Source organism: Pholcus phalangioides, unplaced genomic scaffold (assembly GCF_987345545.1).
Source record: "Pholcus phalangioides strain wild (caught in Gottingen) unplaced genomic scaffold, Ppha-v1.0 ptg000009l_1, whole genome shotgun sequence".
Taxonomy (NCBI): domain Eukaryota; kingdom Metazoa; phylum Arthropoda; class Arachnida; order Araneae; family Pholcidae; genus Pholcus; species Pholcus phalangioides.
The window spans coordinates 3,859,218-5,012,650 of record NW_028301602.1 but is presented as its reverse complement, the minus strand read 5'-3'; the positions used below and the strand labels follow the sequence as shown (position 1 = coordinate 5,012,650).

At 36.2% G+C, this 1,153,433-nt stretch overlaps 10 protein-coding genes, 4 long non-coding RNA genes, 1 other non-coding gene and 1 pseudogene across 23 annotated transcripts; 8 read left to right on the top strand and 8 right to left on the bottom strand.

Annotated features, from left to right (window-relative positions):
• The first annotated feature begins 72,781 nt into the window (after positions 1-72,781).
• On the top strand, positions 72,782-80,954 carry LOC149081656 (uncharacterized). Its single transcript, XR_016193283.1, has 2 exons — positions 72,782-73,702; positions 80,513-80,954. It is a non-coding gene; the product is annotated as an uncharacterized LOC149081656 (long non-coding RNA).
• A 9,662-nt stretch (positions 80,955-90,616) lies between these two features.
• LOC149081655 (uncharacterized) lies at positions 90,617-111,096 on the top strand. The gene is made up of 6 exons (XR_016193282.1): positions 90,617-90,991; positions 95,617-95,809; positions 96,051-96,210; positions 98,720-98,842; positions 98,996-99,093; positions 110,716-111,096. It is a non-coding gene; the product is annotated as an uncharacterized LOC149081655 (long non-coding RNA).
• Positions 111,097-121,178: 10,082 nt separating this feature from the next.
• LOC149081654 (dynein axonemal light chain 1-like) lies at positions 121,179-121,733 on the bottom strand. The gene has a single exon (XM_089236965.1). It carries the CDS (start codon positions 121,731-121,733, stop codon positions 121,179-121,181), a length of 555 nt encoding a protein of 184 aa, XP_089093091.1.
• A 5,208-nt stretch (positions 121,734-126,941) lies between these two features.
• LOC149081653 (uncharacterized) lies at positions 126,942-140,029 on the bottom strand. The gene is made up of 3 exons (XM_089236837.1): positions 139,894-140,029; positions 131,223-131,519; positions 126,942-129,043 (listed from the first exon to the last, which is right to left on the bottom strand). The coding sequence occupies exons 2-3, from the start codon at positions 131,504-131,506 to the stop codon at positions 128,971-128,973; spliced, it is 357 nt and encodes a 118-aa protein (XP_089092963.1). The 5' UTR covers positions 131,507-131,519; positions 139,894-140,029; the 3' UTR covers positions 126,942-128,970.
• Positions 140,030-246,244: 106,215 nt separating this feature from the next.
• LOC149081649 (uncharacterized) lies at positions 246,245-804,299 on the top strand. 4 transcript variants are annotated; one of them, XM_089237063.1, is made up of 26 exons: positions 246,249-246,718; positions 465,361-465,573; positions 714,803-715,056; positions 731,028-731,561; positions 734,534-734,933; positions 735,083-735,540; positions 746,659-746,907; positions 751,964-752,245; positions 753,260-753,505; positions 755,604-755,883; positions 756,989-757,211; positions 761,810-762,055; positions 762,188-762,776; positions 769,153-769,291; positions 772,022-772,401; positions 772,500-772,968; positions 773,266-773,382; positions 779,204-779,401; positions 781,946-782,041; positions 782,223-782,333; positions 794,806-795,002; positions 795,110-795,255; positions 795,345-795,387; positions 796,290-796,476; positions 800,095-800,230; positions 802,842-804,299. In XM_089237063.1, the coding sequence occupies exons 2-26, from the start codon at positions 465,498-465,500 to the stop codon at positions 802,891-802,893; spliced, it is 6,108 nt and encodes a 2,035-aa protein (XP_089093189.1). In that variant the 5' UTR covers positions 246,249-246,718; positions 465,361-465,497; the 3' UTR covers positions 802,894-804,299. The 4 variants fall into 4 exon arrangements, with proteins under 4 accessions (XP_089093193.1, XP_089093189.1, XP_089093188.1 ...); XM_089237062.1 differs by having other exon boundaries at positions 779,174-779,401; XM_089237066.1 differs by lacking the exons at positions 246,249-246,718; positions 465,361-465,573 and adding an exon at positions 612,477-612,913 and having other exon boundaries at positions 779,174-779,401.
• Positions 274,611-275,975, top strand: LOC149081652 (cAMP and cAMP-inhibited cGMP 3',5'-cyclic phosphodiesterase 10A-like). The gene has a single exon (XM_089236964.1). It carries the CDS (start codon positions 274,611-274,613, stop codon positions 275,973-275,975), a length of 1,365 nt encoding a protein of 454 aa, XP_089093090.1.
• Positions 303,083-568,193, bottom strand: LOC149081650 (uncharacterized). Of its 2 annotated transcripts, none has more exons than XR_016193325.1 (3): positions 567,974-568,193; positions 310,974-311,028; positions 303,083-303,581 (listed from the first exon to the last, which is right to left on the bottom strand). It is a non-coding gene; the product is annotated as an uncharacterized LOC149081650 (long non-coding RNA). The 2 variants fall into 2 exon arrangements; XR_016193324.1 differs by lacking the exon at positions 567,974-568,193 and adding an exon at positions 395,815-396,010.
• On the bottom strand, positions 542,262-542,333 carry TRNAG-GCC (transfer RNA glycine (anticodon GCC)). Its single transcript has one exon. It is a non-coding gene; the product is annotated as a tRNA-Gly (tRNA).
• A 983-nt stretch (positions 804,300-805,282) lies between the features above and the next one.
• LOC149081648 (uncharacterized) lies at positions 805,283-826,317 on the bottom strand. The gene is made up of 12 exons (XM_089237061.1): positions 825,956-826,317; positions 822,392-822,602; positions 816,789-816,857; positions 816,529-816,605; positions 815,562-815,612; positions 814,928-814,995; positions 814,507-814,626; positions 812,212-812,289; positions 810,001-810,139; positions 807,706-807,788; positions 807,426-807,519; positions 805,283-805,863 (listed from the first exon to the last, which is right to left on the bottom strand). Exons 1-12 carry the CDS (start codon positions 826,007-826,009, stop codon positions 805,681-805,683), a joined length of 1,227 nt encoding a protein of 408 aa, XP_089093187.1. The 5' UTR covers positions 826,010-826,317; the 3' UTR covers positions 805,283-805,680.
• A 12,705-nt stretch (positions 826,318-839,022) lies between these two features.
• LOC149081647 (mitochondrial nicotinamide adenine dinucleotide transporter SLC25A51) lies at positions 839,023-849,160 on the top strand. The gene is made up of 2 exons (XM_089237060.1): positions 839,023-839,234; positions 843,775-849,160. Exon 2 carries the CDS (start codon positions 843,823-843,825, stop codon positions 844,717-844,719), a length of 897 nt encoding a protein of 298 aa, XP_089093186.1. The 5' UTR covers positions 839,023-839,234; positions 843,775-843,822; the 3' UTR covers positions 844,720-849,160.
• Positions 849,161-889,630: 40,470 nt separating this feature from the next.
• Positions 889,631-891,946, bottom strand: LOC149081646 (cullin-1 pseudogene; annotated as a pseudogene).
• Positions 891,947-909,851: 17,905 nt separating this feature from the next.
• On the bottom strand, positions 909,852-912,238 carry LOC149081645 (sulfotransferase 1C4-like). The gene is made up of 2 exons (XM_089236963.1): positions 911,901-912,238; positions 909,852-909,961 (listed from the first exon to the last, which is right to left on the bottom strand). The coding sequence occupies exons 1-2, from the start codon at positions 912,169-912,171 to the stop codon at positions 909,852-909,854; spliced, it is 381 nt and encodes a 126-aa protein (XP_089093089.1). The 5' UTR covers positions 912,172-912,238.
• Positions 912,239-926,929: 14,691 nt separating this feature from the next.
• Positions 926,930-927,970, top strand: LOC149081644 (uncharacterized). Its single transcript, XM_089236962.1, has one exon. The coding sequence runs from the start codon at positions 926,930-926,932 to the stop codon at positions 927,968-927,970; it is 1,041 nt and encodes a 346-aa protein (XP_089093088.1).
• A 5,852-nt stretch (positions 927,971-933,822) lies between these two features.
• Positions 933,823-981,413, top strand: LOC149081643 (uncharacterized). Of its 3 annotated transcripts, XR_016193322.1 has the most exons (5): positions 933,823-934,193; positions 950,831-950,900; positions 951,050-951,143; positions 962,175-962,267; positions 978,675-981,413. It is a non-coding gene; the product is annotated as an uncharacterized LOC149081643 (long non-coding RNA). The 3 variants fall into 3 exon arrangements; XR_016193321.1 differs by lacking the exon at positions 962,175-962,267; XR_016193323.1 differs by lacking the exons at positions 950,831-950,900; positions 951,050-951,143; positions 962,175-962,267; positions 978,675-981,413 and adding an exon at positions 935,935-936,105.
• Positions 981,414-1,110,965: 129,552 nt separating this feature from the next.
• Positions 1,110,966-1,137,871, bottom strand: LOC149081642 (co-chaperone protein HGH1 homolog). Of its 3 annotated transcripts, none has more exons than XM_089237058.1 (6): positions 1,137,788-1,137,871; positions 1,130,828-1,130,938; positions 1,118,551-1,118,980; positions 1,115,835-1,115,956; positions 1,111,957-1,112,144; positions 1,110,966-1,111,701 (listed from the first exon to the last, which is right to left on the bottom strand). In XM_089237058.1, exons 2-6 carry the CDS (start codon positions 1,130,916-1,130,918, stop codon positions 1,111,447-1,111,449), a joined length of 1,086 nt encoding a protein of 361 aa, XP_089093184.1. In that variant the 5' UTR covers positions 1,130,919-1,130,938; positions 1,137,788-1,137,871; the 3' UTR covers positions 1,110,966-1,111,446. The 3 variants fall into 3 exon arrangements, with proteins under 3 accessions (XP_089093184.1, XP_089093185.1, XP_089093183.1); XM_089237059.1 differs by having other exon boundaries at positions 1,137,764-1,137,858; XM_089237057.1 differs by lacking the exon at positions 1,137,788-1,137,871 and adding an exon at positions 1,131,684-1,132,236.
• Positions 1,137,872-1,137,930: 59 nt separating this feature from the next.
• LOC149081641 (deubiquitinase DESI2-like) lies at positions 1,137,931-1,152,176 on the top strand. The gene is made up of 5 exons (XM_089237056.1): positions 1,137,931-1,138,218; positions 1,140,653-1,140,719; positions 1,144,557-1,144,629; positions 1,147,097-1,147,332; positions 1,150,689-1,152,176. Exons 2-5 carry the CDS (start codon positions 1,140,681-1,140,683, stop codon positions 1,150,860-1,150,862), a joined length of 522 nt encoding a protein of 173 aa, XP_089093182.1. The 5' UTR covers positions 1,137,931-1,138,218; positions 1,140,653-1,140,680; the 3' UTR covers positions 1,150,863-1,152,176.
• The last annotated feature ends 1,257 nt before the right edge of the window (positions 1,152,177-1,153,433 follow it).

Here is a 1,153,433-nt window from a genome sequence, read left to right as displayed (position 1 = left end):
AGGTATCTACATTTACCTCTACATCGAGTTCATTGTATTTGTCCATGGTCCGATTCCTGCAACTGATTCATACTTGTTACATTTTTGATCACCAAAGAAAAAAATCCACACAATTTAAAACGATTGACAATCGTTTGCATTACGAATGCCACACCCGTGGATTTTAACTACTACTAAACCGAACATACGCTCGTTCACATTCCTCTGAGAAATTTCTAACGAATCAGTACATGTCGGAAAGTGTTGTGTGCGTATATGCATGGCCCTAACATGTGTATGTTGTCTGGCTTTTGCTTGTTTCGTGTACTTACTAGGGCTGCCATCTGTGTTCTATATTTTGAAGTGAAAGTAGTAAATGCTTGAATTTTCATGTTATGTCAGTATCGTGTTGTAAGACTGACTGCTGTCTGCGGAGAGACTTTTCTTAAATGGGGGATTCTCCCTTTTTTCTGAAAACTTCGACTTAAAGGAAAAAAACTTTAAAATTTTAACACTTAAATACGAAAAAAGTTCTGGGGCTGAGTAGAAATTTCGAATTGTACAGATATTCGACTTGTCGGAGTTCGCGATATCGCGAATTGACCGTACTTACTAATTCACTAACTTACCAGCTTTATGAAAATCAAAAATGACCATAATAAGTTTCAGGTTTACAATTTATCCATAATTTTTGATATATTTCCAATCCATTTTTATTGACAATTTTCGTTTATAACCATTATTCCTTTAGTTTTCACACAAATTTATACATGAAATTAACATTTTGATAAATTAAAGGTTTAATAAAATTTTCATAGTAACCTACTTTGTAAAATTTATGTACAAAAAAATTGTTTTTTCTATGCTTTTATAAAAATGAAATTTCATTCCGATTTCCGATCTGGAATTTTTTTTTTCATGATTATGAACAGAATATTTTATTTTAAAAAAAATAGGAAAAACAAATTTTTTACAATTTAGAGTACCATGTTGAAATTTATTGGAATGAGAACCATGAGACTTTATGGAAAACTTTATTAATTAGAAAGGAAAACGCATTAAATTAAAGCTCAGTTTCCTGCAACTTTTCAAATATGTTTTTAATTTTAAAATACACACACACACACAGTAATTTTACGTACGAAAATTGTGAAATTTGGTGAAAAATTAGAGGAGCTGTCCAATAAGTTTTAAATAGAGCTGGGAATCGATTAAAATTTTTAACTGGTTAATCAAAAACTTTTAATCGATTTATCGGATTAATCGAGTTTAATTCAAAATCTAATCATACATAGCAAACGTAGTATTGAAGCCATTTAATATGCTGAACAATCAAGAAGCGTATGAGCAACCTTTCGATAAGTATAAAAACAAGCCTGCAGTTCGGAATCGGCAATAAATTGTAGGTCCCGGTCTAATTAGCCCTCGTGTGTAGAAAATGACCGTGGTGCGACAAAAATGATCAATGATGATTTTTCTCTCTTGAAACTGCTCTGGAATAATACTAGTGGAGAAGGAGAACCCATATTTCCTAACAAAAGAATAGTACTATTCACAGTGGAGACAGTAAACTTTGGCCATGTCTTCTAAAACTTCCATGAAACTCGATTTTGAAACTGAAATCATCACTAGTTTTTCATTGAATTGACTTGTATTTGACCGCATGTAAAAAATTTGATCAAGACATTGATTCAAATATTTTGACATACGTATGTCAATTATCTGAAATGTCATGTTGTGAACACAAATAAGTTTTGAACATAATCGGATTCGGGAAACTGATATTTTCTGGATTTTATGTCAAGCTGAACTCGAAGAGAAAAGTCATCTGGTTTCCACCGGGACTTGAAAACAGGCCCTCTTGCATTCCGGGCAAGAAAGCTATCATCCACATCACTGGAGACACAAGCATGCCTTCCTTATTTCACGCACTGTGTGTGAGGCGCTGAAAACAAGGTCGTGTCTCCAGTGGTGTAGATGGTAGCATGCTTACCCGGAATGCAAAAGGTCCTGGGTTCGAGTTCCGGCGGAGACCTTATGACTTTTTGTTCAGAGTTCAACTTGGCATGAAACCAAGAAAACAGATGTTTTCTTGGTTTCATGCCAAGTTTCATCCGGGACCTTTTGCATATTGGGGTGAGAAAAAAGCCGTCTATCTTTATAATCGGATTAGTAAAATAAATCAAGTTAAATTCTGTGCTCAGATGCCAAAATGTTATTAGACATTTTTTTCAAAATACTTGAGTTTTTTCGTATTCTGGAGTCTCGCTCGTCAATTTTTCGTTGGTGGCAAAATGTTATGCCTCTTTCAGTTTATGAGAAAACAACGGAGGCAAATTTTAATAAGTCGAAAAGCAATAGAATCGCATGTCGGCAAATGCCATCTTGAAATTTTTTAAAAAGTGACTATATATATATATATATATATATATAACATTTTGCCATCAGAGCCCAGAATTATTAATTTATAATAGAAATTTTAATCGAATTGATAGAGGCGATTAACTCGACTAAAAGATTTAACTGCCGACAACAACTGATCGATTAACCGATCCGATTAATAGATTAATAGATTAATCGGAACAGCCTTAGTTTTAAACAGACTTTATTAATTGTACCAGTTTTCAGGGAACCTTTTAATTTAAATTTTTGTTACTAATAATTCAATTAACAAGACCAAACGACCAAAAATACACTTTAACGACAGAAACCAAAATTAAACTGAAACGCTGTTAATTCTGAAATTTCTAGCCATTAATGTTCATGACATGGAAAATAATTAGCTATTTGACTTACATACTTATTTTAGAGAAGAGAAAAAACATATAAATCCGTGCTCTTAAATAAATGGTCGTAATCAATGTAATGGAGCTATACATAGTTTCAGTCGGAATGTCCAAATAAAAAGAAAGTAAAAATTATAAAATTGAAGAAAAATTAATTATGTTGTCAGCACAAAAAAGAGAAACGAATTCAGCTGTCATAGCGGCACATCCGGGGAATGAAAATTGGGAGAAATTAAAATTAAAATTTTTATATGACCCCGAGATAATAAATAAAAAAAAGGTTTAGTTAGTGATTTCATTAATCTTCTGTAATACTTAAAGACGTTTTTTTTCCTTAGTATTTTCCCGAATATAAATTCGCCAAGATATCGATGATAGAAGTTATCGATTTTTGCCATTTAAAATTCTTGATATATATATTTGCCATTTGAAATTATTGATTATTGCATTTGAAATGATTGATATTATCGCATTTGAAATGATTGATATTATCGCATTTAAAATGATTGATATTATTGCATTTGAAATGATTGATATTATTGCATTTGAAATGATTGAATACTGCATTTGAAATTATTGATTACTGCCAACTGAAGTTATTGATTACTGCCAATTGAAGTTATTGAATTGAAGTTATTGATTACTGCCAATTGAAGTTATTGAATTGAAGTTATTGATTACTGCCAACTGAAGTTATTGATTATTGCCATTTGAAATTATGGATTCTTGCCATTGAAAACTATGGATTCTTGCCATTGAAAACTATGGATTCTTGCCATTGGAAATTATGGATTCTTGCCATTGAAAACTATGGATTCTTGCCATTGGGAATTATGGGTTCTTGCCATTGGGAATTATGGGTTCTTGCCATTGGGAATTATGGGTTCTTGCCATTTGTAATTCTTGCCAATGGAAATTATTGATTCGTTCCATTTGAACTTCTTGGTATTTGCCATTGGAATTTATTGATACTTGTAATTAGAAATTATTGATACTTGTAATTAGAAATTATTGATTCTTGCCATTAGAAAATATGGATTCTTGCCATTAGAAAGTATGGATTCTTGCCATTGAAAGTTATTGATTCTTGCCATTGGAAACTATTGATTCTTGCCATTAGAAATTATGGATTCTTGCCATTGGAAATTATTGATTCTTGCCGTTTCAAATTCTTGATTTTTACAGTTTAATAGTCTTCATTTTTGCCATTTGAAACTCTTGACATTCAATGAATTTTAATTCAAATATTAAAGATTAAACTTTTGTAGTACGATATAGACAAACAACAATAGGAAATGACATCATCTGTTATATTTCGGGGCCGTATAAAAACTTAATTTATATAGTTTCCTCCAATTGTTGCTTAACGAAAGTGTCAATATTACAACTACATGCATTTGTTTTTTCTTATTTTATTTTTCATATATTATTTCAATCTAAAAATCAACGTAGAATTTTTATTCCTTTCGTAAACTCTTCCACAATTAGGTATTTAGATAATTTGTGTGGAAAAATTCTCAAGAAAACCTTCTTTCAATTAATTTACTAATACTTACATACTGAAGAAATGAGATAAATTAAATTTATTATATACTGTATTTATTGGAATTCACTCTTCAAATTAGTAGCAAAATTTTATTACAACACAGAGTTACATGGGCTCCTGTTAAGATCACATGGCCTCTCACGCAACCAAAAAATACAGTTTCAAGTAACCCAGACTTACTAGAGTGAAATGTCCAGGCAAATATATTCGAGCTCACACTTATTTGTTAGAAATCGTTTCTCCATAGACACATAAGATTAAATTGTGTTTCACGTCTATCTAATCACCGAACCACCAAATTAAATATGGTGATTATGAGTGCATCGCCCCCCCCATAATCTCTCGCATTTGTTTTATATACACGTTATGGTAAATGTGAAAATCGGTTGTTATACGTGACAACCGGTTATTATGCAGACTCACCAATCGTCTTGATAAGTTCGATAAATTTATCACTTTTTTACCGGCGGATATGCATAATGTACAGGTGTAGTTGGAAAGTTTGATAAATACTAAAAAAATTATTTCTTTTACCGGTTATTTTATGCAACCAAGTATCGTTGGTAAACTTGATAGATACTTGAAGTATATCGTTTTCATGTGTGATTATGCATAATACCCAAGTAAAATTGGTGAATTTGATAAATATGAAAAAAATTCCAAATGTGTGTAGTATGAGTGATGAATATAGTCGGATATATATATAGGCTATATGATAACAAATTTTTTTACGATCGTACTCAGGTATAATGATACAATACGTATATATAAGTTATCAGGCATTACAGCATTCGAAATCATTGGTGGTCCGCTTTTTCGAGACCACTGATTAAACAATCGGACCACCGAGAAAAAAATTGTGGTGGTCCGTGGGACCAGAAGCGAGAAACTTTGCGGCCCCCTTTCCCCCTCCCTGTGGTGACACATTGATCGCGGAAGAATCTCCTACGGTAGAATAACCGATCCGCAGTGGATTTTTTATGGCTCTTTGCACCCCCTTGGTGGTATCTCTGAAGGCACTGCTGCACATCAGATTAAGAACGAATATTTCAATTACAGTAAAAGTCCGTAATAACGAGAGTTCGCAATTACGGGGAAACTGTCGTTATAACAGACTTCTCGTTATAAGTGAGCTTCATTGTTTTGGTCGGTCAGGTAATAAATTGAAGATAATTTTTATTTAATTTAGATTATAATCGTCTCTACCAGATTGTTTCCTTCTAATATCAGCGAATGAACTGGGTCCCAGCAGTGAAATATGATACACTATATACACACACACATGGTATAATAACTATATGGTATACTATGCATAATAATTCATTAATGCATTGCATCATTATATCGGAATATGATTATAAAACCTATTATCTTTATATATTGGGGTCCGACTACATTCATAACATATACTAGACTCATTTGGAATTTTTTTCATATTTATCAAATTTTCCAATTACACTTCCGTATTATGTATAACCACAGATAAAGGCATTAAATTTCAAGTATTTATCAAATTTACCAACAATGCTTGGACACGCATAATCGCTGGCAAAGGTGATAAATTTAGGGAAATTTACCAAAATTACCAAAATGCTTGGTAAGTGTATAATAACCGCATTTATCTCACATTTTCGACTTAACATATACACCATTTCTTTTCACATTATGGAACTCTAAGGCATCGAAATTCCCACTGAAGTACTTACAGGCTACATTGAAGGAAAAAATTAAGGATAATTATTAATAAAAATTACATCAATATAGTTTTATTTCATTCATTCTATTCAACATGACCCCAGAAATAAAATTAATGTTTGTTTTAACTTACTTTGTCTGGATGTAGAGATAAACTTCTTGAGATTAGACATTGAAAAAAAATATTTAAAAACTTTTAAATTAAAGTTGTGAAATTTATTTTCAAAATTCATTTGAAGGTATGAATAGTGATTATATATAACAAATAAAAATTTCGAAAAATATAAAAACAGTGATTTAGGAATATCATTATATAAATTATCACATCAAATTAAGAGAACATCCAGTTTAAAAAATTCAATCATCCAAGCAAGTACCGCCAATGATGAGTTTCTAATACAGTCGAATCCCATTATAATGAACTCCAAGAGACCGGATAAACCATTTCGTTGTAACGAAATTCCAGGTTTCTACTTTTGTTACTATGTAAACTTATCTGGGGGATTAGAAAAGTGTTCGTTAAAACGAGATTTTCGCTGTAACACTATTTGTTAAAATGGGATTCAACTATTAAATTTATGTAATGCCAATTAAGAGTCGCAATGGAATTAGATCTGTTAGTCTTCTAATTTATTTCTGAATATATTTTGTTATTAACGTTAATAAGATGGTAATTAGGAAATTTATATTCATAATTTATCAATTTGGGCGAACTGATGTTTGTTTGGAAGAAGATCGAGACAGAATTTTTATTTATGATGAATAGAAGTTTTGTCATAATTTTGATTCATTAAATTTTCTTTGAATCACGTTCAAGAAATTTCTATTACGATTTCAGTTGATACAGTATATTTATTTGCATCATCAGAAAAAAAGCAGAACTATAACAAAAGTTCCTTCTTTATCTTCATATTTTTCTTGGTTGCTACAAAATTAACGTAATGTCGAAATTCTCGGAATGATTCTCCTATAAAAGCTTTCCCAAATTGTTTGGATATCTTTGCAACCGTTGACATTAGAAGCATACTTTCAATTACAATACTTTTGAATAACTTAAAATGTCATTTTTCGGAGGAGTTTTATATCTTTTATGAAAAACTAAACAATATATACATATATATATAGCAGTTTAAAAAAATATATATGAAACTGCATCTCATAAAATTCAGTGCGATTCTAGAAAGCAACGAAAAACAGTTATTGTGTCCATAAGGTAGGTATGATCTTGGTTTGAATTTAGTGAGAGGATTTCAATTAAAATGGTAAATTGATATATTTCATGTTTATTTTTTAACTTGAGTAAAATCAGAAGCAATAACTGAAAGAAAAGAGAAATGAGATAATGGGAAAAATATCAGGTCATATTTTTGAATATTAAGGCCATATTTTTTGTTTTTCAGTCCATAAATGCTTGTGTATTTTCAAGATTTTTAGGTCATAAAAATCCGAGCTCTAGTGATAAGGGATCATTCAAGTATTACGTCAGTATCTGGGGGAGGGGTTTTGGATTTGCTAACTTTTGATGACAAGGGGGGGGGGGAGAAGGGTTTCAAGGTTGCTTACGTCATCAACGACCACTTTTTGAAGATATGAAATATTATAAGCTGCTGACGAAATTTGATGAGAGAGGGGGGGGATGGGGTGTCAGTGTTTTGCTGACTTTTGCTGACAAGGGGGAGGGGGTCAAAAATGGCTGAAAATCTGCTTACGTAATACTTGAATGGCCCCTAAGTATATCGGTTACTTTCTTCAACAATGTAGCAAAATTTTTATTTTCTTGCAACTAAGCGTGGATAACACAAATTTTTTCTGATGATTGTTTACTAAGAAATTAGTTGAAACAAAATCAAAAAAAAAATCACTAATTTTTATTTATTATTTAATTTTTTGGCGTCTCATATAAGCAAGTAAGTAAAACTCACCCTCTGCCATAATTACTATAAAAATAGAAAAAATAGACAAATTAAACAAAAGATTACAACACAAATTTCTATATAGATAAAACAATATGAAATTTATTATAACTGAAATTATTCAATCGAATTACTGCATATAGAATGGAGAAAAATAATTTATAACTATTAGGGTTATGGAACAACGAACATTTCTATCACTGTTGTTTTATTTTCCACAGATAGCAGCAAAGGACGGTAATCCTAGAAAAAATGCTACTACGGGACTTGAATATTATTAGAAAATATTGAATGTTTCCAATAATGTTAAAATTGAATTTTTTTCTTTTAAATGCGCGTGTTCGGAGTCTACGATAGAAATACTAATTCATTAAAACAGTCGAAAGTATGAAAAAAAGTCCCTTAGGCCGGGATTACAGTGTAAAAGTTTCATAAAAAAATGTTAGTTGATAAAACTTGAAAAATGCAACCTATAAGCGTAACGGTTATAATAGGCTTATTTGTTGTTTTTTTCCCAAGTTTATTAAAAGACCTTTTATCAAACTTTTATTGTGTAATCCCGGCCTTAGAATTACAATCAAATTGGCCTCAAACTGATAGGCAATGAATTTACATTATTTATCGTTTCTATCACATTATTAATATTTATCAAAATATAATTTACAGTAAATGTGATAAATTGTTTATCATTAATAGTGCAACCGGTTCTTATGTATAATCGTCAATCGATTTGTGAGTTTGATAGAATTTAGCACTTTTTACCGGCGATTATGCATAATATCCAAGGGTCGTCGAATTTGATAAGTGCTAGATAAATCACCACTTTTACGGGTGAGCATACAAAATACCCAAGTGTCGTTGATTACACATAATAGTTGTTAAGTGAGAGTTCATTATACCGGGGTATAATAGTAAAAATTTTATAGGAGCCAGTTATATCGGGGACCGACTGTAGAATTCATAAATTGGAGTTTGTTATATTGGGGTCTGATTTCATACGCAAAAAAACTTTCATATGCAGAAAAAATCAGATAAATCAAAGAATTTGTTAACTGAAAATTCGTTATATCGGAGCACGATCTTAAATAAGTTAAATATTGTTAAATTAGAGACCATTATATCGAGGTGCGATTGTAAAATTTTTCAAATTGAAATTATCGGGGAATGATGGTAAAACTTTTTTAATGGGAGTTCGTAATATCGAGGTCCCAATTTCAGAATACGTCAAATGCAGCAGTTATTTCGGGGGTGTTCAGAAAAATTCGTAAAATCAGAGTTCATTACATCCGATTCAGACTCCGGATCACAAATAAGATTTTAAAAATAATAAATCTTATCACAGCAATGAGACCGATTTATCATATTTACCAATACGAAATGGCGATTATGCATAATAACAGGCAAATGTGGTAAATTTAGTGCGATTCATCATGCTTGCCAACGACGCTTGGATATTATTCATAATCACCCAACTTGACACCCACATTTCCTTGACAATTTTTTTAGCTTATAACAAGCTATTTTATTTCCCCTTGACTATTTTTTTTGCTATAATTAACACCTTTGCTTCTCTTTCACAATTTCTTTTTCTATAGTTAGCAACTTCATTTCGCCTTGATAATTTTTTTTCGATAATAATTGTCAAAACTAAATAAAGTTTGCCAATTATAGTCAAAAATTCCTTTTTAAAAGTAAGTAAATTTTCTATTGACAATTTTTTTTCTTTTGGCAATACAGTAATTGACATGACCCGTTTGGATCCCTCTCTATATTTCCCTTATTTTTCAAGAAAGAAATATCATCAGCCTTTTACTACAGAATTTTTTTTACCGAAACACCTTTTGTGTGTGGGGACAGGTGAAACCCCTTTGCGGACCGCATTTGGGCCGCGGGCCGGAGGTTGAGCACTTCTGATTTTTGAGCATCAAATACGGAAGTTATTTTTCCATCAAAAATAGTTTGAACAAATATTTGTAAATACTTTTGTTCATCGAAAGAACATATACTTACCTTGTATGCTGATTGACATCAAAATGGCGAAACAAACAACTTTGTTGAAAATATTTTGCATATTTTTAAATTTCGGAATCGATGTACCGAGAGGATAAACGACGATGTTTAACTCCTTCAACGAATCTCGTAAATAAGTGCTTTTAAATTTTTGCCGAAACTTAGATTGCCAAAACAAAGTTTCTTGCGTCGTAATGAGCAAACATCAATATGTTTACTCAGCTGATTCTTGGTTTTCCGTGAACCAATCGCAAACATGATTAGAATGTATATCCATTAAAAAACAAAAGACAACAACACAACTCTTATACGATTTAATTAAGCCATACACCCTCTACTTTCTTGCAAAATTTGTAATTAGAGCTAGTGCAATTAATCGATTTATCGGGTCGGTTTATCCATCAATTGTTAATCGCAGTAAAAAGTTTTAGTTCATTTAACCAACTCGACCAATCCTATTGAAATTCGATTAAAATTCTTTTTGAAAGTTTATAATTTAATTTGAATTATTTTATGAAACCGACTAGATGTCTCCATAAATAATATTGTTCAGATGTGCTACAATATTTAAAAAATATGTATTTGAATCAACATTTTGATCGGATTTTTTGACATGGGAAAATTCTAGCTCATTCAACGAAAATTAGTGATTTCAGTTTCAAATCGAGTTTCATGGAAGTTATCGAAGACAAGAAAAAATTTATCGTCCTCCACTGGGAAGAGCACTTTTCTTATTCGGGAATCATAACCTCCCCTACCAGTATCATTTGAAAGCAGTTTCAAAGGAAAAATAACAGTATGAAGATCGGAAGTAGTTCCGAAATCAGTGACTAACCCAAAAATAACAGATTTTATAGAAAACAAAACGACAAGATCTTAGGGAAAAAAATTTAGGGGATTAGAACAAAAATGTTCAGCAATAATTTAAGCATGCAGCCTTAATATCTTAATCTATTCCAATATTTGCTTTCATCTAACGAGTAGGGGATAGAAATTAATAAAGTGTATTTTTGTAGCATTAATTAATTTAAAAAAAGTTGACACACAAAAATAAGTTTGCCACAAAGTGTAGGATTTGAGAATATTCGATTAAAATTCGATTCATCGATTGAAAGTTTTTGATTGATCGATTAAAATTTTTTGATTCACCGATTGAAATTTTTTGATTGATCAGTTCAAAATTTTAATCGATTCCCAGTCCTATTTATAATTAATGTTCCATCAATTAACGACTAGTACAATATACTTTGTCAACGAATAAAGGGAATATCTGAAATGTTATCAAAAAACAAATATTTATTCAAACTTGATTGATATACAATATGATACTTGGAAGTATACTAGGAATACAAATTGGAGATCAAACATTTTGAAATGCCGCTGATGATGTGAAATGAAAAAAAAATGAAGAAATGAATCTTTATATATAGCATATAAATGAGATCAGCCATGATGGTGGTGGTCATGCCCTTCATGATGATGAACGGGCACGGGAATATGTATCGGGTGATGATGATGAGGACAGTGATGATGTCCATGTTCGCCTAACAGCTTTGCCAGAAGCCCAGCTGCCAATAAGTTCCCCAAGTGATGTCCGTGGTGCTTGTGTTGGGCGGTGGTGTCTGGAATGACGGTCGATACGACGATGAGAACCACGATGATTATGGAATTTAGTACTCGCATGATTATTGCTACAGCGCCGATTTCTGGAGGGAATTTAAAAGAAAAAAAATCAAATATCGATTCTCGTGTGAAATTAAATTCAAACCTCAAAATGCATCAATCTTAGAACATTTGAAAATAACATGACGATGTTTAGCATATTAGTTTTACATACATAGTGAAAATTACATTCTAGGGATAGTCATTCTATTCATTTTACATTGACGGTGTTCATAAAGCATAACTGAAGAGAATAAAACCACAAAAAAAAGAAGAAAATGCACTTCATGTGATCGAAGATACAGTAGGACCTCCCAAATCCGGATTCGAGCAACGACTACAAAAAAAAAAGTTAATTTTTAATGTTAATGGGTAACTAGTAATGGTATGTGAATTTAGAAATTATTGGTTTTTAATTAAATTATCTGTTACGATGCGCATATATATATATATATTGTGCATCGTTTCTTTTAAAAGTGGAAAATATGAATCAAAGTGTTCAAAGAGTTGTATTTAGTTATTTATTTATACATATCTCAATATGCAAGCATTGCATAGTTATAAAGACGGAGCAGAGAAGAGGAAGACAATAAAATACAAGTACATAATTTCACAATACTACTTTAAATATCAAAACTTTGGAAATATGCAAAAGTTGATCCATAATCCGAAAGATGATCCCCAATCCGGAATCACCTTGGTCCCAAGGAGTTCGGACTTTAGAGGTCTTACTGTATTACGCTATATATATTCACATTTATTTATTTTTTTAAATTCCATATGATAGAACTATAGCGAAATGATTTTTATTTTAAATTAAAAAAATATTAAGAAGTGCAAAAATTTCCGAAAATATCTTAATGCTTTTTATGTTTTGTTTCTTCCTTTATTTTTAGTTTTCAATTGTTGATTTGAGAAGGGGGTAAAAACAAAATTTTTACAATTACATTACGTGTTTTAACATTTACGTGTGTCTATTTCTTATAGAGATAAAAAGAAATAATTCATTTACTGCATTTAATTTGAAAATCTTTTTATTACTTCGTTAACTAGAAAAACAAATTCAATTGAAAAAAAAAATTGCTTCATTTAATTTGTTTTTAAAGGGAAAAAATCACCATTTATTTATTTTTTTTAAAGTGAATTAGGTAAACTTGTGTCTAACGATAGTTTTGAATTTTAAAAATATTCGTGTTGCAGCTCATAACATTATTCTGCATAGCAATTTACATGAAAACTTGATTAAAAGTAGAGTTTCAGCATATGAGATCGGATTATGATATACACATAAAATTCATCTATGGATTTTGAATCAATATTTGACATTTTATATTCATATCAGATAATTATAACGTAATTTTGAATAAAATTTTGGTACTGTACATACAATGTTATAAATTTAATTGAATAATATAAATTTTAGTACTGTTACAAAAATTATACAATATTCATATCATGGCTCCCCACATGCTGGAGCAGGGCCCCTTGGATGGGATCTTTTGCGGGGGCCCCCAGATCAGACTTTCAGGGGGCCCCCTTATGATGAATTTATAGCGTGAACAAACAAAAAATGAGGAGAATCGTCCCGGGTCCCAGGACTGGAGCCCTGTCAGACCTACCCTTGAGGGAGGACCATGATTCATATAATTAATATATTATATTCAATTCTGTTTTTCATTTTTTTTTATAAGAAAAGCATGTTGAATTTTTTTTATTCATCAAAATTTTATTTTAATATTTGATAAACAAAACTATTTCTTTTAGTTTAAATATTCGGAGGTATTGAGAAATTTATTTTCTTTTCGAAGAGTTTCCTGCAAAAATATTAATAAATTCGAGTAAAAGTGAAACCGACTTCTCGAAAAAAAATATTTTTTCCTGTGACAAATAATTTTTTTCCCGTGAATTTCAGAAAATTAATGACTTTACAGAAAAGTTTGAGATGGATTTTGTTTTTCATCGTAAATATTTCTTCAGAAATAAATATTTTTTAGAAAATTTTCTAACATAAATAAGAAAAAAAAAATTTAAATACTTTCATTTTTTTAGTATTAGAATTGCATGAATCTGAGTTTTACGTTGAGCATATAACAAAAACATTTCCATTCCTAAAATATTATTAAATTTTAATAAATCCATATTTAAGTACTTACATATGTCTCCAAACGAAAATTCCAAAAACTCGACAAGACGCGGTATATCTTGAAATGACGACTTAACAAAACTGAACATTTCTCAAGATATCTTTCCACATTTAAATAGGATTTCAGTCGACAGACAAGAAAACGCCTACCAACCCCTTAATTTCACTTTTCTCTCTCGCTTTCGTCTGGGGGAAAAAACTATATAATAAGAAAGTGTCTGAAAAGACAAGAAATAGATGAGCCTTGTTTTCAAGAGATTTCAGGGCATTCAAAGTTAATACTTCCTCTTGAAGATTCCACGGCGAAAAACCCTTAAATTATTTGTTCCTCGAATCCCTCCTCTTTTTGCTAAGAAACATCAAACCCTTAAAACGAGGCAAAAAAGGAAAACCCTCTAGACTCATTTAAAGAATCGCTTACTTTCTTAACTCATCTATTTCTTTTTTTAATGTTTAACTTCAAGGCGTGATGCTTAATGGAGCGTCATCATAAGGGAAGTTTGAAGCAGTTTCGTTTTCGACCGATTAGGGCGTAACTTGTTCTTTCCATGCCACTATGATTTTTAGCAGTATTCTTAGCGTCCTTACAATATTTTTAAGACACGAATCTATGTCGAATGTATGAAGTTATAAAAAAAAAAGACATTAATATATTATGCATTTTCTTAATGTCCAAGAAAAGAATTAATTAAAAGTTCAATTATAGAGAGTTTTACTAAAATATCGTCGTCATTAATTTTTTTTTTTTTTGGATCTTCTCTTTTTAGTATTTTTGTGTCCTGGAATGATTAGATTGATTGAATTGACGCTTCTTTTTCCAGTCCCATGAGAATGTAATCGTCCGAATAATTTTTTTTTTTTGAGAATAACAAATTGAGTGGAACAGCGAATACACCACTTGGTGAAGATTACGGTAATGAGTTTTATGCCCTGATATAATATATATACACGAGTACTTTATACATATAATATAGGTAATATATATATATATATATATATATGTGTGTATTAGTATTGCTCGAATATTTTCTCAAATTAGCTGTTAGATGGTAGTTATTTTGTCTTTATTCTTGACTGTCGGTCATTGGTCTGTATTTCTAGCGTGATGATGTTAAATTTCTTGATTTTTTTCGAATCTTGTGTTCGAAAAACTAATTTAGAGAAGTTTTACCATTCGGAAGGTAGTTCAGATATAATTCGTATATTTTCAGAAATTTTAATAAAAATCAGATTTTTATTGAAATTGTTTTATTTTATATTATATATCTCAGAGGGGCATAGAGTTGATTGAAGGGGGTGCAGAGAAGAGCCACATGCTTTCTTGTGGGGGTGGGGGGGGGGGGTTATGATTGAAGTGTTTAAAATGTTCAACGGGATGGATAGGATGGATCATTAATTATTACAGTCAATAGCTCTCTTTTGCGGACACCGGTTGGACCAAAAAAAATTAGTTCATAAAAGAGGGTTGACATTAATCAGAGATTTGAAAACCATACTTTTATTATACACGGGGGAATTCTTATTTATCCGTAAAAGAGGGGCTTTACTGTAATACACCTTTCTTATGGGCAGCGTATTATATATTATTATTAATTATTAGTATTTTATTAGTTTTATATTTGGTGTGTATTAGTTTTTTCGTGATAATTTTCAGTGTTAAATATGGATATATTTTTTTGTTCTGTATGTATATGCATGAATATATTTAAAGCTTTATGCATTGGTTAAAAAATAATACATATGTAATATATTGTTAACACTAATAAGCTAGACCGTTAACGTACACACAACTTGTTATTAAACAGCTCTGTTACTTTATATTTGGAAAATTGGAAAAAGATGTTAAGTAAAATCAATTCCATAACCCTAACCATTAATTAACTATTTTTTAAAAGATTTATGACTGTTGTCATTTGACTAACATAAATTAGGTAATTTTTTGTATACCTACTGTAAGGACAACCTAGTCCCTTGGGGTCACAGAGTGAATGTTCCTAATTCATGTATTTTTTTGTTTCCGTTTTTGTCTCTTTTGTAAAAGCTTGTACTATGGAACAGTAGATCAACTTTTCCCAAAAATATTCAGAAATCACCAACGAATAAGGCAGATATACGAAGGGTAATATTGTACACCCACGCTGAGTTGGCCTCTGGTTACGTCATGAAACGTTACGAGGGGCAATTTCATTCATCTTCTTTCGGTAAAAAGGTCGCAGGCAAAAGGAGCAGGTCGGTATTTTCCATTGACGTCTTTTGCGGTATTTTAGCTAGTTTCTTTTCCTTGAGCAATTTGCTTGTTGTCACATTTGTATTTGCATATTCTTATGCAGTAAACCTCTCTTTTGTAGTCAGCGGCGAGATAAAAAAATTCGTTCGTAATGGAGGGGTTTGAAATGCATAATTCTCTAGTTTACAAGGGAAAAATATTGTTTGGCCGTAAAAAAGGGGGTGACCGCGTCTGAGGGTTGTCCGTTGAGATTGTTATTGTGTTTTACTATACCTTTATTAATGCAAAATAAGTGATGTTTTGAATGAAGAAAGCATTTTTACCCTAAGCGTTATCTTACTAATGAATTTTTCCCCGATTATATACAATTGTATGATAGTGATCGGCATATCACATCACAAAACTTTTGCCTGGGATGACAGAGCTTTATGTGATTTATCAAAAATCAACTAATGAATCTGGAATTATACCTGTGTTATCCAGTTCTAATGTGCGTTTGGTTAAGTAAAAATTAGAATAAATGGAATTTTTTCCAATTATATAATTTTCAATGAAATTGATTCTTTGTAAGTTTTAAAAAGGAATTTTTTATTGAATTAACCCTTTCAGGGCACTGACGAGATATCTCGACTCCTTAAAAGCCTTTTATTTTAACAACGACAAGATCAGATATTTAGTAAAGTTGATTTCTCAGAGTTGCTGCAAAATCGAGCTGGATATCCTCTTGAAAAAAATCTCGTCAAAGAGAGTTACAGATCGACAGCATTTAAATTACATTCATAAATATTATCACTCAATGCTAGTTTCTCTATTTCGATTTGAGACATAGATGGCAGCACCAGAACATGCCTTTTGATAGCCATCTGTGGGGTTATCAGACGTCCTTTTTTTACGCCATTTCAAGCGTCTTACGTTTTAGAAAGTTCTCCCTTTTGTTCCCCTTTTCAGGTTTCCGAAATTGTTTTTCCTTTTTTCTTTCACTCTTAAACATATATTTCTTGTTTTTTTCCCCCCTTACACAATTTTTTTGCACACTTTGATCAATCGCCGCCGAAATTTCAAGAATACGAGAAATCAAGATGCCTTTAAGCGTGGCAGTTGCTATAACCATGACCCGCTTGCTCCAGTGTAATATAAATGTACTCGAGTGGCGCTGGTAGATGGCGAGAGCGAGTGGTAAGATGCTCGTTTTCCACTATGAAGGTTACAGTTAAGATCCATGGGTTCGAATCCGGCCCAAAGAACATTAAAATCAAGTTCTTTACCGACCCCGATCGTGGGGCGACCACCGATCGATGAAGCCTTCATTTCCCGCTCAACTCCATTGGTTGGAAATTGCCATGAGCAGAGTTGGTGTGCGGTAAAGTAGTGCAATATGAAAAAGACAACTCTGGAAGAACGAAACCGCAACATTAATTTTAAGAATACCATTATCTGCTCGCCAACATCTAATGTTGTGTACTGAAGTAGAGAGAAAGGGACGGGTGTGTTACATCCTTCACATTCAGAAGTAAATAAGATGCAAAACACTCTTTCAATGCTGATTCTTATGGCGAAATTGCCTCAGGCAAAAAAAAAAGGTGTGACAAAAGACAAGGTTCCTGGGCAAAGAAAACTTCACCATGCTCTAGACCAGTGATTCCCAACGTGGGCGTTAACGCGTTGCTAGAAAGTTCCAGGGGGGCGATAGAAGCTACGGGTATAACATAGGATCCTATGGGTTAGATTGCGTTGTGGGCGATGGAGGAAAAACATTTCTCAAGAAGGGGACGATGGGATAAAAATTGTTGAGAATCGCTGCTCTAGACAAAGGATGCAGAGCCAGAAAACTGAGCAGATGGTGGGAAAAGTGAAAGGCGACTGATCGTTATTTGTCTTTTTTCCTGTTTTTAATTTTTTAGCGGTTCTGTTTTATTGGGAAAAATATTATTGTGGTGGCCGGTTTTTTTGTCAGTATAGTATTGTCTGTTTTAAAAATTAGAAAATTCAGTATACCAAAGGTGTGCGTGCAAATCGTCTTCTTTTCTCTGTTTTCGAATCTGGTAACCCTAGCTATCTGCAAAGAATATTTTTGAATCAACTCAAATGGTGTCAGGATGTTCCGCCGTGAGAGAGATTTCATCACATATGATTCCCGCTGATATTTGTAGCACGAACGTTTCTATTAGGGAAGAAATTAAGCTTTGAACTGAACCAGATTAAAAAAAGTGTGAACCTTTATTTACACATACATGTCACATTTTTTTGCTTCTAATCAGATCACCTTTCGTGATGATGGTGATGTCCAGAAGGTACAGGAATGAATATAGGTATGGGATGTTGATGGTGCTGTTGTTTGCCATGCCCTCCATGGTCTTGAAGTAAACTAGCCAAGATACCAGCTACTAAGAGTGTTTCGATGCCGTTGTTGTTTTGGTGCCGCCTTCGGGCTTCACCCAGATCTGACGTCAGAAGCGCCACGCACACGAAAAGCCAGAAACATTGTCTCATCAACGATCTTGTCGGCAACATCTTGTTGGATCAGTTTGCTGTGTACTGAAATGATTCAGAAAGTTGAGTATGATATTAAATACATATATAATACATACTCATTTATTTCATCATAAAATGGTGAAATTAAATTATTTACATGTCTTTCTATATAATTAACTTTCAGAGTGCTCCCATCATCCCAGTATGATCAGCGTGTTAGGCCGCTACTACTACCACTAAACCACACATGCACCTCGTCCATATTCCTCTGCGTAACTTCTAACGAATTGGTACATGCTGGAATGTGTGTGTGAGTGTAGTGAACCTTCCGTGAAGTTCTTTCTGTGTAATGCTTGTTATAGTGCTGCCATCTATTTGTCGAACTGTGAGTGAAGTGTAATGATTGAATATTTGTGTCGTTCTAATTTATTAATATTTGTATCGCTCTGTCTGGCGAGACTTTTTAACGGAGAGGTCGGCTCTATTTTCAGCTTACCAAGCCTTTTGTAAGCCGCTGTAATCGCCCTGAGGGCATGCACAAAATTCCTCGCATTCCGCGGTCGGCTCGCGCATTCGAATCTCGAAGTTGAGGACCAGCACATATAGTAGACTGCTCAATCATCCTGTGATGATCTGAATTTTTCTTAATTTTTAACACGAAGTTATTAAAATGACGAATAGATGGCATGCGCCTGTATATTCCAGTTCATTATTAAAAACGGATTTGCTTGTACTATATAGGATGAATATATATTGTTGAGTAGCGGTAGAGTACTTGCCCCAATCGATATTTTGTCGGTGGGTTGAAACCCAGATTCTCTGTTTGTATCTCACCTTTTTTTCGAATATATTATTCAGTAAAACTGTGGTGGTAACGCTGTGGTGGTCGAGTGGTTATAGTGCCGGACTCGTGATGCGAGGATCCGGGTTCGAACCCCACAGTGGTGGTCGGCTGAAGTTGGTTTTCTGTGGTTCCCAACTTCAAGGCGCAAATGCGAGCCGATCTCCCCGTTAAAAAGTCTCGCCACAGAGAGCAACAGTCCTACAACGGTAAATCATTCAACCATAACACTTCACTCATAGTTAGTAAAACTGGGGGCAGATGACAGCACTACACATAACAAGCATTACACAGAAACAAACTTTAAGTCAGGTTGCACTACACGTACACGCACATTCCCGCACGTACCGATTCGTTGGGGGGTTCCGCGGGGGGGGGGTTGCATGTGTGGTGTAGCAGTAGTAGGTAGGGGCTCGGGGATCAGCCACCTCGTTGGGCAATTTGCCTGTTGTGGCGTTGTATTTGTATTTGTATTTGTAAAACCTGTACCAAACAGAACGTCAAGAGATGGAAATAATATTCCATTTTAGGTTGGGCACACACTGGTTAGACACGACAAGGCAGCTTTAGACAACCTTAGTCATTTTCGTTCACATTGATTAGTATGATGCAACGTTCCTATTTGTCTGACTAACCGGTATGTATTGCGTACAAATCAACGTGAACAGCAATGACTAAGCTAGGCTAAAGCTGCGTTGTTTAGTCTTGTCCAACAGCTGTACGCCAAAGCTCAATGCTGAAATAGAGTATACTGACGTGATTTCCCGTCACGTCAGAGATGTTGGGAATTCTGGTTCGTGGAAACTCTGTGTCGCAGGAATTATGACGTGGAATTCCCACGTCACAGAATTTCCACGAATCAGAATTCACAACGTCTCTGACATGATGCGAAATCACATCACTTCAGTGTAGTGTGTTTTCAACCTTTAAACAGCTTTCCATTTTATAAAAGGTGCACATGAAAGCTTTTGAAAGAAAAAAAAAAAACCCTTGGGTCTCAGGTGAACCTACGTCTTCACCCACCTTATTAGAATCTAACTATCATTGCAAAGCGCACTACTGCACAGAAATTGGCAGAGTCAGGATGAAGGGGCTTTGATGGATTATAACTATCCATTGGAACCCCGTTCCACCAATTACGGTTTTCGGTTTCGGTTGTTATAATAAAACTATTAATTTGTGTTATTTTAATCTAATAATATTCTTATAGAACTAAACAATTCTATTATTGGTTCAATTAAATACCTAATATTTTCAAAATTCATACGTTCAAACAGAGAGTAGAACAGATTTTACTATCATATCCTAATATAAGGGGCCAGTCAAGTATTACGTAAGCAGATTTTCAGCCATTTTTGACCCTCCTCCCCTTGTCAGTTAAACACTGACCCCCCCCTCCTTCCCCGTCAGCAAAATTTCGTCGGCAGCTTAGAATATTTCATATCTTCAAAAAGGGGTGGTTGATGACGTAAGCAACCTTAAAACCCCCTTCCCCCCATTGTCATCAAAAGTAAGCTAATCCGAAACCCCCTCCCCCTCCCCCGATGCTGACGTAATACTTGAATGACCCCTAATTTTCCGTAATTTGACAAGTTTTACGTTCTTACTACGCGATATAGTGAACTTTTACAGAGAGTAGAATTTAACAAATTCTACGGTTTTATGAATTCTTACAAGTTTCTGCGCGTATGCAATCAGACTTCCTATGCAACAAACCCTTGAATTCTACAATTTGACTCTCATATACTCATTTGGAATTTTTTTTCATATTGTTCCGGATAATTTTTCAGAAGACTTCGAGATTGCAAAACAAGAAGCGCTTCGACGTACAAACACAGATTTATTTACAGAACAGCAATTTACACGTATTTACAACCTAACCAGAGAGCTAACAACTTTCCCGCAAAGTTAAATCACAACTGACTTTTTTTATCCAGTCTGTCTCTATTCGAGCCTCGCATCTTGTGTGAGCGCCACACTATTTATAACCCTGGTAGTAACTTCGAGAGAAATAGAATGTTCTACAAAATTCTATTTTACAGTTTTCAAGTTGGCGGCACCCCCGTATGGAGGTGTGGGACCTTCTGGAATGTTCTCACCAATCGCATCTTTCTCCGATAAACCGAAACCGGTATCAACTCTCGTTGCCAACGGAAGATTGCGATAAAGAATTGCGTCATCTATCGTTTATAGTTCGTAACAATATTTATTCAACTCACCAGTTACACTATAGCCCCGTTTACATGTGCAATATTGCAGTAGCATTTGGAGTTCTAGCACCCGCTTGACGACTTTTTTCCCTTCGTAAGGAAAGAAATGGAGAGCGGTCATTGGCGAAGATTCTTGAAGCGGGTTTTAAACCCGCTTTTTCTATATCCCATGTAAACGGGGCTTACGGGGTTAAACAAATTAACTTGGTACGCTCGGGAATTATGTATATAATCACCGGTAAAAGAATCAGTGCTAACTTTTAAACATTTATCAAATTCACTAACGACGCTTGGGAATTATGAATAATCACCTGTTAAAAGGGATGAATTTACCCAATTTTATAGAGGCCATTGGTGATTATGCATAATAACCGGTTATTATATGCATAGTAACATATTTATCACGTTTACCGTAACATACACATTTTATTGACATTCCACCCCGCTTAATGTGATCACATCAAGACTCGGGGTTTTCGATAACAAATAGCCAAATGATAATTATATCCGAAAAAATTCCATTTGCAAGTACGTTAACCGTACATCGCCTTTAGTCGAAGAGGCGCGTATGGTAAACTGATATTGGTATTACTGGACAACCTTTTTTTTTTCTTTTCTGCACTATTTGTTGCGAAATGTTCAACCCATGTTAAAACCCTGAATTATTTAAATTCACAGCGATTTTAAGGCGTTAGCATACAACTTTCCCTAATTCACATCATGACATTACGATACTTTTTTTAAATGTGAATACGTTTCATAGATGCCATGAGGAAAAGCCTCTCGGGAAAAGACATTTAAATCTGGTCCCAACAGAAAGAAACTTATTAAGAACCGAAGGAAAAGGTTTTATATTCATCATATACAGTCAAACCTCGTTAATGAGTCACTCTTGGGAGAGGAAAAATATGACTCGTTAAACGGAGTAAGCCATAGCTGTGCCAATTCCTGCCTGTGGAAAATTGGGATTTCCAAAAAGAGATCCGGTAAGTAGAGTGAGTGTTAACCGGGTGACGCACTAACGAGGTTTGACTGTATATGTATATAAATTTGCCTTCACTATAGGAAGGCCATTGCAAAAGCAGCTCCACATGTACATGGACCACTGCGAATACTACGGACCAATTGCGAAGTTTTAAGCATGGAAAAGTTTGTCAATAAAGGAGGGAGGAGAGAACGCCTTCTAGCCTTCTACAGATGGACTTGTAGGCTGATAACGATAACTTACAAGGGAGAATAAGTTTGATAAGTTTGATATGTAATATATAATAAAGTTTAAATAAGGTAAACCTTAGTTTCAGGATGCGCAGAAACAACTTTCGACGGAAGAAAAATGATAAAATTATCCAAAGTCTCAATAGCTATAAACAAATTTCTTTCCCGTGTTAAGATATCGGTCCATTCCGTTCTTTATAAAAGTGAATGATAATATTATCAGTGATTTTAATAAGCGGCGTCGACTTTGACATGAAACTGCCCATGTACACTTACTTGTGTGTGAATAAAAAATAAAATTAAGAAACATTTTTTCTTTTTTATATTCTTTGAAAATGAGAAAAACACATAAAAACCAAAAACATGTTTACCCCCAGTTCCATAAACATTTAATTATAAAGATATAATCGACATTTCTTTTTAAAGAAAGAAAGATAACAAGATAAAAATGCACGAAAAATAAACACAAATGTAACTTTTTGACCTTTACGGGACTTCTCGTCTTTTTCCAGAAAGTTAATAGTTTATAATAAAAAATTTCTATGTCTCTGTTAAAGCAACCAACGTTAACATTCTATTTACATATACAGTGTACATTTACACCCGTATGCACACGCAGTGAAATTTATAATGTCACAAAAAATATATTATTAAAAATTACGAATTAAACCATTTATATACTCATCATAGTATGATCTCTACAAGCTTTGATAATTAATAATGATACAAATTATGGAAAATATACATGTTTTTGAAAATATATTCACATCCTTGAAGAGAGAGAGAGATTATAAATGTGCATTGTGTGTAAAATGAAAAAAGTTTCTTTTCAATGCAAATATTTTTATTGTATTAGTGTTTCGGGAACAATACTCTTTGCAAAACAAAAACATGTTATAGTTTAATCTCACATTAGTATATGATAAGTAGCTTGTTAAGATTCATTATTTTTGAAGCAGTGTAATTAAAACTTTTTTTGAATAGTTTATTTGATTTTATGACATGAATGTCGCTCTCCACTTGTTAATACAAGATATACAGAAGACTGGATGTTGTGAAGATACTTATTATTTGAGATGTTAATTTTTTTTAAGGGAGGAAAAAACTCATCTCTGCCTCTATCGGGGGTCAAACCCGGGTCCCTCGATTGCCGGACGAGTGCTCTGACCACTAAGCTACAGAGGAGAGAGAGATTTCCCTTCGCTAGAGCGTATATATGTGCCGAACAAGTGGAGAGCGACATTAATGTCATATATATAGCCATCTGGTGGCTCGTCGTCCATGAGCTATTAGCTGATCGGTTCACCGTCCATTGCACGGTTCCGTTCGGCACATATATATGCTCTAGCGAAGGGAAATCTCTATCTCCTCTGTAGTTTAGTGGTCAAAGCGCTCGTCCGGTAATCGAGGGACCCGGGTTTGACTCCCGGTAGAGGCAGAGATGAGCCTTTTTCCTTCCTTAAAAAAAAAAAAATTAACATTTCAAATAATAAATATCTTCACAACATCCAGTTCCTGTATATCTTGTATTTAATTTTAAATAACGTTTTTAGTAGTTTTATTTTTTGGCACTTGATATACAATTCTTACTATGGTTGATCTGTTTTGATTCTTTATCAACCACTAGCTATAACACACCGGAGCTGTCCGAATTTTCCCTATGTACTGGCAGCATTACAGAAGTAACAAACCATTGTAAAAGAAAAGTTTTTTAATGACAAAAACGCATTGTTAGGGAACCCACGATAAACAAATTAAGCATTTTAAAAGTCATGGTTGAGGCCGAGAAACCATTGTTGCCCGTCAGATTTTTTGCCCATTTCGGCCATTTGCCCAGCTCTGACGAACTTTTGAAGTAGCCTTCAATCCGGGTCCTGTTTCGTATATATGCAAAATTTGGCCACGATCGGTCTAAAATTGTAGACTAGTATAGAGAACATACACAAACGCAGACAGAAAATCAATTTTATATACAAGTAATACTTCGGTTTTCGTTAACTTCGGTTATCGTCGGTTTCGGTTTCGTTGAATTTTCCGCGAAAACTTTGTCTCGGATTTCGTCGATGTGCCCCATAGAGTAATAATAGTATATATATCTTTCGTTTATGATGTGCCCACGTGACCTCGCTGCTAATTTTCGTTATCCTGCTCAGTGTGGCGTTGTTTCTCGTTGTGTGTGAGCATCACCTTGCACATCTAGCCAAACAATTCCATGGAACCAAAGAAAATTTCCAGAGCAAGCAGCTATTCGAAGAAGGTCAAGAACACGATCGAGTTGAAGAAAGAAATCATTGAAAAATACGAGTGGCATTAGGATTGCTGTAATTGGAAGCATGTGGGAGATGTCGCCGTCCACGATAGGTTCCATTATGGCGAAAAAAGAAGCAATAAAGGCTAATGTAGAGAAAGGTTTGAATGTGCTAACGAAATAGATATCACAAGCAATTAAAGATGTCGAACAGTTATTGCTAACTTAGATCAATCAAAAACAGTTAGATGGCAATTCTGTTTCGGAAGCCATCATATGTGAAAAAGGCTAAACTGTTGTATGCCGATCTCATTAAAAAAAATGCCTCGTACGAGTGCTAGTGTACTTATTTATTTTAAGGCCAGCAGAGGCTGGTCCGAAAAATTCGGAAGGTGCACTGGCATGTATATAGATACACACATTCTTCATTTGCTATTACAAATTTTATTATTCTGTATGCATAGTTTTGTCTTATGGAGAACGCGTGGCAATCGGTTCTGTTTAGGTTAGATGGATTATTTTCTATTAGGAATCTGATTTCATGGTATACATTATCTAATTTATTTATGCTATTATCATCGTTTATTAATAATCATCATCGATCGGGACGATTAATAAAAAAATGCATGAAAAATTATTCAAGATTTGTTCGGATGCGTGAAAGACATGGATTTTAAAGTTGTTATCTTCATCGAAAATTGGTGGTGTGTAACCAAGTAAAAGGAAGTTCCCAGAACATGTTCATCTCGCCTCCAAACAACCGATCATTTGTCATGGTTACTAAGCATGACCACCTTGAAGGAGGACATCCACGTGAATCTCATAACATTTGGCCATAAAATAATGTGTAATGTTTCAATTTTTCAAGCATAATTTTTTTAAGTGCCTCTTTTATTTTAACGAATCTCCACACTATACTTATTTGTCAATAAAAATTTCTCGAAATTAAATTGCTTCTTATTTATGAGAATGATAAAAAATCAGAACGAAAACAGTGTATCCCAATTTATTTTATTTTTAAGGATTTCTTTTAGACCATAACGAAAGGACTCTCCTTAAGTGAAAATTTCCCTTTTCTTTTTAAAATTGCTCCTTATTTAAGCAAACTTTCTACAAACTTTTGATTGAATTTTAATTAACGTTAGTGTAAATAATTTCATAAACAGAAAATATTTAACCTCACCTAATTACCTGTAATTAAAAAGTAATTAAAAACAATGATAAGTAACTCAAAAAATTGTTAATCGTAATGCAAATGGTGTACAACCTTTCCGGTATTATTCTCAAATGAATTCCTTAAATTATTTAAGAATTTTAAGCTCTTTTTTCATTAAACGTGAATTTTTGGCGAAAATAACTTTTTTTTCAGAAATTATTTTTTCACCAAATATGAATTTTCAATAATTCTGAGATTATTTTCTCATCAAATATGAATTTTATTCAATCCCGAAATCAGGTTTTATTGAATATTAATTTCCATAGGTTCTGAAAATATGTTTTCTTCAAATATATACGAATCTTAATTCTCGGAATACAGCACTTCTTTCAATAATTCTAGACATATTTTCACTAATGCTGAAATTCTTCCAGTAATTATAAAATAGTTTCTATCATTAACTCTTAAAATCAAGATTCAAGAAATGATTTTGAGAATCAAGATCTTCAATTACTCTAAAATTATTTATTTCAATCATTCTAAAATTATTTTTTATTAATTCTGAAATTATTTCTTATTAATTCTGAAATTATTTCTTATTAATTCTGAAATTATTTCTTATTAATTCTGAAATTATTTCTTATTAATTCTGAAATTATTTTGCATCAATTCTGAAATTATTTCTCTTTAGTTTTAAAATTATTTTCCTCATTTGTTATGAAATAAGTTCTAAAAGTAAATCTGAAATTACTTCTTCAATCATTTCTGGGATGTATTTTTTCATTCAGATTTGTTTTCGGCAATTCTATAATTATGTAAGCCTTATTCGTTGGCAGGCCTGTGCAAGAACATTCGAGGGCCACATACGTCCCAAGAGCACATGCGTTGAAAATCCCTGTCGCAATGGAATGAACATTTTCCGCAATCAGTTATTGGCGCGTAAAAGTGCAGTTTGATATAACATCATTAATAATGTATATGATATTGTAAATGTGATAAATGCGGTTATTATACACAATAACCGTTTATAATGCATACTTACCAAGCATTTTGGTAAATTTTATATATTTCCCTAAATTTATCACTTTTATCGTCAATTATCCATAGTACCCAAGCGTCGCATCAGTGGTAAACATGCTAAATCATACTATACGATACACATGATAATTCACACATGTGTTGTACTATAATATCGGGGTACGATCGCAAAATTTGTTATCATTATATTGGGGTCCGACTATATTTATCCCAAATGCTAGGCTCATTTTTAATTTTTTTCACATTTATTATTCACCAATTACACTTGGGCATTATGCATAATCACAGATAAAGGTGAAAAATTTCAAGTATTTATCAAATTTACCAACGGCAATCGGTTATTATGCATAATCACCGATAAACATGATAACGTTTACAGTATCTATCAAATTCTAGAGTTCCGCGAGTTTTTTTTTTTTTGGGGGGGGGGAGGGGTTCTATGCACCAACGTCTCAATATTATGGGTTCTCGAGCAAAGTGGTTTTCTGGAAGTAACAGCTTACATATACACATACAGGCCCTATGGAAATGAGGCCACGGACCATGCTCTAATGGACTCACGAGTTAAGACGGCCCTGGTTATAAGGACAGCTCTGCCGGGTACTGAAAGTAGTCATAATTTTTCATATTTAATTTGAAAGCTCTATCTCGTCGCAGCTCTCTGTGGTCCCCTTATAACAGGGCCACGGGGGGCATATTGCCCGAGGTTGAAAACCACTGCCATAACGCAATGCATCACACTCGGTTAGGAGAGAGAGAGAACGACTATATTTCTCAAAATTAATTCTCTCCTTCATAAATAAATTTCCAAAAAATAACTTGATATCCCTATTACGTGGTGCCCATTTCTATTCAAAAGTTACTGAGAGCAAAACTTCGAATCCGTTCATGGAATGTTTAAAAAAAAAAACTAATTCAGCCGAATCGAAATTATTTATAAAATTTCTAAAGGATTTTTGTAAATATTTTAAGAGCAAGTGCGGAAATAAAAGTGTCTAGAGTACTTGAAGCAACGAAATTCCACTTACGTTCTCTGAGAAGTTTGTTGCAAGATGTACTCCAGGCAACGATTTAAGACAGAAACTATAACCACCAAATCGGGAAAAGAAATTGAAAGTGTTAAGAACGCTCTTTTCAAGAAATATATATCGATTTTGCTAAGAGATGAGTTTATATAGTAGAAAAACCTCGAAATATCGCTGTCGATGTACGCTGTGGGAAGTTTCTCGAAAAATTAACAGCACGCAATTTCAAAAATTGGCGTTTTAGAAAATTAGTTCTCTAAATATTTTTTTCTTTACTCGCTCATTGAATGTGTGGAAAGAAATAGATGAACGCTAAAAAAAAAAAAAAAAGACAGCGGAAAATGTGTTTCATGTCATGGGAAAAACACGCAATTTTCACGGAAACCTTCAAAACCTAACGAAATAAATAATGTTGTCTCAAGATAAGTTCAGTATTTTGTCTATATATAGAAAAAAAATGTCATAAAAAATAGATCCGTTTAACTGATAAAAGAATTGAAATAATTTTGAGATTGTGTATTGCTTATAATTATGCCTCCAAAAATGGCATTTCTGATTCGCATGGTGATTTTCCAAATAACACTGCATTTTCTAATTGTATGATTATCATCGAGAAAGTGTAGTTATAACTCTGCTAATACTGCACAATTAATTATTCTAAGGACAAGAATTTCTATATGAATCTGCATATTATTTTATGCATTTTACATACTTCGCTTTTGCTTTTTTTTACGCGATAAAGCATTTTTTTCATGTTTTTCGGTGATTTTAAGACATTTTCCATGACACTTAGAATTTAAGGCATATTTTCATATTTCGGAGCATTATTTCGAAGGTTTTAACGTAACAATGCGAGTGATTTTTTTCCCTCAAGCTCTCTCTTCCCTAGCTTAGTTTCCCGCAATTAGCGATTTCAGCGATTGCCACTTTTATTTACCTTTAACACCGTTTATGGCAATGGTTGGCAATTTCCCGTATTTTTCTCGAAAAAATATGGTCTGCCTATTTATAAAAGCATATTTTTAAGTTTTTACGGCATATTTTTAGTAGTTTTAGGGCATAAATTATTTTTTTTATGGAGCACTATCTGCCGGTTTTAGGTCATAAAAATCCTAGCTCTAGCAATTAGAATTATTAAATAATTTCATTTTTTAATTTCTTTTAATTATTAATCATTAACTAATTATTAATCATTAACTAATTATTTTTAATTAGGTTAATTTTAATTCAACTAATTTTTTAATTTTTAAAACTAGGAAACTTAATTTTATAAGAAAAAAGTGTCCTTAAAAACTAGAGTAAAATTACTAATCATTAAAAATTAGGTAAAAATGAATATTTTTACGAAAAAAATAAAGGTAAAAGTTTAAGAAAATACCGTGACGAAAAATTGATGCAAAAATATATTTTTCCATGTCAAACTCACGTGTTTCCGTATTATTTAATTAAAGTAAAAACGTTAGAAATTGAAATTTCAGAGCTGGAAGTGATGAAAATTTTAAATAGAAATAAAGTACAGATACATATAAATTAATAGAAATATCGATCAAATTGTGTTTGAATTCGTGTTTATAATTATAACTTTTATTAGACCAGACACGTTTATGCCAATTCCATACCAAAATAGCATAATATCATATTCATACCTTTGGTTAAAATGCTAATTTAAGAAGAAAATGTATTGTGAAGTGCGTGTTATAATTATCTTTCTAAGTTGAATTCAAAAAGCTGGTGTTTGTATTGGTTTGAAAATGCCACTACAAATTCCTGAGACGTATTTTAGTGGGACCTCATTTATACGTCTCCCAGTTATATGACTTTCATACTTATATGATGCTTGGCTTAGGTTCCTGTACATTTTAAAATAATTCATACGTAATAAGCAAGTTAAAAATAATTCATTTATTCAACGAGAAACCCCTTAATTATTCGACGTTTTCACTTCGATTCGAACTTCATACTTTTTTCAAAAAACGTCATTTATACCCATCAAATGCGCAATTACTGTTGACAGTGAAAACGCGTTACTGCATATTGCTCTTGCATATGACCATTTAGAGTGAACAATTTGGAACTTTATTTATTTATTGTATATATATATATATATTTTGAACAAACAGCACAATGGACAAAACAGACAAAAAAAAATTAAACAAGCACTTTTCGACCCAAAGGGTCGAAACCTTCCATGGGTCGTATTGATACATTACATAAAGAATTTCTGGCAACATACATAGATATATTTTACTACAATTGCTGCAGGCACGTCACACCAAATATATTACTTTAAAATGTTAAACTATGGTCTGATATGTCGAAATACAGATATATTTTCTTACACAACAAAGATATAAACAAATTTTACTCCTTATATCATTTGCAAATTCACTAACTATCGAACGAAGCGAACCGCTCTATATCTGCTATTTAGAGTATACGATGTTTTATAGCCTTTTTAAACATATAAAATGATTGCTGTTGTCTAATAATATCATCAAATTCTCTACATATTCTTGGAGCAAGAAAACATATTGATTTTTTGAAAATTGTTTTTTTAGGTAATGGTATTTGATATAAATATTGTGATCTCATAGTGCTTCTTTGTATATTCACTCTGGGATACCAATCAGGATTCTTATAGATGAATACTAAAACTTAATACAAATAAAGTTGCCGTATATTAAATTGGATTAATGATACTTTATTTTGTGAAGAACTGTTAGTTTGTATAATGTCACGTCGCAAACAGTCATAAGGATTATCTATAGTATGGATTGAATTTTTATATGTCCCCCACCCGAAACCTGTAGTCCATATAAAATATGTGGGAACACCCATGCAAAAAACACTTCTTTCAAACTTTGTTGTGAGATGATAGCCTTTAATTTATGACAGCCTTATCCCGCAGAGGGTGGGAAAGTCCATTGTAAGCATTTTGAGGGTACAGGTCTGCTAATGAGAGACACACAAACAGCATCAGTATTTTCGATCATTATTTATAGCTTTGGAATTGCATTTTTAATTGGGTTGCTGTATTTCAGAAATATTTGATATAAATATTTGTTATGGTCACCTTTTTCTCAGTCAACCCGTTTGGCATTTTGCCTGTTGTGGCCTTGTATTTATATATTGTCACTTCAAAAGCCATACGTTTTACTGGGATTTCGTCGAAAAAAAGCTTTCGACGGAAAATAAAATTGATAATATTATCGGAAGTCCTGATAATTATAAACAGTTTCCCCCATATTATGATACTGGCTTGTTCTGTTTTTACAAAAATGATAACAATACCTGAATCATAACATTGTCAGTGATTATAATACGCGGCGACGACAGTGTGGTAAATGATAATGTTTCGCAAAAGCAAAGGTAATGTTTTGCGAATTTGATTTCTCTGAGCGATTTGAAATTCCATTTAAATATTCAATTTTTTTGTTTGCCAAGTATGATTGAAATGATTTTTTTATAACAGAATTGAGGATGTAATTAAAAATCTTGACTTTAATAGTATTTTATAGTATTTTTTGTGGTATTTTGTATGTCTTTTGGGGGGTCATTTTATTAACCTCTTTACGATCACAGACGCAGTAGTACATCCAAACACCAGTCACCAGTGAAATAAATTTAAACAAGTTCTCTGTGTTTTATTTCCTCTCATTTCATCATCACGAAGCTTTATAGTAACCTTTGCTTTTTATTTCCTTCCTTTCTAATTTTTTTCCACACGTACAATGCATCTTTCTACTAGAAAAAGAACACGTAGGGTGAGAGTGAAAAGAGCACTCTTAAAAAACTCTCTTATCGACCTTATCTATTATAATTTTTTTTTGTATTCTTTTCTTCCCCCCTTTCTTTTTTCTAACGTGCGGTTAAGTAAGGACAAGGTTACTATATTCATCACCGATTCAACAAGTAGAGATAATCAAAATTTCTTGCTAAAACCTTGTACGTGAAGTGGTTAAATAAGTCTCCGTTGTGCGAGTTTCACATTCATACGTTTCGAACCGGCCTCTTGAACGTGGTATAAGCGAAGTTGCATTCCAAGGGCCGGAAAGAGCTGGTTGAGCAAAATTTTTCTATTGTTTCAATCGTACTTAATCGGTAAAAGTTTAAAATTTGAGGCAATTTAATTTTAAAACTATTTTAGTGTGAAAAACTATGTTTATATTTTCAAAAGGAAAATAACTTTCTCCAGAATTTTTCCATAGAGAATTCCAAGAAATTTGAAGATCCAACTGACAAAGAAATTGAAGAAAAGTGAATATTAATTTTATGTGAATTAAATACTAACTTGATATATTAAAAATATTTGGAGATAAGAATTTGAATACTCAAAAACATATGCCTATCAGTATTTACAAATTCCCCCTCCCCCTCTATTTTTCCAAATCCTTAATCATGGTGTTTTTTTAAAATAATATATAATCTCAATAACATAATGGAAATTATAAATCGTATATAGAAAAAAAAAAAAGGAATCTTCAAACGCAGATATAGGATCCTTGCAGGAGAATGAGACCTTAATTCGTTTTAGAAATCTTGAACATATATATTTCCATAGTCTTCTCTAACACCTAAACAATAGTCCTTGTCTAAGTGTCTGTCTGAAAAAGGATTTGACTTGTCTAGACAGGTTCTTAAGGTAAGTTACTTTGGGATATTGACTCGCCCTTCGTCTTCTTAAGCACTGTCGTGAGTACTCTTGTTTATACGCACTACTTCCTTGAAGTTCAAGTTCCTTAGAATTAACACGAATATAGTTAAAGTTTTTTTTCGGTGAGCACTTAATTCGATTTCTAATAGGATTTTTTTGCTTTCGCTCTGAATAAGATAGAAATGGAATTAGTTTTGTATAATTATTCGATTAAAATTAACCCATATCTCTTTTTGGTGGACATGGGACACACGAGAAGTATGATAGCTCAAATCACGAAGAATATACAGAGTGATTGTAATTAACTTTTCGATCTAAAAATAGTGTTGGAATAAGAACACTGCTCAACACTGATTTTGTTCTCGAAGGTATTTCAGTGATTTTAGGATGATTTTTTTGGGGTGGGGGGGGGGGTGCGGATTTCGAATCTGGCACTGATTTTGTCAGATTGTCTCTAGTTTCTGAGATATAGTGAAGATTAAATTTCAGTTGTAATACCATAAGTAGCGTATGACAAATCACATTGAAACCGGGCATTAGAAATAAATACAGTGAACCATTGGAAAAGATATTTTAATGATTTTAGAGTAATTTTGGGGCGCTGATTCTGAATCTGGCATTGGCTTTGCTGAATTGGCTCTAGTTTTTGAGATAAAGAGTATACTCTAGATAATATGATTTGTGTGCTGCATATGTATTACCATTGGAATTTAATTTTTAATTTGTAATTGTAATTCCAAAAAAAAAAAAAAAGTGTAGGCAGTCTACTCAGGCCTAGAGGAGTTTGCAGGTATAATTTTGCAAAGATTGCACTTTCCGTTTTAATTTTGTGGGTGTGCTCAAAGAGGGAACACCTTGAATTCATTATTCAATTTTAGGCAAGCCTTGAATGTAAAAAGTTTAAAACTTATACAGAATAAAGGGATTAGTGTACATCCAACAAAATAACGTATATTTTTTTATGGAAATTCTTTTTATACTCCCGTAAAAAAGAAAGAAAATTCTTTGAAATTTTAATCAATTTCTCTTTGGAAAATAAGGGTTTTTAAAAAATAAACACACTGGGCAAAAGTATGGATCAGCTTGTGTGGTGTTATCTAGTGTTGATAAAGATAGTTCAAAGTAACCCATTAAACACATTTTAATTTCATTTATCGTTTATATTTAGTTTTTGAAAAAGGAATTTTTGGATGTGCTGGGCACACCACTGAAACGGAAAGGGATTACGGTCACCCCGTTTCAAGGCCATATAAAACATTTCCCTGTAAAAAGCCCATTTAACCTAATGTATTTCCAACCCATGTTTTACGGTCACCATTTTCATCATTTGTTCCATTGGACTAAAATCCCTACACAGACACCGATAATTTCAATTCAGGTTCGAAATATGCTCACTAGATGGCAGCAAAAGTGTTAGTATTTGATAGGCGTTATATTTGGGTACTTTTGAATGAAATTTTGGCTTGTTTGTTAATATTTAGTTTTATGGGTAAGCGTATCGCAACAAGAGAAATACGTGACATTGCCATCCTAAATACGGGACATAATTGTAGTAAAAAAACTGCATTCTACCACGAATTTGCTATAATTACTGCTCAAATCCCTGAACGACGGAAGAGTAAAGAGCTGCTGCAAATCGCAGTAAAAAGAAAAATTCATTTTAATAGATATGTTTCAATCATGGGCGGAGATACGGGCGGGGGGGGGGGGGGGGGCACGGGCCTCCCATCGTCAAAGGTGGAGTCGACTGATCTAATGTATATATGTATAGATGAATTGACATCATCATCATCGTGCTCCCCAGCAATAATGACCGTGCCCCCCAGACTTCCACGTCTATCCCGCCTATGGAACCTATATGGTTTCAATAGAATTTATTTCATCATGACTTGGGCGACCATATATCATTCAGATAAATACGAAAAATTGGGAGCTTAAATATGGTAGGTGGTAGGATACGGAATATCTGAAAGTTTGACCAAAAACGTGGTCGTAAGACGGAATATCACCAGTTATTGATCACAAATTATCAATTGATTGGCAATGAAGAATTTACTGGAAATCGTAATGTCATTCACGGGGGAAAAAACTCAGAACATGACAAATATGTTTAGATGAATATATTTATATTCATACGTAATTATCATAATACAATTTATGTGATGAAAATATTATCTACATACTCAGCTACCTCGTTGGGCATTTCACATGTTGTGGTGTTATACTTGTATTCACACATACATAATTTCAGTAGAGGGATTGTAAATTTAAATATACCTCGTTGAAAAAAAAACGGGAAAAGTGCATAAAAAAGTGAGAACGACCAAAAATATAAGAATTTCACTCAGAATTGTACATTACTGTACAATAATACATACAGTACATCCATACATACAAATACGTACATTACTCCTGAATTTAAATAGCCTGTAAAAGGTTGTGAAACGCTGCTGCAGTATTTCCAGTAGCTCCATCCTTGACTACTTGCTACGTCAATCACTCGCCTTTCTTTTCCGTGTGAAACCCCGGACTGTTTTATCTCAATTGACAGTAATCCCCTATCGATATGGGGAAGGAGAAAGAAGAGATCGGATGAAAGGAACTATTTTGACATAAGGACGATGTACCGTACCTAGCCCACGGTCTTGGTTTCCTATGCTGTCCTATGGGGGGGGGGGAATCTCCTTCGATTAAGGAACACTAAAAAAAAAAATTCTATTCATTTTAGACACTAAATTTTTTTTCTTAAATATTTTTGTATATACAATTTAACAAGAACATTTAGGGTTTTATTCGTTGGTTATTTTTTCCCGAATTTTGACTTCAACAACGTGCAACTTTTCCAAAAATCCCCAAATTTACCTCTAGTTTTTGTGCCATAAAATTAAAAAAAAAATCATTTTGATAAAAAAATCCTCTCATTAAAGTATGTAACAGTGTCGATAGACACACAAAGTTTCAAGGCATATGAATAAGTGGTGTCCGAAGAAAGTGTTTTTTATCTGACAAAAAAACTCAGTTCTGAGGAAAAGAGCATTTTAGTGGAAAACATTAGTATACAGTATATGCCTGCAGCCGATCTCTCCGTTAAAAAGTCTCGCCACAGAGAGCAACACGCCTACTACGGTATAAATCAGTTTCCCAACCTTTTCTGTCCCATCGCCCCCTTGTTCAGGAATTTTTTTCTCCCAGAGCCCCCAACGGGATCTAACCCATAGAATCCTATGCTATACCCGTAGCTTCTACCGTCCCCCCGGAACATTCCATCGCCCCCAAGGGGGCGTTAACGCGTTAACGCCCACGTTAGGAATCACTGGTATAAATCTTCAATAATTACACTTCACACATAGTCTGAAAAATTGATGGCAGATGGCCGCACTACACATAACTATATAGCATTGCACTCAGTAACAAACTTCACGTTAGGATCACAACACGTACACGCACATTCCAGCGTATGCGAATTCGTTAGAAATTCCGTAGAGGAATGTAGACGAGGTGTATGTGTGGTTTAGTAGTAGTAGTTAACCAGCCGTTTACACTAAAATATTTTAAAAATATTTCCAGTACAGGTAGAACAAAAACTTGGACACAGACGCAGAGGAATTTCGTAGTATTTGAAAATCAAAAATTTCGAAAATTGTGGGTTTTTAGAAAATTTGCATACACCAACCCCCCCTTCAATGATTTTTCCGACTCTCGAAACGAGACAAAAACGACTCAAAACCGACTATGAAAAAAAATTATCAGCTTCAAAAAAAAAAAAATCATGCATTTAAGGGTTAATTCCTGCTTTTACACTAACTGTTATAAAAGTTGGAATTAGTTAGAAAAGTTGGAAAAGTTGGAATAAAAGTTGAACTCATTATTTTTTGGACTTCATTAGAAAATAATGTGATTAATGGCCTATAGAATTTTTCGCACAAAACCTATGACCCTCTTACGGCACATCGGTTGGAAAACTGATTGGTCATTACGTTTAGGTCATATCCGTTTGGTCATTCGTTCTTTGTATGAACAGCGGAGAGTGTGACATGTCGTTTTTCTCTGTTGAGAGAGAGAGAGAGAGAGAAAGAGATTTTATTATTATCTTCATACACATAAATACGATACAAGAACATGACACAAAAGCCACACAACACAAAAACTATGCACAACTGAGTACAGGTGTTTGATCTCCCAAAGGGACACACGTGACCGTCCAGGGCCGATCCATGAAAATCGCACTTGTAGTTTTTCGTGACGACACGTGGATTTATATATATGTATAGTAACACACACATATATATACATATAAATATATGTACATATATATATATATATATACATACATATGTGTTACGATTAATGTGGTTATTATGCATGATCTTCGAGCATTTTGGTAAGTTTGATAAATTTTCTTAAATTAATCACTTTTATCGGCGATTATGCATAATACCCAAGCGTCGCGTCTTTGGTAAACATGATATATTGGTTACTTATATGATATACCATACAATGATAATTCATAATGTATGGTATTATTATATCGGGGTACGATAGTAAACTTTGTTATCATTATATCGGGGGTTTGACCATGTTCATCACACATACTAAACTAATTTGGAATTTTTTCATATTTATCAAATTCCCCAATTACCCTAGGGTATTTATGTAAAATCACAGATTAAAGCAATAAATTTCAAGTATTTATCAAATTTACCAACGAAACTTCGCTATTATGCATAATCACCCGTGCTTAATCAAAAGTGCTAATATTTTCAGTATATATCAACTTCACCAACGACGCTTGGGTATTATGAATATTCACCGGCAAAAGTGATAAATTTACCAAACTTACCAAAACGATTGGTAAGAATGAATAATTACAGGGTTATTATGTTATACTAACCGATCGATCACATTTACCGTAACATATTCATGTATGTATGTACACATAATGCATGCTTCATGTGATATCCCCCGATGATTTCGGCTGGTTTTGAAGAAACGTCCAGTCGATACTCATACTCACGATGGCTTCTTAGTACGAGGAACTCTTATCCATTCGTAACCTCGTAATAATTTGTTTTTCTATAATATGAACATACGATAAAATAAATCCTTTTGTACTATTTTCTAAAATCGTCGATATTTTAATTGAGAATTCAATTTAAAATAGAAAACCACGTGTCTTTTCTCTGAATTTCTCCTTATTTTATTTAGTGTATATTTTATTATAATTTAATATTGATCTTTGGTGACGATCGTTCCTAATAAACATCATTAACGCATATTTTTTGATAATTTAATGCTGTCAAAAAAAAGTAAGCATAGTGTTAAGTTATAAAGGCAGTTTTTTTTTAAAAACTCAAATCAGTATTTCTATTCAATTCTGAAATAATACTAATAATGGCTTGTTTTTCAATCACGGTGTTTTTTTTTTTCGTTCTCTGACTTTCCAATTCACCTACGCAAATTATCACGATGCAAACATGAAAACATTGATGAAATAGTCACAATCCCACGTTTTCGTAAAGCAAACATAAGTCATGAATGTGATTCATCCGGATGAGCATTTAGTTGATATATAAATATGTTTATTTTTATCGTTTAACCGAAAACATAGTCGGTTTTTTATTAGTTAATTTTTTATGGGAATTATTTGGTTTAATTTTTGAAAATAAGATAAAACATATTATTTATTGGACATATTTAAAAATTTTTCTGCCCCGATATTTCAAACAAAACCCGTGAACAGGGAGATTAGTCAACTTTTTTACAGTGATTTTGTCTCGTGTCCCTCTAAAATGATCAAATTTAGAAAGATGAAATTCTGTTTTGAGGGGTTATCTCTATTCTATATCCAAAAATAAACGCTTGGTTAAAAGTTTGAAGTGAAAATTAAATATTTGTCTTTTCTTCATTTTCAACCACAACCATTGCAAAGGAGTAAACGGACATTCACGTCGTGTCCCTGAACCCATATTCTTTTCAATTTTTATTCGGAAAACTCGATCGGGAAATTGATGAGATTGTTATCAAACTCGCAGATGACGTTGAATTAATGGATGTACTCGGGAGTCAAAGTGGTAGTGGAATTGCTCTAGGTCAGTATTTCTCAACCACCGGGTCCTGACATCAGCCAAGCAGGACCGTGAGTCGGTCGTCGTTTCATTTTTACCCATTTACATTAGTCGTGTACATAACCGGGCCTCTCACTCTCAAAAACGAAATCAACCGTTCCGTGGGCTTTCAAAATTTGAGAACCACTGGTCTAGGCGAACCTAAATAGGACTGTAGAATGACACTTTTAGCGTTGACAAGTGTATGGTCACTCATTTTGGATCAATCAACCCGCGTTTCACTTACGAGTTAAATGGTAAAACTATGTATTTTCCGAATGCAACGGGTTATCGATTTGGGAATTCTCATTGACGAGCGGCTTAGGTTTTCTAAACACTGTTCCGCGATGGTGAAAAAAGCAAATGTAATGCCATATATTATAATATAGCCGTCCTGATCTGATGCGCCACGCTAGGAAAACACAACGTGTAGCGTGATTACGTAACACGTTTCTGCCGGCGCAAAATGGTCTAATTTGGTTCACGCGGCGCAAAAAAACCTATTCCTGGGAAAGCCCGGCTTTAGGGATAATTCTTGGTTGTTGTGTCGAAGGGAGTTTTTTACCAACAGGGTTGTAAATGCACGGAATAGCTTAGCTTCTGATGTCGTGAATTCCTTAATGATAGGCACCTTCAAGAGGAAATATGATAAGATGGGTGAGAGTAATCGAGAAGCTATCCGCATTCAAATGAATGACAAACATATTTCTATGGGCATGTTATTTAGTTTAGCTACTTTTTTCTGGCTTATTATTATTGTGTAGTTGTATTTAAGCTATGACAACCATGTTTTTAAGAGCGTTTTTCTTATTTAAAAAAAAAAAAAATTCCAGCCACCTTGTTGGGCAATTTAGGTTTTTGTTTGTCATTTATTGTTTGAACTGGTTGTTCATTTTGTACTTGTATAAAAAATTGTCAAAATAGCAAGTGTGTAGTATTAAACTCTTACGGCATTGTAAAAAACCTACACCGTTCAATTTCATATTTATTGATGTAAAAATAAGAAAAATGGATAGCATTTAAAATGTTATTGGAAAATGGAGAAAAAAATGTGCAAAAAAAAAAAAAAAAAAAAGAAAAATAAGGGGAAGATCAACAAAACTATGCAAAAGAAAAATATTTAAATGAATGAACAATAAGAAAGTTCATTTCCATTTCATTTATTTATGCACATTATACAAATGAATACAAGAAAAACGGAATACAAAATAGATTTTTCACATGGAATTATTTATATTATGGTGCCCAAATATTGTTTATATCATGGGTGTGCACATCTTCCTGATCGCGGGCTAATTACCTAATCATGCGAGTTGTATAACAGCAAAATTACTTCTACGTGGTTTTAATAAGAATGAAAAACACCGATGGAAATAATCACGCTGATACCCGTTTAACTGACGCTGAGGTCTTTTGTGTGAATATTTATTATCAATTCATACATCACATATAACTACACGTTCTACATCATATTTTAGAGCAATATAATGTTTTTAAAATTGATTCGTGGGCTGGGTAAATATCTCGGAAGGGTCAAATTATCCCACAGGCTAGAGTTTTTTTGCAAATACGGTTTACATAGACTAGGATATTCAACCTTTGAGACATGTCAGGCCAAATTAATATTTTCCATGAAGCCTACGGGTTACAAAGTCATACTGTGGCATTTAAAATTAGTGGAAAAAACGATTCCAGAATTATAAGAAGAAACGATTCCAGAATTAGAAGAAGAAACGATTCCAGAATTAGAAGAAGAAACGATTCCAGAATTAGAAGAAGAAACGATTCCAGAATTAGAAGAAGAAACGATTCCAGAATTAGAAGAAGAAACGATTCCAGAATTAGAAGAAGAAACGATTCCAGAATTAGAAGAAGAAACGATTCCAGAATTAGAAGAAGAAACGATTCCAGAATTAGAAGAAGAAACGATTCCAGAATTAGAAGAAGAAACAATTAGAGAATTAGTGGGAAAAACAATTCCAGAATTAGTGGAAGAAATAATTCCGGAATATCATAAGTGGAAGATATAATTCCAGAATCAAGTGGAAAAAATAATTCCAGAATCAAGTGGAAAAAATAATTCCAGAATTAGTGGAAGAAACAATTCCTGAATAAGTGGAAGAAATAATTCCTGAATAAGTGGAAGAAACAATTATAGAATTGGTGAAAGGAAGAAAAAATTCCAGAATATTATCATACGTGGAAGAAAAAATTCCAGAATATTATCATACGTGGAAGAAAAAATTCCAGAATATTATCATACGTGGAAGAAACAATTATAGAATTGGTGAAAGGAAGAAATAATTCCAGAATATTATCATACGTGGAAGAAATAATTCCAGAATATTATCATACGTGGAAGAAATAATTCCAGAATATTATCAAACGTGGAAGAAACAATTCCAGAATTAGTGAAAGGAACAAATAATTACAGAATTAGTGGAAGAAATAATTACAGAATATATCATAAGCGGAAGAAACAATTGCAGAATTAGTGGAAGAAATAATTACAGAATATATCATAAGCGGAAGAAACAATTGCAGAATTAGTGGAAGAAATAATTACAGAATATATCATAAGCGGAAGAAACAATTGCAGAATTAGTGGAAGAAATAAGTACAGAATATATCATAAGCGGAAGAAACAATTGCAGAATTAGTGGAAGAAATAATTACAGAATATATCATAAGTGGAAGAAACAATTGCAGAATTAAAGAAAGGAAAAAAATAATTCCAGAATTAGTGAAGGAAACAAATCCAGAATGTCATAAGTGGAAGAAATAATTCCAGAATCAAGTGGAAGAAATGATTCCGGAATCAAGTGGAAGAAATAATTCCAGAATCAAGTGGAAGAAATAATTCCAGAATCAAGTGGAAGAAATAATTTAAGAATCAAGTGGAAGAAATAATTCCAGAACCAAGTGGCAGAAATAATTTCAGAATTAGTCAAAGAAAGAAATAATTCTAGAATTAGGGTTAAAGCGCCCGAGTGGCACAGTGGTAAGACGCTCGTCTTCAACTATGAAGAATACCGAAGTCAACGGGTTTGAATCCGGGTGTAGAACGTTAGAAACAAGTTCTTTACCTAATGAGTCTGGGACGACAGATACATGAAACCTTCATTTCCCACCCTACTGGCTGGAGATCGCAGTATGGCGATATATGACCGGAGTTGGTGGGCGGTAAAGTAGAATTAGTTACAGGAAGGAATAATTCCAAAATTAGGGCAAGAAATAATTCCAGAATTGATGAAAATGTTCAGAATTATTATAAGAAATAATTTTTAGAACTCGTGAAATCCTTCAATGATTTGGGGTGGGTACGGAGCCGTTTGGTTCGGGGCTCTGGGTTCCACTGGCCCACAACTAGAAACAAAAATGCTTCAAGTCAACCGGGGCAAATATTTTTTTTGGCCCCATTAATGGAGTAAGTTTCCCCCCCATTATTAATTTAAAACAATTTTCATAATTGAAGCTCAGACGCCTCGGTTAATTTATTTGTGTGTTTTTTTCTCCACTTCTATTGAAATGAGTGGGTCCCAGAGAGATCGCGGAAAGGTGTGACCGCACCTCTTGCACCTCCCCCACCCCAAGGGCGGCTCTGTTGGTCTCATTCCTACCAGCTGAAGACTAACACACTAACCACTCTACTAACAGGCGGTTAAGGTGCATTAAATTAATGTATTCAATAGCATGAAGCGTAATCTAATACGCTACGTATTGAATCAGAAACTGATATATTTTAGATGGAAAAAATATCTAGATGAATAACATTCTATTATAAATAGGAAAAAAAGTACAGGTTCTTTTGACTTAAAAACGGTGATGCAGACAAGATTATCTCATTGCATTCAGTATTATCAACACACTATATATTTTTTGCAAATAATGTTCGAACAAGATAACATCGTGGTTCTAATAGACGATGAGTATATAAATCTGTGTGTGTGTGTGTCACTAAAATGTTCAACCGTGATGATGAGGAAACGGTATGTGTATGGGATGGTGCTGATGACCACAATGGTGCTCATGGTGCTCTCCAAGAATTTTGGCCAGTAGCCCAGCTACAAGCATTGCTCCGAGGCCATCATCATGGTGCTTGTGATGCGACAGGCAGATGAGGAAAGCATTCTGGAGGATCAGTACGGCGAAGTACCACGCTGAAGACGATGAAATATTCATTTTTGGATAACCCGGTTTAGGTTGACGATGGGTATTTTCCTGTTTGAAAAAGAGAAAAAAAAATCACTAAAATTTCATAGATTGAAATGGATCTTATAATTAGAGTCCGGATTGTACTGAAAAAGTGATGAAACATGATCTAAAAATTATGCAAACATGCTCTTAAAACTGCCAAATTATGCACTTTGTCGAAATATGAACTTTGTCAAAATATTCACTTAACACTGTCAAAATATGCACTTAACACCGTCAAAATATGCACTTAAAACTGCCAAAATATGCACTTAAAACTGCCAAAATATGCACTTAAAACTCGACATATGCTATTGAAAATGCCAGAATATGCAATGAAAACCACAAAAGTATGCGGCAAAATAGTCATAAAAAATGTATCTGAAAAAAGGTAAAAAAATCCGGGATATGAATAAAAATTGAGAAAATATGCATTAAAAAATCACCATGCAAAAAAAAGGGGGGATAGGTTTTAAAAATACGTATTTATATTTCTTAGTGCATATTCATTTACTAAAATATATACCCACATATACTGCATATGCAAATATAACTCTACATATTCTTTATTTACACCTTTTTTAATTTCTTCTTTGCTGTAGCTGCTCAGTAACGAAATACCAGTGACAAAACAATTTCGAACTATTACAGAAAAACATTGAACACTTTTGACATATTTCTATCCTATATCTTTAGGCCGGGATTACGCTAAAAAAGTTTGATAAAAGTACTTTTATAAAACTTCAAAAATGGAACCAATAAGCGGTAAAATCATTATCGGTTATATTCGGCCGAATGTAACCATTGTTATTGGATGACTTATTGGTTGTTTTTTTTTCACATTTCATAAAACTTTGTTCATATTTGGAAAATACAATTTTTACAAACATCTCTATAAATTAACTAAACCCTACCTTCGGAAAAAATAACAATGTCATGAAAATATTCTGAGAAATATTTATTTGAAAAATTACATAAAAAAGTGATCGAGCTTAAATAAACCTTCAAAAACATGCACTTATTCTGAAAATACTTTCATTTTATGCATTTATAATTACCATCCATAAATGATAAAAAAAGGCCAAAATATGTAAAATCATATGCACATATATGTATTGATTGTATGCATTTGCATATAATCTGGGCTCTACTTATTGTACTTCTCTTTAATCATTTCAAACTACTGTCGATGTTCATTATAAGTATCCCCCCCTATAGTTACACTGAGAACACAATACATTGTGAGGTCGTTATATCAAAATTTTGAAGGGAAACTAGCATATTTGAAGGGAAACTAGCATATTTGAAGGAAAGAGCATATTGGACGGAATGATAAATTATACTGGATGGGCAGAAAGTCCTGGACAAATGTTAATTTGAAAAAAACATCAACTAATTGAGAGACGTGGTGTACACAAAGTACTTATATTACGGCGTCGAATTTTTTTATTATAAATAATGGAAAATTTCAAAATTTCACTCAGATGGCACTGTATCCAGAAAAGCTCGACGCAGCATGAAATGAATGCAATACAAACAGTTCATAATAAACTTGTGTGTGTGTATGTTCTCTATACAAATCAGCAATTTTTGACCGATTATTGTCGAATTTCGCATGCATACGAAACAGTACCCGTATTGAACGATAGGCTACTTTAGAAGTTCGTCAGAGCAAGGCAAATGTGCCCGAAATGAGCAAAAAAAAACAACACCGCGTTTATTGCGTTGATAAAACTACCACGTTTCAATATGAGTGTCCTTTTTAGCTTCAGCTACATCTAAGAGTGAGCTCGAAAAAACAAAGACTGCTCTGAAAAACTACACATATTATGTGTATATATTGTTTATAATGTTTCTAATTACATTTTTAATTGGGTTGCTTTATTTTTGAAATATATGACAACCATATTTGTTATGGGCATCTTTTTCTCAGCCACCTCGCTGGGCATTTTGCCTGTTGTGGTGTTGTATTTGTATTTTATATGTGGTAGTTTTATGCAACGCAAATAGTAATAAACATTAATTAAGCGCTGTTTGTGTCACATTTTATGCGTTATATCGTGGTTTTTTGTGATACATCGCTGTCTGTAAGTGAAATTTTTAACTATTTTTATAACTTTTTTATTGAGAATGAATCTAGACCAGTGTTTCCCAAAGTAGGCAATATCGCCCACTGGTGGGCGATGGAGTGGTCCAAGGGGGCGATAGAACCTACTGATTTAACATAGGATCCTATGGGTTTACTTGAGTCGGGGGGGGGGCGATGAGAGGAAAAAATTTCTGATGAAGAGGGCGATGGAACAAAAAGTTTTAGAGACTATGATCTAGACCGTGATAAGTATTATAGTACAAAAACTGCACCTTTTTTTTTGTCAATTGCCTGATTTTTTATTAACTTTTAAAATGTGTCCAGAACTTCTCGTTCCCCCTATATTATTCATTTTGTAAACTGTAAGGCACCTGCAATGACAGTGCATCAAGTTATAAAATAGTAATAAAATTGTAAAACTTAATTATTTAATACACTCACTAATAAACGAAATTCTCCAATATCAAATGACAAGGACAGTTATCGCGTTACGAAAAACGCAGATTTCGCTCATATCTTTGCGAAAAAGAGTCAGGGCTAAACTGAATGCGGTTGTTGCATCGGATTGAATAGTCTTTGTATTGGATGAAAAATGACATGGGATGGATATGAAAACATTTGAGACACATATTGCTATGATCTAATTGCAATTGAGCACAGTCGTTATAACGAGCGTCAACTGTATGTTAAATAACTGTGGCGGCTATCTATTAATTACAATAACTTAACCCTGTTGTGGCCTTTGCATTTGTATTCCGGGGTTGTGAGCGGTTCTATCTATCTATCTATGTCGACTATGGGGAAAAGAAAACGTCAATATATAAATATGTAACAGTTAAATTTTTCACCACCTGTTGGACTAGGGGACTTGCTTCTTTTTATCGCACTATTCTTTTTCATCATAGTTCATATAACCAACATACCATGTGCTAAAGGAAATAAGCCCACCAGACAGGTGCTACATAGACCTGAGTAGTGTTAGTTTAATTATAATCACGCTGTATGTATTGCATTTACACACACGCGCACAATATGTAAAATTCGGGCACATTTGGTTGAGATGTTTTTAGGCCTTAGGTATTTTAGAGCATAGTTTCCCAACCTTTTTTGTCCCATCGTCCCCTTCTCCAGAAATTTTTTCTCCCAACGCCCCCCTGGAGGGGGGCGGTAGAAGCTACGGGTATAACATAGGATGTTATATTGCGTTGGGACAAAAAAGGTTAAGAAACCATGCTCTAAACTCTGCGAAGACAAAAAATTAGGACCAAAGCGTATCAATAATACGCTTTGATTAGGACCTTCCTCCTCTATCAACAAGGCAGATATGGATTCCAAGAGACACGACTGGGTTGGAGGGATGATTCTTTGCTCCATTACCATTGGGCTCTTAAGAAGCACTTGCGTTTATATGATGTCATTGTTCTACTTAATAAGTTAAGTTTATAACATATTATTTTACCTTATTTTTATGTGAATGACGAATAGGTTTCATGAAAACTGCATTTTATTTTTACAATTTATGTGAATCAACTGCCATAAGGATCTTGTGCATGTGCATACTTAGAGCATGCTCGCATTCAGGGCCAAGATATCGTTCAATGCTTTAGTTACACAGAAAAGAAAACAGATGGCGATACCATCTGTTTCATATGTCGCAGTTTATTTCCCAACGATTTAATGCAATATTGGCTCTTACACCAGTTTCCCAACTTTTTTTTTTCCCATATCGCTCACCTTCTTCAGAAATTTTTTCTCCCAGCGCCCCCCAACGCAATCTAACCCATAGAATCCTATGCTATACCCGTAGCTTCTACCGCCCCCCCCGGAACATTCCGTCGCCCACGTTGGGAATCACTGGCCTACACTGTTTATTAAGCCGGGGATGCACACTGCACAACCTCCGGCTCGCTGGCCAAATGCGGGGGAGGAGGGGGAGAGAACGGGATCCATACGGGATATAGCCAATCACCGTAAAAAGATGTCAAATGCAAGTAAAGTTGTCAATTATAAGCCAAAAAAATTATCATCGGCAAAATTACGAATTAAGCCAAAGAAAATAAATTACGAGTCCATTCTGAATAATAGTGAAAGAAATTGTCAAAGATAAGTGAAGTTGTGAATTACAGCTAAAGAAATTGTCAAATGCAAGTAAAGTAAAATCAAGTTAGACGGTGGGGGAGGACCAAGCCCTCACCATGTTCAACATTGTTTGTCATAGACTACAGACTACAGTAGAACCTCTCTATAACGGACACCCATGGGACCAAAACGTTTGTCCGCAAACGGAGGCGTGTCCGCTATTGGGGAAGTAGAGATACAGTAGAACCTCGTTTATACTACTTTCATATTTATTATTACAACTTTGAATTCGGACGCAATTGGTTTCTATATATTACTGCGTGTGAAAGTGATACAGCGGTGATTATGCATAATCATCAATCGTCTCGATAAAGAAAGTTTGAGTAAATTTCACTGCATCTATATCACTTTTACCGGTAATTATGCATAATTCCCAAAAATAAACTTGGAAAGAAAAATACAGAATAATTTATAACCTTCCTTCTCTTCGTCAAACCAATTAATCATTTTCACCCTTACATTGTATGTGCATTACAAACATGTTGCAATAAAAATTTAATTAAATTAAGACAAGTGTGAAAAAAATAAGAACATTCATAACAAAATTATGTCTTGTAATGTCGGCTTTCTTCATACGTATCAACATGTGTAAACAAAACCCCCATTACCATTCGGAATCAGCATCCTGGGTAATAAGTTATGTTCAGTTAATCAAGTAATTAATTGATGGATTGCCATATTTACCAATACGAGCGTGGGATTATACATATAATCACCTTTGAATATGATAAATTCTCGATTTATGAACAAAAATTCACAAATTACAGTTTGGAAAAAAAATTTTGCTTCATTTTACTGTCCACTACCGAGAATGTCCGCTAACGGGGAGTTTGGGGAGTTTGATATACATTAAAACCCTATTCCACGGGACCGACCCGGGGATCAGAAAGATGACCGATATTGGGAGGTTCCACTGTATAATAAAATAAGACACTGTATAATAAAGAATAAAGGCACACGCAGTCGAATCCCTTTATAATGAAATTTCGTTATAACGAAATTATTTCTCAGGTCTCTTGGAGATCGTTATAACGGGATTCAACTGTGTGTGTATATATATATGTATACATACACCGCCAGATAAAATATTATAATGATGAATGTTCACAACGTGATGCACTATGTAGTATTATGTTAATAGGGTGGAATTGTGAATAATATGGAATGACCTATCAAATATGTCTTGGTGTACAGGGAATTTTACAGAAAATTTGTCTAAGAGGGGCTAGTGAAGTCGCCATCTATCGCTAAAATTGCTGAAAAAGCACCAACAGCGGGTAATAAAAAGCTGCTGCAAGTTGTCATGGATAAACATAAAATTCACTAAAAAACCGTATTATATATTTATATGGGCCGTGATCAATTAAGATTATGGCTCGAATTTTTTGTTATGTCATATTTTTTTTATGACAACTCATATTTTGGGCACTTTCGAGTGACGGGTCATGTATTAGGAATTTTCAAACAACAGAGAGATGATCTTTTTCGTGTTTTTATGATATATAGCATATGCCACCGAAAATTTTCCTCAGAGATATACAGTCGACACTCATTATAACGCCCCTCATCGTTCCACGGGGAACGGACGTTATATTGGGAGGTCGTTATATCGGAATTAATACATACAGCTCAGTTAGTATATGAAGACATCAGCGACTTTTTCTACCGGTCGTTGCGATGTAATGGTCTCTATAACGGGGTTGTTATAACCAGCCGCGTCGACGTAGTATGAATTCTTATTTTTTTCCTCTTTTTTTTTCGGAGAACTTTTTCAAAAATTTTTCACGATAATTTTTGCCATAAAACTAACACTCTTAAGGACTTCTCAAAACATTCGACATTGCCAATTGCGTATTGCATTAGCTATTATCGCTAAAGCTAGCAGCAAATATCTTACAGAACTATGAATTTGGCTTCGAGGATATTGTGGCTAGATTGATTGTGTTGCGGGTAGAGATTTTGAGAAATTTGATATTGTAGATCAATGTTTCTGAACGCCTGGCCGAGGCCCGATATCACCCCCCCCCCCCCCAGCATCAGTCAAACCGGGCCGTAATGATTCATCATTTCATTTTTGCCCATTTATTTCCCATTAGTCATGTATTTATGACCCGGCTTTCCACTCAAAAAAGAATTCTATCGGCCCGCGGACTGTCAAAGGTTGAGAACCACTGTTGTTATAGATGGTATTAATGAAATCAGTCATGGGACTTAGCATTGTTTTCTTTTCATCTCTTCCATACCGTGGTTATTTTTTCCGCAAAGAAAGCCAGTAAGTTATTGTTATTATTATTTTTTGATTTCTCCATTGGTTTCACTTTATGACATGAGCTGCTGCAAAAATTTACACTTGAACTTGAGCTACCAGACACGTTAAACTTGAGCTACTGACCCACGTTAATATTCCTTACGGAACCTCTAACGTAAAGGGTATCTGTTGGAAAAGTAGCAACACCCTCCCCAGCCCATCAAATCCATCCACCTCACCTGATCAAACATAAGAACACTTTTTCATAGTATATGGAGGTAAAAAAAAAATTAAAGTATATAGTAACCACAAAATAATGCAAAAATTAAACATTTGTGGAAGCATAATGCACATCACAGTCCAAGAAAGAAAAAAAAAGAAAAAAGAAAATTGGGGGGGGGGCAGCACAGAAATGCAAAGATTAAGCATCGATGGTAAGTACAATGCACGTCACAGTCCAGGTAAATATGTAGGAAAAGGGAGGGGGGAAACATCAGTTATATATTATATATCAGGAAAACACAGAACAATGAAAAATAAACATCTGTGGTAAGCACAATGTAGGTGACAGTCCGAGAAAAAAAATGGGAACAACAGAAATGCAAATAACAGAATGCAACAGAAATGCAAAAACACAAAAAAATTACACTAAAAATCTTCGGGAAACTAACAGATTAATTCACTTTACATCGAGTCTTATGAAAAAAATTGTTTCGGTTTAAGAACAATTCACGCGAATTACGAACGGACTTCAGGGACGAATTAAGTTTGTGAACCGAGGGTTGACTGTATGCTGATTTCATGTATACGTCATAACCTAGTCGTAAGGGTGCTCTTTTTTTGATGATGGGTACAGGCAGAAAAAGTCCGAAAACCTCTAGTTTATGCCAATAATTTTTGCATTATCTTTTGAAGTAAAAATAATTTTTTCACTTCCTAAAACTTCAACTCCCTCAAATTCCGTAGTTGCCCATCCTTTTCGCCCTTAACGCAATTCTTCGCTGCATAAAGTACATAGTAAAAATTTACCGAATTTTTTCCAAAAATTGAGGGAGAATGAGATAGAGGACTTTTTCCTCAGTCCAAGATATCAAGTTAACAGATATTTTCTGGATATTATGTGAGGTGAACTCTGAAAGAAAAGTTACCTTTTCTCCGCGGGGACTCGAACCCAGGCCCTCTTTCATACGGGCCAAACGCATGTTACCATCGACACCACTGGAGACACGACCCTGCCTTCCTTATTTCACGCACTGTGGCGTGAGGAGCTAAAGTAGAGGCAATAGTAGCCTCTCTTAACTTCAGGAAATAGCCCCCCAAGTGAGACGCTTATAATATCCAGAGAATATCTGTTTCCTTCATATCTTGGGCTGAGAAAAAAGCCGCCTATCTCTCTCTACCGTCCTACCGGGGGCCCATTTCCTGAAGTTAAGAGAGGCTACTAATGCCTCTACTTCAGCGCCTCAAGCCTCAGTGCGGGAAATGCAGGATCGTTTGACCAGAAAGGGTGCAAACATGGTGATGTCGCGGTACCATCTACACCATCCAGTGGTGTAGATGGTAACATGCTTGCCCGGCATGTAAGATGTCTTGGGACCGAGTCTCGGCGGAGATAAGATGGCTTTTCTTTCCGAGCTCACCTCACACAGCGTAATATCTAGAAAATATCTGTTTTCCTTTGGGGAGAAAATTTTCACACGCTGTATGGTCACGTGAAGGATTCGCATCAAGAGGACTTGGGTTTGAATCCCACTGGTGATACCAGGTGGTTGGCTGAAGTTGGGGTTTTTTGTCGTTTTCCAGCTTCAGGAGCAAATTTGAGTGTATCTCATTGTGCATTTCATCTCGCAACTAATCCTACAACTAGGGTCTCAACCAAAACAAAACTTGACACTGTCACCTGGGGAATTTTTAACCTTCTTCTCGTAATTTTGAGCGACTGAAAACCAATGTTTGCACCATTCCCCTGGTACAGAACCACCTCTACCTTCCCCCCAACTTTACAGATATTCAAGCATTACACTTCACTCATAATTAGAAGTAAATATAACAGTTTAAGGCGGGCAGGTTTTCATTTGAGTTTGGTGAGCTAATTTTAATTTTTTCACGATTTCCTGATTAAAAGTTCGTGAAATCGAAGAATTTGTTACATGGTAGTTTGTTATATCGGGGTGCAATCGTAAAAATTGTTAAATGGGAGTTCTTTATATCGAGGTCCGATTTCAGAACTCGTCAAACGAGAGATATTTCAGAAATGTTCGGAAAAATTCGGTAAATCAGAGTTCATTATATCCGGTTCAGACTCTGGCTCACAAGTACGGATACGGTAATCTAAATGATAAATCTTATTATGAGAGTGAAAAAAACCGATTTATTCATATTTATCAATGCGAAATGGTAATTATGCATAATAAATGGCAAATATGATAGATTTAATACGATTTTATCGTTTACTAATGACGCTTGGGTATTATGAATAATCACCGGTAAGAGTGATAAATTTAAGGGAAATTTATCAAACTTACAAAATTTCAAAATGGTCGTCGTTGATTATGCATAAAACCGGATTTATCACACTTGTAACAGTTGCGAGCAAGGCTGATCAACATTATTCTCTACGGGAATCAGTCTGGGCCACCAATTATTGACGTTATAGTCAAGTTGTCGTCACAACCGAGGTCGTTACAAACGAGTTTAGCTGTATTTGATAAATATCGCAATATTTTTGAAAAGTATTACTAATTCTCTGAAGCCATTCATTTTTAGAAGAGTATCCATCACCATTTATCCTTCCCTCTCCACACATGGAAAAACAGATTCTTCTATAAAACTCACCTATTCAGATTCAAAGCAAGTTTTCTACTTCATTGCTAGACACAACAAAAAAAATCAAATACACAGCGATCATAATCACCAATATTACAATTCTCAGTATTGATATGAAACGTTTGACTACGGGCAAGATATTGAGAACGATTCTCACCAACAACTGAAATCGATCGACGTTTGGTTCGCTTTTTAAACGCGTGAAACTCCAATAAAAATTACATCCGAAAGCAAAAAAATCACTCTTCACACGTAGGAAAAGAAAAATCAATGTATAAAAAAACATCGTGTAAAAAAAAAAGAGGTAAAAAATAAATATACACATTATTTTTCACTTTATTGATTTCTCTAAGCTGTTTTTTTTTGGATGCAAATGTGTGTTTTTTAGAAAGTAATTGACAGGCAAGACAGTTACAAGAAAACAAAGATGGGGTAAAAAAAATAGAGTTTACGTAGAAATGAGGAAAAAAAATGAAGAAAATCAATTTACATACTTGATCGCAGATGACTAAAGTTGTTTTTTTTTATCAGCATTAAATGTTCTTCTTCACTAAATCGGTGCATTCTTCATTAAGAAAAACTTTCAATGGAGCTTGAAATGTTTATTATTATTTTTTTTTATAATGTCGTTTTCTTTCTTAAAGACGAGGATAATCTCTTAAACGAAACATTAAAATAACATCGGTTCTAATTATAGGATCATATTAATGATGATCCGATCGGTTTAATTGTCTATAATAATTATAATAACGACAGCAATGTAAATTTCAATGAAAATCAAAATACAAGTTCGAACCATGACATGATTTTTGAGGATGATCTCAAATTGGATGTCAAAGAACTCTGCATTAGGCCGGGATTACACTATAGAAGTTTGATGAAAGATCTTTTATACAAAACTTGAGAAAGCAATCAACAAGCCTATTATTGGTTACATTCACTCGAATGTAATCGGTACGCTTAATTAGTTGCATTTTTCAAGTTTTGTAAAAGAACTTTTCTAAAACTTTTATAAAACATGGGAAATTTAACCAATAAGCTTATTGGTTGCATTTGCTAAATCCCGACCTTACTGACATTAAATATTCCTGAAATTTTCCCGACATTTTTTGGCTCCCTGTAATGTTGTAAGAACTTTTTCGAAAGGGAAAATATTTAGTATGAAAATCATGGGTGAAGAATATTTTCGGTTTGCAGGCCACATTTCGTTTAGGAATACTTTTGGGGCGCGATAAGAGATAAATAACTTATTTGTGAGACAAATATTAGAGCCAGTATTGCACAACAAAAGTTTTATAAAAGTTATAAATTCTGTTATAAAACTTGGAAAATACAATCACTAGTCTTATCCTTTCGAACAAATATAACCTAAAAGACATCTACAATCGATAAAACTCTTACAGTGTAATACTGGCTTTACCCGGAATTACAGTATAAAAGTTTGATAAAAAGTTCCTTTATAAAACTTTAAAACAATCTATAAGACTATGCGTTTCATTTACTCGAATGTAACCGATATGCTATTAGTTGCATTTTTCAAGTTTTTTAAAACATCTTTTATAAGTTATTTATATGGTAATCTCGTCTTATATAGGTCAAGTTCTATAAGAACTAGATCTAGAATTTTTGTTCCCAATACAGCAAAAGTCCGATCTATAATCCGATACGGCTTATAATGAGTGATTTGCAAGTGATTATCAAATAGCTAATGCTGGAGAAACTGGAGAAACCACGAGACACCCAGGCTCTGTCACAAGAAGCAACGTAAGCTCTTCGGCCCCCCCCAGAAGGGGGGAAGTCCAGGGCATCTCCGGCAAAACCATTATTTATTGATACGTCAAAGATTACATATAGTGAAAGGAAATTAAAAATTATGTAAAAAGAAGAATCAAATTAATCAAGTTAAAGTCAAAGTGCAACGGGCACGGATAATAAATAATCATGGAAAGATGTATAAAATCATATCGCAAAGGCGCAATCAGAAATTTGATTAAGTTGAAATAAAATAAATAAATAAATTGAAATTAAATAAATAAATAAATTGAAATTAAATAAATAAATAAATTGAAATTAAATAAATAAATAAATTGAAATTAATTAAATAAATAAATTGAAATTAATTAAATAAATAAATAAATTTGATTGATCGAGGATTGTTTGACAGAAATGCAGAGCACCCCATTGCGCTCGGGCAGTTCAGTACACTCTGTCCAATTCACTTTTGATCACAGTTGAAGGTCTTTAAAATATCTCCGAGACACTTGATTATAGATTTGAGATTCATCCTGCTCCCAGCCTTCAAACAATGCCACCAGCGCACTGTCAGGGTGAAGACGCGGCGATACGCGGCTGAAGATATAAAAAATATTCGGTAATAGCGAGTTGGAAATTAGGAAGCATTCGCTATAACGTCAAAATAATTCTAAAAAATGCTAGTTTTTCCTTCCCTGGCTTCAAGAATTGATCATGATGACTCTTAAGATTGCACATGCTACTCATAAAAATTATTTTGGGGGTACTACTAACGCAGAATAGGGCACCGGAAAGTAAAATTTTTTAGCTCACTCTTCTTATTTTTGAGCTTCCATAGCACGGAATATGTGATTAATATACAACGAAACCTCGCTACAACGATACTCGATATAACGATAAATAATTACTCTAAATGGTATTGCCAGATTCATCCCGCCTCATATGTTTTGAAAGATATTGAAGCGTTAACCCCTCTTTACGATCACGGACGTAATATTGCGTCCAAACGCCAATGAAATAAATTCAAACAGGTTCTTTGTGTTTTCTGTCCTCTCTCTTCACCATCGCGAAGCTTTATTGTAACCCTGTATAAATTATTTTCCTCCTTTTTTTTTCTATACTCCTGATAGGGATTTTATTTTACCCACATATTATGTATCTTTCTACTATATACATGTGCAAGAGCGAAAGGGAAGAGAACAAGTAGGGTGAGGGTGAAAATAGACAAAAAAAAACCTCTTATCTACCTTATTTATTATACGTTTTCTTTATTATATATATTTTTTCCTTTCTCTTCTCTTTTTCTAACGTGTGGTTAGGTTAGGACGAGGTTACCAGATTCATCGCCAATTCGTCAAATGAAGATAATCAAAATTTCTCGAAAAACGCTTGTATGTGAAGTGGTTAAATCCCTCTACAACGATATTTTTTTTCAAATCATGTTCGGAATTGGCTTTAATCTAACGTTAGCTCGACGGCCGTCTATTTCGCCAACTGATTCGGCGACCATTCGGCAAGACTGGACATCGCGACAGCATCCCTGACCAATACCAGTTAGAAACGGGAGGACTGGACATTCAGCCTTCCTTCTAAATGTTTGGGTCAATAAATTTTCGATTCTGAAAGTGACGGAAGCTGTTGGTTGACAATACAGGCTGTTTCAAATCGTTTTTCCATAAGACTGTATCTGCAACTCTGTGACTATATACCTTTATTTTGGAAGTATATACTTCCAATTCCGTAATTTTTCAAATGACACGCAGTTTTTTCAAATGTCATGATTTTTCTGAAGAGTCGTATACATAAAAGAATAGAGAAATTAACATTTTATACAATCCCGTGTGCTAAAACTAGCAGATAGTAGTGGAATATAGAACCTGCCCCTAATAAATCATTTGCAAAAAAACATTTCGTATTTTTTAATGCAACGAGGTTTGACAAATCGAGAAAATATCTAAGAGCTAACCAAATATTTTATGAGTCAAGCGCATATTTCTTTTGCCCGAAAGCTAGTAATCACACCTAGAGAAAATTTTCACTAGCAAATTTCTATTCGCCATGGCGACCTGGCGCTTGTGATTTGTTAAGCCTTGATTTACGAGGATATTGGACTTTGTGACGTTTTCATAATTTATTGCCAATGATTGAGGGGTATTGCTCAGAAATGAGGGAAAAATGTAGTTCAATGTGGTTGCCAATTGTGTAATTAACAAACAAAAAAACTTAAATTGAATTGAAAGTGTAAAAATTCTTTAACAAATGGCGTTTGCCATTGTGACTAAAAAAACGAAAAAAAAAACGTGGTTTCTCTCATGATTTATTAGTATCAACCCCCAGGCTACGGTAATTTTTAGTCGGAGAAAACAGCTGTTCTCAAAACCGCTGCGTAAAATACCCCTTTTTCCAGTTGTATTTTGTGAAAGATAGATGGCAATCAAACTCATACATTCACACTCAAGTACAGTAAACATGCAGGCACTCTACCACTACTCAACAATGTACATGTATAGTACATGCAAATATGTTAGAAAATAAGGAAATGATAAAATGTGAATAAAAAAATAGAATACATATACTATCGCCATCTATACATCATTTTAAGAACTTTTTATGATCCCTTTATGATGGGCGCACGCTGAGGGTTAATAAAGCGTGAAAGTTTTTAATTCCTTTTTAAAGCGTTTCCAGTCCAGTTGCTTCATAAGGTTATCATAATTTCGTTTCTAGTTTGACTTTTTCACCGCTCACCAACTGTAGTCAAATCGCCTTACGGCAAATTACTACCGATCGAGTTGTGGGTTGGAAATCTTTCTCTCTATAGAGTAAAAAAGCAAGTCATACTCCTGTCATCGCCTTAGACGGAGGGGACATTCAGCAAGGACATTTTCGGGGACCATCTATCGGTCGTCGCATCAGGTCCGGTAGGAAAAGAATATTTCGTTGCCGTTTGTCTGAGATCGAACCCGTAGAAAAGCATCTTAGCACAGCTCCACTCACGTCCCATTTTCTTGTAACCTTGGTTTGTTGTTGGAACCATCTCTATACTGTGCAGTTTGTGGAATATTCACATGCTTTTGTTGTTTCACCCTTTGAAGGGCGGTGGTTTCGTTACGAAGCCACGTGTTCAAACAAAATTTCCTCAGCCGGGCGGTGGTTTAGGGGTATTCGATTAGGAAAAATAAGTTTTATAACACATTCATATCAACAAAGCTATTAGATGGCACCACAAAATAGTTAATATTTTGAAATTGACATCTATACGTATAAAATAACATGTCCTGACTGATTGATTCCCCCATCAACGAGCCGAAACTATATTTATGAGATTTGGTCAGCAATTTCATTTCATGACGTAAAGACTCACTAAGAAGGTTTTTTTTTTAAAATTTGACCCCCAAGTAGGAGACATAAAGGGGTTCAAAGGTTGTATGGAGCAGTCATCGCTGAGCCCAAATCGCTCAAGTTATAAATATGAAACTTGGTCTGTGTTATATTTTACAATGTAGAGGGGGGTCATGTGGCGTTCAAATGTTATATGGGGGAATCATCGGAAAGTAATTTTTTCAAATTACCAGAATCACGTGAGTGAAGCAGCAGGTAATAACTACACTGCTCAAAACAATTAGGGGAGCAAGCAAAAAAGTGAAGAAAACCGTGCGAGACAGCCACGTATTGGCATACAATGGATAGTACACGCGTATCAATGCGTAATACAGAAAAAAGACGTAAAACATGAAAAGATGATTTAGGGAAACAATTTGGTTATAAGTAAACGATAAAAAAAAGTACTGTTTAGACATGATGCATGAGTTTTAATAGGGCGTGTGGTCTCCTCGAACAGCTAAGACTGCTGCACACCTGTTTGCCATGGATGCGATGAGGTTATCGATCAGACTTTGGGGAATACTGTTCCACTTCTCAAGAAGTGCAATCTGCAAGTCTCGGACAGTAACAGGCGGCCTTGGTCGCGCAGCAATGCGTCGTCCGCGATTGGATTCAGGTCAGGAGAGCACGCTGGCCATTCCATACGCTGTATTGTTTCAGCTTGAAGCATGTTCTCCACCAGACGAGCTCTATGCGGTCGGGCATTATCATCCTGGAAAACAAAGGAATCTCCAATGGCTCCAGCGTAAGGGAGGACATGAGGTCGCAGTATCTCGTCTGCATACCTTCGGGCCGTCAAAGTGTCATTCCGAATGATATGCAGGTCCGTACGTCCGCCTATGCTGATCCCCCCCATGACCTTTCACGAACGAATGCGGGGTTATTTCGAGTGCCCCTGTCCCTCCATACCAGAACACGTCGGGTGTCACACTCCAGACTGAATCGGGACTCGTCTGTAAACAGCACTTGGCTCCAATCATGTTGCTCCCAATCTCGATGTTCAGCAGCCCATCTTCTTCGGGCCGCACGGTGGCGTGGGGTCAACGGAATGCAGACCATTGGCCTACGTGCATAGAGCCCTTCCTCATGAAGCCGATTACGTACTGTTTGGCTGGACACCCTTCGTCCTGTTGCCAAGAGCAACCGTCTTTGCAGCTGCGTAGCATTCTCTGTTCTGTTTCGACGGGCTGTTAACCGTATATACCGGTCATCAGTTGCTGTAGTGGCGCGTATCCGACCTTGCCCTGGTCGACGTCTAACATTTCCTGTTTCTCGGAATCGATTCCTTGCAACAACACTTCTGGCGACTCCAACAGCGTCCGCGACACTACGTTGTATTTGCCCGGATTCCAGTCTGCCTATAACACGCCATGCCATGGATTCCGGTAAATCACGTTGTTGAGACATCCTCAAGTCACCTTGTCTAAAAAAAAAATACTGCGCAATCGAATTTCACAGTTACGGCAGTAAAACAGACGTTTCTGCAACATCCCGATTTCTGCCCTTATCTCCTTTTTCTGGTTTTTGACGTCATGAACTTTGATTTGCATATGAAGTTTTCTTCTTCCGTTTCCTGCTAGGCTTTAAATTATGGATGATTCATTTTATGTTACTTATCGGTATACATCTTTGCGTAATTTTGTTAAAACCATGTGCTCCCCTAATTGTTTTGAGCAGTGTAGTAACATATGAACTATTACCGCTAGCAAGTATGTGAACAGAACATACTTAAGCAACAGGAAGATGAAAAATTTTGATTTTTCTCATTTCATCTGATAAAAATGTGATCAATAACCTGGGCAAAACTAAAAAAATTTTCAGCTACATATTCTCTTGTTTTCTAAAATCATAAAACCAAGAAAAATTACTTGGCAATTTCTATATTTTTTCTCTAAATTTTTAGGTGGTTTTATGGATAAACCATCGCCCATTTAGCGCTAAAAAAGTGGGGCATTTTCTTGTTGCTAGGGTGTAAAATGATATTATCACAAGTGGGAGATTGAATTATGTGTTTTTTGGGCACGTTGGTGTCCTTGCCATTTTCTGAAGGAAAAGGACAAATCGTAACACTTGTAGCAGTAAAATGTATATCATAGAGATGTGCCTTTTGAAGAGCCAAAGAGTAGTCCCACGGAACGCCTGGCAGTCGAGTTGTTAAGGAACTAGACTCTCACAGTGCAGATCTGCTTTCGAATTCTGGTTCGGGCATGGATGCCTGCTAACACTAAGAAATTTCCTGGACGGATCAAAACAAAATTGTTGTTTTGAGAGAGAGGAAATATGAAATTAACTCAAATTCGGGAATTTTAAAGTTGTGACGTCATTCTTGCGGGTATGCGATATATAAAATTGATTTTCCGTCTGTCTCTGTGAATTTTCTCTACACAAACCTACAATTTTAGACCTATCGTCGCCAACTTTTGCGTTTATACTAAACAGGACACGGTTGAACGATAGGCTACTTTAAAAGTTCGTCAGAGCTGGGCATATACCCGAAATGGGCAAAAAAAAAAGAAAAGAAAAAAGAAAGAAACTGTCGAGCAACAATGGTTTCTCGGCCCTCAACATTGACTTTTAGAATGTTACCGTGGTTATCCAGCAATGCGTTTTAGATATGTATGTACCTTTGTAATGGTTTATTACTTCTTTAATGCTGCCAGAAAATGGGTAAAACCCGGCAGCGGCGGGTTTTACAGGTAGTGATAAATACTACTTATTTGTGATAGTTATATTTAGTTTAGATGTAAAACTAACATCGGTTAATCCTCACTAAATCATCACCCCTCTCTTCTCCTCTCAGGGATGCAAAAAAAAGTTTCTCACCATATTTCACATTCATAAGTCCCCCAGACATTACATTTATCAAGTAATAAATATATCATTAAATACTGTGGTAAATAAAAAAAATCATCCCTCAAAAGAGATAAGTGTACTGAGACTAGACAAACGGTACCACTTCTACTTCCTTAAATAAATGAAGCGAAGCACGAAGTGCATTATCATCATCACTCATGCAAGAATCAAACGAGGAATATGAAATCACTGCTATAGACTCTTGATTCATACCATGAAGAATACGAGTTCTAAAGCACCGCCAGAACTAGGATATCAGCGAACAGCGATGCAAAACCCAGAGACAGGTATAGCCGTTAATAACCCAAGAGAAGATTTCGAGTCGCAAACGATTTCGTACCGATGTTTAAGTTTCCCCGGAGTTCAAAACATTTCATTTCCAGATGTCCAAAAGGATGTTTAATCAGATTTGAATTAACTCGCGATCTCACTACACTCGTCACGGGATAAATATTCCTGGTATTAGGACGGGTTTCAATATATTTTCGAATATTCTCTGGAAATGTGTAAATTTCTTTCAAGCACCCACTTGGGCGAGAATCTTCCACGCCGTATCTTAAACTCGAGTGCTGGTTGGGCAGATCACACGCAAACGTCTAAAATAAATATTTTGTTGTTTATCTCAAGTCTTGTCAAATTAAACGATTACAAAATAGTCGAATGTACGTAAATAATATACAGTGTGATTCCATAATTCCCTTTGCCGCATTTCACTGGCGAACCGTTGATCCTAGACGCCTAATTGTAATTATAAAAGTATCCAAATAACGTTTAGAGCTCAGATACACCATTCGTATTTGGGGTTATATAGTTATTAAAATAAAAATGTTAACGTTTTATACGGACATTCAGTGCTCAAAAAATCCAATTAGAAAGTTGTTTCCTTGTCTCTCCTGACGCCTAAAAAACAACTTCTACGTTTCTAAGGGTGGTATTCACCAACATGGTTTAACCATTAGTCACACAATTTTCTGATGAGAGATCGACACGGATTGGTTAAATTCAGGTTTTCAACCAATCTACACTGCTCAAAACAATTAGGGGAGCACATGGTTTTAACAAAATTACGCAAAGATGTATACCGATAAGTAACATAAAATGAATCATCCATAATTTAAAGCCTAGCAGGAAACGGAAGAAGAAAACTTCATATGCAAATCAAAGTTCACGTCAAAAACCAGAAAAAGGAGATAAGGGCAGAAATCGGGATGTTGCAGAAACGTCTGTTTTACTGCCGTAACTGTGAAATTCGATTGCGCAGTATTTTTTTTTGAGACAAGGTGACTTGAGGATGTCTCAACAACGTGATTTACCGGAATCCATGGCATGGCGTGTTATAGGCAGACTGGAATCCGGGCAAACACAACGTAGTGTCGCGGACGCTGTTGGAGTCGCCAGAAGTGTTGTTGCAAGGAATCGATTCCGAGAAACAGGAAATGTTAGCCGTCGACCAGGGCAAGGTCGGATACGCGCCTCTACAGCAACTGATGACCGGTATATACGGTTAACAGCCACCGCGAAACAGAACAGAGAATGCTACGCAGCTGCAAAGACGGTTGCTCTTGGCAACAGGACGAAGAGTGTCCAGCCAAACAGTACGTAATCAGCTTCATGAGGGAGGGCTCTATGCACGTAGGCCAATGGTCTGCATTCCGTTGACCCCACGCCACCGTGAGGCCCGAAGAAGATGGGCTGCTGAGCATCGAGATTGGGAGCAACATGATTGGAGCCAAGTGCCGTTTACAGACGAGTCCCGATTCAGTCTGGAGTGTGACACCCGACGTGTTCTGGTATGGAGGGACAGGGGCACTCGAAATAACCCCGCATTCGTTCGTGAAAGGTCACAATACAGACGAGCTGGTTGGATGGTATGGGGGGGGGGAATCAGCATAGGCGGACGTACGGACCTGCATATCATTCGGAATTTCACTTTGACGGCCCGAAGGTATGCAGACGAGATACTGCGACCTCATGTCATCCCTTACGCTGGAGCCATTGGAGATTCCTTTGTTTTAAAGGATGATAATGCCCGACCGCATAGAGCTCGTCTGATGGAGAACATGCTTCAAGCTGAAACAATACAGCGTATGGAATGGACAGCGTGCTCTCCTAACCTGAATCTTGGACGACGCATTGCTGCGCGACCAAGGCCGCCTGTTACTGTCCGAGACTTGCAGATTGCACTTCTTGAGGAGTGGAACAGTATTCCCCAAAGTCGGATCGATAACCTCATCGCATCCATGGCAAACAGGTGTGCAGCAGTCTTAGCTGTTCGAGGAGACCACACGCCCTATTAAAACTCATGCATCATGTCTAAACAGTACATTTTTTTATCGTTTACATGTAACCAAATTGTTGCCCTAAATCATCTTTTCATGTTTAATCCATATTTTCAGAGAATTAAAGCTTAATTCCAAATTTTTTTACGTCTTTTTTCTGTATTGCGCATTGATACGCGTGTACTATCCATTGTATGCCAATACGTGGCTGTCTCGCACGGTTTTCTTCACTTTTTTGCTTGCGCCCCTAATAGTTTTGAGCAGTGCACATTGTTCTCTTATCCAAAAATTGTGTGACTACAGTTTAAACCATGTCGGTGAATACGGCCCTAAGTGAAATATTCGCTGAGATATTCGAATTCAAAAATCGCTGAAACTAAGGGGAAAGATCCACATAAACTAATGGACAACGCTTCTTTCCTTCGTTTATGCTGTTCGTTATGCTTTCCTGGCACCGTTTATTTCTGAACTTTTGAATTCAAATATGTAAGCCAGCGAATATTGTACTTAGAAACGTGGAATTTTTTTGTTCACCTCAGGAGAGACGGAGGCAACAACTTTTTGATTGGATTTTTGAGGACAGGGTCTCCGTATAAAAAGTTCATTTTTTATGTTTTCAAAACTGTTTAACTCCTTGTAACATGAATGACGTATATCGACGCGTTATTTTGATATAAACTAAACTTTTCTAACTGGCAGTTCACCTCTAGGATGAACAGTAAAGTGCGGCAAGAGTATTCATGGAATCACCCTGCACACAGGGTGAATTTCACCTAATGTGAAAAAAAAAATGGCGAGCGATAGCCGAGCACACGTGGAGCATAAAACACCATAGCAACTCTGTCCTATTTTATCCGTTTTCGAGTTATTGTGGGAAGTGCGTAAACTCTAAAAAACACACGTTTGTGAATTTTCTAAATGACCTACACACAAACTAAGCGTAGGTCTTAGTATAAACATAGGTCCCTGTATAAAGTAAATACGCACGGGGGGGGGGGGGGGAGGCAAAAAGTCCGTGGAAACTTTAAAAATTCATAAAAAGTGGAAAAATAACCGAAATAAAAAACGGTTTGCAGGGTTAGCATCGCTAAAAGGTCACAGGAATTGTTTTGACAGGGGGAAAACTAAAAAAACAGCCGATAGGTGGCACTGACGTACACAAGTCAAAGAAAAGATAGGCAAATAACGAACAGAATGCCTCCAAATCGTTTATTACAGCAGTATGTGTCCATCCGCAAGGAATAATACATTTTCACTAGGGATACGTAAATTTCGTATTTACGAAATAACCGCGATAAATGCGAAATTTACGAAATGAATGCGAAATTTGCCAACTTTGACGAATAACTGCTGAAATTGATGTTTTTACTACTTTTTCGCGAAATTTTGGTAATTCACACTTAGTGTAATTTTTCTCAGTACTTGTGAGCGTGCTTGAAAGGGAAACCACAAGCATCACTTTTTCCCCCCTTTGGCGTTGTGTTAATGTAAATATAGTCGAGTTCGGTTACAACATAGCCCTAGGTGATTCGAGAAGTGTATGTAATAACCGACGTGTATGTTATAAGGGAGGTGTTGAAATTAGATTACGTAGCAATGATATATATGCATTATTCAGATTGGCGTGGAGAAAATAAGCTTATGCCTCACATAATTGAAATATAATACAGCATGAATATAGTTTTTGATTGGTACCTGGAAATTTTGGAAATTTATTTAGAACCGAGATAAAATATATATATACACACACACAACATGCAGATATTTTTTGAAATGCTAATATGAGAGAGAGAGAGAGAGAGAGAGAGATTTGTTTGAGTCTATGCTAATAGTTTTTCCCTTTCAAGTTGACAGTATTGTACATTTAAAAAACTCAGAGAAAATAATCCCGCTGATGTTCATGAATTCACCAATTAATAATACGCTTGAATTAGCCACCAATCTCAACTTGAGTCATTACCCTTCACCCACTTCACTTCTGAAATATAGATGGCAGCACTGGAGAATCAGACACAACACTAAATACGCACTTAGACTGTTAGGTACACACACTTACAGTTCCGGCACAACTAACTTGGTAGTAAATTGCCCATAGATGGCGATAGACCTGAGTTCTGCTGGGTTTGAAAGAAAAAAATATCTTTGTGGTCTTCTAACCATTTCTTATGGCTTCCTTTTCACTTCATTATCATCCGTGGTTCCTCTCCACCCTCCCCAGAATACCCCAGTACCACAAGAGTACTACGGTCTCCGGTTGAGAACCACTGCTCTACGGAACTGAAGATACAGTATACGACGAAAGCTCTACCACCGAATGCAATTTTAGCCATTGACTAAATTTTAGGCCCTAAAACTTCAACACAGACGCTAATTTTTGACTACAGTAACTTAGTTAATATATTCTAAGTCTCCCAAATACTTTTAGTCGTGGACCCCCACCCTCTAGAAACTATGGTATCTGCCATGGACACCCCATTCATAGCAGCAAAAACTAGGGCCATCCACAACATCGAGGAAATAAATATATTATGTAAATATATGTGAATTAATTCAAATGTGAATGCCCAGCACTGTGAATAGCATCTCTGTTTGATTATTCCCGTCGCAGTGGAGGCTCTGTATGTTTTCATCTGTGTGTGTGCATATTGCATATTCCGTAAAAGCAAAGGGAAACAAAACTGCCCAGCACTGTGGATGGAGGTTTAGTTTCTTCGTTTCCCGTCACAATGGAGGCGTTGTATATAAATTTTGAATGCGTTGTGTATTTAGACCATTCTCAAATATCTCCCACTTCAACATGTCAGCTGCTTCTTCTTCTTTCTTGTCAACAAGTCTTTTCCCACACTTCTTGAAATCGCAGGCTGTGATCTCCGGCCCTTATGTGCCACTGCGCGCACGTGCAAATTTTCTCTCTATCTAGCCATTGAGTAGAGCTATCAATTTTAGTCAAATGGCTTGTATGTTGTATCGAGTTGATGGCTGTCTTCATGGGGAGAACGACGCGAGTGATTCGATACTTGCGAGCACGGGGCAATGCGAGCCATGACTATAAATCTTTGCTTACTTTTGCGATACAACTCTGCCTCTTTTGAGGCAATGGAAGCAAGGTGTTTTGCATCAGTCCGGGGGGTTGTGAGTGGTTCTATCAATACTATCTATCAGCAGCGAGAAACTTATCGAAAATTGGAGAACATTTTATGGGCCACTGTTTAAGTGATTAATCTTTTTACAGAGTTCATACGAATCAAAATGTTCGATATAAACACAGTTTATCGCAACAAACTACTCTCCCTATTCAAAACGTCACACAGAATAAACGTTGTGGAAATTAAAACTAAACTTCATAAAGTCGACGCAGCGAACTAGCCACAGAAAGAGAGTTATGAGATAGATTAAAATGTTGTACAGAATACACGAGAAAAATCCCGACTATTATAGCCGAACTCTTTGCCACGCAACCCGTTTTATAGATAAAGTGCAACCGCTCAAACATCATAAAACAGCGGAAGTATACTTTAAGGGCCATACCCCAGAATGGGTCCGAGCCATTTCCACGGATTAAAAGCACCAAAAAAAAAAAAAGCGAATCAAGTTCATTCATACGTCACAGCACTAAACTCACTGATATTATTTCCCTTCTCGCTGCCAGAATCGCAAAATTTATTCGATTCGCTTCCTTCCCGCAGCAAACGATTTCCAACGTTAATGCTCACTTCGGAGAGTCATATTGAGGAAAGGCTCCGTCCACGGCCAGAGAGAAAAGGATCCTCCAACTTTTATTTTCGTTTCACAATCAAAGCCCCCGTGGCACTGAACTTTGGTGATTACACGCCTCGGTAAATTCCACCCGTAATACCCTGTGCCAGTCAGTCAGTTAGTCTCGGGCTTTTCTTCCTGAGGGAAATGCGACGACGAGAAGAACAGCAGCCTGTATTTAAAGAGGTAAATGAATAAATATGTGTATTACTGGAGCTCTCTGTACGTGTAATGTCTTTCTTCAATAAAACCCTTGCGTGCCCTGTTATTTAGCTCCACGCCTAAACTAACATCAGATATAAGGAAATGTCCCGAGATATCGTTGGCTAATATTAGTTCGACGCCGGGTCGATTGCAGTCTGCCTGTGTGTACAACTGAATGGGGGCTCAGACGAGTTAATGACTGGGTTTTGGTTCTTGTTTCGCTTCAATTCGTTATAGAGGCTTTGACGTCATCAGGTTTGAGTTGGAAATTGTATCGATATCAGTTGAGCTAGCTTCCAATCAGGGAAAATGTTGATGTTAAAAAAATATTGGTGTGGGAGAATGAAAAACAAAATTCATTCTATACATGAAGTTGTCTGCAAGTCTTTTTTTTTCTATAGGATGACAAGAGAATAAACGTGAAATAATAAAGTCAATACAGTTGACGCTCGTTATAACAACATAAGTAATTTCGATCGTTCCATTATAGCGACCGGTAAGTCTCTTGAGTGTTTTACTATTCATCCCTTGTTATTATCCATCTTTCTGAATAATAGGGTAGGATGGATTGATCATATAGATCGGGGGGTGCATAACATTTTTAGTTCGCGGGCCAGATATGCGGTATTGTCGCTTACCTGGGAGGTCATGTGCTGAAGTTGAAGGGTGTTCACGATCTTGTTGCGTGATTTTCAGGATGGGTCTAAGGTAACTAGCACTGAATATTCCGCTGAACGAACCATCGATAGTTAAAGGACAATTCAAGATGAAATTAACAAACTGAATTTTTTTATTGAAACATGAGAGGGAAAACGGTACATGAGCTACGTTGTTGTCGGTTTGATCAACGAGATGAAACTGAATTGCGCGGGCAGCCATCGAAGGCAACGGCCGCTCGCTAACGGTATACTGCGGCCATCTAGTGGCCTCAAGAAAGGGGGAGGGGCTATGGTACCTTTACTTCAGTGCGTCACGATACAGAGCATAAATAAGGAAGGAATGGCCATGTCTCTCTTGCTTTATATACGGCACGCTTGCCCGGATTGCAAGAAGACTGGGTTTGATTCCCAGACGAGACTAGTAGACTTTTCTTTCCGAGTTCACCTCTGCACAATAGCCAGAAAAAATCAAAAATCATCTCAAAGCAATGGCAGTTTGTAAAATTTATATATAATACATATATATAGCCGACTTCGTATATATGCAATTTTTATTCAATGTATATATAGGCTATGTTACTGCCAATTGGCCACTTCGCGAACTGGCCAGCCCAGCTGACCCAGTCGATGTCCGAAATTCGAGCTTTTGCAGGGCTTTGGCCGGCCCCTATATGCCAATCCCTATACATAACCGTTTATGTATCACTAAAATATCGATATTCGAATAACTTTGATCGTTAGGTTGCCGTAGCAAACCATAATTATTATGGGTCGCTATGGCTAATTGCACATGGCCATAATTATCACAAAAAGTACGGACACAACGCGGTGATGACCCCGAATCATAGTGATCGATATAGGGATGTATAGGGATCGATATATATAGAGGCCGGCGAAAGCCCAAATTTTGGACATTGGCCGACATCGGCCGAGTCAAGTGGGCTAGTCACTTCGCGTATCGGCCAACTTCGGGTTTTGGCAGTAACATATATCACTTTTCAGTAACACATCGGGGTTGGGTTAGGTTTTCGAAGCAAAAGTCGAAGACGACGCTCGTTATATCCATCACGCGTTATTACAACCGCTCCGTTACAACCTCACAAATCAACAAGGAAAGATCCTTTCTAAAGATTAATGCTGAGACGAAATTCGGGAAAAAAAAGTTTTTAGTCTCCACCGAAAATTCAATTTCGGTCTTCTTGCTATCCGCGTGGGCGCACTCACCAATATACCATGCATGACGCACTGAGTAAAAAACTTTACTTTACTACCAGATGCGCTCCGCTCCCCTTGCGACACAACAGGCATCAGAGCGTTCCCGAAGGTTGGACATGGAGATCCAGCTGCGGAGTAAAAACTGTAGACCATTTTTTTTTTACTTCAGGGATTGGTCCCCTGGTGGCGGCGGTAGAAACAGACAGGTATTTTTTCCTATGCCCACAAAAAATGCTAGGATGTAGTAACGACACTAAAGGAAAGTCGTGTCTCTATGGTAAATTGGTCAGTTCTCATGCTCGGATTCAACAAGAGAGGGGATTCAATTACCGACAGAGAGTAACAATTTTCTTTCGGGGGGTAGTCTCGTATCCAAAAAACTTCTTTTGTTGATATCACAGTTAAAAATTTCGCCTCTTTCCCTCTCTATTTTTTTCGCACTGTATTGTTCAAATATAGTGCAATTTTTATTGAAATCTTGAATCAGTCTTGTGTAACTGAAATCCTGCAGTTTTCCAGTCCGTCAGGGTAAACAGAAGCAATGCTTATAACAAACAAAGCTCTCAGAAGTGATTATATTTCTCATCAAGAATCAGCGACAAGCATGCGCAGTGACATTTTTCCCTCGTCGAAATGTAACTAATTAGTGTGTGTTTTAAAGCCATCATTTTCACGCAATATCTAAAAAAAATATTTCTCGTAATCTATCGAAAGTCAGTCTAACACGTGGAAAAGCCGGGCTGGTAAAATGATTATTGAACGAAATAATCAGAAACAGATTTACCAACTGGGGAACGATGTGAATGATGTTAGGTATCCCGAAATCATACGGTAAAACAGAGTTCAAAAAGGATTTAGGGAATAAATCGGAAAATGGGAATTTCCGTCGTTTATAAGGAAAGTTTTCAGTGATTGAACTACCGACTAACGGAAATCGAATCCGCGTTGTTTAATTCGATTAGGAAATGGATTATACAATTGGGAATTTCCTTTTGCAATTCTATTCTCGTTGAAACATTAAAATTTATTGAGGAAGTTAAGCACCGGCGTGTATCCGGCGCTGCTTTATATAAAAATCATTCCAAACCTTTCATTTACTTTCTTTTAACGATTTCGTTCTAAGTGATCAAATTCTCTTTTTTTTTGCCTATTTGCATTTCGTTCATCTAGTCAAAAAAAAAGGTGTAATTTTCTTTGTGGAAAATATATTTAAAGAACATATTTAGGAAAACAAAAAAAATGATAGTTTTTTCAGCAGACCCTGAACCAATTGACATTTCGGAAGATATTTGGATAATCTTACTTCTAGGATCTTTAGAAAATAGACATAAAAATGGATTATGATGGTATATCCCTGAAGGTGAGTTACATTGAATTTCGACAATATTGGTGTGAATAGTTCGGTGAATTCCTTTCCTGAAGAGATTTATATCCAATATATTTAAAAAAGTCTGGGCAGTAGACTAAAACTAAGCGTTTCTTTTTCAATGAAGATTTCAGATAAGCGTCCAACGCACCTGAATATGAAATATTCGTCCGTGATAATCTTTGTCTGAACTTTTTTAATTAGATAAGATAAATGCATGGACACACCCCTGTCCTCACTCCTAAGGGATATTCAGGTAGCTTTCGTAAATCAGACGCTGCAGTCCTGCCCAGTAAGATATTTGGCAGGGCGAAACGGAAATAAATCCAGAGTCGAGTACCAATGAGGTCTCATTCGAAGGGTGGTGCCCTCTTAATGTCCGTCGTGGGGTTTATGCTAAAGATAGACAAGTTAGTTTTACCCTACTGTTGGGTATTTTGCCTTTGGTTTTCAGCTTGGTGCTGCAATTATGGTCATGCGAGTACTAAGCCCTGAGGTAGAAGGATATGGCTCTGTTGCTTTAGCAAAAACCACACGACGAACATTAAGAAGGTTGCCACCACCCCTCAAACCTGGCTCTGCTGGCTCCTAACTCGGGATTTATTTCTGTTTCGCCGAGTCAGATCTGTACTGAGTTGGATGGCGGCGTCCGGTTTACTAATTTACCTGCATATCCCAAAAGGGATGGGCCGGGGGTGAATCTAGAGATAATGCTAAAGATAAAAATCGATAGCCTTTAAGTCTCACCCTCAACAGTAGGGTAAAACTAACCTGTCTCACGAAGGTCAATTAGATAAGGTAATCTTTTGATACACCCCTGTCCCATCCTATGAGGTATGCAAGTAACTTTCGTAAATCGGACGCCGCCATACTACTCAGTACAGATCTGACTGGGCGAGACGGAAATGATTGCCGAATCGAGAGCCAGCGGAGCCAGGTGCAACGTGCACCAAGCTGAAGTCTCACCCCACTGTATCGATCTGGAAAGCCCAGCCTGTCAGTAGTAGGGTGAAACTAACCTGTCTCACGATGGTCAAGGTAAAATAGGGTAAAATAATTTTATTAATTTACTCAAAATACAGATACAAAATATTTCGGGGATAAGCTGGTTTAAGCCCAGAAAAAAAAAATAATAATCGTTATATGTATGCCAAAGAGAAAACAGTAAGAAAGAATGTAATACAAAGAAACAAGTGGCAACAGCAATAGAGTTGATGAATTAAAAAAACAATTAAGCATTTAGCAAGGAATGCAAGATGAAAGAAATATATTATGATCAATTTTATGAGTAATAACGATTTCAATTACAATATGAAAGAGTTAAGAACCATGATTTTACATTTATAAAAAAAGATGTGCACGAAGATTATTCAATTCTACATTATGGAAATAAATTAATTATTTTAGGAGCTAAATACTGGAAAAGAGAGTTTTTGCGAAATGTGTGGTGTTAATCTATTTCTAGTTAGAGGCCTTGTTGTTTATTATCAGGCAATATTCACTGAGATATTTGATATAAAAAAACTGGGAAGAGTTGGGAAAGAACAGCACAATGAGTTTGTCTGTTAGTTTATACTGTTATTTCCCACATTTGCACTGATTTTTGAATCCAAATATCTCAGCGAATATTGCACTTGAAAACTTGGAATTTTTCCGATTGACGTCAGAAGTAACAAGGCAACAACTTTTTTTTTTGGGTTTTTCTTTGGACAGGGTGATGAAATAAGTAGTTAATGTTTTCATTTTCTATGTAAAAAAATCCCGCAGATGAATTACAAGATGACAAGGACAAGATTTTAATAAACCCGATATCACTTGAAAACATTTTGCTTCAAAAGTGTACCTCTAAAGTCAGCTTTTTCAGAGATAATCCTAAGGACAAACAATTTGAAACAGCCTGTACGTATATAGATTGATATCATACTCATTAAGAAATATTCAAGAATAGGATCGTTAAAAAAAAATTATTTCATGATTCTTCAAGTAAAAGACTTATCGATAATTGGATATTATAGGTTCGCATGTAAATAAATACCAATATGGCTAAAGAATTTAATTATAAAAAAAAAGTATTTTTTTCTCGAACAAACGTTATACGGTAAAAGTCTGTTATAACGACAGTTCATAATCAGAAGGGAAATTGCCGTTATAACGGACTTCTCGTTATAAAAGAGAACTTTAGCTATTTCTCACTGTAGAAATAAATACATGGGGAAAATAACAAAGGTATAACTAAGTAAATTTGCCTTTCTTTTTACTTTTATTTTGAAATACTTTTGCTGAAATGTGTCATCTACAGTTGACTGTTCATGTGAACACAATGTTTGATTGTATAACGAAATTTTGCATTTTGTGGAATGCAGCAAGTTCTGCAACTATAGTATTCGTTGCACTAGAAAAATATCTAATAACGTTTAACGCAGCAAAAATGATTAAGACCTGTTTACCCTGTGTTCAGTTTTGGAGGATTTTTCCAATGAAGGACAGATAGAGAAGGGCAGGATTTTTTTCAAGGGAAATAAAGATGATGCCATAATCAGAGGTCGTGCCCCACCTGCCCAACCAAAATACGTACAGATAAATGATGTGTTTTTGAATTTTTAAACAGATAGCAAGAAAATAAAATACAACATGTGGTCCTCTTATCTATGCTGAGGTACTGACATGCTCCGTTTATAAACACGTATGAAATGAATGGAAAGATTTTAAGAATTTCATTCTTTACAGTCCATTTTATGTATAATTCTTAGAAAAAAAGAAAGCAAAATATGATTTTCGCGAATTTCCTTTGTCGTTATAATGCGAATGTATTCTGATTTTCATTCATAAATAACTCGCTATAAATGGATATATTTTTGTATCTTTAACATTAGCTCTTTAAAAATCACTTGTAATAGCGAGATTCTCGTTATAAGCCGTACTGGTTATAACGGACTTTTACTGTAGTTTGCTAAATTTTCAGTAAAAAAAAAGAAAAGAAAACAATTTGGAACCTTGTGTTTTAACTTTCATTAAAGCTGCAAAACTACAGAAACAGCTGGAGTTCATTTGCCTAAATTATGTAACGATTCATAAAATTCATGCGAAAATATATAATATCAGAGGGTAAAAAAAAATATTTACGAAATCGAATAGTCATCAAGTGACAGGCCAATGAACGAACGATAAAGGTAAAATGCTGAACTTATTGGCCATGAATATAGCTTATACAGGAAAGTTTTATTGAACAACAATATCGGCAAAAAAGTAAATAAAAATCGATAAAAAAAAAAGTTTCGATTTCATTGTTTTGTTGGGAATTTCATTCTAAATATAGAAAATGGATATCAATACCCAACTGTAAGAATTAAGTAAGGAAAAAACATGGAAAAATAGGTAAAGAAGAAATTGATATGCTTCGATTGTTTTGCTTCACTTTCACTGACGGATTTACTGCTTTTTTCCCACCAAATAGCTTTTTATAGGAAAAAAACAAGGAAACTCTATACCGTAAATGTCTGCTATTTCTTTTTTTATTGCATTGATAGGTAAAAGGATTATTTTTCTACATCTAAAACCGAATCCAATTACGATGAAAAAAAAAAAAGAGATTAAATAAAAAAATACGAAAATGAAACATGGCCGGTATTATAATCTCACATGGTAATGAAGGTTGGGTTGGACACTTTTATAGTTCGCATTTGGTAAAAAACTTGCCATTTTATTACTTGACGTTGACGTGAATGAGTTCCTGATTTCGGAGAAGTAGTCTCTCTTTAAATAAATCGTCTATTTTTTTCACTTATTTTTAGAAAGAACCAAGTTTTTTTGAAACGTAAGTGACTTTTTGTGTTTTTATATAAAAATATTCACTATAAAATAAGTTTACTTTATCAATCTAATACATACTTTTGTAGCTGATATACTCTAAAATTATTAGATGTTACTGTTGGGTCAGTGAAAATAAGTTTCTTGATTTCGTTTATAAATGGAGAAATATACTAGTCTCTGTGTAACGAGCTTCTATATTAGAAATAATATTTTTATTGGAAATTTTCTCGTTTGTCTATTCCAAATTATAAATTATTTCTCTATAAATTTTTTTTATGCAATGAATTTTTTTAGGTTGACTCGATTTTATTTCATTTCAAATATACACTACCATTGCAGATTGATTAATTATTTTAGCGGTTTGAGTTTTAATTACGGGTATATTTAGTTAAGTTGGACACACGTGACATGTTGTACTAAGGGGAGGTGATACCATTACCATGGTGAAAAACTATGCTGTAATTGAAATATTATTAAGAATATTATTTAACCATTGATTTATTTCAAGTTTTTTACACATATTTTATGTGCTATATTACGCTGGTAAAAAGTTTTATGTATTATAGATACTTAAAATTTTGTAAATTAAAAAAAAAATTCATTAAAAACAGCTTTGACACGATAAAATACCATAACATCAATGTAATTGAATAAAATTTGATTCAAAATAAAGTAAACTTCAGTTCATGAAATAAAGCAAAAATTAAGATTTCACTGATTCAATCTTATTTAAAATTAGGTTTTGAATTTAAAATTTAAATTTTTAAACTTCATTTTGAATGAGATTGAGTCAATGAAATCTCATCCCTTTGTTTCATTTCATGAATTTGAATCAATATTTATTCAATTACATTGATGTCATGCTATTTTATCATCTGCGCAGGCTGCTTTTATTGCATTTTTTGGAAAATTTATAAATAAATCAAGTATATATATATTTAAGATACGTAAAACTTTTTACCAGCATAAGATAGCACATGAAATCAAGAACATGGGTAAAAACATTGAAATAAATCAGTTAAATAGTATTTTTAATGATAATTTCTTTTAGAGCATAATTTTCTCCATGTTGAAGGAGAGAAAGAGCTCTCCTCTTAAATTCATAAATATTCCTATTTATTTAAATATTTCTGTTTTTGAAAAATATGAAATTTTAGATAAACTCAAAACACAGAATCTTAGATATTGTGATGTTCATTAAACATTGATTTTTTTCTTGTCAATATTTCTTAAAAGAAAACAAATTTTAGTTTGGGAATTAGTTTTCTCTAATATGGTATAAAATAATTAGAACGAGAATTTAACTAGCTGCATATCTCAAAGGAAATCAATTAGCTTTTAACAATCCTGTGTTTTGATGTGGGAAATTTATTTATTGATTTTTTTTTTACAAAAATTTTACGGGTGTAAACCATTTTACGAGTACTCGAATTTTTTGAATAGATTAACAACGACGCAGAAATGAAAACTTTCAGAAGAATTTCAGAATTTTCCTTGATATAATGGTAACAATTATTATCAGTTAAAAACACCTCAATTTTAATAAACCTTTTTTTTATTTCTTCATTAAAGAAATTAGTTGCTCAGCAGGTATGCGCACAGACTCTGACCTAAACCCAAATTTGTTTTCATATCTCACGTTAAGTGAAAGAGTTTTTCAAATAGAGCTATTTTAATATATTTTGCGTATATTTAACTAAACTATATATTAAATATTAGATATAATTAGAGAAAAATATTGAAAATGTCTTGAATTGACATCAAAGAAACTGAAAAATATCTTATAATAATACGGATGCTGCTAAAGAGTCCAGTGTTGCTCAATCTAGCATTCAATTTTTGATAATTCTGGACGTTTTGGTGTAATTTGGATGGTCTCGACGGATGGTATCATTTGAGATCATATTTGTGTCGATAGAAAGTACACATAACCGTTCATATCCCACTAAAATAATGATATATACAGCCAAAGTCATTTATTAGAATCGCATGTAATGTTATCATTTGGGTATTGTTACCACTTTCGCGAAACAGAACGGATATATCATAGCATGGAAAAAAATTCGTTTACAGTTATCGGCATTCCAAATAATGTTATCAAATATTTTATTTTTTCCGCGGGTTTTTTTTTTTTGCGCATTCTGAAGCTAAGGTTCAACCAAAGTTATTTTTGTATCTTAAAGTTATCATTATCAGGCTGCAAGACTATATGGGAGGCTGAGATGGCTTTCTCCCTCTTTTTCTCTCCCTCCCCCCCCCGTTCAAAAACACTTCTTTACGTAATATTGCAATCAGTACGTGTGGGGGAGGAGCTGCTTTTTCAATTGGCTTCCTATATTGGCTTTTTTCTTCAATTCTTGATAAATTTATTAGATAAATAAATTGATAAATAAATTGATAAATTTATTTCATTTGGGAACTTCCTCAAGGGATATATGAAACGTAAAGTATTGTATATTGAACAAAAATATCGTAATTCATGATATGCATTATTTAGACCAGCATTTCCCAACCTTTCTATACCCAAGGACCAGTAAAATGTATGAAACAATTCGCCGGACCACTTGTGTTCCGTATTACGGAACATTCCAGTGTATTTATTTATTCCGAATTGTTCTATGCATTTTTCTAGTATGTCTTTCTAATGTTTACTAAAATCGTGACTAAACGTCGTTTTTTCATGTACACTATGGAAACTTGGCTGTAAATACAAATATTTATCTTACGTGTTTGTCAGGTTCAACTTTTTTTTCCTCAATTTTTCAGCGATTTTAACGACTTGTAGCTACGTTTTTGATGACAATAAATTAGCGACGCCCCATATTTTTACAGTGCTTAAAAGATCCCAGTTCCCCTTATTATCCTGAATGAAATATGGTCATCTATTCATTTGGATATTTTTTTTTCTCGTCAAATGCATTTTTTGTTTACTCTGATTTGCAGCAGCCCTTCATTTCCCCACATCTCATTCATTTTTGCAATAATTAGCAGATTTGTCATAAAATACATCTTTCGGCTACAATCAGTAATATCCCGTATTTAGGATCGTAATTTTCCTCAATTTAATTGATCAGGTATGATGAACCCAAGTATGAAGGTATATATGGATATTAATGACATAAATTATAACAATTGAATATTTTTTCATTCAGTTGGAATCGAATTATCAAGCATGCATGCAGACCACCTATGTCATCTTACCGGCCGAACTCTGGCCGGTGAACACTAGGTGGAAAAACGCTGCGTTAGACAGTTCCAGTCTAACGACTTACAATGACTGAATAACAAAAATGCGGGATTTTAGCTCAAAGGGAAAAAAAAAATCTTGTTTCAGAATAGAATGTGTAAAAAAAAATGCGAAACGATATATATTGAACATTTTGCAATCAATTGGGGAAAGAAAAACAGTTCAACCAGACGGGACGCATGGTCACAGTACATGCAAACGGGAATTTTTTTGGATATAGTAATGATTCGGTCCCGATGTGATCACATTATGTGGCGCGAACGGCATTATCATCATTTCTCTATTTTTAGAGTCTATGGTGGTGTTTTTTGTTCAATTCCATATCTATCTGTGCATATAATTTTTCTTTTCAATGTGATCACCACGTTCTCAAGGGATCAGCATTATCCGTCCAGGGAATTTGTTAGTGTTAGTACACATCCATGCCCGGACCGGGATTCGAACCCAGATCTGCACAGTGAGAAGCTAGTTCCCTAACTACTCCACTGACAGGCGGAGAGATTGATTTGAATATTATGATTGAATATTAATCTATATATGTATATAATTTATTTTCTGTCTGTGTGTGTGTGTGTGTTCTTTATAAAAATCTAAAATTTTAGATCGATCATCACCAAATTTTGCATATATACCAAACGGGACCAAATTTGAACGATGGGATACTTTAAAAGTTCGTCGGAGCTGGATAAATGCCCGAAATGAGTAAAAAAATGTCGGGCAGCAATGGTTTCTGGGCTTCAACAATCACATTCGGAATGTTTACTTTGGGTACCGTAGTTCCCTAGCAATTATAGTTTATTCCTTTATAATGGTTTGCCACTTTTTCAATCTTCCCAGTAATTGAAGAAAACCCGAGCAGTGCCGGGTATTATAGATAGTTAGGGACCATTCAAGTATTACGTAAGCAGATTTTCAGCCATTTTTGACCCCTCCCCCCTTGTAGCCGAAACACTGACCCTCCTTCCCCCCCCCCCCCGTCAGCAAAATTTCGTCAGCAAATATTTCATATCTTCAAAAAGGGGTGGTTGATGACGTCAGCAACCTTCAAACCCCCCTTCCCCCTTGTCATCAAAAGTCAGCAAATCCGAAACCCCCTACTCCCCCCTCCATGATGACGTAATACTTGAATGACCCCTTATGAATAATTTTATACTCTCTACAAGAGTTTGCCTTTAGGATTTTCCTCCCATTCCACTTCGTCATTTGTCAATAACTCACGAAGTTATCACATATATATCGTTATCCACATAAGAGCTATCTGGCTCTTTGGCAATTTTTGTTTCTCTCTGCATTTGTGTATTCTCATCAAATAACTAATAAATTGCTATATCACTATTATGATTACTATTAAAATATCGTAGTTGAAAATAGTTTTAATCGATCACTAATGCCCACTCTACTAGAGATAGGCCTGCATCTTATGAATCGACATTTTTGAAGGACCATTGAATTTGGAAAACTTCATAAATTTGAAAACTTCATAAATTTTGTCATTTTTTTGACATGAACATTAATATATAAAAAAAAGGAAATATATACAGCGTGATTCTTTAATTCTCTTGGCCGCAAATTAATGGCGAGCTGTTGATCCTAGAGGCACACTTCACGATAACGTGTTTACTTCAGATACGTCATTAATATTACAAGTGGTTGTTTAGTTACTATAAATTTTTTATTTGGTTTCTTGTCCTAAAAAACCCCGATAAGGAAGGTTTTTGCCCTGTTTCTTGAGGGATATTGAAAAAAAAAGTAATGCTTCTAAATGCCATACACTTGAAATGTGAATGAAGTATCTGGAGTCCACACGTCATTTATATAATTTTTTCAATTGGAACTGTGTCTTTAGGATCAACGATTTGCCAGTAATTTTCTGCAAAGGGACTTAAACGTTCACCCTGTATATAGATAACATAAAATATATTTTGAAAGTCTTCTCCTTTTATCAAATCGTGTTCATAATTTTAATTTACATGTTAAATATTTCTTTCCAATAATTCCTGATACAGAGAAATCAAATAAGAACATCAAATTTGAGTTGTTTGTGTTCAAGTTCCCTTACAAATTAATTTTAAACTTATTTTCGATTTCACGTTTAAAGAAAAATTTCCCTCTGAAAAAAATCTTGCTTCATTACATTCCTTTCTATTTGATGGACACGACGAGAAATTTCTATTTGGTATGCAAATGTGTATTTAAAACAAAATCATCATAAGCCAATTCAAATAAACGGAAAATACACAAAAAAAGAAAACGAAATTCCATCGTCAGAAAAATCGTTATATAAATCTAATTAATTTCAGTTTCTCGTAAAAATTCGTGCTCGAGATCAATAGCTGTATTTACTCGGATCTCGTTGAATTAAGCTTAATATTGCCCCCTGGCTTTTTCGATGAGTCCCTGGAGCAAAGTCGACAAATCAAATGAAAATTTGTTTTATATTTTTTTGGTTTTATGAAATCATTCCTGATTTCTCACTTTCAGTTCGCGAAGTAGATGGCAGCACATTCTGGAGAAATATCGCATGCAATAATTGACTTACAAGCATTGACATGTTTACCCCAACAAAATACAGGGTGTCACATAAATTGGCATATTGATTAAAAAATTCATAAAAATTGAAGAAATTGGTACAATGCGGTTTGCAAAAAATATCATTCTCGGGAAGACGGATTTTTTTGGGGGGGGGGGGGGAATTAGTTCAAATTTTTTCGTTGATGGAAAAAGTACTGCACGAAAGCAAATCACTGGAAATACAGTCGAATTCCGTTTTAACGAATACCGTTATAGCGAAATTCTCGTTTTAACGAACACTTTTCTAATCCTTCAAATAAGTATACATAGGAACAATGTGCAAACAACCTGAAATTCCTTTATAACGAAATTTCGTCATAACGAAGTGATTTCTCCGGTCTCTAGAAGTTCGTTATAACGGGATTCGACTGCATAGAAATCACATGCTATAGAATGCATGGTGTACTATTGACAGCTAATTTTTGAATTTTCCTCTTATTGGCGCTTATAAAAGGTTCTTATTCTGAGGCTGACTGTGGATAAAGCACTATTGGTGAAGATGTTTTACCTAAACAATGAATCGTCGGCTGGGACTTTACGAACGTTTCAGACACAGAAAATATAGAAGAGAGATGCTGGGCCAATCACTTCCACTGGACTGACTGAAACTAATTTTTTTCTTTCACCTAAAAAATGTCCTCTCCGTGAGAATAACTTTTTCGCAAAATACATTCGAATTTACCAATTCCTTCAATTTTCATGAATTTTTAATCTATTTATGAATTTATGGGACACCTTATTTATGGGAAATTTATTTTTTTCATTTGCTTGGATGAAAAATAAATTTACTTTTTTTTATATTGCTATGTACGTATTGCTTTAGAGTTCGTAGCCCCTTCATCTCATTGACATAGAACATCCATGAAACACAAAAAATTGAGAACCCCTGGTCTAGGACTTTTAAATCTGTGTTATGCAATGCTATTTTTTCCCCCATCACAAAAGTGAATAATTATCCATGTAAATATTATATATTAATTTTTGAATTTTCTTTAGATCACATCAAAGATGGAGAGATCAGGATTCACGTTACTCATGACTATCGTTTCGACGTTGGTGGCGCTCATGTTTTTGGTGCAGACGGCTTCGGCCGGTCCGAAAGGTGATAAAGAGGTCATGGAATTATTGACCGCTGGCCTAGTCGCACTTCTTTTACAAGGAAATAACGAGCACTGACGCAGCGGTGATTGCCCGAGGCCTTCGGCCAAATAACAGCCAGTCGTTTTTTGTTTTTCCCGAACCGTAAAAGAAGCATCGGCGTGGTGTTATGCTCGTGTGTGGGAGATTTAGATACATGTATTCAGTATTTATTTTTTGTGTAAATGTTTCTGTTTAGAGAATATCGGATTTTTTATACGTACATATTTTCTATTATTTTACGCTATTGTGATATCGGAGCTCAAGAAGGAGAAAAAAAAACCCAGATGTTTTCGTATGATCTTTTCGTATGCGTCATTTCTCTGTCTTTTGTATGTACATCCCATACCCTCTGAGTGATATCCCATAAAAAAATTGAAATTTAAAAAAGTATTCACTGTCTGATTGATTTTATTTATTTACCAGCTATAATACCCGGCGCTGCCCGGGTTTTCTTCAATAAGGCTGTTAGAAACACGTGATATCTCCCTCTTTCTTTGAGGGACATGCAAACCGTGTCTAAGTTAACCAATATGGCGACTTCCTGTGCGACTCATGAAATAAACAAATCTAGATTTAAAGAAACATAGAAATGTATTTCTATCCACCCCCCCCCCCCACAAACTTCAAGTTAATTATCTGCCTGTTTCAGCTTTCAAAAATGCTTAATTAAAGCTGTGGAATTTTTTCGATGTACTTTTTATGGGCCCATAATTAATTTTAAAACAACCTAAACTGTATGAATTGATGCAGTTGAATATCAGAAGATAATATGGAGACATTAATTTTTCATGCTTGAGAAGATATAAATAAAAAGTTGAAATCAATGTTACTACATGAATACCCAACTCAAAAGTAGGTCCGGCTAATTACTTCATATTCAATCTCCTGGGCTTAGTATACCTAAGCAAACACAATATTTCAGAAATCGGGAATTCTATACAATTTTTAAAATTATTGATGTGGCGGAAAACCCCACCAAATTTCAGCATTTCTACAGTAAAATCGGCAATTTTAACAGTGATTTCTATGGGTCTCACCCTTTTCCTGATCCTCAAAGCGATGCTGATGATGATTTTTCATGCCTTCTGGGGTTATTGTAAATAAAATTATGACGTCTATTCAAAAAGCCTCACTACTGAGAGTATTGAAATGTAATTGTATTGAATAGTAGTATGTGTAGTATTGAAAGTATTGGCAAACCATTATAAAGGCATAAACTATTATACATATACGTATACTAACAGGACTAAAGAAGTGACAAACCATTGTAAAGGCAAACACGTCTGAAACGCATTGCTGGGGTACCACGGTAACCAAAGTAAACGTTCGGAAAGTGATTGTTGAGGTCCGAAAACCATTGTTGCCCTACAGGTTTTTGCCCATTTGGGGCATTTACCCTGCTCTGACAAAAATTTAAAGTAGCCTATCGTTTAAGTCGGGTTCCATTTGGTATATATGCAAAATTTGGCGACGATCCATCTAAAATTGTAGATTTGTATAGAGAACATACATACACACACACACAGACACAGACAGAAAATCAATTTTATAGAAGGCAAGAAATGCACTTACACGTGCATTTCTTGCCTTCGATATAAAAAGTAATAATAATAAATAAAAATACATAATATATGAAAAGTTATAATAAATAATGATAAAAATATAAATAGTCAGAAATGAAAGCCCTTGACATACGGAATCGGGTCGAAATCTTCAATAGCGGAAATAAATCTTGCGTATGTGGCGCATACAAGTTCTGATGGCAGACTGTTCCATACTATCACAACACGGCATCTCTGCATGGAAAAAGCAATCTCTTCTGGCCGTTGGTATTCGTATTTGGAAGTGAGGCCTCCATACGTTAGCTCATCTCTCCATGTTCTTGAAAAAATGAATCGAATCATAATAGATGGATCTAATGGCGAGCTACGAGCGCTGAAAGATTGGCAAAGTTCAAAAACGAATTGTCGCCTATATTTTTCATCGTCAATTACGCAGACACCGTTCTAGCTACAATCGGTCAAATTTACCAAAAACTATTCCATTGTACTACTTTTCGAAAGAACCTACCTTCGAAAGAACCATATCGGTTTTCTGTGGTTCAGGAGAAATTTACTTTTCTATATAATACATAACTGAAATCTACATTCGTCTAGGTATCTGTATTTGTAATTTGAATGGGTTTTTGTCGAAAATTGGATTTTCCACTTCACCAATCTCTCAGTTCTTGAAGCTCGCCATTATACAGATATCTTGCAGATAGAGACAATGACACCTTATAGGATAATCATAACGCAAGCTAATTTGCAAAATCAAATTGTCACCAAAATCTGTATCCGCCAATTCTGAATTTTCTTCTAATATCTACTTCGACGAACGCTGATTATAGTGACGTATTGCGAAAAAAAAGCTGAATTTCTCCCGAACCAGATCATCGATATAGTTTATTGTAATCTCGTTTTTTCGAAAGCTGGTACAAGGGACAAGTTTTTGGTGAATTTGACCGATTGTAGCTACATGGGTGTTTATGGAATTTGGCGACAATTAGATTTTCAACTTCGCCAAGGTTTCAGCGCTTGTAGCTTACCATTAAATCCAGATATTGTGACTAAAATGTTGTCAGCTTATAGGTTTGTTTCCGTTCTTTTCAAGTATGTGCATAGTTTGCGTACAGCTCTTTCAGAAACTTCTCAAATTTGGATTTTTTCAGACTACGTATTTTTTTTTCCATAATCGATTATACACCATAACTCGGAAACGCTTAAGGATAAGACATTGTTGGCAGAATGTTTCATGTTCCACTTGGGCTCGTCTATCACCCCCTTTCGTTCGGCAGAACATGTCAGATTCATCGTGTACAGCTAATTACTCGTAATCAAAAACATTTAAGATGTGAACTCAGGAAACAAAATACAGTATTCTCTTAAAATTCAAGATTTTCTTTCAATTATATAAGAATCGGTCATCGATTTTTCCGTTAACAACAGGCGAACAAATAATTTGGTGGATTTTACCCATCAGCTAAATTTTTTGAATAAATAGAAAGAATTGTTTTCAATAAAGCATTTAAAATTACTCTCGAAGTGCCCCATCAAAATTGAAGTCAGATCTACGTAAGGATGGATTCTTCAAAAATTCCGTAAACGTTAACAAAAGATAAATTTCCGAAAAGATGGAAAACGTTCGAAGATATAAATTTACTAACATTTCGATGGTTCCAATCGTATAACACTTCAACAACTCAAGGACTGCATTTTGCTAAATGTAAAAGTTATGAGACTTCGGAATCCGAAACAATTTGATTTATGAAGGACTGACTGATTGAGATGTATCTCATTTTTTCTCCATGATTTAGGAGATTGAATTCTAATTAATAAATAGGTAAAGGACGATTCCTTTTTATGGCTTTACTTATTCAAACTTATTTTGACCTTCTACCCACAAATTAATAATATTATTTGGCATTATGATACTTATGAAAACTAGGTTTTTCGAGCCTACGAACGACCGTTATTTTCTCACGACAAAAGGCAACAACTTCATAATTGCACCACCGAGCACAGTCGAATTATATTATTGTACTAGAATTACACGGTCTGGACCAGTTTCGAACAAAAAAAAAGCTGTTAAAGATAGAGACAAACGACCTAAGGAATTTTAAAAAGGTTTCAAAGTTTTTTGTTTACTTAGGTACTATAAAATTGATACATGATTTGGTTACAGTTCATTAATTGCATAATTATTAATTTAATTAATTATTAATTTTCGTCGATTCTGGAACAGTTTTCTTTCATTAATTCTGAATTTTCATTGAATTCTAGTATTTTTCTTTCTTCAATTTTGAATTTTCATCAATTATATGGAACTATTTTTTTCGTTAGTTTTAAATTTTCATTGGTGCTTGAGAATTATTTCTTTAATCTTCCCTGATCGAGAAATGTTTGGAACTCATCTGGCCCAGAGTCTGCTAAGGGCAGCCTTTTGCTATACCCCTTATGCCCTCACCTGCATACCCCCTATGAATATGCACATTCACATGCCTCAACACGGCCATGATCACTAGTATGTACAGAAATGGAATGATAGTTACAAAATCATATTCCCATATAATCAGTCTAAAGCATCGCGTTTGGCCAATGTCAAAAAATATTGATTCAGCTCTTTTAAAGTAAATATAAAAGCGAAAATCTTGATAAAAAATGTAAAACTCTAAAAGCTGTATCTCATAAAGTCAAAAAAGAGGTTGCAACGATCTTATAAAAATTACATTTTTCTTTCAAAATACGATTAAAGATAGAAAAAAATAATCTGATTCCTATACGTATAAACTAATTTGATTCAAGGCAAGGTAGAAGAAATAATCCGAGAACAAAACACATTATTTTTTTCAAAGAAGAAAATGGAATCCAACATGAAACAAGTTTGAGATCATGAATAATTCACGAAATAAAAATTCACTTTTTTTTGTTCGGAAATTTCATTATATAAACAAAATCCCTTAACTTTTGTCAAGATCAGCGATGGTCCCGACATCTGTCGTGCAGAATAGAAACCAAATTGTTTGGGGCATATGTGCGTTTTTAGGGTATCGTTGTAGTGAGATTTCAGGGCTGTCTTCAGTAGTGGCGGGGCGCGGTGTGAAAATAATAGTGGGGTTCCAGGGTCATCTAAACAATTTCGGGCACCAAAAAATGTTTAGGAGCCCTCTTCCTTTTGCCCGGATTTTGTGGGGAGGGGAATCGTCATCCATTATTTCAAAATACACAGGGGTGGGGGGAATGCTGAGAAATATATATACAAAAAATTTTAAACACACAATTAAATATAAATTAACATGGAAATCGACGAAAATTCAGAATTTAAGGTAATTTTAAACTGATGAGACAAACAATTTCCGAAGCCAACGAAACTTCCTCAATTGATGAATTAAAAATAATCGAAAGAAATAATTCCAACAACGATAAAAATTCAGAATCAACAGAAATTTTTTTTTTTTGTAGAATTAATGAAAATTCAGAAACAAAGAAATAATTACCGAACTGACGGAAATTCAGAATTAACAAGAAAATATTTCCAGAATTTGGGAGAATTCGCAATCAAGGAGAAAAGAATTCCAGAATTGATGGAAATTCAGAACCAATGGGAAAATAATTCCATTACTGATGAAAATTCAGAATTAACGTGACGAAAAATCCCGGAATTCATGAAAGAAATACTTTCATAATCTATCAAAATTATGAGTTAGTGAAACTAATATTCCGGCAATTGATGAAAATTCAGAATTGGCGATATAAAAAATTCCAGAACTGATAAAAATTCAGAACTAATGCAAGAAATAATTCAAGAATTTGTAAAATCTTCCAATAATTTACGGTGAGTGCTGGGCCTCACAATCCCCAGCGCGACCCAACCCGCAAGGGTAAAAGGCTTATATCCCTGGAGGGACAGAGCCTGGGCCGTGACTGGTTTGTCGGGCTTCACAATCCGGTGCAGTGATCCGGTGCGATCGAACTTGTCGCACACCCCCTAAGGGCGGATCCGCGAGGTTCCACTGTAATAATGCAGGGCTGCACCTACCAGACGCGGGGCCCAGTGCGAAAATAATAGTGGGGTCAAAGACATTTTAACAATTTCGGGATCCCTTAGTCCCGATTTTATATCTGTGGGAGAAGAGGAATCGGCATCAGAAATTAATACATTATTATAAAAAATACATATACAGGAATGCTGAAAAATATCGATATAAAAAAAATATAAAGACAATAAATTGACAAAAAATAAAAATTTGGAATTGATGAAAGAAAAATTATTCCAAAACCAATTAAAATTATTTGCCACCTGACAGTCGAGTGGTTAGGGGACTTGCTTCTCACTGTGCAGGTCTGGGTTCGAGTATGGATGTCTACTAACCCTAACAAATTCCCTGGACAGATCGTAAAGATCTCTTGGGAATATGTGATGATCACATTATTAAAAAAAAATTACTACCTGATGAAAGAAATTCTCAGAACATTCAAGAGCGTAATTGAAATGAGAAAAAAAAAATTGACAGAGATGAGTCTTCTCAGCACCAGGATAATTAAGAATGAAAGAAAGAAATACTAACAGAATTGATGAAAATTCAGAATTTGTTTAAGAAACAATCCTAGAATCAGTGGAAATTCAGAATTTATGAAAAATTAATAATTCCAGAACTACTTCTTTTTACGGATGCAGAAAATTATTGCAAAATTTCTTTTTTTCTAGATGAAAATATGGATTTACAGAATTGATGAAATTTTTGTGTCCAGAATTCATGAAAAAAAAAATCAAGAGTTCAAGAAAATGCAAATTTTTTTCCAGAATGGATGAATATTTAGAATTTATGAAAAAAACCCTCAAAAATTGCACCGTCACCTTGTAAGTTGTCATAGATATCCACAGATAATGAGGTGTCGGCAGCGTCGTCGCTACAGCACATTGGTATCGTACTTTGAGCGACACGTGCTCTGTGTGACAAAGATAAATCTAGTCGTGCTCTGAGCAACCAAATTTCTTTATTATTTACTCGGAAAAAACTTTTCTTGGGATACTTCTACAATAACAGAGAAAGAAATACTGTCATGATGTTTGTGCATGAGAGACTAGAGATTTTCTTAATTTATTTGTACAGTATTTACTCCTCCCCCTCCTTGTATCAGCAGCTGAATTTTTAAAGTTCAACTCTTCGTTTAATTTTGAATACCAAATGAATGGGTCCCATATAATTTATAATATATCTAAATGATTTATATAACTTCCAATTAATGGAAAACTGATAACCTTTGCAGATAATAAAGTGCTTTATGTAGAAGATACTAGTACAGCAAATTTAATTAAAAAAGTCGAAGATGATATATAAAAATATGAACATCTGGTTAATTAAACATAAATTAAAACTTAACACTCAAAAAACAAAATTTGTCTATACGAAGGCAAGAAACACAGATTATATCGCAAATATACATCTTAGAACACTTAGACACAGTCAATGAAATTTATTGCCAAGAAATATATATTGTAAGTGAGTACAATTATTTGGATACGACAATGCAGAATGATCTTAAATGGAACTCGCACTGTGTGATATTTTAATAAAAAAGATTAGAAAATAATTATGCAGCGATCATTTACAAAATTAAAACTTGATCGATGGACATTTTTTAAAATATTTATTTTACGCATAAATGTATTAAATGATTAATTATGCAATCAATGCCTGGGAAGGCACTGCATATTACGAGAATATATATTCGGAAATTAGATAATATATATATATATATAACAGGATAAGATCTAAAATATTGATAGATACAGTAGTTCCAAAATACAATGCCATACATCTTTGAGACAAAACCAATGTTGTGCAGACATCAAATTTTCACAATTAAATGAAAAATACTTAAAGAAAAATCAAAATAGAACTGAAAATAGATATAATCGAGTATATCAAGTGTGTGGCAATTCTCTTTCCAGTTCACATAATTAATTTGTTTTCAGTTTTTTATATAAAAAAATGGAACTTTAACAATGTTTTTTCACTACACTGCATATTACAGCTGCCTATGGCACTGGTATTGGTGATTTTCGACAAAAATTGAATTTTCATGAAGTACATTTTTCTATATATAATATAAACTAATCTCGTGGCATCCTGAGGTGGCACGGCCCATTATTTGGAAATCCCTGCGCTAGATGTTTATCAGGTCTAATTATCTGGATGTCCCCGTTTTCATCTCAATGAACTGTAGTCAGTCTTTTAAACGACGTATCAATAATTTGACTTGCTGAAATTAAGTTGTTGCCGAAGTAAAGATTAGAAAAGGGTTTGGTTGCTCAAAAAAAGAGCAGGATGATATTTATATGGTCATACAGAGTATGTTTTTTTCGGGATCCGGAAATTTCACCTCCGACATTTCGTCCCCGACTTTTCGCCCCTGGAACGTTTCGTTCCCGTCACATTTCACCCACGGAAATTTCGCCCCTGATATTTTGCCCCGGTACATTTGGCCCCTGGGACGTTTCGCCCCCCGAAATTTTCGCACCTGATATTTCACTTGCCAGAACGCATGAGTGACTGACTATGTGAATGACCATATAAGTGGATGAGTGACCATGTGAGTGACCACATAAGTGGATGAGTGACCATGTGAGTGACCACATAAGTGGATGAGTGACCATGTGAGTGACCAAGTGAGTGTGAAATAGGCTTTGCGAGTGAGTTATTGGCCGTAAAAATGACCAAGTGAGTGACAGAATAACTGACCACGTGAGCGACAGTATCTATAAGTGAGTGGGTTCGAATCCGGGCATAGAACATCAGAAGCAAGTTCTTTACCTACCGAGCCTAGGGCTACCACCGATGGATGGAGCCTTCATTTCCCACCCAACTCCACTGGTTGGAAATTGCTGTATGACGATATATGACCGGAGTTGGTGTGCGGTGAAGTAGTAGTATCTATGAGTGTGGAATTGACTGTATGAGTAAGTGACCGTATGTGTGTCCAAGTGAGTGATTAAGTGTTTGACCATATGAGTAACCGAGTAGTGGACCGTACGAGTGACCGAGTGATTCACCATATGAATGATTGTATGAGTGACAAGGAGAGTAGCTGTATGAGTATCCAAGCGGGTGATTGAGTGGTTGACCGAACGAATATCCAAGGGAGTTACTGAGTGATTTACTGTATGAGTGACCAAGTCCTAGGTAGCGCAGAGCACGCTCACACGGAACACGTAACCGTTACCGGATACGCTTATTTCGGAATAATTTCAGTCACCGAGAAAATAATTTTTGGATATTTTCAGAATTAATGAGAAAACTAATTTCAGAGTGGATGAGAAATTATTTCAGAACTATAAAAATACAAAATATGAATTTGAAACTCAGAATTAACGGAAATTTAGTGTTAGTAAAAAAATAAATTTTGAATTATTGAAATCCAAGAATATCCACGGATGATGATCATCACTTCCTATCCATACGAATATTTCCAACAGCTGGCTGATGCGAAGATGAATTCAGGACAGAAAGAAAATTCAACTGGCCTCGCGGGATATCGAACCCACGTCCTCTCGCTTGCCAGTTGAGCACCCTAGATCACTACTTAACCACACATGCTCCTCGCAACCGAATGTTTGTTTTGAGTGTATGTGCATTCCTACGTTGTTGAGTTGCACTCGTTTCGTGTTCTCGTGTTGTGACCTGTCCTCCATTTCTTTAGTAAAGATGGAAATGCTTGAATTTTAATGTTATGTCGGTATCGTGTTGTGGGTCTGCCTGTTCTCTACGGAAATACTTTTTCAAGTGGAAGACCGGCTCACATTCGCGCCTCGTTGCTAGAAAAGCAGAAAACCATCTTCAGCCGATCACCACTGTGTCGCCAACGGGGCTCGAACCTGCATCCCAGCACGAGAGTCCAGCACGATGCCCACACGATCGGACAGTGGCAGACCACTAGACTTCCAAGGCAACGAATCCTCTTTCCTTAGAGGTCATGTGCGCTGAACGGAGCCATACACGGACAGCAAGACCTAACTCAGGCCAGAGCTCACAACACCGACACTGTCACCAAAATGGCGGCTTACATCCAAGAAAGATGTCACTCTCCACTATCACAGTTAGTTTTTTTTAAAAACTTCGAGTTCACATATTATTATTGTTTTCATATATTATCACTCGCAGCCGCTCATCATCGATAAGGGCGCGGGGTGACAATGCTAATTCAGATAAGAAGCATCTCTTTGTTAAGGTGCAATCCAGAGAGAGAGGGTTATAATCTGATAAGACGTGGAAAAAAGTGGAGTAGAATTTGACAGCACCTACATGTGTGCATATATATATATATATATATATATATATATATATATATGCATAGGAAAAATCATTTTTTTTACCTCAAAGACTCTCTATTAAAGCAAGAGCGCTTTAAACAGAGAGTCAATGTCAGTTTGTCGTCAATGAAACAAAGACCCAGGACCTCATTGGATAATGCATGTCGTAAAGTAATAGCTATCGAAGTCAACTGAAACTAAATATTATCGAAGCCACATGATCGATAGTAATCAGTATTGCAAATTGAAACTAAACAATATTGCAACATTGCAAGATCTCACTGGCTGATGCGACGACATCATTTTTTGTCATAGATATTATATTAACTCTGAACTTGCACTCAATCAGTTTCTTATACAGGAATTTGCTGTACCGGGATTCATTCGGTTACGATGCTAAGTGCATTACTCATGGCCCCCTAACGTGAAATCCACACTTTTGTGCCTTGATATACTGTACTTGATACATGCTGGTGAGTGACGGTAGGTCAAGTTTAATTTAATTATTTATTTTTTAAACGTAGCCTTTCTAATCGTTTTATTAAGACTCCACCCCCCCCCTATTTCGTAGTTTTTTGATTGCAGTGAAGGCTGTAGACAGCTCGAAATAGAGGAACTTCATTTACAGACGCCCTTCATTAGTACCTCGAGTAGATAATTTTAATCGAGTGCATTCTACTCATATTCATTTATTATATTTGTAATAAATTAATTATACATATATATATATATATATATATGTTCTTTTGATACGCATTTACTCGTTACTCAAATAGGCCTATTTATATATGAAAATTCCCTATATAAATCATCATCAAACATTCCCTATTGTATATGGAATGTTTTCTACCAATTGTAGTTTGGTCGCTGATAAAATTCGGCTTCAAAGATGGTTCGCTGATGATTCAATTCAAAGATGCCTCCTTCTTTGATTCAGCAAAAGATTCCTTGCAACAGTTATGAGGCGAGAGGAGGGTTAAATCTCCTCATGTCATGCCAACTAAGCTCCAAGATGGATTTCGAAGCTCTTAGATAGTTCTTTCAGCTCTGAGATAATTTGTTTAGATATGAGAAGGTTCGTTGTTGATCCAGCTCCAAAATGGTTCGTTGTAGATTTGGCTGCTCAAAGACGATTCGTTGTTGATTCAGCTGCTCCAAGTCAATTCGATGTTGATTCAGCTGCTCCAAGTCAATTCGATGTTGATTCAGCTGCTCCAAGTCAATTCGATGTTGATTCAGCTGCTCCAAGTCAATTCGATGTTGATTCAGCTGCTCCAAGTCAATTCGATGTTGATTCAGCTGCTTCAAGATTGTTCGTTGTTAATTATAAGATGGTTCGTTGTTGATTCAGCTAAAGATGTGAGGCGGGGTATATCTAGTCATGTCATGTCAATTCAGCTCTTAGATGGTTCTTTCATGGTTCTAGGATGAATGGTGCGTAAACTTTTTCAAGCGCGACCCTCCCTTTTGACCAAAAATTTTATCGGCGACCTCTGCACAGGCTGACCCCATGTCCCAGAAAACTGGGATATTAAGATTTTTGCCAGTGAATGTGATGTCCCGAAAGCACTTTTCAGAACGCTTGTCTCGATTTTAATAAGCCGATATTGACTTCCGAAGATATTCAATTTTTTTAATATCATATAAATATTTACTTTATCTTTTGACGTACTGTTGGAAATGTAGTGAGGTGTATGGTCCTTGATTTTCGTGTACAGGGTAATAAAAAAAGAATCATTCGATTTCAAAATGATTCTACACTTGAAATCGACCATTAACAAAAATTGTTCATAAAACATTGATACATTTCCCCCGTATATTCACATATTACTTGTCATTCTATTCTGTGTTTTCAATCTAGAAATATACAATTTTGAAATCGGGTGATTATCTCCAAATCACCCTGTAAAAGTACTAACTTGATATCGTCCGCCACATTCCAGAAGCACGAATATACAAATTTCCCCCCCTTTTTTTATCAGCTGTTTGGATGCCTTGTTTAACTATGTAAGTTGTGCAAGGTACGTTGTTGATCCATCTTTAAAGTAATTCGTTGTTAATCCAGCGCTAAATTTGTTCGTGGTTGATCCAGCTCTAAATTTTTCATTGCTGATCAAGCTCTAAAATGATTCTTGTTGATTTAGCAGTTCTAAGATGGCTTGTTGGTAATTCAGCTGCCCTAGGATGATTCGTTGTTGATTCAGATGCTCCGAGACAACATTTGGAGTGACACAATGCTTTTCCATTGGAATTTCTTTTTCATTTCGAGGTGTTTCCTTAACCTTTTTACGATCACGGGCGTAATATTATGTCCAAACACCAGTGGAATAAATTCAAACGAGATCTCTGCGTTTTCTTTCCTCTCTCTTCACCATCGCGAGGATTTATAGCAACCCTATCTCTCTATAGAAAAGTTGCTGTTTCTTTCCCTCCTTTCTTTCTGAACGAAAGAGAACACGTAGGGTGATAGTGAGTAGTGGCACTGTAGCGCGCGACGGTTCAGACGGCAAATTACACTAATTTGTATAACTTTGCGTTCAGATGGAAACGATCCACCAGTTTTGTCGGAACATTAGGAGATACTGACTTACTCGTATTCGTAAGTATTCTATGTGGGCACTTATTATTATATTATGTTTGTTTCTTAAGTCGGGATTGCACTATAAAGTGTTGCAAAAGATCTTTTACAAAACTTGAAAAGAACAACCAATGAACGAGTTGGTTACATTTACTCGAATGGAACCGATACGCTTATTGGTTAAATTTTTCGTTTCATAAAAGAACTTTTCTGAAACTTTTATAGTGTAATCCCAGTTCTATATCTATACAGTGCAAGTTGATTTATGGGTGCGCACGCTCCCTACATATGAGACACTTGTTCGAGACAGCCTCTTACATTCTGCGCGTTTTCGGGTACACCGTTTTTGTAGTTGTAGTGTATGTATGAGTTACCTCCCACGAGTCATATTTTATTTTCACTTTTGGTACTTCGGCAGATATTATTACCATTGTCTATTGCATTAATTCGCATTTACTTTATTACACGGTGGAAAACCAAACAATTACATTCCGATTTTTCATTAATTCTGAAATTTTCTTTCATAAAAAAAACAAAAAACATTCAATCTTAAAAACAACTTCCTCCTAATAATTTTGGATTTTCCTTTTTTATGAGCTTTGAGCCTTTCTTTCATTTGATTTGGTATTTTTTTTATTTGTCTATTTTTTAATAATTAAATATTTATTTTTCTTACAAACACTATATTTCTATTAATTTTGAGTTTCAAATCCATATTTTGTGTTCTTAGAACTGTATAACGGTCAGGACCGACCACGCCCGTAAATGTAGGTGGACCCCGAAATCAGCTCTCAAAAAGAGTGCGTTCGAGAGTGCATCCAGGGCAAAAGAAGCGATCACACATGGCATCCAGGCCGTGTTGTTGAGTTGTAGGCGCTGTTTCTTCTATGTTGCAATTCGTAGTTTGTGTGTAAATGAATTGCTCTTCCAAACAGCGTGTGTCAACAGTTGCGACATTATTTTTAATAAATTCTGAAATTAATTTTATAATCCACTCTGAAATTCTCTCATTGATACTGAAATTATTCCGAAACTATTTCTCTAATTAGTTCTGGATTTTTTTAGTTCCGAAACTATTTCTTTCAGTTATGCTGAATTTTTATTTGTTATAAAGTTTAATTTTTTTCATCAACTCCAAATTTTTACTAGATCTGAAATCAATTTTTTTATTAGTTCTGAAATTAATTTTTATCTTAGCTCTGGAATTACTATATTTCCGAAGTTATTTTTTTTTTCATTAACCTATTTTTATTGGTTACTAGCTATAATACCAGGCGTTGCCCGGGTTTTCTTCAATGAGGCTTTTTTTGGATCACGTGATATCACCCTCTTTCTTTGAGGGAATTGCAAACCGTGTCTAAGTTATTTCATGAAATAAACAAATCTAGATTTAAAGAAACGTAGAAACGAATATATATTTTTTTTCTTTTTTAAGGGGTGCTAGGTATTTCGATCCCCCCCGAACTTCAAGTTATCCATCTGCCTGTTTAAGCTTTCAAAAATGCTTAATTGCAGCTGTGGAATTTCTTCGATGCACTTTTCACGGGCTCATAACTAATTTTAAAATATCCTAACCCACATGAATTTATGCAAATAAATATCAAAAGAGACAATATGGAGACATTAATTTTCATACTTGAGAAGATATAAATGAAATCAATGATATTGCTCGAATATCCAACTCAAAAGTATAGGTTTGTCTAATTACTTCATATTTAATCTCCTGGGCTTCGTATATCTCTAAGCGAACTGAATATTTCAAAAATCGAGAATTCAATACAATTTTTAAAATTATTGATGGGGCGGAAAATCCCACTAATTTCCGCATTTCTACAGTGAAATCGACAATTTTAGCACTGATTTCTATGAGGATCACCCTTTTCCTGACTCTCAAAGCGATGCTGATGATGATTATGACGTCTATTCAAAAAGCCTCATTACTGAGAGTATATTGAAAATGTGGCAAACCATTATAAAGGCATAAACTATTATACATATACTAACAGGATTAAAGAAGTGACAAACCGTTGTAACGGCATATACACTTCTGAAACGCATTGCTAGGGAACCATGGTAACCAAAGTAAACGTTCGGAAAGTGATTGTTGAGGCCCAAAAACCATTGTTGCCTGACAGTTTTTTGCCCGTTTCGGGCATTTGCCCTGGGCTGGCGAAATTTTAAAGTAGCCTATCGTTCAAGTCGGGTCCCATTTGGTATATGTGCAAAATTTGGCGACGATCGATCTAAAATTGTAGATTTGTATAGAGAACACACACACACACACACACACACACACACACACACACACACACACACACACACACACACACACACACACACACACACACAAACAGACAGACACACAGACAGACACACACACAGAAAATCAATTTTATATATATAGATGAACTCATTTTTCCATTAATTCTGAAATTATTATATTTTATTAATTCTGAATTCTGAAAATATTTTGCTAAATAGTTCTGAATTTTTATTGGTTATGAATTTTTCTAATTGTATTTCTTTTCAGATATAACAGAAAGAAGAATAAAAAAAATGCCAAAAAGAACATCAAACCTACTTCGTTTCATCCTGAAAGCCCTAAATAAAAGATGTTATCCAAATTTTCAAAGTGGCTAGACAAAGATGAAAAAAAATTCCAACATGATCGTATTAGTCGTAAACATAGAAATTGGCAGAATTGTCATGAGAAACTTTACGATGTGAGTAATTATCATTTCTCTAACCAAGTTCACCAATTTTCCCATCAAAAATAATGGCTTCTATTACTTTTTTTCATTCAACCCCTTTATTATTTTCTTTTAAGTTGAATCGCTTTGCATTCGAATATCTTCAGGAATCATAAAAACTTCATAAAAAAACTAATTTAAAACAAGATATAAGTTTCTATTTTGTTATAAATTTAGTTAATTTGTCATTTTTTCTTAATTGTTTCTGTGCTAGGACTATTCTAGGAGTATTCTTGTCAAAGATTTAAATCTAACTATCCACGTCAAAGATTTTTATCTGCCTTGAGACATCTTTTACGGAAAAGGGCATCCGACAGTACTTGTTCAATCTGGAAGTTACACAGTTTACCAGATAAAAGAAGAGTTTTTCGATGGTAATACAATTTATTTCATAAAAAATCTTTACGTACACTAGACGGTATTCTGCTTGTGTACGTACGGGGACGTCTTAACGAGTTAGAAGGTCCGAATATACACTGCTGGCCAACGTAAATGCAACACCCTGAAGGAAGCATGCAAATAATATGAAATTTACAACATGCATTAGCGGAGGTGAGATATGCAAATGATTAGAATTTCAGCGCAGACACACATCACGCGCGCCTGTGGCGCCACTTCAAAGCGCTATTTAAGGCTTGGAGATTTCGACGATTTGAAGTACGGCAATTGTGTTTTTCTTGTGGTTTTTTCAAAAAAACGATCAATTGTGCCTCGTAGAAAACAGCGATCATCTTTTGATCAAGTATCCGAGTTCCACAGAGGAAGGATAGTGGCCTACCGAGATTGTGGATTATCTTTCAGGGAAATCGGTAGTCGTGTTGGACGAAACCAAACAACTGTAATGCGGATATGTGATCGTTGGATGCAGGAGGGTACGACGGACCGACGTGTTCGATCGCATCCACCTCAGTGCACCACTTCACGTGATGACAGGCGTATTGTGCGTATGGCAGTGACGGATCGCTCAGCCACATCACGAACCATAGCACAGCACATTCAGTCTGTACTGCATCATCCAGTGTCTGCGCGTACCATTCGACGGCGTTTACAGCAGAGTGGTCTGTCCGCAAGACGTCCATTGCTTCGTCTACCCTTGACGCAGAACCACAGACGTCTCCGCCGCCAATGGTGCGATGAAAGAAGGATGTGGACGGCACAATGGAATGAAATTGTCTTTACTGACGAGTCACGCTTCTGTCTGCAACACCACGATGGTCGGATTCGAGTCTGGAGACACCGTGGAGAGAGAATGCTGAACAGCTGCGTTATGCACCGCCACACTGGTCCTGCACCGGGTATTATGGTATGGGACGGTATTGGATATCACTCTCGCACTCCTCTAGTACGCATTGCCGGTGCTTTAAAAAGCCAGCGCTACATCTCCGAGGTGTTGGAGCCAGTTGTCCTTCCTTACCTTCAGGGCTTGCCCACAGCCATATTTCAACAGGATAATGCGCGACCACACGTGGCACGCATTGTCCAAAGGTTCTTCGTCAATCGCCAGATTGAATTGCTTCACTGGCCAGCTCGCTCTCCGGATCTTTCGCCGATAGAAAACATGTGGTCCATGGTTGCTCAACGATTGACCCAGATTACATCCCCAGCTGCCACACCAGATCAACTTTGGCAACGCGTGGAAGCTGCTTGGTCTGCTGTACCCCAAGAACACATCCAAAGTCTCTTTGAATCAATGTGGCAGCGGTGATCTCCAACAATGGCGGCTACTCTGGCTACTGATTTTGGCAGGAACCACACTTCACAGAAGTCTATAAATTTAATCATTTGATGATTGGTCAACATGTTATCTACAAAATAAATATTGTTGCGATATCTCTTGTCTTTGTTGGTGTTGCAATTTGGGTGGCCAGCAGTGTATATACAGTCGAATCTTGTTTTAACCAACACTTTTCTAACCCCCCAGATAAGTTTACATAAGAACAATCCAAAAACCTGGAATTCCTTTATAACGGAATTTCGTTATAACTAATAAATTTCTCCGGTCTCTTAGAGTTCGTAATAACGGGATTCCATTGCATATACGAAATTCAGAATTAATGAATAAATATTTTCAGAGATAATGCAATGTATTATATTTGAAAATTAAAGAAGTGAAGCAAGAATAAGTTAAGAATTAAAGCAAGAATTAATTTCAAAACTGATGACGATTAAAGCTAGAGTTAGTTTCAGAATGAAAGAAAATTAAACCAAGAAATAATTTTAGAAATAAAGAAATAATTTATTTCAGAATTGAAGAAGCTGAAAGCGCGGGAATTAATTTCAGAATTTAAGCAAGAATTAGTTTTAAAACTAATTTCAGAAGTAAAAAAAAAAGCAATAATTAATTTCAGGATAAAAACAAGAATTAATTTCAGGATAAAAACAAGAATTAATTTCAGGATAAAAACAAGAATTAATTTCAGGATAAAAACAAGAATTAATTTCAGGATAAAAACAAGAATTAATTTCAGGATAAAAACAAGAATTAATTTCAGGATAAAAACAAGAATTAATTTCAGGATAAAAACAAGAATTAATTTCAGGATAAAAACAAGAATTAATTTCAGGATAAAAACAAGAATTAATTTCAGGATTAAGAACTAATGAAACCAACAATTTCAGAATTCAAGGGAAAATTAATTTCAGAATCGAGATAAATTTGAAATTAATGCAAGAAATTATTTCAGAATTAAAGCGAGAAATAATTTAACAATTTATAAAATTCTTCAGTTATTTAGGGCTTTTTCGACTCGGAACCCCTGAGCTCAGGCCCAGTAAACTCACACGTTAAGACGCCACACGCGAAGACTTTCGCATCTGTCGTCTTTTCAGTAATACATACTTTCATTGTATGCTAAATGCGGGGTTATTCTTTTATATTTTCAGAATATAATGAAGAGACTCAGTCAGCAGATGTTGAATATGTACCTCCAGCAGAATTATCGGATTTTTCATCCGCAGAAATTTCAAGCGTTGCCGTGGGTGGATGTTCGTACACATTCTCAGACTGTAAGTAATTTTTTTATTTTTTTCATTAATTCTTGATATTTATTGACTCTGAAATTATTTTTAACTTATTTATAATATTCTGATTTTATGTGTTTGAATGTTTTGAGGGACAAAAAACGCTCACATATCCTATTATAAATACCCGTTTTCCAGCTTTGGAAAATTGCAGTCAACATTCGTTGCTTCCTAATGTTGGTTCCTACACCTCACAAGAAGTTTTATATCATAAATTTCCCGATAATATATTTATGGTAAGTATAAATTTTCATTTCAGTCTACTTTTGTTCTTATATTTATAGCAGTCAAATTCCAAGTTATCAGTCAATCAAGTTGAACAAGCTGATATTTTGAAAAACAAGCCTCACCATTATTAAATATTCGGAATACATATTAAGTAAGTTTAAGTAATCATGTGTTTATTGAGCGGTTGATAGTATCTACCCTGTATAAGGACCCAAGTAAAATAAACGACATATCTAAAATGGGTACATTATTTAGATAATTTTCCTAATTGAAAATATATTTATATAATCAACAGTTCAAAAGCGGTCAATATCTAAGTACTTGTGACTTTGAACCTTGCATATAACAAATATTAAGATGCCGAAAAAAAAATATGTTCAAAAATATCTTTAACAATTTATTGAAGCTTCTACCCATATTTTTCATATATTCAGAATTAAAAAGTCCAATATTTAGCATTAGTGTAGTGAATACATGTATCACAATACATGTGCAGTGTATATTTCACAAAAGTATCAGTTATACATACTTACGTTTAATTGATATAAAAGTTATATAACTTTCCACCAATTTCAAAATCTCATCGGATACTTTCTTTACACATTCGTAACATGGACAGAAATGTGCCTGTATAACTATACCAAATGTTCTGAAATTTTAATTCAAATTAAATACAGCGTGTCTGAAAAGTCTTTTTTTTTATCCAGATTTTTCCTTCTTCTCAACCATCAGTCGTAGACAAGAATGTTCAACTACAAAAATGTTTTCTCGTAGACAAGTTAGTTTTTAACAAAAATAAAAATAACAAATAAATATATATATACATACATGTATAGGCCTATATACATACACATTGACCTTTCTCTATAGTTGTACCAAGAAAAAGTTTGTCCTTGTGAAAGAAAACAAGTTCATTGACATACGACAATTATCGGCCGAGATATTTGTTTTGATTTGATATTTGTTTGTTTTACAAAATTTTAAATTTTGAGAAAGAATTCAGGGATGGTTCACAAAATGAGCCGCAAAATTTGTTGACTCTCGAGAAAAAAAAACAAAAACCAAATTTTAAATTTTAACATCTCGGTCAATTTTTGTCGTACGCTCGTGAAACCTATTTTGTTTGTCATATTTACTGGAAAGGAAAACTTTTTCTAGCCATGGCTATATATGGCCCTGAAGAAATAAATAAAACGACCATTTACTTTCAGACTCTAGGCTGCGGGAATAGTAAAAGAAAAGCTGTTTTCAAAATGGCTGCGTAAAAAAAAATTTTTTTTGCAGTTGTCTTTTCTGAAAGATAGATGACACTCAAATTCATGCGTTGCAAATACATGTGTTTGCATCATTGCAGTGATATACCGGGGATGACGAAGATAATTCGTTCCGGAATCATGTTCGTTAGCCGAAAACTTCGTAAGCGGAGGTGTTCGTTAACTTAGGTTTCACTGCACAGTAAAATTTTGCACTGTGGCCTCGTTTACATGGGAAATGAAAAATATGGTTCACTTCAGTTCGCAATAAAGAAAAATCGCAAAGGATTATGGAAAAAGAAGTATGCACCGCGATAATCCCAATAGAAGAGGGTGTTTACGTTCTTTACTCCTTTTATCCCTACGAGGGGAAAAAGTCATCAAGCGGGTGCTAGAACTTCCAATGCTACCACAATATTGCACATGTAAATGGGCTTGTATGAGACGGAAACATATTTTCGACTGAATCAAAAAAACAGTCCCTTCATTTATTAATGGTTTTATAGCCGCGTTCACATGTGCAAATAATACTTTTATTTTATATGTAAGTCATATTCGGTAGCATTTGGAGTTCTAGCACTCGCTTGACGACTTTTTTCCTTCGTAAGGAAAGAAATGAAGAGCAGGCATTGGTGAAAATTCTTGAACTCTCATCTTTTAAATCCGCTTTTTCTATTTCCCATGTGAACGGGGCTTGTATGTGTGTTCATCTTTATAAAATGATAACTTGTCCAAAATGTAACATTATTTCAGGGGCTTGACGATTCGTACAGGTTTAATTTTTTTTTGATCGAAAAAAGGTGTGATAGAAACAGATAATCTGGGATCGAACCCACAATCACCAACAAAAGTGATTTAGTGTGGGCAGGCATTCCATAACACTACTCAAAAATCACCCCACGAGCAAATCTGTTAGAGAATATAGAAATAATAAAAAAGAACTACATATACATACGCCATTTTAAGAACTTCATGATAAAAAATGTCTTTGAGAAGAAATTCAGATCATCTCAGGATGATGTCTGCTACGTTCACCAATCCTGGATGATGTGATCACTAGTGTGGGTCGAAAAAAATGAAATTTTTATTTTCAAATCGCTATAGTGCGGAAAAGTTGCCCCCTTTTAATAAGAAGAAAAACAAAGTAAAAAATTTCAAAATCGGTTGATATCTTCCGGTCGCGCATTGAACTTGAAATTTCTGGAAATTGACGAAATCGAACATTTTTGTTAAATTTTTTAATATTAGATAAAAATCTATGATTGACACGCAAAAGTTTGTTACGCTTATTTTATGGTTCAATAAGGTAAAATAAATTAAAGCATCATTAATATTTCAATGTTTATTGGTTGCGCAGCGTGTTCGAAAAACAGGAATTTACCAAATTTTTGCAAGTTTCATTGTGCAGCTTTTCGCCCGTTTTGTTACAACAAAACGACCCAGAATTCATCACAAGGAGGTGGCTGCACGTCGAGTTCCACTCACACGCAACCCAATCAACCATCCAAAATAGGCGTGTGCGTATAATTTACATTATATATCTCAAAACTAGTCATCGAAATTAACACGTTCAAAATATGACTTTTTGGAGAAATCAGTCATAACTGATCTTGATAATAGCGTAGATCTCATGTACATTTAAGCTTCTCATGTCTATATACTTTAGTTCGGGCTTCGGTAACAAGGATAAACCTTTCGATGCGTCTGATGTGGTTAGTGTCGGAATTGATGAATGATATAATATCATCACATATTTCCCGTAGCATTGGGGGAAGGATACAAGAGGCAAGTATTCCGGTTAATAATTCCAGTGTATTCGGAAGCTTTAAAGTTTTTCTTACGTAGCACGAAGTGTCTAATGGTATTCCTTTAGAGGCGGATTGTCTCGCTTTTACCCTTTATATCCGACATTGAGAAAAATAGAATAAAATACAAATACAACGCCACAACAGGCAAAATGCCCAACGAGGTGGCGGACAAAAAGATGCCCATAAAAATATGGATATCATATATTTCAAAAATACAGCAACCCAATTAAAAATTCAATTAACAAAAATTATAAACAATATATATATACATGATAAAATACTATACAATGCCCATAAAGAATACTTATGGTTGTCTTATTCTAAGTATGGATTGTGTTACAATTACTACCTCCGCGGGTAAGCTATTCCATTTATTAACAACCCTATTACAGAAAAATTCCCTGCGACACCATAACCTTGCATATCTCCTCGACCCCTGCGTTCATCCAATGTAAACATATTCAAAAAATGAAATCTCTCTTCATAACTCAAGCCCTGTGTGCCAATAAGGACACGCGTAGCTCTTCTCTGCACCCCTTCAACCAAGTCTATGTCCCTCTGTAGGTATGGTCTCCAAAACCTTACAGCATACTCCAGTCCAAGACGAACTAAACCTCGAAAAAGCGGTAGAATGACTTTAGGAGAACGCGAAGAGACCTTTTTTGAAAATGAGACCAAGCATTCTATTCGCTTTTTTGACCACCGCTGAACAATGTTCAGAAAATCTGAGTCGCTCGTCAATGAGAATTCCCAAATCGGTGACCCTAGTTGCATCCGGGATAGTGACACCATTCAACTCGTAAGAGAACCGTGGGTTGTTCGAACCAAAATGAACGACCATGCACTTATCAACGATAAACGTCATGCTCCATTCCTGTTTAAGTTGGTCTGGAGCAACTCCCTATCGCTTTGCTTCCCGATTACCCCCATTAGCTTCACATCATCTGCGAACTTGCTAGTAATCCCATCGATACCCTGATCGAGTTTATCGATAAAAAGTGAAAAAAGTATGGGGCCAAGTACACTTCCTTGAGGAACTCCACTTGTGACGTCTGTCCAACCAGAGAATTCCCCGTTCACCATAACTCGTTGCGACCTATCTCTTAACCACGATTCTATCCAATTCAGCAAGTTGCCCCCTATTCCAATCTCGTGTAAACGCTTCAAGAGTTTGCCATGTTGGACCCGATCGAATGCCTTCTGGAAATCAAGGTAAACAACGTCGACATTTTTGCTCTTACCCAAAGCCTTAGTCACGTGATCATAGAAGCAAAGGAGGTTAGTTACACATGGCTTCCCCTTCCTGAACGCATGCTGATTATCCGACAATACATTATTCTCGTCTATCCACTTCACAAACTGCCTTTTGATGATAATTTCCAAAATTTTCGAGAGGGAGCTCGTCAAACTCACTGGACGATAATTGGACACAGCTTCTCTACTACCCGTCTTAAATATCGGAACAACATTAGCAAGCTTCCATCCCTTGGGACGATACCCTCAGCAACACTACTCCTGTATATCTGTGCGACTGGACCCAACAATTCATTAGCACATTCCCTGAGGACCCTGGGATAGATATCATCTGGTCCTGGTGCTTTGCTTGCACATACATTTCTTAGAAGACTTAGGACCTCCACGTCTTCTACTTGAATATCGTTGAGGGTTTTATTACCCTATGCAACACCCGTATATCGAATATCATTATCTCCATTGAAAACCGACGCGAAAAAGTCATTGAAAGCATTACACATGCCTACATTGCTCTCTAACCTAGAGCCTCCTATCGAGAAAAGGAAAATTATAATATATTAAAATAAAAGCATAAATGTGATGGCAATAACAAATAGTCATCATGTAAATTATTTGGTAGGTCATTTTAGTTCTAATTAAAGAGAAACTAAAAAAATATATAAACAATGTTTTTGTAACAATTAGTATATTCGAAACAAATTTATTTACCCTGGTACTTTAAAGTACCGTCTGGGTATAAAAAGGGATAAAGTTCTTCTATATCCAAGTTCTCTCGAATGTCATCAACAATCATAGTCAACAGCAAATTTTCAGGGTGTCCAAAGAACGCATTGGGTTCAACTACTGGATCAACAACTTTAAGTAAGTCTCTCTCATCAAATAAATACCACAATTTTTGAACTGCTGGAAAAACATGTTTAGCTCATTGAGGCGGACACTGTTTACCGCAAAACGAAGAACATCTTTGGTTTTGGTTTGACTTTGAGACTGGAACTAAAACTAAACTCTCCTCCCCCCCAACTCCTGACGAAGATCTTTCATATATACTGTATCACTCGCTGACTCACACAGAGAAGCATGTTCACGTTCAGTTTGTCTGATTCTTAGTTGTCTTATATTTGTGTCTTGGTAATTTGTGCTAAAATGTTTAATAAATTTGTGTTATGTGTACGCCTCGGCTTCAGTGGTGACTCTCAAATGAACAGAACCTTCTGAATAAACTTTTTGGTCGTATTTCCAAGCTCTGGATTATTTTCCCTCTGTTTCCATTGGCATGATGGGATCTTCTCACGGTGAGCTACTGTTTTCGCTAATCTTCCGGCCTTTATATATTTTTTTTTCCTGTAAAATTCTAATATTGTTCGCATAAAATAATTTTATAGTTGGAATTTTATCCTCGTTTTCCCCCATCTATTTCGTTATTGTTATTACGAGATGGATGACGGTACGGATCCCACGGTGGTCGCAAGGGTATCTTGTAAATTACCTCCAATGTGGATAAATAATATTGCTTTATGGTTCGTGCAAGTGGAAGCTAATTTCGCAGTAGCACAAATAACTTCCGATATAACGAAATATAACACTGTTTTAGCAGCTGTAGATGCCGACTCGCTTCATTCGGTTTCAGACTTGGTGCTTAATCCACCAGCCGAAAACAAATACGAAGCACTTAAAAAAAGGCTTATCGCTGAATTTACAGATTCTAAATCGATACAAATCCGCAAACTGTTGTCTGAATTGACTCTTGGGGATAAGAAACCATCCTCTCTACTAAGACAAATGAAAGAGCTGGCACGAAATTCAGTAACTGAAGATTTTCTAAAAACTATTTGGATGGAAAGGTTACCTTTGAACTCTCAGGCCATTTTATCAGTGTCAACTGCAGATTTAACTGAGTTGGCCACACTAGCCGATAAAATTTCCGAAATACGACCAATACCGAGTATTTCTGCGCTTTCTTCACAGTCAGGCCCTTCATCAGATTCTGTGAAATCTGATATTGCACAATTGCGTAGTGAAATATCGCAATTAAAAATTCAAATTGCAGATTTGTCAACGAAAATTAAAAATGAAAATTATTCAAGAGGGCGTACTCATTCTCGCTACCGAAGCAACAGCCGTAATTTTAGAAATCGTAACTTCAATACTACACAAACACTATGTTTCTATCATAATAAATTTGGTGAGAAAGCAACAAAGTGTTACCAGCCGTGCACATACAAATCAAAAAACTAAAGCACGCTGCTGCATCGTTACAGCATACTTTTTCCGGTGCAGCAGCAGGTCCTACTAAATGTAGACTTTACGTATATGATAAAGCGACAAATTGTAATTTTTTAATCGATTCGGGTAGTGACATCTCTTGCATTCCTGTGTCACCCAATGTGAAGGACAGTTCTTCACATTTTCTCTATGCAGCCAACAACACGAAAATTCCAACATACGGAAAAAAACATTTAGAGCTAAATTTAGGGCTTCGTCGAAATTTTCGTTGGACTTTCCTCATTGCAAAAGTCAATACTGCTATTATTGGTGCTGATTTTTTAACACATTTCGGACTCGTGTTGGATTTAAAGAATAGAGCATTAATTGACTCTATCACTAACATGCAAACAAAAGGTGTACTGTCCAATGCTGCAGTACCCACAGTGAAATTGATTGTTGGTGAATCACCATATCATAAAATTTTTGAACAATTTCCAATTTTGGCAAATCCAATACCGCAGTTTTCCCGTCCTCCAAAACATAACACTCAGCATTTTATTGAAACAAACGGAAGTCCAATTTTCTGTAAACCAAGAAGGCTGCATCCAAAAATATTACAAGCAGTTAAACAAGAATTTGAATATTTGATTGATAATGGAATTTGTCGCCCATCAAAGTCACCTTGGGCTTCTCCAATTCATGTAGTTCCGAAATCAAATGGAACGTACCGAATTTGTGGTGATTATCGTCGCTTGAATGCTATAACTGTCCCAGATAGGTACCCATTACCTCATATACATGACATAACTAATGTTCTGCACGGAAAGAAAATATTTTCCAAAATTGATATAGTAAGGGCATACTATCATATTCCGATAAATGAATCCGATGTACCAAAAACTGCCGTTACTACTCCCATTGGTAGTTTTGAATTTTTATATCTCCCATTTGGTCTGAAATGTGCACCAATGACATTTCAAAGATTTATGAATGAGGTACTGAAAGGTCTCGATTTTACTGTCAGTTATTTAGACGATGTCTTAATTTTTTCTGAAAACGAAAATGATCACATTAAGCACGTAGAACTTGTTTTGGAAAGGTTTAGTAGGTACGGACTAAACATAAATGCTTCCAAATGTGTTTTTGGTCAACAACAAATTTCCTTTCTGGGTCACGAAATATCAGCAGGTGGTGTTCGACCTTTGGACGACAAGGTAAAAGCTATAATGAACTATCCACGTCCGGAAAATCTGGTGCAACTCAGAAAATACTTGGGGTTACTAAATTTCTATAGGAAATTCATTTCACATGCTGCTGAAGTACTAGCACCATTAACTGACCTATTAAAAGGGTCTAAAAAGAAAAATGATCAATCTCGCATTACATGGTCTAAAAATTTGTTAGATTCATTCGAAAAATCAAAAGAAGCTTTGCTAAACGCTACTTCGCTAGTGTTTCCAGAAAATGAAGATAAGTTAATACTTCATTGTGATGCTAGCGAAATTTCAATTGGAGCTACCTTAAGTGTAATGCAGAATTTAGAATATAAACCCCTGGGATTCTTTTCAAGACGTCTTACACCTACACAAATGAAATATTCAAGTTTTGACCGTGAACTATTAGCTATATACGAGTCTGTTAAATTTTTTAAACACATGCTAGAGGCTAGAAACTGTAAAATTGTTACAGATCATCGCCCATTAACATACGTTTTTCGTAAGGCAACGGACACTTACTCGAATAAGCAAACACGGTGGATTTCTTACATATCAGAATTCACTACTGATATCGAGTATCTAAAAGGTGAGCGAAATGAAGCTGCCGATGCACTATCGCGCATAAGTGAGGTTATTGTCCCCCAGCCACTTAATTATGATGAACTCAGTAATGATCAAAAATCAAACGAACAACTGAAACAACTCATTTCAGACACTAATACTGGGTTGCAATTGAAATTAATTCAATTGCCCAATTCAAATTCTCAAATATATTGCGATCTTTCAACTGGAAAAGTAAGACCTTATGTCACTGCTAAATTTCGCAAACAAGTTTTCCTAAACTTACATTGCCTTTCTCATCCAGGTATTAGAAGTACTGTTGACCTTATACGTAACCGTTTCGTTTGGCAGTCTATGAATAAAGATGTTCGTGAGTGGGCACGCCAATGCATTGATTGCCAACGTTCTAAAATTCACAAACACACGAAATCAGAATTAGGAAAATTTTCACTGCCAACTGCACGATTCCAACATATTCATTGCGATCTTGTGGGACCCTTGCCGGAATCAAACGGGAAAACTTATTGTTTAACTTTAATTGACCGCGTAACACGTTGGCCGGAAGCATATGCGATTTCAGATATTACCGCTGAAACAGTCGCAAAGACAATCTACTCTGAGTGGATTGCCCGATTCGGCACACCAGACCGCATAACAACTGATCAAGGCAGACAGTTCGAGTCAAGACTAATGTCTCAGCTTGCTGCTCTTCTAGGTGTGGAAAAGTGGCGAACATCACCGTACAACCCAAAAGCAAATGGGCTGATCGAAAATTTTCACCGTCCATTAAAAGCTGCAATTATGGCTCACCACACCACCAAGTGGACAGAAGTCCTCCCAACCATTCTTCTCGGTTTTCGTTCAGCACTGAAAGAAGATATAGGTGCAACACCAGCTGAGCTTGTCTACGGTGCTTCCTTGCGTCTTCCTGGCGATTTTTAAGATTCGAGTGACAAAATTCAAGATCCGTCCATGTTCATCGAAAACCTCAGGCAACACATGAGAGCATTAAAACCGAAGCCAACAAGCTCTCATAACAAAAATAATGTGTTCGTACATAAAGCATTAAACATCTGTTCTCATGTATTTATCCGACATGACAGGTTGAGAACATCGCTTCAAGCACCCTACTCCGGACCGTTTCCGGTGATCAGCAGAAAAGAAAAGAACTTTAAAGTTCTGATAGATGGAAAACCAACAAATGTATGTATCGATCGAATCAAACCTGCATTCACAGTGAATGAGGATGCTACAACTACAATTTCGAATACAGTGTGTCCCAAAATTAATGTGCTTCCGAAACCACCAGACCGCTTCACGCGTTCCGGAAGACAGGTTCGCTATCCTGTCAGATTTAACAATGTTGTCAGACTGTGTCGTTAGTCACTGGAAGGGGGGTACTGAGGCGGACACTGTTTACCGCAAAACGAAGAACATCTTTGGTTTTGGTTTGACTTTGAGACTGGAACTAAAACTAAACTCTCCTCCCCCCAACTCCTGACGAAGATCTTTCATATATACTGTATCACTCGCTGACTCACACAGAGAAGCATGTTCACGTTCAGTTTGTCTGATTCTTAGTTGTCTTATATTTGTGTCTTGGTAATTTGTGCTAAAATGTTTAATAAATTTGTGTTATGTGTACGCCTCGGCTTCACTCATCATTGAAATACTTGTTCTTTTTCATGTGGAACCACAGAGGCACGTACGATTTCAAGATGAAGAGAACTTCTGGTTCTCAAAAGGATTTGGCTAACTCAAGTATTCGTATAACCTTAGCACTCTATTGGCCGTATTTAGCCATCCAGAATGTGACAGACGACCAGGATCTCGAATTGACAAATCCCCTGGAAAATTTCGGCTTTATTGTTTTGGATATGCCTAATAAATACAGTACTACTCGTCTTTTCTCAGCATCTTTCTGTCTACTTCTAGAAACCAACAATCTACAGATTCATACTCCAACACAGAGAGCTTTCACATTCAGTAAGCTGTTATCAAATGAGCCTAGAAAAAGATTTTGGCCCTGTAGATGCACCATCTATATCTGTGGTTCCCGACTTCGAGGCGCGAATGCGAGCCGATTCCCCTGTTAAAAAATCTTGCCATAGAGAGCAACAGGCCTACAACGGTACAAATATTCAACCATTTCACTTCACTCATAATTTCAAATTTAGATGACAGAACTAAACATTCCCGCACAACAATAAATACGGCTCAGATTGTCAGGTGCACATATTTTGTTCCAGACTCCGTAACGAAGCTGGGCTGGAAGAGATCTCGGCAGCAGGATAAGACCGATGGCAGAGTCCTGACGTTCATTGATTCATCGCACCATCTGTATGCGGAAAAAATATGACGGAGAGGAATTTCGTTGAAATGGAGTAGATCCACGATTCACTGTAGTGGTCTTTCCACGTGCAGTTCACACGCGATCCAGTCAGACTCAGACAGTTCAGGGATATGCCTAACTTGTTACCGAGGCCTCAACTAAAGGATGTGGCATGGAGATAGCGATAGTTACATCACACAGATCTACGCTATTATCAAAATCAGTCATGCTTGAATTCTTCCAAAGGTCAGACCACCGAATTCTAGTCAGTTGTAATAACTATTTTTCAAATATAGTGTGAATTGCACACGCCTAGTTTGAATGGTTGATTGGGTTGCGTGTAGGTGGAACTTGACGTGCAGCCACCTCCAAGTGATGAATTCTGGGTCGTTTTATTCTGACAAAACGGACGAAAAGCTGCACAATGAAACTTGCAAAAATTTGGTAAATTCCTGTTTTTAGAACACGTTGCGCGACCAATAAACATTGAAATATTAATGATGCTTTAATTTATTTTACTTTATTTAACCAAAAAGCAAGCGTAACAAACTTTTGCGTGTCGATCATAGAATTTTATCTAATATTGAAAAATTTAAGAAAAATGCACGATTTCTTCAATGTCCATAAACTTCAAGTTCGATGCGCGACCGGAAGATATCAACCGATTTTAAAATTTTTTACGTCGTTTTTCTTCTTATTAAAGGAGGCAACTTTTCCGTACTATAGCGATTTGAAAATAAAAATTTCGTTTTTTTCGACCCACCCTAGTGAGCACCCTGAGGGCTAAATAATACATTTTTGCAATTCGAAGTTTTTGTCCCCGAACAACGGTTGAGGAGAAAAATATCAGTATACGCTGCATGTAAACACACTACACATCTGACTTGCAAACTTGGTTTGCAAGTCATTTAACGCCGGCCATGAAAGCCTCAGACAATATTTACACTACACATCTATTAAATAAGAAACTCATACAGTATATACCTTTGTCTTATCTTAGGACAGGATTCAATCTAACCACTCTGAGATAGACGAAAACAGAACGGTCGACAAAAAAAATTCAGCAAGTTCTGTGGACAGTGAATGTTATGATATGATTAGGTTTTTGAAAGAAACCGAATTGTTTCTGATTAATGTGCATTCTAATGAAGAGAATCAGGTAAGCTTGGAAGAAACATCTTAAATGCCTTTAGAGAACTTTGTGATTGACATAATGAGGATGGAGTACTCTCGAAAACATTAAGAGACATTGTAATTGCTGGGTGATATGTTAATTGAAATCCTACGTTTTATGTGTAAATTACCTTTGTATAACGTAGCTCAAGGCTCTCAATAAAGCAGGAGTGCAACTCGCTTTAATGTGTCATCGACACTAGTTTTGTATTTTTCGTTCTTTTTCTCTGTCTCTACACGCACGCACGCACGCACGCACGCACGCACGCACGCACGCACGCACACACACACACACACACACACACACACAATTTCAAACAAACATGTTGGCTCGCTCGGAATATGTAAATCGAATAATGTATACGCAGTTGCAGGTTAATCAGACAATGTATGAAAAATGAATGTAATGAATACAATTTCCCATTCTCCAAAAAGTTATTATAAATTATAACTGATTTTTTTCCCAAAGAAAACTCACCGTACTTTGAGCACAGCTAAACAATCTTGAAACTTCGTTTTGAGGAACCCTGTCTTCCAACATGGAAATTATCGGATTTTTTTGCAAATATCAGAAAGATATCTTCGGGAAGCCATCTCTTGGTTACGAACGTTATAATATTTAAGGGATGTCCTATCTTTCAACATATCAAAAACCTTTCTAGTGTAGAAAAATTATTAAAAATATTATTCATATCCAATGAATTATTTCAAATTTTTATCACTTATATTTGATCGAGCATCAGATCTTATCCTATGCCAGTACGAAATTTTATATATATTTCCAATACTTAATTTTTTTGAAAATTAAAAAAAAAAACCATTAAAACAGTTTTCATGCATGATAAAATTGTATGTTATCAATGTAACTGAATAAAAAAATGATTCAAAATAAAGAAAAATGTTTAGTTGACAAAATGATGAAAAAAATTGAGATTTATTTTATCGACTCAAAATATTATTCAAAATCAAATTTAAACTTTAAAAATTTAACATTTAAAAAAAAAACGCATTATTTTTGTATAATCCTAGTACTTATGAATGGATCTCAAATCTTTTTCGTCATTTTATGAACTGAACAGTTTCTTTTATTTCGAATCTGTTTTTATTCGAATTCATTGATGCCGTGTTATTTTATCATGTGCGCAAGCTGTTTTTGATGTGGTTTTTGTTTTGAAAATTAGCAAAAAATTAAGTATTAGAGATATGTGAAATTTTGCACGGGCATGGGGTAATACGTGCTAAAAATTTGAAATAAATCAACTGATAAATAATATCTTTAATAATACTTCTACATAAGAAAGTTTTATCTTTTTTTAAAAGGTAGAAGACCCCTAAATACCCCCATTACATTCATGCTTTTACATTGCGTGGGTACCCTGCAAATGCGCAAAAATTTTTTGTTCTACATATTTTGAGCCAATTTTTTTAAACAGTGATCGAACACTTATTTCCCACAATCGTGCTCATCGAATAATTTTTTTCCCGGATGTTGCCAGTTGCTGTTGTGGTGGTCGGCTGAAGTTCGTTTACTAATACTCTCCACAGAGAGCGACAGGCCTGCAACAATGCAATTATTCAATCATTACATATCGCTAGTAGTTATAAAAATTGACGGCAGATGGCAGCACAACACATCACAAGCATTACAAAGAAACAAAGTTCACGGTAGGTTCACATCACATACATGCACAGCTTCCTGCATGGTCTGGGTCTTTTTCTACCACCCGCTAAAATCTCTTCATTGAGACAGAGCAGCGGGCCATGATTAGGAGTTACGTGTTGCCAAAAAGTTAATAAACTCATTTTTGAGGTCAAATACGAATAAAAATTCATGATTTCTTTTTCCATTTATTCCGTATTTATAATAATGATCGTTTTCACTAAAACTTTTCACTGAGAGAATTCTTTTTGTTTTTTGCGCTTTAACTCTTCCGATAAATAATGAAATAATTAACATGCAATTTTTTTTGTAGGTAATTTCAGCTCTAATTTAAGGCCTGAAAACAAAAAAAATAATAATTTTTTCAAAAAAATATTTAGCACACACTTATTAAATTAACCGAATTATTTCAGCTTCATCAATTCTGGAATTAATTCCTCCATAAATTCTGCAATTACCATTTTGCAGGGGCACCTAATACCCCGCATGCACCAAAAAGGCCTAGCTGTGCCCATGATATATAAATATTAGACATTAAGACGGCCGTGCGTGAAAGACGTTTCTGGAAAAAAAAAGTATCAATCCACAGAACGCGATGGCCATAACAGTGCACCAGTTTGAGGCTCGCGAACGATAGCCAACTCGCATATCCGGCCACACCACACTGGATATAATGTACATCCTTACCCTCTCGCCCACGCTTTAGCTATTGATACGATATAATTGCCATGTCGTACAGATCACGATAGCCACCGATTGCTATGTCATACATATTTTCAAGGTACTGATTATATTTTTCATTGTAACTTCACACAGACTTCAGAAAAATATAAATTTTTTCCTCATGAAAGTGACTATTTTGTTTTCGGGGGGGGGGGGGAGAGTCGACTTATACACATGTTTTAGATTTTTTGCAGTTTGGTGGAGGAGAGAAGAGATCTGCTTATACACGAACGGGCTTACGCACGAGTTTCTGCAGTTAGTACAATTAGATGGTTCTAATCGCAGACAACTCTCTAAGCACGAACACGTAAAGTGATACGACTAGGTTGTCCAAAGTTAAACAGTCAAGTATTATGTAGGCTAAGGAGTTTAGACAGGTAGGCGGAATCCTCGTTTTTCTTCTTCTCTTCGACAGGGCCGTTATTTCAACTTTTTCCAGGGGAGGGGGGCAAAGAACATGTACTCAATGTATGCATATATATATATATATATATATATACCATTTTTAGTGTATTTTCAAAAAGCCAGTCGCCCCCTCCCCGGCCCCCCAAATGACGTCTACTCGTTGAAAACAAAGCAGGATAAAGAACAGCGATTTGCTTTAGCGATAACATTGATGCCACACTTTGCTCAAAGATGTTGGATAAGTCAGCCTGAGATTTTCAGGGAGTCTTAGTTAAAGTAAGTCACAGATAAACGATTATTGATGATTCTTAATGGGATTAAAATTTGATGCTGGTGAGTTTTCGATACTTCAAATTTACAAATTTGATTCGACAAAGCTATACTTGCGTGATAAGATGCAATACTAATCATACTTGATAAATTATAATGATGAATATTCAAGGCATCCACACGAGACTGATAAAAATCCTCATAGCTTCATCACTAAAAGTAAGAGGATTAATTCCGCGAATTAATCCGCTGCTACCGTAAGCTATTTCAGCGAATACGAAATAGTATTTTCCATGACGCTAATAAGCAGAGATACAGCGGTATATCTCTCTTTCTAATTAAATTTTATAAACTATATAAGCGTGGCGTTGTTCTGAAATTGTAATGCAACGGGTCGTCAACGTGTGTTGTGGGTAATACCACATAAAAGTTATAACTGGAGTGAATTTACAAAAACAATGTCTTTGGCACTTTATTATTAATATTTTCTCACATATGAACACCGCTATTGAAACCTCTTGCGAGCCGGTCTCCCACTTGAAAAAGCATGTCCCCAGAGAGCACATGGACTTTTAACCCTACAGTGTTTAATTTTATCAATTTGCAAAATATCATTTTCTCAGTAAATATTCCGTTGCCAATAGGTAACTCACATTTATGAGACATTCATTATTCCCATTTTTTTTTCATTTCCGTTCGAAAACCGTTCATAGATGGCAGTAAAACTCTTCAATTAAAAAAAGAAATTCAGATCTTCTGTAACATGTGAAAAATAAAAAAATCATCATTCATTGTTGAGAGGAAATGTTCGTTTGCATTTTTTTTACTTCGAAGCTTGCAACCCAATTTTTTTTCTTACAATAGTTTGAATCACAAAGAAGGTGATTATAAAGTGTGTTGCCTTAAAGTGGGATGATATGAAGAGGGCATGAAGAGGAACAAAAATCACCACAGAACATGGTATACCGCAAACCACGTTTAGTCGGTGAAAATCGCAAAAATACTAAAATACATACTTATGAAGGGGGGTAGACTTCGCCTGCACGACCGGTATCTTTCAGCGCGTCCGACAATCGTTAATCCGTCGCTGCTGTCGGCTATGCAGACCTTCACGACCGCAACTCTGAACAACTGTGTAATCATTTCTCTTCGTCTACTTGACATTGAACTGCTCCCCACAAGCTGTATTGTAATCATTCTGTCAAGTAAATGGTTTTTTTACTTATTATTGACCTTTTTGTCCCACTCCCTTCATAAGCATTTTTGCGAACTTTTGTTCCTCTTGATGCCTAATATCAAGACCCTTGTTGCCACTTCCAGGCGACAGTCTAGTATATACACTATGTGGAAGGTGATATCGTTTCAATACATTTACATATGCACTTCCACCCTTCTGCAACAGCGATAATCCACCGCACTTGCCGATACACTTCTCATTGCATATTACAACAGGATTAGATTGCCGATCAACACTAAACTATCACAATGCAGATTATCCACGATTATCAGCTATTGTAAAAGATCTGCAGAACCAAGTACTGGTTGGAACTATCTCAGCTGCGGATGCTTTGCCAGCTCTATTTCTGCGGTCTCGTGAACATGTTCCTCGTCAAATGAGATTTAGAAAAAAAGATAAGGTTTTACGAATGCTAAACAATAGGAAATTGCATGCTTGGCGTCAATATAGATCAATACCTAGTCAAACCACTAAAGAACAATACAAGGTCATGGCTGGGAACTATGCAAATTACGTCAAAGAGAAAGAGAGTTTACATCTCCTCAACCTCTGTAAAAATCGTGATCGGAACTTTTTCCACCGAGACGTCCGCAGTAGACTTCGTGTATCCCGGGACATACCAACGCTAACTGTAAATGGCACCGCGATAACGGAAGATTATGAGAAAGCAAACGTTTTTGCGGACATATTTTCTGGTTCATATAATTTCAGTTGTTCCGGTTACGACTATCGTTATCAAGGCCTTATGAATGATCATCCCTTCTTTCGTGACATGTTCAGCACTCAGACGATAAAAGCCATTATTGCTTCTCTTCCTGGTCAATCATCTCCGGGTCCTGACGGAATACCCAGTTGTTTCTACAAACGTCTTTCAGACCCGATATCTTCTCTGCTTAGCTCTATCTTCACATCCTTCTATGACTACGGGTCTATCCCATGCTCTTGGAAATCTGCAGTTATTAGTCCAATTTATAAGAATAAAAGCTCCAGGGCAGATCCGAATAATTATCGCCCGATATCGTTAACCGATATATCCTGCAAAATTTTCGAGAGATGCATCGTCAATCAGTTACTTCCATTTGCCGACGATATGGGCTTAATCCCCTCAGTTCAGTTTGGCTTCATTCCTGGCCGCTCCTTACCAGTGCAGCAGCTGATTTGTCATGATATATGGGAGAGTGCTATAGACTCTGGACAAGAGATCGATGCAATTTACGTCGATTTCCAAAAGGCATTTGATAAAGTAGACAGATTGCTACTACTGAGGAAGCTAGATTGCATGGGGGTTCCGGATAAAGTTGTGAGGATAATTCAAGAACTGCTGTCAGACAGAGTTCATCAGGTTCGCGTAGCCAGCGTGATGTCTAGAGAATGTCAGGTGCCAAGCGGAGTTGTCCAGGGATCGGTGTTAAGCCCGATCTGATTTACTTTGTACACTTACGATATTACTCAGGCTGTGTCACCCATCTCTCTATTGCAATTCGCTGATGACGTGAAGTTATTCTCTCCAGTGGAAAACACTAGGGGCTTAAGAATTGCATGCCAACAACTTTTCCAGTGGAGTTGTCAGTATAAGCTACCTATTTCATCATCAAAAAGTGGATCAATGCATTTAGGTAGACGCACCGATCCTGAATATTACCAACTAGGTAATGAAACGTTACAGTAATTGGATACATGCGTGGATTTAGGTATTGCAATGAGCCGCATTCTGGATTTCACTGATCATTATCATGGCATGGTCTGCAAAGCTAATAGAATTTGATATATGTTACGTACGGCATACCGTAAGTGTGATGCGCATACGTTGTCATATGCTTTCTGTGTGTACGTTCGCCCGACTCTGGAGTTCTGTTCACAAGTATGGAACCCTTACAAAATCAAGGACATACAGCTACTCGAAAAGCCACAGAGGTCGTTTACTAAACGAATACCTGGCATGAGCGGTCTATCTTATTGCCAGAGACTTCAATTTCTGGGTTTACACTCACTGGAATGGCGTAGAATCGCTGCAGATCTGAAGATGTGCTACAAACTAGTCCACCAAATTGTTTATCTACCATCGAGAGAGCCTTTCTTTGAGATCATAGACAGGCGAGTTAACCTACGTAGGCATCGCTTCCAAATAAGAATACCAATGGCTAGAAGGGATTGTTTTTTCCAAGGATATAGATGCCGTGTGGCAAGAATATGGAACAGTCTTCCATCAGAACTTGTATGTGCCTCCTACGCAAAATTTGCTTCCACTATTGGGGATTTCGACCTGGCTCCGTATGCGAAGTGCTTCCCGTACTGACTATTATTTTTTTTTTTTCTTCCAGTATAAGTGCATTTCATGCCTTCTGGGGTTATTGTAAATAAATAAATAAATAAATAAATTTATTTTCATATGCGATTTGTGAGGCTCTTCACGTCCTCTTTGAGGCCAGAAGCAGTAAAATTCGAAAAAAGATTTCTCAAAACGATTTTTCGGCTAAGTAATTATGAATATCGGCATGGAAAAAAAAAACATGCACTGTAGGCTCAACACGATATTTACATAACATGAAAATTCAAGCATTTACCATCCCCACTTCAAATATGGAAGCCAGATGGCAGCACCAGCAAGAAAACTCTAACGAATAAAAACTCTAGTGACATAATTACGTAGGAGCTAAGTTTCATGTACGGTTAAGTAGTAGTAATATCGAAATGCGAATTGATGCCATTAACTTGTTTCCCATACTCGAATAAGTACTTTCTGAACACAATGAAATGAAAAAATTCTCATTATTGACTACTCATTACTTGACTACTTAACTGTACCTGCAACACTCAAAAATTCCTCTGTGGAAGGGCTGTGACGCTGAGGACGCAGCCTGACATTGTTGAACAGCTCAGATCGGAATTGAACCAGTTTTAATTGAGTAAATACAGCTCTAATGTCCTACAACACTATACATGCACCTCGTCCATATTCCTCTGTGGAACTTTTAACGAATTGATACATGTTGGAATGTGTGTGTGTATGTGTGCAGCGAACCTGACGTGAAGTTTGTTTCTGTGTAATGTTTGGTTTGTTGTGTGTGTGTATGTGTGCAGCGAACCTGACGTGAAGTTTTTTTTCTGTGTAATGTTTGGTTTGTTGTGTTTGTTATTAGTGCTTTCATCTGCCATCAATTTTTCTAACTATGAGTAAAGTGTAATGATTGAATAATTGTATCGTTGTGTGTAGGCCTGTTGCTCTCTGTGGCGAGATTTTTTTAACGGGGAGATCGGCTCACATTCACACCTCGAAGTTGAGAACTACAATAAATGAATTGAGTTGGGAACCACAGAAAATCAACTTCAGCCGACTTCAGTGAGGGTTCGAACACGAGTCCGAAGCTGTAAATGCCCATGAAATGCTTGGAATTGTTAGTTAGACAACTCCGAACCATGAGCATTTCGAGCAATACACATCAAAATATGAAGGAGAGATGGTAGCACCACCATGACGTAGGAACATGCACAATTTCGACAACATAAATGTGTCAAGGGCCACACAATACTCAGAATATATTTCCCAGCATGTATTAATTGACGCTGTTTACGAAATACATGCACATACCCCTTGAATCTACTGAATTTGAGGCAAACTGTATTCATCTTGAAATTGGTTAATATTACAACACGCGTTAAGAAGCACTATGAAATTATCATAGCTTATCATATTAACTATCATTCCGATCATTGAATGAGTGGCGGGCAGTAGCGCAACAATTCTCGTCGGAAACAATAGCGAAGTCAAACTGATCTTTTTAGACATAAAGAAATGAGTAAGACGGAGTCCATAACTGCGCTGGTATTTGAAGGAATATCAGAGTTTTGGACTGCATCCAGATCTTCTCGAGCAATGACGTCAAAAAATGAAACGGCAATATAAATTCTCATCTCGTTCTTTCTGCCCCCCAGATGTGGAGAGAATATTTGTACAGGGACGCTGGAAGTTCTTCAAAAAGGCAAATGGATAAAAAATCGTAAAAAGTTGAACCGGACATAAATTCATTAAATGGAAAGGTGAGAAGTATAAATTCAGAATGGATCAAAAGAGGGCAGGAAATACAGCGAAATGCGAAAAGCGGATGAAGAATGACAGAAGTTCGAGAAAACCTAGGAAGAGCGCAAAAATTCAGGAAAGAACACGGGGGCAAAAAATTTAGAGAATAAGGGATTAACAGAAATCGTATCAAGTGAAAGAGATTGGAATTCGTGAATTGGCAAATTGGGGGGGGGGGGGGGAAAGGATGTCCGAAAAGGACAAGAGGCGAGAATCTAAGAAAGAACAAATAAAGCGGCAGAAATCCAAGAAAAGGCAAAGAAAGCGACAGAAATTTAAGGTGGGAGTAGGGAAAGGGTCGGAAATTCAAAAAGGTCAGGACTATTTGAAATAAGTGCAAGGGGCTAGAAATTTTGGAAGAGACGCGGAGGAAGTTGTAATTGAGGACAGTACATGGGGGTGCCGAACCTTTAGAAAATGGTAATAACCGAAAAGAAGTTCAACATGTTATCATGTTTTTATCGTCTACATGCTTAAAATACGGAAGATTAATGACACACAAATAATTCTCTAAAGATTTCGTGGACTTATTGGGTAGATGACAAAAAATAAGAACCGAAACCGTGCAGAGCATTTGTCCCAACTTAGGAAAAAGCAGGGAGTGATGATGTCTGACCCGTGTCCTAATAGGCTATTTGAGAGGTGTCGTAGCCGATGGTAGCATCACCAGACCGTGAAACACGCATAACTCTGACAACATAGAAAGGTTAGGATCACACATATACTCGGAACATATGTTCCGGCATCCACCAGTTAGTTAAACGAACGGTAACGTACTAATTTACTGTGCGTTTCAACGCACGGTAGATTAGTACAGTCCACGCTCCTTAATGCGATCGCATCGGCCCGTGAGTTTTTGATAATAATAATCGAATGATAATTGTATCCAAAAAAGTTCCGTTCGCAAGTACAGCGACCATACGTACCATTTGGCTGAACGGGACGGATGATAAACATGGCATTGGCGAAACGGGACAACGTTTTCTCTTTCCTCCATTTTTGATTGAAAAATGTTCAAACGTTCCCCTTTTTTTTAATTATTGTTTTATTCTGAAACGGGACTTCCATTATTTTTCCTTCAGGCTAAAATCCTGCATTTTTTTTATTCAGCCATTGTTAGGCGTTAGAATACTAGTCTTATGTATATCGTGGATTGCTTTTTTTATCCGTTTATATGTATAATCCGTTTCATAGATACTTTGAGAAAAGTCTCTCGGGAAAATAATCTGACCAACTGAAAGAAACTGATCAAGAATTGAAGGAAAGCAATTTTTGTTTTCGTAATACGTTTGCCTTCACTATAGGAAGGTCATTACAAAAGCAGCTCCACCACTGATCACAGAGAATACTATGGCCCGATAACGACATTAAATACGGAAAAAATCGTCAACAAGGAAGGAGAGAGAGAACACTTTCTAGCCACCTAGAAAGTTTTGCAGCCTGATGATAACTTACAGGAAAAAAATAAGTTTGGTTAAACCTTAGCTTAAAAAAAAAACCCTTGGCAGGGGAAAAAATTGATAACATTATTCGACGTCCCGATAAGAATAAAACGAAAATTTTTCCAATGTTATTATATTGGTTCGTTCCGTTCTTTGCGAAATTGATAACAATACACAAATGATATCATTATCCGTGATTATAATAAGCGGTGTCGTTTGTATTAGTTGCCTGGGAGCAATAATTTCATCGAAGCACGGCTCCTCTGCTTGATTAACACCAGGATTACATTTCACTACTTAAAAGAAGAAAAAGTAGTTATTTCATCACAATCAAAACTTTTAAATTCAAATTTGAATAAAATTAGAAAATAACTCTAGTGAAAATCCGACATTTTTTTTTTAATGACAAGGACATTCAATGGCCATGAGAACGGATAAACATTCTTCAAAGATATCTCTCACATGTTGAAAACACTCACTCTTCGGCCCCGAGGAAGTCACCGTCCAGTTTCTTCAGCTGGGGCAGCATTTTGCCGACCTCCGGCCTGTAGCTGTCGCCCAGAGCAACAGCGAAAGGACACCCGATCATGACCAGATCGTTGAGGAGCGGCAGGTCGACGAGATTATTCAGCTCCTTGACATCTTTGACGTTGTTGTTGCTGATGTAGAAGATCTCGAGTTTCTTGAGGCTAGCGACTTGGGTCAACTTGTCGATGTTGTTGTAGGAGGCCCACAGCTGGACGAGGCTGTTGGCCAAGAATTCGACCCCGGCGAGGCTCTTCAGGAGATTCCGACCGACGGACAGGATCTTCAGATTCGACAAGGCCTGCAGGTTACTCAGCTTGTCGATGAGGTTCGTCGACAGCGATAGCTTCTCGCAAACGGTGAACGTGGCCAGAGTCACGTCCAGCTTGTTGATCGGGGGCTGGAAGCCGCAAAGATCGATCTCGGTCTGTTCGGCGAGTTTTACGCCTCTTTCCGCTTCTCGTCTCTTGACCGCTTCTCGCAGTGGTATCGGTGCAGCACTCATGGCTACCTGATTGAAAAAAAGAAGAGCTTGGAAAAATCATAAACACATATCGATGCTTCTAATCAGATCATGGCCAGCTGCCCTGTCCCAAAGAAAATATTTTAGAAGACCTGGGCCAACACAACACCATCTATAGCAGAAGGCATCCTCGCGAAGCTCGTGACGTAACTGAAAATGGATATCTCACCTATAGCCACTGGATATACAGTCAAACCTCGTTAATGAGACACTATTGGGAGATCAAAAATATGACTTAGTAAGCGGAGTGACTCGTTAAACAGAGTAAGCCATAGCTGTGCCAATTCCTGTCTGAGGACAATTGGGACTTCCGAAAAGTGACCCGTTAAGCGGAGTGACGTGTTAACCGGGTGGCGCACTAACGAGGTTTGACTGTATATATAGCAGGCCGACCCTTTTCTGTAGTGCAGTGGAACTTCGGTTAACGAACTTAATTCGTTCTGCCAACGTGCTGGGATATATATATAGGCCTATAGCAGGCCGACGCATGCGCCCTCTTTACCTTTTTTTGTAGTACAGTGGAGCTTCGGTTAACGAGCTTAATTCGTTCTGCCAACGTGCTCGTTATACGAATCGTTCGTTTTTCGAATCAAACTTCCTGTTTGCTTTCCAAAATTAGTGAAACCAGTGACGGAATAAGTGCATTTATGAAAGACTGTAAATGAATTCGTACGAATCACCTCAGAATCCCGTGTGAATCAAGTTTTTGTCGTGATCAATGGCTCAAGAGCCCCCTTTCCCCCACTATATGTTAGTAATTTGAACGACCCCCGAAAGACGCTGCGACCCAAGTTTGGGTTGTGACACGTGGGTAAAGAACCTCTGATAGAAAAGGTCAATGTCAAATACAATTTGTGCAAACAAACAAAACAAAACGAGAATTTTGTTCATTTCTTTGTGAAAAGAAAAAACGGAGCAGAGCTGACATCGGACGTTGTACTGAATTGAATGATCTTTGTAGGTTGTTATACTGGATTAAAAATAACATGGCATGAATATGGGAAAATTTGGGACTTTTCGATCTCCCGTCGTTATGATGGAACGGTCACAATTATGAATAGTTGTTATAACGAACGTCGACTGTATCTCGAATTTAATTCGCATTCGTCGATTTTTGTGGCTTTTATGAGGCTCGTATATTAGCAAGTTATTTTATGACCACCCTGTATTTTAAGTTTGTTTATCATGAGAGGTTGGAAGCCACTGGACTATACGACAAATCAAATGGAATACAGGCCTACTTATCGTCTTCCATCTTCGCGCAGCAAAACCAGTTTTTTGTTCAAAGTGACGTCTAATCGTTGAAAAAGGAAAAAGAAAACAACATAGGGAACAGTGATTGGTTGTAGCGATAATACTGATGTGACACTTTGTACAAAGATTTCGGATAAGTCAGCCTGGATTTCCAGGAGCCCTAGGCCATGTGAACTCTGGTTCCAATACGACAATTTGCGGTTCATGAATGAGGATTAATATACAGTAGATTCTGATCTATCTGACAGACTACAGTAATGTGCGAAATCGAAGGACAAGTGACACAAAATCTGGTATATCCACCGACCTTAATTAAAAATGTTATTACAGATTTCGTTCTTGAGTTTGTATTACAGTCAAATTCCAATACAGCAAACTCGATTCATCACTAAATAAATGCTGGGCCCCCGTCCTATAGGATTTTGTTTTATTAGATCGGATATAGCAAATCAAATTTCCGGTTCCATCAAGTCATTACATCGGCGTTGGAGAATGTATTTAATTCACTTTTCTGGTAGAGTTATTTGTAGCCAAACCCCCAGATATAAAACTTCAAGGCAGCAAAAAATTGGTTTCCCTTCTATCTCGAAGACCACTATATCCTATCTTTAAGAACAGATAATACGATGGGATATGTTTGTGGGAACAATATATTTCCCCCGCACGTTATATTTAAATAAGGGCTGCACAAGCTTCGGTCCGCGCAAAGTGTTCCGTGAAAAGGTATCGATACTTATCCAACGGATCGATACATATCACGATAAATACCTCGCTGACCATATTTCCTTCACAAAAATACAGGTAATCGGTATACGTACGTACGACATCGCAACTTATCGCCAAAGACATTGTTAAAAGCATGTAAAATGTCATTTACAGCAAAATAAAATAAAAAAATCATTAACATTGCTGAAAAAATCGATCGTCAATAACGGGAAATAGAGGGCTACTTCAAATCACTACGAATTAAAATATAATTCCCCTTTAGAGCCGCAACTAGTAGCTTGGTTAGCAGGGGCAAGTATGAATTTTGGCGCCCCCTTGTAATGTTAAAAGGGAGGTAAAAGTGTGAAACTTGCGCCCCTTCTGGTCCAGCCCCCGGGGCAGTAGACCCGCCTGCTCCCCTCTAGTTACGACCCTGTTCACCTTGAAAACATGTTTGACAAATATGTGACCAAATATTCTTACATGACAAGAATTAATTACAATAGATTCGAAAAACAGAATTGGCTGAATATGAAGAGATATCGGGGGTTACAGAGAAGAAAAATTCATCTCTGTCCTCACGGGATCCCGAACCCCGGTCTATCGTTTGCCGGACGAGTGCTCCGAAGCTGCTGAGACCAATCAGAAGTTGCTGTATTAACAAGGGTGACTGACGTCTTTCTACATATATGTCCCCATCTGATGGCCCTGAATTCGACCCTGACGCCGTTTGCGAGCTATTAGCAGAATGTTGCCGCCGTCCATTGCACGTTTGTCCATACAAGTTTCTGGCAGTGCCGTCTTTACGCATGGGCCCACCCGGGCACGACCCGGGGCCTCAACAGAAGAGGGGCCTCACAAAAGTGAGATCTGTTTGAAATTTTCTATAATTCGTCGGGTAGGGCCTCAGAAAAATCACTTGGCCCGGGGGCCCATGATGCTCTTAAGACGGCCCTGTTTTCTGGTCCACGAGAGGGAAAAATACGCATATCAATCCTTTTTTTTACTGAAAAGGTTTATTCAGTGGGAATATGCTATTTCAGAAATTCTTAAAAAATAATGCTAAAAATGATAACAAACGGCTCGAATTACCTTTTATCTTCCAAAATGTTTCGGAGAGTCTCAAACCTTCGCTTTGATCTACACTTAGTTCGTAAACAAAGGCAGACGAAACTTCGAGAAATTTGCTATTCTTAAGATTTCACGCTAAAATTATCGCGGAATGAGACGGCTGTGACTGATTTTTGATGAAAAAAAAGACTAAAGTTATTATTTTTTTCTTCAAATTTTTCTGAATAATTATTTTAATGACCCTGTAGGGTGACCAGACGTCCCGGTTTAAAAAAGACAATCTTGCTTCTATGATCTGTCCTGTGTTACGGCCGATTTCTGAGTTATCGTAGAGAGAAACAGCATAATTCTGATATTCTTCCGAGAAAATTCAGGGGAACATGCTCAACTACCATTAGCTTCCCGTGTTTTCCGCATATGCTAGGAGCATTAAGGGATAACCAAAGCGATAAGGATGGCCTTGGTGATTCCCCGTATTTAGGAGCTCTATTCTGCGTATATTTTTTGTCGAGAAAATGAAATCCGCGTGATTCTAATCGATTTTTGATAGCGATGACTCTGGTGATGCTTAATGAAGAGAAAAATAAAATGAAATTTCGATCAAAGTTTCGTTTATCAAACTGTCTCTTTCCTGTATAATACATTTCTCTTTTCAATTGTCGGGAGTACTTATGATGTATGTGTAACGGTAAATGTGATAAGTATCGGTAATTATTCATAATAACTTGTATTGTGTATGTGTGTGTGTGCATACTTACCAATTCTTGGAAAGTTTGATAAATTTATCACTTTTACCGGTGAATATGCGTAATACCCTAGTGTAATTGGTGAATTTGATAAATATGAAAAAAAAACCCCATCCAAATGAGTCTAGTATGTGTGATAAATATAGTAGGACCCCGATACAATGATAATGATAACAAATTTTACGACCGTGCCCCGATATAATGATACAATGCATGTATGAATTATCATAATATATTATATCATATAGTACGGTTTCTCATGCTTACCAACGACTCGACGCTTGGGTATTATCTGTAATAGCCGGTAAAAGTGATTAATTTTATCAAATTTACCAATTATTAACCATTTATCAAATTACCGGGTATTATGTACTATAAGCGGATTTATAGCATTTACCGTAACATATGCATGATATCATGTGCAAAAAAAAAAGATATTTATACATGAGTAGGCTGACCATATCTCTTCGAGAAAAATACATATATTGGGATTTTAAATAGGGATATCACCAATTATTGCTAAAAGTGATGCCAAAGTGAGCGAAATTGGCAGCTATTGGTGAAAATCACTAAAATATCGCCAGTGGCGGGAACTGGAGCACCCACTGCAAATTGCAGTGTATTAAAATGAATTGCACGAAATGAAACGTTTAAAACGACAAATATGTGAGGTGAATATTCTTATTTTTCGTTGCAATTATCATTATGTAGTTTATGAATTGAAAATTAATTTTAATCCTAGAATTCAATAAACAATTAAAAATTCGTTCAGGCTCCGTTGAAAATACGCAGAGGGAGGGGAAATTTTTACAGAAGAGTCTGGATGGTCGAAATTACGTGAAAATACGGGAATGTCCCAATCCCGGTTCGGGCATGGATGTCTACTAACGCTAACAAATTCCCTGGACGGATCATGCTGATCCCTTGGGAAACGTGAAGATCACGTTATTAAAAAAAAAAAATACAAGACGCCATAATATGTATGGTATGCATAAGTGGAAATTAATACAACGCATTGCTAAATTCAAACGATATTTTATTTTTCCTTAATAAATGCATGCCCGGCTAGCAGGCTAATGTTTTACAAAATTTTTCTCACCAAACATACCTAGTGAAATAAAACATTAAATACAGGTATCCAGACACAAAATGTATTGCATAATATCTTCAAATTAATTTAAAATTGAAAATTAGCGACTTTTGAAAGTCAATCTCAAAATTAGTGTCACAGACACTGAACATTGAACATTGAAGGACCGGACGCACCCCGCTTCCCATCTCAAGGAGATATCGAAGCATTTCCGAAAGCTGGGTTCATCCGGAATTTCATTAAATGATGATACATATATATATATATATATATATATATATATATATATATATATATATATATAACAGAATAACAAGTCCATCTACAGGGGTATACAACGAAATAATTATGATGAATCATGGTCTAATAATCGAAGTCTAAATGTGACAGATACTAATAACATTGTAATTACCTATGTTCTGCCAAAGCCAACAATTTCGTTATATATTGACCTAAAGTGGCCAGTGATCACTGGCCAAAGTCCGATAACAAAAGACATGATTCGGGATCATCGTCAAGTCGGCGTATTTTTTCGTGATAATTATGTCCACGTTAGTTATGGCAACCCATCAAACCGTAGTCACAATCCTGTGATCATTTTTTTCCCCACAATTTGGAAGAAATACTATATATGTTTATGTAATTACTTTTATAGTTTTTTTCTCTCAAATTATTATATATTATTGCCCTTTTTTTCTCTCGTCACATTGAGCTAATCCAATGCAGCTGCTATACATGGGCATGCATCACACGTTGGCGATTAAAAAAATGGATTTGGCTTCTACAGGGCATTCTTGCCTCAGCTCATCGAAATTTTGCCGGGGATTTCCTGCTACTTCGCGAAATAGCCGGCCAAAGTACGAATAATTTCTCGAATTCGGACTTTGGTAAAAACTCTTGGCGAATTCGCGAAATGGCCGGTCCCGTCGTGAATTGGCCGCACTTCGGGCTTTGGCAGTAACACCTATAATATATAATTTTCGATACAGTAAAGTGTGTCGACTTAGTGACAGGCGGGGTGACTTGGGTACTCTAATTTTTCATTTCACATGACGCCGTAACCACTGTAAATGAAATAGGGACCTGATTCAAGGTCTAACCGCAAGAGTGAGTCTCCACGTTCAAAAACTGTGTGCTCAAATTTCTCATAATTATCCCGTCTTACTTAAACCTGTCCTACTTAACCTGTGTTTTAAATTTTCATGAAACCATTGAGAAACTTTGTTTACAGAGCTTTATGGTTACAACTTACAGTCTTGATAGAAGTTTACTTCTGTAGGTATACTTATTGTTTCAACTGCGGATGATAAATAATCTAATTAAACCAATTAGTTAATTAATTGTTTCATGGATAGTGAAATATTCAATATTAGCGGGTTGACTTGAGGGCAGTATTTCGTATTCATTACAGGCACACGCAGTTGTACAGATGCCACGAACATATAAGAAAATTTTAGGCTCCAAGCCCTATATAAATTACACAGAATATCATATTGACTTTTTAATTAATTTAAGCGGCTAACACCACATTTGAAGATTAACACCACAGAACAGGCATCTTGGACTTTGCTTGGGCAAACAGACATATTGATTTACATTGTAGACATAAAATAATAATTTGTAAAAAAACCCCCAAAATTTACGTACTTATACTTTTATATTTGTCTTTAATTATTTCCAGTGGGATCAGCTGAAATCATACGCTTCGAAAGGCGAAATATCAAGACAATATAATATAATCACCCCACCTGAATGGATGACTTGAGCATGACTTTAATCCATTGTTTTTCCATTATAATAATTTTCGAAAACAATTATCCTTGGATAAAAAGCCGCCTTTACAGATCGAGTAGTTAGGGAGCTAGCCTCTGAGTGCGAAGGTCTGGGATCGAATCCCGGTTCGGGCATGGATGTCTATTAACGCTAATCAATTCCCTGGACAGATCACACTGATCTCTCTTAGGAATACGGGAGGATGACATTATTAAATAAGTAATAAAAACAGAAAGGAAAAACTTCTTTTTTTCTCTCTCGGGTGCAACTTTTAGTAAAGAATTTTAATTCATAAGGGAGAAAAAATACACAAAAAATGTCTAAAATCTGTACCCAAGTCAACCCACTTTACGGTAGAAGTTTCAGAAGAATATCGATTATTAATGAGATCAAAAAATTTGCTATATAAATATATGATTAGTGGATCTACACATCCCTGAGAAAATCCGATCAGGTAACTAGCATTTAAAAACGGAGAAATATTGCATTTCATTCATAAGCATGATTACATGGATGTTTGTCATTGTAAATGTCTTCTTCATGATGATACTTTGCTTGTACCTTACGATTAGTAGAATCACTATAAAAAGATGGAATCACCGCAGGAATACATTCCACAGCCGTTGAGGAAAACCGGTCCGCTCTTTAGAGACCTGTCATTAGAGACAAAAACGAAATCAATTTGAAATGTGTTTCAAAAATTTAAGAACATTTTACAAGTACAGTGTGTCCCATAAATTCGTAAATAGTTTAAAAATTCATAAAAATGTAAGAGAATTTGGCCGCTCAATCGTAGCATACTTACTCTGTCCTTTATACTGTCACTCACCCACTCACTTAGTCATTCACAAGCTCATTCATCCATTCACTTGGCTACTCATAAGGTCAGTCACCTACTCCCGTGGTCATTCATACGGTCACTCACCTACTCCCTTCATCATTTTTTCATTAGCCATTCACTCACTCACTCACTCCCTCACTCACTCACTCACTCACTCACTCACTCACTCACTCGCTCATACGGTTATTCACTCAATCACCCACTCAGTCGGTCGAGGTGAAACGTGCAAGGCTTAAAGGCCAACACCGTCTATAGTAAAAGGCCCCCCCCGCACGAAGTTCGTGACGTCAGTGAAGAAGCAATCTCACTTGTAGTCATTGGATGTAGCAGGTCGACACATGCGCCATCTTTACCTTTTAGGGAGTATATCCAATGGCTTTGGTGAGATAACCATCTTCAGTGACGTCACAAGCTTCGCGCGGAGGCTTTCTGCTATAGATGGTATTGGAAAGGTCGGAGACGAATTTTGTGGATTCCGGTTGAGAGACGGGGATACAAGAAAAAGGTATGTCCGGGTGGGGATTATGGTTTCCCTTCGCTTCAAGGTAGTATAGGAATATGCGTACAGTACAAATACGTTGTTTTATCATTATTATTATTATTCTCGGTGTTGCGGGAGCGGGGGGGATAGGTATCAATCAATCATATATATTGCTGTCCCGCCCCTAGAGGGAGAGGGGTAGTTATCACTTGCACAGAATCAGAAAAAGTATTCTTCTTAACAAAATGTGTGGTATTTTGAGATGGTTTTAGTGATTTCCAACTGTGGGACGACTTATAATGAGGATCTGAGAGAGGAGTTTCCAAAAATACTAAAACAGTTGAATTCTTGACGATCCCATATCACGAGAAAATCAAAATTCATTCAAAACCAGTCTTTCTTTCCTAATTTGAGATTGATTTTCGGCTAGCATTGGATCCACGACAGCTCAACGCGAGACAATTCTGTTAAAAAAAAATTCAACTCAAATAACGACACGAATTTTTTCATACTAAAGTAACATATCTATTTATTTCAAATCCTTAAGCTCAAAGCCTTATCAATCGACATACACGTATCGGTCTGAAATTACATGAAAACCAACAAATTCAGCACCGACAATTCAGCGCAGACAATTCAACGCAGACATTTTAGCGCCGCGACAATTCAGCGCAGTGATTTGTGTTTCGTAAATAAAAATTCCCTTCCCACGTTTTCCAGACTGGCATACTTTCAAAATGCTTTTAAATTATTTTGAAAATAAGGTGTAGTTATTTTTTTTTGACACAAATATCTCGTTGTCGTGAGAGATGTAGAAATATATTATCATGTCATAAAAAAGTAATTACACTTGCGAAAGATGTACTGCTCTAGTTTAACTTCTGTTAATCTTCGTATCTTCGGTTACACTTTTCTAACACTTTTCTAATCCCCCAGATAACTTCACATAGGAACAATGCAAAACGTTGAATTTCTCTATAATGAAATTTCGTTACAACGAAGTGATTTCTCCGGTCTCTTGGAATTCGTTATAACGGGATTCAACTGTAGTTCCAAATTACGAGAATCGAACATCAGATAAATTTCCACGAGGAATAGTACATAATTTTCAGGTGCAAGAGTAACTACTTTTTATGACATGATAATACATTTCTGATGGCGCGCACGCACACACACACACACACACACACACACACACACACACACACACACACCTTATTTTCAAAATCATTTCAAAGCATTTGAGTATGCCAGTCTAGGGAAAGTGGGAAGGGAATTTTTATTTACAAAACACAATCACTGCGCTGAAGTGTCGTGGCACCCTAGCATTCATAGCTATCCTTTAACGCATGCTCAGGTTGGACAGCAGCCTGTTCTACTTAAATGTCTCAATTGATCAACACGAATAGGCTTTCTAGTGGCTCCATCTGTTGAATCGTTTTTTTACTGAGACGTATTCGCACCACGCAACGCTCTACTTATTGTTGAGTATATTCTGTGATTCACTTACCCGAACGATGACGCTTGGATAAGTAGCTTGTCTTCTTCTGGGAAGAACCTTTGATGTAAGAACTTTTTTACAGTTTTGGTGCTGACTGGTATCGGTACGAAGACGGGGACCAGAACGTACTTGGTGTTGTGCACGTATCTGTTCAGTAGAAGGTACATGAGAAGACGTTTGTGGTACGATTCGGAAGGCGGCAGAACCAGCAATAGGAAGAGTACGGACGCGACGATTTTCAAATTCCACATGGCCGTTAGACGGATGAGCTGCATGAAGGACTGGCTTGTCATGAAGCTTGTCACGCTACGGAAACAGATATATTATGCTTAAGATATATGCGTATATGCTGTGGTTGTACGAGAAAGCTAGGATAAGCCCCATCTGATTTTCATTCAAGAACTAGAAAAGAGAACTTCGAAATTAAATGCCAAGTGTTTACCTGACTGATCCAATTTTCTCTTTGAGAATTTTCTAATACAACTTGACATTAGAAGTTACGTTTGAGTGAAAAACAATTTTTTTAACTGCACCAAAATGAAATAAATCAAAAGAATTCTTATAAGAATTAATTAGAATTCCTTAAATGTCAAAATGCCAGCAAAAAGTTATTGGATGGGTCGTAAACAAAAATAAATGCATACATCGTGTAGCCTAAAATATTTGAAGTATACGGTGAAGAAAGAGATGTTCGCGAAAAAAAGAAATGAAAAAAAAATGATCGAGTCACACAAAACCTGCGTCAATTAATTACCGTATTTACCTCCATATAATCTGCGGATGAAAAACATCCGAATATTCTCCCTTTTCCTATAAAAACGTGACAAACAACCCCTAAAATTCCCCTTTTTTTATCATTAACAATTCATGGGATTCCATTATTAACGAATGAAATTTGTACATGCGTATTGTCCGCACAGTACGATAGTATTTTTTTTTCTCACAGTGGCGAAATTTACATTAGCGCATTATCTGCCACCGCGTACTATAAGGAGGAAAATACGGTATTGTAAAGCGATCACTTTTGTCGCACCACGGCCGTATTCCGCAGACGAGGGCTAATTAGGCAAAGCGAATGATAAATTGGAAAACAACGTCAATGACCAATTTGGTGATTAAATTGTGCAGAATTTTTCTAATGAACCATCAAACAGGTACATGTGCACCAATTGTACGAGAAAATTTGGTAACATGGTAACAGGAATTGAAAAGAAAAAAAAAATAGAAAATTAAGGGGACACATGACGTTTAAATGAAAATTTCGTATTACTCTATATTTCTTGCTGAAAATGCTTTAATGACATTTCAGTATCAATATAATAACAATTTCAGGTCTTTTAGTTTAAAAAATATGTGCTTCAACAAGCTTGGCGCCTTATTTATACACTAAAACGCGCCAAATTGGAACGGTCACTTTTTAGTCATTTTTTTGTCCCCTGTGTCGCGAATTTCATTGAAAATCAACAATTTTTTTTTATTTTGCTCTGTAGGCATATATCAATGAATTGTAGCATGAAATTTTTATTATGAGAAACCATTAATGAATAAAAAAATATATACCTGTTTTTATACGGCGCAAATTTGCAAATTTTTTCATCATTTTCAACTTTTCTTTTGCCAAATTTATCATGAAAATAAAATCACACAGTGAAATGTATACCACAATTCATTGACATATGCCTACAAAGCACAATTAAAAGAAAATTTATGCTTTTGAATGAAATTTGAGACCCAGGGGACAAAAAATGACCGTTCCAATTTGGCGCCTTTTGGTGATAGATAAATATATAGAATCGCTCACTGTGTGATGCAAAGCACCTTACTTCCATTACCTCGAAAGAGGTAGAGTTGTGTCGGAAAAAGTTAGCAAAGTTATATAGTGGTGGCTCCCCTTGCCCTGTGCCCGCAACTATCGAATCACTCGCATCGTTCTCCCCATGAAGACAGCCAACAACTTTGCCTTTCAGGTGCATAATAAGGCGCTTTTTGGTGCACAAATAAGGCTTGTTGAAACACAAATTTTCCAACTGAGAGACCCGAAATTGTTATTATATTGATAATGATATGCCATAAAAGGATTTTTTTGGCAAGAAATCTAGAGTAATAAGAAATTTTCATTTGAACGTCATGCGCCTCCTTAAATGAGCCATTCACACCTAAACTTGAAAATTCACGTTATTTTAAATTCGTATGATATTGAAAAACATCTTTTCTTACTTGAGTCTTAATTCGATTTGCGTAATGTATGATAAACAAGCCACGCTAAGAAAAATGGCAGAAATAAGACAATTTTTTTCGTACGAAGCCGCTCGGATAAAAGCCCCCCCCCCCCAACAATTTTCATTCAAGAACCAAAAAAGAAACACATCGAAATTGAATTTAATGCTGCGCTTTTACCTGAATCTCAAATTTTTCTTTGAGAATTTTATAATATAACGTGACATGAGACATTATTCTTGAGGCAAAATTTAATTTTTTTAGCGGGATTAAAACGAAACAAAACCAATCTCATAAGAATTAATAAGTCAGAACGCAACAAAAAATCCATTCGATAGGACGTAGGTTTGAATAAGCAACAACAGCTAAAAATTAATTTTTGTATCTTAATTAAAATATTTAATAACTTCAAATGATTACAATTAATTATAGTTTCAAATGTCGACTTTGTTATTAATCTTAAAAGTCGTAAAAATGGTAACATAAACATTTCGGGATGAAAATACGTATTTATTTATGGCCGTAGGGTGTGAGAAAACTGAATACTTGGCGAATTTTTTGCTCTATTTTTAAGAGACGCATTATTCTATCTTTCTCTGCAAAAATATTACCACAGTAGCATCTCAAGCGTGCATTTTCGTGCGAATTTCTTTTTATGTTCTTTGTTTTGTTATTAGGCGTCCTTAAAACGATTCTACCGTTAAATCAGACGCGAAGACAAGAACATTCGTGCTATTGAAGTTGTTTTTCTGGATACGGCTTCAGAAATCTCGGTTCTTCTTTTCATCCTATAAGAGACTCTCTTTTTTGTCTTTATGTCTAACTGGTGTACTGTACCTACCTATTTCTGTATTCCATCGACATACTTCCGAATATATACGTGCATATATAGTTCTACGATTTTGATTCAACACACAGACGGTGGCTGCACGAATTACGCTTCATTGCCAAAAAAAAAAAAAATAAAATAAATAAATAAAATAAATAAAAACCACTACGGAAAAGAAAACAACTCTTCTAGAACATCGAAATATGTATTCTTCTCCTTTCTTGTTTTAGCCGCACACGTTCTTCGGTACTCAATCATAACTAATAGTAAAAAAACATAGAACCGTGTACCTTATGTTCAAAGGAATCAAAAAGAAGGTATATACGTATTTTGTGCATTTATCCTTTGATCATTGGAGCTTACATTTTCCTTTTTTTTTTGTTTTATTCTGCATATCGAATGCTGCCTCGAGGAATAGTTTGCCCCTTTGTTTAAGAGTTCAGAAAAACAACGGCATCCCAATCTGTTGCGTATTCATCAATTTCGGTTCGATACCCGAGGATTTATAACAAATTCTCCTCGTCGGAACAAGGGTCTTTGTGTGTGTGTGTGTAGGAGATGTGTTTTTATTTATTTACTTATTTATAGAAATAAAAGACAGCAGTGGATGTTCGTGTATGTATACGCGATATCCTCTGGGCGAAACACGAGGAAAAAAGTTGTTTTTTTTCAAAAAATATCTGAATGATAAATTGCGGGGATCTTGAAGACTTGATAAATAAAAAATGTTGTGTGAAAGGTTAAAAAATATCCAGTGACGAAAACGGTTTTGTTATATTTTGGTGCAATGGAGAGGTCTTCTGTTACCTAGGCTTCATGTCGTATAATATAAAAGACAGATAGACGGAGAAAGAAGAAAAAAAAAAGAGTTAAATATATAACATATATACAATGATTGATATAAAGACGAAGAGACTTGTTCTAAATAAATATACAGGCAATCATCGTGTTTCGTGTGGACAACCATGATCACATTGGGTTTCGAGTGCACAATCCATGATCTCATTGGGTTTCGAGTGCACAATCCATGATCTTATGGTGGTTCCCAGAGGATAGTCATTATTTTCATCGCGTTCCGAACGGACAGTCATGGTTTCATCGTGTTCCTATCGGATTCACTTTGTTTATGTAGCTGCTCTTGAATGATTGAATTTGAATGTTTATGCTTACCTGAATAAGACGAACACAAATGGGTATTCTTCAACAAATCTTGAATATTGCCGATCGATTAAAAATCATGTTTGTCAGTTTTGGTGAATACAAACTATTACGAACCCTTCCCTCGCTACTGTATATGAATATATAAAAACAAATATGCGAACACATATATGTAAATTAAAGCTTTATTGGACCCACCCTGATAGGACATGCGAGAATTGCGTGTGTATACATGGTCTCAAAACTCAACAGCCAAAATAAAAGGGGTGATAGTACACGTCAGGACAATATGGCAACCTTACTGGCATCATGAGAAGTAACTGCAGAATCTTTTCTCTCCAGCCACAGGGGGCAAAAATATCGTCTTTTTTTTTTAACTTGAACGGTATTACATGTGAGTGTGTGTGGTGGCCACTGTGCATCTTTTGCGGATATCTCGATGGACTTTTTTCCCATCATTATGTGAATCAATCACCATTGAGTGAAGTTCAAAGAAAAAATATCTTCTCCAATACGCCCAGGGTTACTTTAAGACACCTTTTTTTCTCTTCTATTATCTAGTTATCATATACTGGGAATAAATGTCATTTGCGACCCTTCATTACAAAAATTGTCCAACTTGACGTGTACCATTACTCCTCCCATTTTGGCGGTAGGGTTCTGGGACACACTAGTTAATGAATACAGGGTGAACGAGAAATCCCGAACACATTTTAATAATTAATAACAAATCAATCAATTTACGAAAAAAATGGTGAGGTTAGCACTGAACTACTCATCGTGGCCTAGAGCTTTTCTCTGATAAATTGGGGAAAATGTTCACATTTCACTCACGGGCAGTGCTCAAAACGAAAAGCTCGACATAACACATAAAACGCAACACAAACAGTGCATAATTAATGTTTATGACACAAATACGTAACATAATTACATATAACTACCATATTTCAAAATGAGCACCCTTCCACGCATTTAGATATAGCCCGAGCTATTAAGGGCAAATATTGAAATGTGGTAGATTTATGTAACGCAAATTGTCATAAACATTAATTATACAGAGCGTTAAAAAATCGCAAAAACGAAAGAGCAATTTAGGCTTGCGATAACAATCAAAATCACATGGGAACGTAGGTGCGCAAACGACACCTGGAAGCAGCAAATATCATATAAAATAATACGTAGTATACAAAGACGACAAAGAAGAATCTTTCTACAATAATTTATTTAGGAACATTACTACTACAGTCGATGCTCAAGGTTTTTGTCAAACGCATCATCACACAGTAGCTGCATCGATTGCCGCACCTTCTCAAAAATTCCAGTGATGCAACAACTCCCTGTAACGGCTCCGGAGGGTTGTTTTTTTGCGCAGCTATGCTCCAGTGTTCACTTATGTGATTTTGGATTGTTATCGTATGCCTGAATTTGCCCTTTTATTTTGGCGATATTTTTTTTCACGCACCCTGTATACTGTTTTGCATTGATATGTTTAGCAAGTCGTTTATACGTTTTACAGCACCACCTATGTGCGAAATATGAATTTTTTCAATTAAAAAAAAAAAAAAACTCTAGGCCATGATAAATACTTTAATGCAAATCACACCTTTTTATGTCATTTAGTTAATTTTTAATAATGATTATTAATTTTTAATATGTGTCCAGGACTTCCCGTCCACCCTGCATTTTAAATTAATGAAAATAAATGATGAAAATGCTTTTGTCACTCTAAAATGAAAAGTGCATACTTGTCAATTGCCAAATCACCTTGCAAAATAAGTGCTCATATGTTGATCTGTAAGTCGCCAGACAGCCTGGAAGAGCTAGGCAACGACGGAAACGTTCATTTCTAGTGTGGTCCGGTGGTGCATTGATGAGGGGTGCGAGATGCATTGATGTCATTTTTCATTCTTTGTGATAATTTTTAAATTCAAATACCCGTCTCCTGAATAGATCACCACAAAAACAACATTTGGGCTAGAAGTATAGAAAAGAACTAACTGAACACCACCAGGTTCTATCGCCGAAGCGATGTAAGGACAGTGGTCCGAAGTACGTGTTCGTACTCAGAGACAAAAATAAACTAGAAAGAAGCGGGGTACATTGAAGAAGGCCACATTAATTTCATCAAAATAGCGCGGAAAATATCCTGGAAATGTTTGTGTAGTGACAAAATTGGAAGTACAGCACCTACATTCTAACTATAGGGATAAGAATCACCAAGGTGAGTGTACACTGTGAAAATGCGTTACGTTCACGCCCATATTAAACACGTCCGGTCACCAAAGAAAACACAGTCAAAATTAGAAACTTCCGGAGGAAGATTACTAAAGAAAAAATTCAAATTCGCGTAAGAGATACGGGTGTGTAAGAGTCCTTAGACCGAGAGGTAGTCTTAAGAGAGTTATGTTAAACTGAAGTAAATAAGAGGAGTTTGAGAGGCTAACGTCAAAGAGAGGGCATTATATAATAAGAGAAGAAAAACACAGAGGGTGGAAAAAAATGAAAGAAAAAAATATTGTAAAATAGGATGAAAAAATTGCGAAAGAGTAAAATAAAGGATTAAAAAAAATAATACCTTAGTAAATAAAGATGTAAAAGGAAAACAAGAAATTAAAAATTGGTTATGAAAACTCAAGAGGTTTTGCATCATTTTGAGTTAGCTAGATGTAGATTATGGTGATTTTGAAATACTTAAAAAGAAAAAAGTTATATGGACACAAATACGAAGAAACCGCTAAATAAATTAATTCATTTTCTTGAAATAAGACTGCCTTGCTCATTTTTAAGTAGGTGAGAATGAGATGAAGCGGAAACATACACTGAAAATTTATAAAAATTAATTTTTTTCCCATTCTGGAACACGCCGTGTCGTTTCAAACAGTAAAATTAAAGTGAAGTAAAGAAACACAATCTGTTTAAAGTGCATGTAACATGATCAAACATTTCTGTAGCATACAACAGTATATTCACCGATTCCTCGGTATGGAATTCGTTTCTAAATGATATTCGTCAGCCGAAACGCGATTTTCCATAGTTTCCACAGAAAAGTTTTTAATTCGTTCCAGGTACGGCTGAATGAACACCAGAACTCTGCCGCCGGACTTATCCCGTTGCCGAGATCTCAGATTCGTGGCAGGTCCACTGCAAAAAAGACAAAAAAAAGAAAAAAAAACTTGAAGCCTTAATTGAACAGCTCCGGTATTAGATGAAGGAGAATTTAGAGGAATTTAAAGATGAGATACTGAAGAACTTTTTGTTTTACACCATGTTTAAAACCCAGTCGGATTCAAAGGTATCCTCTGACGTGGTCAAAATTTAGCTCAAAACGCTGCTGTGTTATGTGAGTGGGCACATCCATGTCAACTGAAATGTTCGTGAGCCAAATCTTTATTCGTTAGTCGGGGTAGAGAAATATCCAGAGGAAAAAAAATTCCGTTTGCCCAGGTAATCACTGAATAGATACCTGGGCAATACCCAAATTTTAGCATGCATTGAAAAGCATCGTAAAATTTGAACTGATCTTCATCGTGATGAAACGCAAAAGGTGACACCTTCAGAATAACCCAATCACTGCAACTGTAGAACTGCTTGTAGTCTTTCTCATAGATGGTCCAAAATTTCCGCACTTGTTTGAAGATAATGCTATTATATCCATTACTCTAGAAATAAGAAATATGACTCCCCGATTCTTAGGGCTGCACCATCTGAAAAAGCCCGTACTTTATACATAGTGGCCTTGGGACTATATCATGCTTTCTCCTAAGGAAACACAGTAACGACTGCTCAAATTGAATGCATCGCATCTATCAAGTACACGTGTACGCAATTTTCAGAACGCATCGATACGTAATCTCGATCACAGAAATAAAAAATACCTATATCAAGAGAATACCAAATACATTACATATAAATGGATTAACCCTTTATTTGGCAATGTTGCTCTCAAGCAGCATGAGTTTCTTCTATTGTTCAAGTAAAATTATTTTATATTGTGGGCTCGTTTTGGAATCGATGCGTCTAAGAAACTCATAAACGTTCAATTTTCACTAGTGAGCTGCTCATGAAGTTTCTATAATTACCAACAGAATGGCTCAAAGGTACACGAGTGTCTTATTTCTTGAGAAGCCAAGCAAGAACTATTTGAGGAAAAAGCAAGAACTTTTTCTAATTTTGTAAATCATACAGGGAATACAGTATATTCCCAAGTACAACATCTCTTTTTTTTTCAAATATTGATACAACGTTTGTTTTGGCACGAAATGTAATTCAGGGTACCTTATTTGCTTTTAAATATAACCACTGAAACATTTTATCCTTTGGATATCTGAATGTATACCAGTTAAAAGAATGTCTATAAACCACATGAGCAAACCTGCCACAAAGAAACCATTCATATATTGTTCTTACTCTTCAGTAATCTTCATATAAAAATACTTCAGAACTCTGCCGATTAACTAATATAAATAAAAAACTTACCGTAACTCCTCGAGCTATTAGACATAATTGTAGAAATTATGAGATTAGAGTCAGAGAACACAATGTTGAAGATCGTGTATCTTTGTTAATCCGGGCTAAAACCACACAATGACGGCTCAGAAGTACGTGGTGCAGAACCCACAGCCAATCTAGTTGGAAAAAAATGAAAGAGAAACATAAATGTGTGTAGCAAAAAAAAAAAAAAAATAATTGAAATTTTTAGGCCTTGGCCCCCTTTTTGTTACGCCTCGAGCCATTCCCGGTAAATAACATATAATTTTGTTTTTGTTTCTCGTGGCTTTCTTTGTTGTATCATCTTTGCGTGAGATCTTGACACTTGTAAGTCATGTTGAAAACGAAGAGCGGAGATAACGAATGACAATGTCTTCACGCTCTAATGCTTTAAAAAATGATAAAATAACAAATTTTTCTCTTAAAAAAAACATAATTTTCTTCTAGGGTCTGGAAAGATACAAGATTTACAATATCGACGATGTTACATAAAAGTGAGATTTTCGAAATAACTTTTTCGCACCAGTGCATTATGTATGATGAAAGCATGGATAACATTGGTGTTATCACTCCAGTGAATATAAACTGAATCTAATGTGGGGAGAAAGGAATCTAGACAATGGCTAGTGATGGTCCGGCTGGATGAATAAATAACGAGTTCATTTTTGTTCTTTTTAAGGATCTCAATAATTTGTGGTATCAGTGAATGGTATCAAAGCAAATTTCAATAATTTTCACTTTTCAAATACGAACATATGCATGTTACGGTGAAAGTCTGAAATTCCTAAGATGTTGTGCATGTGTCAATGTCGGCCGTAAAATAATATTTTTTTTCTCGTCCAACATGTTTGCGCATCAGAAATGAGTGAGTACACGTGGCTTACGAGTAGATATATGTAAATAAATAAAAATTTTCAAGTTAAAAATTTTGCATTCACACACACACATCCGCAAAAATATTTTTATTTTAAATCTCAATTTAAATCTTTATCTCTTTTGATAATAAGACATAAAACTATCATACATAATACTGACATCATTAAAGGAATGGCAAATCATTATAAAGGCATATACATGTCTGAAACGCATTGCTAGTGAACCACGGTAACCAATGTAAACATTTCGGAAGTGATTTTTGAGGCTCAGAAGCCATTGTTGTTCGACAGTTTTTCGCCTATTTCGGGAATTTGCACAGGTCTGACAAACTTTTAAAGTAGTCTATCGTACAAGTCGGGTCCCGTTTGGTATATATGCAAAATTTGGCGACGATCGATCTAAACTTGTAGATTTGTATAGGGAACATACACACACACATGACATAGATTTACTTATTGAATTTAATTATTTCACATTGATTCAATGGAGATTTCTGAACACATTTTGAGCATTTTTTTTTTTCAAATTAAAACCCATACGTCTACGACGAACAGTTGATGAGATATACCGAAATAGGACTTAAGGATTTTGAATGCCATTATGGATATTGCTCGAGAGCATTTGAAGTACGTTTTTCATATATAATTGGTCTTTCTTCCAAAGACTAGCATTTAAGGACTCAGCTATTGGATACCAATAAGAGTAGGCACCCAGTCTATAGTGTCCTGAAAATCTTGATTCGGCCTTTATCTCATCAACCGTTCGTCGTATAGGTATGGGTTTTGATTTAAGAAATGTTCAAAATGTGTTCAGAAATAACTGTGTATCAGTTCCGAAAGTTAAAATACAGTGTGTCATGAAACATAATCTAAACGTTATGCGTTCCTTTTGTCATTTTGTTGCCTGCTATCTCTTGTTGTTGCACTGCCTCTCTTGAGGCCAACAAAAAAGTTCCATGTTTCTGTTACGGTAAATGTGAAAAATCGGGTATTATGCGTAATGAACGGTTATTACACATACTTACCAATCGTCTAGGTAAATTTGATAAATTTATCACATTTACCGGTGATTATGCATAATAATTAAGTGTCGTTGGTAAATTTGATAAATACATTTGAAATTTGTCACTTTATCTGTGATTATGCATAAAAACCTTAATGGAATTGGTGAATTTGATAAATATGAAAAAAATTCCAAATGAGTCTGGTATGTGTGATGAATATGGTCGGACCTCCGACAACAAATTTTACGATAGTGCCCCGATATAATGATGGAGTACATGTATCAATTTTCATATATAGTATGTCATAAAGTATGATTTATCATATTTACCCACGACACGACACTTGGGGATTGTGCATAATCACCGGTAAAAGTGATAAATTTAGGGAAATTTATCAAACTTACCGAAATTTTTGGCGATTATGCATAATAACCAGTTATTATGTATAACAACCGGATTTATCAGATTTAGCGCAAAATGTCCACGTGCAATATTCGCTGAAATATTTGAACTCAAACCCCTGGGAAAAGTTAGGAAAAAACAGCATAAATGAGGGAAAGGAACATTGTCCGTTAATTTACGCTGATCTTTTTCAACTTTCCTCCGGTTTTTGAATTGAAATATATCATATTATAATATTACACTTATAAACATGGAATATTTTTTGTAGTTCTCAGGCCACAGACAGGTAAACAATTTTCCAAGTATAAGTTAGAGAACGGGGGGGGGGGGACCTATAAAAATGTAGAATTTTTATTTTATGACACACTGTATTTTCACTTCTGAAACTGGTACAGAGTGATTTCTGAACACGCACATATATATACTTTTTCAAGTTAAAACCCACACGTCTACGACAAACGGTTGATGAGATAAAGACCGAAATAGAACTTTCAGGACACCCTGTATGTAGTTTTCGCAGACTTAGATGCAAACACATAAAATTTACAACGTATATAATTTCTACACCACTTTTACTATAATGCATGTTTTCCTTGTATATATAGATACTAAGTTTTTTTTGCTATTGGAAGCAATTACTTGCAAAAAAAATGAAAATGAACGCGAGAGATGCCATTTTCTCTTAAATGAACGGCTATTTAATTGCCATCCGGGGCTTTTAGTTATAATTATGTATGGGTTTTTTTTGCTGTTCGTGTCGTGTATTGGAAGAAGGCAATTCAAACCGCCCATAAAAAGTTTCACCCACGGTATTATTTTTGTACATCAATATCGATTCGAAGAGAACAACCGTTGCCTCTGTGATATTTTATGGTGCGCATCTCGCATCTATTCCGCTGACACTCTGAAATGGCTCCTATTAATTAAAGGACGGAGGGAACTGTTATTGGCTTATTTCAGAAACAGTCGGCGACGGTGCATTTGATGTACTGGAAATTGCTTGGCGTTATTCCTGAAAGAAAGTTTTATATTTTTGTTTTGTAACTTCGTGGATGACAGCATTAGTTACTTTTATGCTTTACATTCATCAGTTGAATGAGATCCGACATAAATTTTCTTGACGCTAATGATATCATACAGTTGTGAAATATATTTGTATTATACAAAAAAAAATGAGACTAAATTTTGAAATTTCATTACACAGGGTGATTGTGATTAAAGTTCCCGTACTCTGTGTGTGTGTGTGTGAATAGTTTTTCTCAAAAACTACTCATCCGAACACAGCCAAAATTTCAGGATATCTTAATGAGACCACGGGGAAAAAATTATGCAAAATAAAGAAATAGTTCAATATTTGGCCACCGGGTGAAAAAGTGGTGCTCTTTATTGCATTTTTTTCCCATGGCCTATAAAGCTGCTTTACCGCGCACCAAGTCCGGTCATATATTGTCATACAGCCATTCCCAAATAGTGGAATTGTGTGGGAAACAAAGATGCCATTACACAATCGGTGGTCACCACAGGCCGGTGAAGAACTCGATTCGAATGTTCTTTGGCTGGAGTCGAACCCTTGGACGTTGACCTTCACAGTGGAAGACGAGCACCTTACCACTGCGTCACTCGGATGCATGATCCATAAATTGTATATACCAGGTTTCAATGGAATGTGTCCACCAGAACGGACACAACAGAGGTCTGAGCAGTTTCAGTATACTGGCACTGATAAGACTAATGTAGTGCCCGTCGGTATACTGACACTACTCAGACCATACTAGCGCCCCTTCTGGTGAACGTATTTCTTTGAAACTTGGTATTTACGCTATATGGACCATAGAAAAGAAGGAAAACGTAATAAAAAGAAAGCTCCACTTTTTCACCTGGGTTTTTATTGCATAAATCTCTCTCTCATAGTCTCATTCAGATATCCTGAAAATTTGTCTCTGTTCGGATCAGTAGTTTCTAAGCAAAACTATTCAGAGTACGGGAACTTTAATTATAATCGCACGTTTTGTAATGTGGAAAAAATCTCATTATTAAGAACTTCAAGGGACTGAAAATTTGATTTGTTATATCCGATTTGATGAGAGAACATTATACCTACTGTATGGCAAGGGACAAATAATTCATTGGGTATTGGTCCACATCTCGAGGTTCGCCATAAGCTGATTTCGCTGTAGTGGGGGTTTGATTGTAATGAATAAAATTATTGAAACTTTTGTTGCAAGATAGGTTCAAATGTTTATTGTCATAAAGTGTTGTTACGTTACATTATACAGGGTGTCCTGTTAAGTCCAAGCTCGATCTTTATCTCATCAACATTTCGCCGTAGATGTACGGTTCTAATTTAAAAAAAAAGTGATAGAAATGTGTTAAGGAATCACTCTGTACTACTTTCGAGAATGAAAATACAGTGTGTCATGAAAATGAAAACCTAAATTTTTATACGGTTTCTCCTTTTTCAAAACCCAACCAAAAAGTCGTTGTCCTGTTAAAATAATGAGAAAATGAGAAAAAAAACCAACTTATTTCTTAGTGCAATATTCGTTGAGATATTTGAATTAAAAAATCGGAGAACAGTTTGGGAGAGAACAGCATAAACTAATGGAAAATGGAAAATGCTTCTTTCATTCATTTATGCTGTTCTTTCTCACAGTTTTTTCAGTTTTTTTTACTGAAATATCTCAGCGAATAGAAAAACAAAATTCCACTAAGAAACGCGAAATTTTTTTTGTTGGTCGCAGAAGAGACAGGGCAATGAGTTCCTAATTTGGTTTTTTAGGACAGGGTATCTATATAAAAAAATTTAGATTTTTATTTTGTAGCACACTGTATTTTCACTCTCAAAACAGACACAGGGTGATTTTTGAACACCCTTTGAGCATTTTTTAAATTGCAACCTTATCTCTCTACGGCGAACGGGGGATGAGATAAAGGTCGAATATGGACTTTCAGGACACCCAGTGTAATTAGAGGATTATTATAGGATGATTTTTCTTAAAATGATTTCTTCATAGTACCCTTTACTTTTTTTTATAAAAGGATATGGAGGCCGAAGGGAACGAAACAAATGTAATCAAAGCTTCTAATCAAAGACAAAGACAAAATCAAATTATAATTAAAGGCATTGGAAATTTCCTTTTTGCTACGCTGTTCTAGCAATTTGGCTAAAACGTTCAGCTTGGGAGTTTAGAACCGTGCAGATTGATGTTGTGGAATAGAAAGAAAACCAGAAAACAATAATTATCGTCCTGATTTATTCGTATAGTGTTTGTTACTCTAATTTTATTTGTTTCCCTACAAATTATCCGTAAAAATTTGTATTTGATTGTCAGATATCAATACAATACGGCGGTGTACAGAGAAAGGAAGCAAACACGAGCCTCCACTATATGCTACGCGATAAATATCATGGTATGGATTCCGGTAACATCAAGGAGATCCGGAAAAAGGGTTCTAGAATAACACACTCATCGGCGATGTCTATATATAGGTCCTTTATATCAATCATGAAGAAGTATCGAAACAAGTAGCAACGAAAAAAGACATTGTGAGCAACGGAGTAAGAGATACGATATCACCGGAACTTCTCCTCTTTTTATTCGAGACTTTGATGGTGATCCCGGGCACCTGCAATGAGACGCGGCGAGAGAATTAGGACAAATGGTTGGAATTCGAGTAATCTTTTTTCTTCGAGGATGGCATTATTCTACATCGAAGGGAACCCCCCCCCCCCCACACACACAGAACGACACGTGATAATTCGCTTCTCTGCAAATGGGAGTCAGGAAAGTGATCTTGGCAAAACCCAGGAGCGATACTCAACGAGTACTTCCAGGAAAAAGACTATTACTATTTAATGGTATTTGAAATAGAAGTTCAAAAATTTCTTCTACCTTGGTCAATCTATCACAGTAAACGATGACATTAAAGTCAATACCACTGGTTTGGATAAATCCTTTTTCCGTAGTTTGGATTTAAGTAGTGAATAAATAGGGTGGATACTATCGACCGCCCAATAATTGCACAAATGATTTCTAGTGAAAAACGAATATGCAAAAGTGTTTTCACAGGTTTTTGATTTTATCAATAAAAAGGACTTATAACGTGTTAAAAACTGATTACGTCACTTCAAATCCTGCCAAATTCACCCAAAGTACCCCAAAAGTATAACTTGGTGTTTTTGAAGCTGATAGCAATGCTATATTGTTAAGAGTGATCAAGAAACTTAAAGCTGGGCAAGGCTTCTTTTTCTTCCCTCACGAAATTTGACTTAACAGTGAAGGAAAGAAAATAACTGTGGATTTTGACAAAAAAGTGTTGATTTTGGAAAGAGATTTTTTCTAATAGATCTCGTTTGGGCAACACTTTACAAATCTGGTGATAAATTTGCCAATATAGTGAGCGAAGGGAACCAGTACTTCCTAGAGATAGAAGGCCTACGGGTTGTCATAAACGTCATTCAGACTACCTAGCAAGTTCGCCACATTTTTAAACACAGCATCCTATTTCGTTTCTTTTTATTTTGGCGTAGAATCTTCATAATTGGCTCACAAATACCGCACAGTGATTGGATGTGGGACATAGAAATCGTCAATTCTGACCCCGATCATTTCTTTTCCGCACAGCGATGATACTGGCACGAGCATGGAGTTTTTTCTTTGAATATTCTGAGGGAAAATGGACTACTTACTGACGTACCAAGCAGCTTGCGGAGGCCTTAGCTAACACGATTATAACATCGCTCTACGGAAAGGAAAAAAAAAGTGCCAAGAGTTGAAGAAGACCGAACTTGGCTTCTAACATGATTGAATATTTCAGTTAAGAAACTTCAGATTTTCAAAAAGCTGAAACCCGCAAGGGAACAATGTTTTTTCGTCTGGTGTTTGGCACGTAACTGACCGGATCGATGTCATTGACGCGTCACAAAACTTCAAACGTTCCAACTCCCGAAATATTCGTCCGATCCTAAAACAAGAAACACTTTTCCAACATTGGTTTTTGACAATGTATCACGTAGAGTTGTTTTTGGGCGGTCGATAGTATCCGCCACACTTTGTATTTTATTTATATAGTTTCAGATAAATGAAAATTTTAAAGAAAATCAAATTTGAATGCGCATTCAAATGTTCCTTTAATATTTAAGAGTATATCCTATTTTTCCAAATCTAATCTCGTTATTTTAAGTGGATCTATCGGATTCAGTCCGAATGTTTCGATCGATAACGCGAGTCAAATAAACTTGTATCCATTTGAAATTCATGAATGACATTTATATATTTTCTTAATCGGGAAAACGTTTATATTCATGTGTATCCAACATACTTTTATTTGGAAACGTGGACATTCTATATTCGTGTGTTGAATCGTAATCGGTAGCTTTTAAATATTCCGATTAAATAAAAATGCGTGAATTCGAACGAAAATCGCTCATGAATAATTCATGGGAATCGCATTAAAAATTATTCATCTTATTTAGGTTTACGGAGTCAGTAATTTTTTTTTACCTTTCGAATATTACTAATTTTCTGTATATTATTACATGGAAAGTTGGAATCGTACTCTTTACAGTACTACCGATTTCGAATTTAATGAACTTTCATTGTACTTTTAGTTTAATTGGGCTAATTAAACATTTTCTCATTCAAAAACTTACCGTTTTTAATGTTAACGAAAATTTTTTGTACAAAGTAATTTTTTTCATGCATCTCATTTGCATTACTTGTAAAAATTAAATAATTGAGAAAAAATGAGTTGATAATTATCTTAACTGATAGCGTGGTATCTTATGCAAATACATCTTTGAAATTGACTTTTTGATGGCAAATATTCAAAAACAGTTTATTTTTCTCTCGGATTTTTTTAGCACCATAGTCTTTTGCTCCTTATAGTTTTTCTTTTTCCATTTCATCTTAATTGGTTTTTAATATTGCTGTTAAATTGAAATGATAAAAGAGATATGACTTTTCAATCGGGAGGTTATGTACATGAGTATATATATTTACTATATTTACTCAGAAACGTTCTCGTTCGGAGTTTATTAAATTCAGCATGTTTTTTTTCGTCCACGTATAAAGGAAAAATATTATCCATGATTTTGAATAAATGATTTTAATAAATTTTCTTCTTGTCAAAAACAGACACTAAGTGCAAGAGCACTCCGATGATACTTCCCTTAAACTTTCTTTTTATGTCTATATTTTTATTTTTGAATGAATTCATTTTAAAATTTACTACAATGTTTCCTCTCTCTACATTTTGAATCGTTATTTTCTCTTGCAATATCCATAACGCGTAGAGTGCAACGCGTATATGCGTATTTATGTGCGGCATACATTTCGGCCTACCATCTGGGTCATAGACTTGACCGCTTCAGATGCTTTCCTTCCCTTTCTTGACTACTTTAAGGGCAATAATGAAATGTTTCCGGGGGTAGTGAATTCTAGCACAATTGACACGTTTAAAAAGGAAGACGATGAACATCTGGGAAAAATCGAGAAGCTTACCATACTTAGGTAGGACAACCATATATAAATATATTTTATATGGGCAGTGTATCATATTTTAGTATGTATATATATATATAGTTTTTACGGAAATAGAAATACAAGGTCACAACAGTCAAAATGCCCAACGAGGTGACTGAGAAAAGGTGTCCATAACAAATATGGATGTCATATACTTCTAAAATACAGCAACCAAATTAGAAATGCAACTATAAAAAACTGCAAACTATATGTCCATGGTAAAAATATTATACAATTCTTGTAAAAATTGTTTATGGTTGTCTTAAAATATTGAAAACAATAATTGTGGACTCTCAATTGGTTTGTTGCATTTTAGAAATACATGACATCCATATTTTTTTTGGGTATCTTTTTCTCAGCCACCTTGTTAGACATTTTGCCTGTTGTGCCCTTGTATTTTTTTTTAGTATTTGTATCTCAGATGTTTGTAAATATATGTAGTGCGTTCAAAAAGTTCGGTTAATGGTCCGATATTTCAATTATGGCATGGCCCACGTACATAGTCATCCAGAGGCAAGTTGAGAGGCGACAGCTATCTTGAAGAACATGTGACCGTCAGGGTGAATCCGGCACGGGCATCAAATGAGGCCAGCATCAAAAGTAATTTCACAGTGCAATGGAGCAATAAGTCAACATCAAGTTCTGCTATAAATTGGGGAAAATGTTGACGGAGATGCATGAGAAATGTTGATGCACGCGTATGGGACACAAGCCGAAGTTTGGGTTGTGTCCCATTGATTAAGAACCCGCCGCTGTGGTGGTCAAGTGGTCATAGTGACGGACTCGCATCGCTGGGATCCGGGTTCGAACACCCCCCCCCCCCCCCCCATCGCCACAGTGGGTGGTCGGCTGAAGCACGGCCGACTAGACATTCAGTCTTAATTGTTTAGTGGGCTATGGCTGAAGTTGGTTTTCTGCGGTTCCCAACTTCGAGGAGCAAATGCGAGCCGAGATCTTCCCGTTAAAAAGTCTCGCCACAGAGAGCAATACACCTACAAACAGTACCAATACTCAGTCACTACACTCACTTCATTTCTGAGAGATGGCAGCACTGGAAAATCATACTCAACACTAGATACGCGCTCAGACTGTTAGCTACACACAGTTACACTTCCTGCACAACTCACTAGGTGGTAAATGGCCTATAGCGATAGATCTGAGTTGTGCTCGTTGGAAGAGCTCTCCTGTCTTTGGAAGAACCCCACATCGCGAATCATTGACATAACTGTTTTCTCCTTTGTTGATGTATTTGCTTGAGGTGATATTACAAATATGACGATATTTGCAAAAACATTTAAAAAACTATTCATTATTAAAATTCTTGAACTATAATTCCGACTATGAATTGCATTTGGATATAATTTCATCTAGAGAAAAAAATCATCACTGTATTAATTTTTTTTATTTTATATTATGTAATAACATTTATATACTGTATACTGTATATACATATGTATTATCGCCTAAAGATATCGTTTCCATTTTCATTTTGAAAAGAAATAGGTACCTAAAGCTAGAAAATTTCAATATGAAGCAGAAAATATCGAAGCGAATGATCATTTGTGTATTATTCATTTAAGTGAAATAAAAATGATTATTTCATGGATTGCTTCTCTTCCAAATAAAGAACTCTACAGAAAGGAAGAAAAAAAGTGTTTATTCCGCAAAGTATAAGAAAACATCTCCCCTGAGTTTACAGACAAATAATTATAAATACGGCAAAAAATACTTTTGAATTTTTTGTGGCATTAGTAATTTTTTCGGAAACTAACTTTGTACATAAAAAAAAAACAACATATTATGCTTTTGGTTGAATAATTGACGAGAGAGAGAGAGAGAGAGAAGATGGTGGAATTAACAACTCGAAACGGAAATATCTACTATCGAGTGCTTTCGTTCACCGAATAATGCCGTAAATATTCATTTAATTGGAAATTAAAATAATTCTTCCATAATCATGCATTTTTTTTGGAATAAAAGAAAACTTGAATATCGAAATATTATAAAGTATTATAATTGGAAACTCAAATCTATTAATTCCTTAATGTTACACTTTAGTACGGAAAAACACAACATCATTTTTCTATAAATGCATAATATTTCAATAATATTAATCTTTCAGTATCGTAATATTGATATACAGATTTTGTTTTACTTTGTACTAACGTTATTTAACTTTTTTTAAATATTAATTGTTAAAATTTTAGAGCAAATTAGATAATTTAACTAATATTATTAATTATAAAATACAGTATATCAAAAAGTATGTGATATGTTTCTTTTTCAAACGCATTAATCAAAAACCAGTATCAATTTTAATGAAAGAATTGTTACAGTTTTATTAGATAGATGACAGCAGAAGTTCTAGTTCTAAGATATTTCTCCCATAGTCATTGTGTCGTGATGGTTCTGAAACGTTTTTAGCCCATTTCCCTCTTTGGAACATATTTTTTCTCGTGTCCCTCTATCTATACCCAAGGCCCTACCCCAAGAAAGGATTTTCTTTTTGTTGCTTAGAAAAGTATATTAACTAATATCGTGCCTTTTTTTTCATGCGGCACATTAATGAAAAACGGGTCGCTAATTTCAAAGAATTGTAAGTTTTATTTGATAGATGGCGGAAGGGATATCAGTTTATTTATGTATCTCATGTAATACAGGGTGATTCTAAATCCATGGGAAAAACTTTTAGGGGTGATATAAGACACCTAAACAAGAATTTTTGACCGCAGAATGTGCAGTCGAATAGCAAAGGCGGTAGAGCGTATTTTAAGAGAGCGAACAACTGCTTTTCCCCAAAAGAAAATATCGTATTTTTTCCGACGGATTTGCTGTGCTATCAACCGTTCGAGGGTGCATATGCCCCTCGGATTGGATTGGAGTTTGTTTTTTGATTGGTGCGAGGACCATAAAGGTTATGCTGTGCGAAACAGTGATCAAGCGGTACAATGACTGGTGGTAGATTACCTAAGTTGCATCACGAGAGACGTACAACATTACAATACCCTGCACCCTGGTCACGAGCATTGGCGTACGCAAGGTCTAGCTTTAGAGGGGACACATTGGGTTTGTGGAGCACAGAGTAATCTCTCCCAGAGAAAGTTTGACCTACTAATCTGCAAAAAAGATTTTAAATTAACAAAAATTGATCTAGATAAGATACGTATAAAGGTATATTTTCTTTCGATATTTAATTTTTTTATTGAAATATTTTTAATTTTTAATCGTCTTGGGAAGACACGGGCCCCTTGTGTTCTCTTCTGCGTACTACGCCTCTGGTCCCAAACGTATGAACTCAGGGCTGTTACTTCGCTAGAAATTTTCGCAGCAATATATAAATAGTTATTGTACATATAAAATACATTACATTTGCACGCATTTTTCTTAAATCTTCGCAGATAGTCGTATCTTAAGGCAGAAAAATATTATTCGGCACTGGCGGTAGGATTTCTAGGACCAGCCCTGCTTGTTGAGTTCGGGATTGCTTTAAAAGTGTCGCCACAAATCCCTGTAGCTGATGGCGTTTGCGAACCTATATTCCTGTGATTTTGGACAGTTATCGTATTTCCGTTTTATTTTGGAGATTTTTTTCTGAATCACCTTGCATACGTAGGTCGTAGCACACATCGACATGAACAGCGTTTGCAATGGCCCCCATGTTTTCCATAATTCCAAGTAAAAGTTATAAACTTTTTTTCTCGAAATTGTCTTACAACACCAGTGAAGAAAATGAGACATTATCAATTTTGAATGACTAAGAAAAGGTGAGGCCACGTCCATCTAAGGGCAATTGAGACATAATGCCTCCTTGTTGTGGCCCTCGGTAAGGATCCTATAAAAGATAGCTGACTCATCATCTCCCATCTTTGGACAAAAAACTAGTCTACGGCTCCAATGGACATCTAATCGTTGAAAAAAAAAAGCAGGGTAGGGAGTAGCGATTTTTTAGCTATAGCGTCAATACTGACGTCACACCTTCGCTCAAAATGTGGCGGATGGTTTATTCCATGGGCGGAGATACGGGGGTGGGGGGGGGTGTGGGGAGCATTGCCCCCCCCCTCCCAGCGCCAAAGGTGGAGTCGACTGATCTAATGTATAAATGTATATATGAATTGACATCATCATCATCATCGTGCCCCCAGCAATAATGACCGTGCCTGCCCCCCCCCCCCAGATTTCCAAGTCTATCTCCACCTATGGTCTATTCCTAGGGTTTCAGGGAGCTCTGGCCCCTCTGGGAATCGAGTTGGTAAACCAATCTGGGAATATGACTCTTGATCTGCAATATAATAAGCTCAAGGTGAAATTCCCATCTAATGACCTCATGTTTTCCACAGAAATCTATATCTGCTTCCGAAATTTCTGAAACGAATAAGCTCGATGTGCGGGCTAATCAGCTTTGGGCTTTGTAGTCTGAGGCACCTTTCTCGATGACCATTATCCGGATTGCAGCGTTGAGCGTAGGGGGGGGGGGGGGGCTACTTCTGTTCCAAGCTATTTCGAGTGTATGGTATGATCAAGGATTTATGAATTCCACAATTTCATTTACAGAAGAAGTGAATTTCATTCGCAATTGTATCTGCTAAAAATCTCGTCTAAGAACATCACTGCGCAGCTTACACTATTTGGTATAAATTTAACAAATAGCGCAAATGAAGGTATGCGTCATCCTCTCGTAGATCCATATTGCAGTTTTCACCTTGTTCGCTGCAACAATTCTCATAGCGAGAACATCTACGGAGGAATGTGTGTGTCTCTTTGGATGCGCCATTCATAACTGTTGTGTCTGCAGAAGAAAAAGTCCAATCGATTAAGAGCTTCCCGGTACAGACACCATTTTTGTGGCCGAGTGTTGCCGTGGTAAGATGATTGTCTTCCACCGTCAGGGTTCACATGTTCGATCCGGAGAAGAACATAGAAAACAAGTTCTTTATTTTGGTTTCCCCTGGGGGCTATATAGTGTATATTTATATGCCTTTTTTATTTTTCCTTGTGAATTTCTTTTTGTTTAATATCGTCCAGTATTTGTGTAATGTGTATGTGTGGGAATTTTTTGCAATAAAAAAAAAACTATATATTTTTTCAATTTTTCGTCATCTTGTAGAAGGGGGGGGGGCTTCTATGCCTCCTCTCCACTTACACCTTTGGTTCTATTGCGTCTTGAAGCCACCTTTCTCACCCATTGTTCTCGCTGAAAGATTTTACTATCAACCTGAACTTTATTGACCATAAAAAAACAGTAATTTGTTTTGTTATGTATAGGAATAATCTTCCAAGAAAGATTTAAAACTCTGTATCGTAGCCACCACACGTAAATATTCATTTTCACTCCGATACAAAGCATCTGGTAAAGATGTCGAGATGGTTTATTTCGAAGAAGACATTGAGAAATGTACGAGAAATTTTACGCGAGCATTCACCGCTTGATAAGTTCGTTTTAAAGAAAAGAAAAATTGCCTCTCCGTTGATTCGATTAACGGCGTGTCCGGCGAACACGATATATCATCGATGTTAGTAGCTCCTCGGAACTAGCGAAGAAATTACTCGGAACACATTGTTTCAGCCCAAGATAATGTGATGGAAGATTTTTTTTTTTGCGTGTTATCAATCAAACGTTTTTTCCCCTTCATGTAACGTATTGTATTTTGTGTCTACAAGACCGAAATGTTTCTTGAACCATATACTTCTTACATGTGGTCTACTGTTTCGATACGGATATATACTCAGAATGTTGCTAAACATTTGACATATCAATTATTATTCGGCGTACCGTTATGAGTTCTGAAATCTAAGAGATGCAGTAAATAGCACGAGGAGTTATCATTTCACAAGAACCGAGAAAACGTTCCTCTTTCTATTCCTTGCGTGTAGATAGACAGGGTGTAAATACTTAAGGGGGATCGATGTACGAACTTGGGCTTCCCATGTTTTCCTTATAGCAGTGGTTCTCAGCCTTTTTTGAAGTGCGACTCCCATTTTGACAACATGGAGTGACCACATGTCCCGGTATTTTGAGACAATCCCGACTTTTGCTTTCTGCTGTTCTGAAACTGCTTTAATAACTGGTGTCATTAACAAAGTTGCAAGTTAAGATGGAATGTTTATCTTGCTCCGCATCGGAACGGTACAGAGTGGATAGCTTGATACCCTAACTCAGGGTGGGTCATCTTAAGAGGACAATGCACCTCCCCCCCGTGTCAAGTGATTTTCCAGGGACCTGCCTGGCAAACTTACATGCTTATCTCTGAAAAATTTTCATATCTCATTTTTATGAGGCCCCTCTTCTTTTGGGCCGTACCGTGTAGTCCTATGCATATCGTTGGATATCTTAACAATGTATAGCTCCTCTCCACAATATTTTTGAGTGTTAATAGTTCCCATAATCTAAACATAGACATTCCCTCTTTGTATTAACATATGATTTTATCATTCTGTAATTCAAATTTTTTAATTCTATAATTTTGAAATCGGATGATTCTTTCTGAATCACCCTGTATGAGTATTGAGTTGATATACGATATTGATAAATACAGGGTGATATATTGATAAAATAACAAATACAAATACAAATACAACGCCACAACAGGCAAATTGCCCAACGAGGTGGCTGACTTAAGAACATCATGGATCCCTGAGCCATTTTTTGGAGGCCCTACCTACTACTGCTACACCCCAAATGCACCCCCCCAATGAACCCCCCCAACGAATCAGTACATGCGGGAATGTGCGTGTACGTGTAGTGCAACCTGACGTAAAGTTTGTTTCTGTGTAATGTTTGTTATGTTTAGTGCTGCCATCTGCCACCAGTTTTTTTTCTAACTATGAGTGAAGTGTTATGATTGAATGATTTATCGTTGTAGGACTGTTGCTCTCTGTGGCGAGACTTTTTAACAGGGAGATCGGCTCGCATTTGCGCCTTGAAGTTGGGAACCACAGAAAACCAACTTCAGCCGACCACTTTAGAGAGTTTTAGTTTTCCAAATATTTTTACTCAAGTAGCGAAAAATAAAAATGAATTTACAATCTTTGCAAAGAGTTCATATTTTTGAAACCTCTCGCGACCCCGTAGTTAATTAACGTGGAGAGGGATATTGTGACTCACAGTTTGGGAACCACTGTTTTATACGAAAAATCCCATATCTTTAACCTTCTCACCGGCATTGACGAGATATCTCGCCTTCTGTTTAGCGATGATAAGCCCGGATACTTTCTAATTCTGATTTCTTTACTTTTTTCGTCTGCTGAAAATCGGAAGAAAGTTTACTTCGTAAAAAAATATATGGTATTTTGCAGTGGGTAGAGTGATTTGTGCTATGCTTGTTAAAGGGTAAAGTAAAAGGCGTTTTAACAGAAAACCTCAGCGTAACTAATGTATGTCAGCAGCATATATTAAAGTATGTAGAAATACTTTTGGTGCCGGCAGAGCAAAAAATTTGAACGCGGTTGAACGCAGAAAATTTCAAAATACTGTGTCTGGAAATTCAAAAATTGAAAGATTCGTAGTTTGGTGAAATTTTGTGTACTGACCCTCTAAAATTTCCCCCCATCCTAATCTGTCAAAATCTGTAACTAGTCATCAGCAAATTATGGAAATTCAGGAAAATTAAAGATACAGGGGAAATTTTTTCGAGCCCCCCCCCCCTCCTCCTTCTTCACGAAAACTATGCATAGGTTTTCGTTCTATGGCTTTTACCGGAATTCTGTGAGCAGAATGCGATCCGCCACAGTTTCATCTGGCCCATGAAAAGTATCAATATATATATACATGATAAGTATGTAAGCTGACTATATTTTCTTCTATCGGAATCCATACGGGTTATACCACCAATTATCGCCAAAAGATTGTCAAGCACAAGTAAAGTTGCCAATTACAGCCAAAAATCAATTCTCAAATGTCGCTAAAATTGCTGAAAATTACCAATGATGGGAAATAGAGGGTTACTGCTTACCACAACGGGTAAAAATTCAATTCCCAAAAAAAAAAATAGTTTACAAATATTTGAGATGATTATATATATGAAAGCTATTGATCGTGATATAGTCATAAATTATTATAATATATTTTATTAGTCATAAAAATAATCTTAATTCTTGATTTCTTAGTAGAGAATAAAAATTCAAGTAAGCCTCGTTGAATATAAAAGGAAAAAAAAAGGACATTTTTATAAAAAAACGTTGTGGTGGCCAAATTACGAGAATGTCCCAAAAAAGAGGATATATGGACATTCCATATATACAAATTTCTCGCCCTCGAATGGCAGAAATACCGCAAATCAGCTGGATGGACTGAAAATTTCTGTGCACCCCCGGCTTTTAACATGTTCGTAAAAGAGAATCACCAACAAATATAAACTCAATCTCATACTCTTTAGTGAAGAAATAGGAGTGAAAATATGGTTCCACTGGAGATGTTTAGACACCCTGCCATGAAACTTGAGCAACTTGGTCACACGTTTACGGAAAATTAAAAATGCGCACTGAAATTCCCATAGAAAACGCGTTTTGTAATTAAAAACATCAGACTTGATCTTTCTGCTCTTAATTTCTTTCGCACCCTTTTATTGAACGATTCCGAATATTTCTCAGTTTCACGATGAATAGTTATAGCTGTAGACAGCTCAGAACTGGGGAACTTTAATTATGTACACCCTGTAGTCACCACGTTACGGAGTACTGAATACTATCAATGCAAAAGGAAAATTCTGTGGGCATTTCCTACATATATAGATATTCACTAGACTAAGCCTTAAGCCAGTTTGGTCTAACTAGATCATTTCATCAGTCCAGAAAAAAAAAAAATCGGATTAATGTCAATACTTTTCTTTATACACGAAATCCGTTTTGGGACTCGTTCCTCCGGGGAATTTGCGGGTATTATATCAGGACTCAAAGATTTCAGTTTACCTCTTTTACGGGAATTCTTTCTGCTTTGTATTGGAAGCCGATCTTTATTCTAATGCTTATTGTCCATATTAGCATAATGAGTGTTCAACATTGCATTGATGTAATAATATCTAATCCTCAAATTAATTCAATTCCAGGATGATATCGTTGAATTCTGACTCCTTATTGAAAAAAGAAAACTCTTATTTATTTACGATGTATGGTTCGTATATTGTTATCACTGAAATTTATTTCTATTTATTTATTTAAGCAGAGAGAGAGAGAGAGAGAGAGAGAGAGGAATATATTTGAGACAACATTTCATTTTTTCAAAGTAAAAGTATGAGTTTTGAATTTTTTTCTTATTTTTTCGATGAAAAAGGAAGACATCATTAAATTGAAATGTTTCCAGTTAGTTTCCTTTGCAAGTGATTTTTAACTAAAACTTCCGATTTCTTTGAATTCAGAAGAAAAAAAACACATCCCTTTTCCTTTGAAAGATTTCACAAGTATCCAAATAACAAGCGCTATGTATACATGCATGCATGTGTACAGCATATATGCGCTGATTGTGTCACCGTACATGAAATATATTCGAAAGATTTCGAATGTTTTTGATTATTTCAGATATGTGTGTGTTCTGGAATGATTTATACATGCGACTCGCGTATATATATATATATTATGCAGTTTTGAAGATAGTGCCAGTTCTTTCTATGATATTATATTTCATTCAAAATATACTTCAATAATAATTTAAATTATTTTTTATGTATCATATACGAGTTGATGAAGTACAAGACAGTTATTTTTCCGGTTTTAATGAATTTTTTCCCGAATATATCGTCCCCCTCATGGTTGTGATCATGAATGTGATCGTCCCAATCATGAATGTGAAAATTTCCAAAACGTGGGAAATGTTTGAATGTTTACTCTACCCATGTTAACCTATGAGTGTCCTTTCTCTAAAATGTTTTGTAACATGCGTTTCAACAGGGGTTAAACATTCGTGTTTCTGGCAAAACTTACAAGGAAAAGATCTCAAGGTGTCATCCTCAAAAAATTAAGAAAAAATTTAAGAACATTCATCTCTTCCAGAAACAAATAAAAACCAAAAAAAAAATCACTGGTGGAGTTCAATTATTAAAGCCAAATAAATTATTAAAAATTATAACAGTCGGCTACTCGTTGCCTCTCGCGCTTCTTGGCGATATTTATACAAAAAAACTCCTTTCACTTTCTTTCCTCTAGTTTTCTTTCCCAGCTTTCGTTCTAGAAACTAGTAATTTCATTTTCACTTTCTATTTTTTTTTTGTCTGTGCAGTACTTGATCATGTGTTGTTTGAATGACGTCACTCTAACATTTTACGGGTGTGGGATTTTTAGACTCATTCTTTGCCACTATTAGCGTTCAAAATTTTAATAATTACTTTTTTTTTGAGTGGCGGAATAATTCCACCAGAGTTTTAAGTATTTTTTTGCATATTTAAATGAGTAGGATTAGTGGTAATTTTTTAAAACATTTTGGGGACGCCACCTTGGGACCCTTCCCTAGTTAGATAGCAGAATTAGGGATCCATCCAGTGGATAAGTCCAAAAAGTGAAAATTTGCACATTCATGCTTCTGGCATGACAAGGGTAAAAGATATATTATACAAAATATATTAGTACAGTCGTCAAATTGGGTTATAGCGACATAGAAAGTTCTACGTTGTGGGATTTTTAAACTCATTAATTAAAAATTATAAACGTAATAAGCTTAATTTTGCCGTTATAACCGAGGTTGACGTTTCCAAGAATTTTTTTGGCGAAAAATACAGGTGGACAGAAACTAGTTTGCTAATTCCGTAACTGAATAATTGGTGAAATTTCATTTCTAAGGTAACAGTTTAGTTGCAGGAGAATTTTTAAATTTTTGACAAATGATTTTCGGTGAGAGGAGAATTTTAATTTTAGCGACAGAGTAGATAAGTATAATGTCAGGATTTGTGGATCAGCAAATTCTCATACTGCCTGGGCCAGGGGATTCAACCGTCAACACAGTGTGGGACTGACCGTATTTGACATTTTTATGAGGCTCGCAGGCCACTTAGCTATACTACACATGTTTACAAGTTAGGTATGAATAGAACGGCAGACACAAACATAACGTCAATGTAATAAGCTAATCAAATAAAGTAAATTCGAAGAATTTCTTGGGAAAAAAGCTATAAAACGCAAAAAAATGAAGTAAAATAAATCAAACCCGACGAGAGGATATCATTATGAGGTCGTTACGCTTTCATAGACGTTATGAGCATGATTCGAAAATATCGTTCCGGATAACGTTTCTCATAAGCACTCGAGATGTTAAAGCATGAAGCAATTTCAAGGACAACACAGGTATATTTTACGCAACAGCTAAGCGTATTCACAGGCAGCTTGATTCAACAAACTGTTTATAGTTCCGTTTTGGCTGCGCTGTTGTATAGACAAAAGAAAGGTTCTGGATATATCGCTCACCACTGGAGTTGACTCCCATATTCTCGCGATATTCATTCCTTTTGCTTGGCGTCATGACATCGCCAAATCATCGGAGCTGTCACTAAATTTGCCAAGTTTGTTGTCAGTTTGGCGAGATTTACAGGGAAATGCGTCAATGACTGTTTATACAAATACAAATACAACGCCACAACGGGCAAATTGCCCAACGAGGTGGCTGACTTAAGAACATCATGGATCCCCGAGCCCCTACCTACTACTGCTACACCCACACATGCACCCCCCCCCCACGGAACCCCCCAACGAATCGGTACATGCGGGAATGTGCGTGTACGTGTAGTGCAACCTGACGTAAAGTTTGTTTCTGTGTAATGCTTGTTATGTATAGTGCTGTCATCTGCCCCCAGTTTTTACTAACTATGAGTGAAGTGTTATGGATGAATGATTTACCGTTGTAGGACTGTTGCTCTCTGTGGCGAGACTTTTTAACGGGGAGATCGGCTCGCATTTGTGCCTTGAAGTTGGGAACCACAGAAAACCAACTTCAGCCGACCACCACTGTGGGGTTCGAACCCGGATCCTCGCATCACGAGTCCGGCACTATAACCACTCGACCACCACAGCGGCTTTTACAGGTAAAAGATGACGTAATAAATTATAAATAATGATTACATGAATAACTTTCGCAGCAATATTATTCTTTACGAGAATCAGCCCAGACCACACATTAAAAAACTTAAATGCGAGTAAAAAAGGGGGAAATTAGGAATCCCGTGGTTGCTCGCAATGCGTGACGAAGCAGTGCCTCCGAAAGATATATCTCTATCTCTAGGAAGTGCTGGACGAAGGCAGTAGAATAATGAAGACCACGTCACCATCGATGGTGTCTTTGGCGAAGTTTCAGACAAGGTTCGAGAGTCTTCTTCAAATGGGAATCAAGAATATATATATTACAGTAAATGTGATAAATTGAAATTGATTATAATGCATAATACTTATATACCCTGGTTACAAAAATATAATACCGGCTATTACGCACACTTGTTATGGTGAATGTGATAAATCGGTTATTATATATATTCATACTTATCAATCTTCGGTTATTATATATATTCATACTTACCAATTTTCAGTTATTATATATATTCATACTTAGAAGAGTTGATCCACTTTGCCCAAGAATATTTAGAAGACACCAACGAATGGCCTTATTCGTTGGTGTCTTCTAAATATTCATACTTACCAATCTTCTTGGTAAGCTTGATAAATTTATCACTTTCACCGGCGAATATGCACACTACCCAATAGTCGTTGGTAAATTTGGTAAATATTGAAAACATTATCACTTTTACCGGCGATTATTCATAATAACCAAGTGTCGTTGGTAAATTGGATGAATATTTAAAATTAACCGTCTTTATCTATGATTATGCATAATATCCCCCAGTGGTGAATTTGATAAATATGAGAATAATTTGTATTGAATTGTATTGAATTCTCGATTTTTGAAATATTGAGTTCGCTTAGAGTTATACGAAGCCCAGGAGAGTAAATATGAAGTAATTAGCCGGACGTACTTTCGAGTTGGATATCCATGCAATAACATTGATTTCAACTTTTTATTTATATCTTCTCAAGTATGAAAATTAATGTCTCCTTATTGTCTAACTGCATAAATTCATATAGTTTAGATTGTTTTAAAATTAATTATGGGCTCATAAATTACATCGAAAAAATTCGACAGCTTTAATATTTTTTGATGCAGATGAATAACTAGAACTTCAGGGGGGGGGGGGGGGATCGAAAGACTTGGCACCCGTTGAAAAAGAAAAAAATATATATTCATGTCTACGTTTCTTTAAATCTAGATTTGTTTATTTCATGAGTCGCGCAGTAAGTCCCTATATTGGTTCAACTTGGACACTGTTTGTATGTCCCTTGAAGAAAGACGGAGATATCACGCGTGATCCAATAAGCCTCATTGAAGAAAACCCGGGCAACGCCGGGTATTAAAGCTAGTTGCTGATAAATCCAAGGTGTCGTTACCACAGAAGTCATCACAGCCAAGTTTAACTGTACGTGATCCTTTACTTGCGATAATTTCATATTTAAAATGATTTTAAATAAAAAATACGTGCATGTGTGAAGTTTTCACATTGAAAAATGCACATGTAAATGCTTCAAAATACCTCTATATATGTATTTACGCTATCTCTATGGAAATATTGAACAGTTTCGGTGGCATCCATGGGTTTTCTATGTATGCAAAATACTTCTCCAATATGTTTCTATTGGATATAGGCACTCTTCTTTGGAGAGCCTTATTTCTCGAGGAAAAATTTCTCTCCTGTGCCTTCGGATGTATATTCTCGCATGTATAAACTGTATATATCAATTCTTGCATAAGCAAACATTATTACTATTATTATTCTACCGCGAATTTCAATATTTGTTGCATATCAGCTATCATACACACGGTTGAGAATAAATATTTTCTACTTCGTATGAGATGATAGTAAATATTTTTCAACGAGATTTGTTCGTATCTTCTACCACAAAAAACAACTTCAGTAAAATGGTTTTTTTTATCCAAATAGTGGTTTTGAGAAAAATTGGACATTATATTACGATATTTTTTCCGATCGAATATCTGCATTATTTGAAATTTGGAACAATGATTATGGTAATAAAAACCAAACATGATTTGCATGCAGTATTTGTGCTTCAAAGGGATCAAACCACATACAGCATTGAAGTCTTAAATTGAGGGGAATTCACAGAAAACATTTCACTTAAAGTACGAGAAGTGTTAAGGTTAAAATATGGACTGATTAAATTTTTAGATACAATTATGAGAAATAAATTAAAATTAGCTCAATTTTATCTCTCATTCTTAACCTGATACGCTCAGTGATAAAAATTAAGAAAAGTATTGACACATATTATATACAAGGGTGTTCCGTTAATGGACCGACAAACTTAGAGGGTTGTTAGTAGGCATGAAAAGGAACAAAAATTGCTATGGATCATGGTGTCGCAAACCACGTTGAGAGGGTGAAAATCGCGAATAACGCATGTAGGTTCTGAGTCCAGAGGAGACGAAAAGTGGATGTCAGTTGATCGCTGAGTGGGTTCGCTCACCATATCTGACGTAAGCAGCGTCGCGAAACGCAATGCGCTAGGTAGGATCACGCATTGCGGACGGCGTAAATTAGCACGAACGCCTGAATGGAGCAACGCACCTTGTTTTTCTGCAACACACCCTCCCGGAATTGCTGCAAAGTGTGCCGGCCGCAGTGCAGCGAGGCATGCAACGATTCCAAGATAACGGAAATGTCAGTAGACGTTACAGTACAGGTCGCCCCCGAGTTACAACGCCGAATGAAGACCGGTATTTAGCAGTAACTGCCAAAAGAAGCAGACGGAGCACAGCATCCGACCTGTCTCGTCAGCTATCTGCAGCCACGGGTACCTCAGTTTCAAGGCAGACCGTGCACAGTCGTTTGGAAGATATTGGTCTATATGCTCACAGGCCTTTCAGATGTGTTCCGCTCACGGCAACTCACTGTCGGCAGCGATGTGGACATCGTCACAGTGGGCTTGTGTGATGTTTTCCGACGAATCCAGGTTTAGCTTGCAGTCTGATTCACGTCGGACTTTCATATGGAGAACGCCAGGTACCCGTTACCACCAAGACAACATCATTGAACGACACCGTTTCGGTGGTGCAGCATTGCTCGTTTGGGGTGGAATTATACTGGGTTCCAGAACAGATCTGCATGTTCAAATCGGAACCATGAAAGCCCAAATTTATCGGGACATTATTCTGGAACAACATGTACGTTTGTTTAGGGGTACCATGGGCGCAGAATTTGTGTTTATGGATGACAACGCCCATCCTCACCGAGCAAACATCGTAAACGAATGTCTTGAATCTGAGGATATAACCCGTATGGAATGGCCAGCATTCTCACCTGACTTGAATCCGATAGAGCATGTGTGGGATGTAGATACATGCTTGGCCGACGAGTTGCAGCCCGCCAACCACCTCCTACATGTGTACCGGAACTTCGGGGAGCATTGCTTGCTGAGTGGAGTGATCTTCCGCAAGATCAGATCGATAATTTGATACTCAGCATGCCTAGGCGTTGTACGGACTGCATTTCATCGCATGGGAGACATACAATGTATTAACCATCATACCAACCATGTAAAAGTAAGTTTTTGTAAAGGAGATATTTTTTACAATTGCTCCAGGGAGCAAAAATCGTAGTTTTTATGAATGGTACCATACATACACCATCGTTTTTGCTCTTTATCTTTTGTTTAATAAATGGGCCTTATGAATAAGTAACGTTTGTTTTGTTTCTGAACCTTTATTTGCCGGAGCTGGCATTATCCTTAATTTATGGGCATGAGTGTATAAAGTAGACGATGAATTTCAGAGGATTTTACGCTGCCTGTTACTGAGAATTCCATGACCCGAAGGTGTTTCTACGCTGGAGTATACTGGGCAGATGCCATCCATACGGCACTGGGGAAACAGCTGGGATTCGCATTCGTTACTATATGGTATGAAAGACGTACAACTTAGAATAGTTATTTAGTAACTTTAAGTAACTGAAATAATTTATTCTGAGAGAATTTCATTCCTGGCCTTCAACTTATTCCCTTATGCTGTATATGTTACGGTAAATGCGATAAATCATCGGTTATTATACATAACAGAAAATTTTTATGCATACTTACCAATCGTCTTGGTAAGATTGATAAATTTCTCACTTTTACTGGCGATTATGCACAATAGCCAAGTGACGTTAGTAAATTTGATAAATATTTGAAATTTATCGCTTTTATCTGTAATTATGCATAATACGCTAGTGCAATTGGTGAATATGATAAATATGAAAAAAAAAATGCAAATGAGTCTAGTATATGTGATTAACATGTGTTCGGACCCCGATATAATGATAACTTATTTTTACGATTGTTCCCCGATATTATGATATTATACATGTATGAATTATCATGTTTGCTAACAACGCGATGCTTGGGTGCTATGCATAATCACCGGTACAATGATTAATTTAGTGAAATTTATGAAATTGCCAACGACGCTTGTGCACTGTGCACAATCGCCGGTAAAAGTGGTTACTATAGATTCTGCATCTATATATAGACTATAACAATAATTAAGTTTAATAAGTGTTACTTTATATTATAGAGCAACTTATTAAACTCACGAAAATGCTCTGCAATTACGTATAATAACCGCATTTACCACGTTTACCGTAACATAGATAATTGAAAATAATCTGCTGCATTACCTATAATATTATCAAAATAATCAATTTAGTTTTTTGTGAATCAAACACATACTAAAATGTTTCAGCATTTTGAAAATACATTTACTACTCCCATTCAAATAAAATATGAAATAAATATCGCAAAAATAATTTCTTCTCAATAACATTTTTATTTTCAGAGCTTAAACACTGTAAACATTTAAGAATATTGTAAACGGTGTTTTCTTAAATTCCCTTCTTTGGCAATCAAATTATCCCGATCAACGGGAGAGAGAAACATAAATGGGAACACAGTTATGAGATACGTATATTCATTTTTTCTTTACTTGTAGTGAAAGTTCCCGGAATTTCTGGAACATTCTCAACTACGGCGGAGTCCTTAATATTAAGACTTGAATGAAGAGCTCTAGCCTTGAGAGCCCTACATTCAAAACGACGAAGAAATAATGATCTCCTCGTTTAAAATGCACTTATTTTTTCGTGATTTTTCATCTTAACAACTGGATAAAAGTCCTAAGATAGATTTAACCAATCATTATTATCATCGTAGCAGCCTCCACCTGAACATCCCTGATGCAATGGCATGAAGTTATGATGAACTTTCTTTTGCGGAGATGCTGGCAACCTGTGGAGAAAAAAAAAACTTGGATTCAAGCCGGGGAATAAATATATATCAATATATTCTAGATTTAAAAATTTTCTTATATATTTTAGAATAGATGGAATCTTATTAATTTACTAAATTGAACAAAAATTTCTAGAATGAATTTATTAAGACGGATAAAAAGGTTAATCCACTTTGTAAACAAAGCAGTCTATTGGGAATAGAAGAAGCCTTTTTTCCAAAAGAGGCTTTTTCCCCTCAAAAATTTAGAAAGTAGTTTATATACAGGGTTTACATAATTTAAGCTCCACTGTTAATTATAGAAATTTACGAGACTTTGAGAATATCTCAACCATTAAATAAACTTCTCAGATGTTGATCAAAGTGTCACGCTTAGTCGTTTTTTGATGTTTTGAATTACAACAATATCACTGCTCTCAAGAGATGAAATTTTTAAAATGACGTATAGATGACGTGTAAATTATGTGTTAGTTTTTTGTTTCTTTTATCATTTCTTTTTTCCTCTGACGTGTTTGTTTGCAGTATATCTCTCTCCAATTTGTTTTTCATTTTAGTGGATCAATGCAATGTCAGAATGTGAGTGCCATTGAAAGCTGGTTAAAGAGTTATTCTTTAACCCGGAGTTGAACACGGAGGGGACCATATACGAATTTAGATATTTTACTTTGTGACACACGGTATTTTCACTCTCAAAACTGGAACGGGTTATTTTTTGAACGCCTGTTGACCGTTTTTTTAAATTGGAATCATATCTCTAAGACGGACGGTTGATGAAATAAAGGCCGTGTCAGCAATTACAGGACACCCTGAATATACGCACTCAGTGTTTGCTAGGTACACACACTCACACTTCCGGCACAACACGCTCGGTAGTAAATTGCTCAGTGCAATGGACTGGAGTGGTGCTCTGTTTGAAAGAACTTGGAAAAATAAAACTACGCTGCAACACATCCAATAGTCACCATCATTTACCATCATGTAAACTTTATAAATTAAAAAAAAAAATCCAAAGGGATACGATTTATCGCAAAAAAAATAAACTATTAAGGAACATTTGTTCTTGTCTAAGGCCGGGATTATACTACAAAAGTTTGATAAAAGTTCTTTTATACAACTTGAAAAAAAACAACCAATAAAAGCACTAATTAGTTACATTCGCCCGATTTAACCAATACGCTTACTGGTTGCATTATTCACGTTTTATAAAAGATCTTTTACCAAACTTTTATAGTGCAATTCCGGCCTAATGTGTAATTGGATAGACGGTATCCATCTTCTCCTTACGTGTGCGAATGCCTGAAATCGTTGAAATCAAAATAAGAACATTTTGTGTGTGTTGATTCCTAATAAATTACTTCGTGTAGTTTTGTTAAGCCACCGTAAATATATCCATTTATAAGTTTCAATAAAACTACTCGAACGTGTTGCATTTGATCGACCTAAAAGCCGGGATTACACTATAAGAGATACTATAAAAGTTTTAGAAATGTTTTTTTTAAGGAAATTTACATTTTGCAAACTTAAAAAATGCAACCATTACATTCGCTCGCGAATATAACCGATGTGCCTGCCCATTGGTTGCACTTTTCAAGTTTATAAAATAATTTTTACAAAACTTTTATAATGCAATATCGGCCTAACATGGGTTAGCTAAGTATCTTGACGAATCTCTACTCACGCAATTATTGTGTTTCCTCCAGCTTTGACAGGTATCGGGATAGGTATAGGCACTGGTAGATACGTCCGGCCATTTAGGTGATGCGCAAGCATGGCTGCCGTTAATGCCTTGTGCCAGAAAAAACCAGCTGATAGCTGTAACAAAGAGCAGGAGACCGCGGCGAAAAGAAATATCCTCGTGATCGTTGTTAAATTTGATGATTTCATCGTTACGGCGTTGCACGAGGACGAAGTTGACTAATCTATATGAGAAAGAGATAAAAGGCATTAGTGAATTTGTGTACAGGGTGCGTCACGAAGCGTGTCTGAAGGAAATAACAATTTTACCATTGGTAGTAATATATAAATACCCAATGTCCCATAAATTCGTATAAATAGAGTTCAAAAAATCCATAAAAATCAAAGGGATTTGTATATATTCGGATGCGGTTTGTGAAAAATTTATTCTCACGAACCAGGATTTCTGTTTCCAAATAAAGAAGAATGAATTCAAATTTCTGTCGATATAACTCACAGTACGAAGTCTTTTGTTTTTTTAAATTTAAACCGAGCACAACTCAGGTCTATAGCCATGGGCAATTTAGTACCTAGTCAGTTGTGCCGGAATTGTAAGTGTGTGCACCTAACAGTCTGAGTGCGTATTTAGTGTTGTGTCTGATTTTTCTGTACTGTCATCTGTATTTCCGAGGTGAAGTGTAATGACTGGATACTTGTACCGTTTGAAGACCTGTTGCTCTCTGTGGAGAGACTTTTTGAAGGGTGATCGGCTAGCATTCGCGATTTGAAGTTAGGAACCACAGGCAGTACGAAGGCTACTACTACTAATACTAAACCACACATGCACCTCGTTCATATTCCTCTGCGGAATATGATGCATATAAAATTCAGTGTGTACGATTTACAGCTGATTTCTGAATTTACTGTTACTGGCACTTACATGAATTTTTTATGGTGGATAACGTACTACTGGTGCTTGTTGATTTACCTCAGCCTCGACTCGCCGACTGAAGCATTACGGACGTTTCTGACACAGGATAGACTGAAGAAAGGTTCTATGAAGAAATTTTGTGTTTTGTTTCAGGCAGTGTCCTCTATCGATAATAATTTGAGCTCAATTTTTTTCCCTGTACCAAAAAATTACCCCTTCGTGAAAATTACTGTTTCGCAAATCGAAGAAACAGATTCCTTCATTTTTATGAATTTTTGAAATATTGACTTACATATTCAAGAAAATTCAATAATGATAGTGGCACGTAAATATGGGAAAACCATACATTGAAATTCGCACACGACCCTCAGTAAAAATGTGAATTAGTGAAACTTTACATGTCTTATCGCAAAGGGCAATACAAATTCTTGTCACTGCATTGACAAATACATGGAGTTATTTAAAATTAAACACCGTGTCCGAGAAAAAAAGGTATTTGTAAAAATATTATACGTGGCGGGGGTAATATGAAATAGCAGGATGATATGGATTAGAGCGGTGTTCTCTCATCAACCTTTTAATACTATTTTACTGCACACAATATCGGTAATATATTGCTATACAGCAATTTCCAACCTGTGGAGTTCGGTGGGAAATGAAGACGCCATCTACCGGTGGTCACCTCAGGATCGGTAAGTAAAGAAGTTTAAATTAACCTTTTTATACTCGTAGATCGGTGAAATGCAATGACAATTTTTGTGGACTGTCATTAATGAGAGAAATAATTTGTGAACCCACAAAAAAAAGTAATAGGAGGAAAATTTCCCAACTTTCTGACTTATTATACTTCCTATTTATACAGTATTCTGAGACAGGGGTTATGTTAATAATTCCGCTCGGGAAAGGTCAAACGAAAACAAACCATTAGCACTCCCCAGATATCTGAGGGAAATGATAAGAGAAAAAGAATAGGGCTAGAAGAAGGTGGCAAAGAACCAGAGATGCTACGCATAGGCTCAGATATACAACATTACGAAACAATACACGTCGAGAAATCAGGGAATTTACAAGTGAACGATTTCTAAGGTTCCTAGAAGATGCTAATTGTGAGGATTGGTCATTCTATAAAATTTATAGAGCACAAAAACCCCGTAGAGCCAAACACTTACATCTATACATGGCCCGCATGGACTGGTATATACAGATGAAGATAAGGTAGAAGTATTTGCAGATACCTTTGAACTGCAATTCTCACCAAACACTAATACTTCAAATGTTCAGGTCGAGAGAGTGCTTAGAACTATTAATGAATATTTTGATAATCCTCCACCTGAAACACAAACAGCTCTCACTCCAACAGATATCAATGAATTAATAACAATAATAAAACATTTGAAAATTCGGAAAGCATCTGGGCATGACCTAATTTCAAATATGGCTCTGAAGAATTTGCCCAATAATATCTTAGAATATACTGTCAAAATTCTTAACAGATTGCTAGAGCTCAAATATTTCCCATCTAACTGGAAAACAGCAATTGTTAAAATTATACCAAAAGCTGGCCAAGATTTTCACTTTCCAAGCAATTGGAGACCCATTTCATTGCTTAGTAATTTTGGCAAGTTATTCGAGAGAGTTGTAGTAACGCGTATCAACACTTATGAAAAATCTTATCCAACAATTGAGTCTGAACAACATGGATTTAGAGATGGTTATTCTACAACCACACAATTATCAAGAGTTATAGAAATACTCCAAGAAGCTAGAATTTATCCCGATACAGCTGCAGTTACACTGTTGGATTTAAGTAAGTTATTTGAAAAAGAGTGTATGTAAAAATGAATGACACAATATCTTCAACTAGACGAATTAGATCATCTATAGTGCAAGGCAGTGTTATAGGACCTTGCCTCCACAATTATCACATGAATGATTTTCCAGTGGCCATTAAGGATATTTACTGCGCTGAACGCAGACGATTCTATGATAATTTGTGCAGATAGGAAACCACACAAGGCATTAAGTAATTTACAAGAATTAATTGATCAAGTCGAAACATGGTGCGAAAACAGCCGAGTTAACTTAAACTTAATGCAGATAAGACAGTATTTATGTGGATCACAGGAAAATTAGATCTACCCCCAGATGCCGGAATAGTGGTTGAGGGAAAATTCATTAAACCCGCTATATAAGTGCTAAATAATTGGGAATAATAATTGACAAACGACTGACATTTGTGCAACAACGCAATTATGTAATACAAAGAGCAGACGTAGCAAAACACACTTTAAAACGCATACTTGCAAGCAGATCAACATTGAACATCAAGAACAAATTAAATGTATACAAAATGGCTACCAGATCTATACTTTTATATGCTGCACCAGTGTGGCTCTACTCGAGCAATCAACACATGGTTAAATTAGAACAATATCAAAACAAAACAATAAGAGCTATGCTGGGAGCCAATTGGTTCATCAGGAATAGAAGTTTAAGAAACGATACAGGAATGCCCACCATACACGCCTTTGCTCAAAAGCTGGCTAATAATCTCTTCCAAAACCTTGAAGAGTCAGAATACCAACATCTTAGGGAAATATCTACTTACCCAAACGATCAGATATCAGCTTTTTCCAGACCCAAAAAATTTTTTGGTTGTGAAAACACCGGAGATACCGGGATTTAAAAAAAAATTATATAAGCAACTACCTTTATATATAGTGTAAATAATTAGACCAACTGCAAAATATCAAATTTTGCAGATAATATATATTTAATCAAATAATCATGATTAACTGCATTTAATAACATAAAAATCTCATTTATTAATATGATATATAGTTGACACTAAGTATAAAAACAAGAGTAGGTAATATATGCATTATGATGAATGATTAATGTTAAAAGAGAGAGAATTAATTAAAACTTAATGATGTCCTAACAGTCTGATGAAGTGACATTCTATCACTGCCTTGTTGAGTGACTTTTAAAAAATAATAAAATATACAACCATTGCGAAAATCGCACTTCTAGTCCAGGATGGCTAAGAAATGACTCAGGGGTATGCAATGTTTGCCAATTTCAGTCGGAACCCACAGGCCACTATGTCATATTTAGGATTTAGGATTCTAGAAGCTTCCGCCGACTGCGGTCCGTATGACTATGTTGTATTCTTTCGAGAGAAAAAAAATTGAAGTTGAACCCCTTTGTGGGTATCAGGTATTCACCCACATTATTGTATATTAAACGTTTTTGCAAAGCGCACTACTGCAGGAATCGGCAGAGTTTTGATGAAAGGGGTTTGATGGGTTATGGCTACCCATCTGAACCCCGTATCACTAATTATGGTTTTCCTTCTTGGGGCTTCGGGACGGACATTTAATTGGGGCTCCCCTTGAACGGGTTATGTTCAGAAAATAATATGCTGGGTCATGACAATAAACAACACAAAATTCATAGTCTATTTTTTACGATTGTGGTGTTGTCATAGTTTATTTACAGAAGTCACCGATACAATTTTCTTCATTTGGACCGGAACAGTCAAGGTTTGGCCCACAGAAAACTGGACACACATTATTTGCAGACTATAAAAGTTTTGGAACGTGACTTCACGGAGAGCGTATTTCTGGACATCGGCCACTTGGACATCATAAATTATTATAATATAACAGCATTCACATAAATAATTCCTCAAAAAAAACGCCAAGTGGGTGCCAAAAATTTATCTTCGAACGGGTCCCGAAATCGTGAGGGAAAACGGTCCCGATGAACAAATGAACGTACCAATTCCATTGAATGGTAAAAAAAAAAATATTTATTTCCAGGTTGTACTTTGAAGTCTTTCTTTTTTGTACGAAAACGGACACGAGCAAAGAATACCCATTGATTTATGAACGGATCACAAAAATCTTGAAAAATGGCCAATAAAGTTTGTGGATGTCTTTTATTTCCTGTCGTTGCGAAGTTGTCTTTTTAGATCATTCGATCGATTATTCGCACAGTTCCCATTGCTTACTCGAGCATTTTTCGGTCGCATTATTATTACTCTCCCACCAACAACTCGAGCGCGACAAAAGAAACCTTATTTCACATCGCCATCGTTACGTGCAAGACAGAAAAATAAAATACAAATATAATAATACAAATCTAGATCGAAACCTAGAACTTGATATATTTTGGACCGCGTAATTAGATCAGTAGGTTGTGTATGTAAAGGATAGATTATTGTTATTATTTTTCGGGCGGTGGGGGGGGGGTTTCTTCTCGAAATGACAAGAAGAATCATAAATCCATGATAAAATGTAGGTACGATGGATCAGACTAATTGGATTGGAAGACAGAGATGTTGTGCAATGACATGACAAATATCTCTATCTCATGTTCTCATGATTCTTTCTGAGAAGTTTCTAAGATTAAAAGAAATGCATTTTTTGTTTATTCATCATTCTTATTGCGTGTTATCCATATTTATATGCGAATAAAAGTCACGTTGATGAATGAGTATATTCTTAAAATGTAATTTCTGTAGAAAATGTTTACTCGAATAATTGCCTTGAATAATTAATCTATCCGTGGTTATCAGAGAGAACTATTTTTACTTCGATTATTGAATGTCGTGCTCGACTTGGTTCATTCTGTAGCATCGTGGTCAATTTATGTTTAGGGGCTAATCAGACTGGGGCTCCCAGTTTCAAGCTGATTCTGAGAGAAAGGCAATTTTTTTCATTTTTCTCCTCGGAATTCATATCAAGCCCTAATGAGTCAGATGTTGGTGCGCTTTAACACCTCGACTATTTTCCCAGAATAAGTAAATATTTATATATTTTTTTCCATGTAACGGATGGAGTAAAAATTGTAAATTACTTGTATTTCGAATTTCCCATTTGATAAATTTGACGATAATTATTCCGTAACAAAAATAAAATAAAATGAAAAAATGAAAAATCACTCCAGAGTGACGTGCAACTAAAAAAGATTTAAATAAAGGCTGGATGGTGAGTTCCCTTGTTTGTACGCTTCACACAAGATGTTGCTTTTTACGCTCACCTAATGCCACTAGTACAATTTTCTGATGATGTTAAACTATTCTTTTCCCACGTCTGAACACACAGAGCTGAACCTCGCCTGAAAACGTCTCTAACTGTGGAACTGTATAAAAAAAAAAAAGTCACAATCGTCTTCCAATATCAATTAATAAAAGTGGCATCACGCACATAGGGGACACCAAACGAATTTAAGTTAATCGATGGGTGGCGAAGAGCTACAAAAGTTCACCCACCTACACGAATTTGGGAATCACCGATTGCAATACCGGAAGAGTCTCGACCGTTTTACATTATTCGAATATAGCATGTAAAGCGAGACGAGCTTTTTATGTCCTACGCAATAACTATCAGAAATGTGACAGTGGTACACTCATGCGCACGTTTACTGTATTTATACGACCAACCCTAGAATATTATTTTTCAATGTGGTGTCCTCGAAAGCCATAAAATTCATCGGGAAGATCCAGAGGTCATTGACCAAGCATCTCTGTCTGGGGGTCGACTCATTAGAATGGCGTCGCCGACTTAAAGCAGTGCTTCGAATTTGTACAAAACTTAGTCTGTACAGGTCAGTCACATTCATTTTTTTGTTGCCAGAACCATTGCCAGACCATCTCGAGGGAGACATTTCCACTGCAAATTGGAATTTCAACTGTCAGCTGTAATTTTATAGCTGTATATTTTATAGCTTTCGATGCAGAGTTGGAAGAGCTTCGAACCGATTGCCGCGCGGAGATCTCGTGTGTTTTTGTCATTCCCTCAGCGTTTTTGATCATTTATCATTCCTAACATGCTATGGATTTTAATTCATCATATTGAGTTTTATATGTGCATAGATGCTTTTTTTCAATCTTATGCTGTGCTCGGTGGGGGGGGGGGGGGTGTTTTAAACCCATTAATAGGCGTCACCTTTTTATGTCTTTATCCTTTGTGTTTCTTGTGTGCAACCCATTTTAGTACTCTTACTGATATTGTGCTGCTTTTTTTCGCCAGTTCTATTGATTATTTTAATTTGAAATGTGATGCAATGTTTTTTTAATTTTTTTTTTAACTTACCATATTTATAGGATTTTTAGTTGTGTATACATGTTTATTTTTGTGTTTGTTATGTGTTCGGAGATTTTTTTTTCTTTTTAACCTAGTCGTTAGTGTCATCTTGTATGCATTTTCCCCTTTACCTATGTTCGTGTGAGTAATTAATTTACTATTCTTACTGATACCCCTGCGTTTTCTTTCCAATTTCATTGATTGTTTGTATTGTGTGCCTAGTGAAGTTAGAACTAACTGGTCTTTCACAAGTTTGTATGATAAATAAATAAATAAAATTCAGAAACTTTTTGGTTGAAGGAAATAAATAATTTGTAATGGATACGAGGAAGAGAATTCTCTCGTCTTTTTGTAGAGTGTAGGAGATTCAAGAGATTTAATAATCGGTCACGGGTGCTTACATTGCTAGATACCCGGCCACTAGCCACTGAAGCTGCCAGATGACTGGGCACAGACCACTCAAGTTGCTAGATAACCGGGCACTAGCCACAATGAAATACTACTACTACTAAACCAGACATGCACCTCGTCCATGTTCCTCTGCTGAACTTCTAACGAACTGGTACATGTTGGGATGTGTGTATGCATAGCGAACCTTCCGTGAAGTTTGTTTTTGTGCAGTGCTTGTCATGTGTAGTGCTGCCATCTGCAATCAGTTTTTTTAAACTACGAGTTTTTTCTCAACTCATAGTGAAGTGTAATGAATGAATAATTATAACGTCGTGGGCCTGTTGCTCTCTGCGGTGAGACATTTTAACGAGGAGATCGGCTCTCATTCCCTCCTCGAAGTTGGGAACCACAGAAAACCAACTTCAGCCGACCACCACTGCGGCGACGGGGGTGGGGGGTTGAACTCGGATCCTCGCGATGCGATTCCATCGACCGTATGACCATTCGACTACCACAGCGGATACAATGAAATATTGCAAAACCTCTGTGTAGGACCTCCTCATTTTGAATGAATTTATTTTCTGCCCTTTTAGAGAGGTTTCACAATACTAACATTATTTTGAGCTATATATTTCTCATAGCTTAGTGAAGCATTTAAACAACAATCAGGATCATAATTTATCTAGGATTAAAGATTTAAATTTCAATTATTTTACTGAAATCGAAATAATCGCATTGATCACTATATTCTATGAATGTTCACTAAATACAGTATCACCTTTAATAAAAATTTTTATACCCAAGGGCAATAATTTTTTATGCTATTACTTATTGCAAGCGGCTGCGATAGTTTGGCAATATCTGTTAGATATTCAATGATATTAGATGCAAATTTAGTGCTGTCTGTTTTGATGTGAAAATACTAAAAGATGTGCAGATATATATCGATTCCAATGTTTGAAATTACTATAAATATTTTTAAATGATCTAAATATATTTCTATGCGTTCAACTTAAATTAATTGGTTCATTTGTGTGAGAAATATTTGATGTTTGGGTCATTGCAGGACACTAAAAAGAAGTACTTTTATAAGTACGTAAATATATCTGATACAATCTTGAAAATTTAAGTATTTTGTATTTCAGAAAGTACTATTATTCAAATGAATACCGATATTCGTTGGGGAGCTTCATGAAAATTGGTGATCATTAATTTTAATGGCTATAATATTTGTCCCTTTTTCCCCAGTTGGAAACATAAATGAAAACAGTATAAGATAGTTTGAAAATTTTTAATTGGTGCTGAGGTACTTTCAACATGGTTATCAACTCACTAAAAAACCAATTATGCAATGTTTTATAGAATTTTATTTCGTGTACATGTTACGGTAAATGAGATAAATCCGATTTTTTTATTATGCATAATCACCGAGAATTATGTTTCATAAATTTCCCTAAATTAATCACTTTTACCGGCAATTGTCCATAGTTCCCAAGGATTATTAGTAAATTTGATAAACTTTCCTAAATGAATCACTAACTCCACACTGAGTGAAATAAGGAAGGCAGAGAGGGTCGTCTCTCCGGTGGTGCAGATGGTATCATGCTTGCCCGGTATGCAAGAGGGTAATTTTCTCTCCGAGTTCACCTCGGCATAAAATCCAGAAAATGTCTGTCATAAATCATATTATATACATAAATCATATTTACCGGTGATTATGCATAGCACTCAAGCGTCGTTGGTTAATTTAATAAGCACTAAAAATTACCACCTTTTCCGGTTATTATGCACAATACCCAAGCTTCGCGTCGTTGGTAAAGATGATAAGTCGCACTATGTGATAACACTATGCACGATAATTCATACATGCACTGTATCATTACATCGGGGTAAAATTGTAAATTTTTTTAATTATTATATCGGGTTCAGACTATATTCTCACACACAGTAGACTCATTTCGAATTTTTTTCACATTTATCAAGTTCACCAATTTCACTTGGTTGTTATACATAATCACAGATATAAGCAATAAATTTTAAGTATTCATCAAATTTACCAATGGGTTAATGCTTGGGTATTATGCATAATCTCCAGTAAAAGTGATGATTTTTTTAGTATTTATCAAATTTTCCAACGACGCTTGCGTATTATTCATATTTGCCGGTAAAAGTGATAAATTTATAAAACTTGCCAAGACAATTGGTAAGTATGAATTATAGCTTGTTATTATGCATAGTTGATTTATCACATTTACTGTAACATATTCAATAAATTTAATCACGTCTTAAAGTGTGTTTTAAAATTATGGCAACTTTTTCGAAGTTGCATTTCGGGAGAAATGAAATTTTCAGAAGTGTTAAATTTCCCGGAGGATAGAGTTTTAAATAATCTCAGTCTTGGGAGAAATTGTAGACCTTGACAACTTTGCTCATGATAAAATTTGGCCAAACAGAAAAATGTAAAAATTAAATCACAATGAACGCATGAGTTCCCCGAATCATTTATGGCAACAAGACGAAGTCCCGGGACATACTTTACAAAATAATATGCAGCGCATGATAATGAAGTAGAAAGAATAAGTTCATCATTTTCCTCATACAATCTCACAGACCCCCCCCCTGAAACCTCTCGAAGGACCCCGAAGGGATCCGTCAACCCCTGGTTAAAAACTACTGGTTTAATCCGTGCATTGCACATTTAAAAGACAGATTTTACTGAAAGACGTATGGATTTCATGATGCGGATTGAATAACACACACACTGATTATTTCATCTGATTTTTTTAAGAAGTTGGAATAATAATAAATATATTTAAAAAATATTTTTAGAACATAATCTATATTCTTAAATCGAATCTAATATATATTTTTTGAAGGATTTATAGATTACTATAGTTGCATGTAGAAAAATAGTTTTTTTTTACGAGACCAAAAGCCCTATCGATTCCTTAAATTTCATTATTGGTGTATGAAATTCACTTGGCTTGCGAAATTCATATTTGTGGATTATACGGAGGGAATTACAGTATCATAATGTAAAATTAAATTAAATATCCAGTATAAATTCTAATTTTGGCAATTTTATAAAAACAAAAACAGGAAAATATTCACTCACTTGAACACGTTGGGTAAAAAGACATTAAGGCATTTCAAGGGAGATGAGAAATTTCAATGGGAGAAAAATGTCAAAGCAACCTCAGATAAAAGAAATATGCCTAAGACCAGGATTACGCTATAACAGTTTTGTAAAAGCTTTTATGAATCTTGAAGAATACAACCAATAAACTGATCGGTTGCATTTGCTCGAATTTAACCGATCAGCTCATGGGTTGTATTTTTCATGTTTTACGAAACGTTTATAGTGTAATCCAAGCCTAAAAATAACAACAATAAGAAATTTTTCTCAGGCCGAGATTACACTATCAAAATTTGATAAAAAAACTTTTACAAAACTTGAAAAAAGCAACTAATAAGTCTATTGATTATATTCGCTCGAATGTAATCGATATGTTTATTGGTTGCTTTTTTTCACGTTTTATCAAAGAGCTTTTACAAAACTTTTATAGTGTAATGCCGGCCTGAGACACAACACACCTCAAAATTTCAGTACCATTGAAGGAAATTCGTATATGCAGATGAAATGACAATGCCATTCATAACGAAAGCAATGACATTTTCCTGAATACGGCGAAATTCACATTTGCGTAATATAGGGAGGAAATTACAGAATCAATGCAACATTTAATTAAATATTTTGTATAAATTCACAATATTATGTAAATAACAACAGGAAAATGTTCACTCACCTGAAGACGTTTGGTAAAAACAGACGTTAAGGCATTTCAAGGGTAATCACGAAATTCAATGGGAGAAGATGGAGGATTCTTAGGAGCCGAATTCTCTCAAACGAGTTCAAATAAACTGATTACTCGGAACAAAAGAAGTTACAATAATAATGATGGTAGTGATCTTCGGCGAGGCAAGCAAAATCTTACGCGTCTCTTTCTTACATGAACCAGCGCAATGGCTATATATCCATCTCACTTCCCTTCGGGCAGAAGTTAACTGGAGGCAGACATTAAATGGGCGATACCTCATCGCTCACCGTTTGCCCAACCAAGCGAAATCAGATCCCAACGAACCGTAACACTTTACGGGGCAAAAGCCGTCTTCCAATCAGCGTTTCTCGGACGTGTTACCACACACACAGCGAAAACACAGATAATCAAAACATCTTTTCAAAAATATTTATCATCATATTCATTCGTTTCATAGCCTCGAGAATTTCTCCAATAGCAATCCTGTCAAATTCATAATCTGAAAATTGTTTCGTTATCTATTTTGCAATTAATACGGGTGAAAGGATTCAGAGCTTTATACGTAACTACAATGTATGTTACTGGGAATGGGATAAAAAAAAAATGCGGTTGTTACACATAATAACAGGTTATTATGAATACTTACCAATCGGCTTGGTAAGTTTGATGAATTTATCACTTTTCCGGTGATTATGCATAATAACCAAATGCCGTTGGTAAATTTGATAAATACAGTAAAACCTCGATAAGTCGTCACCTCAAGTTATCGAAAAATTACGACGGCTTAAGCGGAGTGCCGTCAGTTTCAATGTGCAACGTTGCGAAAATCGTATAAATTTAAAGCAATATGAAATTTATTAAAGTATGAATCAAAATAACAATATTAATAAAATTTATAGATCGCGGAAGAGTAAATAATAGCAATTTTTTTACCTTTTTATCTCTTATTACTTAAATTATTGTGGTAAAATGTACTGTACACTTTGATTTATACTAGTAATTTTTAATTTAGACTAACAGAGCAACTATTGGTCTAAAGCTATAAGTAGCTTTTCTTCATAATAGAACTCTCTATTGCACATTAATTTTACATAGACATAAAATTTAATTTTAGTATTTCAATTCTTTTCACCAGTAGTTCATGATGCAACTACAAAGTAATCTCGAACACTTTTGACTTGGTGGAGGAACCCTGGGCAGGGAAAAGTAAACAGAAGACCTCGACTTGGGAAATTATGTCTACTTTTTTTTCAACAAAGATATTTTGTTTAAATTTCAAGCCCTAAATTAGTAGAGTCCATGCTTTCTATGATTATTTATTATCCGTACCCGCGCGTTGCACTTTGACTTTTTTTTTTTTAATTATTATTCATTATTCATACATCATATACATTTCAGAAAACAAATAAAATCACCAAGGGATCCATACTGGTGATCACAGGTAAAAATGTACGATTCATTTCGTGTATTATCATCACAAGTATATGAATATAATTCACCATGTATGAATGAAACTATTTCTAATAATACTGTTATAATTCATTAGATTTATGATGGCAATTTTTGAAGAGGAAAAAAAAACACAAATGAAAATAAATGAGTATAGTATAGAATGTTAGTATATCATTGTGGCAAACAGGAGTGTCAGTTTTAATAAAATACTATATCAGTCGTTATAGTGTTATCTCGGAATTAGAGTGAAAAATAGATGACAAATAGGCACAAGACGTCAGATACGATATTTTAAAAATATTGTTCAATATCAGTAATGGAAAGTACAAATTTTTGAAGCAATTTTTTGAACGAGTGTTCATTTTTTTCATTTTGGATATCGATAGGTAGTCTATTGTATTGTTTTGGAGCTAAGTAAATGAAGTTTTTACATAGAATATTTTTATTCGGTTTAGGAATTACTAAATTTGATTTGGTCTTCTGGGATTGATAACATGACGTCTGTTGCACTGAATTCGATTTCTGTGAACGACAATGCAAATTTTATAGAAATACAAATGTCTGATGGATAAGATATTAAGGTTAGTGGAGTTAATCAAAGTTATACTTCCATTAAAATTTGATAATATTTTGATAAATTTATTTTGCATTCGTAAAACTTCGTTAATGTTAGTGATAGTCTCCTCCCCATGCTATGAGGCCATAACTAATTTGAGATTGAATCCAGGCATTATACAGTGTGTGTAAAAAATAATTATTTACTTTGAATTTTAGATTAAAAAAATTGCTTATATAGAAAGAATCTTAATTTATTTGAAAAAAGTTTTTATATGGGTTTTCCATTTTAGGTTAGAGTCAATGTAAATTCCAAGGTATTTAATAGATGAGACTTCCTCTAAGTGTTGGCAGTTACAATTTGTTAGTACATTACAGGAATTATCGTGATATGTTAGAGAGAATATGTCCGGAGTTATAATATTGTCAGTCTCTTTTAATTTGAAACGCATATATTTAGTTTTGTTAACATTACTATTCATGTCGTTTGCCAGAAAACAGTTACGTATTTTTAATAAGTCATCATTTATATTAGTATGTATAGTATTTAAATTCTTTGATGAATATAAAAGCACGGTATCATCGGCGAAACTAATTAATTCCCCTTTTATGTCAAGATTACACAGATCATTTATATAGATAAGGAAAAGTATGGGGCCCAAACTAGAGCCTTGAAATACACCACCTTTAATGGGTAAACTCTTGCTTATTATATATGATTTAAACAAGTCAAAAATATTACCTCTTATTCCAATTGAATGCAATTTCGTTAGTAGAATTTCATGATTAACGGTGTCAAAAGTTTTTGAGATATCTAAGAAAATGGCTATTGTCTCATTATTGTTATCAATACTGTTATAAGTAAATTTGGCGAATGATATTAAGGCATTTTCAGTATTAGAGTTGGGCAAACCATACTGGTTTTCAGAGAAGAAATTAATTTTATTTAAATAAGTTAGTAGGCGGTTTTTTAAAATATTTTCAAAGATTTTTGAAAGTAAAGGTAGAACAGATATAGGTCTATAATTATTCAATTCATTTATATTTCCGTTCTTGTAAATAGGAGTAACGATAGAAATTTTGAGACAGTTAGGAAAAGTACCTTCATTTATAAGTTCATTAAAGAGACATGTCAATACAGGAGTGTGCGTTTTTGCAAGACTTTTTATCAATTTTGCATCAATTCTATCCATGCCAAAACTTTTTTTATCGTTTAGTGCGGGAATAGTATCATATACTTCACGAGATTCGAATTCCGTGCAATAAAAGGAATGTACATTCGTTCCAATATACACTGCTCAAAACAATTAGGGGAGCAAGCAAAAAAGTGAAGAAAACCGTGCGAGACAGCCACGTATTGGCATACAATGGATAGTACACGCGTATCAATGCGCAATACAGAAAAAAGACGTAAAAAAATTTGGAATTAAGCTTTAATTCTTTGAAAATATGGAAAAAACATGAAAAGATGATTTAGGGCAACAATTTGGTTACATGTAAACGATAAAAAAAAAGTACTGTTTAGACATGATGCATGAGTTTTAATAGGGCGTGTGGTCTCCTCGAACAGCTAAGACTGCTGCACACCTGTTTGCCATGGATGCGATGAGGTTATCGATCAGACTTTGGGGAATACTGTTCCACTCCTCAAGAAGTGCAATCTGCAAGTCTCGGACAGTAACAGGCGGCCTTGGTCGCGCAGCAATGTGTCGTCCGAGCATGTCCCAAACAAGCTCGATTGGATTCAGGTCAGGAGAGCACGCTGGCCATTCCATACGCTGTATTGTTTCAGCTTCAAGCATGTTCTCCACCAGACGAGCTCTATGCGGTCGGGCATTATCATCCTGGAAAACAAAGGAATCTCCAATGGCTCCAGCGTAAGGGATGACATGAGGTCGCAGTATCTCGTCTGCATACCTTCGGGCCGTCAAAGTGTCATTCCGAATGATATGCAGGTCCGTACGTCCGCCTATGCTGATTCCACCCCCCCCCCATACCATCCAACCAGCTCGTCTGTATTGTGACCTTTCACGAACGAATGCGGGGTTATTTCGAGTGCCCCTGTCCCTCCATACCAGAACATGTCGGGTGTCACACTCCAGACTGAATTGGGACTCGTCTGTAAACAGAACTTGGCTCCAATCATGTTGCTCCCAATCTAGACGTTCAGCAGCCCATCTTTTTCGGGCCGCACGGTGGCGTGGGGTCAACGGAATGCAGACCATTGGCCTACGTGCATAGAGCCCTCCCTCATTAAGCCGATTACGTACTGTTTGGTTGGACACCCTTCGTCCTGTTGCCAAGAGCAACCGTCTTTGCAGCTGCGTAGCATTCTATGTTCTGTTTCGACGGGCTGTTAACCGTACATACCGGTCATCAGTTGCTGTAGTAGCGCGTGGCCGACCTTGCCCTGGTCGACGTCTAACATTTCCTGTTTCTTGGAATCGATTCCACAGCCTTGCAACAACACTTCTGGCGACTCCAACAGCGTCCGCGACACTACGTTGTGTTTGCCCGGATTCCAGTCTGCCTATAACACGCCATGCCATGGATTCCGGTAAATCGCGTTGTTGAGACATCCTCAAGTAACCTTGTCTCAAAAAAAAATACTGCGCAATCGAATTTCACAGTTACGGCAGTAAAACAGACGTTTCTGCAACATCCCGATTTCTGCCCTTATCTCCTTTTTCTGGTTTTTGACGTCATGAACTTTGATTTGCATATGAAATTTTCTTCTTCCGTTTCCTGCTAGGCTTTAAATTATGGATGATTCATTTTATATTACTTATTAGTATACATCTTTGCGTAATTTTGTTAAAACCATGTGCTCCCCAAATTGTTTTGAGCAGTGTATCATTACTTCACCAGATCTATTATAGTTTCGGCAACAATAAAATGAGTTGAAATTATTGATTTGATACAGTTCAGTTTCATCCTCGTTTATCCATATTTCAGTTAGTACTAGAACATCTATTTTGTCATACATATCAAGTAATAATATATTTAGCTCGTTAAAATTTGATCGCATACTTTGTATGTTGAAATGTAACACATTAAATACTATTGATTTATCATTCGGGCAGAGAAATAATTTTAAATCTTCCAGAGTGCTCAAGGTTACGTAATTCGATAAATAATCCTGGTAATCAGATTCGTAGGTGGGAAATTGAGACATTGCTCAAATCAAATTCATTTCTTATCCTGAACACCCTAGAATTTTCATTTTGACGCAAAAACAATTTGCCATTCTTGACCCAACAAAATTTGAATTTTTTTTCATTTTTAACTGATTAAACATTAAACATTAATCATTTAACTTGATTAATTTGATTCTTCGATTTACATAATTTGTGATTTCCTTGCACTATATGTAATCTTTGACGTATCAATAAATTTTGGTTTTGCCGGAGATGCCTTGGGGGAGCCAAAGTGCCTACGTTGCTTCTTGCGACAGAGCATGGGTGTCTCGCGGTTTCTCCAGTAGAGGCCCATGCAGAAATGATATCTAGCTTGAACAGTCCCCAACGTTTCAAAAACCTTAGTCGGCAAATGAACTTCCCCAGGGTAACTTTCGTTACTTAAACTGTTCCGTTTGGGTATATAGGATTTTATGCTGACTTTTAAGCATATGGCAATGCTGTTAACAAGCTCTTTTTTTAATGGGAGCCATAAAAATAGTCTGTTCCACTTTCTCAAATTTTTTCATAGTGACGAGTTAACCGAAATTAGCGACGAGTAAACCAGGGTATAATAACATTGTTGTCTATGAGAGGTGGAAGGGCCTGAAGAAAAATGACGACTCAACCGGAGTGACAACTTAACGAGGTTTTACTGTACTTGAAATTTATCGCCTTTATCTATGACTAGCTATAATACACGGTGTTGCCCGGGTTTTCTTCAATAAGGCTTTTTGGATCACGTGATATCTCCCTATTTCTTTCTTTGAGGGACATATAGACTGTGTTCAAGTGTTAACCAATATGGCGACTACATACGGGACTCACGAAAGAAACAAATCTGGATTAAAGAAACATAGAACTGAATAATTTTTTTGTTTTTGTTTTTTAAGGGGCGCTAAGTATTTCGATTCCCTCCCCCACTTGAACTTCAAGTCACTCATCTGCCTGTTCCAGCTTCCAAAACTGCTTAGTTAAAGTTGTGGAACTTCTTCAATGTACGTTATGGGCCCATAATTAATTTTGAAACAACCTAAACCATATTGATTTACGCTGTTGAATATTAAAAGACAATACAGACACAATTTCATTTTCGAGCTTGAGAAGATGCAAATAAAAAAGTTGAAATCAATGTTATTCCATGGATATCCAACTCAAAAGTAGGTGCAGCTAATTATTTCATATTTAATTTTCTGGTCTTCGTATCTCTAAGCGAACTCAATATTTTGCAAATCGAGAATTCAATACAATCTTTAAAATTATTGATGTAGCGGGAAACCCTCACTAAATTTCCGCATTTCTACGGCAAAATCGGCAATTTTAACACTAATTTCTATGAAGATCATCCTTTGCCTTACTCTCAAAGTGATGCGGATGATGGTGTCTATTTAAAAAGCTCTCATTAATGGGAGGATTGAAAAAGTGGCAAACCATTATAAAGGCATATATTGTAAATATATACTGGTAGCATTAAAGAAGTGAGAAACAATTGTAAAAGCATACACACGTCTGAAACGCATTGCTAGGGAACCACGGTAACCAAAGTAAACGTTCCGAAAGTGATTGTCGATTCCCAAAAACCATTGTTACCCGACAATTTTCTGCCCATTTGGGGCATTTTCCGTGCTCTGACGAAATTTTAAAGTAGCCTATCGTTCAAGTCGGGTCCCATTTGGCACATATGTGCACACACACACACACACACACACACAGAAAATCAATTCGTTAAATCGGAGTTCATTATATCCGGTTTAGACTCTGGCTGTACGGTGATGTAGGCCTAAATGATAAATCTTATCATGGCAATGGTACTGATTTATCATATTTAACAATACGAAAGTACGATTATGCATAATATGCGGCAAATGTGGTGATTCAGACAATTTATGATGTTCATCAACGGCACTTGGGTATAATGTATAATCACCGGTAAATGTTTAGTATTTATTAAATTCACCAACGACTCTAGGGTATTGTAATTAACCGCGAGTAAGAACTCACGAAAATTTATCAAACTTACCGAGCTGACCATAACGGGTATACAGGGTGGATGAGAAAGCCATGACACATTTTAAAAATAAATTAGAAACCAGCTAATTGTTTAGGAAAATATGGGTTGCACTAAAACACCTACTTGTGGCTAGAACACTCTCTCTATCTCTCTCTTTCTTTCTTTCTTCTTCTTCTTCTTTTTTTTTTAAATAAAAAATAGTTCAAAATGTCACTCACAGATGGCGCTGCACTATGCAAAACTTGACTAATTAATTTTCATTACGATTCGCAGCTCTTAAAACTATCACATTTCGGTAAAAACACTTCTTGTAGTTAGCTATGCATAAAACCGGTACCCAATTTTAATCCAAGTTATCTGCTAATATCGATTGCATAAGAGTACCGATCACTTCCGTGATTCTCGGCTTCGTCTGATCATTTTTGTCGCACCACGGTCATTTTCTGCCTGCGAGGGCTAATTAGACCGGGATCTACAATTTATTGCCGATTCCGAACGGCAGCCTTTTTTTATACTCATCGACACGTTGGTGCGCTAACCTCTCGATGGGTGACTCCCTGCGGTAGAAATTTTTTCTGTGGTCATGTCACCGTTTCTGTTGTACCCCAGTGTCAGGAAAGTTTTCTGACAAGAACGTACCGGGTATCGAACTCGGGACACCTCTAAACATACTTTGGTACTGTAGGCGAGTATCTTATCGACCTGGTACTCCTGGTACTCTAGTACTGCGCCCCTTCTCGTCTTCAGTTCCTAGATGTTGATCACACGTGTGACATGAACTTTACCTTTGACACATCTCCACAAAATGAAATCAGAAGGATGTTGCGGTGCTAAATTTGGTGATCGAGGTTGCCTTAAGAAGCATCCATCCAACAATATTGATAGCAGAAGACCTCTGCACGAATCTCGTGACGACAGTGAAGGTGGTCATCTCACCTATAGCTATTGGATATACTATAAAAAAGGGTAAAGTTGGCACATTCGTCGGCCTGCTGTAACCAATGGCTATAGGTGAGGTGACCTTCTTCAGTGACGTCACGAGCTTCACGCGAAGGCCTTCTGCTATAAATGGAAGCGGTCCACCTCAGCCAATACATAGAACAGCGAATTTCTGGCACTAATCACGTCGCTTTTAATGTGTAAGGTGATACAGTGTCATATGTGAGTGAATTTTATCACTATTGTTTAATTTATCAATGAATGAAAATAACCCAACTCCACAACCCATTTTATAGAACGCTATTTGGGAGGTTTTCAGTCCACTAGCCTTTCGATTTGGTCCACCAGTAAAGTGGAAGAATGATCACTCATGGGCTATGAACTTCCCAGCGTGTAATCCTAATAGAGAATTATACGTTAAAAAAAAACCAAGATTTCTTAGTGGGATTATATAGAGCTGCATATTATCTACAGCTTTTTCCCATTAGAGACGACGAATAAAAATTAATATAATTAGCAAAAATAATTTATACAAAAAACTATTTTTCAAAAATAAAGATGTATAGATGAAATGGGTAAGAAGTGGAAATAAATCGAAATTTCCACCACATTTCTAAAGTTTTTTGCCATCTGATGGTGTGAAATAACACTTAAATTGTCATTATCCCTATTCTCTTATACCAACGATGGTTTTATGCATGTAAAGCGATGATGGAGGGGGGGGGGGCGGTAGGTATGAGCTGTTAAAGTCTTATTTACGGCATCCCGATATAGGAGTGAAGGGTCAAATCAAAACTTTTCTGCAAAAACCTCACCGACAACCCTTTTGTCCCCCGTTCAGATTCTAGTATTAGGGAAACTGAATCGTGCTCAATGTTTTCTGATGAATTGTTTCTATAGAGATAATATAATTGTTTCATTTGTTGAATAAATATAAGATGCTCTCCGACACGACCCAGCCGGCCAGTACGTGAAGAGAGGAAGTTGTCTTGCACAACAGCTCTGGACGTGAGAGGTCATCAATCAATCAATCTATTATTAGAGAATGCAATTTGCGTATCAAAATTTCGTACACAGGAAAATAAAGAAGTAGAGTCGGTTTTTTTTGTTTTTCTTTTCTTTTGGAATTTCAAGATGAAGCTTCGAGTCTTTTCAGATAATAGACTAACTTGAAAGTAGATTTATGCATATACTCTCATCTTCAATGTTTATTTGAATGCTCTGCAAAAATCTTCCTAACTGATTAACAGAATTTTGAATGCGATGATGTTCGTTTATTAAGACAAGTCTTTATATATTCACGTTCTTCTCAAATAATAATATCTGTTGAGATACATATAATATCTGAGGATACGATACTCATACAAATACTGAAACTGAAACTTTAATGATTTTCACAATCGTGCCTATCGATACACCAATGGATGTCAAGTACAAATTTTTGTAATTAAATTATTAGAGATACACACACGCAAAACAGAAACAACTGTCTAAAGTTTAAACACAAAGAATATACATGCACAATATACAGTCTCGACGAATCCAAATAAATAGATTGATGGATAAATACAAAGATAGAAACGTAATGTTACCTGGGCGGCGTGGGCAGAGATCGGGAGCAAACGAAAACAGAAAGGGAAGGGGGGGGGGGGCGTGAAAACTGCTGTTGCAAGAAAAATACAATTTTTGATGCCCTCGATAAATCAGAAGAAATGCATACACATAGAAGGAGAGTGGTTGCTAAAAACTAGATAAAAGTTTGATCGGGAATAGGTATGGCGAATGTATTTAGAAATATGAGCATGCCTTTGAAGGACAAAGAAGGTACATTCCTTAAGCAGGCGATAAAGATCATTTGCGGCTATTTAGTTGATTGCAAAACTGACAAGGTTCGTCAGGGTTAAATTTGTGCAATATGCCTTTGTTAGTGTAAAGTATAAAAGGATAAAGGCGAAGTCTGGCCATATTCCTACGAACCGCCAGGAGGAGATTGAAGAGATATTCATACAAATATGTACATGTGGTTAAATTACGCAATGATTCTGTATTCAGTACTAAAATTAAATAAATAAATAACGGAATAAAATAATTAATCGATTTATTTTATTATTGATAAAGAAAGTTTTATTTTTTTATTATTTTATTCTTTTTAATTTTATTTTATTTAATCTTTATTTTAGTTCATTTTTTAATTATTTTTATTTTTGCTTATTTTTTTTATTTATTTAAAAAACTGCGAGATAAAAAATGTTCTAGACCAACGGTTCTCAACCGGTGCTCCGCGTGCACTTCCGAGGGGCTCCGCTGCCACTCGAGAATAATAAAATAAATCAATAAATTTGATAAACAAACAAAAAAGAAGAGGGCTCAAAGGGTAACGCCGTATAAATAATGTACTAAAAAGGGCTCCTCGAGTAAACAGGGCTCCACCATAGAAATTATTCACTCAAAAGGGCTCCGGGAGTCAGAAAAGGTTGAGAACCGCTGTTAAAGACAGTTCAAATCGAGAGAATTCCATTTCTCTTTAATTAAAACCAGCCAGTATAAACAAAAACAAACTGACTGGAAATAAGGAAATACGAACACATGACATATATGATGATAGGCTTAATGGCTTAGCTATAATATACTCAGTCGTTTTTCTCGTCATTCTCTCAGTTAATGATGATAATAATAATAACGAAAATAAGCACAATAGTCACTGCTAATAGTCCCTACCCATAACCTCCACCTACAACCTGTTGTTACTGATGGTGAAGATGATGGTCATAGAATGGTCAAGAAATGCTATTTTTTTTTATTTTCCGCTTCATGTTCGCACCGACATGCTGCTACGTTCTCTTGAATACATGGCTGTGCCGTATTTCCAGGTTCTATTTCGAATTTTCTAAACGGGGTGTATAGTTACTTCCTATATCTTTTGAAACGGTGATTATTGAGACATACGCACTTTCGATTAGAAAAAGTATTCAAATAACTCACCCATTTTATGTATTTCATTTATTTTGCTAGAAGCTGTATGTATACCAAGATGCGAAATTTAATTTTTTATACGGTTCCTCCGAATTATAACTTCCAATTACAAAGCTGTCTCTAATAAGAAAAAAAATATTCCATGTTTTTAATTTAATAAAATTTTTGCCGAGATATTTGAATTTAAATCTTTTGGAAACATCGATGGGAAAACATGTTTCCTATCTCCCCTTACTCTGCATCTAACTACTTTACTGCACACCAACTCCGGTCATATATCGCCATAAGGTAACTTTCAACCAGTGGAGTTGGGTGGGAAATGAAGGCGCCATATATCGGTGGTCGCCCAGGATCGGTAGCTAAAGAACTTGTTTCTTATGTTCTATGCCCGGATTTGAAACCGTGGACCTTGATGGAAACCTTCCACAATAGAAGACGATCATCTTACTACTGCGTCACTCGGGCCACTTTGCACTTACTGGAAATCGGAGAAGGCCTAGTTTATTTATAAAAAAATATGGCATTTTATGGAGGGAATAGTGATAATTATTTTAGTTTATTTTCTTATTTATTTTTCAAACACAATAAATAGTGGGGGATGCAGAGAGACATTGAACAGGGTGGCACGTCGGCGGCTGGTCTGCAGGGAGCGAGGGACACGGCTAGACTTTCCCAGCATGGCCCAGATCTTTGACCACCTGCTTATATATATGTTCATTGAGACAGAACAGCGGGCATGTTCTGATTAGGAGGAGGTTTGGTGATTCAACAAACAAAACAATTTTTATTTTTGGGCTCCGTAGAAACAGGGCTACAGCGCTTCTTTATTGAATGTTAGGGAGCAGAAATGCACCGTATGAAAATAATTTTCAGCTCCGTGCATACATGACCTCTTTAAGAAATGGCATATCTAAAATATACACGTTATTTCTTAATGTTTCTGTAATCAACGGTTCAAAACATAATAGGTGTATAAGGACTTGACTTTATACCTTGTGTAGTCAGTAGAACGGGTGATAATAAAAGTTTACATATATACGCAGACATAACTGTTTAAATCTATCACCCAAAATACATCATCAGAAACTTTCCTGACGCGGGAGGGTACAACAGAAACCGTGAACACAGAAAAAGATTGCTACTGCAGGGAGTCCCTCACCGAGTCATTAGTGCACCAACCTCTCGGTGAGTATCAAAAGGCTGCTGTTAGGAATCGCCAATAAATTTCAAGGTCCGGTCTGATTAGCCCTAGTGTGCAGAAAATGATCGTGTTGCAAAAAAATTATAAAATGATTAAAATGCAACGTTTATTTGATCACTTTTTAACTTTTTGAATAATTTCTCTGCGTGAAAACCAGACTAATTAACACTAATATATTCTATTTCATATCACATTTGCTAATGAACTCCTGTGTAATTCACCCTTAATTAAAAAAGAAAAAATTTTAAGAGAGAGAGAGAGAGAGAAGTTCTCGAAGTTTTAAAATTCGAATCACGAAACCTTCAAAGCACTGATTGATTTTTCTACCGGAAAACGTTGAATTTTCTCGGAGGTATTAATTATTAAGATGTAAAGGCCGATGATTAATGGTTCGATAAACAGAAATTCCCGAAACGTAAAGAGATTCTCCCCGAGATCCATTTGCGATCTAGTAAATTCAACATACTAAACACATACGCGTACGAACATAATATGGGGAGGTAGAGAAGTTTTCTGGAGTTTTCCTGAGAGGAGATTAAAAGGAACCAATCACTACTACAGGAGAAATACAGAAATAGAGAGAGTTGATAAAACCTGAAGAGAGTGAGAGCGAGAGATAAGTAATGATCACGGTTCCGATTTCGACGTGTGACTGACTGTACTTGGTAGTGATTTTTGGTGGTGTTGTGGATTTAGCCAAGGACGGTGATGGTAATCACCATCATCCTCCGACCATTTTACCATCTTTAACATTTCTTTATTTCGAAGTTATCGCCTGGAAACGTATCCTAGAGAAGTTGTTCCTTGAGGATATAAAAGCAAAAGGTCTATCCTAAAGATAAAAATAAAATAAAAAACAACCAAAAAAAAAAACAATCGGATGCAAATCTAAAGGAATAACGAATGGTTCTCCGTACCACGTAATCTCTAGTTTCCGGTGAATCCTGACAAGAAGCATTTATTACTGAAGTTGTTCCTCCATACTCATTTTACCCACTTACAACCCTCCGTAGTACCTACTGCATATTTTTCGTTGATTGTATCTCTGGAATAGGTGGAGCTTAACTTATTTTTGGTGTGTATATTGCGTTTTTTGTTATCATTTATCGATTTTTTTCAAAGAAAAAAAAGTGTGGGAAATGCGAGAAATGTGACCTTTTATACAAATAGGGATACAAAGGCCACAACAGGCGAACTGCCCAACGAGGTTGCTGAAAAGACATGCCCATAAAAAAATATGGATGTCAAATGTAACTAAAATACAGCAACTCATTCTAAAAGCATATATCACGAAAGAAAAATAAATTAATGCTATATACTGCGCTGTCCATGAAAAAAGATTATGGTTGTCTTATTTTTAAGAATTAATAGCTTTTCGACTTATCCCACTATGTTCATCTGTTCATCGTACTGATTTTTATACGTGTCAATTGTGTTAGAAAATTCACGCCATTTATTAACAACCCTGTTAGAGGGAAAACTCCGCGTGACACCTGGAAATTTCAAACACCTCAATCATATCTCCCCGACTCCTGGTTTCCTCCAATATAAACATATTCAAGAAATCAAATCTTTCTTCATAGCTGAAGCCTTGAGTGCCAATAGGAGCACGCGTAGCTCTTTTCTCCACCCTCTCAACCAAGTCCATGTCCCTCTGTAGGTATGGTCTCCAAAACCTTACGGCATTCTCCAGTCTAAGACGAACCAACCCTCGAAAAGCGGAAGAATTACTTTAGGAGAACGCGAAGAGAATTTTTTAGGAATGAAACCGAGCATTCTTTTGCTTCTTTGACAAACAATGTTCAGAAAACAAAGCTCGTCAATAAGAATCCCCAAATCGGTTGACATATAAGTTTCATCTTTTTGGTATATGTGATGCGTGCGCCTCGTTGCTTTCAGTTTTGTTTCACATCCGTCCGCCCCCTTCCCCAATTCACCAGAGTCCATGTCTTTACCGATTTCAAGACGTTTATCGATTCGGACTTTGATTTTTCTTTTCTTATTTTACGGAAAGATTATTTGATGTTTCTTTTGTTGATCGGAGATTAAAAGAAACCAATCATTACTTCAGGAGAAATACAGAAACAGATTTAGTTGATAAAACTGGTAGTTAGTGAGAGAGAGCGATAAATAATGACTCACGGTTCCGATATCGACATGGGACTTGACTGTACTCGAAAGTGATTTCGTGTGGTACTGGATTTAAGTAAATACGACGACGACGATGATGATGATCACCATCATCCTCTGGACATTCCACCATCCAACACGGAATCTTCTGGAAATGTATCCTTGAGAAGTTGTTTTCTTCTCTTAAGGATAAAAGCAAAAAACAAACAAAAACAAAAAACAATCGGATGCAAATCTGAAGGAATAATGAATGGTTCTCCGTACCACGTAATCTCTAGGTTCCCGTGAATCTTGACAGGAAACATTTATTACTCAAGTGGTTCCTCCATACGCATTTTACCTCCCTTACCACCTTTTTGTGGTACCTGCTGCATATTTTTCGTTGAATGTATCTCCGTATAAGGTAGAGCTTAGCTTTTTGCTGTGTGTGTGTGTTGCCTGTTATCATCTATCGATTCTTTCAAAGGAAAAAAGTGGGGAAATTCGAGAGATGTGGCCTTTGGTATGTAATGTGCCTCCTTGCTTTCAGTTTGTTCCACATCCGCCACTCATTCACCAGAGCCTTATGTGCTTGTGTGTGTGTGTGTGTGTAGCGATTTCCAGACGTTACCCGCCGTTTATCGATTCCGGTTTCGATTTTTCGCTTCTGATTTTTACCGAAGAATTATTTGATGCTCACTGGTGCAGGTGGTTTGAGGCGTCCGTCGTGAGAGCACCTTCGTATTTATTTGTTTTTTTGCTCCCATTTCCTTGATATCTCTTCAGGTTTCCTCCACGAAATCGTACATGGGTATTCTTTTTTTTGTATTATGGGCCTTTTATGTTTATAGATATGGCAACAGAAAAGTTTTTAAAACCTTCATGTTTGAACGAATCGTTGAAAAAGACACGTTTTCTTTGATGAGGAGAATATGACTTATCCCTACGGAATTCATTACGATCACTGAGATCTTATAGAGTGACATATGAACACCAATAGCATATTGACATGTTGTGATCTGAGGTCATGTTTTGACTTAATTGAATATAGCTGTTGTGTTGTGTTTTACATCATTTGCCATTCAACGATTAAACCCTTAACGTACAGAATGTTGACGACAAATTTGGATGATCTTTATTTGAAGTATCGGTGTTAATACCCAAAAACTGGTTTCCTTTTTTGCATATTGGAAATAGTAGTAAGAAAAAGATTAGTGTGTGTAGTCGATTAGTCAGTTCTTACCTTCTCTCTTATTCATCCCTTTCCCTATTCATTCTTTTTCAATTTCTTTCTTATATAGTAGAAAGGTTCATTGTATGTGTAGGGATAAAAACCATTGAACAGAAGTATAGAAAGAACGGGGAGGGTAAAAACTTTGTACTCACAGGACAACAACGAAGCTTTACGACGATGAGAAAAGAGGATAAAGAAAGAACTGGGAGAGCTGGAATGAATTACTTCCATTTGTGTTTGGACGAGATATCTCGTCCTTGGTCGGTCGTTAAAGGAATTAAATCGCTTCATTCAATAAGGCATAAATCTATTCCCTGCGAAATTAATTTTTTTGACGTTTTAAAATTCAGTAGCATAAGCTTTTACGTGTTTTATGCTTAAAAAAACATTATTCTACAATGTTTGTCTTGTTAAAAGTACAGATAGAAAAAGTTTCAAAATTGCAGGAAAGGCACAGGAAGGAAAAGAACAAAACTATAATTAATTACTGCAAAAGATACACCCGGTGCAGTCTCGGTTTTCTTTACGCTTTAAGCATTAAGGAAGTAAATAACCTTAAAGGAAAATAACTCAGCTTTAATATCAGGAACGAGAATAAAAAAATTAATGAATTTTCGGAAAAAATCACTGTTGTCGGGCATTGTTTTAACAATTTTTAGCATTATTCTAGTTCCATCAGGTTCTAAAGTAGTATATGTTTTAAGTTTTATAGATTCTATACTGTTTTATTCTAGAACTAGACGGACCAACGTTTCGTTCTCCCTAAAAGGGCCGATGGCGGTCAAAACGACCGGAGCTTAATTTTCACAACATTTTCTCGATTTTTGTGAATTTCATTATATTTAAAATGTACAATGACAGAGTGTAAGCCATAAAATATGAAAAATAGGATTTTTTCGAATAAAATTTCAAAATTTATTACATATCTATGTATATAAAATTGATTTTCTGTCTGTGTGTGAGCGCGCTCTGTATACAAATCTACAATTTTAGACCGATCTCCGCCAAATTTTGTATATATACAAAACAGTACTCGGAGTGAACGATAGACTGCCTTTAAAAATTCGTCGGAGCTGGGCAAATGCTTGAAACGGGAGAAAAAAATTGTCGGGTAATTGTCGGTTTCGGGCCTTAACAATGACTTTCGGAATATGTACGTTTGTTACTGTGGTTTATAAACAAAGAGTTTCTCGACACGTTAAATCCTTTACAATAGTTGTCACTTCTTTAATGCTCCCAGTACATGGAAAAATTAGGTATTACAGCTAGTATTTAATATCTATACAAAAATTCTTCTATTTATGACTGATAAAAATATTGCATCATTATGCTAGTTGCATTTGCACATCACGCTTTTTACACTTTTTTATATCCTTGTTGAATTATAAATGCATTTTTACATCCAGATATTTACCCATCGAAAATGTGTCGCTTGTTTAGTTACTGCATAGCAAAATCTGACATCACCGTTTTTTTCCTAATACGGTAGCGCTTGTAACTGTTGTCAGCTAGATTCTGATTTTTGACAAAAAATAAGGATCTCGAAGCTTTTTATATAGATAATTTCAACAAGGGGAATAAACGCTCAGTATTTTTTCTACAAATTTACCTAGCATTTATTGTGCGATACGTAGAATGTTGTAGAAAATATGCATTGACAAATGACACGCACTCGGAGTACTTTCAATCCACTAACACCATACTTTGTGTCTCAAAATTCAACGGTTTTAGAAATTTTGTTTTCACTTTGAGAATATATGTCCCAACATTTCAATGCATTGAACTTAATAGAAGAATATTTTTCCTTTTTTTTTACCCTGGAAAAACACTCAATGAACAAACACCTTTATGTTTTGTCAAACGCTTTTCATATGAAGGGGTTTCTTGTTTTGAATTTCAAGTGAAATTACTTTTTGACACTATATTATTATACCTACCAAGGTAGTGATATTCTGCTTCAGTTTTTCTCCAAATATTGAGGGAATAAAATACTTGAATGCAATCATCCAGTGATCACATTTCTATTAGCTTTCAGGTAAGATCTATTTAGTGATTCGCATTGCATTTCTGAGGCCAAACTAGCATTTCTATTTTTATCATTAATCGCTAAGTAAGAATGCTTTCAATTAGCACAAGAGAGTGCACTTAAAAGAAATTCGATGCCATGATTCTCACGGAAGTATTTGTTGTGCATGCAATGGAGGTGTATACAACGTTATCGGTCAGATTGATCAGGCATGGTCCCTTTATGTAAAAACTAAAAAAATATCTGGACCGATTATTTTAATACTGATGTTACTGGTGTTTCTAATACTGATGATTTGATAGATGGCCAGCGTTTTGTTTCAGTATTTTTTTAAGAAAGTCTCGCCGCAGAGACCAACAGACCTACAAACAGTACAAATTTAAGAATCCTTATCGGCTGGAGGTGCGAATGCGAGCCAATCTCCCCTTTAGAAAGTCTCGCAACAGATAAAAACAGGCCTACAATAGTACAACCATTCAATCATTGCACTTCACTCATAGTTAGAAAAATCGATGGCAGATGACAGCACTACACATATCAAGCATTACACAGTCAGAAACTTCACGTTAGATTCACAATACGTACACGCACATTCCAACATGCACGAATTGGTTAGAAATTCCGCGGAGGAATGTGGACGAGGTGCGTGTATGGTTTAGTAGTAGTAATGGTAGTATTTTAAGAACAGTCATTAAATTTCTGAGCAATCGAAAATTTCTTACAATCTGATTCACTATGAAAATGGACGAGTAGATCGAAAACGGTCAATATGGTCGGCTTGTTCTTAATAGTGCTAGATACAGAACCCTTAAATATTATAACTCTAAAATATTGCAGAACCCTTAAATATTGTAACCCTTAAATATTGTACCCTTAAATATTGTAACTCTTAAATATTGCAACCCTTAAATATTATAATCACTTAAATATCGCAGAGAAAATCGCTTACATGAAGTATGTGGTGTATGTCTAATAACAAGCATTCTGTAATGATATGGAAAAATAAATGCGCATGCTGGAATTTTCCCATTAACAATGAAATAGTAAGAAATAGTTATTTTCCAATAATCTGGAGCGTATTCTTATCAGTAGGGTTATGATTTTTATGACCTAAAACTTGATAGAAAATGCGATATGAAAAATGCATTTATGCCCTATAAGAACTGAAAATATGTCCTCACAAACCAAAAATATGCTCTATAAAGCCAAAAATCCTACAATGCTCTTTTTATATTTCCGGTAACATTAGCTTTAGCAAAATAAGCTTAGAATGACAAGTATTTATATGTATTTAATACTATTGTCGCGATACTATTACCTAGCAACCAACAACCAGCAGATGGCGTTAGCCATCCACGATTGCCGCTGAATGCTGGGAATATATATTTGTACATGTATACGTGTATCACTGGCGAGCAGAGCTTGTCGAGACTGCTAAATGTTCCATTAATATAGTGTAAGGATTACATTGTAAATGTTGGCTTTAAGATTTTATTATATATATTTAACAATATTAAAATTACTATTAATTAAACTTAACTATTTACATCGCAGTCGAGAAAGAACACATTCGAACGTTCAGAAGTCTCGACTCTCTATGTTCGTCAGTGATACACACATATATATACAGTCGAATCCCGTTTTAATGAATACCGTTATAGTGAAAATCTCATTTTAACGAACACTTCCCTGATCCCCCAGATAAGTTTACATAGAAACAATGCAAAATCTTGGAATTCCTTTATAACGAAATGATTTCTCCGGTTTCTTGGAGTTCGTTATAACGGGATTCGATATTATATTCCCAACATTCAGCGCAATCGTGGATGGCTAACGCCATCTGCTGGTTGTTGGTTACTATGTAATAATATCACTACACTATTTAAAAATAAAATTATTAGTTTCTTTCTTTTTGGACTGAAACTGTTCAATTTACTAACTACACATGCATACACACAAATAATCAGTAACAGGTGGTCTCAGTACGGGGGTGCCTGTGAATCCCAATTCCCTCCGGCTATGATCTTGTCCGAAAACAGCGAAGGATGAGAAAGTATCGAGGTCTTGTTATCTATGTGACCTGTACAGAATCGATTGGTTGACGAATCAATTTACAGCCACACTATTATGTATTCAGGAGGAAGAGGACAGTGGGAGGGGGGCGGGAGACTTGAGGTACCACCAGGCAATCTTGAGTATAAGACTAGCTTGCACCACAAGCCTGTTCCTTAACATTTTATTTTCAGCTTGAAGGATGGGGGGGGGGCTGGATTGGTAATGTCGATACGAGGAATGTCTGAACACTAAGGTCCACCCCTCCTTTTAATCTCAATCAGGTATAAGTACATGCATACTGTGCTTCAAACTTGTACACAACTTAGTATATACGGGTCAGTCAACTCCATTTTTTGAAATCAATCCCAGACCATCACTGAGAAGACATTCATTACAAATAAAAATTCCAACTGCCAGGAACAATGCTAAATTTTATAACTTCCGATGCCGAGTTGGAAGAGTATGGAACAAATTACCACCAGATCTCGTGTGTTCATCTACATATCACAGATTCTGTCACTCTCTCAACGCTTCTGATCTTTCAACATTTTTAATGTGCTATGCATACTGTGAATGCATACTAGCGGACTGCTATGCGAACCTGAAGTAATCAGCTTTTAGCACGACTGTTTCAATAATTTTTTTTCGTTTTGGGGCAAAGTAACACCCCATGGCCAAAGTAGCCCGTGTGTACGGTACATAATTCAAATTTCAACTAATTGATTTCCATTTTTACTTTTCCGAATTGTCGTCTAAGCATCTGTAGTAAATAGCGTCACGTTTTAGGACTAAATTATAAGATTTTCATGCATAAACTTTTAGTCACCCGGCACATATCAATGCTATAATCTTTTTTGCCAAAAATGCTGGAACATATCCCTATAGACAATCACCACAGCCGAGGTGATCCTGTGAATCATGGGTGACCACAGAATTTTAGTTCATGTCGGGTTTTATTGGTGCATATATGCTTGTTTTATTTATATAACTTTTTTTTTCCATCAGTTCTATTGATTATTTCAATTTGGAATTACATGTGATGATTTTTTATTTGTTTGTTTATTTTTTTTTTGTGTTTTTTTAAATATATATATATATATACATGTATTTTATTCTGATTTATATATTTAATTTTATTGTGTAAACATGTTTATTTTATTGTTGTTTTGTGTTCGGGGATTTTTTTTTTTTTTTTTTTTTTTTGGCGTCATCTTTTATGCATTTTTCTCTTTGCATATATTCGTGTGTATGAATGTGTACTGATGTTCCCTGCCGTCTCTCTTTCCAATTTTATTGATTGTTTGAATAGTGCACCTGTGGAGTTAGAGCCTACTGGCCTTGCACAGGTTTGTATATAATAAATAAATAAATAAAATAAATAAATAAATCATATATACTCGTAGAAATGTTCCAGCTAGAAATTGAGATGACTAGGAAAGCAAAATCATTTCCATTCAAAATTATGAATAGGCAAAAAAAAAATTGTCTGAAATAGCAAAAATACGCTTTAAAATAATTGCAAATCCTGAAAAAAAATGCCTTTAAATGACTTGGAATCATGAAAAATGTTCTATCGCGTAAAAACAGCGAAATATGTAAAATTATAAAAAAAAAATACGCGCAAAGTCAAAGAAATCCTAGTCATACTTATCAGCAAATGCCAAAGCTTCCATGATTCAGTTCAGTCGAACTCGCAAAATGTAGAGGAGATTGATATGCCCATATAAAATATAATCTAGTCTTACACAATGAATAGACTAGATTTCTTAATGCCTGACTATGTATCCAACGTCAAGGCATATTTTAATACATGCTCGCAAACGTATGCTAGTGACATGGATCACCATCTTCGACAGGGCAATGTCTTTGCGGAGCTTTCCATTAGTGTGGAGGCTATTCCTTCTGTGGTCACCCATGATTCACAGGATCACCTCGGCTGTGGTGATTGTCTATAGGGATATGTTCCAGCATTTTTGGCAAAAAAGATTATAGCATTGATATGTGCCGGGTGACTAAAAGTTTATGCATGAAAATCTTATAATTTAGTCCTAAAACGTGACGCTATTTACTACAGATGCTTAGACGACAATTCGGAAAAGTAAAAATGGAAATCAATTAGTTGAAATTTGAATTATGTACCGTACACACGGGCTACTTTGGCCATGGGGTGTTACTTTGCCCCAAAACGAAAAAAAATTATTGAAACAGTCGTGCTAAAAGCTGATTACTTCAGGTTCGCATAGCAGTCCGCTATTCCGCCATGCCACAGTCCTAGTTAGGCAAGACTGCCATCAATAAAGTTCTAATATCCGTCGCTAAGTTGCAGCAGTGCTGTTCTCATACCCATGTTAAACCCGTAATACATTATAATTAAAATATTTGTTATTTTCTACCATAAGAATAAACGAAAAGTTTTATATAAGCGGGCCAAAATAAAACGGTACTCAACGCACGTGTTTTGCTGTAAAACTTCACACGCGCGCTTGTGCAAAGAATTCAGCACATGTTTTAGTTTAGACAAGTACTAAAAAAAATTTTAAAGTCAATATCGTCGTGGTTAAAAAATATAAAATGCTTTTGTTGAATTACCAGGGTTTTCGCTAAAATTCACAGGTTAACAAATAGTACTGAACTTCAAAAAAAAGGGTTACTTTGTCTCAGAAAATAAGGCAACAAAGTAGCGAAAAAAACTTCAGCCAACACCGGGCACTGGTAGTTGTAAAACCAACAACAGGTCTGTGGAGCCATTGGAGCCAAATCCGCCAAAAAGATGTGGAAGCCCAATCTCTAAACGATACTTAGACAGATAAAAATATTGTAGTATTTGCTTGAAAAGAAAAATACTTCCCATGGACTGGTTATGAGTGCAGCAGGAACTGGCACTATTGTGGATTGCATGGAGCCAACAAAAATGGCTTGGAAGTGGCCAACAGAAAAAAAGATACGTTTTTCTACAAATGGCTTAAGGCACTAGTGATCGAGCCTTAATTATTAAAAAGACGACGTAATTGAAAGTTGTTTTTTGAACTTATAAAGGTCCTTCATAAAGATTATACTTAGGTATCCCTACCTCTGTAAGAATTCTAATAAGATCGCGATGCTGTTTAGTCATTTTTCTTTATTACTTTGGGAAAATTTCTTTTTTTTTTATGAAGAACCACCAGTGTAAACTAAGAATAAATAAACTGTATATTTGTATTGATACGTGAGAGTATTTTTTTCTTCAAAACTAGTAGGGTTCATTGATCCAAGCATATTTTGCAGTGCTTTAAAATATGAATATTCGATGTGGGACAAAGTTACACTTACTTATGGGCTACTTTGGCCCAAAATAAAATTAAAAATTATTGAAATATTATAGAAAGTGGATTTGTTATATCAGCCTTTTGGAAAAGAATTGGAACTATCTAAAAATCACCTTAAACGTCAGAATTTATTATTTGTTATTTTCTAGCATAACAATAAACGAAAAGTATTATAAAAGCGGGCCAAAGTAAAACGGTACTCAATTTCCTAAATCAATTTCTTGGACATCATGTTTTTTAAAACAGAAACGTAGGCACCGCAAAAATGTGAGCACCACACAAAACCAAAATTATATTTTCATAAATTGATGGATAGGTCAAGAAATACGGAAGATATAAATAATTCAACTATTACTAATAAGTGGAGTATTGAAAGGATGTTTCACACAGCTTAATAAAGTAACCAAATTAAACATGACCATGAAGTTTCCTCAAATTTACAAGAAGCTATAGTGTCCTTATAACGTTCATGCCGTAATGGCAGGAACGCCAGCATGAATGTACACAATGTCAGAATTCGCAAACTTCCATGGATGTAGACAGAATCTATTGGATTATCTCTCAGCGACGCGAGAGATTAAGAAATTCCTGACGTAAGAGCAAAAATGGACGAAGAAATAGAAGAGATTCTTGTGCGGGGAGTCGGTGATCAAATAATCATGAGGCAGGAGACGAACCGATTACCTAATGATGTTAATCTACCAAACGAATGGGATAAAGAGTTTTCAACCTTAGGGCATCGTAAAACGTTCTCAGAGTACATATAATCCGATTTCGTCGTCAGTTTCAGGACTGCCATACATGATGGATACACGCAAAATCATCAAATCTGTACGTGGGAGAGTTACGATCTTTGACGTGGTTTGATCTGTTCTCTTCTTTTACGATCCTCGTAATAAAAAGGAAAAGAAAAATCGTAAACTTAGTAGATTTTTTAGTAGAAGTGAAAGTACTCTTTTATGTGCTCAGTGCTTGTTAGTTTCCTAGTTTGGGAAACTTTAGTTTTCAATCGGCGGGTGAGTTTAGTTCATTTATTTTCACTTAAATTAAATTTGTATTCCATTCATTCAATAGCAATTAGAATAAAAGCATGGAAAAAATTAGTTAAACTCACAATGAATGTGTTTCATCTGACATATATCGTCTTTGAACTGCAATCAAAAATTTATGTCGTATAAAGCGAGTGAAATGGAATTCTTGCGAGAGGATTGAGGCGGATGAAAAAGTGTATCTGACGCTGTCGCTGAATTAAATACAATACAAAGTATAAGGAAGGCAGAATGCATTAAATTTGTTAAAGGATGTCATTATAGTCATTCAGACACGCACCAAATTTCTTAAGAAGGCAAATATCGATAATTTCGTGCATAAAAATCTGCAGATTTCATGTGAAAAAAAAACAAAGAAAAAAACAGAGCTTAGTGCGGATTTGAACTGCTGCGTATTATCCGCAGTTTTTTACCGGAGACGTTGAAAAAACATAAACATTAAAAAGAATTTTTACAGAAGGAGGACCGAAACTTGTATTTGCCGCCCCGGCAAACGTGATTTTTTCGCCCCCCACCCCCTCACAAATTCAAAATTCGATATACAATGGTGTTCTCTGTTCCCACTTACAGATGCCGCCCCAAACTTTTGCCGCAAGGGGCAGTTGCTTTCCGCCTTTAGTTCCGGCCATGACAGAAGTTATAGAAGACGTATGAGAAAATAAATCTATTGTGGGAAGAAATACGCTAGTCTCTCGGATGACTGTGAGCGTCCCTAGATCAATGTTCTTCAACTTTTTTCAGCCCATGGCTCCCTTTGCACCATATTTTCTTTTTGTGGCTTCCCTGTCTTCATGGTTCCCATATCGTTCAGCAAACCTCCCTCCCGCTGGGATCTGACACGGACCCTCTAAAGTGAATTTATAGAGTGAAGAAATGCTAAGAATCGTCTCGACCATCCCTGGGCTAGAGCGCTGTCAACTTTATCTATGTCGCAGCCAGCCTGCCTTATTTACAGTCCCCCTACCCACATCCAAGAGCAAGACTCTTTCCACTTACTGAATTAAATTTAATTGAAACTAAATTAATAATTAATAAAAAAATTTATAACTAGAATCGGTCTCTAGAACCCTGGGCCAGTTACGTATCTAGAAGGGGAGGATAGGGATCGTGCCGGGCCCCATGGATATGGGACCTGGGTCATGCGGGTTGAGATGGATCTAGTTCTATGGACAGCACCGCTGGATTCTGAAAGTAGTTACATTTTTTCCACCATATTTTACTGGAAAGCTTTATTTTTTCACAGCTCTCAGTGACCCTCTTTACCATTTGTCGTGACTCCCCATTCATCAGATTTTCACCTGCGGGCCCCTTAGAACATCCCAGGACCGCAACGGGAAAGGCTATGGCCCCAGATTGACAACCACTGCTCTAGACCCTTCTTTTCAACCATAGGTATGGGATAATACATTATCCGTTAACACACTAGACATATGACTGCCGGTCCGTGAAACATTTCGCCCAATTCATATAGCAGCTAAATAATTTTAGATTTAATAAATATTACACCACCACTACTACTAGAAACCAGACATGCACCTGGTCCATATTCCTCTGCGGAACTTCTAACGAATTGGTACATGTTGGATGTGCGTGTCCTTGTTGTGAACCTTACGCAAAGCTCGTTTCTCTGTAATTCTTGCTATTCGTAGTGATGCCATCTGCCATCGACTTTTCTAACCATGAATGAAGTGTAATGATTGAAGGTTTTATCGTTGTACGCCTATATTGCTCTCTGTAGCAAGACTTTTTAACGGAGAGATCGGCTCACATTAGCGTCTCGAAGTTGGGAACAACATAGAAAAATTATAAATAAATATTTCACTGTCTCTCTTTATATCGGTATTAATTGCTATCTTAGCCAGTCACAGAAGGTCTGAATTATTTCTCGAATTTATTAATTTTTTTTTGCTGGCCCGTAAATTATTTAAAATCACTTTTTCCTGATCCTCATAGAATTTCCCTATTCACGGGATTTAATTTTTACCGGTCTTATGCAAATTATTTTTGATATTTGGAGTATTTATTTTTTGCCAGTCCGTAAAAACAGTTCCATTTACTTTTTTTTTTTGCCGGCCCTCAAATCATCTCTAACATTTAATTTAGTTTTTCTGCTGGTCCTCAAACTATTTCTCCCATTTACTCTTTTCCACAGTCAGCAAATTATTTCTCTCATTTTTTTCCGGCCCTCAAATTATTTATAACATTTATTTCTTGCCAGTCCGCAAATTATTTTCCCTATTTTTTTTTTCCCCGTGTGTTTTTTTTTGTGTGTCCTCATATTATTTCTTCGATTTATTCATTTTTGGCCAGTCTTTCAAGTTTATTCTCTCATTTTCGCCGATCCGCAGTTGTGAAAAGGTTGAACACTGCTCTACACGTCACATGCTACTCGGCTGACGATGAGCGTCCTCTAGAAGTGACGTTGGTTGACGACGATAAAGATGGTCGATTGCTTTCTGCGAAACGAATACTTCATTTCATTTGATGTATAGTGCAATGTTTTGTCTATATAATCCTGTTTATTTGAACACATGTTATTTATTACACATGACTTGATGGTGTCTTCCCAATATACACACAATTACGAAGCCAAAACTTTCACCATTATGTATTTCGAATAAACCGTATTATGATATGAATAAAAAGAAACAAATCTTACAACGATATCGGTTGGAAAACATGAATAATTCCAGCGTGCCGTAACATAATCAAACCAGTGAATAGTGTGGATCATAGTGATTGAAGCGATTCCGTTTTGCAACGTGGCGATTGCATTAATTTATCAATGAGATTGGAATATGGTATTTCTCAATAATCGAGAAGTTCAGCAACACAATATTCATCTGCAAATGAAGAAAGCGTTCCTGTGAACAAAAGAGTGATAACGAACATAGTATTCAATTAGAAATAATATTGTTCGCAAACTTCGGTTCGAGAGGAAATCGGTTACGACGGAAGTGATGGCCTCCTCTCTTCGGAACTGAACATATTTTTGAAACGAGGTTAACACCGAAAAAGTAATTAGCCAAAGGTTCCTGGATCCTATCCGCCGACATTTCGTTTGTACGTAATGAGCTTAACTACACGCCGAACTTTTAATTCTGGCAATTAATTTAATCACCAATGCTCGCTTCAAAACATGCCGAGATATTTCGTTAGCCACGCGTATTTCAATTCGTTAATACGTATTTTTCAATGCCGTTAAAATTGTGGGCGAAACATTCCAGAATTAATATATGTATATATTCGACGGATTCTAATCTGTTTGAAAAATTTTTCCTTTAGCAAATACGAAAAACTTTTTTTCCGCAAAAAATATTTCATTGCGAACACAAATAGCCATAAGTGAGCAATAACAACGTCAAGTAAATATTGGATTTTCTGTGTTTCATTAGTTTTAGGAATCGGTAGTTTTATTATTAGAAATATTGTTTTGTGTTTGTTAAAATTGTCCAAAATAAAAAAGAAGGATGAAAACATTGAGCAAACAATCGAAAGGAGATTTAACCGTATTTAGTATTAATCATTGCTTTTAACCCTGAAGCTTAGCAACTTTTCTTCAGGTGCTAGAAAAATGTTTACTGGAAAAATATCCTCTTTCATTTTTTGTTCTGTTTTTCTCTTTTATGATATTTAGTTGGTTTATGTAGTTTGTATTCACATTGTTACAGAAGTTTATTTGGTACAAGTCACAACTTCCATATATTGCAGATACCACAAGTCTATATGTGTCTCATAACGAGTGTTCAGGTGTCTCATAAATTCTTAAATAGTTAAAAAATTGAAGGAATATGTGTATTTGAACACGGTATGCGAAAAAGTAATTCTCACACGAAATAGTATATTTTTAGTACAGGAAAATTAGTTCGAATTTTTGTCGATAGAGAGCGCTGAACAAAAGAAATGACGAAATTCTTTATTTCTGTGTCCGAAAAGTTCGTAAATCTTCAGCTGGCGAAACGACTTCACTAGTAGTACTTTATCCATCAATGTGGACTTTACAATGAAAACTTTATGTAAGTGCCAGTGAGAGGAAAATTCAGAAACGAGCTTTCAATCGCACATCCTGCAATACTCTGATTTGCATATTTCTCAGTGATTTGATTTTGTGCATCGCCCTCTAGTCTTAACTTGAAAAACCATTAAAACTATTAAAAACTGTTAAAAAGGTAGGTGCACATATATGTACCTCTTTAGCGAAGATGCCAAGACATTATCATTAAAAATTTTCATATCATTATTTCCATAACCTATTTTTATCATTTTTCTTATATTTTGTATCAAGTATATCTGTCTCTTAGGTGTCGTCTCGCGCACGCTATATATATACTATATACGTCAAAGAACAAAAAGTACGTCAATCTTCCGATTTAAAGACGTATTGAAATGCCACTCACATTGAAATTTGTGAAAAAAACGTATCAATACCAGGCTGGCTGTGCAGTACGGTCACAAAATAAGACACGTTCTGCGTTCAATACCTCAAAAAGACTTATAGGCTGATGCTGAAGTCAAATCTCAAGGAATGTCACGACCCGTGAAGTCGAATTATCAAAAAATATTTCATTCAATTGCAAATAAAAAATTTCGTATCAGTCGGTTAATTTGTTCATTCAAAATAAAAGAAAGCAGTAAAGAATTATAGTGTGAATGTATACAAGAAAAAACACTTTGAAAACGTTGTTTTCTCAGAGATCGCAGATTTTAAATTCATCCGTAGGATTGAGAGAAAAAACTACTACACTGTAAATTCTGAAATTTTTGCAGAAAAATGCTTATTCAACATGTGTTAGTAAAATGGACCTCGAATTTGGATATCTGACCATTCGTTAGAATTTTATGAATTCTCAGTTTCGAAAATATATAAATCTTAAAAATCTAAATATTCAACATTTTCTTAATACTTCCCATTAGTCAATTGCTAAAGCTGAGGTCCATTTTTTACTGAAATATTTTGAATAAACATTTCTGAAAAATTTCAGAATTTTTGGTGAAGTAATTTTTGTGCTTAATCCTACTAATTAATTTAAGAACTGCGATCTGATGATAAAAACACGCGTTCAGAGTGTTTTTTCTTATATACATTTACGTTATAATTCGTTATTGTTTCCTTTTATTTTGAATGAACAAATTCGAGCCGGATTGACGCGAAATATTTAGTATTTTATTCGCAATTGAATGAAATATTTTTTTTTGAAGTCATTTATGAAAATTCGGCTTCAAAAGTCCTCACACCCATTAACGAGAAGTCAACGATTGATTGCTCATTGATGTCAATGAAGATTTCATTTCGTGTACAAGAACAAGTGTACGGCTTCGATACTAAGCTCGCTTTCCTGTACCTTCTCTCTGGGCGGTCAGCGGTCATGTCTGTCTGTCCTCATCCTTGAGGAGATGCAAAAGATGTATTCGAACACAAACTTGAGGCCGTATACATGACGCAGCCTTATCCCACTTCTTATCTTTTGAATGTTTTTGTTCTTATTATCCTTTCACAACCCTTTCAGAGGTAATCGAGTTATGCCGGAAACGTGTGTGCGTGTGTATGTGCGATCAACAGTTTGCTTGCGTATGTAGGGTTGCGTGTGTAGTGCTATCATCTGTACTTCGAATCTTCAATGAAGTGTGATAATCGAATTTTTTTTTTGTACCGTTTTAAGGTCCGTGACAGACTTTTTAACGGAATGGTCGGCTTGGATTCGCAACTTAGAGGAAGAATATGTTACCTTTATTCGTCTTCTAAGATTCATTCCTCACCCTTTTTAGTGATTAAACAACTACAATTTTCCAATTTTTTGAAAAAATTGTACCACAATATATAATATCAAAAACAGTCAGATTTCAATGTTTGTCGTCAAGAGGCCGAAGCATGTGCAGAGCGACCAATTGAAAAGAAAGACAAAAATATAGAAATTAGTACAAAAATTATAATATAAAAAAAAAATAATGATTTTGTATAACTTTTTCTTAACAATTATATTGAAATACATTTTACATAGCAGTGGTATTTGCGAAAAAAAAACCAAAAAAAGATACGAGGCAACCAGATATTGATTATAAGGTAATTTTTAAAAAGAACATTGCACCTGACAGAAATTCCTTTTCTGACCAGTACCTGTATTTCGTATGGGTAAACGGGGCATGTGCTCAGCTCCCACCAATTTTTAACGAGCTCCGAAATTTTAAAATTTAAGAGAGTTTATTCTGCATATTTACTTTGTCATTTTCTTATGTTTGGACAGGGCCCGAACTCAGGAGGAACGTTGGGGGTGGGGAGCTTTCTTTGACACTGCCACATTCAATGCCGTCTATTTCATAAAAAGCCCACTTCCACCCAAAAAAGAAAAAAAAAACATAATTGAAAATTTTACATTTTTGTTTTAATTTACAGGGTCCACTGTAATTAAAGATAATTGAAGTTCCACTTTGAAATGGGCCATAAAAGAAAAACTACTGCACAGAATGCTATAAAATTTGATAATAGTTTACAGGATTATATGGGATTGAGTTTTCCGCAAAAAAAAGTTCCAAAACTTATCACCAGCGGGGGAATGGTGCTGTATGCAATATTGTTAAATGAAACTTATTTTTTGTGATAAGAAACTTATTTTGTTTAACAATATTTTAAACCGATGTCTTCTCACACGAAGACGTCGGTTTAAAATGTTTTAATCGTTTCTAAAACATGTTACAAAACATGTTCAATAAGGCGTCCACCATTTTCTGAAAGCAAGTTAAACCGCATTACTGCGTTCCAACAGTAGTTCTTAGCGTATCAGAAGGAAAGTTACGGACATGTTGGTGTATCGCATTTTTCAATTCTACCAAATTGTTTGTTATCACCATAAATAGTGACTTTGAGGTAACCCATAGCCAGAAGTCACAGGGGTTGAGGTCTGGTGACCGGGATGGTCAAGAAAATTTGTATTCCTCCTGCCGCAAGCCAAGTAGTCATTGAGATTTTGCATAACCCCACAAACCAGTTTCATTTCAACGATTTTCAAACGATTAAAAACATTTTAAACCGATGCCTTCATGTTTTATTTCGTTTAAAAATATTGCATATTTGCATACTGCATTTGGCAACTTTTTGAACTTTTCTTGTTTTTTTGCTTAAAATTGAATCCTATGACCTCCTGTAAACTATTACTAAGATTTGATAACATTTTGTCCAGTAGATTTTCTTTTTATGGCGATTTCAAAGTGAAACTTTAATTATAAAGTCCCTGTATATAAAAAGTCAGAAGTTTGTATAAAAGTAAAAATATTGATAGTTAATTTTGTGATGAATTAAGAACATTGGCCATAGAAATGGCTATTGCACATACAAGAGAAAGGGAAGAAAAATGTCAATGTACATAAAATATGACCGTAAAGCGAGAACTCACTCGGATGGCAGTAAAGAAATAACCATTACTGTAGACCGACATAAAAACGGATATAGAAATATGAATATACTCCCATAAAACAATTTCGGTAAAAAATGACGTCATTTGAAACATCAGTTTCGTGACATTACAAAGAAAAACACAACAACTACAGAAACCGTTGCACTTGAAGCACAACGAAATTGATTCAATTTAAAATTTTTATATGGGCCATAAAGATTTTGTTTTTCAAGAAGCAAATGTTCTGTACACAGCTGTTTGTACATTGAAATATGTACAAATATATGTATACTGTAAGTATATTTTGTTTCTTTCTACTAGAATAAGTGTTATTTGAATTAATCTACATACTGTTAAAAAGGGCCCGAGATGGCATTTTTATTACTATTCATGATGAATTTATGTAAGTTTATGATACAGTAGTGACTGTGTATTATCAATTTTATATTGAAATCAAAATATTTCTCACAAAACTTTTCCTCTATAGTGTCTGTCATATTTCGTCCATTCTATTTCCAACTCAGCCCTTAGGGGGAAACGAAAACTTCTATTATTCAGTGTTTATAAGAAGAAAAAGAAAATGGAATGGCAAGAAACTGTCAGTTTCAGGTGACTTTTTTTTTTCTTGAGTCCTATTTTGCATTCTTTTCATATCAAATGGAAGTCTGTCGTATCTTCCATGTTACGTGTTATGACACTATGCATGTAAAAAAAAATATTGTTGATTAACATGTTAGATACCTTTGGTACGTTCTAGATATTATTATGAATCAAGAGTTTAGAACAGATTTGATATTTAAATGTTTGAAAAAAACGTTACTTCATTATTTTAACGGGCCCCTCACGATAGGATCCGAACATTTCACCTCTGACATTTCACTACGGACATTTCGCCTGCCCTGAATGCATGAGTGACAGAGGGAGTGACCAAGTAAGTGACTGACTGCAAATGACCAAGTGGTTGAGTAAGTGAGTGTATGAGTGAGCGTGCAAAACCGTATGAATGAAAAAATCGAGTGCCCGTTTGAGTAAGTGTGAGTAAATGTATGGTTAAGTGAATGATCATATGAATAATATAAGTGACTGACCGTTTTCATGATTAAGTTAGTGACCGTATAAGTTACCATGGGAGTGACTGTATGAGTGACCACCACTCCTACTGTCTCCTACGGTCAACCAATCACTTGTTCACTTATACGGTGACGCACTCACTCATCTGGTGACTCACCCACTCACTTGTCCACTCATGCGGTCACTCACCTCTTCAATTGGTCACTTTCACTCATGCATTCATTTAGTCACTTTCACTCATGCATTCATTTGGTCACTTTCACTCATGCATTCATTTGGTCACTCATGCTTTCACTCATGTATTAATTTGGTCACTCATATGATCACCCCACTATTCACTTGGTCATTCATATGGTAACCCCGCCATTCACTTGGTCATTCATATGATAACCCCGCCATTTCCTTGGTCACTCGTCCACACTCACAGTCACTTACTTGATAATTCACCCACTCACGCGGTCACAGGCGAAAAGGCCGATGACAAAATTTCCGGGGGCGAAATGTTAGCGCTCGAGTGACGTGGTGGTAAGATGCGCGTCTACAACCATGGAGGTTGCCGTCACGGTTCCAGGTTCAAACCCGGGGAAAAATATGAATGGGGAATTTTCCCTAATGAGCTTGAGGAGACCACCGATAGATGGCGCCTTCATTTCCAACCCAACTCATCAGTGCCAGTAAATTGCAATACAGCGACATGGCCAGAGTTGGTGTTTGGTGGAGTAGGGGGCAAAATGTCGTTGGCGAAATTTCCGTAAACCACTTACGATAACAGGAAAGCCCCTAGATGTTAGCTTTTGCTATTTTTGGACACCTTATTAAGTGCAATAACTTATAATGGCTTATCAAGGGCTAAAGTTAACGTCTAGTGGCCTTTCTGCAATCGTGATTCCAGGGGGTCGCAAGAAAGTACGAACATGTTCCAATGAAATACGGAGAAAACCCCTTGACCGCAAACGGTTAAACTTATTCCTTGAGTAAATTTTCAAGTCATTTGATCTGCATTCAAAAGATCCATTCAGATTGATTATAGAAAAAATTGTAGTGGGCTACACCATGGACACGGTCGCTATATGTCAGGGTAGCGGGTCTATTTCTTAAACGTGGAGACATGCTCAAATCAATAGAGACCGGCGTATGTAGTGTTTTCAGCAAGATATATCCGTATACACAGTATATTTCTGTTTGCCTCGAATACTTTCTAAGAGATATGTTTATGCTATTCTATACACAAACCTGAAGATGTATTCACTTGAAGATACTAAGTTAGTGTTCTTCAGCCGCTGGTCCGATGAAGGTCCGGGAAGCATTTCTGCAAATTCATACAAGCGCTATATGATTTATTTTGAATATTATACCGTTTCAGTATTGGTTTTTATTTAAGTGTCAGCCGTCAGTAGGTCTGCGTATTATTTCTGCAATTCATTTTTTTCCGGTTCGCTAATTATTTATCCCATTTCCGCCGGTTGGCGAAATCGATTTGCTTTCACCAGCAAGCGGCAGTAAAAAGGCAGAATAACACCATTAAGGTATCTGTGGTTTTGTCTAATCATGTGTATGTGTCATCTTCCCGACTTTTGTGAAAAAAAAAAAATGTTTAAAACGTCATTTTTCATTATGGTAATACGCAGCTGGCTCAGTGTTCAAATTTAAAGATATATCTGCTTATCCAGGATAAAATCATTTTATATCAGTCGAGACAATTTCTATCTATCGCAGTATACTTTTTGAGATACGGCCGTTTAAAGTGCGACCCATATCCGTCAACTTTCAGGGCATGCAGCCAGCTCAGAAGGGTAGCCGAATTTGAGAACGGAAATAACAATATATATAACCACGTCTTAATTTTTTTTCCACTTTAGGCGTTCGGCTATATCGGCGTCGATTTTGAGTGCCATATCTACCGGACGTCTGACAACCCTAGACCCTTTCTTCTCCCCCCCCCCCTAATATCAGCAGCTAGGAGGATTGCGTACTTTCTTCTGAAAATGCGTAGGAGGCATGCGTGTCCCTAAATATGTATGGGGGCATTGCTAATACCCAAGAAACTGTCAGCAACAGGCCTACAACGGTGCAATTATTCAATCAAAACATTTCACACACAGTTAAAAAAAATTGATGGCAGTACTACACATAACAAGTATTACACAGACGCAAACTTCACGTTTGGTTCACTACACGTACACGCACATCCTTACATGTATCAATTCGTTAGAAGTTCCACAGAGGAATATGAACGAGGTGCATGTATTTGATTCAGTAGTAGTAGTAGTCAACTCCTAGACATGCGTATAACGCTTGCGTATCACAAGCAATGCATAATAGGCTTACTTACCCTCCCGTACGCTGTGCATGATTAATGTTTTGCACGCTTTTATTACTTTACTCACGTTGCCCGCATGACAAAGTAAAACACTTCTTTTTTTGTGGCCTATGTTTTCATTTTGGCTACATACCTCGAGGTTTGCAGAATTCAAAGAAGTCCTAAAACAAACACTTTAATGAAAGAATTTTATAATTATTGAAAAATAATAATTTCATTATTTAAGAAAAATATACAAAATTTATTTAAAAATAGTCACAGAATTATTGCGAGTAATTTCAGAATTGTTGAAAATAATAATTCATGAAAAAAAAATTGAATGTTTTAAAGAAAAAATTTCATAATTAATGAAAATTTATAATGAATGAAAAAATTATTTCAGATTTGTAGAGTGAATTTCAGCACACGAGGCTTGCTTAGACTCTCGTACGCTGTGCATAATTAATGTTTTGTACGTTTTTATTACTTTATTCGTGTTGTCCACATTGCTGATTATTTTTCGGGTACCCGTAAAAGGTCTGTCACGTCCTACCGGGGGGTCGAGTACAACAGGTCGGGAACCATTGGACTGGAATGATTATTTCTCAACGGAATGACATTGTGTTTTACCTTACCCATTGCAAAAAATTATTGATTCGAAATCAACTACCATAACTGAATCGATAATTTCTATACTAGCTTCATGCGTGAGCAATCAAAATAATTGGCAGTTTTTGAAAACAAAATCAATCAATATCAATATCATTGGCAGTATCATCTAAAAAACCTAAAAATGTGTAATTAAAGTGGAGTTTTCCCTTTTTGTTTTCGGTGGTGCATTTTTCCGTATCTATTATTCTGATTGAATTCAGGTAAATCCGACAGCACAAAAAAATTGTAAAAAGAAAAAAAATTACTCGAAAATCTCGAATAATTTTTTCGACTGAAAAAGAAGAATATATTTGCCAAAAAGAAAAAGGTAAAAAAGAAGACCGTAGCCTTATACGCGATTTATTCGCCTCCTTTCAAAATCAGGGAATAAAAGACTATGCAAATATACGCGCATCTTCTCCATCCAAGTAATTTGCATAAACGGCCTCCTTTTATCAGTGAACGAGAAAAACGCTTATCTTTTCTACCATTTGTGCCGCAATCGCATCCGCGTATATATATATATGTACAATGTGTTGCACCTTAAAAACTCTTTTCTGCCTTTTTTTTTTTGTGAATGCTCTTCCCATAGTAGGATTCATTTAACTTTTGTTTCATTGTTCCCTTTTGTTATAGTGACAAGACCCCGACTTCTATTGTATGTTATCTAATGGAAGCTCCATTCGTGGGTAAGCGACGGGAATCGCGTGCATTTATGCCTCGAAATAAAAATTATACTTTACTTTTTTGATGAGAATGCCGCTATGCCAATCGATTGCAACGTTCGATTTTCCTGCAAAGGCTTATTGTCAGGTAAGTGCTTAGTTAGACCAGGGGGGTATCCAACCTTTTTCAGGAGTCGCGGCCCAAATTAAGCGGCCCACGAAGGCCGCGGGCCATTAAGTGGTTATTAAACCGGGTTCTTCAAATTTACTGAACACACTCTTACTTACTCTGAATTTATTTCTTTCATTATATAAATTTGTATTTTTATCTATTTTCAACTAATTTTCTTTCATTAATTAGTTAATTATTGTCAATTAATTAATTAGTTATTTTAATTGATTATTTATTTTATTAAGTCTGAAATTCCCTCTAAAAATCTGAAATAATTTTTTTATTCATTACAAATTTTCATTAATTATGAAATTTTTTCTTTAAAACATTCAATTTTTTTTTCATGAATTATTATTTTCAACAATTCTGAAATTACTCGCAATAATTCTGTGCCTATTTTTAAAATTAATTTTCTACATTTTTCGTAAATTATGAAATTATTATTTTTCAATAATTATAAAATTATTTCTTTCATTAAAGTGTTTGTTTTAGGACTTCTTTGAATTCTGCAACCCTCGAGATATGTAGCCAAAATGAAAACATAGGCCACAAAAAAAGAAGTGTTTTACTTTGTCATGCGGGCAACGTGAGTAAAGTAATAAAAGCGTGCAAAACATTAATCATGCACAGCGTACGGGAGGGTAAGTAAGCCTATTATGCATTGCTTGTGATACGCAAGCGTTATACGCATGTCTAGGAGTTGACTACTACTACTACTGAATCAAATACATGCACCTCGTTCATATTCCTCTGTGTAACTTCTAACGAATTGATACATGTAGGAATGTGCGTGTACGTGTAGTGGTACTAACATGAACTTTGCTTGTGTGTAGTACTTGTTATGTGTGATGTGCCATCTGCCATAAATTTTTTACTGTTACCATTACAATTTTTTAAACAGTGTGTGAAGTGTTATGTTTGAATAACTGTTGTAGCCCTGTTGCTCTGTATGGAAAGGCTTTTTAACGGGGAGATCGGGTCGCATTGGCACCTCGAATCTAGGAGTTGACTAGTCTCATATATTTCTAGTGTAATCAAGCTTTTCATGGAATTTCTTGGTATGCATGTGTTGAGGAATAAGCAATCCTTCTCTACATATTCAGGAACACTCAAGCCTTCTGCACAGTTAAAGGTTATGCCGCCTACGCATTTTTATGAGAAAGTATGCAAGCCGCCTTGGTGCTGATATTAGGGGACGCAAAGGGAAGGACCAAGGGTTGCTAGACGTCCGGTAGATATGAGACTCAAAATCGTGCACCTATATAGCTGAGCGTCTAAAGTGGAAAAAAAATTAAGATGTGATTATTGTTATTTCCGTTTTCACAATCGACCATCTTACTGAGCTGGCTGCATGCGCTAAAAGTTGACACTTGTAAAGTCCTTATCCTCCAAATCCTTTACGACGGCCCTGAAATGTATCAATGTATGAAATGCGTTGCCTTACTATTGAATCTGGAAACTATCTCACAGTTCTAAGTAAAGCAGTTTTGATTTTCAGTGTCCACACACACACACACAGAGCTCGATTATTTATTTATTTATTTTTCTGGAATTTATCCACTTTTCTATGTAAGCTATTTTCTAAAACTGGTCAGCGAGCCACGCAAAAAGCTCGGGGGCCACGGGTTGCAGATCACTGGGTTAGATAAGGTGGGGGGGGGGTTGATCTAGAACGCGCAGCGGTTCCCAAATACGTCTAGTTGTGGACCCCACGGAAATCTTGATGTCTACAATGTAGCTTCCCCCCATTTATGGCAGCAGAAACCAGAGCTATCGGTCAGCGAGAATGTTTTCGGACAATGGAAGACATTCTATGGAGTACTAGTAAATACGATGCGATAAACAAAAAAAAAATCATCTACTGGTATAGCAAAAAGAACTTAAACAACATGTTTCATACTCCTATCGAGAGATGTCACTACACACACACACACAAGTTTTTTTTCTTTGAAATTGTAACAATATTGCTACTGCAGTCTACCAACGTGCAGTGCTTTTTGCGCAAATTTAATTAAAACTTTTCTTAACTATTTTTTTTACATTTATCTTATTTTTATCTTAGCATTAATTTTTTTCACAATTCTATACAATTGCGATGTGGGCCCCTGAGAAGGGGGGAGGACGGAAATTTGTAACCACCAAGATATTCTTTGGTTTTTCACACATGCTAATTTCTGCTCAGCTGGGGAGTTGGTATACTGACTGAATTAATTTTTATAAAATATTGGAAAAGGCATATAAACCACAGTTTAATTTTGTGTAATATAATTGTCAAACGTTCAGCATTATTCGTACGTGAAGAGGGTTTCATATAAAAAACATTCACGGATTTTTGGTTTTAAGCTACCATTTTGCCATAGACCGATCAATATCTCCACCTAGGAACAGAAACCAAGACGAAGAGGACAAGAGCTGAATGTTCGGTACTTCGCACCAACTCTCAATGGCAACAGTTGGCGTGTGAAGCATAATATTCAATTAACAGGGGGAAAAATGTCACTGAAAAATGTCATATTTAGGGGGACGACGACTTTAACATTGTCTCTATGGCGGGAATTTCGTTGCCGGAGAATTTTATCCGTTTAAAGGGGACGAATGCATAGAGGGATATGCACTTCGGGGCACCTGCTGAACGCTGGGCCGCGATAAAATGGATGCCAAAAGACTGAAACTAATCAAACGGCTAGTAAATCTCATTACGGAGCGACAACCGGGAAAAGGTCAAGCTAATGGGGAGCCCAAATGATGACGAAAAAAGGGTGGGCTTGGACACCACAGTGACCTCCCGGAGATCAGCTGACAACAAGACGCGTTTACACAGAGATCCAGTCGGACGCAGAAGGATAAGACCTGGATAGGTATTTCCGTTTGCAGCTCCGTAAATGCTGCTTTTTTCAGCATTACTGAAGTGCCTCACCTGGGACCTGGAACTCACGACCTGGCCAATAACGGCACGAGTTAGGTCTTCCCCTTTGGGATCTACTATAGGGAATCCCGATTTTTCTTTACGTAATTTTGAATTTACACATTATGAATTATATTTTTTGTATCAGCATGTATCAGAAGCCACTAGGGGTACTGCTATTTTGGATTTAGTTCTTACTAGTTCTGAGGATCTAGTTGAACATGTTTCGGTGGGGGAAGAGTTTTCTTCCAGTGATCATCGTATCGTCAGATTTCTCTGTAACTTTTCCTCGGGTAAGGTTGATAACAAAAGACTGGTTCCTTGTTTTCGGAGAACTAACTTTGATGTTTTGCGAAGAAGGTTAGCGGAAGTTTTCAAAGACCGGTTGGAATCAGTAGGGGTGGTAAGTCAATGGGAAGAATTTAGTACGAAGCTGTCCTCTGTTTTGCACGACGTCATACCCTTTGTTCGAAAAAAGCGTGTTTGTACATCACACCCTCTATGGTTCACGGATAGCGTGCGGAACCTTTATCTTGAAAAGAAAAGAGCATTCAGAGAGTATAAAAGTGGACGAGGTGACCTATCATTGTTTACTGATAAAAGAAGACTGTTGAAGAAAGCGATAAGGGATAGTAAAAAGCAAGTTGAATCTAGGTTGGCAGATAACATTGGCTCTGACCCAAAATCATTTTTTCGATACGTCAATAATGGATGTAAGGGGACAGTTGGCCCCCTCTCGATAGGAGGCTCAAAACTAGAGAGCAATGTAGGCATGTGTAGTGCTTTCAATGACTTTTTCTCGTCGGTTTTTAATGGAGATAATGATATTCGATATACGGGTGTTGCATGAGGTAATAAAACGCTCAACGATATTCAAGTGGAAGACGTGGAGGTCCTAAATCTTCTAAGAAATGTATGTGCAAGCAAAGCACCAGGACCAGATGATATCTATCCCAGGGTTCTCAGGGAAGGTGCTAATGAATTGTTGGGGCCAGTCGCACAGATATACAGGAGTAGTGTTGCTGAGGGTATCGTCCCGAGAGATTGGAAACTGGCTAACGTTGTTCCGATATTTAAGAAGGGTAGTAGAGAAGTGGTGTCTAATTATCGTCCAGTGAGTTTGACGAGCTCCCTCTCGAAAATTTTGGAAATTATCATCAAAAGGCAGTTTATGAAGTGGATAGACGAGAATAATGTATTGTCGGATAATCAGCATGGGTTCAGGAAGGGGAAGTCATGTGTAACTAACCTCCTTTGCTTCTATGATTACGTGACTAAGGCTTTGGGTAAGAGCAAAAATGTCGACGTTGTTTACCTTGATTTCCAGAAGGCATTCGATCGGGTCCAACATGGCAAACTCTTGAAGCGTTTACACGACATTGGAATAGGGGCAACTTGCTGAATTGGATAGAATCGTGGTTAAGAGATAGGTCGCAACGAGTTATGGTGAACGGGGAATTCTCTGGTTGGACAGACGTCACAAGTGGAGTTCCTCAATGAAGTGTCCTTGGCCCCATACTTTTTTCACTTTTTATCGATAAACTCGATCAGGGTATCGATGGAATTACTAGCAAATTCGCAGATGATGTGAAGCTAATGGGGGTAATCGGGAATGAAAGCGATAGGGAGTTGCTCCAGACCAACTTAAACAAGATTGCAGCATGGGCAAATGAATGGAGCATGACGTTTAGCGTAGATAAGTGCATGGTCGCTCATTTTGGTTCGAACAACCCACGGTTCTCTTACGAGTTGAATGGTGTCACTATCCCGGATGCAACTAGAGTCACCGATTTGGGAATTCTCATTGACGAGCGACTTAAGTTTTCTGAACATTGTTCAGCGGTTGTCAAAAAATCGAATAGAATGCTTGGTCTCATTTTCAAAAAGGTCTCTTCGCGTTCTCCTAAAGTCATTCTTCCGCTTTTTCGAGGCTTAGTTCGTCCTGGACTGGAGTATGCTGTAAGGTTTTGGAGACCATACCTACAGAGGGACATAGACTTGGTTGAAGGGGTGCAGAGAAGAGCTACGCGTGTCCTTATTGGCACACAGGGCTTGAGTTATGAAGAAAGACTTCATTTTTTGAATATGTTTACATTGGATGAACGCAGGTGTCGAGGAGATGTGATCGAAGTGTTCAAAATTTTCAATGGGATGGATAGGATGGACCATGAACTTTTAGTACACCGCCAATCGACTGCTTTTACAAGGGGACACCAGTATCGATTGGTGAGGGACAATGCAAGGTTATGGTGTCGCAGGGAATTTTTCTCCAATAGGGTTGTTAATAAATGGAATAGCTTACCCCCGGAGGTAGTAAATTGTAACACAATTGACACGTTTAAAAAGAAATACGATAAACATGTTGGGGTAAATCGAGAAGCTATCCATTCTTAGAATAAGACAACCATAAGTATTCTTTATGGGCATTGTATAATATTTTATCATGTGTATATATTGTTTGTAATTTGTGTTAATTGCATTTTTAATTGGGTTGCTGTATTTTTGAAACATATGACAACCATATTTTTATGGGCATCTTTTTATCAGCCACCTCGTTGGGCATTTTGCCTGTTGTGGCGTTGTATTTGTATTTGTATTTGTATATTTTGAATCTCGAATGTATGTATATAGTAGCAGCGATTGTATGTATAACGAATTATACGACGTATAACGATTTACGAATGCATATTGGACCCTACAAAGTGGGACTTCCAATCTTCAATGTTTTCTGATCGATTATTTCCATAGAATGTATATTGTTACGAACTTTCAATGATAGGTGGCTCTCAAAATGTCGAAATCAGTCGATACCGGTTTCGGCCTAAGCGCAGCGACATGCGATTGGCAGAGAACTGGCGGGGCGTGTAGAGAAAAATCTAGAAAGTCCCGCCCCTCCATACGGTAGCGCCGCCGACTAGGAAACTGTGAAATAGAATTTTGTGGAATGTTCTTTTTCTCGAAGTTTCTATCCGGGTTATAAATACCGTAATAAGATGGCAGACTGAGAGAGGCTAGACAGGCTCAAGGAGATTCAGTCAGTTGTGTTTAAACGTTGAGAGAAAGTTGTTAGCTCTCTGATTAGCCTGTAAGTACGTGTAAATTGCTGTTCTGTAAATAAATCTGTGTTTGTCCGTCGAACCGCTTCTTGTTTTGCAACATCGAAGTCTTGTGGAAAATTATCCCCAACAATATGTTCATAGCTAATTTGTGTAAATTAGCGTGTGCTTAATCTTTTTTTGGTACATTTATATTACTATTATTTAATTTTCCCTTATGTTAATCCTGATTGTATCGTGTTCAATGTTTTCTGATGGGTTGTTTCCATAGAATGTATACAATTATTTCGTTTGTTGAATAAATAGAAGATGCTCCCCGACACGACCCAGTCTCCTAGGAGGTGAAGAGAGGAAGTTGTCTTGCACAACAGTTCTGGGCGTGAGCGGTCATCAATCAATCAATCTGTATATGAGGGATACCTCTAAAAGCGATTTGCCCCTGGGGGCTCGCAACTTCTCAAGACGGCCCTGGTAATGTATGAAACGCTCGGCGTAACCTACAAATTTTTAAAGCTTCTTACACACTTTAAAACACCTCATAATGGTGTTATTTATTATTATTTTCTAGTAAATCGTCTTTCGTTGTTTTCAAAACGGTGGGGCGGGTTACGGCAAAAAGCTGCGAAAGACACATGTGGCTAGTGGGACATGCGTTGAATACCAATGCTATGGGCAAAGATTAATGAGATAGACATCTCTAGCAATAAAATGGAAAAAGTTTACAAAAATCATGACGTATAAAAAACAAACACAAAAACATAACATATCGAATTAAAATTTGTAGATAATATATATTTAATCAAATAATCATAACTAACCTCTATTATATAACATAATCGCATTTACTAATACAGTTGACGCTAGATTTAAAAATGAGGATGAGTAATATATGCAATATGATGAATAATTAATGTTAAAAAACCCCATTAATTATAACTGAATGACAACTTAACAGGCTGATGAAGTGACGTTCTGTCACAGCCCTGTTAAGTAACTTTCTGTTTTATTTTGTTTGTTTTTTTAATTAACTTCCTGCCTGCTTAATCTTTATTTTCCCCCCTAGATTAATAACCCAATCTGGGTAATAGTAAACTCTAAGTAGTTTAAAAAATAATAAAATATACAACCATGGCGAAAATCGCACTTCTAGTCCAGGATGGCTAAGAAATGACTCAGGGGTATGCACTGTTTGCCAATTTCAGTCGGAACCCACACGCCACTATGACATATTTAGGATTTAGGATCAAAGTTGAGAACCTCACTTATACCTGAATAATTCCAACGTGTAAATGATGATGATTTAGCGAGGGAAAAATCATTGTACCACGTAATAAAAACGGACGTAACCATTATTCGCTTTTGTTTCAATTTTTTTCCTTTCTTGTAAATAACCATAATAAATATTCTTTAATAAAAAATAAATAATAATAAAATAATAAATATTCTTTTATAATGAGGAACGACATAAATGACTTTCCTTCCCTCTTGTTCTTTGAAATTAATTTTCCGCTTTAGTAAATATTCTTAGATGTATTCTGAGAAAATTCTCCCGTTTTCTTATTGTTGTTGAAACGAAGAAATAAATGCCTTTGTCTTCTCTGGCGATATCGAAGGAAAATAAAAGAAAAATTCAAATAAAATTGCCATAGAGGAATTACTGGGGCATGAATTATTCCGATTCTTAAAATAGGAGAAAAATGTATTTCACGGTTAAACAGACCGTCTCTATTCGACCCGTAATCGACTAAGAATCCTTGAACTTCATTTTGATTACGTGAATCTTGCATCTATCTATTATAAGATTTATCAAGATATTTGCATATAGCATGATTTAACTTATACCGAACATACTTATTTTTATAGTTAACTTGGAATACGTAATGATTACAAATGGTTGTATTGAGCCACTAAAGAGATCTGTACTTTCACTTATCATGGTTATGAGAAAATTATTCGACAGCATATCTCTTGAGTGCGTTTATATTTTCCAACATGAACAGTTGCAAGGACTCTATTACTAAAGAAATATGTAAATTTTTAAAAACGAATAAATATGCTACATGATGCTATATAATCAGTGATTCCCCAATACTTTCGGTCGTGTTCCCCCCCTATATATTTTGGTGTCTGCAACGGATCCCTACTTTTAGTCGTGGACCCCCCCATCCCCGGGAATCTTAATATCTGGCGTGGAGTACTATTTAAAGCCGCAGAAACTACAGAATACAGAATGAACCCAGCACGTCCAGGCTCTATCACTATTGCAATTTAAGCACAGTGGTCATAAGACCGCGGACGTACCGGGAAAACCTACTGGTGTATCAGCCAAGCGAAGCCAACCCAACCCTTCAGGGCGCCCCTCACCAACTCTCTCGTCACCCTGCCTCCTTCACATTCCCAACCCAGCAATAGCCCTGCATTTCCGCCCGGCACCACCAGGACGTTCGCGCCCCCAGCCCCAACTAAACATCCTCAGCCAAGTCCCACAACAGCCACCACCCGACCACTCAAAAACCCACATCACTCCCCACGACCGAATTCTAACGCCCCCAGAACCATCCCGCCCCTTCCGGAACTTCATTGTAAGTCAAAACAATAAATAGTTACACACAAAACATATTTGCAGACATCTGGATGCTTCACGGCACTGGCCTTTACGGCGCATCCGTTTCGTTGTAATGTCAATTCTCAACAGTTCCTCAGATATTCATTGCATTGCGTGTAGGGCCCAGAACTACAGCTATATATCAACGAGAATATCCTCGAACAAAGCTGATCATTCTATACAGTACTTAATGTGATAGCAATGCCTGAACGGAAACAACGATTCATATTCCTAACTAGAGATGGGGTATCACGTGTAAAATTTTTGTGAAATTATAGCAATATTACTACTTCAGTCCACCAACGTTGCAGTGGTGCTTTTGCGCGTTGATTCAATTAAAACTTTTCTATTTAAAAGTAATTTATTTATATTATTTATTTTCAACTGGCATTATTTTCTTTTATAATTTTACAATAGCACCGTGGATCCCTCGTAAAAAATCCATGGACCCCTGGGGTCCAGGCATCCCAAACTGGAAACCACTGCTATACATCAATGCTACCCAAATGAAGTAAAGTCGAGCCCGCTTATAACGGAATTGGATGTGATGAAGTACCGGTTATAAGGAATTTTTTTTCATCCCAGTCAATCGGCAATACCAAAATAATGTTAAAAATATCGCTTTCAACGAATCACCATATTTATGAATATCGGATATACCAAGGAATACTATATGAATAGGCTAGGGAAAGTTGCACATAGGGAGCATATCCTAGACCACTCAAAACCCCGGACTGATGCAAAAAGCAAGTTACTTCCGTTACCCTCAAATGAGGCAGGGCTGTGTCGGAAAAAAAAAGTTAGAGAAGATTTGCAGCAGTCGCCTCCTTGCCTCGTGCTCGCAAGTATCAAATCACTCGCGTCGTTCTCGCCATGAAGACATCTCTGAAGTCAGTGTAAAGTATAAACCTGCGTAAAAAGTAGAAAGATGTTCTATGCCCGGGTAGGTCAAAGTTAGAGGAAACTCTCGTGGAGGACCGCAATGATTCTGACGTGCAAATCCACTGACCATAGGTTGAAGCGCTGCTTTAACTCATTATACGTCATTTTTCAGTAGAGTGAACCTCAAAGATGAATCTGACCATTCGTTATAAAATTACGAATTTTAATGAATTGCAGAGAAAATTATGAAGTTTGAAAAAAGAGAAAAATTAAAAAAAAAAGAAAATTCTATATTTAAACAAAAATACTTCCCATAGATCAACTGCTTCAATAGGACGTTCATTTTACCAACAAATGGTGAATAGACATTTCTACAAAATTTCATAATTTTTCGGGCAGTATTTTTTTAATCTTACGGATGGGCTGCAAAAACGTCAGAAATTTGATATGAGAAAAACACATTCAAAGTTTATTTCTTTAATATTTTTAACTATCATTCATTAATTCTTTCTTTTATTTTGAAATAAATAACTAATCGATTGAGACGAGATTTTTTTTTTTTTGCATTTGATTTTTACTTCCCGCATCTCGTTTTGAAAATTTCCATAAAAATTTTCCCAAAGAAATTAATCAGAACTCAGCTTCTATAACGACCTTTAAGAAAATCTTTAAAAAATTCCTCTTTAATATCACTGACATAGAACAATTCCATTAGAATATCCATCTCATCATCCCCTTCATTTGATTATTTTTTTCTGTTTGTCCGAAATTTACAGGTCCTGCTTGTCAAGTTCATTCTAATCACCTTCATAACAAATTCCTTTCTTATTATTCCTGTTATTATTATTCCTTTCTTATTATTATTATTCCTTTCCTATTATAATTATTCCTTTCTTATTATCATTATTCCTTTCTTATTATTATTATTCCTTTCTTATTATTATCAATTTCTAATTATTATTAAATTTTTCTCATTCTTGTAAAAATGTATATTAAAAATTAATGTAATCCATTGATATTGTTCCCACCACAACTGCCACCGTCAACAATTTGTACGGTATTTTGTGCTCTCATCCTCTCCCCTTTCATTTATTTTATATACTCATTATTATTATTTGTTATAATTATGCTGAATTTTCTGTAAATATCTACTCTATAAGGTTGTGATTGCCAGTATGATCCAAATCTGCTTATAGGAAATTTTTTCCCCGTTTTTTTGTATAACATTGTCTTAAAAAATAAAATAAATTCATTTTTTGAAAATCGACAGTTTGAAGCCTCAGAGAGGTCGTGACACCTTCTAATATAAGATGCCCTTCAAACTAGAATAGATTCAATTTCTTTTCGTTAATGTTGTTTATCAAATTACACACGCAAATATTTTGGGTGCACTCAAATTCTCGTGGGAAAACATAAATTTTCTTTTCTTTTTAGATGCATATTTTGAAATTTTTCGGAGACAGCATTTCTCAGGGCTCACAAAGAAAAACTATACAATACAAATTCGTAAAAATTCAGGAAAAAAAATTGTAATGTCATTTCCTTTTTTGCAATCTTTCCACTAAACTGTTTTTGAAGGTGGAATTCTACAGGGAACAGAAGCGTAGACACGACACGTGAGAGGAAAAAAATGGAATTTTCCCGATCCAGTCTCGATCATTCCTTATCCCGAAGCGAAGAGAAAAAGAAAATGGAATATATGTATATACATATATAGTTTTTTTTTTCACACTGATCATATTTCACAAAGAAGAAGAATGAAAAGTTCGCACAATTCGCTTTTTCGGCTTTTTCTTTTGAATTTTTGGGGAACGGAAACGACGACACCAAGGAAAGAAATGCATAAGTTCTCCCAAAAGCCCTCCCCACATGCATTTCTTTCATAAATTCCGTTCGTCTTCAATCGGTGCTGTCAGCTTTCTCCGCAATTTGGAATTTTCTTAGGGGTAAGAATAGACTTTTTTTCCCCTTGAAGACGGAAAAAAATTCCTTCTGTCGGTAACAAAAAATTTTGAACATATTTAGATGAATTCCGAATTTGATATTAACTATCCTATGAGAATACCTGCTGTGGAATATCGTTGGAATGATTATGCATGTATAGGTTGTTGACTTGAAGTGGCGACAGACTCGGAGGGGGTGATATTAGGCATCAAGAGGGGAACAAAAATTTCCATAGAATGTCGGCTGGCTGTCCAATGGTTAGGGAGCTAGCTTCTGACTGTGCAGGTCTGGTTTCGAATCCTGGTTCGGGCATGGATGTCTACTAACACACTAACAAATTTCCTGGACAGATCGTAAAGATCTCGAAAATACGCGATGAACACATTATTAAAAAAATATATATGGTATCACAAACCACGGTTAGCCCGTTAAAATCGCAAAAATACTTATGAAAGGTATGACGTCGAGTGGGACAAAAAGGCCAATAATAAGTAGAAAAAACATTTATTTGACAGCATGATTACAACACAACCTGTGGTGTATAAAATAAAGTACAATAATAAGTACAAAAAGTAAAATAAGTACAATGTCAGAAAGTAGACGAAAAGAAATAAATGATTGCAAGAGGAATTGACATCACAGGCTGTGTTGTAATCATGCTGTCAAATAAATGTTTTTGCTACTTATTATTGGCCTTTTTGTCCCACTCGATGTCGCATCCCTCATAAGTACTTTCTCCATTTTCCCCGACTAAATGTAGTTTGTGGTTACCATATTATATGGCATTTTTTTTCCTCTTGATGCCTATACTAGAGGTGATATTACACCTCTGCGTTTGTCGCCTCTTAAAGGAAACAGAGGGATTCAGAAAAGACGGGAAAAACTTTGAGAGGTGATAGTACAAACCGATACAAACAATTGTCATCAAAGAATGCATGGTCTAACATGAAACGCAAATGCGCTAGCGCGTTTCGAAGCGTTAAAACGGCATTCCTGTTGAAGTTAATCGAGGAAAAAAGAACACCATGCATGCAAATGTAACCTGGGGAAGAAGAAGGAACCGTATGGAAATCTGCGTCACGGTGAATAAAAGGCGTGGATGCCAGCCCTGTGAAGTTATTCCAGCGTGTAACCGTTCTAACAGTTGTAACGTATGGGATGGCGTCCGTGCCTTTTATTTAATGTGACGCAGATTTGCATACGGTTTAGTCTTCTTCCCCAGGTTAGATTTGCATGCATGACGTTCTTTTTCTCCCGATAAATTCCAACAGGAATGCCGTTTTAACGTTTGCCTAGCGGAACGCACTAGCGCGTTTGCGCTTCATGTTACACCATGCATTCTTTGATGACAATTGTTTGGATCGGTATTGGTGTGTACTAACAACTCTTTAACTTTTCCCATCTTTTCTGAATCACCCTGTATATATATTGCACTGATTGCTTTGATGTACTACAAAGTAATTCAAAATAAATGAATATCGAACATTTACGAACATCCGAATAGTGATTATATCATGCTATGCTTGGTGTTATATGAAGAGCGTCCAAAAGAAATAAAAATTTAATTAATGCTTAGACTCCTTTGAGTGGTTTTAAAATTTCCCAGATCCGAATTTTTACTTCCTGCAATGAAAATCACTTTCAAACTCTGTAAAATGTCTCACATTCTTTCAAGAACGATATTTTTTCCGACTTCGTGTAGGTGATACTCCTTCCCGTAACTCCGAGAGCATTAAACAGAGGAAGAGAAATACCTTCATCTTTTCTTCATCTATGCCACCGTAAAGGTTAAGTATAATACAGTAAAATCTCCCAACAACGGCCACTAACGGGACTGTGAAAATGTGGCCGTTATTGGGAGAGGTAGTTTTATTTCTGGAAAAAAAAACTAAAATTTGCGATGCACATACATAGTATGTGAAATGACAATCCATTCTGTAACTAATTAAGATAGTTATATAATTGATTATATTAAAATATATGATTATATTTTGATAATGTTATAATAATTGATTAACCCATCTACACAGCACTAATATGACATTCTAAAATTCAGGCTTGCAGTGCTCAGGCAGAACACAACAAGCGAGAAAAACTGATGTGGGCAAAGACGGTGTGCCAGCTACCCAAATAGTTCTTTCCTTACATTGGACTTTCAACTAGACCAGTGTTTCCCAAAGTCGGTAATATCGCCCCCTGAGGGTGATGGAATGATCCAAGGGGCAGTAGAAACTATGGGTTTAGTATGCGATCCTATGGGTTGGCTTGAGTTGGCGGGCGATAAGAACAAGAAAAATGTTGAAGAAGGAGCACGATGGAACAAAAAGTTTGAGAAACTGAACTGGACGTTCCAGGACGTTCCTGAGTCCAATCCAATAGCTGAAGACATAGGCGCTGACATGCATTCTTGTTGAAAAAAAAAAGCTTGACGCATCCCTCTCAAAAAATTAATACCCTTACATTTCTATTAGTATTTGCGAGCACCATTTCTTTTAGATAGAACCATCCCTTGGAGTAGGGAGTGCCGCGAACTTGCATATCACTCTAGTCATTAAGGGTGCTGACAACAGGTCTCTTCTGTTGTCCCCTATATCATCTCTTCAACACTTTTTCCTCTCCACTGCCTTCAATATACCCACCTTCCATCATTTGTTCCCAAGAAAAGAGAGCACACATAATATATTTTCCCCATAAAGTTCAAGAGCGGGAAAACTCCCTTTAAAATCAGTTTGAAAATTATTTTTCTCATAGCGATATGCCTTTCCCCCCCCCCTCTCCCCGATTCCATGTCCAAAGTGGACGTTATTCGGAAATCGTTGCTTGGAGGTTTCGTGTAATGTTAAGTCCATGGGATACATTTCGTTTTAACAAAATGTGGCCGTTGTTCGGAGGTGGCCGTTGGCGGGGTTTTACTGTATACGATATAAAAAAAAGCGGGGAAAAAATCAGCTGTTGTATAGGCACATTGTGTTAAAGTAAAAGTCATTGAAAAGTTAAAAAATAAATTTTTTTGCTTTGAATTTTTATACATAAAAATATTTATTTATTTATAGTTGCTTATATATCATTTAATTTTTTTTACGGCCAAAAACATTAGTAAAATTTCTCTATTCCGGAACTCACCTCATTTCGATGAAAATTCATCGTGACATTGCTGATTGAAATTCTCGATTTCACGCGGATTTTTACGTACCAAGTCTCGAAAGAAATATGAAAATAGTCGCAAATAGCGACAAAAATCAAAAGTTTCAACGACGAACGAAGTTTCAAAGTTTATCTAGACGAATTTCCGTTCAAATAACTCGGAGTAAATTTTCTTCGGTGCAGTTATAGCAACGAGAACTTTACTTGAATTGATTGATTTTCTTTTTTTTTTATTAAGAGTTGTTGTCAAATATCATTTTACTGGAATCGAACTATTACAGCTAAATGTTATTTTTTTCCCTTCTTTCTATATTCACTTTCATTTCGGCATTATTTTTATGCCATAATTAAGTTTAATTATCATAATTAAGTACATAATTAAGTTTAATTAATATTTTTATACATAAAAGTTTTATATCACCATAAAAATTGTGTTCCTTCCTGACTCTCTTCCAGAAAAATCATTTAAGCACAGTCACAATTACTCTACTTAACCAAACACCAACTCCGGCCATATCGCTAGATTGTAATTTACTGCCATTAACGAATTGGGTTCAATATGAAGACGCATATTTATCGGTGGTAGCCTCAAGTTCGTTAAGAGAGAAAACATCTTAATACCTATGTGTTTCCCTCAGTTCGAATCTGGACAATGGTGGACAGCGATGGTAACCTCTTCCAGCAAAATTTCGCTCAAAAATTTCCCTTTTGACTAAATTTTTCCCCCAAGCATTAATAAAAATGTGCTGCCATCTAGCGGAGAATATACGTAATCAAGAATTTTACAATAGAAATGTATTGCACTACATTAGTTTTCTTATTTTTGCAAAAATTCTTTTGTCTGATATGAACTCTCAAAATTTCCCACAAATGCAAAAAAATTCCCACTTGGGTGAATTTTGCCCAATTTTTCCCACGAATATGGGAAATTTCCCACGAGTTACCATTGGACGAACATCTTGCCACCATGCCACTTGCGCGTCAGTCACATTTACGGTGGAACCTCCCATAATGAACAAATCCATTAGCTTCGATGTACTTCACTACCTATTCACGGACGCTACTTATTGGCAGACAAAATTCCCGGTCACATGGGTATTCGTTACCTTCACTTATACTGTGAAATTTGGATGTGAGTGAGCATGCAATCAATCTAACACAATACTGAAAGAAAATTTGAAACTCATGCATTAGTGAGATAATGGGATTATAACCGATTTTACCATATTTAAATATTCTTCTATTACTGTGATATACTACTTTTTTTTATCGATATGCATGTTGCGATACTTTACAAGGATCAAGCTAATGTAAGAATTTATTGTTCATTTTTATACAGTTTGACCAGATGCATATGCGTTATCGGTTGCGCAGGGAGACATTCGTTTTATTAGAGATAAACTGAGTTTTTACGCACTACCTGGAACAATATTGACGTAGAAATGGACGCTGTTTACGACATCACCTTGTCTAGACCAGACAGTGTTTTTCTTCTTACGGACCGATGAGATCAGGTGAACAATTTCGTGGACCGGCTCAATTCTCAGCGTGCTCCATCATCCTGAGATGATCTGGATTTTTTTTCAAATAAATTGTTCACATCTACGTATAGATGGCGAATACACAGTTTTTTTTTGTTTTTTTTAAAATTATGATTTCTGTATTTTCTAACAGATTTTCTTGTACTATGCTAGACGATTTTACATTGTTGAACAGTTGTAAAGGGCTTGCCTTCACTCACTATTTTGTTGGTGGCCGTGTGGGTTCGAACCCAGATTCTTTGCATCACACAGATTTCTCGATTGCATTGTACAATGAAACTGATTTCGATTGTTTTGTACGAAACGGAAAACGGGACTGAAATAATATTCCATTTTAGAAAGGTTTCCATTTTATAAAGGTGCGCGCGCGCAAAAGCATAATCAACGTAGTGACTACTTTTTGATTACGTTGGAGACAGGTTTCCGTCTCCTACAGTGCCCGTTTTAGATGGGTTTCACTGCACACATTGATATCTCGGCTAACAAACACCTCGGCTTACGAAATGTTCGGCTAACGAACGTGATTCCGGAGTGAATTATCGATTATCTTCGTTAGCTGAAGTATCACTGTATTTGCAACATGAGTTTGAGTGTCATCTATCTTTTACAAAAGCAACTGAATTTTTATTTTTTTACGTAACCATTTTGAGAAAAAAATTTTTTCGACTATTCCCGCAGCTCTCTTAGGGGTTCCAGAATGAGAATAATTCGCAAATCGGAGGAAAAAATAACAAAAAAGAAAATTTCCTAACTTATTAAATTTTATCACGGGAGCAACATCATAGATACCATACAAAGTTTATTTCAGGATGCACACTGGTGTGAATTTTACGAGTCGTGATACCGGTTACTATGGTTTTTATGCAAGCATTTTTGACTCGGAGTGTAAAACCTATTGCTCTGGGACTCCACCTACCGAATACAAACAAATTGTTAGTATTCTTATAATTGTATCTCTTAGAGCTGTGTGCAGCATGAAAATAAATTGCACATGGTATGATATACCGTCGAATCCCGTTATAACGAACTTTAAGAGACCGGAGAAAGTATATCGTTTTTACGAAATTTCGTTATAAAGGAATTCCACGTTATTGCATTGCTCCTATAGGAACTTATCTGAAGGCTTAGAAAAGTGTTCGTTAAAATGAGATTTTCGCTATAACGGGGGATTCGTTAATCCACTGTAATATATTTTTTTAATTTTCATAGTACATATTGGTGTAAATTTTACGTGCTATAATAACTGTTGGTATGTTTTTATGCTTACCAGAAACTGATTTTACTGCACAAACACAAAAATGTACTAACCTATAATAACAAATAATGCTAACAAGAAGAACCAAATTCACTAGAGCACCAATCTACCTGGGCAGAGAAGCTATAAGACCTGTGATGGAAGTGATATATTTGGGATGTATTCTAAACCAATCATTATCCTTCGTTCCTCAAATAAATCACGTAATAACTAAGGCTACACAAACCATGGGAATGATGTCACGCATTACATTCCCAAGTGCAAGACTAACTCTTAAAAACAAAGTCATATTATTTAAATCAATCATTAGATTTATCATGACCTACGCCACCCCAGTATGTGCTCATGTCTCAAAAACCAACATGCAGCGTCTGCAAAGTCAACAGAATAATAAAATACTGAGAACCCTTGTGCGCGACCCAAAGTACATCAGAGGGGCTGACATTAGAAAAGACCTGAAGATTCCAACCATCCTCAGCTACATCCAACAAATCTCAGATAATCACTTTGAAAGGATGAGGAACTCAGAATACGAGCATCTGAGAAAGCTGGTCGATTACAACCCACGTGAAAGACTAAAATTTCTTAGGCCTCAAAACGTGCTGCACGTGCCATGGTCGGTGCGTTAGGGTCTGAATTACTGAGCTGTATAATCTTTGTCTATCTATCAAAATATTTTTGTACTTTTAATTTGCTATCGAAATTATCGATCAACTCTATTGTATAGAGTAACATTGTGGTTTAATGTACACGACTGATCTTGCACTGCACCAATTTGTATAATTTCGGCTAACACACACTTGTTTTTCTATTACTTCTTTTGTATGTTAGATTTATTGTTTACTATTATTTTCTCATTAGTGCATTATGTAGCATTTTGGTGAATTGTACATAAGTGATTTCATTTTTGTGTCCATTATAATACTTGTATATATTTATCGCATAATTTTTTTTTACTACTATTGGTTTTGCTGATCAACTCTATAGCATAGAGTAACATTTTGATGAAGTTTGGCTGATCTTTGTGTATTTTACTATTCTGATGGTAGCATTTATCGGACAGAACAAGACGCAAGACAAGTACTGCAAGATGTTTGTGTTTTTTTTCTCTCTATCAACTTACAAGCACTTCACACATCTACACAAACTTGTCTATAACCCCCTTCATAGCTAGCAAGAGCAGTCTTTTTATTTTAAGCCGAGCACAACTCAGGTCTATCGCCATGGGCAATTTACTACCTAGTGAGTTGTGCCGGAAGTGTAAGTGTGTGCACCTAACAGTCTGAGTGCGTATCTAGTGTTGTGTTAATAATAAAGTTAATTAAAATAATATAGTTAATAATAAATTACATGCTATCAAGCCCAAACTTGGCCATTGGTGTTCGAGCTGCAGGACTAACCGAAAGGAGGAAGTTCTGCTTGCCCGGTTGCGCATAGGACACAGTCGCCTTACACAATCGTATTTGTTATTACGAGAGAGTCAACCAGAGTGTCCTCATTGTCAAAGTCCATTGACCATTGCTCATGCTTTTACTTGTTCACATCATCGTCATCATTTTACGACCGCTTTTGGTCATAGTCATCTTTCACTTCATGACATTTTAAATGACCATAGCGATGCATCTCGCATTTTTAAGTTCATCAAAGCCATTGGATTTTATAACAAATTATAGCTTTTTACAATTCATGTCAGTGTTTTACGTTTCCCATCGCTTTTTATCATGAGCAGTCTTATTTTTCGATATGAAAAAGGGACAATTTTTCTTGTTTTTATATAGTCATTTTTTGGCGCAGTTTGACCAAACTGGTCCTTACGCCAGCAAATTCAAAATCCAATACAATCCGACTGTTGCTCTCTTTGGCGAGACTTTTTGAAGGAGAGATTGGCTCGCATTCGCGCCTTGAAGTTGGGAACCACAGAAACCAACTTCAGCCGACCACCACTGTGGTGACGGTGGGGTTCGAACCCGGGATCTCGTGACGCGAGTGCGTCACTATGACCACTCGACCACCACAGCGGCCGCAAGAGCCGTCTGTAAGTCGCCAGGCAACCCCTTCGTGCTAGGCGATGGCGAGAGAGATTGAATTCTGTCTGTCTGTAAATGTACTAACCGGTATTGGCGCATAAGATTTGCATCGGCAAGCATAATAAAAAGCTATAAACAATATTTATTATATCATACAACATATTGCTAATTTTCATGTTACACACTGGTAAGAAAACTCAAGAGCCAATTTTATTTGAAGAATGTATAACAAACAGGTGTGTTTTTTTACTTGATAGATGGCAGCAGGGGGTTCAAGCGCAATGTTTCTCTATTTCAAGCAACATTTATGCTCATTTCTATTATATAAAAAAATTAGAACGGGGTTCCTTATTGAAAAAAAAAACTGCTCAAATTTTACCTATTTACCATGAACAGCATCGAAGGCCATGCATATGCACAATTTTTGCGCTGTAGGTAAAATATAATTACGATAATTGATACATTTATATTGCTGTGGTGGTTACGTGCACCTGATGAAATGTTACTATTGTTATTATTATTTGTTACTGTTTTTCCTTTTTCTGCTAATCACGATTACACATCAATTTCATTGCACACACCAGATTCACCGATAAATATCAATATCTGTGAAAATCATGACTTATAAACCTATTTGTTTGCATTCATTATTCTGTTCTTTTGTCCCTCCCCTTTTTTTGGTTTCTGTGTTTACAATTTTTTTTTTTAGCTCGTTAGCTTTTCATTTTCATCGATGTATTATACACATGAATTATATACTTGATTCAAATATTGAAAATGACTATCCTTATAAAATTTGTGTGTCCACCAGTATGGATCCTATGGGATCCACTGATGAATGTTTTTTGTTTGATTTATGTTTTTTAATAATAAATAATAATAATAATAATAATTTAAAATTGAAATTGATTCCTGATCATGCATGTAGTTCAAGTAATTGACGAAAATCTTGAAAACGGAAATTCCCACGGGCCGCACCTGATGACCATGGACGGACCAGCGTTTGAAGGAAACTGTTCCAAACGTCTTGTTTACATAGCTGCTTTCTTCAGAAGTGAATATCGGAGTCAATTATCGCAACGATTTGTAGTTTTGATGCGGTTAAACCAAAACATTTGAGCCAGAGCCAAGATATATTCATCTTGATTACAATCCTCAGTATATAAATTTCCCGCATTTGATTACTTTTGCGCACTACATTAATTACCCGGCCTCACCTGATAGAATCATATCAAGACATCCTAAGTAAGAAATCCTTACCAGAAGTAGTGATCATTGAAAAAATCTTAATTGCAAAATCAATAACTTAATTAATCGATTATCTACGAAGATACCCGGAGACGTTTTTCCCCCCCTTCTCTCTCTCTCTCTCTCTCTCTCTCGCTGTCCTGATCCATCTCCGATGAAGCTCTAGTATTAATGATAAAATCCCGAATCACTGTGATAATGTCGGGAGCATTAGCTGAATAATGCCCCGGATTTGTTTGTTTTGATGTTTCTCGGGTTTTGTAAGAAAAATATACGAGGTATGTGTTCCTTAGGGATCCTCACAAAGCAATGAATATGCAAATTCGATTTCATTCAAATAATGATTGGAGAAATCCCGTGATGAAAGAAGATCATTTTGCAGTCTCTTGCATTAAGCTTGAATAGAAGTGGTTCAAAATAAAGGTTGTTCCGAAACAAGATAAGCAAAACTACAAAATACACTTAGACAAGCATTGTTTGTCAGAGAATGAATGCGTTGTCGAATCTGAGGATGGTGGAAGGTACTTTCTCCGATGAGCATATAACAGGTCGAAGGATGCACATACCTCAGTATTCGGTAACTTAGCTGACAAAAAAAAAGCTATCATTGATTTCATGAACGAAGTTGTTAATGGCAATGCCACGGTTAGTGTATAAGAAGCATTCGGAAAGCATTTTCAAGTACAGTCCAGAAAATCGATTGGCATACTGTACCACTCGACAGCACTGAATCATTGATTATACGGTGAACGGCCGCTCTTTATTGCAATTTTTGTAAACATCCCTTGCTAACGTCAACATCAGGACAATGCTCCTGCGCAGAAAAGGAGTTGGTTTGAGACCAATTCAGGTGAAACCTCTCGAATGGTCATTGAGAAGGCCTTTTCTAAATCCTGTAGAGCACTTGCGTTGCCTTTTGCCTCGTGAAAGGTATATTCACGTAAAATGACACGCTGTGCGAAAACAATCATAAGCGTATTACAGTCATAAAGCAAGCTTGGAAAACTGTTACACAACTAATTATTTATGGCTTATATTCATCAATGACATCCCGAATGGTAAAGATTATGAAGAAAAATGTGTCTTTCGTGAATAAAACAAACTTCTTGCACATAATTCAATTGTGCCCTTGTACTTTGTCCCAGGTTATGACCCTTACAATAATTTAACACTAGAACGGTCAGATCAGTCAGTTTAACTGTTTTTGATTTTTAAACTGCTATTATCTCTACAGTATTTGACGTACACACAAAATTTTTGGTGACTTTCCCTTTAAGCCCGCGCGCTCACTCGAACGATCGTGTGGGTGAAATGCTTAATAAACATTCATGTTTTAAAAATTTTCCCGGTATTAAAGGGTTATTTCTGTACTTCTCACTGTGTCTGCAAAAATTTGATGATATTGAAAGTTTTGTTGGAAGATATCGACGTTTATGCCTAGAATTGTCAAAATTTATAATATATATATGTTAATTGTTATGTTTTCTTGATGGGGCTGGCTTTGTGGGTTTTTGAGTTTAGGTATATTCCCTATCATTTGCTGATGCCACACACAATATAGTGCATATTCACCACTAACATACAGACAAGAAAATTAAAATAAAATAATGATATTTGGTGCATTACATCACTCGGCCAGCTATTCACGGGGACAGCAGAAGTTCACAATCAAAACACCATTTTTTATTAAGGTCAGGATTACATTCTAAAATTTTTAGAAAAATAGTTTTATAAACTTGAAAAATACAACCAATTAGCGTATCGGTTACATTTTCCTTTCCGTTCAGTTTTTGTGTTTCAGACTTTAGATAACTCTCTTCATGCTAACTCTTCATGTTTTGAAAACTTCCTAAGAAGCAAAGGTTTCTTCACTGAGTGAAGAAATGCCTTTTAGAAGACGGAAGTGTTTGAACTATAAAGATATTTTATCAGTACTTAATGATATTTCGTGTAATGAATCTGAGGCTGAGGAGACTTACAATGCAAACTCTGGCAATGAAAATCACTGATTTCGAAAGAGACTGGTCTGAATCACAGATAATACTGATGAAAAAGAAAGACAAAGATTTATTTTTTTTTAATTTATAATTATGAGTGAATTTATAGCAACATAACACTATGTGCTATCCATAGCGTGCGTGAAGAGTTAAATACTAAATAGTCTGAATAGAAAAGACAGTGATACGCACATATAAAAAGAACACATCGTCACAATGGAGCAATGTACGATGTGATGTAAGAGCATGCTTATACAACTTTTTTTCATGGTAAATCTTGTCAAGAGTTGCCCTGTACATTTTCATGTTTAAAACTGGAGCCATTTTATGCATACTTAAGAAAAGGTAAATTTCTTTAAAGTTAAAGATTGAACACACCACGCACCCTTTCCGAAGATCGTAATTATGGAATCCAGTTCGATCTAATTGGAATATTTGAAAACCATTTGAGACAATGCTTGTTACTTTTTATTGTAAAAATTAAGTGCGATTGTATAGTCTGGCACTTCTAGTTCTAGCACTTTTTGTTAAACAATTTGTTTCTGAAGCAGTGAAGCACTCATCAGAATTATTTTCACTGGAAAATGTTTAGTTTCACTAGTAATTATCGCTCTGAAATTTTCATAAGTTTATATCTTCACACAAGTTTTCGAGATATGACACCTTTTTTCGTTTATCTTTAACTTCCCCCCACCACATTATAGTGTGTACACCATCTTCATACATAAAATACCTCTTTATTGGAACATTCTAGGAACATTTCAAAAAGGTTAAGGGAGTTGTTATCTTTGAACATTGTTTTTTACTGAAATACAACTTGCAGGCATCTCGATCTTCCATTAAACCTGGAATCTATTCGTGTTTTGCATGTAACTAGACTGTATCTACCCAATGTACTAGAAACAGCATTTCGAGATGCACTTTTTGGCTTTAGATGCGTCTAGGAGCAAGTGCATCACCTTGAGGCAAAACCAGTGACAACGACACCGACTCTACTCAATATCAATTACACGAGAAATGCATTCCGGAAAAAAAAGAAAAGAAAATATAACGCATACAGGATTGATGCAACGATAAATATTTGTTCGGCAAATGGATTCTTCTTCTTACTTTCGTTTCTTTAAGCATCGAGCCGAAGGAAAAATGATTCCGCTTGCTTCTATGAGACATGAAATATCGATATATATGTCTCGTCTTTCTTCATTCTTATTAACGGAATCAGTTTAAGATTCCTGAAAATAATCTAGAAGCGCATCGGGAAATGAAAATAGTTCATGCTGTAATGGTACTTTTCATCTTCAAGAGAACTGCCCCGAGGTTCAAAATATTTGATGAAGTAATATAATTGATTAAAAAGTGAATGAGATATACATTAAAATATAATGAATGAATAAAATTTATAAATGCGGTTAACTAAAATTATAAAAATCAAAGATATCCTATAAATAACAACATGTAAAACAATGTTTCCATCAGCTGGTGTAAAGCAGGGGTGCAGAACGTCCGGATCGCGGGCCAGATGCGGTCCGTCAACGGGGCTCCATCAGGCCCGCAAAAAGTGTTCTGGTAGAAAAGTATTAAAAAACATAAATCCAATCAAAATACCAATGTGCTTACTATACCCAATGTTCATAAAAATACCGGAAATCGGAGTTCATTGGGATATCGCCAATCATGGTAAAAAAAAATTGTCAGATGCAAGTAAAGTTGCCAATTAGAGCTAAACATTTTCAAATGCAAGTGAAATTTCCAGTTATAGCCAAAAATTGTCAAATGCAAGTGAAGTTGTCCATTAGAGCTGAAAAAATTTCAAACTCACAAGTAAAGTTGTCAATTACAGCCAAAATATTGTCTAAAGAAAAATAGTTATTCATTCAGAAAATCATATGTCAGATATGTTATAGATATATTCATATATATGATATAACTAATTATGATAGAGCCATATACATTTACGTCATAATATAATGTAAGTCATGAAAATAATGTTAATTCTTAATTTCAAAAATTCAAATAAGCTTCATTAAAAATAAAGGACAAAAACGGTTCATTTTAATCGATAATTATCATTATGTGATAATTATCGTGAAAATTCATGGTATAATTCATGCGAAAAAAAATGTCTCTTGTAACATTTAGGATGTATGCAGACCTCCGGGGGGGGGGGGGTCGTGAATTCTAACACAATTGACACTTTTAAAAAGAAATACGATAAACATATTAAGATAAAACGAGAAGCTATCCATATTTAGACAACCATATTTTTACGGACATCCTTTTTTTTTTCAGCCACCTCGGTGGGCATTTTGTCTGTTGCGACCTTTGTATACGTCGAGGCTTACATAATCCGGGTACTGCTGCATTGCAGAGTCTTCCGTACTTAAGGGACCAATGTCCTCCACCTCGTATGGTTTTATTTGCTAGATCCATGTGTCGCAAATACATTTATACATAGAGAAAGAGTCCTCCCTACTTGCTATAAGATTTGCGGAAGACTAGTTATGTCTGGAAATGATAGTGATTTAGGAAAGAAAATTCATTATTGCCTCCACAGGGACTCGAACCCCGGTGGGCTCTCGTATGCCAGAGAAGTGCTCTACATAGGCGGAGATAGACTTGGAAGTCTGGGGGGGACTGGGATTATTGCTGGGGGGGGGGCAAGATGATGATGATGCCAATTCATATATACATTAGATCAGTTGACTCCCCCTTTTGACGCTGGGGGAACAATGTCCCCCCCCCCCGTATCTCCGCCCATATGGTGCCCTACCTATAAGGTATGGAAATAGGTAGAGTACTTTTTCCTCGGAGCGAGTATATGCCGAATGGCTCCGTGCAATGGGCAGCGGCAGCAATCAACTGATAGCTCGTAAATGACATCAAGGCCACCAGATGGCGACATACATGTAGAGAAAGATACTATGTTTACATAGTCGAAATCCGCTGCATGAAAAATTTCAGTATGTCCAAATATAGTGACAGCCAGTGAATTGATAATTTTCGATAACAGCGATTCGACATCAATTTTTCTGGTTGACTTTCCGGATCGTTTGCTGTCCATCAACGATCCCGAGTTGAATTTTTCGTTTACTGTCGTCTTGCAAAGTCGGTGCATTTGGCATGTTTCGCCGATCGAATATATTCGAGGCAATTCTCAAACGAGTATCGATGAAACTTACTCAGCATTTAGATGTAATGCAAATCACTATGAGAAATGGGTGAAATAAAAATTGCAGAGGAAAAATAAATGATCAGAATAAAAGTAAACATTTATTACGAACAGAATAGAAGAAATTTCAATGAACAATGAATTAAAAGTAAATATTCATACACGCATGCACACACACTCACACACAAATAAACTGAATAAAAGTAAATTCAATGAACATCGTAAAAATAAATTCAGTGAGCAGCATAAAAATGAAGTCAACGAATAGCATAAAAGTAAATTCAATGAACAGAATCAAATGTAAATTCAATGAACAGAATCATATGTAAATTCAATGACAGAATCAAATGTAAATTCAATGAACAGAATCATATGTAAATTCAATGAACAGAATCAAATGTAAATTCAATGAACAGAATCAATGTAAATTCAATGTACATTATAAAAGTGAATTCAATGTACATTATAAAAGTGAATTCAATGAACATCATGACAGTAAATTCAATGAACAGAATAAATTTATATTCAATGAACAGAATAAATTTATATTCAATGAACAGAATAAGTTTATATTCAATGAACAGAATAAGTTTATATTCAATGAACAGAATAAATTTATATTCAATGAACAGAATAAATTTATATTCAATGAACAGAATAAATTTATATTCAATGAACAGAATAAATTTATATTCAATGAACAGAATAAATTTATATTCAATGAACAGAATAAATTTACATTCAATCAGCAGCATAAAAGTGTATTCAGTGAATAACATAAAAAAATGAATGAAATGGAGGTAATGAGAAGTGAATGAAAGGATCAGCAAATAAAATTGAATAAACTGGATGTACAAAATAAAAAAAATTATAAGAATGTCGAAGGAGTAAATAATTAAGTATAAACAAATTAAATGAAGTTGAATAAACAGACACAAAAAAATTGATAAAACAGATAAAAAAAAGTAGAATTAACAAATTAAAACCAGATTGATAAAAAGTTAAATAAACAACGGATAAAAAATAATTGAATGAAATGGAATCAGAATAAAGAAGTGATTAAAAAGGGAAGAAAAGTAATTTAATAAAAACCATTTACATAGAAAACAATAAAAAAGAATACAACACAATTACAAGTAAGTAAACAGAATGAAAAAAGTGAATGAAATGTTCAGAGTAAAAGAAGCGGATGCTTAATTATACAGTTTTGTTGCGTTTGAAACTCTCGAAGTAAAAAAAAAATGCTACGAATGCTTGGTAAGAAAAATTTTCTTGCATTCCGCAATACAGTTACAGCCAAAGCAGTATTAAAGAGCTTCTTAATACAGCTTTGGTTACAGCTTTCTTATTAATCTATAGTTATAGTCCACGCCGCTTGTTGCTGTGGTGGTCGAGTGGTCAGAGTGACGGACTCGCGTGGCGAGGTCCCGAAGTCCACGCCGCTTAATGTGATCACATCGGAACTCGGGGTTTCTGATAACAATAAGGGATTGGTAAATATATTCGAAAAAGACCCGGTCGTAAAAAAGAGTACGGTGTCCATGCGTCGCGTGTGGTAGAACGGGAAGTATGGAAACGGGACAACTTGATTTTTCTTTCCCACATTGCAGGTTTCAAAAAATGTTATATATATAAATAGTGCATTTTTTTTTTCAATTGCTCTAAAACATAGCCCTCCCCATCCTAAAATCCTTTTTTTAATACTAGGTTTACCGACATTTCTTACATACCTATATCTTATCATATCGAAATGTGTCAAAATGACCCGCCCGATGAACCTAGTGTTAATCAATAATTATGTAGAATTTGAATGAAACTGTCTGATGTGTAATGCGAATTCTGACGCACGCTCCCTAGTGTCAATGAACCGAAATAAAATTTCAAATTGAAATTATAAGTATCGTATTTTATTATGTTTTCGGAGTTTTCAAAATCTTTGGCGATTTCTCCTGTTTGTTGCCTAATCACGGAGACGTTGATCAATGCATTTTTGTCTTTTTAGCATAATAAAACCATCGCCAAAATAGTCGACATCGTCGAAATTAGATTTTCTCTTTCGTTTTCTGATCAAGCTTCCGTTCTTTCGCAAATCGTCATCCACATTTTTTGCAATGCTTAATATCCGAGCTTGAAAAATTCCATGCTCTTTGGCAATTTCGGTTTTAGTTGGTTTTTTTTTATATATTACTGTTGTTACATTGAATAAGTTTGAATCTTTTATTATTGTAATTATTATTACTGCAATCAATGACTTTCAATCTGTTTCGCAAACAGAGGTTCTTTCTTTTTGTGTATTTTTTTTTTACTTATTTGAAGACATTGCACGAAGCGTTTGCGTTTACGAAGAATTTTTACGACGTTTTATTTTATTTGGAAAGTTAGCGCCCTCTATGAGCTAAACAATGAACAAAAATAATTGAATGTACTGAGGATCTGTTAAAGTATTGTCGGCGGTTTTTAGCCATTTTTGACCCCCCCTCCCTCCCGTCAACAAAATGTTGTCAGCTCTGTCCCCTACCTCCAAACTCATATTGGAATCAGAGACGTACGCAAAAACTTTTTGTTAATGCAAAAAATATTTAAAAAAAATAAAATTTCGGAAAAATGCCTTTATTATGTTACACTATCTACCAATAAGTATTTGGACACCTGTGATAGAAAAGAAAAACTAACTTTATTCAAAATCAATAGTTGGTAGAGCCTCCACGAGAGGCAATTACAGCGTGAACCCTCAGGGGCATACTTTCCACAAGTCCTTGTGTGTGGTATTTTCTTCCACTCAGCTTGGAGAAGACATGTCAGTTCCTTCACCGATTTTGGACGGGTAAGGCACCCCTTAATTCGGCGATCCAACTCGTCCCAGAGGTTCTCGATAGGGTTCAGGTCTGGGCTCTGGGCAGGCCAGTCCATTCGATGAACCCCATTGGCACCATACCAAGCCTTGGTTAACATCGCAGTATGACAGCTGGGCATCGGCGTTGAGCTTACCATGAATGGGGACCAAGGGTCCCAGTCCATACCAGGAGAAACACCCCCAGACCATAATTCCACCTCCGCCGAACTTGACTGTTGGCACAATGCATTCTGGCAGGAGACGTTCTCCAGGCAGACGCCAGACCCAGACCCTGCCATTCGAACGGTAGAAGGTGAACCTTGATTCGTCGCTCCAAAGAACCCGTTTCCACTGATCTACGGTCCAATTTCGATGTGCTTTGCACCACATTAACCGAGCAACGCGGTTGGACTTTGTGATCAAAGGCTTATGGGCAGCAGCACGGCCATGGAAACCAATCAGATGTGCTTCCTTACGGATGGTATTCATTGAAACAATACTCCCGGATGCCTGTTGAAACTCCTCGTGGATGAGGGCCATCGGTTGGGTGCGGTTCTTCCGAATTTCTCTGGACAGCACCCGTCGGTCTCTATCTCCCAGTTTCGTTGGTCTGCCGACTCGGGGCAAATTCCGACAATCACAGCTCACCTTCCACTTCTTAATCACATAGGCCACTGTCGATTTTGGGTACTTCAGCTCGCTAGATATGTCCCTTAAGGATCGGTCATTTTTGTGATACCCGATAATTATACCTTTCTCGAAATCAGAGAGCTCCGAACTGCGCGACATCTTGCATGCGACTAATGCCGATGTTGTTTCTTACACGATATATACCGGCGGAGGGCGTGACGTATCTCAGGACCGCAGATGTCGTCATTTGCATAGGTGTCCAAATACTTATTGGTAGATAGTGTATTATAATCCTGTTAATTTCAATATTATTTGAAGGCTAAGAAAAAATTTCTCTTAGAGAAATTCATTGCGACACACCCTCCAAGCCATATGTACCAAACTTATGTCCCGCAGTCCCAAATGAGGCTCTCTCGGGCTTGTCTGATGTGGTTCGCTACCTCTAACATGATTTTGTAAAGATGAACTAGGCGGCACATTTAAAGATCGCTTAAGTGACCCGTGACACATTCACTCAAGTAGGTCCGTGACACATTCAGATTCCCTCAAGTAGGTCCGTGACACATTCAGATTCCCTCAAGTAGGTCCGTGACACATTCAGATTCCCTCAAGTAGGTCCGTGACACATTCAGATCACTCAAGTAGGTCCGTCGTACAATCAAATCTTAGTTGAGTGACCCACGCCACAGTTACAGAACACTTAAGAGGTTCGGACACATTTCCAAAACACTTGAAAGAAACACGGAACATTCAGAGACCACATTGGCTCTATAGAGGACTTATCAATAGGTGAAATGTTAGTTCAGGTACCCACAAAGTAGGCAAATTTTTCCTGCTTTTAGCACACCAAGTAAGATGCCATTAAGTATATTTCATATCTTTATAAAAGGTGGTTGATGTCACGTAAGCATCATTCAAACCTTTATCGATGCTGACGTAATACTTTAATGACCCATGAAGATAACTTTGAGAGGCACCAATTCTGGATATTTCAAAAATATTTGACTGCTCCCATATTTCACATAATTTCGAAAAATGCTGCATTCAATAAAAATATTACGTACATAGTGGTTGATATATATATATTTACAGTTGTCGTATGAATTCCAATATTCGATTAAAGCGGACAAAAGTTTTAGAAATTATGAAATTAAGCGGGAGACTGCTACTCGATTAAGTGGAGTTCTACCTGATTTGACTGTATTTAAATATTGTTTTACTGCTGTGATATATTTTACTCGTTGGGCCATTTCCACGTTTGTAAAACAGCCCATTTCGTAGAAATACGTGTTTTTAGTTCTACTGTAAATTTAGTAAAAGTGGAAATATCCCTTTTGAAAGTAACTGGTCTATATAGCATTACATTGTACCGCTTATTAAAACCAATTTTCTCTTGTCACCGAAATGTTTTCTTCTCGTAATCACGTTCATGATCCTCGAAGGAATCACCGAAATTCCACCTTGTATCCGATGAAAGAGAAGAAAAAAACCGAAATGGAGGTAATATTATGTTTGTGGGGGTCACTTATCCAAGAACCATCTATTTAATCCTAAGAGAGAGAGAGATAGACTTGTGTTTCTTATTTTTTTGCTGCCTTTCACTCAAAGGAGATTTCCTTTCTTCCGAACCGTCTGTAAGTCTCAAACGGACTTTCTCCTATCCTTTTTCCATCTTATTCTTTCTTTTCCTTGCGAGATCCGGATTTTGGACTTCGATCGGATCGATTCCGGGAGCAGCAAGATCACCACCAGATGTCGCTTTCCAAAGCACGTGCATCAATGTGGTAGAACACAGACACACACTGCAAAAGAGACATGGATGATGTTGGAGGTTGCTGATATCAGCAGCATTGTGCTAAGGAATGGCAAGTTAGTTGATGCTTTTACCAGAAAAGATTCAAGAAGAGTTTTTCCCCTTAACATTCCTTTTTGTGTTTTTTATGTTCTTTTGGTTCTTTTGTTTCTTATTTTTCTAGTTTTATTTCCCCGTTTCCACCTCTGAAAAAAAAGAAATCCGTAGAAAAGAGAAGCAAAAAAAAAAATAAACTATATAACAAAGATCTAAAGACTGAAATTCTCAATCACAAATAATATCTCAATATTATTATTTATAATTATAATAAGTGAGTAAGTGCATCTCTACTTGATGGATGTGTGCTCTTTGTGTTGTGTGTGCAGTCGATTAAAAGATTATCTGAGGATAAATGCAGATTAGGATAACCGAAGACGGGCGTAGTGAAGGTAAGAATGCATCAATCTTGATATAGAAATGTATATTTTCCACTGACAATAATTAATGCACTTGATTTCTACGCGTGTTTGGTAAAATATTAACTATTTATTGTCACATTGGCAATTTTGAAATTATCTGACACATTTTTATCAAGGTCGAAAATAATGTTCATCACTAATACTACGATGTCCAAGAATTTGTTTGAAACAAACGATATAAGTGGGACTTGGGAATTTGAAATTGAATATTTATAACCGATATACCGAAATAAACGCATGAAGAGACTTATCTAGTTACTTATGAGTGATACAAATATTTTTAAATACTTTTTCAGCAATTAGTACTTTATGTATTTGGAAAGTCTTATATAGAATACACAAAAAAAGGAAAAAATTAATGGTACGGTAAATATGATAAATCCAGGGATTGTACATAATCACCGACCATTTTGGTAAGATTGATAAATTTTGCGAATTTATAACAACTACCAGTGATTGTGTTTTATATCCAGTTCAATGAATTGAATTTACATCCTCTCCCTTACCAGATGATGGCCCGCCACTCTGTCTCAAGGAATTAAAATTTACCGAACATTATGCTCAAAGTTTAGTTTAGTATGATAAAGTTCATCTGATTTGTTCGCACATGTTGATACATGAGAAGAATGTCAACAATATATGAGACAATGTTTTATGTTTCTAAATATTTTACACTTATTTTAATTTAATTTTTATGGAAAAATATGTGTATTTCAACCATCGCCAACGGGACACGCTCATAAATGATTTAATTTAAGCGATATTTCTGCACGATTGTTTTCGATATTTATCATACTTCATTCGGGAGTTATGTATAACAAAAATGATAAATATAGGAGGATTTATCAAACTTACCGTGACGATTGGTGGTTATGTATAATAACTGGCGTTTATGGTTAATCACCAATTTATCAAAATTACTGTAACATATGTTATACATTACATCATTAAGAGCAGATGTGTTCAAAAGCATTCGAAAAATATTTCCACTGAAGAATTCAGATGTATAAAGCGCATGTAAATCAATGGACTCAAATCTTTTTAGGCACATAAGTACGCAAGTATTTCATGTGTAAATAAAGTTTTTCTTGTATGAGTAATAAAATTATCTTAATGATTTCAGCATGAATAAACGGTAGCATGCATGCATTTTTAAAATTACCTAATCTTTACAAAATCTTTGGAAATTCCAATATGAGACATACTTTATTTTAAAATATGTTATTTATAAATTAAAAAGTGAATTATATTGAACATAAATATAAAGCAGCAGAACAGACGATAAATATTTTATTAGTTACTATTTTTCAGTCGATTATCTATTCAAAGTACTTTTACTGTTAACCTTTCAAGTTATTGTATTAGTGACGATTTCAATTTATTTACTTTTAACCAAGTGAAATGAATTTTTTTTTCGAAATTTGTCGAAAACGAATACACTAGAAATTTCAGAAAACATAATTTGAATTTAATATTCACAGCATTATTAGAAATTTATTCTCGTAACCGGAAAATCATGGAAGGTTATTTACATCCCTTTGGGTCGAAAATTGTTCTTTTATAATTTATTGTTTGTTTTGCCTATTGTGCTGTTTGTTGCATAAAAAAATCGCATTGATGAGAAAACGGGACAATATTCCCAATTGGGAACATCGGTTTTATTAATCAAAAAATATTTTTCTTACATGAAAGCACTGGATGTTTTTTCTTCAACATGTGAAATTCCAAACTTAGGGAATCCGACTACGTTCGAGAACACTTTTCTATAAAATGGTACTGGAGAAAACTTTAATAACATTTTTTTGATAAAAAGTGTCTCGAAATGGTAAAAAAAGTAACAAATTATGGTCTACCTATTATTTTCTATGAAAAGTCATTTTTATATAGAAAATTTTAGGCACGTAATATTCGAAACACGATTGTAAAAAAAAAATTATCAATGGAATGCTTTTCGATTTTCACAGTACATTTAGCTAGTGATGTTGCAAGTTATGAACCAAAATTGAAAGGATTTCATGATATGCTCATAAGTTACACTCAAATACGTTAATGTACGAGTGAATTTCTTGAAATTTCATCCTACATTTCGTCTATAAAACACATAAATTCAAAAAAAATATATGTGATAGACTTTGGATTTCGGTTCGTAACCTCTCAACAATTATTATATTAAAATTTCGTAATCATAAACTGAATAGTTATAGAAATAATGTCACAAATTCAAGTAACGTCAAAAATATCATTCTTCATATAAAACAAAACACCTTTAGAGTTTTTTTTCACGGTTTACTTGTATGTACAAACGCCACACTGAAGTGGACGTAATTCCGATCCTAAGCGTCACATAAGTATAACAAGACCTGTTTTGGAATTACAATACAAATACAAATACAAATACAACGCCACAACAGGCAAATTGCCCAACGTGGTGGCTGACTTAAGAACATCATGGATCCCCGAGCCCCTACCTACTACTGCTACACCACACATTCACCCCCCCCCCCCCGCGGAACCCCCCAAAAATCGGTACATGCGGGAATGTGCGTGTACGTGTGGTGCAACCTGACGTAAAGTTTGTTTCTGTGTAATTCTTGTTATGTGTAGTGCTGTCATCTGCCCCCAGTTTTACTAACTATGAGTGAAGTGTTATGGTTGAATGATTTAAAGTTGTAGGACTGTTGCTCTCTGTGCTACAACGAATAGGGTTTCATAAAAAATTAAAATTTATATTTTCTTCAAAAATAACGTTTTCAAAACGTAGTCGGATACCTTAATTCCCATAACAGAAATTTCAACATATATGCTATCAATTTAAAATTTTTCTGAATCACCTATTTCTAAGGAAAAATAAAATATAAACTTCAATGTTGTTTCTATGGACGTGGAGAAATCCAAAAAACATATAAGGAAATTTTTTTTCATGAATTTTTCGATCGATATGTCTAAACTGAAGGATCAGAATGGGAAATAAAAGGAAAAAAATTATATATACATAAATCAATCTAAAATTTTGAATTCGATCGGTAAAAGGTTAATGGTGAGCGTGTACTTATTGCCCGAGTGGCGCAGTGGTAAAGATGCTCGTCTTCCACTATGAAAATTACCGTCAAGGTCCATGGGTTAGAATCCGGGCATAGAACATTAGAAGCAAGTTCTTTACCTACCGAGCCTAGGGCGACCACCGATGGATATAGCCTTCATTTCCCACCCAACTCCACTGGTTGGAAATTGCCGTATGGCGATATATGACCGGAGTTGGTGTAGTAGTGTACTTATTGTAGCAAGAACAGCTATTTACATTATTCAATATTATAATGAATTAATATCTTAATTTATATAAATAACTTTCGGTGAGATATTGGATGAAAATTAGTAGATTTTTTATATTTAAAACTTTTTAATGATAATTTATACACTTTTGGTTAACGGGAATGGGCTTTTGCATATTTTCATAAACACAAAATATAAACAAAGGATGATTTTCAGAACTTTGTCTAAAAAGCTCAATAAACATTCTCCTAAATTTCCATGTTTGGAAATTTTCATACAAAATCAATTTCAGATACATACGGTTTAATAATTTAAGTCATATTTCATATATAGGTAGAATTTACTCCTTTAATTCAGTATTACCTAAAAATATCTATTTATCACTCCTTTGTCTTTTCGAACTGATCACGAAAACTGAACTAAAACGCTGCAATAAAAATAAAATATGAAAGCCCAACACTCTCGTGATCAATGAAACGCGGATCATGAATTATTGATAATCCGAAAGAGAAGATGGGAATTATTTTACTCAGCGTTTAAAAATCAGTCCAGCAACTAATCTTTATATATATATATTTAGCCTCCACCCCCGGTCTTGACAGAGAGAAATAAAAGGACTTTTTTTGTATTTTCCAACGATTTCCGCGTAACTTGCCTCAAAATTCTATTTCAGAAAAAGAAAAATTCAAAGAAAGTCCGATGACCAATCTAGAAGAAGGAATGGACACTTCTTGGGTGGTCGTGTCTCCAATGATGACTATTTCAGGAATTCGGTGTATCGTGTTTTGTATATTGTTTTAGAAGTACAGTCGGCCCCGCTGAATCGTGTAGCGGATAACCCGATTATACGCTTATACTGATAAAATCCTATGGAACAACAATTTCTCCCAAAGAGACAATGTTAAAGTTCCCCGCTTAATATGATGATTTCTAAAACTTTTCCCCTCATAATTCGAATGCTGGTATTCACACTACAATGTAAATCATATCCTCCACTATGTACATAATACAGTCGACGCTCTTTATAACGACTCCACGTTATAGCAACCATTACATTACAAAACGATCGGTGAGATAAGTTCGAAATGTTTTCACGCATAGAACGACAAGCATATGTTTTAATTTCGATGTAACGGCCCTCCCAATATAATGTCCATTTGCGACGGTTCGAAGAAGTCGTTATATCGAGCGTCGACTGTATTTCTATTGAAGAAACATTCAAAAAATAAATTTAAAATTTATGAAAAATCCAGAATTTCGGTGTCCTGTAAGGTCAAAATTACCTTCAGTAAGTTTATTAATTAATTTTATTTTGTGTTTGTTATTTGTATAGCCCATAGAGGGCGCTAACTTTTCTAAAAAAAGGAAATCTTAAAAAATCTGCTCAAACGCTATGACTTCATGCAAAGTCTTAAAATTAGATTTAAAAATGCGAAAGGAAAGAATTTCTGTTTGTGAAACAGATTGAAAGTTTTGAATGCAGCAGCAATAATAATGGAAAAAAAACTCAAACTAGAATTGCCAAAAAGAATGGAATTCCTCGAGCTCGGGTATCAAGCGTTACGAAATATGGATGAAATTGAAGAATATTTGCCAAACAACGGAAGCTTGATCAGAAAAAGGAATAGAAAATCTAATTTTGTCGGTGTCGACTAATTTCCTATTGCAATGGCCTCATGCTGAAAAGACAAAAATGCAACAATCAACCACCTCGCCGTGATTACGCAAAAAAAAGAGAAGAAATCGACAAAGATTTTGAAAACTCCGAAAACATAAAAACGTATAATAATTATAATTTCAACTTGGGATTTCATTTCTCCTGATTTTATTTCTCAGCATTGGACTAATTTACTTTTGAATTCATTTCGTCCTATATACAGGGTGATTCAGAAAAGATGGGGGAAAAAACTTTAAGAGGTGATAGAACACACCAATACAAATAATTGTCATCAAATAATGCGTGGTCTAACACGAAACGCAAACGTGCTAGCGCGTTTTGAAACGGCCACTCTGCAAACGTTAAAACGGCATTCCTGGTGAAATTTATGGGGAGAAAAAGAACACTGTGTGCATGCAAATGTAGCCTTGGGAGGAAGATGAAACCGTATGCAAAACTGCGTCACAGTGAATGAAAGGCGCGGACACCAGCCCAGTGTAGTTATTCCAGCGTGCAACCGTTCTAACAGTTGTAACGTACGGGATAATGGCGCACTTTAGTCATACTTTCTTTCTTTCAAACCGAACACAACTCAGATCTATCACCATCTATGTGTGGTTTACTACCTAGTCAGTTGTGCCGGAAGTGTGATTGTGTGTGTACATAACAGTCCGAGGGCGTATGTAGTGTTGTGTTTGCTTTTTCAGCGCTACCATCTATATTTCAAAAGTGAAGTGAGTGATGTGTTATGATTTAATTGCATTTGTACTGGTTGTACAAATGCAAGTACCCAGAGGTCTGTTGCTCTCTGGGGCGAGACTTTTTAAAAGGGAAACTTGAAGTTGGGAACCCAGAAAACCAACTTCATCTGACCACTACTGTGGCGACGATGGGGTTCGAACGCGGGACCTTCGACGCGAGCCCGTTACAATGGCCACTCAACTACCACAGCGACTGAAAAAAAAAGAATAATTTTTAGTAATACTGAAAAAGCAGACATGCATTTCATTTACGGAGCTGCAAATTGCAGTACCACAGAGGTAGCACGAATGTACGCTGAGCGTTTTTCCAGTGTATATCCAGCGTGCTGCGATGCAAGCGCGCAAATATTTTCGGATTGGGCAACCACCTGTGCGTAAAAAATTGGGTTCCATTCTCAAATTCTTCTTTGCGTTCTCCCAAAGTTATCCTTCCATTTTCCCGCTTAGTTCGTCCTGGACTGGAGTATGCAGTTAGGTTTTGGAGACCACACTCACAGGAGGACATTGGCTTGAGTCGAGGGGGTGCAGAAAATAGCCATGCGTGTGCTATTGATGGCACACGGGGCTTAAGCTACGAAGAAAGACTTCATCTTTTGAATATGCTTACATACGAAGAGAGCAAGTGTTGGGGGAGATATGTTCGAAGTGTTAAAATTTTCAACAGTAACAATAAAATGGACCATGAGTTCGTCAAACAACTGCTTCGGCAAGGGGGCACCAGTATCGATTGGTAAGGGTCAATTCCAGTCGTGGTGTCGCAGGGAGTTTTTCTTTAATACGGTTGTGAAAACAAATGGAATAGCTCCTACATACTACCTCAATGGAATAGCTCCTGGGGTATTCTAACACAATTGACACGTTTAAAAAGAAATACGATAACATATCTTGATGAATCGAGAGGCTGTCTTATATAAATAAGATAAGACAGTGTTAATTTTTATGGGAAGAATATTTATATTTTATCATAATTATTGTTTTTTTTAATTGTTCTTACTGGGTTTCTGTATTTTCGATATGGCTCAAATACACGATATCCACATTTTTCATGGGCCTCTTTTTGAGACACCACGTTGGGAAATTTGTCTGTTGTGGTATTTGTACAAATACAAATAAAATGCCACAACAGGCAAATTGCCCAACGAGGTGGCTGACTTAAGAACATCATGGATCCCCGAGCCATTTTTTGGAGGCGCTACCTAGTACTGCTACACCACACATGCACCCCGCGGAACCCCCAACGAACCGGTACATGCGGGAATGTGCTTGTAGTGAAACCTGACGTGAAGTTTTTTGTTTCTCTGTAATGCTTGTTATGTGTAGTGCTGCCATCTGCCACCAGTTTTTCTAACTATGAGTGAAGTGTTATGGTTGAATGATTTATCGTTGTAGGACTGTTGCTCTCTGTGGCGAGACTTTTTAACGGGGAGATCGGCTCGCATTTGCGGCTTGAAGTTGGGAACCACAGTAAACCAACTTCAGCCGACCACCACTGTGGGGTTCGAACCCGGATCCTCGCATCGCGAGTCCGTCACTATAACCACTCGACCACCACAGCGGCCAAATTGTATTTGTATTATCGTTGTATCGGGAGGCAGACCTAATCATAGTGCACCACAAGATTTACACTGTTCTTGATATATTTTTTAAATATATCAGTACCACCATTGGTATTTATTTGCGAGAAAAAATATTAAAATTAATTGATTAATTAATAAAATTCAATTCAATGTTTCACCCCTGTAAAAGTATTTCCTGCATTACACTTCTGTATACTACACCCCCCCCCCCCAAGTATCTCCTTACAAATGTAATACACCACATTATAGTTTTCTTCTTGGCGAAGTGAATAAATATTTTTATTCAACATATTTGTTTTTGCATTTTATATTTCTATTATAAGCGTAGTGTGCTGACGGTACTTTAGTTTATCACGTCAATTAGATCGCTGTGTACTCGCTAATTTTTAGAAGAAGAAAAAATTATCTCTAGGGCTTAGTTATAACTAAACCGACCAATCAAAAAATTCACATGGCAATTATTTCATTTTTTTCATAATGTGGTACTGAAAGGGTTAACTATCTTATACTTTACAATAATTAACATTAGATTTATCCATAGCCTCGAAATAATGCAACCGACGCGTGTGAAAGCCAGAAAAGGGGCAATGAAATCGTAAATGATTATAGAAAAGCGCTTTCTCAACTTGCTGATGTGACGATTCGGATCCCGACGATAAATTAATCCTCGTTGCAGATGATTATTAGCTGTTCGTTTCCTAAACAAAAAAGAAAAATTACCATCATTATTATTATTGTTATTACACGGAGCTGGGACGAGAGATAATTAATCTCCATTCCAAGAGTCGAGTAATAAATATCTAACGGTAGGGTAGTTTTTAATCCTCCGAAGGGATTGATCATATACTTCGGTAATCTACCAAAACGCCGAGAAGTTTAATTTTTTAAAACCATAAAACCAGAGGCGTTCTTTGATACATCAATTATTTTTTAGGATTTATGAAATTTAATTTGTTTACGAGTGATGCAAATACTTTTAAATACTTTTTCCAGCATTTAGTACTTTGCGTATTTGGAAAGGTAAGTCCTGTACAGAATATAAAAAAAGTGAATGATACGGTAAATATTATAAATTCAATGATTTTGCATAATCAACAGCTATTATGCATAATCACCAGTTACTATAAATAATCACCGAATATTTTGGTAAGATTGATAAATTTTACGAATGAATAACAATTACCACTGATATACTGTGTTTTTATTCCCAGTTCAATGAATTGAATTGGCCTCCTCTCCCTTACCAGATCATGGCTCGCCACTCTGTTCAAGGAACTTAAATTTACCAAATATTATACTCAAAGTTGTGTTTAGTATGGTAAATTCAATCTCATTCGTTCGCATATGTTCATACATGAAAAGAATGTCAACAGTACACTGGTGTAAGAAATTAAGAGAATTTGCAGACTTGGTCGATTATCTCTAAAACTACTATACCGATTTTAATGAAATTTGATATGTACATACATTGATACAATACAAAACAAATAACCATTCAATAATTGTAATACACACACGCATGATCGTGCGTAACACTCGTTGGAGTCGGAAGGTGTGAAACAGCGGTTGCAGAATAAACAAAAAAATGGGTTAATAGATGGGTTAATGGGGGGGGGTATGGTCCCCTCTTACAGATATACAGGTCTCGCAGTGTGATTTCGTACTTGAAATAAGGCAGTTTATCATTTCCTGTGGCAATTGGTCCCACTCGTTCAGCAACGCTGTTTTCATTCCCTGGATGGTTCCCGGAGGGGGGTTGCGAGCTGCAATTGCCCTCCTCAGAGTGTCCCAGACATGCTCTATAGGGTTAAGGTCTGGAGATCTGGCTGGCCAATCCATCCGGCGAACATCCTCACTCTCTAGAAAATTGTCGAGCAGAAGAGCTCTATGTGGCCTCGCGTTATCGTTTATTAAAATGAACTCAGGCACCCCTGAAAAGGCAAACATAGGGCTCCAAGAGCTCATCCCTATACCTCACACCAGTCACAGTGTCTCTTTCAAAGACATGGAGAGGTGTGCGGCCATCCAACATGATGCCTGCCCAGACCATTAAACCTCCTCCGCCATAATGGTCGATTTCGCGGACATTGGGGGGTAGGTAGCGGGTCCCTGGTTCTCTCCATATGAACGTACGGCGAGAATCGGTGCTTAGGCTGAACCGAGACTCATCAGTGAAGAGAGCGGTAGCCAATTGATCCATACTCCAATCTCTATGCTCTCTGCACCATGATAAACGGATTCTTCTGTCCTTAGAAGTGAGCGGGACGCAAACAGCAGGTCTTCTTGCAAACAACCCTCTCTCATGAAGTCTTTTGGAAACAGTCACCCTTGATACACGGGTTCCTGTGGGCTGCATACAAGTCACGAGAGAGCTGAGAAGCTGTAGCACTCCTGTTACGCCTCGCTATAATCGACAAATGGCGATCTTCTCTGGCCGTCGTGGCTCTTGGACGACCTCGCCCAGGCTTTCTCTCGATGGATCCGGTATCCTGGAACTGTTTCCATAAGTTACACACGACGCTGGGCGTTAAATTGAACTCTCTACAAATCTGGACTTGAGATTGGCCTGCTTCTAGCCTCCCCACAATTCACCACCTCATTCCATCATCTAAACGTTGGTGGTTACCAAGGTGCGCTAGCGAACGAAATACGTCTTAACTTACGCGCGCGTATAAAGCCTGTTTCTTTACTGGCTCCGCCTACACACACGTGTACGCTTACGTATTTGACGTACAAGATTTGCATTTTTGTCTAGAAGCAGTGGTTTTACATTCAGTTCAGTTCTTTTCATGAAATTCGATAAAATATGCAAATTCTCTTAATTTATTTCACCATTGAATATTTTTTTGACAATTTTTTTATGTGTGTTTCTAAATTCTTTACTTATTTTAATTAAATTTTATGGAAAAATATGTGTATTGCAACCATCACCTACGGGACAAGCTCATAAATGATTCAATTTAAGCGATATTTCTGCGCGATTTTTTCGATATTTATCATACTTCATTTAAGAATTATGCATAATCACCGGTAAAAGCGATAAATGTATGAGGATTTATCAAACTTACCGATCATGGATCTGAATCGCAATTTGCCATGTGGACACTATTTGCCCTCGGGAATTTAATGTTTCAACGGCCCGTGGCATAAATGTCTGATAAATCAAGTTTATTCAAATCTAACGATACCCGATTGTTGTGAGTACTTCAATTTTGAGTACCAATCTGGCCATCCTGAGCAGTAAAAAGGTGCAAAATACTTATTCCTGTTCAAATTTGAGACCACCTCGGTGACAAAGCTATATTAAATGTTTTTTTGAAACGTTATCGGTTTTTATGACCTAAAAACCGACAAAATTATGACGTAATAATACGTGGCGCTCCTTATGACGTAAAAACCTAAAAGTACGCCATTATAAAAATGGGCTGACCATGTTTCCTCGAGGGCAATTACGGAAAATCACCAATTATTTTCAAAATTTATGTCAAAGGTACTCAAATAAAATTACCAATTGTTGCTAATGTCACCAAAACATCACCAATTGTTACTAAGGTCACCAGAAAATCGCCAATCATTTCTAAAAATGAAGTCAAATGTAAGTGAAATTGTCAAGTATTGCTGATATCGCCAAAAAATAACCATTCGTGGGAAATGAAGTGAAAGAAAAGAGAGAGAAAGCTTTTGGAAAAAAATCCTTCATTGCTCTGCTGAAATATGAAAAATATTGCTCTAAAATATTAAAATACGCCTAATATTCTGAAAATCATGAAAATATCCTTTATATTCTGGAAATATGCGTTAAATTCTCAAAATTGTAGAGAATTATTAAAAAAGAACCTTAAAATTACTGAAAATCCTGGAAAAAAGCTTTATTATTACTGGAAATCACGAAAAAATCCTCATTGCGTGAAAATAGCGAAATATGAAAGTCATAGAAATCCTATAACCCTAGTAATCAGATATAGAACTACACTGCTCAAAACAATTAGGGGAAGCACATGGTTTTAACAAAATTACGCAAAGATGTATACCGATAAGTAACATAAAATGAATCATCCATAATTTAAAGCCTAGCAGGAAACGGAAGAAGAAAACTTCATATGCAAATCAAAGTTCATGACGTCAAAAACCAGAAAAAGGAGATAAGGGCAGAAATCGGGATGTTGCAGAGACGTCTGTTTTACTGCCGTAACTGTGAAATTCGATTGCGCAGTATTTTTTTTCGAGACGAGGTGACTTGAGGATGTCTCAACAATGTGATTTACCGGAATCCATTGCATGGCGTGTTATAGGCAGACTGGAATCCGGGCAAACACAACGTAGTGTCGCGGACGCTGTTGGAGTCGCCAGAAGTGTTGTTGCAAGGCTGTGGAATCGATTCCAAGAAACAGGAAATGTTAGACGTCGACCAGGGCAAGGTCGGCCACGCGCCACTACAGCAACTGATGACCGGTATATACGGTTAACAGCCCGTCGAAACAGAACAGAGAATGCTACGCAGCTGCAAAGACGGACGGTTGCTCTTGGCAACAGGACGAAGGGTGTCCAGCCAAACAGTACGTAATCGGCTTCATGAGGGAGGGCTCTATGCACGTAGGCCAATGGTCTGCATTCCGTTCACCCCACGCCACCGTGAAAAAGATGGGCTGCTGAACATCGAGATTGGGAGCAACATGATTGGAGCCAAGTTCTGTTTACAGACGAGTCCCGATTCAGTCTGGAGTGTGACACCCGACGTGTTCTGGTATGGAGGGACAGGGGCACTCGAAATAACCCCGCATTCGTTCGTGAAAGGTCACAATACAGACGAGCTGGTTGGATGGTATGGGGTGGAATCAGCATAGGCGGAAGTACGGACCTGCATATCATTCGGAATGGCACTTTGACGGCCCGAAGGTATGCAGACGAGATACTGGGACATCATGTCATCCCTTACGCTGGAGCCATTGGAGATTCCTTTGTTTTCCAGGATGATAATGCCCGACCGCATAGAGCTCGTCTGGTGGAGAACATGCTTGAAGCTGAAACAATACAGCGTATGGAATGGCCAGCGTGCTCTCCTGACCTGAAATGGGACATGTTCGGACGACGCATTGCTGCGCGACCAAGGCCGCCTGTTACTGTCCGAGACTTGCAGATTGCACTTCTTGAGGAGTGGAACAGTACTCCCTAAAGTCTGATCGATAACCTCATCGCATCCATGGCAAACAGGTGTGCAGCAGTCTTAGCTGTTCGAGGAGACCACACGCCGTATTAAAACTCATGCATCATGTCTAAACAGTACTTTTTTTAATCGTTTACATGTAACCAAATTATTGCCCTAAATCATCTTTTCATGTTTTTTCCATATTTTCAAAGAATTAAAGCTTAATTCCAAATTTTTTTACGTCTTTTTTCTGTATTGCGCATTGATACGCGTGTACTATCCATTGTATGCCAATACGTGGCTGTCTCGCACGGTTTTCTTCACTTTTTTGCTTGCTTCCCCTAATTGTTTTGAGAAGTGTAGAAATGATTGGCTAGTAACCGATCTTATCGGAGAGTCAAGCCAAATTATTATATTCCGACATTTTCACTTTCCGGCAGAGCAATCTTATCTTCATAGAACAATATCTACTACCAATAACACAAGAGCACTGGAACACCATATTCTGTAGTAATGATATTCTAATATATTCGCGAAAACTTTGCAGATGCAAATTGTACGTGTCAAAACAATACTGATTGGACTTGACAAGTGCTACGAACGATTTACAACATGATTAAAAAAAAAAAAAACTGACTGGAAACGACACACGTTTCACATAAAATACATCTATTCGACATCCACGCTTCTAAATATCCAGGACATACCAAGAAAATCTGATAAAGGGTATCGGAAAACTCTCAGCTCATAGTATAGGGTAGGAAAGAATTTTCGTTCAACAACAACAACCTTATTCTAGAAATATTCATGTTCAGATACATATTTCTAGATTTAATTCAAAGTTGAGAATAAATTTCTTCCTTGGAGATTTCTGCAAAAAATTCCACTATACCCATTCCTTCTTATACGGAAAGTTATACTCGAAGAGCAGAGAAAAAAAATAAGTTATGACTTCACATAAAGGTAGAAAAAGGGCAATAAAAGTAGAAGAGGCAGCAATATTGCGTCAGTTGCAGAGCATTATCATACGCTGGAAGTTTTTCCGTGAGAAGTAACTTCTTGGAGAAAAGAAAAATCATCCTTGAAATATTTCCATCTTGGCTTAGGAAAACGTATTTATGTATAATTTATTGTGAACGGAGATCTCGGTTATTGTTACGTGTGGCATCATGGCGCTTGAACTTGCATCTTGTAGCAAAAAAATTTTTTTAGCCATTTGATAACTCTGTAGTTGAAATAGGAACTTCGCAGATCGAGGTGGGGGAAGAGCTTAACAGAAATTTCTCCGATATTTCTTGCATGAGGATATTCCATATCGTAGACGATCACAGATATATTCTCAAAAGAGATTTACTCACTCCGCGTTACTTTGGATCCTTTTTTCTTTTTTCAAGACGCTTTGCTTTTTATGCATCGCTACTGAAATATTATCTGGTTGAAAATGTCTTACGTAACGGTCCTTCAAGATGTTTTGATGCTTATACGAATCATTGAATTTGCTTCCGTGAAGTTATGAGGCTCGAGATACGCCATAAACGTACCGGAACGATTTTTGTTTCTTTTCTAATATGTATCGCTATCTGACAATTTTTGGACTATAATATGTCTGCGTGGAGTACATTAGTCACGTAGGATTATTTCATTTTGTCATTTCTCATGATGCGCTGCAAAGAATTCGTTTTCCAAAAAAGAGCTCGTAAATATTGTGTTGAGCTGCTTTCTCGGTCAGCGTTAGATGAACTATATGAAGTTCCCGGGTTATTAGGCCTGGCTTTGGTCAGGGAATTCACTTCTTGGCGTTTCGACTGCTTCTGCGGTGGGAATCTCCAGGGGCATAGTTACACGATCATTTCTCCAGCAGGATCGAGAAGAGCATAAAACGACAGATTTCATTGAGTATGACTGAAAATATAGCTCGGGAAAGAGCAGCTGGATGATTGCTAAGATAGTGGAGGAAAAGTTTAAGGAGACAACAGAAAAAAATATATACAGAAAACGGACTGTTATACTGGCTGTTAATGCAGAGATGTTGATTTTGTGAAAGAAAAATCCGCTTATGCTCCTAGAGACACGAACTCACGGCTATTCGCCTTCCTCTTTAGCTTAGTGGTCAGAGCACTCGTCCGACAATCGAGGGACCCGGGTTCTCCCGGTAGAGGCAGAGATGAGTTTTTGACGGACTCGCGATGCGAGGATCCGGGTTCGAACCCCACAGTGGTGGTCGGCTGAAGTTGGTTTTCTGTGGTTCCCAACTTCAAGGCGCAAATGCGAGCCGATCTCCCCGTTAAAAAGTCTCGCCACAGAGAGCAACAGTCCTACAACGATAAATCATTCAATCATAACACTTCACTCATAATTAGAAAAACTAGTGGCAGATGGCAGCACTACACATAACAAGCATTACAGAGAAACAACAAAACTTCACGTCAGGTTTCACTACACGTACACGCACATTCCCGCATGTACCGATTCGTCGGGGGGTTCCGGGAAGGGGGTGTGGTGTAGAAGTAGTAGGTAGGGCCTCCAAAAAATGGCTCGGGGATCCATGCTATTCTTAAGTCAGCCACCTCGTTGGGCAATTTGCCTGTTGTGGTGTTGTATTTGTATTTGTATTTGTACGAGTGCACTTCCACTACGCTATTAAAATCAGATAGAATATTTCTTCTTTAAAGATTATATACGCTGAACTTTCTGTGTATCTTGCTTTGAAAAGTGGAGAGGACATTTTTAATGAGGCAAAATTAGTGTGGAAAAAAAAATTCGAAATTTGACTTCGAAAAAAATACTAATTCCGAAATTCCGAAGCAGCTAATCATCAAAATTATTTTCACTGGGAAATGTTTTCTGAAATTTTCATGAATTTACATCCTTAGAATGTAAAGATATATGTCGGTTTTTTCTATTGTTAAAATTTTTTCACCACCTTACTGCCAAAGCCCGTTTCTCGCTAGTTTGGCGCCTGGGCAAACATGAATTTTGGAATCTCACTTAGTGTTTTTGAGAAAATATCACGGGGTATACAGGGTGTCCTGAATGTGCTAGAACGGCCTGTATCTCATCAACTATCCGTCGTAGAGCTATGATTCTAATTTATAAAATATCGTTCAAAAATTACTCTGTAGCAGTTTTGAGTGTGGGGGAAAAACAGTGTGTGTGTCACACACACCCACACAAAATAAAAAAAAATCTAAATTTTTATACGGTTCCTGTGTGCTCAAGAACCCCGTTACATAGTTGTTGCCCTATCTCTCCTGATGCCATAAACAAAATAATTCCATGTTTCGAAGTGCAATATTCACAGAGACATTCGAATTCGATAAACGGAGGAAATTTATGGAAGAAAATGCGGATAAAACGGTTTTTTCGCATTTGGTGCGCATTAACACCTGTTGAGCATTTTTTGAACTGAAATCATGCCTCTACGTCGGGCACGATTGATGAGATAAAGATCGTTTCAGCATTTATAGGACACCCTGTATATGGGCCAGTTATTTTTAAATACTTGCAAAATAGATTGTGAAATATGCTATGATAGTACTTCACAATTTATTACATTACTCATTATTAAAATTTTAGAAATATCATTCTCTCCGAAATTCAACAAAATGAAAAGCACGTGCTCGCAACTAGATTCCTTGTCAGCCAAGGCGAGCAAGTATTTTGACGCCCCCTTGCCATGATGAAGGTGAGAATGAAACATGAAATTTGCGTCTCCTCTGGCTGGCGCTCGGGGCACCAGACCCGTTTGCTCCCCCTGTAGTTGCGGCCCTGCGTGCTGCGTTTACCCTCGAAAGAAAAGAACACCGAGTATAAATAAAATGCGTTGCATGTGTCTTACCGTTCACAACATTATATTAACCTAATGTTTACGTTGTCACCGTGGTTGCGTGTAATGTGCATGAAATGCTGCAAAATCTTCCAAATGGAAAGCGTGTATACACTATAATATAAATTACTCATAATAAATAACTCATATAAACGTTCCTCCGAAGAATTTCTAACGAATTGGTGGTGGAATTAGGGGAGGGAGGGGGGGTTGCGTGCTTATGTGCTGCATGGCTTTAACGTATTTATGATGGCAGTGTGCGATTCGTGTTCGAGAAGTGCTGCTAATTGTGTTCATTATTGGAAGTGGAAGTGGTTTACCACTAAATTTTCGTCTTTATGTAAGTATATTGTAGGAGGTGTGTTTGCCGTCCGTGGAGAGTTTTTTAAATAGGATGAAAGCAAGATTATTACTACTTAACCTTACATTCCTCTGGATAATTTTTAACAAATTGGTACAAGCAGTAATGCTTTGCGTGTGTTTGTGCGTGACCCTAACGTATTCATTGTTGCCAGAGTTATGCGTCTTTAGTGTTCGAGATAGATTTCTGGCATTTACCGTCAATAATTTAAATCGAGAACGGCACATGCTTGAATTTTCGTTGCTTATAATTTGTTTGTTGTGGGTAAAACTACTCACTCCAGGTAAATCCCGATTCACATTTATTTCTACGAGTTGAACAGCCAAAGAAAACAAACTTCAGCCTAACGCGATTCGGTGTCATTGGAGGTGATATCCGCGTAGTAAACACAAAACACTTGATAGATTTTGAAACTTACGATGCTCACAGATAAATAGTGATCTGAGTAAATTAATATTTATAGAATCTTAACGTGAAATTTTTATTTCATAATCCGTATAAATGTCCCTGTAAACAAGTAAAATATGAACCGAGACAGCCACACACATAAAACATGCATAAATTTAAAATAATAATACGAGATATTTCAAGAAATTTCGGAATTCTCTCAAGAGAATACACAGAAGAAATATTTGGGAAAAATAAATTCACGCATTTCTGTTGAAATAATTAATTCCGAAGAGAAATAAACATGAAATTGAATGTAAATGAAGACTTCAATTCTTCATCTTTACCATGGTTTAAAAAATGAAATAAATGCGGATTTTCCAGGGAAATTAATGGTTCTCTTCCCCCTCTTTAATTCCCCCTGGTATGGCAATAATTATTTCCACATGGGCCAGACTTTACATAATAAATATATATGGGATGAATTATCATGAATACCCTGGGGGTTGTGCATTAATGAAGGAGACATGAAATGAATTTGTTTAATATGTTTGTATACGGCGCGCGGGATGAAATCACCGTTGATTATGTGCTACACTTGCAATATTATATCCCTCAGCATTAGAGAGGCTATAAAATCGTTCGGTCTCGTATGAAACTAGGCTATTCTGAATATTACGCAGTAAGCATTATTATAATGCATACATAATGATTAATCCAACGTAATGTCTGACGGGAAATATATAGAGCTCACGTCGAATATAAGACTAGTATATAGGGGTGTTCCAGAACTAAATGATTAAAACCAGTATGTGTGAGGGCAGGGGGTGACAGTACATGTCAAGGCAAACAATTTTTGAAAAATGAACGATAAAAATTTTGAACAATGATATCTATGACCGAAAATTACTTTTTTTGTTCATCACATGTTAACATGCGATTCATAGAAGCTACATCTGCGGTCCTGTCACCATGGACAATTTACTATCGAGTGCGTTGTGCAGGAAGTGTCAGTGCCTGTACCTAACAGTCTGAGCGTGCATCTGGTGTTGGGTTACCAGTTTCGAAAACTTAGAAAGAAGGACGCCTGCACGTGCATCCTAACACCAGAATACATTTTCCCAACTGAAACAGAACCACAAAAAAGGAACGAAAAAAAGAACTAATATCGATGAGTCCCCCTTCACATATATTAAATTGTTCCCACCCTGGAAAATTTTATTTGTTTTCGTAAAGCATGACGAGGGTTTTCTTAGGCCAAAATTCTTGTCTTTTGTTACATTTATTGGCATCTCTGAATGCTATCATAATCTTGTTACGCTCTACCCTCATAAGGTTTTCGTTTTCTTTCGGGAGTGTTGCTTTTTTGTCAGAGGCGAATTATCCATATAGGTATCAATATTGAGTGTTATTTGCATGCTACTTTGTTTATTTCTGAATGGAAGAGAGAGAGGTAACAACCCCTTCCCTTCCACTTCAATACACGGAATTAGCTGTTGGTGAAAAAACAATGGTATTCCTGAGATGGAGATGTTGCGGCTTTCTTCTTTCAGATCTGCCATCAGATCAAGCGGACCTTCAAAATTTTCCTTACATAACATAAAATTCAAGCATTTAAGGATTTACAACCAGCACTTCAAGATATGGAAGTCGAATGGCAATACTTCTTCTGTAAAGTTGTACAACTGGCAGCAACAGTTCATTAGAACACTTCCTAAGGACCCTGGGATAAATATCACTGCTCCTGGTGTTTTGTTTCCAGATAAACTTTTAAGAAGTTCTAGAACTTTCACATGTTCTACTTGAACATCGTTCGAGACTTTGTCACCCCATGACACATGGAATGCTTTTGATATCACCTTCTGCGGTAAAAAACTGACGTGAAAAAAGTAATTGAAAGCACCACACCTGCCTACATTCCTCGTTACCCCAGATCCTTCTATCGAGAAGGAGGTGGGAGGGTGGGCTGAACTGTACCCTTACATCCATTGTTGGCATGCTTAAAAAATTAATCTCGGCTAGCGCTAATGTTATCTGCCAGCCTGGAGAGAGATCAATCCCCTTTTTTTACTTTCCCTAATCACCTTCTTCAATGCCCTTTCTCTTCAGTACCTATTCTACTTTTATACTCTATAAATGATTTTTTTTCTTTTCTAAATAAAGATTATGCCCTTTTTCCGTGAACCAGAGGGAATGCGACAAACAAACGCGCTTTTTGCGAACAAAGGGTATCACCTTATGTAAAACCGAGGATAGTTTTGCCCTAAATATTTTCATTGACTTTTCCCCCTCACTGATTTCAAGCAATCATTAAAAAACTCCCGCTAACTTTTCTTATTAGACCGAATATAAGGAGCCAAACGTGCAATTGGGTTTCACCGTAATCAGTGCTGTAAAGTATGTATAATTTAAAATTCATGTCCCTTCAAGTGCTTGATCCAGTTTCGTTGGAGAAATTTCAGTGACTTTATACATAAATTTCTCTTAACATAATGATGATAGCATAACTTCGTCATTTTTAAAACTCAACAAACTCAGAAAATGATAATACATAATTAGAAAATTATCATAAGTTACTTATGATAACATAAGTAACTTATGATAATTTTCTGAAATTTTCTATAAATGATCACATGAACCTCTAAGACATCGTTTTTAAGGTTTTCCGAGCTAAAATAGCGATATTTACTGCCAGTGTCATCATGGAACATTCTCGCACGCACACACACACACATTTCAAAATCGATACAGATCGCATTAGTCATTACCATCGTTTACTTCTGCACATTGACTGTAAGGTATGCGTGGAGGTGACGATAATAATAATAACATACGTATAGGCTGTACAGTATACCGCGTTACGGTAATCCTGTTTGCGAACAGGGCTTTGCACGTGTATATGCGATACGTTCAAATATCCGATTTGAAAACCGTTTGATCGATGTTTACATTTCGCTCTGATGCCGCTCAATTCGGTTAATACCGAGAACCTTCGGGTGGGAGCATTCATCACTCCAGAATACTTTTCGGTATCGATACGTATCGCAAAATACTTACTGGGGAATATAAACATGCTTATTTTCTTTAATCTTAGATGTAAATGAGTGATTCACTGAGGTTTGCGAATAAAGGGTGTCCCCAGGAATTAATTTAGAAAATGAAGAAATTGGTGCATTTTAATCTGCATTTCACATGATAAAGTTATTCTCCACGGAGAAACTTTTCTTTCGGTACAGAAAAAAAATAGTCAGAATTTTTTGTTGATAGAGGGCGCTGCACGAAAGCAAATTACTGGAAATATGCAAACCATGAAGAGTTGTTATGTCAACATTGGTGAAAGTGTTTTATCTCGGCCACGAATCACCGACCAAAGTCTTACTGACGTTTTAAACACAGAAGGGATTGAAGAAATTTTCAGTACAATCACTCCTTCCTGATTTTTACGCAACGCTATCTGTCGACAAAAATTTGAACTAACTTTTTCATGTGCCGTTAAACAAATCACCCTTCTTGATAATAACCTTTCTCAAACTATGCAAATATATAAATTTTAGTTTTTTTTTATATGCATTTTTAAATTGTTTACGAATTGCGGCTCGAGAAAAATTATCTACCATTGTGGGACCTATTTTCGGCCTCCCATGGTATCATGTTTTGTAGTCTACGCTGGTCTCTGATCGCGAGGATTCGGGATCAAACCCCGTTGGCGTTCTCTCCGCAGAGAGCAGGCAGTCCTACAACATAACATGAAAAGTCCAAGCATTTATCATCTTTACTTCGAAATATGGAGCACAGAGGGCAGCACTGGTAAGTACACGAAACAGGCTTAAGACAACGTATGGGGGGGCAACGTACAGGCGTGGGACAACGTATATATGTTAGGGCATATACATACACTCACACAACGACATGTACCGATTCATTAGAAATTCCACAGAGTAATGTGTACGAGGTGCATGTTCAGTTTAGTAGTAGTAGTCGACGAGGCTTTTCTAACTTGAATTTTGCTGCCCACGAGCCATCTATGAACATGAGTGCTGTATTTCGATTGGGGGCATTGCCGACTCGACTCTTAAATAATGGGGCACCTAAGTTGGCTAAGGTTGGCTTATGTTACCTAGTGCTAAAAAACTGTTTGATAACAATTTTTGCTCGGCGATAATAATAGATTTTAGGACACTCCCCTTGGATGCCAGGGTTTTTAAATAAAGGGTTTTCAATAATGCCGAGACATACTCATACGTCATCAACGCAAAAAGCAAACACACAAAAAATTAAAAATTCATAAATACATTCCGACACACTATATGTGCCGTGCCTTAAGCTGAGATACATAATCACTATCACCGATTAGGGATCTTACTTGGGTTGGTTATTAAATATTTACTCCCTGTTGCTTAGCGGAAAAAGTACGTTCTCTACGTCCATGAAGTCGTATATAATGGGGTGACCATATGCCCCGTATTTTACCGGACATTCAGTAATTTTGGTTGTCCCGACTTTGCTTTATATATATGAAGCTCACTTAAATATTTATTCTCTACTTAAATCAAGGGGGATCGAGATTATTTGATTACTAAAATAATTAAATTGCGATAATTGTGAGCCTATCACAATTAAGTATTGGAATTGAAAATTCATAAAAAATTCATAAAAAATAATTAATCGATTAAAATTCAATTCTCCCGAAAAAAACCTATGTTTGTTTTTGTGTGACAAATATGCATACTTCTCTTTTTTTTTGCCACACATGTACGTTTTTTTTTTCGTGAATTACATTTTAATCGATTTAGATATGGAGTAGCCATCTACTTTCTGCTACTGGCGGTTTTTCATCAATTTCAGCGATAGTTGGCGATTTCCCTTTGAGGCTTCGAAATTTTGTTTTTGGCGATGTGAAGGTCTTTAACAGCTGGCTGATGCGAAGATGAATTTAGGAAAGAAAAAAAAAATTCAACTGTGTCCTTCTTCTCCGGGGAATCGTCTTCTAACTTGCCGGGTAAGCGCAACAGACTACAAAGGCCCCACGAATTTCAAACTTTCCTTAGAGCTCGTGTGAACTGAACGGGCCGACCTAACTCAGGCAAGCTCATAATTGCTGACACTGCCACCAGATGACGAATTAACCAATTATAAGCTTGGCCTGAGTTAGATCCGACCAGTGCTAGCCGAAAATATAATTTTGAAGAGTAATTTAACTATTCTCCAAATTTTTTGAGGGCATTTTTGTTAGAACGAGGGGTGTTTTTTTAACAGTGAGAAATGTATAACTCTATTAAAGAATTACTTAAAATTTGAAGGATTATTTTCGCACATCAACAGAATTTCGAGGAGTAAAACTGAATTTTGGTGCGTGAATTACGCATCTAATCGTCCATATACGGTTCTACGTTACCGTACACAAACTCCAGTCATATATCGCCATATGACAATTTCCAACTAGTGTAGTTGGGTAGGAAATGAAGGCGCCATCTATCAGTGGTCGCCTAGACTCGATAGCTAGAGAATTTTTCTGATGTTCTTTTGACTGAATTCGAACCCATGGAACTTGACGGTAACCATCAAAGTGGAAGACGAGCGTCTTACCACTGCGTCACTCGGGCGCTCCAAGTACGGTCCCGTTCAGAACGCACAAACTCTAAGGGAAGATTGAAATTCGTTGCCTGTTGTCCAGTGCGCTCACACGGCAAGTTAAAGGACGTGGATTCAATCCCCATAAAAGCGGTTGAATTTTCTTTCTTTTTCAAATTTATCTTCTTATCAGCCAGCTGTTAAAAACTTCCGTATGGACAGCGGAGAGGGACGTCATTCTTGATTATGCAATGCCCCGAATAAATCCCGAATTATTAATGACGGGAATATGCTCTTAGCGAAGATGAAATTATATCTTGTTGTGTGTCTTGATGCTTTCTACCGGAACACCTTGAACGTACTAGATGAAATCCTTGTGCCGGAGAATGTGCATCCCAGTAGAATCATATAATACACTATATGATAAAACTATGATAAATTATAGCACCTCCATTTCACAATGCATTCGAAATTTCTTTTGTATGTGAGGTTATTCATGATTAAAATAAAGAGTATTAATTTTTGTTTCTTTGTCAAAAAGAACAAAAAAATCAGAAAAATAACAAGGGAAATAATCATCTTCGAAGATGAATATTCTTTGTATATACAGTATCTTAAAAACTAAAGATCTAAAGAAGAATCGAAGAAATGCATATTTGGGAATTTCATTTTTGCCTGGGGATATATATGCTTAGAAAAAAAAATTTTCTTTCATTAAAAATTCTTTTAAAATAAGAAAAATCTCCCAAGATGAAAGAATTTCGGAAATCATTTTCCTACGATTATTATTATTTTTTTAAGACACAAAAAAATGTCAAAAAACTTTGAGCAAACATTTACACGCGCACACACACATGTTCATTTCCAAGTTCTTTTATTCAAAAATGAAAGGTGTAAAAAACAAAAAAAAACATATAATAAGAAAAATATCGTAATTTCTAACGGATTTCTCGTACGTCAGGATCAATATATGACGTATTTCTTTTTCATACTTGTATTGACATTATTTATAATATAAATGGGATAATACGTGCTAAATGCGGATATTATTCATAACAACCGGTTGTTATGCATACTTACGAATAATTATGGTAAGTTTAATAAATTTCGCAAAATTTATCACATTTACCGGTGGTTTTACATGGCACCCAAGCGTCGTTGATAAATCTAATAAGTACTAAAAAGGTATCACTTTTACCGGTGATTACGCATAATTCCAAGCGCCGCGTTATTCGTAAACATGATAAATCGTTATAACATACATGTATTGTGCTATTTTATCGGGGTGTGATCGTAAAATTTGTTTTCATTATATCGCGGGGTCCACATGATAATTAGAGCATTTAAGGATAACCCGCTTAAAGGACTAACAAGTTTAGTTGCATTGAACACGGCAGCTCCTCAAGTTTATATTCTGATTAATAAAGTTTATAAAATCCTTGATGGCTCTGCAGGTGTCCAAACGGTACTGGATATCTCTTGCCGTAAGTACTTACCGTTAGGTAGCGTTTGAGGTACTATTGAATCAAATCAATTGCTGCAGACGCTGTTTCAAATCATGGGGGGAGCCTTACATTTCAACCGCTTTGTTCACTCGGTTTGGGAACTAACACGCGTCACTGATTTAAATTCAGCTAACTGAAGCAGACACTGAAAAAAAGAGTCACTTTCTATGTCTTTCAGAACAAGGATATATCGTATTCTCATATAAAATCCGGCATGCCAGAAAACCCCTTATTTCCCGATATGCCAGATAAACCGAAACTTTTTTAACTCGGCGTCTTTTTATCCAAGGGATTTTTTTCTACTATGAAAGGGAAAAAATCTATTAACAAAATGATATAATAATAATGTATACAGTGCGTATGAAATTTTACTGGCGAATCGATGGTTCCAGATGTATACGTCTTTATTGGAAAAAGTACCCAAGTAACGTGTAGTCAATATGTGTCATTCATGTTGTGTATATGTCGTTCATGTTGCAAGGGGCTATATAGTTATTAAAATAAAAATATTGTCTTTTTCTGTGAACACTCTGTGCTCAAGAACTCATCTACAAAGTTATTTCCCTGTCTCTTCTGACGCCAACAAAAAATTCTACGTTTTTAAGTGCATATTCACTGAGATATTTGAATTCTAAAAAACGGAGGAAAGTTGGGAAAAAACAGCGTTAAACGCGAGTTTTTTTCCCTTCACCGTTGCTCAGTGTTTTCCAAATTCCAATATCTAAGCCAATTTTGCACTGAAAAACGTGGGAATTTTTTTGTTGTTGACATCAGAAGAGACGGGGCAACAATTTTGTAACTGGGTTCTTGAGCATAGGGTGTTCTCATAAAAGTTGGCATTTATATTTTCATAACTATACAACCCTTGCAATACGAACGATATATCTAAATACTGCACGTTATTTGGACACTTTTTTTCTAATTGGAAGTATGCCTCTGGGATCAATGATTCGCTATTAAAATGCCAAGGCTCTGTTACCTATTAACCCTGTATATAATAATAATGTATAATAGCTATAAAAATAATATAATACAATAAATTATAATTTAATAATAATAATAACAATTCAAATAATAATAATAACAATTCAAATAATAATAATAACAATTCAAATAATAATAATAACAATTCAAATAATAATAATAACAATTCAAATAATAATAATAACAATTCAAATAATAATAATACATGATATATAATAATTTTAAATTCATTACTAAAAGTTGGGTTCAGATAATGAATGGCCTCAGAAAGGAAGGCCTAGGGAGATGCCACAACAGATTGCCAGAATTGGTGGTGTCTGGAACTATGCCGAGTGCCGTTTCCATCAACCTGGATCGACGGACTTGGAACAAAAAAATGATGTAGAAAATTTATAATTTGAATGTAAGAATGTTTCTTATTTTCATCATTTATGCCTAAAATTGAATTTTGTGAGAAATATTTCCACGCAGACACATAATGCAGTGTTTCTGCGTCTCTCTGCAGTGTTTCTGCGTTTCTCTCTTCCCAGAGAGTCCGCGGACTCTCTGGGAAAGGGGGGGGGCTGTGAATACTTTGTAAGGGGCTCGTGGGATTATTTTCATTATATATGGCAATGAATGACGAATTTAATGCTATGAAATTGGGATTTATAAAATTGTTCTGATATGCAATTTATATAGTATATTTACATTTATGGGAGGTTGTTGTCGTAGTCGATCTTCTGACGGCTACAGGGGGTCTACGGAGCATTGATCTCTCCTACGTAGGGTTCGCGATATCAGAAAGGTTGGGAAACACTGGCATGAAGCATATCAACAAAGAGAAGTATGTGTATATTTTTTCATGCCCTAATTACGAAAACGTTTTCGTGACTAAAAGATTACAACTACTACTGTATATATTAATATAATTATTATATTACTGTATATAATTACTGTATATATGTTTTTGTTTGTCATACTAAAAATATAATTTGTTTCATATAAATATTATTCTCCCTTTATCTCTCGAAAAAATCACTTGTATATGGGAATAGAAAGAATAGTATACGTGTGTTCACTTTCTGACGAAGCCGTAAACAAGATTATACGATTATTTTGTACATAACTTTCGAGCTAAAACATCACTTTTTCTAACATGCCGGATTATGGCGGGAATACCTTGAATGAAATCACGTGTACAGCATTATACAGTCCGTTTCAAAATTTTAAGCACAAGATGAAAATACCGATCAAATCAAAAACACAAATTCAAAATAATTTCGATATTTATAATAATTGAAGCGCAAATCAAATCCATTAAATTGTATGTATTATCAAAACATGTATAAATGTAAAAAATCAATAAATGTATATTTTATCAAATACAACACTGATGGTCAGTTAGAATAGTGTATATTTTTATTTTTTGGTTGGAAATTATTGCTTCAAATGTTAAACGAAGCCCAGCACTATGGCGGCTGCACGTCCAGTCTCCGAAACAACGCAAGCCGCGGTGCAAAAACCTGAACTAACAGTATAACCACGAGTGGAATATCGTCATACTAGGTTGCCGTTTACCGAGCTTCAATTTCCGAACACATCCATCCTTCGGGAACATTTCGATATTTCTCTGAAAGATGTGAAGTAGGGGCGTGCCTGGTTTTTCAATGTTCAATGTCTTAAAGGTTTAACCAATTTATGCAAATTTTAAAGAAGACATGTTTGTGTGTTCACTGAGATTACTTGGAGGAGGGAAAGTTTTTGCTAGTGAGTGTCGAAACACCTAATTCATTGCAGTTCACGAGGGAGGATGGTGTCTAGAATCTCCAAGTGCAAATCTGTAGGCGGGACTGTTGGACAAAATTCCTAATGTTCTTAACCGATCAAATCGTGTTATATGTGTCCCATGAAAGGGTAAAAAATTACCGATGATTTGGTTTGAATGTTCAGATGTCTGTCAAGACAAGATTTGAAGAAGTATCAGCAAACACCCTTGAGTAACATTTGTTACCACTTGACAAGCTTCTTAGGGATTCGAGTGGGAGTTTCGGCATGAAAATGCTTCCTTTCCTACTTCACCATGCACAGAACATAAACTCTCACAATAAATTTTCTTGCAGATTGACCTGCATATTTAGCCCGGGTCTAAACCTTATAAGAATCATAAGAATTCCTAAAGAATCTTTGTGGCATTTTAAATCCTTGAGGTTTATGATCATGGAGAGCAACAATAACCTCTGGAAGGAAACAGTATTGCTATTGAGGATGCTAGAATTCCGTGAAGCCAGAAATCCTGCAAAATATTATGATTCTGTCAATGGGAACACGTTTTTTTTAAGTAATACATAGACAGGAAAACAATATCATTGACATCTTTATTTTGGGATCGCATGTATTGTGCCTGGATTTTTCGGTGTTGTGCTTAAACTTTTCAGACAGATTTAAACGTCTAATTTTCTATTTTATATCAAAAATCATGATTGAATTATTACTTAAGACTTGTCATGTGAATTCTAGATATGATAATAAGGCATCTAATCAGCAAAAACATCAAAAGTTCATTTGCTTTTAGTTTCTCTTCGTAATCCTTTTGTGCTTAAAACTTTTAAGATGGACTATATGCATAGACATACAATTGGAATGGCAAACCGATACAAAGGCTTCGACTTCCTGTTTACTGTTTACATTTTTTGGAATAAAAGAGGATCACACTTATAGCAGCAATATCTGTGCCAAAACGTTGGAACTTATATCACGTTCTCAGTTTTAATTGAGTTTCAAATGGCGTGTTTGACGGGTTGAATTTTGACCTCCTATCCAACCAACTTTGCCAGTATGTTTTCGTGGTGCTGGAAGAAGCCCAAAGTTATTGAAAAGAGTCCTACTTTTTTCGGGTCGAGTAATACAACACGAGTTTCAAGGGATAGTATTCTACCCGGTACGTACTTCGACGATGGTAGAAGTAGTTCTTACCTGTCATTACCTAGAGACAAGAAGGATTTGGAGCAAGCTCTTCACATTTTCTTCAGGAAGAATCCGATTTTCGTAGAGGAATATATCATGAATAGAGTTTCGGCCTCGGCAATCGAGAAATGGATTATAAATCTCAAAAAAAATATCAAGGAAGAAGATGCTACTTTCTCCGAAACGTTTCGGTCCCTCGCACAGGATCCTCATATGAATAGGAAATTACGACAGATAATGTTCATCAGGAAGAGAATGGTTTTCCCAGTCAATCCAGAAAATCTCGAGGTGAAGCAGTTGTTGAAGGATGTCGCTCTCATTGAAGAGAACCCACCAATTGATATCGAAAACTTCCGTTTCGATAGTTCGACTGTTGAACCTGATAAGATAAGCTGCGTCATCTTCTACATTTTCGAAAGACTTTTGGGCCGTTTCGCATTTTCGAGAGAGGGTCTGGCTTACTTCATAATTATGGTAGAAAAGAACTACGGGAACCCGAAGTATCATAATTTCACTCATGCCCTGAACCACGTTCAGAGCATGTTCTGGATCTTGAGAGAAAGCGATAAAGTGTTCACCCAGTTAGAGATGAAGGCGTTGATGGTCGCCAGTTTGTGCCACGACGTCTCTCACCCAGGATTGACCGAAGAATTCATAAAAGACATAATTCCAGGAATCTGGGACACTGACGAACCGTTGCTGGAGACCTTCCACGTGCGCACAGCGATACTCATACTGATGGACGAGAACGTCGATCTTTTCCCTGAAGCTGACTCCAAAGAGATAGCCTCAATCATAGACGACATGAAGTACGGAATTCTCAGTACTCATCTGCAAAATTATCCGAAACTCATCAAGAAGATCCAGAACTTGACCCGCGACAAGAAATTCGACTTCGAAGATTTCGAAAGCCGTAGCTGCGCCAAGCAACTGCTAATGGTCCTGTGCGACTTGGCGTCGTGCTGGGCTGAATGGAAACAGCACCTAGTCCTCGTTTATCACCTGATGTTCGAATTTTACGATCAGGGGGCTGTCGCAAAAGCGATCGGATTGGATTTTCCGGACTACATGGACAGAAAAAACGTCGCTATGGTTCCGAATTTCGAAGCCCACTTTTTGGACAACCTGGCCCTACCGGTCATGAGAGAGGCTCCGAAAGTTTTTCCCGTTCTTCAGATTGTACTCGAAGCTACTCAAGTCAACAGGAAATTGTGGAAGAAACAGTCAAACGTTTAAGTACTCTTTTTTTTCTCCCTTCAACTAAATACCACATAACGGTGGCCACGTTCAACAATTTTTCTATCGAGCAATATCTTAATATATGAATTTATTTCCATGCTTGCATGTTTTTTAATACGGCTCATTTTCGCATTAATATATACTTGAATTTCTTACTTATTCATGTTAATGAACTTTGCGCAAACTTTTTTTCTATGAATTTATATGAGAGGAAAGAAACGTGGTAAAAATATTCACACTATCACCACTACGGAAGATTCCTTAATGGCGTTCACGTTTCACTTTTTCCTCCATATTTAATGCTATGAATTATTCATTGGATTAGAGTTAAGCGATACACGTGTGTGTTATGTGTGTGTGTGTGTACGAATAATTTCTCTTAGAAACTTCCCGGAGTGTGTATGTAATTATTTCGAGACCTCTATATAGCATTATTCTCATATAATGTCGGGTATTTTCGAATCATTAGAGATATAAGGAGTTTATAAATAGTTTTCTCTATATATAAAAAGACATTGTCTTTGTTTTCTGTGACGTCTTCATAAATTTCCATTTCATATATATGTTAGAATTAATCAAAATGAAAATGCGTATGGAAAATATATCTTATTGCGCCACTGATTTTTTTGCCGTTACCATAAGTGGTGCGTTGGGGGTCCCAAATGCCGCTGCAATAGGGGAACTGAATTTTTAACCCTCAAAGTGCTCCCATCGTCCACAGATGATCAGCGGCGTAGGTGATCTAATTCTTTTCTTTTGACATGAAGTTCTTACAATGATGTATAGATGACGTACGTATATATTTTTCGTTTTGTTATTGTTTTATTATTTCTCTAACCCAATGCTCCCCAACCATTTTTGGCCTATCGCCCCCAACGCAATCTAACCCATAGGATCCTATAGCATACCCGTAGCTTCTACCGCCCCCCCCCCATGTAGGGAATCACTGCTCTAACTGATTTGATAGTGCTGTATAATGTGGGGGGGGGGGCCATTTTTGAGTGTGGTAGAGTACCTGCCTGCCACTAATCACTATATTGTCGGTGATCGGTTTTCCGCCTGATCCATTTTCCATCTAAAGGGCGCTACACCACACTATTACTCTGACGTGACATGGTGAATTCTGATTCGTGGGAATTCTGTGACGTAGGAATGTAGGCAGTTAGTAGTATATGTAGCGGCCTTCAGATAGGTTTCACTATTATTTACAATATATGAGTTTGAGTGCCATCTATCTTTCACTAAACGGTACCATTAAGTTATTAAAAACCGTGTCAGTTACGCTACCGTTTTGGGGGAAGCATTTCACCACCTATTACCGCAGCCTCATGGTTAATACGCGTTCAGGTGTGCTGTGAGAAACTGCTGGAACTGAGCTACTCGAGAGTTGCCCGTTTTCTCTTACACGCAGGTACTGAAAACAATTCAAAACCAAGAAGTCTGACGCAGTTTTTTATTCACTAGCAGCTTCACGCGATCACAAAAATATAAAGAGATATATCAAAACTGCGGATACTAGAGTAGTGATTAGACCACTATACACACCAACTCCGGTTGTATCGCCGTACAACAATTTACAACCAACAGAATGGGGTCGGAAATCCAATATCCCCAGTCTGAGTGGCCCCATAGACATACAAATATTAGGTCTCCTAAATACCAAATCCCAGTTCACTAACGGCTGTAATTGCAGTATATGGCTGAAGTTGGTGTGTGGTGAAGTAGTGGTATATCTACTACTACTTAATCATATATACACCTCGTACACATTCTTCTGGGTAATTTCAAAAGAATTGATGCGTTCCAGAACATGTTTGGCTCTGCCGTATTTATGTCTTCAGAGTTATATGTGTTTGGCGTTCTATCGGTGCCGCCATCTGGCTTCCATAACTCGAAATGAAAATGGTAGATGCCTGGATTTTCTTCTACCAGTATCCGGGCAACTTTATTGTCTCTGCGTGAGGAGACCAATCAACCTAGGCTTCAATCACCTGACGAGTCACCAGTTCTAAATTTGGAAGATGGACGGTGGCACATAACATACTTAAAAATAACATGCACACGTTGTTAGATTCTCAGTAATTGGGTAAGGTGATAGCATTAGTAGCTGGTTAAAATCGATCACAGTCTTATCTTATCAGCTGATGGGTTCGAGCCAGAATGAAAAAAATATATAAGCATTTTTTTTCTTAATTTCTGATTACGACGATCCCCTATTTTTGAGATGTGCAATATATACAATCAGTGCGATGTGAAACCCGATGTGTTCAATTCAACTATAAGGGAATTTCTTAAAAGTATGTGTGAGTATTGAATATTCATGTTATTATGCTTTTTCCGTATGTATTTCCATTGGTTTTTTTTTTTTTTTGTAGTTTGTTGTATTTGTGTTTTTGTATTTTTCTTCTCTTGTCCAGCTCTGTAATTGGGCAATCCTTGCCTGTTGAGACGTAAATAAATAAATAAATAAATTAATTAATTGCATTCTTTACTATGCAGGCTGATTCCATAATTTTTCTTTCCATATTTTTCTGACAAACCCTTGATTCCAAAGGCATACTTACAATTAGGAAAAAGTATCCAAACAACGTGTATAACTCAGATACGCCATTCATGTTGTTAAAGATGTATAGTTATTAAGATAAAACATAAAAACTTTTTACACGGACACCCTTGTGCTCAAAAAACCTCAATTAGAAAGTTGTTGTGATGTCTCCTTTGAGGCCAACAGAGAAAATTCCGCTTTTCTAAGTGAAATATTCACTGAGATATTTGAATTCAAAATTCGGAGAAGGGTTGGGAAGTTGGGAAAGAACAGCGTAAATAAGGTAAAAAGCGTTGTTCGTTAGTTTTTGCTGTTCTTTCCCAAACTTTCCTTCGGTTTTTGAAATCAAACGTCTCAGCGACATCGTCTCAGTGCATTAGAAATGTGGAGATTTTTGTGTCAGCCACAGGGAAGACGGGGAAACAACTTTGTAATTGGGGGACATATCCGTATATATATCTGTATTATATGTAGATATATAATATGAATATTTATACTGATATGAAGATTGAAAAGAATGAAATGAATCGAATAACCTTTTTGTCTGGACAATAAAAAAAATGCTGGATATATTTTTTTCTTTTAATTTTTCTATAATTATTGAATTCAATGGTAAAATAGCAGAACGTCGAGGGATCGAGCATCTGTTTAGGCTTTTCGAGGTTCAAGATGCTCTCAGAAACGTTCTGTTTTAAGCCAATGTCAGGGTGTCTCCCCCCCCCCCTCAATGAGAGCCCGAAACATTGGCTTCGATTCTAAACATTTCTGAATTTTCGTATAATTTCACTTTTGAAAATTTCCATTTTTGAATTACTCAATCTTCATATAATGCTTTCACTTTTCTTATAATGCTCTCAAATTCCAGTTTTTCTCATCATCAATTTTGCTTTCGATCTGTCATGTATAAACGATGAATTTTTACATTGTTTATCCACTACACTGTATATTGCAGCCGCCTATGACGCTGGTATTGGTGAGTTTCGAGAAAAAAAAATTAATTTTGCAAAATAATATACATTTTCTCTATATACAAGGTGATTCAGAAATAAGAGTACCTGTTAAAGTGTGTACTATCACTTTAAGAGGTGATATACAATACAATCAATCATCATCAAAGGTCTAACATGGTCTAACATGAAACGCAAACGTTAAAACGGCATTCCTGTTGAAATTTATCGGGAGGAAAAATAACACCATATGTGTACATGCAAATGTAACCAGGGGAAGAAGAAGAAACAAAACATTGTAAATGTTAGAACGGTTGCACGGTGGAATATCTTCACAGGACTGGCGTCACCGCCTTTTATTCATTGTGACGTAGATTTGCATACGGTTACTTCTTCCCCAGGTTACATTTGCATGCATGTGGTGTTCTTTTTCTCCCGATGAATTTCAACAGAAATGTCGTTTTATCGTTTGTGGAGCGACCGTTTCGAAACACGCTAGCACGCTTTCCTTTCATTTTCGACCACGCATTCGCCAATGAAAATTGTTTGTATTGGTGTGTACTATCTCACGTATAAAAGTTTTTTCCATCTTTTCTGAATCACTCCTCCCCCTTAATTTATAAATATACATATATACATTTTATTTTAATAATTACACAATCCTTTTCAATATGAATGTCGTAACGTGAGTTCTGTACGTTTTCTAATTGAAAGTCTGTCTCTAGGATCAATCAATCTTCGACAGTAAAATGCGCAAGGGGAATTAAGAAATTACCCTGTATATGCATAATTACCACTAAATTATGAAGAATTTGCGTAAATTTTTTGTACTCGAATACCGATAATTTAAGCTGGAAAACAAGCATCAAATCTTATATACATTTATTTTACTTCATAGAAAGCACAAACATCAATGAAATTTCTAAAATAATTGAATACTTAATATCACGATTTCTCATATGAAATAATTTTCAACCATAGCTATTTATAAAAAATATCTTGGCGGTGAGTTAATTCTCACTGGATTTATTTCACGTATTCGTTTGGGAGCATATGTAAATAATTAATGATGGCAAAATAAGTCTCTCTCTCTCTCCTGTAGGCTCCTGTAATTAATTAATATATTTTTCTTTTTAAATTATATTTTTTTTGAACCCGAAAACATCTTTTCATATTACATTAAATTTTTATGAATTATTTCCCTCAATAATCCTTCCGTAATATTTATTTTCTTATCAGTTCTCTGGATTGTATAATTATCAAAAGAAAATGATTTCGAGTATGAGTATAGGATAGAAAAGTTTTGTTTTCCAAAATTTTCTCATGGGGATTTAAATAATTATAGGGTTTCGTGTATGCATTCACCAAAATAAAATTGATTTTTTTAAATCAAATTTGGATTTCATGATATGATCATTTTTCCGAAACATTTAGTTAAGCAAATATGCAATCTCTCACGAAAATTATTTTGTATCTCGATTGTTTGTTCGTAAGTTACGTTAGATGTGATAAATCCAATTATGCATAATAATAGGTTATTATGCATAATCGCAGATGATGTGAAGCTAATGGGGGTAATCGGGAATGGAAGCGATAGAGAGTTTCTCCAGACCAACTTAAACAGGATTGCAGCATGGGCAAATGAATGGAGCATGACGTTTAGCGTTGATAAGTGCATGGTGGCTCATTTTGGTTCGAACTACCCACGGTTCTCTTACGAGTTGAATGGTGTCACTATCCCGGATGCAAGTAGGGTCACCGATTTGGGAATTCTCATTGACGAGCGACTTAGGTTTTCTGAACATTGTCAAAAAAGCGAATAGAATGCTTGGTCTCATTTTCAAAAAGATGTCTTCGCGTTCTCCTAAAGTCATTCTTCCGCTTTTTCGAGGCTTAGTTCGTCCTGGACTGGAGTATGCTGTAAGGTTTTGGAGACCATACCTACAGAGGGACATAGACTTGGTTGAAGGGGTGCAGAGAAGAGCTACGCGTGTCTTTATTGACACACAGGGCTTGAGTTATGAAGAGAGACTTCATTTTTTGAATATTTTTACATTGGATGAACGCAGGTGTAGAGGAGATATGATCGAAGTGTTCAAATGGGATGGACCATGTACTTTTAGTACACCGCCAATCGACTGCTTTTACAAGGGGCCACCAGTATCGATTGGTAAGGGACAATGCAAGGCTATGGTGTCGCAGGGAATTTTTCTCTAATAGGCTTGTTAATAAATGGAATAGCTTACCCCCGGAGGTAGTAAATTGCAACACAATTGACACGTTTAAAAAGAAATACGGTAAACATGTTGGGGTAAATCGAGAAGCTATCCATTCTTAGAATAAGACAACCATGAGTATTCTGTATGGGCATTGTATAATATTTTATCATGTGTATATATGTTTATAATTTGTGTTAATTGCATTTTTAATTGGTTGCTGTATTTTTGAAATATATGACAACCATATTTTTATGGGCATCTTTTTATCAGCCACCTCGTAGGGCATTTTGCCTGTTGTGGCGTTGTATTTGTATTTGTATAATCACCAATCTTGGTAAGTTTGATAAATGTTCACTTCTATCGGCGGTTATGCACAGTACCAAAGCGTCGTTGGTAAGCAAGGCAATTCGCACTGAATCCATCACATTTGCCGGTTATTACGCATAACCACGACTTCGTATTGGTAAATATGATAAAACGGTCACATTGTCGTGATGAAGTTTATTATTTTGCGAGAGTATTAATATTTAAATAAGTTAACTATTATTTGTGTCTGAACAGGGGGGGGGGGGGGGTAAAACGATTTAACAATTTTTTCCGAACATCCTCGGATTAACTCCTGAATGACGAATTCTGTAATCAGACCTCGATGTAACGAAATTTTATTTATCAAATTCCACGATCTTACCCCGATAAACGAACTTAATTTAACAAAATTTAATGATCGCACCCGATATAATTGATCTGACATGTAACAAATTCTTTGAATTAACGAGTTTTTACAAGTTCTCATTTAAGAGATATACAAATGAACTAGATTTGGAAAAAAAGAAATAATGATCAATTAAATATCAGTTCCTTATATCGGGGTCTGACTATATTTATCAAGCATATTACCGAGACTCACTTGGGAATTTTTTTCATATTCTTACTTGGAATATTCACGGATTACACTAGAGCAGAGGTGTACAACCTCCGGCTCGCGGGACAGAGGCGGCCCGCCAAAAGCCCGTATAAGCTGACTATATTTCTTTCATGTGAAAAATACGGGATATATTGCCTAAAACATGCAGGTAAGTTGCTAAGTACAACCAAAACATTTTCAAAGAGAAGTTGTCGGTTACAACTAAAAAAATTATCAAATGAAAGTAAAATTACCATTCAAAGCCGAAATTGTTCTCAAAAGCAAGTGAAGTTGCCTGTTGTTGCAGATAAAAAATATTGTCGAAAACATGTAAAGATTCCATTTACAGTCGAAGAAAATGGCAAAGGCAAGTTGTTAGTTACAGCTCAAAGAAATTGTCAATTGCAAGTAAAGTTGTTAGTCATAACCTTATAAAATTGCGGAATTAAGCCGAAAAAAATATCAGTTGATAGTTAATTTGTCAATCACAGGCAAAAAATTGTCAAAGGCAAGTAAAGTTCCCAATAACAGCTAAAATTGCTAAAAACTCACCAGTGACGGAAAATGATGGTATTGGAAGTCAACATGTGATTAAGGAAAAAAGGTTTGACAAATATGTGAGATAAACTTATTTATATGACTAATTGTGATTCATAGTTAAAGTAATAAAATAATCCGAATTCTTGATTTCAAAACCTTGTTCAAAATAAGGAGAAAACGGGACATTTTATAAAAAAAAGTTGGCACGGCCGAAATTACGGGAATGCCCGTGAAATGACTAAACAGGCTGTGCACTAGGGTATTATGATAATCACCGTTAAAAGTGATAATTTTTTAGCATCTATCAATTTTACCAACGGCACTTGGGTATTATGCATAATCACCGGAAAATGTGATAATTTTTTAGCATCTATCAATTTTACCAACGGCACTTGGGTATTATGCATAATCACCGGAAAATGTGATATTTTTATATATTAGCATTTATTAAATTTGCCAAAGACATTTGGGTATTATGCATGATCAGCCGTAAAAGTAATAAATTTATCTAGTTTGACGAGACAATTGGTGATTATGCATAAAATAACCGATTCAATACATTTACCGTAATCCATACATGACTATAATGGGAATGAAAAATATTGAACTTGGAAGAATGCGGCAAGAATGAATAATCGAATGATGCTCTTACAAGAAAATTCCGATGAATGAAAGGAATGAAAATAAAGTGAAAGTAAGAAATGTGAGGAAAAGAATGAATGAATGAACGAACGCGTGGTGGTTTGGTTCCCATCGATCTATCTGGGTTGGCTTCTGTAAGGGTCCCGGTGTCCCACATGGTTCCGCATTTCAAGGGATGACCTGAAACGCGTCCTCGTGGCTAAAAGTAGAGTATGTATTGGAGTGTGACCCAGCGTCCCCGACGCCGCCGGTGACGTCATTCATCGTCACCATAGCAACTCATCACGCGATGGGTGATCTCGGTTACGGACCCCCTCCGAAAAGGAGCAAGAAAAAGTCGCTTACTCCCGGCTCTAGGATGTGTGTTATAATGCACAACTCAACTCTTTTCTTTTGTTCTTTTTTTCTGCCGTCAAAGACGTCAATATTGCTGTCGCGAAAATGTAAACATTACTAGGTTAAGTGAACACATATATGTACACAAACACATAACATGTAGTACAATCCGCCGGAAGGGGTGTTAAAACAAGTTTCCCGGAAACTTCCAGATTCTTCGCGCAAAGTGTTAAGATATTAGATTATTCCTTGTTAATAATAAAATGACAATTCTTTTGTGAATCTTCTTGAATGTCATCCGTTTGTTTCCTTAACCAATTTGATATTTTGTGTAAAGTTTTATTGCGAATGGATTGGAAACATTGTTTTCCGTGGGCATCGATGTGATAATTAAATTTGTTTCCAGGATTTTAAGTGACGAAAAATAAAATTAATTTTGAAGTAAGAAAATTCAATTTTTGTTGATTGAAACGTCGATTTTTGTTGCGGAATATAAAGAATTTTCGACTGCTAGGAAACTCCCTATTATTTGAGAATTGAATTTTTTGGAAAATAACTGGATTATTCTCTACTAATAACAAGAGATTGAATTTTTTTTATTGAGTTATTGAATTTTATTACGATGACTAAACAGATGTGTTTATTACGGAATTGTTCCATGTCATTTTTTTTTTTACCTTTTTTTTTTTGGAAATTTGTAAACATAGTTAATTATGTTGGTTTTCTGATTAGATTTCAAATCCGTGGATTTCACTGGAACTCGGTTTTTTCGCACACATATAAATAGGTTTTAGATGAATAATTTTTCTCCCTCAGTTCAAATTTGATGAAATGTTTCAACAGCTTTTCTACCATATCTACTTCCCGTTTTCTCTGGGAAATCCAAAATTCGATATTGTGAAGCGATTGAACTTGTCCAAACTTTCAAACAGCTGTCGCTGATTGCTAAAATGGCAGTAGAAAACTTTACGATTGTCTATTGACGATTTGAACAACTGTAGATGCTTTGATATAACCCCCTCAAAAATTTTCTCCTCTGGATATTTCGATGCTTGCCAATTAAAGGGTTAATGATTTGGCAATCCATCACTTTACTTGCAGACACTATAGTAGGAATGATTTTTTTTCCTTAGCAAAATTGCAGTTGGTAAATACTTTTGACTGCACAGTAGGATAACTTCATAAAAAATACACACGGTATAGGTTCGACCAAGATTGTTTTACAAATGATGTGATATAGCTATGAGCTGTAGCTGAATGAATGAATGAACGCCAGAACTTTGCCACTGAAATTATCCCGTTGCCGATATCTCTTCCAGCTCAGCTTCGTGGCACAGTCTGGAACGCGTTATTTTGTGTCAAAAAAGAAAAAGAAAAAAAAATTACAACATATTTTACCCGGACAATTGGGTACTGTCGCGATTAACAAGTTTTATGGTGATTACAGACGAGATGGGGTTGGGAGTTGGAGAAAAGTTTCGGGGTTTCGCTAAGACGGATGAATGTACGCATATTAGAATGGAGGTATATTTTAAAAGCAATTGGAGGGGGGGGGGCATGCCATCTTATCTGTTATCTTACACTTGCCGTATTATTTACACAGGATACAAAAAACCCAAACGAAATAAGAATCTTATTGTGGAATATAAAATATCCATTTGGGAGCGAGTCATCTCGCTTAACACTTTATTGGTGAGCAAATGGGTTTGATAATTTTCGGACTAGAAGTCCGAAGTTTTATTGGGTTGAGTTCACTCGCTATGATGGATTTAATGAAAATATACAAAATAGCAGTATTAAAAGGGGGAATATGTACAATTAGGGGGGAATCACCCGTGCCATCTCGCTTAGCACCTTATTCGGTGAGCAACACGAATACGACAATATGAGCTGTAGCGATGAAGCTTAGCTAACGAAGTATTCCGAATCAGAACGAATAACGGTAGCAGAATGTGAAATAAGAACTGGTCAAAGATAAAAAGAAAAAAAATTGAAATTTTCATTCGGCTTCCAATAACAATGGCGTTAGTAGTAAAAAAAATTATGCTTATCTCTATTATATCAAAATACACTTTTTGTGTAGAAATCACCTTAGACATCGACAGGTGCAATTCTTGATTTTTGTCAGATTTTTTACAACGATCGTCACATTCTTTTACTTGTATTTTTAGTATTGTCGTGGTCACTCCCCGTTAAAAAGTATCGCCACAGAGAGCAGCAGGCCTACAATAGCGCAATTTTTCAATCATTACACTTCACTCACAGTTAGAAAAAAAAATTAGATGGCGGGGATAGATGGCAGCACGCTACACAGCCACTGTGCGGTCGTGTGGGCATCGTGCTGGACTCTTGACCCGAGGATCCAGGTTCGAACCCCGTTGACGGCACAGTGGTGATCGGTCGAAGATGGTTTTCTGCGGTTTTCCAGCTTCCAGGTGCGAATAAGAGTCGGTCTCCCATTTGGAAAAGTTTCTCCGCAGGGAGCAGGCAATCCTACAACACGATACCGATATAACATTAAAAATTCAAGCATTTCCATCTTTACTTCAAAAATGGAAAACACATGGCAACAAGAAACAAACGCAACTCGACAACATAAATACGTTAGGGCCAAGCATACACTCAGAACACACATTCCGGCGTGCACCGATTCGTTAGAAATTGCGTAGAGTAATGTGTACGAGGTGCATGTACGGTTAAGTGGTAGTAACACGCTACACATAGCAAGTATTACACAGCTACAATCTTCACGTTAGGTTCACTACACGTACACGCACATTCCGGCATGCAGCAATTCGTTAGAAATTCAGGAGAGGAATATGAACGAGGTGTATGTGTGGTTTAGTAAGTAGTAGTAGTATTGTCATGGCTTGATGTCTCCATTTTATCCTTCAAAATATTTGAAGTTTTGGACAGATTTTCTTATTCTAATTAAGGAGAAATATTTTTTTTTCGTTTCACACACTGTTTTGCAATCATCTCTTGCTTACCACTTTCCTAAACACATGAGAAAAACTTGCGCGCCATGGCTTAGCTTATACTGAATTGCTACCCAGACATCAAAGCATAAATGCATATATCATTCCATTCCCCCCGCTTCAATTAACAAATCAAATTAGTGTTTTTTGTGTGACTTAGAAGTATCTCGTATTAAAGTCTCATTTTCTTTGCGTCCTTGCGTGTGTAAGGGTTCGCGTATTAGGTAGTTCTCTGGGGTGCTCACGAATCTTGAGCAAGGAGCCCACCTTTAAAATATAAGGAATGTAGTGAAACAGCCGTTTAAGCCACTAACGGCCACCAGGAGGACCGTGATGACCGGCCTTTGGTGAGTCCATTTATTTATGTGTGCGTGTGCGGCGTTTCATATATATACTGTACATTTCACATCACGATAATCTATTCTTTTATATTTGTGAGACATTTATTTAGTTGATTTCATTTTATCTCAGTGTAAAAATCGCAATTGAACATGTTCAAAATGTTTAATTATGTTTGATCAATAATCTTTAATATGTAATGCTTAAAATTTGATTAAAAGTTAATTTGAGGCACAACGCCAATGTTTCAGTTTTTTAATTGAGTATATGCTTTATTTTTTTAATTTTTAATTTGTCGCGAAGCTGCAGCGCGACATTATCTTCAGCATTGATCAATCAGAACAACAGTTGTAGATATTTCAGCGAATTATTCTTGAAATGTGTTACGGAATAAATTTCTTCGGTATAATGTAAATTCGGCACAATATGAAATCGTAAATTTAACCAATTGATTGGAAGAGTCCCATTTAATTTTTTTAAACTTTTCCTCTAATGATCAGTTTACGCGCTGTTATTCGTTGCATCTCAATTGCGGCATAGTTACTTTTTCATACCGTTATCTCAATTACATGGCCGTATCTCTCTCCGCGTTCGAAAAGGTTAAAGAATGCCAATAATGCTTTCCTACGCACCCCTTCATATATATATACTTAATTTCAATAAATTAGATAAAATACCGCCCAATCTTTAAAGTTCATGTATGTGTGAATCATGCTTGTGCTATGTTTAGAAGGTACTGTCACCTACCTCCCGAATTCGGATTGAGAAACTAGATATTTGAGTGAGTATGCTATATATATTTTTTCTGAATTAGTTTTTCTCAATTAAGTGACCCGCGACATATTATCAATTAATCTTAGTGTTCCGCGGTACATTTATAGGTCACTTAAGTGATCCGCGGCACATTCACAGATCACTTAAGTGACTTGCGACACAGTTCGAGATGCGGCTTGGAGCACATTTCCTGGTCACTTAAGTGATCCACGGCGCATTTATAGATCATTGGAGTGACCCACGGCACAGTTTTAGATCACTTCACCGCCTTATAACACATCTCCTGATCACTTCAGTAACCCAATGCATATTTACAGATTAATTTAGTGATCCATTGCTCATTTAAAGATTACTCAAATGGCCCGCGGCACTTTTTCGAACCAATAAAGTGGCCCGCCCGCTATCTCCATTACGTTAAGCAACCTTGAGCAAGAGCACCTCATCGACATTCATTTTAATAATCCTTCATCCATTTCATAAACTCTGTCTTTTTACAGCACAGTTTCGGACCATAACTTATGTAAATTCTCTTAGCCCGTAAATAATAAAAAAAAATAAAGCTAATAAATTCCCAGACTTCACTTGAACAGTAAATAAACAGCAGCAAAAGGATCAATATATTACCGAGTATTCCTACGAAAATAGGGGAAACATATGATAAATAGCTGAAATCCCCCCTGAAAATATTTCAGGAATACATTAAGGGAAATCCCAAAAGCTTCAGATTTCTAAACAGAAAAGTAAAAACCAAAAATGTCATGATATTTCAGTCTTCACTTCTCAGTCATTACTCATGACATATAAAAGCTACTGAACAAGAAGATTCCACACAAAAAATATTTTTATTAATACTATTTATGCTTCTCCTTTTTCCCCCGAAAACAAGATTTTTATTATATCAGAAACATGGAATTTTCTTTCCTTCTTTATTGCTCCTATGTTACCTATACTCTTTCTCTCTCTCTCTCTCTTACAAGATTAGCTGTAAGGTACAAAAAGCCTAACTACATTCTCTTAAAATGAAAATATTTTGAAAAATAAAATGAGAAAAATTCTTACAAGAGAGTAAGAAATAAGAACTTTTTCATATGGCTTCGGAGCTTTATGGGTTTTTACTTTGGTAGTTCCCATTTATTTCCTACCTTTTTTTTTTTTGTTCCTTAAAACTTTTCATTTCATATATATATATAGGAGAGAGAGAGGATCGTGAAGTATTTCTAGAGCCTTCTATAAAAGAGGCGAGAATAAATTTGAATAAAATGAAAGATGAATCCAAGAATACAAACCGTAGGTTAAAGGTAGTGGGGAAAAAAATGGAATATATATATATAAAAAAATAATATAACGTGTTTCCCCCCCCCCTCGTTCACGAGAAAAAAAAAGGGTAAAATCATACGCCTCTGGGGCCATAAAACACGGGGACTTATTCCCGGAGTTTTTGTGAGCAGTAAGTCCCTCAAGGTTGAAGGGAAATGAAAATTTTATGTTATGAAGTAAAATTGGAATGAAAAAGATTTTCCAGTTTGATAAAATGTCTCAAGTCTCTTTTCATTTGTTTTTGGGTATAAAATAATAATAGTAATAATAATAGAAAAAATTATTTTTGTGTTTGTTTTTATTCGAATTGTGTTTAGTATTTAGGGAGAAAAAAATGTGCGATAGTGAAACTTTCAATATTAAAATTCGGGAGGGAGAGGAATTTCGTCAAGACGAACAAAGTCGACAATTTTCGTCTACGTCAAGCACTTCAGGAAAATTATTGTGAAATTGCTCTGGTCTCAAATATCTTAAAGTTATTCACTTTAATTTTAAACAATAGATTTAACACTTGGTTGAATCAAAATATTATCATTCCAGAAGTACAGGCTGGTTTCCGAGAAAACTATGGTTGTGAAGATCAAATTTTTAATTTACATTGTATGATTAAAAACAAATTATCGAACCTAAAGGCCGTTTGTATGCTTTTTTCGTTGATTTTAAAACCGCCTTTGACTCGATTCACCACAATATTCTCTTCCAAACTTTAGAAAATTTGAGTGTAAGCAAACATTTTATAGCTGTGGTTCACGATATATACAAAAAGGGTCAGGACCCCGTTAGGCCTGACAGATAGTATAAAAATTACTTGTGGGGTTCTGCAGGGATAGTCTATTTTACGCCGATGATACGGTCGTCCTTGCGGACTTCAAAAATCAGAATTTCGGAAAATTTCTGTTCTCGTAAAAAATTAAAAACTAATACTGACAAAAAAAAAGTTATGGTTTTTAGGAAAGGAGGCAAGCTCAAGAAATCTGAAAAAAATTTCTTTGAGGGTCAACCTTTAGAGGTAGTCGCAAATTGCACATATCTGGGTGTTGCATTTTCCTCCTCAGATCATTTTGATTTGGCAAAATTAACTTTACAGTCAAAAAACAAATCAGCAATAAATAGTTTTACCCATTTTAGCTAGGGCAAAAATATCCCCCTATAGCTAGGGCAAAAATATCCTCACCCTCTGTAGCACTCAAATTCTTTTCCTCTCTTGTTTTTTCAGTATTTTCTTACGGTTCGACGATCTGGTCCCCTTCTTATCTTAAAAAAACTTGAATCGATCTTTAACTCCTTTGTTAAAAAAGTACTTCATTTGGATAGAAAAACTCCGAGGCATAATGATCAGAGCAGAACTTGGGCAATCACACATTTCAGCACTTAGAAATTTATTCTGCGTTACTGGCTCAGGATTCAAAAAATGCCGACCTACAGGCTTCCAAAAACAATGCTTTTTAAAACTTCGTGACAGATACGAGGCGAGTAGAAGCAAAAAATACAATTGGTTTTCAAATTTGTGGAAAATAATTGATAACAGCGGTTAACAGTGGCTTTTTGAAGTACTCAAGTGACCCAGCTATTACCCAATACTATATTCCTGTCATTCTAAACTCAATTAACATCCAAAACATGCAAAATGGCATGGCTAATATCCAGAGCACTAACTCTTCACCCCACTACAAACAACTTAAAAGGAATTTTGGTCTTGAAAGCTACCTAACTGACTACAATATTCCGCATAAATTTAAAAAATCTCTCATACAAATTCGTCTTGGTGCAAATAGGTTGTCCATAAACGGGAGACTCCTTGAAATCAATCCGCAGGTATCGTGTACATATTGTAACTCCAATGACTTTGAGACCTGGGCTCACGTACTAATGGCATGTTCAGCTTGCAATTCATTTAGATACAAGTATTTCGGCACACCCAGGCATGCAATCTGTTTAATTGACTTTCTGAAAAATTGTGAACAAAATCAAAATCGTCTTTTCCATTTGCTGTCTGATATAATAATCCTTTGGAGATCTTTTTGTGGAATGAATCACACCATTTCATAAATATATTTTTTTAATATTTTTTTTGCTAACATGGTGGTGTGGTGGTGTGTGTAATATAAATATTTTAATAATCATAACTATTTGAACCTCCCGCAAACAGAAGTGTTCATTTTTAATAACTAATTTTCCTTTTTGTGTTCTTCCAAAATGATTATTTGTAATTAGTTCTTTTACTATTTGTGTCGTACTGTATTCGTTATTGTTGCCACCTATTGCAGAGGCTTTTTGCCTAAATCAATAAAGATTATTATTATTATAATTTCCGTATTCGCTGTGCACTGGGAAGAAAACCACTTTTCCTGGACCTAATGTTGTGAGGAATAATCAAAATTACTTGAATAAGAACGGGTATTAGGCGTTATGGGTGGTTTAGACCATACATGCTCAACCTATAGCTCCCGGACCAAAAGGCCCTGGGAGTCATCTGGTGTGGCCCGTGGGGATAACCTCGAACCTAATTTTTTTAGACGACAAGTCAATTTCATGGACCGGCGGAAATGAAAGAAATAATTTAAGGAACGAGGAAACTGAATAGATGTGTGGGGGGAATAAGCTGTGGACCAAAAAAAGCTGAATATATGGGAGAAATAATTTGCCGACAGCAAAAAAGTAAACGGGAGAAATTGTTTACGGACCAGTGAAAATATAAATGAATAAATGGGAGAAACAATTTGTAGATCAGCAAAAAATAAATGTTTAATTAATTCGAGGTCTGGTAAAAAATAAATACCTGAGACAAATAATTTATGGAGAGCAAAAGCAATACAAAATGTAAATAAATAGGAAAAATGATTTGGGGACAGTCAAAAAAAGTTGGGAGAAATAGTTTGCGAACAGGCAAAAATTTAATAAAAAGGAGAAATAATTTGAGGACCAGCTAGTAATATTTTGGTAGTGGCTTTAAAAATTGGGGTAAGTATTTTGCGGACCGGCAGGAAATTTCCACGAATCAGCGATTGAAAAACATTGATTTATGTCTTCTGAAAATGCCCCCATTTTGTGTTGGAACGCATTAAAAATTTGTGGTTATTCTTTGATAAATCTTTTTTTTTATTAAATTATATTGCTATCAGGCCAAAGATTTCTAGTTCTCCATAATTACTGTTTAGACAAATGGTAAACTTGTTTGTCAGAGTTGCACATAGTGTCCGGTGTTCATATAAATAGACCATTTTTTAGATGTACGTACAAGGAAGACAACTTCACTTTAAAGAATGTATTTTCTGAAACAGGGAATACGGCTTACTACCTTGTATGACTTCATCACAAAAACAAAGGCTTCATTCTTCAACAGGGAGAGACTGGGATAAAAGACAAAAAAAAACAAAAAAAAAAACATGTTGTAAGGTCGATGCCTAGTGGCTGGTGAGATTGCGAACGGATTGTATGCTTTTGAGGCCATATAATAAGGGCTGTGTCATGACGCGTCGGAGTCGATACCACCTGATGTCATCTCCATGAGAGAACCGGTTGAGTATTATTCACTACAATGGTATTTCAATGTCGGGCTTTAGATGAAAACAAAATAGTATATCTCTAGAATATATACCTTATAACTTTCCTTTAAAATCAGTTTAATTTAAAAGTATTAGAGCAGTGACATATCACGCACCTGATCCGCGACCACGCCCACTGAGCCAAGGCAGCAAAATAAACTTCAAAAAAATTATAAGGGATGAGGCAGCCCTTACCATAGCCGCTATGGCAGTCGAGTGGTCGTAGTGACGGACTCGCATCGCGAGGATCCTGGTTCAAACCACACCGTTCGTGATCGGCTGAAGTTGGTTTTCGGCGGTTCCCAACTTCGAGGCGCAAATGCAAGCTGATCGCCCCCGTTAAAAAGTCTCGCCGCTGAGAGCAACAGGTAATACGATTATTCGTCCATTACACTTCACCCACTACGAAAAAAACTCATAGTTTAAGAAATTGATTGCAGATGGCAGCACTACACACAACAAGCATTGCATTACAAAGAAATGAATTTCTCGGAAGGTTCACTATATACACACACATTCCAACATGCACCAATTCTTTAGAAGTTCCGCAGAGGAATATGGACGAGGCGCATGACTGGTTTAGCAGTAGTAGTAGTAGTAGCGCTTACTATATAGCCCTGGTAATGGAATAAAGACACTATCGAACAAACAGGTGAACTGCAAAAAAAAAAAAACCGCCAAATAATACAGGTGCTGAGAATCGCGCGAAGTATGATGAAATCGTGCAATCTTATCGCAATCACCCCATTGAAGTCTATCATAAAATGGAAATTTCGTAGTTTTGAAATCGAATCGAAATTATTTTAATATTTTCTATTAATTTAAAAGAAAAAAAAATATTCTGAAGACTTTTTACTGAAAATGGAAAAAAAATGAGAGAAGAAGTTACTCATATTTCATGACCCATATTTCACTGAATTCGACAGAATCAAGAAAAAAAAAGGCAATTTTTTCCTCCCTCTTCAAATACTTATAAAAATGACGACAACGTCGTTTGGGGGCGAAAATGTATTTTTCCTTCCCTTTGAATTTTATTTTTAAAGAAAAGAATGACTTTTTGATTTGTTATTCATTTATTTTATTCTGCCTGACATTTCTAAAACATGACAGAAACTGTCACTAGAATATTCCTCCGGTCACGGGCTATTCAGTTCGTGTCCTCTTCGTAAGAATTTTCGATATTTCTCTTGACGTTCGTTTCCGAAACCACAAGAAGATTTCGCCGGGGCTGTCATTTCCAGTTAGTATTTGCTCTGAAATCTGGTCATGCGTTGTAGTCGAGACGAACGAGCACGTATGGGTCACGTCATGCTCGGAATCTAACTTCCAATTTGGATTCTTCGTTGAACTCACGATACGTCTTCAAGAGACTCATAGAACACAGTTCGAAAATTTTTATATTCTTGACTGTTTTACGAACATTTTATTCAATAGTAAGTATATCCAAAAAGCTTTGTTCATCAGACATTTTCTAGCGTATAATCCTCTGATTAAACGGTAAAAGAAAAATCTTAATTTATTAGTCGGAATAGATACCAATTTATTTATGTCAAACCGAGCGCAACTCCGATCTATCGCCATGGGCAATTTACTACCAAACGAGTTGCGTCGGAAGTGTGAGTGTGTGTGTACCTAACAGTTTAAGTGCGTATATAGTGTTGTGTCTGGTTTTTTAGTGTTCAATAGCTGCTCCGTATAGGCAACTATCGCGAGGCAGCTCCTTGAAAAACGCACCAATTTAGCAAGTGCTCACGAGGTGGCCGAACTTAGAAGGCTGGGCGGCAACTATTCAAATGTCGTGAGGCAGTTGAGTGCATTATGTGTCATGTACACGTTGTATACGTGGCCCGAGGGATTTGAGGGGACACAGATTCATACTTCCGGTATAACTCAATCGGAAGTAAATTTGCTGTGGCGATTTTACAAAGGAGTTGTGCACTGTTTGAATGGATGAATGATTTGTTCTGTGCTGCCATTTGTATTTCAGAAGTGAAGTGAGTGAAGTATAATGATTGAATATTTGTACCGTTTGTAGTCCTGTTGCTAGCTGTGGCGAGACTTTCTAACAAGGAAAACGGCTAGCATTCGAGCCTCGAAGTTGGGAACCACAGAAAACGTCGACTGCAGAAGATCACCTCTGTGGCGCCGGTGGGGTTCGAACCCGGGTCCGTCACTATGACCACTCGATGACTTTTATACGTACCACTGCGTTTATCTGCAGCTCATTTTTGTTTCTGAGTCGGGAATTAATATACATACAACAAAACCTTTCAACAACCATGAAAATGCGGCCGCTATTGGGAATGACTATTTTATTTCCGAAAAAAGAAACAACCGTATAAAATTTGCGATCTATGTAACATGTAAAATGATAATTATATAATTGATTACGATAATTATATAATTGATTACGATAATTATATAATTGATTACGATAATTATATAATTGATTACGATAATTATATAATTGATTATATTAGAATGTATGATTACATTGACACTTTGATATTATAGTAATTGATTAATCGATGGACGCAGCAGAATTAATCAGCTGGGTTTGGTGCCCCCAGACCAAAGAGGAATGCAAATTTCGCACTCTAAACTGTCCTACAAGATTTACAAGGGGGCGCCAAAGTATGTGCTTGCCCCAGCTGACCAAGGATCGAATTGCAGCGCTACTAATCGATCTACAACGCTATTTCGGCATTCATTGAACTCGTAAAATTTAGACTTGCAGTGCTCGGGTAGAACACAATAGAAACGATTTGGTGAGAATAGTAGTATGGACCAAGACGATGTACCAGCAATCCCTGAATAATTATATATTCCCTCCCCCACGCGGGATTTATTTTTATTTTTTATGCTCCATGACGCGGGCTAAATGTGACCCTCGGAGTCATCTGATGTGGCCCGTGATCTCAAACCTAATTTTGTAAGGATGAACAAAGCGACATTCTCAAATCACTTAAGTGGCCCGCGGCACAACAATGGATCACTTGAGTAGATCTTTTTCCCTCTCCTCAGCTGCCTTCAAAAGGATTTTATCATAGCGACATGCGTATTCTTTTTCCGACTCCATGTTCAAAATGGTCGTTGTTCATGAATCGTCGTTCAAGGGTTATCTGTATCGTTAAGTCTATGGGACGCGTTCGGGTAAAACAAAATGCGGCCATTGTTCGGAGATTTACTGTATTTTGAAAGCTAATTTCGAAAAATGTATTTATTGGAATATTTAAAGATTATATAATGCGAGTAGAAAAACCGTCGTTTTCTTTCGACGAAAAGCACGATGAACAGTTGTTACGGACTCACACTTCGTGAAGCGCAGAACACAAAACGATTTCTGTTGTGCAGTGGCCATCTTGACAAACATTGAAGTGGCGGCCGAAGGAAGAGCGTAAGCGCTATCTGTCGGGAACTGCGTGAAACTCAAGATCCCCCCTCTTTCTATCTATACATTATTCGATCACAACGGATTAAAAGCTGAATAGTTATGATTTTTTTTTAATCGGATGATTCTTTTTGAAACACCCTGTATACGTTTTTGGTTAAAAATTCGTATAAAACAGTATTCTATGCAAAACACTGGAGACATGCGCAAAGTATCTACTGTTCGCACATTTTATCCGATGTGAATTGTTTTCAATAAATCTCCCTTCCACGTGATATTTAATGTCATTTTCAAGGAAAAAGAAAGAGAGCGCTGTTTTCTTCACTTGAAATTCGCATCTTCAACATGTCGTGACCATATTTTGCCCTCATAAAATATCGCTTGGAGAATAATTTCTCTCTGAGCTTTCGATGTTACTTTTCTACTAACGCCTCCTCCTCCTCACTACTACGAACCGGACCAGTTAATGGACATCGCGAAGAATTACTTAGCAAAAGCTAATTACTAGGCTGTTAATGAATGTAGCACTTCTGTAATATCGTAAATCATTCCTTGAGTAACTTATGCCGCTAGAAATTCTCCCTTCACATGATAAACGGCGGGTTCATATGTTTGTGGATGGTGGAAAATTTCCCGAGTATTTCTAGAACTAGAATTTACTCAGACTATTCCCCTTTCGTAGCTCTTTTTCGAGAGAAAAAAATGGCATATTACTTCAATTTTTTAGAAGTTGCTTTGATACGTTCAAAACTGCACCACCGTATTCAAATTTACGACACTGAAATAGTTCTAGTGCAGAATATACTTTGAATAATTGCCAGCAAGTTAGTAATATACGATGGCAAATTTAAATTAACGTGTCACTGAATGCAGGATTTAAAAATTTTGAGTTTGGTGGTGAGAACTTTAGTTTTACTCGCACTTCGAATGTTGAGAGTCAGCAAATATACGAGCGGGATGTGATTTATGTATGGTTGGGAAGGCTGCACACTACGCCCACAAATACGGAAAGAAATTACATCGCTAGACCAAAACGTTGGTCTAAAGAAGGGGCGAATAACCTCCGGCCTACGCGAGATATTCCGCTAGAAAAGTATCAATACACAAAACACGATAAATGCTTAAGCGGACTTTATGTCGTTATGAAATTACGGGCAGTCGGGATCCGTATGGAGTATCAGCGAGTACAGAATCACTAAAAATTGTCATAGGCAAGTGAAGGTGCCAATTACTGGCAAAACAGTTGTCAAAGACCAGTAAAATAGCCGCTGGTGGTTGAGTGGTCATAGTGACGGACCCGGGTTCGAACCGCACCGTCGCCATAGTGATGGTCTTCTGAAGTTGTTTTTCTATGGTTCCCAACTTCGAGGCGCGAATGCGAGCTGATGTCCCCGTTAAAATGTCTCGCCACAGAGAGCAACAGGCCTACAACAATACAATTATTCAAACGGTGCAATTCATTCATAGTTAGAAAAATTTATGGCAGATAGAAGCACTACACACAGCAAGCATTACACAGAAACAAACTTCGTCTGGTTCGCTACACATACACACACATTCCAACATGCACCAATTCGTTAGAAAATTCACAGAGAAATATGGACGAAAGAGAGAGAGAGAGAGAGAGAAAGAGAGGGGTGCGTGTTTTGGGCTCGGTTGTAGAGGCGTACTTCCAATTAGAAAAAAAGATCCAAATATCGTGTAATACTGACACGTTATTCATGTTGTAAGGGGTTATATAGTTATCAAAATCAAATAAAAAAACTTTTTACGCCCAACTGGCGTAGTGGTAAGATGCTCGTTGAAGTTTGAATGAACTCTGATGAACTCTGAAGGTTGCCGCCAAGACCAACGGGTTGAATCCAGGCAAAAGAACATTAGAAAAAGTTATTTACCTATCGAGCTTAGGGCGACAACCGATAAATGGCTCCTTTATTTCCCCACCCAACTCCACTAGTTGGAAATTGCCACATGGCGATATATGACTGGAGTTGCTGTGCGGTAAAGTAGTAAAATTGCCAATCACAGCCGAAAATTTTGTCGAAGGTATTTTACTAATTACAGCCGAAAAATCACCGAAGGCAAGTAGAGTTGTTATTTACAGCCTAAAGTCAATTATTATGACGACTGTAATTAATAATGATAGTCACAGTTATCGTAGTATATTTGGTATGTCCTGAAAATAATCTTGATTTAAAATAAATTCAATCAAGCCTCGTTGAATACAAGGGAAAAAACGGGACACTTTTTTCATAAAAAAGTTGGGACCGAATTAACGAGAATGCTCAATTGCGACATCGACCAGCAAATTCAAAATATAAAATGGAACGAATACAATGTTATCGCCTTATGAGCAAAAGTGGTCCTGAATTTCCATCTTCAAAGTGGTTGCATTAATGAACGTTTGAAGAACACTTTGCATTTATGCAAACCTACACATTTGAGGGCTAATTCTTTGAATAAGCATAAGGCCTTTCTCTTTAAAAATGAGATTTTACGTATTTGTTACCGAATTACCTCATGAGTTTTCTAATCTACGCCATTGAAATAGTTCTAGTGCAGAATATATTTTGAATAATTACCTGCAAGTTAGTAATATGTGACGTGAAATTGAAATTAATGTTTCCACTGAAAATCAGAATTGAAAAATGCTGAGTATGGCGGTGAAAGTGTAAGTTTCATACGCTCTACAAATGTGGAGAGTCAGCAAATATGTGAGTTGGATATGATTTATGAATGATGTTAGGAATGATTCACTGCACCCACAAAACCAAGGGGAGAAATTGCATCGCAAGTCTAAAATGTTGGTCGAAAGCATTAACTTCACGCGTAACACAGTCACTTGCAAGATCCCGGACGAGTTCAGCATACAGCCGTAGTATTAAAATGGCCGTTTATGAAGCCTACGTCGGAAGCTTCTTATCGAGTACTGATAATCTGTTGCGGTTTTCCTCGTGCTTGATCGCTCTAAACGCCGGTCGACTTGAATATCAAGATAATATAATGAGCTCTACAATGCACCGGATGAACAATTTGCGTTGGAATTTCCAGTCAATATATTCAGCGAGCGAGTTCAGCTTATAAAGTCGAGTATCTCCCGAACACTATATAGTAAATATCTCCTCGTCTTCTCGGCAAATAATTCTGTTAATTTATTCTGTAAATGCTTGTGAGTCTGTAAATTGGCCAAAACCTAATATGATCCAAATTAATGAGCGCATTTTAGCAATACTTAAAAAAATTTAACCTATTATAATGTTATAGAAAGACTAAGTATTCGGAACATTAATAATTAGGTATTCGTGAATTTTGAAATCCCAGAGAAACCTTATTAATAATGGATTTTACTCGATTGTCTTTCTTTTAGCATTAATTCTTTGAATATAGATAAGGTACTTCTCTAGAAAAATGTTCTAATTTATAGTTTATTCCAATGAATTCAATTAGCATTTTCCTTAAACTTAACTATTTCTGTATCTAAAGTGACTATTACCCATTAAGTACTAATTAAAATCGGAATTTTCTAAGTGTAAATTGAATCAACATTATTTCCATAAATTTACACATATTAATATATTTTCATAATTTATATATTTTCGTAACTTTCAATAATGCAAGGGGACAAGGGTTATTTCTCGGCTAATCTCTCCAATTTTGGTATTGTCGGTGACGTCTTAGACTTTTTGTTTCGAGATGTGAGTACTGCCGACATGTTAGAACAATAGCACCGATATGGCAACTCTGGCATATGCTCAAACTCGGGAACACTCATTAAATAAATTCGAGAAAATTGTTGTTGAGCGAGAAAAGACCTACTTTATAAATGTTAGCACCGGTTTCAAAAACTTCAAAACTACTTTCAGTTGCTCTGCAGGAAAATTGCTGAAATGGCCGAAGAAAAATATTAAAAGATATATAAAAACAGAGTTTTTCAGACATCTTGAGGAATAACGATCACGCAATTAAAAACCAAAAGACCGGAAAAGAAGAAAAATTTTAGAAACAAATAAATATTCTTCCAATGAATTAAGTTCTTTGGAATAATTTCATTAAATGTCATTCATCTCTGGAAAATCAAATTCAAATCTCCACTGAACAGGATTTGCTCCTGCAGTGGCAGAACCTCACGTCTGAACACACATTTGAAGAGCACTTCTTCAAATATTTCATCATCATAATTTTATCAGCAAACAATTCTCTTGAAAATATTGATCACCGATTCTCGATAGTGAATATTTATATGCTAATTTTTATTTAATTTTATTCCCCTTGTTCGAAGACCTATCCGAGTCCATATTATGGTTTATCGTATATTTTAAAATTTAAATTTATTAAAACAAAAAAAAAGGTTCTTTCGAGTATGGTGTTGGCCATTATTTCGATAAGAATGTATCACCACTAGTGTTTTGCTAATACAAATCTAGATGCATGTTTCACGAATAAAAATCAATTTTCCTCATCCAAATTTCATTGAGGAGTGGAAATACTTCTTCAAATTTCAGGTAATTTTTTTATTAGTTATTTTTCACTGAAAAAAATATATATCCCTCATGTTACGAAAATACAAGTAAAAATTTTAGACTGGAGTGAAATTACTCTTCAAAATTATATTTTAGGATAACATTGATTACCACTATCACTGCTATTTTCATTTTAGTTCAGATGCCGTCTATCATTGTAAAGGAGAGTTAATACATCTAAAGACTTGCTTTAAAAGTTGGTACCACTTTCGAACGCTTCAAAACAACTTTCAGTTTGAGGGACTCTGACTGTTCAAATGGTCATATAAAAATATTTAATAAATAGAAAATAATAGAAGAACAGAATTTTTTTTTCAAACAATTCATTCATTTCTTCTAATTTATTTCTAATATTTTAATTTCTTTTTTTTCTAATAATTTATTTCTAATCTAAATTCCTTCGATCACATAATTAAAAATCAAGAGACCGAAAAAGAAGAGAATTTTTGAAATAAATATTCTTATAATGAATTTATTTGTTTTTTAAATAATTTTATTAAATATCATTCATTCCTGGGATAAGTGCCTGAATGGACCCAAATCTCCGTCGAACTCGATTTGCTTATGAAGCTGAACATCTCGTCAAAACACATCTGAAGAGCACTTCTTTAAACTTTCCATCATCCTTTTTTGCTCTTGAAAATATTGATCATGGATTCTCGATATAAGAGAGCAAAAATTATGTGTACAGGGTTTTAAAATTTACATTCATAAATAATAATTGGTTGATAAAAAAACAAAATAGAAAGTCAGCTAGACATTAAAATATATCATGTTTCAAAATCAGAATAGAACACTTTAAAAAAAGCTACTCTTTTACCAGCCCAAAAAATAATGAACTATTTCTATAGCATTAAAAACACAATTAACGTTACAAAATTCACAAAAGGCATTATGCAAATTATGAAAATTTAAATAAAATTTATTATTATTATTTTAAAGTTTTTAACTGTTTAATCAAAAAATTTTAATCGATTCATCGGTGGACTAATCGAATTTTAATCGAAAATTTTTTGTGACCATATAATATTAATAGATGCTATAAAAATATATTTTATGCATATCTTTCACCTATTCGGTAAATATAAACAAATATAGGAATAGGTTAAGAAATAAGGCTGTTCGCTTTGAGCAATTGCAATATGCTGAACATAATTAAAAAAAAAAAAAAACCCTATAATTTCTTCACCCGAATCTTGTCTTTTTTTTTAAATTCGGTTATATTCAGTTATTATTCATTGATTCCGAAACTGTTTTCGATTATACTGTTGCTTGTTTTCGTAGAAACTCCTCTTGAATGGAACTTGTGAGGAGATGAGCTGTGCTTCCAGGAATACGGGAAATTACTGTTCGTAGTGGAGACAATAAATTTTGGTCGTCTTCGAAAACTCCGATCAAACTCGATTTGAAACTGAAATCATCAGTTTTCGTTGAATCTAATTTATCGAAATATTGACTCAAATATTTTTAAAAATGTCACTTATGCAAAATGATCTGTATAGAACATGATTTTTATAAGACATCTAATCAGTTTTTTTTTAAAAATCGAGTTAATTCACAATCTTTTAATAGAAATTTTAATAGAATTGATCGCGTCGATTAAGTCAACTAAAGTTTTTAACTGCGATTAACAACTGATTGATTAATTGAACCGATTAATTGGACTTGCCCTAAAACAAATATTTATGGTAGTTTTTATTCAATTTTTATCCCTTGTTCAAAGACATAATTCGAGTCCATTTTGGTTTGCAGTATGTTTTAAAATTTAACTATTTCGAGAAAAAAAAAGGCTTAATCCAGATTGGTGTTGGCAATCATTTCGATAAGAAAATACTACCGCTATCTTCATTTTTGGTTCGGACGACATCATTTTGAAGGGGAGTTGATGTACTGTTTGTTCAGAAGAAACTTACTTTAAAAATGTTGGCACCGGTTTCAAACGCTCCATACCTGATGATATGATGGTAGAAAAATATTTAAAAAATAGAAAATAAAACGAATTTTTTTTCAGGCTCCTTGAAAATGACGATCGCATAGTAATTAAAAATTTAGAGACCGTAAAGGAAAAGACAATTTACGAAATAAATCAATACTCTTTTCTAATGAATTAAATTTAATTTTGAGAAAAAATTATTTTATTGAACGCCATTCGTCCCTGCAATCAGAACCTGAATGGATTCAAATCTCCGTCGAACTTGATTTGATTGTGAAGTGGCTGAACATCACATCAAAACGCATCCGAAGAGAAGAAGAGCACTTCTTCCAATATTCCATTATTTTTCAGCTCTTGATAATATTGATCACCGATTTCCTTGTTCAAAGACAATCTTCAAGTCTATTTTAGTTTATTGCATGTTTCAAAGATTAACAAAAAAAAAAAAGTTTCCTTCGTAATTAGTGTTGGCGATCATTTCAGTAATACCATATCACCAGTATCACCACCACTATCTTCATTTTACTCCGGAAGCCATCTATCATTTGAAAGGAGAGTTGATATCTTCTTAGTCCAGGCGTAAAGACTTACTTTAAATGTTGACACTGGTTTCGAACACTTCAAAACCACTTCCAGTTGTTGTACCAAAGACTCTTTGACTGTACACAGGATCCTAAAAATATATATAAGAAATAGAATAGAATTTTCAAACATCTTCAAAATGACGATCACATAATTGGAGATCAAGAGACACCGGAATAAAAAGAGATTTTCGAAAAAAAACAGGAATTTTCCAGTGACTTTTTTAAATCCTTTTATTAAATGTCATTCGTCCCAGGAATCAGAACCTGAATGGACTCGAATCTACGTCGAAGTGACTGAACATCACGTCAAAACGCATCTGAAGAGCACTTCTTCAAATATTCCATCATCCTTTGCTCTTAAAAATATTGATCACCGATTCTCCCGATATAAGAGAGCAAATATTTATGCTAATTTTTATTCAATTTTTATTCCTTGTTCAAAGACATATTCGAGCCCATTTTGGTTTATCGTATGTTTTAAAGTTTAATTTTACCGAAACAAAAAAATATGGCTCCTTCGAGGTTGAAGTTGGCAATCATTTTTGTGCCACCTTGGAACTATCGATCCAATGTCGGAAAAGTGTCAGGTTCCATTTATCGACTCGGTAGATTTATGATAGAGTTTTCTTTTCTTATTTTCCTTTTTTGTTATTCCATCCGGGAATTTTTCCTTGGGAGGAGGAAAAAAAAGTTTATGGACTCCTTCGCAGGCAATAAAGTCCCAAATGCAGCATCTTTTTTTAATGTTACGTCTTGGGAAGAAAATTGAAAATTCGTCCGGGAGTTTTTACGTATTTCCGAATCTTTGAATAGAAAAGTCTACCAGCTATTGTATATGGCATAAATTTTAATCGAATGGCATCATATGAAATTTATCAAAAACGATACATTTTGAAATTGTATGGGTTTTGAAATTTTAAGAATGAATGTATAGGACGAGTTTTAAAGTTATAAATTCCCCCCCCCCTTCTTCACAAAATTTTGAAATATTCAGTATTTTTTATTATTTTCAATTATCTGAGAAGACTTTTGAATTATCTCACAAAAATTGATCACGATAGTATATCGCGTAAATAATCTTGGATAAAAAAACTTATTAAATAAATTATAAGTTTACCTATAGAAGTTTAATAAAACTAAATAAGCTAATTTGAAGTATTGGAAAATTTAGAATGAAAAACAGAAAAGAATCCTAAAGAGGATGTAGAAAAGCAGTTAAAAATTAATGCAGATAAAAACTAAAAATTCTGAATTTCAATGAAAATGAATGGCAAATTTCAAGATTAAGTAAAGTGTACATTTCAAATATGAATGGATGATAAATTCTGGAAAAGTTATTTATGCAAAAGATCAATTTTAGACTTGGTGACGAATTTTAGGTAAATTTTAAATTTTATGTTAAAAGGCAAATGATATACTTTAAAAATTAGATAAATGATAATCTAGAAAAATTACATGAATGATAAACTTGAATATTCACGGGAATGACAAATTTGAAAAATTTTATACAACCAAATAAACACAAAAAATGACATAAATGTTAAATTTACTTAAAGTATACATTTTAAATTTACATAAAGTATACATTTTAAATTTACATAAAGTATACATTTTAAATTTACATAAAGTATACATTTTAAATTTACATAAAGTATACATTTTAAATTTACATAAAGTATACATTTTAAATTTACATAAAGTATACATTTTAAATTTACATAAATGCAAGGTTATGGTGTCGCAGGGAATTTTTCTCCAATAGGGTTGTTAATAAATGGAATAGCTTACCCCCGGAGGTAGTAAATTGTAACACAATTGACACGTTTAAAAAGAAATACGATAAACATGTTGGGGTAAATCGAGAAGCTATCCATTCTTAGAATAAGACAACCATAAGTATTCTTTATGGGCATTGTATAATATTTTATCATGTGTATATATTGTTTGTAATTTGTGTTAATTGCATTTTTAATTGGGTTGCTGTATTTTTGAAACATATGACAACCATATTTTTATGGGCATCTTTTTATCAGCCACCTCGTTGGGCATTTTGCCTGTTGTGGCGTTGTATTTGTATTTGTATTTGTATTTGTATACATTTTAAATTTACATAAAGTATACATTTTAAATTTACATAAAGTATACATTTTAAATTTATATAAAGTATACATTTTAAATTTTTATAAATAACAAGTTTTAAATTTAAATAATTGTAAATTAAAAATTTCACAATTTATTTATAATCACAATGATAAACCTTTCGTTTACTGTACAGGAATGATAAATTTTTATTCAAAGTTTGAAATGTAAGTAATTTCAAATTCACATGAATAATGAATTTTAAGCAACAATTTAATAGAACTGAACATGAGATTAGGTGAAATAAATGACTACATGAATCATAAGCATGATTGTGATTAGAGCTCGGAAGTTCAAGCACTAAAAATGGTCGAAATAGGCAGGCAAAAAGGCATTTATAATTTATGAAAGGAAGAAAAAATAACTAGAAACACACTAAAGTAAGAGTTCAAAACTAGCTGAAAAGTTGGTTGCACTTAATCCCCGTCTACTGTTTTAACTATACTTTACAATAGCTACATTATTATCCAAGTTAAATTGATTTCAAGCCTAAAATAATATGTTAGTAGACCAACAGAACTGGTCGATTCCCATTACGAAGCGGAACCCGTAGAGAAAATGATTAGTGGGGCTCCTTCAAGTTGCGAATAATTCTGATTTGTTTTTCGTATTATTTGGAATAATAACTATCATTTCTGTAATTGAAACAGATAACTTGTTCTATTTTTGTAAAAAAACTTAACTTTTTATAATACCATACATGCGGGACTATTTCAAGCGTGGGGCCGCATCTAGGGGCACAACCCTGGCAGCGGCTCTGGTCAATTTAATCGGATACCAAATATGTTTATAAAGTAAATAGAGCCATGGTTGTATTCAGTGGGTTTATGATGTAAAAAACAAAATCAAAACAAAACATGGGATCCGAGAGCCCTGTCTCTCTCTCTCTCTCTGCTCTGCTCCTATCCCGCCTTGTGTCAGTTATACATATACAATGCAGTCCAACCTGAGCGAGACATATAATTTGAAGTGGAGAAACAAAAATTTCTAATTTCTCTCTGCTTTTCTAACATGGACTGCTTTCATCTGAAACACAATCATTCACGTCTAACACCATCCGGTTAAAGCAAAGTTAATGCATAGCAACACAAAGTTCCCTATTTCTCAGATCACTTATTCACGTTTAAATTGGGCTAGAATGGGGGGAGGGGGGGGAGAGGAGTTACTTTCTTATGATAATTGATACTGAGTTGGAAAATTTCAAAGAAGTGTAATTCTTTTATTCTCAATGCTCACAATATCCTAGTTTTACAGCCTCTGAAATTCACTAATACACTTAAAAGTATGTTGAAATAGGCATTTATGGTAGGAAAAGTTCAAAAGATGCATTTTTGACAAAAAAGTTAGAAAATGGGCAAAAAAAGGCATTTATGGCATTCTGCCTGAACTTCCGGGCTCTAATTATGATAAATGATACATGAAAAACATATATATACACGTAGATAAAGAATTTCGTCAAAATACATAAAGGTTTTGTGTCTTCGAGTTGCATTCCATATTTGGATATATGATAAATTTCGAATTCAGATCAGAATCGTCGTCTTGAAAATAAAAAAATAACACTTAATGTCATGTAAAAAAAAAAATCTAGTTTTGTAAAATTAAATAAAAAAAAATTAAAACACGTGAAATTTTCTAAATTTTTTAATTGAATAGTGAAAGAAATACTGAATCTAAAACACAATTATAAATCAAATAAAATCACACGCAAAATTCCCACACGCAGTAGATAATTACTCACCAATCAACACGGAACGGCAATTATTCAGTTAGAAATTTGAATGACAGTTCATTAACTCCTTTTAATTTAAATTTTTTCCTCATCATTTTCATTTGACTTAAGATTCCCGATTTTTCTTATTCCCGTTACCGGAGATTCCAACAATAAAAGACACAAAAAGAGAATGTCCATCCTATACCTTTAACGTAACAGTAGCTAATTCCTGGATATTATCCGAGAAATTTTCTTCACCATAATTTATATATATATATATATTTTTTTTTCCACTCCTAATTTCGGAGGAACCTCTTTTATTTTCTTTCACGCGCATAAAACATGGGATCAATTTGTCTTCACGGTCCCGTTGCTGCAAATAATACGTTCCACTACGTATTTTTTATTTCATTCTTCTCTCATAGAAATTCTCTGTTATCTCTTCTCTAAAGAAGTTACTCTTATTATTATTATTATGCGGAGCCTTTTGTCATTGCATATTTCTTTCTACCTCGAGCTAATTCTCACTTCTACATCAAAGAATAATGAAGGAACACTTTCTCTATTATTTTGCTGCTTTCTTTTTCATTCCTTTTCTTTTTTTTTTTTTACTTCCTATCGAGTGAATAACGCAATAATATTCACGACTCATTACTGGGAAAACTGCGATTTCCACGAGGTGTATTGTATTTATTTAAGTGAACATGATCGAATTATACAACGTATGCGATTGTGTGCGTAATGATGTTAGTCACGGAATTTCTGCATGTTTAGACGACGGTGAAACCATCAGTTATTCTGGTTTGTTTTATTCCTGTTATTTGTAAGACAGAAATTTAGAAATTAGTTTTTTTCCCCCGAATTATAGAAGGCATACATGGCCTGTGTGAAAAGATGAAGGATGGTTCTTCAAATTTAGCAGGGGGGGGGCAAGATCCAGTGGAATTTGAACTTATACAAATACAACTCCACAACAGGCAAAATGCCCAACGAGATGGCTGAGAAAAAGATGCCCATAATAAATATGGATGTCATATATTTCAAAAATACAGCAACCCAATTAAAAATGCAATTACAAACAATATATATATGCATGATGAAATAATATACAATACCCATAAAGAATATTATTGTTGTCTTATTCTAAGTATGGATAGCTTCTCGATTTACCCCCACCATGTATATCGTATTTCTTTTTAAACGTGTCAATTGTGTTACAATTTACTACCGCCGAGGTATTCCATTTATTAACACCCGTATTAGGGAAAAATTCTCGCATTGTCCCTTACCAATCGATACTGGTGTCCCCTTGTAAAAGCAGTCGATGGACTAATAATTCATGGTCCATCCTATCCATCCTTAGATGTTTGGAAGTGCCTATTCTACTGAACGTCGACATAGGCATTGAAGAACAATTCTCTCAACATCACACCACGTGAAAGTTTTTATCCACGTATGAATAAGACATCTTTAGTGGTGACGGAAGTAGAGTCATTTTGATCTTCTTGGCGGGGTTTGGACACAAAAGCTATTACTTTACACCCACGAAATCTGGTCTAATCGCCATATAGGAAATTAATACTGATCTTCTTACAGAACCGATGCGCCTACTGACCGAGTTGCGCCGGAAAAGTGTGTGTGTGAGAGAGGTACATAATAGTTTGCGTGCGTATCTAGTTTTGTGTGTGACATTTCAGTTCTGCCACCTATGATTCAAATTGTGAATGAAGCGTAATGATTGAATATTTGAATCGTTGTAGGTCTGTTGTTGTCTGTGGCGAGACTTTTCAACGGGAAGATCGGCTCGCAGTTGCGTAACTTAAAAAAACAAACTTCAGCTGACTACCAATGTGGCACCGGTGGGGGATGGAAACCGGTTCTCCCGAACACTATAAACACTCGACCACCAAATTTGCGTCCATTCTTCCTGTTATCGCCAAACGTTCGGCTGCAAATTAATTATATGATCGACTTGCTAAGCAAGAACTGTTCCGTTCTCACAATATGCACGGGGACAAACATTACATTTTCCACTGAATACAAAGTGACAAGGAACCCATTCACATTGTCTGTGATGCTTCTCAAAACAATCACAGGCAGGGTTGCCAACTAAAAAGTGGTAGAGTTTCGTGCCGCACTCTGAACATCCTTTGCCTAGTAACAGCTTAAACTGAAAATTACACAGCCGTATGGTTGCGCACACGCTAATTATATGATTTTTTTGCAATCTTGCGACAATACTCGTAATTTTTAATCAAAACGCAATGATTCTGCGTAAGATACATCCAGAAAATGCATATATATAGTGAGTGAATCCATGTTTGTCATAATTTACGAGCAGTTGGTCTTGAAATTCAAAGCCTGCAGTAATTGTCATTTACTATTAGTTGAAGTTGTTGTAGTGTAATCATGTTTATAATCAACATGCAAATTAGACAGTTTGTGAAATCGCATGTAAATTGAACCAATTTACAATAATGTTAGGAACGAAGGAATACATCTCGTCGAGCTGATACCAGCAGAAATTGTCCAGAGTTCACCACACGACAGAGATAGCATTCGACGTAATATTCCAAAAACAGCACCGTCCACTGCGGGGTTTTGGTTCCGCGAGGTCTCGGCGCTACTGCCATTAACGTTAAGTAGCGCAATATGAATGGAAGGTAGAGTTCGATAATTGTTCTCTCGGGTGAACTAAAACCCGAGTTGGACTTTAGCTGCTCGCTCGACTGCGAAGCCACTATCTAACACATCTGGACCTTTGAGAGAGTTTATTCAATATTTATCCGAACAGAAACGAATTTAACTCGACGTGATATTCAAAAGCTGTTGGCGAGAACATACCCCCCCCCCCCCATCACCGTTATATACTTCCGCGAAAATTTCATGTTACGTACCACTCACTTGTATAGTGATTGCACTGATTTTGTTCTCAAGTTTTTTCAGTCGCTTTAGAGGGATTTTGCGGCGGTGATTCCGAATCTGGCAGTGGTTTTGTCAGATTCATTCTAGTTTATGAGATGAAGTGAAAGTTAAATTTCGATGGTGATACAAATCACAATGTAACTGTGCGTTATAAATAAATGCACTACACTACTTCACCAAACACCAACAACGGCCATATTTTGCAATATAATGCCGCTAACGAATTGGGTTGGAAATGAAGACGCCATCTCTCGGTGGTGGTGTCAAGCTCGTTAGGAAAAAATATATTGGTATCTACATTCTTCAACTGATTCGAACCTGTTACCTGACGGCATTCTTCACGTTCGTTGACGAGCATCTTACCACTAGCATTATAAATAAATGCAGTGAATCATTGGCCAACTTATTTCAATGAATTTGGGGTAATTTTCGAGCACTGATTTCGATTTTAGCATTAGTTTCGTCAGATTGGTTATAGTTGCAAAGATAAACTGAAAATTATCAACTTCACGTACAAGCTTTTGGCAACAAATAATAGAGTATCTCTATTTGATGAATCGGCGATAAATCTGCTAACCTTGTCCTAACCTACCGCAAGTTAGAAAATGGAAGACGGGGAAGGACACAAAAATATGTAAAAGGAAAGTGTACAATATATAAGGTAAATAAGAGTATTTTTTTAGAATCCTATTTCTACCCTTACCTTACGTCTTCTCTTTCGCTCTTACATGCATATTGTAGAAAGATACATTATGTACCTGAAAAAAATCATCAACAGGAATATAGAAAGAAAATAGGGAAAGAAAAACAGCTTCAATTAAAAGAGTTGTTATGAAGCATGTTCTTTGGGAACATGAAGAAAACATTGTTTTATTGAGCATTAGTTATCATTATTTCAGGTGCATACGCAGGAACAAACCTTGGAGGGGACACACCCCAAAAGGGGGGGTAACGGACAACGAATTTCTTCCTGTGCATTTTCAGTTAAACACCTCCAAAAAGAAATTAAACTATAAGAAATCAATTAAGATAGCATATAAAATTATTTACTTCCTGATTTCAATTATTTCACAAAACTCTTTGAAAATATTATAAATGTTTTCATTATTTTCGGGAAAATAACGACCCTTCTCCTCTCCCCTGCGTACGCCTCTGCACATATTATATGCATTGAAATCATAAAAAATTCAGATATTATTCACATGTGGCTAATGTTATTACTATCATTGAAACATCTCGTCAACGTACATAACTATGTGATTTTGAAGTTTCATTTAAATCATAATGGAATGATTTTTTCTTGATGGCGCTCTCTAAAAGCGGGAGAAACGTAATTTCGAGAACCTTTTAATCAGCATCTTGAATCACCAAACTTTACGGTCCAGCAATTTATAAATTGAGCAATCTGAAATACGATTTTCTATCAGCATCAAGCCAATACTAATCATGCACTCTCAAAGTAACCTATCTCGTAAACATTACAATGAGTGAGGGTAAAACATTACAATGACTCTCTCGTAAACATTACAATGACTCTGAGGGTATTCATATAACAAATGGGTGCATGCCGAAACTGGTTTGTGAGAATATGTGTCGCCTCAACGTATTTATGATGTCAGTGTTATGCACGTTCCTTGTTCGAGAAGTGCTGCCATCTGTCTCCTATACTGGAAACGAAAGTGGCAGGTCTTTGAAGTTTCGTATTTATGTAAGTATTGTGATGAAGGTCTGCCTGTGCCGGAAACTTGTTTCAAATAGGGAAATGGCTGGCAATCGTGCTTCGAAGTGGGGAAACCACAGTGATGCGAATCCATCACGATGTCCCCACTGCTTGAGATGACTTCCGGCCGAGTAATAAAGACAGGATAACAAATCAGGAGACAAGCAACGCAGCCGCATTTACATTTCACTAATTGGGAGTTTTAATGCACAGGGTCAACTTAAAAAGTTAATTTTTCCTATTTTTCCATGTATATGACCCCGAAAAAGACAAATTTTGAGATTTTAAGTAACCGCATGCCATTTAAAAACTTTTTTGTAATTGGAAGTATACTTCTAGAGTCAACGGTTGCAGAGATATCCACTTTGCAAACAATTTGGGACAGCATATCATACAATACTTTACACTGTATAATATATGTGTTTGTGAGAAAGTATAAGAAGGTATAAATACATGCACTTTATCTTCATCTATTATATTCTCTTATACGTATATACTTTCAACAACTTGAATTAGACAAAGGGAAAGAAGGATATATATGTTTCGAGAGAACCAACGCTTTTTCTTTGTTTTCCAAATTCAAAAAGGGGAAATCCGCATTCGGCAACTTTCAGCAGTTGGTGGATGAGTTACATTCTAGTCAGACGAGGTTGCACAGAGATCTCGGTTTCCCGTTTGATATGTGTCAAGGCTTAACAATTGTATGTGTGTTTAACATAACATTTAATATCTAAAAATAATTTGTGAATTGTGAATTTTAGTTTTAAAATGAATATTTATAATAGTGTAAATGGCATATGCAAATTATTTAACTGATTTGTTTGAATTTCAATGTAAATTTTTTCCTGTCACGATGAGAAAAATACATTGATGAACCTGATGTAATTACTTTATTAGATTAGTTATTAGCCCTCTAAGCGGCAAATGACGAAATATCTCGCCTCGTAAACCCCTCTTATGTCGGCAATATCGAGTCCCAATCTCCGTTAAGCCAAGCTAGTTAAGCCACTATAAATGTTTTACAAAAACTTTTTTAAAAAACTTATAGTTATATTTTTAATTATAATATAAATTATAATATATAATTAAAATTAATTATAATATTATAATTAAATATAAATATATTTAATTATAATTTAATTATAATTAAATTATATTTTAAATATAAAGTTATATTTTTCAATTTTTTAAGAGGTCTTTTGCCAGACTTTTACAGTATAATCCCGGTCTTAAGCATGCTTTTTTTTCGCGAACATTTTTTCATCTCTCGCAACCTGTCAGATCAACTACCAGTGGACGGATTCAGTCTTTCTTTTCTCTCTCCAGCGTGGCTCAACCCCTCGGGTTAAGGATCTTATATCCCTCATAGGACAAAGCCTGGATCATGTCTGGTTCTACGGCCTTTCTTTTCGAAGTTTTATAACAGAAAGATAGAGACGGTGTATTTTTCCCGTTCCTTCTGGGTAGCACAGGAAAATGAGTACGGTACAAATAATAGAAAAAGAAATAGTATTTATGTTCCTCGAATTATTTTTTTTTATTCTCACAGTTGGGGTTGAAATTCTCACTATCACCTGCACAAAATCGGAAGAAAATATTCTTCTTGAAAAAACAAGGTGTGACATATTTTACAGAGGGTTTAGTGATTTCCACTTTTGCAGTTATAATGCGGATCAGTCAAATTTTAAAACTACTTAAAGGGTAAAATCAGCAACATCAATACAAGTTGAAAATTTTTAATTGTTCATATTTGGAGTGTTTAAATTATTTCCATAGTTTAATCCAAATTCCTTTATTGCCCACATGTGACTTCTATCTCTTTTTGTATTTCCAACAGAAAAGAACAAATCACTTGTGCAACAGGAATTCACCTCAACGGGAAATTCTTGAGATGAAGTACCCAATCAGATAACAATAATAATTCGTTGTACCGAACAATGGAGACAATATTCAGCAAAATATAGGGCTTAATAGGAAATGTTTGGACGTTACGCGAGCTAACTGGAATATAGGAATATATCGCTTCGAACATTCGCTGGAATATATCCCACGCCGTTCATAAGGTGAGCAACACAAAACATTCGTCGGAGCGTAATTCACGCGAGATGGCTCGAAAGTGATGTTTCCTTGGTCATAAATGCATCTCCGCGATATGGCGAAGTTGATCTCGTCTCTACTTCATAGAGAAACTTCTCTCCACCTTACACTTCTAGTTCCCATCCATTACAAGACCTACACGCATGGTCATTAGAGATGACATGCGAGACACCATTGGCCTTCATACGAGAATAGTGGTATAACTGAAGGCATATAACAGAGGAACCGGGGAGAGAGAGAGAGAGAGATGTTTGGCCGCATCTTCCCCTTTGTGTACGTATACAAATACACAAAACACTGATTTATTTACGTAGCCATTCTATCGGATCGATTGCAATGTCACTCTGAAATGCTAGTTTGCGTTAGAGAATGAATATGAAGGCGTTTACAACAAGACCTTTTGATCCGGTTTGAGACTGTCAACATGAGATATACTTAACTATGAAATCGTATGACAGTGAAACAAATCGGATAATTACCATTGACATTTTGTAGGAAATAATCGCGTAGTACCGTGTTTTCAACCTTTCTTTCGGTGCTGCATACCCGAACATCCACGGCACACTTGAATTGAGATTTTAAAACAGTACAGTTTTGAATGTTTTACCTTTTAAGCGGTTTTTAAATTTTATCTAGTCCGCATTATTACTCCCACAGTGTATAATGTCACCATGATTGACCATGTTTGCATTAGTGCATCCTCTGCAAAATCTCTCAATTTCTCAAGCTTCCAATCAGGACGCTGCATTAGTCTTACACACATTCTCTCAGCTTAATTCTGATTACGACGTTTGAAGTGAGCAGATATACTTTTTTCCGCTGAGCAACTGAGGGTTAAGATTTGGTATCCAACTGAAGTGGGATCCTCGATCAGCATGTGATTAGTGGTTAAATATTTTTTCTTCTGAAGAGCCATTGTATGTCGAAATGCATTAGGAGTTTTTGCATTTTTCGTGTATTTGTCTTATTCGTTGGTGACCTTTTAATACCGTATACTATTATAACACAGTATATACTATTTCTAATAGAGTATATTTATATATATATATTATATTGCATGTAAAACTTCATTAAACTTGAACTACTGCTGTCACCTATCAAATAAAAAATGCAACTGTTGTGATTCTTTGATTAAAATTGAAATGATCGGGTTTTGATAAATGAGTTGCATAAAAAAAATCAGTATAACATAATATTGATAAATGCTTTTTGAGCAATAATATCAATTGAATTATCAAATTTGCTATGAAATATTAACAGCTGATATTTGTATACGGGAAATTAACATTAATACAATGCGCAACAAAACACATTAGACTGGCCTAAGTTAATCAAAGTGTTACTCAGCTTACGCAAGTAACCGTTTACAGGCCAACAAAAGTTCGACGAATTCAGGTTACAAGTAGAAAGTCCCAAGACGGGTGGCTGTAACGAGATATCTGAAGAGTCAAAGTGTGGAAGCAGATACTGAAGGGTCTTCACTCATCGTGCAGTATAAATCAAATAAAAGAACTTTCGGATTTAACTGAATTGACCATCATTTCAGTGAGTAGACTAACTAGTTTCAGAAATAAGAAACCTTTGCCTATATTTTTGGTGAAAGTAGAAAAAACGCAGAATTTCGAGAATATATTCAACATTGAAGCTATAATGAACATCAAAGTAGCCATCGAACCGTACAAACAAAGAAAAAAAATCATCCAATGTGATAGTGGTTTTTCCATGGCCAAGCTGAGTAAAATGTGGTCAGGGACATTTCACTTGTCTGTGCACAAAAAAGAAGGAAGATGATCAAGCATTTTGTGTGAATTGCAAAGGCCCTCATATATCGTCATGGTCAGGCTGCCCCAAGAATAACAAAATTCTCGGTATAAATTGGGAAGGAAACTTCAACAACAATCCGGAATCAAGAGTAAATGCAGCAGGTCCCAATGGTTTCAACTTCAGAAGAAGACAAATGGGATTTCAAAAGAAGAGTCGGCCGAGGGATTTCGCAAGAAAGAGGAAAGAAAACGGTAACTTGATAGATTTCGGCAGTGAAGACACGCAGAATCCTTCAGGCTCAAACTCAAAAACACAAGTGGCAAATGGTCACGCCAAGGGTGGAAGGAAGGATGACGATGTGAGAGATACGTCAGATCTAATCAAAAATGCATCAAATGGCATTCCTGTGGAGGAAATAATGAAGATTGTATGGAACTGTTTAATTGAATTGAACTGCTCCAATGACCAATAATCTAAATTGAATATTTTGGAATCAGCTTTTGACCGAGTGAAAAAAACTTTTGATATAAAAAAAGAAGACATTAACACTGCAATAATAGTAAGTAACCTGCAATAGCCAAGCAAACAAATGGACAACATGCCATTAAATCTTCTGCATTGGAATGCAGATGGACTTGTTAAAGATTTTGCAGAATTCAAAGAGCTGCTAATAGACGAGGACATAGATATAGCTGGTATATCTGAAACATTTCTCAAGCCATATAAAAGATTAAAGGTGCCTAATTACACGTGCCTGAGAGAGGACAGACTATCTAGCAGAAAAGGTGGAATTGCAATCTTTATAACGAATTCGTTGAATCTTCAAAGAATCAACTTAATTTCATCCAGTAACGTCGAAATTGTGGTAATTGGCTTTCGTTTAAGGAACAACAAGGTCATGCGATTGGCAACAATCTACAAACCACCGGATAACGAAATGGACAATGATTTGATCAAAAAAATCTTTCAAACAAAAAACCCGTGTATTGTCATGGGAGACTTGAATCTAAAAAATACATCCTGGGTTTCCAGAATAAACACTAGACAAGGTATAGTCTTCAAAGATTACTGCGATATATATAAAAATGTAATCAGCGTTATTGGTTCAGACATACCCACGCATTATCCAAAGGTAATAAATCACAGACCAAATGTTCTGGACTCTGATTCCCCAGAAACTTTTTTATCATCAGATTACTTCAGAGATGCTTTACAAACTAAATTCTGACCACCTTCCAGTGAAATTGAATGTTGATCTGAGAATCAACTCATCTAGAATGAAAATCAAAAGTATCAACTTGCAGAAATACCAACGTAATCTTCAAGAGCTTGAACAAATACAAAGAGCCCTAGACGAGGCAACAACGAAACGAGAAAAGAATATGCAACCTTTAAAACTACCAGAGGAAATAAAAGAGCTTAATAAAAGCAAATGGAGGAAAAAATTTCAGCAAACGAGATTCCCACCTTTCAAAACAATTTAAAACAGAAAAACGTTTGAAGTCAGACAGACTATTACAAAATATCTCAATGACAGATGGAGAAATTGGCTTCAAGAATCCAAAGCGGAAGATGGGACCCTTTTTGACATGTATAAAAGAATGAAAGTTAACCCGCAAATTTTACCACCAATTTATAATAGTCAGCATGAACTTTCGGAAACCAATTTTCCTCAAATAACAATACACCACAAGGGATCGTAGATGATGTGAATGGGGAAGTGCAAAGGCATTTGAACAATATTCCAGCTCAAGATTCCAGTATTTTATATCACACAAACACCAAGGAGCTAGAAGAAATAATCAAAAAAATTAAACCAAAGAAGGCAGCAGGATTTGACGGCCTAACTTCAAAGGCAATAAAAATGCTTACCCGAACATGATCATCTCAATTGTTAACTTTTTCAATGGACTTCTATAAATTTAATCAATCTTGCTGCAAATACCCTTTCGAATAATTCAGACAGATGTGGAAGAAGAGCAATGGGTCTGTATGAATTGCAGTACTCTTTTGGTTTTCCTTGCTTCGGTATAAATTTTATAATTGCATTTTTCCAGTAATCTGGAAAGCACACTTTATCAAAAAGAATCACTTCATCAGTTGAATACATTTACGTTAGATTAATATCCAAAATGTGGCCGTCAAATGAAATTCAGTGTCCATGAAATGCATTGGTCGAAAGTTTCCAATTTTTGATTCCATAAATTTATGGTAAGATTAATGATGGAATTTCTAGAAAACATCGCTCCGAATATCATTTCCCGCTATTCTCGACGGTTTCTTACATAAATGTGTTCAACTGGAACAGTATCTGTACGATTTAACATAAATAAAAGGCTAAAGGTGCTTCATGTGTTATGTATATTCATGGCAAAGTGTTTATATATATTTAAGCGGTCTTTTCCGCCCTGAATACATATCAGCAGGATATGATGAGGAAGACACGTGAGACAGATTAGGAGGACGTGATAAAGACCGATGCCATAGAGATTAATGACTTTCCCTCGAGAATTCTCAACATATCACCGGCAGAAGCTGACGGAGTAATAATCGATCGCGCTCCTGTATTGAGCACTTGACGTGTTTATAGACTTGAAATAAATGCTTTAAAATATGATCAAGATTATCTTCTGAAAGTGGAAAATAATATTTTGCGTATAATTAATGTAATCATTTTTTGGATATTATCACATTTGTTAGCTACTCTGATAAATATAAATTCGCACGTTGTTTGTCAATACATTCGAAATTTCAGTTGAATCGTCTGAAAGGGCTATTGTGATCGAATATTTGCAGCCGATTTCCATATTCTGATTGCAGCAGTAAAAGATTCATTTGAAGATGACAATTTCATTTTCGAGTGATGTTTTTCACATGCCCAAGAAGGTGTGACAATGCTTCTGTGGTTTTGTGGTGTCTGACGGTGTACCTCATAGTTTCCCAACCTATTTTCTCCCACCGCCCCCAACGCAATCTACGGGAACCCATAGGATCCTATGCTGTACCTGTAGCTTCTACCCCCCCCCCCCAGGGGGCATTAACGCCCACGCTAGGAATCACTGGTGTACTTGATACTACTCCTATGGAGGTACGGCAGTATTTGAAACTGCTATAATAGCCTGTTTGGGTAAGGCGTGTTCGTGCGGTAAAGATTCGAAACCAGGCAGCAGCACACTTCATGTTTCTGGGACACTAGTGGTGTAATGGTAAGATGCTTGTCTACCACTACGAAGGCTACCGTCAGGTCGGCGGGTTCGATCCCGGGGAAGAATACAGATGATATATTCTTGCCCAACCGGATCTGAGGTGACCACCGATAGATGGTTCCTCAACATGCTCTCCCTTCTCTGTCCAAAACGAGGACTGAGGACTTTCTCTTGAGAGAAATGTTTTCGGCCCAACTCGATCGGTAGTAAATTGCTATACGGCGATATGACAGGAGGTGGTGTGTGATAAAGTAGCAGTGGTATTGGAATGAACTGCACCCTTCGAAAGTCATGTTCACCATTAACTTGTGGTGCAAGTCACATAAACTCTTTCCGTGTTCCAGCATGAAAAAAACTAGAAATATTCAATCCCGTTTATAAGTTGAGTTATTTTCTTTCACGATTAGCACTTTTTCCTCTTGCGTGTACAATGGTATATATGTAGTAAACTAATACAGAAATATTTATTTTTAGGATAGTCTAACCATATCTCCTCTGGTTCCAGTTGGAACATTTCCTGGTTATTACACGGGAAATATAATTTTTACGTTTTGAACTGAGGCAACGGATTTCCTTCCGTTTTACAAGAAAATTATTTCATTTAATAACGCTATGTAACAAAAAGGGAATTTCTAAAATGTTTGAGAGAGATGATTTCTCAGTCCAATGTATATATCAGGGGTGGCGAAACCTTTTCCGAGCCGTGCCATAATCTAGATTATTTTCGATGTGCATGCCACTCTACGTATTTTCACTCACACACCATACGTCCCATTTTACGGGGCACTATCATTCTCGTCGTTACTGTTCGGCTGTCCTCTTATTTTTATAAAGATGCTACGTTTCTGTCACTCTTCACTTCTTGTTGTTTTTGTATTCACATTTTTATCTTCACATTGTTTTTGTACACCTAGTGGTATACTTCTAATTAGAAAACGTATCCAAATAACGTGTGGTACACAGATATGACTGTTATGTTGCAAAGGGGATGCATGGTTATTAAAATAAAAATGTTAACTTCTTATACGCACACCATGTCGCCGTATTTTAGCTGCTTAAGAAATCTACAGTTTTTCGAATTCGAATATCTCAGCGAATCTTTCACTTAAATTTTTTTGGCATCAAGACAAATTAGGCAACGAGTTGCTAATTGGGTTTTGGGGCACAGGGTTTCCGTATGAAAAGTATTTTTTTTTTAATGTTAACAACTATACAACCCCTTGGAACATAAACGCAATACCTGAGCACTACACGTTATTTGGATATTTTTTTTCTAATTGTTATTATGCCTCTAGGATCAACGGTTTTCCAGTAAAATTTCATACGCCGTGTTTCCTGTGCACCCTGTGTATATTGCTCCAGTAAGATTAGTAGTTTTTATTTTTATTTTATTTCATCTCGTTTCGAGGTATAGTACTGCATGTTTCAAGGTACAAGACCCATGTTGCACGTTGAAACATTTTTGTCTTCCCTAAAAGTCTATATTCCACGATTAAGAAAGAAAGGTAATTTGAATTTTGAGAATGATGTTTCATACAGTATACAGATTAAAATAAAGTAATTTAGTAATTTTTGAGCCTGAGAAAAGAAGTTCGAAAAATATGTTCCAAGGTATTAACAGTCTCCTCTATATCATTTCCAATAATGTAATAGTTTAAAAATAATTAATTATGACGATTTTTACAATGAAACTATCCGAAAAGAACAACTATGATGAAAGGAAAAAACTCAATCTAATCCCAACATATATATACACCATTTTTCCAAAAACTCCCCCCTCGAAGCATAGAAGACTAAGCAACATGGCGTACTTCAACGAGAAATTACTAGAGAAACCCGCCATGAAATAGGCTGTTTGCTCGTGTTGTTTCACGTCAATAAACCCAGTTACCGCGGCAATTTCAAATTATAATTATCGAGTAATTAAAACTTATGACCTGGAACACTAAACGGCGTTATTCTTATAAGTCAACTTCAAAGTTATATATATATATATATATACACGCATTTAACATCACTAATGAAAACGGAACTTGACGCGAGAAACACAGAAAAGGAGAACATTAAACTGAACAATATTTGGAGAATAGAAACTACCAAGTAACGCTATCACATCTGTTGATATTATCGCGATTCACTTATTATTAATGCATGGGATTACGCCCCGTAACATCGTGGAGGTTTTTAATTTTGAAAATTTAATGAAATTTCAGAGACAGGCGGAAGGGAAGGGGGGGGGGGTAGGCTGTGTGTGTGTGTGTGTGTGTGCGTCTCGGTCGAAGGCAACAAAAGAGAGACCAGGGTAGAAGAACATCAAGCAGGAACTCGCTCTTTCAGTTCGTTTTATGAGTTTGACACAGCAGTCATTTTCAAGTTTATGACTCACTATACTTAATCCTTGACCAGGAGGCGTAAAGCTCTAGAAAATATCTCATTCCCTGGTTCTCTTTTCACTCGTGCACTCAACATACCGCCGACCCAACCGCTTTCTCTGGCTGCTCCTTGCGCGTTTTTCCTCCGACAAAAGAGCAGTTTGTTGAAAGGATAATGCTATCTCCCTGTGGCCTAGTACGAGAAAAAATCGATTTCTCCGTGTCTTTTCTTACGCTATAGACCGACCGCATGGAAGACTGCGAGTGTGAAAAATTGCCTTAAATTTTTTTATCCGAAGTGAAAAAAAGTAGGATATACTTTGAGAAGGATATGAAATATTCACTGAATTCGTTCCAGTTTTTTTGCTTTTTTCCTTTCCCTACTTTTTCTTCTTTTGTGTGAATGATGTTCACGGAAAAGTTGATGTACCAATATTATGGGTGAAATTTAACATCGTTTACGTCTATCATTGTCCGAAAAATGGGGCTTGAAGCACGATAGTGCACGATTAATATAACAAGTTCGTTTTCAGTTGTGTTGGAAACGAAATTGTGTGTAATAATGAATATTTCTGGGATATTATCCTCATTATTTTTTTATTTTCTGTTTTGTGTTTCACCGGGTTTATTTCCATTGTTACGAGTATCATAAAAAGATGGGCGGACGCTTGGTCATTGATACAGTCTCAATTTTTAGCCTGAATACGTCTTGATATAAGCAACAACTATATTTTACTTATGATTCATGACTAAATTCTCGGACATAACGCATTTTTGACCTCCTAACGATACTTTTAACCCTTACAGGCAGGATATGGCTCTTGTTAGTTCGGTGCTTAAGCTATCAGTGCATTTTTCGCAATGAGACTTACCCGCCGATATTCATTTTCTTGATCCTTTCATCGTCAAAGATAAGATATCTCGCCTCGTTAACCTCTTCACGTATGAAACGAGATATCTCGTTTTAAGGTAGATTCTTAGAACGAGATATCTCGCCCCGTACGTGAAGAGGTTAACGAGGGTTTTAACGTTTTCTTTCGAGACTCTTCAATGCTAACTCTCTTTCCCTTTTCTCGAGACTCTTCAATGATTACCTTACGAATGGGATTTTTTTCTCTCTGCGATCACTAGGTTTGACAGGTGAAAGGAAAAAAAAAAAAATGTATACACATATACGGGAAAGAATAAAAAACCTACGAATGTTTCGACAGCTGGTTGATGCGTAAGGAAATCCAGGAAAGAAAATTCAACTGGCCTTGTGGGGAAACGAACTTTAGTGCTCTTACTTGCCTGGGCAGTTTCCTAGAACACTAGACTACAAAGCCAACGAATTCGCTTTCCTTAGATCTCGAGTGCACCGAATGGGGCTGCACATAACTCAGGCCTAATCTCACAATATTTAAAGTGCTAAAACCTTTGTAGTAATAGTGGAAAGGTATATCTTCAAATATAAAACCTGTTCTACTCATATTTTTCCCTCTTTCTCCCGAATGCTAACAAACATACCCGTTTGTGAGATGTATCGCTGGTAGTTGAACTGCATTTCATGCAAATTTGTACCCAAAAGCCAGTATGTAAAGAAGTTGAAAGCCTGTATTTCGGCTATGACGGGACCAAAAACTCTGTAATGTGCATTTCTCAATCGAGCATATTTTCCATTCTCCCCTTCACCTTGTCAGATGAACTTTCAGTGTACGACGGAACATCTCTTATTCACGTTTTGTGTCTGATTTTGATTTTTGAAGAAGTATTTTGAGACTTCTAAATCTACGTTTGGAATCTATTTTCTAAACTATGTTTCTTTTTTCCTGTAGTATTTCAAAACTTAAAATCATGATGGCACTTTAAAATCAGAAGCACTTTTGAATTGCTTCAAATTAATTTCTGTTTGCCTGAACATACAACCACATGACTTAGAAGAACGTAATTTGAATAAGTAATTAAGCACGCTATTCAAAGAACGAAGATACGTAAAAAAATCAAAGTGGAAAGTATTTTATGAATGAAAGACAGTAAACGAAAAATTCTATGTCAACTGATACGGGAAAAAGTGTTTTCTTGCTGAAACTAAGACGGTTTAATTAACGTCAGTTTGGCTCATGTTTTAGGGCAACCAGCATCTTTGAAATATTTTTGAATTGGAATTAATTCCATTCCAGGTATTGCGAATGTCGCTCTTAAATTTATTACCGCATAATAATTACCGCATTTTCCTGGAGGTAATCAACGGATTACACGTTAGAATAACATGGTAATTTCTTGTGCGATTCTAAGCTATGCCGATTCTAAACCTGCAATTCTTGGGATATAAATGAATATTCCAAAAATTAACTTGTAAAAATATAATTTTTTGAATACAGTGAAACATTGCACCCATGGATTTTACGCAGAAAGTGATAGTACCTACAATTTCATCATCACTTTCGGCGACCATGTAGTGTTAAACACCGATGTTATTAGACTTTCCCCTGAAGATCAAAAACATTTACGAAGTTAAAACTGAATTCAAGATGATTTTGAGCGACATACCGAAAAATATATCGATTCAGCAAATTCAACATCTCTTCAAAATTTTCGTTGGTTGAGCGACTTAGTAGAGTATATCGATGCATCGAAAGGAGTTCAATCTTAGACTGTAGGCAATTCCAAACGAGATTTAAAAACATATCGTTGTAGAGGGATTTATTGTTATATAGAGTAGGTATCATTGCAGTAAAGTTTCACTGTATTTTATAGGACGCGTATGAATGTAGAGATAGAAAAATTGACAGAGCGTGGTTTTAAAGGCGATAAAATACTCATCTGAAGTACCAAAGCATAATTAGATGCGTCGCGAGTTCGATTTCGTCCTTGTCAGGAAACACCAGAAACGGCAACATGACCGCAAAAAAAAAAAAAAAAAAAAAAAAATGGCTACTGCAAGGAGTCCCCCATCGGGGGATTTGCGCGCCAACCTCTAATTGAGTATAAAAAACAAGCCTGCCGTTCGGAATCGGCAATAAATTGTAGGTCCCGGTCTAATTAGCCCTCGTGTGCAGAAAATGACCGTGGTGCGACAAAAATGATCAGAAAAATTGACATTATTTTCTACAAAAACGTAAAAAACGACAAATTCAATTCGTTAAGTTTCCTTAAATAACGGATTAAATTTTTCCTTGTGTATTATACGCAACTGCGGATAATATGATTGTATATTTTTGCTGAAACTAACAAAGCGTGCATCTCCGGATTTAATCCGGATTTAATCCGGAGATGCACACGTGAACACACAAATTCGCAGAAAATTACAGCAGTCATTTTTCAAAATATTTGAAATAGATGTGAACCGCGTGATTCACACTGCAATCGAACAGAAACATTGCGTCTATAATTTTATGTATTTACATAGGAAGCTTCATTATTGTTTGTTATCCCTCTAAAAAAAACACAATGACCAGCAATGGAATTCCTCCATGTACGTCAGTTGACTACTAGAAATCCAAACAACGAATCTTTTTTGTACAGAGATGAAATTCCTTAAACACGCAATCTTTGGCTCTCCGGACAAAGATGATACATCATATCCATAATATATCAGTCACGAAAAATGTTCTCTTCCATAAACAAATGCATTATTTCTTACATATTTGTTGATAAGACCAAAACCCAAAGAGACATATGTTTTTTGATCAGAAACTCTTACTTACAAGAAATACACTTCTATCCAAGAGATAAAACATTTATAATACAATATTTACCAGAAAATGAAGTCCGATTCAACCCAAAAAACTAAAAGATACGTTGAAAACGGCAACACACAACACAACCGCTCTTTTATGTGCTGTTATTGCCCCATGTTACGATACATTTAATATGAACTTCAAAGAAGAATGTATTTCAGAGATACGCACACACACAATACAATGACTATTTTCAAAAGGGAATACGATTTCTTTTTTTATTTAGAATTCACATGGAATCACTTGTTAAAAAATAACAATATTATTTTATTTAAAGCAAAAAATAAAACACTGATGGTAGAGAGAGAGTTTTGTGTGTGTTGGGCTGTTGAAAATTTAACCGTACTCATAACAGAGAATTTTCCACTAAAAATATTGAGAGAAAATATATAGAAATATTTTCTTTTAGGATTGTCTAACCATATCTCTCCTTTGGTTCCGGTTGGAACATTTCCGAGTTATTACACGCGAAATGTAATTTTTACGTTTTAGACTCAGGCTCCGGATTTCCTTCCGTTTTACAAGAAAATCATTTTATTTAATGATACTATGTTGTAACAAAGAAAGAATTTCTAAAATGTTTGAGAGTGATGATTTTTTTTTTCGATTTTTCTGAACCCAATGTATAAATCAGGGGTGGTCAACATTTTTCATAGAAGTGTTATAATCAAGATTATTTTCGATGTGCACATCCTACTCTACTCACTCACACATCATAAGTTTCGTTTTACGGGACATTAGCGTTCTCGACGTTTTTGCATATATAGGTGACCATATGGTCCGTATTTTACGCAACGTTGCCGTGATTGGGATCAGTCCAACTTCTCTTGAAATGTCCCGTTTTTCCTCTTATTTTAAACGGGGCTTACTTGAATTTTTGAAATCAAGAATTAGAATTATTTTCATGACTTATTAATTATATCAATATAATTATAATGATATGATTAATTATGGTCGTAAGAATATATTCATCTCACATATATTTCACATACGCACTTTTTTGAACTTTTTTTTGGGGGGAAATTACATTTTTACTTATTACGGCAAGCTCTCTTTCCTTCTTTGCCTCTATTTCCCGCCATTAGCAATTTTTTCGAAATTTTAGCCAGAGTTCGAAACTTTAACCACCTTTAACAATTTTTCTTGCTTGTAATTGGCAACTTTACTGAGGGTTTGACATTGTTTTAGCGATAATTGGTGACATTCCGTATGGATCCCGATTTCCCGTATTTTCATGAACGAAATATGGTCAGTCGAGGCATATATCGTGATTTTGTATTTATACTTTTCTACCGGAACTCCTTTTTCATAGTCCTCGGACCGGAGGGTGCCCACTCCTGGTTAAGAATATACCACACGTATCTGGATGTTTAACTCAAAATAAAATTAGAATTTAAATAAAATTTTAAATTTCAAAAAATGGTATGTGTGTGGAAGTTTTTTACCATTTTTATTCCCATATACACTTTATCTTCACGTTTCAGCTCCCAAAACAAAACTTCACGATACTTTCGATGTGTTCTCCCTTGTGTAGATGCTCCAAATTGAGAATTCCTTGGTGAAGGTGCTCTTTTGGGTAAGTACAGTCAAACCTCGTTAGTGCGTCACCCGGTTAACACGTCACTCCGCTTACCGGGTCACTTTTTGGAAGTCATAATTGTCCTCAGGCAGGAATTGGCACAGCTATGGCTGACTCCGTTTAACGAGTCACTCCGCATACTAAGTCATATTTTTGCTCTCCCAAGAGTGACTCATTAACGAGCTTTGACTGTACCCGCGCATTCTTTAAATTTTTCGTAATGACCACGGAGAAAATGTGACGTTGACTTTTTTGGGGTTCCTTGTATTGCACATTCCTTATTATCCGATGAAAGTCCAGGTGCAAATTTTGTCACAGGAAACGTAGGCGTTTTAATGTTGCTGATTTCTTATCTATGACTGCGACAAGTCTATTTGACGTGACTAATTTTTATGTATAATAGCGACGTAAGTACTTTTCTAAAACCGGTCATATGAACTGAGTAAAATTATAGTATTGTGTGAAAATTCCAATATTGCATAATACAATAAAAAAATAAAGCGAGGCTATAACTGCGGTAATAGTATCGGATATATATGTAAATGTAATGAATCGATTATACAAAATGATAACAAATTTTACGATCGTACCCCGATATAATAATACAATTCATGTTGAATGAATTATATTTAGCATATCACATAGTACGATTTATCATGTTTATCAATGACGCGACGCATGGGTGCTATGCATAATCGCTGGTAAAAGTGATAAATTTAGGGAAATTTGTCAAACATACAAAATACCTCGGCGATTATTCATAATAATCGGTTATTGTTATTTTATTCAGCAATATTAAGAGGTATCCCATGACTTTTGACACTTCAGTGTATATCTGGAGTTTTTTTAGTATTAAAACAGCTATTTTTTTTCCCTGGCGTAGTATCTTTGGTTTTGGTAATCGGAGGAAATTTGACCTTTTTGATGATTGAACGACGACGACGAATGGCCGCATGTCCCGCTAGAATCACAATGGAATATGGTCACGCTTTGGTTTCCATGATTTGGGAGATCAAAAACTAACAATTCTAGGGAAAAAAAATTCATTTATCGCGCAATATTTTCATGATATTGTCTTACAACTCTCGTAAGCCTGCATTTTATGTATTTGACCCTCAAGATAACAAAAAATTAGCTCTTCTGATCGCAAGAGCAAAGTTTAAAGTATGAAAGTGCTTCATTCAGTCTTTTCAAGTGGTAAGCCATTGGGAAATGTGTCCTGCTAACTAAGGATAAAAACCATGTTACATATTATAATATTCTCGGGATAACTAACGATAAGGAGTTTGATAGTAAGAGAGAAATTACGTTCTCTTTCTCTTTTAAAGGAGAAGGAACGAATTAACAATCTTACGGGCTCTTGGGAGGATTGTTTTGTGCCTCATTGTTAATCTGAGAATTTACCTTGACGTGATCCGCTTTGTTAAGATTGTCTTTGAGGGAGAAATATCAAGGGCTGTCGTAAATCTAGAGCTTAAATTAATTTAGGTGTCGGTTAGTTTCAAAGCGTATCATATTTTGTCCTCTTCGGCCAGAGAGAGAGAGAGAAAGAGAGAGAGAGAGTTAATAACACACGAGTGTTCCTTAGGAATTTGTCGCAAGAATTAAGGATATGTTAGATTGTCGTCGTCCTGACTTTTGATGTCGACGACGTTTCTCTGTTGGGATTTCGTAAACGTTGCGGTTCATTCATTTGAGCATTGTTTTGTTCATTACTTTTTGGTTGTAAGATAATGCTCATGCGTAAAGAATTTATACAGTATCATGTAATGATAATTGAATAAATTTTTCACTTGTAATTTCGGCACTTGTGAAAATTTGAACCATCTCAATAGGTAATAGAAATTAATTTGGAAATTAAATGAAACGCTTTATGAAGTAACGACGGTCACGAAAACCCTGTTTGTTACCGTAATTTGTGTTGCGAAGCTGCTGGTGTGAACAAGCCGGACCCGAATTATTTCCCAAGAAAATTTTCCTAGAAACATCGTGGCTTCGTACAAGGTTCTTATACGCTGAAAAATAAGGTACTCGCACGTAGAGATACTCGTAATTTAGGATATCATTGAATTAGCATAATGTTATGGCCAAATTTTGTATCGAATACAGTGACTATAAAAGTATTTTTCATTTTGCTGCGATAAATACTAAAAAAAATATTATGATGTACCGAAAATATAGTATGTTCAAATCAACTGTATAAAAATCACTAACCCATTTTCTTACACGTTGTTTTTGGCAACAAATTTGGACGATCATTATTTGCAGAGTATCGGCTATAATTCTATAAAGAAAGGTTTCCTTGTTTCACTCATGTTGGAAAAAAGAAGAAAGGGGAAAAGAAAGAAATGGAATTTAAAAAAAAAACCCAGTACAGTAAATGAGTAGATAAGAGAGTTCAGTAGAGATGTTCCCCTCCCCAATGTGATCTCTTTCCTTCACTTACATGCAATATCTATATACCCGAGGATATGATGTCAGTGTCCGCTATCCATACAAAGGTTTTTGACAGCTGGCTAATGCGAAGATATATTTTGGAAAGAGAGAAATTCAACTGCCCCTGCGAGGAATTGAACCCACGTCTTTTCACTTTACGGGTGAACGCTCTAGACCACTAGACTACAGAGGCAACGAATATCGCAATCTTTCCTTGGAGCTCGTGTGCACTGAACGGGACCATACATGAACAGTCGGACCTAACTCAGGCCAAATTTGTATGGATAGCGGAGAGTGACATAATCCTCGGATAAGTCGCCATCTGGTTGGCATTGTCAGCAATTGTGAGCTTTGGCCTGAGTTAGGTCCGACCGTCCATGTACGGTCCCGTTCAGTGCACACGAGCTCCAAGGAAAGATTGAGATATTCGTTACCTCTGTGGTCTAGGGCGTTCACCTGGAAAGTGAAAGGACGTGGGTTCGATTCCCGGCAGGGGCAGTTGAATTTTCTCGCTTTCTAAAATATATATTCGCATCAGCCAGCTGTTAAGAACCTTTGTATAGTAGAGAGGCACAGAATAAGAGAAGGAGAAATCACTTAACACAGGAAAATAGAAAGAATGGAGGGGAAAAAATGGACGAGGGGTCAGTCGCACTGCCCGTAAAATCTATCAAATCTGAGGGTCGATTGCACTGGACTCCTCTTATCAAATGGGTGAGTTGCACGGGAGGGGCTAGATAAGATTCACCTTACCTAAACTTATCTATAATAGATGGTGTTGATAGAAGTATGTATTAGATTAGTGGTTCTTAAGTAGGGGTGCCCCCGAGAAAGCATTTTTGAGGGTGCGAGATGTAGAATAAAAATGTAACATGATGGCTGAGTATTAGAGATATGTAAATTTCGTACGAAAACTTTTTTTGAATCATAAATTTCACAATTATTCGCAATAATGAATTCCAAAGGAAAAATTTCACATTCGTTCAAACAAAAAAACAAATGAAAACATTCAAATCAAACATTTTTCGTTAAAAAGAAACCGGCCGTATTACTTGAAAGTGTTAAAGTACTTCGTTGAAAGCAACACATCGCAGTAATTTCTATTTTCTCCTAATACATATAAACTTAATTTTAAAATTTTTTTATAGCAACTTATTCCGAAATTCCAAAAAGATGCATATACAGTCCACTACACTCATAACATAACCCGGATATAACATAAACCATGAATATAATATGCGGTTAGGAAATCCTTATAATTTCTCCCATTCACGTCTATATATTTTTACCTTTGTTATAAAGTATCCCATGCTTTTAACATTCACTTTGGGCACCAAAAAAAGAAATAGTCTTAACCAAGAAAGTAATCCGGATATAACATACAGTAAAAAAACCCGAGAAAAATACAGTCAAAAACAGACTTTTATGCACAATTATTCATTGTATGCGAGTGATACCTTTGTTTTTATGAAAAAAAAATGTTTCCAATAAACGAGAAATCACATGGATAGAATAGTTACAGAACAGAGGACACTAAATATTACAATTGATGAACTTTAGCGTCACCTGCTGGTGATAAATTTAACTATTTTGACAATAAATTTTTGGCATTTAATAATTGTAATAAATCATAATAAATAAATAATTATGCAAGCATAAAATCCTGTTTTTCTGTGCAAAACTGTATCGGCCATGCTTTTCGAGTTATTGAATTTTCACTTGTTTTTATTAGTTTGTGATCTTTTTATTGATGGCGGAGTTGAAAAAGCAATTGTTGCAAATCAACTCGGTCACTGTTGAAAAGCTATGCAATTTAGCGTGATTGTACATATTACATTCATAAGCATCAGTGGGATCAGTTTTTCAGAATTTTTAAATTATCCAATGCTGTCAACTTTAAATGAAAACTGTAGGAATAAACTCAAAAGGAAAACATTAACATCTCCAAAAATGTCCGCATGTTGTATATCTTGCGTTTTCTAATAAATTTCCAAAACTTTTCACATGTCGATCAAAACTGTATTGATTCTATGTTACACTTCAATTATGTGCTGCATAAGCTCATTTTGTCCACGACAATCTCAATGATGCATGCATATATGCTATTGCTACTCTATATCTCGAATCACCTAGGGGGTATATTATAACCGAAATCGACTGTATTTGCATCTAACACAATGTCAGTAGGGAAATAAGTAATGCTTGGGTCTCCCTTTCAAGTACACTCGGGCGCGGTAGCCCGGTCGATAAGATGCTCGCCTAAAGTACCAAAGGATGTTTAGAGGTGTCGCGAGTTCGATACCCGGTTCGTCCTAGTCAGAAAACTTTCCTGACACAGGGGTACAAAAAAGAAAAAAACGGCGATTTGACCGCAGCAAAAAATTGCTACCGCTGGGAGTCCCCCATCGAGGGGTTAGCGCGCCAACTTCTCGACGAGTATAAAAAATAAGCCTGCCGTTCGGAATCGGCAATAAATTGTAGGTCCCGGTCTAATTAGCCTTCGTGTGCAGAAAATGACCGTGGTGCGACAAAAATGATCAATGATCAAGCACACTCAGACGTACTGAGCAAAATTACGACTTTTGGCTGACTTAAGAACATCATTGATCCCCGAGCCATTTTTTGGAGGCCCTACCTACTGCTGCTACACCACACCACACCACACCTGCCATGCCCCCCCCCCGCGGAACCCCCCAACGAATCGGTACATGCGGGAATGTGCGTGTAGTGAAACCTGACGTGAAGTTTTTTTTGTTTCTCTGCAAATGTTTGATATGTGTAGTGCTGCCATCTGTTTTTCTAACTATGAGTGAAGTGTTATGATTGAATGATTTATCGTTGTAGGACTGTTGCTCTCTGTGGCGATACTTTTTAATGGTGAGATCGGCTCGCATTTGCTCCTTGAAGTTGGGCACCACAGAAAACCAACTTCAGCCGACCACCACTGTGGGATTCGAACCCGGATAATAGCATCGCGAGTCCGTCACTATAACCACTCGACCACCACAGCGGCAAACAAGTGAAGATTGTTTGCCAGCCCTACTGATTATATATTCCTGAAAATTGAAATGATACAAAATATTGAATTTTTCATTTCAAAAATGCGAATCATACCTATTATTTAAGCACCTCATTTATTTACATTTTGCTCTCAGAAATTTGCTGCGTGAAATCCGAATGTCCCCAATATTTATATACAGTTTGTAATTTGGAAGGGTTTAGAAAACACATTTATACGCAGAGGCGGATTGAGGTCATTCGAGGCTCCTGGTGCAGAAGAAAATACTGTAATGGAACCCCCCCCCCCATTAAAATTATAAAAAGTGTTAAGTTTAGGTTTTTGCGGAGGCCCTTCAGAAGTCGGGTCCAATGCGCGCACCCAGTGCAACCACCATTAAATACGCATCTATTTATATACATTTTTCAGATGTTTTTTCAAAGTTTTTTTTTTTCTTTTAGCAACTGCAAATCCATTTCTTTTTAATGAATGATAGTAATTTAATAAACAAATGTTTTACTTAAATGCGAGCCAGCGCACGTATCTATAAATGGAATTTCAAAACTCTTATTTAGAACTATTTCCGTGTGCTCAGTTGGAATCATTTCTAAAGCTAGAGAAGACAGCTTTGCAAACACTTGTACTAGTCCGAGGATGATGTCACTCTCCGCTATCCATACAAAGGTTTTTAACAACTGGCGGTGCGAAGATATATTTCGGAAAGAGAAAAAATAAAAACATTTTTGTATATGGATAGCGGAGAGTGACATCATCCTCGGATAAGTCGCCATCTGGTGGCATTGCCAGCAATTATGAGCTTTGGCCTGAGTTAGGTCCGACCGTCCATGTACGATCCCGTTCAGTGTACACGAGCTCCAAGGAAAGTCGGAGACATTCGTCACCTCTGTAGTCCAGTGTTCTAGGGCGTACACCCGGAAAGGGGAAGGACCTTGATTCGATTCCCCGCAGGAAAGTTGGATTTTTTCTCTCTTTCCAAAATATATGTTCGCATCAGCCAGCTGTTAAAAACACTTGTACTAATCGCTATTCCTTTGCGAAATGGGGTTTTCGTCACTTTTGCTTGTAAAAACACTTATCCGCGAACCACTTGAATATAGATGACGATATGCAAATAACCTTTTCGAAGAAAGAATCTCAATTTAAAAATGTCATTTATTATGAAAAGAAAGAACAAGAGTTGATTACTAAAAGTCGACATCTAAAGCAATTTTAATTTTGTTGCATTGATACCCGTGTGCATTTTGTTCAAGAAATTAATTTTGCAATTTAGAGGCTGAGTATTTAAGTTTAAAATTTTTAAAACAATCAATTATTGGATGATTAATTTAGTTACAAAAAATCTAAATTTTCACGCCAGTGAGTATATGACACTGGCTGTCCCAACCATAGTTGAAATGTGGAGGAAATGCGGGGAGAGGGGGAGAAAAGTTATCTATCAACAATCGGTATCAGCAGAAGGAGGAGGGGGTGTCCAGGGCAATTTGGACATAGATAACAAGAGTGAATACCTTCCAGTGCAACTGATCTATCTCCAAAAAAAAAAATAACTTCTGCTCACATAGGGTTACAATGAAGCTTCGTGGTGATCATAAAACAGGTTAAAGAAACAGGGAGAGCTGGAATGAATTTCTCCCATTTGCGTTTGGACGAGAAATCTCGTCCGTGATCGTTGAGGTGTTATTTTTAAACATTTTTATTAGAAGTACAGTTGAATTCAAATCAAAAAACTCATCGGCTACTTCAGAAACTGTATTTGAACAATGGAAATACAAATACAATACCACAACAGACAGAATGCCCAACGAGACGGCTGAGAAATAGATGCCCATAATAAATATGGATGTCATACATTTCTAACATACAGAAATCATATTAAAAATGCAATAACAAAAACTAAAAAACACTTGACACATCGTAGATTGAACAATTCCAGATTACAGAATACTTGTGTGATATAATTTGGAATTTGAAGTAACTTGTAGAGTATTTTGAGATACGTTAAAATTCTGATCATGCGCACGATTCATTTCATTGACCAAAAAAATGATAAATACTAATTCTAAAAGAATAACGCTAAACACTATCACGTCAAAAATTTTCCAGTTTTTTTTACGACAAATGGTTAATCGAACTGTTATCATTGGATGGTACTCGCATATTCCATTAATGACTGCGATTTTTCTCTTCAAAACAAATACCTGATGCAAGATATCTCCGGAATGAAATCACAATTCAATTATATGTAAAGGAAACTCTGGGGGAAAAAAATTTATACATTCATAATAATCAAGGCAACATTAAGTAGAAACGGATGTGCAGGAATTCAGGCATTTGTGAATAACGCCTCGGGTTATTCAAAAGCGTTCAGCAAATGTTTTAAGCTCCATCTTTTTTTAAATTCTAAGCCATTATAAGGATATTCTCTGATGTATAATGTGTCTTGAACAAACTTTTCTGCAGAATAAATTGCCACTTAACGGCGATAAATGATACAGTGGGCCATTATTTCAAATTCTCCATTTTCTTGAAAAATTTTTTTTTTCCTTCCATTATTTTTTTCAAAGAAATTTCTCGAAGTGTCTGTGTCGTAATTGAAAGGAATCTTCTTATTCTTGCTCTTCAATACGAGAGAGTTTTTCCTTTTCACTTTTCGTGATCATTTCTCTGTGATATTCTTATCGTAAAAGAATGGGAAAAAAAGTTTTATCCATTTTTAATTACCTTATGAAACGACAGAAAAATATGATCCACAGATTCATTATTCATGGAATAAATTTCTTGCTGCCCGATTAAAGTGATGTTTAAGGAATAAGAAAATGTAACAAACTATTTAAATATGCCTTTTTGTAATTGGTCGTCACGTTTGATTAATTGGAAAAGGAATAGTTTACTTTATAATTATACCCTGAGGTGTTTGCAATTATTCGTCGATTATATGTACCAAGTTCTAGTAAATTCTTTTTGGCATCTTGATTGATTATACAAAATGGTACTACGATACTCATTTGGGTACGGTGATGTCGTTATAGCGGGTATATCTAAACGGGTGGAAGTTTGCTTTTATTGAAATGTCATAGTTTTTCATGTGATTCGAATCGTAATGAACAGTAATTATGCACTGTTCGTGTGATATTTCTTGTTGTGTCGAGTTTTCGTAATACACGCCATCTGTGAGGGATATTTTGAACTATGTATTGAAATTTATCAAAAAAAACCAACTCTAGGCCAACCATAGATACTTAAGTGCAAAAATCGCACATGTCGATTGGTTGATTTTTAATTCATTTTAAAATGTGTCCATGACTCTACGCCCATCCTGTACATAGAGAAAATTAAATATCGATGTATATTTTTTATATTTATCAAAATCTTTGTACGACTTTCAAAAGTGACCAATTCAAAACGTCGTATACATCTATAAGTCGCATAACTGAGACCTTAAAAAAGACTCCTCCCCTCCCCCCTCCACATACAAACAAAATATTGTAAAATTCAATGTGTTTAATTGCATCTCCAATTCTGTTATAACAAAAAACAAATTTCAATCATACTTGAGGCAAAAAAAACAAAACAAAAAAGCACATTTCAAATCACTTAAAGAAGTCAATCACTTACAGAAAATTACTTCTGGAACCGATACTAGGATAAAAGTTTTTTGGCTGTAGAAGATTTGCAACCAGCAGCTTGGGGTCTTTGATTTTGTTTCTCTGCTTTAAAAGCGTTTTCAAATTTGATACGGGTGTTTTCTACTGTTTTGTAAGATAAACTTTTCATTACTAATTTGAAATCATTGTTGAATTCGTCCAAAAATATTTAAAAAAAATACAGTTTTTTTCAGAGAAAGCACTTTTTGTTTTTTCGACATGACGAACGGCGGCGGATTTGACACAGCCATAAAGCAAAGCACTACAACGAAAGGAAATTCTGCAAGAAATGATCGAAAGTACTCACTGTGTATGTGCAATATATGTGTGTCTCTTATCAACAGACCTGTACCCTCTAAATCCTTGCAATTTACTTTCTTACCCTTTGAGAATAACACTGGAAACATTTGGAGAAAAAAAAATTCTGAAAGGACATATGGATATGGCCGTCAAATTATGATCGGTGATTTAAAAAAATTAAATTTATGACATAAATGCTAAAATGAATTAAATTTTCGTTTCGTAAATTAAGTTCAGAATCTCATGCGTTCAGGAAAACACAAGTGCTTTGATGTAGGAAAAATATTTTTTTTTTCTAATTAATAAAACCGATGTTCCGGTTGGGAACATTGACCGTTCAAAGGTTATGGGACGCTACTAATGTCTCTACTTCACCGCTTCGCGCGGAATAAGAAATGCAGAATCTTGTCTTTAGAGCCCATGGCCGGTTTTCAAGAGGAACTCGTTTCGGTTCCGGGTGGGGACCTGATGACTTTTCTTTCCGCGTTCACTTCGACAGAAACGGTCTTTTTCCTTAAGATATGCATATTCCGTATAAAAATATAACCTTTAAATTTATGGGATAAAAATATTAAATTTTCAATTTAATACTTTTTAACTTGATTAAACAGGTCACTTTGTTCGCGATCGGCTTCCATTCCAAGTAGATTTAATTTTAATGGTGGTCTTCTTTTAAATTTCTTGTGCGTTTTTTTAGAATATATTTAAGTAGAAAATAATTATTAAGCTTTTAACATGTCAGGTTTCGGCTTACATCGACGTTGAAAAGAAAAATTAATGGAAAAATTATATACGGCGAAGCTTCATTAAGTGAAGTTTAATTTGATAAAAAATTCATTTTTGAAAATTAAGTTTACGAAATGCGTTTATCGTTAAGTGACATGTTATTTCATGGGTTTGTTTTTGGAGATAGAAAATAATCGGCCTCGTATATTTTTTGCATAAATAAATTGCATTGAGTGTCATCTTGTTAGTACTTGAGCACTTAATTAAGTGTTTCTAATCTATTGAATTTGCTCGAGAGGTAAAGAAATAATTGGTAGATTTCAGTGAGAGAAATTAAACGATATAATACCATCAAAAAGGATCGTTCTCAAGCTCGATTCACCTGATAGTAGGCGTGACGCTACAGTGGAATTTCATTATCCAATTACAACAGTGATTTGGGGATTTGCATATTACCCCGAATAGAAATAAATTAAAAATGAATGGCATGCGATGATTACTTTCTCTACCATTTAACGTATGTTCTCATTAAGAGGTCTTCTCTCATATCTTCCATTGGAGTAAATTGTTCTCCTAATGCTTAAGCCGTATCGTTTAGTTTTAAAGGAAAGATATTGATGTCTAAATTTAGAAGATGTCAAAGAAGACAATGATTATTAGAGATGCTTGACAAAAGAGTATGCTTAAACTATTTAATTTTGAAATAAAACATTGAAATTTTATAAGAGATTTGACATAATTTCTTCGACATAACGTCAAAATATGGCTACACTATGCACAGGGTGCATAGGAAAGTTCTTTTATCCCGGAATAATTCGCCAACCATTGATCTTATAAACATGTGAATCAATGTAAATTATGAGGCTTTGTACATTTCTTTACGATTCTTGCGACAAATGATTAACACAATTAACACAAACAGAATATTTAAATACTCTGTGTGTGTGTGTGTGGGGGGGGGGGTTGCAGGGCCGTCATTTCAACTTTTTCCGGGGGGGGGGGGCAAAGCATATGTACTCAATGTATGTATATATATATATGTGGTCGGAAATTTAACTATTTATTGCATAAATGTCATTAAAATATTCATAGAATTTGGCTGTGTTCGGATAAAAATAGTTTTTAAGAAAAACTACTCATATTACGGAAATTTTAATTATAAACGGCATGTGTTTTTCATCTACCAAACGACGTATTTCGCCCTTGTAAGAGAAGTTTTCAAATGATCAGAAAACTTTCTCCTACCCACACACACAGCAACAGTTTCAGTTCTTCAATGATTTACAAATGTGCAACTCATTTGAAATGAATCCAAATTATGTTTTTGACGTGAATATGTTTTAAATACCGGCTCGATTTTTGAGCGTCACAAAAATATGTCTAGAGTTTGAATCAAAATAACTTCTGTATAACGTGGAAAATTCAGTTTCAAGTGATAAGGGCTTGGTCTCAGTGCGACGCCATCGAATAACACAGTGTCGCAAACTTGAAGTATAGAAATAAAACTGAATGAATGAATGCCTGAATAAGACAATATATAAGTATGGAAACCGCTAACGTGACTTTTGACTCACGAACTATACACGGCTTACACTCAAGTGTTTTCCTCTTAGGCTACACAAAACCGAGTTACTTCGTAAACAGATTATTTTTGACGAATCAGCCCAAAGACTTGAGAAATAAATTCTGATTTTTGATTGGTCTGGGCATCGAAAATTGGTATAGCAGGGGAAACCCCGGTCTGCTATCACGTTGTATTAGAATTCGTCTTAGCAAGCTCTATAAGAGTGTAGTGAAATAAAAGAAAAAATACAAAGCATATGAGAAAATATATATGTATATGTTACTACCAAATCCCGAAATTGGCCCTGCCAGTTCGCGAATTGGCAAGTGATCCTTGGCCAAAGTCCGATAACAAAAGAAATGTATCATCGTTAATTGGCGTATTTTTTTCGTGATAAATATGCCCACGTTAGTTATGACAAACCCATCAAACCATAGTCACGATGCGGTAACAATGTTTTTCTCCAAAATTTGGCAGAAAAATTATATGTTTATGTAATTATATCTTTATTGTTTTTTCTCTCAAACTTCATTTTTTTCTCTCGTCAAATGAAGCTAATCCAATACAGCTGCTATATATAGACATGCATCACACGTTGGCGATTAAAAAAAATGGTTTTGGCTCCTACCGGGCACATCGAGCTTCGACCAAGAATCTCCGACCGTTTCGCGAAATGGCCGAACAAAGCCTGAATCATTTCTACAATTTGGACTTTGCCAAAACTCTTGGCCGATTTGCGAAGTGGTCGTCCCCGTCGCGAATTAGCCGCACTTCGGACTTAGGGAGAACCTATGTGTATTCCGAATTATTATTTTTTTCTATTTTTCTCAAAATAACGTGAGGTATAAGAAATTGTTTTTGAAATAAATTCAAAAACAGATGGTATTTCAACACAGACTGCCCTAAATTTTTAAACTATTTAGACACACGTATTCTTTTGCAATTTACTCCAAGAATATAGAAAAGAAAAAAAAATCGGGTAAGATTTCTGCTATCTGACTATATTACAACTATTTTAATGTCAAATCAAATATTTTTATACTATTATGAATTCATGAAATTGTTTTCGCTATTCATATTTGATGCTCGTGATGTTTTATGATGATTATTAGTATACCTTGTCTAAAATATTGTTTACGGTCGACTCTCGTGTGAATAATGTACGGTCACGTCCCGGTTATCGCTTTTATGGTACGGACAATGCAATGATCAAGTGCCGTACATTCCAGTCACGAATCGAGAATCATTTATATCCCAGTAAAAGTTATCTCGATATGGTGTTTTGCGTTATCGAAACCGTAAATATCGATGTGGTTTAGTGTTATAGTATTACTGTTGTGAATCCCGCTCGTATCTAGCAAACGGGAGTCGATATATTCATGGAATATTTCTCGTGGTGCACTTTCATTCGTCCTGTCCATCAATTGGATATTTATGCAAATGAGGAAGAACTGTGACAGATATAATATGACAATAGTAATCAATGTTCTTTATTAAATGTCAGTTCCACTTTTAATCAAGTAGAAAACGTCCTGATATCGTGAAACTTCCCGGACAAGGAATTATTAATGTTTAACGCATAAAATCACAAAGTGTTTATGTAAATTTAACGATTGCCTCGTCTTTAGTTTAACGCAGAAATGTGTTTAATGATATGGAACTTACTTCGTCACTGAATATGTTAATGCCGCTAGTGGTGTCAAATTTCATCAGCATTGCTAATATACGCTAATTCCCAGCAGCGTCCTTTGATCTCCCGAGACATACCAAATCAGAAATATGCATGATTTTCCTCTTTGGTAAAATATGTATGGAAGGATTTTCTTAGTCAGTGCTATATTAACATATGGCGTTTTCACTATTTCGCGCGAGTTTTTATCGTAGAATGTTTCCGGATTAGTATTCACACGATTCATATCAAATCAAAGTAAAACACAAAGAAACCGTTTTGAACTTCACTATTCATACGTAAAACAGACGCACGTTGACGTGCTGGATTTGGTAAGATTATCAAGAATAAAAATACACGGACATCTCATCAAACTGGTGAGTTGCAAATGTAATGATTTAGTGAAATTTTAAATATTTTGACAGAAGAACGCAATTCGAAGTCGCATATACGAATGAATTGATATCTTACAACATCATGACCAGACCTGGTATGTTGTCTTTATATTTAAAGAGCTGCCTTAATGAATTACTGACCCATACCGAAATTATCGCAATGTGCCCAAATTTGTTAACTGAATGATCCGATGCTATAATATAATTATTTAAAACTACCTTCTCTCTCCCCCCAAGTTTTAATTATGTTTTTAAAGTGTAATTTTATTTCAGCTGTCCTAATCTATACTATCACAAGGCCACCCCCCTAATCCCATAAGTGGAAGGATTACATCTTTTCACAATAGGTGTCAGGGGGTGAACATGATCGAAATGTCTAAAATTTTGAAGGAGATGGATAGTATGGGTTATGAGTTATTTATACACCGTCAATCAGCTGCATCGACAAGGGGGGCACCAGTACCGTTTAGTAATATTTCACTTTATTCACTGAAACTCACTTTGCACAAGTACTTGATTAGCGACAAGTATGCTGTTTGTTGCTATTTGGATATGGTGTTGAAAGTTTATATCTCCTTCGCAGAGTACATTTTTAACATAAAATTTCTAATATTTTTGTGCGTAATCTTTCCTTATTCCGGAGAAGGCATAGAAAGCACGAGGACACGGACATGCAATTCAAATACGAATACAAATAAGAAGGCCACGATAGGCACATTACCCAACGAAGTGGTTGAAAAAAGATGCCCACAAAATATATATGGATGCCTAATATCTGTATCTAAAATATACGAACTCAAAATGAGACCTATGATCATGAAAAACTAATAATCATGATGAAATATAAGACACTGCCTCATAAATAATTATGGTTTGGTAATTTAATAAATATACTATACAGGGTGAATAGCTAACTGTTTGAACCCCAAATTACTGGTTAATCGTTCATCCTAGAAAGGCATACTTTCAATTTGAAAAAGTATCCAAATAACGTGTAGAATTCAGATACGCCGTTCATATTCCAAGGGGATGTATAGTTATTAAAATAGGAAAAGTTAAATATTTGGTACGAACGCCCTGTGCTCAAAAACCCAATTAGAAACTTGTTAGTACAAGATATACAGAAAAACTGGCTAATTTTGTAGAGATACTGATTTTTGGAAAAATTTCATCTCCGCCCCTACCGGAACTCGAAACCAGGTCGAGTGCTCTACCAACTAAGCTATAGTGACGGATGGAATATTTAACCAATGGGGCGCATATATATATATATATGCTGAATGGTGGAATACCATACACAGTACCAAAATTAGCCAGTTTTTCTGTATATCTTGTATTAACAAGTAGAGAGTGCATCTTTCTCTAAATATATAGAAAGTTGTTGACCTGTGTCTCCTGAGGACAGAAAAAGAAATTCTTCAGTGAAAATTCTTAAGTGCAATCATTGATATATTTCAATTAAAAAAAAATGGGGAAAAATTCGGGGAGGGGGGAAGCATAAATGAAGGGTAAAAGCCTTTTCCGTTAGTTATGCTGTTTCTTCCCAATTTTGTCCTCCATTTTTTGAATTCAAGTATTTCAGCTAATATCGCACTTAGAACCGAATTGAAGATGCCCTTAAACATATGCAAAATACAAAATTTTGCATGTCTGTTTTGGGGGAGTGGAACCATTTTTCCGAAGAAGTCTCAGTTATGCAGCTTACGAATTCGTACGACGTTTTGACCCGGTTTCTTGAACGTGGCATAAACGCAGTTCCACAGCATTACTGCCACTAACACCACTTTAAGGACTTTTTACCAATTTCAATGGTTAAGAACACATTCTGAGAATCTTTATAAATTTTAATAATTCTAATAGACTGCTTCAAATAATTGGTATTATCAGATATTTCCGTGTATGAAGAGATGATATCGTACACCTCTGATAATTTTTTTAATTTGAAGCAAAGCCCTGGAACATTACTCGACAGCAATTGTACGTTTATTGCTGTTGTGCAGTTGTACGTTTATTGCTGTTGTGCAGTTGCACGTTTCCTAACATTCTTTCTTGATCTTCGAGGAACAAAGAATTAAGAGGGAAAAAACGATTTCTCTTGTGTCAAAATACCTAAACGTGACATTGACATCCTTGTTTCGATCAATCAGGGAAACGTTCACATCATTGATGGAAAAAAAAAACAGGTCGAAGACAAACTATCACATACAGACATCCAGAATTCACTATGGAGAACTTCCAAGCAGAATAACCACGGTAGAAGTCTGGAATCAAACAGAATGTTCTTCATACCAACAGGGGAAAAAATATATTTTAAAATCTAGTTGTAAGAAGTTCGCACGTCGAAAGAATAAGATGGTACACATTGGAAGTGAGACTTCTATCATGAACTTTTGGAGTAAAAACACACATGTAAGAAAAAGTTGCTGGCCGAATACGTTACTGAGGATGTTCAGAATACCAACGTCATCCATTATGTCATTTTGTTTTGCTTATAGCCATTTTGATATCATTTAGTTATGGCAAAGGTTCTTAACCAGGAGAGTTTTCAAAATGCCCGTAAGGTTGTATGAGAAAACAATTAACTCACATGTAAAGAAACGTGTCTTTGAAAAAAAAAAAAAAATATATATATATATATATATATACATATATATATATATTTTATGCTATACACTAAATGTTATTTTCGACCATTTCCGTGGGCTTCATTTCATTGGGACAGGGAGTCCGTAGACTGTGGACTTCATCTTATTGACACAAAAGGTTAAGAGATCCTCCAGTGCAGTGTTTTTGAGTAACTAGGACCAATTTGAAAAAGTCTCTCCGCAGAGAGCAGGCTGACTTTCAACACGATATTTACACAACTTGATTGTTAGTAACGTTGATATTATTCTTTTCATCGGGGGACTTTAACATTGTTTTTATGGGAGAAATTTCGGTTCGAGAGAACTTAATCCGTTTAAGCAGATATCCATTCATCCGTGACCTGATTCGGTGGGATCTACTGTATGTGCAGTTGCAGGTTCCCTAACATTCTTTCTGAATCTTCAAGAAAGCCAATAATTAAGGAGAAAAACGAACGATTTCTCTCTTGCAACAAATAAACTATACGTGACACTGACATCCTTGTTTCAATCAATCAGGAAAACGTTCACATCATTCGGAAAGGAAAAAAAAAACAGGTCCGAGACAAACTATTCACATACAGACATCAAGAATCCATCATGGGAAAAGCTCCAAGCAGAATAACCACTGTAGAAGTCTGGCACCACCACAGAATTTTCTTCGTACCAACAGGGAGAAAAAAAATTTAAATTTAGTTGAACCTAGTAATTGAAGTATAAATAAAAAAAAAAAGAGAAGTTAAGAAACTTTGGTGCAGGGCGAAAGAATAAGACGGCGCACTTTGGAAGTTAGGCTTCTATCAAGAACTTTTACAGTAAAAACGTATCTATAAGAAAAATTTGCTGGCCGAATACGTCCCCGAAGATGCGCAGAAAACCGAGGTCATCCATCATGTCCTTTTTCTTACTTGCTCATCTTTTCTTTTTTGTTTTTGGATTTTCTTCGTATTTCTTACGAGTTCCCAATTCTCATAAACGGGACAAGGAAAGCTTCACACACAAAAAGATGAACTATTTTTTTTTGTTTGCTTTTCCCCAAGCTCCAGGAAAAAACATTTATCACACTTCTTCAGGCTTTACTGAGTTTACTATTATTTAGTGTAGTTTTCAGATCGTTTATTGAGAGGAGGAGAAACAAACAAATCAACAATATATATCTATATACACAGTAAGAAAAGAAATATTTTTTTCTCATTGTTTACAATTTATAACTCATATTTCATGATCATTTTAATGATAACTCCGGCTCAGAATATGACAGGAGATCAGTATTTTCATAAGAAAAAAACATTTTTGGCTGTTATTGATTAATGGTTTTACTTTTGCTGTGCATCATTTGTCATGAGTTACAAACTTCAAAAATTTTATTAATTAATTGATATTTTGTATTTCATTGTGTGGGCGGGTAGCATGTGTGGTGTAGCAGTAATAGGTAGGGTCTCCAAAAAATGGCTCGGGGATCCATGATGTTCTTAAGTCAGCCACCTCGTTGGGCAATTTGCCTGTTGTGGCGTTGTATTTGTATCTCGTTTATGCATCTGATTTGTGCGGCAGAAATGGGAAGGAAGGCATCTAGTGATTTTCGGTAATATTTATTGAAAGAATGATATGTTTGCTAGCCGTTTCTTCATTTCAGTTAATTTGTTAGAGTATGTGGTAGCAAGGCTTCCTCTACCAATTTTTCTACATGTGAAAAACGTCCCATAGATGGGTCTATGTCATGTAAATTATCCATTGCCGGTTTGAAACTAAGAAGCCTCCGCTGAGCATATGTTGCTCATAATGATCTTGTCTTCCATTTCTTAATTTTCATCATCTTCGTGAACTATCGTTTCGGTTTCGGGGGGATCAGTCAGTCCGATTAGCCCCTCACCGTCGATTCCTGAATTGCTATTAATTTAATTCTCTAATTTCTTCTATGTCACCGTCTTGAACCCTTCTCCATCCATCTGCTTCGTTAGCATGACAGTATCTTTCATAATCTTTATGACTGATTTACCGCAGAAATGGATGTGTCCTCGGACACACATTGTGGCCAAAAGTTCTTTCAATACAGATAGCTTTCTTTCAATAAGACAACTTCTTTCAATAAGACAGCTCTAGCAATCACACTGGTGTCATCATAATGAAATTCCTTCTTGACTGCATTTGCAGCTTCTTCGGTCGTCTGCGCAATCATCTCTGACCAATGTTTATAGCATACCGTAAATGATCGCTTAACATCCGATCAAACAGCTGAATGTTAGATGTTGAGCCAGAAGGCATATAGAGGACGAGATGATGTCCAGAGACATTAGCCATTAACCAAAAAACCTGGAATAGCAAGTCTTTAATGACGAGAAGCCTTCTGACTTCCAGAACGAAACGACGTTTGAAAGAATCCAATTTGCTGCGAGAATTAGCACTGTAACTGTGTTTTCCGGAAAACTCGGAAAGAGACCGTGAATAGGAAATCCGCGGGCCGACTCTAGTGGAAATATTTACACCCCAATGAACTTACAGTTGAAAAAAAATAAAAATTGAAATCCATATTCTCTCAGCTCAATTCAAAATATTTGAATCTACAAAATATCTTACTCTGTTGGCACTCGATATAAATCAGATATTGATCAATTTTTGCTCTTTTTCCAAGGGCGCTAAAATAAGTCTCGACAGGAGAATGTAAAGTTTTGTAGTAAATAAGCTGAAAATGAATAATTTGAATCATTGATATCTAGGTGAACTTTTCTTGAAATGTTACGAGATAATAGGGAGAGAGAGAGGGACTCGAAAAAGTTGAGAATAAGCACCGAATCTCCCACTTTTCACTGATTTTTTTCATACTCCAGTTTATTTTTTAGGTATTGAATCAACTACTGATTTTTTTTTACATTCAGTCACTGTTCATTATATATCTTTTACAGATATATATTGCACAGTTGAGAATTTTTTTTCCTAAATAGAATAATATAATTATTAGTCGTTTTGATGTATCTGAGTAGTGCACGTGATTTGAAAACTTTTTCTAATTGGACGTATACCTCTGCGATGAACGGTTCACCAGTAAATTACCATACCCCTCTTCGCTATGCATCCTGTATATACGGGGTGATACAAAACTGAACGTACAAATTTTTAGGTGAGGTAGAAAACAAAAAAACAAAACAGAATCGCATAGGAATGTATCACCGGAAACACCATCCTGATCAGCTGCAAGATAAACAAAGATGCAGAAATGACAAGCCAATAATGGGTGGAAAAACTCTTTATTTAGCGATACTTTACACGAGGACAGTACGTGTGCACGGCAAGTTTCATAACAAGTGAACAAAGTTCTTACCATCCACAGTTATGATACATTCTTATGTGATTTTGTTTTGTGTTTTTGTGTTTTCTACCTCCCGTAAAAGTTCGTAAGTTGAATTTTGAATCACCCTGTATATACTGTATATCGTTCGAACGTTCCTCATACAATCTTGCGGGCATTTTGAAATGCCTCTAAGGACCCCTGGTTAAAAAACTTTGCAATTATGATTAATATTTAATAATTACGAATAATTACTAGTGACGATTTCATGTACTTTCAATTCATTGACATAAGCACTAAAATATACACACATGCTACATTAGTTTCACCGCTCTCATTAAAAATGACTTTTAAATCGATTTAAAGTAATTATTATTTTTTTCCTTAACGATTAAATATTTTTTTCCAGTTTTTCTTTCATCGCAAAAGAATGTTTTTTTTCCCTTCTCCCGGCATGATGATTCCCCGGAGAAACAAAAGAATGGGAACGGAGAATTCCAAGAATATTTCGTCAAAGTTTTCCCGAAAACACTCGGCTGCATACAAACACACATACATCTTTTTCCTAATCGAATTCTCGTTTCCCCTCGAAAGTACCAGAATATTCTTGTGAAATGTCAGCCAAAAAGGGGAGTCGGTCGAAGAAAAGAAGTCTTATCATCGCGTTTCCTTCCTTTTCCGCCGGTGCGAATCGGAAAGACGCAAATCTAAGGATAACTTTCAGACCTAAATAGATTTTTCCAGAACACTTGAAGTAACACGAGCTATCGAAAACATCTATCTCGCGTCTAAGATTTTATAAGGACGCGGCAAAGAACCTTAGAGTGGCTGAAAGCAAAGAGCTCCTCTTCTTCCAGTTCGTGCAGAATGGAATAACTGCCATTTTTATCTGGCTATATTCGTAGATAGAGAATATTTTATTGGTTTTAACAACTTTTTTTCTCTCTCGGAAACACCAGAATATATATCAAAAGAGTCTCTCCGTCTCAGAGTGAATTTGGTCTCGTGGGATATCAGTTGGATTGATAGGGTTAAGCATGTTTCAAACATTTAATCTGAATTTCTAGTTTTCTCTCAGAATCAATATTCGTACGGGGTATTGGTCGAATGAGATACTTTTAGCAATAGATCGTGGAATTTTACTAACATTAACGTTTATATAACAACACGTTAACGTTTATATAATTTTAAGCAACAAATTCGTTGATTTAGAAGAAAAATAGCATATTTCTATTAAATTGTGATGATTAGTTGTTTATTATGCACAATATGATCAACACGAGTCTTCGTTCATTTTTTTTTATAAATGTAGCGTAGTTTTAGGAAAAAAAAGCAACCATGGAAATAAGAATCTTACATATAGTATATGGTAGTAAGGAAAGCATGCAAATGGCGATCTTTGTTTCTAATTTTCAAAAATGAGAAATCTTCAAAATAGGTGGAAATATTCGAGACTAATTTCAGCAAATGAACATGCAAATGGAGATCAAGGCAAAGAGTACGAACAATAGTACACGCTGATTTTCGATTCTGCGAGTCGGAGCCGTTACCGATTGTTTAAAAACCTTAAATTATGGTTTTTAACCAATCAGCAACGACGGCGACTTGCAAAATCAGACACAAACTTGCACTATGCTCGTACCCTAATTTTAGAAAAGGAGCGTGTAAATGGAGATCTTCGAGTTTACTTTCAGAAAATTAGCATGCAAATGAAGATCTTTGAGTCTAATTTTAGAAAATGAACATGCAAATGGAGATCTACTGCTTCCTTTTTCGCCGGTGCAAATCGGAAAGACGCAAATATAAAGATTGTTTTCAGATCTAAATAGATATTCCCAGAACAATTGAAGTAACGCGAGCTAAAAACATCTATCTCGCGTCTAAGATTTTATAAGGACGCGGCAAGGACTTTAGAGCGGCTGAAAAAGCAAAGAGCTCCTCTTCTTCCAGTTCGTGTAAAATTGAATAACTGCCATTTTTATCTGGCTACAGAGAATATTGTATCGGTTTTAACAACTTTTTTTTCCCGAAAACACCAGAATAAATATGAAAAGAATTTCTCTCTTAAAGTAGTACATTAGTATTCACATAGTTTCTTGGAATACAAGTTGGATTATAGAGTTAAGTATGTTTCAAACGTTTTAATCGGAAATGCTAGCTTTGTCTTCGAATCAATATTGATGCAAGATTATTGATCCGATGAGATAGTTTTAGTACTTCACTTTCAATTCTGAAGTTAATCGTGAAATTTTATCAAAGTGTGTTCAAGCTTTGGGAACAGATATTTAATGAATCACGTTTACGCTGAATAATTTAAAGCGCCGCATTCGTCGATTTTCGAAAGAAAGTAACATATTTTCAGGAAATTATGGTGATTAGTTGTTCTGTTAGTACGCATAATATTAATCAATTTATTCGTCTACGATCACTTCCATTTGCTAGAAATGTATGCCTTTCATACTAGTCTTAATACAAATACAAATACAACACCACAACAGGCAAAATGCCCAGCGAGGTGGCTGAGAAAAAGATGCCCATAACAAATACTAGAAATAGTAAGAGGACTAAAGATAGTATACCTTATAGTAAAAATGAGCATGCAAATGGAGATCAAGATTATTTTTAAAAAATGAGCATGCAGATGGGGAGATCAAGACTAACTTTAGAAAATGAGCATGTAAATGGAGATCAAGACTAATTTCAGAAAATGAGCATGCAAATGGAGATCAAGACTAATTTTAGAAAATGAGCATGCAGTGAAGATTATTATTAGAAAATGGGCATGCAAACTGAGAACTTCGAAGTTCAGAAAATGGAGATCTTCGAAAATACTTTTTTTAAGTAAAATTTAGAGGAATGAATGGATTTTTTTTTTCAAAGAAATAATCACAAAAATAACAGATCGATTACAACGAGGATAAATGATTTCCATGAGTAGAATAGTTATATGAATGGAGATATTCTCGAGAATAATTTTGCTTAATTATATTTATACATAGAGATGCTCAGGTACTTATATTTTTATACCATGAACTAATTTGAAAAAAAAAAGAAGAAATACGTAAATAATAGATACTCGAAAATAGATTTTTAGAAAACTTAAAGAGAAATGGGGACCTGTTTTAGAGAAATGAGAACAGAAATGGAGACTTATTTTAAGAAAATGAGAATGTAAATTTAGACTGATTTCAGAGAAGGGAGTATATAAATGAACACAGATTTCATAAAATAGGCATATGTAAGTAAAGACTCATGTCAGAAAAGATATGCATGTAGCTTGAGACCAATTTTAGCAAAAAAATGAGTACGTAAATAGATATTGATTTTTTTTAAATATTAAAAAGATGTGTTTGAAAATTCAGACGGAGATCTTCAAATAGAGATCTAGAACAATGAACATATTATCGGAGCAAACATGGAGTTGATATCAATTCTAGGCGTGATGTTCTTAATCTTAGATACTCTTTGGGCCCATGTGACTGTGAGATGAACAAGCAGCAATGTATGCAGTGTTTTTGTTATTTATACCGCAATAAAAGAGAATCTCTTACGGGAATAAATACACAGTATCCACCAACCGTTCCTTGTTGAGATCCCTATAGAGAATTTACACCTCTCTATCTGGTCGTCTAGATAATGTATTGTGTATGTGTATATAACCGTAGGAGACCATCCTTCTCCTTAATTTATGACCTTAACGCATATATTTCAGTGGAGATGGAGCCCGAAGCCCTCGGAGTGACAAGGTGTACAGAGCATGGTTTCGCGCATTGTTGCCCGATTGATATACAACGTAGACGTATCGGTTGTTATAGTATATCAGGATCAACTGATGGCGTGATGGTGAATATTAAGTTCAGGATCGATGGTTTTGAGACTTTGAACCTTAATGAAACCTTCAGATCAGGGAAATGGTTCGGGTACTGAAATGTTCGGAAGCCATCATGTCTCAACATCATTTTCGCACTCTATCAGCAAAAGTGATTTTTTTTTTTTTGTAATTAGTGTTATTGATAGAAATACAAATACAACGCCACAACAGGCAAAATGCCCAACGAGGTGGCTGAGATGTGTTTGATGTACGATTGAATGTAAAGCATTGTTATTTTGTTCCATAAACTTGGATTAAACGTAAATATACTTGAATTGCCTCCGAATATTACTGCTTTAAAATGAGTGATTTTAGAAGACAGATCTGTCATAGACTAAATACAGTTTACGTCGTTTAACCTCATCACATCGGGACTAGAAGTTTCTGATAGCAATGACCAATTCATAACTATATCTGATCTCTTACAGTCTTGCAGATTGATAACGATAACTTATAGGGAAAAAATGAGTCTGGTTCAACCCTAGCTTTAAAGTATATGCAAAAAAGAAAACATTTTCGACGAAAAAAGAAATTGATAACAAACAAAATGATGATAAAAGGTACGTTCCGTACTTGTTGAAAGGGATGACTAGGGACTAGAGGATTTTTATGATCTAAAAACTGATAGAAAATGCTCTGTAAAAAATGAATTTATGCTCTAAAAAACTGAAACTTTGCCTTATGAAGTCAAAAAGTTATCAAAACATTTTTCTTATTCTATTTCCAGTAATATTAATTTTAGCAAAATGTGAAAATGAGGAATATATTAATACTACTTCAAAAAATCAGTTGTTGATTGGACTGAAATTCTTTGGTTTACCAACATCCACATTTACAGCACAGAATCAGTAACACAAGAGCAGACTCAACAAAGTGGATCTTAGGATGGATGGACTTCTAGGTGTCGCTCCCTCCCTAGCTATTGCCATGTCTGAAAACTGTGATGGATTTGAAAATATTGAGGCCATATTATCAACGTGACTTGCCCATAATCAATTGGATGATGAATAAATTTACAGCCACACAATTGGGAAGAGACCTTGCTGATGTGTATGATTTGCAACTAATTTCGTCCTGAACATTTTATCTCCAGCTTGCAAAAAAAGGAAGAAGGAATGGCTCCTGAACACTAAGATCCATCCCTTTTATCTCATCCTGTATAAGTCTTTTTGAAATTGGGACGGCTGGAAAGAAAAAAACACTTTCATTGGAAATGCTTAAACATGTAAAAAAACATGCTAAAAAAAAATGAAAATATTCCTCAAAATGACTAAAAATCATGAAAAAATGCCTTAAAACTATTAATAATAATAATCGCACAAAAATAGTGAAATATGCTAAATCACAAAAGAAAACATTAAAACTCAAAAATCCTAGTCATAGTGATAACAATTCCCGCATGATAACATTATCCGTGATTTTAACAAGGGACGTGTCTACTATATTTTAAGATTGTTTTAATTTCGGTTACATTACCAATTTTCGTGTGACGATATTATTTAGTCTTAAGTATTTTGGGAACATTAGACGTATCGGTCGCCAACACTATGTTTCGGGAACATTTTCCTTTTACCACGTATATGGTCAAAAGAGAAATTGATTGTAAGTAGCTTTTCTTGCTTCCACACCGCCTTGTCAATCTTACTTTATAGCCTTTCCATGTACAAGTCTGGTTTCTTATCGTATATTTTTCCGTGTGGATATATTCGGTGTGGGACAAAAGGTCGCGTGGTTTGTGTGTGTGTTTACGGCTGTCCACGTGCATGAATAACTCATCCTTTCTAATTAGGATGCTTATATATATGTGTACCAGAATTTCACCATTTCCCATATTCATGGAAACTTCTTTCCGTTCATGAGAGGAGGGAAATCTTTTGGATGTCGATAATTCTGCATTCATTTATTTAATAAATGGAAATGTCATGGTCACACACATCATCAGCAGTTTTATCAGTTCATGTTGGCAAATACTCGAACTGGCCTGACTTCGGATATTGGCCTTAAAATCTACGGCTGCGTATAAATAGTATCATGGGAATTGTCGCATAAGACTATACAGGATGTCTTGTAAGTCCTAATTCTATCTTTACCTCATCAACAGGGTTCATAAGAGGTTTGGTTGTAAGTTAAAAAAAAAAAAGCTTCAGAAATCGCCCTCTATTGAGAATAAAAATACAGTGCGTTGCGAAATAAAAAAAATATAAATTTTTATGTGGAAAAACCTCGAATGAAACCCTGTGGAATGAACCTCGTCCTCTTATTTGCGAATAAATAGTTATTGCCGTATTTTTTCAGAGAGCAAAAAAAATAATCGATGTTTCTAAGTAGAACATTCGCCGAGATATTTGAATCGAAAAATCGAAGAAAAGTTGGGAAAGAACAGCATAAATAAGGAGAAGGCAGCGTTGTCACGTTAGATTATCCTGTTCTTTCCCAAATTTTTTCCGGGTTTTGAATCGTAATATCTCAGCGAATATTACGCTTGGAAAGATGGATTTTTTTTGTTGGCCTCGGAAGAGACAGGGCAACAAACAACTTTGTAATTAGAAGTTAGAGGACAAGGGGACCATATAAAAATTGGATTTCTCATATTTTTATGCACTATATTTTCACTCTCAAAACTGGTAGAGGGTAATTTTGAACACCTTTTGAGCATTTTTTTTTAAATTGAGCAATACATTTACGATAAACGGTTGACGAAATAAAGGCCGAATTAAATCTCTACCTTCACAGGACACCCTGAATTTAGTTTCTTTTAACACCAGGTTGAATTTTCCGCTATCTGCGAGCAAAGTGTGACATCACTGACTTTGACAGGGTATAGTGAAGAAAAGTGCAAAAATATTAGTGGTTCAACTTTTTTGAATTTGTTGAACTAATTGAAATTGTAGGCTTCAAGTCTTTTTCTTAACCTCCAGGAAAAACAATCGCAGATCGTTTCTTTCAACAACTTTAACGATAGTTGTCAACTTTACTTGCCTTTGACAAATTTTTTGTCAGAAATTGGCAACTTTCGTTGCTTTTGGCAATTTTTGTGGTATCACTAGTCATTTTACTTTTCATGCAAATACAAATACAAATACAACGCCACAACAGGCAAATTGCCCAACGAGGTGGCTGACTTAAGAACATCATGGATCCCCGAGCCATTTTTTGGAGGCCCCACCTACTATTTGTTTGTATTATTGTATTACTGCTACACCACACATGCACCCCGCCCCTCCCCGAATGCACCACCCCCGGAACCCCCAACGCATCGGTACATGCGGGAATGTGCGTGTACGTGTAGTGAAACCTGACGTGAAGTTTTTTGTTTCTGTGTAATGTTTGTTATGTGTAGTGCTGCCATCTGCCACCAGTTTTTCTAACTATGAGTGAAGTGTTATGATTGAATGATTTATCGTTGTAGGACTGTTGCTCTCTGTGGCGAGACTTTTTAACGGGGAGATCGGCTCGCATTTGCGCCTTGAAGTTGGGAACCACAGAAAACCAACTTCAGCCGACCACCTTGGACAAAATTGGACAAAATTTTTCTTGGACAAAATTGTTTGATGTAAGTGGCCTGGCAACTTTATTTACTTTTGATAACATTATTTGCTTTTGGTAATTTTTTTGGCGGTAACTGGCAACTTTTCTCGCCTTTGACAAGTGTACTCACTTTTAGTAAAATTTTTGACAGTAATTAGTAATTTTACTAGTCTTTACAAATTTTTTGAATGCAATTGACAATTTCATTTGCGTTTGGATATTTTTTGGCGGTAATTGGTAATGTCCGGTATGGATTCCGCTTCCTCCATATGTTTATGGATGAAATGTGGTCATAATAGGTACTTATCGTGTTATTCATATTGATACTTTTCTACCGGAACACTTTTCGCGGGCTGGATGGAACCCATTGGTGGGCCTCATTTGGCCCGCGGGCTGGAGGTTGTGCATCCCTGCTGTAGAGTGATTATTTGCTTGAGCGAAATATTACGCTTTCGGTATCAAGGAAAAAATTGCCATTTTGCGGACTATTCCACGTTTGGTGATAAGGGGGATAAAAATTCGTGAAACATTCTGCTTGTGGGTGCAAATGGGTTCAACAAAATCTCTTGCCAAATATTGTTCATGCTCTTTCATTTTTGAGTACGGCCAGAGTCTACTGAAGAATACGTAACTTTCCCTGTCCGTAGTTAAGAGCTGAATGAATGAACGCCAGAAGTTTTCCACTGGTCTTATGGCTTCGTGGCAAAGTCTGGAATACTTTATTTTGTGTCAAAAAGAAAAAAAAAAAAACATAGTCCTACGAAATTTTTACAACATATTTTCCCTGGACAATTGTCGCTATTAACCTTAGTGAAGAGCTGTCTTTAATTTCAATGGATCGGGTATCAATTCAAGTGAAAATGTTACTTTCACCACCGATGACCATTTTATCAAAATAAATGAATAGATAAAACCATCATCTAAATCAAAAATAATCGTCAGGGATTTACTTCTTTTTGTAAAAGAGGAACTTGGACAATAACTGATTCATATTCGATCGTTTTTCATTTTCCGTACTCTCATGCGAACCGAAAATTGACATCTAGTATGATTGAATGATTCCTAAGACACGGCGGTTTGCATCCGACATTTCCGAAATACGTACATTATGACATTTCTTACTGGTACAGAAGCAGGAACTGGAAGAGAGACACATCGATCAAAACACACCCGGAAAAAGAGGAAAAGACGAGCAACGCATTATACGAATTACACGTAACCTCTTCCCCACACGGACGTAGACTAATGTGCCCAACAGTTAATTACCTGTAAAACAATTCTAATCTTCTCTCTCTTTCTCTGTATGTGTATGTATGGGTTCGTGTTTGTCCGCACTCGTCTTAGAAAACCCCACGATGTGAAAAATAAAAGAAAAGACCTCTCTCTCTCTTTCCCAACGGTAAAAGCAAATTACTGCCAACTGTTGGCGACCCTAATTAGCATTCGGAGGCAAGCTGATGCGTTCAACGAACGTCCCGTAAAGCTGTCACTGACAAGAGAAATTACGCCATCACACGATATACAAATTTGTTAAGTGCTCGACCGCAATTAACAAAGAAACATTACATTGCATATGATAATATAATCGGAAAAATCGTAAAAGGAAAAAGATATCTATTCACGTAATACAAAACTAATCCGCTAATTACGCCTGGCGTGAACCGCTTTCTTTCTGACGTTTTGTGGTCGTTTAAGTATCGTCTAAAATCCATCCAAATTCGACTTACGCCATGGCAAAAAAAAAAGGCACAAATACGAGATATTCTCGGATTCACAAGTCCAAACATTTTGAAAATAATTGTTTGTCAGATTTTGACTAACAGAAAAATACATTCATTCATTTGCTGATTTCCCTTTTCTGATTTGGTTGGGGAGATGGCAGAACTTTTTGAACACTTGTGGCTAACATTATTCAGAAGACACACGCACGCAACTTAAAAAATGGTCTGTAACCTGTCAATCTTGATCTACCTTAACCTGAAAGACCAGACACATAACATCAGGTTCAGGTAGCTCGTAGCATTAAAAATTCATTTACAACATCCGATATGCATTGAGACTGTTCGGTACACGCACGTGAGAACTTCCTGCTCAAATAATTCGGTAGTAAATTGTCTATGGGGATAGCAAGAAAGTAGAACGCCTCCGAGAGACGAAACAGCTTTCAGGGTTGTTGCTCCAGAATGAGGAAGACAACCACCAGCACTTCTCGAATCACATAATAGGTTTTCCTCTGAAACAAACTTTACGTTATAGCACATACACGGCATATTTCGACACGCACCAATTCATATCATCGTTCCTCAGAGGAATGTTTATGAAGTACATGTGTTATTTGATAGTAGTAGCCACTGTGCGGCCGTGTGGAAATCGTGCTGAAACCGAATGGCGGGAATCCAGGTTCATACATCGTTGGCGACACAGTGGTGTCTGAAGTCGTTTCTCTGCAGTTTTTCCAACTTCCAGACGATAATGGGAACCAGTTCCTGATTTGGAAAAAGAATTTCCCTTCAGCATAATATTTACATGACACGAAAAGTCAGGCATTTGCAGTTTTTATTTTAAAATATGGACGATATATGACAGCACTAGTACAACATTAAATTGAACTAGTTCAATTGCATCAGTTAAACATCAAATATGTATGGTTCTGACAACATAAATATGTTATGGCAAAGGCACATACACTCACAATATACCTTCGGGCATAGAATTTCCCCCCGAGGAGTGTTTCCGAGGTGCATGTGTGGTTAAGTAGCAGTAGTAGAAGTAAAACGACACCTATTCCTTTTTCCGCGCGATTGTGGGAACCATTTTCAGGTGATTTTCCTTCCTAAATTTATTAAAATGAAAATTTATGGAATTGTAAATTATACCAATTACTACTTTATTGACGTAATGAAAGAACATCAGGAGAAAACGTCTCCTGAGGAAACATCAGGAGTTCCTGATGCGGATTCCGGAAGGTTACTTTGGGAGAAAAATATGGGTAGGCTGCGTCATAGACACGGCCGCAATATTAGACGTGAATTCGCTCTTTGGGCCTACATTTGCGTGATAGGTACTAACACAATGAAATTTGTATCATCGGATTTGTCCTTGGAATAGCTAATAGACGATATCAATAATGTGTATTTGCGTTGTGAACTACTCAAGATATAGCGTAAAAGAATTCCGTTACCAATGTGGGCCACGTGTCTGGTGTCCGAACCGGAAGATGTATTAAATTAGGTTGGCATCATTGGATGTTTTTATGAGATCTACCCGCAGACACACAAAACATTGATTGATACATTGTGATTGCACCCGGCTAGCTCAAACGGTAGAACGTGGGACACAGTCCTAGCGTCGTTGGTTCGATTCCCACGTTGGGCGGACAGGTTATATATTTTTACCCCACCGGCGACAAAGTGGTGATTTCCAACTACGACGCGCGAATGCTAGCGGATCTCCTCGAGATGCCTACATGCGAGGCCTACAACGGCACAAATATTCACGCCTTACACTTCATTCACTTCACTTCTGAAATATAGATGACAGCACTGAGAAAGAGAAAAATCTGGCTATATAATACGCACTTAGAGATTGCTAAGTACACACATTCCCACTTTCAGCACAACTCATTTGGTAGTAAATTGCCCATGGCGATAGACCGGAGTTGTGCTCGATTTGAAAGAAACAAAGATATATATTATGAATAACAACAGATATATGAGCGTTTAAATTATTTCGTTATGCAACTTTTCAGCGAATGCAACCAGTATCGTCAGATGTTTTAAAGACGTATTCTCGTCAAAACGCTTTTCAGCAACCCATGTACCCCGTATTTCACGAGAGAGAACCCCTATTTTCCCAAATTAGTTTTTCCTCCCCAGGCCCTTCGGAAAGTGGGGAGGGTTCACTTGTTTTCCGGATTCACACTTGAGGGTGCCTTTCACCGTACATTGGAATCGATTTTCGAAAAGCAAAAAAACCCGGTGAAGTTTTGCTGTTTACTCCGCACGAGACCATTCTGTATCTCACTTTTATATGTGATGCAATATAATAGGTTCTTCATGGTGCACTCAAGATAAAGAAAATCAGCAATAAGATTGCCCCTCCCTTAAGGGTAATAGCATTTCTTCGACGAAAAATTGCAAGAAGCCACGCACTCAAATCAAAGTTCGTGATGCAGTATAAAGCTAAATAAATGTTATGTGTTTCGTAGCACAGAATCACCTCTATGGAGGATTTATTCGGATGCTTCCGAGTGTCAGATACAGCAATAGAATCACTCAGTTATATTGATTGTGATGATCATATCCTGGTAGAAATATCACGATGTGGTTTCCATTGGTAAAGTTCAAAGTAGATACATTTCTGAGATACATGTGCATCAGAGGAAAAAGTGCGGTTTCGAAAATGCATGTTCACTTTATTTTTCTTCAGACGGTTGTGGGATCGCATCTGCTGAGAACAGTCATTTCCAACATCAATGCATTTGTGTAATACAATATAGAATTTTTAAAAATCGAAATTCTTATCAAAATCAAATTTCGCAAATACATACGGGTTTCCCAAATTGTTTGCACGGCGGATATCTCTGCAACTAGTGACTTTAGAAACGTTCTTTCAATAACCAAAAGTTTCGAAATGACGTGCAGTTACGTAAAGCGTGCAGTTAAAATAAAGATATGATTATTTTGGTAGTCCCCGTGTGCTACAACTTCCGACTACCGAAGTGTAGATCCCGCTCTGAAAATTCATTTCCAACAAATATCCATATTTTTTGAATACAATATTCATCTGGATATTAACCGATAGGCTTCGGCAATAGACGGAGAACAGGTGGTCTCAGTGCGGCTGAGTAAAAAAAAAAAAAAAAAAAAGTTTTTTTCAGTTGACTTTTGGGAATTGTAGATGGCAATCGTACTCAGATTTGCAAATCGAATATAATCGGGAGAAAAGTGTGGTTCAAACAAAGAATCTGGATTCGAACCCGCAATCAAAGACAAAATAACGATTGGGGTAGTAGTGCCACTACTCACCTACACTCGTCACACACAGTACAAGCAAACCTATCGGAAAACAGAAATCCGATATATTTATATATAAAAATATTTATGATAGAAAACTATCAGATATAAACAGATATATGGATATATATACACATATATATGCGTACGCCATAATATCTATGTCATTTAACAAAATCTTCATATATGTACGCCATGATACTCCATCAACACCATCTATTCATCATTTAATAAAGAATTTCATCATAACAAAAAAAAAAACTGGCAATCATCCCCGGATGATTGAGCACGTTAGTACGATGATCATCCTTGGATAGTGGAAACGCCTAACTTTTTATCTTTTGCTCCCAACACAAGATGGAGTTGATGTCTACTTTCGCTTTTCTTTTCTTGTGTATTTCTTATTATTATTATGTCTCTCTCCCTCTCGAAGGGGAGAAATGTGTAGAGTGTATGTAACAACCCTCCAGTGGGAGGTTGTCTTATGTTAGTCCCCTGCGTGTTATTGCGCGCATTATTGAATCACCCTTCTCACAGAATTAAAATTTGTTGAGTTTAAAAACACAGGTGTGTGTTTGAGTTCATGGTAGTGACCATGGCCGTTGGTCCGTCGAGCCGGAGCACCAGTGAACCTATAGATTGATATTTGATTAGTGAATCGAGCATCAGTGAACCTATAGATTGATAGTTGATTAGTGAATCAGCTCAACTTTGGATACTTTGGATACTCAACTTTTCTACACAAGAAACTGTAAGTAGAATTTCACCAAATTCATATTTCGATTCGCACAATGGCGAATTTAACTGTGTTGAGTCGACGTAAGGGCAACGTCAAGGCCCAAATCACCAGACTTGATAAATTCTTGTCAGATAATGAAAGTGCTAGTGAGGCAGTAATTAAATGTAGAAAAGAAACATTAAACACGACAAAAAACAATTTTGAAGAGTTGAAATTGAAATATTATGAAGTGTTAAAAGATGATGAGTTCGAAGTTCTAAATGTAGAGCTCTGTGAAATTGAAGAAAAATTAGAGGACATTGAAATCCGTTTGAATTTGTTGAGTTTCGTTCCCAGTAAAATCGAAACTAATACTTCTAAGCAAAACGTAAAACTGCCAGAAATTCCCCTGCCACAATTTAGTGGTAAATATGAAGAGTGGACCTTGTTCAAAAATCAATTCAATTCTCTGATCACCGAAAATATTAACCTTTCCGATGTACAAAAACTGTATTATTTACAAGCTGCCTTGAAAGGTGAAGCTAGACAAGTTCAAAGCATTGAAGACACCTTTGATTCATTATTCTCTGCACTAGAGAAACGGTTTGAAAACAAACGTTTGATTGTTGATACGCATATCAATGCCTTAATTTTAATCCCTAAAATCACCCAAGAGTCGGCTAAAGATTTGAGAGCCTTGCTAGACAACGTTCTAAAACACATGAGAGCATTAAACATTGCAAATCTTAAGACAGATGCTCTGAGTGAAGTAATATTATCCAATTTAATTCTCAGAAAATTGGACAGAGAAACAAGAAAACAATTTGAAATGACCCTAGAATCTACAGAAATTCCTAGTTGGGACAGTTTGATTTCATTTTTGGAAAGCAGATGTCAATTTTTGGAAGGTATCACGCGAACCATTCCCGTCCGTGAGCCTCGCAATTCACCTATAAATAAATCGAGGACCTTTGCTGTAAAATCCTCTAACTACGGGAAATCATGTCCTGTATGCAAATTAGAACACTCCATATATAATTGTTCTGAGTTTCATAAGCTAAGCACAAATGAGAGGCAAAATATAGTGAAAAAGAAACACCTGTGTTTCAATTGTTTAAATGACTCCCATACAGTAAATGAATGTATGTCCAAGGGCTGTAACATCTGTGGTTACAAACATCACACCCTCCTTCACAGAGTTAAAAGAAATGACTTGTTAGAAGACAAAACAAAAAAAGAAGGAAAGTCGCCTCCGCAAGCATCAAACGTACTCCCGCTTGCTGATAAACAATCCGATGAGATGGGGGAAGTCAGTCACACATCGACCCTCATAAACAGCACTCCTCGACAAGTGACGAATAACTACGTTCTTCTGGCTACAGCAGTGGTATACGTGAGGGATTCACGAGGTTGTTTACAACCATGTAGAGCGCTGTTGGATAGTGCATCGCAGTCAAGCTTTGTCACTACCGAATGCGCAAAGAGACTTGGGCTGAAAAGAAATAAAACTTTCGTCTCTGTGTCTGGGTTGAGCGGCTTACCAGTAAACATAAACCAGAAACTGCATGTGGTAATTTCATCTTCAGATGACAAGTTTAGGCGCTCATTGGAGTTGCTAATAGTTCCGAAAGTGATGGGTTTCAGTCCTTCCAGATATATCAACAAATCTGAAGTTTCCCCTCCAGAGAATATACGGCTAGCAGATCCCGACTTTAATGTTCCGAATAGAATCGACATTTTATTGGGTGCCGAAATATTCTTTGAGATTTTATGCGAACAACGGATTACCACATCTAAAATATCGTTGCAAGAAACTGTTTTTGGTTGGATAGTTTGCGGTGCGGTGCAAAACCAAACCGAAAGTAATGTGCGATATTGTCACTTATCAAATGAATTAGAACATTTAGATAACACCTTGAAAAGATTCTGGGACTTAGAATCCGTAAACGAAAACAAGCTTATTGAAAGTACTGAGGCATTTCTTTGTGAAAAGCATTTTTGTGAGACTCATTCCAGAAATGAGGCAGGTAGATATGTAGTGCAACTACCTCTTAAATCAGATCAAACACAATTGGGAGATTCTTTGGCTATGGCTAGTAGAAGATTGAACGCAACGTGCAAACGACTAGACAAGGATGAAGATATGAAAAAGCTTTACGTGTCCTTCATGAAGGAGTATGAGGATTTGGGACACATGGAAGAACTCACCTCTGTTGCAGTTCATCACAACACCTACTATATGCCACATCATGGCGTTCACCGACCTGATAGTGCGAGTACAAAACTTCGCGTTGTCTTTGATGCATCAGCCGTCTCTTCTTCAGGGGTGTCTCTTAACAATTTGCTCATGAATGGTGGAACTATTCAACAGGATTTATTCTCAATTATGATGAGATTTCGTCAACATAGATATGCTTTCACCGCCGACATTGTAAAAATGTATCGGCAAATTCTGGTTGAATCCAGCCATTGTGATTTGCAGAGAATCGTGTGGAAAGAAAATCTGAACGATCCTGTTAAGGTGTTTAGATTATTGACTGTCACCTACGGTACAGCTTGCGCTCCGTATTTAGCTACACGTGTGCTGAAACAACTTGCGCTAGACGAACAATCTCGATTTCCTTATGCGTCCAAGATTGCACTCTCGGACTTTTATGTGGATGACATCTTGTCTGGTGCACATGAGCTACATGACGCCCTAGAGCTTCAGCGTCAATTGATACAGATGCTCAAAACTTGTGGAATGACACTTCACAAGTGGTGTTCCAATTCGACACTGCTAAATGCAGTCAACCATGGCGAGAATGGATACAGTTTTGATGCCAAGGACAATGTCACTGTGAAAACGTTGGGCTTGGCTTGGAATCCCCAAAAGGACTATTTCACGTTCAAGGTAAGCTCAAACCTATCTTCCGATTACACCAAACGCACCGTTCTCTCGGATATAGCGAGACTGTTTGACCCTTTGGGTTTGCTAGGGCCTATCATAGTTAAGGCAAAAATATTCATGCAGCGTTTGTGGCTGTTGAAATTGGACTGGAATAATACGCTTCCAAAAAAGGAAGCAACCGAATGGTGCAAGTTTATTACTGCCCTGCATGTTGTTAATGATGTATGCATTGATCGTTATTGCTTATCTGGTGAAGGTCACTCAATTGAAATACATGGATTCGCCGATGCTTCTTCTGAGGCTTATGGCGCAGCAGTTTACGTGCGGTGTCTTTCTGAAAATGTGTACAGCGTTAAGCTTTTGTGTAGTAAGTCAAGAGTGGCTCCACTCAAGGTGACTACTATACCTCGTTTAGAATTGTGTGCAGCAGTGTTGCTGTCCAAGTTGATCAGTAAGGTCGTAGAATCTCTAAGATTAGACCTTAAGAAAATTATTTTGTGGTCAGATTCAAAAATTGTTCTGGCATGGATCAACACCTCACCTCATTTGTTGAAAACTTTTGTAGCCAATAGAGTGGCAGTTATTCAGGAAATAACTAGTGGGTATAAGTGGTACCACGTTAGATCCGAAGACAATCCAGCAGATCTGGTGTCACGTGGCTTGTCTCCTGACAAATTAATTCACAATGAATTGTGGTGGAGCGGTCCTGATTATTTGAGATCAGAACTTAGTTTTGATTTAGATCCACCTACGTTGGCAGCAGAGGATGAGACATTTGCGAGTGAATTCCAGAAATCCGTTGAACATTCATTGGTAGCAAGTGTTGATGATGTTATAACACCCATAATAACGAAAGCCAGCAGATACACAGCCATCATTAAAATAGTTGCTTACATGCTTAGATTTTGTTCTAATGCCAGATCTAAGACAGATAAAAAATCAGGTCCACTCACTGCCCAAGAACTTGACGTGGCAAGAATAAAAATAATCCAGATAGTCCAAAGGGAATTCAGTGAGGAATTGAGGAACTTGAAGCAAGGGGCTCAAGTCTTCACTAAAAGCAAATTGAAAAATCTCAATCCCTTCATCGATCAGAAAGGATTGCTTCGCGTTGGTGGTCGCATAAATGAAGCAGACATTTCGTACAATCAAAAACACCAGATAATTCTACCAGCCAAACACCGACTAACGAGACTGATTTTCGAATACTATCACCGTAAACACCTGCATGTAGGTTCTCAAACCTTACTGCATCTCGTTCGCCAAACTTTTTGGGTTGTTGGTGCAAGAAACCTTGCAAGAAAAATAGTTCATGAGTGTGTAACATGCTTCCGTGCACAACCGACCACTCTCGAGCAAATAATGGGCAACTTGCCTAAGGAAAGAGTAAACAGAACCTTTCCATTCAACGTTTGTGGAGTAGATTTTTGTGGCCCATTCTACGTAAAATTCAAGGGTCAGCGAAGGGGCCAATTGCATAAAATATATGTTGCTTTATTCGTGTGTTTCGTGACTAAAGCAATCCACCTAGAATTCGTATCAGATTTGACAGCAGACGCGTTTATTGCATGTCTGAAGAGGTTTTTCGCTAGACGTGGGAAATGCTCATCAATATTCAGTGACAATGGCACTAATTTCGTCGGTGCCAACACAGAGTTGAAACGTCTTCATCAGATGGTTGTGAAACCTGATGAATCTGTAGCTAATTTTTTCGCCTTCGAGGAAATCACATGGAATTTCCTACCTCCAAGAGCTCCAAATTTTGGAGGCTTGTGGGAAACTGGTGTCAAGTCCTTCAAGCACCATTTCAAAAGAACTGTTGGGTCTTCCAAACTCACGTTGGAAGAGTTCCAGACTGTTATGACCCAAATTGAAGGAATTTTGAACTCCAGACCAATTACACCTCTATCGCCAGACATCAATGACTTTGAGGTCCTAACACCAGCTCACTTTTTGATTGGACGATCGCTTAACACCGTTGTTGAGCCTGACTTGTGCCACCTTGGTGATAACCGACTATCTCGATGGCAGCTCACAACACGATTCGTTCAGACCATCTGGAAGCGTTGGCAGATGGACTACCTAAGTTCGCTCCAGCAACGAAATAAGTGGCACTTCTCAAAATCTAATGTGCAACCAGGTGCCATGGTGATTGTCAAGGAAGATAACGTGCCGCCGTGTAACTGGTTACTTGGAAGAATCGAAGAAATCATTCCAGGTCCAGATCACAAGGTTCGCGTTGTGACTGTACGAACTAAAAATGGACTAATCAAACGATCCATAGCAAAAATTTGTTTGCTCCCGCTTCAAGAGAAATGAAGTGACTTAGTCTTCATGTAATTTTTTATCTAGTGTTTGTGTTTATCATATTTTAGCGGATATATTTTGGTATTTTCATTTGTGCATTTTAGCTGCATAATTTCATTGCATATGATAATGATGTTTTTTTTTTAAGCTTTTCAGAATGGATATTAATTTGAATTGACTGTACATATGTTTGTTGCATTTTGAATCAATTGCAACGCGTGTTTGATTACAGCAGTTATGTGTTTAGATTTGTTTCAGTTCATTTTGATGCCTAAGATAGGATATGCCTATACAAGTAAGATGCATTTATCTTGCAAATGTATTATTACCATTATAGTTATATGCTCATGATTCTTCATAATTACTTTTTCAATATGTATTGTGTACAAGTTTTGATTTCAAGCATTTTTTAATTTCTTTTGTATTGTGTTAAATTGATATTGGTTGTAATTAGCATTACAACGCCGGGCGGGATGGAAACGCCTAACTTTTTATCTTTTGCTCCCAACACAAGATGGAGTTGATGTCTACTTTCGCTTTTCTTTTCTTGTGTATTTCTTATTATTATTATGTCTCTCTCCCTCTCGAAGGGGAGAAATGTGTAGAGTGTATGTAACAACCCTCCAGTGGGAGGTTGTCTTATGTTAGTCCCCTGCGTGTTATTGCGCGCATTATTGAATCACCCTTCTCACAGAATTAAAATTTGTTGAGTTTAAAAACACAGGTGTGTGTTTGAGTTCATGGTAGTGACCAGATAGTAGGAGCAACCTGAGGGTTAAATATATAAATCACTGTGTATTAGTAACTTATCACTATGTTTTTTTTTGGCGAGTTATTATATAATTTTTTATTCATAATAACTGCATTTTTTGACAATTGTTTCGAGAATTAGGGAATAGTTACAACTTCGAATTTAATTTACGTTTAAAAATTTGCGAACCTCGTCATCAGTTATTGGCGATAAGTGCTGAAAATTTCAAAGTCAGATACTGTATCTTCGTTAATATTGCATTTAATAATATGCATTATTTTTGTAAATGACTTCTCAGAGCCACATTTACATTTCGCTAAGTTTTAGCACAAAGTATCTACATGAATTAACTTTTTATTATTATTTTGTATTATTATGAACCCCTTTGGGAATGTAAGAGATCAAAAGTGACCGCACGTCATTTGAATTTCTTTTTGTGATTGAATGCATGTTTCGAAAATCAACGGTTGAACAGATACCACCAGACCAACCGTGACCCCCGCTCTGTCCCACTAGGGGATATAAGCTGGTCCGTCTCAGGAGACGTGGGCCACGGTGGAAAACTACAATGACATCCAAGACCAGTAAACCACCCACACCTAACCACAAGCCAACTATCCCTCATACAACTACCCCCCCCCCCCACACACACACACACATTTCCCCACTTGTTGTACATGAAATTATATATCAATAGAAAGATATGGGGGAATATGGGCAGGTGCAGAGACGCACATCGCCTGCAGGCCACGAGTGGGGCTCACGAAAACTATAGTCCGTTTCAGGTTAACTTTGCAGTGAAGGGGAAGCTACGAGGGAACCGCATCACTCGTTGCTATGGGAACGAAAGCCTCTTAACCAATGTATCGATGCGCGGCCTCGGTAAGGTATGGCCGATTCTCGCCAATCTCACTGAGAAAAATATTTTTTACGTGTAACGTAATTCCACAGTTAGATTAGTAATAATTATAGAATTAAAAGAAAACCATTGCCGATACTTTCAGAAATTAAAGTGAGGTTTTTGAAATCATTTGTTTTGTTTTTTGATTAGAAAATGTTTTAAAATTTAGAAAAAAATAATTATCTTCTATCAGCGTGTCACTTACTCTTCACTAATATGCCGTAAGTAACATTAAAAATTTCAAAAAAGTCATATATTTTTCTGCAATATTTCCCTTCCCTCAGCTGAAATTTATTTACAAAAAAAAAATCCAAACAATATTATGAAAGCAACGTGTAATTTTAAAATACTGTATATTGACGATGGCTCTCAAAAACTTGGGGATTTTTAATTTTTTCTTCAATTTATATGGAAAAAATTAATGTTAAATAAAATTAAGAAGAAGCAGGCTAACTCTGTTTTCACGTGTAAATGCAGGAATAGCACCAAATAATAATAATGATACGGAAAAGTTTAGAATTTTTTTACTCACTTTTCTTGCCGAAATTTCCGTCACTCGACCTCCCCCTTTCCCCGAACGGTATACGTCGATGCCTCTTGTTTTCCCGACAGCTTTAGTCTTTTGTTACGGATTATTCTTATGGAGTTTTGTTTACAACGAATATTCAAAAACCAAAAATATAGTATTCAGGAATGGAAGAGCAGAGAACTTTAGCGTGGCTATCTCTGGTGAAAATTAAGACACAACTGTCACATAACAGATGAAAGCCCAAACCACTGTGGACCCCCCCACTCATTTATTGTATCTCAAGAGACGCTAAAGGCAAGGGGCATGAGGAGAAACGGGTGGGTGGAAGATGGCGCCCGTTCGTGTGAGTGGAAGTCGCGACTCTGTCAACACTCTCCGTGATCGGAAACTAAAACTATCCCATAAACATGGCAAAAAATAAATAATTAAAAAAAGGAGGACCTATAACCAAAACTTCTGCACCCATAGAGGGCCTCTCACAAGTCACAATAGTATCGACACTCTCGTGGAAGAGAAACACTTCTTGTAATCTATGAGTGGATATCTGAACTCACTGAAGCCTATTTTTGGGAGAAAATAAACTGATTGAATATTCGTTTTTATGTAAGCCTATAACTGCATGTAAAACTGAATGAAAAATTGAATCGTTATGGAAAATTCAACCAAATAACGAAAAAAAAAAATGTATATATACAGTATATAATTGTGTAACGAAAAAAAACACGACAGTGATATTGGCGGGGAAAATTTCTAGGATATCGCGCCAGAGTGTCGTTGCCGTTGCTATGGATTTTTAATAATGGTAACCAATATTTTTTACAATTTAAAGATTTTAAACAAGTAAACATCGGTTCAAAACGATTTTTTTTCAGTATTTTTTTCAAAATCATAGAAAAAATTGAAATATTCTGTATAAAGGTTCATCTTAAACGTCCGATATATGAGAACTATATTTTGCGGCGAAGGAATACACTCTCTACCTTTCTCTTCACTGCAAAGTTAACCTGAAACAGACTATAGTTATACAAGTTATATATTTATACATATATGGGCATATATAGACAACAATGCAATTATGAAAAGATACAAAAGAATTGCGAATGATGCATGGTGGTCATAGATACCCACTTGTGTAAACGATTTGGGACAGCCTGCATGAATTATCATATAATGAAATACAGTGGGACTTTTAGGAAGGTTCATATTTATGAAGGAATATCTTCGAATTACAGTGACCCCTTGTTGCTCTGTCTTACAGTATGTGGCATTATCTCGGTGAAGGTGCAGTTTTCTAAGCAAAAGAGGGTGGCACTCTTAGGTGTGTCTGTATCTACTTGTTTTTTGCTGACTACTAGGTCACACAAGCATCTCATAAACACTCTTCTACAAAATTTCCAGCTAACTGAGGAATTTCTATGTTTTTGTGTGTCCAATTAATGCTTAGTCTTTCAAAAAACGACTGCCATCCAGCTTTCGAATCAGAATGAGAATATCTAGTGTATGAAGTATAAACATTGAAATAGTTTTTCACCTGCATTTCATGCAAACTGTCGTGGGGCTATGAGGAAAGCGCATAAACATTCACTACGAAAATATAGCTGCCGGGATTACCCCTCATTATATTTTATAGCCCTACTGTATATTTTATATGAAGTCAAACTAATGAAGGAGAAAAACGGTATGCAATGCAATTGTGTCGTGAAGAATATACAGGGTGCATAACAAATAGGAGGTATGACATTTTACTACGAACCGTTGATCTTAGAGGCATACTTCCAGTTAGAGGAAGCTTCCAAATAACGTGTTGTACTCAGATATGCCATTTATGTTTCGAAGAGGTTGTATAGTTGATGAAATGAAAAAAAAAACTAACTTTTTATTCAGTCCCCGCGTGCCCCAAAACCCAATTCGAAAGTTATTGCCCTGTCTTTCCGGTTGCCAAAAAAATGAAATCTACATTTTTGAGTGCTGTCTATATTCGCTGAGATATTCGGATTTGTGAAACGGAGGAAATTTAGGGGGAAAAAAAGCGTTAGATGCGGCTGAAACGGTTTTTCCGCATTTAACGCTGTTTTTTCCCAACTTCCTTCAGTTTTTCAAATTCAAATATCACTTGAAAACGTGGCATTTTTTTTTTTTTGTTGGCACCAGGAGAGACAAGGCAACAACTTTTGACTGGTCTTTAGGGCACACAGGGACTGTATAAAGAGTTGCTTTTTTATTTTAATAACTATACAACTCTGCAACACGAATGACATATCTGAGTACTACACGTTATTTGGAAACTCTTTCTAGGTGGAAGTATACAGTACGTCTAGGATCAATGGTTCACCAGTAAAATGACATATCCTATGCTTGCTATGCATCCTGCTGTATAGTTAGTTTATTAAATCAGTGGTGTTTTTGGTCAGAACATAACTCCAAAATCACATTTTTGAGATATAAGCATTTTCATTGTCATTTAAAAATCAAAAATAAAGCATACGCACAAATACAAATGAAAATATCATACATCGGCATGTTATTTAGCAGTATGTGCATGTATTTGTGCATTTATCTCACTTCTAATTAGTTATAATTAGCAAGACTTACTTTTAGGTCAAAAAGTCATTTTTTGGATATATCGTGTTCTGACCAAACACCACAGAAATTGTGGCTGAGGTTTAATGCGAAATGAATATACAGCCCAGTATTATTTATTTATTACAAAATGCAACCTACAGGCAAACCCCCACTTACAGTACGCAAAATAATGAGCACAAGATAAGACAAAAACACATCTTATATATAAATGTGAAAGTATGTATGTATGTATGTATGCTCTTTATACAAATCTACAGTTTTAGACTGATCGTCGCCAGATTTTGCATATATACCAAACAGGTCCGGGATTGAACCGTAGGCTACTTTAAAAGTTCGTCAGAGCTGGGCAAATGTCCGAAATGGGCGAAAAACTGCCGGACAACAATGGTTTTGGGGCCTCAACAATCACTTTCGGAACGTTTACTTTGGTTACCGTGGTTTCCTAACAATGCGTTTCAGACGTGTATATATGCCTTTACAATGGTTTGTCACACCTTTAATTCTGTTATTATAACAGTTTATTCCTTTATAGCGGTTTGTCACTTTTCCAATCCTCCCAGTAATTGAAGAAAACCCGGGAAGAGCGCCGGGTATTTCTGCTAGCCTATATACAGGGTATCCTGTAAGTCTAATGTGGCCTTTATCTCATCAACCGCCCATAGTATAGGTATAGTTTCAATTTAGAAAATGCTTAAAACGCGTTTGAATAATATTCGCTGGACATGGGACGTCACTAATAGCAGAGAACAACAACTACGGTGACAAAACTGAGAATAAAAATGTTCAACTCCAGCTGCCAGTCGTTAAATAATTATTAAGGTATACATATATAATTTTTTTTACGCGGCGGGCAACGTCGCCGGGTATCAGCTAGTTTATGTATAAAATAAAAATAAGATACAAAATTTACAAAAATATACTTCGCCATTATTGCATCAAAGAAATAGTTGCAATGAAGAATCTTTTAATGCATTTGAACGATACTGGGGGTGGGGGGGGGGCAAGATTACAACTTCTAAGACTGATTCAAGTAGAATAAACAGTGAGTGTGAGTCAGGTTAAGGGAATATCAGATGCATTAATATCAAAGTCAAGAATTTTGTACAAAAAATCCGGTAAAAGCTCTGGGTCGGCGAATTTGAAGTGAATCATGATTGAACGATGAGCGAAGTATTTTTCGTTTGATAAGTGATTATTATATGCCTGATATTTCTTAAAATGCACATAGCCTGTTTTGAACACGTTCAATTTTAAATATATCATAAGTAACACAGATTCCAAATTATGCCAGAGTATTCCAAAACAGATCGTACGTAGGATTTGAAAATCATTTTAAGATAGTTTCAACATTGTGAAAAAGCTTACTATTACGATTCATAAAAGACATCTGGACGCTTCAGACACAATGTAATTAATATGTAGTTATATATATATATATATAACGCAAAAGCACTGTAAAAAACACTACACCTAAATCCTGCACACAATCAATCCCTTACAAATATATTATTATCCAAGATGCATTACACGAATGAATTTATATGATTTCATGTATTTCCACCCACAACTAACAACTAATTCCCCCAGTTTGTGAAACGGGGATTATAATCCCCAAAATTTCTAAGAAATTCCCTATTGAAATAATTCTACAATAATACAGGGCAAGTCAGAGTGATTGTTCGATCATAAATGACAACAGGGCTGTTGTTTAACCTAGAACTCCTTAATACATGAGGTATACAGGTATATGAAGGCGTCTTAGTTTAACCAAGGTAACTCATGCAATCAATTCATATTTACACAATGAAAGGACATCATCGTTGTGTGCTCGTCATTTTGTGTTTTTCATTTTTTTCCCCTCCGTGGTATGAAAAAGCTTCATTGTCAACAATGATGAGAAAAATATACTTACATAGTACGTTATAATAGATGTATATAATTTTACTAAATACGTACATACATAGTGTCCCATAAATTCGTAAATTGTTTAAAAATTCATAAAGGTTAAAGGAATTGAAAAAAAAAATTGATGTGTGGTTTCTCTCTCACGAAAGGGGGTTATTTTTTGGTACAGAAGAAAAACTTAGTTGAAATTTTTGTCGAGAGGGGGGGGGGGGGAAATCAAATGACTAGATATGTGCAGATCAGTCATATATTGCAGGGTGTACGATCAAAAGCTCATTTCTGAACTTTACTGTTATTCCCGCTTATATACGGTTTTTATTGTGATCTTAACATCGGTGGATAGAATACTACTGATGAAGTTATTTTATTTCGGCTACATGAATTTTTTCCGGCTGAAGCGAACGTGTCGAATACAGAAAGTAATGAAGCAAGGTTCACGTCCAATCACTCCAGGCGAACTGGTTTCCTGGCCCTCTATCGACAAATTTTTTCTGCATCAAAAACATTTCTCTTCGTGAGAACTTTTTCTCAAGCAGCATTCAAATGCACCCATTTCTTTCGATTTTTACGAATATTTAAACTATTAATGAATTCATGGGGAACCTTGTATTTTATAAATCAATGTGGCTTATCTCGATTCTAGAAAACATTCGAAATTTTTTAAAATTTTGAAGCAGATATTCTTAGTCAATGACGCCAGTGCGTTCTCGATGCGCAAGTTCTTATATCGTTATAGGCATAAGAGACGTTAAAGCATGATTTTGGACATATTATACCCTGTAAAAAGGAGTGTGTATGCACTCAATTTGAGTGCCACTTTTAGAATACATTGTCATTTAAAGTCCACAACGACTGATCCTACCCGTTGCACGACTATATTTCCCAACCGTTCCTATTCGTCATAGCTGGTGGAAAGATATCATAATAGCATCAATACCATCCCCAATTTAAATTTAAGCTATTCTCTGTCGTACATGTTCTTGAACTTTGAGAAGCTATTGTCATCTGTAATCGGAGCAACATTTTCACCTAATTTCAAAAGCTTAAAATAGGGGTCACAACATTTTCAGTCAGCGGGAAAGATATTCGGTGTTGCCGCTCACGGGCCAGAAATTTGTATACACGAGGTGACAATATGACTTGTAATTTTACGGGACATTCTAGTGATTTTCTTGTCGTCCCACCTTTTTGACACAAAGGCTCGTTTTTCCCCTTCCAATGAGGATTATTTGAATTTCTGTAAACAAGGTGTGAGATATTATTTTCATGACTTATGAAACCTTTGACAATTTTTTAGTCTATAATTGGCAACTTTACTTGCTATTAAAAAAATTTTGTCTGCAATTGGCTGCTTTGTTTGACTCTGACAATTTTTTTGGTGTAATTGGCGACGTATCCGAGGATGACGTCACTCTCCGCTATCCATACAAAGGTTTTAACAGCTGACTGATGCGAAGATACATTTTTGGAAAGAGACAACATTCAACTGAGTGGCATCGTCAGCAATTGTTGAACTTTGGCTTGAATTGTGTCCGACCATCCATGTACGGTCCTGTTCAGTGCACACGAGCTCCAAGGAAAGATTGAGATATTTGTTGCCTCTGTAGCCTAATGGTCTAGGGCGTTGGTTCGATTCCCCGCAGGGGCAGTTGAAAATTTGCTCTCTTTCCAAAAAATATATCTTTGCATCAGCCAGATGTTAAAAACCTTTGTATTGGCGACTTATTGTCTCTGACAGGTTTATGGCTGTAACTGAAAACTTGACTTGCATTTTATAATTTTTTGCGGTAATTGGAAGTTTTTAAATACAAATACACAAGGCCACAACAGGCAAAATGTCCATCGAGGTGGCTGGGAAAAAGCTGCCCATAGCAAATATGGATGTCATACTTGTTATGATTGATATTTGCTTGCAGTTGCGTTTTTTTTCGGTTTTGTTTTGCGATAATGGGCGTTATCCGATTTCCCCGAGGGCAGGTTGAAACGTCTTAGCGGGCGGAGGTTGTGCACCCCCTTGCTTAGAATGACAATCGGAAACGTAATTGAACTCGTGCATACGTTTTTACATTCCAAAGGAAGCCAGTTGTCTGTGACCAGAATTATATTAGAAAAGTAATAAAACATTCGAGAGAATTTTTACAAATAGGATTATTGGTTGTTTTTTCAAGTTTTGTGAAAGATCTTTTATCAATATTTTATAGTGTAATCCCAGTCTAAATGAGGAAGTATTGGAGATTATTTTCTGGTGTACTCACACCAGATCCGCGAGAAAAATTTCAATCCAGTGAATTCTCGTATAAAGAAGTGGTTAGTCGTCTTACTTTGGACGAGATTATCTCGAGCAACGATTAATGAAGAGTGAAGTCTATTTTGGCGAACCAAATGTACTTTGTACGATGAGAATTTACGCTCTACGTGGCATCCGTTATTGATGAGGTTGACCGCGAAGGAAGGAAACAATAGACCACCCGTATTTGTTTAGGTGTCCAACCATCGAGGGACAGTGGGATTTGAATCACCCGGAGGTTATTTCTCTAAGCCAATGGACGTGAGTGTATCTTCTCGTCCACTGGGACTGACCCAGATGTGCTGCATTGAATTACCATCTTCAGTAAATCAAGCCGACCGTAAGAAAATAGAACGTTTTCTCAGCGTGTGAATTCATTCAACCGATCTTGTAACAAATAACAGACCTGGAAAATCCAATGGATAAATTCAGAGATTAGAAATAAAAAGAACAGTCATGTATTGACCTACTTGATATTTATTCAACAAATTTCGGAACTTCAATCGGGAACACGATCAATCCCTATGATTCGGGGTCATCGCCGCGTTGGCGTATTTTTGTGGTAATTATGGCCATAGCTAACCATAAAGTCCGGCGAAAGCCCGAATTGCAGACATTGGCTGGGTCAACTGGGCTGGCCACTTCGCGAAGGGGCCAAATTCGGACTTTGGCAGTAACATATGCAGAAGACTCTGGACTATCCGGCCTAATGTGGCGGAAGAGCGGGCCGGATAACAGAAAAGCCGGATGGGCCGGATTTCTATCAGTGCTCACTTTCTACCTCCAACCATACCGTCAAAAACATCGTTTTTATACCAAAAACCCGCTCCCATTCATATTTTCGGGCCTCTATAAGTACAGGCGAGTGTTTAATAAATGTTATGTGAGGGACAATTCCAGGTTGTGGTGACGCAGGGAGTTTTTTCCTGATAAGGTTGTTAATAAATTGAATACCTTATCTCGGTGGCGTACATATGGAATAAATAGATGAGCCATATATACTTAGATTAAGACAACCATAATCATTTGTATGCGTAGTGTATTACATAGCACTAGTTATGAGTTTTTTTCTTTCGTGATTTATGGTATATGCTTTTATACTGAATTGCTGTATTCTGGTTATATTTGGCATCCATAATTTTATGAGCATCTTTTCTGTCAGCCACCTTGTTGGGAAATTTGCCTGTTGTGACCTTTGTATTTGTATTTGCACTGAATTAAATATATCTTTGAAAACTTTATTATTAATTAATAAATTACTTTATTAATGGGCCAAGAATAAAAATTATTTATATATTTTGCGTTTTAGGATAAATTCTTTTATGTATCTTGATTGGTGAAAACATAATATCATATACACTATATAGTATGAACGCATGCGCAATGTCCTTCCAATTAAGCTATAATCCGTGAAAAAACCGGTTTGGTTTTGAAGTGTGGCTAGCACAGAGCGGGAGATTTTAATGGTCTATTTGCGAGCCACACCCCAAAACCGGTTTCTGTGCACCTTGGAATCACGGAGAATTATTGTGTATAAATTTCTAACTAGGCCGGATAGTCAAGTGTATACTGTGGTACATTCTTTTTTTTCCAGGGTTAAAAAAAGTTGATGGAGAATTCGACGGGAAACATGTCAGAATAGATATATTGATTTTCATTCTAGCTATTTGTATTGGTTTTGCTTTGATGGAAGAAAAGACTCAATACTGTCCGCCGATATTGGAAAATTCCAAGATCTCTCTGTCAGAGTATAATTGTGGGTATATCTGACACATACGCTTAAAAATTATTATGCAAATACAAATAAAAATAATAACAATAACAGATAATATGTGAAAAATATAGCTATTGCAGGATATCTATTGACTTACATTTGGCAGAAATTTAGCGGTTCTTTTCTTTTAATCTCTTCTTTATCTTTCAATTTATCTCTTCAAATTCCACAAATCTAACAACGATCGGTGCCTCTGTGGAGCTAAAGGTCCGCTTCTACCTTGTGCAAAAGTGTCCAAAACATATCCACATTTTGGACCAGCAGAGGCTTCCAGAGCATTCCCTAAGAGGAATTCCTTTCGGGGACTATCGCCTAAGTGCATTCCCTCGAGGCACCACCGATAGATGGCGCCTTCATTTCCAACACAACTCGTTAATGACAGTAAATTAATGATCTGTATAAGGTAAAACTAATGCTATTCCAGTTTATTCAGTGAATGAGCTGGTCACGTGCAGTAGGTACTTTGCAAAGAATTTTCAACAGGAAACTAACTACAATATTCGCATATTTCATAAATAAAATATCCTACCATATCCCCATTTCGAAATACAGCTATTCAGTTTGCAGAGAAAGCTACTTGCTTAGAATCATCTTTCTTTATGTTCAAGACATTATTTAGGTGGAATGAAGACCCAAACATTGCTCTCGTATTTAAAATATTATTCATACCCTTATGGCACAGAGCCAGTTGGCACAAGGAATTCCTAAATACCTAACATTCTTTCTGGAACGCCAAAGAAACGAAAAATATACTGCAATATAACGTTTATTTGCAATGCTTGAGTATACGTACAGCCATGGAGATATCATACACATTATTTTTCTTTTGGGCTCGAACTCATAACGTTAGGTATGATTTTACTGCCAGGAAATATCTTTGAATAATTGTGTTATTGGATAATCAGATAGTCGCTTCAAATTATGACGATTTCCTGATGTTAATTTAATTAAGGGAAGCACACTGGTGCGTTTTATCAAACTTATTTATCCTATTCGTGACATATTCATGAGTATTTTCTCGTATCTTGCTCGAAGTATTCTGCAAGTTCATCCATCATAAACCCCGCCAATTCGATTTTTTCTTTATCGCCTTCTGTAATGCACCCTTTGTTTTATTCATTGTACTGTTCAAATGAAGAATTGTTGCTCGAATACTATTTGTGAAACTCATTCTTTTTCATACAGAATATTATGTTTTGAAGGTTTAGAAACCTGAGATTCTCACATTCGCTGTTTGAAAATCTATGATTCATAAAAGTTATTACTAGGGATACGTAAATTTCGTATTTACGAAATGGATGCGAAAAGTACGAAATTTGCGAAATAAATGCGATAAATGCTAACTAAATGCGAATCATGCGAAATTTTTGAACTTTGACAAATAAAATGCAAAGGATGATTTTTTACTACTTTTCTGTGAAATGTAGATAATTTGCAATTTCAAAAGCGAAAATTGGTCATAATTTTGCTCAAAACTTGTTTTTTGTGTCCTTATATGCTTAAAAGCCAAATATTATCTTGCAAAAACTACATCACCTATTTGCATGTGGTTCTTTTGCAAAATATATGTGAAGACTTTCCGAAAAATATTCTTTTAAAAGGTGTGTCACGGGAGGGGAGAAACGATCATGTTAACAGACAAATACTTCTAGTAGTGAACTGACAGTCTTTTGGTTATGTCATGCAGACTTCAAATGTTACCATTATAACCCGAAATAGGTATAACTTCAGCAACATAAATGCGTTAGGGCCATGTTTATACACAACACACCATGTCCTGCATGTAACAATTCGTGGAAATTTACAGAGGAATGTTTACGAGTTGTATATACGGTTAAGTAATAGTAGTAGTATACTTCAAATGCAAAAAAACAAAACAAAAACAACCCAAAGTGTGTTGCTATTTACACTTTTTTCTCAATTTTTTATTAGCGAAATTTACATATGCCTAGATATTGCTACACTTTGGTGATTATCAGACCCATATTTTTGACCATCTTAATTTTTTATTTTATAAAAATGTACAGTCTTTTCCCGGTTTCTGAATACATGAACGTTATTAACGTAAAACAAATTTTTATAATAATTACAAAAAAATGTATCATTTTTATAATTATTAACAATAATAATTGTTGACAATATAAATATTATATAAGTACCATAAATATAATTATATTAAATAACTATACTTATAATAATTATAATTTTTTATAATATTATAACTTGACTGTAAATACAAATTTTTTCATCTCATTTATTTGCCATTTTTCAACGTTTCTCTCGTAAAATATATTATAATTCACTGTGCGATTTGCAGTGGCCCTCCATTTCCCACCCATTGGTGATTTTCACCGAACATCTCATAACTGGTAAGTTTATATCACTTTTAGAAACTTTATATGGAATTATTTTGCCATGCTCCATATTTTCTCGTATATACTTAGGAACTTTATTTCCTGTATTTTTCTAAATTAAATATGGTCAGTCTCTGTAGCTGGAAAAACCAAAATGTTGTATATTTGAGAAAAATCTGACGGTTCAAAAAAAATTATTGTCAGGAAAAAAATCAGTGCCCATAGCATATTGCTAAACAGAATCATTAATAAGAGAAACGATGTCACTGTCCACTGTTTCATACTTCGCCGAACTTCATTCATCTCCGCCCGATATCCAGTCTTTCGTACTTTGTAGAATCATTATTGCAGGAAAAATTAATTTTCAATGACATTTTTGTAAAAAAAAAATACCCTTTTTACTGGGAAAATAATCCTCAAGTGATGTTATTGAAAAATTTATTTTCAATGTCATATGGTAAAGGAAATCATGTCAAGCGCACGATTTTTGAACGTCGCTGATGCTAACATATGTTTTGAAGGTACTTATCCGTTATAATAGTAACGAAGTATTTCAAAACAGTATTTTTAATTTTTTTTTGTCCTTAATTAGAACTAAACTGACTTACCAAATATAATTCATATGATAATTATTTATTTTTGTTATAAATTTACATTTTATTTATTATTATTTTATTTTCCTTATTTTCTTCATAATGTAGTAAATAAAGGTTCAAAGGTCTTTTTCAATTGCATACTTTATGAAAGTGTTTGCTGTGAAAGAGGGAATGGTCCGATGTAAATTGTTTCAAACATGAATATCAGGTAAAAACAAAAATGTATACTCATTTTAAAACCTTAATTGCGTAGCTTTGCATACATGCAGAGGGTCCTTTAAACGCCTATTACTGCATCCAGTTTGAAAATTGAAATTCAGAATTGACTTTTCACAAAAGATAAGGTCATTCTCTTTCCATTTTACATTTTGAATTTTCTGGTACATGTCCCAATTAACGATAACAACTCTTTGCTTATTGCAGAGCATGTGTGACTGTGATTTCGCTAATTTGCTAAAATGTTTTGCTGGCATTTCTTTTTGGTTTTTCCTTAAAGTTTGCAATCCGAACTGTTTCGTATTATAGTTTGAATCACTAAGGCAGTTATATACAGTAACATCTCTCTTTTACGGACACCGACGAGACAAAAGAAAACCATCCGTAAAAAGGGTAGTGACCGTTAGTCAGGGGTTTGAAATGCATAATTTTATTATGAATGGGGAAATTATTATTTGGCCGTAATAGAGGGGTGACCCCATCTGCGGGGTGTCCATTTTGAGAGGAGTTTTACTGAATTTTCAAAGCGATATTACATCAATAAATGTATTTTATATGAATTTTTTGAAGCATTGAACGTTTCCAATATGGGCCTGTAAAAGCAGTACGATCAGAAATATATAGTTTTAATGATTTTTTCCGGCTTTTCATTCGTGTTAGTATTTTGAATTGAATTTAAAAGTCACACAGCAATTAGATTTGGTTATGACACAGTGGATCAAGCTTATAACGTTCCCACTTAGAACGCTTTCCCTCTTAGTGCAACGGATTTTCGTGGTCCCGCTGTTACTACAAGTCATTGGGATTTCCCGTTTAAAGCGTTCCCCCCCCCCCCCGCTTACAACTTTTTTTTCTCTAAAACATTACTAGCGGGAGATGCACTGTACTTTAATATTTTACGATTGCAAATGTATGAAATCTTTATCACGCCTATAATATAGATTAACAAAGTAAAATTTACGACAACTGTATATTGATTTGAAAACATACCGATTTTATTTCCAGTTACATAGCTGTTAACGAGAGGAGAGAGAGGTTCGAGTTAATGCATAATAAGATTACTGAATGAAACATGATAACGTAAGGCACCAAAGAATGAAATCAAACCACGTTCAATACCAAATATGGAAGATACTTAATGCCTGGAAATGCATTTCAGGTAATATTTTATATTGGATATTAAATTACACGAAACCGCACCGAGAAGTAAGAGGAATGAGCAGACATTATGAAGTACGTCTTCGAAAAAGAGACGAAGAAATAAACGGAGTTTTCAATAAAATTTTATCACCTATTCAAAGCCGTTAAATGTTACATGTTCTCCTTGATCGCAACATTCGTTTGATATTTATGAGATCTTCTCTCTCAGTTATCTCTCCCTCTCTTGCACTCTCAGACAACATAATGATCGTACATTTAATCTTCCTTCGAGTGTTTGCAGCCGCAAGAAAATACCTCAGAAGAGCGCAAACCTCGATAATGCATTTGCATTGGTATTTCATAGTCAATAAAAGAAGTTTATAGAAACATAAACTAAATTAACAAATATTTATTTGGGAGAATTGAGTTTATTTCAGCTACTAAGTACCATTAGATTCTGGGTATCTTATCGTTGTAATGTATTTATCGATTTCAAATACACCAATGAATTCGCAGCTTTGTAAATAATCTGGGAATTGTGACATTATTGATACGTAAATTTCAAGTTTGCTGTTTTCCTCAAGTCATATCAATTGATATCATGTCTAATTTAAGATACTAACTAAAGCTTAAATCGGACTATAACTCAAAATTGTAGAAAAATGACACTATTTAACAATATTAAGAAAAACCAATGTGCTGTATTTTTATGAATCATTCGCAAAGACGGTGTCCCATTAATTCGTAAATATTTTAAAAATTTGTAAAAAAAAAAAAAAAAATATGGAGGAATTAGTATATGTGAATGCGGTTTGAAAAGTTGTTCGCGCGATTGTATCGCGTTCAATGTTTTCTGATGAATTGTTTCCATAGAATGTATGTAAGTATTTCGCTTGTTGAATAAATATAAGATGCTCTCCGACACGACCCAGCCTCCTAGGAAGTGAAGAGAGGAAGTTGTCTTGCACAACAGCTCTGTGCGTGAGCGGTCATCAGTCAATCAATCACGAAAGGGGAAAGATTTCTTTCAGTGAACAAATAAAAACTAGTTCAATTTTTTGTCAGCAGAGGGTACTGCACGAAAGCAAATCACTGAAAACATGCAAATCATAGTCCTATAAAATGCAGGATGAATGATTAAAAGCTAATTTCTGAATTTTTCTTTTACTAGTGCGTCCATAAGGTTTTCATTGTGATATGTTGATGCTATCATAGGTGGATAAAGCACTCACACTATTGGTGAAAATGTTTTACCTCTGCCACGAATCACCGGCTGAAGAACATTTCGGGAGTATAAGAGACAGAATAAATGTTCTGTTCCAATCACGTCTGATTTGCTTTCGTGCTACGACTAAAATTTCTATCGACCAAAATTTGATATAAAAGTTTTTCCGTACCAAAAAAAAAATCCTCCTTCGTGAGAATAATATTTTTTGCAGACAGCATTCAAATATACAAATTCCTTCAAATTTTAACAAATTGAATTTGTTTAACTCTTTACGGGACGCCCTGTATTTGAAAATATCTGAAGAAATATCATAGAAACCAATAAATTAGTCTTCATCATTTGCGATTGTATTGAATGATAAATCAACATCATTCACACCTTGATTATCACATATCATCTTCATTCTTCTTATTGTATTCAACCTATGTAAAGCCTATTAACCTATCTATTTTACCTGGTGAGGGCTTGGTCCTTGCCTACCGTCAAACGTTCTTTTACTGGATCCATTGTATTTTTTTGTCTAGCCCAAAAATAGCACCAGAAAGTTCAAAGTATACTATACCGTATTAAAGTCATTTGCTTAGCGCGATAATGTTTTCGAATCAGCATAGATATGATGAAGAGACTGTAAGCTTAGCCTACACTCAGAGACGCCCTCCTTCCACCATTCAAGGTTTCGAGGATGATAAATGAGAGAATGTTTTACAAAGATTCAAATCTAAAATGAATTCAAGCTCTGATGTTTTCGAAGCGTGAATTTCTGGTTTTACACACACACACGCACACGTAAACCTCAGAAAAACTGATTGAAAAACTAAATTTGAATGAGCACAGATAGTTAAAAAAATTGTAGAATGATAAAATTGACTGTTAACATTTTTATTAATATTTACACTGAAAGTAAATTCTAATTAATGATAAATATAGCTAAATTACACAAATTTGACATTGAAGAAAATTCGACTTTCCATGCACACAAAAAATACTAAGGATATTAATTAAACTAAAATTATTCAAAAAGATACAATATATATATAAATATTTCTTCAAGACATACAAGCAAAATCACAAATAAATTACAAAAAAAATAAAATAAAGTGCAAAAAAATGAATAAAATCAAAAATGCTTTTAATGAATATGTGGCAGTGGGTGTCATTTCGTATTTTCATTACTTGTTTTAGAAATTGCTCTTTAGTTTCTACACAATATCCTATGAGATAACGGATTTTAAACAAGAAAACCTGAAGAAATATCTCCAATTACTGCTCGATGAAATTAAAATATTAATTGGTATTTTTCCTTTTTCAAGATTTCTTTTTTGAGAACTAAAATTAAAAAGTCACCACATGGATTGAGTAAAAAAGTAATTAAAAATGCGTTTGATTTTAATTTCATTGAACATATTTATTAAAGTGAAATTACTTCATTGGGGGAGAAAAAAAAGCTGATTGTATAGAAAAAAAAATTATTTTCTAATTTGAATTTCAATTAAATTTTCAGCGCATTTCGATGATAATGGCTCAATAACAACAAGGGGAAAATAAAACAACAACGAGAGCTTCCCGAGCCTTTCGTGACGCTATTAACGTTAATTGACCAATTTACCTTTACCTCGAAATTTCGAGACGAAAAACGGCTGAAAATGGAAACGAAGGGAGAAAACATTTTTTTTTTCTCGAAAAGTCTTTTGTAAACGCTTTCCACTTGAAGTTTCGATTATGCAAATTGGGAACTTTTCTTAAATCTTTTATTTCCTGTATTTTATTTGTTTATTAATTTTTATTTGTTCGGTTTCGGCTGTTATAAAGTTTTCTTATCCGTTTCGTCAATTCTTTACTTGAAACTTAATTTTCAAGAAACGTACGGAGTTCTTATTTTATAGGGGAAAAAATTATTATTTAATTTCAAAGATATAAGATTTTGGTCACTATCTGGAAATTGGATGTGGGGGAAATTCTTGTTTTTACAAAAGAGGAGTAGCTCGTGTAGAATGTAAACGAGAATTTCGTGATTTGTTTGTTCGGGAGTTAGTTTTGATTGGAATTTTGATTAAGAAAATGCGAATTTTCAAATTTCTTTCCAATATTGTTGCGATGTAGTTTACCTGGTCTGCGTGAAGGGGAAATGTGAAGAGAGATATATAGTAAGCCCTGTTAAGTGTAGAAGTGTTGTGACAATTTTAAGTTCATGGTCTTTATTGTGTTTATCTAATCTATAACATATTCCGATGAATTTTATAAATTTAATTTTTATATATATGCGTTATATAAATTTCCAAATATTTTTTTAATACATTATGACTCAAAACAAGTATAAATACAGTGGAAACCGCTTATAACGTTTCTTTAAAAATCCGTCATGATAAATAAAACGTTGTAAGCGGGAAAACGTTTTAAACGGGCAATACTAATGAGAAATACTTAGAGTTGAAACCACGGAAATAAGTCGTCCTAAGCGAAAAAACGTTATAAGTCGGTATGTTATAAGCAGGATCGACTGTATATGTACTACGATTTTGATTTCAGCGAAAATATTTATGTAAATTTTACGTGATAAACTTTAGGACACTAAAAGTAATATTAATGACAATTTTTCCACTCGAAAAAATACGTCCATCCATGCTAGTCAGATTTCGCTCGGTATAACATCACTACTGGGACTTAAAAAAAACCTTCATAAGTGGATTGACTTGAAAACGAGTGATCCCAATTAACCAATTATGCTGGCAGGGACCAATAACAAAGTGGTTTACAGGTCGTACGACGTAAAAAATGACGTTATACCGAGGTCTTACAGTATAGTAAATTGTAAGCATACTATACTGCATATGCCACAAAGCTAGTAGGAGGTAGTCGGGAATCAAAGCCATAGGGAGTTGCCCCAGACCAACCTAATCAGAATTGGAGCACGGGCAAATGAATGGAGCATGACGTTTAGCGTTGACAAGTGCATGATCGCTCATTTTGGTTCGAAAAACCCACGGTTCTCTTACGAGTTGAATGGTGTCGCTATCCCGAGTGCAACTAGGGTCACCGATTTGAGAATTCTCATTGACGAGCGGCTTAGGTTTTCTGAACATTGTTCAGCGGTGGTCAAAAAAAGCGAATAGAATGCTTGGTCTCATTTTCAAAAAGGTCTCTTCGCGTTCTCCTAAAGTCATTCTTTCGCTTTTCCGAGGCTTAGTTCGTCTTGAACTGGTGTATGATGTAAGGTTTTGGATATTATACCTACGGAGGGTTGAAGGGATGCAGAGAAGAGCTGCGCGTGTCCTTATTGGCACTCGCGGGGAGATATGATCGAAGTGTTTGAAATTTCCAACGGGATGAATAGGATGGACCATGAATTATTAGTACACCGTCAATCGACTGCTTTCACAAGAGGACAGCAGCATCGATTGGTAAGGGACAATTTCAGGTTGTGGTATCGTAGAAGGTTTTTCTCTAATAGGGTTTTAATGAAATAGCTTACCCCGCCCCCGGCGGTATTAAATTCTAACACACATGTTGGGGTAAATCTAGAAGCTATCCATACTTAGAATAAGACACTCATAAGTATTCTTCGTGGACATTGTGTAATATTTTAATATATTGTTTGCAATTGCATTTTTAATTGGGTTGCTTTATTTTTGAAATATATGGCATCCATATTTGTTATGGGCATCCTTTTATCAGCCACCTCGTTGGATTTTACCTGTTGTGGCGTTGTTTTTGTATTTGTATTTGTATAGGCTCAAAAAGGTGATTAAAATTTTATTTAAAAAAAAGACTGGTAAAGAATATTTTAATTTTGAATGGAATTAATCTGTTTTCAATAATAATAATGGATTATTGGTAATTACTTTATCATCATATGTTTATTTATTATAATATTTAATTTTTTTTAAAAAAAGATGAGATCAGTAACATTTTATGAATTATTTAGTGTCTGTCAATACTTCAAATATGCTCACACGCGTAAGTGTATATGTATATTAAATTTTATTAACATTTTGAGACTACCCATTACTTTCTTACAACTCGAATACTATTTTTAAAAGCACACCAATTATGCTATCCGGTAGTTTCATCAGCTTGGAAGCGGCTTAGAGTAATGCATAGAACAGTAATACCCTTTTACAGTTGCGGACAGGTGAAAGCAGTTTAACAATTTTACAGACTGGCGGAACTGAGAGAAAGAGAAATCCGAGGACGGGAAAGAACATAAATACAGCAAATAAGAGAAATAATTTGAGAATCAGCCAAGAAATGAATGAACGGGAGAAATAATTCGCGGAAAAAAATAAGCAATCGGGACAAATAATTTGCGGAGCCGCAAAATATAAATAAATGGGAAAAATAAGGAACAAGTATGGGGAAAGAATTTGTGGAACCAAAAAAGCTAAATTTAATGGAAGAAACGAAAATATACCTTATATACTTGAAGGAGAAATAATTTGCGGACGGTAAAAAATGAATTGTAGAAATAATATGCAGCCTGTGCTGACTGCTAAGACAGGAACCAAAACGAATACAGAGGCGGGGAAGTTACGTAGAGGTTTTATAAATTGGTTAGAGAGAAAGTTAAGCCAGTGTTTTTCATCCTCTGTCTTACAACATGCATACTTAACCGCCTCGGAGCCATCTGATGTGGCCCGTGACCTCAAACCTAATTTTGTAGAAGTGGACTAAGTGGCACATTTGTAGGTCACTTAAGTGGCCCGCGGTGCAGTTTTACATTATTCAGATAGCCAGCGGCACATCTGCAGGTCATTTAAGCGGCCCGCGATCATTTCCAATAACTTAAGTGTCTCGCGACACTTCTGCAGAATTAACTGGCCCACGCCATATTTACAGATTACACAAGTGACCTTCGGCACAGTTCCAGTGCGCTTTAGCGGCCCGCGGCACATTTGCAGATCACTCCTTCAACCTGCGGCGATGTTGAAGATCACTTGAGTTGCCCGTGACACGTTTTCAAATCAATGAAAAGTGACTCTCCTAAAGGATGAACAGTGAACACCCTTGGATTAGAGATTTTTAATAAGGTCTTTTTTTGCCATGAGTACATTTGCATGTCGGAAGTCGAAACTATGCACTCTTAAGGAAAAAGGTTTTCATTTCTAAAACTTCTGCTGGAAATGTTTACGGAATTCTGTGAAACAAGCTCTCTAATTACATTGATAATTCACTCCACTTTAGACGTCATTACAACAATGCACCAGGAATGATGTTTTTAGCAAATGAAATACCTTAAAGTAGTTCTTATATAATGCATAAGAGAGAAAATCACATGCTGTTTACGTGCCGACTTCCAGAAAGTAACTCTCGCAAGTACCAAAATGAACCCAATTTCCTCCAAAGAGGGGAAAAAAGGTAAAAAAATAAGAGAGAATAAAAAAAAAAGAAGGATGAAATAAATTGAAGGCAATCTCTGAAAAAGGTTCCAGTGACATGGAAGAGACTCCAATATCTGCACGTTGTTCCAAATCACTCGAGACTCTATTGGCTAAATACGTGACTCATGAAGTAAATTTGACCCGAGACACATAAATAACTTAGCTTCAAACACCTGAGGATTCAAGAGACGAAGAAAAAAAAAGGGGGAAAAAGATATATATCGTACCACAATTGAAAAACAGCAAATTCTTTCCGCCATTTATATAGGGTGCTCCATAAGTTCTAATGCAGCCTTTATCGCACCAACCGTCCGTCGTAGAGGTATGATTTCAATATAAAAATGCTCAAAAAACGTTCAAAATTACTCTGTACCAGTATTGAGAGTGAAAATACAGTGTGTAAGAAAAAATTAAATTTTTAAATGGTCCCTTTTTCCTTTAAGGGAGTGAAAAGCTTGAATCTTTTTGAGAGTGAAAATAAGTGTACAGTGTGTGAAAAAATGAAAAAAAAAATCTAAATTTTTATACTGTGTGTGTTATTGAATGAACACTTTTCTTTATTTTCAATCAATTTTTACTCAATTGCATTGATGTCATGGTATTTTATCATGCGCGCAAGCTGTTTTTAATGAATTTTTTTTTTATTTACAAATCTTAAGTATCTAAGATACTTATGATACATACTAAGATAGATATGTAAAACTTTATATCAACATAGTATAGCACGTACAACAAGAACATGTGTAAAAATCTATGGTTAAATAGTATTTTTAATGATATTTCGATTAAAGCATAGTTTTTCACCATGTTAAAAGGTATGAGACCCCCTTAAAGGAAAAAGGGACCATTTAAAAATTTAATTTTTTCTTACACACTGTATTTTCACTCTCAATACTGGTACAGGGTAATTTTGAACGCTTTTTGAGCATTTTTTATACTGAAGTCATACCTCTACGACGGACGGTTGATGAGATAAAGACAACATTAGTACTTAAAGGACACTCTGTATGTACGTTTCTTTGAACCCTAACGTGTATTGATACCCATTATACTTGATGTGGTCATCTGTGATCATTTATATAAATTTATATCCATAGCTGATTTATTGTTATAAACATTGGAATAAAATATTCGCTGGTTATTTTCAAAATTTCGAATATATATATTTCATGAATATTCACATATTCATGAAATTAAATTTGTAAATTCCCCCCCCCACCGTAATTATTACCAGTAGAGCCCGGATTATATGCACTAAAAAGTAGTCAAATAGGCTCTCAAAATATGCAGATATGAATTTAAAAATGCCAAAATGTACTTAAAAATGTCAAAATATGCACTTAAAATTTCCAAAATATGAAGAAAAAAAAACAGTACAGTTAATAATTGGTAAGAAATGTATAATTAATAGTTTTAAAGTACATATTTCCTATTTCTCAGTGCTTATCCATTCAATATATATATATATATATATATATATGTATGTAACCATATGACACATATGACACATACACTTAAAACATATGACACATACACTTGAAACATATGACAACCATATTTTTATGGGCATCTTTTTATCAGCCACCTCGTTGGGCATTTTGCCTGTTGTGGCGTTGTATTTGTATTTGTATTTGTATATATATATATATGTGTGTGTATGTATATATATATCCCCACATACATATACTCTGCACATGTATATAACTTCTACGTATGCAAATACAGTAACTTCTAAATATTTTTTATTTAGTTCAGTTTTCTGCAGCTACTCAATAGTGAAAAATACCAGTAACAAAAGAATTTCGACAATCTTTCTAAAAAAAAGTTTAACACTTTTAACATATGTGTAGAAACAGCCTTAAAATAAAGCGGTTGATTATTTGGAAAATACAGTATTATATATATATATATATATATATATATATATATACGAGCATTACTAAATCCCACTTGCGGAAAAGAAGAAATATTATGATCAATATTTATTTCAAAGAATTCTTAAAAAACAGCGATTGATAAACTTTCAAAAACATGTACTTATTCTGAAAATTCTTTGGTTTTATGCATTTATATGCAATAATGCTAAAAAACCCCAAAATATGAAAATGCATATACACTCATGTATTTGCATATAAAACTGGCTCTACTTATCGGTATGAATATAATACATAATGAATTGTAGATCAAGTTTGAAACTACTACAACTACTTGATCAGTAGTTTAAAAATTCATAAAAATTGAAGGGGTTGGTACATTATAAGGTGGATTACGAAAGGGATATTTTGGTACAAAAATAGCTCAACTTTTTTCGATAGGGAGTGCCGCACGCCAATCAGGTTGGAGTGACTGGATCTGAACCTTCAATATCTTCTGTGTCCGAAAAGCTTCTACCACGCTGAGGTAAAACAACTTCACCAATCATGCTTCATCCACCAATGTCGACATCAAAATGAACACTTCATGTAAGCGCTAGCAGCAGATAAATTCAGAATTAAGATGCTAATCGTACACCCTGCATTTTACAACACTCGGATTTGAGAATTTTCAATGATTAGCTTTCGTGAAGTACCCTCTATCGACGAAAATTTGAACTAATTTTTTTTTCTCCACTAAAAAAAATCCCTCAAGAAATCCACAAAATTAATATGATATTGAATTATATTTTTCGAGTTTTAAGAAGTTAATTTTGTAATGATAAAAATCTTTGTGAGCGATTAAGGGCAAAAGGAATACGCAGTTGAATCAGTTTATAATATATTGTGACATTTTCCCTATAAAAATCTATGGCAAAAAATAAAATTCGTTATTTTCCTCCCAAAAATTGTAATTTATTTTTTTCAATATCACTATAATTATTTGACATAAAGTATACTATAAATACTATGAATAATAACTACTTGTTTTTTGATTAATTCACTAAGCAATGCATAATATTTGAAAATTTCTTTTATTTCAAGTATTTTCTTCTTGATTTATACGATATGCATATTCGTTTTCCACTTTATTATGAAAGCTAGCAATATCTCAGTCTGGCACTAAAAATTATACATTTAAAAAAAAGAATATTGCTTCACTCTTGGAAAAATATTATTCGACAATATTTTCTACCAAATACATTGTTTTTTTTCTAATGAAGCTAACCGGATTAAAAGTTGGTTGGTTTCCAGGGAATATTTGTATCCATGTGTAATTACATGGATGGATAAATAAACTATTTTAATGAATATTTCATTTAAATAATTCAATTTGGAACATCATTTGTCAAAAGATAACCTTTCTTTTCGAAGGAGATTCTAATAATGAAAGTAAACTATAAATGATAGAAAAACTACTTCAACTTATCCGCTTTATTATTTTGTTTTATTAGGAAAATATCCTAGTAATTAATATCGAACTAATGATAGCTCTCATATTTTCCATACAATTTCTCTTTATATGTTAAAGATTTTCTAACTTAGAAAGAAATTGTTTTTAAAAATCTTTTTTAAAAGTAACGGAGCTTTTCTTACAACTTCATTTACACACTTTTCCCATCGAGATAATAATTATAATCAAACCTATGCATACTTATGCTTTATTTTATCGAATGTCATTCATGTAAATTCTACTACATCAATAGGCGTGGATGTAAATTACACACCAGGTTTATTATCTTTCTTCGTTTCAAGCTTTGACTCGCATTTCTTCTCAATTTAGATAATTATTCAAAATACTAATGACAATTTTTTTCATTGAATATCGGGAAATGAATCATTTCTATTGAAACCGAAAATTTTTCAATTCTTTCTTAGTTCGTGTTGACAAACGAGATTTATTAGAAATAAATTCAAGATCATTTTTCAAAGTTTTCATCTCAAAAACGTACCTTTCAATATATCACAGTAATTATAATCCAATCTGTTTAGAGAAATATTTTCCCATTCAAAAAAATACCTATTTATTTCACATTTCATCTATGAATTCTCATCATAAACAGCCGATAATTAAGTAAAAATTTGTTGTTACTTTTTATTTTCAGCCCTATCCCAGTATGAATTATTGTTAAGAATTTTCCTTTTAAAACCGAATTCATTGGGAATCATTAATCACCGAAAAACAAGTAAAGAAAGCAAGTTTTCTTACTCATTTTAATTTGTTTTCGTTCATCTGATCCACTAACAACTCATTAATTACAATTCGGAAAGTTTCTTGAACAAATTCATCTTGATATCCATGCTCATAATTCATATTCAAATTTTAAGAGGAAAATATTTTTTTAAAAGCTCTTTTATTTGTATCCGAAGAAAATTTATTGATGTGAACTTAAAGTTGGAGCGAAAATTAATTGATCCTAAAATCATGTAGCCTACATGTATTCTGATTACCCAGAGTAAAATTTTATATGTGTTTTGTGCGTTTTACATAGGCTGAGATGTGTAATCATTATCACTAATCACAAATACACGCTAACGTGTAATTGCATTCAAACAATTTGTGGGAAATGATGGTGATAAGGATTAGAGAGAAAGAAATGCCAATTTTTTATCATTACAAATAATGGAATAGTCTATAAGGTTTTCGCGGCCATCATTTGATACAAATTGTTTTTTCGGGTTCGAAGACCGTCGTCCGTTTGAGTTTGTTCTCAACGTTTCCCCAACACTAGTGGTTGGCATCATCAGGAGAATTGATAAACTGGATCAAAGTCCAAGACCGGACGACGGTCTTCGAACCCGAAAAAACAATTTGTATCAAATAATGGAATGATAGATTTTTTTTTTGGTAAAGTGATCAAGAGAGAGAGAGGGGGGGGGCTTATCTGTAAATCTTTATGTCTATCATTATGTGTTGGTTTGCGAATCAAAGTGGTCCAAGTTACTTCTAACGTTACATTCTTTCCTAAAAGCTACCAAAACACCAGTTTTCCTGGAAATGATTTTTTTCTTGCAAGACACTATAGAAATAATGCTTTGTTATGAAAAAAAAATGCGCTCCAGTGACATAGACCCCTTTGATTCTCAACCTCTTATATGAAAACCAGTAAAAATAAATAGGAGATACCCAGGTCACATCTTCATGCTTAGGTCATCAAGTTTTTCGCGTAAAAAAGAGAAGTAACAAATCTTTGTAAGGGATATGCATGCTTTGTACAGTAATTTCTCGACTAATTATACGGTACTAAGATTTGCGCAATTTCGGAGTAAGGCGTTTTTCGGTGAAAAATGCATATGTCTGAAATTCAATCATAATCATTGCTAAAATAGTGGAGATTATTAAGTGACAATCAAGTAAAGAATTGGTTTATTCGATCAGTGCGCGAAACTTAATGAAACACTACGCTGAATTCTGGGAGAGGCTACAGTATATAAAGATGTAAAATTTTCCGGATTTATAAGTGGAATCCCAAGACTTGTTTGGTATGTGCAATTTTTACAAAGATGGTCACAATTTCATACCTGAAGTCCAATGCCGGTTTTTTTTTTAAAAACAATTTGATGTAATAAAGTGATGACAATGATTCATTGATGACTGATTGGTGGTAATGTACATGGTCTGTAACTTCCAATTAATTTCAACTCATGGTTGAAAGTTGTTTTCTTGTCTACAAATACAAGCGGCTCTATTTTTTTTTTTTTGATGGACTAAGGTAATATCAAAATATTTGAAGCATTTAACGCGACTTAAATTTACAAAGATTTTAGGGAATACAGTCAATTTTACAGAAACGGATTGCAGTCACAACGGGAGTTAGATTTTATAAAGGAATAGAAGAGTACCATTGCATTATAATAATAATAGAGAGAAAAATGCAATACACGTGTTTTTCAAAGAATTTAGCCTCAATTAACAAATACTTATATGCATTTCTATGGTGAACTGTACACAGTACACCGACTTATACACCGACTTATTATTTGACTAGCGTGGTTGTCGTTGTATAATCTATCGCGTAACTTCCGGATATTACTGTATTTTTAAAAACGCGCAGTTTCCTAATCAAATCAAATAAAAAATTCCAAAAGTCATTCTTAAAGCATGGAAATCTTGGATTCCGATTTTTTTTTTTTTTTTTTTAATTTCAGATTTTCAGATATTCGCCAGGCTCTGATCAAGTTGTGAAACAAACAATGTGTGGCAGAGCTGTGGTACAATGGGCCACATTGAAGAAGATCAGCCAATTTTTATGAATTTGTATTTGGAAGATACACAAAAAAAAAAAAATTCCGAATATAGTATAACAACGCAGAAATCTCTGAATCAATTTTATGAAATTTCTTAATTCTTTTCTTATAACTTTTATTTTTATTATAGTAGCTGGTATACAAAGTCGTTTCTAATAACAATGAAGGCAAATTTATTTTTCCTGAAATTTAAGCTACTAAAATATTACTTTACAGTAACTTTCAAAATAATCATTTAGAAACAATATCGCTTATCGAACGACATATTCCGCTGGAAACAAAACTCATCTTTATTACAATGAAGTTTAAGAATAAAGTGTTGATATTATGATTTATCTTCGGGGGGGGGGGTTTATAAAAAAGGATAAACAAAAATAATAAATAAATGAAATAATTTTTACATAAAAATATTTTGTGTAAAATGTTCATTTACTTTTAGCCACAAAGTAGTACAATAGTTTGACCAACGAAATTCAAAATGAAAAAAAAAGACTATTTCTTTAAAAAGATAATATTCGTTGTAAAAAAATATTCATACTTTCCATTACTAATATAGAAAACAATATTTCTAAAATATTATCTCAGATGGTCTCACTGTTAATTTGGCATCTATTCTCTATACCAGAACTGGCGTTACATAAGTCTGAGTAGTTTCAGCATACTGACACTGCACACACCTATGAAGTGCCCGTTCTGATTGAGGTATTCCATAGAAATTCGGTATATACGCTATATGACCATGGAAAAAAAATTGAATAAAAACTGCTACTCATTCACATAGTGGTCAAAAACCGAACTATTTCTACTTATAGCATGCATCTATCTTTTCCACATGGTCTCATTAAATAGATATCCTAAAATTTGTCTGTATTCAGAAAAGTAATTTTTGAGGAAAAACCATTCAGAATATGGAAACTTTAATTATAATCACCCCGTATATAATGACTGATATTATATTTTTTGAGAAACTAAAACTCCTGTTTGCCACACACTAATATTAATATTTTGTGCTAATTTCTTTGAAAATTTTACCAATCTTCACATGTCTATTTAATTTTAGCTCTATTTAATGATAATTTGATTCATTTAAATATTATGAATATGTTTTCATCTTTATTTTCATATGCTATTTCGTAGGGGTTTTTTTTTCCGTCTTATTCATTTTTACATACGTCAGAATTATGTGCGTGAAGTGAGTTGCTAATATCTATACCAGTATGCATCGTATGATCCTCAGGTGGTTTTGTTATCCTCTGCAATGTTCAAGATAATATGTTTTTTATATACAAATTAAAAAGAAAATTTATAAATCGGAATCAAATTTGAAAATAAAATCATATGAAGTAATCTAATAAATTAATTAATCTCATTTTTTCCACTATCGCTAATAAATACTCGAAATTTTATACAGTAAATAAATTAGAAGTTTGATTTCATTTAATTAAATTGGCGAACATGTCTCGAATCCCATGCATTTATTAACTCGTTGTTTCATTGAATCATTAGGACAACACTGAACTTCAACCAGTCTTTATTGTATTCCGTAACTCGATAAATCATATTATACAAAGCGATGTCATGTAGTGGTTAAGATATTCTGAAATATTGAGAACTAGTAACATAGGTGGAGGGATGAATGATATCTTACATGAACTTCGATGATGAAACGTGAAGCTAAATTGCAGAAACGATTCATTTCCCGGAGCATTATTACAAAATATCAGCTGCTAATTGAAATGGATCGCGTTGAATCGTATTCGCCGGAAGACAATGTTTAATGCAGGCTAAGAATTCCTTGACCATAATGAGATTAGTTACTACAAATCTTTGAGAGTAATTTAATAGACAGACGTATATAATTTCGAACGCAATATGTTAGTATTTTCATGTTTCTGTCGCTTGATCACAAATCACTGTAAATAATTTGTTTACCCCTTTGGTTATGAAAAGATTCTGTAACAAATATTCGATACGTCAAATCCATGAATATTTTACAAAAGAGAAACCAACTGATTTTATGGACTTGTTTTCTAAAATTAATCTTGATACAATATACTTTTCCTTAATTACATTGAAATTGTATGAACAAAACGATGAAGTGGCATCAACGTTTCAATACTAATTTGAAGTTCGGATTAAATAAATTGTATTTCATTATACTGAGAAATATATGAATATATATGTTACACACGGTTTTAGATGTATTAAATGCGGTTATGGTGCGTAATGACCAGTCATTATGCATTCCTACCAAGCATTTTGGAAAGTTTCATAAATTTTCTTCAATTTATCACTTTTGCCGATGATTATGCATAATACCCAAGCGTCGTGTCGTTTAGTTTACATGATAAATCGTACCATATGTGATATGCTATACATAATAATTCGTACATGTATTGTACCATTATATCGGGGTACGATCGTAAAATTTGTAATCATTATATCGTGGTACGACTACGTTCATTACAACACATACTAGACTCATTTGGAATTTTTTTCGTATTTATCAAATTCACCTATTACACTTAATTACAGATGTAGGCGATGAATTTCAAGTATTTATCAAAGTTATTAATGACACTTGGTTATTATGCATAATCACCCTGAAGGACCAGACACACCCCCTCTTCTCATCTCAAGGAGATATCGAAGCGTTATGCATATAATCACCGTTAAAAAAGTAATAAATTCCTCACTTACCAAGATTATTGTTAAGTATGTATAGTAACCTGCTATTATGTATATTATAACCGGTTTATCACATTCACCCCGTAACATATGCAATCCATTTCTCAACTTTTGTGTGGTGCGCCAACTAGAAAAAAAAAAGCGGCATGCCAAACTTGCATAAGTGTTATTTCTTTCTATGTGCGCCAAATAATTTCAGCAGCAAGTCCCGTCTGGTTTTACAGGCTACTACTTCACCACTCTGGCCATATCGCTATATTGCAATTTACTGCCATTAGAGAGATGGGTTGGAAATGAAGGCGATGTCTATCGGTGGTCGTCTCGTGCTCGTTAGGGAAATTTCCTATCTATATCCTTCCTTGGGTTCGAACCCGGGACCCTGCCAACAACCTTCACGATGGTAGACGAGTATCTTACCACCATGCCACTCGGGCTGGTTGTACAGGCTGGACATGAACGTGGCTGTAGCTTAAACATTTTGAAAAACTTGTTTGAAAGTAGAATTAAGAAATTTTCAATTTTTAGTGTGTGTGTGTGTGTGTTATTCCACTTGCAAACGCCATCTATTTTCCATAAAAAGAAGAAACACCGGAACAATAGAAAATACCTTTTCTTTTGCGAATATGGAGAGACTGGATCACTGATCATTAACTCAGTTGAAAGATTAAACAGAACTTAGATCAACACTCAGCTTCCAACTATGGTATTTGATAAAGTACTAATGTCAGCAACAAACTGGCACTATTTTCGCACAAACATCGCACTTATCCTAGCATCAGAACACTTCTACAGAACTGATGATCATGGCATACGTGAAGTTCTCATACATGATTACTAGTAAAGAACAAGGGCAGAAAAAACAAAAATAAGTTTTTCGCTGACGAAAAACTTGGAGAAAGGAAGGAAAAAACATGGAAAGAAAAGGCAGAGGAACTAACATTAGAAGAAAAGCACTTGACATATTCTTTATACGAATTTCCAGGATCTGTGCCAGGAAACTTCAAAACAGGAGGAAAATAAAGGAGCAAAAATTTTTTATATGTATAGTTAACGGTGGAACGAAAACAAGTGTTCTTCTCTTGTTTGGGCGGTGGCAGCAGCATCATCAACATCATCTCTTAATGAAAATGCAGAGGAAGAATGAGAAAAAAAATAAAATAAAATTCCTTATCTGGAATTTTGCCAAAAAGATGCCTGGCAAGTAAAAAGAGTCGTGTTTTTCAATGTACATGTGTATGCATTTAAAACAAAATAAAAATTCGGAAGAAATACACAACAAAACAACTATCAAAGTTATGGCATCGAATAACCTTTAACTCTTATAGTTTCACGTTATTTCGAGCTTTTCTTCTGGGCATCGGTTTCGAGGATAATTCATTTCCCATGTTTATTTTTTTTTTAAATTATTATCAAAAGCATGAACACGTGGGAAAGAAATTACACCCTTGTCATCCATTAAAATTCAATTTTGTAGTGCAACGAGGGATCACTTTAAATCGTTTCCAGATTCAGATCCAATTTTGAAAAGAACTATTCGTAGCAGTTTGCCAAATACAGATATTTATTGCAAAAAAAAAAAATAAACTAAATAAATAAAATACATTTAAAGTTTTTTGCTTGCAATTATATCCGCTGTGTTACGTACGCCTATATTTGTAACGCTTCAGGCATATTTTAAAATTGGTTTAGATTTTAAGAGTGTTTTTCATACGAAATAACATCAATAAAAAAAACATTCCCGAATGGCATGAATACAAAATTGGTAATTTTTTCTGATGGGAGGTGTTTATAATAAACTGACGAAACTGCGGGCGCGTAAGTGAGTTGCTTGATCTTGCTTTTCCAATATAGAAGAGAAATCCATTAACTCCATTAATATGGATTATTTTTGAACTTGGAAAATGACTTTGAAGTCATTTTATATGAAGAACTCGTGGAGAAGAAAAAAAAGAGATATCATTAACCTTTTTTTCCTTCAATAATTTATCTATTATGATACAGTATATTGAAAGGATACATTGGCGATTTTTATCTCGCCAATTGGCGAATAATGCTCGAACGGATACTATTGTCCGATCTTCACTAGCTAGCAATACTGAGGAGAAAAATTATTTTGTCACATTTCGAATATTATGTTTCTATTTGTGTTGTGATTCCATCAAAAAAATTATTCAGAACATGCCTTCATAGAAAACTTTAAACACTTCACGTACAAACTTTTGGCAAGAGATTTGGATTACCTTCATTTAACAAATCGGCGATAAATTTGGTAACCTTGTCCTGATCTAACCGCACGTAAGGAAAAGGAATAATGGCGGAAAAGAAAAATAGAAAAGGGAAAAGTATATTACATAAGATACATAAGAAGGTTTTTTAGACTTCTCTTTCATGTATATAGCAGAGAAAGCATTTTTGCCACCCGTGGCAAACATTATTTTGCCGATCCTACCACTTTAAAATTCGATACTTTTTAACGGCGTTCTTCGTTCCCCCCCCCCGCCCCTCTAAATTTTCTCTTTGCCCCCCTGTCCTCCCCCAGTTACGGCCCTGGCATAAATATACATTATGTATGTGAAAACAGGAGTGTAGAAAGAAAGGAGGGAAAGAAAAGGCAACTTCAAGAAATAGGGTTACTATAAATACAAATACAAATACAACGCCACAACAGGCAAAATGCCCAACGAGGTGGCTGATAACACCACTGATAAAGCTTCACGATGGTGAAGAGAGAGGGAAGAAAACACAAAGAACTTGTTTGAATTTATTCCACTGGTGTTTGGACGTAATATTAAGCCCGTGGTCGTAAAAGAGTTAAAAATGTCATCTGCATCAGTGTTCTTCATCTTTTTTACTGCTGCAGAGTAGTAAAAATAGTTTTAAAAAATTCGCGGACTGGTTGAAAGGGAACAAACATTTTGCGGACAAAAAATAAATAAATGAGAGAAATAATGTGTGGAATGAGAAAAAATGAATAAATAGAAGAAAAAAAATTGTGGGCCGGCAAAAAAATAAATATAATTAAAAATGGAGGAATAAATTTGCGGAACAGTAATAATAAATAAATACGGAAAATAGTTTCAGAACCGGCAAAAAATAAATAAATAGACATTATGAATTATTTGCAGACCGACAAAAAAATGAAAAAATATTAATAATAACAAATGAGAGAAATAATTTTTAGCCCGGACGGAAAAAAATTTATGAGGGGACATAAATTGAGGATCGATAACAAGTTAATTAAATGAGGAAATAATTTGCGGAGGAGCACAAAATAAATACAGGGTCATTATAAAGTTCTCGTACTCTCATCCGAATACAGCCAAATATCCAAGATATCTTAATGAGACCATGGGAGAGAGACTGAGACTATGCAATAGTAATTAGTTCAATTTTTGAAAACCAGGTGAGTAAGTGGCATTTTCTTATTATTGAATTTTCTTTTGTTTCAAGTTTTGAAGGTCCATTTTTAGCGTACGTATCAAGTGTCTATAGGATACGTAAACCAGACGTTCGCTACGTAGGTTTGATGGAGGTATGCCATCGAAACTTGAAATATACGCTATATGGGAGGAAAAAAGAAAATTTAATAAAAAAAAAAGTGTTCCTTATTCACCTGGTGGTCAAAAATCTAACTATTTTTTCCTGTTACATAAATCTCTCTACGTGTTCATTAAGACATTTTGAAAAATTGGCTGTATTCGGATGAGTATTTTTTCGCGATAAACTATACTCAGAGTATTAGGAATTAATACAAGTATTACAATAAGTATAATAGTATAATTATTACATCAAGTATTATAATTGCTATATAAAAGGAGGGGGGAATAATTTGCGGACCAGCAAAGAGAGATAAACAGGGGGAATAATTTTTATTAATTCAAAAAAATAAACAATTGCGATGAATTATTTGCCCTGCGCAAAAAATAACGAAAATTACCTTGTCTCAAAAAAAAAAAAAATACTGCGCAATCGAATTTCACAGTTACGGCAGTAAAACAGACGTTTCTGCAACATCCCGATTTCTGCCCTTATCTCCTTTTTCTGGTTTTTGACGTCATGAACTGTGATTTGCATATGAAGTTTTCTTCTTCCGTTTCCTGCTAGGCTTTAAATTATGGATGATTCATTTTATGTTACCTATCGGTATACATCTTTGCGTAATTTTGTTAAAACCATGTGCTTCCCCTAATTGTTTTGAGCAGTGTATATATATATATATATATAGAGAGAGAGATAATATTTAGTAAATCTAAAATGATGCAGTGACTATATGAGTCGGTCAAAATGTTTCTCGGACCGGCAGGAAATTTTCACGTATCGGCGCCGGTCTGCGGACAAGTGATTGAAGAACCGTGATCTAGGTATAGAGTTTCAATAAAATCTAATCACAGAAAGGTATAAATTTCCTTTAAAAGTATTATGTAGTTATAAAACGTAAAGGGTTTTGATATTTTCAATAACGGCATATTGAGAGAAGAACGAATATCTAAATTACTTGATATTCTGGGAAAAACTCATTTTCTTCCGAAACTTTCGGGAATTTACTGTCTCTCGCAAAAATGAAATACGTAGAAGCACAGAGTACGGAATGAAAGACTTCTTGGTTCGAGTTTCGTAATTTTGGAGCATAAATTAGAAAAACTAATGCATTACGAAGTGTTGGGGGAAAACGACGTTCCGGAACAAAAGTGTCGTTCATTACGCGTGTTGAATAATGGCTTGTGAATGAGACGTTCCTTGCGGCGGTGCTGGTAAGTCTTATACTTGTGGCTTTGCAACCAAACATAACCGCATTTTCAATGATTCTGTGGAACGGAAATTCTCGGGGGAACGAGAATTCCGTTGCAAAGTAACTTTGGCTTTTAGAAGCTGTGAACGAAAACTTAAAACTCGTCAAACTATTTCTCGGGAATACGAGATATTTCCCATGAAATTTCGGATCGATGACAATGTTGAATAAGGAGATAAATTCCGATGTACCTGTGCATCAAAACGGCATTGTTATGGTGGATGGGATTTGAACTCTGATACTATGAAATAAATATGTATTTCATGCGTTTAATGGGAAATTGAAATTCACTATACACCTTTCCCCAGCGATATCAATGAAGATGCACATTGAAAATAATTTAAAAAATTAAATTTAATAGTTTTATATAGTATGATTGTACTCTAGTGTTTTTTGTTCTTATGCATAAAAAACTAGCGCGCATATCTGCGCTTTGGTGATAATGGCCAGGAAAATTACGCGCATATATGCGCAACTGTGAGAGATGAAACATTGAAACAAAAATCTGACGGAACGGTTTTACGAACCGCAAAGCTTTGTTGGCTAATTGAAGAGTTGAAAATTTGTGTAAACACCACGTAAGATGATATATTCTCACGCAGGTGTCGAGGAGATATGATCGAAGTGATTAAAATTTTCAACGGGATGGATAGGATGGACCATGAACTTTTTGTACACCGCCAATCGACTGCTTATACAAGGGGACATCAGTATCGATTGGTAAGGGACAATGCAAGGCTATGGTGTCGCAGGGGGGGGGGGGAATTTTTCTCTAATAGGGTTGTTAATAAATGGAATAGCTTACCCCCGGAGGTAGTAAATTGTAACACAATTGACACGTTTAAAAAGAAATACGATAAACATGTTGGGGTGAATCGAGAAGCTATCCATACTTAGAATAAGACAACCTTAAGTATTCTTTATGGGCATTGTATAGTATTTTATCATGTGTATATATATATTGTTTAAAATTTTTTTGATTGTATTTTTAATTGCGTTGCTGTATTTTTGAGATATAATGGCATCCATATCTGTTATGGGCATCTTTTTGTCAGCCACCTCGTTGGGCATTTTGCCTGTTGTGGCGTTGTATTTGTATTTGTATATTCCACAGCTCGAGCTGCAAGTAGCGATTGATTTTTGTGTACAAGTACACTGACAGCCTTGGCCACTACGCGTTTCATGGTTGGTCTTGGGCGAGTAGTGTGGCCGCTCTACCAGTGACAATATCGTCAAATGTTGGAGACTAGAAGATATTAGGAGGCTAGTCAACCGGATTTTGACACAGCGTCTTTGACATCAATTTTTACCAATCGAATTATGGCATGTCTTTTTTTAGTCTAATTCTGACATGATGTCATTCAGATAAATTTTCTAACCTACGTTTGACATGACACCCTGAGAATCATTTTTTCTAGTTTTTTTTTCTGATATGTCAGTTTTCTAGTTTTCTTCTAACACGGCGTAAAAGAAGTAAATTTTTTAATCGAATTGTGACACGGCATCCTAGAAGTCAATTTCTCTAATCGGATTTTGACGCAGCGTCTTTGACATAAATTTTTACTAATCGAATTGTTACATGTCTTTTATGAGTCAGTTTTCTTCTGGCATGGCTCACTATCATTCAATTTTCTTAATCGAATTCGGCCATGATATCCGAAAGTCCAGTTTCTATATAAAAAAAATCCGCGTTCTAGAAATGATATTTTCTAATCGAATTCTGGCATAACTTCTACGAGTCAGATTTTAGTTTGCTTCTGACATGGCGCACTAGGAGTCAATTTTCTTATTCGAAACCCAACGGTGTCCTCGAAGCCAATTTCTCTAATTGAATTCTGACACTGCGTCCTGAAAGTCAATCTCCCTGATCAAATTTTGGCACGGCGTTCTAGAAGCCATTTTTTTAAAATCGAATTCTGATGCATCCAAGAAATCGTGAATCGAATTATATCATAACGCCGTGCAAGTAATTTCACTGACACGACGTCCTACAAATAAGTTTCCGATTCTGCTTTTGACAAGTTGTCTTGGAAGTAAGTTTTCCCTAGTCCAACTTCCAACATGATGTCTTTACCACCAGCCCATTTCTTCCGATTTGAAAAAATGTTTCGAAGTATCAATTCATGATATGCTTGGAATAACTACTGAAATTTTCAGATAACGTTTCTTGCACCAATTTGGAAACAAAATACGGCCTCAGCTGTTGTTGGGTTAATAAACTTTATTTCTGGAAGTCGCTTTTTCTTATCTTGATAATTAAAATTGCATATTATGTTCATAACATATTTTTTAAACTAAATTTCTAAAATTAACAGGTTACGAAAAGACTGTTCTTGCCTATCGCTAATAATATTTGATAATCCGTAGTTTTAATTTTATTTTCTTAATTAACGTCGAATCTAACTCGTTTTCATTCGCTCACAGCCTTATCTATAGTAAACATACTTACGATTCGATATTGATTTTGGATGGTTAAAGAGAAGTAATCTTCAGAAAATTGAGTCTCAACTGCGGCGCTTGAAATTCTTTTTGGGTCGTAAGCACTTCCACTGATTCCTCTGTCATCTGAGCTTCTTTTCTGATTCTCTTTAATGTTATTGCTCTGAGTTTGCGACTTTTCTTTTCCTCGGCTCCCATTTAGACGAGAGTCCGATTAACTCGCCCAAGAAGTTCTTCGAGACCAGAACTTCCTTTTTTTTTTTTCTGGAGTCTTTCTATTTCACATCAATGAAACTCTTAAACTTTATGATCAACTTCCTTTTGTAGTTTATCCTGATTTTGTTTTTCTTGTTCCCGAGTATAAATACGGGTACTTCTTTTGTGGGAGTCGTTCCTCTCCGAAGAATTCCGCGACTAAATACTGCGTCTTTTTCTTAAGCGAACGATTATTGAGTCGAAACTTACTCGTATAAACGTCTATTGTATCTTTTTCCTTCTCGTCCTTATTCTGTAATGTTAAGTCATCCCTTGATTATACGGTAACTAATTGGTTGCGGAAAGTTTAGCAGTGTTGTTTGCAAGGCAAATTACAGCAATAAAATCCACGATGAGCTTTTCATTTATTTTTTTTAGGTAAGAATTTTAAGATTTTAAAATCTACTGTTATATCATTCCGAATTAATACGATCAGCATTTTTGCTGATTAGAAAAGCAATTTTGATATATAGCTAAGGGGTCATTCAATTATTCGGTCAGCATCGAGGGGAGGGGTTTCAGATTTGCTGACTTTTGATGATGGGAGGGGGGGGCGGGTTTGAAGGTTGCTTACGTCATCAACCACCCTTTTTTGAAGATATGATATGTTCTAAGCTGCTGACGGGGGGGGGGGTCAGTGTTTTGCTGACTTTAGCTGACAAGGGGGGTTGTCAAAAATGGTTGAAAATCTGCTTACGTAATACTTGAATGGCCCCTAATATGGATAATAAGAACTGGGTTATGTTGCAACTTTTCGTGTCATCAATGGAATACGTGAATTTATACAAATACAACGCCACAACAGGCAAAATACCCAACGAGGTGGCTGAGAAAAAGATGCTCATAAAATGGCATCTCAAATGAAAAATCCAAATGTCACGAAAAAGATTCCAAAATCAGAAATTTCGTATTTATTCACAAAAATAAAGAAAAAAAAATTTTTAGGAAACGAATTTTGCGTTCAAAAAAAAAAAGGAAAAATCCTGTTCACACGGAAAAGTGGTAAAAATTTAATTTTCGCATTTATTCATCAAAAATCGCAAATTTCGCATTTATCGCATCTATTTGGTAAATACGAAAATCACGTATCCCCCTAATCATCAACTGGCCTATATGGTGAATTTAATAACATAAGTTTTAGGTCACATCGGGTCTTGGATATTTTAAAAATACATAAAATTTGAAGAAAACGATGTGATTGAATGCAGTTTGTGCCAAAATATTGCTCTCAGAAATTTATTTTATAAGGAAAAGTATGTGAACAAAAATTTTGTTATTAGAGGATTAAGAGCAAGGGTGCTCAACTTTTAGGGGAACGCGGGCCGCTTCGTTCTTTGGAAAACGTATCACGGGCCGCTTAATTAAGTGATCTCTAAGTGTCGAGCAAGGTCACTTAATTGATCTTTAAATGTGCCGCGGGTCACTTGAGTGATCTGTAAATATAATGTGGGTCACTCATGTGGTCTGGCCATTCAAGTGATCTTGGAATGTGTCACGGTGCACTTAAGTGATCAGAAATGAACCGCTTCAATAATCTGGAACTGTGCCGCAATGATCTGTTAACATTATTAATGTTATTAAAGGTAAAATTATGAAGAAGTGCTTTAGAGAAGAAATTGACATTTCCTTATGAGATAAATGTACCGTATTTTCCAGCGTATTATAATACGTAGATGTGAATTTCACTACTTTGAGAGAAGATTATAGTACTTCCTAATCCCCATTTGCAAGTTTTATTCACCAATAATGAAATATTAATTTTTTGAAGGTGTTATGGGTCACATTCTTGTTAAAAAAAAGTTTATTTTTCAACTTGAATTTAAGGGCCATCTATATATGTTTGAAAATTTATTTTTACTAGTCAATCTTTGAAATATCCAATTAAATCAGGAAAAAAAAAGCTATGGATTACACGAGAAGTGTAAAATCTGCAGTCACCACGAAAATGCCCGAGAACGGAAAGAGATGAGGGGACCTAGATCACCATCATCGTCCCTTAGCTGCCCTCTGTGGTTTCGCTCGCAAACACTACGTTTTTCTCTTCGGTCGCAAACGTCCCGGTCGCAAATAAGACGACACCGTTCCCCCGCTCACCCTTCGCTGCTGACTCCCATTCGGCAACCAGTGGGTCACTAATGTTTTGAATTCTTCGAAATTCTTCTTGTGGGGTGACGGTGTGTTCTGTTTTTCTCTCTCAACTACTCCTTCATATCTCCCACCCTGTTGCTTTGCCTGCATTTCGTTGTCCGTTATATCCTTCTTGTTCACAGCTGCGAACTTTTGGGCCTTCACTTCCCCTTTGAGTAAGCTGATAATTTGTGGATGCAATATGGTCTCCTCACTTATGTGGGGCGTAATAGCGCACAAGATAGCTCTGTGGTGGACTACACTTGTTTTGTCCGTTCTGGGAATGGCCAGATTGATGTGTCTCAAACCTGCCAAAATAGGCTTTCCGAATGCAGGTTTCAAATATGTCTTTGTTTTGGACTCTGTTTTGTGGCGGGGGACCAAATCTTCTCTTAAGACAGAAATTTGGCAACCTGAATCAATCAATGCATTCACAATTTTTCCCTCAATGCTAACTTTCATTCTCTTCAATGCGGTGATAGATTGGATATATCCCGAATTTTGTCTGATATCGTCACTGATACCGATTCCTGTTACTGAAAACGCTTCTGGATCTTGTGGTACATTTTCTGTTTCTATTTGGTTGACTCTCGTATCCAAATTACCCGTTCTTTTATTACTCATGTTGACCCTGTTCTTATTTTCAGGACAGTTCCTTTTTACATGGAATCTTGACGAACAAATGAAACAACCTTCCTCTCGAAGTGGTTTCCGATCAGAATATTTCTTTCCATGGTCACGCTCACGAAAATATCTATTCCGTTGATTATCATAATATCCTATGTCAGAAAAATTTGTCTCATTTCCTGAATGCGAACCGCTATTATTTGTTGCACTCGTGTAATTATCTACTTCTTTCGCGAGTTTGACTGCATCTAACCAACCGTCTGTTTCTTTCAACTGTATATAGGTTCTGGGGTTCTGGTGTTTGGGGACAGGCTTTCTTTTATTTTATCAACGATGACCAATTGTGGGCCTTTCTCCCCCCACCCACGCTTTCTAATCTCATCATGCTCCTTCCCGATGGGGGGGGGGAAACCTTACAATGTGGAACATGTTTTGTTGCAGTAACAATTTTAAAAGTGCTTAACAATTGTTAAAATTGTAAACGTTTGCCTAAATGTGTCATTTCTTAATAAAACGCTCTCTGGTGGCGACATGTGTAACTAATTTTTCACCCCGAAACAAATTCCCATCACTTCATGAAGTCCTCCACAAAATTTCACAATTTTCTAACGACTGGTTTTGCCTGTAGACTACTTTAAAATAGGGTCTTTTAATTAAGGACGCCCGGTATTTCTAAAATACAGCAATCAACTCCCAATCAAAAATACAATTATAAAAACTGAAAACTATATGTACATGGTAAAATATTATACACTGCCCATAAAATGTATTTATGGTTGTCTTATTCTAAGTATGGATAGCTTCTCGAATTACCCCAGAGGAGTTCCACGCAATAAAAATAACGGAACTCTTCATAGAAAACTATGTTTGCTCTCAAGCATATCAGAACAGTAATTTGATATCTGATCGTGGATTTCCTTCAAAATGGCATCTATTCTTTTTTTATTATAAATTGTATCAAACGTTCATTTTCTTTTACTGGTAACTAAAAAAACATGTAAAATATTTTTAGTTGTATTAATTGGTACAAATAATCCCCCATTTCGCTCTTTCTCCCTTTTTGTGCGTCGTTAAGTGGTGTGACTTGGGTACATGCTCCAATTTTTTTTTTATACGACCATTTTAAAATGAAATGGGGAGATGATTCCAGGTCCAGCCGCTAGAGTGAGCCTCGATGATTCGAAACTAAGACCAAATCTCTCTTAATTATCCCGCATTTTTTTGCCTGCCTACTTTTATCATAACCTGTGTTTTAACCCTTTAAGGGGCAATGGCGAGATATCTTGCCTCTATAAAAGCCTCTTAGTTTAGCATTGGTAAGCAAAGATGTTTGTAAGATGATTTCTCAATGGAAAACCTTTCCCTGCACCCCTTGGTTTGCGCGTGCTGAAAATCGGAAGAAAGCCCACTTCATTAAATTAGATTTGAAAGGTTTAGTGATTTCCAATTGTTGTTCAACGTGTTAAGGTTTCACGAAACGCTTGCGAAATTTTGTTTACAGTGCTTTTAGTGGTTACTTCTCAAAGTCTAGATAGAAGTTTGCTTTGGTAGGTGTACTTATTGTTTCTAGCGTGGATGATAAATTATCATATTATATCAATTTGTTAATTAATGTTTTATTAGTGAAACATTTTAAGGTGAGTTGAGGACAATTTTTTATATTTCCAGAAAACACACACACTTCGAAAAGCGAACTATCAAAGCAATAGAGAAGTCACCCATACAGGGAGGGGGGAAGGCTTGACTTAGATACACTGCTGTACATATTACTCTGTACTCAAACCCACGTCAGGTGAGGTGACTTGGGTACGACGTTGAATTCATGTTTCTTCATAATAACTAACAAAACATCCTTGCATAAAATCATAACTAAAAACTTCTAGTGGTGCAACTTCTAGTAGAAAATTTTTTAATTCGTAAAGGAAAAATATGTTCAAAATCAGTACCCAAATCACTTCAGTTTACGGTACCTCCGGAAACCAAATAATGTATTTTTCTAAACTTCAAATGTTAGTTCTAATAGTTCCAACTGCAATTTTTGTCACTTATAATACACTAAACCTTTCACTGTGAAGATTTTCGAAAGAAAAGATATAATTAATTGTATCCTGAGGCTACAAATGATGAAGCCTTTCAGTCAAATCTAAAAAAAAAAAAAAAACATCAATGTGTAATGGCTGGTGGATGCGGAAATGCGAACGGTAATCTGTTAAGAAGCCACAAACGTTTGGGAAAATGGATACTTGCTTATTATAACGACATAAAGAGCAATACAATGCATTAAATAATGTGAATATTTAATTAATAACACTCATTAACAACCGAATACATTTGAAATTAGAGTGAAGAATGTTAACGCGTTTGAACCGTTGATGGTTACAACACTGTTTTTCACGAATCCCAAACAAGCAAAAATCTTTCTACATTGTTCAGTAAAATCTCTTGTGGATACAGGCAAGGCATAAAAACCCGTCCTTAAAAGAGGAGAAACCGTAAAAAAAGGAGGGTTTTCTGTTGAAAAATTTAAAATGAAACGCAATTGTTATTCAGCCGTAAAAGAGTGGTGACCACATCTGCGAGTTGACCGTTAAGAAGGGGTTTCACTGCGTTCTGTTTACCTTTTCCCCTTCCGTGAGAGTTTTTTTTAGCTCTCAAGGAACTCCAATTATTTGCAGAACACTCGGTGGAAATCAAAGGTCTACAGCAGTTTTGATTGGTCGCTACCTATCTGAATTTCGAAAAAAATCCTTATCCAACAAAATCCGTGTTTACGTTTCTCATTATTTCCGTGAACATCGCACGAATAAATCAATATGCATGTGTTTTCTCTGGAATATTTCAACTAGACGGATTCAACATGCATGTGATGCATACCAGCCGAAAATTAGCATAACAAAACCACGCAATGCATTTTTGGGAGACCAAACCTTCATGTTAATGTTCGACTTCAGTGAATCATCCGGAGTGAGAGTATGCATGTATGTTACGCTAAGATTTCTCGAATCGCTGAATTTTCAGTTTCGCTGGAGCACGAGTATATCCGAGCGGGTGCTCTGGCTGCAGTTTCTTTCGCGTTAGGTCTAGACTATTTACGCTCAGTAGAAAACCTCATTTACATTAACGACATGAGTCCCGTTAACGACGTATGCTGAGAGTTGATAATAGCTGCATCCGTCGTCGCCGTCGTCTCTCGTTCCTTACGGTAAAAGTATATATTTATGTGTTCATGTGTTGTTTGTGTGATATTTCTTTCCGAGATACGCACCCTGAGTGAGTTTTAACGTTAACAAGTATTCGCAACCCTGAATGAATTGAATTCGGAAGAACTTGGAATCTTATGATTTTGAGAGACATCTGGAATAACCAGAAAGTAATTCGTGGCACACTGAGGAACTTAAAACGTTCAGAATTTTCTCTTGTAATAAAATTCACGCTGTGGAACAAGACATGGCAGAATGAGTAGTTATACAGAATGTCTGTTATTAAAGTTGCCGGGGTTTGAAGCTGTCAACAGCCGTAACTATTCACGGAATTTCGGAAGCGTCTTGAAATTGGGAAGAAAACTAGAAAAAAAATTCAGTTCTGCTACCACAACTTAACCGTACACGCACCTCGCACGCATTTCTCTGCGGAATTGCTAACGGATCGGTACGTGTCGGAATGTGTATTCTGAGGGTGTGTATATCAGGGCTATATAATAAGGGCTGTCTCATGACGTGCTAGACTCGGTACCAACTGACTTCACTGCTCCGACAGAACCGAGAAGCCAGCTTTGCTACGTCGTTAATTACTGTAGTTTGAATCGTTTTGCTGCCTATTTTACTAAATTATAAGTATTTCAAAAATTACCTTTTCGATTATTGTCATTAGTGTCTGCATATTCATTGGTTCACTTTTTCCAACCATTTAAAGGTTTAAATTTCATTAGATGTCTTTACTTTTTTAATGAAGTAATTTGCCCGAAGAATACTTTTCTCGAATTCATTTCAGTGTAAACACGAACCTCTTGCATGCTTTTTAAACCAATTTAACCCTCTTTGCGATCACGGACGAAATATTTCATACAAACAAACGCTAGTGGAATAAATTTAAGCCAGTTTTATCTGTGTTTCCTTTCCTCTCTTCTAACCAACGCAAAAATTTATTGTAACCCTATGACGTCCAAGTTGTTCTATATTCCTGTTAGTGTCTTTTTCCCACATATTTAATGCATTTTTCTTCTCTATATACATATACAAGCGGAAGTTAATGCATAGTGTGAGCGTGTGCTGCAGTGTGCCGTATTTCTGATATAGTTTAGATATATATTCGACATCCATATTTCTTATGGGCATCTTTCTTCAGCCTCCTCGTTGGGCATTTTGTCTGTTGTGACCTTTGCATGAGTATATTTGTATTTATCTACTTATATATTTCACTGTTTTTCCTTGTTTTTTTCTCATTTTTCCTTTCCCCCCTTATTGTTTTTTCTAAGTTAGGACAAGCTTACCATATGTATCGCGATTCGTCCAATAGATATCATCCGAATTTGTTGCCAAAAGCTTGTATATGAATGATTTAAGTTAATTTAAGTGCTTTTTGAAAGTAGGTGATTCAAAATTTAGAAGAAGGAATTCATTTTGTTCCCTCGCTCCTAAAGGTCGATCCTGCATACGTTCCTGCAGTAAGCAGCAGCACAACCACGTAGGGAAAAAAATGTCAGATGGTTCAACCTAGTATTTCTAGGAGCTCTAACCTCCCTTCCCTTGTTACATATTATATTGTTCGTTTTGTTGATCTCTTAAATACTTTATCTCACGCTGCATACCCGTTGTGAAACACAGTGACTCTGAACACAGGGGGAATTTCGATTTTCCTCTCTTTATTTCAGTTCAATATCTTTCCTGGGCATTTTGATTTCTATGACTTATTCTAAGATAATAGAATATTTACGAAAGAAAATTTAAGAAATTATAACGTTTATGGGGAGAAAGGGGAAAACAAATTTCAAACTATTCCGGGATTAATAAGAGCTGGAAACCTCGAGAATTATCAGAAAATTCACAAGTTAATATACAGAAAAGGAGCTCTCTCCGACTTATTCCTCGTCTGAAAATGAGTTCGTTCTCTTTTGAGAAAAGTTAAGTAAAATTAAATGAGGCACACGACGGCGACGAAATATGAATGAGCTCGAGTTTTCGTTACAGAATATGCAAATGAGTACCTCTTTTCTTAAGAATATCTAATATTTAAATCAACTCTTAATCCGTCTCTCTCTCTGTCTCTAAGCATAAAAATGCTACTTTCAGTTACGTAGTGTTTTATATTATAGTAAGTGCATAGTTCAGAAAATGAAACACAGATACTTCTCGATGTTAAACTTTTTAATACTACGGTTATTGTTTATTTTAATTTTATTGAAAATAATTCTTTCTATTGCAAATCTATTCTAACCGTGCAAATAACAATTGGAAATGCAAAGATTCTTTTTGAATGGGTCAGCATTTTAGCAATTTACTCCATGGAAGTAAAATTAAGACATTTTTCAAACCGTCTAGATTACTGTACTGTGATCAATTTTATTTTCAAGTTTTGAGAAAAACATTTTTTTCTTCTTTTTATGCTGTGTTATAGTCTGATTCAAAATCATGAAGCAGAAATTTTCGAATTAAGCCGAAACTCGTGTCCAGCCTTGGCCACTACGCGTTTCATGGTTGGTCTTGGGCGAGTAGCGTGGCCGCTCCACCATTGACAATATCGTCAAATGCTGGAGACTAGAAGGTATTAGGAGGCTAGTCAACCGGATTTTGACACAGCGTCTTTGACATCAATTTTTACCAATCGAATTATGGCATGTCTTCTACGCGTCAGCTTTCTTCTGGCATGGCTCACTATCATTCAATTTTCTTAATCGAAGTTTGGCATGATATCCGAGAGTCCACTCTTTTATAAATCAGAGTTCTAGAAATAATATTTTCTAATCGAATTCTGGCATAACTTCTACGAGTCAGTTTTTAGTTTGCTTCTGACTTGGCGCACTAGGAGTCGATTTTCTTATTCGAAACCCGACAGTGTCCTCGAAGCCAATTTCTCTAATTGAATTCTGACACTGCGTCCTGAAAGTCAATCTCCCTGATCAAATTTTGACACGGGGACTAGCCGACCGTAATTAAATATATCAGTTCTTGAACATCTATTTGTCTCTAATGCGCATGCTCTCTCAGAATGTACAACTATAGTAATCCCGAGCGCTAGTCGTCAAATTCTCTCGAATATGCTTTTATAAGCATGGGGGGGGGGGGATAGTAGGGCGCTAGGTTACAGCATTCTGAATATAAGCATTTCCGGCATGCATTAGTTCGTAAGAAATTCCTCGAAGGGAGTGTTTTTGAGGTGCATGCATGATTTAGTAGTAGTAATTGAACATCGGTGGTCGGCTGAAGTTAGTTTCCTGCAGTTTTCCAACTTCAAGGCACGAATTCGTGCCGGTGTCTCATTTGAGCAGACCTTCAACACGATACTCACATAACATGAAAATTCGGGCATTTGCCATTTTTACTTCAAAACATCCAAGACAAATGACAACACCACTAGAACACGAATAAGCATAACTCTGGCAACGTGAATACGTAGGGCCACACATACACTCAGATAACACACGTTCCGCTTTGTACCAATTAGTTAAAAGTTACCATAGAGGTTAATACTATTCATTGAAAAGCTTGATAATTATGTTTCAAAATTTCTGATTACTAGCTAATAAAGATATAACTGCCGCACATCAGCATCTCTTTTTAACCTCTGTTGATTACATTTCGTATGGAGATAGGGTGGGAACCATGGTTGGGCGTCGGATCATGGCTAAATGGTGTAGAACACGAGGGTGTTTTCAACGTAATTGCCCTCGGAGCTTTTTGTCGTGGCACGCAGTTCATTTTCAGAAAACTGTCGAAAACATTGAAAAACTAGAATTGATGAAAGAAATAATTCCCGAATTCTTTTAACAAATAATTTCAGAATTTGTGTAAAAAATTACTTATTTAAAATAACTTGAGATAACAGTTAGAGAAATAATTTCCGAATTTCTGGCAGAAATTATTTCACAATGAATAAAAGAATAATTGCATAATTATTTAATGAACATATATTGAGAAGGAATATGATCATTTATTTCGGTAATCCTTAAATTAAAGCATCGTTAAAAGTGATTTCAGCTCGAAATAAATATATCGGAATTAATTAACTTAATTAGTAATTAATCAAAGCCTTCTTTCAGAATTAATGGAAAAAATTGTTTCGGAACAAATCAAAATTGATAGTCAATAATAGAAATAATTTCAAAATAATTAAAAGCCTTCAGTTATTTTTGTCCCTGTTTAACTCGGGGCTCCCCATTAGCCCCCTTCTAAAGTAATCCTCTCTTTCGCTGACACCGGTGGGACATAAAAATTTGTCCGTGAAAGAGGGGTGACAGTTAATCCGGGGTTTGAAATTCACACTTTTATTACACAAGGTTAAATTATTACTTGACCGTGAAACAAGCGTCATAGCATCTGAGGGTTTTTACTGTAAAGATGTTACAAAATTGCATGAGTTGGTGGCCCGCGGGCTTCGTGGGAAGTTTCAATTTGGCCCGCCGTAAATGAAAGGTTGTAATCCTGGTGTAGAAGAATCATCGAAATTAATGCACTTTTAAAACTTTCCACGTCTTTAATTCCATCAATAACTAGCATCTCGTGTGAAGAAAGCGTCCGTAAGAAATTAATTTGAATAGCATGGAAATATATATTTAGAGCCCTCACACGCAAGTCCTTTGAAATCTGAATCTCTATTAGACAACTGTAAATTTGAATTTATGTCAATCGAAGGTATGTACCTTTATCTGCTCCTGAACCTTCCGACATGTAAGTTAACTGGAGGTACGGACAGGACGCCAACTAGAATTACACTCACACCGGATCCGAAATGCAGCTTATTGAATTAACAGACAGCTTTGAGTGAGGAATGCAGCGTACATATTAGAAACTTGCTAATAGCTTTACAAGTTGCTCCGAAATTCAGAAATTGTTACGATTCATCGGTTCGCGTTTGCTGAAAGGAATTCCTACGTTCAGAATCAAGTGGGAATGCAATTAGGCACGGCGTAGGAGTTCTTTGGCGTACTTACTAGGAACTATATATGTGTGCATTTTTAATTCATTTCACTTCTCTTTAGTATTTTTCAATTTCGAATTTCAGCATTTGTACAATTATCTGTACATATTCATAAGACGTGAGCATGAAATAAATGCGTTTGGAGGAGAAAAAAACGTTTCTACTTCGTTAAGTCAAAAGATTTATAATTTTAATCAGACACTGTTTAGATATTCATGGTTGCTTGACCATTTCTCTCTTTCTTCAATACTACTTACTTAACCGTATGTGCAACTCGTACGCATTCAAAGGTTTTAACAGCTGTCTCACGCGAAGACATATTTTTGTAAAAAGAGAAAATTCAACTACCCGTGTGGGGAATCGAACCAACGTCCTTTCAGTGCAAACGAGCTCCAAGTCTAGTGGTCCACCCCGAAAGTGAAAGGACGTGGGTGAGATTCCCCGAAGGGGCAGTTGAATTTTCTCTCTCTCTTACCAAAAATATATCTTCGCATCAGCCAGCTGTTAAAACCTTTATATGGGTAGCGGAGAGAGTAAACTTTCCCCCGATTTCCTATCGGTCGTGGGTCCTCGGCTGTACCTCCACTACGATTCGAGGACGAAATGACTGGATTTCTAGACTCCCAAAAGAAGAAAGCAACACTTTATTTAATTTATTATCCAACACCTCCAACGAAACCGTCCTGTCTCTTCGGTACAAACTTTTTATATCTTTTTTAACTTTTTCCGAATGTCTCAAATCGTTCTTGTTTCCCTCTCTCGCGACTCCTGTTTTTCCTCGGCCTTTTTCCAACCTCTTTTCTCCTGAACCTTACACGTCCCATCATCGAAAAGCACATCCATCATTTTTAAATGATGATGATGCTTCAAGAGCGTAACTCGGTTTCTCACGGCTACCGTGACAGGGCGTCGGCATTACCTTGCATATCCCCCTTCCAGGTCCGCCAAACCAACGCATGACGCTATCCGGTAGGCGAGCGTTGTATCGTGCAGCAACAGCTACTTTGGCGGCGGCGGCCATACCATCCTTGAATGGCAAATAACGGTTGTTCATCCAAGAGTTCATGGGGTGGTGGTCACCACCGGCATAACAGAAGGATGGCCTTTCCCTGCCATGATTCCTGGGCACGCCGTTGTTGGCGATTGAAGATTTAGCCGGTTGGCTTCTGGTTTTCTCGGTCTTCGACTGCCGGCTCGTAGCTCTGTTGATTCCTTTGGCAAATGGACACGAAAACAATCGCCAGTTCGATTGCTTGGACGTTTCCTGCCTAGCCGGGAACCGGTTCGGTGCCAATCTCCTCCCTTTGACAGCATGACCATCGGCGTATTGTTTCGAGTTCATCTTCTTGAGCTGCGAGACCTTGCCCTCGGATGCGGACGTGACCCGATTGGTCTTGCACTTGATGAGGGCGAACGTCTTCTTCACCATGTTCCCGTTGACGTAGAGACAGTGCCTCGTACAGACATCCGGTATCTTAGATCCTAGATTGACGACTGCCACGTCGACGACTTCTCCGTGTTCTGATATAAACTGCGACACTGACTTGGGTGTCATTTACTCGAACGGCATGTTGCAGACCAGGATCATTTTTGCGCATCTGGTCTCGAAAGCCGGTACGGGCACAATCCGGCGCACTTTAGTGCCTCCTCCGTTGACTTGGAGTTTGTTCGAGTTCCTGAGACAGTACCGGACGACCCTCCAGTCCTTGGTCAGGGTCTTGACCTTCCTGAAAGATGAGACCAACCTCAGGCTGATGTAGCCCTCCTTGTTTCTCTGGATTTGTTTCAGCAGAAAGTTGTTCTTCATGATGTTGAACTCGGTGAAGTAGCTCTCGACTTGGGATATGATCCTCTCTTCAAGTTCTTCGTTAGGTATACAAAAATCGTTGTTATTGCCGTTGTTGGCCTTCTGTTTGCCATCGGCAGATGAAGTACACACACCGTCTCTACGGCTTGGCTCATTGATCGGACTTGGAACTAGTACATTTCCCAAGAGTGCGTCGTACGCCGTCGGACATATTAACGTCGGACATTTATCAAGTGACTCGACACTGCGCAAGAAATCGGCACGTACCCGTGTTTGCCGTCGCTGACCTTCATCATACATATTTTCAGAGGGGCTGTCTTACTTTCGCCAAATGCGGACTTGATCCTTATTCTCTCCTCGCCTTCACTGTCGTCGATCTCAACCAAATCCGATCTAACGACTGAGATCTGGGTCCCAGAATCGACTACGCCTCTTATTGTCTTCTGACCACATTTCAAACTCACGGTCTACGGTGTGTCAATGTCCGCACCGACACCAACTGCCGGCACCGTGATATGTGCTGTTAGGACTGTGGTTTCTTCAATCATGTCCCCCTCTTCTGTCTGGACAGAGTTCACCTGGGCCCGACTCAAAGGCTCCTGCTGGACTCTTGCAGGACAAAACCTTGCTATATGGCCATCTGCTCCACACGCATAACAAGTGACTGCGGCTCTCTCTCTGGTATTCGAGCCCATCATCGCTTTAGGTGGGAAGGACTCGCCCTGAAGTCTCTGGTTTTCGCTGGCTTTCCATCTCGGATTTTGATGAACTGGTCTTGGGGTTCTCGTTCTGTCACTAGGGAAGGGTGTCTTCAGAGTCCTCTTCACATCATCGAATCTATCTAGTTTCTCCGATAGCTCACTTGGTGACATCATATCACTCCATTCGTCCAGATAGTGTTCTTTAAAATCTGCTGGGACGCGTTTTTTCATTTGATCGGTGATGATTAAATCTCTTAGTTGCTCAAACGTCGTGACCTCCAAAGCCGCCGTCCATCCATCAAAATAGGTACACAGTTCGTGGTAGAAATCTCTCCAGGTGCCCTCTTGATTCTTGTGGCGCGAAGAAAACATCTGTCGGAACTTCTCTGGGGTGAGTTTGAATCTCCGCAATAACAATTCTTTAACTTGATTATAGTCCTGTAATTGCTCTTCCGGCTCGCGGGCAATTAACTGGTTCATCATCAGCCAGCTGTTAAAACCTTTGTATGGGTAGCGGAGAGTGACGTCATACTCGTATCGTACACATTCCTCTACGGGATTTCTAACGAATCGGTACATAAACGAAATGATGAACCGTTCCGCTAATTGCAGGAAGTTTAGATAACTAAATACAAATCGAAGATAATTTCGGAAGGAAAAGTCGCATCACCCTGTGGTAAATGAAACTACCAACCTTGCGCTGTTCGGGTGAGTGCTCTAACTCTAAGCTACGGAGGACAGACATTTGTTAACCGTTGAACAATACATTATGGGATGAGCATATTCATCCATCTATACTTCGTGCATCAAATTCCCCTCTTAACGGACACCCCTCTTTCACGGAAAAATAGTTTACCTTTTTATAATGAAACTACGCATTTCAAAGCCCGGATCAATCGGTCACCTCTCTTTCACGGACGATTTTCTTGTCCCAACCCGTGTCCACAAAAGAGAAGTTTTACTGTACAATTAGTGAAGAGGCTCATCGTTATCTGGGAGCTAATGTCGTTACGAGGTGTTGTTGAGTTGGCAGGCTGTTTGTTATGAAGTCCAAGTCAGCCTAAGGAATACAATTGTTCTACGGTTAAAATATGCCCTATTTTGCTTAATGGTAGAGCACTCGCCTAGAGAGTTAGAAGTTGGTGGTTCGATTCCCCCACTGAAGAATGTGATGTTTCTTTCCGAAATTACTTTCGCTTCCCATCTAGTCACCTTTATGTCGAATTCGTACTTGCCGGAATGTGTGTTCCGAATTTTTGAGTAGCCATAATGTATTTATGTTTTCATAATTATGCTTGTTTCGTGATCTTGCTTATGGTGGTGCCATCTGTCTTTCATACTTAAGTAAAGATGGTAAATGTGCGAATTTTCATGTTTTGTCGGTATCGTGTTGTAGGTCTGTAGTTTCTTCATACGGTTCTCATGAATAAATGTATTACTATTTTGTTTCTTAATGTCGATTGTTTTACTGCATTAATACGTCATCTAAAATTAACGTATTTTTATGAATCGTTGTCGAATTCATTGCGAATTTTTCGAATGCTTATGAACTGTGTTGGGTCACTCAGCATCTCAAAAGCTTCTCAAATTCCTGGTATGGATTACATTATACGGTAAAGTCATACATACATCTGGAGATATCTGTAGATTTTAGTGATATTCAATATCTCTATTATAAACAATATATACCTCTCCCTCTATGGAGAAAATTATTTTTCAGCCGTGTTTTGGAGCAACTTCGATCAATCTTCATCCAGTTTGTCTCAGTTCCAGTAAATACGTTTTTGATTGGGCAAGTAGATCCCGGAACTATTGATGGGAAACAACGAAAAAAAAACATTTTTTAAGCACGGTGTATCTTTGTGTACACACTTTATCACAGGACAATTTTTCTCTTCTCTTCCATCAAATAGACACTTGATGTATGGAACTTGAAGTATAGGTTCGAAAAGAAAAAAAAGGATCGGTCCCACAATAGGTTCAATAGATTTTTCAACAGGAACTGCGTCAATTGCTTAATCACTTTACGCTATAGCGGATCTCTCTCTCTCTCTCTCTCTCTCTCTGGAAAGGTGCCAAATTTAGATTTATTGCCATTATCCCAAGTCCATTCAAGTTTGAAAGACAGAAAAATCGAAATCGTTTCCGTCGTACTCTCACGGTCTTCGTTTTTTATATATATATATCTAACTATCCTTCCCTGTTTTACGCTAAGTGCCTCAAAATATTGCTCAGAAAAGAACATTAATTTTTTTTTTGTTTCGTGTCTTTTGTTACGGAACAGAAACAGGTCGTTAAGAAATTCCGCGGGTAAAAAATAAAATAAAATCGTTAGTGCATTTCCGGAGCATTTGTGACAGGAAATAACCCTTTTTAGCTTTGAAAGCCCCCGTCCATCTCGCTCCCATTTCAAACAAGTGGTCCATCTATAAATTAGAGGAAAAAACGAATGGAAGAAAGGGTCGTTCCATCCATCGATTGCTCTTTTCCTTGAGCATAAAAGTAACTCCTCAACTCACACTTCTATCCCAGGTGATGGGAATCGAAAGTAACCAAGTTGTCTGATCTGTTTCTTTTGTTTCACTGATGAGAATAATGTTGCTATCTCTCTCATTCTCGTTGGCTTGAATGAAACCCTGAAAACGCAAGTCACGAAATCGAACACTAGTTCGTGTCCCGTCTGCGCACACACACACACACATTTGGTGCTTCTTTCGCTTGTCCCCCGTCCCCCCCATTAAAACTGTAGCAGAATGGTAAATAGCACGAGAATGGAAACGTGCTGAGTACATCAATAGGACGGATGATCATTAATTGAGTGAAGTGAATCTGATTGCCAACAGAAGAGCCTATTGCGTCAATTATGTCTCGAAAGTCAACATTACTTTTTAGTTTCGTGTCTTTTGTTATGGGAAAGAAACAGGTCATTAAGAAATTCCGTGGATGAAAACAAAATGAAATAGTAAGTGTATTTCTGGAGCATTTATGCCAGGAAATAACCCTTCTCAGCTTTGAAAGCCCCCATCGATCTCGCTTCCATTTCAAACAAGTGGTCCATCTATAAATTAGGGCTAAAAGAACGAATAGAAGAAGATTGTCGTTCCATCCATGATTGCTCTTTTCCTTGAGCATAAAAGTAACTCCTCAACTCACACTTCTATCCCAGGTGATGGGAATCGAAACCAACAAAGTTGCCTGATCTGTTTCTTTTGTTTCACTGATGAGAATAATGTTGCTATCTCTCTCATTCTCGTTGGTTTGAATGAAACCCTGAAAACTCAAGTCACGAACTCGAACGTTAGTTCGTGTTCTGTCTACATTCGATGCTTCTTTTGCTTGTTTTTTTTCCCCATTAAGACTAGCAGAATGGTAAATAACACGAGAAAGGAAACGTGCTGAGTACATCAATAAGAAGGATGATCATTACTTGAGGGAGGTGAATCTGATTGGAAGTAGAAGAGCCTATGTTAAGTCAATTATCAGTCTCGGAAGTCAACTACAGCTGCTGGAAATCTGGTGAAAGATTCTTGTTTGATGTGCTTTAAATTAAATATCCTTCTGGAAGATATCGCTATATTAACTCTACGATAGTCTTTGGGTAAATAAGTTTCTGAATTAGCGCAAAAGAAAGAAATTCATTGCAACACTTGTTCTGATTTGGCTCATACTGTTCATCATCGGTCATCTTATTTTCACATTAACATGGTATTAGATCAGTCAATGGTATTTTATTTCATATGACTGTCATCTTCTCTTTGGTATAGAGCAGTGATTCCCAACGTGGACGTTAACGCCCTTTTGAGGGCGATGGAATGTTGCAGGGGGGGGGCGGTAGAAGCTACGGATATAACATAGGATCCTATGGTATAGATTGCGTTGAGGGGCGAGGGGAGAAAAAAAATTCTGAAGAAGGGGGCGATGGGACAAAAAAGGTTGGGAAACTATGGTCATAGTTTCCCGCCCCTCAACGCAATCTATACTATAGGATCCTATGTTATACCCGTATCTTCTATCGCCCACGTTTGGAATCCCTGGTATAGAGGAAAAAAATCAACTAAATTTCAAAAGTGTATAGAACGTCATAAACATGGTAGACACAGTAGTTTTATTCAACATTTTCTCAACTACTGGGATTTCTAGCGTATCATCCATCTACCACAGATGGGTATATATATATATATATAAGTTTTTATATTCATATACTCCCTCCCAAAAAAGAAAGGGAAAAAACATGTCTCTCCTGCTATGAAACTTTGAATAAAAGTTGACTGCACACTTTTTAATTACTAATCTAAAAACGGTGACCCAGTCCATATTACAAAAAATTTCTAACCGATAGGTCACCGCCGGGGTTGACTACACACTGACAGTAGATCTGACAGTTTGGGGAGGGGGGATGGAATACATGTTAGCGAAAAAAGCCTACCAGGTTCAACTGGGCTCGGCATTGCCGAAGTAAGAAGGTTTTAAGGAAGCGAGATGTCTCGTAATTGACGCTGAGAAGGTTATTAAGAAATGCCATCATACGGTCCTCAGCAGAGTATAATCCGTTAGAAAAATTTCATGCAGTCCCGTTGACGTATTTAAAAAAGTGGCCGTTATATAGCAAGAGGTGTCCGCTAACGGGGAGTGTTCGGAATGGGAGATTACACTGTAACTTTTAAAATATATTTCTAAAAATAAAGATCGGATCACGGTATAAAATTTTTTTTGCACGCATATACACTGTAAACGGAAATTAATAAATGTTACGGCACACAACATACAGTGATTCAAATCATTAGAAATTTCTTTTAGAGACTTTTCTATATTTTTCATCGACTTACATTCATGCACTGAACGTCTCACACACACACACACACGCGTGTATTAAAAACAAGTCACTAATAAGTACAAGCATTGTCTTGAAAAATTCACGTAAGTTATATAATATTATTTTGTAAATCTGCCGAAGTGTACAATTTATACAAGATATGCATATCTCATGAGAGCCATCCGGTGTTAAGCATTTTTCGAGTTACTTGACATCAGTGGTGGAGACAAAGCGAAAACTCACCAAGGAATTCGTGATTGTCTTCTGATAGTAAAACCATTAAAATGTGGAAAAGAAAACGTTGTTGTTTTTCCATTTAAAAAGAAAACATTTCGAGACTTATCTAACCGTTAAAAAACAATGTTTGTTTTTGAATCCCAGGTGATTCAAACAATCACAGAAACGTGTTTATTAAAAATGTAAGCCACGAATCGGAAGAATTTCTTATTTTTTCACTTGAAACTAAATTCACGTGATGCGAGAGAAACACACACACACACACACAAGGCTTTTAAATTCCTTTTCCAAGAAGTAAAAGCGGAGAATCCGTCGGAAATAATTCATAAGGACAACAACAACTCGCCAGCGAAACAAGTTTAAGGAACTTTTAATTTCATCTCAGTAACCACGAGTTAAGGTGAAAAGTGACAAAAATACCAAACCTTTCATAACTCGTCGAGAAGAAAAACATAAAAGAAGCATTATATTAAAGGAAAAAGAAGAAGAAGAGCTCACCGATGCGAATTTCATCCATAATTCATCATGGAACCATTTTCTTTCTACTAAGTGGCATATAACATTCGTGGAACTTGGAACTTTTCATGTAACTTTCTTTTCGTTTTCCTCTTTATGTTCCAACATTTTCCATTACTTATATGTTCTTATCATTTGAAGATAGTTTTTTTTTTAAAAAACAAGACCGAAAATATGTTCTTTCTCCCGTAAAGATCTGTAAATAGCCCAATTTTCCTTTAACGTTCTCCGCCTAATTTTATTCGATTTTTCCACCTTTGAGGTTAAGTTTTTTTTCTTATTCTTCTATGTTAACTTTTCTTAATGACTTTGTTTTAGAAAATAAGAATAAAATATGTTTTTTTTTTCGCCTTCCTATCCCTTAAATTTATTACTAAAGAAATTCATCGCAAAGATTAAACAAGAAAAATCGTGCATTTAATTTTCTTTTGTTTCTCTTTCTTTACCACGTCCCTTAAAAATTTACTTTTAGGTGGTGATGATGATGATGATGATGATGGTGATTTTTGTTCCGTTTTTTATTAATGAGATAACCAGAGAAGAGCAAATTTTTTTGGTTGAGGTTTTTTCCTCCTACCACGTTATAAAAATATAATGAGATTCGAGATTTACAATTCTCATTTGGGTTTCTATATTAGGTTACTGAATGAAGAGAGATTGGAATAAGATTCAAGATGAAAACGTTTTCTTTTTCTTTGTAAATCTAATAATGCGCCATTGTTTATTCATTAATTCGTGAACTTATATTATACGCGATGATGAACTTATTTGCATCGCATCTTTAAATACGCTACTAACTAACTTCACGGATTTGATGGTGTCAACTCACAGTAAATTCGTGTTAAAATATATCCATAACAACGAAACTATTTTTCTTTAACTTCCTAAAACACCTACAGGTAGTGTTACACATTTGTCACAAAATGACTATCGGTGTAACTGGATTAGTTGGGTTTCGGTGATAATGGTCAATCGCTATATGGTGGAATATTTCGCTCTTGAAGATTAGCAGAAACGAAATTCGCTGTTTATTCCGATTGCTCAAGCGAATGATTTACGGAAAATTCACCGATAACAGTTTTACGATAGGAAAATTCAGCAACGGAAAAACCGCCGCTGGGAAAATTCACCGTCAATAGTCGTCATCAGTGAATGTTCTAGTGATTGAGCAAGTAAGTGAATATGCGAGAATGAGTGTCCCTCACTCGCTCGCACAAATTTTGTGGGCCCCATCGTTTGGATAATACTGCTTTGGGGAATCTACCGTCTATGTCCAATGCTCATATATTATGTGAATAAAACAAAAATAAAAAACAGACGAATAATACCTGTATAACTGTTAAGTGATCTATGGCCGGAACTTGTCAGTGAATGTTGTATGATTGTGGGAAACGGTTCTATTTTCAACATAGGAATACAAAATAAATCTTAAACAAACTAAAAATTATATCAGTAGTTTTCTGTTGATATTAAAAAAAGGTATTGATGCTTTTTATATTTTTCCAGTATTATTAGGAAATTATGTTCTTACTCACTCGTTTTCTCACTGACTGACTTCCTTTATTCCTTCCTTCACTCACTAACCACGTCATTTTATCGATGGATTTTCATGTCGAAAAATGTTGGTGAGGAATTTGTTAGGCTGTCATCTATGCTTATGATACTGAAGTGCGAAGCTCTGTGCCTCGCCACAGAGAGCAACAAGCCTACAACGGTAGAAATATTCAATCATTACACTTCACTCATAGATGGCAGCAGCACTGAAAATTGAAAGGCACGTCACTAGATACACACTCAGACTCTTTGGTACCTATACACACACACGCATACTTCCGGTACAACTCAATCGGCCCTCAGTGATAGACAGGAGTTATGTTCGGTTTGAATGAAGTGCAGATTTATATGTAGCTTGGAATAAGATTATATATTTTATGATCAGGAAAATTGTTCGGATTTCCCATGGACATTTTGTCAAAAAAATTTAAATACTATTCTGCTAGTACGATTTGTACTATAAATTTCGCTTCAAGAATAAAAGAATACCAGGTTTCTCCTCAGCTGTGGATTCCCTTGAAGATATCTTTAACTGAGAATAGTTACAATGTCCTGGTCAGTTAAAGCACGGTATATAATGAGCATATTCAACGATGTGATTGATAGGTTAATTAGATATCCATTTCTCATCTATTTACTGATGGAATTTCGTAAACAAAGTCGGATAATATCTAGTATCGATCAAAACATTATGCCTGGGGATTGTCTGAAGTTGATTGTTCTTTTGTTATCGACCAAGATTTACTTCAAGCATTTTCATCGCACACTTTCTATACTTCTTTAATGTTATGAACTTGTTCAACCACTTTCTGGTGCTCTTCAGAAAAGAACAACAATACGATTATTAAGATGAAAGATAACATTTTCCAGAGCTTACAAAGAAAGAACGTAAGTAAATATGAAATTCTATCAAAAATATATATTTACGGGGGTTGGTGCACGCAAATTTTGCAAAAACCATATTTTCGAATTTTTCTATTTTCATATTCAATGAAATTTTCTGCGCCTAACTGAGGGCGGGATAACTAAAGCGGGTGATTTGAGACATAAATTGTTAATTTCTGAAATCTTCATTGATGAAACCATATACTTAAAGAAATCTAAAATCGGATTTGACAGGAATGTTGAGCACTTTTGATTCGGAGCCAATAAGTTATGCATGCCAAAAATATGCAAAATATAAAATATAAAGATAAAAATTAAAGCTGAAAATGTGAAATATGGCAAAATACAGTTCTGAGAAGGGGAATGGAAAATAGAAACACGTATAAAAGATAAAACTTGCATAAAAAATGGTGAATGATAATGAGTGGTTAAAAAAGTTAAAATCTGTATAAAGGCAGAATCAACGACATATTAATGAAGAATACGATCAAAAATAAAAATAATAAATGTAAAAAAATCTCGCATTAGAAAACAAGATTATACAATAGAATATAATTTATTAAATGAAAAAAAATGAAACGAAATTTGAATTTATTAATTGGGAAAACATTCATGAAACTTTTGAATTCAGAAAGAATCAATCGAAGCGCTGTAGAACCTCAATCATACTTGAATGCTCAAAAAAAAAGTTTTATTCACGATTAAATGTTTTAATATGCAAATAATTAGTATTTGGTATCTAATGAGTTTAAACGCAAACAAAATAAATAACAACGAGGGAGTCGAAATAATATTTATAACCGATCTAAATCCTAATAATAATGGATAGAAAAATGCATTTACGTTAAGGCATAAAATACCTAATATTTGCAAATGAATAATGAATTAAACGTAAACAAAAATGAAAAGAAAAGGAAATAACACAAATGAAATATTGATGATACAAAACTACATTCCAAATGAAAATATTAGCATCCATAAAACAATCAATAATAATGCTAAAAAAAACATCCGAGACCCTTAAAACGAATAACAGGTAACCTAGAACCTAGATTAATATAAGGATAACAAGAGGTATGCACGAATGAATCGGTAGAGAAGGGAATAAAAAAAATGAGCAATATAATTTAATGGGATAGCCGAGAGCTCGTATAATAATGAGAGATAAAAATTTATGTCCATAAACAAAAAAAAAAAAAAAATGGAAAACGCGAAGAAGCTTAAAATTTCATTTTGAACGCTTCGAGATCGCCCATGATGGAAAAAGGCGCTCAAATACTCATTTTAGAGAAATTACGCCTGGTTCAAACCCGTACCATGTTTATGCGCATTTTTATATGCATTTTTTGCATTTTTAGAATCTCTTTTAGTCATTACTATAACCAACATTATTCTCTCTTGAGGCGTTTCTCCCTCCATAAATTTTTTTTCCCCCTTTCGCTCTCATTGGAGAACTTTTCAAGACGTCTGCTTTCCTAATTTATCTAATGTCTTTTCAAAAGTCGGAGCCTATAAGAAAATCTCTTTATCCTAAGGCTTTTAATTGAAGTACCAAACATACTTGGGTGGCAGCAGCCGGTATTGTAGTGGCTGCGGTAAAGGCACAACGAGAACTGTCCATTCATAAAAATAAAAAATATATATATATACATACACATAAAAATGAATAGAAAAATTCTGCGTCTTTCACTTTACGTAGCAATTAATGAAGGTGTTTGAACAACACTGTTAATTAGAGGCACCGAAGTACTTATTACGATGATGCATCGAGAATGATTAGTTTTAAAAACTCGAGGGCGTTTCGAGACTTCATTTCTGTGAAAACTTTCAACACCCAACAATGTACTCCTTATTTTTATTCGCGAGGTTTATGTGCCATTTTGGAAGTAACTTTCTACGTATAATAATCCCTTTACGGATATGTTCTAAAGCAAAACTAGCAAAAAAAAAAAATTGTTGGATCGCGTACGAGACAATTCGTTAATGACGATCAGTTTTATTCGCCATTAAAAATTTCCAAGATGTTTGTTACTTAATTCGACGCTCATTTTCTTGTAGAAATTGCTTTATAAGGAAGATGATATCTCATTAATGTACTGAAGTTGATAACTCGACAAGTCGACATGACTGGAAATTTTAACGAGTATGGCGTTATTTAGAATCTGACTTCCATTAATACTCTTCCAGATAGTTGTCTAAAGAATTTTGACACCCACACAATGCGCGATTCGCGTTCTATTTTGCATTTATTAATTTCAATTAATGCAGTGTTATTTATTAATTCGCTGTCAATTATTTGCTTTTTACAAGGGGACACCAGTATCATTTGGTAAAACCCATTAACGACGACTTCTTTCAGTATGATATTTAAAAAAAAGTTATTCATTCGCACCACGAATTAATTAGCCTGGTGCTTTTGTATAATTACAGCACCTTACGATTACAATACAAATGAAAAATGTCAATTAAAATATATTTCAAGCCGTTCGACCAAACAACGGTCTATGTTGTTTTTTCAAACTTTAGCGGAGACACAATGGAAGTCATCGCTGAATTAGGGAAAAAATTTTTTTGCGTGGATTGCAGCTGTGTAAAGATGCGTAGCAACTACATCTGTTGGTTTCTGAAGGAACGTACGCCAAGAACGTATAACGGAAGCTATATGGAACGTTATTCAGTAAAAAAATGATTTCGCAAAAAATGTAACATAGACCGTTTTTCGGCCGAACGCTTAATTTTATTTCATCACAAAGAGCATAATTTGTGTTATATGTTTGTTAAGGACACATTGTGAGGTGCAGTGCTTTACTGCATAACACAAAAGTACAGTGCAGTAACCACGTTTGCAGGGATGGAACATATAACTGAATTTTATTAAAGCCAGTATTACACTGTAAAAGTTTTAGAAAAGTTCGTTTATAAAACTTCAAAAATGCAACCTACGAACGTATCGGTTACATTCGATGTAACCATTAGACTTATTTATGGTTTTTTCAAGTGTTGTAAAAGATGTTTTATCAAACTTTTATTGTGCAATCCCGGCTTTAATTGATATAGTTGAAAATACTAGTCCCACACACTTCTGTCATCTGGTAACTGTGCAGCAATTATACAGCGTTTATACTTCAAAATACCAACACCAAGGGATGTTACGGTGTTAAAAAGAAACTGGTAATTTAAAGTAGTACCGCTAATAGTCGAAGAGTAAAGTTGATGAGGCTCCGTAGTCAAATGTTAACACGTACTATCATTTATATTCCTTTTTAGTATACATTAGTGTAATGTGCATTAGGAATTTAATTTAATTATTTTGATCTTAATAACGGATTTAATTGAACTCTTATTTAATGTTAAAATTCGAAATTTTTCAATACGTGTACAATTTTACAATACGTAAATTATTCAATGTTGCAAATTTTTTACGCCATTTATATTAAAAATGCCAATTGATAATTATACTTCCTTGGACGGAGAGATTTTTTTCAGCCCATTACACATCAAGGAAAGAGACTTTTCTTGATATTATTCCGAGATGAACTCCAACAAAAACGTTTCTTGTCTCACGAGAATTGAACCCCGTTGCTCCCCGATGTACTATGGGCCGAAGAAATTTCTCTTCACACTGTCGCCACCTGGACAACCATTTGCAGAAGTTTAGTGAGGTTAGAAAGTGTCTGTGTCTAATTCTGCGTGTCAAGCTACTTTTCGTGAAATAAAGAACATGAGGTAGTGTCTGCGGTGGTGTATAGGTTATCGCATTTGCCCGGATTTCAAGAGAACTGAAGTTCGATTATTGGCGCAGAGAACAAAAATCTCTTCACCTCGAAATAATATACAGAAATGTCTTGAAGAAATATTTCATATTTTTTGCAGTTTTGTTATGTTGTAGCGACATATTTTTCTTTCAAGTGCCGCGTGCAGACATAGAGTTGAATGTCCAAAGTAAGAGAAAATCCCATCCTGGTATAAAATGATCCATTCGTCATTAGATGAATAAAATATTTAATTAATTCGATAGTAACAACTCATATCGCTTGCGGAAAGCCTGACGAACCATTGTGTAATAGAAGAGTGTCTGCGAATTTGAATATCACCGTCTAAATTTGCATGTACGTGTATGAATTTCTATTGTTATGGATTCCAAGTTTCATTACAATCGGTGTCGAAACGAGACAAAAGCTCAAGAAACGGATGAGAAAAGTGCAACTAAACAAAAAGCCGGCTTTCGTCCAAGTTCATTTCCTCCGTCTTTTTACTCCAGAGACTATATTTAACTAGGCCTATTTCTACGTGACTGTTTCCTCCTTCGATAATCCGTGTTTGCCTGGCGGAAAAACTTTGTATCGATTACATTGTTTGTCCCAATCGAAATTCTTGTCGGAGACTTCTCTCGTTGATGAGAAACTTCAAGAGAAAGATTTGAAGCTGGCAAGGGAAAACTACTTTAATTGGAAAACAGATCCTTTCAATATAACGAAGTTTACTCTAAGCTAAGCCTTGAGACACGAAACAGCACACCTTACATACGTACATACACACTGAAGAATAATCTTGAAATTATGGAAGAGATTCACGAAATCACGTTATTACTTCCACGAAGGATATCCTTGGTTCTTGTTGAACATTTGTTGAATTATGATTTAGGGGGAGATGTCATCGTTGTGTGAGTGAAGAAACAAACCATTTTAAATTTTCATCTTTTGATATAATATATAATATATGTTTTACGATTAAGGTTGTCTACCTTAACATTACAATATGTCTTACGACATGTTTCAACCTTGGAGCGTATATATGTTGAAAGGCACCGTACATGGACGGCGTCAACAATCAACTAATACCTCGTGAATAACGTATACAAATGTCCTCTCCACTTGTGAATACCAGATTCATTGAAAGACTGGTTATTTGTGGAGATGAAGCTATATACGCTCCAAGGTTGAAACATTCTATGTTTGCCTGGCGGAAAAACTTTGTATCGATTACATTGTTTGTCCCAATCGAAATTCTTGTCGGAGACTTCTCTCGTTGATGACAATATGTCTTAGTTCTCCCGCCCTTTTCAACGCTTTAAATGTCGGTTATTTTGTATATATAAATATATATAATATTAATTTGTTCTGTCTATCTCTATGTATGTTTTTATATAAATCTACAATTTGAGACGGATCATCACCAAATTTCGCATGCGTATAAAAAAACAGGACCCGACTTTTTCGGGAAACACATTTTCACTCTGTATATTCTCTCCTCTCTCTTCACCAAGCTCTGTCTTCATGAAGCTTTATACAGGACGATTCAGAAAAGATAGGAAAAACTTTAAAAGGTTATAGTGCAAACGAATACAAACAACTGTCATCAAAGAATGCGTGGTCTAACATGGAGCGCAAATGCGCTAGCGCTTTAGCGCTCCGCAAACGTTAAAACTGCATTCCTGTTGAAATTTATCAGGAGAAAAAGAGCACCGTGCATGCAAATGTAACCTGGGGAAGAAGAAGAAACCGTACGCAAATCTGTGTCACAGCGAATAAAAGGCGCGGACGCCAGCCCCGTGAAGTTATTCCAGCGTGCAACCGCTCTAACAGTTGTAACGTACAGGATAATAGCGTACTTTAGTAATTCTGAAGCAGACATGCATTTTATTTACGGAGCTGCAAACGGAAGTACCACAGAGGCAGCTCGAATGTACGGTGAGCATTTTTTCCATAGGCGGTTGCCCAATCCAGGAACATTCGGGCACTTATTATCACTATGTTGTTCCCTGTAGCACAATTAGCTCATTTTAGACCATGTATTCTTTGAATATAGAAATGTCCTCTCCACTTGTCAATACAAGATTAATTGAAAGACTGGTTATTCGTGGAGATGAAGATTACAAGGAAGAAAATTCCTCACTGCCCCCACGGGGACTCGAACCCCCGGTCTTTCGCTTGCCGGACGAGTGCTCTACCATCTAAGCTATGGAAGCAGATAGAATGTTTCAACCTTGGAGCGTATATAGCTTCATCTCCACAAATAACCAGTCTTTCAATGAATCTGGTATTCACAAGTGGAGAGGACATTTGTATACGTTATTCACGAGGTATTAGTTGATTGTTGACGCCGTCCATGTACGGTGCCTTTCAACATATATACGCTCCAAGGTTGAAACATTCTATCTGCTTCCATACCTTAGATGGTAGAGCACTCGTCCGACAAGCGAGGGACGGGGGTTCGAGTCCCCGTAGGGGCAGTGATGAATTTTCTTCCTTGTAATCTTCCACTCCACAAATAACCAGTCTTTCAATGAATCTTGCATGTATTCTTTGATGAATTTTTTTTTGTTTTTGTGTGAACTACCACCGCTTAAAGTTTTTCCCATCTTTTCTGAATCATACTGTAGTAACCCTATCTACGGAAGTTGATTTTTCTTTTTATACTCCTGTTAATGATCTTTTTTTCGCACATATAATGTATTTTTATACTATACATATAAGAAGGAAAGAGAACACGAAGGGTGAAGTTGCAAAGAGACATAAAAAACACTTTCTAATATACCTCATCTATTATAGTTTTACCTAAAATATATATTTGTTTTCTTTCCCCTTCCCCCTTTTTCTAACGTTCGGTAAGGCTAGGACAAGGTTACCAGATATATCGCCGATTCATCAAATAGAGATAATCAAAATTTGTTGCTGAAAGCTTGTAGGTGAAGGTTAATTAGAAGTGGCCCTTTATTACTCACCCATTGGCAATTTTTTAGCAATTCCAGCTATGATTGGCAATTTTTCAGCAATTTTTGCTACAATTGACATTTTTCTCCCAGTTTGGTGATAGTTTTTACAATAATTGATGGTCCTGAAACAATAAACGCCAGGGGCTCTGCCACCGGACTTATCCCGTTGCTGAGATTTCTTCCAGCCGAGCTTCGTGGCAGAGTCTGGAACAAAGAGAGTGCACCTAACAGTCTGAGTGTGTAGCTAGTATTGCATCTGATATTTCAGTGCTGCCATCTAAGGTGAGTGAAATGTAATGATTGAATATTTGTAACGTTGTAGGCCTGTTGCTCTCTGCGGTAATTGATGGTTTTCAATTTTCCCTTTCTTCGCTGCTAAATACGGTCGCCTTCTTTTTCGCTCTTCTTTCATCTCGATAGGAAATCGGCATAAAAACAAAACTTTTTCCGCTTTAAAAAAAGACCAAATTTTCTAACACCGAAACTTCATCTAGCAATTACAGCAACTTAATTTGAAACTTGAGAATTCGAGAGTCCAGGGGATTCAGCAAAACTATTAATGACGTACTCCCAACGGGATCCAAAACAGTGGGCACGTTAACAATCAGAAAAGACGATGAAGTCGTTGGCGGCATAGCATATCGCTCGCGAAACCTGTAAAACCCATCATAAGCGGGTTCGAAAACACGTGTGTTTCAAAATTACCGAACCAGAGGTGGCAAATTCGGCGCAGAGGAAACAGGGCATCGAATATGCAAATGAATATCAAATAAAGCCGTGGAAGTGATTTCGACGCGAATGCCTCGAAGGTCCTGGATGATACTTCTCTAACGTTTATTCAAGGATTGTTCTCCTGGATTATATTTGCATATTTTAATTCCTCGACTAGTTGTTTGACGTCCTTTGCAGTGATTATTGGATAATGAATACGAGCGGCAAATGCGTCTCTTTCTCTACGCAATGTTTAATTCAATTCACGACAAGTTTGGGAACAACTGTGTGTAAGATTTATGAGGTTTAAAGTGTGCATGCGTGCGTGCGTGCCGTTTTCCATACAAAACTCATACTCTCAAGTAACAAAGTGAACATTATGAACAATATCCGATTGTCGGAACGCGAACAACTGGTATTCACGGTTAATTAATTCGAATCCTCCTCTTTTCGGATGAATGTCTCTCGCATCAATTTCATTCCGAATCGGCGGAACGACTTCTTTTCTCAAAATGCATTTCAATCAAAAGAATTTCAATGGATACCGTTGAAAAGAAAAAGAGGGAGATAGAAATCGCGTATTCACATGTTTTGAATCCCATCTTAAAAATTAATTTGAATAAAATGTGCAATGAAAATATAATTTCAGGGAAGTCAACTATAGGTTGTCTCAATGGCAATATTGAAATCTTCAATGTCAGAGTTTTTCCATAGAAATGTTTGTGTACAATTTATATACGACTCAATGAATAAATAATAAAAGACTATTATGTTTCTATAGTGAACGCCGCCATTGTAGCAGAGGCGTACGCATTAGAAGGGGGGGGGGGGTGATGGGTCGGGCATAAAGGACTAAAGCCGATGATGAACATAAAATTTTCGAAACAAAGTACTTTTACGTGCTGTTTTAAATCAATTTATGTTATTTTAAATGTTTTTGTAAGAGTTTCGTGTTCCCTGAAAATGTCGATACTGTTGCGAAACAACGGAGTGGGTGGACTGGATACATCGTTTCAGTGAAATACACTAATCACACAAGGAAACGCATTTCCTTCGTCATCACACTTTATGGAAACTGATATTATTATCACACTTCGTGCTGATCACGTGTTGCGAAGCAACGGTGTGGGTGGAATGATTCCCGTAAATAAAGTGTGATGACGAAGGACGTGCGTTTCCTTGTGTGATTAGTGTATTTCACTTATACGATGTATCCAGTCCACCCACCCCGTTGTTTCGCAACAGATACTGCGTACTCCCCTGCATTGCAGCATATCGTTCCCGATAGCCATTGAACATTGAATGGGGACCGGATACAACCCGCTTTTATCTCAGAGATACGTCGAAGTGTTCCCGGAGGATGGATGCATGCGTAAATTTATTAATTTATGTGAAAAAAAGAAACAACGATATTTCATACATACTTATATACAATTAGGAATCTGGAATAAAAATTGTGATCCCAACATCGTCCACGGTTAATCAGTCCGTAATCGTACCATTGTCGTTATGTAGATAATCGCACAATATCCTTGTCTTGCATATGATAGAATCTGGAATTGAATTTATCTAATCTGTGTCGAATATACGTTCCCAATAGTGAGAAAAAAATTGTCAGAAAAATATATATTATTATCATTTTACAGTAATTTATGCTATACCATTTAGCACTTCCATGTCGATTCAAAGATAATTATCAAGAATGATTTTTTGCGCTCAGTAATTAGTTAGGTTTTGTTCTCGTTCGTTCATTTAGAATAATACAAGTTGTGCATCATTGTTGTGGTTCCATTCGATTTTCTTTAAGCTTCCGACAATAACTGTTCTATTTTCCATAACAAAAGGTATCCCATTTATTTCATTGGATAATACAACTTTTCGGTAATTACTCAACTTGTAAGTTTATCATTGGGAATGAGATTTTATTTTCAAAGTAGTTAAAGGGATAATCAGCTCATCCGTTACTGTTTTTATCACCGAAAATATCAGGTAGTCAGACTCGGCTTGTTTTGAGTATATTTATTCATCGCACACAACAGGCACATGGCCACAGTGGCTGCAAAAAAGGAACAAAAACAACACATTGCGATACAGATAAGCAAGTAATAATACATAAATAATAATAAACAAAACATATGCACATAATTTTCGGGTTCACGGCAAAGATAAAAAAAATGAATATTGGGGGGGGGGGGGGAAACGCATAACTTCCACACCTGAGGAAGCGAAAAAGCGGAGAATTTCTTGAAAAGTTTCAGTCAGAGTTACGGTGTAACATAAAAGCGATTTGAGTTTCGAAGATTGGTTCTATTATGTACATATAAATTTAATTAATATAATGTAATACTATTTTTATAAATTTGTATATATATTTATTATAAATATAAATTTAAGAAACTGATTTGCACTAAAATGATTGGTACATCTAAGTCAAAGTTCAGATTTTTCACAAAAAAGGGGATCAATTCATTCTGACGGTGGACTTCGAGTGGTTTATAGTGGATATACATTCAGTTCGAAATGCGCACGCACATATGCCGCTGTGTTGGCTACAGTGACGAACTCGCATCGTGAAGACTCGGGCTCGAACCCCACCGGCGTTACAGTGCTAGTCGGCTGATGTTGGCTTTGTGTGGGTCCAAACTTCCACGCGCGCATGAGAGCTTATATCACGTTAAAAAAAATCTCGCCACAGATAGCAACAGGCGTACAACGACACAAATATTCAATCACTAAACTTCACTTTAAATTTCAAATAAAGATGGCAGCACACTAAAAATTCACACACTACAAATACAATTACAAATACAACGCCACAACAGGCAAATTGCCCAACGAGGTGGCTGACTTAAGAACATCATGGATCCCCGAGTCATTTTTTGGAGGCCCTACCTTCTACAACTACGCCACACATGCACCCCCCACACACCCCTCCCCTCCGTGGAACCCCCCAACGAATCGGTACATGCGGGAATGTGCGTGTACGTGTAGTGAAACCTGACGTGAAGTTTTTGTTGTTTCTCTGTAATGCTTGTTATGTGTAGTGCTGCCATCTGCCACAAGTTTTTTTTCTAACTATGAGTGAAGTGTTATGATTGAATGATTTATCGTTGTAGGACTGTTGCTCTCTGTGGCGAGCCTTTTTAACGGGGAGATCGGCTCGCATTAGCGTCTTGAAGTTGGGAACCACAGAAAACCAACTTCAGCTGACCACCACTGTGGGGTTCGAACCCGGATCCTCGCATCGTGAGTCCGTCACTACAATAGATCATGGGTGGAGATACGGGGGGGGAGGAGCGTGGGGGGCATTGCCCCCTCCCAGCGTCATAGGTGAAGTGTACTGATCTAATATATATATGCATATATGAATTGACATCATCATCATCGTGCCCCGCCCCCAGACTTCCGAGTCTATTTCCGCCTATGTCACTAGATACGCATTCAGACTGTTAGGTTGACACACTTTGTTTCAGATTCTGTCAAGAAGCTGAGCTGGAAGAAATCTCGGTAACGGGATAAGTCCGGTAGCAGGGTCCTGGCGTTCATTCATTGAAACCTACTGATAGGACATCTAGATCTCCGAGGTCACAAAGTGAATATGTTTATGAATTTTTTTTTGGGTCACTGTTTTTTTTTTGTTGTTTTTTTTTTATTTTATCATTTTTGTTTTTTGCACAGTTGTCATGTTTTTGCCCAATGAAAAGAAAAAGTTCAAATTGCCAAAAAACAGACAAAAATAAATTCAAGCCAAGTTGCTTTGTGACAGAAATTAACGTAAACTAAATGAAATTACTTTCCATTTGATTAAAATGGTAAGAAGATTTTGCAATATTCATTATGGATGTGGAAATTCAAGAACTTCCGATAACCTTTTTTTTTAAGCGAGCAATGGTTTCTAAATCTTGATTTAGAAATCCCAAAACTGTTTCCCTAACACCTTCGAATGTTTTTCGAAGCTACAGACGTTCGAAATTAAATCACTTACTTAAAAATACAGAACAGACTCCGACGGTAGGATACATGAAAGTGAATCGAAGCTATTAGGTAACGAATACAGGGAATAACGAGACCCGATCCTTTTCCCTCGTGTATCGACCTGGGTATAACACACACAAAATAAAATAAATAAATAGGTTGTATACACACACTCACACATGGCCGTTCATCGCGTATTGATTTCGACAATTGTCGAAACCTACGAAAACGGATTGACTCACTGCGGGAACCCAAATCATCAGAAACAGCTTAAAAATCCCAACAACAAATACACGAGATGAAAGAAAAATAAGTGAGGGGAAAAAAAACAGACGACAAGAAAGCAATTTACTAAAATCTTTTTCAGGAAATGAAATTTCGATACAGTTGGAGAAGTTTGTTTGGGAGAAAAACGAAAGAAAATTGTGGAGAGAAAAAGAATTAATGTTTTTCCCTCACAGACAACAAAATATTTGCCGTTCTTTTATACACATTTGGACGTGACGGAAATAAAATAATTAATTTCTTCAATAGCGTTCAAATGAATTAAATATAGTTTTATTGTTCGGTTTAATGCTTTTGTTACGGTACAAATGTGCTTGGTCCATATATATTATTCATAATCACCGAGCATTTTGGTACATTTTCCCGAATTTATCACCTTTGCCGGTGATTATGTACAGTAGACAGTCGTCGTTGGTAAATTTATTAAATTTCATTAAATTAGTCACTTTTGATAGCGATTATGCATAACACCCAAGCGTCACATCGTTGGGAAAAATGATAATTCATACTATATGATATAGGTCTACTATGCATAATTATTTATACACATATTGCGAGATCATATCGCGGTACGATCGTAAAATTGGTTATCTATATCGGGGCCAGCAAACATACTAGACTCATTTGGAATTTTTCTTATATTTATAAAATTTACCAATGACACTAGGGTATCATACATAATCACAGATAAAGGCGTTAAATTTCAAGTATGTATCAAATTTGCTACTGACGCTTGGCTATTATGCATATTCGCCGGTAAAAAAATTTATCAAACTTACCAAGACGATCGGTAAGTATGCATAATAACCTATTTATTTCCCTTACCGTAACATATCTACGGATTTTGTAATCATATTTTATTCAATTTTTGTTTCAAAATTGGTTTCGTATCGTATTCATTAAAAATAAGATTTTGATAAACTAATTTTTTTTTTACTGTCTTTTTTTTTTGGAAGCGTTAAAAATAATGAATTTCAATAATTATTTTTTCTTTGAGGATGAAATAAAAAAATAAGATTTATGAACTCACGTCAAACTTCATATTATTATTTTTTTTTTCAACTGGCTTCAAGCGTCAAATTTTCATTCTTCCGTATCATTAAACTATGTTTTAATTAAGCGTGCACTTATGAACTCGAATTTGTCTTTTGACGTTAGGATAGGAATTTGTTTTCACGAAATATTGCATCAGACAGGAAAAAAATCAAATTAAAAAGCAATTTGTGGTGAAAAGTGTGCGAATTTCATTATTTACCCACGCTGAGAAATTTATTCTAGATTTCCCCGATTACATTTTCTTTGATTACGAGGGCGGGGAGCTTATATCAGGGTCTTTTCTCTTGGACAGAGGAGGGCGAGGCCTTTATTTCCTCCTGGTTTGATTAGGTGTGTTTTCTTGACTACTTTGCGCGTGAGTTCATTCTATCATCGTTTTTGTCACAACACGGTCATTTTCTGCACACGAGGGCTAATTAGATCGGGTCCTACAATTTATTGCCAATTCCGAACGGCAGCCTTCTTTTAAGGAGAGGTTGGTGCCCTAACCCCTAGGTGGGGGACTCCCTGTGGTAGCAATCTTTTTCTGTAGTCACATCACCGTTTCTGTCGTACTCCTGTGTCAGGAAAGTTTCTGACAAGGGTGAACCGGGTATCGAACAGCGATACCTCCGAACATCCTTTGGTACTTCAGATGAGTATCCTATCGACCTGGGCTACCGCGACCACATGAGTTGGTCAAGTTGGTCCTTGGCGAAAATTCCATCGACGGAATTACCTTTTATGCATATTTTGGGGAAAAAAATCACAAACATTCTGTTTCATTTCTTAGGAAACTGTAGCAGACACTTTTACAATCTTCTTAACCCCCTTCAAGCGGTCTTTAAAATTTCGCTGATCCACATTATAACTGCCAAAGTGGAAATTACTAAACTTTCCAGAAATTGCTACATGCTTTCAAGAAGAATATTCTCCTTCCGAATATCTTGCAGTGATAAATTCTTTCCCCGAAAACAAGAATATTAATAATAATTAATAAAATCAAAGAAAATAAATACTCCACATGTATCTATTTTCTATTATTTGTTCTCCACGCATATTTCTGTACAACTCCGATAAGTTGGAGGGAAAAACAAATCTAACTACTGTTATCTGGCTATGCCTGATTACATGTCCCCCCCCTCCCCCGTCCTGTCAATCAACTGCCACTGGGTGGAGTCAGCTTTTGTTGAGAGCCCAAGGTAGCTGGGAGGGGGGGGGGAGAGAAAGAGAGTAGATTGTTTTAATCCTTACAGCGGCAATAACGAGATATCTCGTCTAACTTGAACGGCAATCACGAGCCCAACCACGGCGTTGTTTATACAATCAGAAATGTTTTCCATCCCATCTCCAACCCGTCGATCAACTGCCAGCAGGCGGAGTCAGCTTTATACAGAAGTATCTGATAACAGTCTCGAGTCTGATAACAGAAGGAGTGAGACGATGTTTTTGCTTTCCGTTCGAGATAATATAGGGTAATGCTTGCAGCATAAATGACCGAAAACGATAGTTTTTCTTCTCCCATTTTTAAATATTATTATTATTTTTTTTTTAGTTTTTTTTTTTGTGTTTGGAGGGGAGGGGGGGGGGGGCATTTATCCGCTCACGCAATCGGTAAAAATATTCTTTTGCAAAATAGGTGGCAATTTCTAGAAGGTTTAGTGATTTCCACTGTGATAGTCAGCAGATGCACTTAGTGGAGACGGCAAAAGTAATCTCCGCTTTTTTCTCTAGGAAAAATTACTAGCTAGTTTTGTGTCTATCTCCCGTAAATGTCGAATTATTTGTTGCAATTTTCCTTTTTTTGTTCTCGTGAATGTTCTGATTTCCATATGGATGACATAGAAAAACCATTATTAACTTTCGTAATGACATGGACGAAATATCTCACTTTCTTAGAAGCATTTATCGTAGGAATGACAATCCCAGATATTATTTAAAGCTGATTTCTTTATTGAACACATTGTTATAGTACACCTACTAGAAAGCCTAGTTCTTGAAAAAAAAAATATATATATATGACATTTTACAAGAGTTTTTGTGGATTTTGTTAAACCAGTCAAAGGATGAAGTGATGAATTCAGTCGAAACATATTTATACGTCTCAAGTCACACTTATACGAAGTGCATTATTCGCTGAGGTATTCGAATACGAAAAACGAAGGCTAGTTGGGAAAAAACAGAGTTTGATATGGGTGATGTGAAAAACGCACTAAGAAATTAATTTTTTCTGTTGGCATCAAAAGATACAGGGCAACAACTTTTAATTGGGTTTTTGAGCATAGGGTGTGTGTATAAAAAGTTAACATTTTTTATTTTAATGTCTATACAACTCCTTGAAACATTATTCTCTAATAGGGTTGTTAAAAAATGGAATAGCTTACCCCCGGAGGTAGTAAATTGTAACACAATTGACACGTTTAAAAAGAAATGCGATAAACATGTTGGGGTAAATTGAGAAGCTATACATTCTTAGAATAAGACAACCATAAGTATTTTTTATGGGCATTGTATAATGTTTTATCATGTGTATATATTGTTTATAATTTGTGTTAATTGCATTTTTAATTGGGTTGCTGTATTTTTGAAATATATGACATCCATATCTTTATGGACACCTTTTTTTTTGTTTTTGCGATTTTTAAACACAGTTACAAAACATTTAGGGCTAAGCAAGCTTGTGAGCCCACAAAACAATATCTGATACATATCTGTCGGCATAAATAATAACGAGACAAAAAAAAAACACACATACATATAACACCAAGAAATAAGTGGAAACAGGAATGGAATTGATAAACAAAAAAATTTGGCATTTAGCAGCGTATGCAAGATAAAAGAAGATTACATTACAATATCAAACAGATAATTTAAATCTTCTTGAGTTAACAACCAAGATTTTAAATTGACAAAAAAAGATGTACATGAAGATTGTTCTTTTATTAATTGAGGAAGTAAATTAAATATTTTGGGAGCTAAATAAAGGAAAAATTTTTGGAAACGAGTTTTATTTGGCCTTGGTACCTGTATAGTATGACGTCTAAATTGCATTCCAGACTTATGTAATTTCAGATTGAGATGGCCACTTCTTTTATAAAACATTTTTAAACTTTTATAAACGTACAGATGTTGCAGAGGGAGTAGCTTTAATTGATTGAAAAGTGGAAATGTATGCGTGAGTCTATTTTTACTCATAATGATACGGATGAAGGACTTCTGTGTGACAAAAAGTGAAGAAAGATTGCTGAAGTATGTCCCACCCCAACATGTAATGCCGTAACTCAATCTAGATTCTACTAACGCAAAATAAAGAAGTTTTAAAATAGATTGGGAACATTTATTCCTGATAAAATAAAATTTCCTAATGTTCCGATTTAATTCTACACTCAAATAATTAATATGTGTTTTCCAGGATAGTTTGAATCTAAAAAAATCCCTAAATACTTAAATGTGTCTACTCTATTTACAACTGTGCACATACAATCCGAGATACAGCCATCTGTCACACTATGATATTTTAGAACACCAAAATCATCGAAAGTACCAGAACCAAATAACATATATTTAGTTTTCTCTGTATTTAATTTTAAATTATTACTTCTAAACCAGATATTTATTGAGTTAAGATCATTTTGCATGTTATTACTCAAATTGATTGAAGAGCTTTCAGAGTAACAAAGAGCTAAATCATCAGCAAAAGCAGTGATTTTTCCTTTCAAATTAAAGTTACACAGGTCATTTATATATATTAGGAATAAAATATTTTTTATATATATTTATAATATTCTTTTTATCAGCCACCTCGTTGGGCATTTTGTCTGTTGTGACGTTGTATTTGTATTTGTATTTGTATTGACGTATCTGAGTACTACGCGTTATTTGGATACTTTTTCTAAGCGGAAATATGCCTCAACGGCTTACCAGGAAAATGTCATACGCCCTGTTACCTATGCATCTTGTATGAGTAACGGTAAAAGCCCAGACTGGCAAGACCTAGGTTTTACGAAGGCGAGTTGGTAAAAGCCCAAAATACAATGATTTTTTTCAAGTCAAGGCCCGTTTTTAATGGACCTATTAACAATCATGAACCTTAGTTCCTGACCTTATTACTTATGAAAAATTATTTTATTTTTTGAATTAATAAATTAATGAATAACCAATGAATTAATTAACCACCATGAACACTAGTATTTCTGATGCTATGTGATTGTTCTCCTGAATTGATCAATCTGTAGTGCTTCCCGCATGATAGGCATGGCTATGTCTCGCCAAGATAGAATTATCATTTCATTTCTCTTGGTGGCAATGCCACAAAAATCACGAGTCACAGCCGTCTGGCTCTGGGTATTTTTATGTTTACGTCATGCCACTGACCATGTCTTTGTCATCCCTGCGCACGTGCTGTATTTTTCTCTTTCAGAATTTGTTTCTATGACGTAAATGTATTATGAGTTGTAAATAAATAATTGTATATATAAACGAAACAGTCTAAAGAATTCACATATCAATTGATTTAAATCCTTACTGTTGGGAATAAACTGAATAATCAATTTTCTCCGAACAGTAAAAGTCCGTTTTTTATGAATCGATTGACCATCATCAATTCACTAGTTCCTCACATTCATCAATTAATAATTATAATTTAGTATAATTATAATTTCTGATTATTTTATTGATTATAACAATTTTAAAATTAAAATTCATTAATCATTAACTAACAAATTAATTACCGAAATGAAATTATTCCCTGACAATGAATGTCGCAGTGTTTAATCAATTCATTTATTATTTACTTAATTATAATTATTAAATACAATTATATAATTATTGATTACCAGTAGGAACTAACAAGTTAATGATGGTTAATTGATCCATTAAAAATAGGTTTTGACTTGATAGTCCGAAATAAAAACGTTTATAACTGTATTTCGGCCTTTTACAGTAAAAACTACTATTTCAAATATGAAAAATAATCAAAAATATTAGGAAAAGCCATTTCTGATTCATTCTGTTTGTAAGATTAAATTATAATACAAAATCAGTAAGTAAAATCATTAAACAAATGAGATACGAGAAAAGTTTGTTGATGAAAAAATAACTAAAACGAGTGGTATGCACTGTAGAATAAGATAACATCGTAAAAAAACATCGTAAGAGAAGCTCAATAATTACTGTTTAAATTCAAAAACTGAAACGCGAAAATAATATATACATAGGACTAGAATGTTAGCTCCTTGCGCTTATTTTAACAGGCTTCGCTTTGAAGTTTAATTAGCAATCAGTGCTTCTGACATTTCTCAATCTCCGAGTGGAAAAAGTAAGAGAGAGGCAAACATTTTGCGAGTTAAATCTCATGAACACTTTTTTCTCAATTATATTTGAAAAGAAATGAAATCGTAATTAGTTATATATTCACAGAGAATTGACTTTACATAGAAATAATTTAAATGGAAATAAAGGATAATTTTTTACAAATTTCTTTGAAGGAAATAACACGAATACGGAATAACTTGAAAACGTTACTATTAATCATTGCGAATGATTATACCCGTAGTTATTATCACGTCGAAAGAAAAAATACGCATACGAAACATCAATTAATACACGGATATTATACGATTTCGGATTGTATTTAGCGTGTTTTCTATACATATTCATAATTAGTCTCATAATTTGCAAGTTGAAACTTTTTTAAATGTTATTCAAAGTATTTAGTTGTGAATTTATTTTTTATGAAATAAATTGGAAGCTGCTCAACTTCAAAATGCAAATTTTTGCAAGTTTTTATTTCTTTCAAGGAAATAACCAATGAATAAATTAATATTCTTATATATATGAATACGATTCAATCTTTTACTTTTCTTTTTGCATTTCATTTGCTTACTGTTTAAGAAAATTTTAAATATGTGTTCATGACTCGAAAGTTTATATAAGTGGCTTCTCAATTTTAATTCTCTATTATTTCTAAATATTATCCATAGCTAATTGAATGATTTTTTCTCATCATTTCTACACTTCTATTTAATGGAAAACCTACAAAATAGATAAGGACTTTACATCAGAGTTTCATGAAACGAAAATATAAATGCAGTAATATAAAAAAAACGCTTTTTGGTGTTAAATATTCAATAATTAAATCAAAATATCTGACCATTCCAAATACATCGTGTAGCTAATAAGCTAAAATAAACCAATAGTAAAGTATTCCATTCAGAAAACAAATTATTTTCTTGCGTTCTGTTCCACAGAAATGTATAGATTTTAAATTTAAACGTGATTTAACCTTTGACTAGTGACGGCACTTCAAAGTACCAGGTCAGATAATTTGTCGTCATAACTAATCGTTTGGAAAACAGTTTTTTTTGTCTTTATTACGTACTAAACTAAGATTCCAAATAATTTACATCGATAAATATATTTATTGTTATCAATATATTATATTTTTTATTAATATTTATTACCATTTTTTTCTTATTCTACTTTTCATAATATGGTAGTCAAAGGTGCAAATTTTAATTCCGAAAAAAATGCCGGAATGGCTATTAATCAGTTTGTAATAGTTATTAATCAATTTTTAATAGTTATAAATCAGTATTTGATATTTCATTTAATTTTAAGTATTTCATTTAATTTTAAGTATTTCATTTAATTTTATGTATTTATTAATATATTTAATTTTAAGTATTTATTAATATATTTAATTTTAAGTATTTATTAATATATTTAATTTTAAGTATTTATTAATATATTTAATTTTAAGTATTTATTAATATATTTAATTTTAAGTATTTATTAATATATTTAATTTTAAGTATTTATTAATATATTTAATTTTAAGTATTTATTATTCCATTTAATTTTCAGTATATACTATTTAATTTTCAAAATTTAACATAATTTTAATTTCATTGTCTAATATAATTCAATTTCTGTATTTAATATTTTAATTTTCATATTATTCACCTTAATTTTCAGTATTTTCAGTATTAAATATTTAATTTTCAATATTTGATATTCAATTCACTTTCTAATATTTGATATTCAATTCACTTTCTAATATTTGATATTCAATTCACTTTCTAATATTTGATATTCAATTCACTTTCTAATATTTGATATTCAATTCACTTTCTAATATTTGATATTCAATTCACTTTCTAATATTCGATATCAATTAATTCACAGTATTTATATTTCATTCAATTTACAGTATTTAGATTATAAAATTCAGTTTTCAGTATTTGATATTTGATTTAGTTTTCAGTAATTAATATTTGAAATTAAATATTTCTTGGTGTTAAAATCAAGTCGCTTTCATTAAAAGCTTTTAAATTCCGAAAATTTAAGAAAATATAATATTTAAAAGGAAAAAAAACAGTTGGTAACACATACACAAATTTTGTGAAGAAAAATGTTTATTACAAATTTTATCACGTAAGATATGTTATTAAATTTCGCAACTTTCGCAGAAGTTTAAAAGAAATTATGATTTAAAAAAAAATTGGATTAAATACTGTAAAGTACTTTTTCCTCATCATACTTTTCCACTGGATTCGGATATCTCGATGAGTTTAATGATGAATATTCACGACTTTTTTTCCATTTGCTGGAACGGAAATTTTCCGGATCTCTTATTGGAATTTCCTCGTAAACCAGCGGGTGATTAGAATTACGGTTCTAGCGAACGACAAATTCTAGATTCAACTTACTGGCTATTTCCGTTCTTTTTCGCAGTAAACCCCCATTAAACATTTAATGTTTTATTTTATTATCGCGGGTATAAGAATCTTCAATTTATATTTTTACGGATTTTCTCTTTCCCGTTTTTCTATTACTACCTCATTAAAAAAAATATATTATTATTTTTTAACTATAAGCTGAATTAGTTAATTTTTTAGCTTATTTTTCATTATGATGAAGAAAGATTGCATCTGACGTCACAAAAAGCGGATGTTATAACTTCGAAGAGGATTAAAATGATATTTATCTTATTTTAGGCTTTCTGGATTCAAGCTGATAATAAAAATTATAACGTCTTAGAAAAAATTCAAACCGGAACATTTTAATTGAAACTAATGTCAACCGGTGACAGGTACTTACTATAAATAATTTCAGAATTATATTTATTTCAGTGAAATTGTATAAATTATTTGTATATGAATGCACAAACTTAAGTGGTTATAAGGGGTAATTTCAAGTTCAACTTCATTAAGTTACGGAGGATATCTAAAAAGTTTCGTTAAATATTTCGAAGCTGCAGTGAAGTTCGATAGAAAATATTAGCGTATTTAATCGTGTTTTGAGGTGAATAATATGTGGATTATATGTTAAAAAAACATCTGATTTTTTATTAATGATGATTACAGTAAAACTCGGTTATAATGATATTGAAAATTCCGTGTGAAATTTCATAAAGATTTTTTGATGGAACATAAAATCAGATGCAATAAAGTTATTGTAAGTTGTAAGAGTATGAAGTTATTTTTCCATAATTGATCGAGAAAAATAAGGGAAATCAGTATCATAAATACGGGACATCGCCAGTTCACTCCAAGGATGCTGCTGATTGTCGGCCGAAATCATTCTTGGCAAGAAATACAATGCTACAGTAAATCTGCAGTGATCTAATATGTGTTTCACGGAGAAAATAATTGATCATGACAAATATGTGGGATGGATATATTTATATTTACAGTCATGATATTCATTGTAACGTAGATAAATTTATGAATATTACAATTACTCTCAAGTTATGAATTATGAAAACTATTTTTTTGTCCCGGATTATAGTGAAGATTACTAATTAAAGTCAGCTTCATTAGAAAAAAAACGGGATATTTTTGTTTCAAGTCAGGAAATACAAGATTATGGGTGACGTCAATGAGCAGGTTGGAACATCAAACAAATATTACGTATTTTGTTTTCAACATTAAGGAATCAATAGAGCAACAGACAACCATAGCCTCATTGTGATAAGCTCTAATCTGGGAATTTCTTGAGAAATCATCACAAAAATGAAAGCGAAAGTGACGAAAAATGTATCGTTATATCCGAGGTCGTTGCCTCTCACATCGACGTTATATAACCAAGGTTTATTAAGGTTTTCACTCTGAGAATCATACAGTGAGAAGTATTGACGTTTTATCCAAAGTATCGTTATGACCGAGTTTGACTGTATATATGCTTTTGCCAAAGACCAATGTGCGACCGATTCATGAAATGGCTGAGAGTTTTGGCTAAAGTCCACTCACTCCATGTTTAGATCCACTCACTCCTGCCATGCTCCTTCTATCGACAAATGACTGAACTAGAAAGATTTGAGAAAAAAAAATCCCTTCAGGAAAATAACTTTTTTGCAAACCGCATTCAAAAAAATTAATTCCTTCAAATTTTCATGATATTTTAAACAATTTACAAATTTATAAGACACCCTGTATTCTACACGTGTAGTATAGTGTTTAAAAATTAGTATCTGTGTATAAAATTCCGCAAGAAGATACGCAAAAGCTGATGACTCTTTAATGTTAACTTTATTTAAGTATGTTATAAATATATGCAGTTTTACAATATTTACAAAGTACGCGCTACATGTGAAAAAAATACTTATTTATAGTGTAAAAATAATATTTATATTTGCTAAGACGGAATATCATTTTAGATTGAATCTCACTCTCATACATACCGTAAATTATTCATTTTTCCCAAGTAATAAATAAGTAAGGAAATAAAAATCAAAATAAGAATTTGTGTGAGAGCTTATTACGAACTCCATTCCAAATGATTGAAACACTTATCGTGCTTACAGAGCCTTATCATTCGAATGGAAAGAAAATTATAATAACAATAACCATAATAACTTTTCTATAATAACAATAGAAATGAAAAATACGGAGGTAGTGCCCGTGAATGGGATATGTTTAATAGAACTGACAATAAACACATGAATGTAATTAGTTTTCGTTTTCCTCCTTATTTCAGATATGGTGGTTGATTGGAAAAATCGGATTCTATGCCAAACAATTCACACGCTTAATAATAACAATATACCAAGCAATTTCGAGCAAATGATATCTTGGAAGAAAAAAATTGAACTTAAAATTTGAATAAATTTTTTTTAGTTCCATAAATTGAACTAAATTTTTTTTGTATAAAAGAAATTACTATTCATGGAAATTTTTTTTTTTTCGCACACCACATTCAAAAACACCAATTCCTTTTTCTGTTTAGAATTCGAATTATCAAATAATTTAGGAATTTATGGGACGCCCTGTATTCTCCACATGAAATTCTACTTGTTTGAAAAACAGTATCTGCTTATAAAATTTATCAAGACGATTCGCAAAAGCCGGTGACTCTTTAATTACACTGTAAAATTTGATGAAAGATATTTCAGAAAACTTGAAAAAAAAACAGCCAATTAGCCTATTGTTAAATATGCTCGAATGTAACCGATACGCTTAAGGTTGCATTTTTCAAGTTTTATTATAGAACATTTATCAAACTTTTATAGTGTAATACTGGCTTAATGTTGATTTTATTGAAGTATTTTAGTCATATTTTATAAATATATGATGTTTTATAATATTTACAAAATACAGGCTACGTGTGAAAAAAATAATAGTTTTTTTTTTATATGGAGTACCGTTTTAGATTAAATCCCATTCTCATATATGCATATATATGATAAATTATTGAGCAAAAAAAAATAATAATAATAAGCAAATAAAAACCCAAATACGAATTCATGAGAGCTTATACCAGATGATTGAAACACTTATCTTGCTTACGAAAGGATTATTATCATTTGAATGTAGAGAAAACTAATAACAACAGAAATGGTAAAATACGGCGAATTGCACTCGTTCAATGGGATGTGGTTAATAGAACTGACAATAACACATGAACGGAATTACTTTTCTCTTCGTTCTCTTCCGTCTTCAGTAAATGGTGGTTGATTGAAGAAATCTGATTCCCTACCAAACAATTCACACGCTTCACAATAATCCAAACAATTTCCAGCAAATGATATCTTGGATGAGAAGATAAAAAAGCTAAATTTACTTTTTTTCCGTTGGAATATAAACTAAATGCAATTTCTAACCACAAAGCTTCGATATATATATATATCTTGAATACATGTATGTCTTTCTTCATTTAACTTTTTTTTTCTATGTAAATCCTATTAAAATGAAATGGAATTAGGTTCTCTAATTAGAAGATTTCGCCTCTGGAGCCAGACATGCGATTCGATTAAGTTGATGGATTCACAGACATTGCAATGAGATAAATTTAAAAAAAAATGTAATATTTGTCCTCTATTGATCGTCAATATCAGACATTGAAAGAAATTTCCAATTTTCTGATGTGTTTCTTTTTTCTAATTTTTTAAAATGATTGAGAAATATTTGATATATTTATTCGTATTTTAATTTCTAAATTCTTAATGTATTTCTTTTATTTAAAAATTTCCATTATTAACGAATTGAATTTTATTTTTTGGTATTGATAATTATTGGAATTTATTTTGATTAATTAGCAAAGTAAGAATTACCAATACATTCGAGATCATCATAAAACCAAAGTAATAAGGATTGATGGTATTTTGTTGAGTTTTTTTTATCGAGTATATTGAATTTAGTGTCGAACTAGTTTTTAATAAATTTGAATTATTTTAATTAGATGTTTTTTATAGAAAAATGTCGGTTCATTTCAAATAATTAATTCTATGATTTGTCTATTATCTGGTATTATCGTACCCACCGTTATAGAAAATTTAAATAAACAGGTATATCCTATTCATTTTTTTGGATATAATGATAAGAGGTTGGGCATTATACATTAATTAATATTACTTGCAAAGGAAAGATGGTATTAGGACGACAACACGAACATATGACCTACTGCATGGACTTCCCGGGGAATGGCTGGTGCATTAACCTATTGATTAGAGAAATGAAATGAGTTTGCTATGAACTGTGGGTGATGTACAGGGAATCCAATAAATTGGTACAGAGTTTGAAAATTCATGAAAAATTAAGACATTGGTATAATTGAATGCGATTTGTGAAAAAATTAACTTCACGAAGGCGTAATTTTTTTGATACAGAAAAAAATAAATTTCAAATTTTTCTCGATAAAGGGAACTGCATGAAAGCTAATCATTAGAAATAGTTAAATGAGTGTCCTATACAGTGTGTGCAGAGAGTACGATTAACATCTCACTTCTGAATTCTTCTATTAGTGTTGCTTACATAAGGTTTTCATTGTGATGTTGACATTGGTCGTGTTGCTCCAATCACCAATTGAAGCTTTACGAACGTTTCTGATATAGAGAAGAGATTAAGAAATCTTGAGGTCCAAATCACTCTCGCCAGACTGGCGTGCAGCGCCTTCTATTGACAAAAAGTAAAACTATTTTTCTTGACCAAAAAAGTGAAAATACTTTTTCCGTAAACGGCATTCAAATATGCCAGTTTCATAAATTTTTATGAATACTTACTAATACTTACTACCATAAACTATTTACGAATTTATGGGACACCTTGTATTTAATTAGATGCATTTTTTTCTGAAACCTTTTCTGTTTAATATAAATGATTAATTCTGTAATTTTTAATATTCAAAATTATATCGAGCCCGTAACTACAAGAAATTTAAACACGTAAATTTTTTCTTTTATGTCTATAATATGTTTACTACCTAGTACTAGTATGTTGTAGTAGTCTATAATGACAAGAGTGAGATTATATAAGTTAATTAATAAGATTTAAAGCCAATTCAGGCATATCAGAATATTTTACAACAAGGAAAAATATTACTTAAACAAGATGTATTAAGACAAGAGAACAAACATATAGCTACTGCATGAATTACCTCTGTGAATGCCTAGAACATTAACCTATTGATGAGAGAAATTTTATTTCTCTTATGATATGTGATCCCAAAGATAAGAGATCGAAATTAGTTATACACTGTCGGTGAAGTAATTGTTTCTCGTACGCACAAAATGCACATGACGACAGAAATGAAATAATTGCCTCATTTTTGTTTCTAACACCATTAATGATATTGATCTATGAACAAAAATAAATATCTCACATCATGTCTGTACACAAAATCTAGTGATATAATTATGATATATAATGATGAGTAGCAGTAAAATTCGTTTGTATCTCTAATACAAATGCATGTACAAACACCACAACAGGGAAAATGTCCAAAATCTCTAAACTCATTTCGTGTTCTTGTTCAAATATTTGCTACAAGCATGAATAGTTTACCCAGACGTTCTTTCTATGATTGTAAGCAAAACCCTGTAATACCTAAAAGTGCACTTAACATAATATTTATATTCCAAAAATTAGATTTATTTGTTTAGTAAAAACGGTACGTTTAAGTAGATGATCAGTAAGCAAGTGCAGTATTCATCTCGTTCATCTGTTTTGTGAAACTGCGACGTAAGTTTTAATGTGTTTATATAGTATTCGCATAAGTTATCTGATTAATCAGACTTATCTTGGAGGATTTTTTACAAAAGATTCGAATAAACATTATTATAAGCATGTTGGAAATTTTCATAAATATTAATAAGTGTTTCTATCCACAACTTGACATCTTTTTTGGTGGTAATCTTATTAAAAGAAACAATTGTTTCTGGAAACTCTTGGGGAATTATTTCTAGAGTTTCTTCAATTTATAGATTTTCTTTCAATTGAAAACAAAAGGATTTTAAATCCTCGCAAGATTTTAATCTGTACTTATGAATATAAAACACGTAGAGGACACATACACCTATACCCGATGAAAAAAATATTTCTCTTTCTTATCAACCGCGAGAGAAGATTGAACAAGATGTTTGTTTTAAATTCATAAATTTTAATGTTTTATAAAATAATACTGAACAGATTTCGCTTAGAAATATTTCATTGAATTCCAGAGAAGGTATCGATTGAATTACTGTGATAATTAAAAAAATAAATGCTAAAAGAAAAATCATTCTATCGATTCACGGTTTATATGTTTTATATCGATTATGTTTCATCGCTAAAGAAACGTAATCGATTGTTAATGTTTCATTATTTGATTATATTGTTACACTATTTTTGTTCCAGGGTAACCAGCCCCATTTCTCAACGATTAAAGGGGCAGAAAACCGCACAATAATATGTTTTAAACTTTGCTTTTGAACTCGAGAGAGTGAATTTTTGTTATTTTTGAAGTCAAATACATGAAAAGTACGATGATGTGAGTTGTAAGGAAGTATCGTGGAAATGATATGTGATATATAAATAACGATTCTTTCCTAGAATTGCCAATTATTGATTTCATAAACCATGAATGCCCAAGAGTGGCCATTTTTCTTGGGAACTAAAGCGGGACGCACAGCCAAACAATCATCGAAACTATCAAATTGTTACCCATTACCAAAATCAAAGTTAAGCTGAAGAAAACAGCTGATTCGAGACCAAAACTTGCAAACAGATATCAACGCTATAATCGCAGTTACAGCCATTTGGATTATCTATGTTTGGATATGTATGGATTATTTATGTGTGGATTATCTATGGATTATTTATGTGAGGATTATCTATGGATTATTTATGTGTGGATTATCTATGTATGGATATGCAGGGATTATCTATGTATGAATATGCATGGATGGATTATCTCTGTATGAATATGCATGGATGGATTATCTCTGTATGAATATGCATGTATTATCTATGTATGAATATGCATGGATTATCTATATATGTATGGATATGCATGCATTATCTATATATGTATGGATATGCATGCGTTATCTATGTATGAATATGTATGGAATGTTTTTATTGCATTTTTAATTCGCGCTGTACTTTAGTAATATATGGCATCCATACTTTTTATGGGCATCTTTTATAAGCCACCGCTTCTGGCATTTTGCGGTTGTGGCCTTGTATTTGTATGGATATGTACGGATTATCAATGTATTGATTATCTACGCATGGATAGCTTCTCGATTTATCCCAATATGTTTATCGTACTTCTTTCTGAAAGTATCAATTGTGTTAGAATTCACGACCCCCAGAGGTAAGCTATTCCATTTATTAATAACCCTATTAGGGGAAAAATTCCCTGGGACAACACAAACTTTATTTGTTCCTTACTAAACGATACTGCTGGTGTTTCCTTGTCGAATCAGTCGATTGACGGTGTATTAATAACTCATGGTCCATCCTATTCATCCCGTGTAAAATTTTTAACACTTCGATGACATCCACCTGACATCCACGTTCTTCCCATGTAAACATTCAAGAAATCATGTCTCTCTTCATAAATCCACACGGGATAAAATGAAACACAATAAATTCTACGCATGGGAACAAATAATATCAAAACTGAAAGAAATAATAAATTTAGAGATCTTGAGAGCGTCGTGGAATTGAATTTGTCAGCGCGGCAGGAAATATGGCCGTCAACGAGATAAAAATGAAAACCGACTCCTCCAATTCATTACTACGGCTTTCATTGTATAGCTCTGGCAGAACCGAAACTTTTGGAAAGTTTGTGCAAGGAATGGCGATTCTTTTTAAAATAATCGCGTTCTTCGCAACATAAATTTATTTCTACTTTTTCCTGAGCGTTTGTTGCATGAAAAGAAACGTGTTCTCTTTCGTGATGATTTTAGCTCACGCGATGGTGAAGGATATGAACAAAACAACGAACTTTTCAACGATGCGGCTCTAATGGAAGAGCCTTTGTTATTACATATTGACGAGAAGCTGTCAGTAAATGGCGCACTTCATAAATGAATCGCACTTTGTTAATAATTAATTACCTAAAAACCCTTTTTTATTCTCTGCACATTCAAAAAATTTCTCTTTGATGCTTCAGATAAGACTTGAAATACCCCAATAAAATTTTAAGACTGAAATTATGTTAGAAAATAATGGCCATAACCGCCATAATGCCAAGTTCCTGTACAAATCAGCTAAAAGGACGTTAGTGAAGCTAAAGCATTGGATTTATTCTATGCATAATACGAAAATAATATGTATAAAATATGATGTGAATCGATATTTAATTCCTAATTGAGAGCCTACACTAGTGTTTCCCAAAGTGGGCAATATCGCCCTCTGGTGGACAATGGAGTGAGTCCAGGGGGGGACGATTGAAGCTACGTGTATAACATAGGATCCTATGAGTTTGCTTGAGAGGGGAGGTGATGAGAGAAAAACATTTCTGAAGAAGGGGGCGATAGAACGAAAAGTTTGGGAAACTATGGCCTATACCATTTATGTCTAACCCATATATGTCGCGCGGCCCAAATGTGGTCCCCGGGGTCATCTGATGTGGCCCGCAACCTCAAACGTAGAAATTTGAAAATTAATTAAGGAATACATTTACATATCACTTTGGTGCCGCTGTGGTGGTCGGGTGGTTATAGTGCCGGACTCGTGATGCGAGGATCCGGGTTCGAACCCCACAGTGGTGGTCGGCTGAAGTTGGTTTTCTGTGGTTCCCAACTTCAAGGCGCAAATGCGAGCCGATCTCCCCGTTAAAAAGTCTCGCCACAGAGAGCAACAGTTCTACAACGATAAATCATTCAATCATAACACTTCACTCATAGTTAGAAAAACTGGGGGCAGATGGCAGCACTACACATAACAAGCATTACACAGAAACAAAACTTTACGTCAGGTTGCACTACACGTACACGCACATTCCCGCATGTACCGATTCGTTAGGGGTTCGTTGGGGGGTTCCGCGGGGGGGGTGCATGTGTGGTGTAGCAGTAGTAGGTAGGGCCTCAAAAAATGGCTCGGGGATCCATGATGTCTTAAGTCAGTCACCTCGTTGGGCAATTTGCCTGTTGTGGCGTTGTGGCGTTGTATTTGTATTTGTATTTGTATATTTGTATTTGGTGACTAACGACAAATTTACTTCCGCATCAAGTAAAATGCGGTGCAGTTTTACATCACTTAAATGACCTGCGGCGTATTCACAGATTATTTAGTGTGATCCGTCACACGGTTCCAGAGCACTTAAGTAGCCCGTGGTACAGTTACACTTCACTTGAGTGGCCTGCGACACACTTCCAGATCACCTACGTGACTCGCAGCACATTAACAAACCACTCAAGTGACCCCTGACATATTTGCAGATCACTGACGTATTGCATGGTACCAGAGTCCTTTGGCGGCCAGCGGTGCAGTTCCATATCGCTCAAGTGGCCCATGCCACACTTCCACATGACTTAAAAGGCTCGCGTCAAATTTTCAGATCACTCAAAAGTACCCGAGGTATATGTACAGATCATTTAAGTGATCTGTACACATTCGTGACACATAAAAGGACACTAAAGTGACCCTCGACATATTTGGAGATCACTGACGTGTGACACAGTACCAGAGCAATTTAGTGGCCCATGGTATAGTTCTACACCCCCTCAAATTTTCCACGGCACACTTTCAGATCACTTAAGTGGCCCATGTCACACTCACAAGTGACTTAAGTGGCCCGTGGCAAATTCCTAGATCACTCAAATTAACAGCGATATATTTAACTGGCCTGTGACACACTTACAGACCACTGACGTGTGGCACCAGAGAAGTTTAGCGACCCATGGTGCCGTTCCATACCACTCTAGTTTCCAACGACACAGTTCAGATCACTCAAATGAACGCGATATATTTACAGATTATTCAAGCGACCCGCAATACATTTACGAATCACTTAACTGGCCTGCGAATCATTTACAGATCGCTCAAGTGGCCCGTGACACACAGACGTGTGGCACGTTGCCAGAGCAGTTCAGCGGCCCGTGGTGCCGTTCCACACCACTCAAGTTTCCCAGGGCACCGTTTCAAGTGGTCCATGCTGCACTTACACATGACTGAAGTGGCCCACGGCAAATTCCCAGATCAATCAAATGAGCCTCGGTATACTTAGAGATCACTTAAGTGGTCCGCGACACATTTACAGATCAACAAATTGGCCCGACGCGTTTCCAAACCAATAAACTAACCCGCTCCCTCCTAAAGGTTGAGCACCCATAGGAATATACATTATCTATTTAGTATACGGCGAACAAATAGACCTAATAATAACCATTGCAAATCGTCCGTGAAAAATCTGTCACATAACAACATTCAAAGTCAGAGACATCGCCTTCGTGAAATATCAAAGGAAAGATTCGTTTAGAATCACGATATTTTTACTCATTTTCAGATAAAAGAGACGGGGAAAAAAAATCGATCAAAAAAATCGTATTTAAAGAGAGAAACTCATTTCGCATAATACCATAAAACAAAAAAAAGAAAAATACACGAAACTACGAAATAACTTAGGAATTGAGACGTTTTCTTTACGAATTGGAAACAACAAATAAAAGTTTCATAAAACATCAAAGAAAATACATAGTTTTAAATATAAAAGTTTTATGATAAAAGTGTATATAAATTATTCTTTCATTTCTTATCTCATAACTTGTCACGTTTCCTTTGCGATCACAACTTATAAATACTCGAGGAGATGTAAATTGGAACATCAAAGCAGATATTTCCTTTTTTTCGCTTAAAATTCCGATTATATGAAGAATAAGCATTTCCATGAAGAAATAAATATACCAGTTGAAAAATAAGTTCTTTCTTTTCCTAAGTTTTTTTAAGGAAAAATCTTAAGAATTCGTAGGAAAAAAGTTAGGATAAAAGTGATTTCTTTTTTTTCTCTTCTTTTAGAGAAAATGCACTCTCAACGGTTAGGCGAAAAGCTATTTTATACCAGGCATTTCTTTTTTTTTTTTGCCATTATATATTTCTATCTACATTTTCTATAAAGATGAATCTGAAATAAATATCACTCAAAATGGAAAACCAAAAATATGGAGGAAAGAAAAAAAGCACTTTTTACTTAGAATTTAGGAATTGTTGAAAGCATTGATAAGAAATTTTCGTAGATATAAGAATTTCAAATTTTCATTGAAGTGTTTTTTTTTTTTTATTATTTCCTTCAGAGTAAACAAAAATTCTTCGAATTGATTAGAAACATAATGTTTTCTTTCATCCACATTAATTATTAAATAAGTTTTCAATTAGCTTTTAACGTCTTGTTTAAATCGTTTTCTTTTTCTCCCGTAAATACTAGATGTATGATTTTGAATAAAATAAAGTACGGAGTTCACGCCGCTTAATGTTATCACATCGGGACTCGTGGTTTCTGATAACGATAACCGAGTGGTAACAAAATCCGTAAAAGTCCCGTTTGCAAGTACCGTGACCATACATCCCGTTTGGTCGAGTGGGACATATACAAATACAAGGGCCGCAACAGGCAAATTGCCCAACGAGGTGGCTGGTAAACGGGTGTTGGTTTTAACGGGACATTTGCTTTTCTTTCTAGTATAATTGGTTCCAAATATTCAAAGTCGTTGCATTTTTTCTATTCTTTTCTAACTCGAGACTTTTTTTTACCTTTGGGCTAAAATCCTGCATTTTTGTTACTGAGCTATCGCGAGGCGTTAGAAAGGAGCTGTCCAATGTATATCACGAATTACGATATTTTTTTCACTGTACAATACGTTTCACAGATCCCTTCATATTGTTTCAGTCATGATATTGTTTCATTCCATTCTTTGCAAAATTGATAACAATACCATAATAATAATATTATCCGTAATTCTAATATGCGGCGCTGACTGTATATAGTGTATTCCATTTTGGAATATTTGGAACGATACACAAAATAATAATAACTTCTGCGGAAAGTGAGACTACGTTTGATTTTATTTTGAAGTGTTAGATTTATGTTCGAAAAACTAATGAAAGTTTCTTCTCTACGTGAATCAAATGAAATTCTAATCTGATGCGAAAGAATTTGCATCTAAATGTAAATTTGAATTTTTAATCATGGTGCGGTGTTTTGCTCGTAAAAATACTCGGGCGCTTGTAGGAAAGAATGAAAATAAATTTTCTATTTGCTTTACGTAATCTGTCATCCTGTCGGATTTTCTCGTTCCAAGAGAAAAAATACGGCGCTTGATTCTCAACAAGACACTTTTTTATTTGTTTTCCTCAATCTTTTAGTGTTTTCACTCTGACGAAGAAACTCGGGCTTTCACTGCCGCTGAAAACTTTTCATCATGAGTTTGTGATATTGGACATTATTGTTTTGGGGCAAATGTTTGATGAATAAATTTTTGTATTATTATTATTATTTTACTTGAACGTTGATTTGTGAGAATAAACAATATTCAATGAGATCCAATCAAAGTTATGTCCATAGGAGGGTGATTGCATACAAATATTTGTTTTTCGTCTGTCTGGGAAAAAAGTTATTCTGGAAAAACTTACTCTCTAGAGAATATCGAAACAAATAAGTGTTATTTGTTCTGAAATATAATGGATTCTTGTCTAAAGGCAGTCTATCGCCAACATGAGCATTCTTCTCACACATCCCAAGTTGCGAATTTCTCATTTGCAATTTAAATCATAGATTGCACCACTTCTGACAAAAGACGCACTAAAACTAAGGCTAATGTTCGGGGAAGAGTCTTTTTCCAACAAGGAGGCTTATACGGATATAGTAGAAAGTATCTAGGACCATTTTACTATCACAAATATTTATATGCATGCAGAATTTACCTTCACTTGGTATAAGAAAGGAAGATACTGTTATTTTGCATTATTGTATATATTATTTGGATAAAAATGTAATGACTGTATCTGCCTTAACTTCACAGAAATAGGCTACGGGATTTTAATGAACTTATTCAGAATTCATTCAGAAATCGAAATTCCTTACGTAAAGCTTCAAGCAAGAGCATGCACAGGTCATAAAAAATATTTATAACCACTGTTGGTTATTTAGCGCTGATTGTTGAGAACTATTTTTTCAGTAATTCACGCCATTTCCTTCGTATAGTCCGTCTGTGATGGCTGTTAATCCGTACTTACAAATTTCTCTAATTTGTGGGGCAAAAACTATCCTAAAAATCGCAGTGGCGTAAAAATTGCATATGATTTTTTAATTGCTGTCTTCACAAATGATGAAATGTTGAGGGAAGAAAGGGGGGTAAGTAGATCACGATTCTCTTGAAAGAATGTCGATTTCTGTACTCTCACCATACAGTATTTGTTTTTAGATAAAATAATTATAAGTGGATAATTAAAAATATTTAATTTTATTCCATCCTCTCTGAAATGATAGTTGCACATGAGATGCAAAGCGGTTCATGTTTCACATCAAGAAATTCAGATGTTTTCAATCTACATTCCGCACATTATACCCAGGAAAAAGTGGAGTAATTTCTTTTCTTTTCAAATTACTACAAATTTATATTTACCGTATAATTAGGAGGTTACACCGTATACAAATACAAACGCAAAGAGCAAAACGGGCAAAATGTCCAACGAGGTGGCTGGAAAAAGGATGCCCATAAAAAATTATCGAGCGCCAACTTAAGAAAGTCTCATATAGTACAGTATATTCTTTCTCGATGTAGAATTTCACATAAGTTACAGAGAAATCGGAATTTATAAATGCTGATTGAATATGACCGGAAAATTTTACTATTATCAGTTATGATTTTTAACAAATTATCTGCAGTACTTTCTTTCTACAGACATGAAGTAGAAAAAAACATTTTTAGAATTAATTTAAAAATAATTTTTTTTCAAATGTTTATACAAATACAAACACAAAGTCCATAACAGGCAAATTGCCTAATGTGGTGGCTGGAAAAGAATGCCCATAAAAAATAGGGATGCCAAATATGTATAACCAAGATACAGTAACCCAATTTAAAAGCATATAACAACGGATACGGGAAAACTGGCTGATTAAAGAGATATTGGTGTTTCAAGGAAGGAAAATTTATCGCTGTTTTTACGGACTCAACCCCGGTCTCTCATTTTCCGAACGAGTGCCCTACCAACTAAGCTATGAAGACAGATAGGACCCCCCCCCCCCATTGGAACATATGTACATGCTGAATGGCTCCGTGCAATGGACGGTGGCAACATTCTACTAACAGGTCTCAAATGACATCAGGGCTACCAGATGGCGACGTATAAAAGCATATGTCAGGAAAGAAAGAACTAATAATCAATACTATACAATGCACTGCCCATAAAAAAATCGTTGTTGTCTTGTCTAAGTATGGATGGCTTCTCGATTTATCTCAAATATGTTTATCGTATTTCTTTTCAAACGTGTCAATTGTGTACGAATTCACGACCCCCGTGATAAGCATTCATTCACAACCCTATTAGAGAAAAATTCGCTGCGACACCATAACCTGGAGTTGTTCCTTACTAAACGGTGCAGGTGTCCTCTTGTCGAAGCAGTTGATTGACGGTGTATTAATAACTCATGCTATCCATCCCAGTGGAAATTTTTAATTTCTTTTCACCTGCGTTCCTTTAGTGTAAACATATTCAAGAAATCAGGTCTTTCTTAATAGCTCAAGCATTGTGTGCCAATAAGAGCACGCGTAACTCTTCTCTGCACCGGCTATTACAAATGTGTGAATAGGGAAATATCGACATATTTTATAAAAAACGGGGGGAGGGACAAACAAACAACTTCTTTTATTCCTCAAAACTTGATGACTGATGAATAAAATTTGTATTCGCTAATTATATGCCACTGAAGACTGACTATACGATAACTAGGATAAAACTTCTTTCCTCAAATTAACAAAATCTGCATCAGAGGATTTATGCGCACGAAATTATGATACGTAAATCTGTTTCCCTATAACCTACATGATTATCCTTTAAATACTCAATTTTTCATTTCAAACTGAAAAAAAACATTAAAAATCTATTTTGGGATATGTACTGTACAGGACCTTATTAAAGACGTGCGAAGCCTTAAAACTCAATCGCACATGAAATAAATGTTCTCAAAAGTGATATCACTTCTAAATTACATAACTACGTTCTTTTTGTGTGTGTGTGGTTCAAACTATAGTTAAAAAAAATTGGGTTGGAAAACTGAAATGTAAACAAAGAGATGCAAACGAAACATTTTAGCAAATTAGTGAAATCACAGCCATGTCTGTCTTGCAAAAGACAGAATTGTTGTCGTTAATTGGTACATCTAATAGCAAATTAAAAATATAAATGGAAAGAATACGCGCAAAGGTGGTTTTGAATTTCTATCATCAAACTGGCTACAGTAATGGACATTCAAAGAATGTCGCTACCCCTGAAGTCAATTTCTCATAAATGACTTCAAAAAAATATTTCATTCAATTGCAAATCAAAAATGCCGAGTTAATCAGTTAATTTTTTTCCTTTCAAAATAAAAGAAAATACGGAATTATAGTGTAAATATATACAAGGAAAACATTTTATAAACGTGATTTCTCAAATTGCAGTTTTGAATTCATCCTTACGATCAGAAAAAACTACTTCGGAAAAAATTCTGAAATTTCGCAAAAATATTTATTTGACATGTATTAGTAAAACCAACGTCGAATCGAACTTTGTTACAGTTTTATGAATTTTTAAAACTTGAAAAAAAAATATGAACTTCAAAAATTTGAAAATTCAACGTTTTATTTTAAATACTTCCCATTGATTAATTGCTAAACCGGGGGTTCCCTTTACTAACACAAATCGAATAACTATTTCTGCAAAACTTCAGAACTTTTGGTATTTTTCAATATCTAATCTTATAGTAATCAATAAATGGTATAATTAACTTTTTAATCTTACGAATGAGCACAAAAACAGCAATCTGAGGAAAATCACGTTCAAAGGGTTTTTCTTGTATATATTTTCACTACAGTTCCTTATTTTCTTTTGTTTTGAAAGATTGACACGAAATTGTTTGCATTTGATTTGCAATTGAATGAATTTTTTCTCAAAGGCATTTTTGCAAGATCGACTTAGGGGTTGACGCCCGTTAAAGAACACTTTGTTTGCGCATATGCAAAGCTACGCATTTCAGAGTTTAAAAAATTCGTTAAAACTAATTACAAAAGTTAAATTATGTTTTTTGCTACTCTTTTACTGTTGAAAAATAATGCGCAAACACGCTAAACCAAAAGCCAATTTCTAGAGACTACCACGCCATTAGTCATTGGGACATATGACATTTAAGAGAGATTACACAACATACTCGATCCATAATCCTAATCCTTAATGAAGATGGAAAAGGCTTATATATATGTATGTATGGGAGATCTTAAAAGAACCTTCGTTGCGGAAAGCCAAATTTTCGGGATTTTTACGACTGAGGATTTTGCGCCGGAGCCATTTACCTGAAAGCAAATGGCCCCCATCAGACGTCGGTAGTTAACGCTTTCGGTGCGAGTCGCCGAGACCATTTTTCGGAAAGCCTTTTAAATAAATAAATAGAGTCGTTATATAAGTAGAATTCCCTCTCACTCACTTTCTTGTCAACGAAAGTTGAGCAATCAATAAAACTTTCCTTCTGAAGTAAATGGAGTGGAATGTAAGGGAAAAAATACGAAACGAACTGAGTTTGTTCTGAAACGACACCGTGAATTTTCTATAATTGATATCTCCATTGCAGTAAAGAGTTGTTTTCTGTCACTACTTTAATGGATCTCCTCTTTTTCGGGAGCTCCGTTTGACGGCCGGAGATCATGTTTCCTAATCTCTCCTCTTCTCTTTTACTGCCTTGATGATCGCATAGGCTCTAAGTAAAGGCCATTTCTTATTTATACAAGACAGCTTAGATGTCAGCTTTTATTTTCTACATCATGTCCGCGAATGTTTTCATATCCCATTCATTATTTTTTTTAACGTACGAGCATGATAAATACTGAGCAAAAAGGTGACGTCAATTTGCATACAGCCCGCAATATTCTTAAATAACTAATTTTTTTTTCAAAAGTTTTGTATAATTTCAGCCTGGATAGAAATTAAGGAACTGATGCATGATATAATATTCCTAATTTCTTTTCAAGGTTATACATTTTACATAATTATTAAATAATAGATTTGTGTCAGATGACAATAAATAGAACTAAAGTTAGATTGGTAATATATTGGTGTTGGTTATTCAGTTGACCATATTCAACTTCTTTTTTCTGAGACACTTTCTGAAGGGAATATATGACATGTACCGTACATTATAAAAACCATCGTGATTCGTAATACAAATTACATGGGTCCATTCTGACGCCTCACAATGGATAAATAAAAAAATGCAGAATTTTAGAAATAAGGCAAAAAAAAAAAAATTCAGTTAGAATAAAATGAAAAAGAAAAGAGCAATATAGCATTTTGCAACCAATTATGTGGAAAGAAACACAGTTATCCCATTTTACCAATACCCGTTCACCATACATCCTGTTCAACCAAATGGGTGTATGATCACAATAATTGCAAACGGAACTTTTTCGGATTTTTCAGATGTATTTGTCATTTGGTTATTGTTATCAGAATCCCGATATGACCACATTAACCGGCGTGCAATGTTTTTTTCCCCTAGTTTGCAAACATTCCCCCCGCTGTTAAATCTATTGATTGAAACAGAAAAAAAATTCAAGGGAAAAAAAACTCACAATCCGACAGAACGCTTTTCCATAAATGTCCCGACTTTTTTTTCAACGTAAAAAACCTTTGCTGATAAAAAAAGAAAAAAGTTCAAGATCAATATCTGTGAGTAAAAACGGATTCTCCAGTTGAAAAATTGACTAAAACTAGCGAGATCTTTCCATGACATCCGAACAGAATTGTCACCAAACAACTTCATTGATTGAAAGTACAGCAACAACGGAATCTAAGGAATAGACAGCGTTAGACAGAGCAAGAAAAGCACGAAAAGAAAGAGTAAGACAGAACAAAAAAAAATACAGAAGTGGCAAATCTCGTGCCACGAAGTAAAAGCTTCGAAAATTGGATGTCATGAGGAAAATTAGATAAACGTTATCCACCATCCGACAAATATCCGACTCGCTTTGTCTTCCATTGGGAGATGAGTATATCCTGAATAAGAACAAAAAAATAAATAAATAAATATATATATATATATATACTTAACCAGAGTGTCTTTTGTGAAGTAAAGTTTGCTCCTTGTCCACATCTGACACTCTCGTCTTCACTTGTTTTAATGAAATTATGTATGTATATATGTATTGCGGTTTAGAGAAAGAGAGAGATAGACAAAGGAGAAGAAGAGCTAATATTTGCCTTGTCAAGAGCATTATAATTAAGTTAAACTTTAAGAAATTTGAAGGGAAGTGTCTTTGAAAACATCTCGTTCAAAAGATGTCCAGAGATTAAACTAGGGAGACAAACAATGCGTTTAATACTAGCCGAAAATTACTATGGGAGCTGTTGTTTAATGGTGGTTTCGAACGAGTGTAATTTTAAGATAGCTGTTCTTTCCTGTTTTGAAACTTCATTCTTCATTTTTGAAAATGAATAGCACAATTATTGTAAAATATTTCGAAATGATTTCTGGATGTTATGAGGAACAAATTTGATATGTACTGTTCTTGTATACTAGGTATAAAAGCCCTAAAATTATTCGTAATTTTCTCAGAACACTTTTTCCAGAGAATAAATGATACGAAACCCTCACAGAGTCATGATAAGTGATGATAACAAAGTTGACAATACATAGTGTCCTATAAGTCCTGATTCGGCATTTATCGCATCACCAGTTCATTGCAGAGGGGTAGTTTAGAGTAGTTCTAGAGTAAAAATATAGTGTGGCATAAAATAAACAAACTAAATGTTTATACGGTCCCTCACTTAACCCACTGTTCTGAACTTCCGATTAGAAAATTTGGTGCCTTGGTTTTTTTCCGAAGCAAATAAAAAGAAATTCATTTTTCTGAGTAATATTCCCTATGATATTTTTCAATTCAAAAATCGGTGAAACGTTGGAAACGGAAATGCTTCTTTTTCCTCACTTTTACTGTTCTTTTCGAACATTTCTCAGATTTTAATTCAAATAACGCTGCGCGAATATTATACAATATCCCTCTAGAAACTTGATTTCTTTTTTGAGGAAAAACACGGCAAAACATATTTAATTGTAAGTTAGATGACAAGGATCGTAAAAAAATTTAGATTTTTTAATTTTATGACACACTGTTTTCACACTTGAAAATGATACAAGGTGATTTTTGGAAACATTTTGAGCATTTTTTTCTTTAATTGGAATCATACCTCTATGCAGTGTCGTAAGTAGACACGGTGCACTCGCACATGGCCCGCTTGGAAGGGCGGCACTCTGGGCCTAAGAATGGGCCAGAAATGTGGTCTAAATGCAAATTCTTGCACAGAACAAACAACTTCAAAGGGCACAAGAATGGCTAGTTACTGCACTGCCTCTATGGCAAACTGCTAATGAGATAAAGGCCGCATTAGGACTTACAAGACACCCTGTATATTAGAATATAGAGTTATTTGCGATAAGTTAAAATTTGGTTAATTTTTTTTTTAAAACGTGGTGTTTTTGGAAGGTTTTTTTTTCTCTCTCTCCCCGTAAAGATATCACCAAATAAATTCAAGATTCCCACGAAACAGATTGAGAAGCATTGCTTTAGTTGCTAACATATTCGATATAATGTGATTTCACTATTTTCATAAATATGACCCCAGCTAGCTGGGCTTGTAATTTCAAATTGATTCGGAACGGATATTTTTCCATACTAATCCCGAAATTCGAACCAAGACCTCATCAACCTGAAACTATCGCGAGAGTCAGGTGCCTAATCTTGATCAGAGACAAAGCTGTTTCTCGAACTGCTAATTGAAGCGCTTAATTTGGATTTCCAATACAGGTTACACTGACCAAAAAAGAATTCATGTTCTCAAGGTAATTTTAGCTGTTTTAGGATATAACGGGGCTGTTGATTTTAAAACTGTTATTGGTTTTGCCTAATTGCCTCTACTTTTTGAGATAATGCATACTTCCAAGATTTCAATATAGTCTGCAGCTATTAATTTTTTGCTCGATTTCTTACTTTTAATTTTACATTTATATTTTCATATTTTATTCAATATGTTATTACATTTATATAATCATCAGACATCACCGGTCTTTGTGTGTTGATATTAAGCTTATATTATTGATTTACATTTTTCCACACTTGATGATATTGTATGCTGCTTATGATATTACTATTGAAATTTAATTTTTACATTTACCTCGAACACGTGTGACACTCTGTCAAAACCAATGCCAGATTCGGATTCAACGTCCAAAAATCACCATAAAATCACTAAAATATCTTTGCCGATGATTTATTGTTTTCATTTATAACGCACAGTTTCAATGCGATTTGTACGTTGTTTATGTATCAAAATTTAAATTTGACTTTCACTTCATGTCAAAAACTAGAGCAATCCGACAAAACCAATATTCCAATCTCCAAAATAACCCTAAAATTACTGAAATATCTTTTGGAACAAAACCAGTGATGAACAGTGCTATTTTTGAAACACTCAAGTTGCAGAAAGTTGTAGAAATATACCATAAAATAGTTATAAATGATTGTTAAATATTATACATATATTAAATAATTAAAAATCTATAATTATGAAAACTCACGTTTGTAATTTTTCTTACATAGGTTGAAAAGCAATATTTGGAGGTTCATCGTCACAATGTATCGTAGGAATATCGTTAAAGTAAGGGTTGACCAGTCATCATCGTTATCATCAACATTATCATCATCATGACCACCGACTTGTATTGATATCGTTTCGAATGGAGTCGCAGAAAGGAACCGCCATGACACAAATCCGACGGGAAGTCAGCTTGGACTCTCAAGGAGTCGGATCAGGTCAGACATTTTCTTTCTTATATGATTACCATCGAACAACTTTTTTTCCAATTATTAAAATTTTTAGCTAAAAGGTTTATATTTGAAAATGTTTTTTCCCAGCAGTTTCTATTCATCTACCCGAATAAAAGTAGGTGTTCCATTCTTATGCCAAAATTAAAACTGCTGATTCATCTGAGAAAAGAAAAGAAGTCATTAGCGGCTTTATATTCATTTATGTACAAAAATAAGCGAATCTATTCATTTTTTTAACATTTTCAGCACATCACTGACCTGATTCAAAGTCCAGCTTTTTATTTTGTGCGTAAGGAATGCTGGGAGACATTCAAAATTTATGAAATCAATTAACTATGAAAGTATGAAACAAATAATTATTAACTTTGAATTATTTACTGGTATGTATGTCAAAAAAAAATATCATTCCACGTCATAAACGTATGGTGAAATAAATTGATCATGGAAAAGAAGAAGAAATTGTCTTGATGTCATTACTCGGTATATATTTATCGAAAATTTAGTAGGATCTAATTTGGATAATATCGTTAAGGAAATTTGATGTAAATATATTTGCTTATGACATTTACCAAAATTCAATTTTTTTCCATCCATAAATCTCCTTATTCATTCCATGCGCTTTTTTTAGCATTAGATTTAAAAAGGTAGGTTTTTTATGTTTTTTATCCTGCAATGTGATTAGCACGAGATACGGAACACGCTCTGATTTTCTCATTAATTTGCAATTCCCTATCCGCATTTCTTTTTCTCGGAAGGATTATTTTTGACTTTTTCTTTTCATCCTTGTGCAATATTGATCGTGTTACAAGGGAAATCATCTGTATGAGAAAAAATAAATTCGTAAGACAAGGGGATAAAACAAGGTTTACATACGTAAATAAACGCAATTTCTTTTGGTATTTTTCACTTTTTCTCAAGTTTGTAAAACTTGTTAACGGATGAGTTCTTTAAATAATGTTCAGCCAATGATTTCCTATCTCCAAATGGATATTTCCGTTTTTCCTTACATTTCCAAGCGATTTGAATATTCCGATAAACGTTATCCCAAGAACATACGGTGTTGTTATCCAAAGATACAAAAGTTTTTGAATGAAAAATTTGAATTTGTGAGGGAAAAGTTTGAGAATACGAAGATTTAAATAATAATAGTTACGTAGGTATGAAACATAACATGTGTAATATTATATATACTTTTCTTCCAAAATATTTGGTTGAATAAAACTTAAACATCTTCCGAATTTTTAATGAAGTATTTCACAAAATTTTGAAATTAAAAGATCAATTTTAATTTAAATTACTAAACAAAAACTTTAGAAGAAAACTTTCCCCGCTGAATTTTATTGAAAGCATTAAGAAATAGGCTCGATTATTTTATTTCAAAGGAATTAATGAAACATTTTTTATTTTTTCCTGAAAATCCTGATTTTTAGAGATTTATTTTAAAATTTTCGTCACTAAACACGTTTCATAAAAATACGTAAAAATGAAGATTATTCTATTTCTCCGTGTCAATTTATGCTTAGTTTTTCTAAATTAACAAAAAAACAAGTATAATTAACAACTAAACAAGTATAATTTGATAGTTTCTGTCAATTGGGAAACAAAGGAAAGAATATATATTTCTACATTCCCCTAAAAACAACGTGAAAATCAACAAATGGTTATAATATATATTTTTTAAATTTCTCTTTATTATTTTAGCAAACAATTTTTACTGAATTAACGTCTAACATTTTTCTTTGGTTAAAAAATTCTCTATACAATAAGTACATAAGTAAATATTGCGAAATTTATAATAAGAGTAAGTATTAATGTTGTATTAGACAAAAGTATAATAATGGCAGGCAAAGCACTAATAAAAACTCAAAGAAAAACACTTTTGAAATAAAAATGTGTCTAAAATTATCCTAAAATCGAAAAAGAACATGAGCTGCCAATTATTTTCTAGGTGAATACTTTTTATTCCAAGAATATTAAAATTAGAATGAAATATTAAGCTTTGCAATTTGCATAATAATAAAACGGTTATTTTTTTTATTCCATTCTTAATTGGAATATATTATGAGTTTCACTGTTGGAACACCGTAATTGAATACTCTGGGAAAAATCACAGAAAAATATTACGTACTTCTTACAAAATATTTGAAAATTGCCGACAATAAATCAAAATTGCAAAAGCCGAAAAATATTGGGAATTCGATATTTCATAGAATAGGTTTTTTCTTGGAGTAATTATGCAAATTTTTTCTTAATTGCTTCGATGCCGTAGTCCAATATAACAGGTTTTCTTTGATTTATTACGTTTTTGAATTGGTTTTTCGAGAAAAAAAAAAAATCATTCTTTTGCAGATTTCTGAAAACATTTACAAGAAATGCAAATTTTCCGACCTTGAAAGAAATTTTCTCTCGTTTCACAGCAAGAAAACAATTATTTGTTTCATCAATTTCATACATAATCATGAGATAAATTTGGTTACTTAATAAATTACCGATTATCGCAGACACGCACGTACAGCAAAATGTGCGATACCCTCTTCATTTTTCAGTTTTCTGTGAATTTTTGAAAAATCAATTGAAAACTTCTTGCCAGCAGTAAAAATGGAAAGATACTTTATTTCGCTACAAATAAGAGTGGTCAGATCTTTTTCTTCAAAAATACCATTGTTATATTAGAGCTAAATGAATAAATTCAATACGAGAAGTTTCCGATCTCTCTGGGATTTCGGTATTATTCGAAGTATGAAAATGTATTCTGAGTAAAATTTCGTTTATGTGATCATGTCTTGTATTTTTAATAAGGTTTCAGATTGATCAAACGAAACGAAATTACTGTAATTTGCAGATTCACAATGTAACACGATTTTTGTTCTTGGTTAGCAGATTATCCAATGGTTTACGATAAAAAAACACTGAATACAGCATATATTTCTGAATTGGTCATTTAGCATTGGCTGATTGGGTGACTACTACTAACACTTCACCGTAGATACACCTCGTACACATTCCTCTGCGGAATCTCTAACGAATCGGCACCTGCCGGAATGTGTGTTCTGAGTGTATGTGTGGCCTCTAACACATTTATGTTGTTGAGTAGCGTTGTTAAGTGTTCATGCTGCCATCTGTATTCCATTTTCTGAAGTAAAGATGGAAATGTTTGTATTTTCCTGTTGTGTCAGTATCGTGTTGTAGGTCTGCATTCTCTCTGCGGAGAGACTTTTTTCAAATGGACGACCGGCTTGCATTTGCACCTCGAAGCAGAAAACCAACTTCATCCGACCACCACTGTGCCGTCAACGGGGCTGATTGGGTGACTGGAATATGGAAAATGACAAAAAAGAACGTTTCGCGCGGATAATTTTAAAAACTATAACTTTTAGCATGTAAGTCAAGGAACGTCTAGATACATACAGAAAATAAAATCTGAGTTGAAATAAACTTTTAAAAAATTATATAAGGACTTTTTTTCCATCGTTATTCTTATATCTACTTTAAAAAAAGAATTCCCCTTTTTTCAGTCCCGAAAAGTATTGCCAAGATGTTTTAGATGTGTTTGTTCTCTCTTATAAAGATGCTCCAAGTCGAGAACAATCTGGTGAAGGTGCACTTTCGTGTAAGCACTAATGCTTTCTGAATTTTTCGAGATGAGCGTTGAGGACGCGATGTTTCATGTGTACTGTAATTACAGTAAAGAATGTGGATACAAAGAAATTACCGAAAAAGTAAAAAACCGATAAAGAAGCTTGGTATATGCTTAATGAGTTCTTATGTAACCGCTGGGCCAAAAACCATCCTGAGCTTCTGGAAAAACATAAAAGTCTTTCCAAAATAGAGCCTCCAATGTTTCGCCCAATGGCACATCGTATTTTCCACGTTCATCTCTAAAAAATTCAAAGAAAACATGGGTGCTTACCCAAACGAGCACCTTCACCAAAACATTCTTTACTTGGAACATTTATACAAGGGTGAACACACCGAAAATATCTTGGCACATATTATTGGAGCTAAAATATGTGAATATGAAGTGTATATGGAACAAAAATGAAAAAAAGTCTCATTATTTTTTAAATTTAAAATTTTAACTCTAATATTGTTTTCTGTGAAACGTCTAGGTACGTGCATTCTAAAAGTTTCAGTTAGTTTTTAAAATTATTATCAGTGCGGAAAGTTCTTTTTGTCATTTTCCAATCAGCCAATAGTAAATGACCAATTCACACATATCGATTCCCTCACCATTAAAGTAGGGAAGTAGGAGGAAATGGCTTCACGGCAACTTTATTAATGCTTTCAAAGGATAGATAATACAAAATACCGATGTTATTAGACACTCTCGAAAGAACAAAAACTGGTGAAGAATTAAAAATTATATCGAAGGTGATTTTGTGTGAGAAAAACGTAAAAAAAAACGTTATAGAGGGATTTATCGCAGTAAAGGATATCGTTGTATCAAGAAAAATTTAACATTAGACTAAGTGATTCCAAACACGATTCGATAAAATATCGTTTTATAGGAATTTATCTTTATATCGAGTATAGTTGTAGAGAGGTTTCACTATATTAGTCATTTTGGTTTTTGATGAGAAATTTGAGCAATGTATAGTTCCAAGGAAAAACAATGCATAGTTCAAGTTTCAGAGAAAAAAATCTCAAAAAACCGCAATTTTTGTTATTTAGGAAAGAAGGAATAAAATATGAATGAAGCGGGTCCCCCCCCCCCCCATTACATATGGTTAAATGCCCTTTGTTTACTTTTGAAAAGGCTTTGCGAAGTAACTCTAATAATAGAAATTATCATAACAAATCGAAATTCGAGAAGAAATATAAATTTAACTACGACATGTACAGGGTGTATAGGTAACAGGGCGTATAGTATTTTACTGCTGAACCGTCGATCCTAGAGACATACTTCCAATTGTACATACATCCAGTGTAGTACTGATATGTGTTATGCTTGTTGCAAGAAGTTTTGTATAGTTATTAACATAAAAATGTTAACTTTTTACACGGACACCCTGTTCTCAAGAGCCCAGTTACACAGTTGCTGCTCTGTCTGTCTTCCCTGATGCCAACAAAAAAAAAATATTTAATGTTTCTAAATGAAATATTCACTTAGATATTTGAATTCCATAAAATAACATACACCCTGTTACTTATACACCCTGTATATATAGCGTCAATGATATATATATAAAAAAAAAGGCTATAGATACAGATCAACTCTCGGTTTACGAACTTAATTCGTTCCTGAAGTCCGTTCGTAAGCCGAGTAGTTTGCGAACCGAAACCAATTTTTCTCATAACAATATATATATATCCATATATATCAATATATGGATTTAAATGAATGATAGAGAGAGAGAGAGAGAATTCATTTCCGGGCATCCAGAAGTTTCTAGTGTGATTTTTTGCAGCAGCTCCTGTGATAACGTGAAACTAATGAAAATCATTAAACTATTAAGTTACTGAAAAAATAACCACAATATCAACGAGACGAAATGAAAGCGACACCAGGACAATATGTCTGGTTTCACTAATGTCATATATAATCTCAGTTTCAAAGCCTTCATAATCTCTACCCTCAGCATAATCTAGCCACAATATCATAAAAACCAAATTCATAGTTCTGTAAAATATTTGCTGCCAAGCTTTGTAAATGATAGCAAATGCAATACGCTATTCGCAATATGCACTGTGGAATATTAAAATAATGTTTTCAAAAATCATTGAAAGCATTTAGTTTTACGCCATAAATTATCGTAAAAACATTTTTTATAAAATTATCTAATGAATAGCTTCTCTTCAAGTTTGAAATGGCCTGGCGATCCATGGACCACAGAGTGGATAATAGAAGTCGCATTTGGGGGTGTGAACGTTACACAGAATGAAATCAAATACCTCAACTAAATCTTCTCTCAAATGAAATATAAAAAAAAATAACCCCGTGACCACAAACTTCGTAAATATCCTGGTCTCGAGATTCAGTCCCATATGTTCGTAAACCGAATTATTTTTCGTTGTTCGTAAACCGAGGGTTGACTGTAATGTGTTTCAGTTACAAATGAATGGAAAAAAAATGTTTCTAATTGCGTGTTTTTTTTTTTTTTTTTTTTATGAAAGAAGTTTCATATTCTCTGGAAAACTGGTCACGAAATGAACAAATGTGATCGTAAATGAAAGATTTTTTCTAGCTATATAACTTCTGTTGAAATGAAAAACACCCTATTCCAAAAATGCATTATGTGGTATTCCATATCGAGTTCCAACTGATCGGAATCAGATTTCTCGCCTGAAGTTGGAAAAAAAAAAAACAAAGTTAAGAGAGGAATCGATAGTGGTTAAAAGCACTCTTATCGACAAACATTAATGTAAAAAAAAAAAAATAAATAAGAGAAAGTGAGGAAAATCTTGTAAAGAGGAAAAACATATAGAAAACAGGCTCACATTCCCATTTTTTCCCTCTCATTCTCCGTGGAAAATACTAAAGAAAATTTTCTCATTTCATCAAGGAAAACTCGAAGAGCTTTAACGGGGAAAAAACCCACCATCTGAAAGAATATTTGAGGACAAAATTCTTCCAAGGAATGGAGGTTATCTCAATTTTCGAAACCAATTTTCGGACGAGAGCTCGGCAAATTGATTTCCTTTTTTTTTGCCCACCCTTATACTTTCTTTGAATGGCTCACTTCATGGCTCTGCTTAATATAATTCTGGCTCTCCACTCCTTTATTGAAGTCAAACCCCCGTAATAACATCGGTGCAAAAGTCCTTACGGGTCTTATTACTTTTACATACATACGCACATGTGATACGTGTACGTGAATCCCACTACAATTCTTTGTATCATCACTTTTCGATGAATCCTGGTAATATAAGATTTATCGAATCAATCGGATTGTGTCGAAAAGGAAAACAAGTTTTTTGATGTTTTTACAGGGGTAAAAACCAGAGAGATAGATATTGTTGGTAAAATAATATTCTTAACACAAATTAAAACTAAACATTTTTCTAGGTATTTCAAATTCAAAGTTTTCATTAAATCTGATAAAAACTTTCACATTTGGAAACTCGAAATCTCATATATGAAATTTCTATATTAAATGTCATCTATACATTTTTGTATTTAAATGAAATAATACGTTTATAAGCAGTGAATTGTGGACAAATTAGCTGCTGTTTGAAAAAAAAGAGAAGACAGATTTCTTTTTACAAATTTTTATTTTTATTTCAGTAACGGTTAATGTCAGAATGCATTTAGTAAATTGAATTCCAAAACGTTTACTTATTTCACCTGCAAGCCAACTTTTGTGTTAACCCGTTAGTGACCGCTCTTCTAATTCTTCACCAAATTGCGCAATTTTTATGTATATGGTCACTGGTGTTACTTAAATGAAATGTTTGAGAAGTATTAAAAGATTGGAAATAAAGGAATGGGGGTTATCTCAGTTTTTGAAACCAATTTTCAGACAAGAGCTTGGCAAATTGATTTTTTTTTTCGATCCCTATACTCTTTTTTCCTTTGAATGGCTCACTTCATGACTCGTCTTAATATAATTTTCTCGCATTACACTCCTCTATTAAAGTCAACCCCCAGTAATAACATCGGTGAGAAGGTATGTGAAGCCTACATTTCTTTGAATCATCACTTTTCGATGAATCCTGAATCCTAATATAAGATTTATCGAATCAGTCAGATTGTGTGAAGAAGGGAAAGAAGTTTCTTGATGATTCTTCACAAATAGAAACACCGAAAATATTAATATCTTGTATTGTTAATAAAAAGATATTCATAAATAAAAATACATTTCTATGTATTTCGAATTCAGATTTTTCTCTCATTAACTTTGATAAAAATTTTCACTTTTGGAAACTCCAAATCTCATCTGTATAAATTTTTGTATTTTAATAAATACGTTTATATAACCTGCGTATTATGGACAGTTTAGCTGATGTTTGAAAAAAAGAGACGATTTCTGAGATTTTTTTTTCTAATTTCAGCAACGATTAATCTCTAAATAAAAATTAAAACATTTTATTTTTTTTTTCACTTGCGAGCAGGCTTTTGGTTTAACTCATTTGTCACCGCTCCTATAGTTATTGAGCGAATTGCGCAATTTTTATGCACGGTATATCGTCACCGGTTGCACAAATAACATATTTTTGAGAAGTATCAAAAATCTGTCATAAATTTTGTAAGTTTTTCTTTTTAATTAATGCTACTTTCCAAAAATGAACGTTTTCTTACCACTATTCAATTAAGTTGATCGATTGAAATGAATAGTAATTATGATCATGAGAAACCTCATTTAATATATGACAAAAAAAATTAAAAATAAAAACACAAGCATTTTCTAATAAAATGAAAAAAAAAACACATGGCTGAATTAAAAATTGTTTCGTTTTCATAAATGACACACGATGGTACAAACAACCTCAGGGTTGCACTGAGCTTCACTGGCATGTGAAGGGTGGTGTCTGTGATAAATCCCAGATTTATCTTTTTCTTCCGTGGTTTTATAAATTTCACTGATCCGCATTATAATTACCAGAGTAGAAATAATCAAACCACCCGTGAAATGCAAAGTTTTATCTCTTCCTTAGCGTTCTCCTAAAGTCATTCTTCCGCTTTTCCGAGTCTTATTACGTAATGGACTGCAGTATGCCGTAAGGTTTTGGGGACCATACCTACAGAAGGACATAGACCTACAGCGTAGACTTGATTGAGGGGCTGCAGGAAAGAGCTACGCGTGTCCTTGTTGGCATACGGAGATTAAAATATGAAGAGAGACTTTATTTTTTTTTAATATGTTAACATTCAATGCACGCAGGTGTCGGAGGGATCGAAGTGTTCAAAATTTTAAACAGGACGGATAGGATGGACCATGAGTTACTTGGAGAAGGGACACCAGTATCGCATGGTAAAGGGCGATTCTAGGTTATGGTGTCTCAGGGAATTTTTCCTTAATAGGGTTCTTAATAAAAGGAATAGCTTATCCCCCGGGTTAGAAAATTGTAACACACAGTTCACACGTTTAAGAAGAAGTATGATAAACATGGTGGGGTGAATCGAGAAGCTGTACATACTTAGATAAGATAACCAAAATCCCTTTTTCATGGGCAGTGTATTATATTATAGTATTAATTAAGTATTAGGTTTTTTTTCTCGGGATATATGTTTTTAATGCGTTGCTGTATTTTGGTTATAACTTATTGACATCCATATTTTTGCCTTTCGGCGGCACCTTTTTCAGCCACCTCGTTGGAAAATTTGCCTATTGTAGCATTTGTGTTTGTATCTTGTTTTAAAGAAGACTTTTTTCCGACTTTCTGTAAGTGATAGTGCCTTCTCCATACAACTCCGAGAACAATAATTCGAGGAAGAGACAAATACAAATACAACACGACAACAGGCAAAATGTCCAATGAAGTGGCGGAGAAAAAGATGCCCATAACAAATATGGATGTCATATATTTCAAAAATACAGCAACCCAATTAAAAATGCAATTAACACAAATTATAAACACTATATACACATGATAAAATATTATACAATGCCCATAAAGAATACTTAAGGTTGTCCTATTCTAAGAATGGATAGCTTCTTGATTTACCCCAACATGTTTATCGTATTTCTTTTTAAACGTGTCAATTGTGTTACAATTTACTACCTCCGGGGGTAAGCTATTCCATTTATTAACAACCCTATTAGAGAAAAATTCCCTACGACACCATAACGTAGAATTTGTCCCTCACCAATCGATACTGGTGTCCCCTTGTAAAAGCAGTCGATTGGCGGTGTACTAAAAGTTCATGGTCCATCCTATCCATCTCATTGAAAATTTTGAACACAAAATTTTGAGACGTACTCTGTGTTTTCCCATTATATATGGTGTAGTCATATTCCTAGAGTAGGCCGTATCTCAAAGGGAATGGAAAAAAATATACTTCGACACACCGTCTTTCTTCTTATGCCATCAAAACGTGAACGAAAAATTGATTCTGCCCACAATAACCTGATCTGACAGGTTGAGATTGGTGTCGGAAAATATGTTTTGCGGAGAAGAGGAATTCACGAAGTTCTTTGAGCTCGTCATTGCTGAAATAAGTGGGTTTTAAGGATGCAAAGATATCTCGCAATTGGCGAAATACAAAGCATCTACGTTGCTAGGCGAGATATCTCATATATGCCACTGCAGAAGGTTAAGAACCACTGATTTAAATCACAGCCGAGCGTAAAAGGAAAAAAAAAGTGATGTTTATCTGAAGTTATTCGAGTTATCTGAAATCTATATCACCATCAATTATATTTCCCTAATAAAAACAGAAAAAGAAGTTACTCTCGTCGAATGGAATCTCAAAACAAATCAAGGAGTCATTACTTTTTATCTTGGTATTACTAAAGTATCTGCATGAATCGGAACGAAATTTATTGATTTTTGATGCAAGGCATTAACAATTCAAACTTTTGAAAATTACGTCCTTCCCACTTGATTGAACAAGAAAAATATTTCTAATCTTCAATTCATTCAGATGTAAAACAATGGAAAAAAGAAAATGCGTAAAACTAAAAAAATCGTGCATTCATTTTGTTAATATGTAGATTATGGAAAAAAATCAGACAAATTGATTATCCGATCCGGAAATTGAGAAAATAATAATACCTATGAGTAAGAATTTCCATCACGGCTGTTTGATTGCAATTTCTCAAAATTTCCTTGAGAAATTATCTGAAAAATAGTTTGCAATTTATTCAGAGGAAATTAGTTATTAAAATACTTTTTAAGCATAAAAGTTATATAAATAATAAAGAATTTTCACGCATTCCAATTCCCTTCGCAAAAAAGTCATTTCTTGCCAAAGAGAAATTATTTATTTCTTGAAAAGTAATTTATATTTGATTTTTTTTTCTGTTTGCATAAACACATGCAAAAACAGGGGGAAAAATATAAATAATTCTAATGGAAAAAAAATCAAGAGAGGTATAAATGCATTAAATATTTTGAAATTTTCCATAAAAAATGTAATGCAGTAATGAGAAAAAAATATATATGCCCGTCTACGTAAAAACATGCGAAATTTAATTAAATAAAGTTCATGTGAATGGGATAATTGAATCTCTTACACTTGGATCGTTTTGTTTTTGTAAATATCGTGTTTCAATGCTATTGTATTTCCAAGTAATTTCGTGTTTTTCTGTAATTGTTAGATAAAAAAAATAATTTAAAGGATATCATGAGTGAAAGAAAATGCTAAAAGAAGTGTGAAAATGAAATTTTATTAAGTTCTGTTTAATTAAATCCAGTAGAAAGTACGGCTTTTTCTCCGAAAAAAGATAAAAAACAACTAACTTTATGGACCTTTTCTGAATGTATTTATTTAATTATAATTTTTTTATAATTTTTTAAACATGCTGATTTATTATTTTAATTGTCGGTTATAAATATAATGATAATACATATTAATTTACTCAGTTTTTCCCCCTCGATAGTTTTCATACAATTTCAATTAATAATGTTCTGCATATTTTGTGTGTAGTTGCAACGGATGGGAATAGCCGTCAGGTGATTATAATGATGTTAATTTCGTATTTTTATAATAAACATATGAACTTGAAATCTTATTATAAGGGGATAATAAGACCAATATTTCTTCATTTTTTTACTCTAAAATCCTAAATTGATTAGTTGAGACATCGATTTTCTCAGCAAATGGGGGTGACATTTTAGGTTAGGAAGTGATAACGGCTGTGTTACCAGAGTTCCTTTGAAATATGATTTTATCAAAATCAATGATAATTTTATAAATTCCTCCAACCACTAAAATGACTGCTCTGATGCAAATATAAAACATCAATTCACAGTGCGGTAAAGTTTAAAACAAAGTATTATATGTCTACATTAAGTTTATTATAAGTTCAAGCTTTGGTGTAAACCAGCGTCTCTAAACATATGGTCCGCAGGCAAGACTTGATATAAAATTATTCATCCGTTTTAATTGATTTTGTAGAAATATTTATATGCGTTCCAATAAAATTATATCATTATACTTGTTCACTACACATAATCGAGGAAAAAAGAATTTAGATCCTAAATACGGGATATCATTGAATTTCGCTAAAAATTGAAATTTATTGCTTTAAATGCAATTTGCTAATTAGTAATACAATTGCCGAAGGTGTGCAATTAAATAATTGGTACAAATCGCATTGTAAACAAAAATTTGTTTCACGAAAAAAAAAAGTATGCAAATTACCTGATGGCCTGATTTCATTGAGAAAAATTCGGTAAACTGGGATCTTAAATAATAATTCGTAAATTACTGGACATCGCCAGTTGCCATCGAAAATCTTGTCAGAAGTAGGCACAACCTCTATGTGTGAGATGAATATTTATAATTTTTGCCGTAATTATCTTATAATGTAGTTTATATTATGAAAACGGTGCGCGTGTATATTCATGACTTTAGTAAATATTACTAATTCAAATAGGTACCGTTGGAAAAAACGGGAAAATGTATGAAAAAAATTGGAACAACGAAAATTACAGGAATGCCCCTTAATAAGGGACACAAGTGGGCCCGTCAAGTTGTTTTCAGATTTTCGCATTTTACTGGTCCTTGTTTTCAGAAAAGAGAGAAATACTGGTATAAACGATACATATTAGTCACACGTATTTGTTCATTTATTATTGCGCATATTGTGCAGGATGCTTCATACATTCGTAAATAGTTCAAAAATTCATTAACAATGACGGAATCAGTATATTTAAATACGATTTACGAAAAAGTTATTCGCACAAGGGGGGGGGGGGATTTTTTTTGGTACAGAAAAGAAATTTGGTGCGGAAAAAAAGGCAAATCAGAGTCCTATAAAATGCAGCGGGTACATTAACAGTTCATTTCTGAATTTTCCTGCTACTGGTATTTACATAAGGTTTTATTGAGATGTTGATATTCCTGAGAGAATGTAGCCCTATTGATGAAGCTGCTTTACCTCAGTCATGAATCATCGGCTGAAGCTTTACAAACGTTTCAGACCCAGAGGAGATTCAAGAAAGGGTTAGGTGAGGATTTCTGTGATTATTTTTCTTACAGTGTGCTCTATCGACAAAAAAATTATTCTTTTTCTTTCCCAAAAAAATAATAATAAAGTATTCCTTCGTGGGAACAACTTTTTCGAAAACCGTATTCAAATTTACTAATTCCTTCAATTTTTATGAATTCTTGAACTATTCACAAATTTATGAGACTTCCTGTATATGGGAAAAAAAATTATGTTAACACAAATTCATATCCGTCAAGATTACTTTGGAATCGTTTACGATTCGTTATTATGAGCGAAAAGATTTTTGCCGAAAAAAACCATAAATAGAAAATCAGCGCGAGAAAACCTTGAACCACAATTACTAAAAATTATTCTCAACTTTTATCTCTACTACATTAACTGTATGAAGATTTTCGTTCTTAACATTAAGATTGTTAAACAAAAATTATAACCAAAAAGAGAAAAACAACATAGAAAGTTGTTTGATCAAGACTGCTTAGTAAATATATCTTATGATCTAAAAATCTCATTTCTATTTACGCAGATTTAAGAAGGAAAAGCACAACTTCCCCTTTCATTATTTTCCTGATCAATATCCTGGAACAAAAGAAAGAGCTTTTCGTTTCCTTATTTTTCTCGTGTGTCTGTGTTTACGGAAATCAGTTCCTTTTATTTTCTCGAAGGTGTTTCCAGGGAACAACATCCGAATCGATTAACTGAATTTACTTTCGTTATTTTCCACCAAGAAATCTCATCTCCGCACACGGTTTTTTAGTTCGTGAGGAAAACGTTCCCTCTAATTCCATAACAGATCATATCATTTTATTCGAGAGGTTAATTTCATTACTTTCACTTGCAATAAAAATTTGCCGCAGTGTTTTTAAAAACAATCGTAAATTTTTCATCAAGTAATTCGTTAACCTTGTTCTTGATTATTTTTAGTGAAAATATGTTCTTTTTTTGTTTCTTCTCAACGTTTCAAGTTTAGTGAGCTATATTTAGTAATTATAATCTCTGCATTCTTCTGATAAATCGTAATAAATGCTCAATCCTACCAAGCATCGTGTAAAAGTTTTTAATATTTTTCAAAAATAGTTGAGTATCGTTTATCTTGCAACAAAAAAAGATGATGTACCTTGTAACAGTATAAAACTGGAAAATTTCCTAGTCTATTTTTGAATACTCAACTTATTCTAATTTTCAATACTTCTTTTTTTTTGCTTCTAAATGTAATTTATATTTTAAATTTTATAGTTTACCCTTTTTTCTTATAAAAACTTCAGTTATGTCTATTTATTCTCTTCCATTCACTTTTGGTTATTCCCTAATCAAACTTGTTTAAAAAAAACAAAGTTCACAGTGTACGATACTCCCAGCATAAGCTTTTACAAACTGAATTTCCACAGGAGGAGAGGTGAAAAAATATTTTATTGTTTAACAGTTACAGATACAGAAAATGTGGACATCACGGATATTGTGTCTCTAATGCAATCACCTAGCATAAAAGGAACTGACAGAACTAAATATTTAGAAACATAATTTTCCTCCCTGCAAGTCCAATGAAGAATAATTATTCATTGTATTTATATATATTACTACCTCCATTACTGTTACTTTTTTGTTTATACATGTTGTTATTAATGGTCACTGGGCCCATAATTTGTTAGATGGGTTTAAAAAGGCTACTTGTTTAATTTAGTAAGTGGTCCATTAATGATAGATTTACGGAAGATGGGGGCGGCAAATCGTCTGCTTTAAAAGGCGGTGACTCAGTTAAAAACTACTTCTTCTGGTAGTTTTATTATAAGACAACCATAAGTATTCTTCATGGGCATTGTATAATATTTTATCATGTGTATATATTGTTTAAAATTTTTGTTAATTGCATTTTTAATTGGGTTTCTATATTTTTGAAATATATGACATCCATATTTGTTATGGGCATCTTTTTCTCAGCCACCTCGTTGGACATTTTGCCTGTTGTGGCGTTGTATTTGTATTTGTATTTGTATAATCATATTTTTGTCATCATTTTAATATTTTATGCTTCAATATATGCTTTATTATTTAAAAAGTTTACAATATTATATTACTTTTTCTGTTTATTTTTATGTTTGTAATTTTACTATGTTCAAGGTACAACAGTGCATGCATGCTTCAAGGTACCAGGCCCCTTGTTGTACCTTGGAACATTTTTGCTTTTTCAAAAACCCATATTTCATGATTACAGTACAAAAAAATGGTAAATAAAACTTTTATATAATAATACAATATAAAGATACTAAAAATGAATTTAGTGAAATTTTACTAAAAAATGTTTTTTGGCTGAGGAAACAGTTTGAAAAATAATGTGCCAAGTTATAACAGTCTCCCTATTCAACAGCGTTTGTAATTTTCCACCTTTGTTTTTCTCGTTGTTGCCAATTTATGCACTAATCCTGGTGCTGTGGCCTATACGAATAAAAAATATATGGAACAACATCCCAGTCAATAAACTAAATTTACTTTCGTTATTTATGACCAAGAAATCTCTTCTCCACCTGAGGTTTTTTTAGTTCGTGAAGAAAACTTTCCATCTGATTCCATAAATAGGCCATATCATCCTTATTCGAGAGGTTAATTTCATTACAATAAGAATTTGGCGCAGTATTTTCAAAAACAACCGTAAATTTATCATCAAGTAATTCGTTAACCTTCTTCTTGATTACTTTTAGAGAAAATCGGTGGTATGTTGAAGCGATATAAAAATTTATAAGAAAATACTCGAGCGGGATATTTCTCTTTTTGCGGAAGTTGCTTTCGATAACGATATTTCCCCCAAAGTCACTCCGATAACAATGCCGACGTTTTTACCGGAATTGATATGTTTCACTTATTTTCTATTCTTTCATGAAAGATATTTATTTACTTTTCTCTTCGGATCCTTTTTTTCCCCCACAGTGAATACAAAATAAAAAATTGATGCAATCCGTTCACGAAAAAGAGAAAAACGCGAAATGTATCCGAATGAGATTATGGGGTTTCAATTTTGTTTTTTCTTTCAACTTGTGGAGATATTTTTCTTCATCTTATCAAATTTCTTTCATAAGTTAGACAAAAACTGAGAAAGGTATTTCTATCAGAAATGTATTGATATATATATATTGTGACTAGAATATGGTTGACTCGGTTTTTCAAGAAATTTTCTTTATAAATTTCCAGTGGATTCAAATCTAAATCTCCTCTTGAAATGTTATTCTCTCGGAAATTTTTCATTGGAATTTTTTTTTTTTTTTTTTTTGGTTTTATTATTTTGAAGTAACTTTTTCATTTTCGGTTGAGTTTTGAGTTGAAGTAATTGAAGACAGCATAATTTTCCACTATTTGACATGGATATGCTCTTTTTCTTTAAAACAAGATATTTATGTATACATAACGATCAAGCTTATACGCATTATTTTATTATTTATTATTACTTTTCCAGTGTAAGTGCATTTCATGCCTTTTGGGTTATTGTAAATAAGATGGGATAAAATTGGGATTTGAATGCAATATAGTTACGTGTGCGTGTTGTTTTAAGATTTCGCTGGTATTTTGTGTATCTACGGATAAAGAAAAATGCAATCAATCTGCTTTCGAAAATTTACTTTGTGAACTTTGGTATAAATCGGAAGAAATCCTATACTGATGTCCAGTATCAGTGTTATTCTTAAACTTCTCCCCATCGACTTCTCTTAGTTCAGCTTGTTCATTTATATAGTTGTTATGATTATGTAAGAGTTATATAACATATAAGGATTCAGCAAATATTTGATTTTGCAGCCTCAACATCAATGAATTTCCTTCCGTCTCCCCAACATCAAAACTCGGAGAAAAATTGCTCTAAATTTGAATGAAGGGCAAAATGAGTAACACTTTTTCAGATGCATTTTACCTTTGTGAACAATTTACTATGGCTCAAATTAATTTGTGGTTGTATATATTCTGCCCAGATTGATCAATGAATTGACGGGTTCTGGTCGTTTGATCTTTATCACACAAACATTCATGGCAATTCATTCTACTTTGTTGTTTTAAATTTGTCACAGACTATGTTAAATTTTAAATCAAATCAGCCCGATGTGCTTCATTTCGGGAAAAGCATCAAAATGAACTTTGGAAAATATTTTTTCAATATCCACAGGCAAATTTTATGAGATCGATGACACTGTCGGAACTTATATGCAGAAAAGTTTGGATATGGAAAATTAAACTGGGATCATGTTAATTATTAATCGCTGTGGATCGATAACTCATGAATGAAAAAATGTATCGTATGATATCAATATCATGTTTTCAAGACTGATTCATAGATATGCGGGATAAGGCAATGGTATAGAGATCTTGATCAATAATCAATGACAAAATGTGTCGGAGTATGCCAAATGCTCATCTTAGTCTTCGACATCAAATACCAAATTAAGCCGAGTGTGGCATTTACCCCGTAATGGCGCAACAAGTGCTATTGACTTAGGGCGTGGTAAAAAAACTGTGGGTGTGTGTTATAGTCAGTCATAGAGTTACTTTACACACAGTACTCGCATAATAGCTCATCCGTCAGGTATACGAAATTAATTTTCATATACACGTCAAATATCAAGCTCATCCAATCGCAATAATTCACTTTATGTATATGTTGCTGCCAAAGCCCGAAGTTGGGCACTTCGTAAACTGGCCGGATCAACTGGGCCGGCCAAGATACGAAATTCGGGCTTTCGCCAGGCCCCTATATGTCGATTCCTATATATCCCTATACATGGATCACTAAGATCGATATACGGCAGTAACATATACATACAACTGCTATGTAAGCTATTTTCAAGGCTTTTCTTATAACATACCCTTCTCAAATCATCAAGGGGGTATGTTAAAAGATAACTCAACTATAAATAATTGAAAAAATATATATTTGCACACGTCAGAGAATACAGTTCTGTCTTCAATAAAGAAACGTTTTCCAGTTTTATTCTTTGTTAACAAAAATCGAAAACTTGCAGCCTTGGACATTAGTATTTATCATAAAAAAATGCAAGATTCTTTACATATACTCATATCTCATTAATCATTGAGTATATACTCTGCGTATTTCAGTTATAAACGGTACCTTTTTCTCATTCATATTCTTGAAAGTTCCTAGAAACAGAAGTACAACAACAAATAAATTAAAGAGCCAAAATTACAGTGAAATGAAGCCAACAACATAATATATATGTTGATCAGGTGCACATGTTATTTCAAGTAGCATTGTAATTAAAGATGAATGATGGATCTCCATATGATAATTATGCACTCGTGGATTAATTGGTATTGTCTTGACATTCTTTTTAAGTAACGACTTCTAAATGCTTTAAGACAGCATGCGGTGATTATACTCCGTATCCAAAAGAGTAAACGCCCCTCCTTTATTTGCATATTTTAGTCATGGAATCAACTTCGAAATTATTGCCAATTAGAGTGTCGCTCCGAATATCTTTTGTCTTCAAAACAGCCAGGAGGAAATATTGCTCATTAAAATGTAGTATTCACAAGTATTTGAATAAGGATTATTTTAATATGAACAGCTTCAATTCCCGCCATTTCTGACCGTGTATAATTCGTCTCTCGCGCTCTGACTCTTTCCCATTGCTCAATTATGTATTCTGAGAGATTTTGGGACGTATTAATTATAACATTCGCGAGGAAACCATTTCTCTCTCCGCGGAATCAGTCCCATCAGATGGAAAATCTTTCAGGAATTTTCGTTTCAGAGGATGGTTAATGAAAGTCAAGATGGATGCTTATTTCACTCTCTGAGGAGGAATTTATAGGACGCTTTTACAGCAAATGCGCTGAAGGTAACACATTCAAGAATTAAAAGTAGATTAGTATTGTTCTAAAAGATAGTGAAAATCAAGTAGATTATGAAGAACGATGTATCAACATTCCTTAAATGGTATTAAGGCAATTCTTTTCCAGCATAAAAGATCCCTCTAACCTGACTTCGACTTATTATACTTCGACTTTTCCAGGCAGAAAATCAGCTGAAACGGAATCTAAGATTAAAAACATGGTACGCCAGGTGTTCCGTTTTTGAAAGTTTTCACCACACAGTGGTCAATATAACGAACTTAGGAGGAAAAAATGTTTTCTCGAAAACTAATGAATATTTAAAAAAAATTCTCTGCTTCACATCAAAAATAGGCATCCACACAGGCTGAGAAGTATAATTGAATAATAATAACGTTTGGTAATTGTAAAACTACTTTGGCATGATTACTACGTTTTCTACATTGTTGCAATTCTTTCCATTTCATTGAAATAATGAGTTATTTCTAATTAATCTTTCTAGCTTTTACTGATGTTTCCTACTTTTCTGATTGACTGTCTCCTGCATCACTCATATTTATGACGAATATTTAAAAAATTATAATAATACCAAAGCGCATTCTAAACAAAATATTGCCGTGAAAACTTGGGGGGGGGGGACACTTAATTGAATTTTAATATGTAAAACAATCAAGATTTCCACTCAAAAAATAATAAATTATTCTCTTATAGCACAAAACAAAAAAAAATAAACAGTGCAAATAAACAAAATCTATGATTTGTATCTTGATTACCGATTGAACATTTAAAATCATCATGCTGAATTTTTGTAGAGGGAACGTGTCAGGGCTTTCTGATTAGAAACTGATGAAACATTTAATTTTCAGACGAAACTTACTGCATTTGACTTCCAGGCTATGTTCAAATTTTGACTTTTCATCAATATATTGGATTAACAGGTCTGCTGACTTTTTAAAAGGCAAGCTCAACCCACCATTAGCGCGAATAACGTCAAACAACTCTAGACGAGTCACACATAAGGCCATTTCAAAAATTTCTTACGTAAAAAGGGGCAGCTGGGGGCGACTACGCATAATGCAAAACGTTCACCAACAATGTGTGGAACATCAGAAAAAGCATTTCAGGATTGAACGAAGTTGAACTTTTTTTATAACTCACTTTTTATACTCAAAAGTACGCAAAAATAATCCAAACTTTAAAGAAGAATTACAAAAATTATTTCCTTTACTCGGAGCTTGCAAAATAACGAACCTAAAAGGACAAAGAACTAAAAATGATTAGCACAAAAAGAATTTCATAGTTCCATTCAAACGCATCCGAGTAACAACCTAAGAAAGTTAAGCTTTCATCACATTTCGGCGAGAGCCCCATCTGAATGAGTCATTACCTTTCTTTGACCCCCGGGGCCCCTCGATGTGAACAAATATCGCAAAACAAATATCACGACAAGATGCACCAGACATTTCTCTATACACCCCCATATGGTTTTTTCTCCGAAGCAAGAACTTCATTTTTCATTTTTTTTCCAGCTAATTTCCCGATTTGGACCACTGTGCGCCGTTACGGATTGGTTAAAAACCATAATTTCAGGTTTTTTAACCAATCCGTAATCTGAACACCTTCCGCACTATGCTATACCCCCCTATAAATATAATGAAAATTAAATCAAAAGCATTAATTTTTTTTGATTCAAAGCGGGTTTCCCTTGCGAAAGCACTGCCGTTGGTATGTTTTCCTTTATGTTTTCCTAACTTTAATCGTTAGCATCACCAGGAGTTGTCTAAGTTGCTTTACGGCAGTGGTTCCCAATGTGTGGGTCGTGACCTCCTGATAGGTCACGTTGATGAACTAGGGAAGACGGGAGAGATTCTCTAAAATGAAAGCATCTGAGTAAGAAACTTATTTTCATTTTCCGCAACACAGTTAACAATATGTCAAAACTAAAGTGTTCTTAACTTGCCATTACATGTAACATATAAATTTTTTTTTATCAAATTCTCTTCGTACAATAATCAATAGATAAAGTAAATGTTCATGCAGGGGGATTCAGAAAGAGTGATTTTAAAGTATTGTTATATATTTTTTAAAGATATAACCCAGAATGATGAGTAGTATGTAGATTTTTAGGGAAATGTCGACGTTTTTGATTATAGACATTTAATAACGCTAGTGTGTTGTTTATGGAATTGTTTTGATGAAGAAGTAAAGTTATTTAAAATATCCGGAGGGCTCAGAAATATCAGGGAGGAAGGGGGTAGAGTTGTAAATTTTGTGGGGAGTAAGTACACCGGTACTCGCTTTAATACATAGGATCCGGGTTCGAACCCCACAGTGGTGGTCGGCTGAAGTTGGTTTTCTGTGGTTCCCAACTTCAAGGCGCAAATGCGAGCCGATCTCCCCGTTAAAAAGTCTCGCCACAGAGAGCAACAGTCCTACAACGATAAATCATTCAATCATAACACTTCACTCATAGTTTGAAAAACTGGTGGCAGATGGCAGCACTACACATAACAAGCATTACAGAGAAAACTTCACGTCAGGTTTCACTACACGTACACGCACATTCCCGCATGTACCGATTCGTAGGGGATTCCGCGGGGGTGGGGAGTGGGCGGGGTGCATGTGTGGTGTAACAGTAGTAGGTAGGGCCTCCAAAAAATGGCTCGGGGATCCATGATGTTCAAGTCAGCCACCTCGTTGGGCAATTTGCCTGTTGTGGCGTTGTATTTGTATTTGTATATTACAGTAATTGAAACATGATTTTTTAAAAAGAAATGAGGGTGGCTATGTCACAACCAAGAAAATGTTATGAATATTCAAATAATAACAAATAAACTAAAACTTTTTTCTACCATTTCGTCAAGAATATTCTTGCAGTTCTACCAACTAAATACCAAAAACATATCTTGATTTCATCTATCATTGATAATGAAACTGAATGACATTCATTTACCTTTACATCAGAAATCCCGAGATTCTAGGGTTCTTAAAACTCTCTCAAAATGAAAACCTCCGAGCCTACATACCGCTGAAAGTTTTCTTCCCCTGATAACATCCCCCCCCCACCCCCAACGGCCTGTCAATCACCTGCAAGAGGGTAGAGTCAGCTTCAATTGAAAGTCTGATGACAGAATTGGATGGAAGAGAGACTATGCTTTTCCTTTCCCTTCGGGTAAGTATAGTATTGCTCACAGCATAAAAATAACAGAAAACGATATTTTTTTCCCCTTCCTTGTTTTGATTCACTATTATTTTATGTTGGGGGTGAGAAACATTTATTTGATCATTTTTGTCGCACCACGGTCATTTTCTGCGCACGAGGGCTAATTAGACCAGGACCTACAATTTACTGCCGATTCCGAACGACAGGCTTGTTTTTATACTCATCGAGAGGTTGGTGCGCTAACCCCCCGATGGGGGACTCCCTGCGGTAGCAATTTTTTCTGCGGTCATGTCGCCGTTTCTGTTGTACCCCTCACACCTCTGCGATACCTTTAAACATCCTTTGGTATTTTAGGCGAGTATCTTATCGACCTGGGCTACCGCGCCCGGGAAACATTTATCAGCTCCTAATCGGGAAAAAATTATTCGTGAAAATAGGTGGCAATTTCTAGAAGGTTTCAATGATTTCCAATGTGGCAGCAGGGAAATTTTAAAAACCGCTTAAAGGGGTTGAGACAAAAAAATGCCCCGGAAACCGTGTCACATGATCAGTTTTTTTTAGGGCCACCTATAAAGTTTTTGTTAAGGAGGTGGGAACCTCAAAAAATTTGGGAACCACTGCATTCTGGGATGTTGAATCCTAAGATTCGTTTCTAGCAAAAATCCAAGATGTTTCAACAGCTAAGTGACTAACATTCGCGACGTGCACTTACATTTTTTTCAGGTGCTGATTTATTCTAATGAGTCTTCTTGAATTTGCAATGATATCTTATGAGTATCATCCTTTCATTCAGGAGAAGATGCTGTTAAACTAGAATCACCCAGAAATCCGATTGTCTCGATGATTTTTTTGGTTGCCTCGGAAGGAATCAGGGAGGACTGGATATACTTCGATATACGCTATTGCAGCTGGAATTGTCGTAGTTGCTAGCAAACTTGTACTGATGAAATCTTGCTAAAAATTATTTTGTTAATCAATTCTTGGGGTTAGATTTGGTATCACAACAGTTGTCGTTCCAAGTCGGAAGCATCCGGAGTAATATCACGTCCAAAACAGCCGAAATTCAAATTTCCTTATTTTAAAAAGATGATTATTCTAATATTTCGATAAATCTTAAGATAAATACGAATCTTTAAATGAAAAAAAAAAAAAAACAATCCGTTTTGGTTCTTATATAAAATATCGGTTCCATACGATTCTCTTTCGCAGGAACCTTCTTGTTTTTCTCAGGATCCTATGCGCAAAATCAATTCTACAAGTTGGAAAGATAAGAGGGAAAAAAAGCACTTCACACCGCACTTGCTTCGATTTTTCAGAGTGCTAGTCTTACGACATCTCACCTTTGCATTGTATATGTGTGCGAGTGGGCGAAGACACTGCCTTATACTTTCTTAAGGAATTTCCAAGTTTTGCTTTCTATACATGCAATTCTTTCTTTTTACGCATTGAATGAAAGCGAAGGACAAGGAGCATTCCCTTCCGAGTTTTCTTCTTACAGGAATTTTGTTTTTATTTGCTTACTTTTAAGCAACAAATTTTCTAGAGCTTTGGGAATTTCCATTTCCTCATTTTTTTATTCCCTTGAATTTGTGAAAATCAAAAGAAAACTTGATTTAACTCTCTTTTTTTTTTTGCTTACCTTGTTTCTATTGGGAATAGTCAAACGGAAGATAGGAAATGTTTTCCCATGGGATTTCGTAGAAACGTGTTTTGATGCTGATTTCAGACAGGTGTAGAGAAGAAAAAAAAGGAAAATAACACAGAAATTTGTGTTCTTTGAAAAATTTCACTAGTGGAATTTTTACTGCTTGTTCGACTCTTTTCTGCGACATTTGTTCGATATCGAAGAAATTCTATTCAACAACATTTATAAAAAATTACTTACAAATCTTAAAACATTTTTAGGATTTTCAAGGTTTTGATTGAAAAACCTTGAAATTTCTAGTAGATAGATACCGTGGGACCAAATACACAATATTTGTGGTTTAGAAACTTATCTGGAAGTGAAACTTTTCATTTTATGTGTTTGATTTGTCAAAATATTTTGCAAAAACGCATTGTATGTAGAGTTTTTTAATGTAAATTTCCATTACAAACATGAAATGGTTTTTTAATGTAAATTTCCATTACAAATACAAATACAAATACAAATACAACGCCACAACAGGCAAAATGCCCAACGAGGTGGCTGATAAAAAGATGCCCATAAAAATATGGTTGTCATATGTTTCAAAAATACAGCAACCCAATTAAAAATGCAATTAACACAAATTACAAACAATATATACACATGATAAAATATTATACGATGCCCATAAAGATTACTTATGGTTGTCTTATTCTAAGAATGGATAGCTTCTCGATTTACCCCGATATTACATACATGGATAGTTTTTTAATGTAAATTTCCATTACAAACATGGATAGTTTTTTAATGTAAATTTCCATTACAAACATGGATAGTTTTTTAATGTAAATTTCCATTACATACATGGATAGTTTTTTAATGTAAATTTCCATTACAAACATGGATAGTTTTTAAATGGTAGAATGTTTAAATCAAAAAATACGCAATGCTTCATATACATGTGCATACGAGGCGTAGTACTTATCCCCTATCACAGGAGATCTTTACCTTTGGGTCGTAGAAATCCACGAACAGTCAGGGATTCTTATGAATCTGTACATGCACCTAATAGACATTCCTCTATGGAAATTCTAACGAATGAGTTGTGATGTATAGCCTAAAAACATTTATGTTTTCAGAGTTGTGCTAGTTTCATGCTCTTGCTTTTGCTGCCATCTGCATTACATATTTTGAAAAGAAGATGATAAAAATGCTTTTGAATTTTCGTGTTATGTAATTATCGTGTTGAAGCTCGGTCTGCTCTCTGCGGAGAGACTTTTTGAAACAGAAGACAGGCTCGTATGGATTCTTGAACTATGAGTCTCAAGAATCTCAAGTCTCGACTCAAACGTGATTCGTAGGGACTTCCAAGATAGGTGGTACAAATTTGCTCACAGAAATGGGTTGTTGAGCTACGGGTCACGACTTATACTTGATTCGTACGGGCTTAAGAAATGGGCCGTACAATTCAGCTTACACAACCAGGGATTCTTGCGGTATGGTTTACGACCCAAACTCGATTCGCAGAGTTTTCCTTGATGAGTCGCACAAAAGTCCACAAACAGTCCTGTTATAAATGCAACTTGTGTCACTATTTTCACTAATTTCAAAAACAAATATAATTTCATGGGTCACAAAGTTGACCTTTTTTATTTTGGGTCACGGCTGAAAAAGGATGAGAATCCCCCCTGTCTTAACGAATAATATTAAATCTCGTACACACTGTAAGAGGTTAGAAAAGTCTGGCTTTATATCAACGTAATTATCAGTTTAATATGCAACATTTAAGAACACGAAATTCTGTTTTGAATCTGATACATACATCATCAACCGAAAAAAAGAATTTTACAAGAATTATTTTTCGCATTTATGATCATAAAATAATGTTGAAATCTAGAAATTTTAACTATCAGTATAAATTTTCAATAATCAGGAAAATATTTGAAAAATTAAGAAAATATTTGAAAAATCAAGAACATATTTGAAAAATCAAGAAAATATTTGAAAAATTAAGAAATTTATCTAAATGAATCAGTAGAAATTTTAATGGTAAATATTGGACTGCCAAAAAATCGAGTGTTTTGCGGATATTATGAAAATTATGAAGGGTGTCCTCATAAATGCTAATGAAGCCTCTTTTTAAACCGTCCGTCCTGGAGGTATAGTTTGAGTTTAAAAAATGTTCAAAACGCGTTCAAAAATTACTCTGTACTAGATTTGAGAGTGAAAATACACTGTGTAACAAAATAAAAAAAATCTAAATTTTCATACGGTCCTCTTGTTCTCTGAGTTTCAATTGAAATGTTGCTGCCCTGTCTCTCCTGTGGCAACTAGGAAAAATTACAAATTTCTAAGTGCAATATTCGTATTCAAAAATCTGAGAAAAGTTGGTAAAGGACAGTATAAAAGAGGGAAAGGAGTGCTATCCGTTAGTTTTTGCTGTTCCTTCATAACTTTTCTTCGATTTTTGAATTCGTATATCTCAGCGAATATTTAACTTGGAACCATAGGAATTTTTTCTGTTATCCTCACACACAGGAGATACAAGACACCAACTTTTTAATTGGAAATTAGAGGACAAGGGGACTATAAAAATTTAATTTTTTTTTTAATTTTGGTGTACGTACCTTTGGTGTAAGCACTGTCAAAACTGGTAGAGAGTAATTTTTGAACGCCTTTTGGCATTTCTTGCAATCATACCTCTACGACGGATGGTTGAAGAGATAAAGGGGCCGCATTAGCATTTACAGGACACCCTGTATTATTTCCTGAATCTATTAAAATTCCACTTTACATTGTATAACAATACATCATCCTTGGTCCATTTTCTTCTTAGTTTCACGTGTTTCTTTCCGTAACTCAAGAAATGATTTCTTTTCCCGCGTCACATCTGTCTTCTTTTAGTTTGATTCTTATCTGACAACTCATATTTCAGAATGATTGATTGGTCTGGTCTTTACTTTTCTTCTTACATCTTCTCGCGCCACGACGTCATAACCGATATCCATCTTTATAAATTACCATGTGGAAAATTCTTTCCCCCCCCCCCCAGGTACCATATATAACGGAATGTGTTATATACGGCAGTCGATCAATAAGAGCGGACGGAAAACACTTTCAAACGAAAATTTCATGATAATTTGACAATTTTGGTTCGATTTCCAATATTAGTAACGTCATTTTATAAAAATCATACATTGATAAAAAATATAATTATATTTTAGATAAATACTATTGGACTGATTATTGCTCAATAAAATAAACTAATATATCCAATATTTATCGAGCAGGGATGCGCAACCTTCGGCCCGTGGGCCAAATGCCGAACGACAAGGTGTCCCATCTGGCCCGCGAAAGGTATTCCGGTACAGAGAAATATGTATATAAACATACAGAACGATAAAAACACTGGTGTAAGAAATTAAGAGAATTTGCAGACTTGGTTGATTATCTCTAGAACTACTGTACCGATTTTAATGAAATTTGATATGTACATACATTGATACAATACAAAACAAATAACCATTCAAAAATTGTAATACACAAGCATGATCGTGCGTAACACTCGTTTTAGTCGGAAGGTATGAAACAGCGGTTGCAGAATAAACAAAAAAATGTGTTAATAGGGGGTATGGTCCCCTCTTACGGGTCTCGCAGCGTGATTTCATACTTGAAATAAGGCAGTTTATCATTTCCTGTGGCAATTGGTCCCACTCGTTCAGCAACGCTGTTTTCATTCCCTGGATGGTTACCGGAGGGGGGTTGCGAGTTGCAATTGCCCTCCCCAGAGCGTCCCAGACAGGCTCTATAGGGTTAAGGTCTGGAGATCTGGCTGGCCAATCCATCCAGCGAATATCCTCACTCTCTAGAAAATCGTCGAGCAGAAGAGCTCTATGTGGCCTCACATCATCGTCCATTAAAATGAACTCAGGGCCAACTGCACCCCTGAAAAGGCGAACATAGGGCTCCAAGACCTCATCCCTATACCTAATACCAGTCACAGTGCCTCTTTCAAAGACATGGAGAGGTGTGCGGCCATCCAACATGATGCCTGCCCAGACCATTAAACCTCCTCCGCCATAATGGTCGATTTCGCGGACATTGGAGGGTAGGTAGCGGGTCCCTGGTTCTCTCCATATGAACGTACGGCGAGAATCGGTGCTTAGGCTGAACCGGGACTCATCAGTGAATAGAACGGTCGCCCATTGATCCATACTCCAATCTCTATGCTCTCTGCGCCATGATAAACGGATTCTCCTGTCCGTAGACGTGAGCGGGACGCAAACAGCAGGTCTTCTTGCAAACAACCCTCTCTCATGAAGTCTTTTGGAAACAGTCACCCTTGATACACGGGTTCCTGTGGCTGCATACAAGTCACGAGAGATCTGAGAATACCAGCCGCTGTGGTGGTCGAGTGGTTATAATACCGGACTCGTGATGCGAGGATCCGGGTTCGAACCCCACAGTGGTGGTCGGCTGAAGTTGGTTTTCTGTGGTTCCCAACTTCAAGGCGCAAATGCGAGCCGATCTCCCCGTTAAAAAGTCTCGCCACAGAGAGCAACAGTCCTACAACGGTAAATCATTTCAACCATAACACTTCACTCATAGTTAGTAAAAACTGGGGGCAGATGACAGCACTACACATAACAAGCATTACACAGAAACAAACTTTACGTCAGGTTGCACTACACGTACACGCACATTCCCGCATGTACCGATTCGTTGGGGGGGGGGTTCCGCGGGGGGGGGGGTGCATGTGTGGTGTAGCAGTAGTAGGTAGGGGCTCGGGGATCCATGATGTTCTTAAGCAGCCACCTCGTTGGGCAATTTGCCTGTTGTGGCGTTGTATTTGTATTGTATTGTATTAAGCTGTAGCACTCCTGTTACGCCTCGCTATAATGGACAAATGGCGATCTTCTCTGGCCGTCGTGGCTCTTGGACGACCTTGCCCAGGCTTTCTCTCGATGGATCCGGTATCCTGGAACTGTTTCCATAAGTTACACACGACGCTGGGCGTTAAATTGAACTCTCTACAATCCTGGACCTGAGATTGGCCTGCTTCTAGCCTCCCCACAATTCGCCACCTCATTCCATCATCTAAATGTTGGTGGTTACTCATGTTTACTGTTACGATTTGAAATTAACCGATAGCTGCAAAATAACACCAAGAAATTCACCGAGGTGTGCTAGCGAACGAAATGCGTCTTCACTTACGTTCGCTTATAAAGCCCGTTTCTCTACTGGCTCCGCCTACACACACGTGTACGCTTACGTATTTGACGTAAAAGATTTGCATTTTTGTCTAGAAGCAGTGGTTTTACATACAGTTCAGTTCTTTTCATGAAATTCGATAAAATATGCAAATTCCCTTAATTTATTTTACCAGTGTAATTGGACTAACCGCATTTCCTTCATAAAAATACGGGAAATCGAGATCCATACGAGATTATCGCTAACACGATTGTCAAATGCAAGTAATTTTGCCAATTATAGCCAGAAAATTATCGGAAAAGAAGATACATCGCTAATTACAGTCAAAATAAATTATCAAAGGCAAGTAAAGTCGGAATTGCAAGCAAAAAATGCCAAATTCAAGTAAACAAAATTATCAAAGAAAAGTGCAGTTGTCAACAACAGCTGAAAAAATAATCAGTAAAAAAGTTCAGTGAAGTAACCAATTGCGGACGATAAAACTGTCAAAGGAAAGTAAATTCGCCAATTACATACAAAAAATTGTCAAAGACACGTGAAGTTGTTAATGATAGCCAAACCAAAAAAATCGTCAAAAAATCTTTGCAAAGGCAAATAAAGTTTACAAATATTGCTAAAATCGCTGAAAAACAGCCAATGACGGGAAATAAGGAACTACTGCAGGTCGCATGGTATTGAAATGTAATTCAATAGAAAAATGTATGTTTCAAAAATATTGATGAATATATTTATTTGACAATAATTAAGTATGATAAAACCATAATTATCATAATACAATATACATAAGTCATGAAAATAATATTTATTCTTAAATTCAACCTAGCCTCTCTGAAAGTAGAGAGAAAAAAATGGGACATTTTATGGAAAAGTTGGGAAGATATTTGGTCATAGGGTAGTAAAGGAAGCCCTCGAGCGCATTTTACTCGCGAACCGTTAATCCTAGAGGCATCCAATTACAAAAAGTATCCGAATATTATGCAAGCTTCAGATACTTCATTTATTTTGCGGGGGGGGGGGGAGGTGAATAGTTATTAAAAATACAAAAAATAACTTTTCATACGGACACCCGTGTCCTCGTAACACCAATCAGGAATTTGTTGCCCCTGTCTCTTGTGAGGACAACAAAAAAGAAATACCCCGTTCCCAAGTGCAGTATGCACTGAGATATTTGATTTCAAAAAATAGAGAAAATTGGGAAAGAAATGAAATTCTAACGGACAACGCCTTTTTCTCTCGTTTATGCAGTTCTATCCCGATTTTTGAATTCAAATACCTCAGTGAATATTTCATTTAGAAACGTGGGAATTTTTTTTGTTGAGGTTAAGAGAGACAGGGCAACAACATTTAATTGAGTTTTTGAGGACAGGGTATCCGTGTAAAGTTAAAATTCTCAGTTTTATAACTATGCGACCCCTTGAAACATAAATGACGTATCTACATGTTATTTGTATATTTTTTCTAATTGGAAAAATGTCTTTAGAATCAACGGTTCACCAGTAAAATGTGACATAGGGACTTTCCTTAGTACCCTGTAGGCCTATTTATGTTTCTGGCCCACGAGTGGCTGAAATACCATCTGTTCGGCCAGTGGGCTGAAAAGGTTATGCACTTAACGGATCGTTAATTATTAGAATGGGGAATTCACAATTTTCGTGCACATAATTTTTGATTTTTTTTTTTAATTTTGAAAACGTCTATTAATGATAATGAGACATTACATGATAACGGGGAAAACAAATTCATCAACCACACATTTATCATAAAAGAGAGGAATATCCCGCATTTTTCATCGAATTGCTGTTTATTAAAAGTACTAATTTGATTATTGTTAATATTATCTCTGCGTAACTTTAAACATAATTGAGTCTATTATGTTCTCTCTATTATCGAAAACAGTCGTAAAAGTTTCTTATTGTGTCTTATTGGCCATACTTAGAATAAGACAACCATAAATATTTTTTATTGACATTGTATAATGTTTTGTATAGTTTTTAGTTTTTATAATTGCATTTTTAATTGGGTAACTATATTTTATAAATATATGACATCCATATTTGTTATAGGTATCTTTTCCTCGTTGTTTCTTTTCAAGGGCCTTGTATTTGTATCTCACTATAGTCAGAAAAAATTCATTGTAATTAGATAAAAATGAAAGCGAAGGAAGTGTAGCTGTTATGATGATAAGGAAACAGATGAAACCTATCAAACAATCAAACGAGAAACATACATCGAGAAAGAGTATACAGTGTATGCATTCTTTTCTAGAGATCATAAATTTATGTGGAGGAATCATTTTTCCCACCATGGAAAATATTTCCTCTGTTTACTGTGATGAAAACACATTCATTGATACATTTTGCCTGCACGCAGATTACTTTATACAAATCACAAATGGGAGAAATAAAATTATATTTTTAATTAATAATATTGTACTCGTGACGTTTCAATAAAATTAACTAATTTTCCCAACATTCACAGGATCCTAACATATTTGAACGCAGAATCGAAGATTGCCACACGTATAATTTATCATAAAAGAGATGAATGTTCTGGATTTATCATTGAATTACTTTTGTTAATGTTATCTCTGCGTAACTTGAAACAAAATCGAATCTATTATGTTCTCTCTCTCATCGGAAACAGTCGAAGAAATTTCTTATCATATTTCATTGTAGTCATAAGAAATTCAATGTAATTAGATAGAAATTCAAGCGAGAGAAATGTAGCTGTTATGATGATAAAGAAACAGATAAAACCCTTCAAAAAATGAGACGAGAAACGTACATCGATGAGAAAGAGTATATAGTATATGTATTCTTTTCTAGGGATCATAAATTTATGTAGAGGATTCATTTTTCCTACGAGGAGAAAATATTTCCTCTGTTTGCCGTGATGGAACCACATTCATTGTTCAATCTTCTCTCTTCAATATATTTTTCTCCCGATGATATAAAGCAGCGCGCACATTTTCTTTTGTAGTGCAGAACGAAAGATAAGGTAATGGTGATGATGTTAATATGTGGATGCTTATCATACACACACACAAAAGAAAATAACAACACTTCTTATCTCTACCTCGAATGATAATAGAGAAAGAAAAACAAAAGAGAAAATATAGAACTGATCGATTAGGAACTTGAAGCAGTGCTTTTTTAATCTTATCGCCTTTGGTTTATCATTCTTTTCTGCTATTTTTGTAACAAAATAAGATAAGGTTGTTTTTGTATAGGAGTTTGAGAAAAAAATCTCAAGTTATTTTTTGGTCATTTTTTCAAAGAAAACCTTTCGTGTTAATTAGAATTTCGTTCAGCTTAATAAAAAAAAGTATTAATTATAGTTTATTTTTTAATTTTTGTCCGAATTTTCACAAACTATGTAGTATCATAATGGCTGAGAAATAGTGTATTATTTCAAGGAAATAAATTAGTATGTTCATTATTTTTTTCGCTTTCACTTTAATTTCTGAAATCCATGGAAAATTACCAGGATATTTCATTTGACAGAAGGTTCCACTAAATTAAGAAACGATTACAGAATGATGCAAATATGGAATTTGTTTTACGTCTGAATGTCTTTTAATGTCTAAATAGACAATTAGAAAACTTTTCAATAAACAAAAAAATGGATAAAGACTGAATATTTTATTAGAAAAAGGCAATATTATTATTAGCGAAAGTATTTTTGTAGTATTATAGGGCTGGGAATACATTAACATTTTTAACTGGTTAACCAAAGTTTTTAATCGATTAGTCGAATACTTTTTGTGACCATGTAATATTAATAAATGGAATAAAAATATAATTTGTTCATTTCACTCACCTATTCGGTAGAGATAAACGTATATTGGGATATAGGAATAGGTTAAGAAAGTAAGACTGTCCAATTCAAGCAATTTAGTTATGTGGAACATAATAATTGCCAAAACTTGTAATTTCTTCACTTGGATCTTATCGTTTTTTTAAACGGTTATTTGTGGTTATTATTCCGAGATTTCAAAACTACTTTCGATTATACTGTTAATTGTTTTTCTAGAAATTCCTCTCGAATGGTACTTATGAGGGGATGAGCTGATGTTTGCAAGAATACGAAAAACTACTGTTAATAGTGGTGACAATAAATTTTAATCTTGTCTTCTAAAACTTCAATCACTCTCAATTTGAAATCGAAATCATCAGTTTTCGATAAATCGAATTCGGGCAAAAAATATTGATTCAAATATCTTTAATTTAGTCCCTTATCCAAAAGGTTTTGTATTAAACATGATTTATAAGACAAATCTGTAATCAGTTTTTTTAAACAAATCAAATTAGTTCTAAAATTTTTAATCGAATCGATCGAGTCGATCAACTCGACTAAAATTTATATATATATATATATATATATATATATATAACTGCGATTGACAATTAATCGATTAATTGAACCAGACCTAATACATACATATCGCGCAGATACTGCGCAGTGGTTAATATTCCGCATTCAGAAACTTTGGAGTTTTTTAAAGTATAATCCGTGGATTTTTAGCAGGAAAATATTGTGCGCTGAATTTATCATAAATAACTGATACCTATTTTAATTTACCTATATGTACTAATTTAGGTACCTATGAGGGTAAACGTTTGTTTCTATATCATCGAAATGTATTTTTTCGTATTTCTTGTTCATCTCCCTTCGGGCAGCGTTTTACAAGTTGAGAATCAGTGGAAAAGTTGGACAAGAGGAAAGAGGGAATGAGCAATGTTGGGAAAGTGTAGACGATGTTGAGAAAAAAATAATAAACAGCGTTTGAAAATCACTAAACTGCGATTAAAATACTTTAAGTAACAATAAATGGCTACGAAAATTTCACAAACAATGAAAAAAAAAAGTGAGGGAAAAAAAGTTTAAGCAATTGTTAAAAAATCATGAACGGAAGCAGAGAAGTGATAAAAACAGGTGAAATATAATGATAATCCGAGATAAAATGACAATCCAGGCATAAAATGATGATAAACATAAGCTAATGATAAACAGAGGCGAAATTATGGTTAACAGTAGCAAAAAGAAGTGATGAATTGTGTTAAAATAGTGCTAAACAGCAGGAAAAAAAGAAATAAACAACAATAAAATACATCAAAAATAGGAAGGATGAATAAAAATAAAATAATATAAAGTTGAAAAAGCAGTGGATACACAGAGATATAAAACAGTGATAAAACAAGATACAATTAATAGAGATAAAACAGTAATAAGAAAATATGCAATACTGATAGAGATAAAACAGTAACTAAAAATATTCAATAATGATAAACCACGGTGAAAAATGGATAAACAACGATAGATTGTGATCAAAAGCGATAAGAATGTTATTGCCTAGCAACTGATCATCGATGAATAGTTATCAATGCAGATACACGGAAATCATTTCAAGCATATATCCCATAGAATTCCTGAAGGTAACTAAAGTATTTCTCTGTATTGTAAGCTTCAAAATATGAGAGCGTTTCGGGGTACATATCAGCTCCGAGATAGAATGAATAGCAATGCAAATAATGAAACTTCTAGTTCACATTGAAATATAAGACACACACACGTGCCAGAAAAGTTAGCCGGCAAAAAAAGAAGATATTCTTTTAAACAGAACGTGACATTCTGATGTTGGAACGGAAAGAAACACGCGGAAAACTACGCCAGTGTATTCATAGAGAATGCGCATAAATTTCCATCTGCGATTTCGACTTAAAAGCTAGGGAAGAGCGAAGATCCGAAAAGAAGGGCTGGCATTCACTTTTCGGATTTGTTGAGAGGCAAATAGCATGATTTCTAGGAAAAACAACCTGGAAAAAGTTGGTTTTTTTTTAAACAAAAAAAAGAAAGATAGATAAAATATCATGAGAAGCATTTCTTTCACAAATATTTTTCCTCTAAAAGAGAGAAATCTATAATACTGATATTCCGGAAGAAAGAATACTCCACTATAAAAGACGTGCCGGATACTGTACAGAATCGACCGCAGAGAGTATTGTAATCCTAAAATATAAACAGAAATTTTATTTTATTTCGTGGTTTTTTTGTTTTTTTTTCAGTCACTCGTGTGTATTCGATTTCTTGTTTTATGCATGAGGCCGGACTTTTATTTTTTCTTCTCTTGTGAACTGAAAGCTCCGAAGTAGTGTATGTAAATGATTATTTTAATATAAAAAGCTAACCGAAGTCTTGAAATTGCGCTATGTACACGAGAAAGATCTCTTTGTATGGCAGAAGAATGCTTAAGTACGAGAGATGCTACCCCCTTTTATGGTTTATTTTTTTTCCCCCTTGAATACATTTCTTTCGAATGAGGGAGCTATACGGGATGAATAAAATCTGATCTGGAAGTTATATCTATATAGCCGAACATCCGGTGGCAGTTTATAGTAGTCGTATACTTCCGCCGCTGTGGTGGTCGAGTGGTCATAGTGACAGACTCGAATCGCGAGGTCCCGGGTTTGAACCCTACCGTCACCGCAGTAATGCGGCCTCAATATGAGATATCCCATATTAGGAACTCCATTGTATCTCATATTGGGCACAACCAATGTTTAAGAAATATCATCGAATAAATCAAGAAAAGCAAAAGAATTGAGAAATCGATACACGAATATGAAACTACATGTAATGTTGATGTGGTGGTCAGCTGGAGTTGGTTTTCTGTGGTTCCCAACTTCGAGGTGCGAATGCAAGCCGATCTCCCCATTAAAAAGTCTCTCCGCAGAGAGCAACAGGCCTACAACGATAAAATTTTCAAGCATTACACTTCACTCATAGTTCAAAAAATATGTGGTAGATGGCAGAACTATAACAAGCATTACACAGAAACAAGCTTCACGTTAGATTCATATCACAGGCATGCACATCCCAACATGTACCAATTCGTTAGAAATTCCGCAGAAGAATATGGACGAGGTACATGTGTGGTTTAGTAGTAGTAGTCGTATACTTCCGGTGACGTCTTTTTTCCGGAGCCTACCTAATGCCACACTGTAAGTTCAGGCAATGGCAGAACTTATTCAATAATTATGCTTCCTTGTTGAAAACTGATTGTTACAGTAAGTAAGAGAAGCTAAATGTCTATCAATATCGTGGACCAGAACCTGAAGAACTAGATGCACACAGGTGCCCATCAGTTATGTGATTTGGAACATTCTCGAAGGATGGATGCAAATAGAGGTCAGAATCTCAGAAACTATGTGGACCAGATCGTATGACCAACTTGAAGACCACTTTCTTGGCGGACAAGAAAACAGCTGATTTGAGAGAATTGTATTTAAATTCTGTGTTTTGTAAACTATAGATAGGTGTTAAGAAGACACCAACGAATAAAGCAAATACACGAAAAACATAAAAAATCTTAATGCATTTCGGCACCAACGGGCGTCGTGTTCAGAGGAAAAATATTTAACCGCTAATCACGCTGACCGAGTTTCCCACTTGGGTTGAATACCAAATCTTAATTCGCTAAGAATTGATCACTAAGATCGCTTAGATCGCTAAGATTTGGTATTCTTGGTCACTCTGAACAGGATACCCATTGGTGCCGAAATGCATTAGGATTTTTTGTTTTTTGTGTATTTGTTTTATTCGTTGGTGTCTTAATATTCTTGGACAAAGTTGATCAATACTTCTATAGATAAATGATTCGAAGAAAATACAAGGTGCCCCGTAAACTCGTAAATAGTTTAAAAATTCATAAAAATTGGAGGAATAGGTAGAATTGAATCACAGCCGTTTACTGGCAATTCCTAAGCCTGGTAATGGAGTCTTCTTCCGTGTCACCGACAAACCATGATATTCAGATTCAGATACACCAAAAATCCGTTCATCTTTTCTCCAACCTTTCCTAAATGCGAGAAAAATTTCAGTTTACGAGAGATATTCTGCTGGTTTTTCAGCTTCATGCAAACTTGTTTCCAAAAATCTGCCAGTAAATGGGTCTAAACAGGCTTTCAAGAGAGTTAACAAGAAGGATTTTCATCGCAATCGGAAAGGCACACTAGCTGGATCACATACCGTCAAACCGAAAGATACCCAGGTCACATCGCCATATGGCAATATCGGAGGAATTCCACTTGGCCCAAGAGTGGTCATTGCGAGTGTTACCAGGTTCGAAAACTGAAAAAGGACACCTGCTCTCGTGAATCCTTTTTGAAGTCATTTTCCCGAATTTCCACAACAGATGGCGCCACTACGAATCCTTATTGAGTGTTGTTTGCATCCTGTTTTTCTTTGCTCCTGAATGAAAAAATTAATCCCCACCTCTTCAGTACTCGGCATTAGAATGATGTTGGAGAGCAAACAATGGTATTCTTAAAATGTATCTTACGGTTCTGTTCTTCGAGAGCTGTTTTGCGGGCTGTCTTTTTCATGTTATCCTGATGCAAGCTGGCCCGTGGTTAGAATTGCATCTGCTGCCCAGCTTGCATTCTTGTATTCTGGAAATTTCGAGGTCGATTGGTCAAAGCGTATAAACATGTGTAGAAAAACACACGCATACTCATGTCAATAAAGAGATGTATGTTTCAGAGTGAAAAAAAATTCTCCAGAAAAAAAATTAAATTCCGGAAACCTGAAAAGGGTGAATTTTCTAAAACGTAGGAGGGCGCTTAAAATGACTTAAACAAATAGAGCACGCCCTCCTGATAACCCTAGTCCATAGGCGGAGATAGACCTGGAAGTCTGGGGGGGGGGGCACGATGATGATGTCAATTCATATACCTATACACATATACATTACATCAGTCGACTTCAACTTTGACGCTAGGGGAACCCCCCCCCCCCCGTATCACCGCCCATGCCCTAGCCTTTGCAAAGATAAAAATTCAAATGAGCTTCGTTGAAAATATCAAAAAAAATTAGACGTTTCAGAGAAAGTCAGATCAGTCAAAAATTAAGGGAATCAGAGTTATGGCCACCCCCTAAAAAACAAGTTTCTGTCCCTTTAGTACCACGAATATCACAAATCTGGCCCGCGGACTGAAAAGGTTGTGCACCCAGATCTATAGTAAATGCAAATCATTGTTTACCTATCAAAAAAAATATGTGGGAGTGCTTCGAAAAATAACAAATCCGTAAGAAATTTATGAAGATCGCAAATTTCCCGCGATTCAACCTCGAAGAAATCTAAACCAATCCTGAAACCCATGCTGCCATCTACAGATCAAACAACAACGAACACTAGGATAAAAGTACATCATTACCCCGATAGATGGCGGAAGTAATTCCAACACCTCAAAAAAAAGATTTCGAATCCACCTTTCCTGAGCTAATTATATTGTTACTCTACTCCCCTGAAGTAAATATCCGAATCGATATGAGTGTGATATATTCAGAAGAGACATCGGGAAATGAAAAAAAAATCCAAATTTTATTTACATGATGATTGCAGAAAACCGAAACTAAATTTTCTAGAGTTTCGATTGGAATTCCAATCCAAATCAAATGTCAAAACTCGACGATGCATTTAAAGAAAAAACGGCGGGTATAAATTTTTTATTGAACAGTTGAATTGAAAATTTATATCGGAAGCCCGAAAATTCAACCAAACGTACATTTTTGTCCCATCTTCTTTTTTTTTCTTTCGCTCACAAACGTTTATCCTCTTCCTATTTTTCTTGATGAAATGTGAAAATATCATTTCACCCGTGAAAGGGAAAATAATAAAATTGGATTTATATTTTCGGTCTTTTCTTTCCGATTTCAAAGAAAGATTTTGTTTTGTTTTCCTCCCCATCATATACGATCTTTTTCAGATAAAAAACAAAATATATCCATATATATTTTTTGAAAGACCTGTCAAGTAGAAAACAGATATTTTTTAAGAAATATTCTCACAGGTATACGAATTTATTACGAATAAAAATGTTCATATTCAAGTGATGGGATATGGATTTGAAAAGTACACGAAGCAATATTATGTGTGGACTACATTTTTTATCTTGATATTAATAATCATTTACATGTGTGTGTTTGTCGGAGATCTATAGCTCAATTTTTGTCCTGGATTGAATATTGAAAGCGTGTTAATGTATAGGAGAACCCCATGATGTATGAAATTCCGGTCGATGTTCTCTGATCTTAAAGGGGTTGGTGCACGATCTTGGCTTTCCATGCTTTCCTATGGGAAAAATCTCCTTCCTTTAAGCAAAATCTATAATTTTTCTATTCACTTTAGGCACTCAATTTTTTTCTCAAATACTATGACAATTTCTACACAATTTAAAACGAGCATTTAGGATTTTAATTGTTGGTTATTTTTTTCACGAATTTTAATTTCAACAACATGCAACTTTTCTAAAAATCACCGAAATTTACAAATATTTTGTGCCATAGAAATATGTTTTCGATTATTTGAGTGAAGAATCCTCGTGGTAAAGTATGCTTCACCATGGTGTTGAGAGACACACAAAGTTTCAAGACATTTGAATTTGAATGAGCGGTGCTTGAAAAAATGTTTCTTACCTAACGAAAAAACTTAGTTTAGAGAAGAGAGCATTTTAGTCGAAGACATTAGCGTATCTTGCTTATATTATCTTATCTTATATCTTATCATATATATCTTATCATAGTACCTTATCATATCTATGCCGATTCGAAAAAAATTAGTGATCTATGCAAATCGGGGGGGGGGGCGGGGGCTTTAATAGGGATTAGCACACATACGTATACTTACTACCAGCAATTTATATTAACATACTGTTGCTAAAAATATTTCTAGTAGAGGTAGAAAAAAAAGAAACTTGGACACAGATGCAGGAAATTTCATAGTATTTGAAAATTTAAAAATTAGAAAATGCGTTTTTTGAAAAATTAAGCGTGCACTAAGCATCTTACATTAACTCCGCACTGGCGGGTTAAAATGAAGTGGGAAAAAACTGATCAGTAAATCAGGATCAAAAGTTCCAACTTTGATCAAAGGGTACCATTTCCACTACTAATTTTCTTTCAAAACGGAGCATTTCCATAATTTGGATGTAGATAACTCCCTTAAATTTTGATCTTAAGAATAATAATACAGCAAAACTCCTACTAGCGTAAACTTCTCTTTACGCGGTCACCCCTCTTTTACGGAAAAATAATAATTTCCCCTTGTACGTAAAATAAAAGTGTACATTCCATACCCCCGGATTTTACGGTCAACCCCACTCTTTTACGGACTAATTTTTTTGTCCCAACAATGTCCGCAAAAGAGAGGTTTTACTGTATTTAAATATTCTTATACCAATATACCCTTACATGCTACTGGCTACCCCTGTTGTTCTATTTTCTACTTTTGTAAAGCAAACGTATTCCGGAGGAAAAATGGCTTTTTTACTTCTATTGTAAATTTAGCAAAAGTGTAAATGTTCTTTTTTTAAAATAAGATCCTTATTTATGTAACTGAAAACATTGGTCTGAAACAATAATTACCTAAATAGCGGATATTCACAGAAATTTATTTAAAAACCCATTATTAAGGTAAAAATTACTGCCATTGTTCTTATCGAGAATGGAAATGATAAAAGATATAGTGGTTCATTCCATGAAACTAGTAAAACATATAGTGGTTATTTCTAGTGTTTTATTTCTTGTATTAAGATAAACTGAGGTAAATTAGAAAATTTCCTTTTGTATTGCACAATAGTATAAGCTTATTTTGACATTTTAAGTATTTTTGTTGCAAATACCTTTAACTGTATATTTAGCCGGTTTCTTCAAAAACATTGTATTACAAGATACGTCTCAAAGAAATACCTACACCTGCTTTTTGTAAAATTCAAGTAGTATAATTATCATCTTTAGTAAATACGTAAACAAAATTCTCATGAAAAATTGCCTTTTCAATGCAAGGAAACAATTTTTATTTCATACTTCAAAAGAGTTCGTTTCTACATGAAAAATTGATCCGTAGCAGTTGTAACAACATGAACAAGGAGACTTCATCCAGCTCACGTAGCAGGAGTCGTTGGATCACGTTGTTGAAATCTCTTTACCCTCGCGATCGTGCATTAGGGCGATAAACTGAGAAACAAATAAAATACGCGTACGAATTTCTTTTTTTTTGAGTTTCCGCTACAATTCCACACATGATACCTCTCTCGAACACCTTGTGTATGAGAGTACATATTATACAGTATGTTTATATATAGGCTCTGTTCATTTCATCGAACGAACTGCAAATAGAATACTGAAGTGGCCTTTCGGACTAACAGACACGACTACGAAATGAAATACGTTGTCTGAGTGCGTAGAATGCATATAATAAACATCGCGGATTGAATATTTTAAAAGAAATGAGCTCTCCACACGCGGCTTGATCATTCGCTATTTCTCGGAAATTTACATATTCCGCGAATTGGGATTTTAAGAAGTTCTCTGTTCCGCGCCTGGTTCTGTAAGAATTACCCGAAAGTGCTCTCGAGAATATGAATGTATGCATAGATATGTTGGTCTACCTCTCCACTTGATGCAAGTTTGTTATCTTTACTGTATATGGAAACATAGAAATGTGGGATTGTAAATAACGTCTAGGAAAGGAGTTTTATTCTTTTTTGCGCACGTGTCTATGATATTGTTCGATTTGTACTATGAAGAAGTAGAGTTTTAGAACTATTAATATCTTGGTATTTTTCTTACTCAAAACATTCATCTACACTCGAGCTGCTCCCATATCTAGTCAGCCTCCCTTAATCGAATACAACGATTACACTCACAAAATCCGATTATGTGGTGGACAATTAAATTGCCATTTTACAACGTTAGTATAGTTTGTATATTAAAAACTGACGAAGGATCAACATAAATGAAGCTTCTCCAATAAATCAGACATAAGAAATGAAATGGAAATTATATTTAATCACAATGATCACCATATATAAGATTTGTACTTTTCATTAGGTCGGGATTACACTATAAAAGTTTTAGGAAAGCTATTTTACAAAACTCGACAAAACAACCAATAAGTCTATTGTTCATGTTTGCTCGAATGTAACTGATACGCTTATTGGTTGCATTTTTCAAGTTTTATAAAATAACTTTTTCTAAAACTTCTACAGTGTAATCCCGGACTTGGGAAACTGCGTGTATCCTCTGCGTAACCAGAACATGACCCGTCAGAGTGGCGGTCATGTTCTGGCCTAAAGCAGGGATTACACTATAAAAGTTTTGAACACTCGTACAGACTAGTTCCAGAACACTTAGAAGATCCGTGGCACATTTAGAGTGACATGTGGCACAGTTTTAGAGCACTTAAGCTACCCTCAGTGCAGTTTTACATCACTCAAGTCACCCGGGGAACATTCCCAGATTATTTAAGAGATCCGTGGCATAATTACGGATCACTTGAGTGATGTGTGGCACAGTTCCAGAGCACTTGAAGGATCCGTGAAACATTTAGAGATCACTAAAGGAACTCTGTAGGGGACTTATCAATAGGGGGAATGTTAGTTCAGGTGCCCAATAACTATCGAAAAGTTTTTTTTCCATTTTTAGCGCACCGAATAAGATGTCATTAAGAATATCTCATATCTTCATAAAGGGTGGTTGATGACGTGAGCATCAAACAAACCCCCCTCCTCTCCTTCTCATCAGAACTCAGGAAATCCGAAACCCTCACCGATGCTGACGTAATACTTAAATGACCGCTTATGAAAATTGCATCACGAGATCCCGGATTGGAATCCCACAGTGGTGGGCGGCTGTAGTTGGTTTTCTGTGGCTCACAACCGCGAGACGCGAATGCGAGCCGACCTCCCCGTTAAAAAGTCTCGCAGCAGAGAGCAACAGGCCTACAAACAGTATAAGCATTCAATCATTACACTTCACTTCTGAAATATAGATGGCAGTACTGAAAATATCAGTCACATCACTTCATACGCACTCAGACTATTAGGTACACACACTTGCATTTCCGGCACAACTCACTGGGTATTAAATTGCCAATGACGCTGTGGTGGCCGATTGGTCAAAGTGACGGACTCGCATCGCGAGGTCCCGTGTTCGAACCCTACCGTCGCTGCAGTGGTGGTCGTTGAAGTTGGTCTTCTGCGGTTCCCAACTTCGAGGCGCGAATGCGAGCCGATCTACCCGTTAAAACGTTTCGCCACAGAGAGCAACGTTCTTACAACAATATAATCATTACACTTCACTCATAGTTAGAAAAATTGATGGCTGGTCGAAGCACTACACAGAACAAGCATTACACAGAAGCAAACTTCACGTCAGGTTCACTACAAATACACACACGTTCAAACATGTACCAGTTCATTAGAAATTCCTCAGAGGAATATGGACGTGGTGCATGTGTGGTTCAGTAGTGGCCTACAACGGTAAAGGGGCCGTTCAAGTGTTACGTAAGCAAATTTTTAGCCATTTTTGAACCCCTCCCCCTTGTCAGCAAAATTTGGTCATCAGCTCTGCTCCTCTGAATCCTAACGCATATTGGTGGGATCAGAGACGTAACAGGGGGAGGGGGCATAGGGGGGCTCGTGGCCCCTCCCACGATCAAAACTTTATTTTTTAATACGCAAAAAAAAATATATTTTTTTTTAATTGAAATTTTGGAAGAAAATACCTTTTTATGTTATTATAATAAATTTCTGTTAATTTCAATGTTATTTGAAGGTTATGTGAACTCAAACTGTATCTTTAATAAATTCATTGCGACCCAACCTCTAAGCCATACAATGATAAATCGGCACTGGGGACCGCTTAAAAGCTCTAAAACTGTGCCACATGTCACTCAAGGGATCTCTAAATGAGCCACGGATCGTTTATGTGTTCTGTAACTGTGTCGCGGGTTACTTGAGTGATCTTTGAGGTCTACTTCAAAGATCTGAAAATGTGCCACGGGCCATTCAAATGCTGTGGAATTGTGCCACGGATCATTTAAACGATTTCTAAAAATGTGCAACTAAGTTAATTTTTACAAAATTAGGTTTGGGGAGGGGGGGCAAGCCACATCAGATAACCTTCAGGACAACATTTTAGTCTGCGGGTCAAGGGTTTACCATAGATGGCTTAAAGGGTTGGTCGCAATGAATTTTTTAAAGAGAAATTTTGGGTTCTTACCCTTCAAATAGCATTGAAATTAACAGAGAAATCGATTATAATAACATATAAAGATATTTCTTTCAAAATTTCAATTTTTTTAAAAAATGTTTTTTGCATTAAAAATATTTTTTTTTTCGTCTGGGGTGGGAGGCGCACGAGCTTCCTATGCACCGCCCCCCCCCCACTTCCGCGTACGTTTCTGATCCCACTATTATGCCTGAGGTAGGGGGGCAGTGATGACAAAATTTTGCTGACAAGGGGGGTGGAGGAGAACAAAAATGGCTAAACATTTGCTTACGTTATACTTGAACGGCCCCTTATCTACAGGGAGAATGTAAGTCCAGGTGCCCACATGCTAGCGAAAGGTTTTTCTCGTTTTTGGTGCACACCGAGTAAGAGATGCTATTAAGAATATTTCATATTTTTTATAAAGGGTGGTTATAATGATGAAAGCATCGCCCAAAACCCCCTCCCCCCCTTTGTCATCAAAAGTCAGAAAGTCCGAAACAACGCCGCCCCCTTTCCTATCGATGTACTTGAACGACCCGTTTCTCCGGATTCAATCATCACCGTAGCTGAAATACTAGTTTGTACAGCCACAAGTTCTCACAATATAAAGATCTCATCTTGTGTCGCCATCTATGAGGATTTTGATAAACCAATACTATTTGAGAGAGTTTTAATTTTACACAACATTCATTTATTTTTATAGTAGAAATTGAGTCAATGGAAAAAAAAAATAGATGAAAAAATTTGTCGTGAAATAATTTATCGATTTTAATGTCTATTGAGAAAAAATATAATATATTAGATAATCAAGTTTTTACTTTCATAAAACTTGAAAAACATAATATTAAATGTATTGGGGTCGTTCAAGTATTACATCGTCATCGATGGGGGGAAGGGGGGTATCCGATTTGCTGACTTTTGATGAAAAGGGGGGGTTTGGATAATGCTTACGTCATCAACCACCCTTTATGAAAATATGAGTTAGGATTCAGACGGGCAGAGCTGATGACGGAATTTTGCTGACAAAGGGGGGGGGGGGTCAAAAATGGCTAAAAATTTGCTTACGTAATACGTGAACGCCCCCATTTTGTACACGAAATGTAATCAACCCTTTCCAACGTGGATATTACTAACCGTAAGAGAGTTGAACTCATACAAATACAACGCCACAACAGACAAAATGCCCAGCGAGGTGGCTGATAAAAAGATGTGCCCATAAAAATATGGATGTCATATATTTCAAAAATACAGCAACCCAATTAAAAACACAATCAAAAAAATTATAAACAATATATACACGTGATAAAATATTATACAATGCCCATAAAGAATATTTATGGTTGTCTTATTCTAAGAATGAATAGCTTCTCGATTTACCCCAACATGTTTATCGTATTTCTTTTTAAACGTGTCAATTGTGTTACAATTTACTACCTCCGGGGGTAAGCTATTCCATTTATTAACAAGCCTATTAGAGAAAAATTCCCTGCGACACCGTAACCTCGCATTGTCCCTCACCGATCGATACTGGTGTTCCCTTGTAAAAGCAGTCGATTGGCGGTGTACTAAAAGTTCATGGTCCATCCTATCCATCCCATTGAAAATTTTGAACACTTCGGTCATATCTCCTCGTTACCTGCGTTCATCCAATGTAAAATCATATTACCGAGAACGTAAAGTAATGAAATCACGACATAATCGTCATTTATTAATTTTTGCAGGTCAGGAACGGGTTTAAGTATTTTGCGACAAAGTGCAAAAAAAAATTGCTGCTCCTCCGAACGGGGTTTTTTCAATAGTGAAAAAATTGCGAGTGCGCCCCCGGGCACTTGAAGGTTTAGGGCTCTCAGGGGAAGAATATATAGCCAGGCCCTCAACCTTAAAGGTTCTCTATCTTTGACTGTTGAAGTCAGAAGTTGAAGTCAAAATGTAATGAAAACATTTTTATCCCCTTTTGCGACCCCAAAAATTTAGTGGCTAAGTGTGGCCGTACCCTTCGCACTTGCCTAAACCCGGCCCTGAGTCAGGGTCAAAAACTCCAATATTCGTAGTTTACATAATCCTGATTCCTTATAGGCTACAGATAAAATGTCTACCCGTATGGGACCTTGGTGACTATTATGAAACATGCTTTCCCCAACTGGAAAAAGTATCTAATTAACGTGCCCATTTCAGAGATTTTTTATTTATATAACGTTCGTAACACGTGAGGAGATACAAAATTCATTTTTTATACGGTACCCCCATCTTCTAACTTCCAGCTAACTAAGACAACTAAAGCTGTTGTCTTGTCACTCCTGAGCCGTAAAAAACTGTCTGTGATTTATGTATAATTTTTGTCGAGATATAGCTGAGTTGAGAATGGACGGGTTCATCTCAGAATTCGGAAAGTTTGGGCTGCAAAAGAGTGATTTGAATATTTTCCGCATGTTTGTCCTTTTACATATGCTGTTCTTCCACTCATTTTCAGTTATTTTTGAACTCGAATATCTCGGCTAATATTGTACTTACGTGGACTTTTTCTCCTTCTTGGGCTCAGTTGTGGCAGGGCAACCAATTTCTAATTTGAAGTTGGAGAACAGAAGAAAATGAACTTTATCCCCATGCATATACAGTTCCTAGTAAAATGAATGACATATCTGAAAGGACGCGTCATTTGGGTACCTTTTGTAATTGCGAATGCATTTCTATAACCAAGATTCACAAGAAAAAGCCTCTGTAAGGACTTTCTGAACAAGCTTTATAATAAAAAGGCCCAACAAGTAAATTTCTCAACGAAGTGGCTGACAAATAGGAATTACATTTTCTATAATATAAAATAAAGGGGGGTGTGCAGAGAGGACATGACACACCAATTTCGAAGTGAATTACCGAGAAACGACATTCGATGCGTTTGCATTGCCGCTGAATTTCGACCCATAGTGAATTTCCAAATACGTTTAAAATATTTACAATTCATAGCTTTGCAGTCTCAAGGAAATTTCATTACTTTTAGTGAATTCAGAACTGCTTGGAGCAAGTTAGTATTTTAGCCGTATCACAGAACTCGCGAATAACCAGGGCATTGCCTAGAAATGCAATATCGATTCAATGTTCCAGCCCAAACAAAGGTAAGCTTCGCTTTTCAAATGACCTGTTCGTTTCATAATTATATGTACGATACTAACGGTAGTAACTGAACAAATGCGGTACATAGAGCGCGGTGTTTCTTATCGGCAATAGTAAAACTAATATTTAAATGCCTCACATGATTTGCATAACATGAAAATTTCAAACACTTATCATCTTCATATCAAAATATGGAAGGCGAATGGCGGCAACCAGCAAGAGAAAAATAAATACAAATACTCAACTTCTGCAACAATTTACGTTAGAGCAATGGTTCTTAACCGGGGAGGGGGGGGGGGTCCAAACACTCCGAGATGGAAAGAAAAATACATGTTGAAATTCACGGATATTGAAATGATGATAAAAATTTAAAAAGTACAAATTATACCGATATTTTGACCCTTCGTCTTTTGGCTTTTGAGTTGACAGTGTGAGTTCGCATTCACTTCAAAAAAGTTTTGTCACTGTAAGCAGAACATTTCCCTTATGGGGACATAGTGGGAGTCATGGTCGGTTTGTTGTTGTTGTGAGCAGAACACGAAACGTGCGTTAAGCTACAAATACAGAGGCCACAAAAAGTAAATTTGTGGCCAATTATGTGGTGAAAAAAGGGGTAAAAAGTGCCTATAACAAACTTTAAGATATACAATACGTGTGTACGAACAGTCGGTGGAATGAGAGCATTGCTAATTACTATCGTCATTAGAAATAATGAATGTAAATAATCAAGTCTGCTGTGGAAAGTAATAATTTCAACAATAAGAAAATCAATTTAATACACATTAATTTTACCTAGTCACGGGCAGCAAAAACTCACCTCACGGGCCAACTGTTCGCCACTCCTGCGATATATTATCCGCAGTGATTCGTATCGATAACAGTAGAACTAATATATAGATAGATAGATAGAACTGCTCACAAGCCCGGACTGATGCAAAGCATCTTACTTCTGTTACCTCAAAATAGGTAGGGTTTTTTCGAAAAAATTAGCAAAGATTAATAGTAGTGGCCCCCTTGCTCCGTGCTCGCAAGTTTCGAATCACTCGCGTCGTTCTCCCCATGAAGACAGCCAACTCGATGCAACGTACATGACAGTTGACTGAAATGGACAGCTGAACCAATTGACTAGGGAGAAAAATTGCACGTGCGCCCAGTGGCACGTAAGGGCTGGAGACCGCAGCTTAGGATTTCAAAAGAAGTGGAGAGAAGACTTGTGGAGCAAGAAGATGAAGTTGGCATGTTAAGGTGAAAGATTCGAATGATCTAAATACACAATACATATAAAATATATACAGCGCCCCAGTGGACGGGAAACGAAGAAACGAAGCCTCCGTCCACAGTGCTGGGCAGTTTTGTTTCCCTTTGCTTTTACGGAATATGCAATATCACACACACAGATAAAAACACACAGAGCCTCCACTGCGAGGGGAAAAAATCAAACAGAGACTCCATTCACAGTGCTGGGCATTCACATTTGAATTACTCCACATATATTAATTATATAGCATAAGTTCCCTTTTTTACATATTTGGGAATGCACATAAACATTACTATACATACAATACGTACTAGGAGCAAATATCATTATGTGCTCATACAAATATTCATGGTTACAAAATTATAATCATGCTATGTCAGTGTATATACTAAAGCATTTGTATTATTCTTCCGGTTAGTAGAACTAATATTCAAATGCAACACCATTAAAAATTTGCTTGCTATGAATCAAAAATTTAGCTAACAATTCAATTATATTCCTTCTTTTTAACATTCACTTTCAAAATTTTGTAGCCATACTGGTTTCCCCTTGTCACAGCAGTTGATTGATGGCTTAATATAATTCATGGTGCATCCTACCCATCCGTTGAAAATTTTGAACACTTTTTGATCATATCCTCTTGACACCTACATTCTTCCAATGCAAATATATTCAATAAATGGGTGCCAACAAAGGCACGCGTAGTTCTTCTCTGCACCTATCCCCTCTCGACCAAGAGTCTGTGTCTCTCCGTAGTATAGTCTCCAAAATAAACTTATCCAGGAATGAACAAGTCATTACACTTCACTCATAGTTCGAAACATAGATTGCAGCATTATAACAAGTAATACACAGAAACAAACTTTACGTTGGGTTCACAACTGGTACACACGCATTCCGACGTGCTCCAATTCATTAGAAGTTCCACATAAGAATATGGGCGAGATACATGTGTGGTTTAGTATTAGTATCCCAACAAGAAATTGAAGTGACGAAAACTCTGAGCATGTACGGTTAATTAGGAGTAGTCATTTTCCTGGGAGAAAAATGCTCACGGCTGATAAATTATTGGAAAGTACATAGTTGGCATTATACATGAAAAAATGCACAGCAGTATGATGCGTATCTTAACGTAATCTTAAGACCAAACCATGTGCAATGTGTAATGTTCGAAAATAATTTCTATAATAAATCAAAGATGGGCAGTTAAAACAAAATAATCAGTATCTTAAGAGCCCGTGTGTACCATGCAATATTCATCAAATTTGCAATTTTTATTACCATATTATTATCTATGAAAATTTGCTTTTTAATAAAATTTTACAAAAATTAATTTAATCTGATAAAAAAAATTTAATAAAACAAGTTTCATTGATTTTTAAATATAGATTTTGTTTAAAATATGATCAATTCCTCTGTAAGGATTTCATTTTCGTGCATTTATTGGTGATATATCATATTCGAAATCAGGAAAAAAAACATTCCCAACACAGAGAACTGATTTTACATTAGATTTTCTTTATTTTGTTTAAAAATATATATTTTTTATGCATTTCTAGATCATTTCTGATAAATAAATTGAATTAGGGGAAAGTTTTTTATATCTATAACCATGCAGCGTCTCGAAAACTGAACTAATTTATTAAAATAAATCGATATCAATTAAATTTAGTCTTTCGTGCAAAACAAAAATTATCGAAGGAAAAATGCTAATAATAATAGTGTTAGATTTCACTTTTTTTCTTCAAATTGGATTTATTCTGAAATGTTCATTAGTTTATTTCTCAAAAGGATTAATGAAAAATCGTATTTTATTTTTTCAAAAACGATAAATTTTTCTTTATCATATTACGATACCCTTAAACATACGTTCTAAAGGTAGGAAACCATTTCTCAAGAGAAATAATTATTAACGTGGCCTTTTCCAAATTCATTATGAGACGAAGTAGGAAAAATTGCATGTTTTGGAACTCTCATTATTTTAAAGGGAATTGTAATTTAGTTAATGGAAACTCGTTTCCCTCGAATTGAAATTCTAAATTAGAATGAAATATTAGCTATTTTTTTTTATTTAGAGATGGTTCGTTGCTTGCGCTATTAGTCTTTGTTTTCTCCATGGTTGTTATAAACATTCCTGTATTAATAAATTGACTAACTTAATAAAGTTGTGTCAAAATTTTTTATTAAGTCGAAATTCTCCAAGTGGATGTTGTTGTCACCATAATATAAGATGTGTTTCTATTTATCCAATTAAGTTCAATATGCAGTGGAATTTTTTTTTAAAATCAAATATCTATTTTTTCTCAAATTAAAAATTGTGTGTGTATCAAAAAATTTCTACTTCAAATGCATCCCATGTTCAAATAGTAAAGAGTGGCCAAATATGAGTCGGAACATTCAATTAACTTTAAGAGTATGGTCTCTCTCAGGGCCGTCATTTCAACTTTGTCCATGGTGGGGGGGGGGGGAGGAAGAACATGTACTCAATGTATGTATATATATATATTTGTATATATATATATATATATATACCATTTTTAATGTATTTTCAAAAGCCAGCCCCCCCCCCCTCGACCCCCAAATGGCGGGCCTGGGTATGGTTGGAGAATTCGGATTAAAATAAGTATGTATTGTGATGGTTTATCAATATAAATGACATTTAATTTTTTTTCTATCATTACAATTACTCCTCGACTAACGAACAATATGTTTTTGACACCCGAACGGTGATATAAGGGGCCGTACAAGTATTACGTAATCAAATTTTTAGCCATTTTTGACCCCCCCCCCTTGTCAGCAAAAGTCAGCAAAACGCTGACCCTTCCCCCTCCGCCCCCTTTGTCAGCAAAATTTCGTCATCAGCTCTGCCCCTCTGAATCCTAACTCATATTTTCATAAAGCATTATCCAACTCCTCCTCCCCCCTTGTCATCAAAAGTCAGCAAATCGGAAACACCCCCCCCCCCTCCCCATCGATGATGAAGTAATACTTGAATGACCTCTAAGTACACACTGCACCTAGGGTAATCAACATTTTGAAGAGTGTGGGCCACTCGAGTTATCTGGAAATGAGCCGCGAGTCACTCAGGTGAACTGAAAGTGATCAATTAAGTAGCTGTAGACACATTTCCAGATCATTCAAGTGACTCGGAGCGTGTTTCCAGGTCATATAAATTACCTGTGGCACATTTCAAGATCATCCAAGTGTTCCGCGGCAAAGTGAACTGGAAGTATGACGTAGATCACTCAAATGATTTGGAAACGCGCCGCGAGCCACTGAAGTTATTGGATTACCTTTCGAGAGCCATTTGAGTGGTTTAGTTATTAATCGCGGGCCACATCAGATGGACACCGAGGGCCACATTCGGCCATGGGTTGAGCATGTAGGTATTACTCTATAATATACACCCTATTTTTTTTTTCCATCTACGAAAATTCATTGTTTTCTTCAAAAGAATATGAAGTCATAATAAGTGGTTATGGATTTCGTAAGGGTCTCGTACAGACTAGAGTCCCGAAATTCATTCTGGTATTAATAAGAGAAAAGATTTAACAGTTATTGACGAGAAATAGTTATTAGCGGCAAAAAAAGTATTTCGCAATTCATGAAAATTCTCAGTTACTGAAAAATAGTTCTAGAATTATCGGAAGATATAATTTAAGAATTAATAAAAATATATTTCTAGAATTATCGGAAGATATAATTTAAGAATTAATAAAAATATATTTCTAGAATTATCGGAAGATATAATTTAAGAATTAATAAAAATATATTTCTAGAATTAATGAAGATCCATTTTTGATGAAAAAATAATTGCAGAATTTTGATGGAAATTCATATTCAATGAAAAAGTCATTCAAAAATTAATGAAAACTCATATTCAATGAAAAAGTCATTCAGAAATTAATGAAAACTCATATTCAATGAAAAAGTCATTCAAAAATTAATGAAAACTCATATTCAATGAAAAAGTCATTCAAAAATTAATGAAAACTCATATTCAATGAAAAAGTCATTCAAAAATTAATGAAAACTCATATTCAATGAAAAAGTCATTTAAAAATTAATGAAAACTCATATTCAATGAAAAAGTCATTCAAAAATTAATGAAAACTCATATTCAATGAAAAAGTCATTCAAAAATTAATGAAAACTCATATTCAATGAAAAAGTCATTCAAAAATTAATGAAAACTCATATTCAATGAAAAAGTCATTCAAAAATTAATGAAAACTCATATTCAATGAAAAAGTCATTCAAAAATTAATGAAAACTCATATTCAATGAAAAAGTCATTCAAAAATTAATGAAAACTCATATTCAATGAAAAAGTCATTCAAAAATTAATGAAAACTCATATTCAATGAAAAAGTCATTCAAAAATTAATGAAAACTCATATTCAATGAAAAAGTCATTTAAAAATTAATGAAAACTCATATTCAATGAAAAAGTCATTCAAAAATTAATGAAAACTCATATTTAATGAAAAAAATTATCTCAGAATAAAATGAAATTCTTAGGAAAAAAAATTCACTTTAGAGTGCGCTTTTTCTTATTACAGCGTTCCATGAGCCCCATACGAATTCGGATTTTGACTTGGCCCGAGTTTCATGGAAATCTGAAAGAATATAGGGCGGCCCCAAACCTGGTTGGCTTACCCTTTGAGTCTCAAGAAACTCACTTTTTCTTCTGACTACATTGTCCGAAAGGTTAAACCATCCCCCCTCCTCCTCCTCCTGAGAAGGAGTCGATTTGAACGAAATTAGAGTATCAAGCATCGGGCCTGAAAAAGATTTAAATTTTATATTTTGTATATAAATATGCTTTAAAATACCATGAAATTACCAAAATAAAAAAAGGAGCCCCTGACTGAAACAAAAAAGAAATTAATAATTTTGAAACAATGTTTTTTTCTATACTCTTATTTTTCCATCAAAAACTGACTACATTAAATTTTAGAATCTTTTATGGGCCGCTAGATGGCAACACCAACTGTTCAATCATCATAAACCTCAAATTCAAAAAGGAAAAAAAAAGTTTATATTCAGGATTACACACACACATACAATAATAAAAAAGTTTAATAAAATATCTTTTACAAAACTTGAAAAGAAAAACAACCAATAAGAGTATTGGTTACACGTGCTCAAAAGTAACCCATACCGGTTTCACTTTTTAAAATTTATAAAAGAACTTTTCTAAAACTTTTATAGTGTAATGCCGGCTAAGTACCAAACATGAAAAATAACAAACGGATCACAAGCATCAGATTTTCATGAGAGGCAAAGAGGACGTTAAATTGTATTATACTGTATCAGATTTACCCCCAGCCATAACTAATTAGCAAATTAGCTATTCGGGGAAAAATATTAATAAGTATATTTATGGCAGTATTCACTCATTAATCACAAGGGTACTTTCATTCCCATTCTAGATATTGAAAAACGTAATTAACTCTCAGTAATATTCCTGGAAATTTTGGTGAATCCTGAATAAAAAAAACCTTTTCTCCCGCATAATGGCTGTAAAATCAATTAGCGGAATTACGGATGATTCTCATGGAGCGGCCATTCTCAAACTTTGGTCCACGAATATATAACGAAGATATATATTCGAATCAAATTGAAGCTAAATGATTTTTTTTTTATTAATTTCATGTCATAAGTAACAATGGAATTCACACAGGATTCAATTAAAGATAAACCTAGATGTTGTAACTTGGTGGTCCTACGAACTGCTTCAGGCATTTTACTGGTCCTCCGGTGCAGAAACGTTGAGAAACGGAGCCATGGATAATAACGTTGAAATCCGTATTTTATCGATCTCAGATGAAACAAAGTGTCAAAATTGTAGAATAATTTTGCTTTCGTGCTATTTTTCCTAATAAACCCGTAAAATGTCAAATCTGAGTCAAATGTATGACTGCCTTTCGCGTATCGATAAATGAACGATGAAACCAGGGTTCATTGAATGACTGGCGATGCGTGTTCGGTTTCCGACCTTTCACATAGTTCACAGAAGCCAAGGATCGCTGTTTACATGTTTTACTTTTCTTAGCATTCACAGAAAAATAAAATCGTCGCTTCAGGGATCGGGATCCTAAAATGCATTTAATGAACGCATTCCTCATCTTCATAAACTTTTATTTCCAACTATTCACAGTCCGCTTAAAGGCATACACCATTATCAAAATGCATAGTCATTGCGTAGTCGTAGTCTTACATAGTCATAGATTTTATCACAAATTTTCCAATTTAAAAATATTTTTATGCGTGTCTGTATCCTGTGTGGTTCTGGTTAGTTTCAAAGTCCTGGATAAGGTTATAGGTCATCCTTTAGTATTACTCATATTAAAGGATGTGATCACTACTTCCGTAGCGTGTCTGATGATTCAAATCAATAAGTTTTTTAAAAAATCTTAACCACGATTTCAACCCTCTGGTCTCGTGCATATTTGAATATACATGAGAAAAATATGGCCAAATAACCCATTACACCAATTTCTTTTCTCAATTTTTTCCTCTCATTTCGGTACAAAATATTGCTCTGTAAATACAATACTTTTTTTTTTATCTAGAAAGAGTTGATTCTTTGTTGGGGTCATTTCTCAGAGCTGTTGAAATTTCAAGTGTTCAGATATTAATAAAATCTCACCAAATCGAGAAAAGAAGAATTAAAAGTAAAAACTGTTCAATTTTGATAAAGAAAATTTTATCTGTTTTTAGATAACATTAAAATCAAGGCAAACTGTATATTTTACTCTTATTTAATCATTTTATCAGGTTAAAAAATCCACTGTAATTAGTTAAATTCCGTGTTGATGTATCGTTTTATTAACAAATACGTAAAACGGAACCAATTACTTTCGCATTTTGTAAAAGAAATCAATACTTTTTTATGGGGGTGATCCATAGAGGGTCAAGGCCACTTTGATTATAATGATATTTTTACTGTCGTTATAACCGAGTTTGATTTCGCATTATAAATATATCAAATCTTTCAGAAAGATACAGAGAGAGAGAGAGAGAGAGAGAAGAGTTTAATTACGAGAAGAGTTAAATTACGAGAGAACACATATTCCAAAAAAATAACTTTTTTGTTAATTTTTTTTTATCAGCTCTGAGAATTTGATCTTCAATCCCTTTATTATATAAAAAACATTCAAAACATTTCAAATTTGTTTTCTGCACTTGAAAGAGAGAAGAAGAATTTCGATGAAAAATCTTGTAAAATCCGGAAAATAATTTCATGGAGGGGATCACGAACGTTATCCAATTTCGTTTTCGATCTGATAGGAGTCTATAATCCAGAATATAAAACAAGATAGGAGAATCCCCCACGCAGTCTTTTGTTTATAGGCAGGAAAATTCCGGGCAAAATATATTTCCCTCGTAAGAAAATCCTGACTGTCACAGTGACGTATGATATAGAAATACATAGTATATCCCAAGACTTAAAACCTTCGGCAAATAAATTTTCTCTCATCTCTGGGAAATCCGTGTTGAAGTTGGCTTGTTTATCTTGCACAAAGCTTCGGGCCTCATCCTCCACTGAAATTTTTTTTTTGACTCCTCTTCTATTCCAGAAGCTGACACTCAATTCCAGTTCTCTTCTAATATGTTTTCCTAGAAATGAAATGGATTGCGACTAACTCAAATGAAATTCTGGCAGCGAAAGTACTTTATGTGATACGCGTACTGATTTGTGTTTTTTTCCCTCCTCTCCTTGCAGTTCTGTCTGTCATTTCAGCGGATTTATATATAGAAAATATTCGCATACATATATATAGATAGATATTGAGTTCTGATTCGAGAAGTGTTTATGAGCTTCCGAATTCAAAATTTTGAAAAAACAACATCATTTCCTGTTAAGAGATAGAGATGAGAAGAGAATTTTATATCTGTGGTGAAGTGGGACATGTAGAAAGATTTCTTAATTTTGAATTTCTTTCTTTATCGTGAATTATCCAAGAAAAATAATCGAAATATCTTTGAAAAAAAATACAAACTTTCTTAAATCCATCAACGAATAATGATTTATTTGAATGAAAATCGTGGTATGAAAATGATTCAGGGGAAGTCGAGACCGTATGAAAACATCCACGAAATCCATTAGAACAAGTGAAACTTTAAATACTGAATTTGAAAACAAAAAATGACCGAAAATGACAAAATACGTGTCCAAAAACGACCAAATACTTGACAGAAAACGGCCAAATACTTGACAGAAACGGCCCAAATACTTGACAGAAAACGGCCAAATACTTGACAGAAACGACCAAATTTTTAACCGAAATAAACCAAAAAACGGCCAGATATAAAATATGACAATTCATTTTTTTTTCAAAAAAAAATTCACCAATTAAGTGGACACAAAATTATAAGAAAAATTGTAATGTAGTAAAAAGTTTGCAATTAATGTAATAACAAAATTAATTAATTTTCGTCTATATATATATATACACTCAAGTATATATACTGTGGTATGAAAAATCTAGAGATATGAAGATAGAAATAGCAAAAATTTATATAACTTTTTAAATAACAAAAGAGCTGGTGCTGCTCACTTGTTCACATTCACAATATATATATACTTCAAAAATAATTTGAAGGCAAAAATACAAGACAACAACAATACACACAACACAATATTAAAATATTCAAAAACACTCTCATTTAACAAAGATGTAAGTTCGGCCACATAAATGTAATAATAAGCAGTAATTAATTCACAGCAGCCTTCCTCAATCTTTCCAAAGCTGCATCTGGCAGCAACAGCATACCCACCGCCTTCTTCAACGACATCCTGCATTCAAAACAACAGAACTGTATCTCCCCCCACCCCCAACTATATCTTCCCCTCTCAGAGGAACGTGAATTTACTGTACTTTCCGAACTTAATCTTTATTTCAGTTTGGTTATCCAGGCTTTCGTACATCGAAGCCAATATTGCAGATCAAATTCATCATCCGAGACTGAAGTTTATGTCTGTCAAATTCAAGTAACTCGTTGACAATTTTAAGAAATGTTCATTGATAAATAAGACTTACGTCAAAAACGCGTACTTATATGAATTAATAGTTTTCTATACTTTGTGTAAACAATAAATGAATTAAAACATCTAGAATATTTTCAAAGCGCCATTTAAAAATCTATTAAAAATCCAATTCCTCCCTTGAGTACTTAGCTGCATTATTTTTCCTTTCTTCAGAAAACTATTGCGAGTTATGGACATCGAAATTCAATTATCTTGCTAATTGAAATAACCGAAGAAATTTATAAAATAATAACTCAAAGGAAACTTCTAACACGTTTTAAAGGCAAATAATATTTTTTTTAATGGTTTAGTGTTGCGGCCCTTCTAAATAATAATTAGATTTTCACAGCTAAAGGAACATTCACTTAAACATCCAAAAATGTGTGAAACAGCTTGAGTGTTTTCTGAATGATAGAAATTCCTGGAAGAGCTGCAAATAGTAATTACGAGCGATTTGAAGGAGCGAGAAATGAATATTCCTCGAACATGGAGGCAAACACAGAAAAGCGGTCACTCACATAAGCGATGAACGAACCAGTAATTACTGGGCTATAAAATACGTAAAAAAATGTTTCCTATTTTTCCTCTCTTGAGGAATGGCCTCGTTTCATTTCAAGAAAAGATCGCAAAGTTCCATCTCGCCGTCGTCAACGCTCCGAACTCTAATATTGATTCATGCTTTTGGTTCTAGAGCCTGTTCTATATTTAGAGCTCTCTCACTCTCTCTACCATCAATGGCATTTAATCCACGTCTGAATCGCGTTAATTGCCGCCTAAAACCGTCCAGTTCAGTTCACTCGTCAATGGGTGTGAATAGGACATCATAACGGCTGCCTGGTTATTAATATTATCACTATTATTATTTGGGAACGATACCAAATGACGCCCGCTTGTATTCGGTTGCGAAACGCGAATATGCAATGCAATGGAGAATTGCATCAGAATTAAGAGGTTAAAAATACAAGAGAATATTAGTAATTAGTAGTAAATGTTACGGCCGAAGCCCGAAATAGGCCAGTTCGGGAATTGGCCAATTTCGTTGTAAATTGACAAGACCAGTGTTCGAATTCCAGGCTTTGGCCAACTAGTTCGTAAACTGGCTGGAGGTCCCTGTGCCAAAGTTCGAAAAAAAAAAACACATGGTTTGAGGTCATCGCCGTTTGGTGTATTTTTGTGATAATTATATTCACGTTAGCTGTGGCTACTATGATATTGCAGCCACGATAAGGTTATCATTTTTCAAAATTAGACTGAAAATTTTTTCATGTCTATTAAGTAAATAATTTTCCCTCTCAAATTTTTCTTTTTTCCTCTCTCATCACATAGAACTAATCCAAAGCATAGTAGCTGCATTGGATTAGCTCCAAATTCATCTTTTTCATCGCCAATGTATGACCGTTCATGCCTCTACTACTTTACCGCACACCAACTCCGGTCAGACAGCAATTTGCAACTAATAGAATTAGTAGGGAAACGAAGATGCCATCTATCGGTGATCGCTTCTTGCTCGGCATGAAAAGAACTTGTTTCTGATGTTCGGATTCGAACCTGCGTACATTGACGATAACTTTCATGGTGGAAGACGAGCATCTCCCCACTACGCCACTCGGGCACCATCCGTACCCAATGGACCATCTCAAATCAGCGCAGCGAAGTTTGGCCAGAGATCTCCAGCCACTTCGCGAATAGCCTGCCCAGAGTCCGAACAATCACCTCATTTCTGAAAATCGGACTTGAGCTGCAACATATATAAACTGGTGAAATGATCTTGTGTTCATTCTTTGTTTGTTTGAATACTCATTTCTTATCAAGATAAAGGCTCATAATATGATCCGATGGCTAGAAGGGCATATTGTTAATTTTCGTTTTTTCCTAACAAAATATGTGTTATGATTAGGGATAAGTGATTTTTGTATTTACAAAATAGTTCGATAAATAATAAATTTGTCATTTTTGATGAATAAATACGAAAATTTGATTTCTACCACGTTTCCGCAAAAAAAAGAAAAAGAAAAAAAAATGATAACAATAATAATAATTTTGTATTTTACACATTTTTGAAGAGAAAATAGGTAGTAAATTTTGCTGAACACCCGAATTCTAGAACTTCCAACTATGTACATTACTTTAATACTGACCTCATAAATAAATTACTTGGAAATTTTGTCGTTTTGCTCGTTTTTGTGAATTAATGCAAAATATTTCATTTGATTTTTTTTTTGGATGAACACGGAACTTATTTAACTTGAAAATTTGCTTTTTCTTTTTTTTCTTTTTTTTGCGAATAAATAAATAATTTCTGATTTGGATTTTCTTGGGGGGGGGGATTTAGATGTTTTTATATGTTTAATTTACGTATCTGTAGTTATGATACAAAGCAGAAGAGAGTTTGTTTCCAAATTCTACTTATTTACACACAGGGCCCCAACTAGTCTTCTAATCAGTGATTCCAACTAATCTTTACTGCCCTTGCAAGTTAAACTCTAGCAGAAGCATTTTTTAGTCTATATAAAATTACTAGCCATAATACCCGGTGCTTTCCGGTTTTTCAATTACTGGGAGGACTGAAAAAGTGACAAACCATAGTAAAGGCATAAACTATAATACTGGCAGCATTAAAGAAGAGGCAAACCATTGTAAAGGCACATACAGGTCTGAAATGCATTATTAGGGAACCACGGTTACCAAAATAAACATTCCAAAAGTGATTGTTGGGGCCCAGGAACCATTGTTGCCCGACAGTTTTTCGCCAATTTCGAGCATTTGCCCAGCTCTGGTGAACTTTTAAAGTAGCTTATTGTTCAATCCCTGTCCTGTTTGGCATATATGCAAAATTTGGCGACAATCGGTTCAAAATTATGAATTTATATAAAGAACAAACAAACATACATACAATATATACTTTCACATTTATGTGCATATATGATACTCCACCTTTCTATTTGTCCTGTTTCTAAAAAATAATGTGTCGTATCCTGAGGGGTAAGAAAATGCCTCTCTCTGTATTGTGAAAAAATTTTCCCAGATTCACTCTTTAGTTTTTCTGCACCGTATTTTCCCGAGCATATAATCCAAGAATTATACGATACAAAAACCTTGAAATACCATAATGCGGATTTACCACAGAGTATTATTTGCACTTTTTTTTCTGGCAAATTGGAATAGAAATAATTATTTAATTTATATATTTAACTGAATATATATCTCGATACAATATAGAAATTAACTTAAATAAATGACTTATTATTAAATTTAATACATAGTAATTAACCGAACGTACATCTCGAAATTGATAATATATAAATAAATTTGAAAAAAAAAAAATTTCAAGATTTATACAAAGCATAATAAAATAGCAGAAGAATCGATAATTGTTCTACAAAAATATATGATAAAGAACTTCAATATTTTTTAGGATTTTAATGTTGATGAATGGAATGGGCATATGAGGATTGTCCGCTACTGTAGACTATAAAAAGTGAACTTTTCTTCCTCACAGAGAGAAATTTGCATGTGAGGGTTATACACGGAAATAGAACAATTCTAAAACTTTCATGTGAATATCTACCGTATTTTCTTGCGTATAATTCGTTTGATTTTTATACGTTGAAAAAACATCGGAATTTCTTAATGCGGATTATTATATAAGCTGCTGTTCTTATTTGCAGTTTTTTTTTACAAATACAAACATTTCAATTTATAAAAATTCATTCTCAATTACAATCAGTTTTTAATTTCATTTGTAAACTTTTTTTTTTTTTTAATATTTGTACAAGGCATATATAGATGCGAGGATAAAAGTTAAAATTTTTTCCACAAAAATGTCACAAATAACTCCTTCCATTCTTTTAGGATAACGCATAAATTCCCGCAAATTATTGATGGGTAGGATGACCATACTTCCTCGAAAGAAATACGGGAAATTGGGATTCCAAATACATGAAAATACGGGACATCGCCAATTATCGCCAAAAATGACGCCAAAAGTAAACAAAGTTGCTAAATATTGGAAAAATTACGTAAAAATCAAAATGGTGGGAAATAAAGCATTACTGCAAATTTCAGTGGATTTAAATGAATTCCACGAAATTAAACGTTCACCAAGACAAATGTGCGAGATTAATATTCTTATTGATATTATAGAAAGATTAAATTCTTATTTGTAATTATCATAATATAATTTATGAGTGGGAAAATAATTTCATTCTTTGTCTTCAATAAAGAATAAAAATTCAATTTAGTTTCATGTAAAAAACGGGAAAAACCAGGGCACTTTTGGTAAAAAGTCGGGACGGCCAAAAAAAAAAGAAAAAAAACCGGGACTGTCTCGGGAAATACGGGACGCGTGATCACCCTATTGATGGGTGAACTTGCATGGATTATATGCCACATACGCCACGGTTTCATAGATTATAAGTTGTATATATTAAAGATAAATAAGATGATATTTTTCTAGAAGAAGAGAAATTCGAATCTACCGGTTACATAAGATTTTTTTCAAATTAATGAAATAAATGAGCTGAAAAATATTGCATATTTTCCAGCTCAGAAAATTCACGTAAATCCATCTCGACTTGCTATACGTAAATTCCTCAAATTGTGATTCACGTTCTTGAAATTGCAATGAATATTTGTTATATTTGCTATTTAGTGTCAAAAAAAATTATCCTGAGCAAACTAATCACGGAAAAAAAAGTAATAAAAATGCGGGAGCTATATTGAAATTAGCGTACAATACAACAGCAGGACTCGTAGAGATTCGCTACTCTTATAGTTCATTTATGATAATGACCGTGAAAATTTCATGTTGGAGGGTTCGAACGTTATTTTCTAATATCCAAAAGAAATATATCAGTGGGAGAGTTAATTAAATTCCCGGATTTTCACTCGATATTCCATTATGGAAGCGTGGAAGTTTGATTCCAAATACTCGCAAATTCTGATCTTCCGTGACTCGTTCCAAAGCTCTCTGTGAAATGAAGTTCTGGAATATAATCGTTCATCTTTTGACACGCTATCGTATTTGTAGCCAAAGTACTATCACATAGACTTCAATTCTGAAGTGGGCAAGTATTGTAGTCAGCAGAGATATTTCTGATTGCATGTCGAGAGAAAACGGAAACGGGGAACAAAACTATATCGTGAATATAATGAATAAGTAACACGCAGATAAATTCAATTTTTTTTTCGAAATTCGAGAACATTCTACGTAATTTTATCTGAAATTTGAGAATCTGCAGAAAGAGATTCGTTTATTTATGAAGAAATCCCCCTTTTGAAGTTTATCATTTTTTTTAGTGAAGTCTACGAAACTTCAAACAAGAACAGTTTGTAGTTTTCAAGATTCCTTAGAAAGATTTTTTTTCATGAAAGTTTTGGTATCTTTTACAATATGTTTTGTGAATATTTCTAAGTGAAGGTATACAACAGTGCTTATGCGAAGACCAATTTAGGAAAGAGAGGAAATTCCATTGCCCTTTGCGGGGAATCGAACGCATGTCCTCTCACTAGGCGGGTGAGCTCCCTAGACCACTAGACGACAAACGGAACGAGTTTGTCTCTCCTTATCACTCCTGTGCACTGAACATGGACGATCGGACCTAACTCAGGCCAAAGTTCACAATTACAGACATTTCGAACCAGATGGCAACTTATCCGAGGATGATGTCCCTCTTGGGAATCTGGTAGCGAGTGTCAGCATTTGGGAGATTTGGCCTGAGTTAGGTCAAACCATCCACGTTCGGTCCCGTTCAGTGCACAGGAGCTCTAAGGACAGATTGAGAGTCGTTGTCTTTGTAGTCTAGTGTGCTCACCCGACAAGTGAGAGGACGTGGGTTCGATTCCCCGCAAAAGCATTGGAATCTTCTCCCTATCCTAAATTCATCTTCGTACCAACCAGCTGTTGTAAGCGTTTGTATGGATCGCGAAGAGTGACATCATCCTCGGATATTTCAGTGTCTAGTTTTCTGAGTGATTCATTTCAGAACAGTATAACGTAGTCCAATGTATTTGAAGAAGTTTCTTGTGTTGAAGAGCTATTGTAGTTGGAAGTTAGAAAGCTATATATATAGCTTTATATATATATTATAAAAGCTATACATATATATATATATATTTTTTTTATTGATAGTTGCTATTGTGATAAAATTTGACAAAATGGTCTTCATTATCATAATTGTTTTAGAAAAATCTTGTTAATGTTATAGGCCATGGTCAATGATAATAGGTGTGGAGACAATACACGCGTTTGCGGGTGTGTTATTACTCATGAAAATTAGTTTACTAAGTTTACTAATATTCAAAATTGTAAAATACTGTGTTAAAATTAAATTTTTTTTATAAAAAAAACTTTTGTTTTCAACTTTCTAACAATTTTCCTGAAAAGATGCTTTCGGAAAAGACTGCATTATCTTTTTTATAATTTTTGAGAAAAAATAGATGATTTCACAGAAAATATAATTTAGAATATCATAACATAATCTTCAGTAAAATAATAATAATTTGACTATAAAATGTAATGAAATAATGGAATAGTCTAAATCAGAATGTATAAAATTCCAAGAGATAATTGTATTTTTATAAAGTTTTACCACCACGTATACCCAAACTATCTATAAGTATTCTAACGTGTGATAGCCAAAATAATATGATAGCATCATTCATTAATTTCTATCATTATTATTCGATGTTCCCCGGATCAGCGGGGAACATCGAAATTTCAGTTTCTATGTACTTCCATTATTTATACGGCTTTTTCATCATTATTATTACTCTACCGTTACCGCGGATCATTGGCTTTGTAGGAAATTTGAGGATATAGATAACCGAAGATAAATGTAGTGTGGAAAATCCTTTCTTGTCCTCAAACCCACACACTCATAATGATCATTTCGGTGAGCAGGATGATGACATCTATTTTATTGGTCTCTTCTCCTTCTTATCTATATAAAAAAGAACTTCAACTGCAATATTTTTCGTTAAACGGGAGATTTATAAAAAGATTTTATGAACCATTTGAAAAAGTTTTTGTGGCGATTTTCTCCAGAATTTAAGAAATAGAATGTTTGGACTTTTCTTCCAGTCGATGTGAAAGAAATGCGACGGATTCAAATATTCATAAAAAAAAAAAAGAAACTGACAATGTAGTTTGTATTTTCCATCAATAATACTTTTCTATTCTTCTTTCTCTGATGAAATACATATCGGTTATTGGTTTTCTATTGAAGAGATCAGGATCGGGGGAAAAAATTTATAGGATGCAAACAAATTGATCCCAAAACTTTTAGGAAAAGTTGCTGCAGGTTCTTGTACTATTAAAAACCGAATAATCAATCGAAGGTAGGTTAGGATAAATTTTGGAAATTTGACAGAGCCCATGAAAATTTTTTTTTTCTCTTGAAAACTATAGTTTCATATGAAGATGCAGGAGGACTACTGTTTCAGCTGATGTTTCACACTTGAAAATACAGTAAAAGTCCATTATAATGACAGTTCACAATCACGACTAAAATATTATAACGGGCTTCATAAGGTTATGAGCGAATATCCAGTTTTTGCTCTGTCGGGTTATAGAATTGTAGAAAACTACTGATTTATCTCTGCATTGAAACGCCTTTTAGACGTCTTACGTTCTAATTAGAGCTGGCAATCGATTAAAATTTTTAACTGATTTTAATAAAAAAATTAATCGATTAGTCGACGGACAATGCAAGGTTATGGTGTCGCAGGGAATTTTTCTCTAATCGGGTTGTTAATAAATGGAATAGCTAACCCCCGGAGGTAGTAAATTGTAACACAATTGACACGTTTAAAAAGAAATACGATAAACATATTGGGGTAAATCGAGAAGCTATCCCTTCTTAGAATAAGACAACCATAAGTATTCTTTATGGACATTGTATAATATTTTATCATGTGTATATATTGTTTATAATTTGTGTTAATTGCATTTTTAATTGGGTTGCTGTTTTTTTTTTTAAATATATGACATCCATGTTTTTATGGGCATCTTTTTCTCAGCCACCTTGTTGGGCATTTTGCCTGTTGTGGCGTTGTATTTGTATTTGTATTAACCGAATTTTAATCGAATATTGCGACCAAATAATATTAATAGATGTTATAAAAATATATTTTATTCATTTCACCCCCGTATTCGGTAGATGTGAACAAATGTAGAAATAGGTATAAAAATAAAGGTTGCCCGCTTCAAGCAAGTTGTGATATGCTGAACATAATTGCCGGAACCTGTGACTTCTTCATTTGGATCTGGTCGTTTTCTGAACAAAAATCGGTAGTATTTTTTTTATTACAGGTTATACAGATGACTGGATGTTGTGAAGATATTTATTATTTGAGATGTTAATTTTTTAAGGAAGGAAAAAACTCATCTCTGCCTCTACCGGGAGTCGAACATGGGTCCCTCGATTGCCGGACGAGTGCTCTTACCACTAAGCTACAGAGGAGATAGAGGCTTTCCTCCGCTAGAGCGTATATGTGCCGAGGGACCCGGGTTCGACTCCCGGTAGAGGCAGAGATGAGTTTTTTCCTTCCTTAAAAAATTAACATCTCAAATAATAAATATCTTCACAACATCCAGTCTTCTGTATAACCTGTACTAACAAGTGGAGAGCGACATTCATGTCATTTTTTTTATTATTCACTGATTTCGAAACTACTTTCGATTAAACTGTTGTTGCTTGTTTTTTTAGAAACTCCTCTCGAATGGTACTTATGAGGGGATGAGCTGATACTTGCAAGAATACGAAAAACTACTGTTCATAGAGGAGACAATAAATTTCGGTCGTCTTTCTCAAAACTCCTTTGATACAGAACTTCTACAGCGAAACCGACACTCCCATTAAACTCAATTCGAAAGTTATCATTGAATCTAATTTGATCAAAATATTGATTCAAATATTTTTAAACATGCTTATTCAAAATGTTCTGTGTAGAACATAATATTTATGACATCTAAGGGGTCGATTTTTGATGACAAGGGGGGGGGGGAGGTGGGTTTGGATAATGCTCACGTCATCAACCACCCTTTATGAAAATATGAAACATTTTTAATGGCATACTACTCGGTGCGCCAAAAATGAAAAAAAAAACCTTTCGATAATTTGTGGGCACTTGAAATAACATTTCCCCCTATTGATAAGTGCCGTACAGAGCCACTTTAGTGATCTCTAAATGTTTCGCTGATCCAAGTGATCTGGAAAGGTGTCCGGGCCGATTGAGTGCTCTGGAAATGTGTACGGGCCGCTTAAATGCTTTGGAACTGTGCCACCATCACTCAAGTGATTCGTAATTATATGCCGCGGATCACATAAATAATTTGCGAATGTGGCGCGGGTAACTTGAGTGATGTACAACGGAGCCACTTAAGTGATCTAAAACTACGTCACATGTCACTGAAGGGATCTCTAAATGTGTCTCGGATCGCTTAAGTGTTCTTGAACCGTGTCCCGGTTCATTTAAGTGATCTGAAAATGTGCCACGGCCGCTTAAATGTTCTGAAATTGTACCACGCGACACTTAACCGATCTGTAGATGTGCCGCTTAGTTCATTTTTACAAAATTAGGTTTGAGGAGGGCAGGCCGCATCAGATAATCCCCCAGGTCCATATTTGGTCCGCCGGCCAAGGGCCTTTATACGATTTATCATTATATGGCTTAAAGGGTGGGTCGCTATGAATTTATTAAAGATAACGAATGAATTTATAAAGAGTTCATAGCCTTCAAATACCATTGAAATTAACAGAAATCGATTATAACATATAAAAGGTATTGTTTTCCGAAATTTCAAATTTAAAAAAAATATTTTTTGCACTAAAAAAATGAATTTTGGATCGTGGGGGGGGCGGCACGAGCCCCCCCCCCCCCCTGTACGTCTCTGATTCCACCAATATGCATTAGAATTCAAAGGGGCAGAGCCGATGACGAAATTTTGCTGACGGGGGGGGGGGTGAAAAATTGTAAAAATTTGCTTACGTAATACTTGAACGGCCCCTAATCGGTTTTTTCAATTCTGTGTTAGAAGTACCTCGGAGTGACTTTTACGAGGAGCATGTGCGATGATAAGAATCCATGATAATGTTTGATTCTTGAAGGGAAAGAAAAACAAGTATTTTTTTTTTTAGAATTCTTTTTTGACGATACAGCGAATGCTTTCTAATTTTTAATTCGCTATAACCGAATATATTTATGACTTTAACATTAGCTATTTGACAACCACTCAGAAATCGCTCGTTTTAGCAAGATCTTCGTTATAATCTGTACTTGCTAAAACAATAAAAAGTACAGTAAAGTTCGTTATAACATTCTCTTTTTAAACCAGAACGTGTAAGTATGAGAACTGCTCATTTTTGGACTAACGCCAATTTACCCATACTTTATGCTCGCTTAGTTAGCAATGATCTTCTATCGAAGTTGGAAAAAAAACTTGGGAGCCTGTCGTGAAATGATTTCAAGACTTAAACTACACCCTCGAATCTTCTAGAATTGATGGAAAGTCTAATAAAAATCGATTGATTGCGTGAGATTTGAGAGTCAAATATTTTCGGATATGAGCCAGTGTTAAAATATGTTCTTTCTTCCCGTCGAGTAGAGGCATTTATAGCCAAATCAAAAAGTTGATTTCCATATTCTCTCAAACATTGACAGCTAACATTTTCCACATACTATATCAAAAAGGTTACTGTACTTCGCACATGAATGTAAAGGACATGAAAAAGTCGAAAATAACTTTTTCGAAGAAAATTGAGTATTTTTAGGGGAAACTATTCCAGCACGGAAAGAACCCCCCCCCCCTCCCCCTTCCTCTAGCAAGTTTATGCCAAAGATTTTTGGCTCACCAATGTGAAAATGGGCATTAAATTATCAAAGAAAGAGGAAAAATTGAATTTTAAAACTTTTATTAGCCTTTAAAGATTTTCTGTTCAATAACTTAGTCGAGAAAAGCAGTCTGTCTTCTTGTAGAGTTTTTCCAAACTAAATTTGCTCGCCCAAAAATCATGACCAACTTTGAATTACCCAAAACATTCGAGAAAATATTCGAATTAAACAAGAAATTTTCACATTAAATTAGACGGAAAACCCAAGTGAGAGTTCGTGAAAGTTCAGATTATCAAAAATTCGAATTACCAAGTTCGAATTAATCATCAACTATAAACGCTCAAAGAAATTTGTAATATGGAATCACCATCACTATCGTGAGTACACTATTGTAAGATAATTATTACGAACTTTACACGTATAAAACATGCATTTTAACACATGCAACTTCACAAAAATATACGGATATATATGGATATATTTCTCAGCCACCTCATTGGGAATTTTGTCTGCTGTGGCCCTGTATTTGTATAAAAAATTGAATTTCTAAAACTTTATTTTGCACTAAAAATGGTCAATCGGACCATAAATTTTCGAACATGTACCAGATAAATGGACTGAGAAAGAAACGTCCGAATTCCCCCTCCGACTATTAAGAGGAGTTTGTGAAATAAAACTTTTCCTTAAAGAAAGTTTCGTACGTTATTTCTATCAGGTTCGTTACGTCTTTTCCAGGAGTTGCATGAAGGCATGATCGATAGAACGAAGGGCCTTAGAGCGTGAGAACAATGCCAGTGTTAGATAGAGAGCGAGCTTGTATGAGTGGCACGTGTGCGGTCGGTAGAGCAAACCTATGCATCAAGGGCCCTTCTTCCCAAGAGAGCATATCGATTTCATACCAGCTTGGTTTAAAAGAGCACCAATAACCATGGTTCAAAAAAAATAAATAAAATTTGACGTTTGCTCAAGACGAGGAAATTTCTCGAACGAACGGTTCAAATTACATGCGAGTGAACGACGTGCAATATTTTTTTTTTTTGAAGTTTGGTTTCTACACATACTAAGCTTAATCTTTCCGTTGAATAAGGTACAGTTGAACCTCGTTTATACGTCGTTCAGTTATACGACTTAGACATTTGTACGACGTTTGGCTTCGGTCGCAATTGATTCCTATACATTTTAATGTTAAAATAATTCATTTATTTGACGCAAAACCTCAATTAATACTCGAATATTCGACGTTTTTACTTCGACTCGAAATTCCAAATCATTTAAGGTGACTCTCCTCCTTTAAAATGATGAAATTCGTCAAAAATTTTCGAAATTGTTTTTATTTGTTCATTCGAAAGTACAGTTATTCTAGAATCCAAAACTGTTTCGTTTTCAATTTGATCATTTTTGTCGCACCACTGTCATTTTCTGCACACTGGGACAAATTAGACCTTGAATTTATTGACCTCTATGAAACTTTCCTACTGTATTTTAAACGGTTTTGATTGTGCAAATGAACTAAAAACAAAGTAATATGTTCAAAACTTTTTGATTTACGTGATTTTAAATTGAGAATATCAAGCTTTTTTTTAACGAAAAATGTGTATATTTTTCACGTAAACAACCGTATCTAAAAACATATTCATCCTATTCTAAAATGTTTCGTTCATTGCACAGAAAAATGCCATAGCAATAATATGTGTGGAGAACATGTTGATACAAGAAGTAGTTTTTAGTCGTCGATGAAAAAAGGCCACATAGCCTCTTTCAGAATTTTTTCTCCCAATGTTTCAAAACATTATTCTCAGAGCGTGGGGAACTCCACTGTAAGCATTTGGTACAGGAGTCTGCCAATAAGAGACATACACGGAAGACACCCACACAGTACTCTATCAGTTCTTTCTATCACTTAAATAGGAATTCCCTGCCGTTGTGGTGCTTCACTTGCTGGCTGTGTCAAATCTGCCGTTTGCAATGCCGAGAAAACGAAAGGTGCTTTCTCTAGAAGATAAATTAGATTGACAAAATAACTTCAAGTTAATGACGATAATTTTGGTATTGCAAAACGTTTGAATAACCTTGTGTCAGCTCTGAAAACCATTATAAAGCCGACAAACAAAATCAAAGACGAAGCTGCAGATCATCTGCTGCCAAAAAAGATGAGATTTCAAGGTGGGAAATTTTTCAAAAAAAAGCAAAGATAAGATTCTGCTAATTTTATTTTTCTCAGCGATGTGAAATGCGATTTTAAAATTCAATTTTTTCCTCTCGAGTATGATTGAAATGATTTTTTATAATAGAATTTGGAGATGCAATTCAAGACATTCAATTCTATAATAATACATTATTTTATATGTGTTGTGGAGGGGGGGGGGGGAGGAGGGGTAATTTTTTTTTTAAGAAGCGTCAGTTGTGCCACTTATGCGTTCTATACGCCATTTTGACCCGCCGCTTGAACGTCGTATAAACGAGGCTCCACTTTACTAGAAAAATCCATGAAAAATCCGTGGACAGTAAATTTGTTCTCGCTCGCGGTATTAAGATTACATGTCAGCTTACAGTTATGCAAAGAGATGATGATGAAGGCTTCACTTATTTTTTTCTCTATTCAGAACTTTTTTATTTTCTCATGCCTTTTAGGCAAATGAAAGCACTTGATATTCCGTTTCCAGAGAATTTTACATGATTACGTCTCTGGAAAATGTACCGATCTTCCGTGAAAATAAACATTCGGCGTTCTGAAAAGATTTTTTTTCTATCCGTTAAGATCATTTCTATTGAAAGATATTCTATATTTGAATCTCAAAGGGTTCTTAAAAAAATTCTAGTAAAAAAAGATCGAAAGTATTAGGTTTAAATAAAATTTTAGCGGTTTTGGAGGAAAATTCCCATAGAATGTCTTTGAATGCTTTTCAAAATGTCGGAGAGTATTGCCGTGTGGATAGAAGGAAATTATTAAAGGCGTGATACCTGAGATGCTGGTGGTCTTTGATCTGATTCTGAAGTATGAAGGCTCTTTTCCAATGCCTGCAATTTCATTCAACGATCAGATTGCCATTTTTGCAAATTTATTGCATTGCTTCAGCATTTCGGCTGTTTTGAAATTTACTTAAAACAGTGGATTCTGTTAAGGAAAAAGGACTCGCAGTGCGGATTATTTTTTATACGTACTACCACTACTTAACCGTATATGCACCTCGTACACATTCCTCTACGGAATTTGTAAATTCATTTTTTATATGTACTGCCATCTATCTGAAAAAAAACTAATGTTTCTATGATTGCAATTTGAATGATGCAAGATTTGTTACGCGCGTTCTCAAAATTGAATCAAATTACCAGTGATTGGAAAATTGACTGAAAGTTAATAAAGTAAATTTAAATTAAATTATTCAAATTAAATTATTAAAAAAATAAATATTTTATTAAGAATGAAAGAGAGAAAAAATCAATATATATATATAAATACAATATTCTACTCAAGATTTATACTATATTTATAAATACGGGATTCTACTCTATTTAAAACAGATATTGTATGCACTATAACAGTTTTTCAAGTCTTTTAGTGTAGGCGAACTTAAGGTGTCACCAACCAAATGAACTCAATAAGCCATGACTTATTGCACTACCACTCGTAGTCCCATCCAACCCAGAGTAATGGGATGGAGGTGGGTTTGATGAGTTATAGCTAGTTGTTGGAAACTCAGTATCACCAACCAAGGTTTTCAAGATACAGATACACACACACAGCATGTTTAAAATTACTTTTTTGACATTCAATGAGCTTTCATTGAAACACCGTATTTGTGTGAGCTACCGTACACTGAAATACAAAATTTTATCATCCGCCCTACCAGTATTGGCCAATACTCATCGAGATGCTTGATTCAAGCATCCAAATTCAATTTTACTCCACCGAATGCCGTTGGGGAGTAAAAATACTCCCTCAAATTTTATATAGGTAATTTTTTTAATTGAGTTATATTTCTCACAAGTAAAAGAACACGTGCCCCTCTCTTTACAAAAACAACTCTTGAACTTTTCGGAAGGAGTAAAATTATTCCCCATTTCTCCAAGTTGAGTCTGGCACACACCAGGGTTCGGTCCTCTCGCCATTATTGTTTTTGATTTACATTAACGATCTCCCAAACTCCATCATTTGTCATATTAGACTCTTTGCAGATGATTGCGTCATCTACCACACGGTGCACAACGAATCTGAACAAGCATTTCTCCAAAATAATTGTCAACAATTGTCTCTCAATGGTGCTCATCTTGGCAATTACCCCTTAATTCTTCAAAAACAGTTTTTTATGAGAATTACTCGCAAAAGACTTCCCCTCATTTCTTCTTACACTATCGATAACTCCTTGACGACCGAAATTTCTATAGTCCGTTTCAGGTTAACTTTGCAGTGAAGGGGAAGCTACGAGGGAACCGCATCACTCGTTGCTATGGGAACGAAAGCCTCTTAACCAATGTATCGATGCGCAGCCTCGGTAAGGTATGGCCGATTCTCGCCAATCTCACTGAGAAAAATATTTTTTACGTGTAACGTAATTGCACAGTTAAATTAGTAATAATTATAGAATTAAAAGAAAACCACTGCCAATACTTTCAGAAATTAAAGTGAGGTTTTTGAAATCATTTGTTTTGTTTTTTGATTAGAAAATGTTTTAAAATTTAGAAAAAAATAATTATCTTCTATCAGCGTGTCACTTACTCTTCATTGATGTGCCGTAAGTAACATTAAAAATTTCAAAAAAGTCATATTTTTCTGCAATATTTCCCTTCCCTCAGCTGAAATTTATTTACAAAAAAAAATCTAAACAATATTATGAAAGCAACGTGTAATTTTAAAATACTGTATATTAACCATGGCTCTCAAAAACTTGGGGATTTTTAATTTTTTTCTTCAATTTATATGGAAAAAATTAATGTTAAATAAATTAAGAAGAAGCAGGTTAACTCTGTTTTCACATGTAAATGCAGGAATAGCACCAAATAATGATAATGATACGGAAAAGTTTAGAATTTTTTTTACTCACTTTTCTTGCCGAAATTTCCGTCACTCGACCTCCCCCCCTTCCCCGAACTGTATACGTCGATGCCACTTGTTTTCCCGACAGCTTTGGTCTTTTGTTACGGTTGATGTGCTGCTCATGGTTATTACGGATTATTCTCATGGAGTTTTGTTTACAACGAATATTCAAAAACCAAAAATATAGTATTCAGGAATGGAAGAGCAGAGAACTTTAGCGTGGCTATCTCTGGTGAAAATTAAGACACAACTGTCACATAACAGATGAAAGCCCAAACCACTGTGGACTCCCCCCCCCCCCCACTCATTTATTTTATCTGAAGAGACGCTTTATACAAGGGGCATGAGGAGAAACAGGTGGGTGGAAGATGGCGTCCGTTCGTGTGAGTGGAAGTCGCGACTCTGTCAACACTCTCCGTGATCGGAAACTAAAACTATCCTATAAACATGGCAAAAAATAAATAATTAAAAAAAGGAGGACCTATAACCAAAACTTCTGCACCCATAGAGGGCCTCTCACAAGTCACAATAGTATCGGCACTCTCCTGGAAGAGAAACACTTCTTGTAATCTATGAGTGAATATCTGAACTCACTGAAGCCTATTTTTAGGAGAAAATAAAACTGATTGAATATTCGTTTTTATGTAAACCTACAACTGCATGTAAAACTGAATGAAAAATTGTATCGTTATGGAAAATTCAACCAAATAACGAAAAAAAAAATGTATATATACAGTATATAATTGTGTAACCAAAAAAAACACAACAGTGATATTGGCGGGGAAAATTTCTAGGATATCGCGTCAGAGTGTCGTTGCCGTTGCTATGGATTTTTAATAATGGTAACCAATATTTTTTATAATTTAAAAATTTTAAACAAGTAAACATCGGTTCAAAACGACTTTTTTTCAGTATTTTTTTCAAAATCATAGAAAAAATTGAAATATTATGTATAAAGGTTCATCTTAAACCTCCGATATATGAGAACTATATTTTGCGGCGAAGGAATACACTCTCTACCTTTCTCTTCACTGCAAAGTTAACCTGAAACAGACTATTGTTATAAATATCTGGGTGTAATTATTTCAACCGACCTCCGTTGGAATCTCCATGTCGATTACCTCTTTCATAAGTGTCTCCAAAAACTCTTTTTTCTTCGTCGGAACCTCAAAAACTCCACCCGTCACCTAAGACATCTCCACTTCCAAACCTACATCCTTCCTCTACTCTCATATGCCTGTGAAATCTGGGACCCCTATACTCTCTCCAATATAGACAAATTAGAATCTGTTCAAAATAATTCCGCCCGCTTCATTCTTAAGTGTTGGTCATCCTCTGCCTTCGTTACTGAGCTCAAGCGCCAACTCAATATGCAACCGCTTTTTACCCTTAGATATATCTCTCGGTTATCCTTCCTCTCCACGGTCATTTTCACATCGACACCTCGAACCTTCTAACTCCGGCTTCATACTTTTCAAAAAGAATTAACCATTCACAAAAATTGAAACCCATCTTTGCATCCACAGATTGTTTCAAATTTATTTTCTTTCCTGGAACAATAACCGACAAGAACAAATAACTGGACATTATTGATTGTGAAACAATTTCCGATTTTCTTTGTGGCATCAATCATCTCTGTCTAACTTCATCACCGCATTCCTTTGTATAGGCCTCGGCCAACCAATATTGAATAAATAAATGAATAATATACTAATAGCTATTCATGGTGTAGGTTACTCACATATTTCTCAGCATCACCCAGTGCAAACTTTTTACTAAAGAAGAACTGGGTCAAACTTTCAAATTCAATTTACCTTCTTCACGGAATACTCGTACTCTCTCGTATCACTCACTTCTATTTCGTTGCAAATGAGCTTTTGATCAAAAAGAAGTCCCATTTCACTTCGTGCATAGGTCCTCGGAATTCGCTCTCAATGACGATCCATTCCACCAAATTTACTGCACCCTGCAATACCCACAGCTTCCATGCAAACCAACGTACCGTTTCCTCAAATCGAAATTTATTTTTGGACCACTCACAACTATACTCCAGTGATGACTTTATTTGCTTAATTTATTTACTGTAAAACGATCCGGACACACTTTGTAATTTTTCAATCTCACTCCTCCGCTCCAGTCACTTCATTGGTTTCAAAATGTGTCGCGGGCCACTTAAATGAACTGAAACACACCGCAGGTCACTTGAGTGATCTGTTAATAGGCCGCGGATAACTAGAATGATGTGCAACTGCACCGTGGGCGTCTTAAATGCTTTGCACCGCAGACCCCTTGAGTGAACGGTAAATACGTCTTACGTCACTAAAATGACCTGTAAATGTTCCGTAGACCACTGCAGTGATCTGGAACTGTATCGTGGGTTGCTCACGTGATTTTTAAATATACTGCGGATCACTGAAGTGATTTTTAAATAAACTGCGGATCGCTGAAGTGATTTTTAAATATGCTGCGGATCACTGAAGTGATCTGTAAATGTGCCGCAGGCTGCTTGAATGAACTGTGGGTGTGAGGTAGGCCGCTTGAGTGATCTGAATCCGTGTCGCGAGATTTTCAAGTGATCTGAAAGTGTGTCGTGGATTTTTTATGTAATCTGTTCTCTCTCTCTCTCTCTCATATGGCGAAAGTCACTTCCTTGATCTACGAGTGTTTTTCGAGAGACTTAAGTGATGTGAAACTGCACCGCGGGTAAATGAAGGGGACACACAGAACATTTACTTATCACTTAAGTAATATGAAACTGTGCCAGGGACCACCCAAGTGATCTGTTGCGGGTCCCTTAAGTGATTTGGAAATGTGCCGCTCGGTTCATTTTTAGGTTTTGCGGTCGCGGGACACATCATATGATTCCGAGAACAGTATTTGGTTCTCAGGGCGTGGGTTGAGCATGTATACCTCAGCATTTTGTTTACATGCTAGGAATTCAAATACAAATACAAATACTTCGACTGAGAAATGAATTTTATAGCATTTATATGCATCATAAATGCTTTTACTTCATCACATTTCATAAGCAGGCAAGATGAAGCAATAATAGCACCACACATTTTAATCTTTCTGGGAAGAAATTCTAGTTTCTCTTTCAGTGATAATCCGGTATATGTAACACGTCCGAAGTGATATTGCATTACGTGTAATGAAACAGCCACGTCAGCCGCTGCAGACAAAACTTATATCTACGATTCACCCCGATCATTATTTCGAACGTCATTTCTCGTCTACTCAGTATATTGGCCAAATTTGGAACACTGTCGGAATATTCAAAAGTCTATTTGTTTCGCTACGAATCTGTTATCTGAAGAAAATTGAAAGATATAGCCTACACACGCGCGCGTAGAGCATATCGAATAAATTCGAGTGATCAAATTTCGCTTGAATTAGCATTCTGAAGTACAGAAATTACAGTATTTCTTGAGAGGTTGATTTTTTAAGGAAGGAGAAAACTCATCGCTGCCTCTACCGGGAGTCGAACCCGGGTCCCTCGATTGGCGGACGAGTGCTCTGACCACTAAGCTACGGAGGAGATATAGACTTTCCTTCGTTAGAGCGTAAATATGCCGAACGGAACCGTGAAATGGACAGACAGCTAATAGCTCATGGACAAGCCACTAGATGGCTATATATATAAGTATATATGACATGATGACGCTCTAACGAAGGCAAATCGCTGTCTCCTCTGTAGCTTAGTGGTCAGAGCACTCGTCCGGCAATCGAGGGACCCGGGTTCGACTCCCGGTAGCGGCAATGATGAGTTTTTTCCTTCCTTAAAAATAAATCAACATCTCAAATAATAAATATCTTCACAACATACAGTTTTCTGACCTACCGTCGTTTACTACCTTGCGTTTCTCAACCTACCGTCCGCGAAGTGGTCCGTCAGGATGAGCCAGTGGGTCTACTATAATTTCCCGTCACAGTGGAGGTGCTGTATATATATTGTGTATTTAGACCATTCTCAAATCTCTCCCATTTCAACATGCCAGCTTCTTTTTCTTCTTTCTTGCCCACAAGTCTTTTCCACACTTTTTTTGAAATCCCTGGCTGCGGTCTCCGGTCCTTATGTGCCACTGGGTGTACGTGCAATTTCTCTCCATAGTCATTGGGTTCAGCTATACATTTTAGTCAAACGGCTTGTACGTTACATCGACTTGATGGCTGTCTTCATGGGGAGAACAACGCGAATCATTCAATACTTGCGGGCAAGGGCAGCCATCGCTATAAATCTTTGCTAACTTTTCCAACGCAACTCTGCCTCTTTTGAAGTAATGGAAGTAAGGTGCTTTGCATCAGTCCGGGGTTGTGAGCGGTTCTACTTATCTATCTACTATTACTAAACCAGACATGCACATCGTTCATATTCCTCTGAGGAACTTCTAACGAATTGGTACATGTTGGAATGTGTGTATATGTATAGTGAACCTTCCGTAAAGTGTGTTACTGTGTAATGCTTGTTATGTGTAGTGCTGCCATCGGCAATCAAATTTTTTAAACTATGAGTTTTTCTTCAACTCACAGTGAGTGAAGTGTAATGAATGAATAATTGTAACATGGTAGGCCTGTTGCTCTCGGCGTCAAGACTTTTTAACGGAGAGATCGGAGCCAGTAGGTCTGCAGGCAGACGTGAAAATTCAATTATGATTAAATGATAGTTATTATTTTGCATGAAACTAATGTTAATGATATTCACATGGGTTCAAATATTAAATTAAGCCTATATTCTGTAAATTAGTGTTCCGGCGAATTGTTTCAGAAAATTTATTGGGTCTTGATTTCAGAAAAGTTGAGGAACGCTGATCAAGTAGAAATACAATAAAAAAATATTATTTTAGGTTTATATAAAACATTTTACACATATTTTTGATTGATGGCAATACAATGTGTTTCACATTTTTTTATATTTTTTCTGGACTTTCTGGAAAATTTTAAAACATTACAAAAATTATCATTAACAACTTGCGCTTATGACATCAATGTAAGTGAATAAAAATTTATTCAAAATAAAGAAAATGGTCCAATTCTTCAAATAAAGCAAATTATTTGATACTTACAAAAAATAATTCTTTAAGCTTTAAAAACTGGGAATTTAAATTTTGTTTAAAAAAATTAAGTCAATGAAATCCAAATCTTTTTTACACACACACATATATATATATATATATTATTTTTTCCTTTCATGCTTGAAAATTTGCAATGAAATAAGTATCAAAGAAATGTAAAACGTTTCATAAGCATGGCACAGCGTATAAAACCAAAAATATGTGTAGAAAATTTGCAATAAATCAATGGGTAATTAATATTTTAATGATATTTCTTTTGGAGGATTTTTGTGACCATGTTGATAGGTTAAAAGGTATGAGATGTAAGCATTTTACCATTCTACGGGTAAAATTTTACTTTCATGTTAATAACGTTTGTTGTATTCTACCCTTTTTTATTGTCTGAAAATGATTAATGGAATGCTAATAATTAATTGGCAAGTGAAAGTTATATGATAATGCTCGTAATCAATATCTTGGAAATTATGCTGCACCGCATAAGCAAAAAATTTGGTGCTGATGGAAAGAATTGATGCACACAAAGGGATACCATTTAGCAGCACCACCAAACGGACGAGAGAACTTATGGAAACGGAAAATTATTTTACAAAGATAAAGCTACAAGTCTGCAACTATCTGGTGAATAATAAAGAAACTGTTTTGATAATAGCTGGAAGCAGTGAACACACTACTAGTGATTCGGAATTAGAATCTGAAATAGAAGAAGTCTCAAGTTAAAAGGGCCAACTTAGGCTCCTATACCATAACATATCAATTATCTGGAATCAAGGACATCTGTGTAAGAGCAATTTTTGAAAGTAAAAATAATGTCCTCTCCTCACCATATTTTAAAAACAACACACTCAGTGACCCTGTCGTAAACAACAGGAAGAATAATACAAATGTTTTAGTATATACACTGACAAAGCATGATTATAATTTTGTAACCATGAATATTAGTATGAGCACATAATGATATTTGCTCCCAATATGTATTGTATTTATATCAATGTTTATGTGCATTCCCAAATGTGTAAAAAAGGGAAACCTTTGCTATATAAAAATAATATTTGTGAGTAATTCAAATGTGAATGCCCATCACTGTGAAAGGAGGCTCTGTTTTATTATCCCCGTCGCAGTGGCGGCTGTGTGTATGTGTGCGCTTGCGGGTGTGTGTATTGCATATTCTGTAAAAAGAAAGGGAAGCAAAACTGCTCAGCACTGTGGACCATGGAGGAAAAAATACAGTTATTCTTTCCTCCATGACTGTGGACGGAGGCTTTGTTTCCTCGTTTCCCGTCACAGTGGAGTCGTTTTATATAATACAAAAACAAATACAACGCCACAAAAGGCAAAATGCCCAACGAGGTGACTGAGAAAAAGATGCTCATAAAAAATATGGATGCCATATATTTCAAAAATACAGCAACCCAATTAATAACACAATCACAAAAATTACAAACAATATATACTATATATTTTGTAGATCATTCGAATCTTCCGCGTCAATATACCAGCTTCTTCTTCTTACTTTCCCCACAAGTCTTCTCCTCACTTCTTTTGAAATCCCAAGCTGCGGTCTCCAGCCCGATAGCCTTATGAGCCACTGGGAGCACGTGCAATTTTTCTCCCTAGGCATTGGGTTCAGTTATCCATTTTTAATCAAATGGCTTGTACGTTACATTGACTTGATAGCTGTCTTCATGGAGAGAACTACGAGAGTGATTTGATACTTGCGAGCACGGGGCAAGGGGAGGGGCACTACTATTAATCTTTGCTAACTTTTGACGACACAACCCTTCCTCTTTCGAGGTAACGAAAGTAAGTTGCTTTGCATCAGTCCGCGGTTCTACCTACCTATCTATCTACTGTATTTATTGAAAGCACATTATTTCTAAAAACAATCGTACACTCAATTCCATCAAATATTACCAATCTACTACGAGTAGTGCGACCAGTTTATATTGTCTGAGACACCGAGACACAGTAGATGGTCGAACCCCATCTAGAGAAAGAATTGCCTTGAGAGAACTGAAAATTAATTGATATAAACATACAAGTTACATGTATTTTTTAAACTCATGCAAATTCTCTCATTTCCACAAAATTCTCTGCTATTCAGCGACAACCCAATCAGTTAACCAAAATCTCATGTTTCGTAATTTTAAGATGGTTGTTTTAGCAGAGTAAATTAATGAAGAAAGTTCAAATGCCAAACGGGAATGAATCAATCTTGGCACGCTTTACACGGAACTTGATGAGGCATTTCAGAAATGCCACGATCCGTAATCAGACACCACAAATTTTACCGAAGCTTAAAATGATACTTCAAGGTTCTATCCGGATAGCTGATTAATTTAGAATATTGCGCGTGGTTTAACCAAATAAAATCGAAACTGGAAAGCTCGAGCAATTTCGAATTCATAAGCCAATTTAGCTATTCCTTGTCAGAGATGATTATCAATTTGGCCCAACAGTTTGACTTTTAAATTTAAAAAGTTTTAGCGAGAATTATTAATACGATTATGGTTATTTCTTCTTGAATTTTCTGTCAAATACTGTTTGAAAATTCTACCTCGTTTCACTAACGAAATGTTTAATTAGGCACTCACACGCATGTGAAAGTCATGAAAAATATTTTTTTTTCTCCAACACTTTCACTGCCTGTCGGCATTATTTCTGTAGATATTGTGACTTTTTTGTATGTTTTTACCGTTTAGAAATGGATACACGAGCAGATATTGATTCAAAGTCTTTAAAAAATGAGTGCAAAATACTTTTTGAACTATTTTTGTTGACAGCCGTTTCAGCTGCTTTTAATTTTAATTGGTTGTTAATGTTCAAGAGAAATTTAATTTTTTTATGTATCTAACAAATATGGGGGTTATCTTTTACTAACATTTTATTTTATTTTTAGAATTTTCTTTAGCCTAAAAATCGTTACTAAAGCATAATGGAGCAGGGATGGGGGGGGGGGAGGGGGGTCAAGACGGCCTATTTCGTGCTTTTATGCAATTTTTATACCATGTGCACCTCATGATTATATCATATATGGCTCGCACTTACAATGTTCCTTCCTGCTCAGAATGAATTATTTTCGCGGTCTGAACTTTTTGGCTTTATTGATGATGTTTACTTTTACTTGTTATAGCATTTGAATTTTTACTCTTTCACGCTTACAACGTTGGAAAAATTCAGCTCGGGCTTATTCCGTTTAGAAATCAGCTTACTTCTTCGCTTTTTATAGTATAGTGAAACAAAAATAGTGCGCTAGTGATTAACAATTATGTGAAAACTAGAGATGAGGCTTTCTTTTGATGCTCTTTCGAACTCAGTAATTTTTGTACTTGAAAAATTAAAGGATTATCAAAAAACCGAAGAAAAATTATTTAAAGAATGAATTGAAAACTACGCTTCTCTTTTTTTCCTCGGGTGGGACACAATATCAACTGTGGCAGTCGCTGTCCAGATACAACTTGGTGATAAAGGTACAGGGTATCCAATAAGTTCGTAAATAAAAAACAGTGACAAAAATTGAAGGAATTGGGGGAAATTAACGCTATTTGCGAAAACTTTATCCTCACGGAGGGCAATTTTTTTCGATACAGAAAAAAATTTAGTTCAAATTTCTGTTGACAGAGCGCACTGCACTTCAGTCAGGTAGGAGTGATTGGACTTGAAACGTGCGTAAAGCTTCAGCCGGTGGTTCGTGGTTAATTATTATTATTACTATGATTATCTTGGAATAGAATTCATAGCCATTGGATCGACGCAGATGAAATTTGATGGTGTCGATCGGCTGTTGATGACCATCTCAAAGGCGCCTCTCTTTCTGAAACAATTTTGTTATCCCTTCGTGGTACCACCGGTTGGCTCTCGGTCGACTGTCGATAGGCCTCCTAGAAAAAGCAGATAGAATAGCCAGACACTATGTAAGGAAATGGCTCAGGCTGCCCCACGATTGTGCTAAAGCACTTATACATACAGGGGTCAAGTGGGGTGGCCTGGGAGTTCCGTCACTCCGTACGAGAATTCCATATATGAGCTTGAACAAAATCAAGAATCTTGATCATAGTTTGCAAAGTTACTATGCTGAACTGACTGGTAAATTACAACATATGGCTACGTTGAGAAAGTATTATATCAAATCTAACTACTGTGACAATGTCTACTGGAGCAGGATATTGAAAAGTCACGTAGACGGTGCAGGGCTGAGGGAGGCAAACTCGGTCCCACAATGCCATAGCTGGCGCTCTGACGGGTCTGGTTTTCTCTCCGGTAGGGAATTCGTCCAGTCTGTTAGGCTGACTACGGGCTCCCTTCCGACGAGATCCCGGACCCTTAGGGGGCAGGCCAGGTGATAAGATGTGCCGCGCGGGCTACAATGTGGCCGAGACAGCCAACCGCATTCTTCAAGTGTGCCACAGATCTCACGGGGCCAGAGTGAAGCGTCATGATGCAGTAGTGATCTCTTCCAGCCCAGCTTCGTGACATTGTCTGAAACACTTTATGACAAGATCAGCAGGGTGCTGCTTTTGTTCAGCACCCTCTATCAATAAAAATTAGAGCTAGTTTTCTTATTTTGCCCTTCCAAAAAAAATCACTCGTTGTGAAAATAAATTTCTCCCAAATCGCGCGCACTCAAGTATGTTAATTCCTTCAGTATTTATGGATTTTTGAACTATTCATGAATTTGTTGGACACCCAGTAAGTGTAAGAATAGAGAATAAAAGATAAAGGCTGGAAATGAAATCTCAGAAAAGCCTGAATTTTTTCTAATTAATTATTTACCTTTAAATTTTCATTTGACAAAATCGATTCCATAATACAAAAGGGATGAACGATCTCCCCATAGTTATGTTAGACGTTTGCGTAACAAAGAGGATCGATCAAACGATCATATTCTCTTCTGAATCTATTGATACAATATCAAACCTCACTCATAGACAGCTGAGCAACAACAGCCTTTCTGACAGCAACCTCAAATGACGTTCAAAAACGTCTGTATTATCGTCAGGGGTACATTTTGTTACTATTATATTATTCTTTACAGTTATGGCGAGTTTTCACAGTACAACATGAGATATCATTATATTAAATATAATGTCCTGAAATCTCTTATGCAATGTGATTGTTTAAACAACAATAATGTTTAAAAAAAGAAATGCAAGTATAATAGGGTTCAAATAACAAGACCATAAGCGAATAAGATAAATAAATAGAATAGAATGAACTACTGTGTGAGCGAATTCGTTTTGATACAGCCAAAAGCGTTTCTCCAACCATTCCAAATGGATTTTATTTGTTATTTCAGAATGAAAAGCCCGTAAGGCAACGCGAAATGACAAACCCTGCTGCTGCTGACAGAAAACAACAAAATTAACCTTTAGAGCCAATATTTCTTCATTCAGACGTTTTTTCTCCCGTGTTTTTGCGCTCACTTTTCTTTCAGTATTTCCTTTATTGTAATCCCTTTTTTATTCTCGTCTGGGTTTTCCAATTTTTCGAAAGCATAAAATGAACATAACAAATTCAACTTTTCATTTTGAACCAAAGTTTCTAGAGATTTAAATAGCTCGATATTGGAAATTTACAGATTCGAGTAAATGAGTGAGTTTATTCCTTTTATCACTATTTTCATGAGTAAAATAGGGTTATGGGAGGAAAGGTAGACGTTTCATCATAGATATCAGCACAAGAGTGCTATTAATCAGTATTACAGTCGCCCCGCTTAATCGGATATCCGGCTAAAACGGATGAAACCTTCGAGGACAAAAATTTATATCATTAACATAAAGCAAAATCCTTGACGTAATTAAATGTAATATATAGAATTTAATACATATCAAAAACTATGTACATAATATTTTTATTGGACAAAGCATTTGAAACCAGTAGCAATTTGTTGGCAAGTTAAAATTTGGGAAAAATCTGAAATTGAGAGTGGATACTGGCCTTCAAGTGTATTCAAGTTGTCTTGAGTACATAAATTTAAAATCATTTTATTTCTCTGTTCCCTTTTATGTCCATAGAGGGCGTTAAATATTCTCAATGAAAAATTAAAGTCAAATATTGTAATCGTTGTAATTCCACATAATTTCCATTACATTTTTATGTCGGGTTTATTATAGTTTTTTTAATTCTGTGATCCTTCCGCAGTTTTCAATATGCAAATTATCGGATCGTTCCCCCGTTTAATCGCATATTGTGCGCTGGACCCGTCGATTTCCGATTAAACGGTGCCAAATGTATTTATACATCTTTTCTTAGTTTCCAAAATTGATGTAAAACGTTAGTAATTTCGGTCGATTGCAAAGTATTCATATTTGGAATATATAAATAGTTTTGCAATAATTTCTAAAGAAAAGATATTAAAGGCACCGTATTTTTTTCATACGAAAGCATAAGAAGCGTGTGCTAATCATATAAACACTTTAAAATGTATCCAGAGTCTGAAGCAAGTGAAAATCCCAGAACCTCCTAGAAATTGTCACCTATTTTCAAGAAAAATATTTTTCCCCGTTGGTGGATCTGATAAAGACCCCCCCCCCCCCACCACCCATCACAAGATAATAATATTATGTTGGGTAGAGAGAAAAATTATCATTTTCTGTTATTTATGTTGTACGCAATAATGCTACGGGGCCGTTCAACTCTTACGTCAGCAAATGTTTAGCAATTTTTGACCCTCCCCTTTGTCAGCAAAACTCTGACCTCATCGCCCCCCCCCCCCCTGTCCGCAAAATTTCGTCAACACTGCCCTCTACCTGTTAACACATATTGGTGGGATCAGAAACTTACGCGGGAGGGGGCATAGGGAGCTCGTGCACCTCCTCCCCACAGAAGAAAAAATAATTATTTTTTTAATGCAAAAAATTTTTAAAAAAATTAAAATTTCGAAAGAAAATGCCTTTATATGTTATTATAACCGATTTCTGTTAATTTGAATGCTATTTAAAGGGTAAGAACCCAAAATTTCACTTTAAAAAATTCATTGCGACCCACCCTTTAAGCGATGTATGGTAAACCCTTGACCCCCAGATCAAATGTGGTCCTGAAGGTTATCTGTTGTGGCTTGCCGCCCCCCCCCCAAAACCTAATTTTGTGAAAATAAACTTAGCTGCACATTTTTACAAATCGCTTAAATCACCCGTGGCACAATTCCAGAGCATTTGAGTGACCCGTGGCACATTTTCAGATCACTGAAATAGGCCTCGAAGATCACTTTAGATTCAAATATTACTTAAGTAATCCGCGACCCGGTTCCAGAACACTTAAACGATCCGTGGCACATTTAGAGATTCCTTGAGTGACGGCACAGTTTTAGAGCAATTAAGCGGTGCCCAGTGCGGTTCTTCATCACTCAAGTTACCCGCGGAATATTCCCAGATTACTTAAGTGATCTGGGGCATAATTACGGATCACTTGAGTGATACGTGGCACAGTTCCAGATCACTCGAACGATCCGTGTGATATTTAGAGATCACTAAAGTGGCTCTGTAGGGGACTTATCAATAAGGAGAATGTTAGTTCAGGTGCCCAATAACTATCGAAAGGTATTTTTCCGTTTTTGGTACACCGAATAGGATGCTATTAAGAATATTTCATATCTTCCAAAAAGGGTGGTTAATAACGTAAACATCATCCAAACCCCCCTTCACCCCCCCCCCGTCATCAAAAGTTAGCAAATCGGAAACCCCTTCCCCATCGATGCTGACGTATAATTCAATGGCCCTATACTTCCTCGAAGGCGAAAAGAAAAAAATAATTTCTCTTCCCTTCCGTTATCATATTTTGAACAAAAGCCGACTCCATTCACACTGCAGTTGATTGACAGGACGGGGGGAATGTGTTATCAGAAGAAAAGTTACAACGCTGTGTGTGGGGTCACACAGAGCTGACGAAATAAGAGCGTTTTAAGAAACTGAGATTTTTCGGGATTGTCGAAATAAAACTGATCAAGTTAGACGAGATATCTCGGGATTGCCGCTGTGATGGTTAATAAAATGTAAAAATCAACTTTATATACAGAAACCACTCTGTCCTCGAAAACCCGATTGGACAGTTGTTGTACTGTCTCTCCTGAAGCTAACAAAAAATCCCACGTTAGTAAGAGCAACATCTTATATTCGCTGAGATATTTGGATTAAAAAATTGGAGAAAGGTTGGGGAAAAACAACACCAAAAATTTACCGACAACGCTTATTTCCCACGTTTATGCCACTCTTTCACAACTTTTCTCAAGTTTTTGAATTCAAATATCCTAGCGAATATTGCACTTGCAAAATTTGGCCTTAGGAAAGACAGGGAACAACTCTGTAATTTGGTTTTTGAGGACAGGGTGTCTGTATCGAGTTAATTTAAAGTTAATTTTTTTATTTGAATAACTGCACAGCCATTTTCAACGGGGATGACGCATATAAATGTTACTGCCAAGCCCGAAGTGCGGCTAATTCACCAATTTGCCAAGAGACCGAATTGCAGAAGTTATTTAGACCTTGGTCGACACTTGGTACAAATATTCAATCATTGCACATTCGAAATTAATGGCAGCAAAATAACAAGCTTTACATAAGGTTCACAATCTCATACATGCACATTTTCCAGCATCACCCAGGGCTTGGTGACCATCACCCCAAAGCTTGTTTCTGAAGAATGCTTGTTATGAGTTTCTTGTCAAGTGCTGCCATCTGCCTTCGGGGCTCGGAAGCAACAAATTTGACAAGTTTTTTTTTTTTTTTTTGCTCGTTGTGTCATGCGTGAGTATTTTAAATATTTTAGGCCTCATTTCCCGCTGTGGAGAATTTTTTAAATGCGAGATCGGCTCGAACTTGAATTTTGACATTGGAAAAACCACAGGAAATTCATGTAAGTACTTTATCGTGATTGAAATTCTGCCCGATCGCATTCACAACTCGAAGTTAGAAAACGAATGTATTGAATTTATTCAGTTGACCACCACTGTGCCGCCAGCGGAGATCGAACCCGGCTACTCACGTTGCTGCGTGTCCGTCAAAATTTCCGCACGACTACAAAACATTGAAAAACAATTCACTTTTTTGTTATGAATGAAATAATTTTTCGCAAATGTTATAAATCAAAAGCAACTCAAACGTCTTTCTTAATTGTCATAATTCTTTGTGAGACCCTCGAAGCAAGGCAGCGTATCTTACAAATAGGTATTTCTCGGCCCGAGTTTAAGAGGACTTACTCTCAGACTAGTGTTCATCTAAATTTCTTCAAATTAACACAGGAGATTAGTAAGTTGAACTGTTTAAACCCTTGCGAATACATCTCGAATACGAGAGATCATACGAACATTACAGCTTTGTTCACGGAGCATCTGCATCGTGTACATGCTGAATGCGATGTCAGAATCGAAGCTGCTCTTCATGAACTTTACTTTCAATCAGAACTTTACTGTCAGAATGCATCGCAAAAAAAAAAAAAGGAAAACTTTCGCTACTCTCTACATGCACAATTTCAACTGCCCCGGGCTTCACACAAGAGGTCTCCAGGCCGTGTCTAGACGGGTAGCTCCTTTTATACGTTTGTTTTATGCAATTGTTGAAATCAACAGTGTGGAATTTCGAGATAATAGACGAAATTCAACAGTCAAAATGTAATGAATGTTATAACAATCGAATGCTACTATTGGGCCTGGAATGCAATACGCGGTTTTGCAACAATTGCGAAATTTCCTGCCCAATACGCACTGCTGTTAGGAACCATTTATTTTCTCGAGACATCGATATTCTCAGATTGCTACGTAATCGTACGCACCTCCTCGTACACATTTCTTAGCCTAATTTTTAACGAATCGGCACATGCCGGAATGTGTGTTACGAGTGCATGTGTGGCTCTAACGTGTTTATGTTGTCAGAATTGTTCCCGTGTTTTCTGTTCTTGCTGGTGCTGCCATCCTCTTTTTGATTTTATATCTCGTATCATGTTGAGGGAGAGCTTGGCTGGGTAAGGGAGGACTATTTCCCTTCATAACCACATCCTTCGGGATACACTGATCTAAATTCACTTCGATGACAGAGCCTGGTCATGATCAGTTTACCAGGCCTTACCTGATTCTCTGCAGTCATGCGTCTACACTTTGATGTGAAGATGGTGATCCTTTCACTTTTCGTCTTGAACTGGAGTATGACGTTAAATTTTGGACATCATACCAACACAGGGGCATTGATTTTGTCCAGGGGGTGCACAGGAAAGCTACGCGTGCTCTTGCCGGCACGCAAGGCTTAAACTGTGAAGAAGGACTTGATTTTTTGAAAATGTTTATATTGGAAGAACGCAGATGTGTCTGGGGAGAGGGAAATGACCGAAACATATAAAATTTTCAAGGCATGGATAAAATTTACCATGACGTATTGATACATCATCAATCAACTGTTTCGACAAGAGGTTATCAGTATCGATTGATAAGGTACAATTTTAGGTTGTGGTGTCACAAGAAAATTTTTTCTTATAGCGTTATGAATAAATGCAATATCTTACTCCCGGGGGTCGGAAATTCTAACGCAATTGTCACGTTTATAAAGAAATATGAGTAATGTGATGCACATTGGGAAAAATCGGGAAGATATCCATACTTAAATGAGTCAACCATAATTTTTTATACGGGCAGTATAATTATATTTCATAATAATTATTGGTTTTTGAAGCTGTTATTAGGTTGCTGTGTTTTGGATAAGTTTAGAGAAATATAATTCGGCATCTATATTTTTTTATGGGAATCTCTTCTCAGTCACTTCGTTGGGCATTTTATTTGGAAATAGGCATGTTCGGCGGACTTTTCGCCTCCCTAAACCATAACAAATATTTTACGACGGGCCCCTATTTTTGAGATGTGCAATATCTACAATCAGTGCGATGTGAAACCCGATATGTTCAATTCAACTATAAGAGAATTTCTTAAAAGTTATACGTGAGTATTGAATATTCATGTCATTATGCTTTTCCGTATGTATTTCCACTGGTTTTTGTTTTTTGTAGTTTGTTGTATTTGTGTTTTTGTATTTCTTTTCTCCTGTCCATCTCTGTAATTGGGCAATCCTTGCCTGTTGAGATATGAATAAATAAATAAATAAATAAGGAAACAATGTGTGGGAGAGCACAACTCGTTACATAATATCTGCCCCAGACAGGCAGACCATAAAGTAAGCGTGATTGGAACATTAAAGGATAATAGGATAACAAAAAAAGATTTGTTTCCATATTGTTTCAGGTTTTAAAGTTTATAAGAAATAACACTGAGTTTCTATTTTTTTTATCTCTTTTTTTCAGTTATTGCTTCATATCTTATTAAGTTATTAAATAAATAAAAAAATTAACCAGTTTATCATTTTAATTAAAATTCTCTCACCAGATTCAAATGGAATCCACACCTACTTTATGCACAACAACTGCACTTTAGTATGTTCTAGAATCGCACTTGGTTTCACCAGATACAGTCCGACCTGTTTAGAAAGTAAACTGGTATTGTTTAAATATTTGAAGGAATTGAACTTTGCAGTCTTCTTTTTAAATTTTGGAAAAATTACCGGATTGAGCAATATTTGAAGAAGGCTTTTCATAAAGCAAACTCCAGTTTCTGCAATTTCGTTCATTACATTTCACAAGCTGAATTGTAATGTTGATGCACATTACATCGATTTTGTGCTGAAACTTTTAACATATTTAACAGAATAAAATGCAGTGGTACCATCGGCCCTTCTTTTACACCGAGCACAACTACCGTCTGCCGTCATTGGGCAGTTTAACGCCATTTTACATCCGCTTTCCGATGCGAGTTGAGCCCAAAATTTGTGTGTATATTCTATGCGTAAATGATAACATATATCAGGATTGGAACTAGAGTAAACGGATTGGGCGGGGGGTAATTGCCATGGGTGGTAGTATTAGGTTAGAACAAAGAGTACACCGTTATAAAATTATCGAATTTTAAAATGAAGGTGGAGATTGGCAAAAATCTTAGTTACGGCCCTGCCTGATATACCTAACCACCTGCGTACATACTTAGCGTTTTGTGTGAAGTTAGCGTTACCATCAATTTGCAAGTGCCTGCCTTTAATTGTGAGTGAAGTGTAAGTGCTTTAATATTTTTACAGTTTTAGGCACGGCCGCAACTAGGGGTAAAGCGGGAGCGAGTGGTGGCCGGAGCGCTGTCCCAATAGGCGCTAAGTTGTATCATTGTTCGTTAAAAATTACTAGGAAGGGGAAACAAAATGAGTACCTTCTTACCCCGGGGGACAGTGTTAATTTTTGTTTGTGTTTGCCCCTCCTGACAAAAATTCCATGTGTTTAGGGATGATGAAAATGCATTGAATGCGAATATTTCGAGTGTCTGAACATATTTCGTAAGTGCTTGGCGTCCCATTCAGAAATGTAGCAATAAAAGATACTCCTAGAACAAAAAAGTGGCCCCTGGGAATACAAAAAAAAATTCTGAAAACAACAAGAAGATTCATTGTAAGTGTATAACTAAATGTCTATGAATTAAAATTTATGGTGATAAAATAACCAAAACATCGCCAATTTTAAAATTCCTGAAATATGACCGACCAATCGCTTGAAAATGACAAAATTATGAATTGCCATAAAAACCCGAGCTATGTATATATGGTCATGTATATCCATCTTATGCAAGTAAAGTTGCCAATTACAGCCAAGGATTTACTTAATATTTATGATTAAATTTCGAAGAAATTGAAATCAAAATTTTAAACAAAAAACGAAGTAATTGACACTTTAATCACTTATTTGTTGTTAAAGGAAGTCATAGTTCCAGACACAGTTCCAGAACACTTAAGCGATCCGTGAGACATTTAGAGATCACTAAAGTGGCTCTGTAGGGGACTTATCAATAGGGAGAATGTTAGTTCAAGTGCCCAATAACTATCGAAAGGTATTTTTCCGTTTTTGGTACACCGAATAAGATGCTATTAAGAATATTTCATATCTTCCAAAAAGGGTGGTTGATGACGTAAACATCATCCAAACCCCCCCCCCCTTTGCCATCAAAAGTCAGCAAATCGGAAACACCTCCCCCATCGATCGATGCTGACGTATACTTCAATGACCCTATACTTCCTCGAAGGGGAAAAGAAAAACATAATGTCTCTTCCACTTTCTATACAGAAACCACTCTGTCCTCGAAAACCCGATTGGACAGTTGTTGTCCTGTCTCTCCTGAAGCTAACAAAAAATCCCACGTTAGTAAGAGCAACATCTTATATTCGCTGAGATATTTGGATTAAAAAATTGGAGAAAGGTTGGGGAAAAACAACACCAAAAATTTACCGACAACGCTTATTTCCCACGTTTATGCCACTCTTTCACAACTTTTCTCAAGTTTTTGAATTCAAATATCCTAGCGAATATTGCACTTGGAAAATTTGGCCTTAGGAAAGACAGGGAACAACTCTGTAATTTGGTTTTTGAAGACAGGGTGTGTTTATATCTGATTTATCGAAAGTAAATGTTTTTATTTTAATAACTGCACAGCCATTTTCAACATGGATGGCGCATATAAATGTTACTACCAAGCCCGAAGTGCGGCCAAGTCACGAATTTGCCAAGAGACCGAATTGCAGAAGTGATCTAGACCTTAGACGACCCTTTCGCAAAGTGGCCGGCAGATCCCTGGCCAAAGCTCGATGTGCTGATATAAGATGGCCCTGGAGAGGAGCCGAATCCATTTTTTTTTATCGCCAACGAGTGATACATTTATATGTATAGCAGTTGCATTGGATTAGCTCCATGTGACAAGAGAGAAAAAAAAAGTGAAAAAAATTTGAGAGTAATAAAAATAATTACATATAGTTTTTCTGCCAAATATTGAAGGAAAAAAATGATTCCCGCATCTGTATCGGTTTGATGGGTTGTCATAAGTAACGTGGACGCGTTACGTGTGGATAATTATCCCGGAAAAATACGCCAACTTGACGAAGATCCTAAATCATGTCGTATATTGTCGGACTTTGGCCAGGTTTCACCGGCAATTTCGTGAATTGGCCAATTTCGAGCATTGACAGTAACATATATACATATAAATTATATCTGGGTTCTACAAGTTATTTGAATATTTTTATAATTGAAAGTACGCGTCTAGGACGAAAACAGTTCGCCAGTAAAATGCGCAAGTGGAACTATGGAATCACTCGGTATAACAATAAGCATTTGAATATTTTCTATCGTATTTAAGTTGCAATTTGTTACTTTTATCGCAATGTAAAGATATTTAGATTGCGAAAGCGCATCGCCCTGATGCGTAAATAAAAATTATTTCGCTGATCTTTTGAAATTCCCAAGTGATGTATACGGAAGATTGCATTCTTCGATTCCCAAAAGGAATCATCGCTCACATATTATTCGAACACGTTATCTGCGTATGATTGATCGATTCATGATACGTACACATATACGAATTTACACGCCTATTTCGGAAGGGTGAAGGTATGTATGTATTCGGTATATCAGTACTGTGTGTATCGCTTTTGGAGAGTTGCCAGTTACCTCAGAAACTTCATCGTTCAACAGTTTTTCGCCCTCTCCCCTTATCATTTATTTGTTCTTTTTCTCCCTTCAAATATGTTTCTGTTTCTGAAACGAGTAGTCAGAAAAGAATCTTAAAAATCGAATGTTATGTGTTTCTGAAAGGAATGAAAAATAGTCAGTTGCGCAACTCTTTCAACCTCAGCGAACATTTTCGAGAACATCCGTTCCGAAGCTGACAGCTAAAAGATTATTCATGGCTTTTGTATGAAGACAATTTTTGTGAGTTTTTTTCGAACCGATATCGCGCGATACATCTCTTGCCTATAAGCTCGCTGACTTTCATACGCGAGACATTATTCTAACTTCTTTTTCCTTTAATGCAAATATATATTGGTATATCCATATAATATTTTCTGTCGCTTTATCAGATCATTTGTATCCGTATATCGCTGACAATAGACGCGTGAAGTTATTTATGTGAAAGATAGGTCCCGTGTAGCGTGAGGCTTTGCATTTCCAATATGCGTTTATATCTGATTTCCGATACTACGAAAATTTCTTACCAAAATTCAACAGTGTTTACTGCATCTCATGGTACGCCAGTACAAGAATTCAATCCATACTTTTTTCCCAATGAAATATTAATTTTCGCGCTTCTTGTTGAGCTTAGATATTTTTCTGGCATGGGCATATTATTTTACAAGGGTTTCTGCATTAGAAATTAAAAAAAAAAAAAAAAATATATATATATATATATATATATATATATATATATATATATATATTCAACAACAGGTTATATTGTACAACATATATATTGTACGGGTGGGAAAAAAGTCCGTACAAACTTTCAACATTCATAAAAACCGGAAAAATAACCGAAGTAAAAAATGGTTTGCAGGGTTCTTTGCATCGCTAGGTCACGGGAATTTTTTTAAGGCAGGGAAAGAATACGAAGGTTTTTTTTTTTTCTTTTTTAACAACTGGCTGTTGCGAAGATATATTTCGGAAAGAGTGAAAATTCAACTTTTCCTGCGGAGAATCGAACCCACGTCCTTTCACTTTCCGGGTGAACGCACTAGACTACAGAGGCACAGAATCTCTCAATCTTTCCTTGGAGCTCGTGTACACTGAAAGGGACCGTACATGGACGGCCGGACCAGACTCAGGCCAAGCTCACAACTGCTGACGTTGCCACCAGATGGCGACTTAAACAAGGATGACGTCACTCTCCGCTGCCATACGAAGGGTTTTTTTTTAACAACTGGCTGTTGCAAAGATATATTTCGAAAAGAGAGAAAATTCAAGAAACCCTAGGGGTAGAACTCCTTAATACACTTATGAAGGCGTCTTACCTAGGGGCAGTTGAAAAAACCTTCGTATGGTAGCGGAGAGTGACGTCATCCTTGTATAAGTCGCCATCTGGTGACAACGTCAGCAGTTGTGAGCTTGGCCTGAGTCTGGTCCGGCCGTCCATGTACGGTCCCTTTCAGTGTACACGAGCTCCAAGGAAAGATTGAGAGATTCTGTGCCTCTGTAGTCTAGTGCGTTCACCCGGAAAGTGAAAGGACGTGGGTTCGATTCTCCGCAGGAAAAGTTGAATTTTCTCTCTTTCCGAAATATATCTTCGCAACAGCCAGTTGTTAAAAAAAAAAAAAAAAAAAAAAAACCTTCACATGGTAGCGGAGAGTGACGTCATCCTTGTATAAGGGAAAGAATAACCAAAAAAACAGCCGATAGATAGCACTGTTACGAGCGACTTCGGTGGATATATGCAAATGAGACGGTTATAAGAACTTGTGGTTCTAATTCACAACCAGTTCACCGTTATAAACCGTGTATGTAAACAAGGCTGCTGAGTGCGAAGGATAAAGCTTTGTTGGTGAAGTTGTTTTACGTGAACCAGGAATCAGGAATTTTTTTTCTTGAATTTTAACTTTAGCAACACGCAACTTTTTCAAAAGTCACCAAAATTTTCCCATATTTTGTGCCATACATTTTTTTTAAATAATTTTAATAAAAACGCCTCGTGTTTAAAGTATATAACACCATAATGTTGAGAGAGAGACACAAAGTTTCGAGACATTTGAATGAGTGGTGTTCCAAAAATGTTCTTTAACAAAAAACTTAATTTTGAGTAAAAAAAAGCATTTCAGTGTGAAACATTATTATGTGTAATACCTGCCAGCAGTTTATATTGAAATATTTTAAAAATATTTCTATTAGAGGCAGAACAAAAACTTTAACACAGTTACACGCAGAAAATTTCATAGTATTTGAAAATTGAAAAATTGGAAAATGTGTTTTTTGGAAAATTTGCGTGCACCAACCTCCTTAAAGGTAAAGAGAACTTTTTTTTTTTGATTGTAAGAATGAATCTGGAAAAATATAAATTTCTTAAAAAAACGGGGTAGGGTATTTAGGTGCAGAAAAAGTTCATTCGAGGAAGTAATGTGAGTCTTGTGGTCTAGGGCGTTCACCCGGAACGTGAAAGGATATGGGTTCGATTCCACGCGGGGGCAGTTGAAAATTTTCTCTTTCCAAAATGCATCAGCCAGATCTTGAAAAACCCTTTGTATAGTAATGTAATTGCCTGCCGAAATTCTAATAGCTTTTTTTGTAACTACGATCACCGATCTGGGTATTCTTATTAATAAGTGGCTTAGGTTTTCTGAACATTGTTCAGCGGTGGTCAAAAAATCTAATAGAATGTTCGGTTTCATTCTCAAAGCGTTCCCCTAAAATGATTCTTCCACTTTTCCTGCGCGCTTGGTTCGTCCAGGATTGGCGTATGCCGTCAGTTTTTCGGAGACCATACTTTCAGAGGGGGGCATTGACTTAATCGAAGGGGTGCAGAGAAGAACCAGCCTGCTCTTGATGGTACACAAGGATTGAGCTGTGACGAAAGACTTGATTTCTTGAATGTTTACTTTGACGGAACGCAGATGTTGGGGGGATCCTGTCGAAGTGTTCAAAAATTTTCAACGGGGATGGATAGGATGGACCATTAGTTATTTATACACCTTCAATTTATTTATAAATATAATTCGATTTATATTATAAATATAAATCGAGCGTGCTGTTTATTATATATAGTATTTATTAAGCTCTAGGACGGACCAAATGGGTCCCTAACAGCTGCATAGTGTATGTTTTGTCTTTTGTTCTGTTGTCTTTATTTTATTTTGTATATTTGTATTTTGTATTCATGTATTTATGTGTGCTGTTTTGAATTGAATAAAAAAATAAATAAATAAATTTACTGCTTTGGCAAGGGGACACCAGTATCGATTGGTAAGGGATAATTCTAGGTTGTGGTGTCACAGGGGATTTTTCTCCAATAGGGTTGTTAATAAATGGAATAGCTCACCTTCGGGGTAGTAAATTCTAACACAAATGACACGTTTAAAGAGTAATACGGTAAAAATGTTGGGGTAAATCGTGAAGCTGTTCAACAACCATAAATATTTTTCTATAAATATACAGTCAAATCCCGTTACAATGAACGCCACGAGACCGGAGGAATCACTTCGTTATAACGAAATTTCGTTATAAAGGAATTCCAGGTTGCCTAGCATTGTTCCTATATAAACTTATTTGGGGGATTAGAAAAGTGTTCGTTAAAACGAGATTTTCGCTATAACGGTATTTCACAAAATTTATCAATTTTTTTAAATATTCCCATACACATCGCCATTCAAGAACATATCTGTATGGAGTGCAGTCATGCGATGACAAATGAACGGGGGCAATAACATACAAGAGATACTGCATATATCTCTAAGTTATGGGGCCCGATTGGCATAATTCTATACAACTTAATAGAAAAATCACGCATTGAACTTCATTACGTAGGAACTCGACTGCAATTGAAGACTATTACTACTAAACCGTACACGCAGCTCGTAACCATTCCGCTGGAGAATTTCAAACGAATTGGTGCATGCCGGAAAGTGCTGTGCGAGTGTATGTGTGGCGCTAACGCATTTATGATGTCAGAGTTATGTGCAACAGGCCTGCAACGGTGCAAATATTCAATCATTGCACATTCAAAATTGATGGCAGCACAATAACAAAAAAATGCATTACTCAGAAACATACTTTACTTTAGGTTCACAATCTCATACATGCACATTTTTCAACATCACCCAGGTCTTCTTCAACCACCGGCTTTTTTCTCTTCATTGAGACAGAGCGGCAGGCCACGATCTGGTTAGGAGGAAGAGAATATCCGTGAATGTTTTGGGAAGCTAACATAAAGTTTGTTTCTGAAAAATGCGTGTTATAAGTTGCTTGTCAAGTACTGCCATCTGCCTTCCGGACTCGGCAGCAACCAACTTGACAAGTAATTTTTTTTTTTGCTCGTTGTGTCATGCGCGAGTATTTTATATATTTTAGGCCTCATTGCCCGCTGTGGAGAGAATTTTTTAAATGCGAGATCGGCTCGAACTTACATTTTGACATTGGAAAAACCACAGGAAATTCATGTAAGTACTTTATCGTGTTTGAAATTCTGCCCGATCGCATTCACAACTCGAAGTTAGAAAACGAATGTATTGAATTTATTCAGTTGACCACCACTGTGCCGCCAGCGGAGATCGAACCCGGCTACTCACGTTGCTGCGTGTCCGTCAAAATTTCCGCACGACTACAAAACATTGAAAAACAATTCACTTTTTTGTTATGAATGAAATAATTTTTCGCAAATGTTATAAATCAAAAGCAACTCAAACGTCTTTCTTAATTGTCATAATTCTTTGAGACCCTCGAAGCAAGGCAGCGTATCTTACAAATAGGTATTTCTCGGCCCGAGTTTAAGAGGACTTACTCTCAGACTAGTGTTCATCCAAATTTCTTCAAATTAACACAGGAGATTAGTAAGTTGAACTGTTTAAACCCTTGCGAATACATCTCGAATACGAGAGATCATACGAACATTACAGCTTTGTTCACGGAGCATCTGCATCGTGTACATGCTGAATGCGATGTCAGAACCGAAGCTGCTCTTCATGAACTTTACTTTCAATCAAAACTTTACTGTCAGAATGCATCGCAAAAAAAAAGGAAAACTTTCGCTACTCTCTACATGCACAATTTCAACTGCCCCGGGCTTCACACAAGAAGTCTCCAGACCGTGTCTAGACGGGTAGCTCCTTTTATACGTTTGTTTTATGCAATTGTTGAAATCAACAGTGTGGAATTTCGAGATAATAAACGAAATTCAACAGTCAAAATTTAATGAATGTTATAACAATCGAATGCTACTCTTGGGCCTGGAATGCAATACGCGGTTTTGCAACAATTGCGAAATTTCGTGCCGAATACGCATTCCTCGTACACATTCCTCTGCAAAATTTCTAACGAATCGGCACATGCCGGTTCCTAGTGCATGTGTGCCTATAACGAATTTATGTTGTCAGACTTGTTCCTCTGTTTCGTGTTCTTGCTGGTGCTGCCATCCTCTTTTTGATTTTATATCTCGTACCATGTTGGGAGAGCTTGGCTGGATGGGGGGGGGGGGGGGACTTTTTTCACGGCATAACCAAATCGTTCGGGCCACACTGAGCTAAATTCACTTCGATGACGGAGCCTGGTCATAAACAGTTTACCGGGCCTTACCTGATTCTGCAATCGGGCTTCCACATTTTGATGTGCATATGGGGATCCTTTCACTTTTCTGCGGCTAAGTTCGTCTTGAACTGGAGTATGACGTTAAATTTTGGACATCATACCAACAGAGGGACATTGATTTTGTCGAGAGGGTGCACAGGAAAGCTACCCGTGCTCTTGCCCGCGCGCAAGGCTCAAGCTATGAAGAGGGACTTGAAAATCTTTATATTTGGAAGAGCGCAGATGTCGGGGGAGAGGGAAATGATCGAAACATAAAATTTTCAAGGCATGGATTTAGCATGACTTATTAATACATAGTCAATCAACTGTTTCCACAAGAGGTCATCAGTATCGATTGGTAAGGGACAATTCTAGGTTGCGTCGTTTAGCACAAGAAAATTTTCTCTTAGAGCGTTGTGAATAAATGCAATATCTTACCTCCTGGGTGTCGGAAATTCTAACGCAATTGTCACGTTTAAAGAGAAATATGAGAAATGTGATGCACACTGGGAAAAATCGAGGAGATATCCATACTCAAATGAGTCAACCATAATTTTTTATACGAGCAGTATATTTATATTACTATTAACTATTACTATTATTATAACACTATTGGTTTTTAAAGCTCTTATTAGGTTGCTGTGTTGTGGATAAGTTTAGAGATATATAATTCGGCATCCATATTTTTTTATGGGAATCTCTTCTCAGCCACCTGGTTGGGCATTTTATTTGGAAATAGGCATGTTCGGCGGACTTTTCGCCTCCCTAAACCATAACAAATATTTTACGACGGGCCCCTATTTTTGAGATGTGCAATATCTACAATCAGTGCGATGTGAAACCCGATATGTTCAATTCAACTATAAGAGAATTTCTTAAAAGTTATATGTGAGTATTGAATATTCATGTTATTATGCTTTTCCGTATGTATTTCTTTTGTTCCACTCGTTTTTTTTTTTTTTTGTATTTTGTTGTATTTGTGTTTTTGTATTTCTCTTCTCTTGTTCATCTCTGTAATTGGGCAATCCTTGCCTCTTTTTCTCAGTTATTGCTTAATACCTTATTAAATTATAAAATAAACAAAAAAAAATTAACCAATTTATCATTTTAATTAAAATTCTCTCACCAGATTCAAATGGAAACCACACCTACTTTATGCACAACAACTGCACTTTAGTATGTCCTAGAATCACACTGGGTTTTACCAGATACCGTCTGACATGTTTCGAAAATAAATCTGTCATTATGACCACTCGACCACCACAGCGGCGGCCCTGCCTGATATACCTAACCATCTGCGTACATACTTAGCGTTTTGTGTGAAGTTAATGCTGCCATCAATTTGCATGTGCCTGCCTTTAATTGTGAGTGAAGTGTAAGTGCTTTAATATTTTTACAGTTTTAGGCATGGCCGCAACTTTGGGGAAAGTGGGAGGGAGTGGAGTACCTTCTTGCCCCGGGTGACAGTGTTAATTTTTGTTTGTGTTAGTCCCTTCTGACAAAAATTCCATGTTTTTAGGCACGATGAAAATGCATTGAATGCGAATATTTCGAGTGTCTGAACATGTTTCGTAAGTGCTTGGCATACCATTCAGAAATATAGCAGTAAAGGATCCTCCTAGAACAAAAAAGTGGCCACTGGGAATACAAAAGAAATTCCGAAAAAAAACAACAACATTGTAAGTGTATAAGTAAATGTCTACGGATGGAAATTTTTGGTGATAGAATAACCAAAACATATGACCGATTTTAAAATTCCTAAAATATAACCGACCGATCGCTTGAAAATACCAAAAATATGCCATAAAAGTCCGAGCTATGTATATGGCTATGTATATCCATCCTATGCAAGTAAAGTTGCCAATTACAGCCAAGAATTTACTTAATATTTATGATTAAATTTCCAAAAAATCGAAATCAAAATTTAAAGAAAAAAGGAATGATTGACAATATTCACTTATTTGTTGTTAAGGGAAATCGTAGATCAGGGGTGCGTAAGTTTTCAGTCCGCTGGTCAAATATGCGATAATTTTGCCTGTCGTGGGCCAGAAACTTGTATATACGAGGTGACCTTATGACCTGTGTCCTACAGGACATTCCAGTAACTTTGTCCTTCCAACTTTTTCATCAAATGCCACAAGTTCCCCCCCCCCCCTTATTTTCTTCGAGACTTATTTGAATTTTTGAAACCAAGAATTAAGATTATTTTCATGACTTATGAATTAATGTCTTTGACAATTTTTTTGGCTATAATTGGCACCTTTAGTGGCTTTTGACAATTCTTGGCGTAATTGGCAACGTTACTTGCATTTGAAAAGTTTTGACTGTAAAAAAGTGGCAACGTTACTTCCCACTGACAATTTTTTTTCCCGATAATTTGCGGTACTCCCTATGGATACCGATTTCCTGTACGAAGGGAATATGGTCAGCCCAAGACTTATAGTACTCTGTATATTGATAATTTTCCACCCTAACACTTTTCACTGCCGCGCCGGAGGTTGTGAACCCCTGCTATAGATTCACCAGCTACGCAGTGCGTATTACGCACCATTTGATTCTGACTGAGCAGTATCGAGTGGCGCTCCTCCTAGTAAGAAGATAGCATAGAGAGGGGAAGACTCTCCACACACACCTCCCACGTATTTGTTAAGATCGACTTTGAAGAGCCTCAATCATTTCCATGGTTCCCGTCTTCAACTCGTCGATGTTGGTTCCACGTGTGGCTTAACCTTTGTCTTTGATATATCTCCAAAAAAAAGAAACCAAGGAGTGTTAAATATGGAAAAACAGGTGGACATGATTTCGAGTTTTTCGTGATAGAGCGTCATCTTTGAGTGAAGTTTTCACTCACAGAACTCAACTACTTTTTTTATTAGTTTATCAAAGAAAAAAGTCTAGGCCATGATAATTATTTTAGTACAAACTGCACCTTTCTATGTAAAATGGCTGATTTTTTTTAAACTTTGTTCAGGCGCCCTTTCATCTACCCTCATTTCATCAAAAGGTTGCCTCGAATCCAAAGATCTTTGTCGTGATGGATTACATTTGCTTAAAAGTTTCAAATGCACTAATATATGAAACAGAAAAAATTTCGGTTTATATCTACACCGTGTTTAGACACATTTCGATATCGTTATGGACACGTTTATTCATTGTATAAACTCCAGCAATAATTTCCGCATATTTCAAAATATTAAAACAAACAGATGGGTTAACCAACTCTAAAAATTCCAGTTCAAAATTACAATTTTATTATAGATTTTTATGGTCTGTTTCTCTGAAATTGTGATGTTAACTCATTAATTGCCAAGTAATGAAATATCCAGAGAAGCATATTTTTGAGGGGTTATTTATTAAGTAAATGAGAGGTTTATCCCTTAAAAAGTTATTACATGTCGAAAAAAGATTAAATATTGTGAGAACTTAAATATATATGGGATGTTGCACTTCAGGAAACACCGAATTAACATGATTTACATAGATTTGAATAGTCTAAAAATGTCATTTATTGTTTGCCAATTTACTTTTCTATCACTGCTGAGAAATGCGCAGCAATATGTCTTCTCCACACATGGGTATTTTCTTCTAAAATGCTAGGGTCAAAAATCGTTCTTGTTTAGTTTGTCAAGAAATAGGAGACGTGTACTTTCGAGCCATTCTGCTGGTAATTATAGAAATTGCATGAACATCTCACAAGTAATAATCGAATGTTTAGGCATTGCTTAGACGCATAAATGCCGAAAAGAGCTCAAAATATGCAATGCCTTTATTTGAAAAATATAAAAATTATTATATGTTACTTTCTGAAAGAGAGCAACACGACCAAATAAGTGGTTAAATTTTAATGTTTTTTCTGTCTTTTAATCAACAAAACTAGTAGCAATTTTTAAAAAAAAAATCGGGAATGTAATTGTTTTTATCAACTCATTTAGCAGAGTTGAAATTTTCTGCGAATAGAATTACGAATTTTCAAATTTATCGATAAATAAATATACATTGAAGGACTTACCCATGTGCAATGCAGCCACGTGCATCCCCCAGATGAATACATACAAATGTTTCTGTCATGTTTATGAGGAATAAATACACTCACAACACAAATTCAACCCCGTCTTTTCTGTACACGACGAAACAAACGAAATTAATACTCTGTGAATACGATTACACAAATAACAATGTAAATAAAAATACACTCGCACATTTCATACGAAGAATCTAAAGGTTCCCGCTGCCGGATAAAGCTGGAGAGAATAATACGAGAGTTCGCGCGGTTTGTGTGTTTATTTTCCCCGGAAAATAAAAATACTGGAAAAAAGTTTTTCCCTCGAATTTTTCCCGAATTCCGACGGGTTTTCCCCAAGAAAGGGAAAAATGTTTCCTGTTTGTGCTACTCTCAATTTCGTTTGGATCTGTGTTTTCTCTCCTTTGAAGTTTAACTCTGTCGTAATTTCAGAATGAATTGATTCGCGATTGGACTACTTCGTAATTAAAAGGAGATACCTGCTTAAACTACAATGCATAATTAATTGTAATCAAATAAGCCGTTTGTCTGGATGATTTTCCTCACTTCGTGATCCCATGTTAAAGATATTTTACTGAGGATTATTTTCATTATTTGTCGAACTCGTTCTAAATGCACGTTACGTTTCAAATTGCGGCAGAATTTTTTGAGACATATATACAGTACATCCCATGTGTTTTAAATAGTTTAAAAATTCATAGAAATTGAAGGAACTGGTATATTTTCAATGCGGTTTGTTTAAAAAAGGTATATTGACGAAATGCGATTCGTTTTGTTTTTTTTGTTACGGAAAGAAAATTTAGCTAAAACTTAGCTAAATTAGGAAAACCATCACACAGGAGACTGATTGAACCTGAACCTTTCTACTTTGTGTCCGAAACGTCCGTAAAGCTTCAACCAATGATTCGTGTGGCTGATGTAAATCAACTTCATCAGCAGTGCTTTATCCATCAATGTCAACATCACAATCAAAATCGTATGTGAGCGCCAGTAACAGGAAATTCACAAATCAGCTTCTAATCATGCACCATGAATGGTATTTTAGATTTAATATTTATAAGACTCTGATTTGCATATTACCAGTGATGATTTGCTTTCTTGCCGCGTCTTCTATCGACAAAAAACATACCTAATAGTTTTTCTGTATCAAAACAGAAAATCCCTTTTTTTTCGCAAACCACATTCAAAGAAACAAATTCTCGCAATTTTTAAACTATTTTCGAATTTATGGGACACCCTATGTGTCACGGTAAAAGTGGTAATTATGTATAATCATCGACCATTTGGAAAGTTTGATAAATCTCATTATATTTAGCGGCGTAATACCCTAGTGTCATTACATGATACACTGAAGTGCCAAAAGTCATGGGATACCTACCTCTTAATATTGCTGCACTTCGCCGGGTAAAAGGAGGTCCCATGACTTTTGGCACTTCAGTGTAAATCGTACTAAATTCGGCATTTGTCAGTTAAGCCATAATCGCATAATTTCCTATTGGTAAATATGGTGAATCCGTCCCATTGCCGTGATAAGATTAATTACAGTCGAATCCCGTTTTAACGAATACCGTTATAGCGAAAATCTCGTTTTAACGAACACTTTTCTAATCCCCCAAATAAGTTTACATAGGAACAGTGCTAGGCAACTTGGAATTCCTTTATAACGAAATTTCGTTTGAACGAAGTGATTCCTCCGGCGTCCTTCTCTCTTGGCGTTCGTTATAACGGTATTCGGCTGTATTTAGATGACTGTATTTGTGATCCACAAATGTTTTTCGAACATCCTCGAATATCAACTACTCTTATATGATGAATTCTACAATGGGAACCTCTATATAATGAACTCACATTTTACAAATTTTACAAACGTATCCCGATGTAAAATATTATGCATATTGTATTATACTCATCAGGATATTATGTATAATGACTGGTAAAACACCGATATGTATAAATATTTATGAAATTTACTAGCAAAACGCTTGGAGATTGTAAATAATCTCCGCTAAGAGTGATAATTTTTTGCAGTATTTATCAAATTTACCAACGACACCTGAGTATTATGCATAGTCGCCGGTAAAAGTGATAAACATTGTAAAATTTATGAAACTCATCGAGACGATCGGTGATTATGCATTATCTCCGATTTATCACATTTTTCATTTACCGTAACATGTGTAAGCATCGTGAGTATCGTATGTATGTAAGTGTCGTATTTTCTTGCGTATAACCCGTGGATTTAATACGTTAAAAAACATTGGAATTCCTTTCCGCGTGTTATATAATATTAATATATATAATTAAAATCTTATCTGTCGATTTTTTTTTCTTTTGGGAAGGTTGGAATAAATGGTTCGTTTTCGTGCAGAAATCATTAATCCTCTTGCACAAAAAAAACAAAAAACAATAAGACGATTTACAGGAAAAAGAATATATTCATATTTCAAGATCAATATAGCAACAAGCCTACATATGAGTACTAAATGGAACATATGACATATTGAATATGTCGTTTTTGTCCGTAACGGAATCTAAAAGTAAAACCGTTATCGTTTTTCACTATCAAAACTTAATGATGTTTGGGAGAAAACGTTCAAGAAAAATGAAAACGATGTACATAAGTATATGAGTATACGTATATGCGTATCTATACTTATATTTGTTGCCGAACAAGTCTCTTATTATTATTTCGGTGAGAAACTATATTTATGTCGAAAAAATATTCATTTTTTAACGCAAAGGGAGTTATTTTCGACAGAACACAACACAAGGATGGATTTTTGTGGAAATGAGAAAATTTTATTTCCGAGAGAGATCTTGTTATTCGATATCACAACGAGCAAACTGATATTTACCGCAGAAAATAACTTTTTGCAAAAAAAAAAAACTATATAAGTCGTTTTTTTTGGTAAAGTAATATAAAAAGCGACATCTCTCTTAAATTCTTATTTAACAAATAAAATTCGCATGCGTAGTCTCAGGCTAGTTTCTCCACTGCACACCGAAAAAAGGTAAATACATTTCCGTATTGTAACTTATTAGTTCGGTCTTGAAAACCAATCATTTCTCTTCTATTAATGTTTATTTAGTGGGTATATATAAGAAATTAAGATACACTGTACTTCTAAGAATTTTTCTCTAACATTTTTTATGATAAACATTTGTCACAGAAGAATTTTGATACCCTTTATATTGTGAAAAAAGAGAAAAAGGAAAAATAAAAATTCGATAACGGGAAAAGTAAGATTTTTTTTCTCATAAATGCACAGAAAGAAGAGTTTCAAAAACAAAACAAAAAAAATTCATTTTTGAATACTGTAGTTGCATTTACCATTGCCAAGTAGCGCTGTAGTGACCCCGGAGCTTTTAGTCAGTTGGTATTTAAATAAATTTTATAGTCCCACACCAAGGGTGCAAGACCTCCTGCCCGTGAGACAGATACGGTCCGCCAAGGGGTTCCGTTCGTCCCGCGAAAAGTGTTCTAGTGCATATAGTAGAAACGTCCTCTCCACTTGTCAATACAAGATTCATCGAAAGACTGGTTATTTGTGGAGATGAAGATTACAAGGAAGAAAATTCATCACTGCCCCCCAGTTCTAGTGATTACTATCAATACACGCAGCTTAACTAGGCTTATAACAAACACCTAAACTGACCATATTTTTTTCATTCTAATACGGGAGATCCAGGCCCATGTTGTATCACCAAAAAAAATCGACAAATGCAAGCAAAGTTGCCACTTTTTTGCCAAAACATTTTTTCAAAGGCAGGTCAAGTTTCCAACTACCGCTAGAATTGCTGAAAAATCGCCAATTGCGAAAAAACACCAAAAAGATTCAAGAAATTCACATTTTTTCCCCCTCGTTGAAAATAAGATAAAACTGGACGTTTTATACAGAGTGTCCTGTAAGTCCGTATTCAGCCTTTAATCATCGCTCGTCGTAGAGGTATGATTCTAATACAAAAATTGATCAAAATGTGTTCAAAAACCACTCTGTACAAGCTTCGAGGGTGAAGATGCAGCGTGTCATAAAATGAGAAATCTAAATTTTTATACGATCTCTCTATCTTCTAACTCCCAATTGAAAAGTTGTTGCCCCATCTTTTGGAGGCCAGCAAAAAAAAAAGAAAATCCACGTTTCTAAGGACGATATTTGCTGAGATGTTTGAATTTAAAAATGAGAAAAAAATGTGAGAAAGCTTAAAAAACAACATAAACAAATGGAAAATGATTTATGCCGTCCTTTCTTGGTTTTTTCCGATTTTGGAATTCAAACATATCAGCAAATATTGCACGTAGAAAAACGTGTATTTTTTTTTCTTTTGCTGGCCTCCAGAAGATAGGGCAACAACTTGCCAATTGGGAGATGGAATACATAGAGACTGATAAAAAAAAACAGATTTCTTATTTTATGACACATTGTAAGTTTCGCACTCGAAACTGATACATTCCTGAACACAATTTGAACATTTTTTAAATTAGAACCATACCTCTACGATGAACGGTTGATGAGATAAAGGCCGAGTTATATCTTGCAGGACACCTTGGATAAAAATTGGGATGACAAAAATTATGGGAATGTCCCGTAAAATACAAGTCGCATGGCCACTTTAGATACCCGTTCCTGCTCCGCGAGCAGCAGAAATTCTGCATTTCTTTCCTGTGCATGTGAATCAATGTCCTATACCAGTGGTCGGCAAACACGTTAGTCAACAGAGCCAAATATCAACAGTACAACGATTGAAATTTCTTTTGAGAGCCAAATTTTTCAAAGTTAAACTATATAGGTAGGTACATTGTTATTAACTTAATTAAGGTGCTCCTAATCTGGCGTTTGCTAAAAACGTCCTCGATCTGATTGAGGTACGTTCGCTGAGGTCGGCCCCTTCCAACTCTCCCATGCACACTCGTCTTGTATGCATGTTTCGTCTATTTCCTTTTGTTCATCCTCTCGATATATCCAAACCATCTCAACATACCTTTTTCAATCCTCGACACTACATCTTCTTTCACTCTACAATGCTACCTAAAATTAACTTAATAAACTGTTTATTAAGTTATTATTTTACTTGTTGTCTTACGGATATCTGGCTCCCTTCTCTGGGAAATGTGTGGAAGACGGTTTCACTGTAAGCTCGTTCGTCGAGATGTTAGACGGAGGACGTCGTCGATGAAAGCCCAAGGGCCGTCTTGTGGGACAAAGGCCCCAGGAGCATCGCCTTCGGATGGTCGCTCCTGGTAGATTGCATCAGCAGCGATGAACGATGTTGGATGCAGATGGAGAGAGGTCGCCACGAGAGAGTCGTCATGAGAGGTGATGGCCCAGGAGTGTCGTCTTCAGAGGTGTGGCCCCTGGTGGATGGCTCCTAGCAGCGTTGACCGATGTTGGATGGAGAGAGGTGGCCACGGGAGAATCGCCATGAGAGGTGGTGGCCCAGGAGCATCGTCTTATACGATCTGGCAGGGTAGAGGTTGACGTTCCTCAGTATGAAAAACATTGTATGCCCCCCCCCCCTTCATGTTCTGTGAGGAGACTCGTCTTTTGCGTCTATCTATAGTACCTTAGGAAAAAAACCCTCGTTTTCGACAACTTTTTCCCGAACTCCCCAGTTTCGACCCAAAATCCAGTTTTGATAGGTCGCGGAAGTGACATCAGTGTCAGGGTTTAACTCTGTTTTTCTGCAAAAAACCGTCAAAAAGATGACTCACTTGGGAGGGGAGGGAGCGAGAATAAAATGGCCAAAATGCGTGTCTAACCATGATTTTGCAAAAACCTGGAATTTTTGTGCTCCCGCACGTGGTATTTTGTGGAAGAGCCACATTCAAGGGGCTAAAGAGCCGTATGTGTCTCACGAGCCGCGGTTTGCCGACCTCTGTCCTATACTGTGTAAACAGACAAAATTAAAGCGCCTCTGTAGATAACAGAAAGTAACTATTCTGTCAATAACATTTCTCTTATTGGAGAAAGAAATCCTACATATTTTGTTTACTTCTGTGAAAACTACATATATCATGTCCACTATTTTCAAATGAATAAAAAATTTTTGCTTTGGAACATCCAGTATGTATAGAGTCCTAAATGTCAATAGATTTTTATGAAAAACATTTATGAGTAAAAAAGATAAGTGTATTTAGTAGACAATTTTTTACATTTTTGCTAAAATAGTAATCTCCGTAACATACTGAATTGTATGTCCAGAGAAATAAGAAACAGCCTCAAGGAATATATCTCTCTTAGAATTGGAATGATATTCTTGACGAGAGCTGTTGTATCGGATGGGTCTCTCCGAAAACTAATTAGAATTTGTAAGACCAAAGCCATCAACATTGACAGGATACATGGTACAAATGGTGATGCATATATATTGATGAAGAGATAGCGGAGTCATTCGCTAACACATATGAAGACCAGTTTTCACCAAATAGTAACCAACCGCCTATTATAGAAGCACACTTGAACAGGTGGTTAACAACTTTCTACAAAACAACCAGCCACATGACATCTTGGCGGCTGCTTCCACTGACCGTGAGGCGATCCTCGAGATAATTAAAAGACTTAAAGATAAAAAGGCCCCTAGGTATATGATAATATTACAAACACAGCTTTGAAGATACTTCCATCTAATATTATCACCATATTGGTAAACATCTTCAATGGTATGTTACAAATTTGTTATTTCCCTTCTATCTGGAAACATGTCATTATTAAAGTCATTCCAAAAACTAGGGAGATAAGTCTATTTGAGAATGATTTTCACCCGATCAGTTTGCTCCCGGGATTGTCCAAGATTTTTGAACGAGTCTTTAACCCTTTTACGACTAAGGGAAACATTTTTCCCCCATTTTAAAATTGGTGATTGTCGTATTTAATTATAACCTTATCTGAATTTTTTATACAGAATATCAAAATAGAACGTATGCCAAACGCAATTACGTAAACGGGAACGTTTAGAAAGAAAAAAAGAACTGTCAAATCAGTAATAATCTAAAATAACAGAGTTACATACTAATATTTACTCTTATCAACCTTATGGTCCTGTAAAGATTAAGGCGAGATTATCTTTGTATCTCGAGGATAACAGCTTTATCCGAGATGAACAGCATGCCTTTCGTAGCGGGCATTCTTGTGTAACACAACTGGTCCGTGTTGTAGAATACATACAAAGATGCTTTCACCCACAAGGACTATGTAGCATGTTTTGATTCAGACATTTATACAGAAGGCCTTCGTTAAGGTTAAGTACTCAACGTTCATTGCCATTATGATACTTAGAAGGTTCCCCCTCCCACTTTATACATATGGTTCACAGCTACCTCAGGGATAGGACATTTCAGGTCCGTATCAAAAACGCCCTCTCTACTCGAAGCCCACTTAAGACATCTATTTGTCAAGGGTCAGTAATTGGCCCAATGCTCTTCAATATTTTTATTAACGATTTTCCGGCTCCACAAAGAGGAATCTTAGCTTCTTATGCTGACGACTCAAAAATCCTTATGGCATCCAAGGACCCTCAGCAAGCTCTGAGGAACATACACGAAATGGACCGAAGGGTCGAGATCTGGTGTCAGCTACATGCAGTGGTCTTAAACGGGAGCAAATGTAACTTTATATCGTTTGTAAGAAGGCAGCTCAAACGAACGGGCACACCATATTACAACCCAAGTCTCAGACAAAATATCTTGGTATTATTTTGGATAAAAAAGCTCAGTTCCAAATCTCACATTCATGAGGCGAAAGTTCGAGCCTGCAGGACTTCTAAACAGAGTCTGTTACAAATCCTCTGCACTTAGCCTCAAAAACAAAACCATTATGTATAAGTCAGTATATTAGACCAATTATGTGCTATGCAGCACCATGCTTTTCCACACAACGAAACCCTATATATATATATATATATATACTGAACGCTGCTCTATCCATATATATCGCATTTAATCTTGTATCAACATGTAATCTTACATAATTTAATCACGCAATTCATTAGAATCAATATATATATATATATACTCTGCTGTAACCATTAGGTGCAGGGTTCCACACTTGTTTGTCAATTATCTGCTCAGATAATTGACAGTTAGATTTTGTAATTGCATTTGAAATACGTACTTGGATTTTGATACTTCACCTCCATCGGACATAGCTTAAAAAATTCAAATTTTCTGTGATAAGTAAGCCACAACTTATCGAATTCATATTTTCTAAAATGATTCCAATTAATTTGACATATGCTGGCTCTGAGTACAGCGTAGGCTGTAAATTTTATTATATTTTATCGACACGCCCTGATACACGTACACTCAACTATCACATACAAACAGTTTCTTAACTTCTTCATCCACCTCGTACGAAGCAGCATCGAACAGGGAATCTTATGGGAGTCTTAAATACTCGGTACGCCCTGAGAAAATGTATCTCAGTCAGTAAGTCAGCTAGAAGAAATAGTAATACCAAGGCTATGACGTTCGCCGTATCCTTCAATAATAATATTCAGTTAAGCTTGCATTGCTCTACAAATGTTAGAGCAAAGATTAATACAATAATAATATAAGTTGGGCATTTTGCCTGTTGTGGCCTTTGTTTTTGTTTTAATGATAGACTTCCCAAACCGTCCTTCACCTGTAAAAGATGGACTATAAGAAATAATAGAGTTTACTCTAAGACACAGCTGTATTAACTCCACAGCAAGGAATAAAGTAGGGAATGACAATCCATTTGGCACGAATGGCATTCAGGTATGGGTTGAGACCGCAACTTGTACAAAACTTAGAAAACTAATCCTCTAACACTACCATTCTTCCTAAAAGAAAATATAAGAGAGGACGTGTATAGAAAATTGTATCAGAAAGCTTACTTTAATGATTAACACAACACCATCGATTATTTCTATGGGCATATACTTTAGTTGTTTAGTTACTTTTTCTGGCTTATCATTATTGAGTAGCTGTATTTGGGCTATGACAACCATACTATTATGACCTTTTTTCTAGGATTATTTGTTTTTTATTCCTTTTTTTTCAGCCTCCTTGTTGCGCGATTTGTCTGTTGTGGTTTCTGATTTTATATTTATTTGTATTTGCATATAAAATCCTTATGCTCTAAGTATTACAGATGAAATATTGAGACTCGAATCCTAATCAAAACATCCAAAACGAGAGGTTCGACAAATCGGTCATCGACGCTAAGCCAAAGATGAGAGCATTACATTTACAAACCAAAAAATGAACAAGGTCACTGCGATCCAAAGCACTGCTTTTTGAAGACAGTAAACAAATTCGCAGTGTCTCTAGAATAGCAAATCTGTCCAAATGATACCATCACTCCAGAAAATCGACAATGAAAGAATAGACACCAGGACTCTGCGACCGAACTTATCCCGTTGCCAACTCATCCTCTTCCAACTCAGCTTCGAGCCAGTGTCTGAAAAACAATCCAGAAAATCGACAGTGAATAAATCAAGAAATGAGAAATAAAGAGAACTTAGCGAACTCGCCTTCGTTGAATCACGCGTTGGTGTAACCACCACATGTCACCTTGGATATACACAACCATATCAAAGAAGAAGCCCCTGGCATGGATGGTTCAACAGTTGAAGCCACAAAAATGCTTGCACAGAACATCCTCATAAATCTTGCACACACACATAAACATTTACATATACTGTCTCATTTTCCCATGTATTGGAAAACCGCTATATCAAAATTGATTCCAAAACCTGGTCAACCAGGTCCTGCATTCAACATCATCATCATACGGGTCCTTCTCTTTTCGTCCAAAGATATTTGAGAGGAAATTCACGTCAAAGCTGATTTCATTTATCAATGGATTTAACTTAGGCCGAGTATAACCATTTGGTTAATATAGATAGATAGATAGAACCGCTCACAACCCCGGACTGATGCAAAGCACCTTACTTCCGTTACCTCAAAAGAGGCAGAGTTGTGTCGGAAAAGTTAGCAAAGATTTATAGTGGTGGCTCCCCTTGCCCCGTGCTCGCAAGTTTCGAATTACTCGCGTCGTTCTCCCCATGAAGACAGCCATCAACTCGATGCAACGTACAAGTCATTTGACAAAAATGGGTGACTGAATCCAATGACTAGGGAGAGAAATTGCACGTGCGCCCAGTGGCACATAAGGGCCGGAGACCGCAGCCTGGGATTCCGAAAGAAATGTGGAAAAGACTTGTGGGCAAGAAAGAAGAGGAAGAAGCTGGCAAGTTGAAGTGGGAGAGCTTTGAGAATGATCAAAATACACAATACACAATGTATACAAATTACATATATGCAGCGCCTCGACTGTGACGGGAAACGAAGAAACAAAGCCTCCGTCCACAGTGCTGAGCAGTTTTGCCTGTCCAATTGCAGAATATGCAATATACACACACACACAGAATTCACACAGAGCCTGCACTGCAACGGGAATAATCAAACAGCCTCCGTTGACAGTGCTGGGCATTCACATTTGAATTACATGCATATATTATTTACTTTACAAAAATTTCCCTTTTTTATACTATTGGGAATGCACAAAAACATTACATTTAATTTAAACATTACATTTAAACATTACAACATTACATTTGGTTAATATAGTCGAGCTTTGATAAAGTTTGGAATTGAGGGCTAAAAAATTATAGTCGAGGGTTACCTTCTTTAAAGTTTTGAGTTTACATATATATTTACCTTTTCAAACATTTCAGGTGAGATACAGATTAGAAAAAAACGTATCAACCAAGATTCCAATTTGGGCCTGATTATCCACAACATTTTTATGGATTATAGCATTCAAGGCCATCCTGGGTTTCCTCCGATGTTATTTTGATTTCAAAGTTCATTTTATCCTGTGTTATAAATCCATTCTATAGTCTTGAATGGCAAGAAACATTTTGGCTGACCGATAAGATGATAAGGTTAGACATTGATATATTAGAAAGAAAGGGAATAGGAAAATTGTTCTTTTTTTTATGGGAAATGGCAAATGAGATTATAGTCAACCCTTGGTTTACGAACGTAATTCGTTTCAGAAGTCCGTTCGCAAACCGAAATAATTTTTCGCATAGGAATCAATGTAAAATCCTAAACCCAATATCGGAACAACGTTAGCAGAGATTGGAAACTTGCTAACGTTGTCCCGATATTTAAGAAGGGTAGTAGAGAAGCGGTGTCAAATTATCGTCCAGGGAGTTTGACGAGCTCCCTCTCGAAAATTTTGGAAATTATCATCAAAATGCAGTTTGTGAAGTGAATAGACGAGAATAATGTATTGTCGGATAATCAGCATGGGTTCAGGAAGGGGAAGTCATGTGTAACTAACCACCTTTGCTTCTATGATCACGTGACTGAGGCTTTGGGTAAGAGCGAAAATGTAGACGTTGTTTACCTTGATTTCCAGAAGGCATTCGATCGGGTCCAACATGGCAAACTCTTGAAGCGTTTACACGAGATTGGAATTGGGGGCAACTTGCTGAATTGGATAGAATCGTGGTTAAGAGATAGATCGCAACGAGTTATGGTGAACGGGGAATTCTCTGGTTGGACAGACGTCACAAGTGGAGTTCCTCAGGGAAGTGTCGTTGGCCCCTTACTTTTTTCACTTTTTATCGATAAACTCGATCAGGGTATCGATGGGATTACTAGCAAATTCGCAGATGATGTGAAGCTAATAGGGGTAATCGGGAATCAAAGCGATCGGGAGTTGCTCCAGACCAACTTAAACAGGATTGCAGCATGGGCAAATGAATGGAGCATGACGTTTAGCGTTGATAAGTGCATGGTCGCTCATTTTGGTTCGAACAACCCACGGTTCTCTTACGAGTTGAATGGTGTCACTATCCTGTATGCAACTAGGGTCGCAGATTTGGGAATTCTCATTGACGAGCGACTTAGGTTTTCTGAACATTGTTCAGCGGTGGTCAAAAAATCGAATAGAATGCTTGATCTCATTTTCAAAAAGGTCTCTTTGCGTTCTCCTAAAGTCATTCTTCCGCTTTTTCTAGGCTTAGTTCGTCTTGGACTGTAGTATGCTGTAAGGTTTTGGAGACCATACCTACAGAGGGACATAGATTTGGTTGAAGGGGGTGCAGAGAAGAGCTACGCGTGTCCTTATTGGCACACAGGGCTTGAGTTATGAAGAGAGATTATGAGTTGGTGTCGAGGAGATGTGATCGAAGTGTTCAAAATTTTCAATGGGATGAATAGGATGGACCATGAACTTTTAGTATACCGCCAATCGACTGCTTTTACGAGGGGACACTAGTATCGATTGGTGAGGGACAATGCAAGGCTATGGTGTCGCAGGGAATTTTTCTGTAATAGGGTTGTTAATAAATGGAACAGCTTACCCCCGGAGGTAGTAAATTGTAACAGCATTGACACGTTTAAAAAGAAATACGACAAACATGTTGGGGTAAATCGAGAAGCTCTATCCATACTTAGAATCAGACAACCATAAGTATTCTTTATGGGCGTTGTATAATACAATACCATCAATATCACAATATCACAATATATACCATCATGTGTATATATTGTTTATAATTTGTGTTAATTGCATTTTTAATTGGGTTGCTGTATTTTTTAAATATATGACATCCATATTTTCATGGGCATCTTTTTATCGGCCACCTCGTTGGGCATTTTGCCTGTTGTGGCGTTGTATTTGTATTTGTATTTATAAAATGAATTAATCCGTTCGTGAGATTCCGACGATTTCTGTCTTGAAATTTTACAACAGCTGCTGTGATTACCAATGGTTATCATCAAACCAACACGTAAAATAGTTGCCATAATTCGAAACAGATGAAATGCAAACCAAATGAGAACGATTTCAGGGCAAAGTCTGGTTCCGTGAATATGTATTATCTATAATCTCTCAATGTCTAAACAGTCAAAATCTCCGCTTACAATACTATCTGGCCACAAAATATACTTTAAGTCAAACTGATGGTTCTGTAAGACACCTGCTGCCAAGCTTTGTGAATATGAACTATGCAATGCAAGATGATGAAATAAGGTTTCCAGAACTAGTTCTTTATCAGATGTTATCGCAAAACATGTTTAAAAAAGTCACTCTCGTCAGAGCTTCATAAAGTTTGAAATGACCTGCTGATCCACAGGCTGGATAAGAGGGACGGGATTTAATGGCGGAAATTTCGATGTGATGAAATATAATTCTTCAACCAGATTCTCTCTCTCTCGAAAAAAAATTGTAATCTCAGACTTCTGTAACATTCTTCTTCGGGATTTAGACCGTTTCGCATGTTCGTAAACCGAGGGTTAATTGCATATTTTTTATGTATAATTTCATTCCAAGTTCAGTTCATTCCAGAAGCTCTTTTTATATATAATGCATTTTCTATTCCCAAATGTTCTTTTTAATAACTATTAGTATTTTATCAGTCATTGATATATTGAACTATGTTTGATCAAGCATTGAAGGAATAAAAAAATTATCATTCGATTTGTCATGAAATTTTCATTTCACGAAAATTCAATTTGATTTAAATTACTTTACCAAGGTTACATTGATATAAAATAGCAATTTTATAGTCCTAAAATCAATGAATGCGATTTTATGAATTTAGCATTTTTCTCTGTTATGTAGACAGAAATTAGCACCGTAACATCAAAATGAAAAAAAAAAAAAAAAAAACTCGTCAACACATACTTCAAATTTCTTAATTTCTGCCATTTTTTACTCCGCAACACTTCAGACACCTGATCCCTTAAGTGTTTAAAAAACGTCAAAAATATCTTCGAATTTTTTTTTACCCCTATATGGTCTGGGTGTACGTCTAAATATTACATGGCAAATAGATGGTAAAAAAAATCCATTATACCAATTTCTTTTCTCTTTTTTTCATACATTTTCGCTATTTTAGAAAGTACATCTTTTAGTGTCATTTCAACGTAAAATACGGCTGTATCAGTGCAATACTTTTTTTATCTAGAAAGTGCTGATTCCATGTCAGTGTAATTTTTTTTTTGAGAGCTGTTGAAGTTGTACGTGTTCAAAGACTTATAAAATCGCACCAAATTGAAGGGGAATTGCTCAACTTGACTAATCAAGATTTTGATCTGTTCATAGATAACAGTAAAATATATGCACATACCGAATAATTTAAACTTGATTGGGGTCATTTTTAGCTTAAAAATCCCCACTCTAATTAATTAAAATGCGATGTTGGTGTATTTTATTATACAATTGTTTGCTTACGTGCATGCCTCTAGGGGCGGGTCACAAGAAATTTATGAATACAATTGTTTGTTGTGATCTGATTCGAACTGAACTGATCACGAATGACGTTGCTTTTGTGTTACTAGCGCAGTGTATGATATAAATTGAGTGCAACCGTTGTGAGCTCGCTCTCACCTCGTTATTCGTTGATAACTAACATGTAGTCGTTCAGTTATTAAAAGTCATTTATGTTTTTTTTTAAATTTCTTTTGCATAGAAAGTGTTCTAGAGGTACCCAGAATTCGAAATGGCAATGATCAATATCACCGTAAAGTGATGTGGTCTGTGTGCCTCCGGTCTCCAAAGCGTCGATGTATTGTTTCAATTAAAAATATGGCAACGGCACCTATTTACATCCGATTATGAGAAAGAAAAACAATTTCAATATGTTCTTATGTCGGTGAAACGTAGAGGGTTAAATAACACTGGCACATTTTTCTCCATACTACACAGGAAAGGTGAAATTTTTACAAATTGACATATTTTATAATTATTGAGGACTTTATAATTATTATTTTACGGCATTTAAACTATCATACATAATCCGGTTTTCCTTATTCTAATTTTAATTTCATAAATAGCCTGCACACATTACCTGCATGCCCATATACAGGGAGGTCCAGAAGAACGGTTCAAATAATTGGAAAACAAAAAAGATTTCGAAGTTCTACTTTGAATCCTTCTGCGATCACATGATTTTAATTACAAAATTTCTTCACCCATGCCTTTAGTGACGCGGAGGATGTCAAGCCTGTATACCAAGCCGAGTAGCATTTATTATCATGTTATTTGTAACATGGGTGTTATGTTCATATAAAACGAATGCCTTCGAACATTCTAAATCTAATCCAGAAATGTGTAAATGTGTTGTAACAAAAAATATAAAACACACACTGAAGAAATAGAAACGTAAACATAATAATAATACGGTGCAGATGTTTTTTTTTATAGGAAGGATGGAATTCTTATCAGAATGTATAGTTTTTTAACAGGAATTACGTTACTCCAAAATGAAAATAGAATCTTCACATCGATTATTCTAATGCGATTGATGAAGATAACGGCCATGTTTTTTTGTTATATGAGGGGGGGGGGGACTTTTTTTTATGTAAAAAACTCAAGAAATCTAATCAATTTCTTTTACCTCTCTCATTCAGTTTCTTTTATATTAAGAAAATCGCAATAATCAAATTTTTCGATTGACCTCAAGGTAAAACTAGCTGAATATTAATCTGATTCAACAATAATTCTATTACGTTATGACACAGAAGGAAAAAAAACAAATCAGCGAATCTTTTATTCTGAATACGGTAAAACGTTATTATTTGATGATCTTTTCTGTCAAATTTGATTAATGTCGATGCATCCATTGAAACTGAAAAATCGGCAACGTTCAAAGGAATCTATAGAAAATAAATCTTTTCTAAATTATCATTTAATGATCTAAGTATGACATTAAAAGAATTACATTCTACAGAAATTTTGAACGAAATTTTTAAAAAAATTGTAAATCCTTCTGGATGATTCAAGCAAAAATATCTCCGAACTTCATAATGAAAAAAAATGATTCTTATATCTGATTCGTTTCCGAATAATCTAATGTATTATCGAGAGACTAACTTAATACCATGCATACTTTTCCCCCATGTGAATTTAAGCTCTAGTAGAAAAACTACTTCATTTTTCAAATTTTTTCGTTGAACTTCACATTTTCAATTAATGTTATTAGTTTCTAAATTCACTTTTTTCTGTTAATTAAAATGAAACTAATTAACACTCTCGTCCCAAATCAACCCGTTTCAAATTAGTTCCAAATAAGTTTTTTTTTCGGTGCGGTTCTTTTGATGAGTTTACGAATCTGTTTCCTTTCTTTAATTACATGCACTTTTCCATTTCTTTTTTCAATTAATCTCTCTCATTTTGTTTTTGTATAATTGTGAATCGATTATTCTTCAATACATCCGTAGAAAGTTTCATATATTTAACGCCTTTTCAGGGGATTGAAGATGAAATGTATTCCATAGTGAAGAACACTGCAACCCCTTTCACATACTGTATGTCAGAAAATTTCCATGTAGCCCGAGGACCATTGTTGTTGAAATTATTATTTTTCAGAAAAAAACGAATTTTCATTGATTGTGAATGTCTGCGTTTTTTTTAATTGAAAATTAATTTTCATCAATTTTTAAATTATTTTTTCATTAAAAATGAATCTTCCATTAACTCTGAATTTCTACGAATTGCAAAGTAATTATTTTTCTACTTATTCTGAAGTTATTTCTTTCAGTAATTATAAAACCACTTCATTTAATAATTATGAAATCTTTTCTTTCTCTAATTATAAATTTATTTCTTTCATTTATTTATAAAATTATTTCTTTTAATAATTATGAAATCCCTTTGTTAAATAATTACGAAATCCCTTTGCTAAATAATTACGAAATCCCTTTGTTAAATAATTACGAAATCCCTTTGTTAAATAATTACGAAATCCCTTTGTTAAATAATTACGAAATCCCTTTGTTAAATAATTACGAAATCCCTTTGTTAAATAATTATGAAGTCTCTTTGTCAAATAATTATGAAATTACTTCTTTCTTTTAATTCTCAAATTACTTCTTTCATTTAATTCTAAAATAATTTATCCCGTTAGTTCCAAAATGCTTTTATAAAAGTAAATTTGAAATTTGATCTCTTTTCCAGCATTTATGAAATATATTTTTTCATTAAGGCTATTTTTTCAACATTTCTGTAAATTCCATAAAAATGGAAACTTTTTTGCCGGCGGGCCACTGCAAAACGCTTCGAGGGCTGCACGTGGCCCGTGAGTCAGGAGTTGAAGACCCCCCTCTTCTGCGATAGTGTACAAAAACTATTTTTCATTTATCTAAATAGTTGCAGATTCCTATCGATATCGTTACGTTGAAGCAAGATTTGAACGATTCATCAAGGTACCACCATAATACCCGGATCGGACTTCCGTGATATCACTGCTGTGAAATAGCAAATTAAGATAAAGTTTATGGGGCATTCGGGAAAAGAAAAAGAGGATTTTTTCTTTCTTAGCATTTCTTCTTTTTTTTCCAGCTTTTCGTGTTATGTGAGCTCATTTCTTGAGAGTTGAAGGATCCCATCCAAAGGCCAACGCCCAATAAGAAGACGGTCTTCCAAAATTATCGGTCACTGTAATTTGTGAACGCCCTTTTGGAATTTCGCCTGCTCGTCGTTACACGAAAACCATTGCTTCAAAGCATTTTTTAAGCATTCAAAAGTTCAGTCGAGTTAGGGAATTAATTTTTTCCCTTGTAAGTTTGACAATATTTGAATACTACGAATGCTAAAAAATTATCTTCAAAAGTTAGAAATTTTTTTTTCTTAAGGTATCCGACAACCTTTCTTGTCACGTTGTCAAATTTCTATAAAATGATACAGTGAAATGATAAGTGAACTTTAATAACATTTTTTTGATAGAAAATGTCGAAAATGGTGAAAACAATAAAAGATTTATGAAGACTTAAGTCATTTTCAATGAAAGAGTCATCTTTCGTGTCAAACTTTTAAACAAAATTCATGCAATACTCGAGAGAAACACAATTGCAAAAACTTCTATGGATGAAATGTTTTGTTATTGTGACAGTACATTCAGCTAATAATGATAAACGTTATGAACACTTAAATTTAAAGGATTGTATGGTATTCTCATCAGTTATACTCGAAGCTGTTCATGTCGGTGTGAATTTTTTCAAATTTTATTCAATTTATCGTGTATAAAACACTGTAATTAGTCAAATACATGTGATAGACCTTATATTTTCGTTGATAATTTTAAAAATATATGGCTAAACATCATGAAATCATCATCCAAAATCATGGTTTCAAATTCAAGTAAAAAATAGTCAAAAATAATCTTCTTCGTAAAACACACTTGTAGTTTTTATTTACAGATTACTTGTATGTAAAAACGCAACATTAAAATGGACGTAACTTCGGTTCTAAGCACTATAAAAACAAAACAAGGCCTGTTTCTTTTATTTAAAAAAAAATGTCTTTTATTTAAACAAAAAATGTGTCTTTTATTTAAAAAAATGTGTCTCTTATAATAAAAAAAAAACGATATTTTCTTCCAAAATGGCGTTTTAAACGAAGTTGGACACAGTAAGGTGTCTTCCATCTTTCAACATGATGAAAACAATGTTCTAGTAGAAATATCACAAAAGTTTTATTAACCATTGATTTAATTTACACATATTTTTGATTGTGTATACTATCTGATGCCTATAAAATGTTTCACATATCTCTGATTTTTTTTTTTTTTTTTTTTTTGCAAAATTTTAATTAAATTCATTATTAACACCTTGTGCGCATGATAAACAGCAAAAAACCAGTGCAATTGAATAAAAATTGGTTCAAAATAAAGGAAACTGTTCAGTTCACAAAATGACGAAATAGATTTCATATCCATTGATAAATACTTGTGTTGGAAAAAGTGTAATTTTTTTTTGAGTTTTGAAATTAAAAATTTAATTGATATTGAGTCAACGAAATCTCGATCTTTTCATTATTTTATGAACTGAACAGTTTTCTTTATTTGAATCAATTTTTATTAATTACATTGATGTCATGTTATTCTTTCATGCGAGTAATATCCCAATAATACATTTTTGAAAATTTGCAAACAAACAACTATTAAAGATATATAAAACATTTTAGTTACATAGGATATAGCATATGCAATCAAAAATATGTGTAGTAACTTTGAAACCAATAAATGGAAATAATATTTTTAACGATATTTCTACTAGAGCATAGCTTTTCACCATGTTAACCCTTTCAGTGCTGACGGTACATTTAAGTACAACCAGCTATTTAACCCCGTAGCATCCTTTACATATGTTGTTGGGTGTTGATATTTTTATGTATAAACGCTGTGCAACTATTTTACGACTACCAGTGTGGGACGATTAGTTTTTTTTTTTAATATGTTAATGAATAAAATTGAGATAGATGTTTCGCCCCTGTAAATGTGTTTACTGCATTACACAAAGGTATTACGCAGTAAAACACTACTTTTTTACAAAATGTTCCCTGATAAATGTTTAAAGCAAAATATGGCTTTCTTTGTGGTAAAATAAATAAATATCATACATTTACCATATACTCATTCATCATATATGGGTTGTTATTTTTTTTATTGTAAGCGTAGTGTTGAGATAAAACCTTCAAGTACCAGGTTAATTAAATTGCTGCTTACTAAATGTTAAAACTTTTTTTTTTGCTTATAGCCCTTAATTAGAACTAAAAGGACCGATCAAATATTTTAATGATAATTCTTTCATTTTTCCTGAATGTGGTACTGAAAGGGTTAAAAGGTAGGGACCTCCTGAATATTTCACTCCGTGCATAACACAATAGAACTTCTCGATAAAGGACACTCTTGGGACCGAAGATTCTGTCCGCTAACGCTCAGTGTCTATTGGATGGTGAAATGGATCCAAGAGCGTCGACGTGATTCAGAAAAGTGTCCATTAACGGGTGGTGTCCGCTAACGGGGAATATCCGTTATGGAAGCTTCTACTGTATGAGTGTTAATCAATGAAGGCTGGGCTATTATGTTTAGCATTACTTGATATAGTTTGAAAATTAGTTGTCAATCGATATTTATTGATATGTTATTCATATATATCACCGTTCGAACGTAAGGTCGTAAGATTTTTCACAAAACTTGAAAAAAAAACCAATAAGGCTATTGCTTAGATTCACTCGAATATAACCGATACGGTTGTTGGTTGTATTTTTCAAGTTTTATAAAAGAACTTTCATCAAAGCTTTGTAGTGTAATACTTCACTTTGTACTGTAGTAGTAAGAATCATCAAAATTGATAATTAGTTACAAAATTTGTTATGATTAATTAATTCATGTAATTATCCTAAATCCTAAATATGGAATTCATGTAATTAAAAATAAAGTAATTGCATATTAGAAAATCTATTATCCAAACATATTGGTCATTAAATAAAAAACACGGATGTGATTAAAATTTCAAATTTTATTACATGCATAAATTAATTTTTATCTTTCATACATTAAAATACACATTTCCAGTTGCTGGGCACGAGCAGGGCAAATATGCCCGAAATAGGCAAAAAACTGCAGTGGCAACAATGGTTTCTCTCGGCCTGAAAAATTACGTTTCCAATGTTTAATTTGGTTACCGGGAAGAGGGGGGGAGGGGTAGTTCCCAAACAACGCGTTTTCAGACATGTATATGCCTTTATAATGGTTTACAACTTCCTTAATGTATATAGAAAAAACCCGTGCAGCACCAGGTATTATAGCTAGTAACATATAAAATGCCACGCAAAAGATTGCAACACTTCGATGGTGGCGCTACTGGAGTAGTAACAGCAATGGTAGCATCGAATCTGTGGGATCCACAACCGAAAATCTATCATGTAATGATCGCAAATACGTATCATATTATGTGGGAAAAAGTGGTAAAAAAACGCAATGTTGATATAAACTCTTGTTTAAGAAATATCAACTTATATATATGTTTGGAAAAAAAAATCTATTTCTTGAACATACACCAGGAACGTGAAAAATTACTTTGCAAATGAAATTACAAAATTTAAATATACTAAGTGAAAATCGACTTCAATGTATCACCAGAATGATTCCGCACCCGCATTTTCATCCTCTAACCACGATGTGCTTACTTAAGAAGAAATAGTTTCATCAGTATGGCTACATATAAAATTAAAAACATATAATTGTGATAACATAATACTTAGATGAATTATTAAATGGTAAGCAGATAATTCCTAGATACATTTGATAATACAATATAAAAACAAATAAAAAATTAACATAAAAGGTTCAATTCGCTTTAAAATAATTATTAAAGCTTGAAGTTTGTTTGATTAATAAGAATATTAGTTAAAAATTTCACTAACAGATAGCGCTGCAACAGAAAAAAAAATTTACCATAAAAATTGTATGAAAAGATAAATGGGAAAAGTTATTGTGATTTTTCTATTGCTGTGTCATCCTATTACATACCACTTCATCTACTTTGCCAATACTAGATTGAACTCATTTTTGTATCAATAGGCTTGGTCAACCAATATTGAATAAATAAACAGTACGAAATTTTTGTTTTAGCTCACTTCCACGTTGTGTTTAAACGACCGCATCAAGTGATTCCTCACGTACATTCATTGTCAACAATAGCTCTTTTTAGTGATGTCATAAATATTATTGCATTGTACTTTATAACGTGTCGAACTTATAATTTAATACTTAGATGCAATGTTACAACGTGTGTGTGTGTGGGCGAGAAGTCTCACACACATAAATACATTAAAAAAAATTAAATAATTAAATGCGATATTCGCTCTAGTTTACTTATCCCAGCCTAGTCTTTTTGAACAATAAAAAAATAATAATTATTAAGAATTTCACTCACAGATAGCGCTTTTGTATTACAAAAAAACGTAACATCTATAACAATCAACGCTTGTTATAGCGACCCCCCCCCCCGTTCCGTTGGAAACACACGTTACATCGTGTGGTTGTTATGTCGAATGGAATTATATAATGTATTACTTGAATGGAAAAATTCGGGACTTATGCTACAGGTTGCTGTAAAGTAAGCAAACTTCTATAATGTAATCACTGCATTAAACCCGATTCTCAAATGGCTGAGAGAAAATGGTATTCAAATTGTGACTCACGCTGCGATTGAATTATAAAAGTTTTATATAAGCGCTTTTATAAAACTTGCAAAATACAACCAAAAAACTATTTTTTTTTTTTATTTTGCTCTGTAGGTATGCATATCAACAATTTTGAGTATCCATTTTTACTGTGTGATTTTATTTTCATGATAATTTTGGGAAAAAAGTTTTAAATTATAAAATTTTTTCAAATTTATGCCACAAAAAGAGTTTATAATTTTTTATTAATTAATAATTTTTCATATACAAAATGAATACTATAAATTATCGATACATGCTTACAAAGCACAATAAAATTAAATTTATGCTTCTCAGTGAAATTCGAGACGCAGGAGCCAAAAATCACCATAAAATGACCGTTCCAGTTTTGCGCCTTTTGGTGTGTAAATAAGGCTCCAATCTTGTTGAAACATTTTTTTTAAACTAAGAGACCTGAAATGTCATTAAAGCCTTTATAGCATGAAATATACAGTGATTAGAAATTTTCATTTGGGCGTCTCTTGTCGCCTTGTATAAATTTGATATTGTAATTATTGTAATACCGGCTTCAGACCTAAACATTTTAGCCTTTCCCAACCGTTTTGCTCAATGACACAATTTTTCTTCTTCAAAATACAACATACTCATTGATTTTTCTTTTGATTCAAAAGCCATGTAACGCTATCAATAAGGTGAAAATTTACAAGAAATTACCGATTCTGGAGAAGTCGCTCACTCTTAATCATCTTTAATGAACGAGTGTACATTTATATCTGTCCTAGCAATTATTCGGGAATCGTTTCTCATCTCGAATCATACCTATCCTTAAGAGAATCATTTATATATATATATATACACAAGAAACACAAAGATTGTTAGTGGATCACTTCCCTCCGGACATCTTCGATACCAAAAAAAAGAAGAATCCTCCAAGGAATGGAGTCACAAGAATACTTGAGACAAGATTCTTGTAAGACACGAAAGAGAAGAGAGGAAAAAATATATGGCAATGGCAGCTAAAATTCATCGAATCAATAAATTCGATATGGACGAGAGGAAAAGAGGGGACCAGAAAATCGGGGAATCCGGGGATTTTTGGTATAAAATCGGGGAGAGAAATAGGAAAAAAAAAGCGGTAGAGATCGATCGATAGTCCAAGATAATCCTGGAAAGCAGCTTTGTAGAATGAAACGTGATCCTTTCCAGTGATAGTGCATTATCCTCGAAATTGAGTCAAACAGTTTAATTTCGACTCGTTTAACAAGGGGAGGAGGGTCTTGTTGGATTGATCCATTGTGTAGTGTTGGGAAAATGTTTGACATTCAACTCGGGTGGCATCCGAATTTCGAGAAGAGGATGAGATTCGCACAAAGCGCACACACATATACACTAGCTGTATTCTCTTTCGTCCGGACGTGCTGCAAATTTCAAACCATTGCACGAATCCTCTAAATTGAGGATTCCGACAAAAGGCTGACATTTCCGGAAGGCTCTGGGACATTGTGTGTTATTCTATCCGACCGCCGGCTATGAATTCTCTCCACTTGGGAATTTAATTTTAAATGAGTCGGAATGATTTGTTGGAGATTGGTTTAAGGTCTCGGGAAGTCTTCGGATATACTTTATTTTAAATTCTTGGTATGCTTAACTAGTTTAGAGTTGACTCCAAAATATGTTCAGTAAACATTTTACTTCAAAATTTAAAGATAATTGGATTGCAGAATTATACTTGAGCAATCCATACTTTCCATACTTAAGAATATACAATGAAACTTCACAACAATCATACTCGATATAACAATAAATCCCACTACAACAATATTTTTTCAAATTTTGTTTTGCATTGCCTGTAGCGTAATGTTAAACTATCTTCGATACAACGATGTCCTATACTAGAATAAATCGATCTATAACGAAATTTTCCAAAGAATTTTTGAAAACCCTACAAAACGATATTTTATTGTATCTTGCTCAAAAGATACTTCGATATATTTTAAAATTTTTCACCAGTTCCTTTAACGATATTTTATAGCACTATCAGTATTGTGCACGATCTACCGGTGGAAAGTGTTGAGTTGCCGGTTTTTGCTGTTTTCTGTGCATTTCAGGAGAATATTGCACAATAAACCACTTTACATGGTTTGAAACAACCAACTTCATTTTATTCTTCAACTAATTCTCAATTAGAACTTTTCGCTGTAAATAAATACTTATGAATGCATCGTATATGGTGGTAGTAACAACGCCAATTTCAAAGAGATGCCAACAACAGCATGAATTTGGCGGTGCCTGAGGATAATGCTATTTCTCGATATACATGTAGCTATAATCCCGCTATGACGGCAGTTTTCTTGGTCCGCAGTGTATCGTTATATGAAGGTTTCACTGTATTTGAAACCCATATAACATAAATGTGTTCGTTTGTCTGAATGTTGTTAATACAAATTTTCATTTTTTTTTTACGGAATGACTAGAGCATACAGTGTTGAGGTTGAAGAAACTAGGTGACACATTAAGTAGGGTCTGTCGCTCAGACGATATAAGCACATTTCTTAAAGGGAACTCGGGTGTCACTAGAACTTTAATAAGCATATAAAAAAATAACAATTTATGCCTTCGCTAGACTATACAGGGTGTAAAATTAACTTCTTATACACCCTGAACCGTTGGTTATAGAAACGTACTGTCAATTAGAAAGAAAGAGTATTCAAATAACACGCCCACATTTTTGATATTTCATTCATTTTACTAGCATATGCATCAAGATACAAAATTTATTTTTTATACAGACCCCAGTCTTCTGACTTATAGTGAGAAAATTGTTGGCACATTCTCTCCTAACCCTAACAAGAAAGGATATGTTTCTACGTGCCTTGTTTGTTGAGATATTGCTGATTGAAACTTAAGGGTGCATCTCACACACTCACAGGATGTAGAAAAGTTTCAATAAACTACAACTGCAAATGAATGTTTTTAAAGCTGGGTGCACACCGGTTAGACGCGACTAGACAAGACAGTTTTAGACAAGCTTAGCCATTATTGTTTACGTTGATTTGTATGGCGCAACGCACACCAGTTAGTCGGACAAATTGAAACGTTGTGTCGCACAAATTAATGTGGATTGATAGAACCGCTCACAACTCCGTGTGGGGTTGTTCACAATCAATGTGGACAAAAATGACTGAGTTTGTCTAAAACTGTCTTGTGTAGTTGTGTCTAATCGGTGTGCGCCCAGCCTAACTTATTTCGAGTTTGTCCTTTAATATTTACTTGTCTTACTTTTCAGCAATTTTTGGACTCGGATATTACGGTTGATCTAGCACTTATAAAAGCGTAGAATATTTTATGTTGGGCTCATCTATTGGAAGGCAACAACTTTCTAATTGAAGCTTAGATAACAGCAAAGGGGAGGGGGCAGAACGTATACATCAAATTTTGTATCAAGGTGCATATAGTTCACTATTATTAAGGCTCCTAGTAATATAAATGATCTACCTAAAATGGACGCATTATTTTCGAATACTTTTTTCTAATTAAAAGTACGGTTCTAGAACCAATGGTTCAAAAGATAAAGGATGCATAACTGTACACTCTGTATGCTTCAAAACTTAGAGCAAGAAAACATCAAAAATGATTGGAGCAAATCTCTCCGGCAACCATGGTCTCTCTGTATCAACAATGACTTGGAAAATGCTAACTTCGTTTGTCGTGGTTCCCATATAGTGCGTTTTCCTGCAATTTCATTCTTTCACAACAGATTTGCTGATTTTCTTTCAATGTTCAAAATACAGAAAAAACTTGAGTGGCGACGGATGTATCTGATAGTCCACTGTATAAGTGGTCCATCTGATAGTTTATGCAAAAGGTTTTTTTTTAACCCTTTCACCGTGGGTTATGTCTTTGTTATCAATATGGGTAAATCATTAAAAAAATGGGGAAAAAAAATCATGGTTATTGAAAAGTTTTTGGCGAGATTTTATACCGCCAAGGATTGAAAATTATTTTGATTCAATTTTATTACAGGAATATTACCGAGATGGGGACAAAAACATGAATTTCTCCCTCATTAACCTCAAGAGGACCAATTCAACCAATACTGCTATTGGTTGTTCTCAATCCATAAGCTTTAAAATTTTATGTCGTTTTTTGAAAAAAATTACTGAATTAAATATCAATGACGGAAAAAACACTGACATTTCCCTTTCAATATCCCTCGAACAATTAATTTTTTTATGGAAATATAGTTTTTTAAGCAAAGTATAAAAAACTCTAAGAAAACAATTGTTTTACTTCTTTCGATTTTAACAATCTGAAAAATAGAAATAATTTGACTATAAATTCAAGTATATGAAATTACCAATTTACACAACTTATTATTCTTTAAAAAACTAGAAATTATAATGCAATTCAAGTATGCAAATAGTAAAAAAAATATTCTCCAAGGTATTCACATAAATTCGCTATCGGATATTTTCTCAAAGAAAACACTAATTTGCATAATCAATTCCAGATAAAACAAAAATATAAACCCGTAGGAAACGCACTAATAAATGAATTTCCGATTGAAGAAAAGCGGGAGAAAAAATATTTCACCTGAAAATAACTATAAAAACATCGGGGAAAAAATTCTATTCATTATTTCCCTCCTTTTTTGTTTAGGGGGAAAAAATTATATTTAGAGAAGAAAAAAAAATTTGCGATTAGAATTCATTGAATTTGAATCATTTAAATAAATTTCTTTGAGATAAAATCTAACATTTGGAATCCATTTCTCATTTCTTATCAATTCGAGCATCTGAGTTATTTTCCTATAACCATTTTTATTAAATAAATGATTTTTCTCTATCATAATAAACCAATTATTTTTCTCATACATAAACATTTTTTTCGGCAAATTGTATTTCTTGAATTCTGTTTTCTTTTTAAATCTTTTATATTTGTTCATGAAATTTGATTTTTGTTGATGTGATATTTTTATCAATATATTTAAGAATTCACCTCTTTACCATCACGAACGTAATATTACGTCCAAATGCCAGTGGAATAAAGTCAAACGAGTTCTCTGTGTTTTCTTTCCTCTCTTTTCACCATCTCGAAGCTATTTAGTGATTTTTTTAGTGAAATTTAGTGATTTCTGCTGTGCCGTTTAAAAGGTAAATAATCTGAAATTATGAAGCGGCTACATGAATTGGACGAAAGGTTTTGAGGACTGGCAGTAAAGCGAGACGGCGGTTATAGTGACGGACTTGCGATGCGAGGATCCGGGTTCGAACCCCACAGTGGTGGTCGGCTGAAGTTGGTTTTCTGTGGTTCCCAACTTCAAGGTGCAAATGCGAGCCGATCTCCCCGTTAAAAAGTCTCGCCACAGAGAGCAACTGTCCTACAACGATAAATCATTCAATCATAACACTTCACTCATAGTTAGAAAAACTGGTGGCAGATGGCAGCACTACACATAACAAGCATTCCAGCGAAACAAAAAAAACTTCACGTCAGGTTTCACTACACGTACATTCCCGCATGTTCCAATTCGTTGGGGGGTTCCGCGGGGGGGGGGAGGGTGCATGTGTGGTGTAGCAGTAGGTGGTAGGGCCTCCAAAAGATGGCTCGGGGATCCATGATGTTCTTCAGTCAGCCACCTCGTTGGGCAATTTGCCTGTTGTGGCATTGTATTTGTATTGTATCGAGTGGTTATATAGTAGCCCTATCAACTGAAGTTGCTTCTCCTTTCACTTCCTTTCTTTCTATACTCCTGTTAATGATATTTTTCCACACGTTTTATGTATCTTTTTAATATATACATGTAAAAGCGAAAGAGAACCCATAGGGTGGGGTGAAAAGAGGAAAAATACTCTCTTATCTACCTTATTTATTATACTTTTTTCTTTCTCCCCTCTTCCTTTTCCGAATGTGCGGTTAGGTTAGGATGAGATTACCAGATTTATCGCCGATTTATTAAATAGAGACAATCCGAATTTTTTGACAAAAGCGTGTACGTGAAGTGCTTAAAATCTAGGGAAAAATATAAGAAAGCCAAGAAGTAAAAACTTTGTGTGTAAAATTTATGTAAAAATCCTTCATTGTATTATATTGGATTTGGTGCAATTATATGTCAATATGCGTCTTGCAAACGGATAACAATCAACGGTAAATGCATTGACGGCAATGGTATTGGTCAACATCCAATGGAATCGGCCGAGGACGAAATTTATAGGACTCGTCAACTTTGTCATGATTATCAAATGTTTCTCCATGTGATAGGAAAATGTTGCCTTTTATATTCCTGTCATTAAAATTATGTTCTAAATCTACATTAACCCCTTCAAGTACAAAAGCGTTTGACAACAAATTTCGATGATCTATATTTGACGAATCGGTGATAAATCTGGCAACCTTGTCCTACTCTGACGTTAGCAAAATGAAAAGAATATCAGAAAAGGAAGAAAATAGAAAAGATAAACTGTACAATAGATAAGTAGATAAGAGAATATACAGTAGAATTTTTTTTTCAACCTCACCTTACGTGTTTTTTTTTTTGTTTTTTTTTTTGCTATATATAGAAGAAAGACAGAATAAAATGGTGGGGGAAATACCTAAGGTGAGTATAGAAAAAATGGAAAGGAAAAAAAGCAACTTTAGTCCATAGGATTACAATAAAGCTCCATGACCATGAGGAGAGAGGAAAGGAAACACAGAGAACTGAATTGAATTTTATCCACTGGTGTTTGGTAGAAATATTTTGTCGGTGATCGTAAAGGCAAAAATCAAGTTTTTAATTGTTTTTCTTGTTAGATTTCACGGATTTTTGAACAAAAACTTTTTTTAATGTCGTTATTTAGTGTGTGTGTTGATTTTCAAACTGTAATGAAATATTGGATTAAGATATTTATTTTTTTATATTATTCCTGTGATTAAAATGGTTGAATTAAAAATATAATTCACGAAAAAAATCCGCAAATTCTCATTCTAATTTGATTTTCATCACCAAAATCGGAAAATGTAATGCATTGAAGAATTATTTTGATTTATAAATGTTATAACTTCTTTTTTCAGTATAGAAATCAATATATTATTTCGAACTAGATCATTGTAATATGCAATTGAGTTACGAATTGGAATGATAAATGGCAGCGATCTTCATGAATCTGTTTTCGAATTCACTTAGGGATTCTATGGTCGACGAAATGGCACTTTGCAGTGATTAAAGGTGTCATTCGGCCAATTCAACAATTTATAAGGTTAATGGGAAAGCCATTAAGGTTTGTTTAACGAACCAGTAACGGAACGTTCATTAGGAAAGCAGCAGCATCTGAAAGGAAACAAAATTTTGGTTGTAAGAATTATTTCCATAGAAAAGCCTTAATAATCTTTATACATGGTGGGGATTCACTCTAAATATTCCATGTCAAGATTTTTGGACATTTAAATATTTAAATGCCAATAAAATATTTTAAATCAAAATCTTGGTATAGTCGACGCTCATTATAAAGGCCGTCCATTATAACGACTGGTACTACAGGACCCAAATATTCCCTCTATTTACTTACCTCTACCTCTTGTTACATTTTATCCAATATAACGACCAGTAAATATCATTTAATCCATTACAACGGCCGAACTCAGCTCAACCACCCTTTTTTTGTCATTTTTTCGCAAAGAAATTGACAAAATCCGTCAAAGAGTGTGTTTCTCTTTGACCTTCGAAGCTTGTAGGATAAAAGATGAAGATAAAGCTGTGTCATTTTCTTATGTAAAACCCGTTGGTTAAGTAACGCCATCACTGGAAATGTGGTGAACTGTGTTCTGTTTTATTTTCTCACATGGTGGCTCACTCTCACTTACCACGTGGTTGATGTTTTATCTTATTTTAAATTTCATTCCGCAGTTTTGATCAATATCCCTATGGGAGAATATACAGGCAAATCTAATTTCATTATTTTGCTACGTGTAGCAAAACAGTAAATGTTTGTTTGAACTATATACGATATATTATCAAGTGCAATGTACATACTATATTATGTATTTAAATTTTGGTTTTTTTTCCAGCCAGATACATTTTTATTGCGGCATTATAACAAAATGAATACATTCTTTCATCCTGGCAATCCAATAAACAATTTTCTGGAGAAGCTAAACTTTTTAAAAATGTTCGATATAACAACCTTCTAATATAACGCCCATTTTGCATAGACCCAATGGGTCGTTATAACGAGCGTCGTCTCTACCACCATGAAAACAGTCCAAGTAGGGTCCCTCTTTGTTATAACGATTCCCCCCCCCAACATTAATTTAGAAAAAACGGACGTTATAATAGGATGTCAATGTATCGAAAGTTTGAAGGAAAAAAATAACTCATTTAGAAAATTCCATATGTGGATGGAATAATAAGTTAAATTATCCATTTTATTTAAATGTAAGCAAAAACACGGATTTTGTTTATTTCTTTGAAGAGGTCTGGCAGAACCGAGGTCGGACGTTCTATTGGAATGAATTGTCATCACAGGTCATTATATTAGGAGAAAAATGGCGTGGGATGAATAAAGAAAACATCCGGTACTTATCGTACCGGTCGTTAAATCGGGGCGTTCGCAGTTATGTGTGGTCGTTATACCGAGCATCGCCTGTAATGTCATTGAGTCTTAATCGATCGGGCGTTTTTATGCATAATATTGCTAGATAATAATAATTTTGAACTTGAATCTAACAAGAAACTCTAATGTTATGAGGCATTTTAGTACCTTTCTACGAGACACTGTGCGGTCCTGCGGGTGACGTACTGGACCACTTGAGTCCTCTGAAACGGTGCCGCTGGTCACACCAGTTATCTGGAAAAGCGCCGCGTGTCACTTCATTGATCTAGGAATATGCCGCGAGCCACTTATATGCTCTGGAGCCGTAGATCCCTTGAGTGATGTGGAACTGCACCGCGGATCCCTTAAGTGGTCTGGTAATGCGCTGCCGAGTTCGTTTTTGCAAAATTAGGTTTAAGGTCACGGGCCACATAAGATAACACGTGGAACCACATTTGGCACGTGGGCCATGCGCTGAACATGCATGATGTGCGATTAAGAAATAGTAGTATCGTCGAGAAATAGGACTAATATTAAATAAATGATCAGAACTGTTCTGAAGGACAGAAGGACAAACTATACGTCTGCTAAATGGCTAGAATCTGAATAGTCAACTTTATTTCAGTTGTATTTTCTTTTCAAGGGTACGAATTTTCAGTGTATATACTGTATATATTGTATACACAGTGTAGGTAGATAAAACAGGTAGCATAGATCAGTGGTTCTCGAGCTTTGGAGTCCGCGGCCCGGTAAATGTCTTTTGTGCAAGTGAAAGGCCCGGTCATACACACAACTAACAAGAAATTAATGGGGAAAAATGAAACTGCGATCACTCACGGCCCGGTGTGACTAGTGTTAGGTCCCGGTACCCGGTACTGGGCCAAGACCCGGCGGTTGAGAAGCACTGGCATAGATAACAGGGCTCATGACATTTCACTGGCGAACCGTTTATCCTAGATGCATACTTCAATTAGAAAAAGTAGCCGAATGACGTATAGTACTCAGATATGACGCCCATGTTGCAAGGGGTTGTGTAGTTATTAAAATAAAAACCAACTTTTTATACAGCGTGTGAGCCTAAAACTGAATTTTAAAGTTGTTTCTCTCCTAATGCCAACTAAAAAAATTCCACGTTTATAAGTGCAATATTCGCTGAGATATTCTAATCCGAAAAACAGAGGAAAATTGGGAGCAGCAATGAAACAGCATTAAATACGGGTAAACTGTCTTACCCGCATATAATTTTTTCCCCAACTTTCCTCCGTTTTTTGAATTCGAATATCTCAGCGAATATTGCACTTACAAACGTGGAATTTTTTTTTTAATTGCCATCAGGAGAGACAGGACAGCAACTTTCTAAGTGGGTTTTTGTTCACACAGACACGGTATAAAAAGTTAATTATTTTTTATTTTAATAACTATACAACCCCTTGCAACGTGAATGTCATATCGGAATACTACACGTTGTTTGGATACTTATTATAACTGGAAGCTTGCCCCTCTAGGATTAACGGTTCACCAGTAAAACGCCATGCACCCTGTTATCTAAGCACCCTGTATATACAAAAATATATGGTGTTTCAGAATATACCTTTATATAAGAATATACGGTCCTATATTCTTTTCGTAATATATGCCGACTCTCATTTGCATAAGCCCAATAATTACATATGTAAATGACTTTAAAGTATCTTACGGCATCGTCCAAGGATTTTATATGAGACTATAGAGAAAGTCTTGAATGTTAATTAATTAATGCTGTACCATAACAGAGGCATAACAAGCAATAACATTTTGCATTTTCGCTGTATCAGTTCGTGGATTTTTCCCACAAAAGTTTGATGAATATTCATGGAAAAAGTTGTTACATTAAGAAAATATTTTTTCGGATAAAACACAAACTGTTTAAAACTTTTAAAAAAAGAAGAATATTTTGTGTATAAAAATAAAATCATGAGCCTCATGTATGTACATGCAGAAAAGCTCGAAAATAATATCGTGGAAAATAATAGAAATCAACTGGGAGAGCGTTTGTTTGCTTTTGATGTTCTCGAAATTTCTAATTTCTTCGATGAATTATGATCTTTTCTACTTATCTTGATTCCAATTTCTATTCGAGATATTTCCATTTAGTAAAATTGGTATATTGATCATAACCTAAAAAAATATTCACGTATTTATTTGCGATAAAAATACAGGTTAAGCACAGTTTTAAGAGCAGGAAATCAAACACTTTTGAAATTATGCAGCGGAGATTATAATATCACTGGAAGCAGAGTTCATGTTCACGAAATATGTTCCACGGCATATAACACCCTGAACTTTCATCGCACACGATGAACATGATTACCAGTGATAGGATTTCTATGACTTGAAAACCGACAGAATATGCTCCATAAAAAAAAAATTCATTAATGCCCTAAAAAAAACTAAAAATGTGCCGTGAAAACATGGTTTTATAACTAAACTGACTATATTCTTCAAGAAAAATACGGAAAATCACAGAAAATTACCAATCATTGTCAAAAATGTCTTAATTTGTGTTAATTGCATTTTTAATTGGGTTGCTGTATTTTTGAAACATATGACAACCATATTTTTATGGGCATCTTTTTATCAGCCACCTCGTTGGGCATTTTGCCTGTTGTGGCGTTGTATTTGTATTTGTATTTGTAAAAATGATGCGAAAGGTACGCAAATAAAATTACTAATGGTTGCTGATATCGGAGAAAAATCACCAATTTCAAAGGTGAAAAACGGTGTCAGAGGTGAATAAAATTTCCAGTTATTGCAAAAATTGCTAATTGCGGGAAATAAAGCGAGAGAAAAAAGAGCTCGGGGGAAAGAAATCCCCCTTCATTGTATGCGGAAATATACAAAATAATGCTCCAAATATGAAAAATATGCCTTATAAATTCTAAAGAGCATAACAAATGCTCAAAAATCATTAAAAGTCATGAAAAATGCCTTAAATACAAATACAAATACAAATACAACGCCATAACAGGCAAATTGCCCAACGAGGTGGCTGACTTAAGAACATCATGGATCCCCGAACCCTTTTTTACCCTACCTACTACTGCTACACCACACATGCACCCCGTCCTCAACCCCCCACGGAACCCCCAACGAATCGGTACATGCGGGAATATGCGTGTACGTGTAGTGCAACCTGACGTAAAGTTTGTTTCGGTGTAATGCTTGTTATGTGTAGTGCTGTCATCTGCCCCCAGTTTTTCTAACTATGAGTGAAGTGTTATGATTGAATGATTTACCGTTGTAGGACTGTTGCTCTCTGTGGCGAGACTTTTTAACGGGGAGATCGGCTCGCATTTGCGCCTTGAAGTTGGGAACCACAGAAAACCAACTTCAGCCGACCACCAAAATCATTAAAAGTCATGAAAAATGCCTTAAAATCATTAAAAGTCATGAAAAATGCCTTAAAATCATTAAAAGTCATGAAAAATGCCTTAAAATCATTAAAAGTCATGAAAAAATGCCTTAAAATCATTAAAAGTCATGAAAAAATGCCTTAAAATCACTGAAGATCATGAAGCTCTATCGCGTGAAAATAGCGAAGTATGCAAAATGCGTAGAAAATACTCAAATTCATAGAAATCCTTCCCCTAATATAATTACTATCGATCCATCTTGGTTGTGTGGTGATAATTATCACCAGCTTATGGTGACGACGTAGTGAAACACGCGGATCTGATAGAAATATGTAATTAGCATTGTGTAAAACGAAATGCTAAAAAGCCGTAGGTTGTTTTACCATTTATAAGGAAATCGGAAAAGGATTCCCCCGGGTACTGTTTTCTAAGGATATCGACTGGTAAAGGTTATAATAAAATTAAATGTGTCAAGAATTATGCATCGATCGCTTATAAAATACTGGACCAATTTCACTGTTTATCGACTTTTTTGCCTCTTTCTCATCCATTAACCCCGTTTCATCCTCGAGTATTGGGTAGACTTTTTCTTCTCTGCGTATTTTAATGAAGTTAGTAATCAATACCGAGAAAGTTTCAGATCCTCTCTCTTACCTTTAACGAGTCGATGCCACGACGGGATTAGTTAGGTGCGAAAGCGCTATAGGTATTTTTCGAGTTAAGGAAGTTTCTCAGACAATTCTTCAAATACAACTAGGACTTCTACGGAAGATGTCGATTTAACACGCTGTAAGAAAAAAAGTTAATCAATGAAGTAAAAGATTTAAAATTCGGACGACGTAAATGAAAAATGTATTTGAATAATGCAATTTAAGCTTTATACGGGGTTGTCCTGTATGTCCTAATGCTGCTTTTGCAATTCATCATTAACCGTTCGTCATAGAGGTTTAGTTTCAATTTAAAAAATGCTCTAAATGTGTTCAGAAATCAACATGTGTGAGTTTTTAGAATAGAAATGTAGTGTGAGAAAAATTACCAAAATTTTTATACAGTCCCTTTGTACTCTAGCTTCCAATTAAGAAGTTGCTGTCCTGTTTCTTCTGAGGTAAACAGAATGTTTCACGTTTTCAAGTGCAATATTCGCTGAGATATATGAATTCAAATACGGTCAGAAAATGTTTTTAGGGAGCTGACAAAATGTTAGAAAAGTAAAAAAATCTTTTTGATCAGCACTGTATCATAAAGAACTGCAAATGATTTGTAACTGTCACAGAATATTTCACTTGCTTCGTGGAATACTTGCTCATTTTCGTGAAAGTAGCACGTATATCCACGAAGAAATGCAAATGTTTCTTATAAATTTTTGAATTTTCATTGCATGTTTTTTTCTTGCTTATAACATGCGGAGTTTTAAATAAATGTTTACAAAACTTACAGAAAATTTGGCAAAATACAGGAGCCGCCTCACTGTAAGGGAATTTAAAATGTAACAATATAATATTCAATGAGCTATAAACATTTTTAAATAAATGATGAATGATTTTCATAAAAATGAAAATGCATGAACAAAAATATCAAATTCATTATATATATATACAGTCAAACCTCGTTAATGAGTCACTTTTTGGAGAGCAAAAATACGACTTAGTAAGCGGAGTGACTCGTTAAGCGGAGTAAGCCATAGCTGTGCCAATTCCAATTGGGAGTACCAAAAAGTGACCCGGTAAGCGGAGTGACGTGTTAACCGGGTGACGCACTAACGAGGTTTGACTGTATATATATATACGTATATAACCTTCACAAAATATTTTGCTTAGTGAAATATTTGTGTACATTTTCGTGGCAATATAACATGCATAGTCACAAAGATATAAGCATTTCTCATAAAAATTCCAATTTTCATGCTGGCTGATAAGGGATTTTCCATGTATTACTTATCACTCAGCTACTTAAAGCAAGTAACTTAAATTATAGCTCACTTTATCACCGACAGTGATCGTCTTGGGGAGGGCTCTTGCCCCTATGTTCTCTCTTGCGTACTACGCCTCTGGTCCCAAAAATTAAAATTACTTACAAATACTTCCAAAAATTAAAACACCGAAAGAAAATACTTTAACATTGTGTTACCTTTATCCATTTCTGTTAGTTTAAAGCAGTGATTCCCAACGTAAGTGTTAACGCCCCCCTGGGGGCGATGGAAAGTTCCAGAGGGGCGGTAGAAACTACGGGTATAACATAGGATCCTATGGGTTAGATTGCGTTGGGGGGGGGGGCGCTGGGAGAAAAACATTTCTGAAGAAGGGGGCGATGGGACAGAAAAGGTTGGGCAACTATGGTTTGAAGGTTAGTACCTTTGTTCGTTTTGAAGGTTAGGTAGCTCAAAATTCTTCTCTGGGAGAGATTGGTTGCGCTCCCAATGCTCCTTTAAAGGTCAATCTTGCGTACGTCAATGCTCGTGCCCCATATTGTCCCATGAATTTAGAATCACCCTATATTTACATGTGAGAAAAATATCGATGAACTAAAACCCCTCTCCTACCTATCAAATGAAACTGTTACAATTCTTCGATTGAAATTTGCGATCGGATTTTAATTTTTTAATTTATAAGCCCTATTCAAAGAAAAATGTGATATGATATTATTTGATATTTAATGAGCGATAATATTAGCTAAATTATCAAATTTTCCACAAAATTTTAACAGTCGTTATTTGAGCGTTAAAAAACATTGTTAGTAAAACCGGCATTACACTATACAAGTTTGATAAAATCTCTTTCATAAAACTAAAAAAAATATAACCAATAAGGTTATCGGTTAAATTCTAGAAAATGCAACCGGTGACCTTATTGGTTGCGTTTTTCAGTTTTATAAAAGTACTTTTACCAAACTTTTATAGCGCAATACCGGCCTAAAACATGCAAAACATGTCCTAAGATTTTTGTAATTATAATTACAAAATGGGAGTGAAGGACAGTTTGCGAGTTTTATTGATATTTTTTTATTGCGCACAACTAACAACTTTTAAAATTTCGAGGCAAACTTAATGATTAAACTAATATTATTACTTATATAACATGAACTAGCATCATATCATGGGGATTTTTTCCTTCTGTACGCCAATCATAATGCTATTGTTAATTTCAATTGAAAATTTGTAACAGTTTTATTTGATAGGAGGCGGAAGGGGTTCCAGTTCATTCATGTTTGTCTTACATGTAATACTGTACTACTTTCAATATGTTCTAGAAGGCATATTTTTGATGATGAGTTTTTTTACCTGTTTATTGATTATGGACAAACTTTCCTGAAAAACGCAATATTCTTTCATGGGGGCTGAGAATGCTTCTGTGTATACAGCGTTTTTCTGATGCTCAGAAAAAAATTCCCTACATTGTATAAGGCAGCATATTATTTTGTCATTTCCCACAGATATCGAAATTCTGTGCAGGTGAAATAAAAGGCAATGCCCCCCCCCCACCCTTATCTGATATATATTTACTTATTTATTTATATTAAAGGTCGTATTTTTCATTAGGAATCGAATTTTTCCTTCCCCCGATAGCATCTCGTTGATCATCGTGCCCCCACCCCCATCCTGTGGTCAAGCGCCCTAAGACTGAGATCTTTGTGGGGCTTCCTCTCTAGTGAAAATGAGGTTTGTTCCGGGTCCCGGTGCTAGAGCCCTGCCAGCCCTACTCTTGTAGGGGTCATAGTTCTCACTTGAAGCCAACCGAGCGCGGCACAGAGAGCCATGCCCCCCCCCCCATCCTACAGTTGGACCCCTAGGCTGAGATCTTTTGTTAGGTTCCCAGGTCAGACTCTTCACGAGCCCCTCTAATATCAATTTTTAGTGTGAAAACAAAAAGAGAATCCCATCTGATGAGAATCATCTTGGGCCCTCGAACAGGAAACCTGCCAGACCCACTCTTTTTGTAGGGACCATGCACGGACCTCAATTGAATAGCAGCTTCCACGATAACATCTAGCACAATGATTTATGACAATAAATATGTAAATGAAGAGGTGCTGCTTAGGCCCTCTTTCATTTTGCCCTGGGGCTATAATATTGTTGAAACGGTAGTAGGGACACACTTTTTTTGGAAAATATTCCAAAATTTCTTCGAGTTTCCTAGAACAGCCTCATTATCATCAAGGGTTCCACTTAACAGCCTTGTAACTCTCAAGGGTTCCGCGAGAAACCTTACGTTGGAAACTCCTGATATAGAGAACCGATATAGGTATAGAGAAATGGGCAGTTCCAACATTCCGAAGCCGAAACAGCACCACACTAGAGATACTACTAGTATGGTGTGTTGGCTGAAAGAGGCATTTGTGTGAAGATGAACAAGGAATCCAAACTTGAGCTGGGGGAAATCGACTAACAAAAAAGAAACTCATTGGAAAAATGTTGGCAAAGAGCGAAAAAATTCTTAACAAAAAAGTAAGGTACCTAATTTTTTTTTTTTAGAAACCACCTTCTCTAGGCACAAATGACACTCTTTGGAAGTGCAAGAAAGGAGGAGTTTTGAGATGAATTAAAGCATTGAATAGCATTTAACACTGAAAAATATTGTATTTACCTGCGCTTATTTATCGACTAACGTTTTCCCTTCAAAATTATTTTTATGTATAAAAATTTGTGAAAGTGGAAACACCGTCACATAATAGATGTCATAAAAAATGCCGCCTCGTTATCTCATGCCTATCTCCGGTCCTGCAGCTTTTTATGATAAAGAGTTGATGTGGCCATTGTTTTCTTTTATAATTTTTTATCGTTAGTCCTCTAAAAACATTCCTGACCGAATCTGCAATGGAAGATGTGAATTCATGTATTATTTCAACACACTGAAAGTATGGAACGTGCGTGTGTTTATGAAGTGTGACGCCTTGGCTCATTTGTTTAAAACTCTCAGATGATCATACGAAAGAGGCCTTTCAGTGTGTATAAGGGGAAGAGACCAAATATAAGAATATACGTGGCAATTTACATGGGAAATGTTTTCACTTTCTAATGAATTTTGTTTTGAATTATTGTGCCCGTGAAAGTGAATTTTTATAATTTATTGTAATTTATTTCTATTCCTTATAATTTGCATTTCCTATTATTCATAACATGAGATTTTTATACCATAAATTCCATAATTCCGAGCTATTATTGTAGAATAAATCCCGCTATAGTTGCGAAGATCGATTGGTTTTTTTCTATTTGTCTCTTATAATTTGTATTATTTTATACGCGTGGATTTAGTGAACCTTATAAATATTAAGTTTTGTCGTGGATGTAACGATGCTAATATTTTACAAAATGATTTTGGGGAGGATGGTTGTAGTAATAAATTAGATACAATGAATCGAATATACGGTATATTGAAGTTCGTTATAGCTGAGTCTTTACCGTATACATTGACTCTGTTTTCAGCTATGACGATACATTATACTTTAAAATTAAGGGGGGGGATCTCTAATCTTTTCGGTGTGCTGGGCTTTCTTGAAAGAGGAGCAACTGTCTCGAGTAGGATTTAAATTACGAAAGTTAGCCGAGATAAGAACATTTAAAAGACGAACTACCCTTGCTGAACACTTTTCTTTCAACTTGCGAGAAAAGCCCTAGATCAGCGGTTGTCACCTTTTTTTTTGACTCACTAAGCCCTCTTTCTGAGACATAGTTTCTTTGGCGGAGCTCCGTAGGCTTATATTTTCTATCTATCCATCGAAGTTACTGATTTATTTTTATTATTCTAAAATATTTATAATTATTTTTTCGAATTTATTGTTCTTTTTTTTCCTCGAGTGACCGCGGAGATGTGAATTCCCCAGAACCAAGGGCTCCACTGAGCAAAGGTTGAGAACCGCTGACCTAGAGATGTAACTAAAAATATTAACAGTGAATCACCGAAACACTTGACACGTTTGTTAGGGTCTATGATAGCAATCGGCCACCATAGCCTAGATGTGACATTCTTCTAAATACGCAACACCAATGTGTTTTTGAAACAGTTCGGTGGAAACATTGCCATAGACAGTTAGAGATCACGTCCAATATTTTTAATGCCATGCTGAGATCAAAAGAGACGCTGAGTTAGCGAACGTGTTAATGTTGCGTTAAAATTTTGTTCTCATCCGTATCCATCCAGAGCAGTGTTTTTTACACGCCCATTTCAGAGAAAAGTATAAGTAATTATAAAAATAATTTTTCATTAGAAAAAAAAAGCTCTTCGTTTACATAAATGTGAGTGAAATTTACATCACTTGGCAATGGCACTAAAAATGCGCCTCCACATTATCAATAACCGTAATGCAGGAAGGACGAGAAAAGTCTTGGACACATTTTAAAAATTGATAACAAATCTACCAATTGACATGTAAAGGTACGGTTTGCACGAAAATGCTTATCATATGGTCTAGAAGAGTTTTTTGTTTTTGTTTTTTTAATTCATCAAAAAAAATCTGAAATTTCACTCACACAGATGGCGCTGTAACACGAAAAACTCGACATAACACATAAAATGCAACACAAACCGTGCATAATGTTTACGACCGAGAGAGTGGCGGCTTTTTTCTTAGCTCGATATATCAAGGGAACAGATATTTTCCGGATATTATGCTGAGGTGAACTCGGAAAGAAAAGTCATCTGGTCATCACTGGGACTCGAACCCAGACCCTCCAGCATACCGGGCAAGCGCGCTATCCATAGACACCAAAGGAGGCATGACCATTCCTTCCTTATTTACGTTCTGTAGCTGGACTAGCTGAAGTAGGGGCATAGCATCTCCCCCCCCCCCCGTACCTTCAGGAGATGGCCCCCAGGTTGCAGCAGTAGCGAGATTGAGATGTTGTTTTTTTTGTTTTTTTTATGTCGATGTGAACTCAGAAACTTCTCGCTTCAGCCTCCATCTATGGTCCATTTGGTGCAGTTAGGGGAAGATGCACTACTATGCCTCTACTTTAGCACGTCACTCCACCGAGCGTAAATAAGGAAAGGATGGCCATGTCCCCTGTGGTGAAAATTGTTAGCGTGCCTGCCCAATTACATGAGGACTAACTAACTAACCGCGTGATGGTTCGGTCCATATCCTACGGGACGTCTAACCGAAAAGCCATCACCGGGAAACATTTTCAATATGGTTAAAATGCAAAATGAAATAATATATATGCTCATCCCATACGCTTTCCCCAATTTCCAAACATTTCAGAAACAGTTATACATACAAGCACAGTTAAATAACAAGCAAACTAAAATAGTTACACAAATGTAACTATTTTAGTTTTGTCCATTCACATTCCATAACTTCCAAACATTTCAGAGATAGAAATACAAACAAAAATGTGTACATCAGATAACACAATCACATATGACTAGTCATCAGAGATGCAATACTCTACCAGAGCGTATACTATAATATAGAGGTTATTGAATTTTTATCACATTCAGAATTAATATGCTACGGTCTATTCCGTAGCAGGGATTTGCTTCCAGTAATATGCGGTGAATAATCTGATAGGATTGAAGGCGTGGATGTGTCCGAGTCTGGAGATAGGCTAGCAGGTCTTGTCTTGGTGCCTAGGGGTCTTCATGGAATTTATAAGTTTTTCCATCTTTTTAGTGAGGACTTGAGACCTAATGATTTGTTTCTTCCATATGTTTATGCAAGATGGATTTACTTGTGGAAAATAAGGATCGCTGCTACACGGGCACTCATTACAGGAGGACTGGATTCGATTACCGGCGGAAACTAGTAATACACCAACAGTAGATTTTCCCTTTCGGAGTACATCTCGGCATAAAATCAAATAACAAAAATGTCTTTCCTTCTTACTCATAAATATCAATAAAATTTACATCCCTTGGCAATGACACACACAATAAAGACGCGCTTCCGCAATATCAATAACCGTAATGTATCTAAATGACGTGGAAAAAAAATTCACAATGCATAAGTCAAAACTGAATGTTATTAAAAACACAAAAACACAATTAATTCTCTTAAGTGTCTCAGTAAAAAAAATTCGCACCAAAATGAATTATAATTTATCTGAGATCTTTATATTACCATCATTATAACTCAGTACTTAAAAGGAAGATATGGGTTTAAATCATAATAATAATAATCATCAAAGATTTAAAAAAAAAACAAGACTTCAAACTAAAAACCTTAAAAGCATTCGGAAAAGCTTTTAACGCGATATTCGGCGATTATTTGAGCTTAGAGAAGTCTCAATATCTCTCGAGTTATTTTGTGAAGACTTATTTCCAGACACAAAGGTTTTCTCTCGCAACTTACGAGATCAATAATATCTTCAAGCCGTATTTTGTAGGAGAGGGAGATCATAAAAGCCTAATGACGTGCCGAATTGAAAACAATGGTTTTTTGAATATTTAATTATTGTAATTTATTCTGAGAAGCATCCGCATTTGTGTGATAGCTTCAGTTAATGGAATTACTACGATTAAGAAATGAGAACACTTTCTGGAATATTTTCTGATATATCAATGAATTCGGTTATTTATAGCACCAAAATGTACTTATTCTTTACATTTATATATCTTATATAAGATAATAATATCTTAATTATTATTAATAATAATAATTATTAATTACATTATATCTTAAATGCTTATTCTTTACACTAAAATACAGTGGAACTAGATTATGACGACTTTCAAGGAACCGCAAAATTTTGTTGTAATAACTGAGATTTAGGTTTTAATAATAGTCAGATGGTATCATTAAAGCCACAATCACACTATAAAAAGTTTTGTAAAAACTAAAACTCTTTGATAAAACTTGAAAAATGCAACCAATAAAGTGGTCGGTTACATTCGAGCGAATGTAATCAATATTATTGGTTTCTTTTCTCATGTGTTATAGAACAACTTTTATCAAGCTTTTATAGTGTAAAAGCGGCAAATGTTAATTTCATCCTAATATATGTAACAAAGCTTATATAAATTCGAATCGACGACAGAGATGAAGAAAACGTGTTCATAATCTGAATTAATGAAAATATCGCAAGTTAATGTAAAGCTATAGATCGAAAATCTGTGGTTTAAACAGAGTTAAGGATCAAATCCAAGAATTTGAACTTTTTATGGACACTAGAATAGGAAAGTGGAGCCCGACTTTTTGGGTAATTCTTCTAACGCTTCAATGAACAGGGGTCCCAAAATTTCGTAAATATAGTAGTTTAAAAATTCATAAAAATTGAAGGAATTGGTACATTTGAATTGCGGTTTGCGAAAAAGTTATCACGAAAAGGTTGTTTTTGTTTTCTTACATAAAACAAATTAGCTCAAGTTTTTATCAACATAACTGACACTGAACCTTCCTTCAATCTCATTTCTATCTGAAATATTTCTAAAGCTTCAGCCGGCGATTCATGAATGAGGTAAAGCAACTTCACCAATAATGCTTTACCCAACGATGTCAACATCGCTATGAAAACCTTACGTAAGTGCCAGTAAGAGGAAAATTCAGAAATGAGCTGTTAACCATACATCCTGCACTTTATCGGACTCTGATTTGCATACTTAAGATGATTTCCTTTTGTGTAACGCCTTCTATCGAAAAAAGTTCCATCTAATTTTTGCGGTACAAAAAAACAGACACTCCTTCGGGAGAATAACTTTTTCACAAACCTAATTCAAATTTCCTGATTTTTCTTCAATTTTTTATGAATTTTCAAACTATTTGTGTGAATTTAAGGAGACACCCAGTGCCAGGCCCGTCATTTAGGGGGGCAGGGGAGGGGCGTTGAAAATACACTACAAATGGTATACATATACAAATACACATATATATATATTCGTACCTTTAGTACATGCTCTTTGCCCCCCCACCCCCGGGAAAAGTTGAAATGACGGCCCTGCGCCCTGTGCAGAGGACTGGAACTGAATCAAGATCATGCAAACAATAATATTTTTATTGTCACAGTGATAATATAAAAGAACAGCAAACATGTATCTTCAATATTTTGAGGTCTAAGAGTTTCTCGGGAAAAATTGGAAATTAAAAAATTTAAAAAAATATTATGACGTTATATCTGGAGTAATTCATTGACTTTAAAAGAAATGTGCATTAATGTTACCTGTGATAATCGGCCACAAAAGCTACGGTGAGGTCGTTGTTACTGAGTTTGACGCCTCAGATAAATAAAATACGTATTTTATATATTTTATTCATCTGAGAAGTGAAATTGTACAATGAAAATAAAAGGATAGGAAAATAAGACAGAGAAAAAATATTTGTATTTATTATAAAATCCTCGAGACAATAGTTAATTTCTATGATAGTTCATAATTACGTCAGTGTTTGATAAATTGAATATCCTTCCTAAGTTAGCGAGAAACTAGAAAATTATGATAATTTCCTCCCTTAAAAAAATATAATAACAATCTCTCACCCTCTTTTTCTCCGGTTTTTCCTGGATAAACATTTATCCTGTGCGTGTTTCTTTTTGGCCTCGTGTTTCTGATCAATTCCAGCCAAAATCTTTCTCCGTCGACGCCAAATCTATCGAGAATGGTTTGTTGTTGTGGTCGGGTTTTGTGTGTGCAACCCCCGGCATGGTTTCCTCCTGAGCATCTTCCAAATATGCGGTCCTTTAGTCGTCTATGAAATATTCCCGTGTGTGTGTGTGCGAAGTTGTTGTTGTTGTTGTTTGTTGTGTGTATACGTATATAAATATATACATACTTGAAATATTTTTCACCTATTTCCCACTTACTATTTTTGGCTCAAACTTACGGAAGTTCGGTTGGAAAAGAGAGGAAAAAAATATATTTAAATATATGCACGAGGAGAACTTTGTCGGAAATACATCCATTGACATATTTCCAGAGGATCATATCCAAATGCACGTTTTTCCTTTTTTTTTTCTCCTTGGACAAACATGCCATTGCCGATCATGTGCTGCACATGGTTATGAAGTTAATCTCATGATAATTTCGTGTTGGTGATTTGCATATGGATTATCTACGTCTCTTCTTTGGTTAAGAGGATATTGACAGATATAAGGTAATTTTATATGGATTTGTCTCTAAAGGGATATTTCAGACAAAAAGTAAGAATATATCTTCAATTTATTCTGTACGTTGAACTTATTCACATTTTGTATTGAGATAAGAGTACATCAAAGCCAAAAAAATTATATGGCAAATAAATATTCAATTATCACAGATAATAACAATACCGGCATCATATTATCATATCACTTTCAAATTATCGGAATTTGATGATGATCGAAAACGTTTGAATAGGCATTGCAATTTTCTTTATTTCCCTTATTTCAGTTTATGCAATAATTTTGGAGAATATTTTTATGATTTAAAATTAATTGGATGTAAAATGCGTTACATATAATTGGTTTTATTTTTAAAGTTACATAATGTAAATCTTATAATACGTAGTATTATAATATTTTATTAATAAATGTTTAAAAATAGTTTTAAATCAGATGAAAATCTTGCGAAAATGAATGCAGTGACATGAGCTTTCGGAAAAAAGGAAAAGTAATTAAATGATAAAATTTCTCTTTATTAAAAAGTAACTAATTGAGTTTAATTACATTTTTAATTAGCCTGAAGGAAGAAACTTCACACACTCTGGTTTTATTTAGGTTTTTAGTAATTAATTACAATATTTACGTGGAACAAATGCATTTTTATCAGTTACTGACAGAAATTAATTACCATTTCTGTGAGTGCAGCTTTTCTGTTCACTTTGGGAAGCATTTCAGTGACAAAGCATTATCAGGTTGTGAATATTTCTTAGCATTGTTCAAAGATAAATTCTGTTGGAAATGAAGGTAACTAAAGTAAACGTTTCGAAAGGCATTGAAGTAGCCGAAAAAAACCATTCAGGTGGGCAGTTTTCGACCTCTCCAGACATTTCTCGAGCTTTGAAAAGTTTCAAAGCAGTGTTTCCCAATCATTTTTTAGACCACATCCCTCCCTTTGGATCATATTATCTACTCCTGCCCCCCCCCCCATCCAGGAGTGAGAATTTTTCCACTTATTATATTGAAGTCAAAATTGAATTTGTAATGTACACAGATTTTATAAATAAGATAAACCTCTGGAACCTTGGGCCATACCAGATCTCATCATGTAGACCCCAATGGATATGAAGCAACGGACCACATTCCCCACGGTTTAAGATGGCCCTGGTTTTGTGGACAGCTCTGCTAAAGTCTGAAAGTAGACAAATTTTTTTCCACCATATTTAACTTGAAAGCTTTTTTCCTCACGGTTTTCTGTGCCCCCCTCTCCACTTTTCGTGTGGCTTGTTTTTCACCCGATTTTCATCCGCGCCCTCCCCCAGAATATCCCAGGACCACAAGAGGCCCCCAAGTCTTGAGAACAACTGTTTAAAATATGTCGGGTCTTGTTTGGTGTTTATGGTCCAACAATATCGTAGCATTTTACCAAGAGCATACACTACAAAAACAAAAAACAAAAAAGGAAAATAAACTTTATATACGTTTGGACGGCTATATAAAAAAGGATATATATGCTTATGGCTGTTACGGTAAGTGGGAAAAATCGGTTAAAACATAATAACCGGTTATTATGCATACTTACCGATCGTCTTGGTAGGTTTAAAAATGTATCACTTTTGCCGGCGAATATGCATGATACCCAAGTGTCGGTGATAAATTTTATGAATACTGCAAATATTAACAATTTCACCGGAAGTTATACATAATAACCAAGTGTCATTTGTAAATTTGATAAATACTTGAAATTTATCCCCTTTATCCGTGATTATGCATAGTACCCTAGTGTAATTGGTGAATTCGATAAATATGAAAAAAAAAAAAATTCAAATGAGCAGAGGCGGATTTAACGGCGGGAGCACCGGACGCTCGCCCATGGCCTCAATTCCTGAAGGACCCCGAAAAACCTCAACTTTACACTTTTTTCTAATTTAAGGGATCCAATATTTTCTTCTGCGCCCGGGGCCTCATCCGACTTTAAAAATGAGTCCAGTATGTGTGATGTATGTAGTCGGGCCCCGATATAATGATGACAAATTTCACGATCGTATCCCGATAAAATAAAAACCAATGTTGCGATCGTACCCAGAGATAATAATACAATATATGTGTAAAATTTATCATATATAGTAAGTATATCATATATTACGATTTATAATGTTTACCAACGACGCAACGCTTGGGTATTATGCATAATCACCGGTAAAAATGATAGATTTTTGTACTTATTAAATTTGCCATCGATGCTTGTGGGCACTATGCATAATAGACGGCAAATGTGATTAAGCTAGGAAAATTTATCGAATTTATACCAACGACGCTATGGTATTTTGCATAATCGCTAGTAGAAGTGATGAATTTAGGGAATTTCATCAAACTTACAAAAATGCTCTGGGATTATGCCTAATAACTGGTTATTATGTATAATAATCGCAAATTTAGAAAAATCTATCAAATTTACAAACGATGCTAGGATACTTTGCATAATCGCTACGAGAAGTGATGAATTTAGGGAAATTTATCAAGCTAACAAAAATGTTCTGGGATTGTGCCTAATGGTGATTATGTATAATAATCGAATTTATAATTTCTACCGTAACATTCATATTCGAATATTTTTGAATGAAACAATCACATTTCAATAATTATGAAAGCGGTAAATGAGAAAATATCAATTCAACTGAACAGCCGAATACTTGTAAAAACTATGTCAATAGCTGAGTTTCCATCATTTTCAATTTATTAATTATATTTTAATTTACTGCTCAAACAAATATTTGAATTTCGGAACATTTCAGAAGAAAATTTTCTTGAAAATTTAATGGCCTTAAAAGTGTTAATTGTTTTTTTTTTCTATAGGTTTTTGTTTATCCGCACGAATATTTTTTTACGGATTTTACACAAACAAAAAATTTAGAAAAATTCGCAAATTTAAGTTATCTCAAAGCTGAAAATAAATTGATGATTATTTTGTTAAATTTCACTTGTTAAAATTCACTGTGGAAAGGAAAATAGTTGTCAAAATCCTGGTAATAGATGAAGAAAGAGAGGAAGCCCAAAAGATTAACTAATGACATCTTATATAATTATATCCGGCCGAACCCTGTGCAATTTTTAGTCGAATTAGTGTAGGTGATAGTGTATCGGACTGCGAACTTGCAGACCAAGGTTCGAATCCAGCTCGCGAAGATTATTATTATAGCCGCTGTGGTGGTCGAGTGGTTATAGTGCCGGACTCGTGATGCGAGGATCCGGGTTCGAACCCCACAGTGGTGGTCGGCTGAAGTTGGTTTTCTGTGGTTCCCAACTTCAAGGCGCAAATGCGAGCCGATCTCCCCGTTAAAAAGTCTCGCCACAGAGAGCAACAGTCCTACAACGGTAAATCATTAAACCATAACACTTCACTCATAGTTAGTAAAACTGGGGGCAGATGACAGCACTACACATAACAAGCATTACACAGAAACAAACTTTACGTCAGGTTGCACTACACGTACACGCACATTCCCGCATGTACCGATTCATTGGGGGGTTCCGCGGGGGGGGGTTCATGTGTGGTGTAGCATTAGTAGGTAGGGGCTCGGGGATCCATGATGTTCTTAAGTCAGCCACCTTGTTGGGCAATTTGCCTGTTGTGGCGTTGTATTTGTATTTGTATTTGTAATTATATAAGATAACTAGCGCTATAATACCCGAAGCTGCCCGTGGTTATCTTATATTACTGAAAGGATTGAAAATGTGACAAACCATTATAAAGGCATAAATTATTAAACATAATACTGGCAGCATTAAAGTAGTGACAAACTATTGCAAATGCATATACATGTGTGAAATGCATAGTTAGGGAACCACGGAAACTACCAAACTAAACATTCCAAAAGTCATTGTTAACGCCCAGGAACAATTATTGCCAGGCAGTTTTCAACCCATTTTGAGCATTCGCCCAGCTCTAACAAACTTTTAAAGTAGCCTATCGTTCCAGTTGGGTCCCGTTTGGTATATATGCAAAATTTGGTGACGATCGATCTAAAATTGTAGATTTGTATAGAGAACATACACACACAGACAGAAAATCAATTTTATATATATAGATTAGTAGACTACTGTAAATTAGTAGAATTTTGAATCAACTTCGAATTTTGAATTACTTTCAATTTGAACTTGGTTAATTAGAATTTTAAATAGCTCGAACTTTTTCGAACTCTTTTTTTCCAATATTTTGGATAATTGGATGCGGGAGGTTGAAGGAGCAAATTTCCAATCATAAAATTTGTAAAATTTCTACAAGAAGTCAGATTTTGATTTTCTCGATCAAATTTATAATAAACGAGTTTTCGAAAACAAAATTTTTTTTTGGAAATTCTGTTTTCTCTCTACTCTTTTCTTTGATAATTTTTAATGTCCATTTTATAACATATTGTTCATAGAAGAGTTGATCAACTTTGCCCAAGAATATTGAGAAGACACCAACGAATAAGGCAAATACACAAAAGTGTGCAAGTGCGAAGATACACAAAAAATCCAACCCAAGTGGGAAACTCGGTCAGCGAAACTAGTGGTTAAATTTTTCCACTGAAGACGGCACCCATTGGTGTTGAAATGCATTAGGACTTTTATTATTTTTTGTGTAGTTGCCTTATTCGTTGGTGTCTTCTCAATATATTGTTCAGTTGGAGTGCATCGAGAATATGTATCATTTTATCTGAATCTTTTGTTCATCATTGAGAGCATTGAAAGTATCAGAAAGTTCAAGGTGTATTTCGTTACTCGAATCACATTTCTTTGATAGCATAAGAATGATGAGCAAAATTTGGGAAGCAGTTCCGTAATTGATTATCATGAACTGTTTCCGTAAATCAGCCTTTGAACGTGGTTAAGGAATTCTGCTGCTTCGAAACTAGTGGATTAATGTAGCAACTAAGATGTATGGATTATATATAGTAATTATAAAGTATTAAAATTTGGGAAACATCTTCGTAACTGATGGGAAAAATTAATAATAATTTAATAATTCATAATTATTGTAATATGTTCATCATTGATGTCGCACCACGATCATTTTCTGCACACGAGGGCTAATTAGACTGGGACCTACAATTTCTTGCTGATTCCGAACGGCAGGCTTGTTTTTTATACTCGTCGAGAGGTTCGTGCGCTAACCCCTCGATGTGGGACTCCCTACGGTAGCAATTTTTTCTGCGGTCATGTCACCGTTTCTGTTGTACCATTGTGTCAGGAAAGTTTTCTGACAAGGACGAACCGGGTGCCGAACTCGCGACACCTCTAAACATCCCTTGGTACTTTTTAGGAGAGTATATTAGGCGAGCACCTGGGCTGCCGCGCAAATGCAAATACAACGCCACAACAGGCAAAATGCCCAACGAAGTGGCTGAGAAAAAGATGCCCATAATAAATATGGATGTCATATATTTCAAAAATACCGCAACCCAATTAAAAATGAAATTACAAACAATATATATACGTAATAAAATATTATACAATGCCCATAAAGAATACTTATGGTTGTCTTATTCTAAGTATGGATAACTTCTCGATTTACTCCAACATGTTTATCGTATTTATTTGAATGATGTTGACGAGATTACGTGACACAATTTGCAGTCATTTTACTGATCTGGAATAGACTAATTGAATAATTCGAACTGTTTTTAGTGGACTTCGAATTAACCAAGTCGAATAAAAAAAATGTGGTAATTTGTACTGAGTATGGCACAGAATTCTGAAAACTAACAGCGGTTAACAGTACACAACGCTTAATTAGGCTTGAATTAAACGTATTAAGGATATACTGAATTCGTAGTAATTTAATAAAAACACATCTACAACTCCAATTTTAACACCTGTCGACAGAAAAAATGCTGAAAATTGTTCATCGTTTAATATTAGTTTTAATATGCGAACTTTTTTGCAACACGAACAATGTTCGAATGACACTTTGATTAACATCAAAGTTCGGGCAACCAAATGACGTCATCAATAGTCACCTCATCCCCTTCCAACACGAAAGACAGATGGCAGCTATTCCCTAACACAAGATACTCATCAATTTGACATCGTAAATAAATTAGGGCCGCACATATATGCACTCATACTACAAGTTCAGGCATGAACCAAGTCGTCCGAAATACTCCAGAAGAATGCTCACGAGTTGCATTGCACGTACGGTTTGGTTACTGTATCTCAGCTCTGATTGTTTAAATATTTCTATTCTCAACAAATCCAATCATATTTCGTTATACAAGTGCTGTGGGGGAAAAAAATAGCGGGTATTATGTAAAAAAAGTCGGATAATATGGAATGTCGGGTATTGTCCGTCTTCTGGTACGGCCCCCAATTGGAGCAGTGATGAACGTATAAATTTAGCTTCGCTCGGTTGTCACCATCATCACGGTTGCTATACGAGAATATTTTTTCCTATATTCATTTCCGACTATTCACTTGAGCAAGGTTTCAAAATTAATTATTGGAAATGTGACCAATAGATTGAAACTGAACACAATGTACATCACAGGTGTTGTATTTTATTGTGTTCATTTTTAGCAAGTGATTTCTAACGATTCATTGAAAAACCTTTGCGGATTTTCTAACAAATTGATTGGCTGGTATGAGTTGTACGCGCATATATGTGTGTGTATTCCCAACGTGTTTATATTGTCAGAGTTATGCTTGTTTCATGCTATACTGGAATTTGTCGGCAAATTCTGAATTTTCATGTTATGTAGGTATCGCAATGAAAGTCTGCCTGCTCTCTGCGGAGAGACTTTTCCAATTGGATGAGCGGCTCGCATTCGTGGCTTGAAGTGCGGAAACTGTTAAAAAAACGAACTGCAGTCAACCACCACTTTGTCACCAACGGGTTTCGAACCTGAGTCTTCGCGATACGAATCCAGCACGATACATAATTCACTGCATATGCTAATTATAATCACATTCGTTCCTTAACAATTTAAGCGGTATTGAAGAGATATCTTTTCTTTATAAAAGCTTCTTATTTTAGCACTGACAAACCCATATATCTTATAAAGTTGATTTCTCAATGGAAAACTTTTCCCTACACCCGTTAGTTTGCACCTGCTGAAAATTGGATGAAGACCTACTTCATTGAAACAGATGACATTTTGACGGGGGATTTAGTGATTTCTAATTTATCTTAAAGGATTGAATTCCAATGATAAATATTATGAAGAAAATTACTTTGACTTCTCAACCGTACATGCACGTGTACCTTCCTAGGGCTCTTTGTGTGCATGAGCAAATGAGTGGCTCTAAGGTATTAATTCCGTTAGAGCTGTGCTTGCCTTGCTACTACTTACTACTTAACTGAACATGCACCTAGTACACATTTCTCTACGAAAGTTCTAACGAATCGGCCCATGCCGGAATGTGTGTTCTGGGTACATGTAGCCCCTAACGTATTTATGTTATCAAAGTTGAGGTTTTTTCGTATTCGATGGCAGACTTTTCGTCCACTACTGCCGCGTACATCCTCAGTGCAGGTGACGGCAACTATGTGGGTGACGCTGCGGACTGTAAATTACCGAAATGCGGAGAAATGCGAGAAGTGTAGTTTTACTGGTGTCTTTATCTTTGTCACTAAAACTATGTGTCATGGTAGTTAAGTGCAGTCCTTCTTTACCATCGCTTTCCTTTTAAATACATCGTATTTTCCTGCATATAAACCACGGAATTATTCATTAAAAAAACTACAGAATTTCTTGGTGTGGATTATACTTTATACCACTGCGTATTATAAAGTATAATTTAGATAGATGGGCAATACTTTCCCACTAAAACTAATCTTTGTTCACTACAAACACTTCGTATACCGTCTCCCATTCGTGTCTCGAAGCTGGAAAACCTCAGAAAACCAGCTTTAGCCGACCACCACTGTGCCGTCAACGGAGTCCAAACCTGGAACCTCAGTACGACAGTCCAGCACGAAATATTGAAACCGAAATATGGATGCCAGATTACGGCAACAGCTGGCTTCCATATTTCGGTTTTCTGTGCTTTCCAACTTTGAGGCGTAAAGGCCAATCTCCCTGTTAAAAAGTCTCACTACAAATAGCATTAGGCCTACAACACTAGATATTCAACCATTACACTTCAGTCATAGTTCGAAAAATAGATGGTAACACTAAAATTTAATCACAACACTAGACACACACTCAGCATGTTAGGTACACATGCACAGGTCCAGCACAACTCATTCGGTATTATATTACCCATGGCGATAGGCCGTAGTTGTGTTTGGTTTAAATGAATAAATATCTTGAAAACCGCAGGAAATCAACTTCAGCAAAAGGAATGGGGGAAGTACACAAAAAATTGTGTAACGGAATGATTTAAACGCTCGTATCTCAAGAACTATTCAGAATATATTTGTGTTTTTAATGCTGCTGATAGATCTCGTTAATACAAATCCAGTTATATCACTCTGGTTTTAATATATAAACCGTAACTTATTGCTGAAAATGTTGACATTTATAGATAAAATGACTCCCAGGGCAAAGCTTTGCATTTGGAGGTGAATGAAAAGGACGTAAAGGAGAATTTTAGAAAATATTACTTAAAGAACACTCAAAAGACCTAACTACAGAAGATCTGGAAGAGTTTAAAGATAAGAACTAGACCACAAGAAACGTACATCGAAGATTAAGAATGTTCAGAGGAAGAAAGCAGCAAAAAGGAAAAATGCCAACAGGAGATATGAAAAAATATTGCACTTTGGCAAGAATTTCAGTCTTTGGCCAAAAAGGAGCATCCGGACGAAACTGAAACAAACAAGATGGCGTGCCTTAGTTAGAGATAAAAGCAAAACTTCCTTCAAAAAACATTTTCAAAAAATAGCAAGGTCCAATTGACTTTGAACAGATTTTTAGCTTCCAGTTAAAAATATTTTCAGTTCTGGAAGAAGATACGTTGCGAAAAAATAGTTCAGTTTTTTATCCTCCTTTAAAATCCTTCTTCATTCAGTTATGAAGCTTTCCAGCTCAGCCTTTGGTGAGCTTGTGTCTTTTTATAGCACTAATTACAGTTTTATAAAGGTTATCTTTAAATTTTGGACTGAACTTGTAAGAAATCAAACGCTTTTCCGTAGAAACCTATGAGGAATCGTGTTTCGGTTAACGAACGTAATTTCGGAACGAATCATCTTCGTTTGCCGAAGTACCATGTGTACAAAAATTCCATCAAAATTCCTTTCACTAAACTCTTTTGCAGTTTACCTGAATATTTATTGTTGTGGATGCGCACATTTAGATAGATGGGCAATATTTTCCCACTAAAACTAATCTTTGTTCACAACAATCACTTCGTATTCCCTATTTTGTAGAAATGTGGTTTGCCGGGGACTGAACTTTCCAAGAAAGAATCGTTAATACCGGAATGATTCGTTTATCGATCATCCGTCTATCACGAGCACTTAATGATCTTCGACGCTGTAGCGAAGGCTACTTTTATAAAGGTGTGCCAGGTTTTCCAGCAGTGTTCGATGTTTGCAGTTAGCTCTCTAATTAACACTCCGAACGATTTCGAACAACGTGTTGTATGTGTTCTATCATCGTACATATGTGGGTGGTTAATCTCTTCGTTTTCTTTGTTAGGAACACCATGTTTAAAGGAGAAGTGCTCACGATTCTCTTGCTGATGTGACGGAAAATTTTCCATCAACTTGTTTCCTGAGTGAATTAATTGTGTGATCAAGAGAGAGAGAGAGAGAGAGAGAGAGGGGATGGGAGAAGAGTAATGACTAATAAACAAGAGCAATTACTAGACCGGCCAACTATTGCTGCTGATGTTGAGTGAAAACAAAAAAAAACCGAAGGAATTACAGCAATTAACGGTTAAGAAATTATGTTTAGTTAAGCTAATGCGTTCGATCTTCAGTGCACTTTTCCCGATAACCGAAGTTTAGTTTGCTTTAGACTGTTGGCTGAGGTTTCGTGGAATGTCGATTTTGCTTCTTGAGATAAAAACAAGAATTACAAGGAAAGTATTGATCAAAAGAAAGAAGCCCGAGTAGGAGTTGGTGAGTTCCTTCCCCCGTTTTGATCGAATAACTAATGGGTTTCTTATGTACCGATACGAAGATGAATCGAGTAACTAGCATTTAATATCTCACATAACCTGAGGGTTTTTATCATTATTAATATAATTTATAATGACCGCCTATGTCAAATTGAATTTCATAAATAACAAGACCATTTTAATTTTATAATTTACAAAAAAATCTGAATTTTCGGGGTAATGTTCGTATGAAATCAATCAATCAACATTTTACGTATGAAATCAATGTTTTAAAAGTGACTGTAAAAATAGGGGGTAATTGTGTTAGGTCTGTAGAAACTACATTTCGATCATTCCTGGTTCAATGCATCATGTATTGGTTTGTTTGTTTTAAAATCTCTATTACAGTGGAACCTCCCATAATGAACACTCCCCGTTAGCGGACACCTCAAATTAACGGAAACATTTTTTTTTAATTATGTCTACGTGCCTAAATGGATTTCACTATCTATTAACGGGAACTCCTCGTCAGCGGACACCTCCAGTTAACGGACAGGATTTTTTTTTTCAATTATGTCAACGGGCCTCAGTGTGCTTTACTACCTGTCAACGGACACTTCTCGAGTATTGCGAATTGACTATTGTATTGCGAACTGGCGACTAATCATCATCCACATCGAAAAGATAAACGCTTGGAAAACTTCCATCTAAACGTTGGTATTCGGGAATTAGGGATTATTGCTTTATCCACTTGCAACTTCGTACTGAAAACACTTAGCATTTATAAGTTTGTGAATTTAATTGAAATAAGAGAAATGGTGTCTATTCGAATTGCAAGCAATTCTTCTTATTAAGCTGTAAGCCTACTTTGACTAAACGAAAGTAAATCTCCCCATTAGATAAGTTGAATGAATTAATGCTAGGATTCCAACCATGAAATAAGCTGTGTTGACTAAGTTTTAATCCTACTAATTAAGCATAAAAAAGATTTCAAATTGAATTTTAAGAAATTTCCCAAAAATGATGGAGGAAAATTCTTCAAACTGTGAAGGAAAAATATATTTCTTTAAATTAAAATATTTTGCAATTGAATGAAAGACATTTTTTTAAATTGAATTACAGTTGAATAATATTCATATTTCCATATTCCTCCCGCATTAAACCAGCGTGCCGTGAAATTCGAGGGACATCAGCTTTTTTGAATGTTGGGGTCAGGTCTGTTCCCGGCTTGCGAGGTTCCAAAAAACGAGGTACAGTAAGGATCACGATATCAATTTGGCCAATGCAACGGGTTTCTAGAATAAAGATGTAAAACAAATTTCCAGAATCTGTGACTCGAATTCCCGGGCATATCGGAAAATATGGGTATTACCGATATGCTGGTCTCCCTCATTGTTTCCCGGCATGCCGGCTAATGAGAGGGAATACGGTTATTACATATAAACGATGAAAAATTAATCTTAGAAGTAAAAGAGCTTATATGGATTTTTATGTGTCAAGTTCAATTCCAACACCCAGAAATTGTTTTTTTCTAAAAAAATCGATGATTTTATTTTATTTTTCACTATAAGTATCGAAGATGGAATTTGAGCACACATTCTTATATAACTTGTATTTAATTCTCTATTATTTTCACTTAGAGTAGGTATGAGCGTATTATGCAAGTACAATGTTGTAGTGAACAACACGTTCGATAAGGAAGTCACGACAAGGCAAGAACACAAAGAAATATAACGTGTATGCATGGCATCTTATATAGAGCAGTGTTTCTCGAAGTGTGCGTCGTGGCTCTTAGAGAGCGTCGCCAACCTTCGTCAGGGGTGTCGTGATGAGCTAGAGATATTGATATGTTTGCCTATTTACTCTTTGAAACGGTTCTTTTATAAGTAAAAATATCTGATAGAATATTTTTTGGGATCCGCAGATAAACCATGCATCGGGCAATGGAACAGCGGGTAACAAAAGTTTGAGTACCAGTGCTTTAGAGGTTCCAAATTCTAAATGGGCCAATATTTATATATATATATATATATACTCCAAAATTACACTCCAAAAATAATCTACTGCCAGGTGGTACTACTACGTAACCGTACATGTACCTCGTACACATTCTTTCTCCCTCTGTGGAATTTCTAATGGATCAGTACATGCTGGAATGTGTGTTCTGGGTGCATGTAGCCCCTAACGTATTTATGGTATCAAAGTTGTGGTTTTTTCGTGTTCGATGACAGACTTTTCCACGAAATTATTCATTAAAAAAACTACAGAATTTCTTGGTGTGGATCATACTTTATACCACTGCGTATTATAAAGTATAATATATATGCCTCCTTTATATAGTTGGAATTGAAATACATATTTGTTTTAAAATTAATTTATATAACAAATATTTTTTAACGATTTGTAGGTACCGAGTAAAAAAAATATACATTTTTTTTATACAAAAACGTGACCAACAACACTTTCCATTCCCTTTGATTTCATTATTTGTGACTGAAATTTGCATATGCGGATTATAAGGTGATATTTTTTTCTGAAAATTGTGTAATTCGCAGCTGTGCATACTACGCTGAGCGTCACCTATACTTTTTCAAGAAATGCACTCTACAGAAAATGACTACTCAACATTAGAAATGAGAATTCATGTTGAAATATTTCAAGAAAAAATCCCAGTGTTCTAAAAATTTACTTTTTTCCCCTGGATAAAAGGATTAGTCGTACCAATCGTGGGGGAAAAGAGATAAACTCCAAAATTGGAATTGGAGATTCCAAGGAATTTCCAGCTGAATGGTTTTGAAACTAATACCACATGTAAAACAGGAATCCATAACTTCATTTTCAGATCTGATGAAAATATGATTTATTATCTCCATGTATTTTACTTGGAAATATTTTACTACTCCTATATAAAAGTGAAGTATGAAAGTGAACTAATGTTTAATTTACTCGAGATTTTTATATGCTTTAGACACACGAACCTCTCTTAATTATATTTGAAGGAATTTCCAGACTCTTCATTCCCATTTCACTGGAACAATGAATGTTTGAACAATGCAGACATTTCCTGAAATAGCATAACATTCTTTCATCTCCCATGTAAAGTCAAATTTAATTTGAATGTATAGAAACATTTAATACCGTGACATCACCAGCTAATGCAAATTATCAAGATAAAAAATAAAATTTCGAAAAATCGGTCGAAACTTTTATCTAACGTTTTATTTTTTAATAGAAATCCTCTTTTTTGCTGAACGTTTCCTTAAATTCTAAATCTGTAGTCGATTCCGATTCGAAAGCATTAAATCTTTTTCTACCTCGCATGCAATTAAGGGGAAACAACATCTTCTATTTCAAATTACGGGAAAAAAAAATTGTGGAAGATCTGGTTGTTCAGTTCTTTTAAAAATAAGGAGAAAATAACTTTTTTTCTCCTCCTTCGCTCTCCTTTTACTTTTCACGTGAACTTCTTTCAGAAGTCGAAAACGCGAAATCTTTCTTACTTTTCCTCGAAGAAATCAATTTCTATCAGCATTTAACTGTTTTTTTTCGGATCGAAACTCTATTGGGAGAGAAACGCTTATATCTCAAAAGTGGTTTCTTAAGTCTTGTATTCGAATAGGTGTTTCTTTCTCCGTATCAATTAGCTTTAAATTGAAATTTCACGACTCATTAACAAAAGCATGCATTATAAACGACGAAAGTGCATTCGCATTTTTCAGTGGAAGATAACATTTAATTTTAATTCGAGAAAATTCATTATAATATAATCGCGGTGTAGAAAATGAGAAATGACTGGAATTTTTATCTCCCAATACTCTCAATTGTTTTCTTATTCTTTTACTTTCTTTCCCTTTCATTTACTTTCTTTAAACAATGTATTTCTTCTGTTTTTACCGCTTCTTTTCTCCTATTTTTCTTTATGCTTCTCTTCCTTTTATATGTTGTCCAACTTTTCTTACTAAACTTTCTTTTTTTTTCATTTATTTTCCTAATTTTTTGATTCTTCTGTCTTTTTTCCTATTTCTAAAAATTATGCTGCTCTTCCTTTTTTCAAAAGCTTCCTTCTTCCCACCAATTTCCTTTTTTCTTCACCACTTCTTCCTATGCCCTTTCCTCTTTTTTTTTCTCATATTCATTTTTAGCTACTCTTTCTCCTTCATATTTTTTTTTTTTTTGCTTTCCTTTTCCCCCTCTTCTTCTTTTCCTTCCTTTTCTCTTTGTTTATTGCATCATTTCTTTCCTTTCTTTTCTATCATTTCCTCCTTTTCTGCTCTATCATTTCCTTTCTTTATCTTATTCTGTGGCATTTCATTTTTCTTGAATCTTTTTTTCGTTCTATCATTAGTTACATTCCTTTTGTCTTTTTCCACAGATTCTTCTCTTTCTCTTCTTGATTTCCTTTCTTCTTTTTTTCGTATCTTACTTCTTACTTCTCTCTCTTCTTTCTTTTCTTTCTTTTCTTTTTTCTTGCTATTCCACAATCTCCTCTCTTTCTTTTTTTGGTATTCAACAATTTCTAACCTTTTTTTTCTCTTTGCCTATCGTTTCTTTCCTCTATATTCTTTCGGTTTTATAACTCCCTCTCCCCTTTTTCCTGTTTTCTTCATTTTTTCCTGTAACAAATTCAAGGATCACAGATCACATCACGGCTAAATGCCCAACGAGGTAGCTGACAAAGGAAGAAAAAAATGATAGGAAAGAAAAAATAATATCTTTTTTATCACCATTCACTATGTTTACGACATTTTCTTTGCGTTCTATACTGCATTTTGGTTTTTTTCCCTCTCCAAACTGTTCTTCTTATTTTCTATTCTATCATTTTTATCACTTTTTTTACCGCTTACTATTTTGTGCTTCAACCATTTATTTTATTTTTTATAATTTTCTTTCCGTCTTGTTCCACTATTATATCACTCAATATTGACAGGAATGTCATGTCAACTTTTTCCGGTGGAGGGGAGGGGGGCAAAGAACACGTATATATATATATATATATATATATATTTTTTTTTTTTCTTTTTTTAGTGTATTTTCAAAGCCAGTGGTCAAGGGGTCGCACCCCACCCCCCGACCCCCCAAATGACGGCCCTGAATATTGATATATTCTTTCTTCAACTATCATTACGGACTTTAGTACATTCATTGGAGTTCATCACGGAAAATAATAATTCAGTGCATATTCGTATCCATTTTATCAAATTTATATAAACCTGATATTTTTTCTTGCTATAGTTTACTCTCGAATTGACCATTTGACACATCACTTACATACGTGAATAAACGCATCTTAGCTTATTCACGAAGGGGTGGGGGGGGGGACCCTTCATTCCTCCCGATTCATGTCCTCCCCACTCATGTCCATAAATTGAGGATAATGCCTCCGGCAAATAATGGTTCAGAAACAAAACAAACGTTACTTATTCATAAAGCCCATTTATTAAACAAAAGATAAAGAACGAAACCGATGGTGTATGTATGATACCATTCATAAAAACTACGATTTTTGCTCCCTGGAGCAATTGTAAAAAATATCTCCTTTATAAAAACTTACTATTACTTGGTTGGTATGATGGTTAATACATTGTATGCCTCCCATGCGATGAAATACAGTCCGCACAACGCCTAGGCATGCTGAGTATCAAATTATCGATCTGATCTTGGGGAAGATCACTCCACTCAGCAAGCAATGCTCTCCGAAGTTCCGGTACACATGTAGGAGGTGGTTGACGGGCTGCAACTCGTCGGCCAAGCATGTCCCACACATGCTCTATCGGATTCAAGTCAGGTGAGAGTGGTGGCCATTCCATACGGGTTATATCCTCAGATTCAAGGCATTCGTTTACGATGTTTGCTCGGTGAGGACGGGCGTTGTCATCCATAAACACAAATTCTGCGCCCATGGCACCCCTGAACAAACGTACATGTTGTTCCTGAATGATATCCCGATAAATTTGGGCTTTCATGGTTCCGGTTTGAACATGCAGATCTGTTCTGGAACCCAGTATAATTCCACCCCAAACGAGCAATGCTGCACCACCGTAACGGTGTCGTTCAATGATGTTGTCTTGGTGGTAACGGGTACCTGGCGTTCTCCATATGAAAGTCCGACGTGAATCAGACTGCTAGCTAAACCTGGACTCGTCGGAAAACATCACACAAGCCCACTGTGACGATGTCCACATTGCATGTTATCTACTCCAGGCTAATCGCAGCCGACAGTGAGTTGCCGTGAGCGGAACACATCTGACAGGCCTGCGATCATATAGACCAATATCTCCCAAACGTCTGTACACTGTTTGCCTTGAAACTGTGGTACTCGTGGCTGCAGATAGCTGACGAGGCAGGTGGGATGCTGTGCTCCGTCTGCTTCTTTTGGCAGTTACTGCCAAATACCGGTCTTCATTCGGCGTTGCAACTCGGGGGCGACCTGTACTGTAACGTCTACTGACATTTCCGTTATCTTGGAATCGTTGCCAAAGCCTAGAGATGACACTTTGGACAATTCCAAGTTCCTCGGATACCTCCATCTGAGTACGCCCACATTCCAGGAGGCCGATAATTCTACCACGTAAAAAATCATCCACATGCGTCCTCTGTGTCATAACTATTCGCTTATGGCACTGAGCGCCTTACAGAACTCTTGTGAACAATTTCACTTCTTTGCCACCATTCCTTATATACCCCCCCCCCTTACACTCTCGTCATTGTGACGTACTATCGGCATCATCTGGTGACTTCCTGAAATTTGCATATCATTCTTGCAGATGTGTGTGATAATTCTACAGGTGAAATTTTTACTTTAGATTTCGATTTCCGTGTGATTCTGAATTATCCTTAATTTATGGACATGAGTGTATATTAAGATATCCCAACTACATTTTACTTTTTTTGTAACTCATTGGTAATAACATTAAACTAAATTGGCATTAAAAAAGGCAGAAATTTGATGCTCCGATGCATTTTTACTTGCTCTTCCCATAGATGATTTCAAAGGAATCGAATTACTGAAAGAACTTAATGACAGAATATGCTTTCAGACTCGTAATTAAAAGTTCGTAGGAAAAACTCAGTAAAAAAACTTTAGTTTTGTATATTTAAAGCTGCTTTCTCCGAAATCTATGGATATTTCGCTCATTAGCGTATTCATTAATCCGAAATATTATTCATTTCAGATATTCGTAACGACAACTTTTCTTATTACGATATAGGAATATGAAACACCTCAAGAGGTTCGCATTTATATGGAAGTGCTCATCTCCTTCTTTGAAATGTAAATGACTAGTCACAAAACAAAGTTTTTCGAGCTACTTCTGCTATCTCAACACTATAAATATGAAGAACTTTCTTTGTAATTAAATTATTCATGCCGGGATGGGTCGTAAATATTCTTCCCGAAGGATTCATAGCGATAATAAATATCGTGTTGACGACCACTATTAAAAGACGAAAAATGATAATTACGACATTTCTCTGCTATAACCACACTCCACGGAAATGTATTTCAATATTCAGTTTCGGAACTCGGTTTTTCTTTCCTTTTCCGAGTAATAAATTTAAATTTTTATTGCTAAAGAGTTTCGCTCTCATGCTATCTCCCTTTTAACACTCTTCTTATTCTTCGTCCTTCTGTATGCGAGATGCATGAATATGTATCTTTTGCGATGTACTACAAACCTAATGTGTATCCAAGTAAAAACGACAATGTTCATTGTATATCTTTTATTATAAAAGGGTAAACGGCAAGGGAAATGAAATGCCGTAACACGAAGAAGGTGAATCCATCTTCATTAAAAACCGATTCGAGAAGAATACTCGAGATAAGAGACAGAAAAAAAAACTTTAAATATCTGAAGATTTTTGAAGAAAAATAATAATTCAGAAAAATGGAATTCGTGAAAGTCCAAAATCTCGGAAAAGATGGTTAACATATAGCATAAAAAGACTAATTAACTTTTTAAATTCTCGTTTCAGAATTTATTTTGCAATGTTTTGTCGAATAAAGTGTTGTAAAAAAAATGTTGTATCAGCAAAATTAATATGTCTATGTATTTAGGAGAGAGAATTTCTGTTAAATTCTATACAATGAAATACTCAAATTTTGACATATTTAGTTTTTAATTCAAGCGGGATATTTTATGCTGAGAAAACAGTATGTTTTTTGAAATTTGATATGCAGATATATTGCTACACGTAAATTATTTTTAGCTAAATTAACCTAAGAATTCAATAAATATATTTTTACATACACATTTTGTAAGAAATATTCTCGAACGCAATTTTTGTTGCTTCACCTACTAAACATCGGTGGCACAACTTGTAGATTCTATAGAATGCCAAAATATCCACGCTTCCTTTTTTTTTCTTGAATACAGTAATACCCCAAATTCTCTCTCACTCTAATTAGTTGCACGATTTTTTTTTGCAAAAAATGCATGTTTCTGAAATCCAACCACAATAACAGCATTATTTCTGAACTAGTAGCGATTATTAAGTTATAATAAGAAGAAGAATTTTTTTTTAGTTTATCACAGGATACGGAAACCCAGGTCAGTAAGATATTCGCCTGAGGTACCAAACGATGTATAGAGGTGTCGCGAGTGCAATACTCGGGGATTTCGTCCTTGTCAGAAAATTTCCTGACGCGGGGGTGCAACAGAAATGGCGCCATGACCACAGAAAATGATTGCTACCGCAGGAAGCCCCACACCTTGGAGTTAGCGCAACAATCTCTTAGCGAGTATAAAAAGAAAAACGCTTCCGTTCCTAATCGACAATAAATTGTAGATCCCGGTCTAATTAGCCCTCAGGTGCAGAAAATGACCGTGGTGCGACAAAAATGATCAATATGCAATTTTGTTACTCAGAACAGTATGTGTGCTGAACTACGCTGATTTTTGGAGGTCATAGCTGAGAGTTCGTTGAAAATGAAAACTGCGTGATTTTTAGAAATGTTATTGCAAGGCTGGGTATCGCACCTGCAATTTTCGCAGACTGGTTACGATTTCATACCTGAAGTCCATCCTTAAAAAAAAATCATTTAATGCAATATCAATGATAATTCGCCGGATCTCAGTAACTCTTGATTAATTTCAAAAAAAAATCTGAATGAGTTCTGGAAAAACACATGTTCATATCTAAAAGTCTTCAACCTTTCATTCACTGCGGGCCAAATTGAAACTTCCCACGAATCTCACGCGAGCCACCAACTCACGTAATTTAGTGACATCTCAATAGAAAGAGCCGATGGGGCCCCGTGATAAACAGGGGCAAAAATAATTGGAGACTTTTTTTATTTTGAAATTGTTTCTTTCATCAGTTATCAATTTTGATTGGTTCTGAAATATTTTTTTCACTAACTGAAAAAGTTTTAATTAATTACTGATGAAGATAATTAATCCTGAAATTAATTTCAATCTAGAATCACTCTTTATGTGATTCTTTAATTATGTATTGCGGTAATTCTGAAATTGTTTTACTTCTCAATATATATTTTGAAATAATTTCTTTCAGTAAGTATGCAATCATCCTTTTATCGATTGTGAAATAATTTATATCAGAAATTACGTTATTATTTATCTTATTGATTTATAAGTTGTTGTTTTGTTCACTTAAATTATAAAAAACAAATAATTTTGTTTAAGACTTAAAAAACAGTGGAATTATTTCTTTGATTAATTCTGATTTTTTATTAGTTTTTTCCAAAATTATTTCTTTCGTTAATTTTAAAATTATTTCTTTCGTTAATTTTAAAATTATTTCTTTCGTTAATTTTAAAATTATTTCTTTCGTTAATTTTAAAATTATATCTTTCGTTAATTTTAAAATTATTTCTTTCGTTAATTTTAAAATTATTTCTTTCGTTAATTTTAAAATCATTTCTTTCGTTAATTTTAAAATTGTTTCTTTCATTTATTCCATATAGAATTAATCGTTTTTCAAATGTTCTCAGCAATTTTCTGAAAATGATCGGTGGGCCATAACAAAAAGCTCCGAGGGCCATACGTTGAAGACCCTGATCTAAAGAGGAAATAAATTTCTATACAGACAAAAGATAGTCATGGTGATAGACCTGAATTGTGCTCGGTTGGAAAGAAAAGAGACAAAACACTCATATTTTTACTTCCTAAACTTATGATTAACATTGAAAAAAGTTAGATCGATCCTTTTCTCCCCGGATCACATGTATTTTAAATAACAAATGAAAAATTAGTTTGAAAAGAAATTGAATCAGAACTCCTTCTCTCAAGATAAATATGTAATATTTTAATCATTCAAAGATAAATTTTTACTTCCTTCAAGAAAAAAAAATATTTGCATTTCTCATATTTTCCTGGCCATACATAATATGTAATACGAAACTTTATACATTAACTTCACGGGAGAATAGAATAGTTTAATTAAAATTGATGCAACGTTCACATTTCCACATTCGCAAAGCACGATCACGCCGAACGTCGTCCATAATCAATAATATCTAGAATAATCCCCACGAGTGCGGTATTATATCTTTTGTAAGCCGAGACTGGATCAATTTTAGTAAGTAGCAGCAGTATAGATAGATTGTTTATTCATCTATAAGATTTTTGCATCGAACATACAAAGTATAGCAAGGGGTCTTTCACTTAGACCGGAGTTACGCTCGGTTTGAAAGAAAAAGAAAGAAAAAATGTGTCCTTTTTTTTCAAAATGCATGGCTCGCGGACCACATTTGGCCCTCGGAGCTTATTTTGTCTTGGCCCGCCAATCATTTTCAGGAAATGGCCGAAAACTTTGAAAACGATTAATTGTGGAATTAATTAAAGAAATTGGAATTGATGGAATAAATAATTTCTGAATTAATTGAAGAAATAATTTCTGAATTAATTGAAGAAATAATTTCTGAATTAATTAAAGAAATAATTTCTGAATCGATGAACGAAATAATTCTAGAATAAATGAACGAAATAATTTAAGAACCATTAAAAAAAACATATAAATCAATAAGAGAAATAATTTCGTAATTTCTTATATATAGATTATTTCACAATGGATAAAAGAACAATTGCATAATTATTGAAAGAAATGCTTTCAAAATGCATTGAAAAGTAAAATAATTTCAGAATTACGGAGACAAATAAGTAGAGAATCATTTAAAGTAATTTCAGATTGAAATTAATCTGAGAATTCATTAATTTTATCAGTAATTAATAAAAGATATTCAGAATAACTGAAAAAATTATTTCAAAGCTAATAAAAATTTTGTAATTAGAAACAGAAATCATTTCCGAAAAAACAAAAGTATTTAATTATTTTGGTTTGTATTTAGTTTGGGGCCCCATTGTGCCCTTCTATTAAGATATCACTAAATTACATCAATTGTTGGCCCACGGGCTTCATGGGAAGTATCAATTTGGACCGCCATGTCTGAAATACAGTCGAATCCCGTTTTAACGAATACCGTTATAGCGAAAATCTCGTTTTCACGAACACTTTTCTAATCCCCAAAATAAGTTTACATACGAACAATGCTAGGTAACCTGGAATTCCTTTATAACGAAATTTCGTTATAACGAAGTGATTCTTCCGGTCTCTTGGCATTCGTTATAACGGGATTCGACTGTATATAAGACCACTGAAGTATAGCAACGAGAAAAAACATCATAATCAAATAGATTCAATTCCTTTATTTTTTTTGGCAAACTTCGTTCCTTTATTTTCTAGGACTTAACTCTTAGCTCGGAATTTATTGTCTCCAGAGACTTTGTTCATCCCAACGTTCGCCGCAGCAATACTCATGCCTGAAGGTATCGATTTCACAGAGCGGTACAACTAGATAATTAGGGAGTTTCCCAGGCTGTGCACTCTTGCATTCGGATGTTAATTACCTTGACTCACACTAACTGAAATTTGGAATTCTTGTTCCCAAAATTCACTCGTATATTTATGTTGTATATACGCATGAGTACGGAAAGTTGGATTTCTCCCAGTGAAAATTAATTACGAAGTTACAATTCCTCACTTTCCCAATTAAAATTTCAAGAGCTTCGTCGCCTCCAACCAGTTACAATTGGATTAGAAATCTCAGAGAGCTAATCCAATTTTATAGATCCCGTCACTAATTTCATCAAATCTCTCCGTTGTTCATCAAAATTGGCTAGTTAGTGTTATAGATGGGATATATACAGTGCGTACTGTAAGTCTTAATTCTTCCTTGATCTCATGAACCATTCGTCGTAGAGGGATAGTTTCAATTTGAAAAAAATACTAAACAAAATATGTACACAAATCACCCTTCACTAGTTTTGACAGTAAAAATACACTGTGCCACAAAATAAAAAAATCTAAATTTTTAGATTTTATACGGACCCACTGTCCTCTAACTTTAAATGAGAAAGTTGTTGCCTGTTTCTCTTCCAATACCAATAAAACAATTTCACATATCTAAGTGCAATATTTGCTGAGATATTGGAATTCAAATCGGAGGAAAAGTTTGGAAACAACAGCGTAAATAAGGGAAAGAACTGTTGTCCGTTAGTGTTTATGCTGTTTTTTATACAACTTTTCTCCGATTTTTTAATTCAAATATCTCAGCCAATATTGCACTTGGAAACATGGATTTTTTACCTCGGGAGAGACAGGGAAACAACTTTTCAGTTCAAAGTCAAATAACTGGGGCACCGTATAAAAACTTTTTATCGCTCTCAAAACTGGTACAGGGTGATTTCTGTACACATTTTAAGCATTTTTAAAACTAAATACATACCTCTACGACTGGTGAGATACAGGCAGACCGCATTAGGACTTGAAGGATTCCCTGTACATGTATATCCGATTTAAATCAAGAAAGCTCAACCTTTCGTAGAGTGCTGTCCAATTTATTGGCTTGAAAACGTGTCGTGGGCCGCTTGAGTTATCTGGAAATGTACTGCGAGTCCCTTGAGTTAACTGGGAATATGTTACGAGTCACACACGTACACATTCAGGTGATTTGGAAATGTGGGAAGTCCGCGGGCCGCTTGAGATTTCTGAAAATGTGCCGCGGGCAAATTGGTCAGAAAATGTGCTTCTGGTCACTTGAATGATCTAGAAATGTGTTCAGAGTGACTAAATTGATCTAAAAATGTGCTCAGGGTCACTATCTTGATCTATAAAAATATCCGTATATAATCTGTAAATGTAGTGCGAGGCTCTCAAGTGATCTGGGAACCGCGCAGCGGGCTTCTTGAGTGGTGCGCGAGTCACTTGAGTGAACTGGAGGTGTGCCGTGGGTCGCTACAGTGGTTTAAAAATTTACTTGGGGTTGCTTAAAAATCATCTGGACATATGCCGTTGGCAGCTTAGATGACCAGAAAATGTGCCGCAAGCCACTTGAATTAATAATATTTTTAATGCGACTTGAGTGGCTTAGTAATTTGTTGCATCACATCAAATGACTTCAAGGGTCACATTTGGCCCCGCTGGCCATGGGTTGAGCATGTTTGATTTAAAGTATATAACAGTCCGAAGTGTTTCATTTCCTGTAGGATATCAGGCATCAAAACCCGCACGAGATCGATACGTCACTTCTCAGAACATACGCCACTGACATTTCCAAGCAGAAAATAAATCTATTGATTTCGGAACATTTCTATTTCTTCTCTCGATACAGTTTTCTTTTCTTTCAAGAGACATACTAACTAATAACAATGTATTGAGTGGGACACCCCATTGAGAAACCTTTGCGAGACAACCAGCTTCAGTTTTATTTGGAATCCGTAGATATTTAAGAATGGAATGTTAAATGTTTTGAGGCGTGTTCGCGTTGAGTGATTTCTGGCATCTCGGACACGATTGGTTTCATTTTTTTGACTGATTGGGAGGTAATAAAAATCATATGTTTTCGCAAATGAGTGTGTGTAAGTTTTTTTTCCTCCATAAATAATGTTCCTTTAATTTTATGTAAATTCTATAATTTGCATTTCGCCCAAAATATTTTCCAATTTCTTCCTGCTCGGGGGGGGGGGGTGGAGAAGGAAAATTGCAATTTGTAATTTTGCAAGACTTGCATATTTTTGGGTAGGAACACGTAAATCCGTTTCCTATTTCACTTTCCTTAATATTCAGTTACTGAAAATTTCGAAATTATGCTAATTTTTTTTCCTAATGTGAATTTTTAAATTTTCTTTCAGAGACAATAATCACGAATATACATACACTAGCTAAAATTCCCTTTGCGCTGCCCAGGTGTACTCCAAGGAATGGGAGCATTGGAGAAGTGACAAACCTATGTAAGGGAATAAACATGTCTATGTCTGAAACGTATTGTTCGTGGACCACGGTAGCCAAAGTACTGTAAAACATATAAAAGTGTGCTGAGAGGCCCACGAACCATTGCTGTCCGGTGGTTTTTTGCTCATCTCGGGCATTTGCCCAGCTCTGACCGAGTAACATAACGTTCAAATATGGTCCTGTTTGGCACATATGGAAAATTTGGCTACGATCGGTCTGAAATTATAGATTTGTATACCGAACATATATATATATACACGCACACACAGAAAAATAAAGTGTGCGTGTGTGTGTGTGTGTATCCCGGGTTTTTTTCTCTATGTGCTGGGCGTATTGATAAAGTGTCAAACCATTATAAGGAAGTAAATATGTACGAAAGGCATTGTTTTTTTTGTTTTTTTTGCAAACCAGGGTAATCAAAGTGAACATTCCGAATATCATTATTGACGCCCATGAACCATTGTTGCCCGACATTTTATAGCCCATCCCAGGCACTTGCCCAGCTCTGACGAAATTCTTAAGTAGCCTATCGTTCAAGTCTTCTCTGTTTCGTATATATACAAAATTTGGTGACGATCGATCCAATATTGTAGATTTGTATAGAGAACATACACACAGACAGAAAATCGATTTCATACACATCAATTAAAACAAAAAAATTTCAATAACGTTTTTGTAAATAAGTCAAAACTTTTTATGCATATTGCGTTTCTTTAGTAGCACCATGTTTGTTTCGAAAATTTATATGATACATTATTTACGATCTATCATATTTTAACTTTACATCTTGTCACTGGACTATCAAGCAAAAATAAAGAAACAAATTACAAGAGTTCAAAAAAATCACAATCAAAACCCCTTTCACGGTATCAAAACACAAGATTAGTCTTCGTAATGGCAAGCCATTTCGTCCGAAACTCAAAAAAAGGTGAAAGAAAACTGATTTTTTATGAAAATGTGTCAAAAACAGAGATTCAATAGATGCTGTGTGTGTGGTAAGATTTTTTTTTTTTTTTTATATAAAATAAAAATTATGTTGAATTTTTTCTCGTTGAGGACAAAATGGCAGGTTTCAGTTGTACTGGTCATTCTGGTGTTAAATTTTAGATTTCAGAGAAACTTTTCAAGATATCCGACTACCGTTCACGGAATATTTCTATAAAATTGTACTGCAGTAGTGAGTTTCAATAACACAATTTTTTGATAGAGAGTTTCTCAAAAGAATGAAAACAATAATGAATTTATGACTACCTATGTCATATTCAATGAAAAAGCCATTTTTATGTCAAATTTTAAGAAAATTTCACGTAATATTCGAAATACGATAGCAAAAAATTCTATGAATGTAATGTTTTGTTATTTTCAACTACTAATGGTACGGTTTATTAGTTTATTAACTAAAATTTAAATTAATGTACGGTTCCAAAATCAATTGATGTACACTTGAGAATTTTTTTGAATTTTTTTTAAAAATATCGCGTATTAGACAAATCACTGTAATTAGATAAATGCATGTGATAGGCCTTACCAACATGTGGTAGAATATCATATTAAAATTTTGTAATTACTCATTCAATATAGATTTATAGAAATTGCGTTTCAAACTCAAATAAAAATTTAAAAAATAGCATTCTTCGTAAAACGCATTTAGTTTTTATTCACAGATTTACTTGATGTAAAAATGCAACACTAAAGTGAGTGTAGTAGCTTCGTTTCTGAGCGTCACATAAAAAAAATCAAGGCCTGTTCTGGAATCACATGAAATTGGGGCTTTCATAAAAAAGGAAAGAAATCGATATATTTCCTTCCAAAATGACGTTTTCAACGTTGTCGGGTACCTTAATGAAGCAACCATCATATTACATACCGTAAACTGATGTAACTTTACAGCTAAGCCTACACTCGGCGCGAGGACCCTCGTTCTACCATTCAAGATTTCAAGGGTAACTTCAGTATAAGTAATTGCAGAATTTTGAATGTGGTATCCGCACTTTAATTTTCAACAACGTGATTTCTGGGGGAAATATAGCTATAGCCCTCAGCTTGCTTACTATGCCCGATTACCGTATTTAAAATTATCTTTAAAATATATAAGGAGAGACATAATTCTCTTGTTCCAAAGTTACTCCGTAATGCAGAGAAGCCTATTTTATTCTACTCTAAAAGCCATACTAGTCTCTTGTCTAATTGTTACCCCAATACTGGCTGTAAAAATTCTATAGAAGGAGTTTACAATGAAAAAATGGTAATTTCTTTAGTTTGTTCCGTGAAGAAATTTTTTCAAGTTTTTTCCCACACAAGTTCTTTTTTTTTTTTTTGTTCTTTTAAAGTTCAAGAAGAACTAGACGTCTTATTTGTATACAACTTTCAAAAATTATGTAAAAACATTATATGAACCTGAAATAAAAAACAAATAACAACAACAAATAAAGATTTGCGCTACTTTTTTTTAAAAAATACAAGTGATGAGAAAATGTAAAAGATTGAAAATTCTTCAATTATTTACAACGTTTTATTTAAACACAAAAATAGGTAAAAATTGTGCAAATATACAGATTAAGTCTAACCTATTTTTTTTTATGTCGACTAGAAATGAATCACCCTTTTTTTTAGGTATAGGAATTTCTTTTATCAAATTCGTAGCAGGGTACCAAAGTTTGTCCTCTTCGTTTGGCCACTTCAAGTATTTTCCTGTCCTCTGCATACAATTAACTTGAACAAGCGAAAACGAATTGTTCTATTATTAAAAAATTTGGACAACTGCGTCCTAATGTTAGCCCGTCAAATATATGTTTAAATTTTATTACATACAAAATTACCTAATTAGCATACAGAAATACTTCAAATAATAAATTAATCATTATAAAATTATAAATTGAATAATCACTGTTTTATCTTCACTGGACGTACCATTTTGAATAATCAAAGTTTTAAAAGGTTTCACGAAGTTATGATAATCACTAAATAGAAGAAACAAGGAGCCAAGAATCAGAAGCATCGCTTAGAATATACCTATTTAACCATTCCAGCGCTTTTTACTAATCGTTTTGAACAATTCTAGATCAAAAACGTGACGATAGCACGAAAACTCAGCCCGCCACATAATTCCAAATACGAAAAAATCCTAAAGTTACTCAGTTTACGGGTGGTAGTTTTGTTGTTTTAGCTGAAACCCTGTACATCAACAAAGATCTATCCCAAAAAAAAATTTTTTTTGTAAATCTCAGAACGTACTCATTTGTACTAAATAAGAATAAAAATCAGAACATAACAACTTCCAAGGAAATAATAACAAAATAAAATTTCATCGAAAAGAGTTCCAATTAGCAGTAATAAGAGAATTTCCTTTTTAAACCAAAGAAGAAACATTTCTTATAAATTATTGAAACAAATTCTAACTTTTCCCAGTTTTGTTTGATTTAATTTTTTTTTCCTCAGTGTGACATTTGTTCTTTTCGAGTATAAATTTCCTACATCAAACACAATTTGTTCACTTTTATACAAACTAAGCTAAGGTATGTTTAAGAAACTTTAAGAATTTATAAATCCGCTACGAAGCACCTTGTAGAGAAGATGGAATATCTGTAGAAAGAGAATTCTTGCTTTCTATAGTACAAACAAAACTTCTTTCTTTCTTAAAGTATAAAAGTGATTTATCATTTCGGAAGTCTTTAGAAGAGGATATTTTATTCATTTCCGAACGGGAAAAGTTTTAGTGAGGTGAAGACGTTTTCTAAAGTACAAGCATGGATCAAGCTGATCGATCGATATCTTGCTTTTTCTCTCTCTCTCTCTATTTTTTTTTTCTTTTTTAAATGTTTCAAAACGTTATGTTTGAGATGGATTTTAAAAGAGAACGGATCGTCTTGAAAATGGCTCTCTTTCTCTGCAGCGCAACTTGGATATTTTTACAAAAACATAAAATAAAAACAACGTATCCCGGTAAGAACGGAAAACACTCATCAATCACGACAAAGTGTGATTAGTGGAATTCGAACTTGGTTTTCGGTTTCGCGAAGTAGAGATGTATATCTTTATCTGGAATCTGTATTCGATTTCGAAAGTTTTCGATTGACAATAAGTAAAGGAAATCCATTGTTTTCGAGTGGGATTTAGTTCTGGCAAATATGAAAATTGAAACGAAGGAAACTTTAAGGATTTACACGTAAACTATTTTTGAATGAATACTTGATGTATGAAGGGGTAATTCTGTTTTCCCTCGCCGCATTTTACTAGACAACCGTGGATCTTAGACGTATACTTCCAATTAGAAAAAGTATCCGAATAACGTGTAGAATTCAGATACGCCATTTATGTTGAAAGGGACTGCACAGTTATTAAATAAAAAAATTAACGTTTTATACAGGCATGCTGTGCTAAAAAAACCAATTAGAAAGTTGTTGCTCTGTCTCTCCTGAGGCCAACAAAAACAATTCCATGGTTCTAAGTGTAATACATTCTGAGATATTTGAATTTAAAAACTAGAGAAATGTTGGAAAAGAACAGTATAAACTAAGAATAGTATAAACTAAGGGACAACGCTTCTTTCCCTCGTTTATGCTGTTCTTTCATAACCGTTTTCCGATTTAAAATTCAAATATCTCAGTGAATATTGCACTTGAAAACGTGTTGTTTTTTTTAATTAGAAGGGTCAGGGCAACAACTTTTTCACTGAATTTTTGATCACAAAGTTTCCGTATAGAAAGTTATTTTTTTATTTTAATAACTATACAACCCCTTACAAAATGAATGAATGGCGTATGAGGATCGCACATTGCCTGAATATTTATTTTAATTGGAATTATGTCTCTAGGATGAAAGGTCCGCCAGTGCAGCAAAGGTAATTATGTAATCATCCTGTATATGTCACGGTGAAAGCCTGGAGACATGTAAAACCTAGGTTTCATCGATAAGACCTAGGTTTTATCAAGGAGAGTTTGTGAAAGTCCGAGATAAGCTTGTAAACGTTTTCATTTCAGAATTTTACTAATTCAATGCTCGTTTTTAATGAATTAATTAACCACCATGAGAGACTTTTTTCAATTCCTGAAGCTGAATAATTATCATTATATAATTAATTTCTTGATTTAAAGTCCATACTGTTCGAAGTAAATAAAAAAATTAATTTGCTTCGAACACACAGTAAAAGCCTGTTTTTTAACGAAGTTCATGATGGTTTGTTGATTCATTAAATACAGGATTTTACTGTTATAATAAATAAATCAACTAGCTAATCAGTTAATGAGAATTAATTATAGCCACGGGTTATAAAGCTTTGAAAGTTCGTTTTTAGATCTTTCAACTAATTCAAAGACCCGACGCATCAAATGACTTTCGTTGTTTAGCATTCAGTTCCGAATTCAAATGAGTCTATTGAATTTTTACGAATAATTTTAATCAAGAATAATGTGTTTCATGTTGGAGCAGTTCATTTATTTATTTTATTTAACTTTTCCTATATTTTTCGTTCCAGACTGAAAATTTCTTAGGCTAAGTCTGGGATTACTCTATAAAAGTTTCACAGAAGATCTTTTATCACACTTTTATTCTGTAGTCCTGGTTCTATACGAAGCTGCTGTGTGTGGAAAGTCGCATAGTTTCGACGAATACATTTTCTCCCTATCATTTTTTCTACGTGAAGCATTTTCCGTATTCCCCGTATTATCCGGCATGCCGTAAAAATCGAGGACAATAAAGGACACTAGCTTTTTACTGTTGGTATCTGATCCATTCCCGGCATGCCGGGAAAGCGAGTTCCAATAGGGATCACTTGATACATTGAGAAGACCGATATCGATCTATATTAAAAGCAGAATAAATATGCGAATCGGAATAAAATGCTATTTTTCACTGCAGCAAACGCGTTTTGTCCAGGAATTCTATAACGAGATTGAAAATTAAGCATTTATTTATCGCTCCAACATAATTTTCACCAGTTGAATACGAAATTTACATACTACTACAGTAAAACTTCGATTAACCGTCACCCTCCGGACCAGGGCTGTGACGGATAACCGAATAGGGAATAACAAAAATCTCTTAATACATTTGTATAGTAACGCGATTTCACTGTGCGGGCTTGAGACGAAAATGAAAATGAAATCCTTTGAAAGTGAATAATGCATACATATTGTATTTAATTTCATACAAAGCGATCAATATAAACTTCTATATAAAGTCAGTAGCGACATTGAAAATAGTGTCCTTTATGTTTTATCTCTTCCAAAATTCTTTGACAGTCGTGGCATCATCAGATGAAAGCAAGCTTTCGATAAAAGCTTTTCTGTAACGTCGCTTTATATTATCAATTATGCCCTGGTTCATAGCCTGGATAAGTATAGTTGTATTCGCTGGCAGTTATTTGCATGCTATTTTGCCATCATCACTTTTGAGTTCGAAGGGTGTGTTGGGGTTCCATTAACAGCAGCGGCAACTGCGTTTCGGCCATATGAGCTCTAACTTCAGGCACGAAAACGTTGTGGAACCATTCTGAAAAAATTGTTTGGTCTATCCAAGCACTTTTTTGGGCATACTATACTAGTTCACAGGCAATTCGTTCATATTTAAATTTCTGGAAGCACGTGGTTTTTTGGATTTACCAATTACCAGCAGAAGTAATCTATGATTTCGATAGCATTCACGGAATGCGATATAGTTCATGCAATTTTCGGAACTTCCACATTATAATATTGCAACAAGACATTAAACAACAAATTCAAGATAACTTCGAGTGAAAAACGGATAAAACTGTGACATTTTTCAAAAAGTCGGGATGGAGGAAAAAAAACCAGAAAAACGGGACTGCTACGGAAAATATGGGACAAAATGTGGGACATATGGTCGCGCGACGATGATACTATTTATTTCTTCAGTGATTTGTGAAATCACCCAGCGAGCTCTAGATCCACCCCGGCACAGTTCATAGCAGTGATCCGATCTTTTTGGACACAAGACCTGGGCTGTTTTTTTCCGCATTGTTTTAGACGACGACGGATAACAGAAACTGACGGTTAAACGAGTTACGGTTAATCGGAATTTCATTGTATCACTTTTTTTCCCCTCACACGTTTTTTCACATGTTCGGATATTGAAGAAATACGCTGTCGCTTCAGTATTACAATAACATGGTTTTCAGTGCTTCTCTTGCACTACTTATTCAAATCGTAATAAAAAATAAAATAATAAGATTCGTGGTAGCAAAGGCAGAGACATAAAGCTAGAAGTATCTGAAAACAGTTCGTAAAATACAACGAATCCGAAAATGCAGAAAACAGACAAGATTCAAATCAACCAACTCAATCGATTCTTAGAGCCTTAATATTTAAGAATTTTACGGATTTTCTCGGAATTTCTCTCACTCGGAATTACTCGAATTTCTCGGAATGTCGAGTTGGTTCAAAGTATCTAAGTTGTCTTTGGTTTGTGCATTTGATTATTTTATTTTTTTCTCTGTTGAGCCCATAGAGGACGCTAACTTTCCAATAAAAACATTTTAGGTATTGTGATCATTTTAATTCTCATTCCATATTTTGATGTCTCGTTTATTCCAGAAGCTTTATATTGATCCTTCATCGAGTTTCCAATATACACGCTACAATAACGGTGTTAAACAGCAATTGAATTGTACCCCGCATAATCGGATTTTGTATGCTGTAGCCGTTAATATTCGTTTAAGCGGTGCGGACTGTAATTTGCTGCAAGCAACAGGAATTTGTTTTTAATAATGTGATCAGACGTATTCCCAAGAGATCTTTACGATCTGTCCAGGAAATTTGTTAGTGTTAGTAGACATCCGTGCCCGAACCCAGACCTGCGCAGTCAGAAGCTAGCTCCCTAACCACTGGACTGTCAGCCGGCAAATTCTATAGATCTATTCTTCTATTTCTATAGTTCAGGACGAACTTGAGTTATTACTTTCTCTTCAGAGAAACAATATTGCAATGTCACAGAGTTAACCGTGGCTACGAATGTGAAAAAAAAGAATCCATTGGAACGAATATAAGATACCCTACACAATCCTCAACACTGATACTCGCTATCTAGTGCGTATTTTAAAGTGTAGGTATTTTAAAACTTTTCTTGTGAGCCAGAGATATTTCAACTTTCTCTCTACAAAAGTCTATATAAAGCGACGTGATATATATGGTGAGAGCTTTCATGTTTGTAGTAACTGATATCGGCGGTAAGAAGAGTGATGTGATATGGATCAAGTTGGTTCCACATGAGCCGAAGAAAGAAAATATGAAAATAAATATGTACTTTAGCGAACGGCTACGGTCAATCATTTCGGTGTGAAACGCATTTCTCGTGGCAGATCATATAAACTCTAGCAGAAATCGAAGCAGAGAGAAGCGTCTATACAAATACCAGTACGGCAAACAATTCACTATAACCTGCCATAACTTTCACAGATTTCAAGCCGTGAGCAAAGATTATGATTACGACACCGTTCGTGTGTGCGTTTGTCGACAAAGGAAAAAGAGCACCGGATTCAGAATTCTGAGAGCACTGCAAAATGGGAAAGACGTGCAATGGCAAAATACGTCTCTCGGGAGAGTGATACCGTCGGGATATCACTATAACGATTGCACGTTTCTTCTGAAATGGGTGAATTACCTTTATAATTATCTTTATAATACATGTATTATCTTTATAATAGGGTGGTCCAGAAGTTTTTACCCGTTTTAAAAATAATAATATGTATAAAAGCTGTTAAACATTTCAGACGCTGATGACAAAAATATGTGCGTTGTTTTTTCATACTGTGGATTTTTTTCTTTTTTACCTCGGGACCCTGACTTAAAGGAATGTATAAGTTTTGAGTTAGAAATATGATGAATATGAACTTTTAACAGAGGGCAGCACTTAAGGTTGAACTTTCGGGATATTTTCAAGATGGCTTCCAGGAGAAAGTGCCTCCGGGAAAAGTGTGATTTATTCCATAACATGTAGCAATAAAATTCTGAAAAAAAATTGTATGTGAAGATTAATATACCTTGCACTACCTTGGCTGAAAAAATTTTAAATGAAATGAATTATTTTTGCACAAAAAAAAGAATTTAAAATTTGAAGAAAAAAATTGAGAAAGTAACGATTTGCTGGTAATGTTTTCAATGCATTTTTTGAATATCAAACGTAGTGGAGATAGATATGAAAGTCCGGGGAGAAGGCATGATGATAATGTTGCCTATTCACATATGCATATACCGGCTCCGTCATTGACGCTGCCCCCCCCCCTCTTCCCCGATGTTCCGCCCGTGTCACCAAAATTGCATAAATATTTTGAAAGTTCCAAAAAATGAATGTTCGGGTCTCAAAGGGTTAACGATAAAGACAAACAGCTTAAAGAATTTGAAAGGAAAGGTTTCAAAGTTTTATTTTTTTTTACTCACTACAAAATTTCAACATCCACACCTTTAGTGATGCGGAAGATGTCAAGCCTATATAGCATTTCTTGCCATTTGTAACACGGGTGTTAAAAAGAATGAAAGTAAAAAATTAGGTTTTTTTTAAATTTATTAAATTTTACTTTTATCAGGTTGTTGCGTTTAAAAATTTTTATTTGTGTTACAATGTTTTTATTTCTCTGTAACATTCGATGTATTAGCAGACTGAGGTAGACGCATTTCCTCAGAGCGTGCCAAGTCTATAGACTCCCATAAACTTCCCTGTTCTATGCTGCTCCGTACGGGCTTGATGAAGCAGATAAGAAATTGTTTGTATGTGGTTGTTGGGTGTGTGAGTGTACGTGTATAAGAGGTGTATCTATAAAGTCAGTATATATACCGAGTCAATTTAAATTATTAAATAAAATAGAAAATATTAGTTTGATAAGTTTGTGGCTTACTTATCATGAAATTTGGAATTTGCGGAGCCAAGTCTGAAGAAGGTGAAGTATTAAAATTCCAAAACGCGTTTCATATGCAATTACAAAATCAGTCAACTATCTGAGCTAATAATAAATTTCATTTGGCAGATTATTTTAATAATTAATCTTTATACTACACTAGGAAGGTACTTCGTAGCCTACAGTATACAGTGTTATCACATCAAGGTCTCTGTAATATTTGTGTCTGTTTGTATATTTTGTTTGTACTTGTTAAGTATATGAAAGTGTTTGCCACCACAGAAATATGTTTGTATACTCTAGACGGATCAAGCGATCCCTTGAGTAGAATATTGTATGTGTATACATATATATATATATATATTGTATTTTTCTTTTCTCTTTTTTTAAATAAATTATTATTATTATCATTATTAATTGATAAATAAGTGTGGAATCCCCCACCTATATAGGTTACAACTGAGTATATAGACCTATATGTTCATTCCAATGAATTGCGTGATTATATATATATATATATATATACGATAAATATATATTGTTTATAATTATTATAATTATATATATAGTAACGTTCAGCATATATATATCTGGTTAAAAGTCTAGATGTGTTTTTAAAAAAATATTTGAAAAAAATCTTTCCAACCGACTGACGGCTTAAAGCATTGAAAAAAAACGTTCCTAATTTTTTTTTTTTTTCAGTCATTTTAATTCCATTATTTGTAACACCATTATCTATGTTACTATTATTTATTATACCCATATTCCATTGTTTATGTTACAACACCATGTTGTTTGTAACACTTTCGTTGAAAATAACATTTCAAAAAATGCTAATATAGGCTTGAAATCATTCGCGTCACCAAAGGTGCGCATGTAGAAATTTCGCAGAAAGTAAAAATTGATGGCAGATGACAGCAGACTGCACATAACAAGCATTACACAGGAACAAACTACACGTTTGAATCACAACACATACACGCACATTCCGGCACGTATCAATTCGTTAGAAATTCCGTAGAGGAATGAGTACGAGGTACATGTTCGGCTAAGTAGTGGTAGAAGTAAGTAAAAATAAAATTTTGAAAACTTCTTTTTTGATTTCAAATGCTTTTTGTCTCTATTTTCAACAGTATTTTGCAGTTTTTTGCAAACAAGTCAGGAATTCTGGACCACTCTGTATATTGAATAAGCGGCATCGGCCAGTAAGAGCACAATATCATCACATGCATCATTTATATATGATGAAAAACAAAATTATTTATGATGGAAAATAGTCATTTATAATGAAAAATGGTTATTTATAATGAAAAATGGTTATTTATAATGAAAAATGGTTATTTATAATGAAAAATGGTTATTTATAATGAAAAATGAAATAATTTATAATGAAAAATGAAATAATTTATAATGAAAATGAAATAATTTATAATGAAAAATGAAATAATTTATAATGAAAAATGAAATAATTTATAATGAAAAATGAAATAATTCAAGTTGAAAAATGAGGTCATTTATGATTAAAAAACAGCCATTGTCAGTGAAGAATGGCCATTTATAATGAAGATTTTCCTCAGAAAAATCCGAAAAGAAAATTTGATTTCTTTGAATATGCGACTTTGCTATCCAGTATAGTCAATCCGATATAGTGTACTATTTTTCGGCTGTGCCAGTATGGGCTCAAATCCCGATGTAGACATCGAAATGTTCATAAATAACTCCAATAAACATACAGATATCAGAAAAATCTTAAAAAATGTTTTCCAAAAATAAATTGCAATTTTGGAAACTCGATTTCTCATTACCAGTTTCTGATTTGAACTTTTTCTTTCTCCCCCTCAATATTTTCTTTAATTTATGTCGTGCAAGACAGTTACTGATAAAATAATTCAATATTTATAAATGCACCGTCCGCATTACCATTTTTAACATTTATCTCAAGCTAATTTTTTTATAAGGCAAGTATTTCTGATTATCATAACCATGATGATCATCGAAGACGAGAAGAGAAGGCTCCGATTCCTTCATTTATTCTTCATTTCACGCATAAATAACTTGATCAAATCGAAAGAATAATTCCATTTGAATTTCAAATCTACTTACATCGCAGTTTAAATTTAATAAATGAATATCTTTCACAGGCAGATGTTTTATATTTCATTTTATGTAGTTTTTTCGGTTCCGGCAAAAATATTTGCAATTTTCTAAAACTAAACATTTCATACTTTGCGAGTTCTTTGAAGCCTTTCTTATCTTAATAATATACTATATTATTACGTTACTATATCGTCATTTAAAAACAAAAACAAAAATGAAGACAATAGTAATAATTGTAAGTAGATTGTCTTTTTGCAAAAATATTTTCTCTTTAACTTCTATGATTTTATAGTAGTGATGAATTTTTGAATAATTGGAATTATAATGATTAGAATATTATGACAAAAATACAATTATAAGAAAATTATAACACACTTGAGCTTCCACTAATGAACGCTTTACTGATCTCCGGTACCGTGGAATACTGTTTTAATAACATTTCACTCCCTGTTAGCGGACATTCTCAATAGCGGACGGTAAAATCAAGCAAACTCTAATTTATTAATTTTTGTAAACAAAAGAAGAAGATAATTTATCATATTCAACTAAGGTTATGCAAAATTCCAAGTGCGTGTTGGTAAATATAATAAATCGTCAGTTAATTACTTAATTGACTTAGCATAACTATGGTCCAGGATAATGAATTCGAATAATAATATTGGTTTTGTTTGTCAATAACTTGCGAAGAAAGCCAACATTGCAAGACTGATAATGTTGTTACGAATGTTTTCATCTTCACACTTATTTTAATTTTTATTGTAAAATATATGAGTGGTGCACGTATTATGTACGGGTAAAAATGATTTATTGGCTTAATGAAAAGAAATGTTATAAATTTTTTTCATATTCATCAGACTTTCCAAATTTATTTGGCAATTATGCATAATCACCGGTAAAAATATAAATGTAGTGAAATTTAATCAATTTTTTTTTATTGAAACGATTGATGATTATGCATAACCACTGGTGTGTAGCATCAGTTTTATAGTAACATACAGAGTAGGCATAAAGTTCGTAGAAACTTTAAAAATGAATAAAAACAGGAAAAATAGCCGGAATTAAAAAACGGTTTGCGTAGTTAGAATTGCTAGGTCACGGGAATGTTTTTGAAAGAAAAAAAATAACTAAAAAACAGCCGATAGGTGGTGCTGACGTACACAAGCCAATGATAAACATACGCAAATAACGAACAGAATGCCTCCAAATCATTTACTGCAGCCCTATGTGTTTCACATGAACACCACAGGGGATAACACATTGCAGGCGAGTCACAAATCCAGCAACGGCAGAGTGCAGGAGGTCCACATACACGGTTTACAACGGTGAACTGATTGTAGATTAGGAGCGCAAGTTCTTAAAGCCGTCTCATTTGCATATTTCAGTCACTCGTAATAACGCCACCTATTAGGCTATTTTCCAGCTTTTTCTATCAAAAATAATCCTGTGATCTAGCTATGCTAACCCTGCAAACCGTTTTTTATTTCGAGTATTTTTCCGGTTTTTATGAATTTTTAAAGTTGCTACGGACTTTCTGCCCACCCTGTATACATGTTAAATTTAATATTAAAAAGTATAGTAAACAATTGCCGAGGCCAAACGACGTATAAATGTGAAAGTCGTATAACCAAGATTCCATGGTATACCGTAATTCCCCATTAGCGGACAAAAGTTTTGGTGCCATAAATGTCAGATATCGAGAGATTCTACTGCATCATAAATGACAGTAATTTTAATATGAAGTTAATATATATAAATTTTCTCCGAATTTTGAGTTGTTCAGTCGTGCTTTCAAAAATTTAAATAATTCAAATACTTTTATGTTCACAATACGTATCTGCGATTTATTTTTAAGGGAAGTATGATTATTTAATAAAAAGAACTGCATCAACACCATGAAATGACAGAATTTTCTACTCGAAAGAAAACTGATCAACAAAATTAAATATTTAAGATGTTCTTATATAAAAAAAAGTATCTACATAACATTTCATAAATAATTCATGTACCAGGAAGAACTTTCTCCACCTAATCTCAAGAGAAAGAAAAAAAGACCAAAACTGATTATTTTGCTCATTATTATTGACACAAGACGAATTTCGTAGTATGAGAACGTTGAATGTAAAAAAATAGAAGAAAGACATCAAAGAAATTTAATGAGATAAAATATTTGCATCGTAAATGTTTTTCGAAGTATTTTCAAAATTTAATCTAATAATTCACATTGTTTTGAATTTGAAAGCTGCATAAACATAATTCAGTCCAACTGTACATAAGAAGTCTTTCATAGAGAAATTATTTCAATAAAGTTATGTAAATTCAAACGAAATGTTTATACGTTCGTGAATAAAAACAGGTTATATAATAAAACAATTCACGTAAACAAACGATTGAATTTTCTCATAATTTATGAAACTTATCAGTAGTAAATTTAAGGTAAAATTGCAAAAATAAAAGAGAAACTTTGAGTTTTATTTTCTTTGGTAGTTTTAATGGTAATATATTATTTTCAATAAAATATTTCGATAAAAATGTTGATAACTTTAGGTGCATAATTCCTTTATTTGCGTTCAAATCAATTTAATCCACGTGTGTTTTCATTAAAAACTATAATGTCTGAGTAAATTAACAGCTTAAGAGAACTTGATGAATATTTTGAAACGACATAAATTAAACAATATGTTTAAAAGCGTTGAATACGGTAATTGTATAATAGAACCTTCCTTATCTCTGAAATAAGCAGAGCTGAACTCAATTTGCATAGGAAAAATTTTGGACTTAATTGAAGCAGTAAAAGAGCTAATGAAGGGCTTAAATTTTGGAAATTCGCTTGTCTTATTTTATACGGTTTTATATTAATCAAGCAAAATTAACTGGATTTTATTGCCCCGTCTATTTGATGACTAACCTAAAACACATCGTCTAATCCCGCACGTGCGTTTGGATTCTCATGCGTACAAACTATGAGGATTTCCGATGTGAGAGGACTCGGATATATGAACATTTTTACTGTTCCAGCGAAATGCTGGTGTTTCTCAGCCACCTCATTGGGCATTTTGCCTGTTGTGGCGTTGTATTTGTGTTTGTAATACCTGGTATTGCTCGAACGGGGTCTCACTTGCATATTTGCAATTTTGAAACTAAATCGAATTAAAAGAAAATTTTTTTGAGCCTGAAACATTGGCATATTTCTGGTAGTTCTCAATCCCACCGTCGCTACAGTGGTGGCCGGTTGCAGTTGGTTTTCTGTGGTTCCCAGCTTCGAGGTTCAAATGCGGGCCGATATTCAATCATTGCATTTCACTCATAGTTATAAAAATGTATGACTCATGGCAGCACTATAACAAGCATTACACAGTAACAAATCTGAAGTTAGGTTCACCACCCGTACACACACATGCCAATATGTATCAATTCGTTAGAAATTCCGCACAGGAATGTGGACGAGATGCATGTGTCGTTTAGTAATAGTAGTAGAACTAGTTGTTCTCAAACATTTTTCAGCCCGTTGGTCTCTTGGCTTGGCGTTGTCATCGTTCTGCCATAGCTCCCCAAAATTAAGGCCTGTTTTTCGCATGTGCAAACGGGGAATGTTCCCCAAATCGGCTGTCTTTTGTATTATACAGGCATAGGCTTCTCCTCCTCCCAATGCCTCTGCCTCAAAAAACACTATATACAAGAAGCATCAAAAATACACGTTTGCCCATAGCCCGAACATATGATAAACAGGATCTGACCAGAATATTCTGGAAAGGAATCCCTCACCCCCCCCCCCCCCAAAACAATGAACGGGCACACATCGATTCATTGACATCTCGTGACACAGACAGGGATTGGCGATATTCCTAAAAACCCGTGACGCACACGTTGAGAACCATTGTATAAAAATGGATGATTTTGGGAATTACGATAATAAAAGCAAGTTTTCCAAAAGTCATTTTCGATGCCTAGAAATCATTGTTGTCGGAAATATTTCGAAGATTTCTGATTCGGAAATTTTAAAATAACACTTTGTTTTATGTTGGGTCTCGATTATTATACTGTATGCGCAAAATTGGTAAGTAAAAGTTACCGTGACTCCTGATGAATAAGCCGTACACAGAAAAATAACCTGAGGGAAAAAACTCTGTAGAAATGTGAATAACTACGTAATACATATATAAGTCGCAAGTAATTGTCATTATACTCGCAAGACTAAAGGAACATTTAAATGAAATTATATGTTTTTCGCCTAATATATCCACCCTCTAGTTCTTTTAGGAAAACTATATTATTTATGTAAAATTGATTTTCTGTGTACGTGCGTGTGTGTTTTCTATACAAATCTGCAGTTTTAGACAGATCGTCGCCAAATTTTGCATATATATATATATATATATATCAAACGAGGCCCGACTTGAACGATAGACTACTTTATAAAAGTTAGAGCTGCGAAAATGCCAGAAATGGGCGAAAAAGTGTCGGGCAACAATGGTTCCTTGCCTTCAACAATCACTTTCCTAGTGTTTACTTTGTTACCGTGGTTTCCTAGCGATGCGTTTCAGACATGTAGATGTCTTTATAATAGTTTGTCACTTTTCCGTCCTCCCAGTAATTAAAGAAAGCCTGGGCAGCGCCGGGTATTATAGATAATTACAGATAAAACTTTATACGAATAATATCTGGATTAAAAATTTGATTATTAACTGAATTTAAAAGAAAACCTTACAAGAACTCGAATAGAAATTAGAGGAAAAAATATATAACAGGGAAAAAATTATTCAACAGGCCGTGACTTTGTAATACCCGCAAAGTGTTAAAAACTAACTATTAAAGCAAGATAAGCTGCGGCTTTACTGTTGAAAATTACGGTGATTAAAATACAGTAACTCGAAAGTAATCGGTCGATGAGCGTGGACTTTGTTACATGGACATTTTTGCACACAGCAGACAGAAAATACATTTTTATTGATTGAATAATTGTGAAAGTTTGTCGAATAACTAAATTCACATTCTTCAGGTATCACTTTTCTTCACAAATAAATGTTAAATCTTAATTTTCACAAAATATTATCTAAATGTACAGGTAAATGTGTGAAATACTATTTTACCTTTGTTTTTAATGTGTTTGGATCTCAGTAGCAAATTACTAGCGAAACGTTTCATTTGAGGTTTTTGTATACTAATATTTGTTTTTTCTCGTTCATTTTTTTCTTATAAAATATATGAGGAAAAGATGTTTCAAAAGGATTGAAATATAACTTTTCTACTAGGAGATTACGTCATATATAAGAAATAATATATGTATATATATATATTTGTGAACTTCAATCTTAATTCTCTCTTATAAGAAAACTGAAACTCGCTGAATGGGCGAGTAACCACTTAGCCGTTGGAAATGGTCGCTCAAATGCGTCTGATGCAGCTGAGAATTTCGTAAATTATCGTTAGTGTACGTGACTCTTGGGAAATAAACTCTTTTTTTCTGTTTCTTCTTCTAAAGAACGACTTTTCAGATTTTTTTCTAAGCATCTGGAATTCGAAAAAAAAGTTGGGTTTTTGTACAAAAGAAATACCAAACAACTCCACGTAAAGAAGCACGTCTCTGTTTCAGCCTGCTTTCTTGATATCCTTTACGTATATGCATTTATTTTTTTTCCCCCTTAATCCAATGAAAACTGACTAAGTACAAAAAAGTAGGTGCGATGACTGAAATTTCAATGAGTTTTCTCAAGTTGAAAAGAAAATTATTCAAAAACAACTTTTTCTAACGTAAAGAAAAATTTCTTTCCAAGATTCAAATGTGGCTGGTGAAAGCATATTCCAGTTTGGAAAATTATTCAAAGATTCCTATTAAGGTAATTTCACTTTATTTTTTACTCTAAAGAGGTTTTTTCCCTCAACTTTTTAAGTACCTTAAGGTCTTATAATTGTCTTTCTACTTAAGGTTTTCGAATGCTTGCTTAAATTTCCTTCATGATAATGAATGTAACTAAAATTAGAAGATTTTATTTTTGAAGCAGCATATACTTCTTTTATCAACTTTTACAGAAATTAAAGGAATCAAATTCAGTCAACCTCTGTAAGTGGCTATCAGCTGATAGAATAAGACCCTTTTTTTTAGTCTTTTAGACAACCCCGTCTCATATGTCTATAAAATAATTTTTGTTTAAAAATTCGGGTGAATGGATAAAACTGACATTCCCAACAAATAATTCAGCCTCATCAATGATTTATTCTTTTATCCGAACGCTTGTGTGTTCTCCGCAAAAAATATCAAGCAAAATGCGAATAACATTTTTAAATGAATACTAAATTTTTCTGTACATTCACTTGTCAAGCTATCCGTTAACACGTAGAAGAAAGCGTATTTGAAGTAAAAATAATCGCATTTAATTCTCCAAATATGAATAATATTTATTATATTCAATATATAGCAACAAAAATTAATTAATCGATTTCATTCTACTTTGTATGAACGAATAAGCGGCCGAACCACTCGAGTGTGTACGCTTTAACCTTATATATAAAATTACGAATTCAACTTACTTGAACCAAGAAAACGTTTTCTTCTTTCTGTACGTGTCTCGTAAAAAATAGCAATTTTTAGAATTTATTGATTTATTCGCCAAAAAATATACTATAAAATATAAAGCTATACTTTAGATAATAATATTAACAAATATTACGATAATAATGGTCAATAATATGTGGGGATTTAGTCATTGATCAACACGAATATGCGTTTGTTATCTCAAATAATTTTGGGCTTTAAATCATTTTTTCACAAATTGAGCTTAACAATTCATTTCATTAAAAAATTGATTATACATAATTTTTTGTTCGACATAATAACAAAAATATAATTTTCAAAGATACATTTACTATGTGTCTATTTTTCGACTCACTCATACATATTCAAACTCAGTCTTTTTAAATAATAAATAGATTTTCGCACAATATGGAATTGACATAAACTCAATTCTAAATATTCACCGTCGGTAGCAAACACCGTGTCTTTTATAAAATATGAACAATAAACTGTATTATTTTTTTATTTTAAATTTTACCTTCCGCTATTGTCTTCCTTTATGTGTTTGAAGCATTTGAAGAGAAAGTGAACTTGAAAGAAACCTTAAGATAGAAAAAGTTGTATCCCCCTTCAATATATTAAAAGCCAAGAAAGAACTCTATTTTTTTTTTCTTCTCCTTTTAAGAGAAACGTCAACACTGAGTTTTGTAAATACTCCCGCGGGGAAACACATGAAAGAACAGAAAACAACGCCAGAGGAAAAAATAAACAGTATACAGAAGACAAAAAAATGGCAACCGGGATCTTGATACTTTACCCCAGGGAATAATACTCTAATATATTTTTTGATATTGTAAGTGAAAAAGAGTTTCGAGAAGAGTTCGAAGGAATGTGAGTGTGTTCTTGTTATTTATACTGTATGTATGCAGAGTATCTTCATTTTCTTACGTTATTTCTATGATTAAATCACTTTAATATCAGCGATTGAAGTATCATTTATTTAAATCGAACAATATGGGAGTTATTGAAGACTACTGTGATTTTTTTTTTTTTTTGGAATTGAAACTTTTTTAGCTCAGAAAAGAGGAATGAATTTTAAAATCCGCGACACAAAAAGTGAAACGCTTTCGTTTCCCTCGAAACCGGTTCTGCAGGCGAAATTGCGTTGAGTTGGTGGTAATGAATGGCAAGGAATGTCTATTGAGCTTGTGTCGTGTACGATTTCAAAGAAAAGAAAGTTTATAATAGAATCGATACTTTTCGGGCCGTTATGGCATGTTCGAGGCTTTTTTTTACAAGCAGGCGTTTCGTCCACTGCTGCGGTGGACATCATTATAAATGCAGGTGACGTTGGGCGAGGAAATGAAACAACCTCCTTTGAAGACCTTTATTTACTGACGCTTTGGCTGAAGACGCCGAAGAACAAGAAAGTTCGGTTGATGTGAGTTAACCCTTTGAAGAGCGGTGATTTCGCAACGGAACCACATGTTCCAAAATTTTTTTCCTCAGCCGTGAGCTGGTTTAAAGGTCGTCGACTTGGAAAAAAAAGTTGTCTGAGACTCAATAAAGCTATTAGATGGCAACACAAAATAGTTTCTTTGTTTTTTATTGACTTACATGTAAAGAAACTTTTGCTACAGGGAGATGAAAAAATTTTAATTTTTGTCATTCAATCTCCAAAAAATACGACCCATAACCTGGAAATGTCTTAAATTTTTCAGCTATATTCTCTTTTATTTTCTAACATCATCAAAAGCAAGGAAAATTTTATTCGTGTTATCTATATATCTATATGTTTTTTCAAAGTTTTGGAGGGCTTAATGGATAAACCTGAGACTTTATACTTAGAGAATAAGAAGAGTGGCATTTTCTTGTTGAAAAGTTATAATATGATGTACTTTTCCAAGTGTGGGGAAACTGAATTGTGTGTTTTTGGGGGAGGTTGGTGTTCTTTCCCATTTTCTGAAGAAACAGACAAAACGTAAAATCCACGTTCCAGCAAAGTGCGCTTCATAAAGATATGCCTTTTGTAGTACCAAAGAGAAGCTCCATTGAACAATTACTCTGTTAGTTATGTTATCTTGTAAAGTGCCACTGTGTTCTTATGATAAGAGTGTCAATAAATAATAAAAACATAAATTTGATAATTTTTAAAACTAAGAAGAAATAAATAATATGAATGACTTTTGTATACAAAATTTAATTGAATATTTCTAGTTAACGTTCTGTACTTTATGATTTATTTTGCACCTTTTGAAAATTCATCAATATCATGCTATACAGGGTCGGTGGCTACACAGCTGAATCTTCACCCAGCTCCCCTTTCAGGAATGGGGGAAAACTAACCATATTTCACATTAATAAGGCCCAGATATTACATTTATCAAGCAACTTCATTTGTAAGTTTTATTCACTTCTATTACGCAATATTCTCACGATTTATTACCCACTTATTTCCGGCAGTTTCTTAGTCGACCCACTAGATAGGAACGCTAGAATTATTTTCAGTAAATCTACATGTCCGGCATGTCTACTCACTGCAGATGGACAAGACGGGAACTTGATGATTGTTCACGAATGACTCATGCCGAATCGGCCTAAATATTCGGACACGTGTTCTTTTGAAAAATCAGAAACAAGATCAGATACGCACTCAGACTGTTAAGTGCACACACATGATGAGAATTTTGCCATCCCTGAGAGCAAAGTTGGGTGAAGGTTCAGCTGTGTAAACACCTACCCTGTATAGCATGATATTGATGAATTTTCAAAAAGGGAGCGCAAAATAAAATCATTAAGTACAAAATGTTATCTATATCTATTCAGAAAAAATTTGAATGAAAAATTAATTCATGTTATCATTTCTTCTAACTTAATTTTACAAATCATGAAGTTTTTGAAAACATGCGTCACCATTTTGATAAGAACACAGTGGCACTTTATAAATACTGGGCATAGCACTTGTTCAGTGGAGCATCTCTTTCGTACTACAAAAGACACATCTTTATGATGTAAACTTTACTGGTAGATGGGTGTTACGTTTTGTCTTTGTTTTGTTTTTGTGACTTCCGAGACTTCCAGACTTCCGAGACTTTTCCAGATTTCCGAGCTTCAAGAGATCTCTTCAATGGGATAAGTCTGGTGGAATATCCCTGGCCTTCTCATTCATTCATGCGTCAGATTCTAGAAACATCAATTTACGAAACTTCAAAAACGGGCACAGAACTAAATTTCAACAAGAAAATGGGTATTAAAATTCAACATAATAATGTGAAAGTCAATCATCGTCATCGAGAACTTGAAAATCGGTGCAATTTACTTCCAAATTCCGACGGTAGTTGAGAAAGTTCCACTTCGTCTAGCACCGGATATTATGATCGTATCTTCCTCAGTGGATTCAGATATCAGGACATCTCTGAAAAGTCTCTTCTCACTTCCAAAAATATTCCCTTCACTATGATAAACACGTATGAGTTGCACCTTGTGGTATTTGTCTTAATCTTTGGGACGGAAGAGAAAACGAAATGCCATCCGAGAAGTTTCACCTCGACAACAAAACTTATAAGATGAAATTTACTCGAGCGTAAGTCTTATTTGGAAATGTCTTCACTTGACGTGCAAAGGTGACATTACACAGCGGAGAAAGGAGAAGATATATACGTATACTCAACCTACGAAATATACGGGACAGAAGCATTCTTCTATCTGTAATATTTTCACCTCCCGTGGCCGGAAATTGAAAGGTCCGGGACCCGGATCTACGAAAGAAGAGGCAAAGAAGACGGGAGATATACCTTTTGTTCTCCTCCTTCGGAATCCTTCTCGAATTTTCTTTTATCCCATTGCTTCCGTGTCTTATTTTTCATTCCCACGTAAGATGCGTTACATTGCTTTTTCCAGGGCATTCTTCCAACTTCTCTCCATGTATAAATTTTTTTTTGTCTATGCCGCCCACGAGTTAGCTCCAGAATTCTTGAAACTATCCGTAAATCACGCATCATTTGCTCATGCGTACATTCGTGATATCAATATAAATTTTTATGATGCATCAGCAATGTCTCCACCGTATCAAACTTACATTACTTCACCTCAACACGGTACAGTAAATTCATATGTATTGCCATGCTTGCAATAGGACTAGAACTTTCATACTAAATACAGGGTGCCCGTGTTAAGGGTATCCAAAAGAAGTGACTCATCCCTTTCAGACCCTGGTGCCGCAAATGTGTTTGTTACCTCACTGTGGAATTTTTTGCCTTTTGACCTCAGGTAGTTAATCCATGACTTAACGGATTGTGTAAGTTTCGATTTAGAAATGTGATGAGTATGAACTTGGGGGAGGGGAAGCTTTCATTAGAGGGCAACACTTAAGTTTCGCTTTCGGGAGAGGGGGGAGAGGTTAAGATGACTTCCGGGAAGGAAAAAGTGCCTCCGGGAAAGTGTGATTTATTCGATAAAATCTTGCAATAAAATTCTCGAAAAATTTGTATGTGAAGATGAACATGTCCTGCATCATCTTAGCTAAAGTAATTTGAGAAAAGTGAATTTTTTTATTTACTAAAAAAAATTGAAAAATTAAAAGTTTGCGTTTATATGCATTAAAATCCATGTTTTCTGTTCATATTTTGAGCATCAAAAATGGAAAAACAATTTTGAAAATTCTCAAAAAAAAGAAAACTCATGTCCGAAAGGTTTATACTGAGTACTACATTAATACTTATTTATTAAAGTGCCACCCCACCGATAGAGGATTGCTGAGTTTTTTACTTAAGTTACGCATGCGCATTGTCGATAACTGATTTGAGACATTTTTCCGCGGCAGTTACGCTGATTGCCAGGATGTGGACATCGTGGTAGGCGAAATAAATGAACGCCAGATCTCTGCCACCGGACTTATTCCGTTGCAAGATTCATGCCAAGATCTCTTTCAGCTCAGCTTCGTGACATGGGCTGGAACGAAGCCGTGGTCGGGTGAAGTTGGTTTTCTGCAGTTTTCCAACTTTAAGGTGGAAATGCGAGCCGATCTCTCATTTAAAATAGAAGTGTATCTGTAGGAGCGATTCTCGGTCTACAACATTTAAAATTCATACATAGTAGCATAAAGACAAAATTAACTTCTGAGTTATTTGCTTTAAAATTCAGAAGACAAGTGACAGCACTTCTAAAACGTATGACAGTCATTCCCCAGAAACAAACTTTACAATGGTACACTACACATACGCGGTACGTTCCAGCATTTACGTATTCGTTAGAAGTTCCTCAGAGCAATGTTTACGAGAAGCATATGCGGTTCAGAAGCAAAAATAGCACGTGGAACACCACAACGTGCGGTTGAGTGAGTGCTTGTAAAAATGCCTACAACAGTGTTCTTCACCTTTCAATCCCGGCCTAAGAAGAATATCTACTGTGAAATGTAGCTTTTGGTGGCTTTTTATTTAGCTTTTATTTAGCTTTATACTAAAATACATCTAATGAAGGAAAGAGCTGTTGCTGAGGGACAAAATCATGTAATTAAAATCATATAGGCCTGCTGGAAGGACTTTATAGTCCCTTGGGACTACATAGTGTATGTATTATATGTGTGTGTTTTGTGTCGTGTAACATATGTTTGTATTTGTATATTGTAATTTGCTGTTTGTTCGTTTTAATTTAAAAAAATTAAAAATTAAATACATACACTGGTCCAAATGTACATTCATTTAAGATAAAAAGACACGTACTTAGCATGCTGTATACTGTTTATTTATACGGATTTATACAGTAAAAATGAAATTCCGTTATAACGACAGTTCACAATCAGAGGGAAAATTGTCGTTATGAAGAACTTCTCGTTATAAAAGAATTTTTCTTTTTGCACAGTAAAAACATATAAATGGGGAAAAAACAAACTAGATACATTTATTTTGAACTACTCTCGCTATAATGTGCATCTATAGTTATGTGTTTAGGCATACAAAATTTTGATTGTATAACAAAATTTTACACTTTATGGAATGCAGCAGTTTCTGAAACTGGGGTTGCATAATATCGAATAACATTTAAGACATAGGAAATGATTAAGACCTATTGCCCTGTGTCCAGTTTGGAAGAGTCCAAGAAAGAAGAGTGGAGGGGAGGTATTTTTCAAGGGAAGTAACAACGATTTCAAAAGCAGAGGTCGTTCCCTACCTGAAACGAACCTATAACACACCTACAGATAAAATTATGTGTTTTTCCACCTCCTATAAAGATAACAAGAAAATAAGATACCGTACAGGGTCTTCTTATCTATGGCGAGGTATAAATATGCACCGTTTATAAACATCTTTGAATAGGGTAAAAAGGTTTTTAAAAGTGCCAAGCTTTCCAGTCAATTTTATGTATAATTTTTACAGAAAGAGGAAAAGTAAAACGCGATTTTCTCGAGAATTCCCGTTGTCGTTATAGCGAATGTGTTCTGAGAGTTTTTCAGTCATAAATAACTCGCTATAAGCGGGTATTTTTTGTACCTTTTCAACATTAGCTCTTTGACAACCACTTTAGAATTACTCGTAATAGTTAGATTCTCGTTAGGTCGTGCTTGTTATAACTGATTTTTATGGTATTCAGTATGATACAAGTCACCACAAATATTTATTTCGATTAAAAGACACAACCCTAGCTGAAATATAGATCCACACTTAGGGATTTGGGACAGCTGCAGTCGCATCGGGCCCCGCGTTTCTGGGGGCCCCTGCAGTTACAGTAATGATAAATCTTCTTTCGTATATATATTTGTATAAAGTCGGAATTTCATCGCTTCTGTAATTCTGAAATCTCACCAATTGTGGAAGTAGTTTTTCATTTATTTTGTTTTTCCTGAAAATTTTCAGACGTCACACAGGGCTTGAGCTATGAATGGATACTTGATTTCTTGAATATGTTTACGTTGAAGGAACGCGGGTGTCGGAGGGAAGGGGGTTGTGATCGAAGTGTTAAATATTTTCAACAGGGTGGACACCTTAACTCAACTGCTTTGACAAAGGCACACCGGTATCGTTCAGTAAGGGACTATCGGGAATTATGAGATGCATCGGTTGCGTGTAGTTACAGAGACATATCTTACACAAGGGACGGACTTTATTTCACACAACATCCTATATACATGACGAGAAACGAACTGCGCAATAACTAGAATAATCACCTGATGGCGCTTTGAGCGCGTACATCAATCCTCGCTCTGAGGAAGTGGCTTTCTTTTCCCACACGTCGGCGGCGACGCCACAGACTATCCCCCCAGTGAGCGAGCGAACGCTAATGTAGGAAATACAAGATTGACATTCACATATTGATGATACAAAATTATAACAAATAATAACCAATGTGCATGTGTGTATAAATACTTGCGACAGCTGAGAATTCAATATTTTGCTAAGACGAATGAAAAATACGAATATATACGATGTTAACATGTTTGCAATGATTTGAAAAAATAAATAATGTAAATTAACACTTATGCGAGAAATGCGAAAATAATATGTACACATATGCGAAAATGTAAAGGCATAACACAAGAATATAAATGGGTGTAAAACATATGCAATCAAAAATACGAAACAAATCGTTCTGGAAAATGAACTCTTCGTCCATAACGAGTTGTTACTGTTTTTTCTGTCGTTGACACTGGACTTTTGGAGTCCTGTTTAGAACTGATCTCATTTGGTAGTTCGGTGACTGCAGGTGGTTCTCTGTCATCCATGGCGAATGCAGGTTTGACTCTGTCAATAGACACTGAGATAGATTTACCATTTACTTTGATTACAAAAACTTTGTCGGTCCTTCGCACTACAGGATATGGTCCAGTGTAGGGTGCGCTTAATGCAGGTCGAACTTTGTCTACGCGTAAGAACACATGAGAACAAGATTTTAAGGAAGGATGAACATAAATCTTGAAAGTATTCTTATGAGATGGAGATACGGGTGATAAACTCCTCATGAGCGAAGACAGCATTGATGCATAGGTAGCGTCTGGTGTAGATTTGGATACCTCATCTGAAAGTAGGTCAGATGGCAATCTAATAGTGGTTCCATACACCAGTTCGGCACAGGTAGCTTGAAGATCCTCCTTGAAAGCGGATCGTAGACCCAGGAGGACTATCGGAAGCGATTCTGACCATTTGGTATTGTCGTGAGCAATGATGACACTTTTTAGGGTGCGATGAAATCGCTCGACCAGACCATTGGCAATTGGATGGTATGCAGTGGTTCGTATGCGATCTGTTCCTAGTAGTGCTGCGAGCTGCTGGAAGAGATGAGATTCAAATTGAGTTCCACGATCTGTGGTCACTGTTGAGGGACACCCAAAACGACTGATCCATGAATCAAATAATGCTTTGCAGATGGTTTCGGCGCGTATGTCCGGTATCGGTGTTACTTCGGGCCATCTTGTAAATCTGTCTATCATGGTAAGACAGTAGATGTTCCCGTTTGATGGTGGATAAGGGCCTATAATGTCAATGTGCACATGTGAAAAACGAGCGTCGGGAAGTGCGAAGGTGCTCAGAGGTGCTTTTGTGTGCCTCTGGATTTTCGATCGCTGGCATGATTGGCAGCAGCGTACCCAAGCTGTGATGTTTTTGTTCATGTTTGGCCACACATATCGTGAGCAAATGAGGTTTTTTGTTACAGCGATTCCGGGATGCGATAGATTGTGAAGGTGGTCAAAAATCAGCTTTCGATACGAGTTTGGAACGAAAGGTCTGGGTGAGCCAGTTGAAATGTCACACCATAATTCACCATCTGTTAGATGACATGGCTTCAGTTCCAGCTGTAGAGATGTGTTGTTACCCTTCAAAATTTCTTTCAGTTCCGGGTCGCTTGATTGAAATTCCCCGAATTCTTTGAAATTAATGTCCTTAGAACCAGTTATTGCGTCGATTTCGATTCTTGACAGTGCATCTGCGACATAATTTTGAGAGCCTTGGACGTGACGGATATCGGTTGAATACTGGGATATCAAGTCCAAATGACGAAGCTGTCGCGGCGAACATTTGTTTGGATTTTGCTTGAAGGCATAAATTAGGGGCCTCTGATCTGTGTAGATAATGAACTCCCTGCCTTCGAGCATATGCTTGAATTTTTTTATAGATGAATAAATTGCAAATAGTTCTCGGTCGTATGCGGACCATTTGTTTTGACTTTTGGACAATTTCATAGAGAAGAATGCGATGGGTTCCCATTTGTCGGCTAATTGCGTGAGAGCACCACCCACTGCGACATCTGAAGCATCTACCCAAACACTTAATTTAGCTCCAGGTAGTGGATGTCTCAGGAGTGTGGCATTTGCCATGGCATCTTTGGCCAAAGTGAACGACTTTGTTGCTTCATCGGTCCACGCGAGTTGGTCGTTGGCACGAGCAGAACGAGGTGATTTTTTATTTTTATGACCTTCGAGAAATTTTATTAACGGATGTAACAAATCGGCAGCTTTCGGAATGAAACGTCGATAAAAATTGTACATACCGAGAAATCTTCGAAGTTGTGTCAAGGTCGTTGGCTGTGGATAATCCAAGATACACTGAACTCGATCTGTCAGAGGTTCGATGCCGCTTGTAGATAGCCGGAATCCAAGGAAGTCGATGGTTTCTTTACCGAAGTTGCACTTGGAGACGTTGACGCAGAGTCCATATTCTTGAAGTCTGTTGAAGAGAGTCTTGAGATGATGGATGTGTTCATCAGGATCTTTTGATGCAATCAGGATGTCGTCGACGAATGCGTAAACTCCAGGAAGTCCTCTGGTCACTTCATCGATGAATCGCTGGAAGGTTGCAGAAGCGTTGCACAATCCGAATTGCATCCTGGTGCTCTCAAACAATCCGAAAGGTGTGCATATTGCTGTTTTGTGGATGTCATCAGGATTTATTGGGATCTGATGATAGGCTTTTATGAGATCCACATGGCTGAAAAGTTTAGTACCATGCAGTTCAGCAGTGAAATCAGCAATGCAAGGAATGGGATATTTGTCTTTTAACGTTTGTGCATTTAAAGCACGGAAATCTCCGACCGGTCGAAATTCCAAGGTACCCTTTTTTGGTACCATATGAAGTGGTGAGGCGTAATTACTCCTCGAAGGTCTCAAATGCCCCAGTTGCAGCATGTTGTGAAATTCCGATTTCGCTATTTTTAATCTGTCTGGAGCTAACCTACGAGGTTTCGCCACCACAGGCGGTCCTTTTGTGGATATATGATGGATGGTGTTGTGCTTTACTGGTGCATTTGGATTAGGAAGTTTAGTGATCTCCGGGAATTCAGAAATCAGCTTGTGATACGCCGAGTCACCGGTAATCGTTTTCACCGAATGAATGCACGTTGCGTTTGAGACGCGTCCGGGACGTTTCAATTTCGTTTTCAAGTCACGTAGGAACTTGTTGCGAAGGTCCGGGACTAAGTCGAAATAATGAAGGAAGTCCGCACCCAGTATAGGAGTTGACACATTGGCGATGTAAAATGGCCAGGAAAAATTTCGTCTCAAGCCGAAATCCACGGAAAGAATACGTTGGCCGTACACCTCGATGGATGATGAATTCGCGGCTGCGAACGCTTGAACAGGCCGTTGTTTGCGCTGAGAAAGGCTTGCCGGCAAGATCGAAACATCACTGCCCGTATCAACGAGGAAAGATAGATTCGTTTTCATGTCTTTCACAAACAGGCGACGTGACGTAGATGGCAAAGAGCAAGTCGCCTCTACTCTTTGCTGAGTTCGTTTCCCGAATATTTGCAGGGAGAGACACATTTCTTGGCATCGGTGCCGAATCGTCGATGATACCAACACTCGTCGCGATTTTTCGATCTGCTACGCTGTCGCGGGTAGCGATTTCGGTACGGGCTACGACTTCGCCCTCGGGAAATCTCGTCGATTCGCACATGGAGCTTTTCGATTTCCGACAACAAACGTTCCTCGATGGAATTCGCGGAAGAGTTAGAACAGGCACTTACCGCTTGTGGTGCTACGTCCATGACGCGATCGGCGATTTCGGCCGCTTTGTCCAACGTTAGTGGTGTGACTGCAGCCAGGATAGATTGCACAGATGTTGGCAAATGCTGAAGAAACAGTTCCAACATGAGCTCGTCCGGAACGCTGTGTGATTCCGCGCGACGCCGCATGACGCGCAAAAGTTCACTTGGACGACGATCACCGAGTTGCTCCCCAGTGAGAAGTTTCCGTATCTCTTGCTGTGACGATTCACCACTGCGCTTGATTAATTCCGATTTAACGTGTCCGTAGGGATCTGTTGCCGTTGGATTCGTGATGACATCGCGGATGACGGAAGCTGCTTCCGGTGGTAGATGGGCCACTATGTAGTTGAATTTTGTGCGACTGTCCGTTACCGGTTTCGGAATCCCCAGTTCGAAAGTTGATTCGCACATCAAGAACCACAGTGTAGAATCGGCGAAATTGTACGGTGGTATCTTTACCGCTGCCACGTCCGCCATGCTTTCGCTTTTGCGTGGGCGAGAATGTTCAACAGCACGTGTTGTTTCCGTTGAGATGCGTCCGCTGTTTCTTTTTTTAGATATAATGTCTCAACTGATGATCAGACTTTCCAAGGTCACCAATATCGGGAATTATGAGATGCATCGGTTGCGTGTAGTTACAGAGACATATCTTACACAAGGGACGGACTTTATTTCACACAACATCCTATATACATGACGAGAAACGAACTGCGCAATAACTAGAATAATCACCTGATGGCGCTTTGAGCGCGTACATCAATCCTCGCTCTGAGGAAGTGGCTTTCTTTTCCCACACGTCGGCGGCGACGCCACAGGACAATTCCAAGTTGTGGTATTGCATGGAGTTTTTCTCTAAGAGGGTTGTGAATAAATAGGATAGCTTACCTCTCCGGGGTTCGTGAATTCTAACCCAACTGACACGTTTCAATAGAAGTACGACAACCCCGACACATCCGGATAAATAGATAAGCAAATTGCTTAAAGCAATCCATACTTAGATTAAGACAAACATAATTTTTTATGGGCATTGCATTGTAACATTATTAATTATTTTCGAGATACATGGTTTTTATATTGATTTGCTTTATTTTGGTTAAATTTGGCATCCATATTTCTTATAGGAATAACTTTCCAGCCACCTGGTTGGGAACTTCGAATGTTGCGGCCTTTGTATTCGTATTTGTATAAGGTCTCAATTTTAATTGGATTTGAAATTACTTCTTTCACATCAATCTAAAACTTTTTTCAGTAAGATATTTTCATTACATGTTTTTGTTAATTCAAATTTGTCGATGGTTTTTGTATGAAAATTTTTTAGTATTCCTGTATATTTTGAAGAAATGTATGCATTTTCGATGAGCCGAATCCCCCTTTTTCACAGAATATATGAAATCGGGACTAAGGAGTCCCGAAATTATCGAGACGGCTCTGCCCCGCTGTTACTTTCGCACCGGGCTCGTACGTAATTACAATCCTTACATTTTTATTAACACGAGAGGCATTAGCACACAGTGACAGTTTACTACGAGAAAGAAAGCAAGATTTCATGAGGGGCGGAATTTTTGGCGAAACTGAATTCCGCCAAATAACTCGATAGGCGAATATTTTTTTTTATATTGTTTCGAATTACAAAAGTACTATATATCCTTCTCTTTCCACGATCTTATTCACAATAGATGATGGCAACTCCAACTGAAGCAATTAATTCGGCCCTTAAAAGGGTCTCTTTGAAATTAATAAAATAAAAAACAATAAAATTTGAAACAAGAATCGAAAGAACCACCTGCAACTACGTGAGAAAGAATAAAACGATAGAGGAAAAAAACTCTCCTCAACTTCGCCAATTGTAAGTATCGAAAAGTATTTCACTATGAGTGACGTAATAGTTAGTCACTTTCATTGCGACCAGGCATACGTTATAACTCCTTATAACGTATCCAAGCCATGTAAAGTTTGTTTGTACGCCACCACGCCCCGTAAGGGCGGTCCTGCTGAAATACTTTAGTTCAGAGATCTCCAACCTTTTCCCAGTCGCGAGCACTGTCTGTACCCATCATCAAAAGAATAGCACCATTTACGGCAAGAAATCAGGATGATTTCAATCTTTGAATGCAATTTGTATCGGAGGGTGGGGAGGGGGGGGGGGTTAATTCGAGCGTTGATCAAGTGGTCGCGAGCACGAAATCGGACACGAGCGTCGAGCACTTTGGATACTTCAGAGAGCACCGTGGTGCTCGCGAGCAACTGGTTGAAGATGCCTGCTTTAGCTAGTAAAAACACGTAGAACTTTGTTTCCGGGATGACCGGAATTCTTTGATGTCATTTCGTGTAATTAATGAGTTTACATGACGAAAGTGTTAATAAGATCAAGAGAAATTTCACAACTCATGGCTTTTCGGTCATTATTTTTAATCATCGTTCAGCTATTTTTTTCGTCTTGGCTAATATCTTAACCTTATGTTCTTAATTTCTTATGTAATATCGACTTCCGTAGGCGAGAGAGGAAAAATAAAAAATTAGCGTCTCTCAGTAACTAATTACACTATTTCCATTTTCTGTTATCGTTATACTCACAGAATTTTGCTCTTATATATGTTTTTTTCCCCCTTGTTCAACTTAACATTCTGTTAATGAAAACGTCAAGTCGTAATAACTTATCGCTTAAGGAAATTAAGCACATAACATAAGTCTTTGGTGAAATGTTTTCCACTGCATTGCATCTTATTTCAGGTTGAGTTTATTTTTAATTAAAAGTTTTTTCCTTTTCCAAGAGAAAAAAAATCTTTCTGAGCCGAATCTTTTTCTTCCGTTTTTTTTTTAATTATTTTCTATTATAATAATTGATATTTTACGGATGTATTTATTAATTCAAAAATTACTTTATGGTTGAGTTCCTTTTATTGAAATGAAAATGCTCAGATGAATAATTTCCTATTTGAGTCACTTCTTTATTTATTTGTTTGCTTATTTATTAATTTTTTTAGATGAAAATTTGAAAATAATAAAATGGTCGTTTTTCTTTTAAATTAGGAAAGTGTGTTTGGTCGCCGATAGATGGTACTGCTTTCCTAGACGATTTTTTGCTTACATATAACTATTTACTTGTAAATTCCGCAGAGTCGCAACTCGAGATTGTGCTTTTCACAAATGTCATTAAATAACTAAAAGTTGAAGCATTTGCAATCTTTACATCAAAATATGGAGACCGGTGGCACCATCAACCCGAACACGAAACCAGCACAACTCTGACAACATACATACTTTAGTACATTCATATACATACAAGCTAGAATTCGTGTTTCACGTGCATTCTTTCTAAAACCAAATATAGTTTATCGCTGACTCCCCCCCCCCCTATTGTCAGCAAAATTTCGTCATCAGCTCTGCCCCTCTGAATCCTAACTCATATTTTCATAAAGAGTGGTTGATGACGTAAGCATTATCCAAACCCCCCCCCCCCTTGTCATCAAAAGTCAGCAAATCGGAAACCCCCCCCCCATCGATGATGACGTAATACTTGAACGGCCCCTAAAGAAATTAAATTCACGGGTTGTGATTTCAAAAAAAATATCCTGATTATAACTTACATGTATAAAACTTAGGTGCCAAACTTATTCGTGAATTTTTGTATCAAACAATTAACGTGTCCACATGACAGTCATTAAATCGATCGTTTCTCGTCCACGGCATTCTTGAGAAGAGCGCGAGAGAAATTTCCAATCTGTCCAAGGATCACGGTTTGGAACAGCCTTGTTCAAGGTATTGAGGTTTCTGGTTTTAAAACCCTACAATCTTAAAAACTGATAAACAGAGGGAACATCGGTTTATAGAGTTTTAAAAGGAAGTAATTTAGGACACGATAACAACCACATTTCTGGTGCGGAAGACATATAATTTGCATCGTCTTGAGAAAAATACTTCAAAAGTTTTCTTCCCAGAGGGTCAAAAAAATGTCGGACAACGACAACAAGGACACAAAAAAATATATATCCATGCAATAAAGTGACATTTTCTTCTCCAAATTAGGATCCATCTCCCTCAGGAAAAATTCTCTTCCATGTTTGTGCCTAATTTTCTTGTCAACAGTAACATGGAGACTTTTTCTTTCCTGTTCCAGTTTTCTGAGAACTTGTTAATGGAGGAGACGTAACAAGGTGGACACGTGTGTTTGTTATCACGCAGGACAAAAAAAAAAAAAACTACATAAATATATAGGAAAAAGGATAAGTTTTTTGTGGTCTCGGTCGATACGTGGGATACAAACAGATGGACGAAAAGAGCAATTGCAGATCGCCTTTCTTGAATCCGGGGGAAGGGGGCGATCCATATGGTTCGAAATTGCGTGTATATAGAGAAAGTACGATGCTTTGGATCATCTTACAGATGCTCCCGAAACGCTGTATCGAAAAATACTTCTTTCTGATATTCACAAGCATCTTGATGCGCGGAAAAGTATGCTTCTTGATGTCGACATCAAAGAAATACTCCTTATGATCGGATTCATATTTATAAGATCATCAGGATCTTCACTCGACTACATGAACTTTATTTCGATGCTTTTTTACCTTATTCATAACACGTAACTTATAAAGAAGGAAAATTGTAAATTTATACAGTGGAATGTTGCTTCAAAAAAAGCAGAATGGATGACTTGAATTCCTAGAAATATTCCATGAATTGCGAAGTCGCTCTAGGGATTTTTAAGGAAACAATGAAAGTTGCATGAGCATTTTGCAGAAGTTACAGTAACCACAGAACAGACACGACCAGGCTCTGTCGTTTACGCGATATGAGATCGTTGCCCCGAAGGACGTGGTCGTAAAGGAGAAAATTCTGAATTACAAGGAGAAGAAAAATGGGGGTCCCCATCATGGGATCTAAAGGATCCCGTAGTCATGTATGTGCATTCATATACAATTACAAAAACTGTGCGAGATCAAACATATATATAACGAAGAGTATCAGATTATACAAAGAAAATTCGGGGTCCTTATTTTTCCAAGTCACTCCTTTGGTCTCCCACATGCTTGCACGCTTTCTTGGTCACTCAATTAAATCACTCACGTGCTTGCACTCTTTCTCGGTCACTCATTTCGTCACTCGCATATGCTTGTGTCCTTTCTTGGCCACTCATTTGATCATTCACTTCGTTGTTCATAGCGCTCTAGGTCACAGTTTTTAATCACTAACATGCTTTAACACACGAAATCCCTCCTTTGGTCACTACTGACCAATTCCCTCACTCTCTAAGGGTGGTATTCACCGACATGGCTTAAACTTTAAACCATAGTCACAATTATTGGATAGGAGATCGAGACACACGGATATTTAAAAAAAACTTGAATTTAACCAATCCTATCCAAAATTGTGACTATAGTTTTAAGAATTGTTGAATGCCATCCTTTGTGACACTTTCGGTCAAACACTGACCTGTTTTTTTTGCTCTCCAGGCCAGGCTTTTGGTCATTCACTCATATGGTCCTTCGCTCTCTAGGTTAGTCTATATATGAGTCATTTACATGCTTACACACTTTCTTGGTCTTTTGGCCCCTCACCGAATTTCTCCCTCGCTTTCTATGTCACTCCCATTCTCAAACACTCTCTAAATTTTTCTTTTGGTCACTCACATGCCTACAAACTTCCTTGGTCGCTCTTGTGGCTACTCACTGTCCTATTCCTTCACTCCCTAGGTCTCTCCTTTACATACTCACATACTTGCAATATCTTTAGGTCACTCGTTTCATCACTCACTGACCTAGTTCCTTTGCAGTGGCGTGTTTTTGTTTTTCATTGCCATCTGTGGGCTATAGAAAAATTCTGCCACTCTACACCCATTCTACTAATTTTCTTGGCCACTCTTTCCCCTAACTTTCCGCCTCTCCGAAGTCTGCTAAGCCCCCTATAAACATGCCTCTGACCACAGCAGCAAACATCATTTCGGATTCTACCAAAAACAAAACCGTCTGTGAATATTTACCCTTTTAGCCAGGGTTTCTCAAACTGTGAACCTTGACACTCTAGTGCACCACCAACCTTCGTCAGGAGCGTCGTGCAGCGATGGCGCGAGAAAGGTTGTTCAAAGAGGTTTTTTTGTTAACCTGTTCTGGGAAGCCACGGTCAAACGTTGATTTGGGTAAGAGACGCGACGGGTAGAAAAAATTTGAGAGTTGAGTTAACCCTGCTTTATATAAGCGGTTTCTAAAATTTTCCTGATCCACATTATAACTGACACAGTATAAATCGCTAAACCTTCTAGAAACCTACACCTACTTTCAAGAATAATTTTTTTTTTTTGATTGCGTGAGCTGACAAATGCTTTCCCCCAACACAAAATAATAATATAAAAAATAAACAAGGAAGAAAAACAATTATCGAACTATTCCTCCCCCCCCCTTCTGCTATTAGACTTTAAATAGAAGCTGACTCCACCCAGAAGAAAGCTTTACAACGGCATCTGCTCTCGCCAATGCCGAAATGTGAGAGTTTACCAATCACTGAATTTTTACGGAATTTCAAAAATAAAACGGATCAAGTTAGACGAGATATCTCGGGATTGCCGCTGTAAGGGTTAACTAACTAGTCTGATTCAGCAAGTTCGACTGATGACAATCAATAAATTTTAGTTATAGGATTTCATTGGCATTTCAATGAATACAAATACGAAAAGAAACTCGTTGAATTCATTTATGAACAGTTGAATAATTAAATTCATGGATCACGTGTTCCATCATGTCTTCGAAAGAACAACTTTCTTGTTCTTTCCTCCCTCGTTAAGATTTATCAACTCTGACACGTGATTAAGGATTTCACGTATATCTTGGAAATGACCATTACACGTTTCAATGTTTCACGATGGAGCATATGGCTAGAATTAACGTCCCCATCTTACCATGTGTTTCTTCCTCTCTTACGGCGATTAACGACCCCGAGAAATGCAATTTATATTCCCGGGATGACCGGAAGATGACCACCAAAATCCTCAGTTCTGGATGCAGCTGCGTAAAGTCCGATTAAACAGGAACTGATCGCTTCGTGTATGTGCCGTCGACAAGCGTTTATGCCGGTCCATAAGCTTGGGGTACGTGTTACGCTTTGATGGGATAGAAAATGTTGCACGTAAAACGGAACCTGTCGAGCATTTAGTGACTTATTAAGTTTCACATACCGGTCAGTGAATGTCTCAATTTCTGGGTTTTACTACCGCTTCTCCCGGTCGAACCGTATATAAGTTGTCATCTGTTTTTATGTTTATAGTCACGTTGTTATCTTAACCCGTAAATAATGCACTCATTCGTATGAATATTATGAGCAATAAAAATATATTTCATCCGCCTCTCATTGTTAACATTACTATTATAATGGGAAGATAGCGTGACAAAAAATAACCTGTAAATCAGGTATCGTCTTCGGAGCGGACGTGTTCTAAGCCTACAGGCATGTCGAGCAGACTCAACCTAAATGACACGGTTTCTTTCCCGCCTAAGAAGGGAAGGGAACAGCGTGAAAAAGAGAAATGAAAATGTTTAAGTCAGGCATCTCTCCAACCCCGTTGCTCGCGAGCACCACAATGCTCCCTGAAACACCTAGAGTGCTCAATGCTCATGTCTGATTTCGAACTCGCGAGAACTTTATCAACGTCTCAAGTAAACACCTTGTGCAAATTGCATTGAAGGATTGAAATCATCCTGATTTCAACGCTTTGGTATAAGGGATATCAACTTGCCGTAAGGGAGGGGGGGGGCTGTTTTTCTTATGATGGGTACAGGCAAGTGCTCGTGACTAGCAAAAGGTTGAAGACCTCTGGTTTAAGTGAACTTGAGTAAAACTGCAATAAATGGTTCCTCCTCTTGAATATTGCAGCGTTAAGAGAACTTTAATTCAATTTATAAAAACAGAACTCTGCCAAAAATTATTAAAATAGTAGAAATAGTTAAAAATACTTTGAAAGTTTTTTAACAAATAAATCAGTTCGATTGAAAATTGTTGAGTATTAAAGATTTTTATTAGTTGAAAGTCTGGTGAGTCAGATATGTGGTTATCAGTTTCGAGAGCTCCAAAGAAAGAACACATACTTCTTGGCAACGATTCGCTTACCTCTGTTTACAACAAATGACGTCACTATACTGAAAAATATGTAATTCCGTATGGTGGCACGCACTATACTGAAAAGAAGTACAGTGTTAGTTGGAAAACTATAAACAATATTTTTCCCAACCAAAACAGAACTGTAATTTCAATACTCTTTCGGCCTTTGACCATCAGACGAAACACATCATGATTGCATTTTTGATATAAGCATTTATCTTTTACGCCTGGGAGCATTACGAAATCAATTTTCAGCTTTTCCACCAAATAATCTTAAGTTAAAACAAATGTCGAGATGTTATCAGACATTAACTAAACATCACACAGTTCCGAATTGCTATATTTCACGCTATACGAAAGTATTATACTGTACATTTGAGCGAACAATGCTATTCTCCAGATAAATGACGTGGCCATGTGCCATGGTTGGACTGTTTTTTTCTACGAGTTTTGACGCTGTTAGGTTGAAACGTATGGAGAAGAAAATATATATATATATGAAAAACACACTGATATATATTATAGAGAGAGAGAGATATATGTACATTTCGCGCATTTCAGTTTTTTACTGAGAAAGAAATTAGAATAATAACTCGGAAAATCTGAAAATGAGGTTAAAACTCGAGAACTTTTCTTGTTTCGTGTTATAAATGGTGCTGCCATCTTTCTCCCATATTTTGAAATTAGAAAGGCAAAAGTATAAATTTTCACGTAATGTTAGTATCGTGTTGAAGGTCTGCCTGCTTCCTGCATACTCCTGTCTTGGAGGTATGTTAAGGGGCTGTAATCAGTGTCTAAGGGGTCATTCAAGTATTACGTCAGCATCGGGGGGAGGCGAATTGGAGGTTGCTTACGGCATCAACCACCTTTTTTTTTAAGTTATGAAATATTCTCAGCTGCTGATGAAATTTTGCTGACGTGGGGGGGGGGGGTGTCAGTGTTTTGCTGACTTTCACTGAACACTTGAATCGCACCTTATCCCCGTGGCTTTACAAATAGGGAATTAGAAACACAGGAGGTTTGGGTCCACTATGAACACCTCTTCTGTCTGTTCATTGTCCACTTCGAGCACGTAATTGTATTATCGGGTTTCAAAAAATTTATGAAGAAAACTTCAGTCATCACAAATTAGCATGTGTCTTTAAGGAGATACCAGAAATGCAGTCTTTAATTACAGCATCTGTTAGAAAAATAACCAAGGAAAGCGTTGGGAAAATAAAATGAAAATGAAGGTGAAAATCATTATCTTATTCCATGACTTTAGAAATCGGAACCAGCAGTACGGCAGGTGCATGCCCTCTGTGAACACGTGTTTCGTTGCATTGTCCACTGTAAACACGTTTTTCGTTGCATTGTCCTCCGTAAACGCGTTTTCCGTTCCATTATCCACTTCCAACGTTCTCAGTTTCATTGCTCACTCCAACACATTCGTTTTCCGTTCATAGTCCGCCGTAAACACGCTTCCCATTTCATTGTCCGCTGCGAACGTGTTTTCCATTAAATTGTCCACTCCCAATGTTTTCCGTTCCATTGCTCACTTCCAACACAATTCTCGTTGCATTCTTCATTCCCAATAATCAATCGGAAATAGTTTTTAGGTTGCAAACAATTTGTGAAGAAAAACTCACAAATTATCATATATCGCCGGTGATGAGATGAGACCTAAAACAGTTTTTGGGCAATAAAACAGTTTTGCTGAAACCAAGTCGATACTTACAGGCATTTTCCCGAACATAAATTACCCTTCAATAGATGAAAGTCCTATTCTGATATTTCATTTGAAGTGTTAACTTGAAAACTAATGGTAGAGAACTATCAAGACGGAGTGTAAAATTACACAGAAACGTTCAGCCATTATTTATCTATTATAATTCATTTCGAAACTTTATCAGAACATTATGTTTTTTTCTCTCTGTCTCGAAAGTTTGGAAAGCATAAATGCATCTTTGAAAGTACCCATTAGTTCGTTATGCGTCATTTGAGAATTGGGAGATATAAAGGTTTTTGTCTTTTTTTTTAATTCGTAAGCTCGTGAACATCTTTTGATTAGTGGTTCGTAAAAAATAGTTTATGGGTGCTGTGTATCGACCGTTCGCGTATTAACGACTACAGTAACAACTGCTGCTGTAGCATCGGCGAAAAACTTGGCAGGAAAACCTCCCCTTGAATCCTGAAACAGAAAATGTCGCACAAGGAACAGACCAAGACTGTTGGACGGATGAAGCCACATTTAAGTGCCGCTTGAATTGACTAAAAAAACCAAAAGCTCTTAGACCTGTTTCTAAGACCAAACGTTCTCATAGGATATGGCATCGTCTCTAATGAATGGTAGTGTCAGCAATTGTGAGCTTTGGAGTGAGTTAGGTCCGACAGTCCATGCACGGTCCCGTTCAGTGCACACGAGCTCCAAGGAAGGATTGAGATATTCGTTGCCTTTCCAGAGTCTAGCGGTCTAGGGCGTTCACCCGCAAAGTGAAAGGACGTAGGTTCGATTCCCCGCAAGGGCAGTCGAATTTTCTATCTTTACAAAAATATATCTTCGCATCAGCCAGCTGTTAAAAACCTTCGTATAGATAGCGGAGAGTGACATCATCCTCGTATAAACGCGCTAGGTTCGGGCATGCGCACACACAACACATTTTCTGCATGTAACCGATTCGTTAGAAATTCCCAGACGAATGTTTAGTAGGTGCATGTAAGGTAAGCTTGTTACTCAAGGAAAGTTATATAAATTAAAAGACCAGAAATCGATTGTGAGTATGTTCAAGGATATGACAAGCTTCCATTCGTTGAAGTCTATCGCGGATGTTTTTTTCACTTAAAAATATACTATATGAAGCTTCACAAATTTGTGTTAATCTCGATGAAGTTTTAGAGTTCTTCAAAGAACTAAAGAACTGAACTTTTTTTTTAAATTAAACTAATTCTCACTATAAATAATATTTTTACAAAAAAAAAATAATTTGCGATATGGTTAATAAAACATTACATTCAACATAATGAACGCGAATCAAGAAGGTGTTCAAGTTCAATATGACTAAAATGTTGAGTTAACCAAAGAAAAATTTTTAAATAATCTTTTTTCATTGCGGGAGAAATAAAAAATTATTATTTTCGAGAAAGTTAAACAAGTCAAGGCTACTAACAAGAAAGCAGTTCTACTTAATTTGGGTGTTCTTGTTTCTTTTTCTTTTCCCTTTTTTTTTTGGAATTCCCGGTAGACCATACGTCACCGAAGTTTGTTTCAAGTTCCTGAACATAGTACACAAAATAAATAAGAAGAGTAATGCACCAAAAAGAAGAACATTTTTTCCTGTTCCGTTAGCAGGATATTTTTTTCAGTCCATTAACTCAGAGTTTAGGCAGCAATAACTGTTAAATCCCAAAAGACAACCTCGGTTGCTGTTTTTTTTTAATACTTACTTTCTTCCTTTCTACTTTTCTACTTTATGTCCTTTTTCTTCGAATTTTCTTCACTGGTTGTTGTACATTTTTACAACTTTTTTCCTTCCTTCTTCAGCATAAAGAAAGGAAAAAAACTAATGAAGTGTGATGCAGATTTTCTGATTTCAACTGAAACGAGGAAATTATTTTAATGGTCTTCGGCTATAATGCACATTAGCGTTATGTGTTTGAAGCGGATGATATAACTGTGAACGTGTTCGCAGCAGGCACAAACCTGCTGCGCTTCTGATTTCCTATTGCTAAAGTCATGAAATAAGATATATTTCGTCGCTTTTACTGATACTTTAATTGAGGTTTATTGTCAACTGTCAACAACAGCGCAATTTGAAATATTGAAATTTTTAGTCGGATTGCATTAGCACATATTCAACGATTGTTGATAATTTAGATTTAATTTATTTTGTTTACCACTTTCTAATTTACGTGCGTGCAATTTTATTTATTTTATTTTTGTAAACATTTATAAGCATAGAGAGAAACACGATGTCTCTCTCCGCTTTTCATACAAAGTACGGAAGATTGGATTTCAAGCAAAGATGAAGATGAAGTTTAGAAAGAAAATTCACATTCCTCTGCTGGGAATCGAATCACTAACCTCTCTCGCAGTCCGAGTGAATACTCTACCATTAAGTTACAGAGGACTGACGTTTTCTTTCCTTCGAGCACATGTAACGTGTCGTTAAAGCTATTAGCTGACCCGATGCGGGATCCCGTTTAACGTTCATATATGCTCTAAGGAAAGAAAATATCATTTCTCATAGCTTAAGGTGAAGGACTCGCCAGGACAGTGATTCGATTCACCGCAGAGGCATATGCGTTTTCTTCCCAAACTTCATCTTCATCACACCCCCCCCCCTCCGGAATCCAGTCTTTCGCAATTTGTCTGATAAACATGTAAAAAGAAGGTAGGCTCTCACGGCAGTGCAGTTCACATCACCATATGTAATTCCCAGTAATAGTAAAAGCCGCTGTGGTGGTCGAGTGGTCATAGTGACGGACTCGCATCGCGAAGACCCGGGTTCGAGCCCCAAGGTCGCCACAGTGGTGGTCAGCAGCAGTTGGTTTTCTGTGGCTCCCAACTTTAAGGCACGAAGGCGACCCGATCTCCCCGTTAAAAAGTCTCGCTACAGAGAGCAGCAGGCTTACAAACAGTACAAGTATTCAGTCATTACACTTCACTTCTGAAACATAGATAAAGGCACTGAAAAATCAGAATCAGACGCAACACTAGATACGCACCCAGATTGTTAGGGACACACACTTACACGTATGGCACATCTGAGTAGATAGTAAATTGCCTATGGCGACAGACCTGAGTTGTGCTGGGTTTGAAAGAAAGAAAGTAAACAGTTTTGGGTTATGTCTTGACACCGAGGGTTTTCATCAGCAGACATTTCGTCCCCTACTGCGGGGAACATCATCGGTGCAGGTGACGACAAGCAACGACACGGAACGATCTCCTTGAAAGACCGTGATCTACTGACTCTTCCTCTGGATACGAGGTGGAATCTATATCTTCGTTGTAACACGGAACAAGTGACCCATCGATGTTGGTGTAACGTGGCGACTTCTGATTGGTTGGGAAGGGTTCGGAGGTTTCGAATTTGAATGCGACATCAAAGGTTTTGGTTTCTTTTTATTTCTTCTTTTTTTTCTCTGTCTCATCTTGGTCTTGAGTATTCTGCTCAAATCTTGTCCTTCCTTCCTTCCTATTGAAATTTTCTTTTTATTCCTAATTCTATTGCCTCGCGGTCCATACGACAGAACAAATGCATTCTAGAAGAGAGAATATCCGTGTCTTGGAATTGGATGTTGTGCGCTTTGAGGAAGAAATGTTCAGGAACAGTAGATTTTTTCCGTTTTTGCCTTAGGTAACAGTGGTGTTGAGATGTTCGGTGATGTGGTTCCATTGTAGAGCAAAGAGATGAGATGTAGATTGATCCACGGGAACAGGGAATCCTGTAAAATTCCGACGGTACTAGTGGGTCTCCAGTATCCTTGGTTGATCGAAGAAAGCAGTCCAAGCATCTATGTCATGTTAACATCGATGCGTTACTTGTTCCGCGTTACAACGAAAATAACCAGAGGCGCCAGTAGATCATGGTGTGCCCGAGTGGCATGATGGTAAGATGCTCGTCTACCATCGTGAAGGGTGTTGTCTGGGTCCCGGGTTCGAACCCATGGGAGGATATAGATAAGATATTTTCCCTAACGAACTCGAGGCGACCACCGATAGACAGCGCCTTCACTTCCAACCCATCTCACTAGTGGTAGTAAATTGCAATATAGCGATATGGCCAGAGTTGGTGTTTGGTGGAGTAGTAGTAGATCACGGTCTTCCGAGGACGTCTTTCCGTCTCCATCATAGCGCTCACCTACACCGATGGTGCCCGCAGCATTAGTAAACGAAACGACGGCTGACGAAAGGCCTCGATCACGGCAAAACATCCCAAAAAAAAGTGTGAATAAGCGTTGGTAAACATCATTTCCACTTATATTCAGTAATAAAATCATTAATTGCAGTCTTATTGAAATTAGAAAAAATTACCATTTCTATTTTATTTTCTTTTTCCGCCGTAGACTTCACTTATGAATAAAAATAAAGCATTTAAAGCCGGATCCACACCTGAAGCAGGCCCGTCATTTGGGGGGGGGGGGGGCCCAGCTTCTGAAAATACACTACAAATGGTATATATATATATGCGTACCTTTAATACAGGCTCTTTGCCCCCCCCCCGGAAAAAGTTGAAATAACGGCCCTGACATGAAGTTATACATAGAATAATAACTTCAACTCGCGGAAGAACGGTTTTTCAAGCTCTGGCTATCGCAGTTTGGGCTATTTTAATGATCGATTTTGTGTAGCCACCTCTCCATAACCGCTTTTGCGCATCTCAGAATAGTGTGATGTGGTTAGTGTTGACCCGACTTAGGAACGCGAGACAAGCTCGTTCACTCACAACTTTATGGAATCTCGGCTGTCCGCTCAAAAACAACTCATCACAGTTTAATCTCATATTTTCTGAATTGGTTATTTACATATTTGCCAACTACTACGGAATTCTACCATAAAACACGGAACTACGATGAATCACGAAAAACAACGAAAGTCTGTTTGTTTGTTTTTTCTCAAAAGTACTTGTTTTTGATTGGGGATTTCTCTGATTTCTATTATCCTACAGAGTGCATAATAATGCTACGCAAAGACCCCATCTCCAAAGAGTGAATATCAAGCTGAATTTGAAATTAAGTGGAGCAACCATGTTGTTAATAATCGCTGTAAAGGTTTACTTTGTTTGGCTTTCCGGACATCCGTAAGTTGAATCCCCAGGTGGACCCTTGAAGCAAAAAAATTTTTTTTATTCCTTAACTGAAAAAAAATACCGAATGAGCAGAAGTTTAATAATTTATCCAGTTTTTTCATAAAATTTTTACATTTTTCACGTATAAGTTTCTACAAAGAAAGCGGGAGAAGGACGTCGATGACGACAAAGCAGTGATAGCGTGCTGTTCCAAAAAATCAAAGATCTTTCATTGATTTTGAGAGGAATATTCACGGCAAGCAGTCTCAAACTTAGAAGAAAGGCTATTTTAAATGTTAGTCAGAGCTGGGTTAATGTCCGACACGGTCAAGTTGAAGAAAATAAGAAAATTGATATGAATTTTTAAATAGTTATGAAGGGAAAAAATAGGGAGGTGGTCTCTGGTTCTCCCCCCCCCCCCCGTCTGTGAACATTGCCACTGCGGTGAGTCTTGGTCCCAATGTTGGCCATGTATGGTCATTTACATTTAAAACGATGTCTGGGTAGTCGCAACGATGTGTTAGAGTGATAACACGTTTCAACAACAAAATTGTAAATTGAACAAAAGTAGCTTATTCGTATGTATTTGATGCTGCTGAAAACGAAAATGACAGAAAAAACTCCCACATCGAACAAGTGTCGATTGTGGGAGTTGTACTGAAATAACTGTAATATATGGGGAAAAAAATCCATTCCCACCAAAATTCCCACACTGTTCAAAAAAATCATGTTCTTAAAACTTTTTAATGATTTTGGGGTATATTGTGGCTGTTGTGATTCCGAATCTGGCATTGGTTTTGTCGAATTGGCTCTTGTTTTTCAGATTAAGTAAAAATTCAATTTCAATGGTAATACCATGAGCAGTATACAAATCACACATTGTGGGGAGTATGCGTAATCTCAAAAACTAGAGCAAATTCAGCAAGAACAATGCCAGATTCGGAATCAGCGTCCCATAATGACTCTCAAATTACTGAAATATCTTTGCCAATGCTTTACTGTATTTATGGATAACGTGTGTATTAACTCTCAGTGTGATTTGTATGCTCCTTATTACCAATGAAATTTAATATTCACCTCATCTCAAAAACTAGAGTCAATCTGACAAAACTAATGGAACATGCGAAATCAGCGCCCCAAAATCATCCTTAATTCACTGCGCTCTTCCTATCTATCGTTCTATTTATGTTCTTCCCCAGGATTGGCCTGACGGCAACCTTTATGGTGGAAGACGAGCATCTTACCATTGTACCCTCGGGTACTTATTTCATATACTAGAGCTAATGATTTAGCGATATTGCAATATTCTGTTCCCTTATGGTCATAGAAATATAAATAAAATCATTTGAATGTATTTACAAAGACGTCATGAAAATTTGTTGAACAGCGTAATTAATATATACAGAGTTCATAATGTCTTAAGTCTTTTAATGAGAAGGAATCCGTTCACATTTTCGCAACAATAGAAATGATTTTTTCATTGTTTTTATAATTTTTTTTTTTGGTATGCCATCATCACGCCATTGTGATATTCTTACTGTCTAAATAAAGAGAAATGAGTTACTTAGGCCGGGATTATATACAATAAAGTTTTGATGAAAGTAATTTTATAAAACTTGAAAAATGCAACCAATAATCTTACCGGTTACATTCGTACAAATGCAACCGATTGTCTTATTGGTTGTGTTTTTGAAGTTATGTAAAAGATCTTTTATCAAACTTTTATAGTGTAATCCCGTCCTTACAAAAGATAATTTGAGAAATATTCGTAAAAAAATAAGGAAACTTTTTTTTTTTGTCCTGCTAAATTTCTTTCTATTTTTATACATTTGATGCACAAAAAGTAGATTTTCATTTATTCCTGGTTATCTTGGAGTTCAAATTTAGAAGAAGAGAATGGGACCTAAAATAAGATTTCTCCCCATTAATTTTTGCTGAAAGGGCGAGCCAAAATATATCTCGCATTGATTGGCGTGGCGTTATTGTTTGTTTTGTTTTTCTCAAGATAAGCTCAAAAGTTTATTCTCTAATATAATGAGCCGGATCGTCGGAAGAAAATTGACTGGAATCTGATTGCGAACCAGCAATTTTCTTTAGTTTTCTTTCTCTTGCTTTATCAGTTCCTAAGACGTCTAGGAGTGTGTTATCAGGATGCTTCTTTCAACTTCCATTATATTAAGTTGACTATGGAGATAACGTATTGATGGTTATAAAAGCTTTTTCAGATTAAAAAAATTATATTTTGATATTTAAATTTTAATAATGGGATGTTAATTTTTTTTTATTTTAAAAAATAAAATTAGTCTGCAGAAAAGTAAAAAGTATTTAAATTATTTTTATATATAAAGTATTTAAAAAATATATCTCGCGTCATTTGATTTGTAGCTTCTGTGATCTAAAACATTGATTCTCAACTGACGGTTTTGGGTTATTCGAAGAGGGCCACGAGTGAAAATAAAACGGAAAGATGAGTCATGAGAAGTCATTAAGGAGGCCACAGAGGCTGTAAAAAATGAATATGTAGACATAATAAAATTTTCAAGTGAAATATGTCAGAAAAAGCGTGACTATCTCCAAAACCCAACAAAACTTTTCACGTACAGTAAAACCCCCTCTTTTGCGGACGCTCGCGAGACAAAAAGAATTGTCCGTAAAAGAAGGGCTGACAATGGGGGTTTCTGTTGTTGAAATTGTATCACATAATATTAACAATAACTGAAATGGTTCTTTCTTTGAATAAGAATGAAATTCCGTTAATATGAGAGATGCGTTTGAAGTGACGAAAATACATAATTATTGCACAGATACGCAAAAACAATTACGAAAGAAATATTATATAAAGTTTACAAACAGAATTCGTATCGTTTGAAAAGACTGATCAAATTATGTTTAGTAGGCCAAAATGTAAAAATTTGATCAAATGTTACACTTGTGCTGCCATCTTGTGTGACCATAATTCTAACCAAAAATTAAGCTATTGGTATCCGTACCGGGGTTTTAGTAAAATATAACTGATGATAAAAATTATGTCCGTGAGGGCGACCGCTGTAGAATTCCTTACAGGGGTCCGAAATGCATTATTTGAATAGACTTTTTACCGGGAAATTTTATTTTGGTGGCATTTGACATCCATATTTCCATATTTTTATGAGCGTAATTTTTCAGCCATCTCGTTGGGAAATTTGCCTATAGTGGCATTTGTATTTGTAAAACAGGGATGGCCGCATCCAATTGCTGACCCTGGAGATGGGTTTCACTGTAATGACCTGGATGGGCCATGTGAAAAGATTACCCTGGTTCTATGTGCGGTTTTGATGGATTCTGAAAGTATTCACTCACCGTGCTGCGTAATTCTGAGCAGCAAAAAGACGGTTTTATGGGCATGTCTACGTAAAATAGTCTGTGCCAGCCGCATCTGAAGTGCCCGAGTGGCATGGTGGTAAGATGCTCGTCTACCATCGTGAAGGGAGGATATAGATAAGATATTTTCCCTAACGAACTCGAGGCGACCACCGATAGACAGCGCTTTCACTTCCAACCCATCTCACTAATGGCAGTAAATTGCAATGTAGCGATATGGCCAGAGTTGGTGTTTGGTGAAGTAGCCACATCTGAAACCGGTTTTTTATGGGTTGAAGGGAATTCTGATTAGAGAGTACTCTTTAACCAGCTTTGGTTGAAGCTACGTAGAGTTGCGCAGGCTAATGTTAATGACCGATTTTGGGTAGCCAACCCCATAAAGTCGGTCTTACGTAACTCAGAATCGTATGACATGGTGGGTGGACCCGGCTTTAAAAGCTTTACTCCTTTATTAAGCTTGTATTGTTTTTGACAACTCTCCGTGGTTCTCTTAACCAATGGTCTCCCTTTCCACTCATGACCCTTCAAAATACCACAGGACACCGGAACAAGGGGGAGTGATTTAGCCCCAGGTTGAGAACAGCTGATCTAGAACTGATAGAAATCATTTAGTCTGTTCAATATTCACTTTCCACTCTTCGAATATCGCGAGATATGTTGAATGTTTAAATTATTCGGCGATATATCTCCTCCCGCGATATGCAAATCGGTCGCGCGTGTGCGTGAAACCATCGATTCGACTTGGAGAAGGGGTGGAGGGGGGGTGTATTCACGAATGAAACGTGCACCGAATCCGAACGTTAGCCAGTCGAAGAATCAGTTTGATATTTAGAGCCCTTCGAACATTTCCGTTTTAAACGTAAACGGTTTCATCACGGTGTCGGCTCGTAACACTCTCGGTATCAGCATTTAATGTATCGCCTCCTCGTTGTCAGCGGCACGCGAATGCGGCTTCGAGTTTCCGTTCGAAGCTGCTCAATTAAATTTACAATTCGTACGTACGTACATTAGGACCCTTAATACTGGGAGTCAGTCGGATACGTATGTTTCGCCCAATGTCCCCTGCCAGAAATGAGCTAATTATACGGCATAAATCCGTAATTTCCTAATGGGTATGCCTCCGACTAAAACTGGGTATTAGCCGGTGTCGCCGAATGTTACGGGAACCATAAATGCCGAAAGTCCTGGAAAATTTTCATCGGAAAGTTTTGAAACTTCTCTGTTAATTCGTTTTGCTTTAGGGGTGTTTCGTTCGTATGTGTGTGTTGATAATACGATCAGATGTTTGGGGAAATTCGTCTTTACACCTTTTGAAGATGGCGTATAGACCCTCTCACCTGAAGTAGACGGCTACTATATTAAGCAGCATACGTACAACATAATACAACTATTGTATGAATGAGATATTCACAAACGCAAGATCAAAGATTTATGGCCTCTAATACTTTTCCGAACACAACTCCAGGACCTAATATTTCATGCGTGATTAACGTGAATGATGCGATTAGTGTATTTGTTACGATAAATGTGATAAATCCGTTTATTATATGTGATAACCGGTTATTATGCATAATCACGGAGCATTTTGGTGAGTTAGATAAATTTCTCCAAAATCCATAACTTTTATCGGTGATTATGCGTAGTCCCCAAGTAAATTTAATAAGTACTAAAAAAGTATGACTTTTATCCGATCATGCATAATACCCAAGCATCGCGTCGTTGGTAAGTATAATAAATTATACTATATGATATACCATACATGATAATTCATACACGAACTGTATAATTGTAAAATTTGTTACCATTATATCGGGGTCCGACTATATTCATCACACATACTAGACTCATTCGGAATTTTTTTTCACATTTCCCAAATTCACCAATTACGCTAGAATGTTATGCATAATCTCAGATAGAGGCGGTAAATTTCAAGTATTTATCACATTTACCAACGAAAATATGTTATTATGCATATTCGCCGGTAAAAAAGATAATGCTTTCAGTATTCATCAGATTTACCGACGATGCGTAATATGCATAATGCCAATTAGATATTATGCATGATCTGCGGTGGAAGTGATAATTTTTTTAGTATTTGTCAAATTTACGGACGATGCTAGCGTATTATGCTTATTCACCGGTGGAAGTGATAAATTTATCAAACTCACAAAAACGATTGGTAAGTATGTATAATAACCGATTTTTCGCAATTACTGTAACATATATTATGACTGCCGCTCTGTATTCAAGTATTAGCGATGCTGACTGACTAGCACATTACTTCTCAATGTGGGTGTTGTTAAACTTTGTTGACCTCTATGGTTCACCAAATAAAAGCGTGTTGGCATATTTTCAATTGAATCGATGCATCAGCACTGCAATTTGATTAGTAAGGATTTTTTAATTAGCTAAAAGCTAGCATTATTAGCTAAGCTTTTAATTAATGGTGAAATATACAGTTTGCCTTTATTTTACTGTTATCTATAAACTGCTTAGCAAATTTGAATGTCTTTTACTTTGAATTTTATTTCCAATGAAATCAATTTGGTGCGATTTTATAAACATTCGAACACGTAAAATTTCAGCAGCTCTTCCTTTTCTTTCCCTTTCTTCCTTTTTTCTAACGTGTCGTTACGTTAGGACGAGGTTACCAGATTTATCCCCGAAACGTCAAACATATATAATCCAAATTTGTTGCAAAAAGGTCGTACGTGAAGTGGTTAAAGAAGTCGATGATTCGAGCTGAGGATATTGCTTCGTGCTTATGTGGGTATATTTAATTTTTTGTCCACAGGACTATCTCTGCAACCGTTGAGTTTAAAAGAAAGTTACTTCCAATGAAAACATGTGGCTTCTTAAAATACTTAAAATACTGTAATTTGTTGAAGAGCCGTATACATAAAAATAAATAAATAAATGAACTTTCTATCGCCCGCGTGTGACAAAACTTCCAGTTCGCGAAATGTGGGCAACCACGAAATCTGAGTCAAGGTTCCCAAATATCTCGGTAACTTTACATGAAAGGACAGGGAACTCGAGTTAAATATTTCGAGGTTATGATTCCAAAAAGTCATTTGCAAACAACTACATGGTTTTGAATGCAATATTTATCAAGATATTTGGCATTTAATTTTCTAGCATTCATCGCCAATGATTGCCAATGGCGGGAAATGAAGCAATGCTGCTGATAACCAGGGAAGAAAAATTCACGAAAAGAAGTTGAACTTGAATAATGTGCGAGATTAATATTTGTCTTTACAGCCATGTTACCATCAAATTATAGGTTATTAAAATAATCTTAATCCTTTATTTCAATAAAAATGCAGGATACTGTATATTCATTGGAAATAAGGGGAAAAAAGAGGGCATTTCTATTGGAAATTCATTATGCTTACACACACACAAAATGCGTTCTAAAATTACCCTGTGCCATTGTTGAGACAGAAAAAAGTGTTTCACGAAATAAAAAATATTAATTTTTTCTATTTTTTCCGAGACGTGGCTCCCAATTTCGAATTAAAAAGTTGTAGCCCCCCCCCCCCCTTCTGAGCCCAACGAAAAAAAATCACATGTTTTCAACTAAAATATTCAGAGATATTTAAATTTATTTTTTGCCCCATATGAGACAGGGCAACAACTTTCTGACTGGGTTTCTTAGGACAGGGTGTCCATGTTACATGGAGCATGTAAAAACGTTTCATTTTGAGGCACAACGTATTTTCACTCTGAAATCTGGTACAGTGCGATATTTTAACAAATTTTTGAGCATTTTTAAAATTATACCGTTCCTCTACGGCGGTGAATGGTTAATGAGATAAAGGCCGAATTAGGACTTACAGGGCACCCTGTATAAGTATCAAGTTACAGACAAAATCTTTTTTTTTTGACCGAACTGGACTCGGGGTTAAAATCACTCACACAACAGACCACGAAATCTCAGTCAAGGTTCCCAAATGTCTCGGTAACTTTACATGAAGGGACAGGGAACTCGAGTGAAATATTTCGAGGCTATAATTCTTTCCTAATGCGATAATAACATCCATAAGACTGTCGGACTCGAGAATAATCTCATAACGAATGGGCGTATAACAACAATAACATGCGACATAAAAAGGAAAAGAAGCATATGGTTCCAGGATATTCCGGATGTTGGAAAACGACCAGTTGGAACCGAGAGTTATTAATCGGAAAAGGAAGTCAGCAAATCTTATATCTAGTCCAAGGTTCCCGCTTAGGTGCGACAAATGATGAATGCGCAATTGCGTGCCGTTTCCTTATCCCGCAGCCGTCGTGCATCTGCTCCCTCGGAACAAAAGGCGTTACGTTTAACAGCATCCATTTCCTAGGGAAAAAGTTTGTTCTGTCTCGTGGATATACATATATCTTCGTCTTGGCAGAAACATTAGTTCTCCTCAAGATACCGGTCAAGAAAACATGACGTATAAATGGGAAAATTCCATGGTAGACTTGACACGGGATTCATGACCCATGTCAGAATTTCATTACGGAGTTGCCATTCAAACCACACTTTAAAATCATGCCGTCTCAAGAATCTCGGAGCCTTTTGTGAAAGATGCTGCGTACTTTATTTCATTCAATTTTTTTTAAGCAAAATTTTGCAATAACCGTATTCTTTATAAGAAAATTCACAATAACCTTCATTCCAGGGTGTTTCATTTTCGAAATGGCAAAAGTTCTTTATTCGAGATGATCAAGAGCCGTAAAATACGGGAAATGATTTTAAAAAAAGCAGAAGTTGTTCTGTGCTAGTTCCCAAGGAATAGTTATGGGTGAAAACACAGAAATATTACAAAACTGTAAAATAGTTTTCGTGTGGCATTCGGAATAACAAGAATATGTCAGAACGCCTTCCCGCACTTTCGAATCCTCCAAAAAATGTCTGTTGAAGAAATGAAAAAATTTAAAGTTTCGTATATGTATAATTTTTTTGTAAAAAATTGTATATGGGAAATTAAAATTCTTATGAAAAAGGTGGGTACTTACAGTATTTCGAGGTTAATAAAAATTTAGATTATTTGAATGGTATTAAATGGAAAAAAACAACAATCAAAAAATAAATTAAATTAAATTAAAAATTTAATTAATTAAAAAATTTAACGACAAAAAAAATTAAAAATTTAATACAAAATTAAATAACTAAAAATTAATAAAATTTTATACCAATTAAATAACCAAAAATAAATAAAATTCAATTAATATGCACGTAAATTGGCCTCTCTTCCTTTTGTTTGCAAAAAAAATTCACCGAGGAGGCATCATTATTGAATATTTTGGATTTCTGCCACTTTTCGCAATGTCGAAAATTTTTGGAAACAAATCTAAAATGATGTCAAAATTATTTTGACTTTTATTTCCTGATATTTGTTATATCTTACTGTAACTTTGTAACCAACCCAAGATTTTATACTCCTCTTGGACACTATTGGTGAAACGCCCCTTTCATTTCTATTCATTATTCGCTTAGGTAACGGTAACATTCAAAGATAGAGACAATAGCCTCGATTTGATATCCGCATTGAATACAGTTTCCTAACTTTAAACCGAAACTGGAGGCTAAGAAATGCCATTCCGTTCAAGGACTTGGAGTATAAGAGACACTAACGTTTTGCTGAAGGGCTTCCAAAGGACTTTTGTCATCGCAAAAGCACGTCACAGCGTCACTAAAGAGCTCTTTCTCTCGAAAGATCTCGAAAGCGGAGAAGATTCGTAAAAGAGTTAAAGAGTAAACATAGGAAAACAAGTTGCTGAGAAACAACGACATCAACAGAAAATGTCTCTCGGGCATTAATGATTGCATCACACAGCCGGAAGCCATATCACATTCAATTTACTCCGGCTCTCGACTCGGTCAATGGGACTCCCAGGGCCCCAGAGCTCCTTCTCCTTCACAGAATCTCTAGCAATACAGGGAATCTGAGAATCAAATGTGGTCAGAGATTTCTTCCTCATCTCTCGATATGTGAATAGATCCTTTCCCGAATAAAAATAGAAATTAAGTTTATTTCATTCTGTAAACATTGTATTTTTTGAAAACAATTCAGTATTTTTTTGGAGGGAAATTCGAGGTGTTTTTGGATTCAATTATTTCGCTTTTTTGAACATTCACGCTGTTTTTGACAGTTTCCACTGAGCTAAGTATTTTGTTTAAAAAAAGTTTTCGGGCTATTAACCAATGATTTATTGCTTCATTTTTTTATTCCATTCTTTCTTGCTATTTTTGTATATTCTGCTGTTTTTGAAAGAATTTTCCAATTTCATAATTTTTTTCCAGTTATTTTTATTTATTTAATTTGTTTTCCATATTTTTCAGTCTTTAAATAACTTTACGGATTTTTAATGTTTTATGATTTCTAGAACTGTTTACTCTTGAATAATTTGTTATATTATTTGCTGTGTGCGTGTGTGTGTGTTGTATTTTTGTTATTTTTACGCAAATGCAAATACAAACATATAGGCCACAACAGGCGAACTGCCTGACTGCTGAAAAAATTATGCCCGTGAAAAATGTGGATGTCCAATATTATATAGCAACCCAAAATAAAAAGGATAAATCACCAAAAAAAAAATTTAATAATAATAGTTACTAATATATAATGCACTGCCCATAGAAAAGATTATGCTTGTCTTATTCTATATATAATATATATTCTATATATATTCTCTATATTTTTATATATATTCTCTATATTTTTATATATATTCTCTATATTTTTATATATATTCTATATATTTTTTATAAATACGGATAGTTTCTTGATTTATCCCACTATGTTTATCGTACTTCGTTTTAAACGTGTCAATTGTGTTAGAATTAATGATCCCAGAGGTTAAATTTTATAATTATTGTTATTTTTAAAAAAAATTTCAACATTTCGAAATTTTGAATTTTCTAATATTTTTATCATTTTTAAATTATCTATGATTCATAGTTTTGTTTTTTTTTACATTTTGCGAACATTTAATTTTTCAACATATTTAACTGTAAATGTGTCGTTTAAAAAAAAAGTCTTAGATTTTCGCATTTTTAATACTACCTAAATTTTCATAATTTCAATAACTTTTTTATATTTTGGTGTCTTTCAATAGTTTGTTGGTGTTTTATTATCGTTCAAAAATTTAAAAAGCGTCTTAGATTTTCACAATTTTAATGGTTTCTAAATTTCTTTCCGTTTATGGTGTTTTATTCCATACGGTTTTGATGTTTCTTTTAAATTTCTTGCTGTTTTACAAGATTTTCGCTTCCGTAATTTCACTTTAGTAAGTTTGACTTAAATATTTAATTTATAAGACAATCTTTTACCGTTTTTCTATATTTTTCTTCAATTTTTGATTTCTTGATGCAATTTTTTACTCAGTTACTTCTTACAACTTTTAATATTATAATAATTTTCATATTTTCAATAATTTGGAAAAATTTCTACTCTTTAATTTTTTTTGATCTTTTAACAACTTCGAAACTTCACTTCCTTTAAAAAATTGTAACATTATTTACTATTTATTTTTTGCAAAAGATATTTTTACATTTTCTGCTCATACCCGATACTTTTTATAATTTCATTACTATTTACCTCTACAATTTCTATAGTGACCATTTCCAAAATTTTTTATTCACTCTCCAACACCCACATCACTTCACTCCTCCTTAAATATGTAAAATCAAAAATTTCATGAACAACCATTTCCAAATTTCTTTTAGCAGTTTTTAATTTCAGATCGTCCCAAACCGATTTTTGTGATTTTTTGCAATTTTTACAGTAAACGACCAATTTAGAATTCTTCAAAATCAGTAAGCCACAATATAAATTATAATTTGAATTTTTACACATTGCTTTTTTTGTAAAATTTTTATTCGAAATAATACAAGAATGCAAAATTTCTCTTAAAATTTCTGAAATATATTCATTTTTCTTCAAATAAATTTCTATATCCATCCAACGAAAATATATTCAATTTTATTTTTTTTTTCAAAATGAATTTCAAAAGTAGAGTTATGTGTTTCGAATAAGATTTTCTAGAGAGGAAATTTTTTTCCGATGTGCATCGTATAAATTTTAATATAAATATATGCGTAGATAGATGGCGCGAGTCATTTCTGTAAGGAAAGACTGGTTTTTTTTTTTTCAGTTCAGAAAGTCTGCGAGAAGAAAATAAATCACGAAAATGAAGAAGAATTCGCATACAGCCGAAAGTAAATTTGAAACTTCAAATATTAAAAATGAAGCAAAAAAAAACGGAAAAGGCGAGGAAAAACCCATCAAAGGTACTGATTGGTAGCGCCAGAGGTCGCACTCTACGCATAACACTGGCGGCCACAGAAATGCCTGGAAAACGGGAGAATTTTAAATTAAGGTATTTGCGCCAGAACATTCATAAAGATACGACTCAATATTCACGTATCGCAGAAGATTCTCGAAATATTCTGAAGAATATTTCTCTTGGATCATTCAGGAACGACAGAAATTTACTAAAAGTTAGAGTAAAAATTTCAGAATAAAATTTTTATTCGTCATTATAAAGGTAGATTCAAATTATTTGTCTATTGGACTATTTTTGCAAACGTTGATTTTAGAAGTTTTTCTTCCAATTATACATACAAACACAATAAAATTATCATTAAAAAACAATCACATAAAATAATCCAAACGTTGAGATGATTGCATTCGCGCCCAGTCCCTAAAAATAGAGATTTTCACGCTAATATAAATTTGCCAACACAACGATAATCACCAAAACAGAATAGTTTTTCATCTTTAACTCCTTGACATGCAGGCTTTTGGCAACAAATTTAGATGATCTCTATTCGAAACATCGGCGAAAAATTGGTTTCTTTGCTAGCATTTTTGGAAATGAGAAGAGGGAAAGACAGAAATATAGTTAGAGGAAAAACAGAGTGTGTAGTAGATTAGTAGATAAGGGAGTGCAATATAGATTTCTTCTTTGCCGTAACCCTTGCTTTTTCACCCTCCACTACTAATTCTCTTTCACCTTCTTATGGGTATATATAGCAAACAGAAAGGTGCATTGTATGGGGGGGGGGGATTCACTAAACAGGAGTATAGAAAGAACGGGAGAGGGATCCGTTTCTAGGGTTACAATGAGGCTTGGCGATGATAAGAGAAGAGGGGAAAAAAATCATCGAGAGCTGAAATAAATTTCTTCCATTTGCGTTTGGACAAAATATCTCGTCCATCATTGTTAAGAGGTTAATACAGCATCTCGGTATATATATAGCATTTAAAAATATGACATTTTTTTACCAATCACTTTTCAAGGGACGAAAAGTAGAAATTTCGGAAACGTATGAGGATGCTTAAAATGGCATCGAAAATGAAGATATGTCCTCACAAATAAGGACGTCTGTTAACCCTACATTTACTATAACATATACATTGGCATACTCTACTGTTGACTATATTATGAGCTGCAAATTCAGTATCTCTCTCCCCGTTGAAAATCGGTTGAAATGAAAGCAATATTTAAAGATTGTTTCTAGAAAATACCGATGTAGAATTTAAAGCCCGATAACAGAATTTTCCATAAATTTCCAATTTCGACGCAAAACTGATAATCATTTCATCGGTGAGGTCTCAGTCATCTTAATTATCGTGTAACCGAATAGGACAGCGATCAACGTTTAAAATAGAGCGGTTATTAGCGTCCTTCGACGCATCTCGAAAATCTGATACTCGTCTATTCTCTATCTGAGGTGAGAGGTTGATAGAGGAGAAGTGCTCCCTCTCTCTCTCTCTCTCTCTCTCTTTCGAGGACAGCACGCATATTTCGTTTGAAGTTTCAATAAAATTCTGAATTCCAGAGTAAATGAACAGATCTGGCATCTTCAAAGCTGTGACAATAGTAACAGTATTTGTCGTCAATAAGAGAAAATCATGGTCTTCCAGGAAACGCGACAAATTTCGAACCACAATAAATGAATCCCGCTGCAAAACAATTCTCGTAATCAAATCAAAATCTTAGCAACGGATATTATTCGAGCTCTTCGAGGATTCGGAAATTTTCTTATAAAATGGTTCAACTTTATTTTTGCTCCTTTTTTTTCCAATAAACGAATTCAAAAGAATGATTTTTCCTAGGGTGTTTTTCCCTTCTATCGATAACTATACGGTTCCGGCTTATTTTGTGGTTATTCCGGTTTCACCGTTAGATCTATATACGTACGTAAATATAATTGAGATGCTTTCTGCCATATTCTGCGAATATTCTGCTGCGAATATTCTGCCATATATTTTTACAATTTTGATAGTTGTTTGCTCAATGGAATATTGCCGAGTGTGCCGCTGTGGTGAATGTAATAAAAGAGAAGCTTCAAAAAAGTTGTCTGGATTATATTTGATTAATACAATAAAACCTCCCATTTGCGGACACCGGCGAAACAAAAACATCCGTCCGTGAAGGAAGGCTGACCGTTAATCACAGGGGTGTTTGAAATGATTATTATATAAGGGGAAATTGTTATTTTTCCGTAAAAGAGGGGGTAACCGCATCTGAGGGGCGTCCGTTAAGAGGGGATTTTATAGTATTTTTAAATGTGCTTTTTGTAAGATGTGTAGAATGTTGTGTCGTCTATATGAAGTGTTGGAGATGGAAGCCGTGAAAAAGCAGCGAATTATTGTAATGAGATGAGCATGTTTATATCCATTTCATTTATTCCGTAATTCGTTCCTCACCTCGCTCATCACATAATGACTGGGTCTTTGTCTTCTGTAAAAGCTTACGAAAAAAGCTCTAGCAGTGACAAGGTAAGTGATGCAGTACTTCACAGAATTTTGTCATGTGAGCATCGCAAGAATGCACTCTCATCTTGAATATCCGGGTTCGAACCCTTTTGACGCACAGTGATGGGCAGCTGGAGTTGGTTTTCTGTTGTTTTGAAACTTCGAAATGTGAATGTGAGCTGGTTTCCCGTTCAAAAGAAGCAAGAAAGAGAGCAAGCAGACTTACAACACGATACTGAAAATTCAAGCAAATTATCATCTTTACTTAAAAACATGGAAGACAGATGTGTGACGGCACCATCAAGAACACGAAACAAAAAAAATGCTGACAACATTCATACGTCGGGTATATACATACATATATACTAAGAAAATATGTTCCCGAATGTACCAATTCGTTAGAAATTCCGCATATGAATGTGTAAAAATGCATGCACGGTTAAGTAGTAGTAGTATTTCTCAGCAACAAATGACACTGACTCGGAGTTAAAAATGTGACAGGGCAGCTGAAGAGAACGAAGAACACAGTTTAAACGAAGAAAAATTTGGATAAGTTAAAGTCGGTGCTTTCTGAATAAAAAACAAATGTAATTTATTATCCTGTACTTCACTAATAGCACTAAAATTAACATTTGTCGGTCTGGAAGTCCCTACGCGCGTTTTCAAGTAGAAATTTCAACGTTTGCGATGCTGAGTTAAAACACCATGGGCAAGAGATTTTTTAAAAACCTAAATTCAAATCATCGGTGTTATTTGGTGCGCAAGAATACAACAGAGATGGCCAAAAAGTTTATTTTTCGTACCTTTTATGTCGCACTATTAGTCACCCCTGGGATTCTTCTTGGTCATAGACAAGAAACGTGAGGCTAGGCACGTCAAAATATAATTTACAACCAGTACGTTGATCTGTGACACAAAAGTTCAAGGCGCAAATGCAAGCCGATCTCCTTGTTGAAAAAGTCTCACCACAGACAGCACCAGTACAACGGTACTGTTATTCAATATTGCACTTCCCTCACAGTTAGAAAATTTTATGGCAGATGGCAGCACTACACAGATACAAACTTCACCTTAGGTTCACAACACGTACGTCCACATTCCGGCATGCACAAATTCGTTAGTAATCCCGTAGTGGAATGTGTACAAGATTCATGTACGATTAAGCAGTAGTTGTACGTTGATCTATGATTCGCCATTTGAAAAAGTTTCTCCACATAGAACAGGAAAACATAAAACATAACACTTACATAACGCGAAAATTCACGCATTTGCCATCTTCACTTCAAAGTATGGAAGGCAAATGCAAACACAAATAAAAGACACGAAACAATCACAACCATGACAACATAAATACTTTATGTCAGCACATACACTAAGAACACACATTCTCATTCTAGCATGCAGTGATTCGTTAGAAATTTTGCAGAGGAATGTGTACGAGGGCAAGATGTAGTACGCCGACTTATGAAATTGTCCCCTCATGGAGATACTCCGGGGATTTGGTTGATGACGAGCAGAATCAATACATTAAACGTTTAAGAAACTAAACGAGTTGAGGACATTGAAACATTACAAACTCAATATACATACAAACTGGTTTCACTTATGAAATAAATTTTCATTACATTTTATATCTTCATTGCTCTACTTGCATCAACAACATATTTTTTTCCAAATCGATAAATTTTCTCTAAATATTACTTCGATCCTTCGAAATCACCGATCTATAATTTCTGCCATGTATGAAGTCTCAAAGAATAAAAGACACATATGACATAAGTTTTCTGAGAAAATACATATAAGATCCTATCAACATATTGTACGAATTGATTGGATGAACAGACTCGACTCTGCGGCAAAAAGTGAATGCTATTGTGGTTATTATGAAAACCTATTATAGACCGGAAATTGTGAATCTCAAAATTTTGTTTCCTCCCACCGCAATCTACTTCCGATTGAAAAAAAAAATAGCAATAAATAGCAATAGCAAGAGAAAAAAAAATTGATTTCAAAAATTCTTGTCGAAATTGAATTCCACTGAAATCTAATTATCAATAATTTAGAAAAAAGAATTTATAGGTCTGTAGTAATAATATATAATGGAAAATACACAAAGTAAATAATATGAAAATTCAAATAGAGTTATATACAGTTGAATCCCGTTTTAACGAATACCGTTATAGCGAAAATCTCGTTTTAACGAACACTTTTCTAGCCCCCCAAATAAGTTTACATAGGAACAATGCTAGGCAACGTGGAATTCCTTTATAACGAAATTTCGTTATAACGAAGTGATTCCCCCGGTCTCTTGGCATTCGTTATAACGGTATTCGACTGTAGTACATTCGAGTAATATGAAATTCCGGGTTTTCTCCGCTTTTAAATATGGCCGCCGAATAGAACAGTGATAAAGTATTTGAAAATTACCCAATTATACTGTAGAGTCAGTGGTGCCACAAACACCACGGCTGCTATGGGAGAACATTTGTTTTTGTACTTCCTGAAATTTTCTCAAGCAAGTTTACAAAGGTGTTTATTAATTATTGGAAATGTGCTTATTTAATTTGAAACTAAGCACAATGTACATAACAAGCGATTTATTTTATTGTCCTGTGCTAATTTTTAGTTTGCGTTCTCTCCGCTTAGATGGAACGCTACTTTTTCAGAGATGGTGTGTAGGGTATTATGGAATGTGGTGTGTGTGTGTGTGTGTGTGTGTGTGTGTGTGTGTGTGTGTGTGTGTGTGTGTGTGTGTGCGTTTCGCAAGTTCAGTATGATGGAAAGGACGTCATGTTCACTGTCGGTCCACCTTAACGGTTTTAGGACAGATTAGGAATATTGCATTTGTGACTCTTGTAAATAGACTATGGCACCAGCGCATCATCAACTGCAAGAATCATACGATGGAATTTTTATTTCTGATTGTCATAGACTCGTTAAATCTTGTTTTTGATCAATTCGCGAATTAGTTTTCTTCATTTTGAACCCCCTATTTCTTATTACCTGACTATTCCACATTACACCACGAAACTGATATTTTTAACGTTTTTTTCATAGTTATAACATTTATTTTTAAATACGGTACACCTATCTCAATGTAACGACAATAAAAATTTTTTTTATAGAAATACAGGTTTCTCTAACATGTTTCAAATTGGAACAATCGGAAAAAATAAAAGTGGCGTTCCATACATATTACCCGAACTTACTTTATAGCAATGACGATTTTCAACAGGAAATGACAAACGAGCGCGGATATAATTCACGATTTATGAATATGTACTCAGAATGTCGCTGCTAAAGTTTTGCCAAAAGTTGTCACAAATGTTTCCGAGAACGCATTTTCGCGGCCGAAAACATGGGGTAATTGAAATGACATCTATCCAGAACCAAGAGTTGCTTCGACCATCAGTGCGTGAATCGCGTCGTCGCGTTAACCATCCGCAAGCATCCGTCTATTCTTTTTATCGCCCATTCTTTTCTTCAAGAATGACTTGATAACGTCATTTGAAAATGGAAATCGTGTCCCCGATTTCGTATGATCGATTATCTTCTTGTGAATGGCGTCAAGCTTCCGCATTTTCTCAGTGAAAATAAAGAAAGGAAAAGGCCCGAAATGTATGCAAATTAAGCTCGCAAATGACTTCGGTAACGATATAAGATGTCAATGATAGGCCAATGTCTCCTTTACGTCAGCAAATTTCCGATGGCCGATTTATCATATTGGAATTTCATCCCAGATTAGGGTTTTCTTCTCATAGTTTTTATTGATTACGTGCCTCCTGTGCGAAGTCCTGCGTTGAATTCCTTTATTTTCATTCAGTTGTGATAAGATGAACGTGGCATGAATAATTTGGGTATGATTGGCATGTCAACGAATTGAACGCCACACAGCTTTTAAGACCTTCGTAACGGCGAGAACCTGGTAAAATGTCGAAGGTCGATGTCGACTCGAATTTGAAGGAGTTGATATGATCATCACAATTTCTATAATTAAACAAGACCATATAGTCACAGTATTTAGCAATTAACATCAGAAGAAATGGTTAGAGGAACTAATGACTATTTTTCTGATTTTATCCTTATTCTTACATTAAATAACATAATTATTCTCTTTAATCTGAAATGGCTGGGGCAGAATGGCTGATTCAGAACCCGTGTTCTTCAAAAATGTCGCACGCGGTGCCCAACAGCTCTCATTCCTTATAAAGTGGATACATTTAGTTCGACTTTTAGTTTTCATTTAGTTAGAATTAAATTATCAAGCAGACCTCCTATGCCACCGCCGCGGACCATAGGATGGGGTCTCTTTAGTTTTTCCGGGTCTTTCCACCATGGCTCACACCCTTTCAGGTATCCACCTTATGTCCCCTATGAGGACAGAACGTGAGCCATGTCTGTTGTAGGGCCATAGGATGAGAAACGCTGGTGTACAAACTGGTGATTTTCAAAAACTGGTCTCAAAACATTGGCTCAGAACAACTTGAGAGTACCAATGAAGACAAAATGTTGCTTGCATAGGCTATTTTAGTTACCAAAAATGTGGTGAAAATAGAAACAAAAAATTCTCAAAGACAACGACGAAGTGAGTGATAAAGTAATTATCTGCGGTCATGACATTCCCTCGCAGTTTAAAATGCGACAGAACAGCTGAAGAGGACAAGGATCAAAATTTGAACGAAGATCACCACGGATAAGTTTAAAACTGATTAAGTAAACAAACTGATTATGCGAGCATGATGTCACTCTCTTCTATCCATACGAAGGTTTTTAACAGCTCGCTGATGCGAAGATATATTAAGGAAAGAATAAAAATTCAAAGGGAGGAAAATTCGTTTAGGATTTAAGAAAGTGCACACGAGCTCCTAGGAGAAAGTTGAGATATTCGTTGCCTTTGCAGTCTAGTGGTCTAGGCCCGCAGCCCGGTTTCATTCATTTTTGTGAGGGGAAGGCCCGGTCAAACACAAGACCAATGGAAAATGAATGAGGAGAAATGAAACATGTGATCACTCGTTGCCCGTATGTGTGATGTCAGGTCGGGCCGCGGCCCGGCGGTTGAAAAACACTGAGTCTAGGGCGTTAACCCGGAAAGTGAAAGGCCGTGGGTTCATTTCCCCGCAAAGGCAGTTGAATCTTTCTCTTTTTCCTAAATATATCTTCGCATCAGCCAGCTGTTCAAACCTTTGAAACTGATTATGCTCTTCATACTCTGATAATGTGCCTAAAATGATTATTGGGGTCTGATAGGCAAAACGTGCTTCTTGGAGAACGAGTTTTAACATGCGCACGTTACCGTTGGGTCAACTATTGAAGTGGATTCACATCTGCAGATACACGCCGCCATATCGTGACAGACACGGAGAACATTCTTTAACACAAAAATGTCTGTCTGCGCCTTCGCAGCCACGTTGCGGTAGATACGAATACGTTCATGGTTTCCTGTTAAAGAGTGTTTGCTGTGTCTGACACGACACGGTGAGTGTCTGTAGATGTGAATCCATCCGCAAATTTCTCCCATCGCTTAACGTTGATTGGGGTGGAATGCTGCACAATCGTCTATTAACGATATGAATCACTATCAATGCTTTACATTTCTTAAAATAATTCAACGAAATATAAATATAACAATATATTCTATTATTCTTCGCGTTTATATTGCCTCTATCTAGCTTGCTGGTTTCTATGCATTTGTTTCTCAGCAAGTTCAAGTTTGTGCAACCCATAATATTATTTGAGAGAGAGAGAGAGAGAGAAAGCGCAATCTGTTTTTCTAACAAATAAAAAAGTAAAGACGAACACACACACACGAAAATGGATAATATATATATTTTTAATTTTCATGTGTAAAAATTATCGAAATATACCAAAATCCGTAATTATAAATGTACAAGGTGTCGCATAAACGCGTAAATAGGTCAAAAATTCATAAACATTGAAGGAATTAGAAAATTTAAATGCGGTTTGTGCGAAAAAGTTATTCTCACGATAGAGGGGATTTTTTTCGGTACAAAAGAATTATTAGTTGAAATTTTTGCTGTTAGAGGACGCTGCACGATAGGAAATCACTGGAAATATGAAAATCAAGAGTCCTACAAAATTAAGGGTGTACGATTTTAACAGCTTAGTTCCGAATTTTTCTAGCTCCGGCACTTATGTGAGGTTTTTAATTGTGATGCTGACGTGTTGGTGGATAAAAGTACTGCAGTGAAGTTGTTTTACCTCAGCCACGAATTGCAGGCTGAAGCCACACGAACGTTTCGGACACAGAAGAGATTGATGAAAAGTTCAGGTCCAATCATTCCTGGCGGTCATTCGTGCAGCGCCCTCTATCGGCAAAATTTGAACGTTTTCTGCACGAAAAGTCCCCTTCCAGCGAATAACTTTTTTTTTTACGAATACCGTATTCAAACACACCAATTCCTTCTTCACCTTTTATGAATTTTTTTAACTACAGTCCAATCCCGTTATAGCGAACTCCAAGAGACTGGAGAAAAGATAGCACTTCGGTGTAACGAAATTTCGTTAAAACGAGATTCGACTGTATTTAAGAATCAAATGGGACACGCTGTGTATTTTGAAACAGCTATCATGCAAGCATAGCGTTATCTCTTGCTTCAAACTTAATTGATGGAACTTCATTAACAACTGCGGTCAACACTCTTTTGTAACAGCAGATCAACGCCACGCGTGACGTCCAATGGCGGAAGAAAAAAAGAAATCCTACTGCCCATAAACTGACCATCATTCCCTATTACTGGCAATAACCGTTTTTCTTTGTGTTTTTACCATCTGTTTATGATTTTGATGGTTCAAGCAAAGTCAAATGCGCCTCTGGTTTATGATTCTCGTACGTCGGAATGATGAGTTTTTAACTTGAATTTAATACGTTCCACGTGGACGGGAGCTGGTACCGGTGGTAATGCATCGAACCGATCACGAGAAATATGATCCAAGTTATATTTGGAACGATCGTTTCCCCCGCCCGTAAATGGCGGTAGTTATTGATGTTGATAACGGCCCCCTTTACTGTATCTTTTTTGCTTCGGATTTATATTTTATTTATATTTCAAATATTGTCGTTTGATATAGAAATGTTTCATAGTTTCAACTTCTCCGCGATGACTTCAACAGTATAGAAGTGATTTACTCACACAGAAATAAGTGATCGTTATACCTCTCAACATTGTTCCGTTTATTATTTTTGTGATTGTAGCTCCGAAAAATCATTTTGCCATTTTATTTTTATTCTATTTTATTTCGGCGTTACGGTAAATGTGATACAGTCGAATCCCGTTTTAACGAATACCGTTATAGCGAAAATCACGTTTTAAGGAGCACTTTTCTAATCCCCCAGATAAGTTTACATAGGAGCAATGAAAAAACATGGAATTCATTTATGACGAAATTTCACTATAACGAAGTGATTTCTCCGGTCTCTTGGGGTTCGTTATAACGGGATTAGAAGGTGAATCCGTTTATTGTGCATAATCACCGAGCATTTCGTAAAGTTTGATTGATTTTTCCAAATTCATCACTTTTACCGGTGGTTATGCATGTCGCTGCGGTGGTCGAGTGGTCATAGTGACGGACTCGCATCGCGAGGTCTCGCGTTCGAACCCCACCGGTTCCACAGTGGTGGCCACTAGATGGTAAATCGCCCATTGAAAGAAAGACAGCGGTGGTTGGCTGAAGTTGGTTTTCTGTGGTTCCCAACTTCGAGGCGCAAATGCGAGCCGTTCTTCCCGTTAAAAAGTCTCTTCACAGAGAGCAACAGGAGTACAAACGGTGCAACAACTCAATCATTGAACTTCAGTTATGACATGTAGATGGCAGCACTAAAAAATCAGACACAACCCTAGATACGCATACAAACTGTTGGGTACATACACTTACACTTTCGGCACAACTCACTGAGTGGTAAATTGCCCATGGCGATAGACCTGAGTTTTGCTCGGTTTGAAAGAAAGAAAGTGACTATACGTAGTACTGAAGTGTCGTTGGTAAATTTGATAAATTTACCTGAATTTATGACTTTTATCGGTGATTATGCATATTTCCCAAGCATCGCATCGTTGGTAAACATGATAAATCGTACTATATGATATACTATGCGTGATAATTCATACATGCATTGTATCATGATATCGGAGTGTCATCGTTCGATATCGTTATATCGAGGTTCGACTATATTCATCACGCGTACTAGACTCAATTGGACTTTTTTCATAATTATCAAATTCACCAATTATATTAGGTATTATGCATAATCATACATAACACGACGATGAATTTTAAGTATTTATCAAATTTACCAACTTAGTTACCGATAAAAGCGATAAATTTATCAATCTTACCAAGACGATTGGTAAGTGCGAATAATAACGAGTTATTATGTATGATAATCGTTTTACCGTAACATATATTTCATGGCCAATGTGTCCAAAGCCTACTACTAATCGCACTTCCCCGCGCACCAACTCCGGTCATATCTCTCCATACAGCAATTTACTACCGATCGAGTTGGGTCAGAAATCTTTCTCTCTAGAGAAAGTCATGCAATACTTCTCTCCTCGTCTTGCACAAAGGGACCTTCTGGCAGAAGGTCAGAAAGATTCAGATGCCATCTATCGGTGGTTGCCTTAACTTAGGACTTATGAGAAAATAACTTATCTATGTCCTTCCCTGTGCTCAAACACGCGGTCCTGACTGTTGTAGAGGAGGGTTTCAAAGCCTGACAAGTTCAGATGCGTGCACAGCGGTGGTCTACTGAAACAGGTTTCCCTGCATTTTTCCATCTTCGAGAAAGAAACGCGAACCGGTCACCCATTTGAAAAAGTCTGGCCGCAGAGAGCAAGCAGACCTTCCAAATGACACTTACATAACATGAAAATTCATACATTTGCCGTTTTCACTTCAAAATACAAAAGCTAGATGTTAGTACCAGTGTAGTACGAGACAAGCATAACTCTGACCACACGAATACGTTAGGGTCACTCGTATTCGTATCCAACATATTCTTACAGGAATCCACACAATTGATTATAAAATCTCCAGAGGAATGTTTGCGAGGAGCATGTGCGGTTAAGTAGTAGGCTTTCAATCAGGGGCGCAAGCAGGATTGACCTTTGGAGGAGGCGCACCGGGTGTGGGAGGTGCTCAATGGATTTCTTCCGGAAAATTCTTGGTTACCAACCCCTTCAAAAAGCATTTGCAATTATTGAATTAGGGGTCGTTCAAGTATTACGTAAGGAAATTTTTAGCCATTTTTAACCCCCTCCCCCACCCCTTGTCAGCAAAATTTTGTCATCAGTTCTGCCCCCCTGAATCCTAACTCATATTTTCATAAAGGGCGGTTGCTGACGTAAGCATTATCCAACCCCCCCCCCCTCTTGTAATCAAAAGTCAGCAAATCGGAAACCCCCCTCCCATCGATGATGACGTAATACTTGAACGGCCCCTTACATCAACTGATTAAAGATGACATTAACGTGATCATCACGTATTCTCAAGAGACGGTTACGATCTCTCCAGGGAACTTGTTTGTGTTAGTATACATCCAAGCCCGACCCGGGATTCGAACCCAGACCTGCACAGTCAGAAGCTAGCTCCCTAACCACTGAACTGCGAGGCGGTGAAATAATTAGATTTCCGTTTTCAAATCTAATCATTTAACAAAGATATTCAAAATATTTTTTTTTAATTTTCGATCGTCTTGGGGGAGCACGAGAATTCCTTGTGCCCCTCCCTTCGTACGCCTCTGCCTTCAATAATACGAATACATATCATGAAAATTCAGGTATTTGCCATTTTCACTTCAAAATACGGAAAATAGGTGACGGCACCAACAAACATAACTCTGAACACAGAGTTCATGTTCCTACACGTAACACCGACACGTTAGAAATTTCCCGGAGTAACGTTTACGAGCTGCGTGCCGGGTTTGGCAGTAGTAGTTATTAATTTAATGTGGGGGGAGATATGAATTTTGTAGAAATAGCTCGAAATGTCAAGTTTGTTGAGTTGTTCTGGGGAAAAACCTCGTAAGCCCGAAATGGTTGTAAATTTCCATGTGCAGTAAGTACATCTGACCGAAAATATTGTTAAGGATATTCTAGTACCACATTCTACGGAAAGATAGCGCTGAAAAAGAATTAAAAAATTCAAAGTCATTAAAATAGACATATAATAAACGCCAAATAAATCTGTTGTTCGCATTTCGTATTTTTATAATGTACACAGCCCCATTATAAACATTACTTTGCTTCATTTCCTGAACTAATTCCTTTATGCTGCCGAACATTATGCTCAACCCATGGCCAGCGGGCCAAATGTGGCTCTCAGATTCATCTGATATGACCCGTGTCCTCAAATCTAATTTTGTAAAAATCAACTAAGCGGCACATTTACAGATGATTCAAGTCTCCCACGACGTATTTCATCACTCTCCAAATACCTTGAGGGACCAGCGGCATATTCACAGATCACCTGAGTGTTCCGCGGCACACTTCCAGAGCACCCAAGTGGCCTCGACACATTTCCAGACCACTTCAGGAACGCAGAGGCATATTTACAGAGCGACACGGCACAGTGCCAGATAACTCCAAGCAGCCGACAACACGTAGATCACTAATGTTTCTTACGATCAGTTTCAGAGCATTCAAACGGCCCTCGGTGCAGTTTCATATCACTTATGTTACACACAGTTCCAGATCACTTAAGTATATATAGCACGCTAAACATTCCCAGATTATTTGAGTGACCCGCGGATCATTTACAGATCGTAAGTGACCTACGGGTCAGTTGGTGGCGCGCGACGGTTTTTCAAACAAATGAAGTGGCCTGCACTCTCCTAAAGGTTGAGAACTCTTGCTGTAAAATAGCATTTAAAAAAATTGAAAATATTAACCATATGTTATAGCCTCTATATTATAGATTTTTCGTGTCTTGAATTCTTTATTGTCTTTTAGTGATAAGAGATAGCCTCTCTCTCCCACAAGTTCAAGCCATAAATAATATATAACTATCATTGTTTTTCTAATCTTTCAGAACAATAGGGTCCAAAACTGTATAGAGTTTTAAGATATTTTTGTACCGTTTCCGCATCAAATAAATACCGGTGAGACTGAATTCATACTGCATTTAAACAAATAGTTCAAAATATATGAACGGTTATATTCTAATAAAGTTGTTATGCAATACAATATATACATGTATATATATAATAAAGTTCATGAAACTTATTAAAGAAAATTAATTATTTTCAGGAGAAACTAAGAAAAATTTATGGAGTGCATGCATATCGTATTGCATAACAAAAAAAGCAGCTTGGAATATAATTACAACGACCTATATTCTCTGGAAACTATTATTTGAATACATCTGAATTAATATATTCAAACATGTTATCAGAGTTGAATCACTAGGGTTGTGTTATCTTATACACTGCGAGCATTATGAGCTAAGAAAAACTGATTATAGAGTTTTTGTAGTTTTTTTGTATAAATATCAGATATATGTGTTTCTATTCGTCGTTTTTACTTAATGAAACTAATGTAACTCATTCGAGGCCCTCCTCCTGGCGGTAAAACATGAATATTCATTGAGTTTTCTTCATTTGCACGGATCGAGATGATTCGGGTTTTTCTTGTAACTCCCTTGATGTTGAGTATGTAATGAAGAACAAAAAAACTCTGGGATATTACGTTTCTCCGAAGGCAGATGGATATGAAAGGTGTGTTTACTGAAGTTGATTAAAAAATATCGATCCCCGCGGTTCTTTTTCTTTACCTTTGGTTTCTATGAGGCAATAAACAAGAGAAAATATAAAGATAAAATTCCGTGAAGGTTAATGTCGCACATTATTACGGAATCACGACAGAATAAAAGGAGTTCTATCAAATACCTTTCATTTTCGATGTTTTCGTTATTTTCGAGATCATTTGTTTCATTTCCCATCCTGACGTACGAAAAAAAGAACGATCTTGTAATTTCAATACCTGCAATCAAAAGTACGGTCGTATGGGCATCGTGCTGGCCGGGTCCGATCAGCACCTCCTAGAGATAGAAAGCCTCCGCAGTCTGCTTGTGACGTCAGTAAGTAGTCCGTTTTCCCTAAGAATATTCAGGGAAAAAAATTCCCTGCTCGTGCCAGTATCATCTTTGTGAGGAAAAGAAAAATGATGGGGCTCAGAGTTGGTGATTTCTATGCCCCACATGCAATCACTATGCAGTATTTGTGAGCCAATCAGGAAGATTCTACGCCAAAATATGAAGAAACGAAATAGGATGCTGTGTTTCAAAATGTGACAGACCTGCTAGGTAGTCTGAATGACGTTTATCGCAAACACTGTAGAGGCCTTCTATCTCTAGGAGGTGCTGGTTCTATCCCCGTTAACGGCACTGCGGCGGTCGGCTGAAGTTGGTTTTCTGCGCATATACTCATAACACACGTTCCGGCATGTAACAATTCGTTGGGAATTTCCCAGTCAAATATTTACGAGGTACAATACATGTACGGTCAATTAGTTTATTTTTTAATATCACCCTCTTTAGTAATTTTTCACATGCCCAGCCCAGTGTCTTCCGACATCCCTTCTACATAAATAGACATCACCTTGGATCACGTCAGAAGCGTGTGTGCGTTGTGCGGTACGTTGGAAATGTTTAAAAAAAAAATCCGAGTAGCCGTCAGTGAAATAAGTCCGTTAATAACTTCTTGACCATAATTAAATGTGACACCAATAGAGATCCATCTTTAGAATTTATGATCCGAAAGCTATGTATGAGTGATGGCCGGGTTCGGAAATGGGCGAAACAATTGAGAAAGTTCTCGAAGAAAGTGACTCTCTGTATCAAATACATGTATAGTGTTGAAAACCGCCTGCACCGAACATGGTTTATATCACGTCCGTTCTCCGTAGATAACACTTATACCGTATACTCCATGGATTTGGAGATAACTCTGTTCGGCGGTACATTTTTTGTAGTTTTGAAGTGAATAGCGGATCTTATTCCGTAGGTTAGACATTATCACAAATGGCGTCTGCATGTGCGGAAGGGGTGTCGGTAGACATTGTACAAGCGTAGAATTACGGACGTTAAGTTAAAAGAAACATTTACTAAAACAAAATAGCAGGAGAGATATCTCAACGCATTATTTTTCAAACTTTTTTTTTCCCTCGGTCAATTTTTACTGTGTAGTTTCAATAAATTCGATTTTAGTTTCTGTATACCGTATGAAAAACGTCATTAAGTTTTAAGCTAAGCCTCTCTTTCTTAATGTACTCATGTAAAAAATGGATTTTTAAAAAATTCAAAAATGTTCCAAGGAACAGCAAGCGATCTTTTCCGTGAAGCATGTTCTGTTGTACCTCGAAACAGGGTGAAATTACAAAGACAAAAATGTAATCATTACTGGAAAAATAATATAATAAGGTCTTTTTTAAATATAAATCATATATTTGAGTAAAAAAATATGGTGTATATGATACAAATGTGATTATTTATATATACAGGGTGCCCTGTAAGTGCTGATGCAGAATATCAGAAATTTGTCATGGAGAAGTATAGTTTCAATTTAAAAAATTCTCAAAAAGCGTTCGAAAATTTCCCTGTACCAATTTTGAGAGTGAAAATACAGTGTAACAAAATATAAAATATAATTTTTTATACGGCGCCCTTGTGCTCTAACTTCCAAATTAGAAAGTTGTTGCCCTGTCTTTCGTGAGGCCAAAATATTTTCAGTTTTCCAAGTGCAATATTCGCCGAGATATTCGAATTAACAAATCTGAGAACAGAGGGAAAGGAGCGTCGTCCTTTAGTTTTTTTTCTGTTCTTTCGTAACTTTCTCCAACTTTGCAATTCAAATTTCTCAGCGGATATTACACACACACTTAGACAGATCAGCAACTTTCTAATTAGAAGTTAGAGGGGCAGAGGTACCGTAAAAAAAATTAGATTTTTTATTTTCTTACACACTATTTTTACTCTCAAAACTGGTACAGGGTCATTTTTGAACCCCCCTTTTGAGCATTTTTTAAATTGAAACTATACCTCTACGACGGACATTTCGAAATGTTTACTTTGGTTAACGTGGTTCCCTAGCAATGCGTTTCAGACACGTATAATGGTTTGTCTCCTTTACAATGGTTTGTTACTTCTTTAAGGCTGGCAGTATATAACAGTTCGTTCTTTTATAATGGTTTGCCACTTCTTCAATCCTTCCAGTAATTGAAGAATACCCTGGTATTATAGCTAGTTTATAAATATAGTTCACTAAACTTCCAATGGTGAGAAGAAACGCGGCAAAAACAAGAGCACAATTTTTGTTACTAAAATGTGCCAATTGCAAAATCTCGGTCAACATCACAGATAAAGTGCTGAAAACACATTCAATTGTTGAGCTGATGTATTTGTGATCTCTCGCACTCCAAAAACATCAGCTAAAATGCAATGTTATTAAAACTATTTCAAGTATTTCAAAATTTACTATGGTCATGATGTCATTTACTCGTAAGTCTTTGATAATCTTAGCGTTTCACCAAGGGAATCTCGAATATCTGCTGATTAAACGGTACTCATCCACAGTAAATTTTATGGAAGAATAATTTTCCGTACAATATTTTTATGTATCGACATTTTTGCATAAAAAATGGAATTTACCATTGCGTGACATATTTTTAAGGCTTAAAATTGTGCTTTAAATAATTAATATTTATACGATATAGACCAGCGGTGAACAAACTTTTCAGTCCGCAGGCCAGATATGCGTTATTTCTACCATTCGTGGGCCAGAAACTTATATGTAGGCTGTCCATGTGACGTGTATTTTACGGGACATTCTCACTTCAATTTCGGCCGTCCCAACTATTTTATAAGATGTCTCTTTCTTCCCATAATTTTCAACGAGACTTCGAAGAATTTTCGAATTCTAGAAATTAAGTTTCTTCCTTAGTTATAAGTCATGAAGGAATTTAATTTCTTGAATTATAACTATGTTATGATAATTATGACTCACTAATGATTAATTTTAATGATATATATTAATTAAACGTATTTGTCAAACATACTTTTTTGGTGGATTACTCGTCTTTTTTTCGACAATTATTTGGCGGTAATTGATAACTCGGTTTGAATTTTACTTCTTTTTGGCTGTATGTGCCAACAATGTTTTTATATTTTTACTGCTATGGCGACTTCACTGGCCTTTGCGATTTTTTGCCTATTACTGGCATCTTCGCTTGAATTCGACAATTCTTTTGCGGTGACATGAAAATTTTTTGGCTTTACAAATGCAAATCCCACAGCAGACACAATGCCCAACGAGGTGGCTCTAATTGGCGACATCCCGTATGAATTTCGCATTTCTGTGAATTAAATATGCTCAGCTCGTGTATGTATTGAATCCATCGGCGTGCCACATTTGACTCGCGGGCGGAAAGTTGTGCACCCCTGATATATCGACACTATCCTCAAGTATTCAATTTAACGATTTTTCCAGATCATGGAAGGTATTTCTGATGGCGTCACTAGGAAATAATCGGAAAGCCTCACCCTCTTTCGATTAGAAAATTTCACTGCGGTAGGAGGAGAAAACGCCAAAATGAGAGCCATTATAAATTTAATTTAGAGGAATAGGCTGAAATTTTCTCCGTCAATGAAAAGCTGGATATGCAAAATAGCTTGCCTTTGAAAAGGATAAATTCAGCGATTCTTAATTTACGCCCTCGGCTGATTACACTTAAAATTTGAATATATTTTCCGGAGCTCTCAGTGATTCTTTTAATTTTTCTCATTATTATTTAGCTTATCTCATATGCCACTGATACATAATCACAAAGAAATTAGGGCTCTAAAATACGACGTAATAACCAAAAGCGTGTATGAAGAATTGGATTTATTTCCGTTGAAATGGTCAACAAAAAATTATTTTCTAAATGAGTAAATACACTGTAGGGCCAGGAAAACCTGCTACACCACCTGAATATCGTGTAGGTACCCACTCGAACATCCAGAATTGCTGCAGCGCGACGTGACACGGACTTCACTAATGTGTGACGGTATCCTAAAGGCAAGTTAGTTTACAATGGCAAAACGTTGCGAGGTGATTTCGTACATCATGTTCCAAGTTACCCTCACATGCTCAATTCATGTGTCGAAAGTGTGTTGCTGGAGCAACTGCTGACGTGTGAGGGTAGTCGCATTGTCCTATCGGCATTGTCCAAGTCCGTCGGAATACACGCAGGACATGAATGGGTATAAGTGATCGGAAAGGATGTTTACTTACTGGTCACCATTCAGAATCGTCTGCAGCCCTATCAGGGGCCCCATATCATGCCAACTAGACGCCTCCCATACTGCGGAAAAGCCTCTATCAGCTTCAACAATCTCCTGTTTAGATGTGGGGTCCATGGTTTTATGGAGTTTTCTCTATACACGTTCATCGTCCATCAGCCCGATAAAACTGAAAACAGACTCATCAGACCAGGCAATGTGTTTCCAATCGTCAACAGTCCAATGTCGATGCAGGCGAGCCCAAGCGAGGCACATAGTTTTGTGCCTCACAGTCATCAAAGGTATTACACGATATTGACATAACATGAAAATTCAAACATTTCCATCTTTACTTCAGAGAATGGAAGGCAGATGGCAGCACGGACACAAAACAAGCGCAACTCGCATAATTTGCGGCATGTGCCGATTCGTGTGAAATTCCATAGAGGAATGTGTACCAGGTGCATGTACGGTTAAGTATAGTAGTAGTAGTAGTCATCGAAGGTATTACACAAAACAAACTTCACGTTAGGTTCACAACACATACACGCACATTTTCCAGCATTGTCCGGATCTTCCTCCACACAACCCCTGCCTTTATGTCTTCACTGAGGCAAAGCGGTGGTCCTTGATCAGGTTAGAAGGAGGAGTCATCAAAGGTACTCGACTGGACCTTCGGCTCTGAAAGTCAATATCAAGAGGGGGACCGTTTTACAGTTCGCCTGCTGACACTTCTTGATGCGCCAAAGCTGAAATCTGCAGTAATTTGAGGCACTGGTTGCACGTTTACATCGTTAAAGGATTCTTGTCAGCCGTCGCGTCGGTGGTTCCGTTTGTTCAGGGCCTTTTTCTGCTCGCATCTTTATCCGAGATTCGATGTTTTTTTCCGGATTCTTTATATTCAAGGTACGCTCTTGCGATGTTGGGCACAAATTATATCTACCTTGGAAATGCTGTAACCCATCTCAGGAGGAGCTACTACTGAATTAAATTGTAATAACCTGCCATTTTAGCAGCAGAAACCAATCTAACAGATCTAGGTACGCGTTGTCTGACCATGGGTGCTTCCGACCGCATCGACTTCGTTGAATGTGGTTGCATTTCTCCTACATTCGCAAACGCTCCTCCGTATCAGTTTCCCTGGAGGGAGCCGCCAAAGCACCATACCACAATTTCTCTCCCCGTGTCGTTCACTGGCCCGTAAAACGCGAACATTCCGACGCATAGCGTCGCACAGCATAGGGTTAGATAAATTGAAAGAAAAAAATTATATAAATTTTTTTTTCTCGTGTGTATATCAACTTTCTTGACATTGTTAAAAAAAATATTAATCAAACTAACCAATTTTTTTATTTTAATACTAATATAACATAAGATAATGATTTCTAGATCAGTTGTACAAGTGATCGTTTTTTGAATCATTACAGAATCCATTTTTGAATGCAGTAATAAGTTTTTTTTAATGTCGATAGATAGCGCTGTAAAATTTCAACTAGAATTGATAAATACAATAAAGTCTCCAATCCTATTGCGGTGATGCGTATCTGCATTTTCTGTTTTGTAAACACACATCCAAATACTACGCCTATAATTTTTTAACTATCTACGTCATTAATTTTCCTGTGATTACTTTACCTCCTGAACTTCACGGAACAGGAATCTTCACTCCGCGTAGATAAAAAGTGGTAATAAAAAGAATCATTACCTCTACGACCAATATTTTCTAATATGCCACATCTGTCTTACGGAATTGGAACCAGTGTCTTCAGTGTTCACTAACGCGCATTAACAGATGCGTGATTGACACGTCAAAATTGAATTCTACTCCTCCGAATTCCGTTGAGGAGTGAACATACTCCTTCAAAACATTTTGGGTAAGTCTTTATTAATAAAGTTATTTCTCATTCATAAAAAAAAAATACCCCTACAATGTTGAGCAGAAGTGAAATTACTCTCAAAATTATATTTTCGGATAACACTGTTCTCAAAATTGCCTGACTGTGTGAGTGGATTCATACGACCCATCTCGGAAGCCCCTGTGAATCAAACTTTGGGTCGTGAACCATAACTCAAGAGCATTGTTCACCGTAACGCATCTAGATGCATGTGATTCACGCGTCAAAATTCAATTTTATTCCTCAAAATTTTGTTGCGCAGCGAAAATAATCCTTCAAATTTTGAGTAATTTTTTTTTAATAAAGTTATTTCTCACTGCTAAAAAAAAAATGTGTGAGAATCTCGTGTGATAGAAGTGAAACTTCCACATTGTTAAGGCCGAGATTACACTATTGTGTTTCTTTGTAAAAGTTGTTTTACTAAACCTGAAAGAAATAACAAATAAGCCTATTGGTTGTAAACGATACGCTTATTGGCTGCATTTTTTCAGTTTTGTAAAACTGCTTTTATAAAACTCGAAAAATACAACCAATGAGTGATCCAGGGACTGGGTGAGTGAGTGATTGAGCGAGAGAGTGAGTAGGTGAGTTACCGAGTAAGTCACGGTATGAGTGGCTCATTCATTCGCTCATTTGCTCACTCACTAACTTCATGACTCACTTAATCAATCCTCACTTGCTCACTAACTTACTATCACTTTGTCTACAAATTGCATGTCAGTAAATTTTCCTAGTGGTGAATAGTGGGAGATGAACTTTCCGCACACAAATGAAACCACAATCGAAAATTATTTCACAAATGTTTGAAAAGTGTTTGATCAATTTTTATATAACATTCGTGACGAGAGAATCATTTTACAACGAAACCATTATCTTTTATACGTCCATTTGAAGATGAGCTTCAAGAAAAATAACACGTTCTCTTTATATGTGAATAGATATAAAGAGGACATCAATAAAATACTCTTGCTGTTGAACGATTTTACGAGAAAATGTCGAAATGAAAAAAAAAATTGCATTTTTAGTTTTTCTTGGGTTTTTTGTTGATGTTTTGTGTGTGATGTCTATTTGCAGCTGGATCTCTCGCAAATTCCCGCCTCACCCTCGAGAGCCTGAGAGGCGAAACACCCGTTTCCGTGAAGTCCTCCTTTGATTTCATTGACGAGAGTGTTCAAGTTGATCTCTCGGCGGACACAATCACTTACGATTCGGACGATGAGATGGTGAAAAAGAATCGCATCTCTCTAATCCTAACGAGGAATAAGAAAGGCCATCCCATCTACTCCAGGGAGGACATAAGGGAGCAATACTGTATCAATAAGAAAGAGGTAAACTTCCTATCCACCAACTTTCTTTCTCTTTTTATTTCCAGTTACTTCGTTTCTACTACAGTCGGATCCCGTTATAACGAACTACAAGAGACCGGAGAAAACACTTCGTAATAACGAAATTTCGTCACAAATGAATTCCAGATTCTTACATTGTTTCTATGTAAACTTATCTGGGAGATCGGAAACGTTTTCGGTAAAACGAGATTTTCGCTATAAAAGTATTCGTTAAAACGGGATTTAACTGTACTACATTATACTTTTTTTAATGAGATATTTTGCATGTGCAACGTGTTCCATTATTGACAGGATACGCTTTGTTTTCGGATAACTTTCGAACTACGCACGAGAGAGTAGCACTTTGAGTTGTTACAGAACCATATTCTTAAAAGAAACACATTTAGTAAGAAATAGGAATCTGGATAATATACCGAAAATAATTTTTTTGAAAGGAAAATGATTTGTCTCCTCCGGGAATCGAGTCCGGGTCCTCTTGCGTATCGGGCAAATGCGATAACCAAAACACCCCAGAAACACACTTTTCATTTCCTTATAACCGCATTATTAGCGTGGAGCGCCGAGTGGAGACCTTGGAGCCTCAATTAATCTTTTGCGGTCCTATCGACATGGGTCCGAAACAGGAGACAATGATACTTCTTTGTTACAACGGCCCTTTACGATAATAAGGAGGCCCCTTGTGTTCGGACCTCAGAAGTATTCACCGGAAAACCCTCTAGATCGCAAAAAGTTAACTACAGCTATTTCCGCCAAAGGTGGCGATAGTAAGGAAGGCTGCTTTCTCCACTCAGTGCTTCACGCCAATAATGCGTGGTGTAAAAAATGAAAGGTGTGGCTCTGGGTTGTATTGGTTAGCGCACTGGTGAGGTATGCAAAGGGACCCGGATTACATTCCTAGAGACAAATAACTTTTCTTCCAGGAGATTCGTTTCGGCATAACATTCAGAAAATCGTATTTCTCAGTATATTTCGGGCCAAGAAAACATCCCTTAAAAGATATTTAGTGTTAGTTCCCCTTCAAAACGAGTTGGCAAGAGATGGTGTCTTCAAACGAAAAATTAATTTTTCTTGTAGAAACTTGGAAGGTTCTCCTACAACACACACACACCAACCGGGAATAGATTCCAATTCGAAAAATTGTTTAGTTCTAAAAGGGAAAATTCAGCTGATTTCTCCAGAGTTGCTAATACTTTTCTTAATGTGTTTTGTTTCTGTCTGCAAGTCTGCAAGATTTTGCACGAGATTACGTGAATCCCCTCCCGTTGCCAAACATTTCCGTACTCTGTATGAGTGAGATCATGTTTCTCAGACCAACTAGATGAAGGAAAGACAATTTTTTCTGGATATTATGCTTAGGTGAACTCAGAAATAAAAGTCAACTTGTCTCCGCTGGGAATCGAACCCAGTCTTCCTGCAATCCGGGCAAGCGCGCTATTCATATACACCATTGGAGACGTGACCAATCCTCCCTTTTTAACGCACTGGGGCGTAAGACGCTTAAGTACAGGCATAGTACCCCTCCTCCCTTAACTTCAGCAAATTGCCCCTAAGTGGCGGCAGGAGCGAGAGTGAGATGATGTATTTCAAGAGAGAAAAATCAGAAACATGAGAAATAACATCTCACTCTCGCTACTGCTGGCACCTGGGGGAGGAGGAACTACTTCAACTATTTTCTGAAGTTGGGGGGGGGGGGGAGATATTATGCCTGCGCTACAGCGCGTAAATAAGGAAGGATTGATCGTGTCTCCAGTGGTACGTATGAATATCTCGCTTGCCTAGATCGCAAGAGGACCGGGTTCGATTTCCGGCTGGGGCAAGTTGATTTATCTTTCCGAGTTCACCTCGGCATAATATCCAGAAAAATTTGTCTTTCCTTCATTTCACAATGTTCAAATCGTGACATAGTAACCGCTATTATCCATGTACGTGTGAAGCAGCTTGTGTAACGAAGTTCACGAAGCGAAGGCAAATGAATGTAACAGAGAAAAAAAAACTCTTTGTGTTGTCTAGATTCGCTAGTTTTCGCCTGAAAGACTCTCAGAGGATCTATAAGTAACTTACCGCGGCCCGGTGGCTATGATTCCCCATACGAGGGTTTCCCGGAGGGAGCATTCATTTTCTGTCAATAAAAAAAATTACATCCTACCCCAGAGAGCACCATAAACATCTCGCAAGCAGCAATTTGGTGCCCCTGAGGCTTACATTAAGTATTAAATTAACGCTAAATTAGCGCTATTGCGGTAGTAAGCACGTGTAGCAGTTAGTTGTCTGTTTCAATGAGTATCGTGATGGCTGACTGCACGTCCGCAGAGCGTGTTCCTACCCCGCCGCATGCGATTCGCGACGCTGCTCACGTCAGATATTGTGAGCGAACCCACGAACGCATTCAGCGATCAACTGACATCCACTTTTCGTCTGTTCTGGACTCAGAGCCTGCATGCATTTTCCTCGTAGCTAAAAGGGGGAAAAATCCGTTTTTTTAGAACAATATAAAAAAAAAGATGGTTTAACATTTTGCTACCAGTTATGTGGGAAGGAAAACGACTTTGTCCGGTTTTCAGACATCCCGTTCTACCAAACTGGACATATGGTCATCTTATTAGCTTCTCAAACTGTTTCGGATGTAGTTACGCATCGATTATTGTTAACAGAAACCTCGAGTCCCAATCAAATTCAACGCCATGAACTGTAGTACCAAAAACAATCGGTTTAGAAACAGGTTGGTTGCTCTCAACTATCCCAGTACTGCCCTGAAGCTATGGATTGACCACGTTATATTATGTTTACTTAAACCATTGTGACTCCTTTATTTAGGAATATATCGAATATTCGCTCAACAAATTACTTCTTAAGACTGAATGAGAGGGAAAGATACTTCCCTTAAGGGTCTTCTACCTTGTAGCATGAAAAAAAAAAACGTTCTTATGTAGACATATTATTACAAATATTATTTACCCATTGATTTATTTCAAATTTTTACTACATCTATTTGATTGTGTATTGCCCTATTCCAGCACAAAAATTTGCATATCTCCCTACTCAAATTTTTACAAATCTGAAAGAAAAAATGCATCGAAAAAAACTTGCGTGCATGATAAAATTGCATAAAGTGAATGTAACTGAATAAAAAATGATTTAAAATAAAGAAAACTGTTTTGTTCATAAAATGCTGAGAAAGAGATTGAGTGATTTTATCGACTCAACCTTATTCAAAATTACGTTTTAAATTTTTAAGTTAAGAAAACAAACTATAACCTACGTATTTATGAATGGATATCAAATTTTTTTCATTTTATGAACTGAACAATTTCCTTTTTTTTCTGAATCTATTTTTATTCACTCTTATTGATGCTATGCAAGCAAGCGGTTTTTAATGTGTTTTTTTCTGAAAATTTGTAAAATATTAAGTATTAGGGATATGTAAATAATTTTTTTACTGGCAAGACAGTATACACAATCAAATATATATGCGGTAAAAATTTGAAATTAATCCCGATAAATATTTCTAACAATGTTTCTACATAAGAAAGTTTTTCACCATGTTAAAAGATAGGAAATCCCCCTTGAGGCTTCTGTTCATTGTACTTAGAATTCTATAAAATTCCTCCCGAGAACATTGACGTCTGAATGCGTCGCAGTATGGGAACAAGGGGCGAACATTTTTCGTATCAGTCACCTATGACGCCTATTTCAAAGAAACAGTTGTAGCGAAAACGAAATATTTCCCCATAAATACAATTTCTTGATTAATTATTGAAGACTTTATACTAGAAAAATATTTAAAATACCTACTTGGTACAGCGAAGCAAAAAAAGAGCTTCAATCATAAAATGCTGCCATATTTCGTGACTGCAACAAATGTATCAATAAGTATATCCACGGGAAGAAAATAAATACGCCACATTTGAACATTTGTTCTTGTTATATTCACGAACGTATGAACCATATCGATAAAACATTCATGAATTACGATGACGATATCGAGAACCGCCTCTTCGAACAAGACAAAAATATATATGGCTGCTCTTTCACCCACGACGTACGGGTATGAATATTTCATATGTTCAAGGTTCAGAAAAGAAATATTTATAGTCAAAAAAAAAATTGAGACATGAAGTTTATAGTATGAAGAAAAGATCAATCTTCATTTCTTATTCTCTTTAATGTATAGCTTTTGTTTCTTCTTCATAAAAGAGAAAACAATAATAGTTGAGGAACACTCTTCTTCTTCCGTAGAAACCAATCAATCAAAGAATGCAATTCGGTCTTGTAATTTTCTGAATTGCTTGAGAGATGATGTTGTAATACACAATTGTATTACTCTTCGTATACGCGTGTAATCCGGATTTTTAGATGTAATTTTGAGGGAAACATCGAGACCGTAACATATAAATATCAGTATACGCTACGGTAAATCGATAAATATACATAATTGCCGATTATTATGTATAATTGTCAATCGTCTCGGTAAGATTGATAAATTTGTCTACATTTATCACTTTCACCGGTGATTATGCATAATTCCCGATTGAAGGCAGCAAGTATGGCAAATATGGAAGAAATCATACGGAAATATCACTCAAATTTCAACCACTTATTTTTTCCGTACGTGATGGGTGGCACTACACATATTTTGCCATAAAAATTAAATTCCATGAAAATACGTGTCATAAGGATAAAAATGTATAAATTATAATCAGTATTGTAATGTAAGGTTTTTTCACATTCATCAACATTATTAAACATAATCAACATCCCTGATCGAATCTACCATCCTAGACTGAAGTTTGAGAGAAATGTCAGATAAAATTACCATGTACAGAAGCATCTCATATGCAAATCTTTTCCCATTTTTGCCGGCACATACATCATGAAACTGTAATGTTTTAAACACAGTGGTTCTCAAAGTGTGCCTTGCTGCTCCTAGGTGTGTCGTCAACCATTATCAAGGGCGTCACGGTGAGCTGTGCATATTAATGTGTGGGTTAATTCAATACCATGAAGCGGTTCTTCCTTTGATTTTGGAGCTGCGGACACATGTCCACTAGGGCGAGGGAGCCGCAGCACACAAATGTTTGAGAACCACCGTTTCAAATGGATCAGTGATTACCGATGGGCGATCACGACAGGGAAAAAAATTACCACTTTGGAATCACCTGGAAGGTAAATAAAACGTCATCTTTAGCTACAAAAATCACTCAAAAATCGAGCTACGGATCTTCAAGCTAGCTGTGCGAAGGCCATGTAACTACACGAAGTGGGGAGTTGATATTTTCTCCTCAAAAACCTGACCCGTGTGTAAGCCGACCCCCTAATTACAGAACCCCAATAGAAAAAACCCAATTAATTTTCAGCAAAAAAACTCGGCTTATACATGAGTATATGCTGTAAGTAATTAATTGACGATTTACCATATTCACAAATACCTAACTGGGACCCCTAACTGTGGGTCATACAACCACAGTTACTCAATCACTACACAAACGTAATAATTTCACTTCACTCATAGTTAGAAAAATTGACGGTAGATGGCAGCACTACACATAACAAGCATTACGCAGAAATAGATTTCAATTTAAGTTCACAGCGCATACATGCACAGCTTCCAACATTGCCCAGGTCTTCTACGACCACCTACTGAAATCTCCTCATTGAAACAGAGCGGCGGGCCATGATCTGGTTAGCAGGAAGGGGTAATTTAATGTCCCCCCCCCCCCCATGGCAGATAAATATATATATTGTCGTTAGCTAACCAAAGAATATAACCTATAAATTTAAAAAATCGTTATTTAGGGTGAAATTTAAGGCTTCTATATCATCGGTTACTGCGTAACAATTCTTCATTAGTGACAATCAAGATATTGAAGGAGAATGTCTACCTATTATCATCATCAATGGTACATCAGTCTCAAGACTGGTTCGCCCCCATGTTGACCAGCCGCTACTCATCTATGTCTTAGGCTTTACTCTTTAGTTGGTCATAGCTGGTACATTCTGTGTCACTTGATAGAGCGTTGAGATTGATATGATCCTGGGCCTTTTCCCTTCTATCCTGCCTTCCATCACATCTCTTAGCAATCCGCCGTGAAGGAGAGCATGTCCCAGCCAGTGTAGGCGTCTAAATTTAATCCTTTTCAGGATTTGGTGACTCTCTCCAACCTGTGTTAGCACTTGTGAATTTGACCTTTCCAGTGTCCAGCTTATGCTGTCCATGCGTCTCCAGCACCACATCTCCAGCGTTTCCAATCGTTTCGCGTCTCTCTTGTTCATGGTCCATGTCTCTGAAAAGTATAGTTTATCTATAGTAGACTTATTATGTCCGAAGATTGTGACAAGGAGAAGGTGATGAATTCAAGCGTCGATCGATGAGGACAGTAGCATGCGTTCTGTAATTATATAATAAATGTAATTATTGCATTTATTTTATAATCCCTTGGAAGTTGTTATGCGAAACTTTGTACCACCCTGTGAAAATGTCTCATCTTATATGCAGGGTGGCAAAAAACTCTGCCACCAAAATCACAGAGGGGGTCATAGTTACACGTCAAGGCAAATAATTTCTCTCCATAGGACCTAGGGCTATAACCCGCTACTCCGAAGAATAAATACGTGCATCACTTCAGAAGTACTTCGGAAAATCATCACTTCCGAAAATATGCCTTTTTCCACATAATGAATAGTGACAAGAAAATTTCATACACGTGTGAGAGGGAAAAGATCGTATCCATCCATTCACAGGCAATTACGGGGGGGAGGGGCGAAAAAATATATTCTTTTGTATTCTCGCCAACAATATAATGTGTGGGGGACGAGGGATATTTTCTTCCATTACAGCACAGAGGTAACTTTAGGCCCTTTTTTGACGTATTACCTTCCGAAACTGGTTCACCACGCTTATTACGTGAGTTTTGTACACATTTTGTTTACAATAACTTTGTACCGTATAGTTATTTTTGACGTAAAATACGTCTTACCTTTCGGAACAGGAGTACCATGTTAAATCTGTGTCTCGAGTAAGTGTGCGTCCTCAGCAGAGGCACACGAGTCTGTGGTCTCTGTGGTCAATGGCTGCACGTCCTCGAAGGGCCAGGGTTCGATCCCCACCGTCGCCACAGTGGTGGTCGGCTGAAATTGATTTTTTGTGATTTCCAACTCCGAAGCGTAAATGCGATCCGATTTCCCCGTGGAAAAAGTCTCGCCACAAAGATCAACAGGCCTACACAACGGTGCAATTAATCAATCATTATTAGAGAATTTGACGGCAGTTGAGAGCACTACACATAACAAGCATTACACAGAAACCAACTTCACCTTAGGTTCACAACACGTACACACGCATTCCGGCATGTACCAGTTCGTTAGATATTCCGTAGAGGAATGTGTACGTGGTGCGCACGTACGGTTAAGAAATAGTAGTAGTGACGATGGAGCGCCGGGGAGCTGTGCGTGCTCGTCCTCACAGCAGTAAACGTTTCGGTATCTTTTACGATATATACTCGCGGGTTATTTTCCGGTCCATCAATTGCTACGTCCTCAGTGGTGGAGTAGGAGGTAGGGAGAGTTTCTCGTTCTCATTAGCGACGTTGGAGCCGGGACCTGTGGCATCTAGTCCTTAGCAGTGACGTCGAGGACAATGCGTTTTAGACGTTTGTGCACAGCGGTAAACGATTCTCTATATCCTACAATATCACAGAATGTGTCATACAGGTCAATCAATATGAATGTCTTCAGCCGTAGCGTAGGGTGTGGTGAGACTGTGGTGTTCGTCCTCGGCAATGACGTAGGAGACTGGGTCTGTGGGTGCTCACCCTGAGCAGTCACCCTAAGAGTTAGGTGCTGTGGGTGCTCGCGTAAATCATATTTTGTTTCTATAATAAATGTCAAATGGTACATATTCTACGCTTTCAAAAATTACACCCATGTGGCTTTGCCACTCTCACACAGGTTCCTGTTAATTTTTTTCCTTCCTGTTTTTTTGTGCCGGTGGCTTACATTGCGTTTTGACATGCGCTAAATGAAAAAGTCGTTTGCGACCCTGGGTCTACTAGAAAAGTTGCTTGTCTTAACGTGTACTATCACCCCTCTTATATTAGTGGTAGAGTTCTGGACCTATTAAGTATGATAAATTATCATAGAAATAAAAATACAGGGTGGGCCAAAAGTCCGTTGAAACTTTAAAAATTCATAAAAACCGGAAAAATTACCGAAATGAAAAACGGTTTTCCAATTTTAACATCGCTTGGTCACAGGCATTATTTTAAGACAAGGAAAAAATAACAAAAACAGCCGATAGGTGGCACTGACGTACACAAGTCAAAGAAAAGATACGCAAATAACGAACAGAATGCCTCCAAATCGTTTATTGCAGCAGTATGTGTTCCACATAACCACCACCACCACAGGGGATAACACATTGCAGGCGAGTCACGAATCCAGCAACGGCATAGTGCAGCAGGTCCGGATGTATATACATGATACCTCTCGAGACGGATCACATCTTTCAATTCCGGCAGATCGGATGGACCGGATCGATACACCCGGAACCGTACCGCTCGTCCCAGCACCACCTATCGGCTGTTTTTCAGTTGTTTTTTCCCTGACAAAAAAAATTCTCGTGACCTAGCGATGCTAACCCTGCAAACCGTTTTTTATTTTGGCAATTTTTCCATTTTTTATGAATTTTTAAAGTTCCTGTATATATGGACTTTTTTGCCCACCCTGTATTAGTCCGATGTCGAGTTAATAAAAAATAACTCTAATGATAGAAGCGAATTTAATTATCAGAGGAAAATAGAGAAAAAATGGGAATTTCATTGACCGGAAAAAGCTTTAGTAAACTCGAAATGGAATTTTGTTCTTATTCTGCTAGAATATAATATACATCCGTGAAGAAGGAATTCAGTGGGAAATATTTGAAATTGAACGAGCGCTGGAATGCGTAGTGGCTTCAGAAATGGTGTCCGGAAATATCTTGAAAGCAGAAGAAATGAAAAATAATCACGCATTTTGAATTCGTGCCTGAAGGATCCGCATTTACATACTCTCTGTAATGATCTCAGCCCACGGCATCCACTGGTATACCAATGACAGTGCCTAGAAGTAGTAGCACACACACACACACAATATACCGAAACCAAAATATTATCGCTTTTGGCAAAAATAGGAATTTTTAGATCGAAATAAATGAAAAAAAAATATTTTTGGCACCACAACATACTTTCATATAAATGAGCTGTATAGGAATACATTCTGGTAGGGGGGGTGTCTCCGTGATTTTCGGGCGTTTTGTTATCCAAAATTCTTCTGGATAATGATAAGTGTTTCAACTTTTCCTATCTATACGTTACGGAAATGTGATAAATCGGTGATTGTGCATAATCGTCAATCGTTTCGTATAGTTTGATTAATTTAAGTTCGATAAATAAACAACGCTTGGGTATTACGCATAATCGCCGGTAAAAGTGATGAATTCAGGGAAATTCATCAAATTTACCGAAATGGTCGGTGATCATGCATAATAACCGGATTTATAACACTTAGCGAGATATTATATAATGGGGGATATAGTTTTATAAATTTCCGAACACATACGTAAATTTACATAAGTTACAGCAACCCAGATTGAATCAGCTTGGATCAAAGTGCATCTCGTTCGTCTGTCTGGTAAACGCATCGAGCCTCGGTCCCTTCTCCAAACTTAAACAAGCGCAAGTGCAGTTGCAGTCTAGATTGGATGATAGATTGTCGTTTGTTCGAGCAAATATTTATTACAGGCAGATCAGAGATTGTGTTACTACGCGATTGGAGTGGCGTTGCATTTGCTTGACGCCGCATTTGTATCAAGCCTTCCGCTGTTCAAACTGTTCAATATCTAATTAAAAATCGGCGTAATCTTGAATTGGTTTGTTCTCTAAAGTTTTAATTATTCGTCTACGACAGACGCGGAATACACATTCCGTAATGTAGGGTGACTCTTGGGAACAAATTTTGGGCAGTTTTTGTATTATATCACTTACTAATAAACTTTTTTACTAAAAATTGCACCACTAGAGAGAGAAAGTTTTTAGTTATTTCTTTAATGTAAGGATATATATAATGATTTTGTAACTTGTTATAATGGGTTGATTGATTGATGACCACTCACGCCCAGAGCTGTTGTACAAGGCAACTTTCTCTCTTCACCTCCTGTAAGGCTGGGTCATGTCAGAGCATTCCCCTCTTAGAGATGGAAGGCTTTCGCAGTCTGCTTGTGACGTCAGTAAGTAGTCCGTTTTCCCTCAGAATGTTCAGGGAAAAAATTCCCTGTTCGTGCCAGTATCATCGTTGTGAGGAAAAGAAATGATCGTGCTCAGAATTGGTGATTTCTATGCCTCACATCCAATCACTATGCGGTATTTGTGAGCCAATCAGGAAGATTCTACGCCAAAATAAGAAGAAACGAAATAGGATGCTGTGTTTCAAAATGTGGTAAACTTGCTAGGTAGTCTGAATGACGTTTATGGCAAACAGTGCAGAGGCCTTCTATCTCTAGGAGGTGCTGGTCAGAGAGCATCTTCTATTTATTCAACAAATGAAATAATTATATACACTGTATGGAAACAATCCATTAAAAAACATTGAGCACAATACAATCAGGATTAGCATAAGAGAAAATGAAGTAATAATAAAATTGATGTAATAAAAAACAATTAAGCACACGCTAGTTTACGCTAATTAGCTATGAACTATTATATACATGGAAACAACCTATCAGAAAACATTGAACACGATACAATATCATGCACACTACACCACATATACAATATGTTATAATGGAGAAAAATGAATGCAAAGTCGTGCCTAAGTCACCCCACTGGAAAAAGTGACTACAACTACCGCCTTAAGGTTTCAGTTTTTAAAGTGTTTGTTTCCATCTCACCCAACTGCGAACAGTTAGAGACAAATAAAGTATAAATACATAAATTCTGTTTTTATTACATATATTAAATATAGGGAATTGTTATTTTATGTCTGCAACGTAAATCTGCCTGATCGAGGATGTCTGTTTTGGTGTTAACCTCTTAAATTAATTGAAAAGTTAATCTTAATTACTTACCGAATACGGCAGGGCTCTGTCACATTTGCGCAATTTAAGCACATTGCCCCGGAGTGCGTGGCCGTGTCGGAAAATTGTATTCACTGTCTCAATTTTACAAATAGCATAAAAATATACACAGATAAGATACATAAAATCAAGAACATTTGCAAAATGGTAGGAATCATCGCGACATGTGCAAACTAGTAAAGTCGACTAATATAAAAAAATTTAAGATAAATTATTAAAAATACTTTGGCTGGAGGAAAAGGGGCTTGTGGAAGGAGTACCCTTAAGAAAGCTTTTGACAGTAATCAATGCACGATTCCGCACAACTTGTTCTAGTCAGAGTCCTCAGCAGGAAAGAGCTGTGATTTTTCCACTCAGTCTGGCCGATCGGCGAGGCCAGTGTTTTCGAAAGTGGACAATATCGCTCCACGAGGGGGGGGGGGGCGAGGGAAAAGTCGAGGGAGCGATAAAATACCCATAGGATCCTATGGGTACGCTTGAGTTGGGAGCGATGAGAGAAAAAATTTCTTTGAAGAAGGGGTTGACGGGGAAGAAAAAGTTTGGGATACTATATAGTAGTCTCCCAAACTTTTATGTTAAAATTTTCACTAATAGTACAATTACAGCTCAACGAAATGATTTAATTAGACGATAGGGTAATTATCACCCAATTAAAACAATAAGTACACTTACCAAATGAAACCACTATCAAGACTAAGATGTAACCACTAAGCACTGCAAACAAAGTTTTGTAATGTTATCATAAAACTTTAAAATGCAGGTTCAGTGCCGATCTTAGAAAGTCTGCCGCCTGAGGCAAATAATATTTTTCCACCCTTGAGATGCGACTATCTTAAAAGAGTTTCCTTTCTTCACCTCTATCACCTTTGTATTGTGGTTCCCAAAGCGTTGTCAGATCCTCTTGGGGCGAGGGGGTTCATGATTTAAAATGTCGCGAGAGAATTTCCTAAATAAAAACGTCCTGATGAGAGCAATTAACTCAATACAATAACTCTTCTTTAAAGAGGGAGGATGGTCTCATAGTGTGGGCGCACTGTTTACATTTTTTCCTATGGATTTTGGAAAGATATGTCCTTCAAAGGGTTAATTTAGCACATATATATCATATAACGTATTAAAATTTTACATAAAGTTTACTAAAAATAATTTGAATATAAACTTTATTCAATCAAGTATCATAAATGCGTTTTTGCGCATTTTTATATGAGAAAACTTTAGAATTAATAAAATTAAATTTTTTTTAATCCAAACACAAAATTTATTCATTGACAATTCAAGAATCCTTAGTTTTTGAAATCGTGATGTTCTTCGTTTTGTTGCCTACACACGCATAGTATGAAGATATAAGTTTTTCCCTACGGTCTTTATCAAGTAATATCATATAGTATTGTTTTTTAATGCAACATATTAATCAACAACCAGTTGTCAATTTCAAGCGAAGAATTATAACAATTTTATTTGATAGGTGGCAGAAGAGGTTCCAGTTCTCATTGATGTGTTTCTTACGTGTTATAAAGTACTGTATATAAAACTGTTTTCAATATTTTCTAGAAGACATATTTTTCGCAGAAAATTTTTCATTTTTTATCCGTTCATTGGTTATGGGCAAAAGTAACTGAGAACGCCACCATTTTTTCATGGTGAACAAGTTTACAAGATATGGACTTTTAGAATCTGAGAATGCATTCGCGTACATCTTAATTAAAGTTCATTGACGAGAGATCTTATGGAAACAGGAAATTATTTTACAAATATTTGCAATGAGAAAACTACAACAAGTCTTGAAACAAGTCTCTCCAACTATCTGGTGAATGATAAGCAAAACTATTAGTGATTCGGAAGTAGAATCTGCAATAGAAGCAGACTCAAGTTAAATAGGCCAACTTAAGCTTTTATACCATTTAACCGTGAAGCTATCCATAAAGACCTCGAATGCATGCGAATACATTTATTGAGATGATTCTTTGAGTTCTGATGATACCGAAATCAGATAAAGAATTCATAAAATCGAAAAATTCGACCGCATAAGATTTTCGTATGAAATAAATTTGTTTGAGTATCAAAGAACTGGGATTTTTCTTGCTCAGCCTGAGAAAACCACGTCTGATTTTTTTTTTTCATCAGCACTTCAATGATTTGTAATGTTGCTATATACAGTATGTCCATTGATATTTCTTGACGTTTACTGCCGGAAACTTCTTACCTTGAACCGGATCAATTTTGCTCGGGATTTCTTATAAAAGGAGTAACAAATCATGCACAACAGCAATGATCCGATGTGAGGATGGGCACGGATCGATATCGGTCAACCTTTCACCTTCTTGTACGTGGCTTCTCAGTCCCGTTTCATTTCTTCAGGAGTTTCTTTTCCCCTCTCCGCCTTTTCCTTTAGTTCAGTTGTTACATTGATTTACTTATACTCATTTCCTGTGCCTTAAGAGCATGATGCTCCCGTTGCAGTACCACAAAAATAATGTAGGCTATTGGTGGAAAGTACCGTGGTACCCAGCGTCTATGTACATCGCAATTTATTGGAAATGGAAGTTTCTTCAGAAGACCGAAGAGACTTTCTTTTGGAAAGAGAGAGAGAAAATATCGGATGGAAAGGAGTAGAAAAATGTAATTTATATAATCATGGTTTCAAACAACTTTATTTTTATCGAAAAACGGTGTGAGGTTACCAAGGCCGTCTTAACGCATGAGCCCACCCATGCTCAGCCCGGATGCATCAAGTGCGTCGGAGGACTCGTGATAATCAGATTTGATACTATGGTTTTCGAGAATAAGTGTGGAAATTGTTAGGTGGGTACTTCGAGCTAGGTGGAACCACTACTTCACCAAACACCAACTCTGGCCATATCGCTATATTGCAATTTACTGCCATTAGTGAGATGTGTTGGAAGTGAAGGCGCTGTCTATCGATGGTCGCCTCGAGTTCGTTAGGGAAAATATCTTATCTATATCCTCCCTTGGGTTCGAACCCGGGACCCAGACAACAACCTTCACGATGGTAGACGAGTATCTTACCACCATGCCACTCGGGCACAGGTGGAACCACTGGAACATCACTTTTCCCGGGGCTGGCCCGTAGTTCTGTTAAGACGGCCGTGGAAGTTACCCAAATACTCTCTTGAATCGTATATCGTTTAATATCCAAAATTTGATTACAAAGTCTGGAGACGTTCAAGAAGTTGACTCATTACAGCATAAAGTTATTACGATTCAAATATGTCTGGTGAACGTGACAGCAGAGTGATTGATTATACGTACAAGGCGTGTTTTTTCATAAACATAATATCAGCGATGTTATGGAGCAAAAAGAGTCAGGCAATGTCCAGCGCCCGTCCAACCTGAAAACAATCTTTTTGCGGACATCCTGATAAGGCCACGGATGAAATCTGAGCGAACGGGGGAATCTCAAAGAGCTTTGAAAAAATTAAAATCTGAAAAAGTGTGACAAAGTGACTGTCTATAGCGAACACCACCTATAGCAGAAGGCCTCCTCGCGAAGCTCATTACGTCACTGAAGAAGTTATTTCACCTGTAGCTGTTGGATATAGCAGGCCAACGCATGCGATATATTTACCTTTTTCTGCAGTATATTACTATATTATGGTGGTGTTGCTATATCCCCGTTTACATGGGAAATAAAATATCCCGGGAAGTAACTGGTGACAGGGGTTTTCGCTACAACCCGTTTACATGGCGTTAGTTTGAGCCGGTATCCCCTCCCCTATTTGCCGGAAGTCGTTGCTGGTCACGTGGGCTGAACGGAAGTGGATGGCTCAAGATTGCTGACAAAAGGAGCTAGTGATAGTTTTCGCGGCGCAAAGGCTTATGGGAAAGGAGGTTGGAGTCACCCACCATTCCTCAAAAAAAAAGATTGCTTTTGAGGAATCTCCATCCCTCCTTTTTTTCCCTACGAAAAGAAAGAGTTGCCATTTGCTGGTAATAATCACCAAAGCAACCCCCCCCCCCAATCTTACACATGTAAACGAGGCTCCTATGTATTGTGGGCGCACTGAATCAAGAGCTCTTCTAATGGGAAGTCCACTTGGTGCTATACGAAAAAGTACGAGTTACCATTCTTGAGTATCCTCTCCCCAAGAGGGACGCCGATGGACTGGAATGGTTAATCAGGCGATTGCGTTGCTGAATAGTACCAAGATGGGCTAGAGTTAGAGCGTTCAATGAACTAGAGTGTTCGAACGCATGCAATACAAACTCTGGTTGATGATGCCAACACCGGGGGGTCAAAAGTGCTGTTCCAATCTCCCTGACACAAGATTTGAGCACCTGAGACTTCAGATTAATCCCTGATTACGAAGAATCACATCATAGCGTCCATTGCTTAACGCAGGCACCTCCAACCGTTGGCACAGCGTGGGCAATGTTTGGCATTTTATTAAGGGCCCACAGAGCCCAATAAGCTGCACAATATGCATGTTACCAAACTTTGGTAACCAAAGAACTATCCTATCTCAAAGAACAGGGAGAGAGGAAGCACAAGAGGCCCGCGGGTAATGCGATGAAGATCCCCAGGTTCAACACTTGTAGGCAATTATTCGGCAGTAAGTCACTTTCTTTGATGTCTGGCGTTTTTTCTACATGTTTGGCAACACATTCTACGTAATTTTGGTGACTACTTCGAAAAAAAAAATGTGCAATCTGTACATACAGCTAATGAATAAATAGTAGCGACTATATTGACAAAAAACAAACTCACGTACTCAAATGGATGAGGTATTGCGTTTTAAATGGTGATATATACGTTCATATTGTAGTGTACATAAAACTTACTCTTTACTGTATATAAATTTTCTTCTTTTCACTCGCACAATATGTACAGGTCGAAGTATTAGAGAGTGGCCGTTCCATCAAGTTACTGGGATGTTTCACGAACCCCGAAGATGGTAGCACCCCCTGCAGCAAGAAATCCATCCTATTCTCCTGCATCCACCGGAAGAAGCATTCCAACAGTGATGAGAATGTCTACATGCGGTCTAAACAGGAATCGACGACTCAATCGGGTGACGTCACTGCCGCGCCGACACCGACGCCTTACGATTCCGAGAGGACGTTCGACGACGACCCCAAGTCTACATACGACGATCGCAGTACGGACGAGGAGGAGTATGTTCTGGCCGGTTTCAGGAAGAGACCGAAAACTGTGTGCCAATACGACCCGTCTAGAGCGTACTGGATGGATGTCGAGTCGATACCGGGCGACGTGTACATACGTCGGCGGAAGCTCGAGAGCACGGCGAGTATCGGTAGCACGAGTCAGCATTCGGCTCTCGAAACCGACCGGGAATACGCCGCTAGGAATTTGCAGCGACCCTCACAGCTAGTGATCGACTCGCGGAATCTCGGAGAAGTGCAAGTAAGTGATTACGAGAGATTGATTATCCCTGGTGGCCGACGCCCTTTGCCATAGTTATTGAATATTCTTTTAACAATTATGGAATGAAACTTGCATCATGTGCGGAAAATTCACCGCCAACAATTCATCGTCACGTAAATCACCGACATGACAATTCCCCGTTAGGAAAATTCATCAACAAAGGGACTTGGTGAGTGAGTAGGTGGTTAAGTGAGCAAATGAGCGGGGTGAGTGATCGAATGAATGAGTAGAGAAGCAGGGGAGAAAAGTTGAGTGAGCGAGTAAGTAGAATGAACAAGTGAACAGATGAGTAAATGAGTGAGTGAGAAAATGATCGAGTGAAAAATAGAGAGAGTGAGTGAATGATCAAGAGTGGTGAACAAATGATCGAGTGATTGACGGAATGATCGAATGGGTGATAAAGCAAGTAAGTGAATGACTGGGTGAGTCACTCACTCAGTCAGTGACCCCTTGACTCATACTGCCACTCAACCAGTCGGATGAAAAGTACATTGATCCACTCTTTCGGTAGCTCATAAAGTTACTCACTAGGTCACTCATATATGGTCACTCACTCACTAGGTCACTCACTCACTAGTATATTCACTAGTTCAGGGGGTTCTCAAAATGTGCGCCACTGACCTTTGTCTCCACAAAGCTTTTTGGAATAGATTCTTTGTTAAACTGGGGAGCAGCGATGATTAAGGGAAGGAGCGCATATTCATTCGTTCACTCACTCACTCATACATTCACTCATATTGATGAAAATGATCACTCACTTACTGGTGACGAACTGTCGTCCGTGAATTTTCCCAGCAATGATTTTTACGTCTGGGAATTTTCCATAAATCAGCTTGCATTGCTCTATAAAAATTGTTCTGCTGAGCAATATCGAGATTATGTGCTCTAACTTATGGCGGACACTGTCAAAGGGGATGAAAGAGTACATAATCATTAGTTTCAGCTAAGGACTTGTGTGTGCCCTAATGTGCTCGAAATGGTGCAAATTGGGCAGCAGCAGAGAGCACAGGGTGAGGGGAAAAGTCGCCGTGATTCCACACAGAGCTTGATTTGATCGTTAAAAAATGTAACTTTTCTCATGAATGTCATGTCTTGCGGCAAGGCCGTAAATGAGAAAGCTGCCATGATTTTGTTTCCCCCACACAAATTGAATTGTTGAAAGAAATAATGCCAGAATTGATGAAAATGCAGAAATAATGAAAAATCCCTAGAATTTATGAAAATACAGAAATAATGAAAAAAAATCCTAGAATTGATGAAAATACAGAAATAATGAAAAAAAAATCCTAGAATTGATGAAAATACAGAAATAATGAAAAAAAATCCTAGAATTGATGAAAATACAGAAATAATGAAAAAAAATCCTAGAATTGATGAAAATACAGAAATAATGAAAAAAAAATCCTAGAATTGATGAAAATAGAGAAATAATGAAAAAAAAATCCTAGAATTGATGAAAATACAGAAATAATGAAAAAAAATCCTAGAATTGATGAAAGAAATAACTTATTTCTTATTTCTATCAATGAGGGAAATGAATTTTTATTTTGCAATCAATAAATGAATAATTGCATAATTATTGAATTATTTCACACAAGCTGCGTTGTTTTTAACAAAGCATTTTTTTTAAGTAAAATCTTTTTTCCTCCCTTTTTATGGCTAAATTTTGCCTCCAACCCTCAAGATTCCACCCCCCCCCCCTAGTTTTGGTTCTGCCTTGTGTGTCGGTAGAGAATTGGCCACCTCGATCTTCAGTGCATGTTCTCAATGATGGTGTGGCACGCCCTTCACACGGCCGTGAAGTGAAGCTTTCCTATCGTTCTTGCAAGACAGTTTGCAGGTCTTACACATTCTGAGATACTTTTTGTTGCGTGTGGCATGTTCACCAGGAACATTGCAGCAGGTATACTTGTTAAAATGGTGGTCCGGGAAATACTTGAACCATTTCACTCTGTTTTTCTCACCTCTTCAACCATCTCAATAACTTTTATCCATGTATGAAAAGTAAAGACCCACCATGGAAAACACACTAGGTCTTGTTCGTCTTCTCTGCAGAGAAACGGATCTGGATGTTCTGCAAATGGACGGCCATGCTTGCCTACACAGAATATCTGAAGTGTTGGTGCGTTGGAGAGATTCAGAATGTCATCCATCTGATATGGCTTGCTTACTCTTCAGAAACCAATTCCATCCAGCACCCTTACTGTGGTGTCGGCAGGTGCAATAGAACGTGTGGGAACTACAAAATCTACTGCGAGAAAAATGGGAAAATGTAAAAAAAAACTATTCTGAATACTGTTTTGGAGAGCATTTCAAACTGATGCAGAAAGCATTCCAACCGATATATAATGAAACTGCAGAAGGCCAATTCTGAACAGTAACAACTACTACCGAACAGTACATGCATTCTGGAAAATTTCTATCGACATTTTTACCGACCCTACAACTGAACTAACTGTGCAAGCATCTCGTAAGCATTCCTCTCTGGAATTTCTAGCGAGTTGGTGCATAACATTGAAGGACCGGACACATTTTACATTTCTTAAAGACATCTAAGCGTTCCCAAAGGATGGGTGTATCTGGAAATTTTATTAAAAGTTGGTGCATAAGGGAAGGTGTTGTGTAAATGCATTGTTTCGCGTTCCAAGAAGTGTTGCCAGCTGTTTTCCCTCTACTGATACTGCGAGATATGTTGCTATTCATGAGAAAAGTTGCATTTCCTTTAATGAATCCCATTTCGCTGCGTAGGATCTCTTTTCGTTGCTATGTACTTTTCTCCGTTGAGCAATCTGCACGGTATGATAAAAGAAAAGGCGCCCTCTGATGGGAATTTCGACAAACATTGCCTGCCATAAGGTATAGTAGGAAACCACACTTTTCTACGGCGCATTTTTTAATAAAATATTTTTTTTACTTCACGTGCGTGTATCCGTTGTCTTTTTTTCTTCCAGTACATTCAAGGCAGCCACAGTGTGGACGAGCTAAATGACGTCACCTCCCACAGGACTATAATAATCCCCCGCGCCGTCAAAACTCCAGACATCAGCTTGGACGACCGCCGACCCAAACACGTGAGTTTCGACAACGGTTCCCTCGTTCGTAGCAACACCGTCGGTGGTGGGCTGGAGGACGTGGTGTTCGTCACCGAACTGGAACCCCTTCCAGCTGCGACGTCTACGCCACTTAACGCTCACAGGAGGGCTTTCTCCCCGCCCGCCATGACTCTTCGGAACAGATCCAAGGAACGTCTCCTGGACAGAAGCGTCCGACACTGGAGTGACCTCGGTGACAGTGTCGCGGTGTCATCGTCAACGATGACGACGATAGCAATCAAACCGGACCAAAACCTGAGTGAGTTTAGCCTCTGCTTCAGAATATATATTTATTTATTTTTCACGTTCCACTGAGTCTGAAAAACAACTGCTTTTAGTGCTATTCTAACAATTCCAAAACCTATTATGGATGTAACTAATTTGTCAGTTTATACTCTCCAACCCCAGGTTATCGCAAGCCCCGCAGAGCGATGAAGACGCAGGCAACCCAAACGGAGCTCACGTTCCGCGACAGGTTTTCGCTGCCAGCGTATCTGACCCTTTCACCAAGGGCCCACAAGACAACGTCGTCGGCCACTCAGGCATACATGCCGCAACCACACCCGTCCAAGCGTCGCTCGCGCAGTGCCTCGAAGCAGAAGACGGCCAGTACCCCGGGGTCATCGACGTCTTCGGCCAGGATCAGCAAGAGCAAGTCGGCCTACGAATACCTCGGAAGTGAGGAGGACACCGACGAAGACGTGATGGAGGTGGATCTTTCCGGGGGCAAGCAGCACCGACTGGTTCGAGCAGCCACGTCAAGAGCTTCCATAAGACGGCAGAGAGCTTTCGATACCTCGCAGGAAGAAGAAGAGATCATGGTGTCCTTCAAACCTGCTCAGTCGCCGCCAAGGCAGCCAATCGAGGTAAGGAAGATTTCCCATCCAGTAAATTGAAATCCTTTGCTGTCCAGAGATATTTTTCGCTACTTCGTTAGTACTTTGTAGTACCCGCTGCAATCACGATTACAGGAAGGCCCCTGGATGCTTGCTAGCTTTTTCGTTTCGTTCGTAAATTTAACACTGAATTTTCTCTCTTTCCAAAATGTATCTTCGTATCAGCCACCTGTTAAAAACCATCGTATGAATAGCGGAGAGTGACATCATCCTCAAGCCTGCCGTTCGGAATCGGCAATAAGTTGTAGGTCCCGGTCTAATTAGCCCTCGTGTGCAGAAAATGACGGTGGTGCGACAAAAATGATCAAATGGCATCTCCCTCGGAATTCTGATATTGTTTTCCTTCTCAATATATCTCGAAACCATTTCTTCCAATAATTATTCAATTATTCACTTATTGATTGTGAAATAATTTCTATCAGAAATAACGAATTCATTTCCATCATTGAGAGAAATAAGTTATTTCTTTCACTAATTCCGAAATTATTTCTTTCAGTAATTGTGTATTTTCGCCAGTTATGGAATTATTTCTGTCATTAATAGTAAAGTTCCCCTCTTCTTCTTATCGGTCGTAGGTCCTCGGCTGTACCTCCACTACGATTCCAGGGCGAAATAACTGGATTCTAGACTCCCAAAAGGAAGAAAACAACACTTTATTTAATATATTATCCAAAACCTCCCACAAAACCGTCCTGTCTCTTCGGTGCAAACTTTTACACTACTTCTCTTTTTCGAATGTCTCAACTCGTTCTCGTTTCTCTCTCTCGCGACTCCTGTTTCTCCTCGGCCTTTTTCCAACCTCTTTTCTCCTGAACCTTACACGTCCCATCATCGAAAAGCACATCCATCATTTTTAAATGATGATGATGCTTCAAGAGCGTAACTCGGTTTCTCACTGCTACTGTGACAGGGCGTCGGCATTATCTTGCGTATCACCCTTTCGGGTCCCCCAGGCCAACGCGTGACGCTATCCGGTAGGCGAGTGTTGTACCGTGCAGTAGCAGCTACTTTGGCGGCGGCCATACCACCCTTGAATGGCAAATAACGGTTGTTCATCCAAGAGTTTATGGGGTGGTGGTCACCACCGGCACAAGAGAAGGATGACCTTTCCCTGCCCTGATTCCTGGGTACGCCGTTGTTGACGATTGAAGATTTAGCCGGTTGGCTTCTGGTTTTCTCGGTCTTCGACTGCCGGTTCGGAGCTCTGTTGATTCCTTTGGCAAATGGGCACGAAAACAATCGCCAGTCCGATTGCTTGGACGTTTCCTGCCTAGCCGGGAACTGGTTCGTTGCCGATCTCCTCCTGTTGACAGCATGACCATCGTCGTATCGTTTCGAGTTCATCTCCTTGAGCTGCGAGGCCTTGCCCTCGGATGCGGACGCGTCCCGATTGGTCTTGCACTTGACGAGGGCCAGCGTCTTCTTCACCATGTTCCCGTTGACGTAGGGACAGCGCCTCGTACAGACATATGGTATCTTGGATCCTCGATTGACGACTGCCACGTCGACGACTTCTCCGTGTTCTGATATAAACTGCGACACTGACTTGGGTGTCATTCCCTCGGACGGCATGTTGCAGACCGGGGTCATTTTAGCGCATCTGGTCTCGCAAGCCGGTACGGGCACAATACAGCGCACTTTAGTGCCTCCTCCGTTGACTTGGAATTTGTTCGAGTTCCTGAGACAGTACCGGACGACCCTCCAGTCCTTGGTCAGAGTCTTGACCTTCCTGAAAGATGAGACCAACCTCAAGCTGATGTAGCCCTCCTTGTTTCTCTGGATTTGTTTCAGCAGAAAGTTGTTCTTCATGATGTTGAACTCGGTGAAGTAGCTCTCGACTTGGGATATGATCCTCTCTTCAAGTTCTTCGTTAGGTATGCAAAAATCGTTGTTATTGCCGTTGTTGGCCTTCTGTTTGCCATCGGCAGATGAAGTACACACACCGTCCCTACGGCTCGGCTCATTGATCGGACTTGGAACTGGTACATTTTCCAAGAGTGCGTCGTATGCCGTCGGACATATTAACATTTCATTTATCAAGCGACTCGACACTGCGCAAGTAATTGGCACGTATCCGTGTTTGCCGTCGCTGATCTTCATCATACATATTTTGAGAGGGGCTATCTCACTTTCGCCAAATGCGGACTTGATCCTTATTCTCCCCTCGCCTTCACTGTCGTCGATCTCAACCAAATCAGATCTAACGACTGAGATCTGGGTCCCAGAATCAACTACGCCTCTTATTGTCTTCTGACCACATTTCAAACTCACGGTCTGCGGTGTGTCAATGTCCGCACCAACACCAGCTGCCGGCACCGTGATATGTGCTGTTAGAACTGTGGTTTCTTCAATCGTGTCCCCCTCTTCTGTCTGCACAGAGTTCACCTGGGCCCGACTCAATGGCTCCTGCTGGCCTCTTGCAGAACAAAACCTTGCTATATGGCCTTCTGCTCCACACGCATAACAAGTGACTGCGGCTCTCTCTCTGGTATTCGAGCCCATCGTCGCTTTAGGTGGGAAGGACTCACCCTGAAGTCTCTGGTTTTCGCTGGCTTTCCATCTCGGATTTTGATGAACCGGTCTTGGGGTTCTCGTCCTGTCACTAGGAAAGGGTGTCTTCAGAGTCCTCTTCACATCATCGAATCTATCTAGTTTCTCCGATAGCTCACTTGGTGACACCATATCACTCCATTCGTCCAGATAGTGTTCCTTAAAATCTGCTGGAACGCGTTTTTTCATTTGATCGCTGATGATTAAATCTCTTAGTTGCTCAAACGTCGTGACCCCCAAAGCCTCCGTCCATCCATCAAAATAGGTACACAGTTCGTGGTAGAAATCTCTCCAGGTGCCCTCTTGATTCTTGTGGTGCGAAGAAAACATCTGTCGGAACTTCTCTGGGGTGAGTTTGAATCTCCGCAATAACAATTCCTTAACTTGATTATAGTCCTGTACTTGCTCTTCCGGCTCGCGGGCAATTAACTGGTTCATCTCGTAGGAAAGAAGTCCCAAGAGCTCAGCTAACCAATCTTCCCGTGCCAGGGCCGCGCGACGAGCTTGCCGCTCGAACAGCACCAGGTACAGACTTATGTCTTCTTCCATTCTGAACTTTTGCATCATGTTCTGGAAATCCCGGCTGGGGGTTCTGCCGCGCCCAGCTTGATTATTCTCCTCTCTTCTGACTCCTGTCTTGATCCTCAGTCTTTCGAGTTCATGTTCTATCTCCTTTTCTCTACGCCGCTCCTCCAACTCTTTCTCTCTACGCCGCTCCTCCAACTCTTTCTCTCTACGCCTCTCCTCCATCTCCATCTCTTTCTCTCTACGCCTCTCCTCCATCTCTTTCTCTCTACGCCTCTCCTCCATCTCTTTCTCTCTACGCCTCTCCTCCATCTCCATCTCTTTCTCTCTACGCCTCTCCTCCATCTCCATCTCTTTCTCTCTACGCCTCTCCTCCATCTCTTTCTCTCTACGCCTTTCCTCCATCACTTTCTCTCTACGCCTCTCCTCCATCTCTTTCTCTCTACGCCTTTCCTCCATCTCTTTCTCTCTACGCCTCTCCTCCATCTCTTTCTCTCTACGCCTTTCCTCCATCTCTTTCTCTCTACGCCTCTCCTCCATCTCTTCTCTTTCTTTCCTATTGCCTATGATCGTTTTCAGCATCTCTCTGCACGTCGCTTCGTTGTACAGTTCACTTTAATGTATGGTACTCACTAGCTGCATTAAGTTGAACTCCGGTCGGACTTCTAACCCCAAGTTGGCGGCCATGGTCTCCAGATCCTCCTTGTTCCCCTTTGCCAAATACGCCATCTTTATTTATGGTCTCGATACCGCCGTACAACACTTGCTCCTTTTTGCCTGGGCAGGATTGCCCCTCTCAGCACCGGTTGTCGGGTTGACTTCACGAAAAAAAAAACAGCGTGGGTGCTTGACGCTGCTACTATCCTTCTATACGAACCGGGTGGTTCCACCGTCGCTAGGACACTCTTCTTCGAATTCAGCTCGCAATCTTGAGTCGTTGAAGCTACGACCTCATCCTGTCGACTGCGCCAGTAAAGTTCCCCTCTTCTTCTTATCGGTCGTAGGTCCTCGGCTGTACCTCCACTACGATTCCAGGGCGAAATAACTGGATTCTAGACTCCCAAAAGGAAGAAAACAACACTTTATTTAATATATTATCCAAAACCTCCCACAAAACCGTCCTGTCTCTTCGGTACAAACTTTTACACTACTTCTCTTTTTCGAATGTCTCAACTCGTTCTCGTTTCTCTCTCTCGCGACTCCTGTTTCTCCTCGGCCTTTTTCCAACCTCTTTTCTCCTGAACCTTACATTAATACTGAGTTTTTGATCAATATTTGTTCCGAAATTATTTCTTTCATTTATTCTAGAATTATTTCTTTCATTTATTCTAGAATTATTTCTTTCATTTATTCTAGAATTATTTCTTTCATTTATTCTAGAATTATTTCTTTCATTTATTCTAGAATTATTTCTTTCATTTATTCTAGAATTATTTCTTTCATTTATTCTAGAATTATTTCTTTCATTTATTCTAGAATTATTTCTTTCATTTATTCTAGAATTATTTCTTTCATTTATTCTAGAATTATTTCTTTCATTTATTCTAGAATTATTTCTTTCATTTATTCTAGAACTATTTCTTTCATTAATTCTGCATTTTCATCAATTCTGACATTATTTCTTTTATCAACTCTGGAAATTATTTCTTGCGTCAACTTCCAAATCATTTCTTTCATCAATGTTCTTAAACTTTTTCTTTCATTAATTCTAAATTATTTTTCTTTCATTAATTCTAGAATTAATTGTTTTTCAAGGTTTTCGAGCATTTTCAGAAAATTATCGACGGGCCACGACGAAGAACTTCGAGGGCCAAATGCGGCCCGAGGGGCTAAGCGTTGAAGACCCCTGATTTACGAGGTGTATGTGTGGTTTAGTAGTAGTAGTAGTCTATGCCGGCTCAAATCAATTTCCAACACCGCTTATGCCTCGGACAACTGCTAGTTCTTTCATTATAATGCGTACCAAAGTGAGCGTGGATAGGAAACTTTTTCATTTCACTCGACAGGCCAACACGGATAGGTTTTACCTCGCTCTATAGAACCAAGTTTACAAAGACCAAGAAAAATTATTATTATTATAATTTATAGTTCCTTAAAATAATCGTGGCGCGTATCTTGTTCAAGTTTAATTATTCATCCCGAGCGAGCGAAGACGAATGACCTTTTACTTGAACCATATCGTGCAAATTAAAGGGAATGGAGCCAAAAGAAAACCATGTAGTACTTTTTCCTCATTAAGGCTTTCCTCCAATGAACAGCCAAAAGTTCGCGGAATTCTCGTCGTTCTTCATGAGTCAAGGCTTTCGCATGAACCTGAACAGCACAACATGGTAATGATGAAAAAGTAATTATAAAATGTATGTACTAAAAAGCAAAAAAATTGAAAAGATGCTATGCTATTTTTATTCGGAGTAATATTAAATGCACTTGAATTCGAATATTTTGCACTTGTTACATGGAACTATAATTCGAACACTTTACACTTTAAAACGGATACTTTTCATTTAAAACGGATACTTTGCACTTATATTTAAAGTGCAAAGTACCCATTTTATAAGTGGGTGTCATGTCATCCAAACTAACGTGGAGTTCATTCCATCCTTTTAAAATACATATATTTAACTACAACCTGATAAAGAGTCAGTTGTTATTATTAGTTAATAATTAGAATTTGATAATTAATAAATCAATTCATTAATCACTATAATTTATTTATTTACTTCGAACGGAAAAAAGCCCGTTTTTAATGAATCGATTAACCAACATAAACTTTGAATATAAACCTGAAATTTCATAACTAATATAATCATAACTCATAAATAGTGAACTGATGGTATATATTATCACGTTTCTATATCAATTCTTTTGTACCGTTCTCTAAGACGTGTACTATCACTATCGCACCACTAATTAGGAGGATTTAGCGGGTCGTTCCCAAACCACGAACGTGGTGAGATGAGGGTAGGCCACGACCGTAGAGAGCGGCAACAACTTTCACTATAGGGATTATCTTCATACTGATTCATACGAGATCCCGCCGCCCCGTGTGATATCCTTGATTAATCATTAATTATTCATTAACGATTAGAAAAATGATAATTAATTGCTATAAAAGCTCTGCTGGATTTAGTAGAATCGTTAGTTATCGTCATTTAATCAATTGGAGATTAATTAACGATTTCGCTTTTATTGTATTGTGTCATAATTAATTACGATTAGTATTAACAATAATTAAAATCGTTACAAATAACCCGTTGGATTTAGGATTTACTATTACACTATCAAACGAATACGTAAAGGAAAGTAATCAATTTTAAAGTGCAAATTCCGTTTTATATAATTCCGGTCATCCAAACTAAAGTACATTAATTTCATACACACACACACGATTTTTATTCAAAGAATTCATTACCATTGCGCACAGAGCCCCATTTACAGCCATATTCACCGACACAGTTTAAACTGCAATCGCAGGATGAAGGATTAGAGATCGACACGGATTGGTTAAAATCCTGAATTTAACCAATCCGTTTCGATCTCACCTTCTTTCACTTACGATTGTAGTTCAAACTGTGTCGGTGAATACAGCCGTTGGAGGGCTTACGAGTGGGTCTGATACCATTGGGGGGGGGGGGACATTACTTCTTCCTTCTAGCCAGATCATGACCCGTCGCTTTGTCTCAATGAAGTTGGAAGAATCAGGTGGTCGAAGAAACCTTGGGCGATGCTGGGAAATGTGTATGAATATGTTGTAAATACAAGATCCCTCGGAAAACTGGTTATATGTTTAGACATGATGATTACAAGGAAGAAAATTCATCTCTGCCCCCACGGGGACTCGAGCATCGGTCGCTTGTTTTCCGGGCGGGTGCTCTACCAACTAAGCTACACTGGTGAAATAAATTAAGAGAATTTGCATATTTTATCAAATTTCATGAAAAGAACTGAACTGAATGTAAAACCACTGCTTCTAGACAAAAATGCAAATCTTGTACGTCAAATACGTAAGCGTACACGTGTGTGTAGGCGGAGCCAGTAGAGAAACGGGCTTTATAAGCGCGCGTAAGTTAAGACGCATTTCGTTCGCTAGCACACATCGGCGAATTTCTTGATGTCATTTTGCAGCAATCGGTTAATTTCAAATTGTAACAGTAAAAATGAGTAACCACCAACGTTTAGATGATGGAATGAGGTGGCGAATTGTGGGGAGGCTAGAAGCAGGCCAATCACAAGTCCAGATTTGTAGAGAGTTCAATTTAACTCCCAGCGTCGTGTGTAACTTATGGAAACAGTTCCAGGATACCGGATCCATCGAGAGAAAGCCTGGGCAAGGTCGTCCAAGAGCCACGACGGCAAGAGAAGATCGCCATCTGTCGATTATAGCGAGGCGTAACAGGAGTGCTACAGCTTCTCAGCTCTCTCTCGTGACTTGTAAGCAGCCACAGGAACCCGTGTATCAAGGGTGACTGTTTCCAAAAGACTTCATGAGAGAGGGTTGTTTACAAGAAGACCTGCTGTTTGCGTCCCGCTCACTTCTACGGACAGGAGAATCCGTTTATCATGGTGCAGAGAGCATAGAGATTGAAGTATGGATCAATGGGCGACCGTTCTCTTCACTGATGAGTCCCGGTTCAGCCTAAGCACCGATTCTCGCCGTACGTTCATATGGAGAGAACCAGGGACCCGCTACCTACCCTCCAATGTCCGCGAAATCGACCATTATGTCAGAGGAGGTTTAATGGTCTGGGCAGGCATCATGTTGGATGGCCGCACACCTCTCCATGTCTTTGAAAGAGGCACTGTGACTGGTGTGAGGTATAGGGATGAGGTCTTGGAGCCTTATGATTGCCTTTTCAGGGGTGCAGTTGGCCCTGAGTCCATTTTAATGGACGATAACGCGAGGCCACATAAAGCTCTTCTGCTCGACGATTTTCTAGAGAGTGAGGATATTCGCCGGATGGATTGGCCAGCCAGATGTCCAGACCTTAACCCTATAGAGCATGTCTGAGACGCTCTGGGGAGGGCAATTGCAACTCGCAACCCCCCTCCGGGAACCATCCAGGGAATGAAAACAGCGTTGCTGAACGAGTGGGACCAATTGCCACAGGAAATGATAAACTGCCTTATTTCAAGTATGAAATCACTCTGCGAGACCTGTATATCTATAAGAGGGGACCATACCCCCTATTAACCAACCTATTAACCCATTTTTTTGTTTATTCTGCAGCCGCTGTTTCATACCTTCCGACTCCAACGAGTGTTACGCACGATCATGCGTGTGTATTACAATTATTGAATGGTTATTTGTTTTGTATTGTATCAATGTATGTACATATCAAATTTCATCAAAATCGGTACAGAAGTTCTAGGGATAATCCACCAAGTCTGCAAATCCTCTTAATTTCTTACACCAGTGTATGGAAATAGACAGAATATTCTGCCCTTGGAACATATATGTATGTTGAAAGGCTCCGTAGATGGACAGCGGCAGCAATCAACTAATAGCTCGTGAATGACATAAGCCCCAGATGGCGACATGTATGTACAAATACAATTACAAAAACAACGCCACAACAGGCAAAACGCCCAAAAGATGCCCATAAAAATATGGATGTCATATATTTCAAAAATTCAGCAACCCAAATGTAGAAATAGCCTCTGCACTTGTTAGTACAAGATTCCTCGGAAACCTGTATTAACAAGGGGAGGGGACATTTTTACATAAATATGTTGTGAACCCAACGTGAAGTTTGTTTCTGTGTATTGCTTGATATAGTGCTGGCATCTGCCATCAATTTTTCTAACTATGGGTGAAGTATAGTATAATGATTGAAAAGAAGGTAGGGAGAACTCTTGAATGCGTTTCTACCATATACTCTTGGCTGAAAGATCTCGGTCTTGTACAACAAGAGGTTTTGAGAAAATACTTATACACTTCTATGAAATTATAATTTGAAGAAAAAAAACCGTGAAAATCAAAGACTTTATGCGATTTACAGTCAAAAAATGCAAATTGCAACTCAATTTTATGCAGAGAAAAATTCGCTCCATAATACTTAGAGAAATTTTTCCTAGGCATGGATAGTTGAAAGTAATATTAGATGGCATCGAATGTTAAAAATTTTGGCAGTCATTTCTGAATAAACTCTATACGTATATTATCATCTCAGTGAATAGAATTTCAAAAATTTAAGGTGTAATTTTATTCAAGGTCTTCATTTCTCAAGACAAGGTGAAAAAGTTCAAGAATTTTCGACCAGGTCTGCCATTTTATTGTTATTATCGTGTAGCGCATGTTCGATTTAGTGTAACTAGACACTTCTTTCATCACTATATCTTCACTCATTCAAAAGTTATGACCACTTTAAGATCTCGTTTATCGGGACACATGCGCAGCCTCTTACAATCATTTTCTACCTCTAAGAATAATTTTGAGATGCCCGAGAGCAAAAAATATACAAGGCAAAAAGTCCGTAAAAAATCTAAAAATTCATAAAAATAACCGAAATGAAAAATGGTTTGCAGAATTAGCATCGCTAGATCACGGGAACTTTTTTAAGACAGGAAAAATAATAACTCAAAAACAGCCGATAGATGGCGCTGATGTACACAAGTCGAAGAAAATATATGCAAATAACGAACAGAATGCCCCCAAATCGTTTATTACAGCAGTATGTGTTCCACATGACTCCCCACCACAGGGGATAACACATTGCAGGCTAGTCACAAATCCAGCAACGGCAGAGTGCAGCAGGTCCACATACACGGTTTACAACGGTGAACTGGTAGTGGATTAGGAGAGCAAGTTCTTATAACCGTCTCTGCATATTTCCACTGAAGTCGCTCGTACCAGTGCCACCTATCTGTTTTTAAGTTATTATTTTTCCTGTCAAAAAAATTCCCGTGACGTGCCAGATAGAATCATGGATATAGCAGTAAGAGTACGCGCCGCATGAAAGGAATGGTTAGGACTCCCCCCTGGTGGAAAATTCAAGAACTTTTAATGTTATCTTGAAATCTAGATAGTCGAAAGATTTCAACAAGCAGGTCGTGGAAATGCATTTAGTCAAAGAAAAGCATGGTCGATTATCGATTGTATTTGTTCGAGGATTGACATAGTAAGCTGCAGCTTTGCCGGCCACACCAGCGGTGACACTCCGGCGTATAAGCCGTACCAGTAAAATGGCCTGGAAAACTCGCAGATTTATCCTCGCCGTAAGTAATAAGGTGGAACACGGGCAATTCAGTCGCTAAACTTTTATACTAGACTTCGCATTCTTTATACACTTAATCATTAACCTATATACTCATTATTTACCTGGTTGTGTTTCCAGCAAGATGCAATGCATCAAAAATTACAGTTTCTTCTGTAAATCGAATACATTCATAGTTTGAATTTTACAGACAGAACTATTTTTCCAATTTTTTTCTGCAATTATTATTTTTTCCTTACCCCCGTGATTTGGCAGTCCTCTAACAGCGGCTGCAATGAATAGTGCAGTGAACATTACAATTAGAAAACTGAGTTGGTTTTTTTTTTGGACTCGGGAGACACCGGTCGACAACTTTTTAATTGGGTCTTTAAGAACAGGGTGTGCAAACAAAATCAACATGAACGCCCCTTGCAACATGAATGACGAATTTGTGTTCTACGTGTTATTTGGATAATATTTCTAATTGGAAATATACCTCTAGGATCAACGTTTCGCCAGTAACTTGCGGCGAAGGGGAATCATGGAAATCACCCTGTATAGTAAAACCTTCCAACTTGAGCACATCCTTAAATGAAACCGGCCATAATACTATAACAGAAAATATTCACAATAATGTATCTCTATATGGTGGACACGCCTCCTTAATTTTTTAAGAGATTTTTTTAAGGAAAGATATTAGTGTAACCGTAGGTGTCCAACTTGAATAGGTGGTTTTTTTTGTATGTTGTAGCCATCGGGTATATTCGGGAGACATGACCTATTGATAAATATAATCTCAATGGATCGTTCTCGTCACCAGGTACTAATAGGCGACAGGCCGGTACCTCGCCTCTCGGAAAGGGAACGGAAGAACCAGTCGGCGATAGCGAGGGAACAGACAATGGAAGGGTTCAGGCAGCTGAAGGAAGCGACCGCTGCTGCGACGACGGCACTGAAGCAGACGCAGAAAGCCACGACGACTTCGGATTCGACAAGATTAAAGAAAGAGAACGTGAAGACTGACGCCAGCGAGAAAACCCCATCGAAAACCGAAAAGATTGAAACAAAGGTAAGGAGACAAAACGAACACTATGTAACACGATTTTTGTTCTTGCTTAGCAGACCACATTACACAATGGTTTACGACTAAAAAAGACTGAATACAGAAATTTTTTGTTTCTGCCCCTTCACGATCACGAACGAAAATTTTCGTCCACACACCAGCGGAATAAATTTAATCCAGTTCTCTCCGTTTTCTTCCCTCGCTCTCCGTCATCGCGAAGCTTTATTTTAACCCTATGAACCGAAGTAGTTTTTTTTTTTGCTGCTCCAAATTTTTTCTATACTGCTATTATTAATTTTCCCCTCACATATAATGTATCTTTCCACTATATAAATGTAAGTGAGAAAAGGATCACCTATGGCGAAGGTGAAAAAGAGAAATCCACTGCACACTCCCTACAGTCCCTCATCTATTTATCTATTAATTATTTTTCCATTTCTATTTATCTTTTTTTTCTTCCTTTTCTTCTATTTTTTCTTCACATTCCTTCTTCCTTTTTCGATTTTGGTTAGGTTAGGACAGGGTTACCAGATTTATCGCTAATACGTCAAATACAGATGATCAAAATTTTTGTTGCTAAAATCCTGAACGTGAGGAGGGGCTTAAACTTTGTTTTTTGCGTGAGGAACAACGGTATTCGTGAATTAGTCATTTACCATTGACTGATTGGGTGACTTGAATATTTAAAATGACAAAAAAAGAACTTTTCGTGCTTAATCATTTTAAAAACTGCAAATAACTTTTAGAATATAAAAGTCATATTTTTAGACATTTAGATAAAAAATAAAATTCTAAATTTTAAAAATAATGGAATTTATGGACTTTTAATTTATTTTAAATGGAATTTTTCCATCGTTGTTCCCATATACACATTTTTTCCTTTTTTTGCTCCCAAAAATAATTGCCAAAGTATTTTCGATGTGTTCTGTCTTATATAGATGCACCAAGATAAAGAGCTTTCCGGTGCTCTTTTGGGTAAACACCAATGCTGATGTGCGTGGAGGATGCGATGTGCATACACTGTAATTACGGTAAAGAATGTGGAATAAAAAGAACTTCCCAAAACAGTCAAAGACTGATATAGAAGCTTGGGATGTATCTGTGTTCGACCGAAAACCATATTCACTGTGGAAAAACATAAATATCTATACAAAAACAAAATATGCAATATTTCGCCAAATTACATATTGAATTTTCCACTCTCATCTCGAAAAATTCAAAGAAATAACGGGTGCTTACCAAAGAGCACCTTCAACAAAGAATTCTCGACTTGGAACATGTATAATATATTAGAGAACACATCGAAAATATCTTGGCAATTATTTTTGGAAGCCAAAAGGGAGGAATATGAAGTGTATATGGGGACAGAGATATGGGGACAAAGTCTCATTGTTTTATGAATTTCAAATTTTATTTTAACTTTACTTCTTAAAGTTAATTACAGTTTTTAAAATTATTATCAGTGTGAAAAGTTATCTTTTTTGCAATTTTCATTGTTCCAATCACCCAATAGTAGATGACCAATTCACAAATATTGATCCCCCTCACAACAAAAACAATGTTTGCAGGGAATAATAATAATCATTTTTCATGATTATTCGCGCTAAGCAAACAGAAATCACAACTTTTGCCCTGCAACAAAGAATGTAGAACTATTTTTGTTATATAGTGTGATCATTCATCATCTCGTAAAATCCCGATAATACGAACTAAAACTGAGTAAATAAGTACTTACTCCATCAAAATAAAATCCGAATTAAATTGTTTTGGATTCCTAAAATAACAAGCAGAAATTATGAAGGCGTGAATGAACTTAAGCGTACTTTATTGAACTCAGAAGAAATCTTTTCTTTTTTTTTTCTTAATTTCCAGTCTCAAGGTTTCTCCATTGATCACTTCAGTTCATTGTATGAAGCTTCAACCTGGTATTTAGCTGCCGAAGTCACAGTTAATACTGTGAGGAATTTAATAAAATCTGCCCCGGCATTCCATATTATTAATAATAAGAAGGGGAAAAAAGTTGGTTCGATTCTCTCTATTATGAAAATGCTTAAAGGGAGAAATTTTCCCTGCTAGAAAAATCCTTAGGGAAAATTATTATTTTTAGAAAGAGAACAAAGAAAAGACGTTTTTTTTTTTCTTTTAAATTAGAAAGTTATCAGGTTTATCCAGTTTTTTTACGCAAGATTTTTTTATCCGCGGATAACTTCCGTTTTTACAAATAAAAAAAGTGTAGATCGTTTTTCCTTCTATTGGCGCATTTTCCAGTAAAAATTATCCTTATGATATTACTGAAAACCTTCTTTCCACCCGTTTTGATTAGCTCAGTGGTTCCTAGCCAGGAGCCCCCACGAACTTCTTGGAGTCCTTGGAGAGGTTTCAGGAGGTCCGTGTGGTTGAATGAGAAAATTATAGTTGCATTTTACTTTATTCGATCATTTTCGTCGTACCATGGTCGTTTTCTGCACCCGAGGGCTAATTTGACCGGGACCTACAATTCATTGCCGATTCCGATCGACAGCGCTCGACATTTTTGCCTTTTTATACTCACCGAGAGATTGGTACACTGATTCCACGGTGTGGGACTCCCTGCGGTAGCCATATTTTTCTGTGTGGTCTCGTTTTCGCCGTTTCTGTGGAATTTACGCATCAGAAAATTTTCTGATAAGGATGAATCGGATATCGAACTCGTGACATCTCTAAACATCCTTTGTTACTTTACGCGAATATCTTTTCGACCTGGGCTACCGCGCCGAACGTATGTTATTATCTATGTGTTAACATTATTTTGTGCGGAATATTATTACGTAAAAGGGTCCGTGACCTTCATCTGATTGTCAGGAGGAACCTCTAGAATAGCTCGAGGGATACATATTAGAAAGAGGCATGACATAAACGAACCCGACGTAATATTGTACAGTGAATTCTTTCAGTAGTTGATCAACTACGAGGCAACAATTTTTTGGTCAACTTACAAAGTTTAGTCCTCTATCTATAATATTCATGTATTCCTTCCCTCAAAAAGGGTTTGACTTAGGATCTCGTTACAGGGGGATACTTATGTTGCCTAAATACTAGAGGATTTCCCAGGAGATCCAACACGTGTATTTCTATGGCTCTACTTAGACCAGTGTATCAAAGTACTGGCGACTAGAGTAACTGCGCGACCGTTTGACTGATGATTAGTGCTCACCCCGGAGTCAATCAATCACTTTTACTGACCCCTGCGGGACAGAGCCCGGGTCATGTCTGGTTGACTAGTGACTTCGCATGATGTCTTTTCGTTACTCCATAAGTTACTTGATCGTTCACAGGTCTTGTATCTTCTCTTGCTTTCGTATACGCTAATAAATGGTCAAGTTCTTTAATGAATGACTTATCTATCTTCTCACTGCGTAGTATTGGAAGATGTTTTTGTGGTCCTAGGAAAGTAAAGAATTAAAAAATGCTTCATTTTCTTCCTGTTTCGCGGGTTTTGAAGTGTTCTTAGTGGCACCGCGTCAGAGAGAAAGACAACTTCAGTTATTCGGTTGACCAGTCTCTTGGTGTCTATGCTTCTCGAGATTGATTTGAGTATCTCCATGTGAGTGAGGTCTTAGACTAGTGGCAAACTTACAGAGCTGGTCCACACACACATTTTACTGTATTTTATTCGTAATATGGTCGGGGTTAGTGTGCAGGGGTGTCCTCAGGGTCCACCTTTGGAGGAGACACAAAAGCCTTGACGTGGGCATAGATTTCCTTCCCAAGAAACTTTCAATTACCAACCTTCAAAAAGCATTTAAATTAACAGAAATTGATTAAAATAGCATATAAAAGGTATTTTCTTTCGATGTATTTTACTTTTTTTACCGAAATATAATTTTTCTTTCCAGTTTTATGTCGGCTTGGGGTAAGGATCGAGATTCCTTGCCTCTTCCCCGTACGCTTCTTATAGTATGTCGGGCAAAATTTTTCTCACTAAAAGATTCATATCGAGATCCCTCTGTAGAGGAATCTAGTGGATGTAACGGTAATAAAATTGGGTAATAAATATTTCAGACCATTGAAAAATTTTTCAAAAAAAGGAATAGTTCTAAATATTTCCGACAGGGATGATTATTTGGGCTTCGGAAAGTCATGAAGAAATGACACATTTTAATTATTATGAAATAGTACTTGCAAAAAATATAATGTAAATTTACTGTGGTTCAGGCTCTCTCGATTTCTGTACACAGTTATAAAATCTCTAGCAACGACATCATCATCGTCGAATAATGTTATCCAATCATTTTTCGATTACTTAAAATACTAACTGCAAATTTTTTGTTATATAGGTACACCTCATCCCTTTCAAACCCGAGCATTCATTTTTTTGGAATTTTCAAAATGTCTTTTTTTTTTTTTTCGGTTCTCAAAAAACGCATTAAAAACATAAATGCTAGCAAATCTTTATTTTTCAATTTTTTTCAAATTCCAATTTTTTTTGTAAAAAAATATTTAATTTCGTTCACATTTTTTCCGCTAAGATGATGCAGAGTATATTAATCTTCACATGCAATTTTTTCCAAATTTTTACTGCTAAATTAAATTTTATGTAATAAATCACACTTTTCCCGAAGGCGCTTTCTCGTAGAAGCCCCCTTAAAAAACTTCTGAAAGTTTAACTTCAGGTGCTGCCCTCTTATGGAAGCCTGCAAAGTTCATATATCACCATAATTCTAACTCAAAACTTATACAATCCTTTAAGTCAGAGCTTCAGTCCCTGAGGTCGAAAGAAAAACATCTACAGTGAGAAAAGCAACCCACACATATATGGCACTAGGGTCTAAAAGAGGGATATTAGCTTCTTATCATTACTTTTTGAACTATAATTACTTTTAAACAAAAAAACTATTTTCCCATATTCTTAATTACATACTGTCCCAGTCTTTTTTTACATACAGACTGTACAGTGTTGTCCACTGCTTCCCTCTTCAGTGGGCACTGAATAGCATAACTTTGATCAGAACCGATAGGTTATGTCGCAGAACTTGCTTGAAATTTTGTTACCACCCAGTGTTATTGTTTTAAATCGCAACAGGTTGATGCAGAGACAACGCTCAAGCAAACTCAAGCCGAAGAGAGCTCTCAAAAAGTTCCTACGAAATCAAAACCCAGTAAACAGAAGCCATCTAGCGACGAGGCTTCAGCACTTTCGAGTCTGAAGAGTCCCTCCGGCAACCAAGCAAGCTCGAGATCCGAAGGAGGAGCGGGAGACACGCTCGAAAGCACTTCCTTCAAATCGAGTAGCGATTCATCCAGGTACACGTGTGAGAAGAAATCGGAACCTCAACAGAAAATGACCGGATCTTCCAGCGCTGAGGTGCGTGTATTAGTACACTATAAGTATATGGAGGGGGATCAAATGAAAACAGAACAGCTGTCATAATTTAATTTATTTTTGCATAAGTATAACTAAACATTCTGTAGAGGTTGAGCAGGAGGTGAGGAAGGTAACCCTACTGCGGAATGGACTTGTCCTAGGTAGTCGCACAGCATCCCGTAATATGTGCTGGCAGTAGGCCGACAGTATCCTCCAACAGGCAATAGATTGGGTTTTTTTTCAGCTGCGTCTGCGAAATGTTTGCGAGTAAAGAAGAGCAACGTAGTGACGTTCACTTTTTAATGGCAGAAAGAGTGGGAGTTCGCGAAGTGCATCGTTGAACGAAGTCAGCGTACAGTGAACATGAGCTGTCATTGACTCGTATATACAGGACTGGCACAAGCGTTTCTACTCTGCACTCACTTTCCTGTAGTGGAGTTTCTCTGTAATGACGGCATGAACGGAACCGCAACACACTCCCACCTTCTTGCTGATGTCCTTTGTTGTGCGTCGTCTGTTTGGGTTCATTGTCTGGTCGACTTCTTTCTCCAAAGTGTCTGCGATGACGAGATGGCTTCGACCCCAGGTAGTGTATCATCATTCACAGATTCTAGTCTCTCTCGGAAAAGCTTGCGCCAGTCCTTCACATGAGTCAATGCCAGTGCATGTTCACCGTACACTGCCTTCGTTCGTCGATGCACTCCGCAAGAATTCCTTCTGCGACTAAAAATCGAATAATACCACGTTGCTCTTTTCTTTACTCGCAAACATTCCGCAGACTCAGATGAAAAAACAACCGATTGCCGGTTGGACGACTGTCGGCAGACTGCCTGCACATATAACATGATTCCGTGCGGCTATCTAGAGCAAGTCTATTCCGCAGCATGAGTGGCCTTCTTACCTCCCGCTCTACCTCTACACAAAGTATCGCCACATTTATATATATATATAATATATATACATATATATATAAGTTCTATTAAACGTATCGTGTTTCGTTTGCGTTTATTTCAGTGCACTACGGTGTCTGCCGAAGACTCAACAAACCGCAGCGAAGAGTCTTCGACGATGACGACCGAGGAGACGCTGTCGCCCGAAGTGTTGAGAGCACAAGCGGTTTACCAGGAAAAACGACAGACGTATCTCGCGAAGTACCAGCAACAGAAGAAGGACGCGGAAATGCACATGGAGAGTCCGACGTCCCCGGACACGGAATCGTCCAGCAGCATTTTCACTGAGAGAGAAACTTCACGAAGCGAGGTATTGCCACTTATGCCGATTGCCGCAAGCAAATCCAATTTAACAATAAATCGCTAGGGGCGCACAAACTCCATTCCTCGTGACACATGCAGCCCGCGAAAGAAAAAATATCGTTAGACGCAGGACCTACCTAGGTTAATCATATTTCTCCGAGGAAATTGCGAGGTTATTATTCGATTTACGGGAAAATGCAGTACATCACCAATTATTTCCAAAACAGTTACCAAAGTTAAACGAAGTTGTCATTTATCACACTCAAAAATCACCATCATCATTTTTGCGATCATCAATTTTCTACACTTGTTTACTGGCGATGTGTATGAATATACTATGCACTTGCCCATGTATACAGGGTGTCCCGCAAGTGCTAATGTAGCGTTTATCTCATCAAACGTCTATAGATTTCAGTAGAGGTAGATTTCAATTTAAAAAATGCTCAAAATGGACGTTCAAAAATTACCCTGTACAAGTTCTAAAAGTGAAAATACGATGGGTCAAAAAATTTAATTTTTATGCTGTCCCCACTTCTAATTAGGAAGTTGTTGCCCTGTCTCTCCCGAGGCCAACATAAGAAATTCCATGTTTCTAAGTGCAAAAATCGGAGAAAAGTTACGAAAGAACAACGAAAACTAACGGGCACAACGCTCCTTTCTCTCATTTATGCTGTCCTTTTCAACAACTTTTCTCCGACTTTTGAATTCGAATATTGCACATTTAGAAACATGGAACTTTTTCTGTTGGCTTCGAGAGTAAGTTCAGGGTAACAACTTTCTAATAAGAAGGGGGGGGGCGTAAAAAACTTTAGATGGGTTTCTTCTTTGTTAAACCACTGTATTTTTACTCTTGAAACTGGTATAGGGTAATTTTTGAACGCCTTTTGAGCATTTTTTGAAATTGAAATTATACCTATACGACGGACGGTTGCTGAGATAGAGGCTGCATTAGCACTTCTTGGTTAGTGCACTAGCACAAGTTGATGGCTGTCTTCAAGGGGAGAACGACCATACCACCTAGAGATAGAAGGCCTCTGCAGTGTTTGCCATAAACGTCATTCAGACTACCTAGCAAGTTTACCACATTTTGAAACACAGCATCCTATTTCGTTTCTTCTTATTTTGGCGTAGAATATACCACAAATACCGTATAGTGATTGGATGTGGGGCATAGACATCGCCAATTCTGAGCCCGATCATTTCTTTTCCTCGCAACGATGATACTGGCACAAGCAGGGAATTTTTTTTCCCTGAATATTCTGAGGGAAAATGGACCACTTACTTGACGTCACAAGGAGAGTGCGAAGGCCTTCTATCTCTAGGTGGTGATATAACGACGCGAGTGATTCGATACTTGCGAGCACGGGGCAAGGGGAGCCACCACTATAAATCTTTGCCAACTTTTCCGACACAACTCTACCTCTTTTTAGGTAACGGAAGTAAGGTGCTTTGCATTAGTCCGGGGTTGTGAGCGGTTCTATCTATCTATCTATTAGCACTTACAGGACACCCTTTGTATATTTTGTTCAAGCTACAGTAAATGGTTCGGTTTCCCGGGGGCATATTTCAAGTGTGGCAAAGCCTGGGGGTCTCGCGGTTCCTATCACTATCACTCAAAAATGATCTATTGCGGGAAATGAAGCGCTGTTGCGAATCACAATGGATTAAAAACACTGAAAAATCGTTTAGTTTGAGGAAATATGTGAAATGAATATTTGTATGACAAAAACTAATTATACAGTCAACTTGGCTTATAAATTATGTTATATAATTATGACTATAATTACCGTAGTATAATCAACGCACTTGATCCATGATATCAGTAATGTATAAAAATTGAAGAGAGATTCGTATAAAATACGGAAAAACACTAGTCATTTTAATTTTTAAAAATATCAGCCAAAGTTGCGCGGAAAATACATATGTCACATGGTCCTCCTGAATACACTAGTTTCTGGCCCGTGGGAGGTAGAGACACAGCATTTCTGGCCCGCGGACTGAGAAGGTTGTACAACCCTGTTTAAACTATCCACAAGTCCGTCTTTTTTATTTCCAACTCTGACGTTTCACGCACAAGTTACATTGCTGGTTTTTCTCTCTGGCAGGTGTCGACGAGCAGCTCGAACAACCGAGTCGCCAAGAGTGACAGCGAAAGTTCAGATTACGTCACTGCCCCGGACTATTCGCACAGAGAAGGTGCCTCGCCACAAGGCAGTCAGAAGAAGAAGAAGGCCGATGACGCGACTCACACCTCGTTCGAAAGCTTCAGCTCACCGTCATCGCGCAGCAGCCATCAGCAGCAGTTGCAGAGAGCACAAAAGTCTTCCACGTCACCTTCGTCATCCGCGTCGATTCTGCCTTATGATGAATCGGTCCCTAAACAAGGTAAATGCGGCATTCACCCCCCCCCCACCCTTTTCTGTGGTTCTCCCAACTTCGAGGCGTAAATGCGATCTGATCTCCCCGTTAAAAAGTCTCTCCACAGAAAGCATCAAGCCTACAACGGTACGATTATGCCATCATTACACTTCGCTGATAGTTAGAAGAATTGATGACAGATGGCAACACTATACATCACAAGCTGTTCCCAACACGTACACGATCATTCCGGCATGTACCACTTCGTTAAAAATTCCGTAGAGGAATGTGTACGAGGTGCATGTACTGTTAAGTAGTAGTAGTATTCAACCCTCCCTCCCCCCACCCCTCGATTCATTCTTTTTATACTTACCACTAAATAAATGGTTTCACCAATGGTTCACCTAATGTGGTTCGAACCTGGATCTTCACGATAAGAGTCCAACATGATGCTATAGCTACTGACAAAAAAAAGAGGAAAAACATTTTTGGAATCTACTTATGTGTTGCCCTTAAACACGCGCATAGCAGAAATCACTAAACGCCCTGTCACGTGCCGTACCTTTTTTTATGAAATAATCGTTTTTTCCGATTTCCAGCAGATGCCAAATAAAGGGGGAACCGGAGACCCGCTCCATTGGGGGAATACAGTCGTCGCCGCTTATTAAAATCATGGATGATGTCATTTGGGTATTGTTATCCCTTTTGGAAACATAACATGGGAGAAAATTCATTTATTGTTTTATCGGGACTTTTTTCCGGTTGTGTTTTTTTGGTTTTTTTTGCATTCTGAAATTGACTTTCTTTCGTATACCGACGACGACATTGCTTCACATTTTTCCGCCGCATAATAGGGGACTAACCAATCAAATTTGCTTTTTTCAATGAATAAACTTGAAATAAAATTTATTGATTGATATATATATAGATGATGATATTTATATCAATCACTAAAAGTTATGCAAATCGAAAATAAGACAGCCTTTTCCTATTCCCGAGAAGTTCTCATACGTAGAATTTTTTCTGGTTAAAAAATGATTAAAAAAAAAACAATGAAATGTGAAAAAAATAGTTTTCTTATATTTTAAAATTGAGAAGAATATTTTTGTGTTTCATTTTGTCATTTCGGAAGGTGATGCCAGCAGCAGCAGCAGCAACAACAAGAGCTCCGTGTCCCAGACAAAGATTGATGAGTTCGATGACGGCAGCGTGCTATCATCATCGCCCGCTGTTGTATTACCGCCGCCTCCACCATCTTGCGAAGGGGAGGAACATCCCGAATCTTCGGATGAATCCACCAAGAAAGAGAGTTCCAAGTCTTCTGGGACGGACGACGTCGATACGGCGGATTGGAGGTTCGAAAAATTCGTTTCCTCGTCAGAATTGCTGCTTTCGGATAATATTTTCTTTTCCTTTTTCAAAGCAGATACAAAGCGGAATTATTCAAGGGCTTATGCACCAGACTATTTTATGAAAAATGCAAACTGGGGGATCCATAAAAAAACGGGACACTCAAAGAGGAATTCATTCAGAAGCAAATATCCACAAACTTTTCATGTTCGCGGTACCTTGAGAATAAAGTAGGAATTTTTTTTTTTGAGGTGCCCTGAAATGCCGTGATAGATGCGTATCCACACACACACATATTTACATACAGTGTGCATAGCAAACAGGGGGTTTGGTGTTTTACTGGCGAACCGTTGATTATCTAGAGCAGGGGTGGCGATTTTGTGCGGCCCGCGCGACAAAGTGAAAGTACCGTGAAAAAATTAAATTTATGATCATTATTTGAACTATCGGTTCCAACAGCAGATTTATTGATTAACAAACTCTGCTTAACTTCTTATTTCTAGAACTTTCTCAAACTTCTTATTTCTAGTGACGAAATTAATTTAATAACTAACTAATTAATTCAACTAATAATGGAGCGGCTGATACACCGAAGTCCCACCAATGGTGAGACCCGCGACGCTGTAGCTGACCATTATGTTGGCCCACGAACAGAAAGAAGTTGGCCACCCCTGATCCAGAGGTTACGTCCAGTTCATAGACTAAAGATATAATAGACAGCGGACGCTATTCATAAAACTTGTCGAACGTGAAGAAAAGATTCTTGCAGTATTGTCGGGGAAAGAACAGGTTCTGCGCTATTACATTTAGCTCGTTTTCGCAGAACATAGTGATTTCGTGTTAATGCTAGGATGTTGTTGTAACGAAATTTGACTCGATCGAGATTTGATGAAAACTTTCCTTCATTTGTTCAATGGATTTCATTCATTCTTTTGTAAAATATTTAGGGAATGAGGGATTCGAAAAAAAAAATCGATTCTATATAATATAAACAAATATTGAAAAAAGAATTTTTTTATTTTCCAAAAGGGATAATTCCTAATAATTCAAGACTTTTGAGTTTTTAAATCTTATTATATACATAACCTATCTCTTATATATACAGCCTATTTCATTTATATTTTTAAATATTCTCTTCTCATTCACTTTGTCACTTTTAATTTCAAAAATTTATTTTAACTAGGGGTTATTAAAACATAAAAATTATCTTCCAAGAACATTAAAATTACTTTAAGCATACATTTATTTTGAGTATATAATTATAACGCATCATATTATGTTATGTAATGTAACACATTCACACTCATACCATATTTAGTACTGAAATATTCAAATGTAAACACTTACATAATATTTCAGGAATAAGATGAATTTTTCCAAGAAAATTGCAATACCTCATCGTCAGTACTTTTCTATAAGTATAACTATAAGAAATGAAATTTCGTGTAGCGTATATATGTAATAATTTAGAGTACGTAAATGTATGTTACATGTGAGATATGTGTAACCTCTTTGCTCCAGAAGTATATATATATATGTGAATATTCATTTTTTTTATGCACTAAGTAGTTTTTAGAATGATTCTTTCTTCAAGTTAACATCTGAGGTACACATAGTGACTTCATATCTTAACTCAGATGGTCCTAATAAAGATATTGACTGAAAATTAATTAATTAATTGATTTTCTTGTTTGAGGGCAATTTCACATACAACAAACACAAATTAATCAATGAAAAAAATTCTTTTCTGTGGTGTGAAGAGAGATAAAAATACTATTTTTAGAGGTAGTTATACATTTTTATGCAAAACTGCCATTGTCTAGAGGGTGAGTTTTCATTACATTCTATTTAAATAAAATATTTGCCATAAATTCCTCATTCTGAAAAGCATATTTTCTTCAAGTTGAGCGAAACTCGAATAAACTCACTAGCTCGCCAAATCTTGCGGAGACGTATATTTCAGTTAAAAGTTAATAAAACTCATTACTTCAATCATTTATTACCAAAAATTCTACTAAAACATTTAATAATGGCTCATGACATTTGAATTTTACCAAAACTTGGAACTTTAATTGAATTAAATCCAAAATGGAATCGTTAAAAACTGAGACTACGTCAGAAATACATTGAATCGTTAATTTAATATTCCAATTTTTAATTTATAAGAAGGGGAATAAGCAAAAAAGTATTCCCTTGTGAAATGATACTGTGTGGTCCCCCTTTCCTGACCCATCCTAATCAAAAATAAGACAGCTCGTGTAGATCGTCATACGAATAACCATAAGGAAAGCATTGCCAGCGAGATTCCCTGACCAGCCTTTTGACCGGAGTCACGTGACTCCGATCTTTGCTTCCTTCACATTGTAACCTCTCGCGCGCTCTCTATATTATTCTAACTCTGTGGTCCAGTTAGATAAAGGTAGGCAACAGAGCCTACGGCATTTTACTAGCGAATCGTTGGTCCCAGAGGCATACTTCCAATTAGAAAAAGTGTCCAAATAACGTGTAGTACTCAGATATGTCATTCTTGTTGTAAGAGGTTATAGTTATTAAAATTTAAAAAAAACTTTTTATACAGTCCCCGTGTGCACCAAAACCAAATTCGATAGTTGTTGCACTGTCCCTCGTGATGCCAACAAGAAAACTTTCCATGTTCCTAAATACAATATTCACTGAGATATTCGAATTAGGAAAAACGAAGGAAAGTTGTTAAAAAAAAACAACGTTAATGCGGGTAAAGCGGTTTTTCCCCCATATCGAGCTGTTTTCCCCAACTTTCCTTTTTTTTTCGAATATCTCAGTGAATATTGCATTTATAATCGTGGATTTTTTTTTGTTGGCCTCTTTTTTTTTGGCGAGACAGGGGAACAACTTTCTAACTGGGTTTTGGTGCACACGGGGACAATACATAAAAAGTTAATTTTTTTATTTTAATAACTATACAACCTCTTACACCAAGAATGGCATATATGAGTATTACACGTTTATTTGGGAACTTTCCTAATTGAAAGTATACCTCTAGGATCAACGATTCGCCAGTAAAACGTCATACTCCCTGTAATGGCGGATTTAATAACGGTGAATAGCAGTAAATGGCCAATGTATGGGCTAGATAGAAAACAATATGAAAACGAATATAAAAATTTATCATTTTTAATCACTAGCGTCTTATTAGGGTGCTGTTGAATTAAAGCTTTATCGGGGGAAGGACACAAGAAACGCGACAAGTAACCGAGCAGCGAATTAATTATTTACGATGCGTTTCATTTTCCTAATAGAGGGAGCTGTTCGGCATAGTATGTCTACATTCTGGTAATTCGTGATCGAGTCCATAATATGCAAAGTCAGATTAACAAAACAACATTTTCAAATGATTTCCCTAGGATGTTAGGTCTAATTTTCCACCAAAACAGCAAATTTTGAAAATCCCAAGCAAAACAGTGTCATCTACCGGATAAAAATGCATTAGAAATAAGAAATTATGACAGAGAGAGAGAAAAAGAGTACACAGTGGACTTTTATATTCACAGTCAGATTTATTCAAACGTGGGTGATTAGGAGTTTATTTGCTGATTATAATGACACTTATATGATACGAAATAAACACGTCACGATGGCATGAAATTTAAAAACTGCAGTAATGGGAACAAGTGTTCACACAACAATCCCAAAAAAAAACCAATTTTTCCTTTTCTCTTCCGAGTTACATACATTATACTGTTATGATGATAAACCTTCTCACGAAACAGTGTTTATAGATTCATTGATCCTGCCCCGATCCTCACCGAGTCAACACCTATTGAAAACATGAATCAGACCCAAATAACCATCAATATGTACGGTCGGCCCCACTTAAATGGATATTAACGGTTCCAGCGCACAATATCCGATTAAGCGTAGTATTCGATTCAATTGTGGGAAACAGTTCAATTGCTGTTTGACACCGCTAGTCTAATTTGTATATTCAAAACACACACTATTCTGATGAAGTATCGACATAAATAAAGATTCTTGACTAAATCTAGACATCAAAGTGAGATGAAAATCATATTGAATTGCAACGATCGCAATAACTAAGATCTTGAATTATCAGTACGAAATTTAGCGCTCTTTATGGGCTCAACAGAAAACAACAAAAATAAAATTATTAAATTTACCTACGTATTAAAGAAAACGCAGATACTTTGATGCTAGTACAAATCTCAAGTCTAGGTTTTTTTTCTAAGTCTTAACTTGGCAACATGTCTGCCATCAATTCCAAATGTTTTATCCAATAAAATTATAATGTACATAGTAGTTGATGTGTATTAACAGTTGCTGTGGGACGATCACGATATTCTATTTCTGAACTTATTCGATTAAGCGGTGAACTTTAGCATTGCCTCTATGAGCGAAATTCGGTTCCAGAGGAAAGAAGAAAATCCTCGAAAAACCTCGGTTAAAGAGGTTTTTATCCATTTAAGTTGGGTATCCGTTCATTCGTTATCATATTAAGCGGGGCCAACTGAATTTTAAAATAACTAAGTTAGCAAAAAAAAAGCCTTCAAGTTCTCAAGCAACCGATATCACGATAGTTAAATACCATATAATGATTTTTTTTCAGGTGCAGATTAGCAGCAGATGGTACCAGCGGTACCCCGGACTCAGACAGAACTAGTGACATAACGCCGATATTCGACGCTTCGCCGGAGCCGCTGTCTAGTTTGCAAGAGGAAGGCGTCGAGACTGTGATCGAACTTCGCAGCGAGACTGCGACCACGACGGCAACGACTTCCGACGAATTTCCGGAATCCATCAATAACGAAGGATCTTGCTGTCAGACTTACGTGACATCCTCTTCGAACAACGGGTGAGGGCATTGAACGCTAACGAACCTTGTGTTTATGTGTATAATCTTCATAATGTCTTTTTTTAAAACATATCCTTTGTGCCAATCACCGAAGCAGTGAGATTATGTATTGAGAATACTTCTCTCTTTCAGAGACGATCGGCGGCAAATACACAGGCAACGAACTGAATCGGAATCCTCGGAGAGTTCTTGCGTTCTGTCGGGTTTCCAAGAAGGGGAACTGCGTTTCGGTGAATTAGATACAAGCCTAACTCAATCTTCGATCTACCAGCCGAGTGAACTGAAACCGTCTGAAGAACTGTCCACCGTATCCGAAGTGTCCGAGGAAAGCAGCCAAGCCGAATACTCGAATTCGAGGAGGTGCCGGAGCCGGAAACACTCGGACATGTCTTCACCGTCGGATAATAATCACGTTTCGGGAGAGAGAGAGAAATCAAAGAAATCGTCATCGTCGGAGTGTATCCCATCCGAGGCGACGACGTCGAGTTTCGAAAGCACCACGTCCGGTAGCTTCATACTAGAGAACGGGTCGTGCAACACCAGCAGCACCAACAACAGCGGCAAGAGTGGTTCCGAAGAATGCAGTTCGAAGAAAGGCGGGGACCAAGACACAACAGCGACGACGACCACCACTTCGACGAACAGCGAGTCGGTATCGCGCAGGACATTCGACACCGGAAGTGAGAGTTTCAGACTTGCCGAGACAACCAGGGAAGATGAGGTAGGGGATGACACTCATTCAAACCAAGCGTGATCAAATTTCACACTCATTATTCTTTCCATGTAATTATTTTAACAGCGTCCTCTATCAGTGGCTCCCAAACTTTTTACGTCGCGGAGCACTTTTGAGGAGAAAGTTTCATCAAGGAGTACTAATTCTGAAAGCACTTAAACGATCTTGTTACAAGCGCCACAGAATTACAGATAGACAACAATATGTATATCTTGTAGTACTACTCAACTGCATCTAAAAATGTCACCTCTTTTACATATAGGCATTTTAAAACAAATTTGAACAATATGTAGTTGGAATACCAGCGATAAATATCTAAAGCCGCTGTCTCTTTAGTTAATATTTGGGAAATCAAGCAAAAAAAAGGAAGAGCAAAGTCTTCCTAAAGTCGAACCCCAACGCGAGGAGCCCTGTGAATCTATTGGGAGGCATATTCCCGAATGAAGAGCTTTAATTTTAACCATCACCAGAAGAAAAAGCACCAGTACAAGAACTCTAACTGAAACTGAAATAATCATAATGTGAATCATTGAATAATACCCTTGATTCAAGTTCATCTGAGTTGTCGGTGAATATCTGCTGAGTACGAAATCAAGCATGCATTCTCAATAGTATAAGTGATAACCCATGACCCCCTCCCCAATGGTAGGCCTGGCAGGGATCTAGCACGCGGGCTCGAGGCAAATCGTAATTTTCTTTTTTACACTATAAATTTACTTTTAAGGAGGTCCACCTCAGATCTAAGCCTATAGAGAATGGGTTCAGGTTGTGGAGGCCATAGAGGGAGCACCGAGATGCCCAAGGGAGAAGGAAAAATTTCATTCCTACATGAAATGTGCCCTCCAACTTTTTTCCCCAGCTAGTGAGCACATTCTTTTTCATTTCACCTGTTGTACATGTGCGTAATGGCAAAATAGCATGCAACCTGATACAATATAGTAACTTTTTTCTGCTAAGGAAAACAAATATCTATACAGATACTGTACTCAGACTATAAACGTCCATATTTTGAAAACTTATTCACCATGGAACAAATGAAGCCTTTCTTTGTTACATTGCACGACCAATGAAAGGGTAAAAAGTTAATATTATCAGTAAAAAAGGGCCTTTTGGAAACATTGAAAATAAGACCGTGACCGTGAACAAGTGATACAGAGCGCCAGATCAAATAATATTTAAATTTTAGATCTACATCATGGGTTTTCACTACTAACGTGAAAAATTTTAATTAGACCTTATGTTATATTCTTATTCAATTTTACCCATCCACCCCCCTTCCTTTTCTTTTCCCAGATAATTGCAGCCCTCAGATTTTCAAAATCTCCTTCCAGCGAGCCCTTCAGCCATTACGCAGGATCGGTCAATCATCATTGTAGCATCATTCCTAAACAATCATGGTTGTTTTTGTTTTTTTTCCTCTAGACAATGTTTTCAATCAAAATCTGTCCTTATTTTCTTATTATCAAAATCTATGATAAATTATCAAATCAAAAAATACATACGTTTTCTATATGTGAAAATAAAATATACTTAGATAATACAGTAATTAACTTTCTTACGACTAAAGAAAAGAATATATGTTCCCCTATATATGAAAAATAAAAGACACAACATTCCATAGTAATTAATCTCATACTATTAACTAAAAATATTGTACACCAGTAATATGTACATTTCTTGTACTACCTAAAATCGATCTTCATCAATTGCAATAATTCAATTTTAATTACAGAACTTCCAACAAAATGCAAATTTTATATCAAATAAGAAATTCTACTGGCCAATTATAAGGTGGCTAATGTTTTAAGTACTATTTATAATATATACAAGAAATATTCTGAAATACTTACTTCCCTATTTTAGTGGATTTCAGAACTCTTTTCTATATTGATTCAACAATATATTCTTTGGTCTGAGACGAGTCAGTCTCTCATATTCATTGTATCTTGCTATTTCGCTGAGATGATGCAAATTTGAGTTTTCAAGTTTCTCGTAAAAATTTCTTGAAGTCCTCTTGATGAACTTGAATATACTGACTGGATACCCAATTCTTTATGTAGATCTCATGACTTGAAAAATTTTGGGGCACCAGAGATTTTTCTAAGAATCTTATTCTGAAATATTTGTATTTGGTGCATGTTACCCTTGGAGACATATGTCCATGCAGGCGCTGCGTAGAGAATTGCTGGTCTAATAACTTGCGTGTATATCAAAAGTTTGTTTTTTAAGCTGAGCTTGGATCTCGGATAGCAAAATTTCATGATTTGATTCAATGTAATGGTTGCAGATTTAATTCTGTTGACTGTATGATTTCTGAAATTTAGTCTGTTGTCAAATGTTATTCCCAGATATTTTATTTCCCGAGATGGTAAGATATTATGGTCCATTATCATTAGAGATGTATTAATAGGTTCTTTCTTTGTGGTGAGCCAAATAAGTTCACACTTGTCAGGATTTAACTTTGCTCTATTGAAGATATTCCAATTTTGAATCTTGTATATTTCATTCTGCATATCCCTAAGAATGATTGTAGGATATTAGTTGGAAATAAGTAGTATGAGTAGTATGGCATCATCGGCGTATACCTAATAATCCATTTGTCATAGTGGGAAAATCATCCATAAAAATGTTATGGACATATGGACCAAGGTTCGAGCCTTGGTTTATGCCTGCTGTAATTAATCCAATTCTTGAAATATGTTCGCCTATTTTAACTTGAAATGTCCTGTCTCTGAAATACGACTCCAGAAATTGAATTATCATTGGAGGAAAGCCCCTTGTAATCATTTTATGTAATAAGCCTTCTCTCCAGATACAGTCAAAGGCCTTACTGTAATCCAATGTGAAAATAAGAATACAGTGCAATGAATATATTACACATGGAGAAACATCAATGAACTGGAACCTCTTCTGCTACCTATCAAATAAAACTGTTACAATTGTTTGATTGAAATTGACGACCGTTTTCTGAATTATGCGCTGCATTGAAAAAATCAATAAAGTATGATATTAACAAATACTTTATGAGCAGTAATATTATTTAATTTGTGACGTTTGCAATGACTGGACCGGACCGGACTCTTGAACATGTGTTATCTTCTTTTACGCATTGTACTAACCTTAACTTACCGCACATGAACAACAGCGGTTAAAATTTTGAAGCAAACGTCACAAAATTAAACAATTAATTAATATTACTGCTCATAAAATATTTGTTAATATCATACTTTATTAATTTTTTCAATGCAGCGCATAATTCAGAAAACGGTCGTCAATTTCAATTGTAACAGTTTTATTTGATAGGTGAATATAAGGTAGAATGTTATTTTGTCATTACGCACAGATATCGAAATTCTATGCCCAGAGAAACAACAAATCAGTGCAAGTGAAGTGAAAGAGAATATCTCCCCAACTGAAAAAAGATCTGTGTGTGCGTGCGTGTTTTATACCACCGAAATATATATATTCTTATTAAGCTCACAGCCGGGCAGTAGGAGTTCCAATGTAACTTTTTATTATTTACGTACTCAATATGCGAACGAAAGTGTTGAAGTAGGGTTACGAGATATATATATTCCTAAACTTGGACATGAGGATGCATGCACATTCATATTTTGCTATGTTCTCTACACATGTCAAATTCGAGCAATTGAGTCACACAATTTTAGGGGCCCTCTGATTCGGGCTTTGCTCGAGGTCCCCCTCCGGAGGTGGATTTATGGCTTTGTTGCTTGTGGGCGATACAAAACTTTTTCACACTTCACCCATTCTAGTCTAGTTTTCTTGAACTCTCATTCCTCCAAAGGAGCCACCCTGGACTATAGCTCGCTTAGTCTCTCCTCCCAAATACGTCTCTGTGTCTAAATCACTCTTTCGGTCGTTCACATGATAATGAGCCTCTTCCACGGAACTGAAATAAATTTTTGAATATTTTCCCAAAATAAATAAATTCGTCCCTACTGTCGTCTTATAGCCCCCAGGGCAAACCGGGTAACTATGTAAATTAAGAGGGCTTAGGCACCACCCCTCAATTTACATATTTATCATCTTTCTCTTTTTCAGACCGAGCACAACTCAGGTCTATCCCCATGGGCAACTTACTACCTAGTGAGTTGTGCCGAAAGTGTCCGTCACTATGACCACTCGATCACCACAGCTGCATATTTATTGTCATAAATCATTGTGCCAGATCTTATCGTGGAAGCCCCTATGCAAATGAGGTTGGGGCACCCGGGTAAGACTCATGTGATAAGATGGCCCTGGGTATCCCGTAAATTACACGTAAATTCTGCAATTCAAGAATCCCTACTCTCAAGAATATCTCTAGCAATCGTGAATAAAAAAATTCCGAAAAAAACATCGTTTTAACAACTTATAATCTTCTGATGAAACGCAAAATGACATTCGTAAACTTCTGGTTCGTAAATTTGAAGTAAACAAAATGTAACGTTACTGTTTCCTGAAATTTTTGAGTCATCTAAGATGGGTCTGTTGTTTTCTTTAAGACGCTATCTCGTTAAAATTCGAAATAAGGAACAGTTTCGCTGATTATATTATAGGAGCAAGAAAGGTTTCTTCTTTGAAAGCTCTCCGGGTTTCGTGGCGTTTGATCATGTTGAATCCTAAACAAGCTTCCACGGAACCCCAAGCTTCCGCCAAACACCAGTTGGAAACCCCTGACTTAGACTCTGCTTATTCCATCGCGATATCTTCTTCCATTCAAAAGTTATGAACACTTTAAGATCTCGCATTCAGTGACACATGCGCAGCCTCCTCTACAATCATTTTTAACCTCTAAGAATCATCTCGGGATTCCCGGGAGCAAAAGAACATTGATTAAAGAGAACTCTGTAAATTTTCCATATAATCTTGAATAATTCCCGCAATATGGCAGATAGAGTCATGAAAGTAGCGTAGTGGTATAGCGCGCCAAATGATAAGAAAGGTTAGAACGCCACCTCTCGTGAACAAGGATTCCATGTTCTACTAGGTGCAATATGAATTTGCATATATTTTCTTGTTTTCTCATTTGTCTTCCTCATGCTGAATTCTCAATGTGTGCTTCTGTTGCGCGTGTATATTTTTGTATTTTAAGTTTGTTGATGATTTTATTTTTAACGTGTAAATTCGTGAATTATTATTTGCTTTTCTATTAATTTTCATTACTTGTATTTTGTATTCTTATGTTCGTGGTGTTTCCCATCTCTGTAATTGGGCTCGGCCCGTTGAGATGTGTAAATAAATAAACAATTTAGGAGTTTTTCGTGTTATCTAATAACCTAAGCAAGATAGACATAAAATTTCGACAAATATATATGTAAGTCGTAGAAAAGCACTAAAAAAGTGCTTTTAAGTCATTGTGATCAATCACTACCCAGTATTTTACTGCTTATTCATGAATTATTAAATCTTTGTAAGTTGTAGGTATGTAAATACGGTATCATGCTCTCTGAAGAAGTGGGAAGGGAGGTGTCCGTGGAATTCACCAATCTCCTACCACAAAAAATGTTAAATTACTGCAAAGCAATGGTTTTAATATATATATGTATATATATATACACAGTTGAATCCTGTTATAAGGAACTCGAAGAGACCGGAGAAATCACTTCGTTATAACGAAATATCGTTATAAAGGAATTCCGGGTGCATTGTGCCTATGTAAACTTATCTGGCGGGTATTAAAAAGTGTTCGTTACCACGAGATTTCCGCTATAACGTTATTCGTTAAAACGGCATTTCGACTGTATATATATACACGCTACGTACGTCAATCCCACAGCATACAAGCTTACGAGTTCTTATTTTTTTTTTTTTTTTTTTTTGCATTGCGACAAAAGCAGGCCCTCTCCACCGCACTATCCCCTAGAGACCTTTTTACTTTCCTTCTTTGCCATATCGAAAGGGATCTTCGTGAAAATAGCTTTGGATATGCAAAAGCAGCAGCCCATGAGCTCAATGACATTTTGAACGGTATATAAATTGAAACGCTCCAAAATGCTTGCAGGAAGGGGATTGGGGAAAAAATGAAAAAGTGCATTGACTCTAGTAGGAGAAATGCTTTGATAAAATGTGAAATTTTTCTTGATTACATATACAAAAACTAAAAGAGAAGAAATTGAAGGTTGTCTATGTTAGGAGATGCATCAAAAGAGCTTTTGTGCGTGCATTAAATTTATTTCGTGCATTCGCGTACTTCTTTCGAACATTACTGAGGTTTAAAAAAAAGTTCAGTCATTCAAGCACCAATATTTTCACGAAGCACCAAGAGTTCTTTAGTGGAGCAGGGTTTGGGAAGCACAGTCGTATATCATTATCTTACTTCTCACTGTTTGCTCGACTCATATTAAACCGAGGTACTTTTCAGGCAGAAGTACAACAGGTTGCTCAAGATTCTAGTGAGCTACGCAGAACCCAGACCCGTAGACCATCAAACGGGGAGTACGAGCCAGATGTGTCGACTGTTCAGAGGGAGCCGCAGGAGAGTACTCCGAAGAGGAGAAAAGGTGAGTTTTAATTTTCGCGATCAGTCGTTCTTTCTTTCAACTCCTGCTAAAGCGAGGATTAAAAACAAAAACGAATTTCCATTTGTCTAACAAGGAAAGGGTCCCAAGGTGTCGTCCTCACAAAATTATGACTAAAATCATGTGCATTCATCTCACCAAGAAACACATACCAATTAAAAAATTAACGGCGGAGTGCAATTATTAAAGTCGCAAAAAATTATTAAAAATTACAACAATTAGCTACTCATCGCCTCTCGCGCTTCTTGTCGGTATCTATAAAAGACCTCTTTTAGCTTGTTTTTCACTCTTTCCTCCAGCTCTTTTGCTCTAGAAACTACAGTGCTGTAGTTACATTTTTTTCGCTTTCTTTGTCTGTGCTGTAGTTTATCATGCGTTATTCGAATGGCCTCACTAATACTCTAGGATTGCGGGCGTAAGTCTCGCCACAGAGAACAACAGGCCTGTAAACGGTAGAAATATTTACGACTATGTCATTATACTTCACTCCTGAAATATGGATGGCAGCGCGGAAAAATCAGACACAACACTAGATACGCACTCAGATTGTTAGCTATTCACACTTACACTTCCGGCGCCACTCACTAGGTAGTAAATTGCCCGTGGCAATATATCTGAGTTGTGCTCGGTTCGAAAGAAAGAAAAAAGGGGGTTGCGGGAGTTTAAATTCATTCTTGGCCTCTATTGGTGTTCAAAATATTAATATTTACATCTTTTTTTCTTTGTGCGACCCATAATAATTCCATGGGGTTTTTTTATATTTTTGTGCATATTTAAATGACCAGAATCAGTGGTAATTTTTTCAAAACTTGTTGAAGACGTTACCTCGGGGACCCTTTCTTTATAAGTAGAATTTTTGGAAGCTTCTTTAACCCTTAAATTGCACGAATAGTCTGAGATATTATTATTCTCCCTCTTCTGCGCAAAAAGGTATCGCATAGATCCAATAGAATTAAAAGAAGGAAATATAGTAGAACCTATAATTTGTCAGAGAGGATGGAGGTAAAAGAAAACAATAACGCGTAAATTCGCACGTCATCTATATATCATTTCAATAAGCAACGATATTATTGCAATTCAAATCGTCAGGGAGCGATTGAACAGACCGCTGAGGTCATCAGTTTAAGGATTGAGAAGAATATAGAAAAACTGTCGAATTACGATAACTGTTCGAACCCCTTTCGAACCCTTCGCGGTTCAGAGGTTTTTCCGGTACTTTATGATTCGTAGTTTCTGGCGCACCCTAGATGTTAGCTTTTTTTTTTAGTTGAAAGCTGTTTTGTAAGTTATTTAGATGTTGGTTGTTTTGTAAGCTATTGCACTTATATAAGTAGTACTGGTAGTTACTGTACAAGGTCTATAACTAGCAGCTGTTTACACTCTGCACAAGATAAGCTTCCAAAAAGAGGAAAGGCTGCACTCATTGGATGGGACTCAATGATTGTATTTTGATATAAACTTTTGCACATGATATGAATTTTTCGCACTTGAAATGTGTATGTTACTTAGTAGTTAGCCCCGATGGAGTTCTTGTCAAAAAGAGAAAGAGTATCCGACGTCTCGAACTTTCTATTCGGTATCTGAGAACGATAAGATCAGAAATTCCAGGCGTACATATATATGTAAATAGCATTTACTCATATTCGTATTTAATTGCATATGATCAGTCCAATCCTGTAATATGGATTATAATAGTAGAATTTTTAGTTTATTTTTAATTATTTTGGGCAGTCCTGTGGAACCCCGATTATTATGCATTATCTTTCTTTTGTGGCCTTTTATGGTATCAACCCGTTGGAACCTCAGTATCACCAATCAGTCGCTATGGTGGTCGAGTGGTCACAGTGATGGACTTCCACCGTCGCCATAGTGATGGTCGGCTAAAGTTGGTTTTCTGTGGTTCCCAACTTCGAGGCGCGAATGCGAGACGATCTCCCCGTTGAAAAGTCTCGCCACAGAGAGCAACAGGCCTACAACAATACAATTATTCAATCATTACACTTCACCCATAGTTATAAAAAAATAGATGCCAGATGTGTCAGCACTACATACATAAAAAGTATTACACAGAAACAAACTTCACGTCAGGTTCACTACACATACATTCCAACATGTACCAATTCGTTAGAAGTTCCGCTGAGGAATATGGACGAGGTGCATGTCTGGGTCAGTAGTATTAGCAATCAAGGTTTTCAAATACTTACATGAGCTATTAAAAAAAGCTGACATCTAAGGGCCTTTCTGTAATCGCAAGGAGCCTTTGTAACAGTGGAGTTCCGTTTTTTTTCTGATGTCGATTCCCCCTCGGACATAGCACCGCAAAGGGTAAATCGGAATGGAAATCATTTGTAAAAGTCAAAAAGAGTTTCACACAAATTTTTGTTTGCCCTGTATACATTTACAGCCTTTTTCATTTGCACTTTACTGGAAGTTGAAGAAAAGAAACTCTCGCATTGGAATGTCAACTTCATTCTCCACCAATTCATCGCCAAATCATATTTTTTCGGTCGAGTTTCGAGAAATATAGCGTCTGATTTTCTTTCTCTCAAGAAGTCTCTGAAATTAGAAAAGATGTCTCCCCTCATATTTAGTCTTGTTGTAGGAAGCCCATCATTTATAATGCAGCGAAATTTCAATGAAATGACCCATTCCAATTAACAACCTTCTGCATGTGACGTGAAACATGAGTTAGTGTATTGATTTACTTTGCAGATGTTCCAGAGAAGCGTGGCAGGAAACAATCTCCCTCTCCTCCTTCGAGCACAACCAGTGAAAAATCGTCGGAAAAGTTGGCGACAGCTTCTTCGACGACGCCTTTCTCGTCATCACCCACCTCGTCACTAGCACAAGAACAACAGAACCAGACCGAACCCGAACAGGATTACCGTGGCCGTAGGGCCAGGCTAAGCGAGAGGCCATCGCGCAGCAAATCTGTGGAAGAACCGGAGCATTCTCTATCGGCGTGGTGCAGTGAAGGAGCTATTCCTAAGCAGAAAGTCTACGAAAGCAACGCCGATGCTACTGCCACAAGGAGAAGAAAGGACAGGACCCGGATCAAATCGGAAAGCAAAGACCATCCGCCGCATCTACAGGTATGTCATAATCGTACAGATGTATTTCTTATTATGTCCACAGTCCTACTAGGTTGGTAGGTTCATTCACTTTCACTGATTCTCGTTATCATGTACAGTTGGTGCCCCCTGACCACCACCGCCACCACGTAAGGTCGAAAAGTCACAGTCCGGAGAAGAGCGACGAAGAGCTAGATACCTCATCGGCCGGTGCAGCTTCGTTCGGCGGCCCATTATCGAAGAAAGTCTTGTGTTCACAGTGCAAAGAGAAGATCAGTGAACAGACCGCCCCACTTTCGGCTCCTCCTCCAGGTATGTGGGAGAGGCAATACCAGAGAACTTTCTGGGAGCCCATACCTGGTGCTCATTCCCATCATCACCATCACCACCATCAACAGCAGGCGCAGCAAAGCTTCATGTGGAGGCAGCAACAGCAGAAGCTCTCCGTGGGTGGGTTCGGAGAAACGTACTCTGGTGGCCCGTCGTCAAGGTACGGGCCGTACTCGGGTACGTTGGCCAGGTCATGGTCAACAGAATGTGGTCCGGGACTCGAAGCTGATCTCTATCCCGACGAAGATGAAGACGCAGGTTAGTAAATCGTAGAATTTAACAATACCTTTTCCAAGCCGAGAGATGATGTTGTTTTTTCTGCCCGTAACACATTAGGAAAGATATTTTTTTCTGGTTGTTATGCAGATACGAGCCTTTGGAAAGAAATGTCAGCTGTCTCTTCCTGGAATGGAACCCAGTTGCTCTTGCGTAGAGGGCACGGTTCGATTTCCGGATCAGACAATTAGCTTTTCTTTCTACAGGGTTGTATCTGCATAACAACCAGAGAAAACTCTCTATCCAATTATCTTTACCGATTTCCTGATTGAATTTAAGGCATCCATTCTGAAAGTTATCGCACGACAACGTGGATATATGTGACTGAGAGCGATGAATTGGCTGTTTGGGAACATCCTATCGACAGACCGCGGAGAAGTGACGACTACGATGAAGGTGAGCGCTAGTCCCTCTTTACCCCTCTATATGCTTATAAAATGATTGTGCTAAATACTATACATGTGATATTACTATACACGTATCAGTCCACCAAATCTTCGGTGAATGATCACCTAATAATTTTTTAATAGAGCTCATCATTGATCATAGTCCAAAGGTTCAAACACTAAAAATGGCCAAAATCAGTTAAACTACTCACAGGGGTGGCTTAAGCAACGGTACAAGATGTGCAGTGCCTCCAGGCAGCAAATTGTAAGGGGCGTGAGCCTAGACTTTTGTTTGGACACCTGAATTTTGAATAATAAGTCTCCAAGACTCTAGCTCTCTTTCTTTTGTGAGTCATTGTACATTTTCGTGCTCCCAACCAGTAATTTTTATCAGGTGCTGTCAAATAAAGGCCAGGAAGGGATTCTGGCTCTCACTTGCCCAGGGCCTGGAACACCACAGCCCCCTCTCGTCCCAAGTTTAAGCCCTGAGAATCGTGGGATATGTATGGTGGCATTAAAAAGGTCTGACTGTATGTTGAAGATTTGAGAGTAATTTAAAAAAATTCAGTCCTAAATGGAAGGAAAGTATGATGGCTTTAAATGTGGAAAAATTTATCTGGTATAATTCACAACGGCGAAATAACTCGACTAAAAAACGGGGCAATTTCTTTAAAAGCGGGATGTATGGTCAAATGCATTTTGTTGGTTACTAAATGGTGTGCGGCTTTGGACAGATAAAAAAAAAATCCGGTCAATCCTAGAGTCCCCTCGGCTAAATCCATCACCCCTAAGGATAAGATCTTATATATAGGGTGTTGTTGCTAAAATCCTTTGCAGAGTTGGAACATGAGGGTTTGGCACCCGGGCGGCAAGTCAGGTCGAACCACCCCTGACCACTCACGACAGCCCCGGTTGGAAACATGTCACACGGGAACTCTGGTTCATTTTTGTGGATGGTGACATTTAGTGGAAGCTCCTTCTATCGGTGGCCATTAAGCTCGAAGGGTATAACAATATTTTCTTTTCGACAATCTCTGGAAGGAAACCTACACCTACAATCTCACTCACCATCCCCAGTAGCCAAGGAATGTTGGAAGCAGAAAAAAAAAAACAAGGGAATGAAATTAGGGGGAAAAGGGCAATTCTTGGGATCACGTCAACATTTCGTCACGTTTTCCTCTCTATTGACCGAATTCTTTAAACCGGAGGAAAATTGCTCCCTTTGACGTTTTTTTTACGCGTGTCTCCGCGCAAACAGCGTTAGTCGACAGTTCTACCACAACACTACCACGTTCGAGCCGTAGGAGACACACACACATGATCAAACATGTCTTCTGTGTCTCTGACATGAATTCTCGCATAAACAAGGCCATTGCCGCACGCGGGGCCAGAGGCACCTTAATCATTTTGGGGCACCTTAGTTCCCATTTTCACACTGTGGGAGAAAGAAATCGGCATTAAAACACATTTATATATTATTACAACATATACACGAGTGCTGAAAAAAATATCCATACGAAAAAATATTAACGCAATTACATGTAAGTGAGAAAAATAATGGGCCAATTTTCCAACATGAAAATTCAGAATAAACGAAAGAAATAAATCCAAAATTGTATAAAGAAACGGTTGCAGAATCGGTGAAAATTCAGAATTTATGATAGAAAATAGATGATTACGGAATTATTTTTTCCAGATGATAATCTAGAAAATTCCAGAACTATTTCTTTCTGGTTGAAAACGCAAAATTCTAAAATGGATGAAAATTCAGAATTTATGAAAGAAATAATTCCAGATTGCCGTAACTGCAGAGCCCCACCATTCCCCCCCCCCCAAAACGCGGGCCCGGCACGACCGCACACCTCTAAGGGCGGTTCTGAACATGGCCTTGGTTTCTGAACAACAGTTTCATAAAACCCTTTAGATCTTACAACAGCTATTCATATAACGAACACTAGCGTACTAACGTTTTTTCCAACTCCTGTGTCATCTTTTCGAAAAATCCCCTGAAACCTTATTTGATCAAAGAAATCGAATATTAACAGGCACTTTGATTAATCGTACGAAAAAACTGAAAATCCTCAAAAGAAAGAGAAGCATTAAGCCAACTCGTTACATTATTCCTTGCGAAACAGAACCCTTTTAAAAAACAGGAAGTATAAAAGAAAATCTAATTACTTCCAGAGACATTTTAAATCATTGCGACAAGTTCTTTTCTTTAAAATGCCGCCAATAAATCGCAGTTTTTCTTTTGAACTTGAAATCTTTGGGCTTAAAATAATAAATTCCCAATAAAGCCGAAAAGAGGAAAAATAAGACAAACATTACTTAACGTATTTGCTTTCTTTAAAAAGCTTTAGTGTGTTTTAGTTAATTCTAGGAAAGTTACATATAATGGAAAAGAAGAAGTCTCCCCGAATTAACTCACTTTTGTGTGAAGCTCCTTAGAACTCGGTCGATTAATTCCAGGAGCTTCGGCCCGTCAAACATTTAAGAACTCTACGAACAAAAGAAAAAAAGTTCAGGTGAAAGGAGACATGAAGGGATACGTAGTAAGAGGAACCTTCTTCATCTTGGCAGATGTTCAAATGTTGAAAATTCCGCTGACTTAAATTTCGTACGGTTCATTCATTTTGAACAAATTGTTTTCTACTTTGTTTTAAAAAAAGAAAAAGTGGTTCGGTCCATTAATTTCCAATTTGGTCTCGAGACTATTTAAGTTTCCATTTTTTTATTGGTTTTTTTTTTTTCACCTTAAGTATGAAGGGTATGCTCCATACCAAGTTCATTTGCAACTTGGAGGAGGTACCTGTAGGTCTAAACCGGATTCTACACTGTCTAATAGTTTGCTTAGTCTACAGTGCGGCAGTGTATTCGTAGTCACTAGGGTTCTGGAGTAATGTTCACGAGAGCAGGAACGTCCAATAGCAGGATGACACCTAAAATAATGCTGTTAAAGGGCACCATCACCTCTAACGACACTCTGGTCGTGTAGAGAGTCTCAATACAGTTAAAGAGGATAGTAGACGAGTCACTGAAGCAGTTGCATACACTCTCACAATTTCTAGCTACTGGGGGTCCATTACACACTGCAGTAGCTATACTGTAGCCACTAGAATAAGATAATAACCCTTATCAAGTCGCCTTACTTATACAACGAAGTCGTTGGTGGCGTTACGCGCTTAACGCTAATTCTCAACGATCATTGTTAAAAACTTGATTTTTCTCACCACCCGTCGGCTTGTCGTTATCAATTTTACGAAAAACTGCCTGAGCCGAGGTTAGCGTTGGTTAACGAAGGGATGGACCAATCAGATAATTTTCTCTGCTGCTGATAATCATCATCACTACCAACGGAGCAACGAATGCTGCCGCACATGAGTTGGTATTATTATTATTATATTTTTGTGTTTAGGGAAAACACACACAAAATAATTTTTGTAAGCTATATATGTATTATTTTAAATATTCATCTCTCCGGATCTTTTTATTTTAGTCAAATGGCTGAGAAAGAGGTAGGCTGTGCAAGCACATGAAACTCTCGCACAGGGAAATTTTCTAAATTATGAGTATTACGTTTAAACAATATAATGCTCAATTAATTTTCAAAACATCTGGCAAACATTTCATTAAATTCTTACATATTAAATTGTTTTAATTAAATTTTTACATATTTATCTACCGTCTTGATATGAGGATAAAATCAAGAACAAGTAACCTTTTATTTACATAATTATAATTAGACAATTGGTTTGCTCTTGTTTCACACAACATAAAATGGAATTGCCACCAAATATACATGTTGTTGGCATCTCTTTTAAATCGGTGTTGATACTCCGACCGGAAAATGCAGTCAAGGATTAAAAAAATTTATTTCTTGATCAATAAAATTTATTTAGACTTTTTGTACTGTAACTAGTGCGCAGAGTATACAGTGCACTGTGTGTAAGGGTGTTTACTGCATTACACTTCTGTGTACTGCTCAGAAAGTAGCAATACCGACAACATTAACACTATCGGTGATAAAAATTGTGTTACAAAATGACGATGTTATTAAACGAATTAACAAGATAAAAAAAAGTCTGCAGACGAGTTTAAAAAGATATTGACGTAATTTGATCGCGATATAAAAAAAAATATTGTAGCGGTTTCGAAATGTCTTGAAAGTATATCACGATATAGAGATTTACCAGTAAAATAATATCCTTATATATTGAGATAAGTTTAATATTAGAATACAGGCATTTCCGAGCAAGATTGGAGAAAAAATATTGTATAAATTGTAATATTGTTAAATTTATCACTGTGAATAATTTTTCTAGTTAGTATGTGTAATTATATGGTATTTTAAACGATGATGCTGTCTCTGAAACATGTTACTAAATTAAGTTACGTAATTCAGAGAATTATTATTCCTTATAATGAACAACTTCATGAATTAACAATGAGTAAATAATTTTCAATTCTACTAATTTGTCACCGTTGCTTTCGCCTTCATCGGAAAATTTACGCCTGAGTGGTCATGTTTATTTCTGTAACGCGAACTCAACGAATGTTTTCCTTTCCTCGTTAACAAACGCTTGGCGTAGCGATGACGATTACGAAGATCGCTAGTAACGCTGTGAGAAGAATCAACCTTTAACGAAGATGTCGTAAATCTATCCCACAATTCATCGCAAACCCCAAACACGTTTGAAACGCGGGTATAACGTAACAGACTTCCTGGGTTGTTCCCGCGAGACGTTAGTGATTTACAACTCACCTCCCAAGTGCATCCCAGACCTGGTCAATTAGGTTCAGAGCTGGAGATCTTTCTGGTCGGACCTTCCACCCAATATGCCTACCTTGAAAACATTATTTATATTCATTTATCTATTTATACAATATTGTTCGCCTTGCTACGCCCCATACAAGGGAACGCGGTTGAATATGACATGGATATTGTTTGATATTTGTACAAAGGAAGGAGATCTGATAGAGTCGACAATATTGCTGGGGTGTTTGTTATAGTGTGAGGAAAGAAGCTGTATTTAAAGCAGTCAGCCGAAGCAAAAATTGGTTTTATTAAATGCAACAAGAGAAACTGAGTGCCGCAGGGCACATCTTAAAAGTCGCACAAAATTTTTCATAATAGGAAAATTTATACGACTTTACTAGCGACAAGGTGCAACCCACATTGAACTATTGAGTCGCAAACGACCACATATAATATCTACTGCCTGTCGCTGCGCCATCCACACAAATTAATAAGGCTGGTCATCCACTGGAAGCGACATGAATTGATAAACAAGTCGCGCAGTAGTCTGTATTAGCGAGATTGATCCTATTGCGCAGAAAGTACGAGAACGTCGCCCACTAGAAACGATCTTGCGCGAGTGACTTCCGGTGATAGAATTGAACATTGAAGGACCGGACACACCCTACTTCCCATCTCAGAGAGATATCGAAGCGTTCGCATGGGATGGGTGTATCCGGAAATTTATTAATTTATGTGAAACTAACAAATATACTGAAATGGGATTTTACTCGTCCTGCCGCTACTGAGCAGTGGACGACGCCAGACGCCCTTTGCAGTCTGCCTCAATGTCATCTATGGTCACCCACGTAGCTCGCCGCGTGTTGCCGCTTCTATTGGACGACCGGGCTATGACTACGTTATCGAAACCCGCGTTGTTGCACTTTCCTGTATTTGATCACATATTTTCTAGTTTTTATTCAATATTTTATGAGAAATTAGACGAGAATCTTTATTCTTCTTATTTTGTGGACACCATTGTACATATATTTATCATTGTAAGTAGAGTCTTGTGTTTTCCCAACTTTGTCCCTAGAGGAAGTCGATCCGTCCTGTCCGTCGTCGTCGTTAACAACCGTTCGCCGACATCACCCGATGCTCGCACGATCTGACTCGACGGAATCCACATCATCCGAACACGAGTTCCTCAGACAATACCAGGCTATCACTCATAGGATGATCCACAGAAAATCCAGCGTTGAAATGTACGACCGAATAGCTTCCAGGACCTTCGGTAAGCGATTAGTCAAGAAAAATCCCGATCTATATTTGTTGTGAGTTTGAATGAAACCCGTTATACTGGATTCATTGATACAGGTAAAAAGGTACATCCGATGTTGAGGTAGAACTGAATAAAACCCATCTATGAGCAAACCAGGAGGGGGGGGGGGGGGGGGGACTTGCCAAGAATTCATCATAGATATTCAGACAGGAGGTGAACTTGCGGTGAAGATGCATATCGTCCAGTGAGAACTTTGGTTCGCTCTCATAGCTACTGACATATTGGGCAAGCTGCATTACACCATCATGGCTAAACACAATTCACCTCAGCTATTCGCATGGCGTAATTTCATTAAAATACAATACTCGACATGACTTACGTTTCAGCTCTAACAGGAGTTCAACTAATGCACATTGGTTTCCAACCTGTGGTACGCGTGCTTTTGGAGGTATACGACGGGTCCTTTCGATAGAATGCGTTCCGAGGTGTATGCGAAAAATAGTAATGACGAAAAAACGTGTAATGAAAAATTTAAAAAAATCTTATACTTATGACACGATATACGAAGGGAAAAGAAGCTTAAACAAGTCTCTAGCGCATTTCGAGGGCTAGCATTTGCAGGGCATACGAAAGCTTTGTATGCATGTCTATGGTGGATGGGGGTCATCGTGTCTTGTACGTATTTCAAAGACTAGAAACGTTCTCTACGCAATTGTAGGAGTCGGCAAATTTTCCACGCATTTCTAGTTGTACGCAAGCAGCCAAATTTTTAGGGACATGGAAACTTCTCGCGCATTCCAAATTGTACGTGTGCCTTACCACAAACGTGATTTATGTGACATTACATGCTTCGTAAGCATTTTTAGGTGGTAAACAAGCCTCCCACAAATTTCTAGGTAAGCATCAGCCTCCCACACATTTCAAGGAGTACGCAACAACTACTCATTCCAAGAGGAACACGCACGTCTTGAAAACATTTCTGGGAGGTACGAAACGTACGATTCTCAATATACATGTAAGTTCCTTACGCATTTCTGGAGGCACTCAAACCTTGAATGGTTCGAAACCGCAGTTCCGAAGCATCCCGTAAAGTGCCTTTTATACGAAACAAAATCACACCACACAAAAACATACTGGCTTGCTTAGTCATGATGGCTTTATGCAGCTTTCCAATTTTGTAGCTGCAATGGATCAAAGTCCTTCTCCATAGACAATGTCAACCTTGTCCAAATTGACTCGGATGCGTGTAACATAAATCCACTCGAAGGGGCTTCATTCGAACATTTGAACACATCTAGCACATGTGTTCTAGAGCAGTGTTCTACAACCGTTGGTCCGCGAATGTCAAACTGCTAAAAAATTTTAATTTGGCACACCAAAAATTAGTTGCTGTAATTTGACGTCCAGCATAAAATTATTCGCATAAAATTTATATCGGTGTGCAGCATGAAAATAAGCAAAGTTTAATTTTATAGCCATATATTCATTTTGATGCTGTAAACCAGTTCAAAGCCAACAACAACAAAACCAACAACATAAATGAAGCTATATAACAAACAGTTTCGTTTGTATTTGAAATATGGCAGCAGAAGTCCTGCGCTTTTTTTGTGGTGTATAATAGAGCATGTTTTTGTTACACTGGAACCACTGCTGCCATCTACAATAAAATAAATAAATATGTTACTAACACAGCCCGAAATTTGCCAGTTCGCAAAGTGGCCGGCCATTTCGCGAAATGGACAATTTCGTTCTATTCTGGCATGGCCGAAGTCCCAATTTTGGGCTTTGGCCAGCCAGTTCGCGAAGTGGCTGGAGATTCCTGGCAAAGTCCGGAAAGAAAAGGCATTATTCGAGGTTATCACCATTTCGCATAGTTTTTCGTGATAATTATGTTCACGTTAGCTATGGCAACCCATCATATCGGAACCCCGATGCGGTAATCATTTTTTTTTCTTAATAATTTGACAGGAAAAAACTTTGTGCATAGTATAAAATTTATACTCTGCACAAAACATATATTTTTTAAATTAATAATATAATATAACAACAAAATAATAGCTGACGTTCTGTAGCAAACGTAAAAATATATCAACCAGTATTATAGCGTAAGAAATTCACACCAGTGTGCAGCGTGAAAATGCACAATATATGTCATGTCATCACATAAAATATTGTTCATTTTCATGCCGTTTACCGGTTTTAAACCAACAACCGATTTTACTTTCAGAATCATCATAGATTGTTTTTGTTTTTGTTTCATAGGTGGCAGCACGAGTTCCTGCTCCCTTTTTCAAATGTATAATAATAGAATATAAATATGAAATATATAAGCCAGGAAACTTTCTTCTTATCATAAGCAAATTATTTCTCCCATTAACGCCGGTCCGTGAAAATGTTACTTAATCTCACCGGTCCACGCTCGAGTATTAAAAGGTTGGAAAACACTGTTCTGGAGAATACGATACGGAATTTGAAGTGTATACATCACATTAGAACTTCTAGAATGATTTAGAACCTCACATGAGTTACATTAGTTGATATTAATCTTAATTTCAGAGGTTGATAAACGGGTCACCGTACAACGGAATAATGGTGAATTCGGGTTCCGGATACACGGAAGCAAGCCGGTCGTTGTTTCAGCTATAGAGAGAGGTCAGTGGAATCATTTACATCATGAAGTCATTAAACATTGTTCCGAACAACTAACCTCCGATTCTCTAACAATATCACTGCGGCCTATCTATCTTAATTACTGCTAATAATGCCCAGCACTGGAATACACACTTCGATTCTCACCACAGCTGGTCTGTACATTGAATTTATCTCCCCGCAGGCACTCCAGCAGAAACCTGTGGACTCGAAGTTGGTGATATCATAGTGTGTATAAATGGGATGAACGTACTTGATGCCTCACATTCCGAAGTTGTTAGAATCGCTCATACAGGTAATGGAAAATTTAATTCAGTGTATATCTTACGGTAAATGCGATAAATGGGTTATTACGTGTAATTGCCAATCGTCTTGGTAAGTCTGATAAATACTAAACAAAAATTTCACCGGTGATTATGCATAATACTCAAGCGTCGATGGTAAATTTGATAAATATTATAAGAATTTTCACTTTAACAGAATATTATGCATAATACCCAAGAATCATTGGTGACTGATAAATGCTAAAAGAATTATACGTAAAAGCAATTTGATAAAATTTTACGTAATATCGGGGTACGTTCATTGTATACGTTGTGTTCATTGTGTTCATTGTGTACGTTGTATTTGTATTTATTTGTATTTGTATTTGTATTTGTTCATGAAATTCGTAAAATAAGAGTTCCTTATATCGGGGCCCAGTTGCAAAATTTCTTGATTATTAATGTCATTTTACCTCCGGAGGAATGAGAAAAAGTTTTGAAGTGACTATTTTGATATTCTATATTCGATTATGTTTGACTATTGTGGTGTTTTATCATTTTTTATCCGGGTCCCGGACCTCTCCATCTTCACCCCTTATGTCTCCGGTTCTGAAGGAACACACGCAACTCCTGTATTCTAGATGACCCCCCCCCCCCTTCTTCCCTGATAAGAAAATCCAACGTCCGAAGAAAATGCAAATGGCGAGACTGCCATTCTGGTCTCTCTTTCATTCCCAACCGAGCACAATTCTGGTCTATTGCCATGGGTAATTTACTACCTATTGAGTCGTACCAGAAGTGTGAGTTTGCGTGCATATAGGTTGCAACTAAACTGATGGTCAAAATTGTAAGGGAGTGATAGAACGCACCAAATCTAACAACTTTCACCATACTATATGGGTGGGAAAGCAAGCGGTGAACCAACCGCGAGAGGCCTCCTGCGTGGTGAAAATGAAGAAGACAGTAAAGACGAATAATTAAGAACAAAGAATCTTTATTATCGAAAATTTTAATTAATAATCGCTAAATGAGCGGCCACCAGCTGTAATTCAGGTGTCACATCTCCGATGGAGTGAATCGCGAACATGTTGGAAGATTCCGGGCATTTCATGAACGTCTGCAGCAGCGACGCTAATTCGGGCGACAAAACCCTCTGGTAACAACATCAAGGATTGCTTATATCGATTAACCGTTCTCCCGCTCCTTGCTCGACATGTGCCATGTCTTTGGCGAGGAATGAGTCCGTCTCCACAAGTAGCATGTGCAAGTGTTTAAATGTTTTCCGATCGGGTACCGCCTTGTTGGAAATCGCTGCTGGTAAAGTCTTACCGCTTCTACGGCATTGCCGTTTGCAACCCCGTAAATAAGGTGCATATCGGCCTCTTCGCCTTATTCAAATATTGCTGTATCTCTGCCGACGAATATCAGCTCAATGACGGGTTCTACGAAATGGACGTTTCATTCACTCTGGATAAAGCGGCCACTCGCGGCTTGGCACTCGCTTTCCGACCCCACATTCTACGGTGAAAGTTGTTTGCTATGGTGAGTTCTATCACCCCTTACAGTTCTGAACATCAGTTAAGTTACAATCTGTATAGTGTTGTGTGTGAATTTTTAGTGCAACCATCTATACTTCAAATTGTGTGTGAAGTGTAATAATTGAATATTTGAACCATTACAGGTCTGTTGCTCTCGGTGGCGAGATTTTTTAACGGAGAGATCGGTTCGCATTCGTACTTTCAAGTTGGGAACCACAGAAAACCAGCCTTAACCGACCACCACTGTCGCCCCGGTGGGGTTTGAACTCGGTTCCTCGCGACGCGAGACTGTGACTATGACCACTCGACCACCAGCTGTCATTCTAGCCTAAGTGAAATTTCAATAGATGGGTGTTTCTAAATTATATTTTTAAATCTAGTCTAATTCAAATTGTTTGTCCACGAGACTATATTCGCAACGGGCTATCTTTGATGACTTTAGTAATCTTAAAAATAAACTTCCAACTTTTAAGTACAAAAAGTTTTTAAATGGTTTTGAATGAAAAGTTTTTAAATGGCGGTTTCTTAAAATGTTGTAGTTTCTGCGAAGAGCTTACGTTGCTTCTTGCGACAGAGCCTGGGTGTCTCGCGGTTTCTCCAGTTTCTTCCAAGGGTCGTATACATGAGAGGATAGCGAAATTAATTTTTCAAATGGTCCCTACAAGACTGAATAAGTGAAATGTAGACCCTGCTCTGAAAGGTAGTTTGCCAAAAGTAATTCCATATTTTAAACTGCAATATTTATGGAGATACACCATTTAGTTTTGTATCTGTAATAGGTTTCATTTGAGACGGTTTACAGAAATTTCGCCTCCGACATCCCCCCCCCCCCCGGCATGTTTCGTCCAAGCTACATTCCGCCTGTTCAAACCGTATGGGTGAGTTACCAAGTAAGTGAATGCATCAGTGGCAAAGTGAGTGGCGTAGTGATCATATGATAGACTAAATGAGTTTGTTCACTCATACTACTACACCGCCCACCAACTCCGGTCATATATTGCCATACGGCAATTTCCAACCAGTGGAGTTGGGTGGGAAATGAAGGCTCCATCCATCGGTGGTCGCCCTAGGCTCGGTAGGTAAAGAACTTGCTTCGAATGCTCTATTCTGCCCGGATTCAAACCCATGGATCTTGATGGCATGGGCGGAGATACGGGGGGGGGCGCGGGGGGGCATTGCCCCCCCCTAAGCGTCACAGGTGGAGTCGACTGATCTAATGTATATATGTATATATGAGCTCACATCATCATCATCATCGTGCCGCCCCCCCCCCAGCAATAATGACCTTGAGCCCCCCAGACTTCCAAGTCAATCTCCGCCTATGCTTGATGGTAACCTTCATAGTGGAAGACGAGCATCTTTACCACTGCGCCACTCGGGCGGGAAGTTGTTCACTCATACAGTTAATCGCACACTCCTTGGTCACTCATGTGTATCTCGCCATTAAAAATTCTCACCACAGAGAGCAACAGGCCTACAGTGATACGTTAAGTGCGATCAGTACAATTCTCACAGTTCTAAAAATAGATAGCAGCACTATAACAAAAATAATATAGAAACAAACTTCACGTTAGGTTCATAACACAAGGAAACGCTTTTCCAGCATGGCCCACACATGTCTTTGACCACCAGCGTATATCTCTTCCTTCAGCGAGCGGCAGGCCATGATCTGGTAAGGAAAAGCAGGGGGTCATGAGGTTATTCACTCAGCCATACAGTAACTCACACGGTCACTTACTTTGGTCACTCATACGGTCAGGGGCAGTCAAAATGTCGGGAACAAAATATAACGGTGCGAAACGTACCAGAGGCGAATTTTCCGGATCCCATTTGATACATGTATTTCCATGGAATAGAAGTAATGTAATATGAAGAAATCTACTTTTATTCAGTAATTTCAAAAATAATCAACCTTAGAAAAAAGTATCCGGTAAATTCGGCGCCTTTTTACTACTATTATTGCCAAAAATTGCAGTTTTAAACAATGCAGAAATTTTTGTTTCTTTATGGTTTTTTTACTTATTACTTTTCGATTGTTGATAACATTCATCTCTCTGTTGAACTTCATTCATTCACAGAATATTCTGCATTTCCACATCATTGTTAATTTGAACAATTGTAAGCGGGAAAAGTATAAAAGGAATGTCTTTATAATCCTTGTTGCGGGGGGCACACCCGGCCTACAATTCTAGTTCATAGAGTGCTGTGGACACTCTTGTGTGGTCATTCATGGCTGATGAATTTTACAAATAAGGAGTAACGTGGGAGTAAAACCTCTTTACTTCGCGTGAGTACATCTGCCATCGTGCAAACTATGCAGATGCTCCAAGAAGTAAAGCCAAAAGAATTCTACGTTTGATCTCTCGTGTGCATTCGATATATTCGGGAAGATTTCTACGGTTTCTTGCTGAGAAATATTTATTTGTAGGGTTCACTGTCCTCGCTACAAGAGCATCATAAGAAGAAAAAAACACCAATTCCAGTTGCTTTTGATTTGTAACATTCGCGAGAAACTATTTTAATGTGCAGAGAATTCTTTTCAAGACGAGATTGTTTTTTCAAATGCTTTGCAGTTTTTAATTGGAGCAGTCTCCACACATGCTGATTCAAATTGTTTGTCCACGTGAAGTATGTTGTATGCTGTGCTTCCTATGCTTCCGTTATAAAACATTTTAAAATCACAATTTTCTTTTACTAATCGTATTTGTTTCGAGGAGTTTATGCATAAACAAATCACTTTTTATACAATCTCCGAGTGCTAAAACTTCCAATAAGTGCAATGCAGAACCTGCTCTTAAAAGTGAATTTCAAAAAAATTAATATTTTAAAATGAAATTTCCATGAAGATATTTAGTTTTTATTTGAAAGGTGACTGGTGCGACGAATGCATGGAACATGTTCTGAATTTTACTATAAGTAACAGACCACTCATGCCTAACATAGCAGTTGTCCATCACAAAGCAAAGCATGTGGACACGCGAACCGTCGCCGATACCGAGTACATCCAGGACCTGGCCGGGCAAGCGGACATGGCAGGCGGACTCACAACATACTGGACCAAAATTTGCAAGCTACTGTACCGGAGACGGACACCTTTGGCCACAACTGGCTATCGCGGTGGAACTATCGTCGGATTAGAGCACAACCTGCTGTACCCAGGAACTGGCTACAAATACGTATCCGCACAGGTATGTGACTTTGGAATCATTACAATCGTACACCATGACTTTTGGAATGTCGTCCGCTCAAGCTGACTCGCCTTGTAAACTCCTTCGAGGTTATGAACGCATCACTCAATGGCTGCCTACAGACAAAGGAATACTCGCATCTATGTCTAACAACTGGGACCAATACCGCTTTAAACGCTTTGTCGCATGGACTGCATACTTCAAAATCGCCAACTACAATGTCCACCGTTATGCCGTCGATGACAACAACAAACTCGTCGATAGCGCATCGCTATAAACCGTCTACAGGCACTCCAATCCTGTCGTTCCAATTCACCTAGAGTGGGCTCTAAGATCCGCGCTTGAATCAAGAAAACACCAAGATATTGTTTTCTAACTCCCACGTGTAAAATGAATCGAAAAATTCACAACTAATTTTTCGATTTTGCAGAAACATTCTCGTATAAGTACGGAACAAATCGCAAATAACATGCTCCTGATTTTCCAAACCTCTTCCCTTTCTCTCTTTTATTGTACTTTATGTTATAATTTGTCCCTTGAACTGATGCCAAAATATGAAATTGTTTCTCTTCTTTCTTTTCACAAGAACATAAAACTATAAAGCGCAGATTTTCTTTTGCTTCCGTTCTTAATGGGCAACATATATCAATTTTATTCTTCTTCTGTCTTCTTTTATTCATTTATTTACATTTTTTTCCCTTGAGAATTCGATACTAAAGGATCAAGGAGCAGAGAGAGAGAGAGAGAAAAGATGCATCTGGCACGAATTCAGCGAGGCTCCGTGGAAAAATGGCTGAAAAAGATGTTGAGATTTGTAGATGATACTTTTATCGTTGCCCTTTCTTCTGCCCGTTTCGCATCATCATTTATTCAAATGCATAGGACTGTAGTTCGAACCAAGAACAGAAATTAGATTTGCTCCTCCTTTTTTACACACGAAATTTTTATGGTGATTTCTCCTCACGCGTGTGCGAGAACGATTTCATGCCAAAGCGTTAATAGCTAGACGAATTTTTCTATCGATGGTGAGAAATTTTTCTCTCCAGCATACTTGATATCGGAGGGTAGTATTAATGAAAGTAGTATTAATTAAGTACACTAGGGACCTCCCCCCCCCCCGATTTTCCGAGCCTTGGTTAACTAAGTTTCGGGTTATCCGAGGTGTTTTTCATAAATTCATTTAAAAGATTAGCGACAGCAAAAGAACGTGCTAAAGCATACATACTCAAATCATGGACCGCGGGAAAAATGCGGCCCTGGGAGTCACTTGATGTGTGGAGTACGACCTAAACCTAGTTTTATTTCTTTTCAAACCGGCGCAGATCGATTATTTGATCCGCGGCACATTCCCAGATCACACGGGTGGCCCGCGGCACATTTTCCAGATCACTTGAGTGATCTGCAGCATGGTTCCGATCACTTAAGTTACCCACGATGCCGTTTCACATCACTTAAACGACCTGCGGCATATTTGCAGATTACAGATCACTTAAGTGACCCACGGCACATTCCCGGATCACTTGAGTTAACCGCGGCGTATTTACAGATCACTTGAGTGACCTGCAGCACGGTTCCAATTACTTAAGTGCTCCACGGTGCCGTTTCACATCACTGCAGCCGTAGTGTGTGTCCTCGGAGTCCCCGAGGCAGACTCTTTTTTGGCGTCTCCCCCCCCCCCCACTCCCTTTAAAGGAGTTAACGGTAAAAATCAGTTTTAAATTTTTGAAGGTGGGCCCCATTTGGCTCGGGGTCCTGGGACAGTGCCCTGGTTGCCCCAACCTAGTTACGGGTCTGCTTAGGTGGCGCACGGTGCCGTTTTACGTTATTCAAATAACCCGCGACACATTCCCAAATCAATTGAGTGACCTGCGTCACATTCCCAGATCGCCTGAGTGGCCCACAGCGCATTCCCAGATCACTTAAGTGAGTTTAAAAATAAAGCGATCTGCAGCTCATTTACGAGCACTTAAGCGAACTGCGGCGCTGTTCCTTCTCTTAGATCCTCCCCCTCCTCCAGATCTCTTAAGTGACCAACACTCTCCTAAAGAAAGGTTCAGCACCCTTGTGCTAGACGGCGAGCGTCGATACAAATAGGTCCACGAAATGCAGTAGCATGGAACGGAGCTCTACGGGTTGTGTAGGCAGAAACTTGATATCCAAAATGTATGTGTAAAATTACAAAATGATACCTAAATTAAAAGATAGATGACGCTAAAAAAATAATTCATTTTTACACGTTCAAAATATCGAAACGGAATACATTTTGTCCACCACAACAAAATGAAAATATATTAACCGATATCTCTCTGACTGCATCGAATTTTTCCACAACTAAGCATAATTGCAACAAATTTAATCGCAGTTATAACTTAAAACATTAATTTTTCAATTAAGCAATAAAACATCCCTATGTATGATATGCATCAATTCAGAAATTAATGTTTTAAGTCAATAGCAGAGGCCGCTCGTAGAAACATTCCTTCTCTGGCATACACATCAACACATGGCGGTTCTAATTTCTTAACCAAATACTGCACATAATTATTATATATTATTACTGATAAAATACATAATATATTTGAGAAGTTTCGAAATTCTCCCTCCCCATCAACTACAATAATGAAAATCAGAGCGAGGGCAATCGACGAAAATTCAAACCCTTCCATTTTGATGGCAATCGATCGAACATCTTGATCCGTACTATATACATAGGTGTTGAGAGATTTTAAACATGAAAATTCTTTTAAAATTCTACGAGATATAAGGTCTCTAAACTTCACGAATAAAACAATATCAAAATAAGCATTTATCGCAGAAAATTTTCAAAAAAAGTCATTTTTTACAAAAAAAAAAGTTTGAAAATAGTCTAAAATAAAGCATTTATGGCATTTTGCCTGAACTTCCGGGTTCTACAAATTGCACTATGTAATACGATTGGTTAGCAGACCCCATTTTCCAATGGCCTACGACTGAAAAAGACCGAATACAAGAATTTCATGGTTTAAACCAGTGATTCCCAACGCGGGTGTTAACGCCCCCTGGGGGGTGGTAGAAGCTACGGGTATAACATAGGATCCTATGGGTTAGATTGCATGGGAGAAAAAAATTTCTGAAGAAGGGGGCGATGAGGCAAAAAAGGTTGGGAAACTAGGGTTTAAACTTTGCTTTTGCGATCAGGAGAGCGAATTTTTTGTTATCTTGGGGGGGGGGGGCCTGAATACCTGAAAAGCAGGACTGTGTGAGTTCTAAGGAAATACTATAGAAATATTATGCGATAGGTAGAGACGTACGGACAATCGGCACCAATCAATCATCAATAAAAAGGTCTAATTTCCTCCCATTCCGAAAACCAAAAGATACGCCAAAGAAAAAAATGGCTGATTTGATACAAAAAACTGCAGATATGAATGTTACGGTAAATGTGATAAATCAGTTATTGTACAGAATAACCGATCATTATGCATACTTACTAATCATCTTGGTATATATATGTTTGATAAAATTATTACTTTCACCGGCGAATATACGTAATACCCACAAGCGTCGTTGGTAAATTTGACACATACGTTTTAATGAAATTTATCGCCTTTATCTGTGATTATGCACCTAGTGTAATTAATGAATTTGATAAATATGAAAAAAAATTCCAAATGAGTCCATATAGTATCATATAGTAGAATTTATCATGATTACCAACGACGTGACGCTTGCGTGCTATGCATAATCGCCCGTGAAAGTGATTAATTTAGGGAAATTAATCAAACTTACTAATGTATTTCACAAAATGCACGGTGATTATGCATAATAACCGGATTTATCGCATTTACGACTGCCGAATATCCAATGCTATAATCGCTGTCACAGCCTCTCTTTGTTCGGCATTTGTGTCATGTGCAATATTAAAATTTTCTCAAAATACTAACATTTTGATCATTTCACATGACTGATTTCCAAAAAGTATCAATGTCAGTCACCAGTATAAATGAAAATTGGTCACATTATGGAGGGGGGGGGGGGGGATTTTTCAATTTTCAAATACTATGAAACCTTCGTCTAACTGTGTTTAAGTTTTTGTGCTACCCCTGTACTAGAAATATTTTAATATAAACTGCTGGCGGCATTATGTATGCTAATGTATTCCACGAAAGTGCTCTTTTCTCAAAACTAAGTTTCCGATTAGAGAGAGAGAGAGATAAGGAACATTTTTCTACGAATACCACTCACTCAAATGTCTTGAAACTGTGTGTGTATCTCACATATGGTGTTGAAAACTTGAACACGAGGATTTTTGTTATAAAAATTATTTTAAAAAATTTTATGCAGCAAAATATGGATAAATTTTGGTGATTTTTGAAAACCTTGCATGTTGTTGAAGTTAAAATTCGAGAAAAAAATAACCAAAAATTAAAAATCCTGTTAAACTGTATGAAAATATCAGTAGTATCTCAGAAAAAAAATTGAGTGCCTAAAGGGAATAGAAAATTTTTTTAAATAATCGTTACAGGAAAAAGAGATTTTTCCCATTGGAAAGTATGGAAAACCAAAATCGTGCACCTACTCCCTTAAATAGTTTGTCACAGTCTTAGGAAAAAAAAGTCACGGAATTGAAACACCTACGTGTTCCTTACGTTTTCTGTGACAAAGATTAAAGGAGGAGTTTTACCGGATTGTACAGTAAAGAATGTTGAATATAAAGAACTTCCTCAAAAAAGTTAAATAAAGCTTTGTGATACATCTGTGCGAATGTTTAAAGGCTTCTTAGATAATCACTGGACCAAAAACATCTTGAGCTTGCGGAAAAATTCATCCAAAAATGGAATGTCCCATTGCTTATACAAATAGCACATCACACCCCCTCCACACTCATCTGGAAAAATTCAAAGAAAACGTGGGTGCTTACCGAAAAGAGCACCATCACCGAGGAACTCTCGACTTGGAGCATATATATATATATATATATATATATATATATATATACAGTCAAACCTCGTTAGTGCGTCACCCGGTTAACACGTCACTCCGCTTACCGGGTCACTTTTTGGAAGTCCCAATTGTCCGCAGGCAGGAATTGGCACAACTATGGCTTACTCCGTTTAACGAGTCACTCCGCTTACTAAGTCATATTTTTGCTCTCCCAAGAGTGACTCATTAACGAGGTTTGACTGTATTAGGAACACAAAAATATATCATAGTGATTACTAAAGCATTAAATGTATATGGTAAATAAAGATGTGGAAAAGTTCCATCAGTTTTAAAATTTTATGAACAACTTTAATGTACAACTTAATCATTAAATATTGTGTAATATCCTTATATACAGTATTTCACATTATTTAAGTATACGTGTATATAGTCAGAGAATTTGACAATATGAGGAACAAAGACTTTTGATTTCGAAATCGACAAAAATCACGCGAATACGGGTTGAACGCGAATATGAAGGGATTACAAAATCTCACAAACTAATTTTCTATAGTGATTGCAATGTGCTAGCCCCTTCACAGTGTGTTGCCTCCCGTGATATCGGATTCTGAAGTACTTGAAATGTGATGCACAAATATTTTCTACCCAGCACACGGAGTGAGAAGGTACTCCCATCGAAACACTTGTGATTAAACATATACAAATACAACGCCACAACAGGCAAAATGCCCAACGAGGCGGCTGAGAAAAAGATGCCCACAACAAATATGGATGTCATATACTGTATTTCAAAAATACAGCAAACCAATTAAAAATAAAATCACAAAAATTATAAACAATATATACACATGATACAATGCCAATAAAGAATATATTATGGTTGTCTTATTCTAAGTATGGATAACTTCTCGATTTACCCCAACATGTTTATCGTATTTCTTTTTAAACATGTCAATTGTGTTACAATTTACTACCTCCGGGGGTAAACTATATATTCCATGAATACATACTCCAAACATAAAGGCATTACCACTACTTCAGGGGGGGGGGGGTTCTCAACCTTTTTCACCCGCGACCCAAAATCAGCAACAAAATCAACTTCGAGACCCATGGGACTGTTTGCATTTCAATAGTATTGAAACAGTGACGCAAAAACAATTCGTTCATAATAGGGCTGTAGCTGGATTTTTACGATCCACTGCGATGAAAGTTTGAGTCGCGACCCATAGGTCAAGAACCCCCAGCACTACATCATCCCATATGGCAACGGCTCATTATTAGAGACTCGTGTTGTAAATATAAGAGATAGAAGCGTTTCAATTTCCATGACGCTGATTTTCTATGGGACAAGTTCGCTGAACCATGCCTGAAGAAGTTTCACTTCAAAAAACCTACAAACCGAAATTTCGCAATTCCAGGAATCACCATTTGTTTACAACTCCACAAAAATTTCTGTTTCAGCAATCACCATAGAAATGACCGTGGACGGAAATACCACATCCGCGTAAGTTCACCCGGTAGTCACCCGGAGGAAAGTTAGGAAAAAACAGCAAGTACTTTTAACGAGCAAAACTTTTTTTTCCTCAACTTTCCTCCGATTTTTGAATTCAAATATCTCTGCGAATATGCACTTAGAAACGTGGGTGTTTTTTGTTTGTTTGTTTTTTTTTTTTGTCTCAGGAGAGACAGGGCAACAACTTTATAATTGGGGTTCTTTGAGGATGAGGTGTTCATATAAGAAATTTGTTTTTTAATTTCAATAGCTATACAAGCCTTTGCACTATGAATGACGTACATACCTGAAGTCTACACGTTATTTAAATACTTTTTTTCTAGTTGGAAGTACGCCTCTAGGATCAATCAACGGAGGAACTGGACCAAGACCAGTTGCCCAGAGGAACTAAGGTGTGCGCGGTGGCGCCAAAAAAAAAAAACACACCTCCCCAGCGCGACCCAACCCGCAAGGGTAAAAGGCTTATATCCCTGGAGGGACAGAGTTTGGGCCGTGACTGGTTTGTCGGAGCAACTAAGACCCAGTCTTTATAGGGTTGGCGAGAGCAGCTCCCCTCAGCCTCCTATCATCAGGAGGGACTTACAAACCCGAATGACGGTCCAAGACGGTCCAACGTAAAAGAAAATATTGGGCCCCTTGAATTAGAGAAACGTGTGAAGCTTGTGGTTTTCGGGACCCTTTAGAAGACGGAGCCCCGGGCGCGTGCCCGGTGCACCCACCGTTAAATCCGCCTCTGGGACTACTTAGCCACGCATATTGTGTACCGCATTATTTCGTTAATTGAACTTTTTATATGTAATTTTTGCGTATTTTCCCGCATTCCTGCTTATTTCGATTAATTATCACATTAGATTGATTCGTGTAATAAATTGCACTTTTTGCAGTGTTTCCCACTTATGATGTTCCCACTTGAAACGTTTTCCCGCTTAGTACGACTAATTTTCGTGGTTAAAACCTTCACTATTCCTTTGAAAATTACCGTTTTTACAACTTTTTTCATAACCGTAATTGAGAATAGCAGTAATGTTATTTGTCGGCCTTCTGTAACTGACCACCGCAAAAGAGGCGTTGCTTGGCGTGCAAAATAAAAAGTCGCCACGTTTACGCTGACCACGATTATGGAAAATTAATCTGTTTTTCTGACATGATTTTATGCCTTTTTACAACGGTTCGTTACTTATCTCATGCTTCCAGTATATGGAGAAGCGCCGAGACTATCTTTGATAGTTTCTTTTAAAATGGTTTGGATACAGAGCAGGATCTCAGCACTTTGATAGCAGCGATCAGTTTAACCTGCACTGCATATATTGATTATTCACTGGCTTTTTCTTATTATTCAAAGGCACTGAAGTGTTGAAAATGGAGGTGACTCGAACATGCCACCGACTCGCTCCTGTTCTGACGAAACCTTCGCCGCCACCAGCTTACGCGGGTTTCTTGCAGAGGTTGAGCGCCAGAAGTGTTACGGGTCGAAGATGGTGCCGGAGGTGGTTCGCTGTCAGAGAAGATGGCGTACTGTATTGGTACAGGACCACCAAGGCAAGTTGGGAATGAAATAAATGGATTTATGCAGGAAAAATCGCTTCGTCTCTGGTATCCAAAATAAACTAAAATTTACATATTATATTTCCCTGCTATTTATTCAGGATCACGAGCCTCTTGGAGCTTTGGTCCTCCAAAATCACAATATCAGCCGCGTACCTGATGCTGGATCACCGCACGCTTTCAAAGTGTCTCGATTTGGAGGCTGCCCGTATTATTTCTCCGCCGATGACGAAGATGGCGCCACCAGGTTTCACTTTCTCTCTCTCTCTCTAACTCATTCTATAGTTATGACGATTTATGATTCTGCACGACTAAAAATATAATTTTATTTTGCAGGTGGATTAGTGCCTTGAACCAAGTTGCAAGCAATGCCTCGAGAGTAAGATACATTTCATACCCCGATCAATGTTCTAATCTACTGTTCTTCAACCTTTTTCTATTTGCGGACTATAGTCAGACAAAGTGAACTATTTCCCAGACCGCCATAAACGAGAGAAATAGTTTGCGAAACGGCGAAAAAAAATTGGAAAATTTCCTCGCCAACATGTAACTTATATTTTATCATGCAAGAAACATCGTTGGGATCGTAGTGCCACCTATCAAATGAAAGCAAAACTATGTTATAATTGTTCAAATAAGATTGGTTGTCGGGTTTAAATAGGAGTGCAGCATCAAAATTAATAGTATATGGTATAATACTATATATATTTATTTATTTAATTTTCGTGATGCACACCGCTGTAAAGTTATGACACCGGTTACTATGTTTTAAACATATTAATATCAAGTTAGACATTTTTTTATACGGTTGCGCTGATCAGATAAAAAAAAACTGATTGTTATGACTCTTCAAATAAAATTAGTAGCTAGTAAAAAAAAACTCTTACACCAATAATCTCATTGATTGCATATGCTCGAAAGTGTGATGCTTTCGTGCTGCTTAGTAGCATGTGTATCACGGGCCTTACACACGAGATATAAGCACTGCAGCATCTTCCATTCGATTCCTGTGTTTGGCTCTAATTACTAACGCAGCTGATTCCCCCGCCCGCCAAACAATAATAATAATTTTGAAAGCATCTTTCTCACCCCTCAGCAATGCAGCTCCCTTATCATTCAGTTGCTGCAAGAACTTGGCGAAATATTTCGCGCATCTGGGGTTGAAGAACACTGTTATAATCGATATTACAATTTGGCCTTCGATAGATTCTTTGTATAGTAAACTGTATAGGCCTCTATTATTGAAAAATGACAATGTCTCATAATGTGTATATTTCTAAGGTTGACCCATACATGGAGCAATGCGTCCGTAATGCCCAACTGCCAGCTTCTGCAGTGATCAATCCGGATTGCCAGGGGTACCTTGCAAAGCTCAGTCAACGTTGGAAGAGTTGGAAAAGGAGATATTTCGTCTTGAAAGATGCTGCGCTGTATTTTTATGTCGATCGCAACGCCAAAGTCGCCTTAGGTACGTACATTGAGTACAGGGAGTTTCAGAAGGGGCACTCGCACTTTGAAACAAAACACAACTCCAAAACACAATGACAGGTGGAAGGGTGAAATGTGTATCTCCCATAAGTGTAAAATAAAAGAATACCCCAGATTTACTAAATACGGTAAAACCTCTCTTAACGGACACCTCTCAGATGCGCTCACCTCTCTTTTTTACGGCCAAATAATAATTCATATAGAAATGTCCTCTCCACTTGTTAATACAAGATTCATTGGAAGACTGGTTATTTGTGGAGATGAAGATTACAAGGAAGAAAATTCATCTCTTTTCGTTCGTTATATCGTTCTTCTGTGACGCATGTTGGTCGGTTCTAGGGGTACACATTCCAGTGTATTTGGAATTCAGTATTCACTTCAGCCATGTCACTGCTATGCAATGTAACCATTCCAAATTCATTCTGATGTGATCATTTTACACCTGGTTAAGATGACATCCACTGAAATTGCAACCAATTTTGAAAATTCGTGTATTTTAATTTTACAACCTACCCATCAAATATACCGCTCATATTTTAGTGTTTTCTGTTGCCACCCACTTCACCTTCAGTTTTTTGAGGAGTTCTACGCACACATACCTACAAATTTTTCCCCCTTCCCGTCAGTATTATGTCGTGAGAGCGTTTTTTCCCTTAAGTATTTTTAATTCCTTTAACCGGTTTTTAAAATTTTCCTGATCGGCATTATAACTGCTAAATTTGAAACTGGGAAGTCTTCACCAATTGCCACCTATTTTGAAGAATTAATTTTTTTTCCGATTACGTGCTGACAACCGCTCTTCCCCCGCCCCCTCCACAACAAAAAGATTTACTACGTCCATCGCTTTTATTTCCCTCACTGTAATACAAAAACTTGCCATGAAATGTGGCTTTTTAGGAAGAGGTTTTTTTTTTTTTTTTAAAACAAAAAAATTTGTATTATTTATACTGTGAGCGTATATTTTTTTTCTTTTTTGCTCTCGTTCGTTCTCTTATCTAACCTTGAACAAGAGCTGACTCCTCTCCCTAGCAGTTGACTGATTGGAGGGGGGAAATTAAAAACATGTTTTACATTAAAAACAACTTCAACGCGTTTTTAGTAGACGACACATTTCAAGGTGGCTAAAATAAAGCAGATCAAGTTTGACGAGATATCTCGGGATTGCCGCTGAAAGGGTTAATAAATCGTATAGACTCTCAAAAACATGTTTTTTTCTTTCTCTTTCTTACCGACCGAAACCTGTCTCAAATGGTTTCTTTTAGCGAAATCCCTTTGATATCCTCTATATAAACTGTTTTGTCTACGGTCACAACAAATTGTTTCTCTAGACGAATTCCAAAAAAAAAGCCACCATATGATCACTTTTAGCTCTTCTCTTTTCAAGATTGTCGTTTAAAAATTAGGAGAGTCCTTTCTGAAACACTTTACACATCTTCACAACTCGGGCTCATTTTGTGTGTACAAGATAACTCTATTTCTTACAATAGATATACTTCTAAAAAATTTTCATACCTTTAAGCAGAATTTTATCGAATGCGTGACTCGTGAAAAATTAATTGCATGCTGAATCGTGGAATTCTATTATGTGTCGGTTATCTGGTACTTTACGTGACTCGAACTATCCATAAATGTCTTTAGGAGCTGTTATCGCTAAAACGGTGATTGGAATTTAGTTAAAAACCGCTTCTCTCTCTGCGCTATATGTACATTGTTTTGAAAGATATCATTCGCATATCGTAATTGGTTTATTTCCATTTGTATATTCTCTCTCTCATTTCAGTTTCCGATGCCCCTCTTTTATCTCACTGGTAAGATTAAAGAGGTTATTCCTGTTTATGACAGTCACATATTGCCTTTTGCAATCATTTTTAAGCGTAAATAATCCATTTATTATTATTTCTACTTGAGAGAGATTTGATCTTTTTTCCCTTCTTCTTTTGGTTAGACTGTTTTCAAATCCATGACGTCATCATTTATTTCGTTAAGTTTTGTTTTTTTCTTTTGTTCTATATCTTATAATCGATTATGGATTATGCCTTTTACAACGAAAGGATTCTAAGGTGTCTATCGTCCTCAGTGTCGTCCTCAGAAGATTATGATAAAATTCAAGCACAATCATCTCGCCAAGAAACACTTAAAAACAAAAAAAATTAGCGCCGGAGTGCTAATTATTAAAGCCAAAAAAATTGTTAGAAATGACAACAATCAGCTATTCGTCACCTCTTGTGCTTTTTGGTATGGGTGCCCCCCAGCGTCAAGGGTGGAGTCGTCTGATCGATTGTATGTGTGTATATATGAATTAAAATCATTTCACATCATCATGCTCCCCCCCTCCCCCAAGACTTTCAAGTCTATCTCCGCCTATGCTTCTTGGGGACATCTATAGAAGAACACACCTAGCTCTCCTTTTTCTTTTATCTGTACCTGACGTGTTTGAATGTCGTCGCTCCTAGATTATAGGGTTGCGGGATTTTTAAATTTATTCCTGCCTTCTATTGGCGTCCAAAATATTGATATATTTACTTTTTCTGTTTGTTTTTGTTGTGTGCGTTAAGTGGCCCATAATAATTCTCCGAATTTTTTTATATTTTTTGTGCAAATTTAAATGAGTAGAATCAGTGGCAAATTTTTCTTTTAACTTTTTGAGGACATCACCTTGCGACCCTTTCCTTGTCAGCACCTTTTCAATATGTGAGATGTAGTCGTATTTATGCGCTGCTGCTGTGTGGTCGCGTGAGCATCGTGCTGGACTCTCGTTGTGACGACCCAGGTTCAAACTCCGTTGATGGCACACTGTTTGCCGGAAGTTGGTTTTCTGAGGTTTTTCCTAACTTCTAGGCGCGAATGAGAGTGTCTTCCACTTTAAACAGTCTCTCCACAGGGAAACCTTCAACATGATACGTATTAATTACGCAACAAGAAAATTCAAGTACTAACCATCTTGACTCTAAAATATGAAAGACAGATGGCAAGAACATGAAACAAGCGCAACTTTGACAACATAAATAGAATAGAATCACATACACCCAGAACCCTCATTCGTGCATTTACCGATTCGTTTGAAATTCTGCGAAGAAATGTTTAAGAGGTGCATGTATTCAGTTTAATATTTTCATTATTAGTGTAGTTCCAGAATTATTTCATTAGTGTCAAATTTTCAATTAGTTTTGAAATTCTTTCATTAGATTCAATTTTTATGACTTCTGAAACCTTTTCATTAGTTTCAAATTATCGTCAAAGCGAAATTTTCATCAAAGTTCATACTTCTACTATACTTCTATATGGATATTTTTCAGCATCTCTGTGCATTCTGCAATAATGTATGGGTATTTTTTGGTATGGCACCTTCACATTTTTTTTAAATTGTTAAAAAAAACGTGTAATCGCTCTATTTTCGTCTATATTAATACGAGTGCGGGACCTTTAATCATGGCTCTGAACCCACAATAATTTTTCGCATCACTCGAAATCTGTATTCACAAAATTATCCCAAGAGAAGTATTTAGATAAATTACCATATTTTTTCATGATATTAATGAAGCTTCAATACAGATTGTGAATTTCTAAGAGAAAGACTAACATTCGAATTATTCGGCAGGTCTTTTCCATTTGCACGGTTACAAAGTCCAAAGCTGTAGCCTACAAGGGAAGAAAAACACGTTCGAAGCCATCCCACCAGAACCAAGGCTCAAGCATTTATATTTCCAGGCTGATTCCGAAAACGAAAAGAAACGGTGGGTATCGATAGATCTGTGCGATACAGGTTTTGTTTATCTAATTCTAGTTCTATTAATATGGTCAAGTTTACAAAACACTGCTTTGGTGTTTCGCTGCTGGAGGTTGTCTGCAAACAATAGTTTAGAACAGAAAAGTCAGGGTAATCTCTTGGAAGGAATTCCGCACTAGCTCTCCCAGCCATCACATTTGTCGATTGGCCGAAACGGCAAAAAAAAGCGTAAGGACTTTCTGGACATGTGGTATGCAACTCAATGTAGATTGCGGGCTACTTTATTGATTGGAGACCCTGTCGCGAGCAGCTTAATTGTTTTGGGACAGTGCCGCAGGTCACGTAAATGTATAGCTGGCCACTCAAGTACCCCAGAACCGTGCCAGTGATCTGTAAGTACGTTGTGGATCACACAAATGATCTGTAAATATGCCGTGGGTCACTCAAGCGATCTGTGAATGTTCCGTGGGCCACTCAAGCATAGGTGCCAGAATCTGTGGACATGAGGCTGTTTGAGACCCCCCCACCCCAATGAATTTTATGAAGGGCTGAGCCCCACCAGACTCCCCAGTAATTAATGAATTTTTATGCAACACACAGGCCCGTCATTTCGGGGGGGGGGGTCGGGGGCGGTGGCGCCCCCTCCCCCGTTTTTGAAAATACGCTAAAAATATTATGTATATATACAAATATAAACTGAAGAGCCAAAAAAACTGGTACAGGCATGCGTATGCAAATAAAGAGATATGGAACCAATCAGACTACGGCGCTGCGGTCGGCAACGCCTATATAACACAACAAGTGTCTGGCATAGTTGTTAGATCGGTTACTGCTGCTACAATGGCAGGTTATCGAGATTTAAGTGAGTTTTAACGTGGTGTTATAGTCGGCGCACGAGAGATGGGTCATAGCATCTCCGAGGTAGCGATGAAATTTGGATTTTTACGTACGATCATTTCACGAGTGTACCGTGAATATCGGGAATCCGGTAAAAAATTAAATCTACGACATCGCTGCGGCCGGAAAAAGATCATGCAAGAACGGGACCAACGACGACTGACGAGAATCATTAAACGTGACAGACGTGCAACCCTTCCGCAAATTGCTGCAGATTTCAATGCTGGGCCATCAACAAGTGTCAGAGTGCGAACCATTCAACGAAACATCATCGATATGGGCTTTCGGAGCCGAAGGACCACTCGTGTACCCTTGATGACTGCACGACACAAAGCTTTACGCCTGGGCCCGAGAACACCGACATTGGACTGTTGAGGACTGGAAACACGTTGCCTGGTCTGACGAGTTTCGGTTCCAATCGCTCCGAGCTGATGGACGTGAACGTGTATGGAGACAACCTCATGAATCCATGGGACCTACATGTCAACAGGGGACTGTTCAAGCTGGTGGAGGCTCTGTAATAGTATGGGGCGTACACAGTTGGCGTGATATGGGATCCTTGATACGACTCTGACAGGTGACAGGTAAGTAAGCATCCTATCTGATCACCTGCACCCATTCATGTCCATTGTGCATTCCGACGGACTTGGACAATTTCAGCAGGACAATGCGGCACCCCACACGTCCAGAATTGCTACAAAGTGGCTCCAGGAACACTCTTCTGACTTTAGACACTTCCGCTGGCCACCAAAATCCCCAGACGTGAACATTATTGAACATATCTGGGATGCCTTGCAACGTGCTGTTCAGAAGAGATCTCCACCCCCCCCCCTCTTACTCCTACGGATTTATGGACAGCCCTGCAGGATTCATGGTGTCAATTACCTCCAGCACTACTTCAGGCAATAGTCGAGTCCATGCCACGTCGTGTTGCGGCACTTCTGCGTGCTCGCGGGGGCCCTACACGATATTAGGCAGTTTGACCAGTTTTTTTGGCTCTTCAGTGTATATATATATACAAAAAAAGAATTATTTAAAGAAAAAGCAAAAAAATTGACTTTTATGAGAGTGAAATAGAAATGCAGTGGGTTTTCAGCAGGGGGGAACCCCATGCACGGTTCAAAAAGTGTAGGCGTTTCTGAAGGGTGGCGATGCCTAATTGGATTAAAAATGCCAACCCTATACAAATATATATATATATACATATATTGAGTGCATATGTTCTTTGCCCCCCCCCCCGGAAAAAGTTGAAATGACGGCCCTAGCAACACGCCACTCCTCCTTCTGAGCCCCAGTCCCATATGTGTGGAACAACTCGCAACTTTCATCCCACGTCAATGTTTTCTTCATGTCGGCGCCTCTGCCTTCAAGTTATCTACCAATGTGCCGTGGGCCATTCAAGTGATGTAAAACTGCACTGCAGGCCACTAAAGCAGGGCTGTCTTGAGGGTATCATGTGCCAACGGGCCAAGTGATTTTCGAAAGACAAGTGATCTGGAAATGTGTTGCAGGATAATCAAGTGATATGTAGCTTAGTTCATATTTTTACAAAATTATGTTCGAAGTCGCCAGTTATATTTAGCCCGAGGGCCATGGTTGAGCACGCATGCATGATGTAACCTATTTCTAATTGGGTAAAAACTTAATCCTACAGATAACATTAAAAACTGGCATATGTATTTGTTTATATTCAAACAACCTAAATAACTCTCAATTTCCAGGTGGTTGGCTGCTCTAGAGTACTCAACGGACAGATGGATAAAGGTTGGATAACAAAGGATTTCTTAGGAACCGAAACTAACAAAGTAGTGAAGATGATGTCACTCTTTTCTTTCGCTTCATCTGGACCAATCCGCATTCAAATGGATATTAACGAGAGTGAACATTTTTAATAAAGCCCATAGCTTTCCTGGCAGCACTGATGATTATATCCTCCTCTTTTTCGGAGCAAAATAATTATTACAGCGTGCTAGCCTCGTGGGAGCTATAAAAACACATATAAATACTAGTCATATCTGTATCTATATGTAAATAAAGAAAACACTAAGTATTAATAAACATTAATTGATTAGTACAAATCTAAGAGATAGCGTATCAAATAAACAATCATTTTCCTTCAGTATTAATGAAATAAACATACATACATACAGGGATATGTCTGCGTATGTGAATAAAGGTATTATATAAATATACATATTGGATAAATTAATGATGTGGGTTACATGTATTTGTGATGAGAGTTCGATGATCAACAGAAACCATTGACTGCCGCTTGCGAAAACTGCCGTGAAAACATGAAAGAAAATTCCTCTACCGTGAATGATTAATGGATTTGTTTAGATATTAACACATATCATTACGACTATTTTTCTTAAATTAACAATTAATGTTATGCATGCTCATCACATAAGTACAAAGACGGCATTAATTTTTGAATAATAACATTTCTCCTTTTAATTCTTGCAAAAGTGATGAGCATGAGAAAGGAATTTGGCAAAATTCAAATTACTAATAGCAAATAATGTTATTCGAATACTTTATTGACAAAAAAATGAAAAATTTAATTTGATCACGAAACTAATAGTTACTAATCGTGCTTAAATAAAATTATATTTATCCTGAAGTTGCTAATGATGTTTGATATCATCTAAATCAGTGTTTCCCAAAGTGGACAATGGATGTTTCCTGAGGGGTGGGGCGGTAGACGATTTGGGTTTAATATATGATCCTATGGGTTGTGGTATGAGTTAGGGTGCGATGAGAAGAAAAATTTTTGAAAAAAAAGGATGATGGAACAAAAAGTTTGGGAAACTATGATTTATATGATTTATTCATTCAGTTTAATTTGTTTTCAATGCTTTACGGAGAATTTGTGTATCATATATCTTAGTGTTTATATTTCGAAATTCGTAAATATTGTCATTTGAAAAGATGTATAATTAAAATTATAGAAAATTAATATGAATGGAAGATAGATTGGATTATAGTTAAATGAATGTTATCCTATAGCGATGTTTACGATATATTGATTTATATCTGTTTCCTATATTAAAGAGAACTTGACGTTTAGGAACTGTTTGAATTGAAAGTGCCAACCTGCTAAAAAAACATCTTGTACCGTTACAAAAAATATATATATAAAAAATAAAATGAAACAAAAAAATGAAAATTTTCAGATTCCTTCGTACAATAAATTTGAATACAGAAGTGTATTTTGTGCATCTCCTTTTTTGTCACATAATTCTTTCCTTATGTAGAGAAATCAGGGGTAGCAACAGCTGGCTTTCTAGATAATTTTATGCAGCTTGCGACTAGGTAAAATCACTGTGTATTAAATTGTTCTTCTCATCATTATTTGAGCTATTAGTTTCAATATAGCAGACCTGATTACCAGACTATTTACATTCATTAACTCAAAAAAAAAGTCTCAGTCATTCAAAAAATGAAGTCTCTCTTCATAACTCAAGCCACATGTGCCAATAAGGACATGCGTAGCTCTTCTCTGCACCCCTTCAACTAAGTCTATGTCCCTCTATAGGTATGGTATCCAAAACCTTACAGCAGTACTTACTCCAGTCCAGGACGAACAAAGCCTCGGAAGAGTGGAAGAATTACTTTAGGAAAACGCAAAGAGACCCTTTTGAAAATAAAACCGCGAGCATTCTATTCGCTTTTTTGACCACCGCTGAACAATGCTCAGAAAACCTAAGCCACTCGTCAATAATAATTCCCAAATCAGCGACCCTAATTGCACAATGATGAAGCAGATTTGTTCATTGTTAAAACTGTGGAAGAAAAGTTTTCTGTAAAATTCAAACCATGGATGTAATTGAATGGATTAATTTGCAAAAGAAACAGTAATTCTTGATGCATTGCATCTATACTAGCTTGAAACCAAATAATGAGCATGTACCAGTTTACTAAGTGGAGCCCAGAGTAAAATTTTAATGACTGATTTGCCTGTTTTTCACCATATTACTTATGGCCGAGACAAATTTGTGAGTTTTCTGGATTATTTTACTGGTACGGCTTATAAACAAGTGTTGCCCTGGTGTGGTTCATAATGCCGAAACTGAGCATTATGTTAGCCCTCCAACTCACTGTTGGAGGGCCACCCCTGAACTAAATGATTCACACACATTTATTTAATTTAATTTATTTTCAATATGATGTGATGTGCAACACATGATTTTGGTTGAGGCTACAGCAATCAAATTACTTAACCCTTTCTAATAGAAACCAGCCCAAATTATCACACAGTCATGGAAAATTGCCACAAAGGTATGGAAAGTTTTTTTTAATAGTCTTGGTAAAATGTGCAAATCATTGGCCTGCTATAATATCCCAATATATTTTCAATCTCAATGATCCAAATTAAGTAAATAATGTTACGATAGAAAAAAAAAATCCTCATAACTTCAGTTTCTTGATAAAACAAATATGGTTACAGCAGAGTTTATATGCTTTTGAACATAATCAGAAATAATTACTAATGCCAGTAATAATGGACATGTAAAGAAAATCTTATACTTTTGCAAAAAGAGAAAAAAATTTATTCTGTCATTGTGATTTCTCCGGCAACTTCAGTAAATTTTTTCTCCACTTAAGTATCTCAGCTTTAACTATTGATGCAATATTCTTTGGTTTTGAATAAAGTTCCATGAAATCTGTATTCTCAATCACAGTCTTTTGGCAGCCAGGATGAAGTTTCTCTGCCAAATAAGTTTGTGCATCCTTCCATTCCTTAATACAAAACAACAGGTGATCATTATCCATGCTTTTAAAAATTTTCTAAATTAATCTTCAAAATTCTAAAATTAATCACCAAAAAAATTAATATTCTTTCTTCTTTGATGAATGATGACTGTTTTGGGCTGTGTGCCAAAGCCACAACTAAGATTTTTCTGGGGAGGGTGCAGGCAAACATGATTTTAACACCACTTACATTGAAAAATTTGATCATTTCATATCAGTTTTTTGTTTTCGTTTCTCCTAAAATTTTCCACCCAGGTCAGTGACTCTCTTTGTTCCTTCAAGTTCCGACCCTAGTGTGGGTACTGTCAATCAGAAGAAACAGATAGCACTGTAATATTAACAATCCTAATATTTCCCAATCAAATTTTCTGTTTTTTTCCAGCAGTCTTAAACCAACTTGATAGGGACTGCAGACCAAAAAAGAATCATAAAGCACAGTTCAAACAAATAATAAGCATAACACTTTATAACTTTCCATCAACTATTTCAAATTTAAATCATGAGAGTATTAATTGCATAAGTTATCTGAGTAATGTTACAGTCGTGTCTAAATATTTGTAGCTATTGTCCACAGAAATCATGGAAGTTTGGTGTCACAACCATCATCAAGTAAAGTGACAAGCCGTATACAGTGGTACCCCAACTAACAGTGCACAGCAAAAAAGTTATGAAATTTACACTTAGGTAAAAAAAAACCAAATTATATATATATATATATATTGAATAATAAGAGTTATTAGACACCTCTCCTCCTCTCTCAAAATATTTTTCACACATGCTAGTCTTTCGATTCAAAAATTTGAGCATCAAAACAGTGCTGTAGTTTGTAATGAAAATAAGGTTTATCAAAAATTCGAGGATTAAAAGGAAATTCGAGTTGAAAACACACGATAAAGTATGTATGTAAGTATACGTACATGATAAATAATTTTTGTGATTGATCACAGAAAAATTTGAATTTGTCACAAATGTTCAGTATTTATGTTCTCCGCATGATAGCATCAGTTATTTGAGATGCTGCAAGCTACAAAGAACAGTTCTGAAGTAGTAAGCAGAATATAGAAGTTGAAGTCAGAAGCAGACAGACCTTCAGAATAATAATTACATAACATGAAAATTCAAACATTTACTTCGAAATTTGACAAGAAGACAGATGGCAGAACCGACAAAAACAAGAAACAAGCATAAATCTGACAACATGAATGCATTAGGACTATGCATTCATACTCACTCACACACAACACGTTCTTACATGTACCGATTCATTATAAATTCTGCTGAGGAATTTGCATGAGGTGCATGTACAGTTAAGTAATAGGCATGATTTTGCAGCTGCCCTCCACTGTAAAAATCAATAATTCACCTTTGGTTTGTCTTTGTTCCCCCTAAAATTATTCGCCACAAAGATCACAAATCAGTGTATCACAATAAGTTCAGCTCCGACATAACATTACACAAAGATAGGGTGAATGAATTGTATGCCATATGCATCAATGTTGCTTTGCAAGCAAACATTTTAATAAAATGTTATACACATAAAATTTAATTACTTGATGAAGGTTTTCCGGGAACTCAGCAGGGTACTTCCTGGTTATCACAGACACAGAAATATTATGAGGAAATGGTTCAAACATCCACACACTACTGTAATAAGACAAAAATAAATATAATAAATTAACACACATATAATAACAACAATGCAACAAAAGCTATGCATGTATTTAATTATGTGGATCAGTGGTTTTTTTTTTCCAAAATAAGTCTATTATCAAATGTATGAATGTATTTGAAAGATTTAGTTTGCAGATGAAGACTGATCTCATGAAGTACCTGATCTGATGAAAACTGGTATTCATATAAAGATGCTCATTAACAACTGAATTGATATGGCGAGGATTGCAGAGCAAAGACTTCTGTAACAACAAAAAATCATAGACATCAGACAACAGAAGGAAAAAAAACACTTACCCTGTAAATAGATCAATATTATTAATTGCATTCGTATTAATTTTGATCCTGATATAAAAATTCTTAATATTCTACGCAAAGCTCAATATTTGAATATTTTGAGAAAACTATCTTGTTAAGAAAACGTTTTTTAAATAACTCCACATAATAATATTATAGTTTATGTATAACTATTCTATTTATGTATCACTTTACTACTTCCCATATGTCAGCCAATTACGTATATTAAGTATTCGATAAAACCGAATTTCGACCTATGTTTGAATGATCTCAAACACTTTTTTTTGTATAATAATATTAGCTAATAATGCAGTTATAATAAATCTGTATCTGAATCAGTACATTCAGTGAATTCAGCAAATTTTTTAGCCAGTTTTTCAGACCTGTAATCAGTTATCTCTGGCTGCAACAGAATAGCATGCCATGCTGATTTTCAGCATAATTTACAAAACTAATTATTAATAACTTCAATTAATAAATTTTTTGTTAATGATTTTGAAAAAACTGCAATGAACATGACAAACTTAGTTCCAACATATTCATAAAAAAATTAATCAAACAATATAATATATTATATTAGCTTCAAATTTCCAAACAAAAGGAAAAGGATAAAACTAATTCTGTTCTCAGATGGCAAAATTTTATAAGCCACTTTTCCAAAAAAATTGAGTTGTTCTCATTCCGGTCATTTTCATAAAAATTTAGGAAGGTCGCAAAATTCCGTCTTTCTCTTTCAGATTATGAGGAAACAACAGAGGCAAATTGTGATAAATCAAAAAGCCACAGTATTGCATGTTGGCCAAATATTATTTACAAAGTTGCCATCATGAAATTTTAAAAAAGTTGCATAACATTTTGCCATCTGAGCACAGAATTAGCCAGATAACTGAGTAAAATTGTAGCTTTTAGCTACTTTTCATTAGGCATTTATAATTGATGGCTAACACAGGGCTGGACAAATCCCAGGTGTCAGGTCACCATAGCAACTAAAAAAATGGTATTGGCACCTAAAATTTTCTTCGTGTATTTTCTAAATTGCAGGCTGAAAGCAGCACAAAATCTTTGGAATTTACTTCTTTCATGTTGGCACGGCCGTCAACATGAAAGAGGGTCACTATGCTCTGAAAAAGTCAAACAAAACATTATTTTGGACTTTTTCAAGTAAAAAAATTTTTCACACCTAAGAAAAACTTTTCTGGTTTTTCACCTAAATTGTTTTTCAATCAATTTGTACAGCCCTGGGCTAACATTCCCCTTTTTCGGCCTTTCATTACTTTACTGGTACCTAGTTTAGGCTTTTTAGTGCCCTTTGAATGCCTATATATGAATATTTTATCTATCTATCCATTCTTAGTCCTGGCTCTTCTTCTGGGCTCTAGTGGTGTCCCATCTTGTGTGAAAAATGCAAGACTGATCACTAATGTTCAGTCATGCCACTTAATCATACTAACTCATTTTCTATGATTTTTTAAATATCATACTGTTCCAAAACAAAATTTTTCTCCCTTTAAGCTATGATTTTGCTTTTTTAAATATTTCATTCAGCTACTGCAAGGAGTTAAACTAGGAAAGTTTAATGTGAATTAGGATGTTTTTTATTGTGTGGTACATTCCATACAATATATAATTATGCAACACATAATTATGTATATGAAATTAAAAAATATATTTAATATCTAATTATACAAATACAATGCCACAACAGACAAAATGCCCAACGAGGTGGCTGAGAAAAAGATGCCCATAAAAATATGAATGTCATATATTTCAAAAAAAAAAACAGCAACCCAATTAAAAATGCAATTACCAAAAATTATAAACAATATATACATGATAAAATATTATACAATGCCCATAAAGAATACTTATGGTTGTCTTATTCTAAGAATGAATAGCTTCTCGATTTACCCCAACATGTTTATCATACTTCTTTTTAAACGTGTCAATTGTGTTACAATTTACTACGTCCGGGGGTAAGCTATTCCATTTATTAACAACCCTATTAGAGAAAAATTCCCTGCGACACCATAACCTTGCATTATCCCTTACCAATCGATACTGGTGTCCCCTTGTAAAAGTATTCGATTGGTGGCTTCTACAAGGCGGTCAATATATATAATTCTTTATGGAAAACAAAGAAAAAAAACATCACATTACTTGTCTAAGGATGACATCTTCAGGTACACCCTCCGTGAAGTAGAATGGTTGGAACCAACCAACAAGCAATGCAAGTCTAGACAAGCCAAGCATCGCAGATAAATGCAGTGACTGATATGAGGGTAGTATCTTGTTGTACCTAAAACAAAAACATTTACATATACTCATTGACAAAACATAATTTCATGTATTTGGAAAGAAAAAAGACATTATACAACGTGAAAATCTGAAAAATACAAGTTTAGCATTATTTGCTCATTTTCATTGACCATTCCAGAATGGATAAATAGAACCTCTCACAAACCTGGATTGATGCACTACCTGCTTACTTCTGTTACCTCCATTGCTGAATATGAGCTTCCACATCTTAGATAAAAGAAGTTTTTATTTTAGATTGGCTAGTGCATCCTCTAGTCTCATGTATCCAAATACATATTTTAGCCCCGAACATAATTCATCCAATATGCCGGTAAAATTGAGGGACAGCAGTTTTTCAATTTGGAACAGTTGGTTATTTTTGGCATACCAGATAAAATGAGGTCTTGATGTTTTATTCAATTCAATAAATTTATATTTATGAAACTAAACTCACCATATTAACTAGTGTGTGTTAAGTATATAAACATATATTTTGTTCCCACTTTTCGAAGCAATGGCTTATAAAACTTGCAAATTTAAACAAAATTTCTTTGCATGTTTTGTTAATTTTTGTTAAGCATTCCCTACATTTTAATTTAGGTGATATTTTTTAAGAAACTTTTCCCAATGACCCATTTACTAAAATCCAATTAAAATCATCACAAGGCTTCTATGTGTTGCATGAATCTCAGCCACATAAATAAAAAACTTTTCCTTCAATTTCTCAAAAAAAAAGTAGATAAGTTCAGATAATTGTTTTTTCAGTTCTGGAAAATTTGTTTTATTTTCTGACAAATCAACTGGCAACTGGGTGGAGAGTCTCTTTCTGGCCATTAGAAGGAGATGCCCCCCTCTCTCTCTGTGTGTGTCATTTAAGCATTTTCCTTAATGATATTTCTGTTTCGACAGATATTGAACATTTATCCACAGTATACTCAAGTACTTAGATGTAACACTACTATTTTCATTTTTACTATCATCCTTTCATAACTTCATCATTTTCCAGCATGTCACAAAATGCATGTGAATACTGTAACATATTCATTGATATTGATTTCAATAGCATTGAGTGCAGACTTTAATCATCAACTCTCTATGGTCCTGTGTGTATTTGAATATACATGGCCACAAAACCCATCATATAACCAAACCCTAATTTATTTTCTATTTTTTGGTACTTTAGAATGTACATCTATCTTTCTGTGTCATTTTAATACAAAATACAGCTATATAAGTACAATATTTATTTTTTTTTATCATGAGAAAGTTGATTGCCTGTCAGTCACTTTCTGAGAGTTGCTGAAATTTTACATGTTAAGAGATAACACACCAAACTCAAGACATTGGAAATAAAATTCAAGGTAAAGATTATTCAACTTTACTCAGCAAGATTTTATCTCTATTAAAATCAGTGTAAGCTGTATATTTGACCCTTAAGTTGTCATTTTAGCTAATTAAAAAATCCACTCCAATTAATTAAATTTCTGTGCTGATGTTCGTGCTTTCAATTAAAAATATGTTAACAGGACCAATATTTACAACCAAATTTATAAAAAAAATTTCAATACGTTTTTGTGGGGGGTGAACCATAGAGGGTAAACTTAAACCTGACCAAAGCTGAAATCACAATATTTCTTTCACAATAATTCTTATAATCTTCTATTTTACATGAAAATGGAAGCTGTATAAAAATAAAGAGTTTGGGGCATACAGGTGAAAGAGAACTCAGATTATAAGAAATAAAACACACATGAGCATTAACTGAGAATGTGACAAATGTTATATTTAGCGTAATCTAACAGGTATATATATATACCTTGGATCTATTATAATAGATCATCGACATCTATTATAATAGATCTAAGGGTGCTTAATTTATCAGCTGCTAAAATTTATATTTTTCCCCAATTTGTTTGTTGTTCACTCTAATGCTCACCAAGATAAACAAGTTTGCTCTTTTGAAGGGAAAAACATAAAAACTATCAATGAAAACTATCAAATCAAAATACAAAAGACAGTGATTTCTGTTTCTTAAATCCAAAATTTTATAGTAAAGAAATTTCAAGTGCATACCAATATTCCTTCCACTCTGTGCCATCTCGAAGTAGAGTTTCTACAAGAGGGTCGATCAGCACGAGTGAAGTTACATCACTGAAAACACAAAAGTAAAATTTGCATGAGGGGTAAAACTCATTTCAGTTAAGAATTGTGAGTTTCAACAAACAAATGAAAGCAATTCAAATTAACAGAATCATCTCAAAGGTACTATAATGGGGAGAGAGGAAGATCAACTTTTTTTTTTAATGTAATCCAACCTCATTTACCAAGAGTGAAGTCCCTTCTTTCAAAAGCATTCTAGCAAGTTCATTTTTCATAGATACTTTGCCAATTTGCCATTAGATATGTTTGCTATTACCAGACATTTCATTATCTTCAATCCAATCAACTCACATGAAGTTATGTTCATGTCCTTGCATGTTAGTTATCTCGGAAGTTACATGAAGATACATGGCTTTATACACAGTGCATAACATTCACATTAACGAAATTAAAGGTCTAATTATCAGGGCCGTAATTTCAACTTTCCAGGGAGGGGTGGCAAAGCACGTGTACTCAATGTATGTATATATATACCATTTTTAGTCTATTTTTGAAAGCCCGGGGCAGGGGCCAAAATGACAGGCCTGCTAATTACGAAAGGACGTGAATGTCACATCATACCAGTCGATTGGGTAAAATCTGAGTACAGTGTTCACACATAGGATATTTAAATCAGAGTTGATTGGGTTAAAAACTTTAGTCAGAAATTTTGAGTCCACTTGTTGGACATAGGACTGGGTGGTTAAAAATTAAAAACAGATGTCAAGTCCACCACCTTGACATAAAATTGCAAAGGGTTAAAACAAAGTCGAAGAAACACAGAAAATATTTCATATTACAGTGAAATCTCAATATAACATTCATCTTAGAACCAAGAAAAAATATTGTTATAGAGGAATTAACTCATCAAGATTAGTTTAACATAAACCTATGGGTATTTCTACACAAGACTTGAAAAAAGATTGTAGTACAGAGATTTAAGTGCTATTATCATTGTAACAAGGTTTCACTGAACTGAATTTTATAGTGACTGACAAAACAGAGATTTGATTATGTCCAGTGTGAAAAATATTTGATTCATATTAAGCAAAACATTGTTTTGAATAAAATTATCTTAACAAAGTTCTACTGTATTAATAAAATTAAATATACTTAATGAACTTTCATTTGATCATTTTGTTACACTACAGTCATTTTCTGCACACATGGGCTAATTAGACTGGGACCTACAATTTATTGCATATTCCAAATGGCAATATTTTTTTATACTCACAGAGAGGTTGGTACCCTAACCCCTCGATGTGGGACTCCATACAATCGCGATATTTTTTCTGTGGTCATGTCGCCATTTCTGTTGAATCCCTATGTCTGGAAAGTTTCTGACAATGATGAACCCGGTATCAAACTCACAAATGGGAACTTTCCTACTTTGAGAATTTTGTCATTGTATAGTCGGCAGTGGCATATAATCAGCACACGCAAAATTCCATTTTTTTTTAAATGTGTCAATTGTTTTATTGACATAGATATGCAATCAGTTTAAAAAATTAACTTTTTAAATAATTATTTCTATTCCAACCTCTTGGGGAAAAAATCTGCAGACAAAATGCAGTTGAATCTGCACAAAGAAATTCTGATGTTTTTTCAATGTATAATCAGGAAAGTCATTTCCTCAAGGGGGGAGAAGAAAAGAGTACTTGAGAACTATTTTGCAAAGTACTAAACGAATCACAAGATGAAAAAATTTAGGAAGTTGAAGTATTTTGATCCAAAAAAACTATTTTTCATCATATGCAGTGAAACACCTATAACAGTACTCAAAAGACCGACCACAAAAATGTATTGTTATAAAGGAGTTATCACATATTAATGGTATGAAAAGCGCATCGAGAACACAGAGTAATACCGTTATGTGGGCAAGTATCATTACAAAGGTTACTGTAAAGGATTTTCATTTCCATATGGAAATACTGTGCTGTGTGCACTATAGTTAATAAATACAAAAACAACCACTAAAACAGGCATATTGCCTTATGACTGACAATTAGGAAATGGATAACATCAGAATGATTTAAACTGTTGGAAATGTGATTTTTATCAAACTACAAATACAGTAAAAGTTCACAAGAGATCTTGAATAAACAGAGCTCATAATATAAACTCCGATCTGGTTTTTTTTTCACTGAAAACATAATTTTAGCAAGATCACTGATACGGATAGTTTTAGCACTGATAATAAGTAATTGAAATTTAAAACCACATACTTACTCTGGGTTAATCAAAGCATATAACCTGGATATCAAAGCCCCAATCTCCGAACCAACCAATATGAATGGTCGAAGCAAAGGTTTTCCATCATGAACTAAATAATGCAGATCACTCATCATTCTGTTGAACGGATGAACAGAAAAGTAAGTTAGAACACTGAGAATATTATGGTGCGGGTTCAAAATATGGAAGACTATATATAAATATGGCAGCACTACCAGAATTTCAAACATGCATAACTATGACAACATAAATACTGTATTCCCACACATGAAGAATACATGTTCTGACATGTACGTTATTTGTTGGAAGGAGGAATGAAGTGCATGTAAGTAGTAGTCCCATCAAATTCATTGAATCAGTCATGAATACATATATGTATGTTATTTTCATATATTTACTAGCAAAACATAAACCTTACTGATCAAGACTAGATGGTTGTGCAATGTACTGTCTGTTTGAAGAACTCAGGTCATCAGATGATACTTCCTGAAACAAGACGACAACAAAATTAATGCCTGATGCCAAATAAATACTTGGACAACATGTGCCTAAAATAAAATTCATCAACTTTTATTAAATCATTAGATGTCAAATGTTCCATTCATTTGCAATAGACTACAGGATGGAAAAAAAAAATAGATAATAATTTTTCTCTTCCACAAGAAGTCAGTAACTGTTTGAAATCTACTGAAATATGCAAAATAACAAATATAATAAATGAATCATATATTAAGATTTTTTCCCAGTACTTTAATGTTATACAAGGGCTTTTACTAATTTTTTATGGGCATCTTTGCTCAGCTCCCTCATTGGGCATCTCGCCTGTTGAGACCTTTGCATTTGTATAAAATTAGGCGCAAAGCAATTTTTTTTTTGCCACGACAGAGAAATGATTATTTTCAAGTGTTCCTCAACCTATAACTCCTTCTCAGGTTGGTAGGCATTCTTGTATGAGTTCTTAAAACTTTATGCTGTCAGAAAACTTGAGATGCATTCAGAAAAAATATCCTTCTCAAGAAAGCCTGAAAAATAAAAATAGTTGCAGCACTTACACTGAATATTGCATCACTGTTTCCAATCCCAGAGCGATCATAGATACAGACCTGAAATTGCAACATATCTTTTAAATACTTAGCATTATTTGGACTTGAAATAAACACATGTTGGGGGGGGGGGGGAGAACAGAACTAGACAAAATACAATAGAAGTAGCTCATTTCAGAATTTAAGGTATGCACTGTAATTGTCCACAAAATGATGCAAGTTTAAAATATCAAACATGTTTGTCTTTTCTTTTATCAATCATTTCATCCCTACCCCTACCCCTAACAAAAGGTTGAATTCAAAAAATTGCTGGTGTATCAGCAGTTTTTCTGAATATAGTTCTCTCACTTATACGCCCTGTCTTCTAAATGTTTCTCTGTTATGCACTTCATTCAATGAGATGGGCATTTTTGTAAAATCATGAGACAAAACTCTAGCTTTCAAAGGTGAAATGTGTCACAGTGAGGAAGAAAAGTAAAGAAAGATTAATTGTTTCACTGTGTTGTAACACTGATGGTTCTGAGAAAATTTCCCCTTCTATGATCGGTAATTTAAGGAGTCTCAGGATGCTTCTCAAACATGAAAAAGTTACCTGTATTTTAATGCACTTGTGTCAATTTTTATGTTATATATTTTTTCAGAGTGAATTTTTCTTGAATTTCACCTATAAGCCTCTCTCTCGCTCAAACATCTTTTTTAGCTCATTCCCATGCACGATGCATAAGTGAGAGGTCACTGTATATTGATCAAAATTAAAGTAATGGACATGATGATCGCTAATAATAAAACATTAATGCTTTATTCAAGATAGATTTTCATTTAATATTGCTTTTTCCAAAATAAAATTTTCTCTATTGAAAGGATAGTCATTATTTTCAATATTTAAAGTCGCTTCAGTACAATAAACAAAAATTTAAATAACACAAAAACATGGGAATGATTATTTTGAAAAGAAAAAATATGAAGACCAACAAACTTTAGTATATTGTGAAAGTTCTTTGTGTACGAATATCCATATATCTGAACTGAGCCCAGTTGGTGCATCCAGTATAACTGAAAATAAATTATACATCCATCATAACCGGAAATATATGCATATAATAAATGGTATAAAAATAATTAAATACAAGTGACTGAGAGTGGGAAAAAAAATTGCAACATCCAATAGATGACAAATTACTACTCTAAACCAAAATGATGAAAATAGGCTATCATTGTAAAACATCATTGAATTACCTGTAGGTAGACCTTCTCCTTCACAATGAATATACATTTTTTGTCCCCAGCCAACATATATACGTTCTCCTGGAAATATAAATAATGAACATGCATTTTTTAAAATCTATTTGTACTTGGAAAAAAATATTTTCCGCACGTTATGCATGGCAAAAACTCTCCAGCACACACCAAATCTTTATATAACACCATTGGCATAGAATTTACAGCACCTCACTATATTAAAACTTTGAACACAGGAAAGTTTAGGAAAGAATTTATATTCTGCCGGCTCAGATTTTCAAAAACTGATGTTACAAGCATGGTGACGTTATATCAATATGTAATATGACATAGTATGTCATGCTCAAATTACAAAATTGCTTGCAAAGCCACCTTGTGAGTCTTCTCGAAGTACATGTTATAATGTTCTGTTCTTTCAGAAGCATGACTCAAACAGAGGGAAGACATTGTCTTTTATTGGGGTTTTTCTTTCACTTTCCATCCATTTCTTTTTCTCTGAAGTGATTCATGCCCAATTTGCCGGAAGGTATAGACCAGCGTCTGGGATAGCAGACAGTGCCTGATTGGCTTTCAGAATATAAATCAAGTTTAAAATGGATAAGCAAGACAAGTAGTAAGCTCAAATATTCCATTGTACAAAAATCTTTACTGCACATTCACAATCATATACAAGATGTTCACCAACAAACAAAAAAAAAACATATCTTCCAAGTAAAATCATAAAAGAAAGCTCTCCTAGTGTTTAACATTGTCAAGAGGTTCCTCACAACATCCGAGGTCATTTAAAAACATTTTGAAGTTATGGTACAATTAGAAAAGTTAGTTTCTAGTGTGGAGCTTGAAAAGCAGCAGTCATGCATAACAGATTTCTTTAAATAGCACGCTGTAACGTAAGTTGCAAACGTTTGTGTGAATGTATATTTATTTATTCTCATTAAATATCACAACCATTTTGAGACGAATTGTCTGCTTTTTTCCTATTTTAAAATTTAAAAAAACAATTTCTTCATAAGTTCTAGACTAACCTATTTCTGTGTGGAAACAAATTTTAACAGCAAATTTTTTGATAATGTATGCTATCAGAGTGTACATTTACTTGTGAAATCATGCTTATTCATTAAGTCACCTCATTTATCAAGTCACCTTTGTTTGGTACCCAGAGGTGATGCTATACCGAGGACTTACTATATATTGTTGTACAGTATAAGAGAAAAAAAAAAGATCCATACATGTGGAAAAAAAAGTTTTGGGGGAAACACATGGCCTATAGGTTCCAGAAATCAACTACCTGAATACAATGTTTGCTTTCATACAAAGAAAATGAAATGGATTCTAAATAAGATGGCACAATATACTGTGAAAATTCCATCAAAATCTTGAAATTTTTATCATACTTACAAACAAAGAAATTATCTCAAAGCATGCACTTTTGATTTCAAACTTTTCCCTCTCTCAGTTGAGGAAAACCTCACACTGTGAAACCACTCTTTTGTAGACACTCGTGAGACAGGGTGACTTGTCCATAAAAGAGGGGTGTTCGTGAGGAATGGAGGTTCCTGTCAAAGCATTTGAAGTTTTCATGAGTAGTCAGAGCTATGAAGTAGTCATATCTCAGGCCAGAGTGGAAATTAGGACGGGGCAATCGTCTCAGGCAAAAATTTAGGAAGGAAGGAAAATTTTAAAGAGAGAGAAGAGGGAAAAAAACACCATAATTTTTACATCATTGACTTTTACGGGGACACAAAATTATGTTTGACGCCCCCCCCCCCTCCTTCTTTCCCTGAAAAAATGCTAGACAAGGTCCTGATCCTAGCTCAAGCACAGCTGCTCCTATGCACAAAATTTTGGTAGAACCTAATAGGCTAAACTACAGATGCTCAACCTTTAGGAAACCTTAGTGTGGGCAACTTCATTGGTTTGAAAACATGTTGAGATCCCCTTAAGTTATCTGGAACAGCGCCATGGATCACTTAAGTGTGTAGCAGGTCACTGAAGTGATCTGCAAATGTGCTGTGGGACACTTGAGTGATCTGTAAATGAGCATGAAACACTTACATTACATGATCTGTAAATGTGCCGCGGGTAACTTAAGTGATGTGGAACTGCACTGTGAATCGCTTAAGTGCTCTGAAACTGTGCCCCGAGTCACTTCAATAATCTGTTAATATGCTGCAGATCACTTAAGTAATCTTAAACGTGCCACTTGGTTCGTTTTACAAAATGACATTTTGAAGTTTGAGATTGCAGGCCACATCAGATGACTCCAGGGGCCACATCTGGCTCACAGGCAATGGGTTGAGCATGTATGTATGGGCTATAAGGTAGAATTTTGCTAATCCGGCCATGTGCTAATCCAGCATATCCAGTAATTCTGTGTTTCTAGGGAAGTTTTCTTCGAGCATAGAAAACAAAAACATTTCACCGCATGTCTGAGTACAGAAGTTTACATTATTTAAATGGGCTTTTTCAATAACTACACACCTTGGTCTGATATGTGCCATATTAGCAAGAGTGTAGTGTATAAATAAGCATAGGTTTAATATGAACATTTTCCAGTCAATATTACCACCCGTCTCATAAAATAAAGTTATCTTATTAATTAAATGAAAATGGCATTGATTTAACCAAAATATGTACCAAGACCTATTTCATAACACAGTCGACACGTTTTTACGAACCTGTACAGACCTGATCAATTAGTTTATAAGATCAAAAGTTTGGTAATGGGGAAGACGTTTAAAGGAAAGGTATACTATTTGGGTACGATGACCAGATGGTGTGCCTGCAAAATCAAGACAAATCCTAGAAATCGTTGTTAAAAACCAGAACATTCATTAACAATAACTGGGGCAAAACTGGGACATTTTCAAAACTCTCATTTGATCAGCATTACAGTGCAAACTATGAATGCATTATGAAAATATTATCACACTACTTTTACACAGAGGCGCAAAAACAAGTAAAACATTAAGATGGAAGCCAAGGTTGTCAGACGTCCTGTATATACGTGATTGAAGGGCCTATGACAAGAAGGGTGAGATGTGTTACATTATACACTCATAAATTACTAGGGGGGACTCAAGTACTCTTAAGCCTCATATTATAACGTCTATGCTTCTACGAGCAGTCGCAGTCGACCCTTGGTTTACAAACTTAATACTGCACATGTAATTTGTTCCGAAAATCAGTTTGTAAAGTGAATGCTTCAGAAACCAAAATTGTTTTCTGCCATAGGAATCAATGTAAAATTGATTAATTTGTTCCAAGAACTGAGATTATTTTTTAGTGTGCACTTCCACAGCGATGCTTTGCGTAACTTAAGTACTCAAGTGCGTAACGTAAAACCGATTGAAATCACTAGATTAATACTACTACTTCTAAACTACACATGCACCTCGCCATATTCCTCTGCAGAACTTCTAATGAATTGGTACATGTTGGAATGAGTGTGTACGTGTTGTGAACCTAATGTGAAGCTTGTTTCTGTGTAATGCTTGCTATAGTGCTGCCATCTCCCTCCCATTTTTCGAACTATGAATGAAGTGTAATGATTGAAGATTCATTACACTTCATTCATAGTTCAAAAAATAAGAGGCAAATACAAATACAAATACAAATTCAACGCCACAACAGGCAAATTGCCCAACGAGGTGGCTGACTTAAGAACATCATGGATCCCCGAGCCATTTTTTGGAGGCCCTACCTACTACTACTACAACCACACATGCACCCCGCCCACCCCCCCCCCCCCGCGGAAGCCCCCAACGAATCGGTACATGCGGGAATGTGCGTGTACGTGTAGTGAAACCTGACGTGAAGTTTTGTTGTTTCTCTGTAATGCTTGTTATGTGTAGTGCTGCCATCTGCCACTAGTTTTTCTAACTATGAGTGAAGTGTTATGATTGAATGATTTATCGTTGTAGGACTGTTGCTCTCTGTGGCGAGACTTTTTAACGGGGAGATCGGCTCGCATTTGCGCCTTGAAGTTGGGAACCACAGAAAACCAACTTCAGCCGACCACCACTGTGGGGTTCGAACCCGGATCCTCGCATCGCGAGTCCGTCACTATAACCACTCGACCACCACAGCGGCCACTCGACCACCATGGCAGCACATTAGATTAACAATGAAAACGCTTTTACCTAGAAGAGACCATCCCACCCTTACAAGATAACAGACTTATATCCTATATCAGAGCAAAAGCAGGGGCCATGTCTGGTTGCTTTAATACGATACAAACCTCTTTTGTGGACACTAGCATGACAAAAAAAATTTATCGGTAAAAGAAAGTTCTTTCAAACCAACTATAACTCAAGTCTATCCCCATGGGCAATTTACTACCTAATAAGTTATGCCGGAAGTGAAGCGTGTGTACCTAACAATGAATGAATGAATGAACACCAGAACTTTGCCATTGGATTTATCCTGTTGCCGAGATCTCTTCCAGCCCAGCTTCGTAGCAGAGTCCGGAAGAGATGTGTGTACCTAACAGTCTGAGTGTATCTAGTGTTATGTCTCATTTTTCAGTTCTGCCATCTGTATTTCAGAAGTGTATGAATATTTGTGCAGTTTGTAGGACTGTTGCTCTGCGGCAAAACTTTTTAAAGAGGAGATCAGCTTGCATTCATGCCTCAAAGTTCGGAAGCACAGAAAACCAAATTCAGTCAGCCATCACTGTGGCGATAGTGGGGGCTCGAACTTGGGTCCCTGCGATGAGAGTCCATCACTATGACCCTTCAACCACCACAGCGGCTAGAGGGGGCATCTGTTAAGGGGGGGTTTTACTGTATACTCTATAATCTCAGTGGCAAAATTTCTGCCTGCAAAGCAATCTGGCCACAATTCTGTCAAAACTGAATTCATATTTGTGTCACTTGCTTCCAATCAGCACAATCAATATAATCAATAAGTACACTGTATCAATATAAGAGCTATTAGCAACGCAGTACAACATTAACATGGCAAAAATACAGCAGTGAAATAAATTCCGAGCATATTATCTAAAATAGTTAAAAGAATTAAATTTAAAAAATATTGAAAATAATTCTATTTCATTACGCAAGTAAAAACTGGGACAATCAGGTGACTTAAAAGCCTTTTTACAAAACAGGGCAAAAAATTTTGAAAAACTCAAACATCTAGCCACCCTATGCTTGGGTAAATGTAAGGTTAATAAATTGGTGCTTTGTGAAACTTCAACATTGGCTCTATGAGGATTTGCTTTGAGGAGGTTTGATTGCAGTATGAAATATCATCCACCACTGACGGCACAGTGGTGGTTGGCTGAAGTTGGTTTTCTGCAGTTTTCCAGCTGTGTGAATGCAAGCAGGTCTCCCATTTGAGAAAAGTCTCTCAGAAAAGAGAAGGTAAATGGAAAATGTTAGATTGATGGTAGCACGAACATGAAACAAGTGCAACTCGACAACATAAATATGTTTAGGGCCACAAATACACTCAGAACACATTTTCTGGCATGTGCCATTTGTTAGAAATGGTGTTGAGAAATTTATACAAGGTACATGTACAGTTTGGTAGTTGATTTTGACTACAATCGGCATGTGATGTAACTGTTATTCTTATCATAGAAAGGAAATTCTCACCTTTAGGAACAAGAGCTATCATTTCCCTTTGTAGAGCGCCAAAATTCAGAATCGGAGGTAAGATGAGAATCAGTATGACATATTTGAAGTACGACATATTACTCCAAAATCTCTTCAAGAAGGATCTCTTTGCTGGTGGTGAACCGACTTCATCAATAGTCGTTACTTTCGCTTCCTGATTTATCTCTTCTTGGCTGCGAATCCTTTCGACCTTAAAGTAATTGTGAAAAAAAAATGTTATCAATCAATTCGTAAACAAATGAGAAAATGAAAAATTAATACAGTCACACCTCCACACTTTTCGTTTTTTTTCTTCTTCATCTCATTGTACTGTGTGTACCGTTTTCTCAGTATCTTACATTTACTTTTTCTTGTTGGAATATCCTGTTTTCTCTCAGGTTGTACATTCCATATTTACATTTTTATTAATTTTTCGCTTACTAGCTATTATAGGTCATGGTAGCCCAGGTCGATAAGATACTCACTTAAAGTTCCAATGGTTGTTTAGAGGTGTCACGAGTTCAATACCAAGTTCGTGTTTGTCAGAAACTTTCCTGACACAGGGGTACAACAGAAATGGTGGCATGACCACAGACAACGATTGCTATGATAGACAGTCCGACATCAAGTGGTTAGCACAGCCACCTTACTTCAGGTAGTATAGAAAAGGCAGCCGTTCAGAATCAGCAATAAATTGTAGGTCCCAGTCTAATTAGCCCTTGTGTGAAGAAAATGACTGTGGTGTGACAAAAATTATCAATGATCAACTAGCCGTAACACCCAGTATGGCCCTCACATCCTGGAGCAGGGGCCCCTAGACTGGGATCTTTTGAGGGCCCCCAGTCAGACTTTTCACGGGCCCTTCTATAGTTATTTATAGTGTGAAAAAAAAATGATGAGAATTGTCCCAGGCCCTGTCAGCCCTGCCCTTATGGGGGGGGGGGGACAGATAAGCAGAGTTTTAATCCCGTAATCATGTTTTTATTGAACCCAGAGACCATTTTTCACTTGAACCTAAAATACCAGATGCACTGCATGCACTTATGCGTTTCCGAACCTTCTCGAAGGATGAATGCAACTGGAAATCAGTGTCTCAGAAACCCTCAATGAAAAAAAAAATCAATGCCATCATAATCATAAAATATATAACAAACCATCTGACTTGATAACGCCAAAGAAAGCCTTAAAATGCTTTGCGTTGTTTTGTCCACGATTTTTGACTGAACCTAGAGGGACTTTTTTTCTGACTGTTGTATTATCTAATGATAGTCTGGGTTTTTATTTTTCTCCAGAGAATATTTATTTATACATCAGAAGGAAGGGAGCGAGTGTGTCATATTGTTTAAGGGATAGTCCTGGTTTTTATACCAGAGTTTTTACTTGGGAATCATGTTTTCATTTATAACCTGTTGGTTTTTTTCATATAGTTACGTTGCTTCTCTATCTATCTCAATCCCATGTCTGGCCTTCACTGGCGATTTTTTTTTTCTTTGGCAAAGACAGTTGTCAGCAAGCATGGCTCCATTTCACTCTTGGAGACTCTTCTCATATTTTTGGACACTTTTCTCACCAAAGCAAAAGTCCTTCCTTTACATATGCCTCTGGCCGCAGGTTGAGAACCACTGAGCGACTGTAGATTATAAATACACAGGGTGTTCTGTTAATGGACCAACAAACTCAGAGGGTTGTTAGTAGATATCGAGAGGAACAAAAATTGCAATGGAACATATTGTTGCAAAACACGTTGAGAGGGTGAAAATCATGGAAAACACACGACGTCACGCTGCAATGACAGAAAGTACAATAACACAAAAAGATTTATTTGATTAATTATTAAAAGAGTTGTTGGAAGTGGCAGCCACTGACGTCATTGCACCGTCTCTATAACGACAAAAATAATTCCCAGACGTGATGGAAGATAGCCGATATGCTTTTAATGTCTGCCGCAGCAACGGCAATCCGTGCTATGAGATCCTCCAGTGTGTCCACAGGCTGTTGGTACTTCAGCTGTGCTAAGTGCTCATTGCCGTTTGCTTGACCGTAAATCAGATGCATATCAGCTTATTTCTCGTTCGTGTAGTCAGCCATCACGATACACATTGAAACAGATAACGTGCTTACTACTGCAATAGTGCTAATTTATGTTGTCTGCAGCACGTGATCCTACCCCTGCGCATGCGTTTCACAATTCCGCTTACGTCAGACATGTTGAGCAAAATCACAAACGCATTCAGCAATGAACTGACATACACCTTCCGTCTCCTCTGGACTCAGAGCCTGCATGCGTTTTTTGTGATTTTCACCCTTTCAACTTGGTTTGAGACACCACGTTCCATTGCAATATTTGTTCCTCTTGATGTCTACTAGCCCTCTGAGTTAGTCAGGCCACTAACAGAACACCCTGTTACTGCCACAGACTGAAGAGCTTCCAATTCACAAAACGACCAGCCACTTGCAAACTGACAGAGTGTTTCGGCAAAAGTCTGATTTGAAGAAATGATTCTGTCTTTGGCCGGCCAATGGAACAGGTACTGTATAATCCAGACCCCCAAATCCAATATAACCCAGATCGCCAAGCGCGCTATAAGTCGCCAACGCCGGCGCTCTCAGTTATGCCAATCGGGGCTCTCACTTGCTTTGCCGGGTTGTCATTGTTCTAGATTGTTCCTCGGTAGCTTCCATTGTCCATCCATTATAGATGGTGCTTAAAGCGCGGGCGATTCAAATGGATAACAGTGTTTTTTCCCTTTGTGCAGTAGCCTCGTTGTCTTGGATTATTCCCGATGCGATTACCTTTCGTTAGTTGTTTTTGGCGTGTCTTTTCAAATGTTTGAATAGTCATTTAGTGTTTTTCATTCCGAGCGTTAGGATTATATTTTCATCGACCGGTAAGGTTGTATCCTTTTTATTTATTTTTCTTATTAATATTTGTTATTTTATTTAATTTCCGTTATTTATTTAAAAGAATCTGGATACCCGGAAATAGTCCGGGTTTTAATTTTTTTTTTATACGTAGAATATGATTATTTATACAACATGCATGACCGTTGTTTATTTAAAAGAATCTACAACATGAAGGAGCGTTGTTACTATTATATTTCATTTATGTTTCATGATATTTTTCAAATTTGAATGGGTTTTCAATATTGTCTTCCATGCTGGCGATTTTTTTTTTCGTCGTCCGCAGTGTCTAACGGCCTTGGCGACTTTTGGTCGGGTCGTCGGACATGTTTGGCGCCGACAAAAAAAAGTCGCCAGAAATCGCCAATCTCTGGATTATACAGCACCTGTTCCTAAAATAAGCACATAGTTGGGGTTTTTTTCAAATTTTGAAAAAAAAAAAAGAACATTATCACCACACCATGACTGAGATATGATGGGTGTATCACGAAAAAATATCCCATCCCCCCCCCACACAAATGGCCGTCCCGAATCATGCCTACTCTTTTCTTCGGACACTAGCCTGGGATCTTCCAGTCAAATCCCGAAATTTGGGCATTGGCCGGGTCAGTTTAAAACGAAATTGGCGGGTGCTTCACAAATAGAATAATTCAAATATCATACCAAGCCCCTCTCGTTAGGGAGCGATCCCTCTCGCTTCTTCAGTCTTTTCCGCATGATTTGAGCGACCCTCAACCTTAATCTAAATTCTTTTCAATTGTAAATTCACAAGGACTAATCATTTGTTTGTAAACAAACTAAGAGGGTGCAACAGCATGGCAGGAAGAAGCGAATAGTTTTGTTCTTCTTATTATCTCAGGACAAAGAAATCTCCGTACACTCTATAGTTATAGAATATCATATATAATTAAATATAATATCAGAACACAGTAATTATAATCATTATGATAAATGTCAAATAATGTAGAAAATATAATTTTTTAGAATGTTAATAAAAAAGAGTGTACGTGTGTTGTTCATGATGTGTCCTTGCTGTTTTTCCATCGTGAACTTGAACTGCCCTTTAATGTGATGGCATAACATTCCCCAATAATTTATAGTTTTAATGAACATAATGAGTGAATAATGAAAAATATTTAACATCGCATTTCTCCATTCAATGGGAATGATATTATAATGTGGCTATGCCATATACTTAAAAGTTCAGTCCTGTGATGATTTAAAGAAATTTTCGATCGGAATCTGCTTATAAAGCCAGGTTTCCCTAGAAGTAGAATTTATATGCCGTGTGCAGCGTGAAAACGCTGATTGGTCAACAAACCTGAATTTCAAGTTTTTAACCAATCAGCATTTTCACGCTGCGCACGGCTCAGAAATTCTACTCCTAGGGAAACCCGGCATTACCAACACCTTCTAAAGGAGAAGGCTCTTGCTCTAAAAGGTCTTGGCGTATGACGAGTACCGTTTCTTCGCTGCCAAGTCTCGCCATTTATGCAACATCATTATGCTGTTGTGGACGAATGGCCATGGTGACGGACTCGAATCTCGGGGACCCAAGTTCGAGCCCCCCCCCCCCCCCCATCGCCACTGTGGTGGTCGGCTGAAATTGGTTTCCTGCGGTTCCCAACTTCGGCCGCTGCGGTGGTCGAGTGGTCATAGTGATGGACTCACGTCGCGAGGTCCCGGGTTCGAACCCCACCGTCGTCATACCGGTGGTCGGCTGAGGTTGGTTTTCTGTGGTTCCCAACTTCAAGGCGCGAATGCGAACCGATCTCCCAAAAAAAAAGTCAAACAGTACAAATGTAATTCAATCATAACACATCACTCACTTCACTTCTGAAATATGGATGGCAGCACTGAAATATCAAGCATAACACTACATACACAGTTACACTTCCGGAACAACTCACTGGGTTCGCCCATACATGGTGATAGACCTGAGTTGTGCTCGGTTTGAAAGAAAGAAAAGGTTCCCAATTTCAAGGCGCAAATGCGAACCGATCTTCCCGTTAAAAAGTCGCAATAGAGAGCAACAGGCCTACAAATATTTAATTATCACACTTCACTTCTGAAATATAGATCAGGCCTTTTTTAACATGTTAATTAGGGGGGATTTTGCCCCACTAGCCTTTCTATTTGCCCCACCAGTGAAAATAAAAAATGACCACTGGTGGGGCAAAGAACTTCTCCTGAAGCAGCTTCAGCTTCAAACGAATATGAAGGGAGTCAAAGAAAAAAAACCTGCACAAAAAAGATTCCGCCATTTGTGAGCTCGATGTTTTATGACTAATCTATCTTTTTTTTTTCAAAAAGGAAAAGGAAAGTTCAACTAAAACGATAAGTTTTCCAGGGACCGACTTTTCTGGAATAGGTCTTTCGCTCTCATAAAAAGTCAGACAAAGATCAGATGGGGGATGGTAAAGGCCAAGGATATGACCATTTACTGAATTTTTTTTTACGCTCATTAAAGTGAAACGATTTAGTTATATAACCCTGGAGTAGAAAGGAGATCTTACCGGGTTGTCATCAGATGCCGGGGTTGAAACATTCTATTGTAGAGCAATATAGATAAACATCAGTGTAGTAGTACAAGACCAGTCAAATTCGGACATTGGGTGGTCTCCAGATCCGAAGAGAGGGGGGAATGAAGAAAATAAAATAAATACAGTGGAGGGACAGAGAGAGAAAGAGAACCCCGTTTATACGACTTTCGAGAGACCGAATAACGGCATGGTTTTTATTTAGCCGTAACCCGAAAATTCTCAGAAATTAATTTTTATGTAACTTTCGGATTATGCTTAAAAGTAATCTGAATATGAAGAAAACAAAGAAAGGTCATGAGATTGCAATTTTTGGATAAATTTAATCCAATATGACTTTGCCTATTTAATCTTTCTTTCTCTCTCTCTTCAGGATTCTTGCGATTATTTTACAAATGACGGGAAAAAGAATAAAATTAAAAACAAATTTGTAAGATATTCGGCGAACAATACTGTTTATATTTACAGAGTTATTTTTATTATATTTTTTTGCAACCGTCTCCAAAAGTAACTTTTTAACTTCAGATTTTTTTGTCGAAATGTTCATTTCACGTTCAAGAGAAGGTGGGGGGGGGGGGGCCTTTTATTTTTTTTCAGAAATTAAGAACAGCTGATTCCACAACCAAAGGAAATTCTACTGGAAATTAAAAAAATGAACTGATATATTGCACATGTTTCTCACCAGCAGACCAGTTGCAAATGCTTCAAAAATAACGCTGGGAAACGAAGCACTAACACAATGGAAAAAACTCGGAATTAAAATGTAATATGCGAAGAAGTATGGTCTGTACATTTAATATGGTTGTCTTTCGAAAAATGCAAATTATTTTGTTTATGGCTCTCCGCGCGTTTCCCGAGTTCTCAAAAACTTACAATAAACAAACCATTTTAGAACCCACTTTGAAGGGGTCATCAGCTTGCTGAATTTTTACGTATCCGTTTACAATCATACTAAAAATTATGGCTTTTTCCGGTGATAATATTCGCAAAAATATTAATTTCAGTGACGCCTTTTGCTGCTTACAAAAAAATTGAAATCCAAAGAAACAAAAAAAAAATTTTCATGATTCACTATCGGTAGCAAGTGGAACAGAACAAAAACTAGATTCAGTCACCACGGCTATATAAGCCCCATGCCACAAGGAGTGTGGCCAGTTGATTTATAAGTCCCATTGACTTGAATATTAATGATGTGATATACTAGAGAAGAAAAGGGAACAAACATTGCGTAACATGTGCAAAACAGGGAGGACGGAAAACTTAAAAAAAGGCATAGCAAATCTATCAGAAGTCTACAGAGCGAGCTGCAATCAAAAATTATGCACAATGGGAATAATGACACATTGTACTGACATTGATTCAAAACAATATTAAAAAATCACATGCGAGGTAAAAAATTATTGCATGTACATAATGAAGCAAGGTGAAATTGTATATGCAGAACAGGAGAATATAACTATTTGCAAAAATATATACGAAGGTACGCAAAAAATACATTAAACAGGTAAAAAACAAGAGGGTGCGCGGCCTGATCAGAGAGAATTGTCAGGGAAATTATTAAGTAGTGTCATATTCTATGTTCTGTCCAATTTCTCGAGAAATTAATTTACAATTTTTTAAAACGAGGATCTTACTTTTTTCTATAAGAGATAGCCCTTTCGCCTCATCCCATTTTTATGAACCGAGCTTCGCGGGAAAGTAACCGCGTCAAATTATTGGAGAGGCTGTGAGAAATTATGCCAAGCCAACACTCGTTGGTATATGCAACATAATTTGCATATACCAACGCAAATATAAGACGCGAGAAAATGGGATGGTCTTATTGTTGTTTTCCCCATTTCCATCGTAATTATGAGACAATTTTTTTTTTACTGAAAAAGGATTGCGAATTTTCTTATGAATTTTCAAGATGCCACATTTCTCATTGTATTCGTCATCTCTGATAAAAATTTCTGTAAAATCTGACTGTTACTTTTTTATTTCTTATTTTCCACCAGGCCCTATCATTTCTTCTCCCACTGTAGATTCAAATAAAGGACTTTGAAAATTCAATGTCATTTTCAGGACTTTGAAAATCTTTCAATGTCTTCTGTCATCGATCTCTCTCTTAACCCTAGAATGGTGCCTATGCGTCCAGGAGACGTAGTTTCGTGTATTATCAGGTCCGCAACTATAGTTACGCGACTATGACCCGAGGCAAGTGCGCATTTTGGCGCCCCCTTGTAATGTTCAAGGAGAGGTTTGAGAATAAAATTTGCGCCCGCTCTGGTCCAGCACCCGGGGCACGAGACCAGCCTGATCTCCCCAGTTGCGGCCCTGGGTATTATTACGCAAAGAATTTTTTAGGTACCATTCTTGGGTTAAGGGGTATCACAACGAGCACTACCACTGTTTTAACCGCTTTACAATCAAGGACGTAATGTTGCGTCCGAACGCCAGCGGAATAAATTCAAACAAGTTTCCCTGTTTTCTTTCTTCTCTTCTCATCACCGCGCAACTTTGTTGCAACCCTATAAAAAAAGTAGTTCTTTTTACCTCTCTGTAATGCATCCTTCTACTATGCACATGCTTGCACGTGAGAGAGAGAACAGGTATATATATACAGTATATATACGGTATATATATACACACAGGTATATATATACAGGTGAGAGTGAAAACATAAATCTACTTTGTAAATTACTCTCTTATCTGTGAGAGTATAGTACCTATTATACTGTTTTCTTTTCATTTATTTTTCCCCCTTCCTTTTTCTAACATGCGGTTAGGTTAGGACAAGGTTTCCATATTTATAGCCGAATTGCACCTGCCTACCAATTAAAATACTTAGTCTTAGAAATCATATAGGAGAGCTCTCCCCCTCCCGGATTGTATCTGGGTAGGTCCAAGCATTGGCAATGCACTGAGATGCACCATGGTGTTTGCGAGTAACAGCGAAAAGATCTGACTAGACCCAGTCTAAACCCACCGAGTCCGCCAAGTCAAAATTAGCCTCTGTGCAGTCGTGTGGTCATAGTGACGAACTCGCAACGTGAGGACCAGAATCCGAACCCCACCGGCGGCACAGTTGGTGATCGGATGAAGTTTTTTTTTCCTGTGGTTCCCAACTTCGAGGTACGAATGCGAGCCGATCTTCCTTTCAATAAAGTCTCGCTATACATAGAATCAGACCTACAACGGTACAAATATTAAATCGTTACACTTCACTCACAGTTTTAAAAATAGACGGAAGCACACTGAAAATTCCCGCGCAACACTAGACATGCACTCAAACTGTTAGGTTCGCTCCGCATCTTTGGATACTTTTTAAAGATGATTTTGCACGGAATTTTTTTAATTATTTGCCATAAATACCCTTAAAAACACCGTATGAAGGTCCCTGTTCATCAGTATGAGGTACCCACATACGTCCATCCCCCCCGTTTCCTTCTGAGATGGAGATATATAGCAACTTTAACTGCCTTTTGTCCATACTTTACAGTTTTATACAATAAAACCTGCCAACAACGGCCACTGATGGGACCAAAATTATAAGCCGTTCTGTTGATTGCGAATATTTAATTGACTACATACTTTAATAACTTTTAAATTTAATTTTAAAAATCTAATTTTTTTTATTTTTAAATGTTTAAAATTATTTAAAAAATAGAAATATTTAAAATTATTTTAAATATTTTTTTATTTTTAAATATTTAATCTTAATTTTTTGAAACTTTAAAAAAAATAATTTTATTAAACAACGTTATCCACGTACGGCGTTCACTCAGGGCCGGATTAAGACGTTTGAAAGCCCTAAGCACTTGAGTAATTTTGGTGCCCCCCCGAAACCTACAAGTATATTTTACTCGATATTCAGTCTATAAACTGAAAAAAAAATTGAATTTTATATATCAGAAGTGACTAATCTAAGGATGGGATTTCACTCTAAAAGGTTTATGAAAGTTATTTTATAAAACTTGAAAAAAGCAACTAATAAATTTATCAGTTGCATTCAAGCAAATGCAACCGATCAGCTCATTGGTTGCATTTTTAAAAGAATTATTATAAAATTTTTATAGTGTAATCCGGGCTTAAGACCGGGATTATACTATAAAGTTTTATAAAAGATCCTTTATAAAAGTTGAAAATTCACCCAATAAGCGCATCGGTTGCATTCAAGCAAATGCAACCGGTGATCTTATTGGTTGAATTTTTCACGTTTTATCAAAGAGCTTTTACAAAACTTTTATAGTGTAATCCCAGCCTAAGGCCGGTATTACACTAAAAGTAAGAAATGTAGCCAATAAGGTTATCGGTTGCATTCGCTCGAATGTAATCTATGAGCTTTATTGGTCGGATCTTTTAAATTTTATAAAAGGGATTTATCAAACTTTTATAGTGTAATACTGGCATAAGACAGAATTGTGATGTGGATATTTCTACGCACAGACATTTTGAAAGTCTCCAATCCCCCCTTTTTTTCTACTTGCAAATTCTTTGGTATCTCCTGAATTTTTTTTTCTTTTTTTTGGAACATCGAAAGTTTTGGATGTTTTTGGATTTGATTTTTCGAACATTGGATGTTTTTGGAATTTTTCTTTCATATTTTTCCGAAAAAACCAATTTTTTTTTTCAAAATCTTTTGAAAATATTTTAAGACATTTTCTCCCATCGACTACTTGTGAGGATTAGAATGAAGACATCTTTACACCCATATTCTATGTGGCTGTAGATTAAACCACCAAAGAATGCCTATAGGCACTGAATCAGGGGTGAAGGAGAAAAATAATTACAAAAATTGCGAAAAAATCGTTTTTATGCACGAATTTCAATCTAAAGATACGGGCGAAACACCCGCATCTTTAGTGCTCGTGTGAAAGGGTATGCCGACCCGCATCCGCTCCATTTGAAAGGGGCCTTAGTGTTCTAGAAATGAGTCGCGCGCCGCTTAAGTGCTCTGGAACTGTTCCGCACGTCACTCAAGTGATCCGTAATCATGCCGCGGATCACACTTAAGTAATCTCGTAATGTGCTGTGGGTAATTTGAGTGACGTAGAACTGCACTGCGGGAAGCTGCCTGTAAGTGATCCAAAACTGTGCCACATGTCACATAAGGGATCTCTAATTATGACACGGACCACTCAAGTCTTCTGGAACTGTGCCGTGGGTCACTCAAGTGATCTGTGAATGTGCCACGAGTCACGGGCCTACGATCTGAAATAATGCCACTGGCCGCTTAAATGCTTCGGAATTGTACGACTGGTCACTTGGTGATCTGTAAATGTGTCGCTTGGCTCATTTTTACAAAATTAGGTTTGAGGTGGCGAGCAACATCAGATCCCCAAGGGCTACATTTGGTCCAGGGGTAATGGATATAGTATATAGGCCTATGGCTTAAAGGTAGGGTAGCAATTAATTTCTTAAAGATAAATTTTTAGCTCTTAGAATTCAAATAGCATTGAAATTGACAGAAATTACAATAACTAGAGACCGGAAGTTCAGGCAAAATTGAAATGCCTTTTTTGGCCTATTTTCAAACTTTTTTGGTAAAAATGCCTTTTTTGAAATATTCGTGTCATAAATGCCTATTTTAACATAGTTTTAAGTTTATTAGTGAATTTCAGAGGCCAAAATCTGTAAAACTTGGATATTTTGAGTATTGAAAACTTCATAAGAAAAATTTTAAATTTTCCGACTCTCTGTATTAATTATCATCAGAAAGCCTCCCACTAACTCCCTTTCAGCCCCCTTTAGACGCAAATAAGTGATCTGAGAGATTGTGTTGCCATGCATTAACCAGATGGCGTTAAACGTAGATGATTTTGTTTCAGATGAACGCAATTCATGTTAGGAAAAGCAGAGAAAAATTTGAAATTTTAATTTCTTCACAGGCTTTTTTACATATGTCTCGCTCAGGCACTACACTGGGTTTTATGCGTATAGCTGACCGATGACTGTCCCAAGAGGTAATGAACTGATGTTATGGCTCACACAAGGTGGGGTAGGAGCAGACAGTGCTCTAGGGTACGTTTCGACTTTATTTTTTGCACCGTAAACGCACTGAAAAATAACCACGGATATATATTAAACATACATATTTAGTAATCGATTAAATCGGCCAGAGTCGCCCTCAAGGGTGTGTGACAGATGTGGCCACACAGGGTTCTGCGCTTGAAGGAGTCCTGCATACGTGGTAATATAAAAAAAGGGTTAAATATTCTTTTTTTACAAAAATAGAACCAGATGGCCATGTTTCAAATATAGAAATAATAATGATTACTTCAAATAATGCAACAAATAAACGAGAATTTTTCGCAACTCGAAGGGGCCCCGCAGATCATTTTCTCTACCGGCTTCGCTTCTAGTAAAGGTGGTCTTGGAATTGGCCTAATTCTCAGGGGGTCTACCAACATTCTATTTTGGACTTGAAATGAATTAAATTTGGATAGTAATGCAGTTATTATAAACTATAAAACAATAGACGGATTAAGTGCAACCAATTTTTCAGCTATAATTTTTGGACCCTTAATACATTTGTTTTAGGTTATTTTTTCATCCTTCCAAAAATTATAAATGTCATTTTTAGTGCCTATTTTAGGTATTTTTAGTGCCTATTTTAGGTATTTTTAGTGCCTATTTTAGGTATTTTTAGTGCCTATTTTAGGTATTTTTAGTGCCTAAACTTCCGGGCTCTAATAATAACGTATGTACGTAAAGGTATTTTCTTCCGAAATTTAATTTTTTTTTAATATTTTGCATCAAAAATTTCATTTTGCTTATCGGCGAAGGAGCTCCTCACGTACATCTTTGATTCCAATATGCGTTAGGAGGTAGGGAACAGAGCTTACGAAATTTTGCTGACAAAGGAAGGGGCCAAAAATGGCTAAAAGTCTGCAGACGTAATACGTGAAGGGCCAACACCACACTAGAAATATATTTAGTGTGGTGTTGGAAGGGCCCCCTAATATACAGTCGACACCGCTTACTAAAATCTCGGAATATCGGGAATCGTTATTACTTTCGTAAAGTATAGGGTGACCATACGTCCCGTCTTTCCCGGGATAGTCCCGGTATTTTCTGTTTTTTTGGCCGTTCCGACTTTTTGGCAAAAGTGTCCCGGTTTTTCCCGTATTTCACATGAAGCCTACTTGAATTTTTATTCCTTATTGAAGTCAAAGATTGAAATTATTTTTCAACTCATAAATTATTTTATGATAATTACAACTATATATGGGAATATTAATCCCCCACATTTGATTTGGTAAACTTTTTTTTTTCGTGGAATACATTTTAATCCACTGCAATTTGCAGTAATGCATCATTTCCCGCCATTGTGATTTTTCCGTAATTTCAGCAATATTTGGCAACTGTGTTTGGTTTTGGCGTCGTTTTTGGCGATAATTGGCGATGTGCCGTATTTCTCTCGAGGAAATATGGTCAGCCTAGTAAAGTACAGAACAGACTGATATCAGAACTTGGGAAAAGATCGTTTTTTTTTTTTTTTTTTTGTTATAGGGACTCTTCGGTTTGTTACCAATTTTTTTTCTTCTGAAGTTTTATTTTCTTCCCGCGTATTTTGTATGAAGATAAGGTTGAACGAAACTCATTTTCCCTATAAGTTACCGGCATCAATCTGGAAGTCTATGTCTCCTCTAAGGTCTAAGACATTGAGCTTTGAGTAAAGCATATTTACTTATACCTCAGTGGTAGGAGGTCAGAAGCAAGTTATGAAAAAAAACATGATTTTTTACAAAAAAAAATAAAAAGAACCGGATTATTTTATTTAAATCAGATTTTTTTTATTTAAATTAACTGACCGCTTATTAATTAATATATATATATATATATATATACAGGGTGATTATAAAAAAACTATCCCGACATACGGGCCCCTAACTATCATACCATTCACAGAAACTGAATGAAATTTTGGCATAAGGTATTTTGATGTATGCGCTCAAGAATGATATGGGAAACAACAGTGTCACTCTAACAGTTACGGTTGCAGTGAGAAAATTTCGAAAATATCAAATGACAACACCAAGTTTTTTGTATTGGAATGTGATCTCCATTGTGAAAAACCCTAAATAGCGTTGGAACGGCAACTGTAGCATGAAAATCACCGGCGGTAGATAGGCTAAAAGTGAGGACAACCAATAAGGACAGAGAAGCAGCATAAAATAAAGCATTTTATTGTGTTTCACAAATTTTCCACATGACCTTGTGGAGGACCAATCAGGCTGGGATCTCAGCCGAAGAAACGGTGTGACGAATGAAACGAACATTAATGATCTGGTGCACGGCAAAGTACTTTTTACTTTTTCCTTGCCTAGCTCCGGGGATTTTCGTGATACAGGTGCCATTCCAACGCTATTTAGTGTTTTTCAGTATGGAGATCGCATTCCAATACAAAAAACTTGGTGTTGCCATTTGATATTTTCGAAATTTTCTCACTGTAACCGTAACTGTTAGAGTGACACTGTTGTTTTCCATATCATTCTTGAGCGCATACCTCAAAATACCTTATGCCAAAGTTTCATTCAGTTCCTGTGAATGGTATGATAGTTAGGGGCCCATATGTCGGGATAGTTTTTTTTATAATCACCCCGTATATATTAGTTTTAAAGCATGTTTTTCGAATAATTACCACTGTTTGAGCATTAAAGTTGTTTCTGCAAGATTTCTCACCTCTTTCATATATTTTCTGCCAAATATAATTCCGAAATAAAATAAAAATTTAGAGAGCACTTTTTTCCACTGGCATATTACAGAACCACTGATGAGCTACTGTATAACATGAAATATATCTGCTACTGCCAAAGACCGAAATTTATCAGTTCGCGAATTGGCAAATATCGTTGTAAATTGATCCGGTGAATGTCCGAATTTCGGCCGGCCAGCCAGCCCGCGAAGTGGCCGGAGATCCCTGGCCAAGGTCCGATAACAAAAGACACAGTTCAAGATCATTACCAAGTTGGTGTATTTTTTCGTGATGAAATGCCCACGTTAGATTCGGCCTCCCATCCAACCACAGTCGCGATGCGGCAATAATTTTTTTTTCTCTTCAAAATTTGACATTAAAAACTATGTCTACAATTATTACACACACGCACAAATAGTTTCGTCCTCTCAAATTTCTTTTTTCCTCTCTTCACAAGGAGCTAATCTAATACAGCTACTATGTATAGTGTATCACACGTCGACGATGAAAAAAATTAATTTAGCGCTGACCGGACCTTCTTACACATAAAAGTTTGGATAGGGCTCTCCGGCCACTTCCCCCAGTAGCACAACGATATAGTACAATATCTGGACCATATCGTTATATATCGAAATGTCAGAGGAATATCAGATGTCATAACTATGATATAGAACGATCTCGTCTTATATGGTGCAAATTATTTATTATGTTAATTGATCAAGTCTTTAATTTTTCAGCCGAATATGTATTTGATTCCATGTGAATAATCTCTACTTTGAAGGACAACAACTTGGGACAATAAATTATTTTAATATAGTTTGAAAAACATAGATCTATATCGTGCACCTGACAAAGATCTATATCAGATTCTCGATATAGACCTGATATAGATCTATCAAAGACGACATAGCTCTATATCCTGAGCATGACATACATCTATATCGTGAACCTGACAAAGATATATATCAGATACACAATATGCTGATATATCACCATATTGTGTGCCTTTAAATAAAAATATTGCCTTGAAATAAAAATTTGGAGAAAATTTAAAGTCGAGTGTACAATTTTTTGTTTGAATTGAAATTAAAAACGTTTGAATTTTTCATATGAAATTTTGATTTTAATAGGATTAATTATGTTGATATATCAAAATCATTTCGTCAGTTATGATTGAATCGTTACTGTGTATGTTTTACATCGTAGATGTTGGTATTTTAGAAGGAGCGAGAACTTATCCACTCCAACTTTAATTGCCACTTTATAATTGCACATATTTTTTAATTAAAAAAAATTGCTTTTGTTTTTGTTGTATGTGTGTTTTTCTTAAAATTATTTATTTTTTTCCTTTGATGTTTTCATTTTTACCATACTTTAAAAAATATGCATCACAAAAGAGTTAAAATTGTCATTCTGTATTTTTTGTTTTATTAGCATATAAATTAATAATTTTAAATAAATATACTACACAATACATTAATTTGTTTCTTGTGTTTTTTGAATTATATATAATTTCCTCAATTATAATATAATTTTTCTATTATCTGCCTCAAAATGATAAATATGTCTCTCAATTTCTATTTTGTACAGACATGAAAATGAATAAATTTGATTGAAAATATAAGTAAAAAAAATATCACTTGTAATTTAATGTTATAATACGAAACTGTAACTAGTGCTGTAGTGGTGGGTTGGTAAGATACAGAGTTAGAGATGGGAAGAGTTCACCCACCTCCAAATAATTACACTTTTTTTTTCTTCCGAAAGGGCGCCATCTATCGTCCAAAATGTGAAGTATTTGAATATATCACATTCACGATATAGATCTATTTATCTCCGACTATGCCTTTTTTAGCCAGAACGATATCGTGGCCCGATATAGATCTATATTGGAAACTGAAATTTTACGATATAGATCTATATCTTTGTGCTACTTGGGTTCGCGAATTGGCCAGCCAAAGCCCGAATCATTTCTGAAAATAGAACTTTGGTCAAAACTCTCGGCCATTTCGCGAAGTAGCCGTACTTCGGGCTTTGGCGGTAACATATATATATTTGCAACCCCCCCCCCCCAAATTTATCAGTGCTTCACAAATAAAATAAATGAATAATATTACACCCGAAGCTTCTCTCGTTAGGGAGCGATCCCTCCCGCTTCTTCAGTCTTTTCCGCATAATTTGAGCGACTCCAACCTTAAAACTTGAATGCATTTCAATGGAAACGACGACACTTATCATTTGTTTGTAAACAAACGAAGCGGCAAAAAAAAAAGCACTGCAGGAAGAAGTGAATAGTTTTGCTCTTGTTATTTTCTGGGAACAATAAAAACTCCGTATACTCCATAGATATATAGTATGATATTACGAAATACAATATTGTAATACAGTAATTATAATCATTATGATGAATATTGAATTATGTGGAAAATGTATAATTTTTCGGGTATTAAAAAAAAAACCAAAAGTGTGAATTCATGCAGAATGTTGTCCATGATGTGTCCTTACTGTTTGTCCATCGTGAACTTGAACTGCCCTTTAATGTGATGTTGGCATTAGCACGTCCCTCAGTAATTCATGTTTTAATGAACATAATGAGTGATTAATGGGAAATACTTAACGCCGCATTTCTCCGTGGAATGTTTGACATTATAATGTGATTATCCATTTATGATGGAATGAATTCAGTTGCTGAAAGTTGAAGCGTCTCCAACTTGGTTTCGAGGTTGCGTTGGCATTTTCAAGTGTTTCATTTATTTCTAACATTGGTCTTGATGCATTTTGTTATTTAATGATTTTTATTGAAACGACGCATTTGATAATATATATATCAGTGATATTATCAATTCAATGTTGTTAACGATCTCGATTTAGATCCCCCCCCCCCTAAATTCAGGGGCCTGCCCAACTGAAATTAGGCTCCGTTTAACGGACCCCTTCATGAAGTTTCAGATCTGAAAAAAACATGCCTAACTAAGATTCCATAAGTGAGGTTTCCGCCAAATTGGCGATATCCGATTGCTTCAAAGTTTTGGCCCCTTGGCGATTCAATGCATTTTTTTTTTTTTGCTCGTTAAACACACAACAGAATCGTAGAAATTTGATATGGCTGCAAAAAAAAAAAAATCCCATCATTCAAATAATGTGCAATCGCGATATAACAATACTCGGCACGCTCACAATCAATGAGTTTATATCGCAAAAGCGACAGAGCCTGGGCGGTCTCGGTTCTTAACTGAACTATAACAATACTCTATGTCAGACATCTTCAACCCGTTGCTCGCGAGCACCCTAAGGGCCTCTAGGAGCCTCCACATGAAATCGGACAATAGCACCCTTAGGGTGCTCGATGCTGTTGTCCAATTTTGTGCGGGTGAGCACTTGGTTGTTCAATTAAATATCTTGTACCAATTGCATTCAAGGATTGAAATCATTCTGATTTCATGCATTTGTATGTCAAACTTGCCATAAGGGTACTCTTCTTTTTTTATGATGGATACAGGCAATGCTCGATAATAGCAATAAAGGTTGAAGAACTGTGCTCGATGGATGAAAAAAATTGTTATAGAGAGTTATCATTATATCAAGAGCTAGCATATATTATCGGTCACCACCAAATGTATGCTGTTACCATAGCCGCAACTAGATCCTTTGTCAGTGAGGGCAAGAACAAATTTCGGCGTGCCCTTGTGATGTTGAAGGATAGGTTAAAGGGTGAAACTTGCTCCCTCCCCTTTTGGTCTGTTGCTGGAACAGTAGACGCATCTACTACTGCCCCCCCCCCTCCCATAGTTGTTGCTCTGGCTGTTGTTGGCATATATTTTGGATCTGCATTGTTAGTTACCGTCCTGAAAAAATGTGTTATATATCTCTGTGCTCAGATGGTGAAATGCTATAAGTCACTCTTCCTGAAAAATTCAGTTGTTTTCATTCCAAAGTCACGCTCGTCAAAATTTTGTCTTCCTGTTTCAGTTTATGAGGAAACAATGGAGGCAAATTGTAATTAGTCAAAAAGCCACAATATCACATTTTGGCAAAATATTTTTTACAATTTTCCATTGAAAAATTTTGAAAAGTAACTTATAACATTTTGCCATCTGAGCACAGATTTATTGGTCACAAAAAAAATTTTACTTTTTTTTATTCCTACAAAGATTTGTTCAAAATGTGTCTAACCATAGTTTTTTTTTTTCGTTCATGAACCAATGAAGCTAGGGAGGCGTGGCTTGGTGCACGTAATGTAAGCAATCCTAGTGTGAATGCTTGAATTTTTTCCTGCCTGCAGATGCTGCCAGTCGCAGACAGACTGTGTAAGAATGAGAAAGTGTGTGTGAGCACTGTTGTACTTTCATTTTTGGCAAAATGGCAGGAAAATCTTGAACAATGCTATTGCCACTCAACCATACATGCACCTTGTCTACATTCCTCTGCGTAACTTCTAACGAATCGGTACATGCTGGAAGTTTAGCAGACTAAACACAAAGTTTGTTTCTGTGTAGTGCTCGTCATGTGTGATGCTGCCATCTCTGCCATAAATGTTTTCAACTATGACTGAAGTGTGATGATTGAATAATTGTACTAATATAGACCTGTTGCTCTCTGTGGCGAGACTTTTCAACAGGGAGAGAAATATCTTACTGCATTAATCATGATGGAGTTGCCAATTCTGATGCAGAAACTCTTTGTTTTAATACTGGTTGATGATTGTGCCATGCAGTGCATACTCGTGACGAATCACACCACTGTATTTAAAGAAGACGATCATCATGAAAGGATGACATCACTCTCTGCGGCCATACAAAGGTTTTTTGTTTTTTAACAGCTGGCTATTGCGGAGATATTTTTTGGAAAGAGAAAATTCAACTGTCTTTGCTGGGAACCGAATTCACGTGATGTTGAGGGGCTACCAGAACGTTATTCACTACCCATAGATGTGCAGTCATCTTTGAAGAGGTTGAATCGCTTTTATCGATATGGTGTCCATTTCGTCATAAATTAACAAAAGAAGTTCTCTTAAATCTTGCAGATTGTTGCCACTTGGGAATCACCAATTGTCACACAAAATTTAATACAGTAGCTTTCAAGTTTTTCCTGCAATTTTGTCGGAAAACGTAACAGCGTTCAGCACTTACACTTCCTCATTCATCACAATCTCCTGGCGACTGGCAGGTTCTGTAAGCAGGTAAGAATTCAAGCACGCACACTAGGATCTCCTATAAACATGCACCAAATTGCGTCTTTCCAGTTTCATTGATTTAAGCACAGAAAATTATGGTCTGACACTTTTTGAACGAACCTCATAAAATTTGGTTAGTTGATTCACACTGTAAAGTTGTTTACTGCAGGGCCAGGTAAATCATAGTTGCCACGTCACTATGGTGACTAAAAAATGGTATCAGCGCCTAAATTTATCTTTGTGTAGTTACTAAAGTGCAGGTTGAGAGCAGCACAAAATGTTTGGAATTTGTAGCAGCACATCTGCGAACATGAAAGATGGTCGCTATGTCCTGAAAAAATCAAAAGAAGCATTATTTTGGACATTTTTTCTTCAAGTAAAAAAAATTTTGATGCCTAGTTTTTTTTAGATTTGTCCAACCCTGGTTTACTGTATATCACTTTTGCGCACTACACAAAAACTAGTTTCATGGTAACTTCATTGACACTTTTTGGAGAGTATATTGTGCAAAATACTCATTTTTAAACATCCGCAAATGAAAAAAAAAACTTGTGAGAACTTTTTTTATAAAAATATATTGAGGGCAGACCCGTAGCCAGGAATTTTGTTCAGGGGGGGAGACCAAAGTGATAAAACAGTAGATTTGACCATTTTCTCCCTTTTTTTTTTGGTGATTTTCTCATATTTTGGGGGGTGCAGACTCGCAAGTCCCCCCCCCCCCGCTATGGCCTGGATTGGGGGTGATTTCATGAATGAAATATAAAAAATATCTTTACAGCAATTTCAAAATCTGCGCAAAAAAATTTTGTTATATCAGGATTTATCGTAGTACAGTCATATCACTGAATCGAGATGAGTTTTATATTACATCATAAAAATTCCAAACAAGATGTGAAAAAGATATCTTTGTAGAGGGATTTATCATTATCAAGTATAACTTTTTGCTCTTTCCCGATGTTAACGTGGTGTAGATTATAGAAGTAGAGTCATGAAAATAATCTTAATTTTTGGTTTCAGTAAAAAATAAAAATTCCAGCAATCCTCTCTTGTTGAGAATAAAGAGGAAGAAACTGGACCTTTTTTTGTAAAACAGTCGGGAGGGCCAAAATCACAGGGATGTCCTGTACGGTTGATATGGTCATTTTATACAGGGTGATTCAGAGAAAAATTGCCAAACTCAAAGGGCAAATTCAGGCATACGATAAAAATCCAAAATCACATAGGAACATAGGTGCACGAATGCCATCCTGAGCCACTACAGGGTGTCATTACGCCACACACTTTTGGAGCACTCCTGAACTCAGCAAGCATGAAGTTGCTTGCACAGTTGTTGCAAGCACAATGCTGATGACATAAATACATTAGAGGGCACACATGCACGCACAGAACACACATTCTCCGACATGTACCGATTTGTTAGAAATTCTGTAGAGGAATGTGTGTGAGGTGCATAAACCATTAAGTAGTAGTAACAACAAGCATGCAGTCCATGTGGAATTTCAAATGAATCGGTACTTGTTGGAATACATGCATAGGTGGAGATAGGCTTGAAAGTCTGGGAGGGGCATGTGATGATGATGTCAGTTCATATATACGCATATGCGAACAGTAGATCAGTCTGCTCCACCTATGACGCCTCGAGGTAATATGTCCCCCTCCTCCCCGTATCTCAGCCCATGAATGCGTGTGTGCCCCCCTAATATATTTATGTTGTCAGAATTGTGACTTCATATTTGCTGAGTTCGGGGTTGCTTTAAAAGTGTGTAATGCAACATTTCTCTGTCATGGCTCCAGTTGGCATTTGCACACCTATGTGACTTTGGATTGTTATAATATGCTGGAATTTTATTTTCTGTTTGACGATGTTTTTACGAATCGCTCTGTTTATATAGGTTTCTGGCCCACGGACTGAAAAAGTTGTGTACCTCTGGTGTAATGGATTGGTCATTCATTTGGAACCAGCTCTGAAAAAATTCCACGTCGATGATAGATCTAACTCGGCATTTCTACCCAATCAAGGGTTTTAAAAATCTTTGGCTCATGTCAGCATGCATAATTAAAACTTCTTTTTTTCTTTTCACTGTTTTAGGTTCTTGTTGTCATGAATTGAAGGATTAGTTTCACCTGTGTCCATAAGATGGTGACCAGTCAATCCCGTTCTACACTTCTCGCAGCAGACGCGAGAATTTCATACTCCAAGCATTACAGAGAATTTGTTTGTGGTTATATTGCTGCCTTGATCAACATAGCAGCAACATTTCCTATAAATAAAATCATGTTCCGTCAAATGCTACATGGTGTAACCATGCGACATGCCGTCGGGATGCTTAGGAAAGAAGGGCTCGGGTTTTTGTATCGTGGTTGCCTGCCTCCACTCTTCCAGAAAACCATGACTGTTTCGCTGATGTTTGGTACTTATAGTAAGTACAGTGCAGTGGTCGAAGATTACATCCCTTTCTCTCCTCAACCGGTTACATTAGCCATAGCAGCTATGATGGCAGGTACTACAGAGGCCCTGCTGGTGCCATTGGAGAGAGTCCAAACTCTGCTTCAGGACAGGAAGTTCCATTCAAAGTTCAAGAACACTTTCCATGTGTTCAGAGAGTTGGGAAAGTATGGTTTCAAGGAATATTATAGGGGACTGAGTGCAATACTTATCCGAAACGGCCCAAGCAACATCATATTTTTCAGCTTGCGTGGCGAATTCAAAGACCGTTTACCAAAAACGGAATCGTGGACAGGGAATTTGATGGAAGATTTTATCAGCGGTTCATTGGTTGGCGCTTTCACGAGTACTATTTTCTACCCAGTTAATGTAGCAAAGACGAGAATGCAAGTTGTATATGGATCACCATTCCTATCCTTCTCAGAGACAATTCGTCAAACGTATTATGAACGCGGTTGTAGCGTGAGAAAAATGTTCGTTGGTGTTCATTTGAACTACACAAGGGCATTTGTCTCATGGGGAATTATCAATGCTTGTCATGAATTCCTGAAGAAAGCATTGTTCAGTGAAAATTCTGATCTGCTGTGATCGACTTTTGTTTTCATTATTTGTTGTGCTCATGTGACTTTGTTTTTTTTAATTTTGTGTCGACTATAAAGTTTTACATAGTTTACAGATGTAAAATGTGCTTAAAATTTTATGTTTAACGGGAAGGAATTCTTTCAACTCAATGTATTTCTCAAGGTGCTGTGAAACTTGTGTACAGTGATACCCCAACTTATATGTTAGTGCAGTGCAACCTTTATAACATCCTGATAACTTGACTACCCCGATAACTCTACATTCTTTATTCTCATAGTTCGCACAATACTAAATTCAGTGGGGGGGGGGGGGACCTCTCTAACTCAACACATGATGACCACATCCCGCTTTAGTTAACTATGATTTGTAACTAACACAACTCATTTTAAAAAATTGGCCTTGTATTGATCAGTTTGAAAAATTTTACGACATCAGTCGCCTGCTTCAAAAGTTTCGCCGTTTCCATTTATTGTTCATAGAGATTGCCATCAAAAATTCTCCCTCCACACTCTTTGGTAGGGTTAATTCCCGTTATTCCTCTGTTTGAAACCTGAAAACTTGACGAACGAAAGCCATAGTTAGATGTTAATGATTTCTGAAATTTTCAAGTGCGAGATGGTCAAGACAGCTAGATCAAAATGTTTTGAGGGAGAAGAGAAAAATTATTTTGGATGATTGCATTGCTAATTCACAAACAACAGCTTCCTTCAATCAAAATGTTTTTCCCCACCTAATTCAGAATTATTCTCAATACTAAAACTTTTCATAGAAAATCGCAGATCAAAACATTCCATGAATTTGTAGATGATGAGATATAGAGTTTTTCAGCAATGCACAGACACACATATACATGCATCAGCGATTTTTGAAAATTGTTAAAGGCAAAATGAAATAAAACGTCGCAGTGACATCACCTTAAGGTAACATGTTTTTCTATGCTCTTGGAGTGTCGAGTTATCAAGTTTCCACTGTAATTTGTTTCAGGACTGACGTAAGTTGAGGTAAACTTTTCCAACAGGGTAATGCTCCTTTCTCCTCAGGAGGAGACACAGAGGGTAATGATATGCAGATTTTCTTTATTCTTTCTTATCTCCATCTTTTTTCTTGATGAGGCCCTCTCGGGGGAAACGCTTCTCTTTAAGAATGTGACATTGAAAGTTTTTAAGCTGCTCTGAAAATGTGTCTAGTTGAAAAAAAACATTTTTAAGATGATAAATGACATGAATGTGTAACCTACTCTTTTCTTACTACTAGTTTCTCTGATGGTGATAATGTGAACCACTTTTCCCTCCATAAAGAAAAGGGGGTGACACGTGGCACTATTCTGTTTTCAACTCTGACATGAATTGAACATAATGCAAATAATTTTAAAACGTCCATGCAACGAACCTTAGAACTAGAAGTACTGGGGTTCAGATGTGCAGATGAGAGTGACCACAGATATGTGAAGCGTCAGGAGGTTATAAATGTTCATTGGCACGACATATCTTATATAAAACTAAGTGCATGTAATGTAATCAATTTTGTAGTGCATCATAAAACTTAACAGGATTTTTTTTCCACTTTTATTCCCACTTGATGTGTCAATTCATCGTTTTAATGTTTTATCATTTGTGGTCAGACAGTGAATACTTAACCTAAATATTTTTGTTTTTCTTCTCGTATGTTGCCATATTTTATTTTATTTTCATTGTTAAGTTTTATAGAGTTAATTTTAACCTTGCAGCTCCCAGTGCCTCGATTTTCATCAGTGTAAAGCTTTGAAAACAAGCTTATCATCCAATAAATTTTTCAAATCTCATTTATTCTCATTTTCAGTCTGCGATGAGTTTAAACATTTATCCTTCAACTTATTTTCCTTGTAGTACAAGCACCTATTGATTTATTTGTTACAAGTTTGTTTTTATTATTATTGTTTTTCCCCCCTCCCACCCTTTCTCAAGTAAGTCCAGGGGATTGTGTATTGCACCTGTACCTAGTGTCATTCCCTGCTTTATTGTGTCACGCTAAAGGGACTGTATTACCCGCTATGACAAACGTTGGGCCAGTGTAATAAATAGTTCTGCATGATCTCTTGACTATGAAGTTGAATTTCTCATTAAAATAAGTTTGTATGATACTGGAATTTTTTTAAAGTTAAAATATACATAGACCTATTGTAGAACTTGTTTATTCGAGTTTATATAAATTTGCCAGCTGGAACTGGGTCATTTGCATTTTCGATTGAGTCAAATTTACTTTATAAGCCTATGTATATGATATTGAACATTGATGATTTATTTTGTCTTCTAAAATATTGTTGTGTGATATTTCATTTTAGTTTGCCTGGAGTTGGTCTTTTCAGTTGGATAAGGATGGAAAATATATATTTTTTCCAGTGTATGTTGATCTATACAGGGTCCTAGTTGATCCCAACTAGGGGAAGGGCAGGAGGGTGTGCTGTCCGGGTGTTGGATTAGAAAAAGCATTGAGCTGACTTTTTGTTCAAAATCATGGAGAGGGAGGCGCCAAAATGTAGACTAGCCCTGGGGGCAGAGTAAATTTTCATTTCCAGTTTCGACCCTGGATCATTTATAAGATGAATTCTTTGCTAAAAGTTACACAGTGAAAACTTGTTCCTCTCACATGAGATTTCTCCATATAAAATCTCATTAAATTCATTTGATTCTAACTGAATATCAATACTCGTTTGAAAAAAGCCATCTGAGTGGTACCATGCATGAATGTATTCTATGGAGAGAAAAAAACAGCTTTAGTTCACAAGACAACATGGTACCTGTAATACAATACAAATACAACGCCACAACAGGCAAATTGCCCTGTTAAAGGTCTTCAACCAAGGTCGACGGCTGCAACTAGATACTTGGTCTGCCATAGCAAGTATATGTATTTTGGCATCCCCATTATGTTGAGTGAATTGCCAGTCAAAGGCAATCTGGTGTCCCACATCAATCCGCTACCCAGAGTAAGCTATTAGAGCACACACACACACACCGCTTCCCCTAGTTGCAGCTTCTGAAGGTCATAGCCAAGTACTTTTACTCCATCCTGATGACAATAAGCATAATCATTCATGCTACTTTACGTGTGAGCAGCTATTTTCTTACATTTTGCCAGGAATCCCTGCTTGTGAGATTCTTTTCCCTGGTTACAGCTTCGCCACAACACTAAGTCAACTTCCTGATTTGTCTGTCTTGTTTTTATGCTCCACTTTTTTTTCACCTGATGGTTCAAACAAATTATTTTTTATTGCAGTTTTCTTTTCCCTATGATCCAAATAACATGTATACCAAGTTTCAACAAGATACATCAACCAGAACAGGCTTTATTACTCACCACACACAAACTCTGGCCACATTGTTACACTACAATTTACTGCTGTTGTAGAGTTGGATTGGAAGGCGCCATCCCTTGGTGGTCTCCTCAAGCTCATTAGGAAAAATATCTTGTAATCTATATTCTTTCCCCCGCATCGAACCTGGGACCTTCACATGGTAGACGGGCATCTTACCACCACATCACTCGGGTGTCTCTACTTATGTCTGAGTAGGAAAAGTTTAATTACAACAACCCTGTGTATCTGGTATCCTACCTGTAATTTAGTTGTGTTTGCTCCTCCTTTCAAGTTGTATGTTTTTCTGTAATCTTCTGTGTCTGTTTTTGTTTTTTCTTGGCATATTGTCAGTTAAAATTCTATAATGTCCTGATAACTACCCATAAAAGCAGACTTGTTTGTTTTCGTACTGGTAAAAGTTTGCATATATGGTAAATTTAATTAGTAAAATATGTCTCAAATTATTATTTTTTTTATGTAAACACGCTATACATAACTTAATGAGAACTGTTTGAAATCATTTCGACTTGCTTTCAGGTGTAATAAGTATAATTTTTTTTTCTCCAAATACTAGTCAAAATTTGTCTCTCATAAGCAAATGTAGTTAATGTGTATTGATATGAAAAGATAAATGACTGCTAGTAATTCTATTGACAGTTGGTGAAGATAGATTGGCATAATCATATTCCTTTTAACATGTGATAAATGAAAATGAGCATGTTGGGTTATGTTTTAAGTGATGTCTTGACAGTGTAAGATTATCAGTAACCATGAAACTTTTCTAGTTTGTTCAGCAGTATATGAGTGTGTATGTGGCATATGTGATAGTCATTTTCATATGATGAGTTTAGAAAAAAGTTATGGCAGAAATAAGACCACTGTTTATAAAAGCAGATTATATAAAACAATTAAAATTTGTTTTCGTATTATCACAATAGCCATGGTCTCTGAACTTCTATTAGAAGTTCTTGTATCATTTATTTTCGTTGAGTTATTTTCGATAGTGCTGCTGAAAAAGTATTCAATTTCGGTCATAAAAAATTACGTTATTAAATGGAATGAAGCATGTTAGTGTATGTAGTTGGCGATTATAATAAAATTGTTTGTGTTGAATATGATTGTAGTCTTTGTACAACACATGCTTAATTGTTAGGAACACAAAAAAAAATATTTTTTTCATATCAAGAATTAATTTCAAATTCTATGAGGATATAAATTCTCTCTCAAAATTGCACTTCATGGTGGTATTTAGTTGAACAATCCTGTTTAACGTAAATGATGAGTATAAAAGATGTTTTTTTCTCGTCCAAACACGGCTGGACACTTCTTGTGTGAAGTTTCCTGCAGTTGAATTACACAAGAGTATAAATGAATGCTTTTCTTTATTTGCAATGCATTCGGACACTTAGCTTGTTGAAAGCAAAACTCTTGAAGCAGCTTTGTTCTTACATCATCTTCAACATGCACACAAAGTAGATACTTCGTGAAGAAAGCTAAAATGTGTATGTGTTGTATATATGTGAAAATCTTATTAAAATAGCCTAAAGTGCCAATAGGATGTTTAGAGGTGCCGCGAGTTCGTCCTTCTCAGAAAACTTTTCTGACATGGGTACAACAGAAATGGCGACATGAGCACAGAAAAAATTGCTACCGCAACCCCCCCCCCCCAATCTCGATGAGTATAAAAAACAAGCCTGCCGTTTGGAATCAGCAATAAATTATAGGTCCCAGTCTATAAAATTAGCCCTCTTGTGCAGAAAATGACAGTGGTGCGACAAAAATTATCAAATGATTATATTCAATATACTTGGAAGGTTTTAACCCCCTTATAACAATCAGGGATTAGATATCTTGTACCAATGCAAATGGAATAAATGTTCCAGCTCTGTTTTCTTTACCTCTTTTCTCATCGAAGCTTCATTGTAACCCTAAGAATGGAAATTGTTTTTCCCCTCCCTTTGTTCATCTCAGCATTTCCTTAAATAAAAATGTATTTTTTATGAGAAGTAAAGAGAACATATGCAGGGCCGGTGGCAGCCTAGGGTGGCGGAATTACAGGGGCAGCATTTTTTATGACAGATTTATTATGATGATGTTTTCACTATCGCGAATTTTTGCACATCGAAATAATTTTTAAGGGAAGGTGCAAGTGGATAAATAAGCGCAGATAAATGCAATGCTTTTCAGTATTCAAATGCTATTTAACTCCTTGTTTATCAATGGATCAATTCATCTCAACACATCTCTTCTTGCTATTCCAAAAAGTGCCACCTATCTCTAGAGAAGCAGGTTCCTGAAGAAAAATTAGGTTTCTCCTCTTTTTTGTTAAGAGGATATTTTTTCACTCTTAATCACAACATTTTTCCAGTTGACTTTCCTGTCTTTAGTCGAATCCCCCAACAGAAGTTTGGATTCCTTGGTCATCTTCCCACAAAGCCAACGCCGTACTAGAAGAATCTCTAGTGTGGTGCTGTTTGGCTCCGGAATGTTCTGGATGTCAGTTTCTGTATTCCTATATCTGCGCTCTATATCAGGGGTTTCTCACGGGAACCCTTAATGACGCTGTTCTACAGAACTCGCTCACACAGTCATTCATAATGTCACTCGCCCACTCACTCAATCACTTTGTTATTCATACAGTCAGTCACACGGTCACTCACTCCTCAACCACTGATACGACTAATATCTCTCTCTTGATCACTGATACGGTCATTCACTGAATTTATTTATTTATTTATTATATACAAACCTGTGCAAGGCCAGTAGGCTCTAACTCCACAGGTGCACTATTCAAACAATCAATAAAATTGGAAAGAGACGGCAGGGAACATCAGTACACATTCATACACACGAATATATACAAAGAGAAAAATGCATAAAAGATGACGCCAATAAAAAAACAAAACAAAAAAAAAAATCCCCGAACACAAAACAATAATAAAATAAACATGTTTACACAATAAAATTCAATATATAAATCAGAATAAAATACATGTATATATATATATATTTAAAAAAAAATAAATAAATAAAAAAATAAAAAAATGAATCTTTCACTTGATCACTCAAAATATTACTCATTCACTCGCTCACTTATGTAGTTAGTTACTTACTCACTCACTAGATCATTCACCAACTCATTCGGTTGCTCACACATTCACTCATTCGTTGAATCACTCGGTTGCTGACTAACCGGTGCCGAACTTGTGTCGGTAAATTTTAAGGTGGTGAATTTTCCGTATAAAACGAGATGAAAACTATCGTTAGACGTTTACACGTTGTGCATTATGACTAATGAAATGTAGTAGAAGCCAACAATTTGCTCCTCTTCATTGCGGCAAACTTAAACTTGTCTAAATTAGTTTCACGGTTCCATTAAACCATTAATCTGGCTAAGTTAGAGAGATGTCCAAGTTTTGAATGTTCAGTATTGGGGATATTCTGTGATATAAAAAAGATTGAGGTCGATGCCATTTAAAACTATATTTTACTTTATTGTAGGAGGCATAGGTGGAGATAGACTTGGAGGTCTGGGGGGGGGCAGGGTCATTATTGCTGGGGAGCACGATGATGTCAATTCATGTATACATATATGCATCAAATCAGGCGACTCCACCTTTAACGCTGGGGGCATTACTGCCTCCCCCCCCGTATCTCCGCCCATGGTAGGGAGGTGTCCAAATTAACAGATTTTACTATATGTAAGACGTCGTTGTGCTGTCGTTAGGACATTATGCTGGACTCTCATCGTGAGAATCCAGGTTCGAACCCCGTTGGTAGTACAGTGGTCGGCTGAAGATGGTTTTCTTCGGCTTTAAAACTTCAAGACGTGTAGGTCACCGAGTAGTGGTAGACTACCATTTTCCAATCATAGCTCGAGTAGATCACCCATTTGAAAAATTATTGCCGCAGATAACATTCAGACGTTCAACATGATACATACATAACATAAAAATTCAAGAGAATTTGTCATCTTCACTTTAAAATATGTAAGGCAGGTGAAAACACCATCACGAACAAGGAACATGCACAAATCTGACAACGTACATGCGTTAAGGCCACGGATATTCATACACACAACACGTATACTTAAAATACATTCTACAAGCGGTCGTTGTCCATCATAGTGCCGTCTTAACGCATGGGCCCGGGGGCCTCAAGAGAAGAGGGGCGAAAAATGAGAAGTGGTTGAATTTTTTGAGAATTTGTCAGGTAAGGGTCCCAGAAAAATCACTTGGCCCGGTGGCCCCATGATGCTCTTAAGACTGCACTGTCTGAGATCCCTGAAGCCTGTTTTAGGACGGCCTCAAGAAAATAGCAGACCTGAAAACCATATTTATGTGAAAAGCTAAGTTGATCTTAGGGGTGGTCCCCAAGGGGTATATTTTATTCAGTGATATATATCTGTACATTTGACCTACAAATTACCATTTTTTTTTGCAAGCACATTGATAAAAAAATTATCACTCCTCTAGGAGTTTAAATTCATAATGGTGGAGTGAAACCACTTCTGTATTTTTGAGTCACGAGCACCGGTGATGACTATCGTAGATGAGCAACCATAAAAATAGCTCTCAAATATTCCACACACATCAGCATTATCAAGGCGTACCCAGGATCGGAACTCTAGTTCAGGGGAGGGGGCAACTCAAGACACTAAATTGATACGTCTGTGCTATGTGCCAATTATTACACTTTAATTCCCCCCCCCCCCTTCCGCTGCGTACTGCCATGAGCATTATACCTATTTTCGGATGTTTTATATGTTATTATTTCAGATCGTTTATGGTTTCGGCTTGGCGTGATTTCTCTTTTTTTACATTTGAACCCCCCCCCCCCTATGGGGTAGAATTTCGAAAATCGTCTCTTAGTGAGGCTTTTCATTATAAAACGAACCCACTGACTAAATTTCATATGTATAGCTTCAGCGGCTTCACTCGGTGATGATGAATCAGAGTCAATCAGTCAGGAAATTTTATTTTATTATGGCATAGATTTAATTTGAGAATTCATGAATATTTTGTGATGACTGAAAACGAGCACAGGCATGGGACGCTCTCGGACGTTTTTGATCTAATAAATTGAATTACGCGCCATTTATATTGCCAGTCAGGCTATATAACTACAGCATTGATATTCCCAAAGAAATGCATTAATTTCGTAAAATGTATTCGATTCATGGATGGAGAGGGAATCGGGGGAAAAAAAGAAATATGCATTTGAACAATATTTTGCATTTGACTGTTACCGTGACTGTTTAAATTGAATGCATTCTTGTAAAAAAAATATTCGAAAGAGCAACAGTCAATTTTTCTTCAGTTGTGGATTGTAGGCCCGCCGGATAAGACGTGCTTCTCCGGACCTCCTTTGTATGAAGACCGTACCCCGGTTCCTTCGGCGTGCATTGTGATCGGAAATGGAATTCGTCAAGTATTCTTAGGTAAGTCGATATTATTTTCCCAATTCTAATTGATTCATTCAGTATTGTAGTCTGCATTATAGGATGAGATTGTCTATTCGGATTCCGTGAGCTTGAATACGTATAATTCTAGGGCTTCGGTTGACCAGCTGAGTTGAAATAATTGAAGTAAATTAGTTTGAATTTTTTTTTTTGAGATGGTTGTAAGCTACGGTCTTTTATTGCGTTTCAATGGATCGGGCTGTAAATCATATGCTACCAGCGTAACTTGGTTGAATGTATTTTAATGGACTTTAATGAGTTTTCTGTTACACAGAATACTAAAGGTTGATATCTGTCTTATATATCATCTAATATTTCGTGGCCACTTGAAAAACGTTCCGGAATTATATATCGTATGAGTATAATGGTGCCGATGCTGGAGCTCCTTGAAATAAGCCGAGGCGGCATTCAGCCTGCGGCATTCACGTGTCAGTGCCCTGTGCGATGCGCAGCACGAGCAAAAGCTCGCGAAGCGTATGCGTTTTTGGGCTGGGCTACGAATTGTGGGTCATATGTCGCGCAACAGCAAAATTGCTGTATACATTATAGCCCCGTATGCAATTGAACATTTCTGTCCGTAATAATGTTTACCAGTCGAATGACTTTCCCCTTCGGGTGTCTTCTCCGGGCTCGCTTCTGCTCAGTGGGGGGGGGGGGGGTATTAAGTAAGTAATAAAGACTAAAGGTAATTAAGTAGGATTAAGTATGGCGTTTCTCAAAGTGGGGGCAATACGGAATGATCCGGGGGGGGGGGGGGAAGGCGCTAAAGCTATAGGTTTACTATAGGGACTTATGAGTTAGCTCTTGAGTCGAGAGGCAATGACAGAAAAAGTTGAAAGTGGGGGGGGGGAATGGAACAGAAAGTAAAGTTCGGAAAACTATGAATTAGTAGGTACTTTGTAGCTGGAGTACATGCTTTCGTACTAATCTAGTACGGTGGTCACTATCAAGTAACTTGGTATGAGGTCTCTGAACTTTTTCGAATAGCCAGCAATAGTCAATGGCTATTCTTATCAGAAACTATCAGTCAATGGCTATTATTAGGCCCATACGGCCACTTTTGACTTGTACTCAGACTCAAATAAGCATAATGATAATTCTTGCATGCCAGTTCAATGTGATATCCAATTAGATAGCCGATCGACAGCTAACGAGTATAAAAGTCGGAAATAGTAATTGAACACCATTGGGTGATTGGGTCAGCACCGCGGTGCTAGTTAGGGTCTTGTCCCTAGTGGCGCATTCGTAAGCTTTTCGTCTACCACCATGAAGGTTGCCATCAGATCCGAAGGTTCAGTCTTGGAGAAGGACATATAAAAAACTAAAAAACATTCTTTACCTACCGAAACCTGAGGCGGCCATAGATATATTGCACCTTTGTTTCAAATCTATCTGAATCGGTAATAAATTGGTGTATGGTAATACGACCGGGGAGGTTGTGTGCGGTAAAGAAGTAGAGGGTCTCGGTAGAAGATAGATGTGTAGGGATTCCTCGCGTAACTTGACAAATATGTTTGGACTTACTAAACGAAATATGATGTATGCGTCGAGTAAGTTAACTCCTCGTTGAAGCTGTTAAGGTTTCATAATAATTATTAGTATAATGTGCCTATACGAATGCCGCTTGTTTTCCAAGACATTTTTGAGCCCGTAGCGTGATTTATCTGGGGTAGAAAGTTCGGAAACACATGGTTGAGTTACAGTATAACAATCAGTGGTCTCTATAAGTCAGGGGGTCTAAACCGGACTTGGTCGTGACCTAAACGTGGGTGGAAGGGGCTCGTGAGATGAGTTGCACGAATCCACTTACAATGCGGTTACAAATCCATTTGTTGCGCCACTGGTTTCAGAGGCGTCTTTAACGACTTCGGTGCGCTAGGCCCGAACCCAGAAATTTTTGTGGCCCTCTTGAGCCATGTTTTATGTTCAGTTTTTTTGGAAGAGTTCGGCATTCATGGCGTGAAATTAGTGTAAAATGCACAGGAATGCTAAAAAAAAATTATTTTTTTGTAAAATTATAAACGCATTTAACAAACATTGACAAATTCAGACAGAGAATTTGAAATGAACGAGCAACACATAATTTCAGAATTATTGAAAAATTATTTCAGAACAAACAAAAAAATAATTCTAAAATTAACGAAGAATAAAATAATCGGCAACTTGTGTGAGGAAAAAATTGGGACGGCCTTGCTTGATCCACCCATCTGTTGAGATGCCACAGACTGGTTCCATTTCAGAAACTAAAAATTTTGTTGAACGGAAAAATTTCATAAGGATTTTTCAATTAAAAACAGACCGATGATTCGTGAGGTTGATAATGTCGATGGATGTTGGGTCACGACAGAAAAAAAGGTCAAGGGCCCCTGCTCCAAGTCGTGTCCGCAGTACCCTAGGTATCCAGGAGATCTTTCTTGGTGTTCCGCGTAATCGACCGGCCCATACTCCCTAAAAGTCACTGAATCTGGAGAGATTTCAAAGAAAATAACTTTCTAGAGAGTGATCCTCATGAAGTTGTTCTTTGTTGGGAATTTTGATAATAAGTATGTGAATTAGGTGGAGTCCTGGAATATATGTTTCCCCTGGTCCCATGCTGATGTCGGAACCTCTTTGGGAGAAACCCCATGTAATATTAAGGATTCATTCAAAATAATTAGTTTTGGTTCTATGTTCAGTTGGACAGAATTGTAACCATAGAGGGTTCCGTGGAATAACTCGAATTTCCCGGAATGCCGAAAAATACGGGTATTCCTGGCATGCTCGTCTCCCTTGCTGTTTAGCGGCATGTCGGCTAATACGGAAGAATACGGGATATATACTGTACATAAAAACAACATTGGGAGTGGGTAACTGGATTCTATATCGCATTGAATCATCAAAATGCATTTAATAGATAATAATTCGCTTTATCATATTACAATAGATTTCCCGCGCTGGGTGAAGAGGATCATTCGTCTTCTTGTGCGACATCCTTGCTGAGGGATGATATCGAAGGAAAGACTTCATCTTGCTGAGGGATTACATCGAAGAAGAGACTCCATCTTGCTGGGATATTTTACAAACAGGGTGAGCTTATATATATATAATCCATGTATATTTACATTACCGCTATTTATAATATGGTGTAGCGATACTTAAAAAAAGTTATAGGTATAAATCAGTGTTTCCAAAAGTGGGCAATGCCGCCCTCTGGGAGGCGATGGATTGACATTGAACATTGAAGGACCGGACACACACCACTTCCCATCTCTGAGAGATGGGAAGATACAAACTCGATGGAATGACAGGTGGGTGGATGTGGGTTGACTAGAGTTGGGGGCGATAAATGAAAATAATATCTGAAGAAAGGGGGAGAAATCTGGTAAACTCTGCTATAGACTAATATTCCCCAATAAAATTATCAATAACTGATCCAGGGTGTGAGTCAACTTGATTTTTCTTAAATCAGATTATTAATATCAATTAGTAAAAAAGAGGGACAGTTCAATAGGTTTACCAAAAGTGCTAAATTATATTACGTTCAATAAGAGAAATGTAAATTGTAATACTCACGAATTCGCGCGAGTAGGCTAAGATACAAACTCTATAGACAAAAGTAAAAAAAAAAAAATTGCCGAAATAAGTCACACGAGTGCTGGAGAGTCCCAGTGGTGTATAAGAATCTACAATACAGTAATAGCCATGGATAGTTTTGTTGAAAATCCAAGAGAAAAGTGAAATAATTAAATAATCTCCTGACATATTCCCTAATCTGGAACTAAACCGAATCAACAGAAAAGTCCGCAATTTACAAACAATGTAGAACGATATCAACTGATTCAAAATAAATAGGCGTAAACCTATAATTATCATGCCGCTTAATTATCATGCATAATTAAGCTTAAAAAATACAAAATAATTTAATTACTAACCAATTATTCCATAATGAACATTTCTGTCAAATTAATGAAGGTAAACAATACGATAGAAGGTATACACACTTACATCCTAATTTATTTAATATTCCAAGAAAACAAATATTAAATATCAGGTTAAAAATTATAAAACGTATTTAGCTATCTAAATGACGAACTAAATCATTGTTACGTCAGACACAATTCCATATCCCACCGCGAATAGTCATATATAATATACATAGTCAATAGATCTAAAATTGGGAGTACATATTCAAATGTAAAGAACAAATAGTATAATATAATGTTTCCAACAAAAGATAATGTGACTAAAGTATAAATAGTATGGAATTCACGATAAGATTTGTAATTGCATCCCGTAAGTGATGAGTTAAAATAAGGAAAAATCCATTAAATCATCAATTATATCGATAAAACTCCGATTATTAATTTTTAATCGTAACATGAATTACCAAAGATAAAATACTTATCGACAATCAATAAATATAACGCATTTTAATCCTCCTCCTCTCTCTCTCTCTCAAACAAACAACATAAACTCGAAAATTACTTAATTCTTATAAATACCCAGAAATAAATATTTTCTTCAAGATATATTTTCTCAAAAATTCCTTTGATTCTATAATCCTCATTGGATACAGATTAGAGATAAGATTGACAAAATTATAAACTATTTTTCAAGAGATTACACATAACTGAGAACTTTTACGAAACAAAATTATTTTACATAAATGTCAATAATTAATGTGAACTTAAAGGATCCGTGAGTTCTTCTAAGAAATATAATTTATAGAACAAAATAGTCATGAACTGCAAATTAGAGTAAATTTATCTTCAGATAATTATAAATATTTTGAGAGATAAAACTGTAAATAATGCCACAAAAAATATAATCGATTCAACGTGAAACGAAATAAGAGTTAAATTTAAGAAAATATTTTTCAAAAAAATTTCGTAAGTTGAAATCACATTTCATATGATGTTGCTACCCCGAAGGAACTTAGGAACTTCAAGTTTTACTAATTGTAAAACATGGTGTCTACCCTGTTGGTAGATGAGTAAGCGAGCGTTGCAGAAAACTCTACCAATAGGGCATCTTGGGTGTGTACATTGTCTGACAGACAATATAATCCTCAGACGCACAGATGTCTGGAAGCGTCATTACAGAGGCAAATTAGTAGGTGAGCGTTGCTGAAAAAATTGCCTTCGAAATACGTTTACAGCATCTGTGCGGACGCTATAAGACAGAAAAATAATAGAAACAGGGCCGCCTTAATGAGTGAATCAACCAGTTGTGAGGACATTTCCAACTTACTTAAATTGTCTTCTAACGAGGAAACATATCAAATAATGAAATAAGATAGAATATTGAAACATAAGTGGAGTTCCTCAGGGAAGTGTCCTTGGCCCCATACTTTTTTCACTTTTTATCGACAAACTCGATCAGGGTATCGATGGAATTACTAGCAAATTCGCAGATGATGTGAAGCTAATGGGGGTAATCGGAAATGAAAGCGATAGGGAGTTGCTCCAGACCAACTTAAACAAGATTGCAGCATGGGCAAATGAATGGAGCATGACGTTTAGCGTAGATAAGTGCATGGTCGCTCATTTTGGTTCGAACGACCCACGGTTCTCTTACGAGTTGAATGGTGTCACTATCCCGGATGCAACTAGAGTCACCGATTTGGGAATTCTCATTGACGAGCGACTTAAGTTTTCTGAACATTGTTCAGCGGTTGTCAAAAAATCGAATAGGATGCTTGGTCTCATTTTCAAAAAGGTCTCTTCGCGTTCTCCTAAAGTCATTCTTCCGCTTTTTCGAGGCTTAGTTCGTCCTGGACTGGAGTATGCTGTAAGGTTTTGGAGACCATACCTACAGAGGGACATAGACTTGGTTGAAGGGGTGCAGAGAAGAGCTACGCGTGTCCTTATTGGCACACGGGGCTTGAGGTATGAAGAGAGACTTCATTTTTTGAATATGTTTACACTGGATGAACGCAGGTGTCGAGGAGATATGATCGAAGTGTTCAAAATTTTCAATGGGATGGATAGGATGGACCATGAACTTTTAGTACACCGCCAATCGACTGCTTTTACAAGGGGACACCAGTATCGATTGGTGAGGGACAATGCAAGGTTATGGTGTCGCAGGGAATTTTTCTCTAATAGGGTTGTTAATAAATGGAATAGCTTACCCCCGGAGGTAGTAAATTGTAACACAATTGACACGTTTAAAAAGAAATACGATAAACATGTTGGGGTAAATCGAGAAGCTATCCATTCTTAGAATAAGACAACCATAAGTATTCTTTATGGGCATTGTATAATATTTTATCATGTGTATATATTGTTTGTAATTTGTGTTAATTGCATTTTTAATTGGGTTGCTGTATTTTTGAAACATATGACAACCATATTTTTATGGGCATCTTTTTATCAGCCACCTCGTTGGGCATTTTGCCTGTTGTGGCGTTGTATTTGTATTTGTATTTGTATTTGTATAAATTGGAAACGAAAATAGTTTCTGATCAAATAAGATTATTCGAGAGGCCCTGTTATCTGAGATGCTATAGGAATAAAAGTATATTAAGTTCGCATAATGTAATTATAACGTGGATTTTTACCTTGCATACACTCGAAAATACATACTTCGATATGTGATAGGGGGTCAAAAATTTAAAATGATTTGTGGTAGAAAGTTATCATGTAAGGCACGGCGTCTACCCTATTGGTAAAATGAGTAAGTGAGCGGTGCAGAAAGCTTTACTAATAGAGTATGATGAATCTGTATATGCGTATTCAGCCATGTACATTTCTCACACGTAGATGCCCTGTGGTCTCATTACACTGGCAAACAAATAGGTGAGCGTGCTGAAAAGTTTGCTTTTGAAATGTGTCGATATAGCATCTGCGTGGACGCTAAAGTGCAGAAAATAAGATCAATGACTAAAAACTAACTATAAAAGTGATACTAGTTAATTTTCAGAATACATTAATGTAGAACTACATTTAAAATACACCATAACATATTTGAATCAAAAATTCCCAGCTTTATAAATTGAGCTTAATTTTTTAATAACTAAACTACATTATAAAATGAAAACAAAATCAATAATTTTTGTGTAAAATAAAAGTTCGATTATTGTAAAAAATTATATTTCTTTCGTCCTCGGGATGATCAATTCAAAGTATTGCTAATATGATCAACATAATTCATGGACGTGAATTAAAATACAATAAAATTATTTTTAATTATAAGAGTACACAAAAAAATTCGATACAAAAGTTTGTTAAAAACGTACAAATGACCCAAAGAGGAAACGTATAGCTTGATCCTTGCAAATAATCGTCCCAAGAATATGGTAAATTTTTTTCCGCAAATAATAAATCTCAAGTCGAAAAATTAAAAGGTATTTACTCTCATGAAATTAAATCGCACCAAAATTTTTGTGTAAATTTCTTCAAAAAAAAAATTCCCTCTCCTCGCGCTCCCCAACTCAAACCAAACCATAGGATCCTATGTTAAACCCAAAGCTTCTACCACCCCCCTGCAACTATCATAAGCAACCGAGGGGAGGGGATATTGCCCACTTTGGGAAACACTGACACAAAATCACTAAACATTTCTTTCAAAAGATTAATCTCTCATATAGGAGCAATTAAATTCCTAACAATTTATTCATAGTATTATTTAGGTCTATCACTAATGTAACGAAGGTTTCAACTGTTTAGATTTCCATGTAAGGCACGGCGTCTACCCTGTTAGTAAAGGACTAGGCGAGCGTTGCAGGAAACTTTACGAACAGGGTATGGGGGTGGTTGTATATATATATGGGTCTTACCCATGATGTACACGCTTCTCACTCAGATTTCTCTCTGGAAGCGTTATTCCACTGGTAAGCGAGTAGGTGAGCGTTGCTGAAAATTTTACCCTTGGAATGCGTTGGCAGCATCTGTGTGGACGCCAAAGTGCAGGAAAAGCAAAAAAACAAAAAAAACAAAACTAGACCATAAAATGCAACGGAGAAAAATAAAAATAATTTCCTTTGTAAAACCAGTAATATCAAGTAGCTAATTCAAATTATTATTTTAACTGTTTTAAAACTATCGTTAAAATGCCGTAATCGCACTACTAATGTTTTGAACGAATAAAATGAAATAACTTTTTAGGAGAACAATCTCTAGTTTGTATAGTTTTCAAACTCTAAAAGACTATATAAAATAACTAAGATGCTAATAATACTAAAATCTATCAAAATTTTGAAGCTTAATCACTCATTAAAATCATTTAAGATGGTAAAAGCTTCGATATCTAACTCTTACATGATTCAAAAACTCCTAATAATTTTAATTAAATTTTCGCTATTCCGTGTCTCCCATGTTTCCAAATATTTTTTTGCGTGATACTGCCGATTCTATTTTCTTTCATGCAGTTCCAAAAGACTTGTTGCTGCCTCAGGACTCTGGTTAAGGAGACATCGGTAGGAGCTTAGACGGGATTCCTGAAGAAACATCCTGTTACATGTAACCATTGATTTGAATAAACACTCGAAAATTCAAAAGTTGGCTCGTTCTCGTTACTGATACAAGATATAATTATCATAGGAATATATATAATTGTAGTACTTGGATATTCTCGTGTGTAATAAATATTTTCAACAAAGTAATAGTTTTGATTATATTAACTTCGACTTATGAATATTGAAGTATTAAAAAAACATGAACTTGAATGAATGTTTTTCAACTAATATGAAGTTGAAAAATATCGAAATAGTCGAAAGAATGTAAGTTTTATTAGTGCAACAAAGGAAAGGGAGAAATTAGGGAAATAAAATATTCCGAGACAAGTACCATATTTTAACGTGTATAAGGAACACCCTGATTTTTTGGGCTTAAAATTTGGAAAAAAAGTTGAAAGGATATATGTATAATGCAATCACCCCCATGTATATCATTTTCAGCTTTATATTTGAGGTTTAGGCTATCATTATCAGAAATGAAAAGCACTGTGTCATCTGCATAACTTATATTTCCATTCATTTGTGTTATATACTTGTAGATGATATTTTCTCAGCCACCTCGTTGGTATGAGACCCCTCAATATCTCGTAAGTATGGCATTTATAAACGTAGAATTTTTTGCAAATGACTTTTCGCAACAGGTCCGATTTACATTTCCCCAATTTTAAGTTTTAGCATTTTGTATGAAAAGTTATTTTTTTAACAAATTATTTTATGTATACGACCCCTCAAATAAAAAAAATTCACGCATTCTAAGATACCGCACGTCATTTAAAAACTTTTTGTTGTTGAAAATATACTTCTAGTCAACATTTGCAGAGATAATCCTGTGGACAAACAATTTGAAACAGTTTTTAGAGGAAACGCAAGGTTGATGAAGCTTTGCTGCACAAAGACAACCCCACCATGTACCATTGGATTCATTCAAATCGTTCAATCCTTCATACTGACGGTAGAGTAGAGTTACAACCACTTCCACGATTTTAATCTGAATCTTCTTCAATTCACAAACTGAACAGTGTCCTTTATATACTATTTTGAATCAATTTTTATTCAATTACAATGATGTAGCCTATTGATATTTTATCATGCGTGCAAGCTGATTTTAATGGGTTTTTTTTAAATTTATTGAACCATACTTTCAATCGTCGCTAATAAATTCTGATGACATCAAAGTCAAATATATTTGTCAAAATTACATACAAAAAAATATGGAATTTTTCGCAAATGGTTTTTTGGAGCTGGTTCTACATTTTACCGACTAGATGTTTTAGCTCACAGAGACTGTATACGAATACAAACATAACAGGCAAATTGCCCAACGAGGTGATGTCCGTAAAAGACATGGATGTCAAATATCACCAAAATACGGTAACCCAATATAAAAACATATATCATAGAAAAAACTAATAATTGATACTATGTAATACACTGCCCATAAAAACAATTATGGCTGTCTTAATCTAAATATGGATAGCTTCTCGATTTATCCCACTATGTTTATCGTACTTCTTTTTAAAAGTGTCAGTTGTATTACAATTCACGACCCCCAGAGGTAAGCTGTTCCATTTTTGTTAACAACCCTATTAGGGAAAAACTCCCTGCGATGCCACAAGCTGGAATTGTCCCTTACTAAAGGATACTGCTGGTGTCCTTTTGTCGAAGCAGTTGATTGACGGTGTATTAATAGCTCAGGGTCTATCCTATCCATCCAGTTGAAAATCTTGAACACATATCATACCATATTTCCCGACACTTGTGTTCTTCCAATATAAACGTATTCAAGAAATTGAGTATTTCATCATTGGTCTAGCCTTGTGCTCCAGCACGAGCACGCGTAGCTCTTCTCTGCCCTCCTCGACCAAGTCTATGTCTTTCTGTAAGTATTGTCTCCCAAACCTCACAGCATGCTCCAGTCAAGGACGAAATAAGCCTCGGAAAAGCGGAATAATGACTTCAGGAGAACGTAGAGAAGTGACCTTTTTGGGAATGAAAGTTAAGTTTCTTTTACGAATATTTAATTTTTTTTTTCACGTATACAACCCGTGAAAATTTTTTGTCATTTTAAGAAACTGCGTGTTATTTGAAAACCTTTTGTTAGTTGGAGTGTACTTCTTAACTCACAGAGATAATCCTGTAAACAAACAATTTGCGAGACTCTAGCCTAAATTAAAAACTGAAAAGCATTTGAAACAAATATTTTCTAGAAAAGAATTCACTTTCCCTGTACATCAAAACAATTTTTTCACGAATGTTGCAAGTCAAAAGCAACTGAAATTGGCGTCTTTTGGTTTTTATAATGATGCTCTTGTAGCATAACCAGTGAGCCGAACAAGTAAAATATTTCTCAGAAAGTTTCCCAAGAGAACTACTCACTACAGTCGTACTCCAGACTACCGTTCACCTAAACTTAAGGAGATCACCGAGTTGTACAGTTAGAAAATCTTTCAGAATAAATCGGAGAATGCACACGAGAGATCAAACGTAGTTATCTTTTGGCTTTACTTCCCGAAGCATCTACTACTACTACTAAAGCAGACATGCACCTCGTCCATATTCCTCTGCGGAGCTTCTAACGAATTGGTACATGTTGGAATGCATGTGTATGTATAGTGAACCTTCCGTGAAGTTTGATTCTGTGTAATGCTTGTTATGCGTAGTACTGCCATCTGCAATTAATTTTTTAAACTATGAATTTTTTCTCAACTCATAGTGAGTTAAGTGTAATGAATGAATAATTGTAACGTTGTAGACCTGTTGCTCTCTGCGTTGAGGCTTTTATAACGGGGAGATCGGATGGCTTTCGCGCCTCGAAGTTGGTAATCGCAGAAAATCAACTTCAGCCGACCACTCCAGAAGCATCTTCACAGCCTACATGATGACAGATATACTCATGGGAAGTAAAGTGGTTTTACTCCCACGTTACTCTTTTACTTGTTCAACTGCCAAGAATTACCAAGAATTAGAGGGGTCCAGCGCACCTTCGTGAATGCTGGAAGCCCAATTTATTTCTTAACATCAATTCCTTTTATAGTTTTCACACAATTGTTGAACTATATAATAAACGATGATGATTAACAATGATGTTAAAATGCAGAACTTTTTGTATATGAATAAAGCTCGGATTATTTGTTTTTGCCTTTGTTTTGCTGTACTGGAAAATAAAAGGTTTATACTTGGAGCATACAGTCGAATCCCGTTATAACGAACTCCAAGAAACCGGAAGAATCACTTCGTTATAATGAAATTTCGTCATAAATAGATTCCAGGTTTTTGCATTGTTCCTATGTAAACTTATCCGGGGGATTAGAAAAGAGTTCGTTAAAACGGGATTCGACTGTATCATATCCGTATCATTATAAAGAGACAAAAATGTCTCTGCATTGTTAAAGGTACGCATTGTTTGGCAATCGTTATAGCGAAAAAAAAGTTACTGTTGAAGACTAGAGACCATTGTTGTCAGGTATCGTGCTTCTTTTCTTTTTTATGATTTTCCATATTTTTTTAGCTTTCTTAGTTTTCCTGTTTGGTAAGCGTATGCCCGTGAAATTCGGTGGCTTTAAATTGTAGAATTGCTTTTTGTTTCGAAAACTTCAAGAATGAAAGCTACGCAAAAACTTAATTGTTTACCGTGGTTCGTATATTCTGGTGGGGGATTCTCTCACTCTTTTCAGGTACATGTTCACCCGACATAAGATAATTGTCAACCGTAGTGGACTACGCACTCACTCAGGTTGATATCGTATTAATCGGTACGTTTCAACAAGCGCATGAGAAATACCTTTCGTATTTTTCTCTACAAAAGTTATCAGTGCTGCTGATTGTAATAACATTCTTGGTGTCTCTCTCATTCACCAAAATATTTCATTTACTCGAAAATATAAAAAGTTCAGTTTGGATTTTGTGCTACATTCATCTGAACATCAGTAAATTCTTTCCAATAGGTTAAAAAACACCATGAGAAATTCAAGATTCTTCAGACGGTTACTGCGTCACTAAATTACATCAACGGAGGAAATTGTCTTTTTACATAAACTGAAGAGCCCAAAAAACTGGTACAGGCATGCAGAGTACGGCGAATCAGTACACCAATCAGAGTACGGCGCTGCGGTCGGCAACGCCTATATAACACAACAAGTGTCTGGCACGAAAACGGAAAAGTATCGTACATTTTCCCATTTTATTTGCGCATATCTTGCGAGCTGCTCGGTGGTACAGTATAGTAAAATTCTTAATTCGAAGATGAAATACTTAATTTATAAATCTTGACAATTCTGCAGAACAGCAGTATTCCGTAACTCTTTTACGCAGCCGAATGTGCGATTCCAAAGAATAGGTTTCTATCAGGTCTTCATTCATAGTTCCAATATCTCCCGTAATTCAGTTTCGAAATCGTGACTCGATTGAATCTCAAGTATCCAACTAAGGAGGGTCGTGCAAAAGAGTATGTCAATCCAGGATCCCGCTCACTCGACCAGCGAGGAAGGGGACCCCAAATTCAACATCTAACCACTCCAAGATTGCGCGGGGACACCAAAATGCATGCTTGCCTCGGCTAGAGCTAAGCCCACACTCAAGTTCAGCCTGCCGCAATAGTCATTCGCAAATATTTGTTCCCACCCTTCCCCCCCCCCCGCTGCAATGAAGGACCAGTGACATATGCTGGCTACACACTGTCCCACCTTGGCCCAATGTTCCTTGCCTTGCTTCCAGAAAACTCTCCTTGCTGTGGCTATTGGCGTTCTTCGACCAATGTGTGGTCAGAGGGATTGGAAAATCGAGCAATAAGACGGCTCCTTTGACCTAGGTCGGGAGCTGGAAGATCCTGGTCGTTCTCTTCGACCATTTTTTCGAATACCTCCCAGCCTCAAACGTTTGAAGATCATTGCCAATCGTTTAGTGCCCACACTACTCACCCATGATCAACCTTGGAACATATTGGGCGAGGCTGGACATGAGTTTGGCCCTAGCTTAACCAAATATGTACCCAGAGTTGCGACGCTGATTGGCAAATCTGAAACAGAGAGTTTCTGTCTTTCATATGTTAGGGTGTGAACATAGTGCTTCCGCATTTCCGATTCTGGAAACCCGCGTCGTCTCCGATTAGTTAAAAACCCGAATTTCAAGCTAGAAAAAGTTGAAATTTGAGTTTTAAATCAATCGGAAATCATCAAGCAATGACAGAGCGAGTCATAAACAAATTATTAAGTGCCGGAAAGTGTTTACAGGGCCTGGTTCTCGCATGGGCGAAACGGGGCATGTGCCCAGGGCCCCGAAATTGGCTGCCATTTGTATTTTAGGCAAAGCGTATTAAAGACGCTTTAATTATTAATACTGCGATTATTAATACGCTTTGGGCCCAGCCCACATACTCCGTTCTCCTACGTACGCCTCTGTCTCAAAGAAGACAACATATGGGGGGGGGGGGTGGCCTCAAAAATTCATAATTGCCCAGTGCTCGAATTTATGAGGAAGAGGCCCTGAGTGTTTGGTGAACATATCCATGTCCCCTAACGTATCTGTATATATATCAGTCTGTATCTATATCTCCAACATGTATTCTGTCTGAGGTGAGTGCTGCGCAGGTTCGAGAAGTGCTGGCATACTTTTTTAAACTGGATTCCATAAAACTTGTTAGATGGGCTGCCCGCTATCAAATTTCTTTTATTTTGAAACTTTCAAATCTGTAATTATTTCTCCCGTATTTTTCCAGCACAGCCTCGGTTTTTCTGTTTCTTTCTCCGTCCCTAACTTTTTGCAAAAATATGTCGCGGTTTTACCCGTTCTTTTAGTCTTAAGTTTTCCCAAATTTGTTATTTAATCAAAAACGTTGATCCGGCGAATTTTCAACGGATTGATGATCTAAAATGCAATATTATCATATAGAAGTTCCGAAAATTTCATGAATCATCGCATTTCGCTTGGTCGTGACCCCTCATAGATCCGCGACTTGTCGAATGGGGGAGGGGGGGGGGGTCCATGAGCTGGAAAGGGTTGAGAAACACTCAATTATACAGACATTATAAATATCTAAAATGTAAAAGGAAGATATTTCTTATCTCAATCATTTTACGGAAATTTTTTTTTTTGTCCAAACACCAGTACAATAAATTTTCAATCGAGTTCTCTGTGTTCTTTCCTCTCTCCTCATCATCGCGAAGCTTTAGTGTGCATTTAGTGAGTATATTGCACCCTATGAACAGAAGTTGTTTTTTTTTCTCTCCGTTTTCTTCTATACTCCCGTTAATTACTTTTCCCCCCGGCACATAATATGTGGGGTTCCCGTAGTTCCTGATTATTTTTTCTTAATAACTACTTACCCGAAAACAGCCAAATTTTTAGGATATCTTCATGCGACCATGAGAAGAGAGATTTGTCAAATAAAAAATAAATAATTCCATTTTCTACCACCAGCTGAAAAAGTGCTTCTTTTTATTGAAGCTTCCTTGTTCTGATGTACCATACAGCGTATATACTAAGTTTCAATGGAATAAGTCCCCCAGAACAGGCGCTATATAGGTGGATAGCCCCCCCCCGTATCTCCGCCCATGGTGTGATGAATTCTTGTAATCAGAAGATAAGGAATCTTGATATGTTGAAAACATTTCTGGAAGCTGGCTATCATGAACACACCACGCATTTGCTGATCTTGCTTAGTGTCTTCAGATTAGCCAAAACCATTAAAGACAGGAATTGGGAGTCCCTCAGAATGTGAAATCGGTCTAATAGCGAATGAAATATCAAAGTCGAAGATCCCGTGCCAGTTTTTCTTGCTGACACCCTGTGTGTTGACCAGGCAAAAATAGCAGTTATGTGATACGTGGGTTATATCCAAACCATGGGAATTCCAAAAGACACACCGTTTCGTTTTCCTTTTGACCTGTCACGAAGCATTTCCTCGCAATTACGACACACAATACGAGGGTTCCTTTTCTTGTCCTGGTCCCCTCCTAATTTCAAAATAGGCTTTATAAGCACGCTTCCCAACAATGAAATATCACGCCTTTGACGAACAAGAGTGCAGTACCCACATACCTAACTGAATTTATTAGGACTATTTGAACATCTACGTATATAATATATATATATTATACTCGAAGAAACCATGAATCACATCTGAAAAGAACACAAAATGCACTAGTCTACTAAGTTCAAAACTGACACCGAAAATAACACTAAAGAGAAAGAAGAATATAACATTTCCTCACGCATCTACAATTGAAGTATACTGTGGCCGTCTTTCTGACGCCACGTCCTGCATGCTTGAAAAATGCTGCCCTCTAGAACCCACTGGAGTAAAATTATAAAATATGCTACAGACTTATAAATTGATACGCTAGAGTGAATCTATATAGTAGTACAACTAAACTGCAATAACTAAGCTAGTGTAGGTCGTTAGTCGATAGCCCGCCGGACCTTTGGCCACGTATCAGCATATAATATGAAACTGCATGAAAACTAGAGCTCGCAGAGAGAAATCGATTTCAGATTTGAAATCAGCGATAAGAGAATAACTTGGATCAATTGAAAAATCTCATGCAACAGAAAACGAAAAAAAAAAATAAAAGTACCCTAGTGTAATTTATTTGTAAAATTATTTGAATAATTATAAATTTGTAAAATTATTATTATTTAAAACCTATAAATATGTTCGATAAGTTCATACGAATATACAAGATCCATACACATTAGACCTATGATTTGTGATAAAACTCTGCGTGGTGCAATTTTTTATTATTTTTTTACCCATAAGATTAATGTGAATGCGCCAAAGAACCCCCCCCCCGTAGCGAAGGTCAGTATTTCAACATAAACACCCCCCCCCCTTCCCACTCCCAATGGAATACAAAATTATTTTATGGTTTTAACATTTATTTTACACTAGCTATAATACCTGGCGCTGCCCGGGGGTTTCTTTAATAAGGCTTTTTGGATCACGTGATATCACCCTCTTTCTTTGAGGGACATGCAAACCGTGTCTAAGTTAACCATAATGGCGACTTCCCGCGGTCTCATGAAAGAAACAAATCTAGATTTAAAGAAATGTAAAAATGAATATATATATTTTCCTTTTTTAAGGGGCGCTAAGTATTTCAATCCCCCCCCCCCCCCGCTTTTGAACTTGAAGTTATCCATCTGCCTATTTCAGCTTCCAAAAATGTTTAATTAAAGTTGTGGAATTTTTTCGATGTACTTTTTACGGGCCCATAATTCGTTTTCCTAAAATGTCCTAACCCACATGAATTTATGCAGTTGAATAATCAAAAGACAATACGGAGACATTAATTTTCCTGCTTGAGATGTAAATAAAAAGTTGAAATCAAATCAATGTATTTATGGATATCCAACTCAAAAGTAGGTCCGGCTAATTACTTCATATTTAATCTTCTGGGCTTCGTATATCTCTAAGCGAACTCAATATTTCAAAAATCGAGAATTCTATACAATTTTTAAAATTTTTGATGTGACAGAAAGCCCCACCAAATTTTCGCATTTCTACAGTAAAATCGGCAGTTTTAATACTGATTTCTATGAGGATCACCATTTTCCTGACCCTCAAAGCGATGCTGATGATGATCATGACGTCTATTCAAAAAGCCTCATTACTGAGAATATTGAAAATGTGGCAAACTATTATAAAGTCATAAACTATTATATATATACTGGCGGCGTTGAAGAAATAACAAACCATTGTAAAGGCATATAAACGTCTGAAACGTAACGTCTGAAAAGTAAACGTTCGGAAAGTGATTGTTGAGGCCCAAAAACTATTGTTGCCCGACAGTTTTTGTCCATTTAGGGCACTTGCCCTGCTCTGACGAAATTTTAAAGTAGACTATCGTTTAAGTCGGGTCCCATTTGGTATATATGCAAAATTTGGCGATGATCGATCTAAAATTGTAGATTTGTATACAGCACATACACACAAACAGACAGACAGACAGACAGAAAATCAATTTTATATATGTACTAGCTATAATACCCGGCGCTGCCCGGGTTTTCTTCAATGAGGCTGTTAGAAACACGTGATATCTCCCTCTTTCTTTGAGGGACATGCAAACCGTGTCTAAGTTAACCAATATGGCGACGTCCTGCGCGACTCATGAAAGAAATAAATCTAAATTTAAAGAAACGTAGAAATGAATAGTCCCCCCCCCCTTTTTTTTTATGGGTGTTAGGTATTTCGATTCCCTCCCCCTGAACTTCAAGTTATCTATTTCTGCCTGTTTGAGCTTCCAAAAATGCTTAATTAAAGCTGTGGAATTTTTTCGATGCACTTTACGGGGCCCATAACTAATTTTAAAAACATCCTAAACTATATGAATTTATGCAGTTGAATATTAAAAGACAATACGGAGACATTAATTTTCATGCTTGAGAAGATATAAATAAAAAGTTGAAATCAATGTTATTACATGAATGTCCAACTCAAAAGTAGGACCGGGGCTAATTACTTCGTATTTAATCTCCTGGGCTTCGCACATCTCCAAGCGAATTCAATATTTCAAAAATCGAGAATTCAATTTAATTTTTAAAATTATTGATGTGGCAGGAAACCCCCCCCCCCCACTAAATTTCCGTATTTATGCATTTAAATCGGCAATTTTAATACTGACTTCTATGAGGATCACCCTTTTCCTGACTCTCAAAGCGACGCTGATGATGATTATGACGTCTATTCAAAAAGCCTCATTACTGAGAGTATATTGAAAATGTGGCAAACCATTATAAAGGCATAAACTATTATACATATACTAACAGGATTAAAGAAGTGACAACCCGTTGTAAAGGCATATACACGTCTGAAACGCATTGCTAGGGAACCACGGTAACCAAAGTAAACGTTCGGAAAGCGATTGTTGAGGCCCAAAAACCATTGTTGCCGGACAGTTTTTCGCCCATTTGGGGCATTTGCCCTGGGCTGACGAAATTTTAAAGTAGCCTATCGTTCAAGTCGGGTCCCATTTGGTATATATGCAAAATTTGGCGACGATCGATCTAAAATTGTAGATTTGTATAGAGAACATACAGACAGACAGACAGAAAATCAATTTTATATATATAGAAGACTAGCTGATACCCGGCGACTTTGCCCGCCCCGTAAAAAATGTATATATGTATAGCTTAATAATTATTTCTTAATGAAAAAAATTTCTGCATAAAGTAAGAAAAAATTACTTTTATTCATTATTTTTAAATATTTTAATTAAAAACTTCAGGCAATCGCTTGTGGATGCACAATATTTTTTGTTTTTCCATCTGGTGTGTAGATGTTCAAATTTTTGTGATTACCAACACGCGAACAGGCGACGTAAAGCTGTCCGTGTGAAAAACAGGGCTCAAGTAGGTTGATACCTGCCACTACTAACGACTGGCCTTGCGCTTTGTTGATTGTCATGGCAAAAGCTAAACGAATCGGGAACTGTATTCGCTTTAAAGTGAATGACATTTCTTCAGTCATAATTGGGGTACGTGGAATGAAGACGTCTTCTTTTGGCACATCCAGTTAGAATCGTTGCTTCGATGATGTAAGTGTGCAATTTCTTCTCGCAGAGTCTGTTGCCATTGCAGAGTATCGGTATCTCCAAATTTCTTAAAATCATTATAGGTGCTCCGACTTTGAGGGTCAAGTTGTGTGGTGGCACACCCGGAATATCCAAAGAGTTCAGAAATTCTGCAGGATATACAGAACTGCCTGCGCTGTGTCTGTGACAGTGTCAACCGATTTGTAAGATGTGGAGTCTCCCGGAATAATTTTTAGGATTTTTACGTTGATCTTGTTCACACTGTCATTTTTCGGTGCCAGAATCGCACTCTCACAAAGCCCCTCATGGTTTCGGTGATTTTGTTGAATGTTTGGGAAGACTTTGTCTGCAAGTTCTTGAACTGAGTTTATATATATAATAACTGGCAAAATCCATTTGGGAACGTTATCAGTCCAGTGCTTGGGTCTACGGGAATTCTTCCATTGCCAAGTTTTATCAACTGATGTGAAAATGATAGCAGTGCTGAGTCATTTTGCAATTGAACTCGCATGTTGGTGGATAATGATAATTTTTTAGCTTCGTGCCAGAGTGTTGATGTCCTAACAAACTCGAGGCGACCACCGATAGACAGCACCTTCACTTCCAACACATCTCACTAATGGCAGTAAATTGCAATGTAGCGATATGGCCAGAGTTGGTGTTTGGTGAAGTAGAGTGCTGATGATTTGAGGCAAGCATCGAGTTCATCAGCTGGCGTTGAACATTTTTATTCCCTGTTTTATCGTCGTAGTTGTTGTTCTCTGTGGTTAGTGACGTCAGATGTCCAGCTTCTGCAGCGAATATTATTCAAACTCCTTTTAAGCACTTTTTAAATTGAAACTATACTTCAACGATGGGTGGTTGATGAGATAAAGGCCACATTAGCACTTACAGGACACCCTGTATATATGCAAGCAAAAATATCTGGCGCTTCCAGGGTTTTCTTCAATTACTGGGAGTATTGGAAAAGAGCCAAACCATTATAAAGTAATAAACTGTAATGATGGCAGCGTTAAAAATGTGACAAACCATTGTAAAGACATATACACGTCTGAAATGCATTGTTGGGAACCACGGTAACCAAAGTAAACGTTCCGAAAGTGATTGTTGAGGCCCCAAAACCATTGTTGCCACACAGTTTTTCGCCCGTTTGGGGCATTTGCCCAGCTCTGACGAACTTTTAAAGTAGCCTACGGTTCAATCCCGGTCCTGTTTGGTATATATGCAAAATCTGGCGACGATCGGTCTAAAACTGTGGATTTGTATAAAGAGCATACATACATACATACATACATACTTTCACATTTATATATAAGATATAGATATCATAAAACATTGAAATAATTCCGATTGCGCAGCTCTAAAATGAGACATTCGTGAAATGGCAGTGAATGCAAATTATCTCGCCGATTCCTTCCAAAGTATTCACCGACTCCCGGGAGACCGTGGACCTCAGGTTGAAAAAACACTGATGTACAAAGTTATAGGCTGCAGTGAATGCTACTAATGAACAAGGGGCCTTTGAAAGCCTAGTGTTTGTTTCATCGCAATATAAGTTGTATTGCTAAAAAAACAACCTTTAATGCTTATTTCGTTTAAATAAATTTAATAATTAATTGACGAACAAAAACAGTTTCAATGACTGGGTCTTCAGGGGGTTCACGACCTCTGACCCGAGGACTAAATGCGGTCAAAGGGGTTCTATCCTGACAACGAAAAATATTCCAGATGAAAAGTATCAATACACAAAAAACATGGTATATACCAAAGCTGACCATATGCCCTCAAAAAATAATAAATAAATAAATACACAGTGAAAAATACAGGACATCACATCGCCAATTTTTGCCAAAAGTTATTCACGAAATATTTAGTTTGACAAATATTGTAGAGATGAGTATTTATATGACTATACGTATTCTAATTACGACTGTAATTACACCCGTAATCATCGAAATGTAATTTTTAAGTTAGGAAAATAATCATAACCCTCGAATAAAGAATACAAATTTTAGTAAGCTTGAAAATACAGGGGTTATAACTGGATTTTTTTTTTTTTTTGTAAAACAACAGAACAGTCAAAATAACGGGAAAATATGGTAATGTATTTTAAAATATGGGTCATATGGTGAACCCCTGCATATACCAGTTTCTGGCCCGTAAGGGGTCATTCAAGTATTACGTCAGCATCGATGGGGGGAGGGGGTTTCCGATTTGCCGAGTTTTGGATGACAAGGGAGAGGGGGGTTTGGATGATGCTTTCGTCATCAACCACCCTTTATGAAAATATGAAATATTCTTAATGGCATCTTACTCGGTGCGCCAAAAACGAGAAAAAAATCTTTCGCTAGTTTGTGGGCACCTGAACTAACTAACATTCACCTTAATGATAAATCCCTTAGACCCCTTTCACGCGGATGCGGGCCCAGAAGAAGTTTTAACAATTGGAATATACTGAGTCTTTCAGACAAGCCGATATTCACCCGCATCTTCGAAGTGTTCATGCGGGTCCGGACGTCGTCCGCATGTGTCAAAACCTAAGTGCGGGCTCCGCATCCGCACATACAAGTTTTGACAATAGGTTAACAATAGGTTTGACAATAGGTTATTCTGAGCTATTCACACGACTAGCAGACGTTTTGCTCTGCATCTTTGGATACTTTTTAAAGATGATTTTGCACGGAATTTTTTTAATTATTTGCCATAAATACCCTTAAAAACACCGTATGAAGGTCCCTGTTCATCAGTATGAGGTACCCACATACGTCCATCCATCCGTTTCCTTCTGAGATGGAGATATAGCAACTTTAACTGCCTTTTGTCCATATTTCATTACGAATATTTATAATTGACTAAATACTTTAATAACTTTTGAATTTAATTTAAAAAATTTAATTTTTTTCTTTTTAAATGTTTAAAATTATTTTAAATATTTTTTTTATTTTTAAATATTTAATCTTAATTTTTTGAAACTTTAAAAAAAATAATTTTATTAAACAACGTTATCCACGTACGGCGTTCACTCAGGGCCGGATTAAGACGTTTGAAAGCCCTAAGCACTTGAGTAATTTTGGTGCCCCCCCCCCCCGAAACCTACAAGTATATTTTACTCGATATTGAGTCTATAAACTAAAAAAAAATTGAAATTTTATATTTCAGAAGTGACTAATCTAAGGGTGGGATTTCACTCTAAAAGGTTTATGAAAGTTATTTTATAAAACTTGAAAAAAGCAGCCATTAAATTTATCATTTATCATGCTCATTGGTTGCATTTGTAAAAGGATTATTATAAAATTTTTATAGTGCCGGAATACTTAAGGCCGGAATTACAGTATAAATTTTTATAAAAAATCTTTTATAAAAGTTGAAAAATTCAACCAATAGGCGCATCGGTTGCATTCAAGCAAATGCAACCGGTGATTTTATTGGTTGAATTTTTCACGTTTTATCAGAGCTTTTACAAAATATTTTTATAGTGTAATCAGGGCTTAAGACAGAATCATGATGTAAATATTTCCAAGCGCAGACATTTTGGAAATCTCCACCCCTCTCCTTTTTTCTACTTGCAAAGTCTTTGATATCTCCTGAATTTTTTGTAACATCATTGGATGTGTTTTTGGAATTTTTCTTTCATATTTTCCAAAAGACAGATTTTTTTTCTTCAAAATCTTGAAAATATTTTAAGACATTTTCTCCCATCGACTACTTGTGAGGATCGGAATGAAGGCATCTTTATACCCATATTCTATGGGGCTCTAGATTAAACCACCAAAGAATGGCTCTAGGCTGCCTATGGGCACTGAATCAGGGATGAAGGAAAAAAAAGTAATTACAAAAATTGCGAAAACAATAGTTTTTATGCACCAATTTAAAACTAAAGATGCGGTGCTCGTAGTGAAAGGGCATGCGGACCCGCATCCGCGTGAAAGGGGCCTTTTACAGAGCCACTTCAGCTATCTCTAAATGTTTCACGGATCCTTAAAGTGATCAGGAAATGTGTCCGGGCCGCTAAAGTTCTCTAGATTAAACCACCTGTGATTAATTAACCTGTGCAAAGCATAACTCAAGTGATCCGTAATTATACCACGGATCACTTGAGTAATCTGAAAATGTTCCGCGGGTAACTTGAGTAATTTAGAACTACACTGGAGTGGGGACCGCTTAAATGCTCTAAAACTGTGCCACATGTCATTCAAGAGATCTCTAAATGTGCCACGGATCGTTTAAGTGTTCTGGAACTGTGTCGCGGGTTACTTAAGTGATCTTCGAATGCGCCATTTAAATGCCCTGCAATTGTGACACGGGTCATTTAAGCGATCTGTAAATGTGCCGCTTAGTTCATTTTTACAAAATTGTGTTTGAGGGGAGGGGGGGGCAAGCCACATCAGATAACCTTTAGGGCCACATTTGGTCTGCGGATCAAGGGTTCACCATATATGGCTTAAAGGGTGGGTCGCAATGAATTTCTTAAAGAGAAATTTTGAGTTCTTACCCTTCAAATAGTATTGAAATCAACAGAAATTTATTATAATAACATATAAAGGTATTTTATTTCGAAATTTTAATTTTTTTGAATGTTTTTTTGCATTTAAAAATCTTTTTTTCTCGTCTGGGGGAGGGGGAGGTGCACGAGCCCCATATGCCCCCCTCCCGCGTACGTTTCTGATCCCACCAATATGCGTTATGAGGTAGGGGACAGTGCTGACCAAATTTTGCAGACAAGGGCGGGGGTTAAAAATGGCTAAAAATTTGCTTACGTAATACTTGAACGACATTTAAGCTTTAGAAATATCTCATATAGCTCATGGACTTGAAAAGTTGTGTAACCCGTGTTCCGAAGTAAGTTCGTGCATTTAACTAGTTTTTTACTGAAGTGCGTATAATATACAGGGTGAATGCTTAAGTCCCTTTGCCACAAAATATTTTGGCGAACTGTTAATGCAAAAGAACACTTTTTTAAACGCGTCTTTTACGGTTAATTTTGCAAAAATTTATGGCTGTTAATGGTGGGGAATAAAAGATCCTCCATGAACTAAACTTTTATCGGTGGGGGGGGGGGGGGGGGGGGGAAGGACCTCTGGTATGGGTTTAGGCAACCTGCTCAATGCATCAGCATGAAGTATGTTTTTACCAGAAAGATGGATCAAAACAAAATCCTACACATGAAACATCAATGACCATCGTAACATGCGAGGTGAAATTATACCTAGTGCAGCTTTTTAGCCTTATTAAATAATTCAAGAAGTGTCTGCTGATTCGTGACGAGAGTAAATGTACGACTATATAGAAAATGAGGAATTTCTTCACAGTGGACACAATAGCCAACGCTTCTTTATCGATTTGGGCATAATATCTTTCAGCTGACATTAAGGCTCTGGGAAAGAATGCGATAGGTGACTCTCTACCATCGAGAAGTCTATGGCTTATCTGCAGCACCTACCCCGTAAGGTGGGGGGGGGGGGGTGCATCACAAGTCAGCACAATGGGCAGAGATCCGTCGAAGGGGACTTGTACACTTTGAAAGAAATTAAACTCTTCAAAAGCTTGGAAGGCTTTTGTATGCTCTTTAGCTTATCACCATGAAGTATCCTTGTCCAAAAGTCGATGCAATGGCTCAGCTATCGTAGCCTTATCTTTCAAAAAAGCTATGATAGTAATTTATAAGGCCCAAAAAAGCTTGCAACTGCCGTTTATCTTTGGGAATAGTCGATGGATTTGGAAGTGTGTGTACCTTGAAAATTAACTGTGAGTCCGAGAAATGCGACCCCCCTATCTCACCCTAAAAAAACTACCTCAAATCATTGACAAAAGTGGGTTCTTTCTAAAAATTAGTTTGCCAACCCTGCCTGGGTGCCTAAAAAGATCTCAGCTCAGGGGCTTTACTGCAGGATGGGGAAGGGGCATGGATCTCCGTGCCGTGACCGATTGAACTCATGGCTGGAACTCCAGAGGGTGGAGCCCTGTCATCCTATTAGGAAGCATAATCACGAAACAAAACCTCCCGTACAAGAACTCTGTAATGTGCTTTAAATAATCATGAAAATTGCATGAAATAACCATGATGCTAACCAACAAACGGGTAAAAATAAAATTTTATCAGTGAACAAAATATGCCTTTCAGAAAACAACTATAACAGTACAGGATGATATACAGTCAGCCCCCCTCCCCGTATTCGCGGGGGTTACGTTCCGGGAGTGACCGCGAATACGGAAATCCGCGAATAACAGAAACCATAGGTTTTTTTTATTGTATATCTCTTTTATTGAAGATCATGAGAAACAGCAGGGTGACACAGAGGTAGAAGGGAAAGTAAAAGAGGGTGCAGCGATTGTTGGCGATGTTTTCTGAAAGAATGTTGTGATTTTTATGTTTCTTCTGTCGTGTCTTCTTCTTCATATCATCAAGTATGTTGGACTATGTTGATAAGGCTTCCTCTACTAATTTTTCTACACGTAAAGAACGTAAAATAGAGGGAGCTATGTTATGAAAATAGTCTATTGCTGATTTGAGCTAGCGATTCTTTTCTGCTATGTTACTTGTGATGAACTTCTACTTCTTTATCTCGATCTTCTTCATGTGGTGCTGCTTCAGTTTCAGGACCAGTCAACTGCATTTACTCCTCCTCGGTCGACCCAATATCAAAAGAACTTTGAGAATAGCATGTATTCACTATCAAGGTACTGTACCCCCTTACTTCCGGAAGGAAGAACCGTTTAAACCAATCCAGGAAAAGTGTTTTCATAGTCCATTGTTCGTCCAAAATACTGGGAGCTTTGGCTTATCCTTCCCTTCAATGCTCACGGATTCGCAGATTTTAAAATGATGGTCGGCTTTATCATGTACCCATTCGCATTTGCGCAAAACAACATAGTAAGTCTATCTTTACTTGCCTTAAAACCAGGAGCTCGCTTTTTTCCTCTTACTTAACTTCTTTGCGGTATTTTCTTCCAAAATAGTGTAGTTTCGTCAGCGTTAAACACCTGCTGAGGTGCATAACCCTTCTCTTCAATAATTTTCTACAAAGTCTTTGGAAATTTTTTAGCTGCCTCCTGATCGGCAGAGGCTTGATGCCAGTGCTTTTTACATTGCGCAATCCGAATCGTTTCTTAAACTTATGAAACAACCTTTACTTGCATAAAGTTATGATGAAATAGACGTTTCACCAGCCCTTTCCTTATGGAAGAATAAAATTTTTCCTCTTTTCTGTTATAATATTACAATCAATTGGAATACATTTTTGTGTCAGTCTTGTACCCAAAAAAAAACCATTTTCTGTACGTAAAACACATGGATCCCATAGGCGCTGCAAAGTTTTGACTGCCACGGGTGCAGCTACGGCTACGGCTGAACGAATTTCAGATTCATTTTTCCACTCGTATCGTCCAATAACCCTTTTGCCCGTAGGAGGTAAATGTCTTGAAAAACTTTTGACTCAAAGACTCAACTTTCACCTGGAATCTCAAAACTATAACTCTAACCTTCAATTCGGCTTTAGGTCAGGTAATTCTATAGATGATGCCCTCAACCTAATACTCACTAAAATTAACGAATTCAAGAGCAAAGAACTGGACGTCGCCTTTATAAGTATCTATATTAAAGGAGCTTTTAACAACCTGACCTATTCCTACCTACACAAACGCAGTTAGGTTTAGGAAAAACATTCAACCAGAACTTCTAGACTTTGACCCCAATAACTTTGAAGCACGGGAGCATGGCTGGCACCACCACCCCTCCTGCTCAACTATCCCCAATCAAATTTCGATTGACGGCCATGATATAAAACTAGCAAACACCCACATATACACAGATGGCTCCAAAACCGATGAAGGCGTCGGAGCAGCGTATGCCTATTGTGTATACACAAACAATACAGAAAAACAAACGTGGCAAGCAGCGCTAGATAAAAACAATAGTAACTTCCAAGCAGAATTGTTAGCGATAGAAGCAGCTGCACAATACGCAACGGGAGCAGAAGAGCGAGTTTTAATAATAACTGATAGCCGCTCCTCCCTTCAAGCACTTCTAGATCCAACAAATAGAAACACAATAGTACGTGTATTGAGGCGGCGTCTATTAAATAACCCAAACATTTTCCTAGGTTGGACCAAGACCCATGTAGGTAATCTTGGAAACGAGAGAGCAGACTCTCTAGCCAAAGCTGCAATCAACTGTGACAATAAACTTGATAACCCTTTCCCACTAACGCTCCTGAAGCGACAACTTAAACAAGCAACCCTCCAGAAATGGCAGCAAATTTGGGACCAAGAAACAACAGCTAGGAAAGTGCACGAAATTGTCCCTCGAGTCACATACAACACACTAAACTGGAATAGGGAGGTGACTATCTTCATAACAGGACACTGCCCATTCCCTATATATCTACACGAACGGAAACGCCACCGAACAGACAAATGTGCCTGCGGTATGGTGGGTACTCCTGTTCACTATGCAACAGAGTGCAAATTTACAAAACATCTACACATGTACAAATATTCCGAAAACAATAGAAAACAATGGTTCACTCAAATAATCAAAAACAAAAACACAGCAGCAAGGATTACAAGCCTTGTCAGATATATACACGCCAACGAAAAACAAGAAATCTGTCCACCAGATTTATAAAATAATGTTTTAAATATTACAAAAATAAGTGGGAGAAAAAACAGAAATGGATAAAAACAACAACAAAAATCATATCCACATGACTGCCACTACTAATACATGATATAGCATGTACTAACGGGACCCGAACAAGAATTTTTATGACATTCCCGTTACAATGATGTAAATGTGATAACCACAAGTGTCCTTCATATGCCATAAGGTTTCATAATAACCATTACATATGTAGTTTATATTATATATATATATATTCATTTTTTTTTTAAATATAAATATAACCAGCCAGATCGAGTCAACCAAAACACCAAGACCGAAGCTGATCCTTAGCTAAGGCTCTCTCCAGACAATCCCCCATTTAAATCAAGCCCACATTGCTCACCAAAATAGGTTTAGGGCGAGACGACTCGACCTGGCAGTTATATATATGTATATAAATGTGTGTATTTCTCTTTCCTCCATTCAAGTTGTCCATGCATTTCATGTCCACAACACACGTGCGTACTCATATTGTCGGATTCATGTTGCTCACCGAATAAGGTGCTAAGCGAGATGCCACGGTTGCTCCCTAATTGCATATATTCCCCCACACAATACTTCTATTTTGTATATTTTCATTAAATCCACCGGAGCGAGTGAACTCAACCCAATAAAACTGATGCTGGCTTCTAGTCCGAAAATTATCAAACCCATTTGCTCACCAATAAGGTGTTAAGCGAGATGACTCGCTCCGATGGATATATATATATATATTATTTCACAATAAGATTTTCATTTCTTTTTCTTTTTGTATCCTGTGTATATAATATGGCAAGTGTAAGATAACAGATGAGATGGCATGGGGGGGGGGCTCAATTGCTTTTAAAACATACCTCCATCCTCATATGTGTACATTCATCTTAACTAAACCCCGAAACTTCTCCAACTCCTAATCCCATCTCGTCTGTAATCACCACAAAATTTGTCAATCGCGACAGTACCTAATTGTCCGGGGAAAATATGTTGTAAAAAAGTTTGTATGTTTTTTTTTGACACTAAATAAAGTTCCAAACTCTGCCAAGAAGCTGGGCTGGAAGAGATTTCGGCAACGGGATAAGTCCAGTGGCAAAGTTCTGGCGTTCATTCATTCAGATTCCTTTTTCCTGATATATCACACCGTAGATTCGTTTATTCCGTAATAGCGGACCACAGCAGGTATTGACTTCGCCAAGCATAGTAAATATATCCAATTTTTCTTGTCAAGTTTTCACTTTTATTTACCTTTTTCAAAGCACATTATCAGTAGCATTCAGAAGAATGAGCCATCCTGAACAAGAACAACTCAAATTTTGTAAACAAAACACGTGAACAACGATTGCTGAATGTTGTCAAAAAAAATTTTACAATAAAGAAAAAAAAACCGCGAATACGGGGGGCCGACTGTATTATATTGGGGAAATCATTAAACTGGAACGCCTTCTGCCACCTATCGAATAAAAACACAACTGTTATATGATTATTTGATTGGAATTGGGTGACTGGTTTTTGATTAATGTGTCACATAAAAAAACAACACAGTACGATATTAGTAAATATTTTACAAATAATAATATTAGTTAAACTGATACTTTTTCAAAAATTTAACAGTTGAAGCCAGAAAATGAAACTATTTTTTCGTTTTCTATGGTTTTTCATTTTAATCACAAGTCGGTGAAGGTTATACTTTGCAAGGATTACTAACGTTATTTTACATACATAATATTTATTTTGTATACAAAAACATCAATTGTTAAAGTTTGATAATTCAATCTAAATTATTCTTCAGAAAATATTTATTATTATCATATTATATTGATTTTTATTCGGCACATTATTCTTTACAAATTCTATTTTGAAGGATCATTAGCAGTTGTGATTTTTATTTGATAGGTGGCAGAAGGGGTTCCAGTTAAATGATGTTTCTCAATATAATACATCCTAAACTATGACAATTTTCTAAAAAGGATATTTTGGCAGATAAAATTTTCTTTTTTGACCATTTGTTGGTTATGGACAAAAGTAACTAAGAAAGGCACCATTTTTCATGGTTAGTAACTTGATAAAATATACAAGTACAACACCACAACCGGCAGAATGCAAATGCGAATGCAGGTGCCTAATTATAAAAACTATATATACAAGATAAAATATTATAAAATGCCCATTAAAATACTTATGGTTGTCTTATTCTAAGTATGGATAGCTTTTCGATTCACCCCAACATGTTTATCGTATTTCTTAAAAAATATGGACATTTAGAATCTAAGAATGACGAAGAATGAGAATACTTCCGTGTACACAGAGTTTCTGCTGCTCAGAAAAAAAAACTCCCCCATATTGTGTATGAGGTAGTATGATATTTTTTTTCATTCCGCACAGATATTAAAATTCTGTGCTCGGAGAAGCAACAGACCTGTGCAGGTGAAGTTAAAGAGAATTTACCCACTATCTGCAAAATAAAAAACAAAACCACACCAGAGAAATAAAAAAAAAAATATTCAGTTCAGCAGGAACGTTTTCCTCGTTTTCGACCTCATTTTTCCCGACGAAATTCGAGTAATTTGCAAATACAACGTAATTTTAGGCCCTCCTTCAGATGCCGATTTATAGTTTTGTGGCCTGTGGGCTATACGAATTATTTTGCTGCCATTCCAGTCTAGTTTTCCTGACTACTCATTCCTCGAAATTAGCCGCCCCGGACCCCCTATTTCGCAAATATGTTTCTGTGTCACTGTCTTTCGGTCGTTCAATACTTTCACATCCTGTAGGTAACTAACTGTTTGGTCACTCTCTCTCACATGCTTTCAAATTCTCTAGGTTAGTCATCCAAGTGGTCTGAATTTTTTTAAACACTACACTATCTCGTTAAAATTCAAAACAACGAACAGCTTTGCGAATATCATCAACAAGAGAGTTTCCCCCCTTGAAAGCTTTCCGGGATTTTTAAGTGTTCCGTGGCGTTCGATCCTGCGGAACTTCAAAAAAAAAAACCTGTCACGGAGTACACCCAATTTATATCATATACTGGTGCTAGTGTCTAGCAACGTCATTCGTGATCGGCTCAGTTCGGATCAGATCACACACCAACGACACTGTCTCTTGGTTATTTTGTATAATCACCGGTAAAAAGAAGTGATAATATTTTCAGTATCTATCAAATTTACCAAAGACGCTATTATGCATGTTCACCAGCAAAAGTGATAAATTTATTAAAATTACCAAGACGATTGGTAAGTATGTATAATAACCAGTTTATACATTTACCGTAACATAACCACTAAAATAAAATGAAATTATTTTATCATCCTGTCCGGAAGGACTCAGATAGAAAGTTGTTGTCCTATCTGCCCCCCCCCCCCCCGAGCCAACAGAAAAGATTCTACGTTTCCAAGTGCGAAATTCGCTGAGATATTTGAATTAAAAAATCGGATAAACTACTGGACAAACACTTCATGTGATATTTTTTTTCTTCAACTTTCAGCGATTTCGTGAATTCAAATATCTCAGCGAATATTGCACTTGGAAACGTGGAGTTTTTGGGCTCAGGAGAGACAGGGAAACAACTTCGTCTAATTGGCTTTTTTTAGAATAGAGTAACAAAATAAAAAGTCAACTTTTCTATTTTAATAACTATTCATCCCCTTGCAATATGAATGTCGTATCTGAGGTCCACACGTTATTTGGACCTCCTTACTTTTTGCAATTAGAAGTGTGTTTCTCTATGATCAACTGTTTGTCAGAAATTTGAGGCAAAGGGACTTACGATTTCACCTTGTGTTTTGGCTGCAGCTGCATTATTTTGGAACTGAATTATTAATATCAGGGGTCACAAGAAACCTTCCTAGTCTCCAAATTCCTATGGTTTTACATTTCCTTCTTCATTCCACCAAGTTCATTTATGTTTCAATGGCACATTCCTGATTCTTTCTTTGAAATATAAAAACCGGAGGAATCACTTTGTTGTAACGAAATTTAACTGTAAATGTAATTTAATGTAAACTTATCTGGGAGAATTAGAAAAGTGTTCGCAAAAACGAGATTTTCGCTATAACGGTATTCGTTAAAACGGGATTCGACTGTATATACAAAAAAAAAATAATTCTCTTCGTATAAAAATAACTCCGTGACCTGTGTAAACAAATTAATCGAAGAACGGAATATTCGCATTGGGCCAGGCTGTAGCCAGCAAATGCTGATGGTGCTTCATTGTAGCAGGTGGAAGCAAATATTGGCGAATTGGACCAGGCTGGACATGAATGTGGCCCTAGTTTTTCTCTCGTAGTGGCTAACCTCAACTGGCTGCACGAAAAGGGAGTGGCAATGACAGAAACAGTTCCCATTAGCCTGCGGCAAACATTCTGCTCAAACCCAGCAAAATTACGCTCAATTCCTTGACCAAGGCAAGAAAACACCGAACAGAGATACAATCTTTTTTAAAAATCGTGATATTTATACAGGGTGCATAGTTAACACCCTGCACCTCAAATTACCGGCGAATCGTTGATCCTAGAGGAAACGTAGAACTTTTTTGCCGGTCTCAGAGAGACAGGGCTACAATTTTTTTTTAATTGGGTTTTTATATATAACCACAGGGTTTCCGCATAATTATTATTGTTGCTATTATATGCTTGTTTTTGTGTATCCATTAAACTTCAATTCGTTTCTCTGCTCACTCGTACTTTAATAATTTGAATACAAATTGCCCAAAGAGGTGGCTTAAAAGAATTATGGCCATAAATAATATGGATGATGACATAAAGGGGCTGACCTTCCCCCGCCCCAATAATGTCTGAAAGAACAAGGCAATGTATCTCCCCTGTCCTGCGTACGCACTCGAGTCCCATATATACGGGATGGCCAGTAACTTTTAGCTTCCCCACCCCCGTTTTCTTCGTGTCGACGCCACTTTTTTTTTAGTATATAATTTCTATAAAATTTACTTTATTGTCCTAGACTGGCCGCGGAACCCTTCGTAAGTGCACACGGAGCGCTAAGGGCTCCGCGGAGCACAGGTTGCAAACCCCTGACCTAGAGCATTTGCAGCATGTGTGTCAAACAGGGATGCAAGAGCCTCGCCAATTGCGCCAAACTTCGTCGAAACGGTTCTCTTGCTACATGGTGCGCCGAGGCGCTGAATCCCTGCGCATTTGCAAATATTCAATCACCTCACTTACAATTTCAAATATCGATGGCAGACTGTTAGGAACATACTCACACTTCCGATACCACTCAATTAGTAGCAAATTACCCATGATAATAGATCGGAGCTGTGCTCGGTTTGAAAGAAGGCGCCCGCAAGCGGCAAAACCATAAATCCGCCTCTGGGTAAAAATACATCAGCCGCACCAAAAAAAAAAAATCGTAACTTCGCCACAAAATCTGTATAAAAATAGCACGTGGTGTACAAAAAGCGCAAAAATTTCAACATAGAAACAAAACAAGAGCAAAAAATTATGGCGATTAACGTCGATTTAATGGAAGCATCATTTTAAAACGTAAAACACCATAGAAATAGCAGCGAAACCTCGATATAACGATGTTCTGCTGAGCACGGGATTATCATTAAACCGAGGGGTAACACTTTACTATTAGACCAGTTCCCAACCTTTTTTGTTCCATCGTCCCTTAGAGCAGCGGTTCTCAACCGGTGCTCCGCAGAGCCCCAAGGACTCCGTGTGCAACTCGCAGGGGCTCCGCGGCGAGTCGAGGAAAATAAAATGAATCAGTAAATTTATTTCGAAATTAGTGAAAACAGCGACGATTTTGGAATTATCCCTTTTTCTTAATTCTGGAATTATTTCTTTCATTATTAATGCTGAAACTATCGCTTTCATTTATTTTGGAACTGAAATTATCACTTTCATTAATTCTGGAATTATCACTTTCATTAATTCTGGAATTATAACTTTCATTAATTCTGGAACTATAACTTTCATTAATTCTGGAATTATAACTTTCATTAATTATGTAATTATCACTCATTAATTATGTAATTATCACTCATTAATTATGTAATTATCACTCATTAATTATGTAATTATCACTTATGAATTCTGGAATTATCACTTCCATTAATTTTGAAATTGTCAATTTCGTCAATGCTGAAATTATCAATTTCGTCAATGCTGAAATTATCAATTTCGTCAATGCTGAAATTATCAATTTCGTCAATGCTGATAGTATCTCTTTTAAATTCTGGAATTATCTTTAATTACTCTCATGAAAGGAATGCCACATGCGACTCATGAAAGGAACAAATCTAAATTAAAGTACGGAAGTATCGCGACTTCCCCTAAGACAGCGGTTCTCAACCTTTTCTGACTCGCGGAGTCCTTTTCAGTACATAATTTCTATGGCGGGGCCCATTTTTGTACATAATTTTTATGGCAGAACCTTGTAGACCTCTCTTATTTACTCATCTATCAAATTTACTGATTCATTTTATTTTTCTCGATTCGCCGCGGAGCCCCTAGGAGATGCACACGGAGCCCTTGGGGATCCGCGGAGCACCGGTTGAGAACTGCTGCTGTAAAAGAAAGGTTTCCGATCTAACTTGATCATGTCTCTTTGAGGAACACTCGAATAAACCATAACAATTAATCAGTCAAATTACTCTTATTCCACTTTCAAGCAAGCTCTTTACTACATATTATCTTTACGAATATAATAGGTGTGCAAAATGCAAAAGGCCTGCCTATACACCCTAAAGCCAGGGCCACACTCATATCAAACCTGGTCCAATAATCGTTCGCAAATATGTAAAGAAGCTCTGATGCAAAGAAGCAGAGGTGCATTGACTGGCTATACACTGGACCAGCTTGGCCCAATATTCCTTGGTGGGTATTTGCATCCAGAACACTCTTTATTTTGTGACTGCTGGCGTTCTTCGAACAATATGTGGCCAGACGGATTGGAAGGCGGCATCTTTGACTTAGTTGAAGCTGAAAGATACTGATCGTTCTGTTTGGCCAGCCTTCCAATACCTACCAGCATTCAACATTTGACGATCATTGCCAATGCTGGAGTGGCCTCACTACCTGCCCATGAGCCAAACTTGGAACGTATTGGGCCAGCCTTGACACGAGTAGAACCCTGGCTTAACTATTAGCCCGATCAATCGATCAGATGCCAATTGTAAATTAAAAATTTTAGTTGAGTCAATCGACTCAATAAATCCGATTGAAACTTTTCCTTGAAAGTGAAAATAACCTGAGGTGTCTGACCAATCCTGGGTCATTTTACCGGTGGAGCTTATAGTCACAGGGACATATTCAAATTCTTAAGCATATATGCATGAAAACTCAAAATTATAATAAAAATAGAATTCTCCATAGAAATAGGAAACTCAAACATACAATTTTTTTTTTATTCCTTTAAGTGCTTTTGCGTGAGTATTAAAAAAAAGAGAGAAAGGTACACATTTCTCCTGTTAGTGAGATTTTCTTCAAAACAATGAACAAATTAGTACTGCGAGTGTTATTTCTAAGAGGTGCAAATGTTATGAAAAACTGTGAATACATTCACTCTAATGAGATTTTTATTGTCCTAAAATATCCAGTTTTCTAGTTTACTATAGGTATTTACCTGTATAGTATCCACAATCTGCACAAATTTGTATTTAAAGGGTCAAACATCTCCTTATTTTTTTTTTTGAAACCATCATATGCTGGACAGATAACTGGAATATGGCCTCTTGATTTTAAATTGTTTCATTAATTGTTCGCAATATTTGGCGATTGTCGAAACGATGTTTTCACTTTTGCATAAAGTTTCGAATGTGTTATATTCTGTTCATGAACTCTCAAGGAAAGACCAAGTACATCTTCTAGGTACTGATAAGTAGTTCCGAAGGTCAACGATTCCATGTCCGGACACCATTCCCCAACGATGTCATTGAAACACGAACCAGTTTTTTTTAGTTTGGGACGGTGATTATTCATTAGCTGCATTTTAATTTCGAGGTGGAAATCCATGTATTTTTAGATTGAACTTGGCAATATTTCGCAGCCCAACTCTTGCTCAGTTTTTCCAACTCCCCTTGAATAACTGGAAATGACGTCTCTCCACAGTGACGGGATCGAATGAATATTGTTCACCCTTTTATAGACCTGTCGTATGTTTTTCCAAAAATGTTGATGATTTGCTGTAGAAGATTAGCACGAGTAGTTCCATGGGAAAATCGTTCATAAATGCCATTGCCTTCTCTTGAAAATGAGTTCTTAAACCAAATGCCCTGCATTGGCTGATGGCATGATAATCAACATAACAAAGATAAATCCGCTCAACATATTGGATGTTAAGGCAAGCGTGAAATTTTTATCAATTTCGCTGGTGTATGTATGTTAATGTATCGTAATTATTATATATTGCTTTTTTTGAATTTATGATGAAGCACTATCATTTATAATACGTAAACATCACTGCCAAAGGCGAGTCAAAAAGTCGTTCAATAAAAACCGTCATAAACAATTAGCATATATATATATATATATATATATATATATATACGTATATAAGAAGTTTACACTAAATAATTGTACATGTCTCTGTCGGTAAGTTCTAAGTATTTCTTGTCTACTAAAATTTTGATACATTTTTTTACGACCTGAACACGAGGCGTGAAACGCTTCGATAGTTTTTCTACCACTTCAGATATCAAATGTTCCTCCTTCATTTTTTTTTTTGTTTTCATGATGTTGACAATCACGATTTGAATAGAAACCTCGCGATTCTCTTGCACTTCTCTGCCGGGATTCTTTTTCTCAACCATAGTATCAGGCGTATTAATGGGAACGTTTAGCTTCACCTTACTTCTTTTGTTTTTATATTCCATGTTCAATGATATTACAGAAGACGACTGCAGATTGTTCACATCTTCTTCACTCGTTAGCACGTTGGAGCTGATCAATGTCTTTAGAACCTGTATGAAAGTGTTTTCAGCAATATTGCTGCTTTTTTGTAGTTGCGATACCTTGAATGCAACACTATCGTTGTAGTTTAGAAGTATCTGCATTTGAAATAGAGAAACTTTGAATTCATAAGGTTTCGGGAAACACGTGGCACTAAGTTCACCCTCTGAAACGTTGTACAACCAGTTCAATTTTCGCCCATCGTAATGGCTATTGTAGAAATCTGAAAATTTTCGAATCGTGTTCTCCAACTCCTTCGGTGCAGTAAAAGATATACACTGCTCACTAAAGGGCCATAAGTTTGATCGTAGAACTGAAAATGTGACATCGAAACGCTCCTTGAAAGTAGTCCAATGCTCCTTGAAACGTCTAGTTAAGTCTCTACTGGTGATTACATCTTGTGACATACGCTCCAGATCCGAAACGTAGTCAAAGCCGCATGCATCTTTAAACCTTGAGATCAAAGTAGATTCGGCGTCATGATCATTCACTGATACATTTTGAATTACTCTCATTGCATAAAATTTCCTGTAGTAATTTTTGAAAACATCTTTTTCTTGAATATATTGAAACAATGTCATTACACTGTTAAGGGCTTCGTTGTCTAATGTATTATCACCAGAATGCTTATAACTCTTTCTCATCAAAGTATCGCAGTATTTTGCACACAGTTCAGCTGGTCTCGATGTTTCACTGACACTGTTGATAAATCTCCATGATGCTCTGTCCACCGCCGCGATAAATTCAGCCTCACCATTAAAATAACTTTTGACAAGAGCATTGTACTTTTTATTTATTTCGCAAATCACCTTTGCGTATGTTTCAATATCTTGTGAAGCACTTTTACCCCATTTTTCTATAGCCACTGATCCTTCAGAGAAGATGTGGTTTTCTAAGGTGCTTTTCAATTTTTCCACACCTTCGGGTATTCCAGACAACAACTTCAACATTTGTGCTATAGCTTCCCCTTTATTTTCATCCAGTAATAGAGGTAACGCAGAGTAAAATTTTTCTAAATTATTCACCACTAAAACTTTATGGAACAAAGTCGTTGCCATTTTCAAAGTTTTTTGGGGATACATATTTGCCCGCTTCTGTTCTTCAATCAATAGTTCTCCTACTTTCTGCGCATATTCTGTGTCTGAGCATTTCTCAATTAGTTCTACGCTCTTTTTATTGTAAAACTTTTCTGTGGCACTGAGGAAGGGTTTTTCAAAGTCTGTGTTATAAATCCCCTTTCCCTTTTCAAATTGCACTTTTGCATCGATTTCAATCAAACAATTTATCACATCAGTTACAACACTCCAGTTTATTGTCACTCCCTCCCTATGTTTCTCTATTAAATGCATCATCATGCTCTTCACTATCCTCCTCAACGGCCTCATCAGGTCGATCCAATAAACAATCAGTAACTCTAATATTTTATGGATTCTTGCGCCGGTATTCGACACTCGTCCATCGATGCGAAGATTTTCAACTACACGGCTATTGAAGAATGAAAATATCCCATCTATAACTTTGCTTGAAAATTTGTAGATCTGCCATTTATCACAGAAGAACCTCAGAAACTCTTCACCTTTCAATTCAAATCCTTGACATACTATACCTTCCAGATAAGGTGTCATTAGGGCCTTGATTCTGTTTATAAGGTCATCGTATATGAGTTGACCTTGATGGCAAGGAAAATTTTCTTGGGAACTGCTAATCCTTTTCAAATCATTATATTCTGAAGAAGATACGTCTGGAAAGTCTATTGTACCGTAATATTGGTAGATTATGTTGTAAAGTTCCATATACCTTTTGGGACTGCATAAAGGAGTTTGCCCGTCTTTCTTTAGAATTTCTGTTAGACCTTCTTCTAACTTATTCCATAGAAGATCTTGGTTACCTCTTCCCCGTCGAGTGATACTTCTAGTGACTAGCGACATCTAGTAAAATTCTCAGCAAACTGCAACTTCTTCCTATAATAATAAAAATAATAAAAATTCTTGACAGGCTATAATTCTATATAATCAATGTCAACCGCAAGTTGGTGACCTTCTATCAAAATATATTACTAACCTATAATATAGGATATGATAGGAAATACCTATCATAGACCAGAATCACGATAAATTGCTAACTATATTTATATGGCAAAGGAGCCATTCTACTATTTGATAACCATGTGCCGAACAAAAAACAAACGCATCTAACGAACACGCCAATCCAGGGGTGGCTGAACGAGGGAGCAAGGGGTGCACCCGGGCGGCAGATTGTAAAAGGCGGCAGCTTAGGCTTTCGTTGGATACAAAAAAAAAATTGAATTTACAACAGTAAAAATTGACATCACGCTTTTGAGACATAAGTTGTCAACGGAGGTGTTGAGCAAACCTGAGAAAAGAGGCAAGGCCTGGGACGTTAATGTCAGAAACAAAAACATAATCTATCACAAGGAGCAAATGTGCATTTTGATGCTCTGAAACTGTAATTTATCCGGAACAGTCAAATAAACGCAAAGGAAATAATTCGGCTTCTCACTTGCCCGGTCCCTGAAGCAGCAGAAACGCCTTTATTTCTTAATAAAAATCGCCTTGTTATATATCGCTTTTTTTTGCATCATCTTTACAGGATGAATGTAAGTAATGACGGTGATCAATAAATGCTGTTTTGTGGATTGGCATAATCATGAATAGCAAAATAATTCCGAACGAAAAAAAAGACAAGTCTGCTTTGAAAACGAAACATTTACTTCGAAAGCGAGATGTATGATCACGCACATTTTCTTGATAAATATTGGTGTGCAGCTTTCTTCCAAAAACAAAATAGGTTTCTTTGGGGTCCCCAAAGCTATAGCCCTGCCATTCTTCTACCAGGGTCGTCTTTAGCGGCAGCAAGAGAAGTTTTACACCCGGATGGTGGATAAGTTCGAGCCGCCCCTGCACCAAGCTCCTCCGAAAACTTACAAACGAGCTTCTCCTGATTCTTACTCGTCCCATCCAGGGTAGGCAAATTCATCACTAGGGCTAGGATTTTTATGCCCTAAAAGAACGTCTAAATAATCCTCTATAAAAAATTCATTTATGCCCTAAAAAACTTATAAAAAAACCTAAAAAAATATGCTCTATAAATCGAAAAATATGTCCTAAAACATTTTTCATTCCTATCTCAGAAAACATTAGTTGTAGCAAAATAATATGATAATCAGAAGTGTTGACGCAGTAAAAACTATTCTGAACTATTACTTATTATATGAACAAAAATTCTTCATTTTACTGACCACTACGAGTATCAGTGAATCAATAACACAACTTTTATTTATTTTTTTTTATAATTAATGTACCAAATACACACACAGAAATTTTTTTAATACTGCAAAATTTCTGTGAACGAAAAAAAAAAAACCGATTCTTTCTCATTCTTTAGTTATTTAAGACCTCGTATATGATTTTTGGCGTTTTATTGGATTTTTTGGGTTTATTGGTGCAAGGACCAATAAGGTCAAAATGCACCAAAACAAATGACTAATTAAAAATAAGATGAAACTTGTTCTTTTGTCACGTCCGGAAAGTAAGTCTACTAAGATAAAAAAAAAAAAAAACAATGTTGCGGAGAATATAAAACAATGACAGCTTTTTGGTGTTTGATATGCTGCAGCACAGTACATTTCCTTTCTGCGGTCACTTTAGTACCACACAGTTTGCAAAACAATATTTTTTGATCGGTACACATTTGAATTTTTACATTTTGACCATGGCCATATTTGGTAGGCTTCTACATTTTATCTTTTACACTTTCTCACCATATTAAGAAACGAATTTCTTCAGTTTCTGTGAAGTTCTTTGCTTCACTATCGACATATTGAAAATTTGAGTTCACAATGATACAAAAATTTTTTACTATAAGGGTAATTTCCAAGAATTCGAAAATATTGAGGCCCTATGGATATTAATTTTATATTTATCTGAAATTTATCTGAATATTTATCTGAACCTACTCGAACTTGATCAGATGCAATCAAGGTAATGTCATCCAGCCAAAATTTCTCTCAAAAATGTCCCTCTTGGGTGAGTTTCTTGGGTTCCTTAATATGCTGCCATCTATAAGTAAAAATATCCAGCCAAGTATTTAGATTCAGAAAAGCATTGCACAAAAAAGTTAAAAAACTATATTTTTAAATAATTATTTTTATTTAATGAAAACTCTCAAATTTGCCACAAACACTAAAAAATTTCCCGCATGAACCAATTTTAGCCAATTTTTCCCACTAGTTACCATCATTGATTCAGAGGATATTTGCAGCCAACACACCAGCTGGCGTTTTTATACTTTAAAAATTCAATGTCGTTGCTGATTGGTTGAAAAAAAAGAATGGGGTTCCTAATTAATAAAACCTAAGCTCCCGATTAGGATCATTTGCCGTTAAAAAAGTCTGCAAATCATTGAAATGTGATTATGAATAGATATATAATATACTTCGAAAGCGAGATGTATGATCACGCACATTTTCTTGATAAATATTGGTGTGCAGCTTTCTTCCAAAAACAAAATAGGTTTCTTTGGGGTCCCCAAAGCTATAGCCCTGCCATTCTTCTACCAGGGTCGTCTTTAGCGGCAGCAAGAGAAGTTTTACACCCGGATGGTGGATAAGTTCGAGCCGCCCCTGCACCAAGCTCCTCCGAAAACTTACAAACGAGCTTCTCCTGATTCTTACTCGTCCCATCCAGGGTAGGCAAATTCATCACTAGGGCTAGGATTTTTATGCCCTAAAAGAACGTCTAAATAATCCTCTATAAAAAATTCATTTATGCCCTAAAAAACTTATAAAAAAACCTAAAAAAATATGCTCTATAAATCGAAAAATATGTCCAAAAACATTTTTCATTCCTATCTCAGAAAACATTAGTTGTAGCAAAATAATATGATAATCAGAAGTGTTGACGCAGTAAAAACTATTCTGAACTATTACTTATTATATGAACAAAAATTCTTCATTTTACTGACCACTACGAGTATCAGTGAATCAATAACACAACTTTTATTATTTTTTTTTATAATTAATGTACCAAATACACACACAGAAATTTTTTTAATACTGCAAAATTTCTGTGAACGAAAAAAAAAAACCGATTCTTTCTCATTCTTTAGTTATTTAAGACCTCGTATATGATTTTTGGCGTTTTATTGGATTTTTTGGGTTTATTGGTGCAAGGACCAATAAGGTCAAAATGCACCAAAACAAATGACTAATTAAAAATAAGATGAAACTTGTTCTTTTGTCACGTCCGGAAAGTAAGTCTAAGATAAAAAAAAAAAAACAATGTTGCGGAGAATGTAAAACAATGACAGCTTTTTGGTGTTTGATATGCTGCAGCACAGTACATTTCCTTTCTGCGGTCACTTTAGTACCACACAGTTTGCAAAACAATATTTTTTGATCGGTACACATTTGAACTTTTACATTTTGACCATGGCCATATTTGGTAGGCTTCTACATTTTATCTTTTACACTTTCTCACCATATTAAGAAACGAATTTCTTCAGTTTCTGTGAAGTTCTTTGCTTCACTATCGACATATTAAAAATTTGAGTTCACAATGATACAAAAATTTTTTTCTATAAGGGTAATTTCCAAGAATTCGAAAATATTGAGGCCCTATGGATATTAATTTTATATTTATCTGAAATTTATCTGAATATTTATCTGAACCTACTCGAACTTGATCAGATGCAATCAAGGTAATCTCATCCAGCCAAAATTTCTCTCAAAAATGTCCCTCTTGGGTGAGTTTCTTGGGTTCCTTAATATGCTGCCATCTATAAGTAAAAATATCCAGCCAAGTATTTAGATTCAGAAAAGCATTGCACAAAAAAGTTAAAAAACTATATTTTTAAATAATTCTTTTTATTTAATGAAAACTCTCAAATTTGCCACAAACACTAAAAAATTTCCCGCATGAACCAATTTTAGCCAATTTTTCCCACTAGTTACCATCATTGATTCAGAGGATATTTGCAGCCAACACACCAGCTGGCGTTTTTATACTTTAAAAATTCAATGTCGTTGCTGATTGGTTGAAAAAAAAGAATGGGGTTCCTAATTAATAAAACCTAAGCTCCCGATTAGGATCATTTGCCGTTAAAAAAGTCTGCAAATCATTGAAATGTGATTATGAATAGATATATAATATACTTCGAAAGCGAGATGTATGATCACGCACATTTTCTTGATAAATATTGGTGTGCAGCTTTCTTCCAAAAACAAAATAGGTTTCTTTGGGGTCCCCAAAGCTATAGCCCTGCCATTCTTCTACCAGGGTCGTCTTTAGCGGCAGCAAGAGAAGTTTTACACCCGGATGGTGGATAAGTTCGAGCCGCCCCTGCACCAAGCTCCTCCGAAAACTTACAAACGAGCTTCTCCTGATTCTTACTCGTCCCATCCAGGGTAGGCAAATTCATCACTAGGGCTAGGATTTTTATGCCCTAAAAGAACGTCTAAATAATCCTCTATAAAAAATTCATTTATGCCCTAAAAAACTTATAAAAAAACCTAAAAAAATATGCTCTATAAATCGAAAAATATGTCCTAAAACATTTTTCATTCCTATCTCAGAAAACATTAGTTGTAGCAAAATAATATGATAATCAGAAGTGTTGACGCAGTAAAAACTATTCTGAACTATTACTTATTATATGAACAAAAATTCTTCATTTTACTGACCACTACGAGTATCAGTGAATCAATAACACAACTTTTATTTTTTTTTTTTTATAATTAATGTAGCAAATACACACACAGAAATTTTTTTAATACTGCAAAATTTCTGTGAACGAAAAAAAAAAACCGATTCTTTCTCATTCTTTAGTTATTTAAGACCTCGTATATGATTTTTGGCGTTTTATTGGATTTTTTGGGTTTATTGGTGCAAGGACCAATAAGGTCAAAATGCACCAAAACAAATGACTAATTAAAAATAAGATGAAACTTGTTCTTTTGTCACGTCCGGAAAGTAAGTCTACTAAGATAAAAAAAAAAAAAACAATGTTGCGGAGAATGTAAAACAATGACAGATTTTTGGTGTTTGATATGCTGCAGCACAGTACATTTCCTTTCTGCGGTCACTTTAGTACCACACAGTTTGCAAAACAATATTTTTTGATCGGTACACATTTGAACTTTTACATTTTGACCATGGCCATATTTGGTAGGCTACTACATTTTATCTTTTACACTTTCTCACCATATTAAGAAACGAATTTCTTCAGTTTCTGTGAAGTTCTTTGCTTCACTATCGACATATTGAAAATTTGAGTTCACAATGATACAAAAAATTTTTACTATAAGGGTAATTTCCAAGAATTCGAAAATATTGAGGCCCTATGGATATTAATTTTATATTTATCTGAAATTTATCTGAATATTTATCTGAACCTACTCGAACTTGATCAGATGCAATCAAGGTAATGTCATCCAGCCAAAATTTCTCTCAAAAATGTCCCTCTTGGGTGAGTTTCTTGGGTTCCTTAATATGCTGCCATCTATAAGTAAAAATATCCAGCCAAGTATTTAGATTCAGAAAAGCATTGCACAAAAAAGTTAAAAAACTATATTTTTAAATAATTATTTTTATTTAATGAAAACTCTCAAATTTGCCACAAACACTAAAAAATTTCCCGCATGAACCAATTTTAGCCAATTTTTCCCACTAGTTACCATCATTGATTCAGAGGATATTTGCAGCCAACACACCAGCTGGCGTTTTTATACTTTAAAAATTCAATGTCGTTGCTGATTGGTTGAAAAAAAAGAATGGGGTTCCTAATTAATAAAACCTAAGCTCCCGATTAGGATCATTTGCCGTTAAAAAAGTCTGCAAATCATTGAAATGTGATTATGAATAGATATATAATATACTTCGAAAGCGAGATGTATGATCACGCACATTTTCTTGATAAATATTGGTGTGCAGCTTTCTTCCAAAAACAAAATAGGTTTCTTTGGGGCCCCCAAAGCTATAGCCCTGCCATTCTTCTACCAGGGTCGTCTTTAGCGGCAGCAAGAGAAGTTTTACACCCGGATGGTGGATAAGTTCGAGCCGCCCCTGCACCAAGCTCCTCCGAAAACTTACAAACGAGCTTCTCCTGATTCTTACTCGTCCCATCCAGGGTAGGCAAATTCATCACTAGGGCTAGGATTTTTATGCCCTAAAAGAACGTCTAAATAATCCTCTATAAAAAATTCATTTATGCCCTAAAAAACTTATAAAAAACCTAAAAAAATATGCTCTATAAATCGAAAAATATGTCCTAAAACATTTTTCATTCCTATCTCAGAAAACATTAGTTGTAGCAAAATAATATGATAATCAGAAGTGTTGACGCAGTAAAAACTATTCTGAACTATTACTTATTATATGAACAAAAATTCTTCATTTTACTGACCACTACGAGTATCAGTGAATCAATAACACAACTTTTATTTATTTTTTTTTATAATTAATGTACCAAATACACACACAGAAATTTTTTTAATACTGCAAAATTTCTGTGAACGAAAAAAAAAACCCGATTCTTTCTCATTCTTTAGTTATTTAAGACCTCGTATATGATTTTTGGCGTTTTATTGGATTTTTTGGGTTTATTGGTGCAAGGACCAATAAGGTCAAAATGCACCAAAACAAATGACTAATTAAAAATAAGATGAAACTTGTTCTTTTGTCACGTCCGGAAAGTAAGTCTACTAAGATAAAAAAAAAAAAAAACAATGTTGCGGAGAATATAAAACAATGACAGCTTTTTGGTGTTTGATATGCTGCAGCACAGTACATTTCCTTTCTGCGGTCACTTTAGTACCACACAGTTTGCAAAACAATATTTTTTGATCGGTACACATTTGAACTTTTACATTTTGACCATGGTCATATTTGGTAGGCTTCTACATTTTATCTTTTACACTTTCTCACCATATTAAGAAACGAATTTCTTCAGTTTCTGTGAAGTTCTTTGCTTCACTATCGACATATTGAAAATTTGAGTTCACAATGATACAAAAATTTTTTACTATAAGGGTAATTTCCAAGAATTCGAAAATATTGAGGCCCTATGGATATTAATTTTATATTTATCTGAAATTTATCTGAATATTTATCTGAACCTACTCGAACTTGATCAGATGCAATCAAGGTAATGTCATCCAGCCAAAATTTCTCTCAAAAATGTCCCTCTTGGGTGAGTTTCTTGGGTTCCTTAATATGCTGCCATCTATAAGTAAAAATATCCAGCCAAGTATTTAGATTCAGAAAAGCATTGCACAAAAAAGTTAAAAAACTATATTTTTAAATAATTATTTTTATTTAATGAAAACTCTCAAATTTGCCACAAACACTAAAAAATTTCCCGCATGAACCAATTTTAGCCAATTTTTCCCACTAGTTACCATCATTGATTCAGAGGATATTTGCAGCCAACACACCAGCTGGCGTTTTTATACTTTAAAAATTCAATGTCGTTGCTGATTGGTTGAAAAAAAAGAATGGGGTTCCTAATTAATAAAACCTAAGCTCCCGATTAGGATCATTTGCCGTTAAAAAAGTCTGCAAATCATTGAAATGTGATTATGAATAGATATATAATATACTTCGAAAGCGAGATGTATGATCACGCACATTTTCTTGATAAATATTGGTGTGCAGCTTTCTTCCAAAAACAAAATAGGTTTCTTTGGGGTCCCCAAAGCTATAGCCCTGCCATTCTTCTACCAGGGTCGTCTTTAGCGGCAGCAAGAGAAGTTTTACACCCGGATGGTGGATAAGTTCGAGCCGCCCCTGCACCAAGCTCCTCCGAAAACTTACAAACGAGCTTCTCCTGATTCTTACTCGTCCCATCCAGGGTAGGCAAATTCATCACTAGGGCTAGGATTTTTATGCCCTAAAAGAACGTCTAAATAATCCTCTATAAAAAATTCATTTATGCCCTAAAAAACTTATAAAAAAACCTAAAAAAATATGCTCTATAAATCGAAAAATATGTCCAAAAACATTTTTCATTCCTATCTCAGAAAACATTAGTTGTAGCAAAATAATATGATAATCAGAAGTGTTGACGCAGTAAAAACTATTCTGAACTATTACTTATTATATGAACAAAAATTCTTCATTTTACTGACCACTACGAGTATCAGTGAATCAATAACACAACTTTTATTATTTTTTTTTATAATTAATGTACCAAATACACACACAGAAATTTTTTTAATACTGCAAAATTTCTGTGAACGAAAAAAAAAAACCGATTCTTTCTCATTCTTTAGTTATTTAAGACCTCGTATATGATTTTTGGCGTTTTATTGGATTTTTTGGGTTTATTGGTGCAAGGACCAATAAGGTCAAAATGCACCAAAACAAATGACTAATTAAAAATAAGATGAAACTTGTTCTTTTGTCACGTCCGGAAAGTAAGTCTAAGATAAAAAAAAAAAAAACAATGTTGCGGAGAATGTAAAACAATGACAGCTTTTTGGTGTTTGATATGCTGCAGCACAGTACATTTCCTTTCTGCGGTCACTTTAGTACCACACAGTTTGCAAAACAATATTTTTTGATCGGTACACATTTGAACTTTTACATTTTGACCATGGCCATATTTGGTAGGCTTCTACATTTTATCTTTTACACTTTCTCACCATATTAAGAAACGAATTTCTTCAGTTTCTGTGAAGTTCTTTGCTTCACTATCGACATATTAAAAATTTGAGTTCACAATGATACAAAAATTTTTTTCTATAAGGGTAATTTCCAAGAATTCGAAAATATTGAGGCCCTATGGATATTAATTTTATATTTATCTGAAATTTATCTGAATATTTATCTGAACCTACTCGAACTTGATCAGATGCAATCAAGGTAATCTCATCCAGCCAAAATTTCTCTCAAAAATGTCCCTCTTGGGTGAGTTTCTTGGGTTCCTTAATATGCTGCCATCTATAAGTAAAAATATCCAGCCAAGTATTTAGATTCAGAAAAGCATTGCACAAAAAAGTTAAAAAACTATATTTTTAAATAATTCTTTTTATTTAATGAAAACTCTCAAATTTGCCACAAACACTAAAAAATTTCCCGCATGAACCAATTTTAGCCAATTTTTCCCACTAGTTACCATCATTGATTCAGAGGATATTTGCAGCCAACACACCAGCTGGCGTTTTTATACTTTAAAAATTCAATGTCGTTGCTGATTGGTTGAAAAAAAAGAATGGGGTTCCTAATTAATAAAACCTAAGCTCCCGATTAGGATCATTTGCCGTTAAAAAAGTCTGCAAATCATTGAAATGTGATTATGAATAGATATATAATATACTTCGAAAGCGAGATGTATGATCACGCACATTTTCTTGATAAATATTGGTGTGCAGCTTTCTTCCAAAAACAAAATAGGTTTCTTTGGGGTCCCCAAAGCTATAGCCCTGCCATTCTTCTACCAGGGTCGTCTTTAGCGGCAGCAAGAGAAGTTTTACACCCGGATGGTGGATAAGTTCGAGCCGCCCCTGCACCAAGCTCCTCCGAAAACTTACAAACGAGCTTCTCCTGATTCTTACTCGTCCCATCCAGGGTAGGCAAATTCATCACTAGGGCTAGGATTTTTATGCCCTAAAAGAACGTCTAAATAATCCTCTATAAAAAATTCATTTATGCCCTAAAAAACTTATAAAAAAACCTAAAAAAATATGCTCTATAAATCGAAAAATATGTCCTAAAACATTTTTCATTCCTATCTCAGAAAACATTAGTTGTAGCAAAATAATATGATAATCAGAAGTGTTGACGCAGTAAAAACTATTCTGAACTATTACTTATTATATGAACAAAAATTCTTCATTTTACTGACCACTACGAGTATCAGTGAATCAATAACACAACTTTTATTTTTTTTTTTTTTATAATTAATGTAGCAAATACACACACAGAAATTTTTTTAATACTGCAAAATTTCTGTGAACGAAAAAAAAAAACCGATTCTTTCTCATTCTTTAGTTATTTAAGACCTCGTATATGATTTTTGGCGTTTTATTGGATTTTTTGGGTTTATTGGTGCAAGGACCAATAAGGTCAAAATGCACCAAAACAAATGACTAATTAAAAATAAGATGAAACTTGTTCTTTTGTCACGTCCGGAAAGTAAGTCTACTAAGATAAAAAAAAAAAAAACAATGTTGCGGAGAATGTAAAACAATGACAGATTTTTGGTGTTTGATATGCTGCAGCACAGTACATTTCCTTTCTGCGGTCACTTTAGTACCACACAGTTTGCAAAACAATATTTTTTGATCGGTACACATTTGAACTTTTACATTTTGACCATGGCCATATTTGGTAGGCTACTACATTTTATCTTTTACACTTTCTCACCATATTAAGAAACGAATTTCTTCAGTTTCTGTGAAGTTCTTTGCTTCACTATCGACATATTGAAAATTTGAGTTCACAATGATACAAAAAATTTTTACTATAAGGGTAATTTCCAAGAATTCGAAAATATTGAGGCCCTATGGATATTAATTTTATATTTATCTGAAATTTATCTGAATATTTATCTGAACCTACTCGAACTTGATCAGATGCAATCAAGGTAATGTCATCCAGCCAAAATTTCTCTCAAAAATGTCCCTCTTGGGTGAGTTTCTTGGGTTCCTTAATATGCTGCCATCTATAAGTAAAAATATCCAGCCAAGTATTTAGATTCAGAAAAGCATTGCACAAAAAAGTTAAAAAACTATATTTTTAAATAATTATTTTTATTTAATGAAAACTCTCAAATTTGCCACAAACACTAAAAAATTTCCCGCATGAACCAATTTTAGCCAATTTTTCCCACTAGTTACCATCATTGATTCAGAGGATATTTGCAGCCAACACACCAGCTGGCGTTTTTATACTTTAAAAATTCAATGTCGTTGCTGATTGGTTGAAAAAAAAGAATGGGGTTCCTAATTAATAAAACCTAAGCTCCCGATTAGGATCATTTGCCGTTAAAAAAGTCTGCAAATCATTGAAATGTGATTATGAATAGATATATAATATACTTCGAAAGCGAGATGTATGATCACGCACATTTTCTTGATAAATATTGGTGTGCAGCTTTCTTCCAAAAACAAAATAGGTTTCTTTGGGGCCCCCAAAGCTATAGCCCTGCCATTCTTCTACCAGGGTCGTCTTTAGCGGCAGCAAGAGAAGTTTTACACCCGGATGGTGGATAAGTTCGAGCCGCCCCTGCACCAAGCTCCTCCGAAAACTTACAAACGAGCTTCTCCTGATTCTTACTCGTCCCATCCAGGGTAGGCAAATTCATCACTAGGGCTAGGATTTTTATGCCCTAAAAGAACGTCTAAATAATCCTCTATAAAAAATTCATTTATGCCCTAAAAAACTTATAAAAAACCTAAAAAAATATGCTCTATAAATCGAAAAATATGTCCTAAAACATTTTTCATTCCTATCTCAGAAAACATTAGTTGTAGCAAAATAATATGATAATCAGAAGTGTTGACGCAGTAAAAACTATTCTGAACTATTACTTATTATATGAACAAAAATTCTTCATTTTACTGACCACTACGAGTATCAGTGAATCAATAACACAACTTTTATTTATTTTTTTTTATAATTAATGTACCAAATACACACACAGAAATTTTTTTAATACTGCAAAATTTCTGTGAACGAAAAAAAAAACCCGATTCTTTCTCATTCTTTAGTTATTTAAGACCTCGTATATGATTTTTGGCGTTTTATTGGATTTTTTGGGTTTATTGGTGCAAGGACCAATAAGGTCAAAATGCACCAAAACAAATGACTAATTAAAAATAAGATGAAACTTGTTCTTTTGTCACGTCCGGAAAGTAAGTCTACTAAGATAAAAAAAAAAAAAAACAATGTTGCGGAGAATATAAAACAATGACAGCTTTTTGGTGTTTGATATGCTGCAGCACAGTACATTTCCTTTCTGCGGTCACTTTAGTACCACACAGTTTGCAAAACAATATTTTTTGATCGGTACACATTTGAACTTTTACATTTTGACCATGGTCATATTTGGTAGGCTTCTACATTTTATCTTTTACACTTTCTCACCATATTAAGAAACGAATTTCTTCAGTTTCTGTGAAGTTCTTTGCTTCACTATCGACATATTGAAAATTTGAGTTCACAATGATACAAAAATTTTTTACTATAAGGGTAATTTCCAAGAATTCGAAAATATTGAGGCCCTATGGATATTAATTTTATATTTATCTGAAATTTATCTGAATATTTATCTGAACCTACTCGAACTTGATCAGATGCAATCAAGGTAATGTCATCCAGCCAAAATTTCTCTCAAAAATGTCCCTCTTGGGTGAGTTTCTTGGGTTCCTTAATATGCTGCCATCTATAAGTAAAAATATCCAGCCAAGTATTTAGATTCAGAAAAGCATTGCACAAAAAAGTTAAAAAACTATATTTTTAAATAATTATTTTTATTTAATGAAAACTCTCAAATTTGCCACAAACACTAAAAAATTTCCCGCATGAACCAATTTTAGCCAATTTTTCCCACTAGTTACCATCATTGATTCAGAGGATATTTGCAGCCAACACACCAGCTGGCGTTTTTATACTTTAAAAATTCAATGTCGTTGCTGATTGGTTGAAAAAAAAGAATGGGGTTCCTAATTAATAAAACCTAAGCTCCCGATTAGGATCATTTGCCGTTAAAAAAGTCTGCAAATCATTGAAATGTGATTATGAATAGATATATAATATACTTCGAAAGCGAGATGTATGATCACGCACATTTTCTTGATAAATATTGGTGTGCAGCTTTCTTCCAAAAACAAAATAGGTTTCTTTGGGGCCCCCAAAGCTATAGCCCTGCCATTCTTCTACCAGGGTCGTCTTTAGCGGCAGCAAGAGAAGTTTTACACCCGGATGGTGGATAAGTTCGAGCCGCCCCTGCACCAAGCTCCTCCGAAAACTTACAAACGAGCTTCTCCTGATTCTTACTCGTCCCATCCAGGGTAGGCAAATTCATCACTAGGGCTAGGATTTTTATGCCCTAAAAGAACGTCTAAATAATCCTCTATAAAAAATTCATTTATGCCCTAAAAAACTTATAAAAAACCTAAAAAAATATGCTCTATAAATCGAAAAATATGTCCTAAAACATTTTTCATTCCTATCTCAGAAAACATTAGTTGTAGCAAAATAATATGATAATCAGAAGTGTTGACGCAGTAAAAACTATTCTGAACTATTACTTATTATATGAACAAAAATTCTTCATTTTACTGACCACTACGAGTATCAGTGAATCAATAACACAACTTTTATTTATTTTTTTTTATAATTAATGTACCAAATACACACACAGAAATTTTTTTAATACTGCAAAATTTCTGTGAACGAAAAAAAAAACCCGATTCTTTCTCATTCTTTAGTTATTTAAGACCTCGTATATGATTTTTGGCGTTTTATTGGATTTTTTGGGTTTATTGGTGCAAGGACCAATAAGGTCAAAATGCACCAAAACAAATGACTAATTAAAAATAAGATGAAACTTGTTCTTTTGTCACGTCCGGAAAGTAAGTCTACTAAGATAAAAAAAAAAAAAAACAATGTTGCGGAGAATATAAAACAATGACAGCTTTTTGGTGTTTGATATGCTGCAGCACAGTACATTTCCTTTCTGCGGTCACTTTAGTACCACACAGTTTGCAAAACAATATTTTTTGATCGGTACACATTTGAACTTTTACATTTTGACCATGGTCATATTTGGTAGGCTTCTACATTTTATCTTTTACACTTTCTCACCATATTAAGAAACGAATTTCTTCAGTTTCTGTGAAGTTCTTTGCTTCACTATCGACATATTGAAAATTTGAGTTCACAATGATACAAAAATTTTTTACTATAAGGGTAATTTCCAAGAATTCGAAAATATTGAGGCCCTATGGATATTAATTTTATATTTATCTGAAATTTATCTGAATATTTATCTGAACCTACTCGAACTTGATCAGATGCAATCAAGGTAATGTCATCCAGCCAAAATTTCTCTCAAAAATGTCCCTCTTGGGTGAGTTTCTTGGGTTCCTTAATATGCTGCCATCTATAAGTAAAAATATCCAGCCAAGTATTTAGATTCAGAAAAGCATTGCACAAAAAAGTTAAAAAACTATATTTTTAAATAATTATTTTTATTTAATGAAAACTCTCAAATTTGCCACAAACACTAAAAAATTTCCCGCATGAACCAATTTTAGCCAATTTTTCCCACTAGTTACCATCATTGATTCAGAGGATATTTGCAGCCAACACACCAGCTGGCGTTTTTATACTTTAAAAATTCAATGTCGTTGCTGATTGGTTGAAAAAAAAGAATGGGGTTCCTAATTAATAAAACCTAAGCTCCCGATTAGGATCATTTGCCGTTAAAAAAGTCTGCAAATCATTGAAATGTGATTATGAATAGATATATAATATACTTCGAAAGCGAGATGTATGATCACGCACATTTTCTTGATAAATATTGGTGTGCAGCTTTCTTCCAAAAACAAAATAGGTTTCTTTGGGGTCCCCAAAGCTATAGCCCTGCCATTCTTCTACCAGGGTCGTCTTTAGCGGCAGCAAGAGAAGTTTTACACCCGGATGGTGGATAAGTTCGAGCCGCCCCTGCACCAAGCTCCTCCGAAAACTTACAAACGAGCTTCTCCTGATTCTTACTCGTCCCATCCAGGGTAGGCAAATTCATCACTAGGGCTAGGATTTTTATGCCCTAAAAGAACGTCTAAATAATCCTCTATAAAAAATTCATTTATGCCCTAAAAAACTTATAAAAAAACCTAAAAAAATATGCTCTATAAATCGAAAAATATGTCCAAAAACATTTTTCATTCCTATCTCAGAAAACATTAGTTGTAGCAAAATAATATGATAATCAGAAGTGTTGACGCAGTAAAAACTATTCTGAACTATTACTTATTATATGAACAAAAATTCTTCATTTTACTGACCACTACGAGTATCAGTGAATCAATAACACAACTTTTATTATTTTTTTTTATAATTAATGTACCAAATACACACACAGAAATTTTTTTAATACTGCAAAATTTCTGTGAACGAAAAAAAAAAACCGATTCTTTCTCATTCTTTAGTTATTTAAGACCTCGTATATGATTTTTGGCGTTTTATTGGATTTTTTGGGTTTATTGGTGCAAGGACCAATAAGGTCAAAATGCACCAAAACAAATGACTAATTAAAAATAAGATGAAACTTGTTCTTTTGTCACGTCCGGAAAGTAAGTCTACTAAGATAAAAAAAAAAAAAAACAATGTTGCGGAGAATATAAAACAATGACAGCTTTTTGGTGTTTGATATGCTGCAGCACAGTACATTTCCTTTCTGCGGTCACTTTAGTACCACACAGTTTGCAAAACAATATTTTTTGATCGGTACACATTTGAACTTTTACATTTTGACCATGGTCATATTTGGTAGGCTTCTACATTTTATCTTTTACACTTTCTCGCCATATTAAGAAACGAATTTCTTCAGTTTCTGTGAAGTTCTTTGCTTCACTATCGACATATTGAAAATTTGAGTTCACAATGATACAAAAATTTTTTACTATAAGGGTAATTTCCAAGAATTCGAAAATATTGAGGCCCTATGGATATTAATTTTATATTTATCTGAAATTTATCTGAATATTTATCTGAACCTACTCGAACTTGATCAGATGCAATCAAGGTAATCTCATCCAGCCAAAATTTCTCTCAAAAATGTCCCTCTTGGGTGAGTTTCTTGGGTTCCTTAATATGCTGCCATCTATAAGTAAAAATATCCAGCCAAGTATTTAGATTCAGAAAAGCATTGCACAAAAAAGTTAAAAAACTATATTTTTAAATAATTATTTTTATTTAATGAAAACTCTCAAATTTGCCACAAACACTAAAAAATTTCCCGCATGAACCAATTTTAGCCAATTTTTCCCACTAGTTACCATCATTGATTCAGAGGATATTTGCAGCCAACACACCAGCTGGCGTTTTTATACTTTAAAAATTCAATGTCGTTGCTGATTGGTTGAAAAAAAAGAATGGGGTTTGGCAGGATTTTTTTTTTTTGGCCCTTTAATAAATTTTGAAAACATGCTGTATCACGTAAAAATAGCGAAATATGCAAAGTAAATAAAAAATACGCAAAGACATAGAAACCTGATTCCTATTCATAATCACATTTCAATGATTTGTAGACTTTTTTAACGGCAAATGATCCTAATCGGGAGCTTAGGTTTTATTAATTAGGAAAAAATATTTTTCGTACACGAAAGCACTTGATTTTTTTCCCCTGAAGGTGTGAGATTCTAAACTTAATTTACAAAACCAAAATTTCATTAATTTCAGAACTCATGCTAATTCAGGTTTTTTTATATATATAATCGCCTACTTTTAAGAAAGATTAAAATTTTCTTTCTTTAATTATTTTTTATGTTGTTGCTATGGAAGGGATGTCCACAAACTAAAGTATCAGAGAAGTGGGGAAAGAAATAAAAGGAAAAAAAACAGTGTATACAGTAAAACATCTCTTTTGCGGATACCGGTGGGACAAAAAAATTCGTCCGTAAAAAATGGGTGACCGTTAAACAGCGGTTTGAAATGCATACTTTTATTACACAAGGGGGGGGGGGAATTATTATTTATTATTATTATTATTAGATACTCGTCTAAAGTACCGAAGGATGGGTCCTTGTCAAAGAACTTTCCTGACACAGGGGTACAACAAAAAACGGCGACTTGACCGCAGCAAAAAATTGCCACCGCAGGGAGTCCCCCCATCGAGGGGTAGCGCACCAAACTCTCGATGAGTATGAAAAACAAGCCTTCCGTTCGGAATCGGCAATAAATTGTAGGTCCCGGTCTAATTAGCCCTCGTGTGCAGAAAATGACCGTTGTGCGACAAAAATGATCAATGATCGATGTATAACGATTAACGAATGTACATTCAACGGTCTTTATAATTAAAGTTTCACTTTGAAATGGCCATAAACGGAAAACTACTAGACAAAATATTATTAAACTTGGGTAATAGTTTACCGGAGGTCATGGGATTCAATTTCCCGCAAAAAAAAAAAACAGTTCGTAAGCTTATCACCAGCGGGGAATGGCACTATGTGCAATATTGTTAAACGAAATAAGACATGAAGATATTGGTTTAAAACGTTTTTTATCATTTCTAAAACGAAACTGTTTGTGGGGTTATGCAAAATTGCAATGGCTACATGGCTTACGGCAGGACGAATGCAAATTATAATTATGCAAATGCACGTTACACGTCATTTGATTTGATTTTTCAGCTATAAAATTTAGACTCTTCGTCAAAGCTCTCATTGTTACGAGTCAACGATGTCTGTATCCATGCAAGACCGTGCTTTTCCTCGTTAAGTGTTATTATGAATGCGATAGCGACGAGCGGCTGGCTTAGCAAAAGTATCGTAGACCTACCATAAGACAAATACGTCGAGAGGGCCAATGATACCTCAGGATCCGGATTTGAGGAAAATGATGGCAAAGTTTGAAGCCACAGGTTTGTTATCTGTTGCACCTGGGGTTGGAAGGAAGCCTGTTTCTGTGAAAACCTAGGAGGCTGTTGCATTAGCTGTGGAGGAAGCAAGAATGGAAGGCACACACGGGACATGCGGCATAAGTGCTGTTGCACGTCGAAGGGACTTACCATTGAGTACGGAGTAGAAGATCGATTGTAAAGTACTGCTGCACTATCCATACAAAATCAACCTTGTTCAACAACTTGAACCTAACGATCCTGCTTTAAGAATACCTTTCGCTTTGGAGTTCCTTGCACGGATGTAGGTGGACGAACATTGGCCATGGAACATGTTGTGGACGGATGAGGCCCATTTTTACCTAAATGGGGATGTGGCATAAGTGCAGGATTTGGGCCAAACAAATCCCTCATGTCATCCAAACAGTTCCATTGCATTCTACTAAAGTCGCTGTGAATGCTGCTCGCTTAGAATCAATGTTAAGACGTTTTTTGTGATACCTGAACTTCAGCAACGTGACATTTTAGAAACCACGATTTTCATGCAGGACGGGGCTCCACCTCCCATTGATACATGTGCCAAACAGATACTTCACCACCATTTCACGGATGACTGGGTTATAAGCCAGCACTTCCCCATTTCTTGGCCACCCCGGTCACCAGACCTCAACCCCTGTGACTTCTGGCTATAGGGTTACCTCAAAGCCACTGTTTATGGTGATAACATAAACAATTTGGTGGAATTGAAAAATGCGATACACCGAAATGTCCGTAACATTCCTTCTGATATGATAAGAGCTACTGTTGAGAATGCAGTAATGCGATTTAGCATGCTTTCAGAAAATGGTGGACGCCACATTGAACATGCTTTTTAACACGTTTTAGAAACGAATAAAAACATTTTAAACCGATGTCTTCGTGTCTTATTTCGTTTAACAATATTGCATACAGTGCCATTTCCCGCTGGTCGTGAGTTTTTGAACATTTTTTAGCGGAAAATTGAATCCCATGACTCTCATGTAAACTATTACCAAGTTTGATAACATTTTGTCCAGTAGTTTTCCTTTTATGGCCATTTTAAAGTGGAACTATAAAGACCCTGTGCATTGTACCCTACTGAAGGAGGCCCCATTATTTTCCCTCCTTGTCTATCAGAATTTTCTCCCCAGAACCGCGCCTCCTGGGGTAATGAGTTGAAATAACGAAAGCGACAGCGCCTGGTCGTGCTCGGTCTGTTTTGTTCTGTATTTTCTCCACCAGCTTATCTAGGTAGCGATGCTTTAGGGAACTCAGTCAAGGCCGAACAGTTGGTCAAGACCGTCAACTATTAGGAAATTGATTTTTGGATATACTGCAATAAAAAGGTAAAGGTATCGCATGCTTCGGCCTGTTATATCCAATGGCTACAGATGAAATGGATTTCTTCAGTGACGTCAAAGCTTCGCGCAGAGGACTTGTGCTACAGATGACAGAGTACTATCACAATAAGATGGTACCCAGGGCCGGCGCCAGGCATGACGTCCTGGCGGCTTCATGACGACGCGGCCGCCTAGGGCTGCATTTTTTATAATCGACCTTTAGAGGGAGTACAGTGGGTTTGGAGAGCATAAGGAATCTCTCAGGGAAATTGTGAGGTACCAACCTTCAAACAGCATTTTAAATTAACAGAAATGACAAAGATAATATGCAGCATGAAGGTTTTTTTCGGATATTTGAATTTTTTAATAAAATATTTGAAAATATATTTAAATATTTTTGGTTATCTTGGGGAGGGCACTGGTCCCCTATGTTTTCTCCTGCATACGTCTCTGGTCACAAACGTATGAACTTGGGTCTGTTACTTCACTGGAAAATTTCTCAGTACCGTATAAATAAAAGGTAGCAAAAACTCATCCTTATACTACGCATGTATAGGCAACCTTATGCGGAGAATCACGATTTTAAAATCTAGGAAATGAGACTTCCAACTTTGGGGGTCTCACGAGCACAAAATCGGGAGCAAACATCCTGCACTCTTGATGCTACAACGAGCACAATCGTGCTTGCGAGCAAGAGGCTAAAGATGCTATCCTGCTCTTAGACGCTGCACCTGGTCTTTGTGATCCCCCACCGTCACCAGAGTGGTTGTCGGCTGAAGTTGGTTTCCTGTGGTTTCCAACTTGGAGACGCGAACACGAGCCGATCTCCTCGTTAAAAAGTCTCGCCACAGAAAGCGACAGGTCTACAACGATTCAGTTATCCAATCATTACACTTCACTCATAGTTAGAAAAATTTATGGCAGATGGCAGGGAGTGTATTACTGCCGTCGCCCACGACGCCCTTCCGGAAGAACAGCATGGGCAGCTTTGCACCGGGTAATGGAATCGGTGTCTTCAAGTTGTCCTTCATGTAATCGAAGCTGGTCCGCTCCACGATCTTCTCCAAGTAGAAGTCGTTGGATTTCAGGAAATCGTAATGGTCTTCGCCGAGGAATTTCGCGAGCCTCAATATCCCGCCACGAGGATTGGATTTGAGGTCCTCGTACGAGACCATCAGCAGATGACCGTCGTCTTTGTGAGCGTAGGCCTCCATCACGTGATCGAAGTAGTCACCGTAGGGTTACAATCCGTCGACGAAAAGCTCGAAGAACCTGTCGAAGTTCTCGAGAGCGAAGTCGCCGAGTGGCCGGTCATGCTTTTTCAGAGCTCCCAGCCACGAAAATTTGCATCTTTTCTAGCCGACCCTGTACGTACTAAGCTCGGTATGCCTTCCCTTGGGTGGCCAGCGCAACGGCCGTAGAGAATCGTCTTCAAAATTCTTTTCTTTGGTGATTTCAAAGTGTCATCTAAGTCACGCCGATGAATATTTTTTAAAGAGGAGGGGCACAGTGAATAGCCCCGACTCTTGTGTCTCTTCTGATCTAATTTTGTGCTCCGCTGGTAACCGGAAGTGTATTTAATTATTTTTTAGTGAACTTCTGTTTTTCAGATTTAACATGGACGTTCGCGGGAGCCGAGAACTGTGAGTACAATCTTCAATTACGCGAATTTTTCCGTGGTAACATGTAATTGTTTGAACTTCACCTTGTCGGCGATTTTTCTACCTTTCATTCAAAACTTTTTTGATGGAAATCGGCTGATAACTTCTGGAGATATTGTTGATTTTGTAAACAGAGTGATTCTAGCAGTTCCTTCCGTTTGTATTGTATAAGGTGTAGAAATAATCTTAAAATTATTTTCGCACTTTTTTGCATAATTATCAAGTAATATGTTTCTATTGCCAGATTGCCACGGTTTAAAACTAATTCCATGTATATATCTCAAGCCGTTCAGCTGCTACATGTTAAATTTGTCTGCGTATGTACGCTTCCTAATTAGTAGAATTCCGTAATTTCTATGTGTCATTTTGCTGCCTGTTGGTTTCTCTATGTATCTCAATCATACTTCATATTCTGCATGTTTTATTCTGAGGATCTTTGATATTCTGTGAGTTATTGAAAGTATAATACTAATTGGACATCTCATTAAGGTAGCATCACTGATTTTTGGGTATTTTTTTTGATCACATATTTGTATCGAAGGATACTTTCTAATAACCAAACTATTGCTGTGGAAAGTTTTTGGTTTGCAATATATTAACTTGCAGCCAAGTTCTTGCACTGATTTGTTCTGCAATTTTTGTATTTAATTTTCGATATATATTGTCATTTAATGCAGCCAGGCATTGTAATTTTGAAATTCTTGTGATTAGTAGATATGGCCACATTTTTGCTAAGTGAATTTTTGGGGCCCGCTCAATTTTACGAGAAACGTGGAGTAATAATTAAATTGACTTTTTCATTGGCCAAGATCTGATGTCTAATTAATTTGACGGTATTCCTTGCAATTCGTCACGGCTGAATTTTTGTATCTTTGTGTTTTTTTTTGCCAGTACACCAACTGGTTCATCAGTATTTGCCTTAATTGATTGGTCATTTATGTATATTAATTAACGTTTTTCTTTGGTTCCATTTTTGCTACAATCACATTTTTTGTGTCATTTTATTAATATTTTTCATCTATATATATATATATTATCAATTTTGGGGGCCTCCCATAATTACTCAGAATATTCACTAATTGCAATATTGATTTGTGTTGGCCATTTTGGAAGTAGTGCCATTTTCATTTCCAGATGATTTCCGGTCAACCGCTCCCTCCTGTCATTTGCGAAGCCTCATAAATTGTGAACGTCTTTTCCAACTGTCCGAATATAGACTCATAAATATTGTGCTACATTTTTGCCACCCTTCTACATACTTCTCAGCAGTCAAATTCTTGTCTTAAATAGTCAACATCTCTTCTGTTCCCTTTTTGCATTTGTGTGTGTGTGTGTGTGTGTTTTTTCTCTTCTCCCCAGTCAGCTATATATATATATACTAGGGGGGCTCTGCCCCCCTGCCGCCTTTGGCGGCCAACCCCCCCCCCACCCCCACTTCTCTCCCGGACATATCTTGTTTAATTCGTCCCACTTCATCAGCGTGCTATGGAAAAGGGGAAAGGGACGTGTGAAAGCACCAGCCTACTGAAGAAGCGAATTTTAATGAAAATAATAATAAAGCAACAAAAAACAAATGAGATTCATCAAGTATCCCCAGAAAACTTCCCCATGGGGTCCCCAGATTCAATTCGCTGAATTTCAGTGGGGCCCCACACTGGATATATCTTGGGCTACCGATGTGTTGCAAATTTTACAATGTTAAACCACAAAAATCAATGAGATACATTCAGGGGCACCGAATTACAACCTGCCAACATTTCCATGAAACCCTGACCTGCAAGCTTGTCGGACACCCCCCTGTGAGAATTTTTCATTTTTATCAATTTTACAACGAATAAAATCCAGGGCCCCACATACAGTAGCGGGGACACAATACGCAGATTTTTAGTGGGGCCCCAGACTGGCTATATCTCGGGTTTCGGCTGTGGCAAATTCTACAACAGAAAAGAATGAGATTCATCCAGGGCCCCCAAAATCAAACCTGTAAACATGGGGCCCCCCGACTTGGAAGCTTGTCGGTCATCCCCCGGTGCGAGTGCCATGAAAAATTTTCATTTGTATTCGTTTTACCAACGAATAAAATCCAGGGCCCCCAACAAATTACCCGGGACACCAATTCGCATACTTTTGGTGGGGCCCCAGACTGGCTTTATCTCGGGCTTCGGCTGTTGCAAATTCTACAACAGAAAAGAATGAGATTCATCCAGGGCCCCCAAAACGAAACCTGTAAACATAGGGCCCCCGACTTGGAAGCTTGTCGGTCATCCGCCGGAGCGAGTGCCATGAAAAATTTTCATTTGTATTCGTTTTACCAACGAATAAAATCCAGGGCCCCCAAAATGAAACCTGTAAACATGGGGCCCCCGACTTGGAAGCTTGTCGGTCATCCCCCCGGAGCGAGTGCCATGAAAAATTTTCATTTGTATTCGTTTTACCAACGAATAAAATCCAGGGCCCCCAACCAATTACCCGGGACACCAATTCGCATACTTTTGGTGGGGCCCCAGACTGGCTTTATCTCGGGCTTCGGCTGTTGCAAATTCTACAACAGAAAACAATGAGATCCATCACGGGCCCCTGGAAATGAAAACTTTTTACTTATACGTGAAATCTTCCCCGGGTACCCCGACCCTGTGTTGGGAGCACTGCTGTTGTGTGTGTATATTACACATATATATACCTCTCGGCATGGACCTCCCCCCCCCCCCACAAAGGAAGGGCTGACAGGGGCCACAACGATTCTTTTCACTTTTTGATTTTTCACGCTATAAATGAATCACAGGGGGGCCCCTGAAAAGCTGGTTTGGGGGCTCGAAATCTAAATTCCAGCCTAAGGGCTCTGCTGTAGGATGTAGGAGCCTCTTGGTACATGCACATAACATGGTCCCGATGGGTCAAATGGGTCCCGATATGTGAATATCGACCCAATATCGATATATGATATCATATCGATATATGAATGTGAATATCGATATATCAATCGAACCCACTTCCGTAACAGACTTCCGTCACTCGGTTGCTTAGCAACAGGCCCTTTTCGAGTTTGTTTGTGATTTTATATTATAGAATAGATATATTTGCTATGTCTCTATGGTGTATCGACAGTTCCGCACGGTGCATTTCCGCGCATGGGGAATTTGGGGACGATTCCGCACAGCCCATTCCCGCACTTGCGAAAACAAAGGTCCTTCTTGTCTCTCTTTTCCTTTTTTTATTCCTGTCTCTTCCTCTTTTCTTCCCTACCATAAATGGCCTGAAGTTATAAGAGGGGTTGTATCCTCATGAAATTGTGCCACTGAAATAATCTTTGACTCGCGCTTTTTCAACTAATTTCTCATAATTTAAATATATAAATAAAAGAAAACAACCTTTAATAGGTGGATACATCATTATTGTATATGTTAAAATATATATTCACTTTATTTTTTACCGTAGATCAGAACAACAGAGAAAACTCCAAATCACAACGTTTCCTTCTGAGGCTTGCACAGTAGGCGCAGTAAAATATCTTACCTTTTTTTTCCTACGCTATGTACTACATGAAATTGATTCTTCAATAAATTCTTCAATAGGCAAAAGGGTGTAGGTGAATAATCCCCCCCCCCTTTTCCGTTCTTTATTGGCTTACCGCAATATCCATAGCATGCTTTCAAATTTGACACATGGACACATTTCTCTTCAAATCGAGATGAGTTCTATTTGTACCTCTAAAACTGAAAATTTCACTGATATTTTAGGGGTTTTGATTTGTTTGTAAAATTTTTACAATAGACTCCGGCGGTGCGCTAGTCCAGCCGGTCCAGTAATCCGGCGTTTTTACGAGTGGTTTCTTCGCCGCTGTGGTGGTCGAGTGGTTATAGTGCGGACTCGTGATGCGAGGATCCGGGTTCGAACCCCACAGTGGTGGTCGGCTGAAGTTGGTTTTCTGTGGTTTCCAACTTCAAGGCGCAAATACGAGCCGATCTCCCCGTTAAAAAGTCTCGCCACAGAGAGCAACAGTCCTACAACGGTAAATCATTCAACCATAACACTTCACTCATAGTTAGAAAAACTGGGGACAGCACTACACATAACAAGCATTACACAGAAACAAAACTTTACGTCAGGTTGCACTACACGTACACGCACATTCCCGCATGTACCGATTCGTTGGGGGGTTCCGCGGGGGGGGGGGGTAGCATTTGGGGTGTAGCAGTAGTAGGTAGGGCCTCCAAAAATTGGCTCGGGGATCCATGATGTTCTTAAGTCAGCCACCTCGTTGGGCAATTTGCCTGTTGTGGCGTTGTATTTGTATTTGTATTTCGTGTACAGATGAGGAAATCATGTCACTGCATGTCTTTGCAAAGAATTTTATATTATTTAAATGGATTTTTTCAATTAACTTTCGGTATTCGGGTGATTTCGGTAATCCGGCCACAATATACAGTATATATACAGGAAATATCTGCAAAAGTTCGAAATACATCCATTAACGAAACTTGAAAGGTTCGATAGTCGAAGACGTTGCCGCGTCACAAAGGATCGAGAACTCTTGAGCACCATGACGCTCGCGTGCAAAAGATTGTAGATGGCTGCTGTACAGACAGTGTCGCACGCTTGTCACCATCACGTTTGTTGTAGATTTATAGTATTTGCTAGTGACAAAGGCCGAAATGGTCTTCAAATCTTCAAGAACTTTTTCGCAGATGGGACTTTTAAAAGTTGTAGTAAGCAGTTTTATCAGTTGTATACGATTCATGCAGACATAAGTAGGAATGATGAAGAAGTCACAATAGTTCCTATAGTTTTTGCTTTCCTTGAAAAAAAAAAACCCGGAGGATTCTTATGCAAAACTATTTACTGTTTTAAAAGAAGCCAGATGGAATCCTCAGTCAGTGACTGTAGATTTTGAAATTGCATCAATAAAGGCTCTAGAAAGACTCTTCCCACTAACCAAAATTTTCGTTTTAACCAATGTCTATGGCGGCACGTACAGTCCTTAGGGCTCGTAAATTATTACAAGAGCAATGATGAAGTAAGATTACATGTGCGTATGTGTGCAGCATTAGCACATCTACCATTGGAAGATGTAGATAACGGGTGCCTATCCATTCAGGAAAACTCTCCTGCAAACCCGAAATTGCAAGAATTTTATGATTACTTTGTAAAAGAGTGGTTCGAAAATTTGGTGTTGAAAACAATATTTGGAATTGTAATAAAAGAAAACACAAAACAAACAACGCCTTAAAAGGATGGCATAAGAGATTCAATTCCATTATGGCTAAACCAAATCCAAATATCAGAATACTGATCCTGGGTATGAAAGAGGAATCTAAATACAGTGACTTCTACATGAGTCGAGCAGAGGTGGATTTAGAGGGCAAAAATTATGCGCAAGGTACGCTAAACTGGACAGACGTATTTCACACATTCTGCTTAATTATGCAAGCACGAAAGATATCAAAAAATGTTTGGAGTCTCTAGCTTATATTGCAAAATTGGAGTAAACTTTTGCAACAGAAGTTTAGTATGTGTTTTAACATGTATAACCGGGAAATAAAAAAAATATTCAAAGGAAAAATTATCACAATACTTCATAGCTAATTAGATTTTATTAACCATGTTTCTCTTTTTCAACCGAAATATTCTTCATGCTTTTTCATTATAGCACAGAATTATTTTTGAATTAATAAATGAAATTTATTGTATATATAAATTTTTTTTTCTTAATTGTAAAATAATTATAAAAATAAAAATTTTTATTTCCATAATAAAAAAACACACTATTTATATATATTGTGCTTTTTTTCTTCTTTTCTTAATGAACTATATTTTCTACATAAAAAAAATATTTTGCAGGCAAATTCACGCGCGTGCGCGCGGTTATTATTTAATAATTATTTCTCATTTGGAGCTCCGCTTTTGAAAAATTTTAAAACAAGGTTTTTTCAGACAAGAAAGTAAAAATTTTGCATTTCACACTATTTTCAATTATAATATTTATGTTGAGGATTCAAATTAATTTTACACGCTAAATCAATAAGTGTGATAAATTTTAGGACGTACACCTCCGAACGATTTTTCCCTGAGGAAATGGGCGGAGGGACAAAACTTCATTTGAAGAAAGAAAAGGGTTTAAATATTTTGTAAACAATGATGATTCTTTATCAGCATAAATATTCAGATTTCAAATCGGTAAATTATTGATTTATTTTATGAGTTTATCCTGATGTCCTAAAATGTGTATTCAACATGACTGATGTCCAGTTACACGACAAGCTATTTTGGGAAGATTTTTTTTTCATGTGGCCTATCTCTCTCTCTCTCTCTCTCCTGCCAACGACTGAGGCATCGTGTGGGCTAGATCAAAGAAAGCATAATGATTAACACACACGTGTACAACGTATTATATCTAATATTCATAGTAATTACAGTTTATGGTAAAAGTGAAAAATTCGGTAATTATATAAACATACAAAGGCCACGACAGGCAAATCGCCCGAAGAGATGGCTGAAAACATTATGCCCATAAAAAATATGGATGTCAAATATAACTAAAATACCCAATATAAAAGCATATGTCACCAAAAAAAAATCAATAATACTGTATATAATAAACTGCCCACATAAAAAGATTATGGTTGTCTTATTTAAGTATGAATAGCTTCTCGATCTATCCCACTATGTCTATCGTATTTCCTTTGTGTTAGAATTCACAACCCCGGAGGTAAGCTATTTCATTGACAGCCCTACTAGAGAAAAACTCCCTGTGTCACCACACAATCTAGAATTTTTCCTTAATAAACGATATTGCGTCCCCTTGTCGAAGCAGTTGATTGACGGTGTATTAATAAGGCCCCTTTAACACGGAGCGGATGCGGACGCGGGTCCGCATACCCTTTCAAACGAGCACTGAAGATGCGAACGAATCGCCCGCATCTTTAGTTCGAAATTCGTGCATAAAAACTGTTTTTTCGCAATTTTTGTAATTATTTTTCTCCTTCACCCCTGATTCAGTGCCCATAGGCAGCCTAGAGGCATTCTTTGGTGGTTTAATCTAGAGCCACATAGAATATGGGAATAAAGATGTCTTCATTCCGATCCTCACAAGTAGTCGATGGGAGAAAATGTCTTCAAATATTTTCAAAAGATTTTGAAAAAAAAAATCCGTCTTTTCGGAAAAATATGGAAGAAAAATTCCAAAAACATCCAACGTTCGAAAAATCAAATCCAAAAACATCCAAAACATTCGATGTTCCAAAAAAAAGAAAAAAAAATTCAGGAGATATCAAGGAATTTGCAAGTAGAAAAAAAGGGAAGGGGTAGAGACTTTCAAAATGCCTGTGCTTAGAAATATTCACATCACAATTCTGTCTTAGGCCGGGATTACTCTGTAAAAGTTCGTTTATAAAACTTGAAAAATGCAACCAATAGGCGGATCAGTTAAGTTCTCTCGAATGTAACAGATGTGTTTATTGGTTACTTTTTTCAAGTTTTATAAAATAACTTTCATAAACCTTTTAGAGTGAAATCCCATCCTTAGATTAGTCTCACTTCTGAAATATAAAATTTCATTTTTTAAGTTTATAGACTGAATATCGAGTAAAATAAACTTGTAGGTATCGGGGAACCACCAAAAATATTCAAGCGCTAGGGTCTTCAAACGTCTTAATCCGGCCCTGAGTGAACACCGTACGTGTTTAACGTTGTTTAATAAAAGTATTTTTTTTAAAGTTTAAAAAAATTAAAAGATTAAAAATTTAAAAAAATAACAAATATTTAAAATAATATTTCAAATATTTTTATATTCTTTAAATAATTTTAAAAATTTAAAAAGAAAAAAATTAAAATTTTTAAATTAAATTTAAAAGTTATTAAAGTATGTAGTCAATTAAATATTCGTAATGAACAGAACGGCTTATCATTTTGGTCCCGTCAGTGGCCGTTGTTGGCAGGTTTTATTGTATAAAATTGTGAAATATGGACAAAAGGCAGTTGAAGTTGCTATATCTCCATCTCAGAAGGAAACGGAGGGATAGACGTATGTAGGTACATTATATTAATGAGCAGGCACTATCATATGGTGTTTTTAAGGGTATTTATGGCAAATAATTAAAAAAATTCCGTGAAAAATCACCTTCAAAAAGTAGCCAAAAATGCGGACGAATTCGCTCCGCATCCGCATCGTGTGAATAGTTCCGAATAAACCTATTGTCAAAACTTCTATGTGCGGATGCGGAGCCCGCACTTAGGTTTTGACACATGCGGACGACGTCCGGACCCGCATGAACATTTCCTAGGTGCGGAGATTTTTCGGCTCGTTTGAAAGGCGCAGTATATTCCAATTGTTAAAACTTCTTCCGGACCCGCATCCGCTCCGTGTGAAAGGGCTCTAACTCAAAATCCATCCTATCCATCCCAATGAAAATTTTATATAAACACTTTGATTACATACTCCCACCAACTGCGTTTCTCCAACGTAAACACATTCAAGAAATTAAGTTTTTTTTTCATAGCTCAAGCCTTGTGTGCCAACAAGGGCACGCACAGCACTTCTCTGCACGCCATCAACCAAGTCTATGTCTCTCTGTAGGTATAGTGTCCAAAACCTTACGGCATACTCTAGTGCACGACGAAATAAGACTCAGAAAAGCGGAAGAATGACTCTAGGAGAACGCGAAGAGACCTTTTTTTAAAAGCAAATTCTGATCCATTATGCTTAACCATTTTGGTTAGTTTAATAGATTCTGTTCATATACCAAGACTTCGTCACATTTATCGGTGATTATGTATGTTCTCCAGTTCGTAAGGTCGTATTGGTAAATACAATAAATCGTCAACGAATTAATTGAATTTACCAAAAATTATGCATTCGATCGGGAATGCTGGTTTTATTTGTACGTAATTATGTGTGTGAAGAAAATCTGTCGACACTTATTTTAATTTAATTTTTATGGAAAAATACGTGTCGTGGACGTATCGCAAACTAATAAACAGGTTAAATGAAAACAAGAGAAATGATAATTTTTTTTACATTTGTCAAATATACAGACTTCAATTAGGAATTATGAATAATCGCCGGTAAAATGATAAACACATTAAAATTCATTCAATTTACCGAGGCTATCAGTGATTATGCATAATCACAACTTTAGCAACTTCCCGCAACATTTATGGGTAAAAAATAGTTTGGAGTGAAATATTCCAAAAAAAATCAACATTCTCTCGAGTGATAAAAAAAAATAGTTGAAGTAAATTACACTAATGTAATGTGGATACAGCCCCTATACAACTCCTGTCTACTTCAGGAAAGCAATAAAAGAAAGTAGGGGTTAGAAAGAAAAAAAAAGAAGATACTTGGGAAGGGGCTTGATTGTGCGGAAATGTGTACAAAATCTCCCCTATGCGGAAATGCACCGTGCGGATCTGCCGCCAGACCTTTTTCACAAACCTTCGTGTTTTCCTGCATACAACAGTGTTGAGTGCTTCCTTATGACTGCCTTACTACCGTGTCCGGAAAATTCACCGACAAACAATTCACGGCCCGAAAATTCACCGACAACAGTTCGATGCGATTCAGTTAGTGATTTTGAGTTACTGAGTCAGTGAGTGAGTTACTGAGTCACAGTGAGAGAGTGAGTCAATAAGCGAGTAAATCAGTCCGTGAGTGACCTAGTGAGTATGTGAGTGACCCAGTGAGTAAATGAGTGATCTAGTAAGTGAGTAAATGAGTGATCTAGTAAGTGAGTGAGTGAGTGAATTGATTAGTTAGTTAGTTTTTAACCTAGTAGTGTCACAAATGATTAAAAAATCCGATTGTTCTGTATTATATTGTCCATATTACAATATTGACCTAATGTCATATTTATAGCTTCAGCTGTTTCGGCTCGGATTGATTTCAACGTATGACCCCCCTCCCTTATTGAACCCCCCCCCCCATGACCTCCTTAGGGGTCGAATGTGGAAAAACCCTTTATTAGTGAGTCTTTACGTCGTGAAACAAAACTATTCACAAAATTTGATATTTATAGCTTAAGCGGTTTTGGCTCGGTGATGATGAATCAGTCAGGACATATTATTTTATATATACTGTAGTATATAGATGTAGATACACACTAAGACGGAATATCTGAAAGTTCATCACCCATAGGGATCATGAGGTGTTAGAGTGGTTTAAGGGGGATCATTGCTGGGTAAATAAGAGATTGCAGAATCCACACAGTGAAGTCGCTGGTAACAGCTAGTTCATCATGAAAAATAATCCATTTCTTACTGATGATCAACAATGTTTTTTATAATATCAAAGTGATAACAGGAGATGATTTCAAGCATTTTATGGAGTTGATTCATCGCGTATCCACTTACTTTATTATCTTTTAATTCTCTGTTATTATTCCTTTTAACGTTTCACATTAGATGATTGAGTAAAATATAGAGTTAATGGAATCATTGAATATATTCTCTTGTGAACAGCACTTTGTAATTTCTTTCGTATCATCTAAATTTCTTCTAATAAAGTCATTATTAAAAATTTCCACCACATCTTTAGGATCACTCACTTACTCACTCACTAGACTCACTCCGAGTGAGTTTTCCTAATGGTGAATTGCACGGCGGTAAATTTTTGAGTGGTGAAACCTTTACTACCCGGTCATTTCAGGTTTTTTCGGGGTGCCTCATTTGTGCTACGCAATGCGGTAGCCTGAATGCTATTATACATGGCAAAAAAAATATTGTCAATATTTAATTAAATAATGTTAAATAAATTTAATAAAAAAGAAATGTTAAAAAAATTAAATAAACAATGTAACATATCTTCCTACAGATGTAGAGCATAAACATCCGCCCTGGACGTATCAGCCCGGTGAAAGATATTCTTCGAACACGAGTCTTGACCACAGATCCGAAGAATCAACAAATAGAATTATTTTCACAGATGGTTCCAAGACCGTGGACGGCCTAGGAGCAGCCTAAAACAGTATCTACACTTGGGAAGGGGCTTGATTGTGCGGAAATGTGTACAAAATCTCCCCTATGCGGAAATGCACCGTGCGGATCTGCCGCCAGACCGTCTCTATATAGCATTCTGTGTTCTTTTTTTTTCCTTACTGCCACAAAGAGTAAAAAAGGGGAAAAGAGAAAAACTTGTATTGTGGCCGTTCTATTTCATTTCCCAGTTCATATTTTGATATATTGTATGAATATTATTTTTCTCGAACCCATTTTGGAATTTTTTGTACTACCTATTAATTAGCCCTGAGAATTGATTCACTCCCTAATTTGGCCTGAGATATTTTGTTGGTACGAATAGATAGCACGTAATCACTGAGCAGTTTGATACCAAACACAACCTGTCTTCAATAATTGGTTGTGCTAATATTTGCATAATTAATTTGCTTACATACAATACTTAATTTGCGTTTTTCTCGTTTACTTTTGAATATTTTTTGATGAAAACTTTTTTGTGTTCATATTGTCATTGTCTTTCGATTGCTATTCTGAAATTTTTCCTATTTTTTTTTTTTTTTGAAGAATTTTGTTAATTGGTTTTTCTTAATTTCCCTCATAACTTTTTAATTCTCTGTTTTGGGGGATAAAACTTGCTACTTTGTAGAATATCAGGATACCTACCGTCTCTTGCCATAAAATTTTTCTGCCTCAACGGTATCAGAGATATAATTCGCTGATTAATTCAGCTAATTAGAGAATATAAGGCAGGTGATATTTTGGATACTTACTGTCCGATTACCCTGAAACTTGATATTCAGGTTTATACTTGTGATCTATTTCTACTGTACCCACTGAGAATTCTCTAGACTAATAGATCTTGACTTTTTGGCATCGTTGAACTTTTGGACTCTATTAATATGGAACAACCGACTCCAAGTAAGACGATGGTTAAAGAAATCACCAAGGACTTGAAAGACATGCAACAACTGTTGAAATATCGTCTTCGTTCCAGTATTAAACCAAGGGTCTTAAACGACACTTTAATTGAACACAAGAAAACACACATGAATCTTATGGATGCTAAGGATTTTAAGGAAGATTCATCTCCATCATTGGAATTTACGATCTACTCATCCTCGGATTCTGAGGTAAATTCTACAACTAATCAGAAAAAAGATCAAGGAGAGATGGATGATGACCTCATGGACACTGAATGTTCATTTTCCCGTCAAGAACAGGATATCTCAACAACAACTTGTACTAGTTTTTCACTAAATGGACATAGTCCAGTTAGCCTGGCAGAATCTTTGACTATTCAGGATTTAATCGATCTTGGGGACAGATGCCATTCAACACCCCAAGACGATACTAGAATCATGCGAAATAAAGACGTGAAGGAAGTTATACAAGAATTGCTAAATGATGTCATCGCCCAACGCGAAGATGCAAAAACATCACATACAAAACCATCTTCTGAACCTTCGGGTACTTTGGCAGCTATTTCTGTACTGGAATGCTCTCGGGATAATACCGAACTAATTGATTCCATTTCTACTTCGATTTTTTCCTTCGAAATTTTTCTTTGTTTCTCCTTTCAACAATCAGGTGAACGATCTGATTAAATCTTCTGATAATAAAAAGGAAAAAAGAACTCCCGACCGGAGAGAATGTGATGGAGATATGGCTGAACATCTCGGCAAATCACGCAGGGATTTCTCGTTACATAACAGCCAAATCTTTCGGCAAGAGATTCAAGGAAAGAACACCAAGTCAAACAAAAGTATCCGAAAAAAAGCGTAATCTGGAGAAACAGAGTAAACATTTAGCTATAAACGAACAGGAACCACGGACATCAACCTCCAAAGAATTTGACAACGCTGAACATTTGGATGTCCTTCCACCACAGATGTTCCTAAAAGGCATGTTCAATATACAGGACTTATTCAAGGAACTTACACAAATTATTAGATACTCCACTGGAGAGGGGAAAAATTTTAAATTTGGAATCCCTACTCTCCAACAGAAAAGAGCCGAGAAAATCCTCGAGATAATTAACATTTGGGCCATTGGAACACACAACGAGGATTTTCAATATCAGGATCAGGCCACACAGACGACGAATGATGTTCCAAGTTGTCGTGAAGCTCAACAAAACATCCAACAAAACAACACTTTTCTGGTTCACAATCAACATAACCAAACGAGAGACAAAGAAAAAGACTCTACACCAAGCTTGTGTACTGAAAAATATAAAACAAAAGAGACAACATTTTTTCCAAACAGCCTCGACAATGATGTTGTGTGTGAGATGAGGGAAATCTCACCCAAGGTGACGATGGAGTACATCCCACACAAGTCAAAAAACGCAATGCAAGACATTCAAATTTCAGATGCTGAACGTGAGGAGATAAACCGACAGGCTATATCCACACAACCTCTTCCTCAGAGACTTAAGAAGAAGAAAGACAACATTGTAACTAATGATGTTTCAACTAATAGAGAAAAGGGGGAAGAGACTATCCTACAGCCTAAGGTAAATCGTCAACCTCGTACAGACGAAACAGTGCAAACTCAACGTACAAATCCTGTTCTTTCAGCCATACAAAAAAAGATGTTTGATATGGCCAACTATTGTCCAGGTAATTTGGCAAATACAGTGGTTAACAATTACCGACGACGGGAACGAGACGAAGAGGATCTCTTCAATAAAACTTGGACTGTGGTAGCATCAAAGTCCGCCAGAAAAAGAACTCGACAACAATTCCGACAAGCAACGAGAAAACCGCTTTCAAGGTACAACCAGTCTCAACATCAACAGGGAAACTATTCATTTAGTATCAAGACCAACTTCCAGAATAAAATTCATCGACCGACCCAACCTAGAGTCTTTAATTCGGGAAGTCAGTGGAAATCGCGTACTTCAAGAGAGCTTAACATGGAAAGAAATCAACATACAGTTTTTAAGAAACAACGACTGAAATTAGATCAAGGTTTTGTATCGAACCAATGGAAATATAGGCCTGGTGACCTCTGGTTGCAAACGTACTTCACTCAACCAGAGTATTTCAACAATAAAAAAATCCAGGAAGATCTTTTGGAACAATTGTAGTACGCGTTTTTGGATGACAAAGTTGTCAACACTAAACTTCACAAGAATGGCAATCCATACTTTGTCAATCTCAAATAGCACTGCAAGCCATTCAAGACGAAGTGGCGAATAATTTCAAATTGAAATTTAATATATACACGCTTAATAAAGATTTTTGCTAACTTTAATTTCTATCGTGATTCTACTATCCAATTCTACAAGTCCAATTCAAATTTTCTTATGGCCAGTGTTTTTAAAGTACTTCAATTTAACGCAAATAAATGCAGAAATGCAATGGCACTTCTCTCCCTCCAGGCTGCAAAAAACTCTTGGGATATTTTGCTCCTACAAGAGCCATTGGTTGGAAACAACAAATTACGTGAAATTCCAGCACATTGGCAGAATTGGATATCAAGAAATAATAAAGCTGCTATTGTGCTGACGAACAAAAACATCATTGGAGGAGTCTTTGCAATCTTGGACAACTGTGTAGCCATCAAAGTCAGCACACACAAAGAAGAGGTTACATTCGTATCAGCGTATTCCTCTCCATCCCAAAAACTGGAGGATACAATACTTGAACTTAATTTTATCTGCAATAAGGCTAAATCATCCCCGATTTTCATCTCTGCAGATTTAAACGCCCACCACCAGAGCTGGGGATACAAGGATATTAATGAACGAGGCTGGACTTTGTTAGATTTCACCCGAGCAAATCACCTGATTTTTCACAACGACAAATCAACCACATATGAGCATTATGGAGCTACCGGAGCACCGGATGTCTCCCTCTCAAACAGCCTCCCACCCTTGGATAACATTCATTGGCATATTAGAAAAGAAGATGTGACACACAGCCCGCATTTTTTCATAGAAATCTCAATCCACGAATCCCCAACTCTGAACTTCACTACAAAATTCTCAAATTCTCGTCGTCGTATCCTAAGATTTCTCGATGCTCTTCAAGAAAATTTTGGAGCTCACCAACTGGATATTCGGGAGGCTCAGGATAGACACCATCTCGATCAGGCTACTAACCGTCTTTTTGATACCATCACATCCAAGGGGAATAAATTTCTCCGAGTTTCCAGAGCCAGGAAGAATTATTTCGACAATTGGTGGTGTAAGGAACTCGAAGTAGCCCGAAGGAAAACAAGAGCTAGCAAAAAGAAGTTTCTTAGAGCAAATGATGATAACAGAGAAGTCCTAAGAATAATTTTCCACGAAACAGAGCAATTTACTCAAAGCTCATTCGGAAATATAAGAAAAACTCCTGGGAAAAATTCTGCACCTTGGCCACAGATCTCTTTGGGACTTCTTATAAGGCCACGGTGAAACATTCATCTTTTTCTCCACAAATTTTTGTATGACCGGATCAAAATCTTTCCATACGGGAACAGGCAAAACTTCAACTTCAACATTTCTTCCCGAATGACTCAGAAAATCATCAGGACTCTTCATCTGACTCTACACGACAAAATTTTCACCAAAACGTCTTCTATCCGGATACGAATGAAATTTCATTCGGAGAGGTGTGGAGGATAGCTTCATTTCTTAACAAAAAGAAGGCACCAGGAATCGACGCAGTTAATAACGTTGTCCTTCAGGCTCTGTTGAAACGTTTTCCGACGATCTTCCCTCTTCTCTTCAATAAATGCATCCAGCTCTCATACTTCCCACGGCATTTCAAGAAGAGTCATGTCCTCTTCTTCCTTAAAAAGGACAGAGATCCTTCATATGCTTCGTCATATCAACCGATCCACCTTTTGTCGACAATTGGCAAACTTTTGGAAAAAGTTATATGTCAACGCATCTCATACTATTTGGACAAATCTAATGTACTCAGCCCTTATCAATTTGGCCTCAGACACGGAAGTTCCACTGAGCAGGCGATGATGGCTATTAAAAACGAAATACTATGCCAAAAATCCAAACGCCATAATATCGCCATCATAACATTGGATATCCAAGGGGCGTTTGATAATATTAATCATAATATCATCACATCTCAACTTCATAATCTTCCAATTCCTACAAACCTAGCTGACATGATGACCAGTATTCTGAGTGATCGCACAGTGCAAATTGATACACCTGAGGGTCCAGTTCTCCATACAATCACAAAAGGTTGTCCTCAGGGGTCATGTTCTGGACCTTTACTTTGGAACATTTTTATCAATGATCTTTTGCAGCAAAACTGGCCAAAGAATGTAAAGGTTCAAGCATACGCTGATGATTTAATCGTTATTGTTTCAGGACCAGCCGTGGAAAGAACGGGCACTACAGCGACAATCACCTTAAATTCCATCAACACCTGGCTTCAACAAAGGAATCTAAAAATAGCAGCAGAAAAAACATCCTTCCTCTGGATCTCGTCAAAACGACCTCCATCAATCAAGATTGGAGATCAATTCATAAAGAAAAAATCCCAGGTTAAAATTCTTGGAGTTATTTTTGACGATCAACTCAACTGGTACGGCCACATAGCAGAAATATCAAACAAAATTAATGCTCTTCTACCAAAACTTTGGTGCTCGGCAGGCAAGAACTGGTACATTAATATGAAAATGAGAAGAACTCTGTGCCTCGCGGTTGCTCAAAGAATCATCGTGTATGGAGCAGTCATTTGGGGAGCACACCTCACTGAAGAGCAGGGTTGCCGGATTGATTCCATCCAAAGAGGTTGTCTCCTGTATATTTTGAAGGCGTACTCAACATCTCCTACAAATGCGCTCCAGGTAGTGACGGGGCTCCCTCCACTGAGGCTATTTGTTGAGTTCGAGGCCAAAAAAGGTCTTCTGTGTAGGAATGAGACAAACATCCAACTTCAAAACGGTACATTTGTAGGACATCTTCAACTCCAGAGTAATGTAACGGGTTGGACAGAACATCCAGCAATTTCTCCAACTGACGTACAAATTTCCACAATTTCATCAGAAGACAGAATAACCTCAGTTGATGATGAAATTTCAATCTACACTGACGGCTCCAAGACGGGAAGTGGTGTGGCCGCTGCATTTGTAATCTACAAGGCAAATTACATTTTGTTCCGATGGTCGTGTAAACTTCATAATAACAATACAGTTTTCCAATCGGAACTTTTTGCCATTTACATGGCATGCAGAAAAGCAATGGAGCTCGGTGGAAAAACTACTATATTTTCAGACTCTCTCTCATTCTTACACGCGGTCAAGGATCCCCTCTCAAGACATCTGGTCGCAAGACAGGTCAGATCCTCCTTGTGTGCCAGCCCGAATATTAGTCTGGCATGGGTAAAGGCTCACACTGGTACTCGGGGAAATGAGGAGGCTGACATCATGGCAAAATCTACAACAGAAAGAGAATCTTCAGACTTTTCATTATTTCTTCCCAAATCTTGGGCTACGGGAATCCTGAAGAACGAAATGATGGACAAATGGCAATACAGATGGTCTAATGAGAGAAAAACAGGACGTAAAATCTTCGCTCTCATTCCTACAGTCAAGGCCAAATGAAGGAGATGGACCAGAGAAATGTTTCTCTTCTTCTCAGAACACGGTCCATTTCCTTCTTATTTAGCTAGATTCCATCGAAGAACGGACAAATGTAGGTGTGGTGAGGAAGGCACAGTATTACATTACGCCACGTCATGTCCTCTTACAAAAGCTTATCACGTCTCTTCTCCACCTGTCAATGTACATCAGTGGAAATTGCATCTTCTTTGGAACCAAGAATTCCATCGAAAGATCAATTAATTAATTAACTACATAGAGAAAACAATGAAGACCATATCATCGTTCCTAGACCGAATGGTGCACAAAACCGGAATGAGATGCAAGACTCCTGCTCTGACTCGGACTATGAACCCTAAATAATTTAATACATATATATATATTAAAAAAAAAAAAGAAAAAAAAAAGGTCATAAACATGAACAATGATGTCCGTTGTGTTGCCATTGTCATCATTTTCACAATAACATTTGAACAATGATGTTTCGTAAGAATTTCCATTGAAATCTATCGGACTTCCAGCCAGAAGAGACAACAGTGGAGTGGCGTGGATCCCCGGTGGGGGTGAATCCCGTGGCTTGAGTCGGGGATACCCGCTGAGCCCGGATACTCGAAGAGTTTTTCCAGCATGGCCCAGCCGCAAGGTAAACTGCTTATATCCCGCAAGGGACAGAGCGGGGGCCATGTTTGGTGTTGGTGGTGGCAGATGGCAGCACTACATATAACAAGAATTACACAGAAAAAAATTTCACATTGGTTCACAACACATAGACGCACATTCCAACATGTAGGCCTACCGATTGTTATAAGTTCCACAGGGGAATATGGACGAGGTACACGTACGGTTTAGTAATAGTAGTAGTTATCGGCACTCATTTTGAATGGCGACAGGAGCGAGCAGCAGTGCCGATCGTGTAAGGGTGGATTCAAATCCAGACACTCACCGTGATTCTTTAATACAAAACCAATGAGCGTATTCATATGTATCGTATCGTGGCGAGGGGCCGACAGACATTTTTATGTTAAAAATATTTGCTGTGTTTGACCAGCAACTTCCAAAGCAAATCTTTAGCCATCTTTAGCCTTCTAGCTAAAGATGGCGCTGGTCTGACACGATACAATGAGTGTCTGTAGATGTGAATCCGCTCTAACATCTGCAGCTAGCTGAACGTCGGTCTGACACAACACATGTCGTCAGAAGAATGACGTAATCAAAATGTGATCAGACATATCCTAAGGTGCCTTGATAACTGCGTGGGGCCTCATCGTCGTCGTCCATCTTAGAGCGGCAAAACCCATTTATTGTTCAGAGAGTGACATCTAGCCATTAAAAAACAGCAGGATAGGGAACAGCGATTTGCTGTAGAGATAATACTGACATCTCACTTCACAGAACAATAGTGTACAAGTCAGTCCGGGTTTCCAGGATTTCTAGGAAAATTGTTGTAACTTGCGTTGCTCGCTCATGCATTTCGTGATTACACGGAAATATATTTGATTCAAATATGAATTTCAAAATAACTTTGTAAAAATAATGAAATAGGAGCATGCGAAATGACCCACGTATCAACACTATATCGATCAGCTATGCATCTTTGGTGGTGGTAGAAAAAAATAGATGAAAATATAAAAACAGAAATTTTCTTTTTTACACAACATAGAAAAAAATTATGTTCGATTTATTCTAGGTAGTATATATATTGTTCTCAAGCACACAATAGGGTTTTCTTAGGGGTTTTATAGGGTTTTAATTTTGAGTTCGTTCCGGCTTTGATGCTTCTAAGCAACTCTATATTCAATTTTCACTTGAGAGTTGGTCATAAAGTTTCTACAATTATCAGTAGAATGACTCAAAGGTACGTGTTTCACCTATTTCGTGACATGCCGAGCAAGAAAGATTTTAACCCCTTACTTTGGAGGGAAATACCATTTGTGCAGTGCCGTCATAACACATAGGCCCATCCGGGCACGGTCTGGGAGCCTCAAATGCAGGGGGTGGGGCCTCACGGTAATGAGATTTGGTGCTATGAGTGAATTTGTACTATGATGTAAATCGGTGCGCAGACACTTCTTAATTGGTCGGGGCCTCACAATATCAATATGTCCGGGGGTTCAAGATACATGGTTAAGACGGCCCTTCACGTGTGGAGGAGACATATTGCTGGGCATTCATTCTTCAAAAATGGCAGAATATCAAGTCGGCAAATAATAAATTACATTTTTACAAATACAAATACACAACAGGCAAAATGCCCAACGGTGGCTGATAAAAGATGCCCATAAAAATATGGATGTCATATATTTCAAAAATACAGCAACCCAATTAAATAAAAATGCAATCAACACAAATTATAAACAATATATACATATGATAAAATATTATACAATGCCCATAAAAAATACTTATGGTTGTCTTATAAATTTATGTAAATCATATAAATACAGTTTGTTTCTTTGAAAGACAACATCCAATATTTTTTTAAATATTGACAATAATTTTTTTTATCACCTATAATAGCATTCAGGATATCTCATTTACTTAGTATATAACCCCCTCAAAGTTTTCTCTTCCGGATATTTAAATGCTTGTTAATTAAAGGGTTAAGTACGTAAACGTTGGAAAATTCAACATGATCCACGGTGCAACAACAGCGAACTAAATGAAAAAAGAATGCTACGAGGTTTGTTTGCGACCTCTTCGTTCAACGGTAGATAATTTACATGTGATAAAAAATTATTTCATCATTTGATTCATGATAAAATTGATGAAATCATCTAAAAAATAACACATTTCTATCTCTTTAACCATGATTTAGCTAACTTTTCAAGTAATATAGCATAACTACGACCCGCATTGTAACTAACAACATAATTTAACTAACCTTGTATTATCGGGCAATTGCAAACCCAAACAAATTCCTTGCGGATATACGTGGTGGCTAAAACCTGAAAAAAAAGTTAATAATATCAAAAAAAAGCGAAGAAGTGCACCTTCATTATCTACATTTTAATTTCTTCGACTCAAAGTCGAAAATTTAAACAACGTTCCGACACACAAAATATGTAAAAATTTACTGTATTCTACGAAACTCATATCATTAAAGACATCTCGAATTCGGACGCCCTTGACCATCTGCGCGACTCTGACAAATCAAATACTTGGTTTCGCTGCATTTGATGTCATTTATAACAACGGGAGCGATTGGCCAGACAGACTATGACGTCACTTGATTAATATAATGTGAATAATATTAATTTACTATGCATAATAACAATTATTTATTAAAAATAATAATTATTATTATCAATTATTTATTAATAATAATAATTATTATTATCAATTATTTATTAATAATAATTATTATCAATTACTTATTAATTATAATTATTATTAGACTTCAGGCCATATCTGGGCCGTTTTTCCAGGAGAGAGAATGTGTAGCCCTGAATTTCGCAAAATTCTAAAAAAAACATATTTTTTCACGAAAAAGGGAAAAGCGGGGGGGGGGGGAGTTAGTGACTATAACAGGAAAAGAGTTATAATCCACTTTTGCAGGATAGAATATCGTCAAACTGTAGCTCGCTTGTTGCTTCATAGATGGCAGCACAAGTTCAAATATTTTGGGCTTCTTTTTGGCTACTTTTGAAGAGGATTTTGGCGGGAAATTTTTTAAGGACCTGGCAACTCTGCCCAGGGCGTATTGATGCCTCGTGGCATGCGTCTGTCGTCGTGTTTGTTTATCCTTTTATTTAGTTGAGTTAACGAATACCCTGGTCTGGCACGGATGAAACGTTCTGAGACCCAAAAAAAACTGGAAAATCCTGGCATCAAGCTACCCATCTCCAGGGAAGCAGAAAAAGGCCCACCGCAGACGGTCCGTTGCCGTTGACAGTGATATGAAGCACCGGCTTTCGACGCATCTTCTCCATCATGGGACTCGTTTGAGTTTTATGGTAATCGACATGGCTGTATACCCATTGATAAGTTATTAAATGGGCATAGTCAAAATCAGGGGGAAGGACGAGAATTTAGAGGAAAAGTAAAGGGGATAATCTTGATTAAATATGGTGAGTAAATATGATAAATATAATTTAACTGGTGTACAGTAGTCATTAAGACTTACATCTAATCATCTTGTACTAGTAACTTTCAGAATAAGTGCGAGTAAATAAAAAAGAATAAAAGGATTTCTGATTAAATGCAAGCGTGAACGCTATCAAATTCTGGGTTTTTTTTTTTTAAATAATTATTTCTATAATTTCTGATATAATTTTCTGGTATAATATTTAGAATCAGGTATGAATATAATATTTACATCGCTTTTAGGATTCCTGTGAAGTCGCCATCTGGTGGGCATGTTTTGAGTGTGTAACATTTCTGCCATTATACCTATTTATTTAAGTAATCCTTTATTGCCATTAATTACCGTATATAATTTCTACTAATGGACTAACCTTACTTGTCTACATCAAAAAATACATAAGACTTTCTAATCCTTGTAATTAAATACAATTTTCCTATATGAGGTTCCTCTCGAATAAATAAGCCATGAAAGAAGTCTGAGTTATTATAATTTCTTTTTGGATTTTTTTTTTTTTGATTATTTTTAGGTTTTTATTGGAATTTTTATAAATTTCTAGTATAATATTTAGCAGGTCCGGCCGTGTATTTACATCGTGATGTGGCTTTCGCCTAATTCATAGACTTCGTTATGGCGCCATCTGTTAATCAAGTTCTAAGTATACAAATACAACGCCACAACAGGCAAATTGCCCAACGAGGTGGCTGACTTATGAACATCATGGATCCCCGAGCCCCTACCTACTACTGCTACACCACACATGCACCCCCCCCCCCCCCCGCGGAACCCCCCAACGAATCGGTAAATGCGGGAGTGTACGTGTATAGTGCAACCTGACGTATAGTTTGTTTCTGTGTAATGCTTGTTATGTGTAGTGCTGTCATCTGCCCCCAGTTTTACTAACTATGAGTGAAGTGCTATGGTTGAATGATTTACTGTTGTAGGACTGGTGCTCTCTGTGGCGAGACTTTTTAACGGGGAGATCGGCTCGCATTTGCGCCTTGAAGTTGGGAACCACAGAAAACCAACTTCAGCCGACCACCACTGTGGGGTTCGAACCCGGATCCTCGCATCACGAGTCCGGCACTATAACCACTCGACCACCACAGCGGCATAAACATTATTGTTATATACTCTCGTTAATATGTGATTTTTCACACTTTGGTGTTAACGAGATTAATCTGATAAGGTTCGGTGGCCATTGTTGTAAAGCCACTTGTTATCTGTGCACGCGTTGTGCTTTCGCCCGTCATCAATTATCTGTCGGTTTTAATTTAATAATGTGATTTATATTCCATACATTTGGATTTTATTAATTGAAGCCTTGGAATTAATTAGTTTCGGGTTATTTTATTTGCCTTGCTCTTAGGAGCTCGATTATTCTTCCCACGCGAGTGACATGAATCTCGGTAAGTAATTTTTATAATTTGTTTTTGGATTATTAGTTATATGATTTAAGAATTTATTTGAAGTTGTTTGTTGTGTTTATTCGGTTTAATTTATTTATGAGCAATCCTTCCATCCCTTTGGCGCCATCTACGTGGGTTTTTAATAACTACCAATGTAAAAAATCTTATTTTATTTATATCTTAAATTTTCTCATTGTGTTATATTTATCAAAATTGGCAAGTAAGTGTAAATTTATTTAAATTGTTATATATACTTGTTTTCATTTATTAAAAAGTTTATTCAATTTACTAAATTATATGATTCTGTTATTTTTCTAGCTGATTACCCTGGTCATATTTACATCATCTATGCAGTTATATGCCTCAACGATCATCAAGGATATCATCATCTTGCTATGTTTTGAATTTATTCTGAAGAACCTGGGTGCACCAGTGAATCTTCTGAGCATTTTATTTTGACATCTGTAGTCTGTAAATATTTTGTTTATTTGCGAAGGCCCATGCAGGAGCTCCGTATGACAGTATTGGTCAAATTATTTGTGTGTACATGAGAATTTTGTTTTTTAGGCTCAGTGCCGACTTGGGGTAACAAAATCTCATTAAGCTTTCTGTGGCTATTTGCGCTTTATGTATTTGTTGTGTTGTATGTGAATGAAAGTTTAGTTGTGTGTCTATTATGACTCCTAGATATTTTGTTTGTTGTACTGGGGTGAGTTCTTGATCATTACAAATGAGTCCTCAGGTATTTTTCTGTTTGTTAGCCAGATCATGACACATTTTTCGACGTTTAGTAAGGCTCTGTTCTTTTGATTCCATAGCTCAATGTAATCTATTAGCTCTTGTAAGTTGTTTAAGGTTTTTTGAGCTTTTCTGTTAGTTGAAATGACAATAACTTTGTCTGCATACTTTCCTAGTATACCTACTGGGACTTCAGGGAAATCAGACATGAATATATTGTGTATGGTAGGACCTAGATTGGAACCTTGATTGATTCTTGACCTAATACGCCTTTTCACAGAAAAGGCGAAGAATGCTTTGTAAGGAAAGGCATACAAAGAGGATACCCCACAGCAATGATCAAATTCCTTTTCTGTGAAAAGGCGTATACAAAGGTATGATTTTAGGAATTTGATCATTGCTGTGGGGTATCCTCTTTGTATCATTTTGTGTAGTATGCCTCCATGCCATATTTTATCAAATGCCTTACTGTAGTGTAGTAATATTGCAACAGAGTAGTCTTTGTGTGTTCTCGCTTCCTGAAGATGTTTTACTATCCTTACTAGTTGATGTATGGTACTGTGACCCCTTTTAAATCCAAACTGTTCCTTTCTATCCAAGTTGTTTTCATATGTGAATTTGTTTAGTCTGTTCGAGAAAATTTTTTCAAATATCTTAGAAATGTGTGGTAGGAGTGCTATAGGTCTGTACCCGGATGTAAATTCTGGTGGTTTTCCAGCCTTGGGCATAGGCGTAAACTTCTATAGGGCCCGAGCCCCCCCAACATTTTTGAAGACGCGGCTCAGCCCCCCCCAAAAATTCGTATGAATATGGCTTATTCATTTTGCAATGATGAAAAATTTTTTTTTTAACCAAAAGTTGTCCTAATTATGAATTAGTTAATGGAAACAATCTGCTCAAAATTTTAGTTCTTCTAAAAAATCTGGATGGTCTTTGGCTTTCTTGTTCCATGACAATACGTTTATCTCATTTCTGCCCTGCCGTTCAATCCCCAATTGCTGCACCCTCCATCCGTTCCAATCCTTACTGCCAAAAGGCACGGCTGAGAGGAAGATTCTTTGAGGTGTTGAGGGGGCTCTTTCTTCTTTGCCTGTAGCAAAAACTGAGTGTCTCTTCTTTTGTTCACTGCGACCGGAGGACGGCCATGGCGCTGACATGAAAATAAGCCCAAAGATGCATGGTGGGGGGAGGTTGAAAATTGGGAAGCAATGATATTGAAACCGAGATAAATTACACTCTATAAAGAATAGGTGCCAGAACCTAGAATCTGAGGCCATTTGAGCGCCCCCCCCCCCCCCACCGCAATAAATTTTGTAAGGGGACTGAGCCTCCCCAGTAATTACTGAAAAAAACCATTGTGCAATGCATTCTCCCTCTCCTTCATACACGCTTGAGTCCCGTATATGCGGGAGGACCAATAACTTTTAGGCCCCCCCTCCCAATGTTTTTTTGAAAAATATTGGGGAAAAAAGCACATTCTAAATGCCCATTCATAACAGATCTTGAGGACCGATGCCGAAACATTTTTCAAGCCCCTTTACAACAAAATTTGACTGGGGGTGGGGGTAGAACATAGAATCAAATAAACAACAAGTGAATTATAATATTGATTTTAAAAAAGGAAATGAAAAATAAATGATAATTTTTCAAAGGTCCAAGACCAACCCCTCGACCGGGCTTTATTGGCCCATTCGTTAAGTCACCACTACATTTTAACAATTAATACAAAATATTATCTTTATAACTAAGGGATTCCTGAACTATTTACGTTCAAACCACTGATGGAAATTTTAAATGTTGCCCAACACCTCAGTCAACGTCTAAAGAGTAGTCAACACCATAACCCTTGTTTTGTGGAACAGATTTGCACCCTCCACTAATATAATTTGAGTGGCTCTTCGTTTTCGTAAGAATGCTCATTTAGGAAAGAAAATTAGAATTTTTTTTTGAATTTTTGAGTAGGAAAACTGAACATCCTAATCTAAATTGTGCATGTGTATCAATAAAAATTGTACAAACTGTATAATTTTTATTGATGACGTGACTGAAAAGGCAGTGACAGCAACGCCAATGAGGTATGTGATATCCCCGCCCCCTCAACGTTTTCTCCTCATCTGGTTGGGAATTTCGAAGATAAGAAACGAAACTAAAACTAATTCAATAAAAAGTTATCAATTAGGTCATTGCAAAGATGGCCTACTGCACATTATTGGTGAGGTGGGGGGGGGGGGGAAGGGAGATAGCCTACAAGTTGGCTACAAGACTCATTCATTGATAAGAAAAATATCGCTCACAAATTGAAAAGAATTTCTTCAATTTAAAAAGTAAAAATTAATCTTCAATTACCTAAGGAAGCAGGTTGGCCACCCCTTTATAAATAGTGAAATGCATGCACAATATCGGTATGTAAGTGCCGCAAAATGTATCTATTTAAAATTCAATAAATCATAAATAGTCAGTCCTCGGTATAACGTCACTCGGGGACCAAATAAAAATGACCGGAAGCTGCGATAACTTGATAACGAGTAATCCCATTTCACTAATTTTGTTGGCAAGGACTATAAAAGAGATGTTATAGGCATACCCTATCCTGCATCAGGGCCTCAAGCTGGGGCCTTTGGTGGATATAGTGAATTTTTCGTGTGAAAAACAAAAAAGGATGGGGGGGGGGAATCGTCCCCCCGCACTGGAGCCCTGTTAGTCCAATACCTTCTAAAGCAGCTTGCTCTAGAAGGTGTTGGTTAGTCCCACCGTTGAGCGGCGGGGGGGGGGGCATGTTTATAGTGCAATGTATGTCTGATGATAATAGTTATGACTTTACAACGAGATCTTTGGTCGAGAGATCTTTTCAAGCCTCTCTCTCGGTCATCCGTTTATAAGATTTCAAATTGAAAATTAATTCAACAAAGAAAAAATTACAGGTTTCCTTTCCATGTTTAGCGAGAAATTTTTTTTTCTATGAACACAGGACCATAGCGTGCCTTTTCAGGGCCCCCAGGGCACACTTTTTCTGGGGGCCCTTGGAAAGGATTATTATTATGCAAAATAAATGTACATTATTTTGTGGCGCCCAATTAGGCATGTGGCCCGGTTGTCCCAGCCTAGTTAGGGGGCCTGTATGACCATATAGTAGTTATTCCAGACAACCAGCTTTAGCGGGTAGATAGGACAAGGCAAATCGCTTTAGGACAAGATCAAAGAAAAGCGTTGGGTCGCAATCAGGATTAACCATTGAGGACAACAAAGCACGTACTTCTGACACGGGCATCAGAAAAGAAAAATCACTAATTTATTTTTTCTTAGCTGAGGATTGTTTACTGTCTCTGTAGATCGGCTGGCGACAGAAGTAGAAAATGCCATCAGTGAATCCTCTTGAATGCACTTCTGTACTATGCCTGTGGCAGATACCCATTATGAGTTAAAAAAAAAAAAAAAAAGGAGAAAACTGTTCAACAGAATACACCCCAACCCCTCCTCACTTGTTAACTTGGGAACTGGTTGACGGGTCTATATCGCTTCCTGTACGATCTCCTTCCTCATTGTTTGTACACCCCTCTGGAGGTAGCAATGTATTATATGATAGCAATAATGAGATGGATGTTGTAGTTTTCCTGTCAGCGGCGCTTTCCACTAGAAATTTAGTAGCCTTTCTAGAATACAACTGCCCTGAAGCGAGGCGGAGCATACACAAACACACACATATATATATATAGGCGAATTCCGAACAAAGACGCACACGAATGGGCAGCCAGATGTATTGGAAATTTTTCCCTGAGGAAGCGTGAGAACTTTCCCGAAATTTTCAGTCATGGATACCGCCATCTAACTGAATCATGTGTTTATAGGTGTTTAAGTAACACACATCTATAGGCTGCCGGCACACTACGGTTCGGCTGGCGCCGAATTTGTCCCTCCTCCGCCGCTATGTGTCCCTCCTTCAGGAAGCTAGCACAGTGTTACATTTTTATGTTGTCCAGATGTACTAACCATGAGAAAAAAACGAAGAATAAAAGACATCCGAAATGTTCACAAAAGAGGAATTCGGCTGGTCAAATCACCATTTGACCAGCAGAACTATAGTAGTTACGAAAGGTAATTGCCGACAAATGGTTGCGCACGAAGACGTGAGAAATTTTTCTGTACAGAGTTGACAATACCGAAAACAGGATTGTCATATTAACTATAGCATATAAGAGGAAGAAACATCCAGTTGTTTTTGAATACAAGTGTCATCGTTGAGTGTTCATGTTACAAATTTTCAAGTCAACGCTGATCGATCGTTGCATCCTTACTCATCCTTCATGATGAAGGAATCATCAAAGCCCAATTTGTAGCAGAGCAACAATAATCTTGGTAAGTACAACCTCATTAGCAGTTTCTCTAATTTTTTGGGAATTTTGCGATTGCATAAAATGTTTATACAGATATTCTTGAGGCCAAAAGCTTTTACGACAAACATTGTTTGGAACAAGATTGCTAAAGAAATCGAAAGTACAGTAGAACCTCGATTATCGAGGGTGGATTATCCGGAGTTCAGAAATTACAAAACTATGAAAGGTGAAAGAAAACCGACCATGAAATTATTGATCAGACAACACAAGAGATTTTGGTAATAATATTCGGTGATAGTGATTAGAAGAATGGGAACAGATTGTTATTGAAGTTATGATCAGTTAGATCAGAGTATCCTATAATGGGCAATATCGCCCCTTGGGGGCATGGAAAGGTCCGGGGGGGGGGGATGAGAAAAAAACAAATTCTGAAGAGGACGATGAAACAAAAAGTTTGGAAAACTGCGAGTTGGATTATTCAAATTTGTTTTGCTTAAACAGTGGTCTCTAATAACAAGGAACAAAATAAGTCGAAAATAATTTGTGTAAAAAAACATCTTATGACACCCAAATTTTTTGGTTTTTCTGCAAGTCAGGACCTTTGACTTGAAGTGCCCCTAGAAAAAAGTGGACAATTATAACCCTGCATAAATAGGGTCAAAGATGTTTAGTTTATTAGCGAATAGAGTAAATACTGTGCTGTTTAAATTAAATGGGCACTTCATGCAGAAATTAGGACCGGTTCAGAAACTATATAATTGTATAAATAGGTTCTTGTGTGTATTTTTTGCGTAAATTTAAATGTGAGTATTTGACATGAACAACATGAGGATACAAGAAATATTTATTTTAAATCAACGAAATGTATAAATATGCGTTTCATTCGAACTGTTTGCTATTGCTGCTATGTTTGGTTATTCCTGGTGATTTAAACCGTGGTTTTCGATAGGCCGTGGTCAGCATTACATGATTGAAAATTTTTATATCGTTAGATTATTAAGTTATTTTTGTTAAAATTAATTTTTAGGATAAAATATGAATGGCATATCTATCACGTGGGTGTTTATGGTCAAAACTGATACCAATTGATTTATTGAAAATGATTGCAAATAAGATAATGCTTGACCAAAAATAATTACCGGTCCTTCAACGTTGAAATTTTTTACATACATCAGTAGTATATGAGCAAAAAACACTATACCTTGAATATAAGTGTTATACAAATACTAAAATTTCGGTTAATAAGCACTCGCTCAGACATATATTATATGTAAAAAAGATTTCCCCCCTTCTGATTTATGAATTAAAAAAAAAGTATTTATACTTTTACTGATATCAGTATGACTTCAGTATTATACTAATACTGAAGTGTTTGTTAACAAAAATAAGCGAGCTGCTATGCCAATGGATTTTTAAACGTTTGCTATCTGCGGCACACCTTAATATTAATAGCAACTGATCACCTATGTTGGCCAAATAAAATCGAAACCAATGTTTTTATACCCTCTATGGTTCTCCATAAAACGTATTGAAAATTATTTTTTTTCCAGAAACCGATGTAAATTGGCACTGTTAGCATATTTTTAACTGAAACAATACATCATCACAGCAATTTAATTAATTATACTGGATTTAACTAGCTAAAATAATTAATTAAGGGTAAAATATAGTCTGCCTTAAATTTTATGTTATCTATAAACAGATAGAATTTTGCTCAGCAAAGTTGAATAGTTTCGTCCCTGAATTTTATTTCCATTTCCCTCAATTTGGTGCTATAATATAAATCTGAGCACGTAAAATTGGGACAGCTCTCAAATATGACACCAACAAGGAATCAGCTTTTTCTAGATAGATAAAAATTATTGTACTTATAATTATTGTACTTATACTTGATGCAATAAAATTATTGCATCAATTAAAAAAAATGTGAAGGAAGAGCAACTTTTTTGCGCATTAACCCTATATAGTCTCGTTGATTTTTGAATAGACATGGTAAATGGTCAAAAAACACAAACAGGTTTTTTGGTATTTCAGAAAGTACATCCTTTAGTGTCATTTCAGTACAAGGTACAGCTATATAAGTACAATAATTTTTTTAATAATGCAATAAAATTATTGCATCATTGATTTCATAATGAGATTATCACCATATCAGATATTATCTACACCGAACTTTTGTCATTAATTACGCAATAATTTTCTCATTATTAATACGGGAAAGCTCAGTATGGTGTTGCATTTTTCCTCTTTAAACACTGTACTCACTCAGACATTTTAATATTTTTGTTTTGTTTGTTTATATTGAATTTTTTGCAAATCAAATACGGTACTCCTGTACTACATTGAAATGGACATTACTGAACACAAATGAAACGAAATTAAGTATTTCTGCTCGAAGAAATGCCGACCAACAAAAAACCAAAATATCAAATCGTAATATTTTCAGTGATTTTGTCCTCTTCCCCCCTCCCCCACCTATAAAGAGAAAAGGAAATGAACATGAAGTAAAATCATTTGTCAAACATTTTATAGGATAGCGGCTCCGGCTGCATAAGAATATATGACCATGCTTTTTGAATTTTTCATCGAGTATAAATTTCAATACTGTTTTAAAACATTGAATGATTCCTGTTTTGATGTCATTTGAATATAGCCGATCTTGACAAATCAAAAATTATGTAGGAAACAGCCATATTCCTGAAGAGCCAAGCATGGTTTTTGCTGAAGAAAAACGGTCCGAAATGATGTTTTTTAGATTTTTTCAGGACTTACGGAGACCCCCCCCCCCTCCCATGTTGAAAGCCGCACTGTTTTCGTCATCCTATGATTCCACTCTATCAATCACATGCAGAGAATGTTTGGTGCCGATACAGATTTTCTAGTCGCCATGGTGACCTGGAGCCCGAGATTTGTCAAGCCCTGATATATAGGGACAGGTTTCGTACCCTCCTTGAAAATTCTTGGAGAGAAAGTTCATTTTCAAGTCTTTAAAAGTCCTTGAAAAAAATTATAATCATTTTCAAAGTGTTCCTGCAGATGTGACCACGGAATGGAGGTGGCTTCAACAATATATGTTGCAAGTTCCGAAATGAACTGACTGCTAACGGAGGTTGATTGTTGACCGTAGATGCACGCAAAAACAGTTCTTTAAAACAGAACTGATTTTTTTCAAAAGAGCTGAGCTCGATGCTTTATTGACTTTTTTCTTGAATATAGAAATCGAACAACACAGATGAATTTTTTGTTTAAGTTTATAAATAACACATTTTTGTATTTCAAGTCTTGAAAGGAGCATCATAAGAGTGCTTGAGGTTTATGAAACAGCAATGTTATGTCAATCTTAGTGCTGTATTTCGAGTAATTTTTTTTGTAATATAATTTTTTCTTGATTTCAATTTCATGAAATATGGTTTTGAATTACAATAATTTTTAGTTTTCTTAGGGAAATTTTTGCGGAAGAGTAAGGTAGAGATAACGTTTCAGTTATACGATTTTTGCATTTATACGACGCTTTGACCCGACTGTTCGGCGACGTGCTTAAAAACCTCGTTTATACGACGCGACGAATAAACGAGGTTCCATTGTATGGGGCTTGAGCCCCCCCAACATTTTCAATAACTTTACGCCCTTGGCCTTGGGTATCATTTTAATAATAGCATTTGCACATGCTTGGAAAGTATGGTATTTTCAAAAGAAGATTGAATATATTAACTAGTGATTTTATAACTTTTGGAGTCAGTACTTTTATGGCTTGAGATGTTAGCCCATCGTGGCCTGGTGCTTTTCTTGGCTTTAATTTTTTTATTAGTGTGTTTATTTCTTCCTCATCTGTGGGTTCTAATTCTTCATTGTCAAGTCTAGGTGTATTTAAAAATTTGTTAACTTCTCTTGTGATTTATGGCGTGTTACTGTGTGTTGTGCTAGGGTTAGGTGTAAATCGATTTTCAAGGTCTTTTGAGAATTCCTCTGCTATTTCATCGTCTTCAAAAATTAGTCCACTATGTTGGCTGTGTATTACTGGGATGCCTCTTTTAAATGTTTTCATTTTCTTGTAGATTCCATATAGTGTACCATCTTCTGCAGTTGCCTCTTTTAACCATGCAGAGAACCTATCATTTTGGAATTTCTTGATTTCCTCTCTTGCAAATTTGTTTTGTTGGTTGTACTGTTTTTTGAATTCGGGGTCCCTTGTGTTCTGCCATAGTTTTCTTAATTTGTTTTTCCTTTTTATTAATTCTTTGATCCATAATGGGAGCTTTAGTGGATTGATATTTCGGGGTTTTTCTGTTGTTGCTTGTTTTAGTGCATTTTGTATGTTATTGGTTAGAATTTTAGTTAGAACGTCCGCTTCTGTTTGTGTGTTGTATTTGGTTTCAATTATTGGCAGTTCCCTGAGCTTTTGTTTGTACATATCCCAGTTAATAGCTTTTAGTGGTTGTGCGATCGTTTCAACATACATGTCTAAAGTGACTTCTATTGGAAGGTGATCGGAACTTAGCAGATCAAGAACTTCGGGTTTAATGTTGTGATTAATTTTCTTAGTCAGTGTTATGTCCAGTACATCGGCTCTATGGATTTCATTTTTGGGATGATGTGTATATTTTTTGGTGCCTATTATCTGAATTTGGTTTTTGTCACAAAAATTTTTCAACAGTTTGCCATTTTTGTTTGTTAACCTAGAGTGCCAGTATTGATGTTTCGAGTTTAAATCAGCCATGAGTATGCATGGTGTGGGTGTATCAAAAATTTTCTTTAGTGTTTCGAAGTCGTACTGGACGTTTGGTGGTTTGTAAGCAACTACCACTCTGATAATTAATGATCTTGGGAATGCAACGTCTATTGCCAGGAATTCCAGCTGGTGGTTGGAGTCAGGAAGTTGAACTATATTATATTTAAGGTTGTTTTTGATATATACCGCTACTCCACCTTTTGCTCCAGTTAAACGGTATTTTCTTATACATGTGTAATTAGTAATTCTAGCGGTCTTACCTGGTTTTAAAAACGTTTCGCTGATAAGTCCTATGTCAATTTTTCTGTCATTGAGAGTTTCTCTTAATTCTATTAAGTCATTTATTATTCCGTCTGCGTTCCAGTGGAATATTGTTATTTGTTTTGTGTTGTCCATTGTCCTGTTGGATTTTTTTTTTTTTTTTTTTTTGTGTATTGTTTGAAAAGTATTTATTGATGTGTTACGATTAATTGAGAAGTTCCTGTTAAGATTGTTATTTAATTGCTGTTTATTTATTGTTTAAGAATTTGTATTATGTTAAGCAATGCTTCTTTAAGTGCATCAATTTTTGTTTCTAATGAAGTGTTTGAGTGAATTTCAAGTAGGCAGTTTCCTGCTATTTTGATAATTTCTTCTTTATCTCCAGTTAAATCCTTTTTTTTATGCTCCTTTAGTTTATTCGTCTCATTCAGTGTGCCTGCATTTTCGGATGTTTCTGTTTGTTGTTCACGTTGGTTAGTTGTGTTTTCTGTTTCGTTGCAAAAATTACTCTGTACTATTTCGCTCTGCCTAGGGCCAAATTGTTGGCCTATTTTGGTTTGTGCTTGTCTATAATTTTTGTTTCTATCGTTATTTTCAACTTCATTGTTAGATTTCAACATAAGTCTATTAGATCCAGTTTTTAATGTGTTCTTGTTCGTGTTCCGTGAGTGGGCTGGACAGCCAACGTAACTGGCGATGTGTGGCCTGAGGCAATTGGCACAGGTTGCTGGGCCATCTTCTTTGGTTCTCTTGCAAGTGTACGTGAAGTGTGGCAATGAACATTTTAGGCATCTTGGTGTATTGAAACATCGTGATTGTCCATGAAACCATCTCTGGCAGCGAAAACACTGTATTATTTGTCCCCTTCTTCTGAAGGTTTCAACCATTACCTCAATGTTGAGAAATCTGTCAATTTGAAAATTTTTTTCTTTGCTCTCATTTTTGGGAGTCTCCACTAGAAACATAGGAAGTGGTTTTTTATTCTTAAAGCTGGTCATTCGTGAGACAGATATTATTTCTAGGTTGAGCTCTTCTAGTTTTTCTTGAATTAATTCTGTTTTGCAAGATGCGTGTAGGTTTTTTATTACCACTTTAAACGTTTCTCTAGGTGTGTCATTATATGTGTGATAGTCTATTTCATTGTTTTTGAAATATCTTGTAACTGCTACCCAGTCCTCTCTGCAGTTGAGTTGCAATCGGAAATTTGGGCCAGCACTTTTTCCTGAGTATTCTTGCTGACAGATGCCAGCAAGTGCATCATTCAGTGTCCCACAGTCTGTGACATTTGTCAAAACCAGCGGGGGAATAGCTCTAAATTTGTTGAGCAAGGATTTAGTTTTTTTTGTGACTACGTGTTAAAATTATTAGCCTATCGCTGTTATTGTCATTTTCATCTGAGTCACTGATATTTAGATCTTGATTTAGTTCAATTAGAATTTTTTCTTTTTTATCTTTTTCTTTGTTTTTTTTATTTATGTTAGACATTTGTGGTGTTGTTATTGGGAAATCAAAACGTTCTTCAGTATGAGCGGTGTCATATCCATCCTCCTCTGCGCTGGTTTCCGAGAGTTCAGAATTAGAGTTAGTTTTATTTCTTTTAACTACCTTTTTAGGGGTTTTATTTTCCTGCTCTTTTTTTCTTTACCTTTGCTGGCATTTGCAGTATGGTTACATTCGGACCTGAAGAATGCTAAGCCTTCTTTAGTCATTACATCCCTTGTTTCGAGGGTTAACTCTTCGGGGTGTTCATTGCTATAATAATTGTATTCTTTATACAAGTTGTGAAATGCTATTGCATTTGGGAAAGAAAAGTGGTATTCCCTCTGGGTGCATAATTTTCGCAGCTGTAATAGCCTCTTGTAAGGCCTCCCAGAAGTGGGTCAACCCATTTGGCGTCTTTTCATTAATTACTGTAGCCATCATTCTGGCGTATTGCCAACTCATCACAGCGGTCTTGGGTCTCTTAGGGCCTAAGATACTTTTATTTCGGTTACAGCAGCCATTGTCGATTACCCCCAAAAGGATGGAGAAGCATGCAGTCAAACTTACCACCGGTGTTCTGTCAGCATCCTCTGGCAAAGGCAACGTTTCACAATTAAAAATTTTGCGTTCCGTTATTTAGACTCACGATGTGACAAAAACGCGTTTTATGTGGGTATAACCTTTTACCAGTATCAGCCGAGCCGGTGATCTATCGTGCCATTTTCACCATCTCTTCGAGGGATTCAACAAACGCCAACCTTTACAGGTTCCTACGTGGAGTGACCAGTAGAGCTGCAGGCGAGGGGGGGGGGGAAACGTAAGCTTTTCCTCCTACTATCACACCAACTTGTAGTTTTCGTCTTTGTAGAATAGTGCCCAGATCAGAGCTCAATAATCGTGACCTTTGCTTAAGTCAGCTTGGAGAAGGATGACAGACGGTCCCTCCAAAACAGGAGAACTTCGGAAATGCTCCAAGTGTCAACCCAAGTCAAGAAACCTGAGCTTCACTCCAATGCCAACAGATGGTGACTCCATCGATCTGCCAATTCCCACAGTGACTTTTGAGAGAACGGCCCCGAACGGAGAGATAACCCAGCCGACGACATCGATAATCTGTCCCCAGGTCTCCCGAAGCGACCATCACTCCCTTGCGCCAAGCCCGGCCATGCCACAGAAGCCGGACGAAACGGACCTATCAAAAAGCGTCCCAATAGAAGTCACCACACCCACCGACATGAGTGACAGACTGCAGCCACCGAAGGGAAACAAGCAAAGCTTCACAGTGTACATCTCGGCAGATGACCGCTGGTTCCAGATAGCCGAACCCCTTAGAAAAATTTGTGCACAAAACATCAACGTTAAGTTGGAAAATGAACTCTACAAAATTTCGTTCCACAACAAAAATGATCTCAACAGTGCCACCAAATTTCTTCGCTACAACGATGTTGAAATCCCCCAAATAGCAAACAGCGACCAAGAAACGTACTCAAAGGCCTTGGTATATTTACACCTACTTCCATCATCGAAAATGAACTTAAAAGCCTTGGTTTCTCAATCTTGAGCATCTCACAGATGTCCTCAAAGAAAAAATCTGCACGACGCAAAAAACTCCCGCTGTGGAAGGTCACGCTCCCCTGTGACCAACCGTCCCGCAGCAACCTCGAGTTAACGTCCATAAAATTCATTGCAGTTCAAATTTCACCGTTCCGATGCTCTACCAGATGGCCCACACCGAAAAGATGCACTCGCTGCCAACGGTGGACCCATCGAGCAGTAAACTGTGAATTTGAAGAACGCTGTATAAAGTGTACAGAAAAGCATATGGGACAGCCGTGTTCTAAAGTGTTTGGTGTTCACCAACCGACCTGCGTGAACTGCAAAACTGGCAGCCACCCGGCTAGTTACAAAAAATGCAGCACTTACATTGCTGAACTTACATTGCAAACCGCCCGAAAATGCAAAATCGGGCACCCGCCAAAAACAGTGTGACACCATGTGCGCCCGAAAAATCCAACATAGCTTTCGTGCCTCGCAGCGTCCAAAATAAACGGGACATTACCACGACTGCTAAATCGATTCCAAGGGAAAAATCCCTCGTTCCCACCAAAAGGAACCACCCTCAGCTCTCCTCCGCTCGATCCGGAAAAAAAATACAAGTTCACGAAGAAATCGGATCACCACAACGAAAAAACCGACTCTACGGACTTCCGACAATCGACTGGTTATACTGAGTTCCGGCAAAACTTAGAAAATTCCTCGAAAGCCCCAGCCGAAAGAATTCCTACGCCGAGAAGCAGCCTAAAGATGCCGAACCCTCGACGCCACCACCGGCCACGCCGAACTCTCTGACAGTTCTTCTGATTCAGAAAACGGCTGCTCCAACTCGTCGTACTATATTTTCGAGTACGCTAAATTATGCTTCGAGGACTCGCTACAGCTGAAAACAAAAAAAAGAAAGGCAGGCTGTCTACGAAAAATATCTTGTCGAGGCAGGAAATATACTTAAGCCTAGCTATAAGCCTCCATCGAAGTAGCACTATTTAATTGGAAAATTTACTATCTTTTTTTCTTTTTCCACTCCCCATCTTTTCTCTGTCCTAACAAAAAAATATTTCTTCAAAAAAAAACAAATTTCGGAAAAAAAATAAAAAAATTGTGTTGTGATCGTCTCTTGAATTTTTAAACCTTCTTCATCGTAGAAAAATTCTATCTTTTCTTGACTTTGAAATAATCATACTAATACTATCACTTTTCTCTATGCCTTGCCACTAACATATATTTTTGTGTATAAAACATGTACTTTCAGGTTCCAGCCGATAGGGAATCGAGCACGCGTCTCGACCAACAGGAGACGCGGAGGACATCATCAAAGCGTTGCCCGACCGGGCTTCTTCACAAGCGAAGCTAATTTAATAATAATACTAATATCATAAGGAAGTGGTCGCATTTTCATCGTAAAACTTAATTTAATTAAAACCAGTGAACCATTTAATGACTTTTTCAAAAGAGGAAATTTTTTTTCCCAAAACCTTCCCCTCTCGTACATGCACATACACACTTACACATACATTACTCCCTTGTCTTTCTCTTCATCAGGGGGACGCGATAGGCCCCCAGCCCTTATGGGGATAGATGGCCCGCACAAGGGCCAGTTAATCCCCGAAAAATCTCTATTCTGGTTCTGTCGGCCATTTTACATTGCCCAGGGCGTAGGGATGCCTCGTGGCATGCGTCTGTCGTCGTGTTTGTTTATCCTTTTATTTAGTTGAGTTAAATACGATGTGATACCGTGATGGATGTTGTGGGAATGTAATTTTTGCATTCCCCTAGGATTTGTTTCATTGATATTTATTTGCTATTAATTATTTAATTGCTGGGAGATGTGAGTTTTCTGTGATATGATTAATTGAGGTCTTTAGCGCCATCTGGTGGTGGTGAAAGGATTTTTAGTTTTGGCAGTTAATTTTTTATTGTTTTTGTGAGAGTTCAATGCCTTATTGGGTATACATGAATCGTAGTTCTTATTTGTTTATTTAGGGGAATATTTTTCCATGTTGCTGTATATTTTTTATTTCGTGATGTTATGGGAGTGTGTCTATTTATTATTTTGTGTATTTTTATTAATAGTCTTTTGAGTTATTGATTACTTAAAAATTGTTTTGTATTTTTGAAGGTCTTTGGCGCCATCTATTGGAGACGATCTGTATTAACATATATGGGAGGTTTATCTTCTCTTTTAATGAGTATTTTTGTTATTTATTTATAAGATCATTATTGATTGATTGGCTTGTTTTTATGTTATTTGTGTTTATGTGTGAAACATTATATTATTATTTTGTTATGTTAATTTATTTATTTACTTATCTGTTTTATCTTTTTCTTTCCATTTTAGGACTGGGCATTATGTGATGTAGATTAGGTATTTATAAAATATTTGCTTTACATGATGTGGGGATGGATTGTCATCTTTTTCCGTTGATGTTTAGGTAAGTTTATTTGATATTACTTTTAAAATTCTTTGACAAATTTGTATGTGAGAAAGTTTCTTGGTCTTGGTGATCTAATTTTTTTGTTTTCTGCATATTTCTCTCAGTTCTGCACATAGGCGTAAACTTATTGAAAATGTTGGGGGGGCTCAGACTCTAATGGAACCTCGTTTATACGACGCGTCGTATAAATGCGAAAGCAGTACTGCAAAACGAACTTTTTCCGAAAATTACCCCCCCCCCCCCACCTTTTTTTTTACAGACGTTTCCGAAAAAAAAAATTTGTGAAAATCTGTCGTTTTGATTCAAAATCTTATGCTTGAGAAGAAATATACTTATAATACTATCATAACATTACTGTTGCTAAAGTCTCAAGCAATTTTACGGTATTCATTTCAAGATTTAACAGAAAAAAAAGTGTTATTTAAACGTTATGTAAAACGTCCTTTACTTGACAGTGAACACCGTTACAAAATTATCGAATGTGGGGGCGACAAAAATCCCAGTTACAGCCCTGGCTATCAGCATACCGTAGCCCGTTCAATAATTATTTCAGTACCTGTCAAAAGCCATTGAACACAGGGCCACAACTAGGGAGGAGCAGGTGGGTCTCGTGCCCCAGGCGCTAGACCGGATGGGGTGCAAATTTCATTCTAAAACCTCTCCTTCAACATTACAAGGGGGGGCGTCAAAATGCGCGCTTGCCCCGGGTAACCAAGCATCTAGTTGCAGCCCTGATTGAACCAGTCAATCATCTTAAATTTTATTACTTTTTCAGTAAAAAATATGCATGAGAAACTACAGTCGATCCCGCTTAGTTTTTCCGCTTACAACGTTTCTTCATGATGGGTTTTTGAAAACCGTAAAACACTGTATTTCAGTGACACGTTTTCACCAATTGAAAAATTATGTGATTCGATTGATAGAAAAGGTGTTTTCCAAAGACTTGGGAGTTCGAATCGAAGTGAAAACGTCGATTAATTGAAGTGTATACAGGCAGGGCCCTGGGTAAAGCAGGAATTAGGAGGCTGTTGCGACAAGAGTCAAAGATGTTAATTGGTCAGTGAATGTATGTTGTTTGAATTTCGGGGGCCTCAAAGTTATAAAGGCTTCATTTGCCCATGAAGAAATTAGGCCCTGTATACAGGGATAATGTATAGAAATGTATAGCAACTGAAGCAAAACCTCGTACAAATAAGTAAGGTCAGAAACGTAATAGGGAGATATATACAAAGGGTTCGATTACATTTTCCTAAATACAGTAAAATCTCCACAAATGATCACCTGTACTCAAACACAAATATGCATCAGTGGTCGTCTCTATTCGGCGTAAAATTTCTATGGTGGAGCCCCGTACACTCTCCTCTTATATTCATTTATCGAATTTACTGATTTATTTTCTTCGAGTGGGTGCGGAGCCCCCGGGAAGTGTACACGGAGCACCGGTTGAGAACCGCTGCTTCAGTGAAAAGTTTCCCAAACTTTTTGTGTTCCATAGCCCTTCTTTAAAAAAAATTTCTTTCTCATTTCTCCCAACTCAAGCCCACCCATAGGATCCTATACTAAACCCATAGCTTCTATCGACCCTTTGGACAATTGCATCGACCCCTTCCCCCAGGGGTCGATACCCTGGGGGAAGGGGTCGATATTTCACACTTTGGAAAGCACAGCTTCAGTGGCCATTCTTGGTTATTATACAACTTAATTTAATGAAAGGTCACGGGAAATTGACCTTTTTATTTTTGATTTTTTTTTTTTTTTTTTTTTTTTTTTTTTTTTTTTTGCACTATTTATAAATTTGTTATGATTAGTCCTGTTTATTGCATTTACATAAATTAACCTCTTTTTAGCATTAATGTGTGTATAAATGTATGTAATTGAAGAATTTTCAGAATAAGTGCAAATTTTCAAGTTGTGCGGAAGATTAATTAAATTTTTGTAATTTTTCAAATTAATATTGCTCATAATACAATAAAAGTTCGTTATAACAACAGCTCACAACCACGAGAAAAGTTTTCATTGTAACGTAGTTCTCATTATTAACGAATTTTCACTTTTTGGTCTTTAAGGACATAAAATTATTGAAAATTTCTGCTTTATCTACATTGGAACGAGATCATTTCGTTCTAATATTAATGAATGAACCGAACTCTAGTGATGTGAAATTCATTTTTGATCTCAAATCAGTTGATTCTCTAAGAGTATAAGACGTTTTGCATAGAATTTCGTATCATCAAAGCGGTTTAGATGACCAACTGAACAATTAAAAGTCTGAACTTATTACATTCATGCTCACTTCCATGGATTTATGGATCAGTCAACATCGTCTATCGAATCGCAAATTCGACATTTTCAAATAGTTTGGTTGCTCAACTCCAAGGACCTTCTAGCTACAATGGACCATACTCGAAGCCCGGGTGCTTTATTTGCTTGTCATTTCTTTTTTTTCAAGTAAAAAGAAGTAAAATCTCAGGAGAAAAATCCGCCCATTTTTGACATTATTCATGTATGCACTTGTGTGCACGTGTAGTTTGCTTCTTTTTCGAGCAACTTTTTCTTTCTATTAGTGAGCAGCTACAGTACTAATAACTAGAAAATCCTAAATAAAATACATGTAGAAATCATTTGCATGAGAATGTTTTTGCAAATGAACATGCACCGAGATAAATAGAAAAGATGCATTTAAAAAAGCATTTGCGTTTTTTGCTTGGTTATTTGTTCTTTAGCACATATTTTCTCAGTTTTAGTTCATATTTAGCCATTTTTTTAAGTGGAAAATTCGGGCTCTAATTACAGGCGAATCCCGTTTTAACGAATACCGTTATAGCGAAAATATCGTTTTAACGAATGGTTTTCTAATCCCTCTAATAAGTATACATAGGAACAATGCAAACAATCTGAAATTTCTTTATAACGAAGTGTTTTCTCCGGTTTCTTGGACTTCGTTATAACAGGATATTCGACTGTATAACAATCATTTAATGTATTGTTACCAAAGTGAATGGGACAAGGGCGTAGCCAGAAATTTCGTTCGGCAGGGGGGACCAAAGTGACAGAACAATAGATTTGGTCATCTTTTTCCCTTTTTTCGGTCATTTTCTCACATTTCGGACGAGGGGACCAGACCCCCAAGTCTTCCTCTTCGCTACGCCCTTGGAATGGGACTACCCCTGAGCATGAGCGTACCCAAGAAAACCAATCTATTGGGGGGAAGGGGACACGGAATTTCTTCCAGAGAATTTTTGAGTTGGTGCCAATTTTCCAAAAGCATTTAATTAACAAAAATTTATTTGATTGTTGGGGGCGTAGCCTTTGCCCTTGAGCCCCATTCTAGTTTGATCACGGTCCAAGTAAAAATATACTTTCATTCTCTCTCTCTCTCATTGAAACGAGCACAACTCCGGTCTATCGCCATAGGCAATTTATTCAGATCTAGTCATGCCGCAAATCTGAGTATATCCTCCCAGGATTCCCCCAGATCTCATGAATCCCGAAATCCCCTGGGCGGGGTCATGAAAATGACTATATACAAAAAATATATTCAGAACAGTATATGCATCTTTATTTATTCCAGGGTTGGACAAACCCCAAGTGCCAGGTCACCATGGCGACTGGAAAATCTCTATTCGCGCCTAAAATTTTGTATATGTGATTGCTAAATCAGAATCTAGTGATGGCTCAAAATTTTCCGATTTTATAATTGTCTTCCAACATGGAAAGGAGCAGAGCCACAACTAGAGAAAGCAGGTGGGTCTGGTGCTCCGGACGCTGGACCAGAATGTGAGTCGAATTCACCCTTTAACTGCTTCTTCAACATGCAAGGGGCGCCAAAATTCCGAATTGCCCCAGATGACAAAGTATCTAGTTGCGGCCCTGGGAAGGGGTCATCAATTCCCAGAAAGGTTGAAAAAAGATTATTTAAGATACTTTTCTCGTGAAAAAACCATGCTTGGCTCTTACAAAATTTGGCTGGTGCCTAAATTTTTTAATGATTTTTGTCGAGCCCTGTATTTATTTATATTTTATGATACAGTGTATATTTCCCCCAAAATCAAATTACATGTCACTTATTTAAGATTTATTTTACTCTCATATATTGAGTCATATATCAGGTTTTAAATTAGAAAAATAATAATTTTTTTAGTTGCATAAATTTCTTATTAAAAACTCGATTCAAATATTGTCACTTGTCGCTTGTACGCAAGCCAAATGGAGTTTAAATTTTTCTTAAATAAATTTTAAATATGATTGAAAAAAATAAAACATGGTAAGTTTTATTAATTTATTGATATGTCTAACAGAAAAAAAATATTTTATACTACGCTTTATTGATTATAAGTATTAGAGGGCTGCAAAATCTAGATTGTTTTTGAAGATTCTGAATAAATTATCATTAAAAAAAATGCTTAAAATACATGAATTTATCAAAAATGTGTAACTATATTTAATATATTGCTTACTTTTTCTGTTAGGAAACTGCGGAATAACGAGGAAATTGAACTTTTCCGTTTTTTCTTGTAATGCAACATGTTTTACTAACAGAAGGTTATACTGTACGTGCACAACCGAATGTGGTCCACACAAACCATAAAATACTGTGGAACTGGCCATCTCAACATTTGTGGGGGGGGGGGGGTTTCAGTGGAAAAACAAGGATCATCTATGTCGGCGTCCTTCACGGATGGCCATCCATTAAGCACAAAAGCTTTTAAAGCCTTGACCGGCGGCGTCAAGAAGAATGTAGTTTTCAGGATCAGAAGCGGGGGTCCCCATATGGACGGATGCCTCCAGGTGACATATTGCCCACATAAGCGACACGCTATACACTCCCCGTCCTTCTAATTAGGAGATGGTGGATTGTATTCAGTAAACCTGCATTGAAGCAGCCGAAACTGAACCCTATTGAAATGCTCTTTGTCAGCTGCAGAAGGTGCGGCCCCTTGATCATGAAAAAAAAAAAAATACATGGAATAAAAAGCCCGCCAAAGATCCCAGGCTAGAAGCCCTTCTCCAGTATGTGGGAGTCCATGGCCGTGCTTATAGCTCGCTGAGTGCCCCCCCCCCCCCCCCCCGGGAAACACGCCACTAGATGCCACGGACGGGCTGTAACTAGGAGTGAAGATCATTTTATTGTCGGGAAAGGGGGGGGAAAGCATCGAAATGCCTCCTTGAGATCGACTGTGATGCCGCAAGATATTTAAAATTTCTAACAGTGCTGCGAACGTAAACAGGGTATGTAAAACCCCCTCTTTGCGGTCACCGGCTGGACAAATAGAAATTCGTCCGTAAAAAAGAATTGATCGGGAAAGGAGGAACCCCATTAAAACCTTGAGAATAATTCTTCATTTTGAAATAAACACAATTTTTTGAATAACATAAGTAAGAAATACTACATCCTTTTTAGAAGAATTCCCCAATTTAATTTGCAATGGAACATAGAAAAAATTACAGTATTTTCCGATAAATAGAGGTCGCATCCTGTAAAATGGCCGGAAAAAAGTGTTTGTGGAAAAATCGCCACTTTTTTTTTTACATGTCACAGCTTCGTATAAAGGCCGAAACTCACTGTACTGACGTGATGTGATTATTCCGAGTCTAGGTGTGGAAAACGTATCCATGCGATTTTTTTTTGGGGGGGGGGAGGGGAAGATTGAGCTCTCCGAAATTAATAAATCCATGGGCCGGATACAAGTTTACGCCTATGTTCTACCCCCACCCCCAGTCAAATTTTGTTGTAAAGGGGCTTGAAAAATGTTTCGGCATCCGTCCTCAAGATCTGTTATGAATGGGCATTTAGAATATGCTTTTTTCCCGAAATTAATAAATCCATGGGCCGGATACAAGTTTACGCCTCTGTTCTACCCCCACCCCCAGTCAAATTTTGTTGTAAAGAGGCTTGAAAAATGTTTCGGCATCCGTCCTCAAGATCTGTTATGAATGGGCATTTAGAATGTGCTTTTTTCCCCAATATTTTTCAAAAAAACATTGGGGGGGGGGGGCTAAAAGTTATTGGTCCTCCCACATATACGGGACTCAAGCGTGTACGAAGGAGAGGGAGAATGCATTGCACAATGGTTTTTTTCAGTAATTACTGGGGAGGCTCAGTCCCCTTACAAAATTTATTGCGCGGGGGGAGGGGGGGGGGCTCAAATGGCCTTGGCCTCTAGGTTCTGGCACCTATTCTTTATAGAGTGTAATTTATTTCGGTTTCAATATCATTGCTTCCCAATTTTCAACCTCCCCCCACCATGCATCTTTGGGCTTATTTTCATGTCAGCGCCATGGCCGTCCTCCGGTCGCAGTGAACAAAAGAAGAGACACTCAGTTTTTGCTACAGGCAAAGAAGAAAGAGCCCCCTCAACACCTCAAAGAATCTTCCTCTCAGCCGTGCCTTTTGGCAGTAAGGATTGGAACGGATGGAGGGTGCAGCAATTGGGGATTGAACGGCAGGGCAGAAATGAGATAAACGTATTGTCATGGAACAAGAAAGCCAAAGACCATCCAGATTTTTTAGAAGAACTAAAATTTTGAGCAGATTGTTTCCATTAACTAATTCATAATTAGGACAACTTTTGGTTAAAAAAAAAATTTTTCATCATTGCAAAATGAATAAGCCATATTCATACGAATTTTTGGGGGGGGGCTGAGCCGCGTCTTCAAAAATGTTGGGGGGGCTCGGGCCCATGGGCCCTATAGAAGTTTACGCCTATGGTTCTGCATATGGCGATTCCTCCATCTTATCGTGTAGATTTCTGGTTAGTCTTTTTAAATGCGTGAAAACTGATTCGATTTTTAGTTCATTATGTAAATCTGTTGTTCTGAAGTACTTCGGTGCTCGTGTGAATTTACAGAGTGTTTTGTTTTGAAAGATTTGAAGTTTATATATGTTTTCTTTGGCTGCAAAGGCCCATGCTGGTGCTCCGTATGTCAGTATTGGTCTATTTGTTTACACATTAGTATTTTATTTTTTAAGCTTGGAGCTGATCCTGGATAGCAAAATCTCATTAATGGCTACCTTGGCTTTTAATATTTGTTTTTCAATGTGTTTTCGAAAATTTAATCTTGTGTCTAAAATAATGCCCAAGTAATTTGTTTCTGTTGAAGGGTTTATTGTTTGACCATTTATTTCTATGTATGTGTTTTCTGGGATTTTTCTGTTTGTTAGCCATATTAAAATGCATTTTTCTATGTTTAGTTTTGCTCTGTTTTTGTCGTTTCATTTTTCTACGTTCCCTATTAGTTCCTGGAGATTGTCAATCGCTTTGGCTGCGTTTCTGTCTGAGCTTACTATGATTACATCATCCGCATATTTCCCCAGTATACCTTTTGGGATAATCGTCCATGAATAGATTGTGTATGGTTGGCCCAAGGTTAGATCCTTGGTTGATGCTAGCTCTGATTTTTCTTTTTGTTGATATTGTGTTATTGATCTTGACTTGATAAGTTCTGTTAGCTAGATATGATCTCATGAATTTGATCATATTTGTGGGGTATCCTCTTCTAATCATTTTGTGTAGAAGACCCTCGTGCCATATTTTGCCAAAGGCTTTACTGTAGTCTATTAGTGCTGCGACAGCATAATCTTTGTAGCTTTTCATTTCCTGAAGATATTTGAAGATATTTGTTCTGGTGTGTCAGGGTTAGGCTTAAATTGCTCTTCTAAGTCTATAGAAAATTCATTGGCTATTTCTTCGTCTTCGTATATTAGCCCGTTGTTTCTACTGTGTATGACTGGTATCCTTATTCTTTTTTTTAATTTTCATTCGTCTTTGTATTTCGTATAGTGATCCGTTTTCAGGTTTTGCATCCATAATCCACTCAGCGAATCTTATATTTTTTTTATTTCTTCCCTTGTCTCTCTAAATTTTTCATCGTATAATTCTTTGTGTCTCGGATCTCTTGTGTTTTGCCATCTCTTTCTGTGTCTATTTTTATCTCTTATCATGTCTTTCAGCCATTGCGGTAGTTTTAATGGGTGTAGATCTCGTATTTTAGTTGTTGTGGCTTGGTTTTGTATGTGTTCTGTGATTTGTTGTGTCATACTTTCTGCTTCTTGTTCTGTGTTTTGTTCTGTGTGGATTATATTATAGTCCCTGAACTTGGTTTGATATTATTCCCAGTTGATGATTTTTAGTGGTTCAATTATTTTTTCTCTGTACATGTCTAGTTCAATTTCGATTGGTAAATGATCTGAGTTGAGCTCATCTTATATATAAATGTGAAAGTATGTATGTGTGCTCTTTATACAAATCTACAGTTTTAGACCGATCGTCGCCAGATTTTGCATATATACCAAACAGGACCGGGATTGAACCGTAGGCTACTTTAAAAGTTCGTCAGAGCTGGGCAAATGCCCGAAATGGGCAAAAAACTGTCGGGCAGCAATGGTTTTGGGGCCCTCAAGAATTACTTTCGGAACGTTTACTTTGGTTACCGTGGTTTCCAACAATGCGTTTCAGACGTGTATATATGCCTTTACAATGGTTTGTCACACCTTTAATTCTGTTATTATAACAGTTTATTCATTTATAACGGTTTGTCACTTTTCCAATTTAATTGCAGAAAACCCAGGAAGCGCCGGGTATTTTTGCTAGCCTATATACAGGTTGTCCTGTAATCCTGTAAGTGATAATGCGGCCTTTATCTCATCAACCGCCCCCATCGTATAGGTATAGTTTCAATTTAAAAAATGCGTAAAAGGCGTTTGAATAATATTCGCTGCACAAGCATGACGTATGACGTCGCTAAAAACGGAGAACAACTACGCTGACAAAACTGGGAATAAAAATGTTCAACGCCAACGGATGAACTCAATGCTTCCCTCAAATCATCAACACTCTGGCACGAAGTTAAAAAATTATCATTATCCATCAACATGCGAGTTCAACTGAAAAATGACTCAGCACTGCTATCATTTTCACATCAGTTGACCAACCAGTAGACCCAAGCACTGGACCGATTACGTTCCCAAATGGATTTTGCCAGTTGTTAAAGACCAGTCCAGACCTATCCAGTTGTTAAGAACTTGCAGACAAAGTCTTTCCAAACATTCAACAAAATGACCAAAACCATGAGTGGCTTTCTGAGAGTGATTCTGGCACCAAAAAATGACAGTGTAAACAAGATCAACGAAAAAATCCTAAAAATTATTCCAGGAGACTCCACATCTTACAAATCGGTTGACACTGTCACAGACATTTAGTGCTATATCCTGCAGAATTTCTGAACTCCTTTGTATATTCCGGTTGTGCCACCACACAATTTGACCCTCAAAGTCGGAGCACCTATAATGCTTTTAAGAAATTTGGACACACCGAGACTTTGCAATGGCACCAGACTCTGCGCGACGAAATTGCACAATTTCATCATTGAAGCAACGATTCTAACTGGATGTGCCAAAGGAGAAGACATCTTCATTCCACGCATCCCAATTATCACTAAAGAAATGTCATTCGCTTTCAAGTGATTCTGATTCTTTTAGTTTTGCCATGACAATCAACAAAGCGCAAGGCCAGTCATTAGCAGTGGCAAGGAATCAACTTACTTGAGCCCTGTTTTCCACACGGACACCTTTTCGTCACCTGTTCGCGTGTTGGTAATAGCAAAAATTTGTACATCTACACACCAGATGGAAAAAGAAAAAATATTGTGTATCCACAAGCGATTCCCTGAAGATTTTAATTAAAATATTTAAATTAAAATATTTAAAAATAAAAGTAATTTTTTCTTACTTGATGCAGACATTTTTTTGATTAAGAAATAATTAAAAAGCTATACATATATAAATTTTTTACGGGACGGGCAACGTCGCCGGGTATCAGCTAGTTTAATACTATTGGTGTTATCATTGTGTACACTCCTTTTGTTAGGGTAATGTCTAATACGTCAGGTCTGTGATATGTGTTACATGTGTCGGTGTTCTGGTTTCGATTACTTTCCGATATTCTTTCTGTCACAGAACTCTTTTAGTTCCTTTCCTCTACATGTGCTGATGTTTGAATGCCATTGTGTGTGTTTTGAGTTTAGGTCTGCCATAAGTATGCATGGTGTTGTGCAGTGAAATATGTCCTGTAATGCATTTAGATCATGTTCGTTATTTGGGGGTTTATAAGCTACAGCTATTCTTAGTTTGATTGATTGTTGAATGAGATATTAATGGCAATGAATTCTAGATTGTTTGAGTCTTGTATTTGGGGTATATTGTATTTAAGATGATTTTTTAAGTATATTGCCACTCCTCGTTTGTGTCCAGTGAGGCGGTCTTTTCTTATACATGTGTAATTTGCTATTTTAGCCAGTTTCGCTGACTTATACAACGTCTGTTTTCCTGTCTATTAATAATTCTCTTAGTTCTGGAAGGTCTTCAGTGATTCCATCGGCGTTCCAGTGTAATATTGAAATTGGTTTTTGTAATTGTTCCATTATTGACGAGTGTGAATGTTTGTGTGTTTTTTTTTTATATGGAAGTTTTATTGTATTTGCTTTCTTTATTTTATTAGTTGTTATCTAGGAGGCTTATTATTTTTAAAAGTGCTTGTTGTATGTGGTCTATTTTCTCTTCTATCATTTTGTTTGTTTTTAGTTGCAAAAGGCATGTTCCTGCAAGTTTAGTTATCTCGTTTTTTTCATTTCTATTTAGTTGTCCGTTGTTTTGATTATTTTCCTTGTTTTGATTGTTTTGAATATTTATTTGGTCATTATAAATATACATTATAACATTATATATACAATATTCTATATACATTATAAATATTCTGCAGCTATTATGTTTTCTTGGGTGTTTACTTGTGTATTGCTATCATTTATGTCTTGTTGGTATGTGTTTGTATCAGTGTATTGTCCATTGTTTGTTGTTATCTGGTAAGTGTTATTGAAATTATTTCTATAAGCGTTTATATTTTGTTGCGTTCGTTTGGATGTTATTTTTTCATTTTTTGTTACATCTTTCTGTGTTAAAACAATTTTTTTTGGCCATGGAAAAATCGTTGACATTTAAAACACTGTATTATTCTGCCGCCTCTTCTTTTGTAGGTTTCGACTGTAATTCTTATGTTCATGAGGTTATCAATTTCGAAGATCTTATTAGTTCCTTCAGATTTTGGTGTTTCCACCATAAACATATAGGTAATAGTTTTTTTAATCTGAAGCTTGTCATTGGGCTGATATTAATTACTTCTATTTCTTTATCTTCTAAGCAGCTTTTAATGTCTTCTGGTTTACAAGATGCATTTAAATTCCTGATTACTACTTTAATGGTGTCTCTTGGGTCGATACTATATGTGTGGTAGTCTATTGCGTTTTCTTTTTGGTATCTGGTTACAGATACATAATCTTCCATGCTATTGAGTTGAACTTTAAAATTTTCATTTAAGTTTTTCCCGGAGAATTCATATTCACAAATTTCTTCAAGTTTTTCTGTTAATTTTGGCCGGTTATCTATATTAGTAAGTATGGGGGGGGGGGAAGTTGTGGGTAGCGATTGAGTTTGGCTAATGTTTTTTGTTTATTACTGTGTTGAATTTCTTGTTATTTTTGTTTGCATCTTCATTGTTGTCCTGAGTTTCACTTGAAATATTGAGGTCTTGTTCTAGTTGCACATTTGTGTGAGCTTGGCTTGTGTGCTTTTTAATTGTTTTTTTTTTTATTTTGCTAATTGCGTTTCTGTCCGTCTGAAGTAGGGTAATCAGATTCGAAAACTGATAAAGGAGAACGCCTGCTCACGCACCCTCAGTGACGTCACTTATCCCAATTTCCCTAATAGATGGCGCCACTATTTGGACCAACAAAACCTGCCACAACAATAATTTTTCTCAACTCTAATACAGAACCACTAAAGGGGCCATTCAAGTATGACGTCACAGTCGATTTGGGGGTATCTGATTTGCTGACTTTTGATGACAAGGGGAGAGGTGGGGTTTGGATAATGCTACCCTTTATGAAAATATGAAATATTCTTAATGGCATCTTACCCGGTGCACCAAAAATGGAAAAAACCTTTTGATAGTTTGTGGGCACTTGAAGTAACATCCCCCTATCGATGTTACTTCAAGTGTTACTTCCGATGTTACTTCCGATTCATTAAGTATATTTAAAAATTGATGCATCCAAAAAGACTATTGCCATTTTCCTGGACATAAAAAAAAAGCATTTGAGAGTGTCTACCATCGTATCTTACTCAATAAATTACATATTTTTGGTATCAGAGGTAATGCACATAAATGAATTGCTTCTTATCTTAGTCATAGATCTCAAATAGTTAAAGTTGGGTATAATCTTAGTAATCCATTAGAAACAATCAAAGGCGTACCTCGGGGCTCTGTTCTGGGACCATTATTATTTAACATATTCATAAATGACCTTTGCAACATTGAATTAACTGGTAAAATTATAACATTTGCAGATGAGACAGTATTGCTTTATTCAACTGATGATGACCATTCACTTGCAAGTTCGATAAACGCCAATTTATTAATAATTCGTAATTGGTTTATCAGTAACGACTTACAAATAAATGTAACAAAAACGAAGTTTATGTACTTCTCTTCCATGACTAATATGAACTTCAACCATAATCTGATATTCCACAATAACAATTGCCAAAACATTTCAACTTGTAACTGCCAGAGTCTCGAACAGGTTTCCACGATTAAATACTTAGGTATTCATATTGGTCATAACCTCAGATAGAAAACTCATCTAAAATATCTGCAAAGTAAACTTCACTATGTAATTTACAAACTATATTACCTAAAACCATATATAGATCACTCGTTCATGTTTACACTTTATTACTCATTATTTCATTCTCTTCTGTTATATGGTTTAGCTATCTGGGGTGGCGACTGCCATGGCCCCCACATGGGGGGGCTGACAGGGCTCTAGCCCTGGGGCCCAGGAGTCAGGAGGGCCAGTGGAAAGATCTTTTTGACTTTTTTTTCTTTCAGATATGTCCCATAGGAAAATAGACAGGACTCTTTAATATCAATCATATCAATTTGTACTCGTATGGACGGATATCTTGAACTACGTACCTTAGATCGCGATTGAAATTTTTTTTAACTATACACATGTACAGGGGTGCAAGAGCTGCGCCGAAACGGTTCTCTTGCTACACGGTGCGCCAAGGTGCCGAATCCCTGCGCATTTGCGCCAATTCTTGTTTGTGGTTCGCAGAGGTACAGCTAATGCACTGTAGTACGTCAAATACCCTTAATTTAGGAAGAAGGCGCATGAAATTGTTGTTCACGGGACGCGTTCTTTCCGAGACACGGGAAAAGATACGGGGGGGGGGGGAAGAAACAATTTTTTTTCACTTCCCACCAATCTACCACAATCGCGTTATCTCGTGACCTTGGAAAGTAGTTATACTATCTTGAAATATAAAGTCCTGTACTGTTATTGGTATAACCGGCGTTCTATCAAAGTCCCTGAATAAATATGCCAAATTTTCCGATTTCGGAGACCGTTTTTTCTCCTGCTGGTTATAGGTTATATACTGAAAATAACGGTAATTTCGCGGCTGCCAACCTGCGTTCAAAGACGGCATACATCGAAAAGGTGATTGGTTTACTCGTTTAAATTACCGAAATTTTTCGGAGATCGTTGGGAAAAAATAGAATCTGTAAAAACTCCAGCTAAAATATTCATAGTTTTGTCATCTAGACACTATGCGGTCCTGTGGTTATCGTCGGCGGTTGCCGATTGTAACAATTTCACATCGCGAAAATCCGGATTTGGCGAATGGGGCCGGCTCGAGGGAAAAAAATCACTACCCATGCAGAACCTTTTTTATGGTGCTACTGACCACATGTTTTTGGTCGACAAACCTTTTTTCACCCTTTCGAACCCATTTGGCACCCCTCCTTGAGCGGCGCCCAATATGGCCGCACGGTCCGCCACTGCATTGGTGGGGGAGGAGCATGCTCTTAACAATAGTCAGAGGAAGGAGTTTGTACTAGGAGCATGCTCATTTTACATAACTTCTGTGAGATACCTAATATATATTAATGTCCTCCCTTTCCAAAACATGTTGGAGAGAATGAAATATTTGCACCCTTTCCTGTTTTTCGTACTCCATCTCGTGCATTGCTGGGATGGTAGATTACTCCCTCACGTATTGCTGAGAGGTTGTTTAACATTGTATCACCAACAGAACTATTGATTATGTGTGATGAATGGGTTGCACTACAATCCAAACAATTACAAGAAGTGAAATCAGTTCAGAGACTAGATAGATAGATATTGGGCAGACATATTCAAACTTTGTAACTTTGAAAGCTGCCCAAAGTTCAAAATTTTGCCAGTTTTGGTGAAGACTTTTTTTATCTTCAGCATATGGTAACACAGATAATGAAAAAGAGTTCATTGTTAACAAATAAATAAAAGTCTGTTCAAACATTGAAAAATCTGTCCATGCAATGCTTTAATGTTTAATGGAATAAGACATACAAAATCTTATGTTCAAGGGCATAAAAAATTTGAAAAAAATTTGTCATTGAGATTCCGAACTTTCTGAAAGCGACTCGTGATTTGTAATCTATTAACATGCTATTAGGTTGAGAAATTTTTTAAGTAAATAAGGTATTTATATTTTTCTCGTTTTTTGCATTTTGCTTTTAAATTTAATAATTCCTTTAAATTCTGTGAGAAGCCAATTTTTTTTTTTCACGGAAACTCTTATTATATTCTGCACGCACTTTTTTTGCAACTATCAGGAGGAATAAGATTTTGGTGTTCAAGCAGCAGAAATTCTTGCTGCCTAGGTTTTCAGTATGCATGTTGCTTAATTTGAAAAGAGTAATAATTTTTATTCGTCGTTTTATTAATGACAGAAAAGATAATTCAGAAAAAATTTAAATGAATTTTAATTTGTGAAGGAAATTTATTTAGAATTATTTGTTCCAACCATTTTTGGCAAAACTTTTGGCATTTCACAGAAAAATTACTCCTTATATTGCAGATATAGTTCGGGTTTAGTTCTGCTCCATTTTCAAAATTTCTGCTCCAAAAATGAAATTTGCTGCTCCGAAATGGATGAGGGGCACTTGCACCCCTGCATGTACAAGTAAATGAAAAAAAACGAACCCCCGGAAACGAAGAAAAGAACATTGTACAAGCCCCCCCCCCCCCCCCCGGCTCTCATGGCAGTCGTTCTCCTAGGAAGGAAGAAAGGACATTGTGATGGTCATGGCTACTGAGATGTCAAGAACACCAGCATTTTGTGTGTCCTCAGGGCTATAGCCACTAGAATAATCCTTATCCAGTCTTCGAGCATGTGTAGGGACCTACAGGGCTACCACGCGACCCCTGCTGTTTCAGTTCGTAGAAGGCCATAATGTCTCGATAGAATGAAAATTGGAGCAAACAGACGTCGTATTCCACAGTGAAATTGCCTCTGGGTGCACTGGGTTACACATGCCTTTACAATAGCTTGTCACTTCTTTAATCTTGCCAGTATTATATATTTATTCCTTTGTAATGGTTTGTCACTTTTCCAATCCTCCCAATAAATGAAGAAAACACGGGCAGCGCCAGGTATTGTAGCTAGTATTATGCTAGATAAAACTGCAATGAAATCTCAGTATAACTATATTCTGCGGACGAAGAAAAATACCATAATAGAGGTATTATCACTAATCGAGAGACATTGAACACTAGCCATCTCAGGGCCGCAACTAAATGCTTGATCAGCTGAGGTAAGCACATATTTTGACATCCCCCCCCCCTGTAATTTTGAAGAAGAGGCTATAAAAGGTGAATTTTGCGCTCTCTCCTGGTCCTGGGCAAGATACCTGCTTGTCTCCCCCCACCCCCCAGTTGCGGCCCTGCCGACCATTGATCATGATCACCATTGGCGTATGCAAAGGGGGTTTAGGGTTCTAAACCCCCCCCCCCCCCCAGAGCCGAGATTATAGGGAAAATTATTATAAAATTATTTCAGGAAAAAGAACGTAACCCCCCACCCTTGTGAAAATGGCAATACGCCTATGGCAATCACAAGTTTCTATGGGAAAACCATATCGCCTAACCAATTCGTTCTTTTAATTGGCCCATAGGGGAGCTCTATTGTATTCTGTAAAATTATATACAAATCACATAATCATATCTCGAAATGTGATAATATTTATCACACACACACAATTATATTTTATTATTTAGTTTAAATAGACTGTGAAACCTCGATATAACAATATTCTACGGACCAAAAAAAATTATTTTGGTAGAGGGATTAAAGAGGTAACATTATCCTCACGTGCGATCAAATTTATGTTATTGTCATTTTTTCTATATCTGCATTGTTAATATTATCGGAAAATAGGCTTTTATGTATTTATTCGTTACAAAAAATTGTAATTGATTAGTTTATTCATAAAATTCACTTAGATGTGTATTGTCCCTGTACAGAAGCTTACCGCATAGTGCTTTTGTGTGTCGTACACATAGTGCAGCAATACAAATAACGTTCGCTTTCGGTGATCATTTAGTGAAAAATATTGATGTCATCAGGCGTCTTCAAAAGAACGAGAACAAGTGGCGAAGTTAAAATTAAATTCAAAACGATTTTGAACAAGATATAAAAAATATTGTTGTAGTGATTTCAAAATTCTCCTAAAAATATCAGGTTATAGAGGCGTTTATCATAGTAGATGATGTCGTTGTACTGAGAGTTTAACATTAAGCCAGGCAATTCCAAACAAGATTTGAAAAAAATATCATTGTAGATGTATTTATTATCGATTATTGTGTGTGTTGTAGCGATGTTTTGCTGCATATACAAATGCCGTATCATATGCAGGATTTTCTCATGGGGGGGGGGCGCATTCAACATTTTTTTCTTCCCGAAATGGTTTTTTTTTTCCTGAAAAAATACACCATAATCTTTTCTCAAGGGAGGTGCGCAAAATTTTTCGGGGGCCCGCGAAAAATCCTGGCCTGGGGCCCCGGCACTAGCATGTGGGGGCCATGGCGACTTCATTTCAAATGTTACACCAATAGTGAAATTCCAAAAAAAGAGCAATAAGACTTATGACAAGTGACTATTTGACTCATTCAAAACAACTTTTTCACAGTCTTGGAATCCTTCCCCTACGTCAGCTTTATTTCTACAAATCTATTATAATTATTTTTAAACGACAATTTGCTTTACCTCCGAACAGTTCCAGTTTCTCAAATGGATTGAACAATATATACACTCTACCACTTACCCACAAAACTCTTCTGAAGAAGCATTTTACTTACCTCATCCGGAAATTTTGCAACAATTTACCACCTGCTATCCTTAATATTACTAACTTATTACCTTTCAAAAGACACATTGAAGCAATATCTTTTTTCAATCAGTGACATCGAGAGTTTCTTTTGATTTGCCTATGCTTCTCAATCAGTTAAATTATGAATCTATTTGATCTTAAGCATTGCAACATTTTATTGATTTTATATACTTACGTGAAAATCATGCAATGCGTATTTCATTAAATTGCACTCCTTGCTGTTGCCAAAAATACTACAAATTATGTGAAAGTTTTGTTTTGACATTTGATTTATTTTATTTATTTATTATTTTTTTTGAAACACCCTCCCTATTTTGTGTGTGCGTGTGTATTTCTAATATTCCGTTTTAGTTTGTTGATGTTGTTTACTAATAAGTAACCGTGTTTCTTATTATTCATTATAAATTTGCAATGTATCATCCAGTATGGGTCTCTAGACCCCTTGGCTGATCTTTTTGTTTCATCTTGTATTTATGTAAAAAATTAAAACAATAAACTCCTCTCTTGTAAGTATTGCAAGGTCTGGAATTTAGTAACAACCCATAAGAGGGGTGTTCACAGAAACCATGAAAAGTTTATAATTATTAAACGATATTTATAAAAAAAATTACTCATGCTCTGTAAACATAAATCTCTGATTAGCATCTCTCAATTATGTCACATTATCCGTGGGGGATTTTTGGATAACACAACTGCTACTCTTCCCCCCCCCCCCTAATGACAAATGTTCCTTCAGAATATAGTAAATATTTCTCGTGATGAGTACTTTGAATTCAAAGTTAATAATTAATTCAAAGTAATTTCAATGTAAATTACCCACTTGGATTGACATTAAAATTTATTTCTCTAAACACACACTTACTACACTACTAGCACGCAATCACAACTTGTCTTTTCCTTCATATGCCAATCCCAGGCAATTTGCAGGTCGAAGACAGCTTGCAAAGGCTACGAACCGACGAAAACGTTCAATTCTGGTCTGGTCTGAATGGGGCCAAATTCAGGGCTCGGCATGGGTCACTTTTTTCACTAAAAGTAACTTTTTTAGAAACTGGTCACTTTTATTACGTATTTTCAGGCCCAGGTCACTTTTTCCACTTTTTTAGCAAAAAAACCTCGGTCTCACGCGCTTTTCTGCTGTCAGTGTTTTTCTTTTCTTCAAGGAGGAACTTTATCTGCTCAATATCGCTCATTTTCTCCCTCCTTTCATTGAACTACGATCGAAGGCATCTTATCTTCCCGGGAGCATACCGTGTGACTTCAGCATAACTTGATTTCAAGGCGCTTGGAAAGAAAGTTTTTTATGGAAAAGCCGGTCGGAAAAAAAACTAGCATAAAAGGTGTATACTTACAACAAAGAATTCCCCCCCCCCCACTACCATTCTTTCGTATTTCCCCATGTGCTCACTCGTTCTTTCATTTTCATCTTATTTTAAAATTGGTCCTTTATTTTATTTGTTTTAAAAAGTTTTAGTCCTAAGGGCCGAATTCCTTTCTTGGAGCATCGAGCAAGTTACATTTGTTGTTTGTTCTATCGTTACTTTTGTTAATTTTTTTAAATGTTATTTGAAATGATGATTTAAGAGAGCCCGTGCAGAAGCTAACTTACGCGCAGCGGGAGAATACCAAAGCGTGTATTATTAATACGTATTAAGCGTATTAATACGCTTTGGAGAATACTCTTGTAGCTGGCCAAGGTTAAAGAAGCTCGCAGGTATTTTGAATTTACTTACAATAAAAAAAATTATCCGATTCAAAATCGCGATCTCTATCTACAAATAAAATTCGTACTATTTTTCTAACTGGATCTAAATCTCAGCAAGAAACCCTAGCCCCAGGTATGATCGAAAGGAGAACTGTTTATGAAAAAATCACAGAATCCTGCAATTCAACGTTTATTTTAACAAGGGTTTCCAAATCAGATGAAAATTGGTCATCAGGCTGATAAAAACTCAGTTAACGTGCATGCGAGCCGTAAATAGAGGCGGATTTAACGATGGGCACACCGAGCGCGCCTTTGGCCCCCCCCCCCCCCTACTTTACATTTTTTTTCCTTAAGGGCCTAATATTAATTTTTTTTATGCCCGGGCCGTCAACTGACCTTTATCCGCTTCTGGCCGTAACTTAATTTAGAGCATCTTCACGATACTGATTGTTGACTTAATATCGACATCTTGCGCGCCATTCGTGATGTGTAAAAAAATCCCATTTTTATACCTCGGAAGTTATTAAAACGTTTTTGTCTCGAGTCGCTGTTATGACCGCAATAGGAGAGGGCGGGGGTCTGGTTCCACGGGTGTTGAACGAGGAAAGGTGCCGAGTTTACTCTTTTTCTGTTAAGAGTCTATACCGGCTCCGGGTGATTTTCGACTCGGGTTGTTACATACCGTAATCAGATCCAAAACTGGGGGCGGGGGGCAGTGCCTTGGACGGCGTTTTTGATGGAATGGTATATTTCAGAAAACGCAATAAAAATTCCTTTGCAAAATTATCAAATTTCACAGTCAAGGGGCAGTAAAATTATGTTTCCCCTCCAGAAAAAACAATTGTATTACAGCCATGGTAAATCTGGTGTCCCGGGTGGGGGCGAATTCACTGTTTTTGTTCGTTGAAAATTACGGGAGGAGTCAGCGCTAACGTGGCAACTTTTTTCGTGCTAAAATAGGTAGCCCTGACAGCAGCATCCATAAACTCTGTATGTTCATTCGATTTTTGTGTTCATTTTATCCTAATTTTCCGTATTTCCCGATATATATCTATCAATTTTCGCATATTGCCATATATTAGGTTAATTCATATTATAAATTATATATTTTTTTGTAATTTTTTATGTGCCCTTTGTCAGCCATCTTGAATTGACTACCGCAAAACAGCGATTCCTCGGCGCGAAAAAAGTCGCCACGTTGGTGCTTACAAGGTTCATGGGAAATTTACCGGGGAAGGCCGCTGAGTATTACGGGGGGGGCCAAAATTATACTGTTTCCAGGGGTGGGAACACTGCGCCAAAATTAACATCTTGCGCTATCCTGCTCCAATAGTGTATTTTCGTATTTTTCTGCGCCAAATAGCTAATTTTGTTTCGTATGCCTGGAATTTCGGAAAGGACGCCAAAAATTTTTTGTTCCTGCTAACCGCGAAACGATTCTTTCGAAGAGCGTGTTTTATTCCACTGTACACCTTATTTAAACTATCGGCTTTTCCATCGCGAAACTTTGATAATATCCGTGATTGTGCAACTGAAGATAGTTTGCAATGATCTTTCAAGCGCAAATGCGAGTCACAGTTGCCGTTTAAAAAAAAGTCGCCACTGGAAGCAGCAAAAATTACTTTAGTCGATCGTCATTGCGTCAAATCCCGATGTTTCGTGAAAAAAATGTTCATTCCGGAAGTAAAAAGTGCGTTTTCGCCGAATTACGAATGCTAATTTAGAAACTTCGCCGAATAACGAGTGTCAGATCGCCAATCTCGCCAAATAATGAGTACTTAATCGCCAAACGTCGTGTTGATTCTTCCGAAATTCTCTCCCATTTTGCAACAATTTCTTTCCAAGTATGAAAAAATTGAAAACTTATAGAAAATTTTTAGCCCATATGAAGTGCTGTGGTTCCAGACAGCCAATAGTGCCCTCAGTAAGCAAAAATCGTCTTAAATAGACTGGTGTGAAAAATTTTATGACAGCCTTTCTTTCAAACAAGGTGTCAAAAGCCTGAAATACCAAAAACAAAAAAACAAACTGATGAAAAGGTGTTTGATAACGAAAGACAGTGCAGTTGTTTTATTTTGAAAATGGGTGAGGGTTAACGAAAATATTCTTGTTAATTTCCCTGCCCCATTTAGAAATATCTGCTCCAAATCCTATATTTTGCTGCTCCAAAACTGCTCCGGATCCTGAATTTGCTGCTCCAAAACTGCCCCGAATCCTGAATTTTGCTGCTCCGAAATGGACTTTGTCCCACCCCTGTGTTTCTGGGTAAAGGAGTAAATGTGTGGTTTTTTTTTGCAGGGGTGTATGTTGTGTGTAAAAAAAAGAAAAAAATATATTTTTACAAATTTTTCTCTAAAAAACCAAACAATTTCAAAACTGATTTATTTTCTCCCTCACCCAAAGACAGTATTATTTTTGTGCCCCGCCTGTAAAATAGTAGACTCCCCCACTTTTCCTAGTCCAGCCATAGGTGGAGATACTTTAAGGTCTTAGGGGTGTGGCACGATGACAATTGATATACGTCATATGTATACATCAATAGGCTCTGCCATTGACGCTGGGGGAGTGTGGATTGCCCCTCCCTCAGCGTATAATAATTTAAATACTTTATTCAATTTAATAATTTAAATAATTTATAATTTAAGTAGTTTTTTAATTTAATAATTTAAAATAATATTGCTAAAAATTTAATTTTATAGTTTATAATCATTATAGTAAATTTCTTAAAATTTGTTGGAACGTATTATACAAACCTAGGGATGTAAATAAAATTTGTACTAGTTAAAAAGGTTTGAGTACATTTTGTACTCATTGTTTGTCAGTCGATTTTGTCATTCATAGCATAACATGAATGAAAAATCCACTGGAATGTAGATGGGACAAATTCTCTCATCAAATTTTGTGTTATTTCATTTTTTTCCCTTCTTTGAATGTGAAAACTTTTTCCCGTTTTGAAGTTTTTCCTGCTTAAATTGATTTTAAGATGGGTGGTGGAAAGCAACATGGGGGAAGGCATTGCTACTGTTACTCAGAAAGGATGTAATGTAGTTATTCTCTCACACATAGTTGTTGATAAATTTGATAAGTTATTCAAAACTTTTCTGGTTAGCAGAATGCATTTGAGTTTGATTTAATTATTTCACACTATTATGTAAAAAAAGCAATTTCAATGAGTTCTATTGAAATGCAAAGTTAAAACTAAATTCAATTTCAATTCATTCAATTTGGTAATAATCAAAATTCATTGTCCATTTGGTCTCTTTCCACAAATATTTTGGTCACTATTTGGTCACTTTTAAACATTTTGGTCACTATTTTCACTAGTTTTGAGGCCATGATCCGTGCTGACCCCTGCAAATTCTAAGGATTACACAATCTATGTTATATCCACGGTTTACCCTATATGCGGGTTATGTTGTAAGTGTACTGGACAGGGTTGGCAGGTTTTTGACACATGGCAGTTTTTGACGGTTTAAACCGCAGTTTAAACTGTCACGTCAAAAACCTTTGTCAAAAACCTCAAATATTGCTTTTCGATATAAAAATTCCCATTGAAAATGCACACGTTAATTCCATGTAATGTTTAAAGTGACTATGTTATACAAAGAATAAATATTTAATAAGATTCTAAAATAATTTTCTACTCCCGACAGAATTATTTTGGACAATATATGTTTTTTTTTTCTTATAAAATTTGAATAAAGCATAACATGAACATTGAATGGAAAACTGTGGAACGATTTGACATTCTTTGATTCAAGATGATTCTTGACCTTCCAAAATTTCTTCAACTGCTTATATATATGCATTGATATAAACTATCTGCTGTACTCTTTTTACAACAGATAAGTGTTTAAAAAAGTTTATTACATCATGTATGTGATGTTGATTTCTGTTATTATTAAATTATCTAGATAACCACTGATACTTAAAACAATACTCTTATTGCACATAACATTGAAATATATCTAGCGATCAAAATACCAAATTGTAGGACTAAAATGTCATTTAATTTGGCAATGCTAGCTTGTATATGTCAAACTTGGTTTATTCTTACTTTTGCACTATGATATGGTACATTTACTAGTATTTATAATGCAATGGTTTTCCAATTGAAGCTGTATTCAAACGTGCAAAACAAATGCTTTGGGTATCAAGTCTTGTCAGCTCTGCTTTGGTTGAAAATACTCTTTAAAGCTGCGTGAATTTATACACACTGATCTAAGAAATTTTCAGGTGGAAATAAATGAGTTTAGTTAGTGCATTAACAGATGCTGCGTCAGAAATTTTATATGGAATAAAATTTTGGGCAGATCAGAAAATTTAAAATATCAAAATATATATTTTTCCTCAGTAATTATAATTCTGAATATAAAACCCTTTAATCTAAATAAAAGTAAGTATTTTGTTATTTAACATATCTATCAAGTTAACAAAAACTATTTGACATCATTGATAGTAAGATTTTGATAGTTTTAATACCGAGTTAGTTTCTGGGGTCAAAAACCTAACCCTGATGCCCTATCATACATATTTTGAATAAGCAGCTCTAATCCACTTAACAAATTGAACACAGGTAATGAGTAGCTTAGATAAATAAACCATAAAATTATATTTTATATAATGGGTTTTTGATGGTTTAAACCAGTTTTTGACACTTGTCATGTCAAAAACCCAACCCTGGTACTGGACTGTATATTAACGTGGATAGAAAAGTATAGGAAAATTTATTTTTTTTTGGCATGGGGTGGGAAAGTTGTGTCTTGGGTGTATTAGTTTGCTTAATTTTTGTAATTGAAATCCATTCATATCTTCCGGTGCACCAAGCGCCCCAAAAGTAGTTAAAAATTGGCATTTTGATAAAAATGTATAAAAAAAGAATTTTTTTCGAAATTACTTTTGGCGGGGGGTAGGAAAGTTGTGTCTCTTGGATATATATATATAATGTTGCACAATTTTTTTATTGAAATCCATTCATATCTTCTGGTGGCCCAAGCGCACCAAAAATAGTTAAAAATTAACATTTCCATGAAAATGTATTAAAAATTGTTTATAAATTTTGCAGAGTATTCAGGTATTAAGTAAAAACTTATAAATAACAATAATTTTATAATAATACATGAATTATAGAAATGTCCTCTCCACTTGTCAATACAAGATTCATCGAAAGACTGGTTATTTGTGAAGATGAAGATTACAAGGAGGAAAATTCATCATTGCCCCCACGGGGACTCGAACCCCTGTCTCTCGCTTGCCGGACGAGTGCTCTACCATCTAAGCTATGGAAGCAGATAGAATATTTCAACCTTGGAGCGTATATATATGTTGAAAGGCACCATACGTGGTCGGTGTCAACAGTCCTTCGATGAATCTTGTATTGGCAAGTGGAGAGGTCATTTCTATATGCATGTGGCCATCTGGTTGGCCTATGTCATTCACGAGCTATTAGCTGACTGCTGACGTTGTCCATGTACGGTGCCTTTCAACATATACACTGCTGGCCACCCAAATTGCAGCACCAAGAAAGACAAGAGATATCGCAACAATATTTATTTTGTAGATAACATGTTGACCAAGCATCAAATGATTAAATTTATAGACTTCTGTGAAGTGTGGTTCCTGCCAAAATCAGTAGCCAGAGTAGCCGCCATTGTTGGAGATCACCGCTGCCACACGCCTCGGCATTGATTCAAAGAGACTATGTGTTCTTGGGGTACAGCAGACCAAGCAGCTTCCACGCGTTGCCAAAGTTGATCTGGTGTGGCAGCTGGGGATGTAATCTGGGTCAATCGTTGAGCAACCATGGACCACATGTTTTCTATCGGCGAAAGATCCGGAGAGCGAGTTGGCCAGGGAAGCAATTCAATCTGGCGATTGACGAAGAACCTTTGCACAATACGTGCCACGTGTGGTCGCGCATTATCCTGCTGAAATATGGCTGTGGGCAAGCCCTGAAGGTAAGGAAGGACAACTGGCTCCAACACCTCGGAGATGTAGCGCTGGCTTTTTAAAGTACCGGCAATACGTACTAGAGGAGTGCGAGAGTGATATCCAATACCGCCCCATACCATAATACCTGGTGCAGGACCAGTGTGGCGGTGCATAACGCAGCTGTTCAGCATCCTCTCTCCACGGTGTCTCCAGGCTCGAATCCGACCATCGTGGTGTTGCAGACAGAAGCGTGACTCGTCAGTAAAGACAATTTCATTCCATTGTGCCGTCCACATCCTTCTTTCATTGCACCATTGGCGGCGGAGACGTCTGTGGTTCTGCGTCAAGGGTAAACGAAGCAATGGATGTCTTGCGGACAGACCACTCTGCTGTAAACGGCGTCGAATGGTACGCGCAGACACTGGATGATGCGGTACAGACTGAATGTGCTGTGCTATGGTTCGTGATGTGGCTGAGCGATCCGTCACTGCCATACCCACAATACGCCTGTCATCACGTGAAGTTGTGCACTGAAGTGGATGCGATCGAACACGTCGGTCCGTCGTACCCTCCTGCATCCAACGATCACATATCCGCATTACAGTTGTTTGGTTTCGTCCAACACGACTACCGATTTCCCTGAAAGATAATCCACAATCTCGGTAGGCCACTATCCTTCCTCTGTCGAACTCGGATACTTGATCAAAAGATGATCACTGTTTTCTACGAGGCATAATTGATCGTTTTTTTGAAAAAACCACAAGAAAAGTTTGCCGTACTTCAAATCGTCGAAATCACCAAGCCTTAAATAGCGCCACAGGCGCACGTGATGTGCGTCTGCGCTGAAATTCTAATCATTTGCATATCTCACCTCCGCTAATGCATGTTGTAAATTTCATACTATTTGCATGCTTCCTTCAGGGTGTTGCATTTACGGTGGCCAGCAGTGTATATAAGCTCCAAGGTTGAAATATTCTATCTGCTTCCATAGCTTAGATGAGCACTCGTGGGGGGGCAGTGATGAATTTTCTTCCTTGTAATCTTCATCTCCACAAATAACCAGTCTTTCGATGAATCTTGAATACATGAAGTATAAATTTAAAAATCGTAGCATAAATTATAAAACTTATAAAAATTGAACTTGCATAATGACTTTTAATTCTATTAATTTGAAGAGATTTACATATTTCTAAATGTTATAATGCTTTTTTGTATTAAAATGTTTGATATGGCTTCTTCATTTTATCCTATTCAATATGAAGCCGTGTCTTGACTTGTCTCCACACACACTATCCGACACTAGGTGTGAATGTATCTTTAAATTGCTTGGGTATGGCATGAATATTTTTACCATTCCTTCCAACTTTTACTATTCCAAATAATTTTGTACATTTAAAAATAAACAATAAATGATTTTTCATAATATTCTTTGCCTATATTATTTTCCTTCTGAAATCGATTATCTAACTCACTTTATTTTTATTAGAAATTTGCATAAAAATCTATTTTTGGCAAATATTTAAGTGTCTTAGGGCACCGGAAGAAATTAATTGAAATTGAAAAATTTGGCATTTATGCCAGTATGTTTAAAAGACAACTTTTGCACCCCATGCCGATTCTTTTATCCACATTTTGATTTTTCGATCCACCCTACTGTGTATGCAACTTTTTGGAATTTCGAAAAAAGATATAAAAAACATATGAAAAATAAGGTTAAATTAGGGGAATTAGAGATATTAGTCGCATTGTTTTAACGAACACTGTTACAGTGAATATCCTGTTTTGACGAACACTTTTCTAATCCCTCTGATAACTTTGCATAGGAGCATTGCAAAAATTTGGAGAGAATTAAATATAATAAATATTAAGTAATATATAATTTAAGCCTTTTTGAAATTAAAATAAAACAATAAAATTTGAGGAATCGAAAAAACCTCTTGAAACCATGCGCGAAAATAAAATGATAGAGAAAAAGAACACCACCGCTCAACTTCGCCAAATTTAAATTTTGCCAAGTATTTCATTATGAGTGATGTAATGGCACATGACTAACTTCGACGAATCACGATGCGCAAAATTTCTATAATGTTGCTAGAGGAGTAGGATTTGTTTATTCGCGTTTGGACTCACATAAACACTTCAAAGTTGCGGGCGAATTTATTTTACGAATATTAACCGTTTTATTATAAGGCTATTTCTAGAGATATGTCAAAATGTTGGATTTTTTTTTAGAAATAGTGTCGAAATCCTTTTCTTACTGGTAATTTCATTATTGAGCAGCTACAACAAACTGAAAATTAAAAACATGCCTGAATAAAAATATGTAGAAGTTATATGCGGTATAATATATGAAGGGATAAATTTTTTTAAATGAATACTTATACATATGCACTAAGAAATAGAAAATATGCATTTTAAAAACACGTCTGATTTTTTTAACATGATTTTTTTTAATGTATATTTTTTTATACATATTTTGGAATTTTTTACTTTTTCAAGATTTCTAATGCATATTCTGGGGTATTTAATGTACATTTTGTGATTTTCAGTGCATATTTTGTGTTTCGAGTGCATATTTTAACTGCATGTTTGCATATTTTTAAAGCATATTTTGTCACTTTTTAGTGCATATAATCCGGGCTCTACTTATAACCAATAAGGGTTTGCATCAAGCAACTTTATGTTTTAAACCCCTGTTCTAGGCCAATGGACATGCTGAGCGTGGATTGGGTGATGAATTGATGTAATTTTCAGAACGTAATTCTATGCAGAGTATTTTGTGTATATAAATATAATTAATTTGAAAAAAAAAAAACTTATCTCGCTTATTCATGTGGTTACTCTTTTTCTGTCTCGTGTATTATATTATTTGTACCTTGCGACTATATTTCTCCTTTATTTTGTGGCAATATAGCTCTCTATATCTTTTTTTTCATGATTATTTTTATTATCAAACAATGTATCAATTTAATATCAGTTTTATTTGATATTGCAGATGTTGTAATCACAATTCAGGGCATTTATGTTTTTTTTCCCTTTTGTTCGCAATAAATCGCAGTTATCTCATTTATTCACGTTTCTCTGATGATTTGCTCTTGCATTGTCTTATTTGTGCATAGCTTGCAGTTGCATTTTCTCCTGATTTTTGCAATGTCCTAGCACGTTCCGGTACTGTGAAGTGAGATTTGATGGCTGTGGATCTATAATGTGAATAAACTTGAGTGTTCTTTTCAATGCAACTAAAATTTATAACCATTATCATGGATGTTTCCCTCACTATCTGAACGTACATATTCTCTGTGGAATAACTAACAAATCGCTACATGGTGGAACATTTTGTGGGTGGGTGTGCATATATGCGTGCCCCTAGCAAATTCACAATATCAGTCATTGTGCTTGTTTCGTAGTCTTGCTGGTGCTTCTATCTAATTTCCATGTTTCGAAGAGACGATGGAAAATGGTTGCGTATCACGTTGAAGGTCTGGCTGTTCTCTGCGAAGAGACCTTTTTGAAATTGGAGACCAGTTTGAAGTTGAAAAACCACAGAAAACCAATTTCAGTCGACCACCATTGTGTTTCCCTCACTATAAGACATTATTTTTGGATACTATTTGACATTATACTAGATATTAGTATAGTATAGGGCTACCTGAAAGGAGGACGCTTGCAACTCTTCATAACGTCACTTTTCCCAAATTCCACGACAGATGGCACCACTATACGAACAAAAAATCTGTCGCCACAATAATTTTTCTCAACTAAATATTTTTCTTTCTTTTTTTTGTACTGTTATATAACAATAAATTTGATTTGATTTGAAAAAAATAATAAAACAGAACCTCTAAAAAAAGCAAAAAAAAACAAAAACGATCCGTCTCTCCGTGCTTTTAACGAATTGTTCACCTAATCTGGTCAGTTTAATTGCTTTGCCTGCAACAAGGCCAGAGGTTTTTCCTTTCTGTACCCTCAGTTGATTTTTAAATGAAAAAGGTAACATCCACCCCAGCCCTCCTCAATTGAATATTCTGTTGGTGAGCAAACAATGATAATCTCAAATTGATGCGGGTTTTGTTCTTCCGGAGTTGTTTTTCGGATTGTCTTTCTTATATTATCCTGGAGCAAGCTGATAGCATCTGCCCTGCTTGTAGGCAACTTGGCTTCTTCTATTCTAGGAATTTCGACGGCGACGATTTGTCAAAGCGTGTAAAAATTTTGAGTGGGAAAAGCAACAAGAGATATATGTTTAAGAGTTAAAACAAAATTCCCCAGGACAAAAAAAAGAGAAATATTTTGGTAAAAATAATTTTGTCCTAATTTTCAGGCTTCCGAAATTCTTTTTAAGGTAATTAAATAAAATTATCTTAATTATCTTTAAAAGCTCCGAAACCTGAAAAGGAGAACATAGCTGCAAATTTTTTTTCTAGAACGTAGAAGGACGCTTGAAATGACATCAATGACGGAGGCCGTCTAGTAACCTATGTAGCGTCAGCATCATATCATACGCACACACAACCAGTGATGGTGACTCGGGGGGCGCACTTGGCCAAAATTCACCCACCCATCAAACAAAAGAATTTTTCCGAAAAGGAAATAATAATAAATACAATACCGAGTAAAAATATTTGGCTACGTATTTTTCCCAGTAAATAGCAGCACATTTTCGGAATGTGGGTGGAGCAGAAATTTACTTAAAAGCGATAATTTCGAGGGAAACGTGTATATCCACGTAACTCAACCAGAATGTTGGTTTTCCTAAAAAATTTGAAAAATACACAGCTCACTATGCGTACCGGCGCACCATCATCTGTCAATGCTATTTCTAACTGAAAAACAAACTTTTAATGAAAGGTTGAGATAAAAATTTTGAAGGCTGTTTAATGCAACGTCCCTTATGGGAGTTGCTTGCCCGGTTCGAAATATCCAGCAATACAGTGGCAAACGACAAGTGGAAAATAATTAGAAACAAACTTTCGCATGAAATATTATTATTTATTCAATTAATTATATGGGTTAGTTAATTTTAACAATGGATTAGTTTATCTTGGAGCCCTCTATTCGACGTTAGCAGTAAAGATACTGGCTCACCAATTGATGATCTACAACAGTCAACCTGTGCAGCGATCGGACATCCGATGTTGTTAGCTTTTCCGTAAATACCAGAGGAGTTTTCTCAGTTGAGAACCGGAGCACCTTGATCAGCTCCGGGGGGCCTCTTGGTTGAGGGCTGGACCACCTTGATCAGCTCCAGAGGGCCTCTAGGTTAAGGGCCGAACCACCTTAACCAGCTCCAGGGGGCCTCTCGGTTGAGGGCCGAACCACCTTGATCAGCTCCGGGGGCCTCTCGGTTGAGGGCCGGACCACCTCGATCAGCAATGAAGAATTTTGACTGTGAAGATGTTTTATATTTTGATTCCGGACCTGCCGGAAAACGGATTCAAATAATGTAGATTATTGCATTTTAACAATTCAGCCTAAGGCCAATAGATACGGTAGTAAGACGCTGAACCGTCCTACTAGAGGGCTTCAGTTGAACAGAACAAGATTAGACGAACGCAATGTGAGAGACAAAGAGGGAGGAATTTATACTCCCCTTTTACAAGAAGTTTGGGACCACATGTCCTCGCATGGCCTTTTCGCCTCAACAAAATTATCGAATTTGCATATTCATGCGTCACTATTATAAACATTACAATTTAATTACATTGAAATCTGGCAACATGACATAATCCGGAGAGCTGATCAGACTCTCCCGATTATGTAAACATTACTAACATAACAATATGAAATGAATAGTTCCGACGGAGGTCTGCAGCCCCCCGCCGAAAATAAGTGAGTACAACACTATATTTTCGTATCCGCACAACGAGACTTGCAATAACTCCCCCGGGAGGTTCTTCAATAAAAATAATTTAAACTGGGCTAAGCCTCGCCCAACTATACATATATTGGATCAAACCCCTCCACGAAAATAGCGGCATCGTCGTCATGAGGGAAATTAATTTATGTGGGACATCAGTAGCCCGACCTCTGGCCCGTTCTCGTTCGACAGCCGAAAGACCCCACCCGCCGACTGCCGAACTAATCGAACATTCTGGCCCTTACCGGTTCGCCAGTGGGTCCTCGGGTGGTTTCCGGTAACTGAGAGGTCCCTGGGGTCTAAAATAAGAAGGAATTTCCCACATAACGACAAGATCACCATTAACGTAGAGGGATCGGATCCCGATACGTTACATTAACAAATGTGCGACAAAAATAAAAATTTTCTATATCTATATAAATTTTATTTGATATGTATAGCAGTGAAGCTGTTTTGTTTTATAAACCAGTTCTGTGGGTAAGCGTAGGACTGGCAATCCAAAGGTTACGGGTTCAATTCCAGCTCGTTGCAGCTGTTTTCTTCTTCACAACACCTCAGAAAGGCTATTGTAAGTCATCAAATAGCCTCACTAGGATGGCGCAGTGGTGGTCGGCAGTAGTTGGTTTTCTGCGGTTTTCCAGCTTCGAAGCACGTATGTGAGCTGGCCTTTCATTTGAAAAAGTCTCTCCGCAGAGAGCAGGCAGACCTACCACATGATACTGATGATGAAAACTCAAGCATTTCTATCTTTACGTCAGAAAATGAAAGCCAGATGGCATCATGAACACGAAACAAGCGCAACTCAACAACATAAAGACGTTAGGGGCTACTCATACACGAAGAACACACATTCCGGCATGTGCCGATTCGTTAGAAATTCTGTAGAGAAATGCATATGAGGTGCATGTTCGGTTATGTAGTAGTAGTCGTCTCACTGGGCTGGGAAACGGCAAAATAAATTAAATTAAATTCTGTTCTGTTGTTGTGGGTGAAGTTCAGAACAACCGATGTAAATAATTTACGATAGTTAACTATCTGTTGCCAATATTGAGAACTATCAAACATGTTATGTATATCCTTGAATAAAAATTACAGAGGCCTGGAACGTTAAAGCATTTAAAAAGAAATTATTTTACAACATTAAGGGCAGTATTCACTGACATGGTTTAAGCTATAGTCACAATTTTTTCATAATAGATGGACACGGATTGGTTAAATTTGAGGTTTTAACCTATCTATGTTGATCTCTGATCCAAAAATCGTACCTACAGGTTTAAACCATGTTGGTGAATACGGCCCTTAGTAAGTTGAGCTGACGATTGAAATAGTTAAAAAGCATATAATTACATTGATATCTTTTATTAACAACTGTTCAATAGCTTGTCAAAACGTTCTCGACAAGTTATTTAGAAATATATGGTTATTTTATTAGATATTTCTCTGAAGCTGTCAGATAACGACCAATACTAGTAAACCGTGTTTCTTTTTATCGAAATTTAATGTAACGCATGAAATAATCGATCAACACATAACTTAAACACTCCGGTTGAAACTGGTGTTTGATCGTGTTACTGACAATTGATGCGAAATCCATTGTTTCTCTTTTTTTCATGTCAATTTTTCGGTGTGATATGTATTTTGATTGACGTCTACAATTTTCCCTTCATTTTGCGTTTTCAAGTTAATTTTTCAAATGTTTTTTAAACTACGTGTCATTAACTTCCGTCGTTAAGTTTTATTTATTCTTTGTTGTGGTAGTGATAAATTACATAAAATTCTTTTTTGCAGTGTTTGCATTTGCATATTTCTGTAAAGAAAAAAAATAATTTTTTTTTAGGTTTCATGGAAAGAAGGAAAAGGAAAGTATTTTTGAATAAGAGTTGATCGACTCGTGCATTGTATCTCATACAGTTATGCATATATTTCTGATGATGATTGAACGTCCATTAAATTACAACTCGGAATTAATGTGGTGATTAAATACGTAATGTTCAAAGTTTCATTTCACGAATTAATTGAGGTTACGTTGAAAAGTAGTTGAACTGACAACAAATTTCGAAATCTTAATTAAAGACCACAACCGGATAATATTTCTCATCCAATCATCAAAGTATCTCAAATTTTCAATTTACTATCCCAAAAGTAAATTTATGTGCATTATTTTATAAAGTACCGTAATTTCCGGAGCAACTTTGCCCCTAGAGAGGTAACTTTGCACCGATCTGGAAAAACAGTTTCGCCGGATCAAAGTTTATCATTTCATCGAGGAATGATCTACAAAAGGGATGCGTAACCTTTTTAGTCCGTGGGCCAGATATTCCGATTAATCCCAATTATTGTCAACGAGGCTTGCTCACATTCTGGGAAATAAAGAATTGAGATTTCTTTCATGACTTATAGATTGTATTATGATTATTATAACGATCATAATTAATTACAGTCATATGCAGTCTGTCTCATAAGTTTAGGTCATAGTTTCCCAACCTTTTTTGTCCCATCGCCCCCTTCTTCAGAATTTTTTTTCTCCCATCTCCGCCCAACGCAATCTAACCCATAGGATCCTATGTTAAACCCATAACTTCCACCGCCCCCTTGGAACATTTCATCGCCCCCCAGGGTGCGTTAACGCCCGCGTTCGGAATCACTGGTTTAGGTAATGCATTTTTAATAAAATAAGAAAAATACAGCGAGTAAAATTATAGCAGCTTCTAATGGGTAATTTCTGAAGCATTTTTACATTTATAGAAGAAAAAAAAAAATTCTACGAAAGAATATTTAGAATATATATTTATAGTATCGAAAGTACAAAAAGAAATGGTTGTCTCAAAAGTTTAGAGAAAGTTCAAGTTTACAGAAATTAGAGGCTTTTAGTAGCTAACAGACTTTTCATTTTCTTCTAACAACCTCATTACACCGATTTACACCGACCTACTACCATAGATCTAATTGAATTCTGTATTCTTTGAACATCAAAACTTTACTATGCTTCCTCGATAGAGCTCTTCACGTCATCAACAGTCAAATATTGTATTTCATTTGCAAACACATTTTGCTTGAGTATTCCCCATACATTACTAATATGATTCAAGTCAGGACTCATCAATGGCCGGTCTAAAGCCGATACATTTTCGCGATTAAAGAGCTTTTTTGTGGCAGCAGATGTTTGAATAGGCACGTTACAATGTTGAAACGTCAAGTTTGATCCTCCGAAGTCTTCTCCAAATAGAAAATTGTTCTCAAGGATCTCCTTTAAGCGGCATAGTTTTGGCAAACAATTTCAAAAGTTAAGGAAGCCTGACCATTAAACGCAAATGTTGGACAAACATTCGTCTGGAACATGTGAGTTCCACAGGGCTCCCGTCGTCCTACTTTTCCTACTTTTTGGTAAAATGTCCTACTTCCTAGTTTTTTTATTTTATACAAAAATTGCCACATTTTCAAGATAAATGAAATTTTATTGGTCGATGCGTTTCGGCTCTTCAATGGAGAGCCGTCATCAGGACCTCGTGGTCAGAATTCACACGAATCAGTCGTAGAGGGGTGATGTTATGTCTGGTCGTCCGAGTGGTCTTTGGATGCGAATTGGGGAGCCATCTGTTGCAAAGTGTTGAAAGTTTTGTCACGACTGAGGTTAAAGCCTGTCCAAGCTTACGAAATAGGTGGCGTGTTTCTTCCATCATTAACGAGGAAATTCTGGCATGTTCTGATGAAGTATCCCTCGAGAAAATTCAATTCAGAATTGTGTGTTGCTTTTTTAAAAACAAACGCTTTATCAAAATCAAAATAATGTGAACGTTGCCAACAGTGTTGGGCAATAGTCGAACTATAAGTCTGTCCCTTCTCAACATGTTTTCTGTGTTCGAGAACTCGAATATTTAGATTTCTCCTAGTTTGGCCAATATATCCATTTTCGCAATTCTTGCATGGGATGAAGTAGATACCAGATTCTTTGGAGGGTGAGATAGAATCTTTCAGATGGGAAAAGGTGAGTATATTTGTTGGCTGGAATATTGTATGGAAGTCAAATTTCTTTAAGATAGAAGAAATCATGAAACTTGAAGAATCGAATGGAAGAACAACGGTATTAGAAAACTGTTTTGAGTCAGCTAGGAGCAGGTTCCTGGTGCGTGTCCGGGTCATTTTTTTGAGGATCTTATCGATGATAAAAGGTGAAAGACCACGATTAAAAGCGATGTCACGAAGGATAATGAGTTCGTTCTGGAGGGAGGCTGAATCACTGCAAAGTTTTAGTGCTCGATGTTCTTCTATTCGATTCTTAAAGTTTCATGATCTCTTCTATCTTAAGGAAATTTGACTTCCATACAATATTCCAGCCAACAAATATACTCACCTTTTCCCATCTGAAAGATCCTATCTCACCCTCCAAAGAATCTGGTATCTACTTCATCCCATGCAAGAATTGCGAAAAGGGATATATTGGCCAAACTAGGAGAAATCTAAATATTCCAGTTCTCGAATACCGAAAACATGTTGAGAAGGGACAGACGGATAGTTCGGCTATTGCCCAACACTGTTGGCAACGTTCACATTATTTTGATTTTGATAAAGCTTTTGTTTTTAAAAAAGCAACACACAATTCTGAATTGAATTTTCTCGAGGGATACTTCATCAGAACATGCCAGAATTTCCTCGTTAATGATGGAAGAAACACGCCACCTATTTCGTCAGCTTGGACAGGCTTTAACCTCAGTCGTGACAAAACTTTCAACACTTTGCAACAGATGGCTCCCCAATTCGCATCCAAAGACCACTCGGATGCAGCAAATACAAAGGCGAACTCTTCGGACGACCAGACATAAACATCACCCCTCTACGACTGATTCGTGTGAATTCTGACCACGAGGTCCTGATGACGGCTCTCCATTGAAGAGCCGAAACGTGTCGACCATTCGACCAATTGAATTTATTTGTCTTGAAAACGTGGCAATTTTCGTATAAATTAAAACCAGGCAAAGTTTCTAATTTTTGTGATAATATTCCTAGTTTTTGACCTACTTTTCCTACTTTTTTACCAAGTACTATCTACAAAATTCGTGTAATTGATTTTAATTGAGCATGGAATCATCAATATATTGCCAAAAGTACAAATGTTGTAGCTTACAATTAATGATTCTGCCAAAGCAGAGAAATTGTATCGTTTTTTCAAGGTTATTTGCGGGTTGTATGTGGACCATTTGGTTTATTAATTTTTATTTTTCTCAATTTGAGAGTTCAACAAGTAGAGTAGTCATTAAAAACTTCTGTCTGGATGTACAAAATAATTTTTCATTTACTTTTCATGGTCTTGGACAGTAACTAACATTTATCATTCAAAATTATGGTGTACATTTTGTGTATAGGTGAAACAACAATTTTCATTACAAAGCAATTGGATACATAGGCCTATTCTAGGTTTGGTGATTCTGATACTACCCAATAGCAATCCATTACCTTCTGTATGTTTAGGGCATGCACACAGAGGCATAAACAATGTATACAATACTCAGCAAAGAGTTAAAAATGGAAGTGCTTCATTTTTCAAAAACGATTACACTGGTATTGATCAGTAAAATGTAAACAAAAAAGGATGGCATGAATGAACGCCAGAATTTTGACACTGGATTTATTTCGTTGCTGAGATCTCTTCCAGTGCAGCTTCGTGGCAGAGTCTGGAACACTTTATTTTGTTTCAAAAAAGAAAAGAAGAGAAAAAAAACTAACAAAAATTTTTTACAACATATTTCCCCCGGACAATTGGGTACTGTCACGATTAACAAATTTTGTGGTGATTACAGACGAGACGGGGTTGGGACATGGAGAAAAGTTGGGGGAAAAGGGATGGCACGCAGTAAACCATCCAGTTCACCTTGACTTCCGATGTAAATAAACATCGGAGCTTGTAATTTACACATTTTGCACTGTGATTTTGAAAGTGGTCTCGAAGGAGAATCATTCCTAAAAATCTTACATGACTCCATAATTTGCTGTGCATTGTAGAAGAGAGTTAACAGATTGGACTGTGGAAGAGATTTAAAAAAAATTTATATTGTGAGGAGAACAGGAAAGAATTATCTGTGATTGTAGTACACTGTTTTGGTCAAAAATTGTTTTTGTAACCAAGTTATTTCTGTCATTTAACTCAGATCTTTAAGATCTTTTAAGATCACAATCATTAGAGAATAATGAATTGTATGTGTCATTAATCATTGATGAAATCCATTTAAGAGAATGTTACGATTTCAAAGGCGGAAATATTGTTGGTTTTGCGCACAATAACCAAGATTTCGCTGACAGGGCTCACGTATTCATGTTACAAAGTTTGTTTTCGAAATTCAAAGATGTTATTTATATATTACCGGTGAAGAAAATTACACCTGACTCCATGTTTCAAATTGTAAAAAAAATTATTGTAAAATTAGAAAAATGGAACTATAAAGTTGTTGTAATTGTTAGTGACAACAATAGTATCAATCGAAAGTGTGTCAGAGGTTTTAATAATCTTCTGGCAGATTATGTATATCCTCATCCCTGTGATCAGAACAGACCCTTATTTTATTGTGTTGACACAGTTCATTTAATTAAAAGTGTCAGAAATAACTGGGTTAATCAGAAAAATGGTGAGCAAGCTATGTATTTCCCAAGTTTTGATTTATCTTCTGATTCTGTTTTAAAAGCTTCTTTGCAATCGGTTAAAAAGTTATATGAAATTGAGTCTGGGAACCTTGTTAAGCATGGCTATACGCTAACGCAGAAGGCTTTATGGCCATCTAGCCTTGAAAAACAAAATGTTAGGCTTGCACTGCAACTGTTTAACACATCTGTGAGTAAGAGCATATTGAGTCTTGGTGAAGAAAAGGGTATTTTAAATTCTTTTGGAACATCAGAGTACATCAGAATATTTAACTCATGGTTTTCCATAATGAATGCGAAATCTCCTGGAAAGGGGCTGCGGTTGAGAGATGACTTTTGCAGTCCGCTCACAGTTGATGAAAATGACGATAAGCTAATATTTCTATGCAATTTCATCAATTGGTTGAACAAATGGAAAAACTTAGATATTGATACTGGTAAACTGACGAGAGAAACACATTCAGTTTTCCTTATTTCCACTAACTGCATCATAGAGTTGACAAAATATGTCATATCTGAATGGCATACCTATTGCCGGGAAAAATGCAAACTGACGAGTTAGAGTACAGATTCAGCTTGTATAGGCGAATGGCTAGCACTCATTATAACATATCTCTTAGGCAAGTTCTTGAAGTAGAAAAAAAATTAAGAACCTGCAATGTTCTTAAATTAAAAATTTCATCGAAATCTAAAGGAGATTTCTTGGTTAACGAACTAAGCAGCGACATATTTGAAGATGATGAAAATGTTGTTCTCAATCAAAATTTCTCAGAGCTTGTGGTCACAGACATAGATGTTAAGAAAGCAGAACATGACTTTCCCATCATAACCTTTCTTACAGGTTATTGTGTTCACTCTGTGCTTCACAGAAAACTAAAGTGTAAAGTTTGTAGAAGCAACTTAACAGTTGATAGGCAGCTGGCCATTGACGAGAAATTCAAGCTGATTGGTGATTTTGACAGAGGTGGCCTGAAATACTTTACAATAGATGTGGTAGAAACGGTTATCCACAATTATATCATCATCAAAAAATTAGAGTCTGACTTTGAAGAGTATTTTTTGGGAGAGAAAAACCAGAGACAAACAGCCACTCAACTTACTTTGAGGGTTCTCGAGGCAAAATATGTTTTCGTAGACACCTGTGCAAAAATCACTCATCTTGGAAAATTATGACCCTGATAATCAGAGCATCAACAAATATTTTGCTGAAGAATTACTGTAAAAGAACAAAAATGATTCTATTCCAAAAAAACACAACAAAATTAAGTATGTTATCGAAAAATTAATGTTTTCACCCATTTGTGTTTCTTTATTATGTGCGTGTTTTATTTATGACGCTGAATTTATTATGCTATTATTATATTAATTATTTGTGCTGTATTATATTGATAATTTGTATGTGAATGAGTAATTGTAGAGCGAATCATAGAGTTTATATTATTTCCTATGTGAAGGTGTGATTCGATTTAAGTATTCTAAATTGTCACTTGTTTTGTCGTCTTGCAATTTTTGAAGCCACGAAAAAGAAAATTGATCAAGCTTTAGAAAAGTTCATTTTCCTTGTATTATAGCTGGATTCTTTTTTTCACATATTTGTATAGTATATTTTGTATTTGTTTTTCTTTTCATGTAACCTATATATTTGCTCTGAGCATCCATAAACATTTTGAAAATATTGAAAAGATTTTTCAAATGAGAAAATTAAGCTTGATATCAAATAATTTTTTTATTTCCTGATAGTTTCAGGTAAATTTAGTGTTTTATAGTTTCAATCAAATGATAACCTGTAGGAATAAAAGATTTTTTCTGCAAAAAATTTTGTCCATTTTGACTTTTTCCTTGTAGTTTTTAAGAATAGAGGAAAAATGAATTATAATGTTTGAGTTTTAATAATGCAATTAATTTTTCCTTCATTTCAGAAATAATATTTTTGATCAATTAAACAGTAATGTGGACGAGAAAAGTGAGATTAAATTGAAAAAATGCATTGCATACAAGTTTATGAGATAATAGAGAGATATATCACTTATAAAAACCCTGTATGGCAAAATATAGCCAGGCTGGGTTAAGTAACTCGTATCACTTATAAGACATATTCCATCATTGAAATGATGAAAATGAAAGATTAATAATGTTTTTTTTTTTTTTAAACATAGTCAATTTAAATCAGTTGATTTTTTTTTCTGAACTCCTTCATTTAAACCCTTATACATTTTTTTAGAAGTGTACATTCGTTTGATTCGCTTGTTTATTTATTTATTTTTTAGTTCCTTCATATAAATCAATTTTTTTTTCTGAAAAAATCATTCAAATCACTTGTTTTTCTTGGGGGGGGGGGACATCCATTCAAATCATTAGATCTATTTTTAATCATTCTTTTGAATCACCTTTTGTCGCAAAATTGCTTCATTTAAATTAGTTTAGAAAAAAAATCAATCATTTGAAAATAATCTTTTGTTCATTTATTGCTTCAAAAGAATTCACTTGAAATATAGTGTATTTGAGCTGGATTTTTTTTTTCCACACTTTGGGTTGAGAAATTGCGTTTGGGCTAATTTATGATTTGCTGTAGATTCCCTGCTGTTATTTCGCGTGAAGATCAAGTGAATGGGGGAAAAGCCTGATTAAAAGTGATGGTTCAAAAATTAGCGAATTCCTACCAGTCGAAATTTAAGAACGGTTCAAGATCTTTTAAATAACAAATAAAATTTGAAATATGTGACATCCATATTTTTATAGGCATCTTTTTCTCAGCCACCTCATTGGGCATTTTGTCTGTTGTGGCGTTGTATTTGTATAAATAGGAAAAAAATGTTTTCACAGCGCACTAACTGTTAGTCGGCCCTTAACAGTGACGTCACGAGAAAGCGCTACGGCTTTGAGTCACGGTGGCAATGCCTCGAGTGTGTCACGTGATCTCGAGTATTGGAGACAACCGTCTGGAAAACAACAGCAAAGAGTCACTACACACGAAAGCATGAGGTTCAAAACTTCTGTCTTCCTTTTTATTAACCACGACATAATTATTATGTGTCGTCGTAATAAATGTTTATTCTGAAAACAGTGATTCCGTAGGGGATTCAACGTCCCGTATTGCATATATACTAACATGCTGTCGGTCTTTATAGTTGATTTTTCTGCAAAATTTTTTGCATCCGCTGACCGCCATCCAGGTTGCATACAACTTTGCTTGGAATATAGTATAGCAATCGGCAGTTCCCATTTGTCCGTTACTTCACTGATGTAGGCTGCTCCTACACCGTCCACGGTCTTGGAACCATCTGCGAAAATAATTCTATTTGTTGATTCTTCGGATTTGTGGTCAAGACTTGGCAGAATATCTATATGCACATGTCTAAAACGTTTATCACACAACGGGAATTTTCCAAGTGGTGCTTTGGTATGTTTGATGATTTTAGATTTTTCGCATGCACCATTCTGCGCAGTATTTTTTAATATTTTTCGAAACAAAACGACTGCTGTTTGTGTATGTAGCTGTAGTATTTTATATGATGTTCTGTTTCCGTATCGCCACTAGATGGCACCGCTTACACAATTATTATCTATGTTATTTTTCCCGCCTTTTGAGGCAGATGTTCTTCTGTATCGGCTCGAGTCAGTCGTACCTTTGCTTCATCTCATTAATGAACGTTTTTTATTACAATTAAAACCTTTGCGTTCTCCGTATATAACGGCGCGTTCGTCGTTCGTACAAATTTTTTGGCGCCCGAACAGGGACTCACTGCATAAAGTAGTCCTGATATCATGTCAACTAAGGACATCGTCGCTCATAGAGGCAGAGCTAAGGCCTCGATCACAAGAATCCAACATTTCGTCGAAAGCGCAACCGAGTTCGACCACGAGGACATCAAGACCAGATTGGAAAGGCTCGAAAATGTCTTCGAGGAATTCGTTCGCCATGACGAATGCTTGGACGAGGAATTATCAGAAATTGCTCAGGTGGAAGAGCAGTATCTTTTAACGAAATCGAAATTGAGACGAGCTCTGGCTGCCGTGACGGAGGTGCCCACGACGACGGTTGAGTTTTCCGACGCGGACACCCGTACTGAAAGAATTCTGCTGCAGCTGGCGGAACAACAACGAGTGCTTTCGCAGTTGATGACGCGTTTACCGTCTACTACTACTAAGGTAAGAGACAGTTATTTGCCTCGCATAACCATTCCGTCATTCGCGGGGTCGTATATAAACTGGAACAGTTTCAAGGACCTGTACGAATCGATGATTCACAAAAACGAGCATTTAACGAATGTCCAGAAATTCAGCTACTTGAAGGGCCTCTTGGAGTGCGATGCAGCGGCATTGATCAAACACATACCAATGTCAGAGGCCACATACATAGAGGCGTGGGAAAAATTATTGCTTCGTTTTGATAGGAAGAAGGTCATAATTTCGCCCCTGATAAAGACGTTCCTCGAACAGCAACCGGTTTCTACTCCTGATGAACCGAAACTCAAACACATTGCCGATACTTCGGATGAGATTATTCGAAGTTCGCGTGCTATTGCTGATGAAGCTGTTACTCTGGACCCTTGGCTCATTCAAATCCTGCTAGACAAGGCAGATCCGGAAACGCGACAGCTTTGGGCTCAAAAGACAGCAGAACAAGATTTTCCAAAGTTCGGAAACTTCCTTGAGTTTCTCAATTCAAGATGCGCTGCCCTCGAGATCTTCAATCCTGAAAGGTCAGTAAGCGGAATTAAGATGTCACAGAAATCAACATCGTCACCTAGCAGTCTCAACAAGAGCTGTCCATCTTGCAACGGACCTCACGGGCTACATAAGTGTAACATTTTCAAGTCCTGGTCAGTGGCCGAGAGAAAAAACTTCGTTTGCAAGAAACGGTTATGTTTCAACTGTTTCTCCAGCTCTCACAAGATTTATCGTCATCGTTCAGGTGTTCACGATGTGATCAGCGGCATCATTCAACTTTGCACGAAGTTGTGTCCACTAGTGTTACCGCAGAGTTATCGGATATGCCTGTATCTACCGGGTCTAAGGTGCATGATTCCACAGTGTTGCAATCAAATATTTCCGCTAATGTTTCTTTCTGTACGCTATTGCCCACTGCTCAAGTGTGCGTCTTGGATACGTCGGGTAACTGTCATGTTATCCGTGCACTTCTCGACTCGGGCTCTCAGTGTTCCTTTATTAGTGAGGCATGTGTTCAAGCATTGAGAATTCCCCGCAAAATTGTCCGCTTTACTGTGAAAGGAGTGGCAGCTGTGGACGCTGGTACCAGTAGAGGGTTAGTGAACTTAAAATTATATTCTACATATGATGATAATCATTATATTGATTCGTATATTTTGAAAAAATTAACGGCTCCATTGCCTACTGAGTTTGTCCGTTCGGATGAACTGAATGCTTATGCTGATTCACTTAAATTAGCTGATATTTACTTTGATAAGTGTAAAAACATTGACATCATTATTGGAGCTGAGCATTTTTTCTCTTTGATACGCCCAGGGCAAATACGGGATAACGATAGTGCACTTATCGCCCAAAATACATTGTTTGGTTGGGTGCTGTCAGGAAAGATCCCTGCAAAATTTAATGAAGCTAATAATAACTGTCAGTCTAATGCTAATTTGATATCTCTTCATTCTGAATTGGATATCGATGAAACACTTCATGGTTCCGAGGAGATTCCTACAGTGTCCCATGAAAACTGTCTCTCCCCTGAAGAGGAATTTATGAGAGGCATTTTCAGGAGAATTATCAACTGTGCTCGGTAACTTACGGAACATCATCGGCCCCCTTCCCCACCACTAGATTATTGCATCAGGTGGCCTTGAACTGAGGAGAGCCTATCAGCAGCTGTTGCTGACGTCATTACGAACAACACGTATGTTGAGGATATAGTATCCGGTTGTGAGGATTTGACAAGCGTTATAAACATTTGTTCGCCGCCGCAGCTTATCGATGTTTTGAAAGAGCATGGTTTTCATTTGAGAATGTGGCATTCTAATTCATTGGAACCAACTGAACATATTTCTTGAGATGTCTCTTCTGAAAATGCATTCGTTGAAAGTTGTTGTGATGGTATCTTACGGGTGGGAGGACGTTTCCGACATTCCTTTTGAATCGTTCTTTTTCAGCTTGTGGAGTTGACTTTGCAGGACCTGTCAACATACAACAACACAGAGGTCGCGAATGACTTCCGGCAAAAGGATATACCGCTGTTTTTGTGTTTTGCTAGAAAACTGTTCATTTCGAAGTTGTCAGTGATCTTACTTACATCCAGTGCATTTATTGCAGCCCTACAATGATTTTGTTCACATGCAGATTCTACTAAAAATATTTATATCGATAATGCCGTAAAATTCATCTAGTAAGAATGTTATGTTCGAGTAGTCGTCATTCAAACTACTAAGGGTATTTTAAAATAAATTTTTAATTTGTTAATCAGATCTAAGATATGTGTTCTACTTATGTATCAAGAATAATATGACACCATGCATATATTCTTGATAGGGTGGGAGTATGTTTGTGTATGTAGCTGTAGTATTTTATATTATGTTCTTTTTCCGTATCGCCACTAGATGGCACCGCTTACACAATTATTATCTATGTTATTTTTCCCGCCTTTGATGAGGCAGATGTTCTGTATCGGCTCGAGTCAGTCGTACCTTTGCTTCATCTCATTAATAAACGTTTTTTTATTATAATTTAAACCTTTGCGTTCTCCGTATATAACGGCGCGTTCGTCGTTCGTATACAACTGCAGAGCAAATTTTCAGTAGCTCGTTTGCCAGGATGATTCAAGTTGCACACAGTGCTGAACGCTTGAAGTCTGAATGGTTCAGGAATGTAAGGTCTAACCTTTCCAATTGAAACGTCGCATAAAATTTCAATTTCGCGGTTGATCAGCATGGGTTTGAACTCTAAGCTAGTAGAAGTGCGAAGTTGTTCCAACTCTTCATCTTCCCTTTGAGCTTTGGCAATTTCTTTATAATCGAGAGGAGAAGGAAATTCAATCGAACTGATACGGGAAAAAGCGACATAATTTAATTACATTATGTTGTGTATACATAAAAATATAGACGTGTTGCCACACTGACATAAATAATAATAATAAAATAGAATGATAATAAACAATCGGCAGTTCCATTTGTCCGTTACTTCACCCATGTACACTGGTGTAAGAAATTAAGAGAATTTGCAGACTTGGTCGATTATCTCCTCTAGAACTACTGTACCGATTTGAATGAAATTTTATGTGTACATACATTGATACAATAAAAAACAAATAACCATTCAATAATTGTAATACACACGCATGATCGTGCGTAACACTCGTTGGAGTCGGAAGGTATGAAACAGCGGTTACAGAATAAACAAAAAAATTTGTTAATAGGGGGTATGGTCCTCTCTTACAGATATACAGGTCTCGCAGCGTGATTTCATACTTGAAATAAGGCAGTTTATCATTTCCTGTGGCAATTGGTCCCACTCGTTCAGCAACGCTATTTTCATTCCCTAGATGGTTCCGTAGGGGGGGGGGGGGGTTGCGAGTTGCAATTGCCCTCCAGACATGCTCTATAGGTTTAAGGTCTGGAGATCTGGCTGGCCAATCCATCCGGCGAATATCCTCACTCTCTAGAAAATCGTCGAGCAGAAGAGCTCTATGTGGCCTCGCGTTATCGTTCATTAAAATGAACCCAGGGCCAACTGCACCCCTGAAAAGGCGAACGTAGGGCTCCAAGACCTTATCCCTATACCTCACACCAGTCACAGTGGCATGTGAGATTGTGTGTGTGGCATTTCAAAGACATGGAGAGGTGTGCTGCCATCCAACATGACCATTAAACCTCCTCCGCCATAATGGCCGATTTCGCGGACATTGGAGGGTAGGTAGCGGGTCCCTGGTTCTCTCCATATGAACGTACGGTGAGAATCGGTGCTTAGGCTAAACCGGGACTCATCAGTGAAGAGAACGGTCGCCCATTGATCCATACTCCAATCTCTATGCTCTCTGCACCATGATAAACGGATTCTCCTGTCCGTAGAAGTGAGCGGGACGCAAATAGCAGGTCTTCTTGCAAACAACCCTCTCTCATGAAGTCTTTTGGAAACAGTCACCCTTGATACACGGGTTTCTGTGGCTGCTTACAAGTCACGAGAGAGCTGAGAAGCTGTAGCACTCCTGTTACGCCTCGCTATAATCGATAAATGGCGATCTTCTCTGGCCGTCGTGGCTCTTGGACGACCTTGCCCAGGCTTTCTCTCGATGGATCCGGTATCCTGGAACTGTTTCCATAAGTTACACACGACGCTGGGCGTTAAATTGAAGTCTCTACAAATCTGGACTTGAGATTGGCCTGCTTCTAGCCTCCCCACAATTCGCCACCTCATTCCATCATCTAAACGTTGGTGGTTACTTATTTTTACTGTTACGATTTGAAATTAACCGATTGCTGCAAAATAACACCAAGAAATTCCCGAGGTGTGCTAGCGAACGTCTTAACTTACGCGCGCTTATAAAGCCTGTTTCTCTACTGGCTCCGCCTACAAACACGTGTACGCTTACGTGTTTGACGTACAAGATTTGCATTTTGTCTAGAAGCAGTGGTTTTACATTCAGTTCAGTTCTTTTCATGAAATTCGATAAAATATGCAAATTCTCTTAATTTATTTCACCAGTGTAGATACTGTTTTAGGCTGCTCCTAGGCCGTCCACGGTCTTGGAACCATCTGTGAAAATAATTCTATTTGTTGATTCTTCGGATCTGTGGTCAAGACTCGTGTTCGAAGAATATCTTTCACCGGGCTGATACGTCCAGGGCGGATGTTTATGCTCTACATCTGTAGGAAGATATGTTACATTGTTTATTTAATTTTTTTAACATTTCTTTTTTATTAAATTTATTTAACATTATTTAATTAAATATTGACAATATTTTTTTTGCCATGTATAATAGCATTCAGGCTACCGCATTGCGTAGCACAAATGAGGCACCCCGAAAAAACCTGAAATGACCGGGTAGTAAAGGTTTCACCACTCAAAAATTTACCGCCGTGCAATTCACCATTAGGAAAACTCACTCGGAGTGAGTCTAGTGAGTGAGTAAGTGAGTGATCCTAAAGATGTGGTGGAAATTTTTAATAATGACTTTATTAGAAGAAATTTAGATGATACGAAAGAAATTACAAAGTGCTGTTCACAAGAGAATATATTCAATGATTCCATTAACTCTATATTTTACTCAATCATCTAATGTGAAACGTTAAAAGGAATAATAACAGAGAATTAAAAGATAATAAAGTAAGTGGATACGCGATGAATCAACTCCATAAAATGCTTGAAATCATCTCCTGTTATCACTTTGATATTATAAAAAACATTGTTGATCATCAGTAAGAAATGGATTATTTTTCATGATGAACTAGCTGTTACCAGCGACTTCACTGTGTGGATTCTGCAATCTCTTATTTACTCAGCAATGATCCCCCTTAAACCACTCTAACACCTCATGATCCCTATGGGTGATGAACTTTCAGATATTCCGTCTTAGTGTGTATCTACATCTATATACTACAGTATATATAAAATAATATGTCCTGACTGATTCATCATCACCGAGCCAAAACCGCTTAAGCTATAAATATCAAATTTTGTGAATAGTTTTGTTTCACGACGTAAAGACTCACTAATAAAGGGTTTTTCCACATTCGACCCCTAAGGAGGTCATGGGGGGGGGGGTTCAATAAGGGAGGGGGGTCATACGTTGAAATCAATCCGAGCCGAAACAGCTGAAGCTATAAATATGACATTAGGTCAATATTGTAATATGGACAATATAATACAGAACAATCGGATTTTTTAATCATTTGTGACACTACTAGGTTAAAAACTAACTAACTAATCAATTCACTCACTCACTCACTTACTAGATCACTCATTTACTCACTTACTAGATCACTCATTTACTCACTGGGTCACTCACATACTCACTAGGTCACTCACGGACTGATTTACTCGCTTATTGACTCACTCTCTCACTGTGACTCAGTAACTCACTCACTGACTCAGTAACTCAAAATCACTAACTGAATCGCATCGAACTGTTGTCGGTGAATTTTCGGGCCGTGAATTGTTTGTCGGTGAATTTTCCGGACACGGTAGTAAGGCAGTCATAAGGAAGCACTCAACACTGTTGTATGCAGGAAAACACGAAGGTTTGTGAAAAAGGTCTGGCGGCAGATCCGCACGGTGCATTTCCGCATAGGGGAGATTTTGTACACATTTCCGCACAATCAAGCCCCTTCCCAAGTATCTTCTTTTTTTTTCTTTCTAACCCCTACTTTCTTTTATTGCTTTCCTGAAGTAGACAGGAGTTGTATAGGGGCTGTATCCACATTACATTAGTGTAATTTACTTCAACTATTTTTTTTTATCACTCGAGAGAATGTTGATTTTTTTTGGAATATTTCACTCCAAACTATTTTTTACCCATAAATGTTGCGGGAAGTTGCTAAAGTTGTGATTATGCATAATCACTGATAGCCTCGGTAAATTGAATGAATTTTAATGTGTTTATCATTTTACCGGCGATTATTCATAATTCCTAATTGAAGTCTGTATATTTGACAAATGTAAAAAAAATTATCATTTCTCTTGTTTTCATTTAACCTGTTTATTAGTTTGCGATACGTCCACGACACGTATTTTTCCATAAAAATTAAATTAAAATAAGTGTCGACAGATTTTCTTCACACACATAATTACGTACAAATAAAACCAGCATTCCCGATCGAATGCATAATTTTTGGTAAATTCAATTAATTCGTTGACGATTTATTGTATTTACCAATACGACCTTACGAACTGGAGAACATACATAATCACCGATAAATGTGACGAAGTCTTGGTATATGAACAGAATCTATTAAACTAACCAAAATGGTTAAGCATAATGGATCAGAATTTGCTTTTAAAAAAAGGTCTCTTCGCGTTCTCCTAGAGTCATTCTTCCGCTTTTCTGAGTCTTATTTCGTCGTGCACTAGAGTATGCCGTAAGGTTTTGGACACTATACCTACAGAGAGACATAGACTTGGTTGATGGCGTGCAGAGAAGTGCTGTGCGTGCCCTTGTTGGCACACAAGGCTTGAGCTATGAAAAAAAAACTTAATTTCTTGAATGTGTTTACGTTGGAGAAACGCAGTTGGTGGGAGTATGTAATCAAAGTGTTTATATAAAATTTTCATTGGGATGGATAGGATGGATTTTGAGTTAGAGCCCTTTCACACGGAGCGGATGCGGGTCCGGAAGAAGTTTTAACAATTGGAATATACTGCGCCTTTCAAACGAGCCGAAAAATCTCCGCACCTAGGAAATGTTCATGCGGGTCCGGACGTCGTCCGCATGTGTCAAAACCTAAGTGCGGGCTCCGCATCCGCACATAGAAGTTTTGACAATAGGTTTATTCGGAACTATTCACACGATGCGGATGCGGAGCGAATTCGTCCGCATTTTTGGCTACTTTTTGAAGGTGATTTTTCACGGAATTTTTTTAATTATTTGCCATAAATACCCTTAAAAACACCATATGATAGTGCCTGCTCATTAATATAATGTACCTACATACGTCTATCCCTCCGTTTCCTTCTGAGATGGAGATATAGCAACTTCAACTGCCTTTTGTCCATATTTCACAATTTTATACAATAAAACCTGCCAACAACGGCCACTGACGGGACCAAAATGATAAGCCGTTCTGTTCATTACGAATATTTAATTGACTACATACTTTAATAACTTTTAAATTTAATTTAAAAATTTTAATTTTTTTCTTTTTAAATTTTTAAAATTATTTAAAGAATATAAAAATATTTGAAATATTATTTTAAATATTTGTTATTTTTTTAAATTTTTAATCTTTTAATTTTTTTAAACTTTAAAAAAAATACTTTTATTAAACAACGTTAAACACGTACGGTGTTCACTCAGGGCCGGATTAAGACGTTTGAAGACCCTAGCGCTTGAATATTTTTGGTGGTTCCCCGATACCTACAAGTTTATTTTACTCGATATTCAGTCTATAAACTTAAAAAATGAAATTTTATATTTCAGAAGTGAGACTAATCTAAGGATGGGATTTCACTCTAAAAGGTTTATGAAAGTTATTTTATAAAACTTGAAAAAAGTAACCAATAAACACATCTGTTACATTCGAGAGAACTTAACTGATCCGCCTATTGGTTGCATTTTTCAAGTTTTATAAACGAACTTTTACAGAGTAATCCCGGCCTAAGACAGAATTGTGATGTGAATATTTCTAAGCACAGGCATTTTGAAAGTCTCTACCCCTTCCCTTTTTTTCTACTTGCAAATTCCTTGATATCTCCTGAATTTTTTTTTCTTTTTTTTGGAACATCGAATGTTTTGGATGTTTTTGGATTTGATTTTTCGAACGTTGGATGTTTTTGGAATTTTTCTTCCATATTTTTCCGAAAAGACGGATTTTTTTTTTCAAAATCTTTTGAAAATATTTGAAGACATTTTCTCCCATCGACTACTTGTGAGGATCGGAATGAAGACATCTTTATTCCCATATTCTATGTGGCTCTAGATTAAACCACCAAAGAATGCCTCTAGGCTGCCTATGGGCACTGAATCAGGGGTGAAGGAGAAAAATAATTACAAAAATTGCGAAAAAACAGTTTTTATGCACGAATTTCGAACTAAAGATGCGGGCGATTCGTTCGCATCTTCAGTGCTCGTTTGAAAGGGTATGCGGACCCGCGTCCGCATCCGCTCCGTGTTAAAGGGGCCTTATTAATACACCGTCAATCAACTGCTTCGACAAGGGGACGCAATATCGTTTATTAAGGAAAAATTCTAGATTGTGTGGTGACACAGGGAGTTTTTCTCTAGTAGGGCTGTCAATGAAATAGCTTACCTCCGGGGTTGTGAATTCTAACACAAAGGAAATACGATAGACATAGTGGGATAGATCGAGAAGCTATTCATACTTAAATAAGACAACCATAATCTTTTTATGTGGGCAGTTTATTATATACAGTATTATTGATTTTTTTTTGGTGACATATGCTTTTATATTGGGTATTTTAGTTATATTTGACATCCATATTTTTTATGGGCATAATGTTTTCAGCCATCTCTTCGGGCACCCGAAGAGATGGCGCGGACCCGCGTCCGCATCCGCTCCGTGTGAAAGGGGCCTTATTAATACACCGTCAATCAACTGCGAAGTCCCATCTGCGAAAAAGTTCTTGAAGACCATTTCGGCCTTTGTCACTAGCAAATACTATAAATCTACAACAAACGTGATGGTGACAAGCGTGCGGCACTGTCTGTACAGCAGCCATCTACAATCTTTTGCACGCGAGCGTCATGGTGCTCAAGAGTTCTCGATCCTTTGTGACGCGGCAACGTCTTCGACTATCGAACCTTTCAAGTTTCGTTAATGGATGTATTTCGAACTTTTGCAGATATTTCCTGTATATATACTGTATATTGTGGATTGAAATACAGTACTCTTGCTAATCCGACACATATCAAACCGGAATGTGCCGGATTACCGAAATCACCCGAATACCGAAAGTTAATTGAAAAAATCCATTTAAATAATATAAAATTCTTTGCAAGGACATGCAGTGACATGATTTCCTCATCTGTGCACGAAGAAACCACTCGTAAAAACGCCGGATTACTGGACCGGCTGGACTAGCGCACCGCCGGAGTCTATTGAAAAAATTTTACAAACAAATCAAAACCCCTAAAATATCAGTGAAATTTTCAGTTTTAGAGGTACAAATAGAACTCATCTCGATTTGAAGAGAAATGTGTCCATGTGTCAAATTTGAAAGCATGCTATGGATATTGCGGTAAGCCAATAAAGAACGGAAAAGGGGGGGGGATTATTCACCTACACCCTTTTGCCTATTGAAGAATTTATTGAAGAATCAATTTCATGTAGTACATAGCGTAGGAAAAAAAAGGTAAGATATTTTACTGCGCCTACTGTGCAAGCCTCAGAAGGAAACGTTGTGATTTGGAGTTTTTTCTGTTGTTCTGATCTACGGTAAAAAATAAAGTGAATATATATTTTAACATATACAATAATGATGTATCCACCTATTAAAGGTTGTTTTCTTTTATTTATATATTTAAATTATGAGAAATTAGTTGAAAAAGCGCGAGTCAAAGATTATTTCAGTGGCACAATTTCATGAGGATACAACCCCTCTTATAACTTCAGGCCATTTATGGTAGGGAAGAGACAGGAATAAAAAAAGAAAAAGAGAGACAAGAAGGACCCTTGCTTTCGCAAGTGCGGGAATGGGCTGTGCGGAATCGTCCCCAAATTCCCCATGCGCGGAAATGCACCGTGCGGAACTGTCGATACACCTTGGACGGTCTTGGACAACGGCTATCGTGCGGAGTGATCAAAGAAAAGTCGTTGGGTCGCAACAGGCAGGATTTAAGCATTTTGAGGAAAACAAAGCACATGCTTAGGGCATCAGAAAAGGTCCATCACAAAAAATATCGAATTTTTTTCTTCGCTGATTGTAGATCGACTGCGACAGGAGAAGAAAATGTCATCAATGAATAATAAATCCTCTTGAACGCTCTGTACTATGGCTGTGGCAGATACGTATATTATAACAATACGTATACATAACATAACATACGTATACATATTATAACATACGTATACATATTATAACATACGTAACAATACATACGTATACATATTATAACATACGTAACAATACATACGTATACATATTATAACATACGTAACAATACATACGTATACATATTATAACATACGTAACAATACATACGTATACATATTATAACATACGTAACAATACATACGTATACATATTATAACATACGTAACAATACATACGTATATTGACAAAATCGTTGCGTGTGAAAGGCGACTCGTCGACCAGTTCCCACCACCCACCATTTAACAAGTGAAGGGGGGGGGGATCGGCGATTCTGTCAGTTCTTCTTCAGTTTTCTCCTTTCGTTTTTTATATATCGCTTCCTGTACGATCTCCTTCCTCATTGCGTGTACAGTATTCCCCCCTGGGGTGGTCATTTACGGCGTCCCTTCAGCGGCGCTTTGATTATTGAAGTAGCCCTGCACTGCAGTAGCATGACGTCTCTAGAATTGCCCCGGAGGAACACCTTCTAAAGGAAAAGATTGCTCCAGAAGGTGTTGCCCGGAGCAAGGCGGAGTATACACAAACACACACACACACACATATATACAGTATATATATATATATAGGCTAATTCCGAAAAAAAAAATAGCCATGCGTCAATTTGTGTGAAGAACACAAACACGCACACGAATGTGCAGCCAGGCCATGTCGGTTGTGCCTACATTTGCTGTGAGGAGACATCTCTCAAACTTCCTCACACTTTCTCTATTTATTCGGCGGAACTGTACTCTATCCTTCAGGCTCTACGTCATGTGTGACGCAAACGCCATCGACGATGCATCATTTATAGTGACTCTCTCAGCGCATTACAAGCACTGTGTTCCTGTACGTTTCACACTCATCCATTCATTCATGCCATTTTTCATAAACTACCTCATCCATCATGGTACCACAGTCAAATTTTACTGGGTACCAGGTCATATTCATATTGGAATACCGGGCAATAAGAAAGGAGATAACGCAGCTCGAACAACAACTAACATTGACAATAGCCTTTTGGTACCTGCCAGTGACCACTTCTCAATCCTCCGAGAAGTGATGCATCGCCACTGGCAGGATCACCGGAATAACCAAATAAATAATAAATTACATGCCATCAAGCCCACACTTGGCCATTGGCGTTCGAGCTGCAGGACCAACCGAAAGGAGTAAGTCTTGCTCGCCCGGTTGCACATAGGACACAGTCACCTCTCACCCAATCATATCTTTTATCAAGAGAGAGTCAACCAGAATTATCCCACATTGTCAAAGGCCATTGACCATTGCTCATGCTTTTACTTGTTCACATCATTGTTATCATTTTACGACCGCTTTTGGTCATAATCATCTTTCACTTATCGACATTTTAAATTACCATTGCGATGCATCTCGCATTTTTAAATTCATCAAAGCCATCGGTTTATATGACAAATTATAGTTTTTACAATCTATGTCATTGTTTTACGTTTCATGCATTTTTTTACCTTTTAGCATGACAAGAACAAGTCTTGTATTAATTTTATATGAACATTTATTTTGGCGCAGCTTGACCTAGATGGTCCTTGTGCCAAAAAAAATCAAAATCCAATCCAATATAATTTTTGTTTGCGCTATTTGTTTCAGCTTATCGGAAATAAAGAAAATCAAGATGAACATGGAAGAACCGACAAATACTCGGACCTATCACCAAATGATTTACTGCTGGCTATCCGAAAAGATATGAGTTGAAGCAAAATAACCAACACAACAAAATGTTTGCAAGGGTGACAGAAAAACCCCTTATGGTGGCAAAAACAAACCCTTGGTGTAATGTTGTCACACAGCTCATAACGCCAGTTTTTAAGGGTTTTCTCCACATAATAAACGAATTGGGCAATCAATTTGTTCCGTAGACCACTTCTATTTGACGGGACATAACCGAAGGAAGGATGTGACTTGACACTCCACAAAAATAAATGTTTCCTAACAGCAGCGAAAATAGTTCTAGGCCCAACAGTAAACTCGATTGTTATAACTCATTAATAATTTTGACTGTTGCATTCCTTTCATCCTCTCAAAATTCCACATTTTTGCATTATTGTTGTGTTGAACAATTGCGTGGGAAGTATAAAAGAAGTTGATGTTCCTCAATGGTTGCCCGTCTAGGCACATGGTCTAGACACCTCTTGCGTGAAGTTCCTGGCAGTTGAATTTTACAAGTAAGGAGTAACGAACGTTTTTCTTTTTTTCTTTGCGATACATTCTGACAGTAAACTGACTGAAAGTAAACCTTGAAGCAGCTTCGTTCCGACATCTTGTTCAGCATTCAGTATGAACACTATGCAGATGCTTCGTAAACAAAGCTACAACGTACGTGTGATCTCTCCTACTCGATATATTCACAGGCTTTAAACAGTTCAACTTACTAATCTCCTGTGTGAATTTAAAGAAATTTAAATGAACGGTAGTCTGAGAGTAAGATTGTTATATCGATGCCTCTTAAACCACTGTTGAGAAATATTTATTTGTAGGATTCGCTGTCTGGCTGCAAGAGTCCCACATAGAATAAAGATAGCCATTGGAGTTGATTTTGATTTATTAAATTATTTCATCACCGAAGCGACACATTTCTCGGTGCTCGGCTGGAGTTGGTTTTCTGGTGTTTTCTGTCGTCGAGGCGAGAATGGGAGCTGGTCTACCATTTAAAATTTGTTCACCGAGAGCCATCAGTCCAACAACATTTAAAATTCACGCACTCAATTTTTCTTCAAGAAAATATTTTCTTTCGAATTCAGAAGACGCAAGGTGACACTTCTCAAACACATCACACGCATTCTTCAAAACAATCATATCTCTACAGCTACCATAGCTGGACAAATCTATTGTCCTACATGCCCGGGGCATGTAAAAATTTCGACCGGGCATGTGTTTTATGCTTATGACCGTATGCCCGGCGCAAGCATATATAAAAATTTAAACACTTCCGTTTTTGTTTTTTCTTTTCCTCTACAACAGTTTCCCAAAGTGGACGAATGGACTCTTCAGGGGGGGGGGGGGAGTAGTACCAGCTTCAGACACGAATGGGGGGGGGGGCTACGAGTGGACATAAGGGGGCGATGGGAGGGGACGAGAGGAAAACGTTTTCGAAAACTCGGACCCTTTTTCCAAGGGAGCCTTCGTAAATATCCGTGTCTATGGGAAAAAAATAACTAAGAATATTACACATAGTAGTTGCACTTGTTTCATCTATTAAGGGAACAGAGCTAAAGTGTTTTTTCCCCTTTGAATATGCGCTATACATTCCGATGTACATATTTGTTAACTGTAATTGATCGATAAAGCCTATTGTCGCAGGTTTCAACACCATCTGGGGATAAGAGGTCCAGCATCCCCTCGCACTGGTTTTGCTAATCACTTTAAGTCATTATTGAAACCATTGGCCACCACCAGACCAACCGTGACCCCCCGCTCTGTCCCACTAGGGGAAGATATAAGGTAAATACATACAAATCAAGTTCAGCCCCCTCGTTGGGCAATTTGCCTGTTGTGGCCTTTGTGTTTATATATGTAATTTCGATGGTATCCGAAAAGAAATGAAACTAATGCGGAAGATGATGTTTATTGAAATTATGCAAAATTAATTTTTTTTAAATTTGGACCTAAATAATATCGCAGTAACACTGCTGATTTGAAAGATAAATTACAGATAGCCGGAGCCAAACGTAGACACAAGGAGATCGTGGACAAGGCAGGAATTAGGGCCTCTCTGACTTGAGTCCAAATATTTTGGCTATCTCGTGAATAATGCCTGAATAATGTTTGGATAGGAAATTAACATAATTAAGTGTACCTCACATTTTTTTTAATTTGTTAATTATCTTGCTACATTGCTTGGCAAGAACTCCATTTTATCCTGTGGAATCGTTCACACCCGAAATAACAGAAAATAAGATAATATAATAAGAAAATACGTACTCGCGTTCGAATTTGTTTCAGAATTTACTTAAAACAACAACAAATGTCTCATGAGTGACTTGATTGATAATTTCAGAAACTAATTTATTTTAACAATTGAATTTTGATTTTTTTTCACAAAATTTATTGTTGAACATTTCGAGTTCCAATCATTTATTAGTGTTTTTTGCTAACCAAAATGCATTATTATATACCACATTTTATTATAAATGACCAATTTTGCTTATAAGTGGGATCCCCGGGCAGCTTCGATAATGGTTGTATTCATCCTTTGAAGACGGCACCTATAGTGTGTCGCTTTAGGAATTCATGGCTTTTACCTCCTTATTTGCCTTTATCGTTGGTTCCTTCTTTAATTTACCAGGAAAAGGATTATTACTATTGTAAATCGTAAACGTATTTAATTGTAAACGTACAAGATTGGTAAAAATCCAATCGACAATTAAATCGACAGTCCAAAGACAAAACTGATATAGTTTTTTTGCAGTATTCTAGTGATTAAGAAAAAAGAAATATAACAACGAAATAGCTGGGACTAGTGTCCCATCGGGGTAGATCCACAGAGTATATCTTTAGTCTATGGGTAGATCTCTGATAAGGGCAAAAAGTCATAAAGGAGAAGATTGCTAGGTAAATTTGGCTGCCGACCCGTGCTTCAGAGAGTGATGACCTATCAAGTGCATTACGACAACACTAATTCTAATTGGACATTACCTAATAATATATTCACCATACAATACAATACAATACAAATACAACGCCACAACAGGCAAACTGCCCAACGAGGTGGCTGACTTAAGAACATCATGGATCCCCGAGCCATTTTTTGGAGGCCCTACCTACTACTGCTACACCACACATGCACCCCGCCCACCCCCCGGAACCCCCAACGAATCGGTACATGCGGGAATGTGCGTGTAGTGAAACCTAACGTGAAGTTTTTTGTTTCTCTGTAATGCTTGTTATGTGTAGTGCTGCCATCTGCCACCAGTTTTTCAAACTATGAGTGAAGTGTTATGATTGAATGATTTATCGTTGTAGGATTGTTGCTCTCTGTGGCGAGACTTTTTAACGGGGAGATCGGCTCGCATTTGCGCCTTGAAGTTGGGCGCAAATGCGAGCCGATCTCAACACCTTACTCTGTACTCCATGACAAAATAGAACAATCAAGTCCAATATGCGTTGGTGGGAATAATTTCGTGTAAAATAAAATTTCCGGATATGAAATTTCATATGAGTGGGTAACACATGCTAAATCTAGTTTAAATTGTTCCAGGAATGTGTGAGGTGCAGTTGATAATAGGGGGGGGGGGAGCAAGAGGGCGATTAAAAGAATATTTATTTTTTATATAATGTGATCATTCCGAAAAGATCCTTACAATCTATAAGGAAATAAATAATCTGTGCTGAATAAAAATAACAATTTTCAATAATTTTTTTTCAATCTCCAAAAATAACAGTTATCACATTTACAAGACAAATTGACAGAAATAGCATTAAAAGAGAAATTGAAGTTCAAATTTGAAGATGGCTATTAATTGTTCTGGTTACAAAAGCAAATACTGTACCTGGAATTAATGGGATATACAGTGGAACCTCCCATAACGGACATTTCCCCTTTAGCGGACACCTCCGGTTACCGAACACTTTTGAATTACGTCAACAGGATTCCGGATATGCAACTGATTGTTTTACTATCCATTAACGAACACTCCTCATAAGAGGAGAAAATGTTCAGTCCCGTGAATGTTCGTTGTTCAGAGGTTCTATTGTGGCTCAAAAAATTTCAGGTACGAGATGTTTCAATGCAGCCACAAATCTTTCAACAAAAACCGAAATCCGTTACAGATATTCAATTGTGAGTATTTGAGACTGCTGAATTAGTAAAGCTAAGCTATATACACAGTCATCACATTTAGAAAATATCTATTAATAATAAAATTATTTTTATTAAAACTAAGCGACTATATTGTGGTTGTGTCTGTGTTTTAAAAAAATAATAATTTTATTATTAACAGATATTTTTTAGGTATAATGTGCGAATTACTTTGACTGCAATCAATATAAATGTTTGCATGTTTTGTGAATTATAATTTTAAAATTCACAAATTTAACTTTTTTTGTTTTGCAATGAAGTTTACTGTAATATTTTGAAACTTTATTGTACTTGTAATTATTTTCGAGTTTTTAACCCTTTTTATACTACTCTGTTGCAGGAAAACATTGACGCAAAAAATCGCAAATTCGTCACTGCATCTTTCAATTTTTTTTTATGGATTTTTAACATCACTTCAAGGGGGGCGATGGGCTGAATATTGAATATGTTTGGGAAACACTGAATTCTGCAATAATGCAAAAGTTCTTACGCATATGCTTGAAATTTCACAGGTGGTTTTTTTTAAAGGCATGCTGTAAATTCATAGAAAACGTATTTTTACGGTCATAAAGGTTAGCTGCCTGGTGTGGTCATGGGCACTCATATACTGTGCAAATGGGCTCTTTTCTACTTGATAACTTCAGAGCAGATATGTGCGATCGAAAGATGTTTGTTAAAGATTACTTCTAAACATTTGTGTGTGTATCAGAAGGATAAATTATGTTCGAGGATGGCGTCACTCTCTGCTATCCATACGAAGGTTTTTAACAGCTGGCTGATGCGAAGATATATTTAGGAAAGGGAGTATATTCATCTGCCATAGCTGGGAATCGAACCCACGTCCTTTCACTTTCCATGTGAACGCCCTAAAGCGCTAGACTACAAAGGCAACGAATATCTCTATCTTTCCTTGGAGCTCGTGTGCACCGAACGGGACCGTACATGGACGGTCGGACCTAACTCAGGCCAAAGCTCACAATTGCTCATACTGCCACTAGATGGCGACCTATCCTAGAATGATGTCATTCTCCGCTATCCAAACGTATATGGTTGCAAACCGTCCTTCTTTTTGGTGTCATTCGGAACGTCCTCCTAAGTTTCGGAAAATTCGTCCTTTTGTTCCCCTTTTTTAGGTTTCCAGAATCATTTTTTTTTCAGGGGAATTTTTTTTCAATCTGTAACATATTTGATATATGATATATCTCTTCATTCACATGAGTGTTTGTGTGTGTTCCTGTTTTCCCACACATTTTTACACGATTTGACCAGCGCTCTGAAGTAATAAAACTGACCAGACGGTGAGCACGATTCATTAAAAGCGAGGGAGAGACGGATCGTTGTTTTTTTTGCTCCAACTTCTAATGTCTATGCTAGACATGTGTGTCAAAATGTCGAGACATTTCAGTCCATGATTATTGTACTGCATAGCTTTTTTGGACATCATTACCCTACCTCCTCTTTCCGCCTTGTCGGAAATTCTGAAGAAAAAAAAAATTAACCAACGGATGGTAACACGACGGTTCTACTTCACAAACAGCTCTTATATCGTAAATATTTGTTCCTCTCTTTGTTGACAACTTATCGGGTGAATTTGAATAATTTTTTCATAACTAAAGTCTGGATTAAACGCAAATGCATTTGCAAATTTTGACCTTTTTCAGTGTTAATGCACACAAATGTATAAAATTGAAGAATTCCAGAACAAGTGCATATTTTTGAAGTTTAACGAAAGTTCTTTACATTTTTTTTCGAATGAGTATTGTTTTTAAAAATGCACATGAGTTAGCAAGTGTTCATATCTTACGTGAAAGATAAAAAGCATTTAGAGAGAGAGGATTTTTTTAGTAAATTGCCAGAGACGTTTGTTGCCTTTGATGGTATCCGTTGCTCAAGCCGGATTTAAAAATTGAAGAAAAAAACATTTCATCTTCGTTAAGACAAAGCGAGTATTAAATTTTTCACAGGTTTTTTCTCAAAAAATGTAAGACTATAAGGGGACATCGTGTCGGAGGGTGCGTCTCCTTTCCGTGAGGTGGCGGAATATCCCTAAACACTTGCTATTGGAGGGGGTGTCCAATTTATACACGAAACTACGGAACTTAACGAAGAAGACTTTATTTCGAAGCACACTCAAAACAGACAACCTTCCAGGACGGAAGCCACATTCCAACTCACGTTCTCTTCTCTTGGAAGATAGATTTTCTCTTCTCAATTTCTTTTAACAACGTATAAACAAACAAAACGCATTATGTGCTGTAAGGCCACAGAGAGTTAGTAAAAATATCCATGCTGGGAAAATAGATTCGTTACAATCTCCCCCTCTTGCTCCGACGACGTCTCGGCGAGGAGCCTGGAAGAGCCATCTTTCCTTTGGGAGTAGTTCCTGACGTACACAGCGGCAGCGACTCCGGGCAACTGCCGACTCTCTTGTGTGAGGTCGAAGTTCGGCCCTTGAATCGCACCGGTTCTGAGGACGTCGACTAGGGTTCGGATGCACTTTTGAAGAACGCCATTCTCTTGAGGTCCGGGTAACCACGGCTGTGGTCTCAGCATCTCGTAAAGGAGTCAACTCCCTTTGAAATCGGTACTGCTTTACGGGATTCAAGACGAGTTCTCGTTTCCTCCCGTTTAGGAAATCTTCAGCTTCCTGAGTAGATTCAACGTTTTCAATGATCTTATCCAAAACATCATTCCCACGTTGGGACTTGCGGAGAGTCCGTGAACTCTTCTCCACTACAATGAAGTTCAACAGCTCACACTGCTTGGCTACTTTACCAATTGGGATGGATAGCTTATCAGTGTGGCTGCCTGGACAGTTACGGGCAATATGACCACGATTTCTGCACTGGTAACACACTATCTGATCCCAACATCTTCGGGCAACGTGTCCACGTCGACCGCATTTATAGCAAGCATGCCTTCCTCGCAAGGTCGAGCGAGAATTTGATACACGACACTTTTCGTAGCCTTCTCCAGGGCCACCTCTACAGCGGTATACCCTGTCATCACCACTCATGTTTATCTGGTGCTCGAGGAAAGGTCTTCTTCTCCCTGACTTGGAGCATCTTTGGAATTCTGCTGAGAAGGAATAAAGTTCTCGCTGCTCAATGAAAGGTGGCGGGCCTCCCCCTATCTTGAAGAATCGCTTGAACTCCGGTGGGAATGAATCAAGTTCTCGTTGCTGAGAAGTAAGTTGGGTACCTTTATCTTTATCTTCACGAAGTCGACAAGAGGGTGACTCAGCAAGTAGTGCCAGGAGGGCACTGTTTTCAGATGGGCTTTCGACGAACGGATGTCGCTTCTCAGGAGCTTCAGAGAAGTACCACTTTCCTTGCTGAACATCCAGGACGATACCAGCATCATTGAGAAAGTCGGTACCGAGAAGAAGTGTTCGGTTTTCTCTGGCCTGTGGTAGCACCATCATCTTGGTGGGAATCACTTTACCTTGGACGTTAATGTCCACAGTCGTAGTTAGGACTTCGGCCCTACAAGCATATCCATCGGGTAGTCTCATAACGATAGTCTTGCTGGAAAAGGGCAAACCATGCTCTTGTAGGAGATGGTATAGCTTCTCCCCTGCCACCGAATGTGTGGCACCAGTGTCAGCACACACTGCTCCACGCTTATGACAGATCATGACTTCGATAGTATTTCTTTGACGTCTCTCGGTTGAGAAACTGTAAAAGTCCAAGGCGTCGACACTAACTTCTGGGGTGTTCGTGGCAGGATTGCACGTTCGACAGCGGGATTTGACGACACCAGGTTCTCCGCACCCGTAACATCTTAGAACATGACTGCTACTAGCATCTTCCGATTCCGAATTCGCAAGTTGATTAGAATGAAAGTCTCTTCGTCGCACCTAGGAGGTTCATGTTGCTTGGATTGCAACTTCTTCCTCTCACATTGGATCTCGCTCTTTTTGTTTCGAAGGTTATCATAAGCATCGAGCTTCTCCACGATACTTTCCAGGGTAATCCACTCACTCCAAACATCCAGAAAATGTTCTTTTACTTCAGGTGGAATCCTCTTCTTCATCTGATCCGATTCTAGCTCGTTCTTCTTCTCTTTCCTCAACTATTCTGGCTCGTTCTTCTTCTCTCTCTCTTTCTCGGATAATATTAGCCAGCAGGGCTTTCACGAATTCTTCCTCATAACCGGAGGACTTTGTTATTATACGCTTGAGATCTACTACACGCGAATCATTCGGAACTTCCTCTCCTAATTCTAGAGCGAGTAGGATCAAATCACGTTTCTTACCTTTGCCAAGGTACGCCATTTCTTCTAGGCTCTATCAGGAACCTCACAACCGAGTTCGAATGTCCACTTCGTACCACCTTGCGTTCGAGCCACGACGTTTGGTGCCAGTTTTATAAGGGACGTCGTGTCGATGGGTGCGTCTCTTTTCCGTGAAGTGACGGAATATCCCTAAACACTTGCTATTGGAGGGGTGTCCAATTTACATAGGCGTAAACTTCTATAGGGCCCATGGGCCTGAGCCCCCCCAACATTTTTGAAGACGCGGCTCAGCCCCCCCAAAAATTCGTATGAATGTGGCTTATTCATTTTGCAATGATGAACATTTTTTTTTAAACCAAAAGTTGTCCTAATTATGAATTAGTTAATGGAAACAATCTGCACAAAATTTTAGTTCTTTTAAAAAATCTGGATGGTCTTTGGCTTTCTTGTTCCACGACAATACGTTTATCTCATTTCTTCCCTGCCGTTCAATCCCCAATTGCACCCTCCATCGGTTCCGATCCTTACTGCCAGAAGGCACGGCTGAGAGGAAGATTCTTTGAGGTGTTGAGGGGGCTCCTTCTTCTTTGCCTGTGGCAAAAACTGAGTGTCTCTTCTTTTGTTCACTGCGACCGGAGGACGGCCATGGCGCCGACATGAAAATAAGCCCAAAGATGCATGGTGGGGGGAGGGGGAAGGTTGAAAATTGGGAAGCAATGATATTGAAACCGAAATAAATTACACTCTATAAAGAATAGGTGCCAGAACCTAGAGGCTGAGACCATTTGAGCCCCCCCCCCCCGCAATAAATTTTGTAGTATAGAAATTTTAAATATCTTGCGGCATCACAGTCGATCTCAAGGAGGCATTTCGATGCTTTCCCCCTCCCCTTTCCACACAATAAAATTATCTTCACTCCTAGCCCGTCCGTGGCATTTAGTGGCGTGTTTCCCGGGGGGGGGGGGGCACTCAGCGAGCTATAAGCACGGCCATGGACTCCCACATACTGGAGAAGGGCTTCTAGCCTGGGATCTTTGGCGGACTTTTTATTCCATGTATTTTTTTTTTTCTTCATGATAAAGGGGCCGCCCCTTCTGCAGCTGACAAAGAGCATTTCAATAGGGTTCAGTTTCGGCTGCTTCAATGCAGGTTTACTGAATACAATCACCAGTTCCTAATTAGAAGGACGGGGAGTGTATAGCGTGTCGCTTATGTGGGGAATATGTCACCTGGAGGCATCCGTCCATATGGGGACCCCCCTTCTGATCCTGAAAACTACATTCTTCTTGACGCCGCCGGTCAAGGCTTTAAAAGCTTTTGTGCTTAATGGATGGCCATCCGTGAAGGACGCCGACATAGATGATCCTAATTGGAATATAAAGAAATTACGGTGGTGAAGAAAAATCTAGACGAGGTTTGTGATTCTGCAAAATAAGAATAGCTGTGTTTGGAGCCACTTGAAGTAAACTCCTTGTTTTTCCCCTGAAAAAAAACCCCCATAAATGTTGAGATAGACAGTTCCACAGTATTTTATGGTTTGTGTGGACCACATTCGGTTGTGCACGTACAGTATAACCTTCTGTTAGTAAAACATGTTGCATTACAAGAAAAAACGGAAAAGTTCAATTTCCTCGTTATTCCGCAGTTTCCTAACAGAAAAAGTAAGCAATATATTAAATATAGTTACACATTTTTGATAAATTCATGTATTTTAAGCATTTTTTTTAATGATAATTTATTCAGAATCTTCAAAAACAATCTAGATTTTGCAGCCCTCTAATACTTATAATCAATAAAGCGTAGTATAAAATATTTTTTTTCTGTTAGACATATCAATAAATTAATAAAACTTACCATGTTTTATTTTTTTCAATCATATTTAAAATTTATTTAAGAAAAATTTAAACTCCATTTGGCTTGCGTACAAGCGACAAGTGACAATATTTGAATCGAGTTTTTAATAAGAAATTTATGCAACTAAAAAAATTATTATTTTTCTAATTTAAAACCTGATATATGACTCAATATATGAGAGTAAAATAAATCTTAAATAAGTGACATGTAATTTGATTTTGGGGGAAATATACACTGTATCATAAAATATAAATAAATACAGGGCTCGACAAAAATCATTAAAAAATTTAGGCACCAGCCAAATTTTGTAAGAGCCAAGCATGGTTTTTTCACGAGAAAAGTATCTTAAATAATCTTTTTTCAACCTTTCTGGGAATTGATGACCCCTTCCCAGGGCCGCAACTAGATACTTTGTCATCTGGGGCAATTCGGAATTTTGGCGCCCCTTGCATGTTGAAGAAGCAGTTAAAGGGTGAATTCGACTCACATTCTGGTCCAGCGTCCGGAGCACCAGACCCACCTGCTTTCTCTAGTTGTGGCTCTGCTCCTTTCCATGTTGGAAGACAATTATAAAATCGGAAAATTTTGAGCCATCACTAGATTCTGATTTAGCAATCACATATACAAAATTTTAGGCGCGAATAGAGATTTTCCAGTCGCCATGGTGACCTGGCACTTGGGGTTTGTCCAACCCTGGAATAAATAAAGATGCATATACTGTTCTGAATATATTTTTTGTATATAGTCATTTTCATGACCCCGCCCAGGGGATTTCGGGATTCATGAGATCTGGGGGAATCCTGGGAGGATATACTCAGATTTGCGGCATGACTAGATCTGAATAAATTGCCTATGGCGATAGACCGGAGTTGTGCTCGTTTCAATGAGAGAGAGAGAGAATGAAAGTATATTTTTACTTGGACCGTGATCAAACTAGAATGGGGCTCAAGGGCAAAGGCTACGCCCCCAACAATCAAATAAATTTTTGTTAATTAAATGCTTTTGGAAAATTGGCACCAACTCAAAAATTCTCTGGAAGAAATTCCGTGTCCCCTTCCCCCCAATAGATTGGTTTTCTTGGGTACGCTCATGCTCAGGGGTAGTCCCATTCCAAGGGCGTAGCGAAGAGGAAGACTTGGGGGTCTGGTCCCCTCGTCCGAAATGTGAGAAAATGACCGAAAAAAGGGAAAAAGATGACCAAATCTATTGTTCTGTCACTTTGGTCCCCCCTGCCGAACGAAATTTCTGGCTACGCCCTTGTCCCATTCACTTTGGTAACAATACATTAAATGATTGTTATACAGTCGAATATCCTGTTATAACGAAGTCCAAGAAACCGGAGAAAACACTTCGTTATAAAGAAATTTCAGATTGTTTGCATTGTTCCTATGTATACTTATTAGAGGGATTAGAAAACCATTCGTTAAAACGATATTTTCGCTATAACGGTATTCGTTAAAACGGGATTCGCCTGTAATTAGAGCCCGAATTTTCCACTTAAAAAAATGGCTAAATATGAACTAAAACTGAGAAAATATGTGCTAAAGAACAAATAACCAAGCAAAAAACGCAAATGCTTTTTTAAATGCATCTTTTCTATTTATCTCGGTGCATGTTCATTTGCAAAAACATTCTCATGCAAATGATTTCTACATGTATTTTATTTAAGAATTTCTAGTTATTAGTACTGTAGCTGCTCACTAATAGAAAGAAAAAGTTGCTCGAAAAAGAAGCAAACTACACGTGCACACAAGTGCATACATGAATAATGTCAAAAATGGGCGGATTTTTCTCCTGAGATTTTACTTCTTTTTACTTGAAAAAAAAGAAATGACAAGCAAATAAAGCACCCGGGCTTCGAGTATGGTCCATTGTAGCTAGAAGGTCCTTGGAGTTGAGCAACCAAACTATTTGAAAATGTCGAATTTGCGATTCGATAGACGATGTTGACTGATCCATAAATCCATGGAAGTGAGCATGAATGTAATAAGTTCAGACTTTTAATTGTTCAGTTGGTCATCTAAACCGCTTTGATGATACGAAATTCTATGGAAAACGTCTTATACTCTTAGAGAATCAACTGATTTGAGATCAAAAATCAATTTCACATGACTAGAGTTCCGTTCAATCGTTAATATTAGAACGAAATGATCTCAAAGACGTCCCAATGCAGATAAAGCAGAAATTTTCAATAATTTTATGTCCTTAAAGACCAAAAAGTGAAAATTCGTTAATAATGAGAACTACGTTACAGCGAGAACTTTTCTTGTGGTTGTGAGCTGTTGTTATAACGAACTTTTATTGTATTATGAGCAATATTAATTTGAAAAATTACAAAAATTTAATTAATCTTCCGCACAACTTGAAAATTTGCACTTATTCTGAAAATTCTTCAATTACATACATTTATATACACATTAATGCTAAAAAGAGGTTAATTTATGTAAATGCAATAAACAGGACTAATCATAACAAATTTATAAATAGTGCAAAAAAAAAAAATGAATAAATCAAAATTAAAAAGGTCAATTTCCCGTGATCTTTCATTAAATTAAGTTGTATAATAACCAAGAATGGCCACTGAAACTGTGCTTTCCAAAGTGTGAAATATCGACCCCTTCCCCCAGGGTATCGACCCCTGGGGGAAGGGGTCGATGCAATTGTCCAAAGGGTCGATAGAAGCTATGGGTTTAGTATAGGATCCTATGGGTGGGCTTGAGTTGGGAGAAATGAGAAAGAAATTTTTTTTAAAGAAGAGCTATGGAACACAAAAAGTTTGGGAAACTTTTCACTGAAGCAGCGGTTCTCAACCGGTGCTCCGTGTACACTTCCCGGGGGCTCCGCACCCACTCGAAGAAAATAAATCAGTAAATTCGATAAATGAATATAAGAGGAGAGTGTACGGGGCTCCACCATAGAAATTTTACGCCGAATAGAGACGACCACTGATGCATATTTGTGTTTGAGTACAGGTGATCATTTGTGGAGATTTTACTGTATTTAGGAAAATGTAATCGAACCCTTTGTATATATCTCCCTATTACGTTTCTGACCTTACTTATTTGTACGAGGTTTTGCTTCAGTTGCTATACATTTCTATACATTATCCCTGTATACAGGGCCTAATTTCTTCATGGGCAAATGAAGCCTTTATAACTTTGAGGCCCCCGAAATTCAAACAACATACATTCACTGACCAATTAACATCTTTGACTCTTGTCGCAACAGCCTCCTAATTCCTGCTTTACCCAGGGCCCTGCCTGTATACACTTCAATTAATCGACGTTTTCACTTCGATTCGAACTCCCAAGTCTTTGGAAAACACCTTTTCTATCAATCGAATCACATAATTTTTCAATTGGTGAAAACGTGTCACTGAAATACAGTGTTTTACGGTTTTCAAAAACCCATCATGAAGAAACGTTGTAAGCGGAAAAACTAAGCGGGATCGACTGTAGTTTCTCATGCATATTTTTTACTGAAAAAGTAATAAAATTTAAGATGATTGACTGGTTCAATCAGGGCTGCAACTAGATGCTTGGTTACCCGGGGCAAGCGCGCATTTTGACGCCCCCCCTTGTAATGTTGAAGGAGAGGTTTTAGAATGAAATTTGCACCCCATCCGGTCTAGCGCCTGGGGCACGAGACCCACCTGCTCCTCCCTAGTTGTGGCCCTGTGTTCAATGGCTTTTGACAGGTACTGAAATAATTATTGAACGGGCTACGGTATGCTGATAGCCAGGGCTGTAACTGGGATTTTTGTCGCCCCCACATTCGATAATTTTGTAACGGTGTTCACTGTCAAGTAAAGGACGTTTTACATAACGTTTAAATAACACTTTTTTTTCTGTTAAATCTTGAAATGAATACCGTAAAATTGCTTGAGACTTTAGCAACAGTAATGTTATGATAGTATTATAAGTATATTTCTTCTCAAGCATAAGATTTTGAATCAAAACGACAGATTTTCCACAAAATTTTTTTTCGGAAACGTCTGTAAAAAAAAGGTGGGGGGGGGGGGTAATTTTCGGAAAAAGTTCGTTTTTCAGTACTGCTTTCGCATTTATACGACGCGTCGTATAAACGAGGTTCCATTAGAGCCTGAGCCCCCCCCAACATTTTCAATAAGTTTACGCCTATGCCAATTTATACACGAAACTACGGAACTTAACGAAGAAGACTTTATTTCGAAGCACACTCAAAACAGACAACCTTCCAGGACGGAAGCCACATTCCAATTCACGTTCTCTTCTCTTGTGCTATGGCGTCAATAGCCATCGCTATCAGATGAAGCGGGAGAGGTCCAATTTCCAGCCCAATATAATATAATAATAAGAGAAAAGGGAAAAGGGGGACTTAAGCCATTTAAATGTACAAAACATGCTCTTTCGCCTCCATCAACACTCCTTAATTTTATGGCCACTTACTTAAAGGGCCCCTTGAAGGTTTGCGTAATAGCCGCTCCGCATTCTTCTTTTCTCTCTCTCTTCCCTATATACTGAAGCCTCTTGACCTTTGTAATTGCCACCTGCAGGCGATTGACTTTATTTCATCTATTGTACGCATCCCTTCTTGAGAATATGTGCCTTCTGACTTTCTTGCTTCCTCTCTTCTCTTCTTTTCTTTTCCTTCTCTTTTTTTCTTGTACAACTTCCCCCCCCCCCCCCCACAGAAAACGTCTTCCTCCCATATGCTTCGAAAGATCGTAGGGGGTGAACCTTGACCAATGATGTCAATTTAATACTATTTGTACCTACGTAATCCTCATCACCCAATGGAAGGATCTTTCTTTGAAGCCGGACTACCAATTAGAAATAGGGGGTTGGTACCCCTCAAAACTTTACTTTTTGGAATCTTTGAAAAAATTAGAGCAGATTGAGTAGTGAAAACTAGAAATCAAGTTGGAAAAAAAATGTAGAAAGAGAATTTTTTGTAAACACATTTTTTTCAACTGTAGCATCAGGAGCGGCGATCATCCGTGATGAAAGGGATGGAGGAAAAGGTAGGAAAGAAATTCTTACCACAATTCTAGTAAATTATAGACGTTTAGTTAAAACATAAATTAGGAGGAATTAACAGGGGGCAGAGATGGTGAAATTAGGTATAAAAAGTGATTAAAAGAGAGATATTCCAACATCAAATTAAAATTATTATAATTGAACATACAGTATTTTGTTTATGTATTATGCAGAATTTGATATCGTGTAAAATGGATTTTTCTAATTGACTTTTATTTTGTGTAAATATAACTCGTTCTTTTCATATGATCATTTGATTAAATATTAATGCTAATGAAATTTAACTGATTCCTTCTTTTCATGAGTCATCGTTTTTTTTTTAAATGTATATTGGACCACTAGGAGCCTGGGTTAATCTGATAATTACATATATATATATTCTTCCAGTGGTTCGATATAACAATGGTACCGTGACCATTCCCTTACGGTATTATTCCAAATTTTATTTTTTTGTAATACTGTTCTTAATTCATAAATTTACCCTTTTATTACCTTCAGATAAAAATGTCAAAACATGAACAAATGATGACTCTTGAGAGAATGTTCAAATTGATATGGACATAATGATAATTTAAAAGGAAAAAAAGAAATATTAAGTTGGTGTTGAAATTTATTATTGTATGGAAACTTTGTGTGTTTTGGGAATTTCTACATTTACTTTCATAGAATTTTGATTTTATAATTTTGTGAAATCTTTTGAATATATTGCACTATGGCTGAAGATCCTAGCAATTTTAATAAGTTAGCGGGGTGCCAGGCATTAATTCCCCATTTTGACAACGTATCCGCTGTCACTCCCCGATATTTTGTTGATACGTTAGAGGCAATCGCAAAAACCGCAAATTGTACTGAATCAGAGAAATTATTGTTGCTAAAATCCAGAGTTCAGGGAGATGCGTTGACACAGATCATTAACAATGTTGATTTGGAAAATGAGCAGAATTATGAAAGCTTTAAACAGAAATTTTTGGATTTTTTCTCCACCAAAACAAGCCTTGCTACACGACAGCAACTTTTCTCGAATTGTCGCATGTCCTCCGACGAAGGGGTCAAAATCTATGCTGCTCGTGTTTCCACAAATACACAACAATTTTTCGGCAATGCCGATATCAGTAAACCCGAAGTGAAATCACTTTACGAACAAACACGACTAGCCAAATTCTTGGAAGGCCTCCTACCAAAATACAAAAGTTCTATTTTAGTGAAAGACCCCCAATCGTTTCAAGATGCTGTGAATTTCATTGAAACTTTACAAGTTAATGAATCAACAACCCAACACGAAACCATTTGCAATGTAGGGAGCACGGATAAGGAAATGGTCAACTTGATAGAGTCACATGCGAAGCAGACTCATGAAACAATTGCAGCAATCCAAAAGCAGGTGGAAAATCTTCAATTGCACTCCGTGCCCAGGCACGAAACCAATACACAACATCATTTTCAAAATAACCCCTACACAACTCAAGCATTCTCTGGACCCCCACAGCCACATACTCACACACAGGCGTGGACCGCAGGTTGCGGTGGAAACACTTGCTGCAACGAAACAATTTCACACAGATTTCCACTTAATGATTTTGAAGGTCATAGATACCCTCATTATGCTCAGAATTTTTGTGAAAACTGTGGTCGAAACAATCATACAACTTCAGAATGCTATGCTTATAATCCTGAGCACCGTTTCAACCAACGTTCACACGCACCACGCACTCAAAATTTTCATCAGACATTTCATTCTAGTCGAGGACATTTTAATACACGCAATCATTCACCACATCCTCGAAGAAGCAATAGAGGCAGATCAGTAAGATTTGAGAACAACAACACATCTCATTCCGGTAATTTAAACTAATAAGGGGAACGAACGAAAGTGCTTCCACTTCCGCGGCTAGAGTCCGTTCCCCCAACATGAATACCACTTCAACTTCTACAGAGCCGCAACAAGATACATGTATTACACAAGTTAAAACGATAAACACACAGATTCTGGATTCACAAGAAAATGACTTCTACCTTCCTGTTGCTGATGTCAAATTTGCTGGTTGCCAAACAACCAGTTTGATTGATTCTGGCGCCTCAGTCTCATTACTTCAGTATTCTGTTTTTCAGAAAATCAGAAATGACGCACGGATAAAAAAAGCTAACACTGATGTCAGAGTTAAATCTATTTCAGGAGAGCCACTAGATATTTTGGGGTCATTCAAAATCCCTCTCACTTTGGGAAATAAAAGCATTATTCATTCATTTTTTATAGTCAGAAATGATTTGGCTACACAATACCAAGCAATAATTGGCTATGACCTTTTGAAGGCCCACAAATTCACACTCAACCTCGATAATGACATATTAGAAGCTGGTAATACAAAAATTAAAATACGAGACGCCAATTCTCCAACTTGTAACACATTATCCACAGAGTACGCCCGACTAGCAACGAAAATCACACTTTTGCCACACGAATCCAGGGTAGTGTATTTGAAAACTGACATTTTGGCTAGTGAAGGGGATGATATAATGTTGACACCTACACTACAGAACGATGCTATAGAAGTACATAGAGCTGTGTGCTCCATCTCTAAAGATAAAACAATCCCCATTATGCTTTCGAACTTGACCGCTCGAAAAGTGGCTCTAAACAAAAACACTCGTGTAGGTACAATCACGAATGACGTAGTAATCAGAGACATGGAGGAAATCAAACAGTTACGCAGGCAGGAATTGTCGGAAAATGATTTTGAGCTGAGCCACTTAGACCTTCCAACTCGTTCGAAGCTATTGAAATTACTTTTTGAATTTGGTGATATATTTAGTAAACGCTTATACACCATAGGTTGTACAGATAAAATCACTCCTATTTTACAAGTAGATTCATCAAAACTACCATCTACTCGTCCCTACAATGTTCCCTACGCTTTGAGAGACGAATTAAAATGTCAGTTAAATGAATTAGAGCAAGCAAATTTGATTGAAAAATCAGACAGTCACATAAGCTTCCCTTTAATCATGATAAAGAAGAAAAATCCTTCAGGAGACCCGAAGCAACAGAAATGGCGATTGGTAGTAGACTATAGAAAATTGAACGCTCACTTAAAATATCCAAGATATCCTCTACCAATCATTCATCACTTACTGGAAATGCTACGGGGATCTAATCTTTTTTGCTCCCTTGATCTATCATCATCTTTTTGGCAGATTCCTTTGAAACCCGAGGATCGTGACATGACAACATTTAGCTCTCCATTTGGCTCGTTCCGTTACAAAACTATGCCTCAAGGCTTGAATGCCAGTCCGGAAACATTTTCCAATCTTTCAGATCAACTTTTAGCTCCTCTTTCAGATTTGAAAATTGCCAACTATATTGATGATTTTTGCTTGGGTGCCGACAATGTCTCACAAATGCTCTACAAATTGAGAAAACTATTCGAGAGGTTCCGCTATTTTGGTTTGACACTTAATCCAGCTAAATGTTCATTTCTTGTTCCTCAGATCGAATTCCTAGGTCATACTTTGAACAGTTCAGGCATTCGCCCCATTGAGACAAACACTAGAAAGATACAAGACTTTCCAGTTCCCAACACCGTACGGAAAATTCGCCGTTTTATTGGGCTGGTTGGGTATTACAGGCGTTTCATACAAAATTTTTCAGATATTACGGCACCTATTACTAACCTCACTAGAAAGAGTAGAAAATTTCATTGGACTCAAGAGGCCCAGAATGCTTTTGATATTCTAAAACAAAAACTTTCGCAACCTCCAATTTTGATTCATCCGGATTTCAACAAGGAATTTATCCTTTCTACTGACAGCAGTGACGTTGCATTAGGTGCAATGATTGGGCAGAGAATAGACAATTCTAATGTCATACATCCAATTGCATATTTTTCCAAGAAGTTAAATCCCACACAAATTCGATACACTATTATGGAAAAAGAATTAATGGCCATTGTGGAATCTGTAAAAGCATTCAAGTACTATTTGTATGGTAGACATTTCACTATTAGGTGTGATAATGCTGCTTTGACCAAATTATCGAAATGGGATTCACCAGGAAGCAGAGTCACTCGATGGTTTGCATTTCTCTCAGAATTTAATTATGATTTTGAATTAATCAAATCTTCGGAAAACCAAGTCGCCGATATTTTTTCACGCGACTTTCATGTGAATACAGTACAGATCACTTTACCTACCATAGAGGAGATAAAGTTGGCTCAGCGCGAAGATCCTAAATTGTCAACCATAATCTCTACATTAGAAGACGATAACACTCAACACTCAAAGCTCAGGATTAAGTATGTCCTATCGAATGGTCTTCTTATGCACAAAGGGATTATCACTCGCTCAGGGGGTCAGAAGATCATACTACAAATAGTTATACCTAACAAGTTCAAGCCACACATTCTTGCAGCCAACCACTTGACACACTTTGGACACTTAAAAACATACCACGCCATTAAAGAGAAGTATTTCTGGGATAATTTATACACAGATACAAAACATTACGTAGAATCTTGCACACATTGCATATCTTTCCGATCTCCTCGTAGAGTACCACCTGTTCCATTGCAACGTCATTTTATTCCATCTCGACCAATGGAATATGTCTCTTGCGATTTTGTCGGAAGATTGCCTAACACCTCACGTGGAAACTGCTACATACTTACGTTCATTGATCATTTCACAAAATTTGTGAAACTGTACGCAGTTCCCGACCAAACATCAAAAACAACAGCAGAGAAATTCCTTGACTTTGCTTGCACTTTTGGATTTCCTGAGAAATTATTATCAGACAAAGGTTCAAATTTTGTGAGTGACCTTTTTAAAACACTTTGTAGTCGCTTAGGGGTAACGAAATTGCAAACAACGGCGATGTGCCCACAATCCAATGGTCAAAGTGAAAGGATAAATTCTAACTTGAAGAAGTCCCTCTCTATATTTGCACTAGGAACAACTGATTGGGATGCATACATTAATTACTATGAATTAATTTATAATTCAACTATTCATCAAGCAACACAGGAAAAGCCAGCATATTTACATCTTTCCTACGACCCTACACTTCCAACAGACATTCTTAATCAGACAACTCCACATACACGTGTCTCATATTCTGATTTTGTCACACAAAAAACAACACAACTGCAGTACACATTCAACAAAGTGCGTGAAAGTCTAATTACATCAGCAGAGAGGCAGGAAAATTACCAACGAAAATTCGCGAAAGATAGGAATTTTCACCTAGGCCAATTAGTATTTTTGCATCAACCCGACGCTGATAGACACGCTTCGCTTCCTAAGCGAAGAAATTTCGTCGGTCCCTACAGAATTCTCACAGTTCACAATCCTGTAAATTTTACAATAATTGATACAAGAAATCCAAAAGCAAAACCTATTAAAGTACATGCAAACAGGTTGATCCCATTCAAAGAAAGACGTCAAGAATTGGATTATATGCACAGTACTATTAGGGAAAACAGGAATAGTAGAAATCCGGCAGACTCCATTGTACAACAAAGGCCACACGCTAGTTTCGATGAATTGTCTGACCTTCAATGGCTTCAATGTATTTCTCCTAGTGCCGCACGTTCGGTGGGGAACCCACCCAGCAGTAGCCCTGGGCACTATTCCGAGGAGCCTTCTCGAAACACAGATAACCCTGCCGTTGTAATACCACAATCTTCTATTCAAGGATGTCAAGCCCAAAGGCCTTCCACAAGTACAGCAAGTGATGCACCCCCTGCTCTGGATAATATGTCCCGTAATTTATTGCCTCAGCGTTCCGTTGGTCATCGATACAATTTGCGCTCTAACCGGCCGGCACAAATTAACACTTTCACTTTTGGAACATATTAATCAAGTGTTGTGTATGTAAATATATAAATAATATGGGACTTGAAAATATAAAAAATTTTTAAAATTTCTATAACGATTATTCGAAAATTAATTCATCGAATTTTATAATCGTATTCAGTGATAAGTTTTTTTTTATTACTGGAATTCCGTCGTGGATACAAATATGCTGTTGATTGTTCAGTGAGAAGGGCCCCTCATTGGACGGTGAACGCTTATTTGTTTCCAATTTTCTTTTTTTTTCATGCAAAATTTTTCTTCAAACTCACTATCTCTCCTTCACAAATTAAATTTGAGGTAGACATTGAAGTGCACTGCAAGTTTGATCAAGTCCCACCTTATTTAAAAACGAAAAAAATACAAAAAAATTCATATATGTACATATCTCTATTTCTGAAGAAGCAGAAGATGAAGCATTCAGCAACAATGACTGTCAAATTATGTTTATATTGAAAACTATATGTTTAATGGATGCATTTACATTGTTCATTTCTATGCGTAATCAATTTCGCACTATTATATTTGAGAAAAAATTGTTAAAACCTTGAAAACAAAGTAGAGTTATAATGGAATTATGAAAAAAAAGTTATTATGAAAGTGTGAGAAAAAAAAAATGAGACTATGAAAAAAAAAAAAAAAAGATGAAAGTATAGAAAAAAAGGGAAATGAAAGTATACAAAAAAGACAAAAACAAAATAAGGAGGAAAAAAAAAATGAAATTATGAAAAAAAAATGAAATTATGAAAGAAGAAAAAATGGAAGTGAAGAAAAAGAAAAAAAAATTTTTTTTTGTCAAAATGTTAAAAATGTGCATGAGGAACAAAAGTATTAATGTTGTACACTTATGCATGCAAGTACTTTCATGTAAATATCCACATATAGCATATATGCAATTTTGTGTTAAGAATACAACATACTGCGTATTAGTGTAGTATAATTTGATGTTGGAATCTATAATCCCTCAGAGTTATTAGGGTTTTAATATTTATATTGAGCATTTAAACAAGTTTAATTTGGGAATGATTATAAATGATCACACTGTGGTAAGATTTTTTCTTTCTCTGCCAAATGTTTTATATACTATGTTTCTATATCCCTTCAAAGTTCATAATTCATAAGTGAAATGTGCCCGTACTCTCAGGACACCGCTCACAAATTTCAATTAACTCTGCTTAGAGGAGACAGTTATCAACTGTTTCAAACTTTCCCTTCGAACGATGCAAATTCCTTTTCAGCAGACAACGACATCGATCACTCAGACTCGTTGATGCGATGGTTCACCGAGTAATGTGGCAGTGATATCTTCAAGCAAAGAAATTTGCTAACTTCACTAATGTGTTCCAAACTTCACAGTGAACTGCCATTTCCAGACACCATAAACTGAAATTGTTTACGTGCAATTTCTCTTGGATACGCCTACGGAACGAGATGCTTCGTCGGTGTCGCACTTTGGTTGTCCTCAGTCGTCTGTGTAACAAATAGTGTTCGGGACTGACTGCACGTCTGAACACGAACGAACGGTCGAATATTTCGTTTAATAATTTTCGCTTCGACAGTACTCCAGCGTCGTCCTCTATTCAGTGACTGACATGTGAAAAGAACAAACACATTCGACGCTCTATACACATTCGCTGCAAAGTGCAACCCACGCTGAACATCATGAGGACTGATTCCTGACATTGGGTCTAGTGCGGATTGAGCCACAACAAGCCAATTTGTTTCCTGTACAGCTGGATTTTTGAAAATTTACACTTTCGAACTAATAACACTCGAGGCACTGAACAAGTACGTTGAAGTTCAGAGTAATGAATGTGCTGTAACTTATCTAGAATCAATGCGCAGCATTTTCAGGGAAACATGTTCTGCGACACTTAATGTTACATTTATTTCAGTGATAAATGCAACAGTGATTTTCTTGTTGCTGTGTCTAAACGTATTATTGATATATTTTTGTGACGTTATACGAAGAAATTATACGTATCTTCGCTATTCCGAAAAAAAAAAAAAAAAAAAAAAGTACTTCCGATAAATCATCGAAAGAGATGATAGGTAATCTACGTTATGAATTCATGAAATTTTTAAAAGCTTCTGTGTATTTCATGCTCAGCGATTTTTGCAAAGCTCTTTTGTATATTTTTTTATTTCTGCTTATATTATCTATCTGCAATTCACTTACGACAATATCAAAGCACATGTATATATCTACAACACATAATGTATATTCACTTCTAATTTTTATATTACATATATATATATTTTTTCTTTTCGCATAAGTATATCTAGGTACGAGTATTCTTTTCAATGCATTCCTACATTGCTTACCTTTGTGTCAAGTGATGTACATTTGTACATATCAGATTTTCATTCATGTTTTGAAGAGCAAACATAATTTTATTGCCAGTATTGTAATCTCCCGACTTATATTTTCTTTTTCTTTTTTTTTTTCGTTTTTTTTTTTTTTCTTTTTCCGCAAGATGGATGTGCATTGCTATGGCGTCAATAGCCATCGCTATCAGATGAAGCGGGAGAGGTCCAATTTCCAGCCCAATATAATATAATAATAAGAGAAAAGGGAAAAGGGGGACTTAAGCCATTTAAATGTACAAAACATGCTCTTTCGCCTCCATCAACACTCCTTAATTTTATGGCCACTTACTTAAAGGGCCCCTTGAAGGTTTGCGTAATAGCCGCTCCGCATTCTTCTTTTCTCTCTCTCTTCCCTATATACTGAAGCCTCTTGACCTTTGTAATTGCCACCTGCAGGCGATTGACTTTATTTCATCTATTGTACGCATCCCTTCTTGAGAATATGTGCCTTCTGACTTTCTTGCTTCCTCTCTTCTCTTCTTTTCTTTTCCTTCTCTTTTTTTCTTGTACAACTTCCCCCCCCCCCCCACAGAAAACGTCTTCCTCCCATATGCTTCGAAAGATCGTAGGGGGTGAACCTTGACCAATGATGTCAATTTAATACTATTTGTACCTACGTAATCCTCATCACCCAATGGAAGGATCTTTCTTTGAAGCCGGACTACCAATTAGAAATAGGGGGTTGGTACCCCTCAAAACTTTACTTTTTGGAATCTTTGAAAAAATTAGAGCAGATTGAGTAGTGAAAACTAGAAATCAAGTTGGAAAAAAAATGTAGAAAGAGAATTTTTTGTAAACACATTTTTTTCAACTGTAGCATCAGGAGCGGCGATCATCCGTGATGAAAGGGATGGAGGAAAAGGTAGGAAAGAAATTCTTACCACAATTCTAGTAAATTATAGACGTTTAGTTAAAACATAAATTAGGAGGAATTAACAGGGGGCAGAGATGGTGAAATTAGGTATAAAAAGTGATTAAAAGAGAGATATTCCAACATCAAATTAAAATTATTATAATTGAACATACAGTATTTTGTTTATGTATTATGCAGAATTTGATATCGTGTAAAATGGATTTTTCTAATTGACTTTTATTTTGTGTAAATATAACTCGTTCTTTTCATATGATCATTTGATTAAATATTAATGCTAATGAAATTTAACTGATTCCTTCTTTTCATGAGTCATCGTTTTTTTTTTAAATGTATATTGGACCACTAGGAGCCTGGGTTAATCTGATAATTACATATATATATATTCTTCCAGTGGTTCGATATAACACTTGGAAGATAGATTTTCTCTTCTCACCTTCTTTTAACGACGTACAAGCAAACAAAACGTATTATGTGCTGTAAGGCCACAGAGAATTAGTAAAAATGTCCATACTGGGAAAATAGATTCGTTACAAGACGAACCAATTGCTCTGTAAAAAAAAAAATATAGTGAGCATCACTCAGGGCTGCAAATGGGGGGGGGGGACGAGCGGGAGTGTATTTTGTCCCGGGTGCTGGACGGAAGGGGGTGCCGAATGCACCATTTAACTGCTTCTTGTGCATTACATGTGGGCGCCAAAATGCGTTTTTGCTCCGGCTGAAAAAGTATCAAGTTGTGATCCTGGCATAGGTAACCAACCCACCACCCCTTACTGGAAATTTCCAAATAAAAAGCGGTAAAAATAATTTGGGTGAGAATTTTTTTTTCTAATGAGTATGCACTGAGAAATTGAAAATATACTTTTTAAAAACGTGTTTGCTTCTTTCAATGTATTTCATTTTCAAATGCATATTTTCTCAGTTTTAGTAGGCTACATAGTTTGGAATTTTTAACCACTTTTTAGGGTGTTTTTGGTGCATAATTCGGCCTTCTTCTTTCACGATTGGTGCATTTTCTTTCAGTGTAGTGTAATATTATAACCTTGTGTTATTATGTGTTAGCTTCGTCTACTATATTGACAAATTTATCACCAGATTTGTAAAGTGTTAGCCAAAAAGTGTTTGAAATTTTTTTTTTTAAATTAAGTCACCACTTTTTTTTGCAAAATATGGTAATTTGCTTTCCTTCACAATTTAGCGAAAAGTTTGGAGGGGAGGTGCATACAGTGCGAATTACATCCTATGTTGGTCAATAAAACAGGGCAATATTTTTTGAGCAATTTCAAAATTTCATCGAAACTGTTACGCTTAAAAAGCTTCAGTGAAGGACGTAAAAATAGTAGCTTGATGAAGGTTACTAGTGGGAACAGTAAAATAACAACGATTCAACCAAAAACTTTCAATCAAACTTGTTATTCAATATAATTAGTATAATTCAACTAGCATATTCAATATAATTAGTGATTGCTCGGATTTTTTTATTGATCATTCATCGAGTCACATTTTCATACTGATTTATACATGTTTTTTGCAGTGAGGATTTTTACATTCCTTGGGGACCGCAATTGATCTTTATCGCGCTGAAATAAAGATAAATTTACCTTTTTGCAAGAAAGATTTTGATGACTTTGAAATTTATTCCGGCTAACATGGTTCGTACAGAACATGGTAATTTTTCGGATGAAATTGCATTCAACTGCGTATTTATAAGGGGGGGGGGGGTTACTCCTCTTAGCTTCTTAGCACAGGCGGACTTCAGGCTCTAGCCGCACTACTAATTTTCCTGCCCTTTGTGACGCTCTTGTTTCATTTCTTAAGGTTTTTTTTTCCTCGAAAAATCATGCCCTCCATCACCTCAGCAATTCAATTTTCAAAATGAAGCCATCTCTTTACTGTTTATTCTAAGTATGATTTCGAGTTTGCTTCATACACACACTCACAACATAAATGAGATGCCGTAAAAATTTTAAACTGTATTTGTTAGACTTCATCCTGATGATTTGTCACTGTGATTGATTTCTTTCAACAAGCTTATTGTGTTAAATAAATTTCCAAAATTTCTGAATTGGAACTGGAAAAAAAAAATTCAACTCAAAATTGTTAGTTGCACTTTATTCATTTATGGGGTTTCACGACCCCTGAAGTTGATTTTTCAAAAACATGACTTTAAAAAATATTTCATTCAAATGAGAAAATCAAATGCAAAAAATTTCGCGTCAGTCGGGTTAATTTGTTTTTTCGGAACAAAATATAAAATTAATGAATTACGGTATAAAAACGTGAACAGGAAAAAACACTTTGAACGCGATTTTCTCAAATTTCGCTCATTCGCTCTTTCTTCTAAAAAAAATGCAGTTTTTGGGCTCATCTGAGTAGGATTTAAAAAAAAATACACTGCACCAAAAATTCTGAATGTATGTAGGAATATTTGTACATGTGTGTGTGCTAGTAAAATGAACCTCGAACTTCGATACATGACCATTCGTTAGAATTTTATGAATTTTGAAATTTTGACAAATGTATAAATTAAAATGTATAAATTGTGACAAATGTCAAAAATCTGAGTTCAATTTTTTTTTTACTTCTTATGGTTTAATTTCGGAATCTGAGGTTCATATTTTTGATTCACACACACACACCAAGAGAGGAAAAAAAACTCATATGCTTTTTTTTTAAATTTCTCGTTAGAGTTACACCATCGCTTATCAATTTCAAAACCACCGTATCAGTTCCAAAATACGTTTGTTGTATGTTCGGTGAATTTGGCAGGATTATGAAGCGACGTAATCAATTTTTAAAGCGTTATGACCAAGATCCGGATGTTGTTGCCTTAAAAAATCTTGAAAAATGACTAAAAAATGCCCTAAAATTATAAAAAAAAATGCCATCAAAATAATAAAACAAAGTTATTTTGAAAAACCGGTTATGTTCGAATGCCGAAAGAAACAGTTTTGGCAACATCAAAATTATATATATATTTTTGTCTCAAGTTTTTTCCTCTCTCGTTTAGATTTCATCAAATTCATGAATTAGTTTGGAACAATGGCGTTATGCCCCCCTCCAAGGATGGAGCTGACACAAACCGGCTTGAAGGGGAATGAGACTATTCTCATCATTTTTTTGTTTTTTCACAAGGTGTAAAAAAGCAAAAGATTTTTAATTCATTATAGAGATGGCCTGGATAGAATTCGACCGGAAGGACACTGTTGCTAGATGTGAAGCCATGACTGACGTTCTGGAGGAGGGGAATAGAGTTTTTTGCAGGAAAAAAAACGAAAAATGAACGCCCCCTCTTTCGAGAAAATCCTGTGTATACCTATGTGGTTTGGAAGATAAAAAAAAAGATCGTTTACTATATTTTCCAAATAATTCAAACGTATTTTTCCATAAGTGCTCAATGCAATCAATATTCATATAACTTTCTCAATGTTTTCCATTGTCAAAAAATTTTCCTTATCAGTTTTTCACAAGGAATCACATATGTAATTATTGGGCTGTCGATAGTTACCACCCTGTATATATTTTTTTGTAGTTGGCCGAGCGATTGTGCTTCCTGTCAGAGTGTGCATTAGAGACATTTATATTCTATCCAATTTCTCGAGAAATTAATCCACATTTTTTTTAACAAGGGTCTTACCTTTTTCCATAAAAAAAAGCCTTTTGCCTCGTCCCATTTTTATGAATCAAGCTTTGCGGAATAAAAAACACCCACTTTGAATTATTTGAGAGACTGTCGGAAATGATGCATAGCCAAAAGAATGCACAAATAAGCTGTGACGCGAAAAAATGAGAGTGGCGTCATAGTTTTTTCCCATTTGCATCGTAATGAAAAAAGAAACAGAAATTTACTGAAAAATTATTGCAAATTTTCGAATGGGTTTCCAAGATATCATTTCTCATTATATTTTTCATCTCCGAAAATATATTTCGCAAAATTCTAACTGTTACTTTGTTTTTAATCGCCTTTTTTTCCCTGGCTTATCATTTCTTTCATCGCTGCATGTTCCCTTCAATTCATACGAGATGAATCATGACACTGACACGTAAGTACTATAGTTTTATTTTCTAAATAAAGACTTCGTTTATTGCAAGAAAATAAGCAGTTTTACAACTAAGAAAAAAAAACAATATTTTCAACTAAATTGATTTAAATAAAAACTGAATTCTGTACAAGCATATCAACATGAACCACAAAACCATACAGCCGTTTGTTTAGTTGTAGAATGAAGTAGAAAAACATTTCTAAAGGGAAATATTTGAAATTATTATGGGCTTCCCCAATACGGTTCATAATACGATTCAATACAATATGGTGGGTTTTCACATTTGAAAAACACAATATATTTTGCTGAAATGATTTAAAAACAATAAAATCTGAAGTATGTGCAGACATCTGAACCGTAACACCGCACAGGAAAAAAATTGAAAAGAATATTTTTTGAGATATATCTAATAAGGAAAGGAGGGTCCCAAGGTGACGTCTTCAAAAAGTTCTGAAAAAAGGACCACCGATTCTACGCATTTAAATATGCACAAAAATATAAAAAAATCTGGCATAATTATTATAGGTCAGTCAAAAAAATTTGTAAATACAATCGATACTCGTTATAACAACCCCACGTTATAACCGCTGTTACATTACAACGGCCGGTAGGATAAGTCCCAAATGATTTCATATAAGAAATATTCTATATGTACACATGTCGATATTACGACCGCCCAATACAACGTTCGCTTTCGATGGAACGATGGGGTCGTTATAACAAGCGTCGGCAGTATTAATATTTGGAACGCCAATAGAGGCCAAGACTTCAAAAATCCCGCAGCTCTAGAGTGTTAGAGGGAAGTCATTCAAACAACACACGGTCGAGTACAGCACAGACGAAGAAAGAGAAGAGAAAAGGGAAATTGACAATTTATATTGTCAATTAACGTCTTAGTTTCTAGAACAGAGAAGCTGGAGGAAAGAAAAGAAAGGAAGTTTTTTATAGATAGCGCCAAGAAGTTCCAGAGGCGATGCAAAACCGACTGTTATCATTTTTAATAATTTTTTGCGGCTTTAATATTTGCTTCCACCGCTAATTCTTTTTTATGTGTTCATCTGTTTCTAGATGAGATGAATGTGTTTAAATTTTTTCATAGTTTTTTGAGGACGACACCTTGGGACCCTTATCAGACTATTTTTTTATTTGCAGCGTTTTCAGATTTTTACTGTTCTGTAATATTGAGATCAATTCTGTCCCATAAGAAAAAACACCGTAAGAAAGAAAGTTCGCCATGTAACAGAATCCTTCGACATCGAAAAAAAACTGTCATGATGAAAAATATGCAATACTCGCAGTTTCTATTCTACAGTCTCCAAACATTTTTCCAAAGGGGAGGAATCGAATACATGTCATTCCATCTCTAGCAGACCGGCGGGATGTTCTTGAAGAATTCTTGGATGTCCCTCCAAATCGGTGTGAAAGTTGGAAGTAACGCGCAGTGCATAGAACCTGATAGGTCAGTGTCTCTTAAGTTGAGTCATGGGAGAAGCCTGATATTTTTGAGCTTTTCAAGATATAAGGATTGAACGGAATTAGTAGGAATGATATTTACACAAGAAGTCCTAGAGCCTAATAAACAATAGATAAATGTTAATAAGTCTATAAGTAACCACAGATTCACGTTATCTTAATGATTCAGTTGACGTAAATAGTCTTCAACTTCTTGACGCTGATGAAAACTTATCAGCGACGGACCTCTAACGAGGACAACACTTAATTTTTTGCACTTGCGCATTAATTCATTTAAAACCGATGTCATCAAGTCTCCAGCCCTTAGGTCTAAGACTTTCAGTTGGGGATTTGGATTGTCTTGTATGTAAGCTTTCATCGTATTTGTGAAATCTATGTTTGAAAATTCAAAACATATGATTTCAATTGAATGCCTCCAGTTGCCTACGGCTTCCTCCAGAAATGTGTAAGACAAATTTCCGGGGTCATCTATCTTCAAAATTTTAATTTTTTTTGACGAAATATTAGCGATGCCAATTGTGGAGAAGTTTCTGCAGTCTGATAATTCTAACATCTCTAAATTACTAGCACTCCTTAGAACAGTTCCTAACTTCAGTTCACCGAAGTCAGTATCAAAGGCCACAAACGTGGTTATATTTTCAAAACTGTTGTTTTCGACATCCGAACGGACAACGTCACATCCTTCTATATGAAAATTTTCTAGTTCGGGACATCCTGCAATGATTTCATCTATTGGGTATAATATCCTTTGAGTGAATCCCTTTTTAATGCTGAATTTTTTCAGCGAGTGACAATATTTGGCGATGTATGAAACAATACTCGAAGTTTTTCCGGAGAGTGTTAATCGCGTTATACGCGAGCCCCGTACTCTCAAAAATCGACCAAGTACATCTTCTAGTAATTCATTTATGGGACCAAGTTTTATTGATTCGATGTTTGGACACTGTTTGCCCAATAGTTCCATCCCATCTCGACTTATATGACGAATAACCAGTTCTCTCAAGTTGTGGCAATATCGTAACATTTCTTTAACATCCGCATCCTGTTGAAAACGACTGTCTATTTTGATCCTTCGAGAATGTGAGAGAAGTCCCCTTTCACCCAACTTCTTCAAATCATTCCAATTCCATGGCCTCTGCTCGGAATAGTAATTAATATCGTACCAAAGAAATGAGCTTGAATGAAGACGATACCATTTTTTGCATACTTGAGGTATTGTCATCAAGAATTTTCTATGTCCCACTGATTTTATGTAGAAGGAGAAGATGGCCACCAGCAAAGCCGAGTGCAAATCGTTAATTGATCTCATGGCCTATAAAATGAATTCTTTGGTATCAGAGGCCTAAGAACAGAATAGAGAAAGAAAAATCGTGAGTATCTCACTCGCTAGAAGTTGATCTTGCAAATTAAATTCGCAACACGCATGAATGACCCTATTTTGTTAAATAATTTCGTAATTATAAGATTTATTTGCTGTATAATATTTCATCCAAGAGTGTCCATTAATTCATTGACTAAGAATAAATCACAAAATTGCGTTTAAAGCGACTGTTAATTTTACGAACTCATCCTTCCACAGCATATAATTTCACCACCATTGTAAATCAGTTATAGTGCCTGGGCCCCCGTGAAAAGTGATTTTTCTGAAGTCCTCACCTGGCTAGAAATTCCAACCTACCAATTTGCATGCTCAATTTTGAAAATTTTAACTAGATTCCATTTTTATGAGGACACCCTATGCACCTGAGACCCCCGAGTCATGCCCGGGTGGTCCCATGCGCTAAGACGGCACTGATCAGATGGCTACCGAATTCAGTTCATCTCGGGTATTTGACGCAGTATTAGGTTGGAAGTTGTGCAGAGGAAATACAAACACCAATCATTGCTGCTATTGTTATAACCATGTACTTCTTCCCTTCTACGTGCGATTTTCGAATTAAAAATACAGTAATATCAAGTATACTGTGCATAAAAAACATTTTGTGTGCCGAAAAAAGAATTGTTTGGTATCATACTCTTTTCGACATCATATTACGCTTGAGAATTAATTTCTCATTTCGTATTTACCATGTAATACAGGGTGGTTATTATTAAATTGATCATATTCAAACCTACACTATATTACCAGTCATAAGTCATGGGACACTTTAGAGTTCAGAGATTTTTTTCGAATTTCTAGAAAAACACAAAAGTAATTGGTCTGAAATTTTTGTCATGCAAACTCTATATGCTATTAGTAACAATTTCCAGTAAAAATTTAATCACGAGTGCATTTAGGGCACCGACGAAAAGTTAAATAAGAAAAAGATGTTTTTGATCACACAACCCCATATCAGGAAAAGCTGTAAATAATTTATAAGTTTCACAAAATATTTTACTTGTTATTTTCAATACTTTTGTATATTTTTGTAATTATTGCACGTATTTTTCATGAGGATATGAATGTTTCTTTTTTGCGTATAACTTACGGAGTGACGTATGTTAAGTAACTTAACATACGGTCCGTAATTTTTACGAAACTTACAGAAAACTTGCAACTATACACAGGACATACTGTAAAAAATATATATATAATGTAAAAATGTAAAAACTCAAGCATTTGAATGAGATATGAGCGTTTTAAGGAAATGAATTTTAATTGCGCATTCGCACAAAATATCGATTTTATTTTTTTTCATAATCTGGTTTCCAGATTTCATATATTGCAACTTATATGAAAATTCCAATTGAATGCCGTTAAAATTTAGGTTACATGCGATATTGAGAGACGTAATTTAAGTTGAATTCTGTCGTTTGATTATCACCTTAATTATTGTGTGTGTTTTTGTTTTTTGTTTTTAATTCTGACATCATACACGCTTGTTATGCTCTGGCCGTTCGAAAACGGAGGAAAGTTGGGGAAAAACAGCATCGAGAATATGCGGGAAAAACGATTTACACATATGTAAAGTCAGCATGAAATTCTTTCACTTGTCGGGAATCTTGCATGAAGACAGCAGTCTCTAAATTAAAAATCCTCGTTCTTGTAATGAAGCTATGACTTGCTACTGCAAACATTCGAGATTGAAAGAGAAACACAGGCTTTTCATGTTTATGTACAACCCTTTTAGTCGAAAATGGAGCTAAATCAATGTCACAGGTGAATTAATGTTCCAAATAGATTTTGTTATATGTTTTGCTGCCACCACTTCACTTCACATTAAATCGGGCTGATCACGGGGGGGGGGGGGGCACACGAGAGCTTTCGTCTTTCCCAAGATGATCAAAAAAGTAAAAATATTTTTTAAATATTTTTGTGGAAAATAAAATATCGAAAGACTAAAAACGGAAGATTAATAAAGTACCTTTATCAGCTTTAATAAATATCTGTTGATTTTAATGTTTTTGATGGTTAATAATAATGGTAAATAAATAATAATAAAATAAGTCGATCTTACGTACGACACCGGGGCTGATGGAAAGCCTTATAAAGGCTATGGACAAATCTGGCCCAGGTTTTTCGCACCAAAAAAGAATTTTTTTTTCCAAAATTAAATGAGACGAAACAAAAAGCAGAAGCATTTGCAAGTCCTCAATAAGGAAATATCAAGTGATTCTGTTTTCACATGGAACTCTCTGCGTTACAATCATTCACATCTGTAATAAAGGGGTCTTTAGGGAATCGAGGCAGGTGTGACCCTTCAACGGTGAGTGATTACTGTTGGTTTTTGCAGAAAGAAGAAAACAGTATACATAAGGGAAAAAATTAATTATTATTATTAAAATTATTTTTATAAAATAATGGAAAATTAGTATAAATTTCGTTTTATGTTTGTGCATGTGCACTCTGGATATTATATGAATGTGTATGAGAAGAGAAGTTTTTTTTTTTGCTATTTCATGTGTAACGATATATGGATATGATAAAATAACTATCGTAATAAATGTATTAGTTTGTTATTAAGAATGCGACAATTATCTTCATTTTCAAGATGTGTAACTTCTTCATGTTATATTTATTTCAAAAAATTACCATCATGCATATATGCAGTATACAGAGAAAACTGCACGTGTTGGAGATTTTTTGTATTCATATTTGAAATCAGCACCCCAAACTTAGTCTAAAAAAACTTATTTCACTCATGTTGGGGAAAAAAGTTAAAAACTGTTGATCAGTGTTATAACCACCCTTGTATATCAGCGGTTCTCAACCGGTTCTCCACGGCTCCTCGAGGAAAATGAGAAAAAAACTGTAAATTTGAAGAAATAATTATAAATATTTTTAAATAATAAAAATAAATCTAACTCTGATAAATAAGTAAAAAATAGGCCTACGGGGCTCCACCATGGAAATTTTTTACCAAAAACGCTCCGCGAGTTAAAAAGGTTGAGAACCACTGCTATATATATGATACATTCCGCGTCTCTGATTTCTGCATGTTGCTAGAATCTAAAAACCAAGAGCATCGGAGGTGTATCAGACAGGTTTTGATGCTCGGCTTGAGCTTTATGTGAAAATTATTTGATTTTTTTTTTCTAATCTGGTGTGCTAGGACCATGCTACTACTTAACCATACATGCACCTCGTACTCATTGCCTTACAGAATTTCTCACGAATTGTTACATGCAAAAAAGCGGTCGCGCGTTTGTGTTTGCTTGTGAGTATTCACGTGTTGTCAGAGTTATACTTGCTCGGACCCATGCTACAAAATACTACAGGTGCTCGAGCAACCCCGGCTCCGACACCACTACTAAAAAGCTCAGCTTAAGTGGAAGGAGTTGAATTTAGAGGCATGAAAAGTGGTTTAACCCTGTCGGAGGCATTAACGAGATATCGCGCCTCTTCCCTGCTTTTCATTTTAGCATTGACAAGCCTAGTTATTTTGTAAATATTATTTTTAAATGGAGCACTTTTCTCTATACCCTTACTTTACAACTGTTAAACATCAGAAGAAAGTCTACTTTTAAATAAAAAAGATATGGCATTTTACACTGGGTTTACTGATTTCTACTATTCCGCAGAAAGGGTTAAACCTGTAGGTGCTCAGCTTTTATTTGTGCACGAGAATTTTATTTATAGATCAATTCTGGGTGCGCTCTGCCCAGTGCTACAAAATACTGTGATTGTTCCTCCTTAGCCAAACATACAGATTTAGGTATTCTGGTGGACCATAACTTGTCCATATCGGGTTACCTTGGGGCCATCACAAATAAGGTAAATTTCATCGCTTATTTGATAAGGAAATGTTACAGGAGATGCAATGGTGAGGCACTTTTGTCAGGTTTTAATGTATTTGTCAGGCCCATCTAAGAACATGCATCGTCGGTTTGGAATCTTCACACGGCTGGTTACATCGATCTGTTTGAAAGCACTCAGAGACGATTCACTAAGTACTTGCCTTATTTATACGATCGTTCATATTGTGACGTCTCGGAATCAAGAATTAAAACTATTCATATTCAACATTTTCAATGATTTATGAAAATTTTCAAAACTTCACAACCCACGTAAAGTACTAAGTTTGAAGATCTTCCATCAATTAATTTAACCAATTTTGTGAAGTATAAATTCAATTGAATGTTTTGTTATGCTTCATTATTCTATTTATTATTCTGTGATTTTATTTACATAAATGAATAATAATAAAAATATTCACAATATCCTTTTAAAGTATATAATCACAAACTCTTCGCTGAAAAGACGAAATTTACTTTTTTTTATATGGAATGCTAGTCCAGAATTTTTTACAAACATAAATTTATTAATATTCTCCCATTTGGCTTCTCGAAGGCTAAATCGACTTGGAAAATTTTTCCTTGAAAAGTGCCAAAATGCCGGTTTTGGCTATCAATATCTCGACGAATTTTTATCCAAATTTTACAGGGTGAATTTCTTCGAGTTTCATAGAGAAAGGCGCAAAATTTACTAATTGACATTTTTTTAGAGATTTGGGGTCATATATAAATTTTAATTTTTGTAGTTTCCCCAATAATGGTTTTTATGGTGGCTCAACTATCATAGATAAATTCCGTTCTCTTTGCTGATCATTTTTCATATTTTTGTTTAATTTTTTAAAATGAACCCACAGATTTTATATTCCTTTCGATCAATTATGATGAAACAGTATGTATATATATCGTAATTATTTTTACAGTTTTCTCTTATACAAGGATAAGTTTTCTCTTCTCCCTTATTATTGAGATTTTTATTATCATTGTTCTTTTCCGCTCACGCTTGCGCACCGTATGTATTTTTGTGTTTACATTTTGAGTATGAACGTCTGTGTCACGATGTGAGTGCAACATTATAAGTTGCTTTTCGTGATTTAATTATATAAATAAATAAATACACAGCACTCTCAACTCTGACACCAAATTTTAATTACAAAGTTATAAAAGCATTCTTCAGTGTAGGACTCATTGCTGAATACATAAATTATGCTGATCTTTGGTTTTTAGTTTTGAACCTACACAACACTAGATACGCACTCAGACTGTTAGGAACATACACAACACTAGATACGCACTCAGACTGTTAGGAACATACACAACACTAGATACGCACTCAGACTGTTAGGAACATACACAACACTAGATACGCACTCAGACTGTTAGGTACACGCACTTACACTTCCGGCACAACTCACTAGGTAGTAAATTGCCTATGGCAATAGATCGGGGTTGTGCTCGGTTTGAAAAAAAAAAAGTTTTGAACCTCTCGTTTAAAAAAGAGAAAAAAAACAAGTATTAGGCTTGTTTTAAAATGAGAAAAAAAATACGCGTTCCTCAGCCGAAAATCTATACGTGCAATAATTACCTAACAACTACATAGTTCTGAATGTGTCTTCCATTAGTTCTAAAGTTCTGGAAATATTCCTCTCATTAACTTTCCAATTATTACATTTATTAATTCTTCAATTATTTTATTCCTTAATTTTCAATTATTTTATTCCTTAATTTTCAATTATTTTATTCCTTAATTTTCAATTATTTTATTCCTTAATTTTCAATTATTTTATTCATTAATTTTGGATTAAATTCCTCAATGAAATTTTAATTTTCATAAATTCTGAATTTATAATGTGAATGCTGACTTTTTGTTATCAATCAGCCAAAACTATTATTAGTTCCGTAGTTATTTCTAAAATTAATTTCAATTTTTTTAAAATTTTTGTTAGGTACTTTTTATCATTCTAGTAAAAGATTATTCCGCGATCGAACAGATGCGCTATCCAGTGATGTCTAATTTCATAGTCGGACTCGCTTGTAACAAAGTCGGAAAGAACGAAAATATTCATTATAAGAGAACTTCGCAATACGAAACAAATAAGCAGTACGAAATTCACATGAAATGGGGAAATTTTCCCTTGAGTTCATTCACTCACTAGTTACCAATGTTTATGTGAGTTCATTATGATATTATTTTATCATATTACGAGATATTATTACTTATTTATATCTAAGAGATTATTCACTCACTATTTCAATATGTGACTCGCGAGCCACATATTGGACATTCTCCTAAGCAAAATGGCAAATTCGAAGGACAACGCAACGGGTAAATTATCTTTCGAAGTGACTGATTCTGATGTAAATTATTGAAACTGAGAGGAGATCCAGGAATTTTCTTGGCGTTAATCACAGTCTCAAAAATTTACTGGTAAAACATGTATGACGATAAAGTTAGAGATAACATTAATAATGTAAAGAAATATGTTATTTCTCAACCTATAAGGATATGGCGTCGAGGCAAACTTTGGATAGAAAATTTTCTTGCCTCTCTTTTTTTAACTAAACTTTTTTTAAGAGAGAAAATCTCTCTCTTAAATGCTCATATATATATTTTTTTTCTTTTTTTCTTCAATTTTCAACCGATGCTTTGGCCTCTTAGTTCAAATTGAAGAAATGTGGGCACACCATATACATAGTATGAATTCTGTGATGCTGTGTAAGAATATCTTTCGGTAGTAGATATCTGCCACTGTGGGGTCGTGTGGTCATAGTGACGGACTCACATCGCGAGTACCCATATTCGAACCTCATCGGTGATACAGTGATGGTCGGCTGAAGTTGGTTTTCTGTTGTTCCCAACTTCTAACTATGAATGCGAGTCGATCTTCCCGTTAAAAAGTATCACCACGAAAGCAACAGACCATACAACGGTACAAATGTTCAACTTTATATTTCACTCACAGCTTGAAATATAGATGACTTCACTAAAAAAAATACTAGATACGCACCCAGATTGTTAAAACTATGCCTCACGAGAGCTTGCTTGGGGACGCTGGGTAAGATAATTAAAGTTAAAGATAATAGAAAGCAATAATTTTTATGGCTTTCAATACAAAGGCAGCGGAACGAGCGTCTTCCTTTGAAAAGACCAAACACGTACGGATTACTTCACGCCGGCTGCGGTTTTTGCGGTTTATGTCCAACAATAAGACTTAATTATCTTACCCAGCGTCCCCAACGTGGTGACTTTTCTTTCCGGACCTGGGTTCGAATCCCGGCGGAGACGTGGTGATTTTTATTTCCGAGTTCACCTCAGCAAAATATCCGGAAAATAACTGTTTCCTTCAAAGAAATTTGGTTTGTGTGAACTAACTATGCTATCTTTAAGCGAATGCGACTTTGCTCAAATAAGCACACATTCAATGATGTTTTTAAGATTGTTGTCAAAAAATCAATCAATGCATTGCTTAAAACTATTGTGTTATGTGGTCTCTCTGGGCGGTCAGCGGTCATGTCTGTCTGTCTTATGAAAAACAACACAATACGTATTGCTGCCAATGGTAAAAAAGGAAATTACAAACGTTGAAGAAATAATTTACTGTAGCATATGTGCAATTTCATTATTCAATTTTTTGTTTCTTGTTGCGCCATAATCATTTGATCATTTTTGTCACACCATGATCATTTTCTGTACATGAGGGCTAATTATTAGACCGGGGCCTACAATTTATTGCCGATTCCAAATTGGCACAGCCTTTTTTTTTTTCAATATTCACAGAGAAGTAGGTGCAGCTTATCCCTCGATGTGGGACTCACTGCGGTAGCAATCTTTTTCTGTGGTCATGTCGCCGTTTCTGTTGTACCCCTGTATCAGGAAAGTTTCTGACAAGGATGAACTGGGTGTGAAACTCGCGACACCTCTAAACATCATTTGGTAATTTAGGCGAGCATCTTATCCACCTGGGCTACCACGCCTGTCGTGCCATATTCATTCTCTACCCATGAGAGCTAATCAGATCACACAACCTAGAGTTTATAGCTGATTCTTAATATTTTTTATGCCAACGTGTTATACATTATACAGTATTTCTACCATCATACTATACCTTTTATGTGGAGGAAACTCGGACAGTGTGGGTATTAGAGCCAGTACTATTTCTAGTGTGGTGTTGGTTCTGCAGGCTAATGACATCAAGTGTAACGTCAGCTGGTACCGACTCCAGTGCCTCTTGAGACAACCCTTGTTATATGGCCCTAGTAACTAACAACAATGGAGATAAATAAAGATTGAATTGGCATTTTATAGGGAAAGCATTACCAAACATTGACTTCGATTAGATGAACCCCCCATGTCTAAACGTGATTGTGGTGCACATCTTAGGTGCTTCACTAGAAAAACTTACCGATTTTGGGGAAGATACGTGAAAAACTTTTTCTCAACCGAAACACGTTCTACACTACTGAAACCAATAACGTAACGTTGACATAACAACAAACAAACGTGATGACATGCTTTAAAAGTAACGTGCAACAACCGGCAGAGCTACCAACATATTAAAAGCAAAAAGCCTCAAATCGTCTCCAGTTAGGCTGCTGCCCCAAGTATGGAAACTTCGAATGCAATTAAGATTTAAGTTCAGGTGATAAGTCTTGCACCAACAATAATAAACGGTTTTCCTGAAAATAATTAGCTTAATAGTAACCAGCACTCATTTCGAATGGCGACAGGAGCGAGCAGCGGTTCCAAGTGAGTAAAGCCGGGTTTTCCTAGGAGCAGGTTACCTGCACCGTGTGCAGCGTGAAAACGCTGATTGGTTAAAAAACGTGAATTTCAGGTTTTTAACCAATCAGCGACTTCATGCTGAGCGCACCGTAGAAAATCTTTTCCTAGGCAAATCCGACTTAAGGGTTGATTCACATCTACAGACACTCCGTGTCGTGTCCGACACGGAAAACATTCTTTAACATAAAACCTATGAACGTATTCATAAGTATCGTATCGTGGCTGCGCAGACGCAGACAGACATTTTTATCTTAAAGAATGTCTGCCTTGTCTGACACGGCACGATGAGTGTCTGTGAATCCACTCTGACATCGAGTAGAGTGCAGCTAGCTGAACGTCGGTCTGACACAACACATGTCGTCAGAAGAATGACGTAATCAAAATGTGATCAGACATATCCTAAGGTGCCTTGATAACTGCGTGGGGCCTCATCGTCGTCGTCCATCTTAGAGCGGCAAAACCCATTTATTGTTCAGAGAGTGACATCTAGCCATTAAAAAACAGCAGGATAGGGAACAGCGATTTGCTGTAGAGATAATACTGACATCTCACTTCACAGAACAATAGTGTACAAGTCAGTCCGGGTTTCCAGGATTTCTAGGAAAATTGTTGTAACTTGCGTTGCTCGCTCATGCATTTCGTGATTACACGGAAATATATTTGATTCAAATATGAATTTCAAAATAACTTTGTAAAAATAATGAAATAGGAGCATGCGAAATGACCCACGTATCAACACTATATCGATCAGCTATGCATCTTTGGTGGTGGTAGAAAAAAATAGATGAAAATATAAAAACAGAAATTTTCTTTTTTACACAACATAGAAAAAAATTATGTTCGATTTATTCTAGGTAGTATATATATTGTTCTCAAGCACACAATAGGGTTTTCTTAGGGGTTTTATAGGGTTTTAATTTTGAGTTCGTTCCGGCTTTGATGCTTCTAAGCAACTCTATATTCAATTTTCACTTGAGAGTTGGTCATAAAGTTTCTACAATTATCAGTAGAATGACTCAAAGGTACGTGTTTCACCTATTTCGTGACATGCCGAGCAAGAAAGATTTTAACCCCTTACTTTGGAGGGAAATACCATTTGTGCAGTGCCGTCATAACACATAGGCCCATCCGGGCACGGTCTGGGAGCCTCAAATGCAGGGGGTGGGGCCTCACGGTAATGAGATTTGGTGCTATGAGTGAATTTGTACTATGATGTAAATCGGTGCGCAGACACTTCTTAATTGGTCGGGGCCTCACAATATCAATATGTCCGGGGGTTCAAGATACATGGTTAAGACGGCCCTTCACGTGTGGAGGAGACATATTGCTGGGCATTCATTCTTCAAAAATGGCAGAATATCAAGTCGGCAAATAATAAATTACATTTTTACAAATACAAATACACAACAGGCAAAATGCCCAACGGTGGCTGATAAAAGATGCCCATAAAAATATGGATGTCATATATTTCAAAAATACAGCAACCCAATTAAATAAAAATGCAATCAACACAAATTATAAACAATATATACATATGATAAAATATTATACAATGCCCATAAAAAATACTTATGGTTGTCTTATAAATTTATGTAAATCATATAAATACAGTTTGTTTCTTTGAAAGACAACATCCAATATTTTTTTAAATATTGACAATAATTTTTTTTATCACCTATAATAGCATTCAGGATATCTCATTTACTTAGTATATAACCCCCTCAAAGTTTTCTCTTCCGGATATTTAAATGCTTGTTAATTAAAGGGTTAAGTACGTAAACGTTGGAAAATTCAACATGATCCACGGTGCAACAACAGCGAACTAAATGAAAAAAGAATGCTACGAGGTTTGTTTGCGACCTCTTCGTTCAACGGTAGATAATTTACATGTGATAAAAAATTATTTCATCATTTGATTCATGATAAAATTGATGAAATCATCTAAAAAATAACACATTTCTATCTCTTTAACCATGATTTAGCTAACTTTTCAAGTAATATAGCATAACTACGACCCGCATTGTAACTAACAACATAATTTAACTAACCTTGTATTATCGGGCAATTGCAAACCCAAACAAATTCCTTGCGGATATACGTGGTGGCTAAAACCTGAAAAAAAAGTTAATAATATCAAAAAAAAGCGAAGAAGTGCACCTTCATTATCTACATTTTAATTTCTTCGACTCAAAGTCGAAAATTTAAACAACGTTCCGACACACAAAATATGTAAAAATTTACTGTATTCTACGAAACTCATATCATTAAAGACATCTCGAATTCGGACGCCCTTGACCATCTGCGCGACTCTGACAAATCAAATACTTGGTTTCGCTGCATTTGATGTCATTTATAACAACGGGAGCGATTGGCCAGACAGACTATGACGTCACTTGATTAATATAATGTGAATAATATTAATTTACTATGCATAATAACAATTATTTATTAAAAATAATAATTATTATTATCAATTATTTATTAATAATAATAATTATTATTATCAATTATTTAATACTAATTATTATTATCAATCATTTAATACTAATTATTATTATTGGTTTGGTTCAATGTCAACCAAACTCGTCCAAACTCCCCCACCTCATTGATTTAATTCAATAAATTCAGCGGATGGGCTTACCGCAACGCATAATAAAATACAGAGTGATTATAATTGAAGTTCGTTTTTGAAAAAGCTGTAAAAAAAAGAACCACTAGTCAGAATTACCTGATATTTCAACTGAACATACATGAAGCCCCAGGGCCGTCTTTTCAACTTTTTCCGGAGGGGGGGGGGGCAAAGCACATGTACTCAATGTATGTATGTATGTATGTATACCATTTTTAGTGTATTTTCGAAAGCCAGGGTTGCCCCCCCCCCAAATGACCGGCCTGCATGAAGCAATGGGATTTTGTCTGACAAAAGAAAAAAAATAGTTAAAAAATTGACCGATAGATAGCACTGGACTCATCATAAGATGCAAATTGAAAGACATTATATGCGCACCGCACATTGCAATTGTAGGCACCGCACATTGCAATTGTAGGCACCGCACATTGCAATTGTAGGCACCGCACATTGCAATTGTAGGCACCGCACATTGCAATTGTAGGCACCGCACATTGCGATAAAAGGCGGGGAGAACATGTTCCTGTTATTCTCTGCGTCCGAGATGGTCGTCATGACGTTGTTATTCAAGTATCGGCCTCTGCTTTTGAAATTTTTTTACAAGAACGGTGACTGTGTGGAATCTGTATCAAAGAAATTCCGGACATTAAAGGGTATAAGAAGCGGCTCTAGTCCGATGTCTGCAAACGGTCTGAAGAAGATGATTGCTAAATTCGAAGATATGGGTTCGTTTGACATGCAATGTGGTAGAGGGAGGAAAGCAATTGCTTTGACGTCAGCATTGCAGGAAGCGTCAAGCAGTGTTTTGGCAACGTAAGTTATAATGCATAAATTGACTGAAATATAACTTATATCACAGTGTTCTTCGATCTCGTGGAATGTTGAGTGATTGACGGACTGATTTGCTTTTGTATATTTCAGCTGACCCGATGTGATAGGTTTTCTATTTTTTTTCATGTTGAAAATGTGAATGTATATCTACAGTGGGATAATTGCAATGTAAAATATAATACTTGAGTGAAGTAATTATTATAAACCCCAGGGACACTAAATTGCTGCTTGCGAGTTGTTAATGGTTGCTCCCTGGGGTAAGATGTAATAATGTGTTTTTTTGTGGAGGAAATAACTACTCCCTTCCGAGAACCCCGTATGGCGAACTATATTTGCCGGGCTGGGTGTTAGTATCTTTAGTATCTTTTTTATATCCCGGGAGGGACAGAGCCTGGGTCGTGTCTGGTCTGTCGGGTATTAGTATCGTTCGTAAAATTTTACGAAACATCCTGCAATGCTGCTATCCATACAAAATTACGCATGTTCAAGAGTTGTTCCTGCGGACCGGCCAATACGAGAACATTTCGCCCAGCAATCTTGCTCGGAAATGGACCATGGAATATTTTGTGGACAGACGAACCCCATCATGCTGTTGTGCGCTTTCGGCTCTTAGGAGAAAACGGTGGACAGCATATTGAACATTTCTTGAGTAGTAGCTAATTTGCCACATCCATTTCTGATGGTTTCATCACTGTTTGCTTTTCTACGATTTTTCTCACGGTCACGTCTTTTACTTTGCATTTTATGACGATCGGTCAATTTTTGAACTATGTTTTTTTTCTTTTTCCAGACAAAAACCCATTGCTTCATGTATATTCAGGTGACATACACTGCTCAAGACAAGTAGGGGAGCAAGCAAAAAAGTGAAGAAAACCGTGCGAGACAGCCACGTATGGGCATACAATGGATAGTACACGCGTATCAATGCGCAATACAGAAAAAAGACGTAAAAAATTTGGAATTAAGCTTTAATTCTTTGAAAATATGGAAAAAACATGAAAAGATGATTTAGGGCAACAATTTGGTTACATGTAAACGATAAAAAAAAAATGTATTGTTTAGACATGATGCATGAGTTTTAATAGGGCGTGTGGTCTCCTCGAACAGCTAAGACTGCTGCACACCTGTTTGCCATGGATACGATGAGGTTATCGATCAGACTTTGGGGAATACTGTTCCACTCCTCAAGAAGTGCAATCTGCAAGTCTCGGACAGTAACAGGCGGCCTTGGTCGCGCAGCAATGCGTCGTCTGAGCATGTCCCAAATATGCTCGATTGGATTCAGGTCAGGAGAGCACGCTGGCCATTCCATACGCTGTATTGTTTCAGCTTCAAGCATGTTCTCCACCAGACGAGCTCTATGCGGTCGGGCATTATCATCCTGGAAAACAAAGGCATCTCCAATGGCTCCAGCGTAAGGGATGACATGAGGTCGCAGTATCTCGTCTGCATACCTTCGGGCCGTCAAAGTGCCATTCCGAATGATATGCAGGTCCGTACGTCCGCCTATGCTGATTCCACCCCATACCATCCAACCAGCTCGTCTGTATTGTGACCTTTCACGAACGAATGCGGGGTTATTTCAAGTGCCCCTGCCCCTCCATACCAGAACACGTCGGGTGTCACACTCCAGACTGAATCGGGACTCGTCTGTAAACTGCACTTGGCTCCAATCATGTTGCTCCCAATCTCGATGTTCAGCAGCCCATCTTCTTCGGGCCGCACGGTGGCGTGGGGTCAACGGAATGCAGACCATTGGCCTACGTGCATAGAGCCCTCCCTCATGAAGCCGATTACGTACTGTTTGGCTGGTCACCCTTCGTCCTGTTGCCAAGAGCAACCGTCTTTGCAGCTGCGTAGCATTCTCTGTTCTGTTTCGACGGGCTGTTAACCGTACATACCGGTCATCAGTTGCTGTAGTGGCGCGTGGCCGACCTTGCCCTGGTCGACGTCTAACATTTCCTGTTTCTTGGAATCGATTCCACAGCCTTGCAACAACACTTCTGGCGACTCCAACAGCGTCCACGACACTACGTTGTGTTTGCCCGGATTCCAGTCTGCCTATAACACGCCATGCCATGGATTCTGGTAAATCACGTTGTTGAGACATCCTCAAGTCACCTTGTCTCAAAAAAAAATACTGCGCAATCGAATTTCACAGTTACGGCAGTAAAACAGACGTTTCTGCAACATCCCGATTTCTGACCTTATCTCCTTTTTCTGGTTTTTGACGTCATGAACTTTGATTTGCATATGAAGTTTTCTTCTTCCGTTTCCTGCTAGGCTTTAAATTATGGATGATTCATTTTATGTTACTTATCGGTATACATCTTTGCGTAATTTTATTAAAACCATGTGCTCCCCTAATTCTTTTGAGCAGTGTATCAGGTCATTCTGACCAATGGTTCTTTTTTTACAGACTTTCCAAAAACGAACTTTAATTATAATACCCTGTATATTATAGCATGCTTGCCCGGTATGCAAGAGGGCCTAGGTTCGAGTACCGGCGGAGACGTGTTGACTTTTCTTTCCGAGTTCACCTCAGCATAATATTCGGAAAGTAACTGTTTCCTTGACCCTTTATATTGTTTGTCAATCAATGAACACCTGTAAGCCTTAGGCCCCTTTCATACGGAGCGGATGCGGATGCGGAAGCGGGTCCGCATACCCTTTCACACGAGCACTGAAGATGCGGGTGTTTCGCCCGCATCTAGGTGCCGTTCTAGGTGCGGAGATTTTTCGGCTCGTCTGAAAGGCGCAGTATATTCCAATTGTTAAAACTTCTTCCGGACCAGCATCCGCTCCGTGTGGAAGGGCCCTTACTTCTTACGGCATGCAAACGTCTTCGCCACCCGTTCGCGCCGATATGGAAGGGGACCTGCTCCCGAACCTGAAAATATCGACCTCGGACCACTACAAACGAAATTAGGGGGAAACCCTACGCTACGGCTAACCTCCAAAACCGGCCGCGGGTAACATGTAAATGTTCCAAAGTTTCACTTAAGAATCCGATTAGCAGTTGTGTAGGGTTTTTTCCCTAATTGCGACGGCTATTGGTGAATGCGTGGAAAACAAAAATACAAAAACACTCACATCAATTAAGAAATATATGGAACTAGCTGATACCCGGCGACGTTGCCCGCCCTGTAAAAAATTTACATACATATAGCTTATGTATTACAACATAACATTGTTATACAATCATTTATACAGTTATACATATCATTGTTAACAATTTCTTAATCAAAATATTTCTGCATCAAGTAAAAAAAATTTACTTTCATTTTTAAATATTTTAATTAAAAACTTCAGGCAATCGCTTGTGGATACACAATATCTTTGGTTTTTCCAGATGGTGTGTAGATGCACAAATGTTTGAGATTTCCAACACGCGAACAGGCGACGAAAAGCTGTCCGTGAGAAATACAGGGCTCAAGTAGGTTGATACCTGCCACTGCTAACGACTGGCCTCGCGCTTTGTTGATTGCCATAGCAAAAGCTAAAAGAATCGGGAACTAATCGCTTGAAAGTGAATGGCATTTCTTCAGTGATAATTGGGATGCGTGGAATGAAGACGTCTTCTCCTTTGGCACATACAGTTAGAATCGTTGCTTCAAGGATGTAATTGTGCAATTTTATCACGCAGAGTCTGGTGCCATTGCAGAGTCTCGGTGTCTCCAAATTTCTTGAAAGCATTATAGGTACTCCGACTTTGAGGGTCAAGTTGTGAGGTGGCACACCCGAAATATCCAAAGAGTTCAGAAATTCTGCAAGATATAGAACTGTCTGCGCTGTGTCTGTGACAGTGTCAACCGATTTGTAAGATTTGGAGTCTCCTGGAATAATTTTTAGGATTTTTTCGTTGATCTTGTTCACAATGTCATTTTTCGGTGCCAGAATCGCTCTCAGAAAGCCACTCATGGTTTCGGTGATTTTGTTGAATGTTTGGGAAGACTTTGTCTCCAAGTTCTTGAACTGAGTTTAAAAACTGGTAAAATCCATTTGGGAACGTAATCAGTCCAGTGCGCGTGAGTCCACGGGAATTCTTCCATTGCCAAGTTTGATCAACTGATGTGAAAATGATAGCAGTGCCGAGTCATTTTGCAGTTGAACTCGCATGTTGGTGGATAATGATAATTTTTTAGCTTCGTGCCAGAGTGTTGATGTCCTAATGAACTCGAGGCGACCACCGATAGACAGCACCTTCACTTCAAACCCATCTCACTAATGGCAGTAAATTGCAATGTAGCGATATGGCCAGAGTTGGTGTTTGGTGAAGTAGAGTGCTGATGATTTGAGGCAAGCATTGAGTTCATCAGCTGGCGTTGAACATTTTTATTACCAGTTTTATCGCCTAGTTGTTGTTCTGACGCCATATGTCCAGCTTCTGCAGCGAATATTATTCAAACTCCTTTTAATCACTTTTTAAATTGAAACTATACCTCAACGATGGGTGGTTGATGAGATAAAGGCCACATTAGCACTTGCAGAACACCCTGTATACATGCAAGCAAAAATATCTGGCGCTTCCCGGGTTTTTTTTTAATTACTGGGAGGATTGGAAAAGTGACAAACCATTATAAAGGAATAAACTGTTATGATGGCAGCGTTAAAGATGTGACAAACTATTGTAAAGGCATATGCATGTCTGAAACGCACTGTTGGAAACCACGGTAACCAAAGTAAACGTTCCGAAAGTGATTGTTGAGGCCCCCAAAACCATTGTTGCCCGACAGTTTTTTGCCCATTTAGGGCATTTGTCCAGCTCTGACGAAGTTTTAAAGTAGCCTACGGTTCAATCCCGGTCCTGTTTGGTATATGTGCAAAATCTGGCGACGATCGGTCTAAAACTGTAGATTTGTATAAAGAGCATACATACATACATACATACATACATACATACATACATACATACATACTTTCACATTTATATATAAGATATATAATTCCGGAAACCTGAAAAGGAGGACGGAATTTTTCGAAACGTAAGAGGACGCTTGAAATGACATCAACAAGGAGGACCAAATTCACCATTTTGTCCTCCTTTTCAGGTTTCCGGAATTATGTTTAATTTTTTCTGTGTAATTCTTTTATCTTCACTTTGAAACATAATAAGTATGTTTCTTCATTTATATGAGTTTTTTGTGGTTTTTTTCACACATGCGTTTACCAATAGCCGTCGAAATTCTTAGAATTTTTCTGTTGCTTTTTTAGCTTTTCTGTTTTAGAGTTGGGAAAAATTATTGTTGTGTGTCTGGGGTTTTATTGGTTGCAATAGTAACGCCCCCTATTGCGGAAATTGGGATAAGTGACGTCACTAAGGGTGCGTGCGCAAGCGTCCTCCTTTCTCGGTCTTCGGACCTCGTAGCCCTACATGGACAGGAGAAACTACAGCCATCTATCAGCGAAAATGTTATCAAACATGAAAGACGTTCTATTCAGTACTATAGTAAATATAATGCGATAGCAATGCCATCTAATGGATTGAAAAACAACAAAAGGAGTTAATACAACGCTTCATACTTCTAACGAGAGATGTCATCACAAAATTTTTGTCAAATCATGGTGTCACGCATTGCATTTCCAAGTGCAAGACTAGCTCTTAAAAACAGTCATATTGTTTAAATCAATCATTAGACCTATCCTGACCTACGCCGCCCCAGTATGGGCTCATGTTTCACAAACCAACATGTAGCGTCTGCAAAGTCAACAGAATAAAATACTGAGAACCCTAGTGCGCCCGAAAGTACATCAGAGGAGCTGACATTAGAAAAGACCTGAAGATTCCAACCATCCTCAGCTACATCCAACAAATCTCAGAGAATCACTCTGAAATGGGGAGAGCTGGTCTCAGAGAGATGCTCTCTCTCTCTGAGCATCTGAGAGAGCTGGTCGATTACAACCCACGTCAAAGTCTTAAATTTCTCAGGCCTCAAAACGTGCTTCAAGTGCCATTGTCGGTACGTTAGGCTCTGAATTACTGAGCTGTATAATCTTCGTCTATCTATCATAATATTTTTGTACTTTTATCTTGCTATCGAAATTATCGATCAACTCTATTGTATAGAGTAACATTGTGGTTTGATGCACATGACTGATCTTGCACTGCACCAATTTGTATAATTTCGGCTAACACACTTGTTTTTCTATTACTTCTTTTGTATGTTAGATTTATTTTTTGTTATTATTTTCTCATTAATGCATTATGTAGCATTTTGGTGAATTGTACATAAGTGATTTCATTTTTGTGTCCATTATAATACTTGCATTTATCGCATAATATATATATATATATTGTATACATATTTACATACATACTTTACATACATATACATATTTTACTACTATTGATTCTGCTGACCAGAGATTGATTCTTATTGCATAGAGTAACATTTTGATGAAGTTTGGCTGATCTTTGTGTATTTTACAATTCCGATGGTAGCATTTATCGGACTGTATGTGTGTTTTGTGTTTTTTTTTTCTTTCTAAACCCTTCGACAGTTACGCATATTCAAAGAAAATCTTCTGAATCGGGCACACGATTTTACCAAAATCCTTTGAAAAACGGCAGGGCCTCTTGAGGTGAGACGATGCCTTTCCCCCAGTTGTCAACAGTAGGGTGCCGGATTTTCACTGATAGGATTCCTCCCACCGCAACAATAAGGCCAGAGAATGAATAGGTCATGAATAGGTCTTTTGTAAGTTGACGATAATAGCCGTACTGATTGGAAAAGGCCCATGAAATTCAGGGAATAAGTTTTCCGTCAGTGAAAATTCTTCTTCCCTCCTGTTTCTTTGACTTCACACAAAATTATTCCCATTTATACTGATTATAAAAATTACAGCAACATCGTCGGATCAAAATCTGCTATACTGTGATATTCACATAACATTCGATTAAAAATAATTAAATTACGTATCACTGTATGGATACATCTGATACGAATTGGTATACAAAAATGTATAAACAATAGCTATAACTTTCCGTAATAGAGAGGTGCCACATTTAACTTTTACAGTCAATTTTTAGCTTCAGTTAGTGGCCAATTCTAGGTCTCACGGCCTATCCGACAATTTTTTTTTAGTACTATAACTTCGATGATTCTAATGAACTTTTATGAACATTTTTACATCCCAGAATATGGATTAGTGTTCAATCGGTAATTTTATGAAATTTGTAAAGAAACCAAAAGCATGATCCCCACAAGGGTGGAGCTGACACGACTCCAATCTTGGGGTCCCTTATGATTATCTTCTTTTTTTTCCAATGCCATAAATTCACTTTGAAAGGGGCCCCTGAGCGCAGGACAGTGCTGTCTCAACGCACGAGCCCACCCAGGCACGGCCCGGAGGCCTGGAGTTTAGACGGGGGGGGGGGGCTGTAAATAAAATCAGGTTAAAATTTTCGAAAGTAAACACGTAGAGGGCCCTAAAAAGATCACTTTACCTGAGGGCTCACGATGCTCTTAGGCTGGGACCTGACTACGGCGCGGTTGCACGCGGTTGAGGTTGGAGGGGAAGGCATCATCTATAGTTTTATTCTGTCAACGCACAGATACAACTGCAACCGCTGAGCGCGGTTTTTTCAACCGAGAAAATCCACATTTTTTTGGACGGTTGGGGTAACCGGAAAGCTGCCATCATGTATTGGAAAGGCTTGAGCTCCCTGATGACGGTTCGGCTGGACCTGCGGTTGCTCTCTTCCATTGTCTATTAAGTGGTTTGACAAGGAGGGTGATGGGATTTCGGATGCACTGGACAAAGGAATTGCTCTCCTTCTCAGGCTGCCATAAAAAAATGAGAGGAGAAGAATAATTCGAGGAACTGTATGGTGAAGTTCCATGCGACGGAAACTAATTCTTTGTTTGGCGCTTTTGCACTGATAACAATAAAAAAAACCAATGAAGAAAAAATTAAATTTTTCTAACTAGTGAAATTTTTTTGCTTTCTTACATGAGCATACATTGAAACTCGGTTATAATGACATTCATAAACTAACGTGATTACGCTAATACCGAGATGTATATTTTAGAACACTTGAATGAAATTCATTGGATCCCGATTATAACGTTTTAGCAAAAAACCAATTAGTTACCTCATCCAAAAGAGTACAAATTACCACGGGGCCCAACCATTTATAATAAATTCATAAAAAATTAGAAGTAAAAATAATCAGACATCTGAAGGAATATATTTTTATATTTGCAAATTCTCCATATCAAACTTTTGAAACATTTATTAAAAGCCTAAGTATGAACCGGGGAGGAAATACGTCCCTAAGAGCTGCATTGTATGTGTTTTGCTTTCATTATTGTCGTTTTGTTATTTATTTTTGTATCGTATATGAATGTGGCTGTCTATCTGTGTTTTTGCAATGAAAAAAAACCATCTAGGCCAGCGGTGCTCCGTCTAGGCCAAGGGCTCCGCGGCCCTCGAGGAAAATAAAAAAAGAACCAGTAAAATTGAAAAAAATAATTATTGATATTTTTGAATAAAAATAAATCAGTAACTTTGATGAATAAATAAAAAATAGGCTTACGGGGCTCCACCATAGAAATTATATACTGGCAAGGGCTCTGTGGGTCAAAAAAGATTGAGAACCACTGATTTAGACAAAACGTTGTATGCGGGTAATATCGAAGAGTGCACTAAGACAATTTTCACACCTACCGTTCTTTTCAAGCAGTTTTTCATTTACATACACACACACAAAGCCGCAACTAGGGAGAGCGGGTCCACTGTATCGAGTGCTGAACTAGGGGGGCGCCGAATTGCCCCTTTAACACCACTCCGTCTAACCTTTCCTTACACGGGGACGCCAAAAGCTTGCTAGCTCCAGTTAAAAAAGTATCCAGCTGCGGCCCTGTCCTTACACCTTGCAACATACATACTGATTTACAGGGCCACAACGACATGCGTGGTCAGCCGGGGCAAGCACGCATTTTGGCGTCCCCTTTTAATATTGAAGGAGAGATGAAAGGTTAACATTTGCGCTCCTGTCTGGCTCGGAGTTCGGGGCATCAGTCAGTGCCGTCTTAACGCATGGGCCCACCCGAGCAAGGCCCGGGTGCCTCAAGAGAAGAGGGGCCTCCCAAAAATGAGATCCGATTGAAATTTTCAAGGATTTACCATGTAGGGCCTCCTAAAAACCACTTGGCCCGGGGGGCCCATAATACTCTTAAGACGACCCTGGCACCAGTCCCACCTGCTCCTCTCTAGTTGCGGCCCTGATGTCGTATGTACAGTGTGTTAAGCGGGCCGGGGTAGCAAGTTCAGAGGGGCGGCAAATTTGAGTAATTCGTGGTCAAGAACTTTAAATTATAACGTGAATAGGGGGCAGAGCAATTCGAATAGCCAGCACGTGGCGAAGCCATAAATCTGTGTCTGGAAACAGATTTAGTGTGAAGCATGTAAATAATTTCGTATAAATGAATCGTCCCCAAATGAACATTTTTGGGAATTAAAAGGTCTAATGAGTATCGTAATGTTTTTTTAAAAAAAAATTGATTTTTTACAGTTTTTAAGACATGAAATTCAGAAATTTCATTCCGATTTCCTACCTGAATTTTTTTTTCCTGACCATCAAAAGAAATATATTTTTATTAAATAGGATAGGAATTTCCTTGACTTTTTTTAAGGCAATCGTGTCAAGGGGCTCTGCTTCAAGATAGGGGGGATGCATCCAGAAGTTAAGTTGATTTTTCATAATTGAGTTTTATTCAATTTTTTTATCTCAGTATGCTGATACGAAGTTTCTGTGTATCGGTTGCGATATTTATACGAAAACGTTTTTTTTCTGGCCATTTTCCTAGAGACTGCTTACATATTAAAGTGGTTCTTCACCGAAAATAACGTCAATTGAATTAAATATTTACGAGATTATATTCTAGATAAATCATAATACATTTTACCGAAGTTTAAATCAAGATCATAATATGTAGCAAATGATTCTTTTTTTTCCCCACTCAAATCATTATTTTCGATAGTAAAGTGAAATATATATATTTTTCACTTGTATGCAGAAATTCAAATCCATAAACAGAAACAAAAAAAATCAATATGATATATGATATGCAATGGCCTTTGTGGCAGTACTTCTCAAAGTGTGCTTCGCAACAAGATGGAAGTATCGATATGTGTGCCTATTAATGCTTCAAAGTGATTCTTTTATGAATGCACATTGAATGCACATTACCTACTAAAATATTCCGAGGGGCCACCGATGAACCATGAGTGGGGCAAGGGAATTGCGAGTGACAAAAAAAAATCATAAAGCTGTGAGTCTGTTTTATGATAGTGATCTCTATGGTAAGTGTTGGTTACTGTTAAAAATCATCGCTGAATGACACCAATTGTAGAAATTCGGTTTTTTTATTCAACAAAAGTGCAAATTTCTGACCATTAACTCTTTAGATAGAACATCTGGTTAAATGGTATAAGCTATATTTAAATCATTATTATTAATAATTCAACGGTATTGTAAACGCTATTGTCCGTTGATCACCGAACAGAAAGCGCCCATCTTCTCCGTCACTGCTACCTTCTTAGGGAAGAAATTTAAATGCAAAGAAGAATATTATTCAACAATAGTTACAATATGATTATTTGAAATGAATTAATTTGAGTAATTCGAAAGTTTTCTGCTTCTTTTTTATTCTTAAAATGCTAAAAACATTTTTCCTCCTCTCTCAAGTCTGTTTTGCCTTGATAAATCCTTGCCTGGGAAACACCAGATATCCCATTCTATATGACAGTGGATCTCAATTTTTTTTCACCTGCGGCGGAAAAATGCCCAAAAATGCCCCTTGCCCGAAATTCATGGTTCATCTGCGGCTCCCCAGAATCATTTAGTACAGTGATGGGTACACTATTTTAGGAGAGGGTCACCAAACAAAAAGAAAAAAAATTGACGGTCTGGACATATTCGGACATTGATCGATAATTGGAATTTTTATGCTTAGAAATGAAGTAGCGGAATGTGTTGTAGACTTTGAAGACTCCCGCGGTCTTGTTGCAAATGAGAGACAGTGGTTTATCCTTTACAACTGCAAAAAAACAAATAAGTATATTTTAATACCTTTACTGCTTATTTATTTTGCGTATGCGTTCTATTATTTTGTACATGCAACGTTTTTAAATAAATTTCTGTTCAAATTCTCACAGACATATTTTCCATATGCAAGAAAGGGAACAACTCCCCCTCCCCAATGGATTTTTTCAAAACACCTGAAACTGAAAATTTCTATATTATTATTTTGAAACTTGTGGCGGGTCATACAGAACCTCTAAGTGGACCGTAGTTTGCCCATCAATAATTTTGTTGATACTGTACTTTAACTTTTTAAAGAACTACCTCAAAGTGCATAAATAGGCACACAAATCAATATATCTCGAGCTTGCCACTATGCCTCTATGAGTCGCGATGAACCTTCGGAGAATGTTATATGAGTACGTATCCATTGTTTGTGTGTGTGTGGGATTGGGGGGGGGGGGGAGGTCGTGCCCACGAGAGGTAGTCATCTCGCTTATCTGGCCCGGCAACGGATTGTTCGCCCACGCTATCGAAAAAAAAATTGTGACTCGGTGAAAACGTTCTGGAAGAAACACACGCAAAACATCTTGCTGTATGAGAGCCAACTAAATTAATATTCAATGAATAGAAAGGATTTGGTGGAAAATGAATCAATGAAATGAATCTGATGCTTCCACGCATATTACCGAAATTAACAAAGAAAACTATTATGTTTCCCCCTGTGGAGCGAAATATCTTTAGTACAGAACAATGCTGGGATTATCGTTTACCCACATTTTTGGTACAAAGTTTAGATACGCGAAGAATTCACGCTAAGGTGTGTATCGATCGTCTTGAAAAAAAAATACAGTGCCGGATTATCTTTGCCATTGTCAAAAGTTACCTGTTATCAGGACTCAAGAATCAAGAGCTCAATCAACACCCCCAAAGAAGAGGGATCGTTCTTTTGGGAGTGTTGGTTCAATACGGACGAAAGTATTTAGGGGAAGGGTGAACGCGAGCATAGAAATGAATACGTATTGGTGAATAGTTTGAAGAAAAAGAGGGGGGAAGATATTTCTTTTCTTATGCAAGTACGTTCGTAAATGAGGACAATACATGTCTATTAGTGAGAATATAAGCATCGTCTCGTTTTTCTCAGTTCGGTTTTATACTGTGTTTGCTAAAAGAAAACAAAAATGGGAGATATAATTTGTGGCCCGACAAAAAATAAATAAGAAAATAATTTTCGGACGAACAAAAAGTAATTGACAGAAATAATTTATGGACCAGTGACAAATAAATAAATGAGAGAAATAATTAATTTGTAGTTCTGCTGACGGGTAAAATAGGAATAAAAACCAATATAGCGACATTAGTATACTATGTATTATATTTAAAATTAAATTGAAAATCAAATTGAAAATTACGTAGCGACTATATGAATTGGGCAAAATGTTCCATAGACTAACTGTGAAACATTGTTCAAGATCAATTGTGAATATCGATCTCAACGATTTCCTGTTCCTGACAGCAGCACATCAAGCATTGGCAAGGGATCTCCAGCCACTTTGTGAAATAGCCGGTCTATGCCCGAATCATTTCTGCAATTCAGACGGACTTAGGCCAAAACTCTCGGCCATTCGTGAAGTGGCTGGCCCAGTCTCAGATCGGCCGCGATTCCGGCTTTGGCAGTAACATGTATATAGGTGTACTGCTTATAGATTCTTTTTCTAAAAAATCAACTGCATATATTAAACTTTTAATTTTTTTCCCCCATCTCTCTGTCATTTTACATGCATGCATTATTTTGAACGGTAATTTTTTTTAAATACCAAAAAAAGTTATTTTTTCCTGATGTACATCAAATATTTCCACTTGTTTCGATCTCTTATTATTTGGTGCCCTGTGCAATTGCATAGGTCGCACTGCCCTTAGACCGCCATTGGCGTTGCACTGTTCTGGTGGCCTTTGTTTATCATTCACGATATTATATCGTCATCTTTACTTTATTGGCACAAATGATCCGTGAAACACTAAATGTTTAGAACCCTGACTTATTTTATTTGTTTTAATTACACGGGATGGTCTCAAAAAGGTTGAAAACTAGCACACTAAACCTGAGTAAAGTTATTTTTAACTCAGTTGTTTTTTTTGTTTTTTTTTTTTTGTAGCACATTAAAATATATTGTAAAATGCGTCTATAATAGTAATGAAAAATGTTTTCACTCTTTGCTGCTAACAACAAACGCACAATTCTCATACCAACTGATAAGAGAATTCTATTTACTTTCAATACATGTTGTATAGACTTATGGATAAATTAGTGAACAGAAGAATTCAGTATGTACTTGTAGGAGGTGTTTTTTACAATGTCTTCAATGGTTTCTGTGAAACGGTTTATCTACTACAGAAGTACACACCTATCTGACATTTCCTTTTTTTCTCTCTGAATACACGGGTAGTCACGTACAAATACGGCTGTACAAAACCTTCCCCAATTTAAAAGGATTCTAGTTATCCGGATTATTCTTGGAATCCGCAATTTTCTTTCAGCACTGTATTTCAGCAACGTCGTTTTATATACAGCGTTGTGTAATATTAATTAATTGCATCTCAATATTCCTCATTCTCATATCATTTTCCTAAAATTATTGTTACTGTAAATATAAAAAGTAAATTTTTTGTACCATTTTTTACTTCAAAGGCAAATTTTCGGTCTTTCGGGGGCATATTAATTTTTTATAGAGCATTTTCTATCAGTTTTTAGGTCATGAAAACCTTAGCCCTACTTACTTTCCAACTACTATGGAATTTACGTAGTTTCTACGGATTTACACCACAAAATATGAAACTACGGTGGAAATCGTGAAAAATTACAGAAATATGGTTTTTTAGAAACTTCTTTTGTTCAAGGATTTCTTTGAACTCCATTACCATATCGTGTATAAAATTACGTCACATAAAAAAAGACTGCACTACCAAAGAATAAATATCAAATTAATAACAAATCAAACAGGTGCGGTTTACACTAAGATAATTTATCGTGCAGGTGGGTAACTAGGCTGGGGCAACCGGGGCCGTCTGTGAACTTCCTCCGTGAGAGAGAATACATTATTATTATTATATTTTTTATAACAAGCTGCAACATCCCCCCCCCCCCATATTTACTACCTCATCAAAATATTACACATTATAATGCAATTGTAATTTCTACAATGATACAGTAATATCCCAACTTACGCTACGACGAGTTGCGTGATTTTCTATGAAAAGTTGCACATTTCTGATATTCAAACATAATCTCGGGATTAATGCTGAGATAGTACAATATATTAAGTAAACATCAAGTAAGAGTTATTTTATTCGTTCAAAACACCATATGTAATGAAACTACATGGATTTCTGGGAGGCTACAGTATATAAAGATGAAAAATTTGCAGTGATTTAGAAATTAAATCTCAAGGGTTTTATGATATCAGCCATTTTTCTGGAGGAAGTCATAACTTTCAACTCACCCGGTAAAACGGGTGGAGTCGGAGGGTTGAAAAGGGAGACAATTTTTAAGGTTAAAAAAATTAAAAAGAAAAAAAAAATTCCCACCACTTAATGCAAAAAACGATTTTGTTTGCTAATTGATTATCATAGTGCACCCCCGGAAAAAATTCTAATCACGGACCTGGGGGGAAGATGAAACAAGTACGGTGTGATGGACCAGAGGTGTGCCAAAATGGATGTTGTCGGGCTGGCCGAGATTATGGCTGCAGCCCTGACTGAATTAACTATTTATTGAATTCTTGAATGATTCTCGAACTCTCAAGAATCATTTAAGAAATATTATCAAAGAAGTATTACAATAAATATTATTATTACAATTATTCAAGAGAGATATGTTAATTTTAGAGAAAGAAATCTTGATATAAATTTCTAAAGAATGTTAATTTTAAAAGTTTAAAAATTTGAACTAGTCAGAACTATCACTGTATTTAACAAGTACAATCAATTATATTACGATGTTGCCAAGTTCTTTGGGAATATTATAAAAAAAAGTGCTCTTCAAGAAACGAGTTTTCTCAAATGCAGAGTTATAAACATATTCCAAAATAACACACCCACACACGCACAGAGAGATTTCGCTATTCAAGATAACTATAGTACATAATACAGAACAGTGTCCTTTATTCACGTCTGCTTGCTGTATTATGTGCCAGTGAAGAGCTTCCTACAATGAGATCAGCATTACTGAATGAAGAGGGAGGAGCTCGTCAAACAGCATGGGTGACAAATCTCATACAAAGCAGCTAGGGGAAGGCACTGGTCTGAGCAGGACGCGTTGACGCGTCCTCGCCCGTTTTAGAGAGAAATTTTTGGTCGCGTCAACACGTCCTTGCCCGTTTTCGAAAGAATTTTTATGACGCGTCTTCGACGGTTGAAGGGTTAACTTACAAGCACTTCACATCTATACAAACTTGTCTATAACTCCCTTTATAGCTAGCAAGAGCAGTCTGTAAGTCGCCAGGCAGCCCCCTCGGGCTGGGCAGCGACGAGAAAAATTAAATTCTGTCTGTGTCGTGTCTGAAGTTAACATCTAATTTCGGAACTAATCAAAAAAGTTTCGGAATTGATCAAGGAAATAATTTTAGAATATTGATGAAAAAATAATTCTACAACCGTGGTTCCCAACCTTTTTCAATGCCATGACCCACCAAACATAGACATAAAAAAGATTAACTTATATTACAACTTATAATAATGATTATATTCTATGCGACCAAAGCATCTCTGAAATCCTGATGTCGCCCCCCCCCCCCACCTCGTTTTTTTAGGGATTCGGAGATTTCTAGATTTCAGAATCAAGGTACACACACGTCCAAAGTCGAGGTCATCGATGTGGTCCAACACCTTCTGGAGATAGAAGGCCTTCGCACGCTGCTTGTGACGTCAGTAAGTAGTTCATTTTCCCTGAAAATATTCAGGGGAAAAAATTCCCTGCTCGTGCCAGTAACATCGTTGTGTGGAAACCAAATGATCTCAGGCCGAGAATTGGCGATTTCTATGCACCACATCCAATCATTATGCGATATTTGTGAGTCAATCAAAAAGATTCTATGCCAAAATAGGAAGAAACGAAATAGGATGCTGTGTTTCAAAATGTGGCAAACTTGCTAGGTAGTCTGAATGACGTTTATGGCAACCCGTGCGGAGGCCTTCTATCTCTAGGAGATAACGGAAGTAAGGTGCTAAAGTCCGGGGTTGTGAGCGGTTCTATCTATCTCTAGGAGGTGCTGTGTGCCCTGTTTCAAAAGATGATCGGTAGTTGCAAGAGAATTTGAATTTTCTGGATGTTATATGCTGAAACTAATATTTTAAAAGAAAAGTTATTTGTCTCCTCCGGGAATCAAATCCGAGTCCCCTTGCATACCGGGAAAGTTCGCTAATCAATACACCAGCACACTTGCCCGGTATGCAAGGTGATCCGGGTTCGGTTCCCGAAGGAGACAAATCACTTTTATTTCCAAATATTAGTTTCGGCATAACATCCAGAAAATTCAATTTCTCAGTATATTTCGGGCCGAAAAAATACCATCTCTTAGGAAAGTTGCAAGCTATCTTGGGCCTTATAAATTTCTTTCATAGCTTTCTTGAAAGATAAGGCTACGATAGCTGAGCTGTTGCATTGACTTTTGGATGAGGATACGCCATGGCGATAGGCTAAATATCATACAAAACCCTTCAAAGCTTTTGAAGAGGATAATTTCTTTAGAAGTGTACAAGTCCACTTCGAAGAATCTCTGTCCATTGTGCTGACTTGTGATGCATACCCCTTACGGGGTAGGTGCTGTATTAAGCCATAGACGTCCCGATGGTTGAGAGTCACTGTAGTTTCGCGAAATCAATTTTACGCAACTAAATAAATATTTTTATAACATTTTTTGATTGGTCGATAACAGGAACAACTTAGTTCTTTATCTCACAAGTGGAGGTGATGTGCCGATCCAGTTTTGCTCTCTTGTTCTTTATTTCACAAGTGGAGTGAGATAAAGAACAAGAGAGCAAAACTGGATCGGCACATCACCTTTTGTAGATCAAGAAACATGACGTCATGAGTTCAGTTTCATTTGCATGATTGCGATGATGCCACCCCCCCCCCCCAGAGGAAGAGTGCTGGAAATCAGAAAAGTCTCTGAGCAATCCTTGAAGATCGACGCACACCACTTGGAACTGAAGGCAATGGCATAGCTGGACTTGGAGGTTCTTCTGTTCAGAAAGCTGGTTTCAACCTCTCTATTGAGATATTGCTTTCTGGACATTAAGCTGTAATTTATTTATTTATTCACGTCTCAACAGGCAAGGATTGCCCAATTACAGAGATGGACAAGAGAAGAGAAATACAAAAACACAAATGCAACAGAATACGAAAAACAAAAACGAGTGGAACAATAGAAATACATACGGAAAAGCATAATAACATGTATATTCAATACTCACATATAACTTTTAAGAAATTCTCTTATAGTTGAATTGAACATATCGGGTTTCACATCGCACTGATTGTATATATTGCACATCTGAAAAATAGGGAACCGTTGTAAAAATATTTGTTCGGGGTTTAGGGAGGCGAAAAGTTCGCCGAACAGGCCTATTTCCAATTGACACAGAAAAACCAACAAGTTGAAGAAGGTAGCAGTCATCAATTATATTATTGACAATTTTATACAAAAAGCGAAGGCAACTTCTTCTTCGGCATTCCAATGATTGGAAATAGAAAAAACGTCGCAGTTCAGTTGTACTTACGTCATTTATGTAGACGTGAAATTGCCTGTAAAACATGTAATGTAGAAATCTGTTCTGGACTCTTTCTATAGTTTGTTTCAGGTTAACTGTGCAGTGAAGAGAAAGGTAGAGAGTGTATTCCTTCGCCGCAAAATATAGTTCCCATACATCGGCGGTTTCTGATGATCATTTATATAGAATATTTCAAATTTTTTTATGATTTCGAAAAAGATACTGACAAAATACCGTTTTGAACTAATGTATATTCGTTTAAAATTTTCAAATTAGAAAAAAATATTGGCTACCTTTATCAAAAATCCATGGCGAGCTCAAGAACGTTTTGGCGTGATTTCCAAGAAATTTTCCCAGCCAATATCACTGTCGTGCTTTTTTTTTGGTTGCACAATTATATACATATATTATATCGTCATTTTGTTGAATTTTCCAATAGATACAATTTTTCATTCAGTTTTTCATGTAGTTATAGGCCTACACACCCAGACGAATATTCAATCAGGTTTTTTTATTCTCCCGAAAATAGCCTTCAACGAATTCAGATATTCACTCATAGATTACAGGAAGTGTCCCTCTTTCAGGACAGCGCCGATACCGTTGTGAGAGGCTCTCTTTATGGGTGTAGGTTACGGTTCCAGGCGCCCCCCCCCTTTTTTTTAAATTATCTATTTCTTGCCGTGTTCGTAGGATAGGGGTGGTTTCTGAATTCCAATAGCCTATAGCGGAGGGTGTTGACATAAGTAATGTCTCTTTGCACCCACACCAACACGCCATCTTCTCCCCCACAGCTGAGGCTGTTCTTCCAGATGCCCCCTTCAGTGTCTCTCCAGATAAATATAAATAAGCAAGAGAGAGAGACGACCCACAATGGTTTAGGCTTGCAGTGTAGTTTTTTCTTCTGTAACAGTTGCATCTTTCTTTTCACCAGAGATAGACACGCTAAAACGTTCTCCGTTCTTTTTGGCAATAATGCATAAAGCACGTTATTGAAAAGAAGAGGAATTTTGGATTGCAGATGACCTGATGGAACACATGTTAGAGCAACAACCATTAATAAGTAATAGAGAATCCGATAGTTCTACAACTTCAAGTGAGGATTCCATAGAATGGGAATCCGTAAAAAATGACAAACTGTAATAACAAGTGGCATTGACGTATATGCGTTCGGGTGGGTGAGCGACGGAAATTTCGGCAAGAAAAGTGAGTAAAAGAATTCTAAATTTTTCCTTATCATTTTTATTATTATTATCTGGAGGGAGCTATTCCCAAAATCAAACGTCAAAACCGGGTTAATAGGAGTTACCAAGATATTTTTCAATAAAAAAAAATGATTTTTTTTTTTCAAAAACCGCACTTTAATTTCTGAAAGTATCGACGATGGTTTTTTTCATTAGCTAATTGTTACTAACTGTCTGCAATTTTTTCTACAAGCACATTACGTTATACGTAAAAAATATTTTTTTCTGCGAGATTGGCGAGAATCAGCCATACCTTGCCGAGGCCGCGCATCGATACATAGGTTAAGAGGCTTTCGTTGTCATAGCAACGAGTGATGCGGTTCCATCGTAGCTTCCTCTTCACTGCAAAGTTAACCTGAAACGGACTATAGTATCAATGAGTCTAGATTGTTGTGAGGACTCCATATAATAGTGCAGTACTCTAGTTTCGGGAGCACATAAGTCCTGAAAAGTGTCGCGATTGTTGCGATTGATTTGAAATTATTGCTGCTGCTCACAACAAATCCTAGCAGTTTTAAACATTTATTGGTAAGATCATGTATATGATCGGTAAATGCAAGCTTGGAGTCAAAGAAAACCCCAAGGTCTTTGATTACGGAAACACGACTGATCGAGACAGCATCCATGGTGTAGTCGAATTCGGTCGATGACATTTTTCTTGTATAGCTGATAACGTGGCATTTTCGAACATTGAGCTGGAAGAAATTAGCCCCACACTAATCATGGAGAGACTGTAGGTCTCTTTGTAGAGCCATGCGATCTTCCAGACTCCCAACTTCGCGATAAATTTTCACGTCATCAGCATACATCAGACACTTTGATGCCCTGAAGCACCGAGGAAGGTCATTCACGAATATTAAGAAAAGCAATAGTCCAAGATTCGAACCCTGGGGAACACCTGATCCACTGACATAGGTTCTCAAATTTAAGTAGCTGGTGAACCACATGATAGAGTTCTCGGACACATTGAAAGAACGGAGTTTGTAAAGTAGTGTCTGGTGATTTATTTTGTCGGAAGCCTTAGCGAAATCCGTGTAAATGACATCTGTTTGCTTGCTGGCGTCGATTGACTTAGCAAGATCGTGAGTGAGATGAACAAGATTTGTTTCAGTGGAACGATTCGGCAAAAACCCATGTTGGGATGGAGATAATTCTAGACGGATATGGTTGTACAATTTGCAATATACGATGTGCTCGAAGAGTTTAGACACTGCGGATAAAATAGAAATGGGTCTATAGTTGGTGACTTCGGATACTAGACCGCTTTTTAAACCCGGAATGACATTTGCGAGCTTCCAAGATGATGAGAAAACATTTTTACGCAAGGAGAGATTGAAGAGAATTACGAGAGGTTTTGAAAAAATATCTCCACATGCTTTGATTATGTAGGCTGGAATACCATCTGGGCCTATGGATTTGACAGATTTCATATGCCGTATACCGCCGATAACATCACTTTCAGTTATTTCACCAATGTCAAAAATATCAAGTCTATTAGCTATCTGATGTTCACTACTGTAGTCTTCCCAAGATGTACTTTGAACCTGAGAAGAGAATACAGACTGGAAGTACTCGGCGAATTTGTTTGCAATTTCCTCATCCTCCGAAAAACTCATTCCTTCATAATTGAAGTTACTCGGTGTAAGTTTTCGTCGTTGAGATTTCATAAAGTTCCAAAATGTAGAAGGGTCCGTATGAATATCATCTTCAATGCGGCGATAATACGCGTCCCGTGCACTTCGGATCAGGGATTTAACGAGTCTACGTTGGTCACGAAAACTGTTAAGATGTAATTGACCATTACTAGATAGAAGTTTAGTTCTAATTGAATTTTTCTTGCGTATTGCCTTGATTACATTAGTGTCGAACCAACGAGGAAAAGATTTTTTGGAGTCACTTTTTCGAGGGACAGCAGAGTCAAATGCAGCGAAGATTAAACTATAGAAGCAAGTAAGAGCATCGTTTACTTCATAGTGAGCTCAAAGGCAAGACCAGTCTGTTTGATCCAGAAGATTATATAATAAGAAGTCCGCCTTACGAAAGTTGTATTCACTGCTGACGTACTTTGTAGCCACACCCCGAGAACTATTTTTTACACAAAAAATGTTAATCTCGAAACTGGGGTGATGTAGATCTTCTCTAATTAATGGATCATCACATGTGGTCACTACGACATTGACACGAAGAAGCTTCGCAAGGCAAAGATCCAAGTAATGCCCATTAGAATTCGGCGAAGATATCAGTTGCTGAAAATCATGATAATTAAAAAATGATAAAAATTCAAGCTCAATGTCTCGCAGACAGTTGTGTTGAGGTACGCCACTGACCCAATTTAAAGATGGAAGATTAAAATCACCAACTGCAACTAATGCAGTCAAATTCAGAGAATTCGCGATTGTGGGCAATGAAAGAGAAACATGTCCGATACAATTCCACGGACGAGCCGGGAGGAATGTATATTACGCCGATGATAACACGGGAACTGACATTTTTAATTTCGACAAATACACACTCTTCAGGTGCCGCATCACGAATTATCCTTTTCGCACATAGAGAATTTTTGACTGCAATAAGAGATCCTCCTCCTGTTCGTTTGTTTGTGAGCACAAGGTTTCTATCTTGCCTAAACACAGTGTATTGATTGTCAAAAAGTTCCGAGTCAGAAATGTCGCCTTGAAGCCACGTTTCATTTAAGCAGATTATATCATAGTTATTTGCTGCGGAATTAACCCATAAATCGCGAGATTTTGTTCGCAAACCACGTACGTTTTGATAGTAAACTGTATACAATGCCGTAGCTCCACCATATTGCAGTCATTGTGGACAGTGCTCAATTGGGGTCTTTTCGGATCCGCTCGTTGCTTTTGAGTTGACAGCAGCTTCGTCATTCGGATTTTCCGTAAGATGTCTCACTTTATCTTTGACCCCCGTCGTATGCTGGGCCCCATTCATCTCTAGCGGGTAACCAATAGCTACGCCAGTGGTAACGAGTGAAGGAAAATCACTCACCTTTGGAATTGATGTCGAGGATTCTTTTCTATTGAAAATTGCGAATCTTGGTCTTGATTCGAAGAATCGACGGACCACAATTCCCTTTGGCCAGAATGCTGGACTGGACAGCAGGTGTGCAGCCTTGTCAGCTGGGACAGTGATTCTGAAAGACGAATATACGGCGGTTCCGGTGCTCAAACGTTTGCAGTCGGAGACTAAAATCTTTTCTGACAGCACGAAACTAACCACCGTTTTTATCGCACTGCCCCACGTAAATCACAGAGTCTTTAGGGACTACGGGACCCGCAGAAAGAGCACATCCGTCTTCTCTAGATCCTTTTATCATGTGTCTCTTGCGGCGTTTTTTCACCACCTCTTTGAATGGAGCGTCATTATTGTCGTCCTGAAGCTCTCCATTTCGAATAGCCGGGGGGGGGGGGCAGTCCACGACCAGTTCTGATGACGATGACGTCACTGCAAGAGGAGGAATTCTTGTACAGCTGTTCGGCGAGTTAGCTGGTTGGTTTTCCGGAACATTCACTGTTGGCGACAAAACGGCAGCTGAATAAGTTAACGTATTCATCTGCGGAGACAAAGATCTCGATGTGACGCTTGACATTTTATCGGCGATTATAAACTCAGCTGCAGTGAACCTATCATTTCACTGGTGGCAGCCTTGGCATCATCACGGATGACTTTGTCCATATTATGCTTCGAACTAAAAGCACTGAGCACCAACTCTAACTTATTTTTGAACAGCGTTACGACGCACGTGTCCTTCTTGTTAGTAGCCATCTTGGCGATTATGAAAAATATTTGTCATTACACAGTAGAACTTTATAAGGTCCATTGTACGGTGGCTGGAGGGATTTCTTAATGTCCTCTTGACGTACAAAGACGTGCGAGAAAGTGTTCAAAGCCATCGGCTTGTATAATGTCAGTTGACCATGGCGATCGTCCTTGACCGAACCGATCTCGCTGCTCTTTTGGCGAAGCAATTCCACACATCCATCATCGGTCGCCTCATCCATTCTTTGCTCCAGGAAACATCTAGAAAGCTTCAGCGCCATACCATACACTCATTCTGCCGGCGTGACGTCAGAATCCTGTCGAAGACAAGTGCGTAAACCCAACAATATGAGTGGCAATGCATCCAACCAGGAATTGGTTTCTAATAACTTGCATCGGATTGACGCTTTTAGATCTCTATGCTTCCTTTCGATAATGCCATTTGCAGCTGGGTGAAATGGAGTTGTGCGCTTAAGTTGGCTGCCTAAAAGTCTAGAAATACACTGAAAAAGATTACTTTTGAACTGCCTGCCCTGGTCAGTTGTCACCCTGTCCGACACCAAATCTACTTATCCAGCAAGATAAAAATGCAGATGCAACGTTTTGAGCCATCATGTCGACCATTGGGCATATTTCTGTTCATCTTGTATATCTATCGATACACGTTAAAACGTATCGAAAACCATTACAAAGAGGCAGGGGTTCCACTATATCGACATGAACATGCAAAAAGCGCTCGGATGGAGGAGTGAAATTACCAACCGGGACGACAGTATGGTGATATACTTTTTTTTTCTCACCAAATTTACAGGTGAACGCACACCAGGATGTGCTAAATTATGTATTTGGGAAAAAATCAATTTACAAAATTGACTAGTAATATAAGGACGAGTTTCGTTATTGAAATTTTCACAAATTAATTTAAGACCTGAGCCAGGAATACACATGCTGTAAATGAAAAATCTTTATCATTCATTAGTGCTTGTAATTCGCTATCATTAGCCTGCACCCTTGTAATTTCAACATAATCGATGGTTCTGGGAAATTCTATTGTTTCTCCTCGTTAAAGAGTATCAGCAACTACATTATTAAAACCGGAAATATGCCTAATACCATTTGTAAATTGACCAATGAAGGAAATGTGACGAATACGTCTTGGATCAACTTGGTCAATTTTATGGTGGAACATAAATGTCAATGCCTTATGATCGCCGAGCACCGCGAATTCCTTGCCCTCAAGCATAAATTGGAAATAAAATGTTTGATCGCAGCATAAATAGCTAAAAGTTCACGATCGTAGGTACAATAATTTTGTTCGGTTTTTGACAACTGCCGAGAAAAGAAAGCTATAGGTTGCCAACTATAAGCTGCTTCAATGCGGCTCCCAAAGATGTATTAGAGGCATCAACTAGCAATGCTAATTGAGCAGAGTCACCAAGAAACGCTAATAATGCAGCCTCAGCAAGAGCATTTTTACATTCCTCAAAAGAGCTGATATCGGTATCATTCCATTGAATGATAGTTTTATCATGTTTTTTATTGCCCTTAGCATAATCAAGAAGCGAAATTGCTTCTGGGCTAAATTTGGAACGAATTTACGATAAAAATTTATCATACCTAAGAAACGTTTCAATTCTTGCACATTCACAGGCCTGGGAAAATCTAATATAGCCTTGATTTTTTATCTAAAGATTTAACGCCTTTTTCCGAGACCAAATGGCCAAGAAATTCAACTTCTCTTTTACCAAATTTTGATTTTTGCAAGTCTACAAAATAGGATTCTTAAATGTTGCTCATGATTCCACTCATTTGCAGTGAAAACCGGTGTGTCGTCGATATGAAAAAAAAAATCCAAAACTTCCAGGAAAAATCGCTGAAATGTACTACTAGCGTTTCTAAGTCCATAACACATTTTTAGAAACTGAAATAGGCCAAAAGAAGTAATAATAGTCACTTTCTCACTATCCTCTGCCGCAATGGGAATTTGATTAAGGACTAAGTCAGTTGTGGAAAAAATTTTCACGCCATCCAAATTATTATAGGAAAAATCCTGAATGTTTGGTATAGGATATCGATCAGGTTTAGTAATAGAATTTAATCGTCGAAAATCTCCACAAACTCTCCATTCACCAGTTTTTTTTAAAACCATATGAAGAGGGCTAGCCCATGAGCTATTAAACGGATTACAAATTCCCATTTTGATACGTTTAGCAAATTCAACCTTAGCAGCTTTTAATTTTGTTGGGGAGAGAGTACGAGCGATGAACAGGAGGGCCTACGTGAACAGAAGGGCCCGAAGTTCAACATATTGTTTTGTTGAATGCATACATTTAAAATCTAAATTTTTACTAGTCAGTTCAGGGAATTCATGTAAAATTTTCAGAAATTTATTTTTATTTTCAACGTTAGCAACATCGCCCGTAACCCAACGGGCCCTACCGTATCCAATTTTATACAAAAGTTTCTTGTTTTTAAGGTCAATCACAATACCAAATTTAGACAGAAAATTGGCTCTCAATATAGGCTTCGAGACACCGGCAAAACGATGAAATCCACGTTGAAATTTTGAAAAAAAAACCCCAAATCTAGTTTTAATTCTTTGCAGAACAACTTAGAACAGAGTGATGGAGATAAAGAACAAGAGCAAACTGAATCAGCACGTCGCCTTTTGTAGATCCGGTAACATGACGTCATGAGTTCAGTTTCATTTGCATGATTGCGATGATGCCAGTCACCATCGCATTCTTTCCCAGAGCCTCAACGTCAGCTGAAATAAATTATGCACAAATCGATAAAGAAGTGTTGGCTATATTGTGTCCGCTGTGAAGAAATTCCTCATTTTCTATATATATATGATCGTTCATTTACTCTCGTCACGAATCACCAGACACTCCTTGAATTATTTAATAAGGCTAAAAAGCTACTCCAGGTATAATTTTACCTCACATGCTACGATGGTCATTGATGTTTCTTGTGTATGACTTTGTTTTTACCAGAACGATGGATTAAAACATACTTCATGCTGATGCATTGAGTAGGTTGCCTAAACCCATACCAGAGGCCCTCAAGGTTAGAAGTTTAGTTCATGGAGAATCTTTCTTCCCCACCATTAACAGTCGTAAATTTTTGCAAAATTATACATAAAAGACGTGTTTAAAAAAGTTTTCTTTTTGCATTAACAGTTCACCAAAATACTTTGTGGCAAGGGACTTAAGCATTCACCCTGTATATTATACACTCTTCAGTGAAAAACTAGTTAAATGCACGAACTTACTTCGGAACTCGGGTTGCACAACTTTTTATGTCCACGGGCTAGATATGATATATTTCTAAGGCTTCTATGGGCCAGAAACTGGTATATTCAGGTTCACCAAATGACCCATATTTTAAAATACATTACCATTTTTTCCCGTTACTTTGGCTGTTCTATGTTTTGTTACAAAAAAAAATCCCGTTATAATCTGTATTTCAAGCTTACCAAAATTTGTATTCTTTATTCAAGGGTTATGATTATTTTCCCAACTTAAAAATTATATTTCGATGATTATGGGTGTAATTAGTCATACTTAGAATACGTGTAGCCATATAAATATCTCATCTCTACAATATTTGTCAAACTAAATATTTCGTGAATTAAATTTTAATTCGCTGTGATTTGCAATTCACTTCATTTGTCGTCATTAGGATTTTCCATTGAATTCAGTGTTAAATGGCAGCTTTGCTGGCAAAAATTGGCGATGTCACTGTGTATTTTTTTAAGGGCATATGGTCAGCTTTAGTATATACCGTGTTTTGTGTATTGATACTTTTCTTCTGGAATATTTTTCGCGGCTCGGATAGAACCTCTAACGTACCGCATTTAACCCTCGGGTCAGAGGTCGTGCGCACTTTGATTTAGAGCCATTGAACCTATTTTTGTTCTTCGATGTCTTTATATATTTATATGTCTATTAAATATATTTAAACGAAATAAGCATAAAAGATTGTCTTTTCAACAATACAACTTACATTGTAATGAAACAAACAATAGGCTTTCAAAGGCCGCTTGTTCATTAGTAGCATTCATTGCGGCCTAACTTTGTACATCAGTGTTTTCAACCTGAGATCCACGGACTCTGAGGAGTCAGTGAATACTTTGGAAGGGGTCGGCGAGATAATTTGCATTCACTGCCATTTCACGAATGTCTCATTTTGTAGCTGCGCAATCGGAATTAATTACTTCCAATGTTTTTTGATATGTAAAATAAATTTTCGAAATCATAAAATAATTTTGTATTTTATTGGGGGGGGGGGCTGTTCGCGCCGAAATACTGACCTTTGCTACGGAGGGGGGTTCTTTGGTGCATTCACATTCATCTCATGGGGGTCCTCGATATCGAAACGTTGGGAAACCCAGTAGAAACTTTATAAATTCTTAAAAACCGGAAAAGTAATCGAAATAAAAAACGTTTCGCAGGGTTAGCATCGCTAGGTCACGAGAATTTTTTAAGACAGGAAAAAAAACTCAAAAACAGCCGATAGGTGGAGCTGGTGTACACAAGTCAAAAGAAGGATAAGCAAATAACGAACAGAATGCCTCCAAATCGTTTATTACAGTAGTATGTGTTCCACATGACCACCACCACAGGAGATAACTAATTGCAGGCAAGTCATCTGCAATCCAGCAACGGCAGAGTGCAGCACGTTCACATACACCACGGTTTATAACGGTGAACTGGTTGTGGATTAGGAGCGCAAGTTCTTATAACCGTCTCATTTGCATATTTCCACCGAAGTCGCTCGTACCAGGGCCACCTATCGGCTGTTTATTGAGTATTTTTTTCCTGTCAAAAAAATTCCCGTGACCTAGTGATGCTTACCCTGCAAACCGTCTTTTATTTCGGTTATTGAAGAACTGTCTGATTTCATTATTACGGATCAGATAAAACGGAAAGTACCGTCAGAGATTCGAGATCATTTTATTAACGAGTGGTCTCAATTCAAGCGACCCGACATCCTTGCAAATAAATTGGATGACTACGAGAACGTCAGGGCAGACATCGGCAAGAGTTCGAAGGATTTCTTCGAAGGAGAAAAGTCATCGTTACAGCGACAGCACTTCAGCTACGGAGAGGGACGAGGAACATCGACAAGAACATCATATCAACCACCAACTCGGAAATATCGTAGCAATAAGGACCGAAGACCGAAAACACGATCATCAGAAAAACCCCAAAGGAGAGTTACATCTGTGGACTGAACCATTTCGCTCGAGATTGTGACCGAAGATATAAGGCTAACACAAAAGAGAAATCGGAAGAAAATGTGTTGATCGCAGAAATTCGATCGGAATTATTTAATTCCAGTGAATCGAGTCTGGATTTGAACCCTTTACGTTATGCTGATATTTGCGTAGATGATAGAAAAATCAGAAGCTTAGTGGATTCTGGTTGTCAAATTCCAGTGATTCATTCTGACTGTATACAGGAACCAATAACTAAGAAAGGGAAAATCATCTTAGTGAGTGCATTTGGAGAAAGAATTGAAGCATCACTTGTGAATATCAGTGCTTCGTTGGAAATAGGAAATAACGAAGATTTTTTAAACCTGTTGAAATTCTCGCTGCAGTAACAGATAAAATTCGAGAACAATGCGTTATTCCACCAAACGTACATGGACTACTTTGTGAGGCCGCAGATACCGGAGAAGGGCGATTGTCCTTCCCCACTAAAAGGGAAAAGCACAAGCCTCCTGTGACAAAGCGAAGTGGGGAGGGCGTGAGTGTGAATATTGAAAAGGTGGACAAGATGTTATCTCTGCCTGAGGACAAATTCAAAAGGCAGACTGAGCTGGGGGATGACCTGACTGAGCATTTGGACACCAACAAAATCTGCGAAATCAAACGCAAGAAGGTTGGAGAAGCTCACCATCTCAATACAACCAAGAGCCGAAGCAAATCTGAGTGTACCCTACAAATGGAACTGGATCTAAGAAGGATCATAGCGGAAGCTCGTGACTATGACGAAATGGCATAGTTGTGGACATCTTGGAGAGACGTCACTGGTAAACCCGACAGGAAACAGTTCTGGGAATTCGAGAAGCTCAGTAACGAAACCGTGAAGCTTAATGGGCGTATGGGCAGCGCTTTGGCGTAATTTTTTGGCACGCTCCATCTCCGGGGACCCTTCGTCTCTAGGTATTTACTGAGATATAGTATGATATGGACTCCGAGGACTCTCCGTCTCTGTGTTTATCCCCACTTTCGGTATCTCGAACGAATTCTCTCTCTTATCTCGAGTTTTTGTCTTCAACTATTACTTTTTATTTCATTCACTAGACATTTTTTATATATTTCTATTGAAAGCTACTCTTCGGGGGGTGGATTTTCTTTGTGGTGCTGCTTTTCTTTTACTTCCGTTGATGATATTTTCCACTAGTGTACAAATAATGCTGTTTCGCTCTGGGGCTATGCCCATTTCCGCCGCTAGATGGCGCCACCGAAAATGTTCCTTTCCTTCCCCCCCCCCCCTTTTTTTTTCTTTTTTTTTCTCGCGCGTTTTTGATCGACTTTCTTTTTTAGCCGGATTTCGAATCAGATTATCTGTCGCCTGGGAAAATGTCCGATATATTTTCCGGATTTCGCACCTCTCGAGCCAGACTACTTGTCGTCTGGGAAATGTCGGATATATTTTCAAAATGGCGGTTGGTCTTATTTATTTGGAAGAAAACTATTTTAGTGACCTATCGGGATTCGAACCCATGACAACTGATAAAGCCTTTCGTTCTTTTTTTTCCAAATAAATAAGACCAACCGCCATTTTGAAAATATATCCGACATTTCCCAGACGACAAGTAGTCTGGCTCGAGAGGTGCGAAATCCGGAAAATAAACTCCCCGTACAAGCAACTCCCCGCTTATGTCCAGTGCATGCCCAAGAAATGTTATTGTAGCGACAAGATTCAAGAACGCGGACCCGTTCCGGCGCATATTTTAGAGGACATGTGGGCCCAGCCATGGGGTAGCAATATGGACCACGTGAAGCAATTTACCGAGAAGCCATCGGTGGACGTCGCTCCGGCATCAAAAGCGAAAAATATGACGGTGCTGGAAGTGAAGACGGCTGAAGAGTTTTTCACTCCGCTGAGATTGAAGCCGATGACGAAGGTCTTCTGGAAGATGTCTATATTCGACAGATCCAAAGGCAAGATGGTTTGCCACGCGTCTGCCCATGAATTGTCCAATGGATTGGACTTCTGGATCAAAATGTTCGCAGACAGAACCGAGGATGATTTCATCACTATTCACCATGAGATGGGACACATTCAGTTTTTCATGCAGTACGTGCATCTGCCACACGTTTTCCGGGGCGGAACGAATCCTGGTTTCCACGAGGCCACCGGGGACATCCTCGTCCTGTTGTGGATAAAGGGCTTCGACATGAAACACGAGGGTTTAATCACGTTGATGTCCGACGTGTTGCGGTCGTTTCTGAATATCGACGTGAACGTGCTGATTCATACCAATCGGTCCGACGAGTTGGCGTCCGAGAAGTTCTGCGAGTCTACCGTAGGTTGCAGGGACGCGGCGACTGGCAAGATGCTCAAGAAACTCCTCCATGCTTTGTTTAGTGCGATGCATCGCATAATATGCGGTATTGCGGTGCATGAGGTATTGTGCTGCATTGCTTATTGTGGTGCACTGTAAATAGTGGCCAATTGCGCATTGTTATGCATTACGTATTTTAGTGAATCACGTGCCATATTGCTTATTCTAATGCAGTGCTTATGGTGTATTTTGGTTCATTGCGTATTGTGGTGCACTGCATATTGTGTTGTATTGTCTACGGTGGTGGTATTGTGTTATTGTGCTATATTGCCGATGGGGGTAAATTACGCATTGTGTTGTTTTGCTTATTGTGGTGTATTGCGTATTGTGTTTAATGTGGTGCACTGAATATAGTGGTGCATTGCTTATTGCGGTGCTTTAAATATGGTGGTACACTAATTATTGTGCTGTATTGCCGATGGTGGTGCAATAAGCACCGTCCTGTATTGCCGATGGAGGTGCATTAAGTATTGTGCTGTATTGCTTAATGTGGTGCCCTGATATAGTGGTGCATTGTTTTTTGTAGTGCCCTTAATATAAGGCTGCACTACTTATTGTGCTGCATTGCCTAAAATGGTGCATTGCTTATTGCACCGAATCGCCAATGGTGTGGCATTGCGTATTATGCTGTATTGCTTATTGAGGTGCATTGCGCATTGCAGCGCATCGCGTGATATATTGCTTACTATAATACAGTACTTTTTGCGTATATTATGGTGCTCCGCTTATTGCGATACATCGCGTATTGTGGTGCATTACGTTTTATGCTGTATTGCGGGGCACTGTAAATAGTGGTAAATTGCTATTTTTGGTGCATTGCTTATTGTAATGCATCGCGTGCTGTATTGCTTATTGTAATGCATTGCTTATTGTGGTGCTTTGCTTATGTGATGCATTGCTTATGTGATGCATTGCTTATTATGGTGCTTTGCTTATGTGATGCATCGCGTATTGTACTGTATTGCATATAGTTATATGTATTGTGGTGCATCGCGTGCTGTATTGCTTATTGTGTTGCATTGCTGATTGTGGTGCGTTGCTAATTGTTATGCATTGTAGTGTATCGCGTACTGTATTTCTCATTGCAATGCAGTGCTTATTGCGTATTAGGCTGTATTACTTATTGTGATGTACTGCAAATAGTTGTGCATTGCTGATTATAGTGCATTGCTGATTGTAGTGCATTGCTGATTATAGTGCATTGCTGATTGTAGTGCATTGCTGATTATAGTGTATCGCTTGCTTATTGTGTTTCAGTGGTTATGGCGTATTGTGGTGCTTATTGTGATGTATAGTGCTTTATTCGGAATTGAGCTGTATTTCATATTGTGGTGTGTATTGCGTATTGTGGTGCTTATTGCGATGTATAGTGCTTTATTGCGTATTGAGCTGTATTGCTTATTATGGTGTGTATTGCGTATTGAGCTGTATTGCTTATTATGGTGTGTATTGCGTATTGTGGTGCATATTGCGATGTATAGTGCTTTATTGCGTATTGAACTGTATTGCTTATTTTAATGAATTGCGTATTGTAGTGTATTGCTTAATCTAATGCAGTGTTTATTGCTATTGTGCTGTATTGCTTATTGTGGTGCACTGTATTACGTATTGTGCTATATTGCTTATTGTAATGCAGTGGGTATTGCTATTGTGCTGTATTGCTTATTGTAATGCAGTGGGTATTGCTATTGTGCTGTATTACTTATTGTGGTGCACTGCCAATACAATGCTGATTTTAGTGCATCGCATGCTGTATTGCTTATTATAATGCGGTCCGATGCAGTCTGTATTGCGTATTGTGGTAAATTGCTTATTGCGATGTTTCGCTGATTGCATTGCTGATTTTGCTGGTTGTTGATTTGTACTGTTATGCATTACGTAGTGTAGTGCATAACATGCTGTATTGCTTATTGTAATGCAGTTCTTATTGCGTATTGAGGTGCAATGCATATTATTCTGCTTTGCTTGATGCGATACATCGCTTTTGCGTATTGTAGTGGATTGCATATTATACTGTATTGCTTATTGTGGTGCACTGCAAATGGTGGTGCATTACTGATTGTAATGCATTGCGCGTATTGTAGTGCATCGCGTGCTGTATTGCTTATTTTAATGAGTGCTTATTGCATATTGGGGTGTCGCAAGTATATGCAAGTATTGCATATTGCTTATTGCGGCGTACTGCAAATAGTGGTGCATTCCATATTGTAGTGCATCATGCATCGCGTGCTGTATTGCTTATTGCAACGCAGTGCTTATTGCGTATTGTGGTGCATTACGTATTATTGTGTTTTGTTCAATGCGATACATTGCGTACTGTGGTGCATTGCATATGGTGCTGTATTGCTTATTGTAATGCAGTGCTTACGGTGTATTGTGGTACATATTATGGTACTTTGCCTATTGAGATGCATTGCGTATTGTGGTGCATTCCTTATCCTGGTACACTACTTATTTTGCAGTATTGCTGATGTTGGTGCATTGCATATAGTGGTGCATTACTTATTGTGCTGTATCGCCTATCGTGGTGTATCACGTATGTATTGCGGTGCATCGAGTATTCTGTTGTATTTATGATGGCAGTGCATTGCTTATCGAAATCAGAATGGGAAACTGGCGATGAATAACTATTTCGCAGGCATTTGCAGTGCCTGAGGTGCATTGCATATGGTGCTGTATTGCTTATTGTAATGCAGTGCTTACGGTGTATTGTGGTACATATTATGGTACTTTGCCTATTGAGATGCATTGCGTATTGTGGTGCATTCCTTATCCTGGTACACTACTTATTTTGCAGTATTGCTGATGTTGGTGCATTGCATATAGTGGTGCATTACTTATTGTGCTGTATCGCCTATCGTGGTGTATCACGTATGTATTGCGGTGCATCGAGTATTCTGTTGTATTTATGATGGCAGTGCATTGCTTATCGAAATCAGAATGGGAAACTGGCGATGAATAACTATTTCGCAGGCATTTGCAGTGCCTGAGGAATATTTTGCTTTATAATTAAAGAAAATGTGACGAGTGGTTAGCTCCATTGGCGGAGTTAGGGGGGATGGACGCTGTCGGGGGGGGGGGGCTTTGCCCCCCTAGTATATACATATATTATAAACGTATCAAACATATATATGTAAAAATTCAGATATTACTTTTCACAATTTTTACACATTTTGGGGCAAGGCAAGCCACAGCTTTCCACAAAAGAATTATCAGCGGAGCTGCAGAACAAATTTTTAGAGGCAGAGCGTGAAAAACTAGTTAAAGTCAAAGCCAGCGAAACAGGAATGAGATATAAAGAAGTCTTAGAAGATTTCATGCCCCATCATGCTGTACAGGGCAAACTGGAGTTGGAAGTGACGAATCAGGATAAGGGTGTGTCTTCAACAAACTTCTCCCTTCTACGGCCTTCACTTTCCCGGAACTATAACGTCAACAAATGTGATCAAACCTACATCATAGTCGAAAGTATAGAAGAGAATATAGACAGAGACTTACCAAATAATGACAATGTTATGCTCGACTTTGGGTCGTCTAACCAAAAAAAAAGGGAAGTTAAATAAAAGTTTAAGTATATGCAAATTAGAAATCTACATGACTTTCTATTGGTCCCTTTGTCTCTTGCTTGAAAATAAAGAGCCGGGATAGAATTTGCGAGGCGCTAGGTTTTTTTCCTTCTCGTTGAGGTGCTCAGTTTTCTTTCCTCGACTGGCAGCGGCGGCGGCCGGGACGCGCATCGAGATGTGAATTTATGAGGCGCTGGTATTCCAGAAGAAAGTTCCGAATGGGGAACCGATGACCATGCTCGAGATCGTCTTTCAAGTGGTGAGTGGTCACTAATATTTATGTCAGTGTAGCGGACTCTGCGTGGGTCAGTTTTTCCTTGGGTTCTCTTAATATCCCCGTTCATCTGGACAGTATATTGAGCTGATTCAATAGCGTTTAGAGTTGTCTATATAAATAGTTTTTCTAGTTTTGTCTCGTGCAGAATCGATTTTCAATATAATGGTAAACTTATGTAAATTGTTCAAAAGAAAAGCCTTTATCCGAATAAACTTTTGCTATATTTTCCGAAATGTGTTTTGTGTCTGCTGAGTGTAGTCATCGCAACCATAGGTCGGGTTCGCTATCTGGTGGCCTGGGTTTTTGCGGGTTTATACAACGTATGTGTTTTTTTTTTATGTTATTGGCCCTGTGTCATGTTGTGTGCCGAAAGGTGCGCAACATATAAAATGGTGCCGTGCTGACACATAAAGGGTGTTAATTTTCTTGGCCAGTACACCTGGGCTGCCCGACCGAGGCTATTGAGTTAAGGGAAAATAGTTGTGTATTTATGTTGAAGGGCCCTACTGTGATAATTTTTCTCATGTTTTTGATCTTGAAATTGTGTTTATTTTTTGTGGCATTATTGGTTATATGATTTATGTTGTATTCCTGTGTGCATTTGTTGCGGTCGTGATCGGGAAGTGCTGGGGAAAAAAAATTTTTTTTAGGTATTCCCTATCATCTAGGAATAGTGCATGGCAAGTTGGACTTGCACATGTAGGGTTTATAAGAAAAAAAGGACTGAAAATATATTGGCGATCCCACATTTGATTGCTCCATTATTGATAGTATTTGGTGAGAGCACGTCAACAGTTAACTGGAGGCATGGCAGAGGAACCCCAGAATTCATTTAATTTATTCCCTTTAATTGTCGGAACCTATAATAGTATCCCAAATTTTGACGGTACAGCCCAATCAAATTTGACTGTATCTGAATTTCTGACTCGCATAGACAGGGCAGCGGAGTTGACTGGATGGTCTGACGATGTTAAGAAAAAGGTAGTTATACAAAAATGTACGGGTACTATACTCGCACATATTCAGTCGTCTGCACATATTATTGATCCCATGTCGTACACACAGTTTAGGACTCATTTGTTGGATAGATTTGCATCACCCGAGAGACCTGAGGTCCTTTTGTCGCAACTTACAACTACGACTCAACTGCCAACTGAAAAGGTTAGGGATTTTGCAGACCGTTTGGAGTCTCTAGCCAGGCGAGCTATACCGGTGACCCCAAACGAGAATATAGCTATTACACAATACAGGAACTCTCTGCTTTTGGCTAGATTTAAGGCCGGGGTATTGTCACACATGGAACCATTAATGGCGATTCAGAATCCAGAGACATTTCCGGCAGCAGTGGATTTGGCTTATCGCATCGAGCAGACAAGTTCTAAACCTGCATGGGTTGCGTCTTCATCGTCTGACCCCAAATTACACACAGAATCTCTTGCTAATGACTCTTTGATATCAACTTTAATGCAACAAATTTCGTCTTTACAAGAACAAGTGCAAAAATTACAAGTTGTCGATGCTGTGCGTAGACAACAGCAATCGCTACAGGCTCCCCAGAGGCCGTTTCAGACACCTAGGCGTATTGTATGTTACAGTTGTGGAAATCGTGGTCATATTGCACGAGATTGCAGTCATAGACGGGAGGTTCAGAATAGTAATTCACGTACATATAATCAGAATCAGTCACACAGTAGTAGGGGTTTCTTTCCTCGTGATTCTTCACACGATCGTCTCCGAGGTATGACGGGTTCATGTCCTGGGCAGTCGGGAGAACGTCGTTTTTCGTCACAACACTCTAATTTTCAATCGCTGGAATCTTCTAACCCTTCTTCCGCCAGAGAGAGTTCACATCACACTCGGTTCTCACGAAGAGACTGTTCTCCAGCGGTCAGCCCGAAGCGGGTGACTTTCGACACGAATGCTGCATCTAATCTTTCAGTGGTTCCGGAACTTCCGATTGTTCATGTGAGGATCGGCTCTACTGGCTTGCCATGTCTGTTGGACACAGGTGCCGTATTATCTCTTATTACTGACTCTTGGTGTCGGCGTGAAAATTTGCATCACCGTTATGAAGAAACCTGTGCTGTGAAGATAAAGGGTGTGACGGGTGAAATTATGCGAATAAGCCATAAAATTGAACTTTCCTTCTTTTTGGAAAACCGCGAGTTCAGTCACATTTTTTATGTGATCCCGCAAAGTTCATGTTATCATTATGAGGGTATTCTTGGTACTGATTTTTTGAGAGAGTGCGATGTTTCGCTTAAATTTAACAAGAACGGTGTGTTGCTCACTCTCCCTCAGCGAAACGATACAACATCTGAGACTGTTAAGCGTTCTGGTTCTTCTCGAGGTACATTCAGGACGTCAATTGCTCGCCCGGAAGCTGAGGTGGTAATACCCCCTCGCACTGAACTTTTTGTTCAGATTTCTGTCGTACGACCGGTGGATTCTCAGTGCATACTGTTCGAGGGACTGTACACAAACGAGGTCTTTGTGGTGGCAAATGTTCTACACAATAGAATTGATGAAAATCATTATCTTCTCAAGGTGTTGAACGTGTCAAGAGAACCAGTAACACTCTCCCCGGACACTGCTATAGCGAGAGTCGAGGGAATCTCCTGCCCCGATACTGAAGATTGCTTATCTTCGTATGTACCATCTATTGACAATTTCCCGGATTTCGATGAATCAACTTCTAGCTTTAAGTTAGATAATGTTGCTGACGAACACAAATCTGGACTTATAAAGTTATTGTCTCAGTATAAAGATATTTTTGCTTCTTCATTGAGGGATTTGACGGGTTGCGATACCTTGTTGCATCGGGTACTTCTAGAAGACGACGTTCCTGTGCGTCAGGCTGCGTATAAGGTACCATATAAATTGAAACCTGAATTGAATACTCAAATGAAAGAGTTATTGGATGCTGAAATCATCGAACCTTCAACTTCTCCGTATGCTGCCCCGGTCCTGTTTGTGAAGAAGACGGATGGTTCTCATCGACTGTGCGTCGACATGCGACGTCTAAATTCCAAGACTGTCCCTGACAGTTACCCCTTACCGAACATGTCCGAGATGATAGATTCTCTCTCTGGTTCGTTATACTTTTCTTCTCTTGACCTTACTTCAGGGTTTTATCAAATGAAAATACACCCCGATGATTCTCATAAAACCGCTTTTATAACAGATTATGGTCTTTTCCAGTGGAATCGGGTCCCTTTTGGTTTGAGAAATGCACCCAATTCTTTCCAGCGTTTGATGGAAATAGTGCTCTCGGGGTTGCGACCGCTGCAAATTGCCACGTACATTGACGATATTGTTATACCTAGTATTACTGTGGAAGAAAATCTGAGTAAATTGCAAATTGTGTTTGAGAGATTGCGTAAGCATAACTTGAAGCTAAAGCCTTCTAAATGCACATTTTTAGCTAAAGAAATTAGGTACCTTGGGTTTATTATCTCAGATGGTAAAGTTACACCCGACCCACAGAAAATTGAAGCTATAAAGAGGTCAAAAGTACCCTCAAATAAGAAACAGGTACGTTCGTTTCTCGGCTTAACAGGCTTTTATCGCCGATTTGTACCTAATTATTCAGAATTGGCATTACCTTTGGTTGAAATAACTAAATCGAACCAAAATTTTCACTGGTCAAGTGAGGCACAAGAGGCTTTTGAAACACTTATAAATGCTATTGTCTCCAGGCCTTGTCTTAAATTACCTGATATAAATAGGCCTTGGTTCCTTTATACGGATGCCTCTTCACAGGCACTTGGTGCTGTTATTGCCCAAGATGATGAAAATAATGTTAGACACCCAGTGGCTTTTGCTTCTCGTAAGTTAAAAGGAGCCGAATTGAAATACTCTACGGTCGAACGAGAGCTATTGGCTATAGTGTTTGCTGTATCTCATTTTAAGTCTTATTTATATGGAACAAAATTTGTAATATATTGTGATCAGGCTAGTTTGTCAAATGTGCTAAAATTAAAAGATCCCCACAGTCGCATTGCTAGGTGGGTAATGTTGTTACAAAATTATACATTTGATGTCATACATAAACCTGGCAAACATAACATTACCGCAGATTATTTGTCAAGACAAGTGTTGCCGGTTTCTTTTGTGGAAATACATACTGTTCCAAATCATAACAGTGAAGAGCTCTACCAAGCTCAAAGTACTGACAAGTTTTGTCAATTCATAAAAAAATGTATAGATGATCAAGCTAAATTCCCAAAAAAATATTGTGAACTAATGTTTTTTTATTGTGAAAATATTTTGTGTGTCTGTTCAAAGAAAGTACCATCTGTTGTAAAAATTGTTTTGCCAGACTTGTATATAAATGAGGCATTGTCTTTAGCACATGATGTTTCGTCATCCGCTCATGCAGGTCGGTTTCGTACCCTGGCTCATTTGAGATCTAAATATTGGTTTCCTAGTTTGACTAGGGTAACAAAGGAATTTGTCTCATCGTGTACATCTTGCGTTGAGAAACGCGGATATCGACCGCAGGACAAGTCCCCTTTTCTTAGAGTACCTCTAACTACTCATCCTGGTGAACGTGTGGCCATGGACTGTATGGGCCCTCTTCCTAAAACAGACTTTGGAAATTCCTATATTGTAGTCCTGTCGGATTATTTTACTAGATGGCCTGAGGCTTATGCTGTGCCCCATATACGAGCAGACATGATAGCTAATGTTTTAACAAAGTATATATCCTCTCACGGTATTCCGTCTCAGATATTGACTGATCGTGGTTCTAATTTTTTGTCTCAGTTAATGATGGATATGTATACAAAACTTGGAATCAAAAAGATTACCACTCACGCTTACCACCCGCAGGGAGACGGCATGGTAGAACGTCTAAATGCTACATTAATACAATCTTTGAGTCATTTGGTGAATGAAACTCATACCGACTGGGATAATCATTTGCCGTGGGCATTGTTGGCTCATCGCTCTTCAGTTCATTCTTCAACGGGATACACTCCAGCCTTTTTACAGTACGGTCGAGAGCTCCAGGTCCCATTGCATTTGCTCACACCAGACGTAATTTCTAAGTCCTCAGGCTCTTATCATGAATTTGTGGATAAAATGACCAAGACATTGGGGAACTCTTTTCGTGTGGTACATCAAAATCTGAAGATTGTTGCAGAGAAGCAGGAGAGCATGAGAGGTAAGGTGGCTAGAGATAAACACATTCGTGTTGGAGACACTGTATATTTGCATGTCCCAGTGGTGAAGCCACACTTAAGTCGTAAATTGTGTAAATTAAATAAGGGTCCATACAGAGTTGTTAAACAGTTTTCACCTGTTAGTTTTGAGATTCAGCATTTAGAAAATGTTGGGGACATTCAGGTTGTCCATCTGGATCGTCTCATCAAGTTTCATCCACGGATGGTTGATAAACAAAGTGTGGAGTCTGCGGAATCTTCGGACAATCCTACTGAAGTTGATACGCGGATTAGACCTAATGATTTTGTGGACATGACCGAAGTTTTTCCTTTCATACACGTACCTTCCGTACCTCGCCGTTATTCGTCTAGATATTCTTTGAGACCAGTGGTGCGGCCACCTGAAAGATTTGGTTATGGCTCTAATTAAGTGTTATATATATTGTAATGTCTTTATTGTACTGGTGCTATGTATATATTATGTTGTAGTTTTGTTTTCGTTCTGTGAAGGTATTAAAAAAATGATCTGATGTTATTTTTTCCTTGTGATTTAGAAAAATATATTAATTCCATTTTGAGAAGAAAAAAAAACCATATGTATTTCTAGCTCGGAGAAGAAATATGTGTTTTATTTGAGTTTGTCTTGTTTTGTGTTATGCAGTTTGGAATTTCCAGATCGTCAGGTGCTATCTCAGAGCGAGTAGTACACGAAATACAAGAACTGTACCTGAGAACAGTCGGACTCTGATTTCTTTTGCGTTCATTCTTAATTACTGAAATTTTTTTTGGGGGTTCACGCAGAGCCATTACATGGACCACTCGCCACGGATCATATTTAAGGTCTTATGGATTACAATTAATTTGAATTTTGTCTTTATTGAAGGTGTACAATAATGTACAGATATTTAATTTCCCTTAAGTGCAAAGTTATTGTGAAATCACATGTATGTAATTGACGTTTTCAGTTTCTTGTAGAATTCGTGGAGGCAGAGAGATCATGATAGATTTTGTCTTGTTAGAGTTTATGTGGATGGCATAACGACAAATTCGGGTTTTGAGATAGAGCATGTGATGCAGGAAATGCGATTCCGAGGTTTAAATTGTGAGATGTTTAAATTGTGAGATATTTAGAAGTGTTTGGTTGTAACTGAGTACAGTAGAAGTGCACATGCAATGTTGATCTTGTTAGTAATGCCTATTTTTATTTTTAAGTAGAGATAACATGCGATTGATGCCTACCGGTTAGGAATTCTGTATAACACTTGTTGTGGAGCACACTGGAGCAACGTGATTCATTTTGTGGTTTCGAGATATTGCATTGGATATTCAAAGGATGAGATCACAAGATAAACGCTTTAAATTGATGTATATATCCTGCTGTTTAAAATTGTTGAAATTGTTTTGATGCTTTTTTTATAAATTTTGTCACGAGGAAAATGTACAATTTTTATCTGAAATCGTTTATACAGAAATATGATACTATGTGATGAATCAGCTTGATACATTTCTCAAAAAAAATTTTTTTGCAAAAAATTTTTTTCACCCCCCCATTTGGCATATGTTATGCTCGACTTTGGGTCGTCTAACCAAAAAAAAAGGGAAGTTAAATAAAAGTTTAAGTATATGCAAATTAGAAATCTACATGACTTTCTATTGGTCCCTTTGTCTCTTGCTTGAAAATAAAGAGCCGGGATAGAATTTGCGAGGCGCTAGGTTTTTTTCCTTCTCGTTGAGGTGCTCAGTTTTCTTTCCTCGACTGGCAGCGGCGGCGGCCGGGACGCGCATCGAGATGTGAATTTATGAGGCGCTGGTATTCCAGAAGAAAGTTCCGAATGGGGAACCGATGACCATGCTCGAGATCGTCTTTCAAGTGGTGAGTGGTCACTAATATTTATGTCAGTGTAGCGGACTCTGCGTGGGTCAGTTTTTCCTTGGGTTCTCTTAATATCCCCGTTCATCTGGACAGTATATTGAGCTGATTCAATAGCGTTTAGAGTTGTCTATATAAATAGTTTTTCTAGTTTTGTCTCGTGCAGAATCGATTTTCAATATAATGGTAAACTTATGTAAATTGTTCAAAAGAAAAGCCTTTATCCGAATAAACTTTTGCTATATTTTCCGAAATGTGTTTTGTGTCTGCTGAGTGTAGTCATCGCAACCATAGGTCGGGTTCGCTATCTGGTGGCCTGGGTTTTTGCGGGTTTATACAACGTATGTGTTTTTTTTTTATGTTATTGGCCCTGTGTCATGTTGTGTGCCGAAAGGTGCGCAACAACAACTCACAAAATAAAGTTTTAGTCCATCCAACAGCAGCAACTCATTCCCCTGCTCAAAATATTGAACAATTCTTGAACCTCTTAGAACCGTTCTTGAGGGAACTGGGTCTATCCAGGGACAGAATTGAATTCATACTGCAATTTTTGATAACTATAATCTCACACTCCAACAATTAGCACGCCAAGACTTGCCAGCAGCAAACCGCTGCGTATTTTGGCATGGAATGCCACAAGTCTGAAAAGTGACCTTAGAGAGTTTGGGCAGGCACTCTACGACATGGAATGCCACAAGTCTGAAGAGTGACCTTAGAGAGTTTGGGCAGGCACTCTACGACATGGAAATTGATGCAGCCCTCGTATGCGAAATATGATTGAAGCCTTCACACACCACTAACATATTTAACTACACCTGCCTCAGAAAAGATAGACTAAACGAAAGAGGAGGTGGAGTAGCGGTCTTCATCAAAAATGATATACCATTTAAAGAACTTAAAGAACCAGACTCTGACTGCATGGAAAATCTGGCAGTTACCATCTTCATTAACAGGCATCCAATATGTCTATGTGCAATATACAAGCCATCTAGAAACAGTCTTGACCTGAATCTACTTAACTTTCTGATCAACACCAACAATCCAATTCTACTGGCTGGGGACTGGAATTGCAAAAGTCCTGCCTTCTGCAGTAACAGATCAAATTCCTGTGGTTGAATTCTGGAAAGATGGTGTAGAAACAAATGCCTACAAATACCCTCCAGTTCCACACCAACCCACCACCCTGGAGGGCGGGGCAAACCGGATGTACTTGACTATGGTCTTTCTAAAACCTTTCGGAAAAATGTTGACTTAGAATCGTTCACTGGCTTCAACTCAACACATAATCCAATCATATTCACGATTGATCTAACAAGGCCTCAAGATGTTCCTTTCTGCCTTGCCACTGACTGGAATAAATTCAGGGATCTGCTAGATGTTGACGAAGTTCTCGAGCTCCAGCATGCAAACAAGGAGGAAGTTGAAGCAGCAACGGTCATCTTTTTGGACAGTATTAAAGCCGCATTACACAATTCAACTAGAAAAATCAAATACCCGTGAAACAAATTTGGAATCTCTCTTGAGGGCCTCCAAAAAATGGCTCGGGGATCCATGATGTTCTTAGGTCAGCCACCTCGTTGGGCAATTTGCCTGTTATGGCGTTGTATTTGTATTGTATTGTATTGAGCTAAAGGAAAAAATTAGACTCAAAAATAAAATAAGAAAACCCTGGCAAAGATTTCGTCGCCCTTTGGATAAAGTTGCACTCAATCGACTGGAAAAGGAAATCAGGAAAGAAATCAAAGGATTCGTCAACGAGCGCTTTTCGAACTTCGTTGAAGAGGCCACTGCGAGTGAAGGTTCCCTTCGGAAAGTTTGGAAGATCTGCAAAAAGAAAAGCAAAAAAATTACCAAAATTCAAAACGAACGAGGTGAATTGGTTTTCACTGATGCTGAGATAGCGGAAGTGCTTGCCGAAACTTATGAGTGCCAATTCAAACCTAACACGAATCAACCGATTGACACTCAGCGGGAACACTTGAATAAAATTGAGCAATTTCTCAACAGACCACGTCATTAGAGTCTTAGTGGGTTTCAAGATTCAAAGCTAACAACTATGGAGGAGGTTAGAGAACTTATTAACAAGCTCTCGATCAAGAAAGCCTCTGGACTGGATGAAATCTCCAATCTTGCTCTCAAAAATCTGCCCCTATCTGCTCTTATGAATCTCACCAACATTTTTAATAGCTTGTTAAAAACTTGTCACTTCCCGAAAATATGGAAACTTTCGGTGATCAAACCTGTCCACAAATCTGGCTGTAACAACCCTCTCATAGCCAAAAATTTCCGACCGATCAGCCTTCTGAGCAATATATCTAAGCTGTTTGAACGTATTCTTCTTATACGATTCAATAACTATCTCGAATCTTCTAATTTTCTTCGTCCTGAGCAGCATGGATTCAGAAGAAACCACTCCTGTGTCACACAGCTGCATCGAGTCGTAGAATTCGCAATACAAGCCTTCAACCACAAGGAATTCACCTGCGCAATGTGCTTGGACATTAGCAAGGCGTTTGACAAAACGAATCACGAAACTCTGTTGGCCAAGCTTGTTGAATACGGTTTTCCTGACCACTACGTGTTGCTCTTCAACAGCTATCTTAAAGACAGGCATTTTCTGGTACAAAATGGAAATGCTTGTTTTTCTGTTCGTCCAATAAGAGCCTCGGTTCCCCAAGGATCAGTTCTTGGGCCTCAGCTCTTCTCCATCTACATCAATGATTCCCTGCCCCCCAAATGGGCATACTAGGACTCTTTGCGGATGATGCAATTATTATCACCAATAATAGAAAATCTGATAAATGCAGAGAAAATCTTCAGGAGACTCTGGCGGAGGTTGAAGACTGGCGTGAGGATAATGCTGTTGAGCTTAATCATGCCAAGTGTCAGTTCATCTGGCTAATAAGAAGAACCAAATTCACTAAAGCACCAATCTACCGGGGCAGAGAAGCCATAAGACTTGTGACGGAAGTGAAATATTTGGGACGTATTTTAAACCAATCATTATCCTTCGTTCCTCAAATAAATCACGTAAGAACTAAGGCTGCCCAAACCGTGGGAATGATGTCACACATTATATTTCCAAGTGCAAGACTAACTCTTAAAAACAGTCATATTGTTTAAATCAATCATTAGACCTCTCATGACCTATGCCACCCCAATATGGGCTCATGTTTCAAAAACCAACATGCAGCGTCTGCAAAGTCAACAGAATAAAATACTGAGAACTCTTGTGCGCACCCCAAAGTACATCAGAGGGGCTGACATTAGAAAAGACCTGAAGATTCCAATCATCCTCAGCTACATCCAACAAATCTCAGAGGATCACTTTGAAAGGATGAGGAACTCAGAATACGAGCATCTGAGAGGGCTGGTCGATTACAACCCACGTCAAAGACTAAAATTTCTCAGGCCTCAAAACGTGCTGCACGTGCCATGGACGGTGCGTTAGGGTTTGAATTACTGAGCTGTATAATCTTCGTCTATCTATCATAATATTTTTGTACTTTTATCTTGCTATCGAAATTATCGATCAACTCTATTGTATAGAGTAACATTGTAGTTAAATGTACATGACTCACGCACAAACTTATCTATAACCCCTTTCATAGCTAGCAAGAGCAGTCTATAAGTCGCCAGGCAGCCCCTTTGGGCTGGGCAGCGACGAGAAAAATTAAATTCTGTCTGTGTGTACTTTTCACAATTTTGAATTTTTACTCATTCCCGAATTTTTATTATTCTGTAATTATTTCCAAATTTCAAGTTGCCAAAAACTACGAATTTTCATTAATTTTTAATTTTTATCAATCCTAAATTTTCAGTCATTCTGGTATTATTTTCTTTAAATTACTTTTTTTTTAAACTACGGTATGATTTTCCATTAATTCTGGATTTTCATTAAAGTAGATATCACTTTAATCAATACATTATTTTTAATTTAATTTGCTTCTCATTTCCTTTGGAATTATTCATTATATTGGAACTACACGGGTTTTCGAAGAAAAAGGTTTTTTTTTAATATAATTAGTGTTTTTTATAGTTTTTGGATGTTAATCACTGGAAAAATAATTAAAATTGCATCACGTACAGTTTTATCACAAATCAAAAGTCCAATGTGTACGGATCTTGTATATTTAAGAGAAACGCAATATTATTCGTATGAATTTATCAAACATGTTTATAGATTTTCAATAACAATAATTGTGTTACAAATTTATTCATAATAATTCAAATAATTTTACAAATAAATTACACTAGGGAACTTTTTTTTTTCGTTTTCTTTTGCATGAGATTTTTCAATTGATCCAAGTTATTTTCTTACATCGCTGATTTCAAATCTGGAATCGATTGCTCTCTGCGAGCTATAGTTTTTATGCAGTTTGATATTAGGTATATACTGATACATGGGCAAATGTCCGGCGGTCTATCGACTAATGACCTACACTAGCTTAGGCCCCTTTCACACGGAGCGGATGCGGACGCGGGTCCGCATACCCTTTCAAACGAGCGCTGAAGATGCGGACGAATCGCCCGCATCTTTAGTTCGAAATTCGTGCATATAAACTGTTTTTTCGCAATTTTTGTAATTATTTTTCTCCTTCACCCCTGATTCAGTGGCCATAGGCAGCCTAGAGGCATTCTTTGGTGGTTTAATCTAGAGCCACATAGAATATGGGTCTAAAAAAGATGTCTTCATTCCGATCCTCACAAGTAGTCGATGGGAGGAAATGTCTTCAAATATTTTCAAAAGATTTTGAAAAAAAAAATCCGTCTTTTCGGAAAAATATGGAAGAAAAATTCCAAAAACATCCAATGTTCGAAAAATCCAATCCAAAAACATCAAAAACATTCGATGTTCCAAAAAAAAAAGAAAAAAAAAATTCAGGAGATATCAAAGAATTTGCAAGTAGTAAAAAAGGGGAGGGGTAGAGACTTTCAAAATGTCTGTGCTTAGAAATATCCACATCACAATTTTGTCTTAGGCCGGGATTACACTATAAAAGTTTTGTAAAAGCTCTTTGATAAAACGTGAAAAATTCAACCATTAAGATTGCATTTGCTTGAATGCAACCGATGCGCCTATTGGTTGAATTTTTTAACTTTTATAAAAGATCTTTTACAAAACTTTATAGTATAATCCCGGCCTCAAGTACGGGTTGCACTATAAAAATTTTATAATAATTCTTTTAAAAAAGCAACTAATAAATTTATCGGTTGCACTTGCAATTTATTAGTTGCTTTTTTCAAGTTTTGTAAAATAACTTTCATAAACCTTTTAGAGTGAAATCCCATCCTTAGATTAGTCACTTCTGAAATATAAAATTTCATTTTTTTAAGTTTATAGACTAAATATTGAGTAAAATATACTTGTAGGTATCGAGGGAACCACCAAAAATATTCAAGCGCTAGGGTCTTCAAACGTCTTAATCCGGCCCTGAGTGAACACCGTACGTGGATAACGTTGTTTAATAAAAGTATTTTTTTTTTAAAGTTTAAAAAAATTAACAGTTAAAAAATTTAAAAAAATAACAAATATTTAAAATAATATTTCAGATATTTATATTTTTAAATAATTTTAAAAATTTAAAAAGAAAAAAAATAAAATTTATAAATTAAATTTAAACGTTATTAAAGTATGTAGTCAATTAAATATTCGTAATGAACAGAACGGCTTATCATTTTGGTCCCGTCAGTGGCCGTTGTTGGCAGGTTTTATTGTATAAAATTGTGAAATATGGACAAAAGGCAGTTGAAGTTGCTATATCTCCATCTCAGAAGGAAACGGAGGGATAGACGTATGTAGGTACATTATATTAATGAGCAGGCACTATCATATGGTGTTTTTAAGGGTATTTATGGCAAATAATTAAAAAAATTCCGTGAAAAATCACCTTCAAAAAGTAGCCAAAAATGCGGACGAATTCGCTCCGCATCCGCATCGTGTGAATAGTTCCGAATAAACCTATTGTCGAAACTTCTATGTGCGGATGCGGAGCCCGCACTTAGGTTTTGACACATGCGGACGACGTCCGGACCCGCATGAACATTTCCTAGGTGCGGAGATTTTTCGGCTCGTTTGAAAGGCGCAGTATATTCCAATTGTTAAAACTTCTTCCGGACCCGCTTCCGCATCCGCTCCGTGTGAAAGGGCCCTTAGTTGTTGCAGTTTAGTTGTACTACTATATAGATTCACTCTAGCGTATCAATTTATCAGTCTGTAGCATATTTTATAATTTTACTCCAGTGGGTACTAGAGGGCAGCACTTTTCAAGCATGCAGGATGTCGCGTCGGAAAGACTGCCACAGTACACTTCAGTCGTAGATGCGTGAGGAAATGTTATATTCTTCTTTCTCTCTGGTGTCATATTCGGTGTGTGTGTGTATACACACACATATAAATAATACGATATATAATTTATCTAATCTGAGAATATTAGCAATTCCGTAGCGAAATGAAAAACCATCATTATAGATATAGCGGAAGTAGGAAAGAAAACCGTAGCTGGAATGAAATGGAATTTCCATTAAAAAGGGGATGATAAAACCATATTTTGCTTATGGAAAAAAAATTGTTGAAAAATGTAAACACAAGAATCCAACCGTTGAGTTTTCTACTTCATTAGAAGATCAAAAACCCTTCATCCAATCAGCGTCGGATCTACTCTCGCCAAGCTAATATACGCCAAATACTCGCCAACTGAACCGAGTTTCACTTGATACGCACTCGAGACTCACTGGTGAATGCCAAATTCGTTCTAAAACTGAAACGGGTTTCAACTGATCCGCGTTTCAGGACCGTGAGTGGTGAATACGGCCGTAAGTGATTAGCAAAACCAGTGCGAGGGGATGCTGGACCTCTTATCCCCAGATGGTGTTGAAACCTGCGACAATAGGCTTTATCGATCAATTACAGTTAACAAATATGTACATCGGAATGTATAGCGCATATTCAAAGGGGAAAAAACACTTTAGCTCTGTTCCCTTAATAGATGAAACAAGTGCAACTACTATGTGTAATATTCTTAGTTATTTTTTTCCCATAGACACGGATATTTACGAAGGCTCCCTTGGAAAAAGGGTCCGAGTTTTCGAAAACGTTTTCCTCTCGTCCCCTCCCATCGCCCCCTTATGTCCACTCGTAGCCCCCCCCCCCATTCGTGTCTGAAGCTGGTACTACTCCCCCCCCCCCCTGAAGAGTCCATTCGTCCACTTTGGGAAACTGTTGTAGAGGAAAAGAAAAAACAAAAACGGAAGTGTTTAAATTTTTATATATGCTTGCGCCGGGCATACGGTCATAAGCATAAAACACATGCCCGGTCGAAATTTTTACATGCCCCGGGCATGTAGGACAATAGATTTGTCCAGCTATGGTAGCTGTAGAGATATGATTGTTTTGAAGAATGCGTGTGATGTGTTTGAGAAGTGTCACCTTGCGTCTTCTGAATTCGAAAGAAAATATTTTCTTGAAGAAAAATTGAGTGCGTGAATTTTAAATGTTGTTGGACTGATGGCTCTCGGTGAACAAATTTTAAATGGTAGACCAGCTCCCATTCTCGCCTCGACGACAGAAAACACCAGAAAACCAACTCCAGCCGAGCACCGAGAAATGTGTCGCTTCGGTGATGAAATAATTTAATAAATCAAAATCAACTCCAATGGCTATCTTTATTCTATGTGGGACTCTTGCAGCCAGACAGCGAATCCTACAAATAAATATTTCTCAACAGTGGTTTAAGAGGCATCGATATAACAATCTTACTCTCAGACTACCGTTCATTTAAATTTCTTTAAATTCACACAGGAGATTAGTAAGTTGAACTGTTTAAAGCCTGTGAATATATCGAGTAGGAGAGATCACACGTACGTTGTAGCTTTGTTTACGAAGCATCTGCATAGTGTTCATACTGAATGCTGAACAAGATGTCGGAACGAAGCTGCTTCAAGGTTTACTTTCAGTCAGTTTACTGTCAGAATGTATCGCAAAGAAAAAAAGAAAAACGTTCGTTACTCCTTACTTGTAAAATTCAACTGCCAGGAACTTCACGCAAGAGGTGTCTAGACCATGTGCCTAGACGGGCAACCATTGAGGAACATCAACTTCTTTTATACTTCCCACGCAATTGTTCAACACAACAATAATGCAAAAATGTGGAATTTTGAGAGGATGAAAGGAATGCAACAGTCAAAATTATTAATGAGTTATAACAATCGAGTTTACTGTTGGGCCTAGAACTATTTTCGCTGCTGTTAGGAAACATTTATTTTTGTGGAGTGTCAAGTCACATCCTTCCTTCGGTTATGTCCCGTCAAATAGAAGTGGTCTACGGAACAAATTGATTGCCCAATTCGTTTATTATGTGGAGAAAACCCTTAAAAACTGGCGTTATGAGCTGTGTGACAACATTACACCAAGGGTTTGTTTTTGCCACCATAAGGGGTTTTTCTGTCACCCTTGCAAACATTTTGTTGTGTTGGTTATTTTGCTTCAACTCATATCTTTTCGGATAGCCAGCAGTAAATCATTTGGTGATAGGTCCGAGTATTTGTCGGTTCTTCCATGTTCATCTTGATTTTCTTTATTTCCGATAAGCTGAAACAAATAGCGCAAACAAAAATTATATTGGATTGGATTTTGATTTTTTTTGGCACAAGGACCATCTAGGTCAAGCTGCGCCAAAATAAATGTTCATATAAAATTAATACAAGACTTGTTCTTGTCATGCTAAAAGGTAAAAAAATGCATGAAACGTAAAACAATGACATAGATTGTAAAAACTATAATTTGTCATATAAACCGATGGCTTTGATGAATTTAAAAATGCGAGATGCATCGCAATGGTAATTTAAAATGTCGATAAGTGAAAGATGATTATGACCAAAAGCGGTCGTAAAATGATAACAATGATGTGAACAAGTAAAAGCATGAGCAATGGTCAATGGCCTTTGACAATGTGGGATAATTCTGGTTGACTCTCTCTTGATAAAAGATATGATTGGGTGAGAGGTGACTGTGTCCTATGTGCAACCGGGCGAGCAAGACTTACTCCTTTCGGTTGGTCCTGCAGCTCGAACGCCAATGGCCAAGTGTGGGCTTGATGGCATGTAATTTATTATTTATTTGGTTATTCCGGTGATCCTGCCAGTGGCGATGCATCACTTCTCGGAGGATTGAGAAGTGGTCACTGGCAGGTACCAAAAGGCTATTGTCAATGTTAGTTGTTGTTCGAGCTGCGTTATCTCCTTTCTTATTGCCCGGTATTCCAATATGAATATGACCTGGTACCCAGTAAAATTTGACTGTGGTACCATGATGGATGAGGTAGTTTATGAAAAATGGCATGAATGAATGGATGAGTGTGAAACGTACAGGAACACAGTGCTTGTAATGCGCTGAGAGAGTCACTATAAATGATGCATCGTCGATGGCGTTTGCGTCACACATGACGTAGAGCCTGAAGGATAGAGTACAGTTCCGCCGAATAAATAGAGAAAGTGTGAGGAAGTTTGAGAGATGTCTCCTCACAGCAAATGTAGGCACAACCGACATGGCCTGGCTGCACATTCGTGTGCGTGTTTGTGTTCTTCACACAAATTGACGCATGGCTATTTTTTTTTTCGGAATTAGCCTATATATATATATATACTGTATATATGTGTGTGTGTGTGTGTTTGTGTATACTCCGCCTTGCTCCGGGCAACACCTTCTGGAGCAATCTTTTCCTTTAGAAGGTGTTCCTCCGGGGCAATTCTAGAGACGTCATGCTACTGCAGTGCAGGGCTACTTCAATAATCAAAGCGCCGCTGAAGGGACGCCGTAAATGACCACCCCAGGGGGGAATACTGTACACGCAATGAGGAAGGAGATCGTACAGGAAGCGATATATAAAAAACGAAAGGAGGAAACTGAAGAAGAACTGACAGAATCGCCGATCCCCCCCCCCTTCACTTGTTAAATGGTGGGTGGTGGGAACTGGTCGACGAGTCGCCTTTCACACGCAACGATTTTGTCAATATACGTATGTATTGTTACGTATGTTATAATATGTATACGTATGTATTGTTACGTATGTTATAATATGTATACGTATGTATTGTTACGTATGTTATAATATGTATACGTATGTATTGTTACGTATGTTATAATATGTATACGTATGTATTGTTACGTATGTTATAATATGTATACGTATGTATTGTTACGTATGTTATAATATGTATACGTATGTATTGTTACGTATGTTATAATATGTATACGTATGTATTGTTACGTATGTTATAATATGTATACGTATGTATTGTTACGTATGTTATAATATGTATACGTATGTTATAATATGTATACGTATGTTATGTTATGTATACGTATTGTTATAATATACGTATCTGCCACAGCCATAGTACAGAGCGTTCAAGAGGATTTATTATTCATTGATGACATTTTCTTCTCCTGTCGCAGTCGATCTACAATCAGCGAAGAAAAAAATTCGATATTTTTTGTGATGGACCTTTTCTGATGCCCTAAGCATGTGCTTTGTTTTCCTCAAAATGCTTAAATCCTGCCTGTTGCGACCCAACGACTTTTCTTTGATCACTCCGCACGATAGCCGTTGTCCAAGACCGTCCAAGGTGTATCGACAGTTCCGCACGGTGCATTTCCGCGCATGGGGAATTTGGGGACGATTCCGCACAGCCCATTCCCGCACTTGCGAAAGCAAGGGTCCTTCTTGTCTCTCTTTTTCTTTTTTTATTCCTGTCTCTTCCCTACCATAAATGGCCTGAAGTTATAAGAGGGGTTGTATCCTCATGAAATTGTGCCACTGAAATAATCTTTGACTCGCGCTTTTTCAACTAATTTCTCATAATTTAAATATATAAATAAAAGAAAACAACCTTTAATAGGTGGATACATCATTATTGTATATGTTAAAATATATATTCACTTTATTTTTTACCGTAGATCAGAACAACAGAAAAAACTCCAAATCACAACGTTTCCTTCTGAGGCTTGCACAGTAGGCGCAGTAAAATATCTTACCTTTTTTTTCCTACGCTATGTACTACATGAAATTGATTCTTCAATAAATTCTTCAATAGGCAAAAGGGTGTAGGTGAATAATCCCCCCCCCTTTTCCGTTCTTTATTGGCTTACCGCAATATCCATAGCATGCTTTCAAATTTGACACATGGACACATTTCTCTTCAAATCGAGATGAGTTCTATTTGTACCTCTAAAACTGAAAATTTCACTGATATTTTAGGGGTTTTGATTTGTTTGTAAAATTTTTACAATAGACTCCGGCGGTGCGCTAGTCCAGCCGGTCCAGTAATCCGGCGTTTTTACGAGTGGTTTCTTCGTGTACAGATGAGGAAATCATGTCACTGCATGTCTTTGCAAAGAAAGGTATTCGGGTGATTTCGGTAATCCGGCACACTCCGGTTTGATATGTGTCGGATTAGCAAGAGTACTGTATTTCAATCCACAATATACAGTATATATACAGGAAATATCTGCAAAAGTTCAAAATACATCCATTAACGAAACTTGAAAGGTTCGATAGTCGAAGACGTTGCCGCGTCAAAAGGATCGAGAACTCTTGAGCACCATGACGCTCGCGTGCAAAAGATTGTAGATGGCTGCTGTACAGACAGTGTCGCACGCTTGTCACCATCACGTTTGTTGTAGATTTATAGTATTTGCTAGTGACAAAGGCCGAAATGGTCTTCAAGAACTTTTTCGCAGATGGGACTTCTAAAAGTTGCAGTAAGCAGTTTTATCAGTTGTATACGATTCATGCAGACATAAGTAGGAATGATGAAGAAGTCACAATAGTTCCTATAGTTTTTGCTTTGCTTGAAAAAAAAAAAAACCGGAGGATTCTTATGCAAAACTATTTACTGTTTTAAAAGAAGCCAGATGGGCTGTAAGTGATGAACAGGGAGAGAGAGAGAGAGCGCTGCATATTTCTTAGTACTGTGTTTCTCGCCATAGGTTATCCATAACCATATTATACAAATATACAAATACAACGCCACAACAGGCAAATTGCCCAACGAGGTTTTACACACCACATTTCAACCGCCATTACGTAAGAGGCCCAAAAAAGTCAATGTTACATTTCTGCTGTCGATTTTTCATGGGATGGATTTTATAATTCCTCTCTTATCCTTTCGTATACGATTTTCTTCCCAAAACGGAGGAAAACGAAATCTATGTTATAGTGCTGGAGTTTCCACGGTTTCGACGTGTATTTTTCCTCGCTGAAACCTTTGTATTAAAATTTTTGAAATCAAGAGGAAGGTGATTTTTCGGTGCATTAACTACTGTCAGAGAGCAGAGCAAAAGAATTTGATTGCGGGTAGGTAGGCCTAGTCTACGTGTTCTTATATTTTCGTGATTTTCATCTGGCGAAAGTTTCAATATCATGCGCTGCGCAGTATCTGAAATTATAGAGTTTTGCGTATACAGGGTGAACTTTACCTAATCTGCCACATGAAAGGGGGTGATAGGCGATCTCAAGTGGAGCATAGAACACCATAGCAACGTTATCCTGTCTTTAACCGTTTTCGGGTTAATATTATTATATATAATGGTTTTCGATGATAAGAAGAGCAATGTGTCGCCTGAAAATATCCCAAATTTGTAAAGTTTCTGAAAGACCTACACGCAAACAAAGCAAGAAAAATTCCTATAAATATGACACCATTTTCATCGGAATTTAACGACAAGCTGCAAGCGCTAAAAGATTGGCGAAGTTCAAAATTGAATTGTCACCAAAATCTGTATAACCACTGATTCCACAAACACCCTTCTATATTAAAACCTGTGAAACTTAATAAAAGCCTTGTCCATTCTACCAGCTTTCGAAAACGCTTACAATAAACCATATCTGTGCTTTAGGTATTCACAGGAGAGAGATAAATCCAGGCATTTGTTTGCAATACATCACAGAAATCAGCGTTCGTCGGAGTAGACATTTTAGTAGATTTTGGTGCAATTTGGTTTATGCCAAAATCTACTGAATGTCTATTGCGACGAACACCGATTTCAGTGATGTATTGCAGACAAAAGGCTGAATAAGACAAGGTTTTAGTAAATTTGACCGGTTGTAGCTAGAGGGGTGTTTGCGAAGTGCGCAGTTATAGAATTTGCGGACAATTTGTTTTTGGTTATAGTGCCGGACTCGTGATGCGAGGATCCGGGTTCGAACCCTACAGTGGTGGTCGGCTGAAGTTGGTTTTCTGTGGTTCCCAACTTCAAGGCGCAAATGCGAGCCGATCTCCCCGTTAAAAAGTCTCGCCACAGAGAGCAACAGTCCTACAACGGTAAATCATTCAACCATAACACTTCACTCATAGTTAGAAAAACTGGGGACAGATGACAGCACTACACATAACAAGCATTACACAGAAACAAACTTTACGTCAGGTTGCACTACACGTACACGCACATTCCCGCATGTACCGATTGGTTGGGGGTTCGTTGGGGGGTTCCGCGGGAGGGGGGGGGGGTGCATGTGTGGTGTAGCAGTAGTAGGTAGGGCCTCAAAAAAATGGCTCGGGGATCCATGATGTTCGTAAGTCAGCCACCTCGTTGAGCAATTTGCCTGTTGTGCCGTTGTATTTGTATTTTGGCAATCTTTCAGTACTTGGAACTTGCCAGTAAATCAAGATATTCTGATGAAAATCATGTCAAGAGGAAAGTATTTTTTCTGTTTTTTCCAAATATGTGCCGAATGAACGCCAGGGGCTCTGCCACCGGACTTATCCCGTTGCCGAGATCTCTTCCAGCCCAGCTTCGTGGCAGAGTCTGGAACAAAGAGAGTGCACCTAACAGTCTGAGTGTGTAGCTAGTGTTGTGTCTGATATTTCAGTGCTGCCATCTATACTTCAAATAGTGAGTGAAGTGTAATGACTGAATATTTGTAACGCTGCAGGCTTGTTGCTCTCTGTGGTGAGACTTTGTAACGGGGATATCGGCGCGCATTCACGCCTTGAAGTTGGAAACCACAGAAAACCAACTTCAGCCGACCACCAGTGGGGTTCCAACCCGGATCCTCGACCACCACAGCGGCGGCCAAATATGTGCTGAGTTTTCGTGTAGATCTTCTAGGAACTTTTCATAAACTTGCTTTTTTAGATTTTATGCATTTTCTTTCTGTCCACTTAATTCAAAAACGGTTGAAGATAGGATTCAGCATCATGTTCGCAATACATCACTGAAATCAACGTTTGTCGAAGTAGATATTCGACGAAAATTCGGAATTGACAGACAAATTTTGATGACAATGTGATTTTGAAGAAAAAATACTATAAGGTGACATATCTATCTCCAGAGCCGCCCCTACAAGACGCGTACCCTGGTGCGAAAAGAATAACGGGGCTCCTATATATATATACAGGATGATCAGCAAATAAGCCCTTATTTCAAAATTAAATATCTCTACAACAAAGATCAATTGAATTATGCGGTAAACAATACGTTTATTAGCAAAACTGTAAAAATGTTGTACAGAAATTTCGAAAATTTATTATTTTTTTTTATTTTTTAAAATTAAAAAAAAAAAAACTGGAGATTTTGGGGTTCCGAAAAACCTCATTTGTGTGAAGAGAAACCACTGCATTCGCCTAAAGTTACTGCATGGGCTGCGGTATGCGCCAGAGGCATTATCGGCCCCTTCTTCGTGCGAGAAACGATTACTACTGAACGTTACGTTATAATTTTGGAACAATTTGTCAGCACACATGGCGCATACCGCAGCCCATGCAGTAACTTTAGGCGAATGCAGTGGTTTCTCTTCACACAAATGAGGATTTTCGGAACCCCAAAATCTCCAGTTTTGTTTTTCTTTTAATTTTAAAAAATTAAAAAAAAAAACGAAATTTTCGAAATTTCTGTACAACATTCTTACAGTTTTACTAATAAACGTACCGTTTACCGCATAATTCTATTGATCTTTGTCGTAGAGATATTTAATTTTGAAATAAGGGCTTATTCGCTGAATATATATAGTATATATATTCATATATATATTATTATTTTCTTAAAATAATTCTTTTTTTTATATATATACTTGGGGGGGGGGGGGAGCGCGGCATCAAAAGATTCTTTTGTTCCAAAATTAATAAAAATTCAGAAATTTAATTGATGAAATACTAATGAAAATTCAATTCCAGAATTGGTGAAAATTGAGAATTCAATTTCAGACTTCATGGAAATTCAGAATTATGGCATCGTTGAAAAAATTCAAAATTCCATAATCGATGAAAAAATTCAGAGAATTCTAAAATTAATGAAAATTCAGAAATCCGAGATTGGTGAAAAAATTCAGAATTTGTGAGAAAAATTCCAGAATTCCATAGAGTTATGAAGCTTAGACACCTTGTTTACTAAAAAAATGTAGTTGATATTTGATAAACCTAATATATTTTTTTCACTTCAAAATAACCGGAAATGTGGGCCCCCAAAAACGCGGGGCCCGATGTGACCAAACCTGACACACACACCTCTAGGAGCGGCTCTGATTATCTCTATCTGCAGGATACCTGTATTTAATGGCAATCTTCAACGGAATTGTCGCCAAAAACAACCTACTAGATTTCAGTGATGTATTGCAAGGAAAAGACGAAATTTCTTTTGAACCGGAATCGTAATTACAATCCCTACTTTCTTAGTAACACAGGAAGCATTAGCACGCCGGTGATTGGTTACTGCGAGCAAAAAAGCTAGCAAGACGTCACGAGAGGCGGAGTTTTGGGTGAAACTGAAGTTCATTAACGAAAAATGAAAGCATTTTTTATTAAATCAGTAAATGATAGCTGGGCGCTCGCACCACGTGCCGCATTTGATTAAATCAGAAACAAAAATGGAAACATTTTTAGCAAATCAGTGTGCTTAGATTTTATGAAGGTTTCAGAAACTTCACAAATTTGTGTTTTTTCGGACTTGACGCATTTGTTTTCCATAAGCAATTATCCAACGTAACTCGAAAACGGTTCTAGATAGGACAGGGTTGGTAGAGTGTTTCATGTTCTACTTGGGTTCATCTATCAACCCGCCCCCCTTTCGTTTGGCAGAACATTTACCCTGTACATGAATATGCACTATATCAGATTAATTGTGTAGGTCGGTGGGAATACCATATTTTATAGGACCCACTGATAAATCTTTCCCATATCACCTAATTCTTGGAAGATGCCCCTCTTCCTCATAGCTATATAGTAAGGGAAGTTTCATCTCTTTGAAGTTGCGCTTGCCGCCTTGGCTCAGTAGGCGGGTTCTGGGAGCTTCTGCTTAACGTTAATGCTCAAACACTTTTTTTAGCAGATGACATTGACACACAAAACATGCTGAATTGCCATGGGTTTTTATACATTTTGGATTCTTATTTACTGTTTTTGAATGAGTGATCTTTGAACGGTGCTGTTTCAGTGTCACAGGTATGCATGAGTGGTATTTTTATAATATTTTTATAATCTATAAGCTAAGAAAAATGATGTTGAACTTCTTTTTTCAAGAAATAGGTGGTAAGTAATGATATCTTTTGATATATTAGCATTCAAAACAATAATAAAAAACCTCAAACATTTTATATTTAGTTTTTTTATACTTGCTTTTCATGTTTTTATGTTGAAACTGTATTGGTAATGATGAAGTCCAAGGTTTCTAAAAGCTACACTAATTCAAATAAAAACAAAAAGATAATTGAAAATTATTAGGAAATTCAACAGATAATTGAAGTTATTTGTCTCGAGTTGGCTTTCAATCAACCCAATAAAAGTTAACGTACGCGATTGAAATGGATCCGAGAAAGATATTCTCAGTGGAAGTGACCTCATACAAGGACAAATACCTCCTCCTCCTAAGAAGATCATGGCCCCCACCGTTCAGTCACAATGAAGAGATTTTAGCAGGTGGTCGAAGAAGACCTGGGCCATGCTGGAAGCTGTGCGTGTAAGTGTTGTGAACCTAACGTGAAGTCTGTTCCTATGTAATGCTTGTTGTGTGTAGTGCTGCCATCTGCCGCCATTCTTTCTAACTATGAGTGAAATTTAATGATTGAATAAATAAATCGTTGCAGGTCTGTTGCTCTCTGTGGGCGAGTCTTCAATGGGGATATCGGCTCGCGCATCGAAGTTGGGATAAGAGCAAATACCGAAATTATTTTATTTTAAATGTTCAAATGGTTGAATGAAGCAAGCTATTAAATGTACAGATATTAATGAGACTAATCAAAAGGATAATTTTAGAAATAATTCAGTAAAATAGGCATCACAGCGATTGTAAGCTATTACAATTTACAAGGTGGTAAAAAGGGCGTACTCTGTTCTGTTTGAGCAATGACGTCAGCTTGTGCTGAACGACTCCAGCGCATCATGAATCAGCCCTAATTATATAGCAATAATTATAGATCTCAGCCAAAGAAACGGTGTGACGAATGAAACGAACATTAATGCTCTGGTGCACGGCAAAGTCCTTTTTACTTTTTCCTCGCCTAGCTCCGGGAAATTTCGTGCTACAGGTGGTATTCCAACGCTATTTAGTGTTTTTCAGTATGGAGATCGCATTCCAATATAAAAAACTTGGTGTTGCCATTTGATATTTCGAAATTTTCTCACTGTAACCGTAACTGTTAGAGTGACACTGTTGTTTTCCATATCATTCTTGAGCGCATACCTCAAAATACCTTATGCCAAAATTTCATTCAGTTTCTGTGAATGGTATGATAGTTAGGGGCCCATATGTCGGGATAGTTTTTTTATAATCACCCCGTATGTGTGTGTGGTAACTTCATTTCTTTATTTTTATATTCGATTGTTAGGCATCTGATACCCAAGAACTCATTTTAAAGGCCATGACTTCGATCAGTGATTTGCCTCCTGAACTACTCGTGCTGATACTCTCCTTCTACATCAAATCGCAGGGTCATCGAAAGTTCTTGAAGAACATACCACGGGTCTGTAAAAGGTGGAAGGCCATCCATTCGACTCCTTCACTATGGAAGGACATCAACCATGAACGTCCATGGACTTGGGAAGAACTGAAGAAGCTGGGAGAAAGAGGATTGCTTTCATCAGCTCGAAGCCTCAAACTATATGATAACCATTTTCGAACCGACATAGAAATGAATCGAATGATTTGTTATTGCAATGACCTGAGAGCGCTAAGCGTTCTCCACATAAGCAGAGTTTCGATGGACGTTTTGGCGAAACAATGTCCAGATATTGAAAAGTTGAACTTGAGTGTTGTTTGCAAGTACCTAGAAGATGTAATTGGTTCTTTTCTGGAAGCTCGTGGGCAGAATATAACACATTTGAAACTTTCCGGCCAAAGTAAAAATATTGTTTCGAGAATCGCCAAATATTGCCATTCGTTGAAACAACTTGAAATTAAAAATTCAGACCTTTCTTTTCCACCTATTCCAATTCCAATTGATGAACTCGCTATAGGATGCCCAGAATTACGAGACTTGTACATGCAGTATTGTGACGTGGTTTTATCTGCACAAAAACATGATGGTTTCAAAAATATAGAGATGTTCGGCGCTTTTAATTCAAACTTAGGTGGATTGGATCTGTATTCTGTTCTGAAAAGCTCAGAAAACTTGAAAGTTTTGGATTTGAGCAGATCACAAAACGTGATATTGAGTAGCATATCGAAAATTCCATCAGATAAAATGAGATTTTTCACGATGAATTTCATGAACTTTTATAATTGCCCTAATACTGTGTTGGTAGAAGCCATAAGCAAGTGGAGACATTCGCTAACAAGGTTGTGTCTTGGAAACCTACATGGTGGTGACCTAACCGAAGTTTTGAAAGCTTATCTTCACGATAACCCGACTCCAAAGCTGGAGGTGTTAGATCTGAGGTACACGTATGTGCAAAGACAAGTTATAAACACACTGTTACGAGCCTGTGAAAAACTGCAATTTGTTTTTGTCGATAGTCACAGAAGGGTTTGGCTTCATAACCGTGAGGAAGTGGAAAATTATTTGCGTGAAATGTCGCATTAGGATCGCATGAATGGTGTATCTTTTCCCTGGTTTCGAAAAAATTGATGGAAAGATTTGGCAAAAAAGATTAGTGTTGCAGGAATATCGTCAATATTGTAAAGTGCAATAAAAAAGTTCATTACAGGAAAATATGTTATTTTTCTGAATACCTCATACCTTACTGTATTATATTCAAAACATAATTACACTGCTAAAAACTATTAGAGGATATGTACTATTTATTTAAGTTCATTTTAAATTTAGTTCATGGTTAGTCACTTTTGTGACACAACTCTTTGTAAATACAGTCGAATATCATTATAACGAAAATCTCATTCTAACGAAAACTTTTATAATAATTCCTCAAATAAGTTTACACAGGAACAACGTAAAAATTTAGAGTTCCTTTATAACGAAATTTTGTTATTCCGAAGTGATTTCTCCAGTCTTTTGGAGTTCGTTATAATGGGTTTTAACTGTACCTAATAATGCTTTGTCAATATTTTATCAATTAAAATGTTTAAAAACCAAAACTAAATAAAAACTACATTTCCCCAAATTTTATTTTTTGAGCAGTATATAAGACTGCCTTGGGTTTTCTTCTAACGAAGTTATGAAAACTATGTACCGTACCGTATTCCCCTGTATCAGCTGACACTCCGGTAAACAGCGAGGAAGACCAGCATGCAAGGAATACATGTATTATCGGAATGCTGAAAAATTCGCGTCAGATTCAGAAAAATTCTCAAATACCTGGGTTCAAAAAATTGATTGAATTGGCTGATTTGAAGCTTGTCTGTTCTCTGCATTTTAAGATCCTCTTTGTTTTATGAATTATTTTTGAAGAGTTAAAATTTCATGCTTACTTTTGCTACTGCAAGTCATGGTTTATTGAACATGTTCAGATACTAAACATATTCGTGCCCATAGATTGGATGAATTAAAAGTAAGAAGTATTTTTGTATTCTTTAATCTTGTGTTTAAGATCCGAGTACGCAGAGCGAGAAAATGAAGAATTTTTCACTGCTAAACTTAATATGAAAGAGTAAATACTCTCTTTGCCTGATATAATCACAAACGGGGAACAACGAAAAAGGCAAATACACAAAAAAATACTTAATTCCTATAATGCATTTTGCCACACTATGAGTGCCATGTTCCAGAGGATAAATAGATTATAATCACTTTATCATGCTGTCCGGGAATCCCACTTGGATTGGTTACCATATCTTATCTCCCGGTTGCTCAGCGAAAAATATACGTCTATGCAAGTGAAACATTGTGGTCAAAATGAGAACATGATTTTGTATTACAAAAAGTGACAGCAGAAATTTCTTCAATCTCCGCACATGCAAAATAAACTGTAACAGCACAGTATCTGTGTTTCATATTTGGCTGATGATAATTAGGTGAGAGAGCGATGTATTAGGAAGAGAGTGAGAGTAAAATGTTAAATTTTCATCATCGTCATCAAATTCTAGACAAAACACGCTTGGTATAGTGAAAAAAGTATTATTTTATTCCGATTTGCGTATTTTGATTCAGTATAATATTTAATTTCGATTCACACAGCAGACTTCTAAATGTATTCTGTGATCCTCATTGAATCTCGCTTTTCCCGGCATGCTGGGAAAGGAACAGACTCAAACATTTAAAAAGCTGTCTTCCCTCAATATTCACGGCATGCCGGCTAATGCGAGGGGGGGGGGAAATATGTTATACTATGAATAAGTGTGCAATAAAATAATTACAATATTTTTTTTCAGTTCAGTGAATAAGACGCCTCTTTTACAATACTTTATCATTGTGCAGAAAATGAAGATGGCGGAGAAAAGAAATGATCAAATGAGCATGTTTTTCATTATTCTGAATTTATGTGTATAACTAGGATGGAAAAATAAAAAAATAAACGGACATTTTCATTTATGTAAGGCCTATAGCTCATGTTAAAATAACAAATTCACGATGAAACGGATAATTCTTTCAGAATCACCCTGTACACAAAAATCAAGGACCATACACCTCGCTACACTTGCATTAGGGACACTAAGTACATCAAAAGTGAAAGTAAATATTGCCTAATTAAAATCGAAACAAGAGTTCCGAAAAGTACTTTTGGGACAACACATTTACCTGCAAAAGATCGATATGTCCCAGAAAAACCGGGACATATGGTCAGCCTATGTAAGAGTCGGAAATATATATATATATATATATTTTTTTTTTTGGTCAAAAAAGGGGGGGGGGGGTCGTGCTTCAAAAAGTTTACGCACCACTGCTCTAAGTGAATAATGGTGAGACAAAAAGCACAATATTCGCTTATCTGGTCATAAAAATACTGTGAAGTTGTTCCATTCAATTAATTTATAACTCAATCATGCAAATACAGCTTTTTACATGTAAATTTATACTACAAAAAGGCTCCCTACACCTTGCGCAAACAAGTAGACTATAAAATTGATAACAAAAATTTATTATCCACTTAGAGATAATTTTTACATTATACATGTTACGTTTTTCTCTAGAGAAAGTTATGTTATACTTCTATCCTTGTCTTGGGAAAGGGGAGGGGGGCGATTCCTGGCTAGAGCACATTGAGACTTGGTCGTCTCAGGTTTGGTAGGGAAAGAACTTATTATCTATGTCCTTTCCCAGGATCAAATCCATGGACCTGATGGAAGCCTTCAGGGTTGTAGATGAGCATTTTACTAATGCACCACTCAGGTCCCTCAAAAAATAATAAAATCTTTTTAAAAAATAGAAACATGAACTTTAAAAAATTATAAGAGTTTACACCCTGCAAAACTAAGATTCCCAGGCTAAGAATTGTTATTTTTATGCATTGGTATAGTTGAGCATTTACAGTGCTTCCATTTCATTCCTCAATGACTAGAGATGCACTCCAAAATTTAAATGATGGAAAAACTTAAATTGAATGTCATATGATTATTTCTGGAATTTGGTTAGTTGTCGATACACTTAGGTTCTCGAATTTTGCAATTAAATGTTCTGGAATATTAATTTCCATAAGATTATCTGTGCCAACATCATCTTCATCTCGGATAAGAATCTCTACAACGTCTTCACAAACTTGTAGTGCTGGTGGAAATGTTTCCCATTTATGAAGCTCTCTTAGCACAAAATATGCACCTTTCTGTCTCAGATACTCTCGACTTTGACGTGTTGAGCAAAGCTAAAAGTAAAAAAAAATTAACATGTGAAATCTTGGAAATGTATTTTCATATGCTTATATACTAGATCAGGGATCTTTATCCTTTTTCCAGTTGCGAGCACTGCTGTACTTATCATCAAAAAAGAGCAGTACTAGCAGTACTGATATTTGCAAAAATGTGGTTCTGAAATTATTAGCACATTAAATGTATATAAATCTCAAGAAAAGTAGTTATCGGGTAATGAGCTTATGAAATTTTTTTCATTTTGACCTCACCTTCAAGAGAGTTTCAAGAAGAATCAGTCTGAGATTTGGATCAACTTCACGTTGTTTGTCATCGCCAAGGTATTGTAAATCGATGGGTAACTTATCCATCTCATCATCATCAAATTCATCTGGTCCAGCTAATGGTAGAAGAAGAGCGGGAAGAATATCCATGTCTTCCAGAAAATACTTGAATAATCCTAAAATTTAGAAAAATAACTTTAAATACTTTGCTCAACTAATTTTAATATTTGATATTTACTTCACATGCACAAAAGAAAAATTTTCTTCCTTTTCTTAGCATAATAAATTGCCGACAAGCGATTCACAGCAAACTAACAAGTTCATTATCTACAATCGATGCTCATTTTTACAAACTCATATGGACTTGATAATTAGTTCACAAAATCGAAGGTTCTTAAATGGGAGAGACGATGAAAAAACGTGGGAAATTGAAAATGAATTAGTCATTCACCTTTATATATTGATGATTTCCATAAAAATAACTTGTTTGCTTCATCACAACATTTTGGTAAATATAAAATTTTATAAAATTGATGTAGGATAACATTCCATGCGAATCACGCTTCTCTGAAATATTTTCAGGATGGTGGAACGCTTCTGGAAAAACTTGCAGTACAAACAATCTTTTGCTGATCTTTACTTAGAAGACTCAGTGTAATTTGTTTAATCCCATACTTTTTGGCAATTGCTGTCTCTGTAAAAGTTCATACATCAATTTCTTTCAAAATACTTTTTCATCCACAGTTAAGCGCAATCTTTTTCATTTTGTTGGCATTGCAAAGAGGAAAGTAGACGAATAGTAGTTGGCTGAAATATAGTTTGATCAACTCTCCAATTAGAAATGCCTATCAATAACCTAATTTTAATTAATACCATTTTTGAAACCACCAGTTTATTCAATCGTAATGCGCAAAGAGTGAATTACAAAGAGTGAATTACGTTGTCAACGAAAATCTTCAATTCATGGTCATCGCCGCCAACAATCGAACCCTCCTTACTGGCACATGTTTGCAAAACATGTGCATGTTGGTGATGACAAATTGGTGAACATTTCTATACCTCCCTCCCTTCCTTCCTTTATTTTCCTCTTAAAATATATAGAACATCTGAATTGAAGTTTACTTTTGATTACACCGAACTCAGAGGCGGCTGGAAGAATAAAATAACTAAAAAAAATATCAGAAAAACAATGAAGTTAGTAAAACAGAGTTGATACAAATAAGAGTTCACAAAATAGAGTGGATGTTAACATTAGCGCTATGGCACGCTGTTCAGGACTGAGGACCAGTTCATAAAAAAGAGCATGTTCATAAATTGGAATTTTGTAAAATTTAGCATCCACTGTATAAGAAATGGGAACATTGCTTTTTCTTATCGGAACCCCTCAGATGGAGTGGGTGTCACTTGATTGTCATGGAGTAACTTACATTCTGAAATCAATGAGTAATACACTATGTAAATTTAAAAATATATTAACACTAGCTGATACCCGGCGACGTTGCCCGCCCCGTAAAAAATGTATATATGTATAGCTTATTAATTATTTCTTAATCAAAAAAATTTCTGCATCAAGTAAGAAAAAATTACTTTTATTTTTAAATATTTTAATTAAAATCTTCAGGCAATCGCTTGTGGATACACAATATTTTTTCTTTTTCCATCTGGTGTGTAGATGTACAAATTTTTGCTATTACCAACACGCGAACAGGTGATGAAAAGGTGTCCATGTGAAAAACAGGGCTCAAGTAAGTTGATACCTGCCACTGCTAACGACTGGCCTTGCGCTTTGTTGATTGCCATGGCAAAAGCTAAATGAATCGGGAACTGTAATCGCTTGAAAGTGAATGGCATTTTTTCGGTGATAATTGGGATACGTGGAATGAAGACTTCTTTTTTTTTTTTGTCACATCCAGTTAGAATCGTTGCTTCAATGATGCAATTGTGCAATTTCTTCACGCAGAGTCTGGTGCCATTGCAGAGTCTCGGTGTGTCCAAATTTCTTAAAAGCATTATAGGTGCTCCGACTTTGAGGGTCAAATTGTGTGGTGGCACACCCGGAATATCCAAAGGAGTTAGAAATTCTGCAGGATATAGAACTAAATGTCTGTGCCGTGTCTGTGACAGTGTCAACCAATTTGTAAGATGTGGAGTCTCCTGGAATAATTTTTAGGATTTTTTTGTTGATCTTGTTCAGACTGTCATTTTTCGGTACCAGAATCGCTCTCAGAAAGCCACTCATGATTTGGGAAGACTTTGTCTGCAAGTTCTTGAACTGAGTTTAACAACTGGCAAAACCCATTTGGGAATGTAATCAGTCCAGTGCTTGGGTCTACTGGTTGGTCAACTGATGTAAAAATGATAGCAGTGCCGAGTCATTTTGCAGTTGAACTCGCATGTTGGTGGATAGTGATAATTTTTTTAACTTCGTGCCAGAGTGTTGATGATTTGAGGCAAGCATTGAGTTCATCAGTTGGCATTGAACATTTTTATTCCCAGTTTTGTCAGCGTAGTTGTTGTTCTCTGTTGTTAGCGACGTCATACATCCAGCTTGTGTAGCGAATATCATTCAAACGCCTTTTACGCATTTTTTAAATTGAAACTACACCTCTACGATGGGCGGTTGATGAGATAAAGGCAGCATTAGCACTTACAGGACACCCTGTATATAGGCTAGGAGAAATACCCGGCGCTTCCCGGGTTTTCTGCAATTAATGGCAGGATTGGGAAAGTTACAAACCGTTATAAAGGAATAAACTGTTATAATAACAGAATAAAGGTGTGACAAACCGTTGTAAAGGCATATATATATACACATCTGAAACCCATTGTTGGAAACCACGGTAACCAAAGTAAACGTTTCGAATGTAATTGTTGAGGCCCCAAAACCATTGTTGCCCGACAGTTTTTTGCCCATTTCGGGCATTTGCCCAGCTCTGAAGATCTTTTAAAGTAGCCTACGGTTCAATCCCAGTCCTGTTTGGTATATACGCAAAATCTGGCGACGATCGGTCTAAAACTGTAGATTTGTATAAAGAACATACATACTTTCACATTTATATATAAGATAATATTTTTCATGGGGCGCCAGTTTCCCTAAAAACCCTCATACCACAATATTTCAAAACAGGCAACCAGTGTCGTTATGGCACTTGGTTTAATTAAAAAATCTATCAACATTTACAGCAGTACCATGGATTTTTGCAATAGTGGTCTAAAAGACTGCTCCAATAGTTCTAATGTTAGACCTTTAACATTCACATGAGCAGAAAGACAACTCAGTTAGAGAGTATGGTATCTGTTTAGAAGCTCTTATGAAAAGTAGAGAAAACAAAAGCTCATCAAAGAAAATAGGAAAGATTAGTCTATGCTCTCTAAAGTAGTAAACATTTTTTGTGTGTATGGACGAGTCAAGTTCATTGATCTCATAACTGAATGTTAGAGTTGGATAAAAGTGCGAGGAATGCAGCCATACTGGGCCATAAAAACTGCATAAAATGTTATATTTCACATTCTGGCTTTTATTGCTTATTAATTCTATAAAATTTACTGAAGTCTCATCAGATTAAGCATCTTACAGCTTTACAGCTTATGAAATATTGAAAAAATATCACATAAAGGGACACAAATTTATTTTTTGCACCAGGCCAAAAAATTCTTAAGCTTGGACTTGCTTTAAGGTGCCACAATGTGGTAAATAAAATATATAAAATAGTCACGTTATTTGGACACTTACTAAACATAATTCAAAAAGTATGTTTGTATATATGTAACCAACATTTCAAAATTTTAAGAGGTGTATAAAGGCTTTACTATGTATTCTGTTATAAAATACTTGTACATTAATTTTCTTTTTTAAAAAAACATACCTATATCAAAGCATATATTTTTTAGTAGTATCACTGCACCCATTCGCCTAATTTTTGATTCTGAACATGTGGTAAATGGCAAGATGTATTTGATGAAAGGATATTGATCATTAATGAATAACCTACAAAGCAAGAACATACAACAATTAATAAACAGAAGTAACCATTTTTGTGATAACTATTGATCATAACTGAATCATAAGAAGAGTATGAGAGTCCAAAATTTTCCCACCTCGAGATAATAAAGTTTTACAAAAATTTTCAGACTACAATCAGATTCAGACTTTGAGAGCCAACTAACTTTATGGCTGCTTCCACACAGTCCCCAAGGATCTGTTAATGCAGTCAATAGATTACTGAAAATAATTCATTTATGCTAACAAATTCTAATAAAGTCATTGGACAAGTACTGTTCTTTCTCTCAAGCATTTTTTTTTTGTCAGTTAGGGAATAATGAACTTTACACTCAATTGAAAAAGTAATAGTATAATATGTAGAGCAATGATAAAAAAAAAACCATGTTTTTAGTGCAGCAGGTAAGGGAATTATAGAAAAATTGAAAAGTTGGAGAATTTAAAAAAGAGAAGTGAGACGCATTAAAAGTCATCTTTCATGCAGGTGGTGGTCTTCCACAAATAGATATTTCGATAAAACCAGTTGCTTCTGTGGGTATGTATCTCTCCATCTTCTTATATCTTGAACTTTCTTCTCATTAATGGCAAAGGGTCTCTCATAGCCTTTTTCACTGGGTAGCCTTGCTCAAATCGATTTTTGACAAGTTTGAAAGTCCTGGAACACAGTCCATGAATGTAGTCAGATGTCGCCACACACTTCGGCATTTCACAGTTGTAAACAAATATTTTCTGACACAGAAAATGCATGATCTTGTTGGTTGTCCCTCATGAGATTTGGAGATTTTTTCAAATGGTAGGCCACCAATCTTTGAAATTTCTTCATGAAAGAAACCAGCTCAACTGTAACAAGTCTGGAATTTTTTCTGCTGCCAACAATCAAGTCAACATATTCACCTGAACGGTACATTCAATCATGCTTTCTTACGTTCCTTTTGATGGTACCAACATTTCTATTACAGGGGATGAATGAATGTCTACTCAAGAGAAAATAAAGGACTTTCTTGAAGCACTTTCCTGCTTGTAAAGCTACTAGCAATCACACTATGATGTGATTTCTATTTCATCCGAGGCAATCATCCAAGAATAGATGAAGCTCCTTAACAGATTCCAGAATTTTTGTGGAAATGTAGTCCTGTAGAAAAGTGAATACTGCATTCTGGCCTTTTCTTGCTTGCTCTTCGTGGTAAACATAACAGTGGTTTATATTTTCTTATATATTGTGAATTTCTGCAGTTGATGACAGTAAAATACCTCTTGCATGGGTAAGTGCTGCTATGCTAGGATTTTCTTCACTCAGATTCAAAATGCCTCTAAGCTTATTGAAAAACTTATTAGCATGTCTTTTGTGGATTATGAGTGGCACTGGCACTTCTCTCTTAGTATTGTCTTTTTTTTTTGTCCCGGATTCTTGATCCTAAGTACTCGCATTCTGAGCATATGTGCACTTCAGGTCGTCCAAATCTGAGGTTATAGGTATCATGGAAAAAAGATTGATTAGCATTCATGGTTGATTTTATTTTCGTATCGGGTGCTGCTGGATGATGATGATAAAGTGATAAGAAAAATGAGTCCGAAAGAATACTTTGCCCAAGTGCAGAGTCAGACAGATCCAAGCTTATCCTAGCGACTGAATGGGAAAACAGTACTAGTGCTGGACAGGTACTGTTCTTCCAATCATTCAAAGTCAAAACATGCCCAGAACCAATGAAGGGAAGCTCAAGTATAGTACTGCTAATACACACCATGTATGGATCTACATTTATCAAACTGATTCATTAAAAAAAATTGCAGAATTTAAACTTGTCCTTTTCTTCTCATCGATTCACCTGAATATAAATAAATTTGATAAATAATCATTGAAAATGATTAGTCCCTACAACTCCATCAATCATCTTACCACTGCACTGAATTTTCTACGAATTATATAAAACAATTAAGCAGGTGATTCCTGCTGAATTCTTGTTTGTATTTTGCAATTTTGCTACTCAGAAAGTAATTGTTATCTTACGGGAGAAAAGTTGAGAAAATCACACAATGTTTGGCGATTTATCACTTGTTATATGCCTAAAATTGGTGATTTAACAGTTGTTATTTCTCAACATTTGCAATTCAAGACTAACAATTTGGCAAAATTTTTTATTCAATACTTCTTTTTTGTGATATTAGTGTTTTTATTATTGTTGTTTGGTTGTCATTGGTGACTTGACACTCTTTATTTGGCAATTTAACGCTTGTTATTTAGCAACATTAGCAAATTAGCTTAGCCGACCACCACTGCACAATCACGAGAATCGGACAGGCTTTTGCAATGGGTATTCTTATAAAAGTTCATGATTTTCAGGGATGAAATCGGGCATGGGGAAAGTTCGAAAGTTGATTTTTTTAAAATCCATAACCTTTTCTCTATATTCATGACTTTTTCTTGACTTCTGCAACCTTTTTCTCATTTTATGACTTTTCCAAGTTGGTATATTTTTATTATGGTTATCCTTTTTATATCCTTTGTGTGAAAAATAATAATAAACGGAGGAAAAAATGTATGAAAAAAAGTGAATATTGAATATCACTGACAGTCAACTTACGTTTTTCCGCCTGCACAAGAAGAAAGATTGCCAAATAACAAGCCTAAGTAGTCATATTTCGATTTGAATTCTGTGCTGCTAAAAACGTAATGAAACATTAATTTGTTGACCATATCAGAAGACTTGAGGATAGAAAGTAGCTGGTCACACGCATCTTGACAACGAGACACATTGGCAAGCACCTGACACTTGGGTTCAATGAATAAACATTCCTTGTCATCCATTCTTTCAATAAAATATTTAGTAAATTCTGGCAACATACGAATCATAACCATTGTGCCATAAGGAACAGCAGAAATATTTATGAAGCAATTATGGGCAACTTGGCAAATTTCATGATGGCTCTCATCTGCTAGCAGCTTGTATAAAGTATGTATATAGGTATCATGAGTCACTATTAACTGCAAGCCCTCTTCGTGAGCTGATAGTCCTGCAGAGAGGAGAAAAAAATGCATGAGTAAACGGCAATGTACACAACAAAAGAAAACTCACTCGACACACACAAAAAAGGAAGTAACCTGGCAGATTTATGGCACCAGAAACTTCAATTAACATAAGTTGAACCTAGTGACAGTAGTAGTTGGCTCTAGTTTTCTGTGTTTTCCAAATTATGAGGCTCAAATGTGTGAGCAGTCTTCCCCCACTTCAGAATGCAGTGAAACCTCATTATTGTTCCGCAGAGGAATATGGACGAGGTGCATGTGTAGTTTAGTAGTAGTACAACCTCATTATAACGGCATGGACATCTCAAGAACATTCTGTGGCCCTCGGGCAAAAAGATTTTTCTGAGGCCCCTACTTGATTAAAAATACCTGTCTACCAATTTACACTTATTTTTGTGCTTAATCACAAAAAATTTAACTACAGTAGATCAGGGCTGGACAAGTGCCAGATCGCCATAGCGACTAAAAAATTGGTATTGGAGCCTAAAATTTTCTTTGTGTAGTTACTAAATTTCATGCTGAGAGCAGCACAGAATGTTTGGAATTTATAGCAGCCTATCTGCCAACATGAAAGAGTGTCACTATGCTCTGAAAAAGTCAAAAGAAGCATTATTTTTACCTTTTTCTCCGGTAAAAAATTTTTGCTGCCTAGATTTTTTTTGTGTGATTTGTCCAGCCCTGTAGTAGACTCTCTGTAATCTGTCAGACCAGGCGCGACCCAGGCTCTGTCCCTCCCGGGATATAAGCATTTTACCCATGTTGGTTGGGTTTGTTCTACTCTCTGTAATCCAGCACATATCAGACCAGAGGTACACCGGATTACTGGAAGGTCTTCAAAAAACCATGCATTCAAATCATTTTAACTACTGTACACCAGATTTTTATAAACAAAACACCATATAAAACCAAAAATTAACTGAATTTTAAATATGAATTTGGAATGTTATATATTTTATAAATTTACTGAAATGAGTTTGCATAATGAATTTGTATATTTCTTTTTCTTAACAAAAAAAGAATTATTATAAGTTACCTAGTTTTTCCCAGTACCCATTCCATCAGAGTAAAAAACAGGGGATGCAAGGGGTGAAGCATATTACTTGGCAAGGTTTCCTCAAGCTTTCCTAATAACCTCATTTTCTTGAACGAGAGTTAATGTTTCGACTGCAATGACATTGAGCACAGAAGAGAAACAACAGAGATGTAGACAAGACACCATCCCAAATGAAGGAGACAGAATGAAATTGAAGCAAAGACTGAACCGACACAATGGGTAGGGAACTTGACACAATCAATGAAAGTACAGTAGTTTAGCTATAAAAAGTCTTTATTATATATAAAATAAAAAGTCTTCAACATAGTTTGGTTGAATTGAAAAGATGTGTACACTGCATTAATCTTAATTTTTCTGGCTGGCAAGAGGTTTAAGTCAAACAGAGCATCCAAGTTTACACGAAACTACGATCAATGTTTAATCACTTGCTTGGAAAATGTTCAACTCAGATAAAAATAAGCACCCTTTATTATTATTGCAACTTTTTTAACTGTCCGTCATAAGGTACATTATAATAAGGTCCATCATAATGAGGTTCTACTGTATTTTATCATAGCAAGTAACAGACCTTAAAATGTTTAGATATTATTCAGGAAAACAAATTTACAAAATTTCTATTTCTCACTTCCCCATTGGGAAAATGCATAGCAGCACTACACATAACATTCACGAAAAAAACCACACTTTTAGGTTTCCAAAAAATAAGCAATTCTATGAAAGCTTAATGACAGTAAACCACCAAAATGATGCCAAACTAGTGTTGTGCACAATTAGTAAAATACCATATACAGGGCTGTGTAAATACATGAGTCCACCCGGGCACCTTGGGTGCATATAGAGCTTTCATCAAAAATGAGAAATTGGGTTGACTTTGAAAAGTAAATACAGAAAAAGTCTGTTATAACAAGTATACTGGGTTATAATAAGAATCTCGCTATTACAAGTAATTCAAAAGTGATTGTCAAACCAGCTAACGTTAAAGATACAAAAAATATTAGCTTCATCATCAAACATTTTCAATCCACTGCTGGATGAAGGTCTCCAAATTTTTCAATTTTACTCTGTCTCATGCTTTTGTTATCCAATTCTCTCCAGCCACTTTTCTGATTTCATCCCACCATCTTGTTTGGGGACGTCTTCTCTGATGTTCAACACCAAGCAAATACCAATCCAAAATACTTGTGGTCCATAATGTCCAGTCCATTCCCATTTTAGATGTTTAATTCTTTCCATGATTTCATATACTTTTGTTTGGCCTCTTATCCATGTGATTTGTTTTTTTATCTCTCCTTGTGATGCCTAGTATACATCTTTCCATGCTTCATTCTGCAGTCCGTAGTCTTTGTATCGTTTTGCTTGTAAGTGTCCATGTTTCAGCTTCATAAGCCAGTGCTAGTAGCACACTGGTTGAATACTTTTTTTTCAGGCATGTTGCTCATATTCATTGTGCATTTGCTTATCGCATGTATGAATAAAAATCTGAACACATTCGCTATAACAACAATGGAAATTCTTGAAAAGCATGTTTTCCTTTCCCGTTCTTCAGGGAATTATACATAAAATTTACCTGGAAAGAGAGGTTTTTTAAAGCATATCTTCACCCTATTGTTATATCGAACCACTGGAAGAATATATATATAATTATCTAGATTAACCCAGGCTCCTAGTGGTCCAATATACATTTAGAATAAAACGATGACTCATGAAAGAAAGAATCAGTTAAATTTCATTAGCATTAATATTTAATCAAATGATCATATGAAAAGAACGAGTTATATTTACACAAAATAAAAGTCAATTAGAAAAATCCATTTTACACGATATCAAATTCTGCATAATACATAAACAAAATACTGTATGTTCAATTATAATAATTTTAATTTGATGTTGGAATATCTCTCTTTTAATCACTTTTTATACCTAATTTCACCATCTCTGCCCCCTGTTAATTCCTCCTAATTTATGTTTTAACTAAACGTCTATAATTTACTAGAATTGTGGTAAGAATATCTTTCCTACCTTTTTCTCCATCCCTTCCATCACGGATGATCGCCGCTCCTGATGCTACAGTTGAAAAATGTGTTTAAAAAAAAATCTGCTCTTTCTACATTTTTTTTCAACTTGATTTCTAGTTTTCACTAATCAATCTGCTCTAATTTTTTCAAAAATTCCAAAAAGTAAAGTTTTGAGGGGTACCAACCCCCTATTTCTAATTGGTAGTCCGGCTTCAAAGAAAGATCCTTCCATTGGGTGATGAGGATTACGTAGGTACAAATAGTATTAAAATTGACATCATTGGTCAAGGTTCACCCCCTACGATCTTTCGAAGCATATGGGAGGAAGACGTTTTCTGTGGGGGGGGGGGGAGGTGTTTGTACAAAAAAAAGAAGGAAAAGAAAAGTAGAGAGGAAGCAAGAAAGTCAGAAGGCACATATTCCCAAGAAGGGATGCGTACAATAGATGAAATAAAGTCAATCGCCTGCAGGTGGCAATTACAAAGGTCAAGAGGCTTCAGTATGCAGGGAAGAGAGAGAGAGAAAAGAAGAATACGGAGTGGCTATTACGCAAACTTTGAAGGGGCCCTTTAAGTAAGTGGCCATAAAATTAAGGAGTGTTGATGGAGGCGAAAGAGTATGTTTTTTTACAATTTAAATGGCTCAAGTCCCCTTTCCCTTTTCTCTTATCATTATATTATATTGGGCTGGAAATTGGACCTCTCCCGCTTCATCTGATAGCGATGGCTATTGACGCCATAGCAATGCACATCCATCTTGCGGAAAAAGAAAAAAAAAACGAAAAAAAAAGAAAAAGAAAATATAAGTTGGGAGATTACAATACTGGCAATAAAATTATGTTTGCTCTTCAAAACATGAATGAAAATCTGGTATGTACAAATGTACATCACTTGACACAAAGGTAAGCAATGTAGGAATGCATTGAAAAGAATACTCGTACCTAGATATACTTATGCGAAAAGAAAAAATATATATATATGTAATATAAAAATTAGAAGTGAATATACATTATGTGTTGTAGATATATACATGTGCTTTGATATTGTCGTAAGTGAATTGCAGATAGATAATATAAGCAGAAATAAAAAAATATACAAAAGAGCTTTGCAAAAATCGCTGAGCATGAAATACACAGAAGCTTTTAAAAAATTTCATGAATTCATAACGTAGATTACGTATTCATCCCTTTCGATGATTTATCGGAAGTACTTTTTTTTTTTTTTTTTTTCGGAATAGCGAAGATACGTATAATTTCTTCGTATAACGTCACAAAAATATATCAATAATACGTTTAGACACAGCAACAAGAAAATCACTGTTGCATTTATCACTGAAATAAATGTAACATTAAGTGTCGCAGAACATGTTTCCCTGAAAATGCTGCGCATTGATACTAGATAAGTTACAGCACATTCATTACTCTGAACTTCAACGTACTTGTTCAGTGCCTCGAGAGTTATTAGTTCGAAAGTGTAAATTTTCAAAATCCAGCTGTACAGGAAACAAATTGGCTTGTTGTGGCTCAATCCGCACTAGACCCAATGTCAGGAATCAGTCCTCATGATGTTCCGCGTGGGTTGCACTTTGCAGCGAATGTGTATCGTAGAGAGCGTTGAATGTGTTTGTTCTTTTCACATGTCAGTCACTGAATAGAGGACGACGCTGGAGTACTGTCGAAGCGAAAATTATTAAACGAAATATTCGACCGTTCGTTCGTGTTCAGACGTGCAGTCAGTCCTGAACACTATTTGTTACACAGATGACTGAGGACAACCAAAGTGCGACACCGACGAAGCATCTCGTTCCGTAGGCGTATCCAAGAGAAATTGCACGTAAACAATTTCAGTTTATGGTGTCTGGAAATGGCAGTTCACTGTGAAGTTTGGAACACATTAGTGAAGTTAGCAAATTTCTTTGCTTGAAGATATCACTGCCACATTACTCGGTGAACCATCGCATCAACGAGTCTGAGTGATCGATGTCGTTGTCTGCTGAAAAGGAATTTGCATCGTTCGAAGGGAAAGTTTGAAACAGTTGATAACTGTCTCCTCTAAGCAGAGTTAATTGAAATTTGTGAGCGGTGTCCTGAGAGTACGGGCACATTTCACTTATGAATTATGAACGTTGAAGGGATATAGAAACATAGTATATAAACCATTTGGCAGAGAAAGAAAAAATCTTACCACAGTGTGATCATTTATAATCATTCCCAAATTAAACTTGTTTAAATGCTCAATATAAATATTATAACTCTGAGGGATTATAGATTCCAACATCAAATTATACTACACTAATACGCAGTATGTTGTATTCTTAACACAAAATTGCATATATGCTGTATGTGGATATTTACATGAAAGTACTTGCATGCGTAAGTGTACAACATTAATACTTTTGTTCCTCATGCACATTTTTAACATTTTGACAAAAATTTTTTTTTTCTTTTCCTTCACTTCCATTTTTTCTTCTTTCATAATTTCATTTTTTTTTCTTAATTCCATTTTTTTCATCCTTATTTTGTTTTGTCTTTTTTGTATACTTTCATATCCCTTTTTTTTCTCTATACTTTCATCTTTTTTCTATACGTTCAATTTTCCTTTTATAATTTCATTTTTTTTTTCTTTCATCTTTTTTTTTTTCTCATAGTCTCATTTTTTTTCTCACACTTTCATAATAACTTTTTTTTCATAATTCCATTATAACTCTACTTTGTTTTCAAGGTTTTAACAATTTTTTCTCAAATATAATAGTGCGAAATTGATTACGCATAGAAATGAACAATGTAAATGCATCCATTAAACATATACTTTTCAATATAAACATAATTTGACAGTCATTGTTGCTGAATGCTTCATCTTCTGCTTCTTTAGAAATAGAGATATGTACATATATGAATTTTTTTGTTTTTTGTTTTTGTTTTTAAATAAGGTGGGACTTGATCAAACTTGCAGTGCACTTCAATGTCTACCTCAAATTTAATTTGTGAAGGAGAGATAGTGAGTTTGAAGAAAAAATTTTGCATGAAAAAAAAAAAAGAAAATTGGAAACAAATAAGCGTTCACCGTCCAATGAGGGGCCCTTCTCACTGAACAATCAACAGCATATTTGTATCCACGACGGAATTCCAGTAATAAAAAAAAACTTATCACTGAATACGATTATAAAATTCGATGAATTAATTTTCGAATAATCGTTATAGAAATTTTAAAGAAAAATTTATATTTTCAAGTCCCATATTATTTATGTATTTACATACACAACACTTGATTAATATGTTCCAAAAGTGAAAGTGTTAATTTGTGCCGGCCGGTTAGAGCGCAAATTGTAACGATGACCAACGGAACGCTGAGGCAATAAATTACGGGACATATTATCCAGAGCAGGGGGTGCATCACTTGCTGTACTTGTGGAAGGCCTTTGGGCTTGACATCCTTGAATAGAAGATTGTGGTATTACAACGGCAGGGTTATCTGTGTTTCGAGAAGGCTCCTCGGAATAGTGCCCAGGGCTACTGCTGGGTGGGTTCCCCACCGAACGTGCGGCACTAGGAGAAATACATTGAAGCCATTGAAGGTCAGACAATTCATCGAAACTAGCGTGTGGCCTTTGTTGTACAATGGAGTCTGCCGGATTTCTACTATTCCTGTTTTCCCTAATAGTACTGTGCATATAATCCAATTCTTGACGTCTTTCTTTGAATGGGATCAACCTGTTTGCATGTACTTTAATAGGTTTTGCTTTTGGATTTCTTGTATCAATTATTGTAAAATTTACAAGATTGTGAACTGTGAGAATTCTGTAGGGACCGACGAAATTTCTTCGCTTAGGAAGCGAAGCGTGTCTATCAGCGTCGGGTTGATGCAAAAATACTAATTGGCCTAGGTGAAAATTCCTATCTTTCGCGAATTTTCGTTGGTAATTTTCCTGCCTCTCTGCTGATGTAATTAGACTTTCACGCACTTTGTTGAATGTGTACTGCAGTTGTGTTGTTTTTTGTGTGACAAAATCAGAATATGAGACACGTGTATGTGGAGTTGTCTGATTAAGAATGTCTGTTGGAAGTGTAGGGTCGTAGGAAAGATGTAAATATGCTGGCTTTTCCTGTGTTGCTTGATGAATAGTTGAATTATAAATTAATTCATAGTAATTAATGTATGCATCCCAATCAGTTGTTCCTAGTGCAAATATAGAGAGGGACTTCTTCAAGTTAGAATTTATCCTTTCACTTTGACCATTGGATTGTGGGCACATCGCCGTTGTTTGCAATTTCGTTACCCCTAAGCGACTACAAAGTGTTTTAAAAAGGTCACTCACAAAATTTGAACCTTTGTCTGATAATAATTTCTCAGGAAATCCAAAAGTGCAAGCAAAGTCAAGGAATTTCTCTGCTGTTGTTTTTGATGTTTGGTCGGGAACTGCGTACAGTTTCACAAATTTTGTGAAATGATCAATGAACGTAAGTATATAGCAGTTTCCACGTGAGGTGTTAGGCAATCTTCCGACAAAATCGCAAGAGACATATTCCATTGGTTGAGATGGAATAAAATGACGTTGCAATGGAACAGGTGGTACTCTACGAGGAGATCGGAAAGATATGCAATGCGTGCAAGATTCTACGTAATGTTTTGTATCTGTGTATAAATTATCCCAGAAATACTTCTCTTTAATGGCGTGGTATGTTTTTAAGTGTCCAAAGTGTGTCAAGTGGTTGGCTGCAAGAATGTGTGGCTTGAACTTGTTAGGTATAACTATTTGTAGTATGATCTTCTGACCCCCTGAGCGAGTGATAATCCCTTTGTGCATAAGAAGACCATTCGATAGGACATACTTAATCCTGAGCTTTGAGTGTTGAGTGTTATCGTCTTCTAATGTAGAGATTATGGTTGACAATTTAGGATCTTCGCGCTGAGCCAACTTTATCTCCTCTATGGTAGGTAAAGTGATCTGTACTGTATTCACATGAAAGTCGCGTGAAAAAATATCGGCGACTTGGTTTTCCGAAGATTTGATTAATTCAAAATCATAATTAAATTCTGAGAGAAATGCAAACCATCGAGTGACTCTGCTTCCTGGTGAATCCCATTTCGATAATTTGGTCAAAGCAGCATTATCACACCTAATAGTGAAATGTCTACCATACAAATAGTACTTGAATGCTTTTACAGATTCCACAATGGCCATTAATTCTTTTTCCATAATAGTGTATCGAATTTGTGTGGGATTTAACTTCTTGGAAAAATATGCAATTGGATGTATGACATTAGAATTGTCTATCCTCTACCAATCATTCATCACTTACTGGAAATGCTACGGGGATCTAATCTTTTTTGCTCCCTTGATCTATCATCATCTTTTTGGCAGATTCCTTTGAAACCCGAGGATCGTGACATGACAACATTTAGCTCTCCATTTGGCTCGTTCCGTTACAAAACTATGCCTCAAGGCTTGAATGCTAGTCCGGAAACATTTTCCAATCTTTCAGATCAACTTTTAGCTCCTCTTTCGGATTTGAAAATTGCCAACTATATTGATGATTTTTGCTTGGGTGCCGACAATGTCTCACAAATGCTCTACAAATTGAGAAAACTATTCGAGAGGTTCCGCTATTTTGGTTTGACACTTAATCCAGCTAAATGTTCATTTCTTGTTCCTCAGATCGAATTCCTAGGTCATACTTTGAACAGTTCAGGCATTCGCCCCATTGAGACAAACATTAGAAAGATACAAGACTTTCCAGTTCCCAACACCGTACGGAAAATTCGCCGTTTTATTGGGCTGGTTGGGTATTACAGGCGTTTCATACAAAATTTTTCAGATATTACGGCACCTATTACTAACCTCACTAGAAAGAGTAGAAAATTTCATTGGACTCAAGAGGCCCAGAATGCTTTTGACATTCTAAAACAAAAACTTTCGCAACCTCCACAGGTGGCAATTACAAAGGTCAAGAGGCTTCAGTATGTAGGGAAGAGAGAGAGAGAAAAGAAGAATACGGAGCGGCTATTACGCAAACTTTGAAGGGGCCCTTTAAGTAAGTGGCCATAAAATTAAGGAGTGTTGATGGAGGCGAAAGAGTATGTTTTTTTACAATTTAAATGGCTCAAGTCCCCTTTCCCTTTTCTCTTATCATTATATTATATTGGGCTGGAAATTGGACCTCTCCCGCTTCATCTGATAGCGATGGCTATTGACGCCATAGCACTATTCATACGTGTTTATAAAGGGGCATGCCAGTACCTTCCCCATAGATAAGTAGACTACATTGTTATGATGATTTTGATTAAAAATTAAAATTGCTATTAATTACTTTTTAAATTGAAATTAACTCAGGGGGTAGGCCGTGAAGAAAGAGGGCGGGTTCCAACTTCACCCCGGTTCACATTTATATATTTATATTTACCATTACCTTTAACAAACAATTATCAATATACATAGACAGAGTCAAACATCTAAACACAATGAGTCACCAAAACAACAATTAGAATATAAATCATGACATTTTTAATGAAAAGAAAAACAAAATGATATGCTATTAAAGGGAGGAACATTTAATTTTTTTAGCACCCTCATGTCAAACATTTAAGTGAGAAAATTTCTTCAACCCAAAAAAGGGGGGAGGTAGAATCTGCAATGTGAAGCGGACAGTCAAATAAATTTACATTTCACTTACTAATGATCTGGATCAGTCACTGGGGAATTCCAGCGAAGACTAGCTCCTCCAGGGAGAGCCAAGGAAGTGGTTAGTATGGGTAACGGTTCAGCAGGATCAACAACCGGTAGGAGTAGAGTCGACGATGTATCCAGGCGGTGGGGAAAAGGACAGGTCACATGCAGGTTCCTACAGTCAAAGCAGAAGAGTACTGCTCTGGCCCCGGCATGGACCACTCAGCAACCCAATGAATGAATGAACGCCAGGGGCTCTGCCACTGGACTTATCCCGTTGCAGAGACCTCTTCCAGCCCAGCTTCGTCACAGATTCTGGAACAAAGTGAGTGCACCTAACAGTCTGAGTGTGTAGCTAGTGTTGTGCTTGATATTTAAGTGCTGCCATCTGAATATTCCCCACAAATGTACTTCAAATTGTGAGTGAAGTGTAATGATTGAATATTAGTTACGTTGTAGGCCTGTTGCTCTCTGTGGCAAGACTTTTTAACGGGGAGATCGGCTCGCATTCGTGCCTTGAAGTTGGAAACCACAGAAAACCAACTTCAGCCGACCACCACTGTGGCGCCAGTGGGATTCAAACCCCACTCAGCAACCCAGGAGATGATGGAAGTGACTGGGAGCTGGGGCAAAGTAGCAACTGGTGTGGCGCCAGGATGGACCACTCAGCAACCTGGAGGTGATAACATGACTGGGAGCTGTGGCGATGTAAAGACTGGCTGGACCCCAGCGTGGGGCTGCTTGCAAATCCAACCATATCATTCGAGGAACAAGATGGGACCTTGGTTTGGTCCTCCAGTATGTTCAGGCGATAGCCCAGTAAACCTTAGATGGCATTTCTCCCTTCTTCGAGAACAATGGGAAAAAGCCCAGATTCCCCCACTACTCTGGGTTCTTGGTGCACTTTCGGTCGTTTATTGGCGGCAGAAAGATCAGCTAACCAGTTCAGGTCAGTGAGTGACAGCTCGTCCAGGGTACCACTCCCTTTCTCCTCCGAAACGAGATGGTGGGAACAAGGTGAGAAAAAGTTATCAGAGGGAGAAAAAAAAAATTTGGTTCCGAACAGAAAAAGCATGTTTGGACATGAACTGAGTGGTGGCAATGGATTTTTATAAAACTTCTCATTGAAATTATGGGTCGAATGACCTGAAATTTCACATACTTGGGTTCTTTGATTTATTTTCAATCCTATCATTCATAAAGTAGGGAAACAGAGTTAAGAGGGCAAAAAATGTATTTTAATCTTGCACGTGGTCAATCTATTATGGAGCCAATGAAGGTAATTAATGAGTGATCAATTATGGATTTTACATGTAGGCCACAAGTTTTGATGGGGATGTTTATTTGTGAACATGTGAATAAGTCACAAATGACATAACAACAAAAATAAAGACACTTTTCACCATCAATGAAACATATAATAAGATAATTGCAAAAATAATAATAATAGTAATTAATGAGTGTCCATGTAGTGTTTGTTTTTAAGTGTGGGCCACACATATCAAGAGGGAGATTTTATGTGTGTATGATGAACGAGTGATAATTATAATAATCATAGCACATTTTCCTTCAATTTTAATGTAATATATCAAAATAATAATAATTACTTTTTCACAACTTCATCCATATACATATAGCTGGGCAAAATTGCAAGTCTCAATGTTTCAAATTTTCATCAAATTCCATTCCATGTTATTCCTACATTTATAATATTTTAATTTTCCCAATTCTCCATAACAACATGCTGTATCTTTTTATTATATATATATATAAGAGGTGGAAAACCTATAATTTTATCTGTAGGTGTGATTTTGAGCCAACATTAGATTAAATGTCATTCCAAAAATTATGAAAAAATATCATTGTACAAAGATTTATCGTTATATCAAGTATTGATGGAGATTTCACTGAACTTAGATCAATTGCATATCTGATGATGTGTATTACATTTTGATTTCATACCATTCAATATGTGTATATAAAAAGAAAAGAAAAAAAACCAGCACAAATGAGTTTTCCAGTTTTGGATATTTTTTCTTCCTATTTTTTTTTTATTTCTGCAGAAAATAAATAATATAAAAAAAAAACTTTAATAAACTCACCCAGTATATACCTTAAAGCATCGTATTTCAAATTGGATGGAGTTCTTTCACTGCACAATAAGGTGGATAATTCGGCACTTGGATCTGACATTTCATAAATCTGATAGCTACCTGGAAAGTATGAGTTATTATCATTCACAACGAAAAAATTATTGAAATTTTCAAAACCTGATTAATGACAAATACAAGACTTTTCAGACTTCAAATTCTGTGATGAGTGTTAATGAAATAGGTGTCATGCAAATTGTTAAATTGGCAAAGCAGAACAAGTACTCAAGATAAGAGCTTGAAAAATACAAAAAGACATTAGGCACCAGCAAAACTTTTTAGGAGCAAAGCACAGATTGATTCTTCAGAAATGGCGATCTTGCACTTGCAACATTGTCTATTTTGTTTTTAGTGATTGCACATGCATTTTTCGTGGCTGTTGTGGTTCTTAATTGTTGAGTACTATTTAAGTTGACAGTACTCCAAGAAAGAAAACTTTTGGCCCGGTGATCATATTAGTGGGGTACCATTTTTGAGTTGTTACAGTGTCCGCAACAACCCTTTGTGTGTCGGTGAGTAATTCTCCTGAATAAATATGTACTACAGCATTTTAACCGAAACAATCAAGTCACAAAGAACGAAAAGAATATGTCAACACACAGAGGTCTAAATTACTTTAAGTTATTTAATTCTTAATTCATATAACCAAAAACAAAATACCAAAACAAAACAATGATGCTGAAATACCTTACTTTACTTATCGAAAAATTAAAATTTATTTGGGTGCAAAACAAAAAAAACTAAATATTGCTCCAGTTTGGTTTTAGCCCAACCACTCAACAAAATTTGAAAGAGAAAATTTACTCACTATCTCCCATATTAAGGTCACTTCATTCTTGACAACCGGATTTCGATGAACAGTTCCCTTTAACTTGAACACTCAGTACGGACAGTTCGTTATTTCATGTCATCCTTAGACGGGCGAATCTGCTTGGCGAATTGAACGATTAATGTCCTCTGTATCTGCTGAAGCGACGGTCCGTGCACATGCTTTACGATGTCGAAGCATCAAAGTTCTCCATCTGTACTACCACTCGGGGTAGTGTGGTCGAAGTTCCATCCTTGGACTGGACTGCAAGAGACAGCTGCTGGGCTTCATCTTTCTGGCATGACAGTAAACCTTCCTTCCTGGATCAGTTGGGAGCAACTGATATGACGAGACGATGCTTCATACTGTTTTTTTTGAGCTTACATCTTCAAGTAAAATGTTACGACTTTTGGCAGTTCAGAACTAAATAGGGGTTTTAGGGACTTCTTTGAGGGACTTATGAGTTTCGGGGGAATCTTCAAGTTACGTGGGGGGGGGGGATTCTTGAACGGCGGGACCACTCTTTCTCGTACAACTGGTCCCGATGAACTGCACGCCTCCAAAGTTTTTCTGTGATAATATGTAAATTGAGTGATGGGCGGGGCTTGAGAAAGCGCACCCTCTAATTCGTCGCGCAAACTGCGTCATCCAAAATTTTACCCAATTGTATCCCGAGGCGCGAACACAAACATGAAACCAAAAGAAAAACATCTTCTCTCAATAATACAGGGTCGATTTAAGAAAATGAACGGCTTTCAGCAAAGGTTATAATGATAACAATAATTTTCAATATAAGATTTCCGGATTAAATGCACAAATATTCATCAAAATCAAAAAACATTAACATCATTGTGTGGGGAAAAAAAATTAGCTTTCCAACGATATGTGACATCATATATAAATATTCTTGTTTCGCGACATGCCGAAAATTTAAATCCAAACAAAGGAAATTCTTAAAAAAATTCAAATTCAACACTTTCTCGATGACAGAGAATAATTTCAAGCATATATAACATTATCTCAAAAGTTTCTCTCCCTCAAAATATTTTACAACACAAGCCTTTTTTTTTCTTCTTCAAAGCATTGGAATCAGCGGAGAGAAAAGGGGGAAAAAAATAAATTTTCAAAATTGAAATACTCACACGGTCTCAAAATTATTTAACTCTGGATTAACAAAAATGTTTGTTTCCCTTATTTAAAAAAACATCGACTCAGAATATACAAAAGGCGAAAAATCGGCTTTTCAAGTATAAAAAAAAATATATACAACAGATTACGAACAAGTGAGAGAGAAAAAAAAAAGAAAAGGAATCTTATCTTCCATTTACACGTACGGGAGGCATTCGCGTTCGTGCGGCAACAAGAAAAACTGACTCATCAAGATGGCGATAATATCTTTGATTATCAGTGGATCATTAGGTGTGTCTCTCTCACAAAAGAAAGAATATATTATTCAAAAGAACACGCATTTTCTTGTTCAATTTAACTCGAAATTTCTCAAAATTCTACAGGAAGAATCAGAAAAATTCAAGGAATTTGTTGTTGAGTCAAAAGATTGAGATGTCAAAGCAAAGCATTTAATATTTAGGATTTTCCGACAAACACATACAGTGTGATGCATAGAGAGTGTGTGTCCACTCTATACAAACGATCTGTGGTTCAGATCTTGGGCATTTTATGAATATCAGACGGAATGATAACACAAGAGGAAAGGAACTAGACAACCACGAAATTCGGTTCAGCTTTCCACAATAATATAAAGACAGAAGCTCAAATATTTTCCACGCGACAAACACAATTATATTTACATTTAGCAAATTTCACTTATTTGGCATGACAATTCTGGGTTGAAAATATGTCAGGCTTCTTTGTCAAAGGGGGGGGGGGAAAGTGTTCTACTTTCCCCACCGTGACATGGCATTCAATCCTTTTGAGGCTTGCGATATTACATATAAAAAGAAATCTGTTCCATAAATTTCATTTAACTACGCAAAATGCTTCCCGTTTTAAAACGGGGGGGGGGGAACACCCCAAAGGCAATCAAAAATTAAAATATTTTAGTAAATAAACAAATCTTGCAAAATTATTTTTACGCTATATTTTTGATTCCGGCTAATTTACAATGCTCTCTGAAGGTAAGTAACTGAAATTTTTGTGTAAGGGGCCGTTCAAGTATTACGTCATCATCGATGGGGTTTCCGATTTGCTGACTTTTGATGACAAGGGGAGGGGGGGGGATTTGAATAATGCTTACGTCATCAACCACCCCTTATGAAAATATGAGTTGGATTCAGAGGGGCAGAGCTGATGACGAAATTTTTCTGGCAAGGGGGGGGGGGGGGGTAAAGGGTCAAAAATAGCTAAAAATTTGCTTACATAATACTTGAACGGCCCCTAAGATAATCTTATACGCTTCATCATATCTTAATGATATATATTACCAGAGAGTAATATCATTTAGGTGATTATCAATATACAGAGGATATAACATAGGACTTTCTTTGTATGTTTACTGACATCATCATGATCATGCCCCTCCCCACTTAAGTGGGACAATAGTGTTCCAGAAAATGTCTCTTCCCACAAGTTATTGAAATGAGTAAAGGATATAGGCGTACGCAGAATTTTCTCGAGGGGGGGGGGGTTTCAGATTTTTTTCCTGCAAAATAACACTATAATCTTGGCTCAAGGGGAGGGGGTTAGATACCCCAAACACCCCCCCCCCCACTGCGTACACCGATGGTAAAGGATGATACAAAATGCAGGACGTCACAGATTTATTTAGAGCAGCTATTTACTTTAAATATACAAACTAGACACAGGGGATCCCAGAAAGACCGCTTCTCAAGCATATACAAGAGTTTTTTGTCTTCTCTCTCTCTCTCAACTACTAAGTTTCACTTTGGTAGGTGCTTTTATAGAGGTGAAGAAAAGTTGAGAACTTTACCATTTCCATAAGATTGAGTTTTTTCCTTTTCTTTCGACAAATTTTTCTTTGCGCCATATAGTCACAAAATCATTAGAGCTGTCGCTAAACTCCCAAATTTGGCAAGATTTACAGAGAAATGCATTAATTTTCATTTTTACAAAAGACTATTATTTACAGACGAAAATAACTGATAAATAAGAACTATTTACATAATTTTCATAACAATGGATGAAAGTTTTGGTATTCTAATTATTTTTGTTACCAACTACAATAAATTTCTTGGTTTTAGACACAACTGTTGCGACTAAAATTTGAAAAAATTACTTTTCCACATTTTATTAAAATTTAAGAAATTTGCCAAAGGATAAAGAAAGCGCTGACTTTTTGAAATACAGTCAACACTGGTTTTTGTAAAATTGAAAGTGCATAAATGGGAAAGACATTCAAAGAAATTCCATATTGTTCAGGACCAGAGGAGGAGTTGGCAAACTAAATATTCTATGTTAGATGTTGATATTAAATGATTATGTCATTTTTATGAGTTCAATATTTGAATATGACATTGAACGATGTTGAATTTTCTAGGTCTAATTATATCGCCTAATTTCTATAATGATTGATATCAAACGTCATTCAGTATGATATAGTTTGATGGTGAATTCGCTACATCTAACTATAGACAAAACTACACCATTTTTATGTAGTTCTATATCGGAATGCAACAGAGAAAATTCTGTTGTTTTTCTCATTGTGCTACTGGGGTACCTCCTAAATATTACCTGTCTAGGAAGTATTGGACTCATGGCCCCCATAATATATGGCCCCTGTCAGCCCCACAACAGTAGGACTGACAGGGCTCAAGCCCTGGAGCCTGGGATCACTCTCACCAGTTTTTTGTTTCTGCATGCATAGAGATGCAAAATTCTCAAGAATAATCTTTCGGAAATTCACATCAAGGAGAATATTCGAGAATATTCTCTGGTAGGACTACTATTATAAATAACTTGAGAATATTATTATTACTGATGAGAATATTCTCCTGTTATTTATAATATAGTTACATATAATATCCTTAAGAATATTCTCTGGAAGGACTACTTTCATAAATTACTGGGGAATATTCTTATAGAAAATAATAAGAACTACTCTGAAGTTATTAATAGTAGTCCTTCCAGAAAATATTCCCGAATATTCTCCTTAACGAGAATATTCTTCAGTTACTGAAGTCTTTCCAGAGAATATTCTTCAGTTACAGAAATCTTTCCAGAGAATATTCTTCAGTTACAGAAATCTTTCCAGAGAATATTCTTCAGTTACAGAAATCTTTCCAGAGAATATTCTTCAGTTACAGAAATCTTTCCAGAGAATATTCTTCAGTTACAGAAATCTTTCCAGAGAATATTCTTCAGTTACAGAAATCTTTCCAGAGAATATTCTTCAGTTACAGAAATCTTTCCAGAGAATATTCTTCAGTTACAGAAATCTTTCCAGAGAATATTCTTCAGTTACAGAAATCTTTCCAGAGAATATTCTTCAGTTACAGAAATCTTTCCAGAGAATATTCTTCAGTTACAGAAATCTTTCCAGAGAGTATTATCGTAGTCCTTTGAGAATATATTCTCTGTCCCTGTCTCTCTTTCCGTCAAGAAGATGGGAATATTGAAGTTTGTAGACACCACAATATTAAAGTTTGAAAGCAGGAAAATTAAACCAATAGGGCTCATTTGCACAACTTTTAAAGAAATGTGTGTGATAGAAATTTTAAGTGTATGTACAGTGAAGAAAACAACAGTTCTGTATCTTAGAATGAAGGTGATTATATAAGAATAGCTTCCTTTACCAATCAACTTTGATTTAATTTCTTTTGTTGTGAACTTTTCTGAAAATTTATCTAATTTTAAAATAATTTTTTAAGTTTTAATCTAAAGGTTGCTAAAATCTTTATAACCAAACTTTTAAAACCTCTCATCATGACCTGGAGAATATTCTTGAACTAAAAGTTATCATTGGGGGGTGATTATACCAAAAATTGTTTTGTTGTAAATGTTTCAGGCAATGAAAACTGATTTATATTTCACAATATAAACAAAATTAGTAAAAAAATTTAAATTATTTAAAAGAAAAATGAATATTCTCAATTATTCCCCAATTTTTACATCCATTCATAGTCAATTCAATAGTCATTCTCAAAATATTCTTGTTCTCCGAGAATATTCTCCCCTCACATCTCTATGCATGCTATAAATTTACTATAGAAGAGCCTAAAAAAGTCAGACTTGGGGCCAGGAGAGACTTAAGCAGGTGCGAAGGGTGTGGCCACCTCTGGGTAGCAAAATTTTATGGGCTGCAAAATGGAATAAAACTACTTTGATTATATTTTGACTGCTTAAAACTTCTTAACAAAGTAATCGCTCAAAATTCTGTCCAATCCCCTGAATCTCTCTAACATCAGATATTGAACCCACTTAGTCCCTGGCCTAGTTTTTACAGAACCCCGAATGACTCTTTACTTTATCCGAATGATTATTATTGAATATAAATGTTCTTATTGCCCATGAAACAGGGCCTTCCCAAAACATAGGGCCCACTCAGGGGGCAACCCGGAGGCTTCAAGTGCATCGTGATGATGAGATTCAATACCATGATTTTCTGCAAGTATAAAAATTTATATGCTGATGCTTCAAGCTAGGTAGGGAGCCTAAAAACTGAAAACAGCCCTACCATTACATAATCATTTAATAGTCTTTCTCAGGTGCCAATGATAACCTAACGTGCATCAGGGAGGCCCATGCACACGGGGGATTATGGAAAAACTGTTTACAGGGCCGCAAAATACATACTCAAGCCCGTCCCTGCTTTAGGATGTGGGACCATGTTCGCACTGACAGGCCCTGAGATGATTCTCGACACTTTGTTTTCTCACACTACGAAATTTAGCATGGGGGGGGGGGGGAAGCGACAACCAAAGATCTCAGTGTAGGGGCCACGCGAAATACATTTCAAACACACACACACACAAGGTATCTGATCTCCGTAGTGGCCAAACAATTTTTCACATGCTTCAAACATAATTAATTAATCGACTATTTGATACAGTGGAATATAGATAAAAAGTTAATAGTTATTAATCACATACAAAAACACATATTACTTATAATAGTAATAATGATAGTACTTATAAAGAGGCTTGGGAAAAAACAAATAAAAAAACTACAGTAGCACGCTCAAAAAGCAGTTGTAAACAATGATGGAAACACGGTATAGCGTTTCTCACCTTTTTCTTTTGTGACCTAATTTCTGGCGATAAACAAGGCCAATAACGTGGTTCAAAGGAACGACAGAAAATTTCGTATTTTCCTTTTTATTCCTCAAATAAGATTTAATTGTTGCAAAATGAGATCAGGCAAATAGTGGAGCATATTATAGTTCTGTGAGGCGAGATATTCGAGATCAGTTGTGGATAGAGATAAGTAAATAAGGCATTTTTGAATTCTTCAGTTGATTCTCTCTCGATTAGCTTATCAGGGAGCCAGCTTAGAAATTTATTAAATATCGAAATCCGACGCCCTCAAAAAAAAAAAAAAAAAATGCGAGCAGTTATACATGGTACGTTACGAGTTTATATTTGTTTAATTTTTTTGAGTGTAAAACATTAAATTTATGCCTTGTTCGTGTTTTTGTGTGTGTTATAAATGTAGTGGAAATTTATATGGGCGTGTTAAAATATAGTGGAAATTTATATGGGCGTGTTAAAATATAGTGGCTGCATTAAACTAAGAATGAATATCCGGTTATTATCTCATTTTTAAATAATTATAATTATGTTTTGTCCCATTCAGATATGTACAGGGTGATTATAACTTATGGGGGGGGGGGGTGATAGAAGACCCTTGAATTTTCGCCATGAAATTGATGATCAGATATCAAGTGGCACAACATGAAAGCATTGAGGGTGTGTTGAAAGTTTGCATTTGTCTTGTTTAAGCCCTTGTGCGGGGGGGGGGGGGGGTACGTTGCATTGTATATTCATTAATTATTGTCTGACACAAACAGCCTCAGGTTTTCAGTGCCTATGGTTATATCTGTGGTCACCTATGAAATATGAAGTGTGTTGAGGTACAAACACAGTAACAACATATAAGTTAGGGTCACAATAAGATGCTTGGTCAGGCAGGGCAAGCATATTTTGACACCCCCTTATAATGTTGAAGGAGAGGTTAAAAGGCGATATTTTTCACCTTCGCTAGTCCAACACCCAGGCACCAGATTTCTAGTTATGGCCGTGTAAGTTAGACAACATTGATTCTGGCAATTAGGTTCTCAGATGTCTTCTAAACAGCGTTTTTAAAATGACCCTTACAAGCTGTAATAGATTAAATCATTGGAAGGGCTTGAACCACATTCTCCTCCAACATACTGGGGGCTATTTTAACCGGCATCATAAACTCTGGAGCTTGAGTGATGCACTGATGTTCTTCAGTAAGTGTGACACAATTAACACATTTTTGTTATCTATACATGGTTTATCGTTATATTGGTCTTTCTTCCTTTTTTTTTTTGCACCAAGATATCCCTCGGCCATGTTTAGGCGAGCCTTCCTGAATGTACAAGATTAACTTTTCATAGGCAGGGTCACTGCCAACATGGCAACTTTTTTTTCACACCAAGCAATGGCCGGTCGATTCAAAATGGAACGCATGCAATTATGGAACATGCACATACAATTCAATGTAAAAGAAATTAAATTTTTTATATGAAATCAATTCAATATGTGGTAATGTATGATAATCAGTCAAAAAATATGGCAATGTGCAATAATCAAAATACATGGAAAACTACGAAGAAATCATACACAAAAAAAATTTAATTAAAGAAATATATGGTTAATTGATGCAGTTTGATAAAGTGTTGCCACAACTAGCAAACACTGTATTGGCTATCAAGGTTGTGCAGAAAAAAGTCTCCATGTTGGCGCTGACCATGCTTATGGAAAATTAACCTTTTTGTTTGCCAAACATCGCCTTCAACATCAACGATATTAAAGATGGCCAAAAAAAGAAATTGCACAACATTCAAATACTCCCCAAAAAAACACAAAATACAAGAAACAGTAACACTAAAAATTGGTTGTTAACGCCAACTAAATTATTTATGTTCACTGCTGTTAGAAGTTGGAAACCATTTTAGTGTCACGTTTTTGGCTAGAAACCAGGCTTTCTTCCACTAGTTTGACACTGACCCATATTGGAATTAGTAGACGACTCTAGGTAATGACCTAAGTAAATAAGTGAGTACTAACTCCCCATGATGGTGTTTTCTACATTTTTTTCTTAAAATTCCTCCCGATATTGTTGTGCAGCAACACAGTGTTCTGCGACATAACACAGTTTTAGGCATAATCTATTTTGCTGTGTAGTAATGACAAGTAATTCAACCTCTGTTGTTGTGATAGTTGACAATGACTAGTACAATATTCATATCCACAGTTTTCCAAAAATCCTTTTAATTTTACTTTCAGAAATGAAAAATCCCTGCTTTTTAAAAAATCCTTTTTATAGGCCCATCTGTTTTGTACACAAAAATCTCCCTGATTCTCACTCTTCAGGGTTGGCAGCTATGCTGTTTGGAGAGAAATGGCTGGAATTTCAGTTTTGTCACATTAAAATCTGGTTATTCTTGCCATATTTACCTATGTTCTGTCGTATAATATCAACGTCCTCAATGAGAGTGAGGACTTACAGCAAGGTTTAGCTGAAGAATGCATTTTTCTTTTGGGGCCAAGTCAGATGAATAGGGCCTAGTCATTATGGCATCTCTTAGTTCTTCAAGGTCATATTTCAAGATGGCAGCCCACACTGATTTATACAGGTTTCCCAAATTGGATCAGATATAAGCTTCGGCTAGGTTCAAGCTTGTTCTACAGTAGTATTGAAAATTAATTGTATGATGCTTCTAATGATATTTCATGTAAACATGAACAATATGAACAAACAAAACATAGAACAATAATGATCTATTTCTTTTTTCTGTCAATTTGAAGGCGTGTTGATGTGAGCAGGATAGTCAACATGGCAAGAGAACCGATTATCCTGAATGTATATGACATGGTAAATATATAATTATTTCTATATTTGTACTAATATGTACCCGATGCTAAAATTTGTTCTATCACAGGTATCTTAATTTGTTAGTAATGCAAAAGCATGGTCATAATTAACCAGTAATCCAAATCCATGGGCCTTTAAAATCTTCCAGTCAGAAACCAGATTTTTCATATCTTTATGGAAAAATCTTTAACTATGATGCCAAAAGTAAGCAAAGTTGCAAATTATTGCTGAAATCATTAATGGAGGACTTTTGCAAATCGGAGTGGATTAAAATGAATTCTAAACAAAATGTGTCAAATACAATATTTATAAAACAAAAAAGGCTTAAATGTTTTCAGATTTTTGGCCGATGTGAATTACAGTTTTTGTCTTTCGACATTTCGTTCACACGAGTGGCAAACATTTTTCAGAAATCATTACGTAACAGTGGGCAAATTTTATTCCACTCCGATTTGCAATAGTCCTCCATTAATGATTTCTTGAAAATGTTCGCCACTCGTGCAAACGAAACGTCGAAAAACAAATTGTACTTCACGTCTGTCAAAAAACTCAAACTTTTAAGCTTAATTCTAATTTACAATATTTATAGTTATAATTTTTGTTTTTCAGTTGGCAAAATAATTTTAATTCTTGATTTCAGTGAAGAATAAATAAATTCAAGTAGGGGCAATGCAGAAAAAAAAGGGTATTCTTATATTTAAAAAAAATTGGATGGTGAGAGAAAAATGCGGAAACATCCTAGGAAAATGAGTCGTATGGGCACCACATGCAAACACAAAAAATCCCCAGTTTTCCCGTTCATTTGTATGACATTTTTTCAGTGAAAAATATTTCATCATGTACGATAGACTTGTGGCAAATTGCTGTTGTGCACATCTGGCACTGGAGTCCACCCGCATATAAACCGGAATCAATCCGGAAGCACTGCTGCTCTTTACCTCTCTCTTCCTCTATCCAACATATCCATGCTGGTCATGCTGATGATGATGATCTCAATTTTATGTAATCAATTGTAGACTTACATTGTAGACAATATTTATCAGAAGGTTTTCATGTTCAAATCATGTCCAGACACCATCTCTATAGTCCGTTTCAGGTTAACTTTGCAGTGAAGAGGAAGCTACGAGGGAACCTCATCACTCGTTGCTATGGCAACAAAAGCCTCTTAACCAATGTATCGATGCGCGCCTGGGTAAGGTATGGACAATTTCTAGGATACCGCGAAAATGTTGTTGTGGTTGCTATACATTTTTGGATAATGGTAACCAATATTTTTTTCTAATTTAAAAATTTCAAACGAAGAAACATCGGTTCAAAACAATATTTTTCCTTTTTTTTTCACAAAATCATTAAAAAAATTGAAATATTCTGTATAAATGATCATCATAAAACTCCGATTTATGTGAACTTTATTTTGCGGCGGAGGAGTACTCTCTCTACCTTTCTCTCCACTGCAAAGTTAACCTGAAACGAACTATAGCGGTGTTGGTGTATGACTCCCAATTGAATATACAAACTTGAAGAGGTTAACAACTATTTATTAAACTATATTAACAATATTAAACATTCAATGGTTAAATATTAGTATTAAGTCTATAACTGATTACATAAAATTGAGATCATCATCACCACAGATGTGGTGGCTAGAAGAAGAGCAAGGTAAAGAGCAGCAGTACTTCCAGGTTGATTCCGGTTTATATGGGGGTGGACTGCAGTGCAGATGTGTATGTCACAGTATGACAATTTGCATATGCCACAAACTACAGATTTTTCAAGTCTGGGCATTGGAGCCTATGCTAATCGCGTGATTACCTATTTGAAATTCTCGAAGTTTGATTGGGGGTGGGTATTTTAAAGCAGTATAGGGGTGGCAGTTTCCTCCTAGTTGAATTCAAAATTGAATAACTTACTCCTGAAAAACAGCATAAATTAGAATATCAATATATTCTTTTGTCCTTTTAAGCCACGAGAGCTAAACCTGTGGCCCATGGGCTAATTATAATTATGTAATGCAATATTGGTTTTAGTGCAATAACTTATTTCTTAAGAGCTGAAAAAAAAGTCCAAAATAATAATTTTCTAGAACTTATTGATACGTTTGATATATTTGTAGCAGTGGCAGCTCGTAGTCGGATATTTTGGGGGGGGGGCAGATTTCCAAAAATATCCCACCATTTGTATGTGATAATATGTAGTCAAGTACATGCAGGGCCGTAACTAGGATTTTTGCTGCCCCACTAATTTAAAATTTTATAATTTCATAAAATGGTGTTCTTTGTTTCCCCCAAATCTTTTTGCCTGGGGCAATCATCCTCTTTGCCCTTCTCTCTAGTTCCCGCTCAGAGTAGGTGGGGGGGGGGGCGAGAGAGTTGGATTATACCTAACAGCGGGAAATTCCGAACACGTTCTCAGTCACTGTTTGAATCTAAAGGGGTCTGATTAGTGTTGAAATCTGACGGTGTCCACTGTAAACTCATTGAGTGGGTGAATGCCTTTCTAGCTGTGTTATTGCAAGTGGTGTGTAAAAAAACAGTTTTCTCAGAATTTTCATTATAAGTAAAATATTTTAGTGTTTAGAACACTGAGCTTGGTATCATTAGATTCTATGTTTCTTTAGCTATTTATTATGTAGGAAGAAAGCTTGCTTTCTGTGCACATTTTGAGGTTAGATTAAGAAATTGCTCTGAGGTGTCGTTTGGGGCGATTCCGAACACTTTGTTCAGTGGTGTAGAAATTTTTAGTTGTGATTTTTGCAGGCAGCGTTAGGTTCTAAGACAGTTTCAGATCTGCTGTTGATGTTGTTTTTGCTGTTTTTAAGAACATAGATGTAAATGTTACTTAAATTTTTAGAACATGAAAGGTATGCATATAGATTAAGAATAATTATACTAGCTTTATGTTCACCTTAGTTCAGGGCTCCCACTCGTCCTACTTTTTGGTAAAATGCCCTATTTTTGTCCTACTTTTTCGGTTTTGTCCTACTTTCTAGTTTTTGTCCTACTTTTCCTACTTTTTTACCAAATCCTATCGACAAAATTTGTGTAATTGATTTTAATTGAGCAGGAAATTATTGATATATTGCCAAATATTACCAATGTTGGAGAATGCAATTAATGATTCTGCCAAAGCAGAAATTGTATCATTTTTAAGGTAATTTAGAGGGGAGGGGGGTATGTGGAACATTTGTTTGATTAATTTTTCATTTGCTTAGTTTGAGGGTTCAACAAGTATAGTAGTCATTAAAAACTTCTGTCTGGATGGAAAAATAATTTTGTATTTATTACTTCATGGTCTTGGACAGTAACTTTCATCATTCAAAATTATGGTGCAAATAGGTTAAACAACAGTTTGCATTTCAAAGCAGTTGGATGCATAGGCCTATTCTAGGTTTGGTGATTCTGATGCTACCCAATAGCATTCAGTTGTCTACTGTATTTTTAGGGCATGAACAAATATAAAAGGTAGCTGATAGATGGCAGCATCAACACCCTCGACGCGTTTCTTTACTCAGCCAAAACAAGCACAGTAACTTGTGTTAACTATCTCATTTTTCCCTTCTCCCCTGTTCCTCAGTAATAAGGGTATCTCGTTTGGCCACAGGACGGACAGCGCCTAAAGAGGAAAGGTGAACATATATCTCTCCATGGAAAGCTCTGTAGAACCTTGGCCATATGCTGTGAATATTATGTGATCTAGGAATTAGTAAATCACGACACGGAACAGTTTTGGAAAACCTTTCTGTTTTTTTATAGCATAATGCAGCTCTTATTATTCAACATGTTCTCTAAATTATTTTTTTGTTAATTGTGTCTTTTCTCTCCATTATTTGATGCACAGAATTGGATCAATGAATATACCTCAGCATTCGGTCTTGGCGTATTTCATTCTGGTGTCGAAGTGTATGGAACTGGTGAGCCATTCTTAACATTATTAAGTTAAATTTTGTAGTTGTATGTACATTAGAATTTTCAATTGGTTCAAAACTTTTTATTTGAAATTTTTCACACAGTGGAGTGAATATATTTTGGAAGTACAAGGATCATTTGGCTTTAAAAAAAAATATATGCCATATTTGATTAATTCACAATAACTGGTTCTTCATACTTATATGTGTACTTATTATACTGGGTGGATACTGTCAACCACCCAATAATTGCACACTTGATTCCTTGTGGAAAATTAATATGGAAAGTGTTTAAAGTTTTTTGATTTGACCAATAATTATGGAGTTATAATGCATTAAAAATTGATGATATTGCTTTTGAATCCTGCCAAATTAACCCAATGTGTACCAAATGCATAACTTGGCGGTTTTAAGCTGATAGTAATGCTATAACCCTAAGAGTAATCAGGAAAGCTAAAGCTGTGCAAACAAGTTTTTTTTATCCTTGCCCTTTTGCTCAGGAAATTTGACTTAACAATGAAGGAAATAAAATTACCACATTTTTGCAAAAAGTTATTGATTTTGGGAAGACAAATTTTTTTTCCAATAGCTCTTGTTTCGCTTACACTTTTCAAATCTGGTGATAAATTTGACAATATAGTGGGGCGAAGGTAAAATGTAATAACAAGGTTAAAATTAACATCACTCTACATGAAGACAAAAAAAGCACCAATCGTGAAAGAAAATAATTGAACTTGGCTCCTAACAGGGTTGAATATTTCAGTTCATTTTCAATTAGTGGCAACCCTGTGCATGGTGAAATTTTTCTTTTTATTGGGTGTTTGGCATGTAACTGACCATTACAAAACTGAAACATCACAAAATTTCAAAACGTTATAACTCCCTTAATATTTGTTGTCTGATCTTAAAATGGAAAACACTTTTCTATATTAGTATATTAGTTTTTCACAGGAAGAATCACGTGCAGACTTGCCAACTCTCCCGATTTAGGCGGGAGACTCCGGATTTTTCATCCTTCCTCCCGCTCTCCGGATTTTGGCAGAAAATTAGATTTCACGTTGTCGTGGCATCAATAATTACCGTCGTCGTTAGGGAAAACACCCGTAGAGGACAGCTGTAGTATTTTCATCGAGCAGCCGTAAAAAAAGTCTCTGTGACCGCATTTAAGCAACTGGCAAAGACGCGATTTTGTTTTCATAGCATTTATCAGCAATCATTTATCAGGGCATGACCTTCGTTGCCGAAATTCCTGTATAATCGTTATTGTATTCCATTAACAGCCGCACGGTAAACACGTTTTTTCGTCCGCAGCTTTGTAATTTGAATTTTTTAAATCGTTTCTTCCGATTAAACATCTTCAGAAAGCAAATATAAAACTTTAAGCTATATACAGCTAAATATAAAGCTTTTAAGAATTCATATAACCAAGATTATCAATCACTGATAGCATCCACGAAAGGAAACACATACTTTATGAATATTATGTAGATGTCATTTCTCTATTCTGCATGGAAAGAATGGCATAGAATTATATTCTTCTCAGGGGCAATGCAGAACGTGCCTTGGGGGGGGGGAGAGAATGTAATTTTTTCTTAATTTATTAGAAAAAAAAAATTTTATGAATTTTTTTTCGATCGAGTCTGTGAGTGTCGAGAGGGGGGGGGGGGTACCCCTCTCGGGAGTATCTCCGGATTTCTGGATTTCAAAAGTTGGCACGTCTGCACGTGTATAATTATTGGCAGGTTGATAGTATCCACCCTGTATTATAAGTATGAGAATTTTATAGTTGTAGCCTAATTGCTCACTAATCAGATTTCTTAATGAATGGGGCATAAGATTTTATGTGGAGGGTTAAAAAAAACTTACCTATGGCAGGAATGTGCTATTGAGGCTTATTCAGTCTGTAGACAAGGTATGCAAAATGGCTAATGTTTGCAGGCCACAAACTTCTGTACTTATGTTGTAAGGACCAATTTTTTATTTTTGTATACCCTTCCAGAGTTTGTGTATTTCTAGTCTATGGCATCAAAAGTGTGTGGTTAAAAAATTATGAATGTGTCAAAAAATAGTGTGGATGTGTTTTAAACCATGAATTCATTTTTGTATAAATTATGAAAATAAAATCCAATGATAGTGTAAGAACAACTTCAAACTTTATCTTTACAATCGTTTTGCAAGACTATGGCTTCCCCTCTTGTTGGATGAAACAGAATTTCCAAACTAAAATTACTCTATCATTGGATTTTATTTTCATATTTGCAGTAACAATGGTTTGTTTTTAGTTTTCCCTGTTTCTATTTATCATATGGCAGAGATAGTTATGTAAGTTTTTGTTTCCTTCTGTGTGTTCTGTGCTTGAACAAACCGTTAATAATAAGCGGGTTAATGATTGATTGTGACTCCCCCCCCCCCCCCATATGCTTTATTTGAAAGTATGTAATCACAAATTCCCATTTTCCAAATTACATTTTAGAATATGCGTATGGAGGTCATCCATTTCCGTTTTCTGGTGTGTTTGAGATTGCTCCCAGAGATGCAGATGACTTGGGCGAGCAGTTCAAATTCAAACAGTCATTGCTAATCGGCCACACAGACTTCAACGATAGTGATATTCGGCAGATTGTGGAAGAATTGGGAAAGCAGTTCACTGGTGACCGTTATCACCTCATGAACAAAAACTGCAATCACTTTTCTGGATCTTTAACGCAGGTGAGATTAATTTGAAGTTTTTCCATTCCTGTTGTAAATTAAGGCCCGTTTACACGAGACAAGCGCTTTAGTGGGCAACTTAATTTTAACTTACCGATTCTTCGTGAAACTGTCCACACGATAAGTTGTAAGTAGGCGCTCATTGGATAATTTTTGCGGAGGTGAGCGCAGTTAGCGCATGCACGCTTCAGTCTACTCAAATCCATGGAGAGAGACAGATGCAACGCGCGGGAGTATAATAGTAATAATTTTTTATTTATCTGGCATTCAGAGAGGTGCTTTTTTTAAAGCTCATAGCTTTCATAATGATGGATGAAGATGAGCAGGTAGAACTTACGAATACTGTGATCACAGCCACATTATATGATATTTTTTTTTGAGAATATAAATTTATTCAATAAAAAAGGGGAAACTTTTTTCTCACTTGCGCGAGAGCAACACACTGAGCAAGAAGTAGGTCATGCAAGGGAAACAGTTCGCTTGTCCCCTTTTTTTGCCTCTGCCACCCACGTAAGGGGGGCGAGAGATGACGCCACAGGCGAAAAGAGAATACACAACATATTATAAACTTATGTAAGTCATCGAGAAGAAATATACGATTTCTCTATTTCTCCTCTAAGTTGTAAATATCGATTATATGATATTTTAATCGAAGTTGAAGAGGAGATAAATTATGAAAGCCGAAAATACTGGAGAAGATTCTTGGCATTCGTAGGAAATTCTAAGGGTTAAAAATTAAATAATAAAAATTCATTAAACAAAAATTATTTCCAAATTTTCGAAATCATTATTATTTTTTAATTTGATCTATAGAGATGATATCTTCATGTTAAATATTTGATCATGTATTTTTACAACAGATGGCAGCAAATTCGTTCTGGATGAGAGAAATATTCGAAACCCCCCCCCCTCTACAGTTTTTAATATATAAATCCTCCCCACCAGATAAAAAAAATTGAAGATTCAAAAATATATAACTCCTGACATCACGTCGACAGAATATTCCATAGCTTTTTAAAACATCGAATAATTTTTAGCTTGTTTGTTAAGGTAATTTTCATTTCTATAGTTTAACAAACATTCATGGCGAAGATATTTTTCAACAAACTTGAAGGTTGTGTCCTCTGGCCATTTCACCATCCAATATCTCCGCGGAATTCTAGCGAAACTTCAGGAGACGACGGAGTATGAACAGGTTCACGCTTGAGATCAAAATAAACCCTTCCGTGAGAGAGCAAAATGACCCCTCCAGCGCGGCAGGTCACGCCCACTGGCGCATGCGCATACGTCTACTTAACCGGAAAAAATAGAACCGTTCTTATCTCCCCACTAAATCACTTGTGCACTTGCGCACTTGTCAACTAAAGCCGTGTAAATGGCCCTTATCGTCTGCATACATTGTATCGTACTTGGCAACTAAAAATTAAGTTACCAACTAAAGCGCTTGCGTCGTGTAAACGGGCCTTTAGAGAGAAAAAAAAAATCTATGGAGCTATGAACCTTGGCCAATTTCAAAATCGACCCGTTTTAGAAAATATAGATTCACACCAAATTTGAACTCAATTATTGCTTCTGAAAAATTCAGCATTCTGGCATTGTATGATAGATACATCCCTTTTCTTTTCTTTTTTTCAGTGGCTGTCACCTAAAGAAAGGTTGATATTGCAGTCTGGTAGAGTTAAAATCTTTTGGAGAAATTTAATATTCAAAAGAAATTCATTGTCCAAGAATATAGTTAACCTGTCTACAACGATACTGTAAGGACCTGGAAAAAATATTGTTATAGACAGATTATTGTTGTAGGCAGTTTGAGCATTTCGTTATTTCCTGTTGAACAGGAATTCCACTGGGACCAAAGAAAATGTTATAGGCAGGTTTATTGTTATAGACAGTATCATACAAAGGTTTCACTGTATATCACCTGTTTTATTAATAATATTGTGTCACCATTAATAATACTGGACAACAAATTTGTTGTTGTCCAGTATTATTGCTTCAACATTGAAGCACAGCAGAAGTAGGTAGAAAACAAAAATCTACAGAAAAAACATATATATAAACTTCACCATATATAGAGGCACAGCATTAATATACATAAAAACACAAATATATTACAACAGCACAATAGTTTATTTATCTGCTTATGATGAGACATTACTTCGTTTTGCATTGTGCCATTACTGGACATGAGGAGCATCTCTTACCATTGTCTGACATTAGGCAACATGAATCGATGTTGGCCATCTGGTTCTATGGTCCTTATCACTTTTGTGTCCCACAGTAACGCTTGTAAAGCACTTTTTAACTATCAACAGGGTCATTTTAATTATTTATCATGATTTATATGTTAGATAATTTAAAATGATTTATACATACACTATTCTTATTCGTTGTTTTCCTTCTTTTTTTTAATGTAAATGTGAGGAAACATGTCAGCTTGCTCTTTTTCTTTTGTACCTCTTCAGAATGTAATAGTTTGTTGGACTTCCAGATGCACCCACCCCTGGGAAACGCTATGAAATCCCCTCTTTAAGATATGAATCGAGGTGTTGCCTGTCCATCAATGTCGGCAGGGTAATATCTCAAAAGCAAGATCCAATAAAACTTTATGGTGATATTCATGTTCAGCAGATCAAAATCATTTGGAAATGTGCGTGTCAGACGTAATTTTTGTAGTGTTTTAATTGTTTTCTATTTACCAAGGATCTACAGGTCCTTGTATCAATAAAATCCAACCTACCATTAATTATGAGCAATAGATTTATCTCTTTCTTTGCATTGTATAGTGTGTTATTCCAGTTATGTTCAATGATTCATCGAATTTATTATTTTCTTGAGTGACATACTTTTCTGCTGAATGGTCAAAGCACTTGAAAATATTGCATAGTCCCTCTGGTTCTGATTTCACTGTAACATACTTGGTTTCTTTGATGTCTGATATATCTCTGCCTCCTCAATGCAGTGTTTACATTTTTCAAAAACATGCTTTCGACAGCTTGTGTTGCCTTCATTTTTTGTTAAAAAAAAGAACATTCAACGCTTGTTTAAATGACCATGCATTGTGTCCATTCCATTATAACAGCTAATACAATTTGCCCAGATTTTTTCCCCCATTCATCCCATGCTATTTTTCACCCAATATAAGGATCTACAAAGACCATTTAATCCAATAAAATTTCTGAACTCCCCTACATTTTTTCCCCCAAAGAAATGTATGAAATCTGTTTTTGGTTTGACAAAATTGTTTGATATTGGAGAATATTTGTATGGGTATTTTTCTTTTTAAATTTCTCAGTTTTTTCGGTTTTTAAATGGTGAAAGAATTTTTTAGTTGAAAACTTTTTTTTAAATTACAGATTTTGTGCGGCAGAGACATTCCCTCTTGGGTGAATCGCTTGGCCTATTTCAGCTCGAGAGTCCCCTTTCTGCAGCGGTGTTTACCAAAGGAGTGGCTGACACCCATTGCCCTGCAAGCATCTATTCAAGAAAATGTGGGCTCACCATCTTCTCAAGAAGACAGACAGCTTTGACAATCGGCTTCTTGGCCAAGTACATAGGCCTCCCCATCTCTGAAGTGCCAGGAAACTTGACATTCCCCAATTTTAATATAAAAAAAATTATATTTATATATATGTACAAGCAGACACGGATATGTATATATACAATGTGCCTAGTCTGAGAAAGAAAGAAGAACACAGTCTCGTGCATGGAACAAATTCCTGCAAGTGGAAGAGTGGTTAACATGCGTGCCGTAGCTCAGGAATTGTTTACATGCAGGCAAATAAAGAAGTGACATCTATTGGTGGAATTTTGATTTTGTACAGCTTCATAAAAATGTTTTTCTTCTCTCTTTTAGTTTTAAATTGAAGTATGCCAAATTTTTTTCCTATTTTCAAAAGAGAAAAAAATGTTCCTTTTGTATCTGTACATAAATCTCGAGCGAAAAAAAAAATCAGTTTTTAAATTATGCATATTCTGCAGACTTGGATTGTTCATGAGCATGTATGACAACTGATTTTTCCGTATTTGGAGAGAAAAATCCAAAGGTTAATTGAACACGTATCACTTTATATTATCTGTTGAAATGAATTCTAGTTTCTTTGCCTGCAAGAAACTCAACTGTTATAATGCATACAATGGAGCAGCAAAGTTATTGAAATGGAAGAATTTTTTGTACAAAATATTTCACTTGTAATCTGTTCATATTCATTCTCATCAATGATGATGCCATACCTTATCATAGAAGGGAACCCCCTCTTCCCTGAAAATTTGATTCATTCATTATTCAGTTTGTCATAAATGTTATGTGTACCACAATATGCATTGCAATGTTGTTGAAAAAATATATTTTTTCATAAAATGCTAAATTTTTTTTAACATTTCATAACTTAAGTTGTCTGTTATGAGATTTCCTATTCAAATATAAGCTAGTTCCCCCCCCCCCCAGAGATTTGTGTCACGTAGCACTTTAATGTCAGACATTGGCTTCTCAAAGAAAACCCCAGCAAAAAATGAAGTACAATATTAAATAAATGTGATTCATGATATATTTGTGTCTAAATTCAACCATGTGTGATTATATATGAAAGCTTCAAATGTCCCTGCATACAACAATTTGCAAGGAAAGGATGTATTTTTAGTGTCCTGACATCAAGGTGTTAACATATCTAATTGATCGTTAACATAGAAACATTTATTAAAATGTGGTTGCTCATATATTTCACATAGAACATAATTGAAATTCAAAACATTTGACCTAGAAGGGGCATTTTATGTGCTTTACGTTTATCGGAACTTTTTAGCCTAAAATTTTGACCAAAAAATAAAAGCAGGTTTGCCAACTCAGTTCGTCACTTTAATTAATTGATTATTGCGGTTTTCTTTGAATGTAACTTAAGTACAATTTCAGTGTCTCCTGTTACCACACAGTACTGGTAAAATTGATCAAATCATCACTGGTCAGTCTTCCGTCTAAGATGTCTGTTACTTTTAAATTTATTTTGGTTCACATAATTTGAAGAAGTATCCAAAACCATCCAATTTTTGTGTGAAATTATTGTCTGTTAAATAATTTTGATGTACAAATTCAGCATTTTTTTTCATAGATAATAGAGACTTGTCATTTGTTTATTGAGCCTTAAAAGTCTCTCGCAGTTGGTTGAAAGGAATTTCAATTGAGCTTGAAAAATGTGTACCAAAAAAATCTGAATAACTAATTGTTCTTGTGGATTTGTTTCATCTTTTTATAAGAAATGAGCTTGAGATCCTAAATGTAGATGCAAATATATTCTCGTCTGCAGGTGGGGAAGGGGGCATGCATGCCTTCGGTTCACATTTTTTTTATGCATGAAATTTAATATCTAATGTAGTGTTTCCCAAAATGGTCGTTATTGCTTCCATTGGAGAGAAGGACTTGATTATACCTACTATGTCAGAATCCTATGGACTCATTTAAAAAAAAGTTGGGGGGGGGGGATTGTAATCAAGATTGTTTTTCTCTCTAAGAGGGGAAACAGTGGAACAAATAAGTTTGGAAAACACTGTCCTAATAAAAGTAATAAATTGTAGAGAGAGTATTCAAAAATAGCTTTTCAAGTCTTTTTTTTTCTATATCCTGTTATTAAAATGCACACAAAATTCAAATTTGCTTTCTCTCTCTCATACTGCCTCGGATAAAATATCAAACTTATGATAATAATATAGACTAATTTCATGATCTCGTGTGAGAGTAACTAAGCTCCAATGGGCAAGTAGATTTAGTAACATAGAAAATCTATTTTTCTTGATACATTAATAATTCATGCAAAGAAATTATGTTCCAAATGAAAGTGTTCACTTGCAATTTAATTTTGACAGAGTTAAAAGTTATGTAATAATGTGGTCACACCTTGTAGTATTGTATTATCTTTTGGTGATGTCGTATCATAATGGTGAACAAGTGAAATACAGTGATACCTCGGCTATCAAAGATAATTCATTCTGGAATCGCATTCGTTAGCCGAGATGCAATTCCCCATAGATCATAAAGCAAAACAATTTGAATTAGACTAGGTTTTGTGTTCATCTTTGTGCCTGCCACACGGAATGAAGCAGTGTAATTT

What these genes read in the sequence shown, in the direction of transcription:
- LOC149081654 (XM_089236965.1), bottom strand. Translation starts at nt 121,733, where the DNA reads ATGAGTGCTGCACCGATACCACTGCGAGAAGCGGTCAAGAGACGAGAA.
- LOC149081653 (XM_089236837.1), bottom strand. Translation starts at nt 131,506, where the DNA reads ATGACAAGCCAGTCCTTCATGCAGCTCATCCGTCTAACGGCCATGTGG. An exon ending in ATCCAAGCGTCATCGTTCGG is followed by an intron (nt 129,044 to 131,222) that starts GTAAGTGAATCA and finishes CTCTAATGACAG; the next exon opens with GTCTCTAAAGAGCGGACCGG.
- LOC149081652 (XM_089236964.1), top strand. Translation starts at nt 274,611, where the DNA reads ATGTTTTCGTGGTGCTGGAAGAAGCCCAAAGTTATTGAAAAGAGTCCT.
- LOC149081649 (XM_089237062.1), top strand. Translation starts at nt 465,498, where the DNA reads ATGGAGTCGCAGAAAGGAACCGCCATGACACAAATCCGACGGGAAGTC. An exon ending in GAGAAACTTCACGAAGCGAG is followed by an intron (nt 753,506 to 755,603) that starts GTATTGCCACTT and finishes TCTCTCTGGCAG; the next exon opens with GTGTCGACGAGCAGCTCGAA. An exon ending in TGAATCGGTCCCTAAACAAG is followed by an intron (nt 755,884 to 756,988) that starts GTAAATGCGGCA and finishes TCATTTCGGAAG; the next exon opens with GTGATGCCAGCAGCAGCAGC.
- LOC149081648 (XM_089237061.1), bottom strand. Translation starts at nt 826,009, where the DNA reads ATGCGGAAAAGACTGAAGAAGCGAGAGGGATCGCTCCCTAACGAGAGG. An exon ending in ACAGAGTGGAAGGAATATTG is followed by an intron (nt 810,140 to 812,211) that starts GTATGCACTTGA and finishes TTTTTGTTTTAG; the next exon opens with GTACAACAAGATACTACCCT. An exon ending in ACCAGTTTTCATCAGATCAG is followed by an intron (nt 807,520 to 807,705) that starts GTACTTCATGAG and finishes GTCTTATTACAG; the next exon opens with TAGTGTGTGGATGTTTGAAC.
- LOC149081647 (XM_089237060.1), top strand. Translation starts at nt 843,823, where the DNA reads ATGGTGACCAGTCAATCCCGTTCTACACTTCTCGCAGCAGACGCGAGA.
- LOC149081645 (XM_089236963.1), bottom strand. Translation starts at nt 912,171, where the DNA reads ATGGAGGCCTACGCTCACAAAGACGACGGTCATCTGCTGATGGTCTCG. An exon ending in GGGCGTCGTGGGCGACGGCA is followed by an intron (nt 909,962 to 911,900) that starts GTAATACACTCC and finishes ATCCCCATTTAG; the next exon opens with GTAAAAATGGGCCTCATCCG.
- LOC149081644 (XM_089236962.1), top strand. Translation starts at nt 926,930, where the DNA reads ATGGCACTTCTCTCCCTCCAGGCTGCAAAAAACTCTTGGGATATTTTG.
- LOC149081642 (XM_089237057.1), bottom strand. An exon ending in TCTTGTGCAGGCGGAAAAAC is followed by an intron (nt 1,115,957 to 1,118,550) that starts GTAAGTTGACTG and finishes CTTGCTTTGTAG; the next exon opens with GTTATTCATTAATGATCAAT. An exon ending in TTCTTGAAACTCTCTTGAAG is followed by an intron (nt 1,111,702 to 1,111,956) that starts GTGAGGTCAAAA and finishes TTTTACTTTTAG; the next exon opens with CTTTGCTCAACACGTCAAAG.
- LOC149081641 (XM_089237056.1), top strand. Translation starts at nt 1,140,681, where the DNA reads ATGGCAAGAGAACCGATTATCCTGAATGTATATGACATG. An exon ending in TGTCGAAGTGTATGGAACTG is followed by an intron (nt 1,144,630 to 1,147,096) that starts GTGAGCCATTCT and finishes ATTACATTTTAG; the next exon opens with AATATGCGTATGGAGGTCAT. An exon ending in TTTCTGGATCTTTAACGCAG is followed by an intron (nt 1,147,333 to 1,150,688) that starts GTGAGATTAATT and finishes TTTAAATTACAG; the next exon opens with ATTTTGTGCGGCAGAGACAT.